This window comes from Triturus cristatus, chromosome 10, assembly GCF_964204655.1.
Source record: "Triturus cristatus chromosome 10, aTriCri1.1, whole genome shotgun sequence".
NCBI classification, from domain to species: Eukaryota; Metazoa; Chordata; class Amphibia; order Caudata; family Salamandridae; genus Triturus; species Triturus cristatus.
In genome coordinates, this window is record NC_140593.1 from 488,643,630 (window position 1) to 489,797,062 (window position 1,153,433).

The 1,153,433-nt window shown below is 46.4% G+C and overlaps 2 protein-coding genes across 8 annotated transcripts; one reads left to right on the top strand and one right to left on the bottom strand.

Annotated features, from left to right (window-relative positions):
- Positions 1-32,925: 32,925 nt before the first annotated feature.
- On the bottom strand, positions 32,926-665,067 carry WDR37 (WD repeat domain 37). Of its 7 annotated transcripts, none has more exons than XM_085631906.1 (15): positions 664,935-665,067; positions 585,536-585,713; positions 582,712-582,771; positions 482,192-482,288; positions 447,455-447,550; positions 442,278-442,342; positions 423,722-423,857; positions 418,754-418,825; positions 374,940-374,984; positions 335,783-335,859; positions 256,955-257,192; positions 209,717-209,858; positions 64,290-64,424; positions 61,846-61,960; positions 32,926-35,869 (listed from the first exon to the last, which is right to left on the bottom strand). In XM_085631906.1, the coding sequence occupies exons 2-15, from the start codon at positions 585,671-585,673 to the stop codon at positions 35,738-35,740; spliced, it is 1,548 nt and encodes a 515-aa protein (XP_085488032.1). In that variant the 5' UTR covers positions 585,674-585,713; positions 664,935-665,067; the 3' UTR covers positions 32,926-35,737. The 7 variants fall into 7 exon arrangements, with proteins under 7 accessions (XP_085488032.1, XP_085488028.1, XP_085488029.1 ...); XM_085631902.1 differs by having other exon boundaries at positions 256,955-257,195; XM_085631903.1 differs by lacking the exon at positions 664,935-665,067 and adding an exon at positions 645,281-645,398 and having other exon boundaries at positions 256,955-257,195.
- A 212,640-nt stretch (positions 665,068-877,707) lies between these two features.
- Positions 877,708-986,765, top strand: LOC146789636 (isopentenyl-diphosphate Delta-isomerase 1-like). The gene is made up of 5 exons (XM_085631910.1): positions 877,708-878,157; positions 898,386-898,546; positions 908,948-909,040; positions 952,301-952,431; positions 985,133-986,765. Exons 1-5 carry the CDS (start codon positions 878,003-878,005, stop codon positions 985,448-985,450), a joined length of 858 nt encoding a protein of 285 aa, XP_085488036.1. The 5' UTR covers positions 877,708-878,002; the 3' UTR covers positions 985,451-986,765.
- The last annotated feature ends 166,668 nt before the right edge of the window (positions 986,766-1,153,433 follow it).

The following is a 1,153,433-nucleotide window of genomic DNA, read 5'->3' on the forward strand; positions in this document are numbered from 1 at the left end:
GGAGTGGACGGCAGATGCTTTTAAGAACTTCAAGGGCTGTTTGCGCGACATAGCGCTATGGATGAACACAAACAAATTAAAGCTCAATGCTGGGAAAACAGAAGTTTTGTTCTTCGGCAAGGACCCAGCGCCTGATCCAGAGCTGTGGTGGCCACCAGAAATGGGCTCACCACCATCCCCTGCCACGCGCATCCGTAATTTAGGGGTGAAATGGGAGGCGGACCTTTCTTTTTCAGCCCAAATACAGCAGGTCTCGACAAACTGTTTTAGTAAACTAAAAAACCTCCGGAAAGTTTTAGACTTTTTACCGGAAGATTGCGGCAAATCAATAATACATGTCACAATCACATCCAGGCTTGACTATGCGAATAGCCTATACCTTGGCCTTCCCAAATACGCCATTTGCCGTCTTCAGATGATACAGAATGCGGCTGCGAGACTGGTTCGGCGTATCCCTTTCCGACAACATGTCTCTCCGCATCTACAGAAGTTCCACTGGCTTACAGTGGAGAAAATAATTAAATTCAAGGCCATGACGCTGGCATACCGGGCCCTTAACGGAAAATGCCCTGGTTACCTAAAGGAAAGACTGTGTCTCTATAAGCAAAACCGCGCGCTGCGTTCAAACTCTCAGAACTTGCTGCGCACCCCACGCTTTGCGAAAACACGTCTGGGCGGCAGAGCTTTCACAGTTGGTGCAGCTTCGCTGTGGAATGCCCTAGCAGGTTCTCTGCGGCAGGCTAACACAGAAACCTGCTTTAGAAAAGCGTTAAAGACGTGGCTCTTCAGGGCAGATTAACATGGATTGTTATGTCCACTATTCCTCTCGTCGTAATCTACCTGCTGCTTCAGCGCCGGGACACCCCTGTTTGGGGTAGCTGTCGCGCTTTATAAGCCTCAGTATTATTATTATGTTGCTTTGAGTGCCGTGTAATTATGCAGCATATAATTATGTGGCACTGAGTGGTATTGTGTGGAGTGTATGTTGCATTCAGTAGAGTGTAAGCTGGTGTGTAATTATGTGGGACTGAGTGGTATTATTTGGAGTGTATGTTGCATTGAGTGAAGTGTAATTATATAGCATATCATTATGTGGCACTGAGTGGTATTGTGTGGAGTGTATGTTGCATTCAGTAGAGTTCAATTATGTGGCACTGAGTGGTATTTGGAGTGTATGTTGCATTGAGTGCCGTGTAATTATATAGCATATAATTATGTGGCACTGAGTGGTATTGTGTGGAGTGTATGTTGCATTCAGTAGAGTGTAATTATGTGGTGTGTAATTATGTGGCACTGAGTATTTGGAGTGTGTTTCATTGAGTGCAGTGTAATTGTGTAGCATATCATTATGCGGCACTGAGTGGTATTGTGTGGAGTGTATGTTGCATTCAGTAGAGTAATTATGTGGTGTGTAATTATATGGCACTTAGTGGAATTTGGAGTGTATGTTGCATCGAGTGCAATGTAATTATGTAGCATATAATTATATGGCACTGTGTGGTATTATGTGGTGTGTATGTTGCATTGAGTAGAGTAAGTATGTGGTGTGTAATTATATGGCACTGAGTGGTATTATGTGGAGTGTATTTATGTTGCATTGAGTACAGTGTAATTATGTGGCATGCAATTATGTGGCACCGAGTGGTATTATGGGGAGTGTATGTTGTATTCAGTAGAGTGTAATTATGTGGCGTGTAATTATGTGCCACTGAGTGGTATTATTTGGAGTGTATGTTGCATTGAGTGCAGTGTAATTAGGTAGCATATAATTATGTGACACTGAGTGGTATTGTGTGGAGTGTATGTTGCATTCAGTAGAGTGTAATTATGTGGCACGGAGTGTTATTTGGAGTGTATGTTGCATTGAGTGCAGTGTAATTATGTAGCATATAATTATGTGGCACTGTGTGGTATTATGTGGAGTGTATTCATGTTGCTTTAAGTACAGTGTAATTATGTGGCACTGAGTGTGTGCCTTCAGTACAACAGACTCATGTGTCTCATAGAAGGCCGTATTGGCCAAGTGACGACAAATGCAAATCTATATGCAGGGTGCCATGACTGTGGCTCCTCTGCATGTGCTCTCAGATGTCAGCACAATTAACATTTCTCTCTCTATGTAGCTTATAGTAGAAATGCATCTAGCAACGCGATGTCTAAGAAATTGATTTCCAGATGGTATGATTTGTGTGTCCTAAATGCTTTGGAAGTATTCATGCTAATTTCATATGTAGCCTCCAAATGTGCTTTTTGATTGCCAGACACCCACTTGTGGCACACATCATGTGTCCTGTAAATACCTTCACTGGCCCTTTGTCGACCTTTACTGATTCTTACCTCTGGGTTGAATAACCAAAGCATGAGTTTCCATATCCGTGTTTTTTAGACTCCTGGATCTGGACCACAGCAGTCCTAAGGCCATAATTAGGCCTGGGCGAACTTACAAAATGTGTCTCTTTCAAAATCTGCTTAAATGTAACGAAAAAATGTATTTCATGTATTGCACGAAATGTATGTGGACGTTTTCTTGGATGAAAACTTTATTTCAAGCGTCTTATGACCCGCCGCTCCATGCCTACGGTGCACCTCTTTTCCTGTGACTCGGTGCTCTCTCCCATATTTCCTGTGCCCTTTGTTGCCCCATGTCACTTTGGGCACCTACAGCGGCTGCAAAGTGGGTTGCTGTGTGGCAGAGTGCGGCTTTTGAATTCAAATCTGCACTCTTACCGCAGATTTTGCCAACTGCGGTTACAATATCCTAGGAGGTCTGCTAAATCAGACAGAAAGCCAACCATCTGCTGGTTTTCCTCCATTTTAGACATATGTTGGGGAGGACGTTTCACCAGTGGGTTCTTTTCAGGAAGTCGTGCTTTCCCCACAATGTTGAAGATTATCCATTGCCCTCTAATGTTGGCCCAAAGTAAATCTGCAATTTGACTGTGGGGGTCACAACTAACATTTCTTTGTAACTCCTTGCAGAAAGTTGCCATATTTTGCCTCTCATTGTTGCATTAGATTTGATGTTAGAGGACGAAACCAAAATGACTTAATTTTGTCACTTAGTAGTCCTTTCTGAAGCAGAACTTGCGGCTGTGGTAAATGATCTACTCTTCTGTTGTGGTTTACCACCGAAAACTGAAAGTACAGAAAAGCGTGAGAAGCTGTTCAGACTGTATGCTACATATTGCAGTGCATTTATTCACACACTCGTTAAAAGTACTTTCTTCAATATAGCTGCTGACTAATTTTGCCTCTTCCGCAGCGCTCTAAATAACCTATTTTCATGTAGGAAGAATCAGTGTTATTATTGGTATTTAAAGCCGTTGAGCGTTTAAGATTTCTTCCTCTGAAATCAGGATTTAACTATTAATTTATTTATTTTGTGCTGCTTGTTATGAAAGACTTCCCAGCAGGAACATCGTAACCACCAAACCTGTTATGGACAAAACCGTATACGCTGTGGGTGTGTCCGCTCGGTTTCTCGTCTCGTTTTACAATTTAAAGCATCGGGGGTAGGAGGGATATTTAAGGATTAAATGTCACAAATGGCTTTTATATACACCTGTGTGCGGCTCTCACCCGAGGCAAAATGTACAGCCTTCCAAGCCGTTAGATGTGGATTTTCTTACATGACCAATTTTTCCAAGGCTTTCGGATTATTGTTTGTTTCAATAAATATGTCCAGAAAGATCAGGAAATCCCCCGGAATCCCGCCCACTTCCTATGTGGGACAGACACCAGCATGACATGTTGTGTAAGCTGCTGGCCTCTTGTCGTTGAACAAGTTACTTACCTTCGGTAACGATGTATCTGTAAGAAACATTAGTTAGTTAGATTCCTCACCTTAGAATATCCCCAGGCGTCAGACTGGATCCGGAAGATTTTTTCGTCAGCAATACCCCTTGCGCGTCGCTAGGCGTCGTCTGCGGCTCCGCGTCAGTCGTCGGCGTCGTGCGCCGGAATGACGTCGGAGTACTTAGACGCCGCCCTCGCGCACTGACGTCAGTTCTTGAACATAGCCTTCCGCGCCAGGAACGCAGAGCCATGCAAGATACCGACACTGGTGCCAAAAAAGTCTAGGGCCCTGAAAGGGATATCCTTAACCCTAGATGTCAGTTCGCAGAACGGGAAGGATGGGTGGGTCGGTGAGGAATCTAACTAACTAATGTTTCTTACAGATACATCGCTACCAAAGGTAAGTAACTTGTTCATCTGAAAGAAACACGTTAGTTAGATTCCTCACCTTAGAATAGATACCCAAGCAATACCATCCCCGGTGGTGGGTCTGCGAACCAAGATCACACCAGAAAGTCCTGGAGGACAGAACGGCCAAAGAAGCCATCCCTCCGGACTTGGCTGTCTAGGCAATAATGCCTGGCAAACGTGTGTAGCGAAGCCCACGTAGCCGCCTGACCGATGTCCTGCAAAGGGACTCCCCGTCCCAAAGCAGTAGTAGCCGCTGTAGCCCGAGTGGAATGGGCGCGCAGCCCAATAGGAGGGTCCTTTTTCGCCAAGGAGTAACAGATTTTGATGCACAAAACGACCCACCGGGAGATGGTCCGTTTGTGCACAGCTTTTCCCTTCTTAGCACCCACGTATCCAACGAAAAGTTGGTTGTCCATCCGGAACTGTTTTGTGCGGTCCAAATAAAAAGAGAGCGCACGCTTTGGGTCCAGACGGTGGAGCCGCTCTTCCTCTTTGGAAGGATGCGGAGGCGGAAAGAAGGTGGGCAAGGTGACAGACTGCCCAAGATGAAAGGGAGTCACCACTTTCGGTAGAAAAGAAGGACGAGGCCGAAGGACAACCTTGTCCGGATGAACAGAGAGAAAAGGAGGCTTGGATGATAGAGCCTGGAGCTCACTCACCCGTCTAGCCGAGGTGATGGCTACCAGGAAAGCAGTCTTAAGCGTCAGAAGACGAAGAGGACAATTGTGTAGAGGCTCAAAGGGAGCGCACATCAGAAATGTGAGAACAAGATTCAAGTCCCACTGAGGCATCACGAAAGGAACAGGAGGGAACGTATGAGTAATGCCTTTAAGAAAGCGTTGAACCACAGGGGACTTGAAAAGAGAAGGCTGATCAGGAAGCCGTAAGAAGGCAGAGAGGGCAGCAAGATAACCTTTCAAGGTGCCCAGGGCAGAGCCCTGCCCGGCCAAAGAAAGAAGAAAGAGGAGAACCTCAGAAAGAGGGGCGGAAAGGGGATCCACAGCCTTTGCTGTGCACCATGCCACAAATTTGTTCCACCGGCAGGTGTAAACCGTCTTTGTGGAGGGACGCCTGGCTGCCAGAATGATATCACAGACTTCAGGAGGCAAGTCAAATGGCATCAACTGCCGCCGCTCAATCTCCACGCATGGAGGTGGAGGCTGGACAGGTTCGGGTGGAGGACCGTCCCCTGCTGCTGCGACAGAAGATCCTCCCGAAGGGGCAGACGTATCGGAGGATCGGTCAACATACTGAGTAGCTCGGGATACCAGTACCTTTGTGCCCAATCCGGAGCCACCAAGATGACTTGGGCCCGGTCGTGCCTGATCTTCTTCAGCACTCAGGCCAGAAGTGGTATAGGCGGAAAGGCGTACAACAGACCACAACTCCACTCGTGACGAAAAGTGTCGCCGAGCGAGTGCCGCCTTGGAAATTCCAACGCGCAGAACTGCTGACATTGCGCGTTCTCTTCGGTGGCGTGAAGTACTGGGTATTTTAAGCCCAGCGGTGCAGGGGAACACACCCTATGACTTCTGGGTTACTCCCTGCTTCAGACCTACAGAAACACAGAGTCTTCTGGGTGAAGTCAAAGATTCGTTTATTGGCTGCAGACCAATTACAGGTATCCTAGAAGTACAACAGCGTGTATGTTCTCAGGAGACTGCCGAAAATCATAGAAACGGACTTCTTCTTAAATACACTTTTTCCTGCTTCAGGCATACATTCCTAGGTTTTACGATACGGCCATATACACGTGTACATTACAAACGAAAAGGCAGAGTCATGATGACCATCCCACATTCCAGTTAAGCCAGCCCACAATTATTTACACAGCAAGGCTCAGATCCCACATCAGATATCGATAGGCCCCAATAAAACACGGGCAGCTCCTGTTGATAGAAACAAGTCATAAAGCAGGAACAGTCAGGTGTGAAAGTGATTAGCCGGAGGCTTGTGTGGGATGAAGGGACTTTATGGCGTGTCAAGCCCTGATGCTAATCACAGGTGGCCGGAGGAAGGGGAGCTCGTGAGACCAGTTTGACCTGGGGCAGCAGAGCCAAGCTGCCCAGGTCACGGAAGAGTCATGGAAAGGCTAATGTGCTGTGAGGCCCGTATTTGCTTCATTATAGCCTATGTGAGGGCAATCACAAGATGGCCACCGCTTCCAAAATGGAACCCGCGTAGTGATGCAGAATAACGTGTACGTAGTGCATTCATAGCTAGAACGTTATACAAAGCACTTGTACATACCGCATTAACCATTTGCGGTTCGCTAATACCAGGATAGACAGGGGTGGGGCCCTGTCCCCTACGCGGTCCCAGAGATTAAAGTACGACAGACCCTCCTTTTGCCCTTACATAGGCAATCACTATACTCATCTTAATCCGAGTCTAGGTCAATGTTCACGAAGTCATGGAGATGTTGCTGTAGCATCATCCTATTACTAAGCTCGTCCCTCGATACAGGTTTCCTTACACATAATGTAGCACAGAGGCCACATATCGCAGGAGCACACTGTATGCACAAACAGAACAGGAAAAGAATGGCTAAGATCATTCCAATGACCATCAGGACTTTCCAACCCCAGGCAGATATCAGTTCCCAGAACCACCCCATCAGTGACCAATCTCCTTTATCCACGTGTGGAAATTTAGCTTGCAAACTGAACATTATCTGCGCCATCTTGCCTCTCCCCAACGCCACACACAGCGAGCACACGACAGCCATTTTAGGCACCCCACTCTCTCCCCCGCTCATTGTCGATCGCCAGCGCGTTCCCCTGACGCTGCAAGTATCCCCCGCGCGCCGGCCACCCCCGCTCTCTCATACACGGGCCATAAACCCTCTCATTCAGCGCGACCCTGCCATGGAACCACATCCCACACCTGACCGACATCCCATACATGGTCATGCCCCTCTTTGATAAACCCCCTTCCTCTGCGCCCCATTGTCCGAACCGATCCCAGGCCATCACCTAGCCCTGCGGATGCAGTTTATTGCCCCTACTGTAAGGGAAACACCCCACATCAAAGGGATTACGGTGGATCAAAGCCCCTACCCCCTGAGACCCGGCCGGTTGCACACACCCCCGGGAATTGGCGGAATGTCCAGCTGCGTGATAGCCATCTCCTACTGTGGGTGGGGTGGGGACTTCTACTGTAGATATGTGTGGGAACGAGTTTGAAGTGGGGGTTCCAAGGAATGTCTTTCCGTACATCAATAAGAATGTACCATATGTAATAAAGCAATAAACCTGTGTATAAGAGACCAGGTCTCAGAGATGCAGTTAGAGCACCTCGTGACGATACCTTGCTGTCTGATCTGATGTGTTCTGCTCCGACGGAATAAAACTTTGTTTCCTGCCTTCCAGTCTCCGGCGCCTGCCTCTTTCATTGGTAAATTATCGAGTGGTATGAGAGGCGATTACCGCCGGGCAATACTTGAAAGGTTATCGACTGAAACTGCCGCTACCATTTAACAATTGGCGTCCCAAGCGTGGGGCCCATCAGCGACACATGGATCCAGTGGGAGAGGTCCCGACGACAGAGTGAACGACTGCAACGATCGGGAGAGCTCCTGCCCAATAGACCCTCGTCTGGCAGCCGATCATCCGAACTTCACTGGTTCCGAGCAGACCTCTCTCGAGTGATCTACGGTCCTGACTGGGAACCATCAGGAGTGCCGCGGCAAATATGGAGAGTAGAGGACGATCGGGCGCTGGAGGCGGAAGACGAGAAACTGTCCACGCGGTCCGGGTAAGGTCGTGATACACGACAAATTGCGAAATAATTGATTGATTGTTTGAAGTTTTGAAATACTAGTATTGCTCATTGATTGTTCTCTTTGAGATATTCGCTGTCTACAAACGGGGAGGAGTAGAAATACTCTCTCTCTCTCCCTTTGCAGATAGTGAAGGGTAGGTAACGCAGACTTTTGTCCCCGTTGTAACCCGTCGTGCCTATCTTTATCTCCCCACTGATTGATTGTCCGAACATTGATTGTTTTGAAGAATAGTGCTCTTTGAGATATTCTCTGTTTGCAAATAACGTAGAATAGAAATATTCTGTCTAGTCTTTGCAAATAGTGAAGGGTAGGTAACGCAGACTTTTGTCCCCGTTGTAACCCGTCGTGCCTATCTTTATCTCCCCATTGATTGATTGATTGATTGTCCGAACACTAGTTGTTCGATATTGGTTCTTTGGAGGTATTCTCTGCTTACAAATAACGAGGAATAGAGATATTCTGTCTAGTCTTTGCAAGCAGTGAAAAGATAGGTAGTGCTGACTTTTGTCCCCGTTGAAACCCGTCATGCCTATCTTCTCCCCACTGATAGGTAGTTGGTTCTGCCCGGACCGCTTATTAGAGGTGAACCATCCGGCTCCACTGGAGGGCACCCCTAATAAGGACATGTTCACTAAATATGGACTAGTCGCCGTAGCTTATAGCAAGCTGTGGCATAAATATACCAAGAAGGACCCCGAGAGTCAGTGGCCACTGATGGGATCCTTCGACGACCATAAGATAGAAGTGCTAGAAAGAGCTCTGCGTAGCAATAAGACGACGCCTACTATGCTTGACAGTATCGGCATGTGGCGCAAAGAAGCAACGCAACGGAAAAAGAGGGAAGAAGTAAAAGCAGAAAAGGAATTACGAAAAGCAGCTCACCTTGCCGCTAGAAAGTTAGAAGAAGAAATAAAGGAGAGAAGGGAAACTAAACTAAGACAGGAGCCCGAAACATCAGGCCAGTACGCTGTTAGGACCCCTTCTTTGCTCTACCCTGAGTTGTCCTCTAAGCAGCGAACGAATGATGAATTACTATTAGGTCCCCCGATCATTTACATGCCCCCTCCATACGCACCCTCCCAATCAATAGTGCAACACCCACAACCCCCAAACACGAGCGAAAGCAGTACAGGGGCCTCGGTCCTCACGGCCTCCGCGCCGGCCGAGCCTCCTGTACTGAACACAACGTCGGCAATAACGTTGGATGACCCTGAGATGAGAAAGAAAGATTCCACCAGAATGAATCGACTAACGAAGGATGAACGAGCAGGAATCGACAAAATAGTAAAGACACTAGTGGAGCGTAAGGAAAGCGAGGAGTATATAACAGACGTATATAACTCGTATGCAGACAGCCGCAGACGACACTTTGTCGTACGACTTTGTTATCATGCCCTAAATGCATATGAGGATAGGTACCGCGATAAAGGTCCCGAAGGCTTAGCGACCCTATATAGGAAGGTAGACATTGGGGAAGAAGGAGAGGGCGATGTAACGAACCTCTTCACTCGTACACTCGAGGTCTATCGACACCTTAGAGAACACAGGCAGACCACCAAAGCAGAAACCCCCATAGCGACTAAGCCCCAAGAAGAAAGGGCTGATACCATGATGCCCATCAAAGAGGCTGCCCCCTACTGGGTCCCCCCACGAGGTCAGGGAACACATGACGACATCAACCACCAAGATGCGAAGGGAAGGGTTGTATATAATTGGGTCTACCAGCCATGGGACCGACAAGATATTTTGACCTTTAGAAAAACTCTACCCGACTTGAGAAAGAACCCGACTGCCTTCTACACTGAAGTGGGTACAGCCGTAGGTTCTACGATAATGACTTTAGCAGATATCGACTTGTTCTTTGGGCTATGTCTGCCGGCTGATGTGTGGAAGCAAATCCGGAAAGTTGACCACGCTGAGCCGTTCGGATATACCTGGTTACAACTCGATACCATAGACAAACAGCGAGAACCAGGACAGAAACCCCCGAAAGCCATATTAGAGCTCCCAGACAAGATTGTACAGAAGCTAAAGACTCTAATCCCAGAAAGAAAGGTAGACTGGTCGATAGTGACGGCTTGTCGCCAGAAACCCCAGGAGGATGTGTCTGAATACTTCTCCCGATTCGAGACTGTGTTTTCCGATTACAGTGGCCAAGACATGACCACCGCAACCGGACATCACCTCTTTGTCCAGAATTATGTGAAGGGTCTGTCACAAGAAGTTTCCCAGAAGCTACAGACCAGCGAGAGTAGTTGGGCAGCCTCCAAACCCGCAGCAATTCTCCAGATGGCCCAATATTACGAAAACCAGAAGAACGAGAACGATAGGGCGTCAGAGAGGAAGAAAAAGGAACTGAAGGAGAGGGTAATGATAGCACAGTTGCAAGGGGTGACGATAGGAAGGGAACCCCCGAAAGGGAATTACCAACCAACCGCCCCTAGAAAGCTACCCCCTAGAGACCATACACCTGCACCCTACAACGGACGGAGAGACTTAGATGGGAACCAATGTGCGTTCTGTAGAGGGTTCGGACACTGGAAATCCCAGTGCCAGGTCCTTCTGGAACTGAACAAAAATAGGGATCCCAGAGACACAGCATATGACCCCAGAAATAGAGGACAGGGACGAGGGCACACGAACGACGCCATCAATGACAGGCCAGGCAGACCAAACACCTTTGATCGCCCCCGACAAAACCAGTGTCAGCAGTCCGACTACGAAAGCACACATGACTTCGCATAGGACCGCCAGGGGCAAGGGAGGGATGCGCGTTGTCTGTCCTAACCCAGTCCATAGGTCCTAAACAACGCCCTTGGGCCTACTTCTCTGCCACTCTTGACCCCGTAGCCAGAGCTTTGCCTGCCTGCCTTCGAGCAGTGGCCGCCGCTGCTGTCTCTATCCGGCAAAGCGAGGGGATTGTGCTCTCGAACCCCCTCACTGTATTGGTACCCCATGCGGTTGACACCCTCCTGAACCAAACCAAGACTCAACACCTGACTAGCGCACGACTGACCGGTTACGAACTGACTCTGCTTGCACCCCACATCACATTGAAACGATGCACCACTCTGAATCCAGCTACTCTACTACCTCTCCCTGACACTGATCCCAATGCGTCCCCTATACACGACTGTGTGACCCTCACCGACGAACAGACCAAGAGTAGGGTCGACCTCCGAGATACTGCCTTCCCGGACCCTGACGGAGAACTGTGGGTGGATGGCTCATGTATCAAGCTCCCCGATGGCACCACCTCAGCTGCCTATGCAGTCACCACGGCCCGAACAGTTGTTGAGACAGCCCGCATCACACAGCGATCCGCACAGGCGGCGGAACTAATTGCTCTCACACGAGCATGCATTCTGGCAGCAGGGACAACCGCAAACATTTACACAGACAGTCAGTATGCCTTCGGGGTAGTTCACCACTTTGGGCTCTTATGGAAAGAGAGGGGATTCCTGACCTCTCATGGCACACCCATCCTGCATGGAGATCTAGTCTCTGCCCTGACCGAAGCGGTCCTCCTCCCCACACGGCTGGCTGTGATCAAATGCCAAGCACACAAGAAGGTGACAGACATTATAGGACAGGGAAATGCACTAGCTGACATTACTGCCCGAACCACAGCCGAGAATAGGTCCACGACCCGTATGTACGTGACCAGGTCACAAGCTGAGAAATGGAAGGATGCTAGGGAAACGATTAGGGACATCCAATTAGCCAGTACACCACACGAGTTAACTGAATGGGCACGGGTGGGATTGAAGGACGATGATGGTTGCTGGCGGACTAAAGACTCGAACAAATGGTTGCTACCAGACTCATACTTGATCCCCATGCTGACCATGGCACACTCCCCCGCACACATAGGGTCTGCCCCCATGATCTAACTCATCTCCAAAGTCTGGCACAACGACAAGATCCCAGACTCAGCCAAACGTCTGGTCCAACAATGCCTAGTATGCCTCCAACACAACCCTGGGAAAGGAACTGCTGTACCCCGGGGAGGGTTCGGGGTCCCCAATCACCCTTTTGAAGTCCTACAAATGGACTATGTCCAGTTAGAAAGGTGCCAAGGTTTGAAGTACGTACTTGTCGTTGTGTGTGCCTTCAGCAAGTGGGTGGAAGCCTATCCAACCCACGACAACACCGCCATGACTACCGCAAAAGTACTACTGAAGGAATTCTTCCCCCGATACGGCCTTTGTCGAATTTTGTGGAGCGACAACGGCCCCCACTTCGTAGCCGAAGTTATCCAACTCATCTTAAAAGGGTTGGGTGTAAAACAGAAATTCCATGCGGTCTTCCATCCCCAATCTGCAGGCTTGGTTGAGCGACACAATGCCACATTGAAGCTTAAGATAGCAAAAATAGTCGCCACCACAGGACTAAGATGGCCAGACGCTCTCCCGCTAGCATTGCTATCAATGCGTTCCACCCCCACCAAACACCACTTAACCCCCTACGAGGTCGTCTTCGGGCGGCCCATGAACCTTTGGACTGCACCGAAACCAACATCCATCCACGACGTCCCGGACGTCCTCATGTCTGACTATCTGTACAATCTAACTAAAACGTTGTCTGTTATCCATCAGCAGGTGCTGCACGCCATTCCCGATGTTTCCAGGGGCCCCGGACACGACATCCAACCCGGTGACTTCGTCTTAGTGCGCAACTTCCAGCGCACCAAGAGTCTGGAGCCCCGGTGGACGGGCCCCCTGCAAGTCCTGATCACCACCCGAACAGCTCTTCGAGTGGAGGGGAAACGCAATTGGCTGCATGCACACCACTACAGGAAGGTATCACCGACCCTGACAACCACGGACAACATCACCGCCCAAGAGGAACTTCTGGACAAAGACCGACCATCCCTGAGCCGCTGCCCGGATACAGAGACACTTGAATTGACTGAATATCCCGATCCCACTGTGCCATCCAAGGAAGGGTATAACTTGCGACGAAAGGAGAGAACTTCGGCTAAGCAGACCACAAACTAAGTTGAAATCTCAGAGCGGTTGCCTAGTCACCTCAAAGGCCATCAGGAGAGAAACTAAACAAAGTCTGTGGTTCTGCCCGCTACCGAGTTCCTTGAAGGTGATGGAAGCGCCCGACATGAAGATGATGGAAGCAATCGGACGTCCGAAGACCCACTACAAAAACCCAAAGACTGACAGAATGCACAGCTCAAAGACTATTATACTTTTTGTTACCCTTCTCTTTTGCCTTCTCCTCATGGTCACCTTCTGGATCATGGAGGAGAGCACCCCTGCTCATAGGACATTGCTGACCACCAATCAACCTACCACCATGAAAGAACACCATCTGATATCACTTTCACCCCAACTCCGAGAAAGACGTAAGGAGTTCTGGAATAACTCTTTTGTGCAGTTGCTCCACCAACACAATCTTGCCGCCAACGCCACTAACTGCTGGATCTGTGGATTGCTACCACATGCCACTGGGCATTCAATCCCTTTCATCCCTTCACCTTTTTCTGTCCATGGTTCCTGCCTCGCCTGGCTAATCCTCCTGCAGGAGAGCTACAAGGACATTGCCACTTCCGGCAAAACTGTGTCACACTTCTACCATGGGTTCTGGCTGAACAAAACTGGAAAAACCTCTGCCTTCTTCTGCCCTCTGAAGTCAAACACTTCCTTCCACCTGGACATCCCTGCCAAAGAACGAGTTGAAATGCAAGTGTTCAACAACCCAGCCAGACCTACCTTCTCTTACCTCCGGAAACGAACGGCCGCCACCCTGACAGTGGCCCTAACCGTCATCAACATCACTGGATTTGTGTGCCTCGAGGGCCTGGGGGCGCAGCTGGTGGGCCACAGCTCCTGCCTCATCACCCGAACATTGGATTCAGTCGATCCACCCTCCTTTGTTGCCTCCCCGAATATGTACTTCATCTGTGGTACTAAGGCCTACACCTGGCTCCCGAAAGGTTGGGGAGGCACCTGCTACATCGCTTTTGTCCTTCCCCCGACATTTGTGGCTCCAGCAAACCATCACCGACAGAAACGTGCCAAAGACATTGTACAAGCCGACTCCACCGGAGCACAGTTCCTGGATGCAGTAAAGGGACTTGTTCCACTCTGGGGTCCAATGGTAAACAGCCGCGCCATCCGCCACTTAACCCAGGCAGTCGAAACAGCAATGAACATTACAGCTGGCGCCCTTGCCAACAACACCGCCGAACTTCAGGCCGTCCGCCTGGTGGCTCTTCAGAACCGCCTTGTTCTAGATGTGGTTCTGGCTGATCGTGGAGGAGCATGCCGCATCATTGGGTCCAGCTGTTGTACCTACGTACCGGATAACTCACCCTCAGTCTACAAAGCAATTGAACACCTCCACAGACTTTCCGCAGAGGTCCATCAGGAGCAGGAAGGATGGTCACTTGGGAGCTGGTTTTGGGACACTATTAAAAGTTGGGGATGGAGGCTGTTTTCATTTATCCTAATACCGGTTGTGATACTATGTGGATGTTGCTTGGGGATTCAGTGTCCGCCACCTTTATGTTCGCTTTTTATGAACTGCATCTGCCCTAAGACTTTGAACTTTGAAGCAGAGCGGGTGAAAGCTCTTTATGAGGTGGAAGTCCGCAGTATTATGGGGATAAATCCGAACTAGACAAGCAGGCGAGATATGTTAAAAGGGAGGACTGTGGAAATTTAGCTTGCAAACTGAACATTATCTGCGCCATCTTGCCTCTCCCCAACGCCACACACAGCGAGCACACGACAGCCATTTTAGGCACCCCACTCTCTCCCCCGCTCATTGTCGATCGCCAGCGCGTTCCCCTGACGCTGCAAGTATCCCCCGCGCGCCGGCCACCCCCGCTCTCTCATACACGGGCCATAAACCCTCTCATTCAGCGCGACCCTGCCATGGAACCACATCCCACACCTGACCGACATCCCATACATGGTCATGCCCCTCTTTGATAAACCCCCTTCCTCTGCGCCCCATTGTCCGAACCGATCCCAGGCCATCACCTAGCCCTGCGGATGCAGTTTATTGCCCCTACTGTAAGGGAAACACCCCACATCAAAGGGATTACGGTGGATCAAAGCCCCTACCCCCTGAGACCCGGCCGGTTGCACACACCCCCGGGAATTGGCGGAATGTCCAGCTGCGTGATAGCCATCTCCTACTGTGGGTGGGGTGGGGACTTCTACTGTAGATATGTGTGGGAACGAGCTTGAAGTGGGGGTTCCAAGGAATGTCTTTCCGTACATCAAAGTCTCAATAAGAATGTACCATATGTAATAAAGCAATAAACCTGTGTATAAGAGACCAGGTCTCAGAGATGCAGTTAGAGCACCTCGTGACGATACCTTGCTGTCTGATCTGATGTGTTCTGCTCCGACGGAATAAAACTTTGTTTCCTGCCTTCCAGTCTCCGGCGCCTGCCTCTTTCATTGGTAAATTATCGAGTGGTATGAGAGGCGATTACCGCCGGGCAATACTTGAAAGGTTATCGACTGAAACTGCCGCTACCATTTAACACACGTGTATGGACTCAGATATTTTATGGAGTTTGGAGATGGCTTGATAGACTGTTGGAGCGTTATCTGGTATGAAAATGCAACAACTGGATTGGATAACCTAACATACCCCACCGCGGTCTGCAAGAATAACGTCTAGAACCATGCGGTTCTGCAAAGTCATAAGGCGATCCGCTTGGAGCTCAGCTGTCAAATTACCAAGGGCACCAGCCGTTACATTGACAGTGGATTCAACCACACGAGTCAGTTGTCTCAGGTTCCTACTATTTACCATAGGTCCCCAAAACGGCAGGAAACCCAAGAAGAAGTCTCCCGCTTCCTGACCGGCAGTATCCTCCTTACTAATCACGCCCCTCACAACTCTGGTCTTGTGATAGTCAGAGGCAGCAGTAAATGTTGGCGGTAGCAAGTTCGCAATATAACATGTGCCCGAGAAATCAGGGGGCAACCATGTATATGCTCGGTCATTGCAGATGAAATATGTACCCTTGGCAGCCAAAAACGCAGGAGAAAATTGTGATGGGAAAGTGTACGTTTCAGTACAGTCACTTCTCCCCAATTGAGCTCTAGGATTCTGACCATTACCTTGTAAGCAGAACCGACCTATGTGGGGTACGACCCAAATTGGGGATGAGCTTTTTCGCTGTCTTTCACCCAGACTAATACTATACCCCGTTGCGTTCCATCCTACATAAGGTCTCAATTCTTCCTTGGGTATGGACGAGTATGCATCGATATCTCTGCTCATATCGGCAACTCCTTTCATCAAGGCCTTATTATTGGTGATAGGTCTGATGGAGCGCGGCTGTCGAGGGGAGTAAGTATCTAGAGCATAGAGAAACATGGTCTGGAATGCCCATGACGATCCATTGTAACTATACGGCAACACTAGATAGGGAATACCCTTATTGATGGTATGTGGCATTAACCCACACACCCAGCAATTGGTTGTATTCATTACTAGTTGGTGCTGGTGCAAGAGCTGAATAAACTAGTTATTCACAAATTCTGATCGTCTGGTTTGTTCGTGTTCAGGCAGAGGGTGAAAAGAGTGTGAGGAGGCAGTAGAAAGAGATATAGGCTGTACAGTGGGTGCAATGGGCTCTTGAGAGGAGAAAAACACAAATCCTACGGTAAACATTGTCATACTACACAGTATAAACAGGCATAAAAATACAAAACATTTACTCTTTATAATTTTACACATCCTTGCTTTAAAGTTAATTTCCTCAACGGGTCTCTCCATCTTAAAAAACTCCATCCTCTAATCGGGCCGCTCGCGGCGGATGAGTTTCTTCTGCTAAGGAGTACGCCTGTCGGTCCAGGGAACGCCCTAGATCAACCAGAACCGTTGACCTAACGTCTTCGGCCTGTACCCCAAAGTCTTGGCACCGCGACCCTGCGGCGGAACCCGGATGGTGGTTCGAAAAACAAAAAATCAAGAAAAGTCCTTCAGATGGGAGAGCTAAAGTGTCAAAAAAGAAAAATGGTAAGGAAATCTTTATTTGTCCATGGGCCTTGGTCTCAAATTATAGCGGAGACGGCCAGGTGCTGTTTGATCTTGAAACAAGAGTTTAGGCTCTGTGGTGTCCAATCGATTTGACAGTGGCACAGCTTCTTGCAAAATATCGTTACTTTCTTGGTCTGAAACTGTGCCTTTTATGCGTGCATTACTGAATGGTACAAAACGAGGTGCAGTGTCTGTTTCAGTGTCGGCGATACCCTCCTGGACCCACTGGTCATACGGCAGAGGCAAAGAGATCCTTTTCACGTGGGTGGCGTGGATCCAGTTCTTCTTGCCTTTCACTCGAACCGCTGATCTCGTTGACAAAAGTACAAGGTGGGGGCCAATCCAGCGGGGCTCGTCGTTGGTTTTCCGCTGAAATTTTTTTACCAAGACCCACGCGCCTGGTTCGATAGGGTGTCCAGGAGCTTCCGAAGCCGGGGGAAGAGTATCATGTACCTGTTGGTGCAAAACACGCAGTTTAACAGTCAAATCATACAAGTAATCGAGTAGTACTGGATGCTCGATCTCACTGAATTGCGTAGGCCTTGGCACACCCCATACGTTGGCCGGGCGGCCAAAGACCACTTCATAGGGACTAAGTCCCACGCGTGAGTGTACGGTCATTCTGGTGGACAGGAGTGCTAAAGGCAGAGCGTCAGGCCATTTAAGACCGGTGCTCGCCTGGATTTTGGCCAGCTTGAGTTTTAGAGCGCCGTTGTAGCGCTCTACTAATCCAGCTGATTGGGGGTGATTTGCAGCGTGGAACTTCTGCCTAATACCTAGCCCCTCACACACATTCTTCATCACTTTACCCACAAACTCACTTCCATTATCACTCCACACCATTCTTGGCATTCCGAACCTAGGGAAGAATTCTTTCACAAGGGCTTTGGCTGTGGATAGAGCAGTGTTATCCTTTAGAGGATAGGCCTCTATCCATTTTGAAAAAGCGCAGACAACCACCAATACATATTTCAGGTTGTTGCACCTTTCCATGTGGATAAAGTCCAGCTGCAAAACTTCAAATGGGTATGATGGGGGTGCAAAATGACCAGCTGGAGTTGGGGTCCCCCTACCAGGGTTGTATTTCAAGCATACCATGCAATTCTTGACCACATTCTCTGCGTACTTGGGAATCCCAGCATTCTGCCATACTGGAGCCAACAACTTACAAATTCCTTTCGTACTGATGTGTGCCATTCCATGTGCCATCGTAACTACTGGAGGCACATATGCATCAGGCAACAACCATCGCCTATGTTCTGTCAGATCAATCCAACAACCATTCTCATCCAACTTACCCACACTTTCTCTCCACTTGCTTAATTCTTTCTCTGTGGCTTCAGCTTGAAGCGACTTTACACTCTCCATCGTGTTTTCACACATTCCAACATCATCAACCCATCTTGCGGGGCCTGCAACATACATTCTAGTCTTTACATTCTGTGCTGTTTCTTTCGCGATCTCATCAGCAAACGCATTCCCACGTCCAACATCATCTGTGATTTTCCTGTGCGCACTGCATTTCATGATCGCAACTTGCAACGGTAGGGTCAGTGACTCAAGGAGATCATTCACCAACTTGCCATTTTGAATTTTAGCCCCATGCGAAGTCAGGAACCCAAGTTCTTTCCACAATCGCCCAAAACTATGAGCCACGCCAAAGGCGTACTGGCTATCGGTGTATATATTCACTCTCATTCCTTCAGACAACACGCATGCTCTTGTGAGGGCGATTAATTCTGCTGCTTGGGCCGAATTATGTGGCACTCGTGCAGTTTCCACAACCGTGTGTAAAGTCGTGATATCATATGCAGCAGTCGTGTCACCATTAGGGAGCTTGAAACACGAACCATCCACCCATAAAGTACCATCACACTCAGTCAGGGGAGTATCTTTGAGATCCACTCTCCCTTTCGTCTCTTCTTCTGTTCTGAACAGACAATCATGTTGCTCAATCTCATCTAGGTCTGCTGGAATTGGTAATAGTGTAGCTGGATTCAACGTGTTGCATCTCCTTATGTGTATGTGATTTGCTAACAGTGTCAGCTCATAGCCAGATAATCGCGCACTAGTCAAGTGCTGTGTCTTGGTCCTGTTTAATAATGTGTCTACAACATGTGGAACCATAACGATCAATGTGTTGTCCATTACTAGACCAGCAGATTGTCGGATAGACATAGCTGCAGCAGCTGTCGCTCTCAGACAGCTTGGCAATGCCCTCGCTACAGGGTCCAAGGTTGATGAAAAATATGCGCATGGGCGCGGTCTGTCGCCAAAAGGCTGTGTTAACACTGATAATGCACACCCATCTTTCTCGTGAACATACAATGTAAAAGGCTTGCTGTAGTCAGGGGTACCCAACACAGGAGCTGAACATAATGCGTTGCGCAATTCCACAAAACTTTTCTGGCACTCTTCAGACCATGGGATAGGATTTGGTGTGTCTTTGCATGTTAATGCTAACAAAGGTTTTGCCAACAGGGAAAAATTGGGGATCCAGTGCCTACAGTATGAGGTAATGCCCAAGAAAGCACGCACTTCTCTCTGTGTTCTTGGCACACTCAACTGTGCAATGGCTTGAATTCTCTCTGGGGTCAGCTTCCTTCCCTCCTTCGATAAGAGATGACCTAAGTAGGTCACTTCTTGTCGACAATATTGCAGCTTTGAGAGAGACACTTTGTGATGGAAAGCAGATAAATGACGCAACAATGATAATGTGGCTTCTTTGCAGATCTTTTCAGTATCCGCGGCAATTAGTAAATCGTCAACGTACTGAATCAGGATAGCGCCACTGGGTAAAACAAGTGCATCAAGCTGCGCTTTCAAAGCTTGGCTGTATATTGATGGACTTTCACAGTAGCCCTGGGGAGCGCGTTTGAAGCGGAAGCTTCGGCATCCCAGACTGAAGCCAAAAATGTCTCTGCTCTCTTCTGCAATTGGGATGCTAAAGAAAGCATTCTTTAAATCGACCACTGAAAACCATGCAGCAGAGGCTGGAATCATGGTTAGCAAGGCAGTTATATCAGGGACAACTGGAAACTGTGGCACAACAATCTTATTAACCTCTCTAAGATCAATCACAAATCTGTAAACAGGTGGCTGTGAAGGGTCCGTTCGTTTTAAGACAGGCAAAATCGGACTATTGCAAACGTTGCCTCTTGTCTCTTCAATTACACCCTTATTAATCAAATCGCTGACAATGTCTAACAATGCTTTCTGGCCTTCATTAGAGATCTTGTACTGGGGAATACGTGGCAGTCTGACATTAGCCTTTAAAGTTACCACATATGGCGGTATTTCCAAGAGACCCACGTCATTGGGACCAGTAGCCCAAAGGACATCCGGAAGGGATGACAATTCAGGCGGCATTGTATTTTTAGACAAGTACATCGGGGAAATCACTTTCCTGCCTAATGTAAGTTGTACTCTTGATGGTGAACAATACAGTGTAACATGCAATCTTTTTAGCAAATCTAATCCTAGCAAATTCTCACCACAACCTGTTGTTAGGATCAGGGGTGCTTTCAGCTCGCAAGGTCCAATAGAAAGTGACATGGGACTAGAAATCGGGTTTCTAACCGGGGCGCCAGAGAAACCTACTGAAACATTGATGTCGCCAGACAAAGGTGCGCCAGGGAGTTTTGAATGCATAATTGAACTCTTTGCAGCACCAGTGTCTAGCAGAAAGGGCTCCGTTACATTTGCTGTAGTTACTTTAACATACGGTCCGCTCTGATCCACTGGCACTGAAACAACTCCCTCTCTCGGTCTACGGCTGTCCTAGTAATCATTATTTTCTACATTGTCGTCCTCTGCATAATAATCATTATTGTAGTACTGAGCTGTATTACTAGTCGCGTTGGCTTGCTGGTCAAAGCTATTGATGGTATTTTGAGGCGGAAGAGGACGCGCGTTCTGGGTAATATTTCCACGCCCTCTGCCTCTAGGAGCTTGCTGACCACCCCTACCTCTTGCGCCATACGCATTACCGTTACGCTGCATTAATTTAGGGCAACTGTATTTAAAATGACCTTCCTCCTTGCAGTATGAACATTGGTTGGGACCTACAGGGACACGTGGTTGATAATACCCATTCATTTGCTGATTACTCTGGAATTGTTGGGGTTGGTGATAGACACCTTGGGGTTGCCTATAATTATTCTGACCTCCACGTGGTGAGTAAGCCTGTTGTAAAATGACCTTCGTTTTTAGCTCTTTCGTTTTCTTTTCTGTTCTATCCTTCTCGTCTTTATCTCTGTTTTCATAATACTGTGCAGTAGCCAGTATTTGCGCTGAAGAGGAAACAGCCCAAGAACTTTCTGAATCTTTCAACTTTTTACACAGGTCAGGAAGTAAATTCTGCACAAATTTATCAACAAATAACCGTTGGCCACCCTCAGTACTCATATCTTGCCCAATGTGGTCAATAAACGTTTCTTCAAACCTGGTAAAGAAGTCTGACACTGTCTCATCTTTCTTTTGCTTGCATGCAGATAGCTTGTCCCAATTTACGCGCATCACGGGCATTATTGTCTTCATATACGTGATGATTCTACCAGGGAGCTCTGCTATTAAAGGCTCAGGTTTCGCGCCACCAGTTTGTCTAGCGTCAGCGGCAATGATGTCAGCCCATGTTGCACCTAGTTCTGCGTCGTGATCTGCATTACGAATTGATCCCCATAGGGGCTGTGGAACGACATTACCAAACAACATGTCTATGTCTGCCAAATTCATAACGCATGATCCTGCCGTCTGTGACAACTCTTTATAATATCCTGCAGGGTTTTTACGGGGATCAGGCAATGTCTGCTTAAGCGCTAACACCTCAGAACGCTTCCATGGGACATGCACCCAAACACGCTGAAAATGCGCTGGCATAGCAGCAATACCGTTATTAGGGTCGGCTGCGACTGCTTCCTTCCATACCGGGGGAACTTCTCTCATAGGGTATTGTCGCGCTTTTACCTTTTTCCCCACAAGGACATCTTGTTCAAACAATGACTGTTGACAATCATCATTCCTGAAGGACAATACAACCGCAACTGCTTTATCTACGTCGCTATCCACAATTGTACCCGTTCCAAAATCAAATCTCACTCGACACAGCTCCTGCGGGCTCGGGTTTTTACCATTATCCTCCAATTCCTCACAGAGAATTTCGCACACTTTCTCAAAGACATACCTCTGTTTTGGGGCATCCCATTGATGAAAAACGTTGACAACTGATTCCACATCATATAGTGAAGGGAAAACAATCCATCTACGCGCCATGCTATCTATTACTTTTTTCTCATCGGGATTAGGCAGTTGACTGCGCAATTGCTTACGCTGTAAACCAGGAGTCGCACTAGATGACTCAAAGAGAGGCGACATTAACGTAGTAACCACATTAGCTAAACGCTGTCGCGCTGAAGGAGAAGTTGAGGCGAGAACAGGGGGATACACAGAGGGGAGAAAAGAGGATATAGAAACAGGTACTGGAGTGGTGCAAGGAAGAGTGTCAGGGGAGGCAGCTGCTGAACTAGACAAAGTCGCAGGAAGCGCAGGGGCAGTTGGAAACACAACTGGCGGCCCTTGAGAAGGCTGCGCTATAGGGATAGGAGTCGGATGTGGAGCAGCTGGCGGCTGCGGTAAGACTTGTGGTACATTAACTGGAGGTGGCATATTCACAAGCTGGGGAGGCGCCGTGGCATTTTGAGCATACGGGGGTGGCGAACTCAGCAAATGCGACATCAGGGGATCTTTCTCCTTTTCTTCTAACTTATTCTGCTTAGAGTGCGGTAAAGCTGGGTAACATTTGTCGATCCCTAACTTACGCTGTCTGTGCAATTGCTCATTCATCTGCTCCTCCTCATTGTCCTTGAATTGTACAGCTGCTTGCATTACTGTCATACCTCTCTCTCTTATTCTTTTTCGCTAGCTTAATTTCCTTCTGTTTGGCTTCCTTTCGCCATAAGCGGAAAGAATCAAACATTGCCGGCCGGGCTTTCTTTTTAAACAATTTAAATTTCCAAATTATCTAAAATATCGGTATCGAAACTACTATTTTGGGGCCATTTTAAAACACCGTCTTTTCTGGTGTAGTGGATCCATACTTTGTTATATGCAATGGGGCCTACACCATGCTTTACATAGAGCTCATAAGTTGGAGTTCCAACCGGAGGAACCGGACATTCCTCTAGCTGGAAATCTCTTCCGCAACCCAAACAAAACAATCTACCAAATATTCTAGAACCAGGCATCTTCGCTCACTAGTCTAGATCCAAACGTCAAAGGATTATCGATTACGATAGTCTCGTGAATACACGAGTCCTCTGGCTTTGGCGTTTGCAAACTCCAAATTTCCAAAACAAAACGATCCCGAAGGATACCAAACAAATGGGAGACGCTCCACTTATACTTAACTGAATATTGCTGATCAATGGCGTCACCAGAAGACTCTCTCGATTGTTTCGCTCTCTCAAACTCGTCAAGGGTCCAAAACAGGTCGATTAATCAGGGCAGCAGTCCTTCGTAGCCGTCGGGACGCGGAGAACCTCGCAGAAAAGACTTTCGGACCACGTCGACATGCAGGGGTCGATGAAGTGGCGGCCTTCCTCCGGAATTTCCACACGAAGCTCCTCACGAACCTCTGGCTTGGACTGGTACCGCTGAAATCGTCCCGAGTTGGGCGCCAAACTGAAGTACTGGGTATTTTAAGCCCAGCGGTGCAGGGGAACACACCCTATGACTTCTGGGTTACTCCCTGTTTCAGACGTACAGAAACACAGAGTCTTCTGGGTGAAGTCAAAGATTCGTTTATTGGCTGCAGACCAATTACAGGTATCCTAGAAGTACAACAGCGTGTATGTTCTCAGGAGACTGCCGAAAATCATAGAAACGGACTTCTTCTTAAATACACTTTTTCCTGCTTCAGGCATACATTCTTAGGTTTTACGATACGGCCATATACACGTGTACATTACAAACGAAAAGGCAGAGTCATGATGACCATCCCACATTCCAGTTAAGCCAGCCCACAATTATTTACACAGCAAGGCTCAGATCCCACATCAGATATCGATAGGCCCCAATAAAACACGGGCAGCTCCTGTTGATAGAAACAAGTCATAAAGCAGGACCAGTCAGGTGTGAAAGTGATTAGCCGGAGGCTTGTGTGGGATGAAGGGACTTTATGGCGTGTCAAGCCCTGATGCTAATCACAGGTGGCCGGAGGAAGGGGAGCTCGTGAGACCAGTTTGACCTGGGGCAGCAGAGCCAAGCTGCCCAGGTCACGGAAGAGTCATGGAAAGGCTAATGTGCTGTGAGGCCCGTATTTGCTTCATTATAGCCTATGTGAGGGCAATCACAAGATGGCCACAGCTTCCAAAATGGAACCCGCGTAGTGATGCAGAGTAACGTGTACGTAGTGCATTCATAGCTAGAACGTTATACAAAGCACTTGTACATACCGCATTAACCATTTGCGGTTCGCTAATACCAGGATAGACAGGGGTGGGGCCCTGTCCCCTACGCGGTCCCAGAGATTAAAGTACGACAGGCGAATAGATCTAACCAAGGCTCTCCCCACTGCTGAAAGAGACCTTGCGCCACTTCGGAGTTCAGACGCCATTCGTGATCCATCATGCACCGGCGGCTGAGTTAGTCTGCTCTGGCGTTCAGAGAGCCCGCCAGATGTTGAACCACTAGGGTGACGCCCTGGTGTTCCAGCCACGTCCAGAGGCGCAGAGCCTCCTGACAAAGGGTCCACGACCCCACCCCGCCCTGTTTGTTGCAATACCACATGGCGGTGGTGTTGTCCGTGAACACCTGCACGACACTTCCCCTGACAGAGGGAAGGAAGGCTTTCAGTGCAAGTCGGATCGCTCTCAACTCCAACATGTTGATGTGGAGGCGAGACTCCGCCGGAGACCAGAGGCCTCTGATCTCCGCCTCTCCCACATGGCCACCCCATCCCAGGAGGGACGCATCCGTCACTACGACATGCTCCGGTTGGGGAAGGGAGAGGCTCTTGCCCGTGACCCAATCGCGGTCTGTGAGCCACCACTGCAACTGCTGTGCAGTGCCCTCCGAGATCAAGACACGGTCGGACAGGTTGCCGTGATGCTGGGCCCACTGAAACTTCAGGTCCCACTGCAGAGCCCGCATGCGCCGCCTGGCGTGATGCACTAGTAGGATGCAGGAGGTCATCAGCCCCAGAAGCCGCAACACTAGCCTGACCGAAACCCAGGATAGAGGCCGAAAGATGGGAATCAGGGCCTGAATATCCCGGACCCGCTGTTCCGGCGGTTAGACCCGGTACTGCGCCGAATCGAGAACCGCTCCGATGAAGAGGAGCTGCTGAGAGGGACTCGGGTGTGACTTCGGCACGTTGATGGAAAACCCCAGCAAATGCAGGAGATCCGCCGTAGTCTGGAGGTGGGAGACGACTGCCTGGGGCGAGCCCACCTTCAACAACCAATCGTCGAGATAGGGGAAGACTGGAACCCCTGATCTGCGCAGATGAGCTGCGACCACCGCCATCACTTTCGTGAACACCCGAGGGGCACTGGTGAGGCCGAAGGGGAGCACGGTGAACTGAAAATGCTCCTGGCCCACCGAGAACCGCAGGTAACGCCGGTGGGCCGGCAGGACGGGGATGTGGAAATATGCGTCCTGCAAGTCCAACGCTACCATCCAGTCTCCAGGGTCGAGGGCAGCTAGAACCTGAGCCAACGTCAACATTTTGAACCGTTCCTTCCGGAGGAAGGCATTGACGTTCCGGAGGTCCAAGATAGGGCGTAGGCCCCCTTTGCCCTTCTTGGGAACCAGAAAGTAGTGGGAATAACAACCACGACCTACTTCTGGGCTCGGAACGCGCTCGACGGCCTCTTTGGCCAAGAGGGCCGAAACTTCCTCTCGCAGAAGATTCAAATGATCCTCCGAGATACGGTGGTGCTGCGGTGGCATGGCTGGAGGGGTCTTCTCGAAGGGGAGGGAGTAGCCCCTTCGGACGATTTGCAGCACCCACCTGTCCGAAGTGATGGTACGCCAGTGGAGCAGGTGATGGCGAACTCTGCCGCCCACTGACGAGGAATGGGCCGGAATGCTCGGACTAGGAAGGCTTGGAGGCGGATGCTGCCGGGGTGGATGTGGGCTGACCGAGTCGTCCTCCAGAACCGCCTCGGCGGAAACCACGTCCGCGACCGCGCGCAGGTTGGTTCTGCGGCTGGTGGCTAGGCGTACGTGAGGAGGCACCCCTTCCTTGGCCACGAAAGGGGCGAAAGGCGGAAGTTTGCGACCGCGGGGCCGAGAGGCCCAAGGACTTGGCCGTAGCCCGGGAGTCCTTAAAGCGGATTCAGCGCACTGTCCGCTTTCTCACCAAAAAGGCGAGTGCCATCAAAGGGCATGTCCATGAGAGTGCTCTGGACATCCCCCGAAAAGGACGTGGACCGCAGCCAGGCGTGACGTCTAAGCGCCACCGTGGTAGAAATCGCCCTACCCAGCGAGTCCGTAGTGTCAAGCCCACATTGGATTGCATGTCGTGCTGCATCCCTCCCATCGGCCAGAGCCTGGGTAAGTCGTGTCTGGGCCTCCTCCGGGCACAGGGGCAGCACATCCTCCACCGTATCCCACAGAGAGTGGGAATAACGGTCCAAAAGACAGGCAGTGTTCAAGGACCGCAGACCCAAACTAAGGGAGGAGAACAGCTTTTTGCCAAACTGTTCCAGTCTCTTGGAATCCCGGTCCGGCGGAGCAGTCGGGAAGGAGGATTGGGAGGTAGAAGCCTGGATAACCAGGCTCTCGGGGGTGGGGTGTTGGGACAGAAAACTGGGGTCGCCCGGAGCAGGGCGGTGGCGCCTGGCGACATTCCTGTCCACAGGAGGGATTGTGGAGGGCTTGGACCAGGTGCCCTGCAGAACGTCAATGAGGGCCTCATTGAATTGCAGCAGAGGCTCAGTGGAGCTTGCTGCAGACTGAAGCACCTCAGTGAGGACGTTAGTCCTCACAGCCACAGCAGGCAGCTCGAGCCCAAGGGCTGCGGCCGCCTTGCGCAGCACCACAGAGAAAGCAGCACCCTCCTCCGAAGCCACAGTCGGAGGAGAGATGAATCCAGTGTCTGGTGAGGTATCCAGACCACTGGCCTCCCCCAGTTCGTCTGCCCAGTCCTGTGACAGCTGAACCTGAACGGCCATAGGGTCCTCGGACCCCTCCCAGACGTCCCCGTCATCCGATTCCTGGTAAACAGGAGGAAGGATCGGAGCCGGACGATAGACATAATGTGTCTCTAACGGCGCCGTACGCGGCGTCCATTGACGCCGTAACGGCGCCGGATCCGGAGCGGGGCTGAACTGGGGCTAGACGCCGAGCGGAGCCGGCGTCGGAGGTGGTACCGGTGTCGACGCCGGCAGAGGAGGCGTGACGAGGTCGACCGGCGTCGGCGGGGACTCAGTGACGAGTCCCTCGGGAACCTGCGGCGTCGGGCCGAGAGGAAGGCACTGACTTCCGCCGGCGTCGTGTCAGTCCCAGGGACCGGCGGGTATGGGGACTTGCGCGGCGCCTGCGGCTCCGCTGGAGCCGCGGGGGTGGAGCCACCCTGACCCTCGCCCGAGTCGCGCGACCGGCGAGGGGATTCCGAAGAGCGGTGTCGCCTCTTGGACTTCTTGGAGTGCTTCGACTTACCCGAAGACTTGGAGCCAGACGAGCGATGATGGCTGTGGCTCCGCGACCGATCCTTGGACCTCCTCCTGGACCGGGATCGAGAGGGGCCCGGAGCCGAGTGGCGAAGCTCGAGGAGCTTACGGGACCGCTCCCGTCTAGCCTTCGAGGTCAGGGCCTTGCAGTCCGAGCACGACTCCGCGTCGTGGTCGAGGCCCAAACAGTAAAGGCACCGGCGGTGATGATCCGTAACCGACATCAAGCGGTTGCAGTCAGCACAGGCTTTGAAACCAGGCATCCTACCGGCACCGGAGTCGAGACAAGATCAAAAAGGATCAAAAAACGTAGTCAAAAAAGACTAAAAGGGGTAGCTCTCCTGGATCTGCGCTTACTGGCGCGGAAAAAAGAAGAACTGACGTCAGCGCGCGAGGGCAGCGTCTAAGTACTCCGACGACGTCATTCCGGCGCACGACGCCGACGACGGACGCGGAGCCGCAGACGACGCCTAGCGACGCGCAAGGGGTATTGCTGACGAAAAAATCTTCCGGATCCAGTCTGACGCCTGGGGATATTCTAAGGTGAGGAATCTAACTAACGTGTTTCTTTCAGATATAACAGATAACTATTGACAAAAAGCAACATGTCAGCAACATTAGAGCTGCATGGTGCGTGCGCGCTCGTGTGACATCTGACAGATAACAGATGGGACACTGCGCACCCTGGCTCGTAACCGCAAGCCGTAGGCCTGGGCGGATACATTTCTTGGGAAAGGCGGGACATGCACCCACCTTTGCACAATTGCGTGCAGTCTTTGCACGCAAAGCCTAATAGGAAAAATGCAAATAAAACACGCACAAGCGTGTGAAAAGTACTGAGTAAAGCTTGAAGCCCTTACAAAAAGTCTCGCAGAGCAGCGCATGCGCGCTGGCTCAGTTGGGACCTAAAAAGGTACTGCTCCACTGAACCGAAATTTACTATACAGTTTATTTCTTTACTGCCACAGTAATGAGTATCTGGTAGAGGGGAAGGAAGGTAAATGAGCCGACGCAGGTCTGGGAACCACATGTGCAATGATTTTTAATTAGGATTACGTTTGCATATTGACGTCAGGAAAATAAATACGAGGGCTGCAACTGCCTATCTTATCAGCAAAGACACTACTTTGCCTATTGCACAAGTGTTAGACTGGGCATCTCTTGGCGTGTTTCCCCTGAGTTTTTGCTTTCATAGTGTTTCTGCGCACTTTTCTCACTGCTGATCAGTGGTAAAAGTGCAAGTGCTCCTGTGTTAAAATGTGTTATGGATTGGTGTTTCCATGATTGGCCTGTTTTATTTATGTGTCAGTCCCTAGTAAAGTGCACTGCATGTGCCAGGGCCTGTAAATCAAATGCAGTTGGTGGACTGCAGCACTGGATTGTGCCACCCACAAGAACGGCCCGTAAAAGGTAACTCAGGCCTGCCATTGCTTGTCAACTGGCAAGTGCCCACATGTGCCAGTCCCCCCACCTTCCCTTTTCTTACAAGTCTGCCACCACTAAGGTAGGCCCCAGGCACATGCAGTTAAGAAAATAAAGTTTAGTATGCCTGAACTCAGAATCTAAAGATGCATCTTTTAGAGAAGGTGATTTTTAAGTTCTGTGTTTGAAAATACCACTTTTAGAGAGTATTTTCTTGCTCAGTCATCCTGTGTGCCTCTGCTGGAATGTGGATTTCCTGTCTGGGTTTTGGATGACAGAGGCTGGGGAGCAGGAGTGGCTCCAGATAGTATAGGTGGGTCAGGAAAGGGCTGAATAGACCTGGGATGCGATGGGGGAAGAGGGATGTGATTTCCTTGCACCTCAAAAGGCCTGGTCTGCCTCTGACAAAGCTGTCTCCACCACCTGCCAGGAAGACACACCAGACAAGGCAGGACTGGTTCTGGCCGGGCACAGACACGCTTTGCCTAAGAGATCAAAGGATTTTGGGATATAAATATTGGGGCCCAGACCCCTGAAACTTTAGAACTCTTTTGGACCAAGAAGCTGTGAGGAGGAACTACCACTTTGCTGTGTGCTTTGCTGTGTTGGCCTACAGTGGCCGCTTCTGTCTTGGGCAGTGAAAGGACTGAACTGAACTTTCTGCAATCTACTGTGTGAGTTTCTCCAAGGGCTAGAGGTAGAGCTTGCCCCCTGTTCAAGAAGTGTCAGGAACAGCAAAGACTTCAAGCTCTTCTGCTCTCAACACTGGGGACTGTGTGTTTTGTGCTGCAACAGAAGAAAAGCAACCCAACGTCTATGACGCCGGCACCGCAGAGGGCACCGCTGTATTGCCGCACCGCGACCCTGGTCTCACCAACTAAGCCATCGGACGCAGACACCGAGCCGCTGCTCGCACCGTGGCCTGAGGACATCGCACGCCGCACCGCTGCACCGAAGCACTCAACACCTGACGATGCCAGCGCTCCTGACTTCATTAGAGAGGAGTTTGATCTGCAATGCGTGTGTCTTCAAGGGCCCGACGACTCCTGCACCGACCTCCGGAACAGACGCCTGCGGACGTCGTGCTTTCGGAAGCTCAACAAGAGGTGGCCGACGCCCTGCATTTCTAAAAGGTACTGCTTGCGGGTCTTCCCGACACCATAGCTGGCCCGCAACACTGCGGTCAGCCAGAACTGTTTGGCTTTGTTTGTTCACGACGCCGCGATAGCCCGGAACGGAGCTATCGACATCAAGGAACTGTTTTTCAAGCATATTTTGATAATTGAAGATTTATAAGTACTGTATTGTGGATTTTTATCGTTTTTGGTTTTGTCTTAAGTATATAAAAATATTGGATATTTTTCTAAACTGGTGTGGTGTTCTTTTGTAGTGCTTATACTGTATTACTGTTGGTTATGTGCAAATGCTTTACACACTGCCTCTAAGATAAGCCTGACTGCTCGTGCCAAGGTACCAAGGGGGAGAGCAGGGGTTATTTTAGGAGTGTAACTCCTTTATCCTGACTAGAGTGGTGGCTTCTGCCCGACTTTGGCACATGCCCTAGCCGACCAAAAATCCCATTTCTAAGAACAAGACAACAGGATTGTAATGACTACTAGGACTACTTTACTGTTCTAGCCTTTATTTATTCTAAGCAAACCATGTCATGCCGTGCAAAGCGGAATTTTTTCCACTTTTATAATTCACACAGGTGTTTATTACAAATTATAGTTCTTGGGTAATAAGCATGTTTGGTAATTTTATAGTTTATAGGACGCCTACACCCTAAGAATATGAAGCTTTGTCAATTTGTGGGAGAAACAAGTAAGGCTGAGAGAAAGGATTGCATCTACTGCCTTAAAACCCCACTTTTTTGGCTTCTAATCCTGATCTTTCAAAATGTTGCTAGAAGATAACAAAACTCGGATTTTGGCTTCCACCTGAGCATTAACCTGTCTTCATGTACCCATTTGCAAAAGTAAAAGACGTCCAATAATTTTCAAACTGTAAGTTGTAACATTATTTTGCCATTGGATAATTCAATTCCTTAACTATGTTGCACCAAACAAATCGGTATTCCTTAAAGATCACCGTCATAATACAAATTTTAAATCTAGTTTAGTCTAACAGTATAGCATTAGTAGTCATGAATAAGTAATGAGGGAGTGTGTGACTGCCACTTTAAAAAGCTCTCTGTTACAGTTCCCTGTAGAATACTTGTTGGTGATTTTTCATCTATCAAGGTTCATACTCAAAGAAGACCTTGCAGCATACGTCAAACTGAATGACTATTGCAGCATTCGTTTAGCCACTCTTCTTCTCCACCATTTAGGGAACACGTGCATTTTGAAACAAAAACTGAGAAAAAGTATCTGTCTGCTTTGTTTTAGGTTTCTTTCATTGTATCTTTTTTTTCAGTAGTTTCACAAAAACAGGCGGCAGGAAAAGATACAAGGAGAATGTTTCTCCACGAACTATTGTCAAAAGCCCTTATTAAACACAACAGTAGCGACCATAATTGAACGAATATCATGTGATATCCTTCACACACCCCTTTTGATTCATACTTCTGACCTTGGTTAACAGGTGGGACCCCCAAATGTAGGAGCTATTTTTACAATTCTCAAACACAGCAGGCCTGATTCAAAACTTAAATGTATGGCACAAAATACTTCTTTTACACCTATCGGGAATTCAGAAAAGATTTTTTGGCAAGAGTAAGTGCATTTCTCTGCCACGAGTGTGTGGAAATCTGCAGTAGTAAATTCTATGCAAGGAGGAAGGGGAAGAGGTTGTGACAAGGAGTGTTTCTTTCCTTGTAAGTTTGTGAGCACCGACAAATGGTCCCTGAACCCTGGAAATGGTCAGAGTTACTCCAGTCTAAAGCAGGAGTAAATTCCCTCTCAGGATGGCAGGGGCAACAGATCACAGATTTGCTGGGGGTGTTTGCACCTTTGGCTGCCGTTACCACTATCCTATTTGCACAGGAGGAATGGACAGATTTAAGAAAGTAACATGATAGGTGTAAATAATAAGCCATCACACCAGGATCTTGTCCAACTTTCCAGGAACACTACTACACCTTTGTGAATTTCTAAAAAGTGTAAAGTACTTTTATGTGGAGTGGCATAGCTCTGCCCTTACTTTTACCCCATGGGGGAAGGTGTGTAAAAATTCCTCTCCAAAAGGAACATACATCAGGCAGACTTCTAGCAGCACATGTCGATCAGGAGGCCGGAGCATGATATAGAATAAGCAGCATAGACACAGTGATGGCATCTTCGGCAGTTTCAAGATGTGCACAGGGGTCAGTCATGCTGAGAACGTACTTTCCTCTCCCCTCCCATGGATACTTTCACTATAAAGAATAACCAGACTTCACAAAGTGTGCAATGTTTAAAGAGATCAGGTCAAACTTTCTACTAAAAGGAGGTTTAAGGGGGAAAAACATTTGCAAAAAGATCTTTTTAGGCGCAGTGCTCAAGTTTCCGGAGTTCACGAGAGAGTACATCATCCAGTGAAGAATTTCCAGGACTACAAGACCCAAAACGTAAAGAGAAACCCTTGACTGTAAGAGCTACACAGTTATTGCCCTGAAAAATGTAAATCTGCTTTAGCACAAAGAGTACATTTTGCCAACTTCACTCAACTGAAAGAATAAATTGACAATCTATGCCCACCCCTCCACAGAGAACAATATAGTGAATTCTAGACTGGTAACTGTGAATTCAAACAATGAAGAACACCACAGATTTGTGCGAGAGTGTTTGTGTATATGTATTTGCCCTTTAAAAGATTCCACAACCCAACAAACAATGCAGCTTTCACAAAACTGTTTTAATGAAACTTAAAACGGTAATAATGCAAATTGGCATAGTCCATTTGAAACAATTACATTGTCACAGTATAAGCAGATTAAAAAACAAGAGAGTCATGTTACAATAACAAATCCTCTCTATAAACATATTTGTTCAAAAACTTTAGAAACAACAATGTTCTTTTTACCAGAAGAATCAGTGCAATTCCTGCCAATTTTGCACCAAAATGCCGATCCATAAAGATGTCTTCTCAACACTTTGTCTACCTTTCTTTTTTTTTATACCTCCGAGGAGAGACTTTGTGAACACAATACAGGAAAGCTCTGCAAACGAGTATGACTTCTGGTCACCATCAAACGTGGACTGAAGGCCTAAAATGACTTTAGAGATGAGTCTTTCAGAAAGGGCAGATCTTAGTGGGATGAGGGAAGGGCCAGATACACAGATCAAACATTTTTTAATGCTACACAGCCATATTTACAAGCTGTTTTGTAAATGTAGGGTTTTGCATGAATCCTCATGTTAGCACTTCTCCATGCTGGGAGGCACCTAGTGTGGAGGAGTGGTGAAAAGTATTTTTTATCCAAGTCTAAAAATCGGTGTTGGAATTGATTTATAATCTTACTTATCTACTTTTGCAAATCAGAGACTTTGCTCCTGGTTACAAATTAAGAACCCTAATCCCCCTTTCTAGACCAGATCATTAATTAGCACTTGGATGCTTTGTCACTGGCACTGTGGTTCAAACGAATTAACCTCCAGCTAAAGCTTCTGTTAGATAGCAATCCTTAGAATATGTTCACTCTCGGTCTATGACAAATTTCACAAACATCTGGATTCTCTGCACCCAAGACAGTCCAAAGAATATTCTTCTTTGTATGCCCTCAAAAACAGAGTAATGCATGGCTCAAGGATGCAGACGTGGTAGGTGGTGGCTATATGCTTCTCATGATACACATGAAGTAAATATGGTAGAATGTTCGCTCATGCAGAGATTGAGATATGGGAGCAATCTTTATTTGGAACTGGAGATTGGGATTAATGTATACCCTAGTAGCTTTCCAAATACAAGTAACATTCAAATATGCAAAGCAGGTACACATTTGGGTTTGTCCATGAATCATTAAAATAGTATTTGGTAAAATATAAACCATTTTGTATTAAAAAGAAAGATTGCTATGGGCATGATAAAATAGTTCGGTATTATGCCACATATGATTAAATGGGAAGAGGATAAGTAGTTGTGCATTTATTCTATAGTGTCTTCCCTAAATTCTACTTCTAAGACTGTGAACTATTCCTGATCAAGGGAACAGTGAGTGCAAATAAATAAATCATAGTTTATAAATTGACCTTTTAAAACTAGTTTATATATTTCCCAGCACAAAATTCAAGAACTGACCGAAAGCAAGAATATGGCTAACAGGGCATGGGTGTGTGTGTTAACAAGAGTCCTACATTTCTTTCAAATTGCATACTGTATACATTTGGGCACAGTTTTACAAAAGTAATCGTAAACAGAGAGAACATAAAAATGGCACTTAACAAAAAGGGGCACAGAGTAAAAGCAACAAGCTGGACTTCTTTTTTGGGATGCCCATGAGAAGCACGAACTCAGGCAACTCTGCTGGACGACGTACTAGAAGGCAAATACAAATTCTGATTTCAAATGTTGTAATTGTTAGAGAAATTTGGTAGTGTCCTGATGTGTAAGGTTGCATTCACTCAAAAATAATTAAGTGGTACGATTGTCTGGTTTCATTACGTGTTGTTCACTACTATTTCATTATAAAGAACATGATCAAGGCCACAGGTTCATATAATATAATATAATATGAGTCATATATGCCTTCACGAAAGTAAGAAAGTTTGCTCAGCAAGTATATGCTGCTAGGAAATTAATTCAAGTGACTATAACAAATGTTCTAGTAGATCTGTTGTTCTTTTTGCAGGTATAAGCAATGCAGAGGGCCGAATGTTGTCACAATTTTACTCACAATGGTCACTACATCCAGATTAACTTAAAAGTTTTGAAAACTGTGAAGATCTTAACTTTTACCTAGAGTGCTTTATGACCGAACGTGTTTCGCGATGGGCGCTCCTGTCATCGGCACAACTCAATGGGCCACTATGAACTGATTACATTAACACAAGATTTACACGTAAGAGGTACAAGAGACAATACATCTAAGAAGCTGGTATTCTACACATAAACTAATACAATTATCTTTTATTTATTTTTATATTCAGTACAGTTTTACAATTTGCAGTCCAAAATGGGTCCCAATGTTACATCATACACAGCAATACCAATACCTCATACATGGAGCAAACACAGACTACACCCTGTGAGCAAAATTCCTACTCCATTCTCTACTGCAGTTCAGTTCCGGGAAGGCTTTTTTCAGAAGGCAGAAATGTATAATTATTGCAGAAAATGTAACAGACTAATATATTTTCCATCAAGTACATAGATTTCACATTTAACCACACAAATGTAATTACCTACTACTCTTCTGTAAGATGGTGAATAATAACTTAGGAGCATTGGGATATGCTCTGGCTGTGAATGTCCTTTTCTACTGACGTGGTAGTCGAGCTCGAGAAGTTCACACACAAGCCTACTACTAGCTGAAAACGTCACACTGGTTTTTTTTCTTAATAGCTCATGCATGCGATGTCAACAGGAACAACATTTAGGAAGTGCTCTGTTTATGAAATCAACAGTGGTGACAGGCCAATAAACTTCGAGTCCTACAAAGGCTACAAGTTCAAGGCAAATCAGTTGTATAATGACTTCTATGGCATCTTTACTTTTCTTGTAACAGTGCAGGGATGTTGATATTCCATCCAATGGCTTGACGATCAAAGCCGCAAGAGAAGAGGTTGCATGTTGGGTGGTCTTCGCTCCAAGCAGAACAACATACCATTCTTCTATGACCCTAACAAAATAATAAACTCAACATTAGACAATTAAGAGTAGCAGAATAAGAACTTAATAATATAATCTTTTAAATGTCAGTACATATAAATGGTGATCACCTTGACCCCATACCTCAGAGGATGATTATGGCCCACCAGCACGCAATAAACAGCGTAACTTACTTCACTTGTGTGCATTGTATTCAATTATCTTTATTATTGTTATAGCAGAATCAATTAGCACACACAAGAACATTGCTGCTGACCCTTCGCCCTGCTCATTGCTAAACCCTTTTTTTGTTATTTGGGGCAATTCACGCCTAGACTTTCCTAATTTCTTCCACAAAAAATATGGTTGAATGACACTATAAAACTGACACACAAACCTTCAACACGCATGGGAAGTCTATTTACGGTAAGTGTTACACATATATACATATAAGGCTCAGACACAGAGCACTCACGGGACACTATTAATTTTAATGAGCAAAGGCGTTTCGGCGTAATGCCTTCTTCAGTGCTCAGCTGCAGTTGCACCACAATTCCCCTTGATTTAAATTGCGCTTTTTGGGCATTTTCACTGGAGAACACCGCCATCAACAGCAACAAGGGACTGTCTCCATTAAATGTCCAATACACGAAATAAACGGCTGCAATCTTTGCGTGCATTTCAAAAATCGTTTTTCTTATTTTGTTTCAACTTTTTTACCGTGACTTCACCCTTCACGTTTACACGGAAACAGAGGCCCCCGTCCAGAGTTCGGCAGACAGGGTGATACCGGAGCCTGAATGAATATATACATATATACACACATACATTTTGGGGGTGACCTCCAAACCTCCCCTTTTTTATTTGCCCGTACCACCCAATACCCTTACCCACCCCTAACGCCTTAAAGAACAAGCTACTTACCTTCAGTAATGCATAATCTGGTAGAGACACTATCTAGCTGCAGATTCCTTACCTTTGAATTTCCTAGGCGTCAGACTGGATCCGGAAACTTTTGAGTGAGCACTACCTCTGTACACCGTTGGGTGGCTAAGTTCGGTCTGCGTGACGTCGCCAGCGTCAGTTGTGATGTCACGGTCACTTATATAGGCACCACTCAGGTACGTGGACGTCAGTTTCTTTTCACTTTTCCACGCCAGAAGCACAGACCCATGAAGTGAACTGACTAGTGTGCATCACAACTAGGGCCCTGAAAATGGGAACAACCCTAGCCCTAAAAATCAGTCCGCACAGCGGGGAGGCATAAGTGGGTCTGTAAGGAATCTGCAGCTAGATATGGTCACTACCAGATAATGCTTTACCGAAGGTAAGTAACTTGTTCATCTGATAGAGTCTTCTAGCTGCAGATTCCTTACCTTTGAATAAATACCAAAGTCATACTTCCAGGTGGTGGGCTGCGGACAGACTTTCTAGACTAAAAAGTCCTGCGGGACCGAACAGACAAAATGCCCGTCCCTATGGACCAGACTGTCCAGGCAGTAGTGTTTTGCAAACGTGTGCTTTGTGCCCACATTGCAGCCTGGCAGATGTCCAGGACTGGCACTCCCTGAGCTATTGCAGTGGTCGCAGCCTACCCCTGGTAGAATGGGCTCTTAAGCCTTCCAGAGGCTTCTTTCTAGCCAGGGTGTAGTCGATTTTAATGCAGATAACGACCCAGCGCAAAATGGTTTGCTTCTGCACTGCCCAACCTTTTTTAGCTTCCATGTAACCCACAAAGAATGAGTCGCCCTCCCGGAACTCTTTTGTGCGGTCAACGTAGAACAACAAAGCTTTTTCTTGGGTCCAGATGATAGAGATGCTCCTCTTTCTTAGAGGGATGCAGGGGAGCAAAAAGGGTGAGCAGCTAGACCGACTGGCCCAGATGGAATGGAGTCACCACTTTTGGAAGAAATGAGGCTCGAGTGAGAAGCACCACATTATCCAAAATTGTCGTAAGGCTTGGATGACAAAGCCTGCAATTCATTCACCCTCCTGCCAGATGTTATCGCCACTAGAAAGGTTGTCTTGATGGCGAGTAGCCGTAGGGGACAATTGTGCAAAGGCTCAAAGAGAGCACACATAAGATATGTGAGAACCAGATTGACATCTCGCTGTTGCATGATAGGGCATAGGAGGAAATCTATTTACACAATAGGGGATTTGAGCAAGGAAGGTTGGTCTGGCAGCTGCAAGAAAGAGGACAGAGTAGAAAGATAACCCTTAAGATTCCCCAAAGCAGAGCCCTGCTGGGCAAGGGTAAGAATAACAATTTGAATGTTAAACAAATTAGCAGAAGGAGGGTCAATAGACCTTGACTTTTGCCAATGGCAGGAGCCTGACCTCCAAGATTAGGTTACATACTTCGGTAAAAAGGTTGAAAGCTATCAACTGTCGCAGCTCAAAATCCACGCATGGAGTCGAAGAGTTAACATGTTCAGGTGGAGGACCTCCTCCCCTGCTGCTGTGACAGAAGATCCTCCCGAAGAGGCAACCTGATCGAAGGATCGATGCTCATGCAAAGAAGCTCTGGATACCAGACTCTCCATGCCCAGTCCAGAGCCACAAGAATGACTTGGGCCAAGTTGTTCTTGATCTTCTTGAGAACTTTGGGCAGTAGTAGTATGGGTGGAAAGGCATACAAGAGGCCTGAGCTCCACTCGTGACGAAATGCGCCGCTGAGCGATAGCCACCTTAGAAATTCCAGCATGCAAAAATCTCTGACATTGCACGTTCTTTTCGGAGGGGAACAGATCTAGCCATGAATCTCCCCACTGCTGAGCCTTGCACCACCTCGGACTATAGACACCATTTGTGATCTGCTAGGCATCGACGGCTGAGTTTGTCCACCCTCACTTTCAGAGAACCTGCCAGGTGTTGAACCACCAGGGTCATGCTCTGCTGTTCTAGCCATGTCCAGAGGCATAAGGCCTCTTGACAAAGGCCCTGCTTGTTCCAGAACCACATGGCAGTCGTGCTGTTGGTGAAACCTGCACCAACATTTCCTTGACAGAAGGAAAAAATGCTTTCAATGCTAGTTGGATTGTCCGAAGTTTCAACAAGTTGATGTGGAGCCTCGACTCTGCCGGAGACCAGTGTCCCCTGATTTCCACCTCTCCCAGAGGGCCAACCAATCCCAGGAGTGACGCATCTCTCACTATTGTGAGATCTGGTTGGGGAAGGGAGAGGGTTTCTGCCTCTGACCCAATTGTGGTTGGTCACCCACCACTATAGGTGCAATTCCCTCCAAGATCTGAACCATGTTGGAGAGATTCCCCTGATGGTTTACCCACTGGAACTTCAGGTCCCACTGCAGAGCCCGCATACGCCATCAGGCATGATTTACCAACAGGATGAGTTCCAGCAGCCTCAGAGTCATTCTCACTGAAATCCAGGATAGAGGCTGAAACATCAGTATCATAACCCGAATATCCTGGACTCGCTGTTTGGGAGGATAAACTGTAAACAGCACTGTGTACGGAACAGCTCAGATGAAAGGGAGCGTCTGAGAAGGAGTCAGGTGAGACCTCGGCACGTTTATAGAGAAACGCAGCGAATGCAGGAAGTCTGCCGTGGTCTGGAGGGGAGAATAGACAACCTGGGGCGAAGGTGCCTTCAACAGCTAGTTGTCGAGGTAGGGGAAGACTAATACCCCTAACCTGCGCAGATGAGTTGCGACCACCACCATCACCTTGGTAAACACTCGAGGGGTGCTGGTAAGGCTAAAGGGGAGCAAGGTGAACCAAAAGTGCTTGTGGCTTCCCTTGAACTGCAGGTAACGCCTATGGCCTGGCAGGATAAGAATGTGAAAATACACATCCTGCCAGCCAGTCTCCTTGGTTTACTGCAGACAAGACCTTAGCCAACGTGAGCCTCATGAACTTCACATTTTGAGGAACAGAATGACTGTCCGGAGGTCCAGAATAGGATGTAGACCTTTGTTCTCTATAGCTCCCTTAGCCAGGAGAGTTGAAACTTCCTCTCGGAGTAATAATAGATAATCCTCTGCCAGCCGTTCTTGAGTTGGTGGTAAAGGAGGAGTAAAATAAAGAAAGGGAAGAGAATAGCCATCCTGAATGATTTGCAAGGCCTGCTTGCCTGATGTTATGGACCTCTAGCGAAGGAGATGATGTTGAATTCTCTCTACAGTAGCAGGGTCTGGCAGAACCAAACTAGGAACGCTTAGAGGCTTCAGCTGTCGTGGGCTGGGTGGCAGATGACTTCTAGCTACCATTCCCACAAGATCGGAATGTACAGCGTCCTCGCACAACTTGGGGAGTCTGTGCAGGACAGTGGCTGTGGTATGGGTGGCACGGTTGAAATCCTCTACCATTGCCACAAAAGGGGTGAAAGGTAGACTGGCCACAAGGTGTAACCGAGATGCCTAAGGATCTCGCCGTAGCACGAGAATCCTTGAAGCGTTCTAAAGCTGAGTCCCCCTTTTCATCAAAGAGACGAGTCCCGTCAAAGTGCATGTCCATGAGATTAGCCTGGACATCACCCGAGAAGTCAGAAGTTCTCAGTTCGGCATGCGTCGTAAAGCCACCGTTGACAAATCCGCTCTACCCAGCGAGTCAGTCGTATCTAAGCCACACCGAATAGTGAACTTTGCTGCATCTTTCACTGCCTGGGAGAGCATGGCCTGGGACTCCTCCAGAATGTGCGGCAGTCCTTGCATAACCGTTTTCCATAAGGTGTGCGTAAAACAGCCCAATAAGCATGCAGTGTTCACCGACCGCAATGCAAGGCTGGTGGAAGAATACATCTCCCGTGCATCCAGCCTCTTGGATTCCCTATCCAGGGGAGCAGAAGGGAATGTGCCATGGGACGATGAAGCCTGAACCACCAAGCTCTCAGGGATGGGGTGCTGGCATGGATTACCCGGTGCCAGGAGATGGTGGTGTGCTACTGTCCTGTTTACAGGAGCCCCTGTGCTAAGCTTGGACCATATGCCTAGAAGGACATCTGTCAGTGCTTCATTAAAGGGCAAAAGGGGTTCGGACTAGGAAGCCCCAGTTAAAGCCTTTCGGTCAAGATATTAGTCTTCACCTGCACTCCAGATCAAGCACCTCTGCTGCCCTCCACACCACCATTGTGTAAAATGCCCCCTTGTCTGTAGCCACACTAGGCAGAGAGAGCATTCCATTATCTGGAGATGTGTCCAGTCCACTGACTTCTCCACGGTCCTCATACCAGTCCATTTACTCACATGGGGCACCCAAATGGTGTTCCAAAGGGTCCAGGGACCCCTCCCATTCTTCTGCCAAGTGTGAAACCTCTTCAGAATGAACAGGCAATGACGTAGAACTTCTTTACTCCGTCGGAGCCGGAGTCAACGTTGACCAATGTCGATCCAGCTCCAAGTCGTCGGGTATCAGAATGGGGCGGGTGCCGCCGGCATCGTCGTCATCAGAGGCACAGACTTTGGGGCCAGATCCAGGGAAGGTCGGATTGACATGACCGGCGCCGACCCGGATCCACAATCGGATCCATGAAACCCCACCGTGCCGGAGCAGTCCATGTGGATGCTGGTGGGACTTCTCCCAAGTCAAATCAACAAGGAGCTCAAGGGGGAAATAAGATTGGGTCGCCCCCCACTCAAATCAATACTACAACAAAGTGACCCCAATCTATTAATACGGAAACTCATTAGACGCTTTGTGAAAAGGACTGAGAAGTATAAACTTTCCTTCTTCTGATCCACTCTCCACCACATAGGTATGTAAGAGAGGTCCCTAATTCACAAGACTCCGTACATACGTAAAAACTACAAGAACCTTGTCCAAATGAAGCAGTCGCTGTGTTCAAAAAAACGAATTTGTGAAAATACCCTGTGAAAGACCTCCTATCACCGTCACTTTTTCTGACGGGTACTGGTGGTAACTGACTCTGACTAACCAGGCCTAGAGCCAGTGCTATGCTAAAAGACACTTAGAATACAGTGAAAACACCTACATACACTAGGGAACACTATGCATTGGGGTACCTCTGTGATTAGCATGACCTCCTCTGTAAGCCCCTAGTACATAATAAGGCAGGGGGATTAAAATTACCTCTAAGTCAGAGGAGCAGAAATATGCTACTTTAACTAGTAGTCACGTTTGCAGCGTGGTGGAGAAAGGGTGCTGGGTGTCCAACCAACGCTCAGGAATTCCACTGCGTAGGACTTACAGGAGGTACCAGAAGGGATTCTTGGCCCCCAAACTCACTCAGGACTAAATTGGACTTTATCCCCCATCCCGTAGTCTGCCACGAGGCACGTTTGCAGAGTGGTAGAGAAAGGGGGCCATGGCCTCCGAAGACGTCTTAGCAAACCCACTGTGTGGGACTTACTGTAGGTAACAAGAGGGGTAGTAGGCCCCCAAGGACATCCTTGGGGGCCAACTTCGCAAACTATTACCTCCAGTCCGTCCCACACAGCAGCATTGTTAAGTACTTGTACCAGGACATGCCCACTTTTCCACCACTCTACAAACACTCCATGGCACGTTCTTGGATGGGGATTCAAGTCCCCTTTACTGCTGGGGGTATTTAGGGGCCAACAAGCCTACCTTTTACCTCCAGTAAGCCCCTCGCAGTGGGATTGGTGAGAGGTAGACAAAGGCCATGCCCCCTTTCTCCGCCACTCTGCAAACACGCCCCCTGGCGCGTTGTAAGTTGGGGGATTAAGTCCCCTTGAATCCTGAGGGTCCCTGGGGTCCAACTAGCCCTCCAGGTACCTCCAGTAAGCGCCACAGAGCTGCGTTGCAGAGAGGTGTAAAAAGGGGCGTGGCCTGGTCCACCTCTCTGCAACGCAGCCCTGTGGCCCTTACTGGAGGTACCTGGTGGGCTAGTTGGCCCCCAGGGACCCTCAGGATTGAAGAGGAATTAATTCCCCAACTTAAAAAGCGCCACAGTGTGGGTTTGCACACGTCACCTTAGGCCCCTCCCCCTTCCTTCACCACTGTGCAAACGCGCCCCGTGACGCTTTTTAAATGGGGGATAAAGTCCCCTTGAATCCTGAGGGTCCCTGGGGTCCAACTAGACCACCAGGTACCTCCAATATGCGCCAGGTAGCTGCCTTGCAGAGAGGTATTCAGAGGCCATGCCCCTTTTTACACCTCACTGCAATGCAGCTCTGTGGCGCTTACTGGATGTACCTGGTGGGCTCGTTGGACCCCAGAGACCCTCAGGATTCAAGGGTACTTAGTCCCCCAACTTAAAACGTGCCACAGGGCGTGTTTGCACACGTCACCTCAGGCCCCACCCCCTGCCTTCACCACTGTGCAAACGCGCCCGTGGCGCATTTTAAGTTGGATGATAAAGTCCCCTTGAATTCTGAGGGGCCCTGGGATCCAACTAGCCCACCAGGTACCTCCAGTAAGCGCCACAGAGCTGCGTTGCAGAGAGGTGTAAAAAGGGGCGTGGCCTGGACCACCACTCTGCAACGCAGCCCTGTGGCGCTTACTGGAGGTACCTGGTGGTCTAGTTGGCCCCCAGGGACCCTCAGGATTCAAGGGAACTTAATCCCCCAACTTAAAACGCGCCACAGGGCGCGTTTGCAGTGTTGCTGGGAGGGGGCGGGGCCTCTGGCACTATCGCGTCTTTTTTTTTTTCTTCGAAGGGGGGCTGTGTGGCCCCCCCCCCCCCTTCTTTTTTCTTTTCTTAGACCCTGGGGACCCCATCCCCCAGGGCATGACCCCTTTAAAAAAAAAAAAAAAAAAAAAAAAAAAAATGAACGGGAAGGGTCCGCGTGGGCCTCCTCCCGTGGCCATTTCCGGCCCAGGGGACCCCATCCCCGGGCCATGGCCACATTATTTTTCTTTTTTCTATAGAAGGGGGCTGCATGGCTCCCCTCCTGAGGCCTCTATTGGCCCCGGGGACCCCATCCCCCGGGGCTGGCCTTGATATATATATATATATATATATATCACAGAAAAAACCATAGGTTTCAGGCACGTTATAGTTAGGAATTAGCATTTAAAAAACCTCAGAAATTCACTGAAAAAACCATAGGTTTCAGGGGTGTTATAGTTAGCTGGACTTTTCACTTGTACAAAACCATTGAAATTCCCCCGTTATAGTTAGTTCAGCTAACTATAACTCGCGCGCCCGCAATGCACTGCTGATGACGTCACATATTACATCACTCATGACATGGTCAGTGACATCACTCATGACATCACTGATGACATCTCAAATGACATCACTGATGACATCATCCTTGTGATAGAGTGGCAGACCTCCTCTCACCCTAATATAACCTTTGATACACACATTCAAAAATAGAGACTAAAATTTTCAAAACAATGGACATACCAATACCAGTTACAACAACCTCTTCAGTAATTCTAAGATCCACATACACATCCACTCATTCACCAACAGTCCTATACAGTCACTCATACATGTACTCACTCATCATATGTACTCATACACCTATACATCCTGTTACACAATGCCACTCATCCATAGAGTTACTCACACACATAGTCACTCATGCTAATAAAGAATCAAACATACGTTTACTTGCATATACAGTTATACACACACCACCATACTTACTTCTACGGAAACTTACACATACTTAGTCTTTTAAACAATCACTTATAGAAACACATACTTATTCATACAGGAACTCTTTCAATCTCTCACTCTCACATATACTCACTTATATACTCCAATGGTCACATATACTAGTTTAAAACATATGTAGTTACTCATAAAGACACTATTGAGACAGTCATTCACTCACTAACACACCCATACACACACTCATCCACCCATACAGTCCTGCACACATGCTGTGTTCAACCCATACAAACAGTGAGTCACTCATTCATGCACCTATGCACTACGTAATACCCCCCACCGAACCATGCAGACACTCAGACTGATACTCAAAAAACCAACTAATAACCTATATAGACACCCATGTAGCTACTCACCAACCCATGCAGCCACTTATACACAAAGTGAGAGACTGATACAGATATTTACATATTTAAACATTACTCACTAAGCCATGTATTCACTATGATACACTTAATCAGTCAGTTACACAATCAATTTTTCAAAAACAAATCATCCATTTAGACACTTATATACCCATTTATTCTTCCATCGACCTTGAGATATACATATATAAAACATATTTAATTTTCAGAAAAACACACATTCACTGGATTCCTTTATGGTCTGTTATGCTGCAGCCTTCTCTCCTGTCTGTCCATTATGGTCAGCTAGCTACCATTGCCTCTTGCCCCTCTGTTCTCTGTTGTCCATGTGCATGGTCCTGTCCCCTCCCTCTTGCTTTCTATGGATTGTTGTGCTGCACTCCCGTCCTGCATGCCCTGTGTGATGTATTGTGCTGCTGCAAACCCTGATGCCTGCCCTGCAGGGTCAGTTTGGTGCACCTCTCCATGTCTCTCCTGTCCTCTGTTATCCAAATCCATGTCCCTATCCCATTTCCTTCCATGATCCAATGTACCATACTTGCGAACATTTTGAACTTGGTAAGAGGGAGATTTTGAAAAAAAACTGGGGTATTGATTTTCCCCTTTGAGTTACATTGAAAAAGAGGATATTGTAGACAGGAGACAGATCAAATAAAGCCCATTTGAGCTTAAAAACATTGGACGTTTCCTGGCTGAATCGGGTCTGTTGGCATGTATGGTTGTACTACCATTGCCTCTTCCTTCTGCCCACAATGGACTATTACATTGCCACAGCCTTGAAGGAGGGTAGATTTTGTATCACAGGGGGCCCCTGGCCCGTTCTGTCCACACCTGAAGTATGAGACCCTTGTCCTTGCCCTGCCAGCCGCATTTGTAGGCCGTATTAAATTGACCAGCGGGTCCTGTGTTGCTATATAATTATCCTGAGACATCCTTACCACTCAGCCAGCATAAAACCCCTGTGTAGGCCCTTCTGTTCAATATGTAGGCCTCTTTGTTAAATTGACCATAGCTCTGCAATTTTAGTGTATAGCAGTCTGAAGGCAGGTCTACGAGGCCTTCTGCTCCAAACTAGTAGCCCCCACCCTACCCGAGTGCTCCGTGCTCGGTATCAAAGTTCAACATCCCCCTGAAGCTGTCGACATACAGTAGGCTGCATCCTGGACTTGTACTTGCTTCCTGGGCAGGTTTCCCGCTTTTAAGGAAGTGGCAACCGCAGAGCGTCAAGTTAGGAGAACTGAGGAGATTTTATACATGAATATATTGAATTCCTGTACAATACCCATTATTTTCTGCTTGCTCTATGGAACTTACGATAAGCGATTGGCCTGAGAGACTGACCTTTTCACCCAGTCCATTGTCAGCATTAAGTGGGTAAATGACGAAATGTCTGGTAAAATCTGCAGACGAAGCTTTTGGGTAGCATACGTAGGTAGATGTAGCGTGCAAAGGAGCCCACAAAATGATATAAAAAGGGAGCACCCACAGATATCGACGGACAACCTCGCCGTCTGTATGTAGGTTAACAGGCTGTGCAGGTTTTCCCCAAGAACTGGGAGCTCTTGTCTTCCTTTGCTTAAAATGTCTTGCTCTGCTTTGCTTGAAGTATCTTATTCTATTTTACCTATATGAAATGTCATGTTATGTTTAACCATTGTTCTCTTTACTTTTGCATTTAAAAGATGTTGTATTGTAATTGCAGGAATGCTTGCTCTAAGAGTAAATGTGAGTGTCCCTAGGTAACATTTTCCTTGGTGTAACTTGTTTCTCATGATGCATTTATAGATGTGTTTTCTCTCTCTCTCTGTCAGTCCATTAATTGAGATACAGAGAATATCATGACAGCTGTATGATTATCTGGATTCTGTATTTTGTACTTTATGTCTCTATTCTGCGGTTTCTTTGAAGTTGCATCTTCTCATTAAACTGCCATTGTATTCTGCCTCCAATTCCATGTCTCATATGTCTGTTTTCTTCATTTTTGGAGCAAGCGTTCCTAGGCACCCCGGCTCAAATTAAGGTGCCCCTTTTGTCCCTGACTCACTCTCCTGCTCAGTTCTGTGGTGGCTCCCGGGGCTCTGGGGACCGCCCCTAGCTTCCTTGACCCGTAATAGATCTTCCCTCCAACAGCCTCTCTTGCAAGTCCTGTATTGTTGGTTTGTTGCCCCTGCCCCCCTTTCCACTGCCCTCCATAGTCTGTTGTGCTTCCACGGCCCTTCCTGCCTGCTCAGTGTGGTTAAATTGTTGCCTTTGCACCCTCCTACCTGCCTTCAATTTTCAGAGTCCGTGCCCCTGGCCTCTGACTCTCAACAGTATCCTAATGAACAACTAGATTGCTAACATTCTATATTTATTACAAAAGTGTGGAACGCCTGACATCATCTTGATGTAATCAAAACTGTAATACCTAGAGCATTCCTTTAGAAATTACATATATGAGAGGGTCTTATTGGCATCAAAATTATGGTTAGTGCTCTAAAAGACTAAAATAAGGACATATTTTCTGAGTTTTCAAATAGCGACAAAGCACTTTTAAATTATTTGTTATCTTTATGTTTTTTTATCTAGTTGACAACTTGATTAAATGTTGCACTTAGGGGAAAGGATGTGGTGTTACTTCCAGAACTGCAGACTTTGCAACTGGGGAACCAGGTTGAAGTTTCTGCTTCAGCTCGACATTCTGTGATTCTGGTCAAATCACTTAGTCTCCCCATGTCTACAACCAAAATGAATTTGTTCTTGTGTGATGTAACCAATGCTCATGTAAAGCACTCCAATACCTGACAAGTCTGCACTATATAACACTGCAAAAACACAAAATAATAAGTGTTTTGCACACTTCTGTCATTGGGCTATATTTGGGCTATATCTGGGTGATTTTGGGCTACATTTGGGCTCTTTTGTCTCCGGTGGCCATCTTGGGAGATTTATTTGTTATGAAGTTTCCTAATTTCCTCATGTACTGCAGTCTCCTCAGTCGGAAATGCTTTCAGTTTTTTACTTTGATTCCATCATGAAGGTATTCAGATATGTCACACATTTGCCATGAATTCTGAATGTTAGCACTCTAGTTGCTCATTAGATCACTGTAGTAAAACTACTGTTCACCATGGAAGTCTGCTCCTGGTATTAAAAGTGCATGTTTCAGTCTGCATGTCAGAATTTTTTAATGAAATAGAAGAGGATTTGAGAAGTCACTCAAAATGTGCCCTCATTTTCTTTCTTCAGCATTAATCATAATTTCTATGGCAAAATGAACCCCCTCATTGTGTTCCTTTTTAAATTAAATGTTTTAAGTGTTACCAGTTTATTCCAATCAAGATGGCTTCAGGTGTGCCATACTTTTGTCATAATGAAGACAGTAAGTGCTCTAGTTGTTTTTAAGAACATTCTTGGACATTCTGTCATTGGGCTATACTTGGGCTACATCTGGGTGATATTTGGGCTACATTTGGGCTCTTTTGTCTCTGGTGGCCATCTTGGGAGACTTATTTGTTATGAAGTTTCCTAATTTCCTCATTTACTGCAGTCTCCTCAGTAGGAAATACTTTCAGTTTTTTACTTTGATTCCATCAAGAAGGCATTCAAATGTGTCACACATTTGCCATAAAATCAGAATGTTAGCACTCTTTTTGGTCATTAGATCACTGTAGTAAAGCTACTGCTCACCAGGGAAAACTGCTGCTGGTATTGAAAGTGCATGTTTCAGTCTGCATGCCAGGATTTGAGAAGTCACTCAAAATGTGCCCTAATTTTTCTTTCTGCAGCACTAATCATACTTTTTATGGAAAAATGAACCCCCTCATTTTGTTCCTTTTTAAATTAAATGTTTTAAGAGTTACCACTTTAATCCAAGCAAGATGGCTTCAGGTGTGCCATACATTTATCATAAGTAGGACGGTTAGCGCTCTAGTAGTTCTTTGGAACACTCTGGAAAGCTGCAGTAGAACACAAAGGAATCAACTGACAGTCTCTGCCCTTGTTGGATGTACATGTTTTACTGAGAATGTCAGACTTCATTCTCACATGACTGAGAAAGATAATGTGAATTTACAGAAAATAAGCTCTCAGTTTAGCTTATAGATCACCTTCCAAACCTCTGTGGTAAAAGCATGAGAAAATATTTTTCTCTCAATCATGATATCCCAGCAGAAGGCTTTTTCACATGGTGAAATCACCTTAGAACATACCACAATTCCTAAAATGAGTATGGTACCTTCAACAAATGATTTATAATGTAACTAAAGTCTTAAAATCTTCTATTAACTGCAATGCTTTTTAATGAGGTGCTATCATGTATATTGGTCCCAAGATGGCTGCCAACACTTCTTGGATGAAGTGCTGACAGCCAATCAGATCTCAGGATGAGATGTGTGGTTAGGCTCCGCCCACATATATATATTGATTTAAATGCTATTTTCTCAGGAACTACTGAACAGATTTACACCAGACCTACAAAAGGCACTTCCTTGACCTGAGGACTACCTCTCTGCCAAATTTCAAGTAACTCTGTTCAGCCGTTCGGGCTGTAGCTGTGTCTAAAGGTCCTACGGAAAAATGCATGGGAAAAACGCGTTTTGGGACCCCCCTTTTTTCTCAGCCCCCGCTTGACGAATCCCCCCGAGACTTTCAGGGTAGGAGCGGAGTGTAGCGCCCCACCTATTTTGAAAATTTCGCGAGGATTCATCGACCGGCGCCAAAGTTATTCCAAATAGAATGTTGCGGATTTCCTATGGAAACAGGGTCCTAACTATAACTATCTACTGGCGACCGCCAGTAGATAATTAATATATATATATATATATATATATATATATATATATATATATATATATATATATATATTTTATTTTGGGGAGGGGGCCCCCCTCCCGGGCCAATTCTGGGGCTAACATGCAGCTCCCCATGTGGAAAAGCAATCTGATTTGCTTCATTGAAGCGAGAGCAGGTTTCCCTGCTCTCGCTTCAATGAAGCAAAGCAGTTTGCAATGACAGGGAGGGAGCCACGCAGCTCCCGCCCTGTCATTGCAAACAGCAGTGTCCCGGGGGCGGGCACCCCGGGACACTGCAGGAGCCGGCCCTGGGGGGTGGCGGTCCCCAGGGCCATCGAGGGCTCCAGGAGGGGGGCCGCGCGGCCCCCCCTCCCAATGTGTACACAGCCCCGGGGAGGTGGTGGTCCCCAGGGCTCGGGGGTCCGTTACAGACCCCCGAATTAACATAATTAGTGCCCCGGGGAGGTGGTGGTCCCCAGGGTGTGTGGGGGGCTCGAGACCCCCCCACACAGGTGTTTATTTTAAAAAATGATTGCCCCGAGAGTGGTGGTCCCCTGGGCAGCGGGGGGGCCGTGTGACCCCCGTGTTTATAATTAATAAAAGCCCAGGGGTGGCGGACCCCGGGGCTTGGGGGGGGGCCTTGGAGGCCCCCACACAATAAAAATAAGAAGCCCCGGGGGGGTGGCAGTCCCCGGGGCTGCGGGGAGGGGGGAGTGTGCCCTCCCGCAAATATTTATGGAAAGCCCCGGGGGTGGCAGTCCCCGGGGCTGCGGGGGCCTACCTGGGCCCCCGCAATAACATTATTGAATGCCCACGGGCCGTGGCCCACCCAGGGGCTAAATAATAACGAAGCACGGGAGCCCACGCTTCGTTTATTTGTTTTCGCGGCCGGATGCAGTTTTTCTTTTTTTTTAAATGCTTTTTTTGGACCTGGGGATCCTTGTGGGACCCCCTAAGCAGGCCTAGGGGGTCAGGGGGTTTCTACCCTGCCCCCCTTTTCTTGTTTTACGCATTTGCTTCCCTGGTTTCTTGTGCCTTGGTTCTACCGAGGCACAAGATGGCTGCCAACACTTCCTGGTTTGGAGTGTTGACAGCCAATTAAAATACAGCTCGTGGTCGGGAGGGTGCGCGGATCCTCCGTGCCTCTAAATATCGAAACTTTTATTTTTGCTTTTCTCAGCAACTACTGAATGGATTTACACCATTTTTAAAAAGGTCACTTTGAGACCAGCAGTACCTTTTTGCCAAATTTGGGGTAAATCGTTCAGTAGTTTCGGCTGTAGCCTTGCATAAAGTTTCCTAGGGAAATTGATTTTTTTACTCTTATTTTTTGAATTTCTCAGGAACTACTGAACGGATTCACACCATTTTTAAAAAAAAAAGGTGTCTTACTGAACCAAGGGCTACCTTTTTGCCAAATTTGGTGTAATTCCGTTCAGCAGTTCGGGCTGTCTAAAGTTTCCTATGGAAAATAACATGGAGAAAACGCGTTTTGGGACCCCCCTTTTTTCTCGGCCCCCGCTTGGCGAATCACCCCGAAACTTTCAGGATAGGAGCTGACCGGAGTGCCCCACAAGTTTTGAAAATTTCACGGAGATTCATCTATTCGTATATATATATAAAAATAAATACACACACACACACACACACACATACATATATAAATATATACACACCCCAACATTTACACTTACCTTATACGTCCGGAAAAGGCATATGCATGGTAAACGTTTGGGTAGTAAAAAATGCCTGGTAATGGCACTACGTTGGTATTTATGCATTGTAAAGGCGGTTTCCCAAAGATATCCATACCAAATTGACATCCTTTTTGCTCTACATTTTGGGAACTCTAAAGTTGCTCAGAGTTCATGACTTCCCGAAGAGCAACCAATCACAAAAAAGGGGGACCAGGAGTGCATTAAGGTCCAGCATAAGTGCTCCAAGACAAATCGTAACAATTAAAAGTATGCAGTTCCTAAGAGGGAAGGTTATCAGGTGAGATATATACGAACCAAAGGTTGGGGGGTGGACCCTTTTAGAACTAGGGCCCTCACACACCCAAATGGGTGTCAAGCTTCATTATCGGGCCGGCGGTGCAATGCCCGAAGGGCATCCTCAAGCGGGGCTCTTTATCAAAGATCTTTTGACCCAATGCAGTCTGTGAAGTGCAGGGGTCGGGCCCTGAGTGCAGATTGGAGGATATGTAGATGTGAGTGTATAGTGAATAGGGATTTAAAAATATACTAAGGTTTTCTCTTAGAAGGGTTTTATTCAGCGAATTTGCTTGTCTACGACACTCGAGGGGGTGTAGGTTGCTGGAGCAGTACCACCAGAGGTATTTTTTGGGGGGGAGGGTTCAAAAGAGCAATGTTCTGCACAAAAAAGTGTGTGTTTTTAAGAATGGCATCAACAAAATTTAAAATAAAAATCTTTTTTTTTTCCGCCAAAGTTCTTCCAGTTTTCCACATGGTAGTCAATATTTGCAATTTTTGTGGTTTCTAACTACTTGCAGTTTTTGGTGGAAAGGGGTCTGAAACCAAGAGGTGACCTGGAAAGCTATACATTTTTGAAAAGTAGACAAAATTCTGAAGGGTAAAGACCTCACTGAACAGCACCTATTATGGCAGCCTGCTGAACACACGAGAACCTCTCGCCCGCAGGCAACCCCAGAGCAGGGGACCACATGTTTAAAGAGAGCTCTTAAAGGGTGGATCAGGACGCCTTTAGACCCCCCAAACAAACGGGCCTTCCTCACCCACACCCAGCCTTCCACTGGATCCTTCCGGGCAGCCAATGGGCTTCTACATCCCCTTCCTATTGCCCCAGACATTGGTGAGGGAGATGACTCCTAAGGAGACTCCAATGAGGAGGAAGGTCCTTCCCGCCGTGGGGCCCTTCCTCCGGCACGGACACCTCGTATTCCACCCCTTCTGAGGCAGCGATGGACATGTTGAACCTGATGATATTGTCAACCCTCGCCCAGCGGAAAGGGCCCCAGCTGCGAAAGTGGCAAATTAAGTTGCAGTTTGCCTGCACAAACCCCTTGAGAAAGAGGCCCGCAGCCGCTGCGAGCAGAATGCCCCAGAGCCTTGTTGGAGGTTAGTATTTGTGCCTCCCGGAGATAGATAACAGGATGGCCACCTTCCTGGCTAAATTCATTAGAGACCCTAAGAAGGGGGATTGACCGATCTTGGCGCTAATGCCAGGACAAACTCCTGGACGTAGTGGGTCCGGTCATGAAGATTTTGGAAATTGCTGATGAAGCCAAGACCTCTGGTTTGTTGATCTCTCCAGAAGTCCTCTATGATTGGGTGCAAAGGACCATCATATTTTTAGGGAACGCAAACTGCACCCTTCCCACTGAGCGTCGTCAATTTGCTCATAAAGGTGGACCATAAATTGGGTGACTAGGCATCCTCAAAGGTGGGGATCGTGGCCCAGAAGGGCCTCTTCAGTGACCCCTTCATCGAGGAGCTGGGGAAGTTTGTGGCAATCTTCTCATCCCTCGAAAAGGCTCAAACTTCCATCAAGAGGACTTTTGATCCTCAAGTTTTGCAAAGGGCCGGCCATGAGAGGGGCCACTCGGGTGGCCGTTTCCTCTCACAAAACCCCTCAAGGGGGCAAGGCTCCAGGCGTGGGCAGCACCGGGTTCAGTCCTGCTTCAACAATTTCTACCCAAATAGAGACCTGCAATTCCGTGGCAGACGCAGCTCAAGAAGGCAGGGCTCCAGCGTTTCCAATAATGGTGAGAGTTCGCTCTTTTTCCCAGCTAAAAGTAGGGGGTCGGCTGGAAAAGTTTTTCCACAGGTGGGTAGCCCTCACGAAGGATGCATGGGTCCTTCAGACCATCAGAGGTTCTCAGATAGAAATCTAAAGGTCGCAATGACAGGTGGCGCATCAAAGGCTGATAACCTTCTCCCTGGCAGACAGCAGTCTCATAGACCAGGAGTTTGAGTTCCCCCCTCTATAAAGAGGCTGTCTGCCGGACCATGCCTCACGCCAACGGGTTCATCAGCAACCTCTTCTTGGTCGACATGTGAGACGGGGCCAATCACCAGTAATAAACCTCAAAGATTTCAACAAATGGCTGGTGTAACGCCATTTCAAGATGGAAGGGATCCATCTCCTATGGGATGTACTCCAGCCATCCGATCGGATGGTGTTCTGAATATGATGGACTCTTAACTAAGTGTCCCGATTTTTCTGCCCCACCGGCGCTTCCTTCAGTTGCCCTGGCTCGACCAGACATTTGAATTTACCCTGCTCTCCTTCAGTCTGTGTTCAGCACACTGGTGCTTCACAAAGGTCCTCAAACCGCTGGTAGAGCACATGAGTGCTCAGGGGATGAGGGTCATAATTTACTTCAATTAAATGCTCATTATGAGTGAGTGTCCCAAGAAGTTACCTATGCAGCTGCAGACGACGGTAAACATCCTGGAGGGTCTCGGGTTTGTGATCAACGAAAGCAAATCCCTCCTGACCCCCTCACAAACAACATAGTTTCTGGGGTTTGTGGTGGACTCCTTGATGACCACCTTGCATCTTTCATCATGAAAAATGGCAAAGATTAGGCACGAGTTGCAACAAGCTCTCTGCAGACAATACACCTTCCTACATCAACTAGCACATCTGGTGGAGCTTCTCTCGTCATCCATTCATGCAATTTTTCCTGGGCAATTGCATTATCGTGTATTGTAATGCCTCAAGGTCCACTGTGAAAGGGCCTCACATACTCTCAGTTGGTGCCCCAGTTAGAAGAGACAAGAGAGGAGATTCAATAGTGGCCCTCCCACATGGAGGCATGGAATTGGAGAGCAATCTTTGGATCCAAGCCAGACCTGATCATCGAGTCCGATGCCAGCAGATCAGGCTGGGCTGCATGCTGTGGGGGATTTTGCAGAGGAGGAAGCTGGTCACATGAAGATCAGAAGTTACACATCAACTGCTTGGAACTTCTCGCAGGGCTCTTTGCAGTTTGTTGTTGGACAGCATTCAGTTTTGTGTCCTCCTTAAAATGTGCAAAGTCTCAGTGGTGCATTACATCAATCACCTAGGGAGGACCAGGTCGAAAGCCCTGTCAGACCTGGCAAAGGTCTTCTGGCAACATTGCCTGGAACATCAATATCGGTCGCTGCCGAGTATCTTCTGGGTCAGGCGAACCAGGTGACAGACTGGCACTCTCACCATTTCCTTGATTCGAGCCTCTGGAAGCTGGACCAGGGGGTCTTCACATCGATCACCCACAAGTGGGCGTTTTTCTCAGTGGACCAGTTTACCTCCCGCCTCGAACATCAACTGAACCGGCTCTTCAGCTGGAGACCGTACCCTTTGGCGACACCGACAGACATTTCTCCAGGACTGGACTCAGGAGAGATGATATGCATTACCCCTATCCTCCATTGTAAAAAAAGGTTTCAGCGCAAGTGCGGAGGGAACGGGCAGAAGTGGTCTTTCTGACACCCTTTCGGAGGTCGAAAGTTTGGTTTCCAGTTCTAACGAAACTTTCCTGGATTCTCCATTCCTTCTAACCCGGTTTCCGGTTCTCCTCCTCGATCCGAACCAAGTGCCACACTGGGTGGTAACGGAGGGTTCACTCTGCCTGATGGCATGGCGGATTACAGACAATGCTGGAAAATACCTGGACTTCAAAACAGGCTGAGATCCTCTTGTCCAAGATCTGGGCCGACAGCACAGTCAAGTGGAATAAATCGGCCTGGACAAGATGGATGCGTTTGGATATTCAACAGTACTTGGATCCTGTGGTTGAAGATGTAGTCCATATACTCAACTTCTTGCCAGACTGGTCGTCTGACGGTTGGGCCTATAGATCTATTAATGCCTTCCATTCCACCATATCTGTGAGGCATGCTCCACTGGATTGCTCCCAGTGGGAGACCATCCTTTTGTGCAGAGATTATTGAGGGGCATCCGGCTCTTCTTGCCGCTGGAGCTTCAATAAACTTCTCTTTGGGGTGTTAATCAGGTCCCCAATCTTTTTCGGCAACTTAACCAGTTCTGGTTAAGGAAAGAACTTTCCGCCAAGTTGGCTATGCTGTTGTGCCTGGTGTCGCGCAGAAGGGTCTTAGATGTTCGGGCCATGGATATTACAAGTAGAGTATTTTCCACACAAGGGGTCTCCTTTACAGTTAGCAGACAAATTAAGCAGTGTGTAATGAGATGCTTAAAAGCATGAAAGGAGATGACAGAGGAAATCTGCCCATCAGTCAAGCAAGAACTCCTGATTGCCCTGAGAAAGCTGCATAGAGTGGTCTCTACTCATACGATTGCCAGCTGAGTACATTGGGTAATGAGGGAGACTGATATAAATGTGGGGGTCTTCAGGGCACACTCAGATATATTCTAAAGCCTTTCAGCTGGGTATCTGATTGGAGGATATTATGAATGCTGCAGACTGGTCCTTTCGACTCCACTTTTAAGAGGTTCTATTTCAAGCTGGTGTTGGATGTAGCATGTAGGAAGGTGGATATCTGACTATGGTTACCCCCAACTTTTTGCCTAGTGTCTAGCTGGTTTTTCGACTTAGTTGGCCTGAGATCCTGCCATTCAGGGTCTCAGGCTGTCTGCTATCTCTGTAAAATGGACTCCATGTACCCTAGGTACATACACAATTGGTAAGGATCACCTTATTGGACCCTGTACAGTGTACCCTAGGTACCCAGGGCATAGGTGTACCCTAGGCCTCCCAGGGGCTGCAGCATGTATTATGCCACCCCTGGTCTGGCCTTCCAATCAGACACAACTGGCTGATCACTCAGCTGGGGCAAGGTCGTGTAATCACCCCTTGCTTAGATATAGTATGCCTATATCTACCCTTATATATAGACACATGTGTACCTATCAGTCACTCCTATGGCAGGCCTTAACAATCCTGGAGGCAGAGTGCTTGGTAACATGTGAGATGGTGCTCTAGCATGAGCTGAGCCTGTCTGCAGCTTTCGGAACTATGTCCTTATAGCTGTTCTATGATATAGCCTACCATATACTCTTAAAGTGCCTTATAATCTTAAACGGTTATGGTAACTATGGTTTGGCTTTATCAAAACATGTCGTGTAAGGTGTCTAACACTTTGAAATAATACCCCCATACCATTTCTGGTGATGAGGATATTATTCCTCCCTTCTAGAGGGAGAGACATGTTAAAATCCTACTTTGCTGTTTAACTCTAACCAAAGCCTCAGCATCACAAAATGGATGCTGCTGCCACAGACACAAGTCTGACCTCCTGCTGCTGGGAGTGATCCCAGCCAGGGAGGCCTGGACAATAGGTTTCCTGCTTGGGGAGGTGCTAGCACCTCCCCAGACAGCCTTTAGTGTATTGGGGCAGGGTGGGCTGAAAGGAATGAGACATGCCTGGGGCACACAAGGTGTTCCTTGCATAGTCCAGTTCAAACCGGCGCTGGGGCACTCCAGCCCCAGCTCTGGCGCGAAACTGGACAAAGGGAAGTGGGTGTAACCACCCCCTCCCAGGTCCCACCCATAAGGCGTGACCTAGCAGGTATCCCAGCCCCCCAGATTAGTATAAGAGTGGGAGTTGGGCCTCAAGACTTTAGATTATCCTGAACCTGCAAAACTGAACAGAAACTCTGGACCTTCGACATTCGACGAAAGAAGAAGACTGAAGAATCTCCCTTGTGGCCAAGGAGTGGCTACCCTGTGCAAACAGGCACCATCAAAAGACTACCCCTTGCTTTGCGACCGTTCTACGAGGAACCGACTGCAGAGCCCGACCAGAGCCTTGACTTCCAGACTTCTCCGACCCTCATCCACATCTGCAGCAGAGCTGAGATCCGTGGAGGCGACGAGCGACGTGGGACCGGCTACCTGGGAAAAGTGGCTAGTAACTTACAGCGCAGCTTCTGAGGTACCCTCGAAGTTGTGCACCGGGGATTGAGAAGCCCCAACCCCAAGCACCATCTGCACCGAAGACCAGCCCCCCACACTCCACGAGTCCTGCGTGGGGCCCTTCAGCATTTTCCTGCTTGCCGCGTCTGTCCGGTTGCTTGCCCGCTGGCCAGTGGCCTCTGTGACGACGCACCCTGAAATCTTCTGCGCTGGTTTGGCTCCTCCAGACTGGCTCCCGCTTCTCTGCAAAGAAGAAGCACCCCAGACCTTCCTGGTCTGCACCAGAAGCAAGTCCTTCGTTCTTCGTGGGTTCCGCTTGCCAAGGCTTGGTGAGTCCTAGTCCAACTTCGACGCCGCCGACAGCAAGAGCCTTCGTGGGACAGCTCGCCTCCTGGTCCTGGTCGTCCTCGACGCTTCCTGGTCCTCCTGGCTGCAGCGACAAGCTTCACCTTCACCTGCAACTCTTCACGACATCGCCTGGTTCCTTCCTGGTTCCACGTGGTCACTGGCTAGTGACCTTGACTCTGTCCCTTCTGCTTGCAGGTTTCCTCTCTTCTTGATCCCAGCCTTGGGATCCACCGGACACTCTCCCCTGACTGCCTGTCAGCATCTTTCTTCAGGCATCCATAGGAGTCGACGACGAAAACGACGCATCTTCACCCCTATGCACCCGCAGCCTGTGGGCTAGGTAACTTGGGTACTCCGGTGCTCATCAGGATAGTGACTATCCTAGTGTCTAGTTTTCAAGTCTCAACTTCCTAGCTACTCCGGAAGTGTCCTAAATCTACCGTTTTCTAAACTGTACTATTGCTATTGACTTTTACGCATTACGCGTGAGTGTTTCCACTCTGCACACGAATCCCGTGGGCCTCCCACTTCCTAACTAACGCTAGTGTAGTGTAGCCCCAGCGATTCCCTAGGCCTAGGCCTATTCTATTTCCGTGACAGTGGTTCTTATACCACTTACTTAGTATATGGTTTGCGTGGCCCCTAGGGCCTAACTGTATTACTTACCTGTGTGACTTACTGTATGCATTAATAAGACTGTGTTGTACTTACCTCTAATCTCATAAAGAGTGCTGAGGGTTTGCTTAGAATAAATACACTTTATTTTATATATATATCTGTTGTGGTGTCCTTTCATTTGGTATTCAAGGGATTATATATGGTATCACAGCTGGCTTCACATGCCATTCAGAGTTTAGCCTAAGACTGCTCTTGTCCATGCTACCACTAGGATAGCTGGTCTATAAGGTTGACTTTACAACCAATCACCATAAGGGTATTTGGACTGATATAAGGTGTACACTAGAACTAGTGACATCATACATCAGGCCAACTTCTCACATAGCATAGCTGGTGGTAAGCAAGCTTTGTCCTAGCATAATCCTCGCCTCAGGTTCTGTCATAGAAAGAAACATTTCCTAGCTATCGTAATGGAAAGTTTAAATTCTATTAAGGACTCGGAGGCGAAGATTATCCCACTCGGCGAGGAACTCGAGGTATTCCTCCCCGTTATCGCGAAGTAATCGGTTATTTTTAACTGTCTTGACTGACTGTGGTCTTGGTTATGATGTTATATCTTCTATGAGGTTGATTGTTTTTTCTCGGGAAGTAGTTCAAAATATTTCTTGTTTCCTTACCTTCCTAGGACATGAGGGCTCCAAACAGGATTCGTGAGCAATGGCTGGTAGCATGATTTGCGCGAAAAAAAGTGGCAGCATGAACATTGTTTTTTTTTATCTGAGTTTTATATAGCGCGAACTTGACCCGAAGGTATCAGAGCGTTTTACATGAGCACCAGTTTTGTTACACAAGGACCCATTCATTTTTGTTAGGCACGGGGAGATTAAGTGATTTTCCCAGAATCACAGGATGTTGAGCGTCTTTGCCCAGACTCGGACCCGGTTCCCCTGGTTTGAGGTCGACTGTCCTAGCTGTTAGGCTACACATCCTCTCCCCATTGTGTAATAGATGCCCACAATACGACAAGATGTGCCACAGGTGGCCAAATTAGGCAATTAATCACAGCCATTGTGCCAGGGTGAACATTATGTCAGGGCTGGGCATCAGTGTGAAATGGATATTCACAACAGCCACAAATTACCATCAAACAGCCAGGAAAACATCATCATGGGCAGGCTACACTTAACCATTAACCTGCAAAATGAGTCAACAAAGTCTTACATTCAGTCAGGAGCAGCATTATGTCATACTATAATATAACAGATGTCCTCATTATGGAAGGAATTATCATGGTTATATAAGGCAAGCACTCCACCAGAAGTGGCTATCATGTTATCTATGGACAAAAGGTGCCTAGAATTACAATCATTGTGCCAGAGCCGGCATTTCACTAGGGCTGGATCACAGGCATTTTACTATGGATGCTGACAAGTTGCCAATAAATACCACCATTACCCCAAAGGAGGCCAATGAACATTAACCCATGAATAGTCAAATATTGCCATGCAATACCACCACTGTGCCACAGCCAGCAATTTACCCAGGTGGACAATGGAGACAGACAGACAGACGGACAGACAGACAATGGAGACAGACGGACAGACAGACAATGGAGACATACAGACAGACAGACAATGGAGACATACAGACAGACAGACAATGGAGACATACAGACAGACAGACAATGGAGACATACAGACAGAGACAATAGAGACAGACAGACAGAGACAATAGAGACAGACAGACAGAGACAATAGAGACAGACAGACCATGGAGACAGACAGACAGGCAGACGGATGGACAGACAGACAATGGAGACAGACAGACAGACAATGGAGACAGACAGACAGACAATAGAGACAGACAGATAGACAATAGAGACAGACAGATAGACAATAGAGACAGACAGATAGACAATAGAGACAGACAGATAGACAATAGAGACAGACAGATAGACACTAGAGACAGACAGATAGACACTAGAGACAGACAGATAGACACTAGAGACAGACAGATAGACACTAGAGACAGACAGACACTAGAGACAGACAGATAGACACTAGAGACAGACACTAGAGACAGACACTAGAGACAGACAGATAGACACTAGAGACAGACAGACACTAGAGACAGACAGACACTAGAGACAGACAGACACTAGAGACAGACAGACACTAGAGACAGACAGACACTAGAGACAGACAGACACTAGAGACAGACAGACACTAGAGACAGACAGACACTAGAGACAGACACTAGAGACAGACAGACAGACACTAGAGACAGACACTAGAGACAGACAGACAGACACTAGAGACAGACAGACAGACACTAGAGACAGACAGACAGACACTGGAGACAGACAATGGAGACACGCAGACAGACAATGGAGACAGACATACAGACAATGGAGATAGATAGACACTAGAGACAGATAGACACTAGAGACAGATAGACACTAGAGACAGACAGAAAATAGAGACAGACAGACAATGCAGAAAGACAGACACTGGAGACAGACAATGCAGAAAGACAGACACTGGAGACAGACAATGCAGAAAGACAGACACTGGAGACAGACAATGGAGACAGACAGACAAGACAATGGAGACAGACAGACAAGACAATGGAGACAGACAGACAAGACAATGGAGACAGACAGACAATTGAGACAGACACAGACAGACGCACACAGACATCACATCAAGACTGTCAAGGATTCCTCTTACAGAAGCAGAACCTTTTCTTTGTTTTTCTCGTTGTTAAAAAAACGTTAAGAGAACAGTTCTTGTTTCACTTTTTGCTATGCAGGTGGAATGTTTCCTAAATGTGCATATAAACAAGGTACTGTGATGTCCATGACACTGTGCTATGGGTCGTCTCCTCATGAAAAGATAACAAAATTCTTCAACTGAAGGCAGAGTTGTGCAGCACAACCAGGGCAAAACCTAAAAGGAAGTTGTTGAGTATTTACTGGCCATAGATGTTTAAGCTGGAATTGAAAACAATGATTTTTAAAAGGATTCAGATCCTTCAATGCTAAGAATGATGGCTTATTGCTTCTGGTAGAGAGTTTTCAAAGGCAGGATATACTCATCCTTTTAAGCCTTATATAATCGATCATGAATTTGTTTGCTGTGTGCCTCTGATGACATGTTTCTGATAGAAAAACCTTGCTAACTATATGCTGTTGAATTACATTTTTGAGTTTCTATCTATATACATTGCTATGTTGCTAGCCACAAAATAAAAAATTATAGAAGCCACTATTTCCAAACTTTTAAAAAAAAAACACAAAGAGAATTATGTAACTTGCATTTTGTTACTTGTTTTGGAAAACAGAATTCCCTTTTCATATTCCGTAATATGCATCTTTTAAAATCGAAACCACCTCCGAGTATTTCAGTTGTATATATTAGGTGTGTCTCTAACATCGCTCAACCAATAGTTATAAATGGCTAGAAGCGGCTACCTGTCGATTACTGCGAGGAAGTCGTGCTAATCGAACACCTGACATGTCGAATAGTCGAACCTGCCGGTTATCATGTGGCAGAGCAATGATTCTTTGGCCAACAGACACACTAATCCTGCAAAACAGAAGACAAAACAGAGCAAATAATTAGACTTTCTTGTGTAAACTGTACCATTCTTTTAAGTGAAAGTCAAATGACAATTAGCTACTATATACATAGAGGAGAATAAAGACAAAACAATTATAAAGTAAGGTTGGTATTTAAATCCTTATGGCTTCCTCATATTTCCTTTAACTGGGAATAAAACAGGACGGAGAAGAAAGGTAGTGTTCTCAAAACCTATTTCAATAATGATCCTGGAAATCTCACCTGCCTAATCCTTCCCTAGTCTTTTCTAGCATGCATCTTCTTAAATTCACAATGTTAGCTGTCCACTTAATAAAACTGACCCGGAAGCTGAATTGGGCATATAGGTTGGGGAAAGCTAAAGGAGAGAGCCTATATTCCAAAGAGACCAAACGATCCTGAGTAAGGACTCTTTACTTACTTTCAAGCCTGTCTTTCGGCACTCTGAAAATACAAAATGGAAATCACTCCTGAGAGATCAATGTGAATAATGCCTAGACTAGACCTCAAAAACATCTAGCCCACCTTAGTCATGAGAGGAACAGGCACACAGAAGTGTGTTCTGTGGTTAGAGTATTACATAAACATGCACGTTCTGAGTCACAATTCACTATTTTGAGTTCTGCCGTTGTGAACAGATCGACACAGTATAATACTATGTAATGATTAACCAACATATTTCCTGTTAGAGCTCTTATTGGTGGACCAAGTTACCTATTTAATGTCAATCCACACTATTTCACGTCAATCCAAAGTCTCCATGTGCATACTGCTACCCCTAGATTATCTCAATACTGCAGCGTCAAAGACAATTAAGGAGCTGTGTAAGGTAATATAAGTGTTTGATCTCTAATGTAGAACACTATGATTGTTGAGAGCCTTGATAAGTACTTGCACAACTATTTTCCAGTTTAAAAAACAACAGTCGGTATTCTTCATAGTTGGTGTCTGTATTTTTGTTGCTGGTTGCGATCCACCACCTAAGAGAGGTAGCCCAACCAATGGAGACCATGCCCAGATCCCTTCAGTGTTCCATGGTCTGAAACCATGCAAGTATCCAGATATTTTTGCATACTAGGTGAGTTGCAAACTAGGATAGACATGTCATGAACCTAGCAGGGTCTTATAGGTACTCAGTGAGAGTTTTCCTTAGGCTGAAGTTTCATATTGCCTCTGAAACAGTTCCAATTGTTTCCTGGAAGATATAGTGTCAACACATGGATCCCATGGTGTTGATTCTCTGCGGACAGTCTTGCTAATTGATGTCTATTAACGTGCATTCTCTACTGTGGTCTGTGTATGAGATTCTCAACAGTTAGGCGCTGAATGACAAGCACTTTGTTTTAAGTACCTGGAATAAGCAGTTTCTATAGTTCCTTGAACATGAGGAAAATAATTCAGGACAGTATCAAAAATGGAAATCTAGACTGTTTCAGTAGTTTACTTAAGAGCACCTTTAAGTCAATGATAGCAAATGTAGCAAAAATTAAGCTGCATTAGTAGTAACATCACATATGTGACTAAGTACAGAAGTCAAAAGTCTTTTACTCCTAGGTTGGACTAAGCACTCAACAATAAAGATGGATCTCCAGTAGTCTCTATGTTGCCATGTGTAGGCTACATAAAGTGATAGCTGTGTTTGGCCAGCACAACAAATTTGCCAGGAACTTCTAGCTTTCGATTATAGGTCAGTTTCCAGACTCTCAGCCTTAAGGGACTTCAGAGCCTCTGGACGTGGTCACTATTTGGATTTCAGCAGATACGGTATTTGAATTTGTAACCATTTAAGAAAACCAGTTGATATTACAGTAAAATTGCAAGTCATTCAGTACAGGTCTGCTGGTCATGAGTTTAAACTTACAAACGTTGGACTACTACCAAAATTGCTCCTGAGCTTGAAGATCGTAAAAGCCAGAAAAAAATTACTCCAGCCATAGAAGACAATGCAGGCTCTGCAGTGATTCTCAGAGGAATGTTTCTCATGTACGCTGGGTATACCACAAAGCTCTTTTTTTTTAAAAAAAACGCTTAGAAACAAGTGCTTTAAGAGGAGATACAAACATAAAATCTAATATCCTAAACAAAAAGTAATGCACAAAAAGTCTCATGGTTAATCACAACAACCAATGTTATAACTACAACAGAATAATAAGCATATTATATTCAGGTAGGAGGTGTAACTTGCTCATTCAAAATCTAGGGTTCAAGAACAGTCAGGAACATCTCATGGCTTCTTCTATGAGAGCAACTAGTCTAAATTTAAAAAAGAGAAGAATCTCCCTCCAAGCATTAATGCATGCATACTTTTGATCGCTACCTGTTCACTGCAGAGTCTGTACGAATGGTTGCAATAGGTGACCTCATATTTTTCAAATCCCAAACTTTCACAGTGCGGTCATCACTTCCAGATACAACGTTGTCACCCACTGTAAAAACTGCTGAAGTTACAGTGCTAAAAGGTAAAACAAAAAGAAATTAGAGGCAGAAGATAAAGATCTAATAAAAACATTGATCTGAGTTATTAATCATCTCTTGCACTGCATTTTAATTCGCAACGTTTTTCCTGTACTTTGCTTCACAATGTTTCATAGGCATTTTCACATACCACATTGTTTTGAAGGGAACGAGATAAAAGAGGAAATACTTAACATTAAAACTGGATTTTCATATGCCATTCTGCAGGTGGACTTTCACAGGTCACTTATAATCTAATCCTTTTTCCTCTTTTTGGTGCAAAGGGAAATTCAGCTCTCAGTCTGAATTTAGAAGGCTAGGTCTACATACAAAAAATAAAGACTGAAGCCAGATGTGTGCAATGAAGAAGGTGTGGAGACACTGAGCTGCTCGTCAGTGAATATGTTCAGTGCATAGAGAACCAACTTTTAGACATTCAGAGGTATTCTGCCTTGGAGCCCTTTCACTGCTTTCTTAGGTTACATCTTCTGAATTGCGTATGTAACTGATTCAATTTTATTTTCAGAGGCGGAGCACCAGTAGAACATGCATAGTTTTCAAGGAACATGGCCACTCAGTCAATGGCCAGAGTCATCACCACATTGCCCCTGATATATTTGATATTTATTTACGCTTCAACCTCACCTACAGATATGTCCACAATGATGATTTGTAGCTTACTGTAAGTGAACATAAAACCATAAAGCCAAACGATAAACCTGCTGCTAGTGCAGGCAAAGGCTACTTGGTAATCAACAACATTTTTAATCCTTTCAATAAGCTGGAACCAGTTTCGCGAAAAGGAAGTGGTGTGAACAATGCACATTGATCACTGGCCCTTTTGATGGCCCATGAGAAGGAGAACAACCTGCAATATCTCTGCATCATGACAAATGTGAGGAAGGGAAGGTGAAATCAAGAATATTTAAGTCACGGGAGCACCTCAGTAGAAGTTAGGTGTTCAATATATGTTCTTTAGAAGCCAGAAGCTCAAGAGGGCCCATGAACGATACCAAATGGTACTCATCCTGCAAATTTACGTAGCTCTGCTGTTCGAATCACATTATGGACAGTAAATAAGCATGAACAGTTTCTATTGAGAAAAAGAGAATGCAAAAATCCAAATACAGTCTGGATTCATGAAGGATGTTAATCGATGAGGCTTTGGTTCACCACCTCCAATCTAGAGACTATCCGATGGCACTTTTGATATAGGAAACTGATAGAGAAAAAAGGAACATCTAAAAAAATACTGGTACTTTCTTCTTATAGTTCATATTGGTTATTTATTATTAGAGAACTTTTCTGGAACTGGAAAAGAACTGTTGTTCCTTTTGTATGTTGGAGAGAGGAAAAGCATGTGCACTAACATGCTAAATTGACTATACGTTATATAAAAGCAACTTGTAGCTTCTTAATTGCTGTGTATATGTTTTTCATGGAACAGATAGCGTGTTGCTACAAAACAGTCCACTGATTAGTGCATATGCTTTTCCTCTCTTTAGCAGACACTAGGAATAGCAGTAGTTTTTTAATAAAAGCAAAGTGCGAATTTGTATAAAGGGAAGGTTTCTTTCTTGAACTTATGCAAAATTGGGAGTTTCTCTCCAAGGAAAGACATCGCTTGACCAACCGGTTGCTTTTTTTCAGAGAATTTCTTCTTGTGACTTTGTCTTCTTTGATGGTCTCTGACAAAATAGCCTTTTGCCCTTGATGTTTAATCCCCTTTTTGTGTTTTCTATTGCAGTTATGTACTTATTGTTTGTCTTCTATGGATAATTTATGTGAAAGGGTTGTAGGGTGGGGTCTACTTATAAGGTTGTATTAAGGCATATATATTTTTTATCGTTTTAAAAAATAAATACAATTAATTAATTATAATCTCATTGTACAACTGTACTTTGTATATGTATTGTCCTGGGGGCCCTTATGCTGTTTCCTCGTTGTATTTGTTACCCCAGCCGGTGCGAGTTAAAGGATACACCCTATTTTGTTAAGATTATGTACATGAACAGTCCAGAATAATTAACAAACAGAAAAGAGATAAAACTAATAGCGACCTACGCTGTCTCTTCAGTGAAAGAAAGAAAAACATTCATTAGATTTACATTTTTCAATGTCAAAAGTAGATCAATAAATTACAAGGGAATTATCAGAAAACACACATAGCTGTATGTAAGTCTTTATGACATATAAATGTGGAAGTCCATTCAAATGATCAACTATTCATCTGTCCAAATGTCCTTGTTTTGCACTAAAAGTTGATACAATCAAATGCATAAAACACATGAACATTTTAGTCTTGTGTTGTCAATTTTATATAAGACCATATTCAGCATGGTGTAGCTTTTTGCAAACATGGCCAACCATACATCAAATGGTACATATGTTAAAGAAAACACAGCACAAAGTGTGATATGCTACGGGTCATAACATCCAAAAGTTCATCAAACTCGCTCAGTCAGACCATAAGGAACAGCAAAAAGGTGAACATGCCATTAGAGTGCGTACCATCCAACTTAGTCAGAAAATACTGACCACAAAACCAAGCCTTTAAGTAAAACTGCTAACCCATGAACAAAGCAGGGGTCTGAATCCCCAAAAGTCAGCTTAGCGTCTGTGTCGCGGGGAATGGTATCCTTGACCATGTGTACTGTTGATCGTTTGAATGGATTGCCATATATATTTGTCATGAAGATTTACATTCAACAAATTGTTTTTCACAGGACATGCATAGGTGTGTGTACATTCTGATTAACCCTAGGTTATTTATTGATCCACTTATAGCACTGAAAAAACAAACATCTAATTAAGGTTTTCCTTTCTTATTATAAATTGGACATTTAAGGAACAAAGCTGTTTCAGCAAATAAGTGGTGCCCTTAGCAACGACACATGAAAAGAAGAGCTAAGAGCTAGTATTACAAGCAACTGCTCACTAACAGGGACAACAGTGTTCTAACATGTATACCAGGAACTAAACAAGAAATGCTCTAATGATAATGGACACTAAAAAAGACTTGCCTTAAGGGACCTTGACGAGCACTAGGCACACAAAAAATGAGTATCCACATCTTAAAACTTATATATGTATAAAGGACCCTCTTTTAAAATATTTGCATGATAAAAAAAGAGTAATATATACAACATTGTATTATAATTTTAGAAAACATTTTTTTTTAATCTTCCATGTTACTAAGCACGTCCAAATAATTATTCGTATAGATAATACTTATTTTTCAAGTACGTGTAAATACCAAAATTAAATCATGATTCAAGAATCTTGTTTCAGATTAACACATGCCTACCACTACTCACTATTATATAAAAAATATATATATGATAAATAGGAGTCTGCTATATAATAAATGAATTGTAGATCTCAAGAGACAAATTTACTAGACGTTATTTAAATTAGGATAAATGATTGTGCCTTTTCCAATGTAACTCTGGAAAAAGGCCTTAGTCAACAGCTGTATAAGTATCTGCACAACTGACCTTATTATTAAATACTAATAAAAATATGCTTATAAAAAAAAAAGTAAACCCCCTTTAATAAAATCCTTCGAATTTCTCCTCCCAAAAAAAAAACTGTGAAAAAGGAATCTGAACTTAAATGTGGAATCTACTGAAAAATAGAAATACGTATATTTTTCTGTATTTCTTTACACATCAATGCACTTGTGTTTTACTGAAGATTTTTAGTTACTGCTTTTATTGTGGTGTACAAGAAATACTCTGCATAAATTGTGTGTTGCCCTGAGAAAGCACCAAGATGTTATTGTTTATGCGAAACATGTGTAGGCAGGCGAAGTAGAGAAAGTCGTGATGACGAATTTATAAGGCAACTCTAAATAAAGTCACCTTTTTGTTAGGATTTACAATTACTCAATAATTAATAAAAGGAATACACTTTTTATGTTCTGGGCCTCATTTAGTCTTCTTCTGATTGACTCAGAAGTGCTTGAAGCATCTGGGTAGTCACAAATCAGGCTCAGTCTGACTGCCTCAGACCTGATGCACTCTCAAAGGTACTGCCTACCATGTGAGGGAATGAATTCTTAGTTCACCTCTGACCAACGAGTACTCAGAGGCACATACAAAGAGTGACTTAGTCCAGACCACAAAACACGGACCCCAAGAGGCAAAGGCAGGCTGGCGTAAAAGAAAATAAACCACTTTTTAGGACATTTCACCTCTCAACAGAAAAAAGGCAATGACATTACTTCTAGCTTCATCAATAGCAACACAATAAACACAAGGGAATCATTGTTCTTGACAAATCTGCGGACACCAGTAAATTATTGGACTATTTATTGCAAGTGTGTTTCTTACTTTGTTAAGGAATCAAATATGAAATTCGGATACTCCCTTCTCCCATTACCAGCCCCTCTCTTTCATGACATTTTGCAGTGCTAGAGAATTATGTATTTAGGTTGCTGGAGATTCAATGAGGCTGTGTGAAGGACCACGTAATGTATCCTCTCTTTAGCGGTTAGTTTGATGATAATGATCTGTCTTTAATAGTGGGAGGACACACTGTGTAAGTCACAGTATCAATTACTATCATCCCAGTTATGACTAGTGTATAAAAAAGAATGGTATTAATGGGTTGCCCTAAGCAATGAAGCCAAAGGAATGTGCATGCTTCAGCAGCATACTATCATCAAATTATACACTGCAGCGTAACACTTTAGCTGACAAGTACAGCTCACAGCATAGACATACAAGTGTTTGAAATGCGCTAAGTGACAATTCATGCCACCAGTCATTAGGCTGGCAGATACCATCGTCATAAAGAGGGAAGAAAATGTTAAGAAGCCTGCAACCTCCTTGCGTCATGCATGTAATACCAATGCAATAGTTTCCCAAAATAGGCACCGCTACACCAAAACCAAAAAGATCAGAGATTAATTTTGTTTCACATAAGTAATTTTAATGAAATCAAATGGTAGAAAAATGTAAGTTTAATTATTTAACAGTGATTACCAATCAGAACAATGTAAATACGGAAGATCAAAGACCTGCAGTTGAGGAAACCGCTGGAGGAGCAATGATCCACTTCCCAGTGAAATCTTCCACCGTAGATTAACAGAGGGTCCTCTAGCCAGCACACAGAAGGTATGTGAGATCAACAACTGAGTGCAATAAACCAACAGTACCATGCCCAGTAGCAGTGACTAGCTTCATCCTAAATTCCAACTACAACTTAGGGCACCTGTTATGCCACCAAACAGTGTATCTAATTTTACGGACAGGGTGTAGGCATTGGTGTAAGACAGCGATTACTTTCTGTGATGTCTGCCAACAATTTTCTGGAGCCTGACAGCAGGATCAAAGTAAAACTGGTTTTAAGGTGCCAGGGGAAAAACTACCACATGATTGGGCCATTTTCACCCTCCCAAGGTTACTTTCACTGCTGGCGTAGAACCATCCCCCACTCCCACCATGTAATGCAATTTGGTGCTTAGTAGCTAGGTGTGAGCGTTATCAATACCCTACATACATTAATTTAGGTCTAGATTTAAGCAACAATGCAGTCTTGTATTAAAACTTAAGTTGGAGGTGCCAATATAATAAATGTTTGCCATTGGTGGAAAAGTCAAGCCCCCTTATTGAACAGTTGGGAAGACTTTACCAGCGTACGTTTCGCTTCTTCATCATGAGACCAATTACAAAGCTCTATGAAGCACTTGGTTGAATAACTATAGGTGCAGGTCAGGAAACATTTAGGTTGCAACTTGAGAGCAATGGAAAGCAAGGCGGAAAGGCCTTGAAACTTGCCAGGCGTCGTGACTCACCATTTGCATGTGTTTTCCAGACTTTGTGCCTCACTTTCCAGTGCTCTCAAGTCCAACCTTGTCTTGAGGGGGTAATGAAGCATCAGAAGGACATAAGATCAGAAGTCAGATAACATATGTGGGCATTTTCTGTAGATAGACTTTGGGACGCATTCTTAGTGCCGACAGATATTTCACTGCCTGCACTGCAGAGCCTAAATAAACAGTAATGTAGTTGTAGATGACAAATTGCATGTCAACAGGTTGGGAAGGGGAGCAGGCCTACAGGAAGGGAGGGAGGGGGGTGGGAGACATCCCCTGTTAAAAAAAAAAAAAAGTGACAATCACAATGGGTCTAAGGCATCGAGATTCTGTGTTTGCAACGAGGTGAAATATCTGCAAATCAACGTTTTCCAAGCTTATTTAATGTTTGGTGAGCTAAAGGCATTGTTTCAAAACATCCAACCGCCTCCAGCACGGAAAACTCAGCTCAGTGTAAGGTGGTAACTTAGTTCTTCTTACCGAATCTACAGGGCAGCGAGGTCACTTCAAGTTGTGGAGCAGCTCTAAAGCGTGATATGCTGAATCAGCTCTAACTCACTTGCTTTTCCTTTAACATTTCTTCTACCACTATAGCCTTTATTAGGACCCATATAACAATTCATCTTATAACCGTATCCACAAACCTATAACAATTTATTATGCTTCACATTTTGACTCTAGGCATTTTCAGTTATTCATTCTTTCCATCTCTCGTCCTACCTTGTCTGGACATTATTTTCTACAACTTTTGAGACTAGCGAACAATGTTTTGCCGTACGACAATTCACCTCTTCCGTAGGGTGCTTTGCGAGTTCACCAAACTACCTTTCACTCTCTTTGGGTACCAATGTTATTGAATAGATAGTCGTGGTTGGGGGTACAATTAATAGCTTATTTCCTGGAAGCGGTTCCATAATATCCTCTTACAAAACAGCCAAAGTCCACCAGAGAAGAGGACCTGTGCAAACTGGAAGTGGCTAATAAATGCGTACAGAGAAACACTTTCTCGCAGTAACCCAGAACACTATATGCATAAATGCGTACGAGTAAGGACAGTAAATTCCACTCTCTTGCCCAACATCCGACTCCACCAACTGAACTCCACAATATACCTTTTTTAACTAAGTATTTTTAACTTGCTTAATTTTAATTGATTATAATGTCTTTTATGGTTTTATAATCGAAATAAAGATTTATTGAACTGAACCTTAGTTCATGGACCTTGTTATAAAGTAGAAACTATAAAATAGCTGTGCACATTCTGAGGCACATAACCTACTTTTGCATCTCTATTTTATTATTAATTTTTAATTAATTATTTTACACCGTGGGACCATAACCCTTCATGGGGTGACTGTGTGCTTTACAAAGAGGAGAACGTATCCACATCAATATGCAGAAAACAGTTGGTGCATAAACAAACAGCAGCACCTATTTCATACAATATCTTTGTGTGTCTGCATTTGTTCTATCTACAGTTATTTGAAATGTATGCATTAACATGTCATGCAGCAGAGCAAAATAGATCAATTATTGCTAAACACCAAGTACCCCTTTGGGGGAAAACACGGAGGGTATTTTCACGAAATCAAAGCTAGAGAATCTACATAAAAGGTTATGTGAAGTGGAATGGTGAAGTCTTATGCTACAAAGTAAGAATTTTGATTAAGACTTCCCTCTGTGTGAAAATGAGTTTAGGGTATGTCTACAGGTTAGCAGTTTGCTTTGAGAGGGTTTGGAGTCATTCGATGATATTTTTTAACATGGATTCGAATCTTTTAAAGATGCAAGTATCACGAGGGAAAGGGAGGGACAAATGTTGGTTTGATAGAGGCTGCTCCCTTGCGCGGAAGCTACTATTGTGTGCTCTAAAGGCCAAACTCAGAGATTGTATCTTAGTGAAGTGCCGAAGCACCCAATATAAAATTGAGCTTAAGAGGAGAAAGAATGATCGAAGGGATGTGGCCTAGGAAGATCTTCTGGAAGGGAGCACCTTAAAAAATTGTTCAAAATTCTGAAGACTAGGGAACAGCCTCGGAATCTGCAGCATTATTGAGGTGTCATATCACAGCTGACTGTTGAGTTTTTTTTTGAGGAGTCCTTTCAGACTATGCATCACATGAAAGGCAAGGATGAGGGGTTGGTAGCAGGAACCTCTAATTTGATATTTTCTCTTGAGGAAGTTAAGAAGTGTATAGCAGGTTTAACCAGGAGTAATGCCCCTGGGCCCGAAGGCATCCTACCCGATATGTATATATGTGATGCTGAGGCATGGGCTCCAGTTCTGACTACACTGGTTAACGTGGCAGTTAGAAAGAGAACTCCGCAGTCGTGGACATCTTCTATTATTGTCCCTGTCTTCAAAAAAGGGGTCAAGGACAACCTGGCATCCTATAGGCCTATCTCCCTTCTCGACTCTGTGGTGAAGCTACTTGGGCGAATGTTCCAGGATAGACTAGGGAAGTGGATGAAGGAAAATGGTACCCTCTCAGAAGTGCAGTACGGATTTCAATCTGAGAGGACAACAGTGGACCAATGTTTAAATCTATACATGGTCCTAAGTAAAGATACCATTGCTTGCCCGGTTCTATTTATCTAGGGTTCATGGACCTCCCCTCTACTTTTGATTGAGTCAACAGAGGGAATTTATGGCAGGCTAAGTTATCCATGGGGGTTGATTGTGACATCGTTTTTTAAGGGACTTGCATATGAACAACACAGCCTCAATTCGCTATTCTAGTGATCTACAATGTTCTCAGCGCTGTTATATTAAAAGGATGGTCCGCCAGAGCTGAATTCTGGCCCGCTTCTTTTTAATTTGTATATAAATAGTTTGGAGCAGGCCCTCGTTGATACTACAGCAGATTGATTATATGCGTGTGGGAGCCCGGTCTCTGCCGGTGCTCTTATACGCGTATGATGGTTATCATGGCCAAAACTGCAAGGGAGCTACTGTCCTTGTTGAATTATATTGCTAACTTCATGGAGGATTTGGATTTATCTGTAAATGATTAAAAAAACAATGCAATGTTGATTGGACCGCGTTAGACTAAGATGTGTAAGTTTACCCTGGGGGTCAGTGATCTCCTAATGACAAGAGTATGTTCTTATTTGGGTCTGCTATTTGACTCCGCGTTGTTTTGGCATCCTTTAGTGAGTAGGAAGAAGGAGGAATTCATAAGGACAAATGCAGCGGTGTTCAGTTTTGCCTCAAGAATAGGTAGAAGACCGATTAAGGCCTTATAAAAGGTCTATCATGCAATAAGCATTTCAAAGGTAGCTTATGGGAATGAAGTCTGGGGGTTTGTTGAACAGGCTGTACTGCAGATCGTGGAAAATGTGTTCTTAAGACGTCTTTTATGTGACCCATGTAGTGCACCTACTTTTTCGGTGCCCTTAGGGTAAAGGGTACATAAAAGATATAATGGCATTCTGGCCTTTTTCTTTATGGTTAGATATTAAGACCAGACCGACAGCCCAATTAAATAGGGAAATTTAAAAAGACTATTTCATTGGACAGGCTTCTGCAGATTCCCTGGCTTAAGTAGATCAAGGATCTGTTGTTGAATTTAGGCAGGAGTGAGATGGCTCACTGGAGGGAATTGTGAAGTCTGAAAAATTGGGCCCAAGAAAATCTTTACTGGCTGAGGTCTCCCTCTAGATGAGAGTGTTCTTTTGAAACCCCGAGTGCATGCCCATCTTCAGCTAAAGTCCACTCTTTCTATTTAGCCCTATCTCTTAATTGCAAAATGCATGTATGAGCGATTTTTGAGGACTAGATTTAGGTTTGGTCTTTTCCATCTTCTGTTGGCATATACCCGGGAGAGGAATTGGGGGCATGCAGCCATTGGAGTCTTGCGGAGATAATTTGTCTCCGCAGGACACCATACATTTTACAATGTTTTGTAGATTTCATGAGATTGTATATTATACTATTGCTAAAAAGAATGATTTTTTTCCAAGTGCGTCCAGCCCTATTATACTAGCAACTGTTACATGAAGAAGTTATTTTTAATATATGTTTTTTGAAAGCTGCTATGAGATTGAGAAAAACGGTAAAACCTGTACTCATTTTAACGTTTTTGCGACTGGTCGGTTTTTGTGTGCTGTGCATATTTTCAGATATAATTTGTTTTAACTAATTGTATTTATACTTATTTATTTTTATCTATATGTTATAGATTTTAATCTTGGTTCTTTTTGCTGTTTTCTGCTTTTATGGTTTCTATACAATGAACCGAATGAATGTAAAATTGAAATTGAATAAGACTAAGAGCAAGTTTTGGATGCAGCTAAAGCTCCATCACCAATATACACTATTTCTTCATTTTTTCTCCCAGAGCTTCGTGTAGACATTTATAGTTGGGAACTAGCCAGTTTATTCCACCTCCGCACTGACAGACAAAACGTGGAAAACATATTCCTCTCTTCCCTGAATCATTCAAGCAAGCATCTCACCTGATCTTCTACAGATCTGATCCTCTGACACATACTATTGCTGAGGTCATGCACATCGCTTTCTTGGAATTTAGTAATTTTAATTCAAAGTGTCAGCCGCTCCTGTCATTTACGCGGTTCAGACAGAATTTGATTTCATGTTCTATTCAGGTGCGTGATTGAGATTAGCACCATCCAGGTCACAGTGGCCCACTTTGCGCAAGCCCTCTTAATTTAAATTGACATCAAATTAAGCTCCAATTAGAACTAAACTATGCCGCATTATTGATGCAAAGTTGCTTAATGTAATTTCTGAATACAGAAGCTCTAGAGAGGGTGATGTGGCACGCAAAAGCAGGAGCCTGCACATTTACCCAGTCAACCTCGTCCCCCACGTTTGACAGAGACCCCCGCAGACGGTAAGGTTCCTTTCCTGCTGCTGAAGGGCACTTGCTTAGCGATTATCGGAGAATCGCATGACTAGTGGGGATGTGGAATAAACGCGCGGAAACTCGATTCCATGTGCATAAGAGGAGGACTCACTCAACCAGCTTTCAAGAAAGTGAGCATATTTTGGGCGATGATAGATGGGGAAACTTGAAACTACTAGACCACCGGAGTACTAGCAATCCCTGGTGGAGACAAGGGACCTAGGTAAAAATCTCCCATGAAATGATGCCTAATGTTTTTTCTCCCTCAAATTCAATCGCAGTTACGGAAATATTGTTTTGATCATATCATTAATACAGTATATTTTTTCTGTAAGTGGGCAGACCACCTCTCCATCTCTGTCCCATTGACCCTTTTTTAGGTTTTCTTTTTTTACTCTACATAATGAACTCTATTTCTCAACCCTTTAGTGAGCTCATATATTTTAGGTGATAGCTCCTCATTAGTACCCACTTGTTCTAATTTTGTATTTTCATTTGATTGCGAATTTTGTTTTTCAAGGTGGTATTTTTATATTGTTTGCTTTCAAGGACTAAGTCAAGATCAGGTACAGAGAGGTGCTGGCCACGACTTGTAGAAAATTAAATGAAATGTTTTACAATTTATTTTTACTTTGCTTAGTTTTCATGATAAATTGATATAATCAGAGCATGGGTGGATCTATGAAAGAATTAACTACTTCCTCCACAGTCATCAAAGAGCAAATTAAGTACATCAACCAAATAAATAATCAAAGTTTTCCAAACCTGTATATAAAACTGGCAAGAAAAAACAAACGCGAACTCTGCAAAATGCCCAAGAAACCACAGAGGACTGCTCTCTCAATACACAGGAGTGGGAGCATCCAGAAACCGATCAATACACGCTAGACGAGAGGCCCTGGCTATACAGCTTAATCTAATCATCATGTTAGAAGTCACCTTTTCTATCAAAGGTTTGGAAGCATGAATAACACATGACATGCTGGTACGGCAAATAAGGCCAAGCGACACTTCTTTACTGTATCGCTTGTTTACTATTAGTATTTAATATTATGAAACAGCTAACGGTCCAAAAACAATCAAAACATATTTCATGCATTTGAATACATGCATCAATTCAGCCGGCCTCTGATTAACATCCAACCTGACGAAGCATGAGGAAACATTTGACCCAAATGTCCCTGGGTTGTGGTTAGGCTGAGGCAGGTCCTCCGCTAAGGCGGAAGGGCGTCGCCCCACTGCTCTCAGAGCAATTTAAAAAGGTAAAAAAAAATAAGAATATCGCATCGTTATTGTTAGAAATGGGGGTCTCTAGTTGGCAAGCGCTTGCACCTTTGTCCAAATAGGGACCCTTCTTCCTAGTCAGGATAAGGGAGTTACACTCCTAAAATAACCCCTGCTCATCCCCTTGGTAGCTTGGCACGAGCAGTCAGGTTTATCTTAGAGGCAGTGTGTAAAGCATTTGCACATAACCAACAGTAATACAGTGTAAGCACTACAAAAGGACACCACACCAGCTTAGAAAAATATCTGATATTTTTAAGAACTTAAGACAAGACCAAAAACGATAAAAATCCACAATACAGTGCTTAAAAATCCACGGTTATCAAAATACGCTTAAAAAACAGTTCCTTGATGTCGATAGCTCCGTCCGGGGCAATCACGGCGTCGTGAGCAAACAAATCCAAACAGTTCTGACTGACCGCGGCGTGGCGGGCCAGCTACGGTGTCGCGAAGACCGGCAAACAGTACTTTTTAGAAATGCAGGGTGTCGGCGACCTCTCGTTGAGCTTCCGAAAACACAGCATCCGCAGGCGTTGGTTCCGGAGGTTTGTGCAGGAGTCATCGGGCCCTCGAAGTCACACGCGCTGCAGGTCGATCTCCGCTCTGTTGGAGTCAGGAGCACTGGCGTCGGCAGGCGTCGTGTGCTGTGGTGCGAAGTGCAGTGGTGCGGTGCCCTCGGGTAGCGGTGCGAGCAGCGGCTCGGTGGCGGTGTCAGATGGCGTCGTCCGTGAGACCAGGGTCACGGTGCAAGATGAAGGCAGTGCTCGTCACGGTGCTGGCAGGTCACGGTGCAAGCAGCAGCGGCGTTGTTGCTGAAACGCTGTCGTTGGCTGACGAACTGGAGTCAATGGCACCGGCTTTGGTAGGCCAAGGCTGCAGTGCGGGATGAGGGCAATGCGTCGTGTAACTTTACGAGCGGTACCCTCGAACCATGGTGCAAGCAGCGGCATCGATTTCGGCGTGGAGCCGCGGCATCGAGGATACTAAGGTGTCGTTGTGAAGCGAGGCGGTGCACACAAGTCGCGATGCGTGCAGCGGCTCGGTGGAAGCGTCAGCAGGTGTCAGTGAAACCAGGGTCGTGGTGCGGTGTTGCAGCGGTGCCCTCTGTGGTGTCAAGGTGTCGTCGTGCAGCGAGGCGGTGCGGAGTGCGGTGCCCACAGGTCGCGGTGCCGTTGTTAGCAGACGTAGTAGGTGAGACCAGGGTCGCGGTGCGGCGGTGCCCTCTGCGGTGCCTTCAGGACAATAAGTCGGTAGCAGCGTCATAAACGTCGTCGGGTTTCTTTTGTTCTGTTGCAGCACAAAACACACAGTCCCCAGTGCTGAGGGCAGAAGAGCTTGAAGTCTTTGCTGTTCCTGAGACTTTTTAAACAGGGGGCAAGCTCTACCTCAAGTCCTTGAAGAAACTTCCAAAAGTAGATTGCAGAAAGTTCAGTCCAGTCCTTTCACTGCCCAAGACAGAAGCAGCCACTGCAGGCCAACATAGCAATGCACACAGCAAAGTGGTAGTTCCTCCACACAGCTTCTCCAGCTCTTCTTCTTGGCAGTCTTCTTGATCCAAAAGAGTTATAAAGTTCAGGGGTCGGGCCCCTATGTTTATATTCCAAAATCCTTTGATCTCTTAGGCAGAGAGTGTCTGTGCCCAGCAAGAACCAGTTCTGCCTTCTCTGGTGTGGTTTTCTGGCAGGAGGTGGAGACGGCATTGTCAGAGGCAGACCAGGCCCTTTGAGGTGCAAGGAAATCTCCTCCCCCTTCCCCCATCGCAGTCCAGGTCTATTCAGCCCTTTCCTGACCCACCTAGACTATCTGGAGCCACTCCTGCTCCCCAGCCTCTGTCATCCAAAACCCAGACAGGCAATCCACATTCCATCAGAGGCACACAGGATGACTGAGCAAGAAAATACCTACTTTCTAAAAGAGGTATTTTTAAACACAGAATGTAAACATCACCTTCCCTAAAAGATGCATCTTTAGAGTCTGAGTTCAGGTATACTAAACTTTATTCTCCCACCTAGTTCCCAGGGCCAGTTATGTTTATAAGATGTTATAAACAAACTTCCCATTCTGTCCCATGGGGAACAGGTAGCCTTGCAATAGTGAAACACTAAATGGGCTGTAATTCACTATCAGGACATGCCACATACACCAGGGCATGTCTTACCTTTCACATACACTGCACCCTGCCCACAGGGGTACCTTGGGCCTACCTTAGGGGTGACTAACATGTAGAAAAGGGAAGGTTAGGGACTGGCCAAGTCGACATGCCAGTTACAAACTGCACGCAGACTCTGCAATGGCAGGTCTGAGTTACCTTTTCAGGGCTACTCGCGTGGGTGGCACAATCAGTGCTGCAGGCCCACTAGTTGCATTTGATTTACAGGCCCTGGCACTATCAGTGCACTTTACTATGGACTAACAAGTAAATCAAATATTCAATCATGGAAACACCAATCCATAACACAATTCACCACAGGAGCACTTGCACTTTACCACTGATCAGCAGTGAGAAAAGTGTGCAGAAACACTACGCCAGCAAAAACAGTCAACACCGGGAGGGCAGAAAGCAAAAACTCAGGGGAAACACGCCAAAAGATGCCAAGTCTAATAGTTATCATTTTTTTTTTCCTACTGCAGTGGCTCAGTTAATTTCATGCAGGGCGGGCTGGGCTGGGCTGGCCAGAGCACTGCAGGGGGAGGAGTGGTGGCACTCTCTAAGTGGGCATGACGGGGTGGCCGGCCAAACAGTCATGCGCACTTACCATGTCCACCGACTGTATTGTACAGCCTGGGATGATAACATGCAAAGCCTCCCAGTCCCTCTTTGAGCACCGAATCACAGCGGTCAGCTCAATCACAACGCTGCTGTAAGTCAGCATCGTCATTGACTAGGGGCGTCTGGGAGCCTCTGTGCTTCCAGGAGTCGAGACAGGAAGAATAATAAGAGGCAACGTAGCCAGGTAAGTGATTTTTTTTATTGCTTTTTTCATTCTCCCTCTTCCTCTCCACCCTGCCTCACCCCCCCCCCCCCCTTGTTGGGTAGAAGCCGCCACTGTGATTAGGGTGCGAAAATGGTGACAACGGCTTTAGAACAGGCACAACCACCCTTGTACTTCCATGAACAACAGGCTCACAAACATCTGCAGTTCCTTAGAGTCGCCTCCTGGAAGATCATACAAACCTCTAATTCCAAATTAGTTGGTTGGTTATGAAAAGGGCCTACTAGTGCAGAACTCCTAGAAAAAAGGTAGGTACCCTTTTGACAGCGATGCCAAGAATGAGCCCCCCACAAAAAAAAAAGATAGTGCTGTGAATTTATATAAACTGTTAAGTTGTATAAAAGCATAAAGGGAACAATGTTTGAGGCAGCTGCTTCCGACGCGTCGTGCCTTACCTAGTGTCCGCAAATTATGCTTATGGAAGGAAGGTGGGTGGGTGGGTGGGTCAGGTGTGTCTATTTGACTCTACCATAGGTTTTCTTATTGTGACATTATGCCCCTTCCCTCTCAATCAACTCTATGCTAAGTAGGAACTAGAAAACTGATATGCATCTCTACTTCGTATGATTTGGAGAAACTCAAATTCCAGGAGTTAGAAATTGGGTTACTGGTTTGACTGAGGTGTAAGCTTTAGTCAAGCAGCAACCACTATCCGAATCAGTTTAAGGCACAAGCAAACCCCAAATTAACCTGTGCTCACCTCCTAGCAGCTGGGCACAGAGCAGTCAGGGTTAACCTAGAGGCAATATGTAAAAGTATCTGTGTAACACTTCAAACCGTAGAACACAAAAAGATCCCACACCACGAAAGACAAATAGAGCAAAATTTAAATTTTAAAATAAGACCAAAATGACAGAAATCCAATCAGTAGATCCGGAGTTTTGCATTTTTAAAGAACAAACTGTAAAATAGAGCCTAAAAGCATAAAGAGCCAAACTCGGCTATCTGGTCGCACTGGGCCTGGAAAGTTCAGACTGACCGTAATGGAGAATGGGTGGGATATAGTCTCAGATTAGTCTCAAAGTTTTATCTTCTCAAGTTTTGCTAACAAGAGTCATGTAAGCATTGGAAAGGGTCACAGAGAGCAAGGAGAATGTCGTTGGCAGTGGTCTGCATGGATCGGAGAGCAGGCTAGGTGTTGTGAACTGGTGGGCTGGCGCATCACGGTGGCAGTCCTCCGCGGGGAACTGATGCTTGCTGTGTGAAGTAACAGACTGGCGGCAGTTTGGACTAAATTTCGGTATGAGCGGCGCGGTTCCGGTGCGAACTGGCCTATTTGCATTCGCAAAGTGCCCAAACGTTTCATGTATGAGCCTGAGAGGCACACTAAGGGTTCAGGACCAGAGAAGCACCACATGGGGGTCAGGAATTAGCTGCAGCTGGGTCCAGGAGATGGTTGGGGAGCCTTTTGTGTCTCTGAGGCTCAGATCAGGAGGCCAGCAAACTCGCCCTTTGAGCCACTCTGGGTTCCTAGGTTCAAGATGAATGAAGTTGCAGGTCCAGTTCTTCTCCAGGCAAGAGGGTAGCAGGCCAGCAGGGCAGATCAGCAGTCCAGCAGAGTGGCAGTGCTAGTAGCAGAACAGCAGTCCTTCCTGGCACCGTATCCACAGGTCCAGAAGTATACTGAAGCATTGGTGCCTGAGGTCCTTTTATACACAGTTGTGCCTTTCAAGTGGGGATAAGCTTCTATAGGCATATCTTTGAATCGCATAGATGCCCTGCCTTCCTGGCCCTGTCTGCAGACTAACTACAGGGGATATGGAGCCCTTTGTGTGGAGACAGGACACAGCATATTGAAGTGTAAGTGGGGCTGTGCCCAGCTTCTCCTTCCCAACCTGCCAGTGGCGGCCCATCCAGTCACACCAAAGCTCCGATGGTGTGTGGCTTTCTAGGAGGAATACACAAAGCCCGACTGTCATCCACACCCAGTCATGTGACCCAGACACAGGCTGCAGGCACCAAATGGTTAAGGCAGGAAAATGTCAGCTTTCTAAAAATGGCATTTTCACAACTGCAATTTAAAATCAGACACCATAGGTTAGGATTTTAAATTGTGATTCTAGAGACATCAAACATGAACTGGTTATCTTTCCACATTTGGAAATTACACGTATACAATGTAATAAGGCAACTCCAATTTTATCCTATGGGGCAGAAGGGTTCGCAGTAGAGAACAACTAGTTTAAGAGTTTTTCACTTCCAGGACATGTAAAACTTTAAAGTACAAGTCCCACCTTTTAAATGCATTGCACCTTGCCCTCTGGGTTGTCCAGGGCCTACCCCAAGGAGGACCTGAATTTATTAAAAAGGGAGGTTTGGGCCTGGCAAAAGGTTTATTTTGCCAAGTTCAAATTTCAGTTTAAACTGCACACACAGGCTCTGCAATGGCAGGCCTTAGACATGTTTAAAGGGCTACTTAAGTGGGTGGCACACAGTGGTGGCTGCTACTGAGCCGGGGTGATGAGGCGCGGTGGGGGTGGAGGATAAATTTAAAAAAAAAACACTTACCTGATAACGGCCACAGCTTCTCCTCCGTCTTCTTCTCTTCTTGGCTCCTGGAAGCACACAAGCTACCCTATGCCAATCAAGACGCTGCTGTCATCAGCATGACATAATTGTTGTTTTTGACTGAGCGGCCAAACATTGCCTGGGAGCCTTGGGACTGTTCTCCACTCGGCTGCGAAACACAGAAAGGTGGAAAGATTCTAAGTGCGCATGACTCTGGCCGAACCAAGACGGCCGACCAAACTGTCATGTGCACTTATGGTGTACAAACCACTCCTCCTCCCTGGGACCCCAGCCCTGCCCCACCCTAACAAAGCTGTTACAAAAATTACCGGCCGTAGCCGGTACAAAAATTAAAATGATAACGTTATTATCATTTTATTTTGTCCTTTTTCCACTGCTCTGAGAGCAGTGTTGCGACGCTCCTCCGCGTCAGTGGAGGAGCCACCGCTGGTGGCACAATCAGTGCAGTATACCCACTAGTAAAATGTAATTTACAGACCCAGGGCACATGTAGTGTTTATTTACTAGGGATGACTAAGTAAATTAAATATGCCAATTGGGTATAAGCCAATTCAAAATGTTTTAAGGGGAGAGCACAAGCACTTTAGCGCTGGTTAGTACGGGTAAAGTGCACAGAGTCCTAAAGCCAACAAACATGAATTCAGCAAAAAGTAGGAGGAGGAAGGAAACCGTCTGGAGACGATCTTGCAGAAAGGGCCAAATCCAACACTAGCAATTAGCACAAACCTGATCCATTGTGTATGTCGAGACTGGAAATGATCTGAATGTAGGAAATAAAATCATACTGAGAGGCATAGGAGTTCATTTTACATGACAGAGGCTAGACAATTATGGAACAGACAGTTTTGAAGAAGTCTTTTGACACTTGACCTCATGCCTAGGCCTTATAACACTAGTGCTTGACACTCCTCAAGCACCATTACACACCTAGGGTGACATTCAGAAAGCTGTGAGAATGTGCTCTGGATGGGCCTGCTTGCCCTAGTTACGTTTTTCCACTCCACAACAGAAGGCATAGCAACTATATGTTCACATTGATATTGGGCAGATGGGTTAGAGCTCAGTAAGTTTTTTGGGTGTGGGTGTGTTCCTCTTTTCCTCTAGAGAGCCTCTGAATAAGCCTCATACTTTGAACCCTTTCAATGGTATACCTAGTTATTGAGCTATATTTTTAGCCCCATTGCAGCATCCAATTCAATTTTTTACCAGTAAACAATTCTGTTTAGCAGAACAATCACCCATGATTAAAGTGTGTGAGTTTTGTTTGTATTTGGGATTACTGAGGTCATTGGGATTTTGTAAACCTTAAGGAACATCCTTTATTCAAAGATACCTCAGATATTGTTAAAATAAATGATGGATGATTATGGGTAGAATGATTCATTCATCTAGAATGAGCCAACAGGTTTCTGCCCATACTAGTGCCAAAAAAGGCTAACAGCATCTGTCAGGGCTCAAGGGATTCCTGCTCCTATACAAATCTTATAACACATATACGTGGGAGAAGGAATTCCCTACCCACTCAGCCTCCAAAACGCCAGCCGATCCATTTTGGCGGCGTTTCAGAGGCTGAGTAGGTACAAACGAAGGACACACCTGCTGAGGAAAGTGAGACTACAGAAGGTACCCCCCCCCCCCTTCCGACCAGACCATGATATCCTAACAGTCTAAAGTTAGGGTCACTATCAAAGTCATTGTGGAGGTGCATTGTGAATAATTAAGCACCAAATTAAAATTACAGGGAACTGCCTGCAGACCTGAAAAAAAGAATTTCTTGCTTCAACAATCAACAGAAACTAATTTGAAAGAGGCAAATGCAAAAAGTTGTTGGAAGATCTTACAGCATACCTTTTCCTTACCAAGGGCAGCAACGATTTGCTTTTTTTTTTTAGCAAAAACTCCACAGATTTCCGCAAACCGTATTCATCTATGTTTTGTATGTTGATTATATTAAACAGATTAGTACTCTTAAAGTAAACATGAGTCATGTCTAATCCATTGTGAAGGGCTTATGCTCTACTTTTATGGTGTGTAATGTATCCACACGTTCTACACTGAGTCACATCTAGCCTAACTTTACACACTGCATTTCAATGCTGCTTGATTCAGTGGATTGAAACACAAGTAGATCTACGATACCTGAAAGAAAAACCCATCAGAACGAGTATCACAATACCTTACATCTGAACCAGCAAATATATATCTTTTTTAATGAAGTATGAGATTACATAACATGTTTATTTCCCATAGTAGTTTTGAGAAGCAATTAAATTGGGTAGTGATTGGGTCTTTGTTCGATAATTTCCGTGAAATCCGATTTCACCTAATCTATGTTTCCAATTTTAAAGATGCTCAATGAAATGTTATGCCTACAACATTTTTAGGTCAAGCCTAGGCATTGCGCATGCACTGTTAGGAAGACCTGCTGTAATCACAATACAGAGTGTAATCCCGCCTGCTCCCTGCCGTTGGTTCACTCCAGCATTGCTCTTCTTTCCTGGCTCCTTATTGGTTGCTGCTCCGACACATCACTAATATTTTATCACCATCTTGGTGCCGCGTGCATACCTTTTCTGTACATGGACGCCACGCTCCATATTTTAGCACGGCACCCGCTTTCATGTTTATTTTTTTATCACTATGGCGCAGTTCATGGGGCGCCAAGCACATAACTTCGTTTCAGCATGGCGCTCTCTTTTATGCTTACAAGCTGAACTTTGCTAGTGACACGTCTTTCTGGGCAGCCTTAGCAGAGGTCTGTGCGTCGTATTCCCGACACTGGTAACCAGCAAGTGTTGCGCCGTTTTCTTGACACTGGTAACTAGAAGCTGTCATGGTGCGGCTTACTGAACAAGATCTGGAGCTTGAAGACAAAAGTTTACCTTTCGGCCGAGCTGTTTTGGGCACTGAGTTTGGCGGTCTATAGCAAAGCATCAACGACTCTCAGCCATCGATGCGATTTTCTTGCCTGGTGTGCATTTTTCTTAATGCCACCACGTATGCTCCACAGACAGATCACTCCTCTTTGCAATCGTAACCGATCATTGTCCATGTATTCTTCTGCTATGAGCTAAATAATAACACGCCTCATAGCGAGATGCTTTGGACCTTAAAAGTTCGCCTTTGTAGTGTTTGCTCTCTTGCCAGTGATGAAGCACAATAATAATCTCATCAAGTGAACGCGGAGAGTGTTGCCTGTTTACAAGTGACGATTATTGTTGCACATCTTACTCCCTGGGCCTCAGCCTCCTCTCAAAGCCTTTGAATTCTCACCGATGTTGTCCATCTTCCCGCAGTGTCAAGCTTTATTGCGAATACGCTTTCCACTGTAGCTAAGTTTGTTATGAAATCAACTTCATTACCATGGACTGAATAATGGATAATAATGTGTTGACTTTTCTTCACTTACGTATATTAGCCTAGTGTTAAGTATGCATCTCCGTTTACAAAAATGGTGCCACAAGTGAGGCGCCACTCGGTGCTTTTAATTTATGCAGTCTTTTACTTTTCTTTGCATAAAACCATCTCCTGCAATAATTTGTTTTTTGTTAATTAAACTTTATCGCTTAGGACATGTTATGAGATGCCAGTAACAAAGCAGACTTTTTGCAGCGGCTGCTGCCAACGTACATTTGTGAAATGTTACTGTATTATCTTACCTAAGCGTCCGAACATTTTAAAATTAAGTTGTGGAGGTAGAAATACCAGTTTGTTTCAAACTTTTTTAGCATGGAGATCTCATTTGAAAAGTCAAGTTATACAGCCTTCCGGATTGTACACACAGCAATTTATTAGGTTATTTAATCATTGAGTATGTATTTTTCATGTTTTTTATAGAAACATTTTATTAGCATTTCAATTCTTATTAGATAGTATATAGCTATACTATATTTACAAAGATGGTACATGTACGCTTCCATAACAACACTTACACTAGGTGTTCATTGTAGACTTTTACACTAACTACCCCACCCTTGATTGCAGAGCCCAAATGGATCCCTGAAAGTCAATCCTCCAACATCTTGCCCACCCCCCTGTCTCTGCTACAGAGACAGCTGGCCTCTTCCTGCTTTATCCTTGTAGACTAAATCCTCTGGTATTTAATTGGGCAGTCTCTGGCCCTGTAGCTTGCCTTCTCTACTTTAATGCACATCTGTCAATGCCACCCTTTCACTCGTAAAATGTCAGAGGAGCAGCATGATGGTGCGTTCCTATATAATAAGTATGTATATTTTTTAATTTACCTTTTTATATACTAGACAGTGAGCTGAATACGAGACAAATGTGTTGTGAAAGGACTTTAGAATGTTGTGTTAAGTTGCTTATATTTTAATCGTGCATGGCCTTGAAGCACGTTCATAAGTCCTTAATCACACAGCTGTTGGTATGAGAATTCGGAGTCGGAGGCAAGACAGCTTTATCGATTAATTACACATTAATAGGTTGGTGGGCATGCCCTTGCCTTGTGGTTGGAGAGATGTATGTGTATGGACGTTGGCTGCTTCACGGAGGGTTCAGTTGACTTGTTCTGTATGTGAATCAGAGGTGAATGGGCTGTTGACATTTTCGATCGTATGTCAATAGTAACATTTATTATTTTCTTTTGTGTGAGCTTTGGAATCAAGGATTGCACAACTTATTTCTGCACATGGCTGATATTTTTTTTTTTTAACAGGAAAATACAAATTATTTATTTTGGGATCTGAGGGCTTCACACACTGACAAAACAGAGTAACAACTGAATTTATTATTTTACAAACTACATGGTTTGTTTGTATTTAGTCCTTGTAGTGCTTGTCAAAAACTAAAGTGATTCGAATAGTGTGATAAAATTACGTTGTGATGCCAGTGACATTAACAGTTGGCTCACACACCTGCTTTCCAGCTTGATAGAAGTTTTAGAGTACATTATCCCTTCCAAAACTACAGCAGTCTCAAGGAACCCAGAGCTGATGGTTCAGATTTTCGGTGATATCTCTGTGAGCGCGCCAGTACCGCGGACTCCTTCCATTTTCTTAAGTAGAATAAAAAAACACAATGCTGCTGCTGGGGAACGAGAGGGTGCATCTCTTTTTAAAATATTAATCTGCAAAAGGCACAAAAAACTGCAAGAGACATAGGACAAAATAAGTTCTAAATCAATTGTATATACACATTTGATTACCTTAACCACGTGGATGTAATTTAGGGGTTAACTACCGGTAATCCATCTTGAGGTCTTCCACTCATCCATTTTATATAGCCAATCTACTGATATTTTAATAGAAAGCATGTTTTTGGCCTTTAATTTAGTAGCTCGTTTTGTTTGTGTATCTGATCATTCTTTAACACGCTGCATACTCACATCAATGCATATATATATATCAATGCTCCAAGAACCCTACCCAGTATAATGATTTGTTTGTGGTGTGGCAGGGGACATTAGAAAAAGAAAATGAATTCATTGATAACATCAACATAAACAACATCAATTTACATTTCACGGCAACAATTAGTCAATCAAGTGTTGAATTTCTGGATACCCAGGTTTATATCATTAACAACAAAATTGAAACCCGCTTATTTAGAAAAAAGACAGCGGGCAACTCCACACGACGAGTTCGCACCCAAAACACCTCATTAACAGCATACCCTATGGGGAAATGCTGCAGCTTAGACGCATCTGTAGCAATAATGAAGATCTGAAGGTAGCACAAAGCGAAAGCAAAACGCGATTCAAACAGCGCGGCTACCAATCAGAGGTGATGGATAGCGCCATTCAGAAATCTATGGCCTGGAGTAGGGAGGAAGCTATAAAGGATAAAAATCCCAAATACATTAACCGGAACACCACCATTGCTAACAATGAAAAATCAGACCCAAACCACAATGAAGTCCGTCTAATAATCAAGTACAGTAAACAACACAAGGCAGTAAACAAAATCATCCAGCAAAATTGGCCTCTAGCACGCAGTGACCTGGCGATTGGACCCCTGCTACCGTAGGGGGTGTCCATCACCTACAGTAAAGCTCCCTCTATGAGGGACATACTGGTGAAAACAAGCCCAGAGGTCATAGACAACAGTAGCTGGATCCAAACTAGTAAAGGATTTTACAGATGCAAAACATGTAAGGCATGCATTCACGGTATAAATACCAATACATACAAAACACCATCAGTAAATCGAAGCTATAAAATATCTAAGCTTTTGACATGTAAGACAGAATATGCAGTATATGTGCTGTCATGCCCTTGTGGCTTACGCTACATAGGCAGTACGAAACTGCCTGTCTATAAACGCATCCTCCAACATTTAAGAGCTATTACCCATCAGGATAACACCTATCCTGTGGCCAGACATTTCAGGGAACATCATAAATCTGACAATCACAACCTGAAATATTTTGTAATAGACATAGTCCCACCCAGTAGGAGAGGGGGTGACCGAGAGAGCAAATTAAGAAAGTTAGAAACTCGGTACATCCTACAATTGGATTCCAAACAACCTACAGGACTAAATGCCACAGAAGATTTATATACATATCTGATCTAATATTCAACTATATATTAATTGGGAGATGACAACTCCTATTTATCTCCTTTTTATTAGGTTCAACGGTGTTGAATCGTTTATGACGGAAATGTTTTTTTATCAATGAACCCTTCTCTTTAAAAAAAACAAAAAAACATAATATTTATTTTGATATTTATTGTGATTTTTTTATGAGTTTTTAAGACAAAAAACTACTTTTACCTTATTTAAATTTGGAAATGGAAATTGTTTTTAAGAATGGATTGGAATGAGCCATAGTATTGAGACGTTTGTTGTTTAAAAATAAATTTAAAAAAAGAGAATTTTTGGACAGGAGACCCTTCTGCTTGCGGGGATATATAGGGCTTGTAGGGTCTCCAAGAAGCCAAAGTACCCAGAGCCAATAACTGAGCTGCACCTTGCAATAGTTTTTCATTGTGGACCGGGTATACAGCAATAAATTTGGTAAAATATACATAGTGAAAAATAGGCACCAAGGAAACCTATCTATTTCCGAAAAGAGAACTAGATATGGAGTTTAGAAGCAGCGGTTCTTCGCACATCACTGAATTTGTGGGTAGCCATACTAGCATGTGATTTAGAGGGCATTTTTCAAAATGCCTTTTTTGTACCCACTGTCTTATATTTGGAATGTAGATATGCATAGAAAGAAAACTGGCAGTAACACTTTTGTCTCCCGATAAAAATGGTACCCCACTTGTGTAGTATATGCAACCACACCCAGAGCAACCCCCTGGTGACACCACAAATGGAGTCCACACGAGTTTGATAAAACGAGTATAAACTTTATATAAAAAGATATATGATCAGACCACACGTTACAAGAATCAACATATAATCAAGCGTAATATTTGTTCCGGCTGGCTGGTAGGTTCAAATCCCAACCACCGCTTTCCAAACGCTATGCTGGTCGTAATGCTAGAATCACACATGCTTCAATAGACAGACAATAGTGCACTGTGTGACGATACAATCCTGTGATAAGCAAAGGAGAAATAATGCAATGCGTAACAATACACTCCGGTACCCTGCAGTGGGAGAAATAATGCAATGCGTACCGCTACAAACATGTACTGCGCAATGAAGGAATAATGCAAGGCGTCACACCCCCAATCACGTACTTTGCAATAAAGAAATAATGCAATGCGCACCGCTACAATCATGTACTTTTCAATTAAGGAATAATGGAATGCGTAGCTACAATCATGTACTTTGCAATGAAGAAATAATGCAATGTGGGCCGCTGCAATCCTGTACTTTGCAAGCGAGAAATAATGCAATGTGTAGCGCTACAATTTGTTATGCAGAAATACTGTCAGGCGTCATAAGCCAGTCCGGCAGTTTGTTAGCAACAATATTGGCAATGTGTGTTACGACAGTCAGCCTCTTCAATAACAGTTACCCCCACACGGATCAACAATGACATAAATCACAGCTTTTCACTCTGTCCCCAGTACTGCCACTCCTTTGGTCAGTACGGGCCCCACTCTAAGCCGAAGCAAAGGCTCGCGTTGCCAGAAGGACTGAGAGGCCGAGAGAGTGTTCCTCCGAGCCCGCACTCCGCCCAGGCAGTGTTCCACGATACCTGGGGGCGTGACCCCACTCTCCTCTCTTCCTTCAACAGACTGGGCCTTCCGTGTAGAACTTCCTCAATGGGCCTCAGCGGCTCGGCCTGGCAGCTCAGCTTCTCCGGGGCTGCAGATCCGAGCCGCGACTGTTAGGAAGGTCTCAGGCAGCCATAGGGCACACGTACCCCGCACCCTAAGATTGCGTTACTCCGGGTGCACGTTCATCACAGCACCCTTTGGGTCTCCTCTAGCACGAAGCCACACACACAACGCTGATGAGTCTTTCCGTCGACTCCGAGTGCACGCTCACCAGGCACTCCTTCTGCGGTCTCAGTTGGCACTAAGACACACACCACGCTGCAGAGACTCACTTTCTTCCGGTGCACACGATGATCAGCCGATCACCTCCACAGTCCCAGGTTGCACCAAAGGATGCACACTGCTTCACTGAGACTCACTCCAACTCTGGTGCTCCAATATCCAGGCGCTCTTCGCCAACACCTACGGCCGCACTTCAACACGCTCACTGTGTCCGAGCCTCACTCTTCCTCCGGTGCACTCGATGACCAGGTGCTCCTCACCAGCGCCTCCGGTGCACCCCGACACGCACCCTGCGCGTCAGAGACTCACTTCTCCTTCGATGCACGTGCCGACCAGGCGCTCTTCACCAACACCTGCAGTGCACCACGACACGCACCCTGCGCGTCAGAGTCTCACTCCTCCACCGATGCACACGCTGACCAGGCGCTCTTCATCAATGCCTCCTATGCACCATGACACGCACCCAGCGCGTCCGAGTCTCACTTTTCTTCCGTGTGTCCAAGATCACAGGGCACACCTTCCGAGGGTCTCAAGCTGCCCCAACACGCGCCCACTGCGTTGTTTGAAACTTCTCCGGAAACTTTTATGTTCCTGTGTTTCCAAACAGGGAGCCTGCTCACCTCGGGCCCTTGGGGTTACAAGACACAGAACAAAGCACAGTCTTATTCAAGCAGGGGGACCCAGCGCACACCGCATAGTCCCAACAGCCTTTTCCTTGGTTAAAACAGCAAACTGCACACCAGCCCCAGATCACGAAGCAAGGGTTGGTCCTTCCCAGCAGTCTCTTCAGTTGTTCCTTCCTAAGCAGAGGTTCCTCTTGACCACGAAATGGGTCTAAGTCTTTTTAGTCTCAATCCATTTCTATTCCAACGTTCAGGGGCCTCACCTCTCATAGTTATACCTCTAAATGTCTTTGAAGTTCGTTGTGCTCAGAGGTCCCTGACCCCTGCCTAAATCAGTTCTGGGTGTCTCCCTCCCAGTGTCATCTTTCTCCCTTTGATACTGGGGGACTGGATCCTTAATCACTCTGCAGGAGATGGGTCAATTGGTTTATAGCACCAGACCAGGCCTTTTCACCTCCCGGGCTTCTTCTCCCCCTACTCTCCAGATGCAGGGCAGCCTGGTGCCATCTCAACCCCTCCCTGGGTCAAGACCTCTCCCAGCTCCTCGCACCTCTCAGATCCAGACAGTCAATCCACATTCAGCAGAGATGCGTAAAAAGCACAAAACTCAGCCACTTTCTAAAAGAGTGGCTTCTGAACACACAGTGACAAAACCACTTTCATAGAAAGATGTGTTATGACCCTGTGAGTTCATACATACTAAACTTCACCTCTCCATTTTAAACTTATAGGAAACTAGGCTATCAAACACAATACCCAGCCTCCCCCATTCTGTCCCGCGGGAAGAATGGCCTTTCACCAGTGAAAAACGAAATGGAGTGTTTTTCACTGTCAGGACAGAACACACACCTCAGTATATGTCCTGCCTTTTACCTATACTGCACCCTGTCCAGGGTTTACCCGGGACCTTCCACAGGGGTGCCCACTGTGTACGCAGAAGGGAAAGTAAGGCCAGACATGTGTTTGCACTTGTAAGGACAACATGCTAACTTAGCACTCTGCGCGCAGGCCCTACCCTGAAGGCCTGAGTTCCCTTCTCTGCGCCCCTTTGCATTACTAGCCCTTGCACAGACAGTGCACATCACTAGGGACTTTCCTAGTAAGGCAAACATACCAATCATGGCCAACCAATTACCATTGTACTTTACACAGGGAACCCTTGCACTTTGACAATGATCAGCAGTGGCAAAGTACCCAAAGCATCTAAATTGGCAACTCTATGTCAGGAAAACGGTCTAGGGGGAAAGCAAAACGTTTAGGCAACTTTAGCCAAAAAGGCCAAGTCCTACAGTCATCTAGGGAAAAATACCAAATCCAGGCATTTCCGAAAACTTGACACTCAGGGGTGTCCAGGGAGGTGTAGATTGCGAGGATTGACCAATATTTTCTTACCTAGAATCCCCAGTAAACCTCAAATTTACCTTTAAAAATAAATCCCACTTTCCTCACATTTCTGTGGTGGAAAGTTGTGAGATCACCAGGCCGACATGAATTTCCTACCACCCAGCATTCCACCAGGTCTCCTGATAAAAATGGTGCCTCACTTGTGTGGGTGGGCCAAGTACCCGCAACAGGGAAGGGCCCAAACCGTATCGTGGAGACATCAACATTTTGTATCATGAAACAACCTGGTTTTGAAAGGGGGCACCTGCATTTTTGGTCGGGGCTAGGCGGCCATCTAGTGAAGTCTACCAAACCCACATATTTCTCAAAACTAGACACCCGGGGGAATCCAGGGAGGTGAGACTAGTGTGGCTTCCCCCATGTTTTCTTACCCAGAGTCCTCTGCAAACCTCAAATTTAGCTGTTCTCATTTTCCTTAAATTTCTGTCTGGGATTACCGTGGCAGCACAAATTTCCTACCACCCAGCGTTCCTCTTGGTCTACCAATAAAAATGATACTTCACTACACTGGCTGTAGGTGTTTAAGGACTACTTGTTTTATTTTCTGCTAGTGATATTTTATCACCACGGCACCCACTTCACGGGCCACCACGTGCAGAACTTTTCTATGCCAGGATGCAGCTCTTCATGTTTTAGCCAGGCACCCACTTTCATATTTATTTTCTTATCACCCTGGCGCCCGCTTCACGGGCCGCCATTCGAATGAACTTTTATGTACACGGGCACCACACTTTGTTTCAGCACGGCGCCTGCTTTTATGTTTACAAAGCCAATAGCTCGAAGTCTTGCAAAGGTGAGACCGATTGCATTGCAAATGCTTGTTCACTTTACAGCCACTTTCATCTGAAACATGCCCGCCTTTCTCAAATTTGGCACAGATGAACGCTAGATGACAGGAGTGCTGTTTCCCTAAAGTAGTCACAATCCTCATTTTTAGCGTTTTACAGTATTTAATTGTTCTTGAAATTAAAAAATTAAAAATCTGGATTAAGCTTCAATCGAAAGGCTGATTGAATATAAAAAAACAAGGGAACTCGATGTCTACATTATTCAGGTTGCACCAATTCTGCAACTATTTTCAGTTGAAACTACTAAATCGTTAACAAGTAAAGTTTCGATAAAACATTATTGGCAAGCGAGTTTAATGGGTAGCTAAATGAAATTAGATTTTTAATAACTCAAAAGTGTGACAGGCATTGTTGAGGGAAGAAATAACCTGGCAAGGAGGACGTGGTCTTGAGACACCTCAAACTGCTGGTCCACGGGGAGGCTGGTGTGCTACTGCCATTCTCTGGAAAAGCTTCAGACGCTGCCAAAGCCGAGCAAAGCTCATTTATCTTGTCGTGGTGAGCAGTCGAGCATGTACTTCCAGCTGACAGCGTGGCACTTTCTCACCACACACCACTGCCTGATTTGGAACATTCGGCTCCCTCCGTGGGTCTCAATCAACAGAAATACTGTAATGCTAGGCACTCTCATTAGGAATAACAGCTGTCTGCCCAGTCACACTGAGACACAGAACTGTTTTGTATAACAATCTGCCCAAATTTCACACACAGGGAAAATAATGATGACGGGGGAAATTCTGGACCATTGAATGATGATGCAGTGTGTTGCTTTGGCGCTGCATCAAAGAACATGAAAGCTATAACGTCTTGCTGGTTTTTTTTACACAGCACCAACGACATTTGATAATGGTGTGTGAAGATGAAATCTGGTCAAAATTCTGACGAATGGCTGTGAGCTTGCAAGTCGTGCTCTCGGGACCCATGCCAAACGCTGCACTGCGACATGCAAAGTGATTACATATAGTCACTGTAGTTCCATGTGGGAGTCTATTGTACGACTATCCTGACAAGGGCTAAGGGGCAACGATAACGGCAATCGGAATATCATCTACTGCATCCCAACAAACCTCTCACTCATGCTCAAATCATGGGATATTATCAATCCACGCAAACAGCACAAAAAACTCAGCCTCTGAGCTGTTAACGTTGAGTAAGGCATTAATAATAAAAATGATGTTCCTTTCTTTATGGCATAGCTCTGAATGGCTTGCCTCCATACAAGCCAAATCCCTTAAGAGCCGAAAACCAAAATTAATGTGTTAATCTGCTACATATGCTAAAAGAAAACCTCCCAACTTAGAAATTCATTTGTGTGAGGTGTGGACTGGGCATTGAAGGAGGGGGTGGGGCAGGGTTTTGGGCCCATCAGCTTCTGGTTAACTATGGATGGGGTCGGGTGCAAAGGTGAAGAGCGCACCCCTTCTGTCCTCTCCAAAAAACACAAATCAACAAGGCTTCTGGGGCTACTGCTGATGTTCAGGGGGGTTTCAAACCCCTGACGTTTGTCAGCTCCACACAGCCAGCTTGAAACCCCCCTCTCTGCAGGGGTTTCCCGCTCATTGTGTGCACAGTGTGTGATATCTGCTCAACACCTGGTGACCGTGTGAAAGGAGCTTATACTGTGTAACACATGCGAGTTGGCATGTCTGCAAAACACTGGTACCACATCCATTTTCCTACAACACAAACTCTGCACCTACCAACCATCTGGAGTTGAAGAGAGCATTGAAAACATAGAAGTCAGCTGACTCCGCTTCAGCCAAGATCACTTTAATAACATAGGCTTCACCTAGAAGCCAAGACTCCGCAAAATGCAGTGCTAGTTGGTTATTCAACTGGGCTCCAGGTTTGTATACTATCTACTGTATACACTACTACATTACTGACATGCTTAGGCACATTGCCAGGTCTACAGCGGCATGATTGGAACACCCTTCCAAAGCGACACCCAATTCTTCCCACATAGGTCACACTGTAAACATGCATACTACCAACCATGCACAGTAGACCGATTATCACACGTGAAGCCCCTACAAACCTTACGCTCTTCTGCATAGCCTACATGCCCAAGAGAAATGGCTAGGGCACCACGAGGGCTCTGACATACATGAACTGCTTCCTACATGTCACACTATAACATACACTCTTCAACCATGAGTAATAGACAGTTTTGTCAAAAACCCAACAGCTACCGGGCAGTACTTCGGGCCACGCCAGGCAAAGAAATGCTGTAGACAAATAGTAGAAAATATAGTAATAATTGGCAGTTTCACTTTTGCTGCCACAAACAAAAGGCAAAACAGAACATGTGTTATAAAAAACACCAGGGGTCGCCGTTTTAAGGGAAAAACCGGTAAAATGTGTCAAAATGCCTACCGCTATGTCTAAAACTCAAGATGACATAAGCAATGACAACTTTTACTGATCTTTACCGATGCAGGACAGGACATAGAGAACTTAATTTTCATATTTACAATGGATGACCATTTTAATACGCATGTAACTTGCGAGGAAGGCTTAGGCACAGTAAATAGATACGTTTAACTTGCACTGCTTTTCAAAGACCAATACATTTGATCAGGGGTGTAGCTACCAATTGTACAGAAGGTGCAGTGGCCCCGGAGCCCAGGGCTGTATAGGTCCCATTCCATTCAAATTATAACGGTCTTTTACTATTGATCCAGGAGGTCCGGGACCCATTAGGCTGCAAGCATGGAAATCGGCAAATGTTAAACGGCTTCTTAAGAAACCTTCTTCAGATCCACTGAATAACTGACCAAACAAACCCCGTCTTCCTTATCGTGGCAAGCTTCTAAAGAAGGAAGCATTTCTTCAGGTACAGCTGTCTGATGAATAGAATACCTTCTTCAACGATTTTCAGGTAGGGTTCGGCACAATACCGAATTGGTTGTTTTATCTTCCCTAGACAATTTGCAGAGATTTGCTGATTCAGGCAACACCGTCCTGGTCCTGTTGATGCTCTTACATCTTTGACAATATAAATACAATATCTTATTGCTGCACTGTTTGACACGTATCTCATACTATCTTATTGCCTACGCTTCCCAAAGCTGGTTTCAGAGGTACTGTTCTCCTGTGGCTTAAATCCCTTCTCACAGACAAATCTCAACAAGTAATCATGCCTTAGTTCTCAGTTGCCAAACCGCACACTTGTGCTGTTCGCCCTGTTTAGGTCTCGCCTAGGCAGCGCGCATGCGCTGTGCTAGGAGATGACCTTTAGAAATCGGTCTGCTCCTTTTCCCCACACTCGTGCTTGTGCTGGCATCCACCTTGTGGGAGCGAGCAGTGGCGCGTGTGCTAATTAAGAAAATATGGCTCTCGCGCTGCCGGTGCTCGCTGCCGCAAGGTGGAGGCCAGCACAAGCACGAGTGCTTCTGTTTATAATTTAGGGACACGCGCGCACTTGTTATTTCAAGCGCCCCATTCCACACTTTACTTTGCATTCGCTGTCCGTTCTTAAACTTCCCACGAAGTGCACTAACTTGTCATCGGACCTCTCAGTCAGTGCTTGTTTTCATTATTTATTTTCTTTGCTCCTCGCACGCCCGCATAAAAGACTACCATTAGACACATTCTGTAGTGACTAGTTATGCCTTCTTAAAAAAACATTTAGACTTGGAAACAAAAAACCTGCATTATAGAAATTGCAGCACAGGTGCACTATGGGTATGCAAATTAAAAATTACGACAAAAATATCAGAAATATAATTGCCGTGAAACCCTGCCTTGGGTATCTCATGACGGAGCGAGGGCCTAATGTGGCTAATGAGGATCCCTTTAAAAAACCACAGGGACCCCCAGTAACAGCATAAGGTACTGCACCCTTTCCTTACTTGTGCGTCCTGCTCCTCGGACGCTCTATGGGCAACGTGAAGGTTTCTTCAGGTATCAGCACTATATACGAGTCAAGTACCATTCATCACATTCTGTAGTGACTTGTCATGTTAATGCAGCGTGGAACTCTATATTTTAAGATAACCTTCTTTGCCCTGTGCACTGCCCAAGAAAGCACAAACCTAATGATGTACGAGTCTATTTTCCCATTGTGAGTTCTCCGAGGGGGCCCAGAAAGGAGGGGGCATAGAAAGGAGGGGCGCCCTCTTACCCCAAACCCCAGGATTCCTCATCTGGAGAAGCTGTCCCTGCAAGGTGTTGGCAGCTCTTGTGTCTGCCTGCGTAGAGAGGTTGGGGGTCCGGGGTAGGCAGGGTTCGCAGCTGTAATTAATCTCAGAGGCCTGCCTATGGCTCACCCGCTCTCCTCTGTGCTCTATAAACAGAAGCTGAGTAGCTCCTCATTCGTTTCCAAGCTCTCTACACTCTAACAGCTAAGCCCCTAGTGCTCAGCAGTGAGCTGTGGCTTCTCGAGGGGCAAGCTGATGCCCTGCCGGAAGCCTGTGAGTAATCTGGTGTCCTTCTGTAGCACCCACAGTAACAGACTCACCGCTAGGCGCTATGAAGGATTAGGGGTATACCTAATATGCCTACAAGTGCCTTATTTAGAACCCTGGACTTCAAGCCTGCCCCCCCCAGTACCGAGTAATTTGTCAGCTAGTGGCATTTCATCACACTGTTTACATTTCACACTGCTCACTAATGCCATTTTCTTGCACTCTCCACTAGTGTAGCTCTTCGTACTGGTCACTAGTAGATGCTTCCTACACTGTCCACCAGTGCAGCTTCGAGCACTGACCACTACTACATGCTTCCAGTGGTTAATTTGAGCCAGCACTTAATTCTCCTCATCAGACTTTTCCTGAGAGCAACAGAAGGAAAGGGGGAGGAAGAGAAAGACTGAAAAGCACCACTTCAACATTAGCGCATCACCACTGGATCACCTCAGCACCACCTAAACACCAGCGCAGCACTACCTTGACATCAGCACAGTACCACCTCCTCATCAATTCACCAACAGCGTAGCACCAACTAAGCACCAATTCAGCTTTTGTGCAGCACCACCTCAGCACCAGCAAAGCACCATCTCCGCAGAATATCTCAGCACTCCCTCAGCATAGCTCAGCTCCGCCTTCAGCATCAGCACAGCCCCACCACATCATCTCAGCATCAGCACAGCACCACCTCCTCATCAGTGCACTACCTCAGCACCAGTGCAGCACCACTTCAGCACCAGCGCAGCACTAATGCAGTACCAGCATAGCACCAGCAGAGTACCGCCTCCTCATCAGTGCACCACCACTAGTGCAACACCACCTCAGCACCAGGACAGTACTATCTCAACATCACAACGCCTTGTGCTTATAACCATAGATGACCAAAGTAGCCCAAACCTGTACTTTTCAATTTGCAAATTTTGAAACACATTTTTGACTTCCGTTCCTCCTAGTCGCCATATCCGTTTTCATTTAACATACCACAGCGCAGCTGGTAACTAATACACCCAGACACTCTCACATTTTCTGGGTGCTCAGATCCTTGCAGAGGTTGCCCGTTAAAGCCAGCATATTTTCAAATCAATAACCATTCTTCAAAAAGCGATCTTCTCCAACACACTGGCCTTTTTAAAGAAAAACATATATGATATTTGCCCTTCAGGGATCTCATTTTCCTTGAACCCCCAATAGTATGGAATGTTATTTGGGTGGTCATGCAGCTGCCAGACAATAAAAGAAGCTTCCTCTAACATTATGCTCCAAAAACTTTTCTTCTTTCAGATACCCTTTAAGGACCTGGCTTTTTAATTTATACCTATCCGAGTTTGCTGGCATTTTCCATGTTAAATTGTTCAGCGCTAAGAAACTCTGGCAGAAGTAGCCCTTTATAAATATTTATAATATAACTCAATAACATGAAGACTGGGCGTTAAAGTTGGATTTTGGGCATTGTTGCGCATTAAAATAAACAACATAAACTAACTATGCTAAGGTAGCTAAAAACACAAGAAGCAAGCAGGCCTCCATGACCAACTTGCACCATATCCAACTGACAAACATGACATGCTACCCACATCCAAACTTGTTCCAAGTGCGACCTAGTGGCAAAACATTTAAGCAAACTTTTCCCGAAGACCTGACTCCACCTGCAACCTAGCAGAATTCAATACAAGATAGGTCCTGAATTTCTATCAGTTCATACACGACATCAATCTGCCAAAGTTCCAGTGGCATAACATTCACCCGTACCAAGTGCCGAAGGGGGCCCCCTGGAGCTCGGTGCCCCCCGCACCACAGGTGCTGCGGGGGCCAATGTTACACCACTACAAAGACCAACTTTTGGCCGAATTGATGTCTGGAGAATATCGGATTATAGAACATTGGGTGTTTCACTTTCTTGAACTTCTCATCCGGGTACATGCATTGTTTTATTTGTATGTCCATCATCATCACTGAATCGCCGTAAACTAGGCTATAAAGACCACACAGATGTTTATTACGGGGAAAGGGAGAAGAGTGCCTGTCGGTTGCCCAGTTATATTGAGGGGTTTTGACTTAATGCAGTTCTTGTTTTCACATGGATTTGATTGCCTAAACATGGTTTATTGTTTCTTTACTGTGTCAACTGTACTGCTTCTTTAACTGTGCCCTCAAATCAAGCTGCAGGTACAGGCACATCATTGCTCTAGTTTGGGATTGTGTAACGCTGCACTGCTTAGACCACACGTATATTCTTATTAAAATGTGTCAATCCAACTCATCTGGAAATTTAGTGTATGCTCCTGACTTTAGGAGTAGGTTGATAAAGGAAAGAGGGCAGAAGAGAGACATTAAAAAAATGATATCTTGTAGGTGGTACCTTTATACTCAGGATGACCTCAACTATATGAACCACCCCCTTTAATGCCAATAATTTAGATTTTTCACAGCCTGGTGGGCAGAAAATCTGGATTTTATTAAGGACACGGAGGCCAAGATTATGCAAATCTCCTTTATTGCGCAGCTCACAGCAGCAACAATGAAGAGATCTAGAACTTCATAAACATTCCAACATAGTATATAGTCCATGTGCACGTAGTCATCTCCCTTCTTTGTGCAGTGAACAAGATAACTTTAAAATCCTTTTTCAAACAACTTTCTTAGAGAAGGCATCAGAAAGGACTCAGAAACCATTTAATCTGTAAGAAAAGAGAACAAAATTATAATACCAGGGTGGGTTGAAATGTGGTGGTATAATCTTGGCCTCCGTGTCCTTAATAAAATCCAGATTTTCTGCCCACCAGGCTGTGAAAAATCTAAATTTTATGGCATGACACGGAGGCCATCATTATGCAAGTTCAAAGTGTGTTCAACACATTATCGATAACATTTGAGAGAGGTTTAAAATAACAACTTTTGAAAATACATTCATTTGACCAGTCTGCGGCCCTAAGGATATCTTGAAGGCCACCACCCAATACAAATGCTTTTGGAGCTGAAGCACCTCTAATAGAATGAGCGCCAAAAATAGAGGTATCAATTCCAGCTTCTTTCATGACATCCTTAACTCATCTAGCTAAGGTGGGAGAGGAAACTCCTCTATGAGGGAATCTGTGAGATATCAGTAACTGATCAACGGAATTTCTCAAACCAAAAGTTCTTTTTTCATATTCCAACAAACACTTAACTACACACAACCTTTCATTCTGAGGAAAAGAGGGATAGAAGATAGAAGTAGACATAATTATAGTCCTTTTTTTAAGGAACAAACAAACTCCCTCAGGTTGGAAAGCCCTACTAGAGATGTCTAAGGCTTTAACATCTGAAGTTCGCCTGAAGGAGACAAGGCACAATAAAACAGTGAGTTTATAGGAGAGTCTTTTTAAAGAGATAGAAGAATTCTCACCCCAACTGGTAATTAGTCTAAGAACATCCCTGACGTCCCATAAGGCGGAATATTTTGGTAAAGGTGGGTTTAAAACACGCATACCACGCATAACCTTTTTTGTTAGCAAGTTCTGGCCTACAGAGGTACCGTCTACTAGGCAGTGACCCGCTGCAATGGCCGATCTATAGACATTAACAGTTCGATAAGCCAGGCCTGAAGCGAAGATTTCAGACAAGAAAATAATAACTTGAATTACACCGACTGAAATGGGATTGTGATTCCGTCGAACGCACCAAGAAACCCATTTACGCCAAGCCAGTCTATAAGCTTCCCTTGTCCCAGGAGCCCAAGACTCTGATATCAGTCTGAAAGCATTTTCCGAAAGTCCTGGGAGGCGCCATTGTCTCCTGAAATCCTCCAAGCCATCAAAGATAGGAGGCCCCGAGTCACAAGGGGGTGTCGTTCCCCGTGAGGGCCTGTGATTATGGTCCCGAAGGTAGGGATGAGGATATTTGGAAACCGAGCCTGGGATCTCCAAAGGGGAGTCATTACTACCACTGAATCCATGTTTCTCCGAACTTGAAGAAGAAGACGTGGGAGCAAGGCAAAACGAGGGAAGGCATAAGGGTTCATGCCAAGCCAGTTCTGAAGGAAGGCATCTACTGCCAAGGCCTGAGGGTCCGGCTTCCAGGTGAAGAAATTTGGTAGATGAGTGTTGAGTCTGTCTGCAAACAGATCTATTCCAAATGGTCCCCATAAGGATTGAATGGACAGGAAAACCTGTCTGTCCAGTTTCCAATTGCTCGAATCTTTGAAATTACTGGAGAACCAGTCTGCTACCCCGTTGTTCAGGCCCGGGATGTGTTCCGCAATCACAGAGATGCCTTTGGTGAGACAATAGGCCCAGACATGTTTGGCCAGGTCCAAAAGAACTTTGGAGTGAGGACCCCCCATCTTGTTCACGTATCTCACAGCGGAAACGTTGTCCATGCGGAGCATGACTGAACATTTGATCATATCCTTGGTAAAGCTCCGGATTGCAAAAGATCCTGCCAGTAGTTCTAGGCAATTGATATGTAACTCTTTCTCTTGAAAAGTCCAAAGATGCCCTGTTGACGAGTCGCCGCACGTGGCACCCCATCCCTCTAGGCTCGCATCCGAATCTATTATGAGGTCCGGTTCTTCCCCAAAGATGGCTCTGCTGTTCCAGGCTTCTGCATTCCTCAACCACCAGAGAATCTCCTTCCTGGAATCTGAGTCCAAGTACACGATCTGAGAGTAGGAGGGATTGTTTCTCAGGGCTTTTGCTTTGAGTCTCTGAAGGGCGCGGTAATATAGAGGCCCTGGATATATGGCTTGAATAGTTGCGGACACGAGGCCCAGTACTCTGGCTAAAGACCTTAGAAGGAAGAATTTGTTTCTTAGAATTTTCCTTAGCTCTTTCCTGGGTTTTCTGAGTTTTTCCCCGGGGAGTTTTAAGTTTGCTTGAACTGTATCTACCGTAAAACCCAGGAACTGGGTATTTTGGGTTGGAGTTGTTGCTGATTTTTTGGTGTTTATCACGAAACCCAAGTGTTCTAAAACTTTTATAGTCAGATCTGTGAGTTGATAGGCTACTTCTTTGGACTGAGCCATTATTAAAATGTCGTCCAGATATAAAATTAGTCTTATTCCCTTGCTTCTGAGCCAGGCCGCTACTGGGCGTAGGGTCTTGGTAAAGCACCAAGGGGCTGAAGATAGACCGAAGGGGAGGCTTGAAAACTGCCAAAGTTTGCCTTCCCCAAAAAATTGGAGGAATTTTTGGTGTGGGGGTCATATGGGGTTGGTTAGGTAAGCGCCCTTTAGGTCTAGACGAGTGAGCCAGTCTCCTTTCCTTAGGATATCCCTGAGGAGGTAGATCCCTTCCATTTTGAAGTGGCGGTAAACCACCCATTGATTTAGGTATTTTAGGTTTATCACGGGTCTCATTTTTTTGTCCTTCTTCTCTACTAGAAAGACATTGCTGATGAAGCCAATCTCTTTCCCTTCTCGGATCGCACCATTGGCGAAAAGGTCTTTTACCTCTTGAGATACTAGAACGGAGTCTTTTTTTGAAAATGCAATTTCTCGGGGAAGTCTCTCCGGAATAGGTAAATCTATGAACTCTATTTTGTAACCCTTGACTGTATCTAACACCCATGGATCCTGGGTCACCATTTTCCAATTCCCACAAAATTGGGCTAGTCTCCCTCCCACCTTTATAGGGGTATCTAAATGGTCTTTGATTAGACTTACCTGTAGAAAAACCTCTTTGTTTTCGGTCACCCCTGAAGCCTCTTGAACGGAACCTTTGACTCTGGGGAAAAAAGGAGGATTGGGTTGCCAAGCCGGAATGGGGAAATCTTCCTCCGCGTCCCACGAAGGGTCTTGATGAGAAGTTTCCTCGGCCGGGGAATCGACCCCGCATTCTCCCGGCCCTGGTAAAAACTCTAGTGTTGAAAACTTTATTAATGTCTTTTTGAGACTTCTGGGTAGAATTAAATACTCCAACATATTTGGCCATTTCTTTGATAAATTCTTCTCCAAAGAGAAGTCCTTGGGAGGTCGGTCCCCCTTCTTTGTTAGCCAGCTCGACGAGCTTTGGGTCAATCTTTAGTAGCAAACTTTTCCGTCTCTCATTTGAGAGTGCGGTGTTTGCGTTGCCCAGAAGGCAGATTGCTCTTTGCACCCATTGGCGCAGTTCTTTAGGGTCTACGGCAGTGCTATTAAGATAGGCTGTTTCGGCCAGTTCGAATATCTTGGTCAGGGGACCCGTAATATCTAGTAGTCTATCCTGACAGGACTTCAGTCCTTTGTCAAGGCCTTTTCTCGGGTCTCTCCCTGTCTTGGCAATGAATGCCACCACCTTGCTATCCAAATCAGGGGTCATAGCTACCTTGTCGGGAAGGGAGGGGCGAGGGCACTCAGACCTAAGTTGTGATCTGACTTCTTTAGGTATCTCCTTGTGGAGCCAAAATGAAAGGTATTCCCCTATGTGTTGAGAAGGGATCCACTCAGGGGAAAGCGGGTGTTTAGTAAGAAGTGGGTCAAACATGTATTCTCCAAAGGGGTCGAGGATTCCCATAGTAGACCCTGAGGCCTTAGATGCCTTTCCTGGTGTATCGACAATTTCGCCTTCCTCCTCAGAATCGAAGTCTGAGGAGTAGGAAAGGTCGATCTCATCAACCTCTTCTTCATCGCTGTCAATGTGGATGGATAAATTTGGGCCTTTACTCTGCCCATCTATTGTGCCCGAGGCACTATCATTGTCACCACCAGTGCGTGAGTTCAAAATTGCAGGGTTTAGGCGTTTAACTTTCTTGGTACCCTTGGGAGGGTTGTCAATAAATGGCCTTTTTCTTTGTTCCATCCTTTTGGGTTCACCCTGTGAGGTGGATGTCCAGGTCTTATTGGATAAGCTCTCAATTGTTTTTGTTAATGGTGTCGTCCAAAGACCCCATTACCTTGTTTATTGCTTGGTTGATTAGCCCCTCAATTTTGTCTTCCATTGTACTGGATGAGGGATCTAACGACATTCCTAAGATGAGAAGAAGTACTCCGGAGTAAGAAGCGAGTTGTGTGAGTTAAACTGACAAAACAGTTTGAAATATAAGAGGTATAAAATGGCTGTCATTTATTGGAATGAATATGGGTCTCAAAATGGATGCTTGTACCTGCTAGGGGTCTTTTCTTTAAAAAATTGTGCTTATTAAAGTTTGTATATAAAATTGTGAAGGGTCTTTCCTTTAATGGAGGGCTTGGGAGTTAGTCCCTTTTTAGTTATTATGCCCTTGTGGAGTCTGTGACCTGTTGTCCCTCTTTCTCTTTCTCTCCCTTTTTTTTTGTTTTTGTTTTTTATATTAATTTTTTGATCACTCGTGAGAAATTGCTGGTGTGCTCCGTTTCGCGGAAGAGAATGGGGAAAGATCGATTTAAAACGCTCCTCCGTGAGCGTAAGGGAAAGCTCTTACTTAGGTGAGATTGAATCGTGTTGTAAAGGCAACCCTCCGGTCACGGCCGTGCTGCGGCTGAGTCCGGAGGGTTGTCATGGAGACTGTGACGAGAGCGAGGCACGCTAAGGGACCGGCATTTGAAAAATGCCGATCCTGCTTTACGAAGAGCTCTCCCCGGCCTGAATGGACCGGAGAAGGCTCAAAAGAGTATCGTACGGAGACGGGAGTGACTCTGTTCGAGTCCCCGTTATGGGAAGGGGAAGGGAGGTTCTGAATTAAGGGTACGCCGGGTAAAAGTGACAAAATGTTAAAGAAAAGAGTTACGATGCCACAAGAGGTCTGAATAAGCAGAAATAAGAAATTTTAATTATGAGTATAAGGAATGAACAAGATTGAGACGTATTTACGTTATGAACGAGTGGGAGACAGACATATAAGTTGGCAATAGAAAAGCATATCAATAAAGGGGGGGGGGACAATCACCCCAGGTAGGAAAAAAACAAACCAATCAAACTACAACATGGACACAGATATACAGAGCATAAAAAATGACACTTATCTTGTGAGCAGCAGCAACAAAGAAGGGAGATGACTACGTGCACATGGACTATATACTATGTTGGAATGTTTATGAAGTTCTAGATCTCTTCATTGTTGCTACTGTGAGCTGCGCAATAAAGGAGATTTGCATAATCTTGGCCTCCGTGTCATGCCATAAAATCCAGCCTCATCAGAACCACCAAGCCGTTCATCATATTTATGCAGTTCATGCTCCGCAGAAGCTTAATGTCTGGTCCTTTCTAGAAAAGCTCTTGCAGCCCTTTCTTGGTGAAATCGGAGGTCTATTCCTGGTACTCTATCTTCAGCTGGGCCACATGATAAAGTGTCAATTGCAGTTTCAGATCTACCAAGTTTTTCTGCCTACAGGGACTTCCACCTCGCCAGCGCTTCAAAGACTACATCAGGGAACAAGGTTGTATTTCTCTTTCACAGAATTTCTCTCTGAGCCAAGTCCATCAAGATATTTCCCAAATGTTCTGGTGAATGTAGCACCAGCGCTGCTGTTTCTTGTACTCATAATTATCCCCTCCTGCAAATCTGATTTAGACTACAATTTTGGCACAGCTTCTGAAAAGACCAGCAGCCTCCCTGTGTCTCATTTTTGTGTAGGTTACCCTGGCTCAGAGGACCTCATGTTTCATCTCGACCACTTAATGGACCCCTTAACACCATAGACACAGGTTCCATTTCATCATGGGACACTGCATTGCTTCTGGTGGGCCTGGCACTAACCTCTGATGGGTCGCCAACCAATGGGTGAAAGAACATACTGAGGCACAACCATCATTGTTTCCCCTTTATGGTATTGCAGTTTACGTCCAGTGGGGTGCCAATTCTACACCACTGCCCCTAGCCAAAAGGTAAACAGCAACTTCGGCAGATGGGATTCACTGCATGGAGATCGCAGAAGTGGCAGACATCTTCAATCTCAGCCAGCTTTGCCTCTCTATCATTAGCTTTATATAATTTAATATCATCAAATGTACATGCCAATAATTTAACGTTTGTAAGTAGAGAGTACAATGAAAACTTTGTGATCAAGATTAAAATGTTGGTGAAAAAATAAACCTTTGCGTCTGTTTGCCACTAACTTGAGAAGGATTTTTTTTTATATCTACACACTTCTTTCAACTTTAGATTGGTGTCACGTCCTTCAGTCTGAGTCTGACGATACAGGTAGCATTGTTTTCCGAAGAAGGGCGTTTATTTACATGCTGCTGCATTTTAAATCATTTAATAACAGTAATACATCTCGCTGTGGAGGGAATTAGAATCTCATAATAACTTTCGGTTCTGTGGTATTAGCACTAGCTTTTCTCGAAATACATTACTGCGCCAGCAGTCATTATGGTGCCATAATTTCCCGTGCGTAGCGACACACTACAAAACAGCCAAATCAATCGTAGAAAGTTATCCGTTAGTTTTAAATAAAATCTCAAAACAGTCATGAAATGTAACGGATGCATTATTAACCAAGCAAGTAATTAAATATCCTCCGAGTGTATTTCACAACAAAAAGAAAAGCAGTAGGGTTTGTGGTTTCTCTTTTACACTGCTTTTAAAGTTTTTCTGTCATCAAACAGATTGAGGGGAAAAATATTCCACTCAAGGGGTTTACGGGAAAACTAATAACGCAATTGCCATACAAATCAAGAATATAAAAACTGGAGCAAACCTTGTTCACATTATTCAGATGCATTCTGAAAAGTGTAGAAATGATGGATTGTAGTCACGAGGTAAGTTCAAGTAGAAGTTTATTGGTAAGTTACAAGTTAGTTCAAGATCCCACCAGAAGCTGCATCTTTGCTGCTCAGCCTACTCCCTCTAACTGTCATTCCTCCAGCCCACCAGGCACACCAACATTCCACACAGTCATCAAGCATTCCATACACACCTATTCATGCATACTGGCTGAGCAGCAGGAAATGTAAGTACAACACATCCTCTTCCCTTGACAAATCAACGAACTATAAATAGAACAAGCCTATAAGAGGGTAGCACCAATAAGCAGAGGGCTTGTTAAAACATTGCATCCAAAAGAATATTTTAGGTGATGAAAAGATGCAAGATGAGGAAGGACATTGAAGCTGCAGAAAAATAGGTACATATTGCAGAAGAACAGAGAATGGAAGAATGAGGAAAAATAGGTACATATTGCAGAAGAACAGAGAATGGAAGAATGAGTGAAAGTATACAGCAAGGAAAAGAGTGCAAATGAGAAAATCAAACATAACATAGCACATCCCCTTCCCTTGGAAACAAAGAAGAAAATCCAGAAATTGGAATAAACGAGAAACTGCAAATATGAGATAAAGAGGGAAAACATATTAGCAATTCACATGGAAACAACTATATTAAATCCAATTATAGCATGAAAATACTGTGCAAGGTTGGGAGAAAAGTTGATACCAATAAGGTATATGATCCAAACTAGTCACCCATTTCAACACACCACGCACTAAAGAGGGCAAGGTGTAGGACTTGGAGAATGGAGGACACCCGCGGAGTGTAAATTCCAAACCATTCACACTGTTCTACACGCCACAACCATATAAGGGGCACTAAGGAACCCATAATGCATTTAAAATAAATGCATACAACATAATCAATTATAGGGTACACTGCCCCTTGCGCACCAAAATATATATAATGTATAGGGAACACAGCCCATTGCGCACTATAAATTTAAGAAAAGGGTACACTGCCCATTGCGCACTAAAATATATATGATATATAGGGAACACAGCCCATTGCGCATTCTAAATATAAGTAAAGGGTACACTGCCCATTGCGCACTAAATATTTTAAGAATTGGGTACACTACCAATTGCGCAAGTATGCAGAGAAAAAATAAATAAATAAGTAATAATAAGTGTAAAGGAAAAGTAACCCACACTGCTAGGTATAACAAATATACAGGAAATATACGGGTAATGCAAATGTAAAAAGGGTAAACAACCCACACTGCTAGGTAGAGCAAATATAAAAGTTTATACAAGTGTAAAAAGGTTACCAACCTACACTGCTGGGCAAACAATCTATACTAAAGTTAGGCACAAATGCTGTTTACGGAGAAATCAGTGTAAAGGGTGTGCGCACCACCCACGCTGAAAGATAAAAACCAGTGTATAGAGACCGGCTCTAATACACAATTACCCTAAAGGAAGCATCTACGCTTAGTGCCCTAAAGATATCTAGATCGGCCAAATCCTTAACAATTAAAGCTCACACTAAATGCATACCGCGTAAGCAACAACTCAATTAAAAATGAGTAAAATACAGAATAAAATACAGTGTAAATAACAGATAACTTAGTGCACTAAATAAGATAAGAACTGTGGTACACCTCCCCTTACACACCACTTGTCAAACACTTTAGAGTCATTTGAATTAATACATAAGCCATTATAAGCACATTAAATCATAGTTATAAATCAAAGGCAGATGACCATATATGAGAAAGGAAAGACAAACGCCGGTGAGCGAACTCTCTCACCCGAAAAGTGTTGAACTGTCCCACGCCGATTTTAAGTCCTTTAATTGTTAGGAGTTGGAAGAGAAAACAAATACAGAATAACTGCACCCTCTGGCGGTTGACAACGATGTGACTTATTTTAAATGATGTAAAGATTGCTTAACGATTCGTAACACCAAGTCAGCTGGTAGATTTTCCGGTGACTAGGAAGCACAGTATTCTCACAGATTCTCAACAACTGTCACAAGCCAGGTGCAGGGTTGATCGAGGATACCAAAAACAGAGTACAACCCAGGAGCATTCACTTCAACTGAGCACGAAGGGTTACATAGCGTGAATGTGATCGGGAAGCTGACAGCAACAGAGATGACTCTGGATGAAGTCAACAGTCAATTTAACTTTATTGACTCGCTCAGCAGAGCAAACGTGGTTGGCATGCATCACGTTTTGTGCTGGAGTTTTCTGGACAAGATGAAGCACGCCAAACTAAAAATGGCGGCACGCACAGGTGACGCCGTGCAGGATGGCTCCCGGCACTTCTGTGTTACAGTGCGTAATGCATTGAGGCTCTGGAAACCATCACACGTCATAGAGGAAGCTCAACAGCTCCGCTGGACACAGGAACGCGGTAAGGCTGCATGCGCAGTGTCCACACACAAGGTGAGCGCGCGATGTGGCGATTTGAACAAGGCGATTGAACCGTCACATGTAGGGAAACGGCTGAGGCCCAAATTATAAACCAAGAATTGGGCTTACCTCCATATGTCCGTAACTTCACGACTTCGGTACACATGGAAAGTCGACCATTTCGACAGTGTTCGCAATGCAGATCTCGTCTCACCCAAAGCGTAGCATTAAACACTCCTTAAACAAAGTGCTCACAGTGCAGATCTCGCCTCATCCAAAGCGTCGCGTTAATCACACCTTAAACAAAGTGCTCGCTGTGCAGATCTCGCCTCACCCAAAGCGTCACTTTAAACACTCCTCACAACCGTGTCTTCTGTTGATAACAGTTGATCAAAACATTGCCATACATTTTGTGCTCTTAACCACTGTCTCCGAATAATTCTGAAAGTCCAATAATGTAGCCAACAATAAAAATATGCCAGACCTTGATGTCTGCTGGTCAGTGCTGTGTTTGTTTCTCCTGAATATGCTACCACAAGGAATGTGAAGCGCCCTGGGTAGGCTGTCCAGATGGTGAAGGACACTGGTGGGATTTACGAGGGCGTTCTTTTCCTTGATCTTTAAGTTTATTTTCTTTGAGTAGTTTCTTGAATACAGTTCGATAAAAATGTAAATATCTTCACCTTCGGTAGTCTTGTCACGCAGGGTTTCTTCCAGATCGTCGCCAATGTAGAAATGATGGATTGTAGTCACGAGGTAAGTTCAAGTAGAAGTTTATTGGTAAGTTACAAGTTAGTTCAAGATCCCACCAGAAGCTGCATCTTTGCTGCTCAGCCTACTCCCTCTAACTGTCATTCCTCCAGCCCACCAGGCACATCAACATTCCACACAGTCATCAAGCATTCCAACATTCCATACACACCTATTCATGCATACTGGCTGAGCAGCAGGAAATGTAAGTACAACAAAAAGCACCTAACTTTCGACCCATCAGAACGCGCCAGCTAAACAATACCACATTCAAATGCAAAGCTCAAATCTATACCTACATACCCGGCAAATAAGGCCTTTTACCAACAAATTTGTCCAGTCAATGGCCAATCAGCCAACCTCGTGGTACGTATTATACAGCAAAGTCCTACAGCATATTTACCCATACACCATCCCTAATACACAATATATATTTTTTGAAAACACATGGAACTCCCCAATATTGAATTCGATGACTAAGTTACTCCAGACTACATTAGCGGACACAATTCCCAGAACCACAAGAATGCCACCCAGACTTCTTACCGATTTGTGGCCTGTTAAGAAAGTACGAGTTGCAAAAAGTGTTTTAAAATGCTGACAGTATTTCAGTTTCTGTCCATCCCTCCAGACCGCATTCAAAAAGCATAAAGCCAACTGGAAGAGAAGAACACCCTCTTGCCAAGTGCATCAGAGTAATTACAAAAAAAAGTTACTGCAACGACTTGGTCCTACACTGCTCAAACCCTTTAAGGTCAGAAACCTTTCTGACATTCTCAATAATGACTTGTTCATATAAGGGGCACATTCAATTTCACAAAAGTCATACCTTTAGGTCAACCCCACATGAGAAAAACAATAACAAATTCTTAATACAAATCAATACATTAATTTATTTTTTAAGATGTTATTACACAAATATATAAAATCACCTTAGCCCATTCATATACATAAGTATCTTGTACCAATTACTAAATTAAAAAGGCTTGCGAATTTACAATGCTAACAAACACATTTGCAGTCCATTCAATTCATGAAACTTTATTTGGCTGAGAATAAAACAGCCATAAAAGAGTACAAGTAGTAACACATGCATATAGATACAATAAAATAATGTTCCACTATCGTATCATAAAAACTCAAAATTTTACTATACATAAAAACACAGTAGTGTAATTCAGTCGCTACCCTATTGCGACATAACATACAAAAAGGTACAGAGTCACCTAAAATGTCATACTTGCATTATATGATCTAATATTCAATGCAACAACCATCAACTCAGGTAAAACAACTGAAGTCCAGATAAAATCTACGAAACAATGAAAAGTGCTTAGTGCTCCATTTGCCTAGCTGTTACAATATGCTTTCCTTATATTAATAGCATTCAATATAAAAAGAGAAACATTTTAACACACAGAAGGGTCGCTCAATGTCACCAGGAATTTCATAGCTGCGTTTTAGGTCATCAAATATTCTGGGCAAAAAACATAGGTTTCAAATAAAAAGATTTAAAATTCTGATAAAATTTACAGAATGAAAAAGTGCAGTGTGCTTTGCTTACTTTGGCCATCGCAGGGGCAGAACACCGTATCAGGGGGGCAAGTCTTCATGTTATGAAAGGCAACTAGATGATGCACAATGCCACATCTCAATCTTACCAGCACAAAAAAGTGCTGTATATTTGACCTATGTAGTAAGTATTTATAGCCCCCATCCTTCTGCCCCAGGGATTGTAGAAGGCTAATGACGATTTTTTACTTTCATCTACCCCAAGCTTGTCCAATCTATACTGTAGGAAGGGGTCTTTAATCCTACTCTTAGTTAGTGACATAACCTGGGTAGGGTCTGACCAAATTGAAAGATTAAACAACCTACCAAGAAGAGAACTAATATAGAAAAGCCAAGGAATACTTAGAACATTATCCAAGGCTAAACAGTCCAGGGTATTAGTTCTGGTGAAGCTGGTTTCTTCCGTTGTCCATAGCGAAACGCATAATAACAGAGGTCTAACCAAAAGATGGTCTTCTTGGAACTGCAGGTCTACCTTATTGTGTAAAATTGTATTTGAAGCAGAAGATGGAAGGCATAAAAGCGGTTTTAAAAATATGTTTTCTTCTATTTGCAGAGCAGGACCATTAGCATGACCCGAGAGGGCTGCTCCATGAGAGGCAGTGGTCACTTCCTTTGCTTTATATATAGCAATCATTTCCTTAATCGGTCGACTGCACAATTTAGAGAAAAACTTGCAAATCCCCTGAGAGACCCTACTCATTTTGGCTGTGGTTTTCAATACATGCTGTGTCCATGAGCCATTACACGCAAATAAGATCCCCAGATAACAGAAAGAATTTACCAAAACTATTGGGGTGTTAGCAATAAAAAAAGTTCTACATGGCTTTCGCATTGGGCAACAGACCATGGTGAATGTTTTAGATTTATTATGACCATTTTCTTGGAGGCCACGAATTCGCCAAAGGCCCTAATCAATCTGCAGGCCCACCAGTATTCTCGCTAAAAGTACTGAATCATCAGCATATAGCAGCACTGGCATAGGGCGTCCCACAGCCAGAGGGGCGTCAGCCTGCAGAGACTGTAGGTGATTATCCACCGCGTTATTAAAAAGTGGAAAAATAAGGGGGCTAGCACACAACCCTGACGAATTCCAGCCCCACTTTAAACCTGGTTGTACATTCCCCTTGGTGGCCAAAACACACTTGGCTAGATAGGTTCTCATAGAGGCGTGAAAAAAAAAACAGCGATTGGCATAGGTGCACCTAAGGAAATCAGTGTTGCCCAGAGTAGATTGTGGTCGACCAAATCAAAAACGCTACTTAGGTCAGTAAAACATAGGTATAGGGCGCCCGCCTTAGCCCTGGTATATTTACTGATTAAAAGCTCAAAATTAACACAGTGTTCAACAGTCATCAACTGCTTCCTGAAGTCAAACTGTACCAGGGTAAAGTTACATTGCTTATACGCACATTTCTCCAACCTTGTCAAAAGGGCTGTACTCATTACTTTCATTTTAGGAGTCCAAATGGGAAATAAGGCGATAGTTTTTAGGTTTGGCTTTATCCTCCTTTTTACATATGGGTACAACAGTAGATATTCCCCAGGAGGTTGGAATCATGTCTACCGCGATTGCATTAAATACCCTGGTCATAATAGGCCCCCAGAAATCTGGGACAGATTTAAATACGTCTACTGGTACCCAGTCTGGTACAAGGGCCCGTCCTCCAGCACTGGACTGTATAGCAAGCATGACTTCTTTGTTAGTAATTTCCAACGTAATGGGTGCCCAGTCGCACACCAACCCCGGAGAACACCCTGTGGAAATCTCATTATTCTGTTTAAAATTTCAGAGAAATGTGTCACCCCTCTGTCACAGGGAACAAAAGAACTAAATTCAGGGATATCATCATTTAAAAAAAAGGATGCATTCACTGTATCCCAGAACAACTCAATGTTCGTCTTCTGTGAGGCAAAGGCAACATTTTCCCATGCTTCGTTCTGGAGCATTTTTTAGGTCTCGCCTCGCGACGCAGCGCGAAGCGCTGTCGCTAGCAAGATCTATTGTGGTCGACTTGAGTTTGGAAGGGGGACAGGCGACGTGCACGCTCACACGTGTCTTCTCTGGCAAGGTTAACTTGCGGCCAGACAGCAGATTTGCATGCGGACCGCACGGCCTCTCCTTTGCTCGCGGGCTTGTTAGGTCTTCAGACACGGACAAAACATGTGCACGCGTACGCATTCAGAAATGGACACGCTCGCACCACTCGCGGGACGCTGCATTTGTTGTGCTTTAACGTGAAAGCCGTCCCACAGCTGTTCCAGCCTAACCACTTTCATCGCGCTTGTTTAAAAGGGCTGCCGGGGTCGGATACCAAAGTCTAACCCCATCCATTAGCAGGCCGCTGGCGAAAGGAGAAGTCTGTGGTTTAACGGAGGTAGGCGACATTTGTTTTTGTTTAACATGAAAGCCATCCCGCAGCTGCTCTGGCCTAATGACTGCAGCCCGTGTTGGTCTTTATAGGTGTCGGATAGGCGCGCTTGCCAAATCCCTGTTTTCAATTGGGAGGGAAGCCTATTTGGTTCCCTCCTGGTCTTCCTCCGGCATGCCTCCCCGGACAGGGCATGTGCACGCACCTGCCGCCTGGACTCCTCTTTCTCGTACCTCCACGTGGGCACAACGGTGCAGCGCACTTTCACTCGCCTTACTCTCAGCGCTGAAGGCTGCTGGAGATGGATGCGCCCGGTGATGTCAGCGTTTTGCCAAAGCACGAAGGTGAAATCCCAGCAGTGTCCAGCGCACAGAAATCACGGGGACCATGAGGGAGCACAGGCAAGAAGACCGCACACCCTGCTTTATGCCCTACTCCTCTGCCCGTCTTCTTTCTGTATCCCCTGCTGCCTGACCGTACTCCTGCCCAGCAGCCACGCTTGCATCATACCCTGCTCCCCTCCCCTGCGGTCAGACCGTATTCATGTGCCCTGCAGCCCCCCCTGTAACATGCTCTATACCCAGCTTACTTTTTCTGCCCCATAGTCCCTGCTGTCACACCCTACTCCCGTACCCTGCAGCCCCTGCACCCTCTTTTATACCCTGCTGTCACTGCTACCTTTTCCGTTCCCTGCTACCAGACCTACTCCCGTACCCTGCACCTCCGCCTGTTCTATGCACAGTACTTCTTGGCACTTTGAGGCGCCCTGAACCCATCCCTGGCTGCTCTTTGGGTAAGCCTTGGTTAAAGGCAATGCGGGCAGTACTGCCTAGTCAACAACATTTACTGCTGTGTACTCCGGCTTGCCCTCCACCGCAACAGATGGCGCAAACATCCCAGCGCTTCCTGCCTCGCGTGTCTGCCGCCTCAAGAACCCATCTGTCCCGAAAGAGATCAGAGATGTACATCCCGCACGACATTGGGGAAGAAGTGGTTAAAAAAAACACTTGCAGTGTAACAGGTGCAAGCCTGTTGGTGGAAGCGGTTTGCCAACTGGTCTCATTTTCCAACGGCGTGACTTGCCAAATCGTTGATGAACATTTCGCAAGTAGTGAGGTAAAAGCTCTGCTGAATATAATAATAAGCAGCAATAACTTCTCTTTTTCTATTAATAACACAGTGACTAATTTACTGGCTTTGCTACTATGAGATTATGCTCGAACACATTTCAGTGTGGAAATGTGCGCGCTGGATATGCGCCTGGTGTCAGTCTATAGAGGGAGGGAGGCCTTTTACCTTGATCGGAGGTAAACTGGCCCTCCTCGCCCTGAACTCTGCTCTTGAATTACCGTCCTTGAATGAAAGCACTTGTCAGTCCTTTGTTAATTTTCCTCTTATTCTAGATGCACAAATAACAATTTCAATCCAACCCACATATTTCCAATCCACACAACACACATTCACAACACTCCAAACAAAACTACATAGATAAAAGACAATACCATTTACACCACCAATAGCTCTAACTTTTGCAAATGCGAGACCTATTGCATAGCAAATGCTTGTTTCCTTGTTGTCAGGGCCTGTTTGTATTGAGTGAGCAGGGACTTAATAACCTAAGTATCCTGTGGGGAACTACTCATGGCATATTTACGGTACCAAAGAGCTTTAGTGCAGGCATGGTCAAACCATCCCCTTTTCTTATTCCTTGATGTAGCTGGATAGTGAGTCAGAAATAATTTTAGGGAACTAATAATGTGACTACAATTTTTGACTAATATTTTTTACGACAGTAGTCCATTTCCCTGAAATTAGTCACTAATGTTTTCCGTAACATATTGCCAGGATCAATACCCTGCCACTTAATTCTTATACCATTAGTCCTACTTGGAGTAATGCTATTCACTATAGGAAGTAAGTCATACCTCTTACCCCTGAAATAGAATCGTAATAAAATTAGGTTATGGTCACTTAGGTCTCCGGTACCATAATAGGTGTACCACACATAGCATTAGCTGGTGCAGATACCAATACATGGTCGGTAATTGTGGCCGAATTTCTCCAACTAAATGATGGAACTTGCTCCCCTTTAGTGTTGCGTTCACCCCTCAATAGCTGTAAATCATATTTGGAGATGATACAATTCAAGGCTTCTCCAGACTCGTTTTGGCAAAGTGGTAATTTCCCACCCCCTCCTGATTGGTGCGGCCGCATGCCTTGGTAGCAGATAGTACACAGGCCTGTATATTAAAATCACCTGCCCATAGTAATACAAAATTCATACGGATGGAGCTTAAAAAGACTTCCAGATTATGGTCAAGTGCTGTTGCTACCCTACTGCTTGTAGTATCGAAAAAGTTATCATAAAAGTTTACTATAACTAGATCTTTCACTCCATTATTCTTCAGCCACAATAACTAAGAGCATGGACCCACTGATGAGGTCTTAACAGTCACCGAGATTTTATAAGAGATAAGAGTCAGGAGCCCCCCTTTTGCCTACCTAGCTTGTGATGCTATTGCTTCTAAAAAATATTAGGAAAACTCTTCTACATATACAGGGCTCGTACACCAGGTTTCTTGCATGCATATCATATCAAAACCAGATATAGTATTAATCCAGTCGATACTCCCCATTTTGTTTGTGAGCCCATTCACGTTCCATGTGACAAACTTAACTCTTCTCTCCAAATATTAACTGGTTGGGTTCATAGTTGGGGCAACTGTAAGTGGGCTACTGGGATTAGATTGGTCATTTCAATTTATGTTAACAGACTTAGGTATCGCCACTCAGTGAATGCTAGTCAAATATATTATACAATCATTGTTGATGCATCAATTGGATTAAACAGTGAAACACCTTTTGATCTTAATCATGATCAAATCTATATGAATTTGAGCCTGAGCCGACACCTGTTTCATGGCGTTCTGCCTCTACTTCAGGGCTCTTCTTGTATAAAAAGTTGGCATATATTTGACTCATATTCATGTCTCTTGTATTCACCACTCAATTCAAGATCTTAATTCCAAATCCATCCAGTTGATGACACTAATGGTATCATAAGGCACTTGGCATTCCAATGCATAACTTAACCCAATGCATAACTTAACCCAAAGCCTGCGCCAATCCTCAAACATGTGGTACCTTCCAATATGAAATGACAAGAAGGCTCCTGCTGGAAAGTTTTTAAAAAAAATTATTTTATTTTATCCATTTCAATAATACAATACAGGCAAAATCATAAGAATGTAAAAAAAAAAATAAACAAATCTCAATACAATAAAATTACAATGAACAGATAAAGACATAATCATCTTAAATATTTCTTCCAACCAAAATTAAAATAATTCTTAACCAAAACGACAATTCACAACAAACAATCAAATCATACAAAACATGACTTTACAATACGAGTAATTCTCCGAAGAACAAGAAGGTCTTCCATCCAATATCACCGCTGCTTTAGTGGATGCATCACTCTTTTCAGCTTATGCATTCAAGTACCAGGAAAGACAGTTATGTTAATTGTGGCAGTGGATTCCTCTCCGCGAGAGGAAGTGTTACTGATTGTGTTATAGTTCGAGTCGCAATATAAGTGGCATATAGGCTCCAAAAGTTCTTCGGGTGGTTCCTAGGTGGGAGGAGCTCACTGTATAGTTCTGTTTGTGTGCTGCAGTACAACATATCTCTGGACCATTGTTTCAGTGTGGGAGGGGGGCCTCTGGATCAGTGCATCGCGAATACTCGCTTTCTCGACCAATAGTGCCATGTCTACCAACCCCCGAATGGGTTTCTGTATTTTTTGGGAATAGCCTGGGAGAGCCAGTAGCGGGATTGGGCTAAGGTCTGTCTGTGTTATTGTTTTGAGTTCTGCAAATATCTGTATCCAGTAGTTCGCTATAGGTAGGCAGAGCCATACACGGTGCAAGAAATAAGCCTCGGGGCTCCGCAGTGCTCCCAGTTAGGCGCATCACGGAGCCCATATTTGTAAAGGTGCACTGGCGTATGGTAGATGCGGTTCAAATTTGTAAACTGTATAAGCCTATGACGGCCATTGAGTGAAACACGTTTAGTTGCCTCGCAGCAGTACCGCCACATGTTGTCATCTATGATCAATTCCAAGTCCGTCTGCCATTCTAACCTGGCCTTATTGTGTCGGTCCCTATACAACTCCTGTGTCTGGGAGTATAGTCTTGCAACTAAGCGTTTGTGGGATGTAGCCCGAATCAATGCGAAGAATGAGTGCACCTTCGGAGGCTCCATTATCCCCCAGCATCTTTCTTAGCGCACTCCGGGCTCTGAAATAATGAAATGTAGCCAGAGGTGAGGGCTGCAGATCCTTCTCTAGAAGGTCCGTCCAGTCCCTGCCCTTTCCGTCACTGAAAAAGTCTCCTATCATGTCTAGTCCTAAAGTGTGTAATGCTGCTAGCATTTCTGGGGAAGTTAGAGTCGGCAACCATTCGCACCAGCCTATAGGGGTATTAGGTGAGTATAGTATAGTTACCGCTGGTCTATTTAGAAGGTTATGCCAGGCATGAATTGTAGCATTAACCGAATCTAAAATAATAGTATTTCTTTTTTGCGGGTGGAACAGAGCAGTCGCCAAATGGGCTGGGGCGTGTGTGATGTGTTCTATATGCAGATGCAGTGGGGGGGTCTGCTGGTGCAGCCAGAAATAGGCATGTGAGGCTTGAGCAGCCCAGTAGTAAAGATCAAAGTCCGGTGCGCCCAGCCCTCCCATCGAATAAGGCAGAACCAAGAGACTCCAGCTCGCTCAGGGTTGTTTGTTGGCCCAGGCCAATTTAATTAGCAACGAACTACGATGTTTGAAGAATTGGGCTGGCAGGACCATAGGTATATTAGTAAAAAGGAAAAGAAAGCGGGGTAGGACACCCATTTTCATTAATGATATTCTACCCAATAGGGAGAGGGGGAGGCGAATCCAGCGCGCAATGTCGTCCTCCAATTTAGTAATAGCGCGAGCATAATTTTCTTGGAACACAAGGTCCGGATCTGTGTGTATTTGGATCCCCAGATAGCGCACCGGGTCAGTAGACCACTCTAATGGAAAGTCTAATTCCTCAGGGGAAGTCGCTTGAGTGAGGAGGAATATCACAGACTTCGTCCAATTTATCCTGAGGCCAGAGAGCACGCCAAATCGTACTATTTCACGCAACACAGGAGACACATTAATGGCCGGATCCCTGATATACAGGAGAGTATCGTCAGCATAGGAGGAGACGATTAGGTTATAGCCCGGAAATCTTATACCCCTATTGCCATGGTAGTCCCGCAGTGCGCATGTCAATGGTTCAGCTACCAGATCATACAGCAGTGGGGACAGGGGGCAGCCCTGTCTGGTGCCTCTGGATATTCCCAGGGGAGCAGTAACCACATCACCCACCCTCACTCTAGCAGTGGGATTCGCCAAGAGTGCGTTAATTAGGCTTAGATAGACACTTCCCATCGCCATGCGCTCCAAAGTCAGCATCATGAACTTCCATTCCACCTAATCAAATGCTTTTTCGGCTCCTGCTGGAAAGTTCACTCTCTGTTTAGTGTGTTGTGATACTGTTATAAATTGAGTTTCCGGTTGGCAAAGGTAAGCACACTGTCCAAGCAGGAACCACTATCCTAGTCGGGCTAAGTCAGATACACACCCTAAAGTAACCTGTGCCTAGCCCCCGGTAGCTTGGCACAGAGCAGTCATGCTTAACTTAAGAAGTAATGTGTAAAGTATTTGTGCAACACTTCAAACAGTAAAACAGTGAAAACATCACACAAAAAGATACACCTGATTAGAAGAATAGAGCTTAACGTAATCAACAAAACAAGACCAAAATGACAAAAATCCAATAAGCATAACTGGAGTTATGAATCTTTAAAGAATATCTTGAAATAATGTTTAAAAGCATAAACCCCCGAACGGGGCTATCTGGTAGTGAACATTGCAGGCACTCACCCCCAGTCAACTGATCTGGGTTTAATCCATCACCATTCTTTAGCTCAATCCGCACCCCAGTTCAGACATGGCCATATGCAAATCAGTATGACCCTCATGGGAACAGTACAGCCCAAACTGCCAAGCCATGTCTTCCCTGGACCGCAAACAAGCATCCTGGGACCGGTTTCTGGCTAATCAGACGTCATCAGCCGGGATAGCTTGAATGCAGTGGCAAAGTGAGCAAGGGACCCACGTCTGGGCATAGCCTGCCAACGTAGGGCGAACAAAGCAAAACCAAAGGGGATGATGGATGTGGGTCCCGTGCTCTCCATGCCACTGGAATGAAGCTATCCTGGCTGAAGAGGGGTGGAACCCTGAAACCAGTCCTAGGATGCTTGTTTCCAGTCCAGGGAGGATGTGGCTTGGCAGTTCGGGCTGGACTGTTCCCATGAGGCACAGGGTCAAGACTGATTTGCATATGGCTGGGTTCCAACTGGAAATGCATGGTGAGCAAAAAAACAATGGATTTAGGCCCAGATCTCTGTACTGGGGTGAATGTATGACATTGTTCTGCATTCTGTCCATCAACTGTTGTTTTTGCATTTGTCACCCCGAGTGGGAAGGGTGTCCCGTGCTCTCCATGCCCCTGGGTCAAGACTGATTTGCATAGGGGGGCGTGACCAGCAGCATGGCGGAGTAGACGTGCTTCATGAGAGCTCCGCTGGCCCCGCTCGTGATCCTGTCTGTATCCTGGGTCTCTTCACAGTTGAAACGGCTATTTAAGCGGCTGAGTACCGGCGCAGTGTAGCGGTGCCGCCGCCGCGACTTCCGACCTTACCCTGCCTGAGATCTGGGTGGTTTCTGGCGCCCGGGACTGGGAAGCGACCGCTTCCAAGATGGCGGTGCCGATGTCTTGAGGTGAACCCGGCCCGAGGCGGCGCTGAGTGGTCGTGGTGCCGCTGGAGGCTGATCCGCGAGACTGCGGCGTTGATTCCCACCAGGAGTGAGGCCTTCCCCGAGGCGGCCGACGCGATGTAACGACCCCCAGGATGTCGCTTCAACAGTGAGGCTGGCATGTGAGGAAACGCCATACATAGCGGGGGTGGTGCCGGCGCCAAAGTGACGGATGGCATCAGACTCCTTCATACGGCCCTGACTGGTGTGGAGGCGGCCGGTCACTCATCACTTCCCCTGGGGTGGCCTGCCCTGTATAAAAAACGACCTCTCATGCCACCCCTGACCCACGCGGCGACTGCCCGGCGTATATCCCGCTTGGGGGGTGACTCTGGAGTTAGCGGTTAGGTTCGCCAGCTCTCCCCCCCTCGCTCTGACAGCAGGTGAGGTCTGCACCCGCGTGGAGGTGCTGAATCTCCGTCTGCGACACCTTGACCTATAGCGCTATCTGTGTGCCTCAACCCACCTGTTTGGACTGCCATATCAACAATGTAAGCACTAAGCTGCGCCTTCCAAAATACCATGGGCGAACCGTCCTGTCCTTGAGGACAGACTAGGGGACACTGTGCAGACAAAGTGTGGATTGACTACTTGGCCACGAGGGCTGGCGCGCCATCCCCCGGAGGTGAGTCACACCGATCAGACCCTTGTGGGTCCTGGAGGGCGGCGGCGCTTTGGAAACCAGGGACGGAACTATCTGGGAGGTACACCACTATCTCAGGTTCAGCGTGTTCAATGAGGAGGCCTTGAGGGACGCCGCCGGCTCATATAAGCCCTGCTTTCTGTGGCGTGCTGCAGGTCGCCTTTCCCCCGTAGACCTCTCTGTTGACCCCCGCCTTCGTCCCTTCTCCCCTCCTCTTGTGGACTGGTTGACAGCATATGCGGAGGTTCGGATCCCCTGACTGCGGAGCCCTCCCTGGGAGCATAGGATGGCATCGTAGGTGAGAGTGCACGGCTGGTTTGCTCCCATTGCGGTCTGGCTGCATCCCTACACTGTCGGGAGAACCTCGGCGGCCACCGGGCTGTGGTCTCAGCTGCAATTCCCTAAGTCAGTTGACGCACCACCAGCGCCATAGAGGGAAGCCCAGTGATCCTTGGTGGTGCCAGCGGAACTGTCCTTCCTTGTGTCTGCCCACCATGACAAAGGACAAGGAAAAAGATAAAGAACCCCGTCCGTCCCGGCAGGGTAAACTGGATCGTTTTGCCAAAGCGCTACCAGCTGCGCAGGGTGCGGAGAGTGGACATGCCCCCCTCCCGGATACAGCGTCCATTCTCCAGGATATCCGGGAATCCAGGGAGAGCTTGGAGGGGAGAATAGGGGAAGTTCGCTCTTAAGTGACACTGCTGCGGCACGATCTCCGCAAGGTCTCGGACAGGGTAACCGATGCAAAACACCGCATCTCGGAATTGGAAGATACTTCCCAAGTCACGCCAAAAGATGTTGCGGGGCTTCTCTCGTCTGTGGCTGAGGTGGCATGGAGAGTAGACGATGCAGAAAACCAGGCCAAACTCCGGAGGAGGCATGGTCCTGGGTGGAGGAACGACCGCAACTACGAAAGCCGCCGCTGTCAGGCTCCGCCACGTCCCCACTCAAACGACGGATACGGTCCCAAGACAGGCTCGGGGACAGGCGTTGGTGACGGCATCTGCGGCCCAAGTCATCAGCAGGGGCAACACCGGGCAAGACCCTGCGTCCCGGAGGCACGGACACGCTCGTATCGGATTCTGGAGTCAGCTGATCCTCTGCAGGGTCTGGAGGATATGGGCCACACCGATTTGTCTGAGGGAAATGACTCTGATGGGACACCCAGTGCCCATCCGCTCCTGAACAGTATCCTGAGACTGGAGGCGGCGGATCAAACCCCCCCGGGTTCCAGATGACCAGCCCAGACACCCTTCTGTGGAAGGCGAAAAGACTTGAGAGGCGGGGCCTGCTGGCCGCTGCCGGACAGTAAGACTTTCCTGAGCTCCAGTGGTTTTCCACTGGTTTACCATTGCACTGGGAAAGTGATTGACGTGTTTTTGTGTGTTTTCAACCAAGTGCTCACACTGATGCGCAGAGTGGGGGAGGTAGGAGGGGGGAGTATTCCTATCGAACGAAGACACTAGGACAGATTTTGCTATCGTACTACCATGCCGGAAGATGAATATACAGTAATGACATGGAATGTCAATGGTTTGGGTAACCAGGTGAAACGGGGATTGGTAACCAAATATCTCAAAAGACATAGGCCTGATATAGTATTCCTACAGGAGAGGCACCTTTTGGGTACTACATGCTCCTTTCTGGGACGGGGGTGTTACACTACTCTGGCACACGCGTGATTTACCAAGGGCTCCCTTGGGGTGGCGAGCCTTGTTAGGAAGTTCCCGCCTTTTCATGTTACGCAGACGTGGGTGGACACTGAGGGAAAATATGCTGCAGTCAGGAGGGTTTGGAACCATAGGACTTATTTTCTAGCTAGTATCTATGCACCGCCTCGCCTCCAACAACGCACGTTCGACAAATTGACTAGCCTCCTCTTGCACTCCGGACCCGCCATACACATCCTTGGAGGAGACTTCAACGATGTAGTGAATCCCCTACTGGATCGCTCCTTAGCCCGAAAGGGCACCCCAGATATCACACCTTTGGCAGTTTTTCTAGAGTCACTGGGCCTCTCTGACCTGTGGCGACGCCACCACCCGCTCCGGCGGACATACTCTTATTTTTCCGGAGCCCATAGGGTGTTCTCCCGCTTGGACTACCTTCTTGTTCCGGCGGGAGAGATGCAACGAGTGGCCAGCATTGACTACCTGGGTTTCGGACCACTCCCCCTTGCTCATGAAAATGGGTGGTGGAGGTGGACGAAGGTTTCCTCATTGGAGGCTTAATGCATGGGACCTACGGGACGAGACTGTAGCTGAAGAGCTCCGTGTTGACTCCCAGCTATATTTCACTGAAAACGAAGGTTCTGTCCCGTCTGCCATTACTCTGTGGGAGGCCTATAAGGCTGTATTGCGTGACAAGGCTCAAAATATACTGACACACAAGAAAAAACGTGCGATTCAAGAGCTTGAAGAGCTAGAAAATGCCATCCTGGACTTGGAAGAGAAAAGTCAGACCACAATGACTGAGGAGGATTTGCGCCGGCTTGAAATAACCAGGCGTGAATACTTAGCTCTTGCGACTAACGAGGTTAAAACATGCCAACTAGCAACCCAACATCGCCTGTATGAAACGGGAGATCGGGCGCGGAAACTGCTGGCGTGGCTGGGGCGGAAGGAAGTTGAGTCACGGTGGGTAGGGTCGCTAAGGGACCAGGAGACTATTTATACTGCTCCGGAAGATATTGAGCGCTACTATAGGGCTCTTTATGGAGCACACATTCATGCGGAGGACTCCCAGATACGCCATTACCTTCAGAATATTGACATGCCTGCCCTTACACCTGACGAACGAGATAACCTAGAAGGAGACCTGAAACTCGCGGAGGTTACTGAGGCCATAGGTCATCAGAAAGCAGGCAAGACTCAGGGTCCTAACGGCCTGCCGAGTGAATTCTTTAAATTGAACACCACGCAGCTGGCACCCCATCTCCTAAAGCTGTTCGTGGAATCAAAAGAACAAGGAAGTCTCCCCCAAGACCTTCGTCTAGCCACAGTGGCGGTCATACATAAAGCTGGGAAACCACCAAAGGACTGCGGGTCCCATCACCCCGTATCACTCCTTAATATTGAAACAAAAATCTTGGCCACGATTCTCGCACGTCGCCTGCTAAGCGCGATTCTTTCACTGGTGCACCAAGACCAATCTGGCTTTATGCCCAAACGTACCACCCGTTTCAATTTGCGCCGTCTAGCTAATTGGATGGATACAGTACGAGGTCGTGACACTCCCCATTTGCTTCTCTCGCTTGATGCGGAGAAAGCGTTTGACACGATCCACTGGCCCTTCATGTGGCGTACTCTGGAAGCAATGGGCTTCAGCCCGGGTTTTCTAGGGTGGCTGGCGTTATTATATAATGCACCTGAGGCGCGAGTAGGGGTCAATGGCACTCTCTCCGCCAGTTGGCCGATACAACGCGACACCAGACATGGCTGCCCCCTCTGTCCTTTATTATTTGCCCTCATACTGGAACCCCTAGCACGTGTGGTTCGTTCCCGACCTGACCTAGGGGGCTTCCTTGGTGCTCCCGATTCGCTGGAGGAAGAACGCATATCATTATATGCAGACGATATTCTAATCTATGTCACGCAGCCTGCTGACACCCTGTCCCGTCTTCTCCACATCTTTGAAGAATTTGGCTGCTACGCTGGCTACAAGATTAACTGGACTAAGTCCACCCTCTATCCAGTAAGCGGTGGTCCCACATCTTACACTTATCCCAGCTGCCCGAGGAGGGTTTTCTTTATTTGGGCCTATATATTACCACAGATACCGTCCTTCGTGTGGAACGCAATATACGACGGGTGTTGCTGACTTTTCAAGCAGATAAGAAACGATGGAGGAAATTACCTCTCACTGTCATGGGCAGAGCAGCCATGTATAAAATTGTGACTCTCCCTCAGCTTCTTTATGTTCTTCAGAACACTTATCACAAACTACCTGATACGATTTTTGCTGCTATTGATAGTGAGTTGCGCCTCCTCCTCTGGGATGGAGCTCACCCACGAATAGCTCTGCGGACCCTGCAACGGAATCCTTACAACGGGGGCTTGGCCGTGCCAGATATCAGAGCCTATGACAGGGCGGCCCACCTTATCGTTATTAATGAGTGGATTCATGCACCAGGAGATCATCCGGCATATCGACTGGAACGGGTTCAATTCCATGAACGCTCCCACCTACACTATCTATACGGCGGTGCGGGCACGGCGCGACTCCTTCCCGCTACCCAACGGGTGATAGAGGCTTGGAAACTTGCTGGGAAGTTGATGAGATGGGAAGGGAAACCTATATGGGAGACCCCATTATAGGAGGGAGCTCATCTGCGTGAGATCAGAAAGCTGAAGGGTTTCAAACAATGGGACCTCATTGGCATTTCCAAAATAGGAGACCTCCTGGAGCGAGGCTCCCTGGCCTCCTCATTCCTTCAATCCAAATACCAAATGCATAATTCCCAAGCCTCTGCGTACCTTAGGCTTCGTCATGCGTGGAGAGCGGAGGGGTTGGACAACGGGGCGCTGCTGGAATACGCTCCCCTTGAGGGCAGACTCCTTCAGGAGGAGATCCAGATGCAGGCGATTTCGCTGACATACAAAACACAGCTCAACAATATGCCAGATAATCTCGGCCCACTTCGTGCGAAGTGGGAACTCACCACAGGACCCCTTGAGGATATAGACTGGGAAGCGGCCCTCATGCATCCACGTGAGGTGGCGATCAGATTAAGATTGCGGCTCATCCAATATAAGATCCTTCATAGGGTCTATTATGATAGGGAACGATTGCACAGGATGGGGGGGTGGAGGACCCTACATGCCTCAGATGCCACAAGGAACATGGTACATACATTCACACCCTTTGGGAATGCGCCCACATCCAGCACTACTGGTAAAAAATAGTGGGCGAACTAAATAAAATACTTGGGGCAACAATTGAGATGGATGTGAAATTCCTACTATTGGGTATTCCCACTGATGTCGATCTTCCACGATATGGGTTCTTACTCGTTAATCTGGGGTTGGTGGTGGCGAAACGGGACATAGCCAGGTACTGGGGTGCACAACACCTCCCTACGCTTCCAGAATGGAAATCCAATATGGATTTATACATGGCTGCGGAGAAAGTGGTTTATAAGGCGAGGGGCTGCCCACGTAAATTCAGGAAAATGTGGTCCCCGTGGCTAAAGTACTACAAGATCGATTTAGATGTGGAATAGGGAGCCCTTACACTATCTCATGTGAAGGCTGGTTCTGGCTCATAAGAATTGCTTTCCCGCCCTGTGTTTGCAAACAGACCTTTTGGCAGAATGGTCCTATGTATTAGTCGGTTTGTCACTGCTGATATTCATGAAGGATTTCTCTTGAGTAACCCTGCTGCGAGATTCGCCAATCAATGCAGTACCTCCAGGCCTAAGGTTGATCATACACCTTGTATTGATGACTTCTTATCCCATCTGTCAGTAGTATTGTTATTAAATTGTATAAACATAAAAATAAAGTTATTAAAAAAAAAAAGACTGATATGCATATGGCTGGGTTCAAACTGGAACGGCATGGTGAGCAAAAAACGATGGATTTAGGCCCACATCTCTGTACTGGGGTGAATGTATGACATTGTTCTGCATTCTGTCCATCAACTGTTGTTTTTGCATTTGTCACCCCGAGTGGGAAGGGTAGGCCCAGACGTGGGTCCCATGCTCTCCATGCCACTGGAATCAATCTATCCTGCCTGAAGAGGGGTGAAACCCCGAAACCGGTCCTAGGATGCTTGTTTCCAGTCCAGGGAGGACCTGGCTTGGCAGTTCGGGCTGGACTATTCCCATGAGGCACAGGGTCAAGACTGATTTGCATATGGCTGGGTTCCAACTGGAACGGCATGGTGAGCAAAAAAAACGATGGATATAGGCCCAGATCTCTGTACTGGGGTGAATGTATGACATTGTTCTGCATTCTGTCCATCAACTGTTGTTTTTGCAGCTATCTGGTGGTGACCATGAAGAAGGGCATCAGCAAAAGAGAAAGAGAGGACTTGGAAAAGTCTCAGCCTCCGATGGATGAGGTGTCTTGGCCATCTGCCCTAAATGTGGCACTGGTGGGCAAGATTTCCTGGTTTGTCCTGCTCAGAACTTTCTACGAGGATGTTTAAGCTTCAGCATGAGCTTGGAATACAGGTAATCAGCCTCCTGGATAATGCGATAATAGTTTTGGAGTATTTTTAGGGTTTTGTAAGATGGGTGGCAATCTCTTATATTACAAAGAAAAATAAGAAACTATATTCTATTATCTTGAAAAAATAATTTTCTGGTTTCTAGACTGCATTCAGAGTCCATATATGTGATAAAAGAGAGCGAAGGGCAACATATTAATGAAATAGGAAAAATACTCATACAACAAGTACCTACACAGCTTAAGTCACAAACTAATAAACACTTACTAATCCCAATATGAAAATCAGAATAAAATGGGTTGCAGACATGTATATTAGTTAGGGTCTAAACAAGCATGAATAACATGGCTACCGCTCAGGAGATTTAAAATCTTATCAAAATAAAAAAAGGTTATAGAGGTAGATACTATAATCATATATATCCAAAGGATACAAACATTTTAAGAAACAGATACAGGGGTATCGACTAACAATGCGTACTAAGCTCTTTGTACTGAAAGATGAAACTGTAAATGTATGGTGTGGCTTCCAAATTCTCTAAATTACTCTAAAGTAATGTCAGTCCCAAATAGCCCTTCAAATAAATGCTACACAATATTTAAGGATAATTGTTAGAAATGGGATGTCTGGTTGGCTAAGACGTGCGTCAAAGCCAGGCAGAAACCACCACTCTAGTCAGGGCAAGGAGGTTACAGGCCAAAGATAACCCCTGCTCACCCCCTTGGTAGCTTAGCACGAGCAGTCAGGCTTATCCCGGAGGCAATGTGTAAAGCATTTGCGCACGCACACAGAAACAACATCCCAGGCACACCACAAAAGGAACTCCACACAAGGTTATATCAAAAATAGCCTTTGTATTATCATAACACATTAGAATAGTAAGCACATATTTTACATGGTGCCACCTGGCACTAGGTCATATTTACAAGGGATTATTTACACCTGACAGGGCCAACTGGACCACTGTCAGTACCATCACAAAGTGAACTTGGTACATGTAGAACTTGGCATAAACATAGAACACAACCAGTAACTACTGGTAACCACTGTACTTAGCATCAGCCTGTAACATAAACTACATTATGCACAGTATGACATCAGGCGTGAATTACATTCTGCGTCAACCTCACCACCATAACCACATGAAGCACTCATCTCACAGGTCTAAACGCATTAGACCCTGACCTCCTAAGTATAACTACATTAGGGAATCAATCTCACTAGCATAAACCATAATATGTGAACCAACCTCCTAACCATAACACAAATTGAGAGGTATCAACACAGGTGCGTAAATCATTCTACAGGAATCACATTTCCTAGCACCCAAAATCACAGTAGGACCTGGCGCCCTATAAACCTAACAATCCCCCTGGCCAACTGGCAATCCGAAAGGGGCTCACCTGCCCTCTGTCCAAAAGTCAGGGCTGCTGCCAAAGCAGCGACAGTCAAGGGCGCGCACTTTGCGCAGGCCTAAACATAGCAGCTGGCACGAAGTGCTGCGCAGCGGTGTAGGAAAAGATGGGGGAGAAGGAGTGCGTCTCACTCCTGAATTCAGCATGTCCCCTAAAGAACTGTGCGCCTAAACGGTGCAGCTGCCCACTACTTGCTGGGCAGCTGTGAGAGTTAACCCTGAGACAGGGGCTCTCAATGGCCCGTAGAAGCAATATGCAAAACGCTGGAGCCACACACGGCTCTAGAAATAATCATGTCCCATGGAGCACACTAGCTCCCGAAGTACTCAGGCCGTAATAAAGAAAAAGAACTGGCCCCCTCGCACTGTGGAGCGCACTGGCGCTTTGAATAAATATGCCCACGAGCGGGGGGCAAATGTGGGGGGAAATCGTGGGCCCCTCTGGGCTCCCACTGGGGCACTTCAAACCAAATATGCCAATAACATGAGGGCGGACTGGTGCGTAGATCAAAGCACGCTGGCCTCGTTGGAGCAGCCCGCTGCAAGACGGGGCCGCTCAAAATTTAACCACCGCACTGTGCCTCGATCAGGCACCAACAAGTGGCCACACGGAGCCCCCCCCCCCCAGCCCTTTCTCACTCACCGGGCTGCTCTCAGGGGACTCCTCGTCCTAGGCGATGGCAGCACCTCTCTCACGGGGCTTCCCTGGGAGCCCCGCACTGCCTGCACTCTTTTCACACGGGCCCCCTCCTGGGACCCGGGGCTTTCCTGGACTCCGGCTGCCATCTTCCTGACTGGCTGGCGCCCAGCTTCTCCACCCGGGCGGCTTATCCAGGCGGCGTGCGCAGAACTTCCTCCAGGAAACCGGAAGTCCTGCCCGCCGCCAGGCATAATGCTGCCTGACTTCCGGATTCGGGCTAACGGGGCCGCGGCGGTGAACTTTCTTCACAAAAGGGGTAGGCTCCCTCAAGAGTTAAAATTAATTTCATAAGGCGGGGTGGGCACCCGCTAGGGCTCAAATAAGCGGGGTGGGCACCCATAGTATTAGAAAAAACACGGGGTGGGCACCCGCAGTAAAAGCACAACGGGGGAATCCCTGGGCTGGGGATTCCTCCAGCAAGGGCTGCAGCGCGGTGCTGCGCAGCCCCCAAGCTCTCCCTCTCATTCAGGGAAAGTCCAGGTCCTTTCAAGAATTAAAGCAAAGCGCTCACAGGACGCTGCGGTAACAGCACAAGGTCCAAGAAGTCCTGGAGTCCCAGCAAGGAAGAAGGGTCCCAAGAGGCAGTCCTCCAGGCATCCAGGGACAGGGCAGGGCCCAGGGAGGCAAGCCTTCCCCTGAACCCCAGCAGCAGCACGCCCCTGGTAGATTCAAGTCCACAAACAAGAACATTTACTTGGGGTCACAGCCCCTCATTTATACAGCTAAATCCTTTGTCTAAAACTGTAGGGCGAGGGGAGAACCAGATACAACTGGTTCTGGAGCACTTTGCTTTGCCCAGCTCCCCTCTCTATTCACAGGACAGGCCAGGCCAGGGCCATCTGACGCACCACAGGAGGTGGAGCCAGCATTGTGAAGGGAAGGCCCAGCCCCATTCAGGTCCCAGTTGCAACTCCTCCCTCCCATCTACATGTATATCTCTCCATTCACCACCGGGCAGACTCACCCTGGCTCCTGGAATTCCCCAGCCCTCTAAGCTCCTGTCACTCACAAGCCAGACATGCAATTCACATCACACAGCACACAGAAATGCCAACTTCTAGAAGTGGCACTTCTCCACCAGTGACAATAAATCTGCGCACACCACTGCGCAGCATTTATTCTCAAGAGTTTGCACATACCAAACTCGCCCCTGCACTCCTCTCACATCAGGAACTATCATGGGCACACATATCCCCCATGCATTCCTATGAGAGGGCAGGCCAGTCTCACTAAATGTAACAGAGCGCACGCACTTTACACTGGGACACAGTGCTAAAAGTGCCTAGAGGCCTAAAACCACTAACACTACATAGGGAAAAAGGCCAGGATAAATGCAAAATGTTTAGGGGTGAACCTGTCAAAAGGGCCAGGTCCAACAATAATGCACTATCAATCTATTTTTAAGTCTGGGCTAGAGAACGCTTTAACTGTCTCGCCAGTCTCATGTTACAAAAAGAAAAATGAATTCTAACAACACATACAAGCATACACCCCTTTCGGTCAGCCCTCATTATCCACTGGCCCGTTCAAGCCTCTTCTGCATTTTGCTTCCGCCCACAACAGCACACAGGCTGAGGCCATGTGCCACATCACTTCTTTCAATGGCTGTCTTACACTGTGACTGATGGCATTTTTCCTGATCACATGTTCACAGTTATGTGAAAGTTCACTTCAGTCACAGGGCTGGGCAACTGCTTCTTTGAAATTAATTTTTATAAGTTTGTCAATTTTATTTTTTAGCACAATGTAGGTTTGCAAAAAAAACAACAAAAATTAGTGCAATTTCCAAGGCCAGGGAGGCGCTAGAGTGCCGACCTCAAAGACAGTCATCTGAGGCTGAGGCTACACCAGCTAGAACCAGGAATCGGTCACCAAATGCTTAAACTGTGAAACAGGGGTGCTGGAAAAAACAATACTCCGGCATCGAAATGCAACAACATCCTAGGAGGGTGCTAATCCTGAAGCCCGGCACCCGAGTACAGAAAAAAATCAGCTGTATAGCCGAGCCACAGCACCTAAAAGATGGTGGACAATAGGTGCCTAGAGAAGACTGCAGGCCTGGAATTGTAAAGAGCGACTATTGGCACGCGGCCAGGGCGTGCGAGTGCAGCCGACTAGGTTCTACGTGAATTCTGTGGTGGTGACCTCACCCTCTGATAGAGGACTTGAGACCAGAGCCTAGTTAGCAAGCGTTATTGTGCAAGGTCCCTCCACACTAACTCTTGGGCTGCTGCAAGTGTAACAGGAAGTCTGCTGTATTTAGCCCAGAGACACTGGCACCGCATGGTGCAGTGCATTTAGGATCTGTCAGCATTACATCACTTAAATCGAAGGATCTAGAGACACAGTCGGGGAATCAGGCCTGAGAACCATAGAAAGTGGTGGCCTGCTCATGCGGTCATTGAGTTTAGCGTAAGGCAGGAACCCCCACAAAGAATAGACAGTGGTATGCCAGATGACCAAAGGTAGGGGGCTAAATATTTAAGCATACTGACCTTGATTATACACGGCAGCTTATGAGGAAATTTCTATGCAAAAACCAATGGGGCCCAGTAAGCCCTGCTCTGGTCCTTGGTGTAGCAGTTATACTCATGCATCCTGGACAGCTTGACACAGTCCAGTGGCTGAGTGGGGAGGATCCTGCGTTGACGAGTGTTGTCACAAATACAACTCCACAGTATGAAACCATGACATAAGCAGTCTATAGTGTACCACTAACCAGTGCGCTGTGGATCACCACTGTGGGATGGAATCTTTTCCTGCTCTTGAATATTATGTGAAAACATGGTGTAGTCGGAAACCAAGCAGGTTAAGCTGCAAATCAAGTCCAAGTACAGGTAGAATAACAGATACTGATGACAATCAGATCTCATTCAAGGTCGCAAATCAACAGGCAGCTATGGATGACCTTGAAGAGAAGTCGCTGCTAATAAGCATGCAGAAAAGCTTTTTTTCAATTGATACCTGAAAGATACATGAACAAAACGGAAGGCTGCCATCTGCTAAGCAGCATATACAGAATGTAAAGGATAACCTGAAGCTGCAATAAGAAAGACTGCTAAATATGCACAAGGTACTGTGAGCCATTAAGATCAAAAATTTGGAATTTGATGTCCATTTGAGAAGAAATTACCTTTATATCCAGGGCATCCCCGAATTGACTGACACAGGAATGGACTGACACATAGAAGACTTTGAGAAACGTTGCTATCTTCGGTTGGTTTTTGACACAGATATTTTATCCAAACTGTTAGTGGCTGAGATGGCACAGCACTACCTGTCCCGTAGGGTGCCCCTAATTGCGCCTACGGGGTCCATTATCGTCCAATCGCTGAATTTTAAGGATCAGCATCAGGCACTCAAACATACAAAGACAATGAAAGATCTGCATTACGAAGGTATCAGCAATTCGCTAAACCCAGTCTTTACAGTGGCATTTCAGCAAAGCACAAATTGTCTACCAAAAGGGAAGAAAAAACTGCAGCAACTGAATATTTTCTATGCGATGCTGGACATGGCATGGCTGAGGGTCACTCATCGTGACAAGCAGATAATTTTTGGCCGCCCCCAACAAACTTCCGTATTTATCAAAAACTGAAGACACCGAGATGATGCACAGCAACACAAGAGTGCAGACTCCCACACCTCACGCAGCAACAACTCAAGAATAAGGAGGCAGTTGGCCTTTATTGGCCTACTCTGCCCCAAGATGACTGCCAACATAGGGAACATTGAAAGGCAGCTGAAGTTTCCTGCTTTTATGAAGACTATCAATCAATTAGAACTTGGCCACTCATTGTTTTGCACATTTATGGTGAGTGTTTCTGCTGAAGGTATGTTGTCCACATGTTCACAGTGTTAAATAGCCCGGGAAGAAATATCAATGGAAATATATAACAAATCAGCACTCTCGTGAGATGCTGCTCTCCCAGTGGTACTTCTGGGCCGCTCCACTTGGGATGGTGGGATGATTTTCTCCATTGTAAACTCCTATTCTGTTGGCTCAAATCTATTAATATTAAGTTAGTTCTCATAGCTCCATTAATTGTCAGAGTTAATGGCATAAGTGGGAGGAATTTTGAACTGGCTTGTAAGTTGGAGACGCCTCAGAGGGAAGGGGGTGGGAAGATGGGATCAAGTACGTTTAGTAAGATGCAGTTGTAAATGCTCGTGATAAGCACAGCTTCTTAGCTTCACATGCCATTCAAATGTGCACTGGAGTATCCTTTGCTTATTCAATTCTAACTGCACATGTTGATGAAAAAGGATGACGATACTAATGATGTGACTTGTACTCTCACTACTTAGAATGTATGATGGTTGAATAACACCTGCAAATCTCTATAGGTAATGGAATACCTTAATAGGCACTAAGTGGATGTAGCCCTCCTACAGGAGACGCACCTCGCTAAAAGCACGGATAAGGGGCTATTAACGAATTGGGCAAGCCACTGCTTTACATCTTACTAATCCTCATTTTCTAGAGTAGCAATCCTCATTAGAAAAGAGATCTCCTTCCTTTCCATCCACCCAGCTTCAGACACACACAGCTGTTACATCACTGTACAGGGCATGATCAGAACTAAGCATGCCATGATTGTTAACAATTACAGGCCGAACGCAGATGACCCAAGGTTATTTAATGAATTATGGAATCACACCTTCTCACTGTACCCTAAAGCAATTATCTGAGTATTGGGTGTAGGGGGTTACTTTAATGTAGCACTGGAGTCCCACACACAATCCACAATGACACTTCAAGTGATCCCATCGGATCCCCATCTGGTAGATCTCTGGTGAGCGAGGCACCCCACCCACAGCAAGGGCATATTCACCTCTTCATTTCAAAACATGTGATCTCACAGAGACTTCAGGGTGGTTACGCAAGATGTGTACTCCTGGACAGGCCCAGAGGAGTATCTTACTCTGACCTTCTCAGACCATGCCCCTGTTTTAAAAATAATGGTGTCTAGTTCAACTAAAAATACTGCACTGTGTCGATTGTCACTGAATGCATTGCTGGAGAGAGTGTTTAGGGAGGAAATAAAGAACAACATTTTAGAATACTTTGCACATAATATAGGATTAATGGAGGAGATGGCATTGATCTGGGAGTCCTCTGTAGTGGTATATGCATATAACTACTCTGCGAAATTAGAAAGCCTAAAACGTAATATAGCGGAATGAAAAAGTGGAACTGTATGCTGAGGTGCTCCACAGTTCATCCCATTCCAAGGAAATTTGGGATCCTCTGCTTTGCTTTCAATTACTGAAATCTTCTAAGGAAATGAAGGTCGAACAATAGAGCACACTAGCTGATTACAGATCTGCATTATTATTAGGTGTAATATATAAAAGACCACTAGATACCCAGTTGGTGAGTAGAAAACATGGTGGGGAGGGCATATGTGGAGTGTGTGACAAAGATGTTTTGAGTGGTACAACCAACCATGGAATGTGACAAACCTAGGCGGGGATAACCGCTAGCTAGCAAAGGAATATTTTTTGTTAGGCTGAGCTATAACCTGTAGGCGCCCTACCTGTATCTGTCATCTTAGTAAAATATCAATTAAAAAATTTTAAGGCCAGATATTTAGCTGTTTAGGTCTCGCCTGACCCAGCACATGCGCTGGTCTGGCAAGACTTATTGAGAAGGCTCCAAAAAGTGCTACCAGGCCAGCCTAGAGCTACAGTGCATGTGTACGGGGGCGCGCGCCGCACTTTACCGTGATTACTTTCACTTTCGCGGCCGCACTCCCTCCCTCCCCCCTCCCCCTGGTGCGCACGCACCACTAGTTGTTTCTTGACAATAGCGATCGCAACGCCGCTCGTTTTGTTTACTTTTGGTATAATCGCGGCACCCATGCTTTACTTTTAATGTTAAAAGTAAAGCGTGGGTTCCGCGATTATACCAAAAGTAAAGAAATAGAAAAAAACATCCATTTCTTTACTTTTGGTATAATCGCGGAACCCGCGATTATACCAAAAATAAAGAAATAGAAACACAAATCTTTACTTTTGTTATACTCGCGGCACCTGCGCTTTACTTTTAACATTAAAAGTAAAGCGTCGGTGCAGCGATGCTTGTTCACTTTGTCCATTCAACAGAACGAGGCCTCAAGGACAATTATGAGCAGTTTAACGAGAAAATGATCTTGCTAACCATTGCCATCAGATATAAAACATATTGTATTTGAGGTTTCTTATGATAAAATCACGCTGTTCTATGCAGTCGTATTTCTATATATAGCGCACGTTTGTCACTGCTATGACGTCATGGAGCTGTGGACTTTCTTGATGGTTCATTACAACTTGTCACTTGCTTTCAAGATTCAAATACTGCTACATAAACAGATTAGATTACAATAACAGTTTCCTGCGTGAAGGTATACTGCATACAAAAAGAATGTGCTTGTCTCAATATTTACTTCACTCGGACATTTTATATAGCGCCACATGCCAATTTTTGGCGCCTTCCTAGTGCGACGCGGCTGAGAGGAGGTCGCGCCATCTTCAGCCGATGACCCTTGTGCAGAATTGATATTTGTGTGTGCAGTTTACAAAAGCAAAAACTATACATTCCTGGTAACAGTGTGGTGAAGATTTTCCCTAAATGTAACTCTGTGGAGAAGAACATAAAGACGATTCTCGTTTTATTAAGGGCACACAACCAGTTACATAGAAAGACATGGCGAAAGCACTAAAGGCTCCAGCCAGCTGCCTGGCTCTGACTCAGCTCGAGGTCCTCTTGGACGTTCAAGCACAAAACGAGCCAAGCTTGTATGTTGCTTCTGGTTGCTACCCACACTCTAACCTCCTGCGCTAAGAATTATAGACACATTTAGCCGTAGATGAAAAATAGGAGAGAGAAATAAATACCTACCCCTCTTTTGACTGCATTCCACAATGTGAAGCAAGAGAACCTGGGATCAATCCCTGCTTTTTTGCTAGACCAAACTGTGTGACCCTCTGCAAATATATTATACACTCTGCCTTTTTTCTTCATTGTTGCATATGAGAGCGGCTCATCTTGAAATACGTGAGCTCAGGATGTGTGCTACACAAAACATCTTGTGAATTTCAATTAATAGACTGTAATGTTCCTCCATGTATACAAAGACTCTAGGACACAAAGAGAATGCACATCACAACTGACTTGTACACGGATTCATTAATAGCACGGTGTGCAGAGCAGGGCACGAAAGTGCGCAAGTTCATGTTTTAAAACCATCGCTTTTAATACATGCCTCTCAATACAGTGCTATAATCTGCTATATTAAGATGTAAAGCTTCTATACTGCAATTTGGAAGAGATTTTATCTGATTTTCATATGATGTTTGATGCATGGTTTACAAACCAAACGTTTCAGTGCTTGGCTCCTGCAAAAACTCAGAGCCAAGCCAGGCCCTTGGCTCGGCTCTCCCTTTTCATTTGTTGGCTCACCCCTCGTAGTTATAAGTACCAGAAAAGGCTACAACCTTTCTATACGGTGGATCATGAAATTAATATGTGTAAGCCAAGGGTGTACAGCCTTGGTCCAGACCATGCGTTTAGGATATCCACATGAAATAGTATAATAGACACTGAAACGAATTCAGAATCTTCACACAGTCCATATGGTTAGCTTGAATATGTGGCCTGGACCTGGCCCTCATATACCAAACTTGGACCTCCCACAATGTGATCTTGGACTATACTGAGCAGATACTTGCGAAAATTTTAAAGTTTGAACCAGAAAAGGAATCTTGCAAGTACGTTTTGCTGTGCTGGGAAATTGTTTTAATTCCATTTACCTTTTATCTTCTTGTAGGGCTATATTTCTCATCGCCCCTCCTCCCTATGTTATTGTCAATGCTTTGCTCAACTCTGTAGAGATTTTTTTAATTAATGAAAAACAGCTCTGTTGCCATGGATCTTGAGAGTGGCGTGCAATGCTTTTTGTTGCTGTTGCTCCACCCGTCATTGTTCCATTGGCTAATGCTATCTCGTGAAGTCCCAAAAGCCTTGCTATCTTAGTGAGCACAGCATTTACCTCAGGGATGTCCCATCTAGGTCCAAGAGGCAGGATCCATGCCATATTCTGACTTTAACCAGAGGCTTTGTGAAGGATTTTTGTTTAGCTTAACTCTAGGTATTTTGAGTGGAGTTCCTAGAAATCTGTTGTGTCCTGGACCTACATTGGACTTCACTGTGTTACCTAATTTACCGAAGGATGTTTTATAAGAACAGCGCACCCATCTGGTCATTACCCACCTGCCCCTTTGTCTGAATCAGTTGCCCTCTGTCCCCCCACACCTGAGCCACTCTTCTGCGATCCCCATCTACCCTCTTACATATTCCTCTACTCCACTGTCTCCCACCTGCCCTTACATGCAATCAGGCATGCTACGCCCATAGGGCTCAAAGGGCTTTGGAATCTCCTTTACCCGTCATGTGTCAGCCCGGGCTTAGACAGCTTCCCGGGCGCACACACACAGGCAGTTTTTAAGCTGCTGTGGGATGGCTGGTCTGGCGTTCATCTTATTGCAGCCGCACCCGAGTACTTCACAGGACTTTAAAAGACCATTTACTTATTAACGAGGCTTTGTTGTTTTTTCTCCCCTTCTTAGAGCCCCTGCATCTCCACTCTGACTATTGCTGAAAGAATTAGTGCCCCCCCCCCTGAAATTCTGCTCTAGTTGCGCCTCTGCATGCAATTCCACCTACCCTACTACCTAGGCTGCTGCTCACCGTCTCCCACCTGCCCCCTCACCGAGACACTTCTCTGCATCACTTACCTATGCTTCTTCCCCACCACCTCCCATCTGCCCCTCTCTGCAGTCCCATCTACCCTCCTACCTATGCCACTGCCCCTCTGTCTCCCACCTGCCCCCTCACCTGAGACACTTTTAGCATTACCTATCTATGCCACTGCCCCACCATCGCCCATCTGCCCCCTCACCTGAGACACCAGAGTCACAGAAACTGCCTCTCTCTCAAGGAAAGGTGCAAAACATGACCACTAAATCGCATAGCCTTCCACGCCTACGGAGGATTACTATTAAAAACAAGCATTTGCAATGCAATAGGTCTCGCATTTACATGAGTTTAAGCTATTGGCATTGTAAACGACAATGCCTTTTATTTAGGTTTTAAAAACAAAAATAAAAGGCATTGTTATTTGCAATGTGAAGAGCTCAAACTCGTGTAAATGCGAGACCTATTGCATTGCAAATGCTTGTTTTCCAATAGCCTCACGTCTGATTAGTTAAAGTTACTGCTTTAAAGTTGCTTTCCTATCAATTATTTCTAAGACACCTTTTTCATTCTGTAAGAAAATTAATTTACTCAGTAACAGTATTTTTTGGGGCGGGAAAAATACATGCCTTTCGAGGCAGAAGTTGACTGGACCTAAATTAAAATCTGGGTGGTCTCCTACAGACTTGAGATTTTATATTATTGATCAAGACCTTAAACACCTTGCAGAATTAAATTTGGCAGCGCTGGCACCAGTCAATACTCTGGTCTCTCCCCAGTAGGACCTTCACTAACCAGCGTTACATGTCCATTTATTGGGTCCCCGGGAATGCCAATCGCCGACTTCTTTTGTGTTTCCATCCTCTATGATAAAACCCTCCCCAGCGCTACCTGAGATCCGCCTCTGGAACAACAACACATAGCTCGCACCACACCAACCATCCCCGCTGCTTAAGACTCATGAAAGTACTCTGCCATTGCAGTGTTGGGACCAGCTACGCCATGGTCCTGCAATATGGAGCTACCTTCCTAGCGGATCCACAGCACAAATGGATCTCAGTTCTCGGTAGGTAAGTTTGACCTATGCCACAACAGGTTGCATCGGTGCTTACCAACTATGCCACTGCCTGCATCAGTGCTAGTAGAAGGCAACGTTTGTACTAATGGGGAAAATGAAAGCTCCCTTGCGTAGCCCCTCGGAGGCTAAGAGAATGCTCCTGGCCCAAGTGCTGGGCATATTCGTGACCCCATCACTCACCTGATTCCACCTGGGCCAGTCCTACCCAGCATCAGTCCCCAGTCAGTCATTATCTGGTTAAGTATCACATGCTTGATAGGTGGCTAGTACAAACCGTTATATTATCATACCAGTTTACGCTGATGAATTAGAACAAGCCTTTGCAGGGGTGCCCGCACCCATACTCTTCTGAGCAGTGGTGAGATACTATTGCATTGGCGCGATGAACATTGCAGGCTAATGGGCATTTCTTGGCCCGTTTACACAACCCGCGCTCGCCTGCAAGTACTGGAGCCTTTTACAGGCAACAATGCCCTTCTGACACTTGCCGCCGGTGGTGGAACTCAAACCCTTGCATTGGCTAAACTTGTGACGCCAAAGACACAATATCCTGCCTCTGAGCTACCCCTTCTGGCACTTCGGAGTATGCGCGAACTGGGGGACATGCGCGTGACACTGAATCCCTACCAGATTACGCCATGGTCATTGTGCGGTGCTCCTGACTTAAAAGCAGTATATGATTACTATAGACTGAATAAGGTGTGAACTGGGCACAGCCGCACACACACCCTCAGACAGCACTGGAAATAGACAGGCATAATTGCCAGAACAGGACCAATTACCGCTAATGGCAGCTGCCCTCCCCACTCAAGCCACAAATCACGAATATACCCAGCACTTGTTTACCAGGATACCCTTACACCCCAACAGATTGCTCTTGTGATCTGCCTATCCAGGGTATCCTCTACAAATTCCCGATACATGTGACTCCGAGAAATTAGAGCTCCACCGCCGAGCACAGCCCTGTTGGCTACCAAGAAAGCAGCAGTCTGTTAATGCAGCTCATGAACACCAGTCGCCCTACTCTGCTGCATGGATAAGATCGCATAGGTGTTCCTTACCACGGACTACACCACGAAATTTGCGTTGATGGGTGGCATAAGTGATTGCCCAAAATAAAGTCTGTTGAGCCCTCGCTAACATTGGAACCAGCTTTCTTGTATCAAGATCGGCAGCTCTAGCTGCAGCTCCACATCCTCTCGCAAGAGAAGGATATGAAGCCCTAAATTCAGGTGCAGGTCCCTGTGAGTCGGGGTGGTTTGTTCCTCCTTACTTTTGCTCCCTTGCTCATTAGACTCTTTATAACTTGCAGATTCTTAGCGCAGTGCACAGGATACAGGCGTCTATGTCCTGCCCTTACCAAGGGTATGGAGTGGTACAACCTCATTTCCCATGTTATGTGTTCCAACTATGTAGATTGTTGAAGACAGATAAAAGGCATTTTTTTTTTTTTTTTTTTTTTTTTTTTTTTTTAATCAAGGTACTTTTCGGAAATAGTTTACATATTAAGATTCATGTGCCTTTTCCAGAGGCCTTTGTTAACATGTCAGTTTATTGTTGTGTGACCTCTTTCTTACTCCCTTTGCTGCAGGCATGTGAATGCATGTACAGACGCATGACCACAAACCCATAATTACCTTGTCTCGTATAGACCCCTGATGTATAAAAAAGGCTGACCTGCACTGTACAGTCATCGGACAACACAAGCAGGGCTTGTGCACCAACATGGAGGCAGGCTCGCAAATACCTGGAAGCATAACTTGCTATATACGGCACAGCGTATACACCCTGAAGGAAAACTAGGACATATTCATGTTTTTACTAGGCATAGGGAAATTACGCGATTCGCTCAGAATTATTGCTCAGTGTATTCCATAAGAGAAACCTCTGTTAAATTGCAACCCTTTTCTTAAATATCTAATGTTGGGCGGACGCTGCGATTCGTAACCGGTTTCCACAGTTGTCAGCTCTATTTGCCAACGCAAGTAGGTACAGTACCCCAATGTGGGAGCATGCCAGACACCTGCCCACTGATCCAGGATCATAACTTGCTTTGTAGGGCAAAGTGTAGCGACCCCTGAAGGGTGAAAGGCTGCGCTGCTAACATCAGCGGGGAAACATCGGCAGGAACAGTTCACCAACGTGGGGGTGTGCCACAGACCCCCGTCAACACCCCCATGATAATAACTTGATTTATATGGTAAAGTGTAGCAACCCTGGTTGATGAACGGCTGAGCTGCGCTGCTAACTTCAGGCGCCAAACACGGGCAGGTACTATTCACTACTGTGTAGTTTCTCCGGAATAGAGGGGAACCATGGTGTCTCGTGCTGAAAATCTTGTTCCCCACCAGATCTTGCCCTCGCCAGACTGACTATGCTTCATATGAAGTGGCATTAGCCCGAGGTTACACAGCACCTCCCTGTATGTCTTTGCTAACCGGAGCCTTATTGATTCAGATCCTGCTCACTTCACTCCATGCTCCTCAACTATTTCGGGGGCACCGCCGACTGCACCGACCACCGCTGCAAGACCGGACCTGCTGGCCATCTTCACTTCAGGCAGGATCTCCCAGTCAGATTGTCTTGCGCCCTGACTGGGCTGCCCCATAAGCACCGTCGTGCTGTCTCACCGTGTCCTGTGACGCCTGCCACCGTCTTCGTCCCGTCACCGCCATTCTGGCTGCAGGTGCCGGAAAGTCCAGATACGCATTTTCCTGATTCTCGCCGGCCCGGCGGTTGCGACATCAATATCCTCTGGCAACAAAGCTTGGGACTGCTTGTCCAGATTGCCTTTATGGCCGTGCTTGTGACAACGCCCTTCCTTCTTGATTGGATCCTTTGAACCCAAACACCCTTGGCCATTAGCAGACCCTTTTCTTTTGGCACACTCTCGTGCCCTGGTGCTGTGCCCTTTGTCTGTCGCCCACAGAGGGGGTTAGCGGCCCTCCCTCTAGGGTCAACTGGGCCTCCCAGTCAGCTGTAATTCTACTTTAAAGACTGCACAGTTGAGTAGATAAAGCCAACAAAGATAAGAGACAACACATCTCCATCTGGATCTCCGATTGAAACAGAAACACAAACTACCACAATACTAGGGCTAACAAAAACAGAAATCAACGAGACAGAACCACATAACATATTCCAAACAAACAGCTACACAGGCAAGGGTTCAACTAGAAGAACAGAATAAGAAACGCAAGATTATGTACAGTACAGTTATAGAAATGTAAACTCACTTGCCTCTCTGGCAGAGAAATAATAAAGTAATACGTCTACTTTTATGGGCAGAACATAATTGACAAAGTAGTAACTCTGTGGCTCGTGGGTAGGAACCAACAACAAGGAACCTCTGTCCTTCCTAGCAGAACACAATAAGGAAAGAATAGTCCATACGGAAGACATAGAAATGACCAATCCCATGTCAGAAATCTCAGGCAAGCACCATCAATAAACACTGCATGATGCTTTCCCAATACATAAATAGCTTCTCTGCAACACCACAGCTGCCATTACGCATCATATGACAAAAGTACATGCATGCCAAATTGAGGCGATAACTAAGCTGCACACAACAGTATTGCAACAAGTTAAAAAAACACACACACACACTAAGAAATAAACTATTCAACTTTCTGGAGATGCTTAAACTCAAATAATGCAGTTCTATCAGAAGGTATGGAGCTCTATGAGCATTACGTGAAAGGCAATGTCCCCAATAACTTCGAAGAAAACATTGCTGAATGGTAGTTTGTTCCACCTTAAGTTTTGAGGGAGGCACACACAATCATCTATCACTGACGTCTGAGGTACATTATCCACAGAACCATACCGCACGAAAATAAAAAAGGTTTCATATACTAGCAACCATGATGCAGGGTCCCCTATAAGGGTGCCCTTGCGCTGGTGCGAAAACTTTAACATAGAATGGTATAGATAATCCAGTTGCGAACTGAAAACGACCATTCGCCTAAAAAAAAAAAAAAAAAAAAAAAAAATCACATTTTGGGGACAGAGGGGAGATGCTCAGCAACGCAGCGAAAGGTCTGAAAGGCTGATACCCGGTCTCGTTGTTCAGGCTGTCCTAAAGACGTTTATGTTACATACAAAAAAAACTTGAAAAGAGAGCTGTATCGAATGTAAGCCATTAAGCATTAAAGAGAATGAGGTCCACAGAATAAGGAGTAAACTGAGGGAGATTGAAGAGTAATCTAGCTCTAGAATTCTGCACAAGTTGGAGTCTGGAAACCAGGTATTGGGTAAGCACAATGAATTCGCATAATCAAGCTCGGGAAGAAAAAATCTCGGAATAACGATGGCAGTGAATGGTTCAAAGAAAATTAATTGTAGAATAACCCATAGGTTGGAGTAGCAGTTAACACAGACCATGTTCATTTAAGTGGTAAAAGAAAAGGAGTAAAAAAAAAAAAAAATTTAAAAAAAAGAAAGAATAACATTTTCACTGAGCACAGTAAAGAAGTGACTGAGGATCCGGCTGCAGACAAGCGAATGTAACATTTTGAATGTAATCTACTTTCTGATTGGGCCTGGCTTCTCACTGGTGGAGACCGTTTCAGAAAATTAATTCTCCTCTGTTAGACCCGACAGTCTTCCCCCCCAAAGTTTTACCTACCACCTCCATTTTTCTGATCTTGTTTTTGGTTGATTTTAGGACTCTGAGCACTTTACCACTGCTAACTAGTGCTAAAGTGCATGTGCTCTCTCTCTACAACATGGTTTATCCCCAATTGTCATACTTGATTTAATTATAAGTCCCTGGTAAAGCGCACCACAGGTGCCCAGGGCCTGTAAATTAATTGCTACTAGTCAGCCCAGAGGACCGATTGTACCACCCACATAAGTAACCCCTTAACCAGGTCTGCCACTGCAGAGCCTGTATGTGCAATTACGCACTGCCATGTCGACCTGGCAGGTACACCCTCTTGCCAGGCACAAACCTTCCCTTTTTACATACAAGTCACCCCTAAGGTAGGCCCTGTATAACAAACAAGGCAGGGTGCAGTGAAACGGCAGGACATGAAGTTATAAACTTTACATGTCTTGATAGTGAAAAACTCCCAATTTCATTCCTTCACTACTGCAAGGCCTCTCTCTCCCATAGGTTAACATGAAGATTACCTTATCACATTTTATAAGTGCAATTTCCAATTGGAAAAAGATAGATATTTCAAGTTTGGTCGCCATGGATTCGCACTTTAAAATCACAACTTATGGTGTAGTAGGATTTTAAATTGCAAGTCTAACAAGCATTTGCAATCCAATCAGTCTCGCAATTGTGAAAGTTTGAGCTCTTGGTGTTGAAAATGACAATGTTTTTACTTTTGTTTTTTTGTCTGCAGTGGAGTGATGATAATGTTGTTATGTTATGTTAGGAGCTTTTATATTGCGCACAGCTGCTCCAGCTAAGGGGCGTCCTGGCGCATGACCGGCAAAACACAACTAACACTGAACAGAAATAGAAATAGAGCCGAAAAAGGGGAGCGGTATTTAAAACAAGAGCATTTTTATGGCTTTCCGAAACAGAAAGAGATCATCCATCACACGAATCTCAAGCGGAAGCGAGTTCCAGAGCACCGCTGCTTTTACCCTAAAGGCTCGACCACCAACTCGACTGAGCTTAAATCTTGGAACTACAGCCAGCGCTTGGCCCATTGATCTTAAAGAACGGGTCGGAGTGTAACAGGTTAAAAGACTCGAAAGGATCTGGGGGGCTAATCCCCTCATAATCTTAAAAGCAAGGCATAAGACTTTGAATTGGATTCTAGATTTGACCGGCAACCAGTGTAGCGATCGAAGAGTGCTTGAGACCGAGCAGGATCTAGGCAAACCAACTACAGCTCTTGCTGCGGCATTTTGAACTCGCTGAAGGCGGGTGATTTCTGCCTGGTTTGTCCCTATCAGGAGCGCGGTGGCATAGTCCAGACGAGATATGACTGTTGCCTGAACCACCAGCTGCCTGGTAGGGGGTCGAAAAACTTCAGGATAGGTCTTAAACCCCGAAAGACCCCGAAGCAACAGGCTGCAGTTTTCTTGGTATGCCCAGCGAAGCTTAAAGAGGAGTCCAACCACACTCCCAAATTTCGCAACTCCGTAACCGGAGTTGGAGACGGCCCAAGTTCCGGAGGCCACCATCTCTCCCCCCAGAGTTCCTTATCCCTCCCTACCACCATAACTTCAGTCTTCTTCGCGTTGAGCTGGAGAGAGTTGGCATTCAACCAGCTTGCCACCGCTCTCAGACCATTCTGGAACCGAGGGGCATCCACATCCGCATCCCCGCTGATAGTAACCGCCAGCTGAGTGTCGTCCGCATATGAAACCATATACATGCCCCACTGCTTGGCGACATCAGCCAGCGGTCTCACGTAAAGATTGAATAACGTGGGACTCAGCGAGGAACCCTGCGGCACCCCTAGGTCCAGAGGATGGAATTTGGACTGATACAGAGGTATAGCAACGCAGAAAGACCGGTCGGCAAGAAAGGAACGGAACCACTGAAGGGCTAACCCACCAATGCCAATCTCCTTCAGGCGATGTAAAAGGATACGGTGAGAGACAGTATCGAAGGCGGCGCTCAGATCTAATAATACTAGCGCCGCCGTCTGTCCCCCATCCAATACCGAGCGCAGATGTTCAACCATGGCAAGGAGGGCTGTCTCCGTGCTGTGCCCAGCTCGGAACCCATTCTGGGTAGCATCCAGAATATTAGCACGGGTGAGATGGTCTGCCAGAACCTGGTTGACATGGGCCTCCACCAGTTTTGCCGGCCAAGGAAGCAAAGAAATGGGCCGGTAGCTCTCCAACCTTAACGGATCCAAAGATGGTTTCTTCAGGATAGGAGAGACTACTGCACGCTTCCATTTAGCAGGAACGATGCCCGTAGCCAGCGAGATGTTAATCAAAGCGCAAATCGAGGACCGACCCACAAAAGACTGATCCCTAAAAAGGGCAGAGCTTGCCGGGTCCAAAGGAGATCCAGATTTAACCTTCTGGGCCAATTTATCAAAAACCTCAAGGAGGAGCAGAGGAAAAGAATCCAACAAATGAGAGGCGGGAGTAGTGACCAACGACTCCGGGGGAGACTCCGTGCAGCGAAAGGCCTGATAAATGCCCTGCACTTTTTCCAAGAAAAAGGATGCCAAAGCCACGCAGTGAGAAATAGAAGCTATAACCGGAGAAGAAATTCGTTTTGACAGAAGATCTTTAAGAGCCTTGAATATGGTTTTAGATGGATTCTTGCTGTTGCGGAATTCCAAAGAGTAGAACGCCGCACGAGCTCTGCAGATGGCACGATGATAGATCTTCACGGAGGCCAAATACACCGCTTTCTTAGCCGTGTCGTAAGACTTCCGCCATTCCCTCTCAGCCCGCCTACAATTCCCCTTCAAAGCACGTAAGGCGCTGTCATACCAGGGATTCGACCTTCTAGGGCTCAATTTACTTGTAGTGATCGGAATCAAAGAGTCAAGCGCCCTGGTCAGCCATTGACAAAACCGGTCATAAACCACTTCAGCGTCATCCAGGGATCCTAGCGGATCGATAGCCAAAAGATGGTGCAGGTCCTCTAACCTGAGTTTACTCCAATGCCTTCTAGGGACTGATCTAACCAGAGGAGTTAAGGGACTAACAGGCAAGGAGGCCCGAATATCCACAAGGAAGTGATCAGTCCATCCTACAGGTGAAATGGAGAAGACTGTGGTTTCAGCTAGATTCGTAAAAAAGGGGTCCAGTGTATGGCCTCCTATATGGGTAGCTTGTGCTACTTTTTGAACCAACTGAAAGGCCTCGAGATCCGCTAGGAAAGTCGAGACCGCCGGGGAACTATGAGTATCAAAGTGAAGATTAAGATCTCCCAGGATTGAGAAATTGGCACAGCCACAAACCAGGGAACTTACGGCATCAGGAAAGGCGTCTCTAAACGCAGCATCGTTGCCTGGAGGTCGATATACCACCATCCCTGAAATCGAGAATTGAGGGCTGATCCTGATCTTAAAAAAGAGGCACTTTCGCACCCAACGATACTTAGAACATTCCAGCTGCAGGGAAAAGTAGATTTGACAGCAAGGGCAATGCCCCCTCCTCTAGTAGATCGATTAAGCGTGAAGATGGAATATTCAGAGGGAAATGCCAGATTGATAATGGCTGCATCGTCCGCCTGCAGCCAGGTTTCCGTGATGGCGAATACATCAGGGGACTCAGCCTGCAGAAGGTCCAAGATGTCTTGATGGTGTTGCACCAAGGACCTAACATTCAGGCTAAATATTCGAAGAGTACGCTCCGAGCCTTTACTTCTGGCACCGAAAGATGAAGGCTTCTGCCGGGTATGGGCCGGAGAGGCAAGAGCCCAACGTTTGCAGGCACACCGATATGGGCCGCTTAAGGGATAGATATTTACCTGATCACAAGTAGGAATGGACAGGCCAATGGTCCGCAGCGTCTCGTTGGTGTATACAATCATCGCGTCACAAAAGACGGAAAGTGCAAACAGAGCAACCCGCTGCGCCCCGAGCGACCTAAGCGCGGACGGGCGCAGACGGGCAGAACTCTGGCACGACTCCGGCTAAGCGACGGCGTCCCACTGCGCGATCCCGCTGCGTGGGAGAGAGCGACTTTAAGTAGGCGTCCCGCAAGGCAAAGCGAGCGTAATGACGCTCAAAATGGCGCCCGCCGGAGGAAACAGTGCCCAAGCCAAGATGGCGCCCAAACTAAAGAACCCTCGAGACCCGGACCCACCAAACGGCGGAGAAATTCCAATTATATGCAGTGAGGGGGAGGGAGAATGCCTAACCGGATCCCAATTAAAACCAGGGCAAAATAAAGTAAAAATAAAGAAAATACAAAACAGGAATTAAAATATTAGAGCGCTGACAGCAACGCAACGCAAGCGTGGTAGGCTGTGTAAATACCTTTGTCTGGCAATGCGCGATGGAGAAACCGCCTTAAGTAGGCGTCCCGCGAGGCAAAGCGAGCGTACTGACGCTCAAAATGGCGCCCGCCGGAGGAAACAGTGCCCAAGCCAAGATGGCGCCCAAACTAAAGAACCCTCGAGACCCGGACCCACCAAACGGCGGTGAAATTCCAATTATATGCAGTGAGGGGGAGGGAGAATGCCTAACCGGATCCCAATTAAAACCAGGGCAAAATAAAGAAAATACAAAACAGGAATTAAAATATTAGAGCGCTGACAGCAACGCAACGCAAGCGTGGTAGGCCATTTGCGCTATTGCCATTTGTATGACCTTGCAGCGTTGGAGAACCAGAAAATGAGAAATAGGTTATGAGGGAGAGGAGAGGAGAGTAATATGAGGACTGAAAAAAAAAGTAATAACAAAATCCTGGAAAAAGCAAACACTTATAGGGAATGCACGATTAAATAAAGCAGGAGAAGTGAACACAGTAGGGAGGTGGGCGGTGTGAGATGAGTTTGGTGACAGGGAGGGATTCACAATATTCAGAAGGGGGACCCCGCATCGTGGTGAGGCACCCATGCGATCGGTTGGATTTATTACGAGTGGACCAAAGACAATCAGAGGAGCAAACTTAAACGTTTTCCACTGTACGCTTCAACCAGGTATTGCAGTACCTCCAGGAATGTCGCACTTCCCCACCCAGAGAAAACAATGTTGTTCAAAGAAAGATGAGAAAAGTAGCGCTTCACTGGCATACTCTGTAAAGTGGTGCTAATGTGTGTGGTTGTGAATAAAACCAATCTGGCAACTTTGCAATCACTCTGTCTTGCTTTTGGTCTTTTTATTTTTTGTATTTTTAACCTTTTTTGAGTGCACCAAATACGAGCCGAGGAACAAACCTAATGCCGTCAGCTAAGCACGGACTCATGTTACCGTCCAAAACATGAAGCGTGGCGTCCGTGAAGCAGGCGCCATGTTGATACATAAGCCGAGAGAAAGCAAATTTAAAAAAAAAAAAAAGAATGCGCAGAAAGGCACGTACATAAATAAAAGAGTAAGACGACACCTAACAGTGGCAGTCTGTTGGGAGTTTCTGAAAAACAAAAGGGCGGGACTAATCAAGCATATCCACCAAACAAAAGCAGGCTTTTAAGAAGGGCACTAACAGGAGCCAATAGAGAAGATGGGAGGCGCTTTAAGAACATCTTCTGGATACAGCACGCTTAGTAGCGCAGCGCATGCGCTACCTAGGCTCGACCTAAAAATGCCACTTTTAGAAAGTGGTAATTTTCCTTACTTATATCAATCTGCACCTTCTGCCCGGTCTCTAAAACACGTCTCAGGTAGGTAACAGCTGGGCTTTGTGCATTCCCTCTAGACAGCCACACACAAAGGGAGCTTAAGTGTGCCTGACGGGCCATTCACTTCCTGATGGCTCATTACCTAGCTGATGGGTCTCATTGGGCTGGGAGGGAGAAGCCAACAATTGCACCTGAAAGGCTGTGCATGTCCCCACACAAAGAGCTGCATACCACCATGTAGTGAGTCTGGTGCCAGGACTGGAAGGGCCGGGACATTATGCACGTCAAAGCTTTTCTTTGAAGTCTCCCCCACTTCAAAGGGGCAACTGGGGATAAGTACTGGACCCCTGACACCACCAACTCAGTACACTTCTGGCCCTGTGAATACCCTGCCAGGAGGAAGAATTGCTGTTGCTGCTGAATGGGCTGCCACTCTGCCTGCTGTTCCCAGGCCTGGGTGAGAAGGACTAGACCTGCATCACTTAAACCCAGAGTGACTCCAAGGGCTTGCTGACTTGCCTCCTGCTGTCCAAGTCTCAGGGACACAAAAGACTTAGATCCTCTTGTTCCAACCATTGGGCTCATCTGCTTGTGAGTCTGTCCTGCCAAGTGGTGCCACCCCAGTCCTGGACCCTTGGAAGTGGACCTAGGGGTTTGCTCCAGTGGAACCAAAGCATCCTCAGCTGCGAGAGCAGCATCGCTGCTGTTGCGGGAACTGGATTGTTGCATCAATCAATCAGGGGTTTTAAAGCACACTACTCACCTGTGAGGGTCTCAAGGCACTGGGAGGGGGGGTGGGGGGTGCGATCAGCTCCATAAGTAATTCGAAGAGCCAGGTCTTTAGGTCCTTTCTGAATTGGTGCAGTCAGTGTTGGGCTTCGTCGGAGGGGGAGTTCGTTCCAGGTCTTAGCTGCAAGGTAGGAGAAGGATCTGCCACCTGCTCTGGCCCTGTGGATGCGGGGGACCGTAGCTAGGGCGAGGTCTGCTGAGCGGAGGTATCTCTTAGGGGCGTGGCAGGAGATTAGTTTGTCGAGGTATTGGGGTCCGGTGTTATGGAGGGCTTTGTAGGTAGGTGTGTGTGAGCAGTTTGAAGGTTATTCTTCTTTCGACAGGGAGCCAGTGGATGTCGCGGAGGTGTTGGGTGATGTGGTCATGTCCTGGGATGTCGATGATAAGTCTGGCTGCGGCGTTCTGGAGTTTGCGGAGGAGTTTGCGGAGGAGTTTTTTGTTGATTTGAGTGCATCGCACTTGGAACCACCACATTGCACTCAAAACCACCGTGCCGGAACCGATGCATCAGCCACTGCTTGGGGAAGATCGACGCATCCCCTATACAGCAAGGAGAAACCTGGTGCAATGCACTCCGAAGTGCCACACTCCAGAAGAAATGCTTCGCTGCAGTTGCTTGGAGAAATTTGGTGCAACACCTCAACCGCTTGGGGATCATTGATGCATCTCATGCTGCTACAAAGATTAAGGTACTTTTGCTCATCAGGCCCTGAGTGGGTCCTGTAGCCGGCCAGCGCTACATACGGGTGGCCTGAACTCCTGACTTTGTCCCGGTCCAGCGCGACCAATTAACTCTTTGAGCGCTATTTGCTTCTAAGCGCTATACTTGCATTTTGTCTCTAAAAATTAATATCTCGACTTCTACCGATTTTAAAGTTTTATAGTGTTCTTAAAAATTGATTTTAGATTCTGTTTTTGTGACTAATGTAAATAAATTGCTCACCTTCTGCCGCCAGTGCCTTAAGAATCTTCACCCCTGACCCCGGTCCGTCACGGCGTGTGCCGATTGCACGGAGGGTCGCTTAGGGGTTCCACAACTTCCGGTTGTTCGCCGGAAACGTAGGTGTGCATTCTAGTGTTTTCCCCTCACCACTGCTACTTTAGCGGGCTGAGGGCGCGGACGCGCGCAGCTCTGCGTGTGCTACACGGTAACAGCTGCTGATCTTTCTGCTGTTGTATGAATGACACTGACGCCTCCTTGCACTTAGCGCTCTTTTGCACAACGGAAACCACACCGATTTTAAAGGTTTAGTGTTCTTAAAAATTGATTTTAGATTCTGTTTTTGTGACTAATGTAAATATATTGCTCACCTTCTGCCGCCAGTGCCTTAAGAATCTTCACCCCTGACCCCGGTCCGTCACGGCGTGTGCCGATTGCACGGAGGGTCGCTTAGGGGTTCCACAACTTCCGGTTGTTCGCCGGAAACGTAGGTGTGCATTCTAGTGTTTTCCCCTCACCACTGCTACTTTAGCGGGCTGAGGGCGCGGACGCGCGCAGCGGCGCGCCGGCGGCGCGCCGAAGGCAAGCCCGTCTGCGCCCGTCCGCGCCTGTCAGCGTCCAGCGACCATAATCGCTACTGGTTGCAGTCTAGGACATTCGCCCGTTCCCCTTTGTCCCAAGGCGTCCCCGACCTTCTGGCTGTAGAACGAGATGACAATGGGGTCTCTCCAATACTCGAGTACTCAACTTAAAGACTTAAATATCTTTTCTATAAACGACACTTGTTTATTTCAAAATGGCCTACCCCAATGCCCTGAAATTATGCTCTCATCCAGTCTAATCAACGCATCATCACTCGCTAGTCCTAGGCTGCAGAGGAAAAATGAAGCCCCCCTCCCTGCACTTAAAGCTATCTATTTTAACGCCCGCTCGGTCTCCAAACATTCGTTGGAGATATGGGATTTACTGGACTAAACCGACCCGGATGTGTGTTTTATCACCGAAACTTGGCTTCATAAACACACCGATCCCGACCTGCATGTAGCCTTCCCCTCTGGTTACAAAAATATTCGTGTTGATAGGAAAGAGAAAAGGGGGGGGGGGGTCTCCTAATTGCCCACAAAAGCACTTTAACAATCAGTGCTTTGGAAAATGTATCGGGCAATCACATGGAAATATGTATCTTTAAAATTACAGGTCTTTTAAGTGGGTCTTGGAGAGGAGCCCTGGTTTACCGCCCCCCCGGTATGAAACGGGACTTCTCGGACATACTAGTTGAAACCATTGCCCCACATGTCATAGACTCCGACAACTTCCTTCTCCTTGGTGACTTTAATTACCATGCGGAACTGTTACATAATCAGGAGACGGACAAACTATTTTCAAATACTAACTCTATGGGTCTGGTCCAAATGGTGGCAGGGCCTACCCACCATGCAGGCCATACGCTTGACCTCCTCTTTTCTAATGCACCAGAATTAATTATTAAATCCCCGGAGCCTTTACTATGGACCGACCACTTCTTGTTGGAATTCACCATTCCCACTGCCCTAAGAAAGAAATTACACCCTGACAGCAATCAAATATGTTGCAGGCCTTGGCGTAAAGTAACGGCACTACAGTTCCAAGACAAGTTCTGTTCTTACTCCCCAAATCCCGAGGCGAGTGTTAATGACGACGCTGTGCAGCTAAATAAGGCAATACTGAATACACTAGACCTCATTGCCCCGACACAGATCATTAGGTCTAAGAACCGAACCTCTTTCTGGTACACTGACCATTTAAACATTTCAAAAAAACTGTGTCGCGCCGCAGAAAAACTGTGGCGGAAAACTAAACGCCCAACAGACCGTGAAAGTTATCAAAGACTTCACCACAGTTACATGCGTGAAATTAAGCAAGCAAAAAAAACTCACCTGGTAAGCCGGATAACTAAAGCCGAAAACTCCTCCAGGGAACTATATCACATTTTTAAAGAATTTACCGCTGTTGCTGATGAACATACGGTGTCTGTCTCTCAAAATTGGATAGATTTGCTGTCAGAATTCTTTGAGGAAAAAGTGATGAAGATTCATAAAACCTTTCCCTCCGCTCCTACTCACGGGCATACTGAATCTCCGTGCCCTGTACATGACCATAGCAACCTCCTGACCGACTTTATGGAGTGTGACCTTAAATCCGTCTCTATGGTCATGAACAAAATAAAATCTGGCTCTCCCGCGGACCCTTTCCCTTCAAAACATTTTCCTATGATGGCCTCTACAGTCCTACCTGGGCTAGTCAATCTATTTAATAAATCCTTGGCTAAATCTGAGTTTCCGCTATGCTGGAAGACTGCCAGAATTAGACCAATCCTGAAGAAGCCTTCGGCAGACCCAAAGACTCTCCTGAACTATCGGCCAATCTCTCTTTTACCCTATTTCGGGAAAATATTGGAGTCATTGGTTAATAAACAGTTGGTGTGCCACCTCGAAAGCCATGGACTCTTGGATCCCTCGCAATCGGGTTTCCGAGCAGCTCACAGCACTGAGACCGCCCTGGTAGAGGTTACCGACAACATCAGACTAGCTCTGGACAAACACCAGTCTGCGATCCTCGTGCTGCTTGACTTGTCGGCGGCCTTTGACACCATCTCCCATCGTATCCTTGAACCACGTCTTTGGGAGATTGGTGTCAGAGGGCAGGCCTTGAAATGGTTTATTAGCTACCTGAAGGACCGCAAAACTATTGTCCAGATGGGTAACATCACTTCCAGGGAACGATCTGCAACTATGGGTGTGCCTCAGGGCTCTATTTTGAGCCCTACTCTTTTTAATATCTATATGGCCCCCCTAGCTGCAGTGATCCGAAACTATGGTTTCGATGTCCTGTCCTACGCAGATGATACCCAAATTCTGGTCACACTGGGCCCCGACCCCAGTGAAACCAAGAAGCGTTTTAAGGACTGTTTGACGCATGTGGACAAATGGATGACATCGAACCATCGATTTGGGAAAAAGGGGGTGGTGATGGACAGAGTTTCTGAATGGTGCAGAATACTCTTACCAAGTCAAGAGATCATGGTTTTAATCCATCACCGTTTTTTAGCTCACTGCACCATCCCAGCTCAGAACCTGGCTACATGCAAATTAGTCTGTACCTGTCCCAGTGCATGATGGGAACAGGGCAAACCAAACTACCAAGCCAATTCTTATACTGGGAAGGAAACAAGCTTCCGGGGACCGGTTTCTGGCATCACAGCCTTCGTCGGCCCGGCTTGCCTGAATCCTGATGGTGCAATGATTAAGGGACTCACGTCTGAGCATACCCTCCCACACTGAGTGTGGATAAAATCGATTTGGGAAAAAGGGGGTGGTGATGGACAGAGTTTCTGAATGATGCAGAATACTCTTACCAAGTCAAGAGATCATGGTTTTAATCCATCACCGTTTTTTAGCTCACTGCACCATCCCAGCTCAGAACCTGGCTACATGCAACATAGTCTGTACCTGTCCCAGTGCATGATGGGAACAGGGCAAACCAAACTACCAAGCCAATTCTTATACTGGGAAGGAAACAAGCTTCCGGGGACCGGTTTCTGGCATCACAGCCTTCGTCGGCCCGGCTTGCCTGAATCCTGATGGTGCAATGAGCAAGGGACTCACGTCTGAGCATACCCTCCCACACTGAGTGTGGATAAAATCGATTTGGGAAAAAGGGGGTGGTGATGGACAGAGTTTCTGAATGATGCAGAATACTCTTACCAAGTCAAGAGATCATGGTTTTGAGCTAAAAAACGGTGATGGATTAAAACCATGATCTCTTGACTTGGTAAGAGTATTCTGCATCATTCAGAAACTCTGTCCATCACCACCCCCTTTTTCCCAAACCGATTTTATCCACACTCTGTGTGGGAGGGTATGCTCAGACGTGAGTCCCTTGCTCATTGCACCATCAGGATTCAGGCAAGCCGGGCCGACGAAGGCTGTGATGCCAGAAACCGGTCCCCGGAAGCTTGTTTCCTTCCCAGTATAAGAATTGGCTTGGTAGTTTGGTTTGCCCTGTTCCCATCATGCACTGGGACAGGTACAGACTAATTTGCATGTAGCCAGGTTCTGAGCTGGGATGGTGCAGTGAGCTAAAAAACGGTGATGGATTAAAACCATGATCTCTTGACTTGGTAAGAGTATTCTGCATCATTCAGAAACTCTGTCCATCACCACCCCCTTTTTCCCAAATCGATTTTATCCACACTCAGTGTGGGAGGGTATGCTCAGACGTGAGTCCCTTGCTCATTGCACCATCAGGATTCAGGCAAGCCGGGCCGACGAAGGCTGTGATGCCAGAAACCGGTCCCCGGAAGCTTGTTTCCTTCCCAGTATAAGAATTGGCTTGGTAGTTTGGTTTGCCCTGTTCCCATCATGCACTGGGACAGGTACAGACTAATTTGCATGTAGCCAGGTTCTGAGCTGGGATGGTGCAGTGAGCTAAAAAACGGTGATGGATTAAAACCATGATCTCTTGACTTGGTAAGAGTATTCTGCATCATTCAGAAACTCTGTCCATCACCACCCCCTTTTTCCCAAACCGATTTTATCCACACTCTGTGTGGGAGGGTATGCTCAGACGTGAGTCCCTTGCTCATTGCACCATCAGGATTCAGGCAAGCCGGGCCGACGAAGGCTGTGATGCCAGAAACCGGTCCCCGGAAGCTTGTTTCCTTCCCAGTATAAGAATTGGCTTGGTAGTTTGGTTTGCCCTGTTCCCATCATGCACTGGGACAGGTACAGACTAATTTGCATGTAGCCAGGTTCTGAGCTGGGATGGTGCAGTGAGCTAAAAAACGGTGATGGATTAAAACCATGATCTCTTGACTTGGTAAGAGTATTCTGCATCATTCAGAAACTCTGTCCATCACCACCCCCTTTTTCCCAAATCGATTTTATCCACACTCAGTGTGGGAGGGTATGCTCAGACGTGAGTCCCTTGCTCATTGCACCATCAGGATTCAGGCAAGCCGGGCCGACGAAGGCTGTGATGCCAGAAACCGGTCCCCGGAAGCTTGTTTCCTTCCCAGTATAAGAATTGGCTTGGTAGTTTGGTTTGCCCTGTTCCCATCATGCACTGGGACAGGTACAGACTAATTTGCATGTAGCCAGGTTCTGAGCTGGGATGGTGCAGTGAGCTAAAAAACGGTGATGGATTAAAACCATGATCTCTTGACTTGGTAAGAGTATTCTGCATCATTCAGAAACTCTGTCCATCACCACCCCCTTTTTCCCAAACCGATTTTATCCACACTCTGTGTGGGAGGGTATGCTCAGACGTGAGTCCCTTGCTCATTGCACCATCAGGATTCAGGCAAGCCGGGCCGACGAAGGCTGTGATGCCAGAAACCGGTCCCCGGAAGCTTGTTTCCTTCCCAGTATAAGAATTGGCTTGGTAGTTTGGTTTGCCCTGTTCCCATCATGCACTGGGACAGGTACAGACTAATTTGCATGTAGCCAGGTTCTGAGCTGGGATGGTGCAGTGAGCTAAAAAACGGTGATGGATTAAAACCATGATCTCTTGACTTGGTAAGAGTATTCTGCATCATTCAGAAACTCTGTCCATCACCACCCCCTTTTTCCCAAACCGATTTTATCCACACTCTGTGTGGGAGGGTATGCTCAGACGTGAGTCCCTTGCTCATTGCACCATCAGGATTCAGGCAAGCCGGGCCGACGAAGGCTGTGATGCCAGAAACCGGTCCCCGGAAGCTTGTTTCCTTCCCAGTATAAGAATTGGCTTGGTAGTTTGGTTTGCCCTGTTCCCATCATGCACTGGGACAGGTACAGACTAATTTGCATGTAGCCAGGTTCTGAGCTGGGATGGTGCAGTGAGCTAAAAAACGGTGATGGATTAAAACCATGATCTCTTGACTTGGTAAGAGTATTCTGCATCATTCAGAAACTCTGTCCATCACCACCCCCTTTTTCCCAAACCGAGTTTATCCACACTCTGTGTGGGAGGGTATGCTCAGACGTGAGTCCCTTGCTCATTGCACCATCAGGATTCAGGCAAGCCGGGCCGACGAAGGCTGTGATGCCAGAAACCGGTCCCCGGAAGCTTGTTTCCTTCCCAGTATAAGAATTGGCTTGGTAGTTTGGTTTGCCCTGTTCCCATCATGCACTGGGACAGGTACAGACTAATTTGCATGTAGCCAGGTTCTGAGCTGGGATGGTGCAGTGAGCTAAAAAACGGTGATGGATTAAAACCATGATCTCTTGACTTGGTAAGAGTATTCTGCATCATTCAGAAACTCTGTCCATCACCACCCCCTTTTTCCCAAACTGACATCGAACCATCTTCAGTTAAATGGGACCAAGTCGGAGATTATGCTTTTTGGTAAAGCGTCCAACCACTGGTCGCAGGACTGGTGGCCATCCAGACTTGGCCCATGTCCTCCCCACAAAAATTTGGTTCGTAACCTAGGCGTCCACCTGGACTGCGGTCTGTCCATGAAGGGACATGTGAACCACACTATTGGCACCTGTTTCGGTGTTATGCGGAGCCTCCGTAAAGTCTTTAAATGGCTCCCTGTTGAAGCCCGTAGACCCTTAATACAAGGTCTTATAATTAATAGAATGGACTACGGCAACGCTTTACTGTTATCTATCAAATCTAATCTTCTTGATAGACTTCAAGTTCTACAGAACACCGCTGCGAGGTTGGTCCTCATCCGCCCTTATAGATCACCGTCGGCACCTTGTCTTAAAACTCTCCACTGGCTTCCAGTGAGAAAACGCACCCTTTTTAAGACCTTGTGTCTCACACACAAGCAAATGTATGACAAGGGTCCTAAATATTGGATGCAAAAACTTCGATGGTATAAACCATCTAGGGCTCTGCGCTCAAGTGACTCTGCTCTGCTCACCCCTCTTAAGATCCACACTGCTAGACAGGGTGGGCGTGCCTTCTCATTTTTGGCTCCTGCATCCTGGAACAAAATGCCATTTGAACTTCGCAGCATTCCAGACCACAACTGTTTCCGTAAAAGATTGAAGACCTGGCTGTTTGTACAAGAGCCGTGGGTTCCTTTCCATCCTGCTCTCTGCAGACTGCAAGCGCCATGAGACTCGCGAGAGTGATATGTGCGCGATACAAATACCCATGACTTGACTTGACTTGACTACTGGATACATTTGGCATTTTGATCTTGTTTTATTTATAAAATCAATCTATTTTTCGAACTAGTTGTGGAGTCTTTTTGTGGTGTTTTCACCGAGTTCCTGGTTTAAGGGTTGCACAAATACTTTACACATTGCGTCTTAAGCTTAGCCTGACTGCTCTGTGCCAAGCTACCGGAGGGTGAGAACAAGATAATTTAGGGTGTGTTGTACCTCACCCTGACTAGGATTGTGGTTCCCTACTTGATCACGGTGCATACCTTTGCCAACTAGAGACTCAATTTCTAACATCCTCGTAGCCATACCTTTTACTAGCTTGGCAATATTTGAGAGAAACATTTGCCAGTAGTAGGAAACGCTATTTATGCTTTCACCTTGGCTCACAACAAGAGTGGATCCATGTGACAAGACTGAAGTTCATGTACCTGCATGGAAGACAGGAAGGTGGACTACCCAGTATTAAGAGACTTATGTGAATTAAAAGCAAAACTGGTGAAACAAACTGATTACCCTTCTGTTAAGCCAGGTTTATTCTGATTTTCACTTTGAATAGCATCCAACTGGATGACAAATGCAACTTGATAAAAACTCTTCTTTGTGAACATCGCTGTCCTGCAGGTTTGTTTTTCCATGATGAATTCTACATAAATAGATTTTTTGACTTGGTTAGAAACCACTTCTCCCTCTCCCCCACTCTTATTTTTCAGATGGTTCCCAAACACCTTCCATTTCCATTGCCTGCTGGTTTCTTCTTCTTCTTGTGCCCTGTCCCCTATTTCCATATTTGATTATTAGAGAATCTGTCCCGATGTTGCCTATCATCTTGTTTTCTTTGGAGGACCCCTTTTTTCCACTTGTGCTACTCCTGTGCCCATGTATGCGGTGCTGTCTCTCCTTATACCACAACCAGGCTGAGAGGAAAGTGAGCCAATGCCCAGTTGATTCAAACACCCCTGTAGGAATGAGAATAAGCATGCCCACAGCTATAGTGATCTGCACAGTTCAGCCAACTCGGGCCAAACCTGAAAAAAGTAAAACCTGCATCATTTAGAAGATAGAGAACATATCTGATACAGTGACACATATGTAATACTCCTGCAGACGAGGCTGCACTTCCCTCTTAATCTGCCTCTCTATACATCAGCCCTATATTCAGTATGGAGAGCATGGGCCTATGATCTTGTCATGGACATGGAATGTGCACTAGACGTCCACTACAAGGGCTTGAACTTCACAGTCCATCCGGATTCCTAAATTTGAGCTTCAGAGGAACACTAGGGCCCCCCTTTATCAGGGATTCCTGTGATTCCCAAATGCCCCTACTCTGTACTGATTTTGCAATCTCCAGTATAGTTTAGAGCGGTGGGTTTTTGGGTTGGACACAAACACTGCAGTACTTGCTTAGACCAACTCCGCTATTTTCCTCAAGCCCAGCCCTCCTCCCCTGAGCCTTCCTGACACAACAAGGAAGGACAGTCTATCATATCATAGTCTTTGAGGTAGCGTGTTCCATTATTGCTGCCATGTCGGAAGCCTATGTTTGCTGATTTAGATTTGGGGTAAAATAAGAGATCCCCCTCCCCCCAAAGATATAGAGAGATATTCTAGGCTTCATTAGCGACTGGCCATAGCACAGTATTGTACACCGGCCCTCCCAACTTAACTCTCATATAGCAACCAACAATAGCTACAAGGGCAAAAAAGTACAATGTTTAGCGGTTTGCCCTTCTGGATTGGCTATTATCTGGTATTGCTTGTGGGATACATGAAAATTAGTCAGCGAACTTGCAGACCAAGTTCAAAAAGGGAAACTCTGCTGAGTGTATGTGCAAGGGACCAACATTCATTAATTAGGTTTTACATAAGATTACAGCGCAGGTGCTAAAATAATATTTGGTGTTGTGCAGGCCCTGCTAGTTTTCTTTTTAGTGCTTTACTTTAACTGACCAGCAGAATTACACTATTAAGACACTGTCAACAAAGACAAAACATTTTTGTAAAAAGTATGTCTGACTGGACTTTTTCCTGCGTGTGACTGTTGTGTCATAGCCGAGTTCCAAACCAAGAGCCACCTCATGCTTCTAACAATAGTTAATTTATAAAGAATTCTGACAAGAGTGTTAGCAAGAAAGCATCAGTTTGTATACTTAAAAAGAACCAGACTATAAGCAGATTTTAAATGCATATATGTAGACTGTGTGTTGGCTTTTATGGTCTTCAATATAAATCAGGTGCTTATAAAAAATATTATACAAATTCCCACTCCCAGAAAAGAAATGGGAAAACATTCTATTCTACCCATACTTCCAATTTAAAACAAGCAATGGAAACACCAATAGTTCAGGCCTTGGCAAACATGTGCAATGTTTAAATTGTTTTATTTTATATAGCAAGAACATGCCACAAAAAAAGCTAAAAAACATGTTGATACATAACGTGGCCGTTACACGCTTACACATACATTTTAAATTAAAAATTAAACTGAACATATAATTTAGAAAAAGCATAAAACCATATTGTTGCCTTCTGACAGACTGGCATACTTAGGCTGGGAATCTTAGAACAGGAAACATGATTCTTATTTGCACAAAGAAAAACACTATTCACTTTGAATTACTGTAACCAAGAGACAAAGTTTTAACAACAAGCATTTGCAATGCAACAGGTCTCGCATCAGTTAGAGTTAGAGTTATTGGTATTGTAATTACATTTTTTGTTACTGGTTTTGTGTGGAGAGTTTAAATGTATTTAACTGGTAAGTAGTGGTATGTATGTGTTACGAAGTATGTGATGTGTAATTTATGGTGTAGCTAGTGTGGTGGCAAGAGGAGTAGTTAGCAGCAGTGCGCAGTGTTTGAGTATTGCAATTAATAGTTGCTTTGACGTTGCGTGTTGGTAAAGTTAATGGGATGTTTTATTATTTGTCTGCAGTACACTGCGTAGAGTATTTAGCCTGTTGCTTACAAAGGAACAAGAGAGACAGCACTACGCAAGATACACTTTTGAAGGCTTTTTTATTTGATGCTCTTCATTTTGTCCTCAGACCCCCTCCTGCCACACCTACCCCTAAAGCGCTGCATCATATGCATACTGCACAGAACATAAGAAACACAGTAGCCCTGTGTGCAATAGAAGTGCAAAAACAGGGTGCATAGGCATGTAACATAGTAGTAGGCAATGTTCCCAAAGCACAAATATGTGGCGTAATGGATAGAGCTGTGAAGCGGGAAGCTAACATGAACAGCTATGGGGGCTCTGTACACCCCAGTACTGTCCGTGGGGAAAAATGTTCCCACTACACAGGGAGCACTGGCAAGTGGTTAGTATACACACACCCCGACTTAGAATACGACCCTTAAATCTATATACAGCCCTGGGGTTGCAGGAACAGCACATTGCATTGTTCCAGCACCTAAAGGTGAAAATGGCAGACAAAGTGGTAGTTGTACATGCAAGAAGACGCAATGATATTGCATTTTTCTATTAGCAAAATCCATACGGATACTGCTGCACGACTGTAGCAGGGTACTAACATCAAATCATTAAGGGCAAAATTAACACTATTAGACACCAACTAAGAACAGAAAGGCACATAAACATAGTAAAGCAAAAGCTCTATAACAATATAAAAAAGCACACACCCTAAATAAAGCATTGCTTGTTGGTAAAGTGAATGCGATAAGCAGTTGTGAAAAGGCACATATGAAAAAGAACGTAAATGTGTTAATGGAAGCGCTCTGAAAAAAGTAAAAACATATATAGCACATAAGTGCCATGGGTTGCATGTTGCGGGTTCCGTTTCCATAACTATATTTTCAGCCTGTACATATAGAGCGTAAGATGCAGCAAAATGCAAAAGTGAAACTGACATTTTCCAAGCTACAAACTTAAAATAAAATGCTGCGATGTGGCTACACAAACTCCAAATAAAACGCTGCGCAGGCTGCGCGCGTACCCCGATCTCAGAGTCTGCCAGCCCTATAGAGGCTGTGTGCGCTGCAGAGACCCTAATCTCCGAGGGTGCCATTCCTATAGGTGGTGTGTGCGCTACGAAGCCCTGTGAGGCTGTGTTCGCTGCAAGGACCCCGATCTCCTAGTGTGCCAGCCCTATAGGAGGTGTGTGCGCTACAAAGTCGTGTAGAGGCTGTATGCGCTGCAAGGACCCCGATCTCCGAGGGTGCCATTCCCATAGGTAGTGTATGCGCTACGAAGCCCTGTGAGGCTGTGTTCGCTGCAAGGACCCCGATCTCCTAGTGTGCCAGCCCTATAGGAGGTGTGTGCGCTACAAAGTCGTGTAGAGGCTGTATGCACTGCAGGGGCCCGATCTCCGAGGGTGCCATTCCTATAGGTGGTGTGTGCGCTACAAAGCAGTGTAGAGGCTGTGTGCACTGCAGGGACCCCGATCTCAGAGGGTGCCAATGCTATAGGTGGTGTGTGCGCTACGAAGCCCTGTGAGGTTGTGTGTGCTGCAGGGACCCTGATCTCCTTGTGTGCTATCCCAATACAAGGTGTGCGCTACGAAGCCCTGTAGAGGCTGCGTGCGCCACCGGGCACCCTTATCATCCGCTAGAGCTGCGCACCCCGGTCCCCGCGGGTTCCTTCCCTACAGGAGCTGTTCGCCCGAACCCCAGTGCAGGCTGCTGAACCTCCAGGCACCAGATCTCTAAATGTACCGTCCCTACAGGAGCCTTGCACCTCAACCCCTATATAGGCTGCATGAGCTACCCGGCACCCGAACACAGAGTGATCCCACAGGAGCTGTGAACCCCGAAGCGCTGTACAGGCTGTATGAGTCCGCATTCACCCCCGTGTCCAATGTGTGTTATCCCCACAGGAGCGGTGCCCCGTGAACCCTGCACAGCCTGTAGACCCTTCCCTGCACCCCGATTCTCTCTTGTACCAACCCCAGCAGTAGATGTGCGCCCCGATCTCAAAGCGCCCTGACTGCCAGGCACCCCAGATTGAACATGCCCCCCCAAAGCAACATGCATCCAAGAAGCAAGCTCCACCCCAAAACATAACGCAACCCAGGGGAAATGAAGCGTCTACGAAAGACGCACATATTATCATAACAGAAGGCACTCTTAATCGGCTTATTCTTGAAATACCATTAGCTTGTTTTTTTTCAGTCTAGTAACATTCCTCTGCATTGTTTAGGGATTTTTAGTTCTGGCCTGCCTCGTGTAATAAAAACGAGTGGTTCGCTAGCGCCACAGCGAGCCATGTGGTTTCAATTATCGCGCCCGTGTCTGGGCACGATAATTGAAACCACATGGCAGCGGTGCGCATCATAGACACCAATAGGCCATGGGCGGAGCAATGCGCCCGCCTTTGGCCAATTGCGTGCTGTCTTTTATAAAAAGACGCACGCAAAGGCCAATAGCGTGGGCCAAAAGGAAAAGGTCCGTTTTGAAACCCCCTACAAGAGGCGCGAGACCTAAAAACAAGGATAACTAAAAAATAACAACAAAGATAATGACTAGAAAGAAAAAAACACCAACAAAGTTTAGAATTGGCCTGCCAGCTCTGGGACTAAAATTTACTTTTTAGGCAAAAGTAATCAGGTAAAAATCCGCCATCACAGTGCACGAGAACCAATGGCTGACGTGAACTGACTCGATTGCCACATGCTGTGTCCTATGGTGGGTGGAAGCAGACTGTCAATTATAGCAGAACCGACAAGTGGATGAGGAGGGCGGACCCAAGGCCATTGAATGCAACTATTTTTCTTATTTTTTTTTCCTTAATTACATGAGGCTGGCAAGACACCTAAAGCAGTTTTCGGACAGATCTAAAAAAGGATAGTGAAAGTAAAGCACATACACGTTATCTTTACAGAAAACATTTCTACTGAACACTCACAAAAACCCATCAACTTCTTCAACCGCTACATTCCAGCACCTTCCAACTCGAATAAAGATATAAAATACCTATTTCAGGGTACAGTCCAAGACATTTTCCACATCAGTATTCTCATGAGGACCGGTAAGATTGCTAACTGGCACTGTGCTTTCTTCTGCTTGCTTGGCAATATTATGCATAGGTGTGAGACTTCGAAAGGAAAGGGAGGAAATGGGATGAACTAAAATATATCATCTAATGCTGCAGCGCGAATCAGTAAATTCATCAATCAAAAAACACACAAATGAAAGCGGCCTCAAACTTTCAGTGAGACAACTCGCCATAAAGGTAGTTTTACAGTTTGAATGATTTGACTTATACAGGCTATCATGGGACAGGCACCTTCATATTTCTCTCAGCTCGCGTTGCAGCATACAATTTGTCAGGCTCATATCAATGACTGCTGAAGAGTTCTTTAGGTTTGGTGTAAATCATCGAAAGGCTATGGCCTTCAGTCATTATAGGCTATGGGGATGTGTAACGTTGCATCACTGGATTGCTCAGTGAATTTTTTAATGTCACTGTACAACTGAGACCTTTAGACTGGATTGGAATGTCGGCAATATGATTTCCAGGTCGTATTTTGTTTAATTTACAGGTCACAAATCTTTTTTACCGTTCAATAATTGACTTGTAGAAATTAACTTTACATCTCATGAACTGGGAAACTGGGTAAAAATTGATTCAGAAAACTACACATGGATGCACGAGATAGTAATGAAAATTAGTCACATTTTGAACAATGTTATTACTAACCTAATCCATAGACAAATGTTTCTGGCTAGAGCAAGGCAGATACTCTGATTAGAGTACACAGCTATGCTATGAGAAGGGACGGCCAAAATAGTTCACCTGAAAGCAGATCGGGAGAGGTATTATATTTCCAACTTTAATGCAAAATATCTTGTGCAACTCTTTTATACTGTGTGAACTCAAATATAAATTCATATTTGGCTTAAGCAAAGCAAGATAATGCAAGTGACTTTAAATAACACTGCAACAATTGTAAAATATTTCCAAAAACGGATAGCTACCTAGGGGAGGAGAGACTAGAAAAGTGTTGGCAAAGCCAATAGGTTTTCTCTTTATAATGTTTAAGTGCCATGGTATTGGCTTTAAAAATGATGGTTGTGAAAGCGTTGTTAAAAAAAAAAAAAGAAAAAATACATTTGAAAATACTGAAGAAAAAGCAATTCAATCTTAAGATGTTACATTTATAACTTAACGTTTTTGCTGTTGAGGTAGTTACATTGATGCGGGGGCAGAACGAGGTAATTAAGCTTTAAGAAGTAACATGCACCCAGTTAGGCAAGAGCTTACATCTTAAGGCATTTCAAAACTAAACATTGAATTCAATAGTTTTAGTATTTATAATTGGCATGTTTATCTTTCAAACTCTGAACAGAATGTATAAAGCCTGCTGTACACGACCCAGCTCAGACACAGAAAATTAGCAGTAGGTACTCAAAAAGCTGTCTGAAGCCTTGAATAAGAAGTGTCGCGATTTAAAGGAAAACGCTAGCTAATCCCCAATTTAGTTTCAACAGCATTTAGGACTAAAACAAATGCTATGGCTTTTTAGTGCTTTGCAGATGCCCAGGTAGGAGATTCATGGGCCTTCAGGAGAAAATAATTTTCCCCTCAGTCATGCCAACGACACCTTCAACACCTACAAAAAATGTAGCTGTTGCTATGCTTTTATGGACCAGGTGGAAGGTTCAAAGGTTCAAATAGCTTTATTTCGATAGACAAATATCATAAAAGCAGAATTATCATAAAAACAGTAATAAGAAAAGACCATTATATACAATAAATCCGAGAGCAGTTTACAAAAATGTGGTTATCTTGTTAGTAAACTATCAATTTTATACTAATACCCGGAGAAATGTCGTTATATACTTAATACTTTTTAACAGACTATAATAAATAAATGTAATTAAAAAGAGAATAAGAAAAAAACATACTTCATATACAGCTATTTGATGTCATTTAAAAGAATAAAAATATGGGAAAAACCAACATAGGGGGCACAATCACATTTCCAATTTCATTTTACACCTCCCTACGCAAAAATTTAGATCTGATAAGCCAAATACAGCCAAGATACTTCGCCACGCCGCATACAAAAAGAGCTCTAGGGTCTGATTTCAAGATCCACAGGGCACTAATGTGAGCTGTAGTGCCCCGTTGTCTGCAAATTGGTTTAAGCCACTTTAATCTAGGCCTTGAGTATGCTGGACATACAAACTTGAGGTGAGCCACACTCTTTTGGTGCCTCGCAACAAGGGCTTTCCGCGATTGTCTGGCGCGGGGGGCTCCATTTTGCAGTAAGCTCACGTACCAGAAGAGAGCCCACTTTGAACTGTATGTAGAGTGCCCTATCTCTTGGGATTTGAATAAAATCAAGGTACGGCTCTAGAAAAATATGTTGTTTAAACTGGTAGAATTCATCTGCCATCCTCCCCAAATTTGGATTGCGAGTTCCTGCACATCAACCCAAAGCCAGTATGCTTTTTTAAGCTCATCCTTACTGGACGGGTTCTGGCCTTCCAACAGCTTCTAAGTCCCAATGTAAGCACGAGTTTCTTGACATTATGGAGCCAGCTAACCCTATGGTTACAGTCCAGGCCAATTACCTCCTTGAGTGCGGTGGTATAACTAGCGAGTTCAGGAGTTCGTAACAATCGAGCCCAAAAGAGCAATGGCCTTAGTCTATCAATGTCTTTAAAAGAACGTCTTCCCATATCACTCATCAGAGGCTTGAGCGGGACGTTACAGGGGAGGCTCACAAGCTCTCTTAAGAACTTATGTTCCGAACTGCAGATCTCTTGCATGTTGTTAAACCCCCAAAGTTCAGCACCATAAAGGGCAGAATTTACTGCCCTTGCTGCATAGATCGTGAGTGCTGGGGCAACAGGTCTGCTACATGAGCGACGATGTTCCCTGCCTAATGCCCCAGTAACACGCCTATGATTCAAAAGCATCTTGTTAATATGGGGTTTCCATTGCATTGTATCGGAGAGCCGAATACCCAAATAGTCAAAGGTACTAACTCTTTCTAAGGGTGTTCCACCCGAGGAGAAGATGTGCCTAAAGGGCTTATAGAGGTTGAATGTCATTAGTTTGGTCTTTGTGGTGTTAATAGTCAACCCTTAGTGAACAAAAAAGATGGTACCTATCTAAAAGCTTCTGCAACCCTACCGGTGTCTTAGAGATCAACAAGGTATCATCAGCAAAGAGGAGTGTAGGTATCCTATCTCCTGCCAGGGCCGGAGCATCAGATGGAATTTCCTGAAGAAAACTAACCACCCCATTCACATATAAGGAGAACAGGGTGGGGGCCATAACACAGCCCTGGCGTACTCCTCTATTCACTGAGATTCTTTCGGTTTTCTGTTATTGTGACCAGGTGGAAGGAATCTGGAGCAATACAGAAAGAGTGGGGCGGGATGCGATTTGGGAAGCAGCACATGATGGTGAGAATATGAAAACACACGCACTCCAATGAAATGCTCAAAGAAAAAGAAAAAAATAGAACCCTGATGTGAGCTGTGTAAAGATACAAGTCAGACAATCAAAAAGATGATGAAGGAGCTAGGTTTCAGGGAATGGGTAAACATAGGAGGAAGGACAGCCTTAAAATAAGATGCAAGTAAACATAATTGATAAGGAAGCCGTCAAATGATAATCAATGGGCGGACTAAAGCCCACTATAAGAAGTGATACTGTATACAATAGGTTTTGACAACCGACAGCTACAAGGTGTCTTTAGACAAGATCACACAAAAAAACAAAAACACAAAACGGTGGAAAACACAACCACAAAGAACAAGTTACATACCTTCGGTAACTATATATCTGTAAGAGACATAGATTAGTTATGGATTCCTCACCTCCAGAATTACCCCCAGGCGTCAGACTGGATCCGGAGAATTATTTTTTTGTCCCAGCAGTACCTCTGCGCATTAATAGGCGGCGTAGGTAGACTTCGCGTTTGTGGTTTGGTCGCCGAAATGACATTGCGGTATCTACTTAGACGCTGCCCTCGCACGCTGACGTCACTTCTTTAGACGACATTCCTTGCCAGAAGCACAGAATCAGGCAAGACACTGACCACTGGTGCACGAAAACTAGGGCCCTGAAAGGGAGTCCCTTACCCTAAAAGTCAGTTCGCAGAACAGGGAGGATGGGTGGGACGGTGATGAATCCATAATAAATCTATGTCTCTTACAGATATATCGTTACCGAAGGTAAGTAACTTGTTCATCTGAAAGAGACAATTCGTTTTGGATTCCTCACCTTAGAATAGATACCACAGCAATACCAACCCCGGTTGTGGATCTGCGAACCAAGTTCACACCAGAAAGTCCTGGAGAACTGAACAGCTGAAGAAGCCGTCTCTCCGGACTTGGGTGTCCAGGCAGTAGTGCTTGGTATACGCGTGCAGTGAAGCCCACGTAGCTGCCTTTCAGATGTCAAGAAGGGGGACTTCACATCCCAAAGCAGAAGTGGCTGCGGTCGCCCTGGTAGAATTGGCACGCAACCTTACAGGAGGTTCCTTTTTCGCTAAGGAATATCAGATTTTGATGCAAAGAACAACCCATCAGGAGATGGTTCGTTTCTGCACGGCCCGACCTTTCTTGGCATCCACATAGCCAACAAAGAGTTGGTCTTCCACCCAGAAAAGTCTTGTGTGATCCAGATAGAAGAAAGCACACGTTTTGGATCCAGCCAGTGGAGCCTCTCTTCCTCTTTAGAAGGATGCGGAAAGAAGGTGGGCAAAGTGATGGTCTGTCCTATATGGAAAGAGATGACCACTCTGGGAAGGAAAGAAGGGCTAGTGTGGAAGACAACTTTGCCTGAACGAACAGCCAGGAAAGGAGGTTTAGAAGAAAGGGTTTGGAGCTCACTCACCCTGTGAGCAGAGATGATGGCAACCAGAAAGGCAGTTTTAAGGGTCAAAAGTCTGAGAGGACAGTTATGGAGCGGCTCGAAAGGAGCACACATAAGATAAGTAAGAACCAGGTTCAAGTCCCACTAGGGCATCACCAAAGGAGTTGGAGGAAACAAGTGAGTAATGCTCTTAAGGAAGTGATTTACAATAGGGGACTTTAAGAGAGAAAGCTGGTCACGCACCCCAAGGAAGGCCGAAATGGCCAAAAGATAGCCTCTGAGAGTGCCCAGACCACTGTCCTGCTCGGCCAAAAAAAGAATGAAGAGGAGAACCTTTGAAAGGGGGCAGAAAGGGGATCCACAGCCTTTGCTGCACACCATGCCACAAACTTGTTCCATCTACAGGCCTATACCGTTTTGGTGGAGTGACGCCTGGCTGCCAAGGTAACGTTACAGACTTCAGAAGGAAGGTCGAAAGCGGTCAACTGTCCCTGCTCAATCTCCACGCAAGGAGGTGGAGGCTGGACAGGCTCGGGTGGAGGACCGTCCCCTGCTTCTGCGACAGAAGATCCTCCCGAAGAGGCAGCCTGATCAGAGGATGGATGGCCATGTGTAGGAGCTCGGGATACCGGAATCTTTGTGCCTAATCTGGGCCACAAGAATGACGTGGGCCCGGTCGCGCTTGATCTTCTTCAGCACTCTAGGTAGAAGTGATATAGGCTGAAAGACGTATAGAAGACTGCAAATCCACTCACGACGAAAAGCATCGCCTAGCGAGTGCCGCCTTGGAAATTCCAATGCGCCAAACTGCTGACATTGCACATTCTCTTTGGTGGTGAATAGATCTAACCACGGCTCTCCCCACTACTGAAAGAGACCTTGCACCACCTCCGAGTGAAGATGCCATTCGTGATCAATCATGCACCTGCAGCGGAGTAGTCGCCCTGGCGTTCAGAGAACCTGCTAGGTGTTGAACCACCAGGGATATGCCTTAATGTTCCATCCATGTCAAAAGGCGGAGAGCCTCTTGACATAGGGTCCACAACCCCACCCCGCCCTGTTTGTTGCAGTACCACATGGCGGTGGTGGTGTCCGTGAACACTTGCACCACTCTTCCCTTGACAGAGGGAAGGAATGCTTTCAGTGCAAGACAAATCGCCCGGAGCTCCAGAAGGTTAATATGGAGCCCGTACTCAGCTGGACACCAGAGACCTCTGATCTCTGCCTCTCCTAAGTGGCCGCCCCACCCCAGCAGTGATGCATCTGTCACCATTGTGAACTAAGGTTGGAGAAGGGAAGGGATCTGCCGAAGACCCAATCCCGGTTCATTAGCCACCACTGCAATTGGCGTGCAGTGACCTCCGAGATTTGGATACAATCGGAAATATTCCCCTGATGCTGTGCCCAATGGAACTTAGAGTCCCACTGCGGAGCCTGCATATGCCACCTGGCATAGTCCACCAGCAGGATGCAGGAGGCCATGGGCCCAGGAGCCTCAGGGTCAATCTGACCGAAACCCGGGATAGAGGCTGAAAGATCGGAATCATAGCCTGAATATCCCAGACTCGCTGCACGGGAGGATAAGCCCGAAACTGCACTGTGTCCAGAACCGCTCTGACAAAAAGGAGCTTCTGAGAGAGAATCAGGTGCGACTTCGGCACATTGATGGGGAACCCCAGCGAATGCAGGAGGTGGGCTGTAGTCTGGAGGTGGGAGACGACAGCCTGGGGCGAGCCCGCCTTCGACACCCAGTCGTCGAGATAGGGGAAATCTGGAACCCCTGATCTGCGCAGATGAGCTGCAACCACCGCCATCACTTTCGTGAACACCCGAGGGGCACTGGTAAGGACAAAGGGGAGTATGGTAAACTGAAAATGGTCGTGGCCTACCGTGAACCACAGGTAAAGCCGGTGGGCCGGCAGGACGGGAATTGTGATAATAAGCGTCCTGCAAGTCCAACGCTACCATCCAGTCTCCATGGTCGAGAGCAGACAGGACCTGAGCCAGTGTCAACATCTTGAACTTCTCCTTCCAGAGGAAGCGGTTGACGTCCCTGAGATCCACAATAGGATGTAGGCCCTTGTCCTTTTTGGGCACCAGAAAGTAGTGGTAATACCAACCACAACCAACTTATAGGGCAGGAACGCGCTCAATGGCTCCCTTGGCCAAGAGAGCCGTAACTTCCTGTTGGAGAAGGGCCAGGTGATCCTCCGACATGCGATAAAATTGAGGGGGCATGGATGGAGGGGTAGTCTCGAAGGGGAGGGAGTAGCCCCTTCGGACGATCTGCAAAACCCACCTGTCCAACGTGATGTTGAGCCAGAGGGGAGGTGATGGCAAATCCTGCCGCCCACTGGAGATTGATGGGTATGTAAGGTCGGACTAGGAGGGTTTGGAGGCTGCTGCAGAGGGAGCACTGGTGGGCTGGCCAGCCCGCTGGACGGCAGTGGGATCCATGTCCATGGACAGCTTGCGCAGGCCTGTGGCTCTGGGCGGAATGTGGCGGGGCATGCCTTCCGTAGCCACAAAAGGGGCGGAAAGCAGACAGCTCTGGGCGGGAGGTGGAAGTGAGGCCTAAGGATCTTGCCGTAGCCCTAGAATCCTTAAAGCGCTCAAGTGCATTGTCTGCCTTGTCGCCAAACAGGCGACGGCCATCAAAGGGCATGTCCAAAAGCATTGCTTGGACATCCCCTGAAAAGCCAGTGGACCTCACCAGGTGTAGTGTCACAGTGCTACTGACGTGGAAATTGTCCTGCCCAGTGAGTTGGCGGTGTACAGCCATCACCGGATGGTGAACTTCGCTGCGTTTCCCCCTCTGGCAACAGCACAGGAGAGCACGGTCCAGGCCTCTTCTGGGCACTGTGGCAGCACCTGCGCAACCGCGTCCCACACCGAGTGAGAGTAACGGCCCAATAGACATGCGGTGTTCACCGACTGCAGTCCCAAGCTGGAGGAAGAAAACATCCTCTTCCAGAGGTGGTCCAGCTTCTTGGATTCCCTATCAGGTGGTGCGTTAGGGAATGCGCCTTTGGAAGTTGAGGCTTAGACTACCAAGCCATCAGGTGTTGGATGGGAAGAGAGGAAAATGGGGTCGCCCAGGGCCAGACGGTGGCGTCGGGCAATCATCCTGTCCACAGGAGCCCCTGTGTTGGGCTTGGACTAAGTGCCCAAAAGGATGTCCGTAAGGGCTTCATTGAACGGCAACAAGGGTTCAGAAGAGGCCACCGCCGGTTGAAGCGCCTCTTGTCAGGAGGTTAGTCCTGACCGCCACCGTAGGAAGCTCGAGGTTTAAGGCCTCAGCTGCCCTATGCAAAACACCACTGCGTAAGATGCACACTCCTCAGTAGCCACAGTAGGGGGAGATAGCATGCCAAGGTCTGGGGAGGTATCCGGACCATTGGCCTCATCAAACTCCTCTCTCCAGTCCGGTTCCTCCAACTGGTCTGCAAGAGGGTCCACGGACCCCTCCCAAGCCTCCTCACCCTCTCCTGGTAGCCACTCAGGGCGGTAGGAAACATCAGGAGAGAACAGGGGTACAAAAGTACTAGTCGGCTCTGCGTCCTCATGGAGGGGGAGGCCGGGGTCGACACCGGCTGGGGACACAACTGGCGTCGGAGGCCTGGATCCTTGGGGGCCCTGCGGCGCTGGAGCCGAAGCTGCCGGCATCGAAGGCCTCGAGCCCCCAACCGAGTCCGCGGGGCCTGAGGGCACGCCGGCAGCGTCTGGCTGCCCAAAGACGGAATGCAAGGCTTCGTTAAAGCTTCGAAGCTGAGCAGTGGTCGCTATGGCTCCCAGAAAGGGAGGGAAGGCTGGAGTTGACCCAACAGGCTCCGCACGTGGAGCCGGACAACTACCTTCCGCTTGCGGTGTCGCGTCGGCGGACGGGGAGAACGCGAAGAGCGAGGATGCTTCTTCGCCTTCTTCTTGTTCTTCGACTTACCTGAAGATGAAGACTTCAATGACGAGCAGTAGTGGTGGCTCCGCGACCGCTCCTGTGACCTCCCTCTCGACCAGGACCTTGAACGGCATGGAGCGGACTGCTCCCACAAAGACTTCGGGTTCATGGCCCGGTAATTGGACTAAGACTTCGGGTCATGGTCGCGCTCCAGGCACTAAAGGCACACAAGGTGCGGGTCCATAACCAACATCAAGTAGCGACAAGAGTCGCAAGCCTTGAAGCCGGTCCGACGTGATAGCTCTCCGTGCACCAGGTGTCGATCGACTCAAAAAAGGCATCAACAAAAGTCACAAAAACTGAGTCAAAAAGTGACTCTAGGTAATAATCTCTCCGGATCTGCGCTGGCTGGCGTTGAAAAAGAAAGAACTGACGACAGCCCGCGAGGACGGCGTCTAAGTAGATACCGCAACGTCATCCCGATGACCACGACGCCAACGATGAATGCAGAGTCGACTGACGCCACCTATCGACGCACAGAGGTAATGCTGAGGAAAAAAAATAAAATTCTCCGCATTCAGTCTAACGCCTGGGGATAATTCTAAGGTGAGGAATTAATAACTAATTGTCTCTTTCAGATTAAAAGGCTAACACTAGTAAATAGGAAAATAAAAGTGATAAATATACAAATAGTAAAATTGATAAAAAGTTTCAGATTACAAGCAAGGTCCACACCTCCAAAAAACCTAGGAACAAAACAGAGTGAGGGATTGCAAAGAGGCAAGAGAAAATCGAAGTGGAAGAGGAAAAAAAGAAAAGCAAATGATGGAAAAAATTGAGGTGTGCAGCAGAATGAGTAGAGCATAAGAACCTTTTAGAATATAAGGATGCACAAAGCAACAAATATTTAGAAAGTAATGCCTACACTGACACGAAGTAAAAAGACCAGCCACTGTAAAAGCCAGATTAGAAAAAATAGAAGTCAAAGTCCCGAAAATGGATGGCAACAAAAGATGGAAAGAGGGAAAATGGGAAATAGCTGAGGACAGTGGAATAAAAAGGACCGAAGTGAGAGGGGTTCATTGGGAATCCAAAGCGAGCAAGTCAAAAGAGTACGCTTAAGTACAGAAGTTGGGGCCTGTTTTGCTCTTCACTTGCCATCACTGGTAATGCCTCTAATCACCCATCTACCAACAATACATACGCAAAATCTTATGGGGAGTACATTATTTACACATCTTTAGACAAGCAGATAATAGAAAAACATTTCTGTGATTATGATGAGCCAATATAAATGACTCGCAAAAAGATGCCGATCAGTGAAGGCAAGAACCACTGAAACATAAAGGCAAATCTAAGACAATGGACAGTGGACCATATACAAATTGCAGCACTTGTGCCGTAAATCCCCTAAACAGTGTCAACAATAGACAAGAAAGTGTGCTAATAAACCAAAAGAGCCCCCTGCCCAGTAGCACCTCCCCACTGAAGGGGATATAACACAAAGCACCACAAGTATGGTTCAGCACCACAATCCGTCAATGCAAAGAGTAAATAGATCCGTAATTATACAGGACCAGTGGCAGTAAAAACAAATCACTGCTAATACACAGTCTTCTTGTTTCGTTCTTCTCTTTTATTATTTCTTTTAAGCAGACCCAGGACTTCTTCAGGGCAAAGTTGTGGCACACTAGCCATGGTTGAATCACGGTATGTTATTTTCCATATTTTTCTACGTCGATCTATTATTACCAAAGGTTTCCAAATGCATTTTTCAAGATCTTTTTCACATCCAAAAGGAGTAGAGCAGGCAGACGTCCAATCACCATCTATCTACGCAGAGTTATGCCCAAGAAAGTAGGGTTGGCTTGATAACCATAGACTTAAAGAGATATGGGGCCAAAGGGTTCCATTAGGAACCTATGGCAATAAGCATATTGAGTCCCGTTCAACACATATTGGGAACGGAGGCAGTCTTCTGCCCGGTCATCCGAAACCGCATAATCTTTAGCGTTCATCTCGAATATAATTCGGAACAGGACTTTTATCTAAATGGACGTTAACTTTTCAGGGCACAACCAATTGTGCAACTTGGATGGTAGTAAAGTGGTTCTTTTGCTGGAGGGCGGCGGTGACGAAAAAAGACTGGTGAACAGAAACCAATAATGCAGGAACCTTCTGGAAGTTTCATAATTAGGGTCAAGCCCACAAGCAGATGTTAGTATCAATAAGGCAGACTGCCGAGGTAGCACTGCCTGTTTATAAGGAGTACCCAAGAGTTAAACAAAGTTTTTGAGAAAGGTGCCCAGACATTCCTCTCCTACAAATATGGATCCTTTCAGCCTTTTATGCTAAAGTATTTAAAGTACATATTTCATAAAACTACCAAAAAACATAAGAAGGCTCCTGATCACAACTCCATCTCCAAATACACACCGATCCTTACTTCACTTCATGGGCCCCTGAAATATTAGGAGTTTGAAAGACAACTTTGAATACATAGTCCAGCCCAACAATATGAAATTCAGAAATTATAGATCCTGTTCATACGAGAGCACAAAAAATAAACATGAATTATCATTCAATATTGATACTAGATTATATCCCTAGGCTTTTTGGAAAGTTGTGGCTGGACCGCACACATTACTAGCTAAAAGTGAATGACAGATACACTGTTACCAGCAAACTGTATTTTTGCTTGTTAATGACCTTTGATTCCATAATTCCCTTATCGTTGGGTCAGGCCCAAGAAAGAGACAGTTTAGACACAGCCTTGTTCAAATTCACAATAAAGACTGTAACGGCGCAGGAGGAAGAACGGGGACCCTCCCCCGGCCTGAGACAATGATCGACACTTTCTCCCCTCTTTTCTCTCACCAGCACCCAGAGTGGACTTCCGAGGGGCCGCTATACCCAGTACCGAGCGAAGAAAAGGGACACCGCTCCTTTAATTGGGAAGGCGTTTCTCTTGACCCGGCCCCTAGCTGTGACGAAGACGAGGGATGGGCTGAAATACCTGGGACTGCCCTCTCACAGGTGTGCGTAGACACCGGAGGACGAGACGGCGAGAGGAGATCGGAAGGAGGAGAAGCAGAGCGGAACAGAGGTCGGAAGGGAGAAGATCGCACGAGAGATCGAGGAGGAGAAGACGAGGACGGGACAACGAAGCCAGGAGGCCAACGACCCCGTGAGCCGCCCAGCCACGTTCCTGGAGGAGCGTGGCTCTCCCAGGTACGCGAACGCTTCACGGGCTGGGTGGGAGCTAAGGGGCGCAGATTGTAGCAAGCTTGGGGGAACTCCTCAGGGGCCTGACATCCTTGGGACGTCCCGGTAATCCCCAACCTGAGCACCTACCCTCACCAAGAGTTCTTGTAAATACTGCACTAACGGATCCCTCACTCCCCTTCCCGAAAACTCGTTATAACGTAGACTGGTCACTGACCCAAGAACCCTTTGTTTCTCTTCTCGGGGGAGCCGCGACGCCACGCATCCTCACAAGGTCCGAGGCACCCCACCCTGGAGGGACAGCGGCCCGTCTGGCGGAGGAGGAAGACCGGAGGTCGAGTTGAACCACGAGGCGCCGAGACCGAGACTCCCCTGTCGTATTATCGACCAGCAGTGGTGAAAAGACATGTACGGACTCCAATAAAACCCTGTGAAACCCCAAAACCGTCTACCGTGATATCTGCCCGCTCACAAAGACCAAGAATATTTTGGTCACTGAAAGGAATATACTGAGTTTATCAAGTTAGCAGCAGTAACTACACAGGGCTGTTTTTCAATGCACACTTTGTTTACTAAGCATTGACAAAGCCAATAGGTCTTGCCTTTGTAACTTATTGGCTTTGCCAATGGTTTTTAGCCACGCTGCAGAGCATCCTCAATGCTGTGCAGCATGGCTAAAGTTTAACAAAAGCAAACCAAAAAAAGCTTTTACACAGCCACCCGCATGATTTTGTAAGCTACTAAATGACATGGGCACTTTTTCTTTCCTTTTTAGGTCGATGACCGTCCGGTCTGCCAAAGGCAGAACCGGAAGTCGGAGATTTAATGTTTCTGAGAGTGGCTCTTTAGCCCGCCTCTTTTTGCCTCTCCTCCATTGGCTGGCTTCCTAAACGGAGGCCAGCCATTTGAGGAGAGAGCCGTCCCTCCAAATAGGCTCCGTCTTTTTCAGTTTCGGCGGCGTGTTCCGTGCTGTTCTTCCCACTTTTTAGCCACGCCCTTTTAGAACAGCAGGAACACGCCCCCGAATCCGAAAAAGTTTCGAAGCTTCCATCCGCCATACACGTTAACTACCTCACACAGCCCGAGAGAGCACATAGGGAAAGCAAAATCATGCTGCAGAGCTCCCATAGTGAATATAGAGCATACATGTGCTGCAGAGTACGCAATGAATGCAGAACGCATCGATGGTGCAGAGTACACTCAGTGAATATACAGCAGATACTTGTGCTGTAGAGTACACAATGAATGCACAAAGCATTACTGGTGCAGAGTACAAACAGTGAATTGTACACCAAACAGGATATACACAGTTAATGCTACATTGTACACAGTGACTGCCTCATTTTCAGATCCGTGTCCCTCTTGTCCCATTTCCGTCTCGTGAAAAGGCTGAGACGTCTTCGCTGCCAGTTCTGGGCGGCTGTGCCCACTTCACGGCCACCTTCTGCCGGTACCCCCCTGCTGTACCCGCATCCAGTCGCACCTCCACCGTGCAGCAGCGAAGGGGCAGTAGGTCAAGGGCCCTGGAGTGTGCTCGTGAACCCTGACCCACCTTGCATTGTTTATCTCGCGCACGCGTTAGTGGGAGATGAACCATCAGCTGAGTCGTGCAGTGGCGCGCGGCCCCGGCTGCAGAGAGGTGAGAGGCAGCGCGTGGGCTGCGCGAGGTGGTCCTACGGGGCGGAGAATGGGTCAAACTCCCGCCAGTGTCTGGGTAACTTATTTACAAAGACGCAGAGCAAATGTTTCACGAGTGGAGCCCACTGGTTCGTCTCACTCTATTCTGTACCGAGCCCAGCGCTCACGGGGCGCAGACACACTCCATCCTTCCAGGTGCCCCGGGCACGGTGTTAGAGGCCCGGGTGGCCCTTCGCAGCGAATAACAACAGGAGTAACAAGCAGAAGAAGAAAGAATGCTGATAATATAATATAACGTAAATCACTATATTTCTTTTTTAATCAGAGTTAATAGCATTGCTTTAAAGGAATGTGAATTAATATAGCAAATCCTTATCATTTCGGTCACTATTTATTCTTAGTAGTAGTGTGCGTTATAGTAGATTAGTAGTAGTGTTAGAATTACAACCAGCATTTATTAATAGTAGTTATAATAGTAGTATTTTTACGTTTCTGATTAATTATTCCGTCGGTGGCAATAATTGTAATAGTAGTAATAATATTAATAACCATAATACAAATAATACACAAAATCATAATACAAATAATTTGGCCATTATTTTCAATATCTATTATTAACATTATTATAGTGGCAGCAACACTTTTATTTGCTGCTCCTGCTGACTGCAGTGGCCTTGTTGTCGCTGTTTGTTAAACTTGGCCTTCTGGACAGGATTCTGATGAGAGCAAATGTTTGACATTCCATTTGTCTATATTATTTATCTGCAATTATGATGCTTATTTTACTCTTGATTTTTTCTAAATGTTTGAGAAAAAAATCTAGGGTTAATTTCAGATTGTATGTCTCTGCTTATCCAAATGACTGTTTTACGGCCCCTGTAAAGTTTGCCACCAGCGCCTAGGTGCGGCCGGGATGAATTAAGGCGCAGTGGAAGCAAATCTAGCGAATTAGTGGCCACATATCACCCACTCAGCAGCTGGTCTGGCGGGGTCGTGAATTCGCCCTTAGAGCTGTGGGTAATGGCGAGGGTCGATCTCTTAATCGGATAGCAGCAGAACCCTATCTGAGCTAATGTTTTATAGGCGCAGCCCCCCCCCCCCCCCTCCGTGTTGGGAGAGGCATATAATGCAGACCAGCCCAAGTGGATTTTGGTGGCAGCACTGCAGCTCCACGACGTTTCCTTGCTTCAGACTGTTAGGCCATGATGCTTAGAGGAAACATATCCCTATTCTGTGCTAAACAGTTTATCATATTTTTTCTAAACTGTGTAATATATTTTCTCTTAAGCAGCCGTCTCTGTCTCCATTCCATTGTCAGTCGGAGTTGTGTCACAGGGTCAGTAACATGTGCATCACTTGACGCAGCCCAAGGTCGATTCGGAGCAGTGGGGCAATGAGGGGTTGCGGGGTGGGCCGAAGGGCACTGGGGAGAAGGGCGGAGTGCACCGTGTGTAGGAGCAGCGAAAGAGCTCAATGAGGGGGGGCTCCTCCTGCGCCAGCCTTGTTTGTTTCTGCGGGGTTCACCTGTGCATAGCAGGCCCAGTCTGCCTTGATGTATGTTTGCTGGGAGCACTCGCTGGACTCCCATGACACAGAGGCTGCTGGGAGTTGGGCAGTCAGGAGGTGTGTAACTGACCCATCGCCACCCTCCACCCTCACCCTTCCGAGGCTCACCAGTCTCTTGGTTGGTCTGTTATGTTGGCGTGCATGTAACAGCCCCTGTGTGTATTTTTGTTTATTGTGTGTTGTGATGAGCACTTTCTCCTCAGTCATTGACTCACGTGACACCGAGGCTGCTTGGGGTTGGGAGTGAGAGGTGTGTATTCGACCCCCCGCAGGGACGCACCTGCCGCTTGAGTGCCCTGTAGAGCAGGCACTCATGCATTAGGACCTGTTTGGTTTTATTTCTGCAAGCTGTGACCCCAGACTCCTCACTCATTACAGTGCTTTAAATGGACCGGTACTGAGTACCGGCACTTTTTTATTTTGAGAGGGGAAGCACCGGCACTTCTCAAGAGAGAAGTAATACTTTTAATTGGAGAGTACCGGCACTTCTCAGAAACAATCAGGTACTCTGACACAGAGTACCTGCACTTTAATTTTTCAATTTTAAGCACTGGTGACCCTCATGACAGAGCTCCGTCTGGCATAGACAGCGAAGTGCGGAAAAGCTCCACAGCGTCTTCTGAGGGCGCGCCCGCCTCTTGAGAGCTCCCGAGAGTTTCCAAGTGTGCAACATGTGCCGTTTATTAGGTCGAGGACCGTCCGGTCTGCCGAAGGCAGAACCGGAAGTCGGAGATTTAATGTTTCTGAGAGTGGCTCTTTAGCCCGCCTCTCTTTTTGCCTCTCCTCCATTGGCTGGCTTCCTAAACGGAGGCCAGCCATTGGAGGAGAGAGCCGTCCCTCCAAATAGGCTCCGTCTTTTTCAGATTCGGGGGCGTGTTCCGTGCTGTTCTTTCCACTTTTTAGCCACGCCCTTTTAGAACAGCAGGAACACGCCCCCGAATCCGAAAAAGTTTCGAAGCTTCCATCCGCCATTTTTAAGTCTCGGCTCTAAGACTGGCTGCTGGGCTCGCTCGCCGCGGCAGTCTCAAGGAAGGTGGAGAGCAGGCAGCAGAGGCTTGGATTTTCCGCCGTCTTCCCTTTTTAGAGCCCCAAGCTCGCATCCAGCTCGCGCTCCGGGATCATGGTTCCATTGCAGGCTGGGAGAAGCCCCTCCCGATTTTTGGGGGCCCGTGACTCTTTGGTGGAAAGGCCGATTCGGCACTACAGAGGCTCACTCGTTGTGATGAGAGAGGAAGCCGTTACTCGCAGGTGGACAGAAGCCAGATATAATTATTCTGGAATCAGGTTCGCTGCTGCCGGTTTTATTTTTCGCCACCCGATGCCTCTCTGAAAATAAAGGGGGTGGGGGGTCGTGGGGTGGTTAAGGCGGGAGGGACCGGGGGAGACGGCTTCTGCAGAGCAGTGAAGGTTCCTTTGCACTCGCGGTGTGGAGGTGCTGGACTAGCGCCAACAAACACGCGCATTCATCAGCAGCTGGGTGTGACTTTTTTTTCCCCTTCATTTTCTTTACAGTGTTCCCATGCAGTCAATTGAGAGCAGAGGTGAGGGCGCAGGCTTAATTTAGGTCTATAAAATAACTGGGGGCAGGGGAAACAAAATGTTCCTTTCATGACCTCTTGAATAAATATGGCAAGTTCATGAAAGACGTCGGAGAATTCAGCGGAACCCGAGTAAGGGGCCCGAGTGTCTGAGGGTGAGAGACGTGCAGGGGAGTTTATATTTGGGAGTCCGGAGAGCGACGCGCCGTCAGAATCACTTTTCACCCTGGACGTGGTGCTTTTTAGGCCCCCTGGGGATTCTGTGAAAGAAAACCGAGCGCTTTACTGCGCTGGTGAATGAATCGGAAGCAGTGTGCTCCTGCCACTTAATGAAGGTTTACTTCAGAGTCTGCAAATGCGTACCAGATGAGCGGCTGCTGCGGGCCCGGCTCCCCGGCCGTGTGTGTGTGTAGGGAGGGGGGGGGGGGGGGCGCTGCATGCCTGCCCCTGCAAGCACGTGCACACAGAGGTGGAGGGGTTGAGGCACAGGGTGGTGCACATCCCTGAAAAACTGGCCGAGTCTCGGTTTGGATACGGACCTTACATTCCTATGGCAACCCGCATTCCAGGCGGTACAGTAGGAAGCGGCACCACATGCCAGGCAGGCCACGCACATCGTGCGCAGGGCCCCGACACACGGTATGGTGAATATTTGTACAGCACGTGGCGTGCTGAAGAGCAGCTACCCCGAACAGGGGCATAATTTCCACTGGTGCAGCAGGAGCAGTGACACCGGGACACAGGCCAGAGTAGCTCATTGCACTCGGAATATTGCAAGCCCACTCTCTCCACCATCAGAGCTTTGGTCTGTCATAGACAGTTGTTAATTCCAAGCCGTTTGCGATTATCTTCCAGTACACAGTGCTGAATGTGGCACCCGCTTCAGGGCTTTAAGTGTGCCGGGTCTTGCCGGTGCTAAGCACCGGCGCTTCTTCAAGCAGTTGCAGAGAAGGGTCCCTATCGGGCTCTGCATTTCTGCCCTTACCTTCAGGGTGGGAAAGAAAATCTTAACTCTGCATCAGTACCCCTGCTCAAAGACTTTGATGTAACTTCAAAGAGACTCGTTTTAGTTCTTTCAGTCTCATCATTTTAAAAACTGAAACATTTTCAATATTATATACAACACAGCCATAGTCGTTGCTTATTTATTTTATGCAACTAACAACCATTGACAAAGCTGATAGCCCTGGCTTGTTGTAGGTGTAATGTTACTTGTTGTATTATATATCTGGATTCAAAAAATTCAAACATATGCAAAAAAAAAGCTAATGCCAATAGAAATGACAATGCCATTTATTTAGGGATACAAAAATGATAAAAAAAATAATGAGCAATACCAATAGCTCTACCTATAATATTGCCGAGACCATTGCATTATAAATGCTTGTTAGCTACTGACACGAGTTGGATCAGTAACTAAAAATAAAATACAACTTGCAAACACTTTTTAAAATATTTTTACAAGCAGGTGGGGGTAGCAGAAGCAACTGAGGTGGAAGCAACATTGGGGAGTGCGGGGGTAAGCTGAAGTAACAAGGAAATGTCGAGGGGATGCAAAAGCAGTACAGGGAAAGGTGAGGGTCACAGAGGTTGGAAGAAAGGAATACAGAGGTTACAGGAGAAAGCAACAGAGGGGAAAGAGGAGGAGGTGGGAAGCAGCAGCACAGTGCGGGGAAGCAATGGGGAGAGACACTGGTGAGTGCAGCAGGGAGGGGGCAGAGGGGCACACGAGCAACAGAGAGAAACACAGAGTGCAGGAAAGTACATGAGAGAGCTAGCTTAAAACATATACACTCTCAATAATTGCATAACACAAAATAAAAAAGTAGTGCTTGAAAAGCAAGCAGTGGAAGCAGAGATGCTAGCCCATCAAAAGAGATGGCAAAGAGAAAATGCTCCAAAAGATGGGCAAACGCAAGACTAACAAGCTGGGGCATGAATAAAAGGCAGGCAAATAAAAGTGACAGGAAAACCAACCAATGGTAAGCAATAGGCGGGCTCCTGGTCACTATGTTCTAAGTAAGCCACACTTTGTCTCAACAGACAGCACAGGAGCTGTCTAATAGACTCGACCTAAAACTGGCAAGAATGATTGTTTGACCCAATTTAATTACAATGTCTCAAGGTGAAAGCTACAGGTCACCAGTGTCTTTCTAATAATCTATGGCTAGCTTGTGTGTAGAGCTCTTTCCCATGTTACTACTTCAACGTTCACAGACTTGCGGTACTGCAAAAATCAATGCCACTACATCAACAGTACCCACACCGTTAAATTTTAAATTTGATTTAAAAATACTTCAATGAAATTAACAAAGCCCAACATCCTACTCAATTTTTTTTAAATGAGAGTTATTTATTCATTTAGGTTTCATTACAGTTAAAATACTGTAATACTTCTTTGAATTGTAACTCTACCCATATATTAAATTGACCTAAATGTAATTGTTTATCTTAACATAACCGTTAAACCAATTGTATCCTTGCATTTTAAATTAATTATCTTTACCCTACCCCTAATGCTAATGTCATCGTTTGCCCAATTTATTTCCATTTTAATTCATTTAAAGACATAGTAACATTAACTCTTATGTGTAATGTTAACAGTAATTGAGTTAATTTAAACTACTTTACAATGTGTTTCATTAAGTAATTCATCTTCTTACATTATTCCTTAATTCACCCACAATTGTATTTGTCAGCCAAGTTGACAAAGGATATGGTAGCTACACATAAGGACATTTGCTGGATGTCCTTCCTTGACCGCAGAAGAAAAAGCCTTGGTTGGGAAAAGCACAGGCTCTGTGTTTGAGAACTACCTGCATGAAATAGAATCCCGGGTGCCTATGGGTATCTTTGCAAAGCTGAGATTTGTGTTTTTTGTATATCTTTTCTTATTTATTATTTTATTACCACTTGCCAATCTCCAACTAACAGCCAATAGTTATGAAGGCCTCCATAGCGCTAGAATTGGGGTAAAAATGGGAAAACCAGCAGCACTCCACTCCATAATTAAGAAATCAAGCTGCATGACACATTTTAGTATGGCAAACAGTAGTTCTCCATCTTTCCCGAAAACCAAAAGATTGTTATAGCTGCCCCTGAAATCCAAAGTTGACTTAACAAAAACCTACTTTCTCCGGTAAAACATGGACTGTGGACATCAGCCTCCAACTAAAAGGCAATGTAAATCTATGAATATGTCATGGTCACATACACACCACCCCAACCTTAAACTTTTGGTCACAAAACATATAGTTTATCATTCTGGTACACAGAGAAGCAGTTCTGCGCCCCGTGTGACAGTTTCAAGATTTTGCAGCCATGCAATTGAAATTACACCTGCCAAGACAGCTACGAAGAAATCATGGAGTTCTAATCAAGGTGGTATTAGAGGAGCGATGGTCTCGCACTAGTTATGAATGGAAGATTTTTTTCTCTTCTACTAGTGGGTTGGGGGAAATCCTTGCCAGTTCAATAGACTGACTGGAACACAGCGACAACCTTAGGCAGAAATTGAGGATGTGTTGAAAGGATGACCCAATCTCTGCATTTGGGTAAACTGCTTCTCTACTGTTAAGGCTTGCAATTCACTAACTCTAAATAGGGAAGTGACTGGAATGAGGAAGTCCACTTTCCATTAAAGTAATTGCAAGGGCAACAGTGTAAAAGCTGAAATGTTCACCCCATGATCCATCTAAGAACAATGATGAGATCCCATGAAGGAACTTGTGGCGTTCCAGGAGGAATCACCCTCTTGTCCGAAGCTCACCAAGTCCACATTTGGGGGTGGGGTGGAGGGGGTGGAGGTGTTCAAAGCTTATGAAAAGTGAAGAATTATTGACATAGTAAGTTTAGTGACTGAAAATGCGCAATAACAATTGTTTGAAAACAAATATATATACATTTATGATTCACAATATATATATAACATTTTTACAATCATTCCATTAGGGCAATTAAGAGACCATATTGCAAATAATGAGAAAGTCAAGGATGTTTCAAGTAAAAGTACACAATTTATCTGAAAATGCCATTAACAAACATGAATAAAAGCAGTTTTCCTCATTCAGGGCTGATCTAATCATCCAGAACTAATTCGACTAAATGACAAAAACAGATGAGAGAGGGCAGACCACCTTATCAATATTTCCAGAATTTATGCTAACAGGCTGATGTGTTTACAAATGGATTAAATCTGCACTGCAGGGAAAAACTGAAATGATAAGCCACTCTCAGAAAGACTGCGTGGATAAACAGACAAAGGAAGGAAGGACACTATAAAGGTCTAACCAGGCACATTTTGTGAGCGCTCATTTTCAGCATTTACACAAGGACACAGACAGACAAGCTATGGCAAATATTTTATTTTTTGAAACATTTAGCACAGTGCTGAAGCAAAGTATACGGTGGAACTCGCAAGAAAATAATGTATTCAGAACCTGTAGGTTAGGGAATGTGGAGGGATTTTTAATGCCCCAAGGAAACGGATATCTTTCTTCAGTAAGACATTCATTACGATATCCATAATGACAATACAGAATAGTGATTTACTAATTACCCATATGTGCACAATATCATAACAATATCATGGCACAATGTTTTCTTACAGAGATCTATATAACAACATTACAATCAGCTCGAATAATTCAGGTAATTCACCAGAAGAATTTATGCTGAATTCTTGCGAGAACGCTCTACAACATGTGGCTATCATGCCACCATGCCCAGGTACAGGTAATGATGTGACCAGTCCCAGTAACTGATTACTAAGCACTTTCACCAAGTCAGGCACAGCTATGCTATCATTATCAGGCAACCACCCGATCCAGGTAAAGAGACCATATAGAGCGCTGACTCTTCCATTAAAGCAGGTGCGACCATCTAGAAGTTTGGGCGCCATGCCAATCCCAAGGAATTTCCAGCTGCTTAGCCAGTAGCCCAGTGACCTTGGTCGTCCCAAGGTATGTGGACAATGCTTTACACAACTTCGCAGATATGAGAACAAATACAGGCTAGAATTTTCACTAATGAACTATGTTTGGTTATAAGTTTTCCCTTTACTCAGTGTGTTTGCATTTTGCCAGCGTTTGTATAGCACCACAACAGCTCTAATCAATATCTTCTCGAATATCTGGGGATATAATAAACCCTCACTAATATAACTGCCTATTGTGCGAGTACTGATTTGTGATGGCTGCCCTTATTCCATGCGAGTCCTCGGGCCAGCTGTTCTTCCAATGCCTTTCTTCAATCAATCAATCAATCATGGAATTTATATTGCGCACTACTCACCCGGAAGGGTCTCAAGGCGCTAGGGGGAGGGGGTCTGCTACTGCTCGAACAGCCAGGTCTTGAGCTGTTTCCTGAAGGCGAGGTGGTCCTGGGTTAGCCGCAGGCGGACGGGCAGGGAGTTCCATGTCTTAGCCGCCAGGTAGGAGAAGGATCTTCCTCCGGCGGTGGCTCTCTGGATGCGAGGGACGACGGCGAGGGCGAGGTTCGCGGATCGTAGCAGGCGGGTGGGCGTGTAGAAGGTCAGGCGGTCGTTGAGGTACTTTGGGCCTAGGCCGTGGAGGGATTTGTGTGCGTGGGTGAGGAGTCTGAACGTGATCCTCTTGTTGACAGGGAGCCAGTGCAGGTCTCTCAGGTGGCTCGAGATGTGGCTGCGACGGGGGACGTCCAGGATGAGTCGGGCGGAGGCGTTCTGGATACGCTGAAGTCTTTTCTGTAGCTTGGCTGTTGTACCGGCGTAGAGGGTGTTTCCGTAGTCTAGTCTGCTGGTGACGAGGGCCTGGGTGACAGTCTTCCTGGTCTCGGTCGGGATCCATCGGAAGATCTTGCGGAGCATGCGGAGGTTGTGGAAGCAGGATGAGGAGATGGCGTTGACTTGTCTAGTCATCGAAAGGGAGGAGTCCAGGATGACGCCCAAGTTGCGTGCGTGGTACGTTGGCTTGGGTGCGGTGCCTAGGGCCGGGGGCCACCAGGAGTCGTCCCATGCGGAGGGCGACGGTCCCAGGATGAGGACTTCTGTCTTGTCCGTGTTCAACTTCAGGCGGCTGATGTTCATCCACTCGGCGACGTCTTTCATCCCTTCGTGTAGGCTGGCTTTGGCGGTGTCGGGGTCTCTGGTGAGGGAGAGAATCAGCTGGGTGTCATCGGCGTAGGAAATAATGTTGAGGTTGTGTTGGCGTGCGATGGCAGCGAGGGGTTTCATGTAGATGTTGAAGAGAGTAGGGCTGAGCGACGATCCTTGCGGGACGCCGCAGATGACTTTGGTGGCCTCAGATCGGAACGGGGGGAGGCGTACTCTCTGTGTTCTGCCGGAAAGGTATGAGATGATCCATTCCAGAGCCTTTCCCTGGATGCCGGTGTCGTTGAGGCGTTGGACTAGGGTGCGGTGGCAGACAGTGTCAAATGCTGCGGAGAGGTCAAGGAGGATGAGTGCCGCTGTTTCACCGTTGTCGAGCAGGGCTCGGATGTCGTCGGTGGCTGCGATGAGGGCAGTCTCGGTGCTGTGGTTGGCTCTGAATCCGGACTGCGATGGGTCGAGGGATCCGTTAGTCTCGAGGAAGGCAGCCAGTTGCTTGTTGACGATCTTCTCGATGACTTTGGCAGGGAAGGGAAGGAGCGAGATGGGGCGGAAGTTCTTGAGGTCGGTCGGGTCCGCTGTTGGTTTCCTCAGTAGTGCGCTGAGCTCGGCGTGCTTCCAGCTCTCCGGGAAGGTGGCTGTGTCGAAGGAGGTGTTGATGATGTCTCGGAGGTGGGGGGCGATGGTAGAGGCGGCCTTGTTGAAGACATGGTGGGGGCATGGGTCGGTCGGAGATCCGGAGTGGATGGTGTTCATCATGCGTGTCGTGTCTTCGGGGGTCACTTCGGTCCATGTCTGGAGGATGGCGGCGGGGTGTGTAGGTTCGGTCGATGGGTGCGGGGGTGGAACGCCGAAGCTGTTGTGGATGTCGGCGATCTTGCGGTGGAAGTACGAGGCGAGGGAGTCGCAGAGGTCCTGCGAGGGAGTGATGTCGTTGTTGCCGGTGCTGGGGTTGGAGAACTCCTGGACGATGTTGAAGAGCTCCTTGGTGTCATGGGCGTTCTTGTCCAGTCGTTCCTTCAGAGATTTCTTCTTGGTGGTGCGGATGAGCTGGTGATGTCTGCGGGTGGCGAGTTTGAGGGCGGTCATGTTGTCGGTGGTCTTGTTGAGGAGCCAGGCCTTCTCAAGGGTGCGGCAAGCCTTCTTGGAGTCCTTGAGTTCGTTGGTGAACCAGGGGCCCTTCTTGCTTCTGGGCCTGGTGAGTGGGTTCTTCAGTGGGGCGAGGTCGTTGGCACAGGAGGTCAGCCATTGCGTGAGGTCGAGGGCTGCTGTGTTAGGGTCCGTTGTCCTGATAGGTGGGTTCTGGCTGAGGGAGGTGGTGAGCTGGTCGACTGATCTTGCTCCAGTTTCTGTGGGGAACCTGCTTCGGGTGGTGGTGGACCGTGTTCTTTTTGAAGCTGAAGTGGACGCAGCTGTGGTCAGTCCAGTGGAGTCCGGTGCAGTGGCTGAAGGTGACGTGCTTGCTGGATGAGAAGAGAGGGTCGAGCGTGTGGCCGGCGTAGTGGGTGGGGGAGTAGACCAGTTGCTTGAGTCCGAGGGGTTGGCGAGGTTGTCCAGCAGGGCGGTGGTGTTGCGATCGTTGTTGTTCTCCAGGTGGAAGTTGAGGTCCCCGAGGAGGATGTAGTCGGCGGAGGGGAGGGCGTGAGGGCTGATGAAGTCTGTGATGTCTTCGCTGAACTGTGCGCGTGGTCCCGGGGGTCTGTAGATGAGGGGGCCTCTGAGGGTAGTCTTGGGGTCGGTGTGGATCTGGAAGTGCAGGTATTCGGCGGCGTTGAATGCGTCGATGCAGTCAGTCGAGATGCGAATGGTGCTTTTGTGAACGATGGCGATGCCCCCTCCGGTCTGGTTGATGCGATCCTTCCTGATGATATTGTAGCCGTCCGGGATGGCTATGGCGATGTCGGGGGCTGAGGAGGCGTTCATCCAGGTTTCCGTGAGGAAGGCGACGTCTGGAGATGCGGTGTCGAGGAGGTTCCAGAGTTCCACGGCGTGTCTGTGGACGGAGCGGGTGTTGACCAGGATGCACTTGAGGTGGTTGCTGTTGTCCGTCTTGGTGGGCGTAGTGCCTGTTCGGAGGCAGGAGAAGTTGCAGGATCGGCAGACGAAGGGTCCATGGGTGCGTCGCGGGGACGCTCGGTAGCATCCAGGTGCTCGGGCGGTGTTGAGTGCGATGAGCGTGGCGAAGTCGTAGGTCCTGCGGGGGGGGCTGGCGGGCGCGGGGACCAGGGGGTCTGGCGCTGGGCGCGGTCCAGGCGCGGACGGGCGCAGACGGGCTTACCTTTGGCGCACCTTCGGCGCTCAATCGGCGCTCCCGCTGCGCGCGGTCGCTGAGGGGGCGTCATAAGTAGGAGCCGGGAGGGAGGGTCAGCCGGGAGGCCCAGTGGGAGAGGAGGGGAGGCGGAGCTACGGGTCAGCGGCGTCGGGAAGCACGGAGGTGACCTGGGCAGCGGGGCCGGTGAGGAGCGGGGGCAGAGATTCTTCCATAATCCATGGGACAGGGGATATGATAGCTGTTCTTTTTACCAGATCTCTATACAGAGCTGCCTATACCCAACAACTCTGGTTCCTGGAAAATGTAATAGGGTGTCCCGCAAAAGGAGGGGAGGTATGCAACAGAAGAACAACTTCTGTGAGAGGCTGAAAATTGGAAAGAAAATGGAATAATATGAAAAGTCATTGTCTGGACTCTTGAACAGAGGCAGGTGGAATCAGGAATGGCACAACAGTTTTTCATCTTCACAGTTTGCCTCAACAAGCCATCTTTTCGGATTTAAAATGTGTATTATGACAAAAATAAATAATACTCCTCTCATTGCTTTGGTAGGGATATGAAGCAGTTATGAGGCACATCCCACAAATACTGCACAGAGTAATCTCTACACAAGCGAGGAGAGTCAGGTGCCTGGAGAAGAGTAAATGTTCTGATGCAACTTTTAGGATCAATTCTAGAAGTTGACTTAAGCTCAATATGGAACAAAGACATCGGAAAAGAGGGTATTTCGGTTCAGCAGTAAAGCAGCAGCTGCTGAGAGGCTTAGTCCTTCGCCTTTATTGGGGTTGATTTAGGTATATATGGGCCCCCATACCATGAAGGCCTGTAATCTTTATGAAGATTTAAAATTCATAAGATATGACTCCTTTATGGAGTCAAATGACAGGACAAAAATCTTACACTACAAAGTATGCACGCGCACACAGAGCTACTCAGGCAATGGAGGTTAAATGATGAATGTCACTCCTCAACATAGAGAGACTGTCATAGTATCACCTCTCTGGAATAGTTACTGCCCTTCAAAATGTGGCCTTTTTCCAGATTGTATCATATTGATTGAGATAACAGACTCTAATAATAAAGTAACAGCAAATCACTGGATCCAGTTTCCACAAACCCCTGCTTTGAAAGGTGACTAAAATATGTGTGCTGAGACCTCTTTCAAGCTCCCATGAGGGATTTTACCAGGTAGGGCGCTTCAGGTCACAGATGACATGTTGAAAGATCCCGACATTGCCTCATCTCATGTTGACATTTAAAACAAACCGCAATGGACTTTTTATCATCATCTTGAAAGGCTACATAGGTTTAGGGTGAATTAAAAGGACTGGTTTACCTTATTTGGTATACCTCAATTTCAAGAGAAAAGATCTGTTAGTAAAGCAGGGTCTCTGTACTGACACCACAAGGAATATCAAACTGGCATGACCTAAATTATCTAATATTTTTAAGAGAGATCTCTCTATTGTAAAGTATAGGGACATTTTGAATTTTTTTTATTAAACTTGAAAACAAATATATATTTTCGGTTAAATAATATAAATGAATGTAATATATTTACTTTAATGTTGTTAAAAATAGAACATCTGCTATAACACTACTACCATAATTTCTAAATGCATATTTAATTCATTTAAATAAGTTAAATGAGTATTCATTTTAAAAGATTTATTTTAGAAATCCCACCTAAAGGCAAATGTCTGTAGTTACTTATGTACTAAGCTACAAAGTTATGCATAGAATTAACTGAAATAATTTTTTAAGTAATGATTATTTTTTTTAAAGTAGTATCATTAAATAATATTTATTTTTTAAAATACATAATTTTTTTATATAATGTATATAGTTTTTAAAAGACAAAATAAATTATCTTAAATTTAACATTAATTCCTATGGCGTTCTAATGTAGTCACTGTCTCCATAATTTTCTATAGAAGGATTTTGCAGTATCGGTGGTTGCTGGACTTTCTACTGCTCCTTTTTGGCTGTAGTACCTTTACATTCGGAAAACTGGCTTCACACCGTTTCATGGGATAAAGGCATGCAAGCCTACATTATTTAGTACTTCTACACTTCGGAAATGGTGAACAGCCTAAAGTAACTCAAGTCTGTAAGCACAAACTTACACATGTAGATTTACTCATGTGTAAATTTACCTTTGTGAATAGGCCCTATGGTCTATTTCCATGAGCACCGGAGCCAAAAGGTCGACTTAGGTGGCAAAAGTATTGAACTGCAGTCCAAAAGAAGTTATGGCAACGAGTCATGAAAAGAAAGATGTGGGATTCAGTAATTTCCGAGTATAAATAGGAGGTTCTCTAGGTGGATTATAGTTTTTGATTCTACCTTGCCTGAATACGTTGTTACAGATTTTTAATGGTTCTAAGATACTATTTACAATTAACAAAGCCTTTTGTGGTGCATTTCGTCTTCCATTTGGCAACTGTTTTGCATCATGCTTTTGAGTTTTGACATAAACCATCATTACACTTAAATTTTGAGATACCAGTAGGTGAATTTCAATAAGCACCGCGATTGACGGTGTGAGAAAGAAGCATAAACACCTGATTTGCGGCACAGTGAGCAAAAGTGCTATGGAATGCTAAGGGTAAGGCAAGTCTGCTAAACTATTTACGAATAACATATCTCACAAGAAATGCGACAGAAAATCTGTAAGACATACTAAATGAATGTTCTAGGTGACAAGAGGTGGGAGTGGTCTCTCTCTCACTCATGGAAGTGCTCACACACTGAGATTATTCGCTGTGGTGCATCGAGCTTACTGGCCTTCTGAATGATGCAAGGGTTCAGATTTGTCAACTGGGTAACACCACAAAGGAAGTTAAAAAAGTAAAATATTTGCCAAGTTTGCAAGCCTTGCTTTTCTTGTGGTAAAATGGAGAATAGCTAATACATGAGGCAGAGGTACTCTGACTGGATATCTGTGTCTGTACATGGGCACTAGTGGTGATGGTGTCCATTAGAAAACTGCTGTCTGCAGAGGCAGAGACGAAATCTAGAATTTAGGTGAATAACAATCTATGTCTGATGAAAGGTGCCATGGAGCACTAGTTAGGAGGTGCTACCAAGACAGAAGTGTAAAAAGTTGTCAATTTAGGGAAAAAAAACCTGTACAATTAGAAAGAGAACAAGAACTAATTAGGACAGAGGTTTGGAAGAGAAAGCTTTAACTTAGGAGGCGAGTGAGAAATTGATGAGAATCGTGTGTCAATTTATGAAGTGAGAGAACTGATGAGAGCAGAAAACACTATAGAGATAAGAAAGGAAGGTAAGAGAGAAGCCTAAAGGATGAAAGATACATGGAAATACTTTACAGCAGATCTAACAAGTTCAAGCTGTAGTGGTCAGTTTACATAGTGTGAATTTTATGGCAATATCGTAACCAACTCAAATCTCATGGGGAGGTATTCTTGCTCTACTGATGATCCTGGATTTCCTACAAGGAGGATAGTGATGAAAATGTATCAGACACCATCATTTCAGTGACTGTGAGTGCTTAATGGCTGTGCTGCTATTCCAGGCCCTCGCTGCAAAAAGTGAAATGTGAGTCCATGGAAGACAGTCAGAGAATCTAAGTCACTAGCATGAGAAGCGGAGTGAGAAGTCAGTTGGTGTTACCAAAGGAACAATGACGTGCCCCTCGTTTCCCTGCTCCTCATTCTCACCGGAAGTGAATGGAAGTCTGTGACGTTCTGTTTCCATAACTAGGCCAGCAGGCTCTTAGGTCACACTGGCAAAAGGAGTGAATTGAAGTGCAATCTCCTAAATCTGCTCCATGTACCAACACTGTGAGCAGAGTCTGTATTAATTCCCTGCTCTGCTTTCTTCTAGCAGAGAGATCTGCAGATCACAGTATCATGCACAACCTGCTTACTGTACAATCACTGCATCAGGTACCCTTGAGCAGTAGCTGGACAATTTGTTAACTCCATTTACGATGTTATATTTTGTCCTTAGCCATTTGACTACATTGTTTTTGACCCACAATGTGATGTCTGCAGATCAAGGCAGATAACAGAATTGTGCGAGTCGTCCGTTTTAGAGTGGTTGAAGGAGCCAACGTGCAACAGAGATACACATTCACAGTTGTGGGCAGTACTAATCTCTCTTTCGTGGTCCTGCTTTTATTTCACAAGAAATGGTTCAGATTTCACTGAAATAGTTTTAACAAGGGTACACACTGCTATGTGGCTGCCAAAGAATACTACAAAACACAAAGAACTATCTTGGGTCTAAGAGTGAACAATGATCACAAGTGACAGAGGTTAGTTACGGTAAACTCCCACTAGGAAAAATCCCTTTATAGGACTGGAACCCTCACTCACCCTAGGTGACATGCTTCATCATTGAGTTCTTTCTCCCGATGGAAAAACCTAGTTCCACCGAGGGCTACAACCCCCTCACTGTGAGGGAGGAGTACAGGGATGTTATATGTAATGATGAGGCTGTATACAAAGGAGATCCTTTTTAGTCCCTTATGCGGTGAGTGGAGTGAGAAAACAGCAGCGCAAACAATAAGCTAATTTAGGAAAAAGTGTGTGGTGAAGTTAAAACTAAGTGGTGAGAACCAAAATATTTTTATTTTGTAGGTTTCACCATCAGGGTTAAAAAGCAGTGCAAATAGAGCAGTATAGAGCTTTAAACTACTCGATGTAAAAGGTCAACATGTTTCAGCCCTATTGATCTGTAGAGAAGTATCCGGGCTTTCTTCAGGACCGTGTGTAAACAATAAGCTGCTGCTATTTGGTGCTTAGACAAACGAACAATAAATTTTGGTACTACGCCAGTAATCAGTTCATATGTCTTCGGTATTACTGGGTATATCCAAATAGTTGGATATCCACCCTCACCTCAACCTGGTAACAACTCAGGGAAGGGGGGCCCCGCTGGAACCAGCTCAACGACCGTCCGGGGTACCTACAGAGAGAGCATAAGGGACTAACCGCATAAGGGACTAAAAAGCATCTCCTTTGTATACAGCCTCATCTTTACATATAACATCCTTGGACTCCTCCCTCACAGTGAGGGGGTTGTAGCCCTCGGTGGAACTAGGTTTTTCCATCGGGAGAAAGAACTCCATGATGAAGCATGTCACCTAGGGTGAGTGAGGGTTCCAGTCCTATAAAGGGATTTTTCCTAGTGGGAGTTTACCGTAACTAACCTCTGTCACTTGTTTACCTATATCGGTGTGTGTCTCCACTATTTTCTCAAAAACACACTTACCGCTAATGAGCTGGTCTTTGCCACGCTGCGCAATGCCCACCCCAAAAGAATTGTCCAAGGTAAGGCTTTCAGCAGCAGTAAGTGACAGTTGCAAGATAGGCAGCAAAGTTCGATCTGCTTATCAAACAGTTGTTGGTACTTGTTGCTATGTCGCCTTTTAGTCCCAAAATGGCACTCTAAATAAAAGCGGCAGAAGGCTAGATGCTGAACTAACCGAAAATAACCAAAGATGTCTTAAAGTGGCGAGGAGCCCCCGCTCACTCACATGTACCGTTTTTTCCATCATCGGCTCAGAAAATCTTGTCCGAGCACATCGATAAAGGCAGTACTTAATTTGTAAAATATTAGGTGCCAGGGTTCTGACAAGGAGGCCACTGCAGCTTGCACCACCCATCGCTACCAAAACAAATACTAACCATCTCTCTCGCATGTAAATGTGACAGTTCAGATTCTTCCAGGTCCCCACAGTTAAAGGAATGGCAGGTAATTAGCAAATATAATGTATATTGTATTCTTAAATAACCGTTGATCTGCTCATCTCTAAATTAGATGAGCAGCCCCACCATGTGGTAGACTGTTCTGTGTATGGAGTTGACAATTAGGTGCCGAGCACCGGAAACCAATTAAGCGCCGGTGCTTAGCACCAGAAAGCACCGCCTCAAATTAAGCACTGGATAAAGGGAACTGCTGGGGCCTTCACGGTCATCCTTTGTGAGACACAGACAATCTCTTCATTCTCTTCAAGCAATAAAGTGATGAAATATTACACACGCTGACAGCAGAATACAGTGTTTGACTCCGTAAACTGTTGTCCACGTCTAAGAGCCACAGAGTTTGAGAAGACTGAGCGCGTGGTGGACTGGAAAGATGCTGGTAGACTTAACTTGGGGCTTTTCAGAATCGTGTTACTGTCCCAAAGGGTATGGAAAAAGAGCTGGAGTGTGAATTGTAGGAGCGCAAGCTCTTGGCAGGATATTTTCTTTTTAAGTTACAATGACTTTTCTTAAAATATTCATTCCAGACCTTAGATTTGTATCTCTGTAATAAAGAGCTCTGGCGGAATGCTGATTGTTTCTGCATCCGAGGTTATCTATCTCACAGACAGCTGTATGATAAACAACTTGTGGGTGATATTTCATCAATTAACAGTTCCGTAGTATGCAGCTAAAGTAAAAAAGCAGGAAGCAGTCACATTTTCGTTTGGACCAGGTATTAGAAAGGTATTAGTGTGGCTGCTGCAGAGAACTGTTGGAGAGCACTGGCTTAAATGTGCACTTTTATGCATGTGTTTGATCACTGATATATGGGCTCACCTTGCATGACATTTTGTGTGTATTCTTGCGTATGTGGCATCTAACCTAATGATGGCCCAATTAAGGCTTATTATGGCGATTGTTTGAGATGTGCTGGAGAGCCTGTCAAAATAATGGCCCATAAGTGACCTATTGTGAGCTTCTTACCATGACATAACAATGGGCCATTAGTGACACACTGGGCATTCTTGGGTAATATGTTTGCCAACCGCTACACAATAATCACCCGTTAGTAAACTGTTGAAGAAATGCTGACTAATAAACATAATAATGACTCATTCTGGCATAATGATGGTAGAAATATCGATTTTTGTTTTAACATCTGCAGACTGTGGGCATTTTGTAAATTTACCATAGCGAAATCATGGGAAATTTATAAGAGGAATATTGTTTGACTGAAGCCAAGGGGCTGGGTCAAATATTACAATTAACATAGGTGGTAAAAAAACTCGGAAAATTGCAAACAAGGCTCAGCAGTGCTGGGCTGGAAACTGGTCTACGCATCTGCCCAACCCGAGTCACTCACTCACCCACTCAAGGTCCACTTCTATCCAAGACTGAATCCGACAAGCACGTTTGTGATCCTGGGGTACAAAAACAAGGAGGGGAAGGAAGGAGGAGGAAAATAAAGAGCAGCTGCAATCAAACCAGGTGTTGAGTTTCATAAGTATATGCGAGGGGACACAGAAGTGTGCGACATCGTGGTTCCCAATGGAGGGCTGAAAAGTAGCGAGTGGGCCGAACAGCTAGAAATATCAATTAGCTTGCTTTGGAAACAATCAGGATATTGAAAATAATATAACTAACTGACGCGGTTGTTGGTTTGGATTTGGTGTGAAATGTAGACAAACATAGATGCTGCCGATTTATAGTGTTCTCTTTAGATTTTCCTTCCCCCCCCCCCTCAAAAACTTAAAAACATTTCTGCAGATTTTCAAATATTTTTTAACCAGGTACTCGGCTACAACAGTTTAAAGCTTGTGTTAACTCATACCTCAATTAATGCTACCAGTTTACTTAAAAACCCGCTGTAATTCCATAATTGAAGCTGAAACACTGTAATCTGCCTATTTCTGCTCAGACAGAAGAACTTAAATTGATTTTATTATTTGGTGCCACCTACTAGAAAACTGACCCAAAACAAATCACAACGTATCCTTAAATTAAGATAATTACATTCATGAGATCAGGCCGAAACAAAACATACGCTGACAAAGAGAATAGGTTTAGCTTTTTAATAGTGCAAGCGCACATACACACCATCCGTGCACGCATTGACACAGATATCACACATTTCCCTCCCCTACAGGCAACCTTGCACCAACAGGTCAACACTTAAAAAAACACACATACACACTCATATCCAACAAATATACAACCAGAGTCATAATCTTAGGCCACCAGACATGAAGTACATAATGCTCTCAAAGGCAATCCCACACAAACAGACATACACACGGAAGTACACTCCCACACAGCGCAAACACCAAAAGGTGTTGGAAAGAGCAAAGGAGGGGAAAATGGATGGACGAACACACAAGTTACTTACTTGTGTAACAATATATCTGTTAGAGACATTAGTTAGTGATAGATTCCTTACCTTAGAATATCCCCAGGCGTCAGACTGGATCCGGAAAGTTTTCGTCAGCAGTACCCCTGCAGGCGTCGTCGTACAGCTCCGTGTACATCGCTGGCATCGTAGCCGCTGAGATTACTTCGTTAGAGCTACTTAGACGCGCCCACGCGCGCTGACGTCAGTTCTGTACACAACTTTTCCACGCCAGAAGTGCAGAGCCATGCCAGAGACCTACTACTGGTGCAATAGGACTAGGGCCCTGAAAGGGATGACCTGAACCCTAGAGAACAGTTCGCAGAACGGGGAGGATGGGTGAGCGGTAAGGAATCTATCACTAACTAATGTCTCTTACAGATATATCGTTACACAAGTAACTTGTGCATCTGAACGAGACACGTTAGTGATAGATTCCTTACCTTAGAATACATACCCAAGCAATACCAAGCCCGGTGGAGGGTCTGCTAAGTGAGATTACACCAGAAAGTCACGGAGAACTGAACGGCCAAAGAAGCTGTCTCTCCAGCCCGGCTGTCAAGGCAATAGTGCTTATTGAAAGTATGCAACGAGGCCCAAGTGGCCGCCTGACAGATGTCTTTCAGGGGGACACTGCGCCCCAATGCTGTGGTAGCTGTTGTCGCCCTGGTAGAATGCGCGCGCAGCCCAACCGGAGGTTCCTTTTTAGCCAGAGAGTAACCGGCTTTGATGCACAAGACAACCCATAGGGAGATAGTTCGCTTGTGCACAGCTCGGCCTTTCTTGGCGCCCACGTAGCCAACAAAGAGATGGTCATCCACCCGGAACTGTTGTGTGCGGTTGAGATAGAACGAGAGCGCACGTTTTGGGTCCAGACGGTGGAGCCTCTCCTCTTCTCTTGAAGGGTGCAGAGGCGGAAAGAAAGTGGGCAGAGTGACAGTTTTCCTGAGATAAAAGGCACTACTTTTGGTAGAAAGGAGTGACGTGGTAGAAGCACAACCTTGTCCAGATGAATCGCCAGGAATGGAGGTTTGCAGGAAAGAGCCTGGAGTTCACTCACCCGCCGAGCGGAGGTGATGGCCACCAGGAAGACAGTTTTCAAAGTCAATAACCGCAAAGGACAGTTATGAAGAGGCTCAAATGGAGCGCACATCAGATATGTGAGAACCAGATTCAAGTCCCATTGAGGCATCACAAAAGTAATAGGAGGGAAAAGGTGAGTAATGCCTTTGAGAAATCTATTGACAACTGGGGACTTGAAAAGAGAGGACTGATCAGGCAGCCTGAGAAAGGCTGAAAGAGCAGAGAGGCAGCCCTTGATAGTGCCCAAAGCAGAGCCCTGCTGGGCCAAAGAAAGAAAGAACAATAGGACCTCAGAAAGAGGGGCAGCAAGAGGATTAACAGATTTTGCTGTACACCATGCCACCATTTTTTTCCACTGACAGGCGTATACTGTTTTAGTGGAGGGACACCTGGCTGCCAGAATCACATTACAGACTTCGGGAGGCAAGTCAAATGGAATCAGCTGTCGCCGCTCAAGCTCCACGCAAGGAGGTGGTGGCTGGAGAGGTTCGGGTGGAGGACCGTCCCCTGTTGCTGCGACAGGAGATCCTCCCGAAGAGGCAGTCGGATCGGGGGATCCACGCTCACACTGAGTAGCTCGGGATACCAAACTCTTCGAGCCCAGCCCGGTGCCACAAGAATGACCTGGGCCCGGTCGCGCCTGATCTTCTTCAGTACTCTGGGCAGAAGTGGTATAGGCGGAAAGGCATACAACAGACCGCAACTTCACTTGTGATGAAAAGCGTCGCCTAGCGAGTGCCGCCTTGGAAACTCCAACGCGCAGAACTGCTGACATTGCACGTTCTCTTCGGTGGCAAATAGATCTAACCAAGGTTCTCCCCACTGCTGAAAGAGACCTTGCACCACCTCCGAGTGAAGATGCCATTCGTGATCCAACATGCACCTTTGACTGAGTTTGTCCTCCCTGGCGTTTAGGGTACTGTCGGGATGTCAGTGGCGCAAGAGAGAGAGAACAAGCCACTAACCTTGCACAGCAGCCAGCGGGGACGACTTCAAGCAGAAAGACCCCCTGTTCTCCAGGACACACTTCCCCACAGCGTAATGGACACAACTCTGGGAAAGAGCACCCACGAGAACAGGGAAGTGAAAGCACTAAGGTGGTAGTGCTGAGGGTCTTGCTCTCGAGCAGGGGAATACAGCAGTATAGGCGCCTCCTAACAACGTCCTGCACAAATGACAAATGACAGAGGTCGGTTCAACTATCAGTGTTAGCGGTATTGCACTATACAACCCCCCCCCACGCTTAACCCTTCAGGTACTCACAGGCTTAGATAGGAGTAGATGTACCTTCCTTGGTACTGTGTTCACCCCCTTGCTTAGGATACAAGTCATAAACAATAGTATTTCTGTACGTAATTCGCCTGCCTGTTAACATCACAGACAGCGGTTCGGAAAGGATTCCCTGCGAGAATAAGTGTATTAATTCAGGGTGACGAGATACTTGTTACCTGTCACGGCGTGGTCTCGTATCTTCGACCTTGAGGCGGGTAGGAAAGCGTCCGCCCTCAAGGCACCATACTCACTCCAAGGCGGGAAGGAAAGCGTCCGCTCTCGGAGCTCCTCATTATAGTCACGGGATCCGCGGAGTCAGGAATGGCGCACCACGGCGCCCGGCGGGTAGGAAAGCGTCCGCTAATACTTACTCCGAGGCTGGAAGGAAAGCGTCCGCCCTCGGAGCTCCAATCTGTGGTCTCGGGTTCCTCTGGGTCTGGGATGGCGCGCGATGGCGTCCGGCAGGTTTAAATTACAGGGACGGAAACTCCAAGCGGGAAGGCAAGCGTCCGCGAGTTTCCAGCTTGACGGGATTTCTGGATTTAGAATACGCGAGGGGGACTGGAAGTGTTCCCTCGCCGTCGGCTTCCATGAATGATTGTCAAGCACCGTCTCATCACTGAGGCGGTGCTTATATAGGGTAGGCCGTTCCCCCTCGTGAGCTGAGTTTACGTAAGTCCTGCCCCGTTGCCTCCAGGGAGTTGTAGTCCCTTCGGTTCTCGGACTGCCTACCTCGTCTCCCACAGCTGCCTGAGGGCTTGCGGGGGGGTGTGCGGCCAGGCCCATGCCCGCTACAGCCGATGACCGTCACAGGTACCTGCCAGGTGTTGAACCACCAAGGAAATGCCTTAACATTCCAGCCACGTCCAGAGACGTAGAGCCTCCTGACATAGGGTCCACGATCCCACCCCGTCCTGCTTGTTGCAGTACCACATGGCGGTGGTGTTGTCTGTGAACACCTGCACTACTCTCCCCTTGACAGAGGGAAGGAATGCTTTGAGTGCAAGTAGGATCGCCCTGAGCTCCAAAAGGTTGATATGGAGCTTGGACTCCACCGGAGACCAGAAGCCTCTGATCTCCACCTCTCCCATGTGGCCGTCCCATCCCAGGAGTGACGAGTCCGTCACTGCTGTGTGCTCCGGTTGGGGAAGGGAGAGGGATCTGCCACTGACCCAATGCAGGTTCGTGAGCCACCACTGCAAGTCCTATGAAGTGCCCTCCGAGATCTGGACGTAGTCGGACAGGTTCACCCAATGCTGCGTCCACTGGAACTTCAGGTCCCACTGCAGAGCCCGCATATGCCATCTGGCATGATCGATCAGCAGGATGCAGGAGGCCATGAGGCCCAGCAGCCTCAGTGTCTTCCTGACCGAAACCCAGTACTAGTGCAAAAGATCGTAATCATAGCCAAAATGTCCCGGACTCGCTGTTTGGGAGGATAAACCCAAAACTGCGCTGTATCCAGAACTGCTCCGATGAAGAGGAACTTCTGAGAGGGAATCGGGCACGACTTCGGCACGTTGATGGAAAACCCCAGCAAATGCAGGATGTCGTCCGTAGTCTGAAGGTGGGAGACGACTGCCTGGGGCGAGCCCACCTTCAACAGCCAGTCGTCGAGATAGGGGAAAACTGAAACCCCTGATATGCGCAGATGAGCTGCGGCCACCACTATCACTTTCGTGAAGACCTGAGGGGCGCTGGTAAGGTCGAAAGGGAGCACGGTGAACTGAAAGTGCTCGTGGCCCACCGTGAACCGCAGATAACGCCGGTGGGCTGGCAGGATGGGGATATAAAAATAAACATCCTGCAAGTCCAATGCTACCTGCCAGTCTTGCGGGTCTAGGGCAGACAAGACCTGAGCAAGCGTGAGCATCTTGAACTTCTCCTTCTGGAGGAAGTGAATGACGTTCCGGAGGTCTAAGATAGGGTGCAGACCCTTGTCCTTCTTTGGAACCAAAAAGTAGTGGGAATAACAACCACAATCTACTTCTGGGGTCAGAGCGCGCTAGATGGCCCCCTTGGCCAAGAGGGCCGTAACATCCTGCTGGAGAAGTGCCGAGTGTTCCCCCGACATGCGGTGATACTGAGGTGGCATGGCTGGAGGGGTAGATTCGAAGGGGAGGGAGTAGTCCCTTCGGACTATTTGCAGAACCCACCTGTCCGAGGTTATGGAGCACCAGTGGGGAAGGTGATGGCAGGATTCGCCACCCACTGGTGTCAGGTGGGCCTGAAACATCGGACTAGGAAGGTTTAGAGGCGGCAGCAGGGGAGGTGGTGGACTGACCCGGCCGATGTCCTCGGGTCCCACCACGGCAGGTCCCATGTCCGCGGCTGCGCTGAGACTGTGGCTGCGCAGCCTTGTGGGTCTGAAAAGAACGCGCCTGGGCACCTCGACCTTGACCTCGAAAGGACCGAAAAGCGGAGCCCGAGGGAGTACACGTGGTGGCGAGACCCAAGGACTGGGCCGTAGCCCAAGAGTCCTTAAAGCGTTCCAGTGTGCTATCAGCCTTATCACCAAAGAGGCGTGTACCATCAAAGGGCATGTCCAACAGGGTGTTCTGGACATCCCCAGAGAAGCCAGTAGTTCAGAGCCAAGCATAGCCACAGAGCGCCACAGTTGTGGAAAGTGCCCTACCGAGAGAATCGGCCATGTCAAGCCCACAACGAATAGTACATTTTGCAGCATCTCTCCCTTCGGTAATGGCTTGGGAGAGAACCGCCCGTGCCTCCACAGTGTCCCACACAGAATGGGAATAGCGGCCTAGCAGGCACGCAGTATTCACCGCCTGCAACCCAGAATTGGCAGATGTGAAAATCTTTTTCCCAAATTGCTCGGTGAGGCAGAAGCCTGGACAACTAGACTTTCAGGCGTCTGGTGTTGTGTGAGAAAGCTGGGGTCGCCCGGCGCTGGGCGATGGCGGCGCGCCACACCCTTGTCTACAGGGACTCCTGTGTTAGGTTTTATCCAGGTGCCCAACAAGATATCAGTAAGCGCCTCATTGAAGGGCAGCAACGGCTCCACAGATGAGGACTGTGGCTGCAGCACCTTGGTCAGGAGATTGGTCCTGATAGGTACAGAAGGGAGCTCGAGGTTAAGAGCCTCAGCTGCCCTGCGCAAAACCACCGAAAAGGTCCCAACCTCCTCCGTGGCCACGGAAGAAGGGGACAGAGTACCAGGGTGTGGAGAGAAATCCAGATCCTCTGGACCCTCCACATCGCCTTCACACTCAGGCTCATCCTCGCATTGAAGTGCAAGAGGGTCCTTAGACCCTTCCCAGTATTCCCCTTCGTCCACCGGTTGCTAAAGAGGCAGATAAGGACGAGGTGCTCTGGGAAATGGGATAAACTCCCCTCCAAGAAATGGAATGGGAGGGTACGATACCAGTCCCGGTTCGGTGCCACCCGGCGTCAGCGGCGGCGCCGCGCCCGGCACCGAAGCCGGATCCCGGGCCGGCGCCGCAGGGTATGGTGCCGGCGTAGCCGAGGCTAGAGGCGGCGGCGCAGAGGCAAACCCTTCCGACAGATCCGCGGGGCCCGAAGGTGCTCCAGAGGGACCCGGCGGGGCAAACAAATAGCGCAAGGCCGACATAAAGCCTGCACCTCGTCCGAAGTCGCGTGCAGGCCCGGAAAGGGTGGGTAGGCCCCAGGCAACGACGGAGGCTCCAACGGAGCCGCGGGGGAGTTACCACACGCCCCCTCCACCACGTCTCGCGACCGGTGAGGGGTAGGGGAAGAGCCGTGGCGCTTCTTTGACTTTTTATGGCGCCTAGACTTATCTGCCCCGATTCAGACGAGCGATGCGGTTGGCTCCGCGACCGGTCCCTTGACCTCCCACGGGAACGTGACCTCGATCGGCGCGGAACTGACTGCCGGACCTCCAATAACTTTCAGGAATGCTCCAGCAAAGCTTTCGGCGCCATGGCCCGACAGTCGGGGCACGCCTCGGGGTCATGGGCATGCCCCAAGCAGAAGAGACACGTCGTGAGGATCCGATACTGACATGTTTCGACTGCAGGCCCTACAGGACTTAAACTCGGGCATTCCTATTGCACCAGGAGTCAAGTACACGACAAAACAAGTTGTCAGAAACCAAATTAAAACTTTTAACTAAGGGTACCGCTCTCTCTCGGATCTGCGCTGCTGCGCGGAAAAAGAACTGACGTCACCACGCGTCTAAGTAGCTCTGACGACGTCATTTCGGCGGCTACGACTCCAGCGACGTACGCAGGGCCGTACGACGACGCCTACCGATGCGCAGTAGTACTGCTGACAAAAACTTTCCGGATCCAGTCTGATGCCTGGCGATATTCCAAGGTAAGGAATCTATCACAAACGTGTCTCTTTCAGATTGTCCAAAACAGTTTCACAGCCACCTCTGCATTCACAGCTAATATCGGGCACAGGAAGTAGCCACCACACTAATTAGTGTTCACCTGGCAGGTTGCTTTGTGATATCCATTAATAGGCAATTTGCGATGTGACCTCTTTGCGCAGGGGTTGCATCGCAAGTTTCATACCGGTTTGCAAACTAGTGTACAAACTGTATTAGTGTATTAGGACCACCATTTTTAATCCCCTCAAAATGTATCCAATGTTTTGCTCTTCGTCAATAAATCAATTCTACTGGGTGATGGGATAATTCAGCCTCAATGCCAATTCAGTGGTTAGTTTAATAAATAAAAAAACAGGAGTGCATTTGTAAGCAAAATAATATATAAATGAAAATGGGCTACCATACATATATTGTGTCTTCCCCAGTCAGCTCACTAAAGACCTGCTCTCTTTGTAGATTAAGTGTGGAGAAGCGTAATTTAGACTCCATACCTTACACGTCATCAGTGCGCAATTTGCATTTATATTTGACATTACATCTACTGTATGCCTTAATAAGATTAACGTGTGTGAACATATAAATGCATCAATGAAACACAACTACTGTGAAACTGAAGTTTTATAAGCGCGTGCACTAATGTTCAGTTTAACATGAAGATTTATTCTAGCTTGCATTTATACTTTGTCACATTTGCATATTCACATATACATCTGTTCTTGAGTTATATGTGCACAAGTATAACCATGTATTTGAAGTGCATGTTTAAATGTTTAATGTTAGCCTGATTAAAGAAAGGCCTTGTGATTTTGAAATAGGTTTTGCTTGGCCTCGCGATTTTGAAATATACTTTGCTTGGTCAGCGTGTTTTTTCTTTGCAGGTGTGTCCTCAAGGTTTCATTAGCTCGCGAAAAGCAGTATTGTTGTCTGTATTAGTTTCTTGATCGTAAGGTCTGAGAAGAGAAATGTTGGCAAGAAACGTGAAGACCCAATAAGCAGATGAAGCCTCCTATTCATCACGTATCCAGAATGGAGGGATGGTCAAGCTTGCAGCAACTTCCCAAGTTAAGTGGGATGGGAAAGTCTGGTAACTATGCAAATGCACAACATAAGGATGGAGACAATTGGCTCCTGAAGGAGTTGGAAGAGATACGATTGTTGCTAAAGTTTGTTTTAAATTATTATTCATACTCTTAGAAGTTAGAGCAGATTCCCTTAGACTTTGAGGTGTACAGACCTCTCAGCTTCTTTTACTCATTCAAATGTGACGCTTCATGCTAAACACTTATTCCAATTCTGGGAGACTTCTGCTGGAGAGTTCACTATGCTGACACTTTCCCGCATTTCTGTTTTTCCCTTGAGACTCTATTCTATGAACCATCCTTATTCTAGACATTAAGCCTTGATTAGAAAACTCTTGAATTTATTTATTTATTTTTGAGAGCGAGAATTTGAGTTTTTTTTAACGGAACACCTACTTTCAATTCAGTTTCCGTATTGCTGTGGCTAATTTGTACCTTTTCCTATTGAGACTGAACCGATTGTGATATTTAAGCTTGCCAGCTGTAATCCTCTATCTTTTCAGTATTTGCCTGACATGCATTATCTCAACATGTAACAGCAGTATTTAAATGAACTTCAAACTTTGCAAAATGCTGCTGCATGTTCGATGTTAGGGATCCATAAATTTCAATCTGCCTCTTGGGCCATCCAATAACTACATTGACTTCCAATCAGGCATCAGATCAAGCTTAAGGCATTGTGTATCGCCTTTAAAGCATTACACGATCTTGGCCAAGATTAAGACACAGCTTCAAATGGTATGAGCCAAACAGGATGCTGCGATCATCGGGGCTAAAAAACACGCCACTCGGGGAGAAAGAAGCTTCGCTACCAGCATAGCCAAAGCATGAAATACCTTACTTCTTCACATCAAATCCATGCCCAGTTTGCCATCTTTTAGAAAAGCTTTAAAACTTGGCATTTCTACAAGTAGCAATCCTGACTCGTCATTCTGTTGCATGATCTTCTTCCAACAAATGCATTATTTGATGGAGATGCTGCAACCAAACCAGTGAAGCACAATTTAGTACAAAAGCTCGTAAAAAAACTTTCACCAGAAGAATTTCAATTAGAAAAGGTATCCTCATTGAAAACTGCTTTTGTTGTGGACTATATGTCAATAGCATATAGTCAAAATTTCATCCATGCAAAAATTCAGAGAGTTCGTTCAGACTGTTCTACAGATATCAAAGTCAGTGTGTACCTTGCAAGAACTGCACATTGTCTTTGATGGTTATCCTGAACCATCTGTCAAAGAATGTGAGAGAATCAGACAAATGTCTACAAGTGGAACAATTGACCTTACCTACATCAAAAAGTAGACACCTATACCTGTGCGACCTGATAAATTCTGGTCATCAACATCGAACAAGATGTACTTGAAGGTGTTAACTTCCCAAAACATTATTGATGCTTCAGTGAACACTGAATTTTCAAATACTGCAAGTGGAATGATTTTCAATGAGGATTTGGCGCCTACAGAGATGTATTCAAAAGGTACAGGCCATATTGTTCAAGAACTTAACAGCAAATTGGAGGAAGCTGACCTTCATTTTGCACCACATTTTTGAGTAGACTGTTCGGAATGGTTCCAATTGAGTCATTGTACTGTCAAATGACAGATATTATTGTGCTACTTAGATGTGTTGCAATGTTCATAAGTCAAGAACTGTCAGAATTATGGATACGTAATGGAACAGGCGAGAAGTAGCCTGGCGTCGTTCACTACTGGTATGGGTCAGGGCCAGGGCAGAGAGCATTGCCCTGCACAAAGAAGAGACCGTAAGTCTCCGGAAATTCCCCATTGCTCTGGGCGACATCCAGGACGGGGCATAAACCTCGTGCACCTCACCTGATGGACATGGTCCGTGGGCATCGTCGGTACATAATGTCCAGTCAACTAATGTAGAGGTTGCCCTGTGTAGTTATAGTTGGCTAAATTCGACCTGTTAATTAGTATTTGTCCCACACCCTTTCCCTTCTGCCTCCCGATTCTTTTAGAGTTGATGGGAGAGAGGTTGTGTCACCCTCACGCACGAGTTACTCCAGGCGATTCACCCTTGTCAGATAGCTTCTCCCAGTAAATCAATGACACATCTTTCAATCACACTCTCCTGAGCTGTCCCACACCTTAACATTACTTTTTCCTAAGGTATTACCTGCTGGGCGGGTGCGTGGGGAGAACTACTTGATGGCCTATACCTTATCGTGGAGAATGGTGGGTGGCGACAGGGTCTCTTACCTTTTGCTGTTTTGGTTTATTTTAACTCATGGCTGCATTAATGTAACTGTATGGGAATGCAAACAACTCTTTGATGTAAGAGTTTCTTGTTGACCGTTTATCATAATGCATCAATCTGATTCAACCGTCAGCCGGGCTTTGCCTGGTGTATCACCCTTCTGCTATTTTATTGGAGGTGTCATCATACAGACATCAGGTTCATTCGATGGACATGTAACTACCGATGGTAGACCTATGTTGGCACCAATCTCGAATGTTTGCCATGTCATATGGGTACCTTGGGGTTTACCTGCTACTGTGATTGTATTCTGATATGGACATTGAATGCAAATCACAATATCTTGCCAGTAAAGTATGTTATTACACTCTCTACTGACTGCTGCAAAACATGTCATTTGCTCTGCCTTTCTCATGTACAGATGAAAATCATAAAACTTTAACAGATTAAAACAAAATGGAATAGGCAAAGAAACACTTAATTTAGCATCATATTCTGCACAAGAAACCTGACCCAGAGATGCCCAGTGTTCTTATCAAGGCACGAGGGTGATGACACTGTGAGAAAAACTGGAACAACGCTTGGCGCTTCAACTGCTGAACCTGTGAAGTATCTAAAAGGATTTGCTGAGACAGAAAAAGAATGCAACTTAAAGACGTAGGAATATACCTTGTGCGTATGTGGAAAACGAGTTCTGACTGTGTGCACCAATGTCATATTCTGCCAGTGGACACATTAAAAGAGGTTTCTACTTGATCAAAAGATGTGTAAATGTTTTGGATAATGCATATGTGGAGTAAGATCTGTGTGAATTTGAATGTGAAGATATTGATGGGGTGCTAAAATCACCAAAATTTCTAAAGCCTCTCACCGCAGAGCTTACACGTACATGTGCTTACAAAATCTGTGCTACAAAAAGATGTCCCAGTCGATATGCTCTAATCAAATGTTCAACATTCTGCAAATGTACCACTAGCGATTGCCGAAACAAATAGTGAACTATAAAACTGTGTCTAAATCAGGAGTGATAAACATTCTTTTTTTCATATTCAGATCATAAACATTGTTTGGTGTATACATAAAAGGATTTAAAAACATTATTTGTTACATTTCTATATATGTCTCTTCTTCCTCTATTATAGCTGCCATTTTGGAAAATGGTGGAAGGCTTGCTCTGAGGAGTTCTTTTCTGTCTCTGTAAAACTACTTGACCCCAAAACCTATGTTTTGACACCAAAATGAAGTCTATGGGTCTCATGGATCCTGAAATATTACATCACCACTGCAACACATCCGCCCTTTTTTGTAAAATGTTGTCCAGAAAAATTCGGCCCGGATCAGCAATGAACCAGGCTAAATTACTTCTCTAATTATCCAAAAACACAAATCAAAAATGGGAATCTCTGGACAACATTTCTTTTACAGATGTATATCAGGGGGCCGGGAATAGGTAGCATCATATTGCACTATTCCACTGTTATAGTAAGTAAATCTTCACGACCGATAGCTTTATTAAAACATGCACAAGCATTATTTGGCACTTACTCTGTATGACCCTGAAAGACATTCACGGAATGGATTGAAGGATCTCTAAAATCCCAGAGGCGGAAGGTTGTGTCACGCGATGACGTCACCACAAGGCGCTGGGTAGGATGTGTACAACAATGGGTTAGTTCTTGATCATGTCCTATCATTATAGACAAATATATGTAAGAAGTGTATTAGTATTCCATTTATTGTTTTTAACATTTGAATTCATCACATTCAAAGCGGAGAATCACGTGAAAGTTATTTGAAAAGTACTAACGAGAAAACAGTGTTTGTAAGTCACTCAAATGTTTTTTTAATAAAAAGAGTTATTTTAAACAATAGTAAGAACCAATGAGCACACCAACTGGCTTCACACAGTAAAACTAACAAACGTTTCAGTATTTCAAACCATATAGAATTTTTTAGGGGGTATTGTCAGCCTATGGGCAACCTGCTCCTACACATGAGTGCGAGCTCCTCACTTCTTCAATTATGCAAGAAGCTGAAGACCTGGATTTTCGAGTAGTCCCACTAGGCCCTAGAATTGGCTATACTCACACCTGCTCAGCACCAGCATACCCTCCAGGGTGATAGTGCACTCTACAAATTAACATAAGGTAACATAGGATAACACAAGATAAGATAAAATAACATAAGAGGTGGGCCTGAAACTCAAAGATGGCATTCCTAATTCCACAGTTGACCATTTTCGGTATGTTATAAAGCCTAAAGCTAGAATTACGGATGGAGGCCTCAAATGTTGAAGTGAAGGAGACCTCGCTGGACCTCTGAGAGGTCGTGGTCAGACAGACAGGTGAGAGGAAACTTTTCTTTCTTTCCAGTGTGCTCACATTAGGACATCAAAATCTATTTTATAAAATGTGATTTTCAGATATTTTACAATATACATAACCACAGCTATACCCAAAGCAATGACACAGTATTGCAAAGTTTATGATTTTCATACTATACAAGATTTCCAAATAATATTCATGTGTGTAAACTTTTTCTTAGTGCTAAATAAGGACATAGTTCCCATAAATTGTCACAAAATTCATGACTTGCATGCAAATGTTACAAAACGAAAAGCTTTGAAACCTTCGCTAAGTTGCAAATAATTCCAAATAACTTTGCCCAAAAAACTGCACATATCACTAGAAAGCAACTTGAGGAAATGTAAGTTTGCTACAATATGCTTTTGTATGTAAACATGTTACTTACCTACCTGTCAATGATAATCACTAAACCTCATGTTGAATGTGGATTACAACCCTTTAAACCATCGGCAACCTTACTACCATCCATTTTTTTAATTATAAATATACAGACTGATACAGACAATCACTCACTCATACATTCACTGATTCACCTAATCAATCACTTTTACAGTCAGGTATGCACCCACTGAATCATACATACAGGCACTCATACACACACTGATTCACAAATACACCTTTGTATATATATTTTACACTCAAACTTTTTTAAAAGACTCACAGTCATTGGATAATATCATGAGTGATGTCATTTGAGATGCCATGAGTGATGTAATATGTGAGGTAATAAGCAGTGCATTGCGGGGGCACGAGTTATAGTTAGCTCAGCTAACTAGAACAGCTGAATTTCACTGGTTTTGTACGAGTGAAACCGGAGCCTAACTATAACTTCCCTGTAACCTTTCGTATTTTCAGTGAATTTCTAAGGTTTTCTTATTCTATTTCCTAACTATAATGGCACTGTAACCTTTGGCTTTTTATGTGAATTTCTATGTTTTTAACAAGTAATTGCGTTTCCAGAGTGGTGGAGAAAGAGTGCCGGGCCTCTGACCACCTCTCAGTAATCCTGCTATGTCCGACTTACTGGCGGTAACAGGAAGTTTTCTGGGACCCCAAGAACCCTCAGCATCCAAGAGGACTACATCCCCCAACCAGCAATGCACCAGGATGCACATTTGCAGAGTGGTGAAGAAAGGGGGCATGGCCTCTGAAATCCTCTCATCATTCACGCTCTGTGGGACTTACTGCAGGTAACAGGAGGGGTCCTTGGCCCCCAAGGACCCTCTGCAGCCAAGGGAACTTCATAGCCCAACCAGTTGTGCGCCAGGAGGTGTATTTTCAGAGTGGTGAAGAAAGGAGGCAGGGCCTTTCGCAACATGCTGACCGTTTTTTTTTCTCCTTATAACAAGAGGAGGGCTGTGTGGCCCTCTCTCCCTGGGCTGATTTCGGCCCCGGGGACCCCAACTCCTCAGGGCATGGTCTTTAATTTGTTTTGGATTTTTTTTAATTTAAGGGAGGGGGGCCGAGCAGCCCCCCTCCTGGGCCGATATCGGCTAAGGGGACCCCATCCCCCGAGGCTTGGCCATATCTTTATTTTTTTAACTAATAAATCAGGCAATGGGGGGCACACAGTCCTTCTCCCTTGGCTGATTTTGGCCCCGGGGACCCCTACCCCTCAGAGCCAGCCTTTACATTTTAAATTAATACTACGGTATGCCCCCCTCACCAGGTCGATTTTGGTCCTGGGGACTCCATCCCCCAGCCATTTACAGATGGGGGAGGGTGCTGTGCGGGCCCCCTTCCCTGGCAAATTGGACCTGGTGGACCCCATCCCCGGGGCTTTGCTATTTAAAGTGAGTGCCTCCAGGGTACTCACTTACTCACCACTGGAATTGCGGGGGAGCCTCGTGGCCCCTGCGGTCCCTGCCGGCTCCCCGCCTGCTGGGTGAGCCGACATTTGTTTGACGCAGAGGGAGTTGCGAACATGCAGCTCACTCTGTCAAAGCAATTGTGCTCGCTTTCAGCAAGCAAGAGCATTTCACTAATCTCACTTGCTGAAAGCAAGCACAGTTTGGTGCGAGCGTAGAAGCTCTTGTAAAGCCATAGCAAACGGCTATATACCAGGGTTGGGCATCCCAGGTTACAGCAGGAGCCAGCCCTGGGGGGTGGCAGTCTCCAGGGCCATCTTTGGCTCCAGGAGGGAGGGCCATGCAGCCCCCGCTTTATTTTTAGAATTTGCCCCAGGGATGTGGAGTCCCCCTCATTCAGTGTAAGTAAAGTCCCGGAAAAGTGGCGGTCGGCAGGAAGGATAAGCGCCGCCCCCCCCCACATTTTTTATAGTGAAGCCCTGGGGAAGTGGCGGACTTTGGGCTGGGAGGGGGTCTGAGAGGCCCCCCATTTAATAAGTAAAGGAGCCCTGGGGAGGTGGTGGTCCCCAGGGTGTCAGGGGGCCCAAACAGCACCTTGCACATAATTAAAAACAAGAACCCCGGGGAAGTGGTGGTCCCCGGGGTTTAAACAAACCCTTGTAGGGGGCCCCCTGCGCTCCCTCCTTTTTTTGTTATATGCCACTGAGATTTGGCCTACCCAGGGGCTTCTTTTGAAACGTGCAGGGGCTCCTGCGCCTTTTTATCTCGCTGCGGGTCAACCTGCGAATTCACAGCAAAATAAAACAAAAAAACTACTTTATGTGGGACTACTCCATATTTGGGGGAGGGGTGTGGAGTGGTCAGGGTATTATTACCCGGTCCCCTTTTCACAATTTTTTTACTTTTTCATAGGACTTGGCTTCAAGCCGAGTCCCAGAATGGCTGCCAATACTTCCTCGTTGAAGTGTTGGCAGACAATCAAATTTCAGTAGGATCCACAAGTCCACTGCAAGGACTCGCGTCCCCAGATATCTATATTTTTAAAATTTAAATATCTCTGAAACTAATGGACGGATTTACAGATTCGAGTGGGAAATAAGAAAAAAGAATTTGAAAACAAAACAAAATAGTGTTTGAAAAAAGGATTAGCTTTGAAAAGAGCCTTTATGGTTATGTTGTGTTAGATTATAACTATACATAGAACAGGATGCAGTCTTAAGTTGTTGAGGAACACCCCGTTGCCTAAGTTTGTGAAATGGAATAGGTATTTTCAATATATTCCCTCCATGTCGAACTGTATTTTGTTATAGTATATAGAGCCCATGTTGTGGTCTCGGATAAATGCAGAAACAGTTTATTGACATGTTTCCAGGATTTCTCTAAGTGCAGGCAAAATTCGGTTTACCACCGCAACGTCTTTCTTTGGCAAATTGGGGCGGACACCAATGCAGTATGTGGGAAAAGTGACATTAATGTACCAAACATATCCTTCATTAGGATTCCAAGTCATACCCCAGTAATTGTTGTTAAGTCAATGCCACCACAGTGCACAATCATGAAGTCCGGATGTTGGCAATGTACAATGCTTTCAACCAAAGGCATCAATTGATTCCACTTTAACCCTCTCTGGCCAACCTAAGTAATATGTACATCCGGTAAACATAGGGCTCTATCAATGCCACTCTTTCTAGCACTCTCTCTGGCTCAAAACACAAAACTATGGTCCACAAACCAGACTCTGGCTAGTTTGGAGATGAGCAGGGTTAGCACACAGGCAAAGGCTGCAGCAGTAGAACGCAATTTTTTAGGTGAAGGGCTGCTAAAATGGAGGACAGCAAGTAAAATATAAAAGAATATATTTGATTGGATAATGGAGATGTGCAGGGAACTACAATTGGGTAGTGACTAACAAAAACAGTAATTAAATATGTGCTTTGCTTTGGAAAAATAAAATAAACTTGTTGTTTGGGATACGCTTGGAATTGCTAACGCTCAACCACACCGTTATATTTAATGTGAAGCTAGTATGCAGTATAGAGAAAGTCTGGTGAACTTTTCACCTAGTGGTAGGCAGAGACTATTGGTAACATGGTTACTAAAGAAACAGAGCTACAAGAGTGTGGGGGGAGGGAACAAAAGAGACTGCAGTGTTAAACTGAAAACAGACTAGTGTACAACCATTGTTCAGTAGGGTGTGTATGTCTTGTAATTGACAATATTTCACAAAATAAAATAGATGTAAAACATTAGTAGCTGATTGTTGAATGCTTTTAAGGGCTTCTGTGTGGATCTGTGGATCCACCCCGAATTAAACCGGGGGCCGCACTGAGCAACATCGTGGATCTGCGAAAAGCCTACCAGATTGGGCTTCTTTACAGGAAACATGGAAAGAGTTAAAATTAGTGAACCATTTAGGAGTGATATAACAAAAATATAAGATGAAAGGAAGTCTTTGATTTTCTGGGTATATGAGTGAGTAAGAGCACATGGAAAAGAGGAACCATTTTAGGTACTTTCATACTGAGAGTGAAGAAGGATGCCATAGTTCTTACATGAGTATTTGAGTGGAAAACGGATGTTAACAGAAATTACCAACAGCAAGATATGTTAATTAGGTTGTACATTAAAAAGTATATTTTAAGAGTGTGAATGTATATAAACTTAAAGAAAACGTTTAGCATCAAGACACTACAGTAAAAGGCAAAATAGAAGGGAGCTTAGATGAGAACATTAACTAAAATATAGTGGCAAAGGAATTGCTATACTGAAAATATAGCTATATTAAGGCAATATGAATTAATGTGTTAGAAATTCCATGTTGGTGCTTGATTACAGCAAGTAATTTAATAGTACGTAATTTGCAGTCACTCACACATTGAGGCAGGTACTTACACACCCAGTTACACTACCACAAAACCACTTATGTACACACCACTCATATAGCCAGACAGTGACTGACACTCAAGTCACATACCCCTAAAACCATTCACACACCCATTTACTTACCTATACATCCACTTACATAGTCAATCATACATCCATAGAGGCACTGTCACACCCACTCACACACGTCTATACAGCCTTTCATGTACCCAGCACTCAGTTACACACTCACTTACAGGCCTATAAAACTCATATGAGATGTCATCAGTGATGTCATCAGTAATGTCAATGCCAATAGTGATGTAATATGTGAGGTCATAAGCAGTGCATTGCAGGGGTGTAAGTTATAGCTAGCTTAGGTAACTATAACTGCTGAATTTATATGGTTTTGTGTGTATAAAAATCTGAACTTAATATTACATACAGGTAACCTTTGTTTTTTCAGTGAACATATACACACACACTTGAAACAGATGGACTCACCAAAGAACAAAAATATATTTCGACTGTGTTTTGACTTCCACCTTCCTCAGGTAGTACACAATTGTTTGCTCAGAGGCTGCACAGCCGACACTGCTGAAAATTCAAAATGCATCACAAGTAAAGATCCCATTTGAAGTGTGGAATCAATGCAGTCCTGAAATCTCTTCAAATATGCAGTAATCGGGTGGTGTTGTCAGTGGTGATCAGTCCATCTTGTGATGCGCTTTAAAAAGTCAGCAGTGTCATCTGTGCAGCTTCTCCATGCCAATTACCTGGTACTGGGGGATTTTAAACTTCATGTGGACGATCCCAGCAACAAACCTTCACAGCAATTTTTGTCCTAATGGAAGGTTTCAATCTAGAACAACTCATTAAGGTGCCCACTCACAATGCAGTCCATACACTGGACAAGATTTTAGCAAATCCTGCAACAGTCTTGGTAAAACGGGTCCTCAAACTTATCTCGTCTGACCACATTTGGGTTCCATTTAATGTGGTCTCTCGCCACAGCCCCTCGCGGTGCACAAAGTCTAAGCCCTCGTCCAAACCATGGCATAAAGTATTGGACTCCCAACTCATGGAGCCACTGCAGTCTATGCTCGGTCTCTGGACAGGGGTCTTAGAACACAATGTAGTGTGCTTTAATTGGCTGTCCAATGTCATTGATACCATTGCCCTTCAGAAATCCTGCTCCTCAAAGAGGTTAAAACTTTCTGCGCATTGGTTCTTTGACGTCCTCAAGGCAGAGAATTCAGTTTGCAAAAAGCTAGAAAGGTTTTAGAGATCCATGTAAGATAATTGCGTTAAAGCAATGTACAAGGCTGCTCTAAAAAAAACACCATGTGGCGTGGCCAAGATGGAGTAGCGGTAAGACGTGTTCTCCCATCTTTCTGCTCCCGCCCGGCTAGGCCTGGATAAAAATAGCATACTGAGGGATCTTCGACGTTGCACTCCCCAGGGAAGACTTTCCCTGGTAGTGGCACCCGAGGAAGGGTTCGTACCGCGCTTACGCCCCCCATGAGGTGAGACACTGGGCGACTGGCTGGCAGAGGCTGTGCGGCGAGCGGGAGCCAGCGCTGTGACGAGACCTTGGCAGTTAGGGACTGGCAGGAGAGCGCTGGATGTGGCCTCGGCAGGGCCTTGGACGACCCCCAGAGACAGAGACGGCATCGCTCTGAGGCAGATCTCCCACCAGTGAATTGTCTTCAGGACTGCGGAGGAGAGGCCCCACTCACTGGCCTACTGGGGGAATCACCGGGCCTGACCTACAGAAGAGCCTTATCTGGGCTATCAACCGAAAAGGGCCAGTGAAGGCCCAGCGCGTCGATACCCAGATTGCCTCGGCAAACAATGGGCCCTCGTACCAAGGTCTAGGAGTGAGAGGTGAGGAGGAGCGTTGGGGGGGGGGGGGGGGGCAATGGCCTGGTTTTCTACAGATCCCTGGGGGTAGCAACCTCACTGGACACACTAGGGGGCACCCCAGCACGGTTAAGGGGTTGGGGTGTCGGACCCTCAGTGACAGTGTGGACAAGGAATAGAGGTCAGCGCAGCGTTGAAGCCACTCCTCATTCCCTCAAGCATCCAAGCACTCAAGCTAAATAGCCCATAGCACACAGTCCCACTGGGTGCGTCTCAGTTCCTGATTCTGTGCGAGGCAATGCGAGGTGAAGCATAGTTAAAGGTGCGACCCTGGATATGGCCTCTGGTAGAGCGAAAAAGGATAGGTCTGTCAAGGATATGGTCCTCAAGATGCACCAATTAGAGAACCCCTCTGCCCAGAGGTCCACGACAGAGATGGAGGGGACAGGGGACCCAGAGGGAGCGATCAGCCACTCTTTTCTGGAATCCCTCTTCGCCTCCTTACGGGAAGATCTCACCTCCATGAAACGTGAAATGTCGGCGGATCTGAGAGAGGTGCATCGCGACCTGGACTCACTGAGTGAGACCAGGAGTCCGGCAGGGCTGAGGAGCTTGAGAGTCTGCAACAGGAAGTCATCCGCCTCTGGGAGCAGAACCTGGACCTCCAGGCACATACGGATGACCTTGAAAACCGGTCCCGCCGTATAATATACGTATTTGGAGGCATTGCACCAGGGACAGAGGGCATGAACATCGAGGCCATGGTAACAGATCTATTCCACATGCTTCTGGGAGAATCAAATAACTTCAATATCAAGCTTGATTGCACGCACAGGGTAGGTCCCCACAAAAATGGCTTGGCCACCCCGGCCCATATTTTGACTTGAGTACATGACTACCAGCTTAAGAGCGAATCTTGCGTACCGCCAGAGACGCTCCTGCATTTATGTATAAAGTTCAGAAACCCACTCTGTATCAGGACTTAGCTGCCTCAACCCTGCTGAAAAGGAAAGCGTTCCGGCCTATTACTGCGCACTTACGATCAACCGGCGTTTCCTACTCCTGGGGCCACCCATTCCGATTGATCTTTCCTCACAAAGGGGAACTTCAGCAAATACGCTCAGTCGCTGAAGCCTGTATGCTCCTGGGCATCGCGGACCCAACGGAAGAACCGCAAAAAAACAGGACAAAGAAACCGAAGTAGCGGCCATTGGTGGATCTGAATTAAATCTCCAGCCAGCACCATGAAACCAGATTTGGACCCCTTGACCAGAGAGTGCCAGGCCGTCCTGGTGACCCTTACTGGGGAACCCCCTGGTGAATGATGGCTGAAGTGAACTGGGGAAATAGCGGACGCTATGCAGTTACCTCCGTTTAACCTTTTCCGTGGATGTCCGGGGCTGGTTTGGGAGAGACGCTCTGGCCATGGGCACCTGCTCTCTGTTTTTCAGTCTGGGGCAGAGGCCGCAGGCTGAATTAATTCCAAAATGTTGGACTTTTCTCCCTTGGAACTTTGTCTTATGGGTTTAATTGTTGGGTTTCTTTATTTACCTTCTAAGTTTGTCCCCTCTCCTGGGTCTCTTGAACTCCTAGCTTCAATTATTGCCACCACCCTTCGCCAGGTGGGTCCCTTGGGTCGCCAAAGGGGACTGAGACAGGGGCAGATGTGGAAACACTAGCTCTTCATGTAAATCTTGTTGATACCTCTCCGATATGCTAGCAAAGGTTAAAATACTCGCACTAAACATGAGAGGGTTGAATAACCTGATAAAAAGAAGGGCTATCCTGTACTACCTAAAGCCCTCAGAAGCACAAATATGCCTGCTGCAGGAGACCCACCTCTTAGCCAGAGACATGCACAGACTCAGATCAAGGGCTTTCCCGCAACAATATTTTTCCTCACACAACGCTGAAACATCGGGCGTGGCTATCCTTTTCTCGTGCCCCTCCAGGGGCAAAGTGGGGGCGAAACAGGCAGAGATCAGGGAGAGACTCCTGGCTCTCTCAATCACCATCAATGCGCACGACTACACCCTGGGCTCCATATATGCGCCTAATGATGGGCCAGGAGGCATTCTTAAGATGGGCTGTGATGGACTTCGCCACTTCACCTGACCGACGACTCTTATTAGGCGGCGACATTAACATAGTGTTCGATAATCAGCTAGATCAGTAAACGCAGCGGTATGGGACAGCGGGGGCTCTCACACTGGCTGGGCGGGAGTGGCTGCGAGCCTTAGGACAGGTAGATATGCAGCGTACACTACACCCAAACACCATAGATTACACCTTCTATTCGCACGCACATAAAACTTACGTCAGAATAGATTATTTTTATTGGATCCCGCACGCTACTCCCACATATACCGGCATTAGACATTGAACCCCGCTCACACTCCAACCATGCGGCGCGGACTCTCAAGCTTATAACCCCCGCACCAGAGACCATCTTTCAATTGGTGGCTGCGCGACACCCTGTTATACCGCTCGGAGGTGATAAAGCGTCTAGACACTGCACTAAAGGAATTCCTGACTTTCAATGACACCCCCATTTCTATGCTACGGTGAAAACTCCAAGTATGCGCCATAGGGGAGCTTACAGCCATCTCAGCAGCAGACAATAAAATTTTGCGAAAGAAGAGTAAGGATCTCTCTGGGCAGGTACAAGAGCTGGAACGTATTCACAAATAGACTGGGGCCCCCCCGGGTGTGGGGACAATTGGAGGAAGCACGCCAGCAACTAGCTGGATAGACTTGGATAGGGCGGAATACGCCGTCCTTCGGTTGCAACACTCTTTATGTGTGGGGGGACAGATGTGGGCGCCTTTTAGCCAATAAGCTTCACACCCAACGCCAGGCGGCCGCTGTCCATGCGGTTTGTGACGAGGCCGGTAACGAGTGCTCGGACGATGCATTCATATCACATGCATTCTGGGACTTTTACCAACGCCAGGCGGCCGCTGTCCATGCGGTTTGTGACGAGGCCGGTAACGAGTGCTCGGACGATGCATTCATATCACGTGCATTCTGGGACTTTTATGCTATACTTTACACAGCACAACATCTTTCGGAACAAGACTCTCTTACTTATATACAAGGGGCAACCCTTCCGAAACTCACACCAGAACAAGCAGCCAGTTTAAATTGCCCCATTTGTATAGAGGAAGTGATCACGGCTATAGCCTGCCGTAAGCTACACAAATCCCCCGGCCCAGATGGATTCTCTGTCGTCTTCTATAAGATCTTTTGCACCACCCTGGCACCCATTCTCACTAGCCTTTCTAATGCAATAGGAAACACTGGAGATATTCCCCCCACAATGCTTATGGCCTCGATTGTAGAGATTCCGAAGCCGACAAGGACGTCCGATTTTGTGCCTCCTATAGACCAATATCCCTTTTGAACACGGACAAAGCTTTTTATATGTTTGCTAGCAGCAAGATTGGGTCCAATGATGTCAAGGCTGATAGACCCAGATCAGTCTGCCTTTGTAGCCACCATATAGTGTAGCGACAACACAAGAAGGATACTCCATCTCCTTGAGAAGGCACATCATCAGAATGTGGAGCATGTGAGGATATCGATTGATGCTGAAAAGGCATTCAACCGAGTACACTGGAGGTATCTGGAACCACCCTAGTGCAGTTTGGGGTAGGCGACCGTTTCTGTAAATGGGTATTCAGCAGCTGCAGCCAGGCTACGGTGCGGGTTAATGGTCGCGCCTCGGACCCCTTCCAGATCACCAGTGGCACCAGGCAGGAGTGCCCACTCTCGCCACTAATCTTTGCGCTCTATATGGAGCCTACGGCCCAGAGAGTGTGGGAGGACCCGCTGATCTCCAGGGTTTGTTTTGGGGGGGGGGAGGGGGGGGGGGCGGGGGGGGGTCTCGCATGCCACTAGCCTATACGCTGACGATGTGGTTGCCACTTTGACGAGCCACAGATTTCCATTCCCACTTTTTTTCACGAACTAGAAAAGTTCAAGGAGGCCTCTGGCTTTAGAGTTAATGTAGCAAAATCGCGGGCCATGGGGATCTCTCTGGGGCCATCCACCAACCTTGCACGCTTGGTTCCACTCCAATGGGAGGCAGAGTCATTCCCATATCTGGGGATTAAACTTACGAAGCCCACCCGTAACACGGCAGCTCTGAACTACAAGCTGCTCCTATTCCAGGTGCGGACAGATTTGAGATGCTGGGGACTTTTCAGTCTCGCTTGGCTGGGGCAGGTGGCAGCGATCAAAAAGACTATTACCCAAAATCTTATACATTTTTCAAACTCTCCCTGTCGAACCCCCTTCTGGGGTCCTCACACTGCTTCAGGAAGAGCTCTGTTCATTTGTATGTGCCAATAAAAAGCCTAGAATGAGTAGAGAGCTAAGTTACACGCCCCCTTGCGTGGGGGAACTGGGGGTTCCCCAACCTAACCCAATATTTCGAAGCTACCAAAATGAGAGTTTTGTTAGGATGGTCGTGTAGCAAGTCGGAGAAACGGACAAGTTACTTACCTTCGGTAACGCTTTTTCTGGTGGCTACAGTATCTGCCTGTGGATTCCTCACCTTATGAATATCCCCTGCGCCAGCATTCCGGGGAAATTCTTTCCCAGCTCTCCCATGTCGACGTGGACGTCACAATAGCACGGCTCCGCTCGCGACATCGTATGACCTCATCGGAGCCATAAGAGGACCTCGTCGGCGTGCTGATGTCAGTTCCACACTTTTTTTCCGTGCCACCGTGGCAAACGGGCGGACCGAAACATTTTCAAATGTAAAGATAGCATACCAAATGTATACACATATATAAATTCACAAATGCATAATCAATAACGACAGAGAAATAGCAACTGAATAAGCATTTCTCATTATTAAAATATAAACATGAATAAGACATATTAAAATATTTTTTTTTTGGTAGAAACAGGTGGACAACAGGGAGGCGGACGGGACAGTGAGGAATCCACAGGCAGATACTGTATCCACCAGAAAAAGCGTTACCGAAGGTAAGTAACTTGTTCTTCTGATGAATACTTTTGCCTGTGGATTCCTCACCTTATGAATAGACTCCCAAAGCCGTACCTCTCCTGGAGGAGGGTGTCCACCTGACTAGACCAAAACATCTTGCAAAACAGAACGAGCAAAATGGCCATCCCTCCTAACCTCCGAATCCAAGCAGTAATGCTTTGCAAAGGTGTGGAGGGAGGCCCAAGTTGCTGCCTTACAATTGTCAACAACAGGAATACCTCTAGCCAAAGCAGAGGAAGTAGACTTAGCTCTAGTGGAATGAGCTCTGATACCTTCTTGGCCAAGGCGTAGCAAATCTAAATACACAAGATAATCGACCTGGAGAGAGCCAGCTTGTGCACAGCCTTGCCTTTCATCTTCCCTACATAGCCCACAAAGAGATGATCGTTCAGCCTCAGATCTCTTGTCCGATCCAAGTAAAAGCCGACAGCTCTCTTGGGGTCCAAACGATATAGTCTCTCCTCCTCCTTGGAAGGGTGAGGGGGAGGATAGAAGGTAGGTAAAGTAATGGACTGTCCCAAATGAAAAGGGGTAACTACCTTGGGAACGAAAGCAGCCCTGGTTCTTAAAACCAATGTATCCGCATGAATGGTCAAGAAAGGAGGTTTCGAACTTAAGAGCCTGAAGCCCACTTACCCTCCTTGCCGAGGTATGGGCAATCAAGAAAACCGTTTTAAAAGAAAGAAGCCACAACGGGCAAGTATGAAGAGGCTCAAACGGAGAACTCATTAAAAAGGTAAGAATGAGATTCAAATCCCACTGAGGCATAATGAAAGGAACTTATTTGTAAGGCCCTTAATGAACCTCATGACAATGGGGGACTTCAATAAAGACGGCTGGTCCGGCAAACATAGAAAAGCCGACAAGGCAGACAAATAGCCCTTAACAGTGGCTACAGCACAACCAAATTGAACAACAGATGAGTCGTTATCTGCAAGTGGCGCAAAACCAACTCTGGAGACTCCGCCTTCAACAGCCAGTCATCCAGGTAGGGGAAAACGGGAACCCCATACCTCCTGAGATGAGCCGCTACCACCGCCATCACCTTTGTAAAGAGTCGAGGTGCGGAAGTAAGACAGAACGGAAGAACCGCAAACTGGTAATGTTGCGACCCTACCGTGAACCGGAGATACTTCCGATGTGACCTCAGGATGGGAAGATGAAAATACGCATCCTGAAGATCAATTGACACCATCCAGTCTTCCTGTTGCAGCGCAAGAAGAACCTGAGCCACGGTCAACATTTTGAACTTCTCCTGTCTGAGGTAAAGGTTTAAAATCCTGAGGTCCAAGATTGGCCTTAAGCGACCCTTCTTCTTGGGGGATCAGGAAATACCGGAAGCATCAACCCTGACCTCTTTCCTGCTCCGGACCCACCTCTATCGCACCTTTCTGTAGCAAGGTAAGAACCTCCTGCTGTAAAAGCAGTAAGTGGTCCTCTGAGCACCAACCCTGGCAAGGAGGGTAAGGAGGAGGAAACTCCAAAAAGGAAAGGGCGTACCCATTCTCTACAAGATTCAAGACCCAACAATCTGAAGTGATCAGTCTCCACTCTTGTAGAAAGTGGGACACCCAACCTCCAACCGGACCAACATGTTCTAAGATGGGGAATCTAGAACTGCTTTCCTCATGTACCAACGGTGGCGGGAGAGGAAGTAGAGGAGGAGGAGGAGGAGAAGGATTGTTGCCGAGCTACTTCCCTGAGGCCTCTTTTATTCTTCCCTCTGTATGACTTGTACAAGGGATTCTGCTGTTGTAACCCTGTTGAGATTGCTAGCGGCCACGAAAGGAAGCAGATCTCCCAAATCCTCGATACCGCTTGTAGCAGTATCCTCTGGAATGCGCCTGGAGGCCTTGCAGTAGCCCTGCTGCCCTTAAAACGTTCTAAGGCTGAGTCCACCTTAGAACCAAAGAGTTTTGACCCATCAAAGGGCAAATCCAGCAAAGTCGCCTGAACATCAGGTGAGAAACCAGACAAATGAAGCCAAGCCTGTCTCCTTGCAGCCACAGAAGACCCCATCACACGAGCTACAGAGTCAGCAGTGTCCAGGCCTGATTGAATCACCGGACGTGCCGCAGCCTGAGAGTCAGAAAGGACCTCCAAGAAATTAGCCCGATCCTCCTCAGGCAACTTTGGAGCTAGCTGCATGACTGAGGCCATCAAAGCATGGAGATACCTTCCAAGCAGACATGTTGCATTAGTGGATTTAAGAGCCATACTTGCAGAAGAGAACACCTTCTTTGCCGCCAGCTCCATGTTTTTTAGAATCCCCATCACCAAGAATGGTAGGGAAAGAACCAGAAGATTGCTTCGAACAAGAAGCCTGGACAACTAAATTTTCCGGCATAGGATGCGAGAATAAAAAGGCCGGATCACCAGGAGCGGGCCTGTACCTTCTAGAGATAGAACGAGAAACCGCAGGAGCAGACAAAGCCTTCTGCCACACCTCCATTATCGGTTCCGTCAAAGCATCCGTAAAGGGAAGCAAAGGTTCAGAAGTTGAAGAGGATGTATTAAGAGCCTCCGTAAGAATATTAGATTTCACCTCAGCTGAGGGAAGCTGTAGACCAAGCCGCTTTCCTTATGACCACATGATAAGGAGCAATGTCTTGCACAACACCAGCATTCGCAGATGGAAGATTATATTCAGGAGAAGTATCCAAGCCACTAGCCTCGCGAAGGCCCTCAAACTCATCCATAGAATCAACAATCTCTCCTTCCTCCTGATCTTGTGCATATTCCTCCTCTTCAAGGAGCCTCTGTGCCTCTCTCCTAGAGCGTTGTTTAGGAATCGGCGTCGGCGGTGCCACACGCAATGCCGGTGAAGGCATCAACTACGTCGACGGGAGGAGCATCAGCTTCGAACCTCGACGCCGATCGAACTCGAGGCGGCGTCGAGTCAACAGCCAAAGAAGTCCGAGGAGCCAGAGAGGAGGACCTCGGCGCCGGGAAATGCCAAGCCGGAGTCGACTGCAAGAAAGGCATAAAGGGTGCCTGAGGATAAAACTGAGGCACACCCAAGTTAAAGGCCAAAGGACCCACAGGGCCTGAAGGTGCACCGAATGGAGCAGAGGCCCTGGCAAAAATGCCAAACATCGCATTAAGGAAATGCGAAGAGTCTGATCCAGGAGCAGGAAAAGCAGGATATGGATCCGTACCTTCCTGAGGTCGAGCTGGAAGCTGCGGAGTCGGGGACGGTGCCCGCACAGGTGAAGCCACTCTACCTGGAGACGACTCCCTAGGCACCGGAGACATCGCTGGAGTCGGTGAGTTTTCATGCAGCGAAGAACCTTTTGAAGCCTGCGATACCGGCTCCGGAGATGGACCCGGTGTCACTGGAGGAGAAGGAGATGGAGAAACGAAGTCGGCTACCTCGAGTCCCTGGTCATCGAAGAACGGTGCCGAGAGCCATGTCTCCTCTTGGACTTCTTATGTTTCTTCGACCTTGATGTATGAGAAGACGTCACCCCCTTACAACCCCTCTTCTTCTTTTTGGCTTTGGCCATAAACAACTTAGCTTCACGCTCCTTAATGGCATTGGGATTCATCTTCCTGCATCTTCGACACTCTTCGATGTCATGATCCGAAGATAAACACCAGAGACAATCTTCATGTGGGTCCGTGATAAACATGTGCCCGCCACACTCCCTGCAGGGTTTAAACCCGGTCTTCCTGGAAGTAGCCATTAGAAACAAACAAGTGATACAAAGTTTTCTTCAAATAAAATGGAGCCCCTAGGAAAACCATTAATTGTCGACGGCGTGGAAAAAAGGGAACGGACATCAGCACGCCAACGAGGTCCTCTTATGGCTCCGATGAAGTCATACGATGTTGCGAGCAGAGCCATGCTATTGTGACGTCGTGGTAGACGTGGGAGAGCTGGGAAAGAATTTCCACGGAATGCTGGCGCAGGGGGTATTCATAAGGTGAGGAATCCAAAGGCAGAAGTATCCATCAGAAACTGGCTTTTTATGGAAAGGGCGATTGCGGAACAGGCACTATGGGAATTCCCATTCTTACATAAAGCACAGCGTCCAACGGGCCTATATAACACACCAATTATTTGCCCAACCTTAAAAGCATGGGACTCCACAGCGATCAAACATGGCCTAACTTCGTTTCCATCGCTCCTTACGGCAATAGTCCGGAACAAGGAGTTTTCCCAGGTCTAGATCAGGGGGCTTTTCACCATTGGGACGCCCGGGGAAGCCGGCCCATCGGAGATTTGTTTGACATAGAGGGCCCTTTGATCTTTGAAAACCTTCGTTCCACATTTGCCTAGCCTGAGTCCGAACGGTCCCACTTCCACCAAATAGGACATTGGGTGATCCACCCCTCGGTGCGTTCAGGGGCCCAAAGACCATTAACATCGTATGAAAAATGAACATGCTACACCCTCCGAAACAGACGAGTGCTACACCGGGGCAGCAGTGTTAGGAAGCTGAGCTGGGTTGAACACTCTTGCAGGAGGACTGATGGAACATCTTATACCGCACACGCCATACTGCGTCGAATGTCTCTAGCATTGAAACCCCAACCAAGATAGCCACTTATTGGCATCTTATTCCCCCTAGATTGAACAGGTATGACTCCAGCCACTCCTCGAGCTACTGGAGAAAATGTGGAGCAGATGGTACACTGACACATTCACTATGGGAATGCCCGTTTATCTCTTCATATTGGGAATAAGTTTTAACTGACATAGATAAACATTTCAACAAGCAGATACCATGCTTCCCAGCGTATATTGTCCTAGGCATACCCAACAAGCTTATTTTTCCCCTCAAATCATGTAGAGGCAAACAAATGGGAACAGCCTTAGGAGCCGCACTACAGAATATATTATTTCACTGGAGCACGGATAGAATACCTACGCACCAGGGCTGGCTATGTAGGCTACAGAACGTTTTGGGTATGGAACGCATAACTCTTACGTTACAGGGAGATGAGGCCTCATTTGCTGATCTTTGGTGCCCATTCTTATCTCTACTTTGCTCCGAAATGAGGAAGCTAACTTTCCCCAGGTATTTGCACCTGCTGCGGCACTCAGAGCCCCCACAGGAGTCCACCTCAACCGCTGCCCCGGGCACAGACACCGAGAGGCCATAATTTGACAATCAGGGCATCATGTTAATAGGGTCTAGGCTGAAGGGAGATGGGGGAAGATGCAGACTATACTAGGATATGACCCAGGAGAGTGTGTTTTTGTTTTGGAGGAGGGGGAGAGGGTGGGAGTTGGGGGTGTTTCTTTTTTGTTAAGTGCCATGCTATGTCTTATTGCTCTCTATGGCATTGTTTGACTTCTAATAATAATGATTTATTAAACCCTTTATCGTCTCATACATCTTGCAGGCAGCAAGCAAACCCTGAGAGTTGTTTAAAATTGTCAATAAGTTTCTCTCACCCACTGCAAAAAAACAAAAAACCCTCACCCCTTCCCTGGCCTTATGCGAATACCGCTCTTCTTCAAGAAATTCCAAACCATTTATGATCAATTTCCAACACAGAATCCTATTATTCAAGGAGCAACATACAACCCATATTCCGGTCTGTCACTTTCTAGATTTCTCCAACTAACCATTGCGGAATCAGCAGCTGAACTCACAAGTTGCAAGTCTGGCTACCCCGGTCATTTTGAAACTTGCAATCCTGTGGTCAACCGGATCTTAAAAAAAGACTGCTAGATGACTCCCTAGATCCGGCACTGGTTCGTTCCAGCTGCAAGTAAGCTTTGTTACTCCCCCTGCTCAAGAAGCCAACTGCTGACCCCAAAGTTCTGAGTAACTTCTGGCCTACTTCACCCCTTCCTACGATTGTTAAATTACTTGAGAAAAAAATGAATAGGCAGACATAACATTTTCTTGAATCCAATCGCCTACTGCACGACTCCCAATCGTGATTTCGTGCTGACTACACCACTGAGTCAGCCCTGCTTGAAGTCTCAGAATACATGAAAGAAAATCTGGATTTGATATGTCGGGGCGTGGTCTCGCCAGCGGCAAGATGGCTACGTGCTGAGCGAGCTCCGACAGTCAAACAAGAAACATACGCAAATATCCATAAGCAGCGGGGAGGTACAGCTGCACAGATGGCAGACCCACGTTGCTAACTGCGACCTGCACTGACACAGCCGATTCTGGAGTCCCTGGTACTCGGTGGCACGGAGAACACGGAGGCCCCCAGGCTACGGAGGGACAGTGCTGGAACCACGCTGCGACGAAGGCTAAACGGAGTGGCTCTGCATCTCGGCCCACAACTCGAACTGTAACACAGAGGCTGAGGTGTGCTGCCCGTCCGGGATTGGGCCAGCTCCCCGCTGCCTGGGACCCGGTGCCGCTGCTGTTTGTGACAGGGTGCCGCCCGCGCTAGGTGAGGCGGATGACATTGGGGTGCGGCAGAGCGGCCTGGCTGTGCGTGAGGGCCCAGAGGCCCTGTGCGAGGTGTAGATACGGGTTCGAAGATCAGCTGTGTGCTGGGCGGCTGAGCAGGAGAAAAACAGCAGCGTGGCGCGGCAAGCACCCAACTACCACACAAGTAAGGTGGCGGTGTGGGGTGGAGGCGGACTACTGCATCTCAACGGTCCCCCTGTTGGGGCCTCGCACCCCTGACTGACACGGGTCGTGGTGGGTGTGACATTCTGGCTGACTGGGCCCTCGAGATCTGAGCGCTGTGGCGCTGGTAACACCGCGTCGCAGGGATCCCTCATACCGGATGCTGGCCAGCCATCCATGGCAACACTATGAAGTTAAGCATCATTCTGGGAACGCACTTGCAGCTGTGTGCCTGCTCTCCCGTGCGCCTGTTTGCACTTTGTAGTCTCCTGCGTTGTGATTTACCTCCCCCCCCCCCCCCAATTCTCCTTCCCGCACTCTCGGACCTTCGAGTGCCGGACGCACCTGGCGCACCGAAATGCAGACCAGTAAGCTGCCTGGCCGTGCCAGCCCTGCCTTGGCTAGCACCTAGCGGTCAGATCAACCACGTTGAGCCCCATGCCAAGTGAGTGGTGACCTACGGGGTAGAACTCCAAATAGGCCCCTGATAGAGACTGCCAGATTGGCACTCCCCCCTCCCTGCTGCCCCCTGCCGGGTGCGCCTGTAGTGTGAACACAGACTGCTGGGCAACTCGTACGTGCTGTGTGACCTGGAACCCCGGTGAGCGTAGGGGTGTGCGGAGCCTCCTGGGTGAAGCTCACTGATCCTGGCCTCGGTTTGTGAACACCATACATTGACACTGCTGGAACTTTCCCCGAGACAGAACATCCTGGATGTGGCCACAATGGGGAAACCGGATGCTAAACAGCGTAAGCTCACCTTCGGGGCCACGGGGCTGGCAAAGGCGGCGACCCTCCTCATGAGGCCAGGGAACAGGTCACGTAGACTCACCCGATATGCAACACAATAGCATACACGCTCTATTGCTCGAGGTTAAATCCAGCCTAAAGACCATTGACTCTAAAATTGAACATCTAACGTCTCGTCTTGACCGGGTTAAACAGCAGGTCGACACACGATACCCGTATAATGCAGCTTGAGGCCAGGGTCTCTAATGCAGATGATACTGGTAAGGAGAACCGACAAAGATTCCTGAAGATAGATGAAGTCCTAGAAATCATCTGCGCAAATAACGAAGATCTCGAATCCCCCTCCCAAAGGAATATTATCCGTATCATTGGTGTCCATGAGTCCACCGCAATTGCTAAACTGGAGGCCTATTTAGAAACTGCTGCGTGAACTCTTTGGGACAGTCCTGTCCGATCTCTTTATTGTGGAACAGGCGAACAGGTCTCTTGTCCCACTGCCTCCACCGGGGGCCCGTGCAAGACCTATAATAGAGCCAGAGAAAAGGGCGAAGTCAGGCACCAAGGTACCACGATCTCGTTCTATCCTGACTTTACTCTGACTGTGCAAGCTGTCCGGAGAGACTTTCTTCCCACTAAGCAGGTACTTCAACAATTGCGCATCATATATGCCCTATTATACTCTGCCAAGCTATGCATTGACTCTGGTGATAAACCCTAGTACTTTACTGACCCGAAGGCCGCTCTGACATTAGCTAAGCAACTGCAGAAATCCCTCCCCGGGACCGTCCTGTATCGTCTGAAGATGGCAGCACCAGTGATAACGATAGACTCGGATGGCCGGGACGCGGCGCTCTAGGCGCTGCCCTGTCTATGGTAGCCCTCAAAACTAATATGTAACAGTGTCTCAACTACACAATATTATCTTACTTCAGTCTAATTGTTGCTCAAAATCATAAGCATCCCTTCTCACTGCGAACTTCAACGTTCGGCCACCCTGCCTTATTGGCAAGGGGAAAGTCTGGCTGAGCCCACACACCTCATAGGTATAATTCCTGTGTCCTTTTGACACTCTCCAAGTTGGGGTTCCTTGGGTGGGGGGGCAGCATGATTTTCAACCTAGTTGGGGGTTGGAGTGGGGGGGCTTCTCTCTGGGGGTATAGCGCAGGAAACTAAGGCTCCTGGGCTTTATTAAATTGTTTCACCTGTTTGATTTTGAATATGATGTTGATTGCATTCATTGATAGTCACACTATGCTATATGACACACTGACTCCTGGCACTACTATGGACATCGGGCGGCACAACATTGCACCCCCACTAGACTTCACGCATGACTGAGGTGACTTTTTTAACGTGGAACATCAGAGGCATAAACGATCACCATAAAGCATGTCTCATACATACATATCTCAATAGACTGGGGTGTGGAATTTAATAAAATATCTACTTGTCCATGGGGCAAATTGCTTTATAAATCTACTTGTCCTGTAACAAAATCCACTTGCCCCTTTGGTGCCATGTAGTGTAGCGACAAATTATGGCAGCAATCTCATCATATAAGAGCTCTGATATAGCCTCTCTGATTATGCCACGGCTCCTACCATAGCTGTTTTTGAATACTTGCAATCCCCTTACTTTGCCACGTTTCTGCAGATCTACATACTGGGGCTGAAGGAAGTGGTAAGCAATAATTCCAGGGTTAGAATACCATTTTGAGTCTGTGCAAACCTACTAACTTACATGTTTTGAGGGTTTTCAACAACTCTTCTCTAATCTTTTCCCATACTGAGAAATGTTGGAAATTTACTTCCTACAATGGCAGACGTAAACCTTCTTCCAGAGTTGGGACTTGAGTGGTTGGAGGGAAAGTGAACTTGCAAACACTCAGATTTTCGCATGAGCAAATCTACACATGCAGTTCACAAATATTTTCTATGAGTACTATTTCCTGTCCTACTTCTGTAAATTCCTGGGAATTCACGAAAGCCGTATAGCTGCAGTTAATGCAAGGACATATACTATGGGTGCACTTTTGAGACTTTCTTTAATAATTGGGCCCCTAATTTGGTCTGGCGTTGACCATGACCTTTTGTGTTTAATTAAATTCTGTCTCCCTCTCTCTCTCTCTCTCTCTTTGTATTGGCTGGCTTCACTGTGAGTGACAGAATTCTACTGTTTCACAAGGAGCACATCAGCACACAAAGTAGTTTTGTTCAGTGCCAGTAACTACTGTGGCAGTGTGAACTTTGAGATAAAAAAACAATTTTTCCTTTTGCCAATGTTTTTTTATAATGGTGAGGGCCCGGCAGCAATCACACCAATAAGGTTCTACAAAAACAATGCCAAAACAAGTCACAGATTGAGAAAACTAAAAAGCTGACCACCAATTTTAGACCTACTGGCTTTGCCAATGCTAGTTTATTTTTGTTTCCCATAATCCTATTGAAACAGGTTACGCTGATTTTCCATTATGAATATTTTTGGGAAATACTAGCATGCCTCAACACGTTACTAAATGATGCTGCAAAGAAATGGTACCTGAAATTTTAGAGTGGTTTAGCAAAATGGTTTTTTTTCTGCTTTCATTTTTTATGAACATTTTATTTTGAAAACAAAGAATCATCAATCTTGCTTTCAAGCTTCTGCAAATATTTGCATCAAATCAGAGAGCATTCTGGGAGCACTATACATAGCCTCATATTGCTAAACTTCGAAAACATGTGTACACATTTTTATACTGGAACCACTGTCAGTAGTGCAGTTGGAGCTTACAACATTTACTTAGAGCGCTCACCCTAATAATTTATTTATTTAATTTATTTAAGTCACTTGTATTGCGCACAAATTATCCCCAAGGAGAACTCTCGGCGCTGGAGAAAAAAAAAGGCTAGCAGTCAGTGAGTGGCAAGCTTAGAAGAGACAAGTTTTAAGCAGCTTTTTAAATTGGGACAGATTCGAGCAATGGCGGATTTGTTCGGGGAGGCTGTTCCACAATTTGCTATATAATAAAGGCTTTCAATTAATGAACCATAAATACATGTTTGAACAGCATTAACACATGGTCAAAAATATTACCTTAACTACAGACAATGCCCTTCCCTGATCCATAATGTGGTACTGCAAACTGGCAGCCAAAGGGTTTGTGCTGCAGGGTGTTAGGCCTACTTGTCCGAAGGACAAAATACTCATGAAAACTTGTTGTCCTTGATCCCAAACAATATGTTCTGGGCATCGGGCTATAGGAATTCCACATCCCTGCAGACCCAAGGCTGACGTCAGCTTTCTACAAGAAACACCCCTCACAGCTGCCAACTCTGCTAAAATTGCATTTGAGACACTAGGGTGAATCCTACTGGTCATTCTACTCTAACTACGCTATTTAGAAGAGGCCTGCCTTGGCGCGCTATGCAAACTCACAGGCGCTGAGGGCAGATATGTAATACTGGTCGGGATTCTTTACACCCAGCTGGTAATCCTGGCAGCAGTTTACAGTCCAAATACAGACGACCCAGAATTTTACACCCACATGTGGAGCCTAATCTCCTCTATTGGCCCACTCCCGCTGATATGGGGTGGAGATTTTAAATGTACACCCCATGGCACACTGGATCGCTCGGGTACGCACATACAACACCCTCATCCCACTGCTACACTGTGCACACTTATGCAGGACATCATACTGACTGATGCCTGGCGACACACCCATCCTGACAAAAGCGAAGGCACATGCGTCTCCACCACACATGGTCCCTGGTCTCGCATTGACCTGTGGCTGGTCACTCGGTATGTCGTGTGTTAGACCACATCTGCTGAGCACCTGGCAGCACCCTATCAGATCATTAACCAGTGCATTCTGTTGGTCTTGTCGACCCCCACCGCATGCTTGCATGGCACCTACCTCCCCACACGCTTCGTGATGCTGCATTCAAAGAGGAACTGCAGGGCGCATCATTGATTTTTTTTAACTAAACACCGTCTCGGTGGAGTCTCCCTCGACCCTCTGGGAGACCTTAAAAGTGGTGATCCGGGGGAATGCATCGCTAGGCAGTCTGGGGTTCTCAGATCTATTAGAGGTACCCTGGAATGGCTAGAGGCAGATATTAAGCTGCTGAATCAACGACATATCACTGACCTTTCCCCTGCTACACAGGCAGACATCAGACTAAAGCAGAGGCCGAGAGAGAGGTGGCATACCTCGGCAGCAAGGCACAGGCCCGCCGATATGGGGAGGCCGACCGCTGAGGGAAAACCCTGGTGAACCTATTAGGAAGCTGCATGCTTCCTCATATATAACAGAGCTATCTGACGATAATAAGGGAAGAACCATGTCCCCATGTGAAATAATTGCCAGAATTTAGACATTTTACTACCAATCGTACAGCGCTGGAGCGGAGGCTCCCCGTGATGTTATAGGGCAATATTTCAACACTATCGAGCTTCTGTTGCTCAGTGTTGAACACCGCGAATTCCCAGATGAGCCATTTACCACCGAAGAAATAGCAAAGGTTATCACTGGCTTCCGGGGCAATAAAGCACCAGGATCGGACGTACTGACGCCCGCGTTCTATAAAGAATATGCGCCTATTCTCATCCCTCACCATGCCGAAATGTACAATGAAAACGTCACGCTAGGCCAGTTTCCCCCCACACTCCGAGAGGCACTGATCTCTCTCATCCTCAAACCCGATAAAGCGACGGAGTGCTGTGACTCGTATTGCATCTTATCATTAATAAACACAGATAATAAGAAATATGCCAAACTGCTGGCTACTCAGCTCATCCCCCTTATGACTGATAGCTCGCCCAGACCAGTCTGGCTTTATTCTGGAGCGTGCCACATTGCACAACCTGCGCACCATCTTTTCTTTAATGAACCAGATCAACCCCGCCTTGCTGGCGGTGGCAGCCCTGCTGGACGCCACCAATGCATTTGATTCATTAGAGTGGCCCTTCATCTTCTCACTGCTCAGACGTCTGGGATTTAGCCCGGTCTTCATTAAAAAAATCAACCTACTCTATACAATGTCATCAGCACGCATAAAAATTAACGCACAAATTACAAATCCTATAACCATCACTAGGGGTACTAGGCAGGGCTGCCCTTGATCGCTGATGCTATTCGCTATTGCAATGGAGCCCCTTGCAGCGCGGCAGCGACAGTACCATATGCAACGTGGCATAGGTTTCTCAACCCGCAGTTTGGTAACCTCCATGTATGCAGATGACGTTGCATTGTTATAAGCGAGCCACAAGAGAATCTGGCACCGATGAAGAGAAGTGATACGATTCTGGTGTACAAATAGCCTGGAGCAAATCCATTATTTTTTCCTCACCGACGCACCACTGCCATTCCCCACAGAATACCCGTTAAAATGTGCCACGGGAACGACTAAGTATGGTATAGGGATGAGCAGAGACATGGAAGAGCTATGGAAAGCAAATTTTGGTAAAACCATGGAGTGGCTGGAAACGGGAAGTTTTTCCCCCTCCTCGAAAAACGCAACTCCACTTGACAACCTGCTATATTATCAAATCAGAGCAGAAACATTAACGACATTTCCGGACACTCCACCTCCGAATGCAGCACTTGAATACCTCCACACAATGTGATCCAAATGCAAACTTGTCACTAGGCTGTATGCACTCACCCTAGCGGCTTCCCCTGTAGACACTGAGCGTGTATGCTGTGCATTGGAGGCAGACTTAGCAGAGGTACCTTAACCAACACAGTGGCAATACTGCTGTAATCAAACTAAAAACCCAATAAAATGGGCCACGGGACCGACTAAGTATCTTGGTATATGGCTGAGCAGAGTCATGGAAGAGCTATGGAAAGCAAATTTTGATAAAACCATGGAGTGGCTGGAAACAAAAACACTTGTGTGGAAAAACCTTCCACTCTCCCTGGCGGGCTTAATTGAGATAGCCAAAATGGTGGTTTTGCCTAAATTTCTAGATCTGTTTTTAAATATCCCGCTACCACTCACTTCGCGTTTCTTTAAAAGATTACCCTCCAACATGATTACCCTACAATGGGCTGCCGACAACCCTGCATTGCCTACGAAACCTTGACGCTGCCCTTCTTGTGTGGCAGGATGGGTGCTCCAAATTTTAGGCTTTATGCACACTGTGCACAGGCCAGTTTCCTTCACTTCTGGTTGCACCCAATGCACTTTCAGCCACAAGTGGCGGTTGAGATGGATCTTTCCTTCCTGTGGCCACTACAAACAACACTGTTCCTGCCGTGCAAGGCTCCTCGAGGTGAAATGTATGTGCTGGGTGTGGGATCCATAAACACACAGGGGACAAAGCTCTGCATGCACCGGTGATGCCATTTACGATCAACCCCTCTTTCACTCCATTGCAGGCCTGTGGTATTGTGCGCCGGGCTGCGACCTTGGGCATACGAACCAACAATGACCTTTATCCCAATGGTAAGTTTTTCCCCCTACCCGAAAACGCAACTCCACTTGAGAACCTGCTATATTATCAAATCAGAGCAACCTGCAGAAACATTAACACATTTCAGGACTCTCCACCGCCGAATGCAGCACTTGAATACATCCACACAACTTCGTCCCCACGCAAACTTGTCACTAGGCTGTATGCACTCACCCTAGCGGCTTCCGCTGTAGACACTGCGTTCACTCTGTGCATAGGAGGCAGACTTAGCAGAGGGACCTTCACCAACACAGTGGCAATACTGCTGTAATCAAACTAAAATACTCTCCCCCAACTACCGGCTGCGACAGATACACCGGCTCTACCGTACCCCCCTGGCACTTCACAAAATGGGTCTGGTTGAGGATGCAAGATGTGCACGCTGCGCGACACCTGATGCAACATTTACACACCAAGCCTGGTTGTGCCTAAAAGTAGCGAACTACTGGAAAGACGTGCAAAATCATCAGCGACATAACCTCTGAAAACCATCACACCTGACCCCCTCACCTAGTAGTGGGACACATCATAGACGTCTCAGATGCCAATCGCTGACTGGTTGCTATACTGTTAATGCTGGCCAAGCGCAGGGTGGCGATACATTGGGGCTGCAGAACGGCGCCACTGGCTAGGAGACGCGGCACACTGCCAGATACACTTAAGTGAATATTGGAATGTATTGCCCATGGTGAGTAGGCCACATGACATTTGGGCTCCTCTGGTGACTTATCTCTGTCAATCAGCTGATACTGAGGAACCCTCTGACCAAACCTTAAGCCCTGTGACCTTGGGCACGAATAAAATCCTAGACAGTGACAAACCTACAAATGTATGACGGGGTAATACCACATCTTCTGAATATGTCAGCGTAAGAGGATGCTTGCATGCCAAGAAAAGTACTGAGTTACCAAGTATCTTTATTGTGCCGATGTAACGACCACATAGTGCCAAGGTCTAGATGTCAAACTTTATAACTGAATGCATAATTGTAACATGCTTTATTTACAATAAAGTTAAAAGAAAAAAAGAAAATCTCGATTTAAATACCCCATCTATGGTAATGCTACTGGACCTCTCGTTGGCATACAATATAGTCGTTCATGCCATTCGGCTTGAGAGACTAGAAAAGATCAGTATTAGAGACCAAGCCCCATTATGGTTGAAATCCTTCATTAGTCACAGCTCCGAGACAGTCTTCCTCTCACCTTTTAACTTTGCCTCAACACCGCAAGAGTGTGGAGTTTCTCAGGGCTCGGCTCTTAGCCTCCCCCTATTTAAAATATACTTGGAGTCCCTTGTGAGTCGAGTTTTTGGGGGCGAGTGTTGTATCCAAAGCAGATGACACCCAACTCCTACTGGCCTTCCAGGGAAATGCTCCCACAACTCTGTATTCCTTCAAACTTTGTCTCAAAGCAGTGGATGAATGCAAGCTGTCTAAAATGTAACTCAGATAAGAGAGATTTGTTTTTTTGGTATCAAAACCTCTTTCAATCCCAGTATTTGGTGGGCATCTATGATACCCCCCGCCCATTTCTCGGACACCAGTGGTAAAAAAATATTGGGGTGAAATTTGACTCCAAGCTTACTTTCGAGCCCCAAATAGGGGCATTATCTGTCACATGTTTCTTCACTCAAGTCCTTAAGAAGGATGCTGCATCTCATCCCTGTGGATTTCTGCAAGACTATAGTTCATGCCTTGATTACCTTCCGGTTGGATTATGCAAAAAGTTTGACCTGGGGCTGCCTGCTTTTCTGATTCAGAGTCTTCAAATTAATCAGAACGCTGATGCCCGGCTAATTCTTAAGATTCCCCCCTGGGCTGCGGTGTCAGGATACTTAGGACATCTTCATTGGCTTCCAGTGAATACAAGAATCTAGTTTATGGCACTCATATTTGCCTTTAGGGCCTACACCCACACAGGCCCTTTCTATTTCAGGCACCGCTTCCATCCTTTCACCCAGGAGAGATTTTTGATATATGTAGGAGAGTGGAATCTGACTAATGGTTGCCCCCAACTTTTTGCCTGGTATTTAAGTGGTTTTTGACTAGTCTGGCTGGGATCCTGCTATCCAGGACCCCAGCCTATCTGCTTTCTCCCTAAAACTGTTGTGAGTACTCTAGGTACAAACATAATTGGATGCTGGGCATGCCCTACCAGTCCCTTGTAGATGGTACCCTAGGTACCCAGGGCATGGGTCCCCCAGTAGGCCTACCAGGGCTGCAGCACTTATTGTGCCACCCTGGGACAGCCACCCAAACTGACACCACCAGGCCACTACTGTAGCCTGGGTAAGGTGGTGCTAGCACCCCTTACAGGGACGTAGGTACCCTATGTCCCATACCATACAACACATATACTCTCATAGGTCACCCCTATGGCAGGCCCTGGTAATCCTACAGGGCTGGGTGCTGAGGTATGTGTGAGGGGGGACCCCTACGTGAGTAGGACCTCTCTGCAACCTTCGTAAAATCGTTACTGGGTTGTTTGTAGTGTAGCCATACCATATACTCTTAACCGCATTATAAGTTATTGCGTCATCGCTGTAACTTAGGAATGGCTACACAGAACCATATCGTGTTTGGTGTCAAACATGAAGGAATCATACCCCCAGTCCAGCCATGGGCATGGGGGCACGATTCCCCCTTGCTAGGAGGGTGATATGGGAAAAGCGGTAGAATTTGGACACCAATTTAAAAGTGCACATGTACCACAAAATGGCTACTGTTCGCCACCTACACGACTCTGGCTGGCTGTTGCTGGGGAAAACCCCAGCCTCGCCATCTGGACAATAGGGCTCCTGTGGCAGGGAGGTGCCAGCACCTCCCCAGACAGGATATGTGGATTGGAACAGGGTGGGTGCACCAAAAGTCCATTCAGAGTTGCACGTAGGCAGCTGCAGAGCCCCAATTCTGCATACACCGCCTGGAACCGGTTCAGGGGCATCCTGCCCCTCGCCCAGGCGGGAAACACACAAAGGGGAGTGGGTGTAGCCACCCTTTCCCGCCTCTACTCTGATTGGTAGGCTCTATTTTGGACCATCCCCTAATCTTGGGGATATATGGGAATAACTTTGCCCTAGAGCCTTAGATTCGTGCAGAACTTCACAGAACTGACCTTCAACGAGCTGCTGCCCAGCTGACCGAAGAAATCTCCCTTGGGATAAAGGAGTTATCCCCCTGCTTGGCAGGCACCTAAAAGACTACAAGATACCCGGTTGGAACTTCGTTGCTCTCACGACCTTCGACGCCTTCCAGCAACCTCGAGGTGGGTCTCCAGTGCATCCCAGCGTCCTGTGAGCGTGCCCAGCAAGTCTGAGCACCCTGGACCACGTGGGTGTCGAGATCCCCGCATACCCCGAGACACCGGCCACTTCTTGTCCAGCACACGACCCCGACCAGTGGGGAAGTTGTGCTTTGGCCCATTTCTGAGCCAACCATCCAGCAGCATTTGTGCCGACCCTCAGCTCCCTGGCCCGCTCCGGTGGCCCGTGGGAGCCCTTTTACGCACTCCATTTTGCTGCCTTCCGCGGTCCCTTGTCCCTCGACTTGTGGGCCCTGACGGAGGACAATCTTCTTTTCTAAGAGTTCCCCTGGTTGCTCCAGGCCTGCTCTACGCTCCCTGCAAAGGAGAGCACCCTCAGACCACGTGGGTCTGCACCAGCAGCTGCTTTGTTCATCTTGCGTGGGTTGCGGTTGCCAATGCTTAGTGGATCCAATCGGGACACTAACACCGCAGCGACCCGCAGCCGACGTGGGACAGTCGCCCTCCAGAAGCTGGCCTTCCTTGAAGCCTCCCGGAGCCCGTGACTGCAGAGCCCAGCTGTACCTTCCACACCTGAAGCACCCGACATCCACGAGCTCCTTCCTGTGAGCTCCCTGGTCACTGTGCTGTGACCCAGACTCTGTCCCCTCTGCTTTCAGGTTCATCTTTGTCTTTTCTTCAACTTCAATCTTCACGACTTCAGCGACACTTCCAGCTAGCAGCAGTTTGGACTCCTTTTCCATAGAAAATCAGCCCGCGACCCGACACCAGAATCGACCTATGCACCCGGCTTCCCTGGGGCAGGTAACAGTGGTACTTCGGTACTTCCGTGGTGGTGGGCTCTCCAAAGCCTTAGGTCTCAAGCCTTAACTTTGTACTGTTGTTAGAAGTGTCCTTAAACCTTAATTATTCAACCGCGACATTCTCCATAGGCTAACATTGCGATCCCGACAGCAACTTCTCGCACTGCACACGCCTCCCGTGGGTCCCCTTCCTCTTAACTGTGGGTGGATTCTTAAGGGGCCAGCGATCCTGAATGCCCTAGGCATTGCCTGTAGAATTGTCGTGGTTCTTATACCACTATTTTAGTATATGGTTTGGTCCCCCCCTGGGGCCCATTGATTTCTGTGCTATTTATTGTGTTTAGAAATGCTTGTTTGAATTTTAACTTTGCCACTAGCCACATAAAGTGACTGTGGGATTCTGTCTAGAATAAATACATATATTTTATATATATACCTGTGTGGGCTACTCTTTCATTTGGTTATTCAAGAGGTTATTATGGTAAAACAATAAGCTTAACACTCCTTCAAGACTTAGCCTGAAGGCTGCTCTCCACAGCTACCACTAGGATAGCTTTCTTTAAAGGTTGTCTTAAACCTACCATCAATAGGAGTCGAATTGGACTGGTGCAAGGTGTCCCTATAACTAGGAACAGCATATGCCAGGCCAACTTCTCACAATATTCTAACAGACAAACTCCTCCAGCTTACCTGTATCCATAAGGCCAGAAGAGGAGATAGTTCATTTGGTTGTCTCGCTTCAAAATTGTGGAATGCTCTTCCTCTTGGCCTGAGAAGCAGACCGTATGAAGCGGTCTTCAGAAAGAGCACTCTTACCTAAACGTCACCTAGATTCTCTCCTGTCAGGTTTCTTACAGGTGATCTTCCTGCCAGCACTGAGGCACTTCTTTGGAGGTTGCCGTTTGCTTTACAAGTGCATTGCATATATGTATGTATGAGCAAACAATCTTGTACTACCTTCCGCCAGTACCCACTGTAGGTGCCAGCTGGGGAGACCTGCGGGGACTGTTTACACTTTTATTTCTTTTGCAGCTTGGTGATGTCCCTAGAAGGGGCAGAAGCACCACCAAGCAATTTTTCAATGTTGTCGGGGGCTGCATGCAATGCAGCAGCCTCTCCGCAACCTAATTGAAAATATATATATATATATATATATATATATATATATATATATATATATATATATATATTTTTGGTATTCTAATCCTTTGACAAAGTCAGTAACTCTGCCTTACTTAAAATGACAACCTTCATATTCAGTATTGTGCGCTTGCGGGAGTTTAGGAACCATGCTGTGCACCCAAAACCCTGCTGCACAAAAAGCCATGTGCAATCAGAAGCCCTGGACACAGGGCTTGACCCGCAGCCTAGCCCACAGCATACATGGCCAAGAGGGTTAGCTGACTGTGGGGAGTTGGTGGTAGGGCCTGGCACTGTGCTTGGGGTTGGTGTTCGGTATGGCAATAAAATCTTTCTTTACGTTACAAAAAAACTAGAAATTCACTGAAAAAAAATACAAAGGTTAAAGAGACGTTGGGTAAAAATGTCGCTGGTTATCCTTCCACTTGTGACGGCGAGGTGGCGAACCTCCCGGTATTTTCTCAATCACTTCCTTGTGTAAGCCGCAGTCCAATTCCTTAAAGCGCGATTAATTTTAATAGTTACAGCCAAAACTCCAAATGCGTTTTGGAGCCGACTGCTCCTTGCTCACGGGTCTTACTGCTCCCTCCAAGCCACAGCAAATGCTTCGCTTCCAGCAAGCGAGAGCGTTGAAAATGCTCTTGTTTGCTGGAAGTGGAGCAGAATTGCTTTCAGATATAGGGAGCTACCTTTCCAGCAACTCCCCAAGTCTGAAAGCAATGCTGGGTCCCGCTGGAGGTGGGGAACCACCAGGGACCATGGGGGGGCCTTCAGGCTCGCCCGCGGTTCCAGTGGAGAGTTGGTGCCCTGGGGGCACCCACAGAGAGATGGAAGGACCTGGGGGATGGGGTGCCCTGGGCCAAATTCAGCCCGGGTAGGGGGCCATGCTGCCCCCCTCCCCTACTACATAACATTTTTTAGAAAGGGCAGGCCCCCAGGGGATGGGATCCCCAGGGTCGAAATCGTCCAGGAGAGGAGTACCACGTGGCTCCCCTCTCCAATGACAAGTAGGCCGCGCCCCAGGGATGGGGTCCCCTGGGCCAAAATCAGCCTAGGCAGGGGTGCTGCGCAGCCCTCCTCCCCCATTCAAAAAGGCCTGGCCCCGGGGCCGAAATCCACAGGGCCCCAACTTCCCTAATAAAACAAAAAATCGGTTTTAAAAAGCCGTCCAGGAGAAGTCTCCGGAGGCCCCTCCCCCTATCACTACCACTCTGCCAAAGCACCTCCTGACACACTACTGGTTGAGGAGTTGAAGTCTCCTCGACTCCTGAGGGTCCTTGGAGGGCAACTACCCCTCCTGTTACCTCCAGTAAGCGCCACACAGAGCGACTGCAAGAGCTGGTCGGAGGCCCAGCCCCCTTTCGACCACTCGATAAACAAGACTACTAGTTAAAAAACCATAGTAATTTACTTTAAAAACCAAAGGTTACAGTAACATTATAATTAGGACATAAAATTTAAAAAACCCTTAAAATTCACTGAAAAAACCCAAAGGTTACAGGGACGTTCTATTTCTACTCAAATTTCACTCGTACAAAAACATAGAAATTAAGCAGTTATAGTCATCTGAGCTAACTGCAACTTACGCCCCGCAATGCACTGCTTAGGACCGCACTTATTACATCACTCATAACACAGTCAGTGAAATGACATATGACATCCACAGAACCACTTATAAACTCTCTCACACCCAATAGAACCTCCTGTATGCCCACTAACACACCCATAGTCACATACCCGTACAAGTACTCATGCATCCACTCACTCAGCCATAGAGCCACTTGCATACCTACTCGTACAACCACTCTCACAGAAGACAAAAGACATCATTGCACCCTCTGGCCCTGGACCTTGGTGAAGCAGACCAAAGGTTTGCAGCCCTTTTCCGTTTTTGTCTTTCTCCATTGTCTTATATCGGGCACCCGACGCAGTGTTGGCACCCTTCACCTTGGCTGCCCCTGTGTCACTGGTGGTGCTGGTGCTGCCCAGTGCTTGCTTCAACACTGGGAGAATGCCCCTCCCCCCCCACCCCCCCCCCCCAAGTCGCTGTTACTTACCTGTAAGCAGCATCTGTCCAATTGCCCCATACCTCATTGAGATGTACTGGGCGCCAACACGTATTTGCACCCTGCACCTGGCTGCCCGTGTACTGTTGGTGCTGAAGAACAAGTTACTTACCTTCGGTAACGCTTTTTCTGGTGGATACAGTATCTGCCTGTGGATTCCTCACCTTGTGAATATCCCCTGCGCCAGCATTCCACGGAACTTTTCTTTCCCAGCACCCCACGTCGACGTGGGCGACGTCATAATGCATCGGCTCCGCTCGCGACTCCGTACGACGTCACCGGAGCCATAAGAAGCCCACGTCGGCGTGATGACGTCAGTTCCACCCATTTTTTCCGAGCCTTCGAGGCGAACAGGCGAACCAACGACAACTCCAAGTATACACAGTATACAGTGTACCAACACATATACATAGCATACAAAGAAAAGGAATGCTAAATAAACAAGCATTTCCTACAAATGTACAAGAAAGTATACAAACATTTCAAACAAGACCTATCTCGTGGTATACAAAGGTGGACAACGGGGAGGCGGGTGGGCCAGTGAGGAATCCACAGGCAGATACTGTATCCACCAGAAAAAGCGTTACCGAAGGTAAGTAACTTGTTCTTCTGATGGATACATCTGCCGGTGGATTCCTCACCTTGTGAATAGATTCCCACAGCAGTCCCCACTCCCGGAGGAGGGTGTCCACCTTCCTATACCAGAAAGTCTTGCAACACAGAGCGCGCGAAGTGGCCCTCCCTCCTCATCTCAGAGTCCAAGCAATAATGCTTTGCGAAAGTATGGAGGGAGGCCCAAGTCGCAGCCTTACAAATATCTGCCACAGGAACACCCCGGGCCAAAGCAGATGTAGAAAACTTAGCCCTAGTCGAATGAGCTCTAATGCCCTCAGGAGAAGTCTTACCAGCCAGGGCGTAGCAAATCTTGATGGTAAGGATGATCCATCTCGATAGCGTGCGCTTGTGCACCGCTTTACCCTTGGAATGACCAACGTAGCCAATGAAGAGTTGATCATCCAGATGAAAGTCTTTAGTTCTGTCCAGATAGAAACTCACAGCCCTCTTCGGGTCCAGGCGATGGAGTCTTTCCTCCTCTTTGGAAGGATGTGGAGAAGGATAATAAACAGGGAGAGTAACAGACTGCCCCAGATGGAACGGAGTAACAACTTTTGGCAGGAAACCAGCCCTGGTCCTGAGTACCATCCTTTCAGCATGTAACATAAGAAAAGGGGGTTTAGAACTAAGAGCTTGGAGCTCACTCACCCTCCTTGCCGAGGTTATGGCTACAAGAAAGACCACCTTAAAGGACAACAGCCTCAAAGGACAGCTATGTAGAGGCTCAAATGGGGACCCCATTAGAAAGGTTAAAACAAGATTAAGGTCCCACTGAGGCGTTACAAAAGGAGTGGGAGGAAACATGTTCGTAAGGCCCTTGATAAACCTCAGTACAACCGGAGATTTAAATAATGACGGTTGATCAGGTAGACATAGAAAGGCCGATAAGGCCGAAAGATAGCCTTTGACCGTGGCCACAGCACAGCCCTGCTGAGCCAAGGAAAGGGCAAACTGGAGCACCTCAGAAAGATGTGCTTTTAAAGGGTCAATGGATCTCTCTCCACACCATTTAACAAACTTGGACCACCTGTAGGAGTAAACGGACTTGGTGGAGTGTCGCCTGGCCGACAAAATAACGTCCACCACATCAGGTGGGAGAGAGAAAGAACTCAGGTTGCCCCGTTCAATCTCCAGGCATGAAGGTGTAAGCTCTGGAGGTGGGGGTGTAGAACCTGCCCCTCCAACTGCGAGAGGAGGTCTGCCCTCAGAAGGAGACGGAGCAGAGGGCACGAGGAGAGGTGGAGAAGATCTGTATACCACACCCTTCTTGGCCAGTCCGGGGCGACCAAAATGACTTGGGCCCTGTCTTGGCGAATCTTCCTCAGAACCCGAGGAATCAAAGGTATGGGAGGAAACGCGTAAAGGAGTTGTGAGCCCCAACTCAACTAAAACGCGTCCCCCAACGCCCCCTGCATCGGAAACTGGAGACTGCAAAACGACAGGCAGTGCGCGTTCTCGCGGGTGGCAAACAGGTCTACCCGAGGGGTCCCCCACGTCCGAAAGACGTGACGAACTACCTCCGGATGGAGCCTCCACTCGTGGTCGGCGGAGAACTGCCGACTGAGACTGTCCGCACGCACGTTCAGCACCCCGGCCAGATGATTTGCCACCAGACAAATCTGATGGTCCTGAGCCCAGGACCAGAGACGCAGAGCCTCTCTGCAGAGACAACGCGACCCCCACTCCTCCCTGCTTGTTGACATACCACATCGCGGTAGTGTTGTCCGTCAGGACTTGAACAAACTGACCGCGAAGGGAAGGGAGGAAGGCCTTGAGTGCCAAACGAATCGCCCGTAATTCCAGAAGGTTGATGTGAAGCAACCTCTCCTCTGGAGACCAAAGACCCTTGATCTCCAGATCCCCCAGATGAGCACCCCACCCTAGAGTGGATGCATCCGTAATCACTGTGGCCACCAACGGAGTCAGATGAAAGGGCTTTCCTTGGGACAGATTGCCCTCCACGCTCCACCAAGATAGATCCGCTGCAGCTTCTCCGGAGATCCTGATCGACTCCCTGAGATCTCCATTGTGCTGATACCACTGCCTGCGGAGGCACCACTGGAGCGCCCTCATGTGCCAGTGTGCATGGTTGACCAACAGAATGCAGGAGGCGAACAGACCGAGCAGGCGAAGGACCTTCAGAACCGGAACAACCGCTCCATTGTGGAATAAAGGGACCATTTCCTGAATGTCGAGAATCCTTTGAGGAGGAGGGAATGCCCGACACACAGCAGTGTCCAGTACCGCCCCTATGAACAGCTGCATTGAGAGGGCACCAGGTGAGATTTGGGCACATTGATCGAGAAACCCAAGTCGAATAACAGCTGAGATGTTACCTGCAGATGATGTTGCACCATCTCTGGGGACTCTGCCTTCAGAAGCCAGTCGTCCAAGTAGGGGAAAACCGGAATCCCCGACCTCCTGAGATGAGCAGCCACCACTGCCATCACTTTTGTGAAGACTCGAGGTGCGGTAGTAAGACCAAACGGAAGGACCGCAAACTGGTAATGTTGCGACCCAACCGTAAAACGGAGATACTTCCTGTGCGACTTCAGGATTGGGACATGAAAGTATGCATCCTGCAAGTCGAGCGACACCATCCAGTCTCTTTGCTGCAACGCTTGAAGAACCTGCGCAAGGGTCAGCATCTTGAATTTCTCCTGTTTCAGGTAAAAGTTAAAGATTCTGAGGTCCAGAATCGGACGCAACCTGCCGTCCTTTTTGGGAATCAGAAAATACTGGGAGTAGCACCCCTGACCCCTTTCCTGCTCCGGAACCACCTCTATTGCACCCTTCTGAAGCAAGGCTAGAACCTCTTTCTGCAGAAGAAGCAGATCTTCCGAGCAATAACCTTGGCAAGGAGGGTAAGGGGGAGGAAACTCCCGAAAGGTAAGGGCGTACCCAGTCTCTACGAGGTTCAAAACCCAAAGGTCTGTTGTAATAGATTTCCAACCCCGTAGAAAGTAGGACACCCGACCCCCTACAGGACTTACATGATCCGGGATGGGGGATCTAGGGCTACTTCCCTGAAGCCTCATTGGGAGCAGAGGAGGGGGACGAAGAAGAGGGGTTGCGACCAGAACCTCTCCGACCCCTCTGCTTCCCTCTATAGGACCTATAGAGGGGATTCTGTTGTTGCTGCTGCTGCTGCTGAGGCTGTCGGAAGGAGCGAAAGGATGATCTTCCGAAACCCCTAAACTTCCGAAAAGCTGAACCCCTAGAAGGTGCCTGCAGACCCAAGGACTTTGCCGTCAATCTGCTGTCCTTAAATCGTTGAAGGGCAGAGTCTGCCTTCTCCCCAAACAGTTTCTGTCCATCAAATGGCAGATCCACCAATGTGGCCTGAACATCCGCCGAGAATCCAGAGGAACAGAGCCACGCCTGTCTCCTCGCGGCTATAGATGACCCCATAATTCTTGCCACCGAGTCCGCCGTATCCAGCCCTGACTGGATCACCTGCCTGGCAGCTGCCTGAGTGTCCGCAACTACCTCTAAGAAGGACGCCTTATCACCCTCAGGCAATTTAGGGGCTAAAGATTTAATAGAGTCCATCAAAGCATGTACATAACGCCCCAGCAGACATGTGGCATTAGATTACTTCAGTGCCATACTTCCTGAAGAGAAGGACTTTTTAGCCGCCTGATCAACTTTCTTGGACTCCCTATCTGCTGGAGACTGAGGGAATGCACCCGAAGCATGTTTCGAACAAGAAGCCTGCACAACCAGGCTCTCCGGAGATGGATGTGTAGACAAAAAAACAGGATCCCCAGGAGCAACCCTGTACCTTCTTGCCACCTGTCTGGAAACCGCCGGAGAAGAAAGAGGTTTCCTCCACACCTCCAACACCGGTTCCAAGATGGCCTCATTGAGAGGCAACAAAGGCTCCGAAGTTGACGTAGGAGAGTGCAACACCTCCGTAAGCAAGTTAGACTTGTACTCCACAGAGGGCAGCTGCAGATCTAACAATTCTGCGGCTTTCTTAATCACCACATGGTAGGGTGGCAATTCCTGTGGAGGAGAAGATCTTGCAGAAGTATGCTCCCACTCTGGGGTGGTATCCAAACCACTTGCTTCTTCTATCCCCTCAAACTCATCCGAAGAAGAGTCGACTTCACCTTCTTCCACCTCTGCTCTATACCTTCCTTCCTCCAATACCCTCTGGGCCTCCCTCCTTGATCGAATCCGGGGAGCCGGCGTCGTCCACATCGTACGCAGCGTCGGTGGAGCCAGAGGTACCGGAGTCGGCGGAGCCACAGGAGTCGGCGGCGCCGGACGCGGCGCCGACGGCGTCGGCAATGGCGTCGAAGAAGGCTCCGAACCAGGATGATCCATCCGCAGCCTCGACGGATCCCCAATCGGCGCCGGAAACTGCCACGAAGGCACCATCGGCATAAAGGGCAAAAAGGGGGCCTGAGCATACTGCTGCGGCACCCCTAGCGTATATGCCATTGGACCCACGGGACCAGTTGGTGCTCCGGATGGGAAGGCCGCCCTATTAAATATACCATACATGGCATTCAGAAAATGTGATGAATCGGTACCTGGAGCCGGGAATTGCGGATAAGGAACAGACCCTGTATCCCTTTGTGGAGTCTCCGGCGTCGGCTCCACAGTGTCTTCCACAGGAGCCGCAGATTCATCAGGCACCGGAGCAGGCTCTTCCTGTTCTTGCTCATCCATAGAGACCTCCGACTCCACTCGAACCGGAGTAGACGCCTTCAACAGAGCCGGGGACTGCGCCGAAGAATGCACTGGAGCCCGCTTCGGCGAAGGAGACCCTCTCGGAGACCTCGAAGGAGACAAGTCCTTGCCTCGGCGCCAACGGGACGAAGTCGACCTCGATTTCCTGCTCTTCGAGGACCGACGTCGAGAAGAATGCTTTCTCTTTTTATGATGCTTCTTCGACTTCGACGACCTCGAAGCCGACGACTCCCGCCTCGACTTCTCCTTTCTTCCTCTGTTCTCCTCACCGATCTTCTTCATAAAGAGTTTAGTCTTCCTCTCCTTCAGTGCTTTAGGATTCATTCTCCTACAGCAGGCACAGTCTTCCATATTGTGGTCCGAAGAAAGGCACCACAAGCAGTCCTGATGCGGATCAGTCATAGACATCAGACCTCCACACTCCCTACAGGGCTTAAAGCCAGACTTCCTCGTCGAAGACCTATCAATTTTTCAACAGTAACACGGTCAAACTACAAAGTAGCCAGAGAGCATTGGAAAAAAATTGTTGCGCGTCAACGGCGCGGAAAAAAGGGAACTGACGTCATCACGCCGACGTGGGCTTCTTATGGCTCCGGTGACGTTGTATGGAGTCGCGAGCGGAGCCGATGCATTATGACGTCGCCCACGTCGACGTGGGGTGCTGGGAAAGAAAAGTTCCGTGGAATGCTGGCGCAGGGGATATTCACAAGGTGAGGAATCCACCGGCAGATGTATCCATCAGAACTGAACCTTGCCCAATACTGATCTTAACTCCTGAAGGCTAGTATTGCAAGTAAATGTTACCTATCTGAATGCTGAATGTTTTCTTCCTTTCTCCCATAGGTTAAAAATGCAAAGTCTGAAAATTGCAACAAGTGTCCACTTTTGATATTGAAAAGTTGTTTCTAGTGCAAAACCTATCTAGCTAAGTTGAAGGTCTGTGGTTCTACAAAATAAATATAACCAAGTATTATTTTTATAAATTGGTCTTGGATTTATTCATTGAATGCGTCTCATTTATTGCCACTGTGTGTTCAACAAATACTTAGCACTTCCCTCTGATAAGCCTAACTGCTCACCCACACTATCTCAAAAGAGAGCATTAGTATTATATACTTTAGACTCTGTAAAGCCTCTGGGGATGCACTGGACTCGGCACACTAAACCTCTTTTTGGTATAATATAGAGATCCAGCTTCCACCAGCCACTACTTCAGATAATTTGCAGGTCCCTTCGAGATCTGGACCATGCCGCAGAGATTACCCTGATGCTGCGCACACTAAAACTTCAGATCCTGCATATGCCAGCGGGATGTGTCACAAGAAGGATGCAGGAGGCACGGAAGCCTCAGAGTCCGTCTCACTGAAACCCAGGATAGAGGCTGAAAGATCAGTATTATAGACTGAATATCCTGGACTTAGGAAGATAAGCCCGAAAGTGCACCGTGTCTAGAACATCGCAGACGAAAGTGAGAATTTGAAAGGGAGTCAGGTGTGACTTTGGCATGTTGATAGTGAACCTCAGAGAGTGCAGGAGGTTCGCTGTAGTCTGGAGGTGGGAGACGACAGCCTGAGGGGAGCCTGCCTTCAACAGCCAGTCGTTGTATAGGGGAAGACTGGCACCCCTGATCTCCGCAGATGAACTGCAACTACTGCCTTCACATTGGTCACACCCGAGGGGCGCTGATAAGGCCTAAGGGGAGCACGGTGAATTAAAAATGCTCGTGGCCTACCGTAAATGGCAGGGAACACCAGTAGGCAGGGAGGACAGAAAGGTGGAAATAGGTGTCCTGCAAGTCTAATGCTACCATCCAGTCTCCTAGATCCAGGGCAGACAAGTCCTGAGCCAACATGAGCATTTTGAATTTCTCCTCCTTGAGGAACAAATTGAGGGCACGCAGTTATAAAACAGGATGACGGCTTTTGTCCTGTTTGGAAACCAGAAAGTAGCAGGAATAGCAACCACAGACTACTTTTGGCACCGGAATCCTCTCTAAGGCTCCCTTGGCCAAGAGAGCCATGACTTCCTCGAGGAGAATGAACAGATAATCCTCCGTCAGTCGGGCTTGAGATGGTAGCATTGAGGATGGGTAGTTTTGAAGGGGAGGGTGTAACCCCTTCAGACAATCTGCAAAACCTACCTGTCCGATGTTATGGACTGTCAGTGGGGCAGGTGATAGCGAATCCTGCCACCAACTGGAAGCCCATGGTAATAAAGGGGCAGATTAGGAAGGTTTTGAGGCTGTAGCTGTTGAGGTGGCGGAGTGACAAGATCGCTGGCCACCTGACCCACGAGATCTGTGGGTATTGCATCCCATGTCCACACACAGGCTGAGGAGCATGCGTGGCTTTGTGGATGGGAGCGAATTGGCACTTCTGAAAGCACCTTCCATAGCCACGAAAGTCAGATTTGGCGTGATGTGGGGCCATTGCCGGACTGTCCTTGAAGCGCTCATGTGCCAAATCCAGCTCGTCTCTGAAGAGACAGGTGCCATCAAAGGGCATGCCCATGAGGGAAGCCTGGAAATTCCCCCGAAAAGCCAGTCGTCCTCAACCAGGCGTGGCACCCACCGACAAAACCGCTGTGCCCATTTAATCGATCATGTCAAGTCCGCATCGTATTGTGAACTTTGCTGCACCTCTTCTGTAGGCAACAGTGTGGGAGTATATGGATGGGCCTCCTCCGGGACATGTGGTAGCACTTGCGTAACTGAGTCTCACAGAGTATGGAATTAGCACAAAAGGCATGCACTGTTCACGGACAGCAATGATAGGCTGGTGGAAGAAAAAAAATTCTTCCCCTAAGAATCCTGCCTCTTGGATTCCCTATCAAGGGAAGTGGTAGGAAATGTATTGTGAGGCATTGAGGCCTGGCCCACCAAGCTCTCTGGGTGAGGTATTGGGCATGGAAATTTGGGTCTCTAGGAGCAGGGCGGTGGGCAAACGTCCTATTCACAGGAAATCCTGTTTTGGGTTTGGACCAGGTCCCCAAAACGACGTTAGTGAGGGCGTCATTGAACAAAATTAACGATTACTATGTGGAGACTCCCGGCTGCAGCAAATCTGTCAAGATATTTGTCTTGGCTGCTACTGAGGGCAACTTAAGATCAAGTATCGTAGCTGCCCTCTGCACCACCATTGCATATGAAGCTCCCTCCTCTGTAGCCATAGTGGGGGGAGAAAGCATACCAGTACCTGGAAAGGTATCAAGTTCACTGGTTTCACCCAGCTCCTCACACCAGTCCATGCTAGTGCCGTCCTCATATGGCTGGTATTATCGAAAGTCCAGAGACCCCTCCCATTCTTTCCGGAGTCCTAGTCCAAGGAAATAGGGCTCAGGCTCCAATCTAGGCAGCAAGGGTCCTGTCGGCGACGTTAGCATTGGGATCTGTAATGACGAAGGTCAAGTTGGTACGACCCATGCCAGTCCAGATCCAACAATGAACCCATGTGTGTCCACTGGAGCCGGAGCCGCCAGCACGGAACCAGATGGCATTCCGTCTGACCCCATGGCCCGAAGGCACGCAGGAGTAGTCAGGCCGCCCAAATATGAGGCGCATGAATGTCGATGCTCCCTCGTCTCGTTAGCCGACAGACGAGGAGAAGTCGAAGAACTCTTCGACTTCTTCTTATGCCTCAACCTATCCAACTGTCCCGAGGACTTGGGATGGGACAACAACCTTGGACCTTCCTCTCAACAGGGAAATCGATTAACGTGGAGTTGCACTCCAGGTCGCCATGAGCTTTAGGGACCGCTCCCCAAAAGCTTTCAGATTCAAGCCGCAGCAATCTGAGCACAACTTCGGGTTGTGATCACGCTCTTCCTAGATGACATTTCATAACACACAAGGGGGGAAAATCCTCAAAAACACTTGCCAAAGCGTCAAAAAAATCCAGTCAAACAGTGACTGAGGGGAGCTCTTTTCCGGATCAGCGTTGGCTGATGCAGAAAGAAAAGAACCAACGTCAGCGCACCTGGGCGACGTCTATGTAGGTATGACAAAGTCACTTCTGGCACGAACAATACCGAACATGGAGGTGATCGACACCACCTATTGGCGCGCAGGGGTTTTGCTCATGCAAGATCTTCGGGATCCAGTCTGCGTCTGAGAAATTCATAGGCAAATCTGCAGCTAGAAGTCTATATCAGATACAATTTAGTTTGCCTTTGGAATTCCTTGGTGAACCCAAAGAGTTGGGAGAATCTCATTTCATCTCCCCACTCAAGAGTTCCAAAAGGATAGCTTTGCTCCACACCTCAGCACAGCAGTTAGCTGGTGGTGGCACTGAAAAGTTTATAGGCCGCAGCAGTGGCCTAATGACCCTCCCATACTTTAAGTTCAGTGAAGCCAGGCAAATGGAGCTCTTTTGTAGGTAACGCGTATTACTGCGATCATTACATAACAATCACTAACTCAGGAACAAACTCTGACTGCATTGACGCTTACTTAGCATTTATTTGCATGCTGTTTGTTGTTTTTCAAGGCTGTGACTAAGGCTGATGTACTACTCAAGCGCTTTGGCCAAAACTGACCCATCATGTGTGGGAACCTTCAACTAGTCCATAAAGTCCAGAGAAGCAGTCATAGAGCAACAGAAGGCTCCCTCAATCCTTCACAGAACAGAGGAAGGCTGCCAAAGAACCATTACACAGATTATGGACAAAATAGGCCCAAAACCCTTAAAGAGACAAAAAGTAAATAAGAAAATCTACCCAATGGTTTTTCAAGGAACTCAATGAGGAAAGGAAAACCATGAGAGCCATGGAACAGAACTGGCACCAAAACACCACACTAAACTCAACACTATCCTGGCTGGAAAAAAATAAGTACAGAAACACATTTCAAAAGCCAAATAAGCATTCATAAAAGCAGAACTCTCTCACAAAATTAGTGGCTCAATTTGAAATTGTAAAGAAATACACAATATGGACTCTAAAAGTTATTTCAGACTCCTCCAAAGAATAATGTGAGGAATTCCCCTCCTTTTTCTGTAACACAGTTGAAAAGATTGAGGTATCTCTAGCCCTCTCATCATGGGATTTGAATTAGTGAAACTTAATACCAAAATCAAAACTCTCCTGACCCACTTACAGAGTTGTTACAGAAGATGACCTGAACAAGGTCTTCACCAAGATGACACTCATCTCACTTCTCTTCATTGATCCCATCCTCTCAACTAAAGTAAGTCTGTCAGTTTGTCCCACTAGCGTAACCTAATTAATACCTCCTTGGTGAATGGTTCAGTCCCTGACTGCCTGAAAATTGGACAGGTTACACCACGTTAAACAACTTCTGCCAAATTTCTAATTTAGCATCCTTTGCTAGAGTACTAGAAAGCTAAACAGAAACTCAACTTAAACTCTACCTAGATGAAGATGGTCTACTAGATGAACAACAATCCAACTTTAGAGCAGGACACTGCACTGAAATGGCAACCATGAAGATAAGCAGTGACACATCCAAAATCCTGAATATCAGCAATTCACGCCTATTCATCCTCCAGGGCTTCTCAACGGCATTTGACACAGTGAATCACTCCACAGTCCTGAAAATAGTTAAGAAAAGAGTGGAGTTAAATGGCGCAGTCCTTAGGAGGCTTGCATCATTTCTGGAGAACCTTGGTCAATGTGTCAAAGTAGCTACAAATTTGCAGCACAGCAAAACTATAACAAGGTGTAGTCCAAGGCTCTATATTCTAACCCAAGAATATTCAACTTATAGGTTGAATCACTTGCTTCCTTTCTCAAGTAGCCCCCATTGTCTACCACGTCAACGCAGATTAAGTAACTTTCTTTAATTTCTACTTCAGAGGATGTTGAACTGATCTAAAATCCTACATTAGGCACATTCATGAATGACGAAACAACATCTAAAGATGTATCCACTAAAATACCATTCCTGTTGATCACCATGCTCAACTGCCGGATACCTTTCAAAAACAGTCTCAAATAGAGAACATTACTCGACAGGAAGCACAACATCACAGACTCTGAGAACTCTCTGGCCTTTACCCCATATAAACACCTAAATCTACAATAAGGCATCAATTTTCTTGCCAAGAGAGACAAATTCCGACTCAAATTTCTAAGAGAAGCCAAGCAATTAATCTTGGCATCTGGCATCAAACAAGTAGTTTAGGCCTTCGTTCTGTCGAGGTTAAGACTATGGCAAAAATCCTACTGGCAGTAAATACCAAATTCACAATGCAACTTAAAGCACAATTAATGTGTCATGAGTTTCAACCACATATCGCCCATTCTTATCTCCCAGAAGTGGCTTCCCACTGAAGCGAGTTACACAGTCCAACTTGCCTGGTTTCACTTATAAGGTACTATAGGGGAGCAACTAAAATTATCACAATCAGAATCTACGGATCTCAGATAAACACTGAAAAAATATTTTTCAGGAAACACCAGAATATGCCTTATCTTCACAACAGAGCTACTTTTTCTATGAATCAATCAAAAAGAAACTGAAAAACATGCTGTTCCAAAGTTACTCACAACTATTGCCACCTCAACTCCATTAACTCAGTAATAGTTCTACCACCCAGATCTAAAATTCCTACAACGCAAACTTTCCCGAGTTATTACAATGTTTAGATCTATCTCCTAATGTGCAAGTTCATAGATATATCGTTTCCTGTATATTTATGAGTTCTTAAAATTCTGATGTCTCAAAACACAATCAACTCTCCACCCATCTGTCTCTAAAGAAGAATCCATACTATCCCTAATTTACAATCATGTTTTTCTCTTATTAAATGTTATAAAGCACTCTATATTGTATGGAATTAATTGTATCTAAAGCACTCTGATACCATTTTCTCAGTATTAGAATTGTATTTCATTGTATATATATGTTGCTCCTGTTGCATTGCCTGGCATGCTGGGGTTTCTGCTTCTTACATTCGGTAACCTACTGCAAAATTCTTAATTACGGGCTAGCGTGTTTTGGCTGACGCATTCCAATCGCTCTTGTGTTCTGTGTTGTTTTCTAGTGGAACTGCATTCACAATCACATAATATCTGTGAACACTTGCTTATTGTCCGTACCTTGGGTGCCTAATGTTTCAACTTTATTTTATTGTATTATTTTGTCACTTTACTTAAAGTATGTGATATTTATTGATTGATATTTGTGTTGCAATATTTACTGGACGTATTGCTTAATGTAAAATGCACATAATCATTCCACTTCAAGGTTTAGCACTGTCTAGACTGGAGTTTTCTTTCTATTAAAACCTAGATGACTGTTCTGTTTGAATTCAGGAGCCATTCTTCTTGACTCAAATGCCATTGTCTTAGACGTCAGTGAAGTGATCTATCTAGGCTGATGATCCTTGTACACATGCATGTGGTGGGAAGGTGTAGAACCAAAGTAAGATGGCAAATATTTAGGGGTTAAGGCTCACGATGGCGATAGACTTGACAGCGATTTCGACAGACGTCAAAAGTGATGGCGCAGGTGGTGAGCATGTTCACCATGCCTTTTCTCTGAGGATCTCCTTCTTGGGAAGTCCTTATGAGAGCATGATTTCCCTGCCGTAGATGCCTGAGATGTTGTCTCTTTCAGTCATTTTCCCATCTTTTTCACCTCTTCAGCCTTCATATTTTGAAGCGTCCTTGAAGCCAGATGCCTTCCTTGTCCTGAGGAGTTCTTTTGGTCAACTTTTGTCAGACACTGCGATCTTTAACTGCATGCAATGGCATAAAGGTATGAAAAAGAATTCACAATGTCCATGAGTCGCATTAGAAATAGGGAGCATAGAAAGTGGCATAGAATTATGTGGTGGCTCCTGAAACATGATTAGAGGACTTGATTTGTTTCTCGGGTGCTTCTGAGAAAGGTAATTTGATTAATGTTAAGATGGCTGCTGTATATGGTTTATGTGTAATAAAGTGAAGGAAGAAAGAAAAGCACAACGCTCGCCCTCCATGTCCTTAGTAGAATTGAGGCTTTCCGTTTCGAAAGCTAGGAAATGTTATATTCTGCTTTGTGACCAGGAGGCCGTGGCTCTGGGATGGTTATTACCGAAAGGATTTGGCATTCATCGTTACTCTGCCAGTGATACACTGCTGCTTTATGTTGTGTATAAAACCAGAAAATTAGTTAGTTAAATTAATGCAACACATTTTATAGTTTACATATTCAAAACCCTAATCCATGCAAAACAATCACTATTTTAATTTGGTACTCACAAAATTAGAAGTACCATATCGTAAACACAGCAAGAAGATTTTGCCTGGCGTCAAAACGCTAACAATATTAATAAGGTGGCATTATTTCTTGCTTCAAAAGGAGTCCTGTACTAATACCAATAATTTTCTGGCTTTCATTTTCTTTGGGCCCTCACTTTAACATAACAGAACAACTAATCCGATTTCTAGACAGGTGGTGAGAAGTGAACATTTATGAATGTGGACATAAGCCTGAAAATGGGAGGAAGAAAGCAGTTGTATCCAACTATATAACTTTACTCATACAGGTTCGGAAGAGTAGGAGATTTGCCCCGTCTTGAGAGAGCACATACCAGTTAGAGAATGAACGAGCTCCGATGTCTCCACATCATAGAGATTTGCAGTTCTATCCCACGATGCAGTGACAGCCTGCTTGCCCCCTACTAGCCAATCAGCAGCTATCACGACTCCTTGGTGGCTTTTCAAGGAGGTCATTGGAGCTCTGACAGAAGGACAATCACTAGCAAAATCTCCATCTCCTTCAAGTTCCTCCTTATCGGAATTTTCGACTTCCTCTTCACCAGACATCTGCTGCTAGAAAGAAAGCAAACAATTTCAGGTTTCCATTAAATCGACCTAACATACAACACATTTCCTTTTGGAGTCAAATTTGATACATTAATTCCCTTCTCCATTTGTGCAACCAGTTCATGAGGTGTGAGCCTGTTTTATTAATTGGGATGGTTCCTTGATCTGTTCTGCTGTCAAATTGGCTACTACCAGCATGTCTGACCTGGTGCGTTTCTTTCAGAGGTAGGAAAGGCTTTAATACAATGGAAAAAGCTTGTAATTTTTAAAGAAATTGGGGTAGGGGCCCTAAGGTTTTCTTAGAAGCCCCTCACAAGAGTTGCTGAATGAAAAGCTTAACAAATATTACGTCTGTCTGGATTCAATTGATTTGTGCCCTTTTTCTTCCACCACCTTTATCTCATGGATGCATACTTTTCTTGAGTCCCTGCATTCTTTCTGAGTAACGGTTTTCCTATTTGTCTTCCCCCCTTATTTCTCCCTTTCTTTCTATCGGTTGGTCAAAATCTGATGATAAAAAATAAATCTTGGTTTCCAAATTAAGAACTGCATGAAAATAATGGTGTAAATTAATCAACATGTGACTGTAAGAGAAAAATGAACACTAATCTGTAAGTACGTCATGATAATTCACAACTTAGGGGATAGGCTGATTTATGAAAGTATTCCAGAAGCCACTGTTCGTGAGGTGAAGGATGCCAAAAGATGTGTAAGATTTCAGCGAGAATGAATAAGGAGACAATTTAGATTGCAGATATATGTATCATTTTGAATGGCACTGGTACGTACATAATGACTAAATTAGAGGTAAACACTAGGATTTCAAAATAAAAAAAATACATATACCTAGAAATAACTATGGTCACTAATGCTTCTAAAAATGTCATTTTACATTTGGGTTTTCAGTGGCGTGGTGTAGGACACTGGGAGAGGATCCAATAAGCGCTGAAAACAAGAAATATAAGGTGCTTTGTCCGTATGAAAAAAATCTAAGTGAACACTTTTAGTTGCTGAACAATTTAAACATTTTTTAAATGTTATTCAGATTAAGGATATATGTTTTTCTTACATAAATGCAATTTTTGCTCCCAACTGTAATGAAAGATTAACACTTACATATATTATATCTATTGCCTCAAGATATATTCCAAAAACACACTACCGTTAATCACTATAAAGAAAATGTAATTAGGAAAAGCTGCGCTTATTATAAGAAAAAGGTGGAACCTGATTAATGGATAGACCTTTTTACTTGATCCCAAGAAATGTTGTTATTTTGCAGAGAAAAAGCTCCTCTAACAAATTGCACTGTTAAACGCAATTTCTAAAGGAACGTGGGCAACATAATCAGGTGGAATCCATGGATGTATAGGTATTCCCCCAAAAATCACAAGTTTATATTTTAGATGATTCCTTTGTTAGCTTATTTTCTGTTTACTCCCAAAACGACTGTTAATTGCTCAAGTTTACCAAGAGCTGCAGGCTCCGATATGTTCCGGCCGTAATAATTAAAATCAAATTTAGAATTGGAGACCCAAAGATCTCGTTCTAGTTCAAGAGTTGACCAAATCAGCAATCTTCACAGAATCATGAAAAGGGTATGTAGTCAAACATATCCTTTTTTCGTTTTTTGTTTTTACAGCTTTATATAACACAAACTCGACCCGAAGGTACTGGAGTGTTTTACATGAGCACTATTAACATTACACAAGGACACTTTGTTTTTGGTGGTTAGGCACGTGGAGATTACATGATTTGCCCAGAAACACAGGATGCTGAGCCGGCAGACTCAAACCTGGTTCCCCAGCTCCAAAGTCGGCAGCTCTGGCCGTCACGCTACATACTCTCCCTTAAAAAGGATGAACCATTCCAGCCTAAAAATCATAGATTAATCAGCACGATCAATATCTGGGTCAAAGTATACGCTAAGATCGTCCAAAAGTCAATAAATAACTGGAGCTCTAAAACAAAAACAAGTTACTTACCTGTAACTTTGGTTCTCCAGTATTGGTAACTTTCATAGATTCCCATAGCTTGTATCATTCTCCGTAGTCGGAATGGGAGTCTCGGTAAATAGAAAAATAACATAGCAGTATATACAAAAGAGAAAGAAATGTCTAGACCTCATCTCATTTTGTAGCATATCCACCTCTTTTTGTAAAAGAGACCAAACTAAAGCAACAACCAATCAGATTAGCCTCACCCCATAGAACCTCACTGAGAGTCTCAGAGCCTCAGATTTTCGTAGCCGTTGTGTAACAGAGTAACCAACTTTGCTGAAGGCTGAGCTCTCCCAGGGGAGGTGGGTGGGCGCATGGGAATCTATGAAAGTTACCAATACTGGAGAACCAAAGTTACAGGTAAGTAACTTGATTTCTTACTCCAGTATTGGAACTTTCAGAGATTCCCATAGCTTGTATCAGAGTAGTTAGCAGTTAGCAACAATGCACATTTTATGAAATAAATATTAGCATAACCCTGTATGTATAGTCACAAACAATAAACAGATATGCAAAATATTAGTCAGAAAACATCATATGATACAAAATGTGCAATAGCAATACCAGGAAGGAGGGTTAGAAGGGAAAGTTCACCGCTCACTGGAAGAGATTCCGGAGGACTGCTTGTCGCACTGCTGTCTCGCTCTGCGTGGAAGAGTCCAAGCAGTAATGCTTCGTGAATGTATGGACACTGCTCCATGTAGCCGCCCTGCAAATGTCCTTGATCGGCACCCCAGCGAAAAGAGCAGCAGACGATGAAACTGATCTTGTGGAGTGCGCCCGCACCCGCCCTTCTAGGGGCTTACCAGCCGCCTGATGGCAGTAATGGATCGCACTGGCAATCCAACGTGCAACTCCTTGCTTTGAAAGGGGAAGTCCTTTGCGAGGTGCACTAAAAGCGACAAAAAGCTGTGTAGATTTTCTGAAATCCTTGGTGCGTTGGAGATAGAATTTTAAACATCTTTGGACATCCAAGGAATGAAGAGATCATTCCGCTGGAGTCGTAGGTCGAGGAAAAAAAGATTTTAGAATGACCGGCTCATTCAAATGAAAATCCGAAGGAACTTTGGGAATGAATTTCGGATTTGTTCTCAGAATAAGAGTGTCCTTTTTAAACTGTAAAAATGGATCCTTTATAGTGAGAGCTTGAAGTTCCTCAACACTCCTGGCAGATGTTAAAGCGAGAAGGAGGGCCATTTTCCATGAAAGGAATTTAAGATCTGCTCTATGAATAGGCTCAAAAGGAGATCTCATGAGTTGAGAAAGAACCAAATTGAGTTGCCACATGGGAGGCGGAGGTCTGACCGGAGGGAAAACTCTAAATAGTCCTTTTAAAAATTGTTTGACAATTCTTGCCAACCAGAGAGAAGGACCAGAAGCCGTCCGTCTGAATCTAGAGATCGCAGCCAGGTGCACTTTGATAGAAGAATGAGCAAGACCTGACTTGGCCGGAGACAAAATGTAAGGTAAGATTTGATGAGGAGCAGAAGAAAAAGGATGGATGTTCTCTCGGCGGCACTACACGCAGAAACGTTTCCATTTGGAACGATAAGTTTTATTCGTACTCGGTGCACGGGCCTGAGCTAGCACTTCCTTACATTCCCGAGGAATATCTAAGTTCTGAAATTCTCGGTGTTCAGGAGCCACGCAGTCAACTGAAGTGAGATCGGATCTGGATGCACCACTTGGCCCTGGGACATCGTCAATAGAGAGGGAATTGGCCACAGATTAATTGGATGATCCTGAGAGAGCAGGAGGAGCTCCGTGAATCAAAACTGGCGGGGCCTCGCTAGTGCTACCAGGATCATTGTGCATGGTTCCGCTTTGATCTTCCTGAGCAATCTTGGAATTAGGGGAATTGGCGGAAAGGCGTAGACAAATGCGCCTGACCAGGCTATCGAAAGCGCATTCCCCAACGACCCTTGATGGCGTTCCCTGCTTGCGTAAAAACGGCATTTTTTGTTCTCTGGAGTGGCGAACAGGTCTATGGACGGAGTACCCCAACGATTGAAAACCTTCTCGAGAGTGCTTTGATCCAACTCCCACTCGTGACAGACCGACTTCAGACGGCTCAACGAATCTGCTGTCGTGTTGAAGGTACCCGGAAGATGTTCTGCTGAAAAAGCTATATGGGGATGAATCGCCAACTCCCAAATCACTTGGGCCTCTTTGGAGAGCAGCTGAGATCGAGTTCCACCCTGTTTGTTCACATAGTGCATAGCCGTTGTGTTGTCTGTACGGACTAGGGCAGTTGAATTCCGTATTCATGGAAGGAAAGCCAGTAATGCTAACCAAATTGCCTTGAGCTCCAGAAGGTTGATGTGGAGAATGCGTTGTTCGGGTGTTCAGTGGCCACTCACTTGAAGGTCTTGCAAGATGGCTCCCCAGCCTTCTAGAGAAGCGTCTGTTGTAAGTATTAAAGGAGCTGGAGCAACTGTGAAAGTGAGACCCCTCGAGATATTGTCTATGATCATCCACCATCTGACCGTCTCTTTCATAAGAGTAGTGAAGGTTATCTTGCCGTAGACCGATCCCTCTGCTTGGCGCCACTGCATGTCTAGCTGCTCTTGGAGTGGATGCATACGAAGTCTGCAATGCGGAATTAATGGAATGCAAGATGAGATCTATCCTAGAAGAGATTTGTATAGGCGAACCGACAGAGACCGTCTTGTTTGCAAACGACGGGCGGAGGAAATTAATCTGTCCTGCCTTTCCTCTGATGGAAAAGCCTTGCAAGAAGTCGTGTCCAGAATGGCCCCCAGAAACTTGGCCGACCTGGAAGAATAGAGGACTGATTTGTCTCTGTTCAGCTGAAGTCCCAGATGTTGGAAAAGTTGAATGCAACTTTCGACTGCCTTCATAGTTACCTGAGACAATGGTGTTTTCACCAACCAGTCGTCCAGGTAAGGGAAAACTTGTAGCGATTCTTTTCTGAGAAACGCTGCAACTGATGCCAATACCTTCGTGAATATCCGCTGCGCGGATCTGAGTCCGAACGGCAGGACTTTGAATTGAAAGTGGCTCTTGGCTACTGTAGAGCGTAGAAACCTCCTGTGGGCTGGGTGGATCGGAACATGGAGGTATGTGTCCTCGAGATCCAGAGTGGCCATGTAATCGCCTGGGTTAAGAAGCTTCAAAATGTCCTGTAGGGATACCATCCGAAACGATAACTTTATGAGATAGGTGTTGAGCTCCCTCAGGTCTAAAATTGGACGCCACTTTTCTACTGTCTTTCGAATGAGGAAGAACCGGGAATAGAATCCTTCGCCTTGTTGGGACAGAGGCACCGGTTCTATTGCTCCTTTGAGAAGCAGTTGGTGAGCTTGTAGACGTAGAAGGTGTAGATGTTTGGATTCGGTGTCGCGAGGGGCTCTGGATGGTGAAAGGTGTTGAAACTCCAGCGTGTGGCCAAACTGGATGATATTGAGGACCCACCGATCCGATGATCTCCCAGTTGTGGAGGCATTGTGATATCCTGCCCCCCACTGGTGTTACAGGGGGCGAAGGAACAGTGGACAGAGCCTGAACGCCGCTATTGACGTTTAGAAGAATCTCTTCCCTGACGTCCCCGTCATCCTCTTGAAGGTTGGCGAGAGAAAGACGACGATTGGCCCTGGCGCTGAGAATGCTGGGGTCTGTAAGATTGCGCTTGTTGTGAATAGGAGGAATAACGCTGCTGTTGATAACCAACTTTGTGCGAAGAAAAACCTCTCCCTCTAGCACCAAGGAAAGGTACTTTGCGGTAATGCAAGGTCCCAAGGGACCTTGCCGTATCTGTATCCTTTTTTATTTCCTGCAGTGCATCGTCCACATGCTTGCCAAAAAGCATTTCTCCATCAAACGGTAGGTCTAGGATTTTATTTTAAACCTCCGGGTGAAACCAGGTGGCCTGAAGCCAACCTTGCCGTCTAAGGATTGCAGCACCAGCCAAAGCGCGAAAAGCAGTGGTAGCAATGTCCATAGCGCAATCTATGATCTCTGAAGAAGAACGCTCTCCTTCCTCCAGGATCTTCTTTGCGTCAGCCTTAGATTCATCTGGTAGCTGGCCAATGTATGGAGATAAATCGCATCACATTTGGCGATCATATCATCCCCGAATTGCTAAAGCGTTTGCTGCCCTGACAAGAAGGCTGGACATTGAAGAGAATCTTTTTCCCACATTGTCCTGTTGCCTACCCTCCTTATCCGGTGGTGTGGTAAGGGGCGCCGACGGATTCTTCGACTTTCTTTGGGCCGCTTGAGATATGACAGAATCCGGCTTTGGTTGGCCAACCAGACAAGCGGGACCATCAGCAGGAGCCTTATATTTCTTCTCCAGCCTCAGAAGAACAGGGATGACGGTAGCTGGAAACTGCATCACCTTAATCCCCTCACTCCATACATGTTACACAATCGGGATAGAACGGACGGACTTCTTAAAGGGTTCTTTAAAATCATAAAGAAAGCATTCCGATTGTTCAGAAAGTATGGGAAGGTCAAACCGTTTGGAAGCCCTCTCCATGAGGTTATGGAAACGTCCAATGTCCGCTGGAGGAGAATCCACAGGATCCGGCGACGGTGAAGCGGGATCCGGAATGACGTAGTCGTCCCACTCCCTATTTGGATCTGGGGCTTATCCTACACTTTAGTCATCGTCTGATGAATCGTCATGCCCCGTGACGACATTCTGATGACGTTCCGATGGCTCCTGTTCCGAAGGTTGAGGAAGCTGAGGAACTACCATAGTCGGAGGTGGCAGTGATGGAACCTGCCCAGATTGTTGGTGAGAGGGATGTGATGGAAACCTCCTTTTATAATCCAACAACATGAGCTGCAGATCAGTAATGAGCGAAGACGGCATGGCTATCATGCCCTGCTGCAACTACTCCGGTGGTCTTGTTTGCGGCATGTATTGTTGCAGGTCCATAACATATTCCTCCGAGTCGGAGTCCTGGTATTTTACCCTTAACTGGGACGGACTATATGCATCCCCATAAGGACCATACTCCTCATCTGAGAATTCCTCTTCTTCTAAAAGGAGTGCCGGAGGTAATGGTGTCACCCTCCGAGGAGATGTATTCTCTGGCGTAATCTTTCTTTTAATTGAAATTTCCACTTTTTTAATCGTCGACGAGGTAGTCGTCAGAGGGATCGCAGATGAAATTTGGACAGTCGACGACGATGGAATGATCGTCGACGGAACCGCCGACAAGCTCGTCGTCAATATTACTGTAGAGGACAACATCGACATCGTCGTCGTCATTTTCGTCGTCGACACCATCGTCGACGTCATCCTCGTTGATGTAGTCATCATCGTCTTCGACATTGAAACTGGCATCACTTGTTGCTGTCGACGAAGTCGTCGTCGGAGCTGGAACCAACGTCAGGTGAATCTTTGATGTAGTCGTCGACGTACCTGAAGCTGTCGTCGTCGACGGACGGATTTTCTTCTCAGTTTTCCCCTCTGAAGGTACTGAAGCTGGGTTTTTTAACAGCTTTTGTTTCCCAGATGGTGGAGGGGAAATAGAAGGCCCCTGGCTTGTCTTTCGAGAAGAAAGTACCTCAGAAACCAGTTCTTCCCTCTCCTTTGCACCTCGGTGAGGAGATTTTAAGGGACTGCGCCTGTCAGACCTATCAGAGGTCTTCTGCAAGGCCTTAGCAGGGGAGTCAGTTGAAGGAGAAGACCTACCCCTCTTTTGGGATCTCCTCAAAGATGTTGCAGAGGAGGTCTCATCGCTGTCACTGGATACAGTCTCTTTTCGTGACTTTAGCATTTGTAGCCAGGTTAGGAAACGTCCCTCGTGGTCTCTAAGGGTCTTTGATGAAAAGGTCCGGCAGATCTTACAGTCCGTGGCCTTGTGGTCAGGGTACAAGCAATAAATGCAATCTTTATGCTTGTCTTTCACACACAGCCTTTTCTTTGAACAAGTGGCACAAGCTTTAAATTAAGCTTTTTTCTCCTCGTCTGACATTCTGAAGAGAAATAGCAGTGAAAGATGAAAAATCCAGAAGTTGCAGAGAAATCTGAGCAGAGCTCAGTGGAGACTCCCTTAGCACAACGTGCGGTAGAAAATCTGAGGCTCTGAGACTCTCTCAGTGAGGTTCTATGGGGGTGAGGCTAATCTGATTGGTTGTTGCTTTAGTTTGGTCTCTTTTACAAAAAGAGGTGGATATGCTACAAAATGAGATGCGGACTAGGCCTTTGCTTCTCTTTTGTATATACTGCTATGTTATTTTTCTATTTACCGAGACTCCCATTCCGACGACGGGGAATGATACAAGCTATGTGAATCTATGAAAGTTCCAATACTGGAGTAAGAAACTGATCCCCCATTGGACAGGTAGGCTTTAGAGAAGGATTTGACTCTTGATCCCTGCATGGCCCATTGGGTTTTAGCCCGCAAGTTGGGTAATCTTTGTTGTTTTGTTGATGTCCTGGCTAAATATGATTTAGTTGACAGAAACTTTTTAGCACACACTAAAAGGTTTGAAGATGGACCCTCAGCCTTCACAAAATTCTAAAAGCCTTACATTCCTCAACCCGGGCGCAGGCTTAGGTTGACAAATGTTTCGCTGACTCAAAGATTAGCTAATAAAAAATTACTAAAATAAGTTTGTGTCTTGGTCTGCACCTTGCTTGCCATTTACCTAGTCAATCTCCTATCCTTATTAGGCAGCATGCTCTCCTTCGCCACAAACATTGATGGTGTACATGTTCCCTGCCTTTGGTATACTGATGATCTTGTAGTTCTGGACAAAACCCCAATAGGCTTACAGAGGAAATTTGCATCTTCACATGAGTATTGTGCCTTAGTTTTCTTTATATGTAGTAAATAAGTGTGAAGGTTTAGACTTTGAGAACAAACACCAGCCCTTTGCCTGGTGCTTGGGTTCCTCTAGGATGCTTGAGGTGGACTTGTAAAAATACCTGTGCCTTACATTTCATTAAAGTTTACGTTGGCCTCTCTATCAGGATCAATTTACAATGCAGACTATGGTATACATAAATGGCCTCAGGAAATTAAATAGAGATATTGGTGGTATTTTCTTAAAGTCATTTTTAAAAGCTTTTAAAAGTGCCAAAGCAGGAACTCTATGGGGCAGAACTTTTAATCCTTAACCTCAACTTAATTATAGTGAATGCAATTGGCTCAAGGAAAGAGAAAGCAAATATCACTGAAGAATGATATCTTCACCACTATTTTAAAATTCCCTCAGGCCTGTATTGTATCCAAAAGTTAAATGCAGCACTTTTAACACCTCTTAAATAAGGGAAAAATACCTTGAGATAAAATGATCAGTAGCCCTAGCTTTGAACAGTTGGGAATGGAGATTAGAATTTGCAATATGTTTCAAAATATGTTTCACAACTACCCAACATAAGTATGTGAGCAGCCATTTTTAGGTCTCGGCTGAGCCAGCGCATGCGCTGCACTGGCGAGACATTTAGTAAGCGGCTTTTCGAAGTGCTACCAAAGCGGCCACCAGCTTGTGGTCACACGCTCCACCTCTCCAATAACTGCTGCGCACGCATCCCTCGCGTGCTTTGCACAGAGCGCACGATCGCGATCACTTTCGCTCTCACCGCGATCACTTTCGCTTTCACGGCCGCGCGGCATTACTTTTACGGCCGCACAACAATGCTCGTTTCACAAGTCATTGACATCAGGTTTGTAAACAGACTGTGAGTCTCATAATGCACCTATTCACACATTGGAAGTCCTGTGCCAGATGGCCAGATATCTTCACCCTCGTTACACTGCAGCCAGACTCCATTCCTTGTGAGATGGTTAATTAGTCGTGCCAAGCAAGCATCTGGCGTGTATGATGTTGACAAGAACACTTTTTACATGTTCCTCCTTTCACTGAAAGCATTGGTGCTTTCTAATTGGTGGCTTGCACCACAGGACTAAAAACTGTAAACGTTACCAATGGAAGTTACTTCCCTCTACTCACCTTTCACCTGCTCTCGCCCCCTCCCCCCGCCACCTTACACTTAAATTTCGATACATATTTCCTTCAGGCCCTGCATTCATACATACACATGCTATTGCAGCAGCAGGCTGCCCCAAAATGGGCTCCTTGAAGACATAACCACCTTTTTTTCTTTTTTACCAGCACCACCAACTAAACTAGAAGGTGCAACATTAGCATCGTAAGAAAACGGTGTAAGAATTGTGGGCTGTTCATGGAAAATAGCAAAGCCCACTCAAATAAAAGCCATTTCATCAGGCCTTTTCTTGTAATGTGAATGCCCCCCTACCGACCCGCCACACAGGGGTGGTGTCCTAAGGCTTCTGCTTATTTCCTAAACTCATCTTGGGGAAGCGCCGGACCTGAGCCAGCAGAATGTGACCCATAAAATATTACCAAATATTACAATGACTTCCTGTATAGTGCTCTTTCTTCTATTTGTACGGCCTCGCAGCGCTTTCAACAGTCTGCGATGGACTTTCCGAAAGGTTCCATAGCGCCAACCACGGTCGGATTCAGCTTACGATGGTGCTTTGCGAATACTGTGTTCTGGTTGGGTGTTTACACCGATGCTGTTGGAGCGAGGCTGGTCTCACAATAAGATTTCAACCCTCCCGCCACCCCCCCCCCCCTCCGTCCGCCCCCCGTACCCTGGTGCAGAGCAGCACTAGCCTTTGCTGATAGGGAGTGGCAGGGAACAAGAAAGGGATGCCACAGCCCCCGCCTCGGTCAGGAAAGGCACCCCACAGTGGGAGGGCATCACACCCTGCTCTGCCCAGCCTCCTGCTGTAACGGGCGAAGGTACCCACAAAGCTGCTCTTTCGCCCACATCACATGGCATGGGCAGTCGCCAACATATGTCCCATGCGTAACTATCTCCCTACACATGCACTGACTCGGATTACATTTCTGACACCAGCCTCACTCACTTCCGGCGTATTTTAGGCATGGCCAGTGGAATTATGGGATTGTGCGGATAATTTCGCATAATTATAGATTTGCCGCATTTGCCACATATTACACCCTCTGCAGCATAATCTGCTGATTTTAACAAAAAGAATTCTAGATCAAACAGTTAAAACATGACTTAAGAAAATGCATCGACACATGTTGCCGAACGGTGGAAGGCCCTTTGCAAAAACAGGCCTAGTCACCTTTCTATTGACAATTGTTATATATTTGGGTCTTTAACTGGTACAAACGAGGTGCAAACAATGCGGAGACAGCGTTAACTAGTTTAACAAGCATTGGCATAGCCAATAGGTCTCGCTTTTGGGACCTTATAAGTATTTAGTTATGCAGCACAATATCCTTGGTGCAACAACATCAACTGTTGCATGGCTAAACATTTATAAGGTCCAAAAGCGAGACCGATTGGCTATGCCAATGCTTGTTAGATTTAGGATAGGGTTAAATCTCCTCTACTCCCGGGGTGTAGCTGCAGCCAAACTTAAGCTTTCAGTTGGCATATGCTGGTTGCCTCAGACTACAAGAACAGGGTATTTACCGCCAGTAACTCTCTTTCTGAAGGATACTCTAACTAATTGCCTATTCCTCACCTTTAGAATATCCCCAGGCCCCGGACAGGATCTGCAAGATTGCAACAGTATTTCTCATGCGCTGGCATGTGGCACTGAGTGGATTTGTGTTGCCTTCATTCTGTGCCCGAAGTGACAATAGAGTTGCATATAAGCACCACCCTTGAGCTGCGGCGTTAGTTTGTTTCTGGACTCTTAGCGTACCATTGGATGTGGAGCCCAACAATAATACCAGTGTGCCGGCCTCTAGTTGGAGAACTTTTTAGATCGGAAAAAGAAAATTCCACGGAACAGGAAGGCAGGATGGTGGTGAGAAATGTGTAGTTATATAGAGTATCCACCGGAAAGAGTTACTAAAGTAAGTAACTTGTTTTTCTGATGGATACTTTTAAGTGCAGATTTCTCAGTTTCCCACAGGTTCCCCTGGTGTTGAGCCCACTGAAACTTCAGGCTCCACGGGGGCGTGGCCAAGCCGGTACCTAAAATGGCCGCTTGGTAGCGAAGCTCCTGAGGGAGTACCGGCATATCGACATTTTCCCCACGGAAGCGAAATGCTACTTTCACCAAAAGCGCAGTGCTGACTTGCGGAAAGCGCACCGAGCAAGCGGAGCTGAAGTCTGGCATGAAAACAGCCCGGATTGCGACGATACGGCCCGCAGAGTGAGACCGGGGAGGAGCCTGTGGCTTAACGGCCTGACGGCTTCATTGGGCGGCGGCATGAGAGTCCCGGATACCTCGCAGACGCAGAGGAGGCAGCCCGGGCTCTGGTGCAGTGAGTCGCGGGTGAGCGCTCCTCGGCGGAGAGTCTGCCCCCCCCCCCCCCCCCCGGCTTCATCCAGAACTCACTTGACCGCGCTCCCGGCCTCGCGCCCCTCCACTAGGAGCACGCATCGTGCATGGGGGTAGGGCCCGCTTGCCACCGTAGTTGGAGGTGCGAGAGCCAGTGGAGCAGTGTCCTGGGGGGGGGGGGCATGGGGGGACCGACAGTGCAACAGATGAGGACAACCTGACACTTGGCCCTAATGCCGCTCGCGCCTGAGACGGCGCGCTGCCTGCACGGCTCTACAACCGGGCATGACCTTTTCTGAGCCCCGCAGCCACACGCCAGAATAGTCCATACGGAGGTTACACTCTGAGCGCTGCAATTTGTGGAGCCAGACACGCGCGCACTGCGCCGGAGCCTGATTGCTGCGGTCCATATTAAAGGCCAAGATAAAGACTTTGGGACTCCAGTCAGCAATATTGGTGTGGAGTATTGACGAATTCGCTGGCCTGATCCCTGCGCCACATCTTGGGTCACACCACTAGCAGTACTGGCGAGGGCACGGAGGCGCCATTTGCTCAGTGGACAACCCCGTCGCCATTTTGCCTCGTGCAAGCCGATCTAGACATGAATAAGCTACGCGACTGAAGTTCTAGAGCTCAGCAACACACATTACCCACTGCGACTGGCTTCCATCTCGAAGTCATCACCTTGCACACAGTCCTTGCGCTACATCGTTCCTGGAGCCCCCAGGGCGGCATGGGCCGCAAAGACCCCAAACAGAGAACCCTCCCCTTTCAGAAAATAGCTGACAAAATGGCACTAGACTTTACTGAAATGGCCGAGAACACACAAGTCCCGGAACACTCCACGTCCAGTGAGACAGCCTCCATTACTAAGCTGCAAGAAATTAGGGCAGGGTTCACTGCCCTAGACTCTTGCTTTGACCTACTAGACAAGAACATTGCAGGGCTGGGGGCTAACATCCAGGTCCACGATCAACAGCTGGATGTGGCGGAGGCTCGCATCTCCGACATAGAGGATGGGAATGCGCAGTCTCTCAAAAGACTGGAAGGAGTGGAACGCTAACTGAAGGAAGTCACCATTAAAAACGAAGATTTGGAGGCCTGCAGTCGCCGCAACAACGTTCGCATTCTGGGAGTTCCCGAGATGACAGCCACCGGACGCTTGGACCTTTTTGTGGAAAATCTAATTACTGACCTCTTTGGCAAGGAGTCATTCACCGCTGGATTCATAGTGGAGAGGACCCATAGGTCGCTGGGCCCCAGACCTAATCCTGGTCTTCCTTCCAGGCCCATAATAGCTCACCTCATGAACTTCAGAGACCATGATACGACGTTGAGGTTGGCTAGAGAACGTGGAGACTTAGACTGGCAGGGGCCAAAATTGTCCTTCTATCCAGACTTTACATTAATGGTTCAGGAAGCCAGTCGTAAATTCAATGGAGTGAAGGCCACACTGCGAAACCTAGGCAAATATGGCATGCTATACCCAGCAAGAGTGAGAATAGATGTAGAGGGCAGGGCCCGCATATTCGACACTCTAGCTGAAGCTCAAGAATTTTGTCGGACATACAAACAGTGAAATAACCTCGCCTTCCGTCTCCACCACATAGTGGCTCAGATGCTAGCGCAGAACACTTTCCCAACCCAGGCACTGGTTGACACATTTGCTTGGTTTCCTCATGCTAGTGTATTCAATTGGGAAAATGTTATTCATTTTACATTATTATGTCATTTAAAGCTGGTACGCACCCCGGCGTTGCCACCCCCCATGGTGTATCCGTTGAGTTTGTTCTTCACACTGGGGTACTATGCTTGGGCCATAGTCATATTTAAAGTAGATTTGTACTTCTTTTTCGCTTATTTGTAGAGGGTTTGCCGCCTTTGGGATGAAAGGTGGCTGGGTGGGGGGAGGAGGGTTGTTTGGATTGCACGATTCAATTTTTATAGTTTGCACCATTGTCCACTTTCACTAGCCATGTTAGACATGCATCGCAGCTCCGTCAAGTTAGATTGTACACTCATTTCTGATGGCACGCCTGGGAAATGTCGACGGCCCCTCGGCCCTCTTCTTGATCTCGTGGAATGTCAGAGGTCTTAATGACAACCGCAAAAGACGACAGATGATTCACTACCTGCTTCGACACAAGGCAGACATAGCCTACTTGCAGGAAACACATCTCCCCCCCACAGATGCAGCGCAATTCGGTGCCAGCTGAGGCGCGCAGAGGTTTTTTGCCAACTACAGCATTTATGCTAGGGGCGCTGCCATTTTAATACACAAAAGAATTCCCTTTAGTCCTAGGGACGTAGTTCGCGACCCAGAGGGCAGATACATTATTGTCACTGGCTCCCTAAGTGGCCACAGGGTAGCACTGGTAAACATCTATGCCCAGAACACAGACTACCCTGAATTCTTCCACATGCTGAGTTCCCAAACTGTCAAAACTAGAGCCTCACAAGTTATTATTGGGGGGGGGGGGGGGGGGACCTTAATATACTACTTGACCCCGGGCTCAACAGCACTTCACAGGCACCAGACACTAAGCCGCGGGCACGACGAGAACTGAGGGAACTCTGCGAGCTGCACACACTTACAGATATATGGCGGAAGCGAAACCCTACCCAGACTGAATACACTCACTACTCTAGCCAACATAATACTTGGACCAGGATAGACTATTGGTTGCTCTCCCCTGAATTCACAGACTGGTTTGCCTCGCTAACGACGCTCCCTAGGACGTACTCTGACCACTCTCCGATAGTATTACACTTGAAATTCCCACGACCTGAGGGATGTGAACGTCAATGGCGCTTCCCTGGTTGAGCCCTACATGACGAACTCTTTAAAGCTGAAGTACGAGAAGCCATCGAAGGCTATTTCGAGATCAACACAGGTTCCGTGAGCTCCTGGGCGACACTATGGGAGTGTTTCAAGGTGGTTATTAGGGCTGTTTGTATCTCTAAACATGCGGGGGTGCTCAGAGACCTTCGCAACACGATGACACGCATTGAACGCGATATCACTACATTTGACACCAATCCCGCGGGGACCCTGGACCCGGTAGATCAGGCAAAGCGATTGGCCCTTCTGACAGAATACAGAGATACCGCAGACCGGGAGATACTGTACCTGGGGAAATACAACACATCCAGGCGCTATGGTGAAGGGGAGAGACCAGGAAGTGTGTTAGCACAAATGTTGAGGCCGCCATACAGCAAATTATACATCACTGAACTTGACACCTCTAAAGGGCACACGCTCAACAATATCTCTGATATTCGCGACAAGTTTCTGGATTATTACACCACACTGTATACTTCAAGGGTGGGTTCTGATAGCACAGCCCAACACGACTATCTGTCCGAGATCGCACTGGTCTACCTGGAAAAGTACATACAGGACTTCTTAGCGGTGGCCGACGTATCACTCGCCCTCGACACGATCTGAGGCTCCACAGCCCCAGGGTTAGATGGCTTCACGAGGGATTTTTACAAAGAATATAAGGACCTTCTTGCCCCGCAGCTAATTGAGGTATATGCAGAAGCATTGGAAAAACAAGAACTCCCTCCTACATTACGTAAGACCGTAATCATACTCCTCCCTAAACCGAGCAAACATCCCATGCTCTGCGGGTCATATTGCCCACTTTCCCTATTAAATTTAGATTACAAAATATTAGCCAAAGTCCTCGCGAATCGGTTGTCTCAATTAATGGAGTATATTATCTCCCCGGTGCAATCTGGCTTTGCTCCTCACCGGTCACCTCCTTGAACCTTCGGACACAGTTCGCAGTCCTTCACAGAATTAACCCGGACACCCCCGTGGCCGCAATATTATTAGATGCGGAGAAAGCCTTCGAATCTCTGGAATGGCCATTTATTCTTGCAATAATGAAACGTATGGGCATGCCGTTGGGATTCATTGCAAGGCTACGTTTGAACGGCACGCTTTCCAGACCATTTGCACTTTCCCGTGGGACTAGGCAGGATTTTCCCTTGTCACCACTTCTGTTCTTATTAGCAATGGACCCGTTGATTAGGCACTTCCAAGAACGTCACCTGCACCGGGGATTACATTTTAATACTGGCCCCCTTCTTGTCTCCCTCTATGCATACGACACCATCTTATATGTCCGGGAACCACAAACCAACTTAGCGCCTCTCATTAGGGAAATCCTCCGATTCGGCAGATTCTCCGGGCTGGGCGTAAACTGGCACAAGTCCATTATTTTTCCATTGACCACGAGCACTACTCCGTGGGAATGTGAGTAACTTTGGCTGAGGTTACCATAATCACTAGCGGGACGGGTAGCAATTCTAAAGATGGTCGTACTTTCCAAATTTTTCTATCTCTTCAATAACATTCCCATACCTCTTACCGATGGCTTTTTTCTAACACTACGATCACACCTCACACAACTGGTTTTGAGAGGAAAGCAGCCACGTATCCTCTGGTCGATCCTCACACTATCATACGTGTGGGGAGGGTTTGGCATGCCAGACTTAAAATTAGATTATTTAGTGGCGCAATGTCGCTATGCACACGCATGGTTTCACCCAGGCGTAAGAATACAGTTTCTGTGACCGGAGGCGAATCTCTTTCTTCCTGACAGGCTGTCCACGGTCCTTCCTAGGGGCTTCCCCTGCGACCCACACGACATACAAACGGTGTCCACCACCAGCTGGGCATGGGGGAAATTGAGGAAGCTTACCGGCGCTACAACCCTATACTCGTCCGCCCTTCCACTACCTAACACTAAATGGTTCCCAATCACTGAGGAAGGCCTGGTGCAGTGCACAGTGGCTACCTTAGACGTACCCAAAATAGGAGATTTATATCCGAAGGGACATGTATTTTCACTGGACGACGATACACGGTACACTGGCAGCAGTTTTATGACTCGATTTGTTATGACCCGAATGAGGTCGGCATTGTGGGCGACACTCCCCACGTTCCCAATTCTCGTTTCCTCCACTCACACTAGTAATAGAGAACCCCGATGGAGCGAGTCTAATTTCTAAAATGTACAAAGCAAGTTCTGATATGAGACCGGTGTGTGACGACAAGCTCCGGCACGACTGGGAGGCAGATTTGGGCAGCTCAATAACAGACGAACAATGGTCCAAATGCTGTGCAGCAACTAAAGAAATCTCATTTAGCAGGCACAAGCTGCTTCATTTTAAATTTCTACACCGTGCCTATTTTACGCCTGCCAAAGCACACAGGATAGACGCCTCCAGGCCACATATATGTTTGAAATGCGCGGCACCCCACACCAACTTCATACACAGGACATGGACTTTCCCCCGTTTACAGAGTTACTGGGTGGACATTCACTCTACACTTGGGAAGATGATTGGCTTGCCACTAGAGCCCATTCCAGAGATTGCACTGCTGGGGTACACAGTGAACTTCCCCAAGGGGGTTAGACGTTTTGCATCGCTGGGGCTACTGCTGGCAAAAAGGGAGATTGCTATACACTGGGGCAGGAAAAGCCTATTGCAATGTTAATGCGGAGAACTATGCTAGCATCACACCCTCTACGTCCCGCCCCAAGGATATATGGGGCCCATTTTGGAGATATGTGGAAGCAACTAAGCAGACCTCAAATTCTCAATCAGAAAATGGTATTGTGCCTGAGGAAGTGGGGTGATTATAATCAGAACTATCAACGCCTGCGTTGAGGGCAACAGTGTGGGGTGTTGTGTTACTGTATGCCTATACTGGTGGTAAATGGAAGATGGGAATCCCGCACATCTGGGATACGAACTCGGGGTTGTCTAGTGGTGGGGCCGTTTGGGTAAGATATTTATTGTCAGGATATGCCATTGTACTAGATGTGCCAATTTACACCTGAAACTGTACTATCGAGATAGACATGTAGAACTTGCACAGTGACTGTTTAGATGTTGGACGTGGTGACGTATTTGCTACATTTGTATGTGCTACGTATTGGAAAAATAAAGTAAAAAAAAAAAAGTTTAACAAAAATAAAACGTCAGGCTCCACTGCACGGCCTACATATGTCACCTGGCACAGTCAAGAAGGAGGATTAGAAGGCCAAGAACACCCCTCTCACTGAGACCCAGATCGGAGGCTGAAACATAGCGATCATAGCCCGTATATCTTGTACTTGTGACAGATGGAAGGCCGAAACAGTACGGTATCCAGAATGAGCCAATAAAAGGGAGCTTTTTTAAAGGAGTCAGGTGGGACTTCAGCACGTTGATAGTGAAGGCTAAGTGAGGAGGTTCGCCGTCATCTAGTGGTGGTCTAAGATGGACTGTGGCGAGCCCATCTTATACAGCCAGTCGTCAAGGTAGGGGTAAACTAGAATCTCCAACCTCCAAAGGTGTGCGGCCACCACCGCCATCACTTTCATGAACACCCCAGGCGAACTGGTGAGGCTGAAGCATAGCACTGCAAAAAGAAAATGCTCCTAGCCTATCTTGAGCCACAAGTAGCGTCTGTGGAACCGCAGGACAGGTACATGAAATTAGACGGTCCTGCAGATTCGAAGCCACTGTCCAGTCATCTGGATTCAGGGAAGACAGAACATGGGTCAATGTGAATATTGAATATGTCCTTCTGCAAAAAGGCATTCAGAAGGCACAAATCTAAAGTAGGACAAAGAACTCAGTCATTCTTCTGAACAAGGAAATAGCAGGACGAACAGTCAGTCACTATTTCTGGGGCTGGAACCCTCTCCATGGCTTCTTTTGCTAAAACAGCCTGCACCTCTTGAAGAAAAATGGACAGGTATTCCTCTGAAAGACGCTCTGATGTGGGCAGGAGATGCAGAGGGTTGAAAAGGAATGGTACAGCATAGCCCCGTTGAACGATGTGAAGGACCCACATGCCAGATGTTAACCACATGGATGTTATCTGCTGTTACCCTCAATGAAATACCTGATCCTGCCTTCCATAGAGTAGTGTGCCACTAGAGGGCAAACTACAGTCTAAAGTGGCTTAGAGGCTGATGCTGCAAGGGTGGGGTACTGGAAAGTTCTATGCCCCTGGTGGCCTGGATGCTGTGTGCTTGATCCCCACCTATGACCCTGAAAGGGCTGGGTAGCTTTTGTGGCGACAGTGGGCCTTGGTGTTGCCAGTACGCCGAACCTCTGGAGTAGCCTCCAAAGGGGCAAAACTGTTGAAGGTACTGTCTTGCAGGAGCAGAGATGTCTAAGGAATGCACCATAGTCCGACTTTCTATGAAACATTTTAGTGCAAAATCAACCCTCTTATCAAAAAGGTGAAATCATTTAAATGGCATATACATCAGTGAGGCCTGCAAGCCACGAGGTAAGCATGTGTATCTCAACCATGTGTGATGCCAAAGCCCCACGCTAGTGCCAACTGCTCTGCACAAACATTCTATAGTATCCAGCTCAGAACAGATGACATATTTGGCTGCATCTTGACCACACTGGATGCGCCAAGTTGACCCCAAATTACTCAGTGCCTGCCAGCAACAGCTCACTAACCATATATTAAATTATACCTCTCCAGCAAACAATTGCCATTGACTGACAAGAGGGCAAAGGTGGCTGATGAAAACGTCTGTTTACTGAACACTTTAATTCTCTTTAACTATCTGGGAAAAGAGGATATAGGGAATGAATTGAAGTTTACTAGGTATGTGGAAGCCTGAACCACCCGACTTTCTGGCATAGGGTACTGTGTCCAGAAGTCAGTTTTGGCGCTGGGCTGTGGCACATGGCTACCTTCCTGTTCCCTGGTGGACAGGAACAAGGTTTAGTCCAGGTGCCCACTAAGGTGTCAGACAGGACTTCATTGAATGGCACTAAAGACTCAGAGGAAGCATGATTAGGTTACAAAACATCTTAATACATTAGCCTTAACTTTCATAGATCGCAGCTGTAAACCTAGTACCTCAGCAGCACATCTTAAGATCACAGTAAAGGAAGCACTCTTTTCCGCTGATGGTCCATGGAAGAACACAATCCAGTGTTCTAGGAAGTGTTCAACCCACTGGCCACCTGCAAATCCATTTACGGATTATTTTTTATCACATTGTGGGTGACATCATTCCTATCGGCTCCACTGTCCTCTACTAAAGCTCATTTACTCTGATAAGAGTCTGAACTGAAAAGTATTTGGAATGTTGTTCTGAGGCAAAGGAATAGTTCTGTCTGAGTTGGATTGAAGTGGAACTGTCAATATTGCTTTGGGATGGCACCTCTTCAGGGTCAGGCCAAATTTGGGTTGGAATCAGACTCCTTCCCTAGCGGTGTTGGGTTTGCATCAACATCAAAGAGACAGACTATGATTTTTTTTTGGTTTTTCACCGTGCGCACACGGTGCGCGCACACCCGCGATTTAAAACATTTTTTTTATTTTGTTTTAAATGTCTGCCTTCGGGGCCCTTCAGGGACCCCCTGACAAAGGCTAGGGGGTCAGGAACTCTCTACCCTGCCCCCTTTTCACGTTCGCCACCTTCCTTTTTCACTCTCGCACTGAAAACAAACAAAATGGCGGCCGACACTTCCTGATTTCGACCGATTCGAACGTTGACTAACATGTAACCACCAATCATAATTGTGCTCGCACGGTGCGCGCACGGTGCGCGCTTATAGATATTTATATGCTTTTAAATGCTATTTTCTCAGGAACTACTGAACAGATTGACACCAGACCTGCAAAAGGCACTTCCCTGACCTGAGGACTACCTCTCTGCCAAATTTCAAGTAATTCTGTTCAGCCGTTCGGGCTGTACCTTCGACTAAAGGTCCTATGGAAAAATGCATGGGGAAAACGCGTTTTGGGACCCCCCCTTTTTTCTAGGCCCCCGCTTGACGAATCACCCCGAGACTTTCAGGGTTGGAGCTGAACGGAGCGCCCCATTAGTTTTGAAAATTTCGCGAGGATTCGTCAACCGGCGCAAAAGTTATTCAAAATAGAATTTTCAGATTTCCTATGGAAACTCGGTCCTAACCGCCAGTAGATTATATATATATATGTCTTTCAAAGGCCCAAGAGCTTGCAAGGATGCACTCGACAGCAAGTGAAAACCGAAAGGTTTATTTTCACAAAGGAACCAGCATTTGCAATCCACACACACACACGCAACACACACACACGCGACACACACACCCCACACGACCCACACACACACACACACACACACACACACACACACACACACTCACACACACACACACGCGCGACACACACACACACACACACACACACACACACACACACCCCACACGACCCACACACACACACACACACACACACACACACACACACACACACACCTGGACTACACGTTCTTGGATTGCTTTTGTATTCATAAAGGCACAATCCTCACAGGACTTGGAGCCATGCTCTGAACCAAGACGCTAGTGAAATAGCTTGTATAGGTCTGCCATCGACAAGAGTTTGTGACAGTCCCTGTAATGTGTAAATTGTTTAGGTTTAGGAGCAGATATAGTTCCCTTGCACACTGGAGAAAATAAGAATTTTGAGAAAAAAAATCATTACCTGATGAGGAAAAATTGTGAGCTAGAACCAGATCACTGTAAAAAGGTGCAGAAAGAAAGGAACGGACGTCGAAGTGCAACTTCTATGCAGCTCCACCATCACTTCCAGGGCGAAACAAAGTCAACGCAGAGCCGCTTAGCACAATCTATCGGCATGATGTTTAAATCTTCCAGCTCTATTCATCAGCGCACACTGTCGACAAATTTTACTTTCTTATCTTATTTTTATCACTTCATCATCAAATTCTGTTGGGTCTCCCATGTTGTTGTTTTTTAGCAAATGTCATGGACACATGGACAAAAAATCTGCTTGACTTGGAGGATGAAATGCTGAATGAATCAAACATTCACCCCTGTCTTTTTTTTTTTTTTTTTTTTTTGTCCTCATTGCTACGATGGTTCCAATGCCAAACCAGATTAGCTTGCACATAGCTGTCTCAGTTCATAAGAACTGGCAGGGATAAGGAAAACGAGATGGAAGGTACACAATATCCCTCAGCCATTGCAGTGTCAATCTTAGAAGGCGAAGAGGCAAGCGATTCCCATTTTATAAACCACCAAGGTGAGCCTGGGCTAGGACCAGGTAGAGACAAATCACATGGTGTAAACGGCAATGGGAGCACCATAATAGGATAATCATGGGACCCGGGGGAAAAAAAAAAAAAAAAAAACCCCGGCGATCAGTGGACCCATGACAACAAATGCCAGAAAGCTCTCTTATTCTGATTGCCAGCTCTAACAAGGTCCATACGTGAAGTAGACAAAACGGAGGTCTGCCATTCACTGAAGGAGGGTGGAGTCGGGTCTTTCCACTTCTTGCAGATCTCCCTTCTTGCCAACAGCACCGCGTAGAACACCAATTTTTTGGCTGCAAGTTGTACTCCTTCCAATACCCCGAAAATCGCTAGAGATAAGTCAATATTAACATGGACCCCCAATGAAATGGTTAGAGTATTACTGATAGCTGCCCAGTATGGCTGTAAAGTGGGGCAGTCAAAAAACATATGGGTGTCCGAAGCAGCCAGAAGACCACACCTTGAGCAGGCAATAGAGTTGCCCTCGGAGAATTTAGATAATCTAAGGGGAGAATAATATGCCCGATGCAAAGTAAACAAATGGTTCCTGCGTAGCCAAGATGGCTTCACTATGGTGTACAAAAGGTCGAATGATACTGACCAGAGTTCTTGTGCTTTGGGACCAGAAATTAAAGGGCTTCACAGCAGGTCCGGCAGATTAAAGACGCCATCCGTTTCTTCCAATAATAGTCGATACCACTGTTAAGTCTCTTTCTTACCCAAGGGGTTGTTAACCAGATTATTTATAAGTGGGCTACATCCTCCAAGTAGGAACCTATTTCTTCCGAGGGGTTGAGTTTTATAGGCCTGAGTCCAGCTATGCATTTGAAGGTATTTAAACCTTGAGAGATTAGGGCCAATCTTAGCCTGAAGCTGTTCCCATGCAAGCAACTCCCCTTCAAAAAAGAGATCTCCCCAGACCTCTAGGCCTGCGTCTCTTATAGGTGCCGCTAAGATATCTCCGAGCCAGTCGGGGTTTTCAGGTAGCCCCCATAACGGAGTCTTATCACAATAGTAGCCTTGTTTAATCGATCTAGTGACTTCGGCCCACAACTTTGCCAAACCCTGTAATACTTTCAGTTTAATTTTTTTAAAGTACTTGGGGTTGTCAAATTTAAATAAAAAGGCAGATTGGCTAACTTCTTCCCCTTCTAGCATGGCTGAAAACATCCGCCCCACCCCGTAGTCATAAGGTAATTTTAACAACATACGGGAATGAGTTAACTGAGAAGCCCAAGCATATAGTTTCAAGTCAGGGGCAGCCAGGCCCCCTTTGTCCCTTCGCCTCCTAAGCTTTATCCAAGAAATCCTTGCCTGTTTATTATTCCAGATGAAAGATGTTATATCTGACTGTAACTTAACTAAACAAGAGAAATCAAAATGCAGGGGAATGGCAGAAAACAAAAAAGAAACTTTAGGAAGAATCGACATTTTAATTAAGTTAACCCTCCCAATTAGAGATAGTGGAATACAAGACCATGAAAGCAATAACCTGCGACACTCTTTAGCTACTGCTGTTAGGTTAACTTGAGCAATTTTCCCTATGTCCTTCCCAATATGTAAGCCCAAATACCTCATCGAAGAGCCTGCTTGTAAATCCCTAGCTTGCCCGTCATCATTCCAGACAAGCATCTCGGTTTTGGCATCATTTATTTCGTAACCGGAAACCTGGCCAAATAGATGGGCTAACTTTAACACCAAAGGGAGTGCGGTGGCAACATCCGAAGTAAGAATAAGCACGTCATCGGCATAAAGGGCTACTTTCCTTTCCCAACCTTTATAGGAGAAAGGTTTGATGTTGACCTCCTCCCTCAGTTGTTGCGCAAAGGGTTTGATGTAAAAATCGAACAGTAAGGGGGAAAGTGGGCAGCCCTGCCGAGTCCCCCTAGTAATAGTGACTGGGTCGGATAACTCTCCATTGACCAACAGACGTGCAACTGGGCTATGATATAACAAGCTTATAACCCTGCGAAACCCAGCCCCCACGCCAAACTTAGCCAAGGCTCCCGACAGGTATGACCAATTGACTCTGTCAAAAGCCTTGGTCGCGTCCAACGTGAGGGCGGCCAAGGGGAGGGCACGGGCCGATGCTATATCTATGGCACCTATTAAATCGTAGGTTAGCTCATATAGTTGTCGCCCTTTAACAAAGCCCTTTTGGTCAGAGTGGAGGACCGAAGGCGCGATCACAGCCAACCTTGATGCTAAAATAGTGGTAAAGATCTTATAATCCACGTTGAGTATTGAAATTGGCCTATAAGATCCACAAGCGGTCTTTGGCTTCCCTGGTTTCAGAATAAGTGTAATAGAGGCATTATCCCATGAGGCTGGGGGGAGCTGCCCTTCCAATAATATTTGATTGAAAAGAATAGTGAGGAATGGGACTAATTCTATTTCAAGGGCTCTATAAATTTCTGCCGGCAAGCCATCCGGCCCAGCCGCCTTCCCCTTCTTACTGCTTTTAATGGTGGATCTTACCTCTTCCTCAGTGATGGCTTTATCTAAGAGAAGAGATTGCTCGGCCGATAGCGAAGGAAGATTAATGTCTTTCAACCAGCCCTCAATAGAATCTATCGAGATCTCCTTATCCTCCTTATAGATCACCTGAAAGTATTCTCTAAAGGCACCCCTAATATCCTCATCAGAGTGTAAGGTATTTTTATCTACCATTATTGCGGCGATGTTATTCCGAACCAGATCCGTTTTGATCTTCCAAGCCAGTAAGTTCCCGGCGCCCTCGCTATATTCAAAGTGGGCCAACTTACTTGCTTCCCATCTTTGTTGAAGTCGAAGATTTAATATCGAACTCAGACTACCCTTCAAAGCTAGTAGTTGACTGTGAAGATTGGACGGATCTGATCCGGGAGCCACATAGTTGGTATCTATGTCTTGTTGTATTTGACATATCTGAACTTCAATGGAGGTAACTTCTTCTCTATGTAGCTTCCTGCGGTATGAGACTTTCCCCATAATAACCCCTCTCAAGAAGGCTTTAAAGGAATCCCAAATTATTCTAGTCGTGGCTGAACCTCTATTGGAGTTCAAAAAATTCTGGGTTTCAGATTTAAGAGATGCGATATCCTCATGAGATGAGAGAAGAGAGCGGTCGAAAGACCAAGACGTGGAGCACTTCTTAATCGATCTAGCCAGTTCCATTACTACGGCCGCATGGTCAGACAAATGTAATGGGAGGTAGCTGATAGCCTTTACGGAATCTACCAGTCTCAGACTTATTAGGATGAAATCAATTCTGGACTGGTGGTGGTATTTAAAATTCCGAAAAGAAACCCCTTGTTGTTGTCCCGACCTCATTCTCCAGATATCAACATATCCATATTGTTTCATAGCGCTTTGCAGCAAGGCCCTAGATTTGGAGAAGACGGCAGAACGATTATTAGCCGATTTATCCAGTAAAGGGTCCAATACGATGTTAAAATCGCCTGCCAGAATAATCGGATCAGGGAAGGAAAGCAGATGTGAAAAAATTGACTCAAGAGTGGAGGGGTTATCCTGATTCGGACCATAATATCCTACAATTGTGCTTAGCATACCAAACATAACCACTGACGCTATGGCCCATCTGCCACCTGGGTCAACCGCCTGTGATATCAGCCTAGCTTTGGCACCCTTTTTAAATATAATTGAGACCCCTCTTGTGTTATTTGTTTGGGTTGTTGAAACTGCAAAGTCTATCCACCTAAATTTCTTAAGAAAGGCAAGCATTTCGGCATGTGTTAAATGTGTCTCCTGGAGCACAATGACCTGCGTATCCAAGTCCCGTAAATATTGCATAATTCTATTAGCTCTGGGCTTGGTACGGAGGCCATTTACATTCCAAGAGACATACCCCACACTACCCATACTCAAAAAAAAAGGCTAAAGAAGGCAAGGATTTCCATTGTTGCATTGATACTTGGCACAATATCTGCCAACTTCCATCTTTCATAATACTACTTCGAACAATGAGGAACATTTTAAAGTTTTGCCAACACCCCCCCTTCTAACCCCGTGCATCCCCTGAAACCCCCCACCCCCCCCATGGAAAACCCTTGTGTTATCTAACCGGCCCATAGTCCGGAAGATAGCACCCCTTGAAACAAGCTCCCGTCAGAAGAACCCCCACTCATCCCCCAGAAGAAAATACATGCCAGAAAAGTATAAAACATAGAGAGGTGAAGTCCCCACCCAAGATACAAATAAGAACGAGGTCACCTAGACCTCTTTTAAACAATTAACTAAGCCAACCTAAACCTAGACCAAGAAGAAGAAAGAGATTTTAATCAATATGGATAAGTGGCAATGGCCTAAAGTGAGGTAAGGAGCGTAGATCTATGTATAAGAGTGATACAACATCTGATAGGCAGATTTGGAGGAACCCCCAACACTATCACAGAAAATACGCTATCTAATTGTGTTCTTTCCCTAATGTTATCCAAAGCTCATCAGCTGCCTGTACAGTTCTAATATTATACATCCGATTATTATGCATAACTTTGATGGCTGCCGGAAACGTGAGCTGAGCCGTTGCTCCGACCTTCCTAAAGGCATCCAGACGCCTCCTGAACTCCCACTGTTTTTCCAATGTTATTCTAGAGAGATCAGACCTAACTAAAAAAGTATAGCCTGCCCCGGCGAGAGACTTTTGTTTTAATGCCAGGTTAAGAATATGTTCCTTCAGTACATACGTGTGGAAATTAACGAGAATTTTACGCGGTTTTGATCTTTGGGGGTTACGCCGAAAGGGGTCCCTGTGGACTCGCTGTATGCCCATGGCTAATTCCTCCACAGAGTGCTCTAAGCCCAGGGAAACCTTTAACAGGCCCGAGAGGAACTGCTTTATGTCTGGGCCCTCGGTTCCTTCTGGAATATTAAGAATTCGTATATTCCCCCGTCTGTCATTGTTTTCTAACGTCTCCAGCCTCTCGCTTAGGCTTTGTTCCTCACTGATAAGCTTCTTTATGTCATCCTTAGCTTGCTCTAAGTTAGCTGAGAAGACCATTGAGGATTCTTCCAAGACACCTGTTCTAACAGTTAAGCTCTCAATCTTATTATCTAATGCCTCACAGTAGTTCCTTATCTCCTTCTGATTTGCAGAGGACTCAGAAAACCCTTTCCTTATCTCCATTGTAAGAGCTGAGAACATCCCCAACAAAGAGGCGGCTGAAATAGAGCACTCATCCTCAGAAATGGCAGGACCAGGTCCTGCGGTGTTACCCTTCTGAAACTGGACCTTAGTAGTCTCTTGATCCACACTGATTCCACCAACTGCCCCCTCCAACTCCAGAGTCGCATGGTCGCCGGAGGTTGGCCCATCCGCCGTTGACAAGCTCAGTGGGGGACTCTGTTCAAAGGTAGATAAGGTAGATAAGCCTGCTATAACCTTCTTCCCCAACACCGTTTCTTGACCCGCTCCTGCTCCAGCTCCTTCTAAATCATTCACCTGTGGTACGATCTGCTGTTCATTCATCCCCCCTGATGTAACTTCGTCTCCGACTAGTGCACAGGAGGATAGTACTGGCACGTTAGCAGAGGGAGAGGGAGAAGGAAGAGGGTCCGGACCATGCAAGACCCCTGCCATATTATGATCTTCCACAAGGTTAAGGATCTGAGGGACCGCTTTAAAATAAGATCGAAGTGATGGAGTAATCTTAGAGCCCAAGGATAATACTGCCTTAGAACCTTTCGTTTTGGTTTTGGTTTTGGACTTAGGTTTATGTTTGCTACCCCGAGCCTTCACTTCTGTGTTTAAGTAGGAAGAAGGCTTCCTCCTAGCCGATATATCGGAGCTCTGAGCAGTGGCTGCCTCCTCAACAGTTTGTAAAAGCGCTATAATTGGCTCTTGCGGTAACCCAGCCTGCGTTTCAAACCCTTCAGGACTCTTACTCTTACCGTAGTCGAGAGCTTCCAACTCTAGCCTTCCCTCATCGGCTATTGACTCATGTGTACTTCCAGAAGACGCTTTACCATCCACTCTGCAGGCGTTAGCCACGTAGGCGGGACCGCGGAATAACTGCCCCAGGCTCCGCACCTTCCTCCCCCGCCTTAGCTCCAGGGCGGCAGTCCAGAAACAGAGCCTCGGTTTCCCCAATGGCTCTAGCGAAGGAGATGAAACAAGCCGACCAGACTTCGACTTTTGAATCGGCAGCTTCCTTATAACACACTGAACTGCTCTGAACTGCTCCAGCCTCTCTCAGGGGCACAATGCTCATAGAAGAGACAAAACTCTCAGCAGGAACAGCTGTGAAGAAGCCCTCACGGTGTACTCCAACCTCCGGAAATACACACGGGCAAAAGCAGCAGGCAGCCGGAGGAGAAACGCGGAAATGCATTTTCAATATGCATTAAAGGGACAGCAGCCGCCGATAAAGATTGAAGAAAAAGGCATTTTACCCGGCTCGGAGTGAAAGTTTAAAACCCTCCGGCACCTCCCAAACATAATTTACTGCTCCAGCCATCGAGAGATCAGACGTCGTTACGGGACGATAGCATGGGGTAGAATGAGGTACAATCCGACGGGAGCTCGCATCAGAGCGCCACGGCAGCCTAGCTAGCTGCCGCCATGTTTTCCACGGCAAAGGTTTTGTAAAAAAAATCAATAGCTCAACATTCACCCCTGTCAAGAGATCTGGGTTAAATCCATTGTTATTTTGCTCACTAAGCCATCCCAGTTTGGACCCAGCTATATGCACTTCAAACCAAGGCATGGTATTGCCCGATTATTCTAGTGCTAGGTCATGATGTTTGGTCTCGTAGTTGGTCAGCAATATAAAATATTAATTCCGAAATTACCCGAGAGCAGATGGTTATTGCTGCAAAAGCTCATACTGTAGTTTTGTGGTCTTGCACATGGTTATGCAACACAGTCCTGTATGTGACATGTATGAAGGTGTAACATGTTTAATAATAATTCACAAATCGCCACGAGTGTTACTGAAGAATGTTTTCTGCAATTTGGGTACAATCAAAATGTATTCTCGGAGATAGGTACCATTGTTGAAGGTCAGCCATTTTGTCCAGCTACTGCTAGCCACGCCAACTTCTGACTATTTGAGCCATACCCGTCTTGCTCTTTAAATGTCTCTCAATGAGAATCTGAGCTTCATAATCCTTTTGAAGAATCTTTGATTATTTGATGGAGGACAAAGCAAGTGAGTTGCATTATTCTCACCAGTACTGATTTAACACAGTCAGTACTATATTTACTGAACAGTACTGAGTAGGTCCAGTATTTCTTAAGGATCAGATAATTTCAGGTGGTTGACGATGGCTCTTATCCTTGCCAGAAACAAATTCCAGAGTTTTGCAGGCTAAAGTATTCTTGTACGGCAGTGATATGAGATGGTGGCAGTCTAGATTTGTGTCCTATTCTGACAGCATCTCTTGAGATTTAAAAGCAGGGCAGTTACAGCCTTGTGTGTGAAGCAGAGTATCTTGAAAGTTTGTCTTTTGTGGACAGAGATCCAGTGTAGGGCTTTTTTTAGGCAGAAAAGAAATGGTGTAGGAGTTGCCTCATATCTATAAGTGAGACCTAACTGTGCAGTCCATTTGCAAGATATATTTGTGACATAACAAGGGAAGTAGTTTTCAGGCTCTCCTGCAAGAATTTCTGATGCTGGAATATAGGATGTCACACCTGCATTGTATAAACCACATTTTAGTAACTTGAGGGCCCACAGAGTGGGGAGAGTTTGTGACACCTTGAAAATGTCTCACTACTGAGGATGTTAATGGTATTCCAGGTTCCTGGGTCCACACTTTGTCACATGTATTGAATGCCTTCTCTGAGTGAGAGTCCTATTAGCGGTAACACTGGGGAAAAAGGCTAGGATTCCGTGGTGCATAAGAATCCTCGCCTCTGGCTAGCCAGGGCTGTGAGCAAGGGGATCGAATGTGGTCTGCGGATGACTGTGCTGGGGAATAGAAGACCACAGAGGTATCCCTCTAGCAAGTGTACACACACAAGCCAGTTTCCCAACAATGGTGTGGTGGTCAGAAAACAGTATGCTAACCACTGATGTTGTACCGTTAGGTGGTACTCGTAAAAATCTGCACTCCCAATAATGCCCAACCCCTTGGTGACTCAGTCGGGAGCCTCCGCTTAAACACAACCCGTGTCGCCCTTCCTTTCCCCCATTCCAAAAACACCAAGAGGGAATCCAGTTCACGTAACTATGGGGGTACAAGAACTGGGTGGTTGGGAAAGAAATAAAGAAGGCGGGCCACATAACCATTTTAGACAGGGCAATACGTCCGGTCATGGAGAGTGGAAGTGTAATCTAAAAGAAACCCGAGAATGCAGCAAGCATATAGCCTTACCCAAATGTCCCTACAGAAGATCCTCCTGTTTTATATTTTAATGCCTAGGTATTTAAAAGTGTGGGGGGGGCATTGATATAGTATCATCGTTCCATAATGATGCATTTTGGGAGACTATCTTTGAAGGGGAAAACAAGGGATGTGTAATAATTAACTTTAAGCCAAGACAGTCTGCCAAATTCCTCAAGTACAGATGTCAAAGGGGGTAGATTGTCCTGGACATCATGAAGATCAAGAATCATGTAGTCAGCACGAAACTAAATGATATGTGTCCGGCCACCTATTAGAATGCCCCAGTCTTGGCCTTGCACTCATCACTGGGCCATCAGCGGCTCAAGGGCTAGGGTGAATAGCAAGGGACAATGGGCAACTCTGGCTGGTGCCACTGGCCACTGCATAAATATCTGAGATATGGTGCCCAATTTTGACTCTTGCCATGAGGTTAGGGTAGAGCATCTAGATTCAATACAACAATTGCAAGTTGAAATCGAAGTGCACAGAACATGTAGACCCAGTTAAAGGAATCAAAGGCCTGGTCCAGGTCAAGCAATAACCATGCCGACAGGGGACACTTCCAGAGTACTGCTTCCATGATCATACAGAGGCATCTAATATTAAAAAGGGAGGTGTTCCAACGTTAGATAAACCTGCAGGAAAGTATACCTTTTTGACAGGGTCACCCCCCCACTTTTTGCCTGGTATTTGATGAGATTTCAACTGGAGGTTTACTGGGTTCCTGCTAATCAGGTCCCCAGTGCAGGATCTCTTTCCCAAAACTGTGTAATTGTACCCCAAATGGCAATACCTTTAGCACTCCATGTAAGTCCCTAGTAAGTGGTACTTTTGGTCCCTAGGACTAGGAGGCTAAAGAGGGTCCTCAATGGCTGCAACGCGAATTGTGCCACCCTAAGGGACCCCTCACCAAACACATACAGACTACCACTGCAGGCTGCCTGTCTTGGTGCAGGCAAAAGTTTAAACACAACATGGCACACATCCCTGTGTGCCATGCCCATAGACACTGCATGCAGTATATGTTAGTCAGCCTTGCAGCAGGCCTAATAGCTCTAAGGTAGAGTACACTATACTACATGTGAGGACATATTGGCATGAGCAGATATGCCCCGCTGCAGGTCATCTCTATTGCTGCCAGTACAAGTGAACAGGAAAGTCATTTTCAGTACTTGTGCAGGACACTGGAGAAAATGAGTTCCACAGCTACATGACAGCTTCACTGAAAATAGGGATGTTTTGTATCAAACATCTCATATTAATAAACCCACACTGATGTCAGTATTGGATTGATTAATACATGCACACAGAGGGCACCGTAGAGGTGCTCCCCTGAAAACCTACCATCTACTGTTGTGCTGACTGACTGGGTTTCTGACCAACAAGGGTGAAGGCCTTTGGTCACAGGAGGTTTACACCCCCTCCCACAGGATGACCTGCAGATTAGCATTCCAAGGCAGGGGAGCTTCAAAGAGTCCACCACCTTTGGTAAGAGAATCTGGCTTCACTCACAAGAATGGAAGCCGGCCCCTTTGTACAGAGCCCTTTGGCACCTGGACAGGAGGGAAAATTAGCTAGTCAGATAGGCATGTCCACCCCCAGGTTAGTACCACCCCTAAGGTGGGCTACCTGAGTGGAGGTCACTTTTCAAAGTTAGCCATCTTGGTGATGGGAAACTTAGTAACTCTGAGACAAGGTTATGCCTATTTCCCACGGCAAGTGGTCATATAGGGGACGTAGTGACCCCAGGGGTAGGTAGCTCGTTGGCTACTACACTCTCCTAACAGCCCTAAATTCAGTATTTAGGAGAGACCCTGGCACCAAAAAGGCAGATCCTGCTGACCTACAAAAAAAAAAAAAGGACACTGAAGATCCGTGAAAGCAAAGACTAAAGAAGAGCAACTGACTGGGCACCAGCCTTGCCGGCCTATCTGCTGTTACCCATTGAATTGCGCCAAAGTAATCTCGTCCTGCAAGCTGTCGTGCTTCCTAAGCCTGGGAGGACTGCAGGACTGATTGCCTTCAATAAAGAATCAGGGACTTACGCGGAGTAGGCACTCCAAGAAGACCTGCGAGGACTTCAGACCCTCCAAAAGCTGACGCCGCCAAGCACCACTGCACCCCGAGCCCCATAGCCAGAGTCTAAGTGGGCCAGGAGTGTCAGCGTGGTCCCCAAGTACTCAAGAGACAGAGTCCACTTTGATTTCACCACTCGTAAACTCCCCGACGCCGCCTGTAGTCTCTGTGTACAGTCACCCTCAACTGCAAGTACTTCTGGACGTAGAAACCCGACACCACAACGACCCTCAGCACTCGGCCCGAGGAGAAGAAGACCACCAGTGTTCCCACGTTCCGTAGCATCGCAAGACTTGAACCTTCTGGTTGGTTCAATCCGACTGGCCTCCAAGTCCAAATCTGCAGCCTCTTTTTGCAAAGACCGATCCCTATTGACTAACATTGGCCACTAAACCCGGCCGCCCTAGTGCCGCTGGAGGTAACCTGCTGGTGCTGTCTTGGACCTTGCCCCATACTCATCTTAAGTCCACGAGATTGGTCTCGTTAGTCGCCTTGCTCTACCTGCATGCCATACTTGTCTTTCCTCCCACAGGATAACACTGTAGCTTCTGAAAAATGTGTCCACTTTTTAAACGTGAACATATTTCTCTTGCAAAATTTACCTACCTGGTCGTATTGATTCTGATGCCTAAACAAGTATGAAGAGAAGTGTTATTTTTATAAATTGATGTGCATCTCCTCGAGCCATGTGCATCATTTGACTATTGAGTGTATTTGCAGATGCTAACACTACTCTCTGAGAAGCCTAAGGCTGCTCGATCACACTAGCAAACCCTAGAAGAGCACATTGGGCTTGCTAGAGCAAGCCCCTGTGCACTTGTAAGGGAATACCTGGCTCTTTGCAAGATATAACTCTTTTTGGTATATCATATAAAGATTTAGCTTCCTATAAATCTCATTCTGGTGTAAAATAAGCTTTGCTATAATCTTACTGACAATCTTATAATCAGTTGAAACCAAGCAAAATCGGTGTGATGAAAGGCAAGCAGGGTCCTGTCTAGGTTTCAGTATAGGGATAACCAGACCTCGCACATGGAGGGCAGAAGGGTCCCCAGATCCCTGGACCTGTGAATTAATTGAAGGAGCCTTGAACTTAATTTAGATTGAACTGCAAGGTAAAATTCAATGGGTAAGCCATCAGGCCCAGGGGAGAGGCCTTTAAGAAGAGTGAATCACAATTTGAATGTATAGTTAAAAAATTGGGGTTTCTAGCATGTCTCTGTGCACTTCTGTCTGGTATTTGGGGCAATATAATGTCCTCTAGAAAAGTGTGCAGTGCCTCAGTCGCCGAAGACATCCCCCATATAAAGTGGCATAATAGGGGCAAAAAGAAGAGTTTATCACCCCTTGCGTGGTACATTCTCGGTCCCTTTGGTCTATAGAAGAGGGGTGGGATCCCCCATAGTTGTAGTCATATAAGCCATGTTAACAATCGCCATGGTTTATCTGCTTTCACATGGGTTTTGGCAACTTGGGTTGACCAGTCAAGGCATCACAGGCGCTCCATCAGCATTGCATGGGAGTCCCTTTCCGACTAAACTTCCTTCTGCAGCGTGTAATTCTTTATTGCATTTGATCCCAACCCCATCAAGGATCTCTCAATTTCTTTGAGCTGCGAGTACAGGATGTGGGGGCCCAGGGTAACAGTTTTAATACAGACCCTCCTGGTTACCACCTTAACTCCCATCCCACAAGAGGGGAAGAAGCTATATTCACATTGTCATCAAAGTGATTAATGATTGTGTCCTAAACGGTGGTGCTGAAGGCAGCATCTTCCAACAAAAAATGCTGCAGCCTCCATGTTGGGAGGTAGGCATTTTACCCCAGTGTATGCCAGGATTTAAGGAGTTATGGTCTGACAGTCTTACCTAGATAGAACGTGTGATGGATGGAGGTAAGCAGCTCTGTAGTGCACACAATTCAGTCAATCTAAACATGAAGACCAAATTTGTTGGAGCTATTCTCCAATGTAATGACTTAACACACCACACATCAATCAAGTAACAATTATGGAGCTAGTCATGTATAATGTGACAAAAACGAAAGCATGTAATCTCAATTACAGGGAATTTCGCTTCAATCAATAGCCTTTATATCTCCGTTATCCTTTAATGTGGGTAGATCATTCTAGGGGATGATTAAAATCTCTGTTGACGCACGGGATTAGCTAGTATCCCTGTATCTTTTGCGGTCGTCATGTTTCAGCCTATCAACTATCCTAATAGAGTCCTAGGCTTTGTTCAGGACACCAGATCCCTATTTTCCTAACTCCTAGCTATGAAGAGCTCTAGCATTACGAATACCTGGTGTATGTGGTAGCAGGGGTGAGATCTATCCAATGAAGTAACTAACACGCTAATGAAGTCCCCCCACAATAACCATGCATTAGTGGCCCAGCTAGTAAGTTTCACTGAAATGAACTCTAAAAACTGGGTTTGGTTGAAGTATGGCACATAGATGCAATCCAATGGCAATCCGTCCTATCACCCATCAGCAGAACATATCGTCCCTCGAAGTCCACTAAGGATTCCTCAGTCACAAAGGGTACCCGTGGGCAAACCCAAACAGCTGGATCCCTAAAGGAAGAATGGAAGGTGTAGATCCCTTGGACTATGGTAGGGTTTTCTGTAGACCAGACATACTCCATGTTAAATAGCAGCCAATGTTAATGCCTGAAAGTACTTATGTTAAACAAATCCCTGTAAAAAGCTTATATTATTATTTATTGCACACAACTCTCAACTCCATTTTTTGTGGCTCAAAAAAACCCAATGTATTGTTCCTGATTAAGACCTCTAGGGGGTCAAAGAGTCAAACTGTTCTCTTTGTCTGGGTTCCTGCTGAGCTATTATTTTGCATCTGTCCCCATTCATAGATATTTTGATAACTATAAAAATCATGGATTTGAAATAAGTTCTTGATGTTTGCGAAATGGGTTTCATAATTGGAAACACTGGTCAGTACTCCTGTCAAAGTAGTTTCACTGGACTCTCAGTTAGGACTACATAAAGGAGGTTATATGAAATTGATTACATGTAAAAAGGTATATTGCAGGTGGCATTATTCTCTAATTTAATTTTCTTCTCGGAGTAGAGATGAGATATTGTATCTACGATTTGCACACAAGTATGTGGATGCACACTAGATTGCGTTCCTGATCTGTTTGACTACTGTGGCCCATGTGATGGGAGGGCGGTACAATCACATATACATATTCTATTCTTCTGTTCTCTTTATGGCCCTCAAAGAAAAAGGTTTATAGTGCCTTTTTCACGTAAATACAGTTTTAGCCAATGCCGTCCATCAGTAGGTTTTTTATTTAAAAGCTGGATGATCCATATGTATGTTATGTACTTGTATCCTTTTTGTGGGCTGTACCAAGACATAGACGATTGCATCACAAACTGTCATCGAGGCACTGTTTTTGGTGTGTGGTAAGGGACTCAAGAGGCAGAATAGAGAAGGATGTATTTTATTTTAATGGGTTTAAAGGGGAAAATAGCTTTCCTTGCACATTATTATTAGTAGATTTGTGCTTTATGGGAATTAAGATGATATTTGATTATTTATTATTAACTGTTTTAAAACTGTATTTTAAGATTTTTTTATTGTGATACATAGGTTTGGAATTTTGTGATGTTTTTGTACTTTTATGCATTGAAATAATGTAAAATAAAGGAATGATTGATTGACTACCTTTGCACTTTGCTTTGAGGAAATTCAAGCCTCTGGCATGGAATTAGTAACAGGATTAAAATAATAAGTCACCCAGAGCAAGATTCAAGGCTGTGCCTGATGATTTTTGGTCAAACTGAAGCAAAATCAAAGATTCTTTTTGGACATAGTGAGTGCTGCATTTAAGGGCAGCATACAGTCAATGAAACCACTGTGTGAGAGCATTGTCCTATCACAATAGATACTTGGAGCTCCATGGAGCTTGCAGGGGAGATAGCTGGTGCACATGGTAAAGGAAACACATTAGTGGCATACTTTTAGACATTAAACCTAACAAAAGGCAAGAAAGTGACAAGAACAGAACAAGAAAACTCAATTACTGGGAATTTCCCTTCAATCAAGGGTCTTTAATACTATATCTCCAACCATGTGTAGAATGCACAAAATGTAAAAAAAATTGACAGGTGTGGTCTTACTCACACCCTATCCACCCCTCCACCCACAGGGTGTCAGGCTTAATCAATCAGCCACACCTCATTCACAAAAGAAACTCCAAGTGGTGAATGGGCTCCTCATGCTCATGAAGAGTACTTTTGAGAGAATGGGTTGATGTGGAAATAGGATCTAGCCACTATAAGGATCTCTGCAGGACTTTACGTGAATTTTCAGACACACTGTTGAGACGTGTGTCCTAGTGGCCACTGTTGTTGCGGGAGCAAGCGTGGATCAGCCAGCCCAGTCCCAGCTTTGGCCAAGGAGACAGGCTAACCGCTGGTTGCCACAATTACCACAATTAGTGCCCCTGCGCGAGCCCAGCACCATTGCCTGAACATGCGGACGCCATACCCATTGCCTGTACGTGAGCGAGTTGTTGCAGCCCACGATTAGAGGAGTCACCAGAAGGATGGCAGCAAAAGTGAGTGCACAGCATACGGAAAGTCAGCAAGGCAGACACATGTCGTGGTTTGTTTGGAGCCGTTGAGAGGGGCTGCGTCTCATTGTCACGGACCAGCATACTCCCACACAGGATGGGAAACTTAGCAGCAAGCACGAAGTAATGAGTATTATCAAAGTATTTTCTAATCATTACTAATGCATTTTTAAGCATGTCTAAGTCAAAATCAAAGTTGAAGCAGATATTGACTGAGCTACTGACTATGTTATTAGTAGGACCCTAAAAAGCACACAACACCTCTTTAGGGTGCTGGCGCAAAGGGAAGAGAGCAAGCAAGTGCTGCAAAAGCGGCCAAACTAGATCCCGGTGTGGCTTGTGGCCCCTGAACCTCCCTGGTAGGCCAGTCAGTCTACTTATTAACACTTTTCTTTTATTAGCTTGTCAGTTTTCTGGCTTCGCTTCACTTAATTCCAGTGCCACACAGCATAGTGCTGGGGTAACAAGTGAAGAACATGCATCAGTGCAGAGTGGAGTGCACGGGTGTGGAGTGAAGTGCTGCAGAAAAAGGTGTTGCACTCGTCGCTTAGGGTTACTTCTGATGCCATTGTTGTTTCTGCACTTGATGCTCTGGCACCCTGGTGCTGGTGTTGAGTGGATTGAGCAGCAAGTGTGTGCAACAAAAATGTACGGCTCTCCACTTGGTCCTGCCTGAGTCCGGTAGCTGGTTTCGAGGAGTACTTGGGAAAGCGATGACACTGAAGAAACTACACTCTGGTCAGATAATCCCTGCTACTCCAAAACAAAGCAGCTATACAAATCCCACTCTTCTATTTCTTGTTTTTTTGGGAGGAAAATGCCCATAGTTATTTCTCATGACATGGTAGAAGTTATTAGTACCACTCTTTCCGCATTCCCAATTTTGGCTACGTCCTCTTCGCCCACTGCCCTTTTAAGCACAAAGGAGGTCATTGATGCCTCTGGTTGTCTGATAGCTGCCGGAGTACAGGGGTGCTCGGACTATATACCCAAGGTTTGGACACCAGAGGAAATGTCAGCAGCTGCTCCCCTGGTTCTGAGCTCTGGGGGCAAACCTGGGGTAATCCTCTGTTAATGGCAGTGGTGATCATCTCCCAATCCCCTCCCCTCTGTTTGGGGACCATTGTGGGGGTCCATGTGTAAAACTAGAAGTCTCTTTTGAAAGTGTAATAGGTGATAAAGTCTTCAAGTTGCTGCCAAGTAGGTGGTGTTTGAGAAGGACTTTACTTAGCCTGATATTGACTTTGAAGCAAGGAGAAGGGCAGGTTTCTCCAACCGCTGTTCCTCCAATTGCTGCCAGAAAAAAAACGGTGTCAAGCTTAGATCATGTATTAGAAATGATGTGAGCTAGTCAATTCGTAGTGCAGAGCGTAAATAAGTTAGGTCTTGCTATTCCACAACAATTTGCGAGTACCAGCAATGATAATGTGAAGTTTTTACAAAAGCCAGTAATAGCCCCAGGAGTGGTAAAGGGTGTCCCGAAATAGGCTGGTAAGCTAATGCGACATGTGTCCTCAAAAAACTGATGTATAGCAGAAAATGAGGAGCTGAGCTTAAGCATGTTGCTTCAGGATTTTAATCAGAATCAGTCTTCGGACATAGCTAAGATGGAGATTTTCCCAATGTTTAAAAAAGGGTTAAAAAAAGGCAGTAAGAAACCAGGAAAAGAGAATGTTTTACTGCCTCATCCTAGAGTTGAGACTGAAGTGGGGTTTAAAATTATTAGTTTATCTCCCTTATTATTTAAATCTGTCCTGGGGCCGAGAAGTGTAACGTTTGAGTCCAATGTTGAGCCTTCTTTGATAAGACAGAAGGGTACTGTAAAGAAAAGGAAAAATAAAACAAGAAGAAGAATGCTGAAGCGAAAAATGAAAAAAATGAATTTTCCGAATAGTTATGACATAAACGAGGGGGTGAAAAGGACATTGACACTGGGAGGTAATGTCTTGAATGCTTTTTCAAAGCAGATCCCTTCGAATGACCCAGCCACAGGGTGGAAGAGAAAGTGGGGGCAATTGCAGCTGATTCCCTTCTCCCTTCCCGTACCCCTCAGGGTACTTTGAATTTTGCGCCGTGCGCTCCTTTAGTTCCTTCTGAAGTGGGAGAGGGAATGGAGTGTATGGTTCCTTTAATCCTGCCGGATGAAGTACTCCGGGGCTGCTACAAACCCTGTTGGGTTGCTCAAAGAGGAAAGTTCCCTCTTAGGAAGGGTAAATATGGGGCATCAAGGGTCCCAACTATTGAGTATGCGAAATCAAGAAGAACAAGGCACGACATCAGCTTTCACAATCAACTCTGGTCCTTCGCTTAGTTATGGGGCAAAAACCTTTGCCCTGAGGGTTAAGGACTGTTAGGTTATTCCCAGAGGAATGCGCTTAGAACAGTACCCCATATCATGTTCTCTAGATTTTATTCTGATATTGGAGAATAGAAGCTCTATCTTAAATTCGTTTCTGGTAGTGACATTAAAAATGTGGCTATTCATTCATTTGCACCGACTCCCTCTCTAGAGTCACCTTTGGCTCACTGGTTGTTGCAAACTTGGTGCTGCAAAATTATGATTACTTTTTAAAAAGTGAGACTGATGTTGTCCCGGTTGTCGAGCATTTGGAGACTCTGGTTCAACAATCTAACATCTCCAAAGTAAATCAGTCAATGGTGGTTGCTTTAGTGGGACCTGATAACGAATGTATACATAGGAACCCCAAAGATATAGTTGTCTGACTAGTGCAGGGGGGATGAGTAATTAACATTGAGGATGGCCCCAAGGCTCATTTGTAAGTTATTGAATCCAAGGATGATCTCCTTAGGGGGAGTTGGGTAGCGGGTGTTCTGAATAACACCCGCCGCTCATTTAAGAATAATGACCCATTAAGGTAGCTCGGGTAGGCTATTTGTGTCGTGGAACATGGCTGGGCCAGGATGAAATCAACTAAAACTCTTTGAAGTCTTTCAATCCTTTATTTGTATATTTACAAGAAACTATGTCTTGCACAGAGTTTATTCTTGCTGTTTATTTGTATTCTCTTGCAATGCAGGGCGTTCTCAAAGGGTTCATGCCAGCAGTGGGGCTATTTTACTGAACACTGTCAACTGGAACCAAGAAGTTTTAATTCATCCTTCAGACCTAGGTCTTTTTCCTTGAAACTGGCTTGCCCAGATGTGAAAGTCTGCTTTTTTTCCTATTAGCAAATATGTATATTCCACTTGGGAATAATTATGGGCCACTCAAATGCAAAGGTATCTAGTTCCGCCTCTTTAAACTTTGCCAATGCTGAAAAAGAAGAAGATGGTCCATCTCGAAGATCTCAGAGGAAAAAAAAAACAAAAGAAAAGGAAGAAATCGAGCACCTAAGCTTTCCTATTACTTAAAACTCTGGGAAAATATGATTAGGTCATCTTAAGGAAGATCTCCAGCGTTTGAAGTTGCTACCTACACTTTTCAGTCAACTTCCACTCAGAGTATACTCGACTACGCAACAGTATCCTATCAAATGTTTGGGGCCTGTAAGAAACTTAAATGCTTATCCAACTAATATGAGTGATCATAGTTTATTGATACATCTGTGGTCTTTAATCTCCAGTAATTAGTCCCTAAGAATGTATCCCTGGGCAAGATCGGCTTTAATAAAGAAAATGCTACTTACCCAGTATGCATTTGTTCTTGGCATGTAGAGCTGTAGATTCACATGCTGTGCATAGCCCGCCATCTAGTGTTGGGTCCGTACGTTTGCACTTTGTTTTTCTCTTCCTTTCGGTTATAGTGCGCATGGGCATCGACTCCGTTTTTTTTTTTTTTTTTTTTTTTTTGAAAAACCTTTATTGACGTTTCAATCATTTACACGTATGGGCCTACAACCCCCCGGGGCCGGCCGCTAAGCAATCAGAACAATAAAAGCACGTGTAAACACAGGCGGCACCTCGGAGAGCAAAGTCTACAATACAGTATAGTCCGGCCAATGAGCCGCTCAGGTAGGACACCAGGAGAGAAAAGGTTTTTCATTTTATGATAAAACAAAACAGTAGGATCAGGTGCCAAACAGTTTCCCAACAGCGATAAGGGCTAGGATAAGAGACGCAGGCAGCAAGCAGCAATACATTGAATCAATGGCGCAGACACGGGAAAGTACGGATAGGGAGAAATATCAAAGATAGTTGCGCCTACAGGTCCCCGTACCTAAAGCCCAGCGAACCCCCCGGAAACTGTGGCACACATTAAGAGCAAGCGATTCACGATAAGAGAGGTGTACCGCGCTGATCCCAGAAAAACAAGCAAAAAGGAACAGAGAAGAAAAAGGAGGCCATGGAAAAAGAGATAAAGACTAAAGAGTCCCCTCCCCCATCCCCCCACCCTGCACCTCTGCGAATGAGTATGGCCCCACCCCCCAGCAGTGTGCCTGTCGCCCTGGAACTAGACCCGAAATATAGAAGAGACAGGGAAAAAAGGAGTAAGAAAGAGCCCCCCCCAGACGGGGGGGAGGAAGAAATGTAATAAAACTGGAGGAGGGCCTTCAAAACATACCCCCGGCTTCTCCCTCCCGCACGGTGAAGTCTCCCCACGGCAAACAATTAGCAGCACCAAGTTGATCATATCAAAAAAAGGAGGGAGGGAGTGGGGAGCATTATGCACCAACTATGCGAATAACCATGAGAGCACGCAACCATGAGTCCGCCTGTCTACTAGGTGACCACTCCCGAAGGATCAGCCTCAGCCTTGACCGCTCTTTGCAATTCTGCCCATGCCTGCCCCTCGACCCAACACCATGTCCGATGTCCCAAGGTACAGGAGTGTCCAAAAACAGTCGGGAAGCGACGCACACAGGTGGGGTGGAAGTCTCTGAGCATCAGCACGGACCGCTTCATGGGGGGGCGTCTTTTCCAGTGCTGCCCCAGGATTTACACTGCACACAAGGTCCAGACAGGCTGAAGCAGTCGAATGAGACACACGCTGCCGGAATCGTCCCTGGGCCGCCAGAGACCGCGCACGGGACAAGGCCTCCATCTTCCGCTCAGGTCCAATACCTCCGGAGCAGATCAAGCCCACAGTTAGCCGACCACACGGTAGCATACTGTCCGGAGTGTCCGGCTGTACACTAATCGCGGGGGGGGCCGCAACATCTTCCTCCTGTGTGCAGTGTGGAAAGCCACTGTGTACTGGTGGACCAGCATGCCGCCACTGTCCCAACGCTGATACCACACCATCTAGCTTCCTCCCCAGGACCCCGGCGCCATGAGCCAAGGAGTAATGAAGGGCACCAAGGGCCTCCAGGAGGTCGCCGTACCCCAGGGCAGCTCTCTCCGATCGCTCTGCCACACTCCCGACCGTCACACACCCCCAGTCCCGCTGCATCCCAGCGGACAGGATGGTAGGCTGCATAGTGACAAAATGGCCGCTGGGAAGGCCCGACTCGTATTGGGGCCAGGACCCCGGGACCAACGCCTCAAGGTCCACGTCGCTGAAGACAAGGATCCTGGGGGAGGAACAGATGCAACCGTTGCGCGGTCACGGGCAATAGTCGTCTCCGCCACGGACCAGCTCCCGCAAAAAGCCGGGAGCAGCCCGCAAGGATCAGGGCGAACCAGGGACGGCGTCCGGCCAGCTCACAGTCAAAGGCAGGGGCAAACACCACAGAATCCGAGAATCGCACACCCGGGCATGTCTTCGGTCCGCAGCGCTCAGCAGGGGGGAGCGACCACAGCAAAATGCAGGCCGAGGGGAGCAACACTCCGGCGGACCGACTCCACCCAGTCACCACAGGCCGCTGTTGTTAAACTGCCGCCCGGCCAAGGCGTCCACTCGAGGTCCTGGCTTCGGGACCGCACGGGCCGCAAAGTTCAATCGCTGATTTCTCCGGCGGTACTGCAGTCAGAAACCTCAGGATCACACGATCGGTTGCCACTTTCGTTTACAAACACGATCGCGTAGCGCAGAATAAGGATCTCATGCAGGATATCCGTGCGGGATGCGGAGGTTCACGGAGCCGGGAATCTACGCTGCCGTCCCGGTCGCCATCTTGGCTCCTCCTCATCGACTCCATTGTTAGATTGTTTTCAAGCAGAGGGTGATAATGGAGTTAGTGAGAGTAGTAGAAAGAGATGTCCATCTATATATGTACAATTCACAAACCTATATTAGGACGGATCCCTAGTAAGGTTAGGGGGCCAAGAGGAACTTAGTAAGGGAGTACACCCTCCCGGGGTAAAGACTAAATCACAATAAGTACTCCCGTAATGGGGCCAGTCAGCAATAGAAAACTCTGCTGCCAGCTCAGGTGTTGGTATGCCCTATTTGAAGTAAGTAACACCACCTAGGCGTGGGGAAGGAGGCAAGTCCTTTTGTTATTTTCCCTCACACACCCTAGTGGTGTCATGCTTCATCATTGGGACACCCCGACGCCTAAAGGTCAGGGTGGGCTTGACCAATTTTTCAGGGAGCACTTGGTCAGAAGATTTTTGGCCAGGGGGTATAAAGATAAAAAAATCGGCGTCAAACCCCAGTTTCCCTTTATTCTTGGGTTTGGCGCTGATGTTAAAAAGATAAAGAAAAGGGTTGCTAGGGGTATTAGGGTCCTAGGACCCTATTGCCAACATGTTTCTGTCCTTAATGCCCCATAAAGGGTGCACGGACATTCATCAGGGCTTGTGCCCCCTGTAAGTAAGGGAAGAAGAAAGAGAAGTTCCTTGTACTAACATCCAGTAAGGGCAGATAGCTGCTCCTTATTAAAATGTCATTCCGTAATTGAAATCACTCCATCTGTGAAAAACAAAAAATGACAAACCTATATAGCGCGTCAGTTCTTTTTGGCAAAGAGACATACCAGCATTAAAAATGTGATCGTCTCTGCCCATTCCACATCATCATACGTGAAACCAAAAAGATAGAATGTGCGCGTGATTAAGGCATAACCACTCGTTAATGTGACTCACAACAATTTGGCGTGTATCTAGTTTTTTTGTGTGGCGGAATTTTCCGCATTCTATTTGCACTCATAATTATGGTGTCTGATTATCACAGTGGCGGTACTATACCGCATCCTATTCTCACACATCCATTTGCGTGTGTTTATAAGGCAACAGCCTTATCAGTCGATCTTCCAGTACACAAACACGAGTTTAAAACAAACCACTCCTTGCTCACTTCCATGTCATGAATACAAATTCACTATAGTCTTATGATTATGCTTACCCCAATTTAGGAGAGGATAAACGTCATGTGGGACCGCCACACGTGGGGTAGCCCTGTAGTCACACTCTGTGTATTCATGCCAAAAAATTACATTCAGACCGGTAGGTTCCCGATCAAATGACCGAGGTATTGGACATTAGCCGATCAGAAGGAGAAAATCCAATCGCACACATAGTGGCCGAGATATGTAAGGAAAACCAGAAAAAGGAAACAAAAATGAGGTATACTGATCGCGCATTCGTTCGTAATCATACTGTGTCTCAACGTGCTCCCTCAATTTCATCCAACACACGATTCCATGTTACTCACACCACTAAGGGTCCTGCCCCGTGTAAACACCTATTCGATATGGTTTCCCACAGCTTGGAATCACTGTCAAAATCGTGGCCACGATTTTAAAGCTTGTATGCGGACCTTGATTGATGCTTCCGTTTCTTTTCGGAGTATCGAAACACCGCCCCACGCGGAAGTGGATCTTGCGCCTGCGCCGTCAAGACGAACCTGGGACTTGTAGTTTAGTATTGATCTGGGGTAGTTCTGAAGGTGCAGACTCGTTACTCAGACTGCTTCATCTCTCCATCTGTGTTAGAGGTTTAGTGAGGGAAACATGCTCCATCCTCAGAATTAGGGGCTCGATTGGATGTGATTTTCGATACTATTAAAAATTGATGTTATATTTAGGGGAGGGCTTGTTATGGCTTCTTCGAGTTCCCGTTTGCAAATAAAAGTGGAGGAAGAAGAAAAACACTACATCCTTATTGTCTGGTGCTCGTGTATATCTGATTGCTAATATTATTTCCATGTGGTGTTAAGGTCTTTACAAAATCGTGGGGTTCCATCTGCCAACTACCATAGAGCACGTGTAGTGGGGATATATATTTTCTAATCTATAGGAATTTGCGCAGAGAGTTTTTTTAAATTTATTTCTATATCTGAAGAATGGATTTCAAGAGTGAAGTGCAATGACTCATTCTCCAAAGATGGCAGAGTGACCCTACTACCAGGGGTACATATATTATCTACTGGCGGTCGCCAGTAGATAGTTATAGTTAGGACCGGGTTTCCATAGGAAATCCGCAACATTCTATTTGGAATAACTTTGGCGTCGGTTGACGAATCCTCGCGAATTTTTCAAAACTAATGGGGCGCTACGCTACGCTCCGCTCCTACCCTAAAAGTCTCGGGGGGATTCGTCAAGCGGGGGCTGAGAAAAAAGGGGGGTCCCAAAACGCGTTTTCCCCATGCATTTTCCCATAGGACCTTTAGTCCGAGCTACAGCCCGAACGGCTGAACAGAATTACTTGAAATTGGGCAGAGAGGTAGTCCTCAGGTCAGGGATGTGCCTTTTGCAGGTCTGGTGTAAATCTGTTCAGTAGGTCCTGAGATAATAGCATTTAAATCTATATATATATCTGTAAGCGCGCTCCGTGCGCTTACGGTACGCAAAAATGAAAAATAAATACATAACTTAGCATTTAAAAAACCGTACAAATTCACTGAAAAAACCATAGGTTTCACACACGTTATAGTTAGGAATTAGCATTTAAAAAACCTTGCAAATTCACTTAAAAAACCATAGGTTTCACACAAGTTATAGTTAGCTGTACATTTCACTCGTAAAAAACCAATGAAATTCCACGTTATAGTTAGATCAGGTAACTATAACTTGCGCGACCGCAATGCACAATGTGTCATTTCAGATGTCATCATTGATGTCATGAGTGATGTCACTGACCATGTCATAAGTGATGTAATATGTGACGTCATCAGCAGTTTATTGTGGGCGCGCAAGTTATAGTTACCTGATCTAACTATAACGTGGAATTTCATTGGTTTTTTACGAGTGAAATGTACAGCTAACTATAACTTGTGTGAAACCTATGGTTTTTTAAGTGAATATATATATATATAGGTATATTGATATACAGATATCTCAGGAATGCAATGTATGATCAGATGGAGGCTCATTCTATATAAGATTCTAGAATGTTTTAATAGCAAATTAATACGCCTGAATCAAATGCATCAAGGGGAGAGAGGTCGTTATCCTTAATACGAGACCCATGTGTGAAAATAGTAGTGGGGAAGCTATTTTTTCTTTCACAGAGAAAGTATAGACTAACGTTTCTTGTTGAGTTGATTCCAAAGAATGTGGTCGTTAAGACCAGTTATGTGGGTTTTCAATCTGTGGACCCATCTTTGTTCTCGTTCTAAGAGGACCTTAGACAGGTTACCATCCCCTTTAACTTTCTCGATAACAGACCACCAGAGATCGCTGTCTGAATGTTTTTTCTCTAAGTTGCGCGGTAAGTCTAGTTGCGGTTATGGATCTTCTGATGGTACTTCTGTGTTCGTTAATACGAACTTTTATTTTTCTCCCTGTCATACCTATGTACAATAGTTGGCATGGGCATTTGATTACATAGATTACTCTTTTCGAGTTGCAATTGGTATGGGATCTCTGTTCCCATTTGTAATGCATGCCCAAATCAATTTCTTTGGTGTGTTCCGTGAATGCACATGCCACACATGACCCACATGGATAATGGCCCACAACAGATGGTTGATTCCATAAGGTGCTTTGGTAGGTGGTTTTTACTTTTTGTAAGTCCGTGTGGATTAGTGTATCCCTCAGGCTTTTATTCCTTCTGAAGGAGAACATGGGTTTCTCAAATTTCAACTTGTTTGAAGTTAGTATTGGCCATTTCTTGTTGATAATTTTCTTTAACTCATTAGATGATGCATTAAAGGTAGTTACGCAGATGAGGGTATTAAGTTCCTCTTTTTGATGAGTCTCCAATAAAACATCCAGTGGAGTATTCCGGGATCGTTTTTGTGCCTTTTCAATGACTCTTTTTGGATACGATCTTTCCGCCAATTTCTTAGTCAGGATTTGGGCCTCATGTTTGTATTCTGTCAAATCTGAACAGTTCCTACGTATTCGTAGGAACTGACCCACTGGTAGATTTTCTCTTAACGCACGTGGATGGGCGCTGTTAAAATGTAGCAGACTATTTTTGTCTGTGGGTTTTGTGTATAGGGAACTGACAATACCATTGTTCCTAGCACTGATTGTGACGTCAAGAAAAGATATATGGTCTTGGTGATGGGACATTGTGAACTTCAGATGTGGATTTAGGTTGTTTAGCCATGTATGAAAGTGTCCTAGTGTAGTTGTATTTCCTTCCCATATAACAAGGACGTCATCAATGTACCGCCACCATTTCTTTATGTTTGAAAATGGATTCGGGGTCCATATATGTTCATCTTCAAAATGTCCCATATACAGACATGCTATGCTCGGCGCACACGTACTGCCCATAGATGTTCCGTGGGCTTGTAAATAGAGCTGGTCATCAAACCTGAAGAAATTCTCCTTCAGTGCCAAACATAATAAGGTGATGACCCAGCTCACCGGAGCTTCCCAGGTCCAGTTCTCTTTGTTCAAGACAGTTTGAATCACCTCAATACATTCTTCTTGAGGGATGCTTGTGTAGAGAGCTTCCACGTCTAGACACACTAGTACATTCTTCTCTGGGTTGTATGGCACATCTTGTAGGATGTTCAGAAGATGTTTGGTATCCTGTATGTAAGACTGGATGCGTGTGACTAGAGGATGTAGAAACCAGTCTGTATATTTTGAGAGAGGTTCCAGCAAAGACCCGATACCAGATACAATAGGTCTACCCGGAGGAGGGGACTTGTTCTTGTGTATCTTGGGTATGGTATAGAAAATAGGTGTTCTTGGGTCCTCACAGTTCAGAAATGCGTGTTCCTTGTTGTTGATCCATCCTTCTCCCAATGCTTCGGCCGTTATAGAGTTTATAGTTTTCTTAAGCCGTGTGGTAGGATCTCTAGCGAGAGGTTGGTAAAATCTAGTGTCGGCCAGGAGGTTCAGGCATGTTGTGCGGTAGGCTGTGGTGCTCTGAATAACCGTTGCCCCGCCCTTGTCTGCTGGTTTTATTATGATGTCATTCCTTGAGCTTACATTTTTCAAAGCTTCTCTTTCTTTTTTGCTCATATTGTTATGTGTGTCTTTCCTGATGGGGAGCTCTTCGATCTCTTTTGTGACGCTCTCTTCAAAGGCCAGTATTTCGGGAGGCATTAGAGAGGCTGGAGGAAAGAAATCTGATTTTAACCTCAGTGGTGTGTGTGTCATCTTCATCAGGTTTTTCTTTGTCCATAAAGAATGCCTTAACACGTATCTTGCCGAAAGAACTCGCTAAGTTCACATCTCATCTGGGATTTCTCCATGTAGGTTGTTGGTACAAAACCCAGGCCTTTGTTGAGGATATCTGTTTCCTCTTTCGTCAGGTGGATATCTGTGAGGTTAACTACTAGTCCCGTTGGTTGCTTGTCCCTGCACTGGGTCCCTTCGACGTGCTTCGTGTACTCACTGGTGTGTTGTTGTCTTCCCATTGGACTTGCTTGTTTGTATTGTTTCTCCTGCCGAGTCTCCCTCTCCTTCCGCCCTGTCCTAAAAACGATTCTGGTTAAAGTTTGGCTGGAAGAAAGGACCCGGCTGAAAAAGTTGTCGTCCTTGAAATGGAGGTGGTGGACCCTGAAAGGGCATCGGTCCATAGGGTCCTGGCCAGGGGTACATTTGTGGGTGCTGGTAGCCACGATTGAAGTTGCCTCTCCTTGGTCTTCTCGATTTCACTCTCCAGCTTTTTTCTGACCCGTCACTAGACCAACTGTCTTGTTCCGGTTCCGAACGACTTGAATCACTTTGGTAGGAAGAGCCGGAATCTGTTTTATAAACACACGCAAATGGATGTGTGAGAATAGGATGCGGTATAGTACTGCCACTGTGATAATCAGACACCATAATTATGAGTGCAAATAGAATGCGGAAAATTCCGCCACACAAAAAAACTAGATACACGCCAAATTGTTGTGTGTCACATTAACGAGTGGTTATGCCTTAATCACGCGCACATTCTATCTTTTTGGTTTCACGTATGATGATGTGGAATGGGCAGAGACGATCACATTTTTAATGTTGGTATGTCTCTTTGCCAAAAAGAACTGACGCGCTATATATGTTTGTCATTTTTTGTTTTTCACAGATGGAGTAATTTCAATTACGGAATGACATTTTAATAAGGAGCAGCTAAGCTATCTGCCCTTACTGGATGTTAGTATAGGGAACTTCTATTTCTTCTTCCCTTACTTACAGGGGGCACAAGCCCTGATGAATGTCCGTGCACCCTTTATGGGGCATTAAGGACAGAAACAGGTTGGCAATAGGGTCCTAGGACCATAATACCCCTAGCAACCCTTTTCTTTATCTTTTTAACATCAGCGCCAAACCCAAGAATAAAGGGAAACTGGAGTTTGACGCCGATTTTTAATCTTTATACCCCCTGGCCAAAAATCTTCTGACCAAGTGCTCCCTGAAATATTGGTCAAGCCCACCCTGACCTTTAGGCGTCGGGGTGTCCCAATGATGAAGCATGACACCACTAGGGTGTGTGAGGGAAAATAACAAAAGGACTTGCCTCCTTCCCCACGCCTAGGTGGTGTTACTTACTTCAAATAGGGCATACCAACACCTGAGCTGGCAGCAGAGTTTTCTATTGCTGACTGGCCCCATTACGGGAGTACTTATTGTGATTTAGCATCTATATATGTATCCAAGTAAGATGCACTGCTACAGGTATAGGTACACAGGGAGGCGGGTGGGCGCATGTGAATCTACAGCTTTACATGCGAAGAACAGATGCATACTGGGTAAGTAGCATTTTCCGTTTTAGGCATGTAAGCTGTAGATCACATGCTGTGCATAGACTATATAGCAGTTATCTCCCAAAGCGGTGGCAAACCTGTAGCTGTTGCAGTTGTTTGAAAAAGATTAGTAAAACTGCTAGGCCCACACTAGCTTGCTATCTTGCTAACACATCTACACAATAGTGTTTTGTAAATGTGTGAGGTGTAGACCATGTTGCTGCTTTGCAGATGTCATCTATCGAATATGCTACTTACCAGTATGCATCTGTTCTTGGCATGTAGGGCTGCTGACATTCATATCTGTGCATAGATCGCCGCCTAGTGTTGGGTCCGGATGATTGCACATTGTTGTCCTGGAAGAGTCTTCGAAGTATCACGAGATAGGTGGCTCCTCCCCTGGACTACAGTGCGCATGGACATCCCCTCCATCCTTAGATTGTTTTTCGCCATTGTGGCATAGATGGAGTACAATACAGTGAATGATGACCATGCTAACCAGTGATTACTGAATGCTACAGCTGCTACAGGCGCCGGGGAGGAGGGTGGGCGATATGAATGTCAGCAGCCCTACATGCCAAGAACAGATGCATACTGGTAAGTAGCATATTCGGTTCGAGGCATGTGGGCTGCTGAATTCATATCTGTGCATAGATTATATAGCAGTCCCTCCCTTTAGCGGCAGCTGCCCGTGCCAGCTGCAGCATCTGAAAAAGAGTTTTGAGAACAGCCTGTCCTACAGCAGCTTGCTGTCTTGAGTGTACATCTACACAGTAGTGTTTGGTAAAGGTATGTATAGTGGACCATGTGGCTGCTCTACATATCTCCTCTAGAGGAATATTTCCCAGGAAAGCCATGGAGACCCCCAATTTTCGTGTGGAGTGGGCTCTTGGAGGAATCGTTAGTGTGCGCTTAGCTTTTTGATAGCAAATCTGTATACACTTAACGATCCAGCTAGCTATTCCTGCTTTGGAAATGGGGTTGCCTTTGTGCTGTGGAGAGAAGGCAACAAACAGTTGTTTTGTCTTCCTGAAACTTTGTGTTCTATCAATATAGTACATGAGAGCTCTTTTTATATCAAGTGTGTGGAGCATTCTCTCTGCTACATTCTCAGGATTAGGATAAAACACGGGCAGTTCTATGGATTGGTTCATATGGAACTGCGAGATTACCTTGGGCATGAAAGTAGGGTTGGTGCGTAGTACTACCCGGTTTGCATGAACCTGTATAAATGGCTCTTGAATGGTTAGAGCCTGAAGTTCACTAACTCGTCTTAGGGAAGTAATGGCAACTAGGAAAGCTACTTTCCATGTTAGAAATTGAATCTCACAAGAGTGTAGAGGTTCAAAAGGTGGTCCCATCAGTCTGGTGAGGACCACATTTAGGTTCCAGACTGGTGAAGGAGGGTGTCGTGGAGGAATCACACGTCTGAGTCCCTCCAAGAAAGCTCTGATGGCAGGCACTTTGAACAGGGAGAGGTGCTGCCTATTCTGAAGGTAAGCTGCCAGTGCGGTTAAATGTATACGTTTGGAATTGTATGCTAGATTGCATCGGTATAAGTGTAATAGATAACAGATAATGTTTTGCGTTGCTGCATCCAGCGGATAGATGTCATTATTTTTACAGTAAATGACAAATCTTTTCCACTTAGCCGCGTAGCAGGCTCTGGTAGTGGGTCTCCGTGCCTCCTTGATGATATTCATACATTCTGGAGGCAAGTTTAGGTAGCCAAATTCTAAGATCTCAGGAGCCAGATCGCCAGGTTCAGCTGTTGCGGATCTGGGTGCTGAATCTCGCCATGGCTCTGCGTTAAAAGTGTGGGTGTGAGCCGTAGCCTTTGATGCGGTACCACGGAGAGTTCCAGAAACGTGGTGTACCATGGCTGACGTGGCAACCTTGGAGCAACCAGGATGAGCGTCATTGAGTGTTGCTTGAGTTTGCGTCCCACCAGCGGTATCAACGGTGCTGGGGGAAAAGCGTACGCAAATCTGCCGGACCAGTTCATCCATATTGCATTGCCCTGCGACTGTGGATGTGGGAACCTGGCGGCAAAGTATTGGCATTTTGCGTTTTCCCTTGTGGCGAATAGGTCTATCTCTGGATGACCCCACTGCTGGAAGTACGGTTGGAGTACTGATGGATGTATTTCCCACTCGTGCATCTGGTGGCTGTGTCTGCTGAGTAGGTCTGCCATCTGGTTGTCTTTGCCCGGGAGGTGTTCCGCTATGAGGAAGATGTTCCTCTGAATGGCCCACTTCCACATGCTCTGAGCCAGATAAGACAACTGTGGCGAGTGTGTTCCTCCCTGCTTCTGTATGTAGTACATGGCAGTCATGTTGTCTGTTCGGATCAACACGACTTTGTTGCACAGGTGCATTTTGAATGCTTTCATGGCTAGGAAGATTGCCATCAGTTCCAGAAGGTTGATGTGCATCTTCTTTTGCTGTGTCGTCCATAGTCCCTGCACTGTGTGATTGAGTACATGAGCTCCCCATCCCTGGAGAGACGCGTCCGCCGTCAGTATGATTTGTGGAACAGGCTCCTGGAACGGTCGGCCCTTGCAAAGGTTTTGTGGATTCCACCAATGCAGAGAGTTGTATGCCCGACCGCTCACCAACACTAGGTCTTTTAATTGTCCGTGGGCCTGATTCCACGGACGTGCCAAGCACTCCTGAAGCGGGCGCATATGTAATCTTGCGTGCGGGACTATGAAGATGCAGGAGGCCATCATGCCTATCAACTGCATAAACACTCTTGCTGGGAGTGAGTGTTGAGGTCTGAACTTCTTTATGAGCAACTGAATGCTGTTGATCCTGACTGAATTTGGTTGTGCTGTTGCTGCCAGAGTGTCTATGGTCGCGCCTAGGTACTGTTGTACGTGGTTGGGTTGAAGGTGGGACTTTGGATAATTCAGTGAGAAGCCCAGGCTGTGAAGAAGGTGAATGGTGTGGGACATGTGGCTGGCACAGTGCTGGGCCGACTTTCCCTGGACAAGCCAGTCGTCCAGATAAGGATAGACATGTATGTGTTGTCTCCTTAAGTGTGCCGCCACTGTAGCCAGGCACTTGGTGAAAACTCTGGGTGCCGTAGTTACCCCGAAAGGGAGGACTTTGAACTGGTAATGCTGATTGAGAACAGTGAACCTGAGATACTTTCTGTGTGAGGGGTGTATGGGTATATGGAAATACGCATCTTTGAGGTCTAATGTTGCGAGAAAGTCTCCCTGACTGAGCAACGGTAGTACTTGTTGCAGAGTGAGCATGTGAAAATGCTCTGACAGAATGTAACGGTTTAGAGGTCTTAGATCTAGTATGGGTCTGAGAGGTCCATCCTTTTTGGGGATCAGAAAATACAGTGAGTACACCCCTGATCCTCGTTCCTTTGCAGGCACGAGTTCTATGGCTCCTTTTTGGAGCATACTGAGAACTTCCTGTTGGAATAAGTGCAAGTGCTCTGCGGACATATGATGGTGTCTTGGTGGTATGTTGGGTGGAGTGGACGTGAACTCTAGACAATAACCGTACTGGATAATTTCTCTCACCCACCTGTCTGTAGTAATGGATTCCCAGACTGGCAGGAACTGTTGGAGTCTCCCCCCGACAGGTGTTACGTGGTCGGGGGGCAGTGACAAGGCGTCACTGTTTGTTGGTGGCGGAGGACCTGGAGCTGTTGTTTCCACGGCCTCTGCCTTTGACGTTGTTTCCACGGTATCCACCTGTATTATTTTTATTATAGGTGGTCTGTGTACCTCCTTTAGTGTACTGCGACTGTTGGGAGTTTTGGCTTTTAGATGGTCCTCTGTTGCTGGAGCGATGAAAGGACCCACTCCGAAACTGCTGTGATTGCAGAGCCCCCATAGACTTTGCAGTCTCCGTATCCTTTTTGAGTTTTTCTAGGGTGGTGTCAACTTCGGGGCCAAAGAGGGAGTTAGGGTTGACAGGTTGATTAAGTATAGTTGTTTGTATTTCTGGTTTGAATCCAGAGTTTCTTATCCAAGCATGCCGTCTTAACATGACGCTGGTGTTAATAGCCCTAGCTGCAGTGTCAGCTGCATCAAGAGCGCACTTAATGGAAGTGTTGCTTATAAGCTTCCCTTCTGTAATTAGTGATTCTGCTCCTTCTTTATACTGATCTGGGAGGTGCTGTAGCAGTGTCTCTAGGGTATCATAATGTGCCCTGTCGTATCTAGCCAGAAGTGCCTGAGTGTTGGCAATTCTCCAGATGTTAGCTGCCTGTGCAGCAACCCTCTTTCCTGATGTTTCCAAGACCTTAGACTCTTTGTCTGGGGGAGGAGCATCACCCGTTGTCTGTGAGTTGGCTCTCTTCCGAGCATTGGAAACCACCAATGAGTCTAAAGGCAACTGTCCTTTTATGTAGGCAGGGTCCACAGGAGCTGGCCTATATTTTTTTTTTCAATTCTAGGGTGAAGGACTCTCGCCCTTGTGGTCTCCTTAAAAATCACATTAGCTTGTTTGAGGACCCCCTTCAGCATGGGCAGAGTTTTAACAGATCTTTCTGAGGTAGAGAAGGTATCCATTAGAAAGTCGTCCTCAATAGGATCAGTGTGGAGCTGTACGTCATGATTGTTGGCGGCTCTTTCAATTAAGGCATTGAAAGCAGCCGTATCCTCTGTAGGAGACGTTTTCACCACTTATGCCTGTGTGTCTGGAGCAGTATGTGGGTCCCCTGCATCAGTATTGTCCACCCAAGGTTGGTTTTGGTCTTCAGGGTCAGTGTCTATAGGATAAGTGCCCTCTATATCATCAGCATCTCCAGCATCCACATTAGAGTGTGTGGGTGAGAATGACTGAGGTTCTGTGGCACAATATTGAAGTGGTTCCACTAGAACTGGTGATGTGGTTCTTTTTTTCTTTAATGGAATTTTGTAGGGCTCCATTGGTGTCTCTGTTACCATTTTCCGTTTGTAAATGGAAAGTCTACCAGTATTGGCGCCGATAAATTGCCTGGGATCCTCATCGTCGTGAGGTATTGCAACAGCTCTCTTTTCCGTTTGAATTCCTGTCGGTGCCTCGACATTTTTCTTCGGGTTGATAGGTTCTTGTGGGTCGAGACCCTTCTTGGCGTCGAACATTTTTGGTCGCACCGCTGGTGGGAGTCCGAACTTGATGTGCGTCGACGCGATGTGAACCGCGCTGACCGCTTTTGGCTGCAGGGCCGTTTTTGCGCTAATCATGGAAGCCTTGGTTTGGATGCGTACTAACGACTCCGACACCTTCTGCTTTACAAAGGGAGACGGTGCCGTGGATTGGACACGGTCCTTAGACGCCTTTTTCGTTGTGGCATCAAGCCCTGTACCAGATGTCGTTTTCTGGACACGAAGGCTGGAATGGGGTGGCTCTCGAGGGCCGCTCTCCATATGTGTGTCGACGCTCCTTGGCGTTGATATTTTCGGGTCGGCAACCTTGACCTTGATTGTAGGTGCCGCCTTCGGCTCGACGTCTGTAAGACTCCTTTCGGCGTCGACAGCCTTCTTTTGTGTCTTCGGCTCAGAGGGCTTCGAGGCCTTGTTGCCGTGTAGAGACTCTTTCACTTTCGGTTTCGCTTCCGTTGCCTTCAGTTTCGATTCTTGTTGATCGAGTGATGACGCTTTCGATACCGACTGTTCTTGAGGATAGTTCGACGCCGGGCATTTATGCGGGCGGAAGAACGAGAGGAATGATCTTGGGTAAGGCCTTGTGGCGATCCCGCGACCTGAGCCTTATCGAGTGTCTCTTTGGGCCCCGAGTGGACCTGTGGGCGTAGCTCCTCTTCCGAGCTATCCTCCTCGGCCCCAAGGGCCTCTCCGCCGTCTCCTACCTGTTCGACGACTTCATCTTCCTCTTCATCTAGAATATGTTCGTCCTCGGCATCATAGTCGGATTCACGCTCCGACGCCGGATCCGATATCTCTCCTTGAACTTCAAGGTCCACGACCTCCTCATCTTCGGTCCCGAAGATGTTGTCCGGGTTTGGCGCGGCTTTCTGCGCCTCGAGCCGAGCTGCTCGACGAATGCGAAGTGTGTTCTTCGATCTAAACCTGGAGCATGCCATACAGGTGGCTTCGTCGTGGTTTGGAGAGAGGCACTTGTTGCACACCGGGTGCACGTCGAAGCGAGCATATTTAGCGTTGCAAAGAGGGCAACGCTTGAAGGGGCTATTTGATGTCTTTGGTTCCATCGTCGATCTTGATCGGCTCTGATGTCGAAGGGCAAATGGCTAACTTCGATGAAGATACTCGGCGCCTAACGATAACGATACCGACGAGTAATAGGCCTAAATACTCTAAGAGCTAAGATTAGGACATCCGAACCCAATGGCAGAAAAAAACAATCTAAGGATGGAGGGGATGCCCATGCGCACTGTAGGTCCAGGGGAGGAGCCACCTATCTCGTGATACTTCGAAGACTCTTCCAGGACAACAATGTGCAATCATACGGACCCAACACTAGGCGGCGATCTATGCACAGATATGAATTCAGCAGCCCACATGCCTCGAACGGGTATATTTCCTAAGAATGCCATAGAGGCGCCTAGTTTACGTGTGGAGTGCGCTCTAGGGGGAATCGACAATGTTTGTTTTGCTTTTGCATAGCATGTTTGAATGCACTTGACTATCCACCGTGCAATACTTGATTTTGATATGGGATTGCCTTTATGTGGTGGAGCAAAAGCCACAAATAGTTGTTTCGTATTACAGAAAGGTTTTGTCCTTGCTATGTAGTAGAGTAACGCTCTTTTCACATCTAAGGTGTGAAAACCACGTTCTGCCACAGAATCTAGTTGAGGGAAGAACACAGGCAACTCAACAGATTGGTTGATATGAAAGGCAGAAATGACCTTTGGTAGAAATTTAGGGTTGGTTCTAAGAACCACTTTGTATTGGTGCACTTGTAAAAATGGTTCTTCTATGGTTAGTGCCTGAAGCTTACCTACTCTCCTCAGTGATGTGATAGCTATGAGGAAAGCTACCTTCAAAGTGTGAAATTGCAGTTCACAACTACGCAATGGCTCAAAGGGTGGACCCATCAATCTGGTAAGGACAATGTTGAGATTCCACACTGGAGCAGGTGGAAGTCTTGGAGGAATTATTCTTTTAAGTCCCTCCATAAATGCTTTAATGAGAGGCAGTCTGTAGCGAGACAGATGTTGTCTGTTCTGTAGGTATGCAGCTATTGCAGCAAGATGTAAGCGTATGGAAGAGTGCGCTAAATTGGAACGCTGCAGATGTAATAAATAGCAAATGATGTTTTGAACTGAGGCGTCCAACGGATCAATTTGATGGTTATTGCAGTATATTACAAATCTTTTCCACTTTGCTGCATAGCATGCTCTTGTGGTAGGACGTCTAGTCTCTTTGATTATGTTCATGTAGTCTGGCGGGAGATTAAGGTAGCCAAACTCTAACATTTCAGTTGCCAGATCGCAAGATTGAGATGACTGGGATCTGGATGTCTGATATCTCCATGGCTCTGAGTAGGAAGATTGGGAGTGAGATGTAATTTTGGTGAGGAACTACTGAGAGCTCCAACAGTGTTGTGGTTGTGAACCAGGGTTGCCGGGCCCATGTGAAAGCAGCTAGGATTAGTGTCGGGGACGCCTGGCTGAGTTTCTGAACCACTAATGGAATGAGTGAGAGAGGCGGAAAGGCGTAGGCAAATATACCGGACCAATTCATTCATAGTGCATTGCCTTTGGCCAATGGGTGTGGATGCCTGGATGCGAAGCTTGGGCATTTTGTGTTTAGGTTTGTGGCAAACAGATCTATGTCCGGAAAGCCCCACATTTGGAATAATGGGAGGAGAACCGGAGGGTGGAGTTCCCATTCGTGAAGCCGTTGTCTTTGACGACTTAGCAGATCTGCAATCTGATTGTTTACTCCTGAAAGGTGTTCTGCAAGGAGATACATTTTGTGACGTATAGCCCATTTCCAGATGGTCTGTGCTAGTTGTGACAGCTGGAGAGAGTGTGTCCCCCCGTTTTTGCATGTAGTACATTGCTGTCATGTTGTCTGTAGGGATCAGGACAGCATTGCCTACTAGATGTACTTGAAACGCTTTTAGTGCTAGAAAAATCGCTAGTAGCTCTAGATGATTTATGTGAAGCTGCTTTTGCTGCAGGCTCCACATGCCCTGAATTGAGCGATGCGTCTGTTAGCACTATCTGTGGAACCGGGTCGATGAAGGGCCGCCCTTTTGAAAGGTTTTGTGTATTCCACCACTGCAGAGAGCGATGGATGCAGCATCCACCAACACTAGATCTGATAAGAGACACTGAGCCTGGTTCCACTGACGAGCTAAGCACTCTTGAAGGGGACGCATCTAGAGTCTTGCGAAAGGGTCTATTAGAATGCAAGATACCATCATCCCTAGTAACTGCATGAACACTCGATCTGATAATGAGTGTTGAGGCTGAAACTAACAGAGTAAAGTTTGCATGTTGCGGATTCTGGCCGGATTGGGGTAGGCCAAAGCCTTTTGTGTATCCATTGTGGCTCCCAGATACGCTTGGGTGATGGATGGTTGTAGATGGGATTTGGACAGATTTACTGTCAATCCAAAGTCGTGGAGCAACTGCACCGTTTTGTGAGAGTGACGTAAACAGCAGTTTTGCAAGTTGGCTTTTATGAGCAAGTCGTCCAAATATCGGAATGCGTGGTCTTTGTAGATGAGCTGCGACTACTGCCAGGCACTTGGTGAAAACCCGGAGTGCGGTAGTTACTCCGAATGGGAGCACTTTGAACTGATAGTGCTCGCCTGCTACTATGAACCTGAGGTACTTGCAGTGAGCAGGGTGTATTGGGCTAGTGAAATACGTGTCCTTTAAGTCCAGAGTGGACAGAAAATCACCTGGTTGAAGGAGCGGGGGCACTTGCTGGAGTGTGACCATGTGAAAATGGCCCGACTGAATGTATAAATTTAGTTCTCTGAGGTCTAGTATAGGCCTGAGAGAGACGTCCTTCTTGGGAATTAAAAAGTACAGGGATTATACCTCGGCCCCTTGATATTTTAACGGAACTGGTTCTATAGCTCCTTTCTCTAACTGAGAGAGAACTTCTTGCTTTAGAAGGGTAAGATGTTCTTGAGACATTGTGTGTGATCATGGAAGAATGTTTGGGGAAGTGTTTGTAAGTTTCAGGCAGTAACTATATTGGATAATTTGTAGAACCTATTTGTCGGAGGGGATTGTGTTCCAGACAGGGAGAAATTGGGAGAGACGTCCCCCAAAAGGAGTGCAATGATCGAGGGGTAGTGGAAGGAAGTCACTGCTTGTTATTTGCAGGGGAAGCGTGTGTGGAGTTGCCTCTGAATCTTCCCTTGCCATTTTTTCCTCGAAAACCTCCTCTGAAATAGCCTCTTGATGAGGGCGATTGGTTGTTGCCCTTGTAAGAGTAGGAGGGATTTTCTGTGGAAATATTCTTGGAGCCACCCCTGTAAAAGGAGCGACAAAAGGAATCCCTACTCACAGGTAGCTGCAAGGCCCCCATAGACTTTGCGACCTCTGTATCTTTTTAATTTTTTCCAGTAAAGTGTCAACTGCTGGACCAAAGAGGTATTCTTTGTCAAATGGCTGGTTGAGATTAGGGGCTTGTTCCTCAGGTTTGAAACCTGAAATCCTCAACCAAGCATTCCTGCGTAGCAGTACACTGGTGTTTACTGCACGCGCTGCTGTATTTGTTCCGTTTAGGGCGCACCTGATGGAGGTATTGGTGATTAGTTTGCCTTCCTGAATTAGATTGTTAAACTTAGATTTATGTTCATCAGGCAGAAATTGCATGAGCTTTTCTAACCTATCATATCTGGCTAACAAAGCCTGCGCATTAGCGATGCAACAATGATTAGCCACTTGTGACGCTACCCTTTTGCCAGAGGCATCAATTAATTTTGTCTCCTTATCAGGAGGAGGAATCTCTCCTGTGGTCTGTGAGTTACCTCTCTTGCAAGCATTGGAAACCACAAGAGAGTCTAAGGGCAGCTGACCTTTGATGTAGGCAGGGTCAGTAGGTGAGGGTTTATATTTTTTCTCAACCCTAGGCGTGATGATTCTTGCCCTTACAGGGTCTTTAAAAACCTCACCTGCATGTTTAAGCATCCCCTTAAGAATTGACAGTGTATGGGTAGTTCTTTAAGAGGAACTTAGGGTCTCAAATAAGAAATCCTCCTCTAAAGCCTCTCTTATGTATTTCTCCCACATGGTAATGAACAGCCCTGTTAAGTAGCTCAATGTAACCTATATTGACGTTGGGTGGTGAGGGTCGGGACTGATATAAATCAGGGTCATTATCCGTGTTTGGTCAGCGTTATAGTCCTCCCATGGGTCAGTATCCTGTGGCCTATCCTGATCCCCTTTCCCTTCATCCTGTGGGTCAGGTGATGGTGGTAGTAATGAATTTGTGGGTGTGATGAGTAAGTTAGGATCAGTGGGCAAAGGAGGTGGAATATAAGGTGATGAAGGGTTAGTACCCACATTTTTTCTCTTCAAAAGAACGTGGTACTCCTCTTGTTGGCCCATCTGCCTTTTTTTCTGGCAATTTGGCATGGATATGTACAGTGTCTGGGTTTATAACCAGCTCTTTCTGTTTCGGATCCGACGGTGGAATGTCAGACGAGGCTCCTTTGGTGGAGGCTTTTTGTGTTTGCTAGTGGCTTTTGGCCTCAAAAGTTGCGGCTCTGCACCTTTCGGTTCAGAAGATACAGTCTTTGATAAAGGTGGGATGTGGACCACAATATGCTTTGATTTCGACATTGAGGATTTCTGTTCGGCGCCGGCATGGGGCGGACTCGAGCACGAGCCGGAAGGCTTGTCTTTGTGTTTCGGCGCTGGGCCCGGGGGGCTCAAAACTTTGTCTCGGTGCTGACCTTGGTCTGCAGGCAAAGGAAGGACCGGAGTCTTTTTGGTCTTGTGTTGTTGGGGCAAGGGGGCTTCTGTACTCACGGTACGGTGACCCGGTGTAACTTACTCCTCTTCTTCCATGTCGGAGTCGGCCTCAAACACGGAGACGTGTTCTGCTTCCTCGGCTCCTTGAGCTGCTTGTTCTTCTCGATCGGAATCTTCGGTATGGAGCCGCCTTGATGGCGCATCTTGTGACGTCGAGCCAGACGGTCACGAAGCGTCTTCTTTGATCTAAATGATCCGCACGCATCACAGTGTTTCTTGTTTTCTTCCGGGGATATATCGAGGTTGCACACTTCGTACAGGTCGGTACGCAGAAACTTGTCGCGACATACGGGACAGAGTTTGAATAGAGTCTGTTCTATTGATTGCTAGCGAGCCCGGTGTGGGGAGGCCCATCGACTCTCCACGAGTTTTCTGATCGAAGGTCTTTTGAGTCGAACCGATGGGAAACACAATAAAAAAACAATACCGTCGAGGGTAGTGGGTTGCGCGTCGAAGTGAACCAGAGAAACGGTGGCGAACAGGAGCGCAGCAATTCACATCCGAACAAGATGGAGGAAAAAAACAATCTAACAATTGAGTCGGTGCCCCTGCGCACTATCACCACATACATCGTGACTGGAAAAGACTTGTTCAAAGAAAAACAAAGCGCAAACATCCGGACCCAACATTAGATGGCGAGCTATGCACAGCACGTGATCTACAGCTCACATGCATCATATTCACCGACTGCTCAGAATGTTGGGCCTAGCAAAATATAAAACAGCAACCCTTCCCATGTCACTGTTGCAAGTCTCACCATGTTTCCAAAAACGCACCTAGTCACACCACTGTAGGATCTTTTATACACCCACTGTCGCTCCCACACAACCATTCACAAACCCATTCACAAAGTCATACCGGTACTTAGACACTCACTCACTGATTCATTGATCTATATACACATCCACTCACTCACCCATACTGCCACTTATAGACCCACTCACTCACTAATACAGCCATCGACATATCCACTCAAAGGCGCTGACAATCACCCATCAAACTACTCACACACCTAGACACTCATACATACAGTCAATCATATAGCCACTTACTCACCCAAACAGTTACACACCCACCCACTCCTAAAAATATGAACACATACTCACTCAGCTATACAGTCACTGACAGAAGCATGCACTCATCTATATAGCCACTCTCACATTCACTCACTCACTCCAGCAGTCACTTACTCATATACTCCGTCACTCATGTCTACTGCCTTTCACATACTCAGTTACTCACCCATACTGACACATGCACTCAATCACCGACACAACCATACAGACACTCACTCACACAACTTTTCACACACACAATAGTACCCCATACAGTCACTGACTCACCCACTCACTGATCCATACAGGCAGTCACACACCTCCTTACCCACACACATAACCAGACAACCATAGACGTAGTCAAACAACCAATCAATCACCCATATAGCCAATCACATACCCACTAACACACTCATACACCCACTTAGACATTAACTGATACAGATACACACATTCATACAACCAGTCACTCACCCATACATTCCTGGAAACACCTAATCACTCACGTATACAGTCAGACACGCACACACTGAATCATCTAGACATCCACTCATAAACCCACTGATTTAACAATACACCTTGGTATATATATCTAACACTCAAACTTTTACAGTCACTGGAACCAGTGCTCAGGAATTCCGCTGCGTAGGACTTACATGCGGTACCAGCAGGGCTTGTTGACCCCCACCCCCCCCCCCCCAAGGTCCCCCAGGAGTAAAGTGGACTTCATCCCCCAACAAGTAGTGTGCCACGAGGCGCGTTTGCAGAGTAGTAGAGAAAGAGGTCTATGACCTCCGAAAACCTCTTTCTATGTGGGACTTACTAGAGGTAACAGGAGGTGTGGCTGGCCCCCAAGGACTACCGCTACTATTACGGGATTGCTGAGCTGTGATACCAGGCCATGCCCCCTTTGTCCAACAGTCTGCAAACGCACCTCCTGGTTGGGGGATGAAGTCCCCTTCGCTGCTGAGGGTCCTTAGGGGTCAACTAGCCTACCGTTACCTTCAGTAAGCCACACACAGTGGGATTGCTGAGAGGTGGCTGCAGGCCATGCCCCCTTTTAACACTACTCTGCAAAGGCGCCTCCTGGCGCACTGCTGCTTGAGGGGGGGGGGGATGAAGTCCACTTTAGTCCTGAGGTCACAAGGGGACCTCATCGCCCCACCAGTGGTGCGTCAAGAGGCTCGTTTGCAGAGTGGTGTAAAAAGGGGCGTGGCCTCCTACCACATTTCAGCAATCCCACTGTGTGGGGCTTACTGGAGGTACCTGGTGGGCTAGCTGGCCTCCAAGGACTCTCAGTAGCGATGGGATCTTCATCCCCCAACCAAGAGCACGCCAGGAGGTACGTTTGAAGTGTAGTGGTGAAAGGGGGTGGGACCTCTGGTGAGTTGTCGGTTTGTCTATTTTGTTTTTATTTATGAAAGGGGGCTGTGTAGCCCCTCTTCCCTTGGTGCTTTTGGGCCCTGGGGACCCCACCCCCCAGGGCCTTACCTATTTTAAAAAATTTTAATAATTAGAAAGGGAGGGGGCCTCGTGGCCCCACTCCCGAGGCAGATATGGGCTGGGATATATATATATATATATATATATATATATATATATATATATATATATATATATATTAAAAAAAAAAATCAGAGGGGGCATGCGGCCCCCATCCCCAAGCTGATTTCGGCCCGGGGACCCCATGCCCTGAGCATTGGCCATTGTTTCTTTGTTAAAAGGGGGGCCCAATCAGTCCCCCTTCAACAGGCCATTTTTGGCCCCGGAATCCCCATCTCCCGGGCCTTGGCCATTTATTTTTATTTTAAAAGAGCCCCCCTCCCCAGGCCGCTTTTGGCCCAGGAAACCCCATTCCCCTGGGCATGGCCATTTTTTTTTTAAATCCAATTATTGGGGGGGGGGGGGGGGTGGCTTCGCCCCCTTCAAGGGCCATTTTCGGCCCCAAGGACTCATACCCCGGGACTTGGCCTCTCGTTGGGGACTGCAGGGGGAGCCCCAATGCCCCTGCGGTCCTTGCCGGCTCCCAGCCTCTTGCGGGAGCTGGCATTGCTTTTGGCAGCGAGAGCTGGTAAAATTCTGGATTGTTTTCCAAAACAGCAACAAATTGTTAATCTTGTATATCAGCAACTGTGAAGTCACTAAGACACCCATTGACATCTTTTTTGGTCATAAAATGAATGTCTGGTTGGATTCCACCCATATTGGATGCACCAGTTGGATGAGCTGCGTTGCAGAGAGGTGTAAAAAGGGGCAGCTCTTTAGCGCATACTGAAGGTACCTGGTGGGCTAGTTGGCCCCCAGGGGCCCCCAGTGTTCAAGGGGAATTAAGTCCCCAACTCAGAACGAGCCACGGACGCGTTTGCAGAGTGGTGCAGGGTGGGGGCGGGGCATCCAGCGCGATGCCGGTATTTGCTTTAAAACATTTTTTTAGAAGGGTGGCTGTGTGGCCCCCTCTTCTTTTCCTATTTTTTTGGCCCTGGGGATCCAATACCCCAGGGCCTGACCCCAATTTGTTTAAAAATATGAAAAATACGGCAAGGGGGCTGCGTGGTCCCCCTTCGGAGGCCATTTTTGGCCCGGGGGACCCCATCCCCCGGGTCATGACCAGTATTTATTTCTTTATAGTTGGAGGTGGTGCGTGGCCCCCCTCCTCAGGCCATTTATGGACCAAGGGACCCCATCCCCCGGGCCGGTCTTTTTAAATATTATTTTTATTTATTTCAAGGAGGGGGGCCGCGTGGCCCCCCTCGCGGGACACTTGTGGCCCGGGGACCCCATCCCCCGGGGCCAGGCCACTTCATTGAGGACCGTGGGGGGAGCCCCAATTCCCCGACGGTCCTGCTAGCTCCCCGCCTCCTGCGGGAGCCGGCATTGCTTTTCCACACAGGGAGATGCTGACATGCATCTCCCCATGTGAAAAAGCAATCTGCTTTGGATTTTGGAAAAGAGAGCAGGTTTTCCTGCTCTAGTTTCCAAAATCCAAAGCAAGTTTGCTATTACAGGGCGTGGGGGGGGCCGCGTGCCCCCCGCGGTTTATTATCAAAGCCCCGGGGAGGTGGTGGTCCCCGGGGCAGCGTGGGGGGGATTGGGACCCCCCCACTTTTTTTTTGTTTACAGCCCCGTGGAGGTGGCGGTCCCCGGGGCTGCGGGGTGACTGTAGTGCCCCCACATACATTTGTAAATAAGCCCCGGGGAGGTGGCGGTCCTCGGGGCTGCGAGGGCTCCCGCTAATTTTTGAGGACAATGCCCCCGGGACCTAGCTCACCCGGGGGCCTCATTTAAAAAAAAAAATAATTGGCGGGATTCGCAACCCCAATGCGAATTCCGCTGAAATAAAAAAAAAAAGTGCTTTGTTTTGGCCCTGGGGTCCTTGTGGGACCCCCTGAGCAGGCCTAGGGGGTGAGGGTGTTTCTACCCTGCCCCCTTTTCTTGTTTTTTAACGTTTTTTCTACTGCTTTCTTGTGACTCGGTTCTACAGATTCACAAGATGGCTGCCAACACTTCCTGGAGTGTTGGCAACCAATCACAGTGAAGCTCGTGGTCAGGAGGGTTCGCGAATCCACCGCTGCCATGGATATCGAAACTTTTTCTTTTTCTAATTTCTCAGCAACTACTGAACGGATTTACACCATTCAAAAAAAAAGATATCTTTCTGAACCAAGAGCTACCTATTTGCCAAATTTGGTGTAATTCCGTTCATCAGTTCGGGCTGTAGCTTTGTCTAAAGTTTCCTATGGAAAATTACATGGGGAAAACACATTACGAGACCCCCCTTTTTTCTCGGCCCCCCGCTTGACGAATCACCCTGAAACTTTCCAGTCACTAGTTTTGAAAATTTCTCAAAGATCCATCAACCGGCGCCAAAGTTATTAAGAAAACAAAAACGCTTTTCCTATGGAAACTAGGTCCTAACTATAACTACCTACTGTCGACCGCCAGTAGGTAATACAAACACACAAACACATACATATATTTTCACTGGAAAAACACAAACGTTGAAATAGCGGTATAGTTAGGAGAATATGTCGGTGAAAACAACGTTTTGAACTTTAAAAAAACACAGAAATTCACCAGTTATAGTTAGCAGAGCTAACTATTGATTGTAGCCGGCCATGCAATGCTTATGTCCTCACATATTACATCACTCATGACATGTTCTATGACATCACTCATGACATGTTCTATGACATCACTCATGACATCTCAAATGGCAATTGATGACATCACTTTGGCCTGCCCACCCAGAGGCAGTTCACCCCCCCCCCTGGAGTAAGCCAACTTATCGCTGCGCACGGCCTTCCCCCTCCCTGAGCCTTACTAGGCCCCAGGGGCCTCATCCCCAGATCAGAGTAATTAAGAAAGGGACAGAGCGCGTTGCCCCCCCCCTCCCTAATCCTAATTAGACCCCGGGAAACCCAACCCCCTGTGGACAAAATTCAAATAAAAGGGGCCCCTCTCCCAAAGCCTTATTAGGCCCTGGGGACTCAATCTGCCAGGGCAGTTTTTATCTTGAAGGGGATGGGGGGCCACATGGCCTGCCTCCACAAGTCTCCTTCGGCCATGGGGACCCCATCCTCCAGAGCCATTTTTCTTTTAAAAGGGAGAGACAGCGCTGTCTTCCCCACTCCCCAGGCCTATTATGGACCCGGGGACCACATCCCTCTGGCCATCGTTTTAATAAAGGTAGTATCTGCAAACGGGAACCTCGGACGTCTACCCGCATGCTGCAGGAGCCGGCATTGCTCCAGCCCAGAGGGAGCAGCTATATCTTGTTCTGTTTCCCTACCCCCATCAGTGCGGGCAGGAAAACAGAACACAAGTCTGCTCCCAGTTGGCATGAGAATTTTTAAAGCTCCCGCGTGTTGCGAGTAGACTTTGTGTTTGCTCTGATTTGGCAGGAGTTTTTAAAAATGCTCCCGCCAGACGGGAACAAACACAAGTTTCCCACACTGATGCTGTGTCTCAGGGGAGGGCTTCCCAGGACACAAGAGATTCAGCCCCCTGGGCCATTAAAGGCGCAAGGAGGGGGGGCCATGCAGTCTCGCCTCCCTTTTTTTTTTTTTTTTTTTAAAGTGACGCCCGGGGGCATGGTGTACTAGCGGTATCCATCTCTTTACTGTACATAACCTATCTGCATGTAGGAAATTAGCTTCCCTGCTCTTGTAGGTCTTAGGAGAGACACAGTTAAAGCTTCTCTGACGGTGAGGAAATGGGACTAAGACTACAGATTGGAGTTCAGATTGAAGGAGCCGGTGGAGACATTCGTATTAGGAAGAGCAACAGCAACACCAGGTTTCTATTAACACATTTTAATAGCCTATATATTCTTTGTGGTCCCTCATGACACTGGCCCAAGAATGGACAGTAATTCCCCTAAATATGGAAGAATCCAAAACTGTTTCTTTTTGCTGTGGAAATCATCAATAGTTGCAACAATCTGAAAATAGATTGCTGAAAGAATTTTGTTAGTATATTTTCCTATTGTTTGTTTCAAAGCCAATAAAGTATATTTAAAAAAGAAGCAAAGGATTACAATAACACTAAATGCCAGAAAATCTTTGGAGAATTGTTAGATGAGTCGGGGGCAAAACTGCATACTCTGGGAACAACAATGTCCAACTCACAACAGAAAAATATGTATATTTATTATACTGTTTTAAGAGAGGACCATGAATGTATATCATTAAATCACCCAAGCAGTAAAGATCTCATTAGCAAAGTTAAGAGTTCTAACAGGAAAGATTCAGTTGGCTTGGAGAGAGAGGAAGAGTTGGAAGAATGAACTTGAAGAGAGAGTGCAGACGTATTGTACAGCAAAGAATAGTTTAACTGGGTTTTCACACAATTAAAGCACTTGAGAAGAACAGGCAATTTCAAACTTATGCCTGGCTTTCTGATTATGTGGTGAAACATGAATCAAACTGGAAATATGACGGTAATAGGACAGACACATTATGATAATGTTGTTTTGCCATGTGATTCAGGATTGTGAAATCAGTCAAGAATGTATACCTATCTCATATCTTTTGGTTGTGGATGCACACGGAGGATGAATAATTAATTCTTTTAGATGGAACCATGGTTAGATTTCTTGTATTATGGTTAGATTTATTGTAAGCCCGGATTTATAGTGACTAACAGGGAAAACCTTTGTATCAATCAGGATGTGAGAAGTTATTGTAGGAAGCTGGCTCTGTATATACTATACCAAAGTGAGGTATAGTGTGCACAGAGTCCAGTGGATCCCCAAAGGTAGGCAGAGGTAAAGTTTAATAGCACCTCACTCTCTATTTGTGGTAGTGTGCTCGAGCAGTAAAGCAGTATCAGAGGACAGTCTTAAGCATTTGTTGTACACACTCAAGTCAGCAAATTAATTCACACACTCAAAGACTGAACTTCAGATCAATTGTTTTTGTATAAAACTTTATTTTTATTTTATTTTCTAGAACCAAGCAAGCCTGGCACAGGTAAGTGATAAGTACTTTGCAGTAAATATACAGTTGTAATACAGTTTGGATTTGTAATGGGATATGCACTTTGTTTTGACTTGCAGTATGGTTTCAGAGAAATGCAATACTTTGTAAATACAGTACATAGACATGAATGGGCTTTTCAGTAAAATTACAGGTAAGTTACTTTTGAGATTACTTTTCTTGCTCAGAGAAGTATACCTGGATACTACTCTGGGACATTTCCTGCAAACAGATGAGTAAAATCGTTTTTGTTAGTGCAATTTTAAAGAATTTCTTAAGGCTTTCTAACTCCACACTTAGAAACTTGAAAAACAGTCAATGTTATCCTGTGGAGGAAAGGAATATGCTACTTACCAGTATGCATCTGTTCTTGGCATGTAGAGCTGCAGAGTTGTACACTTAGCATAGGTCGCCATCTGGTGTTGGGCCCGGATGTTTGCAGTTTGTTTTTCTTCTTGGACAGTCTTTGGAAGTCACGAGTTTGGTGACTCCTCCTTCGGTCCGTACTTCGCATGGGCTTCGGCTCCATCCTCAGATTGTTTTTCGCCAACAGGGAAATGATGGAGCGTAGTAATAACAGTGAGAAACCCATGTGTTGTATCTAAATAAGATGTACTGGAACGGATACAGGTAGCCGGGGAGGCGGGTGGGCGTGTACAACTCTGCAGCTCTACATGCCAAGAACAGATGCATACTGGTAAGTAGCATATTCTGTTCGAGGCATATGAGCTGCAGATTGTACACTTAGCATAGATTATATAGCAGTACCCAACCTTAGCGGCGACCACCGGTATCCGTTGCAGCTGTTTGAAAAAGTGTCTTTAGTACAGTCTGGCCCACCCTAGCTTGCTGCTTGGAATGCACATCTACACAGTAGTGTTTTGTGAAGGTGTGAGGTGTAGACCATGTGGCTGCCTTGCAGATGTCATCTAAGGGTATATTCCCTAGAAAAGCCATAGAAGCCCCTAACTTTCTTGTAGAGTGGGCTTTAGGGGGAACAGATAATGTTCTCTTTGCCTTTTGATAGCAAATTTGTATGCATTTTACAATCCACCTAGCTATCCCTGATTTTGAAATGGGGTTGCCTTTATGTGGTGGAGAGAAGGAAACGAACAATTGTTTAGTCTTCCTGAAGGGTTGCGTTCTTTGTATGTAGTATAGTAACGCCCTTTTTACATCAAGTGTGTGTAAGGCCCTTTCTGCAACAGATTGGGGTTGCGAGAAGAAGACAGGTAATTCCACTGATTGATTGAGGTGGAAGGGGGAAATGACTTTGGGCAGAAACTTCGGATTTGTGCGAAGTATGACCTTGCTGTGATGCATTTGTATGTAGGGTTCCTGTATGGTGAACGCTTGTATTTCACCAACCCTTCTAAGGGAAGTGATAGCTACAAGGAAAGCTGTTTTCCAGGTGAGAAACTGTAGCTCACATTTGTGCATTGGTTCGAAGGGCGGACCCATTAGTCGTGTAAGAACTAAATTTAGATTCCATACAGGGGAAGGTGGTGCCCTGGGAGGAATTACTCGTTTAAGGCCTTCCATGAAGGCTTTAATAGCGGGCACTCTGAAGAGTGATAAATGCTGCCTGTTTTGTAGATAAGCAGCGATCGCTGCTAGGTGTAGGCGTATGGATGAATATGCCAGGTTACACCTGTGAAGATGGAGCAGATAGCATATGATGTGCTGTATGGATGCATCTAGAGGGTTGATTGTATTGTTACGGCAGTAAATTACAAATCTTTTCCACTTTGCGGCATAGCATGCTCTAGTGGTAGGACGTCTGGCTTCCATGATGATGTTCATACAATCAGGGGGAAGGTTAAGGTATCCGAATTCTAGGATTTCAGGAGCCAGATCGCCAGGTTGAGCTGAGCTGGGTCCGGGTGCCTGATTTCTCCATGGTTCTGGGTTAGGAGGCATGGGGATAGATGCAGTTTTTGATGTGGTACCACTGACAGTTGTAGTAGCGTGGTGTACCACGGCTGCCTGGCCCACGTCGGAGCTACCAGAATGAGTGTGAGGGAGTGCTGTTGTAGCTTCCTGACCACTAATGGAATTAGTGGGAGAGGTGGAAAGGCGTATGCAAATCTGCCTGACCAGTTCATCCATATCGCATTGCCCTTGGACAATGGGTGTGGGTATCTGGCGGCGAAGCTTGGGCATTTTTTGTTTTCGTGGGTGGCGAAGAGGTCTATCTGAGGATGCCCCCACTGTTGGAAGAATGGGTGAAGAACTTGTGGATGCAGTTCCCATTCGTGTATTTGTTGCGTTTGTCTGCTGAGCAGATCTGCCATGGTGTTTTGTACGCCTGGAACGTGCTGTGCCAGGAGAAAGATGTTTTGAGGAATTGCCCATCTCCATATGCTCTGGGCTAAGCGGGAGAGCTGGGGAGAGTGTGTCCCCCCCTGTTTTTGGATATAATACATTGCAGTCATATTGTCTGTGCGAATGAGGACTGCTGTGCCCGAAATCTGTTTTTGGAAAGATTTTAGGGCTAGAAAGATCGCCAAGAGCTCCAGATGGTTGATGTGGAGCGATTTTTGCTGTGGCGTCCATAGACCTTGCATGGTGAGGTGTAGAAGGTGCGCTCCCCAGCCGGAGAGCGATGCGTCCGCTGTTAGAGTCACTTGAGGAACCGGGTCCAGGAACGGCCGCCCTTTGGAAAGGTTTGTGGTGTTCCACCACTGCAGAGAGTGATGTGTGCGGCCGTCCACCAACACCAGATCCGTCAGCTGACCCTGGGCCTGGTTCCACTGTTGTGCTAGGCACTCTTGAAGTGGACGCATGTGGAGTCTTGCATGGGGCACTATGAAAATGCAAGACGCCATCATTCCTATGAGCTTCATAAACACTCTTGCTGGAAGAGAGTGCTGAGGAAGGAATGTTTTGCGTAAGGCTTGAATGCTTGTGATTCTGGCTGAGTTTGGATAGGCAATACCCTTGGAGGTGTCTATAGTGGCCCCGAGGTATTGCTTTGTGTGAGATGGTATGAGGTGGGACTTTTGGTAGTTCACCGTGAAGCCTAGCTGGTGGAGCAGTTGGATGGTGCTGTTTGTATGCTGCACACATTGGTGGTAGGACGCGGCTTTTATCAGCCAGTCGTCTAGGTAAGGGAAGACGTGAATATGTTGACGTCTGAGGTGTGCTGCTACTACTGCTAGGCATTTGGTAAACACCCGTGGTGCGGTGGTGACCCCGAAGGGGAGAACCGTGAATTGGTAATGTTGCCCGTCCACCACGAACCTGAGGTATTTCCTGTGAGAGGGGTGTATTGGAATGTGAAAGTATGCGTCTTTCAGATCCAAGGTTGTGAGAAAGTCTCCCTGGCAGAGGAGTGGGAGGACTTGTTGTAGAGTGACCATGTGAAAATGGTCTGAGTGTATGTAGGCATTTAGAGGCCGGAGGTCCAGAATGGGTCTGAGGGTCTCGTCTCTCTTTGGTATTAAGAAATATAGAGAGTAGACCCCTAGATTTCGTTGGTTGACGGGGACCTGCTCTATAGCATGTTTTTGTAGGAGTGAAAGTACCTCTTGTTTGAGCAGTGTGGAATGTTCTTGAGACATTGGACGGTGCCTTGGTGGGATATTGGGTGGGGTAGATGTTAGCTCTAGACAGTACCCTGACCGAATAATTTGGGTCACCCATTTGTCCGATGTTATGGACTCCCATACGTGGATAAAGTTTTGTAGTCTGCCCCCGACCGGAGTGGAATGGTCTGGGGGGAGCGGAGGGGAGTCATTGTGCGGGGGGGGTGGCAGAACGGGTGTTGTTGGTTTTGCCCCTGCCCTTATTGTTGTTACCCCTGTAACCACCTCTCTGATTGCCCTTTGAAAAGGTATTTTGAGGAGGGGACTTGTAGGAGGTAGAGGCGTTATCGGTGGAGGAGCCTCTACCTGTGCCACGAAAGGACGAGCGTCGAAAGGAACGTTTGGAGGCTTGTGTTTGGAGTGCCCCCATAGACTTTGCTGTGTCTGTGTCTTTCTTCATCTTTTCGAGCGCTTCGTCTACCTTTGGCCCAAAGAGTGTTTCCTGGTCAAAGGGGTGATTGAGTATGGATGCCTGGACTTCAGGTTTGAACCCTGAGATCCTGAGCCAGGCGTGGCGACGAAGCAGGACACTGGTATTTATGGCCCTAGAAGCAGTGTCGGCTGCATCGAGGGCACACTTAATGGAGGTGTTTGTGATTAGTTTACCCTCCTGTATGAGGTCATGAGCCTTGTGCTTGTATTTTTCTGGAAGGTGCTGCATAAGAGCCTCTAGTTCGTCATAGTGTGCTCTATCATATCGCGCAAGCAGTGCTTGTGTGTTTGCAATGCGCCACATGTTTGCAGCTTGGGAGGCGGTGCGTTTACCAAACGCGTCCAGAAGTTTAGATTCTTTGTCTGGCGGTGGGGCATCTCCTGAGGATTGGGAGTTAGCCCGCTTTCTAGCTGTGGAGACAACTAGGGAATCTAGGGGAGCAGGGCCCTTGATGTAAGCAGGGTCTGTGGGTGCCGCCTTGTACTTCTTCTCTATTCTAGGGTTCAGTACTCTGGCTCTGACAGGGTCTTTGAACACCTCTGTAGCGTGCTTGGTGACACCCTTAAGCATGGGTAAAATGGAAGTAGATTTGTCTTGTATATCAAATGTATCCAGTAGGAAGTCTTCTTCTACTGGTTCACTGTGCATGTCCACCCCATGGTAGTGTGCTGCTCTCTGCACTAAATGATGAAACCCTAAGGAGTCCTCTGGAGGAGACGGCCTTGATGGGTATAGGTCGTCCTGAGGTACATTGGGTATATCAGGGTTATTGTAATCCTCCCATGGATCTGGGGTCCCTGGTGGAGTGGGATCCATTGGGGCGTCCGCCGGGTAATTGTCCGGATCCCCATCATCCGGATCTGGGGATGGGGCCGGATCGTAGTGAGGTAAAGGTGGCGGAGACCTGTGAGGTGGAGGCGGTGGAGGAGGTGGAGTGGGTAGGGGAGGCGGTGGTGGGGAGGGCACTCTGAGGGGAGAAGTAGCAGAGTCCTTCCTTTTGGGTGGAGGAGGAGGAGCCGGAGCATCAAGGCGTCTTTTCTTGGTAGTTAAAGTCAAAAGCCCAGTCTTTGGATCTTTGGACAAAGTCTTTTGTAAAGGGTCTGGTGTAAACAGAGCCAACGGTGTCGAGTCGTCTGTCGGCACCGGTGATTTCGGAACCGGGGGTTTCGATGGTCTGTGTGCGCCATGCTTTTTTGAGGTCTCCGGGTGTTTCGGCGTCGAATGATGTTTCGGCGCCGGAGCGTCGGTGCCGACAGATTTGTGTTTGTGTTTGGTCGGCACCGAGTGTCCAGGCTTCGGCACCGGTGGTTTCGGAGTCGAGCTGGATTTTGCAGTCTTCGGTGCCGGATGCTGTTTTTCGGCACCGGGTGTCGGCTGGCTCGATCCCGAGCTGCCATGAGACTTTGGGTGCTTCGACACCGGGCCCGAAGGTGGGGTGATCGAAGTTTTGGTTTTGGTTTTGCCCAGGCCGGCAGGCGAGGGAGTAACCTGAGTCTCTTTGGTTTTCGGCGCGGGGGTGGGAGGGGGCATAGTACTCACGGCCCGCTGCGCTGGTGTAACGTCCTCCACGTCGGAGTCGTCGGCCTCGGAAGCGCTGACGACGTCTTCCTCCTGCTCGGTGTGTGTTTGCCCCGAAGCTTCGGCGTCGTCTCCGAAGATGTCCGGTGGAGCTGCCGAGGATGAGTGCGCCATGGTGCGTCGAGCTCTTCGATCTCGGATGGTCTTCTTCGATCGAAAAGACTTGCAGGCGGGGCAGTCTCTAGCCTCGTGTTCCGGAGAGAGGCAAAGGTTACACACCTGATGGAGGTCGGTGTGGGGAAATTTAGACCCACATTTTGGGCACTTTTTGAACGGAGTCCTTTCCATCGGCCGGGACCGGAGTCGCGGAGGGCCCGAAGGCCGGTGTCGATGTACGGGATGGAGAAAAGTGCCGCTTCGAGAGATGAAGATGATGAAGGAACTCGAAGAATCGAGGATTTTCCGTCGAGGCTGGAACCGTAGAAGTTCGAAGCCGGAGCACGAAGTATCACATCCGAGCCCGATGGCGGAAAAAAACAATCTGAGGATGGAGCCGAAGCCCATGCGCAGTACGGACCGAAGGAGGAGTCACCAAACTCGTGACTTCCAAAGACTGTCCAAGAAGAAAAACAAACTGCAAACATCCGGGCCCAACACCAGATGGCGACCTATGCTAAGTGTACAATCTGCAGCTCATATGCCTCGAACATAGTGTTATCCGTTTTGAGGTAAGTATTTGGTAGTGGGTGTTGAGGTTCTGGGGGTAGACTCAGGGGTCCCCCAGGGTCAAAGATGCACTCTAGTTACATACTCCGCGACTCTAGGGCGGCCGGGTGCAGAGTGTTGAGGCCCAATGTAATCCAAAGGGTGATAGGGTGCCTCCGGTTAGTGGCTGTTGGCAAGCAGTCCACTTAGTTGTGGGAGCAAAGCTCCTGGTCTTTAGCTCAGGGCAAATGGGGAAACAAAGTATCACCAAAGGTGCACCCTCAGCGGCACTAGGGCGGCCGGGTGCAGGGTGCTGTTTCGACGTTGGGCACCCTGTTGTTTTCAATGAGGAACCTCTGGTTTGCAAAGGCACTGCAGGCTTGGGGATGAAGGTCTTCTGGGTGCGACCACCACTTCGAGAGGTAAGTTGGGGATTGGTCAGGCACCGTCGGTTTGGGCACACAAGGCCGTGGGGCGTCGGGTGCAGGGGTGCCTTTTAGGGTCGGCTCTTCTTACCAGCTCCTGGTCGCAGTTGGGGGGACCTTCTGGATTTAGGTTGCAGGCGTCGGCTGGAGGCTTGAGGCAGGTCAGGGGTCGCCGGCTTGAGGCAGGTCAGGGGTCGCCGGCTTGAGGCAGGTCAGGGGTCGCCGACTTGAGGCAAGTCAGGGGTCGCCGGATCGAGGGTCAGGATCGCCAGGGTGACCTCCTCATTGTGTTGGGCCACTAGAGCTCGGGCCGAGGACGGCGAGTACAGAGTGGGGTGGATTTGCGGTGTCCAGCCGGAGTCAGAGGTTGCAGATGAACAAATCTGGTGTTCAGCAAAGTCAAAGTCTTTGTAGTTGAAGGCAGGCAGATTCTCTGGGGTTTTTGAGGTTGCTGGCTGCAGGACACACCGGGATTTCGCAGGAGCAGGTTTGAGGGGGAGACAGGCCGGTGGGGCTGGGGCCAAGTCAGCGGGCGTCTTCCTCTTGTTAGCTGCTGCACGGCTGTTCAGTCCTTCTTCTTCTTCTTGTCTGAGAAAGCAAATTTCAGGGGTGCCCCTAAATACTAGATTTAGGGGCGTTACAGGTAGGTAAAAGGTAGAGACTAATGGTTCCCTTCCCTGGGGTGGGTACACACCCTATTATGCCACCCTCCAGTGGGAGGGGGATATGAGCCTGTCTCTGGTTGGCTGAGTCCCCCATCTTCAAGATGGCATGGACTGAGAGTTGGGCTTCACCTCGCCTCCCCCACCTGAGGGATGGAGTTGGCAGAAGTGGGCACACTTCTCTTCCTAACTTGTTTTTCACGCCTGTTCTCCCGCCTAAAGTGGGGGTCAGAACCAGTGGGGACCAGTTGCTGAGAACAGCAAGTGGCCTGGGGAAGCTCCCAAAGCCGGAAAGCCTTTGAAGCTTCCCCTTCGTGAACCCTGCCCATCCTGGGGGAGTAGGCTTGGCACCTCGTCCCAGGATGTGCATTGTTTCAGGCCCCAGAGAGTAGCAGGCTCTCGACCCAGGGGTCCAGAAACATGTCTGGTGGTGGCAGCTGAAAGCAGCACTCAGCCTGGACACTAGTGATAGGTTAGGTATCAAGGGCATCTCTAAGATGCCCTCTGTGTGCATTTTTCCTTAAATCCCACACTGGCAGTGTGGGTTTAATGTGCTGAGAAGTTTGATACCAAACGTCTCAGTTTTTAGTGTAGCCATTATGGTGCTGTGGAGTTCGTGATGACAAACTCCCGCCACCCTATGCTCTTAATGGCAGCACTGCACTTATAATGTCCAATAATGGACTAAGACACTGTAGGGGTACAGGGCTCATGCATCTGTACCCTCACTACTGGTACAGTGCACCCAGCTAGAGGTGGGACTGACCTTGGACAGGGCATTGGGTTGCAGGCATGGCACACAGAGATGTGTGCCATGTAGACTCTTAACTTTGTTCAGCACCAAAACACACAGCCTGCAAAGGCAGTGTGTGAGTGTAATGGTTTGGTACAGGACCTCTAAGGGTGTCACAGTAAGTGCTGCAGCCCTTAGAGGCCTTCTCTGGTCACAGTGCCCTGGGTACCTGTGGTACCATTTACCAGGGGCTGACCTGTGGCCAGAGACGCCAATTGGGTTTAGGCTTCAATTAAGTTTTAGGGAAAGAACATAGGCCCTAGGTACCTGATTAGCAGGAGCCCAGGGCACACTCAGTCAAAGTACATCAGCAATTCAGAAAAATGTGGGGGCAACCATGCAGAAAGAGGGCACTTTCTCACAGTTATGATATAAAAACAACTAAAAATTAAAGAGGAGGCAGCCTTCTGTTAACATAAGGAAGAAAGGCTTCTGTGTCCACAGAAGGAGAAACGACGTCAGTATAACATACTATGCAGAAAGATTTCTCGGCTAGAATCATGGAATGAAAACACGCAGACAGGAGAAGGAAAAAATAAAAGATGGACTCAGGCAAAGTAAATCCTTATTAGGAAAGAGGCAAGACACTGATTATTTCCAAAAAGGATCAGAATTAAATGTGGAGAACACATTACACCAATACATTAAAGGAAAGAAGCAAATCCATGACCTTTGTGAGGTTTAGGGAAAGGACGATTTATGTTTGAATTTAATTACTCTGTGATTTTGAGATATAGATTGCTTTTATTAGTATGATCTATTTTTGTCTTTAAAAACTGGATTTGGATGAAGTACTACATATTGATACCCCTTACGATTGTTGTTTACCAAAATACATTTGGTTTATTCAGAAATTTAAAGTTGATGGAGGTTTAGATTTCTAACAATACATTAAATGAATTTGAAAAGAAACTGCATTTAATTACTCATTGAAAAAAACTTATTTGGGGTGAAAAGATTTGGTCTGAATACAAAGGAAGGACATTTTGTTTAAAAGCAAGTGAATCACCCCTCACAAAATTAGTGTTTGATGTGGTTGGTGAAATATAAAACACAATCATGGTTCTCCTGAGGGACAGAGGCAGGAGGCTCTTAACAGCTGACAACATAAACAAAGCAAAGTTACCAAAGACAGGTAAAATGTGCATATTTTAAGAGTATGGAAATTAAATGAATAGTTTGTTGTAGACTGGGAGACAGGTAATGATGAAGTCAACGTGGATAATGAAAGAAATATGGCAAAGTAAAAAGATGGATGGTACCTCTTTCATGGGAGACTGAAAATGGACAGCTGTATGAGGGGAGTGATAGGAGTCCACGTGAAAGGCATGCATAGGAGGAGGCAGAAGAACATGTGTTTGAACAGTGTGCAAAGCATGGTAAAGATTGTGCTTCAACATTCTAAGTGATGTCAGCTGTAGAAAAATTCATGATGACTACAGTTTAGCTGGGTTGGTGAAATAAAGAATTAACAAAGTCTGTTTGGAGTTTATACTTCATTTAGTCAATTAAAATTGTGAATAATTACCAGACATGTTTTCTTTTCACGGTCCAAAGATGTGTTCTATACTACTTTAATGCATAGTAAAATGATTTGTGCATTAAATATTTGTAAAAAATTTTTACGCATCTAATGTGATGATTGTTTTACAATATGGATACATTACTTTATATATCTGAAAAAAAAAATCTTTTAATTGGTATGCCTGTAGAGCTTACCGTAGTTTCTGCAGCCGGCTGAGGGGTCGGCAGCTGCACCATAAACCTCCAGATGTGCGCCGTTTGGTCTCCAGATGCTGCAAATAAAAGGACAGATTCCGTTGGCACATTTCCATAAATGACTGCTAATTTAGCTAATCTTTTGTTGGTCACGTTGTGATTTATAACACTGATACTAATATGCTGCAAAAACTTCACAGAACTATAAGTGTGAAAGTTTAGTTCAATATCTGTCAAAATTAACATCTCTAAATGAGGTGAAGGCCCATATACCTTAAAAAGAAATGTGAGAATAATTTTATCTTATGTTGCAGAATTATTCTCTATTCATATTAAAAAGAAGTACGTCTGTAAAGTATATAACAACTTATGCACTTAGTTAAATCTCCCCATAAACCGGTAAAAATATTTTCTAGTAGTTCTTCTTTAAATCCATTTCAGGAACTGATGTGTATGAAAGGTGCTGTCCTGATGGGAGGTCCAGATGAAGCAACAGTTTTTGGCCAATAATGACTTTTTGGAGGCTCACATTACAGTTTCATTTGGAATGGATTTAAGATTCCTAAAGTTTGTCCACTGCCTGAAACTTGTCTACAAATGTTATCCACAACTAATTCGTTTTAGAAAGATCCCGTGATGGAGGAAAGGCTACTCGACTAGAATAACAGTTCAAGTGTCCTAAGACTCAGATTTTTAACCTACTTAATTACCACGCCATACTAGTCTTTCACAAGACATGGACTGTTGGTTAGCTTTGTCTACCCAGCTTTGAAATATTGATCGGACCGGTGATACCTAATAACCATGGACTGCTGAACAAAGAATTAGGAATTTGCCTTGGTTTATTAGCAACTGTGAATAAAGAAACAATTGTCCGCTGCACACCACATATTAGCTGTTAGAATAATTTGATTGAACAACACAGTACAAAATACTATTACTATGAATGTATATTTTCACCAGCTAAGATCAGTTTATTTGGTACACTGAGTGGGGACTTCAAAGACTCCATTCTGTGGTTTTACCCAGAGATGGAAAAGGTTTATAGTTATAGATCATCATTCACTAGAATATCTGGCATGACCGCTTCCCTCACCAGTTATGCAATAGTCAAAAACTAATTTTCACAACTGAATCGATTCTGAAATATAAATCTGGAATGCACGTAGACAATACCCTTAACTGTTTCCGTTTTTATGTTTCTCAATACCTTTAGATGACAAATCACTGATTCTTTAGCTGTGATAAGTAAACTTTTGAATTTGTCAACTAAAAACTGGTGACATACTGTAGCTGGCACAAAAGTTAGAACTCTTATTGTTGAAATAAAGCTACTGGGAGCTGATATAATCCCATCATGGAATTGCACTAATACTAATTTCCACATTCATTAAACATGGTCCGACAACCAGCCTCTATCCGGATAAAATGCATTAGCAAATCATTGAGAAGGCAAACACTTTTCATCTATGAAAACAAGGAATTTTGTAAAACCATTAAAACTCAAAAACTCTTGCTAAAATATAAGATTACATCTAAAAAATAAAATGTAGTATTAAGGACTAGTAGGAAAGTAGGTTTCTGTTGCAGTACCACCACCCCCACCTTTGCAGGTTCCCCGTACCAGTATTCTTTCCCAAAGCTGTACCACTGTTTTGACAATTAGTACACCTCTGGCTCACATTTAAGTCCCTTGTAAAAGGTACCAGTGGTACCAAGGGCCTTGTGACCAGAGAGGGTCTGTAAGGGCTGCAGAATGCATTCTGCCACCCTAAGAGGCCCCTCACCAAGCACAGGTATACTGCCACAGCAGCCTGCATGCTTTGTTGCAGATAAAAGTGAAAAGTAAAAAGTAAAAAGTGAAGAGTCAACCTGATACACATCCCGGAGCACCATGCCTACCAGCACTGCAAGAGGCATAGGTAAATCACCCCTTACCTATGCCATAAAGCAGGGTGCACTATACTGTATGAGATGGCATAACTGCTTGAGCAGATATGCCCCTATAGTGTAAGTCTCTTTGACATTATAAGTGCACAGTGAAGCCATGCTGAGTACATGAGCTGGGAGCTTGTTACTACGACAGCTCCATGATGGCTTCACTGAAATTCAAGATGTTTGGTGCCAAACATCGCAGCTTAATAAACCAACCACTGATGCCAGTGTTGGAATTATTAAGAAATGCACCCAGAGGGCACCTCAGAGGAGCCTTCTGAAATCCTACCAACTCGCTAGTGTGTGCCTCACATGTCCCCACCAGCCTGCTTCCTCTAGACATGTTTCTGACCCCATGAGGTGGGAGCCTTTTGCTTTTGTGGGTTAGAAACAAAGCTTCCCACCTACTCCCAAGCAGGAACAGCATAGAAAGGCAGTGAGCCTCAAAGGCTTCCTGTCCTTTGTTATGCTGACCAGGGCCTCTCCAGCTAGCGGAAATGCTCGCCCCCCTGACAAGCCCCATTTTTGGCAGCAAGATTGGCCGGATAATTTGTAAGCAACAGAGGTGTGCCCCTTCTCAGCCAGGGCCACCTCTAAGCTGAAGTGACCCCTTCCTTTTCTGAGTCCTCCATATTGTTTTGGAGGACTCTAGCCAATAGAGTTAGGAATATGCACCTTCCCAAGAGGGAGAGGACATGCAAAGGGTGTAGTCACACTAAAGGTAAACAGCACATTTGCTACTATCTTCTGACTCCTGCAACACCCCTAAAAATAGTCTTATGATGCACTGCTGAGCCTTACTCCTCAGATTACTGGCGACCTACGAAGAAGAGGACAAAGATGAACCGTGCAGCAGCGAAGATTAAAGACATCCATTGACTTGGCCCCAGCCCTACGGGACTGTCTGCAGCCCTCAAAGACCCTGCTATAGAAGATCAACTTGACCCGCAGTCCAGCAACCTCCAGAATCCTGGGAGGACTGCCTGCCTTCTAAAGACACACCTAATCTCCTGTGGACAGCGGACCCTTCCAGAGGAAAACCAATTTTATAGACAAAGAGCTCTGTCTGCGAACTCACAAAACCGAATGCCTTTACATCTGATGCCCCCAGCCCAAGTCCAAGTTGCCCACCTGTCCAGTGAAGGTTCCCCAGCGATTCAGAGCAAGAGTCCACCATGGGCTGATCCCTGCCGGATTCCACGTCGACCCCTACAGCCTCTACACGACAACTCCACCCCCCTAACCACGACCTGCACTGGTAAACTGTTTCCCAACATCAAAGGACACCTCTGCACCCAGAGCTGTGGGGCCTTGGGGAGATCAATGGACAGTGTCCCGACGCACCAGCACATCCCAACTTACCTTTGTCACTGTAGGTTTCCTTTGATCGGCCTCCTGGCATGAACCTGCAGCCTTTTTCCAAGTTTGAGATACCCCATTGGTTTGCATTGGGCGTCCAACACTATTGTTTGGACTCTGCACCTGGCCGCCCCTGTTCCGCTGGAGGCTTAAAATACTGCTGCCTTGTGGCCTCCCCACCCCGTGCTAAGCTTAGTCCCCGGAGACTGGGTTACCTAACAGTGCCACATTGATTGCCCCCTTTCACCACTGGATAACTTTGGCCCCAGATACAGAGTTTGACCTCTGCAGCCGGCCACCCCAGTGCCGCTGGTGTAGGTTTTTCACTTACCTGTTACTGATTCTTTATCCAGAAACTCAATATCGTAAATCGTTTACTTACCTGCATTTTGTTGATTGTGTTTTCTCCCATAGGATAACGTATTGTTGAAAAATGCACTAAGTGACTAATCACAATGAAAAGCATTGATATTGCAAAACGTATTTACATGCATAAAAGTGTCTTTGACTCTATAAAATAAATATACTAAAAGTTATATTTTTACAAACAATTGGTCTCAGATTTAGTCATTGAGTGTGTGTAATCATTTATTGACTGTGTGCGTACAACAAATGCTTAGCTCTGCTCTCTGAAAAGCCTACCTGCTTGCCCACACTACCACAAAAGAGAGAATTAATGTAATCTACTTTAGCCTCTGAAAACGCATCTGGGGATCCACTGGACTGTGCACACTATACCTTAATTTAGGTTATACAGAGCCAGCTTCCTCCGGGACCTCCCTGCCAAAGCATGGGCAACTGATTGTACATGGTCCGATTACATAGTTTCCCCATTAGGTGTTGGTATGCAGACAAAGGTGTTTTCACTTTCCCTTTTGCTCCTATTGAGCCAGAGATAACAACTGATTGCTTTGATTAAGAGATACTGAAGCTCTGTCACATGGTCAGATGGTACAACAGTACTATTGTACAGCACATAATATACAAACATTCTAACCTCATGTGAGCAGAAGAGACCATGGTTATTCTCAATTATTTTAAAGGCCATCCAATACTGGAAATGGGGTGGGGTGTGTCTTCTTGTCCCAATCCATAATTAACCAACTAATTATTTACTCTCAAAAATGTCCCTTTGATACAAATGTTACATTTTGTTGAACTTATGGATATAGCACCAGAATTCTCCCAACTATACAGACAGGTTTTCATCAGGGAATGTCAAGGATTCACAGTTTCAGCTTGTTAGTGTTTACACTGAGCCATGCACTTGCCTCAGGAGCTTTTTCACTGTATTGGCCATCTGTTTACTTCTCCAAGGCATTTGGTCAACCGGATCAAATGCTGCTCTGGTACAAACCTTGGGAATGAGTTTTCCATAATCATCATCAAAACCTGGATTCAAATGGCCATTTTAACTACATTAGTTGGAACTACTAATATTCCTTTGATAACATGCACACCAAGGACACTTACAGGTTCCCACCCTTTTTAACATATGCATGAGTTATCTAGAAGCTCCACAAACATCTGATAAAGTGTTTTCACATATAGTGGGAACACAGAAGGTGAGAGCCCCTTACTGTGCTGATGGCATGACTTACCATTATAAGGCCATGCATTCAGAGGCTTGAGGAGGATGCTCAATGATGAAATAAATATAGCAGGGTAAATAATTCTAACAAGAGCTAAGACGTGGGATTTGGCATAATAATGGGCAAAATAACTGTGTGTACATAGACTGACAATTAAAAAATTATAAATATCCAGGCATAATATTCAACAATAAATTAAATTGAGGGCAGAGTTGAATTTGCATGCGTAGTGTGAAACTAAGATTTAATTACATGTAAATTGGCCATTCTCTGCATCCATTAGTAAAAGCATACCATCCATAGGTCACCACTCTCCTAATCTATGAAGGCGTAATTTAATCCCCGTTGGTTATTATTCCTATGAATGTGACAAACTGCATGCTGAAAAATCTGTTAGAGGTAGAACACCCGCTGAAATTATCAAACAATAGATCAGCCTCATGTGTAGTTTAGCTACTTCATTAATCCTCACTATTGTGTCTTTTTTTTAGTTTTTTTAAATAAAAGAAAATGTTTTTACCTTTGATAAAGCCTTATCTGGTACAGACAATATCAAGCCACAGACTCTTTACTTTTGAATTTCCTCAGGCGTCAGACTGGATCCAGAAGATTTTTTGTGAGCAGTACCCCTGCGCGCTGGTATGTGGCGTCGATCGGCTCTGTGCAGTGGCGTCGATCGGCTCTGTGCAGTGGCGTCTGCGTCTTCCGTGCGGGAAGTGACGTCCACGTCACCTATATAGGTGCCACTTTGGCATATTGACGTCAGTTACTTTCCACGCCAGAAGCGCGGAGCCATGAAGACACTAATCTGTCCAAACTAGGGCTCTAAAAGGGATCATCCTGGACCCTAGAAATATGTCTGCAGAGCTGGGAGGATGGGTGGGTCGGTAAGGAATCTGCAGATAAGATATTGTCTCTACCAAATAAGGTGTTACTCATGGTAAGTAACTTGTTCATCTGATAGAGACTTCTAACGGCAAATTCCTTACCTTTGAGTAGATACCCAAGCAATACAATCCCCAGTGGTGAGTCTACGGACAAATACAAAATAGGAAGTCCTGCAGGACCGAACCAGCGAAATGCCCATCCCTGTAGACCGGACTGTCCAGGTAGTAATGCTTGGTAAAAATGTGCAGGGAAGCCCACGTTACTGTCTGGCAGATGTCCAGGACTGGACTCCATGTGCTAACACAGTGGTCTCAGCCTTAGCTCTGGTGGAATGAGCCTGTAAGCCTTCAGGAGGCTGCTTCTTTGCCAGTGTGTAGCTGATCATGATGCAGAGAACCACCCATCGAGACATTTTTTGCACCGCCTGACCTTTCGTTGCCCCAAAATACCCCACAAAGAGTTGGTCGTCAACCTGGAACACTCGTGTGTGGTCAAGATAGAGCAACAGCACTCTTTTTGAGTCCAGATGGTGGAGTCGGTCCTCTTTCTTAAATGAATGTGGAGGAGTGTATAAGGTGGGCAAGGTGACAGATTGGGCCACATAAAAATATTTTATGACTTTCCGTAGGAAAGAGGCCCGAGTGGGAAGCACCAGTTTTTCCAGATAAACTGATGAGAACAGAGGCTTGGTAGATAAAGCCTGCAGCTCGCTCACCCTCCGGGCAAATGCAACTGTCAAGGAAGGTTGTATTAATTATGAGAAGTCCGGAGGGGACAATTGTAAAGAGGCTAGAAAGGAGCACACATCAAGAATGTGAGGTACAAATTAAGGTCCCACTGAGGCATAAAAAAGGGAGAAGGGGGAAACATATTCGAGGCCCTTCAAAAATCTATTTACAATAGGGCACTTAAATAAAGAGGGTTGGTCGGGCAGCCGCAAGAAGGCAGACCGAGCCAAAAGATAACCCTTCAAAGTACCCAAAGCAGAGCCCTGCCGAGCTAGGGTAAAAATAAATAGCAAAATATCAGAAAGGGAGGCGGAAAGTGGGTCAATGGTAGGCATATACAGACTTGGTCAGGGAATGGCTGGCTGACAGAATAACATTGCAAACTTCAGCAGGAAGGTCAAAAGCTATCAACTGCCGCAGCTCAATCTCCACGCAAGAAGTGGAGAGTTGACAGGTTTGGGTGGAGAACCCTCCTCTGCTGTTGCAACAGAAGAACCTCCTGAAGGGGTAGCTTAATCGGGTGATCGACACTCATGTTCAGAAGCTCAGATTCTCCAGGCCACAAGTATGATTTGGGCCTGGTCGTTACAGATCTACTTGAGAACTCTGGGTAGGAGTGGTATGGGTGGAAAGGCATATAAGAGGCCGGAGCTCCACTCGAGACAAAAACAGTCTTCGAGCGAGAGCTGCCTTGGAAACGGCAGCACGCAAAACCGCTGACATTGCGCATTGTTGGCGAAGGTGAGAAAAAAAGTTACTTACCTGTAACTACAGTTATCCAGTATTGGTATATTTCATAGATTCAGTACAAAAAACCCTACACAAAAAGGGAGAGTGTGGGTAGGGGGGGTCCGAGGGATAGGTTTAGAGACCAACTACAGTATAAATCCCCAGTCAACAAACATCATACCAAAAAATACTGTGGGTCTAAAAGTTCTGTGTGAAAACCTGATATATTCAATTGAGTGAAAACCATCTGGGGTATACCCAAAAAGGTTGAGTTCCCATCACCCACCAAGGTGGCTATTCATCATCTGGGAACTCTGAACTGAACCATAACAACCAACCACTTAGGTGATTATGGTGGTTATATGGTAGTCCCAGTCGTGGGTGCCAAAGATAGGGTGGTTTGCAGTGCCAAGAATATAAAAGGAAAAAGTGCTATTAAAAATGGCTATCAAAACACAAACAATTTTATTCTGGTGCTGTCTTGATGCCACTTTAAAAACAGTGCGTGGACAGCTTAACAAATAACTGTCAGAGTGTCGGTCTACGTGTTTCGGCTATTGGACTAGGGAGTCCAAGCTCTCATCAGGACCAAATGCGCTACTGCAAAAACGTGTGAAAAAGGAAACTTATGTAAACTAATGATCGGGATGAGCTCCCAATACGACCTGATTGTTCTAGTACGTTTCCCTGGAGTTTTTGAGGGAAAGGAACCTGGTTACAATGGAGAAAAGAAAATCTACTCATTTCTGAACAATATCAGTGTTAAACACAGAACACGGCTAGATATGATGTACTAGCGGCCATTCACACAATACTAGTAGATGTATTGTTTAAACAAAATGATAGTCATATCAATAAACTGTTTATGCACTTACCCGTCAGTTTTCGGGTATGTACCTCGCCTCGCCTGGCATCCGCTCAGGACAGGAGGCACCGCTCTATGAAGAAGAGAGTGTCAAAAAGTAAAAGAGTAAAATAGCCCCTAGGTAGTTTATCCTGTTTAGTTAAAGTGGGGGGAGGGAGAAAAAACTTCCACGTAGTGTCGTTTGAAAATGCAATTATGAAAGCATGGCAGAATCAAGCAATCTAGAGAAGTCTAATAAGACGATAAAGAAATATACATGTGTGTGTGTGCTGACGTATTTAAAAGTACACTTAGCCTCTTGCAGAAGATTGAGAGCGGGTCTATAATGCAAAAATAGGTATTGCAAATCCGCGTTCAGCCCCAGATTAGTGCAGCCGTAGTGCTCGATCATTCAGAAGAGCTAAGGTGGAAGAGGCTCAAGCTATGTCTACATAGGAGTGAAGGAGCGTGCAGTGTAGCGTGTAGGGCTCGCGCCTAACCAGCAGCTCGTCTATATAGAATAAATGAAATTTGAACATCAAAAATAGAGTATCAAAAATAGAGTATAGGACTCACCTCTCCGTCGGTACCCCGCTCTAGCAACTGAGCTGGAAGGGGAGGTGGCGGACCGACCGGGGGAGTTTCCTTATAAGCACCAATGAGCGTCCAGCATCGTCAGTTTCTACGGAACGCTCAAAGGTACGAAATAGCTCATATGCTGTTTCCTCATTGGGAAACCTGGGTAATGTAGTTGTTTATGTGGTTACTGTATTCAACAGAGTACGGGAAGGATTTAGGCGACATATTGGAATGTCTGCCGATGAGGTCCGGCCAAGGTAACTGTTTCTAGCGAGCTAGTGCGCGACAAAGCGCCGGCCATGTGAAGGGCCCCTAAATATATTATTGTACGTTCTGTCATAATATCACACCCTGGATGTAAAACTAGTGTGATGTCACATAATCATCGATGGTAGAGATTAATAATGCCATGTGTGGTGTCAGTCTGAAACGTGTATCTTCGTGGTGTTATAATACCACATCATAGATGAAATACTCGTGTGTTATCACATATTCGTCAGAACTAGAGATTTAAAGAATTAAGATATTTAAAGAATTAAGATGCCATGTGTAGTATTAGGAGATCCCTTTTGAAGAGGTTACCGACAGATTAGTCATAGTGGACACTGCAGTTTGAGTGAGTAGTGTCCTATTGGCTAAAATGGTAATGGTCTTAACATTTTAGGGTGCACAAAATGTTGATGTCTCACGGAATTACAGGGATGACCATGGGATATCATCGTTTAAACCCATTTGATCGCTCTTGAGTTTAAACACCCATTTCTGTTCTTTTATGAACAGAAATCTACTGATGTCTGTGACATGTGTGGGGATGAAAGGTTGTTCTAAGACCACCCATCTCAACTCCTCCGGTTTATGTCGCAGCGACAAAAAATGGTTGGTAAGTTTGGTAGCTTGTTTGTTCCGTCTAATGGTGCTCTTATGTTCGTTGATGCGCGTTTTGATCTTTCGTGTGGTCATGCCCACATATCGCAATGAACAAGGGCAGGTTATGAGGTAAATAACTCTTTCTGTATTGCAATTTGTGTGCTTTTTCAGGATCCATGGTGTATTAGTACCAATTGCAATGGTTTTGGTGGGCTGAGTTTGTGGACAAGCAGAGCACTGGCCGCATGGGAAATGTCCCTGTACTGGTGGTAAACTCCACAAGGTGTTGGTAGCAGTAGGGGGTTTCACCCGTGGTCTTGTATGTACTAGACTATCTCTGAGGTTGGTACCTCTTTTGAAGGAGAAAAGGGGAGGTGGTAATACCTCATTCCCTATGTTTAATATCCGCCAGTGTTTCCTGATCGTTTTTTGTACATGGTTGGACCATGTGCTGAATGTATTGACAAAGGTCATTCTCGACAACGGTGGTTTTGGTACTGGAGGTTCTAGAAGTGCTCCCCGATGATTGTTGGTAGCTCTTTTCCAAGCACGTCTGACCAGATTTTTTGGATATTGTCTTTCTTGTAGCTGATTGGATAGATCTACTGCATGACGATTGAAAGAAGTTAAATCAGAACAGTTTCTGCGAATGCGCAGGAACTGTCCAATGGGTAGATTTTCCCGGAGAGATCTTGGATGATGGCTTTGAAAACTCAAAAGAGAGTTTTTTGAGGAAGGTTTTCTGTATAGCTCACTCCCCAGTCTGCCCTGGTCAGGGCATATCACAATGTCTAGGAAAGGTAGTCGAGTTTTATCATAAGCTACCATAGATCCTGAAAAAGCACACAAATTGCAATACAGAAAGAGTTATTTACCTCATAACCTGCCCTTGTTCATTGCGATATGTGGGCATGACCACACGAAAGATCAAAACGCGCATCAACGAACATAAGAGCACCATTAGACGGAACAAACAAGCTACCAAACTTACCAACCATTTTTTGTCGCTGCGACATAAACCGGAGGAGTTGAGATGGGTGGTCTTAGAACAACCTTTCATCCCCACACATGTCACAGACATCAGTAGATTTCTGTTCATAAAAGAACAGAAATGGGTGTTTAAACTCAAGAGCGATCAAATAGGTTTAAACGATGATATCCCATGGTCATCCCTGTAATTCCGTGAGACATCAACATTTTGTGCACCCTAAAATGTTAAGACCATTACCATTTTAGCCAATAGGACACTACTCACTCAAACTGCAGTGTCCACTATGACTAATCTGTCGGTAACCTCTTCAAAAGGGATCTCCTAATACTACATATGGCATCTTAATTCTTTAAATCTCTAGTTCTGACGAATATGTGATAACACAGGAGTATTTCATCTATGATGTGGTATTATAACACCACGAAGATACACGTTTCAGACTGACACCACACATGGCATTATTAATCTCTACCATCGATGATTATGTGACATCACACTAGTTTTACATCCAGGGTGTGATATTATGACAGAACGTACAATAATATATTTAGGGGCCCTTCACATGGCCGGCGCTTTGTCGCGCACTAGCTCGCTAGAAACAGTTACCTTGGCCGGACCTCATCGGCAGACATTCCAATATGTCGCCTAAATCCTTCCCGTACTCTGTTGAATACAGTAACCACATAAACAACTACATTACCCAGGTTTCCCAATGAGGAAACAGCATATGAGCTATTTCGTACCTTTGAGCGTTCCGTAGAAACTGACGATGCTGGACGCTCATTGGTGCTTATAAGGAAACTCCCCCGGTCGGTCCGCCACCTCCCCTTCCAGCTCAGTTGCTAGAGCGGGGTACCGACTGAGAGGTGAGTCCTATACTCTATTTTTGATACTCTATTTTTGATGTTCAAATTTCATTTATTCTATATAGACGAGCTGCTGGTTAGGCGCGAGCCCTACACGCTACACTGCACGCTCCTTCACTCCTATGTAGACATAGCTTGAGCCTCTTCCACCTTAGCTCTTCTGAATGATCGAGCACTACGGCTGCACTAATCTGGGGCTGAACGCGGATTTGCAATACCTATTTTTGCATTATAGACCCGCTCTCAATCTTCTGCAAGAGGCTAAGTGTACTTTTAAATACGTCAGCACACACACACATGTATATTTCTTTATCGTCTTATTAGACTTCTCTAGATTGCTTGATTCTGCCATGCTTTCATAATTGCATTTTCAAACGACACTACGTGGAAGTTTTTTCTCCCTCCCCCCACTTTAACTAAACAGGATAAACTACCTAGGGGCTATTTTACTCTTTTACTTTTTGACACTCTCTTCTTCATAGAGCGGTGCCTCCTGTCCTGAGCGGATGCCAGGCGAGGCGAGGTACATACCCGAAAACTGACGGGTAAGTGCATAAACAGTTTATTGATATGACTATCATTTTGTTTAAACAATACATCTACTAGTATTGTGTGAATGGCCGCTAGTACATCATATCTAGCCGTGTTCTGTGTTTAACACTGATATTGTTCAGAAATGAGTAGATTTTCTTTTCTCCATTGTAACCAGGTTCCTTTCCCTCAAAAACTCCAGGGAAACGTACTAGAACAATCAGGTCGTATTGGGAGCTCATCCCGATCATTAGTTTACATAAGTTTCCTTTTTCACACGTTTTTGCAGTAGCGCATTTGGTCCTGATGAGAGCTTGGACTCCCTAGTCCAATAGCCGAAACATGTAGACCGACACTCTGACAGTTATTTGTTAAGCTGTCCACGCACTGTTTTTAAAGTGGCATCAAGACAGCACCAGAATAAAATTGTTTGTGTTTTGATAGCCATTTTTAATAGCACTTTTTCCTTTTATATTCTTGGCACTGCAAACCATCACCCTATCTTTGGCACCCACGACTGGGACTACCATATAACCACCATAATCACCTAAGTGGTTGGTTGTTATGGTTCAGTTCAGAGTTCCCAGATGATGAATAGCCACCTTGGTGGGTGATGGGAACTCAACCTTTTTGGGTATACCCCAGATGGTTTTCACTCAATTGAATATATCAGGTTTTCACACAGAACTTTTAGACCCACAGTATTTTTTGGTATGATATTTCATAGATTCACATGCCTGAATCATTCCCCGTCGCCGAGGCGGGAGTCCCACGGTGAATAAAAAAGTAGTGCCAAAAGTGATAGTAGTAGTAGTAGGCCCCAAAGAAAAGGCCTAAGGCCTAGATCTTAGCAGCCTATCTACATCATTTTGCAAAAAGAACCAAAGAATTGGTACCAACCAATCAGCACCCTTCTAGAACCCTCTCAGCAAAGCCAGTTCTCCTCAGATTTTCCTTAGCACAAGTCGGAAGTAAATGTTCCAAAACATAGAGAACTGACTCTACGGGGAGGAGGGTGGGTGCATGTGAATCTATGAAAGATACCAATACTGGATAACTGTAGTTACAGGTAAGTAACTTGTTTTTTTATTCAGTATTGAGGTATCTTTCATAGATTCACATGCCTGAATCAGAGTAGCAAGCAGTATACCAAGTATACAGTCGTTTGCGGATGGTGGGAGACTAGTGCTGATACACTCCCAATTGCATCCACAACTTGTTAACAAGAGGTATTAGAAAAACCAACCTTAAAATTCAAAACATGTAACATACACAGGGAAATGCAACATGCATTGTAACAACATTCCAAGTCAAACATGTCATATCATAGAAATGTCATTGTCATGAGAAAATATAGACACATAGCATTTGAAAAACAGAAAAGGTACCTGAAATGGACCTCAAAGAAAAAGATGGCGTAGGACAGCTTGTCCGACTGCTGCATCGTCTTGATGCGTAGATTGAAGGCAGTAATGTCTCGTGAACGTGTGGACATTCTTCCATGTCGCAGCATGACAGATATTTTCAAGAGTCACCCCAGCAAACAATGCTGTAGACGCTGCTATCGTTCTTGTGGAATGGGCCTTGGCTTTACTTAACAATGGCCTGTGAGCTTTGTCATTGCAGAAATGGATTGTTGATGCTATCCATCTGGCAATAGTGGTTTTTGTAACTGCATTCCCCAGAGTAGTTTGGTCATAAGCCACAAACAACTGGTCAGACTTTCTAATGCTCTTTGTTTTTTGAAGATAGAATTTTAAACATCTCTTGATATCAAGAGAATGTAAGGCTTGTTCCGCTGGTGTAGATGGATTTGGAAAGAAAGTCCTTAATTTTACAGGTTCATTGAGGTGAAACTGTGACGGTACTTTAGGTATGAATGTCGGATTAGTTCGGAGGTGCACATAGTCTTGAGTGAAGTGTAGAAATGGTTCCTTTATAGTGAAGGCCTGAATTTCACTCACTCTTCTAGCTGACGTTAGAGCCAGAAGTACGGCAACCTTCCAGGTGAGGAATTTGAGTTCAGCCTTGTGGATAGGCTCAAATGGATGTTTCATTAATTGCATTAAGACAGTGTTGAGTTCCCACTCCGGTGGAGGAAGCTTGATCGGAGGAAACTCCTGGAAAAGTCCTTTCATGAATTGCATGATCAAAGAGGACGAACACAGAGAAGGAAGATGAGCACTCCTGAATCTGGAAAGTGCAGCTAAATTGACTTTGACTGATTAGAAAGAGTCCAGATCTTGCCAGATGTAACAAATAAGGAAGGATCTGTTCCGCAGGTGCTTCCACCGGGTGAACGTGGTTAGCTTCGCACCTACAGCAAAAACGTCTCCATTTTAGACGGTAAGTTTTAATCGTGCTGTGAGCTTGTGATTTTGTCAATATGTCATGACAGTCCTGAGGGATGTCAAGGTCCTTGAATTCTAAGATATCAGGAGCCATGCGTGTAAATGTAGGGACTGAGGGTCCGGGTGGAGCACCTGACCTCTGTTCCTCGACAGAATAGTGGGTGTCGGAAGACGATGGATCGGCTGGTCCTGGGATAATAACAGAAGCTCTTGAAACCAGTACTGGCGTGGCCATCTGGGTGCAATCAGGATGAGACGGCAGCCCTCCAACTTCATCTTGTGTATGACTCTCGGGGTTAGAGGTATCGGGGGGAAAAGCGTAAGCACAAATCCCTGACCATCGCATGGACATGGCATTCCCTCTTGACCTCTGTTGAGGGTATCTGCTGGCGTAATAACGGCATTTCTTGTTGTATTTTGTTGCGAACAAATCCAGTGCCGGCTTGCCCCAAGCTCTGAATACCCTGAGCACTTGAGCCTGCTCTAGCTCCCATTTGTGGCAGTCCGATAGGGACTTGCTGAGCGTGTCCGCTAGGGTATTGTAGAGACCTCTGACATGTTCTGCTCTGAGGGTTATGTTGTGGAGTGTGATCCATTCCCACAACTCCTGAGCCTCTCTTGATAGAGTTGCTGATCTTGTCCCTCCTTGCTTGTTCACATAAAACATGCTGGTGGTATTGTCGGTCCGAACCAGTACCGATGAACCTGCAATCCTTGGAAGGAAAGCTTGCAGGGACAGGAAAACCACTCGTAATTCCACGCTGTTGATGTGTTGTTTCTTGTACCCTGGAGACAACTTCCCCTGTATCTGTAAATCTTGGAGATGACCTCCCCATCCTTCCATAGAGGCATCCGTAGTGAGGACAAAATCTGGAATATCCTGTATGAAAGGGAGTCCTTCTGCTAGGTTGGGCATCTGTGACCACCAACGCAGAGCGCTTTTCATGCGTGGTGTGACTCTGAGGATGTCGTCGAAGGAACCCACAGCCTGTTGCCAATGAAGGTGTAGCTCCTCTTGCAGGGCTCATCCAAAGTCTTGCCAAAGGGACAAGGTTTATTGCGGAAGAGCACATCCCCAGGAGTGACGCAAACACGCGGACAGAAACTGACTTTCTTCTGGAAATCAGGATTGCCAGCTTTTGAAGATGAACCTGCCGTTCGTGAGATAAGAATGCCCTGCACTGGACGGTATGCAGCAGAGCTCCTAGAAATGGAAGGACCTGCATCGGGCGTAACTGAGATTTGCTCCTGTTCACAGTCAGCCCCAGAGAGTGGAACAGATGAAGAGACGTTGTCACGGCAATCTTGACTGCGCTTTCCGAAGGACCTTTGAGTCACCAATCGTCCAAATACGGGAATACTTGGATTCCCCGGGATCATAACGCTGCTGCCACAGGAACTAGGCACTTTGTAAATATCCTTGGAGCCGATTTTAGCCCAAACGGGAGCACTTTGAACTGATAATGGGCGCCAGCCACAGTGAAGCGAAGATATTTGCGATGCTTCGGATGTTTTGGGATGTGAAAGTAAGCGTCTTCCATATCCAGAGAAGCCAGAAAATCTCCCTCGTTGAGACAACCTAGAATTTCTGCCAGTGTGACAATGCGAAATCCTTGCTTTTTGAGGAATCTGTTCAGGTTGCGAAGGTCTAAGATCGGACGCCATTCCCCGGATTTCTTTTTGATGAGAAAAAAGCGAGAATAGAAACCCCTGATTTCTTTTTGATGAGAAAAAAGCGGGAATAGAAACCCCGTCCCCTTCTGAAGTGAGGGAACCTTCTTGATTGCATTCTTGAGGAGCATCGTTAAAGCTTCTTTGAATAATAAGTGAAGACGAGGGGGAGGGGGTCCCCTTGGGTGGAGTGGTGGGTGGCTTGGTGACAAACTCCAATGTATGACCGTTGTTAACAAGGTCTAGAACCCATTGGTCCGATGTAATTTCTTGCCACTTATCCACAAATGCTGAACTTTTTGCACCCACAGGGAGGGGAAGAGAAGTGGAAGGCGCCCTGCGTAGATCACGGCTTCCTGTTGGTGTCTCGTCCTTGATTTTGCAATCTTTTTCGTCCGCCTTGACGAGAGAAACCAGACCCGTTGGATTGTCTATACGATGACTGATTAGATTGTCTATATTGGGGCTGGTACTGTCTATTCTGCTGGGTTTGATACCCTCCTCTAGAGGAAAAACCACACCCTCTTGCACCTCTGAAGGTTCCGTGTCTGTACTGCAAGGAACCCAAGGATCTTGCGATATCAGTATCAGTCTTTATTGCTTGGAGTGCTTCATCTATATGTTTCCCAAACAACGATTCGCCATCATAGGCCATATCCAATATCTTTGTCTGGACTTCTGGTTTGAAAGTGGTGGCCTTAAGCCAACCCTGGTGTCTGAGTACAGCTGCACCAGCCAGTTGGCGAAAATTCGTATTCACAATGTCCAATGCGCAGTCTATGGTCTCGGACGCTGCGCGCTCTACTTCTAATAAAAATTTTTGAGCGTCTTGTCTCTTGTCCTCCGGAATGAGCTCAATAAGGCCAGCCATTTCTGACCACATTTGGCGGTCATAACGCCCTATTATTGCTAGGTAGTTAGCTGCTCTGATGGAGGCAGCCGCCATTGCAGAACATTTTTTGCCGATCAAATCCAGACGACGCCCCTCCTTGTCCGGCGGAGTAGTAATAGGTGTTGCTGGATTTTTTAATCTTTGTTGGGCAGCCTGTGAAATGACCGAATCTGGCCTAGAATGGCCAATGAGACAGGATGGACTATTGGCCGGAGCATGGTATTTCTTGTCTATCCGCGGAAGCACCGCTGGCACAGATGCAGGATTTTTCATGATCTTGACCCCTTCTTTCCAGATGTAATTAATGATGGGGACAGCTCTTGTGACTTTTCTTGATTCCTCCATAAAATCATGAAGAAGGCATTCAGACTGTTCAAAGGTAACCGGCAAGTGAAATCTAGCAGCAGCTCGCTGCATGAGATTATGAAATCCCCCTATATCCTCTGGGGGCGAATCAGATAGTAGAGGGGTGGGTGGCGAAGGCATAGGGATAAAATAGGAATCCCAAGGATCTGCAAGTTCATCCTCTTCAAATTCCTCTTCAGAGGTTGAGTCCTCTGACGCGGGTCATGCTGAGGATCTGAGGCGTTGGAACAGGAGCATCAGGTGAAGGCAAAGGATCCGGAAGCGGCCCAGGTGGTGGAACCTGCAGAATGACTGGTTGTGGTAGAAAACGCTGTCTGTAATCTGCGAGCATGGCTTGCAGATCTTGTATCAGAGTTGGAGGCAGATGGGACATCTTGCTCTGACGAGGTTGTCTATGGTAAGTCTTATGATGCGGGACAACAATGTCCTCTTGATAGTATTGTTCTTGATAATTGTCCTCCTCTTCATCATCGTCATCCTGACATTTGATGTGTAACTCGGAAGGATGGCGAGCTATTCCAAAGGGCCCTTCGTCCTCGTCATCCTCATCCTGCACATATGTTTCCAGGAGATGTGAGGGAGTAAGCGGTGAATATTGCTATAGTCAAGCCTTTGAAAAGTTTTAAGCTGAAAACTCCTGGAAGAAACGTGAGTAGAATGAGTAGGCGCCATTGCAGGTGTCACAGACGGAACAGGCAAATCCCCTGGTATCGTCGTAGACGGGCTCTCCGTTGATGCCTTCGTCGTCAACAGGCTCTTAGTTATCGTCGGCGGCGGGATCGTCGTCGACGGGACCTTCGTCGACGGGACCTTCGTCGACGGGCTCGACAGGACCTTCGTCGACGGGACGCTCGTCGACGGGGTAGACTATATCTTCGTCGACATTTCGCTCGTCGACGGCAGCGTCGACTATATGGATTTCGATGCTGACTTCGTCGACGAGGACTTCGTCGATGAACCCTCGACGATGGGCTTCTTTGACAGGATAGTAATCCTCGTCGACAGAATAGGAGAGGTGATAGACGTCGTCGAGATAGTTTCCGTCAACGAAGGAGCAGAAGAAGTGAAAGAAATCGTCGACGATGGAGGGAAAGCCAGAGATTTTGAAAGGCTTTTACTCACTGTTTTCGAAGATGGCTTTTTAGAGTCCTTGAGATCAGAGTCCTGAGGAGAGTGCGCTGATTCAGAGGAAATGAGAGGAGTCCTCTGAGAAGAGCCAGAAGTAGAGTGGGAAGATTTATGGCGTTTTTTCCCCTCACTTGAAGAGCGGTCATGAGACCTAGCTCTCTTGCTAGAAGTTGAGGCTCTGTCATCCTCTTCAGCCGAAGATGACTTAAGCCATAACAGCACTCTAGCCTCCCTGCCCCTAAGAGTCTTAGTAGGGAAGGTGCAGCAAATTTTGCAATCTTTTGCCTCATGTTTAGGGTAGAGGCAGTAGATGCGGTCCACATGCTGGTCATCAACATGGACCCTCTTCTTGGCGCAGGTTCTGCAGGACTTGAACAAGGCCTTCTTGTCAGACATGATGAAGATAGTAGAAAACTGAGTGGCACTCAGGGAGACTCCCTTCCACACGACGTGCGGTGAAAATCTGAGGAGAACTGGCTCTGCTGAGAGGGTTCTAGAAGGGTGCTGATGGCTGATTGGTTGGTACAAATTCTTTGGTTCTTTTTGCATAATGATGTAGATAGGCTGCTAAGATCTAGGCCTTTTCTTTGGGGCCTACTACTACTACTATCACTTTTGGCACTACTTTTTTATTTACCGTGGGACTCCCACGTCGGCGACGGGGAATGATTCAGGCATGTGAACCTATGAAAGATACCCCAATACTGGATAACAGATCGAACCAAGGGTCTCCCACTGCTGAAAGAGACCTTGCGCCAACTTCAGGTGGAGAAGTCCTTTGCAATCTGCCAGGCATCGATGGCCGAGTTTGTCCACTCTGGTGTTGTAGGAACCTGCTAGGTGTTGAACCAACATGGATATACCCTGCTGTTCCAGCCATGTCCAGAAACGCAGGGCCTCTTGACAGAGGGGCCACAACCCCACCCCATTTCTGCCCTGTTTGTTGCAGTACCACATGGCGGTGGTGTTGTCTCTTAACACCTGCACTAGCCTTACCTTGATGAATGGTAAAAAGGCTTTCAATGCCAGTTGGATCGTATGAAGTTACAGCAGGTTGATGTGAAGTCCGGATTCCGCCAGAGACTAGAGCCATGTGATCTCCACCTCTCTGAGGTGGAGATCCCATCCCAGGAGTGAAGCATCTGTCACTACTGTGAAATATGATTGGGGAAGGGAGAAGGGCCTGCCTCTGACCCGATCGCTGTTCATTAGCCACCAATGCAGGTCCTTTGCACTACTCTCTGAGATCTTGACCATGTCCGAGATTCCCCTGATGCTGCGCCCACTAGAACTTCAGGTTCCACTGCAGAGCCCACATTTGTCATCAGGCATGCATCATCAGCAGGATGCAGGAGGCCATGAGGCACAACAGCCTCAGAGTCAGTCTCACGGAAACCAAAAATAGAGGCTGAAACATCGGTGTCATAGCCTGAATATTCTGGACTCACCACTTGGGAAGATAAGCCTGAAACTGCACTGTGTCCAAAACAGCTCAGATGAAAGGGAGCGTCTGAGAGGGATTCGGGTGTGACTTAGGCACGTTGATAGTGAATGCCAGCTAATGCAGGAGGTTTGCCATAGTCTGGAGGTGGAAGACGAAAGACTGGGGCGAGACCGCCTTCAGCAGCCAGTTTCCGAGATAGGAGGAAGACTGGCATGTCTGACCTGCGCAGATGAGCTGCGACTGCCACCATCACCTTGGTGAACACCCGAGGTGGACTGTTAAGGCCAAAAGGGAGCACAGTGAACATAAAATGTTTGTGGCCTACCGTAAACAGTAAGCAGCACCAAAGGGCAGGCAGGACGGGGATGTGAAAATAGGCATCCTGCAAATCCAATGCTACCATCCAGTCTCCTGATCTGAGCCAATGTGAACATCTTGAACTTCTTTTTGAGGAAGTAGTTGAAGGTTTGGAGATCTAGGATAGGATGAAAACCCTTGTCCTTCTTGGGGAATAGATAGTAGTGGAAATAGCAACCACAGGCTACTTCTGACTCCGGAACACTCTATGGCTTCCTTGGCCAAGAGAGCCATGACTTCCTCATGGAGCAGTGACAACCCAGCACCGATGCTTCCGCCACCACGGTCAGCTCTAGCTGGAGAGGGGTCTGTGGTTGGTTAGGTTGCAAACGAGCAGCTGCTACTGCAGACCTTGCGCAGTCTCCTCCAAAACCAGGAAAACATCCATCAGGTTTCCTTGGTGCTCCTGGCACTGGATCAAAGACCCTACATGGCCCTACTTGTTGCAGTAGTACCACATGGGAATGGTGTTGTCTGTGAGCGCCTGCACTAGCCTAGCTTCGATAGATGGTAGGAAGACCTTCAACACCAAGCAGATCACCTGCAACTCCAACAAACTTGCTGTGGGGTCGGGGTTTCTACGGAGATAAGAGTCTATGATCTCCACCTTTCCTAGATGGCCTCCGTAGTCAAGAAGTAATGCATCCATGACCACTGTCTGCTCTGGATGGGGTAAGGAGAGAAGCTTGCCTCCGGTCCAATTGCAGCCTAGCAACCACTACTGCAGATCTTTTGCAGTCTCCTCTGAAACCTGGATGGAATACGATAGGTTCTCCTGTTGCTGTGCCCACTGCAGAGTCTGCATGTGCCATTTGGTATGGTTGATTAGCACAATGCATGAGACTAACAGCCCTAGCAGTAAACAAATTTACTGGACTCTGCTCCAGAGGGAAAGTCATGAAACTGCCCAATATACAGAATAGCTCTGATGAACAGGAGCAACTGCCAGCCAGGTATGACCTTGCCACATTGAAAGTGAGCCTTGAACGATGTTAGAAGGTTCGTCATAGTCTGTAAGAGGCCTGCAAAAGCCTGTGGCGAGCCTGCCTCCAACAGCCAGTCATTGAGGTAGGGAGGACTGGCACACCCCAAGACCAAGGTGCACTGCGACCAATGCCATAACTTTTATGAGCACCTAAATGGCACTGGAAGGCCAAAAGGGAGACTCACAAACTGAAAATGGTTGTTGACCTCTGTGAACCACAGATAATGCCTACAGGCCTGCAGGACAGGAATACGGAAAAACATGGTCTGCAGGTCCGATGCCACCATCTACTCTCCAGGATGTACAAAATCTGGGCCGGCATTAACATTTATAATTTGTCCTTCCTCAGTAATACATTGAGAGGGTGGAGATCTAAAATGTGGCAAAGAACTCGATCCTTCTTCGACATAGGGGAGTGGCGGGAGTAACACAGAGTTCCTACTCCCGAGGTCTGAACCCTCTATATGGCTCCTTTGACCAAAATGTCCAGCACTTCCTGGTGCAAAACGGATAAGAGCTACTCCGCCAGCAGTGCTAATAGATGTGGAAAGTGTTGCGGGGTAAAAAGAAATGGAAGGGTATAACCCCGTTGGACAATTTCGAGAGCCCATGTGGCAAGTGATATATTGCCACCCTTGAAAGAAACAGCTGATCCTTCAAGAAAGCGAAAGACAGAGTGAGTGTGTGTGTGTGTATGTGTGTGTGTGTGTGTGTGTAAAAAATGATACACTGAGGTGATTTCACGGTTGTGGTCACCAGAAAGGCGGGCGGCTGAGCTGCACATTGTTCCTTAAGGCCAGGAATGTGGTACTCGGAAACCATACCCTCAACCAAGAAATGGCTATGAAGGGTGTTGTGATAGCAGCAGGGTGTGGTGCTGGCGATATTGAAAAGCCCTGGCATATCTATGGAGCAGGTGAAACTGATGGGGAAATTGCCTGGTAGAGGAAGACCGACCCAAGCAATTCACTGTGGTACAACTTTCTTTGAAGCGATCCAGTGCCGAGTTCACTTTCTCACTGAAGAATTGAGTGCCCTTGAACAACATGTTCATTAAGGACACCTGGACTTTCCCTGAGAATCTCATAGACCTCATTCAGGGGTGGCGCTGAAACACCACACTCATGCCCACTGACCAACTCAAGCAGTTAGTTGTGTCCAGACGAGGCTGAATAACAATTTGTGCCGCATTAAGGGTGTCTTGTATAGCTTGGGCTAAAGACACCTGTAATGCCTCTGCAACTACCGGCAGGATTTGACCTACTTAATTCCACAGAGCATGACTATAGCAACATAGTGGCAGCTGGCTCTAACGAAAGCAAGGCTGGCAGAAGAGAACGTTGGCCTGCAGAGAAATTTTATGCATTTGGATTCCCAGTCAGTAGGGGTTGTAGGTTAGGTCTTGGGGTTTACTCTGCTGGAGGACACCTGTGCTATCAGACTTTTCAGTGTGTGGTGTTTTGTCAGGATCACTCGGCACTGGTCTGTGGCGATAACCTAACTGCCTATTGACTGGGGCCAAGAGCATGGTTTTGTCAAAGTACCCTAAAGAGTATCTGTCTTGGCCTCAGTAGGTACCAGGTTAAGCTGGAGAACCTCAGTCAAGGTATTCTTCCTCACATCCATGGTACAGGGCTGCGGATCAAGAACGTCTTTCTGTCGCAACCCATGGAGTACTCTCCTCTCTAGCTGGGTCTGGGGGTGGGGAGAAAGGCCAATATCTGTAGAAGCATCTACACCACTGTGGCATCCAGTAATTTTGTGTACCAATTGTGCTCATCATTCTGTGGAACAAATTAATCTCCTTCATCATGGTCATTCTTAGAATGAGAAACAAATGGCTAGTGTAAACAATGAGCTTTGACGTGTGGTAAGGGCATTGTGTCAGTCAGAAGGGTTGACTATTTGCTGCACTTTGGTGAGAACAGAATACAAACTTGGTCAAGACATGGCCAGCTCAGAGTTGGAAACTACTGTAGGTGGTATATCCTCTTCCAGCGCAGTCAGCACTGTTATTGATGTTAAAGGGACTGACGCAGGGAGCGATGGCAAGATTAGTCTCAGATTAGTTTAAGATCAGTGCACCAAAACCAATGGAGAACCCGAAGCGGGTTCATGAGGCACAGACTGTGTTGAGGGCAAACTCACCAGCAGGACCTCAACTGGAGGCCTCTATGGATACTAAGGGCCCTACGGTGCACTGGAGGAAGCCAGAATCTTGCCAAATATGTAGAGCTTGGTCTCTATAAAGGTTTCGATTTTCGGCGACATTACTGACAAACCCGGAAAGATTCTAGACCAGATGCAGTATTGGCTCTTCAGGAGTTCAGATAGGAGACCAAGTGGCACATTGATGCCCTAGTACCCTGTCTAAAGTTAGACAATGGTGGGAAGAGGCAGATTCCTTTTCTGACTTTTTGTGCTTCTTCCAACGTACCTGGAAATTTCGACATCGAAAAGGAACTGCACCAGGAACGACTTTAGGAGCAGGAATGAAACCTTCCTTTTACCTCTGAACAGTTGCAGTGCGGAGTCTTCTGATGTCTGGAGAAAGAGTTTTGCCGCATGGTCACTTATGGCCTTTGGATTCATCTAGGCGCATTAGTCACAGGCCCTGGAGATGTATTCTGACACCAGGCAGCACAGGCATACCTAATGGGGTTCCGATTCAGAAATTTGCTTGTTAAAGTTCCTATATGTTTAAACAGTGTCATTTTCCAAGATGTCATGTTTCCTTTGCACACTGGTAAAAAATGAAAATTCTGAAAATGACTCGTCAGAGACGAGCAGAGTTCCAGACCCAGGCCTGAAGGCATGGAAAGTAAGGAACTGATGTTAGGGCGTACAGGTGATTTTTATATAAGGCCCGCTCGTCATATCCCAAGTGGAATGACTGATGTGAAGAACCGCACAATGCCATCTACTGGCATGCAAAATACTGCTACTGAGTTTCTAGATCCAGTCTGACACATGAGGGACTATTCAAGAGGTAAGGAATCTGAGGTTAAAATATTCATTAGAAAAGGCTGAAGCTGATCAGGAGGGGGCGCCAGGCAGGGGACAAGAGGCTCAAAGTACGAGCTGTGGACGGATTTTCCTTAAATGTCAGCTTTGTCAATAAATAGTTGCGTGGAAATGCGGTTTATTATAAGGTGTGGTGGTACGAGCTCACTGTGTAAAACACTCACAACCTAGTCTTGTGTTCAGTCAGGCTCGTTTGTAAAACTGTAGCTCAACCCAGTGTAGCTGCGGCTTCAAGCAGGCAGGCTTTAACAAAGGAACAAGTGCAAAGCATTTAGAAGTACCAACACAAATGAATAAGAAAAACGTGACACGAAGAAACTCCAACCCCAATTTATAAAAATAGATCTTATGAATTTTTAGACACCAAAACAAACAAAATCCTCCCAATGATTCCATAATTTTAAAGTAAGTCATAAATCACTGCCTTTTACTCAAAAGGCAAACAAGTATTAGCAACTTTCAAAGTTAGTGGTTATTTTAGAAACACTTGAAAACTTTTTATAACATTGTGTTTAGCTTCGTTGGCCCACTTTGGGCAACCTATTCTGGCGGAGACACAGAGGGGTCAGCCAGTAATGCTTAGCAGGACAGCTACCTTGCAGTCAAAGCAGTCTCCAGTCCAGTTCCAGGCTTTATGGGCAAACTGCGATAGACATCAATGGAGCAGTACTGATGCAAGTGATACAGGATCCTGTAGATGCTGAGGATACTGATCCGGTCAACGGGGGACTTCTTAGGAACACCGCACGGTCTCGCTTTGGCCATAGAGGTCGCTGTTCCTCGAATTCTAGGTGAAGTCCATACAAAAACCAGTTGTCTGTAGCCTACTGGTCTCCGGTCAAAGTGAAACCAGCAATTCCCTTTTAACTATGGCTAGTGTCCCTCTTGGGCAACCAGACAGCACTTTGATGACTCTCCCATGTCCAGCAGACTGGAATGCTACATTTGAGCGTCCGGGTTTGTTCTTCTGAGCTGCGCAATGGTGGACAGCGATAATCAAGTAATTGCGGCTACCAACTTGCCAAGGCAAATTCTTCAGCTTTTGTGGCTCAAGAGCTGTAACAGCAAGTCAATCAACTAAATCTTGGAGTTCAACTCTTGTCTCTGGGATTTGGGGAGGACTCTTTCATGAGCAGGGCATCATAGGCACAGTCCTTTCTTTCCTGCCCAGGAGCAGCAGGTGTAGTCTGGTCTTTGGTGCAGCCTCTCTTTGCCAGCTCCAAGGAACAGTAAGGCAGTCGTTGGTTGGCCAGTTTGCCAGTACAGACGTGATCTGAGGTCTGGCTGCCACTTTTATTACCAATCTCTGCCCTCAGGGAATGAGGTGACTACTAGTCAATGGGCTACCAGGACTCCTCCTACCTAATGAGGACTTCCTGTTAAGTGTGGCATCTAGCTATACCAAAATGCAATATTCTGCCCACTCCAAGGATGACAGAACTCTTCTCTTGGTGTGTGGAGCTTGATAACTCACCCTAGAGGTGTGGCTAACTCAGGGGTATATGCCCACGGGAAAACTGTCTCAATCACTGTTTCCCCCTCTCTGTCCCCGACGCCAACCGGTCTACCAGAACAAAAGAGCAGTTCCTCTAGTGTCTGTCCACCATTTGCTCTTCAGAGGAGACTTCCCCTTTGAAGTTAGACTTTTGGGCACTGTTAGACCTGTCAGCCCTTTGGGTGGTCCCTCCTCATCATTATTTATTTTGTCCCACTTTTGCCTCAAACCCTATTTGAATTTTTCCTTTTTGGGAACCACCAGACTTTTTCGTGTTGCTGCAGATTCAGGGAGCCATTTTAGCTACCCCTGAAACTTCTGTCTGAGGGCCTGAAGCACAAAATGGTGGCCACCTGTGACATCACCAGCATCCACTGGAACCTGCTAGCACCTTCCAGAACATTCCAGAACCCTGTGACAGTTGGAGGCGGTTTAGAATGTTGGGAAGCTAAGACAGAGAGTTGGCAGTTGGAGCTGGCAGTTGGCACCTGACTGGTGAGGAGTGAGCAGCACAAACTTGAAGGAGGAAGGAGTGAAGCAGCAGGGGTGGAAACTTGTGCCTGGAGTGGGGTCCATAAACCCACCCTTGATACTAGTCCCTACTGACTGAGCCCAGCCTGGAGCCCTGTGTGGGAAGAAGTCAGAAAAACCATCCTAAGGACCTGGACAGCAGGAACAGGCCTTAGAAACAAGAGAACAGCAAGATCCTGACCTGGAAGCTGGTTTCCCTGAAGTCTGACGTCGAGTAGCCTAAGACCTGGAGCCCGAGGTGGAGAAGCGGCGCTGACTGGAAAAGCAGACGTCGTACCCGGAGCCGCCAGAGGTCGAGAGAGGGCGCCGTCAGAGGTCGTGAGGAGTACCAGAGGTCGAGGAGGAAGTCACCCGAGGTCGAGTGAGCGGCGTCATCGGAGGAGTGAAGTCCGCCCTCCGGAGTCGTCGGAGACCGAGGTGAAGTGTAACGGAGGTCGGGAGTGAGGATCGCACTCCGGAGTCGCCGGAACCTGTGGGAATCGTGCCGGAGGTCGGGAGTGAGGATCGCACTCCGGAGTCGCCGGAAACCTAAGGAGAGGAGCACCGGAGGTCGGGAGTGAGGATCGCACTCCGGAGCCGCCGGAAGTCGACATCGAGGCAAGGCCGGCCGACGTCATCGAATCCGAGGTCGCCATCGGACCGGAGCCGCCCGAAGTCGACATCGAGTAAAGACTGCCCGACGCCATCGAATCGGAGGTCGAGATCGAGCCGAGGCCGCCGACACCGAACCGGAGCCGCCTACCGGCGTCGACAAGAACTGACATTGTGCCGAGGCCGCCGACGTCGAACCGGAACCGCCTCACGGCATCGACACGACTCCAGCGGCGTCGGAGCATCAGAAAAAGGGCAGTAAGTGGAGTAGAGGGCACCTAAGGCCCTGTGGAGACCTGAGAGACTGCTCTAAGGTGCCAGGGGTGAACTGGGACTAATCTAGAGAGGTTGTGTGGAGAGAGAGAGCCAGGTCTCTGGTATTTCCCCCCTTTATCTACCTCAGTTTAGGCCTCAGCCTTGACCAAGCCAGGGAGTAGACACCCTCAAGCCTTCCACATCCCCACAAGCTGTGCCTGGGCCAAATCAGCCCTTAGGAATTCAAAAGTGATCTGATTCCATGAGTGTCACTGTCAGCTTTTAAGTATTTATTAGGGGCATTGTATTTATTGTATTTAACCTATTTATTGTTCCACTGTATTTATTGGTCCACAGTATTTATTGATGCACAATATTTATTGGTTACAGTATTTATTGCCTCAGAATATTTAATTGCCTGTCTGTATTGCACTTTTATTTATGCCTTCAGTATTTATGATCACCCCTATTTATTGAATCATTAAGCCAGTATTTATTTGTCCTGCACTTTCTAAAACGTTTGTATATTGTGATTGTTATTTATTTTCTCCAATCAGCAACTAAGAGAAAAAGCAGATAAAGAAAGATATTTTCATAATTTTTACGGTGTAGAGTCGTTTTTGGAACGGATGCACGCATGGTTATTGTTTGGGTATGTCGTATGCTTAGCACGGAGCCTGATTCCTGACCACTCGAGCCAAGCTACCACAGTGTGTCCGGAAGACCACCACCACCCTTCCAGTGTGGGAGTGGTTTTCTAACAGGCACACACCTGGTTTTGATTCCTGCCAAGGAGAGGTTACACCTTTTCAATGGCGGGCCTCTATTGTGTCCTTTCCTTGGAGTTGTTCATACCTTTCCTCAGGAGGGCAGAAGGCCTTCTCGTGCCAGCAACTGGAAATGGCCACTGGAAAATGTGTGCAACATAGAGTAGTAACTTTCTAAAGTTGGCTTTTACTCAAGTTACATCCAATTCGACTTGGGCATCAAGTCAGGTTGAAGGTAACAATTCTTTTGATACCTTGAAGTACGACCTTTAGTAGTCTGATTCAGAAGTTAGCACAGCTGAGCTGTCAGTGTGTAACCCTGCACTTGTCAATGGAGCAACTAACCTTTCTACAGTAAAAATGTCAATTTGAGGTTTTTAGGTTAGGCCATATAAAATACATGTCCTACCTTACAATATACAGCACCTTAGGCTTTGAAAGGCCTACAGTAGGGGTGATTTATATGCATAATGATAAAAAGGAAGATCTGGAGTTTGTCATTACTTTAAATGGCAAAGGCAAGACCACTGACTCGTCAGTTAAATTGCTCTCCCTCTCTCGCAGCTCCACCATTAAGTGAGGCCTTCCCCCGAGCCCCTGCACTCTCGAGTGTTGGTGTTCGAGGCCCTCCTCCAACCGCAGGTTTCACCTGCACCTCATCCCTGGTGGTCCAGTGGACCTCTGTCTCCATTCTCTCGCTCTGCTTTTTCTCTCCTTTTTCACTTGTTTTTCCCCCCCACTTCTATCTCCCCCCTTCACTCTCCTGTGTCTTTCCTCGTTTCTCACTCGTTTTTTTCCCCTCATCTCAATCTGCCCCTTTCAATTTCCTTCTGTGTCCTCTGTGTCTTTCCTCCACTTTGGCTGCCTTATTTGCACTTTTTTTTGTTGCCCTTTTCCTTTTGTCTTTTTCAGCCCGTTTTTGCCCGCCGCTGCTGCCCCGCGGCCCCTCCCCCCCCCAGCACGACCAGTGTGACCGGCCCAATCCAGCTCCCCTCCCCGCTCCTGCCTCCCACCTGTCCAGCCCTCCTCGACCCCTACTTAATGGCGGCCACTGCACGGCAGCGCCTCCGGCACGCCAAAGGCAAGCCCATCTGTGCCTGTCCGTGACCAGCGCCAGGAACCCTGGATCTCCGCACCGCCAACGCTATGACCCAGCAGCACTCCACGCTCTCAAACCAGGCCGCAACAACAACTGCAAGCTAGCATCACCAGCCGACACCCACGGACCCTTCAGCTGTCACTGGTTCCGGCACAACTACAGCACCGCCAAGACCATGGACCCAGCGCAACCCGCCCGCAAGAACACAACCGAAACAAAGACCCTGCAATGCATCCTCCTCAACGTCCGATCCCTCCACAAACACGTCACCGAAATCTGGGACCTCCTCGACAGCACCACCCCAGACGTAGCATTCTTTACCGAAACCTGGACCAACACCACCTCGGGACCGAACATCGCCATTCCCCAAGGATACAAGATCTCCAGGAAGGATCGCCCCACCCGCCCGGGAGGAGGAATCTCTATCGTCCACAAATCCACCCTCCGCCTGAGCACATTCCCCGACGAGCCCACAGACCTGATGGAACACATTCACTTCAAGATACTGGCCAGCCCCACCTCCACCCTCCTAGGAACCCTCATCTACCGACCCCCTGGACCCCCTGGACTTTTTGCCAACTCCATCACGAACATCATCTCCCCGCATGCCATCGCGTCCACCAACTACACCTTACTGGGAGACCTTAACTTCCATCTCAACAGCCAAGTGGACCTCAGCACCACATCCCTCTGAACAACCTCCACAACATTGGACTCCGCCAGATCGTAACCGAAACCACGCACTCAGCAGGACACACCCTGGACCCCCTCTTCACAACAGGAAACTCCATCACCTTCAGTCACACCACCGAACTCCCATGGACTGACCATCGATGCATCCACTTCACCTTCAGAACACCCACCATCCAGACACACCAGCACCTGCTCCAACGAAGAAACTGGACCAGAATCACCGACAACCAGCTCACCTCATCACTCAGCAACTCCACCCCAACCATCGCAGAAAACGACAACCCCAACACCGCAGCCCCAAGGCTGCACAGATGGATCTCCTACAGCGCCCACACCAAAGCCACCCTCAAGAAAAACAACACCCACGCCAAGAAAGCTAGATGGTTCACCACCGAACTTCGAGAGTCCAGACGCACTTGCCAGTGCCTCAAAAAGGCCTGGAGGAACACCAAATCCACAGAAGCCCACAACAACTTCAGAGCTGCCACCAACGCCCACCACCAACTCATCAGAAAAACGAGGAAAAAAGCGATTGAAGACAGAATCTCCACTCATGCACACAACAGCAAAGAACTCTTCAACATCATCAAGGAGTTCGCCCAACCCACCAGCGAGTCCACCGACATCCCTCACTCACAAGACCTCTGCGACAAACTCAGCACCTATTTCCACCACAAAATCAAGAGCATCTACGACAACTTCGACAACCAACACACTGAACCCTCACCAACCACCCCCGACACCCTGAAGCCAGCGATCGACAACTGGACAGCGCTCACCACCACAGACACACTGAAGAAGATGAAGTCAATCCACTCCGGGCCCCCACGGACCCCTGCCCCCACCACATTTTCAACAGAGCCACCGACACCATCGCACCCATGCTCTGCCACACCATCAACCGCTCCCTGGCAACCGCCTCATTCCCAGACGACTAGTAACACGCGGATATCAACCCCCTCCTGAAGAAACACTCGGCGGACCCCACCGACCTCAAAAACTACAGACCCATCTCCCTGCTCCCGTTCCCAGCTAAAGTAATCGAGAAAGCCATCAACAGCCAACTCGCCACATTCATCGAAGAGCACAACATCCTTGACTCCTCCCAATCCGGCTTCAGAGAAAACCACAGTACGGAATCCGCCCTCCCCGCCGCAACAGACGACATCCGCACCTTACTGGACGAAGGAGAAATAGCAGCTGTCATCCTCCTCGACCTCTCAGAGGCGTTCGACACAGTCTCTCCCCAGACCCGAATATGCAGACTCCACGACGCAGGGATCCAAGACAAGGCCCTCGACTGGATCAGCTCCTTCCTCTCCAGCAGAATGCAGCGGGTCAGACTCCCCCCTTTCCTCTCGGACTCTACACTTACCACTAGCGGAGTCCCCCAGGGGTCCTCCCTCAGCCCTACGCTCTTCAAAGTCTACATGGCTCCGCTCGCCCCCATCGTCAGAACCTACGGACTCAACCTTGTGTCATACGTAGACCACACCCAACTAATCCTCTCCCTATCCAACGAACCCAACACCGCCAGACCCAACTTTCGAGAAGGCATGGAATCAGTCGCCAAATGGATGAAAAACAGCTGTCTACAACTTAACACCAACAAAACGGAAGTACTCATCATGAGCCCAAACCCCGTCGCCTGGAACAACACCTGGTGGCCCCCCCACCCTCCGAAGCCCGCCCACCCCCCACGGACCACGCACGCAACCTGGGAATCATCCTGGACTCAGAGCTCAAAATGGATAGCCAGATCCACTCAGTCTCGTCCTCCTGCTTCCACACCCTCTGCCGCCTACGTAAGACCTTCAAATGGATCCCCCTCGAACACAGAAAGACCGTCACTCACGGTCTGGTCACCAGCAGGCTCGACTACGGCAATGTACTCCATGCCGGAATAAACAAAAACCTCCCCCGCAAGCTACAGAACATCCACAATGCTGCCGCAAGACTGGTCCTCAACCTGCCAAGACACTGCCACATCTCCCAGCACCTGCTCACACTCCACCGGCTCCCCATCAAAGCTAGAGTCACCTTCAAGATGCTAACCCACACTCACAAGGCCCTCCATGACACCGGACCAGCATACTTGAACAGCCGACTCAAATTCCACGCACCCCAAAGGACCCTACGATCAGCCCAGCTCTCCTACGCCGTGGTCCCCCGCAACTGAAAGACCAGATCAGGGGGCCGCTCCTCCTTCCGCGTTGCCAGAGCCAGGAACGAACTACCGCTCCACCTCAGACAGACAACATCGCTCCCCATCTTCGCAAGAAACCTCAAAATCTAGCTCTTCGACAGATGGACTGGAACTTGCGACCCCCCCACACCCAGCGCCTTGAAACCCTTACGGGTGAGTAGTCGCGCTTAACAAACACCTGATTGATTGATTGATTGATTGAATGTCCAGTTAGAAGTTTGAAACTGCTCTACCAGTCTACAGTGGCAGGCTGAGTCATGTTTTTATTTTGTCACAGAGGTAGATTATCATCAAACGATGGATGTAATCTTGAAAGGAAAGATGTCCTTTCTTGAGTCCCCTCACTCACCGGAGTTTCCTCACGGTGACATGCTTCATCAAAGGGGTCATCTCAACCTGCTGCGGGTTGAGGCGTTCTGCGACTTGCGAGAATACGTAGGAGCACTTTAGTGAGGAACTATGTGTAGTGCAGTGGTGTATGCGAAGTGGAGTGATTACAAATATCTAGCTAGTGGGCGGAATTACTTTATTCTTGCCCCTACTTGATATATTAAAAACTGGGTGGGTCTCTAGGTCAACCTGGTTTGCAATGAGTATGGGGTCCTAGTAGAGTGCAAACATGTTTTGAGCTTACCCCCAAGCTCTTCTTCAGGACACTACAGGGTCCAGCCCTGTGTGTACCACTCCAAGGTGCAGTAAAATGGTGGTATTTACAAATGCCGGTTAATAAGAATTAATTAAAAAATATACTTACGACATTTAATAATGTTCGGTAGGTATCTGCAATGAAGAAAAACAACGATGTTAAGAAACAACATCCTGCCATTAGCAGGTCCGCTAGGAAATAATCATGTTCCCCATTCGGAGCCCTTGCAGTTTAGTGGGGACCAAAAGTGCACCAGAGGGATCCGGAAGCATCTGAAATAGCTGCAGCATACCCAACTTGAAGGTCATATTTTGCTAAGGAGGTCAATAAGGGCTAGAGAAAATCTGATTCTGATCTGATCCTGGTGCACCCTTAAGACACTTATGGGGTTTGACCCTTCAACTGATTCCCTTGTGTCATCTCGCCTGATTTCACATGGGGGTATGGCACTCAGCTTGCCTTTCTGCATTTATTGCAGCGGTGCTATTTTGACTTTACCAGAAGACTGACTGGGAACAGGGCTTCACTTGGGAAAGACTTATGGATGGGATTGCTTATGACACCATAACATGGAGCAGGAGCGAGACTGTTTTGACAGACCTCTTCTTATGTTCAGTGATGTACAGTTTGGCCTTCCACTCCTGGATCGCCTTCGGGGGCATGAGGGGGCAATTCTCTCACAAGTTCGTCACCAGAGCCCAAGCTCTAAAGGCATGTGTTGTGAAAGTCCATGACAGACTTCTGCTCCCTGGAGTCATGGCATGGCTTGAATACTGTCTTTTTCAGAGGAGGCATCACCTCTGGCATACTGTTGTCCTTAAATCAAAAGTCTTCGAAAAAACTGACAAATGCAGGAGTGCAACTCCGGATTTGCATAGAAGGGCGAAGAAAGAAAGGGACTTCAGCATGCATGGGTGCCTCTTATACATCCAACTTCGCTCCATCACTTTCAGGGAGCTAACCAGCAACAGCTCACCTACATAGCAACATCAATTGGCGAGAGAGTAAAATTCTCTGGATCCCGTCTGGCACCTGGAATATTCTTAGGTGAGTAGTCTTCAGTTAGATGTATCCATCACAATTTCCTCTGTTGTTTTTTCCTGCTGAATTTGTCTGAATGTCTCCAAGCACCTGACGACCTCTTCAAAAAACTGTCAGTCTAGTGCTCTATGCGGACACATGTGGTGTTCTCTAGGACAGATGAGACTAAGCTGTTCTCACCAACCCACAATCTTGAGGAGAGCAACCCCTTTTGACACATTACCCGAGATCCAGAAGAGTGGCAGTATGGATATTGTTTGGACGCAGTAAATGCACACTGGTGATGTCTATTAGTCCTCCTTGTAGATCGTGTGTGCAGTTTATTAAGCCACAGGAGGGCATGCTATAATTTGTGCAATTAGTAAGCAGATCAGGGTTCTAAACCATCTTCTCGGGGGATGAATCCAGAGAGTCCTCTATCCCCAAAAACCTATTAGGCACCTGGCCCTACTCTTTCAGATCCAGTTTTTTATCACAATGGACCATGGTCTTACGTAGTGGCCCATTCTTCACAAATATTCAGCATTTTTGGTGGCTGTCTGGCTACCTTTAGCAGCATAATGGTAATCCATCACTGACGTAAAGTTGGGTATTTATGTCAAAATTCAGGCTATCCCCAGGCAGAATCGTGGCCCATCCTTCAAATGCTGTGGGCAGTCATGGTGGATCTTTCTAGCTATGTACTTATTGACATATTGTGGACAGTTATTATTACTTTCTACTCATCTTTGATATAATAGCAGTCAATCCTTGATATTCTTGGTAATATTTTGGCTATTTGGTGTAATACAGCACCATACTGTACATATTATGTACATTGGTGGTGAAAATTTGACTTTGCCTGGGACAAATTTAATTTTGGATCATGGAATTCCAAAACGTCATGTTATGCAAAATTTCGGAAATTACTTGAAATTTCGTATTATGCAATTTTGTGCAATTTGAGCGCGAAAGACTCGTTTATGCAGAAAATATCTTGCTGGGACTCTTTTTGCTCACACCAGTCACCTGCCAGTATTTCACAAGATTTTTTTTTTTTTTTTTACTTTAAGTGCCTATTTACATGAAAAGAAAAAAAACAAATCACACGAGATACCAGCAAACCCTATGACTCCTCAAAGCTGTAATTTCACAAACTTTTTATGGACTTTTGCAAAGGTTCACTGGAAAAAAATAAGCAATTTCAGTACACCCTAAATTCTGACTATTGCTGACATAGCAGTGACCGACCTTTGATATTCTGCGGGTATTCTTGACAACATTTTAGCCCAGGCATAATAATGACCCGTCCTGGACATATTTTAGGCATTTCTAACTGGATTATGGCTATCGCTGACACGTCTTACTTCATCATCTATATGGCTCAAGCTTTCTACTCGATTATCGATCTTGCTGTTCGAGGCCAGAGAGCATAAGTTTGGAGTAACTTGTCTGCAGTCTCAAAGGGTAAAATCTAGGTAAGTAAACAGAAGCACTGTTGATGAGCATGTAGGATGTGTCTACTTCTGCTGCCTAGGACTGAAAAGCTATTTAGAAGTGGAGGGATGAAAATATGCTAAAGGCATGTTAAAAATGAGATGATAACCTATGTGACATTGCCTAACCAAGATTTATTTAAATTGCCTCTAATAAATAAAGCTTTTTAGTAGGGGCACTATGCAGTAAAATCTACAATTTTGCCACCATTCCTAGGGTAGGGTGAGTCCTAAAGACCTCTTGATGGTATAAATAAGGCTTTCTTGTCACACAATAAAAGTACTGGCTTAGTTCCTAATAGGCTCATCATAACATTTGATTTTTAGCAAATTAATGTGAAAACTGGCCTATAAAATGCACCATTTTGATATTTTCTTTTAAAATGTTCTCGGGAGCAGAAACATAAAAGTTCACCAGTTGCCTATGTCTTTAACAATATAAATTGATACTTCAGTGCCAACTGGAATTTGACACGTCATTAGTCTGCTGCCATTGCAATTTCGTTTAAACTGCTAGGGAGAGGGCGAGTGCGGGAATTTCCAATTAAAATGAAGTGTCACAGTTTGTGTTTCAATTATACTGTTACATCCTACCAAGGGGGTAGTCAACCTGTTGGTGATGCTATTTCACACACAAAAAAAAACACTGGTTGCGTAGAAGTTTGCGACCCACTGTAAAACCCAGTAGGTTTGTAAATTGATTGTAATTTCATTTGGTTGTATATTGGTCTATATACTTGGACCTGTTTTATAGTAATCTTGTTTTTCTATTCCCATCCTACTAGGTGTTCGCTTGTCCAGTGCTTATGTGTTGTGTTCAAGTTGGTTATGTCCTCGTTTTCTCCACCTCAGTATTTGGATGTGGTTATATCTGTTTTGTTTGGTGTTCTTTGTGTAAAGAAGGGAAGGTGTGTCAGATCATTTCAACAGTGTTGTTAAATCTCCTGTCTCAATAACAGAAACAGAATGTCGATGATGTAAGTTATAGAACAAGTGTGATGTAATTAAAGGGATCAGGGGATGTTAGATTTGACAGTTGAGACGTTGGCTGGAAGTGGAGGAGTTATTTTATTGCTCGTCCTCTTAGCTTGTGAAACTTCATATTAAGAATACACTTACCTTTTAACCTACCAATGTTGGAAGTTGGACAATACATACACTTCTCTTTTACAATCCCCAAACAAATTTGCCTGCTTGGTTAAGGCGCCCCTTGACACACTTTACAAAGAAAGGTTTTCACCACATGCTCTACTACAAATGATATGAATGGTGCAGACTTCAGTATCTACCTCTCAATGAAAGGACAGTCATACAAGGGAAACAACCTTTACTACGTAGATTTTACACCGCAATACAATCACAACATGGTCGTTACTACGTCTGTGTTGTTACCACGCAGTGTCATTACACCGTTGTTACGACTTGCGTAAGATGGAGCTCTAGCGCAAGTCGTTACTACGACTTACCCTAGATGGAGCTCTAGACTAAGGAATAGTATGATTTACTATTCCAACACCTTCCCTTCTGTTGCACACACTGGAGTTGGAATAGTAAATCATACTATTCCTAAGTCAAGCGTGCTATCTAGCGCAAGTCGTCGTAACGACTTGCGTTGTAATGGCACATCATGGTAACAACGCGGTCATTGTACCGACCGGTGTAATATCTGCGTAGTAAAGGTATATATTCGTCATACAATTGCCCACACACAAGTCAAGTGTGTTAGAAAACCACTCCCACACTGGAAGGGTGGTGGTGGTCTTCCGGACACACTGTGGTAGCTTGGCTCGAGTGGTCAGGAATCAGGCTCCGTGCTAAGCATACGACATACCCAAACAATAACCATGCGTGCATCCGTTCCAAAAACGACTCTACACCGTAAAAATTATGAAAATATCTTTCTTTATCTGCTTTTTCTCTTAGTTGCTGATTGGAGAAAATAAATAACAATCACAATATACAAACGTTTTAGAAAGTGCAGGACAAATAAATACTGGCTTAATGATTCAATAAATAGGGGTGATCATAAATACTGAAGGCATAAATAAAAGTGCAATACAGACAGGCAATTAAATATTCTGAGGCAATAAATACTGTAACCAATAAATATTGTGCATCAATAAATACTGTGGACCAATAAATACAGTGGAACAATAAATAGGTTAAATACAATAAATACAATGCCCCTAATAAATACTTAAAAGCTGACAGTGACACTCATGGAATCAGATCACTTTTGAATTCCTAAGGGCTGATTTGGCCCAGGCACAGCTTGTGGGGATGTGGAAGGCTTGAGGGTGTCTACTCCCTGGCTTGGTCAAGGCTGAGGCCTAAACTGAGGTAGATAAAGGGGGGAAATACCAGAGACCTGGCTCTCTCTCTCCACACAACCTCTCTAGATTAGTCCCAGTTCACCCCTGGCACCTTAGAGCAGTCTCTCAGGTCTCCACAGGGCCTTAGGCGCCCTCTACTCCACTTACTGCCCTTTTTCTGATGCTCCGACGCCGCTGGAGTCGTGTCGATGCCGTGAGGCGGTTCCGGTTCGACGTCGGCGGCCTCGGCACAATGTCAGTTCTTGTCGACGCCGGTAGGCGGCTCCGGTTCGGTGTCGGCGGCCTCGGCTCGATCTCGACCTCCGATTCGATGGCGTCGGGCAGTCTTTACTCGATGTCGACTTCGGGCGGCTCCGGTCCGATGGCGACCTCGGATTCGATGACGTCGGTCGGCCTTGCCTCGATGTCGACTTCCGGCGGCTCCGGAGTGCGATCCTCACTCCCGACCTCCGGTGCTCCTCTCCTTAGGTTTCCGGCGACTCCGGAGTGCGATCCTCACTCCCGACCTCCGGCACGATTCCCACAGGTTCCGGCGACTCCGGAGTGCGATCCTCACTCCCGACCTCCGTTACACTTCACCTCGGTCTCCGACGACTCCGGAGGGCGGACTTCACTCCTCCGATGACGCCGCTCACTCGACCTCGGGTGACTTCCTCCTCGACCTCTGGTACTCCTCACGACCTCTGACGGCGCCCTCTCTCGACCTCTGGCGGCTCCGGGTACGACGTCTGCTTTTCCAGTCAGCGCCGCTTCTCCACCTCGGGCTCCAGGTCTTAGGCTACTCGACGTCGGACTTCAGGGAAACCAGCTTCCAGGTCAGGATCTTGCTGTTCTCTTGTTTTTAAGGCCTGTTCCTGCTGTCCAGGTCCTTAGGATGGTTTTTCTGACTTCTTCCCACACAGGGCTCCAGGCTGGGCTCAGTCAGTAGGGACTAGTATCAAGGGTGGGTTTATGGACCCCACTCCAGGCACAAGTTTCCACCCCTGCTGCTTCACTCCTTCCTCCTTCAAGTTTGTGCTGCTCACTCCTCACCAGTCAGGTGCCAACTGCCAGCTCCAACTGCCAACTCTCTGTCTTAGCTTCCCAACATTCTAAACCGCCTCCAACTGTCACAGGGTTCTGGAATGTTCTGGAAGGTGCTAGCAGGTTCCAGTGGATGCTGGTGATGTCACAGGTGGCCACCATTTTGTGCTTCAGGCCCTCAGACAGAAGTTTCAGGGGTAGCTAAAATGGCTCCCTGAATCTGCAGCAACACGAAAAAGTCTGGTGGTTCCCAAAAAGGAAAAATTCAAATAGGGTTTGAGGCAAAAGTGGGACAAAATAAATAATGATGAGGAGGGACCACCCAAAGGGCTGACAGGTCTAACAAAGTGCATTTATTAAGCCTGTGTAGAGAGAGGGTGATGCAGACAACCATATTTTAAATAATAACAGAAAAACTATTATACATATACTGTAGAAATGAATCGCAATTTGTTTGTTGCAACAAAAAATATTTCCAGCTCAAAAAATTGAAAGTTATTTAACAAAGCGCCACACGTGCAACCATGCAGCAGTAGACCCTTTGCAAAAGATAACGGTCACCTTTCAGTTGCAGGTGTTCAACTAGTAATAGAGGCAAAATAGTGAAATATGCGGTCAGAAAACGTGTTGCATTCTATAACATAATTTGCCTTTCCGTGCCACATCATTTGGTCCTTCATTGCTTCATAACGCCAGTGGTCTCTATTGCATTTCAAATGTAGCAACAACTGATGTAAATTTGTCAATATGCAAGCGTTAAAGTAAAGCGTGGGCAGATCTCAGCACATGTAGAATATTTTTTAAACTGTCGCTAATAAAAATGTCGAATGAAAAAACATCACAACACATTTATTAAAAACTTTGTTTTACAGTACCTGTGAGAGCAATCTGCTCCGTCGGATGAAACTTAATGGAATTTACTGCACAACAAAAAAAGTACACGGTTGCATCAGTAATGCATAGCATATCAATAATTACATAATTCAACAGTCATCTTTATTCTGCTGTAATTTACATTGCAAGTAATAAATTAATGATGAACTATAACAAAAATGGGTGTTTGGTTAAATGAGGGAAACATTTAATGTCCTTAATGTAGTCAGTTACAACGTGGCAGTCAGCAAATGTGTTGGTCTAACTAGAAAACAAATCAATCGCACCTTGAGTAAGCAGTTCAATAAGAAATCCCCATCTTGAAAAAGTAAATCTAAACATTTAAAATAGAGGACTGTGGGAGTATGTATCCTTTTTCATTTGTTTAATTTATTAACAAGATCATATTCAAACTTTATTTCCAACAAATACATTCTTACAGAAATATTGCACACTCATAAATAAGCAGTCACAAATGTCATAAAACTAATAGTGCATAGCACACATGTAGGTCAGTTTAACCAACACCTGACTTCGACTAATCACCATATAAGTACATGGTCGACAATCCAGTGTCCCACATACCATAAAATAGCATTAAAAAACAAAAGGTGCCAAATTAACCATTAACATTCAGCTCATTTTGTTCAGGTACAACATTATAAAGTGCAACATGCCTAGCAGCTTATCCCAAACACATGGGGCTCTCTTAATAAACCTTTTTAACACGGCCAAATTTACCATCACCCATGTGGCTTTGTCAGGTCACCCTCATAGTGCCGACAGGACTCAGTAGGAACTTCAAATGGTCACGCATATACTAAAAGGAACATTTTAAAGGAAGGAGGATACAAATAACCAGCAGCCTACAACACATTTTCCTCAAGATCTTCTTTACTGTAGAAACAGTTACAATAGCCAAAAACAATATAAACAAGCATTTGCAATGCAATCAGTCTCACCCTTGAGACCTTCTATGTATTTAGCTATGCAGCACATTAGCCGGGTTGCTGAAACATCTACAGTTCTTTAACATGGAGGGAAAGTAAGCACCAAACTGCGTGACACGCCAGGTATGGGAACACATGGAGAGAAATATTGCCTTTCAGCGGGAAATGGTATGGTCCAAAGCTCTGTTTTTAATATAAAATCAGGGCCTTCGGTGGTCATATCACTGAAAATATAAGATTTGAAAAAAATATTATTGTCTACGTGTGCTCATGGAGGACAATTTCTATGGACTGGAACCTAGAGAATGCTAAAGTTATTCTGGTATTTTACTGACCTCTGCTGGTCGTTTTCTATAAAGAAAGTTAAATAGAGGCACTTGCCAGAATTTTTTTTTTTAAAAAGGAAGTCCCTCAGCAGAAAGCAATTCCGGTATTTTACTGACCTCTACTGGTCGTTTCCATTAAGCCAGTGAAATAGAGGCAGTTGCACAGAAAAAGTCCCTAAACAGAAGCAGACAAGTCCTAGGGCTAAACTCCAGAGCCCACAAAGTACATACACATATAAGAATATACTAAAGTATATGCAAGAGGTCACGAAAGCTTGACCTAAAAAAGTGAAAGAGAGTGTTGAAGGTTGCAACATTCAGGAGGTAAGGGCAAATAGAAAGTAAATGTTGAGCTAATTTGATAGAGTTCTCAAAATAACAGAGGACTAGTCCATTCAGGGAGGTAATAGGCAAGGGCTTGATGTGAGTGACTAAGAGCGGAGTATTTCTGAGGAAAGTGAAAGAGCAGAAGGCTAATGGTGAAGACAACTTATGAAGATATTCAAAGGGGAGAGGGAGATTGTAAACCATGTGTCCAATTCAGGGATGTTTACCTACATCTGCTTGAGCTGGAGAACAGGTTACAGATGGCCAATGCCTGGCAAGGAGAGGCAACCACATAAGATTAAAACCATGGCAATTATTTAGGATTTTAACCAGGAAGATTTCGATGTTGGTTAAGCGGCAAAGTGAGCTTAACCACCGAGAATGAAAGGTGGCATCTCTGGTATTCTAAAGTGTGGTAGATCTGGGCTCTGAACAGCATCTATTTTGCTACAATTCCAGCTGCTGCAGTCAAAGAGTCTCTTGAGGAGCCTTACAGAGGTTCACAGATGTCAGTGAGCAATCAAGAAAAGCAAATGAAGGAAGACCAGCATGCACCTATCAGGGCAAGAAAAGGTTATTTGCCAATCTAATGTTCTTCTATAGTGCCATTGATCGAGAGAGGGAGAAGGGGGAGAGAGAGACACACAAGCTCAGTTTTCTTTGTCCAAATGTAAGCATGGTTACTTGATAGTAAAGGTGTCACCCATCTACTGTTGCTTTGCAGAAGTATCCTTTAGTCAACTGCTCATCTTCAGTTTAATGTGGAGTTTTTCAGCAGTCCATTTAAATACATTCTTGACTTTGGATACTTGGAAGCCATGTAAAGCCAACTAGTGTTTTAATTACATTGTCTCAATAGGGCCCTCGAGTCTTTTCAAGGCTAATTAATTATATGTTCTGCATTGCAAAGCAGTCCTGATCAACAGAGACAGACAAGCGACAAACTAGACTTTGTTGTTTAAGGTGAAGTCTGGAAACATTCGTTTTTTAGAAGCTTCTTCATAAAAGTTTTTAGATGCTTACCAGGAAATATTTTTAAAACAGAACTTGTTAACATCTGTGGAACAGGTTAGGAAATGGGACGAGGGAAGCATGCAGGTGAAATATAAAAGATTTGTGGCAACACTGTTTAAGAAGAACGAACGGCATATAGCCAGAGTGTACAGTAGTCAAGGGGCCCGGCCAGATCAGAAGAGAAGTGAATGCCTTGAAGTACCACTGGGGTATGAGGTGATCAAGATGATGTCAGCGTATGCAGGGGGAGTTTAGACTTCGAGTGAATATAAAACCCTTCTGATTTTTGCTAGTAAAGCCTTCTGAGGGGTAATCCAAATTATTCTCAGCACAGAAAGAGTAATTCAAGGTCTACTCCCTATCCAAGGCCACTACATAGGTGGGACGTCTTGAAGAATTAGTAGGCGCAATTAGGTTGCTGTTCAGTGTTCCGCTTTACACTCTATTTCCTTACTCTTCCACCCTTTGAACATACCTGTTTGTCCAATACTTATTCACAGCACTGAAGCAGGAGTACAACACAGAGTGCTCATACATTTAAAATGCAGACAAGTACTTTTTGATTTCATACGAGAGATGCACTTCTTGGGACAGAGCTTGACCGGCATCTGCTTGCCACCAGAGCATCTATGCACACTGCAATGATAATATTTTATAAAAAGTCGGAAAAGTACCGAAAAAGTTGGGTCAGAGTTCCAGATCCGTGTCAATGGTTGTGGAAAAAGAAGAAACCAGCATCAGCTTTTATACATGGCCCTGGGTCGACATATCAGAAGTAGTACAAGTCGCTAATGGCGCCACCTCAATTTTCACAAAATACTTCAAAGTAATGTCTTGCACCACAAAGATTTCTACTGAATTGGATCTGCACCATACTCAAATTGGTTTCTACTGAATTGGATCTGAACCATACTCAAATTAGGCAAAAAAAGAATAAGTTACTTATTATTGGAAGTACTCTTTTTTCTAAATGCATAGTGTTCACCCTGTGCATCTCCCCAGGCACCAAACTAAATTAAGAAAAAAATGCAATAGTTCCTGCACACCAGCCAATGGAACCATCAACCTACACTGTGCCTCCTTCACACCTCAAACATGATACCACAGACCCTCATTATGGTTCAACCCCTTGTGCTCAGTTTAATCATCAGCTATGTCGCACCCTAAAACACAGAGCTTAACAAACATAATTGATCTTTCCCTGGTAGAGAGACAGCGAACATGGAACCTTATTAATGCCTGAAAGTCCACTACACTCTGAATCAAAGGCCTGCAGCACTAGAGAAAGTTTTATCATTTTTAGGTCTCGCCTGAGCCAGCGCATGCGCTGTCTCAAGCGAGACATTTAGTAACCGGGTTTTGAAAGTGCTACCCAGAGGTTTTAGCCAGCCACCAGCTTGCTGTTACGCGCACAAGCGCGTGTGACGTGCACAGCTGCTATCTGGCTTTCGTCAGCTTTTTTTTCCTTTCACTTTCACGGCCATTGCTTTTTTTTATTTTTTATTATGATGTGCATTCCTCACGGTACCCTTTCCTTGCTCTCCCAAGCGCCTCGCTCCGCCCCTCCCCCACCACAGAGCTTTTAAGTTAGGAAAACACGAGCCATGTTTCATTTAAAACCTCACAGAGCAGGGGCTCCCAGCCGCAGACCTCAGAAACAGGCAATACTATAACCGCACATCCGTTTTAAGTACACGGGCGCCACGCTGTGTTTTAGCGCGGAACCAGCTTTCAATTTGGAAAAACAGAGCCATGTTTTATTTCAAAACATCACTGAGCAGGGGGCTCCCGGCAACAGACCTCACAAACAGACAATACTTGAGCCCACTTTATTTTGAACTTTTGGTCCGCACGGCTCAAACACCTTCATTGTAAAGGCATCTAACAAACTGAAATAAATGCACGTCGCAGCCTCGCGGCAATTGTGTACAGCGTGATTTCGACACCTTGTTTAATGGAAGCATGTCAAATGTAAATGTAAATGTAAATGTAAATGTCAAGGTACTTATAGAGCGCACTGTCACCAGACAGCCACCTTGCGGTGTCGCCTTTTGCGGTTTCCTGGCGCCGATACTCATACCGCTGTGGAACCCCTCCTGGCTTTCCCTGTGAAGTGTCCACTCCTGGGCACCCCCAGGGTGAAGCCAGGCATCCTTAGCGCTGTTGGGGCCGGTGTGGAGGCGAAGCAAGCTATTGCCCAGAGTTGCAGCGTGGGGCCCGTGATTAGAAGAGGCACCGAGGCGAGAATAGACAGGTCCGAGGAAATTGAGCCCGAGCCCCGCCGAGGCGGGAATCGAACCCTGGTCCCTGGCCAGAACTCTGCTTCAGGGTCTGCCGCTCTAACCATTGAGCCACAACACCTCCAAGAGTTTAAAGCCCAAAGCATACACTGGGTAACCATGTGTCATGCATTGTCAGCACCTCAAGCGCTGCCCTTTGCTTTGCTAATATGTCGTGAAAACTTGTTAACAACGGTGAACTGCAGATGACTTGTGCCTCCGTATTCTGTCTGCCATTTTTTGTTGTTCTCAATTTACTTCCGAAGTGTCTCGTTTAACACTTTGTACAACGACAGACAACATAACAATCCCTTCCACGCATATCAGCCTACCCCTTTGCTGACCCCAGTGCCTTGACCCACGGGCCTTGCACAAGAGGGCACTTTTTAGCTGGCCTAGTTTTCATCTTGCCCGATTACAGCTGTGAATCCTACCTTAATGACCATCATAAATACACATTGCTTTTAGTCTTCCACAGTGACAGAAACCGACTGGGGGCAAATCACACTTCCTGGTGAAAGTGCAAAGTTATGCAGTGTTGTGCTCCGATATAGGATTTTTCAAAGCATATCCGTTTTCCCCACTGTGCAGGTGTGTGGGCGTCGCAGTTGTGTTCAATTATTAGATTAAAACAGAATTTTTTAACCGTTCTGTCGGCGCTGCATGTTTAATAAATACCCTATCCCAATATGGTAAACTAAGTGAAAGACCTAGAAACAAGCTAACCTCTACTTTCTTTGTGAAAGATGGAGCTCAGCTCACACGTCTACCTAGAATGATACCTCCTCCCAGAACACTGTTTGTATACAGTTGTTTCTAACACTCAGGTAGCCTTTTCTTCTTTACTTTGTTATTCCTCTCTGTACTGGGTTAAAACTGCTTTGAAGTGTGTGTACTTAGTAAACAGAGCTTATACTTGTACCTGATGAGACAATGGTGGCTATGCTTTAGTAAACAGGAAGTTGTGCACAAGCACCAGAAACGAGGGGCCAGCGTAGTCATGCACATCATGGGCCAGCTTTGACTTAACTGCTTCAGGTGCGGTATTATCAACCGGTCTGTGTCCATTTTAATGTCACTTTTAATCTGCATTTTTTGCTTCCTTTTGGGTTTAACATCTTGTTTCAACATACAGATTGAGGGGTAGCTATTCCAGTTAGTGTTGTTCAAATGATATTTCCCCACAGAATCGCAGTGTTTGTCAAGTCCACTTCAAAGGCTGCCTCACCCAGTGTCCTCCTATCTCAGTGTCAGTGTTGCTGCAGCTTCTTTCCTTCTTCCTGCCTGTGCTGCTTCTTTTGTTTATCCTTCTTTCCCCTCACCCTCCCATTGTCTGTGTTAATTCTTCACCCCACCTCTCACTCTGCCATTGTTTGTGTTACCCCCCTCCAACCAAAAATAAAACAAGCATTTGTTATGCCTTAGGTCTAGCTTTTGAAAGATTTTGCGCTATTGGCATTGTAAATGACAATGCCTTTTATTTAGGTGTTTAAAAACATGCACTAATAAAAGGCATTGTCATTTACAACACCAAAATGTCAAAGTTTCGCAAATGCGAGACCTATTTATTGTTGAATTCCCCTGCTTGCAGACAGTATGCACACATATATGCCTGCAAGGTCTCCCACAACTGGTAGAACAATTATGCAATGTGTCTTTTACAAGTAAAAAACGGCACCAATTTACAAACATGGGCAACTTTTTTAGCTGTCGAACGAACAGCTTGAAATCACTAATGGGGGCCACTTTTATTATGGTGTCTGTGGCCTTTTCATTGTTCAAATCCGACACTGCTTTTACCAATTTTATCAGATTCATAACCAACGTTTGCTCTTCCTCCGAGCTATGACTTTGCACTGCTCCAAATACCCGGAAGAGACTAATGTAGTAAATGCTGTCAAACAGGCTTCCACTAGAGACCGCAGGTATTTAAGTGAAACCTACACACAAACAAAATTTATCAGAAGATCCCACTTCCTTATGAGTGCTCTGCAGCCTCTTACGTTTTATCTCCGTCATTAATGCTGCTGTCCGAATGTTTAATGACAGTGAGCCGTGGAGGTGGTAGTGGGCATTAGAGCAGCACCGATGCCTGCTTCAGCTTATGTTGCATCTTCCTGTGGTGGCGTCTGACATTTTAAAGAGAAAGTGAGGCTGAAAGCGAGGCTGTTGACTGGTACAATTTCTAATGTGGGCATGTGCGAAAATGGTCACAGAAGGAAGTGTCTAAATGTTTCTGATTTTATGTGCTTTCAGACACTTGGCTTTTTCAGGCAGTAATCACAATTTTAACAAGCATTGGCATAGCCAATAGGTCTCGCTTTTGGGACCATATAAGTATTTAGTTATGCAGCACAATATCCTTGGTGCAACAACATCAACTGTTGCATGGCTAAACACTTAAAAGGTCCCAAAAGTGAGACCTATTGGCTATGCCAATGCTGGTTTACTACTTCTTACTGAGGAAGGAGTTTAGGAGACACAGGTCTGGAATCTGCTTCAGTCCCTGGACCTTCATGAGTACCAGACAGTACTAGCAGTAACACTCCAACCATATATGCTCTTTGAATACCAGTTTCATCACTTCTCTGGTGAACAAAATCACCACTTATTTTGACAGAAAAGAGGGGTTACTGCCAACGTCCAAGAGTAAACCGGGAGATTGTGGAGAAGCGGCTCCATAAATTAAAGAGCATAATCTACATGGATAATTTTAAGACACCACTGATCTGATGTGAGGGAGTACCAGTAAGGCCTGCAATGAAACTCTGCCACCCAGTAGTCACAATATTAGATTGAAGGATAAACTAAAGCGGTTTGGCCATGCTGCACTAAAGAAGATGAAGAGCATAGCACTGGTTTGTTTTGTTCCTTGAAACCTCTCCTACTTCTGCCACCACAAAAAGTCTGCATGGGTAGTTGTATCGACGCTGGTGATAAATGAGACCACTTGAAGTGTATCCTCTGAATTTTCTGAATTGGTAAATGAAACTGACGAACAGAGGATAGTAACCACATTGAGCCGGACATAGATCTGCGGTCTACATATTTCTCCAAGTCTATTTCAGCCTTCTCACCAATGAGTTGAGAGCCATCAAATGACAGGTCAATTTGGGAGGCCTTGACGTAGTCGGAGAATCCAATGGAAGGAATCCAAGCATGTCTAGAACGGACTCTTGGGCCCTGGAATCAATAGTGTCTAGTCTAGAATGCAAAACCGCACCTTAAACATACTTTACTGTCTGATCAAAGTCACTTTGCAAGGCTTGCAACATTTTGAGTGTCCGGTCCTGAAAAACCGAGAGAGTAGTGATGCAGGAGACAAACTGCATACAGTAGCACAATGCAGCACTGGCAAAATAAAAGACCTTCTTGTCCACAGCATCAATTCTATTTGATTAATGCTGTGGGCACAGGTTTGATTCCCTGTCTAGTAAAAAAGAAGAAAATGACTTCTGATTTACTTTGCTCATGGTGGCCTGTACTAAATGGCCCTCCAGGACTGAATGTTGCATTAAAAATTTGAATGACCAAGCACTGGTCTGCGAGGTCTCATAATGCCCAACTCCGAGCCAAAAATACAATTGCTGAGACCAGCCAACCAGGGCATCATTTAAAGGCAAAAAAGGGCAGAGATATGTTGTCCAGGTTGCAAGATTTGAGCGAAGTGGTTGGCTTTATTCTCTTCAGTGGGGAGTGGCAATTCAAAGAATTCCCCAGCCCTCCGAAACACAACCGTAAAGGAAGCGATTTACTTTCTTAAAGGTCCCATAAGCAAAACCAAGGAGGACTTGTGGCACGTATCGAGACATAGGGCAGCACCTGTATAATGAGGTGAAAACAAATTATCTGCCTCCTCATTATCATTCCCATCTTGTAGGTCTTGAACTGCATCTGAATCTCACCCAAAAATGTTCTCCATCTTCTGGAAAAACTGTTGCTGAAGTAGAGGAACCTGAGGAGAAGGATAAATTGCTTACCTGTAATCTTAACTCCCCTCCAGGGTAATCCTCAAAGTCATAAGCACCGAGTACTCCTGTCCAATTGTGGGGACCTTGGAGCACATACAAAAAAAAAATAGATAGTTCTAGTTAGGACCTATTTTCCATAGGAAATCCGCAACATTCTATTTGGAATAAAGGTTGGCGCCGATTGACGAATCTTCGCAAAATTTTCCAAACTTTTGGCCAGCTCCGCTTCTACCCTGAAAGTTTCGCGGTGATTCGTCAAGCGGGGGCTGAGAAAAAAGGGGGGTCCCAAAACACGACCTGTTGTCGCAGCTACAGCCCGAACTGCTGAACTGAATTACACCAAATTTGGCAAAGAGGTAGTCCTCAGTTCAGACTTGTGCCTTTTGCTTAAATGGTTTAAATCCGTTCAGTAGTTCCTGAGAAAATTACAGTTAAAAGTACATATATATCTATGGCCGAGGAGGATCCACGGACCCTCCCCGCACACAGCGCGCACCCTGCCGTGCACGAGCTGAATGCTAATTGGCTGTCAACACTCCAGATCAGGAAGTGTTGGCAGCCATCTTGTGCCTCGGTAGAACCGAGGCACAGGAAACCTAAAAAACAAACGCGAAAAACGCGACAAGGGGGCAGGGTAGAAAGACCCTGACCCCCTAGGTCTACTCAGGGGGTCCCACAAGGACCCCCATGGCAAAAAAAGGATTTAAAAAAAAAAAAAGAAAAAAAAGGCGAGATTCGCGCACCCTGCACGAATTTTGGCCGGAAAAAAAAATAGAAAATTCAGCGCGGGCTCCTGTGCTGAATATTCTATTTTGCCCCCGGGGCATAATTTTAAAAAAAAGAGTGTGGGGGGGTCCCAATCCCCCCCCAAACTGTCCCGGGGACCACCACCCCCTGGGGCTCCAAGATTGAATACGCGGGGGGGGCTGACTGCCACCCCGCAGCCCCGGGGACCACCACCCCCCGGGGCTTCATTATAAATGGGTGGGGGGGGGGCTCAAATGCCCCCCCAGCCCCGGGGACCACCACCCCCCGGGGCTTCATTATAAATGGGTGGGGGGGCTCAAATGCCCCCCGCAGCCCCGGGGACCGCCACCTCCCCGGGGCACTAATTATTTAAAATAGGGGGTCCGTTACGGACCCCCAAGCCCCGGGGACCACCACCCCCGGGGCTTAAAATTAAGTGGGAGGAGGGCCGCGCGGCCCCCCTCCTGGAGCCAAAGATGGCCCTGGGGACCGCCATCCCCCAGGGCCGGCTCCTGCAGTGTTCCGGGGTGCCCACCCCCGGGACACTGCTGTTTGCAATGAAGCAAAGACGATTGCTTTTCCACATGGGGAGCGGCATGTTAGCTGCTCCCCATGTGGAAAAGCAATGCCGGCTCCCGCAGGAAGCGGGGAGCCGGCTGGGACCGTGGGGGGATTGGGACCCCCCCATGGTCCCCAACGAGATGGCCATGCCGCGGGGGATGGGGTCCCTGGGGCAAATTATGGCCTCTGGAGGGAAGCCACGCGGCCCCCTTCCCGATTTTTATTTATTTTTTTATAAAAAGAATACAAATTGGGGGCAGGCCCTGGGGGATGGGGTGACCAGGGCTAAAAAATAAGAAAAAGAAGGGGGGCTACACAGCCCCCCTTCTTAAAAAGATTTTTTTTTTTTTTTTAAACGGGATCGGGGAGGAGGTCACGCCCCCTCCTTTCATCACTCTGGGAAACGTATTACCCTTCAATACTGGAGGTCCCTGGGGGCCAACTAGCCCACCAGGAACCTCCAGTATGCGCCAGGGGGCTGCGTTGCAGAGAGGTGTAATGAGGCCACGCCCCTTTTTACACCTCTCTGCAACGCAGCTCCCTGGCGCTTACTGGAGGTACCTGGTGGGCTAGTTGGCCGCCAGGGGACCTCAGGATTCAAGGGGACTTAATCTCCCAACTTAAAACGTGCCACTGGGCGCGTTTGCACAGTGGTGAAGGTAGGGGGCGGGGCCTGAGGTGATACTGTGCAAACACGCCCTGTGGCGCGTTTTAAGTTGGGGAATTCATTCCTCTTCAATCCAGAGGTCCCCTAGGGGACAACTAGCTCACCAGGTACCTCCACTAAGCGCCACGGAGCTGCGTTGCAGAGTGTTGTAAAAAGGGGTGTGGCCTCTGAATACCTCTCTGCAATGCAGCTCCCTGGCGCATACTGGAGGTACCTGGTGGGCTAGTTGGCTCCCAGGGGACCTCAGGATCGAAGAGGAATTAATTCCCCAACTTAAAATGCGCCACAGGGCGTGTTTGCACACGTCACCTCAGGCCCCTCCCCCTTCCTTCACCATTGTACAAATATTCTTCTAAAATCAGCCGAAATACGAATTCAGATTTACTCACCTGTAATCAGGAGAGAACCCAGTGCTGCATCTTTTAGCCCAGCACAGACCCTGAAAAGTAATTCTAAGCGTACTTACCAGTAATTTGTATTTCCTTCCATAGGAATCCATTGTGTGATTTTCACCAGAACATTTTCTAAGTGTCTATTTTCACAAACTAAAAATATTCCTAAAAAATCGTCTGTATGACTTAAACACATTCTTTCAACTGTTTACAGGAGGTTGGCCAGTGCTGGATCCAGGATCCACCACTGAGTAAGAAAAAGTAACGATAACACTACTTACCTGCTAAGTGAATTTTCTGCCGTAGGATAACATTGGTGATTCTATGGGAAAAAGTTTCCAAGTGTCAAGTTTTAAAATACAAGAATATTCCTTAAAAATTACTACTGTAACCAAAGCGCTTTTACTCAACGGTTTACAGAAGATGTCCAAGGACTGAATCTAGGATCCAGTCCTGTGGTTAGAAAAGTAATCCATAAAGTAACTAATTGCTTTTAACTAGAAATTCACATTGAGCTCAATGTTGCTTTGTGTTTGAAATTGTGTTGCCCATTGCAACAACTTTAACTACTGTACTTAAAAGTCTGTTGCCTATTTGTCAAGTATTTAAACTAAAGTAATTCATTCTGAGAAAGTATATTTTGTATTGTAATGTATAATGTAATTATAATGTAATTAAAACAAATATCTAAAAATAAATAGTTTAAAAAATGTAGTAAGTCAGTATAAAAAAAAAAAATCAGTATAGCTCTCCACGTGGGTGGGGTGACCGTTGTGGTGGAATTGGGGGGTAGGGGATTGCGCATTTTAACATGGAATGTCAATGGTTTGGGGGACAGATTGAAGCGAGGGGTGGTGCTACAATATCTGAAACGTCTCTCTCCTGAGGTAGTTCTGTTGCAGGAGACGCATTTGGTGGGACACTCATGCCATGCTATGAATAGAAGGGGCTACCGTTTGGTGGCCCACTCTGGTTTTACTACCGGCTCCAGAGGGGTGGGCATTTTGGTTCGATCCTCTCTCCCGCTGGAAATTGATGAGGTGATGCACGATGACCGGGGGCGTTACGTGGTGTTGGTTGGCCGGTGGGAAGGACCGACTTTGTGTTTGGTTTCAGTTTATGTCCCCCCTGGGTTGCAAACCACCACCTTTGCGGACTTGGGAGGGTTGCTGCTTGGGCTCCCGGAGGGCCTCCTGCTGGTAGGTGGCGACTTCAATTCTGTGGTATCGGGTAGAGAGGATCGGCACCCTCCCAGAGACCTCCCCGGGGCGCACTCTTGGCTGGGTGGCTTTATCGACACTATGGGCCTTGTGGACTGTTGGAGATCGATGCATCCGGGGCTCGCCCAATTTACATTTCACTCTGGCGACCACGGCTCCTTATCTAGATTGGACTATGTGTTGATGCCGGCCGCCCAAGCTCAAATGATCGGGGAGGTCAGACATCTGGCTCGTGGCATCTCTGATCATTCCCCGGTCCTGCTACACTTAGATGTGGTCTTGGGGGCAGGGGGGAGGGTGGCACCGATTAATCCCTGGTATTTGCATGACCCCACAACTCGTGCCCTTCTGGTTAAGTCTCTTGACCGTTATTTTGTAGAAAATCAGGGTTCAGTCTCATCGGCCGTAACATTGTGGGAGGCTTTCAAGGTGGTCATCCGTGGGCAGGCCCTATCCTTGATCTCCCTTGCTAAGAGACTTAAAACTGAGGAGGTGGTACGCCTGGAGTCTGACATAACTGACTTGGAAGAGGATCTCGGGCGGGGGGTCACACGGGATAAACTCCATGCCCTTTGCCTTAAACAATCGGATTATAGGGCGTTGGTTACGGATGCGGCCAAGCTCGCTAGTCGGGAACAACAGGGGCGCTTGTATGATGTTGGTGACAAGGCTGGAAAGTTGATTGCATGGCTGGAGAGGAGAGCGAGCGAGTCGTGTGGTCCCGGTGATTGTGCGTGCTGATAGTGTGAGTGTTACGGATCCGGGGGAGATTGTGAGCTGTTTTGCGGACCATTTGCGTGACGTCTACTCTCCGGTCTCGGAGAGGCCAGAAGACGACTCTCGTCAACTGCTACGAGATATTGCATTGCCGTGCCTCTCTGTCGAGGATAAAGAATTGCTGGATGCGGCGTTGACGACCGATGAGATACCATCGGCGATTCGCTCGGTCCGTTCAGGAAAGGCTCTAGGCCCTAACGGCCTGCCGATCGAGCTTTACAAGCTTCGTCCAGATAGGCTGGCACCTTATCTCCGCAAGATGTTTATTGCATCCCGAGAGGCCGGCTCCCTTTCGCGTGATCAACGTCTAGCGACTATTGTGGTGATCCATAAAGAGGGCAAGCCGCGTGATTGCTGTGCGTCTTATAGGCCTATCTCACTCCTGAACGCTGAACCTAAGATTCTCGCTAAAGTGCTCGCTAATCGTTTGATTAAAGTCATGGGTGACCTGGTACATCCGGACCAGTCTGGTTTTATTCCGCACCGCAACACCGCGCTGAACCTGCGGCGCCTCCATGGGGTCCTCGCGAGAGTTCATTCTATTCAGGAGCCCGCCATTTTGGCGTCCTTAGACGCCACGATGGCGTTCGACACGGAGTGGTCGTATCTCTGGGCGGCGCTGGCCAAGTTTGGTTTTGGACCTGGATTCATTGGATGGGTGAAGTTGCTATACGTGGAACCGCTGGCGCAGGTGGTGGTGAATGGTAGAGTTTCTACCCCTTTTTTGCTTGGGAGGGGCACGCGGCAGGGTTGCCCCCTGTCCCCGCTTCTTTTTGCTCTCGCGTTGGAGCCCCTGGCGGCGTGGCTCCGGTGGGAACCCTCCATAACGGGTATTCGGTGGACACCGACGTTTGAGGATCGCGTGTCACTCTACGCAGATGACATTTTGCTCTATCTCACCTCCCCACGGAAATCGTTGATAGTGTTATTTGATGTATTAAACTCCTTCGGTCGCAATTCAGGGCTTGTCATTAATTGGGTGAAATCCTGTGTTTATGTGCTGGTTGGCGACCCCCCTCTTCTCCCTCGTGGCTGTCCGATTCAGATTTCATATTCTGGATTTAAATACCTAGGTATCCACGTGTCCCTGGATCCGGAAGTCCATTATGCTCAATCTGCTGCCCCCGCTCCAGCGGCTGTGGGCCGATGTTGCTCGTTGGCGGAAGCTCCCGCTATCGCCGCTTGGCCGGGCAGCCTTATTCAAAATGATGTCTCTTCCACGCTTCTTGTATGCATTGCAGAATACGCTGGACGTGGTGCCCGCCCGATATTTTAGTGAGGTAGAGAACCTACAGAGGCAACTAGTTTGGTCTGGGAGACCGCGAATTGCTCTCGCTAAATTGACCCTTCCGTGGTATGACGGTGGCATAGCTCTTCCTGATATTAGAAGGTATTATTGGGCGTCCCAGTTGGTGGCGGTGAATCACGGGACATATGGCCCGGCTGTGAACCCTGCGTACGAGATGGATAAGCTACTGTTGCCGGGCAGAGATTTCAATAGGGCGCTTTATTCTACGAAGGGAGGCACTAAATTGACAGGTCCTACGAAAAATGCAGTGCGCGCCTGGCACTGCGCCACCGCTGCTACGGGATGTACGGGCCGTCTGTCTCGTGCGACTCCACTGTATGCGTCTGATGCGTTGGGTGGTTTATGGCGTACTAAGGGCTTTGAGAAGTGGGATTTGATTGGAATTAGTCGTGTGGGGGACCTCTGGACGAAGGGCGCTTTTGAAACGTTTGAAGCTCTTCAGACGGAATATAAGCTGAGCGATAGGGAGTTCTTTCGCTATGCGCAGATGCGCCATGCGTTACTTTCCGCTTTCCCGAATCCTGCAGATATCCCTGAAGCCTCCCCGTTGGAAGATCGTTTACTTGATGGTTACCTGCCGGATAGTACTATTTCCCTGATCTCCAAAAAACTGATCAATACTCGAGCGGACCTCCTCACACATCTGCGAGAGGTCTGGGTCGCCGATGGCCTAGAATTGGATGATGAGGACTGGGTCGCGGCCATAGCCTCGCCGAGGGAGGTGGCTATACCGGCTCGCCTTCGATTTGTGCAGTTAAAGATATTACATAGGGTCTATGTCACCGGTCCCCGCTTGCTTCATATGGGTTACACAAGTGATGGTTTATGTCGCCGTGGGTGTGGCCTGCTTGGTACTTTTCTTCATATTCTGTGGGAGTGTCCGAAGGTGCTATGTTTCTGGACTGGTGTGCATGCAGTGATGGAGGAGGTTACGGGTGTGGCTCTGCTCCCTGAGGCTCGGCGATGTGTCTTGAATGTGTGGGAACCGACTGACTGCGATGTGGCACAAGAACGCTGGGTGACTTTGGGCAACATGATCGCTAAAAGAGACATTGCACAGCTCTGGGGTTCCGGTAGGCCTCCCACAGTTACGAAGTGGAAAGAGAATATGGATTGGTGCATGTTCCGAGAGAAGACGGTTTACGTGGCCAGAGGCAAACCTAAGAAATGGAGTAAGATGTGGGGTCCCTGGAATTCCTACCGTGGGGATATATGCACCCCCCCCTTGGTGGTCGCACCAGACGTAACGATGTCCCCTTGACTTTGATGTTCCTGGTCTTTTTCTCCTTTCGCTTTGCAGGATTGATGACCGATCTTTTGCCTGCCCCCCCCCCCCCTGCCCTTCTTAACGCGAGTAACTGTATAATGGGCTGCATTGTCGCGGTTTTCCCCCGCTCATGAGAGAGCAAGTCCCTGCTAATGGAGTTCTTCTGCCTGGTCTAAGTTTCCTTTTGTTGTTTTTATTCATAAAGAATTTAATAAGAAACCTTTCTGTAGTGCTGGGTTCAGTTGTGGGCGGCTGCAGCCGTTACGCGTGCGGTTCGCTCCTGCCCTCATGATTGCTGTATTATTGTTTTCCTCCCCTTTTTCTACGTTAGCGGCCGGCCCAGGCGGTTGTAGGCCCATGACTGAATATTTGATGTGTAAATAAAGGTTTTAAAAAAAATAAATAAATAAAATAAAAAATCAGTATAACAATTAATACATTAAAAATTGTCATTTACAAAACCTTTGAAATTCACTGAAAAAAACCAAAGGTTTCAGGGGCGTTATAGTTAGCTGGACATTTCCCTCGTACAAAACCCTAGAAATTCCCCTGTTATAGTTAGTTCAGCTAACTAACTCGCTCCCCCGCAATGCACTGCTGATGACGTCACATATTACATCACTCATGACATGGTCAGTGACATCACTGATGACATCTGAAATGACATCACTGATGACGTCATCCATGTGATAAATTAGTGCATCTTCTCACACCCTTTGATATACTCAATCAAAATTTCAGACGTCCATTCTCAAAACCATAGATACTCCAATACCAATAACTACATACCCACTCATTGACTCTTAGATCTATACACACATCCACTCACTCACCTGTACAGTCACCCATACTTACAGTCACTCAGTACAGGACTATCATATGCATATGCTGAACTAACTACAACAGGGGAATTTCAAGGGTTTTGTACAAGGGAAATGTCCAGCTAACTAGAACACCCCTGAAGCCTATGGTTTTTTTTCAGTGAAGATTATATATATATATATATATATATATATATATATATATATATATATATATATATATATATATATCTTCACTGAAAAAACCATAGGTTTCACACATGTTGTAGTTAGCTGTACATTTCACTCGTAAAAAACCAATGAAATTCCACGTTATAGTTAGATCAGGTAACTATAACTTGCGCGCCCACAATAAACTGCTGATGACGTCACATAGTACATCACTCATGACATGGTCAGTGACATCACTCACGACATCAATGATGACATCTGAAATTACACATTGTGGATTGCGGTCGCGCAAGTTATAGTTACCTGATCTAACTATAACGTGGAATTTCATTGGTTTTTTACGAGTGAAATGTACAGCTAACTATAACATGTGTGAAACCTATGGTTTTTTAAGTGAATTTGCAAGGTTTTGTAAATGATAATTCCTAACTATAACGTGTGTGAAACCTATGGTTTTTTCAGTGAATTTGCAAGGTTTTTTAAATGCTAAGTTATGTATTTTTTTTTTAGTTTTTTTTTCTGGTTTTTCACTATGCGCACACCCTGCGCGCACGGTGCGCTTCGCGCAGTCCATGCCGTGCGCGCCTCGCCTTTTTTTACGCAGTAACATTTGTTTTTTTCTCCCTTGTGGGCCCTTTAATTTATTTAATAAATGTGATTGTTACTTCTTTATTTATTTATTTTTTTTTTTTTGCCGTGCGCGTACGCTAAGCTTACCGTACGCGTACCCCACGATTTTTTAAAAAAATTATTACATTTATTTTTCGTACTTTTGGGTCCTTCTTGGACCCCCTGACAAACACTAGGGGGTCTGCAACTCTCTTCGTTGCCCCCGTTTCACGTTCCCCCTTTTGTTTCTCAGTGCGAGAGACAGAAAATGGCGGCCAACACTTCCTGATTTCGACCGATTCGAATGTTTACAGTCATGTAACCACCAATCAGAATTGAGCTCGCGCACGGCACCGTACGCGTACGGTAAGCTTACGGTAAGCGCACGGAGCGCGCTTACAGATATATATATTGATTTAAATGCTATTTTCTCAGGACCTACTGAACACCTTGACCTGAGGACTACCTCTCTGCCAAATTTCAAGTAATTCTGTTCAGCCGTTCGGGCTGTAGCTGTGTCTAAAGGTCCTATGGAAAAATGCATGGGGAAAACGCGTTTTGGGACCCCCCTTTTTTCTCAGCCCCCGCTTGACGAATCCCCCCGAGACTTTCAGGGTAGGAGCGGAGCGGAGCGCCCTATTAGTTTTGAAAATTTCGCGAGGATTCGTCGACCGGCACCAAAGTTATTCCAAATACAATGTTGCGGATTTCCTATGGAAACACGGTCCTAACTATAACTATCTACTGGCGACCGCCAGTAGATAATATATATACATATACACATACACATACACGCAATCCGCCGCAGTACTCCATTTCACAGGTTCTGAATGAAGGACGGTACGGACCCAGGTATAGGTGCTGATTTGTTTATTTCTTCAAACCCGCACTGCCGCTTCTGACAGAAGGAATTAAGGTTGCACTCCCGGATTTAGTGATTATAATCCTTTTATTTTAGATAATTTCGTCAGGTATTCAAAGCCACACCGACGCGTTTCGTTCTCCACTGAGAACTTGATCACGTTCTTGATCCCCCTGGTTGACTTCCGACATGGGACAGCTTGTGAATGGCTCCTGGTCTTCCACAGCGTAGCCTGGTCCTCACTGCTGCAGCAACAAGGTCACCGGCATCACACCTGCATCTTCTGTCATCGGTGGTCATCGGTGGCCATTGGTCTTCTGTGCCTCCTGGTCACTTCCGAGTGGCATAGACTCTGTCCTCTATGCATGCAGGTTCCTGTCTTCAATAATAATAATAATAATAATAATAAATAATCCACATTTGTAAAGCGCGAACAATCACCCGTAAGGGTCTCTAGGCGCTGGAGGCCGTCGGAAAGATTAAGCAAGCTATTCCCCAGAGTCACATGGTGCTGGGCTAATCTGGTGCTGGATTAATCTGCAGCCGGCGCCGGGGATCAAACCGTAATCCCAAGACTCCGGAGTCAGTCGCCCTGGTCGCCCTGGTGCCACACCTCTTCAATAATCTATCCTTGGATTCCACCGTACTCTCATCTTCTTCGCCAGCAGCATCTTTTATGAAGTCCTCCAATGTGGTCTACTGCTGGTTCCAACATCACTTCGCACCTATGCCCCTGGCTTCTCTGGTGTAGGTGTCCTGGTTCCTGTGGTATCCATGGGTGGGGTGACTCTCCAACCTTCTGCCGTCCACAGGGTTTCTTCAGGGTCCACTGGGAAGGGTCCTTCTTAAAAATTGCAACCGCAACTGGCTTGCATGGAGTACACGGCTGTGTTTCCACTCTGCACACAGCCTCTGTGGTGTTCCTGGGTACTTACCTCAGGTGGTTTCTTGTGTCCCCACCTCCGCGGAGTCTCCTAGTCCAAGTCCCGACTTCAGTCGCAGTTCGCATTCAAATTTCTTAATATATGGTTTGGCCTCCCCCTGGATACCACTGTATTTTGTGCTTACCAAACTGTTACAATTGAAGCATTCTGGTGTATTTATGGTTATACCTCTGGATAGGAGATATACCAATATGTAAGTGAGTGTTGTGTAACGAATAGAGCTATTTTTATACACACACTGTGTGGTTCTTTTTTGTTAATCTACACTCCATAATTAGATCTGGTAAAACTAGCTGCTTAACACTCCTCCAAGATAAGCTTGTAGGCTGCTCTCCACTGCTATCCCTTAGAGAGCTTTCTATGGTTGTCTAAGACCACTATAATCACCATAGAGATGTCCAGATTAGTAGAAGGTGCTTCCCTTAAATAAGTGTGCACCATATACTAAGCCAGCTTCCTACACCCGATTCTCGAAAGATGTCTTGTGCAATGTCGTTGTGTAGTATCCAGTCCTGATTTTCGGTGAAGTTGCAACTGAGAGAGTCTACTTGAGTGTTTTGGACCTCTGGCAGGTGGATGGACGAAACTTATGTTCCTGGCTATTAGCCAGTTCCAAATGGTCTACGCTCCCAGAGATAGGAGACGAAAACAAGTCCACCCCTTTTTTGTTTAAGTAATGCATTGTGGTTGTGTTGTCTGTCTGGGCCCAGTGATAGTTTGCAGTTATGGATGGATATAAAGATTTAAAGGCTAGATGAACTACCCTCAGCTCCAGCATATTGACATGATACTGCTGCTTGTTCGACCACAGTCCTTGAATTTGCAGGAGACCCATGTGAGCACCCCATCATTGAAGAGAAGTATCCATGATGAGCATCTATGTGTGACAGTCCTGGTGGAAGGGGACCCACAACAGTAGGTTTTGACATTGAGCCCACCTTGGTAGCAATTAAATCGCATCTTGTGAGAGTCAGCTTGTCCCATTGGTCTGAGAACTGAGACCACTGATCTTCCAGAGATTGTTGTAGAGGTTTCATATGCAACCTGGCATTGGGGAGGATGATAATGCAAGAGCTCATAGAAGGGATGCTGCCTGTCAAGCTGATGGATATCAAGTGTGCAGGAGAACATGTTACTTACCTTCGGTAATGCTTTTTCTGGTGGACACAGTATCTGCCTGTGGATTCCTTACCTTGTTAATATCCCCTGCGCAAACAACATTCGGAAACTTTTGTAGCGCTCCATGCCGATGAGGTCGAAGACGACGTCACAGAGGTACGGCTCCGCTCGAGACTTCGCTGACGTCACTGGATCCATAAGAAGACCTCGTCGGCGTGATGACGTCAGTTCCGTCCTTTTTTCCGTGCCTTCGAGGCACACGGACGGACTGACAGCAATATCTACACAGTATACACAGTACATAATATACAAAGCAACACACACAGTGTGCAGATAATATAGGAAGAATAACACACTGCCTTTGACAGTAACAAATAAATTTTGAAACACCATCATCAGAATTGTAGGTATACAAGGGTGGACAACGGGGAGGCGGGTGGGTCAGTGAGGAATCCACAGGCAGATACTGTATCCACCAGAAAAAGCGTTACCGAAGGTAAGTAACTTGTTCTTCTGATGGATACATTTTCCAGTGGATTCCTCACCTTGTGAAAAGATTCCCACAGCAGTCCCACTCCCGGAGGAAGGTGTCCACCCTTCTATACCAGAAAGTCCTGAAGGACGGAATGAGCAAAGTGTCCGTCCCTCCTCACCTCGGAATCCAAGCAGTAATGCTTCGCTAAAGTGTGGAGGGAGGCCCAAGTTGCCGCCCTACAAATGTCCTCCACAGGAACACCTCTAGACAAGGCAGAAGTAGAAGACTTAGCCCTAGCAGAATGAGCCCTTATACCCCCTGAAGGTTCCTTACCAGCCAAAGAGTAGCAAATCTTGATGCACAAGATAATCCATCTGGAAAGGGTGCGCTTGTGCACCGCTCTGCCTTTCCTGCAGCCATCAAAGCCCATGAAGAGCTGGTCGTCCACTCGAAAGTCCTTAGTCCTATCGAGGTAGAAGCTCACCGCTCTCTTAGGGTCCAAGCGGTGAAGCCGCTCCTCCTCCTTGGAAGGGTGAGGGGGAGGATAGAAGGTAGGAAGGGTAATGGATTGCCCCAGATGGAAAGGAGTTACCACCTTAGGCAGAAAAGCAGCCCTGGTCCTGAGTACCATTCTTTCAGCATGAATGGTCAAGATCTCAGAGCTTGAAGCTCACTTACCCTCCTTGCCGAGGTAATGACAACGAGAAAGACCGTTTTAAAAGACAATAGCCTTAAGGGACACTTGTGCAAGGGCTCGAAAGGAGAACCCATCAGGTAAGTTAAGCCAAGATTTAAGTCCCATTGAGGCACAATAAAAGGAGTAGGTGGAAACTTATTGGTAAGGCCCTTAAGGTATCGTAAAACAATAGGTGACTTAAACAATGACAGCTGATCTGGCAAGCAAAGGAATGCCGACAAAGCCGATAAGTAACCCTTCACAGTAGCTACAGCAAAGCCTTGCTGAGAAAGAGCAAACAGAAGGATATTGGATAAACGAGCCCTCAAAGGGTCAATAGACTTCTCTCCGCACCAAAGGACAAATTTAGACCACCTATAGGAATAGATCGATTTGGTGGAATGACGTCTGGCAGACAAAATTACGTCTACCACGTCAGGCGGGAGAGAAAAAGAATTCAGGTTGCCCCGTTCAATCTCCAGGCATGAAGGTGTAAGCTCTGGAGGTGGGGGTGTAGAACCTGCCCCTCCGACTCTGAGAGGAGGTTTGCCCTGAGAGGGAGACGGAGCAGAGGGCACGAAGAGAGGTGGAGAAGATCTGTGTACCACACCCTTCTTGGCCAATCCGGGGCGATCAATAGGACTTGGGCCCGGTCTTGGTGAATCTTGCTCAGAACCCGAGGAATCAAGGGTATGGGAGGAAACGCGCAAAGGAGTTGTGAGCTCCAACTCAACTGAAACGCGTCCCCCAAAGCTCCCTGCATCGGATACTGGAGACTGCAGAATGACGGGCAGTGAGCGCTCTCGTGAGTGGCAAACCGGTCCAACCGAGGAGTTCCCCACGTCCCAAAGACGTGACGAACCACCTCCGGATGGAGCCTCCACTCGTGGTCGGCGGAGAACTGCCGACTGAGACTGTCTCCACGCACGTTCAGAACTCCGGCCAGATGATTTGCCATCAGACAAATCTGGTGATCCTGAGCCCAGGACCAGAGACGCAGAGCCTCTCTGCAGAGACAATTCGATCCCACTCCTCCCTGCTTGTTGACATACCACATCGCGGTAGTGTTGTCCGTCAAGACTTGAACTGACGAACCACGAAGGGAAGGGAGGAAGGCCTTGAGTGCCAAACGTATTGCCCGCAATTCCAGAAGGTTGATGTGAAGCAACCTTTCCTCTGGAGACCAAAGACCCTTGATCTACAGATCCCCCAGATGCGCACCCCACCCTAAAGTGGATGCATCCGTTATTACTGTGGCCACCGATGGAGGTAGGTGGAAGGACTTTCCTTGAGACAGATTGCCCTCCATGCTCCACCAAGACAGATCCGCTGCAGCTTCTCTGGAGATGCTCACAAACTCCCTGAGATCTCCCTTGTGCTGATACCACTGCCTGCGGAGTCACCACTGGAGGGCCCTCATATGCCAGCGTGCATGGTTGAGCAACAGAATGCAGGAAGCAAACAGACCGAGCAGACGAAGGACCTTCAGGACTGGAACGACCGCTCCATTGTAAAACAAGGGAATCATTTCCTGTATGTCGAGAATCCTTGGTGGAGGTGGGAATGCTCGACACACAGTAATGTCCAGTACTGCCCCTATGAACAGGTTGCGCTGAGAGGGCACCAGGTGAGACTTGGGCACGTTTATCGAGAAACCCAATTTGTACAACAGCTGAGTTGTAAATTGCAGATGATGAAGTACCTTCTCTGGCGACTCCGCTTTGATCAGCCAGTCGTCCAGATAGGGGAAAACTGGAATCCCCGACCTTCTGAGATGGGCTGCCACCACTGCCATCACCTTGGTGAAGACTCGAGGTGCAATGGTAAGACCAAAAGGAAGGACCACAAACTGATAATGTTGCGACCCTACCGTAAAACGGAGCTACTTCCTGTGCGACTTCAGGATGGGGATGTGGAAATACGCATTCTGTAAGTCGATGGACACCATCCAGTCCTCCTGTGGCAGCGCTTGAAGAACCTGCGCAAGGGTGAGCATCTTGAACTTCTCTTGCTTCAGAAAAAGATTCAAGATCCTGAGGTCCAGGATTGGACGCAGCCTGCCATCCTTCTTTGGAATCAGGAAATACCAGGAGAAGCATCCCTGACCCCTTTCCTGCTCTGGAACCACCTCTATCGCACCTTTTTTCAGTAACGTTAGGACCTCCTCCTGCAGGAGAAGAAGATGGCCCTCCGAGCAAGCACCTTGGCAAGGAGGGTAATTCGGAGGAAATTCCCGAAAGGGAAGGGCGTGCCCATTTCTACAAGATCTAGAACCCAAAGGTCTGTAGTAACCGATTCCCAAACTTGTAGAAAATGGGTAAGCCGACCCACCACAGGACCAGCAAGATCCAGAATGGTGGATCTAGGGCTGCTTTGCAGTGGTGGGAGGGACGGAGGAAGGAGGAGGAGGAGAGCTGCAGACCTCGAGCACGACCTCTGATTCTGCCCCTGTAGCTTTTATACAGGGTGTTCTGTTGCTGCTGCTGGGGCTGCCTGTAAGTACGAAAGGACGATCTTCCAAAGCCCCTGTACCTCCTAAAAGAACCCCTAGGTTGTGTCTGCAGATCCAGAGATTTGGCCGTGGCTTTGCTTTCTTTAAATCTTTCCAGTGCAGCATCAGCCTTTTTACCAAAAAGCCCGGAGCCGTCAAAAGGAAAGTCCAGAAGAGTCGCCTGCACATCAGGGGAAAACTCAGAAGACTTCAGCCACGCACTCCTCCTTGTGGCAAAAGAAGAGCCCATGATTCTAGCAACAGAGTCCGTAGTATCCAGGCCACTTTGGATAACTTGACACGCAGCCGCCTGAGTGGGTGATAGCACCTCATTAAAGTTCTGTCTATCCTCCTCTGACAATTTAGGGGCCAATTGTTTCGCTGAATCCATTAGAGCATGGATATATCGGCCCAAAAGACAGGTGGCATTTGTTGATTTTAAAGCCATACTGGCAGAGGAGAAGACTTTCTTGGCTGATTGGTCGAGTTTAGCATCCCTGTCGCTAGGGACTTAGGGAAAGGCACCTGAAGATCTTTTAGAACAAGCAGCCTGAACCACCAGTCTCTCCGGAGAAGGATGGGAAGTCAGAAAGTCTGGGTCCCCTGGAGCTGCCCTATATCTTCTTGCTACAGTTTTAGAGACCGCAACAGCAGAGAAGGGCTTACGCCATACTTCCATGACCGGTTCAATAATGGCATCATTGAATGGAAGCAAGGGTTCAGATACAGAGGAGGGAGAATGCAAAACCTCTGTGAGGATGTTCGGCTTAAACTCAGCAGATGGTAACTGCAGATCCAAAGGCTCAGCCGCTTTTTTAATAACGGAGTGGTAGGGAGCCACATCTTTTGAAGGAGTACCAGCTGGAGGAGTAATCTCCCACTCAGGTGACAAGTCCAGGCCACTAGCCTCTTTCAAGTCCTCAAACAGATCATCAGATTCCATGAGCTCACCTTCTTCCATCTCAACCTGGTACCTCTGTTCTTCTAGCACCCTTTGAGCTTCTCTCCTGGATCTGATTCTCACAACAGGAGACTGCGGTGCCGTAATCTAATCCAACGGCGCCAGCGTCGGACCCTGATCCAGAGGAGCAGCCGGAGTCGTACGAGGTCGAGCCGGAGCCGGAGCCGGAGCCGGGGAAGATGGAAGCAGCGTCGATGTCCTCGGCGCCGGGAAATGCCAAGACGGCGTCGCCGGGAAAAATGGCATAAAAGGAGCTTGAGGGTAAGCTTGAGGTACTTCCAAGTTGAAAGCCATTGGACCCATGGGACCCGAAGGCGCTCCAGAGTGGTATATAGCTCTAGTAAAGACCCCATACATCGCATTTAAATAATGCGTTGGATCTTGAACCGGGCCTGGAAAGGGAAGATATGGCTCAGGCTGAGGTATAACCGGACTCGGGCCGATCGGCGCCGACGGTGGAGCCAGCGGAGTCGAAGACTCGTCCGGAGCCGGAACTTCCTCAACTGGAGCCGGAGAACGAGCCGGCGTCGGAGATAGAGCCGGAGAATGCTCCGGTGAAGCCGCAGGTGAGGTCAGGAGAACAGGAGAGGCAGGAACAGAGACTGGAAAAGGAGACCCAAAGTCCTTACGAAGTTGAGAAGGTGAGGCCGATTTCGGAGCCGCATCCCTGTCCGAACGATGTCAAGAACCATGCCTCTTCTTTTTCTTGTGCTCCTTGGACTTTGAAGCATGCCCCGACGTCGACGCCGACCTCGATCTTGATCTTCTTCGACCTCTCTTCTCCTTTTTCATTCTGGCAATGAATAACATGGCCTCCCTTTCCTTCAGAACCTTTGTACTCATCTTGCGGCAGAAACAGCATCCCTCAACATCATGATCCGATGAAAGGCACCAGACACAGTCCTCATGCGGATCCGTGATCGACATGTGCTTACCGCACTCCCCGCAAGGCTTGAACCCGGACTTCTTAGTCGACATTTTCCACCTGCAAATAAGAAGAAAGAGATACAAGCAGGAAAACAAAGTAACCAGCCAAAGCTACAGAGAGTCCCCGAAGACCGTTCGCGTCGACGGCGTGGAAAAAAGGGAACGGACGTCATCACGCCGACGAGGTCTTCTTATGGAACCAGCGAAGTCGCGAGCGGTGCCGTGCCTCTGTGACGTCGTCTTCGACCTCATCGGCGTGGAGAGCTACAAAGGTTTCCGAATGCTGCTGGCGCAGGGGATATTCACAAGGTGTGGAATCCACTGGCAGATGTATCCATCAGAAGGTTGTAACACTTCAGAATGATTGAGGATAATCTCTTCTCCGAAGGATACAGTTTTGCATCTCTGGCATCTACATTTGCCCCCATGTAGTGTAGATTTTGGGTTAGTGTTTGTATAGATTTCTGGAAATTTATCTGCAGACCAAGATTTTGCAGTGTCTCGGGGCAGATCTGATAATGGCTTTCTGTTTGTGACGGGGAGGAGCTTTTTATGAGCCAATCATTTAAGTAGGGGTAGACAATATTCTCCTTATCCTTAAGGATGCTGGCACTACAGCCATGCATTTGGAGAATGTGGGAGGTACTGATTTCAGGCCGAACAGTAGTAGTTTGTACTGGTAGTGTGGATGCCACTTTGAAGCGTAGAAACTTTGATGTGTTGTGGCGATCAGAATGTTGAAGTAGGCATCTTGTAGATAGATGGAGTACATCCAGTCCCCCTGATGAAGTTGGGGTAGATCTGGTGAAGGTCAAACATCTTGAATTTTTCTTTGCGTATGAACATGTTTATTAGTCTCAAGTCCAGAATGGGTTTGAAATCTCGGTTTGGTCCTTTTTTCCTCAACATGAAGTAGTGAGAGTAAATTCCCTGTCCCCTTTGGGAGAGTGGGACCTCTTCTATGGCCTCCTTTCGGAGTAGACTGGCAACTTTGTTTTACAGGAGGGCTGATAGCATGATGTTTTTGTTGGTGGGACAGCGGGAGGAGGTGACTTGAATAGAAGTGAACAGTATTCAAGACCCATTTTTCGCTTGTGATGGAGCACCACTCATCCAGGTGGTTGATGATACTGCCCCCCACCAGAGCAGGTAACGGAGAAGGAGAAGTGAGGGCTCATTGCTTGGCTGGCGTTTTGGAAGAGGATGCAGGTTGACGATGAGCTCCTCTTCCCCGAGCTGGTCTGCAGGAATGATAATATGATCTGGCCTGGTGTTGCTGTTGCAGAACCCAGTGAGGGGTTTGAACCCTGTGCGGATAGAGATGTTTATCATAAGGTCTGTATCCTTATCGGAATTCTTTTTAGAGGCCCACAGCTTTAAGCGTATCCAGCCCAGTTTCCATTTTAGCCAATTCATCATCAGCATGCGATCGAAACAGCGAGTTCCTAGTAGACTGAAGATTGAGAATCCTGTTTTGGGACTTCAGTTTCAGGCCTGCGAGAAGCCAGGAGGACCTTCTGACACATATGCAAAGGGGGTATCCATGTGAAGCCAGGTCTGATGCATCAGAGGCTGACTAATGACCTGGCTGGAGACTAGGCCGCCCTCATGAAGGATTTCTTAGAAGTCATGCCTGCCTTCCTTTGGTCGCTTTTCGGTGAATCTGGAAAGCGAGTCCCAGAGTGCCCTATAGTACCTTCCTAGCAAGGCAGAGGCACTGGCCACCCTCTTGAAGGAAGTGGACGAGCCGCACATCTTTTTGCCTATGCCGTCCATCTGCTTGCAGTCCTTTTCTAGGGCACTGATGATGAGGACCTCCCCAAGCAGGAAACCTATTGTCCAGGCATCCCTGGCTGGGATCACTCCCAGCTGCAGGAGGTCAGACTTGTGTCGTGGCAGCAGCATCCATTTTGTGATGCCGAGGCTTTGGTCAGAGGCTAACAGTGAAGTATGATTTTAACATGTCTTTCCCTCTAGAAGGGGGGAATAATATCCTCATGTCCAGAAATGGCATGGGGGTATTATTCCACAGTGTTAGACACCTTACACGACATGTTTCGATAAATCCAAACCATAGTTACCATAACCGTTTAAGATTATAAGGCACTTTAAGAGTATATGGTAGGCTATATCATAGAACAGCTATAAGGACATGGTTCCGAAAGCTGCAGACAGGCTCAGCTCATGCTAGAGCACCATCTCACATGTTACCAAGCACTCTGCCTCCAGGATTGTTAAGGCCTGCCATAGGAGTGACTGATAGGTACACGTGTCTATATATAAGGGTAGATATAGGCATACTATATCTAAGCAAGGGGGGATTACACGACCTTGCCCCAGCTGAGTGATCAGCCAGTTGTGTCTGATTGGAAGCCCAGACCAGGGGTGGCATAATACATGCTGCAGCCCCTGGGAGGCCTAGGGTACACCTATGCCCTGGGTACCTAGGGTACACTGTACAGGGTCCAATAAGGTGATCCTTACCAATTGGTTATGTACCTAGGGTACATGGAGTCCATTTTAAAGAGAGAGCAGACAGCCTGAGACCCTAAATGGCAGGATCTCAGGCCAACTAAGTCGAAAAACCAGCTAGACACTAGGCAAAAAGTTGGGGGTAACCATAGTCAGATATCCACCTTCCTACAGTGCAGTTCGCAGAGAAGCCAGAGTCAGGAAGAGTTGCATCACAGGTTCTAGCAGACCTGGGACCAGAGGTAGGAGAGATCTTCATGCTGCTCTGTGATGCACAGTCTCAGCGATGACTGAGGATGATACAGTTGACGCTGGAATGTCATAGTTCAATTTTGATGCGCCTCAAACTAACACATTGTTGAATGTCATAAAGTCATCCACCATAGAAACCCTTACAGGTGGAGTGTCTGATAGTGTTGGCAAATAATTTCTCAGAGGAATGAGAGGTGCTGGGCCAGGAAGGTCATCTATGCCTGCTATGGTGCGATCTGCACCTACGATATAGTCGAGATCTGGAAGCAGACCTGGTTCTTGGCAACTTAGATTTTGATCTTCGCCTCTGTGGATTCCTGAACCTTGACTTGCACCTCTGCGGGGTCCTGGATATTGATTTACACCTCTGCGGAGTCTTAGACCTTTGTGCAGGAAAAGCACACGTCTCTGTGAAAGAATGGATGGCGAATCCAGTGGGAATGCCGGAGGTGAAATGCTTTTTGGTGATGACTTGGGCAGAGTGATCCTGGATGAGGAGTAGGTCTGTGAAAAATTCGAGCCAGGACTCTGATGAGGATCACACTACTTGCACACATTTTTCAGCCAATCTGGGGAAAGATTAACAGGTGGATCAGCAGGAGGTCTAACTGGCATTGAAGACCCTGGCTCTACTGATTTCGATGGCAAAAGTGCACCTCCAAAGATTGGGAATGGCTTCTCAAAGTCAATATTCTCTTCGACGTAGATCGGGGCCTCTATGGTTGCATCAACGTCGACCTCACCTCTCTAGGAGCATTCTTCGCCATCAAAGAGTGTCTTGACGTGGACGACCGCTAAATAATTTGATAGTGTTTCTTCAGCCGTCACCGAATGCCTAGACGTCAAAGGCCAGTGTTTCGGCGTCGACATTTCTCGTGTTGCTTCTTCCGCCCCGCTCAGCCCCTGATAAATGGAGCACACTTTGGTGAAGCCCACCGGAATTTTTGTTTTATCCAAGTAATAATGCGCTCTCAGGATATTCCAGAAGCAAAGTTTTTAATACCAGTTACATGTTTCAGCATATGCTTTGGTAATTGTGCACCTAGACATTGGGAGGACTCTAGCTTAAGATGGCGCTGGATTTAAGAATGGAGTCCATGTAAGGGGAATGAAGATACAACCCATAGGAACTGACAGACTTAACACCAGGAAACTAGTGACCGATTCCATGCCCAATTACTTCCTAGATAATAAAGGAATGGTATACTCGGGCGTGACCCTCTGGGGCGCATATAAGGCAGTCATAAGGGGTCAACTGATTGCCCATAAGTCGCAGAAAAAGAAAGACGGGCAATCCAGGGCGATGGAATCCACAGTGACAAAATTGAAGGAAAAATATGTGGCCACCCCCTTCCTGGGTCTGGTACACAAGATCATGGGGTTGACGGTAGATCTGAGGGCACATGCCCAACAAGAAGCAATGGCAAAGTTTCAGATACACCAGGGTCAGTTATACGAAACAGGTAACAAGGTGTGGAAACTCCTATCACGGCTGCTATGTACAGAGAAGGTGCAGCGGAGGGTATCGGCGGCCAGGACACCACTGAGGACATAGCTGAGACTCCAGCACAGGCCTTTGCCTCCTATTTGAAGGAGTTCTACTGGGCCAACAGGGAGGAGGGCGATTTGAGAGACTTTGTGGCAGATCACCGAGCCCTCAGTCTGGAAAGGGAAGCAAGTAGAAGGCTAGAAACAGTGATTACAGAATTGGAGATGTTTGAGACAATGGGTCAATAGAACAGGCAGATATTCCCCTGCCTGAACGGCTTGCCGTCCACCGCTGAGTTTTTCAGATGCGTCCAGTTTTGCATGGTGGAGTCAAAGTGAAAAATGTTTTACAGGGCAATGTGGGAAGGGGTCCTTCCACATGACCTGAGAAGGGCAACAATGGTTATAATCCATAAGCCAGGAAGGCCCGCTGAGGAATATGCCTCATACAGACCAATATTCTTGCTGAGCTTGAAAACCTTAGCGAAGGTTTTGGTGAATCGTCAGATGCGGGTGGTGGGCTCCTTAGTGTAGCCTGACCAATCTGGATTTATGCCCTACCGGGTGACAAGACAGCTAAACAGCTTACGAAGACTGGCTGGGTGCCTGGCATGCAGAGACTGAGAAGCCAAACCGGTCATCTTTCTTGCCCTAGATGCCAAAAGGGTGTTTTGACTCCCTAGAGTGGTCCTATATGTGGGCGATTTTGCAAAAGAGGGGATTAGGCCCAAACTATTTATCCTGGGTACTATTACTTTATATGGATCAGATTGCCAGGGTGAAGGTTAACAGGGCATTCTATATGGAGTTTGGACTGGGCAAGAGCACCAAGCAGGGGTGCCCACTATCCATATTGCTATTTGCAGTGGTTGTTGTACTGGTGGCTGCGTGGATACGCTGGGATTCCCTCCTCCGGTGACTACATTGGACCCCGGATAGGAGGATGCAATATCCCTCTATGCAGACAACAACCCAAAGCACTCAGTTCCCAGAGTCCAACAGGCTCTGGAGGTTTTTGGATCCTGTTTTGGACTCCGCATTAACAGTGTAAATCAGTGACCTACTCACTATTACACAAGGGACTGAAATGGGAATTGGACCATCCCCAAGATGGAAACCAACTGGTTTCCAATATTTGGGCATCCTTGTGACCATGGACAAGGAGATCTTCATCCCGGAAAACCTCACCTGAACTCTTGATAATTACAGGGGTGATGTAAGTCAACGGCGGAAGCTGCCGTTGTGGCGAATAGGGAGGGTCTCCCTGTACAAAATGTTGTACCCGTCAAAGTTTCTCAACGTACTGCAAAACACCCCATTTAAAGTTCTGGATGGCCTCTTCAAAATGGTACCCCAAGTTATTAGGACCCTGTTATGGGATGGGAGAAAGCTGAGAAGAGCTCCGCCTACTTTGACCAGGAAGCCTCTAAAGAGCGGAATGTCTTCTCCAACTTATGTCTGTATTAGTGGGTGACCCAGCTCCAAGTGATCAATGACTGAGCTTTTTCATCACAGCAGGAGCTATTGCTGCTGGCCAAATTGGTGAGCGATGGCCCTAAAGGATTAGGTCTGCTGCCTATATGGGTGTAGGGGGATGCTACTGCGGCCCCCATCCCCAATGACAGTGGTGGTGGTCTGTATCAGGAACAGGGAAATAAACACAGGGCAACAAACACCCTGCAGTGGAAGGGTATAGTGATGCTGGAGTGTTAGGCATTTATTGTACACACTAAGACAAGAAATTATGTTACACACTCAAAGACTGAACTCAGACCAATTTGTATAAAATTTTATTTATTTATATTTTATGTTCTAGAACCAAGTCAGGCCTGGTACAGGTAAGTATATTAATACTTTGCAAGAATAATTCAGTTAATTACAGTTTGAATGCAGTTGAATGCAATTAGATTGGTTAAATCTAAGTCATTTGTTCATATGCCTAGATATCACACTGGGGCATTTCCTAAGCAGTCAATTCAGTCCTATGGGAGAAAATCAGGTTATCGGTTTCATGGTAAGTACTTAGGTTTGAGAGTTGGTTTTCTGGGGTTAGAACCAAGATTTCCCCAGGGTCAAGGCTGCACTCTCAAAGCACCCTCAGCGGCACTAGGGCAAAGGGTGCAGAGTGCTGAGGCCCAATGTTATCCAATGGGGAATAGGGGGCCTCCAGTTGGTGGCTACTCACGAGCAGGCCACCAGGATGTGGGAGCAAAGCTCCTAGGGTTTAGCTCAGGGTGAAGGGGGATCAGAGTTAGCACACAAGATGTACCCACAGCGGCATAGGGGCGGCCGGGTACACAGTGCTGATTTGGCGTCGGGTGACCTGTTTTCAATGGGAGTTGCCAGTATGGGATTTTGGACACAAGCTCAGTCCAGCAAGAATTTCGGGAGGATTCAACAGCTGGGCAGTAAGTTGGAGGGCTTGGGGATGGAGGTGCACCTCTGGCTCGCTTCTCGAGGGCCAGGGTGGGTGGATAGATGGATGCAGGGGTGCCTTTTGAGGTTGGATTTCACCTAGCCGGGCCACTCACGGTTAGGTGGGGTCTGCGTGCAGAGGCTGCAAGCGACGTCGGGGCGTCCTGGAGGGGTCAACCCATGGTGGGCTCGAACTCTAGAGTGCTGGGGGACCTCACTGTGACTCATGGGCCACTCACTCGGGCCGTAGGCGTCGGGTGCAGTGATGGTTCCAGGTGTCGGGTTGCTTTGTCTTAAGCAGGATCGGAGTCTGTCTTTGGAGTTTCTTTTGAACAGAAATGCTGTTTACAGGAGATCCGGTCTTTGTTGAAGGCAGTCAGTACTCCCAGGGGCTCTGGAGGTCGTTGGCTGCAGGACAAGGTGACTTTTGGCGTAGGATCTCTGGAAAGTGCAGACGGGCTGGTAGGGCTGGGACCAAGTCAGTTCAACTCTGCAGTCTCCTCTGCTGGGCATCTTCTTCTGTCCTTCATAAGTTACGGGAATCTAACTTCTTGGTTCAGGGCTGCCCCCTAAATTGAATATGCTACTTACCAGTATGCATCTGTTCTTGGCATGTAGGGCTGCTGACATTCATATCTGTGCATATATCGCCGCCTAGTGTTGGATCCGGATGTTTGCACGTTGTTGTCCTGGAAGAGTCTTCGAAGTATCCTGAGATAGGTGACTCCTCCCCTGGACCACAGTGCGCATGGGCATCCTCTCCATCCTCAGATTGTTTTTCGCCATTGTGGCAGTGATGGAGTAGATACAGAAAGTGATGACCATGCTATACAGTAATTCTGAGAGCTGCAGCTGCTACAGGCGCCGGGGAGGAGGGTGGGCGATATGAATGTCAGCAGCCCTACATGCCAAGAACAGATGCATACTGGTAAGTAGCATATTTAGTTCGAGGCATGTGGGCTGCTGAATTCATATCTGTGCATAGAATATATAGCAGTACCTCCTATTAGCGGCGGCCACCAGTGCCAGCTGCAGCGGTCTGAAAAAGAGTTTTGAGAACAGCCTGTCCTACAGCTGCCTGCTGTTTTGAGTGTACATCTACACAGTAGTGTTTGGTAAATGTATGTATAGTGGACCATGTGGCTGCTCTACATATTTCCTGTAAAGGAATGTTTCCCAGGAAAGCCATGGACGCCCCTAACTTACGTGTTGAAGGGCTCGTGGGGAAATCGTTAATGTGCGTTTAGCCTTTTGATAGCAAATTTGAATACATTTAACGATCCATCTGGCTATACCCGCTTTGGAAATGGCGTTGCCCTTGTGTTGTGGAGAAAAGGCAACGAAAAGTTGTTTTGTCTTCCTAAAGACTTTAGTTCTGTCTATATAGTACATGAGGGCTCTTTTTACATCTAGTGTATGGATCATTCTCTCTGCTACATTTTGTGGATTTTGAAAGAAAACAGGCAGTTCTATAGTTTGATTCATGTGGAACTGTGATATTACTTTAGGTATGAATTTGGGGTTGGTACGAAGTACGACCCTGTTTGCGTGAACTTGTATGAATGGCTCTTGAATGGTTAGTGCCTGGAGTTCACTAACTCTTCTTAACGAAGTGATTGCCACTAGGAAAGCTACTTTCCAGGTGAGGAATTGAATCTCACATGAGTGGAGAGGTTCGAAGGGTGGACCCATTAGTCGGGTGAGGACCAAGTTGAGGTTCCACACCAGTGCTGGTGGGTGTCTTGGGGGAATTACTCGTTTAAGTCCCTCCAAGAAAGCTTTGATGGCAGGCACTCTGAACAAGGAGAGGTGCTGTCTGTTCTGGAGATAGGCTGCTATTGCGGTCAAATGGATACGTATTGAGGTGTATGCCATATTGCATCGGTATAGGTGTAAGAGGTAACAGATTATATTTTGAATGGATGCGACTAGCGGGTTAATGTAATTGTTGTTGCAGTAAATGACAAACCTCTTCCATTTGGCCGCAAAGCAAGCTCTGGTAGTGGGTCTCCTGGCCTCCTTGATGATCTCCATACAGTCAGGTGGCAGGTTTAGGTAGCCAAACTCTAAGACTTCAGGAGCCAGATTGCCAGGTTCAGCTGTTGCGGATCTGGGTGCTGAATTTCGCCATGGTTCTGCGTTAAGAGTGCAGGTTTGATCCGCAGCCTTTGAAGCGGCACCACGGAAAGTTCTAGAAAGGTGGTGTACCATGGCTGGCGCGCCCATGTGGGAGCAACTAGGATGAGTTACAGTGAGTGCGGTCGCAGTTTGCGTGCTACCAGCGGTATCAATGGCGCTGGGGGAAAAGCGTACGCAAATCTGCCGGACCAGTTCAATCCTATCGTATTGCCCTGCGACTGTAGATGTGGGAACCTGGCGGCAAAGCTTTGGCATTTTGCGTTTTCGTGTGTGGCGAATAGGTCTCTCTCTGGATGACCCCACTGTTGGAAGTACGGTTGGAGTACTGACGGATGTAGCTCCCACTCGTGCATCTGGTGGCTGTGTCTGCTGAGCAGATCCGCCATCTGGTTGTCCTTGCCGGGGAGGTGTTCCGCCATGAGGAATATGTTCCTCTGAATGGCCCACTTCCACATGCTCTGAGCCAGATGAGACAACTGTGGAGAGTGTGTTCCTCCCTGCTTCTGTATGTAGTACATGGCAGTCATGTTGTCCGTCCGGATCAACACGACTTTGTTGCACAAGTGTACTTTGAATTCCTTCATTGTCAGGAAGATTGCCATCAGTTCTAGAAGGTTGATGTGCATCTTCTTTTGTTGTATTGTCCATAGTCCCTGCACTGTGTAATTGAGTACATGAGCTCCCCATCCCTGGAGAGACGCGTCCGCCGTCAATATTATTTGCAGAACAGGCTCTTGGAACGGTCGGCCCTTGCAAAGGTTTTGTGGATTCCACCAATGCAGAGAGTTGTATGCCCGACCGCTCACCAACACTAGGTCTTTTAATTGCCCGTGAGCCTGATTCCATTGACGTGCCAAGCACTCCTGAAGCGGGCGCATATGTAGTCTCGCGTGTGGGACTATGAAAATGCAGGAGGCCATCATGCCTATCAACTGCATGAACACTCGCGCAGGAAGGGAGTGTTGAGGTTTGAACTTTGAAATCAGCATCTGCATGCTGTTGATCCTCACTAAATTTGGCTGAGCTGTGGCTGCCAGAGTGTCTATGGTCGCACCTAGGTAGTGTTGTACGTGTGCGGGTTGGAGATGTGATTTTGGGTAATTTAGTGAGAATCCCAGACTGTGAAGAAGGTGAATGGTGAGGGACATGTGGTTGGCACATTGCTGGGCTGACTTTGCCTGAACAAGCCAGTCGTCCAGGTAAGGGTAGACGTGAATGTGTTGTCTCCGTAGATGTGCAGCCACTGTAGCTAGGCACTTGGTGAAAACTCTGGGTGCTGTTGTCACACCGAAGGGGAGGACTTTGAATTGTTAGTGCTGCCCCTGAATAGTGAACCTGAGATATTTCCTGTGTGACGGGTGTATGGGGATGTGGAAGTACGCATCTTTGAGGTCTAGTGTGGCTAGGAAGTCTCCCTGTCTGAGCAGCGGGAGAACCTGCTGTAGGGTGAGCATATAGAAATGCTCTGAGAGAATGTAGTGGTTGAGGGGTCTCAGGTCTAGTATAGGTCTGAGTGACCCTTCCTTCTTTGGTATTAAGAAGTACAGAGAGTACACCCCTGTCCCTTGCTGGTGGACGGGCACGACCTCTATTGCACCTTTTTGCAGCATACTTAGCACTTCCTGCTGCAATAATGCTAAGTGCTCTGAGGACATAGGACGGTGCTTTGGCGGTATTGTGGGTGGAGTGGAGGTTAATTCGAGACAGTAACCGTGCTGGATAACATCCCTGACCCACCTGTCCGTGGTGATGGTATTCCATGTGGACAGGAACCGCTGGAGTCTCCCCCCCGACAGGTGTTATGTGGTCAGGGGGAAGGGAGAGGGCGTCACTGTTTGTTCTTGGGTGAGGACCTGGTGTTGCCGTAACCGCGTCCTCTGCCCTTGGTGCTGGAGCCACGATATCCACCTCTGTTGTTTTTATCGTAGGTACTTTGTGTGCCCCCTTTATTGTATGTTTGCTGTGACCCCTGTCCTCTAGCCGCTCCCCTATTTCCGGGGCGACGAAAGGAGCCACTACGAAATGTCTGCGTTTGCAGAGCCCCCATTGACTTTGCAGTGTCAGTGTCCTTTTTGATCTTTTCTAAGGTGTTGTCAACTTCTGGTCCGAATAAGTAGTCGGGGTTGACAGGCTGATTTAGGATGTTATTTTGAATCTCAGGTTTGAATCCGGAGATTCTTAACCAAGCGTGTCGGCGTAACATGACGCTGGTGTTTATCGCCCTCGCAGCTGTGTCGGCAGCATCTAGTGCACACTTAATGGATGCGTTTGTAAGAAGTTGTCCCTCTCTGATGAGGAGCTCCGCTGCCTCTTTGTACTCGTCTGGTAGATGTTGGAGTAGTGACTCTAGCGTGTCATAGTGTGAACGATCGTAGCGAGCCAGGAGTGCCTGTGAATTGGCAATGCGCCAGATGTTTGCTGCTTGGGCTGCAATCCTTTTGCCGGAGGTCTCCAGCACCTTGGACTCTTTGTCCGGGGGAGGAGCATCACCAGTTGTTTGCGAGTGCGCTCGTTTGCGAGCGTTAGCAACCACCATGGAGTCCAGAGGTAACTGACCTCTAATGTACATAGGGTCCCCGGGCGCAGGTTTGTATTTTTTCTCAATCCTGGGGCATATCACCCGTGCCCTGGTTGTTTCCTTGAAAATGTCCTTTGCTGGCTTGAGAACACCTTTTAACATGGGCAGAGTCTTGACAGTCCTCTCTGAGGAGGCGAAAGTGTCCACCAAGAAGTCGTCCTCAACTGTGTCAGAGTGGAGTTGCACTCCATGATTGGCTGCAGCATGTTCTATGAGGGCATTGAAGGCAGCAGTGTCCTCTGTGGGAGATGCTTTTGCGCCGTAAAGCTGCGTGTCCTGGGTATCTGGTGTGGCACCCGGGTCTGCAGGGTCATCCCAAGCTTGATCTGGGTCCTGCTGCTCCTCAGGATCTATATCCCTGGGGTAGGTGGTATCATCACCCATGTAATCCTCCATTGCGTCCGTGTCGGAGGGAGTCGGAGAAAAGGACTGGGGATCTGGATAGGAGGTGTGCAGGCGTTCATATAGAACCGGTTCAGATTCTGCTGGCAGTTTCTGCTTTAGAGGGATTCTGTGAGAGTCCAAAGCCTGGTCTGGCGTGACCTTCCGTTTTCGGAGCATGGGTCTGCCGGTGTCGGCGTCGATGAATTGGGACGGTGAAGGCCCAGTAGGAGAGTGTCCAGTAGATGGGGACCTTGTCTGGGTGACACGTGTTCGGATCTCGAACATTTTTGGACGGCGGCAAACCAATAGTGATGTTGGTTGGTGCCGAAGGTGCCTTTGGAGTCTTTTTCGGGTCGGAGCCCGACGTGGACTGGAGGGCTGCCTGTTCTCTGATGCGTTGCAATGACGCTGCAACTTGTCGCACCGAGAACGCCGAAGGTTCTTTGGTGCCGAGTGGTTCTGTAGAGGTAGGCGTGGACTTCTTCGGAGCCACAGGGTCATCGAGTCGAGGAGAGGTAGTAGCGGTCGACGGCGTCGATGACTGGACCCTAGTCGCTGCCTTGGAAGTGGACTCCGATGGAGCGGCCATTTTAACCTTGGTGGTCGGGGCCGATTGCTTCGGTGCCGGGGGCCGAGGCGCTTTGGTGGTACCGATGGCCTTCCTTTTCGGGTCGGTGCCGACATCCGCTGCAGCGAGTTCGGCGCCGAAATCCCTTTTTGTGCGTTCGGAGCCGATGGTTTTGGCTGGCGTCGAAGGAGTGGAGGTCTTCGAGCCGACCACTGCCAGTTTCACTTTCGGTTTCTGTTGAACCGTTGCGACGATTGGTTTCGGTTTCGTTGAAGGGAAACCAGTCTTTTTCGGTAATATTGGCTCTCGCTGGATGTTCGAGGCCGGGCCAGAAGGCGGGGCCGAAGAACTGTGGGATTGATCTCGGGTAAGGCCCGAAGGCGATCCCTCGACCGGAGCCGTAGACTGACGCACTTTGATAGCCTCCGTTTGGACGGGTAGGCTCTGCTCTTCACCAGAGCTATCTTCTTCGGCCCCAAAGGCCTCATCGTAGTCTCGTCGGCTTCTTCCCTGTGAAAAAGCGCTTCATCGCCGTCTTCCGATCGGGAATCGTGTTCGGAAGCGGGGCTGGAGTTTATGTCTTCCACGCTTTCAATATCTTCGTCCTCGGTGCTGAAGATGTTGGTCGGGGCCGGTGCCGATTGCTGCGCTTCTAATCTCGCTGCCCGTCGATTCCGGAGAGTCTTCTTGGATCTGAATCGGGCACAGGCCATACATTTCGATTCGTCGTGATCCGGCGATAGGCATTTGTTGCACACCGGGTGGACGTCGATATGTGGATATTTGGCGTGGCAAACAGGACACCGTTTGAATGGGGTCCTCGATTCCATCGTCGATGGTCGGATTAAACGGATCCGAAAAAACTTGATAAGTTTGCTAAACTAGCAAGTAAGCTGTCGATACCGAGCGGGAACAGTACCGACGAAAACTAAAGGCCTTTTGGCCTTAAACTAAATTTTCCTAACTTGAGTCAAGATAAGCACATCCGAACCCAATGGCGGAAAAAAACAATCTGAGGATGGAGAGGATGCCCATGCGCACTGTGGTCCAGGGGAGGAGTCACCTATCTCAGGATACTTCGAAGACTCTTCCAGGACAACAATGTGCAAACATCCGGACCCAACACTAGGCGGCGATCTATGCACAGATATGAATTCAGCAGCCCACATGCCTCGAACACTGTATTTAGGGGGTGTTTTTAGGGGCTCTCAAGGTCAGTAGCCAATGGGCTACTGACCTTATGGTGACTACACCCTTGACGTTCTCATCCCACGTGGGGGAGTGGGCACAATCCCTAATCCTGATTGGAGAGTGCCTGCCATCTGCAAGATGGCGGGCACTGAAGTGTGGGCTTCACCACGCCTCCCCCACCAGTGGGGTGGGCACACCTTCGGGGCTGTGCTAATATTTCCTGTCTGTCTTCCTGCCGAAAAGGAGGGGAAACAAGAAGGGGGCCTGCTACTGATAGCAGGAGAGGCTGGCGGTTGCGTTACACAGGTGGCAAGGCCTTTGAAGCTGCCCTACCACAGATGGCTCTTCCTGACCTGGGGAAGGCGTGACCACCTCTGCCCAGTAAAGGCTTTGTTTCTCGGATCAGGGAGCGAAGGCTCCCACCCCAGGGGCCCAGAAACATGTCTCATGGTGGCAGGCTGGTGTTTACCAGTCAGGAAACCTACCAGAGGCTAATCGTTTTTCAGGGGGCAAGATGCCCTCTGAGAGCATTGTAAATTAAATCCCACACTGACATCAGTGTGGGTTTATTATGCTGAGAAGTTTGATACCAAACTTCCCAGAATTCAGTAAAGCCATTATGGTGCTGTGGAGTTCGTAATGACAAATTCCCAGACCACATACTCTTGTGGTTTTTACTGCACTTACAATGTCAAAGAATGGACTTAGACACTGTAGGGGTACAGTTCCCATGCAACTGTACCCTCACCAGTGGCATAGTGCACCCAGCTATTGGGGTGACTTATCTATACCATAGGCTGTGGATTGCAGGCATGGCACACAGGAATGTGTGCCATGTCAACTCTTCACTTTTCTCTGCACCAAAACACGCAGCCTGCAATGGCAGTGTGTGTGTGTGTTTTAAGGTACAGGACCTCTAAGGGTGAAACAATATATGCTGCAGCCTTTAGAGGCCTTCCCTGGTCACCGTTCCTTTTACAAGGGAATTACATGTGGCCAGAGAGGTGCCAATTGGGGGTACAAAAATACAGTTTTGGGAAAGAACACAGGCCCTGGGAACCTGATTGGCAGGGACCCAGGGCACATCAAGACAAAGTGCATCAGAAATCTGGCAAAAAGTGTGGGGGGTACTGCTACAGAAACCCAGCTTCTACACTGACACCCTGACAAGGTTGAGAGAACTAGAAGGGCACAAAAAACAGGATCTACTGAGCATCTCAAAGGTGGGGGACGTCTAGCGTGATGGCACAATTACACCATTTTCAGAAATACAGGAACAATATAAGCTGGCACATAGCCAATACCTCCGCTACCTGCAACTGTAATATCCTATAATGCTACAGTGAGCTGCAGGGCAAAGTACCAGAGGAGACCCCTTTAGATTCTAGAGTCCTAGGGGCTTCCCGGACGAGTCACTCACTGCCACAAATATACTCCACGTTACTATATAACAGTTTTCTCCCTCTTGACTGCCTAAGGGGTAAATGGGAGAGAGATCTGGGTAGCTTGGAGGATGACAGCTGGGGTGCAGCATCCTGTTACCCCAGGAAATGGCAATAAGGGCAGGTTTATAGCTGATGCAGTTGAAGATATTGCATCTGTTGTAATTCACCAGGATCAGGTGAATCTATATGGGATGAATTGAGATGGATCTCTGTATACGGGGCTGTGGACAAAGAGGCACGCAATCTGGGGATTCCAAAAATCCGGGGCTCCAGGGAGAGGGTGCAGAGTGGTATATATACAACTCTGAACACAACAACAGACCTCACCCCCACAGTTAGTGGTCTTAGGAGTTTGTGGGGACCAGACACTAGATCAAAACATGCTCCTTTTTTGTATTATGGCCCGATGGTGGCGTGGAGAGATAGGATCCAGAGATGGGGATGTGCTGCGGTGCATATGGTATAAGAGTGGGTGGCCGGCGTGGACTGGTGCATGAGGGTGCATGAGGGACGAGAAATTGGTGTAACAGGCAAGGGAATGCTGCAAAAATTTGGAAAAGATCTGGAGTGCATGGAGAACGGCAGAGGACACAGGCTCATGAGACCCATTGGCGAGTCCCATTCCAGGATGTGGACTGGAGTGAAGGGAACATCAGTGTCAGAGTAGCGTGGGCCCTTCTACTGGACCTTTCTATCAGGGGGTTTGCCCATATATTTATCGGTGTGTGTCTTGGGGAATGGAAGAGATTTCACAATGACTGAACTAGCAGGCCTGAAACAGGTGTTTTGTTGTATACCAGTTAGCTGTTTGCTCCAACTGTTGCGGTGTTTATGTAAAAAAATCAATAAAAAGAAAACAAAAACAAGAATTGAGTCAGTAAGGGATCTAGTGCTGATGGGAACAAAACGCGGGGCCTGTGACAAGGAGAAGGCCAGGCCTGCGGTGAGGCGCGCTGACCAATCAGTTCCAAGAGATGTCAGCAAGCGAAAGTACAACTGAACGATCCGAAGTGTGCATGGGGACAGAAGGCACACAGGAGGGAGCAAGAAGGATCTTCACTAGTGGCAGCATGCCTCTTGAAAATTGTAACCTGCTGCAGAATGACCTATCGAGTCAGAATTGTTTTGGAGCAGGACGTCAAAGTCAGAGTTTAAGGCAAAGATCACAAACTGTGATCTCTTCCTGGTTAGAGAACTCCTAGAAATTGTGGAGCTTCACTGTGCTTATATTTGTTTCTCAACCTGTTCTTGGACTAGTCTTTCGACTACGCCTTGGCTCTTTCTGCCACTGATGACTTCAATTAAGACTGAATTGTTTCCTGTAATCCACGATGTGGAGATTACCTTCTCGGCTCTGGACTGCCTTCAGATACATAAAGGGACACTTATGGCACAACTTGGAATCATGCTTGGTCCAGAGGCACCACAAGCAGACACTGAGTGGGTCCGTCATTAATATCTGAACCTGAAATGCACTGCACAGCTTAAAATGTCTCCAGGAATGAAATCCCTGCACACGGGCTTAATGTGCTTGAAGAATTTGAAAATTTGGTTAAAATTGAAATCGTCACGAGAGCTGGATCTGCGTCTTTGGGTACAGAAAAAGAGAAACAGAATTGATGTCAACATGGCGGGGTGGCACCTTTATTCAGTTAAATGTGGTCATGTCACAACAGAACAGAGTCATGATACAACCCGTTCGTGGACAAAAGCTATTGCAAGAGCTTCCGCATCTATATTGCACCTTGGGAGATTCACAAGGTGAGTAAGGGACAGTTTCCATTTAAATGCTTCTAATCTTATTTCTCTACCAGGAGAATCCTCAAAGTTATATCCACAGAACAGTACCACCTACACAAGGGATCTAGAAGAACATTAAAAAATAGATACTATGCTATACATATCAAAGATTTTCAATTAAAAAAAAGGTAATCTAAAATATAAATGTACATCTTTGTAGCCCAATAAAAGGCTTAACTGGCCAAATGTGACTAGAAACATCTTTCAAAAAACTTTTTTTTAAAACAAAAGAATGGTAAATTAGAGCAATGTAAGTAGACGGGCTGAAAAAGGTAAAGGCAGGATGGAATTCTGCCACCCACAATTGCAAGTGTCTCCACATCAAGAATTATTAGGTCCGTAGCTCTGAACTCCGTATTCTGGGTCCGGAGACTATGAACCTGCTGGGAGCAGTTTAATATCAGTCCAGTAGCTTGATGCCTGCAGCAGTATAGGGTTCGGGTAACAGAAATATCCCCACTCCGACATGAGTGAAACCCTTGCCTGTTCCAACCCCAAATACCAAAGCAGGGGAATGTGTCATAATTGGGGAAACCACACTCTAAAGGACAGGGTATCTCTTGGTCCATGCGGCTAGTCCCTATTCAGTGGAGAAAAAAAAAGTTTAATTAGCAGATTCTAATGCAAGAATAGGATCTACTAAACCCAAGGTTTCTATTGTTGGGTGAGAGACAGCCCTTGCCCTGATTTTCCATCTTGGGCAACACACTGAAAAACTATTTTGACAGATTTTCAACATGGTTACCCCACAGCGTGGTACTTTTCTTCTGTCTTACTCGCACATTACATATATCTACCAATGCTTGACCTAAATCAGAGTTCCCCTATGCCTGAGGGTTGGGTTATCAGATGGGTGGGTTATGACTAGCCTATACTTTAACATTTTTATTTAGGACTGTGCACTGCAACAATGTTTTCTTATGATTAACAGTTGCTGCCCAACTGCTGTGCTATCAGCTCTCTAATCACAGCCCACCTAAACTGTAATGCTGCTGGAGTTATGACATGTCTCATATACATTGTTTTTATAGTTGTTATCCACCAATATTTGAGCTCGAGATTGTCACAGTACTATCCTGTCTTCACAAAGGTTTAATGTTCTACGCTTCAATGTGATGCAACTGCTGACAATTATGAAGGTGCAATCTTTTTTTTATAAACTAGTAAATAAAAGTATTTGAAATTAAAGAAGAACATATACATTTTTTGTCTATGCTTTACCTGATCCGGCATGACCAGTGTACTTGATAAGGCACTTTCCAGTTTCAATGCTCCATAATAAGGCAGTGTGATCTAAAAAGTATTAAATGCACAAGTTTAATCAAGTGTTACATGATAAAGAATGAAACATAGCATTCTGTGCACAATGCATCACAATAAACAACTGTCATTTTGTACATTATTTTGGACAGTATCAATTTGTACCGTTAGTTTAGCATTTCCGAGTAGCTTTGTAATTGTTAATATAGACAAACGTCAGTTTCATGTCTTCAAAAATCAGTGGAGTATTGTGGACACAGAAGTGTTGGAATTAACTTATTTTGAAAAACCTCTAATGTCGATTCTGAACTCCTGTTTTTGGTTAAATGTTTAACCCAGGTGGACTGAGAAGTGGGGTGGTCTGATTTATACTTTCTTATAGTAGCTTCAACGTGAGCAATTGACGGTCCAAAGCAAAATAATATTCCTTCCTGATCACAAAATGTCATGCTCAAAACTGTATTTAAATATGCCCTTGCCATTATTAGTATTTCTACCTGAAATACAGCAGACACTGATTCAAGGCAACACTGAGCACTCATGTTAGCGTTTCCAAAACTACTGGAGAATTTTTGAAAATGAAGATACATATAGGATGGGGTTTTTGTCTCCAGGTGGCTGTGTAATAATGTTGGCGCACACCTATTTTTAGGAAACATTATCTCTGTATCACATCACACCAATGGTGCTCTGAAAGAAAAGTTAGCTCCCAAACATCTTTTAAGAACAAGATAGCACTATAATATAAAAAGTCCAGAAAGTGACAGTCCACAAAGAATAGTCCAATCTTTCGTCCTTTAATTAAAATCTTCAAGCTTCTAGCCAACATGTGTTTCATCGCACTGGCGTGCCTTCAACGTAATCAGGGGTCAAGCGTTTAAGTGCACAAAAAATATTCTGTGAAAATCAAATCTAGAATTCCGCGAATGCCATATCGATACATGTGAATGTCGTGAGTACTCTCTGTGCAGTTTCAAGGGATACACTTCCCAGTACACAGGCTATTGTGAATATATTCTAGATTTGATTTTCGCTGAATATTTGAGGTGCACTTAAACACTTGAGCCCTGATTAAGTCAGAGGCATAACACTGGGCAACTTTGGCTAGTTGATCAAGAACACCGAGGTCAGTAGGTTCGCCACAGTCTGGAGGTGGCCCCTAACTGAATGTGTTGAGCCCGCTTTCAAAAGCCAGTCCTCAAGTTAGAGGAAACTGGTATCCCCAAACCTCCGAAGATTGTCAGTGCAGGTAACATCTGTGGGGCAGCAAGATGGGTACGCGAAAATACATCTCCTGCAGGTCCAAGGTCACCATAGTCTCGCCTGGATACAAGGCAGATAGAACCATGGCCAGCATAAGAATCTGAAATGTGTCCTTCCACAGGAAAGCATTCTGAGGGCGAACATCTAAAATGGGCCAAAGCCCTTCATCCTTCTTCGGCATGAGGAAATAGCTAGAGTAACAAGCATTCCCTATGTACGCAAACGGAACCCTTTCAATGGCACCTTTAGAGAGTAAACCTCACACCTTTTCAATGAGAATGGATAGGTGCTTTTGTGAGAGCCTCCTAGATGTGGGCAGAGGGCACGGCAAGGTTAACCGAAATGGTAGAGCATAGCAATGCTGAATGATTTGGAGGACCCGTGTCAGATGTGATGAACTGCCATCCTGAGAGAAAGTACTGGATTGTATCTCCCACAGGGTGGTTGTGCACCATTAAGGGCATACTAAAGTGGCTTGGAAGCTGTTGCTAAAGGGGAGGGGGACTAGGAGGACTGATGCCCATGGGAACCCACCGGCTGTATGACAGAGCCAAATCCCTGACCTTGAAAGGACCGGGATAACTGCAGTGAGGATTGGGGAGACTGGTGCTGCCTTTAGGCTATCCCCCTGGAGTGCCTCAGAAGCTCCTCAAATGGTGAGGTAACTGGCCAGCAGGGGACGAAAGGTCCAGAAAGCTTACCATAGCCAGACTCTCAGTATAGTGTTCTAATGCAGAGCAGCTTTGTCGGTGAATAGGTGTAAGCAAACGAAAGACATGTCCATAAGATATGCCTTACATTTCCTGAGAAAAGTGAAGATCACATCAACACATCAACACATAGCAATGGAGCACTGCACTAGTGCCAACCCCTCAACTCAATCAGTACTAGCAAGGCCAACATAAATCACATATATGACCACATCTTGACCACCTTGAGTGATTTGAGGCAAGGAGGCCTTAAATTCTTCCGGGACTGCAGGTAATAGCTCGCTGGCTGGCCATATCCTAGAGGGTGAGAGTGTAGAAGCGTCATAGGCAAACAGCATTTATCGACCTCATGGGTAGGCTAGCTGAAAATAAAAGAATGCCTCAATCTTTGACTCCCTGAAGCAGGGGGTGCATAGGGAATGAATTATCCTTCATCTTGCTGGTAGAAGGCTCTCTTGGGTAGGATGCTGCATAAGGAAGTCGCCAAGAGCTGGTCTGTGGAGTCTGGCTACCTTCCTATTTACCTGTGGGCAAGAACAAGGCTTGGACCAAGTGCTCATCAAGGTGTCAGCGAGGGCTTCAATGTAAGGGAGCAAGGGCTAAGATGAAACAGGTTCTGGTGGCAAAACGTCTTTAAGGATATATGTCTTAACTTAAAAGAAGGTAGCTGCAGGACCTCAGCAGCACATCAAATCACAAGAGCAAAGGAAGGAGCCTCTTATGCTGGGAGACCAAGAGGTGAAACCAAAACTGTGTCTGCGAAGTATCACACCTCCTGTAAATCCATTAAAAAAAAAAAATCTCAGCCCCATCATAATCTCCAGATGGTGGCAAGCTCTGGTTAGAATCTGAGCCAAATAGACAATGGGTTCTCCGAGTATGTTTCTGTGCTACTGGAGGCAGAGGATCAGACAAAACAGTAAGGAGGCCAGGTGCATTGCAGCGGGTTCACAGGACAACCTTGGGTGTGGTCAAGATGAAGCCAACTCGCAGCCAGACAGGAGAGTCAGCACCTGATCTACCTTCAGCATTGGTGGCATCAGTATCAGCATTGGTGGCATCAGTATCAGCATTGGTGGCATCAGTATCAGAGCTGGCGGAGAAGGGACCTTACAGGTCTTGGAGCTGGAGTAGAAGTCTGCACCGGAGAGGGTGCAGCACCAGAGATGGGTTCCAGGGGCTCAGGTGACACCGAAGACAGGTCCGACAGTGGTAACCCGACTGAAGGACCCAGCGGATCCTTGGGCTTGACAGCATAACACAGGTAGCCGCAAGAGTACTAAATATGCACAGCATGGTCTCCTGAAAGGTGACCTGCTATGGCGTCGCTGATGGTTCGAGGAACATGGAGCGCGTCAGGACCAAGGTTAGAATTTGCCTCTCAATTTGAATCAGGAGTGAGAACGAGTAACTTATTGACACCCTCATAACTTCTCTTTAGGTAGAGAGTAGCGGAATGAGGTAGAGTACCACTTTGCCTTATGTTGCCTTATGTTTCCTCCTAAACTCTAACCTTGATTTACCGGATGACTTGGACTGTGGTGAGGACTGCTCACAAGAACAGCTACGGGAGCAGGAGTGGGTCCGCATTCTCGACTTGAATAGAGAGTGAGACTTACAAGAGGTCGGAGACTTCTTCCTGTATTTGGCAACATACAGGTTCACATCACAGTCCCAGGTCGCTTCTGAGTGCATAAGGGCGCACTCATCCCACAACTTGCTTGAGCACCAAAGACACACCTTGTATGGGTCCATGATGGACATCTGCTTTTTGCAGTCACAGTATGGCTTGAAACCAGTGGGATTTGGTGGGGACATTTCCCACACACACTAGATGCAGTATTTGGTAGTCACCGAAAGACCAACTAACATGGAAGTGGAGATCTTGAGCCACGCTCAAAGAGGTGCACGGGTGGCACTTAAATTCAGCTCCGCTTTGTCACTTCCGGGGCAGAACAAAGCCAACACATAGCTGCACAATGCCAGCTAGAGGCACTTAGGACCACTGTTATGAAAATTTTACGGTTCCAGTCTGGTGACTGAGGAATATTCTAAAGGTGAGGAATCTGCTATTTGAAGTATCCATCAGACATGCACTGCTTTTCCTGCCGACAGTAAGAATACCCCCTTTTTAGTCTACCTATATAGCAGATTTTGGCAGTAGATGGACTCCATTCTGCAGGTGGCTAGTAAACTGGATCACTATCAAGGCTTAAGGACTCAGGCATAGCTAAAAGCTATAGGCTGATCTGGGAATAAAAACTAAGTTATCTGTCCACTTCAAGATGTGATACTCTTTTCGAGTAAGAATGGCTGTAAACCACCTCTATCTCTGTCAACATATCTGTTCTTCCTATCGCACTCAAGTGCAAGGCACACAGTTTAGAAACTTTCTGTTTAGGTTCAATAGACTTTGGACAGTGAAAAGGACTTAAGCATGGGAATCTTTATGAGATGAGTTTTTTTTTTTGCATGTTCAATTTGCATTAAGTGGGTCACAAAGTGTAAGTCCGATTGACGTTCACAGGATGTGCCTGGCGCCAGATTTTAGGAAATAGGCTATTGATATTATACTATATATAATCATTTGCAACACATATTAATTAAATGTGGTCGCAATGATAAGCAATTCTGTTTTGATGGAGGCTTTTACTCTGCGTTATCTTTTTATTAACTGGGGTGTATTCTAAATATGAATGATTCATACTTAACAAATCAGAAGAATGTGTGTTATCGCAGCTGCCTGTAAAACGGATTCTTTGAAATTGGTAGCGAGACTAAACGCCTACCTTGCATCACAAACCTGCTAAGTAAAAAACATTAGCAACCTTAAGAGCAGGTTGAAGGTACATCACAAATAAAATGGCTGGATCAAAGAGCTAATTAACAGTAAATAACACTGCTTGCTCAGTTAAGTGGAGAATGCATGTCAAATGAGACAAAATATTTCACTTACCAGCAGATGCTGTGCCCAACACCACGGGCTGCGTTCGAGTGACACCAACATCCCAAATGCCATCTCTGTGGCCAACGTATTCCTTCACTAACTGGCAGATTGCTCTTGAAGTTGTTGTTTTGAAACTGGATACGATCTAAACAAATTGCAAATGAAAAATGTCAATGTGTAAAATGCTTAAGATGCATCATCTATCTTGGTGCAACTAAGGAGTATTTTTTTTTAAAGTACTGCTCACTGGTTCAGTGCAGTCATGCAACACGTTTTTTCAAAAGACGTTCATCATCAACAGTTACTTTTACATGGATAACACATTTTCAGAAACAACTAAATATATTTAAAATAAAATAAGACTTGTTAGAATATATATAGCATTAAAGCATAAAGAAATTGAATAATGAAAGTAGCTTACACAACCAATTTTGCATAGTACTTAAAAAAATTAAGAATGAAAATCGCACTACTTGATTCCACTGAGATCTACACAGGAGTAAAATTATGAGGGTTAGTTCAATAATTCATTAAGTCTCATATGCCTTCTTTTACAAAGAAAACAATGTTTATCAAAGTGGAGTTCACTTGTCACTATTCATAGCAAATAAGATTAGAATAATTCCTCTCCAGCACCTTAACTTTCCCATAACCATCAATTGGTATGTATCCAATAACATCATGGCATCTGACAAATTGCATATTTTATACAGCAGTGTTGTAACTACATCTCCTCACAGTGATAGCATAGGTGTGTGAAACTCGGGGTGTTTGAGGAAAGAAGATGAAATCTCCCTAAAGTAGAAAAAGAGAAAGACACTATTTAAAGAGGTATTTCACATTTTTTAAATAAAGTTATTTTAAATATCCGGTTCACCACACGTACTTCATGCCAGGCCTTGCAACAGTTTCTATAACTTCTACTAAAGAGCTTAGAATAAAATAAATATCTTAACTCTTGATTTAAACGCTATATTTTTATCAAGTGTTTGCCCATTATGCTCTGGAATCCAAGATTAAATAAAAATACTTGAAAATGATATTTTGCAAAACTAAATAACAAAGGTTTGAATGAGCTACTGACCTAATTTAAAATTTTTCTTTAATCCCGATGGTCAGTAACAGTAGAGATTGGCCCCTGTGGTCGGGTCAGAATATAATAATAAGATCGGTAATGAGATCTCTAGGTACACAAGAAGTCAGAAATTTTTACGAAATGTCCAGGTGAACATTTGGCTGAGAAATGAAGAAAAATGTCTATGAATCGGAATAATCATTTGTATACCCGACCTCCTGAAATTACCGATCCATGCATTGTTGGTGGTTCCAGGGGAGGAATAACAGGCTGAATTGTAACCTACTTGTAATAGGCACCTATGCCTGGAGTCATTAGAGACGACATTCATGAAATATTCTGGACAAGATTAAATAAGATGAAGATTGCAATCTTAAAGGATTACCTAAAGAGTAAGTTCTCTAAAAACAAGCATTTGCAATGCAATAGGTCTCGCCTTTGGGATCTTACAAGGATTTAATAATGCAGCATATTGTGCGGCCCTGGAGTTTTCAGGGCTGCAGAGTTGCTGATGAACAAGCAGTGTCCTGTGATTTTGGGCAATTCACTTGAAATACAAGCAGCGATCTCGAAGGGGGGGTGGGTGTGTGGTGAAGTGGTAGGGAGATTCAGCACAGGGCGAGCAGGAAACAAGACGCAACGGTGAAAATGAAAGCAGTGGGGAGTGAGGGGAGATGGAGCGAACGTGACTGGAACAGCATTTGAGCTTATAAATGACTCCATCTGGCAACATTTAAAAAACAGCAATGACACGGCATCAAACATGCTGTGAAAGGTGTGCGGTCAGACCTGCGATTCAGGAGTTCGAATCTCGGCGCTGGCTCAACATCCTGTGATTTTGGGCAAATCACTTGAAATACAAGCAGCAATCTCAGAGGGGTAGTGGGGGCAGGGTGAAGGGAGAGATGGTACAGGGCAAGTAGACTGCCATGAGCAGGAATCAAGGCGTGATGGTGAAAATGTAAGTGGGCATGTCGTTAAAAGGCCTCCAAAGTAAAAAAATAATTAGACCTGGGACGAAATGCCGACCGAAACATGAAGCACAGCGTCCGTAAAGTGGCCGCTTTGCTGATACACAAGCTGAGGCAAACAAGGAAAGAATGTGTGCACAACATAACCTATATAAAAAAAGTGTAAGATCATGTGTAACAGGAGCAGACTTCTGGGTGAGTTTCAAACATAAAAAGGCAGGACTAACCAAAAGCATGCATTTATGAATGGCAGGAACTAATTAAAAAGATGGGAGGTGCTTCAAGCCACCCTCTTGATTACAGCATGCCTCGCAGAGCAATGCCTGTGCGGCCCAGACTCGACCGAAAAAATAAGAAAATTGTACATCTACGAGTGCTAATGTCTGTTTTTTTACCAGTGTTTAAGCATTGGATTAATACTATGCTTAAAGACTTTGCTGTATAAATGGCAAAATACTTTGTCCCCTTCTAGCTCGGCGTGGATGGCACTGGGCAAATTCTAATCTTAAAAACTTTGCTAGTAAAACAGATATTTGAGGTGAGCAAATTTAGAGTATTGCTGGTGTTGTAGGGTGTTTTATATAGGAGCTACTTGCCACCTAAACCTGGGAGGGAACTACCCTAAGTTCTATGCTTCTTTTTTGCATAATTTATGCGGCACTCTAAGCCTGAAAGGATTATATATATCACCTACTGGCGGTAGCCTGCAGGTAGTTCTAGTTAGGCTGTAGTTTCCATAAGAAGATTGTTTTTTCATTTGGCAATAACTATGGCACTGTTCGAAGAATCCTCGTGAAATTTATGAAACTAGCTAGCCGCTCACTTCAGTTGCTGTCTTGAAAGTCCGTCATGCAAGGGTAGAGAAAAAGGGGGGTCCCAAAAAAGTTTTCCACATGTTAATTTCCATAGTAACTTCAGACACGGCTACAGCCCGAACTTCTGAACAGAATTACACAAAGTGTGGCAGAAAGGCAGCAGTTGGTCCAGAAAGCCACCTTTCTGTAAATTGGTGAAAATCCATTTAGTAGTTGCGGAGTAATTGAAAGAAATTTCAAATTGTATATATAGGGGCATGGAGCTGGATTGCTGAGAGATTATCGGAGGTCACGTTCCCTTCACCACCACTCTCCAAACACACCTCCTGGCGCACAACTGGTTGGGGGATGAACTCCCCTTGGCCGCTGAGAGTCCTTGGGGGACAACTACCTCTCCTGTTACCTCCAGTAAGTCCCCACAAAGTGGGACTGCTGAGAGGCCTTCATAAGCCACACCCCTTTTCTCCACCACACTGCAAACGTGCCTCCTGGCGTACTACTGGTTGGGGGATTAAGTCCTCATTGATGCTGAGGGACCTGGGGGGCCAATAAGCCCTCCTGTGTCCTCCAGGAGGTCCCATACAGCGGGATTTCTGAAAGCTAGTCGAAGGTCCCGCCCCCTTTCTCTACCACTCTGCAAACGCAACTACTAGAAAAAAAAAACCACAGAAATTCACTTACAAACCAAAGGTTACGGGGACGTTATAATTAGGAAATATAATTTTTTTAAAACCTTAGAAATTCACTGAAAATAACAAAGGTTACAGGGAAGTTATATTTAGGCTCAGATTTCACTCATACAAAACCAGTGAAGTTCAGCAGTTATAGTTATCTGTGCTAACTATAACTTACGCCCCGTAATGCGCTTCTTATGACGTCACATATTACATCACTCATGACATGGTGAGTAACATCACTCATGACATAATCCAGTCTGAGTGTTTTTAACCCCTTGAGTGCCCGCCCCTTTCCCCGACCTGTGCCGGCCGTTGCATTAGCGGGCGGGGTTTATGACGAGCTGGTCTCCTCATGGGCACAGCGCAACCGCGGCCCTTGACGAGACCAGCTCGTCATGGGCACTCAAGAGGTTAAGAGGTTACGGGTGTTAAATATGTATACTAAGCTACTAAAAGTTAGATTACTATGCTAGTTGTACTACTAATGGGTAATACTATCTCTGACAAGTGAGATCTGAGTGGGGTGTGACTGTCTGTATCCGTGTGTGAGTGGCTCTATGGGTGTGTGAATGAATCCATAGTTCGCTTAGGTAACTAGAACTGCTGGATTTCGCCCATATACGCAGGCCTAATGACTTACTTCAATTGATGCTCGTCTTGGCCAGAAACAGGGTGGCCATAACGTGGATGGGGCAGAAAGGTCCCGAGGTAACAGTGTGGCTCAGAGATGTCAGGGAGTGGGCACTAGCTGAGGAAACGCACATGAAGCTTACACGTAAGGATGAAGGGCTACAGGCAGAGCTAACAGAATGGAGAGAATTGTGCAGTGCAGGGCTATCAGCGGGAGAGGGAGGGTCCATGCAAAGTACTTCTGAGAATGGGGGGGGAGGGGGTGATACGGGCGGAGAGGATCCCCAAAAGAGTGAGGGAATGGGAGAATAAATGTTACAAGTATATGCTCTAAGGAAACATGTCCTAAATTGATGTGCTGCATGAAATTGCAATGTAAGCCAGGATCACTATAGAATCTAATAGACTTCATGTGGCTTCCAGCCCCGCAACTACATTTTTAAGGGGCTTACAAATTACTGTGTGCTGTAATGTGGGCATTTAAAATGTCATGTAAAACGAAAAATAACGTTAAAAAAACAAAAAACTATAACTGCTGAATTTCACTGGTTTTGTACTAGTGAATTATGAGCCTAACTAAAACGTCCCTGTAACCCTTGTTTTTTTCAGTGAAAATATAAATTGAATGATAAAAACCTAGTGGTAGTCGCCACTGGGCAGTTATAGTTAGGATTGTGTTTCCATAGGACTAGCATGTCTTTATTTGCTTATGACTTTCGTGCAGTTTGACAAATCTTCACAAAACTTTCCGACAAAAAGTCTCATCCACGTTACTCCTTACTGGAAAGTTTAGGGGTGATCCGTCAAGCAGGGGACTGAGAAAAAGGGGGGTCCCAAAACTAATTTTAACCCATGTCAATTTCCAAAACATGTTTACTCTATTAATTTTCTCCATAGTAAAAGTGAATAGTGACACAGCAAATACGGAGGACTCGAAATACACGAAATTTGGCTGAAAACTAGATCTTGTTCCAGAAAGTGTGCTCTTTGAAATTTGGTGCAACTCTGTTCAGTAATTATTGTGTAATTAAGGCTAAATAAATTGTATATTTCACGCTGCGGTGGATTCGTGGAGCAGACAGATCCCCTAGATCTGTATAGAAAAAAGATATGAGGGGTTAGGGTAGGTATACCCTGCCCCCCGGGACCAAAGTCATATATATTTTTTATATGTTGTCATAAATTTGCAGTGTATCCGCAGCAAACTTTAAAACTTTAAAAAAAAAAGTATAAGTCAAAGTTTACAATTTTTCATTTTTGTGTAGTTTGAGTTTGGTCTGTAATTAAAGAATAATTAAAGTTCTATTAATTTACAGGTGGAGGGCAATGTATAAATTTAAGCTATTAACTATAACTTTATTACTTGTAATTTTTGTGTATTTTAAGTTTAGTTTGTATAGAAAGAAAAAGTGAAGTTTCCCCAACTAGAACACGTAATGAATTCCCTCCCTTGACCATCAAGAGTTTAAAATACACGCCATCCATTGACGGAAATAAGAAAGCTACTGGACTTAAGTGAATATATACCCATCTCCCTAAAAGGAAAACTGAACTACATAAGATGGTCATATTTCCAAAACTGCTGTTTTTGTTTCAAAATGTGTCCATGAATATCCCCAACAGATTATTCTGAAAATCTGAATCAAGAACGGATTGCTTTATATGTATCTCAAAAGTAATCAAATTCAAAGGAGAAAGCGGATTCTTAGGATGGCTGAAGTCAAATACAGAATGCAAGTGCTTACATTTGGTAGCCCTGTTTCATGTTAACCAATTCTTACTAGTCCCACACAGCTGCATGAAGGCATTCAAGGGGGCCACTTGCTCCTAACTGCTGAACAAACCTCACAAAGTTTAAAAACTCAAAATTAATTAAAACGATTAAACTGAATATTGTCCATGATACTGTAAATGTCTGGTATGACGTTCAGAGACTTCCACACTCTCTTCCAATTACTAGGTTTTTGGTGAGATGGAACAACCCTGATGCTCCAAAAGTAAAAATCCAATAGGTTGACCCTCCATGCTAGGAAATTAGATGAAGATTATAGGTAAAGGTAACTTTAAACGTCTACTGGGGGGTCACAGTTTGAAATGCAGAGAGTTTTCCTTTCTTCATAATCTATATTTGAAGATTTGAAGGTTTACAACGCATTTCATACTACTCGCCCCTTATATGTCCTTAAGCTTTAGGAATATCATAAAACGAGTATTACACAATTTTACCACAAATTAGTTTTTGATTACACTGCACCACAATTATACACCTGAGGAACAAAGTACGAGTTGCACATAAAGTGCACACCTGTAGTAACACTAATCCAAATAACACTCACATAGTTGTGAACAGCAATGTCTTTTATTCCTTCTCGATATCTATCATGACACACCTTCCTGAAAAGTCTAGGAACTAAGTAGCACAGGATACAAAGCTAAAAATGTTAGGTCACTTTTAGAGAATGTATAGCTTTCCTCTAAAAATCCAACATTTTATAGCTGTAGGTACACCGTTGACTACTAATGATTACAAGAAGATAGAAAGATGCATCACCTCTAATATTTAAACAAGGAGTTGAAGGAATAAAGAATTTAACAAAACATTTCAATATTTGAGCATTTGTTTTTTTGTATACTTTTTTTTTGCATTATACCGTATTGTTTTGAGATTCCCATTATAGAAAGTCTTTAGGTCGGGGGTGCCGGGCTTCCAATAATGACTCATTGAGAGTCCCTGGATTCCAGCAATAATTCAGTGGGGGGTCCACAAAAGTAAGCTAAGAAGTGGAGATCTAGTCAATTTGTGGCACAGAGTGACACAATATTTTAATAAAAATAACAGCCCTAAATGGCTAGACCTATAACTTAAATGGACAATCTCACACTGAAGCAAGATGAAGGAAACAAAGCATAGGTGAAGACCGTAGAGGCGCAGGGAGTGCTAAAGCTCCCCCAAAATAATCAGGTTGGAGCTTAGAAGTTGAATGAGCACTAAAGAGGCCTGCAAATTTTGTTTTTATCTTGTCACATGTTGTGCGTTCAGAGACAAAGGAAAAATGTAAGGCTACGTCTGACAAATTGCTGCTTTTTCTGGTAAAATGGAGATTGGTGTTTTCTTTTCTTTCTCGAACTGCAAGATGAGAGGAGTTTGTAAATGAACTATGCAACGATCTTGCTGGGGTAAAAAGGAGTGTGAAAGGAAAGACTGTAAAAACAAATTCTAACTCACAACAACATTTAAATACCTGTAAATGAACTGTTCAAATATTTCAAAATGTATCAGCCATTAAGAAGGTATATGTGTAGCAAATGTTTTGTCATTTTAAATTTGGATGAAAACAAAGCTTTTAATAGGATCACAACATATCAAGACACTTTTCTTGGTGATAACTATTTTGGGAAACCCGATTTTCACATATTGTATGTGCATCCTATAGTTTTATCAGGAAAACTGTATGTCTGTGCAAATTTGGTGGCCATATTAATTGAAAATTGTGCCGACTGCAAATTGCAGTTCCCTACCACAAGATGTTTTAGCAGTATATTTGCGACACTGTGCTCCAAAGTGCACCACCAGCTACATAATACACCCTTACTACTCTCCTGCTGTATTGACATGGCTCATTTGCTACACTTGTACTTTGTGTGACACTTGGATTTTTCACAATACCTATGATATCAGCGACGCAACATTCATTGCAGCACTCCCATTCTGACAAGTGTTCCAGCAGTAAGTGTCTCTGCTTCACAGGTTTACTTTTTTCTCACTTGAGTATGTGTAAAAGATGGAGGGGATAACAGGCAGATTAGCAGAAACCTCTTTCAGGCTGTCAAAAGGAGAGTGGAGAAGTATGTTTTGTATGTTAAGAATTCTGACTAGTATACAGATTGTATGATAAGGAAAGGGATTAGGCTGAAGACCATGGGAGTCAATGGTGTAGGGCTGCAGCCTTTTGGAATGTGCCTCTGACTGTTAGCTGATTATTGGTATGAGAACTTGCAAGAAAAAATAAAAGAAATGGAATGTCGATCTTCCACATCTCCGTCGTGTGGTTGTAACTCTGGCACAACAATCTGTGGACATGGAAGCAACACAGCAAGTGTCGCTTCTCAACAGTTGAAGACAGACTGAAACACATCGTTGTTCTTTATCTTGTGATTCCAGTGCATTTAGCTTGTGCTGTTAAAGAAGTTGAACAAGAGTACGCAAACTAGAAAGGTCTAAGTCAATGAGGCGACATGCCATTTGCTTGCTCTTCTACTCATCAACTTATACATCAGTGATTTCTACGAAAAACTGAAAAGACAGCAAATATTCTCATTTGGGAAATATGCACATCCCTTCTCTGATCGATGTAAACAACATTGTTATATGTGACATTTCCCCCGCCCGCCTCCCACAAATGCTACCCAGCCCAATTTGACTGAAGTACAGCCTGAATGTGGTGAAATTGTATTATGATGGACACTGCCTTGAGGTGAAGCTCTCTAAAACAAAATTAATATTTGGACTTTTGTCTACTACTTATCCTCGGGACGCGGGCAGGGAAAATCGTGTGACTGTCGCAGAGAATTGTTAAATTGATGAGGTTATAAAGTGCAAATGGTCTTGCCTACCACTTGAAAGCCGCAATGCCATAGTTCAAGAATTACACTATAATTAATTTTAGCACCCCAGTTTAGTTTCCTCTACTCAAACAAACTTTTCAATGTGTGGTTGGGCAACTATGAAGGCCCATTTTAGCTTCTAGGTCTGATATACCTTTGAGGATATTCTGCCTGGAACTTGGCATAAGTACCACTTGCCTTTGATCACTGGCTGCAATCATACCTTTCATGTTATACACGAACTAAACTAGGACCCCTAATGTACTATTCTCAGGTTGAAAATAATTCAGTGGAACTAGTTTGCAACTCACACATGATTTTTCAGTGTGATGGATGTACTGATCCATCCCAGAGCAATTTTACAAGATATGTAAAATTCTGTCTCAAGCACACCAATGAAGCAGCATGCCCTTTGTGAATCATTCTGAATGCCTACAAATGCACCGAAGGAGGTCTAGGAGCAATGGCAGACTGCCATTCCAGCACTGCCATTCACAAAATGCCAAAACTGCTGCCACCTAGCTCTTTAAAAACCAGCATAGGAGGGAGCATGCATCAGTTCCATTGGGCACTGGGTGTTCCTCTCCTACCCAAATGTTCACAGCATACACAAAGTGGAGTTGGCTCCAACTGATGCCAAACGTGAGAATGTACCATACACTGGCAATTAAGATTTGGACTTTGCTAGGGTTTTTCCGATGTGTGGAGTATCCGTGGTGTGTCGACCAGATGTGTTGATATGCAGCATATGAAGACTGATTATAGAGATCTGGGTAGCTTTGTCTAGTCCCCTCCTGTTATCCACTGAGAATCAGAAATGAATGAGAATAGAAACACTATATAGATGTGCTATGTTGGAATGATAATACATTAAGATCTCAGTTTGTCGTTTGGCTTTATGAAGTGACGTGTCGTCCATTAAGAATCTGTAATGAATGAAAATGAAAACATCTAGCGCAGGCTTCTCAAACTAGTAGCTCGTGAGCTACTGGTAGCTCTCCAGCTATCTGTAAGTAGCTCCTGTGTGAAGCCCCTACTAAATAAGAAGCTTTTGCTTGGTAAATTAATGTAATTACTAGTGACAAAATGTGCATATTTTCAGAACACGTGGGCTGATGGAGGAAAGTGGTTGAACTTCCAAAATATATTAAAAGTTAATATTGTAGCGCTTAATGACGCGGCCTTGAATAGACATGTTACTAATATGATTACCTTGGTGCCAGAGGCATTGCAGCTAGGATTGTTATGTTTACCTACATAGAGGCTTTCTACATTGATTCGTTTTTTTCCTGGCAACCATGCCTAATGCGTTGAGGTGGTCACTGCAGGTAACCTTGCATATGGTGAACACTAATGTAATCTTGTATGATTTGATCACTTTTACATCACTAATAATATTACTAGCTCGGGCTGATTTGCATTGAACATAGGTAGCTCTCATTACAGAAAAGGTTGGAGACCCTATTGCTACAGAAATATAAATTAATACAGGCAACATTTTAAGCGGGGACTGGTTGCCAAAATCAAGGTGTCCAGTCCTTGAGACAAAATTCATAAATGAGTGATTTGTAAATATTTTCATGAGATCTTTGAATTAAGTTGAAAGAGAATATATATAACCTTGAAGAAGGGGAAGAGGACACAGTGAAACACATGTTGGCTTTGGTTATCTAAAAAGACTCACTGATGCTGATGGGCTTACATTTTTTGATCACCTAGGGACAGAAGAGTACATTAAATGCTGGATTGTTGATTGTGGATTGTTGATATCGTTTTGCAAAAGATTATAAATATATTGTAATGAACAATTGAGTTCTTTGTTTATAAAATTGATTAAGGGAAGTGTGTTCCTTTAACTCTGCTCTAATAGGAATTGCATTTAAGGGTATTACAGAGGAAACAGTGAAAACGGTCGCTTACAGGCAGCTTCCACTTTGCAAATGGACACAACTGCTTTTCAAGTAGTTGGTATATAATCAATGGTTTGCAACTAAAATTGCGGTTACATACCATCGATACATCTCACTGCAAATGAAGAGGGATGCCCATATCAGGCTGCCTTTTCCTACTAATTTGTTAAGAGTCTTCACATAGATGTGAGATTCATAATGCTGCTTTGGTATACCGGGAGACAAACTATTTACAGGCGTAAAGCATCCAGATTTTTAGTATTACAGCCATAGGAACATTCAGCACACTGAACAAAGCGGGTGTGCCTCAGTTGAAGTAGTCACTCTGAGGTCTGTAAGCTAGAATTGATTTTATATAGCTAGTGAAAAACAGCTAATTGTTGTAAATATATATCCTGTTGCACAAGATGAGGGGGAAATGCATGGGTTTTTAAATCCGTAGCTTACAATTATTGGATAAAGAACAAAAACATTTTAGATTAGATAATTAGATTTAGATCAAAGGTGTGGTTTTATGATACGTTGACCACCTCAGACAAATATAGGGGTTGAACGATCCTGTAATGGCCTACTTAAACATGAAACAGTTGTGTAAATTGTGTCACATTGAAGGTGAATCCATACATATTGCTTGCTAGGCTACTAGTAACTAGACTCTGAACCTGGTCTCTGCACCATTCCCCCTTGCTGCTGCTGCCTAGCTCATCCAGACAGCTGCTTTTCTCACAGCCCTCAAGGTTGACGCGTCTGTCCAAGTGCTCGCAGGTTAGGCCCACTGGTTTTCCTGTGCTGTAATTCTGTCTCTCTGTACTGTTAATTTGTTATTGTTAAATTTCTGATATTCTGTACTGTTCATTTGAATTTTAATTATCTGTAACTCGACACTGGTGCCTTTTCTGTAGCTTACCAGCCCAGTTGCCCAGCGCCCGCTCCTGCAGATTTCCTGCTGTTTTCACTACCGCTCGCAGCACTCCCGCCTCCATATCAGCCCCTCCCATGAACAGTTATGGAGGCTGCTGCATAACTGCACGCAGCGGGCACACAGCTGACATAGCAAAGGCAAACCCATCAGCGCCTGTCCGCACCTGGACTGCGCCCAGCGCCAGGACTCTTGGCCGTCTGGACTTCCACCGCAGATCTGAGCCCTGGACTCCGGACGCAACAAAAACTGCTGCCTCGCATCGCTCATCTCCACTAATGGAACTTTCACCTGCATCTGCTGCCGGGTCACCTCCACCACTGGGCCAACCGCCATCATCGCCATCTCCATCACAGGTACCAGCGCTTTTCAATCTCCGCCATCATAGACCTCCCTGGAACAACTCAGCTTACTCCTGATTAACGCCAAATCACTCTGAAAACACACATCACCAACTCCACCCTAGCTCCCCCCCCACCCTAGACCCCAATGTAACCTTCATTACAGAGACCTGGTTCAGCCCCTGACATCGCCACCGCAACACCCATCGGATACAAGATGAAGCACCGCGAATGCGTCAGACACAGAGATGGCGTTGCCATCATACACAAAGAATCGATCACCTGCACCACCACCAATGACATAACCATGCCGCTGATGGAACACATGAACTTCCACCTCCGTACCGACGACAAAACCACCATCAAAGGCACCTTCACTTACAGAACCCTAGAACAACGAGCTGGCCTCAGTGATGCTTTCACAGAATTCATCCACGTGGCTTGTCATCGACTCCGAACACTACGCACTCCTTGGAGACCTCAACTTCAACCTGGACAACAGAACAGACACCAACCCCACTGACCACCCAAAGCGACTGGACAACATCGCCTCAAACAGCTGGTCACTGATCCCACACACAAAGCAGGACACACGCTGGACCCCATCTTCACGTCCAGGAACAGAGTTAGATACAGCCACTCCACATAACTAACCTGGTCCGACCACTCCATCGTACACTTCACCTTTGCAAGACCCCCCGCACCACCCCCAACCGCCACAGCACCCCCTTCCGCAGTTGGACCAAGGACACCCGGCACCAACAGACTGACGCCCTCAACCTCACTCAGCCCAATGTCACCACCAACCTGAACCGGGCAGTAGAGAATTTCAACGGCAGGATCACCAGCGCTGCCTACCAAGTGGCTCCCCCCAAACCAGCCAAAACGCAAAGATCTACCAAACAAGCCAGCTGGTACACCCCGGAAATGAGCGTGTTGAAACACAGATGCAAACAACTCAAAAGAAGATGACGCACCAGCAAAAATAACACTCACTGAGCTGTCTTCAAGTCCGCCATCGAAGAACTACCATTGCCAGCTCAAAGCCACAAAAAAGGAGGCCCTGATACACCGCATCAAGACCAGCGCCAACCAGACAAAAGAACTCTTCACCATCATCGGAGTTCACTTGCCCATCAGCCACGGAAAAGGCGATCACTTCCTCACAGGAACTCTGCGACAGCCTTGCTGACCATTTCCACAAGAAGATAACCACCATATACAGCATCTTTGATCCCCTACCCAGAGACCTCCTCAGCATTTCATCTCCCATGATCTCGGACACCGACCACCAGCTCACTGCAGTTTAAATTCTGAAAGCAAAGGTAAAAGTATCAAAGTAGAGAATACATGTAGCCGTGATCAGTAATATGGTGGAAACAGTACTAATTACATGAGGACACAAGAAACAAACACTGTTACGCCTAAATTACACAACATGAACACCTGCCTGCCTGTGTACAAGCACAGTTATACAACAGTGCTAGTAGGCAAAAGATAGATTTATGGGCTTCACATCCGTATTCAAAGAGATGGGTGGAATGCTTAAATTATTATCAGCCACTGGTAAGTACTCAGGGCCGCATCCTAGTCCATCGTTATTTTCCACACCATGCCACCTAAGGTTGGACTCAGCCATATGCAAATCAGTCTTAACCCTGCTCCAGTTGGAACAGTCCAAAAAGAACTGCTTGTCCATGTCCTTCATGAACCGGAACACAAGCAACCCAAGACTGGTTTAGCCCTGGTTGGGGCTCTGCAGTCAGATGTAGTTATGTTTCAGTGGCAGTGAGCAAGGGACGAATGTCTGGGCATACTATTAGCCAATTACATCATTGTACTGAAGTATACAAAAAGGTGATGGTGGAATGCTGAATTTATTCTCTGTCCTGGGTGGCATCCCTGTCCATCATTACTTTGCACCCCATGCCAACTCAGTCTGGATCCAGCCATATCCAAATACATCTTGACCCTGCTCACTCAGGAACGATACAGATGGAACAACCATCCCTGGTTCTCTCTGACCCGTAACATAAGCAAACCAAGACCAGGTTCGCCATGGTTGGGATTGGTCTGTCGGATATAGCTTGATTCCGTTCAGCCAATATGTGTTACTCATAAGCTGGAGCAAGATCCTTTTTATAGAGGCCTAAAGTCAGGCTCGACATCTCTGCCTTAAAAGTATTCACAGAGAACTTCATGCCCATGTATCATACTCCCTCAGGATGGCCAAACTGTGCAATCACCAAGCTTATAACCTGGATGAACTGGGCATATCTACCATGCACAAAAAGGTTTATTCAGTGATCGATCTAACCTCTTTCCACATCATGGCTATGCAACAGTAGGCCAGTAGGAGTCCTAGTGCAAATAACCTTAACTGGAGTCGACCCTTCTTTTCCACAGGCAATGACCTCAGTAAACACAGTCCTACTTTCCTCTCTGATCTCCTGGCCAAACACAAAATCTGTCACCACATCATCCCAGCAGTCTGCTTCCATCCACTATTCACACTACGAGTGCTAGAAGTCACCACAATACATCTTGCATGTAAAATAAACCAAAGTTCATCTTGTGAATTATGGTGGAAGTAAAGCACCCTCATGTCATTAGGCACAATGGGTGAGTTTTATCTTTTGGAAGACATTCTATTGATTCATATCCAGAGAATGATAGTTTGGAACTATTTACTAAATGCAGTAAATATGCACATCCTGTGGCAATGTGAACGGAATTGTATAGTGGAATTATACAAGTATATGCATACTGTGCCATTTAGCATCACTAAAGAGCATGTTTGGTTCTGAAGATGTATTGCAATTGTTTTTATCTTTTTAAACATCTAAGAGAACCTATTCCATACTATCACAGCAACAGCATAACAAAGGTGTTTACATTGTACCTTGCTCACAGATGAAACAGCTACAATCCCTTTCTACTTAACGATTTCACAGGCATGGAACAACAGCACTGCCCCCTGCCTATTTTAGTAATTAGAGGAAAGCCAGGAATGTTGGCTTTGCAAAATACTGGTTTTCTCCTCCTTCCGATTGAAAAAAAACCTAATAGAAATCTTTTAAAAAGCTAAAAAAGATGTGCCTACATTATATCAGGGATAGCCAGAAGGTTGCAAAAAAATGTCCACAATATCCGTGTTTGGGCTGTGAAACTATCCATTCTAATGTATGCACTGAAATGTATAAAAGGTAAAGTTACTTACCTTCGATTGCACTCTTTCTAGTGGATACTCAGTCTGACTGAAGCCCTTTAGAATTCCCCAGGCACTAGACAAGATCAGGAAGATTTCAGCATAGCGCAATCATTTTGGAGGCTGTTTCTTGGTCAACATGTAGCAGATCTTAATGCAGTGGACGATCTACCTGGACAAAGTAATTTTTTGCACTACCATGCCTTTCTTTGCCCCAGAGAACCCAAAAAGGAGCTCATCATCTACCTGATGGTGTATAGAACGCTCAATGTAAAAACTAAATGCTCTTTTGGCATTCAAACAATGGAGTCTCTCTTCCCTTTGTGAGGGATTAGGTGGATCAAAGAAAGTCAGAAGTGTGATGGACTGCCCAACATGAGAGTCACAACCTTTCGTAGAACGCCCATCCTAGTTCTCAGCACCAGTTTGACCTGAAAGACAATGGCATAGGACGACTAAAGAGAGTCTTTCTTGTTGAAAATAACTTAAGCTCCTCACATGAGTGAAATTCATGCTCTTTCAGTTCAGAGTGAGGAGAGCAGCTGTGCAGATGCTTAAAAGGACTGCACATATGAAAAGTAAGGACCAAATTAAGATCCCACTGCGGCGTCGCAAAGGATTTAAGCAGAAACCTGAAATAAACCTTTAAGAAATTGCATCACAACAGTCGACTTAGACTGGTAAATGCAAAAACACCAAAAGGGCTGATAAATATCCTTAAACAGTGCCCAATGCAGGTCCTTACTAGACCAAAAACAAACAGTACTTCCGAATGTTTGGGGTCCTTATTACAGGCAGCACACCAAGCCACAAACCTGTCCCAGTGACCAGCATAAACCGACTTTGTAGAAGGCCACCTGGCAGCAAGGATGATATCCACTACTTCGGCAAGGAGATCGAATGCAGTTAACTGCCACTGCTCAATCTCCACACATGGAGGTAAAAATTGTGCAGGCCTGGCTGCAAGACCTTGCCTCGATGCTGCAACAGATGGTCTTTCCAAAGCAGTAGCCTAATCGAAGGACTGCTGCTGATGCCCAGAAGTTCTGGGTACCACACTCTCTGATGTCATCGCCTGCCACCGATGGACAAAATGACTGATCTTGCCTCCAACTGGGTTGTCGTGTGCCACTAAGGGCAAACTAAGGCAGCTTGGAGGCTGTTGCGGGATGGGTGGGGGGTACCAATAGGTTTGCGGTCCCTATGGGCCTAAACATTGTCTAGTAGATCCCGGACTCTACCCTGACAGGACTGGGTTGCCAGTTGCTGGGGTAGGTCGCCTTGGCATTGGCGTCCTCACGACTTCTCAGAGGGAGAGTGGCGAGTCTGGATTAAGTCCCACTTAGTCTTCTTATGCTTCTGTTTAGACTTTTCCAAAGACGGATCGTAATGAAGCCTCTTTGCAGGGGTGGCCCGAAAACGGGAATGGGTCCAAGCACTCAACTACAAGCTGGGGCGGGACTTCCCCTTCTTTCAGCAGTGTATGGCGAGACACACTTGGCTTTGGAATACCAGGTCACCTTGGGATGCAAAAGACTTCAAGTCGTGACCTGAACCTAAACACCGGAGGTACACCGAATAATGATCTGTCAATTACATCTGTTTTCCGCAGTCCCTACAAGATTTAAACCCTACAGTTTTAGGAGTTGACTTCTTCCACTGCACACCGGAAAAAGAATTTCAAGAAAAACAAATTGATAATAAAAAGCAGTCACTTGTAGGGTGGAACTGGGTCAATGCAGAGCCACACAGTGCCATTCCCCGATATGCTGACAAATCTTCTGAATCCAGTTTGGTGACTGACAATATTCTAAAGGTGAGGAAATATCCATCAGAAGAATTTAATAAAAATGAATATCCACAATATGTTCTGGATAGGTCACTAATTTGACATGGGTAGGTATAATGTCATCACAAATGATCAAAATATTTCACAAATACACCTTTACAATCACCCCAGCCCCTTTCAACTGACACACACACACACCCATACACACACACACATACGCATTCACACGCAAATACACTCACGCATACAAACATGCATCCATGCAGGTATTACCATACAGGCTGTTGTTCACACCCATTCCAACTTAAACTTCCTAGTCCAATGACCTGAAGTTGGTCCTTCTCTAGCTCAGCTAAGACACTGGAGGCCTGGGTACAATGTGGCAGCAGATCCAGGAGGCTTATGGTTCGCTTCTAGGTGTCTGGATTCCTTGGTCTGGCTAGCTGCCTTGAAGCTCACAAGATCATCAGAAACAGTGACAGCAAGGCAGGTTACAAGAACCAGAGTAGGGAAACAGGCTAGGGCTTAACCTTGTGGCAATTGGAAACAGCTGTTCCATGTTCAGAAAGCTTTAAAGAAAGGTTCTCACAAGTCTGTATTGAGGTACAACTTTGAATTTCTGAAAGTTTGCTTCATGTCATCACTGTTTTTTGTGGGTGGGCAGCAACTTTCTGTCTACCTGTTAAAGTACATTCTTCTAATGTGAAAATCAGACAAGTGTGCTGGAGCAGAGTTCTTCCTACTCCTCAGTCCTCCTCAAGAGAGGAAGCTGGGTAGAGCACGGTTGCATTCCTTATCCAGTATTCATTTTAAGTGCTGGCACCTACGTGACACCAAAGAGGTACCTTTTCAAGAAGTCTGCTCTGTCATGAAGATCTATTTATTTGCTTCAGACCGGCCTGGGGAGCAACAGAATAAGAGAGCGGAAGAGGCGAAAGATGTGCTAAGCCTTTAATTTCTCCATGCAGTAGTCTGTCTCCGTTTTACTTTCAAATTTCATTCCAAAAGATGTTCCTGATTATCCATGGCACTGAACTTTACCTACATGAACTTGCTTGCAGTTCAATGCTCGAAGTGACTGCTCCAACTTAGAAAAGAGCTGAACACACAACTCTTTAAAGAACACTGCAGTAATATGATGCAGTAACAATCCACGTTTGCTCTCAGAAACCAACTACCCTCCAATCATACGCGGACTGTGTCTTTGTCTTAGACCCAGTATAGCACTCTGCTGCCTTTCGGCTAGGTCTGTTCTATGTGAAAAAAAACATACATACATACATACAAGTTCACAAGCACTCCCCCATTCAGTGGCTGATAACTGGTCTCCTGCCTCATTCTACCACTTCAGTTGCACTTTAAAGTGCTCAATGTTGGTCTGATAACACTACACTGATCGGGAGCTCTTGATCCCCCAAAATTTGTGTTGTGAATGACACGTTGAAATCAGGTGCCTCCAGAATCTTAAACAAATAAAATAACTGTGTAATTAATCAAGTTTTTGTGTGAATACACACGCATATGGAAATAATTTAAAATCTGAATAAAATGTGAACATCGTATACATTAAAGCCTCAGATGAGAATGTGGACAGCAAGGTAGATTAATGACATATTCAACAGTACCTTGCTGGTGGAAGCCTTGTATGTTGTCTTTAATTTCTGAGACAGTTGGCTGGTGCTATGGCTAGCTGTCAAGATACAAAATCAGTTCCAGGATTAAAAGAAATACATTTTAAAAAAGACTCTACAAAAGACACATGCACATGGTTCTTTTTGAGCTACTTACAAGTCACAGTTTTAATACGTAAAGATTTCACTTCAAACATTTTAAAAATTAAACAAACCAGTTGCCGCTAATTAAAGCTCAATTTCCGGTTCAAATGTAACTTGTTTTCTATACATGTTTTATCCAGCAGCTACCCATATGCAAGAAGATCACTAATGCAGTTTTTTACAGTATAACAGCTCTTCGCTTTGATGAAGCTTTCCATTATCAGTACCCACTGATAAACTACATGATATAAGTGAGCCAGTGACAAACGTGCCTCCAAGGAACCACAGAAGAGATCAGCATAATTAATCCTTATAAACCAGTGTTTATAAGTATACAGTGCATCAATGTCTGTCCTCATCTGACTCTCTGCCAGAGGTGACCTTTTTAGCAAAACACTTCCATAATCCAATTTGCCTTAAAATGCTGTGTAGGATTCCACACAGTTATCAGTTGTCAGTTGTCAACCAAAATTTTGAAAAGATCGCTTAGTCTTAAACGTTGCCATGACCAGAGGTCAAAGGGACTGATTTAGAGTTTGACAGAAAGAGTACTCCGTCGCAGAGTGGGTCCTCTCAGCCAAACCGTGGGTTCGTTCGCCAGATTTACAATCAGGCGGACCTTATGTATGTCAGCTACAGAGCCTACTCTGGCTCAGTTTTAGACATACTCCTCCGACGGTCTGACAGAGTATGGGCCATCAGAGCTTTGGCCATTCCACTGCCCACTCAATTTAGAGAAGGCAGATGCATGGGCAGTTTTCACTCCACCTTAATGCTGTGCAAAACCTGTCAGTAAGGGGCGGTAAAATATTTAAATGACCCTCATACCATAGCAGACACTTCCCATGGTGTGAGCGTCATTAGTTTTTGTTTTTTCAAAAACGAAATCCCACTTTGGGATTTTGTTTAAAAAAAAAACAAAAAAACACAAGTTAAACATTTGACCAGTAACCATCATGTTTGACAGAGCCATTTGTAAAATGTTTGACACATTGACAAGGAACATCGTAATGGCAGTTCCTGCCAATTTGAAGAGATGTCTACAGGGCCAGCCCACACGTCTAAATATGGAGGAAGGGTACTCCATCAGGGCGACAGTGTATTTTACTCCATCGCCCTGATGGAGTAAAGCCTGTCCTACACACTCTAAATCAGGCCCAAACCAATTAACTAGGAAATCAAAGCCAAATGACAAAAGATTTTCTGAATCCAGGATAAGATACAAGAGTGATGAAAAACAAAGAATGACATGAACATGTTGGTGAAAAATGCTGCTACGGAACATTACCCCCTTTACAATGTTTTATATTTATCCTTCATAATCGGGCCAGCCACACTACAGATGTCATCCAAAAGAAAGGGGTGGGTGCCTGAGAGGTCCACAGGCCACCTCATTGTGTAGCATGCCATGAGCAATCTTTTCAATACAGTCTGCTTTTCAGCAATACAGTCTGTGCCAAGCAGTTCACATCTGTTCTTTGAATGGGCTTGTTGGAATCTCTCTTTAAGCATCTCCCTCAATTCTTTTATTTCCTCAGTTCAAAACCATGGCCACTACAGATTCAAAACTTTGGTTGATTAAGACTAAACTTGTTTTGGGGAAGATAGCTATGCTCAGGACAACTTATCATTGACACGTGCAAACAACTATGGCACATGGTCGCAAGGAAATTCTTTCAAAAAGGAACCCTTGTTGCCAATTTAGCAATAAAAGCAGCAATACAAAACTGCAAAATTGTCATAATTACTGAAACGTAATCAAATATCAATGAAGATGTCACAATGGCAATACAAGTCATGCTGAAATGGGGATCGCCCTCTACCGGCATCCCAGTTAACATTCTTCGAGTTTGACTTCAGATAAAATACAAATGATATCTATTCCTAGAATAGGGACAGACATATACCAAAGGAGACAGTTAGGAAAGACCTGATGAAAGCTTCTCAAGGAGTAACATCAGCCCACGAGGGTATTAGTGATACTTTGTCACTGCTACCACAGTGCATTAGTGACTGTTTAAGACTAAACAGACACAGAAATACATTCAAGAGTACAGTGTCTGTCAACCCTCTGCAACAGGTATGCCCACTTCTACGCCTCTTGCCAAAAAAGGGAGACCATTTGAAATAGTGCAACTCAACCATATAGATCCACTTCCATCAGTCAACTCATCTAAATTATACTGATTGTGGTCGATTCTTCCTTCAGATTTTTAGATGACTGTCTGGCGGCTTTCGAGCTGGTGCTATGTTTGCTCTGGGAATCCAATTACTATTGTCACACCCCTATTACCAGAGTCAAATCAACTAGACGAGAGAGAGACAACAGTGTATTGCTTGTAGGGTACACATTACAAGATTGTGTAATGAGCCTTAATCTTCCAAGAATGATTTTCAGACCGACACATGTGAAGCAAGTTGTAATTGTAATGTTGTGTATGTATCTGATCTCCTTCTCACAGGAAAGGCGGAGTCACAATCTGAATCACATCAGGAAGAGGTGTGGCGCCGCGGCCAGGGTGACTGACTCCGGAATCTGGGGATCACGGTTCGATCCCCGGCGGCAGATTAGCCCAGCGCCTAGAGACCCTTACGGGTGATTGTTCGCACTTTACAAATGTGAATATTATATTATTATTATCTGCTTCATGATTTCCAAGAATACAAATGGCTACATGAAAATTATACTCAAGACTCTGCCTCTTAAACTACTGCTACTACTGGTGGGTGGACTCCTAAACGAAGAGACCTGGAACAAGAGAAGATCCTGTTTAAAGTAATATTTAGCCCATGTTTCTGTCCACCCACAAAAGTAATTGTTAATGCTCTTAGTGACAATAGCATGAACACTGATGAATAAAGATGAGATGACATTTCCAGTTCCTGTAGTGAATGAATTTACATCAGAATTTTTGTTAAAACAGCCACCTGCTGCAGTACATTGCAACCCAATTGGATGACAAAATGTTGACAATGCTCTGACTCAAGGGAGAGACGCACTAATAATAAACATGGCAAATCTAAAACAATGCTACAGAAACAAACTAGGGAAATTCAAACGATTGGTGGAACAGGCGTCCTGTCTCATCACAGGTAGGAAACAAGTGAAAGACATCCTTAAATGAAGACCAACATTTCCCTTGAAGCATCTGGTTAGTGCTTCGATGCTGGAGGCAGAGGCTGTTATGGTGGATGTGTGCCATTTGAATTATCATTTAGTTGAAATCTCTCAGCTCCATTTGAAAAAGGCATAGCAATAAAGGTAGTTGTAATTACCTATGGTGTAGTCTTGCTGTTCACTATGCCTATTAAATCTCTACAAATTAGAGTTTTTCAGTGATTTTGGGAGGGCACGTGGCTTGAGGAAGCACATCACTATTTAAGATTCTAAATGAACATTATTTTGACGCAAGCCGGGGCAATCCAAACATTGCAATGATTTTTTTTTAATGTTGAGAATCTACATATTTCTACTTTCTGTTTCATTATAAGAAGAAACATTGAGGTAAATAGCACAACCCCTGATGGAGAAGTAATAAAGGCATGCTTGTTTTAATTGATTGATGCCGACAAGTATGAACACAAATGACTCTGCAAGAGTATGTGTCAAAATCAACATTTAAATTAATCTTAAATGAAAAAGCAAACACCCAGGAATTCAAGATCTTAAGTATTTACAGGAATAAAAGTCGATCACTTTCATTAGAAAGCATATTAAAGTGGGAAGAAATCCCATATATATCTTATTTAATCTTCCAATCACTCCCACAGGTATTTCTTTAGAGTATCTAGTTTGGGCGATGTGGGTGCAAGAATCTATCTGCATCTTCAGACATTCCATTTGCTTTTATATGCTTTAGACTCTATATCACATAGTTGTAAACGGACCAGCCTTTCATGGTATCACAGCAAAATTAGTGTGCCCTATCTCATAAACTTTTTTTTACCCGAGAAAATGCAATATAACTTCATTCCACTAGGTCAGTAAATTGGACAGGTTTTTAAGTTTGATTTTCTTTCAAGATGCATTTTTCAAGCTTTAAATCAGGTGGTGGCATTCACAATAAAGTTAGGGCAGTTTTATGCATGTGTGCATAGCTCTGACAATGGACAGTTTGTTAATTGAAGAGGGCAGGAGGCTTCGATGTTCGAGTGGGAGGCTGTTCCATGCTTTAGGAGCCATGAAACAGAACACTCGTCCTCCTTATCTGGTTCTGTGTATGCTTGGGATGTGTCCAAGTAAGAGTCCTGCGGAGTGGAGGTGTGTTTTTTAGTGGTTGGTGGAAGGAGACAATACTGTTCAGGTAAGTGAGGCCTAAGCTGTGTAGTGCCTTGAATGTGTCTTTGAGGAGTTGCAATTGAGCACATTTGTGTCTTGGTAGACAGCAGAGATCACAGAGGTGTGATGTGGTGTGAGTTCTGTGTTGGAGGTTAAGGATGAGACATCCGGCTGCCGAGTTCTGGATGGTTTGTAGTCTTCTAATGAGTTGCTTGGTGACACCGGCATACAGGATATTCCCACTGTCCAACTTGCTAGTGACTAGGGCGTGGGTGACAGTTTTTCTAGAGTTTCTTGGGAGCCATTTGAAGAGCTCCACAGCATTTTTAGGATGAGGAAGAAGAATGCAGTGACAGAGTTGACTTTTGCGGTAATGTCCAGTTTGCTGTTGATGGTTATTCCAAGGTTCCTGGCATGGGTTCTGTGGGTGGGTCAGAGTACGGCTGGCCACTAGTTGGAGTACTCTTGCTGAACTGCACTACACTAGGCGAGCCATAAACTACCTTATTGTCTTGGTGTATCCCCTTTTTCATTGCATAACGAGTTACACTGTAAGCATGCCTCTATTTCCTATGACTTTTCTTGAAATATCATCCCTTCCTGGACAAACGTATATTAAAGTGTCTGCAACATCTTCCTATTGTAAGGGAAACCATACACTTTACATATGTATGTCTAATGTACACCACTGTCAGAAATGTAAACAATGTAATAGTACTCATTACATCTTAATTGATATGTATCTCACCTTTAGCTTTAAGCTGTCCTTTACTTAATTCTACTCCATCAATGGTTTGTCCATCACCAGTCAAACGATCATTCAGCGTATCTATCTCCCTGCGCACTGAAAAATTAAAGATAACAAATCACAGAAACATAAGATATGTCACGCTGAAATGACATGCAACCTTCAAATAAAATGGATTTATTTATTTACTTTTAATTAAGGAAACCGGTGCAATCATACATTATGCATAACAGCATATCTTACTTTATTACATCCATGTCAGCAAAAGTCAAGGAAGCAGAAAAATAGATTCAGCTCTAAAGACGGCGTTCACCCCCACCTCCATGCTTCAGTATTGCTTAGCTCTAAAATACATTATTCATGCGTTCCAAAACTAGTACAGTGAAACATTCCATTTGTAATGGCCAATTTGGCATAAGGAGTAGTTTATTTTCTGTAACTCCAGTTCTGTAGTAGGGGTATCTCTGTGATAGTCATAATCTAGTAAATAGTCCCGCCCATGTGCGGGGACCCCGGAGCAATAAAAAAAAAATAATCTCTTACGGTGTCAAGCTATGCAGACCGCCATCTACACTTAAGAGAGAATTTAATCTAAAGACAGATAATGCAGCCTATACCCACAGGCTACACTGTCCAGTACTTCAACTAGGAAATTCCACCAACATCTACAAACAGCACTGCCTGCCCAGGTTTTTCCACAAGGAAAAAACCTGCCTCTACCAGCAGAAGCCTCTGGAATGATAGAGAGAAAGGAATGGACAGACAAGCCCCATAGGCTGCCATTATGTGGATCAGAACAGGATACTGTGCCTTTAAGAAAACTTTCCAGAACTTTTCCCAGTATCCCAGAATGCACAGCAGGTCCCTTTTACTTTCAGTTCTCTTTGAAGGCGTAGCACGCCAGACCTGTAGCATTCCTTACATTAATAAATCTCTCTCCACCGGGGAGGAGGGCGGGCACTTATGACTTTCACAGAGATACCCCTACTACAGAACTGGAGTTACAGAAAAGAAACTACTCCTTCTGTAGTAGGGGATCTCTGTGTATAGTCATAATCTAGTGAATAGAATGGCACGCCCATCCCCACACCAAAAACGGCGGTGGAGAAGAATTCAAAATAACACCACTATTGTGCGAACAAATTTCGCAGCGAAGCCTGCCCAACCTGAGCATCTGCCCTGGCATCCGTGTCCAGACAGTAATGCTTAGAAAAGGTATGGACCGACCTCCAAGTGGCCGCCTTGCAGATTTCTGCATTCGGAACATTACGTAGCAAAGCAGATGTAGCCGCTTTGCCCCTGGTGGAATGAGCCTTAGGGTTACCCCCTAAGGTCTTATTAGCCTTTTGATAACACAATTGTATACAGGACACAATCCACCGAGAGATGGACTGTTTAGAGGTAGCAAGACCGGTCCTGACTGATCCATAATTGATAAACAATTGGTCTGATCTACGAATATCCTTGGTCTTATCAAGATAAAACTTCAACACCCTCCTAACATCCAGTGAATGGAGAGACCGTTCCGCTGGAGAAGAGGGATTCTGAAAAAACTTAGGTAAAGTTATGGTCTGGTTGACATGAAAATCAGAAATAACCTTAGGAAGAAATTTAGGGTGAGTACGCATAACAACCTTAGCAGCATGAACTACAGTATAAGGTTCTTGATAACATAATGCCTGAAGTTCACTCACCCTGCGGGCCGATGTAATGGCCACAAGGAACGCCGCATTCCAGGACAGGTGCTGCAACGAAGCCTTGTGAATAGGTTCAAAAGGCTCCCTCATCAATCTGGACAGCACCACATTCAATTCCCAGGAAGGCGAGGGAAGTCTGATAGGAGGGAACACCTTCTTCAAGCCTTCCAAAAAATCCTTGACCACAGGGATCTGAAAGAAGGAAGTCTGTGAAGGGCATTTCCTGTAAGCAGTCAAAGCAGCGAGATGAACCTTAATGGAGTGGAAATTAAGGCCAGACTGCGCCAAATGTAAAAGATATGGAAGGATGACATCTTCCTTACAGGTCGTCGGGTCAAAGTTCTTGGACTTGCACCAGATGCAGAATCTCTTCCACTTGTAAGCATAGGAAGTCCTAGTGGAAGGACGTTTAGCCTCATTCAGTATGCCCATACAATCTTCTGGTAGATTCAAATGGCCATATTGCACTATCTCAGGAGCCATGCCGGCAATCTCAAAGACGAGAGGTTGGGATGCACCATCCGCCCCCCGAACTTTGTGAGAAGGTCCGGCTTGCATGGCAGCCGCATGTGAGCAAGGAGAGACCGGTGAAGTAGGTCCGTGAACCACCACTGCCTGGGCCATTCCGGGGCATTGAGGATCATCCGCGCCCCGGACTTGGACAGTTTGATGAGCACCGCCGGAATCAGGGGAATGGGTGGAAAAGCGTACAGAAAGCTGTTCGACCAGTCGATCCATAGCGCATTCCCCAGCGTCCCCCGCTGGTAGTACCTGGATGCGAAGTCTCGGCATTTGCTGTTTTCGGCGGTGGCGAACAGATCTACGTCTTGAGTCCCCCACCTTGCGAAGACTTCTCCTAGTACTTTGTCGTTTATGACCCATTCGTGGTTTTCCTGAAGCAGCCTGCTCAGTGCGTCCGCCTGAACATTCTGCACCCCCGGCAGATGCGTGGCCGTAATCATCAGTCCCCGGGCCAGAAGCCAGTGCCAGATCGCCTGCGCCTCCTGCGACAGAGTGCGCGATCTCGACCCCCCCTCCTTGTTGAGGTAATACATCGTGGTTGTATTGTCCGTCTGTATCAGCAGCGAGTTGGTCTGGAAGGACGGATGGAAGGCCTTCAATGCCAAGGAAACGGCTCTGAGTTCCAGGAAATTGATGTGGTACGTAGACTCCAGCAGGGACCACTTTCCTTGTATCTGTAAGTCTCCGGAGTGCGCTGCCCAGCCTTGGAGAGACGCATCCGTCACGATACTCGTCGTGGGAATATCCTTGTGGAAGGGAAACCCCCTGCGGAGATTTTCCGCCGAACACCACCATTTCAGAGACTGAAGAGCATGCAGAGACAGTCGTATCTTGTCGTCCCAAGAACCTGTCCTCTGATCCCACTGATCCTCCAAGCACTCCTGCAGTGTTCTCATGTGCAGCCGTGCGTGAGGAGTGAGGAAGATACAGGAGGCCATCGACCCCAGCAGCGAAGACACCTTCCTCACTGTCGTCGATGGAGCGGTCATGAGGTCCTGAGCCTTCCGAAGGAGCGATAACCGTCTCCCCTCCGAAGGAGACACGCTTGCTGACAGCGTATCTATGGAGGCCCCCAAGTACTGTATGCACTGGACCGGAGTCGGGACAGATTTGGACATGTTGACGTGTAACCCCAGCTTGTTCAAGAGAGCGCACGTCCTCCGGAAGTGCGCCTGCGCTTCTGAGAAAGATGAGGCCTTGATCCACCAGTCGTCCAGGTACGGGTAGACGAACACCTTGTTCCTCCGCTACCACTGCCATGCACTTCGAGAAGGTCCTGGGCGCAGACTTGAGCCCGAATGGCAATACTGTGTATTGATAATGATTGGCGCCGACTTGGAATCGCAGGAACTTCCTGTGTTTTCGTGCAATGGGCACATGGAAGTACGCATCCTGTAGGTCTATGGCACAGAGCCAATCTCCCCGTTGCAGCGGAGGGTAAATCTGATGCAACGATAGCATGCGAAACTTCTCTCTGCGCATCCATTTGTTTGCTTGCCGCAAATCCAGAATGGGCCTGATCTCGTTCTTGTCCTTCTTGCGAACCAGGAAGAACCGAGAGTACAGACCTCTTCCCCTTTGAGACAGAGGTACGTCTTCCACCGCCTTTTTCCGCAACAGGATGTCCGCCTCCGCCTGGAGCTCTCGCAGTTGATACTGCGAGCTTACCGGCGGAATTGCTCGAGGCGGTCTGATGAACCGAAGACTGTATCCATTGCAAACAATATTCAGCACCCACTTGTCCTGAGTAATTTTCCTCCACTCTGCCAGAAAAAATTGAATGCTTCCCCCCACTGGAGTGGGTAACGGTTGCAGGGGAAGCAGATGCTCAGGGCCGAGACCCGGCCGGGCCCTTGGTAGCAGTAGCGGACTGCTGGCCCCCTCTACCCTTCTGGCGTTTCTGGAAGGGTTTCCGGAACTGCTGCTGCTGGTGTTGCTGCTGTCCCGAGGCCTGCCCACGCCCTCTGCCCGCAGAGCCGAACCATCTCTGGAACCGGCGCTTCTTCTTCTCAGGCTTCTCCAACCCGACAGCCGTCAGGGTCTCTGCCTCCGTCTTCATGCGGGCCATCTCGTCGTCCGCATGCCTGCCGAAAAGGGTTTCCCCCAGAAGGGGCGATTGGCCACTCTAAGTTGAGCCTCTGACTTGAGCGAGGTAAGGCGCAGCCACGCGTGACGTCGTTGGTGGACGCCATGACAATACCCATGAGCCGCCAGCAGGGACACATCCGCTGCCGCACTGATCACCTGGTTCGATACCAGCATCCCCTCGCGCAAAGTCCCCAAGAAGTCCTCCTTCTTGTCGCGAGACAGCAGCTCCGCGTACTGCTGGAGAGACTCCCACAGGACACGGTCGTAACGCCCCAACAGAGCCCCGGCACTTGCCGCCTTCATAGTGGTAGAAGCCGTCCCACAGACCTTCCTGCCCGCCGAATCTAGCCAGCGGCTCTCCTTGTCGGGCGGAACCGTCGATGAAGGGGTGGTAGCATGCTGCTTCCTCGCCGCCGTCACAATAACCGAGTCCGGCTTCGGGTCCATCCTCAATGAAGTCGGGTCCGAGTCCGGCGCCCGATACTTTTTCAGGAGCTGTGAGGGGGCGGATTTCGTCACCGCCGGAGTGAGGAACAACTCCATAGCGGGCTCCACCAGTCCCGGCACTAGAGGCAGCAGGGGGCGAGACAGGTGCTTCTTGTGCAGCGTCTCGAATATCACGGACGTCGTAGGTGTCGGTACAGTCACCGTGATTCCCAACTTGGCTGCCCCCCTCAGTAGTACCTCCTGGAAGGAGACTAGGTCGTCAACCGGCGACACCCTCGTCTCTGGCGAGTCCGACAGCGTCGGCGAGAAGTCCCTGGCAGATGATCGTGTGCGTGATCTGGATCGGCGCCTCCTGCGGCATCGCCCCGATGTGGACGACGAACGCCCACGGCTCCGCGATCTCCCTCTCCGTCCGGAGCGGGAGCGCGATCTCCTTGGCTTCGGTCTGTCCGCCGGCCTCGCCGGGCCCGGCGACTGTGGCTTACCCTGGCGCTGCGGCCTAGGAGTTCCCTGCAGCGGCGTCGGATACCTGGGCAACGAGACCGACCGTGGCGGAACCGCGGGTGGGCCCGAAGGCGTGCGAGGCGGGATATAACGAGGAGGAGGAGGAGGCGGCGGTGGTGGTGGTGTCGGTAGGGGTGGAGGAGGAGGAGGAGATGGCATAGGGATCCGCGGCGCGGGCTCCCGTGGCAAAGGAGTGCAGGGCAGCGACCCCGGCCTCGTCGGTGTATACACCACGGAGTATACCGAGCCCGGGGACTTCCTGCGACGCCTCAACGTCGATGACTCCCTCTTCGACGTCGATCGCCTCCTTGACGGCGAACGCCGCCTCGACGCCGAACGCCGCCGAACGCCGCCTCGACGCCGAACGCCGCCGAACGCCGCCTTCTCCTCTTCGCCAACGGCGACAGGCGACCTCCCCTCGACGGCGTGCGCCGACGCCGGGCCTGATCTCGTCGTCGATGACTTGACGTCGACTGTGTCGACGAAGATGATGCCGTCGACGGCGGCCTGTTCAGCTCCCTCGACGTTGAGCGTCGACGCCGCTTCTCCCCAGAGCCCTGGGGAGAAGGTGAACAGACCGTAGTCATCCCCCTCGACGGCAGCGGAGAATGGGGACGTTTGCCGGTCTTCCTGCCCCTGGGGAGCCCCCCAGAGGCCTCAGCATGGGCAGAATCAGCCCCTCCAGACCCACCTTGTGCCTTCAGCCTTCTGTCCTCCAGGACTTGGAGCCTGATCTTCATCCTCTCTCTCAAGGTCCTGGCCGGGAACGAGTGGCAGATTTCACACTCCTCCGGCACATGGGACTGGGGAAGGCAGACGATGCACACCCTGTGTGGGTCTGACTTAGCCTTATTCCTATCGCACTCTGGGCACTTGTCAAACAAGCCAGGCATGATGACAACACCAGAAAGAAGGCCACAACACTAAAATTTGAAAAGTGACAAAATCACCAAATAAACCCTTGAAAAGGGAGAGCTCAATGCTCCAGGGTCCTGCTAGCAGGAGCCGGAAAAAAGAACTGAAAGTAAAAGGGACCTGCTGTGCATTCTGGGATACTGGGAAAAGTTCTGGAAAGTTTTCTTAAAGGCACAGTATCCTGTTCTGAGCCACATAATGGCAGCCTATGGGGCTTGTCTGTCCATTCCTTTCTCTCTATCATTCCAGAGGCTTCTGCTGGTAGAGGCAGGTTTTTTCCTTGTGGAAAAAGCTGGGCAGGCAGTGCTGTTTGTGGATGTTGGTGGAATTTCCTAGTTGAAGTACTGGACAGTGTAGCCTGTGCGTATAGGCTGCATTATCTGTCTTTAGATTAAATTCTCTCTTAAGTGTAGATGCAGTCTGCATGGCTTGACACCTTAAGAGATTATTTTTTTTTTATTGCTCCGGGGTCCCCGCACATGGGCGGGGCTATTCACTAGATTATACCTATACACAGAGATCCCCTACTACAGAAAGGCTTATAATTCTTGTTTGTAACAAATACCCATCTGAACCACAGACTTAGTGTCGCTTTCCTCCTGTATGTGTTCTGAGTATTAGTTTTAACTGCTAGGTATAACCCCTTAGTGGTTTCCATATGTTTTTGGCAAGTATTTAGCTGAATGAATATGTTTCAAACCTACCAGTACATGTCACCATATCTTGCAGCCAGCCTTAATTTTTGGTGGGGGAAGAGTTTATACCAACACAACTCAACATTTAACTAACACCAAAGCCAGCACTGTCAATCTCCTCATAGGACATGGAGTTAGTCAGCCTGAAATGTATATTCAACTATTTTGAATAATGCATCAGAATACTTTTGAGTAGTATTTCCAGGGTGCAATATAGTCCACATAAGAATTCGAAGTGCATTTTTTTGTTAATGCCTCTAATAAGTCATTTGTTACCACACATGTACATTTACAGTGTTTATTAATAAAATCTCGGATTTGCAAGTATTTGAAGAAGTCATGTTTAGGTATTTTATACCGTTCCACCAACTCGGAGAAGGGAATGATTGACCCATCCCTAAAGAAATCACCTAAATGTCGTATGCCCTTACCCTGCCATATAGCCATTTTTGTATCCCAAAACACCGAAGGAAAAATTTCCATAGAGTTAAGTGGTGTGTAGTAACCTATCCGATTTATAGGAGTAGTTTTTCGTATCCTCTTCCAGGCTTTATATGCAGCTAATACAATTTTGAACAGAGTTCTTTTAAAATAGCTCGGTTCATAAAACTTAAGCAGGGCCTCCCTCGCCTGAATTCCCAAAAACATCTGATATACATCTGGTGTTTCAAAGGGCCTTGCTTCGGCCCCAATCACCAGGTATTGCATATTCTGCAAAAAACAAACTAAATAATAGAGCGTAAAATTCGGCACGCCCCATCCACTACGTATCAGTGGGAGTGTCATATATTTTGAGGCTCATCGACTTTTTTTCCATCCCCATATAAACCTATCAACAATAGACTGTAGCTGCATTAATTGTACGCATGTCAACTCCAACATTACCGTCCTGAAGTAATACATTACCCGGGGGAGTATACACATTTTTAAAACATTACGACGTCCCACCATTGATAAGTGGAGGCACTCTATCTTTTCCAATTGGCGTTTTGTAGCATCGGGTATACCTGCCCAATTTACTTCAATTATCTCTTGAGGTGACATTCTAATCTTTATACCCAGATATCTTGCTTCCGGTGTAACTCGAGCATCACCAGGACAGAGTCCCTCAGTACATACGATCTGGGTTTTAGAAATATTTAGCTTATACCCAGCAACTTCCCCATATTGCTGAGTCTGAACCTCGATCTCCCTAATTGCCTGCTCCGGATCAGATGTTACTACCACTATATCATCGGCATAAGCAAGGACACGTGTCTGTTGTTCCCCCACTGTCATTGACTTTATGCCATTATTGGTTTCCAATATTTCCACCAGTGGATTAATGTAGATAGCTAAAAGTAAAGGTGAGCAAGGGCATCCCTGCCTGGTCCCCCTAGTTATATATACACAAGAAGACTCCTTCCCCATCGAACAAATTCTAGCCCGTGGACGTTTACACATAGTCTGCAAAGCTAACAAAAATTGCGGACCAAACCCCATCTTTTGCATTGTGGCCCACAGAAAAGCCCAGGACACTCGATCAAATGCTTTTTCAGCATCAAGAAAGATTAACCCCATATGCTCTTGACGTGTTGTAGCATAATCTATCAATGAAATTACCCTGTGTATATGATTTACCGTGCTCCTACCGGGCAAAAAGCCGTGCAGACATCGAGAAACCAACAATGGTATAATTTTAGCTAGTCGTGTCGCAAGAATTTGAGTACACCTTATTGGCAATTCAGCGGGATGATATAGAGGTGCAAGATGCGAAATGGAGGGATAGATTAGGTAATGCTGGTCTATATGTGCAATCCTCAATTGCGATGGCAAGTAAAGTTATATTAACGGCAAATTTACGCACCCAACATTATAAAACTTTGTTTAATTTATATTGTACACCTGTTAAGATGATGAAGTGGGGTGGGATTCATGATGGGAAATGCTTCAGATGTCAGGCGGGTAAAGCCGATATTGTACATGTATTTTTTGATTGTATAGCCTTAAAACAATATATATTTGATATTTCAGCATTTCTATCACAAACAACTGGGGTAGAAGTTAATATATCTAGAGAGGTTATGTTATTGGGTTTGGGTGAAGATATTGAACCTAGCCATATATGCTATCCTTTTCGTTATTTTATATTTATAGCGATGGCCGTTGCTCGATTATGTGTTGCATCTATGTGGCTGCAAGTAGAAGTGCCATCATATGAAATGTGGCGCTCTAAGTTTCATAATGTGTTTAATTTAGAATATAGCCTCTATCGTATAAGATCTTTGAGGGAAAAACAACTAGGGCTCAAAATTTGGCAGCCAATGTTACAATATATGGAGTTGTAGATGTTTTACACAAGTATGTTTGTGTCATCAGGACTTAATGAGTTTTATATTTGGTTTTATTATATGTGATGCCCCAATAGCTTGGGTGATTTAAATGATTGATTTATGTATGATGTATTGCTGCGAACTGAATAATAAAGATATTTAAAAAATAAAAAATAAAAAAATAAAAGAATTCGAAGTGCAATAATTTATGTCTTATTTAATGAGATTTGTGCTATATATATATGTATATACACACACACATATATATTACCTACTGGCGGTCGCCAGTAGGTAGTTATAGTTAGGACCGTGTTTCCATAGGAAATCCGCAACATTCTATTTTGAATAACTTTGGCGCCGATTGACGAATCCTCGCGAAATTTTCAAAATAGGTGGGGCGCTCCTCTCCGCTCCTTCCCTGAAAGTCTCGGGGGGCTGAGAAAAAGGGGGGGGGTCCCAAAACGCGTTTTCCCCATGCATGTTTCCATAGGACCTTTAGTCCAAACTGCAGCCCGAATGGCTGAACAGAATTACTTGAAATTTGGCGAAGAGGTAGTCCTCACGTCAGGGATGTGCCTTTTGTAGGTCTGGTGTAAATGTGTTCAGTATTTGCTGAGAAAATAGCATTTGAATCAATATATATATCTATAGGCCCGCTCCGAGCGCTTACGGTAAGCTTACCGTACGCGCACGGTGCCATGCGCGAGCTCAATTCTGATTGGTGGTTACATGACTGTAAACATTCGAATCGGCCGAAATGAGGAAGTGTCGGCCTCCATTTTGTGTGCCTCACACTGATAAAAAAAAAGGAGGAGAACATGGAAAGGGGGCAACGAAGAGAGTTGCAGACCCCCTAGCGTTTGTCAGGGGGTCCAAGAAGGCCATAAAAGTATGAAAAATACATTTAAATGTTTTTTTTAAAAATCGCGGGGTGCGCGTACGGTAAGCTTACCGTACGCGTACAGTAGAAAATAACAAAAAAAGAAGAAAAAAACAAATTTAAGTGATAAGATATTAGGGGCCTCTAAAAAGAGCCGTTGTGTTCATTGAGTGTTGTTTGGTACCTACAAGTAAGTACCGATGCGGAGTCTAAAGTTTAAGAGGAAGACTCTGTTCCCTTCATCATTGAAATGTACACCATCTACTCTATAAATGTATTGCATGTTGTAACGCAAGTTGTTGTGGTATATAGAACCCATACCATAGTCTCTGAGGAAAGCAGAAACAGATTTGTTGACGTGCTTTCTTGCTTTGTCAATCTGCGGACAAAATTGGTTGGACCAGTTCCACTTTTGCCTTTGGCATATGTTAGAATATACAAAGGCAGAATGAGGAAAAAGCGACATCAATTGCACAAAGGTGCACAATAATAAGGTTAGGGTGTGGGAGATGTAGAAAGGTTTTCACCAAAGGCATTAATTGGTGCCACTTTAACCCTCTCTGACCAATCCATTTAATGTCTACATTTGACAAAGCAGGGTCTCTCACCATACCTCTTTTTTCTGCAAATTTTTCACTCCAGAAGACATAGCTGTGACCTAAAATCCACACTGTGAACATCTTTCAAGGAGATCTGGATGCACTCTGAAGGTGTCTTTCAGTAGAATGGCAAAATGAAATGAAAGACAGTTTGAAAATGGAGGCATACATATTTTTTTAAAATAAAAATAACTCATTGGCTGTTTCACACCATTCTACACTAAAAACTAAGCTGTATGTGTACATTTATAGAAGCATGTTTTGTATTGGTTCAGAAAATTGTGTTCCCACAGAAGAATAGTTTGGATTTGCTGTTAGGTTGGACAGGTGAAGCACTCTTGGTCTTTCGATTTGAAACATTGTGTGGTGAACTTCTGACCTCTCTCCTCACAGCAGTGTTCCATGAGCTGTTGCTATGGTAGCAGGCAAAAGTCAAGATGGGGAAAGGGAACATTTGGAAAAGGGTTGAAGTTTTCAACCAATAGAAATGTATGATTTCATTTAAAAAAAAGTGGGAAGCACTGAGATTTGTAATTAACATGCATATGTGTGAAAAAAGAGAGGGAAACATTGCCATTAATTGGTTCTGCTCAGAGGAGAGAGGTGTACAGCTCTGATATTCTGACTGTGATAGTCTGCTGTTTGAGTGCCACATTTCTTTCTCAACTAACTAATTTTAAAGGTGAGTTATGAGTTTGAGAGGGGATGTATGTGGTGAATTTTGCATGAGTCTATGAGCACAGAGGAATTGCTGTCAGAGATGTATTTCGTGTCTCTCTGGTTCTTTTGGGAAGTAACCATGCGTATGTCTCTTGCAACTGAAAATACACAGTCTGCATAAGCAGACTGCTAGCACACACCCAGCAGTTTATCCTGTAGAATCATGCTGAGTATTCACAAGTGACTGGTGTTTTATGGAAGCAGTGAGTAACGCTAATACATTCAACATCACTAAGGCTGATTTCTTTTGCTGGAGTGTAGTCAGTCACCAAGGTCACACATGTTCATGGTCTGAAAAAGCTGTTTGGACATGTGCTGTTTTCTGTGTCTGAAAACTGTAATGAAAATGTATGCAACTGTTAGAGTAATTAACACTTGCAGGAAAAAAACAGTACTAAGTGTGCTTAGAAATTGGCAAGCAAATTTCGTTTTCTGCCTAAAAACACAGAAAACAGTAGTAAGTGTGCTTTGAAATTGGCAAGCTAATTTCATTTTACGCGTAAAATCCCAGCACGAGTCTGAGCATAGAGGAATTGCTGTCAGAGATGTATTTGATGTCTCTCTGGTTCTTTTGGGAAGTAACCATGCGTATGTATCTTGCAACTGAAAATACACAGTCTGCATAAGCAGACTGTTAGCACACACCCAGCAGTTTAACCTGTAGAATCATGCTGAGTATTCACAAGTGACTGGTGTTTTATGGAAGCAGTGAGTAACGCTAATGCATTCAACATCACTAAGGCTGATTTCTTTTGCTGGAGTGTAGTCAGTCACCAAGGTCACACATGTTCATGGTCAGAAAAAGCTGTTTGGACATGTGCTGTTTTCTGTGTCTGAAAACTGTAATGAAAATGTATACGACTGTTAGAGTAATTAACGCTTGCAGGAAAAAAACAGTACTAAGTGTGCTTAGAAATTGGCAAGCAAATTTCGTTTTCTGCCTAAAAACACAGAAAACAGTAGTAAGTGTGCTTTGAAATTGGCAAGCAAATTTCATTTTCTGCGTAAAGTCACAGCATGAGTCTTTTATGGCATTTTTGGACCCCCTGACAAATGCTAATGCATTCAACATCACCAAGGTTCATTATCTTTGCAGGAGTGCAGTCAGTCTTATAAATGGGAACATAGTTGTGAAAACTGTTTCTACACATGCAGCTCTAATGTTGATTCAGAAAGGTTTATCTATTTAACATTGCCAGAGACTAAATCAGTGACTTTTAGTAAATTAGTTAAAGATGCCAATCACAACATAGAATGTTCGAAATGTAAATCAGACATGTTTTCATCGTTATTTTTAAAGAATTATGGACAGTATGTAATTTTAATGATGCAACGTTGTAGAGCTGATGGAACAAAATTGGACACTTTAATAAAGAAATTTACAGGACAGCAATTATCAATTTCTGGCAAAACTTTTGTAACAGTTGCAATAATTTTCCATGATGGGCCTTTTGTAACTTCTGGTCATTACACAGTTTTTCTTAAATGTGAAAAAGGCTGGACACTGTGTAATGATTCTGAATTGGTTTTCAAGCAACGTTTGCCTTTTGATTTAGCAAATTCCTATTAAATTTTTCTGAAACCAAATTTTTTAGAGAGAAATTGCAACATCTGTAGAAAACATTATTACCATTTAATTGGATTACCATCGGAAATGTCATCAAAAATTATTATAAAAATTACCATTTGGCCTTACGGAAAGGTAATAATTTGCATTGTGGACTTCTTTGACACAAATTATTTTGGTGATTATGCAACATAATTTTCGGACGATATTTACTGAAATTAGTGATTGTTCTTACGTGAGGTTTATATTGCAAATGTTTCATTTCCATTACGGTATGTTTTAATGAGAAGAGATTCTGGGCTTTTTTTAAACATTCTTTCTGATTGTTTTTTTTGCCCGCTGTTAAGTGATGAATGCAATTGCTTTTACGATTTACAGTAAAATGCAATATATTCTGAAAACAGAAAAAAAAGGGCAAAAATATGTTTGATGAAAAATGAAAATATGTGCACTGTATTCTAAAAAGTATTGTTAAATATTAATACCTTTTTCTTTTTTTACAGATTGAGAAAGGAAAAATATAAAAATAAACTTCTTTACAGCAAGTAAAATAAATCACTTATTTTTCTTTTAGTGATTTTCTTTGTCAGGTAAGTGTGAAATTTCTGGAATTATCACACATTTACTTTAATGCTCACTTTTTTTCACTACTCTTCTCTATGCTTTTTTCATTTCTGTAGTAGTCCCTCATGGACCTTGTAGGTTGATTACATTTTTGGGTTTTAAAAAAAAATTTAAAAAAATGCGCGTTTAAAATTTTTTTAAAAAAGTTAAGAAGTAAGGTTGGCTCTTAAAAGAACCGTTGTGTTCATAAAGGGAAAGAGGAAAGAAAGAATGGGAATACTAACAAGGACCACAGATGTGCTGGTCTATCCTATTGTTTATGAGGGAAACACTGGTCTCCGCATGAACAATTAGGCCATGACATCTTGTGCACCTCATTGTAACCCTCCCAAAACGAGGGTTTATATCCAGAGGACCAGAAAAGGGTGATGCTCCCACCGCAGAGGAAGTGCTCGGCTGAGCTGCCGAAGAAGTACTCGGCTGAGCATCTGCAGGTGTGCTTGGGTGACTTACTGGAGATGTTTCTCCAGTATGTCTAGCATAAGTCCTGGGATGTTTATCCTTAATGTGTCTAACCATAGAGTGATTTCCAAAGGAATACTTCTTCCTAGGATTCCCTCTAGATAAGACACGCTCACAAAGTGAGCAGGTGACTAAAGGAGCATTTACCTTTTTCTGCCCCTCTGGATAGGTGAAATATTCCCATACAAAAGAAGTCTTTTGTTTCCTCCTTCTCTCTCTGATGATGCTGCTACCTGGCTCACTCTCAGAAGAGGACTGCTGTTCTGCCATCGTATCACAAAGACAACTCAGCTCCTTCTCCTAAGGGATCACAAGCAGAAATGAGGGGAATGGGTGTGGTGTAGGAGAGTTCTAGAACTGAAAGTAGTTTAAACCAATCAAAAGTGCTGTTTCTTGATCACATGACCAACCGTGCGCGTACGTTACGCTTAAGGAGCGCTTACGGAGCGCTTACGGTAAAAGTACGCATGCGCGTATAAAAGACACGCGCATGCGCATACCAGGCACGCTCCAACACTTCCGCGTAACATGCGCGTGTAACGTATGCGCTTACGCGTCGCGTAGGAAGTACGGACGCCTACGTAAATTGCGTAACCATACGCAAACAGAGTAGAAATATTACGTACATAAAGCAAAACGTGCGCTTACGGTAAGCTTACCGTACGCGCACGTAAAAAAAAATAAAAAAAAAAAAATGGAAAAAAAGATTAACTATGTTATACTACTATATCTTACCTGTGTGGTTAAAAAAAGGTGAAAAATTATATATTGCAGAATTTTTTAAATTTTACCATAGTGTTTAAAGAGAATATAAAGTAAAAAAAAAAAAAGATGTAAAAAACCTTGCAAAAAGAAAAAAAAAATAATAATTTCACACACGTTAAATATAAGAATTAGCATTTAAAAAACCATACAAATTCACTGAAAAAACCATGGGTTTCACACTCGTTATAGTTAGGAATTAGCATTTTAAAAACCTTGCAAATTCACTGAAAAAACCATAGGTTTCACAGACGTTATAGTTAGCTGGACATTTCACTCGTAAAAAACCAATGAAATTCCCCCGTTATAGTTAGTTAAGCTAACTATAACTCGCGCACCCGCAATCCACTGCTGATGACGTCACATATAACATCACTCATGACATGGTCACTGACATCACTCATGACATCACTGATGACATCTCAAATGACATCACTGATGACATCATCCTTGTGATAGAGTGGCAGACCTCCTCTCACCCCAATATAACCTTTGATACACACATTCAAAAATAGAGACTAAAATTTTCAAAACAATGGACCTACCAATATCAGTTACAACAACCTATTCAGTAATTGTAAGATACACATACACATCCACTCATTCACCAACAGTCCTATACAGTCACTCATACATGTACTCACTCATATGTACTCATACACCTGTACATCCTGTTACACAATGCCACTCATCCATAGAGTTACTCACACACATAGTCACTCATGCTAATAAAGCATCAAACATCCATTTACTTGCATATACAGCTATACACACACCACCACACTTACTTCTACGGAAACTTACACATACTTAGTCTTTTAAACAATCACTTATAGAAACACATACTTATTCATACAGGAACTCTTTCAATCTCTCACTCTCACATATACTCACTTATATACACCAATAGTCACATATACTAGTTTAAAACATATGTAGTTACTCAAAGACACTATTGAGACAGTCCTTCACTCACTAACACACCCATACACACACTCATCCACCCATACAGTCCTGCACACATGCTGTCTTCAACACATACAAACAGTGAGTCACTCATTCATGCACCTATGCACTAGGTAATACCCCCCACCGAACCATGCAGACACTCAGACTGATACTCAAAAAACCAACTAATAACCTATATGGACACTCATGTAGCTACTCACCAACCCATGCAGCCACTTATACACAAAGTGAGAGACTGATACAGATATTTACATATTTAAACATTACTCACTAAGCCATGTATTCACTATGATACACTTAATCAGTCAGGTACACAATCAATTTTTCAAAAACAAATCATACATTTAGACACTTATATACCCATTTATTCTTCCATCGACCTTGAGATATACATATATAAAACATATTTAATTTTCAGAAAAATACACATTCACTGGATGATGTCATCAGTGATGTCATTTGAGATGTCATGAGTGATGTCATGAGTGATGTCAGTGACCATGTCATGAGTGATGTTATATGTGACGTCATCAGCAGTGGATTGCGGGTGCGCGAGTTATAGTTAGCTTAACTAACTATAATGGGGGAATTTCATTGGTTTTTTACGAGTGAAATGTCCAGCTAACTATAACGTCTGTGAAACCTATGGTTTTTTCAGTGAATATATATATATTATAGTTAGACTCAGATTTCACATGTACAAAACCAGAGAAATTTCAGCAGGCAGGCATCCGGGAGGTGGTGGTCACCGGGGCCGTATATGTCCCGGGAGGGGGTTGGGCACCCTCCCTCTTTTTAAAACATAATTGGCCCCAGAGAGGTGGGAGCCCACGGGGCATGCGGCCCTTCCTATAGTATTCAATAATTTGAGCACCAGGAAAGAGGTGGTCCATGGGGCCCAGGGGGACCCACGCAGCCCCCTGATTAACAATTACATTAATCCCAGGGAGGTGGTGGTCTCCTGGGAAGTATGAAGCCCTTGGAGGGGGGGGGGCCTGTGCACCCCCCTCCTTTTTTCTTAAATGAACTCCGCATGCCCAGGCCAGACAAGAGGGTACAATAAATATTTTGTGAAAATCGCCGTGAATGATATTTAAAAAAATTCATTTTTTGCCCTAGCGGGGGTCCCTCTGACACCCCAGCACCAGAGCTAGAGAGTCAAGGTACTCCTACCCTGCCCCCTTTTCATTTTTTTGCGGTTTTTGGGGGAGTACTCAGCTGAGATGGCTGCCAACACTTCTTAGTTGAAGTGTTGGCAGCCAGCAAGCCAATCAGAGCTCTGAACGAGCTCCTCGTTAATAAGGAAGGCTTCACGAACACAGATATACAAATTTGGATTTCCTTTAATATTTCTCAAACTTTTCAACGGATTTAAACCAAACAACTAAAAGCGTGATCTGCGGACCAAAAGTTACCTTTATGTCAAATTTGGTGCAATTCCATCCAGAGGTTCAGGCTGTAGTTGTGTTCAAAGCCCCAATGGGAAATTACATGGGGAAACACTTACTTTGACGCCCCCCTTTTTCAGCCCCGCTTGGTGGATCGCCCTGAAACTTTCCATGCACAACTAGAATCACAAGCACAATTTCTTTGGAAACATTTGTGAAAATTTGTCAACCGGCACCAAAGATATAGGCACTTCAAAAGCTTCTTTTCCTATGGAAACATGGTCCTAACTATAACTACCTACTGTCAACGAGAAAAGCGAGAGAGAGAGAGAGAGAGAGAGAGAGAAAAGCGAGAGAGAGAGAGCGAGAGAAGCGAGAGAGAGAAAAGAGAGAAAAGCGAGAGAGAAAAAAGAGAGGAGAGAGAGAAGAGGGAGAAAAGAGAAGCGAGAGAGAGAGCACGAAAGAGCACGAAAGAGTGAGCAAGAGAGCGCAAGAGTGAGAGCGAATGCAAGAGCGAACGCAAGAGTGAGAGTCCGCTGGATCCAGTAGGTATGGAATAAGTGCATGCTAAAATGTATGCCTCAACCTGAAGCATTTGAAAAACTCTACTGCTGTGGTGTCCTCTACAGTCTTGTATTGCCCTAGTGTTAGAAATTATTTACCATTGTATATATGCCCTAGCAGAGTCAGCCCAGCCTTGTCCAAGGACAAAACGTTTTGAGAAAGGCAAGAAAGGGTTGTGGCGTACTGGCATCGCTGGAGATTGCAATTGTTTTGTTTCTTGTTTTCTTAACAATTTCTGCCAGATTGTACATGTAAATGCAACTGTTTGTACGTCTATATGGGGTCGAGACAGCAGTTTCATCACAAGCATCTACAGTGTACCCATTTCTATTTGTCCTTGTTCTAGATTCAGATGCGAGGCTCTTGGAATCGTTGATACAAAAACAAAAAAGGAAAAATCGCACTAAGTGACCACCCGCCGCCAAGTCACACAGCTATAGATCAGGTACAGGATACCAACTTCTATCATACGGAAGATTTAATATCAGCCATCAGGCGTGGGACGGCCCTTATCAGCAGTGACCTGAGGGTTGCAAAAAATGTCTGGTTAAATGGAATAGGAATACTGAGAAACAGATATAGCAATTTAAGGAGTACAACCATTCTTATTAAGGTTTCTCTAACGGTGACTGACCGTGGTAATTTAATCCATTTCCCTGGACAGCTACTCTGTCACCTGGCTGTAGCTTTCACAGACAGTTTATATATGTACCAGGTGAGAATTGGGACACCCCCCAAAAATGTATTATCGCTAATGGACCTAAATTCTTCACAGCAAGATGTAATCTGCATACGTAGATATAAGCACTTGGCCCACCCAGAAAGGTGGACCTCTCTGTATGTGCGTCTCTCGCAGCTCCATAGCAATCATGAAGAGCAGGGGCAAAAGACAGCATCCTCGTCTTGTCTCCATACGTACTAAAACACACACACACACACACACACACACACAATACCCTCCTCCCCCCACCCCACCCCCCCTCTTCGAGCTAAACTGAGTATTTTTCAGTGTCTGGCAATACAGTCATCACCTCTAATTCTAGGGTCAATTGATGATGGGTTGCACATTGTAAGTACAGTATTATTGGTGGTTTATCTATTAGGAATGAATCTGGACACATCTGGCAATAATACACTACTCATCTTAGACGTCACAATGTGACAATCACTCTAGGCAGTATTTTACTATCCACACTTAATAATTACAGGGCCAGTTGAAATGACATTTTGTGATAACTTTAGTTAGCTTAGGCAAGACTGGAATAACAGCCGCCAGGAGGGTCTGAGACAGCATACCTTCCTCTAAAGCCTCAGAGTACAGCAACAGAGGTTGAGAGGTATGTATGCCCTTATTTGCTTTACAAAATACTGCAGTCAGGCCATCTGTCCAAGAAGTCTTCCCACCCACAAAGTAGCCTATAACTTCTGTGATCTACCCAGCAAAAATGGGATCACATAAACTGGTCTGTGCTAATGCGGTTTCCTACAAGTAGTCGTTGATTTGTGTGATCGGTACATTGATTTTACAGCAGTATAGCTGTTAATAGTATGAAGTAAATTCTGTCAATATTCTGAAACTTTCCGTTATCCCCCAGCCTTTCTAACTTCATTACGTTATAAATATTTTTTTATCTGTTTTGTAACAGCTAGGCTAAAGGCTTGCCTGGCTGTTCCCCTTCTCTGTATTGGCGAGCCAATGTGTATTTGCTTAGATGTGGTACTTTTCTTTCAGCATAGTCCTGAAACCTTGCTGGTAAGTGATTAAATCAGCAAAATGAGTCTCTCCTGTACTGGACATCTGGGATTTCAGACTCTTGATAACTCTCTCAATGCAGCCTAACTGCATCTGAATGTCTTTTTTATATTTATTTATATTATTTACAGAGCGTACTGTGACCAGACTGGTATCCTGGCACTAAAGCAGTAATTAACTACAGGGGAGAAAGAAAAATAAATAAAAGTACATCATGAGCATTCATTATTTAGGGAACACCCAGGTCTTCAAGGCTTTCCTGAATCTCAGCAAGTCTGTCAAAGCTCTCAGATCAGACAGTAACCTGTTCCAAAGCTGGCCAGCTTTCACTATGAAAGTGCGACCCCCTTGTCAAATCTTTCGGAACTTATGTTCCCGAATAAGATTAGTAGTTGCTGACCGAAGAACCCACCCCGGGGCATATCTTCTCAGTCTACATTGCAGGACTCTTCTTCTGGAGGGCTTTAAACACAATGCACATAGACTTAAAGAAAAGCCTTTGCTCCACAGGAAGCCAATGAATTTCCCTAAGAGCACGGGAAGCCAAGGATCTCTGTGATCTATTTAGCGTCAATTTGGCTGCAGCCACCTGAACTCCGTACAGCCAATTAGATAATCAGGGGCTCCTGAAAGAAGAGAATTACATTAGTACAGTCTATGGAGGATAGCACTCCATGCAATTAAGGCCTTAGCATGAGCAGGTAGGAAAGGGAACAGCTTTCTAAGGCCATGAAGCAGTGCAAAGCAAACACCAGCCACTTTGTTAAATTGCTTCTCTAAAGACGACAATCATTGAAGAGAACGCCAAGATTACATACTGCCTCCAAGGGCTGCTCAGTCTCAGTAGATAATGGGCAGAGATTTGGGGGTAGTGGCATCTGGATCTTATTCGCAGAGCAGCATAAAAATTCTGCCTTATCCCAGTTTAGTTTAAAGGAGTTTGCACTCAATCATTGTACAATGTCTACTAAAGATGTCTGAAAGGTTTTACAGCATTCGGCCGATTATTGTTGAGAGACAGAATCAGTAGCGTATAATCTGCATAGTTGACCAAGGAAATATTATGTGTTTTTATCAAAGAGATGAATGGCTTCATATAAAATATGGAACAACACTGGACTAAGTACCGATCCTTCTGGCATTTCATGTCTGATGCATCTAAAATCCGATTGATGTGGGGGTAGAGCCACAGCATGACGGCAATCTTGCAGATATTTTTTATCCACTTCCATATGGTCCCACCAACGTCCAAATCCACCAGCCTTGTCAACAGGGTGTCATGGCCAGGTCTGAAACCAAATGGTTCTTCCTCAAGCAAGAAGTAAGACTCCAAGTAAGAGATTGAATCCTACGGACAGGACGCTCCAGAATTTTCACCGAGAAGGTAAAGAGGGAGATTGGCCCACAATTACCTGGGACCACTGGGTCTGATGAGGACTTTTTCAGCAGAGGTATAACTATAGCCTTCTTCCAGCTATCGGGTCCTAAGCCTGATTTTAAAGATGGATTGCAGAATAGTAACTAAGGCGCCATCAGCTTAGCTACCTTTTTTTTCCACTGTTTGAGTGGAAGGGGCCTAATGGGGATCCAGATGTCGTTGACGAGGCATTTCTTAAGCAATTATACTCTGCAATGGATTTAAAAGATTCAATCTTCCAATGAATGTTCTCATAGTAGTCTTGTTCATCACTAGCCTACTCCTAGGTTTCTCTGAGGATCTGTGTTAGGCAGGTACACAACATTCATAGCTGTGCTGCCAATAGAAGGTGCCGGATTCACATTAGAGGGACTTCCAATATCCTCTAAGATCTTGCTAATCTTCTTTTAAAAAAATACAGCAAGATCATTACACAACTTCTGCGTAGGGATAATATCTTGTTTTAAGCAATAGGGATTAGAAAGGTCACAAAAAATATCAAAGAACTTACTTGCCGGCCGCTAAAATAGACTCCGTATCGAAGCCAGCTTTTGATGTACGAACCTCCTTTTTGTACTTATTGGATGCTAACCTTAGATGTTTTTTATCTTCACCTATAGAATACCGATGCCATTTCCTTTCCAGTTGCCTACATTCTAATTGTGCTGCTTTTAAGGACTCATACCACAGGGCAGACGGTCAATTGCGGGGTTTTTAGGTTAGTCAGAGGAAACATTTTGTCTAGTGTTGTTTTAATTTCTTCCTCAAACTTTTGGCAATTAGTTTTGATTGAGTTATTAGGATTAATAACATTAGGAAAGTCAAAGACGGGCTCAATGGAATGCTTAACCAATTTGTGCCATGCCCTCCCATTTCTTCTAGAGATTGCAGCTTTCTTGGGGGCAATAAAGTCCTGAACATATAGGTGGATAGAAATTAGTGCATGGTCAGTCTAGCAAAGGGGGATGACTCCTTTTTAAGAGATCAATCCATCTGGGGCAAACATGAGATCTAATGTATGGCCCCCTTGATGAATAGGACCTTGCACCAGTTGTTGGAGGCCAAGAATTTCACATGCACTCTGTGCTATGGGCAGAGGAGAATACAAGTCCCCAAGCAGAGAAAAGTTGTAATAGGCAAGAGTTATATTAGATAGCACTTCTATGAACGGTTTAAGATTTAAATTCAGGGATCCAGGGGATTCATAGCATAGGGCCCCCTAAAAGACATTGCCCTTGTCAGATTTCAATGCGAGTCCTAACACTACCCATTCTTCAGACTCATCGATAGACAAAGTGTAAACATTCCACCTTTTATCATAAATGATACCCAGTCCTTCCCCCTCCTTATTTAGCCTGGGTTTTGTAGAAGGCCTTAAATCCCAAATTCATGTTCCAAAATCAATTTATGAAAAATGTAAAGTGCATTGCCGTTTATAGTAATCCACTGCGAGAGGAGCTTGGTGTACATTGTCATGAGCAAATCAAATACAAAAAATTACTGACATAATGTAACATGTATATGACACATTTTTATGTTGTAATACAATGCAATGTTACCAATAAAGACAAGTTTAAAAAATAAAAATCCCATAGGACAAGCCTTACCAAGATCTATGCGGAGTCAGCAGTGGTCCAGGTTTCAGTAAGGCATCCCAGTAAGGCATCCCAGGTTCCTGATTCTCACATCAGGTTAATTTCTTCTGAGTGTTTGCCAGGGACCTAGCTGTAGGAGAGTAGGGTCTGCTTTCTATGTTCACCCCCACTTTTTGCTTTGCTTTACTGGTTTTCGACTTAGATGTGGCTGTGGGCCTGCTAATCAGACCCACAGCCCTGCTGTTCTCTCTCTAAATTAATACTATGTACTTTAGGTGCATAACCCATTTGGATAGGATCACCTTATTGGCCCCTGTATAGTGTACCTTAGGTACCCAGGGCATAGGTGTACCCTAGGCCTACCAGGGGCTGCAGCATGTATTATGCCACCCCTGGCCTGGCCTTCCATTATGACACAACTGGCTGATCACTCAGCTGGGGCAAGGTCGTGTAATCACCCCTTGCTTAGGTGTAGTATTCCTATACCTACCTTATATATAGACACATGTGTACCTATCAGCCACTCCTATGGCAGGCCTTAACAATCCTGGAGACAGAGTGCTTGGTAACATGTGAGATAGTGCTCTAGCATGAGCTGAGCCTGTCTGCAGCTTTCGGAACTATGCCCTTATAGCTGTTCTATGATATACCCTACCATATACTCTTAAAGTGCCTTATAATCTTAAACGGTTATGGTAACTATGGTTTGGCTTTATCAAAACATGTCGTGTAAGGTGTCTACCACTTTGGAATAATACCCCCATCCCATTTCTGGTGATGAGGAGATTATCCCTCCCTTCTAGAGGGAGAAGACATGTTGAAACCTACTTACCCGGTTAAAGTTAACCAGAGCCCCAGCATCACAAAATGGATGCTGCTGCCATGACACAAGTCTGACCTCCTGCTGCTGGGAGTGATCCCGGCACGGGAGGCTCGGACAATAGGTTTCCTGCCTTGGGAGGTGCGAGCACCACCCCAGACAGGCCTTAGTGTATTGGGGCAGGGAGGGATGAAAGAAACGAGACACTGCCTGGGGCACACAAGGTGTCCCATGCATAGTCCAGTTCAAACCGGTGCTGGGGCACTCCAGCCCCAGTCCTGGCGCGAAACTGGACAAAGGGAAGGGGGTGTAACCACCCCCCTCCCAGGTCCCACCCAGGCGTGACCTAGCAGGCAACCCAGCCCCCGAGATTAGTATAAGTGTGGTAGCTGGGCCCCAGGAGATTAGATTATCCTGAACCTGCAACTTGAACAGAAACTCTGGACCTTCGACATTCGACGAAAGAAGAAGACTGAAGAATCTCCCTTGTGGCCAAGGAGTGGCTACCCTGTGCAAACAGGCACCATCAAGAGACTTACCCTTTGCTTTGCTGAAGTTCTACGAGGGACCGACTGCAGGGACCGACCAGAGGCTTGACTTCCAGACTTCTCCGACCCTGATCCACATCGACAGCCGAGCTGAGATCCGTGGAGGCGACGAGAGACGTGGGACCGGCTACCTGGGAAAAGTGGCGAGTATCTTCCAGCGGAGCTTCTGAGGCACCCTCGAAGTTGTGCACCGGGGATTGAGAAGCCCCAACCCCAAGCACCATCTGCACCGAAGATCAGCCCCCCACACTCCACGAGTCCTGCGTGGGGCCCTTCTGCATTTTCCTGCTTGCCGCGTCTGTCCAGTTGCTTGCCCGTTGGCTAGCGGCCTTTGCGACGACACACCTTTGAATCTTCACTGCTGGTTTGGCTCCTCCAGACTGGCTCCTGCTCCTCTGCCAAAGAGAAGCACCCCAGACCTTCCTGGTCTGCCCCAGAAGCAAGTCCTCCATTCTTCGTGGGTTCCGCTTGCCAAGGCTTGGTGAGTCCCAGTTAGACTTCGACGCCGCCGACAGCAAGAGCCTTCGTGGGACAGCTCGCCTCCTGGTCCTGGTCGTCCTCGACGCCTCCTGGTACCCGTGGCTGCTGCGACAAGCTTCACCTTTTCGCCTGCAATCTTCACGACATCGCCTGGTCCCTTCCTGGTTCCAGGTGGTCACTGGCTAGTGACCCAGACTCTGTCCCTTCTGCTTGCAGGTATCCTCTCTTCTTGATCCCGGCCTTGGGATCCACCGGACACTCTGCACTGACTGCCTGTCAGCAACTTTCCTTCAGGCATCCATAGAAGTCCACGACGAAACCCGACGCAAGTTCACACCTATGCACCCGCAGCCCGTGGGCTAGGTAACTTGGGTACTCCGGTGCTCACAAGGGTATTGACTATCCTAGGGTCTAGTTTCCGAGTCTTGACTTTCTAGCTACTCCAGAAGTGTCCTAAAACTGCTCATTTCTAACTGCTAGTGATTCTATCGACTCTTACGCATTACGGGTGAGTGTTTCCACTCTGCACCTGAATCCCGTGGGCCTCCCACTTCCTAACTGTTGGTAGGGTAGTGTAGCCCCAGCGATTCCCTAGGCCTAGGCCTATTCTTTTTCCGTGACAGTGGTCCTTATACCACTTCTTTAGTATATGGTTTGCGTGGCCCCTAGGGCCTAACTGTATTACTTACCTGTGTGACTTAATGTATGCTTAAATAAGACTGTGTTGTACTTACCTCGAATCTCGTAAAGAGTGCTGAGGGTTTGACTACAATAAATACACTTTATTTTATATATATATATATCTGTTGTGGTGTCCTTTCATTTGGTATTCAACGGATTATATATGGTATCACAGCTGGCTTCACATGCCATTCAGAGTTTAGCCTAAGACTGCTCTTGTCCATGCTACCACTAGGATAGCTGGTCTATAAGGTTGACTTAACAACCAATCACCATAAGGGTTGTTTGGACTAATATAAGGTGTACACTATAACTAGTGACATCATACATCAGGCCAACTTCACACACTAGCATTGAGCAATCTGCAGTTTAAACCGGCAGGCATTCTAACCTCTGAAGAGCCTTCCAATTTGCCCTTGTAACCGGTTGAGGTATCTGTGTCTGCTTACCGATTGATAAGAGTTGCTCTCTGAGTATCTTCTCCTAGTATCTACTGGAAAATGTCCATCTTCCTGGGCCTCTGGAGGGCAACCTGCAGCATGGCCGGCGCTGTGCGCAGTTGGTGCGCAGACGGGCTATGAAGGGCTTGCCTTGGGTGCGCCAGACTTCTGTTACTATAGCCTCCTACCTGCATCAACTAGACTGGCAACAACTGGACCAGACTAGAAGTAAAACACAGTCTCGTTTGAACAGGCGGGAACTGCCAACAGTACAAATGCACAGGAAAAAGTAAAAGTCTTGTCAGATAAAACAATTTATTTTTAAAACGAACCCCCAACACACTATAGGCTTGTTTAATTTTCGTTCTGTTACTCATCCACACACAGTCATGCTGCGTGGTCATGCTAGCCTTCTGTTAATATACCCTCACCCCTGCATAAACCAGACCGGCAACAATTGGACCGGACTGGAGGTCAAAAAGGTGGTCCTATTCTAGCAGGCAGAAACCGTCGATAGTGTAAACTACGCAGAAAAAGAAAAAATCTTGCCAGCTAAAACACAATTAAAAATATATATATATATCCCCCAATACACTATATGCTAGTTTGATTTTGTTCTGCTTCTAAGTCTGATTGCTTTAAAAGGCTTCCAATTATGTGAAACACATGGGCACAGACCCAGTGTTAGCAGCAAAATATGCAGTGATTGCTGCTTGTGTATCCCCACAGAATGCCTGGTCACATAGAACATTCAATGACATCTGTATGAGGGAGTTGCAGGGAAGACTGGCCAGGTCTCTGGAGAGCCAACAAACCACCACCTGTGTTGTAGAGCCTGGAGGGGTCCGTAGAACAGCAGGATCCACTAGGCGGTCATCAACTCGAACTGCTGGCCTCAGACTTGGTCAGAGGGGAGAGCAGGCCTCGGGGGCTGAGGAAAATCACCACCTATGTTGTAGAGCCCACGGAGTTCGGAGTAGCTCAGGTTCTGCAGATCGGTTGTCTTTGTTGCGGTGCCTGCGGATGCAGGGGAGCAACTCCAAGGGAGATTCCTTCTTGCTATCTTGATGCATGCAGAGTCACGGGGGAAGACGGGAGGATGCACAGCCACAGAGGTTGCAGAACTTGGAAGAGCACGGAGACTAAGTTGCAGTAGGAGCCTTCATACTAGAAGTCTTTGTCTTGGTTCCTGGCTAGGTTCAGTAGCAGAGTACACCGTCCAGCAGCAGAAGAGTCGTTGGGCAAATTTCCACAAGAAGCTAGTCTGGACAAATCTAAGGAACCAACCTCAGAGAAGCCCTTAAGTAACCCAGAAAGGGATAGAACTACAACTGCGGTGACCCTCCTATCAGAGGAGGTCAGGGATGCTACTCTGGTGAACTGACCAGTCAGAAGCTGTCAGGGGCCTCTGTCCATCTAACATGCAAGATGGCAGAATCAAGTGGCCACCTGGCAGAGCTTTGGGCACCTCCCAGGGGAGGAGCTGGACAGAGGACAGTCACTCCCCTGTCCTTTGTGTAGTTTCGCGCCACAGTGGGTGCCATGGGATACTGGATTGGGGCAAACCAGTTTATGCAAGGAGAGCACAAAATGTGCCTTTTCAAAGTAGTCTGGAGGCGCTCGGAAGCACCCCGACCCTAGCCTAGGACACCAATTTCTAAAGGAGAGGTGGTCACACTCTCCTCTACAGGAAATCCTTTGTTCTGCCTTCACCTGCCCAAGTTGAGCTCAGCAGAACAAGGGCAGAACAGTGTCTGGGATCGGCGGCAGCAGCACTGGCTTGCACTCAGACCCTGCAAGGCAACACAGGTACATGGGGGTCCTCTAACAAGCCCCCAGTACATGGGATCATGCAACTAGAACCAGAATCGGTGTAGTGGCATGATTCCAACATGTTTAGTACTAAACATGACCAGGTTTGGTGAAGCCATTATGTAGCTGGACATCTTGACTTTGCCAGTGTCCACTACATACCTTAAAATGGCTTCCCAAGTCTTACAAAGCCAGAGAATGGACTCTGGGGTTTGTAGAGGTGTCTCTGCTCCTGCAGAGGTACCCTGACACTTAGAACAATGCACCCTGCCCGTGAGCTGTAAGGCCTACCTTAAGGGTGACATATAGATTTTAAGTGCAGTGACATAAGGAGAACCTTATATCTGAAGTGAAAGTGCATGCACCATTTTACGAAGGCTGCAATGGCAGACCTGCAGACAGTTTGCATGGGTTTCCATGGGTGGCACAATATATGCTGCAGCCCATGGGAGAGCCCTGGTTTACCAATGCCCTAGGTACCTTAGTACCATATACTAGGGACTTACAGGGGTACTCCAGTATACGAAATGTGGGGTGTATAAAGTACTTACCAATGAATTGAGGAGAGAGCACAGACACTGGGGTCCTGATTAGCAGGATCCCAGTGTACTACAGTCAAAACACACTCACACCAGGCAGAAAGTGGGGGTAACTAGGCCAGAAAGATCCTACTTTTCTACATAGGTTTCAAGCAACCAGGCCTCGAACACTGATGTTCCTTTATTGCTGACTGACGAGGAGAAGTTGAACCACACTTAGACTTCTAGTGTTTTTTGTGCCTCTTACCTGAATGCCCCGACTATCCTGAACAGGACAAAGAGGACTTGCGACTCCTGGAACGGTCGCGGGATCTTCCTCTTGACCGGGACCGTGACGTCCATGGAGTCGCATGCTGGGCCACTAGCAGCTTCAGGGACCACTCCTTCAAAGCCTTTGGCAACATGGCCCAGCAATCGAATCGGAGCACCACAGAGTCGGGGTTGCTCTCCAGACACCACAAACAAAAGAGGTGTGGGTCAGTCACCGACATGGCGCAGTGACAGGCACCACAGGGTTTGAAACCCGTTTTCCTCTAGGACATCCTCGACACACCTGGGGAAAAAAACCTCCAAAACAGTAGACAAAATGTCAAAAAAATTGTAAAAAACTGGCAGAGGGGTAGCTCTCCTCTCAGATCAGCTTTGACTTGCGCAAAAAGAACGGACGTCAGTGTGCCAAGTTGGCACCTATATAGGTGACGTGGACGTCACTTCCAGAGCAGACGACGCAGTGCAGAGCCGACCGACGCCACCTACTGGCGCAAAGGGGTACTGTTGATGAAAAATCTTCCAGAACAAGTCTGACGCCTGGAAAAATTCAAAGGTAAGGAATCTAAAGCTAGAAGTCTCTATTATATACACTTGACAAACTACACTTCAGGTAGCTGTTCTGTTGGCAGCCACTTTTGCACTGAATTATTATGCTCCTGGCAGCAGGTCTCGTTCACTGGCAGTTACATTAGAGGAGTGAGCAGGGGATGCTCCACTACGCATGGGATATTCCGCTTTAGTTACTCGCATCTTGAGAACTTCATGGCAGCTTGTTGATCAGTAAAGAAATATGCTTCAACACCATGGGGTATTCTTAAGGCTGGCTCGGTACAGCAAGTCCTAGTTAATCTATATCTGCTGCAGTTTCTTTGTACACTGGTAATAGTGCATCACGCGGCCCCCAACATAAGGGTCAAGTTTGAAAAAATAGACAGTGCTGTCCGTTAAAGGACAGCTTTGCTTTAATCCTGTGCCAACCAAAGAATGAAAGCATGGTCTTTAAGGTAGTTTAGTAGGTGAGGTATTATTAGCCTAAGCGGATGAAGGGGCACAGGGCTAAGTAGAGGTGGACTCAACAATAAACAGGTGATAAATGCTTGTGACAGAAGTATTTAATACAGTGCTTCTCCACAAAGGCCTCCATCTTGCTCAATACGAAGAATATTTAGGAGAGATTTAGCTTCTAAAATATTCATTCTTCACACAAACGCTGCCCAGCACCTTTTCCATTTAGACTTTTTCCTGATGTGTGCTAGCGTCATTTTTAGGTCTCGCCTGACCCAGCGCATGCGCTGGTCTGGCGAGACTTATTGAGAGGGCACCAAAAAGTGCTACCAGGACAGCCTAGAGCTACAGTGCATGTGCGCGGGCATGCGCGCCGCTTTTACCGAGCTTACTTTCACTTTCGCGGCCGCACGGCGGCTTTGATGTTTGATCGTGATCACTTTCGCGGCCACACGGCCGGCCGCTTGGCATAGCCAATAGGTCTCGCTTTTGGGACCTTATAAGTATTTAGTTATGCAACTGTTGCATGGCTAAACACTTATAAGGTCCAAAAGGCGAGACCTATTGGCTATGCCAATGCTTGTTAAAGTTTTTCTGCCATATCAATGCACTAAGGGGGCTTATCAAGTCTTTTTAATTTGGTCCATGCAGGTTATTAGGGTGTTATTATTGCCATTAATTGTCTGCAGACTTTTCTGCATGACTATCAGTAGCGCTTTAGCCTCCACCTCGACATTCTCAGACTCTCAATTCATTATCATAGAAATATGCACATAGCTGTCCCTCTCAGCAGCTATAGAAGCCTTCTTCAACTCAAAGGTGATTTTGGTTGCCGTTGGTCACCCTCAGCTAAGTATACACTCAGTTAATAAAGGTAATTGCCCCTTTATGGGCATTTGCAGAGTGGCACTTCTTTTCAATTCTTCCCATTCAGTTGAACTGTGTTGATGCTTTGCCACTCTGGTTGCTTGTTTTCTCAGAGCTCTCCCTCTGCGGCACAAGTGAGATATAGAGTGTTAACACCTTTCAGTTGCATTTATGGTATCTCCCAGGTAGATGTTCAGTTATCCAGTTTAACATGGGTCATGTAGTAGGCCTAAAGACCACAATCTGGAAAATTCGAGAGATATGCTCTTATCTCAACTTGCTCCTATCTAACTATACTGTGCAACGGGGACCACACCACCCATCTCCTGTCACTGCAGCATGTGTACGGCCCAGCCCAGGACACACAACCCTCGCACTATCATCTTCCTTCAGTCCGGAGGAAGACCAGTAGCTCTACACTCCAGCATCGCTTCCAGGATGAGCACAGAACCTTGTTGTAGCAGGCCTTACTGTGCAGTACCCCAAGACAATAGTGAACAAGTTACTTCCCTTCAGTAACGCTTTTCTGGTGGATACAGTATCTGCCTGAGGATTCCTCACCTTGTGAATATCCCCTGCAACATTCGGAAACTTTTGTAGCAGTCCACGCCGATGAGGTCGAAGACGACGTCACAGAGACCCGGCTCCGCTCGCGACTCCGCTGACGTCACCGGCTCCATAAGAAGACCTCGTCGGCGTGATGACGTCAGTTCCGCCCTTTTTTCCGTGCTTTCGAGACGCACGGACGGACTGACAGCAATATTTACACAGTATACACAGTACATAATATACAAGCAACACACACAGTGTGGAGAATAAATAGAAAGGCAAAAGAAATAACACACTGCCTTTGATAGTAACAAGTAAGTTTTGAAACACCATCATATACTTAAGGTATACAAGGGTGGACAAAAGGGAGGCGGGTGGGTCAGTGAGGAATCCACAGGCAGCTACTGTATCCACCAGAAAAAGCGTTACCGAAGGTAAGTAACTTGTTCTTCTGATGGATACATCTGCCAGTGGATTCCTCACATTGTGAATAGATTCCCACAGCAGTCCCACTCCAGGAGGAGGGTGTCCACTCTTCTATACCAGAAAGTCCTGAAGGACGGAACGAGCAAAGTGTCCGTCCCTCCTCACCTCAGTGTCTAAGCAATAATGTTTTGTGCAAGTGTGGAGGGAGGCCCAAGTTGCCGCCCTACAAATGTCCTCCACAGGAACACCCCTAGACAAAGCAGAAGTGGAAGACTTAGCTCTAGTGGAATGGGCCCTTAAACCCTCTGGAGGTTCCTTACCAGCCAAAGAGTAGCATATCTTGATGCACAAGACAATCCATCTGGAAAGGGTGCGCTTGTGCAGCGCTCTGCCTTTCCTGCAGCTAACAAAGCCCACGAAGAGCTGGTCATCCACTCGAAAGTATTTTGTCCTGTCCAGGTAGAAGCTCACCGCCCTGTTAGGGTCCAAACGGTGAAGTCTCTCCTCCTCCTTGGAAGGGTGAGGGGGAGGATAGAAGGTAGGAAGGGTAATGGACTGCCCCAGATAGAAGGGAGTTACCACCTTAGGCAGAAATGCAGACCTGGTCCTGAGTACCATTCTTTCAGCATGAATGGTCAAAAAACGGGGGTTTTGAACTTAGAGCTTGAAGCTCACTTACCCTCCTTGCCGAGGTGATTGCAATGAGAAAAACCGTCTTAAAAGACAACAATCTCAAGGGACACTTGTGTAAGGGCTCGAAAGGAGAACCCATAAGATAAGTCAAGACAAGTTTTAAGTCCCATTGAGGCACAATAAAGGGAGTAGGAGGAAATCTGTTTGTAAGGCCCTTGAGAAATCTAAGCACAATCACCAGGCTCTCAGGCGATGGATGTGATGTTAAGAACTCAGGGTCCCCTGGAGCTGCCCTATACCTCTTAGCAACTGTCTTAGAAACTGCGGGAGCAGAAAAAGGCTTATGCGACACCTACATCACAGGATCTATAATGGCCTCATTAAAAGGCAATAATGGCTCTGAAACTGTAGTAGGAGATTTCAGTACCTCCGTTAGAATATTTGATTTAAATTCAGTAGTAGGCAACTGAAGATCTAACAATTCAGCTGCCTTCCTAATGACTGCATGATATGGAGCCACATCCTTCGAGGGTTCATCGGAAGGTGGAGTAATTTCCCACTCAGGAGACAAATCCAATCCACTAGCCTCTTTAAGTTCTTCAAAAACTTCATCAGACTCCACAAGCTCTTCCTCTTTTGCTTCTTCCAGAAGGTACCTTCGCTCATCAAGCACCCTTTGAGCTTCCCTCCTGGACCGGATTCGTACAAGCGGTGTCGGCGGCGCCGTGTTCGAATCCAACGGCGCCGGAGCCGGCGTCGAACGTGGATCCACAGGAGCAGCCGGCGTCGAATGAGGTCGAGCGGCGTCGACGTCCTCGGCGCCGGTAGATGCCAAGACGACGTCGCCGGAAAAAATGGCATGAAGGGGGCCTGTGGATAGGCTTGAGGCACCCCCAAACTGAAGGCCATGGGACCCATCGGACCCGAAGGTGCACCAGTGGAGTACATGGCTCTCGAAAACACCCCGTACATAGCATTTAATTAATGCGTGGGGTCCTGACCCGGTCAAGGGAACGCAGGGTACTGATCTGGCATCACCGGACTCGGGCCAACCGGCGCCAACGGTGGAATTTGTGGTAACAAAGGCTCACCCGGGGCTTGAAACTCCTCGACCGGAGCCGGGGACGGAGCCGGGGATGGAACCGGCGTCGGAGATGGAGCCGGCGCCGGAGATGGAGCCGGAGAATGAACCGGTGAAATCACTGGAGAAGAAGGACCAGTAGGCGAATCCGGAACGGGCGAAGGAGACACAGAGTCCTTACGGCGTCGAGTAGGCGACTTCGGAGCCGAACTTTTGTCAGAGTGACGTCGAGAAGAATGTCTCCTCTTCTTTTTGTGCTTCTTGGATCTCGAAGCATGCCCCGAAGTCGACTTCGACGCCGACCTCGACCGTGACCTCGACCTCGTTCTCGACTTCCTCCTTCCTCTCTTCTCCTTTTTCATCCTTGCGATGAAAAGCTTCGCCTCCCTTTCCTTGAGAGCCTTGGAGCTCATCTTGCGACAGCAAGAGCATCCATCCACATCTTGGTCAGATGATAAACACCATACACAGTCGTCATGTGGATCCGTGATCGACATAGGTTTTCCACATTCACGACAGGGCTTGAAGCCCGATTTCTTGGTCGACATTTTTTTCGAAAAAGGAACAGAGAAATCCAGTAGAAACACAAAGTAACAGTGAAGCTACAGATCGAGATTCCCGAAATCCGTTGGCGTCGACGGCGCGGAAAAAAGGGAACTGACGTCATCACGCCGACGAGGTCTTCTTATGGAGCCGGTGACGTCTGCGGAGTTGCGAACGGAGCAGTGTCTCTGTGACGTAGTCTTCGACCTCATCGGCGTGGACTGCTACAAAAGTTTACGAATTTTGCAGGCGCAGGGGATATTCACAAGGTGAGGAATCCACTGGCAGATGTATCCATCAGAAAGTACTCACAGGCACCCAGCCAGCACTGCAATCTGACAGCTGTCCTCAGAAAAGCCCTTTACACCGCACCGCCTCTTCTTCCAGCAAAGCTATTCAAGTCTCCTCAGACGCTCCTAGCCTCTTTTCTGTTTGGAGTAAGCCTCACTGTCCATTATATTCCCTCCCTCACCACTCTGACTCACAGTCTCCTGGCCATCAAACAAGTGGTTATTAAACACACTTTCCTGGTTCACCCTCCACTATCTTGAGGTGGTCCTACAGTGTATGTATTCTCTAGAGGCTGTGCCTAATACCTATAGCTTGTAGTGGAAGCTCTCCCTTCCAGTGAGTTACACCTCAGCCATTACAGTGAGTGCACCTCCATACACTCATTTTTGGGAAGCTGCATCTTCTAGTAGACTGGAGTTTTGACATTCAAGGTTGAAGCTTATAAACCTATAACAATCCATGATTTTAGTAAGCTGTATCACTGCTCTAGGCTGGATTCCATAGTTTCTTAATGACTGGTGTTGGGAAGTTAAATATCCCACTGGGAAGGCTGGTCTCCCATTATCAGTTTATTTCTGAACAGGCTTACTTCCTGTCAACTTCCATCCATAGGTGCATCCTATCCAACAACGCCCCCAGGTAGAATGAAGCATCTCATATACTCTCTACATTCCAGCAGAGAGTTACATGGGGAATAGGATGAAGATACTGGATGATATGAGGAAGTGTGAATGAGGGGGAATCATTAGAAGCAGGTTTAGGATGGGCAACAGTGGGTCTCTGGACTATGTGTAAACCCGATTTTAATGACTCTCCCTCATTCAGACTTCCTTATCTCATCCAGTATCTTCTTCCTACTCCCCATGTAACTCACTGCTCCCTCAACCCTCTTTATCAAAGTAGCAATCTCCTCAATTTACTCCCCCACCCCTCCCTCAGCTTACCCTACAAATATACCCAACCACTTCAACCTAGCTGGACTAAAGAGAAGAGTACCTGACCATCTACATCACCAGAGGGCTAAGGACATAACAGGGCCATCAACTCCAACTGCTGGACAGCTACCCGCACCTGACTTGGTGAGAGCCTGCATAACCCAACTCGTACCTCAAGAGGCACTTAAGATTATGACTCCTGAACCATTTTATCTCTGAACATAAACTGCGTGTACATGTTTAAGTGTTTTGTGAAGGGGAAGAGGAAGTGGTAAAAGTGATTAGAAGGCTGAATATCATTCAATGAAAATTTAAACATATAGGCCAATATACTCACATTCCAAATTTTCGATGTAGAGGTTCTCAAACTCTCGTTCAATTTGTCCAAAAAGTTCCAAAAGTGTATTTCGAATCGGTAAAGGAAGTTTGGAATCCTACATAAGTAAAGGTGGAAAAATAATAATATGAAAAATACGCTTTGCGGTACCAAAAATCTCAAATCAGTTTAAAAAAAAATAGTGATATCATCAAAAACAAATCTTACAATCCATGATATTTGCAGGGCAACTTCACTGACGATAGCAAATACTGAAACGTTTGTTTCTAACAGAATAACATTTTTATAAACTACTTTTATTACGAAAAAATGTTTTAACGAACAAATTCATGGTAACATCTACGAATTTTCAATTACAGTTACTCTGATTGAATTCTATCAGCTCACATGGAAGCATAGATGTAGCATTATAACAGCAAGCAGACATAACGTTGATACTCATATATAGCACAGTGAAAGTACTAATAGCAGCAGAGAAAAATATGTGACTTTCATGACACCACTTAATATGGTTCCGTTTGCAGTTTTGTATTCATGATCTCTACAATAGGATTAAGCAGGAGCGAACAGATTTAAGAGGAAATTCCAATGAATGCACAAAGCACCATTTCCAACTAAACTATGAATGTTCAGAACAAAAACGTAGTAATCCGACTATGCCCAGTGCCACATTACACGTAAACTGTAATTTGTGCTCACATTTTAAGCTGAAATAAATTTTAATAATATTCATTAAATTTCGAGAACGATTCTTCTAGAAACTCAAATATACAATACAAAACATGTAAAAAAAAAACCCATAATGTCCAATAGTCACACCAATAAAAAGAAAAAAGCGCTAGCAGAGAGAGATCTGAATTAGAGATCAAGACAAACGGCAATCCTAATATAACCATCTCTCACCAATTGATCAGCAGGAATATAAAGTACATTTTGAAATGCATAAAATTCAACCAGAAAATAAATACAAAATTGCATGATCTAAAAATGGATGCAGGACAGCAGGTCAGCTGGGGACAAAGATGGGCATGTCGGCTTGACTCTCTTGAAAGTATCGCCGCTCTTCTTGCTGCCAAGGCCATTCTAAAGTCAGTAGGTGATCAATCTTGCAGGGTATGCGGAGAGGAAACAGGAGATTCCATTCTGGCGGCACTGTAACGGCAAGCAAAGGAGGGTCGGCGTTCCTCTTCTTCTCGCTCCTGCAGTTGAACGTTAGTGGTGTGCATACCACACTCTTAGGCTCCTACGAGCAGCTGTGGTCCAATAGTGAGCCATGCTAGGGGAGGTTCCCGGGTGTGAGCAGAATGCATTGAAAACAATAGCACGATCACTGGAGGAGAGGGAAGAATAAGTTACTTACTTGTAATGCTAGTTCTTATTCTTTCTTATTTCTAATAAAATAAAAACACAGAAACTGGTGAACCAATGTAAATAGTACACTCTGTACTAAAACAATAGTGACAATTTTAGAACCTTAGCAACCTGCAGCTTATCACTCTATCTAGCAGGGTGGCGGGCAGTTTGCTTTTGGAGTATAAGGGAAATATCCAATTGCCGATACAAATTCAAGATCTGTGAACAGTAAGCAGGGAGATGAACGGAGCTTTTATTAATTCAGAGAGAACTAGGATTACAAGTAACTTTTCCTTCTTTTCTATGGGATTCCCTTTGATATTCATAAATGGTAAATTTGAGTAGCAAGCTAACGCACCTTAAACCACACCATCAGGGTAACTGAATTGAATCTTTAAGTAAACAAATCATGACAAAAAGCTTGCTCCGCCAACATATTCACTCAGGAGTGAGATCAGTTAGACAACCTCCCTCCTGGGAATTGAAAAACGTGCTCTCTAAATTAATGGGGCCTTCTTTTCAACTGGTGCACAAAGCAGCGTTACAACACCTTTCGTGGAAGACGGCTTTCTTGGTTGAGATTACTTCAGCTAGAAGGGTTTGCAAACTTCAAACTGGATCAATGAGCCATTTTCATTTGAACCAAACTATTTTGTTGCTTACTTTATCCGAAAACCTGCATTAACTGCAAAGAGGTATTTACATACTCTCCTTGTTAATAGGCTTTGTCTTGTTATCTAGACTGTACAAATAGTGAATGATAGTGCTGTGGAGAGTGTACTGTATTATTACAACATTGCAGAATTTGAGGCAGTAGTATGGAAACCCTGATTTTGTACCCATCTGCAAAATATCTACCATCCACTTGTCTTTTGTGATTTACTGCCATGCAAGAGAAATTATTACCGCTCACCAGGGTGCTCATTGTGCACACTGATGAAGTCACTGTTTGGTTGGAGGCTTCCCTGTGGAGGCAGAATGCTGCAGCACACTTCCTATCCCACTAGACGTTTTTTTTTTTGCTCCTGGAGAGACTGATAGTGCCCTTTCCAAAAAGGGATATGGGAATGATACTTTCCCGTACAGAAAGAAGGACACTAAATCAGAGGGATTTCTTTCTTTCTCTCCAAACTCACAGACTTTAAGGTCTCAGCGTCAGACTTCGTACTAAAAAAAGAGAACCTCAGTCAGAAAGAACGCCACACACACACACACACACACACACACACACACACACACACACACACACACACACACACACACACACACACACACACACACACACACACACACACACACACACACACACGCACACGCACACCATGACAAAATCCTGCTGTGGTTAGGTCTGCCATGTCTCTTGCTAAACCCATAATATTGTCAGATGTGAACATGCCCTCCTTGACAGTCTTCCAAGTAATCCCACCTCTTCACTCTTGGAAAATGTTTGATGAATTGATTCAGAGTCCCAAAGTAAAAGGTCATCACAGTTGAGCAGTGGAATTAGCATCTGGAATTGTAGTCTGTATATTGAACTACCCTGTAAAAAATGTCACAGAAGGCTACACTATCATCTGTCGAAGAATCCTAGAAGGAGTAGATCACAGAAGCTGGTGAAAACTCTTTTCAATCAACAAAGGTAGATGAAGCAGAACTCTAGTAAAGAGATGATGTTCTATGCTGACTACTACTACTTGGACTGAGAGATGCAGACCTTTGAGAGCCACAGTGTCTAGGCTGGAAAATGTATTCTTTCTTCCTATCTGAACCTCTTGTTAGAACATCCAGATTTCTCTATGGAGTCTTAGATAATCATCTCTGTACCCAAGCTCTTGCTGATGGAGAAAAAAAAACAGGTTCTGGTGTCTCAAAACAAAAAGAGGTTGTGGAGGTTGGTGCCGCAGGAATGTGGGGTTGATCAATATCTCCCAAAGAGACTGCTACAACCAAGGAACAGCTCTCTTCCTTGGTTTCTTGCCAGGCTCCACCACAGGTTTTTCCAAATTGTGAGAGATTTGGAGCCCTCCAAGGTCGAAATATCCATCAACGCCAACCCCGAAAAACTATGAACCTGTCAATGCTGGCATGTGGGTGTCTCTCTAGGTCGAACTCATGTTCCTCGATGTCAGTCGCCTCTTTGCCACCTTTACGACAGTTTCCGACAATTATGTCATAATCCATGATTGAGTGAGTCTAGAAGACGCACCACACAGACACTGTGGACTTCATTTCTTGACATTTCCCTCTACAAGCTGGGCATTTACCAAACAGTGTCAGCATAGTGGCCAGGAAAACAGGGAGGTGAAAACCTTTCCAAGATCATAGGGAAAAACAGACCTTTGATAACAGAAAAAGGTGTCAAAAGACAGAAAACGTCCAAAGACGATAACATGAAGATTAAAAACTACCAAGCATTTTGTTGTTAATAGCCAAACAATGCTCTAAATAAAACAGGGATGTGTTCAGGATCTTCCTCACAGTGTAGAAAAACTAATTACGTATTACGTAACTGTCGCCCTGCTAGGTAGAATGGAATAGTGCAGGCTGCTATGATTCATAAAAGAAGAGTATTGTTTTTGTGCGGAGTATACTGTTTACACTGGAACAAAATTTCTTTCTTTTAATGTAGGTTATTTAATCGACTTTAGGGAGTGTTTCTCAGCCAAATATACTGTTATTTAACCATTTTGGCTACTTGTTTAAAACTATAAATGTTGCTGTTTGAGCAAGTTTCTTGCATGAAATCCTAATAAATCCTGCGTTCTCATATTGTCTTGTCTTGGAGCCAATGCTGTACCTGATAATGTCATAATTGCCAATGACATGGCTTTGGAAGAATGGGCCTTACCCAGCATTGAGGTCTTGTAAACCAGATGGTATAGATCACCCTTGGTTTAGTGGTTCTAACTCTGGTACAGCTACAGCGGTGTACTTAACAAATACAATTGCTCTTAAATGTAATATGTTTGTGAATTTTAAACTAGTGTAAGTTTTATAAGAAATTAGGGATGAGCGTGGAAGTTTAAATAAAAACCTTGCCTACGAGTTCTGAACCATATGAAAAGGGTGAGTGGCGACACCTTGCAGATATAAGTTAAATGGAATTTGCACTGTCCAATCTAGAACTAGACAACTTTTTAGAGATGAGGGGTAGGCGGCCCCGATCCCTTACTCGCTGTATAATGAGTGAAAGATTCTCTTCTTTGATTCTGGACCTTGACAGGGGGAAAAAGCCCTGACCCCCTAATATGTGCAAGGTTCAACAGGATTGTCAGGGCAAGATTAGTTTCATGAGTCCTTACTGGAAAAAATTCCAAACACGTACTGTTTTTTTCTGTAATTTGTTTATGATAGTACTGTCACTCAATCCGTAAGAGTGAGTGAAGAGACAGCCAACACGTATTTCACCCCTTTACACGGCCATCCGGCCTGGGGCTTCCGCAGGGCTGTACATACATAGTTTACAAGGAAGGAGGGTGGTGTGTATCCCCCCCCCAGAGAAAGAAGAGTATTATTTATAAAGTCAGTGAGAAAAGGAAGAAGGCATAGGAAGGGGAATTTTGTTAGTTTGTGGAGTAGCTGAGAAGTGGGTTGTTGTGGAGTGAAGGGGGGAAAAGGAAAGGAGAGAGAAAAGAGAGGAGAGAAAGGGCAAGAAAAGGGACACAACGACGTAAACAACTATACGTCTCCATCAGTGAGGTCCGTCATATTAAAGGACAGACACGTGGGAAAGGCAAAGGGACAACATATTTCGGGAAACACACAGGGAGGAATAGATATATGGGAAATTGAGGCAAATGAGAAATAGCCGGGGAATAGGATAGGAGAGAAGGGGAAAAGACAGAGTAGAGACAGAAGGAGCGGCAGGAAGCATGTAGAACATTTGATATGTGAATCATAAGTATATACAAGTGTGCAAGTTAAATGTTAATGAAATACATACAGTGCATGATTGGAATTTCTTCCAGTAAGGACTCAGGAAACTAATCTTGCCCTGACAATCCTGTTGAACCTAGAACTAGACAACTGACTGAATGATATTGAAGTGCGAGGCCTGAGGTAGAAAAGGGTTCACTTCTTTTCAAAGTTTTACATAGAAAAACACATGTAGACAACACCTTCACAATCTGGGGTTTCAAAAAAAGGTTATTATAAAATTAAGCTCTCAGGTTTTTCGCTTAAGTAAAATTAAGAGCTGTGAGAAAGTGCCTCTTTTTATATGGTTAGCCCCCACTTTTTGGCTGCTTTTGATGTGGTTTCTATCGTAGTGCACAAAGTCTCGGCCAAGCATGTCGCCTGTGCCAAGGTTTCTTCCCCGAACATATTCACAATTGGTACTTCTGCCCTCTTTAAGTCCCTAGCAAATGGTAAATTGGCAACTCCATGGCGAGAGAGGGCAAGCAGTCTACGGAGGAGCACTCCCTTGGAGTAAGTGTGACTACAGGGGGTCTCTCCTTGACTCCCGCCATTTTTAGCATGGTATAGGGGTAAACTTGTGTATCAATAGAGGAATTACCTCTCTGTCTGATCGCTCTGATCTCATCTTGAGGTGAGAGATACAAACTAACGCTCTGGGACCAGCAGAGTCCTGAGGAAGGCCGGCGTGACCCGTACCGATGGGCACAATTACACGGCCGAAACATGTTGACACAATGGGAGTAAGGAGGGGTGTAAGGTGCACATAACCTCTCCCAATCACCACCATCCTTCACTTCTTTTAACCCTGGCCGGAGGGTCTAGGAATGCATATTTTGACACCTCCAAGCTACCAGTCACTTGCTGAAACTATTTGTTTCTATTGTTTACGTGTTTTGTTAGTCTTCCCCCCTCCCTTTGCTTCACCCCTAGCATGGGATACACAGGGGTGTACAGTAGCAGCCCTATGATGAAGCATGTCATACCACGGTGTGAGAAAGGGCAGTATTAGGATACACTTCACATGCCACCACTACTGTCAGAGTTTTTTATCACTTCCTACTCCTTTTGGTGTATATACCTAGTAAATGGTACCCTAGGTACATAGGGTCCGGGAGCTGAAGAGGATCCTCTGGGACAGACCTCACTGGGAACATGCCACTGCCCTTGCGGCTTGCATGCCCCTGTAAGGTAGAAAACGAAAAAGTTGACATTGCATGCTACCTGGGTGTTGTGCCAGCCAGCACTGCCTGAAGGTATAGGTAAGGCACCCCTCTAGCAGGTCTCACAGCCCTAAGAAAGGGTGCACTATACCACAGGTGAGGGCATATCTGCATGAGCAGATATGCCCCAACAATATTAGGGTCCATTTCTTATAAATTTTAAGTGCCAGTGAAGCCATAGTGAGTACATGCGCTGGAAATTGAACAACTCGAGTTCCCCAGCACCATGATGGCTTCACTGAACACAGGAGTGTTTGGTACCAAACTACTCCTCATTAAATCCACACTGATGCCAGTGTAAGATTTTTTTGTACCATGTACTCCGAGTGCTACTCAGAAGTGCCATCTGAAAAACTACCAACCCTGGTGTGGTCTCTGACCGACAGTAGGCAGCCAGCCACCACCAGACATGTTTCTGAACCCCTGGATGAAGAGCGACTGCTCTCGGAGACCAGAAATAATGCACAACCTGGGCAGAGGTGTTACACCCTCCTCCCCCAGGATGGGCCAGTGCTCAAAGGGTAAGCTTCAACGGCCTGCCGCCTTTATAATGCGACCCCCAGCCTCTGCTGCTTGCAGCAGATGGCATCCCCCGGTTTACACCCCCACTTTGGGAGGGGGGGAACTTAGGAGAATAGGAGGCGAGCCCACCTCTGCCACTCCACTCCTAAGGTGGGGGAAGCGAGGTGAAGTTAAGCACATCTTTTAGTCCCCGCCATCTTGAAGATGGGGAAACCCCTCCAATCAGGGCTAGGTCTATGCCTCCTCTCAAAACAGGCTGGCTTGCACCAGAATGACAGCACATACCAAGCTGGAGAAATTCGCCTGGCACAAACAGCAGAGCGGTGATCAGGGCGAGGTGGCGACCCCAGACGACACGGCAGAACCCACGAATAGTGATCTCCTAGATGCGATTACGGCCATAAAAGCATCCCTCGAAGCGAGGATTGACACAGTGGCCACTGACGTGGGATTGATCCGTGAAATCATGGCGAAAAATACATAAAAATCGCTGAGCGTGTGGGCACAGTGGAGAGCATGACCAAGCACCTGAGCAGCGATGCTTGCCTTCTCAAGCGAGAGGTCTCTGATCTGCGCGCCTCCCACGAAGCAATGGCCCAACAGCTGGATGACTACGAAGGCAGAATGCGCCGGAACAATGTCCGCATCATAGGTATTCCAGAGAGCGCAGAGGGGCAAGCAGCGGACCTTTTTGTTGAGGAATTGGTCCTCAAGCATCTACAGCCCCGAGAACTCTCCAAATGTTTTTCGATCGAAAGAGCTCATTGAGTGCCGGGAGGTCGACCCAGGCTGGGGGCGGCCCCTAGGACACTGCTTGCCCGTGTGTTTAATTTCCGTGACCGAGACACTATTCTCCAAACTGCAATGGCGGCCCCACTGTTAACCATCGAAAACAGCAAAATCGTGTTCTTTCCGATTTCACATTGAGAGTTCAGAAACAGACGCAGCTTCCTGGAGGTGAAACGGGCTCTCCGTGACCAAGATGTTAAATATGCAATGATGTTCCCCGCTAAGCTGCGGATGGAAGCCAAAGGAAAATCATGGTTCTTCACTCGCCCGGAAGATGCATGGGACTGGCTGGAGGGCTGGCGCACAGTGGAAAAGAAGGTAAAGAAGGGTTCCTCTGCGGCTGACGGGGCTGAGGATTGGCGTCAGCAGCGACGCTTTCCTCCACATCCAGACTCTGATTCCCATGGACAAACAGGGGGGCACTAATCTTGGACGCTGGTAAGACAGTGTGTTGTTACCCTCGGTCCCCGAGAGTTCCCTAGAGAGCCTCTGGTGGTGGACTCGAAAGTCTAATCTTCTAATTGTGAGAGCAATTAGTACGGTTCTGATCGAGAGGGGGGAGGGGGCTTCCTTGGTGGGTGAAGCGTCATCACTTGTCGTTGCGTTAGGTTGCTGACTCAGCGTTTGAATGTCTATTTTAAACTATTGCTGGTATGTTTTCACTTCATATTCAGTCACTTGATGGTGATCGTTTCCTATATGGGGACCGTGGACAAATGGGTCCCTGAGCCGGGTCTCCACTTGGTGATGGTTGGTCATCTGGGTTGAGCCTGGTGTTATGTACACTGTTGGGGATGGTGTCGGGTGACGAGGAATCTATTGATTGTCTGTGACTGTGTTGGGAGTGGGGTAGGTCACGTTCCCTAGAATAGTTCATGGGTGGGCAACAGGCACTCTGCATGTTGGGGGAGGCGGGCGGTTATGCAGGGAGGGGGGTGAGTTACTGCACAACTGGGTATGTTGGAGTTTGTTTTGTTGGGGGGATGTATTTTGTGGTTTTAAAGCAGCAGTACGAAATAGACTGATTTCACGTCTCAAAGAGCTGTGGGGCGCTGCAACACAATAGGAGCACCACAGAAAGTCACCGTTGAGGGTTTCATTCACCATAAACACTTCGTCCACTCCATTAAACATATACTAGGCAAGAGATCAGGGACTTAGACTCATGACATGGAATGTCAACGGGCTAGGGGACAAAATTAAGCGTGGAATAGTGCTACAATATATTCACCGTCAGGGGCTGGATAGGATTTTGTTTCAGGAAACTCATTTAATAGGTAACTCCTGTAAAGCCCTAGATAGGAAGGGCTATCGTATGGTTGCACACTCGGGCTTTATCTTGGGGTCCAGAGGGGTGGGGATCCTCCTTCGAAAAGGCTGCCCTTATGTGTTACAAAGTACGTGGACTGACCCGCAGGGTAGATATGCAGTGTGCTCGGGCATCTGGGAGGGCAGAGTCCTCAATGTTATCTCGGTATATACCCCACCGGGTCTTCAACGCATGACACTAGCAGAAATAGGTGTGCTATCATTGAACTTATCCGAGGGTACATTGGTGATGGGAGGTGATTTTAACCTGACATTGAATGGCCAAATAGATCGATCCCCGCCCAGACGTGACTCTACACACGGTTCACAACTACATGACTTTACTAAAGCTCTGGGGATGGTGGACATCTGGAGATGGTCACACCCCCATGACACACTCTTCACGTTCCAATCCGGTGTGCATGGCAGTCAATCACGCCTTGACTACCTGTTCACCCACGTACAATACATACAGGACTTCACAGATTCCGCTTGTCTTGCGAGGGGAGTGTCGGATCATTCACCGGTCACGGCAGTCTTCGGAGCTCGCCGCGCGGTGCAACCAGGCCCCATCATGATCCAGCCCTGGGCGCTAAAGATCCCACACATCAAGAGATAACTTACGGAAAGACACGGACTACTATTTTGAGGAGAATATAGGGTCCGTGAAGTCAGCGATAACGCTCTGGGGCGCATATGGGGCAGTGATAAAAGGGAGAACGCTGTCAATTATGGTGGGCCATAGGGCAGAGCACTACCGGCGAGTGAGCAAATTGTAAACTGAGATCTTGAATCTTGAACGCACCACCTCGCAGAGCCCCGATCAGGATACTCAACATATCCTCAATGTTAAGAGACAAGACTATAAACAACTGCTCTTAGAGGAAGCTAATAGGCATGCTCTCGCCACCCACCATAGAATATATGAACAGAGCGAGCGAACGGGGAAACTATTGCCATGGCTGGAACGCAAGGAACAGTTGGCGAAATGGGTGCGCGCGATCAAGGGGCCAGATTACGTTTTGATCACTGATCCTCAGGGCACTGCGGAGACGTTCACGAAATACTATGAGCAAATATACACCATGCCACAGCACTCACAAGCACCATGGGCGGCGGATCTCCTGGCCACTATCGAGGTAATATGCATCTCCCAACAAGATAGAGCGGCCTTAGATGTGGACATCTCGGTTGAGGAGATTCAGAAAGCCATTCAAGACACCCGGGCTGGTAAGGTGATGGGCCCCAATGGGCTTCCGATCGAACTGATAAAACCCATGGCTGTGAAGCTCGCTCCCCACTTACTGAATCTATATAACGAATGCTACGACACTGGCCTCCTCCCGGCCGATATCCGTGCGGCCACCATTGTAGTATTCCGCAAGCCCGGTAAACCAGTCAACGAGTGCACATCATACCGACCCATTTCCCTGATAACCGTAGAGGCCAAAATCTTGGCTAAACTATTGGCCAACCGTCTACTCCCTTATCTCACTAACTTGATTCACCCTGACCAGTCGGGATTCATGCCGGGTCGCAACACGGCGCGTAATTTACGGCGCGTCCACGGAGTGCTGGGTCGTGTGGCGACAATAGAGGAAGAAGCGATCCTGCTCGCACTTGACGCAGAAATGGCATTCAACACCGTGGCGTGGGATTATCCGTTTGCGGTCTTGACTCTTATTGTTCTCGGGCCCAAGTTGATTGAGCGGATCAGACTTTTATTTAACCTTCCCATTGCCCACGTCTCAGTGAATAACCATCGTTCGGGTTCTTTCCCCCTTTGTCATGGTACGAGGCAAGGTTGTCCATTATCACCACTTCTTTTTGCCCTGGTCCTCGAGCCTTTAGCAGTCTGGATCAGAGGGGACCCAGACATCAGAGGCCTTAAATAAACAGACAACCATGAAGACCGCATATCGCTATATGCGGACGACATTCTACTTTACCTCGCTGACGCGCTCACTTCGCCGCGTTCTCCACATTTTCCATATATTTGGGGCCCACTCTGGTTACCAGATAAACTGGTCCAAATCCCAGATGTATACCCTCTGGGGTGATCCGCCACACTCGGGGATACACCATTTCAGTGGCGATCCAGGGTTTCCAATACCTCAGCATCTTCATAACAACCGACGCAGCAGTGTTCTATGAACAGAATCTGATGGGCCCGTTGCAGAGGTTTAAATCTGATGTCATCCACTGGAAGACAATACCTCTTACTCTCTTGGGTCGGGCGTCTTTATTCAAGATGCTCGCCCTGCCACGCTTTCTTTACGCCTTGCAAAACACTCCCATCCCGGTCCCCGAAACCTACTTTTTGCAGATTGATGCAGCAGTTAGAGATTTATTATTGGATAACGGGCCGCCTCGAATAGCCATAAACAAGCTCACTATGGGATGGTACGATGGGGGCATCGGGTTGCCGGACATGCGCTTTTATTACCAGACGTTGAAATTAATTGCCATCAATAAATGGGTGTTTGGGTCCCATACTGACCCTAGCTTTCGCACAGATCTGTGGTTAATGGGGAAAGGCGGCTACAACAGAGCACTATATTCACACCCCAAGAAATTAGGCTTGACTGGCCCCACGGCCCGTACAGTAGAAGTGTGGCACGGGGTCCAATGGCAGATGGGATGGCAAGGGCGCCTGACGAAGGCTACCCCCCCTGTGGGAACCCGATATCTTGGGACGACTGAGTACTTGTGCAGGGTTCGACAAGTGGGACATGATCGGTATTTTCGCGGTGGGGGATATGTGGATTAAGGGCAAGAAGGCGTCATTTGCAGATCTCCAACTCAAATATCAGCTAGCACCATCAGAACACTTCCGTTATCTTCAAATTAGTCATGCCATTGACTGTGTCCTCCCAGGCGTCCCCCTCCCAGACTCCTCTCCTCTGGAGGACAGGTTGTTGCTGGATCCAATGGACCGCAAGGCCATCTCCCTAACGTACAAAAAATTGATCAATAACCGGGCTGATCCAATGCAGAAACTGCGAGCTAGTTGGGAGGCGGATCTGGGGAAAATGACTGACGAGGATTGGATTGAAGCGCTGGCTTCCCCCCCCCCCCCGAGAGGTAGTAGTTCCGATGCGACTCCGGCTTATCCAACTTGAGATTCTCCATCGTGTGTACTTTGATGCTAAACTGTTATTTAAATTAGGCAGGAGACCAGATACACTCTGTCTTCGTCACTGCAATCAAACAGGTACATTCATACACATCATATGGAAAAGCCACCACATACAACACTACTGGATAGACGTTACCCGACAAATGGCACGATCTTGTGATACACCCATAAATCCGACTCCCCAATTATGCCTTCTTAATATCTTGGAGGCAGCAGACCTCACCCAAGCTGAACAATCGTGGTCCACCATGAAGTGGAGCATAGTGAAAAGGAACATTGCCCAGAAATGGGGGGTGGATACTATACCACATTGGTGAGATTGGGCTAAGGACATGGATCACGCCAGTGTAGCGGTGAAAACTGTATATAGAGGTAGAGGTTGCCCACGAAAATGGAATCAAAAGTGGGGACGTTGGAATAAATACAGGGGGGAACATCTGTATTTCTACCACAGTAAAACTCAGACGGGAGAGACAGGCACTATTGGAGGAGTCAGGCGCAGACAGGAGGACATAAACCTCCGGGCCAATGAGTATAATGAGTACGAGTGGTGCTACCAGACCCGAAGACGCAATTGTAACCCTCTTTATACTGACCAGCCTTTCGCTCTATGTTGTCTCTGGTGCTACTGAGGGTTGATAGGCTATTGTGCAATACTAAAATGTACGTCTTTCCAGCTGAGAGGTCTATGTAATGTCATTATCGATGCTGTTTTGTTTCTAAAAAAATGGTAGAAAAAATATAAAAAAACAGGCTGGCTTAATCGAGGGTGTAGTCACCAAAGGTAATGTCCCCTTTGGCCCCACCTGCTGCTCCCCTAAAACACCCCTGAATTTAGCATTTGTGTGGTTCCCTCAGACCTAGAACCTAGATCTACGAGGACCTAAGAAGAAAGAAGACACCCCTGCATAGACGACTACCTTGGCCCCAGCCCTACCGGCCGGTCGGTCGGTCTCCAGCTTACGCAACCCTACGACCTGTCTTGCAGCCAGCAACCTCTGAAAACTCTGAGAGGACTGCTGCCTTCTAAAAAGATTTCAATATCCAGAGGACAGCGGCCCTGTCCAGAGGAAACCTACTACAAGTACCCAGGATCCAGGTGGATCAGCATCTCCTGCCCACTACACACCCCACGGCCAGAGTCTGGGTGGCCATCCTGCCCAGTGAACTCCCCCTAGCGATCCAGACCCCAAATCAAGTGCTGGCCCACCTCTCCTGACCTCCACAACAGTTCCTCCAGTGTGAACCTGAAGGGTCCCCCCACACCGCAACCAGGCCGGTAAGAAGAAATGCGACGTCTAAAGGCACCCCTGCACCTGTATGTTTGGTGCTGCTTTCTGCCCCTCTGTGCTAACCACCAAAGCTTGGCCCCTTGCAAACGATCTACTTTCCTGCAAGCAGTGTGGCTCCAAGCACCCTCAGTCTCCGTTGAAACATATTGGCCCAAACTCAGATTTTGACCTCTGCGCCCAGCCGCCCTTGTGCCGCAGTTTTGGTACTCTCGTGACCCTTGCCCATTGCTGACCTTGGGTTCCCAAGACTGGAACTTTAAGCGTGATACTTACCTGTTTAACAACAATATCGTTTTCCCCCTAGGATAACATTAAACTGTTCAGAAAATATTGTAAGTGTTGATTTTTAAATGTGAAAAGTATTTTATTTAAAAATGTACTTACCTTTGTGCAAGGATCTTGGTCTTAAAATTAAATACAAACAAGTATATTTTTCTAAAATTAGTGTGGATTTCCTATTTGAGCCGTGTGTCCATTATTTAATCACAGTTGTGCAATAAATGTTTTACACTCCTCTGTGTTGGGTCTAAGGCTGTTCACTGACACTACAACTAACGGAGCACTCTGGGCTTCACATTGAGCCCTGAACACTTTTTTAAAAAGTTACCTTTAGCCTCCATAAAACCCCTAGAAACCCATTTGCCCGAGCTCCAACTGTCCCACAGGAGCTGAATATCTCCTTGCTTAGGTGTGAATGGGCTTCCAGACCAGAGACAAAAGGCCTTGCATATGGAGAGAAGTTGACCTTCCCTGATAGGATGACCATCTGGGCAGTGCCCAGGAGCTTCAATGGGGTGTGCCTTGTCACAGGAAGATGTAGCTGACACCTGGGCTCCCCCATTTATTGTGATTCTAGCCAGCCAGGCATCAAATCCAGTGAAAGAGGGCTGCCCCAGGACCTGTTTTTAGTGACCACAGGGTAGGGTTTGATCATTTCCATGGCCACACCTCTAAGGTCGGTACAGGAGATCTGCACAGGGGAAGAAAAGGTCTGCAATGTTGGTTTTGGCTAGAGAGGCGCACTGTGGGATTGTCTGCAGTGCACACAAGAAATGCTGCAAAAATGAGTAGGGTTAACTCTAGAAACTCTTTTCCTACTGGACAGGGAGAGGACCAGGCATCACCTCCACAGACAGGCTGGTGCCAAGCATAAATGTGGTATGCCTGGGCACCCTCTTCAGAACAACTGTGGAATACAGAAGAAGGGCTACACCTGCTGTTGTGACTTGTGAGGAGAACCTTAAGGGCGGGATCTGCTCCCACTTGAAGCAGGACTAAGGAGTGGACTCCAAAGGTCAGTTGGCTGACCTGTTAAGCTACAGAGATACAAAAGATGCAAGAAGCCCACTTTCCTGAGAGAGCCCAGCTGACCAGTTAGAATTGGACTGGCCATGGATCATGCTGGAGTGATCCCTCCCCCCCAACGTGCTGTTCCTGAGTTCCTGGAACTATTGGCAAGTGTCAGGGTGTACTCCTCCTGCCTAGCCCTAAAACTTGGGACTTGGAAACTTTTTCAAGGATTTTTGCCTGGAGAACCAACAAATGACCAGGACCAACCTGCCAAGCCGATCGGCCAAGGCTGCCTCGCCAGTGGTCTGGATTTCACTGCAGCTCCAGCTACGCTCTTCTCCGCAGCAGCAAATGCGAATCCGTGGACCTAATGCTGACCAGCATCCAATGATGTTGAACGCTCTCTGGCTATATGCTGCAATCTAACCCCTCCGAAGGAATCCTACTTCCAGAAAAGAGTAAGTACAAAGGTAGCAATCTTCACCAGACCAAATGTGGACGGCTTCCTGGGCGTGAACTCCCACCTTCATTGGTGGCTTCACTCACACACCGTCCTTTGACATCCGTCACCAAGGATCCAGTCTTCAGATCCAGCCTGCTGAGCTGCCCTGCTTAGGATACTATCTTCTCAAAAATCTTATAACTCAGAAGGTAACTCTGAGGGTAACCAACCTGACCCTTGTATCTCACCCATGCTCCATTGAATCAAATCTTTAAAAATACCCTTTTCTCGGTCTGCCCGTAGTTGGCGCTGTACACATATTTGGTACCAATTTTATTTAAAACTTTAAAAATTCATATCTCCAGACCCAATTATTGGATTTTTTTTGTTTTGGTGTCAATTTATTCATTACAATATTCTCTATTTTCATAAATAGGAGCAGGATTTTTACTGCGCGCGTGTTCTTGACTTTAAGCTGTTTTGGTACTTTTAAATGCTTTACACATTTTCTTAAGCTAAGCCTGTCTGATCTGTGCCATAGATACCAGGGGTTGAGCTCAGGTTTAAGTTACTGAAACCTTTACGGGAACTAACAAGAATAGTGCTATTCACCCTTTGGGTGGCCAAGGACCTTCCGGTCGACGGGGTAGCCCTCTCCCTGGACACCAAGAAGACTTTTGACCGCATCAAACGGGATACCTCTTTGCCACCGTGAAACGATTCGGCCTGGGAGACCAATTCCTCGCCAAGGTGCGGCTGCTGTATGATTGTCCAACATCCCAGGTTAACTGTGGGGCGTTCCTTCAGACCCCTTCCAGATCAGGAGGGGCACCCGACAGGGCTGCCTTCTGTCCCTCCTGTTTCTCTTGGCCATGGAACCCCTGACCTTCGCTATCAGTTATTTGCCACATATTGCGGGGGTTTCCCTCGCGGGCGGACTATCCAAAATCTACCTCTATGCAGACAATGTCCTTCTCACCCTCACATATCTCCACCGTTCCCTGCCTGTTCTATTGGAAGTCATTGATAATTTGTGGCCCTATCCGGTTACAAAGTAAATTGGGACAAGAGCGAGGCCCTACCAATCTCAAATGGTACCACGAAGGTGGCGATCCATGGTTACCCTTTTCGCTGGAAGTCCTCGTGTCTCAAATACTTTGGGATACTGGTTAATAGAGGAACGGACGGGATGGTCTCGGACAATGTGGACCCTCTGATAGCCCAGATGAAACTGGACTTTGAAAAGTGATCCCTTATGGGGTTCTCCATGTGGGGCAGGGTGCAGGCAGTGAGGATGGTCACACTGCTGCGCTTCACTTACATATTGGGTATTCTCCCTGTATTGGTGCCTTTAACCACTTTACGCCTCATTGACTCCCAGATCCGGTCTTCGTGTGGAGCTCCTGGTGGCCCCAGTTGGCTGCGTCCAAACTCATGGCACACAGCTCGTGTGGAGGCTTGGGCCTCCCATCAGTGGAGCATTACACCCTAGCTCTCCACCTCTTGCAAGTAACATACTTGCTCCCTGGTACCCCTGACCCACTGCAGTGAGCCCACACAGAAGGATCGCTCCTCTCTGGAGGTGAGGGACTTGGCCTTCTTTATGGGGACCATACCCTCCAGCCACGCCTCTCGCGCCCTGTGTTGCAGGCCACGCAAAAGGCCTGGCTACGCACTCACCACCTACTCTGGGTGGACCCATGCTTGCATGATAAAGCACCATTGTGGGGCAATGAAGGTCTGCTTATTGATGGTCAGGCTCTAAGCTGGACCCACTGGATGGAGGCGGGCAAACACACCCTGGACCAAATTTTGCTCGACAGAGATCTGAAGCCTTTTGTCCATCTTAGGGAGTAGTTTGGCCTCCACCCAGGGCAGACTTGGTGATACTTGCAACTACATCACTGCCTGAGCTGTTACTTAGGTCCACTTCCATGGTCCTTACAATCCTCACCAGTTGTAGCCCACCTGACTACTTGGGGCCGCCACAAGGAAGTAATGTCGGGACTCTACAGCACACACACGATCCACCTCTTGTCCCAACCTCTTCTACGCAGCCTTCGCGCCAAATGGGTGGTCCACCTACAGACAAGCCTTGAGGAGGAGGACTGGGCTGATATCCTGGAAGCCCCGAACAGGGGTACCCAGGCAGCCCATTTAAAGTTCTGTCTCTTCAAAACGCTCCACGATTGGCACTGGAAACCAACAAACTGAACAGGGTAGAATTGCATTGTATTGCTTATACACTTTTGTTCCAAACTGGGCATATGCTGTATGGTTCTGTTCCAATAAAACATTATGACACAAAAATATAAAAAAAGAATAGTGCCATTATTATTTGTGGTGGACTAACATTCACAGCAACTAATAATCCACTTTCTCACACCAGCCATTGGGGAACAGCGTGGTTTGTGGCATTGGATGTTGCTACCTTATACACCTCTGAAAGACACAAAGATGACATGGTGGTGGTACAGTCATTCCCGTAAGTCCTGGTTGGTCACTTACACTAAGCATTCTATAATGGTGCCCTCTATATTATTCACCTTGTTCTGTCCCAAAACTATTTTGTATTCAAGAAAGATTTTTCCTTCAGGGCCATGTAGTGTCTATGGTATACCACTTTACTGCACCCAAGGAGAATTTGGCCATGGCTTGGTAGAAAGAAAAACATGTATGGCAATGTATAAATCATGACTATGTAAATTAGGTTTGTATATGGCTATACTATATCGAAACCATTTTCCTAAATAAGAATGGTCCAGAGAAAGTGTTAGATGAATATTGATTTCACTTTAATGATAACCTCTATAATAGCAAAGTAACCATAAAGAAAAGCAAAAGCAATGCTCTATTTCTAGACATACCTGTTCGGAAAATGTACGATCAGGTTGAAACCTACAAGTATAGAAAGGAAACTGCCTCGAACACCATCTAACATGCCTCTCTTCATGTCATATTAACAACTGAGCGACAGCTTTCGGTTTTAAGAATTCTTAAGAGCTAAAATAAATTGTAGGTCGCTGAACAAGTTACTGAAGAAACAAAAATCGATACCCAAGCGATTTATGCAACAAGAACGCAAGCACCAGAAGTTAAAGCTGCCTTGACTCATACAAAAGTGTTAAAAACGAGATAGCCTACTTACTTTTTAATCTCATAAGACAAATACTATAGACAATATAATGTCCCTGGGCGAAGAAATATATCTGAAGTATAGTACACAGTCTAAAGGCACGTATTTCCGAACATATCTGTGCAATTTAAAAAGCCGATTTAACGTCTACTATACTTGTACACTTTTAGAAAACAAACTAGGACTGCACGGTTCTCAATTTATGCCATTGACATAGTTTTAAATAACATAAAACGAAGAAACATTGAAAAGATTTCGAATGGATCTATTGGTTAAGCCTTTGAGCCAAGAAAACCGTAAACACAGATATGGGCCTATCGGAATTTTTATAAAATAAAATTAAGAGAATGTCTCTTTTTTTTTTTAAACTTTGACCAGTAGATGGTGCTATTTACTTGATTTATGTGGTGAAATACAGCAAGGAAAAGCCGTTCACTTCCATGCCCGAATTGCATTTATGTTTTCATATTTCCAAGGTTCTAATTCACTGGATATGTATGGTAACCAATAGAAAAGTGCGAAGGGTCCCCCCGTCTCTTACTCCAATAATTCAAACTTTTGAATGATAGAAACAGATGGTGCGTTTTAAATTACTACAATTTAGTAGTATTCACTATATAACTTGTAATGTCTGTTTTATGCGACTGTGGAAAAGGTGTGGAAAAGAATGCACACTTGTAGGAAACGTTACTTACCTTCGGTAGTGCTATATCTGGTAGAGACATAGTCTAGCCGCAGATTCCTTAACTTAGAATTTCCCCCAAGAGCCAGTCTGGAGATTTTTTTAGCAGTACCTCTGCACACCGGGGGACGGCGTCGTACGGCTCCATAGTGACGTGGTCTACCGATAGGACGTCAGTGGAGCCCTAAAAGTCCCCTCCGGCACGCGGTCATCAGTTTTCTACTGTGAAACTTTTCCGTGCCAGAACGTGGAGCCACTACTAAACTGGATGCGGAAACAGTGTACCAAAAAAGAATAAAAAATCTTTTAAACAACAATAAAAATACACCACAGATGGTATGAAAATAGAAGACATGGATCTTAGAAGAAAATACCCAATAAAGCAAAATTGAACACAGGGCCAGAGAAATGTTGTGCCTTGGTGAATAACCCAAAGAAGGGGAGAGACCAACCCTCTATTAATCAATCATTAATGGTAATGATTTGGTATAGTACTATCTCAACAGAATCTTCAACAACAACACTTAAAAGTTGATTCACACCATTACATGATCTATTGACAGTACCAGTGTCAAGGTGAAATGCTACCAAAAACCTTTCCGTAGAAAGAAGAAAGACATTAAAACTGCTCACATACTTTACCAACCACCCACACTCGGGAAAGTATTGTGAACTCAATACTTAAAGAAATGTTAAGTGGCCAGGTCAAGGAGTTTGTTTAGATGAAACACTGACTGAAAAAGTAATCACTGGCATAAAAAAGCCAGCATTGAAAGGGTATAAACCCTACCTCAAAAGATCTTTGCAGAGCGGGGAAAATGGGTAGGGCTTTAAGGAACCTGCAGCTTGACTATGTCTTTACCAGATAAAGTGTTACTGAAGGTAAGTAACTTTTCCATCTGATATAGACATCTAGCCTCAGATTCCTTAACTTAGAATTAAATACCATAACTATACCCCACGGAGGAGGGTCTGCAAATTAATCTCACAAAAATCCTCAAAGAGAACCAGCCCATCAGCTAATGACTGACCAAGTGTAGGTGGTAATAGCAAAACAAGAGCTTGACTCTTAAGAGAGACTATGACCTCTGGCATAGAGCATAATAAGTAAAAGCAACTTACAAGTCTGGGAAAATCGGTCATTGGAGTAAAAGAGTAAAAATCTTTAGGAAATTCCTGTCAGAAGACAGACATGAACCCTTTACCCTTAAAAATAAAAAGGGGGAAAGAAGACTGGATGGCCATAAGGGGGTCAAACGCATGATAGAAGTCATAACATCTATGTTGTTTTTGACAATAAAGAATCAAAAGTAGAGCTTTCGTGCTGGAGTCCTAATAAGACCTGCAGAACCCATTTCCCGAAGGGAAGATGGATAAACCCCCTTGTCATGACTAATTTAGTGTGGACAAATTGCAGCATCCACAATCAGTCAATGCCACAAAAGAAAGAATGAGAAATATATATCACAGAACATCTCCATCGGAGGGGGGGGGGGGGGATCCCTGCAGGCGGCCTCAGCTGACGGGGACAGAGCATCCCGTTAACAATAACAAACAAGAGAAGTGCTGAAGCCAATTCTCGGTATTTCCACAGAATTCATTCTCTAAAACCGTAGTGGCTGCAAATACAAATGCAAATTCAGCACTTCTCTTGTTTGTTATTATTAACAGGATGCTCTGGACCTGTCAGATGAGGCCGCCCTGTAGGGTCAGGGTCCCCCGACGATGGACATGTTCTGGGCAATGTCTGTAATTTGGGAGGCATGACCCGCTTGCCCCCGTGCAGAATGAAAGGATTTTGCCTGATACTTCACGCATTGGAGGCGAGAATGGAGAGGTTTCCTTTCCCTGGCAATTCTGGATTCCGTAGGTTTGAAAGAGATTACCTTATGTGATACTGTCTTAATTGAGATAAGGCCTACCTGGATCACGTTTTCATTTTGTAACATGCAGGTAGCCACTTTACTTTTTGGAAGCACTGAACAAAATATACAATATTAATGGTGATTAACTTTGGACATTCAAGCATTAGCAAGTAACATAGAAATGCATCCTGGGACGTGAATGGCATTAACAGTGGGTCACGTAACAAAATGAATTGAAAGCACCTGTGACCAGGGAATGCAAACCTTCATACCTATGAATAAGGCACTACTGCCGAAACGCGTCAGAAGGAGGAAGGACTTTGAATTTGTATTTGCAGTCACTACCATCTTGGAGTATAAATTATGTGGAAATACCATGAATTGACTTCTGCACTTCTAGTTTGCTTAATATATATATATATATATATATATATATATTCACTGAAAAAACCATAAGTTTCAGGGGTGTTATAGTTAGCTGGACTTTCACTTGTACAAAACCATTGAAATTCCCCCGTTATAGTTAGTTCAGCTAACTATAACTCGCGCGCCCGCAATGCACTGCTGATGACGTCACATATTACATCACTCATGACATGGTCAGTGACATCACTCATGACATCACTGATGACATCTCAAATGACATCACTGATGACATCATCCAGTGAATGTGTGTTTTTCTGAAAATTAAATATGTTTTATATATGTATATCTCAAGGTCGATGGAAGAATAAATGGGTATATAAGTGTCTAAATGGATGATTTGTATTTGAAAAATTGATTGTGTACCTGACTGATTAAGTGTATCATAGTGAATACATGGCTTAGTGAGTAATGTTTAAATATGTAAATATCTGTATCAGTCTCTCACTTTTTGTATAAGTGGCTGCATGGGTTGGTGAGTAGCTACATGGGTGTCTATATAGGTTATTAGTTGGTTTTTTGAGTATCAGTCGGAGTGTCTGCATGGTTCGGTGGGGGGTATTACCTAGTGCATAGGTGTATGAATGAGTGACTCACTGTTTGTATGTGTTGAAGACAGCATGTGTGCAGGACTGTATGGGTGGACGAGTGTGTGTATGGGTGTGTTAGTGAGTGAATGACTGTCTCAATAGTGTCTTTATGAGTAACTACATATGTTTTAAACTAGTATATGTGACTATTGGTGTATATATGGGAGTATATGTGAGAGTGAGAGATTGAAAGAGTTCCTGTATGAATAAGTATGTGTTTCTATAAGTGATTGTTTAAAAGACTAAGTATGTGTATGTTTCCGTAGAAGTAAGTGTGGTGGTGTGTGTATAACTGTATATGCAAGTAAATGTATGTTTGATTCTTTATTAGCATGAGTGACTATGTGTGTGAGTAACTCTATGGATGAGTGGCATTGTGTAACAGGATGTATAGGTGTACGAGTACATATGATGAGTGAATACATGTATGAGTGACTGTATAGGACTGTTGGTGAATGAGTGGATGTGTATGTGGATCTTAGAATTACTGAAGAGGTTGTTGTAACTGGTATTGGTATGTCCATTGTTTTGAAAATTTTTGTCTCTATTTTTGAATGTGTGTATCAAAGGTTATATTAGGGTGAGAGGAGGTCTGCCATTCTATCACAAGGATGATGTCATCAGTGATGTCATTTGAGATGTCATCAGTGATGTCACTGACCATGTCATGAGTGATGTAATATGTGACGCCATCAGCAGTGCATTGCGGGCGCGCGAGTTATAGTTAGCTGAACTAACTATAACGGGGGAATTTCAATGGTTTTGTACAAGTGAAAGTCCAGCTAACTATAACACCCCTGAAATCTATGTTTTTTTCTGTGAATTTCTGAGGTTTTTTAAATGCTAATTCCTAACTATAACGTGCCTGAAACCTATGTTTTTTTCTGTGAATTTCAAAGGTTTTTTAAATGCTAATTTCTAACTATGCCTACAGAGATAAGACATGTGAAGAAAGAAGAAAAAATGCACAGAAAGAAACAAAAGAAGTGCAGAAAGAAGCAACAGAAGTCCTCAAATACGAAGATAAGTGCAGGAAGAAGGATAACGTGCAGAAAGAACAAAAAGAAGAGCAGAAAGAAGCCTTGTTGCAAAATCATCCTGTACCCTCAACTTTTTCAGACGGATACTGGTGGTAACTGAGTCTGACTAACCAGTCCTAGAGCCAGTGCTATGTTAAAAGGCACTTAGAATACAGTGAAAACACCTACATACACTAGGGAACATTATGCGTTGGGGTCCCCCTGTGATTAGCATGATCTCCTCTGTAAGCCCCTAGTATATAATAGGGCATGGGGATTAAAACTACCTCTTAAAACAGGCCACAGGGCGTTTTTGCACACGTTAACTCAGGCCCCGTCCCCTCCCTTCACCACTGTGTAAACACGCCCTGTGTCCGTTTTTAGTTGGGAGATTAAGTTCATTTGAATCCTGAGGGTTCCTAGGGTCCAACTAGCCCACTAGGTACCTCCAGTAAGTGCCACAGAGCTGCGTTGCAGAGAGGTGTAAAAAGTGGCACGGCCTGGACCACCTCTCTGCAATGCAGCTCAGTGGCGCTTACTGGAAGCACTTGGTGGGCTAGTTAGCCCCCAGGGGCCCTCAGTATTGAAGGGAAATTATATCCCCAATTTAAAACGTGCCATAGTGCGTGTTTGCACACGTCACCTCAGGCCCCGTCCCCTCCCTTCACCACTGTGTAAACGCCCCCTGTGGCTGTTCTAAGTTGAGAGATTAAGTCCCCTTGAATCCTAAGGGTCCCTAGGGTCAAACTAGACCACTAGGTACCTCCAGTAAGCGCCACAGAGCTGCGTTGCAGAGAGGTGTAAAAAGGGGCTTGGCCTCAGAACACCTGTCTGCAGCGTAGCTCCCTGGCGCATACTGGAGATGCCCGTTGGGGGGGCGTTTGCAGAGTGCTGCACGAAGGGGGCATGGCCTCCGGCACGATGCCAGTCTTTTATTTATTTTAATTTTTTAAGAAGGGGAGCTGTGTGGTTCCCCTTCTTATTCTAATTTATTGGCCCTGATGACCCCATCCCCCGGAGCCTTTCTCCTAATTATATTTTTTTGACCCCAATCCCCAGGGCCGGCCACTGTTTTTTATTATTTTTAAAATATATATATTTATAGACACACCTAGGACATGCTGGACAAAACGTACGTACCTATCACCATGACGATTTGCTTGATATTCATTAAAAGGCGACTATGCATGCAATGAATCCACGTGGAATGTATTTACACCACTAGTGAAACTCTGACATGTCTGATGCCCTACCGTGCCTAATCCCGGTAGACGCCCTTGTCGTTTATTTATACAAACATGGGTAGCTATTGACGGGCACATTTAATACACATGCACACCAAGCCATTCAAAGGGGATTCGACAAAAATTCGACCAAAACTATGCAAGAAACCCCCCTCACGGTTAATAAAACACACATCCACTGCCGGATGTGTAATACTTTTTATTTTACTCTCTGGAAAGGGGACGAACATCACTTGAGAGTCACAGCGCGCTCCTGACAGAGCCCAATGCTGTGTTACACCCAACATTGCCTGCCGAGTACCACACACCTCTGTGATGTATTCCACTAGCTAGTGCATATGCTATGACACTCTCTAGCCCATGTGCACTGTAACACCACCCCGTGAATATGTCATGCCACTCTTGTCTTCGCACGGGTTATATTGCCCCATCTAACGTGCCTTCCTCGATGCCTATGTTATAACGCACAGTGCTATGCCATACATATTACAATCTGGGATCCATATCTTTGTCACAGTGCATATGCAACGTTACACTCCCCAGCACATATTTTATATTACAACTTTAGAGACTAGTTAGGTTACACAACACTGCCCTGTGCATATTACACTCCAAGGCGCATATCGCATAGCACGCGCTAGTGCCTGTGCTATCTCACGCTCTCCAATGAATCTGTCATTGCGCACAATGTATTGCATATTATATTTCATGCCCGGTTCATCTTATATCACACTTTTTGGTGCATAGTTTATACCATACACTATATCTAGTTTTCATTTTCAATCGTGCTCTCAGGACTATGTTCTATATAACACTGTGTTCCCCTACCCTTTTCACGGGCATTACATTTTGCGATAGGGGGTGGAGGGTCAGGGGGTATTTCTGCCAAGTGAGCCCGGAGTCACAGTCACAAACGTCCTCTTCTTCCTGAATAACAGTGAGATTATGCTGCATATTTTAAGTAGTTCGCACAGACACAATGTTTTAAAAACAATAAAGTTCCTAATACCCGCCTTCTCTGAACAGTTAGCTTGCTGCCCCATCCCCCTCCTCCCTATCCTCTGTTGTGTGAATCCATGGACTAGCCTCCTCCCTCCTGCCATGCATGGTCTGATGTGCTGCCACTGCCCTCAATTTAGTATGATGTACCAGTCCACTCCTCCTGCCCTCCATTGCCCAATTCTATGCCCCATCATTGACCTCCTGCTTAAACTCTGTGCTTAGCTTGCTGCCCCTATTCTCCTTCCCCCTGCCCTCCGATGTCTTTGTGCATGCCCCTGCTCCATCCTTTTTGCCCACCATGTCCCATGGACCTGCCACTCCTATCTACTCTGAGTGTTCTGTTGAGCTGCCACTCCCCTCCCACCTGCCTAGCATTGTCAGATGACTGTAACCTGTCCCTGCCACCTCCACCCTGCCTGTCCACATGCCATGCCCCTATCCTCTTCCTCCTGTCCTACATGGTCCATTGTACTGCCACACCCTTCTGCCCTCCCTGGTCTGTTGTGCTGCAACTGCTCCTCCTGCCTGCCCCGTGTGCTCTGTTGTGAGGCCCCTTCCCCTGAACTTTGTCTGTGCACAGGTCCTGACCCTCCCTTCTATCCTCCATCGTCCTTTGTGCATGCCCCTGCACCCTCCTTCTTGCCCATCATAGCCATTGTGCTGCCACTAACCCTCCCACTTGCCATGCATGGTCTTCTGTGCTGCCATGGCCCCTCCCACCTTCCCTGGGTGGTCAGTTAGCTGCCCCTGACCCCCTCCCACCTTCCCTCCATGGTCTGTGTGTATGCCATCACAGTCTCACTGTTGCTCTTCATGGTGTGTCTTGCTTCTAGTGCCCATCATGCCTGACCTCCATGGCTATCTTGCTGCTCCTGCCCTGCCCCCTTGCCCCCAGCCCTCTGTTTACATGTGCAGACCCCTACTCCCTCCCTCCTGGCTTGTCTGTTCTATTGTAATGCCCCTGATCCGTCCCTCCTGCCCTTTATGGTCTGTTATGCTGCAGCTTTCTCTCCGGTCTGTCCATTATGGTCAGCTAGCTACCATTGCCTCTTGCCCCTCTGTTCTCTGTTGTCCATGTGCATGGTCCTGTCCCCTCCCTCTTGCTTTCTATGGATTGTTGTGCTGCACTCCCGTCCTGCATGCCCTATGTGGTGTATTGTGCTGCTGCAAACCCTGATGCCTGCCCTGCAGGATCAGTTTGGTGCACCTCTCCATGTCCCTCCTGTCCTCTGTTATCCAAGTCCATGTCACTATCCCATTTCCTTCCATGATCCAATGTACCATACTTGCGAACATTTTGAACTTGGTAAGAGGGAGATTTTGAAAAAAAAACTGGGGTATTGATTTTCCCCTTTGAGTTACATTGAAAAAGAGGAGATTGTAGACAGGAGACAGATCAAATAAAGCCCATTTGAGCTTAAAAACATTGGACGTTTCCTGGCTGAATCGGGTCTGTTGGCATGTATGGTTGTACTACCATTGCCTCTTCCTTCTGCCCACAATGGTCTATTACATTGCCACAGCCTCTCTTGCAAGTTCTGTATTGTTGGTTTGTTGCCCCTGCCCCCCTTTCCACTGCCCTCCATAGTCTGTTGTGCTTCCACGGCCCTTCCTGCCTGCTCAGTGTGGTTAAATTGTTGCCTTTGCACCCTCCTACCTGCCTTCAATTTTCAGAGTCCGTGCCCCTGGCCTCTGCCTCTCAACAGTATCCTAATGAACAACTAGATTGCTAGCATTCTATATTTATTACAAAAGTGTGGAACGCCTGACATCATCTTGATGTAATCAAAACTGTAATACCTAGAGCATTTCCTTTAGAAATTACATTTATGAGAGGGTCTTATTGGCATCAAAATTATGGTTAGTGCTCTAAAAGACTAAAATAAGGACATATTTTCTGAGTTTTCAAATAGCGACAAAGCACTTTTAAATTATTTGTTATCTTTATGTTTTTTTATCCAGTTGACCACTTGATTAAATGTTGCACTTAGGGGAGAGGATGTGGTGTTACTTCCAGAACTGCAGACTTTGCAACTGGGGAACCAGGTTGAAGTTTCTGCTTCAGCTCGACATTCTGTGATTCTGGTCAAATCACTTAGTCTCCCCATGTCTACAACCAAAATGAATTTGTTCTTGTGAGATGTAACCAATGCTCATGTAAAGCACTACAATACCTGACAAGTCTGCACTATATAACACTGCAAAAACACAAAATAGTAAGTGTTTTGCACACTTCTGTCATTGGGCTATATTTGGGCTACATCTGGGTGATTTTGGGGTACATTTGGGCTCTTTTGTCTCCGGTGGCCATCTTGGGAGATTTATTTGTTATGAAGTTTCCTAATTTCCTCATGTACTGCAGTCTCCTCAGTAGGAAATGCTTTCAGTTTTTTACTTTGATTCCATCATGAAGGTATTCAGATATGTCACACATTTGCCATAAATTCTGAATGTTAGCACTCTAGTTGCTCATTAGATCACTGTAGTAAAACTACTGTTCACCATGGAAGTCTGCTCCTGGTATTAAAAGTGCATGTTTCAGTCTGCATGTCAGAATTTTTTAATGAAATAGAAGAGGATTTGAGAAGTCGCTCAAAATATGCCCTCATTTTCTTTCTTCAGCATTAATCATAATTTCTATGGCAAAATGAACCCCCTCATTGTGTTCCTTTTTAAATTAAATTTTTTAAGTTTTACCAGTTTATTCCAATCAAGATGGCTTCAGGTGTGCCATACTTTTGTCATAATGAAGACAGTAAGCGCTCTAGTTGTTTTTAAGAACATTCTGGGACATTCTGTCATTGGGCTATACTTGGGCTACATCTGGGTGATATTTGGGCTACATTTGGGCTCTTTTGCCTCTGGTGGCCATCTTGGGAGACTTATTTGTTATGAAGTTTCCTAATTTCCTCATTTACTGCAGTCTCCTCAGTAGGAAATACTTTCAGTTTTTTACTTAGATTCCATCAAGAAGGCATACAGATGTGTCACACATTTGCCATAAATTCAGAATGTTAGCACTCTTTTTGCTCATTAGATCACTGTAGTAAAGCTACTGCTCACCAGGGAAAACTGCTGCTGGTATTGAAAGTGCATGTTTCAATCTGCATGTCAGAATGTTTTAATGAAATAGAAGAGGATTTGAGAAGTCACTCAAAATGTGCCCTAATTTTTCTTTCTGCAGCACTAATCATACTTTTTATGGAAAAATGAACCCCCTCATTTTGTTTTAAGAGTTACCACTTTAATCCAAGCAAGATGGCTTCAGGTATGCCATACGTTTATCATAAGTAGGACTGTTAGCGCTCTAGTAGTTCTTTGGAACACTATGGGAAGCTGCAGTAGAACACAAAGGAATCAACTGACAGTCTCTGCCCTTGTTGGATGTACATGTTTTACTGAGAATGTCAGACTTCATTCTCACATGACTGAGAAAGATAATGTGAATTTACAGAAAATAAGCTCTCAGTTTAGCTTATAGATCACCTTCCAAACCTCTGTGGTAAAAGCATGAGAAAATATTTTTCTCTCAATCATGATATCCCAGCAGAAGGCTTTTTCACATGGTGAAATCACCTTAGAACATACCACAATTCCAAAAATGAGTATGGTACCATCAACAAATGATTTATAATGTAACTAAAGTCTTAACACCTTCTATTAACTGCAATGCTTTTTAATGAGGTGCTATCATGTATATTGGTCCCAAGATGGCTGCCAACACTTCTTGGATGAAGTGCTGACAGCCAATCAAATCTCAGGATGAGATGTGTGGTTAGGCTCCGCCCACATATATATATGCTTTTAAATGCTATTTTCTCAGGAAATACTGAACAGATTTACACCAGACCTGCAAAAGGCACTTCCTTGACCTTATGGCTACTTCTCTGCCAAATTTCAAGTAATTCTGTTCAGCCGTTCGGGCTGTAGCTGTGTCTAAAGGTCCTATGGAAAAATGCATGGGGAAAACGCGTTTTGGGACCCCCTTTTATCTCGGCCCCTGCTTGACGAATAACCCCGAGACTTTCAGGGTAGGAGCTAAACGGAGCGCCCCATTAGTTTAGAAAATTTCGCGAGGATTCGTCAACCGGCGCCAAAGTTATTCAAAATAGAATTTTGAGATTTCCTATGGAAACTAGGTTGTAACTATAACTATCTACTGGCGACCGCCAGTAGATAATATATATATATATATATATATTCCATAGGACAACACACGCTTCTTCAAACAGCGTAGTTCAGGCCACACCAACAGCGCTGGTTCAAATTGCTTTAATTCATGAAAAACAGGCATTACGCGTTTCGACTGCACTCGTCTTAATCATATGCCACTCATTGTCTCTCATCGGCGGGTTCGTTTTGCTCTTGTAAAAAACGTAACTTTATAGACATTTGAAAGCGGACAGCTGTCCAATTAAAGCTTTTAAAGAGGCAGTCCGACCTTCAACAATCACACAGTTTATAACATATCTTTTTTCTTTTTCTTCTTTTTCTGAAACGAAGGTAGTACTGATCTTTCATATATGGTTCAACCTTAACCCCCAAGTGGTGTCCAATAAACGTTTTCCTTCTTTCAGAATATTACACACCTCTTTGTAAAAATGACGGGACTGCATTTCCCATAATTCTGCATGACTGCCTCCTCATTTAATTTATAAAGTTCAAATGTCGATCTTGGCAACACTTCCACTTGCTTCACTGCGTGCCTGGTGCAAATATTTGCTTTACAGGAAAAGTTCCATACCTCGGTCACAGTGCATCAGGTGAGTCTCGCTACCACCAAGTTCTTTGTAAGCTCGTAATCAGCCTTTCAGGCAAATTCCGTTTGAACGCGAAGTGCTCAGAAAAAGTTCTGGATGCAGACCCTGGCTGTTTCGAAGGATCATTCTTTCAGTTACGGTGGGCCTCTCAGCGCGGCCCTTCCATTAAAACTTCAATCATGTCGATGTCACAGCCGGAGGGCCCTCCAAAAAAAGCGTTTAGCTTGCACCAAAAACCTGACAAGGGAGGGCCACTACCTCTCGGGTCGGGGCCTGTTTAAGGTGTGTCAGACACCTTTGAATATTCCATAGGACAACACACGCTTCTTCAAACAGCGTAGTTCAGGCCACACCAACAGCGCTGGTTCAAATTGCTTTAATTCATGAAAAACAGGCATTACGCGTTTCGACTGCACTCGTCTTAATCATATGCCACTCATTGTCTCTCATCGGCGGGTTCGTTTTGCTCTTGTAAAAAACGTAACTTTATAGACATTTGAAAGCGGACAGCTGTCCAATTAAAGCTTTTAAAGAGGCAGTCCGACCTTCAACAATCACACAGTTTATAACATATCTTTTTTCTTTTTCTTTTTCTGAAACGAAGGTAGTACTGATCTTTCATATATGGTTCAACCTTAACCCCCAAGTATATATATATATCCAAAGATACAAATGTCTCGTGAATACGCTCTCAGGAAGGAAAGGCAAACACAGAAATCCCAATAACCAGTTTAATGCACACGACGCGTTTCGGCAAAAGCCTTGTTCACGTGTGAAGTGCTGTCAAAATCACATACTGATAAAGTTTATCACGTTCCAAAAGAGAAATAAACATAGGACAATTTACGCAGTGTAGAATACGAGCACGGCGGCCATTATTGAATGGGTAAAATACCCTTCTGTATAAAAGGAAACAAAACCATCCCCTGACATATGGTTCAGATGTATTCGAATAATGTTCATTTACACAGAGACCGAACCAACTGGGGAAGGAAAAACCAAATTAAGTATGTACAAGACAATGAATATACACATGTGTTGAAAGCATACAATTACAACTACTAGAGCCCAGGTAGGTATGCAAGGCTGGACGTGGTGATCACATAGTGTGCCTCGGTTCAACATATAACCTCTGTACAATGTTCTGCAAAATAACGAAGTAGGTACAAAAATGTACCACTCAAAGCAAATAAGGCAAATGTATGTGGCAGAACATGACAGAAGTGATAAATTAAATACAAGGTATGTATAGTTATCGAATACAGTCCATGACTTATGTGGTAAAGTACGTAGAAATGCAAAAGTAGACACCTAGTGTGTACAAGTGTAACGGGGCCAGTCCATGTTTAGGTAGAAAACATGAGAAGATCTTACAAACACAAATGAAAAAGGATATACGTGTCAGATAAATGTTTCCACAATAACGAACTACTAGGCCAACCTGGAACGTGTAAATATCAGTGGACATTACTGGTGACAGCATAGAATAAAGATGTGCCAAGCGTGTTATTATTCCGGATGAAAAGGGTAGGTTGCCCGTGCTGGTGAATACGTGAAATTGGGCCCCTTCCTTTTCTCTTGTGAAAAAGTAAAAGAGAATACAAAAGACGATTGAAAGTACGGAAAGTTAAAAACAAATAACATTTGTTGCACATCCTAACAAGGAGTAGAGGAAGTAAAAAGGAATATAAATACATAACAACAGTTAGGCAGGTACTGAAAAGCCTGTCCCTACCCCAAAATAGCCTGTAGGAGAAAGGAGACATAAGACTAGTTATAGTCATACATGCTAATATATACATCACATAGGAAAAGGCAATGCCCTGTACCTGATGTCACAAAGGAAACACTGTTATGAACTTTCTTTAAGGTGAATCGATAACTCCTCATCCATATTCAGACCCCATGGAGTTTTTGTCTGAAAATCTATGATGTATCTAGACTCCCGTTGTCGTAAAGAAAGTACCCTGTCCCCCCCTCTAGGATTTCTGGGGACATGTTCAAGGATGGTGAAACTTACATTAGAAACATTGGAATAATGCAATTCTTCAAAATGGCGTGCTACGGGGTACTTAGGGTCGTGATTGGTGATGGCTCTCAAATGTTCCAGCCTTGCATACCTACCTGGGCTCTAGTAGTTGTAATTGTATGCTTTCAACACATGTGTATATTCATTGTCTTGTACATACTTGATTTTGTTTTTCCTTCCCCAGGCCACACTCAGTTGGTTCGGTCTCTGTGTAAATGAACATTATTCGAATACATCTGAACCATATGTCAGGGGATGGTTTTGTTTCCTTTTATACAGAAGGGTATTTTACCCATTCAATAATGGCCGCCGTGCTTGTATTCTACACTGCGTAAATTGTCCTATGTTTATTTCTCTTTTGGAACGTGACAAACTTTATCAGTATGTGATTTTGACAGCACTTCACACGTGAACAAGGCTTTTGCCGAAACGCGTCGTGTGCATTAAACTGGTTATTGGGATTTCTGTGTTTGCCTTTCCTTCCTGAGAGCGGATTCACGAGACTTTTGTATCTTTGGATTGCCTTTCCGGATCGCTCCACCGGAGCATATGCCACCCTTCGAGGGTCCCAGCGTTCCAGTAGGAGCTGTTTTGCTTTTGGATATTGAAGGAGGAACGCATTGGACCGGCCAAACATTTTGGATCGCATCAGCAATTGGAGATTAGAATACATCTACCCACCACACGTAGGTAAGCCCACCTTACTCCGGTTCGGGTCTCGTAGGGAGGGTCGCGGGGCTGGATCGGCGGATCCGTAACGTGGCGTTTTCCTTGGGATTACGGCGGGAGCTGCCGAGTGTGGGTATTCGAATATCTCTGTGACATTCAACTTTTCGTGCATGCGGATGAACTGCGAAGCATTGAAGCTTCTTAGCACCACTCATTGGCATACGTGGAGGAACCATTAGTACAAGACCTGTCACTCTAGCAGCTTCAATTTCGCTGTTTGCATGAACATGTGTCTTGTCTCTCCCGCTCATAGTTTGATTGCTTAACAGTATGTCGTTCTCTCGCTATGCAATTCACATTGGTGTCTGAACGCAATTGCGATTGTTTGCCAAAGGGAACTCTCAATTCTCTGAGAGGGGAAGCCAGGCAAACACAGGAGAATATTTATTGCCAGTTTGATATACGACATGGAGGAAGAGGCAGAAAGAAGAGCAGCTGCTCTAACTTTATTTAGTAGAAAACCAGGAAACATTAGCCAACAGGGCAATACTGAGAAGACTAACCCCAAAATTCAACCGGTTGAGGAGAAACTCAAAAGACTTGAGAAGCTTAAAAGAACTGAAACATCTAAATGGTGGGAAGCGATCTCACTCCAAAATTATGTGGACCAATCTATGGCACCGAGGGGCTTACGCATCTTCATTACCCCGACATATGAAGCACCCAACCCCAAGATGTTACAAGAATGGTCAGAACATTCGGCAGCCAGTTCTAGGATTATGATGGAAATTCTAATAAAATATGCCTGGCAGGATAGAGAAGAAACCTTGAAATTGATCAAAGAAACTCTTTCTGAATTGTCGCAATTAATGGATAACAGCATGCTAAACAAAGCACTGTAGTCTATGAAAGAACGCCTCACGAAATATGAGGAAGAGATAAAGGCAAGAAAACAAATAAAAATGAACCGCGATTATGCGGACTATGAAAGCGGCAGGATTCTGACTTTTAGTAAGAAATATGATCACCTTTATAGATCTGAGGCATCTTCGACTACACAGACAGGGGCTACCGACAAAAGAACAGATCATTCTGTCATCAGTGATACAGAATCGGACGTGTCAGAAGGAAATGTATCGAGTGAAGAGCACATTCAGAAACAGATCAATTTTTTTAGACGAGTTTCGGGTGATGAGAAAAGATCGACAGAAAATGAGACAATCCACCCACGAGAGCGAGAGGACGAGGACGGGGCCGGGGCAGAGGACAAGGAAGCGACGCAATAGAAAAAAGAGACTCAAGCAACGATGGGAGCACAGACAGAGGAAGGGGCGCCATGGGAAATCGGAGAACACGCTCCAACAGAAAATACTAATGGATAAGAACAGGGTAAACAAAACAGTGGTTAACCTGTCTAGTAGGCCCATTAGTGACTTGGATAAAAGAACTCTATGTCTTGTCCTTTCCTTTTGTCCTTCTTCTCCCTTCAGCTATACGGATGCTAGAATAGATCTGTTCAAATTTATCAGAAAATTAAAATTAAAAAAATGGCACAAACTCAAAAGGCTTAATCACACTCCGGCCAAACAACATACCATCAGGTTTGATGAGAATCTCACCATTGGAGATGTGGATACTCTCATTGCCTTAGCCACATTAGACAATACCGATGAGATCCATAATGACGATATCGCCACTTCCCAAATCCTCGAGAATATGGAACTGGAACAAGGGGCATCAGCTAGGACATAATTCAGGGTCAAATCTACTTTCATACCTACGTTACCCCACGATAACATAGATACCTTCCATGACTGCACCACTCAGGCACTCATGGAGTTAAGACGTAAAAACAAGAAACATTCTAGGGATAACTTTAATAATTTGTCATTTAGTCAACGACAAGCACTTAAAGCCCTTTATGATGACACTAGCATTGTGATCCGCCCTGCTGACAAAGGGGGCAACATTGTGATTTTGGACAGAGAGGATTACATACAGGAAGCCTTACGCCAGTTGAATGACATCAAATTCTATACACCCATCACTCAATATATTTATGATCTTAGCATTACCACCTTATGGGAAAAACTTGTCACCTGGAAAGATAAGGGACTGTTAGGTGTACGCTGCGCTTTAGAAATATTTTAAATTAGAAATTAGAAATTAGTGTGGGAAGAATTTTGCTACTTAAAAAATGATCATCCCAAACTTCCCATACTCTACCTACTTCCCAAATTACATAAAGACAGCACAAAACCACCTGGGCGCCCCATAGTTTCCTCCATTGGCAGTGTCAGCGAACATATATCCAAATACGTTGATCATTTTCTGAGAGATTTTGTTATTGAGCTGCCCAGCTATCTTAGAGACACAAAAGATTTACTTTGCAAAATTGACAAGCTGAGTTGGAACACTAACTTCTTGTTGATTGTTCTTGACGTACACTCACTTTACACCATCATAGACAATCAACATGGGATGGAGGCATGTGAGCATTTTTTACAACAGAGACCGCTCAGATATCGAGAACATAGTAAGATGATCTTGGAAATGATACATTTTTGTCTCAATAATAACATTTTTTTAATTAAATGGCGCCCTCTACAGGCAGATCAATGGTACTGCTATGGGCTCGTGCTTTGCACCGAGCTTTGCTAATCTGTTTATGGGTTTTTGGGAACAAGAGATCTTTGGTAGCACCACATTGAAAAAAGATTTCCAACAGGTCAACATGTGGCTTCGCTACATAGATGACCTGTTCATTATCTGGAATGGCACTAAGGGGGATGCTGAAAGGTTCATTAAGCAACTCAACACAAACAAATATAACATCTTACTCACAGGCAACATCAGTGCGGAACGGACGGACTTCCTTGATGTTTGCCTGGAAATCAAACAGGGCCAGATCTGTACTTCCCTTTTTCGGAAGGCTACTGCGGGCAACAGTGTTTTGTATGCTCTTAGTAGCCACCCAGAAGCGTTGAAATGGAGCATACCCTATGGGGAACTGCTCAGGGCTAAAAGAAACTGTAACAATGATAACTCGTATGTAGAAGAAAGGGACAACATCATTGAAAGATTCAAACATAGGGGTTATCCCAATTGGGTTCTCAAGAAAGCCAAAGATCGGGCAGAACTTATTGAGAGAAAAGAGACTCTATCTGATCCTATAGAGCCCATCATTGATAAAGATTCGGACAACACTAGGATGATTCTTACATTCAACTCTGACTCACATAAAATCAAACACATACTTATCAAACACTGGGATATTCTGAAAAATGACAGTGTCCTGGGAAGCAGCACTCCCAATAGACCTACCATCACTTACAGACGTAACAAAAATATCCAAGATCTGGTTGTCAGAAATGATATAACTCAATCTCGCACCACCACAAGTCACGGTCTAATTGGATTTTATCCATGTGGCCACTGTAAGGCGTGCAAGTATAGTAAGTTCCGAGGTACCCTATCTTATAATGGCATAACTAAAAAGATCACACAATTCCTAACATGTAGTACCAGCTTTGTAATTTACGCAATAGAATGTCCATGTAAATTATGGTACATTGGCAGTACCACTTGTTCAGCTAAAAAGAGGGTCTTGGAACATTTGAGAGCCATCACCAATCACGACCCTAAGTACCCCGTAGCACGCCATTTTGAAGAATTGCATTATTCCAATGTTTCTAATGTAAGTTTCACCATCCTTGAACATGTCCCCAGAAATCCTAGAGGGGGGGACAGGGTACTTTCTTTACGACAACGGGAGTCTAGATACATCATAGATTTTCAGACAAAAATTCCATGGGGTCTGAATATGGATGAGGAGTTATCGATTCACCTTAAAGAAAGTTCATAACAGTGTTTCCTTTGTGACATCAGGTACAGGGCATTGCCTTTTCCTATGTGATGTATATATTAGCATGTATGACTATAACTAGTCTTATGTCTCCTTTCTCCTACAGGCTATTTTGGGGTAGGGACAGGCTTTTCAGTACCTGCCTAACTGTTGTTATGTATTTATATTCCTTTTTGCTTCCTCTACTCCTTGTTAGGATGTGCAACAAATGTTATTTGTTTTTAACTTTCCGTACTTTAAATCGTCTTTTGTATTCTCTTTTACTTTTTCACAGGAGAAAAGGAAGGGGCCCAATTTCACGTATTCACCAGCACGGGCAACCTACCCTTTTCATCCGGAATAATAACACGCTTGGCACATCTTTATTCTATGCTGTCACCAGTAATGTCCACTGATATTTACACGTTCCAGGTTGGCCTAGTAGTTCCTTATTGTGGAAACATTTATCTGACACGTATATCCTTTTTCATTTGTGTTTGTAAGATCTTCTCATGTTTTCTACCTAAACATGGACTGGCCCCGTTACACTTCTACACACTAGGTGTCTACTTTTGCATTTCTACGTACTTTACCACATAAGTCATGGACTGTATTTGATAACTATACATACCTTGTATTTAATTTATCACTTCTGTCATGTTCTGCCACATACATTTGCCTTATCTGGTTGGAGTGGTACATTTTTGTACCTACTTCGTTATTTTGCAGAACATTGTACAGAGGTTATATGTTGAACCGAGGCACACTATGTGATCACCACGTCCAGCCTTGCATACCTACCTGGGCTCTAGTAGTTGTAATTGTATGCTTTCAACACATGTGTATATTCATTGTCTTGTACATACTTAATTTGGTTTTTCCTTCCCCAGGCCACACTCAGTTGGTTCGGTCTCTGTGTAAATGAACATTATTCGAATACATCTGAACCATATGTCAGGGGATGGTTTCGTTTCCTTTTATACAGAAGGGTATTTTACCCATTCAATAATGGCCGCCGTGCTTGTATTCTACACTGCGTAAATTGTCCTATGTTTATTTCTCTTTTGGAACGTGACAAACTTTATCAGTATGTGATTTTGACAGCACTTCACACGTGAACAAATTTACCAGAAGTAAATTTGGAAAAAACAAAACTCAAAATTAGGAAGTACGCTTGGAGAAAACTCCCGGTGTAGGCCTATGGACTACCCACAGTTATTGTCGAGTAGATGCAAGCACAGCTCTATCCCACCGCTGAACACCAATTTTATGTTGGAAACCGGGCAACCGGGTTAGCAGTCACCAGGTTCCCAACACGGTGGTAGCTTGGCTCGAGCGGTCGGGGGTCAGGCACCGTGTTAAGCGTACGTCACACCCTCACAATAACCATGCGTTCATCCGTTCCAAAAACGACACTACACCGTAAAAATTATGAAAGAAAGTTGTTTGCCTTTATCTTATTTTCTCTTAGTTGCAGGTTTCAAAACATACATACAATACCATAAGACTTTTCTTGAAAATAGCAGGTCAAATAAATAATACCACAGTGGGGTTTCAATAAATAGGATCAGGTCATAAATAAACACGGAATAAATATAGGTGCAATAAATACAGATGGCTAATAAATACTGTCAGACATTAAATACAATGCAGGAATAAATACAGTCAGACAATAAATACAGTCAATAAATAAAGCACCTTCAATAACTTAAATAACACAATTAATGACAATTACAGTTCACATCACTTTCCTGAGGTAGTTTGGTTTTACTATGCCCAAGTACAGCTTGTGGTCATTTGGATGACATGGGGGGTGTCCCACCTAGATTGGTAAAGGCTGGGCCTGAACTGAGGTAGAATAAGGGTAACCTAAGGATCTGGCTCTCCCCAAAATACACAACCCCTCACAGAGGTCACTGCACCAGTCTCAGTTCACCCCTGGCACTCCCAAGCTGGTTCTAACACCCCTCTGGCCCCTAGAATGGTCTTTTAGGGCTCCACAGGGCCTCAGATGCCCTTTCTACCACTTACTGCCCTTTTCACGATGATCGGCTCCGCTCGGCGCCGGGTCGACGTCGCTGGACGGCTCCGGTTCAATGTCGCTGGGCGGCCTCGGTTCGGTGTCGCTGGGCGGCCTCGGTTCGGTGTCGCTGGGCGGCCTCGGTTCGATGTCGCTGGGCGGTTCCGGTTCGATGTCGCTGGGCGGCCTCGGCTCGATGTCGCTGGGCTGCTCCGGCTCGATGTCGCTGGGCGGCCTCGGCTCGATGTCGCTGGGCGGCTCCGGCTCGATGTCGCCTTCCGGCGTCGCAGGGTCACGGCCTCCCCGCTTCCGGGTGTCTCCGGAGTGCGATCTCCACTCCCGACCTCCGGCGCGCTTCACCTCAGATTCCGGCGTCTCCGGAGTGCGATCTCCACTCCCGACCTCCGGCGCGCTTCACCTCGACCTCAGGTGACTCCTTACTCGACCTCCGGTGCCTCTCCACGACCTCTGTCGGCGCCCTCTCTCGACCTCTGACGGCTCCGGGTACGACGTCTGCTTTCTGTCAGCGCCGCTTCTCCACCTCAGGCCTCAGGTCTCCAGGCTTCTCGACGTCAGGACTCCAGGAGGACACCGCTAAACAGGTCAGGAGCTTGCTGGTCTTCTTCTTTAAGGCCTCTTCACAATATGTAGGTCCTGAAGATGGTTTTTCTAGTCTTGGTCCCCCACAGGGCTCTAGGCTGGGCTTGGTCAGTAGGGACTAGCATCAAGGGTGGGTTTCTGGACCCCACTCCAAGCACTGGTTTCCACCCCTGCTGCCTTACTCCGACCTCCTTCTGAACTGCCCCTCTCTCCTCTCTGGTCAGATGCCAACTGCCACTCTGAGATGGCCTCCCAACATTCTAAACTGCCTCCCACTGTCACAGGGTTCTAGAATGTTCTGGAAACCTCCAGTGAGTTCTGGTGATGTCACAGGTGACAATAGGTGGCCACCATTTTGTGTCTCAGGCCCTCAGACAGAAGTTCCAGGGGTAGGGAAAATGGCTCCCTGACCCTGCATCAACACTAAAAAGTCTGGTGGTTCCCAAAAAGGAAAAATTATAACAGGGTTTGAGGCAAAAGTGGGACAAAATAAATAATGATGAGGAGGGACCACCCAAAGGGCTGACAGGTCTAACACCTTCCCCAGGCCACACTCAGTTGGTTCGGTCTCTGTGTAAATGAACATTATTCGAATACATCTGAACCATATGTCAGGGGATGGTTTTGTTTCCTTTTATACAGAAGGGTATTTTACCCATTCAATAATGGCCGCCGTGCTTGTATTCTACACTGCGTAAATTGTCCTATGTTTATTTCTCTTTTGGAACGTGACAAACTTTATCAGTATGTGATTTTGACAGCACTTCACACGTGAACAAGGCTTTTGCCGAAACGCGTCATGTGCATTAAACTGGTTACTGGGATTTCTGTGTTTGCCTTTCCTTCCTGAGAGCGTATTCACGAGACTTTTGTATCTTTGGATTGCCTTTCCGGATCGCTCCACCGGAGCATACGCCACCCTTCGAGGGTCCCAGCGTTCCAGTAGGAGCGGTTTTGCTTTTGGATATATATATATATATATATATATATATCAAGAAACACAATCCTGGATTACCACCTTCCTTGGTAATTATCAAAGCAGGTACGGACCACAGCAGTGCAGTTTGATTATGCTTTTATTTTCCCAATCACAAAATCAGCATGACGCGTTTCGGCTGCGTCTCCGCAGCCTTGATCACATGACACACCGGAACACCAGTGAATAATTTATAGTGCTTCCCTGAACATATGCGGGTCACCTGACTATAGGGCAATAGTAAAGCTAGAAAACATACTACTGTGAATTGAAAATCGAAAAACTTTTTATGTGTCCTTTAGTAAGAACACACATAGTATAACATCTTACTTATTTGTCCATAAATATTGTTAAAAAATTTACTCATTACATATCCAAATAAATAATTAGTCTAAATGATATAAATACCAAATAAAACCTAAATGGACAGTGCCTAAAAAGCAATGTAATGATGAGGCCAAGTGGCCAACGATTCTCTATCTCGTATATATGCAGCTGAATTACCAGACCAACATGTCCTATTGTTTAGATAACACCAATGATCAGGGAAAGTGCAAGTGCAAATATAAAAAAAAAAGATATTAAATATCATATCTTAAAAAAGATAAAAAAACTCTGTGTCACTTAAAAAACCATAGGTTTCACACATGTTATAGTTAGGTGGATATTTCACTCGTAAAAAACCAAAGAAATTCCCCCGTTATAGTTAGTTGAGATAACTATAACTCGCGCGCCCGCAATCCTCTGCTCATGACGTCACATATTACATCACTCATGACATGGTCAGTGGCATCACTCATGACATCACTGATGACATCATCCTTGTGATAGAGTGGCGGTTGCGCGAGTTATAGTTATCTCAACTAACTATAACGGGGGAATTTCATTGGTTTTTTACGAGTGAAATATCCACCTAACTATAACATGTGTGAAACCTATGGTTTTTTAAGTGAATTTGCAAGGTTTTTTAAATGCTAATTCCTAACTACAACGTGTGTGAAACCTATGGTTTTTTCAGTGAATTTTTACGTTTTTTTAAATGCTAATTTATTTATGTATTATTATTTTTTTTTAGATATTTATTTTACAATAAACTACGTATTAAAAATGGTTTTTTGGGGTTTTTCCCCCATGCGCACATGGTGCGCGCAGCCCCGCGATTTAAAATTATTATTTTTTTTTTTAAATGTTCTGCCTTCGGGGTCCTTCAGGGACCCCCTGACAAAGGCTAGGGGGTCAGGAACTCTCTACCCTGCCCCCTTTTCACGTTCGCCACCTTCCTTTTTCACTCTCGCACTGAAAACAAACAAAATGGCGGCCGACACTTCCTGATTTCGACCGATTCGAACGTTGACTAACATGTAACCACCAATCAGAATTACGCTCGCGCACGTTAGGGTGCACGCACGGTGCGCGGCTATAGATATGTATGTGCTTTTAACTGCAATTTTCTCAGGAACTACTGAACAGATTGACTCCATATATGCAAAAGGCACATCCCTGAGCTGAGGACTACCTCTCTGCCACATTTCAAGTAATTCTGTTCAGCCGTTCGGGCTGTACCTTGGACTAAAGGTCCCTATGGAAAATTGCATGGTGAAAACGCGTTTTGGGACCCCCCTTTTTTCTCAGCCCCCGCTTGATGAATCCCCCCCGAGACTTTCAGGGTAGGAGCGGAGCACCCCACCTATTTTGAAAATTTCGCAAGGATTCGTCAACCGGAGATAGGATAGATAGGATAGATAGGATAGATAGGATAGATAGGATAGATAGGATAGATAGGATAGATAGGATAGATAGGATAGATAGGATAGATAGGATAGATAGGATAGATAGGATAGATAGGATAGATAGGATAGATAGGATAGATAGGATAGATAGGATAGATAGGATAGATAGGATAGATAGGATAGATTGGATAGATTGGATAGATTGGATAGATTGGATAGATTGGATAGATTGGATAGATTGGATAGATTGGATAGATTGGATAGATTGGATAGATTGGATAGATAGATAGATAGATTTCCAAAGTGTTGCCCAAATATTGAAGACTTACTCAGCAAGGGATGTTTCATCAGAAACTTTACTTTCAGACCAACATTTCATTCCAATAGATATATACTCAGTTGAAGAAAAACAACTTGCAAACCTCCTGTCCCAACACTAAATGGCTGGAGTATGCACAGCATGTGCGTCCAAAGCACACATACCTCAACATATACAGAAATGGATCACCATATACTCCTATTGACCCATCCATTCATAGAATTCTACTGGCCAATGAATACTGCTAAAACGCAGAGCCTATAAAAATTGCACACTCTCAGTAGCAAAGCCGGAGAGACGGAACATAACTCCCAATAACCTCAAAATACCAGAGCAAGAAATAACCTTCTCAGGGGGAGGAGCCAAGATGTCGACCGGAGCAGACGCTTGAGCGCCCGGCTCCGCCGGCCCTTGGCCTCGGACTATCATCCTGATTCCTATCCTCGCCGATTTTCGAGGTGCAACGTGCGCGACGACGCGCTGACCGCGCCGCCGCTTTCCCGGAGTCTGAGCCCGCCCGGATGCCGGAGTTCTTGGTGCCTTTGTTCTCCGCGCTGGACCCCTGCTCTATTGTGGCCTTGGCCGGCCCCCTGGAAGCTCCGCAGTCACTGGACCCCCGGGGCAAATCTGAGCCCCGCGGCCCCGATCCCGCCTCATACCACGGATTGTCGCCAGATGAGCCGGGGGAGAGACGCCCGGACACCTCCTTCACCTTTCACCTGACGGGCTGGAGTTATAGGGTAAGCCCCGGTGTGGCGGGTCGCCTGCTTCGCTCTGTGGCCCGCGCTGTGGAAGGCTGCGGACCCCCTTCTTCTATTGCCTAGTCGGCTGCAAAGAGAGTCCGAGGGAGGGGAAGCGACTGTTGGCTTTCACCTGTTGCGGCGCAGACCTGCGTGGAATTGCCTCCTTGTTACGACCCCCCCCCTGGCCACTGTACCGTTCAGCGGTAAAACATGGCGTTGCTTGCCTGCTCGCTGCTGGGGGGCGATGCTCCGGTCTCGCCCGCTGCCCGCTTCGCCCTCCCTCTATCAGACTCCAGCTCCACAGTGCCGTCCCGGATTGCTGCCGATGTGGGGGCGCAGCTTCCGCTGACATGCGGCTCCGTTCTGGCTGCCCTGCGGGACCTTCGTCTGCAATTGTGTGTTGGCTTGCAAACACTGAGTGAGCGGTTCGACTCCATACTGTCGGCTGCGGGTCGTGAGCGCCCCGTTTGTTCTCAACAAGACGTGGGTCTGCCAGTGCTTCTGTCCTCTTGCGGGGACGCAACGACTGTGTATAACCGTGCTACACTGGTGTCTGCATCTGGCTTTCCCGGCACCCAGGATCAATCGATCTCCTGCTCAATTGTGGACATTTTGTTTCCCCGTTCATTGCTGCCTGCTTTGTTGTTGCCTGCCTCACCGCGTCCGCAAGAGTATCCAGCTGAGCGACACCTGACGTCCTCGAGGAACCGTTCACGGTGGCCTACGGCTTCTTTTATGTGGAACTCCTGTACTTTACAGGCCAGGTCTGGATTTTATATGGTGCACAAGGGGACCTCAATAGATGATCGGCGGCCATTTTGTGACTCTACTTCTCCATCTTCTCCCAAGCGGCCATATTGTCTTTGTCTGCACGGGCTGCGGGGCCTTCATGTGGGGGCTAGTCTAATCTTACGCCCGCGATCGGGCCAGGGCTAGATTGATTTCTATCACCATGGTGTCATGGATGGGCTGGACTGGGACTGGAACTGTCTGCATACGTTGTGCGCACTCGTCGCGATTTGTCTGCCTTCATTTATATGGTTGTCACACGTTATCTTCACACGACCGCCTTTGGGTGTAGTGGGTTCTTAGTGTGTGGAGACGTAGTTGGCCGGTGGTTTCGGGCGCTCCGAGGTTACGTGGGCTCCTCCCCGCTTTCTTCTTTGTTTTCTTATTTTCTTTACTCTGTTCCTACTTTCTCTCTTGTCTATATTTCGGGTTCATTGGGCGACAGGCACTATGCCGGGGGGGGGCAGGCCGTAGCCTCCGCATTGTGTAGGGTGGGGGGGTAAATTACCTTTTCTTTTTGGTTCTATGGGCCTCTTTCTTCTATGTCTCTGCGCTATACTTGTTTCCGATTCGGGGTCCGGGTGTGGGGTGGATTGAGTGAGGGCGGCTTTGGAGGGGTGCGTATTTACTCATGTGACTATCCTGTTCTATAACTGCATCGCCTCACTGTCTGAGATTTTCTATGGCCGTTTTAATGATGCTGCTGCTCTCCCGTGTGATGAAGCCATCTTGCGGACTCGAATCTCCTTGGTTCTATCCTCTACTGACTTTTTCCTCGATAAAATTATTTTGAAAACCTTAAAATTAACCTTTACTTCTCCTTCCCCTGGTGTCAAGGATCTCTCCAGTGTATAACTCCTGAATCGTTGCTAATCTTGACCATTGACGCACAGGGGTTGTAATGTGTGTCTCAGTGCTTAACCGTTTTGTGGCCGGCCGGATGGTTGTAGGCCCGTATTTGTCCTTTTCATATGCACAAATAAAGGTTTTTAAAAAAAAAAAAAAAAAAAAAAAGAAATAACCTTCTCTCTCTGTTTTTTTTGTAGTAAATATGTAAATATGTGAAACACATGGATGATGTAGAAAATGGGGAGGACATAAAAGTGTAGTCCAAAATAGAAGTACATCCCTGCCAACAACAGGCACGTACGACACCTGCTATTCAAGACAATAGAATTGTCTTCCTCTCCACACTTTTGAGTTCAAGGCTCCTTGGTGGCATGGGCTCGCACTAAGATTTATCTGGCGAGTTGACCGCGTAAATAGACTATTGATCTCACCAGCTACTTACCTTGCAGTATTTGGAAAATTTTGGGAAGCATCATAAGGGGCCCCCTCTACTCCTTTCTTGGGGACCACCCTGACACCTTTTCTACTAATAGGATTAACAGCCAACTTGGACAACATATACATTATGGATATGTCCAGGCTAACGTAACAGTTGTTCTTTTGTCCTGATGAAGACCTGCATGCAGAGGTAGAAATTACCCTTATTGCGGAAGACGGGTCGAAACGTCGACATTTTCCTTCTTTGGCCTGCATTACTACCTTTTGACCCTGGTTCAATGTTCAGAGGTCATCTAAGGAATAGGAAAGTGGATTGATATTGTATACAGGCCTAACATTGGTTCGGTCGACAAAATCACCTGATCTAACCAGTGTTGTATATATAAAATAGGGTATCTTTGCTTCTCATTTTTTCAAATTGTTCCCTTTTCGTTCCACGTTCACATTGCACATGTTCCTATTCACTTTTCTTCCGACAACCGCCTACTGTCATAATGATGGATTAAATATTGCTTTTCATGTAGACTATATTAAGAAAGATTTTTCCATAAAAACATGGTTGTCTTTGGTCCTGCTCTCTGTGACAATCTATGTCTAGAATAACTGTTTATATGACGGTTTGAAATGAATTCTCCAGTCCCGTACACTTATGGTGGGCTGGAAAGCTACGTCGGGACCAAGTGTTGCTTATACTCTATTAATGACCCCAACAAAATCCACACTATCCTCTGTCGCAATTCAAGGAGGTGAGAGTAAATTGTAGGTAGGGGAAGTTTGAAAACTTACGTCTCCACCAAAAGCCAAAGAACCGCCTGTCTGAGGCAGACCAAGAGCACCCAAATTCACAACCACACCAGTATCTGCAGACTCTTCCTGCAACACTGGGCAAATGGCAAATACAGTGGCCTCATCCTCAATTTTTAGAGGAGATGGCGCAGAAGCATCAGTGGGAATAAACGGCATCCCCGGCGCTGACCGACAGACGGTGTCGAATCGACGTTCACCACTAAGGGTGTCTCCGTCAAACGGCGTAGAGACGGCGTCATATCTATGTCTACCACTAAGGGTGCCTTCGGCATCACACAGCGTCTGGGTGGAGACGAGTCACTCTCTGAGGACACCCCCGATGTCATAACAGAAAGCCCCACCAGGCTGTTTCCTGACGTCGTAGTGACCCCAGTGACGGAGCCAGGGTCTTCGATCTGCGTCAAGGACAAACCCGCCGGCGAACTTTTAATTGGAGACCCGTCCACCTCTGTGGGGCACAAAGGCACGTCAGGGAGAGGTATTGACCCAAAAAAGTCTTGCAAAGTGTGGAAATAGACTCCCATTTGGGCCATAGTCTCCCACTCACCAGGATATGGTGGAAAACTGGTGGAAGACTCATGCGTAACTGCGTCCGGTAAGGACGGGAAGTAACTGCCACCAGCGTCACAGCTTCGCATGGCCGAGGGCCTCCGTGACTTCGATCCCTCCCTATGGGATTTATCTGTTTTTGACGAGCCCACGGGAACAGCTCCGCGACCAGCCCCGAGCAGGAGCCTCAGAACTGGAAAGAGACCTGCGCTGCTTGGACTCAGAACGAGAAAGTCGAGCCGATAGCAACTTCATTCAACGCTCCCGTAACGACATGGGTTACAGCCTCTTGTAGGCTTTGCACTCCTCGGAGTCGTGATGTTCGCCCAAGCACCACATACAAATGGTATGCTGATCCGTCACCGACATATGCCGCATATAGATTTCGCATGTTTTAAAGACTGAAGGCATCGGCACACTGTTCCAGACACGAAAGGCGTTGAGTAGGCCAAAGAACAAAAAGAGGCCTAAGGAACCGCTTCTCCTGAATCCAAGTTACAGTGCGGAAAAGAAGAAAACTGAAGCCCGCGCGCTGGAGGAGACATGTATGGCTCCACTGACGTCATATCCTTAGACAACGTCACTACAGAGCCATATGACGCCATCCCCCGGCACGCAGAGGTACTGCTGAAAAATCTCCAGAGCCAGACTGGCGCCTGGGGGAAAATTCTCACTTAAGGAATCTGCAGCTAGATGTCTCTTATCAGATACTGCTTTTGATTTACTGCAATCCCGTGTCATAAGGAAGGGACAATTTTGGGTTGGAAAAATGTGTTGACAGGGAAAGCAGAAAGTATGCATCTGATTTCTGGTGCAGGTTTGTAACGGATTAAAATAATAAAAATAAGGTTTTAAATAATCCTCGGTTTTAAGAACTATCTGTTGTGAGCATCTGAGGTGGGACCTTCCCGAAATGAGTTGAACCCCTTCAGCCACTCACTTAATATTTCTTTTCCATTCACCGGTATCCTGAATGACTTGGAGCTTCTGCGCAAAGTGGAGTAATAAGTAAATGCTGTTTAAAAGACTCCAAGAGGAAAGTTGCTTGGATCAGAATGCTGGTCTTTTGGCAAAGATTATCTCTCCTATCTCGGCAGTCGGGACGATTCAGTCTGGCCTGTTCAGCATATTTTCATGAGATATGCTTAACCACATAAGCTTACCTGAATTATGTTGTACATATGAACAAAGGTAAAAGTACAAATAAATCATTATCATTACGTCTTCAGCAGTGCATGCCTTTGAGATTTATCACCTCACATCAAAGACATGTACAGCCATTACAAATTTTCTGCACTAATACACCTATTGGTCTTGCAAAGAACAAAATTGTCATTCATAATATGGCTCCAATTCACGCTTAGCATGTCCACTAATAGACCGTCACGGGCCAGAAGATGGACTGCATCATCCAGTCAGGGATCTGATAAATAATCCAGAGGTGCAGTACATAGGCTTCTTCAAGTGGTACACGGGAATTGTTGGCAAAGAAGTTAGGCCTACAGTTGTCGACTCCCACAGTTAGAGAGTCTCTGTTAGTGGGCAGGTCAGGGAGCTGGCTTGAGCTATATAGCAACCCCAACACACGATAGGAGGCGTCTTCCCCCAACTAAGGGGCAAGATAGACATATTGCGGTCCCATAACAACATTGAGGTAGCCGCTAAGTCTGTAATTAAAGAGGATCCCTATTCAGAAACGAGCACTGCCAAAGCCAATCGGTCTTGGCAATACCCGAGAAATTGGCCTTGTCAATGAGAATCTCTTTTAGCCATGTTCTCTAGCAGCACATCTGCTGTTTAGCATGCCTGAAAGTTACTGAAAGCTCCGACTCGTAGACTGTTGAGACGACGCCAAGTCTTTTCGTCCCCTATGTTGAGTTTATTGTCCTGCCTCTCCAAACATAAAAAAGCGCTATGACGTGGCCTGCGCTGGCCACATCATAGCGCTCTTTTCAGTGACTTTTAGCTATGCTGAACATGTGCTGCTAGAAAACATGGCTAAAGGACATTCACATTGACAAGGCCAATAGCTTGGGCATTGCCGAGATCTATTGGCTTTCCCAATGCTTGTTTGGTGTTGACAGAGTCATGCTTAAACAAATGTAGAAGTGATAGTGAGAAACAGTTGAGGATCTTTGAAGTGAAGAGAGGATGTGGTGTGATGGTCAACACTGCCGACAGGAGAACTGGGGAACCAGGATTGAATCTCTGGGTCAGCTGAACAATTTGTGATTCTGGGCAAATCATTTACACTTTCCCCCTGCCTATGACAATTAAAGTGTCAATATGTAATGCAACTTGTGAGCACTTAAAATCCCTCCAATTGCATTGGCTGCTGTTATCACTATGGCAAGATGGAAGACAGAACAAGCGCTCAAAAACCATTGGATCGCTCGCAAAAAAAAATAAAAAAGCTGCTAAAAAACTGGGAGGATATGAAACAGTAAGTGTTTAAGTGGACTAAAAATTAATAGCTAGGTAAAAGACAGATAGAAGATAGATAAAATAAAAGATGGATAGATAGATAAAAGATAGATAGCAGATAGATCTGGATAGATAAAAGATGGCTATAAGACAGATAGCCAGATAAAAGAGATAGGTAAATGATAAAACAGATAGATACAAGATAGATAGATGATAGACAAAAGATAGGTAAAAATGGATAGATAAAAGTCAGACAGATAGAAAAAAGATAGAAAGGGAGTCTTTTTATGTAGCGCTATACATAAAGCTGTGATTGTCAAATTCAGTGTAAAATATGCTTCCACAACACCTACCTCCAAAAAAGAGGTCTAGCCTTACCCGACATAAAACTGATGTTCGCAGCAACGGGGCTCCTGCTTACTTGAATTTCTGACAACGCGCTCGTTTTATATACGGAACGAATCCCACATATTCAACCAAGAGTCCCCCATCAACACATATAGGTATTGTAGTGGAATCAAGATGTACACAGAGAAAACGTGACCCTTGGGGTTTCTCCATCAAGCTTCGTCCTGCCCTAGGTGCTGCTGCTGGGTCTTCGAAGCAAACGCCCACAGTGCAAAGGATCTGCGCAGCCCAGCTGAAGGGAAGGCAGACAGAGAGAGTGCCGTAAGTGTTTAGAAATATCTATTTCAGGGTTGTACATAGGATCTTACATAAAACAATTCTATTGTCTTGGTATGTGTTTCCGTTTTCACACATCAAAGGGAAATGACCCAAGCTTGAAACTGTGTTGATCGATATATGGCGATCAAAGCGAAAATGCTCAAAAACAAGATGTAAACCGCCTGATTGCGCTATGTTGAGCTATGAAGATAGAAGTTCCCTGTTTAGATTTAAACGAACATGTGTCCTGTGCATGTGTTTTTTTTTTTATTTGAGATTCAAGAACAAAGAGTGTCCGTACGGGGAAAAAGTGCAGCGTGAGGAACAGCAGAAAGGAAAGGCATGTGATGACCCCTTTGAAAACTTGGTCTGTACTGATTATTATCCAATTGCTGGAGAGAATGTGGTGTAACGCCCTGAGCTGCAGACTTTGGAGCTGGAGAAGCAGGTTTGAAAATCTGAGTCGGCTCAACAGCCTGTGATTTTGCACAAGCCTGTGGCACATCCCCCCTGAAACAGGCCCCCTCTCTCCCAAAGTCCCTTGCACGATATACATGAACACTTACCACCGATAGCCTCCCCTGCGATCCGCCTGGGCCGGCAACCCCAGCAGTATAGATACAAACGGAACGCACCCACCCATACACAATTCCACCGCCTGTCACCCCTCCCTGGTTCGTCCCAGAGTACACAATTTGCCACCCCCTCCCATTTTTCCACCAACGGATACACATGTGGGAGGACATCCTCCCACACCCTTTCCCCGGGGGAAGAACTAGCTCCTTCACAGCACCACTCGACCCAATCACACGGTCAGTCTCTAGATCTATTGCCTGTAACCATGATTCAGTATTTGTGTTATGTCTTTCATTACTATGCAGGTAACCATGGTCAACAATAATCTGTAATGATTCTAAACTGTGGAGAAACCACTAAAAAGGTTTAAAAAAAAATATAGGTCTATCCTTGTAGAAAACGTCAGATAAAATAACCACTACAAAGGTCCCATAACGCAGAGAACCTGTAGAGACAGAAAGATGACAATTATTTAGATATGAATATGCCATAAATAATTAAACAATGCCCAAATCTATATAGCTCATACTCCACATACATAGATCCAAACCCAATATATATATATATATATTCAGTGAAAAAACCATAGGTTTCACACGTTATAGTTAGCTGGACATTTTACTGATAAAAAACCAATGAAATTCCCCCGTTATAGTTAGTGCAGGCAACTATAACTCACGCGACCGCAATCCTCTGCTGATGCTAATACTGTATTTAGACACTTATGTGCCCATGTCTTCTTCCATTAAATTTTAGCTATACATATATTACAAATATTTTTTTTTCATAAAGACACATATGTCATCAGCAGAGGATTGCGGTCGCGTGAGTTATAGTTGCCTGCACTAACTATAACGGGGGAATTTCATTGGTTTTTTATCAGTAAAATGTCCAGCTAACTATAACATGTGTGAAACCTATGGTTTTTTCACTGAATTTGCAAGGTTTTTTAAATGCTAATTCCTAACTATAACGTGTGTGAAACCTATGGTTTTTTCAGTGAATTTGTACGTTTTTTTAAATGCTAAGTTACTTTACGCCATTTGTGGCGTGCGCGCCAACTTAACGCAGTTCGTTCCGTGCGCGCACGGTGCGCTTCGTGCACCGTGCGCGCACGGTGCGCTTCGTGCACCGTGCGCGCACAGTGAGCACGCGGTGCGCTTCGCGCACCCACTTTACGCAGTTAGTGCCGTGGATGGGCCATGTACGTACGATGCGCTTCGCGCACCGTGCGCACATGGAGGACACATTATGCGCTTCGTTGTGAAAGGTAAGCTTTTAACTTACCATCAAAAAAAACTTATGCCATGCACACGGGGTGGGGAGAATGTGGATAATTTTTTTGTTTTTTAATTTTTTTTACCGTACGCGTACGGTAAGCGTAATCGGCGATTTTTCGTGAAAAAATAAAAATGATTTTTTGCCCTTGGAGGTTCTTTGGGGGCACATTCATTAAGGCTAGGTGGTTAGGAGCCGTCTAAAAAGTCCCATTACATGTTTTTTCCCTTTGTTTTTCTTCCCCCCTCCTCAGAGTGCGAGAGAGAAAATGGCGGCCGACGCTTCCTGATTTCGAACGATTCGATTGTTAACTAAGATCTAACAGCCAATCAGAATCGCGCTCGCGCACGGCACCGTACGCGTACGGTAAGCGTACCGTAAGCGCACCGTAAGCTGGCTCAGATATATATATTGATTTAAATGATATTTTCTCAGGAACTACTGAACAGATTTACACCAGACCTACAAAAGGCACTTCCTTGACCTGAGGACTACCTCTCTGCCAAATTTCAAGTAACTCTGTTCAGCCGTTCGGGCTGTAGCTGTGTCTAACGGTCCTGCATGCATGGGAAAAACGCGTTTTGGGACCCCCCTTTTATCTCAGCCCCCGCTTGACGAATCCCCCCCGAGACTTTCAGGGTAGGAGCGGAGCGTAGCGCCCCATTAGTTTTGAAAATTTCGCGAGGATTCGTCGACCGGCGCCAAAGTTATTCAAAATAGAATGTTGCGGTTTTCCTATGGAAACAGGGTCCTAACTATAACTATCTACTGGCGACCGCCAGTAGATAATATATATATATATATATATATATATATATATATTTACTGAAAAAAACATAGGTTTCATGCACGTTATAGTTAGGAATTGGCATTTAAAAAACCTTTGAAATTCACTGAAAAAACCATAGGTTTCGGGGGCGTTATAGTTAGCTGGACATTTCCCTTGTACAAAACCTTAGAAATTCCCCTGTTATAGTTAGTTCAGCTAACTATAACTCACGCCCCCGCAATGCACTGCTGATGACGTCACATATTACATCACTCATGACATGGTCAGTGACATCACTGATGACATCACTGATGACATCATCCATTGAGTATGTGTTTCTGAACAGTTTTAATATGTTTAATATATATAGGGAAAGGCCTGTTGAAAAATAATTGGGTGTACAAGTGTGTGAATAGATGATTTTCTAGGTGTGTAACTGACTCTATAAGTGAGTCATTAAATGTATCTTACTGCAGACTAGTGACTAAACTGTGTGAATGTCTGTATGTGTCTGTGTGTTGGTGTATAAGTGGCTGCATGTTTTTGTGAATAGCTATATGAGTGTCTATATGGGTTATTGATTGGTTGTCTGAGTATCTGTATGGATGCCTGAGTGTTTGTGTGGGTAGGGTGTGTGTGACTCTGTGACTAGATGTGTGAGTGGGTGATTCAGTGGGTGCATGGTTTTAAGAGTGCATCTGTGATGGACTGTATGGTTGGGTGAGTGTATGTATGGGTGTGTTAGTGATTGAATGTATCTCAGTTGTACATGTGTCAGTAACTACATATGTGAAACGCAGTGTATATGTGTGTAAGAGTATATAACTATTTATATGTGAGAGTGTGTGATTTTGGGAGTCGCTGTATGCACCATAGTGCAAGGATATCTGTGACATGTGCGGTTTGTTTTTCTGCAGGAAGACACAGAATTTGTTAGTATTTTTATGAGTAGGTGAACTTGAGTGTTTTTAACTGTATAGGTGAGTAAATTTTACTGTGATTAATTATTTGCATGACTGACTAGATGTGTCAGTGCCTCAATGGATGATTGGCGGTGTGTGAGTGTCAATATAGGTGTATAAATGCACAGAGTGACTGTAAGTATGTGTGACTGTACAGGTGAGTGAGTGGAGATGCATGTAGATCTAAGAGTCAATGAGTGGGTATGTAGTTACTGGAGTATCTATGGTCTTCAAAATGGCAGTCTGAAATTTTGAGTTGGTGTATGAAAAGTTATATTAGGGTGTGAGAAGGTGTACTAATTTATCACATAGATGACGTCATCAGTGATATCATTTGAGATGTCATCAGTGATGTCACGGACCATGTCATGAGTAATATGTAACGTCATCAGCAGTGCAATGCGGGGGCGCGAGTTATAGTTAGCTGAACTAACTATAACAGGGGAATTTCTAGGGTTTTGTACAAGGGAAATGTCCAGCTAACTATAACGCCCCTGAAACCTATGGTTTTTTCAGTGAATTTCAAAGGTTTTTAAATGCCAATTCCTAACTATAATGCCCCTGAAACCTATGGTTTTTTCAGTGAATTTCAAAGGTTTTTTAAATGCTAATTCCTATCTATAACTTATCTCTGAAGATATCATGAAAAGCATTCTTTTTTTAAAGTAGGGTGCACATTAGTTTTGTGGAAAAGCATCTTTGTGACTGGTTAAGAAAAAGTAGTTTCAACGTGGAGTACATATCAAAGGATAAAATTTGCTCAGATCAACCACACCTGCTACTTGCATTTGGAAGGCACTGTTCGAACTTAAAACAATCGTCAACTTTTAACCTGCACGTGTCGTTAAATATTCAAGAAAATGCTACCAAAAAATATCGTAAAGTTTAAAAAAATTGATGAACTTTTAACCTGCACGTGTTGTAGAATGTTCTAGAAAGTGTGATGATAGAATACGTTGCACTTCTGACTTCTATGTGTTGTTGAATATTAAAAAAACGGTTCATATGGAAAATTAAAAAGAAACCAATAGAGAAGTTTTGAAACCTAAAAGAATCAAGGAACTATTCTAATTTATTCTTTACATGTATTTATGTGTGCAGCAACAAAATTATAGACACAACAGCACTAGGAAGAGGAAGAAGCAGGGAGAGGGGGGGAGATGGGCAGAATGGCACACATGCACAATTAAGTACAACACACATACAGACTAACAATAGCCAAAATGAAACACACCAACAAGCAGCACAAGTCACACAACCCGCCAACATCACACCACTGAACGAGCATAGAAGTGAAAATGTGTAAATGTGTTTGTACTTGTATAGCGCACAGCTACCCCATTTTGGGGTGTCCCGGCACTGTACTCATACCGCTAGGGAACCCTTCCTGGCTGTTCCCTGTGAAATGTCCACTCCTGGGCATCCCCAGGGTGAAGCAAGGCATCCCAGCGCTGTTGGGGCCGTTGTGGAGATTAAGCAAGCTATTGCCCAGAGTTGCAGCGTGGGACCCATGATTAGAATAGGCACCGAGGCGAGAAATCAGGTCCGAGGAATTATGAGCCCAAGACCCGCCAAGACCTGTCGAGGCGGGAATTGAACCCTGGTCCCGGGCCAGACCTCTGCATCAGGGTCTGCCGCTCTAACCATTGAGCCACACTTCTCCACCACGCTGCATTCATACAGGATGTGTACAAAGGCCAGTCGTTGGTGTTGTGGGATGTCTGCGACCGTGGTCATCATGGATGAGATGCCCAGCATGTGGCACATGGTCGAGTTCACTGTGTGTTATGTTGCCAAACGGCTGCACCTCCCTCCCACGAGCCCCCACACTTTTGTACGGTGCGCTGTTGTATCTCGTGCACTCGTACGGCACACCATTGTAATGCCTATTTGCGCATGTCCTGCTACATTCCAACTACATCACAGTGCCGTTTGGAGGTGGTGCATGCCAGTTTACAACATCAACTGCTGCGGCTCTTGTAGCAGGCCACACCAGAACACAGAGACACACTTACCACACTTCCTGTACACGGACATGTCTGAGACACCCCGTTCCCCTTGCCAGATAGGCACACCCCTGCACTGACCTGTGAACCCCAGACCAGCACACGCCAGTTGTGCATGCAGGAGGATGCGTGCATAGCTACACATCCAGGCTCACTGCCAACGCTGAGGTGACAGCACACTGTGATGTTGCAGGGCTCGTGCCTATCATGCTAAGACAATGACCACAGGGGCACACTTACTAAGATGTGGGTTTGGGGGGGCATTGGCGGTCCTGGAGTTGTTGAGATGAGTCTTCTGGCCCTCATGGGTATCCCTGCATCATGCTCATTGACTCTATGGTACCTGTGGGTGTTCTGGTGTGGCTCTTGGCTGTGTTCCCTTTCATGGTGCAGGTAGTTGTCCTGCTTAACACCAGCAGAAAGCAGGTGTAAAATCTCTGGTGCTAACGTGTCTTATCGCCGGAATTTGTTTTGCATTGCAATTGGTGTGAAAGTTGTGATGTGATTTTTTTCGTGTGCAGAACAATATACGAACTGAGCAGTGTATCTCATCAAGATCCAGCACCTGACGCACTATTCCCAATCAATATAAATACAATGAGATTTCTTAATAGATTTTGTGTGTACACTGTAAGTGCAGCCAATACCTCAGTGCAATTCAATACAGGATTTTAGTATTTAGAATAAATCGGAAAGGTGCACCTCGTGTCTTTTTGCACGGGAACGGCTACTCTCCATTTCATTATCAGCACTTTAACGGAAGTAAAGTTGAGATAAATCTAACACACTATTCAGAAGTTGGTGCAAACTGCAGATATCACCAGTATTCCAGCGATAAGTGCCCGAAAATTTAACACCATGGTGGACTCCATCAAATAACAGTAATAAGAACAAGAAAGAATCACACAGCAGTTAAGAGAACAACCAAAAACGTTATTAATTTTTTTATCAAACTTTATTTTTTATAATAATAAATATACAAACGAAAAACTATTTTCAAACTTTATTTTTTTATTAACATATATATGAACAATAAACTAATAAACAAAATGTAACAACAATAATAAAAAACAACAAGGCGGAACACTACTGTGGGGACAATGGATGTCGACGACAGACCTGGAAAATAAGAAAGATTGTTAAAAAAAAAACAACATGGTATTCTCAACAAAATACCACAAGAAACAAATCACAAATATATAAAATGCATACAGCTAACAAAATTTGATAAGTTTAACTTACAAAAACTGTAAATGTTGCCGCTTTAAAATACTTACCGAATCTGAAGAAAATGTTTTGCAGAAGGCACCACACCAACAACGTTTTTCTTCAGTGGTGAGGAAATTTTTTACTTTTTCCAAGGAGCAAACAAAGACCAATGCCACCTTCGTCACTCGCAAGATTTGCCAAAGAGTTCTGTTACGAGGAGATCCTAACAAAAAATACTCGTGTGGCACAGCAAGTATGATGAAAAACCTAAGGACCCTTCATCCAAACAATCTTGCACGAGAAGAGTGCAAACAGATGAGAAACACTCCTGTTCTGCATCTGTAAAAAAGAATCACAAATAAATATATATTAATAACTTTCACATTTATACTATTCCATTACCGTACAAACACATTTTATATAAAAACTGACTATGAAACTATAGCCCTGAACCACAAGTGTGACGATCATTAAAACACTACATGCATAGTGCATACTACTTTGAAGCAGTTCATGCCCTAAAGCCTACCTCACTAAAAGACTACATGCTAACTGACTAAATGATTACAGTACTATAAGGAGACACACTGGGTGACTCACAGGGTGTTTGCTAGAAGAGTATGAATACTAACTAGGGAATAGAAGGTGTGAAACACAACTGTGTAGGTGATTAGAGGACTGCATCCATACTGCATAGGCATTTAAAGCAGTCCATGTGCTAAGGCCTGGCTCACTGCATGACTACTTGGGTACTGACTGAATGATTATCGTACAGCATGGAAAGTGCCTAAGTGAATTTATAAGTGCTAGGCTTTTCGCACAGGGAATAGATTAGTACTTGGTACTGAATGGGTCACTAGAGTGCAAAGGCAGTGACAAGTGCTGGACTGTATGGATACTGACTGGGGAATTGAAGGTGTGAAAGACAAGTGTGTAGGTGGTTAGAGGACTGCATGCATAGTGGATATGGGTTTGACGTAGTCCATGTGCTAAGACCTGGCTCAGTGCATGAATACTTAGGCAGTGACTGAATCATTAGAGTACTGGAAAGAGAGTGTCTAGGTGAATTTATAAGTGTTTGAGTTTTGGCACAGTCAATGGATTAGTACATGCTGTTGAATGGGTCTCTAGAGGACTGCAAAGGAAGTGACAGGATGTTTCCTGGAAGTGTATGGATACTGACTAGGGAATTGAAGGTGTAAAAGACAAGTGTACAGTATGTCAGAACACTTTTATTTGAAGCAATCTATTTGGTACTTAGAAACTGACTAAATAATCAGACTACTTCTAGGACAGTGCTTAGGTAAAACTTTTAAATTTTCAGTTCTGCCACAGTGAACAGAATAGTACATGGTACTGCACCTTAGTGTCAAACCCGGACTCATTTTATCAATGCATAAGCAAAGACTAGCTTCTAATGCTACTAAAACTTGACAACATGAGAGGTTTTAAATTAGTTATCGGTCAGCAAATACACGATGTTACCAAATGCTTCTCTCACAGTGGTTCTCAAATGCACACAGACTCACAGTGTAATTCTAGACAACAACCACTATACCTAGGAGTTTACCAAAAATCATTCACTACTGTGGAAGTGGTAAGCAAACTGCACACAATCTTCATATTTCAGGACTGCACTTTTGTGTCAAAGCCTGGCTCATTTAATCAAAGCATAAGCAAAGACTGGCTTTTAATGCTACTAAAACTTCACAACATGACCGGTTTTAAAACAGGTACATGTCAGCAAATACACAATGTTACCAAATGCTTCTCTCACAATCCTTACCCAAATGCACACAGACTCACAGTGTGATTTTAGACAAGCAACACTATCCTAGGAGTTTACCAAAACTCATTCACTAGTCTGGAAGAGTTAATGGTACTGCACACAATCTACATATTTAAGTACAGCACATCAGTGTCAAAGCAGGACTCATTTAATCAACATATAAGCAAAGACTGGATTCTAATGCTACTAAAACTTCACAACATGACAGATTTTAAAACAGTTATCTGTCAGCAAATACATGATGTTACCAAATGATTCTCTCACACTGATCCCAAATACACACTAACTCACAGTGTGATTCTAGACAAGCACCACTATCCCTATGAGCTTACCAAAACTAATTCACTGCAGTGCAAGTGGTAAGGGAACTGCACACAATCTACATATTTCACGACTGCAATTTACTGTCAATGCCTGACTCATTTAATGAAAGCATAAGCCATAACTGTCTTCTAATGCTACTAAAACTTGACAACATGACAGGTTTTAAAAAAGTTTTCTCTCAGCAAATACACGATGTTACCAAACGCTTCTCTCACAGTGGTTCCCAAATGCACACAGACTCACAGTGTGATTCTAGACAAGCACAAGTATTCCTAGGAGTTTACCAAAACTCATTCACTACACTGGAAGTGATAAGGGAACTGCACACAATATACATATTTCACGACTGCTCTTTAGTGTCAATGCCTGACTCATTTAATCAACACATAAGCAAAGACTGGCTTCTAATGCTACTAAAACTTGACAACCTGACTTGTTTTAAAACAGTAATCTGTCTGTAAATACATAATATTACCAAATGCTTCTCTCACAGTGGTTCCCAAATGCACACAGACTCACTGTGTGATTCTAGACAAACAACACTATCCCTTGCACTGTATCAAAACACATTTCTTCATCTAGAAGTAGTACTACATTTTAGTATAGAAACATAACATAACTCATTTCACAAATTCATAAACTATGACTGGTTTCTAATTCTACCAAAATATAAAAACTGCACAGTTATCTGTCTACAAACACATGAAAAACACAAATGCCTATCACAGAAAGGTTTCGACATGCACACACATTGTAGAGAAAAAAAGTACTCCCTACACTTTAGCAGGAAAAATACATTACTCTGATTAAAATAAAAATAGTCTACATACATCCCCTCACAATTAAAATAACTAATTTTTCAAGTTCTTTTGTAGATTAAGGAGTATATCAATCACTCACCATATTTTCTTTTACAGAATCTCTGCACTGTGCACCTCTCAGCAAAAGCAAAGAATGAAAAAGTTTCCCTTTCATTTTCCACACATACATGTAAACATCAAATCACAATCCTTCGCGCACAAACTCAAAAGCAAACACACATTTCTATTGGTTAAACATTTCAACCCTTTCCAACTGAAATACATTTCAACCCTTCCCCCAATCTGCCTTCTGCCTGTTACCATAGAAACAGCTCATGGAACACTGCAGTGAGCTCACAAGTTCAGCACACAATGTTCCTACACAAGGCAGGAAGTGTGCTTGACTTTTCAACATATCAGCTTATCATATATAATGTTCCTTACAATCTGTTTTTGTTAACCAATAACAATCATACCTTTAAAAAACAAAAATATACACCCTACCTTTCAGTGTAGAAAGTTGTTATACAACCAATGACCCTCCGCGAGAGAATCCGTGCATCCAACGCGATAGGATGCGCGCACCGTGCGCGCAGTTCGCCGCTTTTGTTTTTTTTTTTTTAAAAAGGGGGGGCCACAGGGGGTCCTTCTGGGACCCCCTAAGCAGATCTAGAGGGTCAGAGTATTTCCACTCTCCCCCCTTTATATCGTTTACACACTTATTCCCCTTCCATCTTTAGCCTCGCTTCTACCGAGGCAGAAAATGGCCGCCAACAGTTCCTGGTTATGAATGTAGAGACACTCGACAGCCAATTAGCATTCAGCGCGCGATCGGGAGGGTGCGCGCTCCGTTCGGGAAGGGTGCGCTTACGGTGCGGGTACGGTCCGCGGATCCTCCGCGGCCATAGATATCACTAACATTTTTACCCTAATTTTCTCAGGAACTACTGAACAGATTCACACCAAATATGCAAAATGCATGAGTCCGAACTGAGGACTACCTCTTTGCCAAATTTGGTGTCATTCCGTTCAGCGGTTCGGGCTGTAGCTGCAACAACAGATCCTATGGGAAATTGCATGGGGAAAACGCGTTTTGGGACCCCCCTTTTTTCTCAGCCCCCACTTCAGGGATCACCGCAAAACTTTCAGGGTAGGAGCGGAGCGGAGCTGGCCAAAAGTTTGGAGAATTTCGCGAAGATTCATCAATCGGCGCCAAAGATATTCCCAATTGAATGTTGCGGATTTCCTATGGAAAATAGGTCCTAACTATAACTATCTACTGGCGACCGCCAGTAGATAATATACACACACACACACATATATATATATATCATATATACACATACTTATGCACTTAAACACACGCATATATACATGTTAACACATATATACAAGTATATATGTATGTATGCATAAAGACACATACATCATCGGGAAGAGGCAGTGGAGGTGCAGTTTGTGGAGGAGGCGAGGACTTGACGCAAGACGTCTGCGGATTGACAGCACAGATACCACGTCCCCCTGCCACGGACAGGTAACCTCACTCAGAACGCCGGCTGCAGCCTGGTGACTGGGTACTATAGAAGCATTGAATTTGAAATAGGTCAGGTGCAGCACCCGTCTGAAGTCCTGCTGTCATGTCTCTTGTTCAATATAGAAGCATTGCCTCAAATAGTGAGGTCTGTGGACAGTTTATCGGTATTATTACACGCAGGCCTTCCTCAACTTATCCATTAACTGTGCTGCCAGCGGTGGTGGATTACAATAACCCTAGTGAAATTCACCGATGCATGATGGGACTGGTAGTTCCTCAATATGTTTATTGAAAACTGAATGAGATACCCGAAATGCGAGTCAGTCACCACGGAGTAAAATCTGCGAAGTTGCCAAGCTTTTGGGCATTGAAAGGAGCCTCAAATGCCGAGGTTTAAAGGCAACACGGGCTGTGGAATTTTAGGTATGTGTTAATGTAGGATTGGCAGATAAAGAACACAAACGATGGATGTTGCTGATGCAGGCACTGGTAATCCAGCCCATGTTTTATACAATTGAAGCTGAAATGATGGGAATCAGCACTATTATGAAGCGTGCCAGTGAATTGAACATTATTCAGTTGTTTGGATATTTATATTGTAGATCGGCATATGGACTCATCCATGTTATGAATACTGGCAGCTTGTGAAACATTCGATTGAATTTAAAAGGCGACGGACAGCAAATATTGATGAAGTGCATTGTCTATGTTTACTGCCTTTCTCTATTTAAATGAAATGTTAACATGGCGTATTTTAGATTGATAAAGGCAGCTAGTCTGTTGAAACAAGTCTCTCAAGTGCTGGGTCGAGGGAGGCCCAACACAAAAAAGATATGCATCGGACTCCGCAGACTTTGTGCGAGTGCCTTCTCCCGTTTGGAAACTAGGGCATGTGATATATATACACACACATACATATATATATATATATATATATATATATATATATATACACACACACACATATATATATATATATATATACACACACACATATATACATATATATATTTAAGAATCAGGAGGAAGGTGATTTTTGAATGAAGGAGTGACTGTGTTGCATTTCATGAACCTGAACGAGAGCACTGAGGAAGGCGTGAGACGCCGAAATGCATTTGCTGTTCATGGCTTTTTATTAAATATGAATTTTTGGACACCCCGTGAGTGCTCCTTAATTGTGGCGGAGTTGTTGAGAAACACGCGAGTCCTACCCTCGCGAAAGGAGTCACCCGTTATGGAGTTCGGCAGTGGCATTTGGTGGGAAATCGTGCAAGTTGTAAAGTCGCCTATACTGCCTGAACCGCAGCTGCAGAATTCTCTCGTCCACCTATTGAGGTGGCAAACTATACAAGTTTGTGGTTCCCGCTTATTTAAACGGTACCTACGAGAATGTGGAACTAACATCCTGCGGCTGCAACGAGGGGTGCCCGACAACACAGAATCTTAAAAGTGGCAGGCCCATATGGGAAACGATGGAGTGTGGCTGGTGCTGTACCAACAGAGCTCTAAATGGATACGGAAACAACGACATCCAGGCCAACATACGAAAAAAGTATCCATTGCCGCTGAGCAAATTACATCGGGATTGCAGCCTCCCCATTGGCCACCCATTCACGAATCAGGAGGAAGGTGACTATTTTTGAATGAAGGAGTGACTGTGTTGCATTTCACGAACCTGAACGAGAGCACTGAGAAAGGCGAGAGACGCCGAAATGCATTTGCTGTTTATGGTTTTTTATTAAATATGAATTTTTGGACACCCCGTGAGTGCTCCTTAATTGTGGCGGAGTTGTTGAGAAACACGCAAGTTCTACCCTCGCGAAAGGAGTCACCCGTTATGGAGTTCGGCAGTGGCATTTGGTGGGAAATCGTGCAAGATATATATATATATATATATATATATATATGTTATCTACTGGCAGTCGCCAGCAGATAGTTATAGTTAGGACCTATTTTCCATAGGAAATCCGCAACATTCTATTCCCAATAAGTCTGGCGCCGGTTGATGAATCCTCGTGAAATTCTCCAAACCTTTGGCCAGCTCCGCTCCGCTCCTACCCTGAAAGTTTTGCGGTGATCCGTGAAGTGGGGGCTGAGAAAAAAGGGGGGTCCCAAAACGCGTTTTCCCCATGCAATTTCCCATAGGATCTGTTGTCGCAGCTACAGCCCGAACCGCTGAACGGAATGACACCATATTTGGCAAAGAGGTAGTCCTCAGTTCGGAATCGTGCCTTTTGCATATATGGTGTGAATCCGTTCAGTAGTTCCTGAGAAAATTAGAGTTAAAAGTACATAAATATCTATGGCTGCGGAGGATCCGCGGACCGTACACGCACCGTAAGCGCACCCTCCCCGAACCGAGCGCGCACCCTCCCGATCGCGCGCTGAATGCTAATTGGCTGTCGAGTGTCTCTCTACATTCGAAACCAGGAACTGTTGGCGGCCATTTTCTGCCTCGGTAGAAGCGAGGCTGAGGAAGCAAGGAAAAAAAGTGTGTAAAACATATAAAGGGGGCAGAGTGGAAATACTCTGACCCTCTAGAGGTGCTTAGGGGGTCCCAGAGGGACCCCCTGGGGCCCCCTTTGTTTTTTTGTTTTTAACGGCGAAATGCGCGCACTCCTATCGCATTGGGTACGCGGATTCTCTCGCGGTGGGTTCGCGGCTCCAAGGGAAAAAAAATGAAATTTTTGGGAGATAAAGATTAAGCTTAAGTGTTTTGTTCTTGAGTGGCTCTAAAAAGGGCCGTTGTGTTCATTGAGAGTTTTTGGTACTTATAAGTAAGTACCTATACAGAGTCTAAAGTTGTTGAGGAAGACTCCGTTTCCTTCATCAGTAAAGTGTACTCCATCTCTCCTATACATCTCTTGCATATGAAAGCACAGATTGTTATTGTAAATGGACCCCATTCTGTAGTCTCGGAGAAAAGCAGAAACAGATTTATTCACGTTTCCTAGCTTTCTCAATCTGTGGACAAAAATGATCGGACCAGTTCCATTTCTACCTTTGGCATATGTTAGAATACAAAAAAGGCAGTTTTAGGGAAAAGTGAAATCAGTTCTGTAAAGGTGTCCTTCATAAGCATTTCCAGACCTACCCCAGTCAAAGTGCCTAGGTCATTGCCACCACAGTGCACTATTATGAGGTCAGGGTGTTGGATTTGCATGAAGGATTTCACCAATGGCATCAATTGGTGCCACTTTAACCCTCTCTGTCCAATCTATTTAATGTCTACATTTAGCAAACCTAGGTCTTTGTGAATGCCTTTGTTTTCTGCATACCTTTGGCTCCAGAAAATGTAGCTGTGTCCCACAATCCACACTGTAAGCATCTTGTAAGGAGGTCTGGATGCACTCGGATGGCCTCTGTAAATGAAATGGCAGTTTGGAAAGTAAGATGTTTCCAAAATGGTGGCTAAGATGCAATGTTGAAAAAAGACAAGAAATCATTGGTTGTTTGACAACCTTCCACACTGAAAGGTAGGGTGCATATTTCTGTTTTTTAAACGCATGATTCTTATTGGTTAACAAAAACTGATTGTAAGGAACATTATATATGAGAAGCTGATATGTTGAGAAGTCAAGCACACTTGTTGTTTTGATTAGCAACATTGTGAGTGCTGAACTTGTGACCTGTGTGCTCAGTACAGTGTTCCATGACCTGTTTCTATGGTAATGGGCAGAAGGCAGATTGGGGGAAGGGCTGAAGTTTATGTCATTCGGAAAGGGTTGAAATGTTTAACCAACAGAAATGTGTGTTTGCTTTTAAGTTTATGTGGGAAGGAATGTGATTTGATGTTTACATGTATATGTGTGGAAAATGAGAGGGAAACTTTGCCATTCTTTGGTTCTGCTGACAGGTGCACTGTGCAGAGATTCTGTATAAGAAAATCTGGTGTGTGACTGATATCTGGTGTGTGACTGATACACTTCTTAATCTACAAAACATCTTGAAAGGTGCTTTATTTAATTGTGAGGGGATGTATGTAGACTATTTTTATTTTAATCAGACTAATTTATTTCTTCTGCTAAAGTGTAGGGAGTACTTTTTTTTCTCTTCAATCTTATTGAGAGTGTGTAGGCATGTAGAAACCATTTTGTGATAAGGATTTGTTTTTTTCATGTGTTTGTAGACAGATAACTATGCAGTTTTTATATTTTGGTAGAATTAGAAACCAGTCATTGTTTATGAATTTGTGAAATGAGTTATGTTTCTGCAGTAAAATGTAGTACTCCTTGTAGATGAAGAAATGTGTTTTTGTATAGTGCAAGGGATAGTGTTTGTCTAGAACCACACAGAGAGCCTGTGTGCATTTGGGATCCACTGTGAGAGAAGCATTTAGTAACATCTTGTATTTGCTGACAGATAACTCTTTTAAAACCGGTCATGTTGTCAAGTTTTAGAAGCATTAGAAGCCAGTCTTTGCTTATGCGTTGATTAAATGAGTCAGGCTTTGACACAAAAGTGCACTTTTGAAATATGCACATTGTGTGCAGTTCCCTTACCACTTCCACTGTAATAAATGAGTGTTGGCAAACTCCTAGGGATAGTGGTGCTTGTCTAGAATCACACTGAGTCTGTGTGCATTTGGGAGAAGCATGAGAGAAGCGTTTGGTAACATTGTGTATTTGCTGACAGATAACTGTTTTAAAACATGTCATGTTGTCAAGTTTTAGTAGCATTAGAAGTCAGTTATGGCTTATGCTTTCATTAAATGAGTCAGGTATTGACAGTAAAGTGTAGTCGTGAAATATGTAGATTGTGTGCAGTTCCCTTACCTCTTCCACTGTAGTGAATGAGTTTTGGTAAACTCCATGGGATAGTGGTGCTGGTCTAGAATCACACTGAATCTGTGTACATTTGGGAACCACTGCGAGAGAAGCATTTGGTAACATTGTGTATTTGGGGGCAGATAAGTGTTTTAAAACCTGTCATGTTGTCAAGTTTTAGTAGCATTAGAAGCCAGTGTTTGCTTATGCATTGATAAAATGAGTCATGCTTTGACACTAAAGTGCAGTACCATGTAGTATTGTCATCACTGCACCAGAACGGTAAATTAAAAAAATTTACCCAGGCACTGTCCTAGAAGTAGTCTGATGATTTAGTCAGTTTCTAAGTACTTATGTTGTGAACCATTCATCACCAAATAGACTGCTTCAAATGTCTATGCAGTATGCATGTAGTTCTCTAACCACCTACACAGTTGTTTTTCACACCTTCAATTCCCTAGTCAGTATCTATACACTTCCAGGAAACACCCTGTCACTCCCTTTGCAGTCTTCTAGTGACCCATTCAGCAGCATGTAGTAATCCATTCACTGTGCTAAAACCCAAACACTTATAAATTCACCAAGACACTGTCTTTCCAGTACTCTAATGATTCAGTCACTGCCTAAGTATTCATTCACTGAGCCAGGCCTTGGCATATGGACTGCTTCAAACCTCTATGCAGTATGCATGCAGTCTTCTAACCACCTAGACACTTGTCTTTTACACTTTCAATTTCCTAGTCAGTATCCATATAATTCAGCAAACATCCTGTCACTCCTTTTGCACTCTTCTAGCGACCCAATCAGTACCAAGTACTAATCCATTCCCTGTGCAAAAACCCTACCACTTATAAATTCATCCAGGCAGTCTCCTTGCTGTAGTCTAATTATTCAGTCAGTACCCAAGCACTCATGCAGGAAGCCAGGCCTTAGCACATGGACTGCTTTAAATGTCTATCCAGTATGCATTCAGTCCTCTAATCAGCTACACAGTTGTCTTTCACACCTTCAATTCCCCAGTTAGTATTCATACACTTCTAGCAAACACCCTGTTACTCACCCAGTGTGTCTCCTTTTAGTACTGTAATCATTCAGTCAGTTAGCATGTAGTCTTTTAGTGAGGTAGGCTTTAGGGCATGAACTGCTTCAAAGTAGTATGCACTATGTATGTAGTGTTTTAATCATCGTCACACTTGTGGTTCAGGGCTATAGTTTTAGTCAGTTTTTATATAAAATGTGTTTGTACAGTAATGGAATGCTGTAAATTTGAAAGTTATTAATATACATTTATTTCTGATTCTTTTTTGCAGATAATGTTTTTCAACGTTAAAATAGAGAAATTATGCCAGAAAAAAAAGAAAAGAAAAGAGACAGGAGGAATATTTGAAGAAACATCAACCACAAGTATTGAATGAACAAGATAATGTGGCTAAAAGGAAAAAAATCTTCTGGTAAGATCACAAAGCAATTTATTAAAAATGTTTGTAGGAGCAAACAGAATGTAGATAATGCTGCAACTTCAGAGAATTTTTTAAGTAAGAAAAAAATCAAAATAAGAGGAAAAGTAAAAAAGCAAATGTTCAGTCAAAGGAGAAAGTATGGTAAAAGAAGACAAAATCAGTATAAGGAATTACGCGACAAAATATTTTACAAGAGAGTAGTGCATAATTTGTCGAAAGATGTGAAGAAATATAAAAAGAGCTTTATTTTATAAAAAGAAGAAGCATATTGAAAGCATTGTGGAAAAGGCTTTTGAAGTAAAAAGGAAATTGTTTATTTTAGTGTTAAACAGAATTCGATCACTAGATAAACCAATATATGTAATGAAGGCCAAAAGTAGGAGGAAAAGAGTTATTAATAAAAAAAATGTTAGTGATGTTTTTTTTGGGAGAATGGAAACACAGTTCTAGTTCAGAGCCTTTTTTTAATGAAGAGCGTTATTCACCAAGTGAAAAATTATTGTATGCAGTTAACACCAGTGGTAGAGGTTATGAGGTTAGTGATGGTTGTCCAATGGAGAAAGAGAAAATGGTTGAAAGAAATGCAGAAGAAGTGAGAGCTGATGAAGTTTTAGGGAGACGTGCTAAAAACCCTGTGTACACTTGGGATTGCAGTAGTGTACAACAGGAATCTATTGAAAAATTATGTAGTTTTTTACGAGTCTATACTAAAAAAAGTGTAAAACAAAAGATTAAGCTGTTGCAAGGACTAGACCCTTGCAGAGTGAGAAAACACACTGTTTTGCAAGGTCATTCTCTGGCTTGTCTTTCTAGGAAAGTTTGTGAAAGTGTTTTTCACCATTTCAGAATGCTGGCAGTACATCATACTCAAATGCGGAAGTTAGTGAGAAGGTTGTATTATGCAAAAAGTCCAGCACTAAAGTTAAGTGAATTGAACAGTGCTCTTTTACGTGGGTCAGTTTCAGATGTGAAGCAGGTCTGTGAGGATATTGAGTTTTGTTACTTTGGGCCTCAGCAAGAGAGTGAAACGTTGAAGACAATGTAGAACCTGTAATTACAGAAAAATTTGAGGATGAAATCACAAAGTTTAAGGTAATTTCAGGTGAAAAACCAAATGTTTCTTGTATTTGTTGTCGGCGAAGTCACTATAAAAATCAGACTAGGGGTGTCAATCTGTATTTTAAAAGTGAAATAGAAGATAATGATAAGTGGATGGAATTTGCAACTTATTTGTTGCTAGAGGATTGTTTTGATTTGGGATGTGAGCAGCGTATTTGCAAATATTGTTATAACAAATTAGATGAGAATAAAATGCCTGCTAGAGCTGTTCATAATAATCTAGAGTTGGTTGCTATTCCTCCAGAGCTGATAGATTTAAATACGTATGAGTCTATTCTGATACAATGTGTTCACCCGTTTCAGGCTATTATTCGTATGGAGCCCAAAACAAGTAAATTACCTCCATCAGAGTTGCAAAGAGGATCGAAAGGAAGAGTTGTGTATTCTATGGCAGGACCGGAGGCGAGGATTATGCTCTGCTTTCTTTATTTTCCAATACCAGCAGATTCAACATTCACATAAAAAAAAAAACTCTCTTTCCCATGAACAGGAGGGAAAGGGCAGTCCAAGAGGTCAACCAATCAGCATCCACGCCAGTCCTTAGGATCCGGGAACTGCTGGGACATCTCCTCTTTCTTTTCCTGCTTGCCAGCAGATAAATTCCTTTTCCTTAGCCTCTATGGTTTAAAGTGTTTTCTTGATGACTGTTCTAATGTATTGCATTTGAGGGCACTGTGTCGCGCGAGCGCTGCGCTTTGTTTTCAGGTGCCTTCACTTCTGTTTGCCGCGGTAGCGTTTTCATCGCTCCTTTCGCGGTTTCTGTTGCAGGCTTGCGGCTTTCTGAAGCGGCCGCCAGAGGGCGCTAGTGCAGCTCGTCTTTCTTCAAAGTCGCTCGCTCGGCGGGAACGCTTTCCTGTCAGGAAGTTTATCGTTGCGTACCCGCCGAGCGAGACGCCCGCCAGCCTGGAGCACTGACACCCGATCTCGGGTCGGTTTCCTCGCAGCCTGACGCCCGCACGAGGGTCGGTAGTGTCCCAGTGAGTTATATATAAAAAAAAAAAATTAAGGCTGTCATACTGATTGGGGCCGGCCCAGGCTTTTAGCTGCTGCCTATAACTTCGGGCAGTGAAAATACCCCTTGATTTTGTGGGTGTAGGCCCCAGGGTTGGTTACCCAGAATTCCTTGCTTGCAAGTCCAAATTTTAGGGTCACTCCTGCCACAGTGTTAGAACCTTAGGTTCGCCAAAAGTAGAGACTGTTCAGTCGCATTGGTTGGCCACCAGTATTATGGAAGGGGAATATTTTGAGGAAGAGACCTTTCAGGTTCTCCCGGTGGACGATAATTTCTGCGACGCGGTGGACGCTTCCATCCACCACGCCGTCGCTGCAGCCATGGGTCCCTTTGAGAGGCGGCTTATGAAGGTCGCTTGCGCCTATGCTTCAGGGGAACGACAGGCCCCAGCACGCCCCAAGCGTAAAGCGGAAGCGGCGGTGCAAGAGGGGGCCTTTGAACGCCTTAAAGCATCCTTCTTCGCGCGTTCGCCTGTGTCCCAGGTAGATCCCTTAGATGAGGGTGGCCCTTTCTACCCAGAAATCGAAGAGGATGAGGACTGTGAGTCTCCTTCAGAGTCCCTTGACGAGCCTGGTCCTTCCCGACCTTGGAACCCAACACAGAGCGTGCCAGAAGGTCCTGCGGACATGTTAGTCCCAGAGGACCTAGTCCATCCCCGTTCATCGATGTGGACTCCAGGCGAAAAAGTAACGCAATTTGTCGCCAGCAGGATGAGGAAGCCCCTAGAAAAGGAGGTTAGGGCCTGCCTGAGGGCAGAGTGCCCTCGACCTGCCCTTCCGGGCAAAGTAGCGGTCACTCCGGAGATTGATGAGCGGATGGCCACTTTTCTCCAGAAATATATTCGAGACCCCAAGAAAGGGATTGATAGGTCCTGGAAAGCTTGCCAGGACAAGCTCCTGGATGCCTGCGGTTCTTTGACCAAGATTTTAGACCTTGCGGAAGAAGCAAAAGCCTCTGGTACGCCACTTTCACCGGAGTCGATCTCAGGCTGGGCCCAGCGAGCTATCGTCTTCCTGGGGAATGCAAACTGCGCCCCAGCAGCAGAAAGGCGACACTCCTTACTACTTAAGGTGGACCCCAAATTGGGGGACTTTTTGGCGAGCCTTTTGTGAAAGAACTCACGAAGTTTGTTTCCACCTTCACCACACTGGATAAGGCTCAGGCGTCCATTAAAAGAGTGTTTCATCCGAAGGTTTGTCGGGGCCGGTCGTGGCCGGGAGCGCTCGACCGGCCGCTTCTACACTCAAGCTCCCAACAAAGGCTTTAAGAAGGCGGGTGATCAACCCAAGCAGGAATTCTTCCAGTCTCGTATAAACGGAAGAGGCAGAGGAGCCAGGGGAGGGGGCAGAGGACAATTCCAAAATCAAACAGGTGAGTCTCTCCCCTTACCCCCATTTATCGGTGGGAGGCAGGTTGGCTCATTTCGCTCACAATTGGGAGGCCATTATGTCAGATTCATGGGTGCTTCAGACCGTAAAAGGGTTTCACATAGAGTTTTACGGCACCCCGCGACAGGAATCCCGGCCTCGGCCTCTGGTTTTTACGTCTACCCAGATGGCTCTGGTGGACGAAGAGGTTCGCGATCTCCTCCACAAAGGGGCGATCGTGGGCTCCTCCCTCCACCCGAGCGGGTTCTTAAGCAATATCTTTCTAGTGGACAAGACAGATGGGGGTCAGCGCCCGGTTATCAATCTGAAGGAGTTCAACAGCTGGTTGGTTTACCGCCATTTCAAAATGGAAGGGATCCACCTGCTGCGCGACCTCCTGCGTCCAAACGACTGGATGGTACGCCTCGACCTGAAGGACGCCTACCTTTCCGTCCCGATTTTTCTCCCGCATCGCAGGTTCCTTCAATTCCTGTGGAAGGGGCAGGTGTACGAGTTTACGACGTTACCTTTCGGTCTCTCCTCGGCTCCTTGGTGCTTCACCAAGGTGCTCAAGCCCGTGGTGGAGTACCTCAGAGCAAGGGGCTTCCGCCTCCTGATTTACCTCGACGACATCCTCCTGGTGGCTCAGTCTTCCGCCTTGCTGGCAGAGCAACTTCAAACGATGGTGTGTCTCTTGCAAGACCTAGGTTTCGTAATCAACGAGAAGAAGTCTCTCTTGGTTCCGGCTCAACAAACAACGTTTCTGGGGTTTGTCATAGACTCCGTGGAGAAGACATTAAGTCTCCCCTCCAGGAAGGTTTCAAAGATCCGGAGGGAGCTCCGGCGCACCTGGCAAGACCCACCACCTCCCTTCGACAAGTGGCCAGGGTGGTGGGTCTCCTTTCCTCCTCCATTCAGGCCATTTTCCCGGGTCCCCTGCATTACAGGGCCCTGCAACGACTGAAAGCCACTCACCTCAGAAAGGGTTTAAAGTACTCGGAGCTCGTTCCCCTCACAGAGGAGGTGAGGTTGGAAATGCAGTGGTTGCTGGACCACATGGAGGCCTGGAATGGGAGGGCCATTTTCGGTTCAGCTTCGGACAGTCATCGAGTCGGACGCCAGCCGGTCGGGCTGGGGAGCTCGCTGCGGGGACTCATTTACCGGAGGAAAATGGTCCGCAATTGTCTGGAACTTCTTGCCGGGTCCTTCGCCATCAAATGTTGGATGAAGGACACGATCAGCTGTCACGTCCTTCTCAAGATGGACATTGTGTCCGCTGTCCGTTACATAAACCACCTGGGAGGCACAAAGTCCAAGGTCTTAGCGGACATGGCCAAGGAATTTTGGTCGTTTTGCCTGAACAACAACGTTTCGGTGACGGCGGAGCACCTTCCGGGTGCGGCCAATGTGGTAGCGGACTGGTGCTTCCGGGAGTGGTCGGATGTCAGCCTCTGGCAACTGAACCCCGACGTTTTCCAGAGACTCCACGCCCTTTGGGGCCCCTTCTCAGTGGACCTCTTTGCCTCGCGCCTGGACCATCAGCTTCCCCGATTCTTCAGTTGGAAGCCGGATCCCTTGGCGGCGGCAACAGATGCCTTCCTTCAGGACTGGTCCCGGGAGATGGGGTATGACTTTCCACCGTTTGCGATGGTCATGCGCCTCTCGGCGCAGGTTCGCCGACAGCAGGCGAGGGTAGTCCTAGTCACGCCGTATTGGAGGTCGCAAGTATGGTTTCCAGTTCTTCTGGAACTTTCTAGGGATTCTCCAATCCTTCTACCCCTCGATCATACGATTCTTTGGGATCCCCTAGGTCAGCCTCACCCGTTAGTTCTGCAGAATCGCATGCCCCTCATGGCCTGGCGGATTTCCGGCAACTTTGGAGACTCCGTGGCTTATCGGGAGACGCTCAGACTATCCTGGCAGCAGCATGGGCAGACGGCACCAACAAAAGATATCGTTCGGCTAGGTCCAGATGGGTGGGTTGGTGTCTTAGCCGGAGTCAGGATCCCGTGGGGTGCGAAGTGGTTCATGTCTTGAATTTCCTAGCTTCCCTCGCCACAGAAGGTCTGGCTTACCGCACCATAAATTCTTACAGATCGGCAATTTCGGCGGGCCATGACCCGGTACAGGGCGCGGCGGTGGGGGAACACCCTTTCGTGTGTAAGTTATTGCGGGGTATTCGCTTATCCCTGCCTCAGTACTCCCAGCTGTGGGATGTGAACAAAGTTTTGCATCTTTTTCAGGCCTGGCCTTCGAATAGATACTTGTCGCGCAAACAACTCTCCGCGAAGTTGGCCATGCTCCTTTGTTTAGTCTCCTGTAGAAGGATCTCGGATGTGAGAGCTCTTGATCTCAGCGGTCGCATTTTTTCCCCTCAAGGGGTCACCTTTCTAAGTCGAGCTCCAGGATAATCTCTTACCCGGCTTTTGACAATCAACCCAAGTTGTGTGTGGTGCACTGCCTCAAGGCGTATGAGAGCATGACGAGTGAACACCGTCCCCACGGCGCAAACCAACTACTGATCTCTCTCAGGAAACCCTTCAAGGCTGTCTCTTCTCCCACCATTGCAAGATGGGTCAGATGGACCATGAGGGAAGCCGGCATTGACATCTCGTACTTCGGTGCTCATTCAGTGAGAGGAGCTATGGCCTCCAAAGCCTTTTCCCTCGGAGCGCGGCTCGAGGATATTCTCAATGCCGCTGACTGGGCATCAGACTGATGTTTAAAAGGTTTTACTTTAAATCGGTCATTGACATGGCTTCCCTGGTGGTGGACAAGCTTTGAACGAGCATAATCCTCGCCTCCGGTCCTGCCATAGAATGAAAAATTTCCTAGTAGGCACGAAGGAAAGTTCCAATTCTATTAAGTACTCGGAGGCGATTATTCCCTCCCAGAGTTCTTTAGGGCTCAGTCGCTCTTTCCCGCCCTAACCTGTGGATGGACAACTCCGTAAGGTACAAGTACTGGTCTCTCCTTTCGGTTGAGAGTGTTATGGGTTTGGGGTATACCCGTATTGGAAATTGATAATCAACTACCCTTATGTGTTTTTCTTATCCAAGTTCCTCAGTGGAGTATTGCTTTTGTGATACACTGTGATAGTTAAGTTCGGATTCATTCGATATTGTCTTACTCCTGTCAGGGCCGGACTCATCTAAGACGGACTAAGGAAATTCGTTAATCTCTGGCCGGTTCGCAGTCAAAGAAAGAGGAGATGTCCCAGCAGTTCCCGGATCCTAAGGACTGGCATGGATGCTGATTGGTTGACCTCTTGGACTGCCCTTTCCCTCCTGTTCATGGGAAAGAGAGTTTTTTTATGTGAATGTTGAATCTGCTGGTATTGGAAAATAAAGAAAGCAGAGCATAATCCTCGCCTCCGAGTCCTTAATAGAATTGAAACTTTCCTTCGTGTCTACTAGGAAATCTTTCATTTACCATTAGATTTAAGGAAAAATGTTGAAACTATTGGTGTAGATCATGCAGAAAATGAGCCACTAGTCATTCTAGTTAATGGTGTTCCGACTAAGAATAAGAAAATCTGGCAAGAGTTAGTGGATGTTAGAAAAGTGCAAAAGGCATCATTGTATCTGTTAAAAAATAATGAGTACTATAGAAATGTGTTTGTTGGAGAAGAAGAAATAGATTTAGCAGAAGATAGTGAAACATTAAGTGGACAAATTGAAAAAGCGGACATGTCCAGATGTGAAGAGATCTATGAACATTACAGTGTACATCCACTTCATTCCAAAGAGGTGATGGGGAATACAATTGAGTTGTTTCAAATGAAAAAAGCAACAGGAAGTCCCATGAGTGTATGGGAAGAGAGCTTGGAAGCTCGTTGTTTCCTGCAGTTGTTTCCAACAGGAAAAGGTGGACGATATGATGAACGTCCTGTGCAGATTCCTGCATCTGAATATCGGACAACAAGATTATATGCAGAAGATCCAAGATTTCGACAATGTATCCCTTATATGTTTCATCTTCTGTTTGAAAGTGACTTGTCTGGAATTCATATGCAGTAAATCACATTTTAAAAACTGGAATGCATCTGCAAAATGTAACTGCAAAGGATTTTATGGATAAAGTGCATCAGAGAGATGATCATTTAGAATCTCAGTTGATTAATCTGATGGCATGTCAGCGTGGGACTAATGAATATTGGTACCGTCGACATGGAGAACTGAAATGTATGCTACGGAACTTGGGAACTCCTACATGGTTTGTTACACTAAGCTGTGCTGAGTATGCTTGGGATGATTTACTTGAATTTCTTCGAGAGGCAAATTCCAATATAAAAAATATTGACTACAAGACATCTGGAGAATTGTGCTCTTTGGATCCTGTCAATGTATGCAGATATTTCAATCATAGATTTGAAGCTATGATGTCTTTCATCTGCAATAAAAATAATCCTCCTCTTGGAGAAGTTGTAGATTTCTTTTGGAGAAAAGAGTATCAAGCAAGAGGTGCTCCTCACATACATATGTTGTTATGGGTCAAGGACGCCCCCAAATTTGGAACAGATTCAGATGAAACGGTTTTGTCTTTCATTGAAAATTATGCTACATGTGCTCTTCCAAATAGCAGAGAAGAGAAAAACTTAAAACAACAAGTCTTACGATTTCAAAGCCACAGGTGTGGAAAATACTGTCGACGAAAGTACAAGTCAAAGGATAAGTTCTATACCAAATGTCGTTTTGGATTTCCACGTCATGTATTAGCCAAAGGAAGAGTGAAGTTTTATGTCAGCTGTACGACATACCATCACAAGAAAGTCTCCGACAACTTAAGAAGAAGCGAAGAATCAAAATACATAAATGACTACAATCCAGTTATTTTATCCATGTGGAACGCTAACATGGATATTCAGTATGTTGCGGACAATTCCATTGCTGTTGCTCAATATGTAACGTCTTACATTACTAAATCAGAAAAGACTGAATTGAAAGAAATGTGGGAAGAGATTTCTCACAAGAAGACTAAGTGAGAAATTATACAGTTTCAGTTTGAAGATGTTATCGCATCGTGAAATTGGAACATATGAATGTTCAGATCGGTTATCATCTGCAAGTCTATATTCCAAAAGTAGAAGAATCATTTGGGTGAGTCTAGGTCTTGCAGGAATGTGAAATCGGGTACTGAAATCTGTTCAAGAAATTGAATATTTAGCAGAAAATGACCCTGAAAGTACAGATATTTTGAAAACCAATATGTTGGACACATACTATCCAAAGAGAAGTCATCATCTTGAGAACATGTGTCTCTATGAAGTGCTGCAAAACTACACTTTTAAACGGAATATTACAGAGAACCTCAACGATGGAAAATATGGAGTGATTGGTTCTGAAGGATGTCTGGTGAAACAAAGGAAAGGAAATTTAATTAATCACAGAAAACTGAGTTGCGACACTGGTGACAAAAGGGAATTTTACTATTTAGCCCTTTTGCAAATGTTCAAACCATAGCGTTCTGAACTAGAATTACTTGGAGATTTTCCCAGCTATGAAGATTCATTTAATGCTTGTAAAGATAGCATCCAATGCAGTGCTTTCGCAAATTATGTCAAAATGTTGAATGATGAAATTGATCAAGAAGCTACAATTGCCGCTGAGATTGCTAGAGACAGTTCTCAAGACAGTCAAAGTTCTGCTGCACTGAGTCAAGATCCACTAGGACAACCAATTGTTGAAAATGAAGCAGCGATTGCAATGAATGAGGTGGAAACAGCAATGTATCAAGCACAAGAAGATGCAATACAGTTAGGAAACTTGGAAGAGCAACTAAATGTTGAACAGAAACAAATATATCAGCAAGTGAAAGAGAAGATTGACCATGGATTACTTCATGAAAAGAGAGTGTGCTCATGTACATCATTTCAACCTATCCGAATGTATGTGAGTGGTCAAGCTGGAACAGGAAAGTTTCTTAATTAAAGTAATTACAAGTTATCTGCAAAAAACAACTGAGTCGCATTTGTCTTGTGTTGTCACTGCTCCAACTGGGTTGGCAGCACATAACATTAAAGGAATTACTTTACATTGTTTACTAATGCTGCCAGTAGAGCATGAGAACAAATTGGAATACCACAAGCAATCTGGAGAAGCTTGTTGTGAAGTTTCAAGAGTGCTGAAGAAAATGAAACTTCTCATTATTGATGAGGTGAGCATGGTTTCAAACTTGATGCATGCCTTTGTGCATTTAAGAATGCAGCAAATTCTTAAAACAGAGTATGACGTGTTATTTGGATGAAAACACATCATAGTTTTTGGAGATCTACTGCAACTGACACCTGTAAAAGGACAACCGGTATTTAAAACACTTGCCCATGAAGATACCAGAAAGTCTCTTGGCAGTGTTGGTAATGTGAACATTTGGAGTAATTTTGAATACAATGAACTGACAACAAATATGCGACAGGCAAATGATGCTGAATATGGAAGTATTCTTCAAGATATAAGAATTGGAATTCTTTCAAAAAAGGGGAAAGAAGCTTTGGAGAGTCAATTACTTTGCAATGTCTTTCCAAATGAAAATGCCGTTCCTGCAAAAGTGTACGTGGAAATTGCTAAAAATAAGTCAGTGATTTGCTTAATGCCGACACTGCGTGAGTGTTCAATATTCAACGATGAATTATTAAAATTGGAAAATGAAGAAACTGTAAAAATGGAAGCCATCGATAAAATACTACATGAAGGAATCACTATTTTGATGGGTAAGTTGAGATCAAAACTAGATTGTTTAGAAAACAAAATATCTAAAACTGCTGCTTTGGAAAAGACACTGTATGCGTGTGTAAACTGTCGGGTAATTTTAAGGCGTAATTTGGATGTAGAGAAGGGTTTAGTTAATGGTGCAATGGGCAAAGTGGTGGATTTTGTGAATTATCAGAAAAAAGAAGGAATTGAATTTTTAAAAATTAAATTTGATCAGATTGATGAAGTTAAAGAAATTGGTCGTTGTTCAGTTAGTTTTTTGCTTGTTAAAGATTTATATGTCCCTAGGAAACAATTTCCATTTTCTCTGGCATATGCAGTGACTATTCATAAATCTCAAGGATTAAGTGTAGACAATGCATTGGTGAACATTGGATCTACTGTATTTAAAGAGGGTATGGCATATGTTGCTTTGTCGCGAGTCAGAACATTATCTTGTTTGTGTTTGATTGATTTTGATGAGACAAAGGTTACTGCAGATGCAAACTGTGTAAAAGAGTATAATAGGTTAAGAAGGGTGTATGCTCCAAATTTAGGTCAATATCCTGTATTTGAAAAGCGTATGGTTGGTCGAAAAAGGTTAGAGAATATCTGTTCTGAAGGTATCAAGAAAAGAAAATAACAAGATAATGTTGTCATTGCAGGTAAAAAGAAATTGGACACTGTTGAAGAGATTGTTGGTTATCAGTTTGAAAATAGTTCTGGTGTCAACTGCTATGCTAATGTAGTGGTAAATGTTTTTTATCTGGAAGGTTTGCAAGCACAAATTATGCAGAATCGGGAAAAAAGATTTGGTTCTCTGTTGCATTCTGTTTATGAAAAATTGACAACAGATAGAAGTAAAATACAATCTGTTTCAGATGTTCGTAGTCTTTTGGATGTGTGTTCTGGTTCTACACAAAATATCCCACAAGATGCTCAGGAATTTTTAATGTATATGCTAACCATTTTTGAAAATAAAGGTGTAAAAATAGAAAATATTTTTGGCCTTTCTTACAAATGGGAACATTATTGTGAAAATTGCATGTATACATGTAGCACCAATGTAGACACAGATTTCTGTGTTTAACATTACCAGACTGTAAATCAGGGTCTTTCAATAAATTAGTGAAAGGTGCAATTCAAAACATGGAGTGTAGCCAATGTAAATCAGAAATGTTATCCACATTATTCTTAACAAAATATGGAAAATACATAATTTTAATGATGCAACATTGTACAGCTGACTGAAGAAAATTGGATACTTTAATAAAAAAAATTGTAGCAGCACAACTATCAATATCAGGAAGGACTTTTGTAGCAATTGCAATAATTTTCCATGATGGTCCTTCCACCACATCTGGACATTACACTGCCTATCTAAAATGTGACAAAGGCTGGACACTTCGTAATGATGCCCAGTTGGTTTTCAAACAACGTTTGCCTAGTGAATTACCAAATTCCTACCTAATATTTTTAAAGCCAAAGTTTTAGGAAGATAATTCACTCTCTGAGGAATTTATTATTATAATTTATTAGGACTACCATTGGACAATTTACATAAAGAAGAAGTGCAAAAATACCATTTGGCCTCAAGGAAAGGTATATTTTTGAATTATGGACTTTTTGGTGGTCATTTATTCGGTGATTATTTTAATGCGGCAACATTTACAGTTTACATAAGTAAACGTTCTAACATTTTGTAATCTGTAAGCATTTCATATATGTATGATTTGTATTTTCTGGTATTTTACTGAGAATAGTATGTTGGGTTTTTTTAACAATCTTTCTGAATGTTTTTTTTTGCCCGCTGTTAAGTGATGAGTACCATTGAAATCACTATTTCTAGTGAAATTCAATATATTCTGAGAACAGCAAAAAAGGCAAACAAATTACTTTGTGGAAATTACGTTGTGTTGTAAAAAATGTATTATTATATGTTATAATTTTTTTTTCTTTTCTTTCACAGATCCAAGATTTTAAATAAGCAATTTTTAAGAATTTATATTTGAATGAAAAACAGAAAAAAATGTATACCATTTTTTTATTCCTATTACTGTGAAGGTAAGTTTAACTAAGTCTCAATATGCAGAATGAAGAGGCCTGCAAGAAGATACAAAGTTGAAACACGTTTCTAAAAACACTGTTTATGTAGTTTTGAAATCTGACCATAATCAGATATCCTGTGACCTGCAAAAAAAAGAGATTGGAGGGGTTCATAATATTTCACCTTTTTAGCTGTTGAAGGACTGCAATCATTTCAATCATTCTTCTTTGAACATGTTTGCAGACAAAACTCTGTGCTTACTTTTATCATTCACAAGGAATTTTAAAAACGGAAATATGTCACTTTTTGTAACATAGTTATTGTGTAAGATACTGTTTCATATTTAGAAAGAGAGGAAAAGGCACTCTGTGCACTTTTTATACTCCATGTAAATACAACCTCATCATGCAGACCACTTTGTGTTGAAAGGGTGTTCGATAAGTGTTGTTGTGCATGATTGCACTGAATACTCATAGAACAAGACACATGTCTAGATTTATCTGAAATCATAAATCTCGATATGTGTGTGAATGCTGTACCATTCTAAAATTGGTGTAGGAAAGCACAACAAGGAGAATTGTTTTCATTTCTCCACATTTTTATATCTTCAATGCATGCTGAAATGTTCAGCATACATTGAAGGAGAAAAATGCATTTTCTCATTGTTTTTGTGCAGGAAGGTGTGTCTTCCTGCAGAAAAACAAACAGCACATGACACAGATATCCTTGCACTATGATGCAAGGGTGCCTGTGTCACCACATGGCTGCAGTTTAAGCAGCCGTGCAACATATTTATGTACATATGTTGCATCCCTGTGCTTCGGAAGTACTACAGCACACTGCAGTTAAAGAGGTTACTGTGTGATGCTGCAGCACTTCCTTATAGTTCTGCACTTATACATTCACCATACGCTACTAATGCATTCATTCAGTCAATTACGTACTACACATACATTCATCTAAACTTTCACACACTAACAAAGAAATTTAGCTCTTTTTTTAAACCAGGAAAGTTAGTTCTTACAAGAACTTTTTTTTTTTCTTCTTTTATAATTTTGGGGGGTTTTCTAAACAATTTTTAAATTTTTTTGGTTTTTCTGCAAAAAAACAAAACAGGAGAAACCAAACAATGAACTTCAGGGAACAATAAAAAAAAATAAAAAAAAAAAAAACTAGCAAATGGGACTTTCTTGGCGGCGGCAGATCAGATCGATCGACTGCTCACCTTAGCACAAAGTCGCATTGCACTTAGTGCAGATCACTTTTAAAAATTGAAATTGAGGACGGATGTCCAAGGTTTGGGCTGATAGATGCACTCTTGATGTGCTCGGCTGCGATGAGGTGGATGGCGCAGGAGCAGGAGTGTTTCTCATCCGTCGGCACTCTTCATGTGCAAGATTGTTTGGATGAAGGGTCCTCATGTGCTTCATCATACTTGCCGTGCCGCAAGAGTATTTCTTGATAGGATCCCCTCTCGATAGGACTCTTTTGCAAATCTTGCACGTGACCAAGGTGGCATTGGTCTTATTCTGCCCCTCGGGAAAAGTAACTAAATTTCCACACCACTGAAGAAAAACATTTTTGGAGTGGTGCCTCCGGCAAAAATTCATCCTTAGAACTATGAGGTGATGCAGGTGATTCCTGCTGCCCTGAAGCCATATTTGGTGGGAAAAAGTTAGAGCGAAGTGTAAACTTAGTCTAAAAAATCTTCTTCTCTCCAAAGAGATGGTTCTCCAAAGAAGCTCAAAGAAGAATGATTGAAATGGGTGGGGTATTTTAGTAGTTAGAACAGGAAGTGTAATGAACCAATCATATCTCTTTTTTTGCAGGTCACATGGGATCCGCGCACCGTGCGCTTACGCAGCACGCACCCAGCACGCATCCGCGAAATTGAATAAAAAAAAATTATAGGATTAGATGTAAAAATATATTAGTTTTAAGACTAGTTTAGAGATTGTCTTCAATTAATATTCACATGAAATACATTTATATGTTTTTTTTAAATGTTAAATATTTTGCGGGATCCGCGCACCTACCGCGTCATAGACGCAGATGACGCGTCGCGGAAGCGCGTTAACGTCATGTTACGTACATTGAACATATCGCGCATAGGCTGGGAGTCGCGTACCAGTCGCATTGCGATCGCGCACTAAACACGTACCCAACTCGTACCATGCGCGGATGCTATCGCGTAGGGATCGGGAACGGTGCGCGGATCCAAAAAAATTGAAAAAAATATATAAAATAAAGTTTTGCACATATAGTTAAAAAAATATTTTGAAAAAATATGTTTGAAAAACCCATTAAGTTAAAATAATATTTTTTAATTTTTAAAAGAATTAATTGAAAAAACAAGTTTAAAAAATGGTGATAAAAAAGTATTTTAATAAAAAGTAATTAATGAAATTGACACTGAATTTGAAAAATATAGAAATCCAATCAAATTCATTAAACATGATATCTTCAGAGATAAGTTATAGATAGGAATTAGCATGTAAAAAACCTTGGAAATTCACTGACAAAAACATAGGTTTCATGCACGTTATAGTTAGGAATTAACATTTAAAAAACCTTTGAAATTCACTGAAAAAACCATAGGTTTCAGGGGTGCTATAGTTAGCTGGACATTTCCCTCGTACAAAACCCTAGAAATTCCCCTGTTATAGTTAGTTCAGCTAACTATAACTCGCGCCCCCGCAATGCACTGCTGATGACGTCACATATTACATCACTCATGACATGGTCAGTGACATCACTGATGACATCACTGATGACATCTCAAATGACATCCCTGATGACGTCATCCATGTGATAAATTAGTGCATCTTCTCACACCCTAATATAACCTTTGATTCACCGACTCAAAATTTCAGACGGCCATTTTGAAGACCATAGATACTCCAGTAACTACACACCCACTCATTGACTTTTAGGTCTACATACATGTTCACTCACTCACCTGTACAGTCACTCATACTTACAGTCACACTGTGCATTTATACACCTATATAGACACTCACACACCGCCAATCATCCATTGAGGTACTGACACATCTAGTCAGTCATGCAAATAATTAATCACAGTCCAATTTACTCACCTATACAGTTAAACGCACTCAAGTTCACTTACTCATAAAAATACTAACAAATTCTGTGTCTTCCTGCAGAAAAACAAACAGCACATGACACAGATATCCTTGCACTATGGCGCATACAGCCACTCCCAAAATCACACACTCTCACATATAGTTATATATTCTTACACACATATACACTGCGTTTCACATATGTAGTTACTAACACATGTACAACTGAGATACAAATTCAATCACTAACACACCCATAATACATACACTCACCCAACCATACAGTCCATCACAGATGCACTCTTAAAACCATGCACCCACTGAATCACCCACTCACACATCTAGTCACAGAGTCACACACACCCTACCCACACAAACACTCAGGCATCCATACAGATACTCAGACAACCAATCAATAACCCATATAGTCACTCATATAGCTATTCATAAAACCATGCAGCCACTTATACACCAACACACAGACACATACAGACATTCACACAGTTTAGTCACTAGTCTGCAGTAAGATACATTTAATGACTCACTTATAGAGTCAGTTACGCACCTAGAAAATCATCCATTCACACACTTGTACACCCACTTATTTTTCAACAGGCCTTTCCCTATATATATTAAACATATTAAAACTGTTCAGAAACACATACTCAATGGATGATGTCATCAGTGATGTCATTTGAGATGTCATCAGTGATGTCACTGACCATGTCATGAGTGATGTAATATGTGACGTCATTAGCAGTGCATTGCGGGGGCGCGAGTTATAGTTAGCTGAACTAACTATAACAGGGGAATTTCTAGGGTTTTGTACGAGGGAAATGTCCAGCTAACTATAACACCCCTGAAACCTATGGTTTTTTCAGTGAATTTCTAAGGTTTTTTAAATGCCAGTTCCTAACTATAACGCCCCTGAAACCTTTTCCAGTCAATATATATATATATAAAAATATATATATATATATATTTCCAATTACCGCTCCAACGTGCATTCGCAAACACACAGGGATACGGACAACTTCAATTGCTTGTGCCCAGTGATAAGATTTATTTTTAGTTAGGTGCAAAGTCCATCATGACCCGTTTCGGCCAACACTGTGGCCTTGATCACATGATTGCGTTACGCTGTTACATGACATTTATTGGGTAACTACCCATCACATGACACCTTAGCAGCAGCTCAATGGTAATAGAAAACATACTAAATGCAGGTTGTTAACACTAAAATGTGTAAACAGTTCTTTCATGGGTAAAACACATTGCTTCTATTATTTGCCGTATTGGACAATTATATGTCAAATTGGTAAACATATAAAATGATATAGAATAAATATTAATGAATTATACTACCATGCGATAAAAAATCCACAAATGCAGTTATTTTATAAGCTAAAATGATATTAAAAGCAATTATTTTATGAGTCATGAAGAACCAGGATGGATATTTAAGAAGTCAAAACCACATTGCCAGAATAAATAATCAATAAATATGTTAATAAATAATCAGTGCAAATGCTGCATATGTAAACAACATTGATAGGTTGTTCTATATTGGCCAAGTATTGTACTGAATTATATTTTCAATATTCCAAAGTGCGGCGCTAATGTGCAAAGTAAGTGCAAAATGTGAAAATATTACTAGTATCTAAAGTGCAATAATAAATATAAAGTGCTACTAGCGGCTGAAGAAAAAAGATAAAATATGTACATCTTGTTACTGAGTTGTAACACTAGCATGGTTACAAGGGAGCCCCCTTAAAATAATGTGAAGTGCTTCTGATGAAAATATCGTCTTTAGTTGTAACATAATTGATAGCAAGTAAGGTATTAATAATCAGGAGTTGCCACTTCTAAACTGTGTGTATGTATACACCCCTCATCTCATGGATGGTGCATTTCAGGGGTATATTATAGGTAGTTGTGGAAATCTTCCCCTATGTTAAGACCCTGGAGGGACTTAGTATCGAGTTCGACAATGTATCTTGATTCTAATTGTCGTAGCTTTTTCTCACGATTGCCACATCTTTTGTTGACTGGAACTATATCAAAAGACAAAGTATTAAAGACAATTGAGATTATTGTCATGTTCCAACTTAAAGTGTCGGGCCACTGGGTAGGCTGGGTCAGAATTAACAATGGCACGTAAATGTTGTAGTATGCGTACATAGACCTGTAGTTTTGTGCTGCCTATGTAACGCAACCCACATTTGCATTGTAACAGAAACACACAGCATATTCTGTTCTACATGTGTAGTGGCCTTTAAGTTCTATGCTTGTATTGGAGAAAGCCGTGGTATAGGTGATGGTATTTATTCCAAATTTGCACGCACGGCATGAACTACATTTGTAGAAGCCTCTTTTAGGTGATAACCAGCTGATTGTATTGTCATTGTACATGGAATCTGCTTTACGAAAGGTAAATGTAGGTCTATCAGGTAGTATTTGTTTGAGAGTGGCATCAGTGAGAACAATAGGCCATTATTTGTTGATAATAGATTTTATTTAATTGGCCTGCTTACTATATGTAGCGATGAGTCTACACGGAGTTGTTTCCAAAGTTTTAGACAAAATGTTCTCAGATGCAATGTTCTCAGATGAAACGTCAACTGCAGCTCTTTTCCTACTACCACTCAACAATAGCTGTCTGTCTTTGCTATTAGCCTTTCTTATCACTATATCATTTTTTTTAGGATTATATCCTCTTTCTATGAACTTTTGTTTGGCTGCATTTTGATGATATTCTAAATCATCTCCAGAACTACAGGCCCTATGTATTCGTAGAAATTCACCGTATGGTATGCTAGTGATATGTTGTGGGTGAAAACTAGTGGCATGTAATAGTGTATTGCCTGCGGTTGGTTTCCTATAAAGACTAGTTTCTACTTTGCCCTGATTGATGTATACCTATATATCCAGAAAGTTAGTGGTAGACTTATCAATGTGTGCTGTGAAATTTAAATTCATATTGTTGTTGTTAATGTTACTAACAAAAGTTTCAGCTTGAGCTTGTGTTCCATACCAAATTACAAAACCATCGTCAATGTAGCGCCACCATTGCACTACATGGTTAAGTCCAGCCATCGCGATGTTCCACCTGTAGTACATGCTCCTCCCACCAGCCTACGTTGAGGCAGGCGTAGCTGGGGGAGCAGCAGGCCCCCATAGCTACACCTTGCATTTGTTAAAAAAAAATTGTACCATCGGAAATAAATGAAATGTTGTATAGGCTCCATCTAATCATGTTTAGCAGCATTTTGTTATGATTATACATTGAAATAGGTCTTTTGTTCAAGTAAAACTCTACTGCTTTCATATCATCGTCCTGCCTAATGCTGGTGTACAGGGCAGTAATATCCAAAGTAAGAAACAGTCATTAGTCCATGATTGTGAGCTCAATTTATGGAGAAAATCATTAGTATCGCGTATGTATGTTGGAAGGTTAGTTACGTGTTCCTGCAAGTAATAGTCAACATATCTTGAAGTGCACTCAAACTTCTTTTGTCAGAGATGATCGGTCTCCCAGGTACAGGACTGACGCCTTTGTGCACGTAGATTAGAACATATTTTTATTGACATTTTCAGAGATTATATACTGTACATTATACAGATCTTTCGGCAATTATAGCACATAGTACAGTATGTGGTATCACACTTCGTCGGCAGAAACTGATGTAGGATCAGCAAGGAACTGAACTGATCAAATACGAAACAATGTGTGTATCCCATGGGTTCTAATTGATAATATGTCACTTGAACTGGGGTGTAACACAGGTTTAAACTAGGGGAGGGGCATGGAAGTTCACCTCCGGACCTCGCCGACGAGTGCTCGAACTGTCGTGTGGGTGTGGCGCCTCAATGGATCGCGCTTTGACCTCCTCTAAGGGTCGACCGGCAACTGCAATAGTATGCACTATAAAGCTGCTTTGTATGTGATCATGTCCTCAGTATATTAAGGGGTTGGACGGTTAGGGTTTGAGACTGTTCTTGCGGAGCTGGTAGTGGGGGTGCGTCGTCTTTAGGGTCATCGCCAGGGGTCAACTGCCTGAAACGAAATAATAACATGGCCCTTTCCATGGATATAGGGTTGACGCCTTTGTGCACTTTGGGGATGAAATAGATCGGGCATAGTAGGGAAATCGTTGTTCTGAAAAGTATATTCATCCTTTGATATCATTCCTTCTCTTTTCCACGAAATTAGTTCATCTTTGTAATTTTTACTTATCTTTTTAACCTCCATCGCATTGATTTTTTTTATAACATTCCTGATTGTTGAGGTGCCGATAGGCCTCTGTTTTGTATTCGGATTTCCTCCACAACACAATGTTCCCCCTTTTGTCTGATTAGTTGATGACCACAGTGGAATTATTTTTCATTTTCGCCATGAGCTGGAAATATTGTATAGTCCGATGACTGGGGGGTTTTTATGAATTTTTTGGAGTTTCGGTAGAGTTTTTTCAGTTCATCGGTCACTATCACTTGCCCTTGTTCATAATCATTTTTATCGCGCGCACATTTGTACACTTTTCTATTTTTTATTATGTCTGCTTTTTTTTTTTTAGACGATCCTTCATTTCTTTAATACCCTTTTCAATGGAATCTTTGTTAGGATTTTCTATTTCCTCGAGCTTGCTGTAAATACGTGCAATCTCTTTCATATTAGTGTCACAATATATATATATATCTCTCTCTCTACAGGATCTGACATACAGTCACATAATACTACTGTGAAGAAAAAAGCAAACTGCAACTGACTGTAAGATTAGCAAAAATATAATACGCATCCAGTCTTATTGCATATAGCAAAGCTATTTCTAAATATGCACCACACAGATACATTACACCTGTGTGTACGCCATGTACCCGGATGACTTGGCATTAAGATCATGTCAACTGCTCAAGAATATCCTGAGAGGCTGTTACTATCACCAGCCTAAAAGAAAACACAGGAAATGAAACCTTACCAACGTCAAACACTTACAACCCCACCTGGCCCAATAGGCCAAAATGAAGTACAACCTAAATCATGGAAATCTCAAAAAGGGATATATAGCTGAAAATTTGACCGTAACACAGACAAGGAGATAATATATATATTAAAATGTCCCAGGGAAACAAAGGACATTCATCACCCGATAGGAAAAGTGTAACTACACCAGCATATCACAGTATATGGAAAGGAAAACTCAGTATGTTCTTAAGGAAGAGAAGAATCATAAAGTTGAACATTCTCAATAAGAAAACAAGAAATCCTCACTGAAAAGCTGAATATGGCTGTAAAAGCTAACCCTCCTAGGATCAAAATATTCAGACACTGTGTTCCACATAACATTACAAGCAATGAATGAAGAACAACCATGTTCTGAGAATGAAAGTAGGCCATTGGACCTTCATAAATGAAGGTAAGAATTAACAATATAATAATCATATGCAGCACCTCCAAGAAAGAAAAAATACATATCAAAGGACAAAACCCTATACACAGGCATTCTAACATAACGCAAAGGCAATCCATGCATCCCTTTGACTTCAATGCAAAGAACATCCCGCCAAAACTAGCAAAAGACTGCAATCAAACAAAGGACCCATCAAACAAAAATGTTCTAGTGGCAATCATGGTCATATCGGAACCAAAAATTGCTCTGAAGTGGAAATTCAGAGTAAGTGTAAAGTATAAGGATACTCTCTATATAAAAGGTCTCCCATAGGCAAAAGCAAGGTGAACCCATAAGAGATACTGAAAATCAAAAGTAATGCATACCAAACTGCTTACAAAGAAGCATGAGGCATAGGTTCCTAACCGGAAGAAACATCGCAAGCAAACAACCTCTTGAGCATGAAGCCCATCAGAGGACTGAGGAAAAAATGGAAGAGACAACTTATGCAAAACGTATCTTTGTACCACATAAACGGTCCAAGACAGTATTAAAACAATAATATCAGCTAACCGCAGGAACACCGCATTAGGTATCATCAACAGGCGGAACTTATACCGCCACGGCACCGCCATAACATGGCCAACCCTGCCAAAACCAAAAGATTAATGTCTTCCATACAACCCTGGTATAATAAACAATCAAGTGGGTATACAATTATAATAAAGAGAAACTAGCGCTCTGCTTCACCTCGTCTATCACAGAAACACCATAAAGCAGAGGCAGCCTGGCCACCAAAAAGATGGGTGCCATCAAAGGGCATATCTACCAAGGCAGACTGGACAGCTTCTGAAAATCCTGAGGACTACAACCAGGCACGATGCCGTAGGGCCAAGGATGATGCAACGGCCGGTCATACTGAATAAGTAGTATCCATGCCGCATCTAATGATTAGCTTAGCTGCCCGCTGTCCATCCCACATCAGCTGCTTAAGATTAGATGGGAGGTCATCTGGAAATGTTGGTAACATAGTCTGCAAGGAATCCCACAAAGTGCGAGAAAACAGCCCAAGAACACAAGACGTGTAAGTGGACCTTAAAGCAGAACTAGTTGAGGAGAAAACATGTTTGCCACATGAATCTGGTCTCGTAGAATCTCAATCCAATGGACCATTGGGTAGAGAATCCATATTTTGTGAGGCTGAAGCAGGCGGAAATACCAAACTACGAGGAGTAGGATTTTTTAAGGAAACAAGCTGGATCTCCCGGAGCAGGCAAATGCCTGCGAGATATAGCCCGATCTTCCGAGACCCCCATATCGGGGTTGGTCCAAGTGTCAAACTGTATGTCGTACAGAGCCTCACTGTATGGGAGAAAAGGCTCCAACCCTGTCTTACCTTAATAAAGGACATCAATCAGGGGATTAGTGGACTTCTCAACCATAGGCAGAAATAACTGCAATACTGTAGCAACTCTCCTCAACATATCTGCAAAAGAAAAACCAATTATCCTCTATAGGAGGTGGAATAGTCTCCAAAATAGGCTGTAACAGCCCATATTCTTCTGTTTCACCCACTACATGGCGACTTCCAGAAGTCCCACCATGAGAGGAAGGTGGAAAAACAAAATTCTCCTCACTTGGCTCTACTGACTCCACACTAGATGCCGAGAAGGTGACACTTCGCTTCAAGAGGACGAAGAGAAATGGCTTCGATCTGCACCGCTGATGTCAATGCCAGAGTCAGTTGATAGAGGATGGATACCGAAGGTGCAGACCGCGAAGGGCTGTGCACCGGCGTCGAAGGGAAGACGGCCGATGCCGACCAAAAGACTGACAGCCCAACTTGCACAGAAACCACCGATGTGGCTCCTCTCACCTTCATGGGGCCCGACGGCACTCCAGAGGAAGGTGGGGCCCAAAGATAAGATGCAAAGCATTATAGTACTCTCTCATCTCGGCCATTGGCACCCAGTCTCCCGGAAAGACAGGGAGCCATGGGGTGGGGTCGTGTACGGCCTCCACAACCGGAGGAGCCGTGGGACACAAAGTCTCCATGCGGCGAAGTCTGGGGATGCCACAACTTCAAATGCCTGCGCTTACCTTGGGACGTTGATGGAGAGCGATGCCCCCGTGAAGGGCTCAGACTCCTGGAACCACCCTCCAAATGAGCAGAAGGAGACCAAAGCAGATGTGAAGTCTCTGTAGACAGCGACATCTGTGCCGCTAGAAGTTTCATACGGCGTTCCTTGAGGGCCATCTGCTTCAGCTTCTGGCAGGAGCTGCAGGCTTCGGAGTCGTGGCGTTCCCCTAAACACCACATACAAACAAAATGTGGGTCTGAAACAGACATTTGTCAAGTACAAGACCCACAGGCTTAAAGGCTGAAGACCTAAGAAAGGTACACCGGTTCTAGTTGACAAAAACTGTCAAAGTAGGCCCAAAAACAGGCTCAGAAACGGTTTCCCCGGATCCGTGATACAGTACGGAAAAGAAGAAACGGATGTTTGCGCACTTGAGGGAACTTATATGAATCCACTGACATCACAACCTGAGTCAACATCATCGCGGAGTCATATGACACCGTCCCCCAGCACATGGAGGTACTGCTGAAAAATGTACAGATCCCGTCTGGCGCCTGGGGAGAATTCAAATGTTAAGGAAACTGCGGCTAGATGTCTCCATCAGATTGTCCAGACAATAGTGCTTTGTCACTCTAAGGAGGAACAGCCACGTAGCTGCCTTGCAAACGTCCAGGACAAAGGCTTGGTGTGCCAATGCAATGATAGTATCTTTGCCCCTGATAAAATGAGCATGCAGTTGTTCAAGTGGCTGCTTTTTAGCCGGTACATAGCAGATCTTAATTCAGAGCACAATCCAGCAGGAGATGGTTCCCATCTGCACAGACTTTCCTTTTCTAGCTCCAGAGAACCCCATCAAAAGCTGATCGTCTACTTTGTGTTCTTTGGTATGATCTATGTAAACGCTCAGCACCCTCTTGGGATCCATGTGATGGAGTCTCTCCTTCAATAACGAGGTTGAGCACAAAACAACAGCAAGGTGATGTTCTGACTAACGTGGAACAGCATCACAACTTAAGGCAAGAAAGATGTCTAGGGAAGACCTGGCTTGGCAGTTCGGGCTGGACTGTTCCGATGAGGCACAAGGTCAAGACTGATTTGCATATAGCTGGGTCTGAACTGGGGTGGCAAAGTGAGCTAAAGAAAGATGATGGATTCAACCTAGATCTGTGTCTGGGGGTGAGTGTCTGAAAAGTTTCAGTGCTCCGTCCATCATCTCCTTGTGTTTGCTTTGCCACGCCAATTTAATGGGGACTATGAATACTGTGTTGAGGGTGAGAAGATGAAAAGGGCATCTGTAAAGTGGATCAAAGGGAGAAGGTTAAGCTCCCACTGAGGCATGACAAAGGAAGAGGGTAGACACAAATGCTCTAAACCCTTCCAAAAGCACATAAATAGAGACAAACTATAAGGGCTGATCCAGCAACGTCGAAGGAGCCAAAGGGTATCCTTTAACGGTGCCCAGGGCGAAGCTTTGCTGGCTAGGTACGGCACAAAATAAATAACAAAACATCAGATAACTTTGCCTGGAGGAGGTCATTTAGGTTAGTACCGCACCAAGCCACAAATCTGCCCCAACAACAGGCATGTACAGTTTTTGTTGAGGGACGCCTGACTGCCAAGATGATGTTAATCAACGGCACCAATGCAAAAACAACAGTTGATGGACAGAATGCAGAACAATGTCATACATTCACCCCAGTACAGTGATCTGGGCTTAAATACATCGTTTTTTTCCTCACTATGCCATTCCAGTTTGAACCCAGCCATATGCAAATCAGTTTTGACCCTGTGCCTCATGGGAACAGTCCAGCCCAAACTGCCAAGCCAGGTCCTCCCTGGACTGGAAACAAGCATCCTAGGACTGGTTTCGGGGTGAATGTTTTGATTTGTTCTGCATTCCATCCATCAATTGTGTGTCTTTTTCTTTCTCGCCCTAAGTGCGCCAGGTATGCCCAGAAGTGGGACCTGGGTTCACTGTGCCACTGGAATGAAGCTATCCTGGCTGAAGAGGGGTGAAGCCCCGAAACCGGTCCTAGGATGCTTGTTTCCGGTCCAGGGAGAACCTGGCTTGGCAGTTCGGGCTGGACTGTTCCCATGAGGCACAGGGTCAAGACTGATTTGCATATGGCCAAGTCTAAACTGGAGAGGCATGGCGAGCAAAAGAATGATGGATTTAACCCAGATATCTTGACTGGGGGTGAATGTTTTGATTTGTTCTGCATTCCGTCCATCAATTGTGTCTCTTTTGAATCAACGGCACCAAGCCACAAATTTGTCCCAACAACAGGCATGTACAGTTTTTGTTGAGGGACGCCTGACTGCCAAGATGATACCAATCACCTCCTTAGAAAGGTAGAAGATGTTCAGCTGTCGCATTCAATCCCCAAGCATGAAGGTGGAGATTGCGATGGCTCGAGTGCAGAACCCTTATCTGCTGTTGAGACAGCAGATCCTCCCGGAGGGACAGCCTGATCATCACAGGACAGATGCTCTAACCCAGACATTTTGGATGCCATACTCTCTGTGCTCAATCCGGAGACACTAGGATGACTTCAGCCTGGGCGGTCCTGATCTTCTTAAGATCTTGGGGCAGGAGTGGTATCGGCAGAAAGGCATGCAAGAGTCCAGAGTTCCACCTAAAGTAGAATGCATATCCGAGCAGATGACGTCTTGGGAAGTCTAACGTGCAGTGCTGACAGTGCGCATTCTCAGTAGTGACGGACAGATTAAGCCAATGTTCTCCTCATTCGCAGAAGGGACTTTGCACCACTTCCAAGTGTAACTGCCACTCATGTTCCGGCAGGGGCATACAGCTGAGCTCGTCCACCCTGGCATTCAACGATTCTGACAGGTGGTTGACTACCAGGAAAAATCCTTGAAGGTCCAGCCACTTCCAGATGCTCAGTGCCTCCTGATACAGGGTCTGTGACTCCACCCAACCTTGTTTGTTGAAGATCACATGGCACTGGTGTTATCCATTAACGTATATCTTGCCCCCCTAGCGGAGGTTGTAGAGTCTTGGGGGATCCGAGTGATCTCGTATGCTGATGATACCCAGCTTGTTCTCCTTTCGAGATCACTCGGACTCCAGCTTCGTCAGTTTCCACCACTGTCTCAGCAATATTTGTTCTTGGATGACTTTGAATCATCTTCGACTTAACACTGACAAGACGGAGGTTCTATTTTTTTAATCAGAAAACTATTCCTCCTGCTATCCTTTGGTGGCCGACTGAGCTTGACCCCCCTCCCACCCCTGTCCAAACTGCTCGTAACCTGGGCTTTCAATTTGACAACGCTCTTTCCTGTAGAGCTCAGATCAATAAGGTCACTGCAGCGTGTTTCGGGAAATTGCGTATGATCAGAAAGATCTTTCCTTATCTTCCTTTGGAGGCCCGTAGAACAGTCATCCATGCTTTGATCACATCTCACCTGGACTATGCTAACAGTCTCTATGCCGGTGCCCCCTTGTATCAAATTGAACGCCTTCAGATCGTTCAGAACGCGGCGGCTAGGCTGATAGGTAATATTTCTTACCATCAGTCGATTGCGGCTTACCGTAAGAAGTTACATTGGCTTCCTATCTCTCATCGCATTCAGTTCAAGATGCTGATTGTTGCCTTCCGGGCCCTTAATGGGTCTGGTCCGGACTATTTGAGAAAGAGACTTGTTCTCTCTCAATCGGTTAGATCTCGGAGATCAAATTCTCTACGTCTTCTTACTGTTCCCCGCTTCCGCCGCTCTAGAATGGGCGGTAGAGCTTTCACAGTCATGACTGCTAAGCTTTGGAACACTTTACCCCTTGACTTGAGGTTCCTTTCCTCTGAGTCCCTTTTTCGTAAAAAATTAAAAACCTGGCTGTTTTCCAAACTTTAAATTCCTTCCTCTCTAAGTATGCAGTCCATAGCGCCGGGACACCCCCTTTGGAGGTAGCCGTGCGCTTTATAAGCTCCTTAAAATAAAATAGCTTCCTCTTGATGGACTGAAGGAAGACTTTCAACACCATGCCAATGGCCCTCAGCTCCAGTAGGTTGGTATTGAGCCAGGACTTCATCAGAGACCAGAGACCTCTGATCTCCAGATGACCACACCAAACCAGAAGAGATGGATCAGTCGCTACAGTCAGCTCTGGATGGGGAAGGGAGAGAGGTCTGCCGCTGACCCAATCGCGGTCCTGTAACCACCACTGCAGAAAACTTTTGCAGTCATATCCGAAATCTGAAAGTAGTCAGATGATGGGCCCACTGAGACTTCATGTCCCATTGCGGAGTCCGCATAGGCCACCTGGCATGCTCGACCAGCAGGATGCAGTTGGCCATCAGTCCCAGAAACCTCAGTGTCGGGTCTCACTGAAATCCAAACCAGAGTCTGAAAGTTGGGGATCATAACCTGAATGTCCTGGACTCACTTTTCTGGAAAAAGTTGCAAAACCGAACATTGTCAAGAATGGCTCTGAAGAATGGGAGAGTCTGAGAAGGCGTCAGGTGTGACTTCTGCCCTTTGATAGTGAACACTAAAGATGACAGGAGGTTCGCAGCAGTCTGGAGTTGGTTGACAGCTGCCTGGGGCAAGCCTGCCTTTAACAGCAGTTGTCCAGGCAGGAGAAGACTAGCACCTCCAAAGGTGTGCTGCCACCACCGCCATTACTTTTGAACATCTCAGGAGCATTGGTGAGACCAAACTGAAAATGCTCCCGTCCCACCGCAAACTGCACCTAGCACTGATTGGCCTACATGACGGGTATATGGAAATAGGCGTTCTGCTTGTACAATGCCACCATCCAGAATGCAAGGTCAAGAACAGACCAGACCTGGACCAGTGTGAGAATTCTGAATTTCTCTTTCCGGAGAAAGGCGTTAAGAGAGTACAGGTCTAAAATAGGGTGGAGGAGTCTATCCTTTTTGGGCACCAGAAACTAGTGGGAATAACAATCACATCCTACTTCTGGCATGGGCAATCTCAATGGCCCCTCTGGCCAAAAGGGCTTGCACTTCCTGCAGCAAAATGGAGAAATGGTCCTCAGTCAGTCGCTCGGTGGACTGTGGACTGTGCAGCAGCAAGGGAATGAAAGGCTGGGCATAACTTACTGTACAATTTGAAAGACCCACCTGTCTTATGTTATGGCCTGCCAACCTGGCAAGAATCATCAGATCCTGCCTCCTACTGGGTGGCTGGGGTCCACTAAGGGCATGCTAAAGGTGTTTAGCAGGTGGGTAGTGGACTTTGACGGCTGAGGGCAGTGGGCATTACGGCCTCAACTTCAAAACTGATGGGCACCTTGTGGAGGCTGGAAGTAAGGGGTATCTCTTCCAAAGTTGCGAAAGGAACGGTAAGGCTGGTGCTTTTGGTGAGGTGGGGCAGACAAGCCTAGGGAGCATGCCGTGGCCCAGCCCTCCTTGAAATGCTGAAGAGCAGGTTCCCCCTTGTCCCTATACAGGTGAGAGCCATCAAACGGCACATCCATAGGGACAGTTGAACATCACCTGAAAAAAATAGTGGACCGCAGCCAAGGGTGTTGGCGAATGTCGACACTGGTGCCAATGGCCTAAACGATGGAATCGGTGGTTTCCAAGCCATCATAATTGTGGACTTGGGCATGCCACAACAGTCCTGTATAGCCTGGGCAAGGAATCGTCAATGATCATTAGGGACCCCTGGAGGACTTAATTTGCAGAATTTCAAAGGGTGCGGAGATCGCGCATCAGCATGCCACTGGCATTTACTGATCAAGGCTGGAGGACTAAAAGACTCATTTCCAGGACGTCTCCACCTTTTTTGACTGCAGATTGAGGGGAAGTAGTAGGGAACATCTTGGGGTTAGTCTTACCTGCAGACGCCTGCACCACCAAGCTTTCAGGATGGGGTCCTCAGATAAAAACACAGGGTCGCCTGGACAGTGGCGACATGCAATCTGCCAGTTGGCCCATGCCCCCAACAAAGAATCCATAAGGATCTCGTTAAAAGGCAAGAAAAGCTCATTGGATGTTTGCGCCGGATGAAGGACCTCTGTAAGAACATGGGTCTCGACATCCATGGTGGGGGTCTGAAGATCGAGGACTATGGCTGCCCTACGCATTACATGGTATAAGAAGCATTTTTCTTAGTGACAGGGTCAATGGGTGAGAGGACCAGGGGAGGTATCAGGGCCACTCATCTCCTGCAGGCCATCATATCAATTCTCCTTGCGATAAGGTTGCCAATCTAATCACCCGCAGTATAATCCTGGTCCTAATTTATTCCGAACAGGGAATGCATGGCTCTGGTCCATCTTGGTGGACGCAAATATAGTGAAGGAAGTGGGCCTCTGCAGCAGGCGAGTGCAGCCTCTGTAGACGCTTCAAGTTTGCATCAGAGAGGACAATAGTGGCTCGTCTTCAGATATTGATGAAGTGCCAAGGTTGCAAGAGTACACCTAGTAGAATGCCAGCTTCCTAAGAGCCATCCAACTGGGTAACCTTGGTATGCCCCAACAAATTATCATAGAACCTAAACAATCGGGTTCTATGTATATAGTGACCCAATGCCCTGTTGGGGGTCTAACCTGTGTAACCACTTCTACTCCTCTGAAGTATGAGGATAAAATGAAGGACAATAAATTACCTGCAAAGTAAGAAATATGATACGATATTCAGAAGCAACCTTTGCCAGAAAGAACGCTCTCAAAATTACCTTCTCCTTATAGAAAGTCGTAAAAGGTGGAAAAGCAAATCAGGCTTGTATTTCTCCAACCCTCTTAACAGAAGTGATCACACGTAGGAAGATGGTCTGTCAAGATAAATTACTGAGAGGGCAAGGATACAGAGGCTGGAAAGGCAGAACAATAAGTCAGACTAAAATTCAGATCCCAATCTGGAACAAAGGGAAATGTAGGATATTTACTGTGCAACCCACAAAGGAAAAGATGTACATGAGGGATTTAAATAACCCCTACCAGGTGAAAATAAACACACCGAAACAGGTGCTATATACTTCGTCACTGTACAGATATTCAGGCTCTCTCCGCGAAAGAGGTATGTAAAAAGCTGAGGGTGAGTTAATTCCACCTTAAAAGCGTCTCCCTATGCCTCTCCTAAATCTAATAGGAGGGTTTAATAGAGAGAACTTACTTCAAGAACCTCCTCCACCACATAATAAATGTAATATGAAGATTTAAATTCTCTGTGAAGAATGTCCCCACCTCCCTGTCCTCCAATTCTGTTTCCCTTTACAGGAAGACCTTTTGTTTCAAAGACCAGGTTGAAAGGGGATCTGCAGGACCAATCATAAACCACCAATATTAATTACCAAGCTCGACAGAACCAAATTTTTGAATTACCTTTGGCACAAGAGGTACTGGAGGAAAACATGGCATCTTCCAACTCGATGTTCGCAAGAGTTAACTTCATGCAGCAGAACAGGGGGCATATCTAATTTCAATACGTCACAATTAAATCTATGACTGGGTACACCCTGTTTCAAAACACCAGTAGAAGAACCTCCACATGAAATCCCATTAGTGCTCAACTAATAACATCCTGTTCAAATAATTTGGCATCACACAATCCTTTCCCACTAGATTAATTGCTAACAGATCAATATTTGATATCAACACAAGGCCACATTTTCAATGCTTTGCAGCACAGAAGGAAAAACCCTACAACTCCTGCTTGTTAAAGGTTTAAGTAAAATTACAGATTGTATCCTCTTCCCACGAATGGAAGAAATTAAGACATTGAGAGCGAACCTGATCCCTCTCAAGTCAAAGGAGACTGATATGCAACTTCCTCCTCTGAAGACTCCACAAAGCAATGAAAGGCTTCAGCCCAAGATAAGTTCCCCAACCCTGAAGGGAAGCTACTCATTAAGGTCAGCTGAGGTCAAGGCATCCAAAATGGTTCCGCCTCAAACAGTTTGTTTCATGCACCACTACAAACTTCTTAACGAGCATCCAGGACAATATTTTCCTTCAAACTGCCATAATACTGATTCCACTGCAACCTTCGGAGTGATGTGTGCCCACATCCAAAGTAGAGTCTGAGGCTCAATAAAGGTATAAGATGCCATCCGACCCAATGACCTCGCTCGATCTTGCGGATTCAGAGGAACACCTCATAGACTATGTTACCATGAAAGCAATACTGACAAGCCTATGGGGGAATAGTCTTCATGAGCAAGGTATCCAACAATGCTCCTATCAACTGAGCATAGTGAGATGCAACTAAAAGGGATTTTTTGTATTTCACTGAAAACACTCAAACCATAAAAAAAAAAGGGGGGACTGTATCTAAAAAAGGTATCTAGAAGGATATCTTGTGAACTGGGCAAATGATCCAAATTCTGTTAATACTGAATGCCAAGACATTAAAAGATATGCCACACTACAGCAAGAACGTTCGTAACAACCACAGAGGCCAAACTCAAAAGGGAAAGATTAATCTCCTAAAGTAAATCCCAGGAGTATCCTGGGATCATGAGCAATCCTAAAAGGAAAATAATTTGCAGATCCAACTAGAATAACCAGCCATGATTGTGTAGGGCTAACAGAATATGAAGAAGAGTTGCAATCTTGAACTTTTGATCTCTGAAGAATTTGTACACAAACCTCAGGTTTAAACTGGGTTTTAAACCCCCACCTTCCTACAGAATGATAAAATTAGCAAGAATAACAATCTTGCACCCTCTCAGAATAAAGAATAGTTCACGGTTAAAAGGTCCTCTAACTCTTTCTTCAAGGGGTGTGTCTGTGTGGTGGGAAAGTGGGTGAAGGAATGTGGAGAGATAGCTGGAGGTTTTAAAATGACCGGAAGAGAATACCCGGTGGCAATTATCTGCAAGACATTTTGGTTTGATGATGGTGTTAGTTCATCTTCTGCCAGTAACGCTAACAACCAACCCCACACTTAAGTCTTATGACACTGCAAAGTATGAAAGTCAAAGAGACTTAGCAGGTAGAATACAAGAAGGTGACGTCACATTATGCTCTCAACTTTTTCCCAAACCTGTACTCTGACAGGGAAAGACAGTTACTCTTGCAGCTACTGCAACATGTGCTGCATTTGATTTCTGTCAAACTGATGCCCATAGCCACCGAACTTCACTAGCAGCAATCTTTTTTTATGTTTAGCTGGTAAGAATAAGCCCAATGCTCTAGCTGTGGACTCACTTTGCTTGACTCTTTACAAAGATGTACAGGCCTTCTATCCAAACAATCAATACCAATTAAATGGCACTTTGAACATTTCACAAGAATCCGACTGTGTGTTCTCATGAATGCCTCCACAGAATGACTGCAAATCCCATAGTACAACGAAGAATACAAAAAGTGATGTATTGAATGTTTGAATTAATCTTAACGACTAGGATTTTTCGACAATAGGATATCTCGGATTAGACCCAGCCACATGTATATCGGCCTCGGTCCAGCCCGAACTGCCAATCCAGGTTCTCTCTGAATCAGAACACAAGCCCTCAAAAACTAGTTTTGTTCTCTTTGGGCCTCTTCAGTCGAGTGCAGTATGGTTCCAGTAGCACAGACAGCACGGGTCACACTTACAGCATCACAATGAAGAATACAAAAAAGTGTTGGTTGGAATGCTTGAATTTCTCATGGATCAACATTTTTTAATGTGTCATGGAACTTTAGAAGAGGAATAGAAGCAAATTTTGAATTTAAAAAAAAAAAGAAATTCTTTACAAATTAGAGCCGGTCAGTCTTGTTTAATATATACCACACTTCTGTATGCCTGAAAGCCATATTCATTTATTATGTCAAAGCACACTGGCCATAGCAAAAATGAGGACAGCCATTTCAAGTAATGGGTAGAAGTCGAAACCAAATCACCTAATGTTAGCGGATATATTACTGTTAATGTTAATTAATGTTAGCGGTGTATTACTTTCAATATCAAAATGAGTTGATTACGTTATGCATGGATTTGATGCCAGTATACGATACACTGGGGAAATATACTTGACATTAACTATTGCAAAGTCAAATGTAGTTAACAAACAAAGAAAATATTGTTATGATCAAAAACTACAGACACAGAATAACGAATTGTGAATCAATGTAGTACAATCAGTTGAATGTATGAAGGGAAGTGTGTTTATGGTGTAACAGCCAATTAAAATATTAAAGATCTTCCGCCTGGTCTGGACCATATTATTTGACGGTCTTCTTTAGTAGTCTCTCTCTATTGCTTGGTGCTGTGCATATAATTAAGTTTCAATATATGGCGGATGCCCAGCAATGAAGGATTTGTCTGTTCAGAAATATCAGAGATTAACTTTCCCACTTTATTCTGATAAAGATGGCGATCTGTCAAAGTTTACATACTACTCTTGTTCATTTCAACCTCTACATCCCCTTTCACTAGAACCAGAAACTATCATTTAAACATTCAATAGGTGATTCCATAAGCTCCTGATCTGCATCCAATTTGGTTCTGCATGGTTGGAAAATGGATAGTGATAAATACAAAATAGAAATGTACCATAGGGAGCAATAGCAAATCCGCAAAGTGAAAGAACTAACACATACATTAGCACTAACAAAGACAGTGGATAAGGCAGGTTCTTCAACAACGCATTTGCTCCTATACATTCCTCAGTGGCACCAAAAAGGGACTTATAAAGCGATACTATGGACACAGGAAGGCTACCTTCTAAGACATAAAAAAATATCCATATTATTCTCAACCTTTGCTGGCACTGGGTTCACCCTCAATGAGAAAAAGAAAGAAAAAAATAAATAAAAATTAAACGTTTTCTCCCCATACAAAGAAGTAACATTAATCATATTTAACAATCGTTCTGCTGCTTGAAAAACTGCACATACGTTGAAAGTGTGATGACTTTTGCACATGGCAGCCTGGGGAACAGCATCCTGTGGACCGCCCTACAAAAAAGAGATGGTTTTGATCTCAATCAGTGCTGGGCCAGTAAACAAACAAAGCAAATACAGAAGTGAGGCATGAAATTGTAGGAATTTTGTTAATAACGTTACCAAGATTAGCTACTTCAGTAAGATGAGCTACTCTTATATCGAGTAAAATGCAGTAAATTAGAAGAAGTAAGCAGATGCGCCACCACTTTGAAAGGAATTAAACAAGAAGAAAAATTCCCACAGAAGAGACAACATACTCCATAAGCTGCTTTAAAAAAAAAAAAAAAAAAGAACTCTTAAATGAAAGGTGGTTCTGAAAAGATTTCAAACCCAGTGAACCTTGCTGTGCTTCTCGAAGTGAACCTTTATAAGATACGATATTCATTTGTACAGAGCTATAAGCCCAGTGGTAATTAAGCGCTACTGAAGTGTCAGTTTCCAACAAGGTTTACAGTGCTCTTTTAAAGGGACACATTTGGTTCATGTCCCTTAGAATGAACTAGTGGCACTGGAGTACTGAAAAAGCCTGACCACAAGCATTCTCTCTGAAATCTTTAAGAAGACTAGCAGCTACCTCTACTTTGATCTTAAAACGCTGGAGGACACCAGGGTGAAAAAACTAGTTCAGATACACTGAGGTGTTCCCATACAAAGGTTTGTGAGGAGTCAATTAACTTGAATTTAACTCTTGCAGCCGTCACCAAATAGAGCTTCGGCAAAAGGGTGTAACTTGAGATCTCATAGGGGTTGTCATTAATACTCTAGTAGCCGAATGAATGGAATCATCTAAAAAACAAAAATAGCTAAAAGACTTGTAGTTTCATTATTTCCTTTATGTATGGAAGAAAAATAAACATTTTGCCTCCTAGGATAATTTCAAAGCAAGATTATGAGGAATTCGCTGGAGTCCTCAACACTGTTTCTTAAGAATTCTCTTCATGGCTACACAAAGTGATTTACTTTTAATTAGGCGTGCACTTACTAAATGTGTTTCCATAATTAGGTATTCTATTGAATATCCAATAACCAGGTGGCTCAAATTTTCATTCTCAAGACCAAGATGGATAGGAAGATTTCACGCCTTGCTTATTTTTGGCTCCAATCAGCACACTTAAGCAACAAAACGTATTTTGAGAAGCAAGAAAGGTGCAAGTTTTATTAATCTGTAGCTCAGGCCTACATACTTGTTAACCATGAAATTTTACAAACTGGGTAAAGGCTGGGCATGTAGAAACAGCGGCACTGAGGAAGCGGAAGGAAAGGCCAACAAAAGCAAGCCACATCTCAGGCAGGGTTTAACACTGGGGATATTTGAACAGTCGAAGGGAACACGTTCCATAACGCAGGAGAAAGTTGCAATTAAGAGCAGGACTAGCAGTTGGCTTAATGAGAACATGCAGCAATAAGACAGAGTGAAAGACCTGGGAAAGGAAGCAGGTAGTAACCAATCACTAAAAGGTAAGCTGGAACCTGTGTACTTAATTGTAGGCTGTATAAAGAAACCCAAATGTATTGAGTAACCCCTAGGAAAACTATATAAAGAGATATACAAATGGAGAAAAACATTACAAGGATGAAGTAAAGTGCTTGAGAAGTGACATGCTATGGTGCCACTAAGTCAGGCTTGGATAAAACTCAGGTTTGCAAATTTGGGTGAACAGCCAAAGCTTGGAAGACCCAGGGATAGAGATTAAGGGTAAAAAGAGAATCAAACAAAAGACAGATTACAAGAATAAAGGAGGGAGCAAGACAGGGACGTAGCAGGTAGAGAAGAAAGACAATAGCAAGTGTTTAGAGTACCTACACTCAAAGTACCAGTACACCTTGCAGGATCAGCAGCAGACAGGCAGAGAAATGGTTAGACAACTCGCACCAAGGAGAATTTAAGCTTGTCCAAAACAAATAATATACCTCAACGCAACTGCCCATGTTTTACACTATACCCCCCCTTCTAGTCTACTCTGCAAGGACTTGGGACATATATATACCAACATAGAACCGAACAAAATTATTCAACGTAAAAAAAAGTGCTATCATTAACGGACCAGCTATAGTAAATTCATACGACACACTGCTGTAACGTACACAAAAGAGCATTTCGCCCGCGGGTGATTTGTTGTATCCAGACTAGTTGCACAGATCACTCCAAACTTCCATGCTTAAGATACAAATTCAGCTTTTTGCCGGAAAACAGACAAATATATATATATATATATATACATACATACATACAAACACACACATATATATGTATGTATACATATACACACAGACATTTTCAGATCAAAACTTAAATCACTATCAGGCTAATTTAACTTTTATTCAACAAAGTGCCCTTTCCACCATCTTCCCGCAGTGACATGGCTGTGGGTAGCAATGGTCGCTTCATATGTGTAGATAAGGCTCTTTCAAAACAATAAAACACCAGCTTTTAAGATACAGAAATACACTCACCGATTTTTGAGAAAAACTGTAAGTGAGGGGAAAACAGCAAACATAGGACCCATTTGCGTAAACAAACTGCAATTTCATTTATGTAAGAGCATTCAAATACGGCATTCCAAAATACAAATAATTTAAAAAAAAAAAACATTGTGCAACTTGGACACACTATTTTTAAGATATAAATGTCTTTCACTGGTATGTAAAATAGTTATAAATATTTTAAATTCTTGAAGTATAAATATACGCAATTACATTACGTACTTCGCATGATATTCGATTCATGGGAAATGTGTCATCGCCGCTGCACCTTAGGCGGTAGGATTCTACATACCTGTCCTTCCAACATGTCTCTTGGCTGTCCCAAACGATCCTGTTCGGAACTGTTTGTTCGTTTAATGGAAAGGCTGTGTGATTTACGCTTCTGCTTGGTTTGGCGTGCAGCTGCCCAACTTCCACTTTCAGTGGGCATTACTTCCTGGAAATGTCTTTCCCAACAGTCCTAAGATAAACTTGAATGGGAAAATCAAAATAAGTGACTGCAGTCTACAAAAGATGTGCAATTTATTGAAATCAGGCCAGTAATCATCACAAAAACAACCATGCCGGACGTTGGAAAACTCCAGTACAGCCAGATATCACTTATTAGACGAAAGTCTCCTACATTTTATGGTAAGCACAACACAGAAGAAAAGCTAGCATACAGAAAGCATAATTTAATATTGAATAACTATCTGTAGGAACAGTTCTGTCAATATTTTTACTGTGACATAGCTATTCTATTTCCTTTTTTGCTTTTCACTTTTATCTTTGCATTTAGTTATTTTTGATTCACATCTTTGTTCTTGTTACCCCTAATGTTAGAACTCTACACATACTTTTGAGTAACATTATCTTATATCACAGATTGTTGCATTGTTGCATAGCCCACCATTCCTAATGTGCATGAACTCCTAATCCATCAGGGATTTGTGTGCAGGCTATACTTCTAGGTGTGTTTTATTCAAATGGAGGGATCTCAATCGAGGGAGCGGGGGGGGGGGGGGGGGGGGGGGGTAGAGTTTTGCATATGGTTCAATGACCCGCGAGAGTGTGATAACCAAGTCTTGTGTCAGAGTTACCGTAAGCGTTTCCCAGTCTCTGAGACATTTGTCTGTTCTGTCACTATGGTCTCTTTCCCAGTGATGAGTCATTCAGAGTATGTGAGACATGAGTCCTTGCAGGTCAGATTGCACATTGAGAGACGTGGGTTTTGGCTCATCACAACTGTAGTGTAAAGGTGCGTGAAAAGAACTTTTTTTCCAAATTCTATATAATGTTCACACTTTTAGACTGAAATATGGTTTTTAGCATCCCATATGACTTTTTTTCCAAGTAAGCATGTTCTTTCCATAATAAAAGTCTTGAAAAATACCACAAACAACCTGCAACGTCAGTACAGGTTTACCTTGTGCACAAATAAAAGGTAAAGTGCAAATGTCTCAGATCCACAATGCACAGCAGGTGTAATGTTTGAATTAACTAATTAACTCAGGATTTATTATGCATAATTAATTAAAATCATTGCATACAATGGCAATTTCATAAATTTTTCAGAGACTATAAAACATTGCACACTAAACCAAGATTGCAAACAGAAATATTAAAAGTTAAAAGTGAAAAGCAAACGTTAATATGCACTTTCAATAAAGGGAGGGAATTGTTCAGTTAACCTAGGATGTCGCAGACTCCTTGAGGTTTTAGTCAGCTCTTGTTAGAAATTTTGTAAAACAGAAATTCATGATTGTGTTTGTAGAATTAAAGCAGGCGATGAGAACCTATCTAAGATTGAATGCACTGTTGATAAAAAGGGCACTCTTAAGAGGGCTCTCCTTTCCCTTAGGAGTTTAGTGAAAATACACAACTGAACAATGTCCTCAATATCCGACCTAGATAGCAGACAGGAGTTTCAGTCTTCGATCCGAAGCCAAGGCGTGGGAAAGAGCGGGAAGATGGCAAAAACAAAACCTCATACATTTTTTAGGTCGAGCATTCGAGACCTTTAGTATATCCTTAGTATGTATACTTTAGTATATACTTCTATGTGTATGTACTTTGTGGGCTCTAGAGACCAGCCCTAGGACTTGTCTGCTTCTGCTTAGGGACTTTTTTCTGTTCTTCTGCCTCGATTTAACTGTCTTGATAGAAAACGACCAGCAGAGGTCAGTAAAATACCAGAATCACTTTAGCTTTCTCTAGATTTCAGTCCATATAAATGGTCTTCTACGAGCACCCGTAGACGAGAATATTTTTCAGTAATATGACCACCGAAGGCCCTGCTTTTATATTAAAAACAGAGCTTAGGACTATAGCGTTTCCCGCTGAAAGGCAATATTTCTCTTCATGTGTTCCCATACCTGGCGTGTCACGCAGTTTGGTGCTTACTTTCCCTCCATGTTAAAGAACAGTAGATGTTTCAGCATCCAGGCTAATGTGCTGCATAGCTAAAAACATATAAGGTCCCAAGGGCGAGACCAATTGCATTGCAAATGCTTGTTCTTTAAGTGCAGAGACCCTCAAGCCTCCAGATAGTAAATGATTACAAAACCCTCAAACCACAGTACTATCATTCAGCCATGAGATCTATTTGCTATAGTGGCCTTAACCTAAACTGCTGAGAGTCACTTCATAGAACAATTGATTGATTCTTTTGAAAACCCCAAAAGAAACTGAGCTTCCAAAGTGGTAGAGTTTTGAAGCAATGACCTTTAGTAGCTTTTCTAAGCTGGGCCCTCCCATTGATCTTACTGCCCCTTATGTTTTAGCTCCTCTTGCATAGACGAAAGGAGCCTTTGTTGCGAAATAGGACGCCAAGATATTTATACTCCTTTAAACGTTCCAATTGTTGGTCGTGTAAAAACCCATACAGCTTATTCTGTTTTTTTCCCACCATGACTTTTTTTTAAATCATTATCATAAAGACAAGTCTGTGAAGGAAAAAGACGTATTTCAGTCATCCATGAGAGCATACAAACTAGCACTCCGCAACGCCAAAAGTGCCTTTTATGAGGAAAAAATAAAGAATTCCTCCTGCTCAGCCAAGGAAACCTTTCTTATCCTTAAAGAGCTCCTCCATGTCCCCGACCCCCCACAAAAACCTATGGACCCCAAAGCAGCGGAAGGAAAATGTGTCAAACTAGCCACCTTCTTTGATGAAAAAATTAAAAAGATCCTCGCTTCTCTTCCCGCTGCTAAAACAGACTCCATTGAAGGATATGAGGACCATCATCCCCTGCAGAGGAATTCCCCCTTGAAGCCCGCCGCCCCTCACTTGGTTTCCTTCGGCCCGGTTACCATGGAGGAGGTAGCAGCATCATTTGATTCAATAAAGAGTGGCGCTCCCAGTGACCCAGTGCCCATACGATTCCTCAAAAAAATTCACCCATACCATAGTGCCCCCGCTGACCGCTCTGATCAACACCTCATTAACCCAAGGTGAAGTCCCCCCTAGCTGGAAGGAAGCGGTTGTTAAAGGACTTCTTAAGAAACCTTCATTAGACCCTGAGGATCTATCAAACTATAGACCCATCTCTCTCCTTCCTTGGATTGGTAAGGTCACTGAGAAACTTGTAAATAAAAAACTGTCACAGTTCCTGGAAACCAACCATCTCCTCAAGAACTCCCAGACGGGCTTCCGACCAGGTCAAGGCACTGACACCGCTCTCCTTGCAGCAGTGGAGAAGGCCAGAGACATTCTCGATACAGGAGGATCAGTGGCAGTGGTCCTCCTGGACCTGAGTGCGGCCTTCGATACTGTCAGCCACCAGGTCTTAACCCAACGCCTGGAAAACATCGGAGTGAAAGACAAGGCTCTGAAATGGCTTTCATCCTTTCTCTGCCAGCGCTCCTTCCAAGTCTGGGAAGGTGACAGCCGCTCCCCTGCCATCCCCCTCCGGTATGGTGTGCCACAGGGCTCGTCACTGAGCCCCACGTTATTTAACGTGTACATGGCCCCACTGGAGGAGAGGGTCTCCCCATTCGGAGTCACTATCATCAGTTATGCTGACGATACACAGCTGGTGGTAACTCTATCTCACCCCAAGCAAGAGCCCTCCAACCTTCATGACTGTCTCTCCAATATACAGCAATGGATGAACGACTCAGCCCTGAAATTAAATGGGTCAAAAACAGAGATTCTGCTCCTAGGTCAAAAAACGCTAGATCTACCCCAGAACATCTGGCCCGCCTGTCTTGGTGAACCTCCTGCCCCCAAGACGGAGGTCAAGAGTTTGGGAATATGGTTAGAGAAAGATCTTACCTTTAGAACGCAGGCAAGGAAGACGGCCGGCGTTTGTTTCGGCCTGTTAAGATCATGTAGGAAGGTGCTTCCCCTACTCCCTTTCAATTCCCGGAAACAGTTGATCCAAGGCCTGATTGTGTCCAGGCTGGACTACAGTAACGCCATTTATTTGGGAGCCCCTGAAACCACCCTCCAGACACTACAGAAAATCCAGAATGCCGCTGCCCGGATGCTCACGAACACCCCGGCCAGAACATCTGCAAAACCCGCATTGAAAAAACTGCACTGGCTACCGATCAGGGAAAGAGTGGTATTCAAGGCCCTCTGCCTGGCTCACAAAGTGCTCCACAACGAAGGCCCACCAATTCTCAAAAACTGTATCACCCCCTATAGACCTACTAGAGCGCTCCGATCGGACCATGGAAACCTCATTGTTGTACCCAGGGTGAAAAAAGCCCGTTCAGGAGGTCGCCGTTTTTCGGTTCACACAGCGAAGCAATGGAACGCGCTCCCTCTGAAACTAAGAACAGAACCGAATCTCCTCCGTTTTAGGAAATCGCTCAAAACCCTCCTCTTTCCATAAACCATTCTTATTTTCCGCACCCCCTCCCATCAGGATTACGAGGTATAGCGCTGGGATACTCATGGGTGACTACGCGCTCTATAAAAACCTTAAATAAATAAAGACGATTATTGAGTAGCTAGATAATTTATCAATGTGACGCCTAAGCCCAACTTTGGTGTGGCTTAGGAGTAGGACATCATCTGCGTATTGCAGATTTGAAATGAGTAGATGAGCCGTCACCTATCTTTAGTCTTACCCATGTATCAGAACAAAGCATCTGTATTGCTTAGAGAAAACAGGGCAAAATTCCAGAGAGTGTCAATTTGACCTAAAGAAGGTTATGTTTGGACACATTCAAAAGTCAACTTAAAAGCAGGTGTAGCAGAAGTTCATTTATAGCATCATTTGCTGCTGGTTGAAATGTAACCCGATTTTAAAAATCATAATACACGACACATTCACAAATGAAAGTCACGAAAAGCTGAAAGTACACTTTGCACACATTAGACACAGTGACACATGAAAATGAGAAAAGTGTACTAGAAGCACCGGAAAGGCGAGCTTTTATTTGCAAGATGAAGAAAACATACATACAAAGCAATACTAATACATATAAATGAGTTGCACTAATAAGAGTTTCAGATGAAATGTTGTTTATTAACGTTTATTGATAAAGTGACCTAGTATTTCTAATGCTTTCTGTTTGAATGCATAATTTATACAAAGTTAGTGCAAAAGCGTGTAGATAAGATCTTGAAATTTTGCACAGTATATTAGAGATTCCATACTTTATGAAAAGTAAAAATATATATTGTAGAATGAACTTAGAAAATTATACACTTAAATGAATGTTGGTGAAACATTTGTGGTAGTAGGGTATTTCTAACGTTAGCTATTTCCATGTAATAATCTCTGGTGAAAGTTTTGTATATTTTCTATTTGAATGAATTTAATTGCATTATATTGGATGTTGTCTTAGAGTTTATTCTATTTAAAAAGTGTGATGCTAACAAAGGCTTTTTCGAAAATGCTTTTTCTCTAATTCGGACCGTTCCCCTGACTCAATACCATGGACTATTTACCACTAGTGAAATGTTGCTTTATTTGTCCTACAAACCCTAACATTCCTGAATGTTTTTTCAACGTTCACAGTGAAATAATACTGTAGGAACAGGATTTCAGCGATTGCTATAGATCGTTACTGTTAGATCTGGGGGTCTCTAGTTGGCAGAGGTAAGCACCTTAGACCAAATAGGGACCCTTGCTTCTAGTCAGGGTACAGGGACACACACGGTAGATAACCCCTGCTCACCCTCTAGGTAGCTTGGCTCGAGCAGACAGGCTTATCCCCAAGGCAATGTGTAAAGTATTTGCACGTAACAACCACAATGACCCCCCCCTAGTACACCACAAACGTAGACCACACAGGTAAGTATATCAAAAATATAACTTTATCTAGTTTCAGCAGTGGCAATCAAGTATCAAAAGGGTTTGCACATTACTCGCTTTCTTGCGTTGTCAAGATCGTAAGAAGATAGTCTCTAGTCTCTTTGTGTGATTCAGTACTCACGAAAAAGAATCAGTTCGTAGGCTCTTGGTGTTTAGATAGCCACGCTCCTCTCAGGCTGTTCGGTGCGGGGCTTCCCCAGCTCCCGAGCGATGGACCAATCCGGTCGCGGCTCCCTCGACGAGCCTCCAGTGACGACGGCGGACGTCACTGGGTGTCAGCCAATCGCAGTGCGGCTCAACCGGCCAAGCCTCCGCCGCCAACCAATCAGGTCGCGGCCTTCTCGCTCCTTTCTCCGCGGCTTTGCGGAACGGGGAAACACAGCTTCGAAGCGATTTCGGGCCCCGGGCCGTGGCGGTGAATTGCGGGCAGGATGTCTCGAGGCACCCCGAGTCAGCGGGTCGATCGAGACACCGCCAAGCTTCGAGGCAGCTCAGGGGACGCCCACGATCTCTTGGCCACCGCAATACACGTGCCGATAAGCACGTCGATCTTTTTCCTCACGGCAGTCGATTCCAGGCAAGGGTCAGCACGGCTCTCTCAAGCAACACAGAGAGCAGCTAGAGCACTCCCCGGGGCAGATGTTTAGGAACTTTGCAGAAACAGCCCACGGTCCTTGCAGCACACAGCAGCACAGAGGGGACGCAGCAGAGTCTTAAAGTCTTGGCAACCTTTCTGTCCCTGGGTTGCAAAACAGGAGGCAAGCTCTTCTAAGGCCCTTGGAGATTCAGTGTTGAAGACACAGCACACAGCAAAGTCTTGTCAGGTCAAGTAGGCAGGGCCACATCACACAGCAAGGCCCCTTCTCCTCCTCAGCTTCAGTTGCACAGCAGAACAGGTCAGCCCTTAGAGCACACAGCAAGGCAATCTTCCTTCAGTCCTTCGGCAGTCCGTCTTTCAGCAGAGGTTCCTCTTGATTGTAGAATCTAAAACTCTGTTGTCAGGGGTCTTGTACTTATACCCCTAAAAGTCTTTGAAGTCTTTGTGCAAGTGGGTCCTGAGCCCGGTCTGATCCAGTTCTGAGTGTTGCTGGAGCACTTTGTTTTCCTGGCTTCTGCTTTCTTTTCAGAGTGAGGGGCAGAGTCGTCAGCCGCCCAGAAGGAGGTGGAGCCAGCAGTGTGGCAGGCAGGCACAGCCCTATTCACTCCCAGGTGCTAACTCCTCCCTCCACTCTCCTTGCAAATGTCGCCATTCAGCAGAGGGCTGACTCAACCAACCTCCTGGGGGATCCCCAGCCCCTGTCACTCTCAAGCCAGACAGTCAATCCACAAGCATGCCCAGGCACACAGAAGGGTCAGACAAGAGAACAGCTACTCTCTAAAAAGTACTATTCTCCAACTCAGGATTTAAAAACAACCTCTCCTAAAAGATGTGTTATTAAATGCTGAGCTCAGGGATATCAAACACTCATGTCTTATCTTGTTCCTATGAGAAGATAGGCGGATAGCCATTGGCACCAGCCTCCCCCATGTTAGCCTATGGAGCAAGATAACCTTGCAGCAGTGAACACACAAAATGGCCGCTGTTCACTACCAGAGCATGGTACCTGCACTAGTACATGCTCTACCTTTTACATACACCGCACCCTGCCCAGGGGGGTACCTTGGGCCTTCCATAGGGATGACTGACGTGTATAAAAAGGGAAGGGTTAGGCCCGGTCAGTGTGGACACTGGCCAGGAGGACATGGCAGTCCAGGGACTGCAGAAGGCCTGCGGTGGCAGGCCTGAGACACCATTTTAGGGCTACACAGGTGAGTGGCGCAATCAGCGCTGCAGACCCACTAGTAGCATCTGTCATCACCAGCCCTGGCACACACAGTGCACTTTACTAGGGACTTCATGGTGATACAGATATGCCAATCAGGTATATCCAATCAATATGATATTTTACACAGGGAGCACTTACACTCTGGCACTGATTAGCAGTGGCAGAGTGTCCAAAGCATCTAAACCAGCAAAAACGAAATCCAGCACAGCATCAAAAATCCAGGTAGCAGAGGCAAAAGATAGGGGAAAAACCCACGCCAAGGAGGTCAGGTCTAACACGTGTCCCCTCCAGCTGAAAGTGGGGAGAACTACCCACCCTCTTGGGAGTTCTCATCACTAAGGTGGAAAAACCTGGACAGACCATCAGCATTGGCGTGTTCTGTACCGGGACGGTGTTCCACCGTGAAGTCCATTCCCTGTAGGGAGATGGACCACCTCAACAGTTTTGGATTCTCACCCCTCATCTGCATTAACCATCTGAGGGGCCTGTGGTCGGTCTGAACACGGAAGTGAGTCCCAAACAGGTAGGGCCTCAGCTTCTTCAGGGCCCAGACCACAGCAAATGCTTCCCTTTCAATAGCGCTCCACCTCTCTTCCCTGGGGAGTAGCCTCCTACTAATGAAAGCTACAGGTTGGTCCCCGCCCTCGTTGTCCATCTGTGAGAGTACTGCTCCCACACCTTGCTCTGAAGCGTCTGTTTGCACAACAAACTCACTCGAAAAGTCAGGTGCCTTCAGCACTGGCGCTGTGCACATTGCAGTTTTTAGGGCATCAAAAGCAGTTTGACAGGCCTCGGTCCAATTCACTTTCCTGGGCTGATTTCTAGAGGTTAGTTCTGTCAAGGGGGCAACAATGGTGCCGTATCCCTTGATGAACCGTCTGTAATACCCGGTGAGTCCTAGACAGGCTCTCACCTCTGTCTGCGTCTTGGGGGGTTCCCAAGCCAGAATGGTATCAATCTTCGCCTGTAGGGGCGCCACCTGGCCGCTCCCCACCTGGTGTCCCAAATACACCACTGATCCCTGCCCTATCTGGCACTTACTGGCCTTGATAGTGAGGCCTGCCTTTTGCAGAGCCCTCAACACTTCACAGAGGTGTTGCAAGTGTTCCTCCCAAGTGGAGCTGAACACAGCAATGTCATCCAAGTATGCGGCGCTGAATTGCTCCAGCCCGGTCAGTACCCGGTTGACCAGTCTCTGGAAGGTGGCAGGGGCATTTTTCAATCCAAAGGGCATGACGCGAAACTGGAAGTGCCCCTCTGGTGTTGAAAATGCTGACCTCTCCTTAGCCCCCTCAGTTAAGGCAATCTGCCAGTACCCCGAAGTCAAATCAAAGGTGCTGAGATACCTGGCAGCTCCCAACCGATCCACGAGCTCATCAGCTCTGGGGATGGGGTGCGCGTCAGTCTTGGTGACCGCATTGAGCCCACGGTAGTCCACGCAAAACCGAAGTTCTGGCGGGTCACCGGTGTAGCAGCTTTCTTGGGAACTAGGACCACTGGGCTAGCCCAGGGACTGCTGGAGGGCTCAATCACCCCTAACGCCAACATCTTGGAAACTTCTTCCTTGATGCAGGCCCTGACCTTGTCAGCTACTCTGTAAAACTTCTGTTTCACAGGTAGACTATCTCCAGTGTCCACATCATGGACGCACCAATTGGTGACACCTGGGGTCAGGGAGACGAACTGACCCAACACCTGGCAACAGTCACTCTGCTGTTCTGGGGTCAGGGTGGGCGAGAGGACCACACCATCCACTGACCCGTCTTGCTCCTTGGTTGCCAGGAGGTCAGGGAGAGGATCACTATCCTCTTCCCCACCATCATCTGTAGCCATGAGCATTGTCACTTCAGACCTCTCAAAGTGGGGCTTGAGGCGGTTCACATGCAAGACTCTCAGGGGCTGCCTAGGAGTCTTCATGTTGATCAGGTAGGTCACCTCACTCTTGAGCTCTACCACCTCATATGGCCCGGTCCACTTGTCACGGAGCGCACAAGGCTCCACCGGCGCCATCACCCACACTTTCTGCCCAGGATGAAACTCTACCAGAGTGGTATTCTGGTCGTACCATTTTTTCATCTCCTCCTGGCTGGCTTCTAGGTTCTCTTGAGCGAGCTTCCTGAAGCGCTGTGTCTGGTTGCGGATGGCCAGCACATAGCTGAACACATCTTGGGGGGTTTTCCCACGGGATTTCTCCCACCCCTCCTTCACCAGTGTGAGAGGTCCTCTAACAGGGTGGCCATATAGCAGTTCAAAGGGACTGAACCCTAAGGACTTCTGGGGCACCTCCCTGTAGGCAAACAACAGGCATGGTAACAAGACGTCCCACTTCCGTCTCATGGGCTCCGCTAGGCCCATAATCATATCTTTCAGGGTGCGGTTGAACCTTTCAACCAACCCATTTCCTTGAGGGTGGTAAGGAGTGGTGAACTTATAAGTTACCCCACACTCCTCCCACAGAGACTTCATGTACCTAGAGATGAAGTTGGTACCCCGGTCGGAGACCACCTCTCTGGGGAACCCCACGCGGGAAAAGATCCCCATCAATGCACGGCCCACTACGGGTGCTGTGATTGTCCTGAGAGGGACTGCTTCCAGGTACCGGGTGGCGTGGTCCACCAAGACCAGGATGAACCTGTTGCCTAAGGCAGTCTTGGGGTCCAGGGGCCCTACGATATCAATGCCCACCCGCTCAAAAGGGGTGCTCACCACAGGAAAAGGTTGGAGGGGTGCCACGCACTTTCCTCCGCTCTTACCACTGGCTTGGCATGTTTGGCAAGACTTACAAAAGGTACTGACGTGCTTCTTCATCTGGGGCCAGTAGAAGTGGGTTACAAGCCTGTGATAGGTCTTGTCTTGCCCCAGATGTCCTGCGCGAGGCACGTCATGAGCCAGACCCAGTAAGAAGATCCTGAAGCGCTCGGGTACCACCAGCACACGGGCTGCACCGGGCTCAGCAAACTAAGGCTCACTATAAAGTAAGTCATCCTCTCAGTAAATTAAATGTTCCTTGGACCCTAGGCCCGCTGCCTGGTCTGCAGCCTGCTGCCGCACACCAATGAGAGAAGGGCACTCCTTCTGAGCCTGGCAGAATTCCTCCCTGGAGGGACCACCCTCTTGCTGCCAATGGGTCAGCTCAGGCAATTCCCCCAGTTCGGCCACCTGTTCCCCTGTAGGTTCCAGGGCATTCCCCTCAGGTTCTGCTTCCTCCTGGACCGTGGGAACAGTGGGGGCCGGTTTCCCGCGCCCTCTGCCCCTTCCTCTCCTGACAGGTCCCTGGGCCATTGTTCCAGGCTCCAGTTCTACTAATCCACCCTTACTGGCTGTCATGGCACGTGTGGATACACAGATCCACGCTGGCAGTCCTAACATCTCCAAGTGAGTTCTGTGCTCTACGTCCTTCCATGGAGAACTCTCCAGGTCGTTACCCAACAGACAATCTGCTGGCAAGGCATCACTGACACAGACTTCCAAGGTACCAGAGACTCCCCCCCTCCCCCCCATGTAAAGGGAACACGCGCCATCTTGCAGAGGCGCACTGAAGTGTCAGCTGCCACTACTGGGCGGAGCACATTGGGAATGACTTGCTCTTCAGACACCCACTGACACCTGACAGATGTCACACTAGCCCCGCTGTCTCTCAGAGCCTCTATCTCCCTCCCATTGATGGTCACCTTTTGCCCGTATTTCTTAGTGTTAGCGGGTATCAAGGTATCCTGGACCATCTCTTGGTCTCCTAAAGAGACGAGGGTCATCATAGCTAATCCCTCTTCCCCACTGGAAATCAAATCCCCTCCCAAAGCTACACTAGCTAACCCTGGGACTGGAGCAGCAGCTGGTGCTGGGGGTTTCTTGGGACATTTAGGGGCGATGTGCCCCACTTCCCTACAAGCATAGCAAGTAGGCGGTGGTCTGTTATCCTGTCTGCCCTTATGGGGCCAAGACTTCTTAGGCTTGGGGGCTCGGGACTCCTTCTCCTGGGAACTGTTTTGGGGCCCTTTAGAGAACTCCTTATTGTTACCCTTGTCCTCCCCACCTTTCTGCTGGGGACCCTGTCCACCCTTGGCTGGGATACTTACCACCCCTTTGTTGACCCTGGTGCTAGTCCAGCGGTCTGCCTCTTTAGCAAGCTCACTGGGATCAGTTAACTTGCTGTCTAAAAGATGCTGGCGCAGCTCTGGAACACAGACTACTCAAGTGCTCCCAACTAATCAAGTGACACAACCCCACATAATCAGTAACTTTGCTGCCCTTTATCCAACCTTCCAGTGCACGCGTGTACATACTCACACACTCCACCCAAGTACTTGAATCAAGCTTCTTGAAGTTCCTAAACTTCTGGCGGTACTGTTCTGGTGTAAGCCCATACCTGAGGCATAAGGCCTCCTTCATAGTGGGGTAGGTTAAGGTACCTGCTGCTTCTAAGGGTGCCAGAAAAACCCACGCCAAGGATGTCAGGTCTAACAGTTACTTAGTATTTCTTTTCCACCAATGTTAGGCCTATGTGAACCCTCAAATCTTTTGTTTCTCATGAACAGCATGGTAAAGCATCTCACTGATGCAAGTATTTTAGGTGACATTATTTGAAGTTGAACACATGATAGTCTGGATGGTGGTGTGATACTACATCACTGAGACACTGTTCGAGACGTTATAAAAGAAGAAACTCCAAAAGAGGGACACCACAGACGCCGTTAATTTTTGCTTCTTGACACTACACCATTTAGATTTTTCCTACTCCGAGACCCAGATGTTATGCTGATCGACTTCTGAGAATTTTACCCTACTATGGACTGCCTTTGATGCCAGTCAGTAGCTGATGGACTGAAACCTTCTTTGACGAAGCCTTTTACATTTTTCATTTCCTAGTTCTATGATAATGGAATCAAGCTTAAATGGACTTTAAATCTGAATACATTCACCTTCATCGTAGAAGCTTTTAGACAACAAACTATCTTCTACCTTAAAGGTGGTGGGACTCTGCAACTCTGTAAAATGATTCTGATAATAACCATCCGGTAACGTCTGCTTAAATGTTTGGCATTTTTATACAAGTTGTGATATACTTAAGTGAAATTCCCTAAAGATTGCTTGTAGCAATACATTTTGAATCTTTAATACATTAACCAAATTAAAGTAATACCTGTCTAAGTCTATTATTGAGTCCTGTTGATTCTTCCATTGAAACTGTGTGGTTTACTAATGACTTAAATGTGTTTTAGAAAGAAACAGAAAGCTCTGACAGAACATTAACTGTTACATCTTTTGTTTTGCATTGTTGTTGCAGAGTTTTTGGTTTGCATAATCCTAACCCGACTAAACTTCTTCAGGAGGTTGGGTCTTCCTGTTGCTATTCTTTATTTCTACAGCATGGGTTTAAGAGTCATGTACCTAAATCTGATCTCGAATTTGTGAGTGGGCTGTCAATTAATCATAGTCATTGGACAGCTATTGTGGTGTTTGGCTACCCTAATTTCCACCCTTCCTATCGGTGGAGGAAGATTCCTCAGAGGATCATTGCCTCTGTGGTAAATGGAAGTGCTGCAGATTGTCTATTCGTAAAGGGCCCAGTACGGTTAGAATAGTAAGGAAAGTAAACGTATAATAATAAAATTTTACCACGCTACTGCTGCAACAAATCTGGTAGCAGAGCTTTGGTTCAGTCTAGTGAAGTGAGATTTAGGGTGCCATAAATAGTCCTTTGCTGAAGTCCGAAAAGTCCATACTTTTCGGTTCAGCAAAAAGAAGTGTTGATGGAGTGCTGAAGGAGTACCACTCTGGATAAAGTTGACAAGTGGCAAAGGAGTGTGGATATTAATAGGGATGCGCGTTGCTATTGCTTAAGAATGTGTGTTTTTTTAAGTGGCTGTGTGTTATTGAGTGGAGTGAAGTGGTTTAAGTCCACATGGTGACAGTTCATGTATAATTGTGGCACTTTGTGCAAAGCTGAATTTGTAAACGGGTCCGTCGTGGCCTAAGATCTCGAGATATTTACCTACAGGTTGTCTTAGTGTAAAAGGCATTGAGAAAGTGGTCTGCTGTTTTGTCTGCTGTTGTGTGGTGTTGGTCATGAGATGTAGTCGACAACACCTTGGTTAGGGTTCTCTTTGTATGTCAGTGGCAAGCAATTGGTATGGCTGATCTCAGGTGCACAGGGAATAACTTATTAATTCAGGTGAAATCTCACTGGTCAATGGTATGATTTGAAACAAATGAGTATAGAAAAGTTTAGCTACCTTGAGAGAGTGACTATCCTTTAGTGGAACAGTTTTATTTGTTTCTTGCATTGTATTGTCATTTTGCCAAGAGAAGATTGCGAAGGAGGGTGAGCTGCGCTAGGAGTGAGATTGACGTCATAGTGTGCCGCACTGTGATTGGTCGGTTGGTGCAAAGCCCCCCAGGGATTGATTGACTAGGTCAGAAGAGTTGCTCGGTCATTGATTGAGGTTGCCGAACAAGTGAATTGTGGGTGAATAACGTTTCCTAGATTTACGGAAATCATTTGTGAATACAGAATTGATTAAAATAAAATATTCAAGGCACTGCAGTAGTTAGTAAAGAAAGATGAGACCATATCTGTTAGAGCAAAAGTGGAAGCACCACCTGAGAGTATGCCAGGGTTCCTTGCCATGATGGACATCAATGTCTTTGACTAGTGTTTTAGCATAAAATTACTGAGCAAGATGATCAGCACAGAAAGATTCGTCAGAGGATCATTGCCTCTGTGGTACATGGAAGTGCTGCAGATTAGATTGTCTAATCATAAAGGGCCCAGTACGGTTAGAGTACTAAGGAGAGTAAGCGTATAATAATAAAGTTTTAACACACTTTTGCTGCAACAGTTGAGGTGCTCGGCATCGCAGCAGAGTAATTCCAAGAAAACCCTTCACACATGGAAATCTATTCGAATTATCCTAGTAACAGCTGTGTCCTTGCTATTTTCCTATTCGTAGCTCTTCACATTTTTCTTTTACCTCATCTCAAACGCAAGGCACAGAAACAAGGAGAATCCATAAAAAACGTCAGAGTTTCTCCTCTCCAAATAACAATACTCAAAATATAGTAGGCTATATTGCCGAGATGGTCTTCTTAGATCATCAGAGTGATGAAAGGTGAAATGAAAAGCTTTTCTTATTTAACTATTAACATAGCAGTACTAACATAGCAGTTGGTCCTGTGACCCCCATCTGACCAGGACGAAGTTATTTTCATGTAGCCTAATCACTAGAGACAGACTATTATGAAGCATACACATTGCCTTCATGACCTCCCACAGCCTCAAGCGCGGAAGCAGGTCAAAGGCAGATTTTAGATCGACAAAGGTGATCATAACAGTCTTCAAAAAAATTAGGACAAACCGAAAGACATGGTCTAACAGAGGTTTTGGCTCTGAATCCCACTTGAAGCTGGCATATAATATCCCGATCTGATATCCATGTTTGGATTTTTACCAGAACCAAACAAAAGAAGACTTTTTGAACACAATCAATAAGGCTTATGGGCCTTTAATTAACAGGTAAAGACTTGTTGCCCTTTTTAGGTCTCGCCTAGCGTTGCTGCGCTAATGCAGGTGAGTCATTTTAAGCCCGCCCCTTATTTCCATTGGCTGGAGTCACCGTTTATGCTAAACGGTGGCCATCCACTGGAAATAAGCTATCTGTGTTGCCTTCCTTTTGGCTATTTGTGCCGGCCCACTTGGACTGGCAAACCTGCTTTGCATCTGTCGTAAGCGATTTCTTATCTTTATGGGGCCATGTGTTTCTAACACATGGTCCCATAAAGACAAGAGATCGGCTGCAGCGCGGTCCTCTTTCACTTTCGGGACCGCGCTTGTTCTCTAGCGACGATTTGTTGAGGTGAAAAACATCTCCGCTCCAATCGACATGTGAATCTAATGAAACACATAGCACGTGGTTTGCTTTCTTGTGCTGGTATAAATAAATAAAACAAAACAGTTTAAAAAAAATAAAACAAGATTTCGCTTTCACATCATGTACTACCAACAACCCTAAACATAACAGAAATATCACAAGACTTGCACGGCGTAAGGATGGTAATGAATATGCTTCCCCAAGTAAAGTCACCGAAACAAACAGCACGACGAGCTTTGCTCTATACATTATTTTTATAAATCTAAGATCATTTGCGAGACAGTCCATATTAACGAATTACGCAGTTCACGTTTTTTTAGGACACTGGCTTTCCCCGATATTTCACTGGCCGAGTTGGCCTAGAGACCCCTGGTTTAAATGTGCAACGCTCTTCGTCGGCATATGCATTTAATTGCCAATTTTTTTCTGGGTACAAGTTGTTTTATTTTTGAGTAGTTAACATTCCACCCTGAAAGTATGATAAATGCACAAAATGGACCTAGAATTAGAAACAAGTCGGGTGTCTGACCTGGGGCCGCATGTCCTGGAGTTCACTTTCCAGAATGATATAAAATCCATGAGGGGCGGTGCAGCCGGCACTCACGCTCTGCTGTGCGTGCGGCACGAGCCCGGGGTGTCAGCGTTAGTTTGGTCCCCACTTCAGCAGCTTGCTGCTTCTGTACGGCACGAGCCAGGGGTGCCGGGAGACAGCGCCTCCCCGTAAAACCTTCCTACCTGGGGTCAGCTGCAGGCACCAAGGATGAGTGAGTTTGGTTCCCGCTTCAGCAGCGTGCTGCTTCCATACACCTGCGCTGCTGCAGTGAAGGGAGAGCTCCGCTTCCCCACGAGCCCACGGGAGGTAGGTGGGTGGGTCCAGGGCACAGACAGGAACGAGCAGAGAGCCATAGGCGTCAAGTGGGACAAGGTGATGGGACTGGGACTCCAACGACAACTGGCACCGCCTCCTTTTCCTCCTCTCGGGACACACACGCCTATTTTCGCTTCCTCTTCTGCAAACATCTAATTCGGCTCGTAAACTTGAAGTCTGGCTGTGAACACGTGAGGAAGACATCACGTGACAGTAACGGGGATGGGGGATACCTACAGAGTGTGCTTGGTACAACATCCTAGTTCATTGAAGAAACACACAGTGCCAGGGTTTCGACCCTTCTCAGAGAAAAATTATTTGCTTTGCTGGTAAAAGTCTGGCTACAGGCAGCTCTGGGCACATCACAACTGCTAGATGTCTGTATTAGTCTGCGCAATGCTTATTTGGGACTAGCTGGGAAACTGCCGCTTGGGCATTCACTAAAGAGTCCTTTAGAAGGTCTGTGTTCAGGAAGCATGGTTTTTGGCAGTGGTGGAAAAGCGGGCAGGGGAACAGGTGTTCACACTCACTGCCCTCACTGGGAGTGAAAGGCTCACCAAATAAGGGGCAACTTGTGCCAGGGAAAGGCTTGTAAGAGGGGAGACAAGTGCCTCCTGGAGAGTCTCCCTCGCCCTCCTGTAGGATTTCTGTGACTCCCAGACTCAGTCGTTGCATATGACAACGGAACAGGGGCCAGAGAAATGTAAATAAACCAATACATCCAAATCTTCACGAGACATCTGTGTCAGAGTGTAACTTTGCGTGCCCTGCAGCCCCCCGCCTTCCTCCTCGCCTCCTCCTTCAGGGCCACCTACAGGGCACTGAAGTGGAAGTGAAATAACAAGTGGCAGAGTAGATAAGGGGTGTGTTTGGTCTGCAGGCTCCGAAAAGCACTTGTTCCTGCCCAAATGTGCATCTTCAAACAAGCATTTACAATGCAATAGGTCTCGCATTGACGCGAGTTTGAGCTATTGGCATTGCAAATAACAATGCCTTTTATTTTTTTTAAAAACATAAATAAAAGGCATTGTAATTTATAATGCCAATAGCTTAAACTCGCGTCACTGCGAGACCTATTGCATTGCAAATGCTGGTTATATACTGGTACAACTTTGGCGCCCTGCCATTGTTCAGGAATGGATGCTCCCAGCACAACCGCATTTGACAGAGCTACTATATAGTCAGCCCAGGCATCAATATAGTGAACAAACAAATCAAGAGGTAGACCACCTGGGCCTGATGATTTCCTCTTGCAAATGTGGACAGTGAGTCTAGTACATTCTCTCTAGGAACGGGGCGAGATAAAATTCTGGAGGCTACTATACAACAGTGTGCCTTTCGTAGCTCTGCCTACCTCCTCAAGGTATAGGGCGGCAAAACGGGTAACCTAGTGAGAGGGTGGAACAGATTTTGCGTTCCCCTCCCCCCCCCCAGGGATTCGCACCACTGGCAACCAATTTCCAGAAGTGCGAATAGTCTCTGGATGAACACGCTTCCGCTAACTCCAGCCATCTTTTATTGTCCCACTTCTCCTTTGCATTCGACATGCTATGTTTATATTCCTTTTTTATGGCAGCAATCATAGATGGGTTTTTCAACTTGATCGTCCTAACCAGAGTGCGCCCCTCAGGTGCCTACATCCCTGTTAAACTATCTATTGCCTTTTGTTCGGGGGGCTTCTCCTTAAGGGGTAGGTAATATTAAAAAATAAGCTGGCATCCTCTCGAAAAAAACCTTTATGCAAATCACTAAAATCTAAGTGGCCACCCTCCTTTTCCATACTTTTTGCAATGGTACTCAGAGTTGCCTGGACATCTTTGTTGATGTTTGACAAGATTTCTGGCTTCACAATAACCGGACGCCATTTAGGGTGATGTCTATCAGATGTATAGACAACAAACATTGTGAATACTAGATGGTCTTACAGGGTCAATTATATACTTATCAAACAAAGCAAGCAAAGTAAGACACAGAGGGTTATGGTCACTCTTTCCTGTAATACCATGTTATCCACTCTGGACCACAATCTTAGCTCAACAAGGATGGAATCCATTCGCCTTTTTTGACAAATGTTGTCAAAAGTGTATGTCTCCTTGGTATCGGATTTAGTATACCCATTAGAAGCCTTGACCCCCAATTCAAGGAAAAGCGCTTTCAACTAAAGGGCGGCTAGAGTCAGTTCAATTAAATTCCAATTACTTTATTCAATCTACAAAAAACACAGATCATAAAAGCACAGAGCACAATTTTTCAATACAACATCGTACACAAGAAGCAGCAAAATAGGTCAGATAAAAACACAGGTTTAAAAATAGCGGTTTCATAATTACTTCATAAGCCTTCTTGCTTTTATCGGTAGACATAAGCTGGATGACACTGAATAACAGATATAATGATCCTGTAACATTTGCAAGAAATATAACGCTAATCGTCATTGCCTAAAATTATATTTGCGCATGATTGGAACTATAAAGTTTTTACGATAAAGTGCATAGTGTTTACAAAAAATATAGATCGGTTAGGGCCGAAACTCCATCACATTGGCAAAAAGGCAAAGCTTGCTGCGAGTAGATACCAGAGGGATAGCCCAACATACAGGGAATAAGAGTTAATCTGAACCTTAACAGTACATATAAATGCTGAGGATTTGTTACAAATGACAGATAGGAGGCTGTTTCCTCTGGGATAATCGGTATGTTCAAATAAATTAGAACCATTTTTTTTAATTATTATATACATATCTTACTCTTTCCATTTTATATAAAAATGTATTTGTAATAAATTTTTAGCTATTAACCCACATGTAGATGGGGTCTCAAAAAGATGCTGTAAACCTAAAGTAGTAAAAGTATGTTGAACATACGAGATCCATGACGTCTTATAAGCGAAAGACAATCCTTAGTGATATTTTGAGTTAAGTGTTATGATTCCCTTCTCCATATTGAGTGCCACCGCAGAATTGGTGCTAGGCGAACCTGGTCATTTATGTATGGTATTTCTAGCTCACGGTGGCAGTTAAGTGGAGCAACTTTTAGAGAGGGCTACAAATTTTTTCAAAAAGGTGGCATCTGTCGACTGAAGTAGATCAGAGTTTGTGTGTCCCCCATACTCCTGATCGATATGTCGCAACAGAGGTAGCTTTGGCCCTATATATTTTTTTTTATAACATCTAGTGGTTTGGAGACCAATTTATTTTATAAAACTAAAAATTGTACTAATGCTGGTTTCTAAAAACAAGCTTCTGTTAGCAACCATATGGTTCCAAGAGACGGTTTTATTAAACAGTATTCCCAAATACTAGAAGGTGGCTACTTGTTCAATTTTGTGGCTATCTAGGGACAAGACAGGGATTTTCTTTGCCCGTTGGCCAGCCACTAACACAAAGGATTTAGCCTCATTTACATGAAGGTTCAGCTTTTCCATAAATGACACATACTCCATTATCAGCTTCTGTAGTGCCATGCCAGTCCAGGCAATTACCACTGCGTCATCCACATAAAGGAGAATGGGAATACGGGTTTGATTTACCATAGGGACATCTAGAGTGGAATCAAGCAGGGGCGCCTCCACCCCATTGGTATACAAAGAAAATAGAAAAGGGGCAAGGACACATCCCTGTCTAACCCCTCTTTCAATCCTGAACCACCTGGTACATTCTCCCTTATTTCCATATTGTACGCAGGCTGTACCCTGTACATACAATTGTCTTATAAAGGAGGATGATGGCTTTATCAATGCCCATTTCTTCCATGATAAGTTGGGGGTGGGCAATGCAATCAAAGGCTGCTGACACATCCATGAAAGCCTATATACAGTGTTCCCATTTTAGCTACGGTATATTTAGAAATAATCAAATATAGATTTAAACAATGATCCATAGTACTTGTGTGTTTCTTGAAGTCATATTGCGTTGGAATCAGAATATTTCTCTGACTGGACCATTCCTCCACTCTATTTAGTAGGACACATCCCATTTGTCTGGCAGAGCTGTCCATCAGAGAAATGGGTCGATAATTTACGGGAATTGATCTATCACCTTTTTTGTATATTGGGACTATAATTGATTTAGACCAGGATTCTGGTGGCCTGACTCAGACTATTGCATTAAAAACACTGGTTTAAAAAAGGACCCCACAGATCCGGTTTACCAAAAAAGAAATCAATAGGTGCACCATCCGGTCCAGGAGCCTTATTCCCATTCCACTGCTCTATGGCCTTTCTGACCTCAGAATCTTCAAACAATAAAAAAATGTTTGAAATTAATAAGGGATCTTTCGGAAAAGATTCCACCTCGCCAGAAATAAGACCAAAGATTTTTTGAAAATGTTCATCCCAAGTATCTTCGTCCACATGGGTCTCAAGAGTAGGGTCGGAGTTGTTTACCAAAAACGGAGAGTTGATTACTGCCCAAAAATCTTTTACATTATTGTGACGAAAGCCTGTTTAAGAGGCTCTCAGGTCTCCTCCTTTAATACTTTGTCTATTCTTTCTGGCCTCTTTATATTGTTTACGAAGGGAACTAAACAATAACTGATCCATAGGATTTAGCTTAAGAGCTTTATGGAGTTTAGTTAAAGTTTTTGTACAGATTGAATAGAACCAGCCGCGACTAGAACTATTAGGACTAAGGACATTACATACAAGATTGGATTTCACCTCATTCATAATTAGTTCAAAAGTAGCCACCACATTTGTTTGACTAGAGTCCAGATTAAGGCAGATCATTATTTCAGAGTATCTATTATTAACTACCAAGGGGACCACTTTTTCTTTGTCAATATTGCCATATTTAAGAGATATCCCATTTCATTTCCCAATATACGGCTTTGGAACACAACTACTTTCCGTAAAGTGTGTTTTTTACCCATTTCAATTTGCACACTAATGCCATACGGTCACTGAAATGTGATGGATATGTTTGTAGATCTCTAAAAAGGGGTTTTAGTGGTACTGAAACTATCATTAATATACAAAAGAGGGACAAAGGGCTTTTGGCAAGGTCCAGCACATGTGCCTAGAATCATGAGAATACAAGTAATATGCTGTTCCTTGTAGGTAAAAAATGAGGCAGTTGGTTTAAAAGGTGGGAATCCATTTTATTGGAATATAGGGCCCTCACACACCCAAATGGGTGTCATGCTTCATCATCGGGCTGCTCCTCGTCGCGTCAGCGCTGCAATACTCGATGAGCTCCCAATGAGGGGCACTTTGGCGGAGATCTTTTTTCCAATAGCCGTTTGGTGCCGTGGGGGGTGAGGGACCTAGTGAGTGAAGATGTCGAAAAAAGTGTGTGTAAGGAAAGTGAATTAAAACAGGGATAGGAGTACCAACAACTAAACTTTTAATGAGTGGGTCTCCTGGCCTGAATAAAAACAAAACAAAAGGCACAAGGCTGGGATTAATGTCTCAGATGGGGCGCTCTTTTGTGTGACTGATCAACATGTTTCTCGCCTCATCCTAAATCTAGGGGCGATTCATCAGGACCTAAAGACTATATGTAATCTATCTTCTCCTAGGGTAGTGATGTGATCAAAAACTAATACTATTGTCCACCCTAAATACTAATTGTGTAAAATACCTGGTTGTGCTGAATCTACCTGATAGTACAGGATCTACCTGTTAGAAATTAGGAAATTGACACCTTTGTTAATTAGTACATAACATACAGTGTAGGTGTAGTGACTCTCTTATACCTTGTGCAACTGACTCACAACGCATAAGTGATATTTATAAACAAACAAAAAATATAATAAGGTGCTCCATGATGTGATTCACACAGGTGATATCTTGTGAACACAGACACCTCTAGTGAAGAATGAAGTTGCAGAAATCAAATGTATAGCTCGCCCAATTCGGACTTGTTAAAAGGCTTCCTCAATTCCTCAACCCGAATTGGGTGAGCTATACATTTGATTTCTGCGACTTCAAGTACTGGTCATGCTCTTACTAGTGGGACAGACATTGCCTCTGACCAGCAAAGCACTGCTCCTGCATCATGAGACTCGGTAGGTGCTTTAATAGCGTGGCAGGCCACAGCACAGGTGACAGTGGTTGCAGGGCTCCTCCTCCTGCCCTGAAGCAAACTGGGACAGGTAGTCCCTCTGAGCAGCAACTCATCTCCTGAACAATTTAGGTATTGTATTTGAACAATTCAGGCTGATGGTCCTCATTTCATCCCACAAGTCTTTTAATGACTCATTGTTGATTGCATAGAGTTTACCATACTCTGGCTGACTGCATAGTATTGCTTCAAGTTATCAAAGTCTACCTTCAAAACGAGGGTATATGGTGAAGATACGGGAGCACAAGCAGAAATTACAGGAGACTGCGCTAGCTCATGGATGGGAGAGTTAAGCAATAAGGAAACAGAATAAAATCACAGTCTGCACTTACACCTGCCCTTCCTTATGGGCTCCAATGCCAAACAGCTAAAGCAAAGTCATCAGATAGTCAACTCCAGAATGCCTATCCTCTGGCCCTTTCACCGAATCTCCATCTCTTACAGCAACTGGAGCATGGGGGAATCAACTCTGGCCCCACTCAGATACAGGACCATCCGTGTTTGGCAAGGAGATATTAAGATTCAACAAGGCTGTCAGCATTAATGTAAAGAAACTCAATGCGCCATTGCAGTGAACAAATACTTCCCCACCCATGAGGAGCACTGGAAGTCATCTTTCGAAAAAAAGAAAACGTGATAGGTTCAGCTTCTTTCTGTCGCAATGTCCAGTTCTTAAAACATGGCACTCTGATACCATTCACCAGTGGCAATGACAAATTACAAAAAAAATACTTTTTTGTCACTGAACTTTTCTGATCCACTAGTTTGTCTATCCTCCTCTTCCTGTTAAGACTGCACTACAAAATCAAACATCTGATTCAAAATTCACTAGTATATATTTTCTGAATACTTCTCAATTCAAATCAGCATCCTTGAATATGTGCAAGCTCTATGCTCATCAACATAAGAAAATGATGGTTCAAACTTTATTGTAAGAGAACATGAAGGAGATCTTTCTGAAAACCAAAATTCTAACTAAAACTCACGTTGGTACCGCACACATATTGGGTAGACGCTAATCAATGTACGAGACTAGGGATTATATTTAAAAGAGGACTAGCTTGGTAGACATGTACGGTCAACTAGGTTTACAGTGGAGCAGAGCAAGGGGATTAAGGTGAGGTGCTACAGCTTATTTGGCTGAGGTATATAAACGACTATATCATACCATAGCTGAAGTAGGTTTGATTTTCCTTGTGTCTCCAATGCTTCCATTGGGAGTCATTATGATTCCTGCTGGGGCAGAAGAAAAGCCAATCTTTATGCACGCACCAGGACAAAACACTTGTTGCCAGTGAAAATGCCAAGAACACGGACAAAAGGAAAACTATATAAGACACATGCAGAATGTCAAACTTGAATTGAAAAATGGTTCTGGTTCTCTCAAAGAGATCCAAATAATGTTCTCAAGTAAATGACCAATCAAAAATAATTACAATGGGATAATCAAAACATCTGCATTTCTAATAGAAACCATAAAATTCTACTTGTGATGCGTATATGGTAGGCAGAGTAGTGGCCAAACTCCTGAACGTTTTACCGTAGTTTCCAGGAACCACAAACCAACGGCACTCAAGCCCAGCCTGTAGAAAGCAGATATTGTCGCTGCCATTAACCATGCCCTATGTAAGCAGTCCTGCTGTCTGTATCCAAGGGATGGTAAGGACTTTAGTCGAGACCTGTGCTCAATATACTTGGTCATAATTTGTTGTTTAGCCTTTACCCATTTTCCTGAACCTTCAGGGAAGTAATAGTTGCATTCTAAGTGAAAAAGATATTTAAACAAAAAATGCATAACAGCTAACTGGCGTGGTCAAAAGGTTCAGAAGTCTTTTGTCTTCATTTATCTTTTTTCCCCTCAGGGGAAGCAGGCATTTTCGGGATAAATGCCGGGTCCCCTTTTTTTATGATACAAGTATGTGCTTAAAGAGGTTTTCAAACTACAAGACTAAGTATGTGATCCCCAAAATGAACCTATCAGTCGTGAGTTTAGATTCAGGTTTGGTTGGTGAACTGGTCATGGTCTCAAACAGTATTGTACTGCTGAATATCGACGCCCAGAATATCTTGGTACTATAATATCAAGGACAGAATATTGAGGGACAAAATAGCGAAAGGTAAACGCATATACGGATGTATAGATTTACTATACCTACCTCCACATCTATGTACCTTGAAGATATATGTACCACATAGGTACATGTATGTGGAGTTAGTTATAGAAAAGTTACGCTTATTTACCAGTCAATATATGCTTTTTGATATGTTGTCCTGAATATTGTGTACCATTGAAATTCTGGGGGTGAATATTCAAGGTGCACACCCTCAAAAAAGATATCCGTACATTCAAGTTGCTGATGTCTCTCTGAAACTGCTAAATGGAATGACATTTTACACCAACTCTACTGAAGGGTCTCAATTCACCAAGTTCTAGTTTCCTCCACATTTTGAGCATTTTTGTCTAGTTTTTGTTGCTGCTGAGAGCTAAAATTCCCATGGACTTGTGAGCACGATATGCTACTTTTGGGCCCCATGGCAAAGGCTCTCCCAAACCCAATCTGCACATATTTTTAAAGGATTAATCATATGCATTGGCACACTTTTTTGTAAAGCTTTGTGCGGATTTCTCAAATGGCCAAAGATTTTATTAATAAAAGGACACAATTTGTCTTGAACTAAACGCCTGAACCATAACTATGCAGTGCTAACATCAACTCTTTAATTATGAATTATTATTGATGAGATCACTAGTCCAAAGGGAAAACACTTTATGGACTGAAAATAAATGAACACATTCATATGATGAATCTACACAGAATGTTTCCAAGCATACTACTAGTCCACCAAGTAATGATCTTACACCGAGTGGGGGGGCTAGGGAAGAGAATGAAGTATAAATGGGTGACCAAAACGTTGTGTTTCACCAATCACAGTCCCAAAGGACGGTTCTGTTAAATCAGTAACACAAAAACAAAAACAAAAAACACATCCGTGCCAAATTTAGCATGCAGCCTGGGAACAACCATTTTTGTGTGCTTTCTGAGATTTGGTTATTTGGATACCTTGAAACTAAACTAAAAACAACATTGGCCTATTCTACTCCCAGGCCATCAAATGACAGCTGTGGAGAGAGATGTTCATTTCACTTACCAGGCCTGACAGGGACTGTGATGGTGAGTAGAAGAGAACAACGGATGTTTGACATTAAGGCCTGGCGAGGGGATGGGGGAAACTATGTATACCCCATGGAGTATCCCATACTGACTCCGATCATTTCTACAGCATTGCAGCTATATGGGTCATCACTCTTTTCACTGCCCTCTTTATGGTATCACTGAACTCTTTCTGTGTATAGAGCACACGTTTCCAACATTATAATACAACACACAAGTGTTCACGGATCTAATTACAGTAATCAACTGGAAAATTATAACACCACCATACAAATCCAGCACGGCACAGACATGCTGTGTAGGGTGGTATCATTATACTCAAAATAGCACTCATTTATATGACACAACACACACATATACAAAAGAACAGATTAGAGAAAACTACCAATGCCCCATTCAGAACAGTTCTAATGGGCAAGAGGTGTCTATCACAAACTCTTGATAAGAAAATACATCAAATCATCTCACTTGCATAATTAAAAGCTGGCACGGGGCATGGCCTAGCAAAATGGCTGTGTAAATGTGTGTGCCGGCACTCCCGCCGACAAATCCTGTATCCGGCATTATCCAGAGGCTCCCAGTGGCAATGCCACCCCAGGACTGACAGATTACTACCTGGGAGATATCTGGGCCTGCACTGGGCTCGGTGGTGGCGGGAATTGTCCAGAGTGCATGTAGGGCTCTGGTCCGGTTGCAGCATGGTGCAATAGTTGCCCCATCTTGGCAGCCTCATGGGGAGCTGACTAAAGTGGCCCTGAGGAGTATATTATCATGAGCGCCCGACTGAGGTGGTCCTGCACTGAATCCTGAAGCCGCCTCAGAACGGCTGACTACTGGAACAGCCACCTGACGCTTTGTGCTACCTCCGTATGGAGTAATGAGCGGTGGGGCACCCCTCTGAAGAAGATCCAGATCGGCAAAGATGGAACAGTGAGGCCAGTCGCGCTACAGGACTGCAGCGGGACGTCCTGAGATCGCAAGCGGAACCCGCTTGGGCAGAGAGGCAGAGACCCTTAAGGTCCCGTAGCCACGGTGCCCCGAACGGATGGCCTGGTGAGCGACCTGGAGCGGAGGAACCTGGAGGTGAATGCGGATGGGCATGGGTATCTAGATCCGCCACTGGAGGACAGTGCTCCGCGTCCACGAGGGGCTGAGTGACCCTCCAGGGTGGAGAGGGAGGCCCTTGACATGCAAGCCCGAGGGGGGGACCTTAAGTGGGGCTCCGTGCCCCCTGACCTCCAGAAGGAGACCCCAGAGATCTGCAGGAGGCCCACGAGGCGAATAGGGACAGGCCTGACCATGGATATCCTGCGCTGGCTTTTGAGCGTGCTACTGCCAGATAGATTACTGAACACCGGGGAGCCGCCTCTCTGAGGGAGAGCTGGGCCGGCCGAGACGGGACGGTGAGGCCGATCGTGCTTCAGGACTGCAGCGGTGTGCCCAGAGAGCACAATTGGATCCCGCTTGAGCGACGAGGCGGGAGCCTCCTCCGCCCTCTCGATGCAGTGCTCGGACCAGATGGTCTGGTGAGCGGATCGGGAAAAACTGATGGTACACACAGATGGGCCTGGGCCTCTGTGGCCACTGATGGGTCGCGCTCCGTGCCCACGAGGAACCAGGCGGTGCAGATGCATGACCCTGAGAACAAAGACCCCTGCGGCGGCCCTTCCAGGTGGAGGGGAGGCTTCTTGTGAAACCGTCCTGGGACAGGACCCTGGAGCGGGGCTCCGTGGCCCCCAGCTTGCTGGAAGAGACTCTTGAGACTAATATGAGGCATACAACGACAGGCAAGAGTCAGTGGCCGGGAGCTACCTTGCGGGTCTGAGGGCAGGCCCTACAGGTGCGGGACAGCACCATTGACCTTTGAAGGATTTTTACTTCTGTAGTCGCAGTAGAGCTCCGAGTGAGGATTTTAGCCTGGCTGGCACAGAGGAGCAGCCGGTACCTGCTGGGGGGGATCCAGGAATGGAGAGCTGAGGGGCTGTGGCCTGGGGCATCTAGTGGTGGACGGTCAAGGAGGAGACATGAGACAGGACTCTGGAGGTGGGCTTGCTTGGATCCCCAGCAGTGGTTGGAGGCCTTCTCAAGCCGCAATTCTCTGGGCCACCCTCCGCCTGATAGATCAAGATGGTGAAAGACAAGGGGGTGCCAGGTGGCGCAACCTAACAAAATCCTAAACTACGCACAGCCGGTCTTCAGACCACGGTCTACAGGAGAAATTGATGGCGGGTCATGGTGGGGGAGCAATAGGAGCCGTGGAAACTGCGCCCTTCCTGACAGACGTGCTGACAGCAATACAAACTAACCAAGATGACAAGGTGCACAGAATAGACTCAGTGGCAATTGAGGTCAATCTATTATGGCGTGACCTCTGAAAAGTCTCTGAGAGGGTGATGACCAGAGAATATAACGTGTCCCTTACCCTACAGCACCGTTATTAACTAATATCAGATTGACACACGTATGTGACACTCTCCTGTGTTGCGCCAATTTTTCCCTATAATCCTAACCACTACCATACAACTTCAATATAACGTGGATACCCTGCAAACTGAGGTTGAATCGCTCCAAGACACCGTCCTCGAGCTTCAAAAAAAGGTTGTGCAGCTAGACGACCGGGCTGAAGACTCAGAGGGAAGGTCACGTAGGAATAATTAACACTTCGTGGGCTTCCCTGAGAAGGCAAAGGGTCCCTCAGTCTTGGAAGACTGGATGGTGAAGATCCTGGCCACCTGGGAGTTATCAGATTTTTATTTATTTTTTTACGTTGAAAGGGCACAAATATAGCCTACTCATCCCGGCTAAACTACTAGTTGAACATAAGGGGAAGGCCTTATTCTTTTTCTCCGCAGCAGAGGTGAGCGACTGGCTGGATTCCCAGGGACAGTCGGCTGCGTGTCTGGTGCCCTCGCCAGAGTCCTCCCGCTCAACGGGTACGGACAGACCTGATCGGAAACAGAAGAGACTGCAAAACCAAAGACCCTGGAATGGAGAAGAGAGTCCGGGATGAATCTGGGTCTGCTTGGACGGGATGCTGCAGGCCTCGGAGACCGTCCCGGACTCGGATAGTGCCACACAGGACCAGGAGGGCCCCCCCGAGCTTCCCTTGGTGGGTGGGGGGGAATGAGTAAGACCGCAACACACGGGCACACATGAAAGGGACAGATAAGTACTCTATGGGGGGCAGTTGTCACTGGGAGCATATGTGAACTATGCAGATGAGAAGATGGACTGGAACGGATGGTGTGGGAGGTTCCCCTCCTACGTATATATACTTGGCTGGCCCCCCTCCCAAAGGTTGGCAATGGTGCGAGGGGCTAGAGGCTTAGGCGTCGCACCCAAACGGCTGATCAACTACTAGTGTAGCACTTAGTCTTTATATTACTGAACCACACGCCTGTTGAACCGATGGACATTGGGAGATTGAGGTTTGTTATATTTTGCTTAGGGTTTGGGTGGGCAATGGGGCAGCATACACGATTCTTTGATCTCTGTGCTTGGGAGATGGAGGGGTTGGTGATACTACCCAAGAGGAGGGGGGGTTCTTGAGATTGTTCAGAATGTTCTCAGAAGGTTTGATTTGTCTCTACTGAATAGCTCCAATGGCATTGCTGCGGGACCCCCGCTGGAGCATATCGGATGGATGGGGAAATGTGGACTGTCTCACAATCCATGGCTCTCTCCGAAACAAAATTGATCACATGGAACATCAGGGGTATAGCACTGTTTAAGAAATGCAGACTAGTGCTGGCTTATCTGAGATGGATTCACTGCCATGAGAGCAGAGGAGATGGAGAGGGCAACTCTACGCGACCTCCTACTCGGGTTTTGCACAGGGGGTCCTCATATGGGTGGCACCTGCTGTCCCTTTCCAGTATACACAACACGTGACGGACCCTGAGGGGAGGTATGATATCCTGCATGGCACGCTGGACGGAAAGGAACTGTGCTTAATGTGTATTCCCTTAATAACGACTGCCCCTCGTTCTTCCCAGAATTTTTGGCAGCGGCAGCACCCTACTTGGGCGCTGCAACCATCATAGTGTTCTCATGTCTTACCCCGGCGACTGGGACTTTTAGTCAACCAGACTACTTCTTTCTTTCATCCAAGCTCACCCCTAAAATGGAGGGGATCTTATATCTTCCCAGATACATCTCAGATCACTCTCCTGTCCCGATGAGGCTCAGGGTGAATGCCGGACCACCAGACATTACCCTCCTGACGCATCCGAGCAGGAGAGTTACTAGACCCTCCCTTTCCGGCAGCAGTCTCGGAAATGTTAGGCAGATTGGAGGCCAGACTCTCGACGGACCCCCGGGCCATGACAGACTGGTGCGCTGCCAGCAAGGGTCTGTTAGAGAGCTGGTGCAGAATGCAAGAGTTTTCATACAAGGCATATCGCCAGCGCCTACATATGGAGGGAGACAAAACTGGAACCCTATTGGCTCGGCTTGTAAAACGGGAGATGCCCACAACACCCATATTGAAAATCCAAGTTGATAACAGGGAACCGTCATACACACAACTAGCGATACTAGAAGCCTTAGCAACACATTTAGCCAAGGTGAATGGGGGAAAATATTCCTGCCACCAGAGGCTGTACGGGACTTGCTGGCTTCTGTGGACCTGCCATGACTGGACCCAGAGGCTGTGACAGCTCTTGGAGCTCCGAGTACAAGGAAAGAAATACTGGAGGCATTTGACGCCTCAAACTGGTGAAGAGGCCAGAGAGCGATGGTCTTGTAACCAAGTTCTACCAAAGGTTCGCTCCCCAGTTGGTGGACCGCCTTTTGGAGGTCTATAGTGAGGCATGGAAAGCTCAGTCTCTCCCAGCCTCCATGAGGGAGGCACTTGTGGCTATGATCCCGAAACCTGACAGAGACCCCATGCTGCCCAGTTCTTACAGACCGATCTCACTCTTGAATCTCAATATGAAAATCCTGAGTGGAATCTTGGCGGCTCGTCTCCTCCCGCATATGCCCGATCTGATACACGGAGATCAGGCCAGGTTTATACCGAGACACAGCACCACGCATAACCTGCGACACTTGGCTCATGTCTGGCACGCTCAGTGTCGCATGGAGTACAACCAAGTCCTGGCACTACTCGATATAGAGCAAGCCTTAGATTCTGTTGATTGGTCCTCTATGTGGACAGTACTGAAGTAGTTCAGGGTGGGCTCCAATTTCCTCAGATGGGTGCAGCTGATCTGTACTGCTCCTACTGCCCAGGTATGGTCTGGAGGGTTAATTTCGGAATCATTTCCACTGGCTCGGGGGACCCCACAGGGATGCCTTCGGTTCCCACTTATTTTCGCGGCCACCGTGGAGCCTTTGGCAGCTGCCTTGCGGAGATGGACAGCTCCATGGGAGACACTTCTTGCGGAGACCAGTCATGTGGTCTCGCTATATGCCAGAAAACCTCCTATCCTCCTTGATGTCCTACAGCACCCTGAGACCATCTCAGGACTTCGCATTAATCTAGGAAAATCTAAGCTGGTCCCACTAGGGAGACTAGCGATGGGTCTAATAGAGACACTGCCCGAGGTGGGACTTCCATGGGCGACCGAGGGAACTAGGTACCTGGGGATTAAACTGGCAAGCATGGCCTCCTCACATCTGAATCTTAAAATAGGGAGCGTCCTGGAGGGTATACGAGGGTCTATAAAATTCTGGAGGGACCTGCACCTCATGGGAAGGACAGCTATAGGGAAGAGGATTATTCTTCCACGATGCCTATATACTCTACAACACTCCCTTTACAAAGTCCCCAGACGGTACTTTCAGATACTAGACAAACTGATGGTGGACCGCCTAAAGGAGTCCAGACGAAAACAGGTACGCTTAAAAACGTTAGAGATCGTGAGATAGTGGAGGACTGGAGAGGCCCCACTTGGAGCTTTACTATATGGCCTCCCAATTGCAGCACTCAGTCCACTGTTGGATGATAATGAGAACTGGAAGAAACAGCTCCTACAGGGCGCGTTTGGGAACTGGTCCTTATCAGAGCTCTTGATGCTTGCGGAGGTGTGGGAACAGGTGGTCCACAGGGTGATAAGACGAGCGCTTTATGCCCTGGATATGCCATTGCGGGTGGTTAAGCTCTTCCAGCAAATTGCTGACTCCATGTCAATACCAAGATGTTAAGTAGGGGGCTGCCGCCTGATGGGAGAACTCTATGACAATGGGCATTTTCTAACCTGGACGGAGGCAAGGACCCCCTTCGAACTGGGGAAGGGAACAGTTCTTATAATACAGGAAGATTCTGAGTGTGGCTCGTGAGGGGTGGCCATCCTTCCCTGAGGAGCCTCCCTGCACTAATACTCTACAAGTCATGCTATATATGGCTCAGGGCCGTCGTTCGGTCTCGCAACTATATCGAGCCCTCCGGGACAACGATACCATGGAGGCCCTCGCAATACGAGTGAAATGGGAAGGCATAATCGGGGAACCACTTACTGCACAGGACTGGCTGAGCATTCATGAGGGAGTCAAGACCACGAATACTAATGGACGCTTTAAACTCACTCAATATAACTTCATACATCAGACTGATCTTACCAGAATTTACCCAGACCGCTTGGTTTAATGCCCCCACTACAGAGCTTTAGAAGCCGAATTTCTACATATGGTATGGACCGGTCTGACTCTGATGACATACTGGGAGACAGTGCCAACTCATTTTCGGGAAGCCACGGGGTGGATAGTTCCCAGGGAGATGCGGATAGTTTTATTGGGGCTGCTTCCAGCACCTAAAAAAAGAAGCGGTGTAGAAAATGTACTCTTTTGGGGTTAGATTAGACTCAATCTGTGATGGAATCCTCAAAACCAAAGCTGGGATTTAAACAATATAAAATGACTACCATAGCAGGAGAGGAAAGTTTGTCAGCAGGAATCTACAGGCTTTCTGGCTTGTGCAAGCATTTGTGATTTGCCATAAACATGACAAGTGTTGTAAAATGCATATCACTCTTATTCAAAAACCTGAGGGCCCATAGTCTGAAATGCCAATGAACCACTGGAGACTGTTTAACCTTTTCGCAGAAAATTGTTGGTCTACACTGGTCTTAGGCCTGGGCTAAATTTCCGTTCCGCTCGCGGAAATTGCGATAATTTGACATTTTGGCGTTCCGCGGAGAGCGCGAAAATGTCAAAATTTCCGCATTCCGCAGCTTAGCGATAATTTGTTTCTTGCTCGCGCTGTAAAATAATACATTCTCGCGCGATCGCCTTACCTGAATCCCCGCGTTCGCCGACAAGTTTTCCCGATCCGGTCGCGTTCTCCACGAGATGTTTGATTGTTGACAGCCATTTGCGCTGTTTCGCGACAGTTCGCGCCCGCAGTAATGTCATTGGTCGCGCGATCACGTCTTTCTTCTGGCGATCATGCACCGCGAGAAGAGTGAAAACAAGATGGCCGCGCCCGCGAGCAACCGCATGGGTAAGTTGGCGAGCCGCGACCACGCAGAAAATAAAAAAAGTCCGCATCTTCGCGTGTTTGCGGAGATTTTTAACATTTTTGCAATAATTTGCGAAAGTCACTTTCGCAAATTCCGCCCACCCCTAGTCTGAACAGCTTTTTTTCCACATGAACGGAACAATCAAATAAATGGTATCTGAGAGACTTATGTAAAAAAAAAATGTTTTTAAAAGCTGTAGGATAACACAGTCCTGTTTGATTCTAGAGATTGTTTTAATTATTGGAATATATGGATAAGGCATTTTCACATCAACAAGAGGTGCGGCCAGATAGAAATATTTAATATTCTAGTATACATGTAAACTTTCAAGGATACCATAGAAATACTTTGTACACTACTTTGTGAGCCTATTAAACACATTTGCCTTCCACCATTTTGAAATCCTAAGACGTTCAAAGGCATTAATGTTCTTTTATTCTTGATGATAACAAAGACAGCACTGTGTTCCGGGGTCTTGAGAACATGCAGAAATAGGCAGAGAAGTACTAACAGCACCTCTGACTAAACTGCGCATTTTAAATGGATTTGCAAGCAGGTGAGCAAATGCTCCACTCTGATCTGCTCTCCCCTTATTGTGTTTTACAGTGAAGCAACTTCACTTTTGGCGTCTATAGAATGACAAAATAGATACTACTTGAACTCCCCATGTGTTTTTTAGGACTGGCCCCTTGTTAAAACTCCCATTTGATGGCACAAAATCAGCTGATATTGTAGACACTTCGCAACATCAGCCACCCTCGCTCTTCAGGATGAATACCTATGCATATCTGAATCACATGTAGGCTGAACACTCACCTCAGTCCATCAACAGCAGCAGCCATGTCCCAATGCTACTCACGCCATTGTGCGGCTGTTGATAGTCACTTATGAAGGCACTAAGTGGTTGTTCCATCCTTTGCAATCTCCATCAGTACAAGTATTCTGTTACTCTGCGTGCCTTCCCTTTCTGATCGTCATTGCCCATGGGCTCACAGCTTCAGCTGGTGCACAGAGCTGGACTAAGAAGGAAGGTACTAATCTCAGAACTACAGAAAGCCTGTAATGTTGTGTAGCAGTTCTAAACACGAGCAGACTGGACCATATTAGCCCTTCAAAGTCCTACACTAGTTACCAGTACCTAAACCTCATACTTCATCTTGGAAACATTTTAAGCGAAACTGTGTTAAATGCCACAGTATCAAGCCCGTAGCATATATCTAGGGTATTCAGGCATGATAGGAAAAAACACCACACATAGTTGACAACTCAATCAATATCTTCTTCAACCATACACAACGCCCAGAGTAGCTACTTACTCAAAAACTAAGAAGTGCTTCAACGCCTCTCCAATCAGTTTGAAAGTGTTATATTTACACTAGTATGCAATACAATTAATGTACCTGTGAAGGTAAATGTGCTTCAGTCAGTGATAGAAGGAAGGATGCAATACATCTTAAGCGCTTTCGGTTCCTCTGATTCTCCTCGTACAGAGTGCAATTGAAAGGTTGGGGGGGGGGGGGAGGCTCTTCTGTGTCGCTGTGGAAGAAACCTTATTGCTCAGATATCCCTCTTCACTTCTTTCCCAATTTTTGTTCCCTGGATCGATACTTGGACTATACTGAAATACTCAGCAAAGTTGTTTTTGTTCGGGGAGGACATCATGGAAAGCTGGAGTAAAGCTCTTTTGAATAACCTTTTAATTTCAGGTTCAGGAAGCTGTTAAAGCTAAAACGTTTCAGCTAAAATTGTGTTACAAACAAATCCCTGTGCTGTACCATGCAGATGGCACAAACCATTGACCAAACAGCTATGGGCTCTAGACATATACTGTTAATGTATTTGAGGTCAGTCATATAAAGTTAGTATGGGTTTTGGTGCAGTAAGAGTTTAGGTCATGAATCTCACGAGTATCACAAGACCAGGACAGGCTGCGGGCCATTAGACTCTGGTCTGGGGAGCCCTCAACTCCGAACGCTTCAATAATTTTGCAGGTTATATACGGAAACAAGCTTGGGAATGTGCAGCCACAGAGTAAGTTAAGTCTCTCTTCAGCTAAAGAGAAGGCGGCCACCCTGGGAAGTCTACTAAACCCAGACATGTCTGAAAACGAGACACAGGGGAGTCCAGTGTGGTCTGCCTTGTGTAGATCCCATGACACTGTCTTACCCACAATGCCCTGCAAACATTAAATTTTGCCTATAATCGAAATTTTCTTTGCATTGTCTGGAGACCACAGGGATCCACAAAATTCCTAAGACCCAACCATCCCTTACTTGTCTCGAGAAAAAAATGCTCCCCCACTTGTGTGGCTGGTTCTAGTGTTTGCGACAGGCACGAATCAAACCAGGGTCAATGGGAGCCCCATGAGTAAGCTAGGCAAGGTTGGGGTTTGCAGGGCACTGTTGGTAAGAAAACGTCATGGGTTTGGTAGGTTTACCTGGGAGGCCACCGAGCCCAGGCCCCAACAGCAAAGACTGATACACCTACTCTGGGGTGAAAACACTGTGCAATGCCTGGGTGAGCTGCCCCCAGCCACTTGTGTATTTTTGGAGTATTTTCCCCTGGTATGTAGTGGCCTTTTTGTCCTGATGGCAGATTTTAGGTTAATAGCCACAATCGAAGAGGGGCAGACAGCCTGATGCACCCATTCTGGGGTGGGAGGAGGGTGCGATACTTGGATGAGCTACCCCACACCCTTTTCTTTTAGGCTAGTGCAGCCAACCCCAGAACAACTGCATCAGTCTTTCTGCCCACCCCCCACCTCTCCGGGGGTGGATTGAGCGTGTTCTACCCAAAACCCCAAATATACCCAATGGGACAGAAAGGCCACTGGACAGCAGGGGAAAAATAGGCCCAAAAATACAAATCATGGCATTCTCCTACCCCAGAACACATGCATCAGTCTTTCTGCCCACCTGGGGTGGATTGAGGGTGTCTGGTGTCTACCCAAAATGTGCCCTGGGGATACAAAAAACGCCATTAAATAACAGGGGAAACATTAGCCCAAAAAATAACATTGACTTTGGCAATGTGTTTTAGCCATGCTGTACACCAGTGTGGCTGCTGTTCAGCATCGCTAAAAGTTTGTGGCGTAGAGTAGAGTGGCAAAGAGTAGAGTGGCGTAGAGTAGAGTAGATTGGCGTAGAGTAGAGTAGAGTGGCGTAGAGGCAAAGAGTAGAGTGGCAAAGATTGGAGTCTAAGAAGTGTTGTAGGGTGGAGCGTCAGAGTAGTACAGTGGCAGAGTGGAGTAGAGTGGCAGAGTGGAGCGTTGTAGAGTGGCCTAGATTGAAGTGGTGTAGATTTGGAACAGTGGAGGACAGTGGCGAACAGTGGACTGGAGAGGAGTAGAGTGGAGTAGTGTAGAGTGGAGTAACGTATCACAGAGTGGAGTGGTGTGGTGTGGACTGTCAGAGTGGAGTAGAGTGGCGTGAAGTGTAAGAGTAGAGTGGTGTGGTGTGGCGTGGCGTAATGTAGATTGGAAGTGTCAGAGTAGAGTGAAGTATGCATGGTATGGTACAGCACTGCCACTGCAGACATATTTCTCATTTAAATTACCATGTCGTTTGTACATACAGTTTTACTGATAAAACTATACAGTGCACAAATGATAATGTGGGGAAATGGCATCACCAAGTGTACAGATTTGCTTTGATCGTATTAAAATATTTGTTTCGACCACACTTCCAAATTACAAAAACATGTGCTTCATTCATGTTTCCTAATTCTGAAATATTTGCACAGTACAGACATTTAAATTTTGTTGTGTTCAAGAAAAAAAAAACGTTTATTTTCTAGTACTGTCAAGATTGTCACATAAATCCTCTCACTCGGAAGTTAGAAAAAGAAAAGTAAACACCAAGTTCCCTCCGGAAGTAAGAGCTTAACACTGACCTCTGTCTTTGAACACACAGCAAATGTGACAAGATAAGATAAGTTAAAGGCCTGTTTACAGAAAGTGAGAACTCGTGGAAGACTACAAGGATGGATGGTGAACAAGCTTTACTCCTCGGGAGGGATGAAGACATGCTGGACAGCCTAAATCAAATAAAGCCTGCAAATAGAAAGCAAGAAAATGTGAGCTATAAACCACAAAGCCAATGGAAAGCAATGGGTGGAATGCATTTCTAGGGAAGCTTTCAGAATGCCCACCAGAAGTCGTTAGCAAACCAGAAAGCTGAGCTGTCTGGTAGACTTCTGCCTACAAAATAGCTGGGGGGAGGCTCACCCACGCATCACTCCTTGAGCCTAAATCAAAATGTGTACAACGGTTTTTCTGACCTCCTGGGGGTAGATTGTGGCTAAACAGCCCCAATCCACTTTTCATTTAGTACATAAACATTTTCTGGTGACAAGTGGACTGTTAAGGTTATTTAAGGATGAGAGCTTGAGCCAATGACTGGGCAGGAATATTCCACCCCTTTAAGTTATAATAAAAAATAAAAAAATAAAGAAAAACCTCCCTGGGGTCTAGAGGGCTTTCTGGCCCCCTCGCTGTGGTAGAGGTAGATTTGAGTTAACGTCCTTCTTGGTGCCCCTGGGGTTGGACGGGAAGAGGTTCAAAAGAAGTAGTAGGGTCATTTTGGGGGTGGGGGACCAGCCTAATTTCTAGTCGAGCACCCCAATCTTTTGCAGCAATAAAAAAATCTCTGGGGGTACAGACTGACATTTTTGGGCGTTTCGACGTGGGGGGTTACTCCCTGGTGTCTAGTGGACTCCCCGTCCCCACCCTTCCTGGAGGAGGGGGAATAGTGGAGGTAAATTCTTCACATTTATTGGGTAAGTTTATTGGTTGCACATTCTAATATTCCCATGGTGATTTGTTTTGTCATTCTTTCTGGTGCCATGTAAGCCTGAACTAAATGGATTCTTAAGCAGCAGTTTTTATCTTCAGTGCAAATGGTAGTTTTAGGTCTCGCCTGGCGTAGGCTGCGCGCATGCGCAGTCTCGCTGGCGAGATTTAATGTTAACGAGTATTTTCTGTAAGGGGCTTTAAGCCCCGCCCCTCTGTTCCATTGGCTGGCTTCACCGTTTATGGTAAACGGTGGCCAGCCATTGTAACAGAGCTGTGCATGACGTATTTGCTCGGCTTTGTGAGCCGTCCCACTTGGACAGGCTCACCTGAATTACGTTGGTCGCAAAAGGTTTGTTATCTTTATGGGGCCATGTGTTTCAAACACATGGCCCCATAAAGACGAGAAACCTTTTAGCAGGCGAGGCCGGCAGAAAAAGCTGAGCAAATACGTAATGTCAAGTGCTTGTAATACCGGGGCTTCTCGTTCTAACTCTTTCCCTCGGCTATGTCTTTCTCTTTTCTCAAGCTCTTTCCCTGCTCGTGTCTCACTCTTTTTCTGTCTTTGCTTCCCCTTTTACGTGCCCCCCTGCGCTCTCTTTTATCCGGCTACCTGCGCCAGTCTCTCTGCCCCCCTTGTTTCTCAAGTCGTCTCTCTCGCCTCTTTTCTATGTCTCAGCCATCTCTCCACTTCAACACTCCCTGGCCCCTTCACCCCTCAGCTCTCACATTCCTCCATCTCACTACTGTCGCGTCCCTCTGCCTTCTTTTCCCCGACCTCTTTCCCTTCCTCCACTCCAACGCTCTCCCTCTGTCTCTCCTTCCCTCGCTCTACCACACACCCTCCCTTCGCGCCACCACTCTCCTCCCCTCTATTCACATTATAGAGCTGTGATGGGAAGATCAATATTGCATTACTGGCAAAGTGACAGCAGCAGGGGGCGTGGGAGCCGAGAGCGTCCAATGAACGCGGGATAGGGACTGGAAGAGGAGGGGTCCCCCACACAGCCAGTGTGACCTCAATCATGAACTGCAGCCCCAATATGGACCAGCGCGCACCTCTTTTGTGCTGTCTGACGGTCTGCAATCTCCACGGCCCCTCCCCCCCAGCCATTCCAGTATTTGAAAACAGCTCCAGATGCTCCCGAAATTCATGTCATGGGGCCCGCGCTCCCTCCATTTGCGCATCTGTTCTTCCGGTGTTTAGACCCACGTGTACAGTGCACCTTAAGCCTCATCTTCAAATCTTGACAACCCAACAATTCTAACATACAACCCTGTTAATGCACACCAATCCCGACTCAGTGCAGGGAGTCACGCCGTTGTTTTTAAATGTACGGGGCCTCATTTAAAGACTATCATGTTGCAGGTGAATGAACCCCCATTTAAACTCAACATAATGAAAGGGGGTATGGGGGACGAGATTGCGAGATGCTCTCTGCAGCATGTGCAAATAGCCATAGTCCATCATCTGCACAATCTGCATGGGTCACAAATCTTTGATCGTTTGAACTGAGAAATGAAAACATCGGTTTTTCGTTCCTTCTTCAACAAGCATTGAAAATGCAACAGGTCTCGCCTTTGGTTAAGTTAAAGCCATTTGGTTTGCTAATGGTATTGTATAGCAAAGCAAATGGCTTTAACTTAATAAAAGGTGAGACCTACTGCACTTTTATAGCTATTTGCTTCATTTTAACTACAATCCTTTCCCAGCAAGAATTCATCAGGAAGTCTGGCTTGAGAGTGGAAAGGCAGGGCGGTGTCTGGGGGCAGGCGGGGGCGGTTGAAAGAGCTGACCTGGGATCTGGTAAAGCCACGGCTGCTGGGTGTGGCACCGTTTGTTGGTAGATGGAATTACTGTAAGAAGGCCCCGGGGAATCCTTTTCTGCACCTGAATGAGCCACCCGAGGGGCGTGAAGTGGACTTGAGGTTAAGTGACACCAACTATCTGATCCTTGGTCTTGTGTGGGGAGACAATGTGAGGTGGGGCACGGCCCTCCCTGCTGCAGACAGCCTAAGACTAGGCAAGAGGGTTTGATGACGCAGGGGCCAATCCTCGGAGCAGCCTCAGTGAAACATCTTCAGTGTCAACGCACTTTTAGCAAAGCAAATGGCTTTAACTTAACCAAAGGCGAGACCTGTTGCATTTTCAATGCTTGTTGGAGGATTACAGTGCAGACTAGAAAGGATGTGCCAAATATTGGTGGACGATTTTTTAATTTTTTAAACCAATTGGTACTTGAACAAAAAGGTAGAGACAAATGATTTTGTTGGACACTTTTTTTTTTCTCCATTAGGGTGTAAACCATGCTCTTTCTTGAGTTTTTTAGCTTTAACCAGCGCCCATTCTCGTCAGCGTTTCAGATAGTTGGGTTGCATTACAGAAATAGTTCTCTTTCGTAGTACAGTTCCGGCGGATCCTAAGAAATTGTCCCTATAGGAGGTTGTCTTGCAACTTCTATGGAGGAAGCGGTCATGTTTGAGTACACTGTTCTTGTTGGTTGTGTTTTATGAATAGGAATGTGCCTAAGGTATTATAGGTTTCCTTCACCCCAAGAATCAAGGTAGTTTATTGATGTTCTGTTTTTCGTGTGATTGTTGAGCTTTTCTGTACCTTGTTCATATGCAGAAGATATCATCAATATACCTAGACCATGAAGATATGTTCACTGTTAATAGATTGTTGGTGTAAATACATTTCTATTCAAACTGAGCCATATATGAAATAGCTGCATTTAGGGCAAAGAACACCTCATGGTAGACCCTTTTGAAGAATTCTTCATAAAAAAAAAAGACATGGAATGAGTTGGCACAGGTCAGTGTATTGAGCAACTGGGCCTATGAAAACTGAGATGACTCAGCATTACGGACAGACAGATGGGGCATGGGCAACTAAAGCTATTTACTTGCATTATATCAGGGCAGGCAGAGTCAACAGCAACAGTCGCGGTCCTGGTGGTGAGGAGAAGTCTACTACGAGAGATGCAATGGGACAAGAGGCTCACGCCTCGCGAGCCGCTGTGGGAAGAGAATAGACTGAGACAAGTGACTGCACTGAGAGGCTTCCAGAGCTGGGATAATATAGGCATCACCACATTTGCAGAAGTATGGGACATCAAAGAAGTAGTCCCCTTTGCCTACCTACAAAAGGAATACCAAATGTCAACCACCCAATGACTGAAATATAGACAGCTTAGACATGTACTCAGAAGGAGTATAGACAGGGAAGAGGAGACCCAGGAGCACTCCCTGTTGGAAAAGAGACTGCTGAATAGGCAAGTACATAAAAACTTGATATCCTCGACCTATGGCACATTAATGCAAATACACAGGGGATGCCAACACGTCGTCAGGACGGCTGGGAACAGGATACTGGGGAGATTGATGATGTGGACTGGCAGGAGGCATAAATCTTCCTGACAGAAGTGGCCATTAAAGGCAGCAATCGGCTGATCCAATTAAGACTCCTCCAAAGGACGTACTACACAAGAACTTTGCTACACAAGATTGGGAGGACAGGGGACGCTCTGTGCCTTCCCAAGTTTAGTATGGAGGGTACATTCCTCTACACATGATGGCTCTGACCGAAGATGCACTGCTTTTGGAAACAGGTAGTAGAATCTCTTGAGAAAGCAGTCAGGGCTAGCATTGAGCTGACACCCCAAGTCGCCTTATTTCGGATATGGGAATCCTTGGACCTCGCAAGATACCAGAAGAGACTAGTAAACTTTGGGTTTATGGTGGCAAACCGAGATATTACTCAGAAATGGGACTGTGTGGTACCTCTTCTATTTTGAGACTGGGAAACTGGGATGGAGCATTGTAAACTTATAGAAAGAGAGATATACAGGGGTAGAGGCCATCAGCAAACATTTGAGAAGATTTGGGGCACCTGGGATTCAGGGGGTATACAATCGGTAGAATGGAGAGAGTTGCACCAGATTGAGTGAAACACAAGACAGACAGGGTTGGAGGGAGCAAGAATGTGCATGTCCAAGATAGCAGAGGTACAGGATTTTCGACACTGTCATAGGAGGTTACACATTGGAAGAACAAGGACTGTGCTGCGGGGGGACATGGGGAGCAGAGAGAGAAAATTGTAACCCCCAGAAAGGTGCTGTGTAGTTGATGTGTCATTGTATTCACCTTGGTTTCCCTAATAAATATTTACACACAAAAAAATTATGAAAATTATATATTAGCGAACTAACACAAACTACCCTGATATACAATCAAAGTCTTGCTTATCATAGCTTGCAAGTAAATGATAATCTGAGCATGTTAGAAGTTCACTTACATGCAGAGTGACAGTAAAATCGTAGGGGGCGTTAAAGGGATACACATGTTAAATATTTGGTTTGAGTTATGTTATATAGCTGATAAACAAATACGGTGGTTCCTAATAAAGAGTCTGTTTATTGCTATGTAAACTCATTCCCCTCACTATCCCCCTACATGCCCCTCTTGAAGAACAAGAGTGATATATTAAACCAGGTGGACCTACTAGAAATGAGCAGCTTTAAAATTAAAGTACTTAGTAGTAGGCATTGGATGCCGAGTGTACTCAGAGGGGGATTCTAAAAACCATTTGTTTTAATATGTTATGTTAGATATTGGGTTACTGGTTGACTGTGGGTAGGAGCCCTGGTCAAGCAATAACCACAATCCTAATAAGGGTAAGGCACAAGCAAACCCGGATGATCCTGTGCTCACCCTCTGATGGCTTGGCACAGAGCAGCCAGGCTTAACTTAGAGCCAATGTGTAAAGTATTTGTGCAACACTTCAAACAGTAAATCAGTGAAAACACCACACACCCAGGCAAGAGGAAAACAGGCAGCAGGTAAGCAAGGCAGTTCAGCAAAACTGGAGTCCAGTGGAGTGGCAATCCCTTAAACAGCACAGCAGGACTTCTGCCTGGCAGAGTCTGCACAGGTCCAGAAATGTACTGAAGTGGTGGTGTCATACGCCCAGTAATTATATCCAGTTGTGCCTTTGAAGTGAGGGAGACTTAAAAAACATGACATTGAAGTGCACGGAGGTCCCCCTTCCTGTTCTAGCTCCAAACTCACTACAGGGGGTATGTATCCCTTTGTGTGGGGACAGGACACCGTGTATTCAGGTGTAAGTGAGGCTGGGTCCAGCTCATCCCGCCCATCCTGCCAGGAAGGCCTATCAAGACACACCTAAGCTCCCATTGTGTGTGACAGTCTAAGAGGAATAAACAAAGCCCAACTGTCACCTACCCCAGACATATTATCAGAGACGGGTACTAAATGGCTAGAGCCAGACAATGACAACTTTTTAAAAGTGGCATTTTCAGAATTGCAATTTAAAAACCAACTTCACCATAAGTTTGGATTTTAAATTGTGATTCCAGAGACACCAAACTTGAATCAGTTAAATCTTCCCATTTAGGACTTACTCTTATTAAATGTAATACAGTAATCCCAATGTTAAACTATGGGAGACATAGGCCTTGCTGTAGTGAAAAATGATTGAGAGTTTTTCACTACCAGGACATGTAAAACTAAAAGGTACATGTCCTACCTTTTAACTACAGTGCACCGTGCCTTCTGTGTTGCCAGGGCCTAACTTAGGGGTGACACATGTATAACAAGCATTGGCATAGCCAATAGGTCTCGCCTTTGGGACCTTATAAGTATTTAATTATGCAGCACAATATCCTTGGTGCAACATCAACTGTTGCATGGCTAAACACTTATAAGGTCCCAAAGGCGTGACCTATTGGCTATGCTAATGCTGGTCAAATGTTTGCCCCCCTGGTGGGCGCCACGATAGGTTAAATGGGTAAAGCATGCTGGTTTTTGTGGTTTACCTTCAGTCCGCAATTATTTCCCTTCGGTGGGCGATGCTTCCAAATTCATACTTGTTGGTGCAACACCTAATCCCTGTGCATACTAACTTTGAAGTTGCTGGGGGCCAAAACCAAGGTCCAGTCCCTGGAGGCACTGCCCTTATTGCTTCCGCAAAGCTCACAAACAGGGTCCGATTTTGGGTAGTTGTTGGCGCTTTTTTTCCTGGTATTGAGTCGCTCGCGGCAGGACCATGCCGTGAAAACATAACAGACCTCTTGCACAGAGAAAGAAGTGAGCCGCACACATTAGGTGAGATGAAATGGATTTATATATATATCGCAAACTACAATTCTGCAAAATATAATTTCATTTGTATTTTAGATGGCTTAGGCATGCTGTAGCTCAAAAGAATCCTGGCTAGGTATGTCTATTTACAACAAACAAACCATATGAACAGAGGCATTTTTGCGGGTATGCATTACGTTCAACCATGGCTTTCCCTAAGGACAATGTGGGTGAAAGTCGGTGAAGCATGCTAGCAAGCAGGTTATTTAGCGGCTTCATCGATCTTCAGGCAGCATTTCATATGGTTGACAGGGAAGTGTTCTGGTCAGTATATGGAACCTGTATTGTAATAGGCCTGCTGACCAGAATTCAAGCAATACGTACCCATAAATGTGTTCAAGAGAAACTTGATATTTTTGGTTGAATCTGCGCATGGAAGCATATTTCGAAAAAGAGAATGCCCTACAACAGGGATGTGCTTTGGCCCTTGCCGGAGGAGAAAGTAGTAATCATCACAGATTAATTCACAGGATTTTAGTATATTTCGTTTTTTGAAGGGTTTCACAACTATCACAGGGAGAATTTATACAAGTTGTAGACTACCACGAGAACTCGTCCCCCCACTGAAATTTCCCACGGGTTGGTTGGGCCATCTGCAGATGTGTGTTTTCCTCAAGCAGGAAAATATTCCTGGTGAATAAATATCTTCCAATACATCCACAAGCAATATTAGGTGATCTCTTGAACCTCATAAGCACACTTACTCCAAAGTTTTTGGATGTAAAGTCTGGGGGCAAGAGAGGAGAAAAACGCTAAGATAATGTCAATACTCCGGAAGGTCAGCCATTATGGGTTTACTTTACCTTTTCAAGTGGCAAACCCCCTGTTCCTCTCCTAGAAACATCTGTAATCCCAACCCACTACTAATCTACTGGGCATGCCAGCTCAACCTTAATGAGGTTTAAACTAGTAAATTCACTTCAATTTCACTTTCTTATTTCAGGAAACCTTTAATTCTGCAAGTCTTAAATTACTACATGCAAGCATGTGAGTGAGTGAGTGAGTTATTTGTTGAATATTTGAAACGACCACTAAACATATTCATCATCATCAAATATCTTTATTTCGGTCATTATGACCATAAAAGAGTACAGCAAAATACGATAAAACACATTACAATATAAAAACAGACAATTGAATTAAAACAATTAACTCATTGAATCATCTCTGCTTAAGATTACTTTAAGAAGGCGTAGGCGTGTAAACCACATTGACGTTAAAAATTTGGCAACAGCGAAAGCAATTGGGGGCGAGAGGTCAGACTTCAGAATTCTAAAAGCCGGGGCGTATTGTTTAAAACCCATATTTCTGAGTAAGGGGCAGAGCCAGTACTTCCTTGCTCTTTGGTACATAGGACAGAAAAATAAGACATGTAAATCTGTCTCCAACATCTGCTTGCAAAAAGGGCATAAAGCTGAATGTTCTGCTTGTAGCCAAAGTGCAGTATATGCCCTGAGGGGGAGGATATTGTAGCGCCATTGCAGATAAAGCTTCCTTGTGAGTGTGGGGCCCATATCATTAAAAGTCAACTCTAAATGATAAAAGTCTTTAAAGGCCAAAAAATGGGCAGTGTGGGATCCCTCCCTCACATTCCTTATAGCACCTCGTAAATGATACTCCCGGAAGACCTTCGTAATGAGTTTACGTGAGACCCTGGGGCAAGCAGTCTCAGGATCATACCACAACTCTGGTCTATCAAGTGCCTCACAAGTATGCTTTATATAGGTTAACCATGGTATTTGTATTTTGTTGCGAAGGCGCAGGATCTCTGTCAACTCTGCTCTGTATTTGGAGAGTTCTGGGGAAGACCATATTTTACACCAGAGGGTAAGGGGCTTCAAACCCAACTCCTCTGAGATCGGTCTTAAACCCAGATCCAATCTAAGTGGCAGGAGAGGTGTACTAACAGGTAAAGCGGTCAACTGCCTAAGAAAAGTATTCTCCGTTACCTGGAGTTTCTGTGCAGACGTGTGCCCCCAAATTTCTGCACCATAGGTAACGGCCCCCCTGGCCTGAACTTTGTATATTTGTATACGTGGGCCGAGGGGCCTATAGGTAAGGCCTTTGGTCATCCTGCCAATTCCGCCCACCAGCTGAGTCAATTTCATGTTTGCCCTTGTTTTGTGTGGTTCCCAAGTCATTCGCTGGTTGATGACTATGCCCAAATATTCAAAAGTGTAAACCCTCTCCAACCTAGAGGACCCAATACTGGGGCTCGCGCGTGTGGAAGAAGGGGGGTTGAAGATCATGTATTTGGTCTTAGCGGCATTGATCTCCAAACCGCGTTCCACACAAAATCCTGCAAAGCCATCCAGCACCCGTTGGAGTCCCATAGGGGATTTGGAGAGCAGCAGGGTATCGTCTGCAAACATAATTGCAGGGACCCTGCTACCGTCCAGCTTTGGGGCATCAATATCAGTCAGCGCGCAGAGATAGTCTACAACCCCGTTGACAAATAGACAAAAAAGGGTCGGGGCAAGGACGCATCCCTGCCTGACCCCCCTATCAACAGGGAAAGCATCGGACAGGGTGCCACCTCTTCCACATCTTACTTTTGCGTAATTCCCCTGATGCAACCTTAGAATTGAAAGGATGTCAGCGGGAACCCCCATTTCCATTAGCACCGACCATAGCTTGTCTCTAGGCACCAAATCGAAGGCGGCACGGAGGTCCACAAAAACTGTGTAAAGACTGCCGCCCTCGATCAGCACCGTCTTCCAATAAAGAAGATTTAAACGGAAGATTTGGTCGGTGGTAGAGATACCCCGTTGGAAACCCGCTTGATAAGGACTCATAATCGCCGTTTCTTCGATCCATTCCTGGAGGCGATTTAAAACGAGTCTGCCAAAAATCTTCTGCGGTACATCTATAAGACTAATAGGTCTGTAATTGGCTGGGAGCAGAGGTGAGCCCTTTTTAAAAATTGGGACAATTTCTGCCCCCAGCCAAGTACCCGGCATAGCCATGCCGCCCAAGATGGCATTGTAGAGAATCAGGAGGTAGGGGGACCAGACATCTGGCTCCTGCTTGAACAAGTCGCCCGGGAGCCCGTCTAGCCCAGGTGCCTTTCCTGATGCGAGTCCACTCAGAGCTGCTCGTATCTCCTTAAGTGTGAATGGTTCACCAGCCTCGGGGGAACAGGAGGGATAGCTAGAATACCCAAAACCGGAGGAGAAAGTAGTAATCATCACAGATTAATTCACAGGATTTTAGTATATTTCTTTTTTTTTTATTTTTATTTTTTTTTTATTTTATTGTGCAGAGAAAAAGGGTACAAGCACGGGCCTACAACCTCCTGGGCCGGCCGCTAGTATTCAGAAATGATCAAGCAGTTCAAAAACAATGACTGGCCCGCAGGGGCTCCGCTAAATGACAGGAGATCAGGCTGCACATAAGGGAAGTCAGGATACACCCTTTTTACATAAATATCAACAAAAGTAAAGAAAAACAAAAAGCAAGGCGAAAAACATTAAAAGGGCGTCTAACCACAGCAGAGGAACTCCACATAGGACCACCCTAGGGTGGTCAATAAAAAGGGGGTCTGAGAGGGAGGGGGGGGCCACGGGAAAACCAAATCTATACTCAGAGGAACAAATTAAGCAAGGAACCCTCAAGGATCAGGGGGACAAGGCAACATCAGACGTATCCACCAGGGGGGGAGAACAGATAGTCCCTCGATACACATTCCACTGACCCCAGATTCTACCCCACGCCCCCGGTTTACCACGAGCCACATACACCGTCTTCTCCCTGAACATGCACCAGTCCATGTTCTCCTTCCATACGGACACGGTGGGATGCCGTTGGGAACCCCAAGCTGCGCAATATCTCTCTTTGCGATCATGTTCCCAAGGGCCGCCCACCGAGCCTGGGCCGCATTATAGTCATTGGGCTCCCACACATTCAGAACACATCGGCGCACCTCCGGCAGCAGAGCGACCCCAGTGACTCGTTTCATAACATCATGCACCTGGCGCCAATATTCCGCCACCTCGCGGCACTCCCAGAGGATGTGGAGAAAGGTGGCACTGAGCCCGCAGCCACGCTTACAGAGCCCATCGTCAGAAAACCCCATCGAGACCAAACGGGGACCCGTCACATAGACACGATGGAGAATCTTAAGCTGGACCAGACGGAGACGGGCCGGGATGGCAACCTCCTTAGGGGATGACAGCGCAGACTGCCAGTCCTCGTCGTCCAACTCAACCCCATCTCCCGTCCATGCCTCCCGAAGACGCACCAAGAGATCAGCCCGATTATTTATTAGTTTTTTATAAATCAGGGAGATAGTACTGTCGGGGACGTGTCCGTCGAGTATACGGTCCTCGAGAGGCGAAGAAACAGGGACCGTGGTCCCCTCCCCAAAGACCGAGAGTAGGGCGTGCCGAACCTGGGCATAGCGGAAGAACTCCCTTTCACTAAGCTCGTACTCGCTCTGAAGCGCCGCGAAGGATTTAACCGCGCCTTTAACCCATAGGTCCCCCACTCTAATGCCGATCGTATCCCAGTGCTCAAAGCCTTTCGTTGTCCAGAGGCTTCCCAAGCGCTCCGAGGCGAATAGAGGAGTAGCACACGTTAACCGCTCACTCCAGCCCACAGCTACATTCGCCGCCTTCCACACACGTACCGCAATCCTAGTAGGGCCCATGAGGGTCCTTCCGGCAGATCGAGAGTAGAGCGCTCTGTTATAGTTACCGCCGGGAAGCAGGAATTTATCCATCTCATATGCCGGGTTCGAGCCAGGAGCGTACGTAGCATGGTTAATGGCAGACAGCTGGGAGGCCCAATAGTACCTTCTAATGTCAGGAAGCGCGATGCCCCCGTCATACCAGGGAAGAGTCAGCTTTGCCAAAGCGATACGCGCACGACCGTCCCAAACCAGTCTCCTCTGCAAACTCTCCACTTCCCTAAAGTAGGCCGCCGGAATGATATCGAAGGAGTTCTGGAGTTCGTAAAGAAATCTGGGAAGGGACATCATTTTAAACAGTGCTGCGCGACCAAGTGGAGACAAGGGCAACTTACACCACCGAGCCGTATCCGCCCTCAAACGCCGGAGGGTTGACAGGAGATTCTGCTCGTAGCGGACCGCCGGATCCAACGAAACGTATACCCCCAAGTATTTAAAGCCGGATTGAGATGTTTGGATCGGAAGCCGAGGCGGCAAGAGAGGAAGGCCACCGGAGATAGGATACACGCAAGATTTGGACCAGTTAATTATCAAACCCGAATTTCTCCCGAAGGAAGTAAGGACATCAAAAAGCACATTGAGCGACTTCCGCGGCGAGGTGAGGTACAGAAGAATATCATCCGCGTACAACGAGACCCGATCCTCGAAGCCCGGGGCCCACCGGATCCCTCTGATCGAGGGCTCCCAGCGGAGCCAGGCAGCGAGCGGTTCCAAGGCGAGAGCAAAGAGCAGGGGGGACAACGGGCACCCCTGCCTAGTACCCCTCCCGAGAGCGAAGGGCCGAGAAACCCGCCCATTGACAACAACCTGAGCCATTGGACCAGTATAGAGGAGCTTCACCCAACTAATAAATCCCTCCCCAAAGCCAAACTTCGCCAATACGGCCCAAAGGAATGGCCACTCGATGGTATCAAAGGCCATCGTGGCGTCTAAGGAAACCAATATGGCCGGTTCAGAGAAGTACTCCGCCCTAGCGAGGACGCCATGTAGACGCCGCAAGTTGAGAGCGGTATTACGATGAGGGATAAAGCCGCATTGATCCGGATGTATCAAATCACATATAACTCTCAGCAAGCGATTAGCGAGGACCTTGGCAAGGATTTCCGGTTCGGCATTTAGTAGGGAAATAGGCCTATATGAGGCACATCGGTCTCGTGGCTTACCGTCCTTGGGAATAACAACTATAGTAGCCAGACGCTGGTCGTCGGGAAGGGAACCCCGCTCGAGCGACTCCAGAAACATACGACGGAGGAAGGGCGCGATTTTATCCGGGCGTAGTTTATACAGTTCAATCGGCAGTCCGTTGGGGCCCATAGCCTTGCCCGAGCGAAGGGAACGAATCGCGGTAGCAATCTCGTCGACAGACAGGGAGGCATCCATCTGCTCACGGTCCTCGACGGATAGGCCGGGCAAGGCAATATCCCGCAGCAAGAGACGAGAGTCATCCTCATCTCTATCAGACACCGGGGAGTACACCGCCCGGAGGTGGTCAGCAAAACACTCCACAATCTCACCAGGGTCAGTCACACACACTCCATCCGAAACCCGAAGCTCCGGGACCACACGATTCACTCTCTCCTTCTTATCCAACCAAGCAATCAGTTTACCCGCCTTGTCCCCGGCATCATACAACCTACCCTGTTGCTCCCTATACATGATCTTGGCAGCGTCAGTGACAAGAGACTTATATTCAAACTGCTTCAAGCTGAGGGCATGAAGCCCATCCTGAGTGACACCCGTCTCCAAAGCTGCCTCCAGCCCCAATATTTCAGTCTCCAGCTTCACCACCGCCTCATTCTTAACCCTCTTAGCCTCCATTATCTGGGATAGGGCATGCCCGCGGAGCACTGTTTTGAAGGCTTCCCACAGGGACACTGAGGACAACACCGACCCCTCATTCTCGAGAAAATACTGATCAATCGACTTAACAAGGCTATCACGAATCTTGGGGTCTCGCCAGTACCAAGGGTTAATAGGGGCGATCCGCCCAGCGGACCGTATCCCGGTGTCGAACAGCAACCACAGTGGGGAATGATCAGAGATACCCCGGGCCAAGTGCTTTACCTCTCGAATCCGGGCAGTCTGGGCCGCGGGCATAAGAAAATAATCCAATCTAGAGAGACTCCCATGGGCCCCAGAGTGAAATGTGTACTGACACTGTGTCGGATGCATTAACCTCCAACAATCCACCAGACCGAAGGTATCCAAGAGTCCGCCGAGCCACGCCTGGGCAGCAGGGAGGGCCCTGGGCGGGTGGCGATCCAACTCACCCGAAACAACCGAATTAAAATCCCCACCCATAAGCAAAAGACTGTCAGGAAGCTCAAGCAGCATACGACCCAAATCTGAGAAAGTGGAGTTCTGGAGGCCCGGGGGGAACATAAACCGAAACCAAGGAAAGGGACTGTCCCTCCCACCTCCCAGTCAGAGCCACATAGCGCCCTCTATCGTCTAGGACAACCCTGGTGATCTCTAGCGGAAGTGAAGATCTCAGGAGAATGCCCACCCCTCTAGAGCCAGTGGTGAAACCGGAATGGGCCACGAGTCGGTATCCCCCCCTGTTCATGGCATGACAAACATTACCAACCAGATGCGTCTCCTGTAAGAATACGACATCAGGAGTCAAACGACGCAAATACTGCAGCACAACACCCCGTTTGATACGATCCCCCAATCAGTTGACGTTCCAAGACATCAATCTCAACCCGTCCCCCCCCATCCCCTCCAGTAGATCAAGGGTCCCCCAGCAAATAGCGCGACACCTGAAACTGAAACAGAGCCAATACCTCGCCTTGAAAACAAAAAACACAAATCCAAACAACCCCTCCCACCCACCAACTCCCCCCCCAAATTCAACTCCCCCCACCCTGCACCCCTGCGGTCCAGAAAACCACCCCAACTTGCAGTGTGCCTGTCGCCCTAAAAACCCCATTCTACGAAAAGACCCCGGAGGAGGAAAGGGACCCGTCCCCGCCCGCCCCCAACACAGATCATAGTTAAACAAAATGTACAAAAGAAGTATAACCCAGCCGAACAAAACCAAATAACAAAGTCAAGGACCAAAAGTCACTCCGAAGGAGGCCCGCCACCCTCGGTACCACCAGAAGGCCCAGGCCGGTCACCCCGGTCCGGCAGAGAATCCAGCCAGTCACTCACGGTCGCAGGACAGTCAAAAAAGGTAGTCCGGTCTTCGTATTCCACTCGGAGCCTAGCAGGAAAAAGCATCGAGTACTTAAGACCCAGGTCCCGGAGACGGCGCTTCACCCCCTGGAAACCCATCCGCTGTTTCTGGACAAGTTGGGTGAAGTCCGGGAAAAAGTTAACGGATGAGTTCCCATATCGGACCGGGCCATGTACCCGTGAGGCCTGCAGAATCGCATCTCGGTCTCTGTAGTGAAAAAGTTTTGCGACAATAGGCCTCGGGGGAGCTCCCGGTCGCGGCCGACCGCCTGGGACTCGATGGGCCCGCTCCACGGCAAAGAACTTACTCAGGCCAGCGGGGGCAAGCTGTTTGAGGATGAGTTCCTCTACCATAAGATCCACCGGGCGATTGTCGTAGGTCTCCGGAACACCTATGACGCGGATGTTATTGCGTCGAGCCCGTCCCTCGAAGTCCTCCAGCCGCCGGGCCATCAGGTCGTTGGCCGACTTGAGGTCGCCGAGAGCAGTCTGCAGGTCCGACACATCCGTACCAAGGGTGGATGTCCGCAAATCCAGCGATTGAACCCTCTCATTGGTCTTAGAGAGATCCGCCCGAATTAGCGTAACATCAATGGCCACCGTGTCGATTTTACGGGCCAAGGCCTCGTACTGCTGAGCGATGGTCTCCTTGATGCCGTTAATGGCGCCCATGATGTCCTGCAGTGACAAATCCGGAGGGGCGGACGGAACACCCCCAGCGTCATCCGGGAGAACACTGGCCGTCCCAGGGGACCCTTTACCATGAGTGTAGCGGTCCATGTTGTTGGTCTGGACCGGTCCCCCACGTAGGGATGTCTTGGTCTTGCGCCTCTCGGGATCCCCTCTGCCTCCCATGTGGAACCACGCTCGCCGAAGGGGACCACCGAGCAAGCGTCAAAGTGGCACAGGCGAAGCCGACACGAGCCGTACCAGGGACCGCAATGTGGCGGTGCGAGAGGATCAAAGTCAATGGGCACACTGGTTTCAGGCGGAGGCAAAGGCACGAAGCGAAGGCCGAGTGAAAACCCAGCCGCACAAAGCAACTCCACTGTCCAGCCACTCAGAGCTCCAAAAGTGAAACCGAAAGTGGTGAGACGGCCGCTGGCACAGCCCCGATGCCGTTGTTGTTCAACTATGCCCCGGCTCCACAGTTCACCTTCGCACCGGGCACAACCATCAGTTGGGCCTCAAAAGTTCAAACCACCATAGATCAGATCTCCCAGGTCCGATTTGGTTTCTGAAAAGAGTTTAGGGTTCAGCCAACGTTCATCTTCCAGAATCCGTCAACCAAGTCAGGATAAAGTCAGGATAAGTTCCGAGGAGCAGCGAGGGTCCGGGGAGCCCTGTGCTCACGCGACCATCTTGGATGCGTGCTAGGCTCCTCCCCCGTATATTTCGTTTTTTGAAGGGTTTCACAACTATCACAGGGAGAATTTATACAAGTTGTAGACTACCACGAGAACTAGACCCCCCACTGAAATTTCCCACGGGTTGGTTGGGCCATCTGCAGAAATGTGTGTTTTCCTCAAGCAGGAAAATATTCCTGGTGAATAAATATCTTCCAATACATCCACAAGCAATATTAGGTGATCTCTTGAACCTCATAAGCACACTTACTCCAAAGTTTTTGGATGTAAAGTCTGGGGGCAAGAGAGGAGAAAAACGCTAAGATAATGTCAATACTCCGGAAGGTCAGCCATTATGGGTTTACTTTACCTTTTCAAGTGGCAAACCCCCTGTTCCTCTCCTAGAAACATCTGTAATCCCAACCCACTACTAATCTACTGGGCATGCCAGCTCAACCTTAATGAGGTTTAAACTAGTAAATTCACTTCAATTTCACTTTCTTATTTCAGGAAACCTTTAATTCTGCAAGTCTTAAATTACTACATGCAAGCATGTGAGTGAGTGAGAGTTATTTGTTGAATATTTGAAACGACCACTAAACATATTTATTCTTTATTTAAATTAGTGAATGAAAACTAACGTAGTGCGTTTTTGTGAAGCCAGTGGGCTTCAATGAGATCTCGAGGAAAGAAAGCAAGTGCTGACTAAAACTACTGAAATCTCAGACTGAATGATACAGCAAACAGAGGAGCCACCCAAGCTGAGTGATAACATTTTGGACAGGATGTCGCGTACAAGCTGTTCCGGATCAGAATGGTAGGTATTTTTTCCACGTACGGTCTTTTGTACGATTTGTACGGAAATAGGCTTTCTGTACGAATCGTACTTCCTAGGTTGTAGGGACAGTTTACCGGGTGCGAGTCGTACGGAGAAAACGCTCCGTACGATGATACGTAGGGCCTTTTTACAGGATCGGAATCACCAGAAAGTCCTGATGTTGGTTGTATCAGTTGATGGATCACTCATAACGCGGGAGCATTGTCATCCGCTCGCTCAGTGGGATTCATTTTGGGTTCCAATCTTTGAATTTGGAACCACAAAGGAATGAAGGCGAGGCAGCGCTATATCAGCGCTTAATAATAAGACACGATAAATTGGTCTTACCTGCCCACTCTAGTATATCTATGGTTCAGTAGCTGGTACCGTCTCAAACTGAGGTAGCGTTAGTAGAAGCAAGATGTGCTTTAAGGCCTCTAAAGCCAGTCTTTCATTCACCTGCATGTTTGGAAGGGAAGCCAAGAAGTTAAACTCTGCTTCTCCCACTTTAAGTACCTTTCATTGGCTGACTTTTGAGGAAATAAGATTTAGGGTTTATAATGAAGTAGACAGATCATCTTCCTACCAATGTTAGTTGGCCTGCGGAGACTCAGAATAGTAGCTCCTTGTGGTTGGCCATTAACAGAATCAAAAAATGTGAATAAAAGCAGACTTTGTGAGGAGTTTTTAATGGTCACTCTCAGGTCCTGGAACTTTTGGCAAAGACATGAAACTGAAAATAATCCTTTTTCCGAGTGAAAGGTTTTTATTTTTTTATTTTTGGGTTAGTTCCCTGTGGTTATTTCTTAAATCTTGAGGCATGAAGTGAAGGTTTTTAGGTCTGGCCTAAAGCTAGTTTAGCTATTTTGCCTGCCTTGCGTAATAAAATAAGAAACCCATGAAAAAAAAAATACAGAAATACATGCCCGACCTCCATACTCATTCTTCTGTTCAGCGGTCATTCCTGTTTTGCTGCTTGTCTTTGCAGCTTACAGCCTGCGCAGTGGGTCAGCCCACTTTATCCATCTGCTGTCTTGCAGCGTGAGTGACGGCATTGTAGATCGATCACGTGCACATATACATAAAAGTATACTTTTGGTGGGACAATACTTTAATTTTCTAAATGCTTTCTTTTCTATTCCTTATGTTTTGTTTTAAGTATCTCTTGTTGTGTTTAAAGTGGGTCCTCAGGTAACTATAATTCAAAGCCAATACTAACTTTTCACTGCACCAATAAAATCATATTTTCCCGTGTGGTCAATTAAGACGGTCAATGGTTTACCTTCTACACCTGTAGTAAGTACACATACAAGACAAGAAGTGCCTATACTGTTCTATTTAAATTATATGCAATATTTTTAGTTAAGTACTTTTTTTATTGTATTTATTTGCCCATCACCCTTGGAAAAGCAGGTTTTCCTTTTTGTGGCACAGTCTTAAAATGAAAAAATAAAGAAATTAAGGATTTGTCCAGTTTCCCACGATCCGGTCTATTGGCTTGGTTGGATTGTTTTACAGGTTCCAATAATAGTACGATTGTCGTGTTCGGCGATAATTTTACATGTCGGGCCTACTGAATCTTATTCTGGAATGTATTTTAAAGTGAATTAAATAAAAATAAAAAATAAAAATTTTAATCGACTATTACCACATTTTAACTTTAAACGGTTTTGGTAAATGTTGATCAACGGCCCATCTGCCATTTGGCCCTGTATGCACTATTTCAAAATACTGCCAATGAAATACATATGAATAGATCTCTAAACCCAGCATGCTTGTGTGTGCTCACAGAGTGAACACTCGCGCTTCAGTCATCCTGCTGAAGCATTTCCAAATGCATTTTATTTTTTATTAAACACATTTAAAAAGACAGAACCATTTTCATGACGTTAGTATTTTTTTTATTTGTATTTAAAACTAGCCATTTGACGTAAATAACGGCGCTATCACCTTTGGATGCTCAACCGTATGTAACTATTTGCGGCCGATGTCTATGTTGAATAATCATTTCCATGTACATCCTCCAGCCAGCTAAGTGATTAAAGGAAATCTAAACTTAGGGAATGTCTTTTTTTTAAACTTTAAATGTATTTGCATGTGCTAATACGAGCTCTATTATAAATTAATCTTTTTGGGTCAAGTAAAATGAGAAGGGCTCCTGTCCGCTGAGATTCTCCAATCTCGTATTGCCCCATGACTCCTACTTGCCTCCATTTAGGTTTGTGCAACAATCTTTACAATTTGTTTTATTTCGATAAAGAATTGATAGCCTCTTTCAAAGTACTTTTGAGGAGGGTTTCTTGCACTCAGGCCATTGCTTCGCTCATTTCTACTACAACAGCGCCACCTGCAGGTCACACACAGATGTCCAGTCCAGTCACGGATATTTATAATTTAGGATGACTGAAGTTTTTTTTCAGAGAACTGGGTATTTTACAGTAAGTATATGGATGACAAATTGCACGGCACTGCAGTGAAAATCAAAAAATGTAAATTGTAATATAAAAATCTGATTCTATCGAAGATGACTTACAAACGCTGTTAAATTAAACCGCCTGTATCAAATAGTGGACGAGAAGACGAAGATCATGTAAAGTCGTCTCAACGCGTTTATAATTTCCACTACCGCAGAGAAACATTTCAATCGCCCACGTTAGCAGGGATTTAATTCTATGCTCGAAGAGAATGAGTCGCGATTTAAACAAGCGTGGCATTAGAGGCGCCTGTTTCCCTTGCGGGAACGAGCAGGGGCACCATATGTTTGCAAGTTAATTACAAACATATGGTGTCTGAGCTCGCTCCCGCAAGAGAATCGCCACACGTGCATGCGTTGCCATTCAAGGCAATGCACCGCGTGCACGTTTTTGCCTGAAAAGCTGAAGCCATTACTAAAGGTCTTTTCCTACGCAGCGCATGCGCGCTGCTAGGCGAGACATAAAAAGGGAAGGTTTGGGCCTGGCAAAAGGTTTTTTTGGCCAGGTTGACTTGGCAGTGTAAACTGTACACACACGCTCTCCAATGGCAGGCCTGAGACATGGCTAAATGGCTACCTAAGTGGGTGGCACAATCGGTGCTGCAGGCCCACAGTAGCATTTAATTTACAGGCCCTGGGTACAAGGAGTAGCATTTTACTAGGTACTTATAAGTAAATTAAATATGCCAATGGGGGATGAACCAATCTTACTGTGTTTAGGGGAGAGAGCACAAGCACTTTAGCACAGCTTAGCAGTGGTAAAGTGCACAGAGTCCAAATACTAGCAAACATAACATTCGAAAAGTGGAGAAAAAAGGCAGAAAGTTGGGCGGAAGACCACCCTAAGGCTGTCAGGTCTAACAGTTTCGATCTCCCACAGCTAAGCTTAAATTTGTAGGCATTCAACTTTTCACCCATGTCCTGGCTAACGGAACAACTGGAACTACGCTTCAAACCACTGTCAAAAGTAAGAGAGGTGGCTAAATACAGTAGGAGAAGGCTACTCGTGGAATTTCGGGCAGGAGGGTGGATACAGTAGTAATGAATTTAGGAATATCACAAATACTTGGTGACAACATATAAAGCAGAGTAAAGGGGGAAAACTTGTTTTTTCTGAGTACTTACACTTAAGAGGGCAAACACCTACAGAGGAAGAAGGAGCCTTATAAGCTAGGGTGTGGAAGAACAACCACAAAGGGGGACAACATGAAAACAATGAAGAAATTGATGCAATAATCTGGTTGAGTAATTGTCACCACTAGGTATGAGATAACAAGTTGTAGCAACATACCTAAGGACTTGGAGCAATGCTTCCCAAACTGAGTCGCGACCCACTGTTGGGTCGCTTGCCAATTTTTTGGTGGGTCGCGAAAGTCCAAGCAATAAATTAGATGTCTTTAAATTCTGTATTTACCTTGTAACATTTGCTGAGCTTCAAAGACAGAGGTCAAATGTCATGCTATGTCTTCTGACAAATTTTTGCATTTTTGTTATTTTTTAACATGGGTACAGAGTGTGTTAAACCAAAGGCTGTACAATGTCATTTTTCGTAAAACACACCATCATGTAAATAGCTGTACACATTCAATAGTTGGGGAAGCAAAAATGAAGCACTTTTTTGGGTAATTCTGTAGTGTGATAGGAACGTTAGATTTAAATAAGAGCAAAACTAATTTTAACACTTTACTTGGTGATGCACAAATGATAAACATTCACTAAAAACCGATTTCTACACATTGCAGTTTGTGTGTTCTACAGTTTTAGCAGAAAACCTTTACATCTGTGCAAATTTAGCTGCCTCTTCATTGTAAACTTTGCTGTCTATAAATGACAGTACGCTACCAAACAATGCAAGAAAAAAACATTGCCAGCATTATGTCACTTAAAGCTAGGTAGGCCGAAAGACATTTTTTGTTCTCAAAATTTGATCATGGTTCTAAAAAGATTGGGAAGGACTGGCTTAGGGGAATCACTTAATAAGTAATACGTTTAAGGTGCTCACCATCACTAATGCAACAAGGTTCCACAATCCAGTAAGTGGAAATTTTGGGAAGTGCGGGGACAGGTAAGTGTGTTGGATCAAATAGGGTCCTGAGAAAGGGCGAAGCATCATAAAGGTTACCAAATTACTTATGACAATATAGAAGATGGAAAGGAATGGAATGAGGATGGAAACCCTGGATATAATAGAATGGAGAGTCAGTTGCAGCAGAGTGAAAAGAGTTGTCATACAGAACTCTGTTAAGGGTATGAATCCCACCCAGTTGTTTTGAGTATCACTGCAGAAACACCTCAGATACTGTTCAAGACTCTGGTTGACACTCTCAGACTGTCCACTGGATGGCTGATGGTAACCTGAGGATAGAGCTTTAAGGATACCTAGGGGAGAGCAAATGAAGCACCTAGAAATGTACTGAGAACCCCTATCTGAGATTTCCTCGCTAACATGCTCACAGGTGGAAGCCTCTGAATAAACAATGTGAGCCATTTTAGAAAAGAGGTCTACTGTGATTATTTATGATCACTCTGTTTCCTGTCAAAGGGGGTTAAGTGCACAATAAAGTCATTGGAAATTGTGTACCATGAATAACTGCTTCACTATACAATTATTTGAGGAGTAATTATAACAATTATTCTGAAATCACTGAAAACGTCTTAAAACATGATGAGAAGGTAGAGGGAATGTCAAGAACAAGACACGACAAACATGATTAACATTCTAAAATTGAAACAATCTGATGATGACAAAATAATGACAAGTGGTCCTCCCACATAGAAAAAACCTTAGGGCAGCTGAATCAATTTCTCATGCATTTCAACTAAACAAACATTCAGTGGTAAATCAGTGGGAATGAGCATTCATTACTGTGTTGAACAATCCAGCATGTTTATACCACTGAAAGGTGTAATACCACAGTTACTCTCATAGGGGCATCCATGCACAAATTGGGTAAAGGAGCAGGGACACTCAATGCTGTCAAAGATATGGATAGCACAGAGGTATAGTAAGACAAGATATATAGAGGAGGTGTAGAGCGGCTTCAACTAAACAATTTACACTTGAAGGTCCACATACCATATACCAGAGGTCTTCAATCTGTGGGGCGCGACCCCCAGGGGTCCCTGGAGTCCTGGCAAGGGAGTCGCCCATTCCCCAGCTTCACTTGTCCCTGGAATTCAAAATGTGTACTTTCCTTTTGAAAAAAGACAGACCTCCTGTGACGGCTAATTTAGATCGTTATCAGCTGCTTCTTTGAATGAAATGCAAATGTAAAAGCGTAAGGGATGCTTGGGAGCAGTTTGGCTTTAATTAATCAAATCACTCCAAGCTTTGTGATGACAAAGATTTGTTTTTTTGAGTGTAAGTGCAATGTGTTAACAACTGGGCTGGGAGGTGCTTGCTTTTAATTTTAACTGCATTTACACAGCCCCTAGTGCCCCTAAAGAGGTGTTGGAGGGACAGCTATGGAAAAAAAAAAGTTTGCATTACATACACTCTGCTTTTACTCAAATCTACGTTTGGAAGCACCATTTTATCATAAAACTATTTCCTCCTTTCACAGCATTCTATCTTACACTGTGTGTAATGTAAGTATAAAATAATGACTTACATTTCCACAGTGCTTTCTGTCACAGGTTGTGAACTCGTAGCACTAAAAATACACATCGCTATTCTCCACTAAACCAACCAAGATGTAACTCTGTGGCTATCTGGTTACACGCAGACCTCTGCAGTGCATTCACTAATAGAGGTTTCATAATGTACTACAGTGCATTTCTCACTGAGTAAAAACTTTTTAATTTATTTTTAATTTACGCTGCCCATTATTTTTTATGTAGATACCTGATGGTGAAAGACCTCCAAAAACATACAGAGGGCCTCATGTATGAAAATTGTTGCATCGCTACGACAAAACAGCGATGCAACAGTTTTCACTGCGCCCTCCTTGTGACAATGGATGTGCCACATTTAATGTACAGCGCACCATGTTGTAAGGAATTACAGATATGTCAGTATTTCTAACGTATCTGTAGGGTCAAAAGTGACACATTGCTGGGGTGTGTCTGAAAACAGACGCAACTCCATCAATGTGTCCTTTCACATGGGGCAAGCCCCATGTGAAATGGCCTGCGTCAATCTCACGCCTGCTGTGAGCCAGGTGTAAGATATTGACACAGTTGCGTCCTAGAAGTATCGCAGTGAAATCTAATATATTTCACTGCGTCACTTCTATAACCCTTTATTGGAGGGGGAATGCCCACCCTGCAAACATTATACTTGACACAGGTATAATATAACGCAGGTCTTTACAAAGTGACACATCTGCTTAGATGCGTCACTTTGTAAATATGGCGCAAGGTGTCGCATTATTTACGCTGCCACAGCGTCACAAAAAGTGACGCAATGGTGGCGTAAAAGTGTGGTGTAAAAGTGTGACAAGCCTTCATAAGTAAGGCCCAGAATATGTTGGGGCTTATTTATGAGAGAGAGAGGCTTGCATCGCCAGAGCATCACTTTTTTAACCCTCTCAACCATACCTATGAGGGAGTGCAAAGTCACCCTGCATGGCTTTGCATGGCCTCTGTTAGACGGCGACCTCAGAGGAGCCCGGAAGGGAGTCCTGACTACCCTGAGACCCACCCTCGAGTATCGTAGCCGGGCACTGGCGGGAGACTCCTCAGGTGGAGAAGTCTCGTATCGAGGATCGTACTTCGGGCACCACACGACACAGAAACAACACACCGTGCGTTCTCAGGAACCAATCTTTATCAAATAGGTTAGCACTGCAAATATGTACAAGGAGAGCGCGGGCTCAATGAGTCTCGGAAGGGATAGGGGGAAGCGGGACAGTCTTTGGCACAAAAGTTCAAGGTAAGGATGTACCCGGCGCACAGCTCACAATCCTCGAGCTGGGGGGTAGGCTGGTTGTCGTGGGGTCTGGCGGGACCAGTGGAGTCTGTGGAAGCCGCGAGTCACTCAGCGGGCTCAGGTACAAGTTCGGAGGTCTTACGATCTTCAGGGAGCCGCGAGTCACTCAGCAGGGCTCAGGTACAAGTTCGGAGGTCTTACGATCTTCGGGGAGCCGCGAGTCACTCAGCAGGGCTCAGGTACAAGTTCGGAGGTCTTACGATCTTCAGGGAGCCGCGAGTCACTCAGCAGGGCTCAGGTACAAGTTCGGAGGTCTTACGATCTTCGGGGAGCCGCGAGTCACTCAGCAGGGCTCAGGTAGTTCTAAGTTCCAGGAGCCGCGACCACGTCAGCAGGCTCTCGTTGTTCCAGCGTCGAATCTGCCGGACAGACCCAGAGCACCCCTTGTTATAGGTCGACCCCTCTTTGATGTCCGGAGTCTGTGCAGGCAGGGGTCTTGTCACCTGGGGGTCGCTTGTCGGGATTTCCTGCTATTGTCTTTTGATCCTTTCAGGGCCGGGTCGGGAGGAGTCCCAGACACCCAGCAGGCACGGAGCCAGCCCTCAGGGAGGCCGGAGGGCCGATCGAAACCCATCGTCCTAGGGGAGTTCAGAGGTGCGATAGAAACTGCTCCTCCCTCTCTCATCCCCTGGAAGCGTGATGTCCTCCAGCCGGAGTGGCGCCTCTAGGCCCGGGTCGCGCTGGGGCCGGGCGGCCATCTGGGTGCATGAAGTGGGCACGCGGGCCCGGGGTGGCCTCTTTCAAAGTACTTTTGAGGAGGGTTTCTTGCACTCAGGCCATTGCTTCGCTCATTTCTACTACAACAGCGCCACCTGCAGGTCACACACAGATGTCCAGTCCAGTCACGGATATTTATAATTTAGGATGACTGAAGTTTTTTTTCAGAGAACTGGGTATTTTACAGTAAGTATATGGATGACAAATTGCACGGCACTGCAGTGAAAATCAAAAAATGTAAATTGTAATATAAAAATCTGATTCTATCGAAGATGACTTACAAACGCTGTTAAATTAAACCGCCTGTATCAAATAGTGGACGAGAAGACGAAGATCATGTAAAGTCGTCTCAACGCGTTTATAATTTCCACTACCGCAGAGAAACATTTCAATCGCCCACGTTAGCAGGGATTTAATTCTATGCTCGAAGAGAATGAGTCGCGATTTAAACAAGCGTGGCATTAGAGGCGCCTGTTTCCCTTGCGGGAACGAGCAGGGGCACCATATGTTTGCAAGTTAATTACAAACATATGGTGTCTGAGCTCGCTCCCGCAAGAGAATCGCCACACGTGCATGCGTTGCCATTCAAGGCAATGCACCGCGTGCACGTTTTTGCCTGAAAAGCTGAAGCCATTACTAAAGGTCTTTTCCTACGCAGCGCATGCGCGCTGCTAGGCGAGACATAAAAAGGGAAGGTTTGGGCCTGGCAAAAGGTTTTTTTGGCCAGGTTGACTTGGCAGTGTAAACTGTACACACACGCTCTCCAATGGCAGGCCTGAGACATGGCTAAATGGCTACCTAAGTGGGTGGCACAATCGGTGCTGCAGGCCCACAGTAGCATTTAATTTACAGGCCCTGGGTACAAGGAGTAGCATTTTACTAGGTACTTATAAGTAAATTAAATATGCCAATGGGGGATGAACCAATCTTACTGTGTTTAGGGGAGAGAGCACAAGCACTTTAGCACAGCTTAGCAGTGGTAAAGTGCACAGAGTCCAAATACTAGCAAACATAACATTCGAAAAGTGGAGAAAAAAGGCAGAAAGTTGGGCGGAAGACCACCCTAAGGCTGTCAGGTCTAACAGTTTCGATCTCCCACAGCTAAGCTTAAATTTGTAGGCATTCAACTTTTCACCCATGTCCTGGCTAACGGAACAACTGGAACTACGCTTCAAACCACTGTCAAAAGTAAGAGAGGTGGCTAAATACAGTAGGAGAAGGCTACTCGTGGAATTTCGGGCAGGAGGGTGGATACAGTAGTAATGAATTTAGGAATATCACAAATACTTGGTGACAACATATAAAGCAGAGTAAAGGGGGAAAACTTGTTTTTTCTGAGTACTTACACTTAAGAGGGCAAACACCTACAGAGGAAGAAGGAGCCTTATAAGCTAGGGTGTGGAAGAACAACCACAAAGGGGGACAACATGAAAACAATGAAGAAATTGATGCAATAATCTGGTTGAGTAATTGTCACCACTAGGTATGAGATAACAAGTTGTAGCAACATACCTAAGGACTTGGAGCAATGCTTCCCAAACTGAGTCGCGACCCACTGTTGGGTCGCTTGCCAATTTTTTGGTGGGTCGCGAAAGTCCAAGCAATAAATTAGATGTCTTTAAATTCTGTATTTACCTTGTAACATTTGCTGAGCTTCAAAGACAGAGGTCAAATGTCATGCTATGTCTTCTGACAAATTTTTGCATTTTTGTTATTTTTTAACATGGGTACAGAGTGTGTTAAACCAAAGGCTGTACAATGTCATTTTTCGTAAAACACACCATCATGTAAATAGCTGTACACATTCAATAGTTGGGGAAGCAAAAATGAAGCACTTTTTTGGGTAATTCTGTAGTGTGATAGGAACGTTAGATTTAAATAAGAGCAAAACTAATTTTAACACTTTACTTGGTGATGCACAAATGATAAACATTCACTAAAAACCGATTTCTACACATTGCAGTTTGTGTGTTCTACAGTTTTAGCAGAAAACCTTTACATCTGTGCAAATTTAGCTGCCTCTTCATTGTAAACTTTGCTGTCTATAAATGACAGTACGCTACCAAACAATGCAAGAAAAAAACATTGCCAGCATTATGTCACTTAAAGCTAGGTAGGCCGAAAGACATTTTTTGTTCTCAAAATTTGATCATGGTTCTAAAAAGATTGGGAAGGACTGGCTTAGGGGAATCACTTAATAAGTAATACGTTTAAGGTGCTCACCATCACTAATGCAACAAGGTTCCACAATCCAGTAAGTGGAAATTTTGGGAAGTGCGGGGACAGGTAAGTGTGTTGGATCAAATAGGGTCCTGAGAAAGGGCGAAGCATCATAAAGGTTACCAAATTACTTATGACAATATAGAAGATGGAAAGGAATGGAATGAGGATGGAAACCCTGGATATAATAGAATGGAGAGTCAGTTGCAGCAGAGTGAAAAGAGTTGTCATACAGAACTCTGTTAAGGGTATGAATCCCACCCAGTTGTTTTGAGTATCACTGCAGAAACACCTCAGATACTGTTCAAGACTCTGGTTGACACTCTCAGACTGTCCACTGGATGGCTGATGGTAACCTGAGGATAGAGCTTTAAGGATACCTAGGGGAGAGCAAATGAAGCACCTAGAAATGTACTGAGAACCCCTATCTGAGATTTCCTCGCTAACATGCTCACAGGTGGAAGCCTCTGAATAAACAATGTGAGCCATTTTAGAAAAGAGGTCTACTGTGATTATTTATGATCACTCTGTTTCCTGTCAAAGGGGGTTAAGTGCACAATAAAGTCATTGGAAATTGTGTACCATGAATAACTGCTTCACTATACAATTATTTGAGGAGTAATTATAACAATTATTCTGAAATCACTGAAAACGTCTTAAAACATGATGAGAAGGTAGAGGGAATGTCAAGAACAAGACACGACAAACATGATTAACATTCTAAAATTGAAACAATCTGATGATGACAAAATAATGACAAGTGGTCCTCCCACATAGAAAAAACCTTAGGGCAGCTGAATCAATTTCTCATGCATTTCAACTAAACAAACATTCAGTGGTAAATCAGTGGGAATGAGCATTCATTACTGTGTTGAACAATCCAGCATGTTTATACCACTGAAAGGTGTAATACCACAGTTACTCTCATAGGGGCATCCATGCACAAATTGGGTAAAGGAGCAGGGACACTCAATGCTGTCAAAGATATGGATAGCACAGAGGTATAGTAAGACAAGATATATAGAGGAGGTGTAGAGCGGCTTCAACTAAACAATTTACACTTGAAGGTCCACATACCATATACCAGAGGTCTTCAATCTGTGGGGCGCGACCCCCAGGGGTCCCTGGAGTCCTGGCAAGGGAGTCGCCCATTCCCCAGCTTCACTTGTCCCTGGAATTCAAAATGTGTACTTTCCTTTTGAAAAAAGACAGACCTCCTGTGACGGCTAATTTAGATCGTTATCAGCTGCTTCTTTGAATGAAATGCAAATGTAAAAGCGTAAGGGATGCTTGGGAGCAGTTTGGCTTTAATTAATCAAATCACTCCAAGCTTTGTGATGACAAAGATTTGTTTTTTTGAGTGTAAGTGCAATGTGTTAACAACTGGGCTGGGAGGTGCTTGCTTTTAATTTTAACTGCATTTACACAGCCCCTAGTGCCCCTAAAGAGGTGTTGGAGGGACAGCTATGGAAAAAAAAAAGTTTGCATTACATACACTCTGCTTTTACTCAAATCTACGTTTGGAAGCACCATTTTATCATAAAACTATTTCCTCCTTTCACAGCATTCTATCTTACACTGTGTGTAATGTAAGTATAAAATAATGACTTACATTTCCACAGTGCTTTCTGTCACAGGTTGTGAACTCGTAGCACTAAAAATACACATCGCTATTCTCCACTAAACCAACCAAGATGTAACTCTGTGGCTATCTGGTTACACGCAGACCTCTGCAGTGCATTCACTAATAGAGGTTTCATAATGTACTACAGTGCATTTCTCACTGAGTAAAAACTTTTTAATTTATTTTTAATTTACGCTGCCCATTATTTTTTATGTAGATACCTGATGGTGAAAGACCTCCAAAAACATACAGAGGGCCTCATGTATGAAAATTGTTGCATCGCTACGACAAAACAGCGATGCAACAGTTTTCACTGCGCCCTCCTTGTGACAATGGATGTGCCACATTTAATGTACAGCGCACCATGTTGTAAGGAATTACAGATATGTCAGTATCTCTAACGTATCTGTAGGGTCAAAAGTGACACATTGCTGGGGTGTGTCTGAAAACAGACGCAACTCCATCAATGTGTCCTTTCACATGGGGCAAGCCCCATGTGAAATGGCCTGCGTCAATCTCACGCCTGCTGTGAGCCAGGTGTAAGATATTGACACAGTTGCGTCCTAGAAGTATCGCAGTGAAATCTAATATATTTCACTGCGTCACTTCTATAACCCTTTATTGGAGGGGGAATGCCCACCCTGCAAACATTATACTTGACACAGGTATAATATAACGCAGGTCTTTACAAAGTGACACATCTGCTTAGATGCGTCACTTTGTAAATATGGCGCAAGGTGTCGCATTATTTACGCTGCCACAGCGTCACAAAAAGTGACGCAATGGTGGCGTAAAAGTGTGGTGTAAAAGTGTGACAAGCCTTCATAAGTAAGGCCCAGAATATGTTGGGGCTTATTTATGAGAGAGAGAGGCTTGCATCGCCAGAGCATCACTTTTTTAACCCTCTCAACCATACCTATGAGGGAGTGCAAAGTCACCCTGCATGGCTTTGCATGGCCTCTGTTAGACGGCGACCTCAGAGGAGCCCGGAAGGGAGTCCTGACTACCCTGAGACCCACCCTCGAGTATCGTAGCCGGGCACTGGCGGGAGACTCCTCAGGTGGAGAAGTCTCGTATCGAGGATCGTACTTCGGGCACCACACGACACAGAAACAACACACCGTGCGTTCTCAGGAACCAATCTTTATCAAATAGGTTAGCACTGCAAATATGTACAAGGAGAGCGCGGGCTCAATGAGTCTCGGAAGGGATAGGGGGAAGCGGGACAGTCTTTGGCACAAAAGTTCAAGGTAAGGATGTACCCGGCGCACAGCTCACAATCCTCGAGCTGGGGGGTAGGCTGGTTGTCGTGGGGTCTGGCGGGACCAGTGGAGTCTGTGGAAGCCGCGAGTCACTCAGCGGGCTCAGGTACAAGTTCGGAGGTCTTACGATCTTCAGGGAGCCGCGAGTCACTCAGCAGGGCTCAGGTACAAGTTCGGAGGTCTTACGATCTTCGGGGAGCCGCGAGTCACTCAGCAGGGCTCAGGTACAAGTTCGGAGGTCTTACGATCTTCAGGGAGCCGCGAGTCACTCAGCAGGGCTCAGGTACAAGTTCGGAGGTCTTACGATCTTCGGGGAGCCGCGAGTCACTCAGCAGGGCTCAGGTAGTTCTAAGTTCCAGGAGCCGCGACCACGTCAGCAGGCTCTCGTTGTTCCAGCGTCGAATCTGCCGGACAGACCCAGAGCACCCCTTGTTATAGGTCGACCCCTCTTTGATGTCCGGAGTCTGTGCAGGCAGGGGTCTTGTCACCTGGGGGTCGCTTGTCGGGATTTCCTGCTATTGTCTTTTGATCCTTTCAGGGCCGGGTCGGGAGGAGTCCCAGACACCCAGCAGGCACGGAGCCAGCCCTCAGGGAGGCCGGAGGGCCGATCGAAACCCATCGTCCTAGGGGAGTTCAGAGGTGCGATAGAAACTGCTCCTCCCTCTCTCATCCCCTGGAAGCGTGATGTCCTCCAGCCGGAGTGGCGCCTCTAGGCCCGGGTCGCGCTGGGGCCGGGCGGCCATCTGGGTGCATGAAGTGGGCACGCGGGCCCGGGGTGGCCGAAAGGGGAGAGGCCATGGACGGGGATGTCCGGGTCGGTGCGTGTGTCCTGGTGGGGAGGGTCGGCTGGGCCGTGTGCTTGGGGCTGCAGGTACCAGGTTTCGGTGGTGCGGGGGCACGTCGGGCCATTCTACGAGGCCGGGTCCAACACGCGTCCCCCCCAGCTGAAAGCCGGAGAGAACTGCCCATCATCTTGGGGGGTTCTCTTCGCTGAGGCGGAAGAACCAGGAGAGGCCGTCAGCGTTGGCGTGGTCCGTACCAGGGCGGTGTTCTACGGTGAAATCCATCCCCTGGAGGGAGATTGACCACCGCAGTAGCTTGGGGTTTTCTCCTCGCATCTGCATGAGCCATCGCAAGGGCCGATGGTCAGTTTGGACTCTGAAATGGGTGCCGAACAGGTAGGGTCGTAGCTTTTTGAGTGCCCAGACCACGGCAAAGGCTTCGCGCTCTATGGTGCTCCATCTCTGTTCTCTGGGTAACAGCCGCCGACTGAGGAAGGCGACGGGCTGGTCCAGGCCTTGGTCATTCATCTGGGACAGGACGGCCCCAATGCCATGCTCGGAGGCATCGGTCTGGACTACAAACTCCTTGGAGTAGTCGGGAGCCTGGAGGACGGGGGCCGTGCACATGGCCTTCTTTAGGGCATCGAACGCCTCCTGGCAGGCGGTTGTCCACTGAACCTTTTTTGGCTGTTTTTTTGGATGTGAGTTCTGTGAGGGGGCCGACAAGGCTGCCATACCCCTGGATGAATCTGCGGTAGTAGCCAGTGAGGCCCAGAAAGGCTCGGACCTCCGTTTGGGTGGTGGGGGGTTCCCAGGCCACGATGGCGTCGATTTTTGGTTGTAGAGGGGCGACCTGGCCACTCCCGACCTGGTGCCCCAGGTAGACTACTGATCCTTGTCCAATTTGGCACTTGCTGGCTTTTACTGTCAGGCCTGCCTGGCGCAGGGCGGTTAGCACCCTCCGGAGGTGCTGGAGGTGCTCACCCCATTCGGAACTGAAAACGGCGATGTCGTCCAGATATGCCGCGCTGAACTGTTCTAGCCCGGCCAGGACTCTGTTTACCAGTCGCTGGAAGGTGGCCGGGGCATTTTTCATTCCGAAGGGCATTACGCGGAAGCGGTAATGCCCATTTGGGGTGGAGAAGGCAGACCGCTCCTTGGCCCCCTCGGTGAGCGCAATCTGCCAGTATCCGCAGGTGAGGTCGAAGGTGCTGAGGAACCGTGCTGCCCCGAGTCGGTCAATGAGCTCGTCGGCTCGTGGGATGGGGTGGGCATCGGCTCGGGTGACGTCATTGAGCCCCCGGTAGTCCACACAGAACCGGAGCTCGGGGGCGACACCGGGGGCCGCTGCCTTCGGGACCAGGACCACGGGGCTGGCCCAGGGACTGTCAGATGGCTCGATCACTCCCATGGTCAACATCTTTGAGACTTCAGCTTGAATGCAGGACCGGACCCGGTCGGAGACCCGGTAGGCTCGGTGTCTCACCGGCGGGCTGTCCCCGGTGTCCACGTCATGGACACACCAGTCGGTGACTCGGGGGATCAGGGAGAAGAGGTCGGCAAATTGTCCTAGTAGCTGGCGGCAGTCCTCTTGCTGCTGGGTAGTGAGAGCTGGGGAGAGATTCACTCCCTCCACGGAGCCATCTTGCTCCTTGACACACAGGAGGTCCGGGAGGGGATCGGACTCATCTTCGGCCCCGTCATCGGTGGCCAGCAGGAGGCTTAGTTCTGTCCGCACGAAGTGAGGCTTGAGGCGGTTCACTTGAAGGACCCGGAGGGGATCCCGGGGCGACTGGACGTCCACCAAGTATGTGACTGGGCTCTTCCGCTCAATCACTTTGTAGGGCCCGGTCCACCTGTCCTGGAGGGCGCCTGGCTTCACGGGAGCCATGACCCATACTTGTTGGCCCGGCTGGAACTCGACCAGAGTGGCATTCTGGTCGTACCAGCGCTTCATCTCTTCTTGGCTTGTCTCTAGGTTGGCCTCGGCCAGTGCTCGGAACTTCCTGGTCTGGTTCCGGAGGGTCAGAACATAGTGGAACACATCTCGTGGGGTGGTCTGGGGTGCCGCCTCCCACCCTTCCTTAACCAAGCTGAGGGGACCCCGGACGGGGTGTCCATAGAGCAACTCAAACGGGCTGAATCCTAGGGACTTCTGGGGGACCTCTCGGTAAGCGAACAAGAGGCAGCGGAGCAGGACGTCCCACTTACGCCGGAGGGGCTCTTCTAGGCCGGTGATCATCCCTTTCAGAGTCCGGTTAAACCTCTCTACTAGGCCGTTCCCCTGGGGATGGTACGGGTAGTGAATTTGTAGGACACTCCACATTGTTGCCACAGGGACGTCATGTACCTCGAGATAAAATTAGTGCCGCGATCGCTCACGACCTCGCGGGGGAACCCTACCCGGGAAAAGATCCCCATCAGGGCCCGGCCCACTACGGGGGCCGTGACGGTGCGTAGGGGGATCGCCTCAGGGTATCGGGTGGCGTGATCCACCAGGACCAGGATGAAACGGTGACCTTGGGAGGTGGGGGGGGTCCAGGGGCCCCACGATGTCGATCCCGACTCGTTCAAAGGGGGTACTGACGACCGGGAAGGGTTGGAAGGGAGCCTTGCGCTTCCCCCCACTCTTCCCGCTAGCTTGGCACGTGGGACAGGACTTGCAGTGGGCTTCTACGGCTGCTCTCATCTTAGGCCAGTAAAAATGGGTCACGAGACGGCTTAGGTCTTGTCTTGACCCAGGTGGCCGGCAAGGGGGACGTCGTGGGCTAAGCCCAGGAGGAAGTCTCGGAAGCGGAGGGGTACCACCAGCACCGGACCGGATCCCAGCTCCACCGACTTCTGCTCACTATACAAAAGGCTATTTTCCCAATAAATTCGGTGCGTGCCAGTTTGGTCGCCTGCGGCTTGGCCCTCGGCCTGGCGCCGCAGTCCGACCAGGGAAGGACAGGTGGCTTGCTCCCGGCAAAACTCCTCCCGGGTGGGTCCACCCTCGTGGCGCCATTGGGCCAACTCGGGTAGATCGCCTAACTCAGGGACCGGGGCGGTGTCGGACAGGGAGGGCTCGTCGCTGGCGACGGGCCCCTCCGATGGGGGGACGGGAGGACCCTCGGGGGTTACTGCTCTGACTTCTTCGGTCGGGGGTCTTCGACTTCTCCCAGGGGGGTGAGTCGGGCTGACATAGATCGGGTGGTGGCGCACACCCACTCGGGGAGCCCCATCATCCCTAGGTGGGCCTTGCGTTCGACGTGCTTCCAGGGCGAACTCTCCAGGTTGTTCCCTAGGAGGCAGTCGACCGGCTGGGAGGTTCTTACGGCCACCCTCAGTTTACCTATTACTCCACCCCACTCAAACGGCACCAGAGCTACCTGACACATACTCTCCCTATTATCGGCGGAAATGACTGGGCAAAAGACGTTGGGGAGGATCTGCTCCTCGGGGACTAAGTGCCTGAGGACACCGGTGATGCTGGCCCCGGTGTCCCGCAGGGCCTCTATTTGGTGGCCATTGATCTTAACGAGCTGCCCGTATTTCTTCGTGTTGGAGGGCAGGAGGCTACCAGGGACCATCTCCCTATCTCCCAGGGATACTAGGGCCATGGCTGCGGGTTCCCATTCCCCGGCTTCCTCAACCTCCTCCCCCAGGGCTACGTTGGCTATCTGTCTTGCAGGGGTGTTTTGGGTGGCCATGGGGCACTCTGGGTCATTGGCGTAGTGCCCGGGCTTCTGGCAACGGAAGCAAGTGACGGTTACCCTGTGTCCCCGTCTTCCGGGGGGTCCGGTTACTGGTGGGGGGGGCGCTGGGAAAGGTGGAGATTGGGTCTTCGGAGGACTAGGCTGGGACTCTCTCTGGCCTCCCTGGTTCCCCCCTCCTCTCTGGCGGGGTGGTCCCTGACTGGCTCGGGGGTATTCTCCTACCATGCCCCGGGTGACCCGGGTGTTGGTCCAGCGGTCTGCTTCCACCGCCAGCTTCCTGGGATCGGTGAGTTTGCTGTCGAGCAGATGCTGGCGTAGTTCCACAAAGCAGTTCGCAGCCAGGTGTTCCCACAATAGGAGGTCGGTGAGTTCCTCAAGAGTGATGACTTTGCTGCCCTTGACCCACCCATCGAAGGCCCGACTAAAAAAGTTCACATATTCTACCCAGGTGGTGCCCGGGATTTTCCTGCAGTCCCGGAATCGTTGACGGTACATCTCGGGGGTGAGACCGTACCTTGTGAGTAGAGCTTCTTTCATGTGGCTGTAGGAGGTCTGCAGAGAGAGGGGCAGGTCGAGCAGGGTGTCTCTTCCTTCGCTCAGAAATCGTCCCCACAACCCTGCCCCCCAGTCCTTCTGCGGGACCCGATGGGAGGTCATGGCGACCTCGTAGGCCCTGAACCATTGCTGAATGTCATCGTTTTTATAATATTCCTTGACCACATCTTTGGGGATGTGAACCTTCTGCTCCGCTGGGGAGGTCGCCTCTCGGTTTCCCGGGGGCCTCCCTTCCTCACTTCTGGCCTTGAGTTCGATTTCCTTCAAGCTGCGTTCGTGCTCCAGTTGGAGCTTCCTTCCTTCGTGTTCCCGTTGGAGCTTCTTCTCTTCTAGCTCGCCTTGCACGCGCATTTGCTCCACTGCTAGCTTTTTCTCTGCTAACTTTAATTCGCCTTCGATTTTGAGCTTAGCTAACTCGAGTTCGTGATTGCGGCTTCTCTCTCTGTCCGCGAGTTCCTCCGGGGATAGGCCCCCTTCTGTTACGATGTTTCGCACCTGATTGTTGCTGCTTTTGCCTTGGGAAGGTTCTGCCTCGTCGGGGTGCTCCCCCGTGTTTTCCGGGCGGGAGGCCCCGGTATCCACCCAGGCTTTCAGTGCTTTCTGCAAATCTTCCTTGGTGTTGAGACCGGTGGTAGCGATTCTAAGTTCTTTGCAGAATTGCTTTAGTTCTTTGTGTGTGTATTCTTCTAGTTGTTCCACCTGGAACCTTCAAGAGAACGCCGACCCACCATCACCAACAACAGGCCGCCCGCAGAAGCTGGAACAAGATCACAGCAGACCAGCTCGCCACCTCCCTGAGCCAGCACCCTCCTGCCAGCTCAGCGAACCCCAGCCAGGCCGCCGACAACCTCACGAAGTGGATCAGCAACTGCGCGGACGAACTCGCCCCACTGAGGACCGCGCCCAGCAGACCCGGCAGCAAGAAGGCCCCATGGTTCACCGACGAACTCAAGAGCTCCAAGAAGAACTGCCGAGCCCTCGAGAAAGTCTGGAAAAGGGAACCGACACCGGACAACAGGACCTCCTTCAAGCTTGCTACCCGGAAGCACCACCAGCTGATCCGCGCCGCCAAGAAAACAGCATTCAAGGACCGGTTGGACAACAACGCACACAACTGCAAGGAACTCTTCAACATCGTGAAAGAGCTTTCCAACCCCAGCGCAGGAAACAACGACATCACCCCATCGCAAGACCTCTGCAACTCCCTCGCCTCATACTTCCACAACAAGATCACAGACATACACAGCAGCTTCGACAACCAACCAACGCACAGCATGACCGAACAACCACCCCCCACCACCACCCTCCACGCCTGGACCCCGATCAGTACCGAAGACACCATCCGCACGATGAACTCCATCCACTCCGGATCACCGACTGACCCCTGCCCTCACCACGTCTTCAACAAGGCCGACGCTGTCATCGCACCCCACCTGCGAGACATCATCAACACATCCTTCAACACCGCCACCTTCCCGGAGAGCTGGAAGCACGCCGAACTCAGCGCCCTACTCAAGAAACCAACAGCGGACCCCACCGACCTCAAGAATTACCGCCCCATCTCGCTTCTCCCGTTTCCAGCCAAAGTCATCGAGAAGACCGTCAACAAGCAGATGGCCGCCTTCCTCGAGACAAACGGATCCCTCGACCCCTCTCAGTCCGGCTTCCGAGCCAATCACAGCACCGAGACCGCCCTCATCGCCGCCACCGATGACATCCGAGCCCTGATGGACAATGGAGAAACAGCGGCCCTCATCCTCCTAGACCTCTCCGCGGCTTTCGACACGGTCTGCCACCGCACCCTAGTACGGCGCCTCAGCAACGTCGGAATCCAGGACAAGGCGCTAGAATGGATCATCTCCTTCCTCGGCGGTAGAACACAGAGAGTCCGCCTACCACCATACAAGTCAGAGGCCTCCGAAGTCATCTGCGGCGTCCCCCAAGGATCTTCTCTGAGCCCCACCCTCTACATGAGCCCCCTCGCGGCCATCGTACGCAAACACAACCTCAGCATAATCTCCTACGCCGACGACACCCAGCTGATCCTCTCCCTGACCAACGACCCCGCCGCCGCCAAAGCCAACCTACAAGAAGGGATGAAAGAGGTAGCCGAGTGGATGACGACCAGCCGCCTGAAGCTGAACTCAGACAAGACGGAGGTCCTCATCCTGGGCTCCTCACCCTCCGCCTGGGACGACTCCTGGTGGCCTCCCGCCCTGGGCACCGCACCCAAACCGACAGACCATGCACGCAACCTGGGCTTCATCCTGGACTCCTCCCTCTCCATGACCAGGCAAGTCAACGCCGTCTCCTCGTCATGCTTCAACATCCTACGCATGCTACGGAAGATCTTCTGGTGGATCCCCACAGAGACCAGGAAGACCGTCACCCAGGCCCTCGTCACCAGCCGACTGGACTACGGCAACGCCCTCTACGCCGGCACCACCGCCAAGCTCCAGAAGAGACTCCAGCGGATCCAAAACGCCTCAGCCAGACTCATCCTCGACATCCCACGAACCAGCCACATCTCCGGACATCTGAGAGACCTCCACTGGCTCCCCGTCAGCAAGAGAGTCACCTTCCGCCTCCTCACCCACGCACACAAAGCCCTACACGACCAAGGCCCGAGCTACCTCAACAGCCGAATCAACTTCTACGCTCCCAAACGCCACCTCCGATCTGCCAGCCACGCCCTCGCCGCCGTCCCCCGCATCCGAAGAGCGACTACAGGAGGAAGGTCCTTCTCCTACCTGGCCGCCAAGACCTGGAACTCCCTCCCGACCGACCTGCGCCTGACCCAAGACCACCTCTCCTTCAGGAAGAAGCTGAAGACCTGGCTGTTCGAGCAGTAGCGGCACCCCCCCCCCAGCGCCTTGAGACCCTACGGGTATGTAGCGCGCTCTAGAAATGTCTTTGATTGATTGATTGATTGAACACCCTGTTGGCGTTGATTTCTGCGGGGATCACGGTGTTTCCTTCTGCCATCTTTGTTGGTAGTGCGTCCGTCGTTCACAGTACGATCTCTCGGTGATGGGCCCGAATCCCGTCGCTTGCCACCAATGTTAGACGGCGACCTCAGAGGAGCCCGGAAGGGAGTCCTGACTACCCTGAGACCCACCCTCGAGTATCGTAGCCGGGCACTGGCGGGAGACTCCTCAGGTGGAGAAGTCTCGTATCGAGGATCGTACTTCGGGCACCACACGACACAGAAACAACACACTGTGCGTTCTCAGGAACCAATCTTTATCAAATAGGTTAGCACTGCAAATATGTACAAGGAGAGCGCGGGCTCAATGAGTCTCGGAAGGGATAGGGGGTAGCGGGACAGTCTTTGGCACAAAAGTTCAAGGTAAGGATGTACCCGGCGCACAGCTCACAATCCTCGAGCTGGGGGGTAGGCTGGTTGTCGTGGGGTCTGGCGGGACCAGTGGAGTCTGTGGAAGCCGCGAGTCACTCAGCGGGCTCAGGTACAAGTTCGGAGGTCTTACGATCTTCAGGGAGCCGCGAGTCACTCAGCAGGGCTCAGGTACAAGTTCGGAGGTCTTACGATCTTCGGGGAGCCGCGAGTCACTCAGCAGGGCTCAGGTACAAGTTCGGAGGTCTTACGATCTTCAGGGAGCCGCGAGTCACTCAGCAGGGCTCAGGTACAAGTTCGGAGGTCTTACGATCTTCGGGGAGCCGCGAGTCACTCAGCAGGGCTCAGGTAGTTCTAAGTTCCAGGAGCCGCGACCACGTCAGCAGGCTCTCGTTGTTCCAGCGTCGAATCTGCCGGACAGACCCAGAGCACCCCTTGTTATAGGTCGACCCCTCTTTGATGTCCGGAGTCTGTGCAGGCAGGGGTCTTGTCACCTGGGGGTCGCTTGTCGGGATTTCCTGCTATTGTCTTTTGATCCTTTCAGGGCCGGGTCGGGAGGAGTCCCAGACACCCAGCAGGCACGGAGCCAGCCCTCAGGGAGGCCGGAGGGCCGATCGAAACCCATCGTCCTAGGGGAGTTCAGAGGTGCGATAGAAACTGCTCCTCCCTCTCTCATCCCCTGGAAGCGTGATGTCCTCCAGCCGGAGTGGCGCCTCTAGGCCCGGGTCGCGCTGGGGCCGGGCGGCCATCTGGGTGCATGAAGTGGGCACGCGGGCACGGGGTGGCCGAAAGGGGAGAGGCCATGGACGGGGATGTCCGGGTCGGTGCGTGTGTCCTGGTGGGGAGGGTCGGCTGGGCCGTGTGCTTGGGGCTGCAGGTACCAGGTTTCGGTGGTGCGGGGGCACGTCGGGCCATTCTACGAGGCCGGGTCCAACAGCCTCATAGATACGGAGTAAGACATAGCAGCACAAGTCACTGCTTTGAAATACTCTGCGTCAAGGAGGTGTTCTATGGGCTTTCTGTGGGGTTCCCACGCAACACCCATAGATTTTGATGCTGCCCTATATTTTAAAAAAAATCAGGTAAATCTGGGGAGCTTCAAAAACAGATGCCTCCCCAGTGGAGATGTAACGAGGAGAGATGTTTTCATTTCCCCTAGTTTTTCCTCTTTTCATGTGTGCTGCATTCTGCAGCTCACATAGAAAGAGAAAAAAGCCTCTCTGGATTGTTTTTGTGAAGGAAGGTGACAACTGCCTGTACAAAAACAATCCTGCCTGTGTCGGTGCTAGGCAGCGATTTGGTGCACCAACGGAAGGGAAAAGGACTGGAATGCACCATATTTCATAAATACGCCAATTCCTCATAAAGTAGGCCCTTTGTTTTTAGGAACACCTTTGACTACACGCCCATGCTCACTGACCTTTGGTTTGCTAAATACTGTTTAATATTATTTCCCCACTGTAAAAATTGTTTGCTGTAGGAATTGAGGGTTTTATAGTGGTCGATAGTTGTCAATGATGAAGAGTACAAGGTTCTAGAAATTGTCAGAAGGGGGTCCATATGCCTAAAAAAGTTTGACAAGGGGGTCTCGGCATCAAAACGTTTGTAGACCTCTGTCATATACGATGAGACAACTGGCCCACCAGCAACACAGTAGCAACACAGCCGACTGAAAACTAAAGTCAGATACCCCCTGCAATTTCATCAGGCTATTGAACTGTCAGTCATCTAACACATCTGCAAAGGGTACCGAGCAACAACTAGCTGAAATAGAGAGGAAGGTGGCAAAAGATACTGAAGTGTGAAAAACTATCAGCATGTTTCTAAAAGGTCTGAAATATACGGCCCGTGATTTTTACATACATTGAATGCAGCATAAGATCATCTAAAATCCTAAGACCCTGCTTCTACACTTCACATCAGGGCAAGGCATTACACAACCATTATCCTGTCAAAGCAATAAATCAGGAGGCTTCTCTGGCGAACAATGTTCATGGAAGAGTAAGTGTATTATTATGACATGCTTAAAAATAAAATATTCCTCTAATTTATCAACATGGGGAGGAAATGTAAACACGTGTGGGTACCTGTTACTGTCATTTAAAAAGAAAATAAACCAGTAAAATATGCTTATTACATCTGTAAAACAAAATCACTACTGTAGTAAGACAATTGCAGGTCTACCACTAACGTGTTTTGCTGGCGACCTCCACGCACATGCTCTGGTGTCTGTTGCATCACTAACAGGTTGTTCCTTAACTCAATTTCTTCAAAAGCACACGATGCAAAACGAATCGCCCATAACCACTCCTAAAAATGTAGACAAGGCGACTTCAAGGATCACACAGTTCAGTAAAGTGGATAATCCTTACTTCATATACGCAGGCAGGTTTGTGATTGATGAGGACTTCACCTAGACAGCATGTGGCTGTCACCCAACACCTCCTCACAATACCTTGGGAAGTCAGAAGGAGCACTAACTGTTCGCTGTGTACGGCAGTTTGTAAAGTCCCAGTTAAGCATGCTTTATTTTTCCAGACACAATATTCTGAGGAGCACTGCCTTTCCAAATATGCCCTAAGGGGGTGAGGGGGGTTGCCACGTTATAATAACTGGATAGGTCGCGTAACTGCATAACGCTCCCTATTGAGCAAGCCGCATCCTTGCTTGTGGTGCACATGAAAGTGAGAATTATGGGAGCCACAAGAAACATTTAAAGAAACTATCGATCCTTCCTTATTGCAATACTATACAAAACCTTTAATTTTATTCACCAAGGCAACTGGTAAACGCGGGTCAAAAGTTTCCATTTGACCTAAACACCCCATTAATTTTGTTGACTAACACAATGTGCTTATTCACTTGACACCTAGGTATCGATACATAAAGCAGAGGAGAACAGCTGGCACGGAATACTCAAACGTGCACCTACTGCGAGTTAAGCATCAATTGATCTCAATTGTTTCTCGCACTTCGATTTACAGTACACAGATACAAGCTGTTGCCAGAACGGGGGTACAAATCGTATACACTAACAAGCTCAAAAATATTTTGCTCTATTGCTCCCCAAAATACTAAATAGGACGTTAAAGCATATGCAATCCAAAATGACACCATAGTCTTTTACAGCCAGATTTAACTCAACACCTTAAATTGTCCATAGAAAATTAAGGTGTTTCAGATAAGCGTTGTAAAAAAGTACGTTTTTATCCTTCTGAATCTTATGCAGTAGCATTTAACATAAATACAATCCTAAACCAAAACAGGTATCACAGTATGAGATATTAATCCCAATGACTGGAATGAAACGACTGTGCGAGTTAGGTGGAGTCGGTCACCGTATGGTTTCTTGGCAACAGTGTCTTCACTGTAAAAAAACACGTACGCAGCACCTTGCACCATATTTGTCTAAATGCTAATAGGCATTACACTGAAACTTAAATATTTAACACATACGTATCAGTTACAAGGCCAAGCATGCTAATATACATTCAGAATCCGAGGAGCATTCATAGGTGGGAGTCGCCCCTTCGGCGAAAACATGATAAAATCTTACACGAAGACAAAGCAACCACCCGCCCGCTACTTACACAGACCGTCCGTGAATTTAGCTTAAAGTCCGCTGTCCGTTGTGGATCTTTTGACGGATGTCATTTGTATGTGTTTTCAGCACTTCCGGGTCGCACAACAACTGATTCCCCGGCTCAATATATATTGGGCGTGGTCTGGCAGTTGGGGCGGAACTGGTAATGTGACAGCTAACCTATGATGAGAGGTTTAGCATCATTTTAGCCAATCCTAGTAGGCCAAGAGAATTCCGAACTGTTGAGTGGCCAAGGAGTCGCACAAGCCTCTGGCTAAATCAGCCTGTTTCAGCTGGCGGGTACCGCCCTGGTCGGAGTGGGCTGTGCTTGCCGGAGATTTTGGTCAGTCGCAGATCTCTCCGTGTCAAACGTTCTCTATCGCTCTAAGGCACCTGAGACAAACGACGACTGCTGCTCGCGTTGCAGGAACTAGGTTCAGGTGACATTTGCTCCCCACACCACTACAACCGCTCTTTTTGGGGATGTTTGTGGTAGTTTGCTCTTAAACGTTCATAACTTGTTTTCCCCTCAAATGGTAGCCACACCAAATGTACGTCCTGTGGTTATGAAAGATACCTACGGTTTGTAGAGTCCCTTGGAGAAAGAATAGCCACAATATAACTACGTTTTGGAGGTCTTAGTGGAAAAATGAGAAAAAAGTGCTGTGATAGGAAGTATATATTGTTTATTTCTGAAAATGGTATAAATGCAGGTTTTCTGTGAGGATCACCAACTTCCAGGAACAAGCACAGTTGTAGTAAAAAAACATTTTTAGGTCTTGCCTAGGCTGCACTTGCGGTGTCTCTTCGAGACAGGTGCTGTTTTCAGGATATGGGCAAAAAGCTCCCCCTCACTATCTGCCCATCTTTTTAATTGGCTCCTGTCCTTTGTAAATGGTGGGTTTTCATTGGTCAATAGGCTTAGTGGTCTTGCCTTAGTACTGCCTTGTATTTTCTTTTAACCTCCCATGAGGTCACAAAAATGTTTTCTAGCTGTTGCGACAAGAATTTTCAATTCTATTGAGGACACGGAGGCGAGGATTATGCTTCTCTTTACTATACTGACATAAACAGCAGCCATTAAAACTTTAAATTGGCATAACCCGGAAGGACAACCCCCTCCATCGTATGCACCAATCCCACGTCAGTCCCATACATATGTGTCCATGTATGATCTTCCTCTTTCTTTGCGAAATAACCTTTAACTTCAGCCTTTAAATTGACTGTTGAACTGGAACGGTGCCGACTGCGCCCTCGACTGTAACTTGAACTTTGACCACAGAAATTCCGTATGCTGTGCCCAATCAACTCCATCATGATCGCTCAGGTCTGTTTTCCTTGGTCTCCTGAAACAAGAATAGTCGTCGTAATATACCATTTGTAAACCTATAAATCCAAACTCAGTCATATTATTCAATATTCCTGACATATACATTTCTGTTATAACAATCGGGTGGGAAGAAATCCAAATCATTATACCTTAACAGTATATGAAATCACAAATCTTGAAATGAACAATCGCTCACAGAAAATAGATACCATCATCATATTTCTAGGTGGGATAATCCTCCTCTCCTTGTCCTTAATAGAATTGAAAATTCTTGTTGCGACAGCTAGAATTTTTTATATTCTATGTCAGTCCACAGAGCCTCTGATTATGGTAGTTTAAAGTTGTTGCACCACCGTAGAGGCCACATCAACAATTGGTTTATGATAAAACATTTTAAACGTTGAATCAGAGGACCAATTTGCCACAGTCATAATGTCTTGTAACCGGGACCCGGTAGAGAAAGCTTTAGAGGCCATCTCTCCTCTCACAGAATGTGCTCCAAACATTGCGGTACCAATACCTGCTAGCCTTAATAACTAAGTAACCCACCTGGCTAAAGTTGCTGCAGTGACTGGGAGGAAAGGTCTCTGTAGTGAAATCAACAATTGCCCTGCAACATAATTTCTGAACTCTCTAGTACAATCCTCATAACATTTCAAACATTGTACCACACATAACTTGCTATGATAAGGATAAGCAGGGTATGAAATACATTTGGAATTTGTCTTTGTCCTCCTTGAAATTGTGAAAGATACTCCAGCGGGAGTAAATTTTCTACCTGCTATATCCAATGCTCGCACATCCGAAACACGTCTGCAGGATACAAGACATAATAACACCGTAAATTATGCTGAAAATTGTTTACGTGATAATCCCTCGTTGGCTGGCCAATTCTTAAGGAAACTTAACACTACATTAACATCCCACAAAGAAGAATACTTGGGCTTCGGAGGGTTAACCGAACGGATGCCCCTCACCACTTTGCATACCAGGGGATGTTCCCCCACCGGCTTACCATCCACATGTGGATGTCCCGCTGAAATCGCTGATCTAAAATTATTTACTGTCCGATAGGCCATGCCTGATTTTGCCCACTCTGAAAGAAAATTAACACTCATATGAATGCCGGATCCCAAGGGATCTCCCTGCTGTTCAACACACCAACTAACCCATCTACGCCAAGCTGATTCGTTCCGCTTGTGCGTAGCAGGTGCCCGAGCTTGGGATAAGAAAAACAGAGTGTCCTGTGAAACTCCAGGCATTTGCCACCGTCGCCTGAAAGTCTCCAAGCCATGATTGACAATTGTTCCTGCACCACCAACGGGTGAGGAAGACCCAGAGGGTCCGCCAGAATATCGGGAAACGAGTGTGGACGCACTGGCAGAGCACATGACAAAGTTAGAGCCACTGGAAACCAAACCTGTGCTTTCCAACATGGTGAAACCAATATCACCTCAGCTTTCTGCCTGCGAATTCGAGCTAATACCCTCGGAATCATGGGGAATGGAGGAAAGGCATATAGAGTGCCCATCGCCCATGACTAAAGGAATGCGTAGCCAGGCGGGGAGGGAGACGACCGAGCAGGGGATGATGGGATGACCCCGGAGCAAACTGGGCACATCACATAACTCGACACATTGGTATTCCTTGGACTGTACGATATCAGAGGGCAGAGATGGCCGCATGCGTTGCTGATGAGGACTGAGGGAGGGGGAAGGAATTTAGAAGTTTCATAGTATTTAGGGGTAGAGGTTTTGTTATGTAGCTTATTGGTTTATGCGTTGTATAGACTGGGAGGGATTTCTATGACCCTGCGTTAGGTATTGTATGATTGGCGGGGGGCTTGTGCTTTATTTTCAGGAAGTATGGTGAAACAAATTGTGTAAGGCTTTATGTGTGGTTGCGCAAAAAACAATAAACTATGTTTTAAAAAAAAAATGACTAAAGGAATGCGTCCGAGCTGACCGCCAGAGCGTCTGGATGCAAACTGTAAAACTGAGGCAGTTGCTTGTTGAGTCTGGATGCAAGAAGATCCATTGAACATGGACCCCGCTTGTTGTTCAGTTCCCTGAATACTCAGGGGTGCAGCCTCCAATCACTGGCCTCCCTCAAGAACCGGGAGTTCCAGTCTGCTACGACATTGGACGAACCCGGAATGTACTCCGCCGTCACCGAGATATGATGTGCTAGGCAATAATGCCAAAAATCCTTGGCTATCTCCACTAGAAGACGCGACCTAGTGCGACCCAGTCGATTGATGTAGCTCACTGCCGACACATTGTCCATACGCAGTAGAATACAACAACTCGCTTGTTGCGGTGAGAGTGTTCAAATCGCAAATGAGCCTGCAAGAAGCTCCAGACAGTTCATGTGGAGTTTCAATTCCTCCTGGGACCATCGGCCCCCAGTCTCCACTGACCCGCAACGGGCTCCCCAGCCCCATCGACTGGCATCGGATTCTATGACGATCTGCAGACTTGCCGCAAAAATGGCCTTGCCATTCCATGCGTCCATGTGGTCCAGCCACCATGCCATCTCTGTCCGGGCCTCCGCGGAGATCAAGATTTGTTCTGCATAACTCAAGCCCTTGTGTAAGTGCAGAATCTTCAACCTCTGTAGTGCCCTGTAATGTAAGGGCCACGGAAATATTGCTTGAATTGATGCCGCTAAGAGTCCCACCAGACGGGCCAGTGTCCTCAAGGATATAGTCGGAGAGGCAAGCGCTCTCCTCAATTCCTTCTTGATAGCTATTCTCTTTTTGAGAGAGGTAACAACAGTTGGGCTGCTTTGGAATCCACCTGAAATCCCAGGAACTCCATCAATTGTGTGGGACTCAGAATAGACTTCTGTGCATTGATGACGAATCCCAAATCCTGTAAGAGTTGGACCGTCCAGGTCAAATGAAGATGAACTGTTTCCGGAGTCTGAGCCATAATCAAGATATCGTCTAAATAGATTATGAGTCTCACCCTTCTTTCTCGAAGGTACTGAACTACAGGTTTCAGTAATTTGGTGAATCACCAAGGGGCGGACGAGAGCCCGAATGGCATGGCCGAAAACTCGAACCAATGGTCTCTCCACTGGAATTGAAGGAACCTCCGATGAGGAGGGAAAATGGGTACTGCCAGATACGCATCCTTCAAATCCAGACGCACCATCCAATCCCTTTCTAACAGAATGTCCCTCAATAAATGTATGCCTTCCTTTTTGAAATGGCAATTCACTACCCAGGCGTTGAACTCTCTCAGATTGAGCACCAACCTGAAACCTTGGTCTTTCTTGGGTACCAGAAATATTGTGCTTACGAAACCCTGAGGGTGTGGAAGTGTGTGAACGATTGCTCCTTTGCGTAATAAAGACTGTACCTCTTTGTCTATGAAGGACATCTCTACATGGGAAAAATGTAGGGGTGCAGGAATGTGTATTTGACGAGGGGAGGCATAAAATTCTATTTGAAACCCCCGTACCGTCTGAAGTACCCATGGGTCGTATGTTAGACTCTCCCACCTGCGATGGAATAAAGCAATCCGACCTCCCACCATGATGTCCCCAGAATGCTATAAGATTACCTGAGTAAGAGGTGTCTCCGGAGTTGTTGTGTTGACCCCTATAGCCTCCTCTGTGCTGTCTACCTCTGCCACCCCTGTTCTGGGTAGGGTAGAAATTGGACCGCTGGGCTCCACCTCGCCCACGTTGTTCACCTCCTCGAGAGGTCTGATTAAACCCTCGGCCGGTCGCTCGACCCCTGAAGCGTCCGGCCCAATTGGAAAAAGCCAGTGTGGAAAACCTTCTTGATGTTTGCTTGCGCTTTATCCAGGGCGGAAAACGCGGCCACATGCTTTCCCATCTCTTTTACAAACTTATCTCTGAAGAGCATGCCATTGGCCAGGGTACCAGGTTCCATGGTCGCCATCTCAGCAAGCTGAGGATCAATCTTCATGAGGAATGATCGCCTTCACTCCGTCGACAGAGCACAGTTCGCGTTTCTGAGGAAACACATGGCCCTTTAAGCCCATTCCAGAATCTCTGTGGTGTCTAGAGGTGTATTTGAGTCTTTAGCGGTGACTGCCGCGTCAAGTATTTTGGTTAGGTGTCCAGAAACATCCAGTAGTTTGTCTTGACAACCCCTCCACGCACGATCCAGTCCTTTTTTAGGATCTTTAGCAAACTTCCTCATAAAGGTGGCCATATTCGGATCTGGCTCTGGTGTATCCACCACTTTTCCCATAAGGGAAGGCCTGGGGCATTCAGAGCGCAAGGTAGCTCTAACTTCCTTCTCAAAACCCTGTCTCAGGTTGTCCTGCACATAGTGCGCCACCTCCACACAGGGAACCCACTCCTTGAATCTCGGATGCATCAAATTCTTGAGGTCAAACAGTAAGTTCTTAGGGACTTGTTTGTCTTCTACGTTATGGGACTTGCGTTTCCGCTTAGTCGCCTTTTTTGGAGCCTCTGACTCCAGACCCGTATCGGATGTGTTCGGTGCGGGCAGGGAAGACTCCTCCGCTACCCCCGTAGCTGTCACTGACGTGTTACCAGAGCAAGGGGGCCCATCATAACCATGGTCTCATCACATTACGAGCCATTCGTGCAAGAACCTCCGCCGAGGTATGACCTGAAGACTCCCCTTGAAAGGCACTAAATTTTCGTTGGCCATAATTCTTTATGGGCTTGGTAAAAGGTTGCAAGGCCTTAATCAGTGCCCTATTTACAGAACCCTGGACGTGGGTATCCAAGGCCTCCACTAATTGCTCCTCCATTTGCTGTTCGTAAGGTTCCTCATACTCGGCATATTCATTGAATTCTACCCACTGATATTCCTCCCTGGCGTAGTACGCCATTGTGTGATAGTAGGTCTGGTGGAGCTTTAGGGGGGGAGAAACCCTGGGGTGTCTTGTAATATCAGGCACTGCGTAAACTGTCCCTATGTAAATACTACAAACTTTCCCTATACCAAAGCACCGCAGTATATCATTATTTGCCTTTAAATTTACTACTGATGTGGAGGGAGCCACCCCTAATCTTCCCTCAGGCAGAACCTTAATCCGGAAGACGCTCCGGTCAGCGTTCAGAAGGGACCGGGAATTGAGCAGTTAACTCTAGCCGATGCGCGAAGAGCCGATCGCTGAAAGCAGTCAAAATTCGCCATTCGCGCATGAGCAGAGCATGGGCAGAGAAACGGGACTGCACCCCGAGAGCGCGAAGCGCATCTGTCCCGCTCCCGCTCCACAGAATAATGTCCAGAGAGCGCCGGAGTGCCTAATCTCCACACAAACACCAACGTTATGAAAAACTCACATTACCCGGCCAAATACATCACCGAAAGAAAAACATGCAAATATAAACCTAAAGCGCGTCATCGCGGGTTATGAAGCGCCCGTAGCGGTGCGAGTGTTGTAACCGCTTAACAGTAAAAAAAAAAAACACCTGAATAAACTGAATTACTCTAACACTCTACTATATAGAAGAGAGAATGTTACTTATCTCACTGCTGCAGCAGCAAAGGAAGAGGAAGATCATACATAGACACTTCTGTATGGGACTGACGTGTCATTGGTGCATACGATGGAGGGGATTGTCCTTCCGGGTTATGCTAATTTAAAAGTTTTATTGGCTGCTGTTTATGTCAGTAAAGTAAAGAGAAGCATAATCAGAGCCTCCGTGGACTGACATAGAATCTCTGTTACATGTGTTGAACTCCCTAGGTTTTCATCACAGCCTCAGAGCACTATTTTCTTAAAAGGGCTTTTCATTGGTCAATAGGCTTTTCTGTTTTTTTTCTTCCAGATTTATATAGCGCAAACTCGACCTGAAGGTATTGGAGAGCTTTACATGAGCACCGGTTACATTACACAAGGACACGTTCATTTAAAACCTGGGGGTAGGCACGGGGAGATTACGTGATTTGCTCAGAATTACAGGATGTGGACGCGATCCCGAGGCTCAAACCTTTGTTTTCCAGCACCAAAGTCGGTAGCTCTAGCTGTCAGACCACATCCTCTCCCCTAGGCTTAGTAGTCCCGCCTTAGTACTGCAGTGTCTCTTCTTGTAACCTCCCATGAGGACACTCTCTGTTACATATGTTGATACTCTCTAGGTTTTAATCGCAGCCTCAGAGCACTATTTTCTTAAAGGGCTTCAGGATAGGCTTAGTAGTAGGACACACGCTTTCTCCTAAGCAAAGCTGGCAGTGGATACTTTATTAACTAGCACATCTCACTTTAAATGAGACATTTGATAAATTTCCCTTCATCAGCTTCACACAGAGTACAACTTAATCCAGAATTAATATAATAATTATTTTGTCACATTTCAAAGCTACTAATTGTATATATGGACATAGCTATTTGAATGTACTTGTGGTACTGTCTTGCATGCAATGCATTATGGGTAGGGTGGATTTATCATATCTTCCGCAGGGTGCAGTACCATATGTGGCCAAAAGAGGCCCCATGGGACCTCTTTTGGCTAGATTTGGTACTCCACCCTGCAACATGGCTAGGTAAAAAACATTGGCATGTATAATGCCAATAACTCCAACTTCAAGAAATGCAAGACTGATTACATTTCCAATGCAATAGGTCTCCCATTTGTCAAAGTTAGAGCTGTTGGCGTTGAAAATGACAATGTGTTTTACTTTTGCTTTTTTATACCATTTTCAATAGTGCTATGCAAATATAATAACTCCACTGAAAATAAAAAACAAAAGTAAAAAACATTGTTATTTTCAACGCCAACAGCTCTAACTTTAACAAATGAGAAACCTATTGCATTGCACCGCTCTGTGCCCACCCTTCTCTATGCTGACGATGCGGTACTGATGGCGCGCACCCCAATCTCAATGCAGCAGGTACTTAACGACTTTGTCAAATACATGCAGCATCTTGACCGCCACGCAAGTCAGGCTAAAACCTTTGTAATGAAATGCTGGAGGAAAACTGTCAGTTCACGAGTTATGAGTATTAAGGACACCATTATTGAATCCACCGTTACCTTCTCATGCCTCTGCGTGTTATTTAACGAGGGCGGTTCATGGAATCAAGTTGTCAAAACAAGGTTGCTACTGTTGGACTTGGCCCTTTTTGCAGGGTCATCCCTGAACTTTTTGCCTTCCTCCTGTATTTTTTCTCACCTGTTGTTGGCTGTTTTATGACTCTGGGCACTTTACCACTGCTGATCAGTGCTAAAGTGCATATGCTCTCCCTATTGTAAATTGATGTATGAATTGGTGATTCCATAATTGACTGATTTGGTTTACTTGTCAGACTGTAGTACAGTGCACTGAGTGTGCCCAGGGCTTGTAAATCCAAATGCTGCTGGTGGGCTTGCAGCACTGGTTGTGCCACCCACAGAAGCAGCCTTGTAAAATGTGTCTAAGGTCTGCCATTGCAGAGCCTGTGTGCAGTCTGGTACTGTCATGCTGACTGGGCAAGTGCACCCACTTGCCAGTCCCCAAACCTTCCCTTTTCTTCATATTAGACACCCCTATGGTAGGCCCAAGGGCAGGGGGCATTGTAAGTATAAGGTAGGACATGCCCTGATGTGTGTGGCATGTCCTAATAGTGAATTACAGCCATTTTCGTTTTTCACTATTGCAAGGCTACCTGTTCTCCATAGGCCAGAATGGGCTGTTAGATTATTACATGTTTATAATTTTAACAGACTCGGAGAACATGGTAGAAATTCGAGTTTAGTATGCCTGAACTCAGAATGATAAAATACACCTTTTAGTGAAGTTGGTTTTAACATTCTGTGTTTGAAAATACCACTTTTAGAAAGTAGGTATTTTCCTGTCTAACTTTCCAGGCCTGACTCTGCTAGGTTGTGTATTCCTTGTCTGGAGTTTGAGTGACAGGGCTGGGGGATTCCAGGAGACAGGGTGAGTCCGCCCAGTGGTGAATAGAGAGATCTGCATCTAGATGGGAGGGAGGAGTTGCACCTGGGACCTGAATAGGACTGTGCCTGCCCCCCACAGTGCTGGCTCCACCACCTGTGGTGCATCTGATGTCTCTGCCCTGCACTGTGAAAGAAAAGGAGAAGTCTGGTAAACAGAGTGCTCAGAAACTGGTTTGGACCAGACAAAGGCCCCTCTCCCCTCAGAGAACAAAGGATTTGGGGGTATAAGTAGTGGGACCCTGATCCCAAGAATTTAGATCATGTTTGGAACAAGAAGAAACCTTTACTGAGGAGCGGAACCTGAAGAAACTGAGGAGAGACTATCCCTAAGCTGAAGTGCTGCTTGGGGGATTGGCCTGCAGTGGTTTGCCTGGCTGCCAAAGGAAGGAGAAGAGACTTTGTGTGCTTATTTCAACTTGTAAGGATCTCCAAGGACTTGGAATAGAGCTTGCCTCCTGCTGAAGTCTCAGGGACAACAGACTTCAACCCCCAGCTCCCTAGAGTTCTTTGGACGTGCCTGCTGCTGTTTTGGGCCTTCTGAGGGACTGCGTGTCGCAAGGAGCTGGAAGCGTGACTCGCCGAAGCGTGTCGCCGTCGCTGCTACCGCCGTTGCACTTCTGAACAAGGGTGTCGCCGCTGGAGTTGTCGCACTGCACTGCATCGAGAGAAGCGTCTCGCAACGAAGAGGAAGCGTGTCGCCGTCGCTGTTGCTGCCGTCGCACTTCTGAACAAGGGTGTCGCCGCTGGAACTGTCGCATTGCACCGCATCGAGGAAAGCGCCTCGCATCCCAAGAGAAGCGCGCCACCGTCGGAGCTGCTGCAGTCGCATTTCTGAACAAGGATGTCGCCGCTGTAATTGTCGCATTGTGCGGAAGCTTCTCGCAAACTGGGAGAAGAGTGTTGCAGCTGAAGCTGTTGCCGTTGCACTTCTGAACAAGGGTATCGCCGCTGCAGTCCACGCATCGAACCGAGAACTTCTCACATCCCTGGAGAAGCGTGCTGCATCTGGAAGATCTTCACGTCTTTATTTCTTTGCACCAGAACTTTGCCGCATTTCCATCGCTGCGACATTGCTTGTCGTGGAAGCGCAACGCATCGTAAGGTACATTGACGCAAAGTCTTGCATCTTAAGTACTGAACTGAACTAAGCTAAAAACTACCATCTTAAAGTAATAGTATTGTGTATTTTTGTTGTTTATGGTCTTGTGGTAAATCTATATAAAGTATACTTTTATAAAACCTGTGTGGTGTCCATTTGTAGTGTTGTCACTGGATTACTGTATGTAGTCACAAATGCTTCACACACTGCCTCTGAGATAAGCCTGTCTGCTCGTGCCAAGCTACCAAGGGGGTGAGCAGGGGTTACTTTAGGAGTGTACCCCCTTACCCTGACTAGAGGCAAGGGTCCCTATTTGTCACAAGTACCTACCTGTGCCAACTAGAGACCCCCAAATCTAACATTGGTGGTCAGCAGTGAGGATTCTGGACTTGCATTTGTGACTTATGTACAGTGATTGGTGAAAATGACTTAAGTGAGTGCAGACCATAACGAATCCACATACTGTTTTTTGTTCTATGGTGTCCTCCTGAAGGTATTTTTGATACTATGGCTCTGGTTAGTTGTTGCAAAATGGAACTCGACTTCTGGCACATGTTTGTCTACAAAATGAAGGAGCTACGTGTGTTTTGCAGGGAAAGGGGGCTGCCTGTGAAGAGAAGGTCCAGGGAGGATCTAGAGGCATCCCTATTTCAGTATGAGTTACCCAGCAGGAAGGCAACACTACCACTTGAGTCTGAGAAGGAGGAATTCTCTAAAAGTGAGTGAGAAACAGAAAAAGATAGCTGGCTTCTGGCTCATGAGCAGAGGATAAAAGAGATTGATGAAGAGCTGATAAAGCTTGATGAGGCCAAAAGGGCCTTAGCCCAAGAAGAAGAAATGTGGGCAGCTCAGGAAGCGAGCTTTGCTTAGTTGGAGGTGGACTCCAGCTCAGATGGTGGCAGCAAAAGTGAGTTATCTAGTGCTGAGGGAGTAGTACACACACCTAGAGATTTGGCACCTGACTTGGAGGGGGTTAACATACACCTGGGGGCTCAAGGACATGAGGTAGCTCCAGTAGTGCGCAGTGTCCCTGAGGAGAATGGGGAAACTGGCGCAGGGGTTCATGGTCCTAGTGGTGGGAAGGACACTCTACTGACTCTAGATGAGAGGTGCAGGGAGAGGGGTTCCCCCAAAGTTGAAGTCCTGGTATGTGAGTGTGAAGACCGCCCAGAAGAGTGTGGGTTGTGTGACAGAGACAGTCAGATACTGTCTTGCCAGTCTCAGGAGAGTGGTGTGGAGTATGTGTGCAAGGCACTGGATGGTGGGGGTGAAGGATAGTTTGGTTAACCCCTGTAGGGGGCTGTGTGATCCAATTGTGCATATTCTAAGTCCCTGTTTTCCAGAGCTATGCCTACACCTGTTGGAGAGTGAGTTCTCTGACCCCAGGGAGCTCACATTGGAGGCAGACCTTTTGGTGGATTCCAGAGGGTCTGGAGAGGCATGAGGAAGTGACCCTGTGGGGAGTGGTTCAGGTATCTTCAAAACCCAGTGTGGTGGAAGTGGCTCAGAGTAGCCCAGCTAGGTCCTGTAATAGTGAGAGGGGTGTAGGGCCTCACATCCTGTCTTTAAGGGGAAGGAGTGAGAATGGGTTATGTCCCGGTAGTGCCCAACCTCAGTCTCAGAGCCTGGATGGTTCTTTAAGGGAACACCAGGTGGGGAGCCTAGTCTGTCCTGAGGGGCTGCCCGTTGTGCGGGATCCCCTAGTGTCAGGTGAACTGGGAGGGTCTGTAAGCAGGCCTCCATCAGTTCTGGTGTCTGGCAGTGCCATTCCAGTTGGGAGGGTGCAGAAGTCCAGAGTGAGGAGTGAGAGGGGTAAAGAGTCTCCAGTGGAAGAACCAGTGGGTCAGGGGCCAGCCAGAAGGGCCGCGTCACCAGTGAATGACCATGGTGACACCACTTCTGTCCTGGGGGATCTTCGCGCACTGTCAGATGGACAGGGGTCGGGAGATCTGCACCAGGCAGACTGTCACACGACACATGAGTTTTGTGTCACCCTCAGGGGGGGCATGCGTGCTCCCCAGGAAGTCCTGGGGCGCCAGGCGAGCATTCAACCGCATGGGTTGGTCCCAGGGTAGGGGAGCCAGGTTCAGGTGTTGTCGGACCTGGAGGGTGGGACAGCTGTAATCAGTGTCCTGACCCATGTTGCTTCTAGGGGTACCCCTCCAGTTGGGAGTGTGCAGTACTCTGGAAGGGGGTGCAGAGGGAGGGAGTCCTCGCCTCTGACCCCGGTGCAGCCTGAGGGTTTAGACCCTAGTTTGGAGAGCCAGGTTCAGGTGTTGTCTGACCTGGAGGGAGGGACATCTGTGATCAGTGTCCCTACCAGTCTGTCTTCTTGGTGTACCACTCCGGGGGGGGGGGGGGAGGATACAAGCATCTGGAAGGGGGTGCAGAGGGAGGGACTCCTCGCCTCTGACCCCAGTTCAACTGCAGGGTTTAGACCCTAGGTTGGAGGGCCAGGTTCAGGGTGTCCCCCCTGACCTGGAAGCCCAGTTGCAGGATAGAACCCCTGAACTGGTGGGCGAATTGCGCAGGACACCTGCCACAGGTGCCCTGGCAATTGTGGAAGGGGGTATCACTCCAGGTGGGAGGGTACAGAGCCTCAACAAGGAGGGGGAGGACCGGGTGTGGGAAAGCTCACCCCAGTCTCCTGTCCAGCCGCCGGGTACAGGCCTGGGGATGGTGGGTCAGTGCCAGGATGTCATACCTGACCTGACAGGAGGGAGAATGGACAAAGGGTGCCAAGCACCTGGGGCTACTGCCCCCGGCTGCCTGACGCCACAGAGGTTTGAGAGCTCTGAGAGGCATAAGGCCTGGGTCTCATCCCTTCCTACTGTCAGCGGCCACTGTGGCATTTTGCTGTCTGTCTGTCTGACACACCTGTGAGCAAGTTACGGTTAGGTGCTGTACAGGTGGTGTCCACAGGTGAGGAGAAGGGTTCCCCGTGGGTTAGCTTGGTGGGCCCTGAGAGTATGGACAGAGGGATTCCAATAGGTTCAGATTGGCGTAGAACTGGAGTCTGCCCCTGCAGTTGCAGACCCGGTCCAGGTTCTATCGCCCAAAGCAGGGAAGCCCATCAAGGTAGTGATTGGTCTACCCTGCGTTGTGGCTGGAAGGGGGTTGTGTTGGACTTGGCCCTTTTGCAGGGTCATCCCTGAACTTTTTGCCTTCCTCCTGTATTTTTTGTGACCTGTTGGCTGTTTTATGACTCTGGGCACTTTACCACTGCTGATCAGTGCTAAAGTGCATATGCTCTCCCTATTGTAAATTGATGTATGAATTGGTGATTCCATAATTGACTGATTTGGTTTACTTGTCAGACCCTAGTACAGTGCACTGAGTGTGCCCAGGGCTTGTAAATCCAAATGCTGCTGGTGGGCTTGCAGCACTGGTTGTGCCACCCACAGAAGCAGCCTTATAAAATGTGTCTAAGGTTTGCCATTGCAGAGCCTGTGTGCAGTCTGGTACTGTCATGCTGACTGGGCAAGTGCACCCACTTGCCAGTCCCTAAACCTTCCCTTTTCTTCATATCAGACACCCCTATGGTAGGCCCAAGGGCAGGGGGCATTGTAAGTATAAGGTAGGACATGCCCTGATGTGTGTGGCATGTCCTAATAGTGAATTACAGCAATTTTCGTTTTTCACTATTGCAAGGCTACCTGTTCTCCATAGGCCAGAATGGGCTGTTAGATTATTACATGTTTATAATCTTAACGGACTCAGAGAACATGGTAGAAATTCGAGTTTAGTATGCCTGAACTCAGAATGATAAAATACACCTTTTAGTGAAGTTGGTTTTAACATTCTGTGTTTGAAAATACCGCTTTCAGAAAGTAGGTATTTTCTTGTCTAACTTTCCAAGCCTGACTCTGCTAGGTTGTGTATTCCTTGTCTGGAGTTTGAGTGACAGGGCTGGGGGATTCCAGGAGACAGGGTGAGTCCACCCAGTGGTGAATAGAGAGATCTGCATCTCAATGGGAGGGAGGAGTTGCACCTGGGACCTGAATAGGACTGTGCCTGCCCCCCACAGTGCTGGCTCCACCCCCTGTGGTGCGTCTGATGTCTCTGCCCTGCACTGTGAAAGAAGAGAAGGAATCATGTCAACAAAGTGCTCCAGGGCTGTACTTGCCTTCCACAATGCTGGCTCCACCTCCTGGGGTCGTCTGATATTTCTGCCCTACACTGTGAAAGGAAAGGAGAAGTCTGGTAAACAGAGTGCTCAGGAACTGGTTTGGAGCAGGCAAAGGCCCCTCTCCCCTCAGAGAACAAAGGATTTTGGGGTATAAGTAGTGGGACCCTGATCCCAAGAGTGTAGACCACTTTTGGAACAAGAAAAAACCTTTACTGAGGAGCAGAACCTGGAGAAACTGAGGAGAGACTATCCCTAAGCTGAAGTGCTGCTTGGGGCATTGGCCTGCAGTAATTTGCCTGTCTGCCAAAGGAAGGAGAAGAGACTTTGTGTGCTTATTTCAACTTGTAAGGTTCTCCAAGGGCTTGGAACAGAGCTTGCCTCCTGCTGAAGTCTCAGGGACAACAGCCTTCAACCCCCAGCTCCCCAGAGTTCTTTGGAAGTGCCTGCTGCTGTTTTGGGCCTTCTGAGGGACTCAACGAAGCCGAAGCGTGTCGCCGTCGCTGCTGCGCCATTGCACTCCTGAACAAGGGTGTCGCCGCTGGAGTTGTCGCACTGCACCGCATCGAGAGAAGCATCTTGCATCGAAGAGGAAGCGTGTCGCCGTCGCTGCTGTCTGCCGTCGCACTTCTGAAAAAGGGTGTCGCCGCTGGAGTTGTCGCACTGCACCGCACCGAGAGAAGGGTCTCGCAACGAGGAAGAAGCGTGTCGCTGTTGCTGCCGTCGCACTTCTGAACAAGGGTGTCGCCGCTGGAACTGTCGCATTGCACCGCATCGAGGAAAGCGCCTCGCATCCCAAGAGAAGAGCGCCGCCGTCGGAGCTGCTGCCGTCGCATTTCTGAACAAGGATGTCGCCGCTGTAGTTGTCACATTGTGCAGAAGCGTCACGTAAACTGGGAGAAGAGTGTCACAGCTGAAGCTGTTGCCGTCGCACTTCTGAACAAGGGTGTCGCCGCTGCAGTCCACGCATCGAACCGAGAACTTCTCGCATACCCGGAGAAGCGTGCTGCATCTGGAAGATCTATATTTATACTTGACAAGGGGAAACCCGTGAGGTAGGAAGGACCTAGGGTACTTACTAGTTTGAAAAACAAAGGGTCCTTCAAAAGCAATTCAGCATGGGATAAATATAGACCAGAATCGGCTCTATATAATTATGCAATGCCCAGCCGGACATTGAGGTTTAATGATCAAGAAAAACAGATAATTTAGACATACGTGTGAATATTGAGTGGGACACAGTCCTGCGTCCTTCAACACTTAACAAAATTACAAACAGTCAAACATATAAGACATTTATCAGGCTGAAGAGGGAAGCTTATAGCCAATACGAGATTCAAGCGCAAGCTTTCACGGTAGTACAATGTCATGCACAATTTTAACATATGCGTTTAACATGCATGTTTGTACATAGGGTCGACGACGTTTCGATCTATTCAAACAATACATAGATCATCATCAGGACTAGAGAATACACAAGCCTGAGAGTACAATTCCTGTAAAAAATTAAGGGGGAGAAATGGAAGGAGAGAGGAGAATTTCATTAAAACAACCTATAGATACTGAGAATACTCAATAATGACAGTGGTCATGCACGACATGTCCTTAGTGAATTAAGAGCCAAGGGAGGCTGGTTGTAAGTGCGAAGGAACTTCAACTAATTTCAAATAAGGACGAAAATTCAGAAAAGGACATAAACGTTAATTTCCAAGGGTGAGCGAGGCGGTAACACTTTGATCGCAGTATGTAGACCGTGAGAAAGCGGTGGGCAAGCCACAGCGTGCAATTTGATGGTAAAGTTAATTATTTAACCGCAGTTAAGGGAGTGAAAATAACCGCAGTATTGAGGCGATGTGGTCTAATTGTGCGGTGACCTATTGCGAGATGGAAGATGGCGAAATATCAGTGACGTGAGGAATTCAAGTGGGGGAGGAAGCAATGAACGTGAGCCGATCGGCGTCGTGAAGGAGGAAGCAAAAATACCATGGTGACTAACCAGAATCGGAGGCGAACAATTCCTATTTAATATTAGAAAGGAACCAAATTACAGTTGTTTGTTCGGGGGTCCAGCGGCCATGAGGAGATTCTCAGAATGGGGCAACGCTGAAACTAAAGGAAGGGAGCAAAAATGAGGGATGGGGATCAGAACAGTGGAGGGGGAATCAGTGGGTGGGAAGAGGGACTCACCACTTGCTCGTCGCGGCGTGCAGAAGGAAGGAGCTGTAACGATATTCAGCTTCCGGGTAAGGCGGCTTGACAATCCAAGGTCCGCCTAAGGAGGAGCGTAATACGGGAGTTAGAGACAGGGGGAGGCCATGGAACAGGGGTGAACAGACCGGACAAGGACTTACCAGAGAGCGAGTGAGCTGCACGATCGCAGGGTGAAGGTAGAGAGCTGCGCTCAGTTACTAAAGCAAGCCCGGGAGGCACGTGACCGAACCAACCATGTCATGTGACAGGACGTGCAGAGTGTGTGGAGACGGGGAACCCGTGAGGGGATTTACGGCGGCCATATTGGGTCAGTGTTGGTGAATAGGAAGTGATGAAGGGGATAGGAAAAAACGAGGAGTACAATGTTCAGTTAAACACGTAATTTCATTTCAATTAATTTGCAATTGTTGCAGACAGAATGGAATATGTGCCAATTGTGAAAACATTGAATCAGCAGTTGAGTTTCCAGATTCATTAAATAAGGGATAGCCAGTCCTCATTCCTATTAAGACCATTGCGGATTGTGTCCAAAAGAATAATGAGCTTCAACTCCTCTTTATTGAGGATTTGCGCCAGATCGCCGCCTCTTGGTGGCAGCTTGATGATTCGTAGAACAGTCCATTTGATCTCGTTGTCTTGGTGGTTGGCCTGTTTGAAATGTTCAACCAGTGGTGCGTTAGGGACATTACAGCGAATCCTGCTGCGGTGTTGTCCGATTCTTGTTTTGATCTTCTGGGTTGTCTGACCAATGTAGTTCTTGTTGCATGGACACTGAATCAAATAAATCACGTTGCATGTGTTGCAGTTCGAGAACCCATTAGAATTAATGACAATGTTGCCAAAAGAGAAAGTTTTGCCTTCTAATGTATAGTCACACAGATTACAATTACCACATTTAGCGTGACCAACCAAGGGCGTGAGGCCCCAGTGGGCATTCAAGGTTGTCGGAGGTGTCTTTCTGGGGATCGCAGCACGCACTAGATGGTCTTTCAAATTTCGATTTTTACGAAAGGCAAATAATGGTCTTTCTAGATTAAGTATACCCGCATTTAGTATGGGCCAATGCTTGAGAACAGATTTACGCTCATGGTTGGAAATGACCGAAAAGGTGGTCACACATTCAATGCTTTTGGTATCTTTTTTGGGGTTGGGTGTGAGCAGGGCTTCCCTAGGGCAGTACCAAGCCCGTTTCTGGGCGTTGCGAACAAGTCGCTTGGGGTAACCTCGAGCTTTCAGTTTCTCAGAGAGGACTGAGGCCTCGATGAAGTAGTTTTCTTTTGAAAAACAATTGCGCCGAATACGCAAGAATTGGGAGTACGGTAGAGAATCCCTCAGGGCCCTGGGGTGATTACTCTCATATCTCAGCAGTGTGTTCCGTTCGGTAGGTTTCCTGTAGAGTTTGGTGAGGAGTTCACCATCGGAGTGATATATAGTCAGGTCTAGGAAGGGGATGGATGAGGAGTCAGTGGAAAGTGTAAACTGGAGACCTAAACAATTGTTATTGAGCCAATGCTGAAAATTGGTCAACAAGTCAGTACTGTTGTGCCAGATCAAGAAAACGTCGTCAATGTATCGACGCCATAATTTAACGCCAGATATGAAGGGGTTAGTGGGTGACAGAATGATGTTAGTTTCTAGAAAATCCATGCAGAGAATGGCCAAGTTCGGGGCAAATAGCGCCCATCGACGTGCCTTTCACCTGCTGGAAAAATAAGTCATCAAACATTTTGATGACTTATTTTTCCAGCAGGTGAAAGGCACGTCGATGGGCGCTATTTGCCCCGAACTTGGCCATTCTCTGCATGGATTTTCTAGAAACTAACATCATTCTGTCACCCACTAACCCCTTCATATCTGGCGTTAAATTATGGCGTCGATACATTGACGACGTTTTCTTGATCTGTTCCTTTCTAATATTAAATAGGAATTGTTCGCCTCCGATTCTGGTTAGTCACCATGGTATTTTTGCTTCCTCCTTCACGACGCCGATCGGCTCACGTTCATTGCTTCCTCCCCCACTTGAATTCCTCACGTCACTGATATTTCGCCATCTTCCATCTCGCAATAGGTCACCGCACAATTAGACCACATCGCCTCAATACTGCGGTTATTTTCACACCCTTAACTGCGGTTAAATAATTAACTTTACCATCAAATTGCACGCTGTGGCTCGCCCACCGCTTTCTCACGGTCTACATACTGCGATCAAAGTGTTACCGCCTCGCTCACCCTTGGAAATTAACGTTTATGTCCTTTTCTGAATTTTCGTCCTTCTTTGAAATTAGTTGAAGTTCCTTCGCACTTACAACCAGCCTCCCTTGGCTCTTAATTCACTAAGGACATGTCGTGCATGACCACTGTCATTATTGAGTATTCTCAGTATCTATAGGTTGTTTTAATGAAATTCTCCTCTCTCCTTCCATTTCTCCCCCTTAATTTTTTACAGGAATTGTACTCTCAGGCTTGTGTATTCTCTAGTCCTGATGATGATCTATGTATTGTTTGAATAGATCGAAACGTCGTCGACCCTATGTACAAACATGCATGTTAAACGCATATGTTAAAATTGTGCATGACATTGTACTACCGTGAAAGCTTGCCCTTGAATCTCGTATTGGCTATAAGCTTCCCTCTTCAGCCTGATAAATGTCTTATATGTTTGACTGTTTGTAATTTTGTTAAGTGTTGAAGGACGTAGGACTGTGTCCCACTCAATATTCACACGTATGTCTTAATTATCTGTTTTTCTTGATCATTAAACCTCAATGTCCGGCTGGGCATTGCATAATTATATAGAGCCGATTCTGGTCTATATTTATCAATTGCATCTGGAAGATCTTCACGTCTTTATTTCTTTGCACCAGAACTTTGCCGCATTTCCATCGCTGCGACATTGCTTGTCGTGGAAGCGTAACGCATCGTAAGGTACATTGACGCAAAGTGTCACATCTTAAGAATTGAACTAAGCTAAAAACTACCATCTTAAAGTAATAGTATTGTGTATTTTTGTCGTTTATGGTCTTGTGGTAAATCTATATAAAGTATACTTATTTTTTATATAAAACCTGTGTGGTGTCCATTTGTAGTGTTGTCCCTGGATTACTCTATGTAGTCACAAATGCTTCACACACTGCCTCTGAGATAAGTCTGTCTGCTGATGCCAAGCTACCAAGGTTGTGAGCAGTGGTTATTTTAGGAGTGTACCCCCTTACCCTGACTAGAGGCAAGGGTCCCTATTTGTCACAAGTACCTACCTGTGCCAACTAGAGACCCCCCAAATCTAACAGCTACTATTTAGAAGTGCCTGTATGGCACTGCGTAAATTTGTCCTGAGACTGGGTACAAATACCCCTAAGGAAATGTTGACCATTTATAAGGCCTGGTGTGTCAGTAAAGCAATCTATGGGGCAGGCATTTGGGGACATGTGAATTGTAAGTCAATCCAATTAGTGGAAAACAAATTTTAAAGGTACCTTCTCGCTACTCCTAAATCTGCATCATCTTTTGTCTGCCATGCAGAGCTGGGATCATTCCTTACAGATTTAATCCAGTCTGAACCCATACTCTTGTGGCATAAACTGTGGACATCTGAGTACACTGTTTTTAATCAACTTGTCCTCAGGGACTGCCTAAACTCTACCCAATACGCACAAATTACTTGGTTAAAATACATGAGAGTTTCTGCAAGGATCTGGGGCATCGAGAATATTTTAATAACCCTGAAAGTTTAGCGAAATTGAAGGAAGGAACTACAAACGGACTGTTTAGCACACCTGGAGACTAACTGGCTGTCGGAAGAAGTTGTAAAATGCTCTGTTCAAATAAACTAGTTAATTTTAACTAGCTACGATCCATGTCCCACACCAAAGCATAGATATGTTTTAACACGTTTTAGGATGGACATCTTTCACCATCTGGTTACGTTTCCAAAAATAAACGATTGGTCCTCCACCTTACCTAATTGTCCATGCGGTAACGCCTCGACACAGACAACAATGCATGTTGTTCTTTTTTGTAACTTTTATAAAAATGGAGGAGACAATATATATTAAGTTACCTAAAGCACCTAGATTTTTCCCAATGTCGTCCAGCCTATTTATTCTTGCAGTCCCTTCCGACAACTGATATCTGCTTAAGAATGTCATCTTTTTTGTGGAGTGTCATTTACGCTAGGAAGGCTGTTTAATGAATTTTATATAACGATCAACATGAATTTTACGAAATAGGGATTGCTTCGGGTGAGCATGACAGGTTGGTATGGCGGGCCCAGTTCCCAGAGGTTCTTACCTTCCTGCTGCTCTACGATAACATATGTTGATTATTTTTTAAAGATGCAAGTTATACATTTTTCTAATTGATTATTAAATAGGCATTTATAATCAGGTTGAATGGAATGTGCTTTGAACCATATTTTAATGACATCGTCTTACCCTTTTTTTTGTTCTCAAGTATCTTTGTATTGGTTTTAAAGATACTGAGATACACAAATATTCAAAAATACATGTAGGGGAAAGAGACCCCGATGCGCAATATCAGCCGAACAGTACAGTGTGCTAATAGATCGTATACAGTTTGTGGACAAGGAATCGGCGATTTCCAAATAACGTGAGCAGTCAACTCCCCCCCCCCCGAAACATAAGAACTTAAACTAAGTTCCAGACATGGAAGAGGTGCAGAGCTTGTAGCCTCGGACCGCATGCAAACAGTGGCAGTCCCTCGGATAGGTATTCTACCGGGTGGCCCACACATAGTCTAATCCCTTGCGGTGTCTTCCACAATGTCTGCCATTCTCTCCATTGCCAGTGCCCGCCACAATCATGTGTGCCATTGCGTGAGGGAAGGGGCCTCTGGTTTCTTCTAAGCTGCGGCCACTGCCATCTTTGCCACCCCAAGGCAGAGCCACATTACCAAGGGGTTCCCTTGCATCTGGTGCTTCAACTTGGTGTCCCGGATCCCCAGAAGTGTGTGTTCTATCGTGTCTGGAATCGGGTAACCCAAGATCTGCTTGATTTGAGCTAGAACCTCCCTCCAAAAGGGCTTGATGTGGGGGCAGTCCCACCATGTTAGAAATGGGATTTCTGGTTGGCTAAGGCTTCCGCCAAAGCCAGGCAGAAACCACCACTCTAGTCAGGGCAAGGGAGTTACACGCCGAAGATAACCCCTGCTCACCCCCTTGGTAGCTTGGCACGAGCAGTCAGGCTTATCCCGGAGGCAATGTGTAAAGCATTTGCGCAACACACACACAGCAACCACCTCGTAGGCGCAGCACAAAAGGAACTTTACACAAGGTTATATCAAAAATAGCCTTTGTACTATCATAAAACACATTAGAATAGTAATCACACAGTATACACTGTGCCAACTGGCACTAGGCAATATTTACAGGGGATTATATACACATGACAGGGCTACTTGGACCACTGTCGGAACCATCACAAAGTGAACTTAGTAAATGTAGAATATATCATAAGCATAGAACACAACCAGTAATTACTGGCAAACACTGTACTCAGCATTATCCTGTAGCACAAACCATATTATGCACAGTATCACATTAGGCGTGAAATATGTTCTGCGCCAACCTCATAAGTCTAAACGTATTAGATAATAACATCCTAATCATAAATCTCATTAGGCATAAACCACAGTAGAGAATAACCTCACAAGCATAAACTATAGTATGCAAGTCACTTCATAAACTACATTAGAGGTATAAATCATGGTGCATAAAGCACAGTACATGAATCACATTTCCTAGCACCACATAAATCACATTAGGGCCTGGCGCCCTATCAACCTAACAGTCCCCCTGGCCAACTGGCCTTCTCCAAGGGGCTCAAATGCCCTATGTCCAAATGTCAGGGCGGCTGCCCATGCAGCAGAGTCCACGTGCGCAATTGCGCTGGGGCAAAGGAGTGTATCTCGCTCCTGTCTCATTCCACATGCCCCCCAAAGAAGCAACAGCCTAAACGTAGCACCTGACGCTAATTGCCATGCAGCTGTGAAATTTCATGTGGGCCTGGACACTCACTGTGCCCCCTCGGTGGGTCCCCACTGGGACTCTATCACAAATATGCCACAACCGTTGCAGCTGCCCACGCTGGTGCGGCGCAGCTGGGAATAAACAAATTGAAGGGGCCTTGGCACATCTGTGCCTCTTCAGTCCCATTGGGCCTCTCTTACTAAAATTGGCCCAATCAAGCACTGGCACGACCGTGCCTTCTGGACCCCCACTCTGGGACTCCACAACAAATTGCCCATAACGTTGCAGCTGCCCACTGTCAGGCGGGGCAGCTGGGATTCCCAAAAAGAAAAAGGCACGGGCACCCCGGGGCCCACTGGATTTCCCCGCCACAGCCCCCCCCCCCCCCCCCCCGGTGCCCTACGAGCAATGTGGCCCACTTTGGAGAGGCCTGCAATGGCGGGACCGCTCATGAAAAACAAAAGGGACCACACCGTGCCCTCACACACCGGGCTCTGTGGGGGAGACTGGGCTCTGTGGGAGAGGCTCGCCTCTGCTCCGGTCCTTCCGGTGTTGACCTCGGCACCGCCAATGACCAAAGACAGCCCCCACTCCTCGGGGACTCTCTGTCTCCTTCTCTGGCGGCTCCTCTCTCAGCATATGCGGGGCTTCCCTCAGCTCACGGGAGCCCTGCTTTGCATTTCCTGTCTTCTGGGCCGCCTTCTCCCGGACGGGGGAAGGCGGAAGCGGCACCTGCAAGGCCCCGCCCCAAGTCAGATGGGCGCGTCTAGCTTCCGTTTTACGGCTCGGGCCGTGGCGGTGATTTCCTCCAAGATGCAGGGTGGGCACCCGCAATTACTATAAAGATAATTTGCGGCATAAAAGCGGGGTGGGCACCCGCAAAGCTGCAGATGAATGCGGGGTGGGCACCCGCTCGATCCCAGCAATTTCGGGGAAATCCCTACGCTGGGGGTTCCCTCAGGGCCGATATGCAGTTTGGTGCTACGAAGCTCTAGTGCTCCTCCAGGAGCCATATTTCAGCGCTCACAGGGCGCAAGGGGTAGCACAAGTCCTGACAGTCCTGGAATATACAAGAAAAGCGCTCACATGGTGCAGGAGTCTCCCAGGGGCATAACTGGGCCCAGGGAGGCCAGCACACAGGGCCCTCCAGCAGGGAGGCAAGCCCCCATGGCGATTCCTCCTGGGCTCCAGCAGCAGCAAGCCCTCAGCGAGTCAGGAACAACACCCCAGCACAGAACAGGAACATTTTTTCATGGGGTCACAGCCCCAATATGTATATTACACCATCTCTTTGTCTGCAGTATAGGGCATGGGGAACCAGATGCAACTGGTTCAGGGAGGAATTGGAGCACTTTGTTTTCCAAGCTCCTCTTCCCCTTTGTCAGGTGGGGGCTAGGTGATCAGACTCACCACAGGTGGCGGAGCCAGCATTGTCCAGGCTGGGCCCAGTCCTATTCAGAGTCAGGGGATTACTCCTCCCACTACTCCCAGCACAGATGTCCCATTCAGCCTATTGCTGACTCACCTTGCCCTCCTAGAGCCACACACACCTCCCAGCCCCTGTCACTCTCAAGCCAGACATGCAATTCACATCAGGCAGGCAGACACATAGCACCCAGAAATGTCAACTTCTACAAGTGGCATTTCTCCCATAGTTATAATAAATCTGTGCACACCATCACACAGCATCTATTCTCACAATCTCATAAATACTAAACTCGACCACGCTGTTCCTCCCATTCCAGGAATTACCACTAACACACTTTACCAGGGAATCACCAATGCATTTCTATGGGAGGGCAGGCCAACCTTACCAAATGTACACGGAGAGCGCACAAACTTTACACTGGACCACAGTGCTAAAGTGCCCAGAGGCCTAAAACCACCAACACCATGTCAGAAATAAGGCAAAAAGTTTAGGGGTGAACCTGCCAAAACAGGCCAAGTCCAACACACCAGATATGCCTAAAGTCACCCAGCTGCCCCCTACCCCTCTAGCAATTGTCCGAAGTGTTAGGGAAGATAGTGTGTAGCCTCTGAGGGTGTAGCTACCAATCGTACATCATGTTATACTGGGCCTCCCTTAGAAACATAGAGCAGTAAAACTTGGGAATATCCCTATATAGTGAGGACCATTGTTTCTCCTGTAGTAGAGTGTATCTCAGAACCTTTGGTGTCTCAAGGTGTGCGGGGAGCTCTGCGTCTGTAAAAGGAAGTAGAGAAAGGAGATTGTTCCCCCTCAGGAGGCCCCGGACAGGGCAAAATTCTCAATGGGAAGTAATTCCCTGGTAGCGGCCAGTCGTACCTGCGGTTGCAGAGCCCAGTGTTTAAGTTGTAAATAATGGAATTCCTCAGCAGGTGGGAGCTGAAATGCCTTGGAGCCCTCCGGGAAGGAGATCAATTTCCCCCCTTCGAACAAATGAAAAAGTGCAAGGCAACCCCCCTCTCGCCAAGCGTCGAAGCGACCTTCCTGTAAAGCCGGTGGGAATTGTGGATTAAAGTGTATGGGCGTGTACGGGGAAGAAAAGGTGGTGAGGGTGATCCAGCGGTGTACCAACAACAGATACTCTACTACCATATACTCACCTGGGCCCATAAACACACAATTGAGTAAACCGCTGGGTTTTGTTTTTTTTATATTTTCCACAATGATCAGGATTAGTTATTTGGTACCTCTATTCATTTCAAAAACTAACCTTTCACTGATCAAAAAGTTCTTTCCTCTGGTCGATGGACCATTAGTTGAACTAGCTGATGGTGATAATTAATATATCTCTTAACTATTCTTTTATTTAAAGTAAATAACCACAAACTCAGGAAGAATTTTAAATCTTTATCTAAATGAAATGCATGTGAACCACTTCAAAAATACAGTACAGTCACCATCATTCTTTGGAGAGAAAAATTCAATTGATTAAACATCAAGCATATACTTCGGACTCACACAATAACTAATGCTCAGAAAGTCAGAGGACACAGAGAAAAGAACATCTGCAAATAACATGAAATTATAATTACCAAGACTGGTGTGAAAGACCAACCCCATGGCCAAAGGGCTGGTAAGGGTCCCCTGGGATAGGTCAGGCGACAAAGACTTCAGGACAGGATTCAGGATAGGATAGTTGACCTCTCTAGAATACCGACGATTGCGCCGCACTCCTCTCTGACACTCTCTTCCTCCTCGAGATTCTTCTGCATCTTTTGATCGAATGCAATTAATTAGGATAGAAAGTTCTGCTTCAGGTTCTTCATTCGGCTCTTCATCAGCATCTCACAGCATCTCAATCTCTCAGCAAATCTCCATCTCATCGTCTCTCTCAGCATCTCCGTCTTTCTAACTAACTAAAGCTACCTTAATTATACCTTTCGTTCTGCATGTTCCACCCATTAATGTTTCAATATCAGGAAAGTATGAAATATGATTGGTCAGGCAAGGGGGCAAGCTCCATCACACCATGCTTACATGACATTAAAATCAATTTAACTATTGTTCGCAAACCCATCCCCTTAATTTTTATTCATGATTTTTAGTTCTCATATGGATTTACGTTTATCTTGCAACAATTTTTTAATTTTCTGAATGTAAGTCCTCATCGTTGAACTCTCCGCCGTCCGTTCCCAGAAAGTACCTCTTTTAATCTGGCTCGCATTCAAAGTTTCAGTCATCGTTCCAAGCTCCCTTTCAGTGGACATGCGCAGTCTTCCTCTTACTCAGCTTACTTCAGCGACACGAGAGAGGCCCAAATGCGCACTAGTGATAAAGTCAGAAAGACAAATATTAATTTCACAAATAAAGTGGTCGCACTGTATACCACCCACGTCTACTCTATTCCCTTTTACTTCTTAATACTTTTCCAGCATTAGCAGAATAGCTTGTTCTTGTTTTAGCTAAGCAGATGCCATGCACACGAGTCTTCAAGACTCCATTTTAGTATCTTCTGCTCATGCGCAAGAATTTCCCTCCAACCATTAAATCGTCATTCTACATTGATGTAGTTGATGCATGCGCAATAAAGATTTCCTGTTTAGAGCAGTTTTAGTCCTTCGTTCATGTTATCCACCTTAGTAAACACATAAGCAAGCTTCACTAACCCGCGTATTCATGTGGTGCGCATTAGTTTTACACGAAACATTTGTAAAACTTGTTAGTTAGTTAAAGGAGCGGATTGCTTTCGAGCAAGTCTCTTTTGTACGAGTCCTTGCTCCATCAAGGGGAGTGGTTCTGTTCAAAACGTCCTAGACCCCCAGGGTAGTCGGCGTAGGTGTGCTGATGTAGGCGTTGCGTGGCCGATGCTGTTTGTGTTTCCACAGTAGGTCCCAGATCGTTCTCCCTGTTATTTCTATGTCCATATGGAGCCAGAGATTATCTGATTCTCAAAGGACCACTCCGTGATCACCCCTAGTTGGGCTGCCCTGTAGTAACCCAGGAAGTCCGGAAGGGCCAACCCTCCCTCCCCCCTCGGCCGCATCAGCATTCAGTTGAAGAGTCTTGCCCCAGCCAAATAAACTTGGTGACCATTGTTTTTAATTCGGAGAACAGCACCCTGTCTACCGGGATTGGAAGGACCTGGAAGAGATACAGTAAATGTGGGAGGGCATTTATTTTTATAGCGTTTATCCTTCCTATCCACGAAAGGTAGGCCGCCATCTGTCAAAGTCTGCTTTAAGTTGGCGTAACAGCGGGGGGAAGTTCGCCCTATAGAGGTGCTCCAGCTTGGGGGTGAGTTTTATACCCAGGTAGGTGAAGTCTTTGTGGGCACTACGAAAGGGTGTTGCGCCCTCAATAGCCTGCATAGTGTCTTTAGGCACTGTGAGATTCAGGAAGAAGGACTTCGAGTGGTTCACCTTGAAGCTAGAGGCCTGCTCATATGAGGTGAGCTCTGTCAGTATCGCCGGAAGGGAAGAGTGCGGTCTCGTGACCGGTAGGAGCACATTGTCTGCGAAGAGGGATATCTTGTGCTCATCCGACCTGAATGAGACTCCCCCTATGGCTGGGTTGGAACGAATGCGCTACGCAAAGGGTTCGATGCTGAGCGCAAATAGGAGGGGCGATAGGGGGCACCCCTGGCGGGTGCCCCGTGAAAGATTGAAAGATTCCAAAGCCACCCCATTTACAAGGACCTTAGAGCGCGGCGCATGGTAATTCGCTTTGACCATCCCAATAAAGGACTCGGCGAAACCGAACCGGCGGAGAGAGCGAGTTAGAAAGGACCAGTCCACCTGGTCAAAGGCCTTCTCCGCGTCCAGCGCGAGAAGGACCGTGGGGATCGCCTTCCTTTGCACTTTCTCGATTATGTGGACTACCCGTCACAGGTTGTCATGGGTTTGTCTCCCCTTAATAAAACCCGATTGATCAGCCTGGACCAAGAAAGGCATAAGGTTTTCCAGGCGGGTGGCCAAGATTTTTGAGTAGAGCTTGGCATCCAAATTTAGGAGCACTATCGCCCTGTAAGAGGCGCAGTGGGAGGGGTCTTTCCCTGGTTTGGGGATGACAGAGATCAGGGCTTCGCCCATCAAGGGGGTCACCTGTTGTGCAGTAGTGATATAATTGAAAAGCGTTACCAGGCGAGGGATGAGATCCAGAGCAAATGTACGATAGAAGTGGGCGTTAAGGCCATCAGGGCCAGGCGCTGTTTGGAGCTTAAGCGAATCGATTGCCTTCTGAGCGTCTTCAGCGGTGAAGAGGCTACTCAGCTCTTCGTTTGTGAGTGCGGGTACCTGGGGCAGGATGAGTCCCTCTAAGTATTGGTCTTGGGCTCGCGAGCCTGGTTGGTCCGCCTTGGCTTTACCCAATTCACTCTGGTGGGGGACCCCCTCTCTATCCTCTATACTTTTGATGTAGATTCTAGAGTATGTCCTATGCGAGTGTTAGAAGGAGTAGTCTTGGGTCAAGGGATGAGCATTCCTCCGTACATCTACCAGGCCCAGCCCCCGTAAAGTAGCTTGAAGCGGTTTGCTGGAAACCCCCCTCTACTGCCATATGGACGTGTGTGGTATATATTTGCCAAAAGTAAGATTTTCATTGTCCTTAGCAGAAAAGGTATATTGTGTGGGAATTGTCCCTTCTGGTTTCTCTTACAATGTTGCCTTGGCTGGGCCCGATGGGGATGTAGAGTTCGACGTTCCCGGCTCTTCCTCTTCGTTGTTACGGTTGTCTCCTCGGAGGCTCATAGGAGGAAAAAGAGTGAGCAGTCACTTATGAGTTTGATGGGCCTATTTATTAATACACCCGTCACCACACCACGAAGTGCTCGCAGGGTTTCTTCTGCTGGACGGCTCTGCCGCAACTCTCCTGAGTTGCGGCCGCTCCCCAGCATCCTCCAGCGGACACCACCACACCTCTACCCGGGCGTCCTTGTTCCTTGTCTCTCCTTCCGTCGTCCACGTACAGGGTCCGTCTTCTTTCTTCCGCTATTCCAACCGACTTCCTCCTTCTCTCCCGTCACTGGTCTGAGACGCCTCCTTGTTGATACCACCTCCTTTCATTGGGCGTCCAACGGAACTTCCGGGGTCATCCCCGGCCACTTCCGGGTCCTCCTCGATGTCCGGCTGTGGATAGACAGGATAGGGGCATGGTTGTTGTAGTCTTCGGCAGTCCCGCTCTTCCTGATTGTGGAGAGGAGTTCGCGCTCTACGGGAAGAGCCCTCCCATGGAAACATACTAGTAAGTCCCTCCTGCAATCTCTCACACCCCCCGGGTAGATAAGAAGGAACTGAGGAAATCATGTTGCCCTGTTTTGGGTGCATTGAGCGTCGTAATTGTACACGGTCTGCCCCATATTTCCCCCCTCACCATCACAAACCTCCCCTCTTTGTCCCATGTAGTGTCTTGGTGCAGAAAGGGTGTCGAAGTGTGAAAGAGTAGCGCCACCCCTTTGTGTTCAGTGCATGCCGATGAGCGAAAAATTTGAGGGTATGACCTGTGTTTCAGTCGGTGTACCTCTGTGCGGGGATTGTGCGTCTCCCGGAGAGCGTCAAACTTAAGTCAAAAACTTGCGCTCGAAGGTCCTCGATCATAGAGGAGAACCTCATTACGAACCAAAAACTGGTGTGGACAAAGTTCCGCAGCCAAGGTCCATTATCAGTGCCGTAGATGTTGAAAGAAGTAGAAGCAAGTAGCTAGCCAGCTCTTTCGTTGTTATAGTCGGCATTGTGAGTTCAAACGTTTCTCCGCCTCGCGTTGGCATAAGTAGCAAAGCAAATCTTTTTAATCTCTGGAAAGCCAGAGGTTTGTCAACCCACAGAGTTTTTGCTTGGTCGTCGCTGTTGAAGCCAGGTAAGCCCCCCCCCCTTTGTTTCTTCAGACCCGTCGCCGCCTCTGCCCTCCTCTTGTTTGTTGCGGGTGCTGTGGTTGGCACCTCAATGCCCAGGATAGATGCTGTCTCCTCTAGTTCCATGCAATGATAATTCTTGTTGTCTAGTGTGAATGCCAGCCCAAAGGGGTATGACGGGTCGAAATTGTTGACGTCGGGCTAGTGTGGCTTGTGCCACATCTTGGAAGAGTGAGCACTCTGTGTTTTGAAAGGAAAACTTGTCCAAAGCCCGTGCTTTCTGAAGGACCATCTCCTTAGTTTTAAAGGAACTGAATTTCGCCAACACGTCGTGGGGCTTTCTGGCATCACCTGGGCCCCGCGGCCCCACTCTGTGCACTCTCTCCAGACGCACCTCCAGTTCAGAATCCCTTGGCACCGAGGAGAAGAGCCCCACCATAAAGGCTTCCAAGTCCGGGCCCTCCCACCCCTCCTCCAGTTCTCTCACTCGTATGTTCTCCCGGCGGGAGCAGTTCTTAAGGTCCTCACAGCGGAGCAGCTGTGCGAGAAGGTCTTCGGAATGGGTCTCCAAGGGTCTCATGCGGTTCTCCAGTTCCTGATGTTTGGCCTCTAGGTCGAGAGCACGGGCCCCATTTGAGTGCACATCCGATTGCAGGGCCACCAGCCGACTTCCCATTCCTGCCTTGAATGCATCAAAGGAGGCCCCTATGCCGGCCTTGATGTCAAGCTCCTGCTTGAAATCCCATACTAAGGACAGCGTAGGTTCGCCACTGACTGCCGCCTTGGTGGCGGGGGGAAAAGAAGCTGGAGACCATTTGAGGTTGTGCTTTTTTGGGTGGCATAGACACCTTCACCCACCTCTTTCGTGGGCTTTCATTCCCGTGGGAGAGGCCGTATAGAAATTGGCGCTGCATCGATTCGCCGGGCCGAACCGAGGAACCTCCCGACTCCGGTAAGAGGGGATCAGCTGCGGGAGGGCTAGATGTCCCAGGTACCAGGGATCGTTGTGGTGGGGGGGCGGGCGTGTAGTGAGAGACCCCTCACTTCTTGGGTCTCGTCCAGTCGGCTCGCGGCCCGTGTGCTCATGGGGCACAGGGAACTCCCCCTCTGCTGTTGGGCTTAATAGGCAGTATTCAGTAATCCGTGGAGATCAACATCAGTTGGGGTACTCCTCTGGGCCTTAAGGAGGCTCGTGCGAATGGGGCCTCAACCTTTCCCCTTTTTGCTGCCGTGAAGAGTCTCATACCTAAGAAAGTAGATAGATCCAGCTTGAAGAGAGTCACCATTTGCCAGAGGTCCCCCCCTTCGGGGCGCAGGTACAGTACCGAGTTGGGAAGAGCTCCACTCTTGGGCCCCCTCATGAGGATCCAGGCCGGCGCCTGGCCGCTGCCATCTTGGGGCCAGGCAGGGCTCCTCACACCTTCCATCAGCGAGCTGTTGTGGTGAAAGGGGGGCGGGCCCTACTCCTCACCGATGTTATCTCTTGCCTCCTGATGGGCCCCAAGCATCTCCGGTTCCCCAGGAGACCCGTTCCGTCCTTCAGGGTTGCTGGAGTGAGGGCGCGTCTTCCCTGATGCATCGCCTAGCCAAGGAAAGTCACCGGGGGCGCAAGTCTTGCCGTCTAGGCCTGCTTACGAGGTACTGACTCGATGCCTGGCTGCCGCCATCTTAAGGTCAGGCACCGTAGTCCTTAGGACCCTTCAGCGGGCTATATGGTTAAGAGGGGGCACCCCTTCTCCTCACCGGCACCAATGATCGCCGCCGGGTGGATCCCCAAGCCCTTTCTGCCCTCGGGGCCCCTGCTCCATCAGCCTGCGATGTTGGCGGGAGGGTGCGTCTACCCGCACGGGCGCCAGTGGTGTCGATCACCTGTCAGCTATCTCGTGGAGGAAACCCCTGGGAGCCAAACAAATGAAGCCCTCTGCTCTTTCTCTCCACCCCCGGTGTGCGCGGTCATCAGTAGGATCCGCCGCTTCAGAGCGTATCTTCCCTGCCAAGCTGATTCTCGTCCGGTCGGCCATGATGGTTAGCCACGCCCCCACATCTTACCTTTTATATCTGTTGTATTGTGCTTTTATGGTCCAATATTTTCTTGATCGAATAAAGATGATGACTGACTGACTGACTGACTGACTGGCATTGCAAATGCTTGGGTTTTTTTTACCACTGTTTTTCCATTTTTCTTAGAGGTAGTCCATTTTTCCCTAATGTTTGAAGTTTCAATCTAACTGCAGTTTATGGTGGAAACAGTAATGAAACCCATGGGCGACCCCGGAAAACTAACATTTCTGAAAAGCAGAAAAAAATCATCAAGAGCTGATTTGTATCAAGCTTTTCCCAAAGAAACTAATCATTGAAAAAAAAATAACGGTTATGAGTAGGGAAAAACGTCCATTTGTGACAATGTTTTCATCTGTATTATTTTGTCCCTATGGATGATTTACAAAAGCAATATACTGTTACATTCAATAGACCCTTCTGGTCATGGCAGTATATAGGAGTTGTAGGTTCTCCAAAAAGACGTGATAACCATAGCCAACAACTGAGCTGCACCGTATAATGATTTTTCATTGTGTACCAGCTATACAAAATATAATGAATACAAAAAATGGGTATGAAGGAAACCTTTGTATTTCTCAAATGTACAGAAGATACTGAGTTTAGGAACAGTGGTTATTTTTACTCCTCTGAATTTGGGATTACCCATACTAATGTGATCAAAAGGGCATTTTGTAAAATGTATTCCTTCTTGTATGCTAGTTTACAGCTGGAAGTCACAAATACAGACAAATTCAATTGGTAACAACAAATGGTCTACTGTTATGTATACCCATTCGTCTCTTGATGCCCCTAGAGTCTGCAACTCAAAACGCTCCAGAATGAAACCTGGAAACATCACATTTCACTCAGGAAAATCAACACTTTTTTGACATGTGAGTATCTGCGGAATCTGGGCCCTAGCTTTGCTGCCACCCAGGGAAACATCCCAAACTCAAGCAAATCTGAAAACTTGACATTCGTGAGAATTTCCTCTTGCATGCTATGTTGAAGATTTGGTCCCAAGGGAGGAAAAAGACTGTTGAAGCTGTAGGGGTTGAGTGGAGCCTGATGTCAGGATGGGCAAAACCGCATCCCACCACATTATCTTATAAAAAATATTCCTGGCATCCAGTGGGCTTTCTGGTCCCCGCCTTAGGGCAAATTGGAACAAACACCCTCTCTGCCCCTCTCAGTGGATAGAAAGACTGGTTTTCCATTTTGGGTTTGGGGAATGGCCCAATGCCAGGGTGGGACGCCCCACCTTTTTGTTTTTCTCAAATGTAAAATTCCTGGTATCTACTTGGCTTTCTGCCCCCACCCTCCCCCCAACTGGGGGCCCGATTAGGGGCAAACCCCCATCAGTAAAACCCTATCTGTCCCCTTGGAGGCAGAATGACTCTATTGCCACTTTTAGTGCGGGTCATGCCATATGTCAGTATGGTCTACCCCCACCCTTTGCCCTGAGGGGCAGATTGGAAGCCCGCCGCCCCATTTTCCTTCCGGGGGAAAGAAAGACTGTTTTGCACCCTTTTCGGTTTGAGGCAATGTCCTAATCCAGGGAGGACCACTCCTACCCCTTTATTTTTTATTTTTTTTTACTAAATCATTGGCATCTATTGGACTTTGGATCCCTCCCAAGAGGGCAGAATGTGGACAATCCCCTAATTCTGCTTCCCAAGGGAGAACAGAAAGACTGTATTGCCCCCTTTTAGGTTGAGGGCATGGCCCTATGCTATAGTGGGCCACTTCCACCTCTTGTTTTCTTTAGTATATAATCCCTGGTGTCCACCAGACTTTCTGACTCTAGGGAGGGCAGATTTGGGCAAACACCCTAATCTGCCTCCTAGGGTGGTAGAAAGACTGTATTGCTCTGTTGTGGGGCTTGGGCATGGCCGTATGCTATGGTCTGCCACCCCTTTGTTTTTTTAACATTTTTAATATTACATTTCCTCTTGTCTAGTAGGCTTTTTGCCTCCACTGTGAGAGGTAGATTGGAGACAAACCCAGTATCTGCCTCGTGGTGGGAGCAGAAAGACTGTATTGCCCCCTTTCGGGGTGAGGAACTGGCCGAAGGCCAGGAGGGGCTTCCACCACTTCTTTGTTTTTTCCCGTAAAAATCTCCCTGGCATAAGGCATAAATGTAATGTAAATATGCATTTATTAAGCGCGAACTGTCACTCCGCGAGGAGCATTCTGGCGCTAAGGAATTGAGGAAGGGGAGGGTCCAATGGGGATTCCGCATAAGATCTGTTTAGATTAACGCAAAGCAGTGGACATCAGGAATATTATATATCCATGTTTTTAGTGCCTTCCTAAAAAGGGGATCCGATTCCTGTAGTCTTAAGTTGATCGGAAGTGCGTTCCAGGCTTTAGACCCCAGGAAGGCAGCAGTTGTACCTCCCTTTGTGGTTCGTTTAAAGGTGGGTGGTCTCAGGAGATTGACTGTGGATGATCTGAGAGTCCTGATGGTGGTATAAGGGGAGAATCGTGCTGAGAGGTACCTAGGTCATGCCCTGCGCATGGCTCTATGGGTAATTAAAAGAATCTTAAAGAGGATTCTCTTATGAATTGGAAGCCAATGCAGGGTTTTAAGCGCAGCGGAGGCAGGTGCTTTGCATGGGAGTCTCAGAACAAGGCGCGCTGCAGCGTTTTGGACCACTTGTAGTCTTTTTATTGTAGTTTTATTAGCCCCTGCAAAGAGGCTATTGCAGTAATCCAAGCGCGAGAGAATTGAGGCTACTGCTACTGATTTCTTCGCCGCAAATGGGACCAGATCAAAGAATTTCTTTAATGATCTTATTAAGCTAAAGCAGGTCCCTGCTGTGGATAACACGTGAGGGAGAAAAGACAGTGCGGAATCAAATTGGACACCCAGGTTTTTAGCTACTTTGACCATATCTGGGAGGGGGGGGGGGGGGGGGGGTTCCTTCTGGCCACCAACTATCCGGTATGAAGGTAACATTTCTCCCAATGGGCAGAATTTCTGTTTTGTCGGTGTTACATTGCAAATGGTTATCCCTCATCCACTGTATAACTTGTGATAGGCAAATTTTGAAGTTCACTTCGGTATCTGTGTTATCGTTGTCAAGGGAGATGATCATTTGGGTATCGTCAGCATAAGATGTTACTTCGATTCCGAAGGAACTTATAAGAGAAATGAGAATGGCCATATAAATATTGAATAACAGAGGGCTTAAAGAGGAGCCCTGAGGGACTCCTGTTATGATTTTCTCTGTTGAAAGAAAGGGGCCTAAGGATACTGTTTGTCTGCGCTTGGTTAAGAATGATTTATTCCATTCTAAAGCGGTGCCTGAGATGCCGCCGCATTCGAGTCTCTTCAAGAGGATGTTGTGTGAGATAGCATCGAACGCGGCCGATAGATCAAGTAAAACCAGGACTGCTTTCCTACCCCTGTCTGCTAGAGTTTTTAACGCCTCCGTGACCTCCAGAAGGGCAGATTCCGTTGAGTGCCTAGGACGGAAGTATGATTGTTGAAAATGTAGAATATTAGCAGATTCAATGAATCTTAAGAGTTCTTTATGCACAAATTTCTCTGTGATAAATAGCAGGTTATCTACGCTCCTGGGGGTAATTTTGAGGGCAAACTCTCCAATTTGCCCCCAGTGGTACAGAGACTGTAATGCCCCATTGGCAATGAAGGCATTGCCCTGTGCAAGTTCGGTCACCTCCACCCCTTACCCTGGTGATTGAAGGGAACCTCCAGTCTGCCCTCCGGGGGACTGAATGACTAAAAATACTGAGGGGCGGGGAGGCTGGAGGTGGTTTGGAGGAGAATCTGAGGCCCTTGCTCATATAAACCAATCCCTCATGTCTAATAGAAGCGCCAGGCGGTCACATCCTACTGGGATTGTCTGATGCTTTGCATGGTAAAAGAGGTATCACTGGAAAGCTGATTTCACAGCTTTTCAGAGATATGATGTTATGTTGATTTGTAGAGTTCACTAATCCCCTGTAAGGGTATCCAGGCGCTTGAGCAGGGGAGATAACTTATTGTCTCAGTAGAGTTATTCGAAGAGCCAGGAACTCAAGAAGTGAAGTGGAGGCCCTGATGGACTGAGGGAGGACGTTCAATGTTTTGGGTGCAATGCAAGAGAACAAGCGAACTCAGCCTTGTTTTTGTGAATGAGGAGGGTGTGTGCAAGCGATTGTGAGATAGAGTATAGGTGTCTGGTTGGCTGGTGAAAGTGTATGAGTGTGTTATGGTAGGTGGGTCCAATGTTGTGTATGGCTTTGTATGTGTGAGTTAGGAGTATGAATTGGCTGCATTTGTGAATGGGGAGACAGTGGAGCTCATTGTGGTGCGGTGCAATGTAGATGCAGCATGGGGTGCCCAGTATGAGTCTAGTGGCAGCATTCTGGATGGTCTGGAGTCTTTGTAGGAGTTGCTTGGAGATTCCAACATAGAGGGCGAGTATTAGAAACGGGGTCTCTAGTTGCCAGTGGTTTAAACCCTGTACAAGTAGGGACCCTCACTCTAGTCAGGGTAAGGGAGTACAAAATGAAAAAACAGTAAAACATATGTAAAACACTACATGTCCCATGAGGCTTTGAGCCACGCCTCCTTCATTAACCAATCCACAAGTTCCATAGTATACAAAATAGCGAGGCACCATCTTGACTGCCTCTTTCTTTGCAACAAGCAGTCTTATTCATCAAGTAAACAAAACGGGATACAGTTCTGGGTCTCAACGGAGAGCAAATCCAAAAACAGGTCCCAGATGAGACAACTTACCCACCAACAGCGAAGACTTCCTCGCCTCGAGACATCCCAGTTTTAGCTCTGTTTGGAATCCGTTCCTGAAATCAGAAACAAGTTTGAAAACCACAGAAACAAAAGTTTGGTCCATTAGGGTGGGAACGAAAAACATGTCCTATGCATCATATGACAACATGAAAGTTGTAAAACATTCTTACCTGTCCCAACGGGTGGGATAATGCTTGCCTCTGTGTCCTTAATAGAATCGAAACATTTTGTCGTGAATGCTGGAAAATTTTGTATTCTATGACAGGACCGGAGGCTCAGAATATGCTGGTTCAAAGCTGAGCAACAACAACAACAGAAGAAACTTGTAATGGGTTTATAATAAAATAGTTTAAACATTGAGTCAGATGACCAATTTGCTGCCTTCAAAATATCTTCCAATCTGGAACCCATAAAAAAGGCTTTAGATGCCATAGCACCCCTTGCTGAATGCGCTCCATACACAGAAACATTTATACTGCTTCAGCCATCACCCATCGGACCCAACAAGCCTAAGTGGCCGCCGATACTGGGCGAAAGGGTTTCTGGATTGACAAAAGTAATGGTCCTAAAGGATCTGATCTGTGAGATAAGGTACGTTCTTCATAGATTTTTAAACATTTCAAAACACATAACTTATCATTATGAGGAAAAGCAGGATACTCAACCGAACGAGACATCATTTTTGTTCTTCTAGAGATAATGAATGATACACCCTGGGGAGAGAAAATCCTTCCTGCTAGATCTGAAGCATGTACATCAGAAACTCTAATAAGACGTAACAACATAGTTTTGCTGATAATTGTTTCAGCGAAAAATCTTTATTGTCTGGCCATGATTCTAACAATGAAAGAACATTAGACACATCTCATAAAGTAGTGTATCTGGGTCTCAGTGGGCGAGTGACCCTGATACCTTTCATTAACTTACAAACCGTTTGATGGATCCCCATTGGTTAACCATCAATGTGATTGTGTCCAGCCAATAAAGCAGATCTGAAGTTATTCACTGATCTATAGCAAAGACCTGACTCTGCACATTCGGACAAAAAATTTAAGATCTCCTTCAAATCAGATCCCACGGGATCCACTTGTCGTTGAAGGCACCAACCCATCCAGCGCTTCCAAGCTGCAGAATATCTCTTACGGGTGGATGGAGCCCAAGCCTGTTGTATAAACTCAGCAGCTGCCGATGAAAGGCCCTCAGTTCGTTCATGTCTCCTGAGAGCATCCAAACCATCAGAACTAGCTGATTCTGAAGGACCAGAGCATGCGGAGATCCCACTGGGTCCTGGAGGAGCATCGGAAAAACGGGCAGTTGAAATGGCAGATCCACTGACAACTGCAGCAGAATCTGAAACCACGATTGTGTCTTCCGTAATGGTTTGACTAATACCAAAGAGGTTGCCTGCCGCCGGACCTGAGCCGCTACTCTCGGTATTAATCAAAGGGGGGAAAGGTATAATTCCTCTGAGATCCCCAGTGATGAAGGAACACATCGGTTCCCAATGCCATCAGATCCGGTCTCCAGCTGTAGAAGCGGGGAAGTTGGGTGTTGAGGTGAGAGGCAAAAAAATCTAACTGATATGGGCCTCGGATAATCATGATCTTTAGGAACACGGAAGGATGGAGCTTCCAGTCGCTGAAGTCCCTCAAAAATCTGCAGTTCCAATCTGCTACTTGATTTTTCTTGCCGGGAATGTATTCCTCAACTATCCTGATCTTCTGTGCCAGGCAGAAGTGCCAAAATTCTCTGGCAATGTTGGCCAACAGACGAGATCTCGTCCCTCCTAGGCGATTTATATATCTCACCGCTGACACATTGTCCATCCTGAGGAGGATGCAACAATTGATCTTCAGTGGGGAGATCAACCTGAGCAAACAAGCCGGCTAACAACTCTAGACAATTGATGTGTAACTTTCACTCTTCTACTGACCACCGTCTGCCTCTAGCAAAGTCTCCGCATCTTGCTCTTGAATCGTTCATATCTCCCTTTTGATGGATTTGATCTTGGTCGCAGGGAGGAGCAACTGAGCTTTCACTAAGTCTATTTGAAAACCTAAGAAGTCTACCTGTTGGGACGGTGTTGTCATGGATTTTTTTAGGTTAATTACAACGCCCAACTCTTGCAATAGAGAGATCGTCCATTGTAAGTGAGTGCACAACTTGTCTGATCTTGAGCTAACAGAAGCATGTTGTAGAGATAAACAATCATGCGGACTCCCATTTCTCATAGACGAGTGACTACTGGCTTCAACAGTTTGGTGAAAACCCAAGGGGCTGATGAGAGGCCGAAGGGGAGAGATTGGTATCGAAACCACTGACCCTTCCATTGAAATTGGAGATATTTCTGGTGTGAGGGGCAAATTGGGACTGTTAGATAAGCATCCTTTAGGCCCAAACGAATCATCCAATCCTTTTCTAACAGGTCTCTTAGAAGATGGATTCCCTCCATCTTGAAATGCCTGTGGAAAACGAAGGGGTTGAACTCTCTGAGATTTAATACTAATCTCTGTCTTCCTCCTTTCTTTTGTACCAAGAAGACATTGCTGCTAAAGCCTTCAGGAATTAAGGGTCCCTCATCAATAGCCTGCTGTGACAAAATTTCTAGTAGTTCTGAGTCTATAAAAGACTGTTCTTGTAGGGCAAAATGGAGAGGAACAGGAGGAGCTTGTTGAATGGGAACACAAATTATCTCTATTTGATACCCCTGAACAGTGTTCATGATCCACGCATCTGAGATGATCTTTGTCCAATTGTACGCAAAGTGCACCAGTCTGCCCCCCAGAGGAATCGAAGGAAGAAAAGGGATTGTTACCTGAGGATTAGGCATCATTGTTCGTGAAACCTCTGTTGATTCCTCTGTTATATCGACCACGGAAACCCCCAGATCTAGTGGGGTAGAATCCGGTCTGGTCCGGCTCATGCGTATAACCGCTACGTCTAGGGGCGAATCTACGTTGAGGACTTTGACTGTATCGGCCGGTCGAGCTTCCTCTGCAACGACTGGCCCTGCCAGACAGGGAATGGACTACTCTCTTGAGTGAGGATTGAGACTTGTCCAGGGATGTCAATGTGTTAACGAACTTTGCAATGTCTTTCACAAACGTTCACCGAAAAGCTGGCCCTGTGCCAGAGGACCTGGTTCGGCGTGGGCAGAATCCACAAATTGCGGGTCAATTCGTAGGAGGACCGACTTGCGTCTCTCCGAAGACAGGGCATCATTTGCATTTCCAAGGAGGCAGATCGCCCTCTGTGTCCACCCAGCTAGGACCTCCGGGTGGATTGCTGCACCCGTCTCTTGCACCTGAAGCGCTAATTCCAAAATCTTTGCCAACGGGCCAGAGACATCCAATTGCTTGTCTTGACAAGCCCTTAGAGCCCTATCTATGCCCTTATTGGGATCTTTTTTCTATTTCTTTAGAAAAGTCTGCATTGACGTGTCTATTTCAGGGGTCAAGCCAGTTTTGTTTGGATGGTCTGGTCGGGGGCACTCTGATCTCAAATGGGCTCGAACCTCTTTATCGAAGCTCTTGTGCAGATTCGTCTGCATATATTCCGCCACTGCTGGTGCGGGAGCCCAATCTGAAGACCAGGGGTGGACAGTGCTAGAAGGGTCAAACGTGAAAGGGGAAGGATTGATGGGGGAGAGAGAGTGCTTGCGCTTCTTGGCACGTTAGCGCGTGTGCGATTCTTGTGAATAATCAGTATTGGTTTCAGTGTCAGTTTGTGGGGGGGGGTCGGGGCACGGCAGGGTTAGGCACAGGAGAAGGGATCAGGGGGCCCACATTGTAATCGTTGTCCTTAACTTTGTGTAACTTGGAATAAATTGTAACATGGGGCCTAGAGGTGCCTTGGGGTTCAGAGGGTGGGAGAGTAGGGGAAGGGGTAGGATTGCCAGACGGAGTGCTAGGGGTGGCACCTACTAACTGATCCAGGCGGAGTGAGATGAGCAGGAAGGCAGAGGCAAGGGGCTTATCTAACTTTTTATCCAAAGTTTTGTCAATGAGGGCCTCCATATTCTCGTCATAATAGTAATCCTCATCCTCTTCAGGACCATATGCAGCTAACTCCTCCTCACAGACTTCACAGTCCGACATCTTGATAAATAGATCTATATTCCATTCAGGATCGCCAGTGGGAAGCTAATTTTACAACCCAGACCCTCTAGTGAGACAGGGTGCCGAGTGGGAGCCAATGCTGGGACAGCGAGGCCACCGAAGGTACCAGAAAACCCTGTAGGTTAGGACTAATGGAGGGGAGTTAGCCCTTCCTGCCTAAGTTAATCAGGGGATTTTCCAAAAATTACCAATTCTGCATTCAGAAATCAGGAAAAAGCAAATATGCCCAAAATGCTCAAAAAGTGTTGGAAAAGTTCTTATCAGAGGCCCGGTACCGGCACAACACTGTTTTGCTGCTTTCTCTCAATTCTTCTAGCCTGGGGAGAGGTATCACCCAGCGTGCATGTGGGAGTCTGCAGATGCGTGCACTGACGCGTGCAGGCTCCCGAGGCACACGCAAGCAGCCCGAGCGGGCTCCCCAACGCGACTTCGCTCCCAGAGGGGGGCGGCGGACCCTGCCGGTAAGCAAAAGGAGCACGCATGCATATGGCCAACTTCACTCGCAGATGTGAGTTTAAGCCCTTATAATCACCGTGAAAGGAGTGTGAAAAATCGAACAAAAACCTAATAAAGAACAGTGCATTGCGTGCTGAAGGAAGAATATAATTAAAGCATATCGCTCGCCGAACGCAGCGTGAGCGCAACAACGCTAAGAGGTAAAGCAGGGCAATCGACAATATAATTTAGCATATATGACAATACAGATATTATAATGAGTAAAATAACGAGGTACTTATCTTGAATACGGAGCAGCAAAGAAAAAGGCAGTCAAGATGGTACCTCGCTATTTTGTATACTATGGACCTTGTGGATTGGTTAATGAAGGAGGCGTGGTTCAAAGCCTTATGGGACATGTAGTGTTTTACATATGTTTTACTGGTTTTTCATTGGCTGCTATTTTGAGTAGTAAATAATTGAGAAGCATAATCTGAGCCTCCGGTCCGGCCATAGAATCACACAGCTAAAATAACCCCTGCTCACCCCTTGGTAGCTTGGCACCAGTAGTCAAGCTTATCACAGAGGCAATGTGTCAAATATATGTACACACACTAACAATGAAAACACTACAACAGGAGTCCACACCAGTTTAGAAAAATATCCAATATTTATCTGAATAAAACAAGACCAAAATTACAAAAATCCGACATACACAAGTCAAGATATCTCTTTTAAAAGATTAAGCAAGTCTAGTCCATAGTAATCAATGGATTATGTTTGTTGAGGCATAAAGTACCTAGATGGGTCAAAAATCAAAGACGGCGCAAGGTGTAGGGGAGGTGAGGTGCCGGAAAACCAAAGCAATGCGTCGGTTCCTTGCTAAACAGGGGCAGTGATGCGTCAGTTCCATAGTGCTAGGCAGGGGAAGTGATGCGTCAATTCCTTACTGACAGGGTAGGTGTTTTGTCAGTTTCTTACTGGCAGGGGAGGTGATCCGTCGGTTTCCAGAGAAGCGGCCTCGGTTCCTTACTGTGGTGTGGTGTTGATGAAGAGTCGACATCGAGGGACGAATCGTTGAAAATCCAGACACGCTGCATCGGTGATGCAAGCGCTGCTTCGATACAGCAGCCATGATCCAGACACTGAGTCGGAGCAGGTGCCATGGATGTTGGTGACATGATGCTTGGGACTCATAATGCGGCAATTTTTCCTTCGCGGAGGGCTGGGGCCTGCAGTGAACCGTGTTTGATGCTTCCAGCGGGAACCATGCTTCAATGCAGGCAATGGCAATGCACCAAGAAAACAGGCGCTGGGAATTGATGCATGGATTTTATCTTTAGATCACCAGGTTACACTTCCATGAGCCCAGGAACTAGATTTGGCACTACTTGGCAAGTCAAGACTCTCAGCAGAAGAGCCCAGGCACTGGAAGGTGAAGTCTTTGATGGCCCTAAGATTTCTTAACAAGATGCGAGCATACACAAACCCTTGGAGAACCTTGGAAGCAGGATGTAGAAATCAAAGTTCAGTTCTTTCACTCCCAGTTCAGAAGCAGCAAGCAGCAGGTCAGCCCAACAAAGCAATAGGCAGAGTGGGTACACATGCCAGGTCGAAATGGCAGTTTAAAACTGCACACACATACACTGCAGTGGTCGGTCTAAGACAGGTTTGCAGGGCTACTCGTGTGGGTGGCACAATCAGTGCTGCAGGCCTACTAGTAGCATTTGATTTACAGGCCCTGGGAATTCCTGGTGCACTTTACTAGGGACTTACTAGTAAATCAAATATGCCAATCATGGATAAACTAATCACCAATACATTTTATACAGGGAGCACTTGCACGTTAGCACTGGTCAGCAATGTTAAAGTGACCAGAGTCCTAAAACCATCAAAAATCTAAATGCAGCCAACAGTCAAAAAATAGGAGGTCAGAAGAAAAATGACCCCGCAAAAAGATGCCAGGTCTAACAGCAAGACACGTCCTTTATGCACACTTTACTGGGAAGACGGAGAAAAAGGCCATTTTAAGCTCCCTCCACGCTCGCAGGGAAACGAAAAGCCTTTTCTTGGGTGCGAGCCCTGCAAATGACATAATTGCTTCACTGACGCAATAGTGTCATTTGCAAGTCTGTTATACCCCCTGGCTGGAGCTGGAGAGTCTCCTGCTCTGACCCATGGGGACATGACAGGGTGAGGGAGGGAGCATCAGAGCAGCACACAACACCTGCTGCTCCGGTGCCAGGCGCTAGGACATGATCTCCACATCCATAGTGCCTAGTTGTGAGCATTATGGCCGACGTAGAGGCCACATCCATAGCGACCAGGGGGTTACCAACACTGGATACTCTGTTACTTTACAATGTTATATTATGTTTTGTTAGTAGAGCGCACATTCGAAAAAGGTTTCTTGGCGCTAAATAATAGGCTGAGAGGCCGCTGTGATAAGTCAATAAGTGGTTGGTTTGTATCAGCATTGATAGACGTGTCTGAACAGGCACGTTTTCAGGTTTTTCCTGTAAAGCCTGATATCTGATTAACAGCGCAGATGAGCCGGGAGGGAATTCCACTGTGCGGGTGCCTCCACAGAGAAGCTACAACCTCCCATATTATTTTTAAGATTCACACTCTGCTGCAACACTGACTGACCTCTGTTATGTCACAGAGCATGTCAAACGTTTGGGGCACGAATAACTGGACAGGGCCTATTTATCATTGTAGCCATGCGTGTGACATGAATCGCACATCCACACAGGTCGCATTCTGTATTGCACCCATAAGAAGGTCGCATTCAGGATTGCACCCATACCCCAAGGGTCTTTAATGTTGCTGCAGTGACATTTTAAGGATGTTGGGATCCCTGGCAAGATTTATTTTGGGAACTCCTGTTTGGTCAGTTTTGAACTTGTAACTCCTTTTCAGCTCATTGAAGCCATTGTGGTGCTAAACAATATTGCATTATATGTTAAACATTAAAAAACTGGAGCACGCATAAACAGCCAAAAGCTATATCTGTCTGGTGTCCACGAGCCAAATAGTACCCAAAGAAAGTTTGGCTGATAAAGCCACTTATTTGCAAAAATGGATCGATTAATTTACTTAAAACAACAATATTTCATGTCGTATTCAGGGAGCTTCTTTTTCCCATTCCCATTGTATGAAAATATGCTACGGGTGACTTGGTAGATTTTTAGTAGATTAGTGCATAATATTACAATAAAACGTGTACATAGCTTATTTGTCATCACAAATACATCCCTCTTTGCTTTTGGCATTCTTGTTGCAACAGTGAAAATAAAAGGGCTGCGCTGATGATTTTCACCATTCCGTACCTTAAGAATCTGTCAAATATCTCATAATTTCTCTTCTTCTGCCGTGTCACTCTTGTGTGCACTTACCTGGTTAGACATTTACTTGTAATACTGCTGAGTAAGTGAAATTGGACGGGACAAAATACAGGAGAAGGACAGAAATATAAACAGAAGATGTAGAAAGATATGTGAAGTAAGAGGAGAGAAGTAACCATCTGAAGATGCTGCACTGGCTGCCTGTCCGATGCAGAATACTTTTCAAAGCACTTGTCCTTGCCTTTAAAGCTCTACATGGCATAGGGGCACTTTACATCTGCAGAAGAGTTTCACATTACGTACCTGGCAGATCCCTTAGGTCAGCACACCAACACTTAATCGTTATCCCTAAATGTCTTAGAGCCCGACGCGGCGGACGTTCTATTCAAGTGCTAGTGGCTAGATTCTGGAACAAGCTGCCTCTTTTGCTGAGGCAGGCCACGAGCATAATGGTTTTCAGGAAACAGTTGAAAACCTGGCTGTTCCAACAAGCTGTATAATGGCCGACCGCCCCGAGACCGATGTCCCATCCCTGGCCTCTGCATCTTTTTGTCTTAGCGCCGGGATACTCTCCTGAGTAGCTATGCGCTCTACAAATCCGTTTTAACATAACATAAAGTATGTAGACAAATGTGAAGTAGCCGAAGGAAAGATAAGGAGATGTAGATAGTGGAAGATAAAGGTAGAGAAATGGATAAGGTTTTTGGAGTGAGGCAGAGCGAGATAGATATAAGCAGAAGAAAATGTAGAGAGAGGCGAAGGGGTGCTGTACTCCAAGGGGCGAGGTAGAAATAGAGGTAATTTAGAAAAAGCTGAATTAGAGATAAAGGCGGCATAGGCAGGCAGATAAGACTTGTAGACAGGGCTTTAAGTGGGCCGGGTCTCACCCGGTCTGAGCACCAGCAGTTTTTTTAAGAGGGCCTCGAAACGGGTCTCTATCGGGCTCTGTTTTGTGGCCTGGCACAGGCGGTCCGTTTGTTTTTCCGGACTGCAGTGACAGCAGGCACATCGATGTGTGCGTAGTGAGCATTGTAGAGGAAGGGAAAAACCTTTAAAGAGAGTCATTTTCTCTCTGGATTTCCCTTCTCTTTTCGAAACTCAGGAGCAGCAACATTGTCGTGGCGTCACCAGGGCTTTAAGTGGAAGTTTTTTAAATATTATATACAAAGCGATACCAAAGGGGATGATGGACGGAGCGTTTGAGCAAATCAAACACTCACCCCCAGTCGACTGATCTGGTATTAATCCATCATCATTCTGCAGCTCCCTCCACCACCCCAGTTCAGACATGGCCATATGCAAATCAGTCTGACCCTGTGCCTCATGGCAACAGTCCAGCCCCAACTGCCAAGCCATGTCTTCCCTGGACCGGAAACAAGCATCCTGGGGCCGGTTTCGGGTTCATAACCCTCATCAGCCAGGCTATCTTGAATCCAGTGGCAAAGTGAGCAAGGGACCCACATCTGGGCATACCCTGCCAAATTAGGGCGAACAAAGCGATACCAAAGGGGATGATGGACGGAGCGTTTGAGCAAATCAAACACTCACCCCCAGTCGACTGATCTGGGTTTAATCCAGCGGTTGGGGCATACGTCACGAGAACGCCCGACTCCGGGCCAATCAGGGACAGAGACACGCTGATTTCGAGGGGCCGTTCCTACGAGGTAGAGAATGGAGACGGTCCACTTCCTAACTGCCCGGGAGAGGCAGAGAAGGCCAAGACGACCCCGCCACGACCCTGGAGGCAAGTGCCGCCTTTTCTATACTTCTTTCGGCACTGGCGGGAAGGAAGACCTCGGGAAGCCCATATCTCTCTTGACCCTCAAGGGTAATGGAAAGGGTTGCATGCTTAAAGCATAGACACAGTCCCAAACTCCACTAAGCACCTGGGTGTGGTGACAGAACCAACTGAGGAATACAACCACTGATAGTACATTATTTCTTTACCAAGAGCAAGCAAACCAAGAAAAAGAGGTGGGCGACTCCCGGAGAAAAAAGAAGCACAATAAAAAGGGGGCAAGATACGAACAAGAAGACCTCACGGACTGCCTCAAGTTTCAACTGTTTTGTTCATCCTATGTTACTTCTTTATATACTGGGGCGCTATCGTGACTAAAGGGGCTACCTCAAATAAAGCAATCCTTTCGCCCATAAACGTTTGGTTGGGTGCGTTTTACTGCGTGACCACAGATACTTACCGACCAGAACCCATAAAGAGTCCTTTTCAGAAAAAAGCGAGAATATTTAGGAGCATTTAGAATAGAATTAAATTTTAATTGAACTCCTCATAAAGAGCAGCCCTGGAAACTCGTCCAAGTCTCCTCTCTCAATTTAGAAGTTAGTCACAGCAGTAGCTGTATTCTTAAAGGAATTTAGAAAACACCATCAGCAGTAGCTCACAGTGTAAGAAGGGAAAAGCCAGGAAAAGGATAGTGACAGAACAACTAGTCTGGACCAGTCTGGACAGCATAAAGCTCTCAGAGCTGGCTCTAAGGAAAGGGTAGTGAAAGAGCTCTGAAGTATCATAACTAGGAACACAGATATTAAACACAAAAATGCATGTATCCATCTTAGTCCAATGGTAAAAATATCGTCCAATGGTCTGCTACATCCTTCTTCATTCCCATGGTAAACATATGAAAGTAACAAAGCATTATCTACAAGCAGTCTACTAAGTTGCCAGTGTTCATGTACATTAGTTTCACTTAGAGTTCCCACAAGAACCCAGCACTTTATTAGCTATTGAGAATTGCACAGCGTAACAATGAACTTGTCAAAAACTTGCTTCACCACCACCAAACCTAGTTCTCAACAGTACAATAATATCCCCAAGGCAGGTAAGTGGGGACGGCAAGGAGGGGGTGAGGGAGTGGAGAAAAAGAGAGGGCGCACGGCACAGAGCAATAAAGTTCACAACAACGGTGTGCACAGTTCTCGGCCCCACCCCTCCCCCCGGGTCTCAAGTATCACAACTGCTGCTTTGTCTTCCTCATGGTGAGAGTGCCTCTCAATCCGGACCACTGATACCTGGGCGGGGAATGCCATGGTTCAAAGTGAGTACATCATAGGTGGCAGGTCTTGAGGGAGCCGAGCACAGAGACCATTCGTATTTAGGACCCAGGGATTTAAGTGCTGTTCGGGGTAGGTCTCCATTTCCGGTGAGATGAGGGGATCCCTTTGTCTTAGAAAGATGAGAAGGGGTCCCCAAATATCCTTGGGGCAGGACCGTAGGGGCATTGGTTTCCAAAGGTGGGATAATTGTTCTTGACAATATGTTGCATTCTTCTACCAAGCCTCTATCGTGGGGCCAGGCCGTCATCCCCAATTTTTGGCAACCCTACACTTGACCAAGAGAAGAAGCATGGGGGTAAGTCTGCGGTTCCCCACAGGTACATCCCGCACATTGTCCCAGAGGCCCACCAGTGGGCAGCATGCCGGGGAATGGCCAGTAATGACATGCACAGTGGAGAACACTTCAGACAAAAAAGCTGGCACATGCGGACATTCACATGCAGGGTGTAAGAAGGAGGCTTGTGGCGCTGTGCATCAAAGACAGTGTACATCAGTGACCAGCCCCATACGAAGGAGCTGTAATGGGGTGCGATATAGGTGATGCAAAAATAAAAAGTGGATTAGGTGTAGTCTGTAATTTGGGGAGAGAATAGCTGTCTGGCCACAACAGTAGAACCACTGAGCGTCAGTGATAGGGTGGTTTGTGTCCGCCTCCCAAGTAGTGTGTGCCACTGGTATTTGGACATGGGCTGTATGTAGCTTGCATGACGAATTAGAGGCACATAGTCAGTTTGCAAGAAAATGTTCCAGAGTTGGGAGCAAGGGGATGGGGGGGGGGGGACAGAAAATGTGTCTTGTAGTGCATGGCAGGTGGCCTGAAGTTGGTGATATAAGAGGAGCTCAAGCGCATTTGGGTGTGTTATTCCAGGGTCTTCAAATGGAGGTATGAAATGGTCATCTAGACAGAGATCTGAGAACAGCACTAGGCCACATCCCAGCACCCTCACTGTGGCGCCCCCGTCCTGCAGGTGTGACACAAGAGGATTGCGCCCAAGTGTCATCGAAGGGGCATTTAGGCAGGAGAGCGCTGCAGTTGTTCTTATTCCATCCCATGCCCAGCGTATGCCGTCCACGGTGTCAGTCTTCATCTACGGAAGATTGTAGGGCAGGTACAGTGTAGTGCAGTGGTCAGGGGGTAAGGTGCAGCATGGTCTGTCCCAATGGCCGTGTGCAGTTGGAAATGCGTAGTATAGAGGCAGAAGTGTATGTATTGTCCCTAAGTACATACTGAGTCATGTCGGGCGCACCCAATTCCCCTGATCCAGTGGCAGAGTGAGGGTTTCCCAGGAAATCATAGGTTGCTTTCCAGCCTAGGTCAGTGCAACTAGGTTGGATCTCAGTCTCCGAAGGAAGTGAGCCGTGAGGGTTACGGATACATTGAGAAAAAGGTGCAAATATTTCGGAAGTATGGCAATTTTGGCGATAGCAGTCCGTCCAGACATAATAGTAGTAGGTAAGACCATATCGGGATTCTGTCCTCCAACAACACCGCGGCACAGCCAAAGTTAGCCCTCCAGAGCTCGTCCAGGTCGCGGCTGAGCAAAACACCCAGGTAACAGACCAGGTCAGATACCCACTCCAGCCGATATTCCTATGGGAAGCACTGTGTGCTGTTGGTGAGGGGAAATGTATTGATTTGGACCAGTTGACCTGTGCGGCAGAGAATCCCCTAAAGTGTATGACCTCCTCTATGATCTGGTCTAAATTCTCAGTGGGCTTACAAATATAGAGGGTAACATCAGCTGCATATGTTGAAACCACCAAACCTTGAGCTGTGAAACTGAGGCCGTGGTGGGAGTGATGCTGCCAAAGGTGCCCTGCAACGGGCTTCATTGCCACGGCAAATAGGAGCGGGGATAGCGGACATCCCTCGCGTGTCTCGCAGGTTATCAGAAAAGGATTAGATAGCATGCCATTAAGTCAAATTCGGGCAGTGAGTACAGTGTATAGAAGTTGTATCTGTCGGATGAATCGTGGGCTGATATCCAGGAGCGCAATAAACGTACAAAGGTAAGGCCACTCGAAAGAATCAAAAACCTTGATGTCGTTGAGGAGCGCGCTGCTGAAGAGAGTTGAGGATCAAGTGTGTGCATTCAGGCAAAAGTTGTACGGAGATTGTGAGACTTGGAGCGACCCAGAATAAATCAGCCCTGGCCCAGTCCCACAATTGAGGGTAGCAGCGGGAGCAGGCAGTTTGAAAATATTTTATTGGTGACCTTAAACATAGAATTATTTTTTTAACATCTATTTATTGGCATTTTGTTTAACTTTTACAATGTACAGCATGCTACCACAGATCAACAGACTGTTTAAAAGCAATAAAGACTTATCTTCTGTGGTTCATAAATCATTCCAGTCGTGTCTGTTATAACATTAATTCCATATATTTGTTGTTTACAGGAGATGTCCCCTTGCTTTTACGAAGGGAGGTCATCAAACAATTCAGTACAATGACATATGTTACGGTCATAGAGGTAGCCAATGGTCTAACAAAGGTGGAGGAAAAGAAAAGGCAGTGAAATTAATAAACAAACCATACAGGCACAACGTGACCCGGCTGGGCTCACGCTCTCAATCATTAGTGCAGGGGAATAAATACAATGGTTATTAAGTGGGCGAGCGGGGAATGTGGGTCAGGAGCCTATCTCCCTGCAGCTCTCCTTGGGTGATGGGACAGATGACCCCTCCACTCAAGACCTCGTCTCAAATCCTGCTCAAAAAGCAAAGGAATCTGCACTACTTTGTTCACAGGATGGGTATCTAGGGCAGAGGTTACCAGAGTCCCTCCCAATTCAGTGCTCGTCCATCTCTCCCACCTGGTCCCCCAGTGTAACCTCTGCCCCCTCAGGTGAACTATCATTGGCCTCTGGGTCTCCCCTCAAATAGCACTCTGGGTGTTCCCAGGCCACCAATACCTCAGTCCATAGGTCCGCTATAGGGCGTCGTCTCACCCCTCGAGTCTCCTAACAGACCAATGCCCGCTCCTCTGCTCTCACCCACTGGGTCACATCAGATCTCCAGATACTAATCATGGGCCTCACCACAGATTTCCTGGTCATGGCAGTGCGCCTTTTAGCCAATTCCAGAGCCAAATCTACAAACCGTGTGCCCACCTTTCATGCATTCAGTCTCGGAAATAGCCCTAAAATACAAGTCTCTAAGGAGCAGGGAAGGGAGCGCCCCAGAGTGTAGTCCAGGGCTGTAATTACCTCTTCCCAGAAAGGATGTGGCCGGGGACAGTACCAAACCACATAAGCAAAATCAACATCCAAGTGCCTACATCGCAGAAAAGGGTGAGGTTCACCCCTCTAGACTACCTGGATTTTATGCGGTGTCATGTAATTCATGTGAACATAGTTAAATTTGAGGTATTTTAGTCTCTTGTTCATAGAGATTTTTTGGGGGATGCTAATGTCTTACACCATTCTGGGTTCGGTAGGTCACGCTGCAGGATCCCCTCCCATTTTTCCTGCAAAGTAGACCGAGGACCACGGACCATTGCCAAGAGGGATCGATAGAACCAGGTCACCAAGTGTCTAATGGAGCCCACTAACTGCAGAATGGCATGAGTTGTGGGGGTGTCAAGGGACAGCCAGAGCCACCCGATGATGACCTCCATCCCATATCAAGTCACACACCAAAGTGTCCAGTTGTCTAAACTACAAGACCAGGATGCCTATCGGAAAGTTAGTAAAAAAATAAAGGAGCCACAGGAGCATTACCATATTCGACACTGAGATCTGAGCCATAATGGGCAGTTTAAGGGAGCGCCCAAAAAAGTACACAAGACCTCAGGTAGAGCTTTCCCCAGATTACCCTTGCAGAGGTTGGATCCCCAGGTATTAGAAGTGGGTGACCATGTCGGGTCTGGGGGAAGGCTCAGTGGCCATGATGCGCCCGGGGGCATGGGAAATACGTGTCTTTATTGATCCTGAGGCCAAGCACCTTCTAAAAATCCCGCAGAAGTTCCAATACTCTCTCAACTCCCATGTTGCCATCTATCAAGTAGAGGAGGATGTCATCCATTTAGAGTGAGATAATGTTCCTGTACCCCAGCCACCATGCCGAGACCCCTACCTATCTGCCTAAAAAGCTCCGCAAGAGGCTCAATGGCCATAGCAAACAGCAACAGCTCCAATGTGAACCCCTGCCTCATGTCTCTACACACCCTGTATTGTGGTGACAGTGTGGCACCAGTTTTGATCCGAGCCGTCGGAGTAGCATACAGCAATTTGACCAATTTAACTTAGTTTTCCCCCAGGCCCATTCGTGACATCACCTCGTACAGAAAATCCCATTGGCCTGTATCAAATGCCTTTTTGAGGTCTACAGACATCAGCACGGCGTCTGCATGCGCAAGCTTCATGGTGTTACATTATGTGTAGGCTGTCCGGTTTTAGGTTTAAACCTATAATAACTGATAAAACCCCACCAGAAGGGAAATAGCCCTCACCAGTGTAAACATATAAACACTGAAAAAAAAACCTGCACAACCACAAACTAAATGCCATTTAAAGAAAGAAAAGGAGAGTGAAAGACTAATTTTTATTTCTTCCTGAAGGGGCCAATACAATGTAACTTTGTTATATAAGGTAGCAGTAAGAAAGACTGGACTAACATTCTTCTTCTTGAGTTTTGTTGCTTAGGGATGTCACTAAAATATTGTTTCTTCCTTTTTTATGTTTTGTGGTTTTTGGTCTAAAGACACAGGGGTTAGAAGCTTTAGGTGTGGTTTTTTATTTTATAAACTGTAGAGAATCAGGAAATATCAAATCATATTTGTTTTTTTGGCTACGTTTCAGTCTTTCACTGATAGGAAATATGTAGATTTCATAAGAATCTTTCCCAATATGTACCATCACATTTACCCACAGAGAATGGGTAAAAGCCCTTGATACATCAGCCCCCTTTTTTAGGTCTCGCCTGAGACAGCGCTTTAGCGCTGCACTGGCGAGACTTATAGTAAGCGAGTTTTGGAAGTGCAAACAGTGGCTTTTCAGGCCGCCAAATACAGTGCATGTGCCCTGGGCGCGCGCACCATTTGGCAGCCTGAAAAGCACTGCCTGATCACTTGCTTTGATGTCCTCAGTGAGCCGCGTGGCCACTGAGGACATCAAAGTGCACACCATTTGCCACCCCCTTGTTTTTTCCTTTGATCCCTATCTTTCCCTTCCTCAATCTCACCCTCTCCCTGCCTTTTACAACTGCGGCCCGCCCCCACTCCCCCCTCCCACTCCCTCCTCGTCAGCTTCAGTGCGCTCTTGTTCTCTGTCTCCCAAACATCATCCAGCAAGATGCCATGGCTGGTTTCACTTTCTTTGTTTAATCACTGTGGCCTTTTATTTACCCCTCCCACCTGCCAAACAGCATGCAGCAGCATTCACCATGGCTTTTTATTTATGTAATAGAGCGCCCGTAATGCTAGTTCATGATAAGCAGTGACCATGTGCGTGATGTGTGTGTAAGAGAGAGAACAAGGTGGGGTTGGTATCCGAGCAAAGAAGTATTTCCGTTTATTCGCTCGGGTGTGGCATAAAGTCCACATTTTACTTCTAGCACAGATTATCTGATGCACTCATTCGCCAGCAACCACGTATTCATTATCAATTTAACATCAACAAGTTTTGTAAAGTGCGTCTAATCGCCCCCAAGGGTAACCAGGCGCTGAGGCTGCTGCGGTGGGGGTTTCAGTTGAACAGTCAGGTCTCGAGTCTTTTCCAGTCCTGAGCTTTCGTTTAATAATGTGATGCATTGTGGGAGCCGTAGTCCTGCCTCACTGGAGTTGCACCAGTGGGATTAACAGATCTGCTAACAGTGATTTATAAAGTGAAAGGGCTGGGGCACGAGCCCCAGTGTTGCAGTTACTGGCGGACTCGTGGGGCAGCACGCGGTGCACTAGTTAAAAGCCGGGCGCTTAACAGTGGTGGTGTAAGCGCACCAGCTAATGGCACCAAGCTGTAGGCTGAGAATGTGATCTGAAATAGCGGACTCTATTCTGCCTTTCTGTGTGTCTCTAGACCCATGTTGTGCTGGTAAATGGTATTATATTCAGTGTTTAACCCATTAGCAGTGAGATGCTTGTATTTCATGTACTGCTGCATGCCTCACACTGCTGCATGCCTCACACTGCTGCATGCCTCACACTGCTGCATGCCACACACTGCTGCATGCCTCACACTACTGCATGCCACACACTGCTGCACGCCTCACACTGCTGCACGCCACACACTGCTGCACGCCTCACACTGCTGCACGCCTCACACTGCTGCACGCCTCACACTGCTGCACGCCGCACACTGCTACACAAAACACTGCTACACAAAACACTGCTGCACCCCACACACTGCTGCACGCTGCACAATGCTACACGAAACACTGCTGCACGGCACACACTGCTGCACAGCACACACTGCTGCACCCTGCACGCCACACACTGCTGCACACTGCTGCATTACTCACTGCTGCATGCTGCACGCCACACACTGCTGCACGCCACACACTGCTGCACACCTCACACTGCTGCACGCCTCACACTGCTGCACGCCACACACTGCTGCATGCCACACACTGCTGCACGCCACACACTGCTGCACGCCACACACTGCTGCACGCCACACACTGCTGCAAGCCGCACACTACTGCACGTCGCACACTGCTGTATGCTGCACACTGCTACACGAAACATTGCTGCACGCCACACACTACTACTGCTGCACGCCGCACACTACCGCACGCCACACACTGCTTCGCACACTGCTGCATTACACAGCTGCACGCCGCACACTGCTGCGCGCCGCACACTGCTGCGCGCCTCACTGCTGCACGCCTCCCACTGCTGCACGCCTCCCACTGCTGCACGCCTCCCACTGCTGCACGCCGCACAATGCTACACGAAACACTGTTGCACGGCACACACTGTTGCACGGCACACACTGTTGCACGCTGCACGCAGCACACTGCTGCACGCAGCACACTGCTGCACGCCGCACACTGCTGCACGCCGCTGCACGCCACACAGTGCTGCATGCCTCACACTGCTGCATGCCTCACACTGCTGCACGCCTCACACTGCTGCACTCCTCACACTGCTGCACACCATACTGTTGCACGCCCCACACTGCTGCATGCCTCACACTGCTACACAAAACACTGCTGCACGCCACACACTGCTGCACGCCACACACTGCTGCACGCCGCACAATGCTACACGAAAAACACTGCTGCACGCTACACACTGCTGCATGGCACACACTGCTGCACACTGCTGCATTACTCACTGCTGCATGTTGCACGACACTGCTGCACGCCTCACACTGCTGCACGCCTCACACTGCTGCACGCCTCACACTGCTGCACGCCGCACACTACTGCACGAAACAATGCTGCACGCCACACACTGCTGCACGAAACACTGCTGCACGCCACACACTGCTGCACACTGCTGCACGCCACACACTGCTGCACACTGCTGCACGACACTGCTGCATGCTGCACAACACTGCTGCATGCTGCACAACACTGCTGCATGCTGCACAACACTGCTGCATGCTGCCAGACACTGCTGCATGCTGCACGACACTGCTGCACGCCGCACACTGCTGCACACCGCTGCACGCCACAGTGCTGCATGCCTCACACTGCCGCCTCACACTGCTGCATGCCTCACACTGCTGCACGCCTCACACTGCTGCACGCCTCACACTGCTGCATGCCTCACACTGCTACACAAAACACTGCTGCATGCCTCACACTGCTGCACACCGCACACTGCTGCACGCCGCACAATGCTACACGAAAAACACTGCTGCACGCCACACACTGCTGCATGGCACACACTGCTGCACACTGCTGCATTACTCACTGCTGCACGCCTCACACTGCTGCACGCCTCACACTGCTGCACGCCACACACTGCTGCATGCCACACACTGCTGCACGCTGCACAATGCTACACGAAACACTGCTGCACGGCACACACTGCTGCACGCTGCACGCCACACACTGCTGCACACTGCTGCATTACTCACTGCTGCATGCTGCACGACACTGCTGCACGCCACACACTACTGCACACCTCACACTGCTGCACGCCACACACTGCTGCACGCCACACACTGCTGCACGCCACACACTGCTGCACGCCACACACTGCTGCAAGCCGCACACTACTGCATGTCGCACACTGCTGTATGCTGCACACTGCTACACGAAACATTGCTGCACGCCACACACTACTACTGCTGCACACTACCGCACGCCACACACTGCTTCGCACACTGCTGCATTACACAGCTGCACGCCGCACACTGCTGCACGCCTCACACTGCTGCACGCCTCACACTGCTGCACGCCTCACACTGCTGCACGCTTCACACTGCTGCACGCCTCACACTGCTGCACGCCTCACACTGCTGCATGCCTCACACTGCTACACAAAACACTGCTGCATGCCTCACACTGCTGCACACCGCACACTGCTGCACACCGCACAATGCTACACGAAAAACACTGCTGCACGCCACACACTGCTGCATGGCACACACTGCTGCACACTGCTGCATTACTCACTGCTGCACGCCTCACACTGCTGCACGCCTCACACTGCTGCATGCCACACACTGCTGCACGCCACACACTGCTGCACGCTGCACAATGCTACACGAAACACTGCTGCACGGCACACACTGCTGCACGCTGCACGCCACACACTGCTGCACACTGCTGCATTACTCACTGCTGCATGCTGCACGACACTGCTGCACGCCACACACTACTGCACACCTCACACTGCTGCACGCCACACACTGCTGCATGCCACACACTGCTGCACGCCACACACTGCTGCACGCCACACACTGCTGCACGCCACACACTGCTGCAAGCCGCACACTACTGCATGTCGCACACTGCTGTATGCTGCACACTGCTACACGAAACATTGCTGCACGCCACACACTACTACTGCTGCACACTACCGCACGCCACACACTGCTTCGCACACTGCTGCATTACACAGCTGCACGCCGCACACTGCTGCACGCCTCACACTGCTGCACGCCTCACACTGCTGCACGCCTCACACTGCTGCACGCTTCACACTGCTGCACGCCTCCCACTGCTGCACGCCTCCCACTGCTGCACGCCTCCCACTGCTGCACGCCGCACAATGCTACACGAAACACTGCTGCACGGCACACACTGTTGCACGGCACACACTGTTGCACGCCGCACACTGCTGCACACTGCTGCACACTGCTGCACGCAGCACACTGCTGCACGCAGCACACTGCTGCACGCCGCACACTGCTGCACGCCGCTGCACGCCACACAGTGCTGCATGCCTCACACTGCTGCACGCCTCACACTGCTGCACGCCTCACACTACTGCACGCCTCACACTGCTGCATGCCTCACACCTCACACTGCTGCACGCCTCACACTGCTGCATGCCTCACACTGCTGCACGCCATACTGTTGCACGCCTCACACTGCTGCATGCCTCACACTGCTACACAAAACACTGCTGCACGCCACACACTGCTGCACGCCACACACTGCTGCACGCCGCACACTGCTGCACGCCGCACAATGCTACACGAAAAACACTGCTGCACGCTACACACTGCTGCATGGCACACACTGCTGCACACTGCTGTATTACTCACTGCTGCATGTTGCACGACACTGCTGCACGCCTCACACTGCTGCACGCCTCACACTGCTGCACGCCGCACACTACTGCACGAAACAATGCTGCACGCCACACACTGCTGCACGAAACACTGCTGCACGCCACACACTGCTGCACACTGCTGCACGCCACACACTGCTGCACACTGCTGCACGACACTGCTGCACACTGCTGCACGACACTGCTGCACACTGCTGCATGCTGCCCGACACTGCTGCATGCTGCCCGACACTGCTGCATGCTGCACGCCGCACACTGCTGCACACCGCTGCACGCCACACAGTGCTGCACGCCTCACACTGCTGCACGCCTCACACTGCTGCACGCCTCACACTGCTGCACGCCTCACACTGCTGCACGCCATACTGTTGCATGCCTGACACTGCTGCATGCCTCACACTGCTGCACGCCTCACACTGCTGCACGCTGCACACTGCTGCACGCCGCACAATGCTACACGAAAAACACTGCTGCACGCCACACACTGCTGCATGGCACACACTGCTGCACACTGCTGCATTACTCACTGCTGCATGTTGCACGACACTGCTGCACGCCTCACACTGCTGCACGCCTCACACTGCTGCACGCCTCACACTGCTGCATGCCGCACACTACTGCACGAAACAATGCTGCACGCCACACACTGCTGCACGAAACACTGCTGCACGCCACACACTGCTGCACACTGCTGCACGACACTGCTGCACACTGCTGCACGACACTGCTGCACACTGCTGCACGACACTGCTGCATGCTGCCCGACACTGCTGCATGCTGCACGACACTGCTGCATGCTGCCCGACACTGCTGCATGCTGCCCGACACTGCTGCATGCTGCCCGACACTGCTGCATGCTGCCCGGCACTGCTGCATGCTGCACGACACTGCTGCATGCTGCACGACACTGCTGCACGCCGCACACTGCTGCACACCGCTGCACGCCTCACACTGCTGCACGCCTCACACTGCTGCACGCCTCACACTGCTGCACGCCTCCCACTGCTGCACGCCTCCCACTGCTGCACGCGCACAATGCTACACGAAACACACTGTTGCACGGCACACACTGTTGCACACCGCACACTGTTGCACGCTGCACACTGCTGCACGCAGCACACTGCTGCACGCCGCACACTGCTGCATGCCGCTGCACACCACAGTGCTGCATGCCTCACACTGCTGTACGCCTCACTGCTGCATGCCTCCCACTGCTGCATGCCTCCCACTGCTGCACGCCTCCCACTGCTGCACACCGCACAATGCTACACGAAACACTGCTGCATGGCACACACTGTTGCACGCCGCACACTGCTGCACGCCGCACACTGCTGCACACTGCTGCACGCAGCACCCTGCTGCACGCCGCACACTGCTGCACGCCGCTGCACGCCACACAGTGCTGCATGCCTCACACTGCTGCACGCCGCTGCACGCCACACAGTGCTGCATGCCTCACACTGCTGCACGCCTCACTGCTGCACGCCTCACACTGCACGCCTCACACTGCTGCACGCCTCACACTGCTGCACGCCTCACACTGCTGCACGCCTCACACTGCTGCACGCCTCACACTGCTGCACGCCTCACACTGCTGCACGCCTCACACTGCTGCACGCCTCACACTGCTGCACGCCTCACACTGCTGCACGCCTCACACTGCTGCACGCCATACTGTTGCACGCCTCACACTGCTGCACGCCTCACACTGCTGCACGCCTCACACTGCTACACCTCACACTGCTACACCTCACACTGCTGCACACCTCACACTGCTGCACGCCACACACTGCTGCACGCCGCACACTGCTGCACGCCGCACACTGCTGCACGCCACACACTGCTGCACGCCGCACACTGCTGCACGCCGCACAATGCTACACGAAAAACACTGCTGCGCGCCACACACGGCTGCATGGCACACACTGCTGCACACTGCTGCATTACTCACTGCTGCATGCTGCACGCCTCACACTGCTGCACGCCTCACACTGCTGCACGCCTCACACTGCTGCACGCCTCACACTGCTGCACGCCGCACACTGCTGCACGCCGCACACTGCTGCACGCCGCACACTGCTGCACGCCGCACACTGCTGCACGCCTCACACTGCTACACGCCTCACTGCTGCACGCCTCACACTGCTGCACGCCTCCCACTGCTGCACACCTCCCACTGCTGCACGCGCACAATGCTACACGAAACACTGCTGCACGGCACACACTGTTGCACGGCACACACTGTTGCACACCGCACACTGTTGCACGCCGCACACTGTTGCACGCCGCACACTGCTGCACGCAGCACACTGCTGCACGCCGCACACTGCTGCACGCCGCTGCACGCCACAGTGCTGCATGCCTCACACTGCTGCACGCCTCACTGCTGCACGCCTCACTGCTGCATGCCTCCCACTGCTGCATGCCTCCCACTGCTGCACGCCTCCCACTGCTGCACGCCGCACAATGCTACACGAAACACTGCTGCACGGCACACACTGTTGCACGCCGCACACTGCTGCACGCCGCACACTGCTGCACACTGCTGCACGCAGCACCCTGCTGCACGCCACACAGTGCTGCATGCCTCACACTGCTGCACGCCTCACTGCTGCACGCCTCACACTGCTGCACGCCTCACACTGCTGCACGCCTCACACTGCTGCATGCCTCACACTGCTGCACGCCTCACACTGCTGCATGCCTCACACTGCTGCACGCCATACTGTTGCACGCCTCACACTGCTGCACGCCTCACACTGCTGCATGCCTCACACTGCTACACAAAACACTGCTGCACACCTCACACTGCTGCACGCCACACACTGCTGCACGCCACACACTGCTGCACGCCACACACTGCTGCACGCCGCACACTGCTGCACGCCGCACACTGCTGCATGCCTCACACTGCTGCACACCTCACACTGCTGCACGCCACACACTGCTGCACGCCACACACTGCTGCACGCCGCACACTGCTGCACGCCGCACAATGCTACACGAAAAACACTGCTGCGCGCCACACACTGCTGCATGGCACACACTGCTGCACACTGCTGCATTACTCACTGCTGCATGTTGCACGACACTGCTGCACGCCTCACACTGCTGCACGCCTCACACTGCTGCACGCCTCACACTGCTGCATGCCTCACACTGCTGCATGCCTCACACTGCTGCATGCCTCACACTGCTGCATGCCTCACACTGCTGCACGCCGCACACTGCTGCACGCCGCACACTGCTGCACGCCGCACACTGCTGCACGCCTCACACTACTGCACGAAACACTGCTGCACGCCACACACTGCTGCACGCCACTGCTACACACTGCTGCACGACACTGCTGCACACTGCTGCACGACACTGCTGCACACTGCTGCACGACACTGCTGCACACTGCTGCATGCTGCACGACACTGCTGCATGCTGCACGACACTGCTGCATGACACTGCTGCATGCTGCACGACACTGCTGCACACCGCACACTGCTGCACGCCGCTGCACGCCACACAGTGCTGCATGCCTCACACTGCTACACGAAACACTGCTGCACGCCGCACACTGCTGCACGCCGCACACTGCTGCACTCCACACACTGCTGCACGCCGCACACTGCTGTACTCCACACACTGCTGCACTCCACACACTGCTTTTAGGCGAGTTTATGCTACTGACATTGTAAATGACAATGCCTTTTATTTGTTTTAAAACAAAAACATAAATAAAAGGCATTGTAATTTTGCAATGCCAATAGCTCAAACTCTTATAAATGCGAGACCTATTGCATTGCAAATGCTTGTCTAATGAGTCAGTATTGATAGTAGGTGAATTGCCAAACACGCCAGGCTTTAAACATTCATTTCACAGTATATTGACGGGTATATTTGAAACGAGTGCAGTCACAAAGCATCTGGGATACTGGCGAAAACATGACACCAGATCTTTGGAATACATGGGACGCTGTGTCTCTTGGAATGCTGCTGTAAAACGTTCTTACCAAGTTCAAAAAAGATTGGAGGGATATTGATTGCATTTCCAGTGATTCAGCTACATATATGAAAAAGTTGTGTGATGACCTATCAAAATGGATACCTGAGCTGAAGTGCTTCCCTGTAGGAGATCCTTGCCACTTGTTAGATGGTGTGCTGAAAGCATATTTACAAACTTCAGAGTTAATGAAGAATGCTATTGACTTTTTAGTTCATTCTGGTGCACTGTTTTGTTATGCGCGGAAACTAAAACACAAATATTTCTCATTTTATGCTTTGTGTGGCATCAAAGAAAGCGTCATTTCAACTGTGTCACTTAGCTGGTGGTTCTCAGTCCTAAAGGCCATGAATGCTATATTATCCATGTGGCAACCGTTTATAGAACTTTTGCTGAGTGATGATGCCAAAGGCAAGAAATGTAAGGATCTTTGGTCACATATTGATAGTAATTAAAAAAAAAAGTACACTCTAGTGCATTCTTAGATTTTTACAGGAAAGCATGACTGCTGTAGTGGCCATAATAAAAAACTAGAGTCTGAAAACACTCTTGTCTACCAAGTGTTCAGCATAATTGTTGTAGATGTGAAATATCTCCTTGAGAGTAGGGTGGGCGATACTTTAATGACTTTGGCACTGCAGCATGTTCCATGCTAGAGTGCTTGCCACTTGGTAAGCAAAGAAATGTTATGAAGCAATTCAGGAACTTTTATTTTACAATGTGCGAAAAATAGCCCTTTAACAACCATGTAGGGCCGGACTGGGAAATCGGCCCTGGCAAACTGCTCAGCCGGCACCCCCCTGAGGTGAGGGGGAGTGCAACTGAGCAGTTTGCGAGGGCCTGTTTCGACCGATTTTGTTACAGGGGGCTGATATTGCCGACTTCCGGTAACAGAAATGGCCCCCCAGGGGCCCAAAACCAGCCCCCACCCTAGCGGCCCACCAGGAAAACGCCTGGTGCCCGCAGCGGCCAGTCCGACCCTGCAACCATGGCTTCAGAAGTCAATGAAGCCTCACTGTGGCACTCTGCCCAAGTTATAGATCTCTTCCGTAAAGGGAAATTTTCTCCAGAGTTTCAAAAGAGCTGCTCATTTTTTGACCCTACAATAACTCTGATGGCATATGTGCTCAGTTCAATGCATAAGTTGCAGAACTTGCACAGAGAATACATTCAATTCAATTCTTTCCTTATTCGTCCTTCCAAAGACAGGTCATGAGCAGAGAATTACAATCTTCAGGTGGACCAATATTGGCATAGAAAGCTATGTCAGTGGCCAGAGTTAGCAAATTGTGTACTGGCTATTTTGGCGTTGCCTGTCTCCAGTGCCAATGTTGAGAGGGCCTTTTCACAGAGAAAAGTTTACATGGGAAGGAAAGAACGAGTGTGCATGACCAAAGACTCACTGAAGAAGTATTGTATGGAGTAGTACGATAAGTTTGATTTGTAAAAATGTATTTGGACCACATATACACTGTACGTACACTGTCTATATACCATGCACTATCAGTACAGAAAGCAAGCAATAATAAAAGCAAAAAGTTCCATAAACACCGGAAAAACACAGTTTCTGTTGTTTTTAATGGCACGAAAATGTGTAACCACTGATAACCACTGTTTTTTTAAGGTATTGAAATCACTTGTAAACACTGAAAAAAAACCACCAGAATTTACCAACAATAGAAACTGAAAACAGGAAAGTCTAATTACGTGATACAGCCTTCTAAGGTCCAAAGATGTGCTGCGAGTGGAGATGAAACTGCTCTGGTCCCCATGAATCAATGCTGGCATGTGTGGGAGCAGTCGGAGAGCCAATACCTTGCTAAGGTTCTTGAAATTCAAATTTAACATGCAAAGGGAGTGGAATTCAGTGACCCGGGCTCTTTGTGCCTTAGTCTTGGATAGAGGGATAACCACTGCATCATTGGTACACTGGTAGTGTGCTGGGCCTCCAGGAGGCCTCCAAGCATACAGCTTTTCTAGCTATGTAGCCAGAGCTCCAGCATATGCTGCATAAAATTCGCCCTGGAGACTGTCTGGGCCTGATGCATTGCTCCTTGCCATCTCTTTAATGGGCACCCGAATCTTCTGCGCAGTCACTGGACCCCCCAGATTCTCACTGTGTTCTTCAGGTAGTCTATTCAGCGGTATGTTAACCAAGTAGGCAAGGGGTTCAGGGTCTGCATACAGAGCTTCATAATACTCTCAAAACTCAGCATTAATGGAAGCAGGGGAGTGCAGGAATTGGCCATTTCTCTGCTGGAACTTGTGTTTTGGGGTCCCCTTTGGATTCGGATCTGATAAGCCATGATAGCAACCTGCTAGATTTCCCTTCTTCCTCATGCGCCCTAGCAATCTACTGTTTGTGGTCATGGTTGCGGAGCCTCTTCATTATGGCTTTACATCTTTCGCTAGTCTCCCTGATCTCATTTATGCTTTCTGGCTGGGTACTAAGGGCATTATGCAAGGTGTGTAGGTTAACTTCTAGGACTCGGAGTTCCCCATTCAGTTCCTTCTGGACACCAACTGTCTAACCAATACAATGGCCCGCACCGCTACCTTAAAGAACTCCCATTCCACTGCACTCAAGGATGCGTAGCTCCTGTTATGAGCGAAGTAATCGGAAATGACGTCCACCAGGGTTACATCTTTGTAAACCTTTTGGCATACAACCGAGTATAGTGCCGAACTTACGAGGGGGCGTAGACGGTAGACCGGAATTCTATGTCAGTCCACGGAGGCTCCGATTATGCTTCCCAATCTTTACTGACAAAATACAGCAGCCAATAAACAAACTTTAAACTTGCATGACCCCCGGAAGGTCAACCCCCTCCAGTGTCTGCACCAATCACCATCAAGTCCTTCCCATAAGTGTCCATGTAAACGCCGTGACGTCCTCTTTCTTTGCTGCTGCAGCAGCAGATAAGTGCCTTTCCTTTCTTCTCTCTGTGGGATATATGTTAGGGGAGGTTGGTTAACGGTATTTTAATGATTTATATTGACTTGTTGTGAATGATGTGTTGTTGGCACCGACTCGTTCACGAGCGCTGACGAGTGTCGGGTGTTTCCCAGCGCGTTAGCGGGTATCGGGTTTCCGCGACGCGCGCATTCTAACGTTAGGGGGCGGTGGAGCAGGAGGAGGCAGACGCGAGACTCTCGCGCACAGGGAGCAGTCGAGTTGTGGCCCAAACACTGCGCGCGAACGTGAGGGACAGTTTCTGTTTGAAATTCAGTGGCTGACTCTTCGTTTCTAAACGCGTGTGAAATCGAGTGACTGACTCACCGTTTTTTAAACGCGTGCAGGACTGCATAAATCCCTGGCCTTGTGAACGCCTACCTGGGTGGTATCCGGATGAGAGCTTTGCTCTAGGGGAGTGTAGGGGTCTCCTTCCACCATTAGATTTCGCCTCCAAGACCATATTTATATTGTGTTTTGCTTACAATTGTGACTGCAGAAGGGTCTGAGGTGCCCCAGGGTTGCTCCCCCCTTTTGGAAAGTTCCTCCAAATCCTCTCTGCTTGTGGCAATGGCGTACTACGCCGAAGAGGAAGATCAGTGGGTTGAGTGTAACCAGTTTGAGGAGTATCAGGAGGCTGATGAGGAGGAAAATCTGGTAGAAGTCTTGAACACCCACGTTCAAGGTTCGCTAAATAAAGCCCTGATCAAGACTTTGAAGCTTTTTACTAAACCCCTTCATAGCTCTGGTAAAAGGAAGGTAAAATCTTCTCATAGCAGCGCGGGCCACTCAGTCATCGGCCAAAATTTTAGCGTGCATGGCTAAGAATGTTATGAAGGACCATGGCTCCATGGCTCATTATACTACTGAGGAGTCTTCTCAGTCTACGTCGGCTACCTCAGATTCCAAGGTTGAATCGGTGTTGCCTAAAAAGAAGTCCCAGAAAACTAAACATAGAGCTTATAAAGCAGATGATATTTAAGCCCTCAAGAACCTCTTATTTGACCCTCAAAGTTTGGTTCATCCTCGGTCTACCGAGTGGGTACCGGGTCCCGAAGTGGCTCAATATGTCGCGAATAATTTGCGCCAGGGTTTTGAGAAAGAAGTTTGGGCCACCTTACGTTCGGAATGTCCGAGGCCTTCTTTGGTGGGGAAGGTGGCGGATACGCCAGAACTAGACCCCAATATGGCGACGTTCATGAGGAAGTTTGCGAAAGACCCTAAGAAAGGTTTAGATAGGGCTTGGAGGGGATGCCAGGATAAGTTATTGGACGTCTCTGGACCCCTCATGAAAATTCTTGAGGCGGCAGTTAATGCAAAGGATCAGAATGCCCCACTGAATACATCGGATATCATGGAATGGGCCCAACGGGCTCTATGCTTTCTGGGAAATGCCAATGTGGCTCTCTCTACGGAGAGGCGAAGATCCTTCTTAATGCGGTTTGACTCCCAGTTAGCGGAGATGGCCACTACCGAACCAGGTTCCCTCGCCAATGGCATGCTGTTTGGGGACAAGTTCGTTAAAGAGATGGGGAAGTATGTGGCCACCTTTTCGGCGTTGGACAAGGCTCAAGCAAACATTAAAAAAGTGTTTCACACGGGTGTTTTTGACAAGGCCGGCCGTTCAAGAGGTCGAGGGTTCGGCCGAGGTTTTAGTCAGACCTCACGAGGAGCAGAGCAACGAGGCAGAGGTTATCAGAGACCACAATTCTACCCCTCCCGTAATAGAGGAGGAAGAGGCAGAGGCCAGAGAGGGGTCTATCGAGGACAACAGCACACGACAGGAGATGCCTCCTATTCAGGTACGAGTCCTAAGTCCCAGGGAGTGCATGGTGGGTGGTCGGATAACTTTGTTTTTCCACAGATGGCAAAGTCTCACAACCGATCCCTGGATTTTACAGACTGTGCAGGGCTTTCACATAGAGTTTTATGCCTCTCCACAGCAGACACGCGTGCCCAGCCCTCTTCATTTTTCCCTACTAGAGCAGAATTTCATCGACAAATAGGTGGAGGCATTGCGCCAGAAAGGGGCTATAGTGGAGACCGTTCCTCACACGCGAGGTTTTGTAAGTACCATCTTCTTGGTCCCCAAAAAAGAGCGGGGATTTCGCCTGGTGTTAAATCTCAAGGAGTTCAACGCTTGGGTCGTGTATCGGCACTTCAAAATGGAAGGCATACACCTCCTGCGGGACATCCTTCTAGAGGGCGATTGGCTGGTTCGCTTGGACCTAAAAGATGCCTATCTCGCAGTTCCTATATTCCCTCCACACAGGCGTTTCCTTCAATTTCGTTGGCGAGAGCAATGGTTCGAGTTTTCCGCCATGCCGTTCGGCCTTTCGTCCGCTCCTTGGTGTTTCACCAAGTTGATGAAGCCGGTGGTACAATGGTTAAGAGAAAGGGGAGTACGCCTGATCATTTACCTCGACGACATTTTGATCATGGCACAGTCTAGAGACCTTCTGTTAGTCCACCTAGCATGGACGATTCAACTCTTGCAGGAATTGGGATTCATCCTGAATCTGGACAAGTCCATTCTGGTACCTGCACAGGTGATGAAATTTCTGGGTTTCCAGATCAACTCCCTTACGGCGCAGTTACTTCTTCCTCTAAAGAAGAGAGTAGTGATCAGGAAGGAGTTGAGGAGAGCGCTTGCCTCTCCGACTATATCATTGAGGACTTTGGCTCGACTGGTTGGACTTTTGGCGTCCTCCATTCAAGCGATTTTTCCGGGCCCTTTACATTACAGGGCCCTTCAGAGACTGAAGATCTTACATCTGCGCAAGGGTCTTTCATACGCGCAGCAGATCGTACTGTCGGTAGAGCCATGTACGGAGATGAATTGGTGGTTAGAACATATGGACGCCTGGAATGGCAGGGCCATTTTCTCAACCAGTCCGGAAGTGGTAATAGAGTCGGACGCCAGTCGTTGGGGCTGGGGAGCACGTTGTGGGACTCTGGAGACAGGAGGGCGATGGTCCCGGGAGGCATTGAATCTGCATATCAATTGCTTGGAGCTTCTAGCAGGCTCATTTGCGATTCGTACGCTAGCTCCTCAAAAGGTCTCTTGCTGCATTCTCCTCCGCATGGACAATGTGTCCGCGGTCCGTTATATAAATCGCCTGGGAGGCACCAGATCTCGCCTTTTGGCGGAAATAGCAAAGGACTTCTGGCATTATTGTCTCGACCATCACATTGTGGTGACAGCGGAGTATATTTCTGGGTCGACCAATGTGGTAGCCGACTGGAACTCTCGATATTTGAGGGACGCCAGCGATTGGAGGCTCCACCCCAGAGTCTTCAGGGCCTTAGACCTCAAGTGGGGTCCTTGTACGATGGACCTTTTTGCGTCCAGACTCAATCGTCAGGTTCCCCTGTTTTACAGCTGGCGCCCGGATCCTCTAGCGCTCAGCTTGGATGCATTCCTTCAATCATGGACGATGGGCATTCTATATGCATTCCCACCATTTGTCATGATACCCAGAGTGTTGGCGCAAATCCGCAGACGGAGGTTATTCTGGTATCACCGTGTTGGAAAGCACAAGCGTGGTTTCCGAGCGCGTTGGAGTTGACTTGCGCACCTCCGGTTCGAATTCAGTCATTTCCGGATCTCCTCCTGGACCCTCAAGGGCTTCAACATCCTTTGATCCTACAACACCAGTTAGTCCTCATGGCCTGGAGACTTTCAGGCGTCGTTGGCAAGTGCCGGGAGTTTCACAGGACACTCTCTTCTTTCTATCCCAGGCCTGGGCACCCTCCACTCACAAGCGGTACGAATCCGCTTGGAGACGATGGGTTAGTTGGTGTTCTGAAAGACAGAGCGATCCCATGGGATCCGACATACATATGATTGTAAATTTCTTGACGGAGCTCGCCAGATCGGGGCTAGCGTATAGGACTGTGAACAATTTCAGATCTGCGATCTTAGCGGGAAATCCGCATGTGGAAGGCAAACCGGTGGGAGAGCATCCTCTCGTTTGCAAGGTGGTGAGAGGTATTCGGTTGGTGAATCCTCCCCAGCCTAAGTATTCGACTCTCTGGGATGTTACTGTGGTCCTACGTTTTTTGATGAACTGGCCCAATAACGAAGGTCTGTCAAGGAAACAACTATCGGCAAAATTGACGATTTTACTGTGCCTGATCTCATGCAGACGAGTGTCTGACATACGGGCCTTGGATTTGGCAGGTAGAGTATTTACTCCTTCTGGAGTTTCATTCATGATTTCAAGACGTACAAAAACACATTCTCACTGTATTTCTTACCCTGCTTTTCCTCATCACAGCAAATTATGTGTGGTCAAATGCTTAAAAGTTTATGAGGATTGTACTAGAGAATTTAGAAATGATTTGTTGGGACAATTGTTGATTGCTCTTCAGAAACCTTTTCGCCCAGTCACGTCTGCGACTCTGGCCAGGTGGGTCTTGCAGGTGTGGATACCTCTAAATTTGGAGCTCATTCAGTTAGAGGGGCCATGGCCTCCAAGTCTTTTGGTGCCGGCTCTCGGCTGCAGGACATCATGACTGTGGCGGATTGGTCTACTGATTCTACGTTTAAGACCTTTTATCATAAACCTATTGTGGATGTGGCTTCGGTAGTGGTGGAACAACTTTAAACTAGCATAATTGGAGCCTCCGTGGACTGACATAGAATGAAAAATTGTCTAGCAATCGCGACAAAGAATTTTCAATTCTATTAAGGACACGGAGGCGAGGATTATCCCACCCAGGCTTCAATGTCAGTGAATATGTTTTGGTGGATTGTTATACTTTCCTTATACCTTTACTATTCAGGTTACAGTGTAATGATAATATTGTGTATATTATAATGCATTATACCCACCCTAGCCTTAATTCATGGTTGTGGCATGTCCATCGTTTTGGGATGGAATTTACGGCGTTCCTTTCTATTTCAGGTGACCAGAGCAAGCAGACCTGAATCTGAAAGAGTAATACACATGTAGTGCGGAGTTCACTGGATGTCGCGCACAGCTTCAGTTGTGACAAGGTTCTACGTCACGTGGTATTTCCAGTTATGGTTGGACTGTTAAAAGGGATCGCAAAGAAAGAGGACGTCACGGCGTTTACATGGACACTTATGTGAAGGACTTGATGGTGATTGGTGCAGACACTGGAGGGGGTTGACCTTCCATGGGTCATGCAAGTTTAAAGTTTGTTTATTGGCTGCTGTATTTTGTCAGTAAAGATTGGGAAGCATAATCCTCGCCTCCGTGTCCTTAATAGAATTGAAAATTCTTTGTCGCGATTGCTAGACAATTTTTCATCCTCCGATTGACTTGGATCGCATCCTACGAGGCAAACTACATTTCCCAGCAGCCTCGAGCCATACACCACTGACGCACAGTGACAACAACGTGAACCGCATGTTGAAAGATCTGTTCCAGGGATCGTCACTTGCTGCGTATTCTGTGCTGATGCAGATGTATTCCAAGCTGTGTTCATCCTTTCCGGAGTCAGGGAGAGGGCGGTAAGGGTGACGCGGTCACCATTCTCATTTTCTGTTCCTTGAACGGAAAATTGCTTTCCACCTTCATAACACTCCTGAAGCCATGAATCCAGGAGCCGTAGAGGCTAACAATTAGAGGTGGGGGCTTGCCCTGAATAACCCCTTAGGTCTGTGCAGATTCAGCTCGATGGAAGGGATCTATATACAAAGGTTCAAGAGTTCATTTCTGATAAGGCTGTACCTAATCGCATATCATTCTACAAAAAAGCAATGTGATATGATGAGAACGTCATTTACAGAAATCGATACCTCTCAGATCATAACTGACATTTCCTTGATATTTTTATACTCCCTATTGGAGCAATAATCTTGTGAGAATCTGCTGCAGTGAACCTTAAACAACAGTGTCTTGTTACTACTGATGGACTATAAAGGGCATTTGTATTTTAATGCCTTATAAAATCGGAATAATCATGATGTGGTGATCATAGCTTTAAATGGGTTTTTCATTCATAGACAAATGATTTAAGAAAAGAGAGAGCTTTCAGATGACTGAAGGCTCTCTCCTACTGGAGTTATGAACAGCTCAGCAATATTTTCTTTACAGATGTTTAGAGACCTATAAAAAATAGTAAGACATTCTTGTGATAATAGTATAGTGAATCTGATTGCTCTTTTTATGTTTGTTTATTTTATAGGTCTCCCTCCCCGTTGTCTCCTTCCTTTCCTTCCCTCCCTTAATCTCCTCTACCGTCTGTGCTATTATAGCTTCAGAGGGTGAGGGGATTGAGAGGTGGACCCACTTGAGCATCGAACTGATCCTGGGAGTTTGGAATAAAACCTTGACAGCCAGGGAGTCACAGTAGCACCTGTCCTCTAGGGAGGACGTTTAAGACGCCAAGCAGGACAGGGCTATGATCAGACAATGTGCGCTCTAAATATTTGTTTGAAGTGAGGCAAAGGCTAAGCTGATTGGAGCACACAAATCAGTCTATCCAGGTGTGGAGTCAATGGATATGGGAGAAATATGAGTAATCTTGGTCTTACCAGTGCTGGATTCGCCAAACATCCACCATCCCCTTGCGCTCCAACCAGTCCCATAGACCCTCCGCCAGCCTGTGAGCCGGAGGGCTCCCCCCAGCTGGGGGTAGAGCAGTCCAACAGCACATTCAATACACAATTAAAATCACCACCCAATAGTAAGCTAGAGACCCTCCATATGAACTGAGAAGGATTGAAGGAAGGCCACCTGATCCTGGTTTTGGGTATACAGACTACCCAATGTTAGTTCCTTCCTGAACAATTGGCCCTCAAAAAGACGTCCTTGTCTATAACAGAGCGACTAAGTTCAAAGGGGGCCCCTGCCCTGATCCATAACCGGGTGCCCCTGGCATAGGCTGAATAGGAGTTGGCATACAACTGGCCACTCCATCTGCGTCTCACCAGTCAATTTCATCCCCAGCCAAATGCGTCTCCTGAGGCATATCCACCTGCACTCCCCACCGTCCTAGTTATTTATAAATATTGTGTCTTTTGGAGGCCGATTCCATCCCCCTAATGTTCCAGGACATGAAGGACAGTGAACGCTGGTGGTCAGTCATGCAACATTGTAAAATACCAGAACCACTGTTGCCACCCGAGGCCCCCCTCCCTCTGTTTCCACCCCCGTCCGGTGATTCATAGCGCGGTCCTTGTGCAAACAAAATAGGAAAAAGAAAGGAGGAAAAGAAAAGCATGAACAACCCACAACCATGAACTCCCTGACCCAAGGGAGGCACAGAAACAGCAGACCAAGATAAGCTCAACGGATTGATAAAGTGCCGGCCCAGTGTATGGTGAACAGAGCAATGATCCCCCCCCAGCTATCAATCATACCATCGCATTTTCAATCAGGGAGTTCGTAAAGGTGCAGTATTTAGGTCAGATGTCCCCCCTTCCCTCCCCCCCACCGTCCTCAAACAATTCCACATTCCAGTATCAATAGGAGCACAAAACAGCAAAGGATATCAAATCAGTTCTTCAGCTGTCTGAGGGGTCACCACAGTAAGTCGAGCATCTTTGCCGTGAGAGGACACTGAGTCTGACAGCACAGATTTCTTTTCAGAAGAGCTCTCTGCCCCCGAGGCTGGTTTGTGCGCCATCACAATGTTTGCTACCACCTTGAAGGCCGCCCCTTGCTCTAGTTCATTCTGCGAGGGAGACGGGCCACTCCCAGAGCCGTTCCGTAGTGTCTTGCGCTGGTGTTTTCACACTCTTCACCCATGCACCTCTGATCTTGAGCGTGCCGTTGGGAGGGTAGTCCCCACCTTATATGCCTCCAACTAGGCCCATGCCGACTCCAGGTCCTCGCAGATATGTGTGGTTCCCTGTAAGATAAACCGAAGTTTGGAAGGGAACCCTCCATTGCCACGTAGTGCCTCCTTAACCTCCAGAAACAAGGTCCTTGTGATCTTTACCAGTGTCGTAAAGTCTAGAAAGATTGAGAGCCTGCTATTCTCCACCCTGAATGGTCCCTTCAAATGTGCCCTCTGCAGTATTATGTCTCTATTCCGGTAATGCAGCAGCTGGGCCCCAACCAGGATAGGAGACGTGCTTGGGGCCGGCGGGCACATAGGGACCCGATGAGCTTGTTCCAGTGCAAAGAAGGGGGTAAGTAAATCCTGGGCCACCTCCAACCTCAGCCAGCCCTCCAGGTAGATTACCATATCGCCGTTCTACACTCCCTTACGAAGGCCAACCACTCGCATGTTGCTTCGCCATTTGTGTCCTTATGCATCCTCCAAGTTACGTTTGAGGAGTGGGACACTATCACGCAGTTCGGCTACCTGGCCCATTACCGATGAGCGTTCAGGACGGAGTTCCTATACAGAAGTTTCAACCTCCTTCACTCTGTCTGCTAGCTTTTGGTGCTCCGCCTGCAACAGGCCAAAGCCCGCTGATACCGTAACAATGTCCTGCTGAAGATTGGCCCTAGTATCCTCTGTGCCACCAGTATCTTGTGAAGCTGAAGTCGTATGAGGTCAACAGCTTGGGTGGCATCACTATCCTCTACGGAGAGATTGCAAGAGTGGCCAGTAGCTTCAGACAGGGCGCCCGTTGGCTTGGTTCTGGGTTTTCCCATATACGCGGTAGTAGGAGAAGAGCAAACTTGTCTAAGCTATAGGGAGGCCAAAGGTACCCCAACGCAGTCTGTCCAGAGCTTTGCAGGCAGCCTAGTACCCGGGTGCCAAGGGTGGGATATTCGGTCAATCGTGTTCCACGGTCAGACAGGTGTTTTAGGAGTATAGGAGAGCAATCTTGAGGAAAGTCAAACAGCTCAGAAGGCCCCAGCAGCGGGGAAATATTTGACGGCCCAGTTAGCGCTGCCCAGCGCTTTCCAATCTTTGGTGCAGCATGGTGTGTAGTCAAGTTCTATGGCCAGGGCACGGTTGCATTTACAACAGTGCCATACCGCCGGGGAGGACTCCTCTGCGGGGTACGTGGGATGTCTCAGGGGGACATGGAGGGCAAGAGGGTCACCTGTCACCACTCCACTCACTGCAGCTTCCCAGTAGTCTGCTTCGGCCCGCCCAAGGCTTCCTGTACCCACAGGATCTCGGCAGGGCAGGTGAGTGCCAATACATGAACTGGTCGCAACCTCAGTCCCGAGGTCACAACAGTGCCCTAGCAGCCTGCCGCAGACACCTCTTCCCAGCGATACCTCATGGTTTCCTCAAGTGCCTGTACAGCCGTATCTGAAGCTTCCAGGGATGCCTGTACGTGGGGAGTCAGGCCCTTCCCTGGTGTCTGGCTTCAGATCCACATGATAGCCACGAGGCTTGGCTCCCTCTGCCAAACCCTTTCAAGGCAACCAAGGCCATCGAGAACCACCAGCGATCCATCGCGGCCTCCAGGGCGTGCCAGGGGTTTTAGTAGCCACACCCCAGACGGTGTATCTTGGTTGCTCCGGAGCAGTCCTTTTGGGCAGGCCGCAGGCTCAAAGAATCCCTCAGGCTGCTGCGCGTGAGGAATGGGGGGGCTCAGCAACTGTGCAGTGGTCGGAACACCCAGGAAGGCCTGGGAACAATGTGGAACCTCCGGTGCAGCGTCTTTCCTGGCCTACCCCCCGGGGGTCGCAGTCAGTCTAGGTGTAGACCAAGCGGCGTGCTGTTCAGGAGCAGGGCAACCCGTGCTCCCGGGCCACTCCCCTGCCCACACCGCCAGCTGCCGGGGTCTTATGAAGCCGCAGCCCAGGACCTCTGAAGTCACATACCGGCCATGTTCCCACTCAGTCGTGGGGCCGTTCCAACTTCACCCAGGCCTCCACAGCAGGTAGGTGTGCCACAGGCACGCCCGTACCTTCAATCCCTCGTCCCTGCTGTGCTCTCCAGTGGGCAGTTGTTGCCAGGGTGCAGGATCATAACTGGGCCCAGCACAGAGCTAGTTAGATAGCGTCCTATGCGGCTGCCATCCTGGCCACGCCCGACCTTAATCATAGATAGCGGCCGATATGCTCGCATTTATTTGCGGATTTGTCAGGTTTGAGTAGCTGGATGGCATCAAGGTATGCGGTCTGCTCGTCCGCAGTGTGCACTGGATGGTTGTGTAGAGTTTGGAATAGAAGGAACTCATGGTGTGCAAGAGCCCGCGTGGGTGTAGATTGCAGTTCTTGCTAGTCTTCTAGCAGCTCCACCACATACGTGCAAGCGTTTTACCGGGGTGGTCACTCTCTCCGTACCTGTGCACCTAAGCGTCGAGGTACTTTGTCTCACGAAGATCACCACTTATTGAACTCTGTAAGTTTCTCCCAAATAGTAGCCATAGTGGCCGTACTTTTGTAGGTGAAATAGTTCAGTTAGAGAGAGATCGGATGTCCCTTTCCAGTGTAGTGAGCGGCCCGCAAATCACCTTGAGCATACCGGATTGTTTTGCAACGCAAGCACCCCCAGATCACCATCTAAAATGATGTGAGGATTTACATACCTGGGAATCCTCTCCTACCAGTCCTTCACCTGGTCATCCTATCGACGCTGCAGGAACTGGAAAAATAAAGTAAAAAACTTAATTACTCACAACACAGTAAAAGAGGACTGTCTCTTCAAACATGCCTGCGGAGTTGACAAATGGGAAGCCGACTGCAGGAAGAAAAGGGAAGCACAAAGCCCGGAACATGAGAGAAGGAGCAAGAACGCGAAGCCCCGAGAAGACAGAATGGAAACTAAGGAAGAAAGACGGAGCGCCTGTAATTATCCATCCGTGTTTGACTGGAAAGGAGACAGCTGCGGAAGCTGCTGTCTCGGAGAACCTGGAAGGACCATACTGGGAGTGGAAGGACGTCGAGTCAAGCCTGGACCAATGGTGTATTGTCCCGGAGGACGCTTATTTCGGCTGTCCGCGGCTCCTGCACAGGGCCACTCCAAAAGGGCGGCCCTTTAGTGCCATTTGGGCACTAGCTCACCCTTTTCTAGTGGTTGGGCTCCTGTAGGAGTCCGCTTGCCAGGGCTCCATATGGGCGCACATCCGGTGCGCCGAGGTGGGGGGAGGGTATATATGCCTCTCCCGCCCCTCCTGGCGTCCTCTGTTGCACCAGCCACACCATCCCAGTATTCAAGATAGGGCAGGTACATGTACATGCTGTTCCCTTCCTGTTCCCCCCCATTAGCAGACGTTTGGGAGAGCCAGACCTCACCTATGTGTTACAGGCTTAAGTTTGAGAGACAAGTTCAATCTCATTCACTGAGCATGTGAAATTTTCTATAAACTGTTCATAGTTTCAAGCCAGGGAATGGTGGCATGGCCCCTGGGGTACTGGAGACAGTTTTGTTGGTTGGCAAGATTCGCAGAGGTTGACGTAAGCCTGTGCAAGCTGTTGTTTCTGCAGAGTTTGGGGCAGGTTAGCATCCCCACCTTGTCTCTGCGGGTTTGATGTGTCTTGCGGGTCATCCTGATCAAGTAAGAGCCATTATCCATTGGTATAGCTGGACATAAGGAATGCCAGGCAAGAATCCAGGGGATTATAGAGCAAGTGTTGCCTGCTCCGGGCCTAGTATATGCAGGCATGAGTAGCAATGGTAGCCGCCAGTTCAATCTTGCATCATTCAAATTCAAGAGAAGAGGCATTTCCTTGAGGGTGAAGTAGGCCCCATACAGGGCTGAGAAGAAACATTCACCTAGTCTAAGCTGGACTGGGCAAACGAGTATGATTCGAGTGGGATTGAGCGCTGCAAGTATGGGCAGTTCTGGTTAGGGAGGGAGCTAAAGCCCAACGGCCGGGCTTCAGTGTCAGGGCCTCTCGGTATATTGAAGCCCTGTCTTAGCAGTCCAGGTCACACCACAGAGGGCAAAGGTAAGGCCTCGGCCCCTGTTGGACTATGTTTAATTTTAGTTGTGTGGGAGTGGTGCTCGCAATCTCGTCGCGTCTTGCTATGTCTGGTCGATGCAGCTAAAATGTGCCTTCTGCAAACAAGGGCAGGTTACAGGCCGCCTCGGTTAAGACCTATTCACCCGCGCTTCAGCCAGGGCAGCAGGCAGGTGTGGTAGCTGTCATCTTATGAGGGGACTGCGGTGCGAAAAAAAAAAAAGTTTGGTAAACACGGCGTTGGAACACAAATGACGACAAGGTATTATAGAGCATTTGGCATTCCTAATATTCAGACAAGGGCAATTACTTGCACATATTGTTCCCCTCCGGTTCCCACAGACTTGTCTGCCCCTGGGTTATCCTCCATGGGCTAGAGCTGGAAAGGGCATCTTCTGCGACCTGTGTCCCAAATACGTCGATAGTCAACGCTGGGGTACATGTACCATGAAGGGCATGGTTACCAAGGTTGTCCCAAGGTTTTGGGGTCAAACTGGGTTGAAGCAGTAAGTCTACAGTCCTTAGGAAGCATTCAGCATTCCGTCAATCCAAGTAGGGCAGTTAGCGATAGATGTTATCAGCAAGTGGGTAACATGCACCGGTTATTCAGCGACATACCCCGGGGTCACGCGCGCTTCACAAAAACAGTTTCAACCAGAAGGATGCCAAGTGGCAAAAACCAGTAAATAGGTTTAATATGTGTGTCTCTGGCCTTACAGCTGTATGGAGCCAGTCTTATTTAGAGGGTGCTTCTTAAGGGTTTGTGGTATCTCCCAGCGGATCCACTGAAGGTGTATTGCAGCTAACATGAAACTGGGAATCTGGGATTCCGACACTTTTGCGGGTTTAAGCATCCAGGGTCAGAGATGGTTAGCAGGTGCTGGCATCTGTGATCCGACGGCAGTTAAGCAAGCGGGGTGCGCTGCGTAAGTTGTCACTAGACGAAAGGGTGAGGTGTCACCAATAGTGGGCACAATACATATATTATTTCACACCAGATTTGACACCAATATGGCATTCACCAGGGTTTAGCAATCAAAGCGGTCGGTGCAATTGTCTAGTCAATGGGGCTAAGTAGGTGCACCCCAGAACCAAGGGTGGGTAACATGGTGCCGCAGTTAAGCTCTTATGCCCCCCCCCCTCCGGTTAGCTATATTAGCCACGCTGGGTGGGGATTCTGTCAGTTTCAGAGTGTACTGCTTTCCCAATAAATGGGATAATAGGGTATCAAGCACAGAAGGCGACTAGGTAAAAAGAACATTTGGCACGTCCTGGATTCAACAAAAAATTAAAATTTAACGAGGCAGGAAATCTTTCCACTGCTTGGGCTGCACAAGGTGGGCAGTGTGACCCCCCCACCCCCCACCCTCTATTGGGTAATAAGCTAGTATGGGGGAAGGTAGGACCTAGTCAATCCTGAATGTTAGGCACCATATTGCAGACAGTGTCCACTGTATTAAAGCAGACAGGTTAACTAGCTGGTATGCCTAGGGGGTTTCACCACAGAGGGAGATGAGCAGGCGAAATTCCCATAAGGAATAAGGGATGCATGGCAAGTGCAGTGGGACACCCTTGCTCAGAGATTGGCCCAAGGGGGCGTTCCCCCCCCAATTTCTTAGTGATACAACTAGGGGGCAACGACCTCATTGCCATGGGGAGGAGGTCACTCTTACAAGCCATGAAAGCTGACTTAGGGCAGATCAGCAAATACATGGATCAATGTGATCTCTGGTGGTCTGAGATTATTCCCCGCAGAGTGTGGCAGTGGGCTAAGTCAGAGGAGGCCGTTGAACATTCCTGAAAGAGTGAACAGTTCATGGCGTAAGTTCGCAGATCAGAGGGGTATGGGTTTCATCAGACACAAGCTGATTCAGGCTAATGTTAAAGGCTACTTTTATGGGGTTCCTTGTCACCATTCCTTGTCACCATTGGGAATGGATTTGTTCCCTTGGCCTTGCAGTGGGCCCTGGAAATGAGAGGTGGCAAGTGAGAAGACAGCTGTCTTGGTGGCATAGGCCATCCAGGCGTATGCCTACGGTCGAGTTGACAAATATGGGGTGCATTTGTCACAGGTGGGCATGGACACGTTCCACTGGACATGCAGGAGGCCCTAGAAAGCAGATTGCAGGTGAGAAATGAGCTGTTTTGGTGAGGGGCTCTGGCGGCGACGGGGGCCACCTCTAGAGCTGTGGCAGAGTTACAGGGCGATCTGGAAGCAGACAGGTACAGTAAGGGTACCTCTGCGGCAGACTGGTACAGTAAGCGTACCTCTGCGCGGCACAATAGGGGTGCCAGAGCCAAAGACCAGGAGCCTCAGGGCTGGTTCCTGAAAAACCACGACGGCGCCCCGTTAGTCCTTCGGGCGATTGGGGGCCTGACCAACCAGGGGTTTGCCCTGCTACGCTCCACCCTGAAAAGGGCATGAGTAATAAGAGACCAACGTGTCACGTGATCCGGAGGAGGATCACCAAAAAGGTGCAGCACAGACTGGGTGTCCCACAGTGCTGGCTCATCAGGCAGGCGGAGGCAGCATAGGTTGGTACAGCTGCCTGCCCTTGGATCGCCCGTAAGATAACCCACCATATTGCATACTTTTGTATGGAATAAACCTGCAGCAATATTTTCCCATAACAAAAGTTGTCTTGTGTATTTATTTATTCATTCATGCTCAGACTGTGGGTGGGGGATGTTGCCGATAATGGCACTATGTGGCTGTCCACTGCCCCCGCAGGGAGCCACTCCAAAAGGGCAGCCCTTTAGTGCCATTTGGGCACCAGCTCACCCCTCTCTAGTGGTTGGTCTCCTGTAGGAGTACGCTCGCCAGGGCGCCATTTGGTCACACATCCGGTGCGCCGAGGTTGGGGGAGGGTATATATGCCTCCCCCGCCCCTTCTGGCATCCTCTGTTGTACCAGCCACGCCATCTCCCACCCCACCTCTTACCCGGCAGACAGGCTGGTGGACAAGGTGCTCTGAATGTTTTAATGCTTTCTTTTGTGTTGCAGGCGGATTTACAGGGCGATCTGGAAGCAGACTGGTACAGTAAGGGTACCTCGGCGGCAGACTGGTACAGTAAGGGTTCCTCTGCGTGGCACAATAGGGGTGCCAGAGCCAAAGACCAGGAGCCTCAGGGCAGGTTCCTGGAAAACCGCGAGAGCGCCCCGTTAGTGCTTCGTCGGATGGGGGCCTGACCAACCGGGGGTTTGCCCTGCTACGCTCTGCCCTGAAAAGGGCGTGAGTTATAAGAGACCAACGTGTCACGTGATCCGGAGGAGGATCACCAAAAAGGTGTAACACTGACTGGGTGTCCCACAGTGCTGGCTCATCAGCCGGGCGGGGGCAGCATAGGTTGGTACAGCTTCCTGCCCTTGGATCGCCCGTAAGATAACCCACCATATTGCATACTTTTCTATGGAATAAACCTGCAGCAATATTTTCCCATAACAAAAGTTGTCTTGTGTATTTATTTATTTATTTATTCATGCATGTTCAGATTGTGGGTGGGGGAAGTTGCCGATAATGGCACTATAGCTGCTGCAAATCTGAAGAGTTATGGCAGAGGTGTGAGTACCGGGGGCCGGATTGGGGTTTTACCAGGGAGAGGCCAGAGGGAGGAGGCTGTGGAAGGATACGGGACACAGGCGGTGTAAGTGGAGGATATATTAGAAAAAGCCTATACTTTTTCCTATCACAGCCTTAAAAGAAACACTAGTATAAACGTGAGTATGCATACCCAAGAAGGACTACCTATTCCGTAATGCTGTGAATAGAATAGTAAACAAGCATTTGCAATGCAAAAGGTCTCGCATTTGCAAGAGTTTAAGCTATTGGCATTTTAAATGACAATACCTTTTATTTATCTGTTTTGATAATTAACACATAAATAAAAGGCATGGTAATTTACAATGCTAAAAGCTAAAACTCTTGTAAATGCAAGACCTATTCCATTTCAAAGAAGCGTCCGTTATAGTTCTGGGCTGCTCGGAAAGTGGAAAATGAAAGCGCGCATGGCACGCTGAATGTTGCAGGAAAACATGTGGAGCCTGCAGTAAGAGAATCTCATTAAAGAAAATAGTACATACAGACTAAATGAGACATAACATGAAACAACAGGAGTAAAAGGGCCAGTCCTCATGGGAGGTTACAAATAAAGACAAGGCGGTACTAAGGAGCGACTAACAAGCCTATTAACAGATCAGAAGCCAGCATTTACAAAGGACAGAGACACAAGCCAATGACAAATATGGGCGAAGAGTGGGCGGAGCTTCAAGTCCATACTCTAATACAAATGTCAGGGTTTCTCTGGGGCTAGGTCACGTATGAGCACCAAAGAGGACCAATACACAAGGATAGTCTCAGAGTTAGGTTTATTCTGGTTTACAGGTAAATAGGAGATTATAGGGCAGTATGGTCACAGTTCTGTGAGCAGTAATGAAGGGTCCAGCCGTAGTCAAGAGATGCTGTCGTCCTCGTGAAACAGGGATACCATAAGAAAAACAAAAGCAAAGAATTCCATGGGTCAGTGGTTTGGCCAGTATTAAATCTCGTATTCGGAAGGGGTTTTGTGAGGGAACACCGCGTGCTGCCACCTCGTGCAGCCCCGCTAAAATGTGTCCTCCCTCTAAGTACCTCCCTTTCCCATTCAGTGCCCCGAGAACCCCCGTATACTCCGCTGTACCTTGTCCAGCCACGCTCCTGCAGGAGAGTGGCGGTGCAGCATTGTCCTTTTTGGCCTCCTGGCGTCTTCTCCTCTACCTGGACGTCTGCTTCGGTGATCCTCACGGTACACCCGCCACGAGTTGAGTCCTCAGCTCGCGTCTCCTCCGTTTCTTTAGCCGCTTCCATCCTCTCGGTCACCTTCCCCTCGGATAGGACGTCCTCTTCCTCTTTCTTCCTCCCACTGTCTTCTGATATGGTGGTTCTGGATGACGTTGAGACAATGTGCTCCTCCTCCTGGAGATCGCGTATGCTGTTAAAGGGATACTCCGCAGCCTTTGTGTGAAGCATCAGGACTTCAGACTTACAAAGGAAGGGAGTGTTCCCCCAGTCTGTTCATGACCTCCTGACACAACCCTCCCCTAGGATTGCCCCGATCGGTTGAAAGAGGATAACGTGACAGGTAGTCTACATTGCCTTGTTCAGTACCCTTGCGGTGTCTGACCTCGAACTGGAAGGGCTGTAATGCCAGGAACCACCGAAGAACCCGTTCATTGCAGCCCTTGCTCCTCTGGAGCCAGGCAAGGGGGGCATGGTCCGTGTACAACAAGAAAGATCTCCCCTCCAGGTAGGATCGCAGTTTCTCAATACCCCATTTCACCGCTAAGCACTCTTTTTCGATAGTGGGGTACACCCGTTCTCGGGGAAAAAGCTTTCTGCTGAGAAAGAGAATAGGTCTCTAAAGTCCATCTGCATCTAGTTGGGAGAGGATTGTGCCTATGCCCACCCCTGAAGCCTCTATCTGGAGGATGAATGGTTCCTGGGAGTTGGGGGTCATCAAATTGGGAGAGGAGGTCAAAGCATCTTTTAAATTCTGGAAGGCTATGATTTGAGACTCTGAGGGGGAGTGGAGGTGCGTAGGGGAGATTGCCTTCCTTAAGAGATCAGTAAGTGGGGTAGCAATGGTAGAGAACTGGGGAATGAAGCGTCTATTATAACCAACAAGACCTAAAAAAGCCCTTCTGGTCTGTGGAAAAGGGGTATCTCGTATAGCTCTCACCTTCTCGTTTTGGGGTTCTATCATGCCCTTACCCAGGAGATAACCTAGATACTTCACTTTTTAGAATGCAAGCTTTGATTTCTTTGCTTTAATGTGTAAGTGAGCGGTTCTAATCTCGGTCAGTATAGCTTCTAGGTGGGTAAGTGTTCTGCTCAGGAGTTGCTGAATACAATGATATCCAAATATGCGGATGAATATTTTTCATGTGGTGCAAGAACTGTGTCCATTAGCCTTTGGAAACTGGCAGGGGCGCCATGTAGACCGAAGGGTAGGAAAGTGAAATGGTATAGACCATCAGGGGTAGAGAAGGCCATTTTCTCCTGATCGTCTGGGTGTAAGGGGATTTGCCAATAGCCTTTCGTAAGGTCTATTGTGGAAACATAACGCGCTTCACCCAACCGTTCAATTAGTTCATCCACCCTGGGAAGGGGGTAGCCATCCTGCTTCGAAATCTGGTTCACGGCCAGAAAGTCGATACAGAAGCAGATACTGCCATCCGCCTTGGGTACCAATACGATTGGTTAGCACAAGTTACTTCGTGAGGGTACTGTAACCCCAGACTACAGCATCTGTGCCACCTCTTGCTGTAGCATTAACCACCACAAGGGCAGCCCAAACCACCTGAACCAGGGGCATTCAATACTTAATCCAAACAGAGGTTCAGAGTGTTCATAAAATTGTCACAACACAAATATAAAAACAATTAATGAAACACAAATTGTATGTATAACAATGCACACATTGAGATACAAGAAGGAACAAGCATTTGCAATGCAATAGGACTCGCATTATTAAAGTTTGAGCTATTTTCATTGCTAAATAATGCAACACCAATAGCTCAAACTTTAATAATGTGAGACCTATTCCACGTGGAATACATGACAACAAGCAGTATACACCCTGCACGCAAATGAGCATGGACAACGGATGGAAGAAATATGCCAACTACAAACTGAGAAGCAAACAAAGTGGTTGAATATGAACACACATCTAAACACTCCTGAAGTTCAAATGGTGGCGGAAAATTGTATGTGAGTATGTGTAGAGCGACACCCAGCAGGAAGAACACCCACAAGCAATAATCTTGGTGCTGGAAACAAGTGAAGAGGATCTCAAGCCAGCAAGGGACTTACTTAAAAAGACACAAGGATATTTATATCCTGCGGAGCAGCAACTAGTCCAGAGTTTCTGAAACCCAGAATACACTGAGTTAGAAATACACACTCGGCGAGTATGTCTGAAAAACCGAAAGTGAACACTAGTGAAAAGAAAATGCTCATACCTGTGACAAAGAAAATATGAAGGTGTACTGTGAAAATATGTCGGACCACTTGCAATAACAAAAGCGGTACGCTGAGTACCATCGTGAAAAAATAATGGAAACAACGGACAATAACCCGAGTTCTAAGAACTCACTAACCTGGCGGTACACCGAAGGTTTGAGGACACGCTTTCCTAGTAGATATGGAGGTAACGGAACTTCTTGGAACCCTTAACACTGGCGGGCTCCACTAAAGACCTGAAGGGAAGTCACGTGAACGTTCACGGCGACCGCAGGAATACAGCAGCCATCTTAACGAGGTGAACAAGCATTGGCCGCACGCGCGCCTCGCGCTTAAAGTTAAAAAAAAAAGACAAGCCCGGTGGAGCGTGGCGCGCGTGCGCATGGGGGCGGGGGAGCGGACCCTTTGAAGTGCTCCCAAAAGGCGGATTGCATGGCGGCACGATGCGCGTGATTGTGCGCGTGCTAGCCATGCAATCCGCTTTTTGGGAGCACTTTTCAAACCCGCTCTCTATAGTCTCGCTTTGCGATCGCTTACGCGATAGCAAGGTCGAGACCTAAAAAAGGACATGTGTGTAGCATGCCTCAGGTTCAAAACTAGGACGCGGCGTTTCACCTTTCAGCATTATTACACGGAATCTCCGATGTCTATCGAGATAGACAACCACTTTAGGAGGTCAAGCGTTGGCGGGAAAAACATTCACTAGCGTTCCAATTGCGTCACTGCTATGCCAAACGCACATTGCGTGCCTCGGTGCGCATGTTTGCACACATTCAACTGGCACTAAATTCCTCCCGCCCCTAGTTTCACTCAAATGAGCCTCGACGCATCTCCGATCGCCTCTTTGATTCGTAATTGCGTTTATACGGCGAGTCGTGCTATAGTGAATGTCGATAACTAAAGTGTCCCCTGTTGCACATATTGTTGAGCTGTTTTCTATTCAAAATTGCAGGTTGGATTATAAAACTGTCATTACACAACAACATTTTAATTTAGGATAAATATTACGTAATATACGCGAGAGTATTCACTGCACCACCTCTGCGGTTGACTTTTTTTTGCCCATTTTTTGTCGAAAGTTTGACCCTTTACACGAATAACTTAGTTTTGTACACATTGAACTAGACCATAATCAACACGAGTTCTGTTTAAGAAACGCCTTTATTATTCCGTTTTCATGTATTTGCTCGAGACAATTATGTGATTGTGTTAAGGTTTAGTTTTTAGTGGGAAACGTAGATATTGGTAAAATTACAAAAAGGGCGTCCCTTTTCTCCTGCTACTTTTCCCCACCTCACGGTAATCCCGCCAGACACGTCAGGTTTCGAGTGCCCGTAACACCGGGTAAAAGACGTGCCAGTAACCTCACCAGGCACCCCAGGTAAACATCGTGCCCGTAACCCACCACGTGTAAAGAACTTGCCGGTAACCCCAGCCGACACTTCATTAAACGACGTGCCAGTAACCCCACCAGGCAGCCCAGGTAAGCGGGGTGCCCGTAACCCACCACATGTAAAGAACTTTCCGGTACCTGCATACTGCACCGCACGTCAATAAACGAGGTGCCCGTCACACCGCCAGGCACTTCAGAAGGACGAGCCGATAACCTCACACCAGGTAAACGAACGACATGCTGGTAACACCACCAGGCACAATTGGTAAACGACTGCCGGGTAACTCACACGAGGTAAATGACGTGCCGGTAACCACACCGTCGCTGCCGGTAACCTCACCGTAGGTAAACGACGTGCCGGTAGCCCACCACACGTAAAGAACGTGCCGGCCCGGCAATCCCACCCTGCACGTCAGAAAACGACGTACCCCTAACCCCACTGGGCACGCCAGGTAAAAGCGCGGGGTGCACTGGATGACGCTTCCCCCCCCAGAGGTGGGCAGGGACCCGCCCGAGAGACTAGACGGTGAGAACCGTCCCTCAAACACCTCTGCGCCGTTCACACCCCAGGTGGCATCGGTGCATTCTGTGAAAGGCAAACTCACGCCACATAAAGCGCGCGTTTATGGCGTTTGCTGACCGTGGCATTTCAATGACATCGTTTGGGAAACTGTTGCCAGGGGCGAGGGCATGGCCGCACCTCTGTCTCGTAGAAAGCCACACGGAGCCGTAAAACATGGGAGGGCAGCTTATCTTTAATGGGGCCACCAACTTCAGTTCTTTACACCCACGCCTGCCTCTTTAACAAGCCCGGCGGAGCGTGGCACGCGTGCTTGGGGGCGGGGGAGCGGACCCTTTGAAGTGCTCCCAAAAGGCGGAGTGCATGGCGGCACCAAGCGCGTGATTGTGCGCGTGATAGCAATGCAATCCGCTTTTTGGGAGCACTTTTAAAAGCCCCTATAGTCTCGCTTTGCGATCGCTTACGCGATAGCAAGGCGAGACCTAAAAAAGGGGGGGCCCTGATAGAAAAAGCATACAAAATGTATTCTGTGAATTATATCAAAAGAGGCTCAGTATTATAAGCTGGTACATATAACATATAATAAACATACATAACCAGACAGGTGGCAGACAGGGAGAAATTACATAAAAGCAGGAGTTTCAGAACATTGCAAGAACTCCAACAAACAGAACAATGTGTCCTCCATTAATTGCTGCCACACTTGCGTCGACGGCGTTTCGACCTTTGGCATTAGTACATGGTCATCTTCAGGACATAAAGTTTAACTGAGCATCCCAATTGAGTAATTTATTCAGCAATTGGGATAATAATGTAAATTCAGTTCATTAAATGGTCTCCATAACTGGTTAAATTAATAACGTTTTTCCGGCCAATGAAGGATGTATCTTTTGGTAAATGTGCCCGTCATTTGGGAGGCTCAGTTAAACTTTATGTCCTGAAGATGACCATGTACTAATGCCAAAGGTCGAAACGCCGTCGACGCAATTGTGGCCGCAATTAATGGAGGACACATTGTTCTGTTTGTTGGAGTTCTTGCAATGTTCTGAAACTCCTGCTTTTATGTAATTTCTCCCTGTCTGCCACCTGTCTGGTTATGTATGTTTATTATATGTTATATGTACCAGCCTATAATACTGAGCCTCTTTTGATATAATTCACAGAATACATTTTGTATGCTTTTTCTATCAGGGCCCCCCCCCCCCCCCCTTTTTTCCTTCTTGTATCTCAATGTGTGCATTGTTATACATATAATTTGTGTTTCACCTCTTGTTGTAGGGCCTTCCTACGGGCTTCAGGAACCCGGTACGGTTTTTGCCTGATGACAACTTCTTGGGTGGGTATTGAATGTACAGCTAGGTGAGTTCTCCCCGGCTGATCAGAAAAGACATGCCTGAATGAGAGGAGGAGGTCATGAATGTTTTGGTTCTCTTTAACCGTTAGCTCGGAATTGATAACGGTGGCATCCACCGTATTCGCCATAGAGACGGTATGAGCTTGTTTGGGGGGGGGGGGGGTCCCAAACACTTTTTTAACAGATTAATATGGTACATCTGGTTTTTATTATGGGAAAGTTTTAGCAAGTAGGTGGTCTTCCCTATCTTCTTCGTTATCTGGTATGGGCCTTGCCACCCACCGACAACTCTCTCGAACATTTGCCTTTGTCATATAATAGATTTTGTGTAGCCTGGGCTCGTTCCAGGAACTCATGAGCCAGCGCCCTTAGTTTATGGAGACGGACTTTCACCTAGTTGGCGTAGTCCAACAAGACTGTGGCTCATTTTCCCCCTCCTTCACCCAGCTCTCCCTGGTGATCTCCAACAGGGTACGGGGCTTCCTCCCAAAGACGAGCTCGAAGGGAGAGACACCCAGGCTACTTTGTACCTGGCTTCTTTTGACAAAGAGAGCCAACAGGAGGAGTTGATCCCAATTTTTCCCATCCCCAGTTAGTAGTTTTTTTAGGGTGAGCTTGAGGTTGCCGTTATACCTCTCCACGAGGCCGTCTGTTTGTGGGTGATATGCTGAGGTTGTTATGTGCTTGATGTTTAACTTTTTGCAAATTGCCTTTATTTAACTGGAAACGAATGGAGTCCCCTTGATCCGTGAAGATCTCACGAGGAAACCCCATCCTTGAAAACACTACGATTAATCGTTGGGCGATGGTGGTGGTGGTTGCTGCCCGGAGGGGGAAGAGCCTCAGGATACCTGGTTGAATAGTCAACCAGAACGAGGGCATACTGGTATGCCCCAGTTGCTTTGGGAAGGGGACCTATGAGATCTATCCCTACCCTGTCGAACGGTTTGCCGACAATGGGAAGGGGTCGTAGGGGAACTTTTGGCAGAAGGTACGGGTTTTTCTTTTAGTAATCTGACACTCTTGGCAGTACCTAATAAACAAAAAGATCCACCCTCAAGCTGATATATAACTGTGTCCTCCCGGACTACGCGTGTTTCCTACAGTGGTGGAAAACACACAGTTTTGTTTAAATACCCTTCACACACCAAAAGGGCCCTTGGTGTCATGCTTCATCATAGGGGTCTTCCCGCCCCGCTGCGGGATGGGCCTGCTTCGACCTACGACTACGTGTGAGCACTGTTCTTGAAAAACGATGTGTAGTGTAGGAAAGGGAGTAGAAGGGTCAGGAGTGAGTGATGCTATGTTAAAAAATACCTGGCTCTATGGATTATAACACTTTAATATTCCTAGGAGCTGGTATTATTAAAAGTGGGGAATGGTTTGGAGGATCGTGCTATAATGAGCAGTTACTCCTATGTCGTCAACATGTTTCGAAGCCCTCCCCTGGGTTCTTCGTCAGGACCATAAAGATCCCTTCTTTACTCACAAAATAATGAAAAAAAGACAAAATAAAGCTATAGAAACATAAGTATCAAAGAATAGTGTATGTACAAGTCGGTAATTCTACGTGATGAGCATGCCAAATAGGCATGCAAAGCATACAATACCCCAATAGGGATGCTACTTAGTGTAGACTTGTTCTCTCTGGAGTAATTACCCCATGAGCCTTATCAACGGGTGGGAAGAGCTTTGTTTGTACTTTATTTTAAGACCAAGATCTTTGCAATAAGGTAAGTATTTTTTTTATTAGAAATACTTTTCACTTTCAAAAGACGACATAAAATATTTTCAGAACAGTTCAATGATATCCTATGGGGAAAAGAATATCGTGGTTATACAGGTAAGTAAAACACTTACAACTCCAGTCTTCGTGACCAAAGGTCAGCAGGGGGCAAGGGTCAGGTGAATACCAAAACTGCACCACCAGTGGCACACGGAAGGCCAGGTGTAGAGGCTGGGGGTCGCATTACAAAGGCGCCAGGCTTTTGAAACTTCCCTTTCGAGCACTGGCTCATCAGGGGGGGCAGTGATGTGACACCTCTGCCCAGGTTGTGCATTGTTTCTGGTCCGAGAGAGCAGAGGCTCTCCACCCAGGGGTCCAGAAATATGTCTGTGTGTGCCTTAAGCCAGTCAGTGCCCACTCCAGAGTCTGTAGGTTTTCAGGGGGCACCTCTAAGGTGCCCTCTGAGTACATGTTTTAATAAATCTCCCTTTATTTGCAGTGCACCAGGAGAACATCGACAGCATGGCGGACCCTGTTAGTTCTTTTATAGCTACCTTGAGGTTTTTGTTGTCATTGTCTCTATTTGCACAACAAATAGGTCAGCCTATTATGGTGACTGTAAAACTGACTTTAGTCCAACAACTGGCTGATGTCTCTTACTATGTAATCCACGTTTTATTTTTTTTTTTATGTATTTATATGAGTTGTATTGCACATGCACTTTTATGGTCGTATGACTGACATAAAGTTTTGAATAAATTAATTTCTAACTGTGAAGGTAAAATCTTGACCAGGGCCATCCTGGTGCCCTCATCCGTCCCCAACTACCACCAAGAGTGAAAAGCAGTGATTTACAGTTTTTAAAAAAAGCTTTTCCAAACTTTTCGGAGTGAAAAGCAGTGATTTACGAAAACCTTGCAAAAAATCATAACTCCGGTCCGCTCCATCTGTTTTTTTTTCACGTTGGTGTCTATTTTGAAGATACAAATATACCCTATTTTTATAAACTGGAGTGGGATTTTTATTGTGTTGTGTTTCTTACTTATTGGCTGTTTTGGTACTGATAAGTGCTTTACACTAGTTTGCCTTTTAGTTTAGTCGCACTGCTCTTTGCCACAGCTACCCAGGAGTGAGCTAAAGTTTGATTTAAAGAAACTGAACTGGACCTGATACTGATTATTGACATTGTTTAGTGAGGTCTGACAACCACCCTGCCTTAAAACTTCTCTGTGTTGCTGACATTCAGAAAGAGTTGGTATGCACTAGTAAACTATTCATCCCGCTTGCCTTTGCAATTCTGTTGCTAATCGACTTACAGGAGGACCCTGTTCCACCCTATTTCTTTCCTTGCCAATACATTAAAAAAAATTGATAAACCAACTTTATTGTATTTTCCACTGGTAACAATACTCAACAAACATACACAATTACTGCTTCTACAGTCATATCTCAGCCCCAAAAAAATCATAATCAGAACAGTATCAATCCATTGTCAGTTATCCATCTCACTCATCCAAACCATGGTATACTCCCACCATTTGCCCTATTTCTTCACATGCTTTTGTGCGCATCCCTTCCCTACATAAACAGGCATTTCCTTCTGGGTGCACCAGTCCACTCCCTCCCCCATTCAACCATCATAGGGGGTCTCAAGGATTTCCACTTCCGTTCAATATCCCACTTGGAGACCAGGGTTGCCATCCAATGAACAGACGTTCCGTCCACGGTCTACTGAAGTCCTCCATCAGGCCGTGAGCTCCAGTTGTTGGGTCAGGATGAGGGAGAGTTCTTGCTCTATGCTCCTCCAGTATTGGACTATTACTGGGCAAGACCACACCACATGAAAGAAGTCCGCATTTGATGCGCCGAAGCAGGCTGCCTGGAAAATCATGCCCGCCTGGCGTAACCTCTGAGGGTTTATGAATGTGAGATGCAAGTAATTGAGCTGAACCAGTCTGAGCCTTGTGGATATGGCCAGTTCACTGGGCCATCCTGGCCTCCTGCTACTCTGTCTTCCAGCTCACCTATCCACGCTTCCCACTTCTGTTTCAGTCTGCTGAAGTGGTCAGTTGCATTAAAATCTAGGATGTGGTAAATCTGGGATATGGCTCCCCTGTGGAGCTTCTCGTTAGCATTATAGCTTCAAGAAGGTTAGACTCCGGGTTGTCTGTATCTGGGGGGGGGGGTGCGTGGTGGGGGGTATTGGCTAAGAGGGCATGTCTCAGCTGTAAGTATTTGTGAAACTGAGTGTGCGAGAGTCTGAATATCCGTTGAATTTCTTGGAACGCCTGTATGTGGCTATTAGTCCATACAACCCAGAGATGTGTGATACATATGGTGTTCCACTTGGAGAACCCCTGTAGTCCTGCGGTATGATGCAGCCATTTCCCCTGACAGAGAGGGGTTATCCCCGTCAGCCTACCATCCCAGCCTATAAGGTGGAGTGCCACTCTCCAACTGAGGACTATCGCCTAAGTCATTACCAGCAGGGCTTGCAGGATCAGGGCCCCATATAGTATGGTCATTATTGTATCCAAGCCCATCAAGTTCTGTTCCACTCAGTACACCAGTTCCTCCCAGCCCCCATTGAACCAGTCATTAATTATAGCTAGTTGCGATGCCATATGGTAGCATTGGAGGTCTGCCATCCCCAATCCGCCATTATAGGGGGACGTCCGACAGTTGGTCATTGCTGTGCGGGGGCGTCTGCCCAACCACAAAAAATTACAGAGCATTGAATTGAATTGCTGAAACCACTGCCAAGAGATCGGAAGTGGAAAATTCTGAAAAACATTAAGGAAGCATGTTAACACCATCATTTTAAAGAGAGCCACCGTTCCATCACATGTAGTGCAATGATTCAGTTGAATCGGATAGGTTAGGGTCTGTTGCAGTCGATTGGTCAAAATCTTGGTGAACACTTTTAATGAGAGAGATTGGTCGATATGAGACACACTATTCAGGTGGATGACCTATTTTGGGGATCACCAAAATGGTTTCCCTGTCTTGCTGTGAGGAAAAGGCTCCCACCTCAGCTGCTTTCTTATAGAAGGCAGCAGGTGTGGTAACAGTAGGATGAGAAATGTCTGGTAGTATTCGAACGGAAAACCATCAGGCCCAAGGTTTTTCCTGGGGACATATCAGATAAGGTTTCCTCAATGTTTTCAGCCATGATTGGTTGGTCTAGTTCTCAGGCAAAGGACTTGGGGATTGAGGGCAATGGGATCTCCTGCAAAATGGGACAGGTGACTTTTTGAAATGGCCTCATTCTACACTCGTACAATGTCCAATAATAATCTGCAAACACTCCTACGATCTCTGAAGTGTGGGTCCACATTCCTCCCTCAGTGTCATTGATCCGAGGAACCACCTTGGAAGCAAACTCTCTGGATGCCAGCCTTTAGAGCAGCTTTCCAGATGTATCCCTGTGTTTGTAAATCTGCTAAGTTTACGCTCTTCCAGCGTTGGAGCATCTGCTCCAGCGACTGTTGTCGTACTTGTGCCCTCGCCAATTTCAACTGCCAGTCGAGCTATGCATATGGATCCCGTAGGGTCCAGCGCTCCAGGTTAAGTATTTGGGCCTCCAAGGCTGTAATCTGCTCTAGCTTCCTTTTCTCCCTACCTCGGATATGCCCCTTTAGTAGCCCTCTCAGTGCAGTTTGCTAGCAGCCCACAAAGAGCTGGCTGACTCCACTATCCCTTTATTATTCCCAAAGTAGGAACTAATCTCTGACTCTATGTAGTTAGAGCTGCCCCGGATCTCGGAGGTGCCATTGATAAATTTGCCACATTGGCCGAAGGGTAGGCACTGGAAGGCCTAGTTGGAAATATAGTGGCGTGTGGTCAGAGATCCCACAGGGCACTATGTCAATCGCTGACTACCGCAGGACATTCGCAGCTGGGTACCAAAGAAGGTGAAGTCGCAACCTAGCCTTGTGGGCCACTGTAGTATGGTTATAGGCAGAATCACATGGGTGCAATATTCTCCATACATCACACAGCCCAGTGAGTCCGCCCAGGCCCGAACTGGCCAGAATAAGCCTGCTGCTCAGGACCTGGAGGGCTCATAGAGTCCAGCCCGGGATTAGGGACCGTATTAAAGTCCCCACCAAGAACAGTGGTGCCTTGCAGGGGGGCCAAGAGGATGTGAGTGCACTAAGCATGTTGGGGAGCAACTGCTGTGGGATGTATACCGACAGGAAAGTGAGGAGTGTGCCCTCCAAGGTACCCTCCATCCCAATGTATCTTCCCAATGGGTTGGTGTGTACTCTGGTAACCTCCATGCAATAAAATGGCCAACCAATGTGATCCCCGGGTAACACCCGAGTGATAGACTCTGTCGCACCCATGCCATCTAAGGAAGGGGCAGTGTTTACCAGGAGGGGAGTTTCCTGTAGAAGGACCATCGACCGCAAACATTTAGCAAAACAGAGGACGGCAGACCATTTAAAGCATTCCAGCAATGATGTTCACAATCCATGACATTACTTTACTTACTGCCATGGGGGTGGGGGTCACACTATATATGTGGTATGGGGTGGAACTGTGGGTCTCATACAGGGCGTGGTGGTGCTGCCCCCAACCCGACATGTACAGGACTTCAGTATCACAGTGGCTAGCATGTCTGTGTTGGTGGTGCCTATGAGTGAAAAGCAGTGCATACCAACAAGTTTTAACAAACTTAAGTACCTTACCCCCAAATCCCCCTCCCCATACTTCTACTCCTGAAGCATCTGTTGCCCTAGAATCTACCATAACAGCGGTTGCAATCAATGTCCTAACCTAAACTCTAAAAGGGGCCCTCCTCAAATATAGGATCTAATATCAAACAGCCACACAAACCTCTTTCTCGTGTGCAGTAGACGCCCCCCACCTCTAGCAGAAGTGAGCGTGCATCCAGCCCTTGTTACCTCATAGGAACAGATTGTCATAGTGGCGGCCCGGCTGGGATCCAATTAGTTCCGGTGTGTATGTCAAGTGCTCTGCTCCACTGCCCTCACCCACCCCCACTCCTTCCTTCTCTGAAACTGAAGCGTTTCAATGCCCCTGAGGGCACGAGCAATGTTTGTGCGGTCTTGTCTGTTCCTTTCTCAGCAGCAGCGAATCGGAGCGTATGGAGGATCTTTTAGTTTTGGATTCACTTTCCCCAGTGGTCCCCACACAGCGTAGGTCCTTTCGCTTCTCCACCCTCTCCCAGGCCTGCTCTGATGTCTCGAAAATGTGAGCTGCGGAGTTAAAAATCACCTTCAGTTTCGCAGGAAAGAGGCGCATGTACTGAAGATTGAGATCGCAAAGCTTCTTTTTAACCTCGTCAAAGGAGTGCCTGCGTTGCTGGACATGTAGTCGGAAGACCAGGATGTGTGAGTTCTGGGAAAGAAGATTCTATCTCAACCTGGCCTCTCGAAGAATGATGTCCCTGTCACTGTGCTTTAGTATCCGAGCAATCAGTGTGTGGACTAGTGTGGAGACTGTGCAGGTAGGCATGAGGAAAAAAGCAACAGGCCCCACAGAGGGCCTGCTGGTTGGGGCCTTCCAGAAGCCACCCCTGATGGGCAAGGGGGTGCCATACACCAGCACCAAGTTCCCAAGCATGGCCCACACTCCTTGGGTGGCCTCCTCTCATAGGCAGGCCACACAATCCAGGGATACAAAGCCGGCCTTCATGTGGCCTGGCCTGCCGTCCTCCTACTGCTTCCGACCAGGAGCCCCGGGCCACACCTATCCTCCCTCACAGCGGAGGCCTTGACACAAAGTGGGGAAGGGACCATTGCGCCCTGCGCACCGAGCCCTTGCTGGGTTGCACCCAAGTGTGTGGAGGTCTAGGCCACTGCCACTCATGCAGTCACCACTGCCACCCCAGCCGCGGCCAGATGGCTGCCAGTTGCTGACCCCAATACAGGATGCTCCACGTTGGGGGATCACAGCCTGGTCCGATCACCCAGCGGTGGCATCCAATCTCTTCCGCTGACACGGGTTCACTAGCAAGCATGGGCCCCCTTCCTGGAAAGGCAGTCAGTCTAGCGGCCTGCTTGCCCGCTGCGGTTGGTGCCTGAATCGGCGGCAGGCTCGCTCTACAGTGCTTCGGCATGTCCATGGAATTGGCACTGGAAGGGGTGGAGATCTCCCTGTGGCTGCCGGTTGCGAGTTATTGCGGATTAGCAAGGAGGTAGGGAGCATCTTGGCCACGCCCCCTCAATACATTTAATTTTAGAATAGAAAATTAAGCAAGTGATGGTCATATCTGAATGATATTTTGAAAATTGAAAAATAGTCTTCAGTCTTAATTTTGACTGGTGGTGAACTGCAAGTTTTAATAATGAAGAACTTGTGAAGAGTCCACATCATAAAATGGACTGAGGAATTCTATAAAGAACATGTGATAGACTGGTATACTTAATAGTAGAGGGTGTTCACAAAAGGCAGATGAAAGGAAAAAACAGATACACAGTGACTACACTGATGACTTCAACTTATTAAACCAGTGCTTTAAGTGGGATGAAAAAGCTGTGGAGGGAGACTATAAAAAGGATCGGGCAAAAGAAAGTAACTGCAAATCCATTACAAGAGTTGCAGCCTATATTACACATGGGAATTAGAATACTGTGCTTGGCATAGTGTGCCATATTCCCAGTAGTTGGATTCCTCTAAACTTGATTTCTGCTAGTGCATCCAAATACATTATGCAACAAGGAACGCATACAACTAAAACAAGGCAGACCTTTTACCAATGTAAGGCCTCTTTTGTATGGTCACCCCCAAGTTTTTCGATTTATGCTGCTGGTTTTTCTACTCTGAGAGTGCACTGAGGCCTGCTAATCAGACTTCAGTGCCAGTCGCCTGACCTTAAAGTGTATGTTGGATTGGCTGTACCCAATTGGAAATGGCTAACTTACCTGTAAGTCCCTAGTATATGGTACCCTGATACCCAGGGCATGTATGTTAGGAGAGTAGCCTAGGACTGCAGCACTGGTTGTGCCACCCTGAAGGTCTCCCACATAGAGCAATTCCTGTAGTCCGCCACCACAGACTGACTTGCAGAGCAGTCATACACTGCTAGCCTGACCTTGCTATAGAAAGCAATGGCAAAACCACCACTTCCCCTATACATCTGTGTAAGTCACCACTCAGGCAGGCCTACCGATTCCTAAGGTAGGGGGCAACAGGCATTTATTGACATAAATTTAAATTAATACACATTTTTACACTTTTATATTTCAGGTACATGTTTATACTTTTCAAAGAAAATAATTAACATATATTTTACAGTTGAACATCATTTTTACATTTTATTTTACCTATTTGTAAACAATAGTCTGTAAATACATTTGTTTTTAACAATAACATTTTAAAATATTTTTCCTAACATGTTTAGGTAATATAAATTAATAAATACTATAAATAAAAGTAATTATTTTGTATAGTATTTTTAATATATTCGCACTTGTTTATTTTTGTAGTTCATATACAATTATTGTAACATTTTTCAACATTGTTTACATTTAAAAAAAAACATAAATGCCATTATACTGTTTATTTCATAGCCATGGATGTCTATGAATAGGTAGTCTGCTAACTTTCTGTTTTTTAGTCCATTAGCATAATTTTGAGTTGTTCCTGATGGTTTGTGTTCAGGTGTAGTTTGAGTTGGGTTGTGAGTGTGCTAGGCCTTAGTATGTTGTGTGTGTTTTATTAAATTATATTAATTGTTTATTAAATTATAATTAAGGTTATTTTATATTTACTGTCTATGGAGTTATTTATTTTGTGTGGGTTGGGAATTTTTTGTTTTACATTTTTTTCATCGTAGTCTAGGATTTGCCCTATTTTTTGATGTTTTTTTTTAGAGGAAATAAGGTTGGTTGTAGTTTAACCAACATGTTTTCAATTTCTATATTTGTTTTTGTTTTTCTAGTAGCAGTGTAGGAAGCTTGCTCTGTATGTACAATATCAAAGTAGGGCATAGTTTGCACAGAGTCCAGTGGATTCCTAAAGGCTTATAGAGTTAAAAGTAGATAAAACCTTACTATCTATTCGTGGTAGTGTGGGCGAGCAAAAAGGCTTTATCAGAGGTAGTGTTAAGCATTTATTCAGGCAAGAAATGATGTCACACACTCAAAGACTGAACTCAGACCAACTGTATGTATAAAAATATTTCTTTTGTGGTATTTTATTTTCAGAACCAAGCAGGACTCGGTACAGGTAGGTAAAATTGTACTTTTCAAGGCAGGTTGATCACAACCAGCAAATGGGAGGAAAATGACTTTGTACAGGTTTGTAGAATATATAGAAACAGTTGAAAATACTTTGGAGTACTTTAGATTACTTTGTTATTACTTTTTTGATTATTTTTTCTACTCAGTGTGATATGCCTAGATATCCCACTGGGACATTTCCTAGACAAAGGTCGGTAAAACACTTTTGTAATAAAACACAGTTACTTAGGTTTCCATACAAACACACTCAAAGGGTCGATTCGGATAGCCGTTCTGATTCGGTTTGCCTGAAACAAAACAGCTGTCGTAATCTGTCTTTGGGGGCATGTAGCAGGCCCCCCTTCTTCACACAGGGCCTTCCGAATCGGGCCCATGGGGGTACCCAAGTGTTAGGATTCCCCATTAGCTCACACAGAATCCTAAGACGAGCTGTAACATTGAAGCATGTTCCACTTCCTCATTTGTTCATTGGGGGCGTCTACTTTTGAGAGGATCCCTAGACCTCCATGACAGAAAGTAATTTAGAGACGCACCCTGACTTTTTAAAAAATGAAGTCACATCCACGAATCAGTGCTTGGATTAGTGATCCGTCTTTCGACTGGTGACCACGCCCCCTACGCTCAGCTCGTCGCTGTGTAAAGCTACGAACCACGAACTTTCTCTAGCCTTGTTCAGCCCTGTTCCTGCTTCGCATTATTGTGAAACCTTTTGACCTAATACCTCTTTCCTGATGGATTTTAGTCCCCTTTCATCCGTTAGAAGTCCGGTCACGCTGCCATTCTTTACCTCCGTGGCTGCCGACTTTGCTGGTTATTCCACCCCGGCAGCGTTTGCTCCAGTGCCTGCCTTGTCCCGACCGGAGCTGGCCAGTGTGGCGCACCCTCTCCTCAGGTAAGCGTTTTGTTGCTGCTCCGCTCCTCTATTGTTTTGAGCCGGTCAGCGCAGCGCGTTTCCTGGGAGGTGGGGAGACCTCGACTGCTCCGCTCCCGTACGGAAATGTAGGGCAGTGTAGATGTTTGTGGTTGCTACGCTCTTTGAAACTCCTGACAAGAGCCGGCCAACACGACATTATTAAGTGTCCTTACAAGTCCCGGCTGTTCCGCTCTTCCTTGGCCATAAGCAGAGCCGGCCAGCGGGACTTGTCTTTATAGTTTGGCTTCGAAGTGTGTGCTTAAACCCCAGCTTACCACAGCATAGAGACTCACTCTCCGCCACACTATACCATAACCCTGCGGTCCTATGACCTTTCTCCTTTCACCCTAGAGCCCTTGCTCTACCTTTGATCCAGGTGTGCATGGTGATGAATGTGAAGGAACCCTCCTTTTTTATATCTCGGAATTTTCCCATCAGACCCCAAAGCGGCCTGGTGAAATCCTAAGACTATTGATTTGGTTTACCTTACGTTCAGAAGAAACGTCTGGCATTATACAGCACTGAAAACATACCACCAGTAAATGAACTCTATGAGGAGAGTGGACACGTATTAATGTTTTTTGTCTTTTCTGTTGATCTTCTAAACACCCCCTGAATTCTTTTTCAGGATTTCTATGATCAACTACCCCACTGCCTGACACAAAACCTTAAGGGAAGAGTGGTGGTCACTCATGGGTAAATCCCCTCACTTTTAGTGAACAATATCTCAAGAGAGGGTTGTTCTGTCTCTCTCTGAGGGTTGTCTTCTGAAAGTGTGGGGGACAAAATCTTCGCTCCTGTAGAAGTCAGAACTGGGGGTCCTCCGTGACAAGCGCAACAGAAAGCCAAGCCCACAAAATAATTCTACCCTAGCGAAGATGAATCCAGAAGGGGTTGGGGCCCCTTTACCTCCTTCCCTAGTCAATGCCTTGCAGAGTTCATCTATAGATGACCTAGCCGTGGCATTGGTAGAGTTACAATCAGAGGTGGGAAGGTTAAGGATTGAGAACCAGAGGTAACAGGCCGAAGTAATACAACTAAAGACACAAGCCCCCACAGAAAGTAGAGATCCAGGTGCATTTCCCAAAAGTGGAAGAAATTATATACAGCCGGCTCATTTCTCTATTCCTTCCACTAGTGCTGGTCCTCATACCAGAGGGGATGGTTCCGTCTCTCCGGTCCATCTGACTGTACATACACCTAATCCAGTACCGTTAGCCAAGCCAGAGAGGTTTAACTGAGACAGCTCTAAATATAGCATTTTTATGAATCAGTGCCAATTGCAGTTTCTTTGTAAAGCCTCAGCATTTCCTGATGATGCAGCTAAGGTAGCCTTTGTCATCTCCTATTTAGAGGGTAATGCAGCAGACTGGGCTGTTCCTTTAGTAGAGAACAACGATCCCTTGTTGTATGATTATTCCTTATTTCAAGCCAAAATGAAGAGTCTTTTTTCTAAACATACTTTTATGCAAGCAAGTGACAATGCCCTCAATCTTAAGCAAGGAAACAAAGATCTCCTGTCGTACATTACCAACTTCAATAGATTAGTGGCAGAAACGCACTGGCCCGAGGAAAAAAGGACTTCCCTATTTTATCGTGGGTTAGGAGATAAATTGAAGGATCTGCTGTCACAAATAGTCAATCCCCCAGAGGATTGCACAGCATTTATTGATCTAGCTGTGAAATTGGATCACCGACTTCATGAAAGGAAAGGCGAAAAGTCGCGTACAAATCCTCCAAGATACATTATGGGAAAAACGGAAAAAAAGGACGTACCAGAAGCCATGCAAATTAGGGGAGTAAGGGGTCCGCTCTCTCTGGAAGAGAAGGATATACGACGAAAAAATAACCTCTGCCTCTACTGTGGTAAAGGAGGACACTATGCTCGGGAATGCCCAGTCCGTCCTCGTCCCCCTTCAAAGACTCTTGCCAGTAGTCAATCGTCTACTCCTGAAAAGGGAAACTAGAAGGCTTGGAGAAGGTAGAGGCCGATTCTTCAAGCATGGGGTCTTTTAAGGTCTCCCCCAACAAACAGAATTCACTCTTGACATATAAACATTTTACCCTGTCTGTCACCCTAGTCCTATCACCTCAATGCCGAAAAAATATGTCTATTTTGTTAGACTCAGGAGCCACTGGCAACTTCTTGGATATTCAGGTAGCCAAAAACGTTGGTATTCCTTTTTTGCGCAATTGACAACCCGAACCCGTAAGGGCAGTGGATGGGTCCGAATTATCTTCTGGACTCATCACTTATCAAACGCCTGAGATGGATATGATTTGCAGTAATGGTCACTCCGAAACTATCGTTTTTGATCTCCTAGATGCCCCTAACTTTGGAGCAATATTAGGGGTTCTGTGATTGCAGAAACACAATCCGCTAATAGATTGGAACTCCCGTACTGTGACGCTAAGATCCCATTATTGTATGCTAAATTGCTACCAAGAAGCCAGAGAGTGAGACTTCGCTGTGCTGTGCTACAAGGATCAAATCCATAGTACAGGGTCTTCCTGACATCTATAAGAATACAGCTCAGTTTTTGACGAAGTTAAAGCCACTGTTTTACCCCCTCACAGGTCTTATGACTGCCGCATTGACCTGATTCCAGGAGCCACTTTACCCGTTAGTCACATTTATGCGTTGACAGCCCCCGAAACGGAAAACTTACAAGAGTACATCCACGACATGTTAAAAAAGGGGTTCATTAGGCATTCCACATCCATGGTTTCTTCTCCTCTTTTTTTTTTATCCCGAAGCGAGAAGGGGTTTTAAGGGCATGCTTGGATTATCGTGCTCTTAATAAAGTAACCATCAAAAACAAGTATCCACTTCCCCTTATACCTGTCCTTTTAGACCAGGTAAGAGGAGCTAAAATATTCACCAAAATAGATCTGCGAGGGGCTTACCATCTTATTCGAATTAAACAGGGAGAAGAATGGAAAAACGCTTTTCGTACCAAATTCGGATTATTCGAGTATTGTGTCATGCCGTTTGGTCTTTGCAATGCGCCTGCTGCTTTTCAGTTCTTTGTTAACGATATACTGCGAGAATATCTAGATATTTTTGTGATTGTATATATATTGATGACATCTTGATATACTCACAAAATGAGCAGGAGCATGTAATCCATGTGAAGAAGATCCTTCAGAAATTAAGAGAGAATCAGTTATTCGCCAAACTCGATAAAAGTATGTTCCATACCACTTGTGTGGAATTCGTTGGATTTGTGATCTCTCCTGAAGGGGTGCATATGGATCCAAAAAAGGTAGAAGCCTTACTTAAATGGCCTAGCCCCAGTTCAGTAAAAGAAGTACAGTCTTTTATTGGTTTTGCCAACTTTTATCGGCGATTCATACATCACTTTTCCGAGGGGGTGAAACCCATAAGAAGACTAGTATGGAAAGGAACACCCTTCAACTGGATGAAAGAAGCACAACTCGCCTTCACTCTCCTAAGAGAACGATTTACCAAGACACCCATTATTAAACATGCAGATAACACACAGCCGTAGTACGTGGAAGCAGATGCTTCACAAGTGGCAGTGGGAGGTGTTCTCTCACAACGCGACAAAATATCAGGGTGCTGACACCCCGTTGCCTACTTCTCCAAGACCTTCTTACCCGCAGAGCAAAATTTTACCATCGGGGAAAGAGAATTGTTGGCTATTAAGTTAGCTTTCCAAGAGTGGAGACATTATTTGTTAGGGTCTCCCCATGTGATTACCATTTATTCTGCTCATAAGAACCTTCAATTTTTTAGAACAGCCAGAGCACTTACCCCTAGACAAATGCGCTGGGTGGCCTTTTTCAATGAATACGATTTTGTGATCACGTATCGTCCTGGTTCTCAGCAGGGCAAGGCGGATGCTCTTTCTAGATTGGGCCAGGAGAAGAACCTTATACAAAATGAGAGCCTCCCCATCATTTCTAATGACAAGATAATAGGGGCAGAATATCAAAAGAACACTAGTTCCCAAGATTTTCTCGAAACACTGAAAGGAACATATAAAGAAATCCCACAGGAAGAGTGGAACAGAGATCCTCTAAACCACATCCGAGAAGGACTCTATTATCATGATAATAAATTGTACTTGCCCACAACTGAAGTACAACAACAATTGTTGCAATGGTGTCACAATAGCGCCTTGGCGGGACATCCAGGCAGTTTTAAAACGCTCCACGCCTGTCAGAGATGGTTCTGGTGGCCAGAAATGTCCAAGGATGTTGTCGCTTTTGTAAAGTCTTATTCCACCTGTGCAAGGCAAAAGGCTTCCCATTGTGCGCCCACCGGCCTATTGAAACCACTGACAATACCCCCGTCACCCTGGCATTCCATCAGTATGGATTTTATCACCGATTTACCTCAGAGTCAAGGGCATAATACCATCCTGGTGGTAGTCGATATGTTAACCAAGATGGCACATTTTATTCCCTTAAAGAAACTGCCTACTTCCAAAGAACTAGTGAAGGTGTTTACAGCTAATATCCTTAGATTGTATGGCTTACCTTCCGTGATAGTCTCAGACAGAGGAGCTCAATTCGTATCGAAATTCTGGCAAGGCATGTGTACAGCTCTGGGTATAGACCATCGTTTATCCACCGCTTATCATCCCCAAACGGATGGTCAAACAGAACGCACAAACCAAACCTTAGAGCAATATTTAAGATGCCTTCTTTCCACGATCACAAGTAGTTGGGTTGATGCACTCCCTTTGGCAGAATTTGCCTATAACGACGCCATACATGCCTCCACAGTAGTTACACCATTCTATTTCACATCAGCCCATCACCCCAAATTCATACCCATGCCTTTCCCCAAAGAATTGGATAGCATCCCTGCACTTAAAGAACACCATAAAACCGTGTCCTATGTGTGGGAAAAGGCCATAACCGAATTACAAAAAAACTAAGAAAAAATTAAAAAACAAGCAAATTTACACAGACGTCCAGAACCCGCCTATCAAAAAGGGGACAAGGTCTGGTTATCCACAAAAAATCTCAGATTAGCAGGACCCAAAAAACGGCAACCTCGTTACGTTGGCCCCTATGTAATTAATAAAGTCATCAGCCCGGTTACACTTAAACTACAGTTACCTGATGACATGCAGATACATCCTGTCATTGTTTATTACTGAAGAGATATCTTCCTCCCCTGAGCCCTGAAAAACCCCCACCCTCCATCACAGTAAAAGGGGACGAAGAATTTGAAGTAAACAAGATTTTAGATTCTCGTAGACACAAGGGAAAACTCCAGTATCTGGTAGATTGGGTAGGTTATCCACCTGAGGACAGATCTTGGGAACCGGTGGAAAACATTCATGCACCTGTCCTGATCCGTAAATTTCATACTCTCCATACTTCTAAACCTCGCCCCGGGAGAGCGTCTTTGGGTGGGAGAACTGTTAGGATTCCCCGTTAGCTCACACAGAATCCTAAGACGAGCTGTAATATTGAAGCATGTTCCACTTCCTCATTTGTTCATTGGGGCGTCTACTTTTGAGAGGATCCCTAGACCTCCATGACAGAAAGTAATTTAGAGACGCTCTCTGACTCTTTTAAAAATGAAGTCACATCCACGAATCAGTGCTTGGCTTACTGATCCGTCTTTTGACTGGTGACCACGCCCCCTACGCTCAGCTCGTCGTTGTGTAAAGCTACGAACCATGAACTTTCTCTAGCCTTATTCAGCCCTGTTCCTGCTTCGCATTATTGCGAAACCTTTTGACCTGATACCTCTTTTCTGACGGATATTAGTCCCCTTTCATCCGTTAGATGTCCGGTCACGCTGCCATTTTTTACTTCCGCGGCTGCCGACTTTGCTGGTTATTCCACCCCGGGAGCGTTTTCTCCATTGCCTGCCTTGTCCCGACCGGAGCCGGCCAGTGTGGCGCACCCTCTCCTCAGGTAAGCGTTTTGTTGCTGCTCCGCTCCTCTATTGTTTTGAGCCGGTCAGCGCAGCGCGTTTCCTGGGAGGTGGGGCGACCTCGACTGCTCCGCTCCCGTCCGGAAATGTAGGGCAGTGCAGATGTTTGTGGTTGCTCCGCTCTTTGAAACTCCTGACAAGAGCCAGCCAATACGACATTATTAAGTGTCCTTACAAGTCCCGGCTGCTCCGCTCTTCTTTGGCCATAAGCATAACTCAGCATAGAGACTCACTCTCCGCCACACTATACTATAACCCTGCGGTCTTATGACCTTTCTCCTTCCACCCTAGAGCCCTTGCTCTACCTTTGATCCAGGTGTGCATGGTAATGAATGTGAAGGAACCCTCCTTTTTTTATATCTCTGACTTTTCCCATCAAACCCCAAAGCGGCCTGGTGAAATCCAAAGACTATTTATTTGGTTTACCTTGCATTCAGAAGAAACGTCTGGCATTATACAGCACTGAAAACATACCACCAGTAAGTGAACTCTATGAGGAGAGTGGCCATGTATTAATGTTTTTTGTCTTTTCTGTTGATCTTCTAAACACCCCCTGTATTCTTTTTCAGGATTTCTATGATCAACTACCCCACTGCCTGACACAAAACCTTAGGGGAAGAGTGGTGGTCACTCATGGATTATTCCCCTCACTTTTAGCGAACAATATCTCAAGAGAGGGTTGTTCTGTCTCTCTCTGAGGGTTGTCTTCTGAAAGTGTGGGGGAAAAAATCTTCGCTCCTGTAGAAGTCAGAACTGGGGGTCCTCCGTGACAAGCACAACACCAAGGGATCCCCCCTTTCCGACCATGCACTGTGTGGCAGGCAAGCTTATGGATCCATCATAATTGCTCGGTTGGACTCCCCTAATCTGAGTCGTTCAGAAAGCATTCTGGAACTGAATGGGTCGGAATGCTTGCCGGACGAGATCGTAATCGGCCCCTTAGAAGTTTTTCAGAGGAAAACAGTCAATGTAATCCTATGGAGTAAAATTAGGTTATCGGTTTGTTGGTAAGTAAATGGTCTTGAGGGTTGAGTAGCTGGGGTTAGAACAGGGGTTCCACAAGGATCAAGGATGTACTCAAAAAGCACCCTCAGCTGCACTAGGGCTGCCAGGTGCAGAGTGTTGAGGACCAATGTTAGCCTATGGAGCCAGGGGGTCGTCGGTTGGTGGCTGCTCCCGGACAAGCCACAGGGTTGAGGGAGCAAAGCTCAGGGCAAAGGAGGATCCAAGTTAGCACACAAGGTGCACCTACAGTGGCACAGGTGCAGCGTGGTGGATCAGCGTGTTGTTTTCAATGGGAGATCTTCGATCGGAACAAACAATGCAGGTTCGGGCAAAAAGGTTTCCTGGAGGCGGCCACTGGTTGGAGAGGTAAGTTGGGATACTGGGCGATGCCTGGACACCATCGTCAGGCTACTGAAGGCCATGGGGCGTCAGGTACAGGGGTGTTTGTAAGCGTTTGGTTTCCTTACCAGCTCCGGTCGGGATCGAGGGGGACCCTCCAGATAGAGGCTGCAGGTATAGTTGGGAGGCTTGAGGTAGGTAAGGGATCATGAGATGCCAGGACAGGATCGCTGTGGGAACCTCCTCATGGTGTTGGGCCACTCAAACTCTGGCCATGGGCGTCGGGTGAAGAGTGGTGCAGACTGCGGATTCAGCCGGAGCCAGCGTCTGGTTCTTGAGCAAGTCCGGTGCTCACAGGAGACAGAGTCTTTGTAGAGAAGGCATGGCAGGTCCTCCGGGTTCTGGGGGGACGCTGGCTGAAGGATTCCGCTTGGGCAGGTCGAGGACTGGACAGGCCAGTAGGGTTGGGGCCAAGGAAGTAGGTGTCTTCTTCTTTCTTAAAAAAAAACAGTTGATGGACAGAATGCAGAACAATGTCATACATTCACCCCAGTACAGAGATCTGGGCCTAAATCCATCGTTTTTTTGCTCACAATGCCATTCCAGTTTGAACCCAACCATATGCAAATCAGTCTTGACCCTGTGCCTCATGGGAACAGTCCAGCCCGAACTGCCAAGCCAGGTCCTCCCTGGACTGGAAACAAGCATCCTAGGACTGGTTTCGGGGTTTCACCCCTCTTCAGCCAGGATAGCTTGATTCCAGTGGCATGGAGAGCACGTCTCTTCAGTCCTTCTAATTGTTCTTTTTGCTTGTCTGAAGAGGCAAGGTTCGGGGTTACCCCCTAAATACTAAATAAATTCAGGGGCGTTTCAGGTAGGTACAGGTCAGAACCAATAGGTTCCTTCCCTGGTGTGGGTACACCCCCTATTATGCCACCCTCTGAGATAAGTCTTACTCTGGTTTACTGGCTCTCCCCAACTTCAAGATGGTTGGGACTGAGAGTTGTGCTTCGCCTCACCTCCCCACCTGAGGAGTGGGGTTTGCAAAGGTGGGCACAACTCTCCTCCTATCTTGGTTTTCCGGACGATTCTCCCTCCTAAAGTGGGGGGTTAGAACCAGTGGGAGCCAGTTGCTGGGAGCAGCAAATGGCTAGGTCAGCTCACAAAGGCAGCAAGCGGGAGGCTCTCGACCCAGGGGTCCAGAAACATTTCTCGGGGGGGGGGGGGGCAGCTGACGAGCAGCCACTCAGCCAGGACACTAGGGTTAGGTCATTTGTCAGGGGGCATCTCTAAAATGCCTTCTGAGTGCATTCCACACAGGTATCAGTGTGGGTTTAATGTGCGGAGAAGTTTGATACCAAACTTCCCAGAATTCAGTAAAGCCATTATGGTGCTGTGGAGTTCTTAATGATGACCTCACAGACCATATACTCTTTATGGCTTTACTGCACTTACAATGTCTAAGAATGGACTTAGACACTGTAGCGTTACAGGGCTCATGCACCTGTACCCTCACCAGTGGTATAGTGCACCCAGCTAGAGGGGTGTCTTACCTATACCGTAGGCAGTAGGCTGTAGGCATGGCACACAGGTGTGTGTGCCATGTCGACTCTTCACTTTTCTCTGGACCAAAACACGCAGCCTGCAAGGGCAGTGTATGTCTGTTAAGGTACAGGGCCTCTGAGGGTGGCACAATATGTGCTGCAGTCCTCAGAGGCCTTCCCCGGTCACAGTTCTATTGGTACTAATGGTACCTTTTACAAGGGCCAGAGAGGTGCCAATTGGGATTGTAAAGGTACAGTTTTAGGGAAAGAACATAGGCCCTCGGTACCTGGTTAGCAGGAACACAGGGCATATTTAGTCAAAAAGCATCAACATCAGGCAAAAAGCGGGGGGCAACCATGCAAAAAGGGGCACTTTCCTACAAACTGTTATTACATGTTAATTTTCGGGTTTTAATGGTTTCAGAAGACTTTGATTTTCACTGTAGATGCTTTGTATAAGTTACATTTTTCCATTTTTTTAGTGTTCCTTTTTTCAATTTTTGTGGATTTATATATTTTAGATTCATTGCAGATCATGGCCATCAATGACAAAACTGTAAAATATATTTTCTTTTCTTTTTAGTGGGTGGGAAATATGTAATTGTTTTACAGTTGTATTATTATAATGCCTAATTAAGGGGCCGATTACGGTGTCTTACGGACCGCCACCATCAGGCCGTTGATGGCGATCTGCCCGACATCCAGGGCCGCAGTCTGACCGCGGGATTACGATGCCGACGGTTGGAGCGCTGCGGAAAGACCGCTGCCTCCCATTGGGGCGGCGGTCGAACAGGTAATCCCTGAATGGTGGCAGTGCCTGTGCAGACCCGCCATCAGGATTACGATGGTCCGTTCCATCTGCCTTTTCATGGCGATCCGACCGCCATGAAAAGGCGTACGGAAATAAGTTTGGGGGCCCCTAGCAGGGCCCCTGTCCCCCCTGGGCTTCAGCAATGGGGCCCATGGGTCACACGTGGGGCCCCCTGAAACATCCATGCACCCTGTGCCAGGCACCACATGCCTCCTGGCACACGGTGCAGGGATGTGTCTAAACATGCCTTTTTCCGGGTCGCAGCACAAGCCCCAATGCAAAACGTCATGTTTCTGACTGCGTACACGCGGTAAGATCTTAATTCGGAGGTCAGGACTGCCGCCTACTTGTCGGGCGGTCTCGATCCTGAAAGGACCGCCATCGTAATCTGCCCTAAGTGTTATGTTTTATGTTTATTTATTGCTGATTGGTACTTGGTGTCGCGTCTTTAAGAAGTGGTATATGTTTTTTTAAATGTATAGTAATTTACTATATATATTTCATTTATTTTTACTTTGCAGTCTGACTGTCGTCTGTTTATAATAAAATATTTATTTTTGAGTCAATGGTAAAAGTAATTAAAATAGTATTTATGACTAAATTGGGTATGTTTTGATTACTTACAGTTAGTTGTATTTTAGTTTTAGCTGGAATATTGGGATTTGTTTTAGATTAGTGTTCTTGCTAAGAATTTTAGGTATGATATGCGTTTGTAATTCAGAAATGTTTGTAATTAGCATTGTAGCATTTCATACATTTCTTTTGTTTTTTTATGTTTTAGTTGTTATTTGGGTAATAGATTGTTCTATTCTGAAATGTGATAGCTATGCTCTTTTTTATATATTTCTAGAAATTGATAAAGGGTAGGGTGGCTTTAGCCAAGTGTGCCTTAGAAGGAATTGTGCCACCCTTCCACTGTGTTGTTTGTTTTATCTCGTTAAGCCATGGTCCTGTCATGTACGTTCCAACATGGTATTTGATAACTGGGTTGGCATCTGTGGCCTGAACGGTGCAGTGTGCCAACCCAAGTCGCTTCAAAATAGTCCATATGGGGACTTAGGGCCCGATTTAGATATTGGCGGATGGGTAACTTCATCACATCGGTGATGGATATCCTGTCTGCCGAAATCTAAATACCATACGATATCATGGGATTTATATTTCGACAGACGAGATCACTGTCCTCGCTGTGAAGCAGTAACCTTCTGACAACATCTAAATCAGGCCCTTAGTTTGTGTTCATGTATTTGGTAGCAGAGGGATTTTATGAGCAGGTTGTAGTGGATTGCTACTTCTGTCACTGGTACATTTGCTAGTGATATTCAGTCAGTCATCATATCTTTATTCGACAGAAAACAATAAAAGCATTTGTCACCTTAAAATAAAAATTAAAACATGTTATAGACTTAAGAATAAAACAGGCACTGTTTAGCATAAACATGTTTAAACTTACAATTAAAGGATTATAAAACCTCATATGTTTTACTAATAATGTATGCCTTTATAATAAAATGGAAAACAGCAGGACAATTTTCAGGAGAACTCAGTTGCTGTATATATAATAGGGCAATCTTGTATTGTCTCTGATTCCCCTGTCAAAGCACAGGATCCAAACGTTGCTTGTGTAAAGGTCTATAGAATTTGCAAAATAGCAAAAAGTGGCAAAAAGTGGAAAGTAGATTGTTCTGACACATAATCACAAGACAAAATTATCAATGTGGGGAACCAAGAAGCTCGAATAGGGGGAACCGCTAAAAGGTGCACTGTGCTTCAACAAAATCTAGTCAGAAAGAACCTACATTTGGGATTGCCAATAGTTGTAAATATGAAGCTGGGCCTCCAGCTGAGAGCAAGAGCTGAAAGGAACCTACTGAATGCAACCAAAGATCTTTTGACTTTCGTTGCCTGTCAGATTAATACAAATAAACCTTTCTGAGATTTGGTTTGCATACTCCCACTATCATTTCTGGATTTTTAAAAATAACGCGAGAGGCCAATCTTGGTAAACATCTATTCCACATAATGTAACCATGAAATTTGATCACTTATTATCGTGGACCAGACGGTCTTAATCATTGATCTTGATAACTCTGCTTAGGAGGGTCACTAAATCTTGAGCCATAACAACAATGGAGCCAAGTCCACGGTAGGGAGCGATTGGGGATACCTGCGCTTATTGGAGCTTGGAGGGGTGCCCCTGGAGTTGTGGGGGGGGGGGGTCGGGGGCGGACTAGGGGGTGGGAGCACACCAAACACGTTAATACACACGTTGCCTTTGTTATGGGTGCTTTCCTTTGTATTGCATGTCACCTTTTTGATTATATCGACGCCTCAGTTGCATTGGCGAGTCTAGTTTTCCTGTACGGCTCCATGGCTGGTGGGTGGTGGGGCTGGCCCCTTCTAACGAGATGACATCTGAACTCCTAAGGATGAAGGGACTGGGCCTCAGAAGGGCGGTGGTGGGAGCGCCAGCAGACACCAGACTGTTCCCCACCCCTCCCCCCGACAGTTGGCATGATCCCCCAGTATGTATAAATTTCCGACTTGATGTCTATGTAATGTGATGCCGTATGATATGCTTATGTAATATGATCTAAAAACTTAATAAAACAGATTTGACAAAAAAACAATGGAGCCAAGTCCACAACACTAGGGCTCTTCATTTTTTTAATCTGGTAGGCGATTTGGACATTTGTTGAGTACTCCACACTTAATGCAGATTTTTGGATGTGCCTCCGAATACCCTGGTTGAAATTATAGTAATAGCACTGCGTGGCTGTATGAGGGTAAATTTATAATATGATGGGACTAATCGTTACCTGTTCAAAGTCAGTGATAATTTGTTGGGGTTGTTTGCTTTGTTAGGAAGAAGTGCATTCACTAAAGGTATGTTTGTATTCTAGTGTTCACCATAGAGATTGTAAATCTATATGAATGGTGGAGGTCATGATTTAAACGCACCATCCATCATCCATGTGCTGCTATGTGTTAATCTTAACAGGTTGTTTTCTGTTGCATAAACTATCATTCTTATGCCATTGTTACAGTTGTCATACATAGGAAAGGGTTCCTCATGCATTGTAGTTAAATTATCGGGATATTTATGTCTTGGAACCCCCCCTCCAGTATCAAACACTATATAGGGATGAGGCCTTGGGACCCCCCTCTCCTCCCCCTGACGTACAGCACATAGTTATTTCAGACTGATAATTAGTATAGCAGCAATGCCTGCCCTCGTGTGAACACCCCAAAGTTGTTTTGTATCTGGTTTGCGGTTACACTCGACACCTGGTCGGAGAGGCATTGGTTGTTTCAGGATTGAGCGATGGCAGGCACGTCCTTGCAGAAGATTCCCTTGCTTAGAAAACAGCATAGACCCCCCCCAATTTATACACCTCCTACATTACACAAACAACATGTGGCGTGGGACCAGACTAACACTAAACATAAGCTGACTACTTTTCCCTCCCCCTGTTCTTTGACATCCCAGAATTTAGCCCAGGGATGGGTGAGACTGCCTTTGCACACTGGCGCTCCTCAGAGTGCCGTGCTTTGGGACATCTTTTTGACGTAGAAGGAGTGCTCTCCTTCCCACAAGTCAAATCTGACTTCGGGATCCCTGAGTCAGAAAGGTTACACTAACTGCAACTTCGACACTGGGCACTACAGCCACACTATAGGCCAATGACAAGAAATTTATTTTGGATCTCTACAAGATGCTACTCACTCAACATACACACGCATATAATGCAGGGCGCATACGCTGGGAGAGAGACTTGGTACAGGAACTAAGCAGTAAAGATTTGGAGGGCATGTATTATAGGGCATGATACGCGGCAAGCAATATGGGACTGACTGAAAAACTAACAAAGATAGTCACCTACTGGTACTACACTCCAGAACGCATTCACAGGGCAGACCCCAAACAAAGCTCAGAATGCTGGTGAGTGTGTGGAAAGCAGGGAACGCTGGTCCATCTCCTGTGGGAATGCGAATGCATACAACAGTACTGGTCTCCGATATTAGATGAGGTTGACAAATATCTAGATACCCAACTGGCGAGATTCTCAGCATATGTACTTTTAGGAGTACCAAATCCTTTAACGTATCCCCTCAAGTCCAGAAGAGGCCACCAGATAGCGATAGCCTTGGGATCAGCTGCTCAAAACATCCTGATCCACTGGAAAACCTCCCGAACTCCCACCCACACGGGTTGGCTCCAACGCTTATGGCATGTATTGGGGATGGAGAAGATAACCTTCACACTGGCAGGGAAGGGCTCGACTTTTGGAGATCTAAGTCTCGGCATCAGGGGTGCCACCTAAATCTGTATTTAGGGGTGTTACCGGGAGTGTCAGGTAGTAGCAAGTTGGCTACTTACCTTTAGGGTGAGTACACCCTCTATATAATCACTTCCTGTGGGAAGTGGGCACAACCCTGACCCAGTGGATCTAATGCTACCAAAAGCTAAGATGGTGAAATTTTCCTAGTCGTGTTCACTTCTAGTAAGCCACATTAAACTAACTAGGTAATTTACCCGCATGTCCTGGTGCCAAATGGGCCCTGAGCAGAAGGTGGCATTTCCCCTGTCTGGGGGAAGCCAGGGCTGCATATCACAGGCAGAGGAGGCCTTTGAAGTCTCATGTCATGAAATGCAGAATAGTAGTCATCCTGCTTGGAGGAGGTGACAACACCTCCTGCCATTGCAGGCTTTGTTTCCGACCTCAGAGAGCATGGGTTTTCACCTCCAATGGGTGAGAACCACGTCTGTGGTGGCAGGCTGTACAGGAGCAGTCAGCCAACCCACTAGAGGTCGGAAGGTTTTCAGGGGGTACCTCTAAGGTACCCTCTGGGTACATACATTAATAAATCCATCACTTGAATCAGTGTGGGTTTATTAATATGAGGCATTTGATACCAAACATCATAGATTTCAGTAAAACCATCATATAGATGGGAAACTTGTTTTGACCAGTGCCCAGTACATACCTAGATGGTTTTCCTGTTCACTTGTACTGTCAGTAATTGAACTAGCACAGGGACATATCTGCTCATGCAGATATGTCCTCACATGCAATATGATTCACCCAGCCTTAAGGCTGTAAGGCCTGCCGTAAAGGTAGCTTGCAAATATTACTTGCAGTGTTAGCGTATGTGGCACACAGGGTGTGTGCCATGTCGTGTTTTCACTTTTTAGAGCATCTTGTCAATATAATGCTTTTTATTTACATTTCTGTGACATAGAAAACTGGAAAGGAGCAAACCCAAATGTCACAAAAAGAAAATAAGAAAATCAGCTTTCCAAACTCAATAAGCAAAAGGTACAAAGTAAGTAACCTAGATAAAAACAACTCAAACCCCTTAAATGTTAAAAATAAGATTAGAGAGGGGGCGTGACCAAGATGGCAGCGACCTAGGATGCGGTTTCTTCGCTCCCGCCCGCCGTCAGCCCAGAATTGCTATTCCCATCGTGCGGACCGGGCACAAAGGGCCAAATCCGGTCAAATCCCATCTCTGGAAGAGCCGGGAACAATCTCGGAGATTTTGAAGCAGTATGCCTGCTGAGCCGGGGAGCGGCCTGCGATCCACGTGGTGACTGGAGCGGCCGCGAGCCGCAGCGGCCTAGGGCTCCACTGACTACGCGAGATTCCGGGGCAGACACCTGCCTTGATCGACCCGCACTAGCGAATCCATACGAGGGGAGCGCTGAGTAGTGAAGGACAGATGTGGCCGCTGCAACTGGAGAGGGCAGGGTCGTGAGCCGCGGGGCCTACACTCGGCCGACACTTAACGGCCTTCAGGAACACTGGAGGACAGAAGCTGGGCCTGGTGGTGCTGCCCACCGGACCCGCGTGACTCCAGAGCATGTCAGATTGCCTGCTGAGAAGCAGAGGCCTTAATTTGTACTGCCTTCAATCCCCTGAATTGCTGAGAACTCCCGAGTAGTGTGGGGATAGCATGAAGGTGTGGAACAGCAAGGAGTGAGCGAGCAAGCTCTTTAGGGCTCTGCTTAAGCTATCGGCACGAACCGCGCCCGCCTAACCATTCAATTGTCCAACCCTAACAGGGTTAGGGTTGGACAATTGAATGGTTGTCCAACCCTTCAATTCATTTTAAATCCATATCTATTGTTCATCACGGCTTAACCATATGCCCAAATACTTGACCGGTCCTTCTGCCCACTTCAGCGGGTGATCTAGATCAAATGGTTTAGTGGCCTCGGTAAGTGGGAATAAGATGGACTTAGACCAGTTAATAAATATTCCCGAAAGACCGCCAAACTTTGTGAGCTCCCTGAGAAGTGGATCTAGGTTTGCCTCTGGGTCAGTGATATACAGCGTCATATCGTCAGCGTACAAAGATATTAAAAGCCCTCTGGTGCTTAAGCCCATCCCCCAGCCTTGTGATGCTGACGAATCCTAGCCTATCCTAGCCTGTCTGGTTCAGCTGGATATAAAAAAGGGATCCGAGATCATGCCATTCATGCGCAGTCTAGCTGAGTTTGCTGTATACAATAGTTTAATTTGAGCAATAAACTTAGGGCTAAAACCAAGCCTCCCAGTATAGCAAACAAATATGGCAATTGTAGTGCGTCTAACGCTTTGGTGGCATCGAGAAACGCCATGAGCGCCCTTGCATCATGATTCAAATAATGAAGCACAGTGAAGAAAGTGCAGAGAATATGAGATGTAGATCTGCCGGGGATAAATCCGGACTGATCGGGTCTTGCTATTAGGGGTAGTAGAGGTTGCAACCTATTAGCTAATAGTTTGGCAAAGATTTTGGCATCAATATTTATTAAAGAGAGTGGTCTGTATGAATCCATTTCCTGGCACGGTTTCCCAGGTTTTAAAAGCGTTTGAACTATCGCCTCTCGCATTGAAGGGGGAGCATGCCAGTAGTTTGGGCCTCTTCAAAAACGGCCAGTAAGCGGGGTGCCAGCAGATCGGCGTAAGCCTTGTAAAAAGCAGTAGTTAAACTATCCGAGCCTGGAACCTTATCTGCCGGTAAACTGTTAATTACCTGCAGGATATCATTGGATGTGAAGGGCTCATCTAGGTATTCCCTATGCGCTCTCCCCAGCCACAGCAGTTTGATAGAATCCAGAAAGGTCTGGATCTCCTGAGGCTCCGCCCAATGTGTAGCTGTGTATAGCTTGGAGTAAAAACGGGTGAACTGATCCAGAACTTCCCGGGGGACTCTAATGAGAGTGGAATCCTCGCTTTTAATCTCGGGTATGAAGGTGGCAGCGTGTGGTGTTTTCAGCATATTCACTAGTGTTTTAGCGGGCCTGTCTCCCTCCCCATATCGCCTGGCTTGTGTATGTTTGCCCAGAAAGTGCACCTCACGTTGAGCTTTTCCTTCAAATTCAGTAATTAGCTCCCTGATGGAAGAGAGGCATTTTGGGTCCTCAATGGTATAATATTTTGTTTCCAGCTCTTTAATGCGGACTTCCAGAGAAACCAGTGTGCCCCTAATAGCTTTGAGCACTCCAGCATGGCAATATATACATTTACCCCATATGACCACCTTCCATGCGTCCCAAAGTGAGGGGTGTGTGGATACAGAACAAGATCACTGACTCTTTGTCAGTAAAATTGCTCTCCCACCCTCCCAGCTCCACCATTGAGTGAGGCCTCCCCCGAGCCCCTGCACTCTTGAGTGTTGGTGTTCGAGGCCCTCCTCTACCCGCAGGTTTACCTGAGCCTCATCCCTGGTGGTCCAGTAGACCTCTGTCTCCCTTCTCTTGCTCCGTTTTTCACTCATTTTCACCCTCTTTTTAAATCTATTTTCGGCAATTTTCTAAGTTTTGGCTTTATTTTCCTTTCGTTTTTCCCCGCCGCTGTTGCCCCTCCGGCCCCTCCCCCCAGCACGACCAGCGCGACCGGCCCAATCCAGCACCCCTCCCCGCTCCTGCCTCCCAGCTGTCCAGCCCTCCCCGACCCCTCCGTAATGACGGCCATCCAGTGGGCACGCCGCTGGCGTGCCAAAGGCAAGCCTGGCTGCACCCGTCCGCTACCTGGAACTCTGGATCTACGGCCCGCCAACGCTGCGACCCAGCAGCATTCAACGCACTCAACCCAGGCCGTTAGAACAACTGCAAGCTAGCTTCACCAGCTGACACCCACGGACCCTTCAGCTGTTACCGCTGCCGGCACACCTACAGCACCGCCAAGAACATGGACCCAGCACAACCCGCCCACAAGAACACAACCGAACCGAAGACCCTGCAATGCATCCTCCTCAACGTCCGACCCCTCCACAAACATGCCACTGAAATCTGGGACCGCCTCGACAGCACCACCCCGGACGTTGCGTTTTTCACCGAAACCTGGACCAACACCACCTCGGGACCGGACATCGCCATTCCCCAAGGATACAAGATCTCCAGGAAGGACCACCCCACCCGCCCGGGAGGAGGATTCGCCATCATCCACAAATCCACCCTCCGCCTGAGCACACTCCCCGACGAGCCCACAGGCCTGATGGAACACCTTCACTTCAAGATACTGGCCAGCCCTACCACCACCCTCTGAGGAACCCTCATCTACCGACTCTCGGACCCCGCGGAGCTTTCACCAACTCCATCATGGACATCATCTCCCCGCATGCCATCGCATCCACCAACTACACCCTCCTGGGAGACCTCAACTTCCACCTCGACAACCAACTGCACCCCAACACCACATCCCTCCTGGACAACCTCCACAACATTGGACTCCGCCAGATCATGACCGAACCCACGCACTCAGCAGGACACACCCTCAACCCCCTCTTCACAACAGGAAACTCCATCACCTTCAGCCACACCACCAAACTCCCATGGACTGACCAGCGATGCGTCCACTTCACCTTCAGAACACCCACCATCCACAGACACCAGCACCTGCTCCCACAAAGAAACTGGACCAATATCACTGACGACCAGCTCACTTCCTCACTCAGCAACTCCACCCCAACCATCGTGGAAAACGACGACCCTAACAGCGCAGCCTGAACCCTGCACAGATGGATCTCCAACAGCACCAACACCATAGCCCCCTCAAGAAAAACAACAACACCCACGCCAAGAAAGCCAGATGGTTTACAACCGAACTTTGAGAATCCAGAAGCACTTGCTGCCACCTCGAAAAGGCCTTGAGGAACACCAAATCCACAGAAGCCCACAACAACTTCAGAGCGGCCACCAAAGCCCACCACCAACTTATCAGAAAAACGAGGAAAAAAGCAATTGAAGACAGAATCTCCACATACACACACAACAGCAAAGAACTCTTCAACATCATCAAGGAGTTCGCCCAACCCACCAGCGAGTCTACTGACATCCCTCCCTCACAAGACATCTTCGACAAACTCAGTACCCTTTTCCACCACCAAATCAAGAGCATTTACGACAACTTCGACGGTGACAACCAAAAGACTGAACCCTCACCAACCACCCCCGACACCCGGAAGCCAGTGATTGACAACTGGACAGCCCTCACCACCGAAGACGCACTGAAGACAATGAAGTCAATCCACTCCGGGGCCCCCACAGACCCCTGCCCCCACCACATCTTCAACAGAGCTGGCGACACCATCGCACCCATGCTCTGCCACACCATCAATCGCTCCCTGGCGACCGCCACGTTCCCTGACGACTGGAAACATGCCAAGGTCAACCCCCTCCTAAAGAAACCCTCGGCGGACCCCACCGACCTCAAAAACTACAGACCCATCTCCCTGCTCCCGTTTCCAGCGAAAGTCATCGAGAAAGCCATCAACAGCCAACTCACCAAATTCATCGAAGAGAACAACGTCCTCGACTCCTCCCAATCCGGCTTCAGAAAAAACCACAGTACGGAAACCGCCCTCCTCGCCGCAACAGACGACATCCGCACCCTACTGGACAAAGGAGAAACAGTAGCCCTCATCCTCCTCAAACTCTCAGCAGCGTTCAACACACTCTCTCACCGCATCGTAATATGCAGACTCCACGACGCAGGGATCCAGGACAAGGCCCTCGACTGGATCTGCTCCTTCCTCTCCGGCAGAACGTAGCGAGTCAGACTCCCCCCTTTCCTCTCGGACCCTACACCAACCACCTGCAGAGTCCCCCAGGGTTCCTCCCTCAGCCCTACGCTCTTCCTCGTCTACTTTGCTCCGCTCGCTCCCTACGGACTCAACATTGTGTCATACGCAGACGACACCCAACTCATCCTCTCCCTATCCAATGAACCCAACACAACTTTCGAGAAGGCATGGAAGCTGTTGCCAAATGGATGAAAAACAGCTGCCTACAACTAAACACCAACAAAACAGAAGTACTCGTCATGGGCCCCTAACCCCGATGCCTGGAACGACACCTGGTGGCCCCTCGCCCTCGGAAGCCCGCCCACCCCCACGGACCACACTCGCAACCTGGGAATCATCCTGGACTCTGAGCTCACAATGGACCGCCAGATGAACTCCGTCTCGGCCTCCTGCTTCCACCCCCTCCGCCTCCTACGTAAGACCTTCAAATAGATCTCCCTCGAACACAGAAAGACTGTCACTCACGCCCTGGTCACCAGCAGACTCGACTACGGCAACGCACTCTACGCCAAAATAAACAAAAGGCTCAACCACAAGCTACAGAAAATTCAGAATGCCGCCCAAGACTGGTCCTCAACCTACCAAGACACTGCCAAATCTTCCAGCACCTGCGCACACTCCACTGGCCCCCCATAAAGGCTAGAGTCACCTTCAAGATGCTCACCCACGCACACAAGGCCCTCCACGACATCGGACCACCATACCTGAACAGCCGACTCAAATTCCACACACCCCAAAGGACCCTACGAGGAGCCCAGCTCTCCTACACCGTGGTCCCCCGCACCAGAAAGACCAGAACGCAGGTTTACCTGAGCCTCATCCCTGGTGGTCCAGTAGACCTCTGTCTCCCTTCTCTTGCTCCGTTTTTCACTCATTTTCACCCTCTTTTTAAATCTATTTTCGGCAATTTTCTAAGTTTTGGCTTTATTTTCCTTTCGTTTTTCCCCGCCGCTGTTGCCCCTCCGGCCCCTCCCCCCAGCACGACCAGCGCGACCGGCCCAATCCAGCACCCCTCCCCGCTCCTGCCTCCCAGCTGTCCAGCCCTCCCCGACCCCTCCGTAATGACGGCCATCCAGTGGGCACGCCGCTGGCGTGCCAAAGGCAAGCCTGGCTGCACCCGTCCGCTACCTGGAACTCTGGATCTACGGCCCGCCAACGCTGCGACCCAGCAGCATTCAACGCACTCAACCCAGGCCGTTAGAACAACTGCAAGCTAGCTTCACCAGCTGACACCCACGGACCCTTCAGCTGTTACCGCTGCCGGCACACCTACAGCACCGCCAAGAACATGGACCCAGCACAACCCGCCCACAAGAACACAACCGAACCGAAGACCCTGCAATGCATCCTCCTCAACGTCCGACCCCTCCACAAACATGCCACTGAAATCTGGGACCGCCTCGACAGCACCACCCCGGACGTTGCGTTTTTCACCGAAACCTGGACCAACACCACCTCGGGACCGGACATCGCCATTCCCCAAGGATACAAGATCTCCAGGAAGGACCACCCCACCCGCCCGGGAGGAGGATTCGCCATCATCCACAAATCCACCCTCCGCCTGAGCACACTCCCCGACGAGCCCACAGGCCTGATGGAACACCTTCACTTCAAGATACTGGCCAGCCCTACCACCACCCTCTGAGGAACCCTCATCTACCGACTCTCGGACCCCGCGGAGCTTTCACCAACTCCATCATGGACATCATCTCCCCGCATGCCATCGCATCCACCAACTACACCCTCCTGGGAGACCTCAACTTCCACCTCGACAACCAACTGCACCCCAACACCACATCCCTCCTGGACAACCTCCACAACATTGGACTCCGCCAGATCATGACCGAACCCACGCACTCAGCAGGACACACCCTCAACCCCCTCTTCACAACAGGAAACTCCATCACCTTCAGCCACACCACCAAACTCCCATGGACTGACCAGCGATGCGTCCACTTCACCTTCAGAACACCCACCATCCACAGACACCAGCACCTGCTCCCACAAAGAAACTGGACCAATATCACTGACGACCAGCTCACTTCCTCACTCAGCAACTCCACCCCAACCATCGTGGAAAACGACGACCCTAACAGCGCAGCCTGAACCCTGCACAGATGGATCTCCAACAGCACCAACACCATAGCCCCCTCAAGAAAAACAACAACACCCACGCCAAGAAAGCCAGATGGTTTACAACCGAACTTTGAGAATCCAGAAGCACTTGCTGCCACCTCGAAAAGGCCTTGAGGAACACCAAATCCACAGAAGCCCACAACAACTTCAGAGCGGCCACCAAAGCCCACCACCAACTTATCAGAAAAACGAGGAAAAAAGCAATTGAAGACAGAATCTCCACATACACACACAACAGCAAAGAACTCTTCAACATCATCAAGGAGTTCGCCCAACCCACCAGCGAGTCTACTGACATCCCTCCCTCACAAGACATCTTCGACAAACTCAGTACCCTTTTCCACCACCAAATCAAGAGCATTTACGACAACTTCGACGGTGACAACCAAAAGACTGAACCCTCACCAACCACCCCCGACACCCGGAAGCCAGTGATTGACAACTGGACAGCCCTCACCACCGAAGACGCACTGAAGACAATGAAGTCAATCCACTCCGGGGCCCCCACAGACCCCTGCCCCCACCACATCTTCAACAGAGCTGGCGACACCATCGCACCCATGCTCTGCCACACCATCAATCGCTCCCTGGCGACCGCCACGTTCCCTGACGACTGGAAACATGCCAAGGTCAACCCCCTCCTAAAGAAACCCTCGGCGGACCCCACCGACCTCAAAAACTACAGACCCATCTCCCTGCTCCCGTTTCCAGCGAAAGTCATCGAGAAAGCCATCAACAGCCAACTCACCAAATTCATCGAAGAGAACAACGTCCTCGACTCCTCCCAATCCGGCTTCAGAAAAAACCACAGTACGGAAACCGCCCTCCTCGCCGCAACAGACGACATCCGCACCCTACTGGACAAAGGAGAAACAGTAGCCCTCATCCTCCTCAAACTCTCAGCAGCGTTCAACACACTCTCTCACCGCATCGTAATATGCAGACTCCACGACGCAGGGATCCAGGACAAGGCCCTCGACTGGATCTGCTCCTTCCTCTCCGGCAGAACGTAGCGAGTCAGACTCCCCCCTTTCCTCTCGGACCCTACACCAACCACCTGCAGAGTCCCCCAGGGTTCCTCCCTCAGCCCTACGCTCTTCCTCGTCTACTTTGCTCCGCTCGCTCCCTACGGACTCAACATTGTGTCATACGCAGACGACACCCAACTCATCCTCTCCCTATCCAATGAACCCAACACAACTTTCGAGAAGGCATGGAAGCTGTTGCCAAATGGATGAAAAACAGCTGCCTACAACTAAACACCAACAAAACAGAAGTACTCGTCATGGGCCCCTAACCCCGATGCCTGGAACGACACCTGGTGGCCCCTCGCCCTCGGAAGCCCGCCCACCCCCACGGACCACACTCGCAACCTGGGAATCATCCTGGACTCTGAGCTCAAAATGGACCGCCAGATGAACTCCGTCTCGGCCTCCTGCTTCCACCCCCTCCGCCTCCTACGTAAGACCTTCAAATAGATCTCCCTTGAACACAGAAAGACTGTCACTCACGCCCTGGTCACCAGCAGACTCGACTACGGCAACGCACTCTACGCCAAAATAAACAAAAGGCTCAACCACAAGCTACAGAAAATTCAGAATGCCGCCCAAGACTGGTCCTCAACCTACCAAGACACTGCCAAATCTTCCAGCACCTGCGCACACTCCACTGGCCCCCCATAAAGGCTAGAGTCACCTTCAAGATGCTCACCCACGCACACAAGGCCCTCCACGACATCGGACCACCATACCTGAACAGCCGACTCAAATTCCACACACCCCAAAGGACCCTACGAGGAGCCCAGCTCTCCTACACCGTGGTCCCCCGCACCAGAAAGACCAGAACGCAGGTTTACCTGAGCCTCATCCCTGGTGGTCCAGTAGACCTCTGTCTCCCTTCTCTTGCTCCGTTTTTCACTCATTTTCACCCTCTTTTTAAATCTATTTTCGGCAATTTTCTAAGTTTTGGCTTTATTTTCCTTTCGTTTTTCCCCGCCGCTGTTGCCCCTCCGGCCCCTCCCCCCAGCACGACCAGCGCGACCGGCCCAATCCAGCACCCCTCCCCGCTCCTGCCTCCCAGCTGTCCAGCCCTCCCCGACCCCTCCGTAATGACGGCCATCCAGTGGGCACGCCGCTGGCGTGCCAAAGGCAAGCCTGGCTGCACCCGTCCGCTACCTGGAACTCTGGATCTACGGCCCGCCAACGCTGCGACCCAGCAGCATTCAACGCACTCAACCCAGGCCGTTAGAACAACTGCAAGCTAGCTTCACCAGCTGACACCCACGGACCCTTCAGCTGTTACCGCTGCCGGCACACCTACAGCACCGCCAAGAACATGGACCCAGCACAACCCGCCCACAAGAACACAACCGAACCGAAGACCCTGCAATGCATCCTCCTCAACGTCCGACCCCTCCACAAACATGCCACTGAAATCTGGGACCGCCTCGACAGCACCACCCCGGACGTTGCGTTTTTCACCGAAACCTGGACCAACACCACCTCGGGACCGGACATCGCCATTCCCCAAGGATACAAGATCTCCAGGAAGGACCACCCCACCCGCCCGGGAGGAGGATTCGCCATCATCCACAAATCCACCCTCCGCCTGAGCACACTCCCCGACGAGCCCACAGGCCTGATGGAACACCTTCACTTCAAGATACTGGCCAGCCCTACCACCACCCTCTGAGGAACCCTCATCTACCGACTCTCGGACCCCGCGGAGCTTTCACCAACTCCATCATGGACATCATCTCCCCGCATGCCATCGCATCCACCAACTACACCCTCCTGGGAGACCTCAACTTCCACCTCGACAACCAACTGCACCCCAACACCACATCCCTCCTGGACAACCTCCACAACATTGGACTCCGCCAGATCATGACCGAACCCACGCACTCAGCAGGACACACCCTCAACCCCCTCTTCACAACAGGAAACTCCATCACCTTCAGCCACACCACCAAACTCCCATGGACTGACCAGCGATGCGTCCACTTCACCTTCAGAACACCCACCATCCACAGACACCAGCACCTGCTCCCACAAAGAAACTGGACCAATATCACTGACGACCAGCTCACTTCCTCACTCAGCAACTCCACCCCAACCATCGTGGAAAACGACGACCCTAACAGCGCAGCCTGAACCCTGCACAGATGGATCTCCAACAGCACCAACACCATAGCCCCCTCAAGAAAAACAACAACACCCACGCCAAGAAAGCCAGATGGTTTACAACCGAACTTTGAGAATCCAGAAGCACTTGCTGCCACCTCGAAAAGGCCTTGAGGAACACCAAATCCACAGAAGCCCACAACAACTTCAGAGCGGCCACCAAAGCCCACCACCAACTTATCAGAAAAACGAGGAAAAAAGCAATTGAAGACAGAATCTCCACATACACACACAACAGCAAAGAACTCTTCAACATCATCAAGGAGTTCGCCCAACCCACCAGCGAGTCTACTGACATCCCTCCCTCACAAGACATCTTCGACAAACTCAGTACCCTTTTCCACCACCAAATCAAGAGCATTTACGACAACTTCGACGGTGACAACCAAAAGACTGAACCCTCACCAACCACCCCCGACACCCGGAAGCCAGTGATTGACAACTGGACAGCCCTCACCACCGAAGACGCACTGAAGACAATGAAGTCAATCCACTCCGGGGCCCCCACAGACCCCTGCCCCCACCACATCTTCAACAGAGCTGGCGACACCATCGCACCCATGCTCTGCCACACCATCAATCGCTCCCTGGCGACCGCCACGTTCCCTGACGACTGGAAACATGCCAAGGTCAACCCCCTCCTAAAGAAACCCTCGGCGGACCCCACCGACCTCAAAAACTACAGACCCATCTCCCTGCTCCCGTTTCCAGCGAAAGTCATCGAGAAAGCCATCAACAGCCAACTCACCAAATTCATCGAAGAGAACAACGTCCTCGACTCCTCCCAATCCGGCTTCAGAAAAAACCACAGTACGGAAACCGCCCTCCTCGCCGCAACAGACGACATCCGCACCCTACTGGACAAAGGAGAAACAGTAGCCCTCATCCTCCTCAAACTCTCAGCAGCGTTCAACACACTCTCTCACCGCATCGTAATATGCAGACTCCACGACGCAGGGATCCAGGACAAGGCCCTCGACTGGATCTGCTCCTTCCTCTCCGGCAGAACGTAGCGAGTCAGACTCCCCCCTTTCCTCTCGGACCCTACACCAACCACCTGCAGAGTCCCCCAGGGTTCCTCCCTCAGCCCTACGCTCTTCCTCGTCTACTTTGCTCCGCTCGCTCCCTACGGACTCAACATTGTGTCATACGCAGACGACACCCAACTCATCCTCTCCCTATCCAATGAACCCAACACAACTTTCGAGAAGGCATGGAAGCTGTTGCCAAATGGATGAAAAACAGCTGCCTACAACTAAACACCAACAAAACAGAAGTACTCGTCATGGGCCCCTAACCCCGATGCCTGGAACGACACCTGGTGGCCCCTCGCCCTCGGAAGCCCGCCCACCCCCACGGACCACACTCGCAACCTGGGAATCATCCTGGACTCTGAGCTCAAAATGGACCGCCAGATGAACTCCGTCTCGGCCTCCTGCTTCCACCCCCTCCGCCTCCTACGTAAGACCTTCAAATAGATCTCCCTCGAACACAGAAAGACTGTCACTCACGCCCTGGTCACCAGCAGACTCGACTACGGCAACGCACTCTACGCCAAAATAAACAAAAGGCTCAACCACAAGCTACAGAAAATTCAGAATGCCGCCCAAGACTGGTCCTCAACCTACCAAGACACTGCCAAATCTTCCAGCACCTGCGCACACTCCACTGGCCCCCCATAAAGGCTAGAGTCACCTTCAAGATGCTCACCCACGCACACAAGGCCCTCCACGACATCGGACCACCATACCTGAACAGCCGACTCAAATTCCACACACCCCAAAGGACCCTACGAGGAGCCCAGCTCTCCTACACCGTGGTCCCCCGCACCAGAAAGACCAGAACGGGAGGCCGCTCCTTCTCCTTCCTCATGGCCAGAGCCTGAAACGCCCTTCCGCTCTACCTCAGACAGACATCGCTCCCCATCTTTGCAAGAAACCTCAAAATCTGGCTCTTCAACAGACCCCCTCCTTGATGGAGTGGAACAGTCACCCCCCCCCCCATCCCCAGCGCCTTGAGACCCTTACAGGTGAGTCTTCGTGCTTAACAAACGCCTGATTGATTGATTGATTAATCGACCCGTCGTTAGTGTCGAAATACTCTTCTATATCTCTGTATATCTCCTCTTTGAAGGCTGAGTCTAGCAAAGCATTTGAGGCCAATCTCCAGCTGTACATTATAAGAGGAGTGTCCGGAATCGTTAGTTGTAACAAGCAGGGTGCATGGTCAGAGAGTGTCCTAAGAAAATGCGTGCTGTTTGAGGTCCACGCTGCAACGTTTTGCGATACAAGCCAATAATCTAATCGGGACCAAGCTGCATGATATGTTGAAATACATTTACCTTACATTACCCCTGGATGTCTCTGCCGCTAGATGTCTGCTAATCCTCCGTCTCGCAACACCGCATTTAGAACGTCACAAGAACTAGGATGCATCACCTGGGCGGTGCCCTTCCTGTCCAAGGCATCATTCAATGGCGGCCTGCTTCTCCACTGGCATCGGACTTGAGACGGCCCGGTTAGATGTCGACGGCAGCCCAGGGAGCAATAGCAGAATACCTCCGTGGGGTGTCGTGTCACCAGCGGCCGCACACCTCAGCTCGGCTTGATGTGGGTATCATATCTGCCCCTCCACGCCTCGCTTGTCCTGCCGGGCCTGTCGCAGCACTCAGTTAGCGCAGTGTACAATGCCCAATTTCTCAACTAAACAGAGTCAATATGGTCCTCACCACATCAGGAATAGGATTCTTCTCTGTGTCGAGCGCCGCTGGTATCTTTAATGTGCGGATTATGAAGGATTAAATCTCGCCCGGCAGAGCGCACTCAGAGAGCGGCCATCTTGCTGCATGGTGAGAACGCCCTCCTAGTTTCAGCCATATTTAATGGCATTTTCCCAGGGGATCTCACTCTTCAAACCCAGAAGATGAGTTTGGAGGATGAAGATCCAATACACTTTTCTCAATTTCCTCATATCTTTTGGATCTTTGTCTTCCATGACCACAATCGTTTCTAGAATGAACCACTGTATATTGTCTGGCTGGTGTCTCCTTGCAAAATAGTGTTTGACCATGGGGGCTGCTAATTTCTGAGTTTTAATAGCTGATCTAGGTTCAGTCAAGACAGTGTATGGAACCTACGGCCTGTTTCTCCCACATACACCTGACCACAGGGGCACACCAATAGGTAAACTACATTTTGCGTATTGCAGTTCGTTATTGTGTGCAGACATATGTTGTATCCATTGTAGGTATCCATTGTAGGTAGGTATACGTATTTCTATGGCACTGTCACATGCCTATGATTGAGCATATTTGTAGTTTCCTTTGCTAGGGTTGGGTAAACTACATTTTGTGTCTTGCAGTTCGTTATTGAGTGTAGACATAAGTTGTATCCATTGTGGGTATAGATGCTTGTTTCTAAGGCACTGTCACATTCCAAGCACTGACCACATTTGTAGTTTCCTTTGATAGGGTCGGCACCATAAATTGTCCTTTGTATGAAATTGCCTATGGTGGTAGATCTGGACTTCACTACTTTGTCTTTCAAATCTTTATTGCTTCGATGGTCAGACAGAGGTTTAGGGGTCCTAATGTTATTAACTGGATCACTATTGAGAATATGCCAGTTAAGAGTTGATAACTTGATACACACAAATTTTGGATCGCTTTTCTCTTTAACACCCCGCAGTAGGGGATCGCTGTTCTCTTATATGATTCTCTAGAGTCTTCTGGGAGATCCATGTTTGCAAAAAGTATTCATTTGCCTGCCAGAACTTTTTGTGGACCAAGGTTCCATTCAGAGAAGATAATTTTTCCACACCTTTTGTGGACTAAGGTTCCATTCAGAGAAGATGACCTTTCCCCAGCTAGAGCTTGGGTCTGACTTTTTACCCATGAGATTTTCCCCATGATAATTTTAAAGCAGCGGTTTTTGATTAGGTCTCGCCTGACCCAGCGCGTGCGCTGGTCTGGCGAGACATTTTGTGAGGGCTCCAAAAAGTGCTACCAGGCCTAGAGTTACAGTGCATGTGCACGGGCGCGCGCGTCGCGCTTTACCGCGATTACTTTCACTTTCGCGGCCACTTTGATGTTTGATCGCGGCCGCACGGCTGCTTTGATGTTCTCCGTGAGGCTTCAATAGATTGCAGCAGTTAAAACAAGCATTGGCATAGCCAATAGGTCTCGCTTTTGGGACCTTATAAGTGTTTAGTTATGCAACTGTTGCATGGCTAAACACTTATACGGTCCCAAAGGCGAGAACTATTGGCTATGCCAATGCTTGTTTTTAGTTGGTACCCCCTTTTGTATAAGATGTTGCCACGTTAAGATGGCCACCATTTTGGTTAGGAGTGATATGCTTGTCACTTCCAGGAAGAGTGGCACTTCCGGTATTTAAGGAGTGTGCCATAACGGCTGGATGAGAAGTTTATCCGATTCACGAGTAAAGGTGAGGCGAGAAAGTTTTGGAGCAATCTTTGGGAGGCACGGCCGCATGATAAGTATAGAAGTTTGCGGGCTAGAGTTATCTGGAGATTTTTTAATCGTAATTGTGGTTTCCCCTGTCAGCGATAATCATCTCATAGATGCTCACACTTTTTTTTACTGCACCCTGACTAACATCAGTACCATTCCATAAAGACATGACCCTATAGGAAAATTCGATAACAGAAGGCCATTGATTATGGGCAAAAACTGATCCAGTAACTCTAAATCCTGGCCTATGAACACAATCTGGGGGTAGAGGATGTACTAACTAACTATTATACTCAGTGGGCTGGCGTGTTACTCCTAAAAACCCTAAATCTAAGATGTATGCATTCTGCATTAGTATGACGACCTGTTTTCTTCATGCATGCCATCTCATCCTTAATGTCCTGTCTATTTGTAAGGATATATAAAACTTCTGCTGAAGAGTCTTGTTTTGTCGAATTGACTAGAAAACGTGCTAATTTGACATGTTAGTTACATTTGCGCCTTAATCCTACACAAGTAGAGATACAAAAGACATAGAACTGTGCTGGGAGTTAATTCTTTAGTTGAATGAAGCCTATCTGATGTCAATTAGACAGCAGACAAAACATGATTCATTGGTACTTTCTGAACCTATGTCTGGTATATACTGATAAATGGTAGTGTCACTACATTGCTAGATTTCCACGCCTGGCTCAATTCACAAAATAGTTTTTAGAGATTTACAGTGACGTATGACAAAGCCAGACTACCTTTTTTGGACATCTTGATCTACCCTACACTTGGCACCCTTGGGAGTGAACTGTACAAAAAACCTCAGTCTAAGAACACCCTTCTCAGTTTTCAGTCATCACCCCAAGTCCCTTCGACAAAATCTTCCAGTAGGACAGTTCCTGCGTATACGCAGGAACTGCTCCACCAAGGAGAGCTTTGATTTCCATGCTGGGGAACTCTCGAAACAGCTGAAAGTCAGAAAATATCCGACACATCTAGTCAGACAAGCCTGTAAAAGGGCGTCCAACAACAACAGAGACGCTTTGCTTGAACCTCCCACATCTAGAACACCACTTACCAGACTAACTTTTGTCAATACCTTCAGTACACTATCTAATAGTGTACAGAAATCAGTTCGCAAACACTGGCGCATTTTTAATGTGGGCAATGAGAATATCCCACCTCCCCTTTTTTCGTTTAAAAGAGGGCTCAGTTTGCGGGACAATCTTATACACACGAGGCCCAGGGCCAAATCAGGCATGAGAACACCAACGTTATGGGATTTACCACCCATACAAGGCCACTATCCTTGTGGCTCTTGTTCGGTATGCCCCCAGACGCAACCTATAAAATCAGTTGATATCGGGTCTGCAAATCCATGGATCCTACGGAAACACACAAATTGTAATTCAGAGAAAGTCATCTACCTTATTACATGTCCCTGTTCACTCAGATACGTAGGGATGACAACACGCAAAATTAAAATCCGTATCCGTGAACACAAAAGCACCATCAGGCGCAACAAACAAGCCACTAGATTAACTAACCATTTCTTGACATCTAATCATAAACCAGAAGATCTAAGATGCCTCATTCTGGAACAACCATTTATTCCACCACATGTCACTGACATTACCAAATTTCTATTCATAAAAGAACAGAAATGGGTATTCAAACTTCACAGCGACTGTCAAGGGTTAAATGATGATATACCATGGACATTGCTATGATAGATCAGGATATTTATTACCTAAACCTGTTTCCACAAGTCCATTGCGCAACTGTACTATCACTGAACATAGAGAATATCCTTTCTCTCGTAACATCTATTCAGATTGTGGTCACTAAATTGAGTGACAGTATGGTCGAATTATCGCACTACTTTACTCTTAGTGCTTCCTTGGTACGTTATCAAGTTGACATCCTATTTGTCATTCCGTACATGGTGTGAGCAAGTAGACAGAGACGAAGGGACTATGATTTGGTTAATAAATCATAGGACGGGCCGATCCTTAACTGGGTTTGAATTGGGCGTGCACGTTATAAGGAAAAACTACAAATCCCAGAGATAATAACCTATCCACGCTACGACGGCATGACGTCATCTGCATGCGTCCCGTGATTGACGCTTACCGCGCGCTAGATGCGACAAGTATTCCGCTTTCGGAACTTACTTAATTATGGAGCTCCATCGACGCCGGTTAGCTCCCCTTCGAGCTCAGCATCAGAGAGGGGTACCGACGGAGAGGTGAGAGCGGTTCCTTTTCTTTCTTTCTCCCCGTTTTTCTGTTGAACTGAGTGATTTACGTGAGGAGGTGGCATAAACCAAATGTCCATGGTTGCTCTTTACTAGTAATAAGCTTCAAACCTGTATTTCATATATGCGTTTTGCTTTAATATAATCAGCAACCACTTTTGGACTTCTTTCTTTGATGTGAGTCTATGGGTATGACTCTCATGAGTTTGACCTGAATGACTAAAGGTTGTCTTTCAAGGCTTTTAAAACGCGACATTCATTAATCTCGTATTTACATCGCGAGATCAAAATATAAAATATAGATAGCTCGCATATCGCAAATTCTTTATCATGGGGGCTCCTGTGAACGTTTTGGCCATGGTTTTAATGTACGTGTTGTGAATCAAGTGGTTGACATCGCACTAACCATCTTTGAGGTTTTGTAATGTTGTACACTTGTATTATATTCCAGAGCGGTGCCTCACTAACCTGAGCAGTTGCCAGGTGAGGCAAGGCGCATACCCACAACGAATCGGGTAAGTGCCCAGAATCTTTACACTAACTTGATATGACATACTTTGAGGTGTCAAGATACGTACAGAGTATCCGCATAATAGATATTTATTTATATGCAGGCTGTGACCTAATAATGACACTATACCATTGGCTCTGCTTTTTCTATGAGTTTGTTCTGCTTTCATTTCTTAGGTAAACCAATCAAAACTATTCTCTACAGATCTCCCTGGACCAACAGCAGGGTTCAGGTTGTATCGTTACTGTTTTCTTTGTTAGATTTGCACAACAACACTAATTTTGCAGTAGCTTCTTTTTGGTCCTGACGAGAGCTTGGATAGAAATATCCGTTAGCTGAAACATGTAGACCATTTTTCCATGACAGTTGTTTGTTTAGACTGTTACAGCACTGTTTTTATCTTTTGGCATCAAGGCAGCGCTCTAATAAACTACTTTTGTGCCCCGGTAGTCAATTCTAAACAGCACTTATCACTAGCACTTATCACTTGCACTGCAAACATCACCCTGAATTATGACTTAAGTTTGTCTCCTTCATTATAAGAACAATACATTTTTATATGCATCTGGGACGTACATTGAACCAATATCTACATAATTGAAGTAGAGGACGGTTCTCTGTCAAGTTCTGGATTCCCAGATGATGAAGCGAGCCACCTTGTGTGGGTGATGGGAATCCTTTTTCTGTATATGCATATATACATACATACATATACTGATATATATATACACTAGCAGCCTGACTCGACTGAGCATCTTTTTGGTAATAGTGTTTAGGTCATACGTAGTAATAGACTCACAGTTTCTGTTTTGTATTATAATGGTATATACTGATACCACATATCTGATAATCTGGAATGAACACTATGGGACATAGTATGAATAGAGAGTTCTCTTTGTAGGTGTGTGATGTTAGAGCTAGATGATACGTTGCTACAGAAGAGCAACAATAGAAAAATTGTATTAAGATACGAAAAAGGGAAAGGAAATAAATATACATAACTTTCATTCTGCATATCCAAAACATTGTCCAAAGGTAGAGGTGGAAGGGACTATCTATACGATGACAATCTCCCCCCCCCCCCTTGTTCCATTAACATTGTTTACAATGCTTGGTGTGATGCTGGATTCTGATGACTTTCGGTGAGGAGGAATCAAGGTAATCTGCAATTTACTGTGAGGGAAGTGGGGGTCACCATGGTCACTGTGAATGGTCCATCGAATCTGGGCTGTCTCCATTCCCAGGCAAGATTGCGAACAGACTGTGTCCCCTATGTGCACAACTGGGAGGTCGACTTCAGTGGTGGCGCACTCCTCCTTCCCTTGGGTTACCTGTTTGGAAATTAACTTCGCAACCTTGATTAATTCACGGAGGTAAACATGCATTTCATCATTTAAGATTTCTGCTGTGCTTTCTCCCTGTATGTTACTTATGGTGGCAGGTATTTGTACCTTCATGGGCCTCCCAGTCACTATCTGATGGGGTTTGAGGTGATGATCAAAACTAGGCATATTCCAAAGGAAAAAGAGTGGAAATGGTAGGCAATACAACCACTTCTTATGCATCGTGAAGCATACCATGCTGATCTTATTCTTTAGCAGGCCGTTCAGCTGCTCAACAATGCCATTGCTTTGGGGATGATAAACAGAGGATAGTTTATGTTTTTTCTCCAACACTGTCATAGCATGTGTAAAAATTGCAGTAACAAAGTGTGTGCCATTATCAGATCTTATCCCTTCTAGAAGTCCCCAACATGAAAGCCCCTCACGAATCAGAAAGGTAGCAACTGACTTGGCATCACAATGAACGCACAATCCTGCTTCAATCCATTGAGAAAAAGGACAAACTACAACTATAGGATACTGATAGTTGTTACACCTATCTAGCACATCTATATCAAAATGGAGAGCTTTAAAAGGATTTTGTGGTCATGGAATGGTGGAATTTATCACTTTCAATGTGGGGTTGGGAGAGAATTGTTGACAGGCAGTACAGTTATGAAGGTACATGGTAAGCACAGCATGCAAATTAGGGATGAACCAGTCTTGTTGTATATACATAGATAAATGATCTCTTGAAATGTGGGCCGGTAAATTTAATTGATCAATGGCTATTATATGTAATGCCTGAGGCATCACTGGTTTACCTGTAAATATTTGCCTATATATCAAATCATCCCCAGACTGGGAGCATCCTCTAGCCTCCCATAACTGTTTCTCATGCGGTGGGGCAGTTTCCTGCAATCCTTGAAGATGTAAATGTGCGGTCTCAGCATAACGAGGTGTGACATTATCTGTAATAGGGTTAGGCTCCGATTCAGATGGCGAGGTAGTCTGAGTAACTAATACAGGGATGTTGTGAACCCGATGGCACAGGTGGAGTTGTGCGCCAATCTTTAGCTGCCCAGACTGCTCGTGCATTACCCTGAGACACAATATCCTATCCATTAGTATGTGCTGCACATTTCACAACTGCCGCTGCCTATGGTAACGCAAGTACCTCTATTGAATCCTTTTATGAGATTCCTATGCATAATAGGATTTCCGTCTGACTTAAGTAAACCTCTCCTGCTCCATCTCACAATTGTGGAATGTCCAATGGTAGTCATGTAAGCTGAATCTGAATAGATCATGATTTGTCCTGCTCCTAGCTCAAAATTCGCTATCAATCCTGCAGCTTCTGCAGAATAATGTGCTAGTAGTGTTAACTGTTCTACTATGTAGAGTGTATCTGAAGAATCATGTTGTTGTGCTCTATCTACTGCTGCACCTGTGTTTCTCACTCCTGTATCCTGGTCAAGAGTAGAAGAACCATCAACAAAATAGACAATGCTACCTGGTATAGGATCCTCTGTTGCTTGACTAGATTAATTAGGAATGTAAGTTGCACAGTCATGCGCATGATCCCCAGAGTCTAATATAGAGCAAAGAATGTCACAGGATTTACCATATGACATTTTACAACCTTCAAAGATGGTAGTGAGAGTATCACCTCATATCCTGACACTCTCTGTGAAGTCAGAGTAGTCTTAGCCTTCTGAATGATAGTAAATATTGCATGCTCTGCATAATGTGTCAACGGTGCCCCCACGACAATGGGGGTGCTCTTCGGCACTGCAAAGGCTGCAGTGGCAAGAGCTCATTCACAGGGATAATGTTCTCTCATCGCAATATCCAACAGTCCACTAAAATATGCTATGAGTTTGTATCCTAAAGGATATTTCTGCATAAGGACATCTGTCTTCACTTGGCCATTGCAATGGCAGAAAAAATAAAGCTCCATGGAATAATCAGGAGTTCCCAAAACTGGGGCATTTGGTATCTCAGCCTTCAACTTCTGAAATGTGTTCCTCAAATCTGGTATCCACGTTAGCTTGTCATTCCTCTCTTTTGCTTATTTGATAGAAGCCAGCAAAGGCACTATAAAGTTACTGTAGTCAATAACCCATTGCCTCTCATAATTACGGAGACCAAGAAACTTCTGCATTCCTTTAACGGTTTCTGGCTCAGTCATTTGACATATAGACGCTGCTCTTTCATGGGGTACCTGTCGACCAGAAGCTGACAGTAATTGCGCTAAATAATGGACTTCCTCCTGACAATACTGGACTTTGTCTCGCATTACCTTGTATCCTCTCTGTGCAAGAGTAACCAGAAGAGATATGGTATCTTTCTTACACTGCTGTCCTGTACGATTACAAACTAGTATGTCGTCAAAATATGGCAACAATGTACTGTCACGCTGAAAGTTTGATAGATCATTTTTCACCACTCTGTTGAAAGTGCTAGGGGACTCAATTCCCTTGGGGTAACCGGGAATACAAGTACTGAGCCCCACAACAGGAAAATGCTGTCAAATAATGGCTGTCTAGCTGGAGAGGGATGCTAAAGAAGGTGTTCTTCAAATTTATAACAGAGAAATATGTAGCATCCTGTATTTGTCAGAATGATAAAGGAGTCAGGAACAATTGGAAATTGTGGTACCACTACATCATTCAGAGGGCACAAGTCCTGAACCATTTGCCAAGTATTACCCTTAGTCTTCTTAACCGGGTAAATCGGGTTGCTACAAGGAGATACTGTAGTGAGTTCTCTCTGAATACGTACAGGCATTGTTAAGTTAGCATAACCACGTTAGATGTTAGAAAGCCATCTTTTTGCTTTTGCACACGACACTGCGTTTACATGTTATTTCTTAAAACAAACTGCTGACTCGAGACTTGCTTCACACAAGAGCAATCTGTTGTTACCATCCCAAGCTCTGCGCAGCGACCTTGGTCTGTACATGGTGTGACAAACAGTCTGGATTATTACACAATGCATGTTTTCCACTCTAGGTTGATCGACCCACTATTTAGCCATAACACACGCGCAGCTGCACATACCTGAAAGTTGGTGCTTTTAATATCACAGACATCATGTTTATTATTCAGACCGAAGACGAGCCTTCCTGCGAGAAGACTCCGGATGCTCCTGTGATGTGATTTCACTAAGCTGATCTTTGAGGTATGGGGTCCCCTATTCAAGCCTAAGAGACCTTCTATTAGCATAATAATAATATTAGCTTCTTAGTAAAGGGAAGGTGGTAGTATCCACTGTCATTATAATATGATCACCCCTTTTATATTCTATGGTATTGTAACTATGTTGCTGGTTTTGATATTAATCATTTGTCTGCTTGTATTAGCCAAAGTACTGCATCTTAGGACACGTGGTCTATAAAAATAAACCCCTTTTATTTACAACGTGTCTCTGTTGATTATTGTTGTGGACTGATGTGAGAATAATATACGAACAGGTATTTCCGATTCCCACCATTCCTGAGAGTATGTACTGAGTCGCTTGTTCTGGGTTGTCTATTCATTGGGACCGCCGAGCTAAATCTCGGATAACGAATGGGACACTTATGCTAGCCGGATACTGGGTTCTGGGTTCTGAGGTGAGTTTCTGGTACACCACAATTCACTGAGGTCCTGGGGTTCTTCGCATAGTTCTGTGTATCAGCAGAATCCCTGCAACATGGCGCACCTAACGTTTGGTCTATGAGTTGAAACGCCTTAGTAGTGCTTACATTTTAGTCCACAACACCCTCATTCTTGTTTCCGGATAACAAGTCTGACGGATTTAAACCTACCTAGTTCTATTGATATAGGTTCCTTCAAGCTTGATCATTAAAAAGGTTATTGAACCCTTGTGCTACTAAATACTTGAAGTGTAGCTTGTCCTTATGGCAGTAGACATTGCGGCGCACAGCCGTGCAGCTCTGAAACGTCATTTGACGCAGTATGGGGTGCCGGACACGGGCATGGACGTCATCTTTGTAGTGGGAGCCGATGCGGCTCACCCGTTTGAGTTGTTCTATTCCTGGGTGACGATTCCGGCAGTCAGTGGGGATGACGATACCTTTCATTCTTACACTGCTACTGCCGTGCCTGCTAACTATGCGCCGTATAGGACACAGGAGATACCAATATCTGCTTGGCAACATCAGATTTGGTTTAATGGCGCCCTCCCCCATGTGGTTATACCGCCGAGAATGGGCCCTTTATCAATTGCAGGGGCCACTTGGCCGGTACTAGCCGGATTTACGCCTCATCCCCGTTACCTCACGGTGACGGTGGCTGAATTGCGTGTACTACACACTGCCCTTATATCAGTATATAGGGCGTTGGTGCAGTATGTGTCGCGCACTGTACAGGCGGGGGCGCCTGTTAGTGCGGGACAACCTAGTGATCGTCACGCGGTGGTCATTAGTCCTGTTATGGTCAATTCTGTTATGGGCAAGCGCCCCCTCACAAGGGATGATTATCCTTTTTGGCTTGCTGAAAAATTTGACCAAATAGAGGCGGTTTATCCGCATACAACTCCTGTGGAAAAACACAGGATCCTCACCATTAGTTTGCCTAAAGACTTAGTTCCCCATATAGATGATTGTGTATCCTGGGGTAAGATTTTTGCTGCGACGTACGCGCAGTGCTTTGGCACTCCGTCTATGTTACAGCTGCCCTCCATAATTAAACAGGTTCAAGAGGACCATGGAGCGGAGTCTGCGATAGAATTGGGGATGCGGCTCCTCTGAGATTTTGGCCTGGTGGCTACCATGATAATGGGAAACCTTAAGGGTGATGCGTTGCACTTTCAGGTTCGTAATGAACTGAAGAAAGTTGCTGAAGAGGACAAGCCGCAGGAATTTGCTAAAATAATTTCAGAAGCATATCGTGATTTGGGGCGTAGCTCTTTAGGAGTTAAGCCTGTGATCAAAAATCCCGATTCTAAGCAGCAGGGTAAGGCAGAAACTTCTGGTAAGGATGGTCGGCCAATTTTTCCAAAACAACCTTGGCGGACTAAGCAACAGGGAAAGCAGCAGCAGAAACAGGGCTCTCGGCCTGCCTCTCCCGTACAGTCAAGTAGTGAACGCACTTATGATCTGCGAGATCGTGCTACTATTAAGTCTCCTGATAGATTTCAGGTTTCTGAACCGCGCTCTCCTCGTTCTTCACAGGAAACATCGGCTACACAGTCTGGTGGCGGAGGCGGTGGCAAAGGTCGGGGTGCTCCACAACAGCGTGACCAACCCCGACAGACTGAGGGTAAAGGCAAGCAGGACGAGTTTGCTCGACAAAGACCCCCGTTTCAGAAGAAGAAAGTGGCGGCTCTGACGGCAAAATATGCCTCAGATAGTGCGGACACAGCTTCAGAACCGGACATGGGCGCTGACGCTATTGGACAGCGCGGCAGAAATTACCATAGTCCGTCAAGCTCTGCGTCCATTTCTGGCGGCGACAGCAACTGATGTATTGGTTACTGTTGAAACAGCTGACACCAGAGTGGCTCCCCCTGATAGACTTTATGAAATAGTCTTATTAATAGAGGGTGACATACAACGTACTATAAAAGGGATTTTTTGGGATAATCTGACCACCACCTATGATATCCTCCTAGCGGAGGCAGATTGGCCCCCAGCCTTCATTTTGGAAGCTCCTAGAGGGGAGGAGAAAATCCTCCCGTCCTTTGCGCACACTGTGCCTAAGGACCAAGCTGAAATGTACGCTGGTGAATGGGCGCTGGCGCTTGCGCCAGCGGTATATCGTACTCAAGTGGGTTGGGACCGGTTGTCCCCCTGCCATGAGATTCCACTGCGGTCTATGCCCCAGCCTCAGCCCCAATATCCCATGCGTCGTGAAGCTAGACCTCACGTCGCGGCAATCCTTGAACAATTGGAATATCAGGGTGTAATTGAAACTTGTGTGTCCCCTATGAATAACCCTTTATTCACTGTAACGAAGCCTGACGGCTCGTACCGTTTAGTTTTGGATTACCGGCACCTAAACTCCCATTGCCGGACCTGCGCGGTACAAAATACACATAGCTCGGCTCTAGTCGACAGTCTCGTGCGTAAACGATTTAAAACGACACTTGACATTTCCAATGGCTTTTTTAGCCATAACCTGTCCACACTGAGTAGCCAGTGGACAGCGTTTACTTCGGGCGGAAAACAAAAACAGTTTACCAGATTAGCCATGGGCTACAAAAATAGCCCTGGCGTCTTTTCCGCTCGCGTGGTTTCTCTCTTAGAAAGAATAGACCCCGAGGCATACTCCTATGTTGACGATATCTACCTCACGGATGACGAGCTGTTGCCGCATCTGTCTCGAGTCGACAATATTGTAGTGAGTTTTGCTGACTATGGCTACAAATTCAATTTTGCGAAGTCTCACATCGCGGAATATACGGTGTTGTTTTTGGGCTACGAGCTCAATAATGAAGGAAAGGGGTTAGCTCCCCACTTTCTGGAAAAGTGCGCATGCTTGAGTGCGCCTACGACACTAAAGAAATTACAATCTTTGCTGGGCTTTCTGAATTTCGGCCGTACGTACATTCCTGATTATGCCCAGCGTATCAAGCCGCTTTACGCCTTGGTACATCCCACATTTTCGAAGTCTAGCTGGCAGCTGGAACATTCTAAAATTTTACAGTCTTTACAGGCTGATCTTCTTGCTTCACAATATTTGCTGACACGTGATAACCGCACTAACCTGGTGATAAGAATAGTGCCAGGCGCCGTGGGTTTCACGTATTTGACGTTTAATGAGGGCGATACAGTCCCCATTGCGTACAAATCCCACTTGTACACCTCTGCTGAATTGCGTTTTTCTGCGGTCGAAAAAGTTCTGACTGCTGTACAGATGGCGATCCTTAAAGAACGCGCACTGTCGCATGGGAAACAGATTCTGGTTGTAACACCCTATCCTGCCTTAGAAGCAGTGACAAAGGCAAGTGTACCAAATTCTAAAGCTTTGCATCCTCGGTGGATACAATGGGCCACAACACTGACGTCGCCAGACGTCACTTACATCTTTGATGCCTCATTACAGACTCAAGAGTTCTTGCAGTATGAATTCGTTCATCCGGCACCTCTGTCTTTGCGCCCGCTCGAAGAATACCATTGTGTCATATACACTGACGGGTCTGCGCAGCCCGCGATTGGATCGAAGCACGCTTATTCAGCGGCTTGCGCAATTGTCGTAGGTACATTCGTAAATGGTGTATTCCAATCTGATGCAGTGCATACGCAGTCATTGGGTGATTGTACCGCGCAATTGGCGGAGCTTCGGGCTCTGGTGCTTGCACTGGAGTTTGCTGATCCCCGGGTCACTACTCTTATAGTGAGTGATTCCTTCTACTGTGTCCAGTCCTACAATGACAATTTACACTTCTGGTCTCAGAATGACTATCGAGACACAAAAGGTGGCACAATTAAGCATAAAACGCTTTGGGTTCGAGTGGCAGACTTTAAAGAACGTCTCCCTCTCGTGAATGTAATTCACACTCTTGGTCACCAGCGACTTGGTGTCCATGCTGTCGGCAACAGCTTGGCTGACGAGGCAGCAAAAACAGCAGTGGCTACATACTTAGTGGCAGCAGTTACCAGATCAAAGAGTAAGATTGATGATGACATCTTGGCAGCTATTGCTGCTACAGAGAAGGGAGGAGATTACCCGAAGGGTTTTCCTTCTCGTTACATTTACCATTTAAGTCCTGATAATGTCCCATTAGTGAGGATTAACGACGTTGGAGACAGAATAATTCCCAACGCGGACTGCAGACCCGCACTGATTCTGGCTGCTCATGAGGGGTTGGCGTCTGCCCACGCCGGAGTGTCAGCCACAATCTCCCTGCTACAACAACGTTACTGGTGGTTTGGTTTATATAAACAAGCGCGCGCTTATGTTCTTGATTGTGACATTTGCCAACAGATCAAACCTTCTACTGTTGCGCGCCCATCGCAAACACAGTTGTACATATCCAATAAACCATTTGATTGTGTTTATTTGGATCACTGCGGTCCTTTTTCTTCTGATACTGCGTACAAGTACATCTTGGTTGCAGTGGATTCGTGCACACGTTTTCTGTGGGTATGGCCACAAAGGAGTGCTGACTCGCGGACTGTCATCAGAGATTTGCGTGTCTTTGTGGGAACTTTTGCGTGTGGTACCTTCCATTCTGATCAGGGCCCTGCGTTCGCCTCTAAGGCTTACAAGGAGGCTATGAGAAATTTGGGGGTCCTTGTCAAATTTTCGTCCCCCTACCGACCTGAGGGTAATAGTGTGGTGGAGCGAATGAACCGTGACTTAAAGCAATCATTGACAGCCCGTGTTTTAGGCACAGGCCGGAACTGGCTAGCCCATTTGTATAACGTCCAACGTGCACTTAATAATCTCCCTAGAAGGTCTCTGGGTGGGCGGACCCCGTACATGATGCTCTTCGGAATCAGAATGTTTGTACCAGACCTTGATGATCTAGACATGGCGGCGTCGACCGCACCCTTTGACGTAGATGATCACTGTGCTGTTTTACAGACTCTACAAGAAGCCAGAGACACTCTATCGAAGGAACACTTGCCCTCCACATCTGAAGTTGAAGTTCAGGTTCCAGTAGTCGGCTGGCTACCCCGAGTTGGAGATCTGGTCCGTGAGAAGGTGGAGAACAAGAAGGAGTTCGGCCCCTCTTATCGTGCACCAGTTCCAGTGCTTGGAGTGCAGGGTACAAGAACAGTCATTTTACCTCCACTTCCTGGTCGCAAAGAAAACAGGTACATCTCTATTGACAATGTCAAACATCAGCGAGTGGCCGATACTTCTTAGCATGACTCCAGCAGTTTCATGCCAGACGATGCAGAGAAATTCAATGTTGACTCTTGCTTCTAACACCTTGCCTGATGTTGCCATCGAGATGCAATCGGTTACTGATCCCTTGTTGATACCATCGGCTGGTGGTTTGCCCGAAGAGACTGAGTATGCTTATCCTACACGTGGTCCCTCGCCTGTTTTACAATCTACGGCGCTTGGACAGTCCCGTTTCTCCTTTGACACTAACTCGTTGCCCTTAAGCCCCCCATCGAACATTGCTGTTTTTTTCAGCTGGTTTAAGAGACATTTTTTGATTGCCCCTTGGACATACATTTGGCTGTTGCTTTTCAGTATTTTTTTGTTTATGTCCATTGGATTCGTGATAGTTTTTTTCCGTCTTGTGGATGGCCACTATCTGAGTGAGAGATCGACAATTAGACTTATCAATGGAACTTTGGCCCCCCACTCCTCGTCCCACGTCATGAAGAGGGACCAGACTTTTGTGAATATTACTGCCTGGCCCGTCTTGGATGGAATCGCATGGGATGCTGTTAAATTCCAAATTCATGGGCCTACAGAGGTCATTAATGTACCTAATGTATTTCGTGTTTCTATGGGTGATGTGGTTAGGCAGAACATACGTTCTGATGATTGGGATGTACACGCCATTGAATCACTGTTTTCTGATTTGAAATATTATGCCGCTTTTGATGCTGAAGATTTATATGAAAATGCGGCTAATTATGCGGAACAGTATTGTTTTCAACATTATGGCAATCATTTCCTGCATAAAGCAAATACATTTAGGAATTTTGTAAATTTTACCCAATGGGAACACTGTCCTACTCCCGAGTTCGGAAGTTCACAAACACTAGTTAACAAGTATTCTTATTTTACTGATTTCAGTGTTTCCGACCCGGCAGCGTTTTACTTTAAGGTGCTGCCTGAGTCTGCCGCAAAGGTTAGACTGACACACACAAAACTACTTTATTCCAAGTCCTTTATGGACGAGTTGTCAATCAAAGGTTATGATGTATGGAAGGCTACTATTGATCTAAAGTCGGTTTGGGGTTCCAAGCCGTGGCAGGTACAGGGTACAGAGGCTTTACATCGTGCCTGTCTTATACCAAATCATATTTTATTTTTAAATTCATCCATCTTCCAAACCACCTGTTTTGGATTGGCTACTTCTAAACAATTAAAGTCACCTTCTGTGCCGGATCTGGGCGCTTATCCCAATTGGGATAACCACACAGATCTGTCCCTTGCTGCTTTGCGCTCCTTAGTTTCAAATACATCTTTCAATATTTCGAAAGTTAATAGTGAGGGTTGGTTAATTTGGCAAAGCAGTTCAGATATCTGTCAACGACGTTTTCTGGGACTGAAACCGGGGTATACTCAGGAACGCGTAGACCCTCGGTTTGAGTCTTCACATACTGTAACTACATACTCTGTGGGCAAGTTGTGTCAATCTTGGCTGCGACATTCCACTTTGGCGTCTGTCAAAGTTCATTTATCACAATTACATGACAAAATAGATTTGAATGATTTTGTTAAGGGTCCTGTGGGTGGCAGAACCAAGAGGTGGGCGTATGCTATTTACAACGAAGTCTGGAAGTTGTCACAGATTGAGGCGGCTTCCAGATTGAGGGCTATTGACCAAGCCAACATGGAAAAGGTTTTAGCCGGCTACGTGGCTAGCACACGGATTGATAACACTACCTTTCGCGCTTTTTAAGTTTACGTCTTGTATGAAACATTATGCTTTGGGTAGATATGAACCGCTGGGCACCGCTTTCATACATGAGGTTTGGTCCCTCCCCTTTACGTATCGATGTACTAGGGACGGGACTGAGGTTTATTTGAAAGGCGAGGAATGTACCACGTCACCAGACCATTCCTTGGTATGTAGGCACATTCAATTACACGGCGCATGCAATGTACAAGCACCGAACTTAGCCTGCATCCTACGAGGTGTCCCAGTGCCTGTGATTACGCCTTCTTTCACACTGCTTGCTAACGGTAGTTATTTGATTTTGAATAGTGAAGCTTGCTGTGGGATGTTAGTGGGAATCCCGTATATAGTAACTGTCTCGCAGAAAGTGGTCTGCTGCAATAATGTTCTCTTTCCACCCCCGCATGGGCGGCTGGATGCTTCCATCTGGCCTTCGATTCCAACCTTGAAAGCAGAGTTCAACAAGTTGAGCAGAATAAGAGCCCTATTGTCCCAAAAAGAGGTGTCTTTGACTTCATCTCGTGAAACATTCGACCTTCACGTGGCTAATACGCGCACTGAGGTACAGGCGCTTCTGAATACTGACCTCCCCCTACATTTCGGCTCTTTGATCCAAGCTATTTTCAATGCCTCGTCCACGACCGGCCTGGCTCATTTTTTTAAACTTGTGGGCTCGGGTCTCGTGACCTCTTTCCAAACTATTTTTGGTGTGGTTCCGGGATTTTTTCATTCACTTTTCTCGAGCATCTTTGGAGGTGTTCCGCTGCTTCTGGCACTAGTGGCGGGTGTGCTGCTTTTCCTTTTCATACTACGGAATGGCTGCTCCTTCTGTGCCACACGTGCACCTGTCCCGCCTGCATCTTCTTCGGGATAGGATGCTTGACTTTTATGGAACTCTGCCATTGGCGACATTAAGCCTGGCATATGGATTATCCTTCCGGTATTGCTACTTCACCTGCGTGCAGCCTGTGCTTCACTGCCTGGATTGCCCCTTTGAATGGCCTTTGGATTTGTGCTTGACCAGCCTGGTGTCTCCGGTGCCGGATTTCGATCGACTAATGAGGCCCTTAGTGTCTCACGAGTTGACCTGTTCTGGTGTCCGGATAATGGCTTGTGGAGCAGCACATGGGATCCTGGGTAATTGGGACATCTCTACAGCTGCCTACAACTTCTTGGCTATGAGCTATTTGGAGGAACATTCCGGGTGCCCTCTGATCGTGCTGGAAGCTCCGCTGATTGAAGAACACGTGTGCTCCTTTTCGTTGATGGATTGGATGGCTGAGACTTTCGCTGGCCCTGCAAATGATTTTTTGTTGGAGGCGGTTGCCACATATGCTGCCTATACATTCATGGATTGACTGCACTGTCGTCCTTGGCGCCTGACGCTCCTGGACAGCACCCTGCCGTGGCATTTACCTTTTTCTTTTTTGCTTTCTCCCTGATGGTTGTTTTGAGTTTTTTTTAATTAATTATATTTTTTTTTCGGACACCACTGTTTTCCCCTTTTGCTTTTCAATTTTTTCGTTTCAGACTTTAACTCATTCTGAACCTTTGGATTGGTTACGCCTTGTTCTGCTCTGTCGAAATTGAACTCTGCGTTCTCTCTTTTCTTGCCTACTAAATAGTGCTTCGATCAAGGGGGCGTGTAGTGAGTTCTCTCTGAATACGTACAGGCATTGTTAAGTTAGCATAACCACGTTAGATGTTAGAAAGCCATCTTTTTGCTTTTGCACACGACACTGCGTTTACATGTTATTTCTTAAAACAAACTGCTGACTCGAGACTTGCTTCACACAAGAGCAATCTGTTGTTACCATCCCAAGCTCTGCGCAGCGACCTTGGTCTGTACATGGTGTGACAAACAGTCTGGATTATTACACAATGCATGTTTTCCACTCTAGGTTGATCGACCCACTATTTAGCCATAACACACGCGCAGCTGCACATACCTGAAAGTTGGTGCTTTTAATATCACAGACATCATGTTTATTATTCAGACCGAAGACGAGCCTTCCTGCGAGAAGACTCCGGATGCTCCTGTGATGTGATTTCACTAAGCTGATCTTTGAGGTATGGGGTCCCCTATTCAAGCCTAAGAGACCTTCTATTAGCATAATAATAATATTAGCTTCTTAGTAAAGGGAAGGTGGTAGTATCCACTGTCATTATAATATGATCACCCCTTTTATATTCTATGGTATTGTAACTATGTTGCTGGTTTTGATATTAATCATTTGTCTGCTTGTATTAGCCAAAGTACTGCATCTTAGGACACGTGGTCTATAAAAATAAACCCCTTTTATTTACAACGTGTCTCTGTTGATTATTGTTGTGGACTGATGTGAGAATAATATACGAACAGGTATTTCCGATTCCCACCATTCCTGAGAGTATGTACTGAGTCGCTTGTTCTGGGTTGTCTATTCATTGGGACCGCCGAGCTAAATCTCGGATAACGAATGGGACACTTATGCTAGCCGGATACTGGGTTCTGGGTTCTGAGGTGAGTTTCTGGTACACCACAATTCACTGAGGTCCTGGGGTTCTTCGCATAGTTCTGTGTATCAGCAGAATCCCTGCAACAATACTTCAAGATAAATCATTCTTTGCTCAAGCAATGCATGCATGTATGGAAGGGGTGATGCCCTCGTGTTCTACTTTAGAAAGAGCATAGTGTCTCACTCTAGGTAACATAGCCCTTCCTTCAATGTAATTCTTAATGGTGTAGCAGTACGAATAAGGCCTACATCATGGGGACTCTTAGTCCACAAGACGTCTGGTACTTGGGAAAGATCTGCTTCCCTAAAAAAATCAAAGGCTTTACCTGGTGTGGATGTCCTTTCTTCTATTAATGTCCTCAGCAGTCTATCATCCTGAAAGATTACAACTGTTTTCTTAGAATTATCATCAAACAGCTGATCATCCAATATTTCCCTAACCATTTTACCTGGCTCAATGAATATAACACAGGCCCATAAAACATGGTTATGGTCACTCCCTATCAGAGCACCATAGGTTGGCGTTACCTCTAAGGCCTCTATTTGCAATATTAACTCAGTGCTGGGCATCCAAGCATCTTGCCCTTGTTGCCAGAAAAGGAATTATTTTGGAAACTGGACCTCCCTTCCCAGTAACTCCAGCGTCTCTGTTATGTTTGTATATACTGCTGTGGTAAATGCTTCCATTTCACCAGGTCGTGCTCTGATTTGTTCTCCGGGAGAGGAATCTACTGTTACTGGCATAATCCTGGAAGGTGAAACTCCAAAGGTAGAACAAATCCTGGTACCATCAGACTCAAAATGAATGGTCGTAAATAACTTGGCCATGAGATCTCTTTCTAAGAGATTAGCTAGGGCAGCTGGAGAAAACAGTAAACATCCATCAATGCACCTCCCTATTTCCATCGCCACTGGCTTAATAAATGATACCCTCATTACTTCCCAATGGAATCCTTGTGTGTCTATTGATCTATTAGAAATTAGAAAATCACCCTCTCTAATACAAGATCGGGTTGCTTCTGTATCTATGAGGAATGCATACCTCTTGTTATTGATCGCTACCGTCACAGTGTGTTCCTTATCTGGCCCGTGCAACACTGTCAATACTGGACACATGGAAATACTCTTCTGGCACCTTCATTGCGTGTATCCTACCACATAATTGCTGGAGAGGATTTCCTCCTCTCACATCACATCTCTCTGTCCACTTTGAGGTGGAGCCACCAGTGGGGGTGCATGGTAACTTTGCTGTGGCAGCATTTGTTGCACGCGAGGCATTGTGGATTTCAGCGAATTTTGTGGTGGTGTTTGATTGTAGACTCTTCCACTTCATTCATCCCATCTCTTAGATCTACAGACTCTAATAAAATGTCCATATCTGTGACAGTAATTACATACTTGAACCATCCTTAGCCTATTCCTCTTCGTCCTCCTCTACTACTTCCTTGTGCCCTTACACTATCCTTCTGTTGTGGGTACTGTTGTTGGGTCGTCCCTGGGACTGATCCCACAGACACTGCAGTCATCTGAGTGGTTGGTGCTATTACAGCGTCTTCCACTGCGCCTTTCTTTGGCAACTTCTGGTGCACCAACTTAGCTGCTGCTTTCTCTGTCACTTCTTGCTTATTTATCTCTTTCTCCTGTTTCTTCTTACAAAAATTGACTTTATGTGCCAGTATCTCTGTCCAGGGCTTGGCTTTCAATGCCATCATATTATCAGGATTATAATGTACATCAGAGGGTAACCCCTCCTTCATTACATTGTATAATAACCCAGCATTTCCTCCTGTTACTTCCCAACCCTGACCTACTTCCCGTGTCCACTTTTATTTCATCCTGTTGAAAAACTGAGCAGGGTTCTCTTTTGGCTGCATTGATTAAGCCATGAGGGACCCAATGCTTGGCCTGTCAGGATACATTTTCCTCCGCTGACCCCAAACTACTGTCCTAACTAGGTTGAATAGAGATCCATCGCAACTAGTCTCAGTGAGGGTAACATTTCCCACTCCAGCTTTCTGAAAACAAGAGTCTGTTTCATCCCCCTATAAGAGAGCTAAGTAGATTCTTTATTTCTCCTACTGCCAAGGTGATGCCTGCAGTTTGCTTTTCAAAAGCTCTAATACATTTCCATGCTTCCTCTGTAAGCGGCGATAACAATTCCTTGAGATTCTCCTTGTCCACTTGTGACCAAGGAACATATAATGGGGTGCCCCATGTCCCTTGCATATAAGGGGCATCTGATATACAGGAGTGGGAGAATGTTGCGGATTGTGCTGTCTGGCATATTTTTGCCACACGCATGTAGGAATAATCCCAGTTTGGATCTCTCACCATAAAGAATACAATCCTCAGCACTTGCCACATCACTGGAGTCAAGCTATCCTGGCTGAAGAGGGGTGGAACCCCGAAACCGGTCCTAGGATGCTTGATTCCGGTCCAGGAAAGACATGGTTTGGCAGTTCGGGCTGGACTGTTCCCATGAGGCACAGGGTCAAGACTGATTTGCATATGGCCATGTCTGAACTGGGGTGGCGTGGTGAGCAAAATAACGATGGATTAAACCCAGATCTGTGACTGGGGGTGAATGTTTTTTCCAATGTGCAATATTCCGTCCATCATTTTGTGTGTTTTGCTGTTCGCCCTATGTGGGAAGGGTATGCCCAGACGTGGGTCCCGTGCTCACTGCACCACTGGAGTCAAGCTGTCCTGGCTGAAGAGGGGTGAAACCCCGAAACAGGTCCTAGGATGCTTGATTCCGGTCCAGGAAAGACATGGCTTGGCATTTCGGGCTGGACTGTTCCCATGAGGCACACGGTCAAGACTGATTTGCATATGGCCATGTCTGAACTGGGGTGGCGTGGTGAGCAAAATAACGATGGATTAAACCCAGATCTGTGACTGGGGGTGAATGTTTTGCCAATGTGCAACATTCCGTCCATCATCTTGTGTGTTTTGCTGTTCGCCCTTTGTGGGAAGGGTATCCAGACGTGGGTCCCGTGCTCACTACACCACTGAAGTCAAGCTATCCAGGCTGAAGAGGGGTGAAACCCCGAAACTGGTCCTAGGATGCTTGATTCCGGTCCAGGAAAGACGTGGCTTGGCATTTCGGGCTGGACTGTTCCCACGAGGCACAGGGTCAAGACTGATTTGCATATGGCCATGTCTGAACTGGGGTGGCGTGGTGAGCAAAATAACGATGGATTAAACCCAGATCTGTGACTAGGGGTGAATGTTTTGCCAATGTGCAACATTCCGTCCATCATCTTGTGTGTTTTGCTGTTCGCCCTTTGTGGGAAGTGTATGCCCAGACGTGGGTCCCGTGCTCACTACACCACTGGAGTCAAGCTATCCAGGCTGAAGAGGGGTGAAACCCCGAAACCGGTCCTAGGATGCTTGATTCCGGTCCAGGAAAGACATGGCTTGGCAGTTCGGGCTGGACTGTTCCCATGAGGCACAGGGTCAAGACTGATTTGCATATGGCCATGTCTGAACTGGGGTGGCGTGGTGAGCAAAATAACGATGGATTAAACCCAGATCTGTGACTGGGGGTGAATGTTTTGCCAATGTACAACATTCCGTCCATCATCTTGTGTGTTTTGCTATTCAAGCATCTTGCCCTTGTTGCCGGAAAAGGAATTCTTTGGGTGACTGGACCTCCCTTCCCAGTAACTCCAGCGTCTCTCTTATGTTTGTATATACTGCTGTGGTAAATGCTTCCATTTCACCAGGTCGTGCTCTGATTTGTTCTCCGGGAGAGGAATCTACTTTTACTGGCATAATCCTGGAAGGTGAAACTCCAAAGGTAGAACAAATCGTGGTACCATCAGACGCAAAATGAATGGTCATAAATAACTTGGCCATAAGATCTCTTTCTAAGAGATTAGCTAGGACAGCTGGAGAAAACAGTAAACAGCCATCAATGTACCTCCCTATTTCCATCGCCACTGGCTTAATTAATGATACCCTCATTACTTCCCAAGGGAATCGTTGTGTGTCTATTGATCTATTAGAAATTGGAAAATCTCCCTCTCTAATACAAGATCGGGTTGCTTCTGTATCTATGAGGAATGCATAACTCTTGTTATTGATCGCTACCGTCACAGTGTGTTCCTTATCTGGCCCGTGCGACACTGTCAATACTGGACACATGGAAATACTCTTCTGGCACCTTCATTGCGTGTATCCTACCACATAATCGCTGGAGAGGATTTCCTCCACTCACATCACATTTCTCTGTCCACTTTGAGGTGGAGCCACCAGTGGGGGTGCATGGGAACTTTGCTGTGGCAGCATTTGTTGCACGTGAGGCATTATGGAATTCAGCGAATTTTGGGGTGGTGTTTGAGGTACATATATTTGTGGGTTTGAGTGTGGCTGTACAACTGTATTTCCTGGCTGATTGTAGACTCTTCCACTTCATTCATCCCATCTCTTAGATCTACAGACTCTAATGAAATGTCCATATCTGTGACAGTAATTACATACTTGAACCATCCTTTGCCTATTCCTCTTCGTCCTCCTCTACTACTTCATTGTGCCCTTACACTATCCTTCTGTTGTGGGTACTGTTGTTGGGTCGTCCCTGGGACTGATCCCACAGACACTGCAGTCATCTGAGTGGTTGGTGCTATTACAGCGTCTTCCACTGCGCCTTTCTTTGGCAACTTCTGGTGCACCAACTTAGCTGCTGCTTTCTCTGTCACGTCTTGCTTATTTATCTCTTTCTCCTGTTTCTTCTTACAAAAATTGACTTTATGTGCCAGTATCTCTGTCCAGGGCTTGGCTTTCAATGCCATCATATTATCAGGATTATAATGTACATCAGAGGGTAACCCCTCCTTCATTACATTGTATAATAACACAGCATTTCCTCCTGTTACTTCCCAACCCTGACCTACTTCCTGGGTCCACTTTTCTTTCATCCTGTTGAAAAACTGAGCAGGGTTCTCTTTTGGCTGCATTGATTAAGCCATGAGGGACCCAATGCTTGGCCTGTCAGGATACATTTTCCTCCGCTGACCCCAAACTACTGTCCTAACTAGGTTGAATAGAGATCCATCGCAACTAGTCTCAGTGAGGGTAACATTTCCCACTCCAGCTTTCTGGAAAAAAGAGTCTGTTTCATCCCCCTATAAGAGAGCTAAGTAGATTCTTTATTTCTCCTACTGCCAAGGTGATGCCTGCAGTTTGCTTTTCAAAAGCTCTAATACATTTCCATGCTTCCTCTGTAAGCGGCGATAACAATTCCTTGAGATTCTCCTTGTCCACTTGTGACCAAGGAACATATAATGGGGTGCCCCATGTCCCTTGCATATAAGGGGCATCTGATATACAGGAGTGGGAGAATGTTGCGGATTGTGCTGTCTGGCATATTTTTGCCACACGCATGTAGTAATAATCCCAGTTTGGATCTCTCATCATAAAGAATACAATCCTCAGCACTTGCCACACCACTGGAGTCAAGCTATCCTGGCTGAAGAGGGGTGAAACCCCAAAACTGGTCCTAGGATGCTTGATTCCGGTCCAGGAAAGACATGGCTTGGCAGTTCGGGCTGGACTGTTCCCCTGAGGCACAGGGTCAAGACTGATTTGCATATGGCCATGTGTGAACTGGGGTGGCGTGGTGAGCAAAATAACGATGGATTAAACCCAGATCTGTGACTGGGGGTGAATGTTTTGCCAATGTGCAACATTCCGTCCATCATCTTGTGTGTTTTGCTGTTCGCCCTATGTGGGAAGGGTATGCCCAGACGTGGGTCCCGTGCTCACTACACCACTGGAGTCAAGCTATCCTGGCTGAAGAGGGGTGAAACCCCGAAACCGGTCCTAGGATGCTTGATTCCGGTCCAGGAAAGACATGGCTTGGCAGTTCGGGCTGGACTGTTCCCATGAGGCACAGGGTCAAGACTGATTTGCATATGGCCATGTCTGAACTGGGGTGGCGTGGTGAGCAAAATAACGATGGATTAAACCCAGATCTGTGACTGGGGGTGAATGTTTTGCCAATGTGCAACATTCCGTCCATCATCTTGTGTGTTTTGCTATTCAAGCATCTTGCCCTTGTTGCCGGAAAAGGAATTCTTTGGGTGACTGGACCTCCCTTCCCAGTAACTCCAGCGTCTCTCTTATGTTTGTATATACTGCTGTGGTAAATGCTTCCATTTCACCAGGTCGTGCTCTGATTTGTTCTCCGGGAGAGGAATCTACTGTTACTGGCATAATCCTGGAAGGTGAAACTCCAAAGGTAGAACAAATCGTGGTACCATCAGACGCAAAATGAATGGTCATAAATAACTTGGCCATAAGATCTCTTTCTAAGAGATTAGCTAGGACAGCTGGAGAAAACAGTAAACAGCCATCAATGTACCTCCCTATTTCCATCGCCACTGGCTTAATTAATGATACCCTCATTACTTCCCAAGGGAATCGTTGTGTGTCTATTGATCTATTAGAAATTGGAAAATCTCCCTCTCTAATACAAGATCGGGTTGCTTCTGTATCTATGAGGAATGCATAACTCTTGTTATTGATCGCTACCGTCACAGTGTGTTCCTTATCTGACCCGTGCGACACTGTCAATACTGGACACATGGAAATACTCTTCTGGCACCTTCATTGCGTGTATCCTACAACATAATCGCTGGAGAGGATTTCCTCCACTCACATCACATTTCTCTGTCCACTTTGAGGTGGAGCCACCAGTGGGGGTGCATGGGAACTTTGCTGTGGCAGCATTTGTTGCACGTGAGGCATTATGGAATTCAGCGAATTTTGGGGTGGTGTTTGAGGTACATATATTTGTGGGTTTGAGTGTGGCTGTACAACTGTATTTCCTGGCTGATTGTAGACTCTTCCACTTCATTCATCCCATCTCTTAGATCTACAGACTCTAATGAAATGTCCATATCTGTGACAGTAATTACATACTTGAACCATCCTTTGCCTATTCCTCTTCGTCCTCCTCTACTACTTCATTGTGCCCTTACACTATCCTTCTGTTGTGGGTACTGTTGTTGGGTCGTCCCTGGGACTGATCCCACAGACACTGCAGTCATCTGAGTGGTTGGTGCTATTACAGCGTCTTCCACTGCGCCTTTCTTTGGCAACTTCTGGTGCACCAACTTAGCTGCTGCTTTCTCTGTCACGTCTTGCTTATTTATCTCTTTCTCCTGTTTCTTCTTACAAAAATTGACTTTATGTGCCAGTATCTCTGTCCAGGGCTTGGCTTTCAATGCCATCATATTATCAGGATTATAATGTACATCAGAGGGTAACCCCTCCTTCATTACATTGTATAATAACACAGCATTTCCTCCTGTTACTTCCCAACCCTGACCTACTTCCTGGGTCCACTTTTCTTTCATCCTGTTGAGAAACTGAGCGGGGTTCTCTTTTGGCTGCATGGATTAAGCCATGAGGGACCCAATGCCTGGCCTGTCAGGATACATTTTCCTGCGCTGATCCCAAACTACTGTCCTAACTAGGTTGAATAGGGATCCATCGCAACTAGTCTCAGTGAGGGTAACATTTCCCACTCCAGCTTTCTGAAAAACAGAGTCTATTTCATCCCCTATAAGAGAGCTAAGTAGATTCTTTATTTCTCCTACTGCCAAGGTGATGCCTGCAGTTTGCTTTTCAAAAGCTCTAATACATTTCCACGCTTCCTCTGTAAGCGACGATAACAATTCCTTGAGATTCTCCTTGTCCACTTGTGACCAAGGAACATATAACGGGGTGCCCCATGTCCCTTGCATATAAGGGGCATCTGATATACGGGAGTGGGAGAATGTTGCGGATTGTGCAGTCTGGCATATTTTTGCCACACGCATGTAGGAATAATCCCAGTTTGGATCTCTCAGCATAAAGAATACAATCCTCAGCACTTGCCATATCACGTGAATCAAAGGACCCTTCTGGTGGACATGGACTCATCTGTGGAGCTAACCCTTCAGTCCATTCTGTCAAATTATCCACATATGGTACGACACTGTACCAACTATATTTTCCTTCAGTGACTATTTCACTAGGGATGAGATCCACGCTGCGCAAAACCGATTGAACACTCTTCTGCTGCATTGGTCTTTCATGTAGTGTCAATCCTCCCACAGCCTCACGAGATCCCATCCTAGGGTCTTGCTGGCCATGTGTTCCCTGAAACCACAACCTCTTAAGCTCTGTTGCTCGAGGTTTCCTAGCTTTAGGAACATATCCTGCTCTCCTTCTCTAGTGTCAATATGATTAGGTAATCCCTCTGCACCATATGCATGATCAAAATCGATAAAAGGCCTTTCTTGAGTGCCAATATCATAAGTAGAGTATCTACCCTTTGGGGATCTAAGTATTTCACCCATATCATCTACACACCAATGTATGAAATCTATTCAATTTGTCACCCTCCCAAAGCTTCCCTGAATTTGTTCTGAAAGGTCATCACAACATCATTCTCTCCTTACTTCTCTCGTATCTCTCCTGTCTTCACTTTGTGACAACCATTCCTGAACACTCGCTGGTATAACTATTAGGTTCCCTTTCTCATTCTCCCAAGGCGGTAGATTATCTTCTGTGCTAACTCCTTCTTTGGGATACTGGCAATCACCCCATACTAGCAGCCCTATCCACATAATCACTCCATTTAGCATCATCTGTGTCTCTTCGCTGTGTAGTAGACATTTGTTCCCTAACTACCCTTCCTGTTGTGTCTCTCTTTTGAAACAAGTGTGATGTGGCTGATGAAACATGTGACTGGTCATCACTGTCTCCTGGACTCTGCTCTTCACCTCTATCCTCCTGGGGAGGGGCTGAATCTAAATGCGGTGTGAACTGCGCTTTTAGTTGACTAGAAAACTGAGAGTCACCCACCCTTACATGCTGTCTGGGAGTGCTCGTATGTCTTGGCTTTGATATTTGTGGGGCAACGTTAGGAAGTCCTTTTGGGGATTGTGAAGGGGTCTCAACTTTAGGGTTCTCAAATCCCACTGCGGCTTCTTGTAGCTGCGTCAGTGGATATATACTGGGTACCTTGGTGAAAGTAGTCATAAGGCCATATGGAGGAAGGGAAGCGGACAAAGATAATGGGTATCAACTTTTGAGGAGTCCTTGGACTTCTCACAAAAGCCTCACACTCTAAGATGGCTTCTCGCTTTTGCAATTTGGCTCCTGCGTATTTACTTTTAGGATGCGCAACAATATGATTTAATATTTTATCGTCAAATGTCCCCTCATTTGTCCTGGGATACGTGTATTTCTGAGTTGCTTTAAAACACTATAGTATTTTTGTAATTTTCTCTGATCTCCTGGAACGTTCTTTTTCCTATACTCTAGTAAAGACTCCATAATATTTCTAACAGCTCTTACTATTTAACTTTTATCTGCCTGGTCAATATCACCTTTTCTTTAAAAATGTTACACTAGTCCTCATGAACCCGAAAATCCTTCAAAAAATCAATCATATATTAAACATTATACATCACAATAACATTATACAAACATCACTCCGTGGCTACGTTTCCATTCACATGCACATACACGCATTCACCATCAGCATTTTTAAAATATGAACACTTCACCTACTTCTAAATGTGAATTACCATTTTTCTCACTGTAAACGGTAAATGCAGTCGGCAACAATAGGCTACTTCCCTCCGCGCTTCGAGGATAACCCTCAAACCATGCGTATCATAGACCATGGAATTACTTCTTGACATTAGGTCCAGGTGGCAATTTGAGTGTTCAGATCGTACTTGGAGGTAAAGTTTAGAGACTTCAGCCTTTCAGCCGTCCCTCTATGTCAAATATTGAAACACATATTGGAAACACAACTTTGAATCACCCACATTGACAACTTCCAACTTTATATAGGGAAAAACATATTAACCGACTATGCAGTGCCTTCCACTCAATATCGTGCAACGCATGTACACAATCTTGCATGCGATAACCTTATAACTTTTATATCCTTACATCTACATCTGTGTTCACCTTTGCCAAAGACACAAGTCATACAATATGTACAAAAACATGGAACGACGTCCACGTTGTCCTCACCTTAAAGACAGCAAACTCCAGGTCTTACCCATCCCCCGTAAATAGTTAAAACTTCAGCCAACATTGTGTCTGCTTACCTCAACAAAGAGGCTACATGATCTATGCAGCAGGGGTAGGTGGTATTCCAGTGGCAGCAGTCAGTTGAGGGCAACAGAGACTCCTATGCTAGCTTGTCAACTGTTGCATAGTAATTCAAAAACAAAAAAAAAGACAGACTCTTCTTGGAAATGTAAATAAACAGCTCATTATTATTTTGGCAGGAAGAACGACCGTTCCCACACAGGTGAACATCCAATCTCAATTTGCTGCTTCACAGGTAGCTACTTTTGCTTGTTACAAAAGTTCAAACAATGAATTACTAGGCAGTTACATAATGGTTGTGGAAAAACATGAAGTCACCGGTGACCCTAAACTTTAACCTAATTCTCTACATATCCTTTATTGCAGGTCTAACAATGCTTAACAAACTATTCTTCTACTTTTAATTGCGTGCATATTTTTGGTGAATGCATATTTATTTGTGTGTGTGCTTTATCATTGCGCACCTAAGACCTCTTATCAGATTCTGTGTGTTTTTGGCTCATTCAATCTCCTGATCCTATTGTATTATCATGTTTCAATCTATTGTAAACACAGAATACGTGCTAGTGTGCTAAGGCCATACATTTCTTCAAGCTAATTTTCCTTCAAATACGGACTTACAGCTCAGGCACTCTGTGCTCAAGTAAACTCTTCAGTTCTTTTTCATCTGCATGATATTTTAGGCCTGCGCTGCTCTTTCACCACGTATAGCTGTGTACTGCTCTCTACTGTTGTCTGCTGTTGAACTCTGTTTTCATATTTCATTCCTTCAATCAATCAATCAATCAATCAATCAATCAATCAATCAATCATGTCATTTATAAAGCGTGCTACTTACCCGTGAGGGTCTCAAGGCGGTGGGGGGTGCTGCTACTGCTCAAAAAGCCAGGTCTTGAGGAGTCTTCTGAAGGTCAGCAAGTCTTGGGTCTGCCATAGGTGGATGGGGAGGGTGTTCCTGGTCTTGTCGGCGAGTTGGGAGAATGATCTGCCGCCGGAGGTCGCTCTTCGGATGCGGGGGACTGTGGCAAGGGCGAGGTCGGCAGAGCGGAGCTGGCGGGTGGAGGTGTAGAAGCTGAGTCGTCTGTTGAGGTACGCTGGTCCAGTGTTGTGGAGTGCCTTGTGTGCGTGGGTGAGGAGCTTGAAGGTTATCCTCTTGTTGACGGGGAGCCAGTGCAGGTCTCTCAGGTGGGGTGTGATGTGGCTGCGGCGAGGGATGTTGAGGATCAGGCGTGCCAAGGCGTTCTGAATACGTTGAAGCCATCTCAGGAGTTTGGCCGAGGCTCCTGCGTAGAGGGCGTTTCCGTAGTCCAACCTGCTGCTGATGAGGGCCTGGGTGACCGTTCTTCTCGTTTTGGTGGGAATCCACTTGTAGATCCTGCGTAGCATGCGGAGGGTGTTGAAACAGGAGGAAGAGACGGCGTTGACCTGCTTAGTCATGGAGAGGGTGGAGTCGAGGATGACCCCTAGGTTGCGTGCGTGGTCGGTGGGTGTTGGAGCAGTTCCCAGTGCGGTCGGCCACCAGGAATCGTCCCAGGCCGAAGGGGTGGATCCGAGGATGAGGACCTCCATCTTGTCTGAGTTCAGCTTCAGTCAGCTGTTCCTCATCCATTCGGTGACGGCCTTCATTCCTTCGTGGAGGTTGGTTTTGGTGGTGTGGGAGTCTTTGGTGAGGGAGAGGATCAGCTGGGTGTCATCGGCATAGGAGATGATGTTGAGGACATGCAGTCGGGCGACGTGGCCGAGCGGTGCCATGTAGATGTTGAACAGCGTAGGGCTGAGGGATGAGCCCTGGGGTACGCTGCAGATAATCTTGGTGGCTTCGGGGCGGAAGGGGGGAAGGCGGACGCTCTGTGTTCTGCCGGAGACGAAGGAGGTGGTCCAGTCCAGGGCCTTCTTTTGGATCCTGGCGTCGTGGAGGCGTGTTCATAGTGTGCAGTGGCAGACCGTGTCAAAGGCGGCTGACAGGTCCAGGAGGATGAGAGCCACTGATCTCCATTGTCCAGCAGGGCCCTGATGTCATCTGTGGCGGCGATGAGGGCAGTTTCGGTGCTGTGGTTGCTGCGGAACCCGGACTGGGAAGGGTCCAGGATGCTGTTCTCCTCGAGGTAGCAGGTCAGTGGTTTGTTGACGGTCTTCTCAATGACCTTTGCCAGTAACGGGAGCAGGGAGATGGGCCGGAAGTTCTTGAGGTCCTTGGGGTCCGCCTTGGGTTTCTTGAGTAAGGCGTTAATCTCTGCGTGCTTCCAGCTCTCCGGGAAGGTTGCTGTCTCGAAAGAGATGTTGATGACTTTCCGAAGATGGGGTGCGATGGCTTTGCTGGCTTTGTTGAAGATGTGGTGTGGGCATGGGTCTGACGGAGATCCGGAGTGGATGGCGTTCATGACCTAGATGGTGTCGTAGTCGTCGATGTTGGTGGTGGTGGTCATGGGGGCGGAGGTCTTAGTGGTTGTCGGATCGGTCGTGGCGTTGAAGCTGTCGTGGATGTCTGCGATATTGCGGTGGAAGAAGGTGGCCAGCGAGTCGCACAGGTCTTGCGAAGGTGGGATGTCGTTGGTGTTGGAGCTGGGGTTGGAGAGTTCCTTCACGATGTTGAAGAGCTCTTTGCTGTTGTATGCGTGGTCTTTGAAGGAGGCCATTTTGGCAGATCTGATGAGGTGATGGTGTCTGCGGGTGTCGTTCTTGTGGGCTGCGTAGGTGTCCGGTGTTGGTTCACGGAGCCAGTTCTTCTCCAGTTTTCGGCAGGTTTGCTTGGAGGCCTGGAGGTCTTCTATGAACCAGCTGGTTTTCTTGCTGGTGTGACTGTTGGGGGGTTTCTTGAACGGGGCGAGGGTGTTGGCGCAGTCGTCGATCCACTGTCTGAGATTGCGGGTGTCGGGGTCGGTGGGTGGGCTCCAGGCGAGGGTGGTGGTTAGCTGGTCTTCGGTGACTTTGCTCCAGCAGCGGCGAGGCATCTGTTGGGTGCGGTGGTGCATGATGGGCTTCTTAAAGGTGAAGTGGATGCAGCGGTGGTCGGTCCAGTGGAGTTCAGTGGTGTGGTTGAAGGAGACATGGGGGCTTGCGGAGAAGATGGGGTCAAGCGTGTGGCCGGCGGAGTGGGTGGGTGTTGTGACGAGTTGTCTGAGTCCGAGGTTGGCTAAGTTGTCGATCAGGGTGGTGGAGTTGGTGTCGTTGTTGTTCTCGAGGTGGAAGTTCAGGTCCCCGAGGAGGATGTAGTCTGTGGAGGCGAGGCGTGTGCGCTGCCGAAGTCGGGGATGGAGTTGCTGAACTGTGGTCGGGGTCCAGGGGGTCTGCAGACGAGGGCTCCTCTGAGGGTGGTGTTGGGGTCGGTGTGGATCTGGAAGTGCAGGTGTTCGACGGTGCTGAGGGTGTCGTCGGTGCTGGTCGAGACTCTGAGGGTGTTCCTGAGGATGATGGGGATTCCTCCTCCTACTCTGTTGGTGCGGTCCCTGCGGGTGATCTTGTAGCCTTCCAGGATGGCTATGGCGATGTCGGATGCCGAGGAGGGGTTCAGCGAAGTCTCTGTCAGGAAGGCGACGTCTGGGGAGCTAGAGTCGAGTAGGTCTCAGAGTTCAACGGCGTGTTTGCGGGCGGAGCGGGTGTTGAGAAGAATGCAGCTGAGGTAGTTGGGAGGAGCAGCTGGGAGGCGGGAGGGAGAGGATGAATGGGAGCTGGGAGGCGGGCCGCAGGGGATGCAGCGGCAGGAAAGTGGGATCGGCGGAGGGTACAGAAGGAAAAATGAGGGGCACAGCAGAGACAGGGGAAATAAAAGGGGCGAAAAAACGAGTACAGAAAACAACTACAATACAATACAGGCACAATACAATACAGGTACAATTACAATACAATACGGGCAACAAACCAAGCAAGCAAGCAAGCAAACCTGCGGCCTACCACTGGCCACCAGGGATGAGGCGCAGGTGGTAGCCTGCGGGTGGAGGAGGGCCTCGATCTCACAGCAGAGCGGCAGCAGGGCTCAAGGGCGCAACACACTGGTGGTGCTGTGCGGCGTGGGGAGCGACCTGCCTAAACAGGGTCAAGGGTCGTCCCCTTCACCGCGCAGCAGCCGCCATAAGAAGGGGAGGTGGGAGGGAGGAACAGCTGGGAGACGGGAGGGAGCGGACTAATGGGAGCGGGGGGCAGGCCACAGGGGACACAGCGGCGGGAAAGCGAGATCGGCGGAGGGTACAGAAGGAAAAAAAGAGGGGCACAGCAGAGACAGGGGAAATAAAGGGGTGAAATAACGAGTACAGAAAACAATTACAATACAATACAGGTACAATTACAATACAATACGGGCAACAAACTAAGCAAGCAAGCAAACCTGCGGCATACCACTGTCCACCAGGGATGAGGTGCAGGTGGTAGCCTGCGGGTGGAGGAGGGCCTCGATCTCACGGCAGAAGGGCTCAAGGGCGCAACACACTGGTGGTGCTGTGCAGCGCGGGGAGCGACCTGCCTAAACAGGGTCAAGGGTCCTTCCATAACAAGTGGTACAGATATACTACAAGGTCCTTTGAGAGATGGATATAAAGTGTTTCATGGTTTTTAGATCTGTGAAGCAGTACATTTATGGAAGAATGAGCATGTTTGTTGTATGTTTGATTGAGGATGAGTTAGTGGGGGTTTTTATAAGAAGACATTTCTGTTATTCATGCGACATGTGTTTGATGCACTTACGATTATATTTTTGGGAATTGCAATAAATATCATGGAATGTAATGCTATAATTGATTATGTGGAATCACACAACAATGACTAAAGTAGAAAAGTAAAGACAGACTCCCTCTCAGCCCTGTATAATTTTTGATGACGTATAGCCAGGAATATATTGCAGGGGAAGATGGGGGTTTGTTTTCTATAGTTGATGGTTTTTCCCTGCCTTGGAACCCTCTTTGAATATAATTCTTACATTGGAAGTGGACTCCCTTTCTTTACCTTGGCCTTCTCACCTACTTTATGCTTTCCCACCTATTCCTCTTAGCCCTTAGTTGCTTATAGAAATTTGGCAGGAAGCAGCAGAGGTGATAATAGTTTTGCCTTATTGGCCCCAAAGCTACTGGTTCCTCTCTGAACTGAATGGCTGTGGCTTTGCCTTGGAAAATTCAGGTCCCGCTTTGCAGGCTGTGATGTCTTTCTCTGTAAAAACGTTCACACTCTCTGACTGGAAGTTGAGGGCACGGCTTCAGAGTAGAGGAATCCCAGACTACTTTTACAGAGAATAAGGACCCAACTGCTCTGAAGTCTTATTCTAAACATTGTGGAGTTTCTAAGTGTTGGTGTAATTCTAGCACACTCTAACCTTACTCTTGTGATATAGCCTCTATCCTCCAGTTTTACTTGATGTTCTTCAAAAACTGACAGTGTCCACTTTGAGGGCACAGTGGAATAAAGATCTTTGGAAAACCATGGGGCAAGATTGAGGGAGGATGAGTCACTGATAAGATGGCTAAAGAATTTTCAGTTTCTAGACCCCTATTCAAACTATATATACCTCTCTGGGAACTTCCTATACTATTAAAGATGTTAGGAGGTGTTCCGGTTGAACCTTTAACTTTGGAGGATCTGAAGTATTTAGCTTTAAAACTTGCTTTCTTAGAGGCAATAATGTCAGCCAGAAGCACTAGAGAACTTGGAGCACTCTTATGTAATCTGGTTTCTTAACATGATGGACGATGGTGTAGTACCAAGACCTAACCCTGCTGCCTTCCCAAAACAGCACCCAAAATGCAAATGGAACAGGAAGTTTCCTCACCAATTTTGTATCCATTTTCTGTTTCTGAGAAAGAAGAGCTGCTACGTTTATTAGGTGTAAAACATGCTCTATATATCTTGAACGCTCTGGAGTCTATAGGAAATCTGAGCACTTCTTTCCAACTTTTGGGGGTGCAAACCAATAACAAAAAGCTTCCAATATAACAATTAGCAGATGCATTTGATCCAAAGTTGTAATGGCATATTCACTGACACTTTTATCCCCTAAGGGATAAAGGATACATATACAACAGTAGCACCTTTTTAGCATGAAATTTAAGAAGTATCTTTGAAAGAGATATGCCGAGCGACAACATTCGCGTTTTCATACACTGTTCAACATTACAGAATTGAACAACTATAACTTGAATGGTATTCATTTGATGAAGTTGTTTTGAATCCAGTAATTTCCACTTGTTCAATTAGACTGATATCACTAATTAAAAGTATTGCATAGTGTATTGATTCAATCAATCATGGATTTCTAAAGTGTGGCTAATCACCCGAGAGGGTATCGAGGTCCTTGCAGGTCCCAGCAGCTCATTCGAACAGCTAGGTCTTGAGGGCTCTTTGGAATTCCAGAAGTGAGGTATTAACCTGAGTTGCGTGGGGAGACTGTTCCACGTCTTTGCTGCGATGTGAGAACAGGAGGGTCCTCTACTTCTGCTTTAGTAGATGCGCGAGTTTGGGCCAAAGACATTGAGGAAGAGTGAAGTCTTCTTGACGGTTGGTGGAAGTTCAGGCGGTGGTTAATGTAGGCAAGTCATTGTCTGTGTAGAGCTTGGTGTGTATGGGTCAGCAGTTTGAATTGGCATCTCTTCTTTATGGGAAGCCAGTGGAGTTGCCTGAGGTGGGGTATGATGTGGGTTTGTCGGGTAATGTCGAGGATGAATCTGGCTGCGGCGCTCTGATTGGTCTGAAGTCTCTGTAGTTGGTGTGTGGAGATTCCTACGTAGAGAGCATTGCCTTAGTCAAGTTAGCTGGTGATGAGGGCTTGTGTCACTGTGCGTCTAGTACACAGGGGTAGCCACTTGAGAGTATTATGTAGCGTGTGCAGAATTAGGAAGCAGACGGATGAGACAGTGTTGATCTGTGATTTCATAGAGAATTTGCTGTCAATGATGATTCTGAGGTTTATGTAATGGTTAGTGGGTGTGGGTCCTAGGTGTGGGGGCCACCATGGGTTGCTGTTGTTGCCAAACATCATTACTTCTGTCTTGTCTGTGTACAACTGCAGGCAGTTGTTCTTCATACAGTCTGCGGTGCTTGTCATACATCTGTGGAAGTTGGTCCTGGTAGTGTCGTCGGTTAGGAAGAGGATGAGTTGGGTGTCGTCAGCTTAGATTACATTGAGGCCGTGGGATCTGATAATGTTGGCCAGTGGGGTCATATATGCATTGAAGAGTGTGCGGCTGAGGGATGAGCCCTGAGGGTCACCACAGGGTATCTCCTTGGGTTAGGAGGTGAAAGGCGGATCCTCTGTGTTCTATTGGTGAAAAAGGAGGTGATCCATCTGGGCGTATCCCCTTGGATGCTGATGTGGTTGAGTCTTTCAAACAGCGTGTAGTGGGATATGGAGTGAAAGGCTGCCAGCGGGGAGTAGGAAGGGGGCCGTGGTGAGAACTGGACGCATAAAGTGTGGGTCGACATGGGGGAAAGCCCGAGTTGTCTAGGGAAGGTTGAGCACCCGTACACGATTCATAGTAATGAGGGGGGCGCGTCCGGAGGGGGGTATGCAGAGGGGGGCACACTGACATGGGTTGCGGGAGGGAGAGTGAGGGTGGGCTCCGCGTGGGAAGGGTGACTTTTCTCCGGCATACTCGGGGGCAATGCTGAATGTAAAAGTCTCCTTTGGAGGGAAGGGACTGTTGGGAACTGTACTGAGTTGTTGGTACGAAAACAATAAAAAAATGTTTAAAAAAAAAATGGAGTGAAAGGCTGCCAAGAGGTCGAGGAGGATCAGTATTAAGTGTGATGTGAAGGCCAGAATGGCTTTAGTATTCTGTGAGGGACGATATGGTGGGGGAGGTGGTTCTCTTAGTATACAAACACAGGAAGTCGCTTAGGAGGTAAAGAACCGGGTTTTATTGGCTTAACAACGCCTTTCTGAAGTGTTCTGGATAATGTCAGTGTCTTGAGGGGTCGAAGTCCGGATCAAGGGTTCCTCCGTAGAGACCTTCTCTCCGTCCGGTTCTGCCGTAGGGACCGTCTCCTCGTCCGTCCGTGACCCAGGGAAGAGATACACAGGGAAACAAAGGTAAGTAGGGTTGCAGGGACCAAGGGCGCTTTGAGGGGGGAAGGTTTGTGAGGGATCACCAGGACTACCACCAACTGCTGTGACTCGTATAACCCAGACGAGATAAGGAGGTGAACATAGGCACAGAAGGCTGGAGGGGGGGGGGTGAGTGTAGTTGACCCACAGAAGAAGAATCCCCAACACTCAGGCTCCCCGTATTCCCGTGACCTCCCACGTCCTATTCAACCCTTCCCTCCCCGTGCTTGCGACAGGCTCAAGATACGATCACGTACCTTTCCCAGCCACGCTCCTCCAGGAACGTGGCGGGGCGAGTAGCGTATCCGTTGGCCTCCTGGCTCCGTCGGCGCCGTCTCTCGGACTCCGCACTCTCCTTCAGTCGTCTCTCGTCCTCCACTGCTCACTCGCTCCTGCTCCGTCTCCTTCGCTCGGCTCTCCTTACTTCCTCCGGCTTTCGCGTCCTCCTCTTCTTCCGGGTTCGTTTTACAAGGGCTCGGGCTCTCCGATTGGACGGCGGCTTCTGACGTGCAGACTGTCGGCTCCTCCCCAAGGGGTTCTCTGGTGGAGTTAAAGGGCCCGTACGAGTCCTGTGGCCAGGGCGTAAAGGAACAATCCGGAATCCCTTCGGCTTGTGTGTCCGAAGCCGTGCCCCCAGTGGCGCCCCCGTGACAATTCCCTCCCCCTGGTGTGCCCCGATCGGGGGAACAAGGGAACCGAGAAAGAAAGTCAGCATTACCCTGGTTCACCCCTTTCCGGTGTCGGATGTCTATCTGATAGGGTTGGAGGGCAAGGAACCAGCGGAGGATCCTGTCATTGTGACCATGATTCCGTTGTAGCCAGGTGAGGGGAGCATGGTCCGTGTAAAGGACAAAGGGTCGGCCTTCTAAATAATACCGGAGTTTCTCAACCCCCCACTTGACCGCAAGGCACTCTTTTTCTATAGTGGAGTAAGCCTGCTCCCTAGGAAACAACTTCCTACTGAGAAAAAGAAGGGGGCGTTCGTGACCGTCGGGATCTTTTTGAGAGAGAACCGCCCCGATCCCAATACCCGAGGCGTCTGTCTGTAGGATAAAGGTTTTGCTGAAATCCGGGGTCACTAATACCGGGGAGGTTGTTATAGCATTTTTCAGGGCTTGAAACGCAGAGGCTTCTTGATCTCTAGGGGCGTGTAACCTGGGTGAGGTGTGTGTTTTTCGTAGTAGGTCAGTGAGGGGGCCCGCTATGGTAGCGAACTGGGCTATGAACCGTCTATAATACCCCACTAACCCTAAGAACGCCCTTAAGTCTCTTTTGGTCTTTGGATAAGGAACGGACTGTATTGCGGCCACTTTCTCGGTTTGGGGAGCTATGTGTCCCTCCCCCAAGAGATACCCCAAATACCTCACTTTCTGAAAAGCCACTCGGGTTTTCTTTGCGTTGACGTGTAACCCGGACTGAAGAAGGCTGTTCAGTACGTTCCCTAACTGCCCTAAGTGCTCTTCCCAGGTCTTACTATAGACCACGATGTCATCTAAATAAGCCCCTGAATATGATAAGTGAGGGGCCAGGAGCACATCCATAGCTCGCTGAAAGGTCGCTGGGGCCCCATGCAACCCAAAGGGAAGGACTGTAAAGTGATAGTGGCCGGAAGGGGTGGAGAACGCTGTTTTTTCCTGATCCGCGGGGGCCAAAGGGATCTGCCAGTAACCCTTGGTGAGGTCGATGGTGGTGATGTATCGGGCCTCACCAAGGCGTTCTATAAGTTCATCCACCCGGGGAAGAGGATAGGCATCCTGTTTGGATACCTTGTTCACAGCGCGGAAGTCAATACAAAACCGGATGCTGCCATCCGGTTTGGGTACCAGCACCACGGGGGAACACCAATTACTATGTGAGGGCACGATAACCCCCGATCCCAACATCCTGGAGACTTCTTCCTGAAAGGCGGCTCGTCGAGCCTCAGGGATCCGGTAAGGCTTTTGTTTCACCACAACCCCCGGAGGAGTAGTGATGCAATGTTCGGCTAGTTGGGTCCTGCCTGGCTGATCAGAAAATACATCTGAGAAGTCCATCAGCAGGGATCGTATTTCTCTGGTTTGGGTGGCGGTGAGGTCGGGATTGACAGGGGTCTCTAGAGCAGTATGAGAGGGAGAGGTGATTATGGAGACCGCATGAACCCCGGAAGGAGGGGGTCCCAACCACTTCTTCAGTAAGTTTATGTGGAACATCTGGGTCCTCTTCCCCCTCAGCTGCAGGATATAGGTCGTTTTCCCTATCTTTCTTGTAACTTGGAATGGTCCTTGCCACTCCTTTTTTAACTTGTGGGTGGAGGAGGGTAGAAGTATTAGGGCCCAATCACCTACATCTAACTCCCTCCACTTCGTACCTCGGTCATAGAATGTTTTCTGTTTGACCTGTGCCGCCGACAACTCTGTGTGGGCCAATGTTCGCAATTTATGGAGGCGGTTTTGTAACTGTTGTGTATAATCCAGTAGGGATTCGGCCTCTTGTAACCCCTCTCGTTCCCAACTGTCCTTGGTAATCTCGAGTAAGGTTCGGGGCTTACGCCCGAACAATAAGAAGTCCCTAAACTGGATTGTTTCTGGCTACGGAGTACAAAGAGGGCCAATGGGAGCAACTGGTCCCAGTGTCGTCCGTCCCCAGACAGAAGCTTCTTCAAGGTAAGCTTAAGACTACCGTTGTATCGTTCGACTAGTCCATCTGTCTGGGGGTGATACACAGATGTGGTGATATGTTTAATGTGCAACTGGTCACAGACCTGCCTCATTAACCGGGACACGAATGGGGTACCTTGATCAGTGATGATCTCTCGTGGAAAGCCCATGCGGGAGAAGACTTCCACGAGTCGTTGTGCGATGGCACTGGAAGTTGCGGCACGAAGTGGGAATGCCTCTGGGTACCTGGTGACATAGTCGATCAATACCAGTGCATACTGGTGACCCTTAGCCGACTTGGGTAGGGGTCCTATTAGGTCCATACCTAGGCGGTCGAATGGGGTCCCAATGATGGGTAAGGGATTTAACGGAACTGGAGGGGGAACATAGGGATTGCGCCTCTGGCAGATTTGGCACTCCTGGCAATATTTCTGTATCTGAGCGTACACCCCCGGCCAAAAGAAATGTTGTAGGATGGCTTGACCAGTTTTTTCTGCTCCGGAATGCCCTGCTAAAAGATGAGCGTGGGCAAAAAAGAGGATTTGGTCCCTGAATCCAGCAGGAACCAACAGTTGGGGAACAGCGTCGGGTTTCGCAAGACGGTAGAGGAGTCCGTTTTGTTCTGTAAATGAAGGATAGACACGAGTCCCAGTATTTGCTTGATCTCGCGCTTTCTGCCAAGCGTGTGTGAGACTGGCATCGTTTAACTGGGCCAGGCGAAAGTGATTATCTCTAGCCCAGGGCTCAGGGGTGAGACACACGTTATACTTAATGGGATTTATCACAGCTTGTAAGAGAGGGGTAAAGGACGGAGAGTCAATCCCTATAATTAGTAACTCAGGGAGATCGTCCACCACACCCACCACTACGTCTGACTGTATATGATTGTTGATCCCTAGGGTGATCCTAGCCAATGGGTACTCCCTTACATCCCCATGTATGCATCGAATGTGTACTGTCTTCCCTGATATTAGCCAAGAAGGAGCTACCAATTCCCGCTTTATGACAGAGTGCCTGCATCCCGAGTCAAGAAGAGCCCTTACCCTCCTGCCATTAAGAGTCACACTTACATAAAATATGGGGCCTGTCTCCTGGGCGAAAAGGACAGAGCGGGGTGCATAGCTGATGTCCATGGGTTCGTCGTCTTTCTCCCTTTTCTTACGACAGAATCTTGCTATATGGCCCCACTCTCCACAATCATAACACTGGGGGGAGGTGTAAGGGGGATTCTCGGGACGGGGAAGACGGGGTCGGTTTCCCTCTGGAGGGGGTCGTGGGGTCTTCCTTTCACGTCTCGCCGGATTTGGGGGACGGACGTGTTTCTCGGATTCTTTAAGGGGTGGTCGACCCTGGGCCCTGGAGTAAGCCATCGCCATTTCTATAGCCTGTTCTAAGGTCAGACCGGCGTGTTGTTTTAACCACCGTTGAGTGGCATAGGGGAGCGCCTCCAAGAATTGTTCCAAATATATTTTATTCATGACCTCGTTCATGTTGCCTTCATGAGGTTTGAGCCAGAGATCGGCAGCTCCCTTTAACTTGAAGAACAAGGTTTTTGGCAGGTCACCCGTGGCTCCTCGCTCTTGTCTGAACTTCAAGCGGTGTGTCTCGTCGTCCACACCTAATCGATCCAGCACATACTGTTTCACCGCCGTATAGGCGGATGTCCCATCTTGGTTAATTGTCTGGTAGGCTGCTTGGGCTTCTCCCGTGAGGAGGGGCGCGAGGTAAAAGGGCCACCGCTCAGCCGGCCAGGCGCTGGCCCTCGCGGCTCTTTCAAAATTCAAGAAGAATGCCAAGGGGTCATCTCCAGGTACGTATTTCTGGAGAGGGACTACAGTTCCAGGGGGGTTGCTCGCTCTTCCCTGTCCTAGGGCGATCAGGAGTTGGGCATGTCCCTCTCCTAGTTTTATCAGACTGTCCGCTTGGTTTTGTATCGCTGATGTAAAGACGGCACGATCCGCCTCCGCCTGACTGGAGGATTTCTCTACTGCCCACTCGAGTTTTGCCTGTCCCTCCTTCATCTGGTGGATGATGGCCTCCATCCTGTATCGGATGCTGATTCCTCAAGGCTCCTATCTGGCTCGCCACTTGTGAGGGACGATATGGTGGGGGAGGTGGTTCTCCAAGTATACAAACACAGGAAGTCGCTTAGGAGGTAAAGAACCGGGTTTTATTGGCTTAACAACGCCTTTCTGAAGTGTTCTGGATAATGTCTGTGTCTTGAGGGGTCGAAGTCCGGATCAAGGGTTCCTCCGTAGAGACCTTCTCTCCGTCCGGTTCTGCCGTAGGGACCGTCTCCTCGTCCGTCCGTGACCCAGGGAAGAGATACACAGGGACACAAAGGTAAGTAGGGTTGCAGGGACCAAGGGCGCTTTGAGGGGGGAAGGTTTGTGAGGGATCACCAGGACTACCACCAACTGCTGTGACTCGTATAACCCAGACGAGATAAGGAGGTGAACATAGGCACAGAAGGCTGGAGGGGGGGGTGAGTGTAGTTGACCCACAGAAGAAGAATCCCCAACACTCAGGCTCCCCGTATTCCCGTGACCTCCCACGTCCTATTCAACCCATCCCTCCCCGTGCTTGCGACAGGCTCAAGATACGATCACGTACCTTTCCCAGCCACGCTCCTCCAGGAACGTGGCGGGGCGAGTAGCGTATCCGTTGGCCTCCTGGCTCCGTCGGCGCCGTCTCTCGGACTCCGCACTCTCCTTCAGTCATCTCTCGTCCTCCACTGCTCACTCGCTCCTGCTCCGTCTCCTTCGCTCGGCTCTCCTTACTTCCTCCGGCTTTCGCGTCCTCCTCTTCTTCCGGGTTCGTTTTACAAGGGCTCGGGCTCTCCGATTGGACGGCGGCTTCTGACGTGCAGACTGCCGGCTCCTCCCCAAGGGGTTCTCTGGTGGAGTTAAAGGGCCCGTACGAGTCCTGTGGCCAGGGCGTAAAGGAACAATCAGGAATCCCTTCGGCTTGTGTGTCCGAAGTCGTGCCCCCAGTGGCGCCCCCGTGACATATTCTTAAAAGTAACGACTGGGACGAGGACGAAGGGACATAGGTATGATAGCTGGTTACTTATTTGTAATCTTCATTAGCCTTAGTCCCTAATGTCCTCATTACAGTTATTTCTACCGACCCACACTTTGATACCGGCCTTCAGTGTATGGAACTAAGGGCAATGCTTAATTTCAGCCCTGGTGTAGGGCACCGCCAGGGTGGTCTGATTAGAACAAATAAAAAGGAACGGAACGCTTGTGCTTTCATGACACAGGCCAGCCATGTTCGGAGCTGGGGATGATGACAGCACAGTGAGTGTCCATGCCTGAAAGCTTTTGTATAATTTTATAGAAATATTTTATTTATATGATTTCAAAATACTGCCTCTCCCCCCACCACGAGGCAATGAAAGATTTTTGTGCAACATAGCTTTAGAGAGGACTACAAATTATATACCACACAAAAGGTGCTAGGGTCAAAGGAGAAGTGATTTTTTCTTTTTACTCCTAAATCATTTGCAGATATCCAAAACGATATGGATAGCTCACCTCACCAACATCTTGCTGTGGTATGCTTCATCATTGGTGACTTATCCACACCAAGATAGGTGAATACCACAATGGCAGACTCAACCACTGGAATGGAGTTCGGATAAACTGGATAACAGCAGGGTTCCAGATCCTCCGTAAAAATATCTTGGGGTATATCCCTTAGGTTATTCCTCTTTATTGGTGAGGTACCCTAGATATGATTAAAAATGTATCATGTTGATCCCAGATGAATTGCAATGAACCATCCATTTGATTTTTTCCTAAGCCAACATGTTTTGGCCTTCATCTGAGCCCTAACGGGTCATCGGCCTTCATCCGGGCTTCAGTTTGATCAGTAACCCTGCCTATATTACATTCATTCCGTGTATCACAATAAAGAATGCATATTATTTTTTTACCCTACTTGGTTTGACTAGTTACCTGCAAAGATATTAAACAAAGTGTTCACAAAGTCTTTATCAAAAACAAAAAAAGCACCTCCCAGTAAGGTAGTGTATACTTAACTAGGATGTGCTGTTTTTGCCATGTCGGAAAAACCACACCTAAAAACAAGTGGTCCGAGTGCATTGTGGTAGTTCTAACAATGCAATACAGCAAACTTGTGTTCATCCATTGTTCTCACTTACACTAACTTTGGGTTACTTTTGCGTCGCGTCTAGGACATGATTAGACTATGCACCGTTGTCACACACTTGCGCCATGCGAGTGAAAATGTACTTATGAAATTAGCGGACTTCAGCAGATATTGAAAGTGAAGCGTCAACACTGATTAAAAATGGCACCGGCTAGGAAGTCTTATGGCCTTTGCCATTAATCCACAGTATACATGTTCATGTTGTTTTTTTCTCTTTCATAACTGATTTCCTCATGTACCCTATGGTTACTTCATTATTGATGGAACAGAACACAAAATATTACATACATACAGACAAGTAAGTTGTGGCTGAGCAGACTTTGACTTCAAGCGTTGATCAATCATTATGGATCTTTATATGCATTGCTCGTTTTGTCAAATATCTGTTTGCATTATGCGCCCAAAGGGCAATAAATTGTTATGGAGATGAACAACCTTAAATGACAGACTAACAGGTTAGTGGCAGGATACCGCCTCGCTTCTTATTGTAATTTTGTTAACTTTCTTAATCGCTGCTTCAATGATAAGTTTGATGATCATAATATACCAATGATACTGGTGATTATCTTTTAAGCAGTGCATTGGGCACTTGCACTCAATTCAATTCATGAACCTTTATTCGGTACATAAAAATGACCATAAAAGCACATAAACTACATTTAAATGTCAAATACAACAAATTAACAAACCAAACCTAAATATTACTGATAAAATAGGTTAGAAACACATACTTTTCCTGGCCTCAATGGATTTAGTTAAAAACATAGCAGTTTTAGAGCAATTCTCCCAGTTTTATTCCAAACTCTATTCTTCTGAGACGCACCCCACTGCTCATTCTCTTGCTACTTTCTTTGCCACCATCCAACCACCTTCCAATTTCCCTGTTGATTTATCCGCCCTTGAATCACCAATCTCCAGCGATGAATTACTTACAGCACTTCAGTCACTCAAGAGGGACAAGGCCCCTGGGCCAGACGGATTCACAGTTGAATTTTATCTGCATTTCTCCAAATTGTTGTTACCCAGACTCCACTCCCTTATTGATTCCTTCATATTAAATGGCTCTTCCTCAGGTACATTCTCAGACGCCCACATTTGTATCATCCCCAAAGAAGGCAAAGACACCCAGCACTGTAAGAATTACAGACCAATTTCTTTGGTCAACATTGATTATAAATTGTATGCCAAATCTCTCGCCATTAGATTGGACCCCTATCTTCCCGAGTTGCTAGGACCTGAACAATCTGGCTTCGTCAAAGGTCGCTTCATCACAGATAACACCAGACTTTTGTTTAATGTCCTTTCTAAATCTCCACAGTTCCAACATTCACTAGCAGCCATTGCCCTAGATGCAGAAAAAGCGTTCGATAGGGTGGAGTGGACTTTTCTTTCCTCTGCCCTCAAATGGTTTGGATTTGGCCCACGTTTCATCTCTTTTATCTCCTTCCTTTACTCCAGCCCTAGAGCGGCGGTTTGCGCCAACGGTCTAGTTTCCTCTTTTTTCAATCTAGGTAGGGGCGTTCGTCAGGGATGCCCTCTTTCCCCTTTTCTTTTTAATTTGGCCCTGGAACCTTTTCTTTCAAAGCTTCGTCAGAATCCCAACTTACACGGCTTCCAAGTTTCCCACACTAACATTAAACTTGCTGCCTACGCAGACGATATTTTATTATTCATGTCTAACCCCACAACTTCCATTCCCGCATTTCTAACTGAAGTCCATGATTATTCTCAGATCTCAGGTTATAAGCTAAACAATGACAAGTGTGAGATTTTACCCCTTACTAAGTTCACTTTTAAACCGGACTTTATGGCGTCCAATTTTACTTGGAGCCCCTCACACATCAAATATCTAGGTTTACACATTACTTCCTCCCTTTCTGACACTGTTTCGCTGTGCCTCAATAAATGCATCCAGAAATTATCCGACCTCACTTCCAGATGGTACCCATTATACCTCTCCTGGTGGGGTCGTCTTGATACGATTAAAATGATGCTATCCCCGTTAGTCCTCTACACCATCTCCAACATCCCAATTCCTATCCCTGCTAAGTTCTTTAAGAAAATTAACACTACCCTCTCTTCCTTTCTCTGGTCCGGCAAAAAACCACGTATGTCCCTGCTCAGATTGCAACTCCCCAAGACTGAGGGGGGAGTTAACTTTCCGAATTTTCCCGCTTACCACAAGGCATTCCTTCTGCGGCAAGCTTCCCATTGGCTGCAAGACCCTGCCGAGCCGTCCCCCTTATGGGTTATCATTGAGCGACTTTCCTTATCCCCCTTCACTTTTGCTGAATACCTCTCATTCTCTCGTAAGCCTCACTTTTCCTCCATTCCTATCCATAAGTTTACAGCCAAGCTGCTTCTCTCCACCTCCCCAGGCCCCCCTTCCTCTGTAACAGAGTTTCTTAACTCAACTATCTGGCATAACAACAGTATAACCATCAATCGCAAGCCCTTTTACTGGAAAACCTGGAGACAGAGGGGTTTAATCTGGGTATCTCAACTCTTCTCTAATTCTGATTTCTTATCCTTCTCCGTTCTCAGCCAACACTTTCATCTTCCCCGTTCTTTTGCCTGCAAGTATCTTGCGCTTAAAAATGCAGTCATGTCCACTTATGCTCTTCTCTCTAACCCCCGCGTGCATCCTCACCCTCCCAATCCTACCTCACAGCTTCATTCCTTCTTGCGTACTCACCCTACAGCCTCCTCATTATACCACTCATTTCATACAATCCTCACACCTAGACCAAAATCCAAAATTGAGGAACAGTGGGAATCTGACCTTGCCATTTCTTGGCCCACTTCCCTTTGGGATAAATTGTGGATCAAACTTCGCAAGACATCTAGAGCTGCTTCCCTTACACAAACTCTTTTCTTCATATACAACAGACTTCTCTTTTCTCCCCAGGTGTTGAATAAAAGATTTTCTTCTACACCGGATCTCTGTTGGTCCTGTTCTGCTCCTAGCGCCACTCTTTTTCACATGCTTTTCTCTTGCACTTTCACGCAAGATTTCTGGACACTAGTCTGGGCCCAAATTAATGCCATATTCCACACTACATCCCCCTTCTCTTTTGTCAATATTTTTTTAGGGAGCCTTTCTCCTTGTTGGGATGACACGGATCTTAACACGCAAATTGTTGATTTGTTGTTAGCTGTTGCTTTCCAGCAAATCACCGTCAACTGGAAAAACTTTACGAATATTTCTTTTAAAGCATGGTGGTACAATGTTTGTTATAATCACAGGCTAGATACTGTTTTTGTGCACCCCCTTAGTTTAGCTGCTAAACAACATGATTTATGGCTTCCTGTAACCTTGTACCTAGATACCTGTGCTAAACGCTCCTCTCATGTATCACCTATTCAGCAAGAGGTCTCTAAGCCTCCTTGAGTGACATTGCTTTTCATTTGCACTATTCTCTCTATATAAGTTACTTTATTGCTCATTATTACCAACGCTGTTTTTTGTTATTTAGCCTCAATCTTTTGTTATCCTCTGATCAATTGTATATTTTCATCACCATGTTTTACCTTTCTCCTCTATTTGAAGATATGTTTGTATTCTTACTCATGTATTGACACCTTTACTTATTCAATAAAAACCTTTTTGAACTTAAAAAAAACATAGCAGTAAAAAAACAGATTTCGACATGTTGTAAGTTAAAAATTAAGCTCATAGCCTGATTGACTGTACGTACACCATATTTAAGAAACATCGGTTTTAAATAGGCAATACGGAAATTCATATACAGTTTACAAATTAAGAGAAAGTGCTTGGTGCACTGTTTGGAGACGCCGTCACACATACAGGGCCCCTGGGGATGTTTTTTAATTATTGGCAATGCCACTAAATAATGAGCTATACCAAACCTCAGTCTGGTCAGCACAAACTTGTGGGATGGCCTTGTCACCCATACCAGATAAATGGGTAAACCTTCAACATTGTTATGTTTATTATAAAACATAACTGTAGATAGAGAGCCATTAGCAATAGCCCGTTTCCTTGCAGCAAATGCCAGGAAATTGATTTTCAACTCTTGTTTCGGTATTAGAGATGCTGCGTTAGGGTCCACCAAGATGTTTAGATTGAAGATCTCTGAGAAACATCTGACAACGTAATTTAACCAGGGTATATTTAAGAATGTATCCAGCGAGAGACAATCCTCAATGAGCAATCTCTTAAAAGATTTTTCTTCCTGGAGCCAAATAGAACGCCAAATCATAAGTGGCCTCAAGGAAAGTAGATCAGTAAGGAAATTAACATCCAGCTCTCGATGGGTAAGCTCAGTGCAAGCAGTAGAAGGTAGTGAGAGAAGTTTTTTTAAAAAAAGCATTTTCCTCCAACTGCAAAGTATGAACATGGCAGTGTCCCCAGACACCCGCCCCATACAGGGCAATACTAACACACCTGGTTTGATAGATCTTAAGTATGTCCCTGGTATGACGGTCCCCAATCTTTGCCGCAAATCTGAAAACACCATGGGCATTTTTTGCCATTCTAATACGAATATTTTTAAATTCATTAAGCCACTTTCTATCATTAGAGAAGGTTATGCCAAGATAACAAAAAGTATCCACTTGGTGCACCTTGTCTTTATCAATAAAAAAAGAATTTAAAACTGTACTTTTCTTTTTGCATCTAGCCCCACATGTCATGATGTATGTTTTCCTCTTGTTGATAGTCAACTTCCTATCCTTAATAAAGGCAGAAAATCTATCAATCAAGCGCTGCAATCCTAATGGAGTTCTTGAAATCAAAACAGCGTTATCAGCATATAATAATACTGGAACAGGAGAACCTTTGATCTGAGGGACATCAGCTTTAATTGTTTTTAAAATTGCGTCGATTCCATTAATAAATAAAATAAAAAGGAGGGGGGCCAGTACGCAGCCCTGTCTAATCCCTCTTTTGACACTAAATTTTGGGGTGCATTCTCCTTTAGACCCAAAACGCACACAAGTTTTTAAATTCCCATACAGTCTCGCGAGAAAATAGATAATACCTTCTGGAGCACCTAACTGTAACAGGGTTGACCATAAAATCGAATGGTCAACCATGTCAAAGGCACTGCAAAGGTCTGCAAAACAGAGGTAGAGTGAGCCTGGCTTAGCTTCAGTGTATTTCCCAATCAATAAATCAAGATTTAAATACTGATCGAGTGTGCCCCTGCCCTTTCTAAAACCATACTGACTGTCAGCTAAGATACCCTCTTGCTCGGCCCATTCCTCTAACCTCACTAACATAATTCTGCTCATAATTTTAACAGATGAGTCGAGAAGAGAGATGGCTCGATAGTTTTTTACATCAGACCTGCTGCCTTTCTTGTGTATTGGAATAATGATAGATTCCCCCCATGTTTCGGGGGACTCAGTACATATAGCAGCATTAAAAACTATAGCCAACAGCGGGCTCCACATCTCAGGGGCTGTTTTATACACATCTATGGGCACCCCGTGCGGGCCCTGGGCTTTCCCCCCCTTACTGGCCCGGATGCCAGATTCAACCTCGCTAACTATGATGTTCAATGGTAGGACAGGCCAACTTTTCTGGCAAGCGCCCATACCACTATTAGAGTCAAAAATATTTGAAAAATGTGCAACCCAGCCGTCACTCGGGACATTAGAAGTCAACATTGGGGTATTCTCATCCTTAAGAAAGGAAGAATTAACAGTAGCCCAAAACAAAGTACCGTTAGATCATTCGGCTGCTTGATTCAAAGAGTCCCATGCCAACTGCTGTAGCTCACACTTCTTCCGCTTTAGGGCAAGCTTATATTCTAGCCTTAGTTTAATTACAAAATCAGTGTCCCTAGGCCTTTTAGCAAGAGCAAGTTTTAATTCAGTTAGTGAGCAGGTACACATATGATCAAACCATCTTGGTACATTGCTACGCTGGCCACCCCTGGGTTTAGTGAATCTAACCTTGATAATTTTGTTGATATCCTTAAAAGCAATTAAAATCTGTGTTTCATCAGTACTATTATCAAAAATACTGCTGATATTTAGAAGGCAATCCCTCACAATAAAGCCCATTAAATCACAAGCTTTGTCCCCTGCCCATCTCAAACGAACACCGTTTGGTCTATACGGTTCTGTATTAGAGACCGAGGCGCCCGATTTAACACAACTATCAACCCAGAGAGTTGTTTCCAGGATAATACAATTATGGTCACTTAAAGCGGTTACTTCAGTCCTGGGTGGAGCACAGCGGGAAATAATATTAGAAGAAACAATCACATGATCAATAACTGAGCAAGAATGGTGGCCCTTAAAAGTAGGTGTCACGCTCCGTCCTCCGGTGGTCCTCAGGGTTGTACTGATGCTGAATGGGGTCCACCTCTCGACCTCCCCAAGTCCGGAATTATGAAGTAACACAGACTGGTGAGGTGATCGAGTGAGGGAAGGAAAGGGTAGGGACAGCAGGGAAGGAGATCTGTAACGAGAAAACACACAATCAACCTGCGCGTTGGAACACTGTCTCACCTGAACAAAGAATAACTAGTGTAGCGTGGGTCTACCCAGGGACAACCCCCTACCTGTAACTGAAGAGAACAAATGCAGTAATTTCAGGAAAGAGAGGGTCCAGGGGTAGACCAGATACAGACACAGGTATCATAAAGTTCTATGACCCCCTCGCTCGCACCTTCTTCTGACCAGACTAAAACGGAGAATAAACCATACAGTGGGTACTGTTAGCGTCACAGTGGAGGGTCCGTTCTGTTAGAGAATGCAAACACAACGTATCTAAACTTTGGCAAGATGTATGTAAATAATCTCTCCCGTTAAGGAGTCTTACTGTTTTGTCGGACTGAGATGCGGGTATTTCGCCTTTGTCTTAGGGTGTGTATCTCGGGCGTGGGAATGACTTCCACGTTATGACGATGCCTACAAACAGCACCGAAAGCTTTAGCGCTCCTCTGCACGAGGCTCCGCCAAGGAGTCTCTCCAACAGAGGAGCGAACTAGGAAGGTGCTTGGAAATAGCACCACAAGAAGCTTTAGCGCTCCTCTGCACGAGGCTCCGCCAAGGAGTCTCTCCAACAGAGGAGCGAACTAGGAAGGTGCTTGGAAATAGCACCACAAGAAGCTTTAGCGCTCCTCTGCACGAGGCTCCGCCAAGGAGTCTCTCCAACAGAGGAGCGTACTAGGAAGGTGCTTGGAAATAGCACCACAAGAAGCTTTAGCGCTCCTCTGCACGAGGCTCCGCCAAGGAGTCTCTCCAACAGAGGAGCGAACTAGGAAGGTGCTTGGAAATAGCACCACAAGAAGCTTTAGCGCTCCTCTGCACGAGGCTCCGCCAAGGAGTCTCTCCAACAGAGGAGCGAACTAGGAAGGTGCTTGGAAATAGCACCACAAGAAGCTTTAGCGCTCCTCTGCACGAGGCTCCACCAAGGAGTCTCTCCAACAGAGGAGCGAACGAGGAAAGGACCTAATCGGATCGAGGGCTGATCTGCGACTTCTACTCACATCCCGCGTCTAGGTAGCGCAGAAGCCGGTCTTCGGGTGTGGAGCGTTTCGACTGCTCGCCAGGACTGGACGCCGAGGAGGAATAACCAGCGTCTGTTTGCTGCTTCCGTCTCACAGATAAGGGATCCGGCGCACCGCATAAGCGTCACGTGTAACCGCGTTACGCGCAACGCCTCACGGGAATTGTAGTCTTTGCGAAATCGCGGCAGTCAGTGACTACCGGGTGTTCGGCCTGACAGTACAAACCCCTTTCCGAGGACACTGACTGGCCCTTGGTTTCTCAGGGTATCGGGCGTGGAATGCCGCCACCAACCGGGCCGCATGAACGGACGAGGCCGGTTCCCAAGAGTTTTCTTCCGGCCCGTAACCCTTCCACGCCACCAAATACCACAACTTGTTTCTCAGTATTTTGGAGTCCATGATACCTTGTACCACATATTCCTGATCGTGTCGTACCCATATAGGCACCGGACGTTTCTTCACAGGACAATAGGATGGCTTAAGGAGAGAGACATGAAAGACCGGATGTATGTGTAAGGAGGGTGGCAAATTCAGTTTGACAGCTACAGGGTTAACATGCCGGATCACCCGGTACGGACCTATGTATTTAGGGTGAAAAGCGCTGTGTTTTTTAAACCTGATGTTTTTGGTTGACAGCCAAACCCACTCCCCTTTCTTGTATGAGGGCCCCGGTCGACGATGTTTGTCCGCCTGAGCTTTGTACTGCATTTTGGCCTTTAACAAGGCATCCCGTGTGTCTCGTAACGTGGAGTGAATGTGTTCTAGCCTTTCTTGTACCGTGGGGAGTTTGGAACGTGAAAGAGGTAGGTCGAGAGGTGTGAACCGAGGGTGAAATCCGTAAGAGCTAAAGAAAGGGGAGTGTTGGGTGGAGGTGTGCTTGGCGTTATTGTAAGCTATCTCCGCTACCCAGAGCCACTCCACCCACGCCTCTGTGTTGTTGTCCACATAGCAACGGAGGAATTGTTTTAATGTCTGATTAAGTCTTTCTGTTTGGCCATCCGATTGTGGGTGAAAACTAGTGGAAAGGGCGGATTCAATTTTCAGTTCTGAGCACCAGGTCTTCCAAAACCGGGCAGTGAACTGGGCCCCTCTGTCCGATACAATGACTTTTGGAAGGCCATGGAGACGGACAACATGGATCAGCAGTAGTTTGGCTAACGAACCCGCAGTGGGAACCTGCTTGCATGCAATGAAGTGCCCCATCTTGGTTAAATAGTCAACCACTGGAGGGAGGAGCCTAGCGCGCAACCAAGATGGCCGCGTAGGTGCGAAGCTCCCGAGGACCTCCGCGACCTCCTGAATTAATCCTGATTATATCCTGTCTTTGACGAGGGGACTGTGTCTGTGTACCCGAGCTGAGGCGGCACCCGTTTTCCGTTTTCGAATCGGACCCCGGACACTGGTGGGAGCACCGATCGAAGATTGCGGCCTTCTCCGCGCCGGCCCCCCGGATTGGAGTTGTGGGGCGATCCGGGGACAAAGCGAACAACAACGGCGGGCAGGGCTGGGCGACTCGCGTACCCCGCGCTTTCACTTTCGCTTTTGCGCCCTCCTTGCCCTCAAGCGAGGTAGGGTTGCGGAGCGGGGTGCGGTGGTGTGGCCTTGCCCCTGTGCCCGGCTGACCCGCCGGCTGTGAGTTGTCCTGCGGTGCAGTGGTCAACCCCCCCCCCCGGAACCTGTGAACTGGTTTTATCGGCCCCTTCGAGGAGATTGGCACGACTTCGGGAGAGCGACATGTCCACAAAGCAAGATGGCGACCGGGCCAAGGTGAAATCGACCCGCCGCGGCCCGGCACAGCAGTCAAACAGTATGGACCGCTACACCCTCCAGAAGGGATCCCCAGAGGCACAGCGTACATCCCCCGCGGGCCCGGCTGAGGCGTCTGCTCAGCCCGCGGATCCGACCCTCCGGGACGTCATGGGCGCCATTGCCGAAATGAAGGCCTCGGTGGACCAGCGCTTTGATACTCTGGCGCAGAAGATAGACTCGGCCCTGGTGGAGGTGGGCCTGGTGAGAGCCGACTTGTCTAAAACAAATGACCGGGTCGATTCCCTGGCCCACACCACCTTAAGTCTCACTACAGACGTGGCGGCCCTTCAAAAGGAGGTGCACCGGCTTGGCCAGGCGAGCGCCATGATGGACCGTCGATTGGAGGACGCCGAGGGTCGGGCCCGGAGGAACAACGTTCGTATTGTCGGGGTGCCGGAGGGACGGGAGGAGGAGGCGGCAGATTTGTTTGTGGAAGACCTGATCCTCACCCGTCTCCAGCCCCGGGGGCTGAGTAAACTTTTTGCGGTGGAACGTGCTCACAGGGTCCCCGGGGGAAGACCTAAGGTCGGAGCTCCGCCGCGGCCTCTCATTGCCCGGATTTTTAACTTTAGGGACAGAGACGCTATCTTGCAGACTTCCAGGCTACAGGGACCGGTCAAGCTTGATAATATGGACGTGAATTTTTACCCTGACTTTACTCCGACGGTCCAAAAGCAGAGACTGAGTTTTCTCGGAGTTAAACGTCGCCTACGGGACATGAACCTTAAGTACTCAATGCTTTTTCCAGCTAAGCTGAGGGTAGAGGTGGATGGTCGCACGCATTTTTTTGACCGTCCCGAGGCGGCTGGGGACTGGTTGGATACTCTGCCTGGGGATCGGGGCCGGGGGGGTGGGGGGGGTGCGGTTGGCGGGGAGGGCGCACCGGATCAGAACTGAGGGGTGAAAAGTAGGCCTTGCTCTGGACAACATTTTGGTTACCATTCACTGATCGTGTATGTTCCCCTCCTATGGAGGTCGTACGGGGTCCGTTGGGGGCTTTCCCTCCTCCTCTGGGGGACTAGTTAGTTTTTCATCTATGGGGCGACAGGCACACTGCACTTTGGGGGGGCTGTCTGGGCTCATGCAGGGGTGCAGGGTGGGGGGAGTTCTGTTGGGATGGGTGGGTGGGGGTGGAGTGTTGTTTGTTTGCACCGCAAGGCGAACCCTTTACTGTATTGTTGTTTTTGATATGCTCTTTGGGGGACGATTGATGGCTTCCATGTAGGATGGGGGGTAGGGACCTGACTGTGTTATCATGGAACGTTAACGGACTGGGGGATAGGATTAAGCGTGGTGTGGTCCTGCAGTATCTGAAACGAATTTCACCAGATGTGATCTTCCTGCAGGAGACACACCTTATAGGTAATTCCTTTCATGCCATGAATCGGAGAGGCTATCGCTTGGTGGCCCATTCGGGCTTCACCTCGGGCTCACGGGGGGTGGGCATCATGATTAAGAACTCGCTCCCATTGGAGATTGATGAGGTGCGCCATGATGAGAGGGGACGTTACACTGTCTTGGTGGGTAGAATGGAGGGCAGAGTGGTCGTTTTTGTATCAGTGTACGTTCCGCCGGGGTTGCAATCTACCACGTTTGCGGACCTGGGGCGCCTCCTCCTTGACCTCCCGGATGGGCTTCTGGTAGTTGGGGGGGACTTCAATGCGGTGGCTTCAGGGTCTATGGATCGTCATCCCCCCAGGGACCTCCCCCGGGCACAGGCGTGGCTGTCCGGCCTCTTAGATACACTAGGATTGGTGGATTGCTGGCGATTAAAGCATCCCGCTCAGCTGCAATACACCTTCCACTCGGGTGCCCATGGTAGCCTCTCGCGGCTTGATTATATCCTTGTTCCTGCGGCCTATGCTGGGAGGGTGGGAGAGGTGCGCCATTTGGCGCGGGGTATTTCAGATCACTCCCCACTACTGCTGCATCTGGATGTCTTCCCGAGGGGGGAGGGCAGGGTGGCCCCAATTAATACCTGGTACCTGCGCGACCCCACTATTCGAGCCGAATTGATCAAATCCTTGCAGCGGTACTTTGAGGAGAATGTGGGGTCTGTCCCTTCTGCCATCTCCCTTTGGGAGGCTTTTAAGGTAGTTCTTAGGGGGGAGGCCCTCTCCTTTATCTCCCATGCCCGGAGGCGCGAGCGGGAGGAGGTAACCCGGGTGGAGGCCGAAATTGCTGAACTAGAGGGTGACCTGGGGAGCGGGGTGACGGATGCCACATTGCATGTTCTACACCTCAAGCAGGCGGCCTATAGGGCCCTCGTCACGGAGGCGGCCAGGGGCCTCAGTAGAGAGCAACAGGGGCGACTGTATGATGTGGGTGATAAGGCTGGTAAATTGATAGCGTGGTTGGATAAAAAGGAGAGAGCGAGTCGTGTGGTTCCGTTGATCGAGAGGATGGATGGTGTATGTGTCACCGAGCCGGACGCCATTGTCTCCTGCTTCGCGGATTATTTCCGCGAGGTATATTCCCCGGTTTCTCCCTGCTCGGAGGAGGATTCCCATGCCCTGCTTCGGGACATCGCGCTGCCCTCCCTTTCGGTGGAGGACAGGGATTCGCTGGACGCTCCTCCCACCTCGGACGAAATTGCCCTTGCTATCCGCTCGGTCGCATCTGGCAAGGCCATGGGCCCCAATGGCATTCCTATCGAGCTGTACAAGCTGCGACCGGATGTGCTGGCGCCCCACCTGCGCGCGATGTTCCTGGCGGCCTGCTCGCGGGGTTCCCTTCCGCCGGACCAGCGTCTGGCCACGATCGTGGTGATCCACAAGGAGGGGAGGCCCCGTGAGCGGGTCACATCCTATAGGCCTATCTCGCTCTTGAATGCGGAGCCCAAAATCCTCGCCAAGGTGCTGGCCAACCGGCTGATCGGCGTGGTGGGCGACTTGGTCCACCAAGACCAGTCCGGCTTCATACCCCATCGTAACACGGCCCTAAATCTGCGACGCTTGCACGGGGTGCTCGCGCGTGTTCCGTTCGTGCGGGAACCGGCCATCTTGGCGTCCTTGGATGCCACCATGGCGTTTGATACGCTTGAGTGGCCATACATTTGGGCGATGCTGGCGAAGTTTGGCTTCGGACCGGGCTTCATCAGCTGGGTCAAATTGTTGTATTCCGGCCCATTGGCGCAGGTGGTGGTGAATGGACGAGTTTCGGCCCCATTCGCACTGGGACGGGGTACGCGACAGGGCTGCCCCCTGTCGCCTCTCCTGTTTGCACTGGCCCTGGAGCCCCTGGCGGAGTGGCTGCGGTGGCACCCTTCCATCCGTGGTCTCCGTTGGACCCCCGAGCATGAGGACCGTGTGTCCCTCTACGCTGATGATATCCTTCTATATCTTGCCTCCCCGCGTAAATCACTGATCGTCCTAGTTGATGTTTTGCGCTCATTCGGTCGCAACTCAGGCCTCGTCATCAACTGGGCGAAATCCTGTGTATATGTGCTTGCCGGGGAGGCTCCGGTCCTACCACGGGACTGTCCGATCCAGATCGCCTCCCAGGGGTTTCGGTACCTGGGTATATATATTACTCTGGACCCGGAGGCCCGCTACGAGCGGAATTTGCTGCCCCCCCTCCAGCGCTTGAAGGAGGACGTGGTGCGTTGGCGGCGTCTGCCGCTTTCGCCGCTGGGCCGAGCGGCCTTGTTCAAAATGATGTCGTTGCCGCGCTTTTTGTACGCTCTCCAGAACACTATGGATTTGGTTCCGGCGCGCTACTTCCGTGAGGTGGAGAGTTTGCAGCGTCGCCTGTTCTGGGACGGGAGGCCACGTATCGCCTTGGCTAAATTGACGCTCCCGTGGTACGATGGGGGGGTCGCCCTCCCGGATATTAAACGGTATTACTGGGCCTCCCAGCTAGCTGCGATTAATCATGGCCTTTACGGGCCCGCCCTGAACCCGGCATTTGAAATGGACAAGATGCTCCTGCCCGGTGGCGACTACAATCGGGCGCTTTACTCTGGCGCGCCGGACCCTCGCCTGACGGGACCGACGCATGTCATGGTGCGTGTATGGCACGCGGCTAACGCAGCTATGGGGTGGAAGGACCGTTTGACCCGGGCGTCACCGCTATATGCATCGGCGAGGTTGGGCTCCTTGTGGACCTCGAAGGGCTTCGAGAAATGGGACACGATCGGCATCAGCACAGTGGGAGATCTCTGGACGAGGGGGGGATTCAAAACTTTCGAGATGCTGCAGACGGAGTTTCAGTTGCAAGGCAGTGAGTACTTCCGGTACTTACAAGTCCGCCACGCGCTGGGCTCCGTCTTCCCGGATGTCGCGTCCATTCCGGAGTCTTCCCCCCTGGAGGACAGAGTGCTGGATGGCCATGTCCCAGACAGCACGATCTCCCTCATATACAAAAAACTGATTAACGACCGATCGGGCCTGCTGACTGGCCTCCGCGAGGCCTGGGTTGCCGATGGGCTGGAATTGGACGACGAGGACTGGATGTCCGCGGTGGCTTCTCCGAAGGAGGTGGCCATCCCGGCTCGCCTTCGCTTCGTCCAGCTTAAGATCCTCCACCGGGTCTATGTGACGGGGCCAAGGCTTCTACGTATGGGCTTAGCTGAGGATGGACTGTGTAAGCGTGGCTGTGGTGCTTTGGCAACTTTCTTGCATATTCTGTGGGAATGCCCAAAGGTGGAGCGATTCTGGCGTGGTGTGCATGAGGTCCTGCGAGTGGTTACGCGTGTCGTGCTGTTGCCTGAAGCGAGGAGATGCTTGCTGAATGTGTGGGAGCCAACTGACTACTCGGTTCCGCAGACGCGGTGGGTGACTCTGGGATACATGATCGCTAAGCGTGACATTGCTCAATTGTGGGGATCCCAGAGGCCTCCGGCGGTGTCGGCCTGGAAAGAACACATGGATTGGTGTATGTTTCGTGAAAAGGTGGTGTATGTTGCGAGGGGTAAGCCTGGGGCGTGGGTGAAAATCTGGGGCCCCTGGAACGCCTATCGCGGGGGTATTTGCGAGCCGCCGCTGCTGCCGGCTGCTTCACCAGCTCCGTCCCCCTAGCCGATCCCCTCCCCCAGCCATGGGCACGTGGTTCCCCAGTCCCTGATCTGTTCTCATTCCCCTCTTCAGAGTTTGGCGATTGGTTGGGGTCCCCCACTTAAGGAGCGCGTGCTGTCACTTGGGATTGCGGGTTGCCTTGCGGGTGTGGTTGTTTTTGTGTTGTTGTGTTTTGACAAAAGGAAACCGTATTGTGGGTTCGGAGTTATGTGGCCTGCACTACTGATATCTCCTGATTTACTCTTTTCGCACCGCCAAGAGATTTTTCTGTATGTATGTCATATGCTACTGCTACTCTAGCGGCCGGCCAGAAGGTTGTAGGCCCATACTTGTAACTATTTGAGATTGTAATAAACGGTTTCAAAAAAAAAAAAAAAAAAATAGTCAACCACTACCACTATGGCAGTGCATCCTTGGTCCCGGGGTAACCCTACGATAAAATCCACTGAAAAACGTTCCCATGGGGTGTCGGGTGTGGGTAGAGGTTGTAACAATCCTTGAATGGGGCGGTGTTCGGTCTTCATCTGGGAACAGGTGACGCAGCTTTTGACCCAAGACATGACGTCGGTACGTACTGCGGGCCACCAGAATTGTCTCTGAATCCTTTCCAATGTTTTCTTCTCTCCGGTATGTCCGGCACAGGGGAGATCGTGACACCATGTGAACACCATCTTCCGTAACTCCTGGGTTGGGATCAAGAGCTGGTGACCTTTAAAGAACAGACCCTGGTGGCTCTTCCATTCTGGGTGGAACTTCAACCAGGTTCTCCAGGTAAAGGTGTTCATTCCTTGCTTGGTCTTCTGTAAGAACAGATCCGTGTGCACGGCCCCAATCACTTGGTGGGGTGCGATTATGGCCCTTTCCTTGGTTCCGGGACGGTCTGTCGGCATTTCTTGTCTTGTAAGAGCGTCAGCTTTCTGGTTATCTTTGCCAGGACGAAAGGTGATAAGAAAATGAAATTCCGCAAAAAACAGCATCCACCGGAGCTGACGCGGGGTTAGATGTCTTGCGGCTCGCATTAATTGGAGGTTCCGATGATCCGTGTAAACGGTGACCTGGTGAACCGCCCCTAATAGCCAATGTCGCCATTCACTGAACGCATCCTTTATCGCTAGAAGCTCCTTCTCTGCAATCGTGTAGTTCTGTTCTGCGGAGTTGAGCTTTCGGGACATGAACGCTATGGGGTGCAGGTATCCTGTTTCTTCATTCCTTTGAGATAAGACCGCTCCTACCGCAACTTCCGAAGCGTCGGCTTCCACGATAAAAGGTATCTCTGGACGAGCATGGGCCAACACAGGAGCAGAAGTAAACGCTTGTTTGAGCTGTTCGAAAGCGTCTTGGGCGTCAGAAGACCAATGAAAGGGTACCTTTTTTTGGGTAAGTTTGGTGAGAGGTGTTACTGTCTCCGAAAAGTTCGAGATAAACCTCCTATAAAAGTTAGCAAACCCTAAGAAACTCTGGATTTCTTTCACGGTCCGGGGTTGGGGCCAGTCGAGGATCGCCTGCACCTTTCTTTCTGCCATAACCTGACCAGACGGGGTAAGCATCACCCCCAGGAATTCGACCGTGGCCACATGAAACTCACATTTGGAGATTTTACAATAGAGTTGATGATCCTGAAGGGCCTGTAACACTCTTCCTACGTGGGCACGATGCTCCTCTTCGGTAGTGGAGTACACCAGGATATCGTCTATGTAGACGACCACAAACCGATCCAGAAATGGCCGTAGGACATCGTTCAGGAAAAATTGAAATGCGGCCGGGGCGTTACATAGCCCGAAGGGCATGACCAAGTACTCGAACAGCCCATACCGCGTCTTGAAGGCCGTCTTCCACTCGTCGCCTTCTCTCATGCGAACCAGATGGTATGCCCCGCGTAGGTCCAATTTGGTGTACACCACCGCCGTCCTTACCTGCTCCAGAAGAACCGGAATCAAGGGCAAGGGGTATTGGTTCTTAACGGTGATGGCATTTAAGGCTCTATAATCAATGCAACACCGCAAGTCCCCGTTGGCCTTGGGGATAAAAAAAAGGGGGGACGCCGCTGGCGATCGAGAAGGGCGGATGAATCCTAAGTGCAGATACTTGTCGAGATATTCGCGGAGATGTAAATTCTCAGGAGTGGTGAGCGCATAGACCCTACCACACGGAATTTCAGTGCCTGGGACCAAATCGATGCGGCAGTCATATTCCCGATGTGGGGGAAGTTCTTCCGCCTTACTGTCACTGAACACTACAGCGTATTTCTCATAACATTCTGGTAGGGTCACGTCTTTCTCTGCAGCTGTTGCCACATGGAAACCAGCGGCCAACGTCTCCGATGGTCGTGTGGGGTAGTGGTTGCATTTCTCCTGACAGTAGTGGGATTGCAGGATTAAGGTCTTGTGTTTCCATTGTATGGTTGGTTCATGCTTCTGAAGCCAGGGGAGACCCAGGATCACTCCGTAGTGTGGGGCATGAATGACTTGGAAGGACAGCATTTCATGGTGATAACCTCCATAGACAATTTCATATTCTTGGGTCATGTAGCTGATAGGTCCGGACTCCAATTCCTTGCCGTCAACGGCAAATACTCTTTCAGGGGTGGTTTTCTGAATGAGTTGTAGCCGTAGACGTTGAGCTTCTTGGTGATCTATAAAACACCCGGTGGCGCCGGAATCAATCATGGCTTGTGTTGGTTTTCTTTGGTCGTCCGTCAGGATGTCAACCTCTATGAAGAAGTGTTTGGCTTCGACGGCGTTATGGCTGTTAACTGAAGGGATCAGATACGTGCTTGATGGCTCCCCTTCGTGAACCTTCAAGCTTTGAAGTTTTCCGAATCTTTTCCGGTTGTTGCTGCGGCCGTCTGTCCTGGTCGCGGACGCCCAAACCGTGGTCGTACTGGACATTCGCGGAGGAAGTGCCCCTTTTTGCCACAATAGAGACAGAGGCCTTGTTTCCTCCTTTGGTCTTTCTCGCTCAGAGTGAGGGAGGCACGCACGGCTCCTATTTCCATAGGCTCAGATTTGCTAGCCGAAGAGTCCATTGACTGCCTGAGGTCTGGTGGTAACGACCCTCTGTCCTTTCTCCGGTGATCCCCTTTCCGTTCTTGGAGGCGATGGTCCAGGCGTAATGTCAACTCAATGAGGGCAGAGCACGTGGAGGGTTGAGGGTCAATCTGGGCAAGGACGTCTTTCAGCTCTTCCTTCAGACCTTGGTAGAAGACGGCAGCTTGCTTGGATTCGGGCCAGTCTGTCTCAGCCACCAACCGCCGAAACTGGTTCAGGTAAGTAAGCAAGTCTGCATTACCCTGGCGTAATACCAATAAGTCCCTGTCTGCCGCGAAGGACTTGGTTCTTCTATCAAAGGTTTTCTCAAATTCAATTCTGAAGGCGTCCCAGTCGTACAATAATGGATCGTCCCTTCTCACCAATGGCACTGCCCACTGGGCTGCTTCTCCCGCCAAATAAGAGATCACAAACGCTACTTTAGCTTGATTCGTGTTGAATAGCCGTGGTTTGCAATTAAAATGAAGCAGGGCTTGGGTTATGAACACTTGTATCTTTTTGTTATCCCCATAAAACCTTTCAGGGGAGGCCAACGGGATTAGTGTGGGCATCTCTACGACTACTGGAACTGAATGAGGGCGCATGGTGTCTCCAGCATCAAAGGGATTCCTTTGCATCCTATCTACTCTAGCCTGGAGAGTTGCGCTCTCAGTTCGTGAGGCCGTGAGCTCTGCTTGAACAAGGGCCAGGGCCGCCATGACATCTTCCAGCGTGGTCATTCTCACACCAGCACAACCGGGAGGAGCGAATTCGAGGGCTGGTTATTCTGTCACGCTCCGTCCTCCGGTGGTCCTCAGGGTTGTACTGATGCTGAATGGGGTCCACCTCTCGACCTCCCCAAGTCCGGAATTATGAAGTAACACAGACTGGTGAGGTGATCGAGTGAGGGAAGGAAAGGGTAGGGACAGCAGGGAAGGAGATCTGTAACGAGAAAACACACAATCAACCTGCGCGTTGGAACACTGTCTCACCTGAACAAAGAATAACTAGTGTAGCGTGGGTCTACCCAGGGACAACCCCCTACCTGTAACTGAAGAGAACAAATGCAGTAATTTCAGGAAAGAGAGGGTCCAGGGGTAGACCAGATACAGACACAGGTATCATAAAGTTCTATGACCCCCTCGCTCGCACCTTCTTCTGACCAGACTAAAACGGAGAATAAACCATACAGTGGGTACTGTTAGCGTCACAGTGGAGGGTCCGTTCTGTTAGAGAATGCAAACACAACGTATCTAAACTTTGGCAAGATGTATGTAAATAATCTCTCCCGTTAAGGAGTCTTACTGTTTTGTCGGACTGAGATGCGGGTATTTCGCCCTTGTCTTAGGGTGTGTATCTCGGGCGTGGGAATCACTTCCACGTTATGACGATGCCTACAAACAGCACCGAAAGCTTTAGCGCTCCTCTGCACGAGGCTCCGCCAAGGAGTCTCTCCAACAGAGGAGCGAACTAGGAAGGTGCTTGGAAATAGCACCACAAGAAGCTTTAGCGCTCCTCTGCACGAGGCTCCGCCAAGGAGTCTCTCCAACAGAGGAGCGAACTAGGAAGGTGCTTGGAAATAGCACCACAAGAAGCTTTAGCGCTCCTCTGCACGAGGCTCCGCCAAGGAGTCTCTCCAACAGAGGAGCGTACTAGGAAGGTGCTTGGAAATAGCACCACAAGAAGCTTTAGCGCTCCTCTGCACGAGGCTCCACCAAGGAGTCTCTCCAACAGAGGAGCGAACTAGGAAGGTGCTTGGAAATAGCACCACAAGAAGCTTTAGCGCTCCTCTGCACGAGGCTCCGCCAAGGAGTCTCTCCAACAGAGGAGCGAACTAGGAAGGTGCTTGGAAATAGCACCACAAGAAGCTTTAGCGCTCCTCTGCACGAGGCTCCGCCAAGGAGTCTCTCCAACAGAGGAGCGAACGAGGAAAGGACCTAATCGGATCGAGGGCTGATCTGCGACTTCTACTCACATCCCGCGTCTAGGTAGCGCAGAAGCCGGTCTTCGGGTTGGAGCGTTTCGACTGCTCGCCAGGACTGGACGCCGAGGAGGAATAACCAGCGTCTGTTTGCTGCTTCCGTCTCACAGATAAGGGATCCGGCGCACCGCATAAGCGTCACGTGTAACCGCGTTACGCGCAACGCCTCACGGGAATTGTAGTCTTTGCGAAATCGCGGCAGTCAGTGACTACCGGGTGTTCGGCCTGACAGTACAAACCCCTTTCCGAGGACACTGACTGGCCCTTGGTTTCTCAGGGTATCGGGCGTGGAATGCCGCCACCAACCGGGCCGCATGAACGGACGAGGCCGGTTCCCAAGAGTTTTCTTCCGGCCCGTAACCCTTCCACGCCACCAAATACCACAACTTGTTTCTCAGTATTTTGGAGTCCATGATACCTTGTACCACATATTCCTGATCGTGTCGTACCCATATAGGCACCGGACGTTTCTTCACAGGACAATAGGATGGCTTAAGGAGAGAGACATGAAAGACCGGATGTATGTGTAAGGAGGGTGGCAAATTCAGTTTGACAGCTACAGGGTTAACATGCCGGATCACCCGGTACGGACCTATGTATTTAGGGTGAAAAGCGCTGTGTTTTTTAAACCTGATGTTTTTGGTTGACAGCCAAACCCACTCCCCTTTCTTGTATGAGGGCCCCGGTCGACGATGTTTGTCCGCCTGAGCTTTGTACTGCATTTTGGCCTTTAACAAGGCATCCCGTGTGTCTCGTAACGTGGAGTGAATGTGTTCTAGCCTTTCTTGTACCGTGGGGAGTTTGGAACGTGGAAGAGGTAGGTCGAGAGGTGTGAACCGAGGGTGAAATCCGTAAGAGCTAAAGAAAGGGGAGTGTTGGGTGGAGGTGTGCTTGGCGTTATTGTAAGCTATCTCCGCTACCCAGAGCCACTCCACCCACGCCTCTGTGTTGTTGTCCACATAGCAACGGAGGAATTGTTTTAATGTCTGATTAAGTCTTTCTGTTTGGCCATCCGATTGTGGGTGAAAACTAGTGGAAAGGGCGGATTCAATTTTCAGTTCTGAGCACCAGGTCTTCCAAAACCGGGCAGTGAACTGGGCCCCTCTGTCCGATACAATGACTTTTGGAAGGCCATGGAGACGGACAACATGGATCAGCAGTAGTTTGGCTAACGAACCCGCAGTGGGAACCTGCTTGCATGCAATGAAGTGCCCCGTCTTGGTTAAATAGTCAACCACTACCACTATGGCAGTGCATCCTTGGTCCCGGGGTAACCCTACGATAAAATCCACTGAAAAACGTTCCCATGGGGTGTCGGGTGTGGGTAGAGGTTGTAACAATCCTTGAATGGGGCGGTGTTCGGTCTTCATCTGGGAACAGGTGACGCAGCTTTTGACCCAAGACATGACGTCGGTACGTACTGCGGGCCACCAGAATTGTCTCTGAATCCTTTCCAATGTTTTCTTCTCTCCGGTATGTCCGGCACAGGGGAGATCGTGACACCATGTGAACACCATCTTCCGTAACTCCTGGGTTGGGATCAAGAGCTGGTGACCTTTAAAGAACAGACCCTGGTGGCTCTTCCATTCTGGGTGGAACTTCAACCAGGTTCTCCAGGTAAAGGTGTTCATTCCTTGCTTGGTCTTCTGTAAGAACAGATCCGTGTGCACGGCCCCAATCACTTGGTGGGGTGCGATTATGGCCCTTTCCTTGGTTCCGGGACGGTCTGTCGGCATTTCTTGTCTTGTAAGAGCGTCAGCTTTCTGGTTATCTTTGCCAGGACGAAAGGTGATAAGAAAATGAAATTCCGCAAAAAACAGCATCCACCGGAGCTGACGCGGGGTTAGATGTCTTGCGGCTCGCATGAATTGGAGGTTCCGATGATCCGTGTAAACGGTGACCTGGTGAACCGCCCCTAATAGCCAATGTCGCCATTCACTGAACGCATCCTTTATCGCTAGAAGCTCCTTCTCTGCAATCGTGTAGTTCTGTTCTGCGGAGTTGAGCTTTCGGGACATGAACGCTATGGGGTGCAGGTATCCTGTTTCTTCATTCCTTTGAGATAAGACCGCTCCTACCGCAACTTCCGAAGCGTCGGCTTCCACGATGAAAGGTATCTCTGGACGAGCATGGGCCAACACAGGAGCAGAAGTAAACGCTTGTTTGAGCTGTTCGAAAGCGTCTTGGGCGTCAGAAGACCAATGAAAGGGTACCTTTTTTCGGGTAAGTTTGGTGAGAGGTGTTACTGTCTCCGAAAAGTTCGAGATAAACCTCCTATAAAAGTTAGCAAACCCTAAGAAACTCTGGATTTCTTTCACGGTTCGGGGTTGGGGCCAGTCGAGGATCGCCTGCACCTTTCTTTCTGCCATAACCTGACCAGACGGGGTAAGCATCACCCCCAGGAATTCGACCGTGGCCACATGAAACTCACATTTGGAGATTTTACAATAGAGTTGATGATCCTGAAGGGCCTGTAACACTCTTCCTACGTGGGCACGATGCTCCTCTTCGGTAGTGGAGTACACCAGGATATCGTCTATGTAGACGACCACAAACCGATCCAGAAATGGCCGTAGGACATCGTTCAGGAAAAATTGAAATGCGGCCGGGGCGTTACATAGCCCGAAGGGCATGACCAAGTACTCGAACAGCCCATACCGCGTCTTGAAGGCCGTCTTCCACTCGTCGCCTTCTCTCATGCGAACCAGATGGTATGCCCCGCGTAGGTCCAATTTGGTGTACACCACCGCCGTCCTTACCTGCTCCAGAAGAACCGGAATCAAGGGCAAGGGGTATTGGTTCTTAACGGTGATGGCATTTAAGGCTCTATAATCAATGCAACACCGCAAGTCCCCGTTGGCCTTGGGGATAAAAAAAAGGGGGGACGCCGCTGGCGATCGAGAAGGGCGGATGAATCCTAAGTGCAGATACTTGTCGAGATATTCGCGGAGATGTAAATTCTCAGGAGTGGTGAGCGCATAGACCCTACCACACGGAATTTCAGTGCCTGGGACCAAATCGATGCGGCAGTCATATTCCCGATGTGGGGGAAGTTCTTCCGCCTTACTGTCACTGAACACTACAGCGTATTTCTCATAACATTCTGGTAGGGTCACGTCTTTCTCTGCAGCTGTTGCCACATGGAAACCAGCGGCCAACGTCTCCGATGGTCGTGTGGGGTAGTGGTTGCATTTCTCCTGACAGTAGTGGGATTGCAGGATTAAGGTCTTGTGTTTCCATTGTATGGTTGGTTCATGCTTCTGAAGCCAGGGGAGACCCAGGATCACTCCGTAGTGTGGGGCATGAATGACTTGGAAGGACAGCATTTCGTGGTGATAACGTCCATAGACAATTTCATATTCTTGGGTCATGTAGCTGATAGGTCCGGACTCCAATTCCTTGCCGTCAACGGCAAATACTCTTTCAGGGGTGGTTTTCTGAATGAGTTGTAGCCGTAGACGTTGAGCTTCTTGGTGATCTATAAAACACCCGGTGGCGCCGGAATCAATCATGGCTTGTGTTGGTTTTCTTTGGTCGTCCGTCAGGATGTCAACCTCTATGAAGAAGTGTTTGGCTTCGACGGCGTTATGGCTGTTAACTGAAGGGATCAGATACGTGCTTGATGGCTCCCCTTCGTGAACCTTCAAGCTTTGAAGTTTTCCGAATCTTTTCCGGTTGTTGCTGCGGCCGTCTGTCCTGGTCGCGGATGCCCAAACCGTGGTCGTACTGGACATTCGCGGAGGAAGTGCCCCTTTTTGCCGCAATAGAGACAGAGGCCTTGTTTCCTCCTTTGGTCTTTCTCGCTCAGAGTGAGGGAGGCACGCACGGCTCCTATTTCCATAGGCTCAGATTTGCTAGCCGAAGAGTCCATTGACTGCCTGAGGTCTGGTGGTAACGACCCTCTGTCCTTTCTCCGGTGATCCCCTTTCCGTTCTTGGAGGCGATGGTCCAGGCGTAATGTCAACTCAATGAGGGCAGAGCACGTGGAGGGTTGAGGGTCAATCTGGGCAAGGACGTCTTTCAGCTCTTCCTTCAGACCTTGGTAGAAGACGGCAGCTTGCTTGGATTCGGGCCAGTCTGTCTCAGCCACCAACCGCCGAAACTGGTTCAGGTAAGTAAGCAAGTCTGCATTACCCTGGCGTAATACCAATAAGTCCCTGTCTGCCGCGAAGGACTCGGTTCTTCTATCAAAGGTTTTCTCAAATTCAATTCTGAAGGCGTCCCAGTCGTACAATAATGGATCGTCCCTTCTCACCAATGGCACTGCCCACTGGGCTGCTTCTCCCGCCAAATAAGAGATCACAAACGCTACTTTAGCTTGATTCGTGTTGAATAGCCGTGGTTTGCAATTAAAATGAAGCAGGGCTTGGGTTATGAACACTTGTATCTTTTTGTTATCCCCATAAAACCTTTCAGGGGAGGCCAACGGGATTTGTGTGGGCATCTCTACGACTACTGGAACTGAATGAGGGCGCATGGTGTCTCCAGCATCAAAGGGATTCCTTTGCATCCTATCTACTCTAGCCTGGAGAGTTGCGCTCTCAGTTCGTGAGGCCGTGAGCTCTGCTTGAACAAGGACCAGGGCCGCCATGACATCTTCCAGCGTGGTCATTCTCACACCAGCACAACCGGGAGGAGCGAATTCGTGGGCTGGTTATTCTGTCACGCTCCGTCCTCCGGTGGTCCTCAGGGTTGTACTGATGCTGAATGGGGTCCACCTCTCGACCTCCCCAAGTCCGGAATTATGAAGTAACACAGACTGGTGAGGTGATCGAGTGAGGGAAGGAAAGGGTAGGGACAGCAGGGAAGGAGATCTGTAACGAGAAAACACACAATCAACCTGCGCGTTGGAACACTGTCTCACCTGAACAAAGAATAACTAGTGTAGCGTGGGTCTACCCAGGGACAACCCCCTACCTGTAACTGAAGAGAACAAATGCAGTAATTTCAGGAAAGAGAGGGTCCAGGGGTAGACCAGATACAGACACAGGTATCATAAAGTTCTATGACCCCCTCGCTCGCACCTTCTTCTGACCAGACTAAAACGGAGAATAAACCATACAGTGGGTACTGTTAGCATCACAGTGGAGGGTCCGTTCTGTTAGAGAATGCAAACACAACGTATCTAAACTTTGGCAAGATGTATGTAAATAATCTCTCCCGTTAAGGAGTCTTACTGTTTTGTCGGACTGAGATGCGGGTATTTCGCCCTTGTCTTAGGGTGTGTATCTCGGGCGTGGGAATCACTTCCACGTTATGACGATGCCTACAAACAGCACCGAAAGCTTTAGCGCTCCTCTGCACGAGGCTCCGCCAAGGAGTCTCTCCAACAGAGGAGCGAACTAGGAAGGTGCTTGGAAATAGCACCACAAGAAGCTTTAGCGCTCCTCTGCACGAGGCTCCGCCAAGGAGTCTCTCCAACAGAGGAGCGAACTAGGAAGGTGCTTGGAAATAGCACCACAAGAAGCTTTAGCGCTCCTCTGCACGAGGCTCCGCTAAGGAGTCTCTCCAACAGAGGAGCGTACTAGGAAGGTGCTTGGAAATAGCACCACAAGAAGCTTTAGCGCTCCTCTGCACGAGGCTCCGCCAAGGAGTCTCTCCAACAGAGGAGCGAACTAGGAAGGTGCTTGGAAATAGCACCACAAGAAGCTTTAGCGCTCCTCTGCACGAGGCTCCGCCAAGGAGTCTCTCCAACAGAGGAGCGAACGAGGAAAGGACCTAATCGGATCGAGGGCTGATCTGCGACTTCTACTCACATCCCGCGTCTAGGTAGCGCAGAAGCCGGTCTTCGGGTTGGAGCGTTTCGACTGCTCGCCAGGACTGGACGCCGAGGAGGAATAACCAGCGTCTGTTTGCTGCTTCCGTCTCACAGATAAGGGATCCGGCGCACCGCATAAGCGTCACGTGTAACCGCGTTACGCGCAACGCCTCACGGGAATTGTAGTCTTTGCGAAATCGCGGCAGTCAGTGACTACCGGGTGTTCGGCCTGACAGTAGGGATAATTTGTCCAGATTCCTCTTTTGGGAGACCTAGAATAGTCATAACAACCCTGTGAGAGTTCCGACACGTCAGGACCTCAGAACGCATGCGCGACAGAGAACGGCTTCCCGCCGGAAGGACGGAGCGGTCTAGTGTCCCAAGTCCTGCTTACACACAATCAAACGTCACCCGCGTCACAGAGACAGGATTGGTGCAGCGGTCAAATGAAGGAGGAGACAGAGGCAGTGCAGGACGGAAAAGGGGCGGAAAACGAGGAAGGAGGCGTCCACCAACAGAGAGAGACGGGACCGGAGGAGGCGAACGGCGAGAACGGAGAAGAACACGCGTCGGACAAGAAGCAAGTACCAGCTGAGAGACCAGAGAAAGGGGAGCCCAGCGGTATCAAGGAAGAGAAGAAGACGGGAAAGGAACACCTCGACAGACCCGAAAACACACCTGCATCCGAAGAGCTCCAAGGTCCCAACGCCGCGGCCCTATTCCGGGGTCGTGGCCCAAGGCAAGTGACCGCTCGGGGATCGTTGTGGTGGTGGGCGGGGCAGGGTTGCATGGGGCTATAAAACGGGGCACTAAGAGTGTTTGGGGTGAACATTGCCGCCACTGCCTTATGTTCCTAGCATTGAACAGCACCCTGTCCCCCCCCCTATACCCCGCTAAGCACTAAACCCTTGTACAGTCACGCACCCTGGTGAAGGTAGCACAAGATCTAAAGCGCACGAACAAAGCAGTAACCCCGTTTATTTTGTTATTTTCATGTCCCGGGGACCGGAATCTTCTGCAAGCAACAAGAGAAGAGAGCAGCGGAAAGCGGGACCGAGTGTTGGACCTTACTTCCAGAGACTTTTTTGCCTTACTGAACGTCACGGATTGTTTTCCCCTTCCCTTGTTTAGACTTCCATATTTACGTTACACCAGTTCTGGAAGAAAAGACATTAAAGAAGCAGATACTTCCTTAATCAAGCCTCTATTCTCCGTCATTCTTCCAACCATCCAACCACTTCCCCGAGGGGGAGGGTCATCGCGGTCAGGGGTCACAGCCCTACTGCCCACCGGGCTATTACAAGTGGTGTCAGAAGTGGGATTGTTTTCAAACACCGTGTCGCCTCATGACACAACTTGTGCCCATGGAGAACGTTATATCCCAATTGGCCGAAGGCCAACGACACCTACAGTTGGTGTTAGAACAACAGATCCAAGCCGCTCGAGTAGAGCGTGAATCCCTGCAGGGGGCTTTGAAAGAGCAGGCCACCCTTATCACCACAAATCAACAGGTCCAAGACACAGCCATCTTACGACTAACTGACGCCATAGTCAACACCCAGGTCCGTCCCCATGTCCCAGGGACGGTGCTACAAAAATATCAAACGGGAGAAGACCCGGATTTCTTCTTTTTGAACTTTGAGAGAGTGGCTACCACAGCGGCCTGGCCACAGGAAAGGTGGGGCCAATATATAGCACCCCTGCTATCCGGAGAACTACAGGCCGCGTACCAGTCCGCAAATCCCACCGGTGCAACCCCCTATGAGGAAGTAAAGAAGGCCATTCTCGAACGGATGGGATGCGATCAGGAGCACTATCGCAATAAGTTTCGGAGGGAAAAATGGGCCGCAGGAGACAACCCCCGGGCCCTGTACTTTCGGATCAGGGACTTGGGTCATAGGTGGTTAACACCACACACTTCCTCAGTGGAAGAGGTAGTAGAAAAAGTCTACCTGGAACAGTTTTTGGACGCATTACCACCGAGTACCCGGTCCTGGATCAAGCAACATCCGATGCTTACAACTACATCGGCTGTTGACCTCGCCTGTGCGTTCCACAGGGCCCCTGATTTTAAAGCCAGTACAGCCCGCTACCAGAACCCTCCCAGTTTCATACGTCCTCAGATGCCTACCCACCCGAAGGGCCCCAGTCGCTCGGACAGCCGACCTCCTATGCAATCCTCCTCTGTTTCCCGACAGCCTCTCACCGTAGGGCCAGGTGGCCAGGGTCCACAGTGTTACAACTGTGCAGAGTGGGGACATATCGCTAGACAGTGTCCCCACCGTCAACCCTTACCCGAACCCATGGAGGTGGGTTACAGTCGCGGTAGAGTGTTAGTGGCCAACACAGACCCTGTTCGATATACAAAGGACGTATTCATTAACGGGAAAAAGAAGCCAGCCTTACTCGACACAGGGTGTCATGTGACAGTAGTAGACAGTTCTTTGATTTTTAAACCCCAATTACAAGCAAACGAACAAGTGATGGTGACATGTGTACATGGGGACACTAAAACATATCCAGTGGCAAAAGTCTTACTTGATGTCGATAAAGATCCGCATTTGAGGAACGTAGGTGTTATTCCCTCCTTACCTGAGGCAGTTATAATAGGGACAGATCACCCTAAATTTCACCAGTATATGGAAGGCCTCAAATCACAAAACCAGGAATGGTTGCAGGAAGCCCCGTATAGAGAGGAAGAGATGGAGGTGCCACAAAGTAGGACCAAGAAAAGCAAGAGAGAAAAAAGGGCAGGGAAACGAGAATACACACAGAACGCAGTGTCACGTCACGCTTTTCCTCTCTCCCTCACAGATGCCAGTCCCTCCCAGTCATGCAGTTTTCGAACAGCCCAAAGAGAAGATAGCGCTCTCAAGTATGCTTGGGCACAAGCACAAGACACCATGCCAGGACAGGTAGGACCTTATTTCTTTATAAAACGCGGACTGCTATATAGAGGGGTGAAAGAGGGTTCCCTGACCAAGACCCAATTGCTTGTCCCAAACCCCTACCGTGAACACGTTCTCTTACTCGCACATAACAAGATGGGGGGGGGGGGTCATTGTGGTAGAGAAAAGACCTTGCAATACCTTCTAGAGCGTTTCTTCTGGCCTGGGGTGTACAGGGATGTTGCTAGACACTGCGCTGCCTGTGTTCGCTGTCAATATACTTGCCCCGACAACCCCGCGAAAGCCCCGTTGCATCCATTACCCATTATTGATGTCCCCTTTAAGAGAGTGGGCATGGACCTGGTGGGCCCCTTAACTCCATCAGCCCGGGGACACCGATATATTCTGGTCATAGTCGACTATGCTAGCCGGTACCCTGAGGCATTCCCATTAACCACCATGACTACCCAGGCTGTGGCCCAAGCAATGATTACATTGTTCTCCCGGGTAGGGTTTCCGTCCGAAATCCTCACTGACCAGGGGACCCCCTTCATGTCCCGGTTAATGTCCCAAATCTGTCACATACTGGGAATTAAGCAACTGCGTACATCAGTGTACCACCCCCAAACCGATGGCCTTGTGGAGAGGTATAACAAGACCATAAAACACCTCCTCCGCAAGGTCATCTCTGACACCGGAAGGGATTGGGACCGTCAGTTACCCCTCGTTTTGGCTGCTTTACGGTCCCATGAACAGGCATCCACTGGGTATTCTCCCTTTGAAATCCTTTTTGGACGAAAACCCAGGACCCTCCTGGACATGGCCGCCGAACAGTGGGAGGAGGAGGACGAGGAAGGGAAACCCCTGTTACAATATGCCACAGACCTTAGGACATCCTTATTTCAGATCTGGGGAACCGTGCACGACAATATGAAAAGGGCGCAGGACGTCCAAAAGAAACACCACGACTTGCGAAGCAAGTTACGAGAGTTTCAACCCGGGGATAAGGTATTGTTGCTGCTTCCGACTACCGAGGATAAACTCTTAATGAAGTGGCAAGGTCCTTACGAGATTGACCACCAAGTGACTCCCGTGACATACAGCGTAAAACTTCCCCATCGCGCTAGCGGTAAACAAATATACCACGTTAATCTACTAAAAAAGTGGGAAGAAGATCCACTCACCAAACCGGCATATCTGGTGTGTTCGGACAGATAGGCGGATATAGCAGTTCCCGCAAGACCAGAGAACGCACCCGACATAGTACCAAAAGGGGAGGTCTTGTCCTCTCCTCAAAAAACCCAGTTAGAAAGCCTGACCAACCACTATCCGGGCCTGTTTTCCTCCAAACCTGGTTTAACCACTGTAGTCCAAAATGAGATTGTCTCCTTAGAAAAACAAATAGTGAAACAAAAACCATACCGCATCCCAGCCGCCCGTAGAGAAGCTGTAGAAAAGGAGGTAGTAGACATGTTAAACGCAGGAATCATTGAACCCTCCCTGAGTAACTGGTGCTCCCCGATTGTCATTGTGCCGAAACCTGACGGAAGTCTACGTTTCTGTATCGACTTTCGCCAAGTAAATGCCCTCACAAAATTCGATACCTACCCTATGCCTAGGGTCGACGAATTAATCGAGAGACTCGGGAAAGCCCGGTACATGTCCACTTTAGACCTAACCAAAGGTTACTGGCAAATACCCTTGTCCCCTCAATCAAGAGAAAAGACCGCATTTGCCACTCCCTCTGGACTGTATCAGTTCAAGGTCCTACCGTTTGGCTTACATGGAGCGCCTGCCACATTCCAAAGACTAATAGACACCCTTCTAAAACCCCACACGGCTTATGCCGCAGCCTACTTAGATGATATAGTCATTTACAGTCAGACATGGGAAGACCACCTGTATCATCTGGGGCAGGTGTTTACTGCCATTCAGGCCGCCGGCCTCACGATTAACCCTAAGAAATCCCTGTTGGGCACAAATGAAATCCAATATCTGGGATATACCATCTCGGAAGGATGCATAAAACCCCAAATTAACAAAGTAGAAGCCGTCAAAAACATCCCACAACCAACCACGAAAAAGGACATCCGCTCCTTCTTAGGTTTTATCGGATATTACCGAAGGTTCATCCCTGCATTCTCTTCAATAGCCAGTCCCCTTACTGCTCTTTTAACAAAAGACCACCCGACCCGTATACAGAACTGGACTCAGGAACTAGAGGATAGTTTTCGGGCCCTGAAGGAAGCCATATGTACAGCCCCTGTCCTTAGCTGTCCCGATTTTGATTTGCCTTTTGTTCTCCAAACAGACGCTTCTGGACTCGGCCTTGGGGCGGTGTTGTGCCAGCCGGACCCTAATGGTGACTTACGACCAATCCTGTATATAAGCTGTAAACTATTTCCCCGGGAAACCAGGTATTCGACCATCGAGCTAGAATGTCTGGCTATCAAATGGGCTGTGGAGGCATTACAATATTACTTGTTGGGACGACACTTCACAATTTTAACTGATCATGCCCCCCTCACCTGGTTATCACGTAACAAAGACACGAATGCACGTATCCTTCGTTGGTTTCTGGCATTACAACCTTTTTCGTTTCAGACGATCCATGTACCAGGGACACAGAACGTCGGCCCGGACTATCTCTCCCGCCACCCGTCTTCAGAATGGCCCCTACGTCCATTCCCTAGGGGGGAGATATGTGAGAGTTCCGACACGTCAGGACCTCAGAACGCATGCGCGACAGAGAACGGCTTCCCGCCGGAAGGACGGAGCGGTCTAGTGTCCCAAGTCCTGCTTACACACAATCAAACGTCACCCGCGTCACAGAGACAGGATTGGTGCAGCGGTCAAATGAAGGAGGAGACAGAGGCAGTGCAGGACGGAAAAGGGGCGGAAAACGAGGAAGGAGGCGTCCACCAACAGAGAGAGACGGGACCGGAGGAGGCGAACGGCGAGAACGGAGAAGAACACGCGTCGGACAAGAAGCAAGTACCAGCTGAGAGACCAGAGAAAGGGGAGCCCAGCGGTATCAAGGAAGAGAAGAAGACGGGAAAGGAACACCTCGACAGACCCGAAAACACACCTGCATCCGAAGAGCTCCAAGGTCCCAACGCCGCGGCCCTATTCCGGGGTCGTGGCCCAAGGCAAGTGACCGCTCGGGGATCGTTGTGGTGGTGGGCGGGACAGGGTTGCATGGGGCTATAAAACGGGGCACTAAGAGTGTTTGGGGTGAACATTGCCGCCACTGCCTTATGTTCCTAGCATTGAACAGCACCCTGTCCCCCCCCCTATACCCCGCTAAGCACTAAACCCTTGTACAGTCACGCACCCTGGTGAAGGTAGCACAAGATCTAAAGCGCACGAACAAAGCAGTAACCCCGTTTATTTTGTTATTTTCATGTCCCGGGGACCGGAATCTTCTGCAAGCAACAAGAGAAGAGAGCAGCGGAAAGCGGGACCGAGTGTTGGACCTTACTTCCAGAGACTTTTTTGCCTTACTGAACGTCACGGATTGTTTTCCCCTTCCCTTGTTTAGACTTCCATATTTACGTTACACCAGTTCTGGAAGAAAAGACATTAAAGAAGCAGATACTTCCTTAATCAAGCCTCTATTCTCCGTCATTCTTCCAACCATCCAACCACTTCCCCGAGGGGGAGGGTCATCGCGGTCAGGGGTCACAGCCCTACTGCCCACCGGGCTATTACAAACCCATAAAATAGTTTAGTGCATCTCCATAGTTGTTATGACAGAAATGCAGGTCATCCTCTCCCGCGTCGTTGGTAAAACCACAAACTTTTTCAGTTGACAGTTCACATAATGGGATATTAAAGTCACCAACCCAGACAAAATCAAAAGAGACATTAACTTCTAGTTGTAAATTTCCAATGACACAAGCCAGGTCACGGACGACTACATCCTTAGAACTATCAAAAATATTATTATAGTAATTCAACAATAAGATGTTATGGGTTTGTTCCTCCACCAACCAAAGAATCTGTACATATTCACCCACTGTTAGATACCTTTTTACTATAATTGGGCGATGGATAGAAACCAATGTCAATAAACCTCCTTTGGCTCTATCCAACCCGGTACCCTTCGCCACCAAATTATATGAGGCAAACCCCTCGTAATTGATTTCTTCCCTACACCACGTCTCCTGGAAACATACAATATCATAGGAGTTAATAAAATTCTGCCAGCCGGGAACCTTCCCCTTGGATTTCAATCCTGCGACGTTCCAACTGGCTAAAATTATACCTTTACCCCCTATGTTGGTCCTATCTGGGATAATAATTATACCAGAATTATTTTACTCCCTATGATTTCCACTAAGTGGCCCCCTAAAATCATTATCAAGAGGATCCTCCCCCCTGGTTGGCTCCGAAACCAGTGTGACAATAGTGGGTTCGATAACCCATTTGTTAATAATCTCACCCAAGGGTTTAGGGCTCTCTGGGCTAAGTCAGTCGTTAGAATCCAGACTATTTAGGGCATGGAAACAGTTGAGCAGTGGGATGGCTATATCCCGCCGCTGGGTTGACGGAGATGGCCATAGATGGTTATTATCATTGAGTGGCATTTTAATAAGATGGCTATAGAAAAAGCCGAGCGGGCGTACACATACACTGTTATCAGTAAACGGTAGGGAAGCTGCTCTAAGCAAAACTGTAGCGACGTGTTGAGGATATTTAAAATTAATAATAACACAATCGCCCCTACAATTCTTTCTAGAATTACCAATCCAATTGACCCTTCTAGTAGTTAATATATCATCGGAAAGGGCCGTTGGAAACCCGCATTGCTTATGCAGCCAAAATACAGTTTTATTTTTCAAGGATTCATGAGATTCATACTGGGGCTGGGCCTTAAGTGAGTCAGCCCGTGGTACATTAGTTAAAACCACCACATAAGGGGCACAATCTGGCGGAAGATTAATAAAACCCTTTCTCCTCACCTCGGTCCAACCCACGTTACTTTTAACTGCTATGGCAGCCTGATTCTCTTCACTCACAATGTGCCGTTGGGCTGGTGTAACTATTTGGTTAACCTTAATCCCCTCATCCGGAGGAATTACAACCTCTTTCCTGATATTTTTACTTAAATCAGTGGTCATAGGGGAGCCAGCCCGGGTAGTGTTGGTAGTGTGGATATCCAAAAGGTGACCTAATCTAGTTACTTCTTCCGAGATCTGGTCTAGTTTGGCCACCAACGGTAGGATAATTTTGTCAAGTTTAGCGTCAATGATGCTGACCAACAAATTTAATTGCTCAGAATTCAATTGGGCTGGGCCTTCCTTTACTTGGGCCTCTTCCCCCCCAGCTGTACGTTTTGATGATGTTTGAATTTGCTTGACCTTTTTGTTCCCCCCTCGCTTCATAGGTATTTTCCGACAGGCCCTGACAGCTCTACATACCGGGGTGTGCTCTCCAGGGTTGTCAGAAATATCATTTGCCACGGCCTTATTAACAGTCAGTGACACTAAATCATCGCTATTTATTACCACCTGTAAGTCATGGTCGAAGCTAACATCTAGCTCTGATACGCCTAGGGCAGTGGGCACAATAGGCGGGGAAGCAGGGGGACTGCCCAGGCTTAAAGAAAGTCGACGTTCGCTATTGATTTTATTAACTACTTTCACTAAGTAATTATCTAGCGTGGCTGACGCTTCAGTGGGTTTGGAGGATTTTAGTTTTGACATATTTAACACCACAAACACGGCCAGCTACACAATATTAAAACAAACAAACCCAAGCTATCATGAATTTCACAAAAAATACAAATTAAAAAAGTAATATCTTGCATAAACAAACACCAAAATCCGTGGCCCTGCCAAGTCCTGCCCCGGACGGCCACAGACGGCCCGCCCTTTGCCCGGGCGTCGCCTGGGCACGCCAGCGCGCGTCCCGCGCTGCGGGAGGGCTGCTGTGAATTTATCGTCCCCGGCGCTGCTGTGACGCGATTGCCTTGCACTCATTTGTTTATTAATCGAGATCAGAATAGATATATATTGGTGCATTTACTGCCAAAAATGAAGTTGTATTTCAGATGCAAAGTTATGTTACTTATAAAGAACTTGTATTTATAAAGTTTTTTTTTTTTTTTAATGCAGTCGTTACTGTCACTAAGAATGCAAATGAGTCAACAAATCAACAGGGAGAACAGATGGTTTTGGCTCTAAGTGCCCATGCAAGAGCTGAACCTTGAAACTTTTTGCATGTAAATCATGCAACAAACATCGAGTTCAAAATTAAAAAAGTGTATTTCTTTTGGCGCATCAGACTATATCCCTGCATTGACAAGCATTTGTAAGAGTGAGAGTTTTTTAAACATACACTGAAAAACATCCCAGACCCTGTACTGATGATAATCATATTAGTCAACTAAGAGGCAAGTCAGTTGTCATGTATATCCTATATGTGGCTTAGATTTTTATCACAGAATATTATAGGCTATTAAATAGAGCGCAAGAGGTTTTTTTTGGACAGTGCACATTCAGAACTCACATGCAACAAAAAAACAGGGCCGGTGAAATGAAGTATTTGCCTAGGATCACGCAATGTGGTCAAACATAAAAGCCAGGACTGATCTTAGATTTTTGAGTTTTAATTCTGCCACTAGACAGATATCTCTTTTTAAGAACAAAGTTTAATGATTTGTCCTTAACTTGTGGCAGGGTGAGATTAAAGCATGGGTATAATCTCACTCAAAGGGTCATACAATTGGAGAGATAATTACCAACCACGGTACCACTCTATACTATCTATCTCACAACAAGTAACCGGATGGTCTAAAAATATGTGTGATTATCAAAATATGGACAATTACTATTGTAAAGACAAGAACCCTCAATCACCCAAAGGTGACATGCTTCATCATTGGGTTCCCTATTACACACTGCGACCGCAAGGTACACAGTGTGGGCTACAACTCTCCCACAGGAGAGGAGCAAGAGGTGTTCTAATCATCCAGTGGTCGTGAGAGTGAGGGGCAGAGTGCAAATTCAAAACTGAAAGGGTGAATTAAAACTATCTCTAAAGAGGACAAAAACTTTAATCGGTGTCCTCAAAGGATAGACATAAAAACAGCGTGAAGAAAGGGGTATAGATATGCCCTATTTAGATGAGGTCAACATGTTTCTGCCTTGATGACCAGAGGTTTGTGGCATTCTTCGGGACCAGATCGCGTCACTCTGCAGAAGAACACACACACACAGAACAGCAGCAAACTAATAACCTGTGTACACTCACGCACATAAACAAAAATACATACACAGGCACCCGCATATACACAAACAGTCAACACACAGACACACCGACTATCAGACCGAAGAGTGGACAGACTGATAGATAAACCACTACACTGATAAGTAACGGACTGCTACAAGCAGCTTTAAGACAAAGCAAAAATGTATCTTACATTGTAGTCCTCAAATTAGTTTTAAAGCATTTGAAAAGAGCGGGTCAAAAGAACAAAAGCTGTAACCAGAGAGGCCAGAAGTAAGACTGTTCCTGATCACGAAGCCTTCTATTCTCTCATTTTCACTAGTGCTAACGGTCCCTTTGCAGGGATGGCGTGTGGGGGCATGAAACTGCCACGTGTTTCTGAAGCTGAGCCCCCCCGAAAACAGAGCTTGTGCTACTTACAAACAAAGCCCAGCGCCCTGAAAATCAAAATTGGCTCTTTGCCCTACAACACCAGGACTCGACGCCGGACCTCTCAGCTGCACCAAAGAAACCACTGCCCATTAGCAACCAACACACCTTCATACCAACCCCCGTGACCTCCTGAAAAATACTAGTCTGAGCCCCCTCTAACCTCTCCCTCCATAAGGAACTTCAACCCCACCCTCCCCCAGCGAGGGTACACAAGTACTGGGGAAGCCAACATACCTGGCACAAGATCTGGATAAGGGGTGGTTACCTAGGGGGAGCAGTCTTCAGTGCGATAGGTTGGGGTATGTGGAGCCATCAGGGCGAGTGCGGCCGGCAGGGCTACGAGCCCCCAGTTTGAAGCACCTCTGAGGACCGGAGAAGGCACCTCTGCTGCCGGAACAGCGAGCCCACCAGAGGAGAACCCATTGCTAGTGCAAGCCACTGGAAATGAACTCTTCACAGCCGGTCACTTCCTGTTGCACTGCTAGCGATACACTTGCTGCCCAATCAAAACAAGCATTGTCAAAACCAATGGGTTCGGCTTTTTTTAATAAAACATGCAGGTAGAGGCACACAGCATGCAGACACGCATGCCCATAAATAACACACATACGTGCAGGTATGCATACTTCAACAGACTTATAGGCAGCTATGCTTACACAAACACGCATACAGACACCTCTCTCTCTTTGTTATCTTTACTGCTCTCTCACTGGAGAGCTAGGGCTCATGTCCACTCCTTTGAGAGAGCAGAGATGCGGCGTATACACATAAATAATCTTGGCGAGAAAAGGTGTAGTGGAAATGGTAAGGAATGCCAGCTACATGGCAAAACTAACAAACTGTGTAAAGAACAGAGGTCATGAAAATGAAAACCTCCTCAGTCCGAAGGGACGGGTTCGCACTACTGATTTCTGTAGTTTCTGTGGAGGGGGTGGGGGTAGACCTCGCCTGCTGGGACAAGGGCAGGAACATTTACAAACACTGGCACAGCTCGTAGGATGCACTGACGAACAAACACACGCAGCGATTCCTTCAGTCAAGCCCTGCAGTGCACTGCACACATGGATTTACATTAGTGCACGAGTTAGTGGGGTGTGAATTTCTGAAGGTGCCCCACTCTCAACTTTGCAGAGCTATTTAATTATGAGAACAGCTTTAGTGGCCCTTTGCGGTAGTGATAAACCATATCACAAGTTAACTGTTTCTGCTCTGTAGCAGCTCTCTGCTTCCACCTTCCACCACCCACACCCCAAAGGGCACCCACCATGAGACCCAATCACATATTCTCCTTTACTCACAGGCACCCACAGCCTTGTGCGATTATGGGGAGGTAGCAACCACGCTTTTCTGTTTCAGGGTACTCTGCCTGTGAGACATGCTGAAGCTGAAAACCGTTCACCATTCAGCTGCCGGGAGGGTAAACTTCACTTCTATGTCAGGACCGGAGGCTCCGATTATGCGTCTCATTTTCTTTACTGAAAATCTCAGCAGCCAATCAGAAAGTAAAAAACAAAAATATGTACTACAATACCCATAAACCTAGTGGGTATCACGTGACAACCATAGAGTAGACCCCTATATAAGGAGCATAAGAGAATACTACATCCTCTTTCTTTGCTGCTCCGCAGCCAGTTAAGTGTTTTTTTCACCTTTCCTAGTATATGCATGCTTGCTTAATGTTATTTGCTTACAGTTTCAGAGTCTGATTGTAGGACTGTTGTGTGCGCTGTTCGCATTGCCGTCTTTTCCCTGTGCGCGCTTTCGGCGCTGCCGCTCATATCGGCTCCGCATTCTTTCACGCATTGTTGGTTTCTAGTATCGGAGCTTGCCACATTGTTTTATCTTCAGGTGCCGCTCCGTTTCCAGGGCACCGCTTGCGGGGGAGCGCGTATCGCCTCCCGGTTACGGGCGCTTTGAGCCCGCCTAGCCTTTCAGTGGAGCGGGAGACGGGGAGTGAGGACGCGCGCGCTCAGCTCGCGCTGTCCTTTTTCTGGCTTGTTTCGTCGTCCGCGCATGCGTGGCGGCCATATTTGCATACCGGCATTTCTCCTCAGCTGTCACCGGTATTTTTTAACGCAGGAGCAGGGTTTTTTCTTGGCTCTATACCCACAAGCTTGCCAGCCTCCCTAGTGACGTCCAGGTCTATAGTAGGGCTTGGGCTGTATAATTTGCATAGGCTCTGCCTAGAGTGGCATTGTTAGGCAAGCCCTCCCTCCACATTTAAATATTTGCATATTTATACACTTGGAATGACTACATTCCTGTGTTGCTTGGCTTGCCTGGGGTTTAGCCACTCCCCTTATTTATCACTGTCATTACCCTTTAAGTTGTTACACCTCTGACAGTGCATATTAACTCCAATAATTTTCCTCCTGTGGGTATATATCGTCAATGCTACGTGCCAGCAATGTCTGAATTTTATTATAATGACGCAGACTATTTTGAGGAAGAACCCTCTGGGTCTTTGGAGTATGAGCTCGTCGAAGCTCTAGATGTGGGAGTTCAGCACTCCGTTAACAAAGCTATGGTCAAGGCTATTGAACCCTTGAAGCGCCATTTACGTAATTATGCCTTACAGCAAGGCTGGCTTCCAGCCTCAACGTCCCGGACTTCATCTGGTGTTAAACGTTCCAAAAATCCACACTCTTCAGATTTTGCGAAACTCGCAAAAACCTTGGCGTCGGACCATTCTTAAGGATCTACGTCCAAGGATACTCCTTCTAGCTCTCCTTCTAGAGATGATGGTAATACCTCCTCTGGTACGATGTCGGAGTCGGAACCTTCACCTCCTCCCGCAAAGAAATCACGTAAAGAGCGGTTTGTGGACGCCCCCTCACATCCCACTTTATTGACCTTTGAGCCTTCTACTATTGTCCATCCTAATTCTTCCTAATGGCTCCCCTCAACTGAAGTTGCGACCTATGTCCATTCCCACTTACGTCAACCTTTTGATAAGGATGTTAGAGCGCGTTTGCGTTCTGAATGCCCACGTCCGGACCTCGCGGACAAGGTGGCGGATACTCCTGATGTGGATCCTTCCATGTTCACATATCTTAAAAAATATACGAAGGATCCAAAGAAGGGTCTAGATCGTGCATGGAGATCCTGCCAGGATAAGTTGCTTGATTTGTCCGGCCCCCTAACAAAGATTTTGGATTTGGGTTACATATCCAAAGCCTCAGGGCAGATTATCAATCCAGATGATTTAATTGGCTGGGCTCAAAGTGCAATATGTTTGTTAGGCAATGCAAACTGTGCCATGTCTAGTGAGTGCCGCCGCTCTTTTCTTTTAAAACTCGATCCAAAGTTAGCAGAGTTGTCTTCTTCGGAATCCGGCCCTTTGGCTCAGGGTCTCCTCTTTGGTCAACCTTTTCTAAAGGAATTAACTACGTTTGTCGCAACCTTCAGTGGCCTTGATATAGCACAGGGTTCCTTAAAGCGGGCTTTTCGCACGGTTTTTGGACGGGCCGGACGACATAGGGGGCGGTCATTCGGCCGAGGTTACCAAAGAGGCACCCAGCGAGGCTATGATTCCCAACATGGAAAATATCAGGAGTCCACTTCTTCCACACGTGGATCCCGTAATTACAACAAAAAGGGACGCTATGGAGGCAACCAAGGAGGTCAACGCGATGCCACTCCTTCAGGTGAGCTTAATTCCCTTTTCAGAGGTTCAATTGGGGGGCCGTCTCCAGTATTTTCTCCACAAATGGCAAGAGATCTCGCAGGATGCGTGGATTCTGGATACGGTACAGGGTTACAGAATAGAGTTTCTGCATTCCCCCTCTCAGAGTCTTTCCCCGCGACCGATGGTTTTTTCCCATCTGGATCAGGTTTTCATTTCCAGCAAGATAGATTTGCTTCTCCAAAAAGGGGCCATAGAGCGGACGGTTCGTCATCCTCAGGGCTTTGTCAGCAACGTCTTCCTAGTTCAGAAGAAGGGGGGTGGATCCAGGCTTGTTTTAAATCTCAAGGAGTTCAATGGATGGGTTGTATATCGTCACTTCAAGATGGAGGGGATCCATCTTCTTTGCGATCTTCTTCAGGAAGGGGACTGGATGGTCCGTCTAGATCTGAAAGATGCTTATCTGTCGGTGCCCATTTACGGACCTCATCGTCGTTTTCTTCAATTCCAATGGCAGGGAATGTGGTACGAGTACAAAGTCCTTCCTTTCGGCCTCTCGTCAGCACCTTGGTGCTTCACGAAGCTTCTGAGGCCTGTGGTCAAGTTTCTTCGTGCCAGAGGCGTTCACCTCATCATTTATCTGGACGACATTCTCATCATGGGTCAGTGTCCTCGTCTTGTTTTGCAACATCTTGCCCGGACCACGGATCTCTTCCAGAATCTGGGATTCTTGATCAACCCTCTAAAATCAGTGTTGATTCCATCTCAATCGGTGGAGTTTCTGGGCTTTCTAGTCAACTCCCTCACTTGTCAACTCCTCTTGCCCCAGCAGAAGATCAGATCGATCAAGAGAGAGTTGAGGTTGATTTTGAACAAGCAGACTGTGTCCTTGAGGTCTGTAGCCCGGGTCGTAGGGTTGTTAGCTTCTTCTATACAAGCGATCTTTCCGGGTCCCCTTCATTACCGAGCGCTTCAACGCCTCAAAATCCGCCATCTCCAGACAGGCCTCAGGTATTCCGATCAGATCCCTCTTTCAGAGGAGGCGAGGTGGGAGATGTTGTGGTGGCTGGAACATATGGAGTCGAGGAACGGTCGAGCCCTATTCGGCACCACCCCGGAGGTAGTGATCGAATCCGATGCCAGTCAGTTGGGTTGGGGAGCCCGATGCGGTCAAGTGTCCACTGGCGGCCGTTGGTCTCCAGAGGAGTTGAATCTTCACATCAATTGCCTGGAGCTTCTGGCGGGCTCCTTTGCGATTCGTTGCCTCTCGCCCCGTCAGACAAATTGTTGCATCCTTCTCCGCATGGACAACGTGTCGGCGGTTAGGTATGTCAACAAGTTGGGTGGGACTCGGTCCCGACTTCTAGCAGAGATTGCCAAAGACTTTTGGCACTTTTGCCTTCAGAACAGTCTCTTTGTAGTAGCGGAGTATCTTCCAGGGTGCAGCAACCAAGTTGCGGATTGGAATTCCAGACATCTCCGAGATTTCAGCGATTGGCGGCTTCATCCTCGAATGTTCCGATTGTTGAACAAGATGTGGGGCCCTTGTTGGATCGATCTGTTTGCCTCCAAACTCAACAAACAAATTCCGGAGTTCTTCAGCTGGTGTCCGGATCCAGAGACTCTAGCCACGGATGCTTTTCTGCAAATATGGCCTCCAGTGCTTTGTTATGCGTTCCCTCCGTTTGTAATGATTCCAAGGGTCCTAGCCCGAATCAAATGTTATCGCTCGGAATTGATTCTGATCACTCCTCTTTGGAGGGCTCAAGCGTGGTTCCCAGTACTTCTAGAAATGTTATGTGCGGTTCCGGTTCTTCTTCCCCTTCGGTGGAATCTGTTGTTAGACCCTCTCCAATCTCCACATCCGTTAATAACATCAGGTCAACTACGGCTGGTCGCTTGGCGAATTTCAGGGATCGTTGGAAAGTCCCAAGGCCTTTCGAGAGACGCTACCAGATTTATCAATGAGGCTTGGTCGCCCAACACACACAAACGTTATGCTACAGCATGGAAACGATGGTGTGATTGGTGCTCTCCATGGGAGGTGGATCCCGCTACAGCAGAGGTCTCCTTGGTAGTGAACTTTTTAGTGTCCTTAGCCGCTTCAGTTCTTGCTTATCGCACTGTCAATAATTTTCGATCAGCCATCTCGGCAGGTCACGTGGTCATTGAGGGCAAACCACTTGGTGACCATCCTTTAGTGTGTAAATTACTTAGGGGTATCCGATTGGTAAAACCACTGTGTCCTAAATATTCAGAGCTCTGGGATGTCTCCATTATCTTACGTTTCTTGGATTCATGGCCTGTAAATCAAGGTTTGTCTCGCAAACAGCTTTCTGCCAAGCTAGCTATGCTACTTTGTTTGGTATCATGTAAACGCGTGTCTGATATCCGCGCCCTCGATCTAGCGGGTTGCAGATTCTCTCCTGAGGGTGTTACTTTTTTGGTCACCAGACGTACTAAAAGTAACACCACTTCTGTCACTTATCCTGCGTTTCCTGACAATCCAAAACGGTGTGTGGTACAATGAATCCGGGATTATGAGGTAAGTACTGCAGGTTTTCGTCAAGATATGGCAGGTCAATTGTTAATTGCTCTACAGAGACCTTTTCGTCCAGGGACCCCAGCTACACTGGCAAGATGGGTGCGTTGGCTCATGAGCGAAGCTGGTATTGATGTCTCCAAATTTGGTGCTCATTCTGCTCGTGGTGCTATGGCATCCAAGGCTTTTTCTACGGGAATCAGTTTATTGGACATTATGAATGCAGCTGATTGGTCCTCTGACTCTACATTTAAAACTTTTTACTATAAACCTATTGTAAATGTTGCATCTGTTGTGGTGGCGCAGCTTTGAATAAGCATAATCGGAGCCTCCGGTCCTGACATAGAATTAAAAATGTGCAAACATTCGTGACAAGAATTTTCAATTCTATTAAGGACACGGAGGGGAGGATTATCCCACCCATAATCAGTTTTGTACTGTCTGATTTGAAATGCTTTATAATGCAATGTATGTTTATGCTGATGTTTTTTCCCTTCCCTTTTGCTATATCTCTTCCTGGGAGTGTGGTATTACGGCTTTATATTTCTATTTCAGGTTCTGATCTCAAGTGAAGTTTGCTGCCTTTTCACCTTTAAAGAAGGTTCTTTCGTCGTATTCCAGGACATGCTGTTTCATTGAAGCTGACTTCAAGTTTTCTCGTTCCTGCCGTTGGCCTTTGGATTCCTTCAGTTGAATGGATTCTTTCCAGTTTTTCTCGGATTCCAGACTGTGACTATATTTTGACTTACCGGTTTTCACACAAAGAAAGAGGATGTAGTATTCTCTTATGCTCCTTATATAGGGGTCTACTCTATGGTTGTCACGTGATACCCACTAGGTTTATGGGTATTGTAGTACATAATTGTGTTTTTTACTTTCTGATTGGCTGCTGGGATTTTCAGTAAAGAAAATGAGAAGCATAATCCTCGCCTCCGTGTCCTTAATAGAATTGAAAATTCTTGTCACAAATGTTTGCTAATTTTTAATTGATGTGCGGAAGCCAAAGTTTCCCGACACTGACGGTGAAGTATTAGACATTGTCTGCCCATAGCTGGCCCCATCATGACCACTGTGAGGACCTGGTCATCTTCAACCTCGTGCACCAGTGATATAAACCAGACGGCAAACAGTGGTGCCACGTGCACCACAGAAGAGCGGGGAGGTGAAGGAGCGCTGCAGCGGCAGTGAGGCGAACGCGCGCTGCTGCGCGTGCTAGACCTGGGTGGGGCAAAGGCGGGACATGCGCCCACCTTTGCCCAATTGCATGCTTTAAATAAAAAATAAAAAACACGTGAAACCCAGTGCCAGCGGTAGAAAGCAAAACCACGAGCGTGTGGTCAGCTTTCAGAACCCCGTACAAGAGGTCTCGCGCTGCGCGAGCAGTGTTGTACACTGCAACGCTAGGCGCGAGACCTAAAAAAGCACCCAAAATGCAGTTTTACAGTGCCGTGTAGCGCGCACTTTTCCCGAGGGCATTGGAGCACTTTACACGAGCACCAATTTCATTTACAGGATGGTTAATGAGGGAGGAGGGGGGGGGGGGTTAGTACCATAGGTGCGACTGGCATTGCATTTCCAAATTTGCGATTTCCTGATAGTGATTGAGACTTCACAAGAATGGTTATCAGGAAATCGCAAATTTTGTACAATCCAATCTGCATTTCCTAAATAGTGCTTTCTTAAGGTTCGCTATTTAGGAAATGCAAAATGGAAGTTTCGTTCCCTATGCCGATTAGTCGACAGCTGTGGCCACTAACCAACATCGCCTAGGCTGATTTTAGGCCCGATGTTCTAAGAAGACTTCAAGCACAGCCAGCGGCAGGATTTCCGGCTCGACCTTTCAGTGGATTGTCCACCTCTACCTGGGACTCACACTGTTCAAGTAACACCTGTGAGTTGATACGGGTTATAATGTTTATGCACTGAAATAAACAGAGCGGATCCTCCAAAATACCTTATAATGTATACTATAAATGAGCCCATATCGTAAATAGTCTCGACGTAGTAGTCCCTGTGGCTTCGTCCTAACCAGGAACCGTTTAAGGAAGAAAATCAACTAGCTTTAACTGACCCAATACCTCTAACCACTTAAAATTGAAATTGACGTGCCTTCCTCTAATCATATCCCTCTACATGTCACGGACACAGGCCAGCCCACTGAGAGCCATGCACACTGCGCCTGCGCAATTTAGTTCGAAGAACAGGGCGGCGTGGCTGCTACTGTAATATGAGATACGGCTAGCAGGAGATGGGCGGGGCTCTGAAGGTCAGTGCTTCCGATAGGCGGGGCTGTCAGCTACCGCGCTGTGACAACGACTCGTCCGAGGTGGGACTTCTTCGTTGTTCACTCTAAATCTTGCCTCGCCGTATTAAATAGCAAGCAGTAGTTTGAGTTGAAGAGGTGGATCGCCCCATCTAGTGTGAGGTCTATCGTGCAGCCTGATTGGTCGAAAGCGTCAATCTGAAGATGTTGCGCAGGTTGTTGGGGGCGGGACTAAAGCGGTGCGTGTGCGCAATGACGACGAGCAACGCTACACTCTGGTCTGGCGTCAAGGAGGGAACTGTTCTGTCAATAGTGCGTGTGCCTTCTGGTGCAGTTGCTGCTTGTCATTCAACTTTAAGGTAAGCGGCTAGGAAGGATCATAAGGGTGATACTTGTCAAGGTGGGATTTAGACTTCCGGCAGATTGTTGTTGGTCTGCACGTTTCTAATTTTGTTTGTACTTGAGTGTTTTCCATGAGGTTTATGGGATTTGACTATTCCTTATTAAGTTATACCATTACCATGAAATACCAGACACTATTAGTCAAGCTTAAAATCATGAACAGAAGCCTCTTAGGGCAATGTAAACTTGTTTCAGTAGAGCTCGGCGGAAGCTGCTGCTACGAAAGATGTTTGTTTTGATTCTGTTGCTCATAATTAGAAACGGATTTAATCGGCATATTTTCTGTGTAAGGCTGAACGTTACTTAACAGAACTATCTACCTTGATTCCAGAAAGGTTGATTCGTTGCTACAATTTAAAATTCCGCTAAGATTTACTGTTCGCTCAAAGGTCAGACACTTTTGACATTGTTAAGTCAATTCCATCTCTCGACAACGTACTAATGGTACTGTGCATAGTTTATGGATTAGTTATAAAAAAAACACAGATGCAAGTTGCTTACTTTTCCAATATGTTTTCTTGTCTGCATCCCTCTCAATGAAGGGATATTTTTCAAACTCTTATTAGGAGTAGCCTTAGTAATGTGGAGAGGGTGGATACATCTATTTATTTTATAGCTCTATTTTACAGTCTTTGCAGCTGTTATAAACGTGCTGTCAGACAGCTGGGATATTTGGACCTGCGACACTGCATGTTTACATGCCAAAATCGTAAACGGTCATTAGGCAGTACTCGCAACAAGACTGGCACACACCAATACACTTAAGCTGTGGGTTACAAGTTAAAAGATTCCTAAGTAGATCTCCCAGTGCATTCCTGTCGTCGTCATCATCATCATCCATTTTTATTCGGTTATAATTATAACCATAAAAAGAGCATAATAACCTGATACACGCATAACCAAAAAGTAAAAACCGCTCACACTCAATATAAATAGGAACCATAAAAACTGCGAGTAAAAGACCCCCAATAAAAAGTAACAGTCTGTTAGACCTGGCACCTTGGCGTGAGTCTCCCTTCCACTTTTTGTCGCTGTGCCTCATGTGTTTTGCTGGTGTTAGCTGCTCAGAGCACTGTGCCACTGCTAACCAGTGCCACAATGCAAGTGCTCCCTATTTAAAATGTATATGTTGGTTGGATTCCATGATTGGCTTATTTGGTTTACTGTCTGACCCCAGTAAAGTGCACCAGGAGTACCCAGGGCTTGTAAATACAAATGCTGCTGGTGGGCTTGCAGCACTGGTTGTGCCACCCACAGAAGCGGCCTAGTAAAATGTGTCTAAGGTCTGCCATTGCAGAACCTGCGTGCAGTCTGGTACTGTCATGCTGACTGGGCAAGTGCACCCACTTCCCAGTCCCTAAACCTTCCCTTAACTTCATATTAGTCACCCCTATGGTAGGCCCAAGGGCATAGTGCATTGTACGCATAAGGTAGGACAAGCCATGATGTGTGTGGCATGTCCTAATGGTGAATTACAGCCATTTTCGTTTTTCACTATTGCAAGGCTACCTGTTCCCATAGGCCAGAATGGGCTGTTAGAATTGTTACATCCTATCATCCTAACAGACCCAGGGAACATGGTAGAACATCGAGTTTAGTATGCCTGAACTCAGAATAATAAAATACATCTTTTAGTAAAGTTTATTTTAATATTCTGTGTTTGCAAATACCACTTTTAGAAAGTTGGTATTTGCTTGCCTAACCATTTCAGCCCGCCTCTGCTATGATGTGTATCTGCCTGTCTGGTTTGTGTGAGTGACAGGGCTGGGGAAACCCAGAGGGGCAGGGCTAGGTAGCCTGGTGGTGAATAGAGAGATTGACATCCAGATGGGTGGGAGGAGTGCACCTGCACTCTGAATAGGGCTGTGCTCTGCCACCACAATGCTGGCTCCACCTCCTGTGGAGCGGCTGATGTCTCTGCCCTGCACCCTGAATGGAAAGTCAGTCATGTCAACAAAGTGCTCAGGAACTGGTTTGGACTGGGCAAAGGCCCCTCTACCCCAGAGGAACAAAGGGATTAGGGGTATAAGTATTGGGACCCTGCTCCCAAGAAATTAGATCCTGCTTGACAAGAAGAACCTCTGCCTGAGGAGAAGGAACTGGGAAAGCTGTAAGGAGGAGTACTGTCCCTGACCTGGGGGATTGGCCTGCAGTGGTTGCCTTGCTGCTGAAAGAGAGGAGAAAGACTACAAAGACTTTTTTCAACTTGTGCTTAAAAAGATCTCCAAGGGCTTGGAATATAGCTTGCCTCCTGCTGAAGTCTCAGGAACAACAGACTTCACCCCCCAGCTCCCCAGAGTTCTTTGGAAGGGCCTGCTGCTGTTGTTGGGCCTTCTGAGGGACTGCGTGTCGTAAGGAGCTGAAAGCGCGACTCAAGGAGGAGAAACGTGCCGCAGTCGGAGCTGCTGTCGTCGCATCTCGTAAAATGTGTCGCCGCTGCAGCATCGCATCGAGCGGAAGCGTCTCACATCATCCAAGAAGTGTCTCGCAACGCCGAAGAAGCGTGTCGCCATTGCAGCCATCGTAGCTGACGCATCGCACTGCATCAAGAGAAGAATCTCGCATCGAGGAAGAAGCGTGTCGCCATCGTAGCTGTCGCATTGCACCAGCAAGAAAAGCGCCTTGCATCCACGGAGAAGCGTGCCACCTTTCGGAGCTGCTGTCGTTGCATCGTGTAATTAGGTGTCACCGCTGCAACATCGCATCGAGCGGAAGCGTCTCGCAAACGTCGGAGAAGAGTGCTGCTGCCAAGGCCGCTGTCGTCGCATCGCGTAAAGGGTGACGCCGCTGTAGCTGACGCATCGAGTCGATCCTTCTCGCAACATCGGAGAAGCGTAACGCATCTGGAAGATCTTCACGTCTTTATTTCTTTGCACCAAAAACTTCATCGCATCAACATCGTTGCAACACTTTCGTTGCCCTGCGTGTCGCATCTAAAAGGTACATTGACTTAAAGTGTCGCATTTAAGAACTTAAGAGAACTAAGCAAAATTCTACCATCTAAAGTAACAGTATTGTGTATTTTTGTCGTTTAATGGTCTTGTGGTAACCCTAAAGAATCCTTATTTTTAATATAAAACCTGTGTGGTGTCCATTTGTAGTGTTGTCACTTGGTTACTGTATGTGTTCACAAATGCTTTACACACTGCCTCTGAGATAAGCCTGTCTGCTCGTGCCAAGCTACCAAGGGGGTGACCAGGGGTTATTTTGGGAGTGTATCCCCTTACCCTGACTAGAGGAAAGGTTCCATGCTTGACACAAGTACCTACCTGTGCTAACCTTTGAACCCGGATTCTAACAGTCCTAATATTAAAATTCCCTAATAGCAGCAACAGAATTAGTCAAGTCTGTGCAGCAATATTAGGCTTATTAAAGTTTACCACAACACAGTCCCCTGCTGACCTCTTGACATTAGAGTTCAACCAGTTTACCCTTTGCACCATGCTAATAGATCCATAGATCTCTTAAGTTAGAATGCAAGTTAAACCAGTGAACCACTTTATTTTTTAACTCCTCAAAGGATTCAGGCGTAGGCTTGTTCAGAGGGGAACATTCCCTAAGACTACAACGTATGGGGTCACTTCAGTAGGCAGATTAATCGCCGTCCTTGTCTTGGGGATGAAGAATGGGCCACAAACTAAAGTCGAGACCCTCCATGGGAGCTGGGGGGCCAGAAGAGGCAGTAGGGACACCAGGTGACACGCTAACAGGCTGAGGAGCTTGGGGAAAGGTAACTGGTTTGCTAAAATGGTCTAACGGTCTCTGTGGCTGGGCTGAATAGATCTTATTGGGCACACCACAAGATGAGGTACTGTGTCCAAACAATGGGTCTGCAAGATTTTTCACCTGGTCCAAAATCTGCAATAATCTGGATTCGATAAATACTAGCTTTGGCATAATTTAATCTATATTAGCACTCAAAGCTGCATTAAACTCGCACAAGTGGGCATCCGGGGATGGTCTGAAAGGTGAGAAGAACATAACCTTGGCTGTCTGCACACCCAGATTATCTAAATTGCATCCCTGTGTTTGGTCTACCGCACGCTTCTTTTGCTTGCATCTAGAGTTTACGATTGGATTTGATTGAGTAAGCAGCTGGGTGTGTCCATCTGTGGCATCCATTTATTAAAGGCATGGCTGTCGCCACTGAGGTTCCATCCTGGTCATCCTCCAACAGACTGATTGCAATGGTGGCACGATGCTCTGAGAATCCAATGGGAGCATCAGAGAGACCGGGGAGACTAGGGGAACAAAAGGAGGGCCATCCCCTGTTAGAGGCAGCCTTCTTTCTGCTAGCATGATCTCTTTTGATACAAATTCGAAGGGGCGACAGGTGGCTTTATGGCGGTCGCCCTCCTTTTTTCCCATACGCCGCACAGAAGATAGTACAGTCATAACAACAATCCTCTGCACAAAGTCACAATGTGCTAATAGTCACTGATGCACAAACATGAAAAAACTGGCCTTCCAAAGTATGGTACAAAAGAACATGGAGTACCAAAAATATAAAATGTATTTAATGAATATAATGTTACAATTTATATAAAACCATAGTGAAGATAACACCACAATAGTCCAAGTGCATCCTACATCACACACACACATTCGTTCGACCAAGCAGACACATACCCACATATACTCATACATCCTCCAAAGTAAGGATTCCACATTTACAAAATATACACACAAGCAAGTCCCCCACATACTAAGAAGTAATTAATACTTATGTAATATAAACACACATGGACAGAATAGGGTCAATTACAAGATTAGCACATGAAACAAGAAATCAATTGATGGTACAATTCATGTTTAAGCTCCAGTTTCTTCTCAGTGTATTAATAGTTAAAAACGGGGGAAACAAGAAATGCAACAAGTTGACAGGATGAACTCCAGGGCCGACGCGTGTATCTGTGTGTGACCCAAATATGGGTCTCACCTTCTTCAGGGCGTATAATCGGGTGCAAGACGTTGGAGGACGCGCATGGAAAGACCAAAAATACAACACACTTTGTATAATGCAATAAGAACAGTGCCTTGTGCCATTGATCTGCACATCTAAAACCAGCACAGCATAACAAGAAGGAAGGCTCAGATTCATGACAACTGGATACACTGACAAGTATAAGAACAAAAGGGCGTGCACACTGGGGAAAAATTAACAGAGGTTGTATGAACCAATCTAAACGCTATATAGCGAAGGGTAACCCAAACACTACTGTGTCCAGAACACCCGTGCCAGAAAAGGAAGACGTAAAGTGTTGGTGACCATGCTCACACCGTTGTGATCCCAGTGATAGGAAGTGGACCAAGAGAGAAGAATAACTAGACAGCAAAGGAAATATACCAGGAACAAATTGCCACAAGGATGGCGACTGAACAACGTAAAAATAATGATGAATGGGCTCTAAGCCCAAATAGGAGGAAACATTAATAAATAGAGACTAATGGTAAATAAATCTCAAAAAGAGATATTCGAGTGACTGGGGGAGTACACTGGGTAAGACAAACGCTTAGCCAATTCTGTGAGACAGCCGGGTCCCTGTGCCAGGAGGGTATAGCCTCAGAGTCCTCGAAAGCTGGACCCGAACTCACAACACTGGAGAGTCCGTGGAGTAAATGGGATCCCTCATTAGGGCCCACAGTTCTCTCTAGAGTAAAACCCAGGATTGGCACAACTGATTGTTCATAATTTAACAAAGTGATAAACCTAAAAGAAAAAATAGAAAAAAAAAAATAAGATGGGGCATTGAAGCATGAGCCCATCGCCAGACTTACACGCGATGATCCTAAATAGAAAGCCCTAACGTATTAAGCATGACCCTGGTCGGATATCAAGAAAGCCTGACAGCCGAGGGTTTGCACACAAGGATACTGTAACCAAGAACCACGGGAACACCTGCTCTAATCACATAGCGATGCTAAAATCTGTGAATTTAGCCAACGTCACCACGGCCGGACATACAACCTGTCTAGAACATGTAGTGCCACGAGACATACTGACAGAGAATTTTACTCTGGCGTCCCACAAGCGGTGGTACTCCCGCTAAACCAGAAAGATATGTTAAGGCCTAGAGCGAGCGAGTGTGTGCTGGTCTCAAGAGATAAAAAAAAAAAATAGAAAAAACACACACCCATCCTGGGCGGCTAAATATATGCTAACTACAGGAAAAGCGAGATGATCGAATTGAGAGGCACAACTAGTGTGAAACGTCGAGCTCGGCATGACTAAGTAATTCAGGCACAAGACAGGTAGAGGGCTCACCTAGGTAATACACATTGAGTACAAAAACATTATGAACGCAAATATGTATTGGTAACTACATTTAATTTTTTTGTTCAAGAAATACCTACAGACCTTCCTCTTCTCCGTACATCTATCACTCCCCCCGACCCTCCCTCTCCTACCAACCAATCTAGCAACCAACCTTTTGTGTACGAAGTGCTTGGAGCACCCGAGCTAAAGTCCCCCTACTTGTTTGTGCAAAATTATTTGAAAAAGCTCCACACAGAGGGTCAAAAGGACTGAACTAGCTGTGCATTCCACCCTCGCACACACCTCTAAACGTGCATGAACCACCTCAGCTGTTACTCCACGCCCAGCCCAACACATGTGAAACATAGCGCCTTGCAGGTCTTATCCGAGGAAGGTGAGGGGTTCGCCGGTCTCCTTGTTCCATGCCGAGGGGCAACTCATGGTCACTGGTTCCCCATCTCCTGCCCCCGAACATACAGGTCCCCTGTTCTAGAACCCACACTTCGGCTTTCCACTCTGGAGTAGGCACTCTGTGTCCTAGTGCTGGAACCCAGCCTCCGTGTCTCTGCCCTGCAGCATGCACCCTGTATCTAGGCGCTGGAACCCACACTCCGGATTTCCGCCCTGCAGCACGCACCCAATATCTAGGCGCTAGAGATGCCTGTGGGGAGGAGGACATGCTTGCAGTGGTGTGAGGGGGGCCCCAGCGTTTACTTCCCCCAAAAGTGCGAGAGGCGTTGAGGGCAGGAATGAAACTGATCCAAAGGGGGCGGCTCGAGGAGCCGGGTGCGTTTACAGGAAGATTCAGTTCCGAACATGGCTGCATCACCCCGCGTGCACTGCAGTGTGAGGGGGTAGCTCCCCTCACACTGCATCGCTTGCCGGAAGCTCCTAGGGCGCCCGGCACAATGAGGCTGCAGTAGCGCCTGCACCCGCTCTCATCGCTGTCCTGGATTCCCTCCCTGACCCTTTTAGTGTCACTTCCTGAACGGCTCGCAATGCATCTATTCTCCTTCCTCATCCTCTCACAATGAGGCTGCAGTAGCGCCTGCACCCGCTCTCATCGCTGTCCTGGATTCCCTCCCTGACCCTTTTAGTGTCACTTCCTGAACGGCTCGCAATGCATCTATTCTCCTTCCTCATCCTCTCACCTAGGCAGCCCTGGCTGCGACCTGCCCTTGGCCCCGCGCCCCTCGCTTCACTGCCAAGGCGCATCCCGTGACCCCTGAACCGCCCCCTCTTCAGGCTTGGGCCACGGAGATCGTCTGAGAGGGGCGAGCAGGCCCCGCTAGTCTGTCTTCCATGCTGACGGCCCAGGTCCTGTTATCTGCCAGTGTTTCTTCCTTGTCTACGGAGCAGGAGTTTTTGAGGCAGGCAGGCAGTCCGTCACCCGCCCTCCTGTAAGGTACAGATCAGCTCCAAGGGACGCGATGCACGTGTGTTTACACTGAACCTGCGCCATGATGTAGTTGCTCGGCTTTTTCTGCCGAGCCACTTGGACGGCCTCGCCTGCCAAAAGGTTTCTTGTCTTTAAGGGGCCATGTGTTTGGCCCCATAAAGATAAGCAACCTTTTGCGACCAACTCAAAGCAGACGAGGCCGTCCAAATTGGACGGCTCGAAAAGCCAAGCGAAAACGTCACCAGCACCTCTTTCCCAATGGCTGGCCACCGTTTACCATAAACGGTGACGCCGGCCAATGGGAAAGAGGGGCGGGGCTTAATGCCCCTTACTGAAAATACCCTGTCAACACTAAATCTCGCAAGCGAGACCGCGCATGCGCGCAGCCTTACGCTAGTGAGACCTAAAAAGAACCCAACAAAGGGGAATGAAAACAAAATGGAACAAGCATTTGCAATGCAATAGGTCTCGCATTTGCGAGAGTTTAAGCTATTGGCATTGTAAATGATGATGCCTTTTATTAATCTGTTTTGAAAACCAACACATAAATAAAAGGCATTGTCATTTACAATACCAATAGCTCAAACTCTTGCAAGTGCGAGACCTATTGCTTTGCAAATTTTTTTTTTTTTTTTATGCGGCTGAGTGATATTTGAACATTGCTACTGCCATTTGTATGGGCAAGCTGACAAAAAAGAATGCTACTATGTGTAATGAAACCAGAGCTTATGTACTGTATTTTATTGTAATTGATTTTATGTAGCGCTTACTACCCCTTTTGAGGTGTTAAAGGGCTTTTTTGGCGAGTAGCATTCTATTCCCGAACCCAAATGGATTAGTGGTGAATTAGTATAGTGAAATATGACATTAATTTGAGCTGTGGATATGTTAGTCAGTTATTTTGCTTGAGGAGGATAGTGGAGGGATAGAAGAGGGAAAGGTTTTAGTTCATATAGTGCCTGCTACCCCTGATGAGGCGTTGAAGTGTATTTCGGCAAGTTGCATGCTACTCCGTAACCAAGGAAGGATAAGTGGTAAATTAGTGAGGGAAATATGAAATTCAAATGAGCAGTGGACAAGTTAGTCTTTTATTTGGATTGAAAAGAATAGAGGAGGTATGAAAGAGGGAAAGGTGTGCATTTATATAGTGCTTGCTACCCCAAATGAGGTATCAAAGCGCTTTTTGGCGAGTAGCACGCTACCCTGGAACCCAAGAAGGATTAGTGATGAATTAGTGCAGGGAAATGAAATTAATTTGATTTGAGCTGTGGGAAGGTTAGTCTGTTATTTGGATTGTAAACGAATCGGGATAGAGGACGGAAGGGTTTGCATTTTTATAGTGCTTGCTACCCCTCATACACACACACATAGGCATAAACATGCATATACATACATACATATAAATATATACACATACACACACACATATATATATATATACATATATATATACACATATATATAAACACACATACATATACACATATAACATGAATGGTGCAGTGTAAGTAGAAATAGGATTATTTCTCAGATAGTTAGACGAGCATCAGAGTAGCCTTCCAGTATGGCCGATAGTAAGTTGGTCACCAAGTGTGGTCTGCAACAGTCCAGTGCACAGCAAAGTAGGCATTGTAGATTGGCATAGTAAATGTTCGCTATGCAAGGGAGAATAAGATAATGAGCATTTCGTAAGCAAAAAATGTATATTTTTACCAGCAGAAAAGCAATGACAAATGGAGAGAAAAAAAACAGAATGCTTTCCCAATTACGTTTCCAAATGTTATTTATTTGTAATACTGTTATGTTCACCAAAAGATCATTGCACTGGCCTACCTGGGAGACGTGAAAGGGACGGTTTTATGTGGCTAAATGGGTCAGAACATTTGCCCTCCCCACTCAGCGCAGCTTGGCATAGTCTGTAGTCTAGGGCCCTGCAACCCCGAATTTTACAAGTAGCCGTGCAGTCTTTTGTTTCCGGAAGCCTGCGGCAAGCGGGCCTGAAGTCTGTATACGTGTGGATGGGAGAATTAAATCCAGGTCCGAGGCAGAGAGTGAGGAAGGAGTAGGAAGGGGGAGGCCTTTTCTAACGAGCAGAGAGGGCGAAAGAATGAAATAAAGCAGTGGAATTTGCTTTGACATAGCTGGAACAACTAGCCCTTCTCCAAGGGGCTAGACATTATTGTCATTACTCTGGGACCTCCTGGATTACTGCTGGTGATTTCTGAAGTGCACAGGGAACGATGTGGATCACATTTTTAACTAGCTGGATAGTTCTTTCCAGTCACTTGCAGAGCAAAACAATCTAAAAACTTAATGTTCAGATAAGGACTGTTAGCAGCCTGGCGTGCAAAATAAACTGTTTGGGGAACAATTCAGAGGCCACAAAAGAAAGGACAACAGCGAGACCTAAAAATGGATGTGCAGAAAACCGGTGGCCAATGGCTCAGCAAAGAGCTAATCCAGTTCAACAGTGGCCCTTACTCTCCTAGCATCACTAGCCGCCCAATCAGAACGGATTGGTTGACCATGTCAAATGCAGCAGATGGTGACGAGTACCAGAACTGTCCATTACCAGAGTCTAGAACCAAGCACAGGCAAGGACAGCAATTAGCACCAACTTCATAACACTAGCCATACTAAAGGCAGCGCAATGTGGTCACGCAGCCAGCTGGATATGACATTTTAGCCAGTTTGTGGCAGAGATAGGCCAAGGTAACTTAAGAAACCAAACTAAGATTTTTCAAAGGAGTGATTATCATTCTTTTCCATACCTGTGAGGCCATTTCTGAAGATAAGGAGGGATCCGAGTATTTTTGAATAAATGAACGCAAGTGGAAGCGTGCCTCAAGAAGAGAAATGAGGCAGGGACTGAGTGTCGGGAGAACGGGTTTCAAAAAAGGGCAGATGGGCCTCCTCAGGAATGGTGATGCAGAGAAGTACTGTGATGATTGGAAGAGCAGCAGGTTATAAACCACGAGCAGGCCTAAACAACTAAACCAGAACGCTTTCTTAGATTTTAATAATGTTTCCTGTTGCATTTCAGGCAATATTGTCACCGAGCGATTGGAAAGGTTTGATTTTGCAAGTTTCGGACTTTGCCGAGTTCATGTTCCTTGATGATCAAGAATAGCTCCCTTTTACATTTAAAAGCAGAGATACGCTTCATGATGCAGATGGCAGCTTTCTCTTGGGATAAGATACTCACAAAGGAGCTGACATTTGTAGGACTTCATGGGATTTCTTCTTGTAGGTGCCCCTACATCAAACTTCAAACAGACAGCTAAGCGAAAGTGATCGCGATCGCGATCAAACATCAAAGCAGCCGTGCGGCCGCGAAAGTGAAAGTAATCCGGGTAAAAGCGGCGCGCGCGCCCGCGCACATGCACTGTAGGTCTAGGCTGACTTGGTTGCACTTTTAAAAGCCCACTACAAAATGTCTCAAAGAGACAGCTTTCGCTGTCTTAGCGAGACCTAAAAACGGTACCTGAGACACATGTTTGATCTGGATAAACCAAGAGACACTAACCCAATGAATACAAATATAAATGAAACCAGAGATGAAGAACTACCACTGTGCATAGTGCAAATACAATTTGGAAAAAAAATATAAATAGATCTCAAAAACGAAGAACCAGCCATGAGATCGTATATCAGAGTGTAAGAGGCACAAAAAAAGTTAAGTAATTATAAAAGGGAATTTTGTTGCAGATGTACTACTACAGCACTAAGGCAGCTGGGTCTGAAGGGTCAGAGAGAACCCTGAAACAAGAGAAGGACCGAAACCAACCAGGCAGCAACAGAGATGACAACACATCAGGCTGGCCCAAAGGGAACTCTCCAATGGGGGCGTGAAGTTAAAAAGGAGACAGGGGGAGGGTTTGTGAAAAGAGAACAGGAGGAAAAGCCCGCCCATGCATTCAGCAAATCAAGGTGAGTTGGACATTTGACATTGGCAAAAAAACGGTAGACATCCGGGGAGAGGTCCCAAAAGATTATAGCATAGCATTCTCCAACAATAAAATTTAATTAAGTCCTTTTGTCCTTGGTGTTAAGTGTGAAAATCCAAAACACGTCTTTTTCTACAGGTTGCCGCTACGATTCTTCCCATCTGTGGTAGTACTTTTTCCAAAATCGACCTCCTAAGGTCCCCCTCAGAGTGGTTGGCCTCTATCCAGTGGCTAACTAGAGGCATGGTATGCTTTGACAATTTGATGTTGGATTTTTGATCACCAACTCTTTTCCTGCATTCCCTTCTGGTCTCGCCTACATAGGCCAGATTGCAGGGGCAAAGAATGATGTACACAATGTTCGAGGACCGACAGTTGTCATTTCTTTGAGAAATACCGTTCTCTCATTTATTCAAATGCTGTCACTCCCAACTCGCATTGGGGCCTTCTTGGCAGGAGCCACACTTGTGGTTTATTTTGATGAGCTCACCTCCCGTGATGTATTTCTGACAACTTGTTGAGCTCGGGTCTCTTGGCCCTCACTAGGAGGTTCCTGAGGTTTTTATTCCTCTTAAACGCAAAAAGAGGTCTGGGCAGTTTTTGTTCGTGCTTATCTATGTTTAAAAGGTGCCATTGCGAGTTGATAATTTGGCGCACCTTATTATCAAAATTAGAATGTTTGGTCACACATACAAGTTTGTCAAGTTGTTCTTTGTTTTTGGGTCTGAAGATTATAATATCTAGCTCTCTTGAGAGTGTCTTTGATCAATTTGGTGGGTTACCCCCTCCTGATATAATATCTAGCTCTCTTGAGAGTGTCTTTGATCAATTTGGTGGGTTACCCCCTCCTGATAAGTTTATCTTGAGGGTTTCCGCTTGGTACATGAAGTCCTTAATGGTAGTACAATTTCTTCAAAGTCGAAGAACTTGACTAAACTGAATGCCATCCTTCTGACATGAGGGGTGGAAGCTACTAAAATGTAGTAGGGTATTTCTTGCCATGGGTTTGGTGTAAAGCGAAACCCACAGATGAGGATTTTGGTGTTCAATCCACAGGTCAAGAAATTTCACCTTGACATTGCTGGGATGGACAGTGAATTTCAGCTTGGGGTCAGCCGCATTGATCCATGATGTGAATTTATCTAAGGTGTCCTGATTGCCTCTCCAGACAAAGAAAATGTCGCCGATAAAACGCGACCAGTGAAGGACGTTCTCAGAGAACGGGGCCATTTCGTTATAAATATGGTGAGTTTCAAAGTGTCCCATATATAAACAAGCTACACTGGGGGCACAGGCGGCGCCCATGCTGACCCCCTGTATTTGTTGAAAAAAACTGCTGTTGAACTCGAAAAAATTCTCCCCGAGTACAATATCAAGACATTTGAGAATAAAAGAAGAGTTGGTTACTGAGGGATCAGATTACAATATTTCCCCTATAACCCTCATCGCCTCCTTTTGGGGAATATTAGTGTATAAGGACTCCAGGTCCATCGTAACCAATAATTCCCTTTGGTCATTGTATGGTAGACGTTCTATCTTGGATATGAAATGGCCAGTGTCCTTCACATACGAAGGCAGCTTACACACGAGAGGCTTGAGGAACAGATCAATCTATTTCGATAGGGGTTCCATAGCAGCCAAAATAGTAGAGGCAATCGGCCTAAGTGGGGCATTATTCTCATCCTTATGAGTTTTTGGAACCCCATAAATGATGGGTATTAGAAGGGGTGAGAAATTCCGCCTCTTTCTGGCAGATATAACCGGTTTCAACAGCAGTTTCCACTAGCCTGAGAATTCTACGTTTGAGGTTGGGTTCAGGGTTGTTGTTGTTGATCTTTTTGTAATGTCTATGCGATCCGAGTAAATTGTCCATCTTCTCCACATATTGTGATGTATTGAAGATAACTATGCCACCTCCCTTATCACAGGGCTTGATGGTGAGATTCTGATTATCCTTGAGAGAAAGGAGGGCGGCATTTTCTTCCCTGGATATCTTGAATGGTGGTTTAGGTACATATCTAGTGGCTTGTTGGATTTTAGACAAACCAGCTTTTTTGAACATTTCTACCTCTGCGCCTAGCATGTCTAGGCTAGGGGTGAAGTCAGATGGAGGTTTTCAGCCCAACACGTTATCTTCAATACTGTTGAGGGGGTCTGATCTGAAGACTTTATTTATAGAATGAAGGCACAATCAGTATTTCTTTACACGCTACAATTGAATGATGTAGTCCACTTCTTGTACATTATTTTATTCTTCATGCATTTGTCAAGTAACGGGTATATAATAATTAGTTACATACACAGCATTACCACATTTGGTGCAATCAGCGTCTACTCTTCAATTTCCTGGGTTATTAAGGGCAGTTCCCCTCTATAAGTATTCCAGCTCCCCCATTTTTTTTAATCCATTTTCTGGGACATCCCCTATGAACGTATACTGTCTTTTCTGCCACCATGACAGTGTCCATGTCCTTACCAATCTGACAGCGTAGGGGCGTCTACCCCACCCCAGTGGCTCGCAATATTCCTCTTGGCAATCATGCTTCCTGAGTAGCCCAGGTCTGTAACGTTAAATTTAAGTCTGTAGCAACCCATATGTTAAGTAAACAGCATTTGGGCTCTGCAGGGACAAGGATGTCACAGGCAGAGCGGGTTGTCTATTTTTCCGATCTTAAAAAGGGTAGTTCTAGTGTAATAAGGCGAAGCTTAGATGTGATCGCTACCTCTCTAGGGGACGCCAGCGCCTCCTGCCAATCCGTGCCGTATAATTCACCCAGGTCTGCCTGCGATTTGCCTTTAAGCTTCGTGATTGGATCTGGCATGTTATTGATCATTTTCCGATATGTCGGGGATATTGTCTTTTTGTCCATATAATCCGTCAGTAGTCTGTCCTCAATTGGAGAGGCCTCCTGCAGGGTGGTGTCAGGGGGAATCGCCGCTTCAAGCGAGTGTTTAATCTGTCGGTACTGGAAGTATTCCGTTGACGCCATTTCGTATTTCTTCTGGAGTTGTGTGAATGTGATAATTTTTCCTCGTACCCAGAGGTCGCCCACCTTAGATATCCCAATGAGATCCCATTTGTGAAAGCCCTTACATTTTTCCAACCTACCCAGCTTGTCCGTTACCCACAGGGGTGTTGCTCGTGTCAGTGTGTTGTGCCGTCCTAACTTTTTTTGCACTGTCTTCCAGATATGGAGTGTATGGTGTGTCGGGCCCGTCATGGAGCAGGTCTTGTTATAGAGTGCCCGGTGGGGCCCTAACACCCTTAGCTGCAGCCTATCGAGAGCATAGGCATGGTCCGTGTGGGGTACATGAATCCAGTGATTTATCACTGTCAGCTGAGCGGCCCAATAATACGATTGTATGTTTGGGTGAAAAAAACATTTTTTAATCTGATACTGCGAAAAAAGGAATGTAGATCTTTTTTGAGTTCAAACTTGTTGAGAGTGGTGGTAGGGACAAATGATAGTCCTCTAGATAGGAGGGCCTCCGCATTGGAGTCAATATTGTCAGAAGACAAGTTAAAAACTGGAATAGAATTTATGTTCTCCAGTATTGGTGGTTGCAAGTTTGGATGTATTTCTGTGGTTGCTCCTGTTCTTGGTTGATGAATCTACCAAGAATGTAGTGAATCTAAACAGTGGCGTGCATCCGCACCCCCCCTCCACAACAGGATAATGCAGCGAAAAACAAACACTTAAAGCCACTTCAAAACCCCAGCTAAATATACAACAAACTTTCCTGTTTTAATTGCAACCCCAGTTTGGACCACAAGTTTTATTGTCTCTCCATACACCTCAGTCCTCGCTCTTGGGCCATGCAGTTAACCTGGTCACAATCTAGTTGAAGTCATCAAAAGGGTATTAGCAGGACCAAACCCAGAAATAGTGAGCATGCCTCTATGCGCAGCGATCAATCGTTAATAAAATTGATGGAGCTTAACAGCGTCCAGCGATGACACAAAAATGATGGACCTGCCTCTTCGTGGTGTGGAAGTGCTTGCCTGGGCACGTCCCGCGCAGCGGGGAAGCCAACAAGACGCACCTGGGCAAGCCAATAGTGCTTTAAACGGCAGCCTGCACCCTTTGGATGTACCATGCGTTGGCGCCTCTGGGCGCGTGAGACGATGGATATTAAGACCCCCAATAAGCAGAGCAGGCTGCGGGACTGAGGACCCCCTTAAAACACTCCAGCGCTTTCCAGGCATCAAGAAAGCCGACAGTGCTTTACGTGCCTGTTGGGAGGCAGTCCCATCGCCTTTGGATGGGTCCATGCGTTTATGGCTATGGTGCTTGGAATGATGGAGAGCAGTTTGCGGGGCTCAGGACCCCCTTAAAACACTCCAGAGCATTGTGGCCAATGTGGTCCATCTTTGCAAAGTTGCATTTGTTCCGGTAAAGCAAAGCTTCATAACTATTCATTACATTACCGCAAACACGTTTAGCTCTTTATGAGGTCTTCAGTGGAGCATAGCAGGTAGTGAGTACCAAACTTGTTTGCAGCTTAACACTTGAAGACCAGTGTCTCCTTAACTGTCAATAAACAGCATGTTACTGCAAGGAACATTGTTGGAACTGGCACGTTCTGGTTGGCTGAGACGAGACCCTAGACAGGCAGTGATTGCACTCACTGTATAACCTACGCTCACCCTTGGGTAGTTTGGTACTGAACAGTCAGGCTTATCACAGATTCAATGTGTAAAGCATTGGCACAGCACTGTCGCACAATAAATACGCTGAGCGTCACAAAAGAGACTTCACACATGCTGTATGTAGCTAAAGTTTGTATTCAATACACAAACTAACACAACATGGATATCATGTATTTATGGGCATAAATCACATTTGGAAATTTCACTAGCAGAACTGGGAAAGATACTACTTTACCCCCCAGCACCCTTATGCGGTGCAAAACATTGTCTGACATAGGCCCACCCTAGCAATTATTATTATTATTCAACACCACACAGTTATAGGGTGCACCCCAGATCACAATAATATCAGAAATGTGTACACACAGATAATTGCAACACTTTTAGGCAGCATCGTAGGCCAAGGCCGCATGTGTAAAACTAATGTCAAACGTAGTATTCTTTTGGCAGGGAATCAACGTGTAAAGTAACACTGCTGTACGGTGTAATTAATAACAGGCAGTCATTCCCACACACTCACTCAGCACTGATACACAGTGCCACGGATATCTGGTAGGTCCGTATGGAGTGCACTCACACACACGCACTCACACACACACACACACACGCAGCACAGTAATGCGGTGAAACTCTACCCTACACCCACGGGCTGGAGACAAAGACAACCTGCCCCTCTGATTCTAGGCTGATCGAGCGGAGTCCACTTAGTCAAGGTACCAGGGAAGAAGGTGGGGTTAGGTAGCGGGGCTAGTTAGGTGGCAGACGACAAATGGAGGTTTGGGCACTACTTGGAAAGTTCATTCACGGTATGTGGAGCAGAAGCGGGCTGAGGGCGATAGTCGTTCAATCAAAGGATTCCACACTTTACCGTGCGGATCCAGCCCAGTTCTGTGTAAGCCAGGGAAGGGTCATGCAGTCTCTTGACTCACTTCTGATCGCTCTTGGAAGTGTTCCATAGCCCAGTCAATCACTCTCATAGCCCAGTCAATCACTCACCACCCAGGCCCGATCCGGGCAATACTGCCTGGCAACTCAGTTGCCGCGCCGGGTGAGGAGAGGCCAGTTGGTCTGCAGCCCTGAGGGCACCAAAGTAACTATTGACAAATGGGGGATGAAGCAGGGGAGCATCTCGGAAGAAGGAGAAACCCCGTCAGACACGCGTCGATCAAAGAAGAACCTAGGCAATCCGGGCACAACTGAATGCAAATCTGCACCCCTGCGCATTCCTGGAAATGAGGCACAACGTCTGGTGCGCGGTTGATACGAGTCCTATAAGACCGTTCCCGTCACACACAGCGAACAGTTGGAAATTCCATACCTCTTTTACAATGAGGCACAACGTCTGGTGCTTGTTGATATAGGTCGCACCAGACCATTCCTGTCACTCATCCAGGCACAAGTTCAGCAGTGCCACCTGACGTAGAATGAGGCACTGCTACGGGTACGCCCGCACCTCCAAGGGTCGCAACCTGTGAATCGGACACCGCACACAGTGAACATGCAGTTGGCATGTTGCACGAGAGAGATGCGGCACGATCCTGCAACCAGTGAATCCTCTCACTCCCAACAAGACTATTATGCATGTTGAGGCCCTACGATGCAGGGGCCTCACTCCTTAGATGCAGGCAGTAATTTTGGGGCTCCACACAAGGCAATCGGGTCTCCAGGCACAATACTTAGTTCCACACTCACTTCACGCTACCAGTTGAGTTCCAACAGACGATGTGGGCACTGCTGTCCACGTGTCGCAAGTAGATGATGTGGGTCCCTCGTGGGAGGTCTTTGATGCCCCTGAGACCTTCACAAGAGAACAGGGGGCAAGTCAACAAGACCTTGGAGAGCACACTTCATTGTGCCACACGACAGCAGGTAGTCTGCCTAGACCAGCACCTAATTGGGAAGGGTGCATGGTCCCATCCAATGGCAGTAATCCTCCTTGTGCGCAACAAAGAGTTTTAGAGCAGAGAAATGCCCACTTTCTAGAAGTGGCATTTCTAATCTATTAATGGCACATCCCTCTTTACCACAGAGGGAGGATTTATCATTGTGAATCCAATGACGGCAACCATTATTTGGCTGCCCCACTGTAAGCCACTATTGCTGCGTGAAGTAATTTCAACCATTCCCCTATTTTAACATATGGGAACAGCAAACTTCATGGGTAGTGAAACCACACATGGGTATTCTTCATGACCTGGGCTGGGAACGTGTGTGTACCTGTCCTGCCTTCCACCTACCACTTGTTTCACCCCTTTAGTATTACCCCAGGCGTGCCCTAGTGGTAGTGAAAGGTCCCCTCAGGATTGGCCAGTGAGAAGTAGGAAGGGCGCACACACTTTCCTACTGTAAATGGCAGTGTGAAAGTGTTGAGAGCCTTAAGACCACTGAAAAAGAATCCACAAAACCCCGGTGTTGTCCCTTGGGGAGAGCCGACCTCCCAGGTAGGCAAAACCCACACTTCTGTTCTTTACTACCTGGGCAGGGAATACCCATGTCTACCTGCAGTGTCTTTCGTCTACCACTTGCTCCACCCTTCAGGGCTTACCCCAGAGGAGCTCTAGTGGTAATGGAAGGCCCACTCAGGTTTGGCTATTGAGTTAGAAATGCCAACGTGAGCATAGGCGCAACTGCGCGCCTACAGGCCTGCAATGCCAGGCTTGATAAAGGTTTGAAAGGCTATTCTGGTGGGTGGCACAATCAGGTCTGCGTCCCACCATTAGCTAGTGCCTTACCTGCCCTGAGTACGTAGTTTACTTTTTTACAGGGCACTCTCAGGTACAACACCTAAACCAATCAAGTAAGCACCACTTCCTTTTATGGGTAGGAAGGGCGCACACACTTTCACATTGCATTATACTGGGAAAACGCCCAGAGTCCTAAGACCACAAATAGAGAATCGAGGAGAAAAAGCAAAACGTTTTAGGGAATTCCCTAAGAATGGCCGAGACCACCTCCCAGCCTAAGGGGTGGTGCTCAGGGCGATAGGGCCTGGAAGATGGCCATCCAGTAACAATTTCCTTCAAAAAAACAAAAACTTCATCCGGCATACACGACTAGCCTTTAGCTGTGGGTGTCATGTAAAACCTGACTCGGTAGCCCTAGTGCATTTTGATCAATGTTGCTGGTGCATTCCTGTCCGTGTGGTCCATCTTTGCAAAGATGTTTTTCTTCCAGTGAAGCAAAGATTGATGACTATTAATTTGTTCCCGTTGTTCATTTTCTTAGCCCCATACAGCTGTGGCTTTGGCTTTGACTACTGAGTTGTTTTTCCCTTGAAACCCACAACTGAAGGGTAATGGTGAGTGCCAGTCCTGTTTCGAGTGCTGTCAAATGGAGCTCTTTGCTCATGACATGGAATAGCTTGTTTGGGGCACGCACACATAATATTTTTATTTATTTATGTATCTAAAAGATCTTCATGTGTTCTTCAAAGTAAAACTTTATTAACCGAAAAGTAAATTTGTGGCAATACAAATTCCTAAAATGACAGTATGTCAGTAATGTTATATCATATTAGAGTCATTTCCATAATGGGGTTAAAAAGAAGGAAGGAACCGCAAGTCTAAGTTAGAAAAGGTAATGCATCTAGGTAGATGTAAGGTAGAACTTAGCCATTATATCAAAGAGTGAAAAAATCCTGACTAGACTATTTTACTAAATGCAGATCAAATGATCACAAGGGCCTCGATAAGTTTCATTCAGGTGAACCCTACTTTTTCATTTGCTGATGAGTAAGTCGACTTATGCATTTGAACTCCAACATCAAAGACAATTTGCCTCAAATTTTTCATTTCAGTCTTAGGAAATTAATTTCTTCATTTGTTTTGTGTTGTGGGGTCGATCGTTCTACTGTGAAAGATCTGCCCTTAGTAAATGATGGCAATTATGGCTCTTAACAAGTAAACTTTTTATAATTCATTTGTTTTATACAGTACTAAACATACAGCAGCTATGCCGGAAATAAACACAGATAAACTTGATGAGCAGCAGGTGCAACTTCTTGCAGAGATGTGCATTCTTATTGATGAAAACGATAAGAAGATTGGTGCTGATTCCAAGAAAAATTGCCATCTGAATGCGAACATTAACAATGGTTTGTTAAAGCTTTAACATATTCATATTCCAAATTTGTAACACGTGTGTGCATAACATCATGTTTAGGAGTCTGCAATGTCTTTTATTCTAAAACGTTAACAGTAAGTCTATTTGATTTGTTGAATGACTTGAACTATGTGATCATTATGTATAGATTTAAAGTAAATGACTGTTTCTGTTTTAGGTTTGAGATCTAAACAGAGCACAACTGTTGAGGTTTGTTTGTGTTGAGAAGGTTTTCACTAACTCCTTTAAGGAGTTTAAATTCATAGAAGATGTTTACTCAGAGAATTGTCTCTACTTGATGGTGAGAAACTTTCAGGATCTATTTTTAGTAATGAAATTGCATAGATGTAGTTGGTCATTGCTGGCTTTAATTTAGACTTGTTTACTTCGACAAGGCTCTATTACTTGTTTTGACTCGATTCACTGAAAATTATCATTGGTATAAACCATCATAACTACGCAAAGTCCTCCATTTTCAGTTTACTGCTTGCCATCTATTTGATGCCCCAGCTGCCTCCCTCTTAGCCAGTTCCTATATATTTTGAGTATACCTTCATGGACTTGAAACACTTTTTCATAGAAATTTTAGGCACATAATCCCAGGAGTTTTTAATGAATGTATATATATATATATATCAGCAGCTCGCCTTTTTAAAGAGGGTAGTCATAATATTTCGCCCTTGGAGAAATTGTTAAGGCTTCCGTTTCAAAAGCTGGGTCAGCACTGAAAACAAATGTTTCAACATTCTCCTACTGGCAATAAGAGTGACTTATTTTACGGAAAAACATTTTGCTCAAACTCCCAGAATTGGGAAGCAAATAGCTCCCTCCTCATAATCTTTTCTGCTCTCTCCTCACATGAATGTGCTTTTGTGTAAGGTTCAGCAGCAAATGGCAGAGGTATCCCAAAAACTTAAAATAATTAAAGGTTTGAGGGAGCTGGGGTGGCAACAGGAGACTACATGGGAGGATGGGAGAGGAAGCAATGGGCAGGCAGTGAGAAAGCACTTGAGATTGGTCCTGGGAGGTAGGGTGGTACAAATAATAATCAACTGAAAAGATAAGAGGCTCTGGAGAAAGACATGGATCAGCCTCTAGAGAGCAACACTGAGCATTCTTGGGATGAGGAGGGAAAGAAGCTGCACACATCAGTGAGGGGTGAGGGGTGCAGGGGGCTAGACAACGTGTGCCTCACCTGGACTGGTGAAAGAAACAGAAAAAAGTACTTTCCTGAATGAGAGCAGTGGAAGAATACAAGTCACCCAGTCAAAAATATAGTAAAGAGGCTGTGCTCCATGGGAGGTACAAACACAAGGAGAGGAAGGCAAGCCATCAAATAAGGAGCAAGCATATGACCTTGTCCTTAAAGCTAATTTATGTTAAGCAATGGGTGGCTGCCAAGCCCACTGTAAGATTTTGGTATGGCCCGTAAGAGGCTTTCTTCTTAATGTGTGGCTATAGCACACAGTTTTTCACCATTATGCCAAACCTTCCAAACTTTACAGTTGGCTTTTGCATGGATTTCTAATTTTCGATCCAAGCTATTAATTAGAAGCATTCAACGTTTTATATGGCAGTATTGCCTCCTCACAAATTCTTGACCCATATTTGAAACGTGCCCTAGATCTTTTTAAACTTCTGTTCTCCATCCTGCCATTTATTATAACTCTGTTCTCGATCAATGATCATTAGGTCTCTCCTAGACAGAGAATGAGCTATCCCTTTGAGATATGTTTTTAACAGTGGGCTTGGAGGCACCCGTTACTTACCATTGGTGTCATTGTAACTTTCATATCTTTGATTCTTATTTGTCATCTGCCCTAGGTTTCCTTCATATTCTTCTGTTTGTCCCTCCCGGAGCATGGATGCATTTCTTGTGTCCTTCCACAGCTCATTTTTCTTGTAGTGGCTTTTTTTAAATGTATGTTTAATCAATGTACCACAGTGTGTCTTTTGTGCCGTCTTTTTCATACATGGTGTGTTTCGCCATTGTCAGTTTACTTGTCCCCATTTTTTTTTTTTTTTTTTTTAATTATTTTTATTGCAGGAATCAGTAAATCGTTACATAATCGGTCAGCATTATATGTCAAGCCAGATCAATGAGACATAACCCTCCGTCCCCCCACCATGAGTCGCTTACACAGCCATTTAGCCCACAACCCTGGGGTCGGGCGTCGGAATTCAATGGGGGCTCAGAAGGATGTCGAAGCTGGCCTGGATGACCCACTGTCCGTCATCTGCTTTTCCAAACAAGCCTATAAACCCAAAAAGAACACCCCACCCTGAACACACAGTTTACTTGTCCCCATGCCCTCCTTCCTACCATTGTCTGTTTGCTTGCCCCATCCGTGCACGATACATGGTTCTGGCAATGTTTTTCCAGTGGCCCCTCACCAACAATGTAGCTTTAGAAGTGTAACTCATTGCCATAAATGTTGATAAACTGTGGTCGGTCTAGGCAGTTTACTTCCTCCACCTGCCCCCCTCCCCAGCAGGCGTGCGGTTCTTATCTATCTAGAACAAGTAATCTGGTCAGGGTTTAATGTTACCTGTAGAGAATTTTCTGACAACAACACCCCCTCCACCCCCACTTCTTGGACCCCTGAAGGCATTTTTGAAAATATCATCTATTATAAGAGCGTATTCTCCCTAATTCTTCCCCGCCCCATATGGTCTGGTCTGTAAGTGTCACTTCTTCGAAGCCTTGGCCTCCTGGAAGAAGCGGTAAATTGTCACTGTTGGGTGTCTGTACTTAACTGTAATCGTTTCCTAAAACAAGTCTGTGCCTGTGTTGGTCCTAGTGTAATTGTGATGTGTATAGCCCAGTGTCTTTTGCAAGTAGCGATATTGCTATGCCAAAATCTACATTTTTGTTCACAGGTTTTAATTGCGCACTCTCTGAATAAGTCACCTAGCTTAAGGCATCTGCTTGTGTCACAGGTTTGAAATACCTCCCTTCCCAGTCAGGCAGGAAAGTTGGGTTTACCAAAAAGTAGGGTGAAAGGGAACATTAACTTGTCAGTTAAATGTTATTTTTCACTGAATCTCAGACTTGTAAAGTTGTCCTTGGACCCAAAGTGTTTTGTTCCGCTATTACCCTATTCTCTTGTTTGATACATTTGAGCTCCAAGACGGAGTAGCCAGTCAGTGCATGTTCAATCGGGCACCACTGTCTATCAGTGCCATCCCTTCACCACTCCTACATATATTGTAATTGGTTGGTCTGTCATATGAAACCAGATCTGTGATTCCTAGCCTTTCCTTCTTGGTGGACTGGAGTCTCTGCCCAGCTTCCACCCGCATACTATTCCCTCCTCCATATAGTTGCAGTATATCATTTGTACTCATTCCAGGCAACCCCTGGGGGCTGAAATACAAAGGACATAGAAGACGAAAATAATCATTTGCAGTGTTGTCATCTTTAGGTTCATAATATGCTCCAACTAGGATGCTTCCAGTTCTCTGGTGGTTTATGCACAAGCCTGCGAAATGTGCTGCTCAGTTATGTAAAAGTTCTGCTGAATGTGCCAGCATCTCATTTGTGAGCACTAATGGTTAAATAGGCCACAACTCATTGTATTCGAGGGCTATGTCTTGGCACTGCACAACTGGAGTTTTAAATACCATTGTAAATATGGATGTGTGTAATAGCACTTTTTTTCTCGCATATTTCAAGAAAATTTCACAGAATTCTGCAATATTATGCTTCTATAGCAAAGTGTGTTTTGCTAGTACCTCCTGTGGCTTTGTCTCGCGTATAAAAAAAAATCTTGCAAGTTTCTGGCAGGAGACAGATTTGAGCAGAAAATGTCGAGTCAGTCTTCTCGGATCTGAAAAAACGTTTTTATGCAAAGTGTGAGCTTACAAAAAAAAAAAGTTCCATGTAACGTTGCATTTTGAGAAATTTCATACAATGCTAAATTAAAATTTCTTCCAGGCCTAATCACACTGTCAGTATTTACATTGACAATAAGCACCATTGCATTTTCAGTATACTAGACAAGCAGCCTGTAAAGCACCATTGCATTGCAAGAAAAGTATGTAGTCCCAGCATGTGACAGACACTGCTCCGCCTGTACTTCCTTAGAATTTATGTAAAGCAACTTAGCCTTGCACGTAAACCATATAGCCTCCAGCACGCAAATACTCAAATACTGTCAGCATGCCAGCAATACACGTTGCTTCCTTCACCTTGAAAAACAGCCTATTAATACCAGAAATCAACCCAGACTCCAGTATAAAAAAATATATGATCTCCAGTCTGTAAAGTTCTTTAACCATTACAGGTATCAATATTACCTTCCAATTCCACTCATCCCTACACCAGGATGCTTACAGTTAATATGGCGCTGACAGATACTACAGTGCAGACAGTAATGTGCAGGCTACGCTAACCAGTGATGTATTGCATGGATGCTCGCTTTAGTAAGAAGCAGGCCACACTGGCCTCCAGCATTTAGTAGGAACTCCTGTTTAAGAAATGTGCATTCAGATATTGGTGTTTTATCAAGCCGAGTCTCCAGAGATGTTTCACGAGTTTTAGAAAAGTTTGATTTCCAGGGCAGGACACAGAGATAATAGTGCACAGTCTGCATTTGCTCAACTGTAGTTGAAGTTACCACTTCCCCAGGAGAGATCGTGTAGGCTATGCCCTCCTGAACACAGATGGAGATGACACCTGCCTCTTGATATTGCTGACCCTCTCTTTCTCCTTCAACATGGTTAACCAACCCACCTTCATAATAATAATAAGTGATTGATAAAGCGCCTTTTTACACCGAACTGTGTTTTCCTGACCTGAGACCAAGGACCAACAGGAAAAAAATCGCCGTTTAGGCTGTCGGAGAAAAGTAGTAGGAGTGACAGGATTTAGGAGGAACAGAATAACCAGGTTTTCAGTTTGCTTCTGAAGATTTTCTCAGAGGGTTCTGCTCTCAGATCGTGTTGTGGTAAATAAAATTCATTACCGGGACTTAATTTGATACGGAAACATAATAAAATAGCTCAGTAAAATGAGAGGCAGAATCCGTGGTATCAGAGGTTCGGAATGGGCTTTATTCCAATGAACGATTATAATCGGTTGCTCCAAGTTCCGTCACCACGAAGGTTCAGGAAGTGAAGTACATACATGATTGACAAGAAATGACTTTTATAGTACATACATTACAATGAAGCGAATGCAGTAGGCGTAACAATTGATAAGGAAAATGACGATTCATATGCGTAACCGAAAATGGGTGTAATAAGGAGTAAAAAGGAACATAATTGGTTATGATGTCATATATAGGTGGATCTATAAGATAATACTTGGCATAGATGCGCGCGCAGCAGCATGACGTGTGATTGACGTGCAACTAGGGGGTGAAGGGGACTTGACATTTAGCTCTACATGTGGAGACGAAAAGTCTGGGGGGTCAAGTCAACCTAATCCCAAATCATATCTAACATCCTATGTTTAAAGAACTATGTTATCCACAAAAGAAGGACTCTCGGACAGAATCTATTCTATACTGACTGTGCGTGCGTGTACAAGCGTCTAAGTGTCTACACTAAATGCGAGGGGGTAGGAATATTCCATGGTAACAGGGCTATGAATTACTTGCATGAGGACAGAGAAGCCGAGCTATTGCTCGGTAGCTGGAAGAATGTTTATTTAAACTACTAGACAGGAATGCATCGGCTGAGGGGACGGAGCAGATAACTCGAAGGTGAAATACAGTTCTTGGCAGAGAATAGGCTGATGTCAGGCTTCGTGAGCCGCGCAGAGAATGAGACAAAGTTCATGGTCACAGATGCAGGCTCAGACTGGAGTTTTCAGAGGCAGAAGGCAAGAAGAGTTTGACGACAGAATCAGGGCCTACTTGCCTGGACTGTAAAATGGCATAGGTGAACCATATAAAGCCGGTGGCTTTTCATACTTAGGAATGGAATATCCGGCCCATTCATGGCGGATCTGACAGAGGACATGTTGATGGTGGACGCACATGTGTTTGCGTCTTCATAACTGGAACTGGAGGAAACATACATGTACTTGTAATATGCACATAGAACCGTTGGGGTCCAAGATAGGGGACATAACTGACCAGAAAAATCCATATTTCCACAGTGTGGGAAAGAGTTCCATATTTTGAAAGCCAGAAAGGAGAAGGAGCGAGCCCCTAGTCTGGCCTTGTATGCATTGGGCACTCTGGCTAGTTTAGCTGTGGAAGATCTGAGAGCACGAAAAGGGACATAAGGTTGGATCAAAGAGCAAAGATATTTAGGACCTTGCTGATGAAGAATTCTATGACAAATGCACATGGCTTTGAACTTGATTCTTTTTTGCTACTGGGAGCCAGTGAAGTTGGGTTAGAGCTGCAGAGGTAGAAGATCTTCTAAGAAGATTGAGTACTAGTCGAGCTGCTATATTTTGTACTCTTTGAAGAGTATTCAAACTGCCCTTGGCAGCACCCAGGTTCAGGACATTACAATAGTCTAGCTCAAAGGTTATGAGAGAATGGACTTTGGTTTCCGTGATTCCAATGGGATTAAATCCGGGATTTTCCTTAGGACCTTCAAGATGCCAAAACGTTTACCAGCAGTGCTGCTGATCTAATTTTCAAAGGTGAGTTTGGAGTCAAACCACACTCCTAGATTTTTGACTTTGTGTTTGGGTTCCGGCAGCTGGCCAAGGGGGTCTGGCCACCAGGCCGAAGTCCAGATTGAGGGAGCTCTACCTACCTTCAGGATTTCAGTTTTATTAGCGTTCAATTTCACAGCTTTCTGTCATCTAAGTGGCGGCCTCTGACAGGCTGAATTTTAATTGATTCGCTGGAGCACCTTCGGATTCTGAGAGTGTGGCAATTAATTGAGCATCGTCTGCATACAACACTAAGTAAGTGTACCTTCAGCCTGTAAATAATTTCTGCTAAGGGGCGAATATATAAGTTGAACAGAGTGGGACTCAGAATAGAGCCCTGTGGGACTCCCTGTGGCAGAGTATAGATCTCATGCACAGGGCTTTTGGGCGACCTGGAAGATACGATCCTGAAGAAAGGATTTAAACCATTTGAGCGCCTTGCCACTGACCCCGCACTCCCGTAGCCTCTGGATTAGGAGGCCATGGGAGACGGTGTTGAAAGCTGCGCTTTGGTCCATCAGTATGAGGGCAGGGGTCTGACCTTTGTCGCATTCTGTCTGAGAGTTGCCCCTGAATGGAGTAGGGTGGACTCAGTAGAGGGATTAGCCCTGAACCCAGATTGTGAGGGGTGGCGAATGTATTTGGACTCAACAAAACCAGTTAGCAAGTGATTCAAATGTTTTTCGAGAATTATAGCGCAGAAAAGCATAAGAGACTAATGGGTCTAAGATTATCCAGGATGGAGGTGTCTAGCGAGTGTTTGTTGCATATTGGGAGCACCATAGTGTGTTTCCATTTCTTGGGAACCTGGCTGAATTGATGGACGTAGAAGTCAGTTTTTTAAGGTGAGAGAGAATCCTACATACCCTAGAGTTTCAAATGGGATTCACAAGCAATATCCTCCACTGGTTCTCCTCCTTTCTCTCCAACTTACGCCATTTTGTTCACATGTGCACCTCCAGGTCCGAAAAGATCCCCATCACCCTCTGGGTCTTTCAAGCCTCCATACTGTGTCCTGTCTTCAACTTCGAAATGGAGCCAGTTGGTGCTGTACTTGCTGATTACAACATCAAGATTCGTCAGTATTCCAATAATGCACAGGACATCCAGTGCCTCAAATACTACATGCACTTCATACAGACCTTTGTGTCCAGCTCCTACTTGGAGCTCCACCACACCAAGACAGATTTCCTGTTATTTGCCAAGAATAGCAAACAAGAAACCTCACAAATCTAGCTCAGTAACATGAACTATGGTGTCTTCCAACCTCAACGTTTACCCCAAATTCCAAGTCATTTGGATTCACCCTGGATATCAACCTCCCCCCTCAAGGAAAACATTGCCAAAAAACTAAGGTGGCCTGCTACCAGCTCATTTTTCTAAAGAAAGTGAAATAATTTCTACCTGAAAGCAAATTCTGACCTGCTGCTCAACCCCTCAAACTCTTGCATCTAGATGGTGGTAATGCCTCACTCCATGGTCCCCCAGATTCCACACTGGCACCCCTCAAGGGCTTTCAACACTGCACAACATGTCTCATTCAGGGCCTAAAGCAATATGATCACATCACACCCATCCTGATGGAACTGTATTTGCTTCCCTTGCCTGCACACACCATTTTCAAAACCAGCTGCATCATTTACAAAGCCATCACAACCAGCACCCCACATATCTTGCAGTCCAGCTCACCATATGGTGGATTTTGACAAACCTGCAGCCAGGACAAAATCATACTGCAGACGAAGTAGTGTAAAATAAGGGAAAAAGAAGGCAGCTGACCTTTTCCATCTGCACCCAGAATCTAGGACAACATCCCCATAGCTCATCAGGACCGCCCCAAAGCTGCTTCAATTTAATTAAGAATTGAAGAATCACCTCTCTAAAGAACACCACATCAGTGTATTAAACATCCACAAACCAAATGCCTCTTCATTCACTCGTTAACTGTGTGCTTGTCTTTTAGATATATATGTACAGTACTGCATTGCCTTTTGGCTAGGTTTGCACTGCTATAAGGGCAAGCTATTTTTGGGCCTACTAGTCGGGTTTAGCAAGAAAACTTGGGCTGGCAAAGAATGTGTTCTGTTCATTCAGAAAGTGAAAGAGCAATAAAGACGTCTTAAAACCTTGATTTTGTTTTGACACATTTGCTGTGTTTCAAAGACTGAGTTCAAATGCCAGCTTATGTCTTCTTACAAACTGCTGATTGTTTTATTCAGGTGATTGGTGTTTACTTTTCTTTCTCTAACTGTAAAGTTAGAGGATTTTGTGAAGTGATCTGCCTGACAACCGTGCTGGGCACACAACATTTAAACCGATTGTTAATGAACTGTACACATTTCAAAATATATTTTATCGGTTAGGAAAACTCCTTTTTTTTTTTTTGTAATTCTGAAGTAAGATGGCAGCAAAGTTTTAATAGGATCTAACAAAATCATAATTTTCTTGTTGATGTGCAAATGATAAATATTTGCCGAAACCTGGTTTCCTCACGTTATCGTTTGTATACTATATAGTTTTAGCAGCAATTGAAAAAGTTTGTGGTCGTGTCAATAGAAAACATCTGTCTATAAATGACAGTGTGCTTTCACATCTTATTTTAGTAATATATTTATTAAAAGTGAGAGCTTTTAAATATGAACTGAGATATTCCTGCCTCCGCCCGAATGACAATGCTATTAGTGACCTAAAAGGCAAGCCAGGGGTCATGTATACACAATATGTGGACTAGATTTGTATTCTACATGGAGCAAACGTATTAAATCATATAAAGGTTTTTTATGCAGCAGACATACTGAACTTACATATTTGAAGGTGCTCTCATATTTGATAATGAAGAAGTTAGGCAAATAGATTTTTCAAGTCACTAGAACTGCAGGTGTGGTCACATTTTTCAGATTTTTCAAGGCCTGATGTACTTTGGTAAGTATATATGTTCTCCATTGTTACGGCACTTGTTTGCATCCACCTGTGGAGCAGGGCACCCCTCATAGGGTGGAACTCGATGGTGACCTCCTAATGTGGCATGTACTTGCCCCACAGGTTGTTAACAAACACATTAATTAATAATTTACAGTGAAGTTTCTCCTACAGATGGTCATAACTTTGTAGGTGACTTCTCTGTTTCATTAAGGAGGTGCACTGATTCCTAGTCCTAGATGTAAAGAAAATGCATAGTTGAGCTCAGATCTTTTCTTCATCACATTTCCAAAATATTGTTTTTTAAAGCAAATTTTCATTTTGCCCTGGGGTGCCTATCAATTTAAATGTATAATGTAAATCTATAAAAAAAAAAAACTGGTCTGTGTGTGGTCTTCAACTGAGACATTCTTGCTACAGTAAACCTGTTCTGTTTTTAAGGCACCTGCTGCACTTTGGAGCCAACTAAATACTTAATAAAACAGCTTAAAGCAGAAGAAAGACTATAATTTGTGTCCCAATGAATAAATGGCATTTTCCAGATCTTTGACCTTTTGTTGCTACAACCATGTTGTGTGAGAGCTCATCATTTAGCCAAGTCTTTATCTATAGATAATAAGCATGGACTGTAAATAATATAATTGAAGAATTTAGCTTCTTTCTACTAGGTACACCTCCCAGCAGTGGAAGACTAGAGATGGGAATCTGGGACATGATTTGAATTATCTCTAGATTCTTGCTTTCCAATGATGTCTGTCACCTTATTTAAAGTGAAAATCAACCAAACATTTACATGCCTACACTAATGTCTTAAAACATGGAAATAACTTTATGAAAATCTATGTTGTTTTTCAGGTTTATTGCACCGGGCCTTCAGTGTTTTCCTGTTTAACTCTGAACATAAACTATTGCTGCAACAAAGGTCAGATGCTAAGATCACGTTTCCAGGTCAGTGTAGAACATTTTAAAAGTACAGCTGATCTTGTAAATATGTATAAGTTTGAATTGCATTAAGCTGAAGAAACCTGCTTGGTAGATTATTACCTAACAAAATGCATGTGTTATGTATTATCTTATTGATATATATTCTACTGGCGGTCGCAGGTAGATAGTTATAGTTAGGACCGAGTTTCCATAGGAAATCTGAAAATTCTATTTTGAATAACTTTGGCGCCGGTTGACGAATCCTCGCGAAATTTTCAAAACTATTGGGGCGCTCCGTTCAGCTCCTACCCTGAAAGTCTCGGGGTAATTCAAGTGGGGGCCGAGAAAAAAGGAGGGTCCCAAAACGCGTTTTCCCCATGCATTTTTCCATAGGACCTTTAGTCGAAGGTACAGCCTGAACGGCTGAACAGAATTACTTGAAATTTGGCAGAGAGGTAGTCCTCAGGTCAGGTAAGTGCCTTTTGCAGGTCTGGTGTCAATCTGTTCAGTAGTTCCTGAGAAAATAGCATTTAAAAGCATATAAATATCTATAAGCGCGCACCGTGCGAGCACCCTAACGTGCGCGAGCGTAATTCTGATTGGTGGTTACATGTTAGTCAACGTTCGAATCGGTCGAAATCAGGAAGTGTCGGCCGCCATTTTTGTTTGTTTTCAGTGCGAGAGTGAAAAAGGAATTTTCTGAGACATTGCAATAAACGCGAACATCGCAAAACCGCAATTATGCCTTTGTCTTGATGCGAAAGAAAATAACATTGCATTCTGGGGTTTGCAGTTGGAATACGAGCCAAGTGACCACTGGGATTATAATTGTGATGACACTCACCTGTGACCAAGGCCTAACGGCTGAAACGCGTAAGGACTTATGGGTGTTCTTACCTCCGCTCTCAAAAGACGAAATAAAGTCACGCCTGTCATTCAGTCGGTGTTAAGCTCTTTTTTGTTTGTGGTGGAAGTACCGTTACCAGGATCTCCATTCCTGGTTCCAGAGCTCGCCCTGCAGGACCGGAGGCCCCGGCAAAATGGAGGTGCTTTGTTGGATGTCAAATGAGGGGGCATGGTCCGCTCGTGGTAAGCGCCAGCAACAATGGATTTCCGCTGCTATTTGGCAAGCTTACTGTTCGAGAAAGGGAGAAGAGATGGTTTGTCCTTATCTGACGACACCGCATGACAAGCAGTAATTTTAAGAAAGCGAAGGAAACCGCACTATGCAAAGAATAATTGAGAAACCCGCACTGTGCAGAGACTAACTAGAAAGCAATTTTCTGAGACATTGCAATAAACGCGAACATCGCAAAACCGCAATTATGCCTTTGTCTTGATGCGAAAGAAAATAACATTGCATTCTGGGGTTTGCAGTTGGAATACGAGCCAAGTGACCACTGGGATTATAATTGTGATGACACTCACCTGTGACCAAGGCCTAACGGCTGAAACGCGTAAGGACTTATGGGTATTCTTACCTCCGCTCTCAAAAGACGAAATAAAGTCACGCCTGTCATTCAGTCGGTGGACCGGAGGCCCCGGCAAAATGGAGGTGCTTTGTTGGATATATATATATATATATATATATATATATATATATATATATATATATATATATATATATATATATATATATATATATATACATACAAAGACAAAGTCCTGAACTCCCCAATGAAACAAAGGGAGCTGAAGGCAGGTAAGGACCTCTCCACCATGCACAATGCTGACGTCCAAAAAGTAAAGACAGCAAACGATTCCAAGATTTCAATTCTGACGTTTAATTCATTTGTCAGACAAGTGTCCGCCTCAGACGCGTTTCGATCGCCTCCGCGATCTTGATCACCTGACGCGCTGGTGCCGGACCATCCAATTTAAAATCAGATTCACCCAATCCTGATGCTCAGTGTTGATAGACATAACTGAAATACTACAACTTAGAGTGTTTTCTTAAAGGAGTGCCGAAAATCAATCAGAAACATAAGTAACCGGGTTAATGAATCAAATTGATACATAAAATGCAACAAAGCAGTTCATAGCAAATAGAATACAGGGCAAGTGCCCCTAAGTGCTGAAATGCTGATTTACAAATCATAACCACGGCTTGCATGTTTCAGAAAGAAACAACAACAATAATTCATTTCTAGAATCTAAACATAACACACTCATGATCATTGATTGTAAAGATAAGACCAACAAAAAAGGAGCAATGAAAGAAGATAAAAGAAAAATTAAAAGTTAAAAAGCATGAATAGGGATGAAAAAAATAATAAATACAAAAAGGGAAGTGAAAAAAAGAGACTAGAGCAAGAGGCATTGGAGTGAATACTCAAACTGTAAAACTGCCAGTAACAAAAACACCGCTAGTTTAAAGTTGTAAGTGCTGTTAGAATAACTACATTCAGAGTAAAAAATAAAGACCACAATGAAACATATTTTTACAGAAAGTTATGCAAATCCTCACTCGTGTTCATCCCATTTGGCATCTTGGTATCCAATAATAGGATGAAGGAGGATTCTAACTGGCGTAGTTGTTTTTCTCTGTTACCCCCCGAATTGAAGGTGGTACCGCCCCAATCACATAATATGTTAAGTCACTGACCTTGTTGGCATGAATAGCTTTAAAATGGCGGGCAACGGGATATGTGGGGTCCGAGTTGACAATCGCACGAAGATGTTGTAAGATGCGGTTGAAAACCGGTAGTTTAGTGCTCCCCACATATCTCAAATGACAGGTACACTCTAACACGTAAACCGCAAAGTCAGTGCGGCACGTGAAATGTTGTTTAATTTGTACCGGAACATTGCTAAATGCAGTGCAATATTCGGAAACATTAATTCCGAATTTGCACGCACGGCATGAGGCACATTTGAAAAAGCCAAAACGTGTTAGCCACGTGATCTTTTCCGTGACTTCAGGATTAGATTTGACCAACGCATCCCTCATTGAGGGTGCTCTCCTGAAAGAGATGTTGGGTAGATTGGGCAGTAAAAACTTCAGAGTCATATCTGTTAAAACAATAGGCCAGTGTTTGTAAATAATGTCGCAGGCTTTTTTTTTTTTTTTTTTTGAAACCGTTTATTACATGTTAAAAAAGGGGGTTACAAGTATGGGCCTACAACCATCCGGCCGGCCGCTAGAGTGGCAGAAGCATATGACATACCTACAGTAAGAGTCTCTTGGCGGTGCAGATCGGTAAATCAGGAGATATCAATAGCGCAGGCCCCATAACTCCAAGCCCACAATACGGTTTCCTTTTTTTCAAAAACAGAACAACACAAAAAAACCACACCCGCAAGGCAACCCGCCATCCAAAGTGACGGCACGTGCTCCTTAAGTGGGGGATCCCAACCAGCAGCCAAACTCTGAAGAGGGGAATGGGAATAGATCAGGGACAGGGGAACCACATGCCCGCGGCTGGGGGAGGGGGTCGGCTAAGGGGACGGAGCTGGCGAGGCGGCCTGTAGCAGTGGCGGCTCACAAATACCCCCGCGATAGGCATTCCAGGGGCCCCAGATTTTCACCCACGCCCCAGGCTTACCCCTCGCAACATACACCACCTTTTCACGAAACATACACCAATCCATGTGTTCTTTCCAGGCCGACACCGCCGGGGGCCTCTGGGATCCCCACAATTGAGCAATGTCACGCTTAGCTATCATGTATCCCAGAGTCACCCACCGCGTCTGCGGGACCGAATAGTCATTTGGTTCCCACACATTCAGCAAGCATCTCCTCGCTTCAGGCGACAGCGCAACACGCGTTACCACACGCAGGACCTCATGCACACCACGCCAGAATCGCTCCACCTGTGGGCATTCCCACAGAATATGCATAAAAGTTGCCAAGGCACCACAGCCACGCTTACACAATCCGTCACCAACAAAGCCCATACGTAGAAGCCTTGGCCCCGTCACGTAGACCCGGTGGAGGATCTTAAGCTGGACGAAGCGAAGGCGAGCCGGGATGGCCACCTCCTTCGGAGAGGCCACCGCGGAAATCCAGTCCTCGTCGTCCAGTTCCAGCCCGTCGGCAACCCAGGCCTCGCGGAGACTAGTCAGCAGGCACGATCTGTCGTTGATCAGTTTTTTATATATAAGGGAGATCGTGCTGTCTGGGACATGGCCATCCAGCACTCTGTCCTCCAGGGGGGAAGACTCCGGAATGGACGCGACATCGGGGAAGACGGAGCCCAGCGCGTGGCGGACTTGTAAGTACCGAAAGTACTCACTGCCTTGCAGCTGAAATTCCGTCCGCAGCGTCTCAAAAGTTTTGAATCCACCCCTTGTCCAGAGGTCTCCCACTGTGCTGATTCCGATCGTGTCCCACTTCTCGAAGCCCTTCGATGTTCACAGGGAGCCCAACCTCTCAGACGCATATAGCGGTGTCGCCCGGGTCAAACGGTCCTTCCACCCCATCGCTGCATTAGCCGCGTGCCAGACACGCACCATGACACGCGTCGGTCCCGTCAGACGGGAGTCGGGCGCGCCAGAGTAGAGCGCTCGATTGTAGTCGCCACCGGGCAGGAGCATCTTGTCCATTTCAAATGCCGGGTTCAGGGCGGGCCCGTAAAGGCCATGATTAATCGCAGCTAGCTGGGAGGCCCAGTAATACCGTTTAATGTCCGGGAGGGCAACCCCCCCATCGTACCACGGGAGCGTCAATTTAGCCAAAGCAATACGCGGCCTCCCGTCCCAGAACAGGCGCCGCTGCAGGCTCTCCACCTCACGGAAGTAGCGCGCCGGAACCAAGTCCATAGTGTTCTGAAGCGCATACAGAAAGCGCGGCAAGGACATCATCTTAAACAAGGCCGCTCGGCCAAGCGGCGAAAGCGGAAGACGCCGCCAGCGCGCAACGTCCTCCCGCAAGCGCTGGAGGGGGGGTAGCAAGTTCCGCTCGTAGCGGGCCTCCGGGTCTAGAGTAATATATATACCCAGGTACCGGAACCCCTGGGAGGCAATCTGGATCGGGCAGTCCCGTGGTAGGGCCGGAGCCTCCCCGGAGAGCACATACACGCAGGATTTCGCCCAGTTGATGACAAGGCCTGAGTTACGACCGAAGGAGCGCAAAACATCAACCAGGACAATCGGCGAGTTACGCGGGGAGGCGAGATACAAAAGGATATCATCGGCGTAGAGGGACACGCGGTCCTCATGCTCGGGGGTCCAGCGGAGACCACGGATGGAGGGGTGCCACCGCAGCCACTCCGCCAAGGACTCCAAGGCCAATGCAAACAGGAGCGGTGACAAGGGGCAACCCTGACGCGTGCCCCGCCCCAGCGCAAAGGGGGCCGAGACTCGCCCATTCACCACCACCTGCACCAATGGGCCCGAATACAACAATTTGACCCAGCTGATGAATCCCGGTCCAAATCCAAATTTCGCCAGCATCGCCCAGATGTATGGCCATTCAAGCGTGTCAAACGCCATGGTGGCGTCCAAGGACGCCAAGATGGCCGGCTCCCGCACAAACGGGACACGCGCGAGCACCCCATGCAAGCGTCGCAGATTAAGAGCCGTGTTGCGATGGGGTATAAAGCCAGATTGGTCTTGGTGGACCAAATCGCCCACCACGCCAACCAGCCGGTTGGCCAGTACCTTGGCGAGGATTTTGGGTTCCGCGTTCAAGAGCGAGATTGGCCTATAGGATGTAACCCGCTCACGGGGTCTCCCCTCCTTGTGGATCACCACGATTGTGGCCAGACGCTGGTCCGGCGGGAGGGAACCCTGCGAGTGGGCCGCCAGGAACATGGCGCGCAGGTGGGGCGCCAGTACATCCGGTCGCAGCTTGTAAAGCTCGATGGGGATACCATTGGGGCCCATGGCCTTTCCGGATGCGACCGAGCGAATAGCCAGGGCAATTTCGTCCGAGGTGGGAGGAGCGTCCAACAAATCCCTGTCCTCCACCGTAAGGGAGGGCAGCGCGATGTCCTGAAGCAGGGCATGGGAATCGTCCTCCGAGCAGGGAGAAACCGGGGAGTACACCTCGCGAAAGTAATCCACGAAGCAGGAGACAATGGCTTCCGGCTCGGTGACAGGCACACCATCCATCCCCTCAATCAAAGGAACCACACGACTCGCTCTCTCCCTCTTGTCCAACCACGCAATCAATTTACCAGCCTTATCACCCACATCATACAGTCGCCCCTGTTGCTCTCTACTGAGGCCCCTGGCCGCCTCCGTGACGAGGGCCCTATAGGCCGCCTGCTTGAGGTGCAGAACATGCAACTTGGCGTCTGTTACCCCGCTCCCCAGGTCACCCTCCAGCTCCGCAATTTCGGCCTCCACCCGGGTTACCTCCTCCCGCTCGCGCCTCCGGGCATGGGAGATAGAGGAGAGGGCCTCCCCTCTGAGAACTACCTTAAAAGCCTCCCACAGGGAGATGGCCGAAGGGACAGACCCCACATTCTCATCAAAGTATCGCTGTAAGGATTTGATCAAGTCGGCACGAATAGTGGGGTCACGCAAGTACCAAGCATTGATTGGAGCCACCCTGCCCTCCCCCCTAGGGAAGACATCGAGATGTAACAGGACTGGGGAGTGATCTGAAATGCCCCGCGCCAGGTGGCACACCTCTCCCACCCTCCCAGCATAGGCAGCCGGGACAAGGATGTAATCAAGCCGCGAGAGGCTACCATGGGCACCCGAGTGGAAGGTGTATTGCCGCTGTGCGGGATGCTTTAGTCGCCAGCAATCCACCAGGCCCAGAGTATCTAGAAGGCCGGACAGCCAGGCCTGTGCCCGGGGGAGGTCCCTAGGGGGATGGCGATCCGTAGACCCAGAAACTACCGAATTAAAGTCCCCCCCAACCACCAGCAGGCCACCCGGGAGGTCCAGGAGGAGGCGCCCCAAATCTATGTCGCAGGCTTTTGTGTTGTTTACAAAACGTGGTAATAAGTCTGATAGGTTGAATGACCTCTGTGTCCACCTCCAAACTAAGATTCATGGTTTGAGGCTGTCTGGTAGTTAGGCAGATTTCCCGAGAGCAAAGATTGGCTTTGTCAAGGGCTTTTTTAAGATTGTCCGGTTTGTACCCACGGGCAAGGAACCGATTGGTAGCCTCCTGTTGGCATTGTTCTAAGTCACATTGACGGCTACATATGCGACGTAGACGGAGATATTCCCCGTAGGGTATGCTACGTATGAGGTGTGGTGGGTGTGCACTGCTGGCATGTAAGATAGAATTGCCAGCAGTGGCTTTTCTATGAAGTTTAGTTTCAATGTGTTGGTCCATAATGAACACTTCCACATCAAGGAACTCCACCCTCTCAGTGCTGATAGTAGCCGTAAATTGTAAATTCATTGTGTTGTTATTGATAGATGCCACAAATGAGGAGGCCCCCTCTGTGGAACCTTCCCAGACGATAAAAATATCGTCTATATATCTGCCAGAATACCGGATGTGTGCATCCCATATGTCTTTGTGGTCGGCCCTGAGGACATGTTCCTCCCACCAACCAACCAAAAGGCAGGCATAGGTTGGAGAAAAACATGCCCCCATAGCCACACCCCTCAATTGTTTGTATAGTGCTTTATTGAACAAAAATAGATTGTTATTGAGACAAAGTTCAATCATCTGAAGGAGCATGGTGTTATGGTCCTTGAAATTAATGGAACGGGAATCTAAAAAATGTTTGACAGCATTTAACCCTTGAGAATGTAAAATACTGGTGTAAAGGGAGGCTATGTCAAGTGTGATTAGAACAAAAGTGGGTTGCCAACCAATTGCCTTGATTTTGGTTAAAAAATCCCCAGTATCCTTGATGAAGGACGGCAAAGCGATCATATGAGGTTGGAGAAAGTAATCCACATATTTTGACATAGCTTCCAAAAGGTTATTCCGAGCAGAGATGATAGGTCTGCCTGGTACCGGGTGAATACCCTTGTGGACCTTAGGGATGAAATAAAGGGTAGCTGTAGTTGGAAAATCATTTTTAAGGAACAGATATTCATTTTTTGACAAGAGTCCCATTCTTTTCCATTGTGCTAATAGGGAGGACACAGATTTCTTAATTTCACCCAAATGATCTCGACCTACTTTGCTTTAACAATTAGTGTCGGACAGATGGCGTTGTGCCTCTTGTAAGTAATCATTTTTGGGCCAAAGAACTATGTTACCGCCCTTATCAGCACCCATCACCACAATTTGACCATTCCCACGAATTTTCTTGATCAGCGCCCAATAATTTCTCAATTTTGCATTTATTTGTCTACATTTGGAATAAGTGGACAGATTAAGACTTTTGAGGTCACTGATTACCATGTCACTGAACACATCAACAGAGTCCTTGGGCATAATCGGATAAAAACTCGAAGGAGGACGAAATGGACTGGCAGCCGCCAATCCTGTGTTGATTCCTTCCAGTTGTTCAGGTACAGTACCAGATATAGTAAAGTCCGAACTTTCCTTAGCCAAGGATTGCATAATTTGAAGTGTATCAGAGTCCCGAACTTGTAGTGAATCCAACAACAAGTCAGATGAGGTAGCCGTATTCATAGATTTGTTCAATTGGAAGAATTTTTTGAGTTTAATTTTTCGAATGAACTTGTAGATATCTATGCGAGACTGTTTGTATGAGAAGTTGGACTCCGGACAGAATGATAGACCCAATTTTAACAGTTGTTGCTCAGTATTTGATAACACAATGTCCGTCAAATTGATAATTGTGTTATCCTGTGGGTCTAGCGTTTCCATCTCCGTCCTCCTCTGCCCCTGTTTGATGGTTTTGAGGCGACGTTGGCGCCTCTCTCTCCGCCGTTTACTGCAATTGTTTGGTTTTGAGGATTTCTGGGGCGGAGGGTTGCTCGCCTGTCCATAGTTAAAAAATTGAGCTCCTCTCCCAAAGTATGTCTGATGGCCACTGTGCTAGATGTGACCCCTGTGCTGGGACCTTCATCCGAGTATATTCTACTGGCGGTCGCAGGTAAATAATTATAGTTAGGACCGAGTTTCCATAGGAAATCTGAAAATTCTATTTTGAATAACTTTGGCGCCGGTTGACGAATCCTCGCGAAATTTTCAAAACTATTGGGGCGCTCCGTTCAGCTCCTACCCTGAAAGTCTCGGGGTAATTCAAGTGGGGGCCGAGAAAAAAGGGGGGTCCCAAAACGCGTTTTCCCCATGCATTTTTCCATAGGACCTTTAGTCGAAGGTACAGCCTGAACGGCTGAACAGAATTACTTGAAATTTGGCAGAGAGGTAGTCCTCAGGTCAGGGAAGTGCCTTTTGCAGGTCTGGTGTCAATCTGTTCAGTAGTTCCTGAGAAAATAGCATTTAAAAGCATATAAATATCTATAAGCGTGCACCGTGCGACCACCCTAACGTGCGCGAGCGTAATTCTGATTGGTGGTTACATGTTAGTCAACGTTCGAATCGGTCGAAATCAGGAAGTGTCGGCCGCCATTTTGTTTGTTTTCAGTGCGAGAGTGAAAAAGGAAGGTGGCGAACGTGAAAAGGGGGCAGGGTAGAGAGTTCCTGACCCCCTAGCCTTTGTCAGGGGGTCCCTGAAGGACCCCGAAGGCAGAACATTTAAAAAAAAATAATAATTTTAAATCGCGGGGCTGCGCGCACCATGTGCGCATGGTGAAAAACCCCAAAAAAACATTTTTAATACGTAGTTTATTGTAAAATAAATATCTAAAAAAAAATAATACATAAATTAGCATTTAAAAAAACTTAAAAATTCACTGAAAAAACCATAGGTTTCACTCACGTTATAGTTAGGAAGTAGCATTTAAAAAACCTTGCAAATTCACTTAAAAAAACCATAGGTTTCACACATGTTATAGTTAGGTGGATATTTCACTCGTAAAAAACCAATGAAATTCCCCCGTTACAGTTAGTTCAGATAACTATAACTCGCGCGCCCACAATCCACTGCTCATGACGTCACATATTACATCACTCATGACGTCACATATTACATCACTCATGACATGGTCAGTGGCATCACTCATGACCTCACTGATGACATCATCCTTGTGATAGAGTGGCGGTCGCGCGAGTTATAGTTATCGTTATCTGAACTAACTATAACGGGGGAATTTCATTGGTTTTTTACGAGTGAAATATCCACCTAACTATAACGTGTGAAACCTATGGTTTTTTAAGTGAAAAAAAATATATATATATATATATATTACAGTAAAGCCATAAGCAACATTGGTTACATTTGACACAAGTTCCAAATTGTTTCAGTAGAGTATGCCTGATTCTATCAATTGGGATGGAGAGAAGTGTGATTGGTGGATATTTCCCCATCCAAGAAAATTGAGCCTGGTGTTGCATTACTGCGGTTATTACAGTATATTGGCTGAAATAAATTACAGGCATATATTAGCTGCGGAAACACTTGGGGATTCCCCAGAAGCTGTATCTTTCAATTGCAGAAAACTATATATCCCTCTGTAGAAAAAAGTGTGCCCAAAATATATGTATGGCGCTGTACAAGCATTGCTTACTCAAACTTTTTATTTAAAAGGGACCATTAAAATTGGCATATAAAATGGGAACTGCAATGCTTTCATCATGTTGCAACCATTGTGTGGGAAGGAATTACGTGTTAAGACCACAAGCTATGAAAATATAATAACTCATATCGAACAGACCCATCACCCCTTTTTCCTTTTCATTTTCAACACCTTTAAAGCATTGACTATAGAGCTTTGATTCTGTGAAAATTTACATTGGAGAGAAATGCATTTAAATATAAGAGTTTGTGTATGGTTTAGATTTTTTCATCTCTGTTTAAATGGGTATTAATTTGTATCATTTGGTGCGAATTAACCTTTAGTTCCAATTTATTCTTCAATAATCCTCACTCAATCATCGAATTTTATCTCTATCCCTTCCCCTTAGGGAGTGACATTCCTCCTTTTTTTCCTTTCATTTTTCCACCTGTGGAGCAGAATTAGGGAAAATACTAAGCCAAACACTCCAACATTAGCAATGTTGAAACTTTTGAAAGATGTGTGGGCAAGGGGATTCTTTAGGAGACTCCCTCACTCTAGATCACAGTCACCAAAGTATATAGTACATAATTTGACTAAGCTTAAAACTCCCCTCAAAATACACTCTTTAAACAACACACGTTTTTTTGATGGTAACACTGTAGTGGCTGTTCCATTTCACTGAGGGTGAATGTTAAAGGAGGTGCCTTTACTTGGTAAGGGATGGGCTCAGAGACTGAATGACAGGTAGAATGGAAAAAGCAAAGAAAGTTTGAGCTTGGTGTGACTACGGGATGAATGGCATTCAGGAGAGTACAATTGCTCCTTTTATTTTCCTGGCCATAACGCCTCGCAACGCAAGGCTGGGTAAGTTTTGCCACCCCTTTTTATTTAAGGTTGACATAGCAAAATGCATAAAGCACCACTGAGAAAATGAGGATGAAGACAAAACACCTATGGGATGACCTCAAAGCAATAGTAACTAAACACCTTATTGCTGCCGATACATTTCTCAAAGGAGAGAATAGCTAATGGAGAATAAGTGAAAAGCACAGCACAAATGTGCTAAACTTAAACCGTTTGGAAAAATGACATGGGGGGGCTGAGTTTCAGTCTTCTGCTACACATTGCAGACTGTTTTATTTTTTACTCTTCTGCTAAAGACACAGAATGCGCTCTCCCACACTTGGAGTGCATATGATTGTAGATAAAGAAGGTAGGCATAACTGCTCTAACAGCAAGTAGCTTGAGTTGGTTAAAACATTCTGCCAAGAGTTATATAGGCGGAAAGACTCAGACCTCCCATACACGATAAAGGGTAAAATGTCTAACAAATGGAATCTTTCAATGTCCCAGTTAAAAAAGTAATGGTGAAGGTTGTAAACTCTCAGAAGCTAGACTCCATGTCTGAAGGGCTTGTTTGCCGTTATTAAGAATCTCCTCCCTTGCCTTTAAGCTATTAATCAAGCTAGCTCATTCAATCATGTCACATATTCGGCAGAAAATTCCCCTTCATTGATAAAAGCAGCTATATGTGTTACCCTGAAATTAATCAAAGGTTCTATGGCCTGAATGACCGTTTCTGACTCATTTCATTCAACCCAATAGGCAAGGGCAGCGGGCACAGGCTTAATACGTGGTTTGTGTGGGCCCTAATACACACCACACTGGACCCCCTGTAGGCAACGCGTTGAAGCTAGGAGGGGGACATAGGCCGAGATTTTACAAATAAAAAGTGTGATAGGGTCCTACACTATCTGAGGAAGGTATCTCTGAATGCGAAATTCCAGTATATACAGCACAGTATTCTCCATAGGGCACACCTCACTCCTGCAAGCTTGCATAAAATGTTTGGGTTTTTTCCGCTCTGCCCCCGATGCCATGCACCAAATGCCGATATGGCGCATATGTTTTGGAACTGCCCAGCGGCTGCAGCCCTCTAGCAAAGAGTGACCGAGGCACTAGCAGAGGTGACCAGTCGAGAGGGGTTTCTCACCATGGAAGGGGTGTTTCCAGGTACATTCAAACGGAAGAAAGCACACACAGTAGCCAAACGTTTCCTCGACTTGGCCCTACTTGTATCCGGATAATCCATAGCAATGTACAGGAAGGTGCACACCCTCCCGAACATCGAGCACTGGTGTGCGGTGATCCTCAAGCGGGGCAGGGCTGAAGCAATGGCACTGAGGCATGAGGAGATCCGGGGGTTGTGCAGTCCCTATAGCTGCCTCATGGGATGGACTACTACACGACCTCCAGACTTTCAAGGATTGCCTGGTGGCCTAGATGGGACACCTTTCACACATCTACAACAGCACAGCAGAATACTTCCCTTCTAGTTGCCTCTGTTATTCCTTGCACTGGGTTCCCATGAAGCTCCCCTGGGACTGAGTCTGCTCTCTCCCCTTGGGGGATATCAGTGTCCCTCGTGCTGTTAGAAGGTGGGGAGGGTAAACTAACAAATTGCTCACGCTCCCCACGCTTCCCTACTGTGGTGGCCCCCTGAATTGAATCCCCCTCCTGCTCTGGTGACTTCAGCCAGGAACCTGGAATTCATATTTGACAATGAGCTATCCTGTAAGGCTTAAATAAATAAGGTCACATCGGCTTGTTTTAGTAAACTCCGCATGATCCGGAAAATTCTTCCTTTTCTTCCTGTGGATGCTCGACGAACCATCATCCACGCCCTCCTAACATCTCATCTGGATTACGCAAACAGCCTGTATGCCGGAGCACCTGCCTATCTGATAAAACATAATTATAATAGACAATGTAGGGACTCCACCATCCTAGGAAATAGCGTTTGTCGACTTGAGTGGATGTTGGATACCGCTCCATGTTTTGATATGTCCTTTAATATTGTTACGGCTGCTCATGTACCAAATGTTGTCATTATTGTACGGTCATCAGCACTTAAATGCTTTCTATTGATACTGTGTCTGTTTGAGAGCAGTGTATTGAACTGAAAAATAATACAAGTGGTAAAAAAAAGAAATCAACACTAAAATAATTTCCCCTGTAATTAAGTGCATGGGAAAGAGTGCAGTGCAGCCTCTGCTAGATGCCAGAAAGGTGTTTGAGTGAATTTGGGTTTCCTGGAGTAAACACTCTTGGCAGTGGAATTTGGAGAAAACTCTTTATCTTTGACGTCTGCAAACTGTCAATATCATCCCCATCCCACAATAATAATAAAAATTAATAGGAGACCGCATGAAATGTTGCTGGTGAATAAGGGAAACTTGGACATGGTACCACCGGTCACCAATGCTTTTGCCCTCACTGTGAAACCATTTGCCCCAAAAACGTTAAAACCCCTTTGTTCTTGCTGTATTGATAGGGCAGGGTGAATTTAGACTTGTGCACAATATTCTAGCGTCTCTCCCTTAGGACCTGACTCATTCTTAAGTGCAGGTAGCATTTGCCCTGCAGATCAACTAAGTGTATTCAGCCTCTAGCTGAACATGTCTAGATTGGTAGACCTAAACCTTAGTCTGTCAGCTCACTAGTTGGCAACAACAACTACTATTTGTTTTTCTGTAATATATCGAGGGGATTCTTAGATTGTTCATTGTAACTGTCAGGCAAGCTTGTTTGGGGTGAACTACATGCTGCAAGCCTTCTAAATTATTAATGTATGGGCGTGGCCAAAATGGTGGCGGAGTAGCAGCTAATTTCAGGAGCTCCGCTCGCCGTGGCCGATTAAAGCAGATAATTTGCACATCCTGGGACCCCACGCATCACTGACTGGGCGCCCAGACACAGCCATCCAAACGGACGAAGCAGGGTATATCACTGGCGTCCATGAAGCCCCCTAGGAGCAAGACAACAGCATGGTAGGCTGCCGGAGTGGAGCCCTGCGGTGCGTCCTGTATACAGAAGAACCGCTCGGTGCAGTGATCACGCCGGTGGTCAGAGGCCCTGTCCTCGGCGGCGAAGGGGTGCTGGAGGCGAGGAGCGGCTTCCCAGCCCAGTTGATGGCAGATAGACGTGCAAGATCCGTAAGCACGGAGTACGGCATTGGAGGACACATATGGAGAGCCCGAAGCGGAGACCGTGCACGGCGTCTGGTGGTGGAGGCCACCAGAGGACCCAGCCGGTTTGACGTGGGACTAAGGGGGAAGGTCAACTTGCGGCTTCAGCCTTGTGAATGGAACAAGTCCTGCTCCCGGCCTCGTTGTCTCGTAACTCTACATAAACAGCCCCCTGTGATGTCCACCCACAGGGTGAAAAAGGAGTCCACGATCCAAGAACTCCTGCAGAAGCTGGGCTCCAAAAAAGCAGAATTACACCGGCTCGAGCAGCCTCTGTTGCAGCCTCCAGAGAAAGGGATGGATCAGATGAGCGACCAGATGACTGAAACGATAACGTGGGGCTTCATGGCACGCTGAGGTAGGATTTTGCAGTCCTCCGACAGGACGTTGTCTCGGACATAAAACCACTTAAGATAGACGTCCAAAAAATTGGGGACCGGGTGGACTCCCTCGAACAAGCGGGTGTTCGCATAGATGAGTAACTTACGGAACAGGCCCGGAAACTACTGGAACACAAGGATCGCAATGAAGAACTACACCTACCTTTGGAGGACATGGAAAACCGCTCTCGGCGGTCCAACATCTGCATTAAAGGTGTGCCACTGCAGGCAGATGGGGGGGGGGGGAAGCTGGAGGACTGGGTGGTGTGCTTTTTTTCGCCACACCGCCCCGAAGCTCTGGCATGGTGATATTATTTTAAACCGCACTCACAGAGCGGGAAGGCTGGCGTCCGGCTCTGGTCAGCAACAGGATATTCTTACCTGCCTTCACTCGAACAGACAGAAGGAGCTCATTAGGAACACTACCAGGGACAAGACAACCACCGGCTTCGAGCGCCTCCAGGTCGGAATATATCAGGAATTCTCGCCCCTGACCCTCCAGTGCCGTAGAGCCCTGAGGCTGGCCACAAGTCTCTTAAGGGAGAAAGGAGTCTGCTATCGCTGGAGACACTCCTTCAGTCTGTCTTTTGTGTGGGATAAAGAATTGTGAACAATAAGGTCCCTGCAGGAGGCCCGAGTCTAGACGAGGATCAGTGCGAGCACGTCAACGAGAGGCCTACAGCATCCCAGAGGCAGTCGAGACCGAGACGACGTCGGAGAACTGGAAGAGGGAAGCACACAAAACCCATGGAACTCAAATGGCAGAAAGAAAGAGAAGGTTTGCTACGACAACTGCAGGACAGAGGGGACTCCGAGGGACCCAAGAGCGACTTATCCAGGACGCCCCGCAGATAACACAGGCCCTGGGCCTGGAACTTAACGAAATTTCCCGAGATTAATAGAAATCTGCCTGAGGCTGGGTGCTCCCCTTTCCTGCCATGACGACCGACCATCGGACACGTGGACCCATACACGTTTGTGTGTGTGTGTGTAATGCCCAATGGAGGGTGTTCTCCTGGTTTCTTTTGATTCTCTGCACTGTTTTATTATGCATTTTCCCTCTTTTTCTTTTTTCTTTCAGAATCTTTGATTTATTCCCCGTATTAACAGAGATGAGCCTTCAGTCAGATAAAGCGAGGACATAGACGAGGGTAAGTTGGAGGCAGCAATCAGTGGTTGGAGGGAGAGGGGGCTGGGGGGTTGTTGTGGGGGTGGGAGATATTAGTAGTCACTCGTGAAGGTAACCAGCGTAGATTCACCATTGAGGCCTCATGACGGTACTTAAAGTAAATATCTTGAGCTGTCAGGAGCTTTAACTCTCCTGTTAAAAGACGTGCGCTACTGGGCCTGCTGAAAGAGTCCAAATGTGATATATGTCTCTTACAAGAGACCCACTTAGTAAGGGTGGACTGGAAGCGCCTCCGTTCCAGATGGTTTGACAGGCAGTATTTCTCCTCTGCAGTGGGGACGAAGGCGGGAGTGGCAGTCCTTTTTGCTACACACTTTTCGGGTTCAGTCTTGGGCATACATACAGAGGTGCCTCGCAGGGTACTGGCTCTGAGAGTAGCGGTGGGGAATCACACACACACACACACACAATCGCATCTGTTTATGGTCCGAATGAACATCAAAAGTATTTGTTAAAGACACACTGAGTGAAGAACTAGAATCACTGGATGAGGATCTCGTCCTACGGGGAGACTTTAATATAGTACCAGATGCGCAGCTAGATAGATCTATACAACTGGGACATTCCAAGGGCACTCTCAGAATCCATGTTGCAAATATTGGGAGATGTTGGGCTTACAGATGCGTGGAGACATTGCTATGCCAATGCTGGAGAATATACATTTTTCTCAGCGGCCCCTCAAACCTGTGCACGCATAGACTTGTTTTTAACCTCCCAACGGGTCACAAGAGATCACGATAGCGACTGCGGCGCTCTCAGACCATTTACCGATCTTCCTAGAGTTGCACCTTCTGGGCGGACTCCTCAGACAGAAATCGTGGCGGCTCAATCACAAACTGATCACATATGAGGCTAATATTAAAGAAATATGGGCAACAATACAGTCGTACCTAGACGACGATGGCATGTTCTCGGTCTCCCTGTTGTGGGACGCACTTAACGTCATCATCCAAGGGCGTTTTTTTAGCAATTGCTGCAGGCGTGAATAGGGACAGGAGAATAAAACAGGAGCACCTCGAATCGCAAGTTAAAGATCTAGAAGGGGTACACCGTCTTACGGGAGCGTTCCAAGTCAGGAGGCAGCTTAATGCTGCAAGACAGCAGTTGAAAGCCTTGCACCATGACCGTGCGGAATACTCTCTACTGCGGACCAAACAGAGCTATTATGAGGGGGGCAACAAAGACGGAAAGCTACTGGCAAATTTGGTCTGCGCCCAAACAAATGCATGCCGTATCGCAGGTATCGAAAACCCCCGAGGTGAGACTCTACAATCTGACTCTGATATCGCAGACACTTTTGCGTCCTTTTACGCTGTCTGATATGCGGCTGAAGGCCTGAATCCAGAGGCAGCAGAGTCCTTTGTGCAGGATGCTCCGGTGATGTCTCTACCCCCCTGGAGTAGACTAACTTAGACGCAGATATCCACCTGAATGAGGTTCTTAAGGCCATCCGAGGGCTCTCCTCGGGGAAGGCTCCTAGGGAGGACGGGTTCTCAGCTGATTTTTGTAAGACATTTGCCCATGATCTGGCACCAACGCTGGTTCGATTGTAGTTTAACTCCTTTAACAACACTGGAAATCTGACCCCGACCATGACCATGGCTGAAGTGGTTGTAATACCTAAGCCTGGCAAAGATCCACTGGACTGCACTTCATACCGACCCATTTCCTTACTGAATGTTGACCTGAAACTCTTATGAGTACCCTCACTGCTCGACTAGCACCCCACAGGCAGGGTCTGGTGGATTCAGACCAGTTGGAGTTCATCTCGGAGCGGGCTGCAGCGATGGGGCAAGGCCCGGACAAACTCCAGCTCACTCAGCGACCCGCTTCTCTCGGTAGATGCCGAGAAGGCATTTGATCAGGTTCACTGGCCATACCTGAAACAGGTTTTGCACAGATTTGGCATTGGGGACCGATTTCTGGGTTGGATGGACTGCATATACAAAGATCAACAAGCGCAGATCAGGATGAATGGGGTGGCCTCCCGACCATTTCGAAACAGGAGGGGGATAAGACAGGGGTGCCCTCTATTGCCCCTGCTCTTTGCTCTATATATGGAGCCGTTTGCAGAGAGAATCCGCCAAAAACCAAATGTATCAGGGATTGGAATGGGAGACAGAGAGCATAAAATATCGCTCTATGCAGATGATGTGGTGCTATTCCTTACACAGCTGACTACTTCATTGCCTTCCCTAAAGACTGAACTCGAAACCTTCAGTCGGACCTCGGGCTTTAAAGTCAACATCCACAAAACGCTAGCCCTCAGCTTGACCCTCCCTAAAATCTAACAGCAGCAATTACAGGCACAGTTCCCTTTCACATGGGTTTCTGATGGCGTCCCATATTGGGTTTACAGATTTTCCCCACGCTTGACAAGATGGCGCAGGTAAATTATTCTGTACTCTTGGCTGAGACTAGTAAGGACCTTTCAAGCTGGAAAAGATGCACTATGTCTTGGTTGGGTTGACTGGTGGCCATTAAAATTACCATCCTGCCGCGTATTTTGTATGTAATGCAAACACCTGCTACGACCTCCACCTAAGCTGGTGGCACAGTTACAGCATCTCTTCGGTAATTACATATGGGGAGGGAAGAAGGCGAGGATGGTCCGACAACTATTGTATCTGAAACGGGATGATGCGGGACTCTGCATCTTGCATCTGGAGCGATACTGCCAAGCCGGACAGTTGAGATATTTGATCGTGTGGTACAAATTAGAATTTGGTGTTTTATCGACCGCTCGATAGCGGGGATGCACATTTGGAAAGTGTCATGGCTCCCAAGGCGACACTGCCCACTCTGGGTCTATGTGTCCCCTGTTCTGAGAACCACCCTTGGAGTGTGGGATAAGGTGCAGGAGTCGTATGGCATCTCAACCCCTATGTCATCCCTGACTCCTTTCATAGGCAACCCGGTAACCCCTCCCGACAAGAGCGGGAAATAGCTACCTACACTGGCAAGAGGCCAATTGCAGGAGAATTGGTGACCTCTTTAATGAGAAGGGAGCCTGATCTCAGTGTTTGGGGTCCCCCAGAAAGCGTATTGGCAATACCTGGTCCTCCACCATTGGGTGACACAGCCACAGGTGTGCCCCTACGCTAGCTGCCCCATGACCAAGTTTGAGCTGTCATATATCACTCGGACGTCAAATAGACTACTGTTATCGGACATGTACACTTTCCTGAATTGTACTAGACGGAACAATAAATCCCCTGCGCAGCGGCAATTGGAATCGGAACTAGAGTATGAGTTCTCCCCCAGAGAGTGGCACAACATTATACATAAAGCTAGATCCTCCTCATGCAGCACGGCCAGTAAAGTAATGCTTTTAATGATAGCACACTACTGATATTATACCTTGGACAGGGTTGCTAGGTGAAAATCTGGAGAGAACAGTCTATTTTGGCATCGGTGTGGCCTATCGGACACCCTCTCTCATATTCTTTGGTATTGCATGAAAATACAAAATTTCTGGGACGCGTTCCTACAAGACATAGACAACATATATCACACGGACATACCCAAACTCCCCAGTTTTACACTGCTAGGACTTCCCAAATCCTGCTGAGGAAGAGCGATCACCCTGGCATTGGGCGCTGACAAACAGGTGTTGTTGTCCAGGTGGGGAACCGAGGAGGAACTGACCTGACCGGACTGGTTGCATAAGTTGTGGGAGACGTTGGGAATGGAAAAGATCACAGCAGGTCCCACACACTCCATTCCCAAGTTTGACAAGACCTGGGGCACCATTATAGAATTCTTATCCACAGAATTTACGGAGCTTACTTGCCCGAGGTATCGCCCGAGTATTACAACTCACTAGGACGCCCCCGTCCATGGGTACCTAAACACACTAAAGTTAGCAACCCCGAAGCGGCCCACATTATATCTGGCCGAGACACAGCCTAACTAATGATAGATGACTGATAAAGTGCAGAGAGAAACCTAGCAATTATAGATTTTGCTTAAGCAGCCACATTTTCAAACCCCTTCTAATGATCAGTGAATTAGATTTAGATCCAAGATTACCAATTGTATTGTAGTTGCATTTACATAGCGCTTACTACCCTTGACGAGGTGTCAAATTGCTTTGTGGGCAAGTAGCACGCTATTTCGGTACCCAAAAGGGATTAGTGGTGAATTAGTCTAGGGAAGTATTAAATTAATTTGAGCGGTGGACATGTTAGTCTATTATTTGGATTGAAAAGGATTGTGGAGGGATGCAAGAGGGAAGGAGATATATATGTTTAAATGACTGTCGTTTTATTGACTGCTTTTCCGCACTGATGACGGCAAGAGCCAGAAACACATCTGCGGATGATTTATAGCCGACACGTACCCCGTGAGTGCACCGGACCTTGGGAGTATCATGAACTCCTTGTTTTTGCCGTTTCATAAGCGGTTGCCACCACCGCTTCCCGGTTGCACCCGCCGTGAGTTCAGCTGGCTCCAGGTGGAATACTGTGTTTTGGAGATATATATCTATCTATCTCGCTTGCTCCCCTGATGTTGTGTTGTAGCACCTTTCGGCGAGTAGCAGGCTACTCTGGACCCCAAGATAGATTAGTGGTGAATTAGTGTAGGAAAATATTAATTTGATTTGAGTAGTGGACATTTTTTACTGTAAAAGGAAAAGTGGTCAGATGAAATGTTAAAAAAAAATGTTTTAATTCATAGCAGTTGGAGGGGGTTTGAGATGAGTAAAGGGGAGGTGGAGGAGGAAAAGGCAGAGGGAAGAGTTTAGAAAGACTTGATTGGAAGATCAATATCCTCACAAAATTTTTTCATTGCAAGCTTTTTTGTATTGTTAACGTTCTAGTTTTTAATGGCAATTGAATATTCTTTGCAATTGTGAATCATACTGTTTTTATATTGACTCATAAATATATACACTATACAATAAGGTGTCCTTGAATTTACATATTTTACTTAGTGACCAGCGTTTTTTGACAGTCTGGTTAAATGTTCTGAAGCCTTAATATATTCATACAGGACCTATTAAATGTATCCTTGTTCAAAGTTCACCCTGTAGCTGGCGTTGTGTGTGTGTGTGTAGCTATGCTGTTAGTGGGCTTCAAATGCATATTGTTGACATGTTTCGCTGTAGAAAGGTGGAATCTCACCCCCTTTTTTTCTGGTGTTTTGCTGGTTTTCGACTTAGTTTGGCTGGGATCCAGCTATTCAGGACCCCAGCCTATCTGCTTTCCCCTTTAAATTGACTCCATGTACTTTAGGTACACTCCAGATTGTATTCTGGGGTACCCTTATAAGTCCCTAGTATATGGTATACTATGTACCCAGGGCATAGGTACCCCAGAGGCCTACCAGGGGCTGCAGCATGTATTATGCCACCCCTGGGAAGCCCTCCAAAATTACACCACAGGTCTGCTACTGCAGCCTGTGTAAGGTGGTGTGTGCACCCCTTACTGAGATATAGGTTCCCTATATCTCTCCATATCACTGCACATATAAACCTATCAGTCACCCCTATGGCTGGCCTTATCAATCCTGAAGGCAGGGTGCTGGGTTTTATGTGAGAGGGTGCCCATGCATGAGCAGAGCCCCTCTGCAGCCTTCGGAACCTTTAGTCTGTGGTTGTTTGTGATGCAGCAAAACCATATACTCTTAAGTGCATTATAACCTTGCGGTAAATGCTATCTTTGGAATGGCTGCATGGAAACCTGTCGTGTCAAACACCTTGGAATCATACCTCCACACCAGTAATTGGTGTGGGAGGTATGATTCCACCCTACTAGAGGGAGAAACATGGTACCACCGGTACACCCGGTACCAGCTTAACAGACCCTGGCATCACAAAATGGATGCTGCCAGCCACAGACACGAGTCTGCCCTCCTGCTGCTGGAACGAAACTCCGACAGGGGAGGCCTGGACAATAGGTTTCCTGTCGCAGAGGTGTAACCACCTCCCAGACAGGCTTTAGTGTATTGGGGCTGGGTGGGTGCACTCCAAGAGTGCTTTGATGTCTGCACTGGGGGCACATTTGGTGTCCCTGTGGATAGTCCAGCTCAACTCAGTCCCTGCTCTGGCACGAAACTGGACAAAGGACATGGGTGTAGCCACCCCTCTGTCCTGACCCTCCCATAGGTGGGTCCCCAGAGTTTGTCCCACCCCTTCCTTGGGTATAAAGTAGGAACCCCTGACTACAGGACTTTAGATTTACCTGGACGACACTCTGTTACAGAATCCCAGAACTTCTACTATCTGCACGACGTTGGATGACCGAAGAATCTCCCTTGGAGTAAAGGAGTTACTTCCACGCAAGGCAGGCACCAAAGACTCATCTGTCCGATTTGCAACAACGCTGCTCCTGAAGGACACTGATGATCTTGCAACACAGGAGGTGGGTTTCCAAGCTTCCCCGAGGCCGATCCGTGCTCTCAGCAACTCTGAGATCCAAAGACCTCGTGGGGACCGTGCAACCCGAACCCCTGGACACCGTGCACATATGCTTCTTGGCGATCCCTGAGGCTGTGCTTTGGGCTACTTGTAGTCCAGACCCCGAGCAGTGATTCCACCGAAGATTGCTGGCCTACACTCCTCGAGTGACCCGTGGGCTGGTATGTAGTGATTCCTCTCGAGGTCTCTTCGCGATCCCTTGTCAGTCGACTTGTGGGTCCCTGAGAAGGGTACTTTGACTTTCAACAGGCTTTCCTGGTTGCTCCAGACGTGCCCTGACTCTCCATCGCTTGGGGAGTCCATAGGACCTTGCTGGACCACACAAAGCCATTTTTCTCTCACTGCGTGGGTTGCTGTTGCCAAGGCTTGTTGGTCTCCAATCCGGAAACTGACCCCCCCAGCACTCAACATCCTTCGTGGGACAGCTTGCCTGAGGACTGTGGTCATCGTCTACGCCTCCTAGTCCCCGTGGCAGTGGAGTCAAGCTTCACCTCTTCGCACCTGAAACACCCGAAATCGGTGGGCATTCGTCTATCATGCCCCTGGTCACTGGCAAGTGACCCAGACTCTGTCCCCTTTGCTTTCAGGTTCTTCACATCTTCGATCCAGGCTTGGATCACCCCGGACACTTCTCCTTTCCACGGCAGCAGCACTCTGCAGCACATCGCTATTGAAATCAACGACGATTACCGACACCATTAGAAACCTATGCACCCGGCTTCCCTGGGTGAGGTAACACGAGTACTCCGGTGCTCCCGTGGGTGCCGGCCCTAGAACCCTTTAAGTCTAAAGGGGTTTGCTCAAAGTCCTCTTCTAAGTGTCCTTATTCTTTAACATTCCAACCACGACTTTCCTATTGAATTGTACGGGGCTCGCGGCTGTGTTCTCACACTGCACACGCCCCCCGTGGGTCTCCTGTGTTACTGCCTTGGTGGTTCCTTGGGGTCCCAGCGATTCTACGTGCTTTAGGCACTGTCTAGTCAAGTAAGTCGTGGTTCTTATACCACTTTCTTAATATATGGTTTGGTCTCCCCCTGGGGCCCATTGTATATTGTGCTATTTACTGTCGTTTAATAACTGTGTTATTGTGTGAATTGCTCTCTAACTTCATAAACAGGTTAGTAGAGAGTGTTTAGAAATAAATACATATATTTTATATATATACCCTGTGTGGTTCTTCTTTCATTAAGTTATTCAAGAGGTTATAATCTGGTAAAACCAAGCTTCTTTACACTCCTTCAAGACTTAGCCTGAAGGCTGCTCTCCATAGCTACCACTAGGATAGCTTTCAATAAAGGTTGCCTTAAACCTAATAAGGGTTGTTTGGACTGGTGCAAGGTGCCCACTATAACTAGTGGACAGCATATACCAGGCCAACTTCTCACATTCGCCCCGCTATTTCTTTCTTTGTGCCTCCTCAGGGCTTGTACAAGGACGTAAAATGTAAATCATCTCTATTTAGCTATGCACGTGTATGTTCTGATTGTATCTGAAAGAATGCTGCCATGTTGGACTACAGTGCAAACATGATTGACTATAAGTATAGCGTAAAAACGGTGGTTCTTAACCTTTTGAGTTCTGTGGATCCCACTAAATCATTACTAGAATCCGGGGACCTCCCGCCGAGCCAGTATTTGAATCAGAGTACCCCGGGCCAAGCAATTTCATTCATTTTAACCGCAAAACAGTACAAAAATACACATTCATCAGACAAATACATGCTTTTTATCTTCTATGTGTACATCCATTTTTATTAATCTCTTGTTTTTAAATTTTATTTTTTTAAGCCGTCGTGCACCCCCAGGGTTCTCCAGACCACTGATTAAAAACAACTGTTGTAAAACTTTCTTTCTGCATGGGGTCTTTGATGTGGATCACCTTTTCTTGTGGGTTGCCAACCAAATATCATGGAGCATGCATATTTTCTTTCCTTTCCAAGGGTATTTTATGATTTCTTATTTATTTTTCTCACAAAGGGAACCAGAGGCATAATACAGGGACCTTATAATCCAATGGCCTACATAGTCTGTAACTGCAAATAAATTGTTTAATTTGTGGGGGAACAGAAAATACAATGTGTACAAATCTATTGTATACATATTCATAAGGTAACCAATTAAAACTGTAAAAACAATACAAACTTACCTATGCAAGTGGTCGATCTTTATTTACATTTTTTGCAGGTAGAATCTGTTTCATCAATATCTATCTGTTTCGGTACTGAGTCTGCTTGCTGTAGAATAAACAATGTTTGCAAACATCAATATTTGACAAAGAATCGGCTAGAGACAAAAAAAATTCTCGCACATTCAGATTGTGTTCAAACATTAATTTAAAGAGGTTTCATCTGCCACATTCAGACCATACTTACCAGGACCAGAAACACAGGTGCCTCCAGGTCGTTTAGTGATGGATAATTTTGATGTCTCTACAATATGTTTTGGGCCTTACCCCTTTTACAGGCACATGCCGCACCCATACAAGTAAGATAGCATTTTTATCGGGAGACCTAGGGGAATGCTGAGTGGTAGGAAATTTGTGCTGGCCCAGAGGTCCCACATCTTTCCTACACGGAAATCTGAGTAAAACGTGACTTTTTGGGTAAATTTGAGGATTGCAGAAGATTCTGGGTAAGAAAACATTGGGGGATACACGCAAGCCTCACCTCCCTGGACTCCCCGAGTGTCTAGTTTTCAGAAAAGTCTGGGTTTGGTAGGTTTTCCTAGATGGCCGCCGAGTAAACTTTGCAAGATCCACACAAAACATACCACATAGTATTTCCTTAGTGACCAGTTTCCAAAAAGATGCGTCGGCAGAAGGTTTTCAGTGTATACACTGACGATAAAAAGCAAAAAAAACACCAACACATTATTGCGCACCCATTCGCTAGTCAATCACAGGCATACTGATTGGATTTGGCACATGGGTAAGTAAATGGTTCATGAGAAACTTTATTCACCAATGACTTAACAAAATAATCACTGACTTACAGCTTGTGAGTTGTAAAGCCACATCAAGGCACCAGCCGCTTTACTGTCCATTCGCACGCTTTTCATGCATTACACACAGAATACCATTCACACTGTCTGCTTTGGCCCCAACACAATACAACATTTACATTTTCAAACCGCACCATTCAGGGGCCCATCACTCTCTTACGCCAACAGGACTAACGCCTCAATCACACCACATCGCCAGTCCATGACCACTGACAACCAATCGTCAGTCCATGTACACCCCCAAGCATGCGTCAGTCCACACACATCTGGAGGCAAGAGTCGATCCCCACACATACTGCCATCAGTTTTTGTTGTCTTTTCTTTACAAAAAAAGAAAAACATTTTTTTGAAGGAGGTGAAAAACCAACTACAGCTACAAACACAGCAGGCCTCACTCACAGCAGGCCTCACTATCTAAATAAATCAAACTACTGCCAAAAAAGCTCCAGGTGCCACTGTTTGAGGCGGGGGAGTCGGCCCTCTTGATGAATGGGCTGACCCCCTTTTTTTTCTCAGAGAATGTGTCTTTCCCCGGGGGGTGGGGGGGTGAGCACTGAGGATGGGGATATATATTTTTATATATTACCTACTGGCGGTCGCCAGTAGGTAGTTATAGTTAGGACCACGTTTCCATAGGAAAACCTCAACATTCTATTTTGAATAACTTTGGCGCCGGTCGACGAATCCTCGCGAATTTCTCAAAATAGGTGGGGCGCTACGCTCCGCTCCTACCCTGAAAGTCTCGGGGGGATTCGTCAAGCGGGGGCTGAGATAAAAGGGGGGTCCCAAAACGCGTTTTTCCCATGCATTTTTCCATAGGACCTTTAGAACGAGCTACAGCCCGAACGGCTGAACAGAATTACTAGAAATTTGGCAGAGAGGTAGTCCCTAGGTCAAGGAAGTGCCTTTTGTAGGTTTGGTGTAAATCTGCTCAGTAGATTCTGAGAAAATAGCCTTTAAATCAATATATATATCTGAGCCCGCTTACGGTACGCTTACCGTACGCTTACCGTAAGCTTACGGTGGCGTGCGCGAGCGCGATTCTGATTGGCTCTTAGATCTTAGTAAACATTCGAATCGGCCGAAACCAGGAAGCGGCGTCCGCCATTTTGTCTCTCGCACTGAGTGTTGTTTATCAAACATGATGGCCAAAAACATGTTACGGGGCTGTTTTGACAACTCCCTCCCACATAGTCATGTTGAGGGAGTCCCCAAACATCCCCCAAGAGCAAAAACGGTTTTATTTTTTTTTCGGCAATTTCGCGGGGTACGCTTACCGTACGCTTACCGTACGCTTACCGTAAGCTTACCGTACGCTTACGGTAAAAAAATAAAAATAAAAAAAACACTATCCACACTTACCCCACCCCCTGTGCTTTTGGTGGCCGCAGGCCACCAAATGTGCAGGGCTTATTAATAGAGAAAAAAAACGTAATTTTGGCAACATGAAATTATAAAATCGAAATAAAAAAAACACTATCCACATTGACCTCACCCCCTGTGCTTTTGGTGGCCGAAGGCCACCAAATGTACAGGGCTTATTAAAGTTGATAAAAACCGTGCACGGAACGAACTGCGTTAAGTGGGCGCGCACGCCACAAATGGCGTAAAGTAACTTAGCATTTAAAAAACCGTACAAATTCACTGAAAAAACCATAGGTTTCACACACGTTATAGTTAGGAAATAGCATTTAAAAAACCTTGCTAATTCACTGAAAAAACCATAGGTTTCACACATGTTATAGTTAGCTGGACATTTTACTGATAAAAAACCAATGAAATTCCCCCGTTATAGTTACTGTAGGCAACTATAACTCACGCGACCGTAATCCTCTGCTGATGACATATGTGTCTTTATGAAAAAAAAATATTTGTAATATATGTATAGCTAAAATTTAATGGAAGAAGATATGGGCAAATAAGTGTCTAAATACAGTATTAGCATCAGCAGAGGATTGCGGTCGCGTGAGTTATAGTTGCCTACAGTAACTATAACGGGGGAATTTCATTGGTTTTTTATCAGTAAAATGTCCAGCTAACTATAACATGTGTGAAACCTATGGTTTTTTCAGTGAATTAGCAAGGTTTTTTAAATGCTATTTCCTAACTATAACGTGTGTGAAACCTATGGTTTTTTCAGTGAATATATATATACACACTAATAAAACCAAAGCTTACAGGGACGTTATAGTTAGGGTCAGATTTCACTCATACAAAACGAGTGAAATTCAGCAGTTCTAGTTAGCTGAGCTAACTATAACTTACGCCCCTGTAATGCCCTTCTCATAACCTCACATATTACATCACTCATGACATGTTCAGTGACCTCACTGATGACATCTCAAATAACATCAGTGATGACATCATCCACAGAACTATTCACACGCCTGTTCGCACCCCCATAAAACCTCGTGTACGCCAACTCACACACCCATACATCTACTGACCTACCCATTCACAGACCTATACCATTACTCACATACCCAATCAGTCCTCCATATAGCCACTCACATACCCACCCCGTCCACTCTACTCCTGAGGCCCTCAGGAGTAATGTGGAATTCATTCCCCAACCAAAAGCGCACCAGGAAGTGAAAGTCCTCTCCGCAATCCCACTGACTGGGACTTACTGGAGGTAACGAGGGCTTGTTGGCCCTTGGGGACCCCATCCCCCCAGGGCCTGCCTTTATTTTGTTAAAAGGGTGGGGGGGGCTGCGCTGCCCCCTTCAGGCCTATTTCTGCCTTGGGAACCCCATACCCTGGGGCCAGGTCTTCAGCTTTAAAAAAAATAAATGGTATGGGGAGCCTGTGTGGCCCCCCTCCCCGGGCTGATATTGCCCAGGGGACCCCATCTCCCAGGGCATGGCCTCTCGCTTGGGACCGCGGGGGTCTGAGGGACCGCGGGGGGAGCCTCGAGGCCCCCAGGCTCCCTGCTGGCTTCCGCCTCCTGTGGGAGCTGGCATTGCTGTTGGACAAAGTGAGCTGCAAACCTGCAGCTCCCTCTGTCCAAAAGCAATTCTGCGCCACTTCATGGAAGCAAGAGCATTTTCAATGTTCTTGCTTCCATGAAGCGGAGCAGAGTGACTATGGCTTGGCAGGAGCAGTGCTAGCCCCACATGCATTATTTATTAACATAGCCTTAGGGAGGTGGCAGTCCCCAGGGTTGCGGGGGGGGGGGGGGCCTGTCATTTTAATAATGCCTCCGGGTCCTGGCCCACCCGGGGCCTAAATTAAAGCGTGGGAGCCTGTGTTTTCTTCAATTTCTGCGGTGTCTTGAATCCAACGCGACTCGCTGAACTTTTTTATTTTTTTTATTTTTTTTATTTGTTTTTTATTTTAATAATGCTTTTTGGGCCCTGGGGGTCCCTGTGAGATCCCTCTAGAGGCCAAGATCGTCGGGGTGTTTCTACCCTGCCCCCTTTTAGTTTTTTTCTGCCAACACTTGCTGGTTGAAGTGTTGACAGCCAATCAGAGCAGTGTATTTCCCTGCACAAGCTCGTCTTTGTTTGCGAAGGCTTTGAGACCAGAGATATCACTATAATTTTCAGCTTAAATTTCTCAAACTACTGAACGGATTTCCACCAAATAGGCAAAAGGCACTTCCTTGAACCAATATCTACTTCCCTGCCTAAGTTAGTGTAAGTCTGTTCAGCGGTTCGGGCTGTAGCTGTGGCTAAAGGTTCCTATGATAATTAACATTCCAAAATCACCCTTATTTCACTCCTGTTAAACTTGAGAGTACCCCCACAACCACCCCCCCCCCAACTCTGGTCCCTGGTGGCTTAGTGGTATTCCTGCTAATGTTCGCACCACAAGTGCAATCCACAAGCTGGAATAGGTTTGTGGTAGGCTTCTCTGGAAAGGGGAGACTCTTTGCTTTCCACTGTTGTCTCCCACAAACATCGGGAGGCATCCCAACAGCTGCGCTGATGTCACCAATTTTGGCAGACGTGGAAGCGATTCCATTTGTCCCCTGCCATTTAGAGAAAAAAAGGAGGATCCTTTTAAGCCCTCCCCAGTGTAGGGCAATGGCCAACACATCTACTTAAGGTGTTAATGTCTGCTCCTTATGTTTGACCTTTGGTGTTATAAGTGTTTCGCAAGGTGTATACCATGCCCTTTCGAGGGCCTGCTTTACCAATTTCTTCGGATAACCTTTTTGGATAAGATTGTTACTCAGTATTTCAGCGTAATCAAAAGGCTGTCTTCTCTTTTTATTTATTTTTTAAAACCATTCTTTTCTTATTCCAAGCAATTGGCCGTATGGTAAATTTTCTTTTAAGGGTCGCGGATGGAAGGTCGAAAAGTATAATAATGTTTGCCTATCTAAATGTTTTCTACAAAGGTTTGTACAAATCTTGCCATCCTCTGCAATACCTCAAAGTCGAGAAAGGCAATCTTATTTTTCTCTCTGCCTGAAGTAAATTTAGGGGTTGGGGTCCTTTTTTGTTAATCCAGATGGAAAAGTAGTCTATTTCAAATTCTTGCCCTTTCCGTATCGGGAAGCTAGCATCTGGATATCTGTACCATAAATATATATACTGGTTGAAGGGATTGGATACTCTATAAATTAATTTTTCCTCGTAGTAGGACATAAAGATACCCCTCTGCTTCTCAATTAATTTGTAAATAACAATCTTCCTCATCAAAAAGCATTCTTGGAGAGGGTAGTGTTTGGGAGCACAATAATAAAGTCATCTGGGATAGTTTGTCTCTAGCCCCGTGTTCAGCATGTCTTTCATAACAGCCAAAGCTTTTCCCTGGAGAATATTTGTGTGTAGTGACTTGAACTCTGAACTCACCAATGTGTCTTGTTCTGTGTCAAAAGACTTTTATTCCGATCTTATTGATTTAATGCAATTAATCCCTTAAATCAAGTTTGATAGACTTGAAGAAAGGTTTAAAAAAAAAGAAATCCATATTATCCAGAATGGACTTCTTGCCTTAAGCAATTGGTCTTTCCTGTGTTTATTCAATTTTCTTATGGACCTTCGGCAGTGTATAAAATACTGGTGCCCTAGCCCCTTTGTTGTTTAAGTATTCAAATTATGTGGCTGATAACCAACCTTCACTTTGGCCTTTATCTTTTCAAAGTGTTTCTACATTTGGGTCCCCTGAAAGTTTTAAGTAATGTTCTTCACATGCAAATTTCTCATTACCTCTCTTTTGTAATCTGTGATGTTTAATATCACTATCCCTCTCCTTTTTGTTTTTTCTTTTTTTTAATCATAAGATGATCATTTGAGGATAGTGTTGTTAGGTCCTTGAAATTATCTGGTCTTAAATTTGGATTGATCTATACTCTATTAGAAATATTTATGTTTGAGGCATATGAGCTGCAGATTACACACTATGGATAGATTGCCATCTGGTGTTGGGTCCGGATGTTTGCACTTGTTTTTGTCCTGGAAAGTCTTTGGAAGTCACGAGGTATGTGACTCCTCCTTAGGATCATAGTGCACATGGGCGCATAGGCTCTATCCTCAGTGTTTTTTTCCGACATCGGGTTCAGATGTGTTTCTCGCGCTCCAGTTCGGAACCGTTACCGATTCCTGTTTTGACGCGCAATCCTTCACCCTTTTGACGGTATTGTCTCGAACACTAACCCTAATTGGCGCGCATCTCTAACAGTCTTCGATTCCAGTCGTCGAAGAAGGCCTTCGGGCCGACCCGAGCCTTGGCATCTGGCTTATGGAAAGGACGTCTTTCAAAAAGTGTCCTCGATGTGGGTCGAAGTTTCCCCACACCGATCTGTAGGAGGTGTGTAACCTCTCACTCTCTCCCGAGCAGGAGGCCAGAGACTGTCCCGCTTGTGCCTCCTACCGCTCGAAGAAGACCATCCGGGAACGACTAGCTCAGAGGACCATGGCTCGCTCGTTGAGTTCGATCCCCGGTGACATCTTCCAGGAGGGCGTCGATGTGCTAGAGGAGCGGGTCGAAGAAGAGCTCATCAGCGCCGCCGATGACTCCGACGTCGAAGAAGTGACTCCAGCTCAATGGGTCGTAAGTAAAGACCCACTCCCTACAACAACAAAGGCTTCGGTCACACCTTCGCCCTCGGGCTCAGGTGCACACTGACACACTGCTTCCCATACCCCGCCCTCTGGCCCGGCAAAGAAGCCTACCAAGCCTTGCGGCGACTCTGGCTCGAGTCTGCCTGCCACCGATGCCCAAACCCAATCATCGGCACCGAAAAAGAAGCCACACCCATCCTTTGGGTCGACCGCTACTTCCACCCCGAAGCCCTCGGCACCGAAGACTCCAACCAATGACTCCCAGGCACTGAAAAAACACTCGTAGCCGACGAAGAAGCCACTTCCCAAAAGTTCGGACTCGCACTCTTCGGAGCCGAAAAGCATCGACACCGAAGAAGCACACAGAGACTGACAAATCGCATGGCTCGAAGCCCAAAACCACACTGCAGCCAGCGCCGAAAAAGCCCTTGATGCCGACGCCCTCGACACCGAACACCCAACCTTCTTCAGAAGAACTGTTTCAACCAGACCCTCAAAAAAAACTTTAACTACAGACCCTAAAACGGGTCAATTGACTCTCAGTTCCAGAAAAACACCACTGGACATGCCTGCACCAGCTCCACCACCTAAAAAGAGGGATATAGCCACATCACCTCTTAGAATACCTTCTCCACCTCCACTGCCACCTCCTCCTCCTCCACCTTCCCAACCTCGTTCTCCTACGCCATCCCCTACACCAGTAGATGACAACGACACATATGATGACACAGGGGACGGTGATAACAACATGCCACTAGATGACCCCAGTCCACCAGGCTCCCCTGACCCCTGGGATGACTAGAATACGCCTGTTGTCCCTAATGTCCCACAAGAAGACATCTACCCCTCTAGGCCTTCCCCACCAGAAGATACCATGGGGTTTAATCGTCTAATACACCAGGCTGCCCAGTACCACGGGGTCGACCTACATACAGAACCGGTCGAAGACTATTTTTTTAATGGACACTTTCGACACCACCCAAAGGTCCACATCCACTTTACCTATACTCAAAGGAGTGGGTGATTAAACACGCTGCAGAAGTATTTAAAGACCCTGTTAGGCTTAGAATCATCAATCCTAGAATTGAGAAAAAATACAAAGCTGCTCCTACAGACACAGCTTACATCAAGGGCCCTGTTCCTATAGACTCCATGGTGGTCTCAAATGCTAGGAAAAGGACTAATTCGCAGACAACAGGTGATGCAGCTCCGCCCGACAAGGAGTCTAAACTCCTGGACGCCTCTGGCAAAAGAACAGCATCCCAGGCAGCTAATATTTGGCGCATCGCAAATACTCAAGCCCTGTTAGCCAGATACAATAGGGCTCTCTATGATGAGTTAGAGTCCCTACTCCAACACCTCCCGGACAAATACAAACATAAGGCCAACGACCTAATACAAGAGGGTAAAGTTGTCACCAACACCTCTATCCAGTGTGCTCTTGATGTAGCAGATACTGCATCCAGAGCAGTGAACACCAGCGTCCTTCTTCGCAGGCATGCGTGGCTACACATTTCCGGGTTTAAACCTGAGGTGCAAAGCTCTATCCTCAATCAACCATTCGACCAACAACCCCTTCTTGGCCCTAATGTTGATGCGTCCCTTGAGAAGATGAAAAAGGACAGACACAGCCAAATCAATGGGAGCCTTGCAATCTCAAGCTCCCAGACGTTCTTTTCGTCGCTCATCCTACTGGGGCAACTCCAGGGGATACTCGTCCGATACCCCATCCACCTCCTACAAGTCTCCCACCCAATCCACCTTCACCAGAGGTTACCACAGCGGAGGATACCGAGGCAACAATTACAAGGGCAGAGGCAAGACTAACACCCGCTCTGCCTCCACCCCTGCCCAATGACTTCCCTCCGCTTCCCCCGGACCATTCCACTCCTGTCGGGGGAAGACTACAGCAGTTCCTTCCTGTCTGGACCAACATCCCCACAGACAGGTGGGTGCGACAAATAGTGCAATCAGGTTACTGTCTCGAACTAACCTCTACCCCCCAACATTCCACCCAAACAGCGTCCAATGTCAGCAGAACATTTATCACTCCTCAAACAAGAGGTAAGTTCCTTACTTCAAAAAAGTGCAATAGAACTAGTTCCCCTGCACCAAGAAAACACAGGAGTTTGCTTCCTGTATTTTCTCATACCAAAGAAGGATGGCTCCCTGAGACCTACCTGTACATACAATCAGACCACTTCCACATGGTCACACTTCAAGTCCTCCCTCTACTTTCACAGGGTGACTTCCTGGCCACCTTAGATCTCAAGGACGCCTATTTCCATATTCCCATACACGCTGCTCACAGAAAATCTCAGGTTTGTAGTGGACGGGCAGCACTATCAATTTAAAGAACTCCCTTTCGGAGTCACAACAGCACCACGGGTATTCACAAAGTGCCTAGCAGTAGTCGCAGCCTATCTAAGAAGACAACACATTCACGTCTTCCCATACCTCGACGACTGGCTCATAAAAGCCAGCTTGTACAACCAGTGTGTTAATCACGCTCACGCGACTATCCAATTACTCCACGACCTGGGGTTCATAGTAAACCACACCAAGTCACATCTGCAACCCTCTCACACACAACAGTACCTCGGCGCCACAATAAACGCCTCAGAAGCGCTAGCCTATCCCAGTCCAGCAAGGATAGCAAGCATTTGCGCTCTCCTACCCAAACTTCAGCCGCATCACTCCCTCCCAGCTCGAGTGTTCATGCAGCTTATAGGGATGATGGCCTCTTGCATATTCATAGTGCCTCACGCAAGACTCCAGCTGCGTCCCATACAAGAGTGCTTAGCACGCCAATGGAACCAGGCTCAAGGTCAGCTAACGGATCTGGTGTTGGTAGACGGTCGCACTCATCGCTCTCTGCAGTGGTGGAAGACCAAAAACCTTTCAAAAGGACGACCGTTCCTAGAGCCAGTTCCTCAGATTGTCATGACAGCGGACGCATCCCTCTCCGGCTGGGGAGCTCACCTAGTACATCACACCATGCAAGGCAGGTGGACACCTCAACAAAGGTTATTCCACATCAATTACGTAGAATTACTGGCCATATTCCTAGCCTTAAAAGCATTTCAAAAACAAATAGCGGGCAGGGCTGTCTTAGTCCGCACGGACAACATGACAGCCATGTACTACATCCAAAAACAAGGCGGGACACACACTCTGCAGCTCTCCCAGCTAGCACAAAACATATGGAGGTGGGCTATACCTCAGAACATATTTCTCCTAGCCCAACACGTCCCAGGAGTCCAAAACACCATAGCAGATCTGTTAAGTCGTCAAACACAACAGATCCACGAGTGGGAACTCCATCCACAAGTTCTTCAACCATACTTTCAAATGTGGGGGCAACCACAGATAGACCTTCGCCACCCACAAACGCCAAATGCCCAAGCTTCGCCGCCAGATACCCACACCCATTGTCCAAAGACAATGCAATATGGATTAACTGGTCAGGCAGATTTACGTACGTCTTTCCGCCTCTCCCACTGATACCACTAGTGGTGCGCAAACTACGGCAGCACTCACTGACTCTAATTCTAGTTGCTCCAACTTGGGCCAGACAACCATGGTACACCACATTGCTGGAACTGTCAGTAGTCCCGCATCAAAGATCACACCTCACCACTCCTCTTAACCTAGAACCATGGAGAGATCAGACACCCGGACCCAGCTCAGCTCAACCTTGCGATCTGGCTCCTGAAATCTTAGAATTCGGTTACCTTAACCTTCCTCATGACTGTATGAACATCATTAAGGAGGCTAGACGCCCTACCACTAGAGCCTGCTATGCAGCCAAGTGGAAACGATTTGTGAAACATTGCCATAACAATACCATCAATCCCCTAGATGTGTCTATCCAACACATCATAACCTACCTACTACACCTACAAAGGTGCAACTTAGCCTATACGTCTATTCGGCTACACCTTGCTGCTATAGCAGCATATCTACAAAATAAACAACATTTATCACTATTTAGAGTACCCGCCATCAAAGCCTTTATGGAAGGACTCTAAAGGATAATTCCTCCCATAGTTCCACCCTCACCTGTGTGGAATTTAAATATTGTGCTCACACGACTAATGGGACCTCCTTTTGAACCTCTACATAAATGTGAGCTACAATTCTTAACATGGAAGGTTGCTTTCCTAGTGGCCATAACTTCTCTAAGAAGAGTTAGTGAGCTACAAGCCCTAACTATTCAGGAACCATTCTTACAAATGCATCACAATAAGGTGGTTCTCCGCACTAATCCTAAATTTCTCCCTAAAGTCATTTCCCCCCTTTCACCTTAATCTGTGAAGTTGCCCGTTTTCTTCTCGCAACCACACACTGTCGCAGAAAGAGCTCTTCATACTTTACATGTTAAAAGAGCATTGCTTTATTACATTGAAAGAACACAGCCTTTTCGAAAAACCACCACACAAAGGCAATCCCATATCTAAGTCCGGGATAGCTAGATGGATTGTTAAATGCATACAAATTTGCTACCACAAAGCAAAACACACTTTAACTGTTCCTCCTAGAGCCCACTCTACAAGAAAAGTAGGGGCTTCTATGGCATTCATAGGCAACATTCCATTAGATGACATCTGCAAAGCAGCTACATGGTCTACACCACATACGTTCACAAAACACTATTGTGTAGATGTGCAATCGAAACAACAAGCCAGTGTGGGCCAAGCTGTACTCAAAACTGCAACAGATACTTGTGGCCGCTGCTAAGGAGTAGGACTGCTATACAATCTATGCATAGTGTGTAATCTGCAGCTCATATGCCTCGAACGGAATATGCTACTTACCAGTATGCATCTGTTCTTGGCATGTAGAGCTACGGATCTACACCTGCCCACCTGCCTCCCCGGCTTCCTTTATCTGTTCCAGTATTATCTTATTAGATACTCTATACAAGGGCATCTTCCTGTTTCTTACAAAGCTCCATCGTTTCCCTGCTGGCGAAAAACAATCTGAGGATGGAGCTGATGCCCATGCGCACTATGATCCTAAGGAGGAGTCACATACCTCGTGACTTCCAAAGACTTTCCAGGGCAAAAACAAGGGCAAACATCCGGACCCAACACCAGATGACGATCTATGCATAGTGTGTAGATCTGCAGCTCTACATGCCAAGAACAGATGCATACTGGTAAGTAGCCTATTCCTTTCTTAGTCTTTGAGGACCACAATTTCAATCATCATTATTTCTGGAGGTAGATTAGATGTATTTGGACAATAAGTGCACCGGTTTCCCAATACTATAGTGTCCGCTACTGTATATCTTCTTTCCCTTTGCTCTTAAAGTCTGATTTTACAGAAGAAAACCTCCAGAATCCCACATCTGTTCTCTGAGGTACCCTTTGATCTTGTTGGCACAAAAGATAAACCCTTACCTAGTAGGGAAAAACTCCCCATGGGAGTTATCTCCGATGGATCTGTCTCCAGGTTGTGAGTAAGCCTGTTCCTCCTAGAGGTATTTTCTGGCTGCCGCTCCCCCTGCTTCCTGTCTCCCTTTTGATAGAATTATTTGTCTTTTTCTTCCTTGGTGGTCATTGTTTAGTTGTGAATGTTTTAAACCCTTGAATTTGTTTGTTTGTTTACTTGTTCTAATAGTGTCTTCGCCTCCATAATCCTGACGTTTTCAAGGATTGCCTTTTCTAGTGCCTCGCTTCTTTTTATGGTTTAAATCTTTTATTGAAATTTCAAAACACACAAATAAGATCAGACAGGTTTAGCTATCAACTCCTTGCTGACGTATGGTATATGATTAAACAAGTCAGATTGAGTGTATAAGCATGACAGTGGGCACGTGTCCAGGCAAGGGAAACCATACATAAGCTAAACAAGAACAGAAAAAAAGGGAACCCAAAGAACCCTCCACTCCCTGTCCCCCTACCGCCCCCACCCCTGTTCCATGTCCACCAACTTGGCTCTCAAAACCCCCTGCTGGGCCTTCATCACCCCTCCGCCCGTTGTGTGTCAACAATGCGCAATAAGCGAAGGTAGCAGGGCCAAGTGACCTCTCGGAATTCGGAAGACAGGAGCGCCAGAAAAGGTTGCCACAACTCTCCATACTTGCACCCCTCTCCCGCCATCGTCAATGTAAGTTTCTCCATTCCGAGAACATGCCACAGACGGTATAGCCAGCCCATGAAGGTCGGGATAGTGGGGGGTGCGCCAGTGTGTGAGTATGTTCTGTATCGCTGATCCCAGCGCAATTACCATTTGCCGGCCTCTACGTGATCGAAGCGGGTAAGTCAAGGGATTTGGAAGACCCAACAAAATATATGGTGGGAAGCGTGGAATCTCCGTGTTGAAGTGTTTATCTACTTCGCCGATCAAAAAGTCCAGTATGGTTGGATATATTCACACTCCCACAATAAATGTACCAGAGTGCCTATATGGTCGCAGCCCCTCCAACACATTGCCCCCCTCGCATGATCCATTGAGTGTAATCTCACTTCTTTTTAAAGCAGTTCTATACATAAAGTTGGCATGTCGCGTATTATCACTTGTGTCCCACTCCTGTAAATGCTGTCACATATTTCTTATCTTCTGTGACTATCACCAGGATATTTCTGACTAGGGTATGGTGTTATTTTTGAGGTGTTCTGGCAACATCTGGGCATGTAGGTATGTGCATATTTGTTTTTCTTCTGTCTTTTAAGTTTTTTTATTTCATCAACTTTATTAGGTACACAGGTTGTACTATTTCCCCTCAGTTATGAAGGCCTAGAATCTGACTGTGAGGGAATTTTTACAAAAAAAAGTATCAACTATTTTTAGACGTCAACACAAATCCAATTCCTCCTTATGAGGTTATACCCCGTACAGTTGCAATGCAATCATAACACATAGCAAGTGGTTTTCCCAGCCCACCTCCCCCCGGAGTATGGGAGAGGAGGGGAGGGGAGGGGAGAGGAGAGAAGAGATTTTTTTCAATCCACCCTTTTACAGGTGTATTAGAAATTAATTTACCACCCACTCATTCTTTTCATGAAAAGTACTATATTTTTTATTTTATTTATTCCTCCGAGACAAATTCTTCTGTATTTGAGATCTCCGTTTATTTCTTGGTTGATATGATTGCTTCCTTCCTAAGAAAATCCAGATGCTACAGATAAATATAGTAGTAGCCTCAAACACAATTCTTTTTGCAACAGACTGCCAATGTACCTAGTGAAAAGAGGAGGCAATTGAGAACTATGGGGACCCATCAACACTCGGCGTTTTGTGGTAAATGAATACAGGAGAAGGTAACCTTAGGCAGGCTCTGATACGCATTTCTGTTGAGTGGGGGAGCCAAGTAATGCAGTAGTAGCAGGTTTCTTTCATTGGCTAGTAGATACTGCAAAATTTCCCACAATACCATAAGCAGCTAGAACCAGGCTACCGAAAGGGCTAAGACCTGCAGAGTCTGGGAGAGCTGGCAGACACCAGGTAATATGAATGGGGTAAGAGAGAAGAGGTTGCTAGGTCGTATTCAGTAATAAAGAAGCCTTACTCATGTAATGGGTGAATCGTGGTGGTGCCTCCCATCCAAGTAAAAACCGCATGACTTTGTTACAGTAATCAAACAGTTGAAACTTTAATGTTGGTCATCCCTAGATGATTTATTAATCCCATAAATTAGTATGCAAGTATTGCCAAGGACTCTACTTTACAAAAGCACTTAACCGAAGAACTGCTTTCCAAGTGACAACTCCGAAGCGTGACTGGGTTAGAGTCTGCGCATGACCATCAGATTAACAAAATCATCAAATAATCCCATAAACTGCTCAAAGGAAAAAGAGGAAACAGCCACCCATGTTTCCAAATATTTCTGTGGGACACTAGTTCGGCCTGTACCTGTATCCACTACTATGCGGGATAACAAGTACTTTAAAAGTCCTGTATCTAAAAGGAGAGGGACACACATTGTTTTCGCCATGAGTGAGTGTAATGGCTAGAGACTGTATACATCTTACTTATTAGCTATGTATTAACGGTTCAGTAACCCGCCCACAACTAATAATATCCGAAGCCGGGGGCTCTTGGATGAATAATATGTCACGCATGATGCTGAAATGATTTTAAGACCGCCGCTTTTGTATTTTAGGTTACTTTTAGATGCTATTACAATACAACCCAATGAAGATTTAAGTATATTTTATTGACTATATGGTGAGCCATATCTCTGTATTTTGAATACGATTATGCTTATCTGGTTTCTACGACTATGCTGTTGCACTCTATGGATCTTTTGGATGTTTTTTTTTTTTTTTGAAACTGTTTATTTAACATATGAGAACCGTGGTCATGATCTACAATTCTTTACATCATATGTGTCACTTGCATCATTTTCACACGTAGCAGTACATATAGTCCAATGCAGCGGGTATGGTTACAGTACATACAGTGAAATTCACACTCTAATGTGCTCTTCTGGGGATGAGACAATCGGTGGTTCACACAGCCCCCCCCTGTACACATTCCATTTCGACCAAATTGCTAACCATTTTTTGGGGCATCCCCGTGCAATGTAGACAGTTTTCTCGCGAACCATGCACCAGTCCATATCTTCTTTCCATTTTTTCAACTTAGGCGACGCAGCTGCGCCCCACAACTGCGCTATGTTGCGCTTGGCAATCGTCTGCCCGAGTGTGACCCATAACCTCCCTTTCACGCTTAAGTCTGTTGGCTCCCAAACGTTCAAAAGGCATCTCTTGGCCTCAGGCGGCAAGGGTACCTCCCACACTGTACTCATAACTTTAAGGATATTCCTCCAGAAGACTTGAATTACTGGGCATTCCCAGAGCACGTGTAGGAATCCGCCCTGCATTCCACATCCCCTCCTGCATACCCCATCCACGCTACTCCCCATGTGGATAAGCTGGGACCCTGAGAGGTAGACTCTATGTAAAATGTTCAGCTGTATTAATTTCAATTTGGCGGATATAGCCACCTCCTTGGGTGAGGAGAGCGCCTCCTGCCATTCCTCATCATCTAATCCCAGTCCGTCTCTTACTCTTTTGGATGTTTTGCTTGGTTTGCACACCTGCTTTTTTGAGTAACACTGGAAATGATTATTTTGGAACACTATTTACAATTGGTTCTGGTGTGCTTCTGTTTTTCGGTTTCTGGTTACTTTGTCTAGGATCTAGGATTTTCTTTCCCTTGCCTTCTCACCTATTCTCTTTTATTTCTTCCTTTTGGGACAATTTCCCAATCTTTCGGCACCTCCCGATCGGTGTGGTTGTTGACTACTTTTTTCTTTTTTTCTGGTTTTCCACTGTAAATAATACTTCTAATAATCATGTAAGGAATTATATTTTGAGTTATCCTGAATACTAGTGGATACAGGTACGGTCTATTAATACTACTTCTAATAATCATGTAAGGAATCATCTTTTGAGTGTATATACTTCTATTGATATTGTAGCCCTGGGTGATGCCCCCAAGACGAAACACGTGTTGGCTACGTCAATGTGCTAGCATTAACCATCTGTGAATCACCTGCGTCATTTGGAAGTGATGACTTCTTGAAAATAAAGAAGACTTGGATTTGGATGAATATTGCCTTATGAACTTTTCTTTTTTTGACTACTAATGACATATGTTTGCTCAGGATTAAGATTTATCTTTGCTTTCCAAGTGGTCAGTTGTCCTTGACATCTTGTCTTTTCTTTAAATGTATGCCTTGACAAGCCCACCATATAGATGTGTTTAGATCTCTGGTCTATTTTTTTAATCTAGGAATACAGAGCGTGGCCTTTTCTGGAGTAGTATGTTACTTGTAACATGTTCTCTTACTTGTAAGAGACAGACATGCCTTCATTACTGAGGTTGATAAGAATGCTGTTCTGGTTTATAAAATTGAAGTATGATGGCTCACACTGATGATGAAAATGGTGTCCAGTGTCCGTTTTCTATATATGAAACCAATATTTTTATGCCATTAATTTTTCACTCTTAACAGTGTTTGGGAACACTTCCAGGCAGTGGGGAGATGGCCGGAGTGGAGGAACACATTTAAGACAAATTGGCATTTTGGGTCCTTTAGAAAGCAGTGATTTTCATATTGCTACAAACTTTGTCAATTTGCAATGCACATGAATATGTCCACTGTACTTACTGCTGTAATAATACCCATCAACTTATTATTCCTAGTGTCTCCCGGCATGTGCATAAAACCTTGTGCTTGTTCATGAAACGAGATCCCCTTCTGGAAATCAAATTCTCCTTGCTCAGTGTAGCTGTGCATGCTTACCCTGTCTGAAAATTGGATATGTGATCGAATTTGGTAATGGATCAAGAAAGTTGACTCTTTATTGTACCTTTTTTGGTTCTCTTAAGCATGGTGTTCTGAAAAGAGTAAAATATAGCCAATGACATTGTTTGCTTTTGTATTGCATATAGTGTTCTGCTACTTTTCATGATTTACCCTATAAACATTGTGGATATAGTTTAAAATAATTTGTATTGGTAAAGCTCTTGTGGCATCTTGTAGTTGACTGGCAGGGAGTGTTTTAACCTTCGGGTGCACTCTCCCTGTTTACCAAGTTACGCCAGTGGCAAACACGGACAGTGCACTCTGTTACATACAATGCATTGCCCTCGAGGGCACACATTAGTGAATGACTGAGCGGCAGTTTAAAGGAATGTTTTGGGGGCAGAGGTCTATGGGAACCCTTTTCCTCTACATTCATGGTCATCCCTGGGGAGAGTGCAATGACTGTGCTCTACTTCTTTGTGGTGCACAGTCAGTGCGACTCATGAAACTTTGTTGATTTAGTGCCTGTGTCCATAATATGGTGGTGTGTAGCTTCAGAGCATTCCTCTCATTTGCATCTAGCCCTGCCCAAAGCAAATGAGGGAAATACACCCTTAAGATAGTGCCAGCACTTGTATGTATTGCAAAATGGTCCACACAGACGTCTGTGGCCCTTCTGTAATACTGCAGAGCCCCAAACTAATGTGCCCCCAGGGCACTGTATGCATTGCAACACCAGATTTCTATTGTAATCCATCTAAAGGGTACTCATTTTATCACCCAGAGAAGGATGAGGGCCTGAGTGAATTGGCTAGGATTCAGACATTGAAGTCATGCACATACTTCTGGGTTGACTCAATTTAGCCCATTGAGCCACAACAGCTAGATGGTCCTCTCTGTCTGATATATGAGGTGTTACACACAATACATATTTGTATGAGGCCCAAAGTCACTTGTCTTTGAAATTCAGATCCACAGTGAGGTGGGTGTTTTTGCTGAGCGCCCAACAGTAGAGTGGAACCCCAATTGAATAAATGTAGGCACATGTGCATCAGGGGGCCATGTTTGTGAGTTGTTTGCTGCAAGGTTGTTTTTTGCAGAGAAAAGGGACTTCAGGATCTCCAAAAGCTTACCTGAAGCTTCTCTGAATGAGGGTTCACCTATGGTTAGTGAAGGGGATCCTGGTCTTTAAGCCCAGCAACTAAAACAGTTGCATAGTGGCCACAGAGCGAAGTAGAACATACTTTGCATTTGGGTAGTAGTAAAAACATTTTGGGAGCAAATGCAGATTTCTCTCTGAGGCTCTTTCTCCGTGTAAAGCAGCGGTAGGTGGTGTCTGGTGTAATGGGCTGATCTACCTTGCTGCTTCTCCCAGCAGTATCTGCTAGGAATCTGCCCCCATTCAACTTCCTGGAATATTTCAGAACGCAGTATTTTGGTTTTTCATGCTGAATCAATTCACAATGTCCTTCCTCAACCCAACTCTAATGCCAATGGTGAAAGCCAGTATTTGATTTCATACATTTTTTGACAGGTTGTTTCACCAATACCTGTTGCAGTCACCCACTACATAATCCAGAAGAGTTGGAGGAGCACAGTGCCATAGGCGTCAGACGTGCAGCACAGCGGCGTCTGAAAGCAGAATTGGGAATACCTATGGAACAGGTGAATATTCATTCTTCCTGTATTGAAGTACTTGCTATTTTCATAAGCTACATCTAATAGCATTTACTTTAATCTGCTTGTTTTCTGTCTGTATGTGTATACACACACATACACATTACATAGGGCTTTTGTTTTCCTCTTGTAAAGTAGCAATGCTATAACGATACACCGTTTCCAGAAATCATTTTTTTTAGTTTTTTGATTGGAAGAAGAGGCTAAGTAAATGATGATGTTTCAACATTGTTCCTTAGGGTTTCAAGCCTGTGTTAAAACATTTACTTTTCAAGGGTCGACTGATCAACATGCAAGATGATTCCACCTGTTGCATAATGCTGTGCAATGTGTGTATGTCTACCAATTTACTGCTACTTTAGGAAGCATTCATTTTGCTGACTAATCAAAGCGGTCTACTGAATTGCCATTATTAAGTTGCCTGATTAGTCATAACCTGCTGTATTTAACTCCGTCTTGTCTCATTTCTAGAGTAGCCCTTCATGTTAAAGTAAACTCTTGTCTAGCAGAAACTAAGAGCGTACAAGTGACCTCAGTCTCAGTGACATAGGTGAACTGCTTAACTGCATAGTTTTCTGCTTGTTTTCTACACTCTGGTAGACTGCTTATATACGTTTAGAGTGTGCTACTTCTCCTTCGAGAAGACGTAATTTGCTTACAGACAATTCATGATCAATGCCCCCTGCCTTTTAAAGGATAGATGCATTGCATCAGCGACCCATTCGAAAACTACCTAGAAAGTCATCCCAAGACTTAGGAAAGTTCTGCGATTCCATTATTATGACTGTTTGTGTGTCTTTGAACCACTTGCATCTAGTGGCACTTCAAATGGGCCTAGTCATCCCTTTTAATCTATACAAGTACAAAGGGATTGATTGTCTTACTGTATAACTCCTTCCATGCTTTCTAAAATTGTCGATAGCTCCCTGTTGCATTATCCTCTTGTAAGAAACTCATTTGTATCATTAAAACGTGTTAATACATTTTAGAAGAAAGAATTAAGCCCCTGGGAAGCAAAGTTTTCTTTTCTTTGAACATTTTCATAGATTTGTTTAGTTATATGGTTGCCACTATCTGATTTTCTGAATACATTTTTTAATGCCTCATCATGCGCGTACCCAATTCCTTCTCTCCAACTGAAAGATCTTTTTATGCTGCTCAGTGGATTTCTTGATATGGTAGGAGCAATTATAAAATAGGAATAGAGGTTTACCCTTATCGCAATCTTGGTAACCCCTTTTTGCTTCACTTACATGGAATTCCCATTTCCATGCAAAGTAGTGCAGGTAAACACTAACAATCCTCACTGAATTCCATCTACTCAAGAGAAATCTGGCTGTAGGACACCAGTATATTATTGGCAGATATTCTTCTTTTTGTTCTTGGAGAACCCGATCTTCCATATAAAGTTGTCTTCGTATCCCGCTGATTGATTTTATAAAGCCAATGTTGATCAGATGCATGTTTGCTCCATTGAAGTTATTCTGAAGAGCTCTGATGCCTAAAAGTGTATTTTAATATTCAGCTAGGCCAGTTAATAGTCCTCCTCAGTTGATTGCGTCAGAATCTCTAGACACCCCTTTCTAGCCTTTCCCTCAGATGCACATTTGAATAATCTTCAAGTCTGTAACCACAGTTAAAATTGGGTACCTCCTAAAGAAATACTGCCCACGGAGGATTTCCATATGCATTGCATCAGTTCACCATTCCCAAACATTATACACCTGTCACAACTCTTCAGGTCTACTGAGAGAGATGTTCGAGGCATATGAGCTGCAGATTACACACTTTGCATAGATCGCCATCTGGTGTTGGGCCCGGATGTTTGCAGTTTGTTCTTTCTCTTGGAAAGTCTTTGGAAGTCACGAGGTCGGGGTCTCCTCCCTTGGATCGTATTGCGCATGGGCTTCGGCTCCATCCTCAGATTGTTTTTTTTTCCGCCATCGGGCTCGGATGTAATACTTCGCGCTCCGGTTCCGAACATTTCCAGTCCGACGATCGAAGCGGAATCCTCGCTCATCGCGGTATTGTTCAGATCCTCAATCACCTTCTTTTCGACACACCTTCGATTCCAGTCGTCGACGGCGGCCTTCGGGCCTATCCAAGCTCCGGTCCCGGCTGATGGAAAGAACTCCATTCAAGAAGTGCTCTCAATGTGGGTCCAAATTCCCCCACACCGATCTTCATGAGGTGTCGAACCTCTGCCTCTCCCCTGAACACGAGGCTCGAGACTGTCCCGCCTGCAAGTCTTTCAGATCGAAAAAGACTATTCGAGATCGAAGGGCCAGACGAAACATGGCGCACTCCTCGACCTCCGTTCCAGTCGACATCATAGGGGACGACGTCGAAGCTCCGGGACAGCAGCACACCGAAGAGGACCTAGTCAGTGCTTCCGAAGCCGACGACTCGGATGTGGAGGACATCACACCGGCGCAGAGGGTTGTGAGTACTATACCCCCTCCCACACCCGCGCCGACACCCAAAAAGGCTTCGGTCACGCCTCCGGGCCTAGGCAAGACCAAAGACACTGCTTCAAAGACCCCACCTTCGGGCCCGGTGAAGAAGCCGAATAAGCCTTCCGGCGGCTCGGGCTCGAGCCAGCCTGCCAACGGTGCCGATAAACACACTTCGGCACCGAAAAAGAAACCGGCCTCTACTCTACCTCGACACCGAGCTCCGCACCAAAGTCCTCGGTGTCGAAACCCAGCCTTTCGGTGCCGACCAAACATCATAAGGCCCTCGGCACCGACACTCCCGCGCCGAAGCCTACCTCTGCGCCGACCAAAAAATCGGAGGTTCCAAAAAAGCACGGCACGGACAAGCATAAAAAGCCATCGGCCCCGAAACCTTTGGCGTCGACCGAACAAACGTTATCTCAGGAACTGTTTACACCGGATCCTTTGCAAAAGACACTTACCAAGGATCCAAAAACTGGACATTTGGCACTTTCTACTAAAAAGAGACATTCGGACAAGCCGGCTCCGCCTCCACCTCCAAAGACGAAAGACTGTGCTACCTCCTCTTTCAGAGTGCCTTCCCCACCTCCTCCACCCTCTCCACCTCCGCCCCCTCCTCCTTCTCCGCCCCTGCCTCATCGCTCTCCGACGCAGTCTCCAGACCATGATGATCAGGGGGACCCATACTACGATCCAGGGGATGTGCCACAAGACCCTACCCCTACAGGATCCCCAGACCCATGGGACAATTATAATAATCCAGACATTCCAGATGTCCCACAAGATGACCTTTATCCATCCAGGCCATCTCCACCAGAAGACTCATTAGGTTTTCACCACCTACTTCAGAGGGCGGCACATTATCACGGGGTAGAGCTACACACTGACCCAGTAGAGGAAGATTTCCTCCTCGACACTTTTGATACCGCACATAGGTCTACTTCTATACTACCTTTGCTTAAGGGGGTAATAAACATGCGCCAGAGGTTTTTAAAGACCCAGTCAGGGCTAGGGTCATTAACCCACGCATAGAGAAGAAGTATAAAGCTGCCCCCACAGATCCTGCCTATATCAAAGGGCCAGCGCCACTGGATTTCCTAGTGGTCTCCACTGCACGTAAGAGGTCAAACTCCCAGGCGTCAGGCGAAGCACCACCACCTGACAAGGAGTCAAAGCTACTGGACGCATCAGGAAAGCGCACTGCGTCACAGGCAGCCAATATATGGCGTATCGCCAACACTCAAGCGCTATTGGCCAGATATGACAGGGCACATTATGATGAACTGGAAACCATCATGCACCATCTCCCAGAAAGATACAAAAATAGGTCCAATGAGTTAATTCAAGAGGGTAAGACCATAACTAACACCTCTATACGCTGTGCCTTAGACGCAGCAGACACAGCCTCCAGGGCCATTAACACTAGCGTCCTCCTCCGTCGCCATACTTGGCTGAGAGTTTCAGGCTTTAAACCCGAGGTACAAGCCTCCATATTAAATCATCCATTTGATCAAGAACATCTATTCGGCCCAAAGGTAGATGAGGCCCTCGAGAAGATGAAGAAGGACACAGATACGGCGAAATCTATGGGAGCCCTGCAGTCACACCCTCCTAGGCACTCCTTTCGCCGCTCTTCCTTTCGGGGCACGGCCAGAGGCTACTCCTCAGATAGCGCGTCCACGTCCTACAAATCCCCTGCTCAATCCACCTTCACAAGGGGTTATCAAAGAGGCGGCTATAGAGGCAATAACAATAAAGGCAGAGGCAAAACAAATACCGCCCGCTCTGCCACACCGCCTACCTAATGACTCCCCCCTGCTCCCTCCAGACCATCCCACTCCGGTCGGGGGCAGGTTACAAAATTTCCCTCACATCTGGGAGACCATCACATCAGACCAATGGGTGACCCAAATTATTCGTTCAGGGTACTGCCTAGAATTGACATCTACCCCCCCAACATTCCACCCAGGCAACGCCCATTGTCACAAGAACATTCCACGTTACTAAAACAGGAAATAATCTCCCTCCTACAAAAACAGGCGATAGAACAAGTCCCTGCCAATCAGCAAAATTTAGGGGTCTACTCCCTATATTTTCTGATACCAAAAAGAGACGAGACTCTACGATCTATCTTAGATCTCCGGCCTCTCAACACATACATACATTCGGACTATTTTCACATGGTAACACTTCAGCAGGTACTTCCGCTCCTCTCCCAAAACGACTTTCTCACCACACTGGACTTGAAAGACGCATACTTTCACATTCCGGTACACCATGCTCACAGAATGTACCTCAGATTTGTAGTGGACGGGCAACACTACCAGTTCAAAGTGCTCCCATTCGGGGTCACAACAGCACCAAGGGTATTCACCAAGTGCCTAGCGGTAGTGGCGACACACCTCAGAAGACAGCACATTCCCGTCTTCCCATATTTGGACGATTGGCTAATAAAAGCCACGTCCTACAACCAATGTTTACATCACACCGCCACTACCATCCAACTACTTCACCAGCTAGGCTTCACAGTGAACCACCAAAAGTCCCAGGCAATACCTCGGTGCCACCATAGACACCTCAAAAGCCATAGCCTACCCCAGTCCTGCCAGGATTGCAAGCATTCAGGCTTTGCGTCAAAGATTCATACCTCAACACTCTCTCCCAGCAAGAGTATTTATGCAACTGATAGGGATGATGGCCTCTTGCATTTTCATAGTGCCCCATGCAAGACTCCAGATGCGTCTACTCCAAGAGTGCTTAGCGCACCAATGGAACCAGACCCAGGGGCAACTGACAGATCTGGTGTTGGTAGACGGTCGCACCCATCGCTCTCTGCAGTGGTGGTACACCACAAATCTTTCCAGAGGTCGACGGTTCCTGGACCCGGTTCCACAAATAATCCTAACGGACGCATCGCTCTCCGGCTGGGGAGCTCATCTACTACACCTCACAGTGCAGGGCACATGGACGCCGCAACAAAAGTTACTCCATATAAACCATCTGGAGTTACTGGCAATCTTTCTAGCCCTCAAATTCTTTCACACACAGATTTTAGGCAAGGCAGTCTTCATTCGCACATACAACATGACTGCCATGTACTACATTCAAAAACAAGGCGGCACACACTCTCCACAGCTCTCTCAACTAGCACAGAGCATATGGAGATGGGCAATTCCACACACAATCTTTCTCCTAGCCCAACATGTCCCAGGAGTCCAAAACACCATGGCAGATCTGCTCAACAGACAGACGCAGCAGATCCACGAGTGGGAACTTCACCCGCAGGTTCTTCACCCGTTCTTTCAGATGTGGGGGCATCCACAGATAGACCTATTCGCCACCCACGAAAACAAAAAATGCCCAAGCTTCGCCGCCAGATACCCACACCCATTGTCCGAAGGCAATGCAATATGGATGAACTGGTCAGTCAAATTCGTGTATGCCTTTCCACCTCTCCCACTAATTCCATTAGTGGTGCGAAAGCTACAACAGCACTCCCTCACACTGATTCTAGTAGCTCCAACATGGGCCAGACAACCGTGGTACACCACGCTGCTGGAACTCTCGGTAGTGCCACACCAAAAGTTACACCTCTCACCATGCCTCCTAACCCAGAACCATGGAGAGATCAGACACCCGGACCCAGCTCAGCTCAACCTTGCGATCTGGCTCCTGAGATCCTAGAATTCGGATGCCTTAACCTTCCCCCCCCCCCCGACTGTATGAACGTCATCAGAGAAGCTAGACGCCCTACCACTAGAGCCTGCTACGCTGCCAAGTGGAAAAGATTTGTTGTTTATTGCCATAACAACACAATCAACCCTCTAGACGCATCTATACAGCACATCATATGCTACTTACTCCATCTACAAAGGTGTAACCTAGCATATACATCCATTCGGCTACACCTCGCAGCGATTGCAGCTTACCTACGAAACGGACAGCACCTATCACTTTTCAGAGGGCCTGCCATTAAAGCCTTCATGGAAGGCCTCAAAAGGATAGTTCCCCCCAGAGTACCACCCTCACCTGTGTGGAACTTAAATATTGTTCTCACAAGGCTAATGGGACCGCCTTTCGAACCTTTGCATAAATGCGAACTGCAATTTCTCACATGGAAAACAGCTTTCCTTGTAGCCATCACTTCCCTTAGAAGGGTAAATGAGATACAAGCACTTACTATACAAGAACCTTTTCTCCAAATGCACCCGAACAAGGTTGTCCTCCGTACCAACCCAAAATTCCTACCCAAAGTCATTTCACCGTTTCATCTAAACCAATCGGTAGAATTACCGTTTTTTTTCTCGCAACCTCAAACTGTGGCAGAAAGGGCTCTACACACACTGGATGTTAAAAGGGCCTTACTTTACTATATCCAGAGAACACAACCTTTCAGAAAGACAAAACAACTGTTTGTCTCTTTATCTCCACCACATAAAGGCAACCCCATCTCTAAATCAGGGATAGATAGGTGGATTGTAAAATGCATACAGATTTGCTACCACAAAGCAAAACGCACGCTATCTGTTCCCCCTAAAGCCCACTCTACAAGAAAAATAGGGGCTTCTATGGCTTTTCTAGGGAACATCCCATTAGATGATATCTGCAAAGCAGCTACATGGTCAACACCGCACACTTTCACTAAACATTACTGTGTAGATGTGCAAACCAAGCAACAAGCTAGTGTAGGCCAGGCTGTACTAAAAACACTATTTCAAACCACTGCAACAGATACCGGTGGTCGCTGCTAGGGTTGGGAACTGCTATATAGTCTATGCAAAAGTGTGTAATCTGCAACTCATATGCCTCGAACGGAATATGCTACTTACCAGAATACATCTGTTCTTGGCATGTAGAGCTGCAGATCTACACACGCCCACCCGCCTCCCCGGCTACCTGTATCTGTTCCAGTCTATCTTATTTAGATACAACACACATGGGTTTCTTCACTGTTATTCCTACGCTCCATCTTTCCCTGTTGGCGAAAAACAATCTGAGGATGGAGCCGAAGCCCATGCGCAATACGATCCAAGGGAGGAGTCACCGACCTCGTGACTTCCAAAGACTTTCCAAGAGGAAAAACAAACTGCAAACATCCGGGCCCAACACGAGATGGCGATCTATGCAAAAGTGTGTAGATCTGCAGCTCTACATGCCAAGAACAGATGCATACTGGTAAGTAGCATATTCCTTTTTACTAATAGTTATAGTTGGCAGTAATGTTGATGATCAAATATTCTACTGATTTTCTTTTTTTGTTGTTGTTGTTTTTGTTGGAACTTCAAAACAGAAAGGGGGGAGAGGAGGATATAACTAAGTTCGTCCTCCTAGGTACATGTAAGACAAAAAGATCCAAGATCGTGGATCAGTGAACCTAGTTAGTAGGGAAGTGGGGGGTCAACTCAATGAGTCAACGCACCACAAATGAAAGAAAAGAAAATACTTTTCTTGAGTCTCCTCACTCACCCAAGGTTTCCCCCAGATGACATGCTTCATCATTGGGGCCATCCCAAGCATCTACTGCTTGGGGCGTGCTGCGACTTGCGACAGTTACGTGGGAGCACCAAATTAGTAAAGACTATGTGTAGTGCAGTGAGGGGGGAGTGGTGTGGATTGATTAAAATTTACCTAGCTAGTGAGTGTAGGATAAGTTTATTCTTGCTCCTAGCTGATAAAGGATAAAAAGGGGTTTAATAAAAGGGAGGAATTAGGTAATTATGTGCTAATAGTCAACATGTTTCGAGGTTATCCCCTAAACCTCTTCTTCAGGACCGCATGGGGACCAGCCCCATGTGTACCACTCCGTGCACAACCTGTAATAAAAAGTGAAAATAATAATAAACGCGCACCTCAGTATCAGCGTAAACAAATTACATACGTTACACTGAACACATAGTATCTAGAAGGATACAAAAAGACATACATGTTAATAAGCAACCTGCCCGTCCGTGTCGTGGGCAGGTGAACATCTTGGATCATACTAAAACATAAGTGGTGGTGCTCATGACTGTAATTTAGAATAGGTGTTGAAATCCAGTGCAGTCTGGTAATCGTTGTTGGGACTTCACCAGGATCATGCTGCAGCCTCCAGTTTAATTAGGAAGATATTCAGAGTTTCAGACTGGCATAAATGTATCCTGAACTTCGATATGATATTGAAGGTATGCAATTCTTGCCCCCAGATTGGTTGACTGAAACTGCCAGGTCATTCTTAAACCGGGATAGTTTCAAGTATCTCAAATAGAACGCTGTCGGTCCTTTCTTGGTTCTCAGAAGGTTTCATCGCTAGGAAAATAGAATTACAGATATCAGGCACTGTAGCCTTGTGCCTCTTCCCATAATAACCTTTCTCAGCAGAAACCTATACATTCTTGACCTGGCAGTGGTTAGATGCCTAATGTATCTTGTTGACCAGATCAAAGGACTGGGCTTATTTACAATCCAGCCCCTAAAGGGTTGTTTTCCTTTTTCTCCACAAAGAAATGTAATTGAGTTTTCCGTGATACTAGAAAAAGAATACACTCCCTTCACCACCCCTCCCTATTCAGAACAATTACACAGGGAGATTGGTGTACACAACAGAGGTACTGCAAAAGCGTTATCATCTTAGGCTTCAAATATAGGTTTACAAAACACACAGAAGATTCTACTTTCTTTTAAACATTTTCATTTTATCCACCTGATAGATTATCTTCCTAATATCGAACAAATATCCATTATACTGTAGGCCAACTAATATCAGTAAGTCCAGTCTAGCTGCCAAGATAACAGTGTACATTGTAAGCATCCCCTTTGCTTTATTTCATACTTTTGAAAGAGGCTTCCATTCTCGGACCCATGTGCTGTTTGGGGAATTGTGGTTTCAGTCACTGACTCAGAAAAAGATCATTGTTTGCTATTTTATTGAAGAATATTGCTAAAAGCTTTGAAGATTAGTCAGGTTTCTTGTTTCTTATGCAGTAATCAAATAGAGAATTCAGAATTGGATGCTTGTGGTGTGTGTTTTTGGTTTTAAAATGGGAGATGGACAAATCGGAGATGTTGGGAAAAGAAATGCAAAAAGAAAAACCCAAAAATAGCATAAAAAATACAGGTTATGATACAATCCTAATTTGCTATAATATTTGTGTCTCAACCACAAATATTGACATTTCCTGGAACAGGAAAATGAAACATTGATTATTTTCTCAGTGCCAAAACATTCTTACAGTTCATTCTGCTAGTCCTCAAAAACAGATTGATCTTTGTCTTTACATTATCAGGTGATTATAAATGTATCCTGCAAAGCTTCATACGCTCCCGAGTTAATCTCTATTACCTGACCCAATACTACACTAATCAATTCAAATGTCATTACCCAGAATTCCTGAAGCTTGTGTCTCTAGCAGAAATATGCATCCTATATGTATCCATCCCGTACGTCTGGGACAGTGAGTGAGCAGCTGCCTCTTTATGCCATTCATTTAGTTTGGCAGCTATAGCAGACGTCAAAGAACTTCCATAACTGGAGCATTTCTGTAAATGCCATAGTAATTATTTGCCTCTTAACACTGATCTTGTCTAATAGGTGTTCCCAACCACTTAGACCATGTATCTGATCGGTACAAAACAAGGGCCTGATGTACTACAAAAATTGCCATTTATCTTGTTTAGAAATGGAAGGAATTACTGAGGTCCTAATCAACTAAATGAAAAGGTGCATATTCTAAAACGGATCCTTTCTGGAAGTACTTAAAAATAAATCTTGGATTTGGAGACATTGGAAAAACCTGCATAAGGAATAACATTTTAAAACTATTTGTAATAACTATTTTTAAAAACTAAACCTTGGCATAATTGTGTGGTCTTGGCTATTCTGGATCTATGACAATGGTTCCTGAAAAGGTTAGCGCCGAGATACACCTTTGAGTGTGATTCGTTGCACTCTACAAATCGTTATCATAGCTTGTGGTTTTTGACTAATTAAGAGTCTCGCCTAAATATTTGTGGAAACAAAGGTAGGAGAGGATTGTTCCAGATCTTTGAGCCTCTATGAATGTGACATTGTAACCGTTCTTACTTTTCAACCTCCTTATTGAAATGTTTTCCCCTGAATGATAAGCCCTTTCTAGGTCGAGCATTTGAGACCTCTTGTATATACTTTAGTATATACTACTTTTTTTTTTTTTTTTTGAAACCGTTTATTACAAAACTCAAAAAATATACAAAGATGGGCCTACAACCGTCCGGCCGGCCGCTAGTAAACAAAAGGAGCATATGATACACATTGTAGAGCGCGCGTTGCGGCTGAGGAAGATGCACAGGAGTTAGCAGCGTTGATAGCCACACCATCCGGACCCCACTGTACGGTTTCATTTTAAAATGAAATAACAACCAGAAAAAACAAAAACCACAAGGCAATCCACAATCAGAAATAGCAGCATGTGCTCCCCTGAGAGGGGGACCCTACCAATCCATAGGAGTATCAAGAAGGGGAAGAGATCAGGATTAGGGCTGGGTAAAACTCAATGCCCGGAACAGGCAATAACGGTGGAGTACAGATTCCCCCGCGGTAGGCGTTCCAGGGGCCCCAGACTTTCACCCATGTCCCAGGCTTACCTCTCGCAACATACACCACCTTTTCCCGAAACATGCACCAATCCATATGCTCCTTCCAGGCCGAGACAGTCGGGGACCTCTGAGATCCCCACAGTTGAGCAATATCACGCTTGGCCACCATATATCCCAGAGTCACCCACCACGTCTGTGGCGCCGAGTAGTCGGTAGGTTCCCACACATTCAACAGGCATCTTCTCGCTTCGGGTAGCAGCACCACATGCGTAACCACACGCAGGACCTCATGCACACCACGCCAGAATCGCTCCACCTCCGGGCATTCCCACAATATATGCAGAAAGGTCCCCAAAGCGCCACACCCACGCCTACACAACCCGTCCACAGCATAGCCCATACGCAGAAGCCTCGGCCCCGTCATGTAGACTCTGTGGAGTATCTTGAGCTGGACGAAGCGAAGGCGGGCCGGTATGGCCACCTCTTTCGGGGAGGCCACCGCAAGGGTCCAGTCCTCGTCGTCCAGCTCCAGTCCATCGGCAACCCAAGCCTCACGAAGGGCAGTCAGCAATCCCGTGCGGTCATTGATCAGTTTTTTATAGATCAGTGAGATCGTGCTGTCCGGAACGTGTCCATCCAGCACTCTATCCTCAAGGGGGGAACACTCCGGGATGGATGCAACGTCCGGGAAGACGGAGCCCAGTGCATGACGGATCTGCAAATACCGAAAGTACTCCCTGCCATGCAAGTGGAATTCCGTCTGCAGCATCTCGAACGTTTTAAATCCTCCCCTCGTCCAGAGATCCCCCACCTTGCTAATGCCTATCATGTCCCACTTCTCGAAGCCCTTCGAGGTCCACAGGGAGCCCAACTGCTCGGACGCGTATAGTGGTGACGCCCGGGTCAGACGATCCTTCCACCCCATCGCCACATTAGCCGCGTGCCACACTCGCACCATGACACGCGTGGGGCCGGTCAGCCGAGCGTCGGGCGTGCTGGAGTAGAGCGCTCGATTATAGTCCCCACCCGGGAGTAGCATCTTATCCATTTCGAATGCCGGGTTTAAAGCGGGCCCATACAGGCCGTGATTAATCGCAGCCAGCTGGGAGGCCCAATAGTATCGTTTGATATCCGGGAGGGCAATCCCGCCGTCATACCATGGGAGCGTCAGCTTCGCCAGGGCGATACGCGGCCTCCCGTCCCAGAACAGGCGGCGCTGCAAACTCTCCACCTCACGGAAGTAGCGCGCTGGGACGGGGTCCATAGTATTCTGCAAAGCGTAGAGGAAGCGCGGCAGAGACATCATCTTAAACAATGCCGCCCGGCCGAGCGGCGAGAGCGGCAAGCGCCGCCAGCGCGTGACATCTTCCTTCAGGCGCTGGAGGGGGGGAAGCAAGTTCCGATCATACCGGGCCTCCGGGTCCAGAGTAATGAAGACACCCAGGTACCGAAATCCCTGCGGGGCGATCTGGATCGGACAGCCCCGCGGGAGAATGGGCGCCTCCCCAGAGAGAACATACACGCACGATTTAGCCCAGTTGATGACAAGGCCGGAGTTACGACCAAATGAATGCAAAACATCAACCAGTACTATAAGTGAGTTACGTGGGGAAGCTAGGTACAAAAGGATGTCATCAGCGTATAGGGATACGCGGTCCTCATGCTCGGGGGTCCAACGGAGACCACGGATGGAAGGCTCCCACCGCAGCCACTCTGCCAGGGGCTCCAAGGCAAGCGCAAAAAAGAGCGGCGATAAGGGGCAGCCCTGCCGCGTGCCCCGGCCCAGCTCGAACGGAGCCGATACTCTACCGTTCACCACCACCTGCGCCAATGGGCCCGAATACAGCAATTTGACCCAACTGATGAACCCTGCGCCAAAGCCAAACTTCGCAAGCATCGCCCAGATGTATGGCCATTCAAGCGTATCAAACGCCATGGTGGCGTCCAGGGATGCCAAAATGGCCGGCTCCCGTATGTACTGAACACGTGCAAGCACCCCATGCAAACGCCGCAAGTTAAGAGCTGTGTTACGATGGGGAATAAAGCCGGACTGATCCTGATGAACCAGTTCGCCCACCACGCCGACCAGCCGATTGGCCAGGACCTTGGCGAGAATTTTAGGCTCCGCGTTCAGTAGCCAAATGGGCCGATAGGATGTAACCCGGTCCCGAGGTCTCCCCTCCTTGTGGATAACCACGATTGTAGCCAGACGCTGGTCCAGCGGGAGGGAGCCCACCGAATGGGCCTCCAGGAACATCGATCGGAGATGTGGTGCCAGCGTATCCGGTCTCAATTTGTACAACTCGATGGGGAGACCATTAGGACCCATGGCCTTGCCGGAAGCGACCGAACGTATGGCGAGGGCGATTTCGTCGGAGGTTGGAGCGGCGTCCAACGACACTCTGTCCTCCTCCGAAAGGGAAGGCAGCGCGATATCCCTGAGCAGGTTACGGGAATCCTCTTCAGAGCAGGAAGACACCGGGGAATACACCCCACGGAAATAGTCCGCGAAGCAGGAGACAATTTCTTCCGGCTCAGTAACACACACACCGTCTGTTTTCTCAATCAGCGGGACTACACGACTCGCTCTCTCCTTTTTGTCCAGCCACGCAATCAATTTACCAGCCTTATCACCCACATCATACAATCTCCCCTGTTGCTCTCTACTGAGGCACCTGGCTGCCTCCGTGACGAGGGCCCTATAGGCCGCTTGCTTGAGTTGGAGGACATGTAATACGGCATCCGTCACCCCACTTTCTAGATTACCCTCCAACTCGGCTATCTCAGCTTCCACCCGGGTCACCTCCTCCCGCTAGTATATACTACTTATATAATTTAGTACATACATTTGCTGGCTCCCTTGTCACTCTCATATTCTTTCTCCCCATTTGTCCATGGCATGCATTTGCCGTGCCTCTTCCTGTGTTTAACCATTCCCAAGAGCAGATTCTAAGTACAATATAAATACACAGGGCACCATTTTAACATCTGTTCAGGAACTCCTTTCTTCTTTCTTGAAAAGCAATTCACAGGATTGGTCCTGTTTTCGCCCACTTGCTCCGTTTTGTTAATCTTGTCATCTAGTCACATTTTCTGTGCATTCAAGGAGCAAGTCAAATGTCCAATCCTGTTTTCCAACATTCATTTTCTTTCTCTGACTTAAAGTTAGAGGATTCCCTGTTTTGCTTGCACGTCCCCAAACCCCCTCCCCCTTGCTGCTTGAGCCCTGCCTGTGTTGCTTGTTATGGTACAGCTAACAAAGCAGGCTGTTTGAAATGCCTGCCAACCCCACGCCGGGTAAGCGGTAGGGTGGGAGACGGCGTGTCTGGTGCAAAGAGGATGCCAGATAGGCGGAGGGAGGTATAAGTACCCTCCCCGGACCTCTATGCACCGGAAGTGACACGCCTAGCGCGCCAAGGCAAAGGACTCCTTCCCTGAGTCCAACCACTAGACCAAGAGGGGTAGCGTTTGTGCCCAAATGGCACTAAAGGGCCGCCCTTTTAGGTGGCCCCCTGCGGGGGCCGCGAGCAGCCGCATGGTGCCATTATTGGCAACATCCCCACCCACAGTCTGATCATGCATGCATGAATAAATAAATACACAAGACAACTTTTGTTATGGGAAAATATTGCTGCAGGTTTATTCCATACAAAAGTATGCAATATGGTGGGTTGTCTTGCGGGCGATCCAAGGGCAGGCAGCTGTACCAACCTATGCTGCCCCGCCTGCCTGATGAGCCAGCACTGTGGGAAACCCAATCAGTGCTACACCTTTTGGGTGATCCTCCTCCGGATCACGTGACACATTGGTCTCTTATTACTCAAGCCCCTTTCAGGGCGGAGTGTAGCAGGGCAAACGCCCGGTTGGTCAGACCCCCAACAGCCCAAAGGAATAACGGGGCGCCGTCGCGTTTTTCCAGAAACCTGCCCTGAGGCTCCTTCTCTTTGGCTCTGAAACCCCTATTGTGCTATGCAGAGGTACCCTTACTGTACCCGTCTGCCGCAGAGGTACCCTTACTGTACCAGTCTGCTTCCAGATTGCCCTGTAACTCCGCCACAGCTCTGGAGAAGGCCCCCGTCGCCGTCAGAGCCCCCCCACCAAAACAGCTAATTTCTCACCTGCAACCTCTCATTTCCACGCCTCCTGCAAATCTAAGGGAAGAGATCCCTCCCTACTGTTGATAGCTGAACCCCATCTATATCACAATAGCCCTTGACGTTAGCCTGGATCAGCTAGTTTCTGATGACCCCAAAGGCCATTCTGGCCTGTGAACCTGTGTCAAGAACTATTCACCCTCCTGCGGGAAAGTTCCACTGCCAGACATGACTCGGCCCCGTGCCAACTCTGGGCGGGACCAATTTCAGACACCAAGGCTCACATTGGCCCATCTATTTGCTGATCTCACCTAGCTGCCGTCCTTCTAGCACCGTGTGTGCCTGAACACCTGTGTCCCTCATCTATGGGACAGCAGCCCACTTGTTAGGTAACCGCTCCCACCCCCGCCTGCCTACTTTGGTTATTAGAGCGAGAAGGATTATACTTAACATTTGCACCGTCCCTTTGCTTTCTAAATCGTGAATCACAGGAATGCTCATAACTGGAAGTTTGTAACAATGAGCAAGGGTGCCCTCCTGCCCTTGCCATGCATCCCTTATTCCTTATGGGAATTTCGCCCGCTCAGCTCCCTCTGTGGTGAAACCCCTTAGGCATACCAGCTTAGAGAATCGTCTGCTTTAATACAGTGCGCACTGTCTGTCATATGGTGACTAACATGAAGGATTGACTAAGTCCTACTTTACCCCCATCCTAGAAAATTCCCAAATGGGGGGTTCACACTGCCCACCCTGTGCAGCCCAAGCAGTGGAAAATTGTCCTGCCCCGTTAAATTTTAATTTTTGTTGAATCCTGGATGTGCCAAATGTTCTTTATACCTAGTAGCCTTTTGTGCTTGACTCCCTGTTATCCCATTTATTGGGACAGCAGCACACTATGTTGGCTGACAGCGTCCCCACCCAGCGTGGCTAATATAGCTAACCGGGCGGGGCATTAGAGCTTAACTGCAGCAACATGTCACCTACCCTTGGTTCTGGGGTGCACTTACTTCGTCCCGTTGACCAGGCAATTGCACAGACCCCTTTGATTGCTAAACCCTGGTGAGCACCTTATTGGTGTCAAATCTGGTTTGAAACAATATATGTATTGTGCCCACTGTTGGCGACAACTCCCCCTTCCGTGTAGTGACAACTTATGCAGCGCACCCCACTTGCTTAACTGCCGTCGGATCACAGAGGCCAGTACCTGCTAACCATCTCTGCCCCTAGATGCTTAAACCCGCAAAAGTGTCGGAATCCCAGATTCCCAGTTTCATGTTAGCTGCAGTACACCTTCAGAGGATCCGCTGGGAGATACCACAAACAGCATTGGTCATGAGAACCTTAAGAAGCACACAATTTTCAACTGGGCGTACCTCTAAATGAGACTGGCTCCACACAGTTGTAAGGCCAGAGCCACACATACTAAACCTATTTACTGGTTTTTGCCACTTGGCACCCTTCTAGTTTAAACTCTGGTTTTGTGAAGCGCGCGTGGCCCCGGGGCATGATGTCTCTGAATAACCGGTACATGTTATCCACTTGCTGACACTATGTATTGCTAAGTGCCCTACTTTGCTTGACGAAATGCTTCTTAAGGACTGTAGACTTACTGCCCCAACCCAGTTTGACCCCAAAACTTTGGGATAACCTTAGTAACCATGCCCTTTATGGTACATCTACCATAGCTTTGACTATCGACTTATTTGGGGCACTGGTCACAAAAGATGCCCCTTCCAGTTCTAGCCCATGGAAGGATAACCCAGATGGCAGACAAGTCTGTGGGAACCGGAGGGGAACAATATGTGCAAGTACCTGCCCTTGTCTGGATTTGGGAATGCCAAATGGTCTATAATACCTTGTCGTCATTTGTGCTCCAACGCCGTGTTTACCAGACATTTTGCATCGCAGTCCACTTGTTAGATGAAACCTACCACAATGCACCTGCTGCCCTGGCTAAAGCGCGGGTGAATATGTCTTAACTGAGGCGACCTGTAACCTGCCCTTGTTTGCAGAGGGCACATTTTAGCTGCATCGACCCTACATAGCAAGACGCGACAATATTGTGAGCCCCACTCACAAACAACTAAAATTAAACCTAGTCCATCAGGGGCCAAGGCCTTGCCTTTGCCCTCTGTGGTGTGACCTGGATTGCTCAGAGAGGGCACCATGAGGTCACACATTCAAGTGCACTCATTCCTCTTGTGCTACACTCGCTGGGGGATTAGTATGCTCCTCGCCTACTTGCTCGGAATTAGTGATGGTCCCTTGAGGGGTGAAAGGTCAGGACCTTATCCCTGAAGCTTGTCCATCCAGAATTCTACAGGAAATCTACAGCATTGCTTTGTAAAGCCGTTCCTGGTTCCACTATTAATTATGGTCGATATGCTCTACCCGGTTTGAACAAACATCTTAGATAATAATCTGCCTACCTAATTCCCAGGGCTGACTGGTTTAATGCTTTACAAATGAAAGTGCCCAACCAAATGAGGCCTTGCACTGAATTTCTACTGGGTTGCCTCAACTTTCTTTCATAGCTAGAAACGCCCCCTCATGCGTACATGGTACCTGTTGCTATATGGCGCCAGCAGATGTTCCTCCTAAATGCCCTTGTAGCCAATTGCACAATGCAGTCTCAACAACCTTTCACAGCACCTCTCTTTGCGTTGTAATTGCCCAAAGTGTAAAATTATACTTTCCCACCAATGGGCTGGTAAGCGGCGGCAAAGAAAGACAGAACCTGGGCATAACTTCCCGGTTTCCTACAGTAAAACAATAATTATCCTGCACCGTTATCAAATGTGCCACATGCACCCATGCCCTATCACCTGTTGCTGTACAGATGTCATTCAATGCAATGACATAGGCGACATATCAACCAGTTCCCGCGCACTTCACTAGAGAGGAAGTAGACCGCTCTGGAGTGCCCCACCTTGGCCCCCAGACATGCACGAGTGCTAGGGGGAGGCAGAGAAACAATGACCAACTGATGCCCCAGGTGGGCGTGCATCCCTAGTCGCGGCGGGAGCTCACACGGCGTCCCTGGGAAGAAAACCTAGTTCTACATATCCATCACAAACCGTGCCCATCGCGCCTTCCTGATGCACACACTACTCGTCCTGCACTCTTCAGCCAAAGTAGCCCTGGCCCCAGAGTGACCCTAGCCCTTACGTAACCATCGCAGAGTAAACTGTTAACACGACCGGTACCCATGAATCCGAAATGCTACCTAGCGCCACCCCATTTGGGTATCCGTATGCATGGTGCCACCACTTGGCGCTCAGTTGCCCATTACACCAAGTAAACTGCAATGATGTGAACAGTGCTGTGAATACCGATCGTGCTACAATCTGCCCAAGTGAGCCAGTAATGGCATCAAAACTACAACCACATGGCAGCACGGAGGTTGATGCTTTGGAAAGAGTGAATACATGCACATACCATGCTGGTGTCTTATCCTTGAGTTAATTAGCAACTGGTGATATGAACCTCTACCCTCTCGTTTCTGCATTAAAGCTGTGTATGCCATCCTTATGTGCATTGGAGCTCTATTGCTTGCATCCTGTAATAGTGCAGTTGCGCTTTGAGGCCCATCGGATCACGCATCACTCCATAGTGTTTGAGGCTGCGGTTTGCCTCACTTGGATCACTGTAGGCTCCAACCTGCCAAACTTTCAACACACCATCAACCGAATGTAAAACAAACAGTTGAACAGTGCCACCCGGTGGCTAAAACACCCAGGTCCTTTTGCAACTATGATGCTACCCCTGTCCCACCGTGCTGTATGCATTGTGCACATTACTGTCCATTAGAGTTAGGCCCCAAGTAATAATGATATCATTTAAATGAATGTGTATTCCACCGTTTCAGTCAAGTATGCCCCCGTCGCACAGCAAGTAGGCGGTATGAGAAACTGTTCCCCACCTACTTACGTGGTTATGTAGTCATTTATCACAGATTTTGGACAGATGTTTTTTCCACCACGCAGGGGGTGGGTTGACTAAAACGTATTTCATCATTTAACAGTTGGTGTCCAATGCTCTCACAAATTTATGCTAGTCTGGCAACATGCTCCTGCCACATCGTTCATAACTTCATAACGTTCTTACCAAAATCATGAGCTACACCGTCCCACTTTAGAAATTTACCTCCATGGGTGTATAGGGTGGTCGTATTGGGAAGCCTAGCCAAAAGGCAGTTTTCCTCTGCACCCTGCCACGTGATTCATGTGAGAAGGGGGTGCCCCTCTGATCATGACAATGCATCCTCTGTTCCCGCACCAGGGTCGGAGCAGCACGATGGTGCTGTGCAACGCTCTCTTCCCCCCCCCCCCCCCCCCCCCCCCCATAGCTCTCCCTGCAAGAGTGCAACAGTTGATGCCGTTTCCCCAACTCACACCCTCCTCGGCATATAGGGGAATACTTGTAGTAACCTGGACCAAGGCCCCTCCTTGCAACCGTGGAGGTCAGACCATGCCCTACCTTCTGGAGCATTGGGTGATTTACTCGACCCAGAGGTAATAATGAATAATGTGCTTCGCCGTGCAGAAGACACGCACTGTGTCCATGTATTTGTTGTCCTAAATGAACCAGCTGCTTGTTTGCGTCTAAGAGTGGCCTCTCTGGTAAGCGAGGCTAAGGGGTACGGGGTGCAGCAGCCCCACTACCCAGCTAACACTCATACCTCTAACAGGATTCAGTCTTTATCCTGTTGGCTTTATATGGAAGGGGCGTGGCCTCAGCGGCTCGTGTGGCTCCTGCAGTCAGCGCCCAAGTCTTGCCCCCTTTTTCAGGGTCACTCTTTGACTTTCCATTCGAGCTCAGGATAGAGATGGAGAGCAGGTAAGCAATAATATTTGCCTGGGGGGGCGCTGGTGTTTCCATTTAACGCACAGAGGGGGTTGTGTCTAAATGATTGCAGGTAGTACTCTGGTTGATTGCGTGAGCAGAGCGGGGCAGCCACATCCATGTCTACAGTCTCTGCGTGCTTAGTCGGCAGACTTTTAGCAATACATGTGATGCTTAGTATCTTGTCCTTTACGTTTCCTTTCTTAAGTACTTATATGTTCAGTACGAGTCACCGGGAATGCTCGGCAGCGGATGGGGGAGGGCCGTGACGCTCGCCGCCCTCCCCCGCATATCTCGCTATCCCGGCGAGGTCCCCCCCAACTGCGCAGCAACAGGCCCAGGCCCTGAAACGCGCCCTTACTTACTGTACTAAAGTGTCGATTTTAAACTGCCCCACGTGGACACTGCACAAATGTGCCCATTTTAACTGCCCCCCGCGGGCCAAGGCCCCGGTGTCCCCGCTACTTGCAGAGGGCCGCCTCCCCCCAGACCCATCATTGCCACCCCAGGCCCACCGCGCGGAGGGGGAACCACCCCCCACAACAAACCACCAAACAAATCACCCGGGTACAGTAGCACAGCACACGGCTGGGACATGCCAGTGCATCCTAAATCGGGTATCTCTCTCTAGGCAGGGACCTTTTTGTGATGCCAGATGAGCGCAGGCTCATGCTGGGGATCCATTTACTATCTGGCCTCTATCCTTGGGCGCGGGCCTTCTCCTGGTCAGAGGACCTAACAGCGCTCCATGTGATAGGGCTCCAACCCGGGGGGGGGGTGGGGGGGTGCTGCGCGCTGGAAGCGGCCTTGAATTTGCTGAGCCTTCCCTCCCGGCCTGGGGCAGGGAGCTGGGGGCAAAGAACGGCGGCTCACTCGAGCTGATGAATGAATGAACTAACCAGGTTTGTAGAGCGCACGGCTACTCAGCAAAGAGTGTCCCAGCACTAAGTTGCTCCGACCCGCTCTAGTGCGCTCGCTGCCGGCCACCCCCTGGTACCATGCACCATGTGGAGGGGATGGGGTGTTGCTACGCGGGCCTCCCCACGCGGTGGAATGGGGCAGTGCCTACAAATCATATCATCCCCCTGGACAGCGCAGGGCACGGGAAGGGAGTGATATAACCAGCAACAGAGCATGTAGCGATCGGCGAGGCTGGGCCAGGTTCCTCAATGCCTACGGTCAGCAGCCCTAGCCGCGAGGCTACGCCCTCTCCCCCCGGGGACAAAGTGACCAGGTTGAGCGGCAGACCCCACTCCGCATATACCCCTCTGGGTCCCGCTAGGCCTCGACGACGGCGCTACTCGCCCGGGCCATTCCATATTCCCTGCCACACCCGCCACAAGTGCGAGCGAGCTGTTTCCCCACTACTCCGCGTTGGGGGCTGATCGCCACCCTACCCTGATGTGCACCGGCTGGCTCTTGCCCGAGCGTACATCCGCCCGGGCCGCTCTGGGTCGGACCGGGAGACAGCACCAGGTCCGTCGCGCAGCCCAAAACCTAGCGAGGGACTGGGAAGTGCCGTGATGAGGGCTCCTAACAGCAAAAGCCCGCGACCCCCAACCGGAGTGCCAGGCTGCAGCTCACCAGCTGTTTGGCCTTCCAGAGCCTGCGCCCCCCAAGGCCACCTAGGGTGCTAGTGATACTTGGTATCACTCTGAAGGGGGGGGGGGTGGCTGTAACCTGGACGACTCGCCGGCAATCTTTCGGTGCTCCAGCAGCTCGGTTCCAGGGGTCAAAATGCGCATGACGAGAGACAAGTCGTGACGGCGTGTCTGGCGCAAAGAGGACGCCAGAGAGGTGGAGGGAGTTATAAGTATCCTCCCCCGGCCTCTGCACCGGAAGTGACATGCCTAGCGCGCCAAGGCAATGGACTCCTTCCCTGAGTCCAACCACTAGACCAGGAGGGGTGGCGTTTGTGCCCAAATGGCACGAAAGGTCCGCCCTTTTAGGTGGCCCCCTGTGGGGGCCGCTGGCAACTGCATTTTCCTAAACACTAAGCCCAGCCTTAGCTCTGGTGATCAGCAGGCCGTGCGGAGACTCGACCTCGCTTCATCTGAAGGCCATGTCTGTTATTGTGTTATTGAGGGTATGGTGTTTAAGAAGCTAAGCACAATTGGCAGAAAAGTGGCCTTGCACCTTTTATTTTCAAACCCTTATTTTACAAAACAAATGCTAACTGTTCCGAGGAGCTCCAAGGCCCAACTCTTGACTTGAATTGAGCTTTGATTGTTCTGTTATAGTTTGAATTGGACGCTAAGCACATTCCTCTGGAGCGCGGGGACAGCTGCAGAGAGGTATGTTCTCTGTACTGAGCAGGCAGTTCACCCTGCGCAACAGAAGTACAAGGTAGAATATTGAGGCGACATCGAAATTGCCTTATCACAAAACGGCCAGGTTTTGCAAGGGTGGGGGGGGCGGGGTGCGGGGGGGGGTCACCTGGGTTTATGGCCCCGTGCTGTTGCCTCAAAACGTTTTGGGCCGTTGCTTGTCGCGGGTACTTGGGCCTCCCACACGAGTGAGGCGCCATTTTTATCGGGAGACCCGGGGGAATGCTGGGTGGTAGAAAACGTTATTTGAGGTTTGCAGGGGATTCTGGGCAAGAAAACATTGGGGGATCCACGCAAGCCATACCTCCCTGGAATACCCCGAGTGTTTAGTTTTCAGAAATGTGTGGGTTTGGTAGGTTTCCCTAGATGGCAGCCAAGCCAGGGGTCAAAACCTCATGGGACCCCACTTGAAAACCAGGTTGGTTTGTGATAGCTAATTTTGATGTCGCCTAACTAGGTTTAGGGCACTTGCCTGCCGCGGGTCCTTGACCCACCCACACGAGTTTCTATTTCTATTGGGATACTTGGAGAAAGTCGTTGGGGGGGGGGTAGGAAATTTGTTGTTTCTTTCTGCAGCGTGACAATATTGGCACAATAGTGCACGGAAAATGTGACAGACAATTTGAGGTTTGCAGGACATTGTGGTCAAGATAACTTGTTGTGATCCACAAGAGAGACATCACCATGTACTCCCATGGGTGTTTAGTTTATGACCATATCTACAGTTGGTAGGTTATTCTTAGATGGAATGTACACCTTGGCAGAGAGACAAAAAAGACCAAGATTACTGCACAGTCTCTGTTCCTCAAGCACACACACATACTGGTTGGATTTGGCACGAGGGCGAGTGATGGTACAGTATATAAAATTTGATTAACAAGAGATTTCACAAAAATGAAATGCAATGTCAATAATTGAAAGGACAAAAAACTGAACCAGTGACTCGCAGCTCGTGAGCTGTAAAGCCACGTCAAGGCCCCAACCGCTTTACAGGCCATTCACACACCTTTCATACGTGATGCACACAAGACCATTCACTCCACCAGGCACAAAACCAACACGTTACAACATTCACAAAAAAGGACAAGGTACACCCGGCTTGAGAGACAGAAAAGACAAATATTTCTGCACAACCACCTATTCCTCAAGCACACAGACCTACTCGTTGGATTTGGCACAAGGGTGAGTGATGGTTCAGTATATACAGTTGTATTAACCAGAGATTTCACAAAAGTGAAATGCACTGTTAATAATTGAAAGGACGAGAAACTGAACCATTGACTCACAGCTCGTGAGCTGTAAAGCCACGACAAGGCACCAACCTCTTTACAGGCCATTCATACACCTTTCATACGTGTGACACATACAAAACCATTCACACCGCCAGCCGCGAGCCCAGCACATTACAACACTCCGCCCAGCAGACAGCGCCATTCAAGGGCCCATCACTTTCGCACGCCCACATTCCTGACACATCAACCACACCACTCGCGGATTGCGTGGAGTTGCGTTTGGCTAGCAGTGTGTGTAGTGACCAGCAGCAAGTCACTACTCACACACCGCCAGCCGAGCACCAGTCCACGCACACAGTTAGCCGAGCGCCAGTCCACGCACACAGTCAGCCGAGCGCCAGTCCACGCACACAGTCAGCCGAGCGCCAGTCCACGCACACAGTCAGCCGAGCGCCAGTCCACGTACACCGCCAGCCGAGCGCCAGTCCACGCACCCAGCCAGCCAAGCGCCAGTCCACGCACACCACCAGCCACGTGCCAGCCTACACACACCGCCATCACATTTAGTTTTTTTTACAAAAAACAAAACCCAAACAAATTGCAAATAGAGACAAATCTACTAACACAAAATCTGAAACTAACTACATTGCACAAATGCCAACCTTGACCCTGAACAAAAAATATAAAACAATAGAGACCAGGCAGTTCACTTTACCACTCATGGATTCTCCCAAAAATTATTTTGTGTGTGGTACACTCTAAAACAAGCAGGCACACACAGCCCAGGGTTAGAAGGACACTCTGGGCAGTACTTACGAGTCTCCTTTCGCGTACCTCTTCGCCAACAGACTCTACATATCCTACTGGGAAAGTCTTTTGAGGGTGTTGGAGGAATGTGATCAGGAAAGTGGCGATCTTTCAATCTTGCCACATCCTCCACAACTCCAACTCTAGGAACACTTGCCTGTTCCACTACAACAAGGCTGCCTATTACAGACTCCTGAAACTTAGCAAACGTCATCTTTGACTCAGGACAAGAATCCTTGAATATAACAAAACCATTAAAGGTTGCTGAGTGGAAAAGATGGATAGCCAACTTCTTATATCAAATTTAAGCCTTACGAAGAGCAGTGTAAGGTCCCAACCTCTGATCTACTCTATCAACACCACCCATGTGCCTATTATAGTCTAAAATGCACACAGGTTTGCGCGCTTCAGCAACCTGACCCCGAACAGTCACAGGTGAAGTGCTTTCATCATGGATGGTAGTCAGCATGTAGACATCTCTCCTGTCTGAAAACTTCACAGTGAGAAGTTCCTTGCAACGCACTGCACTGTCCCCGCACAAGCTTTTGACAAACTAGTTCTTTTGGGAAACCTTTACGGTTAGAACGGATTGTGCCACAAGCAACAGTGTCCACTTTGGCTAATTCCCTGAACAACCTCACACCAGTGTAGAGGTTATCTACATATAAATGGTGACCTTTGTTAAAAAGTCCTCTACCAAGTTCCTACACAATTTTGTCACTCCAAAAGTGGACGGACAAACAAGGGGGTTAATCCTGGATTCCTTACCGGTGTACACCCTGAAATTAGAGACTTATCCAGTCCTACTGTCACACAGCATATACAGGTTAATTCCATAGCGTGCCCTCTTACTATGAATGTATTGCCTAAAAACCAAGCGGCCCTTGAACAAGACCAAAGACTCATCCACTGCTATTTCTTTCCCTGGAGCATAGATCTCAGAAAATTGATCTACAAAGTGATCAATGACAGGCCAAATCTTAAAAAGACCGTCACACTCGGGGTGATCTTGTGGCAACGCTAAACCATTATCGACAAAATGCAGCATCCGAAGCAGAAGCAAATATCTATCACGTCTCACGACTGCCGGAAATATAGCCATTGCCATCAAGGGACTAGTATACCAATATGAAGACATTGATGGCTTCCTTAGCAAGCCCATCAAAAAAGTTAAACCCAAGAACTTCATCTCTTACAGATTTGTGGGAGTCCACCGGGTAGCTCTAAAGTGGGGCCTAAGGCTGGTACTGTTGTCCCTCAAAAAGTGTTCGACATACAAATTAGTCTGCTCAACAATCTCTGCCAAAAATATATCGTCCATAAACAACTGAAAAAAATGTATCTGCAACATTTTTTCTGTATTCCCTCCCTGGAACATCAGTAAAGTCTGGCAATGCCGGCTGCACCATGCCTGGGGCAAACCAGAGGTCATCACTTCCAACTGGAATCCTTGGCTGCAGCCCAGATGCCTCTTGCTGCACTATCGGCACATCATTGTCCTCCTCTAAAACAGGCACTTCATCCGCACTAAGAGTAGCTTCATCCGCACTGAGAGTCGTTTCATCATCCGATGATTCCATGTGGAGAGAAAACTCGCTGCCTGAATCTGCCCCTCCCTTCTCTGCCGCAGATGCAGAGTCAGTCTCTGAACCATGGTCAGAGGAAGACTCAAAAACATACCAACAACCTGTTGAGCAGTAATCCTGCGGCTAGCCATTATCCTTCCTAAGAAAGGAGACTGCACAAACAAGTCAACAACAACCAACACCGCAAAATAAGCAAGTAAAAAAAAGTGTACCTTTTATAACAAAGATCTATATACTCAAAAACGATGCGATTCACTTGCAAGAGACCACTACACTCACCAGCACCTACTCTGCAGAAACGATATCCCACTAGAAAGAAAAAAACAAAACCGATTACTCACAAGACAACAAAATACACATTGAGCACAAATGCAAAAAGTTTTTGACACTCAAACAACAGAAGCCAAACATACTGCTATTATTACTCCATTTGCAAAAAACACATTCCTGCAGAGAAATGAAACTCATTTACTTTGTAAAAAAAAAAGTCTCTTACCAAACACATGCAACTACACAAACAGCAGAACCACCAGTAACAAAACCGCAACCTGGAACAGTCGCAAAAGCCTTGACCTAGAACAAAAAGGGTGAAATGAAGCATTACAATTGCAATTCACACAAAAAAACCAATTAACATTATAACACACTATGTCACTACCCAAATAGTCAATTTGCCAGATGGGCCTTCAAATAGGGCTGAGAAAAATGGGGGGTGATCTTGCCCAAGGGATCGGGTGAGGTTGTCGGCGAGGCCGATCTGTCCCCCAGGTGGGGCAGAAAACAGCAGACCGAAATGTGCCCCCCTTGCAAAATAAATAAATCCCTGGTGCCTAGTAGGGTTTTCTGCCTTCCCCCTCCCGCCTAGGGGAAAAAGGCAAAAAAAAGGGGCAGATCTGTCCCCAGGAGGGGCAGAAAAAACGTTAAGCACATTTTACCCCCTTGGAAGTAACCTCCATTACACACATAGCAAAATCCCTGGTGCCTAGTGGGGTTTTCTGCCCCCCCCCGCTCCGTAATGAGCACGCAAAGGGTTAAAAAGTAACTTTATATTCTTGTATGCGTTTGTGTTTCACATAAAATATTTTGTAATTTGTGGAATGGTTTGATATACAACGTTTTTCTGTATTTCCTTAAATTGTTTTGTGGTTCAAATCCTAGTGATTGCTTAGACAGGGTCCCTGGATTTAAGTAGTAATTAAGTGGGAGTCAACATTTGTCAAAAGGTTGCGAACCACTGACCTAAGGTACTGCAACCTGCTTAAAAATGATTTGTGTCTGACTCCAGGACCCTCATTCGTTACATGAGGGTCCTGGAGTCAGACACGGCTTTAAGGTACTGCAGCTTGCTGCAAAAACCTAGTGTCTGAATCCAGGTTCTGTGGTAATAGCCCAAGTAAGATATTGCAGCATACTACAGCAAAGACTTATGCCTGGTTGGAGGGTAGTATTTCTAATTATGGCTTTGCAGGATAGGCCTCAGCACGCAGTATGAATGAGACCAGTTATAGGTCAGGTTTGCATTTTCAGTTTCAAACTAGGCATATTAGCTTTGGCAACCTATTGCCTTTGTATGTGCTAAGTTTGGCATTTGGGCCAATTTGCAGTTAAGCCTTCATAACATTGCTTTCTACAAAGGCTATACAGGACAAATATTTCCTTTTTTCCACACATATAGGGCTATAGAAAGATACCCAAGTTTTGAGATTTACCTTGGAGCGTGACAAGTATTTTTTTTAAAGGGGGAAATTGCTATGTAAGAAAATGGCTTCTATTCTATAAATGGCTTCAAGAAGAGGTTCGTTGTGCTACAATTGCCCTCTCCCTAGCTCACAGAAAAGAAACACAGTGGAAAAGAAGTGGTGTCAGTATGTCCTCATTTTACAGTTTCTAGCTTTGTGCACTTGGTGTGGGAAACCAGTGTGTAACCCTTAGATAAACAAAAATGCTATATATTTGTGAAAACTAGGAATAATTACGAATTTAGCTAGGGACTATATGTGTAGATTGCTCCAGTTGTTCCCAAAGAAGGTAATTTCTGAAATTAAAACTTAGTGAAAGTACGCTGGAAAACGAGAAATTGGTGAAGTTTTCATTTGTCCATTTATACATTGAAAGCCGATTATAAAAGTGATATCTGCTACCCCCCATTTGAGACTCTTTGTTGAAGTGATTCATATAATATGTCAGTTATCCAAGATCGCAGGATACCCAGAATTATCAAAGAGCTGTGGCATACAGTAAATAGTTACTAAATACTGACCATCTATTTCTTATGTGGTGTTAGCACTACTCTGAATTTTGGATTAAGGTTTATGCAAAGTGATTTTAAGGGTCCCCCTCCCCCAATTTTCAACTTTTTGCTTGTGCACACTGACTTGCAATTGGAAGCCAAAAATACAGAGATTGACAAAAGATACATTTCTTACCATTCTAGGTTCCCACACTTAATCCCATTAAAAATGGTGTGCAATATATGCGGGTGGGCCTTTCGTACAGGACAGGTAAAACTTAAAAATGCGACCATGCGACTGGATTAAAAAATATTTAATAAAGGTAAACTTTTCTGATTGCCTCACGTATTTGGTCCTGGGGTTCGCTGGCATCCAAAAAGACCTACCAACTCCAACTCTTAAAAAGTTGAGACCTAGAGGAGTCCAGAGCCTTCAGGCTTGTTAAGAATCACATCAAATTGTGATAAAAAAAATAATGGTACCATATGTGAGTGAGTGGGCATATTGCCCAGGATAGGAAAGCCTGGAAAAAAGGGCTGTCCTTTCCAAAAACAATGCCTTTCGGACGCAGATTGGAGCCTTATTCGGGGGTTTAGGTCATCGGCAGTTGGGGAACCCTTCCACTCCAGACATTCCTGAAAAGGATAAACATAGGTGAGATCTTAACAGTGCTATTGCTCAGGTGCCATTATTTCTGCTAACTCAGAATGTCCTGCAGGTGACAGATTTTGCTTCACAAATAAGAATATCCTCACATTTCTAAGAAGGAAAGTCCTGGAATCTGTTGGAAATAGCAAAAGTCCTGCCACCTGGCATTGCTATACTTGTTCCAATAAAAATGGGAGCCCATTTCTGTAAGTGGGCCTCCTAACTTTGGGAAGGAAATGTCAAAATGCAACCAAGAAAAAACAAAGAAAACTGCTATGAATTGTTGATGTGTGTAGTCTCAACACTTGGTCCGGGGTTGTACATCACCAAGCTGCCAGCCCAAGATATTTATAAAAACTAGACACCTGGGAAAAGTCCAAAGTGGTATGTCTTGTGGCGATCTCACAAATGTTTCTGACATATTGTCCAGCAAATATCTAGAACAAAATCTCCCTACATTTCTCTGATGGAAAGTGTTTGAATTTTAGTAGTCCCCTCCTCTAGAGTCTGCCGTCAGGAGTCATCACCTGTGTTATTATACATTCTTGCATTACTTCCTTCTGTTCATGGTTCCAATACAACAAAAGGGAACAGAGCAACTAATATGAAAATTGGACTGTGCAGTTTAGGTAGCAACCATACGAGAGTTAAACTAATGAAGGCATTAATTCTTTAAAAATAGTGTTTTATTTATGCAAGACCTGAGGGTGTTCTTCCCACCAACGTTTTTGCTTTCCTCCACTTTTATGACCTCATTTTTTCTTGTATTGGGACTCTGCGCAGTTTACCACAGCTAACCAGTGCTAAAGTGCTTGTGCTTTCCCCTTAACATGGTAATATTCGCTCATACCTGATTAGCATATGTCATTTGCTCGAATGTCCCTAGTGAAGTGCACTACCTGTGCCTAAGGCCTATAAATTAAATGCTACTAGTCGGCCTGCAGCACTGCTTGTGCCACCCACTTAAGTAGCCCTCTAACAATGTCTCATCCCTCCCATTACAGAGCCTGTTTGTGTGCAGTTTACACTGCTGTTTAAACCTGGTAAAAGAAACCTTTTGCCAGGCCCAACCCTGTGGATTCTCTGCCAGGAAGGACTACTTTGCTGCTGAAGGACTGTCACTCTACTGGACTCCTGCTTTGATGTGCTGATCTGCTGTCCTTTTGCCTAGAAGAGAAGGACTGGACCTGCATCTCTTGACCCCAGAACCCTGAGTGCGACTCCAACGACTTGCCTCCTGTTTTAAAGTCTCGGGGACATCAAAGACTTCCGACCACCCTGCTACATCACCTGGACTTCTGCTTTGCTGCCCTGCTGCCTGTTCCCCTACCTGGGTGAGAAGGACTGGACGTGCATCACTTTAACCCCGAGGGACTCCAAGGGCAGGCTGGTTGGCCTTCTGATCTGAAGCCTCAGGGACATAACATGCTTCCCACCCCTGCATCTCTGTGAGTCTACCCTGCCAAGTGGTACCACCCCAGTTCTGCACCCTTGAAAGTGGGCCAGCGGAACATCTTCTCTGCTGAGCAACGCAGGACCAACTCATCTCCGTGGCTGAGCGGCGCATCCTCGAGCAGAACCTACACATTGCTGCTGCTGCATGAACTGGACCTGTCACAATAGACTTGCATCGCTGCTGCCTCCCGCATCTTGAGACCAACGCATTGCTTTCAGAATTGCCGCTGCGCGACACTCTTACCAGCGTGTGACGGGGCTGGGGACTTGACAGAGATGGACTCGCATGTTTGGCCTTATTGGATCCAAGACCCCTCTATACCCCTTTGTGTTCTTACACAGGCTGGCGAGGAATCCGAACGAGCGAAAGAATGGACTTCCTACCCGCAGCGAGACTGGAGTCAAGAAATGGTACCGGGTGCCTTTAAGAAGGGAAGCCCTTGGGACGAGACTTCTGCCCTGGATGACGTGTCCTGTAGCGGGACTTCAAAGGAGGTCAGGAACGGGAAGTCAGTGGACGGCGTTTCCCCGGAGTTGGAGTGCGAGTTGGAGTGGAGGAGAAGAGCGGCGGTGAGCGAAGAGGAGTACGGAACATCGGAGGAGAGCGGGCTGGAGTGGCAGAAGGAGAGTCGAGAGAAGAGAGCGGCGGAGCTAAGAGCAGACACCGAAGAGCCGACGGGAGCTGAGAACGACAAGCCAGGAGGCCAACGATCCCGCGAGGCGCCCTGCCACGTTCCCAGGGGAGGAGCGTGGCTGGAGCAGGTACGGGGGAGAGTCGCAGGCTGGGTGGGGAGGGGAAAAGCCTTGTAAATACGTCACAGATAAGGTTCGACACACGTCTTCACCCCCTTTACCAAACCCCCCCCCTGAGCACTTAGACACCTACGAGAAGTTTGCTGCACGGTGTCCTTCACTCCCGGCCCCTACACTTCTGATTGCTGGGCAACCACGCCTAATACGTACTTTTCTTTTCCTTTTGGGGCAATACCGGGGAAGAGAGACCAGACCTGACCGAAGAGGAGGAGAGCCCGACAGCGAGTCTCCAGTCCCTGAACATTGCAGAGCCCCTTCTACTCCTAGCCCGAGGAACAATTTACTGTAAACACCTGGCAATAAACCGAGCATATAAATACCGTTCCTCCTTGTGCATCGTTTCTGTCACCCCGAACCCACTACACAGCGCAAGCTCATCTCATCCCTTGTGGAAGGCAGCCACGCTGACGAAACTCCGCACTGTAGCATAACTGCTCATCAGAATCAACGCATCGCCTCTGCTGCCCCTTGCATCCTTGACTCCGGACTTCACATCGTAAACCCCGCCAGCAGGTTCCTCTACGCAACAGGGCTTCGCACCGCAGCCCCATTGCAACTTAGAATTTGCCTCTGCTGCGCGACGCATCCTTGAAGCAGATCCACTCAAAGCTCCGCAACCAGGATTTAAAGTACTCTGTTTAGCGGGCCTGACTGGGTCACTGTAGCCGGCCCACGCTCCATCGTGGTTGGCCTGAACTTGTCCCGGTCTGGTATGAACTGATTCCCCAATAGTGCTTTTTGGTGCTATTATTCATATACATTTTAAAAATCAATATATCCAGTTCTACTTATTGGATTTTTGTCATTTTAATCTTGTTTATTAAATAAAATCAAAGCTATTTTCCTAACCTGGTGTGGTGTTTTTCATTGTTTTACTGTTTGAAGTGTGGCACAAATACTATACACACTTCCTCTAACCAATTTCTAACAAAATAATTTACTTTTTTATAGTATTAACCCTAGAAATATATTCTGTGTGGTTATATTTTGAAAGCTCCATAAAGTTGGTGGCTTGTTCTTTAGCTGTTTCTATGTGAACAGCACTGTATACATTGCATCAGAAGCAATATTTGATTAACACCGCTAGATGCATTAGGGACACTGTATGTTCAAGTCTCAAAACATCTCAACCAGTAAATTGTCAGCCTAGAATACATCTGCATTTTTATAGTTAGCTGAGTTAAAGTTACTGGAGGCATGAGTATTGCCTGCATCGCTGCTTGGTCTCTGAGGTCTAACAATTTCCTGTATCATGCATTCCCCTCTTGCAGTTAAGAGGAAAATCAAAACTGCAACTACCTGAATTCAAAGAGTAAAATCAGGATGGGTTCAATTACTCACATGACATGAAGGGTTTTGAAGAGATCTGTGAATGTGTTTGGAATTTACACTTTCTCACATTCTTGCAAAGATTAACAGTATCGGTGTAGTCAACATATCCTTGTTGGTAAGCATTGGGAAATCTAGATTGACTCTCACTATTAATACTAGAAATGAGTAACTGGCCTGAGTTTTTGTGTACAGGAAACTTGAATGAACTTAAGTTGTCTAATAATCTCTAATTACCGGAATTCATGCCCAGTTCATGCTTATGTGATCAAATGTATTTGGCCAGCTTTGTTAATGGTAAATGTTGTTATTCTAGGTGACACCTGAAGAACTTCACTACCTTACCCGAATTCACTACAAGGCTCAGTCAGATGGAATCTGGGGTGAACATGAAATAGATTATATACTGTTTGTTCAAAAAAATGTAACACTAGATCCTGATCCTAATGAAATAAAGAGCCACTGCTATGTGACAAAGGAAGAGCTCCAGGAACTATTTGAAAAAGCAAAACATGGTGAAGTCCAGATCACTCCATGGTTCAAGTTAATTGCTGAAAATTTTCTTTACCAGTGGTGGGACAATTTGCACAATTTGAATCCTTTTGAGGACCATGACAAAATACACCGGCTGTAACGTGCTTTTCTTGCCACACAGAGTTAGTTGGAAGGCCCGGTGGCTGTCTATTTGCAACTCTCCCAGTATCTGCATTGGCTGAATGGATTTACCGAAGTGGTAACACGTTTGAATTGGTTATTGACATCTAACGTGTGTCAGAAGAAGAAAAGTATGTTTTAAGATATTTATTGAAATATACATTCTGAAGTCATGGCTATGAAGTTTATGCTGGGAAGCAATAGAGGGCTAAAGCGTTTATAGTAGAAGTTCTAATTTCAACAGACCCATGCGCCATCTCCTGCAAACTGTATTTGGATAAGTGTCGGTGGCTAATATTTAATTGGCTGTAGCCCCCACCATGCCAGAACACAGGATTGTATTTTTTGGAATTAATTGCACTGCATATGTTAGATTTAGATCCTACTGATTGGTGTCTAAACTATTAAACAAAGTAAATCACTCAATTTCACCTTCTCATTCAGGGTAATTGATGGGTATATGTTACAACCTCCTTGCTAGCAATATGATTTTGTGTGGATCTTCCAGTTTAGTCGCAGCATTATTTACACAACTGTTTCTATGTTATTTCAAAACTGTTTTAGGTATACAACATACCACATACCCTCCCAAGGTATAGGTAGTGAAGGTGCACCACATCAAATTTCATGGGGAAACATTTTAATTGGCCATTGTATTTCAAGACTGCTTTTTTACTCCTCCATCCCTGCTTCCCACAAGAGCTACAACACTGTTTTAATGGGGAAACTAGCTGCAAATCATGCTGTATGGCGCTTTAAGTCCTGTGATTGTTAATAGCTGTGTACATGAACAAGTAAGTTAAACAATTCCCAGCTTGAGATTGAAGGTAAGACTGAAGAGAACTCTGTGATAGTGTTAAAGTTCTTTTGCGCAATTTGTGGTTCTGGAACTACTACTTATAAATTATTTTTCTACAGCATAAAAAATGTACTTTCTTTGAATCTTTCGATTGTATGAGGGGGAAAGCGTGCTTACTCTCAAACATGAAAAACAATTGAACACTTGTGTTTGCTTGGACTTTTGGATTAGTCTACAAGTCTGAAAAGTTACAATTGTAGGCCTTTACTTGTTTTGAAAGATGATTGTGTGACAAACGGTGATCTTATTTTTTTCTAAGACAGCGTGACTTTAATTTGGTGTACTTTTTTGAGTGCTAGAGACCAATAACCTAGCCATTATGATTATACAAGAAGCATGTAAAACCTTCTTTTTATTTGATGTAACAATGACAAATTTCAGAGTTCGCATGAAGGACAGTTTCGATTCTATTAAAGATGCGGAGGCGAGGATTGCATTTTTCTCTTTTTGCTTTATTGTACAGTATCATCCCAGTAATATCAACAGAAAACACTTTTAACCGAATTTCCCAGGATCCACAAGAAATTAGGTAACATTAAACAAGCAACCAGAATGCCCTGTTCACCAATATAACATATAAATAAACAATCCCCTTAGTCTTCAGTGTTTGTTGCAGATATGTATCCTTTTTGTTGTCTCTCTACCAATGATTATTTAATTGCTTTAAGCTGTGCAAAGCATTTCTGTTACTCAACTCCTTCACATGAAATTAGCTCATACATCGGTGTCCCTCTTTACTCCTGCTTCTGATCTTTTCTGGATAATTGAAGGCAAGTGACTGTTAGGACCCAGGATGAGTGTTAAGTTCAAAGCTTGCTAACAACCAACCAAGCTACTCCCAACACCAATTTGAAGTGGCACCGTATAAAAGTCACGGAGGACAATCCTGTAGCATTCATAGCATCCTCCAGTTGTCATCCTAATAGCAAGGCCTTAAATGCCATTGTTCTTCTTTAGGAGTGAGACCCAAAAACAGAAGAATAAATGCCAGCCTTCTGCATCACCCAGTGGAGAAGTTTAGTGAAGAAGGGAGAGAGACCGCTGAAAAAAGATTTCCTGATAAAGATCACGAACTTTTGAACTCACCTTAGAGCAAAAGTTCTCCATTATGCACAAGCTTTCGGACTTTAAACTAAGCTGTGAGATGAGATCATATGCATATTGGATATGGAGCCATATTATCAAGGCCGCTAAATCGGTGATAATGGGCTTGATAATATGCTCTTGTGAATTCCCATAGAAGCCCATGTTCCGGTGCGATAATTTTAACGCCGTCCTTGATAATATGGCCCTTAGTTCTGCTGGCAATCGCAAATGTGACTCATCTGGGGTAAACATCCTGCCAGACATGTAATGTTCCCTCCAGCAAAACAAGAGACACAAAATCATTACCAGTTTTGCTGAGCACTCCTTTCTGGACAATTGGTCATTGGGGTGCCAAGAAAGAAAATTGTTAAAAACCTTATTTCCGTTGCACAGTGGAGAATGTTTCGGGTCCGGCAAATGGGATAACTGTATCCACATAAGCAATTTACCAATCATAGGTTGCTCCTAACTGGGGTCCAGCTGCTCTACCTACATTTACTGATCTGTAAGCCAATCCACATCTCACCATATCTGTGCTCTCTGGCCAGCTAGTTTGTATGAGCTCCGAAGCTCCCTTCTTTAGTCACGGGAGCTCCCACGGTTCCTTTAAATCCTCCATGCCATGAAGGGTAGCATCGGCTACAGAACCAATTAATGGCTAGCTCTGTGGAGATCTGGCAGTAGGTATTGATTATGGCAACAACAGATTCTATGATCCAAAGAAAGTTTCCTCAGAATCTGAAATCACACTTGAGCCCATCAGATTTACGTTATCAGAGCCAGATTCGCAGACTGCTTCAGCACCTTAGCCATCACCCTTGCGATCATGGTAAATGGAGGATCAGCATACTCGTATACGGTCTGCCACTCATGCATGGACTTGTCCATTGCCACTGCTCACAGATCCAGTCTCTAACTGAATCTGGAAGTCTAGAGAGATGCAGATCAACCACAGACTGACTCCACCTATCCATAGGGGTCTGAAACACTCCAGCTTCCATGCACTGGAGTCCTGCAGATACCTTGAATTCTTGTCCTCTCTTTTGTTGTCTTGGAAGGTATTGTGCAGTACCTCACCCTTGGTTATCTAGGCAAAATTGCCAGAACTCCTTGGCTAATTTCTCCAGGGCCTTCAAACAAGTGCCCCCCCCCCCCTCCCCCTTCAAGTGATTTATGCACCTCACTGCTTAAATATTCAACTTTAAAAGGACTGAGCACTTTATCTGGTCCCTGGTCATGTATCTTACAACCGAGAAGGAGTTAGGAGCTCCAGGCAATATATATGGTGTTTGCTCACTTTCCACTGGTGGAGGATTCCCTGTTCCTGGCTTCCCAATCCAACTTGCTGGCCTTGGCCTTGGTCACCAGATCTGGAGCTTATTCGAGGATCTCCTTCTCATTCCTTGTGATCCAGCAGTCACTGCTTCTCTGAACTGTCTTCTTTGTACAACTCTAGACCCTTCCCCAGGTTAGTTGCTTTCGGTCTTTGAAGGGCTCTGTAGTGCATTTGACCAGGAAATATAATGTGTATGGATCAACTACTAGTTTCACGATCAGTGCAAGATGTTTTTGAGAATTCCCGTTCTGCGTCAGCTGCCTCCTCCGTTCCCTGCAAACATTTGCCGTTCTTGGCTGGGAGACTCCTCTGCATTTCCATTGAATCTACCATGTAATCCAGAAAGGTCATTCTTTGCTCTGGCTCCAGATCTGACTTGTATTGTTTGAGAAAACCCAGATCCTGCAGGAGGGTCATCAAAGTTTCTAAATGATACTCATTGGACATTGCTCCATTAAGAGGATATTGTCTTACTGTACAATGAAGTGTATAATCCTTCTAGCATGGAGGTACTCCATTACCTGCCCGAGGAGTTTTGTAAACCACCAAGGTGCTGATGAAAGACCGGAGAGCAGAGTACAGATTCAAAAAGGTACCCCTTTCAGAAAGAGTGTTGGAATCTGTGATCCAGGCGCACCAAATAGCGCACCTGGGCAGAGCATGTTTCTGAGGACATTAATCTCCTCTGTTTTGAAGTGGTGATACACCAAGCACTTATTCAGTTACTGAGATTGATGGGCCAATGACCCTTGTCGTTTGTTCTCCACAAGTAACAGGTTGCTTCAGATAATAATACACAGGCCCCTTTTTATGTCTTGCCTAAGAGAGCACACAATTGCAAGACATATTGTTAGTTTACAGTCAATGTAGAGCCCACCTGTTGCTTACCATTTGTTGGCTTCATGATCACTCTCATTTGATTGGTTGCGTATCTGTGACATTCCTTTCTTAAGAACTGTAAAAGACTGCATGTGTATTTCAACGATCTGTCGTGTTCCTGTCCCCCCTCCGTCATGCTCTGTTTCTCTCTCTCTTTTACACCTCTGTGCTTGTTCGTCATTGATATCTAAATGAAAAGAGTAAAAAACATTTTTCCATCCACATTTCTTTTATGTAAATATCCTACAATTTCATCTATTACAAAAGGCCATCATGTATTTTATTCTTTAACATGGACCATATTATCTGTGTCATTTCCTTACATTTGTACAACCCCTACTAACTAATGGACCATACTTTCATACTAGCCTGTCACGCCAGCATACATAACCATTCGTTCATCAAACCATACCATACCCTCTGGTCACAGTAAAGACAGATGTACAACAGCCTCGGTGACAGTGTTCTAGGTTGGGTATCAAACATCCAGGCATGTAAGTTGGAAATGATACAGATAATATTGCCCATGTTAAAGAATAATATGCATGATGACCTTTTGTAATAGATGAAATTGTAGGATATTTATATAAAAGAAATGTTGATGGCAAAATGTTTTTTACAAACATGTGTTTTTACTCTTTTCATATTGATGTCATTGATGTAAATATGATTTTGAATAATTCGAATTTATAAAAAAAAATATATATATATATATATATATATATATATATAAACACAAAGTTTGTAGCTGTTCCCAAGCCTCTGATCCGGCGGGCTCACGGCTGGGGTAGCCACCCCCAAAACTCTCACACGTACAATCCGGCGCAATCCTTTCCAGATATAACGAAGGAATCACACAGGAGCCGTGGCCTCTATTTTTAGTGCAGGTTTATTGCAGACACAAACGTCCGACGCGTTTCGGAGTAGGACACTCCTTCGTCACGGGCAAACTTTGTGCATTTCAACTTTGTTAATAAAGATAAATTAACATGTCACGTGATGTAATGAACATAAACAAAATACTTTACATATTACAATTCATATGGGTATTTACATTTTTTGAAGTTAACTCAAGGTAAATTCGTGTAAATGGTAAGTATAATGACTAGCATGTCAAGAACAGTATATTCAAGGGTTTTACGGAGATCCGCAGTTTATAAATAGCACGCGCAAAAAGCGTGTACGGATAGCAAGTATCAGAGAATTCATATATACCCTTCGTATTTCCCTCCCTAGTGGGAAAAAGTGCTCAATTCTGGTCAACAAAATAACGGTAGAACTTAACCTACCGCTTAAATAAATTCATGTCTGCCGTTCTAAGACTCGAACTCATCACGTTAAAAAGTAAGCCAGTGGTGTATTAGTCCATGGTGCTACGGGAGTATTCACTCTGACCTCCCCACACTATATAATGCAGACAGACTAGGAATGCCGAATCAAACGCCCCAGTGGGCATGCTATAATCAGAAACAATACATAGTCTTTATCAATAACAAAGAGTTGGTCCAAACGTTTTAAAGAACAAAAGGGTTATAAGACTCTTCCTCGCTGATTAGGTCAATACAACACTGCCACGGTGGGCGAAATCATAATAAACGGATTTCCTTGAGGTATTGCCCATGTGGGCAAACTGTTCAAAGGGTAGCCACTTCATCTACTTCTCCAAGCATCAGTTACCTTGAAAAGAGACAGAATGTCTTATTAAAATTCTTCATATTTTTACATGGAATTATTAAAAGATACACAAAATTTCTAAAAAACAGCAAGCAGAAACAGCAGCAGGTATGCACAAACTAATTGTACCAAATATTTAGTATAAATGCACTGACAGCTCCTCATCCATATTCAACCCATGGGGCACCATGGTATTGAATCTAATTATAAATTTGGATTCCAATTTCCTGAGTTCTAACAGTCTATTGCCACCTCTTGTATTTGGAAAAACACAATCAATTGCGGCAAATTTAACAAGACTGGCATTGCTGTTGTGATTATCCTGAAAGTGCCGGGCTACTGGATATGTTTTATCATTTTTGTTGATAGCTCTCAAGTGCTCCAACACTCTTTTCTTTCCTGAATGGATGGTGCTCCCTATATAGTATTTCGAACAGGGACACTTGAGAATATACACCACAAATTCCGTGTTACAGTTTAGGTGTTTCTGTATAACCCAAGGGGCCTCATTGTTGTTGAATTTCACTGATTTTATGCTACAACTGTATTTACAAGCCTTACATTGGTTACATGTAAAGAACCCCTTAACCGCATTTTCTTTTATAGGATTGGGGATCATATTATTGCATAACTGATCTCTTAGTGATTTGGGTTTGCGGAAAGTCAAAGATGGATGATCACCTATATGATCTTTTAAATCCTTATCAGTTTTCAGCACTTCCCAAAACTTTTTTAGGCTCCTCCTCACCTCCCATGCAAGGGTGCTGTAGGTAGTGATAAACCTTACAGTTTCTTTAGGCTTGATAATTGGAACAGTTTCTGTTGGGAAAAGAAGTTCCTGGCGATTGAGAGCTTCAACTTTATTAATCGCCTTCTTCACTGTTTTAGCACTATAACCACGTGCCAAAAAACGTTCTTGCATAATGGATTTTTCTTTTTCAAAATTGCTGGTAGTACTGCAATTTCTGCGTGCCCGCAATAGCTCCCCAAAGGGTTGAATATGGATGAGGAGCTGTCAGTGCATTTATACTAAATATTTGGTACAATTAGTTTGTGCATACCTGCTGCTGTTTCTGCTTGCTGTTTTTTAGAAATTTTGTGTATCTTTTAATAATTCCATGTAAAAATATGAAGAATTTTAATAAGACATTCTGTCTCTTTTCAAGGTAACTGATGCTTGGAGAAGTAGATGAAGTGGCTACCCTTTGAACAGTTTGCCCACATGGGCAATACCTCAAGGAAATCCGTTTATTATGATTTCGCCCACCGTGGCAGTGTTGTATTGACCTAATCAGCGAGGAAGAGTCTTATAACCCTTTTGTTCTTTAAAACGTTTGGACCAACTCTTTGTTATTGATAAAGACTATGTATTGTTTCTGATTATAGCATGCCCACTGGGGCGTTTGATTCGGCATTCCTAGTCTGTCTGCATTATATAGTGTGGGGAGGTCAGAGTGAATACTCCCGTAGCACCATGGACTAATACACCACTGGCTTACTTTTTAACGTGATGAGTTCGAGTCTTAGAACGGCAGACATGAATTTATTTAAGCGGTAGGTTAAGTTCTACCGTTATTTTGTTGACCAGAATTGAGCACTTTTTCCCACTAGGGAGGGAAATACGAAGGGTATATATGAATTCTCTGATACTTGCTATCCGTACACGCTTTTTGCGCGTGCTATTTATAAACTGCGGATCTCCGTAAAACCCTTGAATATACTGTTCTTGACATGCTAGTCATTATACTTACCATTTACACGAATTTACCTTGAGTTAACTTCAAAAAATGTAAATACCCATATGAATTGTAATATGTAAAGTATTTTGTTTATGTTCATTACATCACGTGACATGTTAATTTATCTTTATTAACAAAGTTGAAATGCACAAAGTTTGCCCGTGACGAAGGAGTGTCCTACTCCGAAACGCGTCGGACGTTTGTGTCTGCAATAAACCTGCACTAAAAATAGAGGCCACGGCTCCTGTGTGATTCCTTCGTTATATCTGGAAAGGATTGCGCCGGATTGTACGTGTGAGATATATATATATATATATATATATATATTCACTGAAAAAACCATAGGTTTCACACATGTTATAGTTAGCGGAAATTTTACTGATAAAAAACCAATGGAATTCCCCCGTTATAGTTAGTGCAGGCAACTATAACTCACGTGACCGCAATCCTCTGCTGATGCTAATACTGTATTTAGACACTTATTTGCCCATGTCTTCTTCCATACATTTTTAGCTATACATATATTACAAATATTTTTTTTTCATAAAGACACATATGTCATCAGCAGAAGATTGCGGTCGCGTGAGTTATGTTGCCTGCACTAACTATAACGGGGGAATTTCATTGGTTTTTTATCAGTAAAATTTCCGCTAACTATAACATGTGTGAAACCTATGGTTTTTTCAGTGAATTTGCAAGGTTTTTTAAATGCTAATTCCTAACTATAACGTGTGTGAAACCTATGGTTTTTTCAGTGAATTTGTACGGTTTTTTAAATGCTAAGTTACTTTACGCCATTCGTGGCGTGCGCGCCCACTTTACGCAGTTAGTGCCGTGCGCGCACGGTGGGCACGCGGTGCGATGACAAAGCAAGAAAGCACGTCAACAAATCTGTTTCTGCTTTCCTCCGTGACTATGGTATGGGTGCCATTTACGTTATGACATGCAAGACATTTATAGAGGAGATGGTGTGCACTTCAATGATGAAGGGAACAGAGTCTTCCTCTTGAACCTTAGACTCTGCATCGGTACTTACTTGTAGGTACCACTAAAAAATCATTTCATAAACACAACGGCTCTTTTTAGAGCCCCCTAATATCTAAACACTTAAATCTGATTTTCATTTTTTTTTTTTTTTTTTTTCTACCGTACGCTTACCGTAAGCTTACCGTACGCGTACCCCGTGATTTTTTTTAAAATCAATAAATGTTTTCTTTGTACTTTACAGTCCTTCTTTGACCCCCTCACAAATGTAAGGGGGTCTGTAACTCCTCATTGCCCCCTTTTCTTGTTTTCACTCTTTTTTTTCAGAGTGAAATACACAAAATGGCGGCCGCCGCTTCCTGGTTTCGGCCGATTCGAATGTTTACTAAGATCTAAGAGCCAATCAGAATCGCGCTCGCGCACGCCACCGTACGCTTACCGTAAGCGTACGGTAAGCGTACCGTAAGCGGGCTCAGATATATATATTGATTTAAAGGCTATTTTCTCAGAATCTACTGAACAGATTTACACCAAACCTACAAAAGGCACTTCCTTGACCTAGGGACTACCTCTCTGCCAAATTTCGAGTAATTCTGTTCAGCCGTTCGGGCTGTAGCTCGTTCTAAAGGTCCTATGGAAAAATGCATGGGAAAAACGCGTTTTGGGACCCCCCTTTTATCTCAGCCCCCGCTTGACGGATCCCCCCGAGACTTTCAGGGTAGGAGCGGAGCGTAGCGCCCCACCTATTTTGAGAAATTCGCGAGGATTCATCGACCGGCGCCAAAGTTATTCAAAATAGAATGTTGAGGTTTTCCTATGGAAACGTGGTCCTAACTATAACTACCTACTGGCGACCGCCAGTAGGTAATATATATATATATATATATATATATATATATATATATATATATATATATATATATATATATATATAATTATAAGTTTATTATGTTGTCATTGTGAATAGCCCCAAAGAGCTGCAGTCTGCCTACAACCACTGTTTCCCTCTGCCATAGAAATAAACATTGAGTGTTATTCTAAGCCGCTGGTCAGCTTTTTTTTAGTCCAGTGAACTGATTGCCGCCACAACATTTATTGGTATGGAAACAAATGTATGGGAGCACACAGAAGACTGTTGTTCATGCAACAAATAACTTACAAGAAGAAGGTGATTGAAAATATACTCCGAGTTTTACCAACCTGCATCAGATTCCACAGGGCCCTCCTGAGAGGAGGGGAACTGACCGAACACCGGGTAGCAACTGTTTCACGCACAGCTTGAAGGCATGCAGATAAAAGGTAGAACTAAATACAGCCATTTGTTTCTGTTTTGTAAAAGCCGAGCATGCTAGGTGAGAAACAAACCCACAGAGCAGCCCCGGCTCTACCCGGCCCCCGGCTCTACCCCGCCCCCTCCAGCAAAACTTGATCAGTTCTGGGAAGTGCTCAAAACAGTGGGGAGTGTAAGTCAGACGCAGTATAAAAACATTGTCTAACCGGTGTGGTAACATCTGAGCGGTATCCATGAAACTCTGTTTGCAAATGTAAAATGTGCATGACTACAATTGTGTAATTGCGCCTAATGTAGCATAAACCCAATTAGATATCGTGGCGTCACATAATTAATCCCCCAAACGTTTGTAGTCTGTTATACCTACAAACCAACTGCCACTCAGAGGCTCGTAAATTTAAAATGAAAGCTCTTGCCTTCAGCGGGGGGAGCCTTTTTAGGCAGCGTGCTCTGCGCCCTGCCTGCCTGCTGTGGGTTTGATTTGTAGCGAATAGTCGGAAGAGGCTGCAGGGGCCGTTTGGAGGGAAGCCATTTAAGGCAGTCTGCTCAATTTTGTCCCTGTCTGCCTGCTGGGAAGAGTTGGAAGAGGCTGAGGGCACCATGCTGAAATAAAGGTGAGCATGCTGTGTGATAAAGTGCAGCGCTGGTACCTGAAATTAAACACCGCTTTATCAAAACAAGCGCGGCGAACGCGCCAATTAAAAACAGATGGCGGCTGGGGTGAGAGCGGAAGGAACAAGAGCGGCAAACGCGCTCATTAAAAACAGATGGCGCCCCTGCTCGTAACTGCAAACCGCAGGCCCCGGGTGGAAACATTTCCTGGGAAAGGTGGGACATGCACCCGCATTTGCCCAATTGCGTGCCGTCTTTATTTAGAAAGACGCACACCAAGCCTAATTGAAAAAATACTAAAAAAAAAAACACGCACGAGCGCGTGAAAAGTCTGGAGTGATTCCAAGAGGTCATTTTCCTAGAGCAGCGCATGCGTGCTGAGCTAGACTCAACCTAAAAAGGGCTTAAAAAATATAGATTTTAGGAGGTGTGGCCAAGATGGCGGAGTGAGCAGACGTGCTCGACTATCTCGCCGCCCCAGACCAAAGCCCAAATATTGCTGTGCCCCACGGTCGACTGGGGGCACTTTCAGCTCGCCCGGCCTGCCACTGGGGCACACACTGTACGCTTTCTGGGGCTGTGAGAGGGGTGATCCCTGCAAAGATTTCAGGTCACAAACCCCATCCTGTTGTTCTCTCGTTGGAGGGCCGAGACAGCTTCAATGGCCGCCTTCCTTCCAGAGACTTTGTTCAGTATCCCCGGGAGTTCTATTTCTTGTTCTTTGTTATTGAATGTTTGTAATGTACCACCATGCTCCACTATCGGGGGCATCATTGTATCACTTTTAACAGTTCAGGTTTGCACACTGCACTACACCACTGATAGGGGGCGATGGGACAGGTCAGTCCCTCACAGCAAGACCTCACCTGCAATGAAAATAGGCGACACCTTAAAAGTGGTCTCCCTGAACATCAAAGGGCTGAATAACCTAGTGAAACGCAAGGCTGTCCTCTTATCTAGAGCACACTGATTTAGATATCTGCCTCCTACAGGAGACCCATCTCCTTGCTGGGTACTCTCAGCGGCTTGAATCTAGTTACTTTCCACAGCAGCTGTTCTCATCAGGGTGCAAGGCGGTGGGTGTGGCTGTCTTACTCTCATGCACATTCAGAGGCTCAATTGGCCCTAAACTGATGGAACTTAAAGGCCGTCTCCTGGTTTACCAAATGCAGTGGGTTCACAGACGCTAACACTGGGCACCCTCTACGCACCAAATGAAGGGCAGGCGCGATTTATCTGTAAGGCACTAGCGGGGACATTAACATCACAGGATCGTTTAGTCCTGATAGGGGGTGACCTTAATCTTGTTCTCGACCAGAATATGGACAGCACTGTACATAGGGAGGGGATTCCAGATCTCTGTCCGTGGAGGGCCTCGCCTGACTAAAGGAGGCCGGGCTGATAGACTTGTGGAGAGCATCCCACCCCAGCACTCTGGACTTGACATTTTATTCACATGATCCCAAATCCTACGCCCGCTTAGATTACTTCCTGGGCACCCAAGACTTACAATAACTCCTCTGCACAGTCGAGATAGAGCCAGGAGCCCTTTCCGATCACTCAGCGTTAGTACTTGAAATACGCAATCCCCTACAGCAGTACGTGCAACAACACTGGCGGCTCAGGGAGTCCCTGTTGCAGAAACCGGAGGTGACGGCGTGGCTTAGGAAGGCCATTGGCGACTATTGGGAAGCCAATGATATTCCAGAGGTGCCACTCCCGGTTATTTGGGACGCATTAAAGGCGGTGGTTTGAGGGGAGTTGATATCTCTTTCAGCCGTCGAAAACAGACAGAGGAAACTTAAGCGGGCTGAGCTGCAGGAAAAGTTTAGGGAGCTGGAGTGTATTCACCACTGTGCCGGTGCCCCCAGGGTCTGGAGCCAGCTGGAGGCCACACTGAAACAATTGGTCGACCTGGACCTTAAAAATACTGTAGCTGGGGTTTCAGGTTTAGGTAACGGCGCCACAGGGAAATTAAGCATAAATTATCTAATTAGCTGAAGTGATATGACGGTGCTAAAAGGTGGGAAGTACCGCCCAACTCCCCAGAAAAAAGAGCCAAGGCTCTACACAGTTTAGCAGTCAGTCCTTAGCACACATCCTTTTTCTATCAAAAAAACAAGTTATTTAGTGTTTCCACAATGACAGTACAAATTTGTAGGTGAAGAAAATAGATTAGTCTCCTCTTATGGGTGGTTCTTTATTCATTAGGTGTCTTCCGTGCGATATACAACATCCAGCCGACACGTGTTTCGTCGCTACAAGGGAAAATTATTCCCGCGACTTTTTCAAGGCTGTGTTACAAAAGAAAATTAAGAACCTATATAGTACATAACTTGAAAACATGTACTCAGCGGCAATGCCAAAGCAACTTGGTGGTGAAACCCAAGAACCGGCTACAAGTGGGTGAGCAAGTCGTCCATGATACACAATATGCATAGTAGCTATAACGTTTGTTGTGTAAAATAGTAATAGTAGACATAAACTAAATATGATTCTAATAAGATGGAGAGAGCTGGATAAACGTGCTAAAGTGGGGAAATACACTAAAAGAATCAAAGCTATTCGTGAAATGGAGTGGCAAACGTGAACAGTTTCGTGGTGTGATGAGGCTAGGTTCATTGTTGTGTATTTAAAAACCGGACGTGGTGCGTCTATATGTGCGGTCATGCAACGATATTTAATGTGCCATGTGTCAGTACAATCAGACCATGACAGTGAATTCTTATGTTGTGCGGTCATAGCTACCTATTCTTCGTTCGTTTGAGTATTCCTAAAAAATGATACAAATAACCTTATTTAGTACTCATAAACAGGACTTAAAAATTCTAGGGCCAAAATAAACATAGGCAGTGTTCGTTAAAGATGAAACACCTACTTATTAAGTGGTGATAATTCCAAACCACCTATGGTTTCAGTAGTGGTGGCGTCAGTATTCCTCTGTAGTTGTTCAGTGGTCAGGTGCTATTAGATTCTATTTCCAGTACTGTAAAAAGTAAATTAAAAAAGTAAATAAATCTAGATTATGTATTGCATCTTGATTTTAGCGTCAAAAAGCGGTGTGTTCACTTTAACTAAATGTTCCGCTTGAATCTAAGTATTATTAATATTGACACACGAGAATACGCTGGTCTTGTAATCGTCAAAGCGTTTTTTCTCGAATGGTGGCTGAGTAATTATTGAGCGCTAAACCATGCGCAGGCTCAAGATTGAAACAATGATGAGTATATATATGCCCTGGTAACTGTCTGTCCCCTCGTTTGAGTGTGCCTGATTAGTTTGTGAGAATAGCGTAACTCCCCAATTTGTGCTTAAACAGGCTCTGATGAAAGAGCCTGGTATCAATCAAATCACTAACAGAAACCCGAAAAATATACCGGGTGAGGTTTCTGCATTGTCCTCACAGCGCACGGTGTCAAAGTTACTAGTTAACCGAAAACGCTTGTGTGGCGAGTACTACGCTTACCTTATTCGGCTGAAAATCGTGCCGGAATACTGCCCGTCACTGGTTTCCCTTTCGAAGTGTTCATATGCGAGTGGCTTCCCTGGTGATTATATTTCCGGTTTCGGAACGTGAAACGTGATCACGTGACTTGTTGCATTGCGTGCCTCTTCTCATGCAGTGAGTGGAAAAGGGACTTAAGGTGAAATGGCTATTGATTCGGCCATCTTGGAGCTATGTTTAGTATCTTAGTATTGACGCTAATATTTAATGAATAGATCTCTCCAGCTATTAAAAACAGTACACGATGATCAGAAACTCCAGCAAATAATAGATAAATCAAACATTGTTAAGATAAGGCATATCGTAAAAACATCTATAATGTTAATCTCCATGAATAAAATGACATCATGTGTTCCACAGCTGTGATCAGAAAAAAGTTGCAAATTGGAAAAACATACAGTTGTAATACAATGTATACAGTAACATATCTCTAGATAAATATAGCATGTGATATTAGTCGTTCGGGTTATTAATGCTACTCTAATCAATGCGTGGTAGTGATTTGGGTAGAATAACCCAATAGTTTGTAGTGTAATAAGTCATGGTAAACAAGGAACTGTGAATAGGACTATGTACACGGTAACTCGAATATAGGTACTGAGGCTCTCATCTGCCTAAGAAGTAGTGTAGTTCATGGTCAATGTTAAGACCATGTTCCACACTACGCATTTTTAAGATCCATTGGGCCTCTCTTTGTCTTAGTGTCAATTCTCTGTTGCCTCCTCTTGGACTAATTGGGACATGTTCTATTCCATAGAATTTGAATATGCGATTGCCTGTTTGTGCATTGCAAGTAGACATATGTGCTGCTAGTGGGTATCTCATGTCTACTTGTTTGATCGCTCTGGTATGTTCCCCTATGCGGTCCCGCAAGGGTCTAATTTTACTACCAATGTAGTGTTTGTCACATTTGCATTGTATTATATATACAACAAATTTGGTTAGACAGTTAATGTTAGAGTTTATTTTGTATTTTCTTCCCTCTGGTCCTAAAAATTCAGTTTTGCGATCATCAGCCCATTTGCATGAGCTACAGTGACCGCATGTGTAGAAGCCACATGAATATTGGCTAAGCCAATTAGTCCTGCCTACTGTTTTTGGATAGCTAGGACTCAGTAGGTTCCTTAGTGAGACCCCCCTCCTATATGTTATGGTTGGTTTGTCCGTGACGTACTCCCTAAGGGTATTGTCTGCCTTTAGTAAGTGCCAGTGTCTGTTGAGGATCCTTTTTAGAACTACCGACCAGTTGTTGTACCCAGTAATCAATCTGATCCTTTGATCATTAACATCCTGTTTGGGTTTTTCTTTTAATGTTTCGTGTTGGGTCATTTTATCTATTCTTTCTTCAGCTTTCTTATGTAAGGGTTTGCTGTAGCCTCTCCTTTTGAACCTTGATATTATTCCTTTCTTATGTGTGTGGAATTCATCATCCCTACTACAATTACGTCTGGTTCTTGTCAGTTCTCCAAATGGAATGGAACGTATCTGGTGATAGGGATGTGCACTGCTGGCGTGCAACAGAGAATTACATGCTGTTGCCTTGCGGTACAGTCTACTCTCAATTTTGTTATTGTAAATATATAGTTCCACGTCTAGAAATGGTATGTGTGTTTTACTGTGTTCCATGGTGAATCTAATATTACAATCATTATTGTTCAGAAATTCAAAGAAACTTAAAAGTTTGGTATTTGTCCCTGTCCAGATCATGATACAGTCGTCAATATAACGACCCCAAAATAAAATAGTGTCGTTATATTCAGCACCCAATGGGCCCCAGATTCTCGTCTCCTCGAACCAACCCATAAAAAGGTTGGCATACGAGGGAGAAAATCTGGAGCCCATCGCTACTCCCTGTGTCTGTCTAAACCATTGTTGTTTGAAGAGAAACACATTGTTGTCCAAAATGAGTTCTATCATCTCAATGAGCATTTCTGTATGGTTCCAGGAGCTCGCTGCCCTTCTGTTCAACATCCTTTTGACAGCTCTAATGCCAATATCCCTTTTTATACTGGTGTACAAAGCGGTTACATCCAGTGTAACCATAGTCATATTGTCTTCCCAGTTTAGGTCAGCTAGAATACTCACCGCTTTTTGACGCTAAAATCAAGATGCAATACATGATCTAGATTTATTTACTTTTTTAATTTACTTTTTACAGTACTGGAAATAGAATCTAATAGCACCTGACCACTGAACAACTACAGAGGAATACTGACGCCACCACTACTGAAACCATAGGTGGTTTGGAATTATCACCACTTAATAAGTAGGTGTTTCATCTTTAACGAACACTGCCTATGTTTATTTTGGCCCTAGAATTTTTAAGTCCTGTTTATGAGTACTAAATAAGGTTATTTGTATCATTTTTTAGGAATACTCAAACGAACGAAGAATAGGTAGCTATGACCGCACAACATAAGAATTCACTGTCATGGTCTGATTGTACTGACACATGGCACATTAAATATCGTTGCATGACCGCACATATAGACGCACCACGTCCGGTTTCTAAATACACAACAATGAACCTAGCCTCATCACACCACGAAACTGTTCACGTTTGCCACTCCATTTCACGAATAGCTTTGATTCTTTTAGTGTATTTCCCCACTTTAGCACGTTTATCCAGCTCTCTCCATCTTATTAGAATCATATTTAGTTTATGTCTACTATTACTATTTTACACAACAAACGTTATAGCTACTATGCATATTGTGTATCATGGACGACTTGCTCACCCACTTGTAGCCGGTTCTTGGGTTTCACCACCAAGTTGCTTTGGCATTGCCGCTGAGTACATGTTTTCAAGTTATGTACTATATAGGTTCTTAATTTTCTTTTGTAACACAGCCTTGAAAAAGTCGCGGGAATAATTTTCCCTTGTAGCGACGAAACACGTGTGGGCTGGATGTTGTATATCGCACGGAAGACACCTAATGAATAAAGAACCACCCATAAGAGGAGACTAATCTATTTTCTTCACCTACAAATTTGTACTGTCATTGTGGAAACACTAAATAACTTGTTTTTTTGATAGAAAAAGGATGTGTGCTAAGGACTGACTGCTAAACTGTGTAGAGCCTTGGCTCTTTTTTCTGGGGAGTTGGGCGGTACTTCCCACCTTTTAGCACCGTCATATCACTTCAGCTAATTAGATAATTTATGCTTAATTTCCCTGTGGCGCCGTTACCTAAACCTGAAACCCCAGCTACAGTATTTTTAGCTTACTCATCTAGGAGGCAGCCGGGAAGGCATTATGAATACATTTGCGAGTGATAAGGAGAGAAGAGACAAAGAGGCAGATGATCTGTTTAATAACTTGACCAACCAAGGGTCAAATACCACTCCACAACCAAGTGGTCAATCCTCTAGAAAAGAGGGTATGAAAGATAAGTTCTTGAGACTTGAAAAGATGAGACTTAGTGAAATGTCTAGGTGGTGGGATGCAGCAACCTTGAGACAATACATAAAAGTAAAAAGAGTACCCAGAGGACTGAGATCCCAAATAATACCCACATATGAGGATTTGGAACCAGATTTATTGGCGGACTGGGAAAAGGAACTCAACAGTAATTCAAATAGACTGATGGAGATCCTAATAGAAAACTGTGACAGGAAGGTTGCAAAATTGCAGAAAGACATTGAAACGATAGAAACGGAAATAAAAGACCTTAATTTACCAGAGGTAATGACAAAGAACTATGTAATTCTAAATGAGATCATAGAACGACATGTCGCTGATATCAAACAGCGGAAAATGAGGAAGATCAAAAGAGATGAACGGGACTATGCTAGCGGTAGAATTTTTACTTTTGCCAAAAAGTATGATCACCTGATTCCCAAAACAGTACCCACTAAAACGGGGGAGGGTACATCTGCTCATTCTAGTACCACCTCACTAGACACAGACTTAACTAGTGACAGTGATCCGGAAAGGGCAGATACTACGGGTAATGTCTCCAACGAAACAAGTTTTTTGTTAGAAGTCAGACGGATAAAAAAAGGCAACAGAGAAAATCGCAGACCAAATCAGGGAGAAAAACAAGGAGGGGAAAACGAGGGGGCAAGAGATACGGAGCGTCCCGGGGTAAGGACCAGATCTTGGAATGTGAGGAAATGAATGATTTAACAGTTATGAATTTGTCAGATTTAGAGCTTACTAATGATATGGTGTCCGTACTTTCCAAAGGGATGAGCTTTTGCCCTAGTAGCATTGGTGATATATGTACAACTAAAATTGATTTGTTTAAGTTCACTAGACGCCTCAAATTGAAAAAGCATTTTGAATTGAACAAAGTGGCAAATAAAGACATGCAGCAAAATCTTGGTCTATTATTACCCAATGAACAAACAATTCAGGACCTACTAGATACCAGATTGTTGTTATCTTTAACTGATTGTGAAGACGAATTAGTGTCGACTGACATAATAATGAGAGACCTAAACATTGACCCGGATTACAGTATCACTAGTAAACTAAAAGAAAAATCTAAATGGACACCTACACTCACAGCAGGCAATAACATAGACCTATTTTATAAATTGGTCACGGCTGAACTAGACAAACATGATATCAAGAACACGGCCTCACGTATGAAGAAGGATAACCTCACACAACAGGAAAGAATAGCACTTAGAACACTCAGTAACAATAAGGACTTAACCATAAGGGAGGCAGATAAAGGGGGAAACATGGTGGTCATGCGTAGCACAGACTATGAGCAAGAAATACAGACCCAACTAAATGACCCAGATTGCTATGAAGCCCTAATAGGTAATCCTATTTGGATGCTAACGAAGTATATCAATACTCAACTAAGAAAATGGCAAGAACAGGGACTGCTCGACGAAAATGAATACACCTATCTCAAAGTTGATCGACCAAGATACCCATGTATGTATACTGTACCAAAGGTACACAAGAACCTTCCATTCCCACCTGGTAGACCCATAATATCTGGGATAGGTGGGCCGACAGAAAGAATATCTGAATATGTAGACATCTTTCTGAAGCCTTTAGTAACCAACTTAGCTTCATACATAAGGGACACTAAACATATTCTGAGTATTCTAGCTGACCTAAACTGGGAAGACAATATGACTATGGTTACACTGGATGTAACCGCTTTGTACACCAGTATAAAAAGGGATATTGGCATTAGAGCTGTCAAAAGGATGTTGAACAGAAGGGCAGCGAGCTCCTGGAACCATACAGAAATGCTCATTGAGATGATAGAACTCATTTTGGACAACAATGTGTTTCTCTTCAAACAACAATGGTTTAGACAGACACAGGGAGTAGCGATGGGCTCCAGATTTTCTCCCTCGTATGCCAACCTTTTTATGGGTTGGTTCGAGGAGACGAGAATCTGGGGCCCATTGGGTGCTGAATATAACGACTCTATTTTATTTTGGGGTCGTTATATTGACGACTGTATCATGATCTGGACAGGGACCAATACCAAACTTTTAAGTTTCTTTGAATTTCTGAACAATAATGATTGTAATATTAGATTCACCATGGAACACAGTAAAACACACATACCATTTCTAGACGTGGAACTATATATTTACAATAACAAAATTGAGAGTAGACTGTACCGCAAGGCAACAGCATGTAATTCTCTGTTGCACGCCAGCAGTGCACATCCCTATCACCAGATACGTTCCATTCCATTTGGAGAACTGACAAGAACCAGACGTAATTGTAGTAGGGATGATGAATTCCACACACATAAGAAAGGAATAATATCAAGGTTCAAAAGGAGAGGCTACAGCAAACCCTTACTTAAGAAAGCTGAAGAAAGAATAGATAAAATGACCCAACACGAAACATTAAAAGAAAAACCCAAACAGGATGTTAATGATCAAAGGATCAGATTGATTACTGGGTACAACAACTGGTCGGTAGTTCTAAAAAGGATCCTCAACAGACACTGGCACTTACTAAAGGCAGACAATACCCTTAGGGAGTACGTCACGGACAAACCAACCATAACATATAGGAGGGGGGTCTCACTAAGGAACCTACTGAGTCCTAGCTATCCAAAAACAGTAGGCAGGACTAATTGGCTTAGCCAATATTCATGTGGCTTCTACACATGCGGTCACTGTAGCTCATGCAAATGGGCTGATGATCGCAAAACTGAATTTTTAGGACCAGAGGGAAGAAAATACAAAATAAACTCTAACATTAACTGTCTAACCAAATTTGTTGTATATATAATACAATGCAAATGTGACAAACACTACATTGGTAGTACAATTAGACCCTTGCGGGACCGCATAGGGGAACATACCAGAGCGATCAAACAAGTAGACATGAGATACCCACTAGCAGCACATATGTCTACTTGCAATGCACAAACAGGCAATCGCATATTCAAATTCTATGGAATAGAACATGTCCCAATTAGTCCAAGAGGAGGCAACAGAGAATTGACACTAAGACAAAGAGAGGCCCAATGGATCTTAAAAATGCGTAGTGTGGAACATGGTCTTAACATTGACCATGAACTACACTACTTCTTAGGCAGATGAGAGCCTCAGTACCTATATTCGAGTTACCGTGTACATAGTCCTATTCACAGTTCCTTGTTTACCATGACTTATTACACTACAAACTATTGGGTTATTCTACCCAAATCACTACCACGCATTGATTAGAGTAGCATTAATAACCCGAACGACTAATATCACATGCTATATTTATCTAGAGATATGTTACTGTATACATTGTATTACAACTGTATGTTTTTCCAATTTGCAACTTTTTTCTGATCACAGCTGTGGAACACATGATGTCATTTTATTCATGGAGATTAACATTATAGATGTTTTTACGATATGCCTTATCTTAACAATGTTTGATTTATCTATTATTTGCTGGAGTTTCTGATCATCGTGTACTGTTTTTAATAGCTGGAGAGATCCATTCATTAAATATTAGCGTCAATACTAAGATACTAAACATAGCTCCAAGACGGCCGAATCAATAGCCATTTCACCTTAAGTCCCTTTTCCACTCACTGCATGAGAAGAGGCACGCAATGCAACAAGTCACGTGATCACGTTTCACGTTCCGAAACCGGAAATATAATCACCAGGGAAGCCACTCGCATATGAACACTTCGAAAGGGAAACCAGTGACGGGCAGTATTCCGGCACGATTTTCAGCCGAATAAGGTAAGCGTAGTACTCGCCACACAAGCGTTTTCGGTTAACTAGTAACTTTGACACCGTGCGCTGTGAGGACAATGCAGAAACCTCACCCGGTATATTTTTCGGGTTTCTGTTAGTGATTTGATTGATACCAGGCTCTTTCATCAGAGCCTGTTTAAGCACAAATTGGGGAGTTACGCTATTCTCACAAACTAATCAGGCACACTCAAACGAGGGGACAGACAGTTACCAGGGCATATATATACTCATCATTGTTTCAATCTTGAGCCTGCGCATGGTTTAGCGCTCAATAATTACTCAGCCACCATTCGAGAAAAAACGCTTTGACGATTACAAGACCAGCGTATTCTCGTGTGTCAATATTAATAATACTTAGATTCAAGCGGAACATTTAGTTAAAGTGAACACACCGCTTTTTGACGCTAAAATCAAGATGCAATACATGATCTAGATTTATTTACTTTTTTAATTTACTTTTTACAGTACTGGAAATAGAATCTAATAGCACCTGACCACTGAACAACTACAGAGGAATACTGACGCCACCACTACTGAAACCATAGGTGGTTTGGAATTATCACCACTTAATAAGTAGGTGTTTCATCTTTAACGAACACTGCCTATGTTTATTTTGGCCCTAGAATTTTTAAGTCCTGTTTATGAGTACTAAATAAGGTTATTTGTATCATTTTTTAGGAATACTCAAACGAACGAAGAATAGGTAGCTATGACCGCACAACATAAGAATTCACTGTCATGGTCTGATTGTACTGACACATGGCACATTAAATATCGTTGCATGACCGCACATATAGACGCACCACGTCCGGTTTCTAAATACACAACAATGAACCTAGCCTCATCACACCACGAAACTGTTCACGTTTGCCACTCCATTTCACGAATAGCTTTGATTCTTTTAGTGTATTTCCCCACTTTAGCACGTTTATCCAGCTCTCTCCATCTTATTAGAATCATATTTAGTTTATGTCTACTATTACTATTTTACACAACAAACGTTATAGCTACTATGCATATTGTGTATCATGGACGACTTGCTCACCCACTTGTAGCCGGTTCTTGGGTTTCACCACCAAGTTGCTTTGGCATTGCCGCTGAGTACATGTTTTCAAGTTATGTACTATATAGGTTCTTAATTTTCTTTTGTAACACAGCCTTGAAAAAGTCGCGGGAATAATTTTCCCTTGTAGCGACGAAACACGTGTCGGCTGGATGTTGTATATCGCACGGAAGACACCTAATGAATAAAGAACCACCCATAAGAGGAGACTAATCTATTTTCTTCACCTACAAATTTGTACTGTCATTGTGGAAACACTAAATAACTTGTTTTTTTGATAGAAAAAGGATGTGTGCTAAGGACTGACTGCCGACCTGGACCTTGACAGGGAGGAATTCACCCTGTTACACCTCAAACACTCATTCTACCTGAACGGAAACAAGATCGGCAGACTCTTGGCCACCAAGCTCAGAGCCTAACGAAGCCAACACAGTCTTTTTCCTCCTGACAGAATCAAGAAGTGGTGGTGAGTGACACCTCAACGCTCTACTCTGAACAACCTGTCCCCCCTGAGGACATAGCAAGCTATCTCCACGGTTCTCCTTTGACCAACTTGACGGACTCCCAAGCGTCCTCTCTGGACGAGCCCATACGAGTGGAAGAAGTCCTCTCTGCCATCTCGAGGCAGAAGCCATTGAAGTCCCTGGGCCCAGATGGCTTTTCCTCTGGGTTCTAAAATGTCTTCTGCTCGGAGCTCGCCCTAGTCCTCACCTGGCTCTTTAACGCTATTGCGGACTTGGGCTTTCTGCCAGCCTCCATGCTTGAAGCGACCATCGCAGTTATCCCCAAGCCTAGAAAGGACAAGTGGTCTTGTGCCAACTATCGCCTCATATTCCTCCTAAACGCGAACTCGAAGCTTTTCACAGGCATACTCGCAGCTCGTCTCAACCCCTTGATGCAGGGGTTTATTGACCCCGATCAAGGGGGATTTTTACCACAGAGGCACTGCGTGGACAACACTAGAAGGCTACTGCGTATTCTAGACTAGGCGCATTGTAGGCAGGACTCTAGTATGTTACTCTCAGTGGATACCAAGAAAGCCATTGATCGGGTCCACTGGCCATTCCTTCAGGCGACACTGGCTTATTTTGGATTCGCAGAGCGATTTCGATCTTGGGTTTTTGGTGGGTATGGAGCCCCGTCTGCTTTGGTGAGGGCCAACGGGGTGGGCTCAGAGAGCTTTACTATACGCAGAGGCACGAGACATAGCTGCCTGCTTTCCCCTCTTATTCATTCTTTATATGGAGCCTTTTACGCAGCGGTGCGAGATCATTAGTGGGATTCCCTTTCAAGGGGAAGAACACCGCATCAGTCTGTATGCAGACGATGTTATGATAATGCTAGATAACCCAGTCAGGAGCTTGCCTCCCTTCCTAACCGAACTAACAATTTGTAAATGTGTCCGGATTCTGTATGAATCTCCACAAGTCTCCGGCTCTCAACCTTCATTCCCCCTCCTGAGTTGGAGGCACTAAAGCGAGCCCACACTATCTGCTGGGCGCCTGACTCCATCCCCTTCTTAGGAGTCCAGCTATGCCGGACAATAGAGAAGACAAACGTCCTAAATTATGGGGCATTGGCGGGTCGTATCTGAACTGGACCAATGGCCGACACTACCCGCTCTCCCTACAGAGTTGCGTTGTGGCCACAAAAATGACCACCTTACCCAGGATCCTCTTTTTATTTTAGGCCCTGCCACTGACTGGGGGCCGCTCATCAGACCATCCTGGCCCTTTGGGGCACACCCACTGCCCTGACTTATGTGGCTTGGCTTAGAAGCCTATGGGACATACTGGGGATGGAAACACTCGCCATCACACTGACGTCACAGGGCGAGACATTTAGAACTATTTGGCTCCCCTTCCTAGCTTTGTTGACTAAGGAATTTAGAGGACTGACCTGCCCCCGTTATTTGCGGCTACTGCGCATGGCTGACTTGAAAGCAACCCAAATTGCAGAGAACACATATGTGAACCTTACAACTACCCTTACGTAGCAAGTGGTACCGGGACCTTGGGTGGAGGGAGGTATAAGGGTGGATTGGGGGGGGGGGGTTCTCTCCTTTTTCATTTTCTTCTTAATGGGATCCAAAAGTTGCATTATTATTCTGTGATTCAGAGAGATTTTGTCTCGGAGTGTATTGTTTTCTTGATTTGCCAATGAGACCATAAAACGGAGTGAAACCAAAAATATAGATTTTAGTAATACCCAGACTGTGCGTTTTAATTTATTTTAACTGTTCTTTAAAAGCTCATACTTCACAGCTCAGCTTGTGGGTCCATTGCAATACCACTCAAAAAAGAATAAATCTGTGTTATCGAGAAGCTTTAAGTGATTTCATCAATTAAAACCAATACCGGTGTTGAGATCGATAAATACGATAGCAATGTACACCCTGATGTGTGCACGCATAGCAGTGGCAGTACCAATAAATGTATATTTATGTATGCTGTAATCTATGCACGCACAGTGATGTCAATAAAAGTAAGCCCATTGTCAATGTACACCTTAACTTATGCACGCATAATGACGTCAATCAGGGAATGCAATGTTGATGTACGATGTAACATCTGTACATATAATAATGAGAATATCGGTAAATCTGATATCAATGACCGCCATTATACATGTGCATGCACTCACAAACTTGTATCGTTGCTGTCAAATTCATCCAAGATAACCTCCCCATCAACTCCAAGTCTAAGATACATGATCAGAAAGGCCCTGCGACCCAAACCCAAGGTTGACCGGTCACAGGTCGGAGTTACCCTTAGCCCAAAGACAAACTCGCTGCCAGGGAAAATCCTGATCGATCCCACAGATAGGTAGTCACACCACCAACGGGACCGAGGAGATTGGCCCCAATAAAACACGTTTGGCCAAAGGCACGCGTTCCCAAAATACCACAAAGTTAGATGATACATGTAGTTAGGAACACACAGTCAATCAGGACACAACATGTATACCATACGGGGTGATCATGTGCTCACCAATCCAAACATCTGGACATGGACACACTGGCCTACACTAGCTCTCCCCGAAGTTGAGAGCCATCTGTGTTCCCCTTATCAGATTGTTGTACTTGTTGTTTAGGACTATGATGCTTAAACATTTTATTGTACTCACAAAATAATATATATGTGGCCAAAACCTCTGTACTCTTAAGACTGTCTTCATATGCGCCTCTGTCTACTTTTTGGGCCGCTGTGTTTTTTTTTTTTGTTTTTTTTTGGTCGTAAGACATTTATTATGAACAAATGAAACAGATGACATACACTGCGTCACGCCAACAACCCGGAGGCAGGCCGCTATAGGGTAAATTATACAAAGATGATATAGAAATATCTCTGAGGCCCTCATCCGGCCAATGGTACCGGCAGAGGTCAACTTAAGATATAATAAAAGTCTAAAGTTCGTATTGCACATCTTTTAGCGAGTAAACGGTCTTACTTTTGACCCAGTGCCGCTGACAGTTGAAAGGTAGCGAAAATCAACAAATCCGCCCACAAATAAGCAGCGGTCAGCCACCCGCTTTGGCAGACTGTAAAAAGGATGTGTCGGTCAGCACCTTGTTACCCCCAACAGGACCCCCCAACAACTAAACCAAAAACATCAAACATAGGTGCAAGTACTTGGAAACAGCTATGTGGAGAGCGGGTGCGGGAAGGTGTTTGGGCCGCTGTGTTTAATTAAACTAACTTGTTCCTGTTTTGCCAAATGTAGCTTGTCTTTTCATTTATCTAAGGTAAATTTATATTCGAGCAACATTTTGGCAAGCCAGATAGGAGAGATTGGTATGTTGAGTCCGACTGCTGTCGAAGGAAGGACCGCGGACCAAACGGATTCACATCTGCGCAGCGATATCTGTGAGCAGATACTATAATTGATTAGAAGTTATGCTGAATCCACAGGCAGGAGGTCCATCTGAAGACAGCCGTCACAGAGTAAGAGTCTACATCTGACCCTTACTCCCAGTTTGTGGCATGTGACAAATTAGCACTTTTGCTTTTCCCCTAGTCGGCACTCTAGAGAAGCAGAAGGTAGCTACAGTTTTTTTCGCTTGAACCATTGAGGGTGACTCAACCGGCATACCTCCATCCCCTGGTGTTATGTATGGTCACCACCTGAATCTTATTTATTTAGGGAGTTATTTTAGGAACTGTCTGTTTCTTAACACTGGTCATTGAAAGAAGTGGAGGGTGGACTTTTTCGCTCGGACTGCTGGTCATTAGGCAGTCTGTATGCACTACCCCTGGGTGAGACATAGGGTGTAATTCGAATGTTAGGGAAAAATACAGACCTTGGTGAGTAAGGTATAGCTTGTGTCTGGCCACAGAGGGCGGATAGTCGTCAGCAGTCCCTTTTTATTCTCCACACATATCGTTGCTATTTTTGTCCGTCGAGCCGATGTTGACAGACTGTCGAGCTCCCTTTAGCTCTGTGTGTTACATGGAGCATCCCTCTCCTCGGCATGTAGGCGCTGGAAGGGGACTAAGGTTTTTTGGACAAAGTAACCATTTTTTCTGTCAAATCTTTTCTCTTCTAGTCTAGATTTTTCCGTTTTTTGCATTTTTTTTTTTTTTTTTTTTTTTTTGAAAATTTTATTGAACAATAAGTCAATTACAAGCATGGGCCTACAACCACCAGGGCCGGCCGCTAGATTCAGAAAGGATCATACAGTTATTAAGGCAGTAGTCGACTCCCGGGGCCCAGCCCCGTACATGGCTCCGGATAGTCCTAGGGATGCAGGATACATAGGTTTAACATAAATAACAAACAAAAACAAAAGGCGAGGCATAAGGGCAAAAAGTGTGGGTCCGGCTACCTCCGGGGGACTCTACTTCAGACCTTCAAATAGCTATCAAGAGGAAGGAGTACTGATAGGTCGGGGGGGGGTCACGGGAGAGGAACGTCCATATTCGGTTATTCCAAAAAGTCGCAAGGAACCATCAAGGGTCAGGGGGACAAAGCAATATCGGTGTCCACTAGGGGGGGAGTACAGATACCCCCACGATACGCGTTCCATTGCCCCCAGATTCTACCCCATGCCCCCGGTTTACCACGAGCCACATACACAGTCTTCTCCCTGAACATGCACCAGTCCATGTTCTCCTTCCATACGGACACGGTGGGAGGCCGCTGGGAACCCCAAAGCTGCGCTATATCTCTCTTGGCAATCATGTTCCCCAGGGCCGCCCACCGAGTCTGAGCCGCGTTATAATCATTGGGCTCCCACACATTCAGGACACAGTGACGCACCTCCGGCAACAGCGCAACCCCGGTGACTTGTCCCATGACCACATGAACCCGGCGCCAGTATTCAGCCACCTCGCGGCACTCCCAAAGGATATGGAGAAAGGTGGCACTGAGCCCACATCCCCGCTTACAGAGCCCGTCTTCAGAAAATCCCATCGAGACCAAACGGGGACCCGTCACATACACCCGGTGGAGAATCTTAAGCTGGACCAGGCGGAGACGGGCTGGAATGGCGACTTCCTTGGGGGACGACAGTGCGGACTGCCAGTCCTCGTCGTCCAGTTCCACCCCATCCCCCGTCCACGCCTCCCGGAGGCGCACCAAGAGGTCAGCCCGATTATTGATAAGTTTTTTATAAATTAAAGAGATAGTACTGTCGGGGACATGACCATCGAGTATGCGGTCCTCGAGGGGCGAAGAAGCCGGGATCTTGGTCCCCTCCCCAAAAACAGAGAGCAGGGCATGCCGAACCTGGGCGTAGCGGAAGAACTCCCTTTCCGTAAGTTCGTATTCGCTCTGGAGCGCCGCGAATGTTTTAACCGCACCCTTAATCCATAAGTCTCCCACTCTACTAATACCAATCGTGTCCCAACGTTCAAACCCCTTCGTTGTCCAGAGGCTTCCCAGTCGGTCGGAGGCAAACAGGGGAGTAGCACATGTTAATCGCTCACTCCAGCCCATGGCTACATTGGCCGCCTTCCAGATCCGTACCGCAATCTTAGTAGGGCCCGTAAGGGTCCGTCCAGCCGAGCTGGAGTAAAGTGCCCTATTATAGTTTCCGCCGGGAAGCAGGAATTTATCCATCTCATACGCCGGATTCAAGCCAGGCGCATACGTGGCATGGTTAATGGCCGATAGCTGTGAGGCCCAATAATACCTGCGAATGTCGGGAAGCGCGATGCCCCCGTCGTACCAGGGGAGAGTAAGCTTTGCCAGAGCGATACGCGCCCGTCCGTCCCACACCAGTCTCCTCTGCAGGCTCTCCACCTCCCGGAAGTAGGACACAGGAATGACATCGAAGGAGTTCTGAAGTGCATAGAGGAATCTGGGAAGGGACATCATTTTAAACAGTGCTGCCCGACCCAGCGGGGACAAGGGCAGCCTACACCACCGAGCCGTGTCCTCCCTCAAACGCCGAAGTGGAAGCAGGAGATTCTGCTCATAGCGAGCCACCGGGTCCATCGAGACGTATATTCCCAGGTATTTAAAGCCGGACAGAGATAATTGGATCGGAAGCCGAGGCGGCAAGAGAGGAGGGTCGCCGGAGATAGGATAGACACAGGATTTAGACCAGTTGATCGTTAGACCCGAATTTCTCCCAAAGGAAGTCAGAACATCAAAGAGAACACTAAGCGACTGCCGCGGCGAGGTGAGATACAGGAGAATATCGTCCGCATACAACGAGACCAGATCCTCGAAGCCCGGGGCCCACCGGATCCCTCTGATCGAGGGCTCCCAGCGGAGCCAAGCAGCGAGCGGCTCCAGGGCAAGAGCAAAGAGCAGAGGGGACAACGGGCACCCCTGCCTCTTACCCCTACCGAGAGCGAAGGGCCGAGAGACCCGCCCATTAACCACCACCTGAGCCATGGGTCCCGTGTAAAGAAGCTTCACCCAGCCAAGAAATCCGTCCCCAAAGCCGAATTTGGTCAAGACAGCCCAGAGGAATGGCCACTCGATGGTGTCAAAGGCCATCGTGGCGTCTAAAGAAACCAGCACGGCTGGCTCGGAGAGGTACTCCGCCCTGGCGAGGGCGCCGTGAAGACGCCGCAAGTTAAGAGCGGTGTTACGGTGAGGGATGAAGCCGCATTGATCAGGATGAATCAGATCGCAGATGACGCTCAACAAACGATTGGCAAGGACTTTAGCCAGGATTTTAGGCTCTGCGTTTAGCAGTGAAATAGGCCTATAGGAGGCACAGCGGTCTCGTGGCTTACCGTCCTTGGGGATCACGACTATCGTAGCCAGACGCTGGTCGTCAGGAAGGGAGCCTGCCTCAAGGGACTCCTGAAACATACGACGGAGGAAGGGCGCGAGTTTATCCGGGCGCAACTTATATAATTCAATAGGCAGACCGTTGGGACCCATCGCCTTGCCCGAACGAAGGGACCGAATCGCAGTTGCAATTTCATCTACAGACAAGGGGGCGTCCAGCTGCTCACGGTCTTCGACGGACAGGCAGGGCAAAGCAATATCCCTCAGCAGAAGGCAAGAGTCTTCCTCATCCCTATCAGTCACCGGGGAGTACACGGCCCGGAGGTGGTCAGCGAAACATTCCACAATCTCACCAGGCTCAGTCACACACACTCCATCCGAGACACGCAGCTCCGGGACCACACGATTCACTCTCCTTCTTATCCAGCCACGCAATCAACTTTCCCGCCTTGTCCCCGGCATCATACAATCGACCCTGCTGCTCCCTATACATCGTTTTGGCAGCGTCAGTGACAAGAGACCTGTATTCAAACTGTTTCAGGCTGAGGGCATGGAGCCCGTCCGGAGTGACACCCGTCTCCAAGGCCGACTCCAGCCCCGAGATGTCAGTCTCCAGCTTCACCACTGCCTCACTCTTGAGCTTCTTAGCCACCACTATCTGGGAGAGGGCGTGTCCGCGGATTACGGTTTTAAAGGCTTCCCACAGGGACATTGCGGACGAGACCGACCCCTCGTTTTCAAGGAAGTATTGGTCGATAGCCTTAACCAGACTGTCGCGAGTCGTAGGGTCTCGCAGGTACCACGGGTTGATGGGAGCGATCCGCCCTGCAGACCGCGACTCAGTGTCAAAGAGCAGCCACAGCGGGGAATGATCGGAGATACCCCGCGCCAGGTGCCTAACCTCTCGTATCCGACCAGTCTGTGCCGCGGGCATAAGGAAATAGTCTAACCTAGAAAGACTCCCATGCGCCCCAGAGTGAAAGGTGTACTGACATTGGGTCGGATGCATTAATCTCCAACTATCTACCAGACCGAAGGTCTCCAGCAGTCCACCAAGCCATGCCTGGGCAGCGGGGAGGGCCCTGGGTGGGTGACGATCCAGGTCACCCGAAACCACCGAATTAAAGTCCCCGCCCATAAGCAAAAGACTATCCGGAAGTTCAAGCAGCATTCGACCCAAGTCCGCGAAGGTGGAGTTCTGGAGGCCCGGGGGGACGTAAACTGAGACCAGGGAAAGGGGCTGCCCCTCCCACCTCCCAATCAGACACACATAGCGCCCTCTGTCATCCGAGATTGCCCTAGTGATATCCAACGGAAGTGAGGATCGCAGGAGAATGCCCACCCCCCTGGAACCAGTTGTGAAACCAGAATGGGCCACGAGGCGGTATCCCCCCCTGTTCATTGCATGACAAACATTACCAACCAGATGCGTCTCCTGGATAAACACCACATCAGGAGTCAGACGACGCAAATACTGCAGTACTACACCCCGTTTGATACGGTCCCCCAACCCATTGACGTTCCATGACACCAGCCTCAACCCGTCCCCCCCCATCCCCTCCAATAGATCAAAGGCCCCCCAGTCAGTAGCACAGTTCCGGAATCTGGACAAAAATCAGTACCTCGCCCTGCAAACAAAAAACACACAGCAAAACAACCCCTCCCTCCCCCCAACCCCCCCCCAAATCCAACTCCCCCCACCCTGCACCCCTGCGGGCCAGAAAACCCCCCCAACTTGCAGTGTGCCTGTCGCCCTACTAACCCCATTCTACGAAAAGACCCCGGAGGAGGAAAGGGACCCGTCCCCGCCCGCCCCCCACACAGGTCCTAGTGAGACAAAATGAACAAAAGAAGTAAAACCCAGCTGAACAGTGCAAAATGGCAAAATCAAGGACCAAAAGTCACTCCAAAGGGGACCCGTCACCTTCGGCGCCTGCAGAGGGCCCGGGACGGCCACCTCTGTCCGGCAGCGAGTCCAGCCAGTCACTCACGGCCACTGGAGAGTCAAAAAAGGCAGTCCGATCCTCATGTTCCACTCGGAGTTTTGCAGGGTAGAGCATAGAGTACTTTAGGCCCAGTTCACGGAGACGACGCTTCACCCCCTGGAATCCCATCCGCTGTTTCTGGACAAGTTGGGTAAAGTCCGGATAAAAGTTAATGGATGAGTTCTCATGACGAACCGGGCCGTGGACCCGTGAGGCCTGCAGAATCGCATCTCGGTCTCTATAGTGGAACAGTTTGGCCACGATAGGCCTCGGGGGGGCCCCCGGCCGTGGCCGACCGCCCGGAACTCGATGGGCCCGCTCCACGGCAAAGAACTTACTTAGGCCTGCAGGGGCCAACTGTTGGAGGATGAGTTCCTCGACCAGGAGGTCAACCGGGCGGTTGTCGGAGGACTCCGGTACGCCTATGACACGGATGTTGTTGCGTCGGGCCCGTCCCTCGAAGTCCTCCAGCCGCCGAGCCATCTGATCGTTGACCGCCTTAATGTCACCAAGCGCGGCCTGCAGGTCCGACACATCCGCACCAAGGGTGGAGGTCCGCGCATCGAGAGCCTGAACCCTCTCGTTAGTTTTGGAGAGATCTGCCCGAATTAAGGTGACATCGATTGCCACCGTGTCGATTTTACGGGCCAGGGCCTCGTATTGCGTGGCGATGGTTTCCCTGATGCCATCCATGGCGCCCATGATGTCCTGCAGGGAAAGCTCCGGAGAGACGGTCGTGCCACCGCCGGCGGCATCCGGGGGGGGGCCGGTCGCTCCAGGGGACCCTCTGCCCTGAGTGTAGCGGTCCATGTTGTTGGCCTGGACCGGTCCCCCGCGGAGGGAGGCCTTAGTCTTACGCCCCTCGGGGCCCCCCTTGCCCCCCATGTGGTCACGGCCACCGAAGGGGACCGCCGATCAAGAGTCGTAGGGGCACCGGCACAGCAGACCAGGGACCACAATATAGCGGTGCGGGGGGACCCAAGGCGATGGGCACACTAGTGGCAGGTGGAGACAAGGCCTCGTGCAGAGGCCAAGGAAACACCCCGCCACATCAAGTGCGTTCGCAGGCCAGCCCCCTGAAGTCCGAAAGTGAAACCGAAAGTGGTAGAGCGGCCACTGGCACCGCACTGCAGCCGCTGTTGTTCAATTACGACACGGCTCCACGGTTCACCTTCGCCCCGGGCACCTCCGTCGGGTGGGTCCCAAAAGTTCGAACAACGACAACTCAGGATTCCCAGGTCCGATTCGAGTTCTGAAAAGAGATACGTGCTCAGCCGGTCTTCATCTGCCAGATTCCATAAACCACATCAGGATATTCTCAGGATAAGTTCCGAGGAGCAGCAAGGGTCCGGGGAGCCCTGTGCTCACGCGACCATCTTGGATGCGCGCTAGGCTCCCTGCATTATTGATGTTGTGGTACTTATGCAATTTTGAAGATTGTGCTTCATGTTTATATGTTGTCATGTTATTAAGTTTATACGTTTCATGAAGTAATAACAATTTTTTCCAGTAATCAGAATTCCACATTTACTGTTTCATTGCTAAAAGTCAACTCGTATTGTTCTGAACTAATCATTACACTTAGTTACAGGTTATTATTTCATGTTATTTGTCATTGTCAAATTGTTAAACGTTGTTTGATGCATCAATTTTTCTTTTTTTTTTTTTCTTTTTTTTTTAGCTCTTAACCAGTAGATTGTTTCTGGTACTACCCGGTCTACTCAATTTTCTCCACAATTAGAGTAGAATTTGTAATCATTTAAAATCTCAAGATAATCGGAAGTTTGGTAAAATACTTAACCTGAGTTTCCTAATCCATCATGGAGACTCCACTTAACCAAATGCAAGCTAGATTTCCCACATTGGCCCGAAAATTAGGAAAACCTTGCCGTGAGTGGCACACCCATACCGAAGCATATGCTTTCCCCTGGCCTGAGGTGGGAACATTCAATACCAATATCATAGAGCACACAAAGACACACACACGCAGACCAGGTATACAGGTCAGAAGAGGGCTAAATGAGAAACCCTACTTGAACTGTGGGACAATGACCTGAGTGACCCCAACTTGCAACCCACATGAACCGAAAGCTAGTGACATCTGGAAAACTGTCTATAGCTCCTTGAGGTCCGCTAGTGAGGGCAAAAGTGCAAAGTGGGACCTGTCAACCTGGGGGGAAACAAGGGCGCACATGCCAAAGATCACCCATGCACTCAAAACCGAGGTTATCCCATTGTCCACCCTGGGCTGCACTGAGGAGAGCCCCTTAGTCATCATGTTAGTAGGCAAAACACCATACAACTTTTTAGTGGATACAGGGGCGGCAAGTCCATGCTTGCAGGAAGAAGCAGACCCTATATCAAAGACTACTGCCAAAATACAGGGAATCTCTGGTTCTGTGGCCCACCTTACAGAGCCCCTTGAGTTGGGAATAGGAGAACACACGGTGTGGGAACAACTGCGGTGTTATCCTTCCTCTCGGATCAATATATTAGGACAGGACCTATTGTCTAATCTAAGAATGTTCATCCAGTTCACCGAGAATGGGACTATGGCCTGGAAACTCTCCCCTAGTGCACATGCCAGCTCCCATATTACATGGACGCCAGCCAGGGTGATCCCAATCCGTCGAGCCCCCTTCAAGGGGACAGTCGTGGGTTATATGGGTTAGCTCGGCAGTGGGCCAGCTGCGCACACCACCTCTTGGTGGGAGCGGCCAACAGGCTAGCATGCAAAGTACACAAGGATCAGGAGACGCAGAATCATGACACATGCATGCCCACTAAGTGCCCCAAGGCTAGGAGGAGAGCCGGCCCAAGGTGCATTGGGACACTGGCTGTAGCAACCAGAGCGCACACGCTCCCAGGTTGGCCACTTTAGCCTCTGGCACCACCCCAACACTTCCTGAGCAGAGAAGTGGCCCAGACAAGGTGGCCCAATGCTGAGTGGTGCATTTCCCACATTGGAGGTCCCCTACCTGTAGTCTAATGCGGTATCTCGGCAGACGACCCCTGGAGGAAGTCCAGCACACATGACCCTCAAGGAAACACCTCAAGTAGGTATCCTCACCTGCCATTCAGGAAAAGCTCCAGGGCCCAAAGCAATCAGGCTACAAACTCCACTCCATGCAGTGGTCCCTTTGGGGTGACCAGGTAGCAGGTGAGATCACCCTCCGCAAGACCATGGCGACCATAAGCTTGCAAATGGCACCTGGCTGAAAGAGGAGTCCCAGAGGGATCCGACAGAGTGCCTGCACCAGAGGACAACAAAGCCAGCAGCCCCCTGGTCCCAGAGAATGTCACTATTGCTACCGTAAAAACCACAGAATCTGCTATTGACGCCTAAAAGCATACCACGAATAAAAAGGCATAATCCCAGGAGAGCCAACACTGAATATCCATCCACAAAATCAAGCCCAGAGCAACTCCATTGCATATTCCAATCAACCCTAGGGAAATCAGGCAGCGAGTGCCCTGCCACAGCAGGGACCAGATGGTTTGCTGAACACGTGCCAAGTCACAGCAGATTGGGAGTCCAGAAAGGGGCCACAGCCACTGGAAGGAGGGGTAACTGTTTGGGGAGGCAACGTCTTCACACAATCACAAAATGCAAAAACAGTCGCACAAGAGCAACACCCAACTGGATGTATGCGCCTCACACCATTGTGCAGATACATTTACTTACCTACATCCACAACAGTTGTGTAAGCTTCCAAATGCTCGGTCAATAAGGAGGCCACAATAGAATTTGCCATCCAGGTGCCCATAGGGGTCTAGGCCTTCCTCTGCTGTTGGTCCCCCATGGCAGGGCTAGCTGACCACACCCCTGTTGGAGGACAATCTGACGAGGGAGCAGGGAGGCCCCCTAACTGATTCATAAAAGTGGGCACTTAGGACTGCTCACCCAAGTCTAACTTTGGGTGGGTAATATTGGTCTCACCAATTTCAGGGTTGAGCACCAAATGGGGGCCCTCTGTAGTGTAGTTCCTATATCCCTGATAGGCTTTACGCATTGGAATAATATACACCATATTTTTGGCATAGGACTGAGGACAGTATGTCTCTATCGAGTACATAAACTTAATTACTTGTGTGTGCCAGCTAACTCAGAGGTCACTAGAAACTTCTCGAATCTATACGAAGGGATTAGTTTCTGACAACCGCATAAACATGACAACTTTGTTTCTCTTAGAATCGGAACAATCTCAGAACCGTGGAAACAGTAGATAAGTTTCACTCAGTCAATCATGCATGCTTAGTTTCTACAGAGTTGCACAGAAATAGAGAGAGAGGCATTTCAATATAAAGGGTTTATTGAACAGTCTTATTTCTCATGCAAGAGATATGAACTGCTACAATCGTAAGACAGGATGCGAAGTACAATACGTACGGAGTTAGCAGTAAGATAAAATAATACTGCAATAGCATGGTTTGTAGCTTTGATATATATTCATAAAATACATACATAAATAACACAGGCTAAAATGTGGATATTCATCTGATGCTTGTAATTGGTCTACCCCAGTATACCTAACCTAAGTACAGTACGAGGTAAGAAGTAGGTGCTGTTTTCTAAAGTATAGCTAGCTATAGTTTTAGTTTTCCCAAGAGTTGCCCAAAGTTTCTCTAAGCTCTAGTCTGCTCCATACCTTAGAATGTGTGAGGTTGGAATCTCTTTCCGGGACTCGATGTCTATCACCCCGCAAGGAGAATCAGAAACACTGGAGCTGGATTCTCTGTGAGGAGGATGACTGCGTCTGGTCAGTGCATCAGGCGGGAACTCGATCTCCTTCCGAACTTGCTGTGGCGAACCGCAAGTAGGCAGTCAAACTGGACCGTACCGGAACTGTGGTTTGACAGGGTAAGTGCAGGTATATTTATACCTTGAAGGTGTTTAGGAATGCCTGTATTGACGTAAAAGTCGGGCATTGGAACGTCATGAATGAACCCCTAAGGAATAGATGTTCATGCATACTAAATGAGTTCTTGGAGAAATCAATATCCAAGCAAGGGAAATTCCTGAAGGCTTAAGAGTCTGGTTTTCCAAGAATTCGTCGTGACGTGGAGTGACGGATGTAGGAGACCATGCCTGTATTTGGTTAGCATGGACAATGCCTAAATAAGGGCTGGATTTTCTATGCCTAAATAAGGGCAATATGAATTGTACCTATATAAGGGCATAAATCGGGAAACCTATGTACGGAATCTAAATCTACACACAACACCCATTCCAGTTTCGTATGAACGACATTACTAAGTCCCAAACATACTAAACATATCTAAAAGAGAGTATCGCATGATTAGCTCAAAAACATGCTAAAACGTATTTAAAAACATATGTCCTAAAAATGCATTACAAAACCATTGCTATGCATAAAGTGCTGTACATATTAAAAGCAATATTTAATTCTAAGCATATGTGTGTAATGGTAATGCTAAAAAGAATGAACCAGAAATATATACACAAGATGAAATGGCTCGTTAATACAGAAGAAAAAAGGGCCGAAACCATTTCACATCAGGTTAACACAAATCAATTGTTAATACAGAAGAAAAAAGGGCCGAAACCATTTCACATCAGGTTAACACAAATCAATTGTTGATGTGACAAGGTGGCATAATGTCCCTGGAAGATTTTCAAAGAATTCAGTTCTCTATGAATAGTTCTACTATAAGCAGATTGCTGTGCCAAAAACTGAAAAAAAAATACAAATTTTGAAACAAAAATTAATTATAGGAAAAAGGTTCCAAAGTATGTCCCTTGTCTGAAAAAGAATGAAGGCCAAATTCAGAGTCTCATCGGAACACTGTGTGCCTGCATCAAAAGTCAGTGTGTGGGCCTGGAGAAAACATGAAATCTTCTAATCCTGTAGACAAAACGTCATCTACCGTTGTAGGTGAAAGTTGGAATACTTAGTTTAGAAGATTAATTGCACATAGATGTGAACTATCGCCTTCAGCATTGGTTGCATCTGCAACAAATCGGATGTTACCTGCGTGCCCGATATTCCTTCTCATACCTCAGCAGTAGCCATTTGCGTCTGTGAGATCTCAATGAATGCGGTCATCAGGATTGGTAGCCACTGGGGAATACACAGCATGGGCTGTTACCGGGTCCGGCAGAGTATCGATATTCGTAGGCATGACTGATGGAAGTGTTAGACAGATGTCTAGCACGCATTCTTCACCGCAGAGCAGGCAGCGTAGAACAGGTAAGATGCAATCTTGCCAGATTGGTCTGAATGACAGAAACCATGTGGTGTTTAATTCTCGTAGATGAGGAAAACCCAAAATTAAGACGATGTGCTCATGACACTTTATCTCCAATAGAGCTCTCTCTGTGGTGCCTAGAGTGACACTGGTGATGAGGCTTGCCATATCATAGCAGTAGGAGCAAAAATAGGATCCCTGTAACAAGTGCTAAAAGGAGCGGCAGTCCGCCAAACACAGAGTGCACGAAGTTTGAAAATATGCTGAGGACTGCTTGAAAAGTTGCTAACAGTCCTGCACACACGTTCTTAAATACATGTATAATACCGCTCGTATCAGACATGTTTAGGATACGACCTAACATTTCTGAGAAATGTACAAGGCAGTTTGTATACAAAAGGGTATGTATCTCGGCAGAAGTCCTTGCGACTTGGAGATCATAGGTTTCTTTGGCCGGGGTCAGTGACACTGTTGTCTGTAAAAGAATGGCTTTCATTCTGCTTAGAGTATCAATTAGTATAGAAGAGATGTTCAGTGAAGGCCATAAAGGCGACTCCCTGACTGTCTATTTGTGGAAACAAGACTTGCATACAGCAAGTGACCCTGGATGTAACCGTAACTAGATATGTAATGCCTGGCAACATGCCACAGCAGCTGTGATCATTCAACATAATGTAACTCCCATTAGAAAGTTGGCCAAAAATTGGATTAATCACTGCAGCCGGTGAACTTTGCAGGTGACAGGATAAGTTTGTAGTGGAACCATCACAAGCCCCATGTAAGTTAATACCCTGACAAAGGAGAGAACTTCTTTGTGCGTGTTCACAGTTTTCACTGCTAAGAAACACTTCACGTTCCCCACTCCAACAGCTATGTGTGTAAGGTAAATCCCAGGATGTCTTGATGTATTCTTTACCCAACCTTTCATATTTGCCTACTGGTATATGTTTTAGGCAATACTGAAAATGGAAAGTTGTAACAGGCAGAGTAATTTTACCATGTATGATCCACTCAGTAGCTGGTTTTTCTGCCACTGTGAATGGTAATTTTTCCAGTTTTTCAATGCTCAGCATAGTGTAGTCTGCTCCCCTTTGTGCCAGTCTGATCTGTTTATCAGTGAGATTGAATTTTGAAAACAGTGACGTAGTGTTGATTAAACGCCAAGGCACTTAGCCTGCACGCAGGTTTTGTAGTGTCCAGCCCAATAGCATGATAGAACGTAGCTGAGACTGACCATGTTGCAACATGACCAAGTCCTGTTCCATGATGTCTATGACAGAAGACACAATGCCGTCCAATGATTATATTCTGGACGAGAGTCGTTGACCCATTGTCTACTACAGAGAGAGTTTTCTCTAAGTTAATACGATCAATTTCTCGTATTTGTTCTGCAGTCTCTGCTTGGGTAACCTTCCATGCTTCATTATAAGCAGCATAGATACCGGCATATATGAAACGTTTTTGACGCGGTTTTCTTGGTCCTAGCAAGAATTCCCTAAGGTCTGCGCCTTCTTGAAGTAAAGTTAAATGTTGTTTCACATCCTTCAGTGTAGCTTTCTGTAGCCAATCAAGGCAAAGTTTTCCTACACTGTATGTTGTTACTACCCCTGGATGCTGTCTTTGAACATAGCGTGGGTCTGGCCTATTGATAGTGAAACCCTGTATTTTGTTCAGGAATCGATCTTGACAGTTATTTGTGTCTGTGGGCCAGAGCAACCATTTTTTCCATTCTTGATCTGATCTGTTGTGATGCAAAATATTATGTACGTCGACCTCCCCCCCCCCCCGCCCCCGTGTAGTGCTATTGCTTGCAGGTATAGGTATGGTCGGTGTGTTCATGTCCTTGATCCTGGCTAATCCAAGGCAAGACATTTGTTGGACAGTGTCATTCAAAAACATAATTTTCTCAGGGATGATACAGGCTCTAAACAAAGCTTCTACCCCCTGTACTTGTCAATCTTTTGTACCCCAGACAGATTTTGTCTCCATGTTGTCTTTCCAAAAGTCGAAACCCTGTCTAGACAGTTGGGCAATAAAGACTGCAGAATAAATCTGTTTCGTATTGGTTATCATATTTTTCGTTCCTGTCTTGTTCACATTTTAAAGTAAAACGTTTCTGGATTGGACAAATTGTAGCCTGAAAAATATGGAAATTTCATTGCAAAAGTTTTCGAACTACTCTTTGGAGGTGTAGGACAATATTCCAATTGGTTATACATAAATACATTTCTAGGTGTTGCAGATTTATGAAAGAAATGATTACCATAGTGGTTATAACAATACATTTGTTCATAGTCTGATGAACCCTCTAAGTATTCATGATTTGTGAATACTGCAGACATCTCTAGATCAGACATCATGTTATTAACAGTTTCGAAGTCCCAATCATCAGAAAAGGTACCAGAGGTCACTTAATGAAATCTTAAATAAATGTGGAATCTTCAAAAGCTTCGACGGACCAAAAATGTCATATTCAGTTCTGTCCCAAACTATACCCTCTGGTATAGGAACGGCTGTGATGTTCACTGCTGACAAGTTTCTTGCTTCACGATGGGAAGATTTTTGTGGCTGGAGAAGTAAGTTCACTCTTTTACTTGCTGTGTCCATTTGAATATATCTTCCATATATCAGCATACCCAGAGTAATTACCAGAGCTAGCCATAGTAGAAAGAAGAATATTCCCAAAACAATCCATGGTGAAACTAGATAAGTCTTTTTCAGGAGATGAAAAAAGTATGTTGCTTGTTCTTTGAAAGTTCTTTGTGCTGGCTTCGTTTCAGGTTCGCTGGGATCCTCAGAAAACGTATCAAAGTTAATGAAAAAGCCAGAGGCTGTTCTGTCAATGGTTGGAATTGCATCAGGATTTGTTGAATTCGCTGGAACCAGTTGGTCACTTGTTACTTCGTTGTAGACATGTGTATCAGGACGAACTGTTAGTTGGGTTTTAAGAGGGACAAGTTCCATAGCTTTGTTGCTTAGTCCTTCATTTCTCACTGCAGAATCTTCAAAGGTGATGAGTCTCTCAGTTTGAACCTCTTGGATTGTAGCCAGCGGAGTGTGTCTGCTACATTGTCGGAGTCCACTTGGCCTACTGCTTAGTATCGGCCACAAAGTGTGGTTTGATCAGGTCGATGGACACAAATCTTTTCTCCTTTTTACCAGCAAGGGGCGGCAAAAGTACTGTTCTTGATCCGTGGATTGCTAGGACAGGTACTGGTTGTCTGTAAGAAGGCCCAAACTCCTTCTTTTTTTTTTGTGAAAACCGTTTTTATTGCAGAATCGTTGTACATGCATAGCGGCCCTGCACCGCTAGCACCAGTGCAGGTCCTTTGCTAGGCCAGAAGGCTTAGATACACAGCTTATTAGCCCACATCCCTGAGGCCGGGCAGCGGTAACATGTGGGACAATTTACACAACCTGCGTCACCCAATAGTGTTGTTTGTATCCTCATAGGATGTCTACATTCCGCTTTGAAGTTTTCTTGACGCCCCCTGTCCCTCCACCCCGTCCTATCCCCTCCCCAATCCCGATTCCCCACCACCCACCCTTCCCTCCCAACAGTGCTCTCGTCTACGACTGGTCTCGGCCTGAGGATGCTGTTCTGGGTACGTATCAGAAGTATATAACTGTCTACTGTATGTGTGTGGCCGGCACTGCCCGGGGGCTATCCCCACTGTCCAATGGTTCCACTTCTTCCCCAACTGCACTGTCGCGCAGGGCCTGCACTAACACCTCCCACGCCGCAGCCGTCTCTAGCGCCCTCTCATCCTCCCTGCGGCTCGCCAGTTGGTACCTAAGTGTGCTTTCACACGCCGCCCATTTCTGCAGCTCCTTGAGCCATCTCTTATGCGTAGGCCCCACCTTTGACTTCCAAAGTCTCGTCACTTCCCTTTTCGCCAAAAGGAGGCCCATGTCTATGAATCTACTCGTGGTCTTGTTCTTGGGCGTGTGTGGGAACCAGTGCAGAACGCAGACCGCTTTGCTATATTGCAAATCCCTGTCCGTTACCTCGGTCAGTGTCTCGCCCACTTCCCTCCAATAATCGCGCAGGTGAGGGCAGTCCCATAATAATATGGCCTAGCTCCGCTCCGATCGTGCCGCACCTAGGGCACGCCGCCTCCTCCGCTCCGAAATATGTCCTAAGTTTACCTGGCGTGAGGTAAGCCCTGTGGAGGATATAAAAGTGTATCAATTGGAAGCGTGCGTTCCTTGTGCTCTTCCTGGCCCTCCTAACCAAGCCCGCCCATGTGGTGTCGGGTATCTCTGTTTGTAGTTCCAATTCCCACTTTTCTTTCAGAGCTGTCATCGGCTGTAAGGTTTCGCTCATCATTCTGGAGTACAGACACGTCACCGCTTTGCGGGTGCCAGCCGACATCATAGCGTATTGACAAGTCGCAGAGGTGGGAGGCTCGCGGAGCCCCCTCCCCCAGTGTTCCCGTATCGCCCCAGTCACTGCTGCGTGCATCAGGTAATCTCCCCTCGGAAGGTCGAACTGCTCTTGGAGGGTTTGATATGGGAGCATCGCCCCCTCCTCATACAAATCGCCCAGCATTTGGAGGCCCGCCTCCTCCCACACCTGCAGTCCCGACCAATCCCCTCCGTGCGGGAGCGCCGTCACCATACCCAACGGTATCTCCGGCGCATATGGGCGCCGCAAGGCCCAAACTCCTTCTTGTCCGCGATCTTTTCTCTGACTAGATCACCAAGCTTTGGGATCCAGACCGGCCTTCCTGGGATGGATGTTTTTTCCCCAGTGATGGTTGGCTTTCGGAGCACGTTGCTTTGTTTCGTTCTTAGTTCATTTAAGTCCTTCAAAACAGCCAACGATCTTTGATATCAAATTTTTTATTTTCCATCACTGTGCCTTGCATATCAAGGTCCGGTACCAACATTCTAGTTCCAAATAGAACTTCATATGAAGTGACTCCCCCAGAAAACTTCTTGGCAAGTTGTTAAGTGCACGCTGGACCCCATAAAGGTGTTTGACCCACCCATCACCCGAACCTAATACCCTAGCTGTTATAGACTGTTTTATGTCCCGTTTTTTTCTTTCCACAACAGAATTTCCCTCAGGATGGAATGGAGAAGAATACCGCAATGCTACGCCCAAACTGGCCATGGCTTCTTTGTAAGCTCGAGAGCTAAACGCAGGACCCTCGTCAGAATGTAGTGTGCCAATTGCATATGTGACGATAAAGACTCGCAAATCGAGAGTCTGCCGAGCACTGAGGCCACATCCATTGAAACCTAGAACACAAATCCACTGCTACCATGATATATTTATAGTTACCATCCCTTTGTAAGGGACCGCAGTGGTCCAGGTAAACACAAGCTAATGGTTTATCTGAAATTAACAGGGGTGTCTGCGCAGGACGTTTCACATTTGGGACTTTCATCTTCTGGCATATTTCACATTCCAAAACATAGTTCCTGGTCTGTTTCCTAATGCCTGGCCACCAGTATCTCTGTTTTAATAACAATACTGTGGCGGAAACACCTGCATGGGCAGAGGCGATCCCTTCATGTGCTGCTAGGATTAGTCCTAATCTATGTTCCATGTTTGGTATCACCCTATCCCCTGCTCCAGGGATTCGAGCAAACGGAACGCTGTTCGCATCAATTATATATGAGTGAACATTTTTTAGGTAATGCTGCACCGCTGCCTTTGCTTGAAGCATTGACAGCCAGCATTATTTCACTGTCTATTTTCTTTTTTGAACAAGTGAATGCAGCTACGGAAGCCGTTTGCACAGCCCCTTTTGTGGCTTCATCAGCCAATGAATTCCCTTCAACGTGAACCCCATCACGTTGATGACTCCGTGTATGTATCACGTGAGTCTTTTGTAGTCCGTTTCGCAACTGAACTACTTGTTCCCAAAGCGTTTTATGCTTGATTGTGCCACCTTTTGCTTCTTTGAAATCATTTTGAAGCCAATTCTGTAAATATTCATTGTAAGATAGGAACACCGTAAAAAGAATCTCACACGATGAGTGTGGGGAATTCGCGATCCGTGTTTTCAAGTGCCATCTTGAATGCTTGTAGTTCAGCTCGCTGAGCTGTACAATCTCCTAGAGATTGCATTTTTGTGACCATTGGTCTGAATTTGCCATCGCGCATACGACCTTTAACGATCGCACATGCTGCACTGTAATCTTGTTTACTCCCCGTAGCGGGTTCTGCAGATCCATCAGTATAAATTATAAATTTGTACTGATCAAGAGGGAGAATTTCAATAGGCAGAGGACCTTCGTAGTCCGTATCGCAGGAATGCTTGTGTTTTTAAATAAGGCTCAAAAACATATTCAACATCAGTTGCAGCAAGAGAATTAACCCACTGTATCCATCTTGGATGTAAAGCTTTTGCATTCGGAACACTCACTTTTGTAACTGCCTCTAAGGCTGGTACAGGAGTCACGACCATAATGCGTTTCCACTGTGCTAGGGCTCTTTCTTTTGCTACGGCGGTTTGAACTGCTGTCAGAATCTTTTCTGTAGAACTGAATTTAATTTCTGCTTGTGTATACAAGTGTTATTTGTATGCAATTGGTACTTTTTCACCTTCGTTAAAAGTTAAGTAGGTGAATCCGCATTGACCCAGAATGATTCGAATCACTACGTTGTGTACATTTACGCATGTTTGCCAGTGTTTTGTTGCTAACATGTCTGTTTGAAGTGCACGCAGAATTTCTGTGTGTTCTTGTGTCCAAGTTGTGGCTTTGAAATCAGGTTTGATTAAGTTGTAGTTTAGAATGTATATTCTTCCAAAATTCAGGAAGCCTAGAATCGACTGTAAGTTCTTCAGCGTCTTTGGAGGTTGGAGCAGCGCACACTTTTCTAAAAAGTTGGCTGCCAGGCTTTTTCCTTCACTTGATAGTTCATATCCAAGGAAAAGGACATTGAGATGGGCAATTCTGGACTTTTTAAAGTTGAATTTGTAACCCTCAGAGGCGAAGCCCAATATAATGGTGTTCACCCTGTTCAAGTGTCTGTCCAGGTCATCGTCTGTCAGATATATATCATCTACATATGACAATGCCTTGTCATCATAAATTTGTAGTAACTCTGTTACTCTTGCTGAGAATAACCCCGGGCTGTTCTTGAACCCCTGTGGCAGTCGACAAAATTGACGCTGAGTACTCATTATTGAGAAAGCGGACAAATATCTACTTTCAGGTGTAATCTTTTGACAAAAGAAACCATTTGAAATGTCTAATGTGGGTTTGTATTTTTTACGCGCAATGTTATTCATTAATGCTGTACTGTGCGCATTTTGCACTGCAAATGTTTTACAACAAGAGTTTAGGTGTCTGTAATACAAAACTAGATGATATGTATTGTCTGGTTTGGAGACAGGAAACAAAGGATTGTTCATTGATGAGGTGCATGTTTCAATCACCCCCTGGTATTCAAGTTGATCTAAGATCTCCCTGACTTGTTTTTTAGCTTCTTGCTTAACTGGGTACTGCCTTTGTGCAGTTGGTTGATTTTTTTAACTGGATTTTGTGGTGAGGTAAGTCCTTATCCCATCCTACATGATTCTTATATGATGCTGGGGCCACTGCCCATTTCCTGGCATAAGTATATTTTAAATGTACTGGAACATGGTTAGAGAAGGCTGGCATGATGTCTTCACCATGTGGGCACTCTCTGACAAATTCTGGTGGCCAGTCTTGTTCTGCTAGAAGTATATCATAACCCTTTGAAAGTCGCTCCCAAAAGAGTGCTTTCACTTTTCTTGGTATGTCTCCCTCCATCCAGAGTGTTATTTCATATAACCTATGCGGAGGACTAACCCTGGTATCTGCAGTTTCAACTTGAATGTCTTCATTCAAGTCCACTGTCTCCAGAAGCCCCTTCAGGTTCTGGCGAGCTACTGTAACTTCTGCTGCGCTGTCCAACATTGTCTGAGCTCATTCTCCATTCTTGAGCTGTGTTCTCAGAATCCTCGGCATGTCTGATCTTCAGACCTGCTACATTCTTTTTGGAGAATTGAGGTTTTGGTTTGTTTTTCTGAACGTGTTGATAGTCTTTGGACTTCACGCGTTCTTCTTTGTTCTCTGACCGTCCTCTTCTTTCGGATGCCTGTGATGATATCTGAAAGGTACGAGAGGAACGTGTATCAGCATCTTGATACCTGTCAGGTTTTTGCAAATTATCCCTATTCCTGAGGTTATACCTCCTTTCAGAGTGCTACCTCGGAGACCTACCTCGGGATTAAGGATCTTTTTCTTTTGAATGTAGTTTGTTATTTTCCCACTTCTTTTTAGAAGAGGCAGGATGGTTTTTAGTAAAGGCCTTTTCAGGACTTCAAGACAGTTGTGGTTTAACTGGTTTACCTCCCAAACTGTCTCGGCCTAATTCTTCATAGGATTTTTCAATTATTCTGGCTAGTTTTTGGGATTGGTCTGTTACATCAAATTCCCTTAATTTCTGGCGGATTGCCACTGATGCTGCTTCTCCTTTAATATTAGAAAATCATATTGTTGGGACCTGGTCGATAATTTTTCAGTAACTTCATACCTAAATTCAGAGCCGGCTCTGCCCCGTATTCATTTTGAATTTGTTTCAGGACAACCAGTATTACCGCCATGGACGGAACACCATGGGTTTTTGTGTAGATTGCAGCAAAGACTGTGCACCAAGTGGTACAGTCTTCCAGATGTGGTGCGATCCCCATTGGTAAACCGATTGTTAGAATCCTGTGTTTCTCATAAGGGCTGGTATTAGGAAATACTGCTTCGATTTGAGTAATTTTTTTAGCTATCCAGAATGGAATTTGTTCACGTTTCGTGGGCATTTTACCCATGACTGCGTGTAGAGTTAGTGGAGTGATTTTTTAGTGTATTCCCCTGATGAGGGGCTGGATTTTGAATGGTTAATGGTGGTTGGACTGTGAAAGTCCGCATGAAATAGTGAACTAATAGTCTGTAGATTTTGATTAACTCCTTGAGTTGAGCAAGTAATTCTACGTCTGACATTTCTTCAATGTCCGGATGAGGTGTGTAGCCGGCTAAAATCGGCCATGTTGCTCCTGGTCTACCTAGTGGACCGAGCCTGGTAATGTGATTGTAATGTTTTAGGGCGCCTTTAAACCAGAGATCATGCTCCTGGTATTTGAGTGGAATTATAATAGCCTCGAAAGGAATATATTCCTCAGGTGGTTCATCTTCTTTGAAGAAGTGAAACAAATGTGTTACTGCATTTGATTCTAGGAATGTAATCCATGAGTAGAATACATCTGTCTGGTGAGATTCATGTTCCTCTATTACAAAAACTGCTCTACCACCTCTTAGTGTTAGGCCATGTTTTATAAGTTTTTAGAGTGAAGGCTCTTTTTAAATTTGATGGGATGTGTATAACATCCACATCGGTTTCATTTAACCCTGTATGGTTTAAACCTGTTGCGGCTGGTTCAACCGTAACGTTTTCATCTGCCGTTGTTTAATAATATTGCAGAGCAAGTTTCAAGGGAACAAAGATAAGGTGCACAATATTTTGGAACACTGTATCCTTCACCGTTGAACAAACCAAACCGCTAATACATAGGATTTTTGTCCTACTCAGCTATGGCGGATATTATCCCTACCCACTCCAGACGTCTTATGGAGTATTATGAGTAGGGGTCTCTGAGAAAAGCACGACTTAGTTACTTCAGTATCTAGCATTAAATTAGTGCCTTACCGAACCGTTGGGCGCCATGTAGTACAGTTCATATCCATGATAGGCTCTGCGCACTGGAATAATATACACTATAGTTTTGACATGGGACTGAGGTCAGTATGTCTCTATCGAGTATATTAAACTTAATTACTTGTGTGTGCCAGCTAACTCAGAGGTCACTAGAAACTTCTCAAATCTACAAGAAGGGATTCGTTTCTGAAAACCGCATAAACATGACAACTTTGTTTCCCTTAGAATTGGAACAATCTCAGAACCGTGGAAACAATAGATAACAGTTTCACTCAGTCAATCGTGCATGCTTCGTTTCTACAGATTTGCACAGAAATAGAGAGACTGGCGTTTCAATAAAAAGGGTTTATTGAACAGTCTTATTTCTCATGCAAGAGATATGAACTGTAACAATTGTAAGACAGGATGCGAAGTACAATATGTACAGAGTTAGCAGTAAGATAAAATAATACTGCAATAGCATGGTTTGTAGCTATGACATATATTCATAAAATACATACATAAACAACACAGGCTAAAATGTGGATATTCTTCTGATGCTTGTAATTGGTCTACCCAACCTAAGTACAGTACGAGGTAAGAAGTAGGTGCTGTTTTCTAAAGTATAGCTAGCTATAGTTTTAGTTTTCCCAAGAGTTGCCAAAAGTTTCTCTAAGCTCTAGTCTGCTCCATACCTTAGAATGTGTGAGGTTGGAATCTCTTTCCGGGACTCGATGTCTATCACCCCGCAAGGAGAATCAGAAACACTGGAGCTGGATTCTCTGTGAGGAGGATGACCGCGTCTGGTCAGTGCATCAGGCGGGAACTCGATCTCCTTCCGAACTTGCTGTGGCGAACCGCAAGTAGGCAGTCAAACTGGACCGTACCGGAACCGTGGTTTGCCAGGGCAAGTGTAGGTATATTTATACCTTGAAGGTGTTTAGGAATGCCTGTATTGATGTAAAAGTCGGGCATCGGAACGTCATGAATTAACCCCTAAGGAATAGATGTTCATGCATACTAAATGAGTTCTTGGAGAAATCAATATCCAAGCAAGGGAAATTCCTGAAGGCTTAAGAGTCTGGTTTTCCAAGAACTCGTGACGTGGATTGATGGATGTAGGAGACCATGTCTGTATTTGGTTAGCATGGACTATGCCTAAATAAGGGCTATATGAATTGTACCTATATAAGGGCATAAATCGGGAAACCTATATACAGAATCTAAATCTACACACAACACCTCCTTTAGTTCCAAAACCAGGTGAATTCTCTGGAGTCTGGTTCCTCACATGCAAAGGGCAAAGATATCCTCAAAACCCCAAAGAAACACAATCACACGACCCCAGTCTGTAGCAGATAATCCATTGAGTCCAATAACACCACCTACATTGGGCCGAGCACAATGAGTCTCGGCAGGCACACCTGACCCTCGTTGGAAAACACGGCAAACAAAAACGATTCCAGTCATTTCCCTGCAAAGCCCAATGGGGGTTTATGAACAACCCTCCGACCACCTCCTGTATTCCCTGTTTAAAACTGCAACGCCCAGACCACAGGTTAACGTCCACCAGAACCAACACAAGGCAGCCTAGAAACAGCCCAAAATTCTCAAGCCTTACAGAAAGAAGGCGTAACCCAACAACATTTAGAGAGAACCTCATTGCTCACCACCTGCAGAGACCAGAGAAACCCTCGCATGTCAACAGACAGACTACCAAATAATTAAGACTCTGCTGCTTCTCAAAATTGCACACAGCCCATGCAGGTCAAAAGGACGCCCTCATACTGATTAAAATAACTTTTTACGGAGCAGCCCACAGAGAAAAATACTGTCCCCTCCGTAGCAAGCCGAGAGGAAGTAAAAGTACAAATAAAACTAAAACAAACTTAAAACTCACCATTCCCTTAAAGTGCTTTCACCATTCTTCAGCACCCGGCTATATAGCGTCACGCTCCAGTAATGCTATAGAATGTACCAGTATAAAGAAAACAAGGAATTGTTATAAAAACTGTCTTAACAGTGTGTTTTTTTTCCAACCTAACAAACAACCCACAGCTTTTACCCTACAGGTCGGCGATCTAACCACATGTGCACTATCATTTCAGCAGCTGCCACCTCTTCAGCTGAAGCCTCCAAAAGAAATTTTAATCACAGCCTACAAAAGGACTTCCACAGGCCACCTGCTCAAGAGCACAGACTACAAATTGGCTTCACAGCTGCTTTTTTTTTTTAAAGCTAACTCCTCACCAATGCAAGACACCTCTGGGTGCCCGAACGACCGAAATCTCCCCCTAACGCTAGCATCTTCACAGCGCGCTTGTACAACACATATGGTATCGGCACATGACCACCGTGGGGACTCAAACCATGAACAGATCATGTTAAATATGCTTACTGATACCCCATGCCGTAGATAGATAGCCCCCAAGAAAACCAAATGTCCCATCCACCTGTATCTCTGTAGGACTGGGGCAAAGATACAACCCAGTAGAGTAGAACCACATAAAGCAGTAGTAAACATCTCAGGATACAAGGCCAATCCCACATCTTCGTACCTTTGTACTAAACCTAGCGACATTCAAGCCGAGTTAGATGGGATGCGCAGATGAGGCACTGTAGGGGAGGACACTGGTCCCCAGACTTCAAAGAAAAGAGGTTATTAGAGGTAGCAAAACCACCTCTCCAGTGTGCAATTGAGTCCGCCCACTTCTTTCTGTGGTCCCCAGATGGCCTTTAACATATTTAGGGTCTCCGTTTTAAATAAAAAATTGATCCCCTGCATGGAGTTCCAGTATAGGGCCATCCACCTCGATAATACTAGGGGAAAGAGTCCTGTGGGAAGGGTTGAAACTCTAGCACAGACACCGCATTCCAGGAAATCTTGGATAAATAGGTACACCTGGTTGGAAGGGAAGGGAGAACGCCTAATTGTACGGAAACCTGCATGGTATTCTTTATGTTTCAGAGGCAAAGGGACGATACCGCCCGGGACCAATATCAACTGTGAAGCGGTGTTGTATATACCTGACCTGCAGTGGGGCACCTCCACGCTAATGAATTTTTACTGCCACTATGGCAACGTTGCCTATGCCCAACTCATTCCTGGATGGCGGGGCCTTTGCACCCTTATAGTCATACACACCCCGACCCTGGTCATCCCTAGAGAAGATCTGTCTGAGGTGTTCCAACATCTGCTACACAAGAAAACCACTCTTTTGCATCAGACTTGAAGAAGAACTGCTGATTATTTTGGTTGAGCTCAGTACAAGGACATTCTGGAAGAATTCAGTCTGTTCATGGACACTCCAATCAATGCAGGAGGGTCCATACCATTCTTCCCCGTTCAAACAAAAGCAAATCTCTGCTGTTTACAAATTAACCGGGTGGTAAATGATTAATGACACTGAGCTTGGCCTTAATGCTATCAGGAAAGATCTGAGAGCTGTATGCCTCATTGTGATGCAACATCGGTATGTGTTGGACATGATGACAGTGATGGAGGGAGGGGTGTTTGCCAAGATCGGTGCTTCATGTTGTACTTTTATTCCTGGGATATATCTCGATAATGGAACTCTTGCTATCCAAGCACTGCATCAGTGGACATGGAGGAGAGGGGTGCCCCTGAGCAGGGCTGGTCTCATAATCTTTTCACCTGGCTCCCCCTATTGGTGACCAGGCTGTGAACATCACTGCTTCCTGTTGTCCGATTTGTACTATTACTGTGTGGTTTCCTATAGGTGGGAGTTTCCTGCTGTAAAAATGCAGTCCACAAACTAGGTTGTATGCAAATAGCTAGGCAAGGGATAACAGACACCACATCTACACACTATTTCAAATAATGTGACTGGCGTGGTGTACAAGGAAAATTATGTAGTTGAAAATTTAACTAGAGGGGGAGTGTTAAGATCAATAAATACAATAGCAAGGTACACCCTGATGCATGCACAGCAGTGGCAGTACCAATAAATGCACTATAGATTTGCGCTGTAATCTATACACGCACAATGATGTCAATGGCAGTAAATGGAATATCGATGTACGCTATATTATGCAGGCACAGTGATGTCAATACCAGTAAATCCAATGTTGATGTACACCGTAACTTATGCACGCATAATGACATTAATCTCACTGAATGCAATGTTGGTATATGATGTAACGACTACGTCTAATAATGAGAATATCGGTAAATATGATATCAGTGACCGCCATGTTACAAGTGCACGCACTCAAGAACTCATATCATTGCTGTCGGATTTATTAGAGATGACCTCCCTATCAACTTCCAGTCAAAAATACGTGGTCAGATTGGCCCAGCGACCAAAGCTTACCAAATGACAGGTCATAGGTGGGGTTACACTTAGCCCAAAGACGATTGCTCATCCAGGGAACACCCCTGATAGATCCCACAGATAGGTAGTCACACCACAAACTGGACCAAGAAGATTGGCCCCAATAAAACATATTGGGGGAATGTTGCGCATTCTGAAAATACCACAAAGCTAGATGCCACATGTAGTTAGGAACGCTCAGCCATTTAGGACAAAACATGTACACTGTATGGGGTGATCACGCGCTCACCACACCGGACACGTACATACTGGCCCACACTAGCTCTCCCTGAGGTCGAGAGCCACCTGTGTCCCCCTTATCAGATGGTTGTACTTGTTTATGACTATGATGCTTTTCAAAGAATGGCTAACTGTTTTATGGTACCCACAAACTGTATTTATGTGCGGCCAAAACGTCTGTACTCTGAGACTGCCTTCAAATGCACCTCTGATGATACTCTCCCAGCTGCTGCGTTTAATTAAACGAACTTGTTCCTTCTTTGCCAAATGCCTCTTGTCTTTTCATTCATTTAAGGTAAATTCATATTTGAGCAGCTTCTAGACACACTTTAAAATTGCAGATTAACAAATTGTTCACATTTACATTTCTTGCAGGCAAGCAGACACCCTGGCAACAATGCTTGATTTGCCGTCAGCCCCTCCCTGGGTTTCACAGCCCAGGAGACTCCCTACCTTACTTTTCGGTTGAAGCTCTTTAACTCTCGGAATTAACTGTCCCTGGATGGATGCCTCTTCCTAAAAAGTAGGGGAACTGTTTTTCTTAAATTTAAAAAACTAATGGGCATGTCATGCCCCTTAGATCCTACTCAGTCCAAGCACTGCTTCTGCCCCACCCATACCCCTATTTGCTTAATAAACACATTTGCACCCTTTTTTGGGTTTGAGTCTGCATGCGCTCGAGAGCTACTATTGTGTTCAATGAAGGACTTGCAGTCCGCCCATTGCTTACCATTTCTTGACTTTAGTTTCAGTCTTCTTTGCGGCATCCTAACTGGCTAGCGCAGGCCAAACTTCACACCTGTTTGTCTCTGTGGGGGCAGGGAGCAAGCACAAATAACCCAACTTAATCAGTGCTTGTCTGCTGCTCCGGACATGATTTAGGTACTATTTCCCCTCCTCCCCAAGTCTGGTTTCCCAATTGTTCTAAGCTGATCACAGTGTGTCCTTTCAAGAGGGTGTGTTTGGGTGGTAAAATCAGGCAGTGCAATGCACACAAACATCACTTGAAATGTCTGGCCGAATATTGTCAAAGCGCGTGAAGTGGAATGTAAATTAGAGGCATGAGGCACTTTCATGTAGGGACTGCCTTCCATCCACAGTACCCATCTGCCATCCCCAAGGCCACCTCTCTGTTCCCAGTAGTTCCCATTAGCCTGTCTTTTCTGTTGCCAAGATTCACACCTGGACAGGAATGTAAGATTTCAACAGTTACATTTTATTCAAGTAATTGACAGTGGACTGTGGGCTGCCTGAATGTGCCATATTCAAACAGGGCTATTTCAGTGCCATCTTGCCATAATTCTTTAATCTCTTAAGGCACTCCAAAGGGACCTTAAGTGGACTGAGTTGGACTCATTGCAGACGAAATGCTGTTTTTCAGTGGAACAGCCACAGCACATCAAAACACTGCAATGAACATGTAATCACAACTGCCGGGTGCCACCTAACTAAAATCCCATGCTCTTTTGGAAAGATTCTCTTTGTTTTTATATTTTTATTTCATTAGGTAGAGAAGTGGCATTATGGCCAAAACTGCCAGCTATGGTGCTGGGGAACCAGGTTCTAGTCCTGGTGTCTACTCAACATCGTGATTCTGGGCAAATCACTTAAGCTCTTAATGACAACATTTTTGGATGAGTTTGCGCAATATTAAACGGCACAAAAAATAGATTTAGTTGCGATGCAGAAACGCTGCTGATAAAACCATGAACGGCCATAAAATTACGGCCATCCTCAGAGTCTCCATGCGAGAAGCAAAGAGAGAAAAGCACACAGAAGTTCCACAAAGCCAATCACAGCATGTTTGTATTCAAAGTCATGAAAAAACAGCTGTTAAATAAATAATACACTGGACAGCCACCATTAAAATTTGCTGCAGTATTAACATTTATTAATGAGCCTGGCATGATTTGTTTTCTTCCGCATCCCGCACAGAGCTTGCTGTTATGCAAGATGTTCATAATTTTCTTGCTCCCTCCTCTGTGCCACCAGCCTCAAACGCCCTAGCCCAGCTCCTGCTCTCCTATGCATAAATGGAGACTCGTGCTCTGACAGATACACAACTAAATAGAGGCCAATAATTCAATACAGTATGCCTGTACTGGGGCTGCCACTAAATCCATCATTTTTTTTGAAAACTTTCTTTATTGGCATTTATAGATAGCATAAGCCACTAAATCCATCATACAGTAAATATCTGAAGCCAATGCTAGCTTTTATCTTTCCAATTTGATGTATGTCTGTGTGAAGCCTGAGCACTCAGTGAATACTGTAATTCAGAGCTTGGCTTGTCTCGAATATCATATTTGCTTTTAGGTCTCGTCTGAAACATACTTTACAATGACATGGCATACCATACAATGACAGGCCATACAATACTAAACTGTACAATGACAGGCCATACCATACAATATTATACAATGGCAGGTCGTACCATACTATACAATCCAATGAATATCATACTGTACAATGACAGGACATACCATTCCATACAATGACAGCCGTACCATACCATACAAAGACAGGTCAACAATGAAAGGCCATATGTAGGAAGATGGCTCTATATATACTATACCAAAATGAGGTGTAGTGTAGTGCGCACAGAGTCGAGTGGAACCCCAGAGGTAAAAGTAGATAGCACCTTACTCTCTATTTGTGGTAGTGTGGGCGAGCAGTAAGGCTTTATCAGAGGGTAGTGTTAAGCATTTGTTCTACACACTCAGGAAGCAAATGATGTCATACACTCAAAGACTGAATTCAGACCAATATGTTTGTATACAAAATATTTAGTTATATTTATTTTCTAGAGCCAAGCAATCCTGGCACAGGTAAGTGGAAATAGTAATTTTCAAGGCAAGTAGAACAATACAAGCAAGCTGAATGAAAATGACTTTGTTACAGGTTTGTAAATCTTTTCAATACAGTGGAAATAACTGTTAGATTACTTTTGATTACTTTACAGATTACTAGTAACGATTATTTTTTATTCTCAGTGTGATATGCCTAAATATCACACTGGGACATTTCCTAGAGAAAATTGTAAGTAAATCAGTTTTTGTACATCTGCAGTTTTTCAGTGTTTCAAACAATCCAACGCCACACAGAACAATTTTCAAGGAAAAACTGTCAATGTATTCCTATAGAGAAAAAGGAAGTTAACAGTTTGAAGGTAAGTACACATTTGTGGGAGTTGGTATTCTGCGGTTAGATCCAGGGCTCCCCCAGGATTAAAGGTGCACTCTCAGAACACCCTCAGCCGCACTAGGGTGGCCGGGTGCAGAGTGCTGAGGCCCAATGTTATCCAATGGGAGATAGGGGGCTTCCAGTTGGTGGCTGCTCACGAGCACGCCACAAGGTTGTGGGAGCAAAGCTCCTGCAGTTAGGCTCAGGGTAAAGGGGGATCAGAGTTATAGCCTCTTTCCTCTCACATCTATCTGTATTTTTTTTTTTTAACATATTTCAATCTCTAACAGTGCTCAGTCAATTTTTCCTGTCAGAGTCATGAACATACCAGTTCAGTTTAGCCTTAAAGTTACCTCTCTGTCATCTCTTTGGAAACCCTCTACATTCCATGTCACAGTGTGATAGAGTGGCTACTTCTAAGATCAGGCAATGTATGAGATTTGGTGGCAATGATTTGTGGTGAAAGGAATGTGCAACCCAATGCATAGCAGGTAGAATAAAGCTGGTGCTGGCGTCCAGTGGCTCCCATAGTTCCAATTGTCCAGGTTCCCAACCCAGTTGATGCCAGCTCCTCACCTACCATTTTTTATATCGTCGTATAGAAAGCATTGTTTTATTTTCACACCTTTCAGAGCTTGCGTTATGGTCCATTTTTTTTAATAAACACATTTTATTGGTTTTGGAAATAAGAATACAGCAACAAACTAAGAATAGGAATAGCATCCCAATCAAAGCCACACCATCCCACCCACCGAGAGACACCAGCGGATTATGGAGGAGCTGGATCCCCCACAGGTATGGCCTCTGATGAAGAGGAGAAGCCATAATACTCCTAACTATTTGCCCCAAATTTTATGGAACTTTCGTGGACAACCTGTGGCATTATAGATCTGCTCCTTCTTGGCACACCAGTCCATGCCTCATCTCCACACTGTAAGGCTAGGTGGCAACTTCCAGTTACTTGCTGTGTTTCTTTTGGCCACAACACAGCCAGAACAACCAATGCCCTGTCTCCCTTCGCACTCCCAAACTCATCCAGAAGACCCCGGAGGGTAAGCATGATAGGCTTAGCACGGATTCCAGAAATGGAACTATCAATCTGACTCCAGTACTGGGAGATCACAGAACACTGCCTCACCATTAGGAAAACATCTGCCCCCTGGAGGAATATTGATTGCAATTAAGCTCTGGGTGAATGTCCGCATGCCACCGTTTTTGGGGTGTCATGGAGGTTAAGTGCAGATAGTGTTATTGAATTAATTTTAGCTGTGCAGAAATAGCGAGTTCTCGGGGGCCATGCATGTTTCACGCCACTCCACATCCACCAGTTCCCCCCACCCACCCCTCCCTGCTCCGTCTGAGCTGCAAGTATGTATGAAACTGAGTATGGGAGAGTAAAATAGGTTTGTAGGTCTGCAAAGAAATCCATGTGAGAACCTTGCCACATGTCTCCCAGCACCGTAACCCCACTCGAGTCCCGTTGTCAGAAGCCATCTATCCTTGCTGTGTGTTCCAACCAGCACCCCTTCCAGAGAAGCGTCTACTGTGTCAAGGTCCAGTCCCAGCCAGTCAATCTATTGGCTACCCGCCACACCAGGAAAATCATTTTGGTGATCTCCGGAGTACCAAGGGGAACCAGTCGGCCATAAAGATAGTGCATCACTCTATCTAGATCGAGACAAGCAAGTTTGAGCTAGTATGTCGGGCGTTCCAACCTCCAGTCAACCAATCATTAATTACCAACAGCTTGGATGTCCCCTAATATAAACGGATGTCCACCGCTTCCAGGCCACCATCATACACAGAGCAACGACATTTAGCTAGGGCAATATGCTGGGGCCGACCTCTCTGAAGGAAGGACGAAGTACTGCCACCACTTTAGTAAACCAGGTTGCAAATATGGAGGGGAAATTTTGCAGGGTATAGAGGAAATGTGAGAGTATCAATATTTTTATCAAAACAACCCGGCCCAGAACATGAAGGGGGAGAGTGGACCAAGTAGCAAGACTAGTCTTCGCCACCTTAAGGAAGGAGTTAAGATTAAGACTACGCGTTAGCTCCGTCATTGTTGCTATATGGATGGACCCCAAGTACTTGAAGTTGAGATGACGGATTGATATATTGCACCACCGTTCAAGCATGGCGTAATGACCCCTTAGAGGAATTAGGAGTGATTGTCCCCAGTTCACCCGGAATCCCAAAGTGTCTTCAAAAAGTCGCAGATTTTCAAGCATATGTGGGCTCGACATTTGAGGGTCAGCAAGAAACAGAAGGACGTCATTCGCATAAACTGCAATTTATTCCTACAACGTCTCATCGCATCTCCAACTCACATCTGAGTAGCACAGCAAATTATACGGGTCAAGGGTTCTATAGCTAGAACGAAGAGGAGCGGGGAAAGAGGGCAACCCTGTCTAGTCCCACGTTGAACCGGAAACCCGCGAGACAGCACAGCATTGACAAGGACCTGCGCAGAGGGACGGGAGTATAGGAGGTCCAATAAACTGCAAAAACAGACACCAAAGCCCACGTGCTGCAGTACTGAATCAAGATAGTCCCAGTCCACCGTGTCAGAGTCCTTTTAAACATCCACAAACAGTAGGGCTACTGCTTCCCCGATGTCAAGGTTTTACTTGGTTCTTCCCAGGTCACAAAAGCATTTTTTCTGAAAAGAAGCAGTTTATGCTCAATTCCGCCACCTCGATAATGCTCTTGCCATTGGGACTGTTGGATCAGGCTGAGACCTAGAGCCTAGGTTGTAAGCTTGTCTAGAGAGCGGCCATTCTAGGTTGCATGGATAATCTTCTCCAGCAGGAGATAGTTTAATTGGCTTGGGGCAAAGACATTCTTGAATATTTCACAGATGCTATCTTTATATAGTACGATAATATGTAAGGCTATGTGTAGTGTTCGGTGAGTTAGCAATGACGGAAACCTTTTGGCTCCTGATGGACTCCGTAGAACTGTGAAGTAAACGTTAGAGCGTAGTGAAGTGAATGCAGTTTCAGAATGTTGAGTTTGCCGTTAAACGCTGAAGAATAAAGATGTGTGTTACTAAGCTGCGTGTTTTCTGCATCATCATTTGCAGGTACGCAGGCTGAGAAGGACTCTACAACTGGCGATGAGATAGATTAGTAACCCAAAAATCGACTGCTCTCTCGGAGAGTTTGCCGTGGTCCAGCAAACTGCTTGTGCGTACCACATGTGCCTCAGTCGAAGTGCCAAATTGACGCTTGGCGTATGTGGTGTCAAAGCTCAAATCCAGCCTGTGTAAAGAATTTGAAATGATGAAAGATACACTGAGAAGTATACAAATCATTGGCCAAGATCCTCCTGGAAAGGCCACAAAGAGAGGTACCTCGCTACTATGCAACCTAAAGCCATACAGCATACGGAGTGATAACGCTGCAATCAGAAGTGCTTCGAGGCAGAGATCAACCAGGTGTCAGGCAGTACAAAGAGAAGCTTACAAACAATGCCATTCAAAAGAAGAAACAATCATCTCTTACCAGAACTGAGTAAAGAGAGTGATCGTACTGCAGAGCTGGGTGGAGTGGCCCTGGAGGAAGCGCCCGGGGTTGTGTTTGTGGAGCCGTTCATGAACAAAGCAGCACACCACTGCTGAGTGGGGCTCAGAACCACTTCAGAGGTCTCTGAGAGCAGTGATCGTAATTGTGAAAGTTAGTTTTTCCAGCGGAGACAAAGAAAGAGGTCACTTTTCCTGTAATTATCAAAGAGGACCCAGAGGCTAGCACCTTGCAAGGCCTCAGAGATGGTGTGTATGAACAGGATCACCAAGCGGCATCTGAAACAACATTACTATACACATCAGTAAGTTCCACCAATGGTTATAATGCTGCTACTTTCCTGAAACCACCAGCACCATTCAATACCGCCATAAAGCTGAATTTTGGAAAAAATGGACTGCTTGGATAGAGACATTTGATGATTTCACGGATGCGCTTGAAGAAACAGATAAGAAGATTATCAAATACCTTAAGAATCTAGCTGGTGAAGGTGTGAAAGAAGTAAGTAGAGAAAATGCTGCAAGTTGATGGAATTACATACCGTCAAATCAAAGAAGCCTTAAATCTCAAGTTCAATCCAATGCCGAATGTAGATTACGAAAGGTACATTTTCAGTTAGGAACGACAGAAAGATGGTGAAACCATTGACGAATTTGTTGAGAAACTGGATGCGCGTCAAGCAAACAAGGCAAATGAATGAGAATGACATCCAAGTCCGCACATCCCTGACATGCTAACCCAATTGAATGGTGCAAACAACTTTTCTCTGAATAAAGGATATAATTAGTTGAAACTTGAGGTGAGTTGCAGGTACATCACATATTGTTCTGTTCCGATATAAAAGACTACGTTTCGGTGTGTCATCAGCTGCAGAGTTGTTTCAAGATGTCATTCGAAGTATCATACACCCTCTCATGAATGTTTTTAACTATAGTAATGACATATTGGTTTTCAGGGCTAAACAGAAGGAACAATATAAAGCTCTCACGCAAATGTGTCTTTTCCTTGGGGGGGCGCTAGAGGGCGCCGAGCAAGATGGCCGCGTCCGTGTGAGGCTCGTGCTGTTCGGGCCATTATCCGCCTGACATCCGCAGCATCCTGTACTGGTCACTGGTTTTATATGCTGGCAAAGTTTAGGGAAGATGCTGTACTGACCTTTTTTTCAACTGCGACTATCGCACAACAGAGGAGACCGAGAATATCCTGCCCGACGCCGGGGCTGCCTTTCCCGAGATGGTGGTGGCTGTGACGGACGAAGCGGTGGGGAGGCTGTCTACTGCACTGTCCTGACCCGACAGGCAGGAGCTGCTGCTGCTTGGAGGAGGTGCGGACGGGTGTCTGTTCCTGCCTGTGTGTGGGGCTCTGCCTGGAGCTGCGGCGTCTGCGGGCTTGGTGGCATGCCCTGCGCCCGAGGCATTGAGTGGGCCGCGCGCTGCCTGGCGGCGCGATTTAGTTGCCGGGGGAGCTCCCGCGCTTGATCTCCATCGGCAGGGGTGCTGGAGCCGGCATTCGGCCATCGGAGCCTGGGAACTGGACCGGCGCGGCGCGGAGTCAGTGCCCAGCCTCCCCTCCTCCCCCAGCGAGCTTCACCTGCATTGGCCTCTGCTGACGAGGCCCTGGAGATTGTTCTGCGGGTGCCGGGAGGAGTGGAGATTGCCGGGAAGCCATCGCGAGGGCCCTGGAATCGTGGCCTGGGGCTTGAGGCCTTGCCCCTGCTGCGCCCCTCCCTGAGACTGAGAACCACTGGCCACGGAAACAGGTACTTTACTGCCCCACGTTGCTAGCTGGCAAATCTGTCTCCCTGCTCCTGTAGGAGAGAGGTCCACCTGCATTGCTGCAGCTGGGAGGTGGGGGGCCACGAGCGGGTGTCCACCCTCTCCTACACGTCTGCTGAGACCCCGGGTGACGAGGCGAGGGACCGGGCTCTGATTGCAACGGGGGAGAGAGTCAGGTGGGGTGAAGTTTGAGCGGCAACTGGACACCAGCTTGGAGGGGGTGCAGCTACCGACTGGCTGGTCACTGCGAGGCCACTATTTCTTCTAGTCAATGGAGGCCTCGAGGTTGCCTGGAACACTGCACAACGCGGGAAACATACGCCTACGACCCACGCTCCGGGTGGAACGAGGCGCGATCTCTTGGCCCTACGGCCTACCCCTCTCCTCGATTGTTTTTTGATATCCGACTGCGCCTCCCGAGTCCTGGCCATGGGGAAATCAGACGGCCGCCAGTCTAAGCTGCCCTTCGAGGCGCAAAAAACTGCTCGATCGCAGACAGAGCAGGACGATGACCAAGGGGCTTCCCAACCTCCCTCCACGGCAGAGCTGAAAGAACTCCTACTCATTATGCAGTCCAGCTTGACCTCCGTCGAATCTAAGATGGACTCAATGAACGCACGGCTGGACGGAGTCACACACAGAGTGGACAAACATGAGGATCGGCTGACTGAAGCGGAGCGCTGGATCTCGGATCTTGAGGACACTGCCACTGCCACCACGTCCCAATCCACGGCTATGGAGAAGACTTTAAAAGTGCTAGCGGCTAAGAATGAGGATTTGGAATCTTGTTCCCGCCGCAATAACCTCCGCATTCTTGGGATATCTGAGATGACGGCCACAGGGAAAATGGAGGAATTTGTGGAGCATCTTCTGATCACGCTGTTTGGGAGGGAAGCCTTTTCGCCGGTTCTGGTGGTGGAGAGAGCGCATCGCACCTTGTCTGTGCGGCCTGTCCCGGGAGCTACTCCCCGACCAATCATAGCTCGGTTACTAAACTACCGGGACCGCGACGCCGCTCTCCGCCTATCATGGGAACACGGGCAGCTCCGATTTAAGGACATGAACATCTCCCTTTACCCTGACTTTACCATGGCAGTACAGGAGCAGAGCCGTAAGTTCCTTCCCATCAAGAAGAAATTGCATCACACGCCTCTTCAACACCTTCGCGGAACAGGGGACTATGCCGCGGGACTTGCTGCGGGCGTCACTGACGGTTATCCCTAAGCCGGGGAAAGATAGCTCACAATGTGGCTCCTACCGGCCGATATCCTTATTGAATGTGGACCTTAAAGTATACACGGGGATCCTGGCGTCCCGATTAGCCCCTCTGCTGCCGGGGCTCATAGGCCCAGATCAGGCGGGCTTTGTGCCCGGACGGCAGACGGTCGACAACACCAAACGGATCGTGCACATTATAGAAAAGGCATCACGGATTCGAGGCGAGAGAATGCTCCTGGCGGTAGACGCCGAGAAAGCCTTCGATCGGGTGCACTGGCCTTATCTAGAACAAGTGCTTGGGAAAGTGGGGATACGGGATAAATTCCGTAATATGATATTCAACTGTTACGGGACTCCAACCGCGGTGGTGAGGGTTAATGGCTGCAGCTCCGGGAGCTTTAACATTGAGAGGGGCACGAGGCAGGGCTGCCCGTTGTCGCCCATACTGTTTGCCCTGTATATGGAGCCATTCGCGCAACGTATCAGGGACAACCCAGAGGTGAAAGGAGTAAAAATGGGTGGGTTCTACCACGCTGTCAGCCTATACGCGGATGATGTTATCTTCTCTTTAGAGGAACCGCTCAGAGCCCTGCCGGCGTGTCTCGAGGAGCTGACCGCGTTCGCTGCAGTCTCCGGATTTAAGATGAACATGGGGAAGTCAGTGGCCCTGGGCCTGTCGCTCTCGCCGGAGACCCGGGCGCGTTTGCAGCGTCTAGCCCCGATAGTCTGGTCTACAGGCACGATACCGTACCTGGGGATACAGCTGGCCCCCACCCTACCGGAGATGACGGCGGTCAATTACATGACCCTAGGCAGGAAAATACGGGAAGAACTGGTTCGGTGGGACCGCGGTACCCTGTCGTTGCTAGGCAGAGTGGCTGCCATTAAAATGACTGCCCTACCTCAGATACTCTATCTGTTCCGGGCGCTCCCGTTGACGCCACCGGTTGGGTGGATCCGGGGGATGCAGTCTGAGCTGGGGAGGTTTGTGTGGCAGGGAAAGAAACCGAGACTGCGGCTGGCGCTCTCCCTGCTGGCGCCGGAGAAGGGAGGCCTTGGCGTCCCAGATCTCCGCAAATATTTCCAAGCAGCTCAGCTGCGACACCTGGTGGAGTGGAGCAAGTGGGAGTCGGACAAACACTGGCTCTTCCAGGATCAAGCGGTGGCGGGTCGGCCACTGCAGGAAGTGCCGTTCCTGAGACGGGCCCACCGCCCAGCTAACCTCTATGCCTCTTTTATCACCAGAGTGCCACTGAGGGCGTGGGACGCCACAAACCTTGCATACGGGTTAACCTCGTTTCCGTCCCCGCTGACGCCCTTGGTGGACAACCCGGACTTTACGCCGGGGATGCAGGGGGGAGCGTTTGTCCACTGGAGGGCGGCCGGCTGTAGAGCTCTGTGTCACCTGTACACCTCTGAGGGGATTATCCCTTTCTCGAGCTTTCGGCAGGAATATACGTTGCCCGAGGCGGAGAGAATGAGATACCTGCAGGCTAGACACTGGGCGCTGAGCCCGCAGGTGCGAGAGACCGCAGATAGGAGACTATCCCAATACGAGCGCTGGCTTATGACCCGGACGTCTGACGCGAAGCTTATAAGTGATCTCTATAAATTCCTCCAGTTGCCGTCCTCGCATTTTTATCACCCGGGCCGGGCGCGCTGGGAGACGGAACTAGGTAGGGCACTAAGCCATAAGGAGTGGGAACAGATTGCATATAGGGCACGACACTCGGCGTATCACACCAGCCTGACAGAGACCCTCACGAAGGTTTCTCTGTATTGGTACTACACCCCGGCACGCATTCATGCGATGGACAGCAGTAAAGACTCGAGATGCTGGCGAGGGTGCGAGCAGGTGGGGACACTGACCCACATTTTGTGGGAATGCACGCGACTGGGGGATTATTGGAAGGAGGTATTGGACACGGTGGACTCCCAGTTTGACATTGAGTTACCACGTCTGCCAGCCTACATTCTGTTGGGCCTCCCCAACGCATTGATGTACCCGCTCAGATCCCGCAGAGGGAGGCAGATTGCGATAGCGCTAGGCTCAGCCATCCAAAACATCCTCACACACTGGCGCACTCCCACGCTCCCCACAGTCACAGGGTGGTTGCACAGATTGTGGTATGTGCTGGGAATGGAGAAAATGTCACTGACAGCACGGGGGGAGGTCGAGCAATATAGGGAGATCTGGAGGCCGTTTATTTCTTTGCTCGCCACCGAATTCAGGGAACTGACATGCCCCAGATACCTCAAACTCTTACGGCTTTCGGAATCGGAAGGACAGGCTGGGTGAGGCCACCTAAGTAGGGAGGCACGGTCGTTGACGTAGCGGGGAGCAAGGTCCTTGGACATTAGCTATGGACGGGGGGGGAAGGGGGTGTGGTGCAAGGGGGGGGGAGGGGGGACGGGAGGGAGGGTTAAAAGTTTGCTGGCACATGGACCCCAGGTAACAGAGAAACTCATAGAGGAAGCTAGGAGGGGCCGGAGAGACACGGTAAATCACCTTGACAGGGCGACAGGGCCTGGGGGGATCCGGGGGAAGAAGATGTTCCATGTGATACTTGCCGGCCCCTGCGGTTGTAGGCGTATGCATGGATGGTTACGGATGTTGCTGGTTTGTTGTTGGTATTTAATAAAGAGATTTAAACATGAAGAAGAAATTGCAGCAGCTCAACCTGCCTTATGCTATGCTTTTCCTGGCACGGCTCAAAATCACGCATATGGGGAAGCAGGTTTTCTTCAATACCCCTCAACAGGCACAGGACTTCCTCAAACGATTGCCGAGGCAGCGGGCGGTCCGCGCCTCCCCTCCGCGCCCACTGGAGGAACACGGCGGCGCCTCCGACATAGAGTGATGATTTGCTGCATTGACCCTACACTATCCTCTGTCTCGCTGACGGGAACTTGCCGCCACAACCTCCGTCTCTGAGACAAGTCCCTCTTGGCATTGCTACGGAGGGCGGGGGACGGTGTACCAGGACACAGACACGGACTGGGGTGCTTTCTGGAGGTACGCTCTTCCCCCCGGCTGATCGGAACTATTGTGGCTATAGCAAGATGGGGGAGGTGGTCCTGGTAAGTTAGCTGTCCCACCTTTGTGACCCGCATGCTGGTAATGACTGTACCCTGTTGGACCCTGAGATTTTTGCATTGGTCACCCAGTACGCTATAGGCTTAGTATCTGCACTTGTACGGGATGATTTCCTAACGATGGCCGAACGCCCTTGTTTATTGCGAGGAGACTTCGGAGGCCCTCTAGAGCTCACCCATCAGGCGATCCCTATTTACTGTTTGTGTGACTTGGGAGGGGTTGTAAAGCTCTAATTATTTGCTATTTGTATTCAGCTGTCTTTTGTTGGCAGCAGAGATGATGTTTCTAGGGGCACGGGAGGGGGGGGAAGCGGGAGGGTGGGGGACCACGGCAGGATTGGGCTGCTGATGTGGGAGGGGGGAGGGAGTACGTTTATTTTTGGCCATAGCACCGTTCAGACCACTGCCTTGCCAATTGCCACTGTTCCTCAGATCATCGTTGCACGATCGATCTGTGACTGCCACTTCACACACATTAGTGATGTACCTGCCTTCTTACGCCTACTGACATGACTGACCCCCCCAACTCAGCCTATCTATCGGTTCCTAACCTGGAACGTGCGAGGCTTAGGAGACCCGCGAAAGCGCAGACATATCTCAGCATATTTAGACCGTCATAATATACAATGTGCTATGTTGCAGGAGACTCACTTCACTCCTAGCGCCACCCCTACCTTTGCCGCTAGGTGGGCCAGCTATGCCAGTTTTTCTTCCTACTCTTCGTATGCACGGGGCACGTGAATACTTGTTAGGAAAAATCTTCCATACACCCCTATTGGATCTATGATGGATAAGCAGGGGCGGTATTCTATTGCTTGGGGTAGGTTAGCTGCGCAGACCTTCACATTTGTGTCATGCTATGGGCCTAACTCTGATGACCCTGAATTTTTTAGAGTACTCTGGGGTAAAATATTGGAAATAGGTTCTACGCACTTGCTGTGGGGAGGAGACCTGAACGTCACTATTGAACCTACCTTAGATCACTCACACCCGCAACCCCGCCACTGGTCCTCATTCCAAGCTACTTTAAAAATGATTCTTGCTGATCATGATCTTGTAGATGCGTGGCGACACATGCACCCGCTTCAGAGGGAAGGGACCTGCTACACCACGGCCCAGGCTTCCTGGTCCAGAATAGATATGTGGCTGGTCACTAAAGGACTTATCCCTTGGGTAACACACACTGTTCACCTTCCACGTACTTATTCCGACCATTCCCCGGTGCTCATTGTCCTTACCTTCCCGTACGAGAATTCTCCATTCAGGGGCTGGCGCCTGAATCCGCTTTCCCTGCTTGACCCTGTTTTTAAACGGGAGCTCAAGCAGGAGATCGAGGACTTCTTCTCCCGCAATGAACACTTGGTTGGGTGCTACGCCACTGTTTGGGAGACATTTAACGTCACTGTTCGCGGCCTGTGCATCGCTAAGAGCGGAGGCGTGTTGAAAGATATTAGGGCCCGGTTGCGGCGGCTCGAAGGGGATCTGCAACATCTCGAGAGGAACATACAAGTTGCGCCGACGCCTGAGCTACAGGCGCAGTTTCGGAGCACATTAGATGATTACCAGGATACTGCGGAACAAGAATGTAAATTCAGGGGCAAATACTTTAAGGCGCGCCAATATGGGGAAGGAGATAGGCCGGGTAGGGGACTGGCGTCCCTCATCCGACCTCCGCGTTTTTCAAACACAGTGCTAGAGATCAAGGACGAGGACGGCCAGACCCAGAGAGACACGGAGGCAATAGTGGCAACGTTTCAGCGGTTTTATAGGGATCTGTACAAAGCCCAAAGGGACCATTCTATAGATTTGGACTCCTTTTTCGAAGATACTGCGATAGCGTGGTTGGGGGATGGCCCACGAGGATGACGAGAAGCTCATATAATATCCATACCCAAACCAGGAAAAGACACTACGCATTGCGAGTCGTACAGACCCCTCTCTCTAATAAACTTGGACGCAAAAATCCTAGCTAAATTAATCGCCAACCGAATCCGCCCCCTGATGACCGCCCTGGTCCTTCCGGATCAGTCGGGTTTTGTGCCTACCAGGGGTACCTCACATAATTTGCGTACACTGTTCGCGATACTTCATGATATTGATCCAACAACCAGCGCAGCGGCCATATTTCTCAACGCCACTAAGGCGTTCGATTCCCTGGAATGGGATTACCTCGCTTTCGTACTGCAGAGGATGGGGTTTCCCCCTCCTTTTTTGGCATGGATCAATTTGCTCTACTCGGGGTTGAGCGCGCGGATCCTTCTTAACTGGGCGCAATCAGCTCCTTTCGTGATCACTAGGGGCAAGCGACAGGGGTGCCTCCTATCACCCCTGTTATTTGCTATAGCTATTGAGCCGCTAGCAGCAAAAATCCGACAGCATTACAGGGAGTATCCCCTGATATACCCGAAGAGGCAGATTGTAATATCATTATACGCGGACGACCTGGCGCTCTATCTGCGTAACCCGGACATAAGCCTCAATTCCATTCTTCACGTTATGACACTGTTCGGTAGGCTGTCGCGAGTGAAGGTGAACTGGAGTAAGTCCCAGATATTCCCCTTGACTGAAGCCACCCCGTGGTTTGAGCCGGACTATCCTCTGGTTTGGTGCGCGGAATCGGTCACGTACCTGGGCATTCGTATATCCCGATGTCGGGAAGAGCTGATGAGGGATAACTACGGCCGCGTATTAGATCTTTTAACTGAATAGAATAACCCGGTGGATTGCGATGCCCTTATCCATAGCTGCCAGAGTCTCTTTGCTTAAGATTTCTTTAACAGTCTCAAATCCCAGATGATCAGATTGACATGGGGAGGGAAGACTCCCAGACTGGCTTGGGAGATCCTTACGCGCCCCTTCGGGGTTGGAGGCTTGGAAGTTCCTGACGCTGAGTTACATTTTACCTGTGCTCAGGCTCATTTTGTGGTATACTGGATCCATCCCCCCATACATGCCTCATTTGGCTGTGGAGGATGGGTATAGGGCTCCCACCCCTTACTCGGCATATTTGAGCGCCCCGACTGTGCCTAGGCACCTGGCTTCCACGACTGTCCAATGTACCACCAGGGCTTGGTGGGACTTGGCACAGAAACTCCAAACCCCCCTTTTGTATTCACCTTTGGCGCCTCTGCAGGGACAGCACGACATACCGGTGACACGGGAGGGTGGATGTGGTCGGATGCTGCGGAAATATTCTCGGCTCACCTGGGGTCAATTGTACACACGCGGGACTTTTTGCACTAGTGCAGAATTTTTGGGTGATTCTTCCCCTACCTCACTAGAGCGGTTCTATTATGTGCGATTACGACAAGAAGTGCGGACCCTTGTGCCCTGCTTCCCCCTGGAGCTGTCCATTATGGCCCCCTTGCACGCTCTACTGCAACAGGACCCCCTGGAACACGTAGTCTCACGCCTCTACAATAGTACACAGACAGAGAGGGAATGGAGCCCTGCACCGGCTAAAGTCCGATGGGAGAATGACATGGGACATCCCATCACGGAGGAACAGTGGGCATTCTGCTGTTGGCAGACTGGGGACATCTTGGCTAATAGCAGACTGCGACTCATACATTATAGGTATTTACACCAAATATACTATACCCCCGCTAGACTGCATCGTCTCCAGCTGCGAGACCATGACCGCTGTGACTGCTGTGGAGAAGGGGGGGCAGGTTTTGGACACCTGGCCTGGGGCTGCCCGCAGATCCGGACTTACTGGGGGGCGGTGTTTCATGCATTAGATGAGATGACTGGGGTGCACATTCCTGACACTCCCCTTATAGCTCTCCTGGGTTACACTGAGAAATTGCCTGTTAAGATCCGAAAATATACTTCCTTGGCCCTCTTGGTGGCGAAAAGACGGATTGCATGCCGATGGGGGAAGAGACCGAGCCCCCAAATTTAAGGAGTGGATTAGTGACCTTAGCCTTTTTCAAGATCAGCTTTATACTTATGCCGAACTGCTCCCATCTGCAACTCCTCCACGGGACATTTGGGCCCCTTTGCAACTATATCTCCTACGCAATGCAGGCAGTGGAACTCCTAACTCAGACCACCTGATTAGAGAAGGGGAGACTGGGAAAGCCGGGGGGAAGGCAAATTTGTGAATGGATGGCGAAGACGATTGGAAGGGGGATATGCCATCTGCAATTTTGAGGAGGGCGGCAGTGAGGGAGGCGGGAACATGGCAGGGTACTGGGGAAATAATCCTAGTTGTAGATGAGGAACGGTGGTGAGGACACTATGGCCTTTTTCAAGTTTGGTTCTTATTTGACTTATTTCTTCGAGATAGTAATGTTCATTACAGACCTGACCGGTTTGCTGAATAACTTGTATGCTCCCCCATTACGCGGCCAGCCCGATGGGTTGTAGGCGGCTTGCTGTGAACTTCCCTTTGCCCCCTCTGTTCTGATCTTTTGTGAGATGCAATGCCGGCCCGCGGGGATGTAGGCACCCTTGCTGTGTCCACTTGTAAACTGTCAATAAAGGTCTTGAAAACAAACAAAAAAAAAATGTGTCTTTCACTTGCAGGACATGCAGACAAATGTGAGTTTCATAAGACAAAGCTAAAATTCTTTGGCAATGTCTGTTCTGAAGAGGGCATAACACCTGATCCAGCTAAAGGGCAAGCGCTGTCAACCACTCCCCCACAAGACGTTTTATATGTTAAGTTCCTTCCTTGGCATTTCCAGTTACTGTTCTAGATAAATACAAGACTTTGCCACTGTGAGCGCTCTGTTGAAAGACCTGGCGAAAACTAATGTTTTGTTTTATTGGTTACATGGATGAGAGCAAAGCTTCAAGAGGATCAAACAAGCTATCGATAACGCTACTGAAATGGCATACTTTGATCCAAAGCTTCATACAGAGGTTGTTGACGCTAGCCACGTTGGGTTAGGCGCGATCCTTGCACAGCACCGCGGACACCCAAATGCTCCAAGTCATACTGTGGCACGTGCAAGCAGAAGTTTGTCCCAAAGTGAACATGATTATTCACAACCTGAGAAAGAAAGTTTAGCAGTAGTGTGAACTTGTGAACATTTCCATGTATTCCTATATGGAAAGCCTTTCACGCTTGTGATGGATTATCGTTGTTAACTATCTTCAGCATTCCAAAGGCCAAGATGCCTCATCACACTGAACGTTGAGGTCTACAATAACAAGAATACAAACACACAATTGTGTGCCGTCCAGACAAAAAGATCAAAACCCTGAAGACTACTTCTCACGAGTGCAGCTGCAGTGCCATGGTACCCCTTCTAAAACATCTGGAGCCTACATAAATTTCATTGTGAATTCAAGCATGCCCGCTACCATTTTGTTGGAACAAATTGTCACTGCCATGTGTCAGGATAGTGACATGCTAAAACTGAAAGACATTTTTCCCCATTAGTCTTGAAACCAGTACACTTGACCTCTTACCAGTGACAGTGAATACCAGAAGTTTAAAAATGTCAAAGATGAACTGTCTGCAACTTAAGAAGGCTCACTGTGCCACTGGAATCAAGCTATCCTGGCTGAAGAGGGGTGAAACCCCGAAACCGGTCCTAGGATGCTTGTTTCTGGTCCAGGCAGGACCTGGCTTGGCAGTTCGTGCTGGATTGTTCCCATGAGGCACAGGGTCAAGACTGATTTGCATATGGCCAGGTCTAAGGTCTAAACTGGGATGGCATGGTGAGCAAAAGAATGATGGGTTTAACCCAGATCTCTTGACTGGGGGTGAATGTTTTGATTTGTTCTGCATTCCGTCCATCAATTGTGTGTCTTTTGCTTTCTCGCCCTAAGTGCGCCCGGTATGCCCAGATGTGGGTCCTGGGCTCACTGTGCCACTGAAATCAAGCTATCCTGGCTGAAGAGGGGTGAAACCCCGAAACCGGTCCTAGGATGCTTGTTTCCGGTTTAGGGAGGACCTGGCTTCGCAGTTCGGGCTGGATTGTTCCCATGAGGCACAGGGTCAAGACTGATTTGCATATGGCCAGGTCTAAACTGGGGTGGCATGGTGAGCAAAAGAATGCTGGGTTTAACCCAGATCTCTTGACTGGGGGTGAATGTTTTGATTTGTTCTGCATTCCGTCCATCAATTGTGTGTCTTTTGCTTTCTCGCCCTAAGTGCGCCAGGTATGCCCAGATGTGGGTCCTGGGCTCACTGTGCCACTGAAATCAAGCTATCCTGGCCGAAGAGGGGTGAAACCCCGAAACCGGTCCTAGGATGCTTGTTTCCGGTCCAGGGAGGACCTGGCTTCGCAGTTCGGGCTGGACTGTTCCCATGAGGCACAGGGTCAAGACTGATTTGCATATGTCCAGGTCTAAACTGGGGTGGCATGGTGAGCAAAAGAATGATGGATTTAACCCAGATCTCTTGACTGGGGGTGAATGTTTTAATTTGTTCTGCATTCCGTCCGTCAATTGTGTATCTTTTATTATCCTAAGAGGTTCCAGAATTGTTATTCCGGAGAGTATACAACAACAGATAATTGAAGTGGGACATGAAGGACATCGTGGAATAGGTGCCACACAAAGAGATCTCCAAGACTGAGTCTGAATCCCCCATCTCAATGAGAGAGCTGAAGGAGAATTGAAGGTCTGTCATCTATGCAGCTGCCTTTCATCGAAAACCACTCAACACACCTTAAATATGTCAGAGTTGCCAAAGCATGCATGGGAACGAATTGCGGTTGACTGCTTTGGTCCTCTTTACAATGGACATCACCTGATGGTGATTGTTGATGAATGCTCCCTTTTTCCAATGAAGGAAGATCTCTCATCCACCACTCAAGAAAGAGTCTTCCAAAGAATAGATGGCATCTTCACGACATAGGGGGTTCCTGCGATCCTAAAATCCAACAGCAGCGACCTTTCAACAGCTGAGAATGCAGAGACTTTCTCAGTTATCTTAATGTGAAGCATCGGAAGAGCTCACCTCTCTGGCTCACCTCCTTGAATTAAATTCTACTCTTCGAGCTTACTGTTCAACCCCTCACTCCACCACAAGTGAAAGCCCTGCAACCTTGATGTTTGGGAGAGCCATGACGACTAAGTTACCTCAAAGGACCAACAGAAGATTAAGTACTAAGTAAGAAACCTATATAAGAGACTTCAATTATAAAAGAAAAATGAAAGCCTATGCCGATAAGTGCCAATATGCAAAGGACATTATGTTCACTAGAGGAGATCGAGTGGTTGACCGTCAGCCTAGAAAACAGAAATCTGATGCTCCCTTCGATGCCGAGCCATTTCATGTTCTGGCCATCAAAGGGCTGCCCAACGTCCTGGGAAATCTATCTGGAATTTTCCATGCATTTCCGACATGTGGTTCATCGCTCATCAGGCACGGATGTCAATATAGAGTCTGGATCTGAAAGGAAAAATAGAGAACTCCTGACTGCTGTTGTTCAGTCCTACACTGCCAATACAGATCATGTGCACTTCAGCTGCCTATCCCCAGTTTCCGAAGACACGGTCAGGACATGTGATCAGAGCGCCACAAAGCCTTATTGAATAGTTATAATTGTATATATTTGTAAAAAAACAGAAGGGGAGCTGTAATGTTTTGTAAGTAAGCAATGAAGGAACCCATTTGACTCCTAATGTACCCCTTAGAAGTGTGATTAAGTGTTAGAGCAAACTGAAGTGAATGCAGTTTTAGAATGTTGAGTTTGGGGTTACACACTAAAGAATAAAGGCGTGCGTCACTAAGCTGTGTGTGTGGCTTAGTCATTAGTGGATACCTAGGCTGGGAAGGACGCTACACTATTCAGATCTTTTAATGCATTTTTCATAATTTGTTAGTATTGATATTAAATTGATGAGTTCAAAACATAAAGGGATTTAGTATGAGGGTGAATAGCTTCTTAATGTATTTTTGCTTTACTTAATCATTCCTTAATGTGTGTTTCTATTTGCATGGCAGGTGTGAGAAAATGTTTGGAGAAGCCTTACTTTTCTTATAGTTTAGTGTAGATTCAATATGTTTAATACTTCACCACTCAAAGTCATAAAGATTACTAAGTTCCTACTATGAAGAGCACTAACATAAGTTTCCATGTCTCCCTAAAGTAGCCATTGCATTTCTAAGAACTTTTCAGGAGCCCTGGGACAATCATTACTAAGCTCAGTTTGTGTGAATCAGAGCTGTTTAATACTGATGTCTTGAGGCTTAACCCTATTATTGGACCCAAAACTTGGCATTTGTTACCTGAAGCAGAGAGGGAATTCAATGCACCAACTATGACTATGCCCAACCTCTTAAATGGTATGTCAACCATGGGTAGAGGTGCCTACGGTGCCTTGGTTTAGCCTCCATACTTGCCACTCACTTGTCAAGTCAGGCAAGCTCCATCTTGGCCCCCACCTGATCAGTCCAGCAAAGTTTCTAACCTGCCCTTGGTGTTTTTGATGGTCATGTGCTCCACTAAAGGTATCTCATGGGTTAGGGACAACCTGTGCACTTACCTCTACCAGCTGCTGGTTCTGGATCTATGGCTCCCTACGCAGCCAGCTGCTCGCCCTCCTTTATCACCCTGGGTTTGCCAACCACTCCGGTGGAAGCTTGTTCCTTGACCACCTTGCAAAGGTCCCCAAAAGTAGACACCCTTCCTGTGCCTTCTGAAACTCCTTCTGGGACATTTTCCAGCTGATAGCAACTCCTGTAGCTCTTGCAGTGACCCAGACTCACACACACAGTCTTCTTCCAGTGCTTCAGTTCCCCTCCCTGTCTGAAGCCAAGGCGATGGGCAGCATGGTCGGTCTCTTTTGAGAGCCTGCCCTCATGTGCACTAAATGATCTCATCTGCTCTCTCCACTGCATGAGTGATCCCTCGCTCCTTTTGAGGCTGATATGTAGTCTCTGCTCTGGTCAAAACGATTGACATGGTCCAGCCCATGTAGGCCTTTGGTCTTGGCACAATCAGATGATTGACCAGCAGTCACCCGGCACCCTATCTCTTACGACCCTTACCTCCACCATCTTGCCTTTGACTTCCACCTCAATTCTTTTAAGCAAATACTCCATGTCATTTGCACTGGCTACCATGCCATTTCAAATTGTACCAGAGATAATTTCCTCAGTTTTGATATACTTTCTCTTATCCACAGTCCTGTGGGCACCAGTATCCCTTAAGGCAAGAACCTTTCTCCCATTGATACTCACCTCACTGGCAAACCCAGTCGTTTTTATGTTAATGTGCTTAAGTGCTTCTAGATAGCTTTCCCAGATGTCCCGAGCGAATACGTCTAGTACTACTTGGTTTTCAATCCCTACTGATTTGCTTACTGCTTATCAAAGTTGCATCCAGCACGGGGTCAGTTGTCACGGTAATAAGCTACCGGCAACACGTGGTAGTGTAGAATCTTGTAGGAGCGAGAAGAATATCAAGAAGCCAATTTTCGTGCCTCCCAAGACCTGTTATCTCTGGAGGAATATGCCACCCTCCAAGTCACAACAGCTCTCAGGGGAAAGGGGAAAAATGGAGGAAAGAAAATAACCATATGAATATACTGGGTCCAGGCAGGATGTCCACTTAGGACCTTAATAGGCTTGTTCCCTCCTAGGCACCAATGGGTCTGGAAAATACAGAAAATACACTGTTACTCGTTATTTCAGTCTCCCTTTCTGCTACCAGTTGTGGGAATGTTTTACAAACAACTATAAACTCTTACCCAAACTTTCCTCTTTCCCTGCTATAAACCTTAATGCCTAAAAGGCTGTATATCCAAGGGAACAAAATCAAGCAGTCTTAATATATATGTATATATATATATATTCACTGAAAAAAACATGGGTTTCACACACGTTATAGTTAGGAATTAGCATTTAAAAAACCTTAGAAATTCAATGAAAAAACCAAAGGTTTCACACATGTTATAGTTAGCTGGACATTTCACTCGTAAAAAACCATTGAAATTCCCCCGTTATAGTTAGTTCAGCTAACTATAACTCGCGCGCCCGCAATGCACTACTGATGACGTCACATATTACATCACTCATGACATGGTCACTGACATCACTCATGACATCACTGATGACATCTCAAATGACATCACTGATGACATCACTGATGACATCATCCTTGTGATAGAGTGGCAGACCTCCTCTCCCCCTAATATAACCATTGAAACACACATTCAAAAATAGAAACTAAAATGTTCAAAATAATGAACATATCAATATCAGTTACAACAACCTATTCAGTAATTCTAAGAACCACATACACATACAGTAATTCACCAACAGTCCTCTACAGTCACTCATACATGTACTCACTCATCATATGTACTCATACACCTGTACATCCCGTTACACAATGCCACTCATCCATAGAGTAACTCACACACATAGTCACTCATGCTAATAAAGAATCAATCATCCATTTACTTGCATATACAGTTATACACACACCACCACACTTACTTCTACAGAAACTTACATATACTTACTCTTTTAAACAATCACTTATAGAAACACATACTTATTCATACAGGAACTCTTCCAATCTCTCACTCTCACATATACTCACTTATATACACCAATAGTCACATATACTAGTTTAAAACATATGTAGTTACTCATAAAGACACTATTGAGACAGTCATTCACTCACTAACACACCCATGCACACACTCATCCACCCATACAGTCCTGCACACATGCTGTATTCAACACATACAAACAGTGAGTCACTCATTCATGCACCTATGCACTAAGTAATACCCCCCACCGAACCATACAGAAACTCAGACACTCATAGTGATAAAAAACCAACTAATAACCTATATAGACACTCATGTAGCTACTCACCAACCCATGCAGCCACTTATACACAAAGTAAGAAACTGATACAGATATTTAAATATTTAAAGATTACTCAGTAAGCCATGTATTCACTATGATACACTTAAACAGTCAGTTACACAAAAAAAATTCCAAAAAAAAGTATCCATTTAGACACTTATATACCCATTTATTCTTCCTTTGACCTTGAGATATACATAAATATAAAAAATATATAATTTTCATAAAAACACACAATCACTGGATGATGTCATCAGTGATGTCATCAGTGATGTCATTTGAGATGTCATCAGTGATGTCATGAGTGATGTCAGTGACCATGTCATGAGTGATGTAATATGTGACGTCATCAGTAGTGCATTGCGGGCGCGCGAGTTATAGTTAGCTGAACTAACTATAACGGGGGAATTTCAATGGTTTTTTACGAGTGAAATGTCCAGCTAACTATAACATGTGTGAAACCTTTGGTTTTTTCATTGAATTTCTAAGGTTTTTTAAATGCTAATTCCTAACTATAACGTGTGTGAAACCCATGGTTTTTTCAGTGAATTTCAAAGGTTTTTTAAATGCTAATTTCTAACTATGCCTACAGAGATAGGACATGTGAAGAAAGAAGAAAAAATGCACAGAAAGAAACAAAAGAAGTGCAGAAAGAAGCAACAGAAGTCCTCAAATACGAAGATAAGTGCAGGAAGAAAGATAACGTGCAGAAAGAACAAAAAGAAGAGCAGAAAGAAGCCTTGTTGCAAAATCATCCTGTACCCTCAACTTTTTCAGACGGATACTGGTGGTAACTGAGTCTGACTAACCAGTCCTAGAGCCAGTGCTATGTTAAAAGACACTTAGAATACAGTGAAAACACCTACATACACTAGGGAACATTATGCGTTGGGGTCCCCCTGTGATTAGCATGACCTCCTCTGTAAGCCCCTAGTGTATAATAGGGCATGGGGATTAAAACTACCTCTTAAAACAGGCCACAGGGCGTTTTTGCACACATTAACTCAGGCCCCGTCCCCTCCCTTCACCACTGTGTAAACACGCCCTGTGTCCATTTTTAGTTGGGAGATTAAGTTCATTTGAATCCTGAGGGTCCCTAGGGTCCAACTAGCCCACTAGGTACCTCCAGTAAGTGCCACAGAGCTGCGTTGCAGAGAGGTGTAAAAAGTGGCACGGCCTGGACCACCTCTCTGCAATGCAGCTCAGTGGCGCTTACTGGAAGCACTTGGTGGGCTAGTTAGCCCCCAGGGGCCCTCAGTATTGAAGGGAAATTATATCCCCAATTTAAAACATGCCATAGTGCGTGTTTGCACACGTCACCTCAGGCCCCGTCCCCTCCCTTCACCACTGTGTAAACGCGCCCTGTGGCTGTTCTAAGTTGAGAGTCCCCCTGAATCCTAAGGGTCCCTAGGGTCAAACTAGACCACTAGGTACCTCCAGTAAGCGCCACAGAGCTGCGTTGCAGAGAGGTGTAAAAAGGGGCTTGGCCTCAGAACACCTGGCTGCAGCGCAGCTCCCTGGCGCATACTGGAGATGCCTGTTGGGGGCGCGTTTGCAGAGTGCTGCACGGAGGGGGCATGGCCTCCGGCACGATGCCAGTCTTTTATTTATTTTAGTTTTTTAAGAAGGGGGGCTGTTTGGTTCCCCTTCTTATTCTAATTTATTGGCCCTGATGACCCCATCCCCCAGGGCCAGTCTCCTAATTATATTTTTTTGACCCCAATCCCCAGGGCCGGCCACTGTTTTTTATTATTTTTAAAAAATATATATTTATAGACACACCTAGGACATGCTGGACAAACCGTACGTACCTATCACCATGACGATTTGCGTGATATTCATTAAAAGGCGACTATGCATGCAATGAATCCACGTGGAATGTATTTACACCACTAGTGAAGCTCTGACATGACTGATGCCCTACCGTGCCTAATCCTGGTAGACACCCTTGTCGTTTATTTATACAAACATGGGTAGCTATTGACGGGCACATTTAATACACATGCACACCAAGCCATTCAAAGGGGATTCGACAAAAATTCGACCAAAACTATGCAAGAAACCCCCCTCACGGTTAATAAAACACACATCCACTGCCGGATGTGTAATACTTTTTATTTTACTCTCTGGAAAGGGGACGAACATCACTTGAGAGTCACAGCGTGCTCCTGACAGAGCCCAATGCTGTGTTACACCCACCATTGCCTGCCGAGTGCCACACACCTCTGTGTTGTATTCCACTAGCTAGTGCATATGCTATGACACTCTCTAGCCCATGTGCACTGTAACACCACCCCGTGAATATGTCATGCCACACTTGTCTTCGCACGGGTTATATTGCCCCATCTAACGTGCCTTTCTCGATGCCTATGTTATAACGCACAGTGCTATGCCATACATATTACAATCTGGGATCCATATATTTGTCACAGTGCATATGCAACGTTACACTCCCCAGCACATATTTTATATTACAACTTTAGAGACTAGTTAGGTTACACAACACTGCCCTGTGCATATTACACTCCAAGGCGCATATCGCATAGCACGCGCTAGTGCCTGTGCTATCTCGCGTTCTCCAATGAATCTGTCATTGCGCACAATGTATTGCAAATTATATTTCACGCCCGGTTCATCTTATATCACACTTTTTGGTGCATAGTTTATACCATACACTATATCTAGTTTTCATTTTCAATCGTGCTCTCAGGACTATGTTCTATATAACACTGTGTTCACCTACCCTTTTCACGGGCATTACATTTTGCGATAGGGGGTGGAGGGTCAGGGGGTGTTTCTGCCAAGTGAGCCCGGAGTCACAGTCACAAACGTCCTCTTCTTCCTGAATAAAAGTGAGATTATGCTGCATACTTGTTCATATTTTAAGTAGTTCGCACAGACACAATGTTTTAAAAACAATAAAGTTCCTAATACCCGCCTTCTCTGAACAGTTAGCTTGCTGCCCCATCCCCTTCCTCCCTATCCTCTGTTGTGTGAATCCATGGACTAGCCTCCTCCCTCCTGCCATGCATGGTCTGATGTGCTGCCACTGCCCTCAATTTAGTATGATGTACCAGTCCAGTCCTCCTGCCCTCCATTGCCCAATTCTATGCCCCATCATTGACCTCCTGCTTAAACTCTGTGCTTAGCTTGCTGCCCCTATTCTCCTTTCCCCTGCCCTCCGATGTCTTTGTGCATGCCCCTGCTCCATCCTTTTTGCCCACCATGTCCCATGGACCTGCCACTCCTATCTACTCTGAGTGTTCTGTTGAGCTGCCACTCCCCTCCCACCTGCCTAGAATTGTCAGATGACTGTAACCTGTCCCTGCCACCTCCACCCTGCCTGTCCACATGCCATGCCCCTATCCTCTTCCTCCTGTCCTACATGGTCCATTGTACTGCCACACCCTTCTGCCCTCCCTGGTCTGTTGTGCTGCAACTGCTCCTCCTGCCTGCCCCGTGTGGTCTGTTGTGAGGTCCCTTCCCCTGAACTTTCTTGTCTGTGCACAGGTCCTGACCCTCCCTTCTATCCTCCATTGTCCTTTGTGCATGCCCCTCCACCCTCCTTCTTGCCCATCATAGCCATTGTGCTGCCACTAACCCTCCCACTTGCCATGCATGGTCTTCTGTGCTGCCATGGCCCCTCCCACCTTCCCTGTGTGGTCAGTTAGCTGCCCCTGACCCCCTCCCACCTTCCCTCCATGGTCTGTGTGTATGCCATCACAGTCTCACTGTTGCTCTACATGGTGTGTCTTGCTTCTAGTGCCCACTGCCTGACCTCCATGGCTATCTTGCTGCTCCTGCCCTGCCCCCTTGCCCCCAGCCCTACTCCCTCCCTCCTGGCTTGTCTGTTCCATTGTAATTCCCCTGATCCGTCCCTCCTGCCCTTTATGGTCTGTTATGCTGCAGCTTTCTCTCCTGTCTGTCCATTATGGTCAGCTAGCTACCATTCTGTTCTCTGTTGTCCATGTGCATGGTCCTGTCCCCTCCCTCTTGCTTTCTATGGATTGTTGTGCTGCACTCCCGTCCTGCATGCCCTGTGTGGTGTATTGTGCTGCTGCAAACCCTGATGCCTGCCCTGCAGGGTCAGTTTGGTGCACCTCTCCATGTCCCTCCTGTCCTCTGTTATCCAAGTCCATGTCCCTATCCCATTTCCTTCCATGATCCAATGTACCATACTTGCGAACATTTTGAACTTGGTAAGAGGGAGATTTTTAAAAAAAACTGGGGTATTGATTTTCCCCTTTGAGTTACATTGAAAAAGAGGATATTGTAGACAGGAGACAGATCAAATAAAGCCCATTTGAGCTTAAAAACATTGGACGTTTCCTGGCTGAATCGGGTCTGTTGGCATGTATGGTTGTACTACCATTGCCTCTTCCTTCTGCCCACAATGGTCTATTACTTTGCCACAGCCTTGAAGGAGGGTAGATTTTGTATCACAGGGGGCCCCTGGCCCGTTCTGTCCACACCTGAAGTATGAGACCCTTGTCCTTGCCCTGCCAGCTGCATTTGTAGGCCGTATTAAATTGACCAGCGGGTCCTGTATTGCTATATAATTATCCTGAGACATCCTTACCACTCAGCCAGCATAAAACCCCTGTGTAGGCCCTTCTGTTCAATATGTAGGCCTCTTTGTTAAATTGACCATAGCTCTGCAATTTTAGTGTATAGCAGTCTGAAGGCAGGTCTGCGAGGCCTTCTGATCCAAACTAGTAGCCCCCACCCTACCCGAGTGCTCCGTGCTCGGTATCAAAGTTCAACATCCCCCTGAAGCTGTCGACATACAGTAGGCTGCATCCTGGACTGGTACTTGCGTCCTGGGCAGGTTTCCCGCTTTTAAGGAAGTGGCAACCGCAGAGCGTCAAGTTAGGAGAACTGAGGAGATTTTATACATGAATATATTGAATTCCCGTACAATACCCATTATTTTCTGCTTGCTCTATGGAACTTACGATAAGCGATTGGCCTGAGAGACTGACCTTTTCACCCAGTCCATTGTCAGCATTAAGTGGGTAAATGACGAAATGTCTGGTAAAATCTGCAGTCGAAGCTTTTGGGTAGCATACGTAGGTAGATGTAGCGTGCAAAGGAGCCCACAAAATGATATAAAAAGGGAGCACCCACAGATATCGACGGACTACCTCGCCGTCTGTATGTAGGTTAACAGGCAGTGCAGGTTTTCCCCAAGAGCTGGGAGCTCTTGTCTTCCTTTGCTTAAAATGTCTTGCTCTGCTTTGCTTGAAGTATCTTATTCTATTTTACCTATATGAAATGTCATGTTATGTTTAACCATTGTTCTCTTTACTTTTGCATTTAAAAGATTTTGTATTGTAATTGCAGGAATGCTTGCTCTAAGAGTAAACGTGAGTGTTCCTAGGTAACATTTTCCTTGGTGTAACTTGTTTCTCATGATGCATTTATAGATGTGTTTTCTCTCTCTCTCTGTCAGTACATTAATTGAGATACAGAGAATATTATGACAGCTGTATGATTATCTGGATTCTGTTTTTTGTACTTTATGTCTCTATTCTGCGGTTTCTTTGAAGTTGCATCTTCTCATTAAACTGCCATTGTATTCTGCCTCCAATTCCATGTCTCATATGTCTGTTTTCTTCATTTTTGGAGCAAGCGTTCCTAGGCACCCCGGCTCAAATTAAGGTGCCCCTTTTGTCCCTGACTCACTCTCCTGCTCAGTTCTGTGGTGGCTCCCGGGGATCTGGGGACCGCCCCTAGCTTCCTTGACCCGTAATAGATCTTCCCTCCAACAGCCTCTCTTGCAAGTCCTGTATTGTTGGTTTGTTGCCCCTGCCCCCCTTTCCACTGCCCTCCATAGTCTGTTGTGCTTCCACGGCCCTTCCTGCCTGCTCAGTGTGGTTAAATTGTTGCCTTTGCACCCTCCTACCTGCCTTCAATTTTCAGAGTCCGTGCCCCTGGCCTCTGCCTCTCAACAGTATCCTAATGAACAACTAGATTGCTAACATTCTATATTTATTACAAAAGTGTGGAACGCCTGACATCATCTTGATGTAATCAAAACTGTAATACCTAGAGCATTTCCTTTAGAAATTACATATATGAGAGGGTCTTATTGGCATCAAAATTATGGTTAGTGCTCTAAAAGACTAAAATAAGGACATATTTTCTGAGTTTTCAAATAGCGACAAAGCACTTTTAAATTATTTGTTATCTTTATGTTTTTTTATCCAGTTGACCACTTGATTAAATGTTGCACTTAGGGGAGAGGATGTGGTGTTACTTCCAGAACTGCAGACTTTGCAACTGGGGAACCAGGTTGAAGTTTCTGCTTCAGCTCGACATTCTGTGATTCTGGTCAAATCACTTAGTCTCCCCATGTCTACAACCAAAATGAATTTGTTCTTGTGTGATGTAACCAATGCTCATGTAAAGCACTCCAATACCTGACAAGTCTGCACTATATAACACTGCAAAAACACAAAATAATAAGTGTTTTGCACACTTCTGTCATTGGGCTATATTTGGGCTACATCTGGTTGATTTTGGGCTACATTTGGGCTCTTTTGTCTCCGGTGGCCATCTTGGGAGATTTATTTGTTATGAAGTTTCCTAATTTCCTCATGTACTGCAGTCTCCTCAGTAGGAAATGCTTTCAGTTTTTTACTTTGATTCCATCATGAAGGTATTCAGATATGTCACACATTTGCCATAAATTCTGAATGTTAGCACTCTAGTTGCTCATTAGATCACTGTAGTAAAACTACTCCACCATGGAAGTCTGCTCCTGGTATTAAAAGTGCATGTTTCAGTCTGCATGTCAGAATTTTTTAATGAAATAGAAGAGGATTTGAGAAGTCACTCAAAATGTGCCCTCATTTTCTTTCTTCAGTATTAATCATAATTTCTATGGCAAAATGAACCTCCTCATTGTGTTCCTTTTTAAATTAAATGTTTTAAGTGTTACCAGTTTATTCCAATCAAGATGGCTTCAGGTGTGCCATACTTTTGTCATAATGAAGACAGTAAGCGCTCTAGTTGTTTTTAAGAACATTCTGGGACATTCTGTCATTGGGCTATACTTGGGCTACATCTGGGTGATATTTGGGCTACATTTGGGCTCTTTTGTCTCTGGTGGCCATCTTGGGAGACTTATTTGTTATGAAGTTTCCTAATTTCCTCATTTACTGCAGTCTCCTCAGTAGGAAATACTTTCAGTTTTTTACTTTGATTCCATCAAGAAGGCATTCAGATGTGTCACACATTTGCCATAAATTCAGAATGTTAGCACTCTTTTTGCTCATTAGATCACTGTAGTAAAGCTACTGCTCACCAGGGAAAACTGCTGCTGGTATTGAAAGTGCATGTTTCAGTCTGCATGTCAGAATTTTTTAATGAAATAGAAGAGGATTTGAGAAGTCACTCAAAATGTGCCCTAATTTTTCTTTCTGCAGCACTAATCATACTTCTTATGGAAAAATGAACCCCCTCATTTTGTTCCTTTTTAAATTAAATGTTTTAAGAGTTACCACTTTAATCCAAGCAAGATGGCTTCAGGTGTGCCATACGCTTATCATAAGTAGGACTGTTAGCGCTCTAGTAGTTCTTTGGAACACTCTGGGAAGCTGCAGTAGAACACAAAGGAATCAACTGACAGTCTCTGCCCTTGTTGGATGTACATGTTTTACTGAGAATATCAGACTTCATTCTCACATGACTGAGAAAGATAATGTGAATTTACAGAAAATAAGCTCTCAGTTTAGCCTATAGATCACCTTCCAAACCTCTGTGGTAAAAGCATGAGAAAATATTTTTCTCTCAATCATGATATCCCAGAAGAAGGCTTTTTCACATGGTGAAATCACCTTAGAACATACCACAATTCCTAAAATGAGTATGGTACCATCAACAAATGATTTATAATGTAACTAAAGTCTTAAAACCTTCTATTAACTGCAATGCTTTTTAATGAGGTGCTATCATGTATATTTGTCCCAAGATGGCTGCCAACACTTCTTGGATGAAGTGCTGACAGCCAATCAGATCTCAGGATGAGATGTGTGGTTAGGCTCCGCCCACATATATATATGCTTTTAAATGCTATTTACTCAGGAAATACTGAACAGATTTACACCAGACCTGCAAAAGGCACTTCCTTGACCTTATGGCTACCTCTCTGCCAAATTTCTAGTAATTCTGTTCAGCCGTTCGGGCTGTAGCTCGTTCTAAAGGTCCTATGGAAAAATGCATGGGAAAAACGCGTTTTGGGACCCCCCTTTTATCTCAGCCCCCGCTTGACGAATCCCCCCGAGACTTTCAGGGTAGGAGCGGAGCGTAGCGCCCCACCTATTTTGAGAAATTCGCGAGGATTCATCGACCGGCGCCAAAGTTATTCAAAATAGAATGTTGCGGATTTCCTATGGAAAAGGGGTCCTAACTATAACTACCTACTGGCGACCGCCAGTAGGTAATATATATATATGAGAAACTTTTGGCGTATTATCTCCAACGTCGAATGAGGAAAGCACGCAGGTATCCGTATACAAAGTACTTTATTGCAGACCCCTCAACTCCCCTAACAGACGTTGAAAAAATACATCAAACATTCATTAGAACATCTTACCACTACTAACAATAAATAATTCATAGACAAAAGCATTAAAGAAATGAATGAAAGGATTAAAAAACAAGAGGGGTAATAAAAGCCAGAAAAGCTTTTAAATTTGCTCGGGACAAGAATGACTACGAGCAGGGACAAGTGTTCACGGTTGCACGTAAATATGACTTTGTAAAAAAACAGAATGTGATCATACAGTCTCAAAGTCAACAGCAGGTCAACATGAATACATTTGACAATGCCACTGCCTCAACATCGGATATTAGTACCATACCCAGTGACACGGAATCTGATCTCAGTGGTAATGCAGAGGGCAATTCAAGACCAAGATTGGGCCCTTTATCATATGCGGAGGAAATGGATTTTATCCGGGAATAACGGAAACAATCATTACGACCGAGAAACATATCTGTGCAACAAACAAAGAAAGAAATCGCCGAAGGCTCGAAAGGCGCAAATGTACCAAACGTAAGAGGCAGGGGACAGCAGAAGAAGAAAAACTGGCAACAACAACATCAGTAAACAAAACCATTATCAATTTAACAGACATCCAATTGAATGATGCCGAAAAATAACTATTGGCTCTGGGATTAAGCTTTTGTCCAGAAAGTAATTATAATTATGTAGAGACAAGAGTCGATGTTTATAAATTCATTTGCAAACTTAAACTGGCCAAACTTTTCACGATCAAAAACCATGGAAAAACGAAGCAAGTCCCACCTACTCGAGGACCAAGTATGGGGCTCACAGCTGGAGAAATACCCTTACTGTCTACATTACATGCTCTACGAAATGATCCCACAGAGGCCAATGGATGTGAGCCCAGTACACAAGACATAGCCCATTCAGAGGATATCAATATTTCGGCACCAGGCCGTAGCCCCTTTAAGGCGCCATCCTCCTTTGTACCGGTTATGCCTCGAGTTGCTCTGGACATCTTTCACGATCGGATTACAGACGAATTAAAAACACTTTATCGAAAATCTGTCAGGTACAGAAAAAATCCCAACCACAAAGCCACCCAATATTTACAACTTATGGCTAAGCTTAAAAACAATTCAACTGTGGTTATAAATAATTCCGACAAGGGAGGCAACATTGTGGTATGGGACAAACAACTATATAGAGCAGAAGCATATCGACATAACAACGACACTGAGTGTTATGAACAGACCAATGCTTCTATTGTAAGGAAAATGAGCGGTGAATATAAATATGAGCTCAACACATGGCAGAGGGAAGGCCGAATAACTAAAGACGAATTCAAATATTTGTATAATGAATTTCCAACCCTACCCACGTTCTATTTAATTCCGAAAGTTCATAAGGGCACAGATCCTGTGCCAGGAAGACCTATAATTTCAGCAAAAAGCATTTTTGAATGTACCTTGAGTTATGTAGACTTTTATCTTCAAGAACATGTGGTCAATTTGCCCTCATATTTGCGAGATTCAAATGATTTTTTATCTAGGCTCAATACTATACAGTGGTCTAACGAATATTTGCTCTTAACTTTAGACATCACCGCCCTGTATACGAGCATCAGACACAGTGATGGTTTGAATGTTGTTGAACATTATCTGAACCAAAGATGTATTTCTATGTACAAGCATAATTTGATGTTGTTGAAAATGATTCACTGGTGTCTCCGTAATAACATTTTTATGTTTGATAGGAAGATCTTCAAGCAAAAACAGGGCATGGCTATGGGGGCATGCTTCTCCCCCAGTTATGCGTGCTTGCAAGTAGGCTGGTGGGAGAAGCATGTCCTCAAGGTTAATCACGGAGCTTTATTTGATGACCATGTAGTCAAAATGTGGAGATATATTGATGATGTTTTCATTATTTGGAAGGGAAGACATGTACAGGCCTGTAGCTTTGTTGATGAAATTAACTAGAACAATTACAACTTAAACTTTACGGCACATATTGATTCTACATCTATCACTTTTTTTAGACATCACAGTGTACATTGAAAATGGAGCCATTGAAACTTGTCTGTATAGGAAACCTACTGCTGGCAACACATTATTGCATGCCTCAAGTTTTCATCCACAACATACTATATCTAGTCTCTCTTATGGCGAGTTTCTGCGTATTCGCAGAGCTTGCAGTACCAATGAAACACTGGCTATAGCACAGAAGGCCGCTAAAGATAGGCTGATGGAGAGCGGTTATGATTCCAATAAATTAGACATAGCCATGAAAAGAGCCAATAGCAAGGATAGACAGTTGTTACTGAAATCCGTTAGCAGGTCTACCGCCACCGCTATCTCTCCACACACAATCGTAGATGATGCTGTGTCTATGACCAATTCAGGAGATGTCTCCTACAGGTTTATATTGACTTACAGCAAACAGGCCAATGCTATTAAAAGCATCATCAATACTCAGTGGCCTATAGTGCTTACCTATGTAACACTCCAACAGATACTGCCCAACAAACCTAATTTTACTTATCGCATGGCTTATTCCATGCGCCGTGACTTGGTTAAAACCAGTCCAGAATTAGACAGTAAAAGTGGTTGGCTCACCCCCAAAAGAGGTTTTTATAAGTGCAGCACATGTTGTGATTGCAAGTTTGGGGTGAATACTACATCTTATTCCACTGCTTTTTCTGATACTTCCATCAAACTCAAGAGACACTATACATGTCGCACGGAATTCGCTGTATTTGTTTTACAATGTATTTGTTTGTTGCGCTACGTTGGTAGTACTAAACTACAGGTTTTTACACGAATTTTGCAACACTTACGCGCAACTGTCAATTCAGATCCCACGTATCCTGTCACGAGACATATCAAATTGGAGCACAACAACAATCTTAATGTGCTCCAATAATTTGTTATCGACAGTGTACCTATTAACAAACGAGGAGGAAACCGAGAAAAAAAGCTTAGGCAGTTGGAAACACAATACATTATTGAACTTGACACCAAGGCCCCTCGGGGATTGAACATCTGTGAGGATTTGCACCATTACCTGTAGTCCCTTTGTAATTCCATATATATATATGATCTGCAATCTTTTAACTTTAAACCAATTTTTACCTTCAAACTGATTTTGGTTTTAGTTATTTATTAGTATCTTTGTACTGTCAGATATCAGGTGTTTTATGACCACATATTATTTCACACTATATAACATCGAGTTAGGAACCTTCCCTGTGGCACTGATATGTTTTGCATTAAACTATCCCTCGCACGATCAAGGTTATACCAGGGGGATCCCTGCAGATTATTCTTTATGGCATTTGTTCAGGATAACATGCACTAGACCATCCATTCTGGTTCTCAAATGATTTTACATTCTTCTTCCATGCTGCTCTTTCTGTTACTTTTTAACCCTCACTAGTTGTACCTTTGCACTTTTTTGCACATTTGCACAAATATTTTAACGTTGGCACATAGCACTTTAGACTGGACAGCGTTTTGCCATCCATGCACTATGATGAATTTAGGTTTCTCAATGAGATCCCTTGTTCCAAACTAATTTGAGTATTTGTACTCTCTACTCTTGTCTTACAATTGCACTGAATACCATTCCAAGGAAATTTTAAGAATTTTAAACACAATTTGTTTTTAAATTCCTGTTTATTCATTACCTGTTTTTGATTTTATACATAATTTATTGTCGCCTTTGTGCACTTTTTATCTTATGCTTCATTGGCAGGTTTCTCTCAATTGAGTACCAACGAATATCTATGAATTTATGTCATCTAAATATCTTATTAGCTACAACAACATATATAACAGAATTTCCTTTTATGTTTGCTTGTATTCTGCTTTATTATCGTGCTTTTGTTAATTCAACTTTCAGTGCATTCTTTGTTTATGGCGATAACCATGCAAAGTATTTTTTCTATGTCTATGCTGGCAGCTGACTGAATGTCACATGGTATGTGGGTATCCAATATATGCTTCACTAACCCGTCATGCGCTCATGTGATAAATGCCACTGCGTTGGCCGAAACGCGTAATGACCGTATTGCCCCACTAAAAACTGACATATAAACGCTACACTGGCAAGAAGAATCAGTATATAGAAGTTGTCCGTTTCTCTTTCTGGTGCCTGGAAGCACCTTCGAGTGATAATTGTATGTGTATATATATATATATTACCTACTGGCAGTCGCCAGTAGGTAGTTATAGTTAGGACATATTTTCCATAGGAAATCTGCAACATTCTATTTGGAATAACGTTGGCGCCGATTGACGAATCTTCGCAAAATTTTCCAAACTTTTGGCCAGCTCCGGTCCGCTCCTATCCTGAAAATTTCATGGTGATTCGTCAAGCGGGGGCCGAGAAAAAAGGGGGGTCCCAAAACACGTTTTCCCCATGCATTTTCCCATAGGACCTGTTGACGCAGCTACAGCCCGAACTGCTGAACGGAATTACACCAAATTTGGTAAAGAGGTAGTCCTCAGTTCAGACTCGTGCCTTTTGCTTAAATGGTGTAAATCCGTTCAGTAGTTCCTGAGAAAATTAGAGTTAAAAAGATAAATATAACTGGGCGGAGCCTAAACACACATCTCATCGTGAGATCTGATTGGCTGTCAGTACTTCATCCAAGAACTGTTGTCAGCCATCTTGGGACCAATATACATGATAGCACCTCTTCAAAAGGCATTGCTGTTAATAGAAGGTTTTAAGACTTTAGTTACATTATAAATCATTTGTTGATGGTACCATACTCATTTTAGGAATTGTGGTGTGTTCTAAGGTGATTTTACCATGTGAAAAAGCCTTCTGCTGTGATATCATGAATCATGTTTTAGAGAAAACTATTTTCTCATGCTTTTCCCACAGAGGTTTGGAAGGTGATCTATAAGCTAAACTGAGAGCATATTTTCTGTAAATTCACATTATCTTTCTCAGTCATGTGAGAATGAAATCTGACATTCTCAGTAAAACATGTACATCCAACAAGGGCAGAGACTGTCAGTTGATTCCTTTGTGTTCTACTGCAGCTTCCCAGAGTGTTCTAAAGTACAACTAGCGCGTTAGCAGTCCTACTTATGACAAACGTATGGCACACCTGAAGCCATCTTGATTGGAATAAAGTGGTAAAACATTTAATTTAAAAAGGAACAAAATGAGGGGGTTCATTTTGCCATAGAAAGTATGATTAGTGCTGCAGAAAGAAAAATTAGGGCACATTTTGAGTGACTGCTCAAATCCTCTTCTATTTCATTAAAAAATTCTGACATGCAGACTGAAACATGCACTTTCAATACCAGTAGCAGACTTCCCTGGTGAGCAGTAGCTTTACTACAGTGATCTAATAAGCAACTAGAGTGCTAACATTCTGAATTTATGGCAAATGTGTGACACATCTGAATGCCTTCTTGATGGAATCAAAGTAAAAAACTGAAAGTATTTCCTACTGAGGAGACTGTAGTAAATGAGGAAATTAGGAAACGTCATAACAAATAAGTCTCCAAAAGTGGCCACCAGAGACAAAAGAGCCCAAATTTAGCCCAAATATCACCCAGATGTAGCCCAAGAATAGCCCAATGACAGAATGTCCCAGTGTTCTAACGAACAACTTTCACTTACCTGCACATAAAACTCGCTTCATACCTCGCTACTTAGCGAGTTTCCCGGGCTCGTTTGGGGGATTGTGACATTTCGGGCCGCCATCTTGGTCAGCGCTCTAGCGCTCGGACAGTGTGGGCTTTAAAGGCAGGCTCATGCTAGCGCGCAGCGCAACAGATGACTCCTTTGGCGCGATTGATGTGTGTTGAAGGCTGTACACTGTAGCTGCTCGTTTGTGTGTCCTAGCAACACTCCGGCTCCCTCCCCTCTCCTAATACGAGGGAGGGCTTTCGCTGGCAGTATTTGTTTGTGCACTATTGTATCCCACCGATGCTGTGCAACTAATTTTAAAATTGCTTTTTATTTGACACAAACTTATCTTTCACTTACCTGCACATAAAACTCGCTTCATACCTCGCTACTTAGCGAGTTTCCCAGGCTCGTTTGGGGGATTGTGCCATTTCGGGCCGCCATCTTGGTCAGCGCTCTAGTGCTCGGACAGTGGGGGCTTTAAAGGCAGGCTCATGCTAGCGCGCAGCGCAACAGATGACTCCTTTGGCACGATTGATGTGTGTTGAAGGCTGTACACTGTAGCTGCTCGTTTGTGTGTCCTAGCAACACTCCGGCTCCCTCCCCTCTCCTAATACGAGGGAGGGCTTTCGCTGGCAGTATTTGTTTGTGCACTATTGTATCCCACCGATGCTGTGCAACTAATTTTAAAATTGCTTTTAATTTGACACAAACTTATCTTTCACTTACCTGCACATAAAACTCGCTTCTTATCTCGCTACTTAGCGAGTTTCCCAGGCTCGTTTGGGGGATTGTGCCATTTCGGGCCGCCATCTTGGTCAGCGCTCTAGCACTCAGACAGTGGGGGCTTTAAAGGCAGGCTCATGCTAGCGCGCAGCGCGCGCGCACACCAGGCGCGCCGATGGCGGGCCAGAGGCAAACCCGTCTGCGCCCGTCCGCGCCAGTTCGTCGCCAGCAGCCAGGATTTCTGGCAGTTTATTGCCACCGATAACACCTTTCAATAACTTTTTGCACACCTACTCGCGTGAGTATCTGATGGCTCTCAAGCCTGTTTGCTGCAAAGCTCTGCCTCATTCCTATCGAATATTGGAGGGTCCTTTCTCATGTCGGGTCTGTAAATTTCAGAGTATGACTTGCCATTGCACTTCTTTGCTCACCGCATCACAGTTCGATTGTAAATTCTTATCTGGATCCCTCAAGTCTAAGCCTCCCATTCTTTTATCTCCCATAGTGAAGCTTCATGAGTGGAGTTGTTTTTTGGCTAATGTCAGATCGCTGATAAAGCATGCCACTGATATATGGGATGTCTTGACCGATTTGAAGCCCGATATAGGTTTCATCACTGAGACCTGGCTTAAACCTACCTCTACCCCTGCCATCGCCTTAGCTATTCCAGAGGGCTATCGGGTTCTGAGGCGGGACAGAATAGGCAAAATGGGAGGGGGTATAGCCCTAATCTACAAAGAGGAGTTAACAGCTACCACCCTAGATCAGACAGGGACTGAAGCATTCGAATGCCTTGTTTTTAGATTGGGCCTCTCTGCCTGCTGTAGTTGGAAAGGCGCCCTGGTCTATAGACCGCCCGGGTCTATATTAGACTTCACCAGTCAACTGCTAGATTTTATTTCTCCTTATCTAATTGCCTCACGCAAATTTCTCTTGCTTGGAGACTTTAATATCCATAGCGAAGATGCTTCTAACCTAGACGCAAGACTATGTCTGCAAGACCTAGCGGCTGGTGGTTTGGTTACAATTAACACTGCTCCTACCCATACTGCAGGTCATACTTTGGATCTTATCCTCGCTAACTCACAGGACATTAAATGTGGTGAGACTTACCCGCTTATATGGTCCGATCACTCTCTAATAAATTTTCAACTATTGGGCTCTATCGATCATGTCCTTGCTGTAACAAATAACCCTGCCACTCGACAGTACAGACCCTGGCATAAACTGACATCCAACCATCTTACCCTGCTCTTCGCCAGGCGGGACTGGCATAGCATGCAATGTGATGTAAATCAGTTACTCGATCTTTTTGATTCTAGGGTAAGCAAATTACTTGACAAAGCAGTTCCTTTGAAACCTCTTACGCATTTACCTAAAAGTTCCGCCACTGGCTGGTACTCGCCTGTTTTACGAGAGGAGAAAAGTGCTTGTAAAAAGCTTGAGCGTGTTTGGCGACGCTCGCATAATGAGCAAGCTAAAGCTATTTATAAGGCAGCTATTGCTGTCTACCACAATGTTAAATTGGCTCGCAAAATGCATATTGCCGCTACGTTGGAGCATGCAGGTAACAATTCTAGAATGCTCTTCCAAATTGTACGTAACTTCACTAATCCTAAATCCTGCGAAACTAGGGATATCTCTTCCCAAATATTATGTGATAATATCTCTTCCTTCTTTATACAAAAGGTTGAACAGATTTATCAAAACATCACTCTCTCTAATATGTCCACCCCTGTCTCTGTTGTAGTTCCATCTTACTTCACAAGTGTAAATTCTCATTTGCCTACTTTTCCCAATATCACCATCACCGAAGTACAATTACTTCTGGAATGGATCTGGTTCCCCCTTGATATCCTTCCAGCCAAAATTGCCTCTAAATTTGCGGCTCAGCTTGCTCCTCCTCTATGTTCTATTATCAATAGCTCTTTGAAATCTGGCAGTCTCCCACAAAGGTGGAAACATGCCCAAATTATTCCTATCCATAAAAATCTAAAAATTTCCCCTGATGAATTGTCTAATTATCGTTCGATTTCTTTGCTTCCTCTACAGAGTAAGATCACTGAAAAACACACTAATAAGAACTTATCTGCTTTCCTTGAGTCCTCTTGTGCTCTTGATGTTTCTCAATCAGGCTTCCGTGCTAAACATAGCACAGAGACTGCTTTAGTGGATTTAACGGTCAACATCAGGATGGCTCTGGATCAAGGTCAAGCGGCACTCTTGGTGCTGCTTGACCTCTCAGCAGCATTCGATACTATTTCTCATCGAATCCTGTTGTATAGATTACAGGAGCTGGGGATCAAAGGACTTGCATTGAAGTGGCTGTCAGATTTTCTGAACAACTGAACTCAGGCAGTAACATTAGGTTCCTTTTCTTCTGCTCCCTCACAGGTTACCAGGGGTGTCCCCCAGGGCTCATGTTTGAGCCCTACTTTGTTTAACATCTATGTGACCCCCCTGGCTAAACGTATGAGGGATTTGGGGTTTAACCCTATCTCTTATGCAGATGATACCCAACTCCTCCTCACCTTCAACAAAAAAAGATCTGACACACAACTCATTTTTTCTCAGGGTATGATGGCAATTGCCTCCTGGATGAAAACAAACTATCTCCAGTTAAACTCTGAGAAATCTGAGATTATGCTGTTTGGGGCTGCTGCCATCTGCTGGTCGCCCAGTTGGTGGCCTGAGGAGTTGGGCAAAGCTCCTACTCCTAAAGAGTAGGTCAAAATCTGGGCATCAAGCTCGATCTTAAACTCACTTTTGAGACCCACATTAATACAACTGTTGGTTCCTGCTACCACATTCTGAGTTTACTTAGAAGAATCTTTCCGTTGCTCCCTATTTCCACCAGGAAGACTCTGATTCAGGCACTGATTATGAGCAGGATTGATTATTGTAATGCCCTCCTTCTTCCTGCTCATGCAGCTGCACTGGGAAAATTGCAGGTCATACAAAACACGGCTGCCCGTTTGGTAACTGGTTCACCTGCTAGGACTCCCTCTCTGCCTTTGCTATCTAAACAGCACTGGTTGCCAGTTAAAAAAATTGTGGAATTTAAAATGAGCTGTATGATATTTAAGGCTCTGAATGAGCTTAGCCCCTCCTATCTTGTCAGGAAACTGAACGCATACACTCCAAGATGCTCACTTAGATCGGGGGCTAAAAGACTTCTTTCTATTCCGAGAATCAACAAGGCCCGCACGGGAGGCAAAGCCTTCTCGTATCTGGCTCCAATGTTTTGGAATAGTCTCCCTCAACATCTCTGTGCTGAAATGTCTCTCCTTCAGTTCAGAAAGCTGATGAAAACTCATCTTTTTTAATTGTAGTGCCAGGATGGTCTTCGGTTGCAAGAGCAGAGATACCCCTTTGGGTGATTCAGCGCTATATAAAATCATAAAATAAATAAATCATAAAATAAACAACTAGAGCGCTAACAGTCTTACTTATGACAAAAGTATGGCACACCTGAAGCCATCTTGATTGGAATAAAGTGGTAACACTTAAAACATTTAATTTACAAAGGAACAAAATGAGAGGGTTCATTTTGCCATAGAAATTATGATTAGTGCTGCAGAAAGAAACGTTAGGGCACATTTTGACTTCTCAAATCCTCTTCTATTTCATAAAAGAATTCTGACGTGCAGACTGAAACATGCACTTTGAATACCAGCAGCAGACTTCCCTGGTGAGCAGTAGCTTTACTACAGTGATCTAATGAGCAACTAGAGTGCTAACATTCAGAATTTATGGCAAATGTGTGACACATCTGAATGCCTTCTTGATGGAACCAAAGTAAAAAACTGAAAGTATTTCCTACTGAGGAGACTGCAGTAAATGAGGAAATTAGGAAACTTCATAACAAATAAATCTCCCAAGATGGCCACCAGAGACAAAAGAGCCCAAATGTAGCCCAAATATCACCCAGATGTAGCCCAAGTATAGCCCAATGACAGAATGTCTCAGAGTGTTCAGAAGAACAACTAGAGCGCTTACTGTCTTACTTATGACAAAAGTATGGCACACCTGAAGCCATCTTGATTGGAATAAACTGGGAACACTTAAAATATTTAATTTAAAAAGGAACACAATGAGGGCTGAATAAAGAAAAATTAGGGCACATGTTGAGTGAATTCTCAAATCCTCTTCTATTTCATTAAAAAATTCTGATATGCAGACTGAAACATGCACTTTTAATACCAGCAGCAGACTTCTGTGCTGAGCAGTAGCTTTACTACAGTGATCTAATGAGCAACTAGAGTGCTAACATTCAGAATTTATGGCAAATGTGTGACATATCTGAATACCTTCTTGATGGAATCAAAGTAAAAAACTGAAAGCATTTCCTACTGAGGAGACTGCAGTAAATGAGGAAATTAGGAAACTTCATAACAAATAAATCTCCCAAGATGGCCACCAGAGACAAAAGAGCCCAAACGCAGCACAAATATCACCTAGATGTAGCCCAATGACAGAAGTGTGCAAAACACTTATTTTTTGTGTATTTGCAGTTTTATATAGTGCAGACTTGTCAGGTATTGGAGTGCTTTACATGAGCATTGGTTACATCTCACAAGATCAAATTCATTTTGGTTGTAGACATGGGGAGATTAAGTGATTTGACCAGAATCACAGAATGTTGAGCTGAAGCAGAAACTCCAACCTGGTTCCCCAGTTGCAAAGTCTGCAGCTCTGGAAGTAACACCACATCCTCTCCCCTAGGTGCAACATTTAATCAAGTGGTCAACTGGATAAAAAAAAACATAAAGATTACAAATAATTTAAAAGTTCTTTGTCGTTATTTGAAAACTCAGAAAATATGTCCTCATTTTAGTTTTTTCGAGCACTAACCATAATTTTGATGCAAATAAGACCCTCTCATATATGTAATTTCTAAAGGAAATGCTCTAGGTATTACAGTTTTGATTACATCAAGATTACGTCAGACGTTCCACACTTATGTAATAAATATAGAATGTTAGCAATCTAGTTGTTCATTGGGATACTGTTGAGAGGCAGAGGCCAGGGGCACGGACTCTGAAAATTGAAGGCAGGTAGGAGAGTGCAGAGGCAACAATTTGACCACACTGGGCAGGCAGGAAGGGCAGTGGCTGCACAACAGACTATGGAGGGCAGTGGAAAGGGGGGCAGGGGCTGCAAACCAACAATACAGGACTGGCAAGAGAGGCTGTGGCAATATAATAGACCATTGTGGGCAGAAGGAAGAGGCAGTGGTAGTACAACCATACTGTCATGATTCTGCTGGTCTCCTCTAAATTCGCCATGTTATGTGTGCTGCACAGCGCCATGTTATGTTTATTGCAAGACTATATCATAGCGCTTGTGCATTTTCATTGTGCATCATTTATTTTTTCATTGTGCTCATTTATTTTGTAGGTTATTTTTGTGCTGAAAGTCATGGTCAAAGCGTTTTCATTATTGACAAAATCAGGATGACATGGTTAATTTTCATGATGTTTGGGTCTGCTGAAATATCGCATTGTCTAATGTTGCTTGTCAATGTGTTGCTTGCCAAAACTAAAACATTGTAAAGCGCACTATGTTTTGGATTCACGTATAATCTTTTGTCCTGATTTTGTTTCCGTACAATGTGCTATGCTATAAATAGCAGCCCCACCCTTACGCACTTGCGGGTAATTAAGGATTCCTTGCTCTTGTCTGGAGCTTTCCGGTTCACTGAGCTTTTCCTCTGCCTAGGCCTTGCTTTCACTTTGCTGAATTCATTCGACCTTCGAGTGTGACAGTCTCTGGGTTCTGTAGGTCATTTCTAATGTCAACAAATTACGGTAGGAAGTATTTTCTCCAATTTAATATCCACAGTTCAAGTCTTCCTGCCCAAGAAATATGCACGCCAGCAACTACCTAATTTAGCATCACAGTTAGTGTTTATTTAGCGCGCGATTTTACCAAATTAACATTTGTGAGTCTCAAGTTCCTTTTCAAAGAGTATTTTGTTGCAGTTCTCTGGCAAATGTTAAATTGTTATTTACGAATGAATGTCATGCAATTTACGGCTTATTATGCTTAGAGACTTTAATTATTTGCAAAGATGATGGCAAAGATGACGATACATTTTCCTGAATTCTAGTTACAGCTTCTAAATCTTTATATTGAAAATATGCATAAGTGGTTACAGGAACTTTAATTCAGATCAGCATTAGTTATTTGAAGAAGCTTATTTCCTATTGGAACTATACAAACCAAGGTGATTTACATTGGATTGGTTTCGCATAATTTGATATTGTGTTGTGCAACGTTAATTTGCTTTCCTTTACAGATCTCCTTCCAAGCAGTACCCTCCCTAATTTCCCTTCCCCTCGTCTGGCCATCTTGATCCTCTGCTACTAACAGTGCAGAGTTGAGGCTGCCGGAAGGTGGGCTACTTGAGGGTACTACTCCCGAGGAACCTGGATCTGACAGAATTACCCGTCCACAGATTTTTCGTTCCTCCTGAGCAGTACCTCCAAGATGGCTACCTTGGATGATATTTGTAAACTGTTGGGTACCATGCAGAAAGACTTATCTGCAGCGCGTTTAGAAACTGCAACTTTGGCAAATAAAGTTGCTCACATACAAACTCAACTTCAGTCCGCTCCAACTCCTTCAGTAAGTAGTGGTGGAGCTTCGTCAGAGTCGATCACACCTACCATCTCTGTTACAGTTCCTTCTACTGTACCATTGGCTTCTCCAGAGAGGTTTTCAGGAGATTCAACTAAGTTTTAAACCTTTTTAACTCAGATTCATTTACATTTCATGGTAAAACCAGCCTCGTTTCCTAACGCCCAATCAAGAATCACATTTTTAATTTCATATTTGAGTGGCGATGCTGCAATGTGGGCAGTGCCTTTGGTGAATGCAGATGATCCCATTTTATATAAAGACGAATTTGAAAAGGTTTTTGATAGACGATCAATCACGGGCTCAGCAGATAGAGAACTTCTGGAACTGAAACAGGGAAATAAAGATCTTATCCATTATTTAACGCAATTTAATAGACTGATTTCTGAAATAAATTGGCCCGAAGAAAAAAGGTCGGCGCTTTTCTATCAAGGCCTTAAAGACGACTTAAAAGATTTACTTGCCTCCATAGATGCCCAACCCCGAGATTGTTCTGAATTAATAGCACTAACACTTCGGCTAGATCATCGTCTAAATGAAAGAAAAGGAGATGAAAAAAAAGATGGAATTCAGATCTACAGTACGTGTCCGAGAAAGAACCTATCCAGCTCAAAATGATTCAAGCGAGCCCATGGAAATTGGTGGTATTCGGAAACCTCTCTCTCAAGAGGAAAAAGACACTTGTCGAAGATTAGGAATGTGCTTATATTGTGGAAAAAAAGGACATTTTGTTCGGGAGTGTCCCACTCGACCAAAGGGATTTAAAAGTCAGAAAGGACTAGAAACAACTCCATCCAAACAGGAAAACTAATTTACATGAGGAACAAACAGGGGACTTCCCCGAGTGATCTTTTGGATTCCTCTGATCAATATTTAGCTAATACGCTTCAAGTTTCTGTTCCACATTTAACTTTAAATGTGCAATTTATCAAAGTTGGTCTCTTCAAACAAGACGTAGTTGTTATGGTAGGTTCCGGCGCTACTGGAAATTTTATTGATTCCAATTATTGTGCAAAACTACAGATTCCAACAGTAAAAAAGACAAGGTGTGAATCAGTCTATGCGGTAGATGGGTCAGTCCTTTCTTCTGGGCCTATCACGCACTCTACCATTATCTTTACTATGATTTGTCAAGCTGAAAAACTGAAACATTCTGAGGAAATACAATTTGACATAATTGATGCACCACAATTTGGGGTTATTTTGGGTATGCCTTGGCTCACTGAGCATAACCCCACTATTGATTGGGTCCAAAAGATGTCTGTCATTTACTTCTACTTGGTGTCACCAAGAGTGTCTCGTCCCAAAAAAGACTCAAGAAGATGAGAATTCTGTTGTTCCGTCACCAGTAACAGGAGCTCATCTAATTGCCATAGCCGCTGAGCAAGATATTGCATTACCTTAACAATATGCAGCTTTTCAGGATGTCTTTAGTGAAGCTAGTGCTGAAATCCTACCTCCACATCGTCCTTACGATTGTGAAATTGACTTACAACCAGGGGCAAAGATTCCATGTGGCAGAATATATGCACTCACTGAAACTGAAAGTGATCATCTACGTGCTTATCTTGATAAATATCTTAAAAACGGTTTTATCAGACCCTCTAAGTCACCTGCAGCCTCTCCTCTTTTTTTTGTGCCGAAAGGTAACGGAGATCTGCGCACGTGTATCGACTATAGAGCGTTAAATTCTATCACAGTAAAAAATCGATACCCATTACCACTTATTCCAGTCCTCCTTGATCAGGTTAGAACTGCCAAGATATATACTAAATTAGATTTACGAGGCGCTTACCATTTGGTTCGCGTTCATTCAGGAGACGAGTGGAAAACAGCCTTTCGAACTCGATACGGCCTCTTTGAGTACTGTGTAATGCTGTTCGGGCTTTGTAATGCCCCGGCGGCTTTTCAATTTTTTCTAAACGATGTTTTACGGGAATTCCTGGACCAATTTGTTATCGTCTATATGGACGACATCCTAATATACTCCAACTCAGAAAAAGATCATGAACAACATGTCATAACTATCTTAACTACCTTGAGAAAACATGGTCTTTATTGCAAATTGTCAAAATGTGAATTCCATGTGAATCAAGTAGAGTTTTTGGGGTTTATCCTCTCACCCCAAGGAATCACCATGGCAGACCGAAAGGTACAGGCAATACAAACTTGGCCTCAACCACAATCTGTGAAAGATATACAAAGATTTTTAGGTTTTGCCAATTTTTATCGGCGATTTATCCATGAGTTCTCAGCCCGAGCAACGCCTTTAACAAGACTCCTACAAAAAGGACGAAAATTCCAATGGTCTCCAGATGCTGAGAAAGCTTTTCAAGATCTGAAAAAGGCCTTTATTACAGCTCCGGTCTTAAAACATCCAGATCTTTCCAAACCTTTCATTGTCGAAGCGGATGCTTCCACTTCCAACACTGCGATTGGAGCCATTTTGTCACAACGAGATGAGAGTAATCAATTGCACCCAGTAGCCTTTTTGTCTAAAAAATATTTACCTGCTGAAAAGAACTATACTATTGCAGAAAAAGAGCTTTTGGCAATTCGTTTAGCCTTCAAAGAATGGCGTAATTATTTGTTGGGAGCGTGCCATCCAGTTACGGTTTACACAGATCACCGTAACTTACAATTTCTTCGTTGTGCTAAGGCTCTGACTCCTTGACAATTGCGATGGACTTTGTTCTTTGCAGAATTTAATTTTCACATAACGTATCATCCAGGTAGTGCAAATAAAAAAGCTGACTCTCTTTCACGTTATGAGGAAATTCAGACTCCATGTGACAAACAAGTAGTGAGATCCATAGTCCCACAAGAACACATAATCGGAATAACAATGTCAGGAGAATTTCTGGCTGAAATCAGAAAGATTATGCCATTTGAAAAGATACTAAATTGGAAGACTATAGATCAAAAGAGACAAATGATTGACGGACTCCCATTTCAAGGACGCCTTATTTATGTCCCACAGAAACGATTACAACACAAAGTACTGTCATGGTGCCATACTCATCCTCTGGCTGGACATCCGGGTTGTGCCAAAACCCTAGACTTGGTACGTAGACATTTTTGGTGGCCTAGTTGGAGAAAGGACGTCATAGCCTATGTTCAGGGTTGTGACATTTGCATACGAGCCAAATCAGAACATGTAGTCAAGAGAGGAAAATTACTCCCTTTACCAACTCCTACACATGTATGGGAAGACATTTCCTTAGACTTCATCACAAATCTACCAAAGGATAAAGACAAAACAGCCATTCTGGTCGTAGTAGAGCGCTTGTCAAAAATGGCGCATTTTATCGCTTGTGAAGGATTGCCAACCACAGCCTCTCTGGTGGATATGCTTTTAGTTCACGTGGTTCGATTACATGGTTTACCACGATCCATAACCACCGATAGAGGGTCTCAATTCACTTCCAGATTGTGGAAAACTTGGTGTTCAGCCTTACAAATTCAAAGTAACTTATCCACCAGCTTTCATCCTGAGTCAGATGGACAAACTGAACGTGTGAATCAGGTTCTAAAACAATACCTTCGATGCTATTTGCATCAAACTTATTCCTCTTGGGTGGATATGTTATGGGAAGCTGAATTCGCATACAATAACTCGTTACATACCTCCACCAAAATGTCACCATTTTTTGCCACCCAAGGTTGGCATCCTCGGTCTTTACCACTGACACCTCAAATGGAAGTACAAATTCCACATGTGGCCACGAAACTAAAAAAGATGGAAGTTATCTTGAAAACTTTACAGCAAAATGTAACCAAAGCTAAGGTGGCTTATAAAAAATTTGCGGACAAGAAAAGGTCTCCAGGCCCAACGTATCAACCTGGAGACAAAGTATGGCTCTCCACGAGGAATTTACATTTTAAGAAGCGAAGTCCTTTTCATCCACGGTTCATTGGACCGTATACTATTACTGAATGTGTAAATCCAGTAGCCTTTAAACTTCAATTACCATCCTCCATGAAAGTGCACCCGGTGTTTTATACATCGTTACTTAAACCCGCAAGAGTATCAAGATTCACCAAACAGCCTGCAAGACCACCTCCCGTATTAGTGGGGGATCAATTAGAATACGAAGTTCAATGCATCAAAGATAGCAAATATAAGAATGGGCAAGTGTGGTATTTGGTGTCTTGGAAGGGTTATGGTCCTGAAGAGGATTCTTGGGAACCTCGTGATGCTATTCATGCTCCACGCGTACTGCGGCAATTTCATGCCTCTCACCCTCATTCCCCAGCATGATGTTTGGGGGAGGGTGGCACTGATCTTGATGGGGAGGACTGTCATGATTCTGCTGGTCTCCTCTAAATTCGCCATGTTATGTTTGCTGCACAGCGCCATGTTATGTTTATTGCAAGACTAGATCATAGCGCTTGTGCATTTTCATTGTGCATTGTGAGAAGTTGGCCTGGTATATGATGCTCACTAGTTAAAGTGATCACCTTGTACCATGCCAAGCAACCCTTATGGTGTGGTTGTAAGTCAACCTTTTCGGACTAGCTGCCATAGTGGTAGCGTAGGCTAAGCAGTCTTTGAGGCTAAACTCTTGAAACGTGTTAAGCCAGCTGTTTTACCAAATGTAACCCCCTTTTATACCAATGAAAGGACACCACACAGATATGTATTCAAAATATATATGTATTTATTTCTCAAAGTAACCCCTAGTCTCTTTATGAGCACAGGAGCACAAATCGTCAAACAAGATTATCACAGAATACACAGAAGTTGCACTTTATATGGATAGGCCCTGGTGGCCACTCGAACCATATACTAAAATAGTGGTATAAGTACCACGAACAGAAAAGGGAAAAGGCCTAGGGCCTCTAGAATCGCTGGGCCTACAAGGAGCTAACTTCAGTTAGTGACCAGGAGGTCCACGGGTGGCGTGTGCAGAGCAAATAGTCACACGCGGGCTCCCATAGGTTTCAATGGGTGCGTAAAAAGTACAAAGTTACTGCAAAGAGGATCTTCCGGATGGACTAGGAACTCAAGATTTGGAACACAGGCACTAGAGATGTAATACTACACTTGGGCACAGGTGTGCCAGCTTTACCTCACCCACAGGAAGCGGGTGCATAGGCCTCGAAGTGCGTCGGGTTTCTTCTATCTGTCCCGTGGAGCCTGAAGACAAAGATGCTGCAGGCGGTCGGTCCGGGAGAGATGCAGTGGATCCAAGAGTGGATCGGAGATGTTGAAGACCTGTAAGCAGAGGGGACAGTGTTCACAGTCACTAGCCAGTGACCAGCGTGGCACCAGGTGGGTACCAGGCAATGTCGGGTGCAAACAGGAAGAAAGGTGTAGCTTGTCTCTGCAGCCACGTGGTCCCTGGAGGTCGACGACGTCCAGGAGTCGGTTCACGAGCTGTCCCACGCAGGCTCTCGCTGTCGGCGGTGTCGGCGACTTGATCGAAGCAAACAAGCCTTGGCAAAAGCAATTGTTGTAGGAGATGAAATAAGCTGATGGTTCTGACCAGCAAGGTCAGAAGGACTGCTCCTTTGGAGGAGAGCAAGGGCCATTCTGGAGCAACCAGACCAGTGGTGTATTTCGTAGAGTTCGTCGCCAAGATGGCTACTAGCCAGCGGGCCAGCAACCGGTTAGGCGCGTCGAGTGGCAAAATGCAGAAGGGCCCCACGCAGATCGTGGAGATGCTGGAGGGCTCACCTTTGGTGCAGATGCTGCTCGGGTGTTGGGCTTCTCAGATCCCAAAGCACAACTTGGAGGGAGCCTCGGTTGTTGCACTTGTCAGCTTGTCGTAGTCGTTCCAAGATGGCTGGCTCCACGTGTCTCGGTGCCTCCACGGGTCTCCTCTTTTCAGGGACTGTGGATCGGGCGGTGAGAGGTCTGGAGGTCCAGGTCTTGTCAGTCTCTGGGCTCGGGCTCCGGCGGGAGGCGGCGGCAAAGCAGACGTTGATTCGCTGGATGGTGCTTGCGTTAGCAAGGTGGTCACTCCCTGACCACAGGGGAGATTGGCTTCAGTCCTCTGTGCAGCAGAGCGTCGAAGTTCCCGTCTTCTTCTTAGTGTTAAGTTGATTCCAGGATGTCTCATTTAAGGTTAGGTATAGGTATACTACACCTAAGTAAGAGGTGATTACACCAACTTACCCCAGCTGAGTGATCAGCCAGTTGTGTCAAATTGTTAGGCCAAGCCTGGGGTGGCATAATACATGCTTCAGCCCCTGGCAGGCCTTGGGTACACCAATGCCCTGGGTACCTAGTGTACACTGGTACAGGGGCTGACAGGGTGATCCACTTCCAATTGGTTATGCACCTAGGGTGCATAGTTTTAATTTAGTAGAGAGAACAGCAGGCTGGGGGTCTGATTGGCAGGCCCACAGCCTCAATATGTCGAAAACCAGTGAAGCAAAAAGCAAAAATTTGGGGTGACCATAGGATAGCAGACCCTACTCTCCTACACAACCCTCCCCCAAACGCTGGGACATTAAACTAGCCTTGACCAGTCTCGTCTTCATGTCCTAAGTGGAAGTACCTGGAGAGACCATCTGCATTCCCATGGTCAGTACCTGGCCGGTGCTCCACTGTAAAGTCCATCCCCTGTAGGGAAATGGACCACCTAAGCAGTTTGGGGTTTTCACCCTTCATCTGATTTAGCCACAAGAGGGGCTTATGGTCGGTCTGAATCTTGAAGTGAGTGCCAAACAAGTATGGCCTCAGCTTCTTCAGGGCCCACACCACAGCAAAGGCCTCCCTCTCAATAGCTGACCAATTCTTCTCTCTGGGGGTCAACCTTCTGCTAATAAAAGCAATGGGTTGGTCTTGACCATCTACATTAAGTTGTGACAGCACAGCTCCCACACCCAACTCAGAAGCATCTGTTTGGACAATAAACTCTTTGGAGTAGTCAGGACTTTTCAGGATAGGTGCAGAGCACATGGCCTCCTTCAGGTCATCAAATGCCTTTTGACAGCTTACTGTCCACTGAACCTTTTTGGGCATCTTCTTGGATGTCAGATCATTAAGAGGAGTCACAATGGACCCATAGTTCTTAACAAACTTCCTGTAGTACCCAGTCAAGCCCAAGAAAGCTCGAACTTGAGTCTGGGTGGTTGGAGGGGACCAGTCCTTGATGGATTGTATCTTACTCTCCAGTGGTTGAACTTGGCCTCCACCCACAAGGTGGCCCAAATATACAACCTTACTCTGCCCTATCTGGCACTTAGTAGCCTTGATAGTGAGGCCTGCCCTTTGCAGAGCCTCAAGAGCCTTCTTCAGGTGGATCAGGTGATCCTCCCAGGTGGAGCTAAAGACAGCAATGTCATCAAGATATGCTGCGCAAAAGTCATCCAACCCAGTAAGGACTTGGTTCACCAGCCTTTGGAAGGTGGCAGGTGCATTCTTCAGACCAAAGGGCATCACCACAAACTGGTAGTGCCCACCTGGGGTTGAGAATGCTGTTTTGGCTTTAGACTCCTCAGCTAATCTGATTTGCCAATAGCCAGCTGTTAAGTCAAATGTGCTCAAAAACTTTGCAGAAGCTAGTTTGTCTATGAGCTCATCTGCCCTTGGAATAGGGTGTGCATCTGTCCTGGTGACAGCATTGAGTCCTCTGTAATCCACACAGAACCTCATCTCTCTCTTGCCATCTTTGGTGTGAGGTTTGGGGACTAGAACCACTGGGCTAGCCCAGGGGCTCTCTGAGGGTTCAATGACACCTAATTCCAGCATTTTATGTACCTCAGCCTTTATACAGTCCCTGACGTGGTCAGGTTGTCTGTAAAGCTTGTTCTTTACAGGCAGACTGTCACCAGTGTCCACCACATGGGTACACCAGTCAGTTTGACTAGGTATCAAGGAAAACATATGTGAAAATGATTGTAGAACCTGTCTACATTCAGTCTGCTGATGGGCAGTGAGGTTGCCTCCAAGGGTCACTCCTTCAACTGAGCCATCTTCAGGGTTCTGAGACAACAGGTCTGGGAGAGGGTCACTCTCTTCCTCCTGTCCCTCATCTGTAGCCATGAGCAAGCCCATGTCTGCCCTGTCAACATATGCTTTAAGCCTGTTAACATGGAGTACCCTGTGGGGACTCCTGGGAGTTCCTAGGTCGACCAAGTAGGTGACCTCTCCCTTCTTTTCCAGGATTGTATGGGGTCCAGACCATTTGTCTTGGAGTGCTGCTGGGGCCACTGGCTCCAACACCCATACCTTCTGTCCTGGCTGAAACTCAACCAAGACAGCCTTTTGGTCATGCCAAGCTTTCTGTAAGGCCTGGCTTGCCTCAAGGTTTTTGGATGCCTTCTCCATATACTCAGCCATCCTGGAGCGGAGACCAAGTACATAGTCCACTATGTCGAACTTAGGCTTTTTGAGAGGTAACTCCCATCCTTCCTTCACCAAACACAGTGGGCCTCTCACAGGGTGCCCAAACAACAATTCAAAGGGGCTGTAGCCAACTCCTTTTTGTGGGACCTCTCTGTAAGCAAACAGAAGGCAGGGTAGAAGGATGTCCCATCTTCGCCTGAGCTTTTCAGGTAATCCTTTGATCATACCCTTTAGGGTCTTGTTGAATCTCTCAACAAGCCCATTGCATTGTGGGTGATAAGGGGTGGTGAACTTGTAGTTGACACCACATTCCTTCCACATAGCTGTCAAGTATCCTGACATAAAGTTGGTACCTCTGTCAGATACTACCTCCTTAGGAAACCCCACTCTGGAGAATACTCCCAGCAGGGCCCTGGCCACAACAGGAGCTGTAGTGGTCCTACGGGGAATTGCCTCTGGATACCTGGTGGCATGATCCACTACCACCAGTATAAATCTGTGCCCAGATGCAGTGGGAGGATCCATGGGACCCACTATATCTATTCCCACTCTTTCAAAGGGGACCCCCACCACAGGTAGTGGTATTAGGGGGGCCTTTGTTGTGCCACCTGATTTGCCACTGGCTTGGCAGGTAACACAGGAGCGACAAAACTCCTTTGTATCTTCATTCATGTGAGGCCAGTGAAAGTGAGGGACAAGCCTGTCCCAAGTCTTATTCTGGCCTAAGTGTCCTGCCAAAGGAATGTCATGGGCCAAGGTAAGAAGGAAGCCCCTAAATTGCAGAGGTATAACCAACCTCCTGGTAGCACCAGGCTTGGGGTCTCTAGCCTCTGAATAAAGGAGCCCTTTATCCCAATACACTTTATGGGTACCTTGAGCATTCCCAGCAGCCTCAGCAGCAGCCAGCTGTCTGAGGGGTTCAAGAGAGGGACAGGATAACTGAGCCTGCCTCAAGTCAGCCCTTGAAGGTCCCCCTGTCCCCAGAAACTCAACCTGATCAGGTTCAAGCTCTTCAGGGACAGTTCCTTCAGGGTCCTCTAGATCAGCTTCCTGGGAAGGCTGATCATCACTCTGAGGCAGGGGGGAAGGCACAGCCTTGACCCTCCTGTTCTTCTTCTTGGTAGGTGCTTGGTCCATTGTTCCAGGATCCAAGACCTGAGGTTCAGTGAGGCACTTTTTGGCCTGTGACCTGGTCACAGCAAGGACATGTGATGATATACCTAACATCTCTGCATGAGTCCTGTACTCCACTTCTGACCATAGAGAACTCTCTAGGTCATTGCCCAACAAACATTCTACTGGGAGGTCTGCACTAACCACAACCCTTTTGAGGCCAGTTACCCCTCCCCATGAGAAGTTAACAACTGGCACACTATGTGAAGTAGTGGCATTGCTGGCATTGGTCACCAGGTAGTTCTCACCTGGTATGTACTGTCCAGGGTCCACAAAGCCTGGTGTCACCATAGTGACACTGGCACATGTGTCCCTGTAGGCTTGAGCCACTTTGTCATTAATCAAAGGAGTCTGTCTGTAGTTGCCCAGGTTACTGGGGCTCACAGTCAGGGACAAATCAATGTCCCCATCACAGATCAAGACTGCCTGTGTCAGGGTTCTGTCTAAGTCAGAATCTCCTTCAGTTCCCATAGTGATTCCCACTACACCCTTTGTCTGGGGACCAACACTGCTAACAGTAGTACTGGGAGCAGGTGCCTTAGGGGCAACAGTGTTGGGGGCTCCACCCTTTTTGCAATCACTAGTCCAGTGAGTTGTATTTTTGCAATGATTGCACCAGGGTTTCTTTTGACCTTCTTTCTTCTTTTTGGACTGTTGTTGGGACCCACCCTCCTTAGCAGTAGTTTGGGGCCCTGTTGAAGACTTCTGGTCTTTAGATTTCTGATCTCCACCCTTTTGGTCTGTTTTCTTCTGATCACCCCCTTGGCCCTGGTTCTGGTTCTTTTGCTTAACCCTGGTTCTGACCCATTTGTCTGCCTTCTTTCCCAATTCTTGGGGAGAGGTCAGATCAGAGTCAACCAAGTGTTGATGCAGTTGCTGGTTTTGACAGTTATTTAAAATCTGTTCTCTCATCACCAAATTATACAATCCTGTAAAATCAGATACCTTACTTCCCAGCAACCAACCCTCCAAAGCCTTAGTGGCACATTCAACATATTCAGACCAGTCCTGAGTCTGTGTCTTTTGGGTGTCTCTGAACATTAACCTGTACTGTTCAGTGGTTAAGCCTAACCCATCTACCAGAACACTCTTCGGGACTCTGTAATTTCTGACATCCTCTTCTCTAACAGTGAGGAGTCTGTCTCTGCCTCTTCCTTCAAAGGAGAGCCAGAGGATTGCTGCCCACTGGTCTTCAGGAACCTGCTGTACTTTGCAGGCTCTCTCAAGAGCAGTTATCCATTTGTGGATGTCATCCCCACTTTTGTAGGGGGGCACAACCTTAGACAGGTTCCTATTATCAAAGACCCTATCTTTGTCCTTAGGGACAATGCTGCCACCAGTGGGTATAGACCCACTCTCTCTAGGTTGCCTAGCCTTGTTCAGGTTTTCTTCCATCAGGGGTACTTCTAGCTCCTGCTTCCTGATCCTCAGCTGGGCTTCCTGCAATCTGGCCTCATGTTCCATCCTCTGAGGGGTGGTCATCCTTTTCCTGGAGTGACCTTGAGAGCCTCTAGAGCCATGAGAAGCATTGGAGTCACCTGAGCGATTCCTTTGCCTCCCAAGCCCTGTGTTAAGTCCACTGGGGAGATCCAATGGGGTAAACCCATTGTCAGTCCCCAATAGCCTTAGTTTAGCTGGGCCAAGTATAATACTTGGCACTGGGCTAGTTCTCCCTTCATCATCACTACTTTCTGTATCCTCACCACTTTCCTCCCCTGTAGTATGATTCTCATCTAAGGGATGGCTATTGGAACTGGGTACCTCTGTAGCATCTTCAGAAGGGGGGCCTCCTGTTCCTGACCCTAAGGGGGCTAACTGGGAAGCTTTCCTGAGTTCTCTCTGATTCTCATAATTCTGTAAGAGTTCTCTGAGCTCAGCAGAGGTAGGGTTCTTGGGCTGTTTAAGGCCTCTAAGAGTTGCCAAATGCCTGAGCTCATTCTGATTAAGGGTAGCAAAGCTGGATGGTGCCCTCTGGGGGTCACTCTCAACAGAGATGGGTACAGTGGACCCCTCTGCCCCGGCCATTGCTCTTAAGTGTGGGTGGATGTGTTGCAATCTACCTACACTTGGGTTTACCTACTAAACCTATCTAGTAGTTGTAGTCAGGGTGTGCTACTCCCTTTGCTCTACAACAACTAAGTTCAGTAGAACTTAAGTATATCTAATCTTGTTTTATATGTACCTACAGGTACCTATGTGATCTTTCAATTGGTAACCAAGAGATTACAATGGTAAAACACAGCAAGCTCAAATCCCACCGCTGCCACCAATGTGAGAAGTTGGCCTGGTATATGATGCTCACTAGTTAAAGTGATCACCTTGTACCATGCCAAGCAACCCTTATGGTGTGGTTGTAAGTCAACCTTTTCGGACTAGCTGCCCTAGTGGTAGCGTAGGCTAAGCAGTCTTTGAGGCTAAACTCTTGAAACGTGTTAAGCCAGCTGTTTTACCAAATGTAACCCCCTTTTATACCAATGAAAGGACACCACACAGATATGTATTAAAAATATATATGTATTTATTTCTCAAAGTAACCCCTAGTCTCTTTATGAGCACAGGAGCACAAATCGTCAAACAAGATTATCACAGAATACACAGAAGTTGCACTTTATATGGATAGGCCCTGGTGGCCACTCGAACCATATACTAAAATAGTGGTATAAGTACCACGAACAGAAAAGGGAAAAGGCCTAGGGCCTCTAGAATCGCTGGGCCTACAAGGAGCTAACTTCAGTTAGTGACCAGGAGGTCCACGGGTGGCGTGTGCAGAGCAAATAGTCACATGCGGGCTCCCATAGGTTTCAATGGGTGCGTAAAAAGTACAAAGTTACTGCAAAGAGGATCTTCCGGATGGACTAGGAACTCAAGATTTGGAACACAGGCACTAGAGATGTAATACTACACTTGGGCACAGGTGTGCCAGCTTTACCTCACCCACAGGAAGCGGGTGCATAGGCCTCGAAGTGCGTCGGGTTTCTTCTATCTGTTCCGTGGAGCCTGAAGACAAAGATGCTGCAGGCGGTCGGTCCGGGAGAGATGCAGTGGATCCAAGAGTGGATCGGAGATGTTGAAGACCTGTAAGCAGAGGGGACAGTGTTCACAGTCACTAGCCAGTGACCAGCGTGGCACCAGGTGGGTACCAGGCAATGTCGGGTGCAAACAGGAAGAAAGGTGTAGCTTGTCTCTGCAGCCACGTGGTCCCTGGAGGTCGACGACGTCCAGGAGTCGGTTCACGAGCTGTCCCACGCAGGCTCTCGCTGTCGGCGGTGTCAGCGACTTGATCGAAGCAAACAAGCCTTGGCAAAAGCAATTGTTGTAGGAGATGAAATAAGCTGATGGTTCTGACCAGCAAGGTCAGAAGGACTGCTCCTTTGGAGGGGAGCAAGGGCCAGTCTGGAGCAACCAGACCAGCGGTGTATTTCGTAGAGTTCGTCGCCAAGATGGCTACTAGCCAGCGGGCCAGCAACCGGTTAGGCGCGTCGAGTGGCAAAATGCAGAAGGGCCCCACGCAGATCGTGGAGATGCTGGAGGGCTCACCTTTGGTGCAGATGCTGCTCGGGTGTTGGGCTTCTCAGATCCCAAAGCACAACTTGGAGGGAGCCTCGGTTGTTGCACTTGTCAGCTTGTCGTAGTCGTTCCAAGATGGCTGGCTCCACGTGTCTCGGTGCCTCCACGGGTCTCCTCTTTTCAGGGACTGTGGATCGGGCGGTGAGAGGTCTGGAGGTCCAGGTCTTGTCAGTCTCTGGGCTCGGGCTCCGGCGGGAGGCGGCGGCAAAGCAGACGTTGATTCGCTGGATGGTGCTTGCGTTAGCAAGGTGGTCACTCCCTGACCACAGGGGAGATTGGCTTCAGTCCTCTGTGCAGCAGAGCGTCGAAGTTCCCGTCTTCTTCTTAGTGTTAAGTTGATTCCAGGATGTCTCATTTAAGGTTAGGTATAGGTATACTACACCTAAGTAAGAGGTGATTACACCAACTTACCCCAGCTGAGTGATCAGCCAGTTGTGTCAAATTGTTAGGCCAAGCCTGGGGTGGCATAATACATGCTTCAGCCCCTGGCAGGCCTTGGGTACACCAATGCCCTGGGTACCTAGTGTACACTGGTACAGGGGCTGACAGGGTGATCCACTTCCAATTGGTTATGCACCTAGGGTGCATAGTTTTAATTTAGTAGAGAGAACAGCAGGCTGGGGGTCTGATTGGCAGGCCCACAGCCTCAATATGTCGAAAACCAGTGAAGCAAAAAGCAAAAATTTGGGGTGACCATAGGATAGCAGACCCTACTCTCCTACATGCATCATTTATTTTTTCATTGTGCTCATTTATTTTGTAGGTTATTTTTGTGCTGAAAGTCATGGTCAAAGCGTTTTCATTATTGACAAAATCAGGATGACATGGTTAATTTTCATGATGTTTGGGTCTGCTGAAATATCGCATTGTCTAATGTTGCTTGTCAATGTGTTGCTTGCCAAAACTAAAACATTGTAAAGCGCACTATTTTTTGCATTCACGTATAATCTTTTGTCCTGATTTTGTTTCCGTACAATGTGCTATGCTATAAATAGCAGCCCCACCCTTACGCATTTGCGGGTAATTAAGGATTCCTTGCTCTTGTCTGGAGCTTTCCGGTTCACGGAGCTTTTCCTCTGCCTAAGCCTTGCTTTCACTTTGCTGAATTCATTCCACCTTCCAGTGTGACAGTCTCTGGGTTCTGTAGGTCATTTCTAATGTCAACAAATTACGGTAGGAAGTATTTTCTCCAATTTAATATTCACAGTTCAAGTCTTCCTGCCCAAGAAATATGCACGCCAGCAACTACCTAATTTAGCATCACAGTTAGCGTTTATTTAGCGCGCGATTTTACCAAATTAACATTTGTGAGTCTCAAGTTCCTTTTCAAAGAGTATTTTGGTGCAGTTCTCTGGCAAATGTTAAATTGTTATTTACGAATGAATGTCATGCAATTTACGGCTTATTATGCTTAGAGACTTTAATTATTTGCAAAGATGATGGCAAAGATGACGATACATTTTCCTGAATTCTAGTTACAGCTTCTAAATCTTTATATTGAAAATATGCATAAGTGGTTACAGGAACTTTAATTCAGATCAGCATTAGTTATTTGAAGAAGCTTATTTCTTATTGGAACTATACAAACCAAGGTGATTTACATTGGATTGGTTTCGCATAATTTGATATTGTGTTGTGCAACGTTAATTTGCTTTCCTTTACAGATCTCCTTCCAAGCAGTACCCTCCCTAATTTCCCTTCCCCTCGTCTGGCCATCTTGATCCTCTGCTACTAAGAGTGCAGAGTCGAGGCTGCCGGAAGGTGGGCTACTTGAGGGTACTGCTCCCGAGGAACCTGGATCTGACACATACATGCCAACAGACCCGTTTCAGCCAGGAAACGTCCAATGTTTTTAAGCTCAAATGGGCGTTATTTGATCTGTCTCCTGTCTACAATCTCCTCTTTTTCAATGTAACTCAAAGGGGAAAATCAATACCCCAGTTTTTTTTCAAAATCTCCCTCTTAGCAAGTTAAAAATGTTCGCAAGTATGGTACATTGGATCATGGTAGGCAGGAGGAATTGAGGTAGGGACATGGACTCGGATAACAGAGGACAGGAGGGACATGGAGAGGTGCACCAAACTGACCCTACAGGGCAGGCATCAGGGTTTGCAGCAGCACAATACACCACACAGGGCATGCGGGACGGGAGTGCAGCACAACAATCCATAGAAAGCAATAGGGAGGGGACAGGACCATGCACATGGACAACAGAGAACAGAGGGGAAAGAGGCAATGGTAGCTAGCTGACCATAAAGGACAGACAGTAGAGAAAGCTGCAGCATAACAGACCATAAAGGGCAGGTGGGACGGATCAGGGGCATTACAATGGAACAGACAAGCCAGGAGGGAGGGGGCAAGGGGGCAGGGCAGGAGCAGCAAGATGACCATGGAGATCAGGCAGGATGGGCACTAGAAACAAGACACACCATGGAGAGCAACAATGAGACTATGATGGCATACACACAGACCATGTAGGAAAGGTGGGAGGGGGTGAGGGGCAGCTAGCTGACCACACAGGGAAGGTGGGAGGGGCCATGGCCGCACAGAAAACCATGCATGGCAAGAGGGAGGGTGCAGGGGCATGCACAAAGGACCATGGAGGATAGAAGGGAGGGTCAGGACCTGGGCACAGACAAGAGAGTTCAGGGGAAGGGGCCTCACAACAGACCGCGCAGGGCAGGCAGGAGGAGCAGTTGCAGCACAACAGACCAGGGAGGGCAGAAGGGTGTGGCAGTAAAATGGACCATGGAGGACAGGAGGAAGGGGATAGGGGCATGGCATGTGGACAGGCAGGGTGGAGGTGGCAGGGACAGGTTACAGTCATCTGACAATGCTAGGTAGGTGGGAGGGGAGTGGCAGCTCAACAGAACACTCAGAGTAGATAGGAGTGGCAGGTCCATGGAACATGGTGGGCAAAAAGGATGGAGCAGGGGCATGCACAAAGACATCGGAGGCCAGGGGGAAGGAGAATAGGGGCAGCAAGCTAAGCACAGAGGCTAAGCAGGAGGTCAATGATATTTGTAGCTGGCGACCATGCATGCGCATTTCTCGGGAGAAATGCGCATGCGCGGGTGCCCGCGCATGCGCATTTGTGAGGAAGAAGCTAGCGAGAAATCAGGAAGATGGAGCCCCGGGACGCGTCAGCTCAGAGAAATGCGCATGCGCGGGCACCCGCGCATGCGCATTTGTGAGGAAGAAGCTAGCGAGGAATCAGGAAGATGGAGCCCCGGGACGCGGCAGCTCAGGTAAGTAATTTTCTTTATTTTTACCTTTCTAAGTAATTTTTAAATGAGGGCGGGAGGGAGGCAGGCAGCGCATAGTGGGGCTACGCGGAGAGTGCGGGTGCGCGTAGGTTTGGGCACACTCCATGATGCTCCGCGTAGCCCCACTACGCCCACTACGCCCAGGGTTAGACTTAATCTCTCAATTTAGAATGGCCACAGAGTGCGTTTACACAGTGGTGAAGGGAGGGGATGGGGCCTGAGGTGATGTGTGCAAACACGCCCTGTGGCGCGTTTTAAGTTGGGGAAATAATTTCCTTTCAATCCTGAGGGACCCTGGGGGCCAACTAGCCCACCAGGTGCTTCCAGTAAGCCCCACTGCTCTGCGTTGCAGAGAGGTGGTGCAGGCCGTATCCCTTTTTACACCTTTATGCAATGGCGCTTACTGGATGTACATAGTGGGCTATTTTGCCCCTAGGGACCCTCAGGATTCAAGGGGACTTAATCTCCCAATTTAAAAAACGGCCACAGGGCGTGTTTACACAGTGGGGAAGGGAGGGGACGGGGCCTGAGGTGACATGTGAAAACACGCCCTATGGCCCGTTTTAAGTTGGGGAAATAATTTCCCTTCAATCCTGAGGTTCCCTGGGGGCTAACTAGCCCACCAGGTGCTTCCAGGAAGCGCCACTGAGCTGCGTTGCAGAGAGGTGGTCCAGGCCGTGCCACTTTTTACACCTCTCTGCAACGCAGCTCTGTGGCGCTTACTGGAGGTATCTAGTGGGCTAGTTGGACCCTAGGGACCCTCAGGATTCAAATGAACTTAATCTCCCAACTAAAAACAGCCACAGGGCGTGTTTACACAGTGGTGAAGGGAGGGGACGGGGCCTGAGTTAACGTGTGCAAACAAGCCCTGTGGCGCGTTTTAAGTTGGGGAAATAATTCCCCTTCAATCCTGAGGGACCCTGGGGGCCAACTAGCCCACCAGGTGCTTCCAGTAAGCGCCACTACGCTGAGTTGCAGAGAGGTGGTCTAGGCCGTGCCCCTTTTTACATCTCTCTGCAACACAGCTCTGTGGCGCTTACTGGTGGTACCTAGTGGTCTAGTTGGACCCTAGGGACCCTCAGGATTCAAGGGGACTTAATCTCCCAACTGAAAGCGGCCACAGGGCGTATTTACACAGTGGGCAAGGGAGGGGACGGGGCCTGAGATGACATGTGCAAACATGCCCTGTGGCGCGTTTTAAGAGGTAGTTTTAATCCCCTGCCCTATTATATACTAGGGGCTTACAGAGGAGGTCATGCTAATCACAGGGGGTCCCCAACGCATAGTGTTTCCTAGTGTATGTAGGTGTTTTCACTGTATTCCAAGTGTCTTTAAACATTGCACTGGCTCTAGGACTGGTTAGTCAGACTCAGTTACCACCAGTATCCATCTGAAAAAGTTGACGGTACAGGATGATTTTGCAACAAGGCTTCTTTCTGCTCTTCTGTTTGTTCTTTCTGCACATTATCCTTCTTCCTGCACTTTTCTTCGTCTTTGAGGACTTCTGTTGCTTCTTTCTGCATTTCTTTTTTTTCTTTCTGTGTGTTTTTTCTTCTTTCTTCACATGTCCTATCTCTGTAGGCATAGTTAGAAATGAGCATTTAAAAAACCTTTGAAATTCACTGAAAAAACCATAGGTTTCAGGCACGTTATAGTTAGGAATTAGCATTTAAAAAACCTTAGAAACTCACTGAAAAAACCATAGGTTTCAGGGGCGTTATAGGTAGCTGGACTTTTCACTCATACAAAACCATTGAAATTCCCCCGTTATATTTAGTTCAGATAACTATAACTCACGCTCCCGCAGTGCACTGCTGATGATGTCACATATTACATCACTCATGACATGGTCAGTGACATCACTCATGACATCACTGATGACATCTCATAAGGGCCATTACTCTTGTAGGTCTGATTTCGTGGTATATGTCCTCAATTGCACATGTGGATTAAACTACATAGGTAGCACCAAACTTCAAGCTCATGTTAGAATTCTTCAACATTTAAGAGCGATCGTGAACAACGATTCTAGCTACCCTGTAGCGCGACATTTTAAGAAATGCCACAACAATGATCTTAGCTGCCTCAAATATTTCGTTATCGATAACATTCCCGTACAACGCAGAGGTGGCAACAGAGAAAAGCTTCTCAGACAGCTCGAAACAAGGTATATCCTTGAGTTTGACAACAAAGCACCCACAGGGCTCAACAATACTGAAGACTTACACAATGTTATCTGAAAACAGGCAGTTCACTACATGTAGCATCCTTTAGTGTTCCACCAGATACCAGCAGACAATCTATCGTCAACTCGCGCGGATGTTTTCTGTTCCTTGTTCTTGGTCCTTTATCCATACTAATTATAGGGGTCATATCAAGATACATGTTGCATAATAATATGTTTTTATTCCATGATTGTTTGACAACTGAAACTTTGGTTTATTATTGTTGAAATTTGCTCATTTTCTCTTTTCTTTTCTTTTCTGTTTTTCATATTTTCCTTGGTGCCGGCGACTTCTGTTTTCCTTAGTTGATGTCCCATACAGTTTGGCTCTTCCGGCTTTTGCCAGCCGTGTCCCATGTGGGATCACCTCAACAGAAGTTGTACAATCTCTGTTTCTACACATGAACGTCAAATCAGCTTTTGAATTTGTGCACATACTCCGCTTGTCTCTATGCACTCCAGCATTTCCACATTTCCTTTTTCCCTCTTTTCTCCATCCTTTTATTATTCACATCTGCACTCTTTTCACTTCTTTTTGATAATGTTTTTATGATCGACGTATTTGCAATTGATTTTCACAGAATCCTGGGCCTGCTCACTAGTCTTTTTTATCTCTTGCTTCCTTGCCAACTTTCAGAGAGATGTCTTTGAATGTATTCATGAACATTTTGCATTTGGTTTATAATATTGTTGTTATGTATATATTTTATGCGATTGTTTGCATTTTGTACTATTATCGCGTATTTTGCACTACAAAACCTTTGCAGTTTTCACTTTAATTGGCTTGTAAGTCCTCATGTCAATTCCCAAAAAAAAGATGCATTTTGACAATATCGCTACTCTGCATATACTCTATGCGGGTGTTTGCATTTTGCACTATCATTGCGTATTTTGCACAACAATGCCATTGCAACTTGCACTTTAATTTGCGTATTTTGCACAACTAGCATTTGCACTTTGTAATAAGACTGTTCATGCTATTTTGCACTTTTCCATGAATTCATTATGGCAAGAGAAAGACAAATCTGCAGCCCATACCATGGATTTCTGTTACAGATTTTCTGCTTAGTAGTTACAAGTATATTTGTATATCTTGTATAAGTACTACTTACCATAGATTTCTTCTATGTCCTTCATCACAACTATCACATGATAATAGAGTGCTAGGTATATAAGGGTAATAATAATGGCGGTTACTTTATGTGATCAAGGCCACCCTGTGGCCGAAACAGACATGCTGTGTTGGTGTTGGCTTCTATTAAAACCCTTCGAAGCACGATTTGGTGTCCGTGTGCTTTCTTCTTCGCCCGCCTGGAAGTGGGAGAATGCGCCTGGTACATATATATATATATATATATATATATATTTTATTTTTTTTTGTTTATGTTTTTCTTTTTTATACATAAAACTAATCATAGCTCCCTATTAAAAGAAAAATGTTTTTTCATATAATAGCAACCTTATCATTCTTTATATTTCAACTCATATACTTTCAATTTCATTTGCTTTGTTTTATAAAAACAAGCAGAAGGTAAAAAAGTAATAATACATAGTAAATATTTATAAAGTGCTAGTGCTTTCTTTTAAAGTGCTAAGTAATAAAGAGCATGTGTCTCTAGTCCTTCTTCATATCTAATTAATATAGTTTAAAAAAACAGTTCTTGTGAGTGCGCAGCTATACTCCACAATTTCTTCAATTTTCTTTCAATTTTTCCTCTCTCACAGGCATGTAAATAAGTCTTCATCAATATTGAGCACATTAGGCTCTCTACTATCATATTCAAGTATGAAACAGGTCTCCAATTTCCGAAGCTCTCTCTCTCTGTTGCTTTCCCTTCGTTTTCTAGGGATCTCTGCTAGGCAACTATATTTAATCAAATTTGTATCACTATGGTGTACTTTTTCGAAGTGCCTGGCAACAGGGTAGCTTCTATCTCTGTTTATTATTGCTCGTCTATGCTGCAGGATTCTCTGATGTACGGGTAAAGTAGTACTCCCTATATAGACCTTATCGCATGGACACTGCAATCTATACACAAAAAAACTAGATTTGCAGGTCAGATGGCCTCTCACTTTGAAAGTTTCATTAAAAGGAGTTTTAAAATCAATGATGCTCTCACCATGCTGATAGGCTTTGCACTTAAAACATTTCCTAAAACCATCTTTAATCGATAACCAAGATTCTCTTCTTCTTACCTCCCGGTACTCACTATTTACTAAGTGGTCCCTGAGGGATTTTGATTTTCTATAGGTTATCTCTTTCTATTCTCAGGGCCAAGTACTGGGTCCCCCTTAATCAAATACCAATGTTTTCTCAAAATTGCTTGTACCTCATTGTGTCTGCTGTTGTATGTTGTTATAAATCTATGGGATTTAGTATCGACTTCCTGTTTTCTTCTTTTACATGTGCCAGACGGGTCAAAGAGTATCCTATCTCTAACTAGTTTTCTGGCTTTTTCAAAAGCTTTTTGTATTACTTCTTGAGGACATCCTCTTTGGAGAAAGTGATCAATCATCTCTCTCTTCTCTCCCATACTCTTCCAGGTTGGTACAGGTTTTTCTTGCCCTATAAAATTCTCTGAAAGGTATACTTCAGATCAGAGGGGCGGGTGAGCACTCCCCGCATGTAAAATGGTGTTACCCGCCGTAGGCTTACGAAAGATAGTAGTTTCTAGCCGATCCCCTTTGGCAGTAACCCGTACATCTAGGAAGTCAATACACACTTTACTATATTGACCCACAAATTTAAGATTCAGGTCATTCTTATTCAGATCATTGATGGACGTGTCGATGTTATCGTGTGTGCCCTGCCACAGTACAAACATGTTATCAATGAACCTGACCCACAACAATACATTTGGTATTCAATGCTCCAGCTCGGTCCATGGAGCACCTGCTCCTCCCAGCAGCCTAGATGTGAATTGGCATAACAAGGGGGCAAATCAGGTGCCCATAGCAGTTCCTTGTTCCCACTGGTATAAATCTGCTCTGAACATAAAAATATTCTTAGTTGGGCACCATTCTATCATCTCCATAATCATTCTATTCTGGTGCACAAATGTCATTGGTCGTTTTTCTAGAAAATACTCTGTGGCCCTCATTCCATCTGCATGTCTTATGCTGGTATATAGTGTTGTAGTATCTAGCATGAGTAACAAAAAGTCACTGTCCCATTGTACATCATAAACAATTTTTAGAAAATCTGTTGAGTCTTTGATGTATGAAGATAACGTTCTAGTAATGGGATTCAAAAAATAATCAATATATCACGATACATTCTCAAACAGACTACCACAGGAAGAAATGATACTAGTATCAATCAATCAATCAATCAGGGGGTTTGTAGAGCACGCTACTCACCCGTGAGGGTCTCAAGGCACTAGGGGGGCAGCTCCTACTCAGTCGAAGCGCAGGGTCTTGAGGTCCTTCCTGAAGGCGTGAAGGTTCGGGCACGTCTGGTGCTGATTTGGAGGTCGTTCCAGGTCTTGGCTGCGATGTAGGAGAAAGCCCTTCCTCCTGCTCTGCTTCTGCGGATGCGGGGGATCTCTGCTAGGGGGAGGTCGGCGGACCGGAGATTCCTTTTGGGTGTGTGGAAGCAGACTCTTTCATTGAGATATTTGGGTCCGATGTTGTGGAGGGATTTGTAGGTGTGTGTGAGAAGCTTGAAGGTTATTCTCTTCTCGACAGGGAGCCAGTGTAAGTCGCGGTGGTGTTGCGTCATGTGTTCGTGCCGAGGAGTCCCGAGCACGTGTCTGGCCGCGGCGTTCTGAATGGTCTGGAGCTCGTGTAGGAGGGTCTTGTTGATGTCGGCGTAGAGGGCGTTTCCGTAGTCCAGTCTGCTGGTTATGAGTGCGTGGGTGATGGTTTTTCTGTGCTCGGGGGGATCCATTTGAAGGTCTTTCGGAGAATGTAGAGGCAGTTGTAGCTGGTGGAGGCGACGGCGTTGATCTGGCGGGTCATGGAGAGGGTGGAGTCTAGGATGATGCCGAGGTTCTGTGTGTGGTCTGTCGGGGTGGGGGAGTTCCCGAGAGCGGAGGGCCACTATGTGTTGTCTCAGGCAGAGGTCGAGGGTCCCAGGATGAGGACTTCTGTTTTCTCGGTGTTTCTTGAGGATGGTCTCAATGTGATCAAGTATTGTTTAGGGAGCCGTCCATTGAAATTATGGTCTCACACAGAGATTTTGTTAACAATGATATCTACATGCCTTAAGAACAACTATTCTCTTCTCAATACAGAGCTGTTCCATCAAACGTGCGGCACAGCGATGGGCACCTGCTTCGCCCCCAGCTATGCTATTTTGCATATGGGCTGGTGGGAGTAGCAGGTGGTCCAGGCGATATACCAAAAAGAATGGCAGGAGAATATAATGCATTGTAGTAGATTCATTGACGATTTATTCGTCGTATGGAAAGGCTCAGAAAAGGGAGCGAAAGATTTTGTAAAAAAACTTCAGGTCAACAATCTTAACCTTAAGTTCACTAGCACCATAAGTGCAACTAGTGTCAATTCCCTTGATCTGACTATAAATACATGAAGGGAAGCTTGAAACATAATTGTACCGCAAACCCACAGCAGGCAATACGCTGCAGCACGCAACGAGTTTCCACCCTAAAAATCTGATTAGAAGCATCCCTTATGGAGAGTGTCTTCGCACGATGAGAAACTGCAGTAATCAAAAAGAACTGGAAAAGGAATTGAGCTGCTTAAAAACACGCTTTAATAGCTAGAGGTTACTCAGAAGGGTGCATAAAATCAGCCATGTACAAATTAAACAAAAAATCAAGGGAAGAAATCCTTTTCAACAAAAGTAAGGCAAAAGAAAAATTGGAAAGTGAGAATATCAATCAGCATAGAATGATCACCACTTATAATAAACGGGAAGACAGCTTGAGGTCCATTCTGTGTAAACACTGGCACGTCATAAGCAATGACCCTGTACTATGCAAAATAGTGCAGCGCAGGCCGCAAATAACATTAGACATGCCACATCCCTGAAACAAACTCTCGTGAGCAATATAGTAACTACATCTAAATCAAAAAGTATAGAACCAACATGGCTAAGTAGAAAAGATGGCTTCATAAAATGCACCAAGTACAAAGCATGTGCCCATGGCAAAAATACCTCAGTCTATAAATCAAGTCTCTCGAAGAGGGAAATGAAAATAAAAGGGCAATTCTCGTGCAAAACTGACTTTGCAGTTTACGTGCTTCAGTGCCCATGTGGTCTGAAGTACATGGGCAGCACAATTCTACTTGTGCACAAAAGAGTACTACATCATTTGAGGGCCATAAAGAATGGTGATAGGGCCTATCCAGTGGGGCGACATTTTGAGCAATATCATGACAAAAATGTACAAGAATAGATGCAATCCCACCAAATACAAAGGGGGGGAACCGGGAGAAGAAATTGAGAAGGTTAGAGTTGTGTTATATTATAGAGCTTAACACAAAAATCCCGTCAGGCCTCAATATGGAAGAGGATTTCCATACACATCTATGAATAGATCATGAAGTGTAAAGCTTCCCAGTACTCTCTGTGTTTTTAACTGGTTTTACATTGGTTTTTGTTTTGTTTTATTTCTGCACGAGCACTTTAAGAAGACAACTGTTTTTTTAAGATATGAAACTGTTTGCTATACCTATGCCCACTGGAACAGGACACAACTGCCGTAGAAGTATATAATACAATCCATGACTGTTAACATGTTAAATTGCCCACTTGGGCTTGATATGTGTTAATTTCAAGTTAACCGATTTACTTGCGTTAGAATGCCCATTTGGGGTGAAACAGAGATATTATTCATATTGCTAATGTAATGCAATAATTGGGGTAGAGAATTACATGAACCCGCTCATAGTTGTAATAGTAAAATAATTCTAATTATTAACAGATAGTTTCAGCAACAGTTAATGAAATTTAGATCACTGTGATAATGATGAATTGTATTATTCTTAAAGAAACTACCAATCTGTCTTCACTTTCATTGTTGTGGTAGTTCTCACGTGACTCGCTATGAAATGGTGTTTAAAACGGTTGAAAAGTTTATTGACTTTTTGGTGAGTAAGCCTGCTGTGCAGGCGAAACACGTCCGACAACAGCAGTCAAATAAATTATTTTGGTGGTTCAAGACAAGGTGTCGTCATCCTTGGGTTTACGAGGTCGAGTGGCAATTTGATCTGGACCGTGCTTGTGTGGTCCAGCACGACGATGTGCCCTCTGGTTTGGACAAGGGGCGGGTCTTGCACAAGCAGTGAATGTGGATATATATATATATATATATATATATATATATATTACCTACTGGCGGTCGCCAATAGGTAGTTATAATTAGGACCTCGTTTCTATTCAAATACCGTTTTTTCTTTTGCCAATTTCTTTGGCGCCGTTTGACGAATCTTCGCGAAATTTTCAAAACTAGTGGGGCGCTCCAGTCAGGTCCTGTCTTGAAAGTTTAGGGGTGATTTGTCAAGTGGGGGCTGAGAAAAAAGCTAATTGCTAATTTCCATAGGAATTTTGAAACAGGTTACAGCCCGAACTGCTGAACGGAATTACACGAAATGTGGCAAAAAGTTAGCCCTTGGTTCAGAAAGAGACCTTTTTTTCAAATGGTGTAAATCCGTTCAGTAGTTCCTGAGAAATTAGAAAGAGAAAAATATCGATATCTGAGCACCGAGAAGGGTTCGCGAACCCTCCCGGGCAAGAGCTTCACTCTGATTGGCTGCCAACACTCCAAACTAGGAAGTGTTAACAGCCATCTTGTGACTCGGTAGAAACGAGTCATAAGAAAACAGTGAAAAAGAGGTTAAAAAAGAAGAAAAAGGGGCCGGGTAGAAGCACCCTGACCCCCTAGGCCTGCTCAGGGGGTCCCACAAAGACACCCAGGGCTAAAAAAGCATTTTTGTTTTTAAATTTCAGCAGAATTTGCGTTGGGGTCATGATTCCTGCTGAAATATTTTTACAAAACATGAAGCCAGGTCCCAGGGGCAATGTGTATTTAATTTACGGGGGCCCGTGGGGGCCTCCACAGCCCCGGGGACCGCCACCTCCCTGGGGCTATAGTAATTATATGCGGGGGCACCCAGCCCCCCCGCAGCCCCGGGGCTCGTCACTTCCCTGGGGCGTTCAAAATAAATGCGTGGGGGTCCCATCCCCCCACGATGCCCCGGGGACTGCCACCTCCCCGGGGCTTCATTAAATAAGGGCGGGGGCCTCCCCGGGGCTGTAATAAATAATTAGTGTTGGGGGCTCAAGCCTCCCACACTGCCCGGGGCACCACCACCCGGGGCTTTAAAAGAAGGGAGGGGGGCCGCGCGGCCCTCCTCCTGGAGCCCTTGATGGCCCTGGGGACTGCCCCTACAATGACCCGGGGATAATGCTGTTTGCTATGGCAGGGCGGGAGGATGCCTTCCGCCCTGCCATAGCAAACACTGGCTTAGCTAACACTGGTCCGAGGCCACGCCACTTTTTACACCTCTCTGCAACGCAGCTCTGTGGGGCTTACTGGAGGTACCTGGTGGGCGAGATGGCCCCCAGAGACCCTCAGGATTCAAGGGGACTTAATCCCCCAACTTACAACATGCCAGGGGGCGCGTTTGCACAGTGGTGCAAGGAGGGGCGGGCCTGATGTAACATGTGTGCAAACACACCCCCTGGCTCATTGTAAATTGGGGGATTAAGTCCCCTTCAATACTGTGGGTCCCTGGGGTCCAACTAGCCCTCCAGGTACCTCCAGAAAGCCCCACAGAGCTGCATTGCAGAGAGGTTGTCCGAGGCCACGCCCCTTTTTACACCACTCCGAAAACGCGGCATCTGGTGCACTGGTGGTGGGGCGATGAGGTCCTCTTGTGTCCTGAGGACCTCAGGACACAAGTGGACTTCATCTTCTGAGCAGCAGTGCGCTAGAAGCCATGTTTGCAGCGTGGTGTAAAAAAATGTGTGACCTAGGAACACCTCTGCAACGCAGCTCTGTGGTGCTTACTGGAGGTACCTGGTGGGTTAGTTGGTCCCCAGGGACCCTCAGGATTCAAGGGAACTTAATCCCTTAATTTACAACGCACCAGGGGGCGCGTTTGCACAGTGGTGCAGGGAGGGGGCGGGGCCTGATATAACAAGTTATCAATCCTGCTGTGTGGGACTTACTGGTGGTAATAGGGGTAGGTAGTTGGTTGCCAAGGTTGATGTTGGGGGCTTACTACCGCTCCTGGTACCTCCAGTAAATCCCACACAGAGGGACTGCTAAAAGGTGTTTGGAGGCCACTCTCACCTTTCTCCACCACTCTGAAAACGAGACTGCTAGGTTATAGTTAGAAATTAGCATTTAAAAAACCTTTGCAATTCACTGAAAAAAACATAGATTTCAGGGACGTTATAGTTAAAAATTAGCATTTAAAAAACTTTTGTGCCTGAAACCTATGTTTTTTTCAGTAAGTTTCTAAGGTTTTTTAAATGCTAATTTCTTATATAACTGTGCCTGAAACCTATGTTTTTTCCAGTGAATTTCAGTTATAGTTAGAAATTAGCATTTCAAAAAAAATCTTAGAAATGTACTGAAAAAACCATAGGTTTCAGGGACATTATGGTTGGTTGGACATTTCACTCATACAAAAACAGAGAAATTCCACCATTATAGTTAGTTCAGCTGACTATACCTCGCGCCCCCGCAATGCACTGGTGATGACGTCACATATTACATCATTCATGACATGGTCAGTGACATCACTGATGACATCTCAAATGACTTCACTGATGACATCATCCAGAGACTGTGTGTTTGTATGAAGTTTAAATATGTTTTATATATATGCCAAGGTGTATTGAAGAATGAGTGAGTGTATAAGTGTCTGGATGGAGGATTTAGTATGTGCGTGACTGACTGTATAAGTGAGTGATTAAATGTGCTCAGTGCAGTGTTCCATGAGCTGTTTCTGTGGTAACAGGTAGAAGGCAGATTGGGGGAAGGCTTGAAATGTATTTCAGTTGGAAAGGGTTGAAATGTTTAACCAATAGAAATGTGTGTTTGCTTTTGAGTTTATGTGTGAAGGATTGTGATGTGATGTTTACATGTATATGTGTGGATAATGAAAGGGACACTTTTCCATTCTTTGTTTTTGCTGAGAGGTGCACAGTGCAGAGATTCTGTAAAAGAAAATATGGTCAGTGACTGATATACTTCTTAATCCACAAAACAACTTGAAAGGTGAGTATTTAATTGTGAGGGGATGTATGTAGACTATTTTGATTTTAATCAGACTAATGTATTTCCCCTGCTAAAGTGTAGGGAGTACTTTTTTTCTCTACAATCTTATTGACAGTGTGTGTGCATGTAGAAACCATTCTGTGATAATCATTTGTGTTTTTCATGTGTTTGCAGACAGATAACTGTGCTGTTTTTATATTTTGGTAAAATTAGAAACCAGTCATTGTTTATGAGTTTGTGAAATGAGCTATGTTATGTTTCTATACTAAAATGTAGTACTTCTTCTAGATGAAGAAATGTGTTTTGGTATAGTGCAAGGGATAGTGTTGTTTGTCTAGAATCACACAGTGAGTATGTGTGCATTTGGGAACCACTGTGAGAGAAGCATTTGGTAACATTGTGTATTTGCTGACAGATAACTGTTTTAAAACCTGTCATGTTGTCAAGTTTTAGTAGCATTAGAAGCCAGTGTTTGCTTATGCATTGATAAAATAAGTCATGCTTTGAGACTAATGTGCTGTACTTTAATATGTAGATTGTGTGTAGTCTCCTTACCCCTTGCACAGTAGTGAATGAGTTTTGGTAAGCTGCTAGGGATAGTGTTTCTTGTCTAGAATCACACTGTGAGTCTGTGTGCATTTGGGAACCACTGTGAGAGAAGTATGTGGTAATATCGTGTATTTGCTGACAGATAACTGTTTTAAAACCTGTCATGTTGTCAAGTTTTAGTAGAATTAGAAGACAGTTTTTGATTATGCTTTTATTAAATGAGTCAGGCTTTGACAGAAAAGTGCAGTCCTGAAATATGTAGATTGTGTGCAGTTCCCTTATCAGTTCCACAGTAGTGAATGATTTTTGGTAAAGTCCTAGGTATAGTGGTTGTTATCTAGAATCACACTGTGAGTCTGTGTGCATTTGGGAACCACTGTGAGAGAAGCATTTGGTAACATTGTGTATTTTTTAGCAGATAACTCTTTTAAAACCTGTCATGTTGTCAAGTTTTAGTAGCATTATAAGCCAGTCTTTGCTAATGCGTTGAGGAAATGAGTCATGCTTTGACACTAATGTGCTGTACTTAAATATGTAGATTGTGTGCAGTACCATTACCTCTTCTAGACTAGTTAATGAGTTTTGGTAAACTGCTAGGGATAGTGTTGCTTGTCTAAAATCACACTGTGAGTCTGTGTACATTTGGGTAAGGATTGTGAGAGAAGCATTTGGTAACATAGTGTATTTGATGACAGATAACTGTTTTAAAATCGGTCATGTTGTCAAGTTTTAGTAGCTTTAGAAGCTATTCTTTGCTTATGCATTGATAAAATGAGTCAGGGTTTGACACCAAAGTGCAGTACCATGTACTATTCTCTTCACTGTGCCAGAACTGAAAATTTAAAAGTGTTACCCAGGCACTAACCGAGCAGTGGTCTGATAATTTAGTCAGTTTCCAAGTACTCATGTTGTGAACCATACATTACCACATAGATTGTTTCAAATGTCTATGCAGTATGCATGCAGTCTTCTAACATACTATACACTTGTCTTTCACATTTTCAATTCGCTAGTCAGTATCCATACACTTCCAGGAAACACCCTGTAACTCCCTTTGCAGACCCCTAGTGACCCATTCAGCATCATGTACTAATCCATTCACTGTGCCAAAACCCACATAAATTCACCAAGATACTATATTTGGAGTACTGTAATCATTCAGTCAGTGCCTTAGTATTCATGCACTGAGCCAGGCCTTACCCCATGGACTGTTTCAAACCCCTATCCACTATGTATGCAGTCTTCTAACCACCTAGACACTTGTCTTTCACACTTTCAATTCCCTAGTCAGTATCCATACAGTCCAGCAAACATCCTGTCACTCCCTATGCACTCCTCTAGTGACCCATTCAGTACCAAGTACTAATCCATTCCCTGTGAGAAAAGCCTACCACCTATAAATTCACCTAGGCACTCTCCTTGCTGTACTCTAATCATTCACTCAGTACCCAAGTAGTCATGCAGTGAGCCAGGCCTTAGCACATGGACTGCTTTAAATGCCTATGCAGTATGGATGCAGTCCTCTAATCACCTACACAGTTGTCTTTCACACCTTCAATTCCCTAGTCGGTATTCATACACTTCTAGCAAACACCCTGTCGCTCACCCAGTGTGTCTCCTTATAGTACTGTAATCATTTAGTCAGTTAGCATGTAGTCTTTTAGTGAGGTAGGCTTTAGGGCATGAACTGCTTCAAAGTAGTATGCACTATGCATGTAGTGTTTTAACCATCGTCACACTTGTGGTTCAGGGCTATAGTTTCTTAGTCAGTTTTTATATAAAATGTGTTTGTACAGTAATGGAATAGTATAAATTTGAAAGTTATTAATATACATTTATTTGTGATTCTTTTTTACAGATACAGAACAGGAGTGTTTCTCATCTGTTTGCACTCTTCTCGTGCAAGATTGTTTGGATGAAGGGTCCTTAGGTGTTTCATCATACTTGCTGTGCCGCACGAGTATTTTTTGTTAGGATCCCCTCGTAACAGAACTCTTTTGCAAATCTTGCGCGTGACGAAGGTGGCATTGGTCTTTGTTTGCCCCTCGAGAAAAGTAGAAAAGTTCCACAACACTGAAGGAAAACGTTGTGGGCGTGGTGCATCCTCCAAAAATTCATCCTTAGATTCAGTGAATATTTTAAAGCGACAACATTTACAGTTTTTGTAAGTTAAACTTATAAAATTTTGTTAGCTGCATGCATTTTATATATCTGTGATTTGTATCTTGTTTTTTTTTGAGAATAGCATGTTGTTTTTTTTAACAATCTTTGAGATTGTTTTTTTTTTGCCCGCTGTTAAGTGATGAGTACGATTGAAATCACTATTTTTAGTGAAATTTTATATATTCTGAGAACAGCAAAAAAGGCAAAAAAATTACTTTGTGGAAATGATGCTGTGTTGTAAAAAATTTATTATTACATGTTATAATTAGTTTTCCTTTTCTTTCACAGATCCAAATTTTAAAATAAGCAATTTTTATGAATTTAGATTGGAATGAAAATGTGAAAAAAATGTGTACCATTTTGTATTCCTATTACTGTGAAGATAAGTTTAACTAAGTCTCAATATGCAGAATGAGGAGGTCTGCAAGAAGCTACAAAGTTGAAACATGTTTCTAAAAACACTCTGTTTATAACTTTGTAGTTTTGAAATCTGACCATAATCAGATATCATGTGACCTGCAAAAAAAGAGATTTGAGAGGTTCATAATATTTCCTATTTTAGCTATTGAAGGACCGCAATTATTTCAATCATTCTTCTTTGAACATCTTTGCAGACAAAACTCTGTGCTTACCTTTTATCATTCGCAAGGAATTTTAAAAATGGAAATATGTCACTTTTTGTAACATAGTTATTGTGTAAGATACTCTTTCATATTTACAAAGAGAGGAAAAGGCACTCTGTGCACTTTTTATACTCCATGTAAATACAACCTCATCATGCAGACCACTTTGTGTTGAAAGGGTGTTCTATAAGTGTTGTTGTGCATGATGGCAGTTAATACTCATAGAACAAGACACATGTCTAGATTTATCATAAATCATAAATCTCGATATGTGTGTTAATGGTGCACCATTCTAAAATTGGTGTAGGAAAGCACAACAAGGAGAATTGTTTTAATTTCTCCACATTTTTCTATCTTCAATGCATGCTGAAATGTTCAGCATATATTGAAGGAGAAAAATACATTTTCTCATTGTTTTTGTGCAGGAAGGTGTGTTTTCCTGTAGAAAAACAAACAGCACATGACACAGATATCCTTGCACTATGGTGCAAGGGTGCCTTTATCACCACATGGCTGCAGTTTGAGCAGCCGTGCAGACAGAAGCATAGATTTGCAACATATTTATGTATATATGTTGCATCCCTATGCTTCGGAAGTACTACAGCACACTGCAGTTAAAGAGGTTACTGTGTGATGCTGCAGCACTTCCTCATAGTTCTGCACTTATACATTCACCATACGCTACTAATGCATTCATTCAGTCAATTACGTACTACACATACATTCATCTAAACTAACACTAACAAAGAAATTTAGCTCTTTTTTTAAACCAGGAAAGTTAGTTCTTACAAGAACTTTTTTTTTTCTTCTTTCTTCTTTTATAATTTTTTTTGGGGTTTTCTGAACAATGTTTACATTTTTTGGGTTTTTCTGCAAAAAAAAAAAAACAGTAGAAACCAAACAATGAACTTCAGGGAACAAAAAAAAAAACCAAAAAAACTAGCAAATGTGACTTTCTTACCGGCGGCAGATCAGATCGATTGACTGCTCACCATAGCACAAAGTCTTATTGCACTTGAAATTGAGGACGGATATCCAAGGTTTGGGCTGATGGATGCACTCTTGATGTGCTCGGCTGCAATGAGGTGGATGGCGCAGGAGCAGGAGTGTTTCTCATCCGTCGGCACTCTTCTCGTGCAAGATTGTTTGGATGAAGGGTCCTCATGTGCTTCATCATACTTGCCGTGCCGCACGAGTATTTCTTGTTAGGATCCCCTCGCGACAGGACTCTTTTGCAAATCTTGCACGTGACCAAGGTGGCATTGGTTTTATTCTGCCCCTTGGGAAAAGTAAAAAATTTCCACACCACTGAAGAAAAACGTTCTTTGGGTGGTGCCTCCTCCAAAACTGCATCCTCAGAAGTATGAGGAGATGCAGGTGATGCCTGCTGCCCTGAAGCCATTTTTGGTTGAAAAAAGTTAGAGCTAAGTGTAAACTTAGTCTAAAAATTCTTCTTCTCTCCAAAGAGATGGAGCTCTAAAGAAGGCCAAAGAAGAATGATTGAAATGGGTGGGGTCTTTCAATAGTTAGAAGAGGAAGTGTAATGAACCAATCAAATCTCTTTTTTTGCAGGTCACATGGGATCCACGCACCCTGCGCTTACGCAGCACGCACCCAGCGCGCATCCGCGGAATTGAATTAAAAAAAATTATAGGATTAGATGTAAAAATATATTAGTTTTAAGACTAGTTTAGAGTTCGTCTTCAATTAATATTCACATGAAATACATATATATATATTTTTTTAAATGTTAAATATTTTGCGGGATCCGCGCACCTACCGTGTCATAGACGCAGATGACGCATCATGGAAGCGCGTAAACGTCGCGTTACGTACATCGAACGTGTCGCGTATAGGCTGGGAGTCACGTACCGGTCGCATTGCAATCGCGCACTAAACACGTACCCAACGCTTACCATGCGCGGATGCTATCGTGTAGGGATCGAGAACGGTGCGCTTAAAAATATAGAAAAAATATATATAAAATAAAGTTTTGAACATATAGTTAAAGAAATATGTTTGAAAAACCCATTAAGTTCAAATAATATTTTTTAATTTTTAAAAGAATTAATTGAAAATATAAGTTTAAAAAATGGTGATAAAAAAGTATTTTAAAAAAACGTAATTAATGAAATTGACACACTGAAAAATATACAAATCCAATCAAAATCATTAAACATGATATCTTCAGAGATAAGTTATAGATAGGAATTAGCATTTTAAAAACCTTTGAAATTCACTGAAAAAAACATAGGTTTCATGCACATTATAGTTAGGAATTGGCATTTAAAAAACCTTTGAAATTCACTGAAAAAACCAAAGGTTTCAGGGGCGTTATAGTTAGGAATTGGCATTTAAAAAACCTTAGAAATTCACTGAAAAAACCATAGGTTTCAGGGGTGTTATAGTTAGCTGGACATTTCCACGTACAAAACCCTAGAAATTCCCCTGTTATAGTTAGTTCAGCTAACTATATTATATCTTATCCTATCATATTTTCTTTGCCCTTTGCTTTTTGTAATTACCAATTTCTCTGTATATGCTGTGCCCTGGTGGAGGGCTCTGTGTCATGGCGCAGCATTGGCAGTTTGGAAACTTCACATGAGGCGTAATTTTCAGTAACCCCCCTTCCCAATAGTGTGATGAAGCACTGGTCTCACTGGTTTAAAACTATTTACCAGGAAAATTATGTACCACTATTGGTTTAGTTTTTTTGCATATATTTTCGGCCTACTGGGCAACTTCGCTGTTTGAGTGCCCCTTGCTCTTCCTTGTTGTGCCTTAAATTTATTTTTTTGCACCACACACTTTCACTAAATCACTTTTTTGTCAGTGAGGTACCCCTGAAAATACCCCCCTCACTTTTTATTGGTTTGTCTATCTGGGTTGAAACATTGGTCATTCGACTAATGTATTGTGGTAGGACCATGGTCACGAATTCTCTGGACCTGATGTAGTGTGAATTACTTAGAAATTATGGTTGGCCACATGGCGTGATTTGTAAATATGGGATGAAAGGTCCCAATTAAAAGGCTTTCTAATGTATTTGTAAAACAGACTGAGATAGTTGAATTTATAATGCTTATTTATGTATTTTGTTTTGACATTCATAGTATAATGAATTATACTTTGTATAAACATGTTAAGGAGCCACTTGGCTAATGATGATTTATCATTGAGCACTGGACTAATCTGTGTGCTTGTGTGATACAACAAATTATGTTTTTTCAATTATAACCATTGAATTTATAATTAATTTTATTTAATTTCATTTAACAATGGCAAAACGAGTGTTTTGCTATGATTATGAAACAAAGTGCACTTCACTTATATAACGTGCGCAAGTCTGTTTTCTAATTCTATGGATGCGTTATGAGCACTATGGTCCGTTTTCCATGTTTTGTAAATACACTAAATTGGTGGATCTGTAATTTGCACAGTTGGCTTGTGAAGAAGAGAATCTGCTCGAAACGCGTCGCCAATAACTAAATCACTTTGAAACACGAACCCTGGAGTGCGAGTTTTTCCTTTATGTTTAATTACTGTGGATTTTCTCAACATTTGGGGGCCGATTTCGATCCTGGAAAAATTTCCCCCGTACGAATTGTATCCGGATTTTTTTCCGTACGAATCGTACAAGTAGCGTACAAACTGCCAAGTACGATTCGCATGGGAAAAACTCCATACGAATCACATCTTGAAAATTTCCCCACAAGTCCTCCGGTCTGAAAATGTGTCCGACACATCCCCGGACGATATACCGTACAAATCGGAAAAATGAAGTCCGACCGCGCAAGTACGATCACTCCCGTCCTTTTGATTTTACAACTGTATGGAAAAAACACCGTACGGACCGAACTCCCATAGCAACCATGGAGACATGTGCCCGCATACGCGCCGAACACCCCACCACAGACCCCGCATGTACACGCAAAACGCCCCCTGGCCGCAGATGTACGCGCCAAACCCCCACCAGTGTATGTATGGAGCGTACCCCCACCCGTGTATGCATGGAGCGTACCAACTCCCCACCCGTCTATGTACGGACCGTACCCACACCCCACCGGTGTATGTGCGGACCGTACCCCCACCCGTGTATGTACGGACCGTACCCCCACCCCACCAGTGTATGTACGGACCGTACCCCCACCCCACCAGTGTATGTACGGACCGTACCCCCACCCCACCAGTGTATGTACGGACCGTACCCCCACCCGTGTATGTAAGGACCGTACCCCCAGCTGTGTATGTATGGACCGTACCCCCACCCCACCAGTGTATGTACGGAACGTACCCCCACCCCACCAGTGTATGTACAGACCGTACCCCCACCCCACCAGTGTATGTACGGACCGTACCCCCACCCCACCAGTGTATGTACGGACCGTACCCCCACCCTTGTATGTACGGACCGTACCCCCACCCGTGTATGCATGGAGCATACCAACTCCCCACCCGTGTATGTACAGACCATACCCACACCCCACCAGTGTATGTACGGACCTTACCCCCACCAGTGTATGTACGGACCGTACCCCAACTCGTGTATGTACGGACCGTACCCACACCCCACCAGTGTATGTACGGACCGTACCCCCACCCGTGTATGTACGGACCGTACCCCCACCCGTGTATGCATGGAGTGTACCAAGTCCCCACCCGTGTATGAATGGAGCGTACCCCCACCCATGTATGTACATACCGTACCCACACCCCACCCGTGTATGTACAGACCGTACCCCCACCCGTGTATATACGGACCGTACCCCCACCCCACCAGTGCATGTACGGACCGTACCCCCACCCCACCAGTGTATGTACGGACCGTACCCCCACCCGTGTATGTATGGACCATACCCCCACCCCACCAGTGTATGTACGGACCGTACCCCCACCCGTGTATGTACGGACCGTACCCCCACCCGTGTATGCATGGAGCGTACCAACTCCCCACCCGTGTATGAATGGAGCGTACCCCCACCCGTGTATGTACGGACCGTACCCACACCCCACCAGTGTATGTATGGAGTGTACCCCCACCCGTATATGTACGGACTGTACCCCCACCCGTGTATGTACGGACCGTACCCACAACCCACCAGTGTATGTACGGACCCTACACCCAGCCCCCCCTGTATGTACGGTGCGAAACACCACCACCGATGGACGGTGCGGACCAACACCCTGCCCGTGTTCGTACGCACCCTAACCCAGGCCCACACACCAGCACCCTCACCCAACATCGCGCATGTACGAGTCGTACTAAGCCATAGCAAAGGACAGCACTGTACAACAACATGGCCCATGTACGCACCGTACAGACGCAAACAACACTCGTACTGAACCAGGACAAACCAAAAAAACACAAGGAGAGTCAATTCGATGCACACAACACCACAAAACATATCCAACGATGCCAAATACATCCTATACACTGACCTGCAACTGACAAACAGCTAAACAGAGGCCCAACCACTACCACTCCTTATAACACACCCACCCAAAGTTCAAACACAGCCACACCCACAAATGGACCAATAAAAAAAGGCCCAGCACACACAAACCATGATCCTTTGCAACAGATCCCCTACTGCCAGACCACAGAGACAACGCACTGCACCATACTACACACATCAATACACCTTACACTTGCACTCCTTCACACAACCACCATCACAAACACACCCTCATCACATTCACACACACACACCTGTACAACCACACTCACACACCCACAACCATCCACACCCACACCCCCACAACCATCCACACCCACACCCCACACCATGCCCACTAACAAGAATCCAAAGTTCACAAAGGAGGAGCTGGAGGTCCTTGTCGACGAAATCGTCAGAGTCGAGCCACAGCTCATTGGAACATTGGTCAGACGGACCAACATAGCCGAAAAATCTGCCATGTGGGAGAGGATAGTCAATTCCGTGAATGCTGTTGGGGCCACCAGAAGGACCAGGCATGAGTGCCAAGCCAGGTGGTACGATCTGCGGAGGACGGTCCACCGCAAAATGACGGACGACCACAACCAGGCCAACATCACTGGAGGAGGTCCGGCCCGCAGACCGGTACACTACCATCCCTGGGAGGAGAAGGTGATGGCCATGCTGCCGCCGGTGGGAGTAGACGGACTAGAAGGAGTCCGAGAGCCTGGTGAGTACACAAACAACTCACCTCACATGGGGGGAACGCCATATACAACCCAAATACCAATCATGCACGCAACCCCCCCAAAGCCTGCACCGTACACAACCACACTCCAAAAACACACACATGCCACTAGCACCTCCATGCCCCATGCCCCAAGCAAGGCCATGCCAAGTCACAGGCCACACAAAACACCAACACAAGACAGGATGTCCCCGATGCCGGGAGGGTGGGCCTCAAAACTAACATAGAGCAACTCTGAAGCACACAACAATGCCCATATGGCTTAGGGCACAGCCATACAAACAGTGTGTCCCCACACAGTACTGTTTTGCCTGCTAATGGTGGCCGCGTTGCAGGACGACATGGGTATGAAGGCACAATTTGCACATAACAGCAGCTAATGAAGACGCATCACACTGAAAGAGTGTCAGCACACACCGCAAGACCTGCAAACTGTGTGTGCCCAGGAAGCTGGGCTGAGGTGACAGAGGGGGACACACAGAGGGAGGGAGAGGGGCAGAGAGAGGGACAGAGACAGAGGGGGACACAGGGAGACAGACAGAGGGAGAGAGGAGGCTGACAGAGGGAGGGAGAAAGGGAGACGGACAGCAGGAGGAGGCTGACAGAGGGAGGGAGAAAGGGAGAGAGACAGAGGGAGGAGGCTGACAGAGGGAGGGAGAAAGGGAGACGGACAGAGGGAGGAGGTTGACAGAGGGAGGGAGAAAGGGAGACAGAGGGAGACGGACAGAGGGAGGAGGCTGACAGAGGGAGGGAGAAAGGGAGACGGACAGAGGGAGGAGGCTGACAGAGGGAGGGAGAAAGGGAGACAGAGGGAGACGGACAGAGGGAGGAGGCTGACAGAGGGAGGGAGAAAGGGAGACAGAGGGAGACCAAATCACCCTTGGGTGGTGTGGCCATGTCCGCTCATCAGCAGGTGGACTGTGTGCATGTAGACAAGGTTTGGCACTGCGTGAACCCCCCCTTCAACCTTTGATAAACACTGGGCCATGTGTCAATCTGTGCACGAGTACATCCGTGCTGCAGGCACAAACAGAACCTTACACCCAGTATACCCACCCACTGTGTTTGTCAGAACCCTGTCACAAATTGTTAAGTTACCTACCTGCATTCTCAAATTGCATGCAAAAAACACCATTTGGCCACGTACAGTGCAACACGTAAGGCGGCTCAGCATGGCTTGCTACGCCCGCTCACTACACTGCTGACTGCGTTCACAAAAGATGCATCAACTAAGATTGTGTCACACATAGGTAAAGTGTCGAAAGCTGTGGCCAAGGGACATACCCATGCACAAGTGCACTGTGAGAGGAATGCTAGCCAAATCCAACCACCCAGAGGAACTGTGCCTAATCAAAAATGAATGAACATGGATGTCGCATGTAACACAATTAACACTGTCTCTCTCACACACAGGTCAATCTCCCCCCAACACTGGGGGGGAAGACTCACAGGACCAGGCTCTGCGTGAAGAGGACCCCACCGGCAGCGACGACTCTCACCACTCGGTGGATGACCCAGACCAACCTGGCCCCTCTGGTGTCCAACCACCTGCAGCACCTGCGTCAGGTACAACTGTGCCAACCACCACCCCCATTCCTGCCACATCCCAGGAGACACCCAGGAGCCCTGCCCGCACACAACAACACAGCCAGTCTGTCCAGGAGGGACAAGGTGCTCCGGGCACCCAGGAGGAGGCAGGCGACACTGCAAATGCCATCCCTCAGGGTTCCCGGAGACCCGATGTACCCACAACGGCAGGCCAGGCGCAAGTGGGCGGTGGGAGTGGAGGACGGCGGAGGCGCGAACCTGACCAGTTGGCTCAGGAACCGGTAATGTCACACGTCCACAACATCCTGGACACATACCGGCGTGACGCCAGAGGCATCGACCAGGTAGTGGAGACCCTCAATGAGATGAAGACCCTGCAGGTCGAGCATCGTGCCAGTCATCTACAACACCATGGACGGATGGAGGCAAGACTGGCTGAGCTCCTGGCGGTGCACAGGGACGTGAGCCAATCACTCCGTCAGATCGCTCAAAGCCTGGCAAACCCTCCCTGTGCCACCAGGCGTAGACCAGCACCAGAAACAGGGAGGGAGGAGGAGGAGGAGGATTCATCTGACGGAGCGTCCCTAGCATCGTCAAGGCAGCACAGCAGCAAATGACATTCTCTGCCACATGGCCTTGCTGGTCACTGTCTGACCAATGTTGACAAAGACTGTGGCACAGACTCTGATGACTTTCAATGGCAGGATACCAACTCCCCCTGTGAACTTTGGATTCTACACTCCCGCCAAGCACCTCTTGTCACCCCCCCCAAACACGTACCCCAGCACTAATAAAATTCATCACAATCACAAGATGATGCCGTCATTTTGCATTATTCCACTACATGTGTGTGTTGTAAAGTCAAACCATGCCTGATTTCAGAAGTAACTCCAAACATCCATACCCTGGGGTCTGAGTCTGGCACAGGACACACATGGGTCACAATGTACCATCCAAGACAGACATACTCACCCGTGATGGGCCCAACCAGCTGAGGGGGTGCCCGCACAACTGTGCCTACAGACCTATTTAGAAGAGCAACAGTCATGCGCAGAGGTCAGGGATCATGTGGAGTGTCCTGGGGTGGGAGTCCCAGGTATGTGTAGACACGTGGCAGAACCATGTCCTGCATGCTTGAGTCAGGTGGATGTGGAGAATGGTGGACCAGCCAAGGTTGGATGCATGGAGATGGCACAATTGGGTGTTGGATCACAGTGCCACAAGGTTGTGTTGTGGTTGTGGGCTGCATCCTGAGTGTGTGCGTGGATTGAGACGGTCATCCTGCAGCTGGCAGTGATCCACTCCCCCCATCTCTGTTGGACGTTGATGTGGCCTGGTCGCCGGATGTAGTAGCAGAGCTGTGCAGATGCACCCTGGATGTGGACAAATATCATGGGATTTCTAACGCACATGTCCGTAGAGTGTAGGGTAGGATTAGACACGGATGTCGTAGTTGACCTGGGGGATGGTCTCCATCTTGCCTTGAGGTTGATGGAACTGGGGATCTTGTGCATAATGCAGAGTGTGCTGCCGCATGACGCACAGATGCTGCTGATCAGTATAGCACATGTCAGCAAGCAATCCATGATGAACACCAGCTCCTTTGCGTGGACACTGGGTGCCCTTGCTGCAGGGCCTGCAGCAGCATGCGCCATGTCAAGAAAACAATGCCACAAGTAGCACACAAAGACAATGATCTCAGGAAGGAACTATGCAAAAGGTGTATGTCAAGGAAGGAATGTCTGGTTCAACATGGCACACACACACACAATGGATTCACATGCAGCACAGTGGCCGTCGTGGAGACTGACATGCCACAATACCTACACAGCCATGGACATCATGCACAATACAGAATCTAATCCCTGACAAACAGCTTGCATCTTGCTACTCTACACATAGACTCATATGCACCATCTCTGAGAACAATGCCAGACATGCCGCATGCACAGTGGCAACAGACCACCATTGACAGAGATGAGGCACCTTGGAGGCAGAGGGACACCTTTATTACTCATGTGTGTTGGAATGCTAATGCAACTCTGTCAACACATACACAGGTCATGTGGATGAACACGTGGGACCAACACTGGCACCCCCCTTACCACCACAGATGCTGGAAATCCATGGCACTGGCCCACAAGTGACGGGTTACAGCTAAACACCCCCTGCTGCTCACGGAGAGGCTGCTATACACCATTGAGCCCCTAATGGGGAATTCACACACCATGTCAACCCGGTGCAACCCGTATGTTTCCGAGGGCAGTGTTACACACATTGATGGCTCCATCACAATCCACAATCCCATTACACATGACTGTCACCAAGTCTGACCATCAATTCAGGTGAATTCAGCTCCATGTCATGTGCCCCATGGTAATTCTACATGTATGTAAAGTATCCAAACATGAACAGGAGCAGTGCACACACATTCAAAACAAATACCACTCCCAAAAAGCCGTGCTGCATCCCTTACCTGAAAGAGATTTTCTAACTTGTCCGTGCATGTAACGCTGATTCAGCACATGTTGCTGTGTTCATGAGGAATAGCAGGAGCACAACAATGCCACCAGCAGACAGCATGCGCAAGTACCTGTGGATGGGAGACACACCAGAAGTCAGCCAAAAGAAGCACATCCGCATGCATGTGCATGTACTCGACAGGTATAAGGTTGTCAACATGCTAGGTGACAATGATGACTCTGGAAAAACATTCTTCTATTGCACCATCACTCGAGTGACACATCCAAACACACCTCTGACTCACTTGGCAGACATGCAGATGGACACACACATTGCAACACATGCCACACATGTCCCAATGCGTGCACACTCAGACACTGGAACTCACCACTAAGCAAAGAAGTTGCGTATGAGCCGACTCCGGATGTCCTCTACCGCCTCCTCCTCCTCCACATCACTTGCCTCGTGACCAAGCCCTTCATCCTCCACGGGTGGATGGTCCTGCTCATCTGGATCCAGGATGAGTGGCACAGCTTTCTCCAATGCCATGTTGTGCAGCATGCAGCACACGAGGAATATCTTGCAGACCTTCACCGGTGCATATGGGAGTGCGCCACCGGTCTTGTGGAGGCAACGGAATCGGCTCTTCAGGAGGCCAAACGTCCTCTCTATCACTCGCCTGGTCCGCCCATGGGCGTTGTTGTAGCGGTGATCGGCAGCCGTGCTGGGGTTGCGGAGAGGCGTGATCAGCCATGGCATGTTGGGATAGCCAGCGTCCCCTACATGGAAACATCATGGACAACAGTGGGTCAGGAGAAGCAGTAAGACAGGAAGATGACGTTAAATACAGGACTGCCAGAGTATACCCACCAACAATACATGCTCGTTCGTTGCGCAGCTGCAGCATCATTTCAGGCACCCTGCTACGCCTCATGATGTAGGCATCGTGTGCTGATCCTGGAAAACGAGCACATACATGTAAAATCACCATGTTGGCAAGACACACCACAAGGGCATTAATGGAGTGGTAATGCTTGCGGTTCCTATACGCTACCTCCTGTGCCTGTGGTGGTACCAAAGCCACATGTGTTCCATCTATAAACCCAATGACATGGGGCATCCCTCCCAGGGCATAGAACTCACGCTTGACACCTGTTAACTGCTCAGGATTTGGGAATTTTATGAACTCATCCAGGTGATCCAACATGGCCTCTAAAAAATCATGCAGAACACGGCTGAACATGGTTTGGGACATGCCACCGACATGGGCAATGGTATGTTGAAAGGTACCCGTGGCAAAGAAATGTAGGGCTGCCATCACCTTCATCTTGGGTGTCAGTGCAGTAGGATACCTGTGTAGCGGTTGGAGGTGTGGTGCCAGCCGTGTCGTCAAGTCCTTAACCAAACGTTGGGGGAAGCGGTAGCGGCGTATACAGTCATGTTCCCTCAGGTCAGCCAAGTCCGGAATTGCTCGAGGGAGAGGCGGAGCCCTGCAGTGAATTAGAAGGGACAACGAAGAGTGAGTACAGTACACCACCAATGTCAATGTACTGAGCACATGCTCAACAGGCAATACACATATGCTACATACAGAGTCAGGTCTGTGCAATATGCCCTGGACACGTATGCCAGGCATGTGACACTCCTACCAAGAGCCAGCTACAAACGTTGATTCTCAACCTCAATATGCCATGCCATGAAACTAGCTGTGGGCCAGTGTAAGTGAGCAGGCAGACGCATTACAGGAGTTACAGACATCCAAATATGTGCAGAAGAAGGATGTTTATTGTACAGACAGGTTGCGGAACACTAGAGGCACAGGTCACATGTCATAGAAAAAGGACAGACCACACACCTTGCCATGAAGGATTACATGTCAAGACTGATCACACAAACATTGAGAGTATGCAGATATGTCCTTGTTTTGAAACTCCGTGTCGATGCATACATACACACCTTACGTCGGATTACACATGTGTGCTGGTGTGCGTAACAGTGTGCCATGCCCATCTACACACAGACACATGTTGGTTGCAGCAACTGCAGATGCATTTGACCAAACACCTACAGCAAACCTATGGGAACACATGACACACACATGACATAGTTACAGCGTGCAACGCGGGCATTCACTTGTCAGGGGTAACATTCCGTGTACCTGGCATCAGGGGACATTTGCGGGTGTCGGTGACTGAGCCATGCCAGTGACGCATGGCTCACCAAGTCTGTACTACATGCACACATGTCAAAGGAGTGAAGGGGATGTGTGGCACATAGGGCACCATCACACATGACATGTGTACACAGCTCATCATACTTTAATTAGCTTCACACCTCAGGAGTATAGTGCCACATCACAGCCTGACCCACCTGTGCCCGACACATGTAGTACTGCACAGACAATGCCTTGATGTCCAGCCTTGGCCAGGTATGACAGCTCAATTCCTTCCTGTGTGCCGCCTGTCACCACTGTCAGGTGTGAAACGCACCGTACATACGCTCTGAGGGCGTGTGTAGGGTCCATATCACTATGGGAGTGCTGGCGAATGCGAACGCCACAGTAATACGGACCGTACACGGATGTGTGGGGTCCCTATCACTATGGGAGTGCTGGCGTATGCGTACGCCACAGTGATACGAACCGTAAACGCGTGTGTAGGGTCCCTATCACTTTGGGAGTGCTGGCGAATGCGTACGCCTCAGTGATACGGACCGTACACGCGTGTGTAGGGTCCCTATCACTATGGGAGTGCTGGCGTATGCGTACGCCACAGTGATACGGACCGTACACGCATGTGTAGGGTCCCTATCACTATGGGAGTGCTGGCGAATGCGTATGCCACAGTGATACGGACCGTACACGCGTGTGTAGGGTCGGTCCGTATCACTATGGCGTACGCATTCGCCAGCACTCCCATAGTGATAGGGACCCTACACACGCGTGTACGGTCCGTATCACTGTGGCGTACGCATTCGCCAGCACTCCCATAGTGATAGGGACCCTACACACGCGTGTACGGTCCGTATCACTGCATTTGGGGTGCCCTAGGGCCATGGAACGGACCGTACCTGTGTGTAAATCTTGAAATAACATAGGGGATACATGAGGGACAAGTATAAGGGCCTAAATGCATGCTGGTTGTCATGGAGACCGAGTTTAAAGTTTGAATTATTGCATCAGGTGGCCAGCAGAAGTCGGTTTGAAAAGATATACTTTGTTGCAAAGTGGTTGTTGACTTGACATCATGCTCAATTTTTAAACCATGCAAAGCCACTCACTGGGGTAGGTTTACAGGGATTGGAGGAAACGTAGGATGCTAATGTGACTGACCAATCACTCTGTACTCCTGTGAATGAAACGGGCCAGCAAGGCAGATATAAGGCAGCCTGGTCCCATGAGAGAGCACTTGCCTGCACATCCTTTCATTCCACAACACTGCTGCTGCTCGTGATTCCTCTGGCACCATGTCCAGGTCTGTGGAGAGGGCCCAGCCATTCACCATGGAGGAGAACATTGCGTTGGTGGATGTGATCCTCCCACAGTACATCATGCTGTATGGTCGACCAGGGGAGCAGGTGAGTGCAGACTCCACTAGCTTAGACTGTGCCCCTGTTTTGTGACTGTGACTTCTGGCATTGTGTCCCTGTGTGACAGACATGCAATGTTGTTTGGAGTGGGTCACAGGGTGGGGAAGGCCTCATGTCTCCCATGCAGAGCATGCTGTGGTTCCTGTGTGCACTCCTCACTTGCATTGGGCTTACTGTGACAATCAATGCATGGTGCATGCCACATTCTGCCTGGCTACTCCTCCTGGGAATGTTGTTGCTACAGTCCTGATGTGATTCTGTGGTCCCCCAGTGTGACAGGTGACAGTACCCATAGATGTGTGTTTGTTTAGTGTACCTGTGCTGTGAGTGTACAAATGATGTGTTCGTCCCCTGGACATTGGTGTGTGTGTAAGTCCCCTGTCATGTGGGTGGGTGCATATGGGGAGTGTTGCACACCAGCTGCATGAGGAATGGATATACCCTGCCCATGTGATGTGAGCAGGGAGCAGTGCTGTGTGACTGCGGTGCTGAGCCAGCCCCACACCTGTGACACCCCCCAGTCTAGTGGCACATGGGCAGAGTGAGGTTTGTACCCGCAGTTGGCAATGGCAGGTGATTGTCCTGTGCCTGTGTGTGTCTGTGTACTCTGCTGAGGTAGCGTCAGTGGGCTGGGACATGTGACTGCTTTGAGGTGTTGTACATAATCCTTGTGTAGCTTGTGATGCACAGTGTGATCCAGGATCATTTATTGTGTGGCACCCCTCATGCCACCTGTGTACCTTCAATGCTACGTAGTGCATTTTGCCTTCCACAGTGGATTATGTCCCTATGACAAATGTGCAATGAGTTGCCTGCATACCATGGCCTGTTCAAAGAAGACAATTTGTTAATATGTATGTCTCTGTGTCATTGCTCAGGTGAATTAAAGTATTCTCACTTTTGCATCCTCACAGGTAGGCGTCCATGCCAAGGGGGAGATATGGAAGCAAGCCGTCAGTGTCGTGAGGAATACGGAGGGTCGGAAGCGGCGCCTAGCCCAGGTGAGGAAACGCTGGCAGGATATCCGGTGCTGGACGAGGAGGATTGCACGGGTCCTGCTGGGGGACTCACCTGAGAGCCGGAAGAACCGTGGGCGCCGGCGTCTGACCCACATCCAGAAGCGTGTGCTGGCGGTGGTCTTCCCCAACTTGGATAGGCGCTTACTGGAGAAGCAGCAGCAGGAAGGGGGTAGGTACATGTGTGTTTGTTGTGTGTCACCAGCTTTTGGAAGTGCGCAGTTGCATGGATACACTGCCAGGGTTTACATGTGCAGTGCATAACCAGTTCCCCAAAGTAAACCGGTGCTGTTCTTCCTCCCTTCCCCTCCTTGCCATGTGTTCCTCTGTCACAATCACATTGTCTCAGGTAGGGGGTGCTTTGTGCGGGCAAGGCCTACATGTCCAAATCTGAAGTCTCCCTGCTAGGTCTGGCCTGTGTGTGATGTTTGTCTGGACATACACTCAAGGTGCAGTGACCCAGTCATGTTGTGCATGTTTTTATGGATTGGCTTTGCAACATGTGCAAAAAGTTAATAGACATGGTTCCTGCTCATCCCTTTTTTGTCAACGCTGTGTGGTACAGATGCTGTGCACGATTGTCCCCAGAGCCTGGCTCCTCTGTCATATTTGATAACAAGTAATTTGCTGTTGGGTCATGCTCTCCATTGTTTCTCAGTGGCATGGTGGGTCAACCAGCTGGGTGTTGCAGGGCCTACATATGTACCTTGTGTTGTAGATGTTACTCATGTTGCTTTTCAGGCTATGCACTGTGACCTATGTAGATTTGACTCATGTGACATATGTATACAGGTGTCTGATCATTTCCTGTCTCTTCACCTTGCCCACAGCATCGTCGGGGGACTCCGAGGGAGACACTGGCACGGACCGTGAGGAGGGAGCAGGCACCAGTGGCAGCAGTGCTGTCTTGTCTGGCACATCGAGTGGCACGGAGGCCGAGGGGAGTGAGGCGGAGGACCTGTCCAGTTACACCACCGACTATGACGCTGACGGGTCCGAGGCTGAGCTCCCAGAGGGGGCGGAGGCTGCTCCCACAGCTGACAGCAGCACTCGATCTCTACCCGCCCCCTCGATTCCCATCACCGGCCTCCCACTTGCTCTGGTCCCTTCCCGCCGTGCTAGGTCACCACGTGTCTCCTTCTTGCCAGGCACCGCACCCCCTGCCCCTGTCTCCACTGCTGCCGCCAATGCCGAGTCTGTGGACATCCTGCGCCAGTTGCAGGTTGGTCAGACTGCGATGCTTAATGTCCTCCATGGCCACACACGAGTGCTCACCCAGATGGAGGCATACATGGAGGGCATCTCAGCTGCGCAGTCTGACCAACGCCAGTTGCTGAGGTCCATTGACTCGACACTGACTGCAGCAGTGGGTCTCCTGCAGCGCTACGTCCCCCCCCCCTACCCCTGCACCATCCACACTTCCCACTCCCATGCCTGTCCAAAGCACACCCAGACGTAACCATGCACGCACCCCACCAGACACAGGCACCACACAACCAGGGAAGGCCAAGCGCACACCTCCTCTCATGCACACACAGGGGGAAGTAGGCACACCCACTGGGTCGGTGGGCAAACGGAAGACACGCAGCCACAGTGGGAGTCCACATTCATCCCAACCCACTACCTCCAAATCCACTCCCCTCAGCTCTCCTGGCCAGTATTCCACAAAAGACTCCTTCATGGCCGCTCTGTCCCTGAGCCCCAAAGTGACACCACCCCGCAAGCGGTCAAAGGAGTACCCGGTCAGGGTGGTTGTGTCCCCCCCCTGTCCACACCCTCCCCCAGTAGCGCTGCGGCCCATCCCTCCGACCCCCCCCCTCCTTGGGGCCTGTGGTTCCTTCGGGTGCAGGGGAGACGCTGGGGGACCTTGCAACCGTGTGCAGCGCCATTCTGACCTCCACCTTTGGCGCTGCCCCACCCCCTGTGGTGGAGTCCTCCGTCCCTGCACCCACAACACCTAGCCTTGCCACTCCAGTCCCCGCGGTGCCTGGTCCTTCCCCCCCACATGATGCCCCCCCTTCTGTGGATGAAATGGACATGTGAACTGTGCAGGCAAGTTAGGGGACACACGTCCCGATGTGTACCCCCCCAGGACTTTGCTGATGGCCTGGCCCATGGGCCTTGTAAATAGTGGACATTTATAACAATTTATTTTGACTGCTGAATAAAGCATTTTGTTTTTCTTTTGCACACTACTGCTTTTCTGGTATTGCTGTTGGTGGTGCTGCTCCATGTTTGGGGTGGGGATAATGTGTTAGGTGTCTGGCAAATGTAGTGGTGTGCTGCTCATGGGATGGACCCTGGTATCTGTGTGCCATCACAAGGTATTTGCGAAATAACTTTGTTCATGTATGCTCTTACTGCATGGTGACATTGTCCCAAGGTGTGTCCCTTCCTCTGTGGACCCTGACATCTTCCCTGCAGGGTGTTTCCTAAATGTTGTGCTGAGCTGTGTCTACATATCCTTGGTGTATGACGGATCCGTTCTACTTTGGCCATGCATGCTGGGCAATGTCTCCACCTGCATCATTTGTGGCATCCTTGGTGGTCACTGTACTTGTGTGTGGAGTATATTGAAGTTACTTCATGTGGACATGTTCCCTTTTACACACTATGCATGTGTGTACTCCCAGCCTCGCACACATGTTACGTGTTCTGCAGGGTCTTTGAGCACCTGACTGACTATTGGGGGCATTGTATCTGTGGGTACTGCACCCTTTTTTTCCATGGGCACTGCTGGGAGGACTCTGCACACCCCCTCCTGTGTCTGGGCACTGCTGGGAGTGATAGGCACACACCCCTCCTGTGTCTGGGCACTGCTGGGAGGACTCTGCACACACCCCTCCTGTGTCTGGGCACTGCTGGGAGGACTCTGCACACACCCCTCCTGTGTCTGGGCACTGCTGGTAGTGATAGGCACACACCCCTCCTGTGTCTGGGCACTGCTGGGAGGACTCTGCACACACCCCTCCTGTGTCTGGGCACTGCTGGGAGTGATAGGCACCCACCCCTCCTATGTCTGGGCACTGCTGGGAGGACTCTGCACACACCCCTCCTGTGTCTGGGCACTGCTGGGAGTGATAGGCACACACCCCTCCTGTGTCTGGGCACTGCTGGGAGGACTCTGCACACACCCCTCCTGTGTCTGGGCACTGCTGGGAGGACTCTGCACACACCCCTCCTGCGTCTGGGCACTGCTGGGAGGACTCTGCACACACCCCTCCTGTGTCTGGGCACTGCTGGGAGGACTCTGCACCCACCCCTCCTGTGTCTGGGCACTGCTGGGAGTGATAGGCACCCACCCCTCCTATGTCTGGCCACTGCTGGGAGGACTCTGCACACACCCCTCCTGTGTCTGGGCACTGCTGGGAGTGATAGGCACATACCCCTCCTGTGTCTGGGCACTGCTGGGAGGACTCTGCACACACCCCTCCTGTGTCTGGGCACTGCTGGGAGGACTATGCACCCACCCCTCCTGCGTCTGGGCACTGCTGGGAGGACTCTGCACACACCCCTCCAGTGTCTGGGCACTGCTGGGAGGACTCTGCACCCACCCCTCCTGCGTCTGGGCACTGCTGGGAGGACTCTGCACCCACCCCTCCTGCGTCTTGGCACTGCTGGGAGGACTCTGCACACACCCCTCCTGTGTCTTGGCACTGCTGGGAGTGATGGGCACCCACCCCTCCTGTGTCTGGGCACCGCTGGGAGGACTCTGCACCCACCACTCCTGCGTCTGGGCACTGCTGGGAGTGATAGCCACACACCCCTCCTGTGTCTGGGCACTGCTGGGAGGACTCTGCACACACCCCTCCTGTGTCTGGGCACTGCTGGGAGTGATAGGCACCCACCCCTCCTGTGTCTGGGCACTGCTGGGAGTGATAGGCACCCACCCCATACACGGGTGGGGGTACGCTCCTTACATTCCCGTACCCACGATTTGCAGGCCTGGGTACGTACCGTACCCAGCCCTTCAGAGCATGGGTACGTGTCGTACCACGCCCACCACTACGTTCTAAAGGCATGGGTATGGGCCGTACCAGCATTGTTGGGGTGATGTAGGGGTACGCGTGGTACGACCCGTACCCACGCTCTGAAGGGCTGGGTACGGTGCGTACCCCTACGGCACCCCATTTGGGGTCTGCACCGTACCCAGGCCTTCAGAGCGTTGGTACGGGTCATACCACGCCCACCCCTACGTCACCCCAACAATGGCGGTACGGCCCGTACCCACCTTCTTAAGGCCTGGGTACGGGCCGTACCAGCATTGTTGGGGGATGTAGGGGTACGCGTGGTACGACCCGTACCAACGCTCTGATGGCCTGGGTACGGTGCAGACCCCCAATGGGGTGCCGTAGGGGTACGCACCGTACCCAGGCCTTCAGAGCGTGGGTACGGGTCGTACCACGCGTACCCCTACATCACCCCAACAATGCTGGTACGTACCGTACCCAGGCCTTTAGAACGTGGGTACGGGCCGTACCGCCATTGTTGGGGTGACGTAGTGGTGGGCGTGGTATGACCCGTACCCACGCTCTTAAGGCCTGGGTACGGTACGTACCGGTATTGTTGTGTTGCCGGTTCGCGTCAACATCCACTTCCGTTGTGGCGGACGCTTGCGTTGCTGGACACGCCCCCACCCCCTCGAGGTGACCAGGTCCTGCAGGTCAGGTTTGTCCAGGGCATGTGTAATTTGTGACTTGGGTGGGGGTTATGTGTCCTGCCCCTGCCCCCCCCTTTGCCCCTGGGTGTTATTCTGACCTTCTGCGGCGTCTGCGTCGGTGCCTGTAGAGCAGGTGGACTGCTATGAGGGCTGGGATGACACGTAGGTTCGGGTCCATGGCTGTCCGTCGCGTACAGGTGCTCCTTGTGCACGTCGTCCTGGTTTCCCGGCAGTTTTTGGCAGGCGGAGAATTTTATCCGTGCGGGGTGACGTCGGTGCGGATCGTACTTCCTGGTTCGTGAACCGCAGGCTGAATGTGTCCCGACGTCACGTCGGCGCTGTCTCGCATCACTTTGGTATGTATTTTTTCGTCGGTCGGTGTTTTTTCGATTCGTACGGAAATGGTGTTTCCGTGGGGATCGTACTTGCATGTTTGTAATGTTTATTTCCCGGGTACGAGTCGGACGGAGAAAACGCTCCGACCGACGGTTCGTACCCGGTTTCTCCAGGATCCGAATCGGCACCTTAATACCGGGACCCGACACCCGGAACTCACACCGACCCCGAGAGGAGTGGAGCTGGTGAAGTCGGGAAATCTTCTTTATATATATATATATATATATATATATATATATTCACTGAAAAAACCATAGGTTTCACACATGTTATAGTTAGCTGGACATTTTACTGATAAAAAACCAATGAAATTCCCCCGTTATAGTTACTGTAGGCAACTATAACTCACGCGACCGCAATCCTCTGCTGATGCTAATACTGTATTTAGACACTTATTTGCCCATATCTTCTTCCATTAAATTTTAGCTATACATATATTACAAATATTTTTTTTTCATAAAGACACATATGTCATCAGCAGAGGATTACGGTCGCGTGAGTTATAGTTGCCTACAGTAACTATAACGGGGGAATTTCATTGGTTTTTTATCAGTAAAATGTCCAGCTAACTATAACATGTGTGAAACCTATGGTTTTTTCAGTGAATTAGCAAGGTTTTTTAAATGCTATTTCCTAACTATAACGTGTGTGAAACCTATGGTTTTTTCAGTGAATTTGTACGGTTTTTTAAATGCTAAGTTACTTTACGCCATTTGTGGCGTGCGCGCCCACTTAACGCAGTTCGTTCCGTGCACGGTTTTTATCAACTTTAATAAGCCCTGTACATTTGGTGGCCTTCGGCCACCAAAAGCACAGGGGGTGAGGTCAATGTGGATAGTGTTTTTTTTATTTCGATTTTATAATTTCATGTTGCCAAAATTACGTTTTTTTTCTCTATTAATAAGCCCTGCACATTTGGTGGCCTGCGGCCACCAAAAGCACAGGGGGTGGGGTAAGTGTGGATAGTGTTTTTTTTATTTTTATTTTTTTACCGTAAGCGTACGGTAAGCTTACGGTAAGCGTACGGTAAGCGTACGGTAAGCGTACCCCGCGAAATTGCCGAAAAAAAAATAAAACCGTTTTTGCTCTTGGGGGATGTTTGGGGACTCCCTCAACATGACTATGTGGGAGGGAGTTGTCAAAACAGCCCCGTAACATGTTTTTGGCCATCATGTTTGATAAACAACACTCAGTGCGAGAGACAAAATGGCGGACGCCGCTTCCTGGTTTCGGCCGATTCGAATGTTTACTAAGATCTAAGAGCCAATCAGAATCGCGCTCGCGCACGCCACCGTAAGCTTACGGTAAGCGTACGGTAAGCGTACGGTAAGCGTACCGTAAGCGGGCTCAGATATATATATTGATTTAAAGGCTATTTTCTCAGAATCTACTGAACAGATTTACACCAAACCTACAAAAGGCACTTCCTTGACCTAGGGACTACCTCTCTGCCAAATTTCTAGTAATTCTGTTCAGCCGTTCGGGCTGTAGCTCGTTCTAAAGGTCCTATGGAAAAATGCATGGGAAAAACGCGTTTTGGGACCCCCCTTTTATCTCAGCCCCCGCTTGACGAATCCCCCCGAGACTTTCAGGGTAGGAGCGGAGCGTAGCGCCCCACCTATTTTGAGAAATTCGCGAGGATTCGTCGACCGGCGCCAAAGTTATTCAAAATAGAATGTTGAGGTTTTCCTATGGAAACGTGGTCCTAACTATAACTACCTACTGGCGACCGCCAGTAGGTAATATATATATATATATATATATATATATATATATATATATATATATATATATATTCACAGTAAAATGTCCCTTGCGAAAGGGAGGACAACTAATTCAATAGTAAGAGTTAAAATTTCAAAAGTAAAGTCTCTTATTATCGATTTATAATCAGAGAATTCTCTTTTCATGTGTGAAGCCTCTTTCCATGTTATGAAAGTCCACAAAAGACTTACAGAATGGGACCAAAAATAGGATGGTGAGTGACTCCTTAGTAAAAAATTAAAGCATGCGTCTTACCCAAAAGTAGGAATGAAATGTTGCTGATGGTAAACATCCTTCTTTACATGTCTTTGCAGGAGAAAACCAGTAGAAGACTGACCAGGAAGAAGGTGCAACCCATAAACGAAGAATACTTCATCCAGCAATGGAAGAGCAATGAGCGGGGAAGAAACTGCAGGTTCAGTTAAGTATTTGCCAAATGCGGCTCAAAAACATTGTAACAGTAAGAAAATCACTGGTACATCAAAAAAGTGCTTATTGGTTAATAATGCTAGCCCTATCTGTCTAGACCAAGTCTGGAATTTAATAAAGAAGGGTTTTAAAAACTTAGGGGCATATTAGCCAGACCGGCGATAAAAATTATTGCCATTTTAGCGGCAGGAAACTGCCGCTAAAACGGCGATAATGGGCATGCTAATATGGTTATAGAATTCCATGAGAGCCCACGTTAGCTGTGAAGGACATCTAACATGCGCTTCTATTGGAATTCTATAACGCATATTAGCAAGCCCATTATCGCCGTTTTAGCGGCAGTTTCCTGACGCTAAAACAGAGATAATTTTATCGCAGATCTTGCTAATATGCCCCAGAATTCGAGATGATTTAAAATACAATCAATCAAAATATGGTATCTACACTACCTCTTTATTAGGGGGAATGGGCACACCCCATTGTGGTCCTGCAAACTTTAATACTATGCTTGGCGAGGAAAGACAGGATTACACCCAAGCTGAATTTTAAGTAATTCTAAACGAAAATTGTGATCAGGCAGACTAAAAACATATGGGAAAAGGTCCCCATGTCCTAATGTTTTATATGTAAGACTAACGTCTGGTCTTTTTAACAGTAAATTATCATTGTGTCCAGCTGAGACTTGAATTGCTGAATCCTTCAATGATTGTTTGTAAGGAAATGGGTCCAATATTAATATTTGGCTCAAAGATCTGGCCTTTCCCTTTCATTCACACAGATTTCCTCCTAGCACAATATTGAGTTTTAGCTGGCTGTTCATTCTGGGCTAACTGGCTAAAGATTCTTAGGATTCGGGATCCAGTTATAAGGCGCCATGAAGTTAGATTAAGTTCCCTCTGATACCCTGTACCATTGATGCTTTTGGTACACACTATAATCTTTTTAGGGCGGCCCCCTAAAGGACATACCCAGTGTACTTTGGATCCAAGTAAATAACCTCAGGCCCATACAAGGCTAGGGGTGGAATTTTGCCATTATAAGCTTCCATAAGAGGATCCACCGAGAGTCCACTGTAGGTTAAATAAATTTCACTAAAGACCCTGGGCCTCATTTATGATGCCCTACCGGCACTTTTGTGCCACCGGAACATCACTTGTTTGACATTCCGATGGTACAATGTGCCGCTGGTATATTTATAAGGCCATGTAAAGACATGTTACGTGGCTTTTCATGGCCTTATAAATATGTGCCCCTTTCACGCAGAAAACGACATGAAAGGGTGTTGCTGGGGCCATTCCCAGCAACATCCATGGCTGCTTGACACTGCCCCAGATTTACGAGAAATCGTAAGTCTGAGGCAGCGCCAAAAACGTATGCCTCCCCATAGAAAGAGGAATCTGGTGATTGTTTAGGTGCAGGAAGGTTTCCCTTCCTGCACAAACATAATAATCCCTGCAATGCAGACACACTCGCACCATGGTGCAAAGGTGCCTTTATTGGCGCACAGCAGCCCATTGTGCGCTGGCGTTGGGGAAACGGACAGGAATGCACCGTATCTAATAGATGGGGCGCATTCCTGCCCTTTTCTTTTGCCATAGGGCATTGCAGCAGCAAGGCCTGCTGCGCTGCCCTGCCCTGCAGCAAAAAAACATATAAATGAAGACCCCTTTGTGTAGTGAGACCCTGGTTGTTATGGATTCCATATGGGTCTCCCACCACAGATTACTAGAGAATGTGAGTCCTAGAAATTTATATTGGGTCACCATCCGAATCTGAGTCACATCCATATACCATTTAAGTTCTTAACTTTTTGCCCCAAAGGTCAAAATCTTTGTTTTTTTCCAGATTTTTCTTTTTTTTCCAAACAACTTTAATGTGTTTTTATTGAAAAATACAAACATGAGTCATTACAGAATTGACTATGACACCCCATACAAGCTATATGAATTGATCATCTCCCAACTCGGAGTAAATGAATAACCAGAAATACGATAATTTAGAATCTACAGTGTCATAGACAGTAAACTCTGATCACAAGTCGTTGCGAGAAGAGTAGTAAGGCTGGCAACTGAAGGGGCATAAGTTCCATAAGACCTAACTGGCGGAAACTACCCAACCATGAAAAGCAAGGGGTACTTAGGATCCAGGGAGCCTTAGATCTTCTGTTTTATCAATAATGTATTTTCTATACTGTAGTAGCTGAAAGCATCAAGTTTCCTCTGTAAGCCAACAGCTCTCTAGTCTAAGTCAATCAAGTCATCCGCATACAAGAAACCCAGTATATGGGTGGAACCTATTTTGGGAGAAAAATATTTTGTTTCTTTTAATGCAGATGATAGATCTGCCACATACAGACTGAAGAGGGTAGGGGCAAGAAAACAACCTTGCTGCAAATCGTTCATAATTTTTGTTTTGTTTGATAAGAAAGCCAGATGGTTCACCACCGAACTTCGAGAGTCCAGACGCACATGCCTCTACCTCGAAAAGGCCTGGAGGAACTCCAAATCCACAGAAGCCCATGACAACTTCAGATCTGCCACCAACGTCCACCACCAACTCATCAGAAAGACAAGAAAAACAGCGATCGAAGACAGAATCTCTACACACGCACACAACAGCAAAGAACTCTTCAGCATCATCAAGGAATTCGCCCAACCCACCAGCGAGTCTACTGACATTCCTCCCTCACAAGACCTCTGCAACAAACTCAGCGCCTTCTTCCACCACAAAACCAAGAAGATCTACGACAACTGTGATGAAGACAACCAACACACTGAACCCTCACCAGCCACCCGACACCTTGAAACCAATGATTGGCAGCTGAACAGCCCTCACCACCGAAGACACACTAAAGACAATGAAGTCAATCCACTCCGGGGCCCCCATGGACCCCTGCCCCACCACATCTTCAACACAGCCGCCGACACCATCACACCCATGCTTTGCCACACCATCAACCGTTCCCTGGCGACCGCGTCCTTCCCCGACGACTGGAAACACGCCAAGGTCAACCCCCTCCTGAAGAAGCCCTCAGTGGACCCCACCGACCTCAAAAACGACAGACCCATATCCCTGCTCCCATTATGCTCCGGATGACTTTTCGAGAAAGTAATCGAGAAAGCCATCAACAGCCAACTCGCTACCTTCCTCGAAGAGCACAACATCCTCGACAACTCCCAATCCGGCTTCAGAAAAACCACAGCAGAGAAACCTTCCTCCTCGCCGCAACAGACAACATCCGCTCTCTACTGGACAAAGGAGAAACAGTAGCTCTCAGCGGCCTTCGACAGTCTCCCACCGCACCCTAACACGCAGACACCAAGATGCAGGAATCCAGGACAAGGCCCTCAACTGGATCCACTCTTTCCTCTCTGGCAGAACACAGCAGGTCTGATTCCCTCCTTTCCTCTCGGACCCTACACCAACCACTTGCGGAGTCCCCCAGGGGTCCTCCCTCAGCCCCATGCTCTTCAACGTCTGCATGGCTCGCCTCGCCCCCATCATCAGAACCCACAGACTCAACATTGTTTCATACGCAGACGACACCCAACTCATCTTCTCCCTATCCAATGAACCCAACACAGCCAAAAACAACTTTCAAGAAGGCATGGAAGCTGTCGCCAAATGGAAGAAAAGCAGCTGCCTACAACTCAATACTGACAAAAAAGAAGTACTCATCATGGGCCCACACCCTGATGCCTGGAATGAGACTTGGTGGCCCCCCGCCCTTGGAAGCCAACCCACCCCCACGGACCATGCACGCAACCTCAGAACCACCCTGGACTTTGAGCTCAAAATAGACTGCCAGATCAACTCCGTTGCATCCGCCTGCTTCCACACCCTCCGCCTCCTATTCAAGACCTTCAAATGGATCCCCCTCTAGCACAAAAAAAACATCACTCACACCCTCGTCACCAGCAGACTCGTCTAAGGCAACGCACTCTACGCCGGAATAAACAAAAACCTCACTGACAAGCTACAAAACATCCAGAATGTCGCCGCAAGACTGGTCATCAACCGGACAAGACACTGCGCTATCTCCCAGCACCTGCGTACACTCCACTGGCTCCTCATTGAGACTAGAATCACCTTCAAGATCTTCACCCACGCACACAAAGCCCTTCACAACACCAGACCAGCATACCTGAACAGCCGACTCAAATTCCAGGCACCCCAAAGGACCCTACATCAGCCCAGCTCTCCTACGCCATGGTCCCCCATGCCAGAAAGACCAGATCAGGAGACCTCTCCTTCCTCGTGGCCAGAGCCTGGAACGCCCTACCACTACACCTCAGACAGACAACATTACTCCCCATCTTCACGAGAAACCTCAAAACTTGGCTCTTCGACAGACCCCCTCCTTGATGGTCTGGAACCTGCACCTCCCCAGCACCTTGAGATCCTTACGGGTGAGTAGTCGCGCTTAACAAACACGTGATTGATTGATTGATTGATTGATTGATAATATCCCTGATTTATCCAGCTTCACCTGAGCCCAATTTGACGAGTGTAGTTCCTGTAATGCGGAAAGTAAATAGTCTGGAATCTTCCACGCACTCAACTTAGCCCACAATCTCCCTCTTTCCACAGTGTTGAAGGCTGTGAGGAAATCAATGAAACAATAACACAACCGTTGGTTAATTGCTATATATTTCCTGACAATCGCCTACAATGAGAAGCAGTGGTCAGCTGTAGAGAGACCTTTAACGAAACCCACCTTGTTGGATAGAGAGGAGGTTATTGACCCTGACTCATTCATCTAAGTGACTCAATAAAAGTTTTGAGAGAGCCTACTCTGAAATGTCCATTAAACTGATTAATCTATAAGTCGGACACTTGGCATCACCTTTTTTCAAAATTCATAACACTTCTTTGTCCTAGCTGTCCATTTAAACAAACATGAGAAAATTGTAGCCCAGCAGTCACTGTTGGTTTTAATTACTACTACTGGAATGTTGTCTGGATCAGCGGCTCGGCTCAACTTCAGGCAAGCTATGGTAGACAATGTCTTTAAATGAGACCCAATCAGTCTGGCCGGGGAGTTTTATACATAACGGGGGATTAACTGGTTGTATGGATTTGATTTAGCTCGGACTGGGTGAGCTCCTGTATGACTGGTTGGCTATATAAAATCTACAAATGTGCTATCCAGGTGTGCTCTTGAATTGAACATTGAACGGCTCCTGGGTAGCAGTTATTTACCTGATGTACCAATTTCCAGAATTGCTTTTGGTTTCCAGATGCTATTATCTCTATCATTTCCTCCACTCAACTATTATAAAATTGTCTTTTTTTCCCACCGATAAGCTGCCTGTACTGAGTTGTTAGGCGGTCTAGCGCCTGTTTAGTAGTACCTGATACACCATACAGGCTGTTTTTAACAGTCTTCCTCACCTGACTTTTAAATTTCTGTCATGTTGAGTCAAACCATATGTTGTTTACTATCTTTGTGGGCACTCTAGCCTTATCCACACAATGCTTTAAATTCATATCTAAACAAAAAAAGCACATTTTCTATCAAAACCTTATACCATCTTCTCCCGTTTCTGGGAAAATATCTATATTTTCTGCTGTTGGTTAAGTTAAAAAGATGTTGGGGATCTATGGGAGTGGTTAAACGCCGAGGATAACTCATGGCTATCGGTAAAGGTTTCTCAAGTGCTGACACTTTACCAAAGCTAAAAGTAGCTTCAAGAAAGAGCCTAATGATCACTCCCCTTACACTGTAAAACTTTAATAAACTCAATAACTTCAAATTGCCATGCCAATACAAAAATGTAATCAATTGGGAAGCCATTGATACATTATATTGGTCTAACAGATCTTCTATCAAGTTAGCAGTTAGTAAAGGGAACAGCCTTGCATTTAAGTCACTGGCCATGACCATAATTGCAGTTGGGTATTTAAATAAAGCATTATTTAGGGCAATTTACAATTCATTGAACCAATTACCCCACTTGAAAAACATCTCTTTATGAATATACATGTTTACTAGCATTAAAACTTTCCTACCTATGTTCTTTACATGTGCTTCCCCTATTGTAATCTGAGTATACCACGGGGACATCTAGGATTTAGTCGAGGTATGAGTTATTAACCTTACTGATAGTCTGTGTCTGCCTCAATCATACTCATGGCTATGAATTGTTACAAAGCTCTAAATATCTTAGTTTTCCCTGTGAGAAATGGGGTTGTTAGTTGACTTGGTATGAGACTTGATCAAGCAATAGCTTCAGCCCTTGGCAGGGTGAACCACAAAAACAATCCCTAAATTATCCTGTGCTTAACCCTTGGTAGCTGGGGGGCGTGGCTTGGCTGCAGAGCGGAATGGCTGCCTGAAACCGCAGCTCCGCCGATCGAGCGAATTAATCCGGAAATTATAGGCTACACAGGTACCTGAGCTCGGTCCTCTCGACCCCAGTAAAGTGTGCTGGGTACCTGCCCTTCCTGGCGAAACTCCTGATCCCGTGGCTGGAGCTGTGGAGGAGATCGGCCCGGTGGGGGATGTGCGACGAAGAGGCCTGAAGCACGCGTAGACGCCGGGGACTGGCGTGAGGCTGGGCCCGTGGAAGCGACGCACTGTGGAGCGACGATCTCTGGGTCGGCGGGGCCCTGTGATCACGGATTGCCCAACTGACACCCCCGCCGGTGGAGTGGTGGTGCTGCATCAGCGTACGTACCGCAGCGGATTCCTGCTGACTATGGGGAAGAGAGGTGAGGAAGCGGTCCTCCGTGCCCCCGGGCTCTGAAGTCTCGAAGGGTGCCGCAGTTTCGGAAGTACGGAGCCTGAGCCGGCGTTCCCAGTGGGCTGAACCACTACGAGCTACGTGGTCGCTGTGCCCGATCTAGCGCGAAGGGGAGTCGCCGCACTCCCGCGGGGAGCCTACCCACCAATTGAGCACCTGAGGACCGGGACAGGCCCGGGGGCGGCTATCTTCTCCGGGGCAGCTGCGCTGTTGTCCAATGCTAGCGGGAACCCTGTGGTGGCGGCCTGGGAGCGTGATCGACATCGGGGCTAACCTTTTACCCTGCGACGGTGCAGGAGACAGCGCGCTGTGGTGCTGCGGCCCCTGGCGAGGCGGGGGTACCGTTTGCACTGCCTGAGAGGCAACTGGATCTGGCGGCTGAGGCGCGAGGCGCGGACCGGCGTTCGCTGGGCCCGGTGGGTGCCTGCTCTGGGGCGCTGCGGGGGACGGCCGGGTGCGCTGAGCGGCTCTGCACAGTAGAACACGAGTGGCGCCGCTGCGTGGGAGGCAGTCCGAGTCTGAGAGAGAGCCCTGCGGCTGATCTGTCCTAGTGGGTCCGGATCTCTGCACTACGGCCATACCCCGGTACGGGGGACACGGCTATCTGGTCTGCTGAAGACGCTTGCCCTGCCTGCTTTCTGCTGCGGGAGCCTGGTGCGGGGCGGCCTGTGCCGCGAGGGAGTCTGTGGTTCGGTGGCCCCTGTCCACTGACTGTACTGGGAAGCGGCCATGGGCAAACCAGACACGCGTCAGCCAAAACTTACGTTCGACAAGTCCAAACAGAAAGCGTCGGACCAGGATCACCGAGACGCTGACGCTGCGCGTGAAGAACAGAATGGCTCGCAAGAATCGGACATTAAATCGATGTTTAAAGAATTAAAGGCGGGTCTGCAGGGCATAGACAGCAAAATGGAGGCACTGGCGGCGCGTATGGACGGCATCACGACGCATATGGACAAGCAAGAAGGCAGAGTAGAGGCGCTAGAAACACGCTTGGCCGACACGGAGGAAGGCCAGACCGATCTGGTCAAACAACTGCGTGGAATGGATAAAGTCCTGGCATTAATACAACAAAAGAACGAGGATTTGGAAGCGCGCTCGCGGCGCAATAACATCCGCATCACGGGTGTGGCGGAAACAACAGACATTACCAACATGGAGCAATATGTTGAACAGATGTTGAAAGACCTGTTTGGGTCGGGGCTATCCTTGATGTTCCTGGTGGAAAGAGCACACAGGTCGTTGGGGCCCAGGCCTAAGCCGGGAGCACCGCCTAGGCCAATCATTGCACGCGTCTTAAATTACAGAGACCGAGACACGGTATTGCGAATGGCAAGAGACATGACGGATCTGCAATATAAAGGTAATCACATCGCAATCTACCCGGATTATACTATGCAAGTGCAAGCTGCTCGTAGAGAATTGATGCCCGCGAAGAAACTTTTCCAACAAACGGGAACGAAATACTCCCTCATCTACCCTGCTAAGCTCCGGGTACAGGGCCCCGGAAAACCGTCTTTCTTCCTGGATGCGAAAGCGGCCCTGCAATATGCGAAACAACTGGCTAGAGACCAAAAAAAACAACCGTCTGCTGAGGGTCCGGATCGACAGGACAGGCTAAGTGATATTGAGTGACTGATCATGTTTGATGTTTGACATACTGTGGTGGACTCCTTGTCCGGTCCGGGTCGGGGCCTACCGTTTGATTGTTGCGTTGGGGGTTCACTCTATTGTGCCGGGAGGGCTGTGTGAATCACTGTGATCTGGGGGGGGGGGGGGGTCCTTGAGCCGGCACGCTGGACCAGTGCTCGATCGCCCTGTCACGAGTACGGGGTTAGTAGGCGGCCAACCTGCGCACCTCAGGGGATGATTCCCACTAACAGGTTACTGATGATAGGTTTAGTTGTGTTTTTTATGGCAGGGGGGGTGACCTGGGGGGATATTGCACAACCTAATTGGGGGGTTGGAGCGGGTGGGGGGGGTCCACTTGAGATTGGGGGGTGGTTTTGGGGTTTGTTTGTTTCGTAGTGTGGAGTCAGAGGAAGCGAGATCTACTGCTGAATCGTTTATCGTGTGTTTTGCACTGCCCTGTCGACAGTCACTTTGCTTACTGTGCAATGCTCGCTTACATGCTATGTGGCCCTCTGGGCCGTTGGGTTGTGCTGTGCACTTCGCCTGGTGGTGGCCGGGTGGCGCGTTACACGGCTTGGGTACGCTGTTTAATCGTGGTTTGTTCATGTCCCTGTCGCTGTGACATGCATAAATTGCCTTACCTGGAATGTGCGTGGTATGAATGATAGACGCAAAGCCAGGTTGGTGCAGGCCTTCTTACTCAGAAAAGAAATAGACATATGCCTCTTGCAGGAGACTCACTTGACAGCTAATGCTACACAGTTGCTCAGACATAATAGATGGGGAGAGATAGTTCATGCATCTTATTCCAACTACTCCAGAGGGGTGGCGGTACTGATAAGACGGGGTCTTCAATGGACGACGCATGAGGAATTCAGGGACGCGGGAGGCCGATACGTGCTACTTGTGGGGACGCTGTGTGGCATGAGACTGGTGCTGGTGAATGTGTATGGCCCGAATGATGATAACCCAGATTTTTTCGGGGAATTATGGCATAGGGTGCAGGCTCGCGGCCCGGCAGCAATCTTGTGGGGGGGAGACTACAATGTGGTACTCTCAGACACTATGGATAGGCAGGGCGCTACTAGAGAACATCACCCCAGGGCATCAGAGGCGCTCGGCGGTATTATGCAGGATACAGGGCTGTTGGACTCCTGGAGGTCGCTGCACCCCGGGGACCGCGCGGGTACATGTATAACGACTCACAGAGCCGCCTGGTCCAGGCTGGACTACTGGTTGCTCTCCAGAGACTTACACTCGTCAGTACTAGAGGTGGTGCACTTGCCGAGGTCGCTGTCTGACCATGCCCCGGTACTCCTCACGATGTCCACTCCATCCCAATATATCCAACCGTTTCATTGGAAGTTTCCCTCTCGGGCGCTGCGCGATCAGGTATTTCAGCAGGCACTGCGCGAAAAGCTCGAGGAATACTTTGCGATTAATGAGGGCTCCGTGGATTCACCAGGCACGCTATGGGAGGCTTGTAAGGTGGTGACGCGAGGGCACTGCATGTCGATCAAAACGGGTGTGCTGAGATCAATACGAGACACCTTGAGCAAATTAGAAACTGAACTTGCACGACTGGAGTCAGACTTGTTGGATGCGCCGACGGACAGAGTGCGTGCGGACTTTCGATCGCAGCTCACTAGATATCAGGAGGAGGCGGACAGGGAAGTCGCATACCTGTCTAAAGACTGTCAGGCCAGACGGTATGGTGAGGGGGACCGTGCCGGACGCACGTTGGCGCATATGCTGCGCGCGCCACGAGGATCGGCCCATATACTGGCATTACAGAGTGCAGAGGGGGACGTGTTACGAGAGCCACCAGCTATCCTTGCAACAATGACAGAATATTATAGGGACTTATACACCACCAGGGTGACACCAGAGGAGAAGGTGCTAAGCGACTACCTGGACACCATAGCCTTAGCGTGGTTCAGTAATAGTGCCAGACAATACATGGACTTGCCGTTCACGCAAGACGACATACGGGCGATAATTGCTGGCCTCCCACCTTGCAAAGCACCGGGCCCGGATGGGCTGACGGCGGCCTTCTACAAGGAATACGCAGATATCCTGGTCCCGCGACTACATAGGGTGTTTGAGGAGGCAGTAGAAAAGGGGGTCCTCCCTCAATCAATGCGGGAAGCACTGATTATCACGCTGCTTAAGCCTGGCAAAGACCCCATAAGCCCGGACTCCTACCGCCCACTTTCACTAATAAATTTAGACGCCAAAATATACGCTAAACTACTCTCCGACCGCTTAAAATACATGCTGCCACAAATAGCTCTATCTGATCAATCGGGATTTGTATTGGGGAGGTCCACTTCTCACAACTTACGAGTACTATTTGGACTCCTGCATTATTTAGATCCCAAGGTCCAGGCCGCAGCGGCATTGTTGGATGCGACAAAGGCATTCGACTCTCTGGAATGGCAGTTCTTGCGGACGTTATTTACCAGAATGGGGTTCAGTCCGCTATTCGCCAGGCGTATTGGCATACTGTATAATGCTCCGACGGCTCGGGTGCGGGTGAATGGCCAGACGTCTGCCCCTATTTCCATAACCAGAGGGACCCGGCAGGGATGCCCACTGTCGCCGTTGCTATTTGCGATTGCGACGGAACCGCTGGCGGCCCGCTTGAGACAACACCATACTCAGCGTAGCATTGGATTCACGTCACGCGGTCTGCTAATATCTATGTATGCCGACGACATCACCATATATATGATGAACCCGTCGGAGAACTTTGACCCGTTGATGAGAGAGGTGACACGCTACAGTGGGCTCACCGGTATAGATATTAACTGGTCAAAGTCGGCAATGCTTCCCTTAACGGAGGGCACGAACAAGTGCCATACGGAATTTCCGATCGATTGGGTCACGGACGAGGTCAAGTATTTGGGCATCAGGATGAGCCGCTCAGTTCAAGACATATTGCTGGCCAACTTTGGAGTGGCCATGGAGTGGCTAGAGAGTAAAGTGCAGGGATGGAAAGCGCTGCCGCTGTCTTTGAAGGGCCGCATAGCCATGGCAAAAATGGTTGTGGTACCTAAATTTCTCTATCTATTCGCAAACGTCCCCGTGCCGTTGACGATGGCGTTCTTTCGCCGACTCCGCTCAGCTCTGATCGAACTGGTGTGGGCGGGTAAGCAGCCCAGGGTGGCCTGTAACCTCCTTACGCTCCCCTTCCGGCAGGGGGGTCTCGCAGCCCCGGACCTTGAGTTGTATGCATATAGTGCACAGGCCCAATATTTGCACTATTGGCATCACCCGATCCCTTACCAACCCCACGTGGCAATAGAGATGGACGTGGCGGCTCCTTGTCCTATACGGACAGCGGTGTACCAGAGATACAAGCGGTCCCTGGACGACATTGACACCGTTGAGATGGTGCGATGGGCCTGGTCGAACATTGCAAAGCGCGCGGGCATAGCGGACCTATATGCCCCGAGTATGCCATTGGAAGCCAACCCTCTGCTGGGTCCGCTTACAGACACGGCGGTGACGCGACGAGCGCACGCTTGTGGCTTGAGGGTGGCGGGCGACTTGTATCCGGATGATACTTTTCTTTCACTGCAGAACTTGACCGCAGCGCCTGAGCCAACGGCCTCGGAGCTCCTCTTGTACTATCAATTGCGGTCGGCTTGTAAGCACAAATACTCCACGTTCCCAAAAGCTCCGCTGACACTGGCAGCTTTGGAAGACATACTGTCAAACTCCTCCTCGCGTAAATTGATAACACGCATTTATAGGACCACTCAAAACACGGCACCTGTTGCGCACGTTGATTCCAGGACACTGTGGGAGGATGACGCAGGCATACGTATCACAGAGAAGCAGTGGGAATTCTGTTGTACCCAACTTGAACACCTGTCGCCTAATTATAGACTGCGGCTGATACATTTTAATTACCTGCACAGGACATACCGTACACCCATACAACTGCTTAGGATGGTTCTCCGGGCCGACGCGACTTGCTGGAGATGTGGCGAGAGTGAGGCTACGTTCTACCACCTCGTTTGGGTATGTGGACCAGTGCACAGTTTCTGGGTTACAGTCTTCAACATCATAGGGGAAATAGTGGGAGCGGCAATGGAACCGGACCCGCTTATGGCCCTCCTGGGATTTGTGATGAATGTACCTCGTGCGTCGCGTAAGCTCGTGGCCCTCTTATTATTGCTTGCCAAGCGCCAAATAGCGATACATTGGAAGAAAAAAGCTCCCCTGAAGGCGTCTGGCTGGGTGAGATCAGCGGTATACTGTAGGGAGCAACTGACTGCCTACTGGGACCAAATGCCACAGCGTTCAAGACCTGCTGATGTGTGGCTGGCAGGAGCGGAAGTGGATGAGGATGAATGAGGTAGTGGGTCGGAAGACTGGCGCTGTGTTGCAGCTTGGATGGTGCTGCGTCTTGGGGCACGCAGGTGGTGAAGGTGCCAACCTGGTACGAGTGTTCTGTCAGCTGAAAATGCGTCTAGCAGAGATGGGAAGACTAGTCCTTGTGCAGACAGGATGTTGCGTGGTCGCAAGGTGGTGGCAGCTGGGGTATTTATCCTTATTTTACTTCAATGTATGCTGCGGAATCGCTCACGTGGTTAGTCGCGCCGCAACAATGCTGCCTGCCTCTGGGTTGTTGGCTGAATAGCAGTGTACGCTTTGATGAAACAATAAAGGTTTAAACAAAAAAAAAAAAAAAAACCCTTGGTGGCTTGGCACAAAAAAGTCAGGCTTAACTTAAAAGCAATGTTTAAAGAATGTATGCAGCACACAAACAATAATAATGTTAAAACACAACACAAGAAATATACCACTACATTTTAGAAAAATAGAGTACATTTTAATAAACTATTCGACATTAAAACATCTAAACTCCAGATAGTAGAATGAGAGTTATGAATTTTTAAAGTTTTTTTTAATTTTTATATATTTTATTTAGTTCTTCTGGTCCACATTATAGTTTAAAGATACTGAGGTATTTTCATTTACAAAGGTTTTCATCATAACATCTGTAAGCTTTGGGTTTACAGGAGCTAATCTTATCATTCTGTATAGGCATAGCTGACATTGAACTTCACACCACATCGTATTACGACATTACGACAATACAAACTTATTATCCAAGGCTTACAACACATCAGGCATCAATAGATACTATCCTACATTACTTCTCCTGAATTTCAAAAAGGGAGAAAAAGTAATGACAAAACATCATCTATTTATACTTTGTCAACCATTTGTATATATTAATCATCCTCCTGTAGCGTTAACAAGTATTGTTTCAGTGGTTCCCAGAAATCACAGGGTCTCAATGAAAGCGGTAGTTCTTTCGCATACATCTCCATGGTTTCCCTGCAATATGACATGTCTGTGAACCAGTCTTTGAATCTAGGGGGGCGTTTACTTCCCCATATAATAGCTACTCGTCGTTTCGCCAGTAGCAGTGCCACAGCCAGAAACGTCCTTCTTTTTGTCTGAGTTAATTTGTATATCCCCAGTAAGCACACAAGTGGCATGTTTGGCACCTGTTCAGCTAGCATTTCGTTTATTGCCCCTATGATTTCGTTCCAATATTTGTTTACCTGTGGACATGCCCATGCCAAGTGTAGGAAATCTGCACTCAAGGCGTTACATCTCTAACACCTGTCATGCGTTCTGAGGCCGTATCTGTGGAGTTGGGTTGGGGTGTAATAAAATTGGTGGAGAAATTTAAAATGTATTATCCGTAGGTTACAGTTGGATGTCAGTAATTGTAGTTGTGTGTAGCTATATTCCCAATCCTGCTCCTCTATTTTGTCACCTAGCAGTGTTTCCCATCTAGCTAATGATCTATTTGCCACCTCACTTTGTTCTGATTGTGACGTATTGTATAAGCGGGTGACTAGCTTCTGGCGCGATGGCGCTATGAGTAGGGCCTGTAAGCCTTGTAATGTTGGCGGTTCCTCCGGGTAGGTGTTATATAATTCCCTAACCGCTGCTTGCAGCCGTAGGTAAGCAAATGCCTTCATTAGTGTGTTGTGTGTGCTTAGTGCCGGGTCATTTCTTTGAATGAATCTGCCGTGAGGGAAAACATCTTTCATAGTGGAAAGTTTCATGTCTTCTAGCAATACCATCATACCCTATTCTTGTGTTACTGATACTTTTGGATGATTAGCAATGGGAAGCGCTAGGGCGTATATAGGCAGTTTATTAGCTCTTTGTGCTAATGTATGCCATGCATGTGAAGTGCAGCATACAGGCTGTATCGTGTCTCTATGTGTGTAAGGCCTCGGGTTCGACACAATCGTCATCAGTTGAGTGGGATGTGCACTGTCTGTTTCCACTGTGACGTGCGAAACGTACGCATGCGATTTAGTCCAGTAGTGAGCATGTTGTGCTTGTGCGCAGTAAAAATAGAGCTGTAGGTCTGGTGCTCCAAAACCACCCAAAACCACCCATATGATATGGTTTTGTCAGTATAGTCCAGCTGATCCTAGCCTGTTTTCCCGCCCACGTAAGCTTCTGCATCATGGACCGCAGCCCTACGAAGTAAGCTTGTGTCAACCAGATTGGGATATAATTAAATAGGTATAAAAAACGGGGCACTACAATCATCTTTTGCAGCGCAATTCTATCTGCCAGTGTCAGGGGCATCCGTATCCATTTAGTTATTTGCTCATCCAGCCTTGTCATTGCCCTACCATAGCTTTCCCTAATGACAAAGTCGGGGTCTCTATGTATCCATATGCCTAAGTATTTCACCGGGTCAGTTTGCCATTTCAGGGGATAATCTAGCTCTGGTGGAGTTGTGGCTGACGTTAGTGGTATAACCACCGATTTGTCCCAGTTAATTCTTAACCCACCGTATTGTTCAAACGGATGTATTCTCTGATAAGATTGTTTAAATGTATATTAGGGTGTAAATAATACCATTTCGTCAGCATGTAAGGATATGCTGAGGGGGCGTAGGCTAAACTGTAGAGCAGCTTCCCTGTGACACTGATGTATCCTACAGGCAAGAGGCTCCAGAATCAAGGTGAACAAGATCGGCGATAGCGGGCAGCCCTGTCTCGTCCCTCTTTTCACTTCAAAAGGGTCAGATACTAGTCCATTCAGTTTAATCCTAGCTGTTGGGGCATGATATAAGATCTCTATCCATTTGATAAAATGTTCCGGGAACCCCATCCTACGTAGTACTACAAACATAAATGGCCATTCCACCGAATCAAAAGCCTTTGCAGTATCCAGCAGTGCTGCCGCTGCCGGCAATTCTGGATCCAAGTGATGGTACAAGGCAAAGATGGTGCGTATGTTTTGGGTTGTAAATCTGGTGGGTACAAATCCCGCTTGATCAGGCAGTACTAGCTTCTCCTGCAGGAGCTGTATTCTAGTTGCAATGTCTTTGGCCAGAATCTTTGTGTCTATATTTATCAACAACAGGGGACAATATGATTCGCATCCTGACAGATCTTTATCTGGTTTGGGGAGCGCCGCTAAGAGTGCTTCCCTCAGGGAGATGGAGAGTCTACCTTCTTCATATGCTTCCTCTACATTTCTGCTAAATGTGGTATTAATAGTTCTTTGTACGTTTTATAGAACTCCCCAGGGAGGCCGTCCAAACCAGGAGCTTTCTTATTTGGTAATGAGTTTATTGCGTCCGTGAGTTCATCTTTGGTAATGTGGTGGCTGAGAAACATTTGGTGTGTATCTGAGAGCCATGCAAGAGCTACGTCCTGAAGATAGTGATTGATTTCTTCTACTGTAGTGTATGTTTGTTTGTTATAAAGCTGTGAGTAGAAATTCCTGAAACAGTTTGAGATGGACGTAGTGTCATACAGCATTTGATCTGCGTCATCCCTTATCTGTGTTATGTAAGACATCGTGTATGAGGGTCTTATCTTACCCGATAACGCTCTTCCCGGTCTACCGCCGTCCCCGTAGTTTCGCGCTGTGTATCGTTGTAATTTGTATTTTATCTCGTCCGCAGCATATCTCTGGTAATCGTCCATTCTTTCCCTAATTCGGACCAGCAGGGCTGGATTATGCATCTGTGTGTGTTCCGCTTCTAGTGTACTGATGTCCTTTTCTATTATATTTAATTGCTGTTGGATATCCTTTAGATTCCCAGCATGCTTGTTAATACAGTGACCTCGAATCGTTACCTTAAATGCATCCCATAATGTCCCCACACATTACACTGATCCAACATTTAACTCAAAATAGTCGGCTATGGCCTGTCGCAGCTCGGTTTGAAATACTTGGTCTAATAGTGCACTTCCCTGTAATCTCCATGTGAAATGCCGGGGTATGTGTGTGGAGATGTCCATTGTGAGGCTAACCGGGGAGTGGTCTGACAATGTCTTGGGCAGGTGTTCAACATCACGTGTCCACGTGTATGCCTCTGCTGTAAGCAACCATTAGTCTATTCTTGACCACGTGTTGTGTGTCGTAGATGTGCATGTGCCCTCCCTACGACTCTCGTGTCTCAGCCTCCACACATCTGTCATTCCCCACGTTTCCATCCCATCCCTTAGTGCTTTGGCTGCTTGTTTGCCATATCCTTCATTACCTGCGATCTGTCTAGAGCTGGATCCAGACAGGTATTGAAGTCCCCTCCCCATATTATTGATGCGCTTGGAACTTCTCTAAGTTTGGCCCATATTTCAGCATAGAACCCAGATTCATCTGTGTGTGGGCCATATGAAGTGATTATTAGTACAGTGCCTCCGAAATTACCCTGCACAATAACATAACAGCCTTGGTCATCGTTCAGTGTTTGGAGTAACTAGAAAGGGGTGCTCCGTCTAATTAACAGTAATACCCCTCCTGCATACGTGGAGTATGACGATGCTATGCGATACGTAGCCCATCTGGTGCCCACCCTCATTTCGGTCATTGAGGTAAGGTGTGTTTCTTGGATACAGGCCACATCAATACCGTGTCTGTCAAAATATGCAAGCACTTTACGTATTTTCGGTGGGTTTTGCAAACCCCGTACATTCCATGTCAGAAGCGTAAATTTTCGAGCCGTTGTTCTAGTATCAGCCATGTACACGTACCTTTACCTTTTTGCTGACCAGACATTTTCCTAATTCCCCTACCCCACCCCCTCCCACTCCACCCTGTCCCCAACTGCGGAGCCATTCCCAGTTCGATTTACCATGAAAAAACTACAAAAGAAAAAGAGAGAAAAAAAACCCTACAGTGAACTAGTGTGGTACACACGTGAGGGCGATGGCTGCCAGCCCGTTTCCTGTGGGCTGTCTCCACATGGGCAATGTCCGGTAGAAACATATTCCTCTAAACTAAGCATAGCGTATTATGTTAATAAAGGTGTTTTCGGTGAGTCCTGAATATTAACCCTTTCGATGCGCATGACGGAGCGGTTCCGTCATGCGCATCGGTCGCGCTGTGCGTATGATGGAACCGCTCCGTCACGGCCCCGCCCGCGCAACGAACCTTCAGCATGGCGCGGTAATCCGCGCCGCGCTGAAGGGGTTAAGATAATGTCTTTGGAAGGGAG

Coding starts and splice junctions, on each gene's coding strand:
- LOC146789636 (XM_085631910.1), top strand. CDS start 878,003: ATGTTGCGCAGGTTGTTGGGGGCGGGACTAAAGCGGTGCGTGTGCGCA. Junction 909,041..952,300: donor TGCTAAGATCACGTTTCCAG/GTCAGTGTAGAA, acceptor ATTTTTTGACAG/GTTGTTTCACCAATACCTGT. Junction 952,432..985,132: donor TGGGAATACCTATGGAACAG/GTGAATATTCAT, acceptor TTGTTATTCTAG/GTGACACCTGAAGAACTTCA.
- WDR37 (XM_085631902.1), bottom strand. CDS start 585,673: ATGCCCACTGAAAGTGGAAGTTGGGCAGCTGCACGCCAAACCAAGCAG. Junction 335,860..374,939: donor GGAGCAGATTGCTCTCACAG/GTACTGTAAAAC, acceptor TTTTATTTGCAG/CATCTGGAGACCAAACGGCG. Junction 61,961..64,289: donor ACAGACTCTGCAGTGAACAG/GTAGCGATCAAA, acceptor TCTGTTTTGCAG/GATTAGTGTGTCTGTTGGCC.